The sequence below is a fragment of the Podarcis erhardii genome (assembly GCF_964252035.2).
Source record: "Podarcis erhardii genome assembly, chromosome: 10".
Taxonomy (NCBI): domain Eukaryota; kingdom Metazoa; phylum Chordata; class Lepidosauria; order Squamata; family Lacertidae; genus Podarcis; species Podarcis erhardii.
Window position 1 is genome coordinate 59,566,548 of NC_138500.1, and position 1,153,433 is coordinate 60,719,980.

Here is a 1,153,433-nt window from a genome sequence, read left to right on the forward strand (position 1 = left end):
TAGGCTATTAATTATCCAGTTAGAAAACAACTTAATGGCTACTGCTCTCTTTCAAAGTTAGCAGTTAGTACAAACAAGTGGGACCCACAACAAAGGTCTGGGGATTTTTGTCACTCCATAACAGGAGTCCTCCTTTTCAGGGTTCAAACTGACCAACCAGCCACAGCTTCCCACAGGATCCTTCATAAGCTCCTAACTCCTCAAGCAGACCAATTCATTTCCCCCTGCTCCTGATTTTCCATTTGTTCTTTTCAGATCCCAATCTTTCTTATTTAGTCAAAGGTCATCAGTTGTACAAAAAATTCTGGAGTGTCACTCAAAACACAGTTAAACCAAAATTAGCATAATCTTCTGCAATATCCAATATAATATAAAAACTACTCATTCCAAAAGAGGCAGAATACTAGCATTTATAATTTAACTCAGCACTTTGACACAAAATTGGTAGCTTCCAACTTGGCATTCTCCATCCACTTTTTCATTTTTCTAAGTCATGCTGGCAGTCAATGATATGGGATTTGGCTTGTGTGTGTATATACATACATACATACAAATATAATCCTGTGTGTCTGGTTGGTTGACAAAAAGACAAATATATCCTCTCCTACCCAATTCCTTTGAATATAGTCTTCAGCAGTGCTTTTTTTTTTCCTGGGGAAACTCAAGGATACGCAGTACCAGCACCTTTCTTCTAGAAGAAAAGGTAAAAAGGTAAAGGTAAAGGACCCCTGGATGATTAAGTCCAGTGAAAGGCGACCATGGGGTTGTGGTGCTCATCTCGCTTTCAGGCCAAGGGAGCCAGCATTTGTCCACAGACAGCTTTCCGTGTCGTGTGGCCAGCATGCCTAAACCGCTTCTGGTGCAATGGGTCTCCATGACAGAAGCTAGATCACACGGAAATGACTTTTACCTTCCCCTATTTACCTACTGGCACTGGTGTGCTTTCGAATTGCTTAGGTTGGCAGGAGCTGGGACACAGCAATGGGAGCTCACCTCGTAGTGCGGATTTGAACAGTTGACCTTCTATTTGGCAAGCCCAAGAGGCTCAGTGGTTTAGACCACAGCGCTACCCGCGTCCCTTTAGAAGAAAAGCACTAGTCTTGAGAGACTATATAACGGAATTGCAACACTCTAGGCTTGTTCACGTGTTGCACTGAACACAAGTGTAAGCTGGCTCTACAAATGTACATCTGTATGTCTGAAAGGGTGTACAGTTGCTTATTTGTACCGTTCAACTATTGCAGCCAGTGTGGTGTAGTGGTGAAAAGCGGTGGACTTGTAATCTGGTGAACTGGGTTCACTTCCCTGCTTCTCCACATGCAGCTGCTGGGTGACCTTGGGCTAGTCACACTTCTCTGAAGTCTCTCAGCCTCACTCACCTCACAGAGTGTTTGTTGTAGGGGAGGAAGGGAAAGGAGATTGTTAGCCACTTTGAGATTTCTTAGGGTAGTGATAAAGCAGGATATCAAATCCAAACTCTTCATCATCATCATCATCTTCATCTTCATCTTCATTAACAGCTACATAGTCTATAAATTCATTGAGCAACCCTTATATATTTAAGGGTTTCTGCAGCTGGTTGTCCACACTGACACAATTGCTTCTCCAGAGGAATCCCTCTAAACCAGCCTAACACAACTACAGAGGGTGAAGAGAGCCCCTGATATCCTATCTTGAGTTCAAGGGAGATGCTCTTTGAGCATTAATCTCTGCCAAGAACTTGTGAAAACCCAAACCCAAAATATGCTGCCTTACCAGGTTGAAAGCTTTCTTTTCTCCCTGCATTTAGCAAAAAATAAAATAAAATATCAGATAAAATCTTATCACAGCTATTCATTTATGAACTGATTTAACCCAGCCACTAACTGAAACACGCTTTTCAAACTGACATCAACATCCTATAGCTCCTGAAGACCACTGAGTATGCTCAGTCCCCGCTGGGCTGTTTTGTGTCATTCTCTTTCTTTCTTCAGCTCAGAAGCGGCTTAGTCATGCTGGCCACATGACCCAGAAGCTGTCTGCGGACAAACGCCGGCTCCCTCGGCCTATCAAGCGAGATGAGCACGCAACCCCAGAGTCGTCTGTGCCTGGACCTAACGGTCAGGGGTACCTTTACCTTTACCAAAGCATTTATTTCTGTGTGTCCCAGTCCTTTCCCAAACTAATATACACTAATCACTTCAGTTTGTTATTAAAAGGAACCAGTGAGGCACTGCAACAACATGTTGCAGTGTGGAATGCTTCTGTTGAATATTCCACCCCCTCCCTTCTCTGCATTCTCTACCTGGGTGTTCCTGTCCCCCTCCAAAAAAAGCAAAGTCAGTCATCATTTCAACTGTGTATGCTCAGGCCCCATAGAACTTTGACTTGCCAGTTCTTCAATTTTTTTCATTGATTTCTATGAGCAACTATCACTTTCTGTCCATGGGCATATTTTAAAATACCATGTGAATCAGGATATGACCAATCTAAACAATTAGATGACTCTCTTACCCCTTTTATATCAATGTATCTCTTCCTCCAACTTCCATTTCCAGCCACTCCATCCCATTCCTCCTTCTAGAGAGCCAGTGTGGTGTAGTGGTTAAGAGCGGTAGTCTCGTAACCTGGTGAACCGGGTTCACGTCTCCGCTCCTCCACATGCAGCTGCTGGGTGACCTTGGGCTAGTCACACTTCTTTGAAGTCTCTCAGCCCCACTCACCTCACAGAGTGTTTGTTGTAGGGGAGAAAGGGAAAGGAGAATGTTAGCCGCTTTGAGACTCCTTAAAGGGAGTGAAAGGCGGGATATCAAATCCAAACTCCTCCTCCTCCTCCTCCTCCTCCTCCTCCTCCTCCTCCTCTTCTTCTTCTTCTTCTTCTTCTTCTTCTACCTGGTTTTCATTTTTTCCTCCCTCTTGGTGGTCAATAAACCATTTTATTGACACGAAGCATGCTGTGCACTCACTTCCTGCTTGGAGAGGGTGTTAAATGATTACTATTATTTTGTATTTCTGAAAATGTCACGGTTTTTCTAAATTTGCTGATATACCCTTGTTTGTGACTGTGGCAGTTTCGGCTACAGAAGCAACAGCACACCAGGCATTGAATCAGAATGAGACTATTTATTTATTTTATTTTAAAGCATTTCTGAACTACGTAACATTTAAAAAATCTTTAAGTAGAATACAAAGATATGCCATAAAAACAATAAAACAGTATCATAAAAACAGAGGTACAACATAAAAATCAGAAAAGCAATATTATAAAAACAGAATTTCAGTAATAACAGGGTTCAAACTTATGGATTGGGAGAGCCTGGGCAAAAAATATGTCTCTATAAGACATAGTGGAGGGCAATTTATAATGCAGGGCCAATATAGGATGGTGTGTTTTGTGGGTTCAATATACAGCAACATTATGGAGGAAAATGTAAGTGAAACATAATGAATGTGGTCTCTACTTCCATCTTAAGATTCCTATCAATATCATAGCTATCTTCAGGTGTTAGGAAGAGAGCTTTTGGGTCATAGCTCAATGATATAAAACCTGCTTTGAATGTAGAAAGTTATAGGTTAAATTCCTGGTATTTCCAGGTAGAGTGGAAGAGAAGTCCACTGACAGTGGGCACATATCTACCAAGCCTTCTGCCAGCAGGATGCTTGGACTCTTAGCTTCCTTTCTGTTTTAAAAAGTAAGTCAACTGGACATCACTAAATACTGAGCCCAATGAGCCAATGACCTGACTCGGTATACGACAGTTTCCTATGTTATTGAACATGGGAGGAAGCAGTGGCAACTGTCCACAACAATCTGCAGAGGCTTCTCATGTAGTTTTTGAGCACTGATTATGTAGGGTTCAAAAATGTTTGGGGAAGCCTCCATGGATGTGGAAGTCTCCCTGGTGCAGACAGTTTTCATTCATGAAGCAACAGAGAAGCACTGACCAACTGACTTATCCCTGCTGCCCTTCCTCAAATGTTCACATAACCTTCTTTGTAATTCTGGAACAAGACTCTTGTCATTCTGACATTACTATTATTATTATTATTATTTATACCCTGCCCATCTGGCTGGGTTTCCTCAGCCACACTGGGTGGCTCCCAACAGAATACAGTGGTACCTCAGGTTACAAACACCTCAGGTTACAAACACTTCGGGTTACAGACCAGAAGTAGTACCTTGAGTTAAGAACTTTACCTCAGGATGAGAAGAGAAATTGTGCGGCGGTGGCACAGCAATAGCTGGAGGCCCCATTAGCTCCTCAGGTTTAGAATGTGGCACCTCAGGTTTAGAATGGTTTCAGGTTAAGAATGGACCTCCGGAATGAATTAAGTTCGTAACCAGAGGTACCACTGTATTAGAAACACAATAAAACATCAAACATAAAAAAACTTCCCTAAACAGGGCTGCCTTCAGATGTCTTCTAAAAGTCAGATAGTTGCTTATTTCCTTGACATGTGATGGGAGGGCGGTCCACAGGGTGGGCACCACTACCGAGAAGGCCCTCTGCCTGGTTCCCTGTAACCTCACTTCTCGCAGTGAGGGAACTGCCAGAAGGCCCTTGGAGCTGGACCTCAGTGTCCAGGCTGAACGACGGGGGTGGAAATGCTCTTTCATGAATTCACGAACATCCCTTTATTTACTTACTTACCCTATTAATGCCTTGTTAAGAGCAAATATGATCCTCAAACCTCTGCTCTGCAAATGTTGTTTTGAATTTTCAGTCATTCTTTGAATTTTTGATATCTGCATTTGACTCCCATGATTTGCTGATTTCCACATCTCATATTATTTTATGGTGGAACATGCAAAGGAATCTGAGCATTTCACCATATTTGATGGCTGACAGGCAGAAGTATTCAGGAGAAGTCACTGAACTCCATCTACGATGTGGTTTCTGCACTGTTTGAGAATCTTAATTGACTAGCTGGTGTTTAAAAACCTCCCAGGCTTTGATTGCACAGTCATACTGAATGGGGGTCAAATTTTATTAGCAGATATACAGGTCAATAGGAACTATGCTCCTGTAGCCCACACTAGAATTAGTCCCATAAATAATAAATAGCTATATATGAGGGAACAGAATTAAGAAATACAAGGAAGGGAGAAAAAGCTTTGCCCTTGGCTGAAATGAAATGGAAAAGCAATGAGGCAGAGAAATAGACAAAGACCATCACTATCCAAAGTGAGAAGTGTATAAAGCATTTACTTGATGATATGTCTTCTTCAGGCATATATAGATATACTAAGTTCTACATGCGCACCTCATAATATGTAGTGTCAGGGTTTTAGGGAGAGAGGAGACAGAGAGCGAGGGCGAGGAGGAAGAGGACGACAACGAGCCGAGGTTGTCCCAAAGTCCGTCTAGCGAATCAGAGGATTCCCAGAAGGGAGCCCCCCTGGTCAGGCCAAGGGGCAATAGAGAGGGAATCAGTCAGAGAGAGGGGAACGAAGAGGGAATCCCCAGTGGGAGTGGCAAAGCGGGACCAGCTCCCCCGTCGGAACGGAGTGGAGGGGGGGGAGTTGCCAGTGTGTCAGAAAGAGCAGGACAGGAAGGAGGAAGGGGGAGGAGTTCGGAGCAAGACGTCCTGCCTGAAAGGGAGGAGTGTAGTACCGAGAGCAGCGTAACTGTAGAAAGGAAGGTCAGAGGCAACGTACGCGCGCCAAGTTCAAATATAGAGGCGCGCGGAAATGAGGAGAGCTCTGAGGAGGAGCCTGGTGCCAAAGCACGAAGGAGGGGGGAGCAGGCGGGAGAAGACTCAGCCTCTGGGGAGTCCCGGAAAGAGGGAAGACAGGGGGGCAGGAAGACCCTGCGGAAAAGGAAAGAGAGGAAAAGGTGGAGCAGTACAAGCCTCTTAAATTGGTGCAGGGGAGGGACGGACTCAGAGGGGACTTCTAACATCTAAGGGTAACAGATGCGGAGCCACGGAGTTTGGATGTAATGACGACAATGATCTTCAATAAAACCTTTTGTATATAGCTTGGACTGGACTTTGGTCTCTTGTGAGCTGGGACCCAGGGTGGCTCTGACATGTAGTATAACTTTAATTGGGTCTTTTCATCGTTATGCTGAGCATATCCCCGAATCCACAACTGGCAGCCATAGATGCTGAACAGTGGCAGCCATTGCTGCCAGGCCCTGTAAGCTGTACTATATGCTACAAAGGAGGGGGAAAATCTGACATAGGGCAACTATTTTGAGTGAAAGGCCTATATTTATAAGTAGTTCTGCCCCTATAGTTAAGGGGTTTTGCAAGGGGTCTAGAATGTTTTCTAAAAATAGACACACACACAGACACATCTGGGCTGGCCCAGACCATTTTGGCACTTGAGGCAAATCACAAAATGGTGTCCTTCTGTCGGGGAACAAGGTGGGAGTGAAGATCTACAACAGGAACAAGAGGCAAGTGGTGGTGGTGGGAATCAAAGCAACCTTACCCAACAGTTGAAGGAGAATCAAAGGCCATAATGGAGGTGGAGAAGGGGCCCTCTCTGAATTACACTGGGCAGGGCCAGAAGGCAATGTCTGCCATTTCCTCCATAGGCATGGGAGGAGACCGGCAGTGCCTCCTAATTGCCAAGAGAGTGCTGTATGGAAGCATGGCGGAAGAGACACTTCTATGGATGTGGCAGGTTCAGCTTTCAAGGAGTGCACTGCTGCCAGTGTTGCAGCCACGGTGGCGGCAGCAGCTGATGCATTCATTGGAGGCTGGATCTGATGCCCCTGTGGACCCTGCCACCTGAGGCGGTTGCCTCACCTTGCCTCAAGGGTGGGCTGGCCCTGCCTGTCCCACAATTATCTCTCTCCCTGTCTGTCTCCTTGCTGACCTTGCTGGCTGTCAGATTCCCTCACATCTCCTGCCGAAAGTAAGCCCTTACTAGGCTTTGGGAAGAGGGTGAGAAGGTGCCCTGTCCCAGATTGGTGCCCTGTTTGGGAGAACCAGTCACCCTGCCCTAAATCCACCTCTGTGGGTGGCATGATACTCATGAGGAATCCATGCTTCCTTTTTTCAAGCTTGTGAGGCAATAGATGAAGGGGGAGTAGTATATTTAATTGATGGGAATGTACACATTCCTTCTTCATAGATTGTGTCAGAATCACAAAAGCCTATGTCAACCTCACTTCCATTGCTCAGAGGTAGAGCATCTGCTTTACCTACAGAAGGTCCCAGATTCAAATCCCAGCATCTCCAGGTAGGACTGGGAAAGACTCCACCTGAAATCCAGAGAGCTGCTGTCAGTCAATGTGAAGAATGCTGAGCTAGGAGAATCGCTCGTCTGGCTCAGTAAAATGCAACTTCCTATGTTCCTTCCAGCATCCCCTGCTTGTTTCTGTCTTGTGGATTGGCCCCTAATCTAAAATCTGTAGAGAGCAGTCCTGTTTCCATCACCAAATTAGTACGACTGGCATTCAAGCTGGTCACAAAAGGTGGGCTGCTCATTGAAAAGACATTGCCATTCTCAGGGTCAGCATCCTTCTCAAAGGCCACCTGTGTTGATTAATCTGTGATAGCCATGTCAACTCAGAATAGGCCATGGATCAGTGGTAGAGGACATGCTTTGTGCATAGAAGGCCACAGGTTCGATCTGTAGTATATTTATTTAGGACAGAAAGCTCTTAACAGAAGCAAGGCTGTAAGAGATTGCCTGCCTGATATCTTAGAGATTTGCTGCCAATGAGGGAGCCAGATAGATCAGCAGCGAAAGGGCTGCTGGTTGTAGCCACAAGACATAAATTAGGGCTATAAAAGGAAAGGTTTTGCTTCTGGTAATCAAATATTAAGACACTTACCTATCTGCATTATGAATGTTGTGTTTGTCATCCAACCCATTACTTCTTCAGGAGACATCTACCTATACGTTTGGGATCCGCAGCAATCTGTAATCAATTTCTAATAAAGAGACATTTTTATTGCTTTATAAACACACAGTGTTATTGAATCATAAAACAGCTAATTAGTTTGGTGAATTTAGAATGCTGTGTTTGCACATGAAAGCTAATTAGTCATTATATCTGCTCCTGAATCATATAACCACTCTTCTACTTTACTGGTGACTGTAAACCTAAGTTCAGGAGTGCATGGTGGCCTTTTGACTCAAGACACAATAAGATGCTCTCATTTAGAACTTTACAAATAGTTTCTTGGCTCTATGCCTGAACACCATTCATTGTTCACATACAGGACCCTGGAATTAATAGCACAACTAGCAAGTAATCGCCTCATAAGTTGCCTGATCCATCTTATGAATAAAATTTTATCTGTATTCTCAGTGTAAAGTTAACTCAAGGGAGACCCATAGCTCAGTGGTAGAACACATGATTTGTATGTAGAAGGTCTCAGATTCAAACCCTGCCATATCTGGCTAAAGGGATCAGGTTGCAGGTGATGTGAAAATTGCCTAACTGAGATCCTGGAGAGCTGTTACCAGAGTAGACAATACTGGTCTAGATGGGCAAATAGCCAGACTTGGTATGACAGCTTCTTAATGGTAAAGGGACCCCTGACCATTAGGTCCAGTTGTGGCCGACTCTGGGGTTGCAGTGCTCATCTCGCTTTATTGGCCGAGGGAGCCCGTGTACAGCTTCTGGGTCATGTGGCCAGCATGACTCAGCCACTTCTGGTGAACCAGAGCAGTGCACGGAAACACCGTTTACCTTCCCGCCAGAGTGGTATCTATTTATCTACTTGAACTTTGACATGCTTTTGAACTGCTAGGTTGGCAGGAGCAGGGACCGAGCAATGGGAGCTAACCCCGTCGCGGGGATTCGAACCACCGACCTTCTGATCGGCAAGCCCTAGGCTCTGTGGTTTAACCCACAGCGCCACCCACATCCCTTGACAGCTTCTTACATCCCAGTAAACTCAATCCTGAAGGATATTCTTGTAGCGCCAGAGGAAACTAAAATCTGGGTGACATTATAATGTATTTAAGAACAGAGAAAATCACTTCAGTGATCCTGCTTCCACCAGCACTGATAGGAAAAGATGTCATTTAGTTATGGGATTTGGAACAACCATGTATTATTATTCTAATTATTATTAATAATAATCAGCAACTTTATACAAAAGAAAAAGACTCAAAGCAACCCGATAAGCAGAAATACAACAAATGAACAAGAAAAAAAATAAAACCGTGAACAAAATACATAAAATGTTCACCTAGTAGCATAGCAATAAGGGCACGTGGTACCCACCCCACTAAAGGAGGAGCGCCATTGTAGAAGGCAACTTTATTACCAAAGGGTGAGTGAAATAAATAAAGAAATATGCTTTTCATCTACTACCATAGTTAACAGGTGCAAAGCTCAGCACAGGGATTGATACAGTTTCTGGGTGGATTGAAAGTGTCAGAATGAGTAACTCAGTCCTCTTGACTCTTGATAACCTATTTGACAGCATCTTATGAATTCCTCTGTATAACTGAGACCACCAACAAAATAGTGTACTGTAGATTTGAGGTTTCCACCCACTCCATTCCATTTCCTTCTCCAACTCAGTTTTCTGGATTTTTTGCCCCATGAGCTCTGAACCTGCTTAGTACTCAGTGGGATGATTTTGGGGGTTCTTCCCCTTTCAGGGTTTTATCTAAGGGTTTGTATTACTTCCTCACATCTTCCCCAAGTCCGCCAATATCTCCATCTTGTGTGTCGATAGTGCCAATTTGGCTACATAATAGTGTGCACTTTGAGAAATAATTCAATCTCAAGTTTTGAGCCAACATTTTGCTAACGTGAAGTCCTTACTCGTGATGAGACTCTTATTAAGAGCTTTGAAATATCTGATCAGATTCTTTGACCATGTTGGCTTTTGCCTGGTGTGCATCTTTTCCATTTGAGTCCATTGTTTCTTGAAAACATTTTATGTAACTGTAGCTCCCTATCCAGCAATGCAATCCTTTTTCTAGAGGGATGTGTGTTTCAGGATGTAATTAGAATTTCATAGCAGCTGTCCAGCATGCCTGGGTGCTGAAAAGGACCGTTCTCAAAGGAGTAATATGATAATACTGACATCCAATACTGTGGATGTCTTAGGGAGGAGAAAGGTCTCCTTGCCCCTTTGCTGAGAAAGCTCCTAATTACTGAGCTGATTCCAAATTGAGCTGAGAAGGAATGTGTCCATCACTAGCTGAAGGTCACTTAACCCACAGAGATGTGTTCCAAGACACTCGTCCGATCACCCTCCTCTACACTTCAGAAATGCTGGTTACAAATCAAAGCAGAACAGTTTTTCTCACTACATTTCAGAAAATCAACAATCCTTCAAGCTAAGTCTGGCAAAATTGCTTGTGTAGATGTGTTGTTAAAATACATTAGACAAGAGAGGGAAGGGGGGGCAGGAAAATCTCATTTGGTGTCAGCATAATAGAGTGAAGCCACATTGCTCCTGAAAGAGTGATTGGAAAAGGCAGGGTTCCAAAGAAACACCTCCCACATCTGAACTTCAGCCATTTCAATTTTGCCATAGTGTAATAGATTCAAGCTAAAGAAAGCAGCACAGGGAATGAGATTCTTAGAGAGGTTTTCCCCCCATTCGTAAATAGCTATTAGATTCATAGCGCTGTATTTGTATGTAATAGCAAGCAGACCTTTGTTCACATCCTTCACAGGAGGTCCCAAGATTGTCTTAGCATAGGGGTGATGACCCTGTCCCTAGAAAGTAGACTGTCATAGAAGACAAAAACTGGGCGAGATGACCAAATAGAGTGGTACCTCGGGTTAAGTACTTAATTCATTCCGGAGGTCCATTATTAACCTGAAACTGTTCTTAACCTGAAGTCCCACTTTAGCTAATGGGGCCTTCTGCTGCTTCCGTGCTGCCGGAGCACGATTTCTGTTCTCATCCTCAAGCAAAGTTCTTAACCTGAGGTACTATTTCTGGGTTAGCAGAGTCTGTAACCTGAAGTGTATGTAACCTGAAGCATATGTAACCCGAGGTACCACTGTAGTCTGAGCTGCTCTGAGGTAGTTTCCAGTGTTCCTCCATGATGTCCACCTGCCCTTTCTCCTCTTCAAACTACTGTAGAGCAGAACTTCATGATAAAGCAAGGAGTTCAATGAAATGTGTGGTGTGAGAAACCTCTCTGCAGAACACCTCCATGCTCTAAAGAAGTTAAGTGTTAGGAGATATTGGAAGATGAAGACATTAAATACATTTTTCAGATCTGCTCAGGACCCACTTCAGTTACCTTTCTGTCAGTCCCAAGCATCTACAGCTGAATCCCTGTGTTCAGTTATAGTAAATATCCCGCCATCATAATGTCTTGACATAGAAACTGGTGCTAATGGTTTGTAGTTGTGTTCATCTGAACCTTCCATTGTTTTGTTTTCTTTTCTTTTCAACATTTGATGAGCTGAAGACATGTCTGAAAAGGGCAGGGGGAGTGGGGAGTTCAGAGGAAGTGTTACAATTTTGTTTCATTGTGAGCACTGCTATTTTTCTGGAAAAAGAATTGCCGGAATTAACCATGAACACCTCCCTTATAATGGCAGTAGAGCCCACCTGAGAGGTGCCAAAACTGAGTTCCTGCAAGTTCCAGCTAGGAAAAAAGCTCTAATTGTTGTTTTTTTTATAATATTTTTATTAAGTTTATGAAATACAGAAAAAAGAAATAAAGACATAGATAGAAAAATACAGTAGAGAAATTGCAAATTTCCATAATCCTTTTTTCCAACACATCTATTGGACTTCCCCACATCCTCCAAACCCTGCATTCTCTGTAATACAAAATATCAGCAATTTGTTAACTTATTTCCAAGCTTATTATATCTTTCATTTTATCATGTTGCCTAATTTCAAAACTATTGTAACCCAAATCTTATATGTTTTAACTTAAACATAATAAAGTTATTTCATTATTCCACCTTTGACTTCTTGTACCTTAATTTCCATTACATTAATTTACCAATGCTGAAGCAAGAATTTCTAAAAAGAGCATTTTTTAACATTCATACAACTTGTAATGTTTTTTCAAATAGTCTTTAAATTTTTCCCAATCCTCCTCGATTGTTTCTTCTCCCAAGTCTCGGATTCTGCCAGTCATTTCAGCCAGTTCCATATAGTCCATCAACTGCGTCTGCCATTCCTCCAGCGTGGGTAAATCTTGTGTCTTCCAATGCTTAGCAATCAGGATCCTTGCTGCTGTGGTAGCATACATAAAAAAAGTTCTATCTTTCTTAAGTACTCTCTGGTCCACAATGCCCAGAAGAAAGGCCTCCGGTTTCTTAGGTAAGGTATATCTAAGTACCTTTTTTAGTTCATTATGAATCATCTCCCAAAAGGCCTTCACTTTCGGGCAAGTCCACCAGAGGTGAAAGAATGTCCCTTCCGCCTCTTTACATTTCCAACATTTGTTATCAGACAGGTGATATATCTTAGCAAGTTTGACTGGGGTCATGTACCACCGGTATTCGATGTTTTCAAGAAGAAAGGTCAGCGCTCATCGGCAGCAGCAGCGCGGCTTTGCATCCACGAAAAGAGCGATGAACTCACAGCGCCGCTCCCCCTTTCCCGTTCCGGAGCCCCTTACGGGGTTCCTTCTACGTTTCTGGGGGGGCTTTGGGCGCCCGCCGAGTCCCACGGCCCCAGGCTCGCTCTGCCTGTGGTTTTTCTTGACGGGTCTCCGCTTTGCCGCAGCGGACGACCCTTTTTCGCGGAGCCCCTCTTCACAGGGTAAAGAGGACCGCCATTGCCGTTTTGCGCCGCCTCCGGAAGTCGGAAAAAAGCTCTAATTGTGAGCATTTGGAAAGTTTATGGCATGAAGCCAGTAGGACTTTTTTTTTTAAGAGTAAAAATATAAATGTTGCAAACGTTCTGAAATATGTTGAATCAGTGACTGAAGACAGCTAGTGCCTTGGAAAGTGAGCAGATGATGCTACAGGATGCAGCATTAATGTGGGCACATATGTGTTGTGATTACACATATTCACCTTGATACTTAGCAAGACAGCAACTCGTTTATTTCTGTATTTTGCAGAAGATGTGTGACTATTTTCAAACTCTATTGCATTTCCACTGGACTTCATGATCTAGTTTGCCAAGGGAAGGATTCCATTAATCTGTTCCTTCCATGTACACAGGCAGGCTTGTTCTTCTCATCCAATGCCAAGGGTGCTCTTTGGAGAGCACAGTTGCCCCATTCCCTTCCCACCAAACCACATATTTTTTTTTTATATATAAATATTTATTAAAGTTTTTAAATATAAATGCACAAATAATAAACAATCTTACTTCTATCACAGACATAATTTCATCACTTCTTTGGACTCCCTCGCGTCTCCCGCTCCCATTTACATCGTTAAAAGTTTTTTCCAAACAAATTATCAACTTGTTTACAATCTCATGTCCACTCATTCAAATATAATCTAGCACTTCTTCCAAAAAATTTTATATTTTCTTTAGTCTCACTTATCATCAAATTTCAAATCTAATTTAGTGGTGGCCAATTTGTTATAATCTAGCATCCTTCTTAACATTCAACCAAATTACAATGTTTTTGTAGATACTTCTTGAATTTCTCCCAGTCTTCCTCCATCTTCTCTTCTCCCAGGTCACGGATTCTGCCAGTCATCTCGGCCAGTTGCATATAGTCCATCAGTTGCATCTGCCACTCTTCCAGTGTGGGTAGATCTTGAGTTTTCCAGTTTTTTGCGATGAGTATCCTTGCTGCCGTTGTTGCATACATAAAGAATGTTCGGTCCTTCTTTAACAGTTGCCCCATTCCCTTTCCACCAAACCACATATTGCTCAGACAACCTAGTTATTTATGGACATTTTTTATAAAAAAAATTACTAAGGCGTATCATGTTAAGCTAAACTTCTTTATTGCAATTTAATTATAAATATTCAAGAGTAGAGCTTTGAACCTTGTGACATCTCCTCTTACATTTCTAATGTTTGATGTTCTTATTATATTTTTAGTTATGCTGTAAAGCGCCCAGAGTAGCTGGGCAAACCCAGCCAGATGGGCAGGGTGTAAATAATAAAATTATTATTTATTATTATTAAACACTCTTGCCTGTCCATGTATTTCAATATTAAATGACACCCATATCCACTGCACAATTAAGACTGAAGAGATTAAACCCAAACATTGTGCATATTAAATCTAGACATTGCCATTAAGATGAATTAAGGACAGGTCCCCAGTCTAGGCTACAAACTCATTCCATGAGGAAAAGACTGAGGCTAAATCACAGATCATACTTGAGTGTTTTTATGTAAACGTATCTCCTATGTCCGAGGGACACGGGTGGTGCTGTGGGTTAAACCACAGAGCCTAGGACTTGCCGATCGGAAGGTCGACAGTTCGAATCCCCGCAATGGGGTGAGCTCCCATTGCTCAGTCCCTGCTCCTGCCAACCTAGCAGTTCAAAAGCACATCAAAGTGCAAGTAGATAAATAGGTACCACTCTGGCGGGAAAGGTAAACAACTTTTCCATGTGCTGCTCTGGTTCACCAGAAGCAGCTTAGTCATACTGGCCACATGACCATGATGCTGTACGCCGGCTCCCTCGGCCAATAAAACGAGATGAGCGCTGCAACCCCAGAGTCGGCCACGACTGGACCTAATGGTCTCTTTACCTTTATCTCCTATGTCCAGATCTTCTATGCTCATTTGATGTGATTTGCTGAAGGCCAGTGGGGTGTAGTGATTTTTATTTTGTAGGAGAACAGTTAGGGCCAGAGGTGCCAACTTGCAAGAGCAATGGGGGGGGGGGTGTTGCACGTGTGATGTTGCATGTGTGAGCATTATGCCTCCCTTCCTAAGCCAGGCAGAGAGTTTCTGGTCTTTGGAAAGGAGGCCGAAGGCGAACATTTACTAGCCTAGTCCCCCTAGTCCACTGTGTTGAGAATTCCATTCCTCCCGAGCTGCAGATGTGTGCGTGGGATTGTTACATGTCACATGTCTGTTTACATTCCAGCACTGATTGCTGGAGTATTGTGAGAGGAAATTGAGACACACTGTTTCTGCTCTGTATAGCTTTTGCTTTTGCAGCTTTCTCTCCTAGGAAGAAAGACAGAGAGAGGGGGCATGTTTTCTTTGTTCTGTTCTGTTTGATTTAATTTGCAATAAATGAGGCTTAGATATTACTCCTCAAGGCTGAGTTTCTGTTTTGAACTCTGCTTGTTGTGTGCTCATTTCCCTGGATAGGGGCCACATCAGCATGAGTGATGAATCCTGGGCGACGCTGCATTGTGAGGGAGGCACCAGGCCTCGGTGTTATCACCCAACACACTGACCACATGCCACTGCTGAAGGCAATGTTTCAGTAGCACAAATAACATTTCCAAAGTGAGGTGCAGGGTCAGAATACTGAGAGACAGGCAGAGAGAGTTCTTGTATGGAAAATCTAGGGTTGTGGTGTGTGCATGAGGTATCTTCATGGAAGTGTGATCGTGATAGATAAAATGTCATGAATGAGACAGCTCCCAGTGAAGGTTTGCAGCCAACTGAAAAAAGCAGCCAGGAACAGAGAGAGTTAACTGTCATGCAGGTGTAACATCGGCTAGTGCCAACTCCCACGCCCCTTGGAAGGAAGGGAGAGAGAATTAAGTAGTCTGTCAGAACAGGCAGAGATTGGAGCTGATCCGATTCCTCCTACGAGTCGGCTAAGGGGAGGGCTGTTAGACAGGAAGCAGAACAAGAGACATAAGATACGCAAGTTCAGTATCTTCTGCAAAACCTGGAAGGGGTCTTCAGAAGGGTCATCTTGAATAATGGGGCCGGAGGCTTCGTTAGAGCTGTCCGGAGCTATCTGTTTGTTTTTGCAACAAATCCTCCTTTTTAATGAGCTACGCTTGCTGTGTTATCAAGCTGGGAACCTGACATAAAAACACAACACTTACATGTATGAGAGCTGTCCATCAACACAGTGTGAAGGCTGAATAACAAGGAAATTGGGGTGATGGGGAGGTTGACCTCTTCCAAATCAAAGCACAGTGTCAATAACCCCCATATTCTTCACAAGGCCTAGAGTTATCCTTTTAAGGATGAGTCCTGAAGCCAGATATTCCTAGCATTGTCCCTTTCTTTTCTAAGTATTATGTTCCTCATAATGTGTACCCCCTGGAAACAATATCACAAGCGCAGTTTTCCTTGCAGTTTTCATCCTGAGATGAAACACTGGGGGGTCCTTGATACCGTCAGATTCTGAAAACCCAAGGCAATTAAGCTTTGCTCAGTCCACTTACGAAGGACCAAGTGAGAAAATGTGAGGCACATTTATCCCTGAAAAATGAAGGAGACTGAGCTTCCCTTTCGTTGTGCCATGATTGGGACTATAACATCCAGCTGTGCCTCATCATACATGAAAGGAAATATGTTCAATTGTTTGTGTACAGATTCTGTGCACGCTGAGACACACCGTGATAGGATTTTCCTCTCATTTTTTTAGTGTTCATTTTTAGAGCACCATCCCTTAAGACCACTTTGATTTATCTCACATGGATTTTCTGTTACTGTCTCCACCCCCTTTCCAAGATTTGTTTTCATGTATATTTATAGTATCCTGCCGCTGAATGAATTAACGGGGTGGTGTGGGGATTGCATGGTCAAGGAATACGGAAGCACTTGCCAATAACAGGCAAGATTTTCAAAAAGTGATGGAACTTTCAAATGACTCGTAGGCCATCGCATAACAATTCCAAGTTTATGAAGAAAGATTACAGCGTCTGGGGCTTTTTCATTCAGAGGAAAGGTGAGTAAGATGTGTCATGAGAGAAGTATATAAAATTAGGCACAGTATGGAGATGGTGGATAGAGAAAGGTTTTTCTCATAACACTAGAATTCATGGGCAACCAGTGAAGCTGAATTTTGGAAGACTCCAGACTGCTAAAAGAAAGTAATTCTTCACTCCCAGAAGAGACAGTGGTGCCAACCAACTTGGATTGCTTTAAAAGAGGATTAGACAAATTAATGGAGCATAAGGTTATCCGTGCTTATTAACCCTAATATCTATATTCTTTTTTGGGAAAAAATATTTTATTAAGTTTCAACATTTTAAACATATATGGTCAAAACAAAATTTCATCTTTTCTCTTATTTTTGTCAACTTCCCACCCTTTCCCACAGAGTCCTACCTGCCAGTGGCGTAGCGTGGGTTGTCAGCACCCGGGGCAAGGCAAGTAATTTGCGCCCCCTAACCCGTGGATTTGCGCCCCCTAACCCGTGGATTTGCCCTAACCCCAGATGTTGCGCCCGGTGCGGCCGGCCCCCCCTGCACCCCCCACGCTACGCCACTGCTACCTGCTGTTGTTACATACATAAACAACTTTAACATTTTTTTGTGGAATTTCTGCCCCTATAATCCCTAACAGAAATGCTTTGGGCTTTTTAAATATATATATTCATTTTAAACATCTTTTTTATCTGATCATGTATCATTTCCCAAAATATCCTCGCTTTCTTGCAAGTCCACCACATATATATATAAAAGATCCATTTACCTGTTTATACTTCCAGGAATCATTAGGAACCTTCTTATGCATTTTAGATAATTTGTTTGGTGTTAAATACCATCTGCCTAATACAGGGGTTGGCAAGGTTTACCTTGCCTGGGCCAGTTCACTCCAGCGGAGATCCCTCTGTGGGCTGCATTGTGCGCATGCCCACAATTTCTGCATCTGCGTCTGCGCAGACGCGATTTCTGGCGCCGCAGAAGTGAGTCCCCGCGCTGCGCTGCGCCATTTTAGCACAGTGCGTGGGGACTTGCCAAGTGGGCAGCTCGGTTCGGGGGCGGCTTGTGGGCCAGTTAAATGACCCCCATGGGCCGCTTGTGGCCCATCGGCCTTAGGTTGTCTGCCCCTGGCCTAATGGCTATGTTCTATCTCTATGTTCTAACTCCAAATATGAGTTGATGGAAACCACAGGAGTGGACTTTGGGTCTTCTCACAGACATCTTGTTGGCCACTGTGGGAACAGAGCCCTGGGTTAGATCCAACAGGTCTTCTACTTTTTCTACTTATTTTCTTGGTCATTTGAAAACATGGAAGGGCTAATCTTGGTGCACACACTGGGTGAGCGCCGCTGAAAATGACAAGAACTGTGGTTTCCACATAAAATGGTTTGCATTCCTAGCTCACCGTGTCAAACTTTCTTGCAGAAAGGCTTTATTTGGAAGTGCATAGACACCTTCCTTTCTCATAATCAGAACGGGGGGGGAGGGGTGTTGAATCACAACGCCTATTGACCTATTCTGCTCCATTACAATCATTAGGCTCTATTCTTTAGCCTGCAATCTCTAAGCACGCTTGCTGAGAAGCAAGCCCCATTGAAATCAATAGGATTTGCTTCCAAGACAATGGGGGAATATTCATCACTGCGCCAATGTAACTGTGATGTTTACATCCTGGGAGTTGCATGCCATTCTTTATGTATATAATCCCATGTCAACACATTACTTTATGGCAGGGCAATTTCAGGTTCATTTAGGAGTGCAGCCAGGGCAAGCCTGCCCATGAGGTGGGCTGGGACAGCCACATCACATGGCAGGATCCCAAGAGGCGCCATGCCCACGGGCACCATACCTGCCCTGCCTCTGCTACCACCAGCAGAGAAGCGCAGTGGCATCTGCTTCCAGTAGGAAGCACTGAAATGTTGTGAGATCCCATGGAGCACATGAGCTCTCAAGTGATTTCAGCAAGAGAGCTTGAGATCTCAAGAGATTTCATGAGATCTCAGCAAGATCTCAGAAGACCTTGCTGAAACCTATTGCTGTACAACTCTGGTAAGGTAGGCCGCAGCAGTGGCAGGGTGGTGACAGCAAGGTGGGGTGACACCTTCCCATTTTGCCTCAGGCGGCAAAACAAGATGCACCGCTCCTGAGTGGAGGCATAATTTCAGTCCTGCCCCTAACATCACACCAGTTTCCTTCAGCAACCACACGTTCCATCTGGTTGTCTATAAAGGAACTGCAATGTGCAAGCTCCTGTTCATGTGTAACAGCTCTGTGCAACTGAGGCAGCCTCCTGTGAAATCTACTGTGGTGAAATAATTTGTAAAAACTGCAAAGGGAAAATGAGTTTTAATGAGATTTCTTAGGAGAATCTACACACCTCTGTTGTTTTGTTGCTGGAGAGATGAGAGGGCCCCAGAAGCAATATCTGACCTAGAGCACATAAGCAGACAACTGTCCAAAAATGTGGGGAAAAATCAGCCACATATAATATCTTTAAAAGAACTCCCAGGCTGAACTCATTTGCTGTTGAAGTCCTGGAATTATTTCTGAAGTAATTATGAAATTGTTCACTGAGTTTAGATTAACTAATCACAGTTTTATTAATAATTTGGCATTCTATTCATTATGTAAATACATCGGGGTGGCTGTTGGTGCGGCACATGAATTTCTAATAGGTCAATAATGAATTGAAGCTGCAGCGCTGCTCTTCTTGCCCTCCCACCGCAAATGCATTCTCGAGATTGCTTGAGGTCAACATGCAACATCAACTTTGCCAGAACAAACATTTCAAATTATCTTGGGGGGGGGGGGGAGAGAGAGAGAGAGAGAGAGAGAGAGAGAGAGAGAGAGAGAGAGAAACCATGCTGCTTTTTAGGACTGGTGATGCAGTTGAAGCTTTCTAGCAGGGCTAAGATCTGAAAAATCAGGGAATTGGTAACCTCTTTGTGTTGTTGGACTTCCAGTCCCATCAGTCCCAGACAGCATGCCCAATAGGATGATGAGAGTTCCATCAAGATGGGGGACACAGGTGGCGCTGTGGTCTAAACCACTAAGCCTCTTGGGCTTGCCAATCAGAAGGTTGGTGGTTCAAATCTCCACAATGGGTGAGCTCCCATTGTTCTGTCCCAGCTCCTGCCAACCTAGCAGTTCAAAAGCACACCAGTGCAAGTAGATAAATAGGTACCTATGCGATGGGAAAGTAAATGGCATTTCCGTGCACTCTGGTTTCCGTCATGGTGTTCCGTTGTGCAAGAAGCAGTTTAGACATGCTGGCCACATGACTGGGAAAGCTGTCTACCTGAAAGTGAGATGAGCACCAGAACCCCATAGTTACCTTTGACTGGGCTTAACCATGCAGGGGTCCTTTCTTTTTTTCTTTTTTACCCATCAAGATGAGAGCCCAACACCACCTGGATGCTGATTAATTAACCATGCCTGATTTATTCATTTATTTGAAACAGATTTTTAAATATTTTGGAAGCTCATAATAGTGTTTAATTGCTATTCTAAATTGTATTGTTTTATTCCTTTAGTATTCGCTTCCCTTAGCTCCTTGGAAGGAAGAGCAAGAAAGAAATAGAAAGGATAGAAAGGGTTGTCACATGGAAGATGGAACAAGCTAGTTTTCTCCTGCTCTGAGGGTAGGACTCAAAGTTTCAAGTTACAAGAAAGGAGATACTGACCTAACATCAGGAAAAACTTTATGACAGGAAGAGCTATTCAATAGTGGAACGGACTCCCTTGGGAGCTTGTGGGCTCACCTTCCTTGGTGTCAGGCAGCAGAGGAACCAAGTCCCATGACAGATTGCCAGGAATGGACAAGACAAGGGAAAGTCCTTACCATCTGCTTTTATTCAGTATTCACAGAGAGAGGCTTGGGGACGTGGCCTTTCAAAATAAAGGCCTTGCCCTGACTGAGTCTTCACCCCTCCCTTTCTCCTGTTCATGCATAATCACAATGGGTGCTGAGAAGTGCCCTCTGCCTCTGAGCCTTCTGTTCTCCTACTTTCAAATTCAAATATCTTTAATACGGTCAATGACCAGAAAACAATTTATAAAAATATGACATTATAAGTAGTATTGAGCTACAAATAACAGTGGAAATATAGCCAATTCACAGAATTGGTGCTTATATTTATGACCAGGTTTCGACTTTTAAAGTTTTAAAAATTCAATTCGAATGTCACTACTGTTTATTATCGTTCCTTCGATGTTTACAATTTGAACTCCGTTGCTGACATCATTGCTCGTCTTACTCTTGTTGCAATATAACAGTACTTTGCCACAGGCCTGTTGATTTCGGTCTCTTTGTCAGCTAAGAGGTGTCTGATATAGGTGTCGTCTGTACTACGAGGTATTTTCCTCAGAATCAGCAATGCTCGCAGGGTTCTGGGAGAGGGGGGTCTGGAATTCTTTCTAAAGACACTGTGTCCGTCAGAATAGAATAGAATAAAATTTATTATTTATACCCCACCCATCTGGCTGGGTTTCCCCAGCCACTCTGGGTGGCTGTTCCCCCTCTGGTAGTTATTCTTCCTCCTCTCCCATTATTTCCCAGCTTTCCCCCATCATCTGCCTCTGAGCTGTGATCTCCATCACACCCCTGTTGTAATTCTGAATTCTTCTACTTCTCTGGAAGGGTCATGCTGAGGAGGCGGTCTCCACCATTTCTCCTCCGCCCAGTCCCTGACACTTGGAGGCTTTCAAGCAGAGCTTGGGTGGCCATCTCTCATGGATGCTTTAGCTGAGATTCGTGCATTGCAAGGGGTTTGGAATAGATGACCCTTGGAATCCCTTCCAACTCTAAAATTCTATGATTCTATGATATGGAGAAAAAGAAGGAAGGGGAAGAAGGAAGATAGATAGATTGGTTTGTGTTTTAACAGCACATGCTATCAATGGCTGCTAACCATGATGGCTTTGTTCTGCCTCCACTGTCTGAGGCAGCATGCCTTTGAATACCAGTTGCTGAAAACCACAAGTGCTCATGCCATGTTTATGGGCCTTCCATAGTATTAGTTGGCCACTGTGAGAACAGGATTTTGGATTAAATGGTCCTTGGACCTGGTCCAGTAGGGTTTTGTTTCTGCTCTTCTGTCTGCTATTGATAGAAAGAAAGAAAAAATCAAATATTATACTAGGTATGTGAAAACACTTGGGTATCTCCTAGGTACCTTTCTTTGACTTCTTGCCTACGTCTTTCATGTTTCCATAACTGAAACCTGCAGTTCTCTTACTGCAGACCAGTAACTTTCCCAGCATCATGTATCCTGGGAACATTTGGTTTGGTTTTCCTGATGATTCCAGGCAGCCATATACTTTATCCTGGCTGCATTTCGAATTTCACTGGCTAACTCCACAATTACACTTGGAAATGAAAATGTAAAGCTATATCTCCCTGAGCTCATGGTGGGCCTGCTTCTTATTCACTAAGTCCTCCTTTCCTTTTTTGCCCAGATAAGAAATAAAACTGGGGCTTCACATTGCTTAACTTGTCATATGTTCTTGCTAAATTCCCTGATCAATCAATTTAGCTTCTCTCTCTGGAAATTTTCCCCCTCCTTCCTGCTGGCTTCAGCACCACATGTTTATGCTAATGGATATGTTTATCTTCTACCAAAGTCAATTACTCTTTTTCACTTTCCTCTTCTAGGGATACATATTATCTACAGAGCCTATGTGGTTACTGCATGCGTACGCACACCGGGCTGCAGTGCTGCCAGCAATTGTTTTCGCAGGGAAAAAGCATCTCAAAGAAAGGCTTTCGCAGCACTGTGCTAATACACACTTTGTGGTGAGCAGTAACCCATAGTCCCACTCCTAATAGAGACTAGGATGCTTCAGATCAATGACTAACGTAAGCCTTATTGAGTTCGATGGAACTACTCAGAGAATGACAAAGACTATATCCAACCCAACGACTTGTACTGTCATGCGTGGGGGATTCTATCCAGTAGCCTCAAGGATCAAAGAAGAAACGAGAAAGTTCGTATTTATGGTTTCATTCAGTGATCGTGATGTGAGACAAGAATCCAGTCCTTAACTCCATAGTGTCATTGCTCACTCTGAACTCCTCCCCTTCTTTCCCCAGCAATAGCCTGTGGCCCTATACATGACATCAGGAGTCAAACATCTTTGAACCCTTTGCTCTTGAATTCTAAGTGGTGGCACTTCTGGGTCCAAGGACATCACTGCTGGCAATTCTCTCACTTCCCCTCCTTCTCTTAATACGTCATAACTTGGCGGCTCTGGGTTCTGCTGCAATTCAAGCCTGTCTCCCTCTTCTCTTGAAACTACTGGAGATTGGGGGGGCATGAACCCCACTCCCCCTTCCCCCCCGAAGGAAGCAAAGGAGGCGTAGGGGGTGATTCCCAGCCTTCTCCTTCAGTCCAGTCCCTGACATGTACAGTGGTACCTCAGTTTAAGAACTTAATTAGTTCTGGAGGTCTGTTCTTAACCTGAAACTGTTCTTAACCTGAAGCACCACTTTAGCTAATGGGGCCTCCTGCTGCCACTGCGCCACCGCTGCACAATTTCTGTTCTCATCCTGTTCTTAACCCGAGGTAATATTTCTGCGTTAGCGGAGTCTGTAACCTGAAGCGTATGTAACCTGAAGCATATGTAACCCGAGGTACCACTGTACTTACTTTATTTTCTTTTAAAGATATGTCTCAAACCATCACTTGAGTGCACTTGAGGTATTTGGATTTGATCTTTGGAAAGGTTTCCCTAGTCTCAAAATTCATGCTTATTCAAAGCACTAATATGGCTTCTATTATTATTATTATTATTATTATTATTATTATTATTATTATTAATTTATATACTGCCCTTCATCAAAAGATCTCAGGGTATCCCTAATAAGGCATTCTTAAATTTCATCTGTGCAACAGAACATGAGGCATGCGTACCAGCCCTGCTGTGTTGATTGGGAAACTTTGGAAATTTCAGGCATGCTTGTATGACCAGTTACAAACTTACCATACTCATTGTAATCAACAACTCTGATTGTGCAGCACTTGTGATTACAGGGACCGTAACTGTGTTCAGCTGAACAGTTAAAAGGTAAAGATACAGAACCCCTGGATGGTTAAGTCCAGTCAAAGGCAACTATGGGTGCAGCACTCATCTCGCTTTCAGGCCGAGGGAGCCAGCATTTGTCCACAGACAGCTTTCCAGGTCATGTGGCCAGCCTGACTAAACTGCTTCTGGCACAACGGGATACAGTGACAGAAACCAGAGCGCATGGAAACGTTGTTTACCTTCCAGCCACAGTGATCCTATTTATCTGCTTGCACTGGCATGCTTTCAAACTGCTAGGTTGTCAGGAGCTGGGACAGAGCAACGAGAGCTCACCCTGTTGCACAGATTTGAACCGCTGACCTTCTGATCGGCAAGCCCAAGAAGCTCAGTGATTTAGATCACAGCGCCACCTGCGTCTCCCTCAGCTGAACAAACCCCCTGTTGAAAGTGAGAATCAGGGTGGAGAGATAAGGCAGCCCCACATCCCCTCTGATAGGAAATGCATGAATATGACTACGATCTCATAGATATTTGGCTTTTAAAATAGAAACATCACCACCTGACTCCACCCCCACCCATCTTCCACCCCTCCACCCCTCTCCCCCTTTTCTTCCTAATGTCTCAACAAATGAAACTGATTTGTAAAAATGTTACATGGAAAAAATACAAGAGAAAGACATTACACATACTTCTGTAAATCAAGAAAATCTTTAATAAAATTTATTTTTATTATTCTAGTTATTTTAAATTTATTTCAATTATTTTAATCATGTGCTTCAAGTAGAATCATCCAGACCAGCTAACACTTTAATGATTTGATGTACAGTATGAAACCCTAACAGCCACGAAAGAGATGTGTATAGGAAATCCAGCTCATATATATCTATATTTTTGCTAGGGTAATGTAAGTGACCTAAGCATATATATTTCTTATCCAGTATGGTCTACAAGATCCTGGGCAAAGAAACAAGGTTTACATCTTCATCTGTGCAACAGTGAGCTTGCTATCAGCACCTACTAAATAATAATAAGAGGGTTCTGTGTGTAAAGCAATTTACAGGCAAGTAGTAAAAGTTTAAATTTTATGCTCTGCTTAACAAGCAAGCAACCAGCCTGTAGCTGGATGAGTAAAACTAAAGTGGCTGGCTCTTTGTTTTTGTTTTTGTGGGCTGTTGATTAGATACAAGCCAGCAATCTTGGCCATATTTCTCTCTTGAATGCATGTAGGACATCTTGTGTACGAACATGGCTTTTCTGATTCCATTATCCTCTTGTTGTCTTAGGCTGCAACAAACTTATTCCCTAGTAAGTACATCCCATAAATGTAGTGGGACTTACTATTGAGTAAAGTTTCATAGGATTTGACTGTCGTTCGCAGCACACTTTTCCCATCACTAAAGTATCCTCTCCCGCTTTCGCTGTCTGCCACTAAAGCAAGCCCTACTATTTCCAATCACTGTTGATCAGAGATACGCTTCCCAAAGAGAAGTTCAGAACAGCTCGGGGAAAATTAACAATGAAATAGTTCAGGGTTGTAAATGAAAAGGTAGATGCATGTCATCACAAAAAGTAGACACATGCCAATTGCAGTAAATCCCATTGGGAAAAATGTTCAAAATACATTAGCCAATTAGAGCAATCATTCATACCATGTGACGTTCCTAATCTACCACCTAGGATACTTTAAGAGCTGAGCTGTAATCTATTCAAAGAAAGCACTAGGTGGCAACGTCTGCTGACAAGTGTGTGAGCAAGATTTCCAACTTCAAAGCGTGCCGCAGACACTGCAACAAATGAAGTTCTCTCATAGCCAAGAACGAGTCCCAAACTGAACTCTGTGTAGGCCTGCCTTAGGCTGAATACATGGTGTGAATGCTCAATCAGGCCAGCAGCAAACACAATTATATGGTGCCTCTTGCATAATGAGAAGTACAGAATCCAATGCATTGTACTGTTTAAAAGCTGGACTTTCAATGGGTTGTGTCCGGCTCTGTTAAGTGCATAGCCTATACAGTCCAAGGAGGCTAAGGGGGAACCGCCTTGATTTCCCAAGTCTTTGGTCAATGGGAGGTCTGGTTCATCCCTCAAAGACTCAGTGTCCAGCCCTGGGTCAAGGAAGACAGACTAGCTCAGTAGTGAGCCCAGCAGAATCCACCGTTTCTGTTAGGATTCTTGCTCCGTGTTTGCAGTTATGAGATTCTTGTCTATCACATGACGGTGTATGTTTTTATTCCAGAGTGTGGGAAGTGATGGCCAATAAAGCAAGATGAGCACCGCAACCCCAGAGTCATCCGCGACTGGACCTAATGGTCAGGGGTCCCTTTATCTTTTTAAGATTACTTGTAATTTTGTTTTAAATGGGTAATAGGGATTTAAATATGTTAACAATACACATGCAGTATGTTGATAAATAATAGAACCAAGGAAGGGATTAGAGGGAAGTCAATTTGTTTTGTTTTTGTATTGTTGTTGTTTTTATTTTTGTTATTTCTGGAAAATCAATAAAATGTGGTTAAAAGAGAGTGAGAAAGAAGAAATGCCATGGTGCGTCTATAGCAGCACAACCAGATGCCTTCATTTGCCCCAGCTGCAACAAAACATGTCTCTTCTGTATTGGTATTTACGGCCACAGCAGGCACTATAACCTTCCAACTGTTTGACCTCCTCTCCCAAAGGCACACCCTTCATTGTTTCTCCCAAGACAGAAGGATACCAACAATCAGTGTTGCATCCATTCTAGCAGCTGACCTCCCTGCTCTTAAGAATTGGCTACTGTTGGGAAGGCATTTCCTAGGATTCTGTCATTTCACATATGTCAAACTATACATTTACAGAATACATTTGCACCTGTGTTAATATATTTTCCCATGTACATATATGTATATAGTTGAATAGATGAGTATATATGCACTATATGATGAACAGCAGAAAGAGATGTTGAATTATTTCTAAGCACGCAGCTTGATCAAGTGTATATTATGGAGGCACATAAACATTATTTGCATGCTTCTTTCACGCTGGGTTGCTTTCATATCCCAGCTATGTCTCCATAATGCCGATATCTTTCACAGCAATAAGAACAGCCCAGATAACGTTTCCTTCTGTGTGGATTTCATTTTCAGTCATTCTAGCTGTTAAAACAGTGATGCTCTCCAAAAGCCCTCCAGAGAAGCAAAATCCCTGTTCAAATAAAGACAAGCTGATTTACTACATCCAAGGAACATGAATGATGCAATATGAAACATCCCTCCGAGGCTACAATCCCAAACATGAGTGCCTTCCTCCTGTGCTAAATACATATATGGCTAGATAAGAATTGCATATGGCTGATTTTCAAAGTCATGGGAATAAGCAATCTTACTTCTTATCTCATCTAACACACGCTAGTCTCATTAATTTCATTTTACCTGCTGTGATCAGATTCTCTGCTACGTACGGAAACGACAGGAGATATATACGGGCTATTAGGAATGAATTATTAAATTAGATGGATAGACAGACAGACCCAGCCGCCCTCAGGCATTAATTCTTAAAAACATCTTGCATTTTCAATCAATATATACTAAAGCAATGGAAGGGAGAAATGCACACGAGCCACTCCCCAGAGCAGTCAGTAAAGTTAAGGCTGATTATTTACTACTGTAATGTCTGTTCTTATGAAAGTCAACAGGTCTTTTTTTAAAAGAAAGGGGGGGGACCAAACAAGGGTGTGTGTGCTTTTTTAAAAATTGTAACTACATAAAATACCTTTCACCAGGTAAATAGTTGTGATACAAGGGCTTTTTAATTCTGGGAGATTTGTGGTGGGAAAAGCAGTTGTAGTAATCTAGGTAAAAGGTAAAGGACCCTTGGATGGTTAAATCCAGTCAACGACGACTATAGGGTGCGGCATTCATTTCGCTTTCAGGCCAAGGGAGTCGGCGTTTGTCCACAGACAGCTTTTCAGGTCATGTGGCCAGCATGACAAAACCACTTCTGGCACAACAGGACACCACGATGGAAACCAGAGCACACGGAAACGCCATTTACCTTCCCACCGTAGTGGTACCTATTTATCTACTTGCACTGGCGTGCTTTCGAACTGCTAGGTTGGCAGGAGCTGGGAAACAGCAACAGGAGCTCACCCCATCATGGGGATTCGAACAGCTGACCTTCCTATTGGCAAGCCCAAGAGGCTCAGTAGTTTAGACCACAGCGCCACCTGTGTCCCTTGTAATCTACCCACAGAACACACTCAGCCTCACTTGAGCAAAATGCTCATCTGTCCCGACAACCATTTATGGTTACCCTATTTTCAGTAACATCAGCTGCTGCTTCCCATTGGCGTGGTGAACCTGTATCTGGACTCTACCATGTCAGATTAGAGGGGTGTGTGATATTAAAAAAACCAGGGATGTGGTACCCATAGCCCTCCAGAAATTGCTAGGGACCCCTGACAATTAGGTCCAGTCGTGACCGACTCTGGGGTTGCGGCACTCATCTTTCTTTATTGGCTGAGGGAGCCGGTGTACAGCTTCCGGGTCATGTGGCCAGCATGACTAAGCCACTTCTAGCAAACCAGAGCAGTGCATGGAAACACTGTTTACCTTCCTGCCGGAGAGGTACCTATTTATCTACTTGCACTTTGACATGCTTTCGAACTGCTAGGTTGGCAGGAGCAGGGACTGAGCAACGGGAGCTCATCCCGTCGCGGGGATTCAAACTGCTGACCTTCTGATTGGCAAGTCCTAGGCTCTGTGGTTTAACCCACAGCGCCACCCTTGGTTGCCATTTTCTGAAACTCTCCCAGCTCTACAGTATCCTTTTTTTGAGCTGTACTGACCAGAACTGCACTCAGTGCTCCAAATGTAGTCACATGGAGAACCAACCATGTCTTCTTCCTTCTCTGTACAGTAGGCCCTGGTTTCTATTATTATTTTGCTGTTGCAATGAGAAGCAATGATGGCTGCTGCAGATCACTAGCAGAATTTTTACTGAAGCCAATTCTTCCGTTGAAGCTGCTAGCAGAATATTTACTGAAACCAAGTGTTAAACCAAGAGCCCCATGAACCCTTTCTGCAATGCCTCAAAGCACAAAGAGACACATTCTGAATCTCTTTCCATAGTATGCCTGCGTAAACATCCTGAGAAATCTTGCACTTGATAGTAGTAATGTTCATCTAGGGCAGGCCACTATCAAGATCTCAGAAAGTATTCTACTATAATGCCAACAGAAACTCCAGGGTGTTCTTAACTCTGGTCCGGCTAAATAAATCTTCATGGTTGCAGCTGTTGCTTTAATTGTCTGTCCTAGATATTGTAAAACTCCTTTTCATCATCTTTGGAAGCTCCTTTGCCAGATGCAAAATTAGATGCTGTCCTACATCCCTGTGGCCCCATGTTCCAGAATTGTGGACCCATAACATTCAAACTCTTCCAGATGAAGCCAGGAGATATCTCTGCCTGCTGACATAGTAAACAACAGCCTCTAAAGCAATTTCTTTCTCCTGGGTGTTGGCAACTTCTGCTTTATTTATCCTTCGTTGTTATGGCACTCACTGATGCTTCTTTGGCTTCCCAGCTAGAATCCTGGCACAATCTTTCCATATATATTTTTCTCTCAAAGCACAGCAGAGTGGCCTACAGCATTTGTTAAACCTCCAGGACATCGTGCTGCCTTTTGTAATTGTTTGGAAAGGAATTAAAACAACAACAACAACTTGGATTGGGAGGTGGGAGGGATGTGAATGGCAGAACTGGCACGATTCATCTCCTTGATAATCACAGCTTTGGGGCTGTCCCCATCCACAGTAAGAAATTTAACAGCTCCATTAATTTCAAATCGCAAAATCTGGTGCCGTCCCCCTCAAAAAAAACCTTGCCAGAGTCTTGTGCCACTAATCTCCAGTGCAAGTGTGTGTTGACACATCAAACTGGGATTCATAATATGCACAAAAATGGAAAGAAGAAGAAGTTCCAAAAGAGGAGTGGACTTAAAACTATTGGACTATACGAAGATGGTGAAATTGACGGCAAAAATAAGCAACCTAAAAGAAGAAATTCTTTTGGAAGACTGGAAACCCTTTTCGGACTATCTGAGAAAATACTATAGTCCAATGAAATCACAGGAAAGGCTTGAGATATAAGCAAAGGGATGAGAATGATAGGGGAATGTAATGTAGGATATATGTTATAGGGGAAAAATGCATTTAAGGCAGTAGATAAATGCTTTGAACAGAAATGTCATGGAAGTAAGGATAGGAAGTCAAAATGTCAAGGGAATACTGTATGGAAACTGAATTGAATTTGTTAAATTGTTGAAAACCAATAAAAAATTATTGTGGGGGGGGGAGAGACTGTTAATCTTAGGGTTTGAGCCCCATGTTGGGCAAATTGTGTCCTCCATCAGGGAGGGCACTTGTTGTGGTGAGATCCACCACTTGGATTTTGCCTACCATGTAGCAAATCGTCACAACTTTGTAAGGTTGGCGGTTAGGCATTGGTTCAATGTTTTGGGGAGATGTTGGCTATGCCTGCCCCTCCATTGCTGCTGCTAGAGAATTCCGTTAAAGGAATCCAGGGGCTCCCCTTGCCTTTCTCCGAACCCTGTCAAGGGGCTAGGACCACGCCAGAGCCCCTGGGAGCATCTGGGGTGAGCTGTGAAATCGAAGGAGTTCTCACACCCTCGGGATGCTTTCCCTTACTGACATACGGTGGTGCTCAGTGTCAGTCCAGTTCCTGCCACTGTGCAGCTTCAGGTAGTCAGGAACCAATGCCTAAGCAACCACTCACATGCTGTAATCAATAAAGTTGTGGCCAAAATTTAATGCCAAAAACCTTAAACAAAAATCTGTGTCAATTGTGTCTTTATTTCGGGGGTGGTTTTGGGGGTCTTCACACGCAAAAGATTTCTGCATTGGAGGAGGTTGAAATAGATGACCTTCGTGTTCTTTCCAACAATACAATTCTGTGATTCTATGATTCTGTGACACATTCCAGCCAGGCTAATGCAACTGAAGAGCAAGCAGAGCAGAACTGATGAGAGGTGTGGCCTGGGGAGACTCCTGAGGGCCAGACAGAAAGTCTCAGGATCCGCATCACTGATGTAAGGATTGCAACTTAGTAATGCACCTAGAGGAGGAGGAGGAGGAGGAGGAGGAGGAGGAGAAGAAGAAGAAGAAGAAGAAGAAGAAGAAGAAGAAGAAGAGTAGTAGTAGTAGTAGTTTGGATTTGATATCCCGCTTTATCACTACCCTAGGAAGTCTCAAAGCGGCTAACATTCTCCTTTCCCTTCCGCCCTCACAACAAACACTCTGTGAGGTGAGTGAGGCTGAGACTCTTCAAAGAAGTGTGACTAGCCCAATGTCACCCAGCAGCTGCATGTGGAGGAGCGGGGAAGCGAACACGGTTCCCCAGGTTACGAGTCTACTGCTCTTAACCACTACACCACACTGGCTTTGACCATGTGGCAGGCTGGCACTGTTAGTGAATCAGAACGTTCTTTTGATTTCTAAACTTGTACTGAACTTCACTCAGTCAATTATATCCAATACCACATATATAATTTTGTCCCTCCACCCTCGAAATGCTGTTTTCCTGTACGTTAAGTTGTTATTTACCTGCTCCCTGTAAAATAAATTTCTGGGTTATGTTTATACACACTGTGTGCTCTTATAAATCAACAACTTCAGTTTGTTCAGGGCTAGTTCAACACCGTTTCCTGACATTTCATTTATTTCAGGGACAAAACTCCCAGTTTTAACAGAACATTGCCTTATAACATTCTCACCTTTTCCTTTCATTTCATGCTGCCTTCCTCCCTCGCCCACCCACTCACCCCTACAACATTACATTTTGTAAAAAGTGTGCCATCTCTTGGGCTGGATACGGCTGCAACCGTTCGGAAGAATTGCAGCCACGTTATCCAAAATAGCTGTGGAAATACAAAAACATATCCTTGAAAGATAAATGCTTTCCAGTTCATAATAATACAAGGAGCTGTGTGCCTAACTACACCATTCAGAGGAGACGATAATCTGAAATTCAGTAAGCAACAAAGTGAAAATGGCAGATAAGTACTGAAATCAGTATAAAGTTAAGACCAATTGCATCGTAAGCCATTTCACATATGCATTTATTTCATCTATTGCCTCCCTCTCTCCCTGCTTTGTGGTGTTGGTTTTGAAAGTGCCTTTTTCATGAGCCCTCTAGCAGTGCTGGATTTATGTATAGGCTAAGTAGGCTGAAGCCTAGGACCTCTAAATCTAGGGGGCCTCGCCAACCTGCCCAGCGGGCAGTCTCCCCTCTCCCAAAATTGCAAACCCAAGTCTTCATGCGAGGGCAGGGCAACTCGGGCCTCTATGTCTAGGGGGCCTCGTCAGCCTGCCCCTCCCCAGTGCCGCAGTCTTCCCTCTCCCAAAATTGTAAACGCAAGACTTCATGCAAGGGCAGGGCAACTCAGGCCCAGAAACTATGAGACTCAGGGCTAGCCAGGGGGGCCCAATTTCAAGCAGTGGGGCGCAACTTGATTTTTTTTTGTATGGCCCCAGTTCACAGCCGAAGTGCAAAATCTTATACAGTGGTACCTCGAGTTAAGTACTTAATTAGTTCCGGAGGTCCGTACTTAACCTGAAACTGTTCTTAACCTGAAGCACCACTTTAGCTAATAGGGCCTCCTGCTGCTGCCGCGCCGCCGGAGCACGATTTCTGTTCTCATCCTGAAGCAAAGTTCTTAACCTGAAGCACTATTTCTGGGTTAGCGGAGTCTGTACCCTGAAGCGTATGTAACCTGAAGCGTATTAACCCGAGGTACCACTGTAGATATAAATAAAATCCATCTAGCTTGCCATGGTGCGGGGCGGCGGCCCTTAGGAGCAGCCTGTGGGGCCCAATTGGGCCCAATTGTTCCAATTGCCTTAAGGTCAGCCCTGATGAGTCTGGGCAGGGGTTGGACTCCCGCCCCCCAGATCTTTGCACCCTGGCGCCGCATATGCTTAAGATAGCCCTGCACGACGGCCTGACCCCTGGCCCAGAAGGAGGGGGCAAGGGGGGCTGAGACAGGCCTTCTCCACCCCACCCCAGCCGTGTTTTGCTCAGGTTGGTGCTATGACCTCCTGGCACATGTGGGGAATGGATTCCCCATGCAGTCAACATATCACAACTTCCAGAGTGGCTTCCCCTTCTTCACTGTGCCACAGCAGCCTGTCTTAGGACCTGGGAGACAGAAAGGAAAATAAAAAACAGAGGAAGTAACCAACCAGTTATTCACAACAGAAAATATCATCTGGGGACCACAGCTGAGGACCTACCAAGCTATTAACAGCTGTGGACAAGTCAAGCCAGGGAGCCAAGCCACATGCACCAGTGATGGGTGACATAATAATAATAATAATAATAATAATAATAATAATAATAATAATGATGATGATGATGATGTTATTTCTATGCCACTCATCTTCTCTGGGCCTCAGAGCTCCTCCTACCTTCAGAGTTCCTTTTCCTGGTCACTGATGGGCACACTTGGTCCTACTGCTGGACTAGTGATCCTGAAGAGCTGTCCAGCCCAGCTTCAGGTCCCCCACCAAGTGCCTCCCTTCTAGAACCCACTGCTCTCAACCGACTCTCACCTGCCTCCCCCCCAACAGTCACTCTCCCTTTCCAAGCCTCCTCCAGTCTTCTCTCTACACCAGAATTCCTCTCTCTCTCTCTTCCCCCTCCCTCCCTGCTTGACATTCCCTTGGGAATTCTAATAGAATCACCTTAATTACCCTATTGCAAAAACAGAGGAAGAGGTTACAGATGGAAAATGTCTGGGAATCCCAAAGCCTTAACTCACGGACCCTGGTTTATTATGTCTCCCAGGAGGACTCAGGATCTACCCTGGAACTCAACCTTTCTCTCCCCCCCCCCGTGTCAAATTAAAGACTGTAAGCCCCTCGGGGCAGGAACCTCTTTCTCAAGGGTCACATGCAGCAATGGTGCAAACAAATAATACAAAATAAATCTCGCTACGCTCCTGCCCCGCGCAAGCTGAAGCCCGCCAGATGCCTTTCCCTGGAAACCAAAGGCTGTGTACACACCATCCATTTAGGGCTCATCCAGCATGAAAAGGAGCTAAGTCTGTAGACCTGCATTGCTGAGAGGCAGGGACTCGGACCTTAAAAATACAATGGGCAGAGAGGGCTCTTTGTGACGTCCTTTCCCCTGCTCTCCTGGAGAGAAAGGAGCATATTGCACTTCATGTTCCCCTCTCTCATCCTTTGACCCGCGTTGGATGCAGACATGCCTCTTCCGCATGTTATCATGTAAATACCAGTCTTGTTACAAAAATTGGGTGCCACCCCTACACACTGCAAGATGTCGGGTGGGTGGTGGTCCAGGCACTCACCCAGGGTCCGTGTTCCTTTGGAGAATGGGAACATGGCAGAGGCTGTTGTAGCTCTAAGAAATACGCTTTATTCCCCTATTGGACCTTTCTGTCTGCATGGAGGGAGTCCTCATCTGACAGCATGGTCCTGTCAAGAGGGACTTGTCCCCAAAGCAGGGCAGCCCTGGAATTCCAAGCATCTCTCGCAGCCTCTCTGATGGGCCATCAACCCCTTCTGGCATGTTCCTGTCTCTATCCCAGGTGAAGCCCTGGCTTGGAAAGAAATCTGAGCCTGCACTTTCCCACTGACTTCCATCTTCCTTTCAATACTCCAGATCCTCAAAATCCTACCATTTATTACTCTCTAGGGTTTAGGGGTGTCCCCTGCAAATCCACCCCACTATTTTGCCTGCATAGTTTTTACTGCTACTGTTGCTATGAATCAACGCGTGATAATAAAGTAAGGAAGGCTTGTTTTTAAACTTCTCATCTCGCTGCCTGATTCTTTCTGAAGTGCCCTAAGAAGAGGGAAGGCAACTTACTTCACAGCTGGACTTGCTGAAAACCAGGTTTCACAGCCTAATTCCTAAGCTTTTAGTTTTGCTGCCAAGAAGGGGAGTTTAAAACTCTGTTCAACTCACATTTGTGGGTATCTGGAGGGATAGATTTCAATCAACGTATACTTTCCTTCCTGTTAAGACCCATCTCACACAGTGTCAAGATCCCAAAACTTTGGGCGGGCCATCTTATATACCTCCAGCCTGCCCATGATAAGGTAAAGGTAAAGGGACCCCTGACCATTAGGTCCAGTCGTGGCCGACTCTGGGGTTGCGGCACTCATCTCGCTTTATTGGCCGAGGGAGCCAGTGTACAGCTTCCGGGTCATGTGGCCAGCATGACTAAGCCGCTTCTGGTGAACCAGAGCAGCGCACGGAAACGCCGTTTACCTTCCTGCCAGAGCGGTACCTATTTATCTACTTGCACTTTGACGTGCTTTTAAACTGCTAGGTTGGCAGGAGCAGGGACCGAGCAATGGGAGCTCACCCCGTCGTGGGGATTCGAACTGCCAACCTTCTGATCGGCAAGTCCTAGGCTCTGTGGTTTAACCCACAGCGCCACCCGCGTAAGCAATTCTTAATTATTGTGATTTTACAGAAGCATCTTGCTGGGTGGGGTGGGGCCACTCTGTTAGCTTCCTAACAGGTGGGAAAGGGAGAGGGTTGAGGAGGTACAAATGCACCAGCAGAAACACTGGATTGGCTCTGCTGGTGTCTTTGCACTGCACTGACCGTCTTGTTGCCTCTAAGCTCTCTCTGGAAAACAACAGAGAAGCTTCACCCCACACGCCAAGTGACTTTTGCATATTTATTGTCATAAGTATTCAGAAAGGATTATGTCTAGTGGTGGCTTTGCACTAGCAGAATATTCTTCTTCCAGGCAAGAACCCAGTTTCATCAATCTCCTTACTTACAGAAGCATGCCATGCTCCGATTCTTACTATCGCAGGAAACCCACAAGAGCAGAGAGACCCCTCAAGGGCCACAGGTGACTCAAGGAGGAGATGGGTGATCCACAGGATACATCCCAGGAATACTATTGTTCTTATAAGTTCAGGCATTGCTTGAAATACTGGGAAAAGTTCATCCACAGTGAAACATTTCCTCTCACATTGCTTTGGGGTGGGGAGGAAATAATAATGTAAAGATAATATAAAATATAATCAATTGTTTCCCTAAACTTGGAGAACAGAAGTTATAGTAGATTATTCTGCTACATTGCCTTCAGGAAAGAAAAATCTTCTGGTACAGGTTTTATAGCTCCATCAGTTATATTAATACAAATTGCTATATTGATTGTGGTAAATGGGGTATATAAGCATAGATAAAGAAGTCATTTCAACATCTTTAAAGCTAAATAGAGTCTGGGTGGAGCCAGATTTTTATCTTACCATGGCAAATGAGAAGACAGCCATTTCTTTTTTAGCAGATAAGCACAGCTGTAGCCTTTGTGTATGCAAAGATAGTGCTAGAAGACTTTAACCAGGGGTGGAGAACCAAAGGCCAATGGGACTAAATGCGATCTTCTCTATGTGGGCCTCCTGACTTCCCCCATGTCACACATCCTTCCCCAGCCCTGCTTTGCCTGCTCCTTGAATGTTTTTGTTTGGATGGAAGGCGTCCAATCCTCATAAGGCTTCTTATTGCCTAGATGAAGGAGAGAGAGGGATGGGCGAGTGTGTGGAATGTACTGTGCAGTGGTACCTTGGGTTACAGACGCTTCAGGTTACAGACTCCGCTAAGCCAGAAATAATACCTCGGGTTAAGAACTTTGCTTCAGGATGAGAACAGAAATTGTGTGGTGGCAGTGGGGGGCCCCATTAGCTAAAGTGGTACCTTAGGTTAAGAACAGTTTCAGCTTAAGATCAGAGCTCCGGAACGAATTAAGTTCTTAACCTGAGGTACCACTGTACTGCATAAATGTAAAATTCACATTTGCCCAGGCTGGTGTATTATGTGACCCACAACAGCAGCAAAATAGCCCGACTACAATGGTGGTGGGATAAAATCAGGCCAAAGGTGAAGCAAAATAGCTGTAAGCTCCATGGGAAGCAGCCTTATATAGGCTTTCCCCTCCCCTCTGCAGCAAGGGCTCATGGGACAGCTTTCCCCCATGAACCCATCACAAAGAGAAGATACTGAACAAAACCTTGCCCAGTATTTTGCTGCCATTTTGGGGCTACAGAGCTGCCAGCAAAGGCATCTCATGCTTATTGGGCATGGAATGGGGCTTATTGCTCTGACCACACTTGCCTCTGGCCCTGCCCATCACTGGCATTAAGCCCCTGGAAGCATTGTCCGAAGGGAATGTGTCCCTGGAAAAGTTTCCCACCCCTGACTTAAACTTTTCCTCTCATATTAAAGATGAGCATGGAGAAGACAAGGCTCCCAAGTTTAGCTTTTTGGACACACAAACCACAGCAATTATTTAGCAGTTGACAGTATTCTGTAACGGATGCATTTCATTCTTGGGTGAACACTCATTTCAAACAGGGCATTGGCCAGGACTATTGCATATCACCTTGTCCTCTTGTGAAATTAGGGTGCAGTTTATAGTACCAATGCTTGAGGAGTTCAGCTACAAGCTGACCTCATCTGTCCCTCTTGGAACAATGCATAAATTGGAGCTCAGTTTCCATAAGCATTTGCACTTCCTGAATATTCTGACGTCCTTCTCAGCTCAAAGTGCATTTTGAGTGAAAACACATTTTTAAAGACATATTTAAATGCAGTGTGTGCGTGCGTGAAATGTTTTAAAAATTAAGAAACAGGATACAACAGTTCACGAATGAACCAAGGGACATGGACTGGGAATAGATTGATTGACTCATCCCTACACGAGAGAAGACCAAACATTATTGGGAAATGCCATGTCTTCCAGGAAAACATGTCCATCATTACTCATCTTCTCATTGACTCGGTCTTGAGAAGGAACCCCAGGATTTCCGAGAAAAGTGTTTGAAAACCCTGATCTAGAAAATTTAGGTTGCATCATGGACCATTTCCTTAGTATGAGGAGGGGGAAACTGTGACTCTCCAGGTGTCAAACTTCTATCGACCCCAGCCAAAATGGCCAATGGTTAGGAATGATGGGAGTTGTAGTTCAGCTGGATCTGAAAAGTCCGCATCCCTGTCTAGGTATGTTATTTTTCTGATTATTATATTATGCTTCTTAAATTATATTCTGTACAGTAGTACCTCCGGTTACGAACTTAATTTGTGCTGGAGGTCCGTTCTTATCCTGAAACCATTCTTAACATGAGGCGTGCTTTCGCTAATGGGGTTTCCCGCTGCGTGTGCCTCTGGCGCACGACTTCCGCTTGCATCTCAGGGCAAAGTTCACAACCAGGAGACCTGCTTCTGGGTTAGCGGAGCTCGTAACCTGAAGCGTTCGCAAGGAGGACGGTTCATAACCAGAGGTATTACTGTATATTAAAGCTGTATGCTATTTTTAAAGAGTTTCAGTTACTCATTTACTGCGATACTTCAGATCTGGAATAGGTGGCATTATAGTTACCTAGAACCCAATGTTCTTACAGCATGAAGAAACAGGATTTGTGGAGCAGTTACCATATTTTTTGCTCCATAAGACACACCTTTTTCTTCCTAAAAAGTAAGGGGAAATGTCTGTGCGTCTTATGGAGAGAATGTGTGGTCCCTGGAGCCGAATTGCCCAGGGGCAAAAAGCAGATGATGCTTTTTTTTTGGGGGGGGGGAGAGGGACGTGGGTGTTGAAACAAAGCCGCTGATCGGCAAGCAATCAGAAGTGAAATAAGGGATGCTAGCAATAAAGGAGACTGCCTGGGAGGGGGGAGGTAAAAGCCCATGGATCCTCAGGATTTTTGCATTGGGTCACCCCAAATTCACCATCAGATCACATAGCATGTCCATGGCTACAGCCTGCACAAAAAAAATAAACAAATGCATCCACTGTTTTGTGGGGCTGCAGTGGCACAAAAACGTGGTTACAAAGCACGGATCCACATGGATTTTCAGGATTTTTGCATTGGGCTACCCCAAACTCACCGACAAATCACATGTCTGTGGCAACAGCATGAACCACAAAAATCATACATCCACTGTTTCATTTAGAATATTTTTTTTCTTGTTTTCCCCCTTAAAAACTAGGTGCGTCTTATGGTCAGGTGCATCTTATGGAGCGAAAAATACGTTAAATAATATTCTGTTGCCAAAAGAATCTGCCGTGAAAGGAAGTAAGAACATATGGACATAAGAGCCTGATGGACCAGGCAAATGGTCCATCTGGTCTGATATCCTGATCTCAAGGTAGCCAACCAGATGCCTGTGGGGGGACTGGCAAGTAGAACCCGAGCACAAGAGCACTGTCTATTCCCATGGCTTCCAGCAATCATGCTGCCCCTGACTGTGGAAACAGCACATAGCTATCCTAGCTATTGATAGTCTTATCTTCTATATATACATTTCACATACAAAACTAAATATTCAGAACAGCCCTTGCAAATAAGTGCTAAGACCTGTTGTGTTACAGTGTGCTGGGCACCTTGGATTGTGGGGGGGGGGGCAGGGAAGGGTTTAGGTGTGTGTTCAGTCCCATGTTTAAGCATCACATCAACATGACTTCAGTTAAAAGAAAAGGGGTCAGTTTTAGCTAAACATTTAGATTCAGCTTTATTTGCTATCTCTTCCACTCAGTCGTATCGATCTACTGATGGCCGATGCAAGAAAGGTACTAAAATGGCAATTGGTTAGGCTGTTAAATCGCCCCAATTTTCTGCTGCTCCAGATAATCCCATTCTCTACTGCTGAGTTAATACCTTAGTTGGCTGTTCTTCTGAACTGTCTGTCAGATATAGATTTCTATATGTTTCTGCCAGGATTCAGAAGCTAATTGTTTTACTTAAAAGCAAACTTGGATAGGGCATCGCAGCAATTTCCCCTCCCACCCCTCGCCACATGTGAATTTATCACGCACAGTGGCACAGCCCTTTCATCTGAAATATTGGGGGAGCCCTGGCCCCCTGCCCCCCCCACTCAGTGCCTATGGTCATGTATACTAGCAATGTAGGTAAGTGAGGGGCAGCGGACAGTGGTGGCAAACTGAGCGAAATGGCACCAAGAAGAACGAACAACTATTTATTAAGTAGTAGATTTTTCTTTTTCCTTTTAGTAATTTGGATGTGTTGAATATGTGCTAATTTTAAAGTGATTACCCAAATTAAGGAGTAGCAAAACACACACGCACACCAAATTTAAACATGGAGGCCACAATATAGAAGGAAATTTGGAGCACTTAACTCTATAAACCAAGGCCCTCCAAAATTGATGATGGATTGAGAGTGATGAGATTTAGATAAAAAACAAACGCTTTAAAATTAAGGGTCAATTGCCACTTCTTAGAGTATCCTGTAACATTTCATATCTGGATTACTGGTAGATGAGGACAATAGCCGTAAGATGTAAATTGGCTTGTAATACAGTACATGAGCTGGTAGTTAGTAGAAACCACTATTTCTCTCTGGTTTTATTGACAGCTTAATAACACACCCACAATGCCATAAAGCTGATATACTGTACTTCATACTATTCTCAATAATGACACGAGGAAGTGATGAGAAGAGTGCAATCCAGGGAAAACTGGTTGTGTTTTAAGTTCCATTGTAATGAATAAGTATGTGAGAGGACATTAAGCATACTTGTGTGGAGGGAAATTTGGTGTACATAACATGCATATTATCTAAAACTACTGGTAAGTACTTCAATGGGCACTTCAACAGCAGTTATTATTGCCTTTCTCTGTATGTCAGACAGAAACCCCAACATTTGCAGCAGTTAGTTAAACATGTGAAATCTTCTGTATTCTTTATTTTGTTGGATTCACACAGATCGGCTGGAATTAATCTATGAATGAATAGGAGCAAAAATGTTCCTTGGCCGCTCTAACCCCATAATAACTGTGTTTAAATAGATTCCTCACACATGAAATGGAAACCGCAAAGTGAGAACCACTTCCCTGTGGAGTGACATTATGCTGCTGACAAATTGGTGTGAATATTCTACCCTCTTGGGTTGGGGAACAACCATGTTGGGTGCCTTTCATGCAATTGGCACCCAACTGTGAGCTAAAATGTTGATGGAGGCCAGATGGAGGCCATCAGCTCTGCCTACATAATAATCACGTACACACATACACCGAAAAATACACATACACAGCGCAGCACAGCACAGCACAGCAAATACATATAAGATACTCCACATAGAATTGTTCACTACATGGTTTAGTAAGAAGAGTTTGGATTTGATATTCCGCTTTCTCATTACCCGCAGGAGTCTCAAAGCGGCTAACATTCTCCTTTTCCTTCCTCCCCCACAACAAACACTCTGTGAGGTGAGTGGGGCTGAGAGACTTCAGAGAAGTGTGACTAGCCCAAGGTCAGTAAGTATGCAAAGAGCCTCTACATTTCATAGATCACTATTTTCAGACAGGGCTTAAATTTGGGCTTCCTGTGGAAGACAAAAAGGATGTTGTACAATGGCAACATTATATTTCTTCACAAACTCAAGAACTTCTTTGGATTTCTACACTGTAACTATAGGTGGCAGCTCCCTTGGGCCCTGGGTGCCCAAGCACCCAAAAAATTCCCCATAAAGGGTCCAGGCACTCACAAGTTTTGTTTTTTTTTTAAATAATTTTTATTAATTTTCATAAAACCAAAAAACACACAAATAAACAACACATGACTTCCCCACGCCTCCCCTTCACTGCACCCGTTTCAGAAATTTTTAGCAATCCTTCATTCCTTTTCAATATTTCGTTTCCCTCAAAATTTTCTTAACTTAACTATTTACAGCTATAGTTCTTTATTTCTTGACCTTTAACATTTTATCAGTCCGAAATTTTGCAACAGTTCTTAAGATATAGTTTAAATTTTTTCCAGTCTTCTTCCACCGTCTCTCTCCTCTGATCACGGATTCTGCCGGTCATCTCTGCCAGTCCCATAAATTCAGTCACCTTCGTCTGCCATTCTTCCAGAGTAGGTAATTCTTGCATCTTCCAATACTTTGCCAGGAGAGTTCTTGCTGCTGTGGTTGCGTACATAAAAAAAGGTTTTATCTTTCTTTGGTACCAATTGGCCGACCATGCCCAAGAGAAAAGCCTCCGGTTTCTTTGCAAATGTCCACTTAAGGACTTTCTTAATTTCATTATAGATCATTTCCAGGCACTCACAAGTTTTGGTGCCAGGGCCATGCACGCTGCATGGTACCCATGGCACCGGGCAATCATGGTCACATGGCCAAGCTGACACTGCTGATTGTAACCAATGACCAAAGTCCTTTAAGTAAGAATGGAGAAGTTTGGTTTGGTATGTATGTACAATACAAAATCAAAGTGCAACTATTTCCACTTTGCTGAATTTTGCAATGCAGTTCTTTAAACAAACAAAATGTCTGCCAAAATGCATTTGTCAGGGATAGTGTGCATGGAAGTGCTCATATTAGTGAAATAACATACAAAATACAGTGCATTAGGGGGAATTGTGTATGTGAGAAGCAGGGCCAGATTTCGGTTTGATGAGGCCCTAAGCTACTGAAGGAAATGGGTCCCTTTATATATCCAGCTGTCCTTTGTCAACAACAAATTGTTGATGTTTTTTGGGTGTTGAATATATGATGTGTGGTAATTTATGGACCTAATAGGTATTTAAAACCATTTGCATGTAACAAAATATGTATTTTATCAAAGTAATTGTTGAACTGAAATACAATTAAGAAGTATATTAATAGTGAAATACAATTAAGAAGAAGTATATTGGGGGGGGCAAGAGAGTGGGGCCCTAAGCTATAGCTTGTTTAGCTTATGGGTAAATCTGCCACTGGTGAGAAGTGAAGTTACTGGGAACCTGGCACAGGGCCTTCTCAGTAGTGGTGCCCACTGCAATTAATCCAGAATGTGGCAGCTAGACTGGTGCCTGGGAGTGGCCGCCGAGACCACATAACACTGGTCCTGAAAGACCTACATTGCCTCCCAGTTCATTTCCAAGCACAATTCAAAGTGTTGGTGCTGACCTTTAAAGCCCTACACGGCCTTGGCCCAGTATACCTGAAGGAGCATCTCCACCCCCATCATTCAGCCCAGACACTGAGGTCCAGCTCCGAGGGCCTTCTGGTGGTTCCCTCACTGCGAGGTTACGGGCAACCAGGCAGAGGGTCTTCTCAGTAGTGGCGCCCACCCCGTGGAACGCCCTCCCATCAGATGTGGATGAGATAAAAAACTATACAACTTTTAGAAGACATCTGAAGGCAGCCCTATATAGGGAAATTTTTAATGTTTGGTGTTTTATTCTGTTGCTGTATATGCTGGAATCCACCCAGATTGCCTGGAACAACCCAGTCAGATAGGCGTGGTAGTAGTAATAACAATAATAACAATAATAACAATAATAACAATAATAACAATAATAACAATAATAATATTCTCTCATGTTCATAGTCTGATAATGTATTTTAGTCTTCAGCATGAACTACCTACTGTTCATGAGAGCCAGTGTGGTGTAGTGGTTAAGAGCGATAAGACTCGTAATCTGGTGAACCGGGTTCGCGTCTCCGCTCCTCCACATGCAGCTGCTGGGTGACTTTGGGCTAGTCACACTTCTCTGAAGTCTCTCAGCCCCACTCACCTCACAGAGTGTTTGTTGTGGGGGAGGAAGGGAAAGGAGAATGTTAGCCGCTTTGAGACTCCTTTGGGTAGTGATAAAGCGGGATACCAAATCCAAACTCTTCTTCTTCTGGATAAGGGTTAAATTGATCAGCAGAAAAGAACATATCACAGCTTGACTAAAAAAAACACATAAGGAGGATGTGCAGTGCAATCCTATATTTATTTATTCAAAAGTAAGTCCCACTGTTTATATAGCATCAAAGCCTAAATGGAGATGATATAAAAAGCTGTAGGCAAAGTGTCCCTGTGCTGAATGCTCTTAATTACTCAAATTATGCTGGAGTTATATAATAACAATTACTGGTTATTTTGCTATTTTTAAAATTTTGTTTAGCCTCACAATATTCAGTTAGGATTGTTAACTCTGATGTATTGTGATTACTTTTGTAATCACTCATTAGAAATAAATTTAAGAGCCATCATCTTTATTGCTGGCTTTCATCAAAAAGTTTATAGAAAGGGCTATACAAAGGATACCGTTGAAGTAGTACAAGGTATTACAAATAATTTTAAAATGGGTGGGGTAAGGGGAGCGAAGTAGCCAAACAGTAACGATGTTAAAAGAATATAGGGTAGAATGCAACATTGTGTGAGAGGACTTCCACTTCCACAACAGCACTTCAACCTTTTCTCCTCTCCCCTGTAGCCCACCACAGGCTGCCCAAAATCTGCTCCAAAATGTCCGTCAAGAGAGTTACTATCCTTCTTTACAGTATTCACCTTGCTGTGCTAAGTGTGGATGACACACACTATGATGTATCTTAATATCGGTGCTATTTCCTAGAAAAAGAGGTACCGGAACTCACCATGAACACCTCCCTCGTTCTCTTAGAATGGCAATGGCGCTCACCTGAGAGTTGCCAGAACTGAGTTTTGGTGAGTTCCGGCTGAAAAAACCCCCTGCTTATTACCTTCTTATAACCTGTAGGACACACTTGTCTGAAGTTCCCTGCCTCATCTGGCCTAACTTTCTTATTTACTCATTTATTTACTTCTGGCTGTACTTCTTATGTCGGTTTGTGTACATGTGCATATTAACACACTCAAATGCATACAGATGTGTTGTAGGCTCTAAAGCATGAATTTGTGCTTCTGTACTTTTACTACCAACTAATTTGTTAGTTGCAAAGCTACACGATTCTTTGTTTTTTTCCTTTCTAAATGTTTGCAAAATCTGTTCGTGTGTGGCTCAGGAACTTCAGAGAAAACATAGCTACATAAATGAGAAGTATGGTTAAAGAAAATAAGAAAGCAACAAAAAGTGTATTTGTTACCGGGGAAATCGGATTTTGCCTCTAACTGTTTGTGTCAATCTTATCTTTAGTTTTGGCTGGTATGTAACTGTGCATTGAGTACATGAATACACCACTTAGGAATGTGGTGTATTTTTTCTTCAAAGCTTGATATGGACATCTTTGATTTATACGGCAAATCAAAGTGACAATGAGTAAAAGTGGCAGTGGCAGAGGCTGCAATCATTTCGACTATTCAGGTCCCATTTCTGCTTTGTATTTTAGAATCTTTCCCCATACTTAAATAAATCCCCCTTTTTCTCTTTGCTTGAGAGACCAGTTCCCACAATTGGTCAACACATGCTATTGGCAGCAAATAAAAAATAAAATAAAATCCAGTTGTTGTTTTATCCAGAAAACTAGGTCCCTGGTTTCTGAGCATTTGGTGTGGAAATCTATACTAGTTGAGAATACTGGGTGCTGACACCAGCTCCTGGGGGGGGGCAAATATATTTGGAGTGGGGGCCCCAAATGTCCAAAAAGCATGGAGGTAAAGCACAGAGCTGAGGGTGTTGCAGCTTCAGTGGCCAACTCCTCTTGCTGCTGCTACAGAATGGAAGGAGGGTTGAAGCAGTCTCCCACTGGTGGGACGTGGATGGCGCTGTGGTCTAAACCACTGAGCCTCTTGGGCTTGCTGATCAGAAGACTGGCGGTTCAAATCCCCATGATGGAGTCAGCTCCCATTGCTCTGTCCCAGTTCCTGCCAACCAAGCAGTCTGAAAGCACACCAGTCCAAGTAGATAAATAGGTACCTCTGCAACAGGAAGGTAAATGGCATTTCCATGCGCTCTGGCTTCCATCACGGTGTTCCGTTGCGCCAGAAGCAGTTTAGACATGTTGGCCACATGACCCAAAAAGCTGTCTGTGGACAAATGCCTAAAAGCAAAGACGAGCGCTACACCCCATAGTCGAATTTGACTGGACTTAACCATCCAGGGGTCTTCTACCTTTACCTTGTTCTTTTTTTCTTTTTACTCAGGGTGGTTCACAAGATAAAATTACAATATAAAAACAGAAAATACATGATAAAGGTGTAACAGAAACAGCCGAATAACCCCCCCCCCCAAAAAAACCTCATAAAAACATATGAATACAATTTATAACATTTTAAAAAATTTAAGAATACTTAAAAAGCTGTTTGAAGCTATGTGGCTGCTGTGTTTGTCCCCACCCCCGCTCTTCCCAGTGTCCTGGCACCATGCGTGTGGTGTCAGGACATCGACGTTGCGCACACTATGTTGGCGCTCCCAATCACCTTTGTGAGCTGGCACTACTGGAAGTTGCTTTGTGAGCTGGCAATACTGGAAGTTGCTTGGACGAGCCGAACACAGGATAGCTAATGAGAGGGGCCTGTGGCATCCTTTATCTTTTTTTGTGAGATTTACTGGGAAGGTATTTTAAACTGACGCTGAAACAATAGGGAAAAGTAGGTCTCCAATTCTTTGGCATTAGCAGATATTGATCAAAGGATTCTCAGCGTCTTGCTCAGACAAAACATATTTGAGAGTTAACTGAATATAAATATACAGGAAATTGTCACTTCAGGATTGTTGTAATGCAAAATTATGGTGTGCATATTCTTGCCATCACATCTTAATACAGTGGTACCTCGGGTTAAGTACTTAATTCGTTCCGGAGGTCCGTTCTTTACCTGAAACTGTTCTTAACCTGAAGCACCACTTTAGCTAATGGGGCCTCCTGCTGCTGCCGTGCCACCGGAGCACGATTTCTGTTCTCATCCTGAAGCAAAGTTCTTAACCTGAGGTACTATTTCTGGGTTAGCGGAGTCTGTAACCTGAAGCGTATGTAACCCGAGGAACCTCTGTAATCAGCATTTGAGATCCATGTAAAGCATTCACCACAGAAAGACAGAAGCAGTTAATATTCAAATTAAGAAGCAGCCCCAACTCCCATTGGAGCATCCAGTTTAGCCAATAGGTGGTCAGATGTTGACTTGGGCTGTAGCTCTAACTCACCTGGAGGCAGAAGTAGCTGGCTGGGCAGGTGTCAGGGACTGAACAGAGGAGGAATGGTGAAGACCTCCTCCTCAGCCTGACCCTTCCAGAAAAGAAGAAGACAGTTCAGAATTACAAGAGGGGTTTGAGGGAGGACACAGCTCAGAGGCAGATGAGGGGGAAAGCTGGGAGAGGAGGAGGAGGCAGAGCCGGAGCAGCTGGCTGACACATTGCCACTAGAAAGCATTCCAGGCCCACAATCTCCCAGAACCTGGCAAGCCTTAAAAGTAGGAGAGCAAAGGACTCAGAGACAGATGGTCCCTTACCACCAAATGTAAGGGTGGTGGTGCTGTTGACAAATAAAAAAGGGGTTGGGGATTTACTCAAAGCAATGCCATTATTCCAAGAGGCTGCATTTCTAAGCCTCTCTCTGTGAATATTGAATAAAAAGCTGTTGGTAAGAACTTCCCTTGTCTTATCCCTTCCTGGCAACCTACTGTGGGGGTTGGATCCTCTGATGCCTAACAGGGGAGTGGAGCCACTATATTTCCCTCCTGGCATGTGGTTGCATACTGATGCTTACTGGGAGAGGGCTAAGTGGCAAGGAGGACGATACAGTGGAAATATAGCACGATTACCAGATTGGTTCTGCTGATGAATTTGCACCATGCCAACCTCCCCACCTCCTTGCCCCCCCCCACTGCCCCATTCTTGTAAGCAACAGCACTCCCTCTTCCAGGAAAGCATTTATATCTAAGACGGCAAGCAACTATTTTGTTGCTTAGTCATTTAGTCGTGTCTGACTCTTCGTGACCCCATGGACCAGAGCATGCCAGGCACTCCTGTCTTCCACTGCCTCCCGCAGTTTGGTCAAACTCATGCTAGTAGCTTCAAGAACACTGTCCAACCATCTCGTCCTCTGGCATCCCCTTCTCCTTGGGCCTTTAATCTTTTCCAACATCAGGGTCTTTTCCAGGGAGTCTTCTCATGAGGTGGCCAAAGTACTGGAGCCTCAGCTTCAGCTTTTCAAGGGAGTCTTCTCATGAGGTGGCCAAAGTATTGGAGCCTCAGCTTCAGGATCTGTCCTTCCAGTGAGCACTCAGGGGTGATTTCCTTCAGAATGGATAGGTTTGATCTACTTGCAGTCCATGAGACTCTCAAGAGTCTCCTCCAGCACCATAATTCAAAAGCATCAATTCTTCGGCGATCAGCCTTCTTTATTAGACTAATAAATAAATAAACAAATCATCATTTGTGCAAAGTGTTGGCTTTTCTCTTCCTTTACTGTTTAATCTAAGGAAGACATTGAATTTCATATACTGCTACTGATCCTGGGGTGCTTGTTTGAAGTCAAGCAGCTAATTTAGAGAATGAATTGATTAAATGGTCACACAGTAGAAATAATATGAAAGCATTTTCTCCTCTCATTTTCCCTAATGGTAAAGTTCTAGCAATGATCTAGGATGACACATTAACACTGAATAAAATAATCAATAGCGGGATTTTTTTTAAAAAAATACTTTCATCTTCCCAGCTTTGCCTTTTATAGTGAATTCTTTGTAATCTTATATTCTGCAAGGGGGTGACCTGTTATGGTGCAATGGCAGTTGGCGATTATATCATATGACAGATTAATGTGGTCAGCACAGGAAATTAACATCAGAATCACAGCACACAGAGAGGTAAACAGGCAGACATATGACTGGAATATTGGACAGAAATACAGGTGCATACTTTTACCCTCTAGACCATTCAAGATATATACACCACATGCTTCATGTTTGGAAAATGTGAGACAAGCTTATGTTTCCATCTGCTTGACTTAGACTTCAACAAATAATAAAAAATAGTGACATCACCAAGTTTCCTAGCTCAGAAATTTGAATCTCTGGGGCTAATGGTGCTTCCATCAAATATGAAGCAGGCATTACAGACCTCTTATCAATTTTAGACTTATCAATTTTAGATTTATTGGCTCTTAGACTACATTGCTTCTGCTGATCCTGAATAATGCTATGATGTCCTTTTACACAGTTTCAGGTAGGACCCAATGATCAATGACTTTGAGTTGCCTTTATCTCTGCCAGTCCGTTGGTCAACAGCTACAAACCAATGAGAGCCAATACAACATTAAAAAGCCTAGCCTATTGAAACTTGACTTTTTGAATCCTATTGTCTAGCATAAACTGCAATGGCAGACTTACATTTCTGGGGCCCTGAAGCTTGAACTGTTATGGTGGGAGGCTTTGCAACCAGCAATGAGGCCTGGGTAACCATGGTTACCTTTTTCATTGAGGTTGAGGAGCTAGGGCCATGACAGGCCTCTGGGAACCCTGAGGAGAGCTACAGGCAGGTTCCCCCGAAGTGGCTTCCTCTTTTGGTGGTTAACCCTTACTAACTTCCTGCATATGGGGCTGGAGTCCGATAAAGTCCTTTGCCAATGCCTAAGCCAATACCACTCACATTTGCAGTAATGAATAAAGTTGTGGCCTGAATTTTTGCCCATTAACATTAAACCAAAATTCTGTGGCAGTGTATGTTTGTGTATACACACACACACACACACACACACACACATATATATATATATATATATTTGCTTTCGTAGATTTTCACGGGTACAGGAATGCAGGTTTTGGTGTCCTCGGGTGTCTTCCCGTGTAAAAGTTGGGGTGTCTAGGCGACGTTTCGACGAGGTCTCACTCGTCATCTTCAGGCTGGTGCTTTCGGCTTCTTGTTACTGGAACAGAGCAGGATCTCAGTGTTTGAGTTCCTATAAATACTGTAGAGGGGGTGTGGTGTATAGCCTCCAATGTTCTGGGCAGAGAGGAAGTTCCCAGGCTAGTGTGCCTTTTCTTCTTTTGTTCCTTAATTACTTGAGAGATATCTTGAGTGATTTCTTGAGTGATATCCTGAGTACCACTTAGGTGGGTCATTAGGTGTGGATTAGTTGTTAAAGTCTTTGTGTCTTGACCTCTTGAACTTTGTGAAGAGTTTTCCTGAGAAGATGGCTGTACTGTACTTAGTTGTGCTCTGGCTTGGCTTCGTGTATAGGGGCGAGCTGTGGTTTTGTGGCTTGTGTCAGCCAGATCTGTGTAGGGATTGCAGGGATCTATGAAACCAAGGGATCTATGAAATACCCTGCAAAGTCTGCCCAGCCACGTACATTGGACAAACAAACAGACGAATAAATGCACGTATCGCAGAACACAAGAATGCCGTCAAAAAAGAAGAAAAAACTTCCTCTCTTTTCCAACACATGAAAGAAACAGGACACGAAATTAATTTTGCAGATTCCAAATTGCTCTTTAACACGGAACATCACCACAAGAGAATAATCATGGAAGCCATCGAGATAGAGAAACACCCTCACAACATGAACAAGCGTGACGACACATCCCGCTTGCCAGACATCTGGAAATTAGCCCTCCCCACAAAAACTGACACCAGATCCAGAGGCACACAGAACGCCAACACCAATCAACCACACCAGACCCAAACCAAGACCCTCTCCACAGATGAATTACAGACACCATCCAGTAGCCAATCCATGGTGGCACCTCCGGATGCTGCACCCCCCTGCAATCCCTACACAGATCTGGCTGACACAAGCCACAAAACCACAGCTCGCCCCTATACACGAAGCCAAGCCAGAGCACAACTAAGTACAGTACAGCCATCTTCTCAGGAAAACTCTTCACAAAGTTCAAGAGGTCAAGACACAAAGACTTTAACAACTAATCCACACCTAATGACCCACCTAAGTGGTACTCAGGATATCACTCAAGAAATCACTCAAGATATCTCTCAAGTAATTAAGGAACAAAAGAAGAAAAGGCACACTAGCCTGGGAACTTCCTCTCTGCCCAGAACATTGGAGGCTATACACCACACCCCCTCTACAGTATTTATAGGAACTCAAACACTGAGATCCTGCTCTGTTCCAGTAACAAGAAGCCGAAAGCACCAGCCTGAAGATGACGAGTGAGACCTCGTCGAAACGTCGCCTAGACACCCCAACTTTTACACGGGAAGACACCCGAGGACACCAAAACCTGCATATATATATATATATATATATATATACACACCTAATTCTATATACTTGTTTTCTCTTTGTGAAATTCTGCAGGCAACTGCTCACTTCCAGCCATGTAATCTATGGACTATATCTATGTAATCTCATATTTTAGCTGTAAGTGTTTGATTTTACTCATAATTTACAAATCACTTTGGGGAAATGTCTCAGAAATTGTTGGCATTCTGACATTCTGACAGCTAGGACAACTCCATTACATAAGACAATTCTCAAATTTAGGGCTGGTCAACGGATCTAAAATTGACAGCATAATGTCCAGTTCCTTGTAACCGCATTGACAGCTTGTTATGTGCTTCATTTAATCCCCTCTAAAATGCTGCAAACCACTAAGTGTACTATACTTTGCATGCCATCGCTATTAAACCCAGAAATGCTTTAAAAAGCAAGTTCAATAAAGGCAAGTGAAGCATTAAGTCTCGCAAAGCTCATGAAGCATTGTTCAACATACTTAAAAAACCCAAAACTAACAGGTTCTTTATTATAGGACAGGCGCATACATGAGTCATTATTGATCAGATCACATACTTCAAAAGCAAGGCTCCACCAATGGTGGACTGTTGATTCACAGCCAATTATTATGCAAGTCTACCAGTTTTTAACCACACCACCATAAACTGCCGAAGAAAGGATAGTCAGCTATGATTTCTGTATGGGCTGTTTGCTTCATTAGAGTAATCAAAGGGTTTCAAGTGCTCCCAAGTTTTTTAATGACCTCTATATCTCAAATAATAAGTTGATTAGGAAAAAGCAAGCTGCAAGTGCAAGTTGTTCAATACAGCACAGAATTGCGTAATTTCATTTGACTCATTTAGTTGAATTAAATTGCTCCTGAATTTTTCTGACTTAAAACAATTTGCACTCAGTTTTATAAATGGGCACAATTTAGAATTTGTATATAATAAAGGTAGTGAACAGTGAGCGCTACATAGCTAGAAAAAAAAACATTAAATGGTTTTCAGCTTCTTAATGATGTGAGCTATTGACAGAGTGATTACAGTAATCACCTAGAACGGCTACATTTAAAGATAATTCCACATTTGAGAGATGGGTAACTTACTCCAGGCAACACAAACTCTAATTTCTGCCCATTACTTGGGAAGCCTTTCATGATTTAATTAAGTGATGATCTGCTATAGTACAATTGTGATCTGTAATTCTGAAATTTTAATCAGCTAAATCTCTATTTGCCAAAACATTTTTGACTAATAAACTGATTGTTGCCAAAAGCTCATTTTCAGTAACCTGAGTCCTCACCAGGGTATCTTTCAGAATGTCATTAATTTGAAAAAGGTCAAGTAAAAACACAACACAGCAGAGGAATATAACAAATCATTGAACCAAGAAGACAAGATCAACGTGTAATGTTGGTGCTGACTCAATGACAGCAAACGATGTCTCTGCAATAATCCCATACATTATGAGTAGTGTTGTTGTTTTTAAAAAGAGATTGGTTTGTTTCTGACCAAGTGATACTCTGAATAGACCCATTGAAATCAATGTACTTAAGTTAGTCATTACTAATTTGCAATCCCATACATGCCTACTCAGAATTTCTGTTGAAGCCAATGGGCTTACTCCTAGGTAAGTAGGTCTAGAATTGTGGCCAAACTTGTCAGTTGATGTCCATGGATATATTTTGAGTATTATTTGCCTGGATACAACTGAGCAAGACTGTCAGCACAAAAATGTCTCCGATTGTTACTGGAGAGTGCAGATAGTGGGTCTGTGTACACAACTGTAGCCAAGCTATTCCAATTCAGGAATTGCCGTAGCTGTCCTACCAAGCGAAGTTCAAAGAAGACGTTCCCAGCAACCAAAGACATCAGTACCTCCTGTGACAGAGCTTTATCTAGGAAAGCTCCCAAATTTGCTCCTTCAGGGAGATTGTGACTCCATCAAGGGTAGGTAACTTACCAACTTCCTGGACGTGGGAATCATTCACCCACAGACCCTCCATCTTTCCAGGGTTCAGACTCAGACTCATCCAGCCCAACACTGCATCCAGACAGATGCAGGGCCTGCTCAGCCATTCCCGATTCAGATGTTACAGAGAAATAGAGTTGGGCATCATCAGCATACTGATGACACCTTGCTCCAAAACTCCTCATGTCAGCTCCCAATGGCTTCATGTAGATCTTAAATCTTAAAGAGCATCAGAGACAGTATAGTGCCCTGCAGCACCTCATAGTTCAAAAGCCAAGTGGCTGAGAAGCACTCATCCAGTGCTTCCTTCTGAAAGCTGAGACTCAAAATACTGCAAACAGGGTCCCCAGTAGTCATCTCCTGTAGATGGTCCAGGAGGATACCATGGTTCAAGATATCAAAAGCCAATAAGAGCAACAGAATTGCAATCCCCATGTCCCTCTCCTGGTAAAGGACATCCATCAGGGTGGCCAAGGAAGGTCCAGTCCTGAAATTGGGTCTGAACCTAGATTAGAATAGGTCTAAATAATCAGTTTCCTCCAGGAATAAAGGTAAAGGGACCCCTGACCATTAGGTCCAGTCGTGACCGACTCTGGGGTTGCGGCGCTCATCTTGCTTTATTGGCCGAGGGAGCCGGCGTAAAGCTTCTGGGTCATGTGGCCAGCATGACTAAGCCACTTCTGGTGAATCAGAGCAGCACACGGAAATGCCATTTACCTTCATGCCGGAGTGGTACCTATTTATCTACTTGCACTTTGACATGCTTTTGAACTGCTAGGTTGGCAGGAGCAGGGACCAAGCAACGTGGAGCTCACCCCGTTGCAGGGATTCGAACTGCCAACCTTCTGATTGGCAAGTCCTAGGCTCTGTGGTTTAACCCACAGCACCACCCGTGTCCCTCCAGGAATTCCCTCCAGGAATATTCCCTCAGAGCCTCATATCGCAGATGCTTCTATTTTAACTTGTGGTTTTGTTTTGTTTTAAAAGCATTAAGTACAAGCATGCTGCCTCTCTCACACACACTTTCCCTCTCTCTACACACACAGCATTGCTTATTATTTTGCCTTTTACATCCCCAACAGATGGATTAAAGGCATATCCACCTATAGCTCAGTTCACTGAAGACAGGCATTCATCCAGGGTGAGAATGATTTTTCACACCCATCATTTCCAGAGGCATATAATTTAGTCACAGCTTCTATTTATTAACAGATATAATAAGCTTGACTTCTATTTAATGCAGCTCTCTGTGTTATGTATCTTTAAGAATCACTCACATTTTCTTCTGTGAATTATCACCCAGAGTTTGGGTAATGAATGACCATTCCCACTTTAATATATGCATTTTTGGGAGGATTACATGTTCTAGGCTTAGAACCAGTGCTATTCTTCTAGAAAAGAGGTGGTAGAACTCCCTTGTTCTCTTATATTGGCAATATCGCCCATCTGAGAGGTGCCGGAACTGAGTTCCTGTAAGTTCTGGCTGAAAAAAGCCCTGTTTTGAATGTACCTAGTTTATGTCCTATTTCAGGATATTCCATATGTTTGGAAATAGAGAGTGCATGCTAAAAGCAAAGATTTAGCACAGACTGGGCACCTTTTATGAATCCAGGACAAACCTTGAAAGCAAACATTAATCTGCAAGAACCTCTGCAGGGTTTTGGAATTCATAGAGACACTGCAGTTTAGTTGCCATGTGCATCCTCAGACATCAGCAGACAAGCTGTCTATCAGATCATTTTTATCAAGGAAGACTTCACAATACGGGAGATCCTCTTTCTGAATCAGGAAACATAGATGTAACTTGATATCAGTGCCAGCCAGTCAGTCTGCTAATATATTTTCATTAATTCTGGAGACCCAAGAGAGAAATTTTGAAGAGTGTCTGTGTGAAATGCTTCATCCTGCAATTATAATAGAACACTAATAGTTGTTATCAGAGTCAGGTGTCACCAAGTCAGCAACTGGTATCCACATACTTTTTAACACCATGCTAGGGAGAGGGCAAAACAAAACTAAGCCTAGCATAAAAATAAGTATCATTTGCTACCACCACTTTATACTATCTTAAAAGGTAAAGGGACCCTTGACAATGAAGTCCAGTCGCGAACGACTCTGGGGTTGCGGTGCTCATCTCGCTTTTAAGGCCGAGGGAGCCGGCGTTTGTCCACAGACAGTTTTTCCGGGTCATGTGGCCAGCGTGACTAAGCTGCTTCTGGTGAAACCAGAGCAGCACACGGAAATGCCGTTTACCTTCCTGCCGGAGCGGTCCCTATTTATCTACTTGCATTTTGACATGCTTTCGAACTGCTAGGTTGGCAGGAGCTGGGACCAAACAACGGGAGCTCACCCAGTCACGGGGATTCGAACCGCTGACCTTTCAATCAGCAAACCCAAGCCACACAGTGGTTTAACTCACAGAGCCGCTCATAGGTAAAGATATTCATAGGAGTGTAGCAATGTCTGCCAGTGCCTGGAGTGAGTGTGAGCATACAGTGGTACCTCGGGTTACATACGCTTCAGGTTACACACTCCGCTAACCCAGAAATAGTACCTCAGGTTAAGAACTTTGCTTCAGGATGAGAACAGAAATCGTGCTCCGGCAGCGCGGCAGCAGCAGCGGGAGGCCCCATTAGCTAAAGTGGTGCTTCAGGTTAAGTACAGTTTCAGGTTAAGAATGGACCTCCGGAATGAATTAAGTACTTAACCCGAGGTATCACTGTACATGTGCTAGATGGTGGCAGAGCACACTCGCCCAGCGTTCTTCGCCGAACGGGCGCTGTGCACAAAGGTGTTTTTCACCCTCCATGCTCCCCAGCCATTGTTACTGCCAAACGGGCACTCATGCAAAGGGTGAAGAGCACCCTCTGCACCCCCCCAGCCCCTGTCGCTGATAGGCAGGCACTCACATGCTGGATCACTGTGGGGGGGGCGCCTGGTTCACACATATCCCAACGTGCGTCCAAGGCAACACCCCTCCAGCACTCCCTACACTACAGCACTGAAGGGCACATTTGTCAGGGACTGTGCTGAGGAGCGCTGCACTGAGGAAGAATGGTGGGAGTCACCCGCTCCCCCTGATCCTGAATCTTCCCAGGAACAGGAGGACAGCATAGATTTAGAGCAGCGGTTTGCAGAGGGGCATAGTTCAAAAGGCAGAAGCTGGGAAATACTGGATGGAGAACAGCTAGCAGAAGAAACACTAGAAGAGTTAACAGATCCACAGTCTCTGAACAGCATCCTTCCCCAAAGTCTTGGAGAGCTCAGAAAGTGTTAGAACAGAAAGAGCAGAGGCTACAAACACAGATTAAAAAACGTAGGAGTGATGTAGATTAATAGGGACGGGGGGGGGGGGAGTGAGCCTTCATTGGGAACGCCACCATTCTGGTTAGATGCTTTCTTTTGTCCTTCCCTGTGTTTATTAAAGAATCTAACTGGTAAGACATTCCTTTAGTTTGATCTCCTGGGAGCCAGCGTGGTGTAGTGGTTAAGAGTGGTGGACTCGTAATCTTGTGAACCGGGTTCACTTCCCCACTCCTCCACATGCAGCTGCTGGGTGACTTGGGTGACTCTGAAGTCTCTCAGCCTCACTCACCTCACAGAGTGTTTGTTGTGGGAGAGGAAGGGAAAGGAGATTGTTAGCCACTCTGGGACTCCTTAAGGGGAGTGAAAGGCGGAATATCAAGTCTAAACTCTTATTATTATTATTATTATTTACTGCCACGGGGGAGGAAGCCTATTCCCTGAAGCCTAACAACATTCTTATACTTGAGGGAGACCATCTGAGGGACCACAGGATTTGGCAAAACTGCTGGCACACTTCTGGAACTGCCGATAAATTACTGCCATGATTTATTGATTTGATCATGAAACTGGTTTATTAAAATTGTTGGTTGGTAAAATCAAAAACGTATTAGGAGATAATTTGTGAGAGGGCCCCCAAGATTTCAACTGCCTAGGGGTCTCCCACAGGGTTTAATCCGGCACTGCACCAAGCTAGATAGACAGTAAGGAAATGATGATGATGATATAATATGAATGCATGCATATTGTATCACAAAGGATTAATCATATAGAAGTGGAAACATCATACGTTAATACACTGTGTATTTTGTGAAATTACCTCTCAGCAGAGAAGCTGCCAGTATTTTCTAGAGTTCCAAGCTATGTAAATGGGTTTCATGGAAATATGAAAGGTATAGAATCTGATGGATTTTATGTCATCCATCAGACACTAAAACATTTTCTGCCTGATATTCTTATAGGGTATTTTCTTTTTTTACGTACTGTACTGTGTCTGGTTGTAAACTTGGATGATGAAATGGTGCGTGAAATTCCTGTTCAGCACACAAAGAATAGACATTATGATCACTCTAGTGCCATAGTGTCAGATTTGAGAGACTCCCAATTTCACATTGACAGGCTAAACACAACGTATTCTTCATATGGAACAGAATAAGGTAAGTCTGAAATACTGTGTAGCCTTGTTGATCTAATATATGCTGAAGGAAAAGCTTGCCAGGGTGAGCCAGCTTGAAAAGCCAACAAAAGAATCAGAAAATCATCCTTCCAACAAAAGAGACAGAGAGGATCATCCTTGGGAGACCTCTGTCAACATTCCACTTCTTCTTAGCTGCAGCAAAGCCACACAAATATTCTGCAACAGATGTGTAGCGCAGATAGGCTTTATGAATGTTTACTGGCATCTCAGCCTTGTATAACCAATGTGCTTTAATAACAGTTTTGGGAGCAGCTCTTCTGCAAGATAAGGAACTATGCAAAATGGCAACAGTGATAATAAATTATTTCTGCAATCTTGTACTCACTTACCTGAGAGTAAGCACCATTGAACTCAAATGCATTCACATCTGAGTAGACATGCACTGTTAGTCATTTGTTGGGATTTTTTTTACATGGCTGCTATTTCTGTGCAGAAATTGCACATAAGAAACTTAGTTGTGCACAATTAGAAACCTTTCCATCACTGGGAACTCATGTAGGCATGTATAACATACAGCTCTCAAGATGTTCTTGGATTCCAACTTGCATCAGCCCCATGGTTAGGGATGTTAGGATGCTTGGAGTTATAGTCCTGCAATAACTGGAAGGCCAAAGGATACCCCTGGTTTAGATAGTTGACCATGTCCATAAGATTTCCAGAAAGGAAAAACAGAGCTAAGACTTAACCCCGAAAATGGTTCTTATTAAAAGGCAGTAAGGTGCAACGGTAGGGAAGTTACTGAAGGCTGTCTCAGAAAGGAAGAAGGAAGAGAAGTGGTCACAAGCCAAGGACAGCTGTGCTAATCCTTCAGGAAGAAGAAGAAGAAGAAGAGTTTGGATTTGATATCCCGCCTTTCACTCCCTTTAAGGAGTCTCAAAGCGGCTAACATTCTCCTTTCCCTTCCTCCCCCACAACAAGCACTCTGTGAGGTGAGTGGGGCTGAGAGACTTCAGAGAAGTGTGACTGGCCCAAGGTCACCCAGCAGCTGCATGTGGAGGAGCAGGGAATCGAACCCGGTTCCCCAGATTACAAGACTACTGCTCTTAACCACTACACCACACTGGCTCTCAGTGAAAATGAAGAGCAGAGGAGAAGGAGGTTGTGAGTGGAAGGTATCCTTAGCTTGCTAGAATGAACAGAAAGGAGGAGAATGAATTGTTATTGGTAGATCAAATGCAACAAGAATAAATGACCAGCTATTCTCAGACCATGACAGTGCATTCACCATATATAAACTCAGGAACTCTGAAGAACCAGATTTCCCCTCTGGTTAAAAACATTGCACCGAAATATAAATATAGGTGTCTGGCTAAGAGCTGAGGGATAGGCAGGGAGAGAACCATGGGAAACAGAGACTCTCCCAAAGGCACCAAAAGCCTAGAATAGTCAAGTATCCCTAAGCTGTGGTAGGGCTTCCACAAGACAGGAGTGAGAGATGATGGATGGCCACCTCATGGGGAGTTTCAAGAACAGCCAGGCAACATGGCTGTTCCTATAAGTGCTCTGAAAAGCAGCTCAGGGGTCCAACAGCCTTAGTCCAGGGGTTCAAAAACAATTCTACTGTACTGCTTAGAAAACAAAAACAATGGGTTCTACTGGAATTTATGAGGGACAAAAAGCAGTGGGGATAGCAGGGATACCCTCTGAAAAGAAGGCAACAGATGCTGGACCTCTAAGTCACAAAAGTGCTCCAGGCTTTTTATACTGTCAATCAACAAGCACCAAAGTGTCATCCTGATTGCATTAGGATGGGCAAGAGACTTGACTTAGCACATGCCAGGGTTCCATGGCCTGGGGCATTCAGCTCTGGAGTTTTTCTCTTTCACTTCGATGGAGGGTGGAGACTAGTCCTGACAGTCAAGCGTCTTCGCCGTGAGCTATTATCCTTTGCTTGTGAGAAGCAGAGAATAGGAAAGTATGAGGACAAAATGGAAACGAGCTGGCAGGCTGTACATCTACAATATAGAGTGGTACCTTGGGTTAAGAACTTAATTCGTTCTGGAGGTCTGTTCTTAACCTGAAACTGTTCTTAACCTGAAGCACCACTTTAGGTAATGGGGCCTCCCGCTGCTGCCACACCGCCAGAGCCCGATTTCTGTTCTCATCCTGAAGCAAAGTTCTTAACCTGAGGTACTATTTCTGGGTTAGCGGAGTCTGTAACCTGAAGCATCTGTAACCTGAAGCATATGTAACCCGAGGTACCACTGTATACAGACTATGAGTTCTGTTTTACAGAGTTGATGTTTAGTCAGAGAGGAGGTGTTGGGAACATGGAAATCACAGACTAGAGGATACCATAGTCAGAACTACTTAAAATCTTGGCAGATATCCTTGAAACACCTGTCCTCTGTACTCCTCATTCAGCATTGGACTGCCTCAATGGGATTTGTAATTTGTATGATTCACATGAAGAAAGAAGAATTGCTTAACTAGGGTGGTTCAGAGGAGTGGAAGAAATAGTCAAGTATTTTATAATCTCTTGTGGAAAGGAGATATTTAAATTTTGGGCAGAATCCATTGTGTAGTAATTGATGTGACAATTAAGCACATAATTAGCAGAAATGGACTGCATATACACATTTAAAGCATCCCCCCTCCAAAAAAGAGAGGATAATGGAAACTGCAGAGATACAGTTCCCAGCACTCTTAACAAACTACAGTTTCCAGGATACTTGGGTGTGTGGGTTTTGCTTTAACTATTTCTAAATGAAAGCACAAGAGTTTTGTGAATATTAAACAATATGGGCTAATGTCCCTGTGGTGAATTCTTTTCAGTTGCAGTAATTGAATTGTCTCAGTTCCTTGGGTACTATTAAGCTATGGGTTCAAAAAAGCACCATTTTTTTCAGGGCACTTGTTCTCTGCTTATGGAATGTAGCCATCTGACATGCACAGAATGACATGCGAGAGATGATGATTATGATGATGATTTATACCCCACCCATCTGGGTTTGGGAGCTGCCCAGAGTGGCTGGGGATTATTATTATTATTATTATTATTATTATTATTATTCATTGTCTAAAATGGTTTCAAGCCCACCTTCACTGTACCCTCTGCCTTATTATTTTTAAGAAAGTTGTGATAGGGTGATCAATGCTGCAACGTATATTTATTTAGATATATTTGCACGTGAGAACAGCTCTGTGTCAGAGAAATGTTTGGCAAGCACGGCATCTCCCATCATGTATTCGGAAGAAAGCCCACCACGCTTTTACCATTTAGTTTCTGGAGGCCTGGGAGTCCCTTCAAGCCCAGGTGTTACAAAACCTGCTTAGAAACGGCAAGGAAAATAAGAGCCAAGAAGCAAACAACTCCTTTTAAATGAATTTGGCAAAGGAGGAACCACTTTATTTCATAGATACAGAAAAGGATGTTGCCCCACACTAAGGTCACATGAATAATTAAAGCCCATCTTTGTTCAAGAACACGAACAGAATGTGAAATAGATGCAAACTGGCATGTTATCTTTACTTCAGACCTTCATCCGTTGGCATGGTTTAACCACCGAAATGAGGTTTGAAGACGAAGAGAAGCACCTCTGCTTTTAATCTTTAATAAGCCATCTCCCCTAACGGAACTGTAATTCAGCAGGCTGAACCAAGCATGGCTCCCACTGTAAGACAACATTTATTTATTTCCAAAGAAAGCATTGCAACTAAAGAAAATGATGAGCTGTCCAGATTCTGTAAGGAGAAAGCATAATTTTACTTTATTTCAGAGGAATGGGCCTAGTGCTAGACTCTAAACTAGCAATCCTGTCTAGAATAATTGGGTGCACTCTTCCCACCTTGGATCAAATCTACACTTCCATTTGTCATAAGAAAGCGGCAGAGATAGCTCAGGATAGTGCGCACCCCGGAAATGATCTCTTTCAGCTTCTGCCTTCTGGAAGAAGGTACAGGGTTATAAAGAAAGACTAGGACTAGCTGCCTGAGAAACAGTTTCTATCCAAATGCGATTTTGATTTTAAACGCAGTGTAAGGTAGTCTCTATGGGAGTATATTGTATTTAATTATGGGGTATCAGAGGTTTTAGGGGGGTAACCAGGCTGGGATAGTTGGGATAGCAGGCTTGTTGGTTTTTGAATGTCTGGTGTAGATTTTTTTAAATTTCGTTGTTCTGTATGGGACAATGACAATAAAGATTATCGTATCATATCATATCATATTATTCAGAACTTTGCATCTTCTACTGGAATGAAGGGTTATGACCACATCCAGCAATACAATACAATTTTGTTATGAGGGGCTCATCTTTGCAACCATTTTATACAGTTCCCCATGTGAGGGCCTCACAGATCCTTGCAAGGTCAGCCTGGAAAGAGTCTTTCTGTGGTGCTTCCCCCTCACAGGTTACAAGAATTGGAAACTTTGTGATAAAAATGGAGACAGAAAAGCATCATAAGTGTCAAGCAGAGCGTTGTGAAACCATAATATATAGTGGGGTAAGGAACCTGTAATGAATGTATGGGGTTGCTCGTGCGTAAGTTGCTACCCTGCCTGGCTAGTTAGCCTGGTCAAACCTTTCCTGCCTGGACAGCCCTTCACTTCGTGGCTGTCCAGTCGCTAGCAGAATCCATCAGTGGGCTTTTCTTAAACTTTTTCCAGCACAGATGCTCTTTGACACCAAGTCTACGCCTACTTTCCCTGCGCGGAAGTCTTCTGCGCAGGGTGGGTGTGGGCAGAGGAGGACCAGTGCTCTCCCCGCTGGTCTCCAGCGAAGAGTCCTGGAGACCCCTTTCCGATTCCCCCAACCGCCCCCCTTTATCCCTGGTGTTACGCCGATTCCTTCCCCAGCCGAAGAGTTCCCTCTCTCCCTGCTTGCCCCTTCTCCGGCATCGCTTGGGAGGTCTGCCTCCACTCCTGGCTCCGATGTCAGTTCCCTGACAGAACCATTGTCAACTGAGGGCCGCATTCCCTCATAGGGAATCTTTGGAGGGCCACACATGCCAGGGATAGGTGGGGCAAGCAGCAAAAGGGGGCAGGGCAGTGGACACGATTCTTTCCTTTGTGACCGTAGACTACATCCCAGTCATGCAAAAGTCAGTGGTTTTGACACCTGCATACACCTTTTCCTAAGCACCGTCCACACAAGCTAGAGGTGTTATCACAGCTCAAAAACACAGTTCAGCCAGGCAACAACACACAAGTGTGGAACAGGGTCATTGAGGAGCATGGTGTGTGTGTGTACTAAAAGGGCCATGTGCTAAGGAGTGTCCCGAAAACCTGTTGCAGATATTTTGGGTATTTTGAAGTGACTGGAACAGACTCCTTTGGAAATGAAACATTGTCCAGTCCCATGGAAATATTATTCAAACTTTTACCGGCAGAATTAAAACATCAAAAATATCTATGGGGTCTTGTGCTGTCCAGCACAGGCTCAACAACTTTTAAAATATGAAATAATCCAAACAGACCTCTCTCTCTCTCTCTCTCTCTCTCTCTCTCTCTCTCTCTCTCTCTCTCCAGCCTGCTTCACTGCATTGTTCTCTCTGCACCATTCAGAGAGACAACTCCATTTGCATATTCACTCAAAATGGGTGAAAGAGGAGAGCACAAAATATGGTCTGAAGCTCAACATCAAAAAAAACTAAGATCATGGCCACTGGGCCCATCACCTCCTGGCAAATAGAAGGGGAAGAATGGAGGCAGTGAGAGATTTACTTTCTTGGGCTCCATGATCACTGCAGATGGTGACAGCAGTCATGAAATTAAAAGACGCCTACTTCTTGGGAGAAAAGCAATGACAAACCTAGACAGCATCTTAAAAAGTAGAGACATCACCTTGCCAACAAAGGTCTGTATAGTTAAAGCTATGGTTTTCCCAGTTGTGATGTATGGAAGTGAGGGCTGGACCATAAAGAAGGCTTATTGCTGATGAATTGATGCTTTTGAATTATGGTGCTGGAGGAGACTCTTGAGAGTCCCATGGACTGCAAGAAGATCAAACCTATCCATTCTGAAGGAAATCAGCCCTGAGTGCTCACTGGAAGGAGAGATCCTGAAGCTGAGGCTCCAATACTTTGGCCATGAGAAAACTCCCTGGAAAAGCACCTGATGTTGGCAAAGATGGAGGGCACAAGGAGAAGGGGACGACAGAGGATGAGATGGTTGGACAGTGTTCTCGAAGCTACCAAGATGAGTTTGACCAAACTGCAGGAGGCAGTGGAAGACAGGAGTGCCTGGCATGCTGTGGTCCATGGGGTCACGAAGAGTCAGACAAGACTAAACAACTAAACAACCACAAATCTCTCACATGATCCCAGGTTTACAACCCTCACATGTTAGCTACCAGAGAACAACTATCAGTTAGTTAATCATTAACTTTGCAAGAAGCTCAGAGTCCTTTAGAAAACAGTTTTGTGTTAGGAATACACATTTAGCCATTTTCCATTTTAAACCTTCATTAATGCACAAACATTTATCATTTCTGTGTGAATGAAACTGCTATACTTAATGGGGCCAGATAGAGAGGCCTGGGACCTGGACTTACACAAATAAACACAGACACAGTATATTGATAATATTTCTTTATGAAACTAAGCAGTTGGTTAACAAAAGCACTAGGAACACTGAATTCTCAGAATGTTCTTAAATATTTAAACATTTACAGGAAAACAGTAGTGCATAACTGCTTACAAATGCTGATTAAACTGGAGTGTTTATTTTGGGTTTTTTTGAGACAACTCTAATCAAAGTTTCACATCTTTCATATTTCAAAAGCATGTCTTTCAATTCAGGGATATATTGTTGAGTCAGATTTCCATGTTAACTGGCATGAAGAATGAGTTAGGCAAAGGCTAAAGTAAATTAGAAGATAGAGCAGATAGGAAATAGAACCTTAAAATGAGGATCACACTAATTCCCATTATCTGTCAAGTTCATGTTATACAGACCTATTTCTTCATTTCCAGTGCAATACCTTGTAATGTCCCACAGAATTTTAACTTTTAAAAGTCTGAAAAATGTAACATGTCATATATAAGAATATAAATGGTAAGCTCCTGATAAGAGGGTGAAAAAATGCTGTTCTTTTTATCATTTCTTTTTTAAGCTGGAAGCCTTGGAGACTTACACGCAAGTCGGTGGAAGCATTTGGTAAGGCTGTAGGAACTAAAAGGAGGGGGGGGACCATCAAAATGAAATCTGAAAGGAAAGATTTAGGAATTCTTAAGCTTCTGAACTTTTGGGAATCTATTTAACTTGCAAGTTTCACAAGAAACAGGAACAGCAAAACCTTGTGGCACCTTAAAGACTAATATATTTATTATGGCATAATATTTTGTGGAATACAATTGCCTCCATCAGATGCATGAAGAGTTATCCTGAGATGTGTGTATGTCCATGAGGTTTTTTGGGGGTTGGGGTCATAATCAGGCCAGAGGGAAACTAAATGCAGAAAAGTAAAGGTAGTGATTCACCCTTGAGGACACAGGCATCCTGGCATCAGGAAGGCAATGAATACATATAATGTGCAAAGCATCCTTTCTTTCAGCTTGCAAGTAATAGCATAGACATTGTTGGCACCCATCTATCTCAGGAGACAATGGAGGTGTGTGCCTTTGGAGATGAAGTCAAACTGTTGAAAAGTTACAGCACCTGTGGCTGTAGAGACCAATAAGGGAGAGACATGTATTGTTGCATCTGAGGCAGATGAAGGCATCCAATTGTGCCGCTCAGATGGTGTTTATTGCCTCTATGCTCTTCCCAGTGTTCATAGCATGAGAAATGGGAAATGTGATGGCAATGTTGATAGAAGGGGCGGAGTTTCTATGCTCCTATTACTGAAGTGGTGTTTCGTGAGCTGTTTGATTGTATTGAAGGGGAGGAAGATAAACACAGGGTCTAATGGAAATTAAACTACAAACATAGAGTATATTTCATGTAAGATGAACTAAGAGGTGGTTCCCACTAAGCCCAGACTTCTATGTACTGTAGGGTGCAGAAGCAAATGCCAGGCTTTTACACCCTCCACAACAATGGTGCCCATATACATACCATATTTTTCCATCTATAAGACGCCCCCATGTATAAGATTCCCCCTATTTGGGGGGACTCAAATTTAAGAAAATGGGGGTGGTAGATGGCTCGGTTATTGAGCCTTTTTGGGGTGGGGGTTTGCACAGAGGTGTACAGCTTTTTTGGGGGGGGGGTGCCAAAAATTGCTCACCTGCAGCTCCCATGCTGACTACCACCGGCAGCCGCCAACTGACCACCCACTTACCACAGCGACAGCCAATCACCAACAGACCCTTCCACAGCTGAAAAGCACAGACCCACCTGAGAAAAGCTGTCCACTGACAATCACACGCGTCCCAGAACATCAGCCGCCAATCGCGGCAGCGACAGTCAATCCAGAGCAGTCCTTGCTGCAGAAACCAATCACCAACCCAAGCAGAGCAACAGCAGCCAATCCAAAGAAGCTCTTCTAGCAGACAACAATCACTCATCAAATCATCGCTGATAAGCTCCTGCTCGTGGCTGCAGCCAATCACCTGTCCACCCCATTCACTATCCATGTATAAGACGAGGCACGTTTTTGAACATTATTTTAGAGTAAAAAAACCACACCTCATCTTATACACAGGAAACTATGGTAAGTTGAGGGTAAGTGCAGGGCCAGAATGGTGAGGAAGGCAGAAGGCTGAATGCAGGGAACCCCCTTTCACAAAGATGGGGAGAATTTTGTCTCATGAGAATGTATGTGCCCCTCAATCCCTAACCCTTGGCCTGTCCTTTATTTTGCCAGCCCTCTCCCTCATTTTGCCCAACCAAAGGTGGCAAACCTATCTGGTAGCTTCCAATTGTTTTGGCAGTGAATACCCATAGAAATTCAGCAATATTAAAGTGAGCTGAACTTTACCATTTAAATTAATGGGCCTCAAATTAAAAATGCATACATTCTGCAGATTGGTGCCTTGGTTCCCCCCCCCCACACACACACCCTCAAGCTACAAACAACATTTCTCCTAGATTTGTCAGGCATAAGCCAGGAAGTATCATTATCAAATTTCTCCTACAACATTCACGCATAAGACTAACAAATCTGTTTGTTCCCTTTCTTCATTTCTTTCTTTGCTGTTTTGCAGCGTGCTAGAGACTGAGTTACAAAACCGTGACTTTATTTCATGTGATAATTAATAGGCGCTCCTGATAGACACAGACCAGAGACGGAATGTACAAACAGTCAAGTTGTAAATTGGATTGTCAGGACTCATAAATCTGTTACCGTCCAAAGTGTGTATGTCGCACTAACAGTGTTTTCCATTTGGGGTCTCAGGCGCAAAATTTACTTGCCAATTTGTCATGAAGGGAGTGGGGGATGATGCGCTGTCATACACTGATGGGGCTAATGAAAGCAATGGAAGACCTAGATTTGCTGCATGTTTATAGCCCATGCAAACTAATAATTATTAGTAGCTGTTGTAGTCATAGGCATAATAGCACTTAAAGCCCTCACTTCGCAAAATGGTCCCAGGGCACGTTACAAAAATCACAGTGAAAACAAGTACAATTTATATTAAACAGGTAAAATAAAGCCAGCACACCACGGTTAATTTATAATGCCCCTTCAAGCCTGAAGAACTTGTGAATTAAAAAAATATTGGGTTTATGAACAGATTAGTCCTTATGGTAATGAGTTCTACCTTCTTCCAACAAAGCATCTCATCCACCCATCAACTGTCCTGGGAGCAATTATCACAGTTACCTTTGTGATTATTGGCATTAAGAAATAAAATATGCACTAAATAAATTATAATGCCCCTTGAACAATGGTACATCAGGAAATAGAAATAGAATCCACACAAAGAGGACATTTTGTGTGTTTGTGTCTTGAGAGGAAGGAAGAATGGAAACTGCCATCACTACCTGATAAGCCTTTATAACCCAAAGCCATTGTGGTGTAGGCGTTAGAGTGTTAGACTAAGACCTGGGAAGCCAGAATTCAAATCCCCACTCAGATCTGAAGCTCACTGGGTGATCTTGGGCCAGTCACTGCCTCTCAGCCCAGCCTACTTCACAATGTTGTGGGGGTTAAATGTGGAGGCGGGGGGGCAGGGAGAGCCAGGTGACCACCGTAAGCTTGTTGGAGGAAAAGGTGGGATATAAATGTAATTTCATTTCATTTCACTTTTAATTCATATACCACCTTCCTATATTACGATATATGGGGCTGAAGAAATGACAAAGATCACTCAGCTTATAACAATCTGATCCAGTACAAAAATGCCATAATAAAAACAAAACTTCAAAATGAACAGCCTCTATCAAATAAAGTAACAGCCAACAATCCATTAGAATGCAATAGCACACAATAAAATTAAACATCCACAAATAATAATTAAACAGAAATACACTCCTAATAACAATTACAGTAAATAATTTCTAAACTATAATCAATACAAATAACAGCAAGTCCCTGCGCATAATGTTACACAATACAAACTAAGAAGCAAAGACACACAACTTATAAAATTATTATTTTTTAAATCCCTAAATGCAAATAAATAATTCCCACCCACCCTAAAAATGTGTACAGGGGTTTCACACTCCCTCTGGCCTGTCCCACCACCTCCCAGATTTTGGCTGATTCCCCCCCCCCCCCCCGGAGAACTTGAAAGCTTGAATCTAACATTACACTTTGCAGAACCACTGACTATGCTCATAACATTGAGTCAGATGGGGCACTGAGGCGACTGAGGTGCTCTAAAATGTGCACATTTCCATAAATCCACAAGAGAAGAAACATTTTCCTGACCTACCATCATGTAAAGCAACAACAACACTTCCCCCATATAAAATAGATTTCCTCTTTGGCTTCCAATCAGTTAGATCTGCAGGAATGCCAAAAGGATTACACCTTGACAGGCTGAGAGAAATTGCAGATAGATGCAGGCTACAGAGAAGAGATTTGACCCAGCTATTCAGCTGACAGTGAGTGAATTTTACGCGTGGAAGTCTGCTGGCAAAAATCATGCCGCAACAGAGTTTACATAAAACACAGCTCAAATCCTCAGACCTCTTATTCCTCAGTAATCCTATTGATTTATTTATGCCCCGAGCCGCATTGATTACTTGTAAGTAAGTGCCTTGCCACCGCATTGTTTTCCTCCAGCAACAATGGGCATGGAACATGGCTGTGGCATGGCTAGATACAGGGTGCCGGAGGAGTGATTAAAGGGAAACAATTATATGAGAATAGATAAAAGAGGAACAACAGCAGCAAAACAGTAAACAGTGTGAAAAATTCCTTTGCTTCAGCAGAACTGTGCGCAGGTGAGTACAAAGACATCAATTAAGCTACCTCTTAAAGAGTTGCCACAGTTTTAACCTGATAAAGGCAAGAGCAGCATTTTTCAAAGTGATTAAACTAAGGTTTAATATCTTATGCTTCTTCCTTGGAAGCAGCAAACAGCCGTAACAATCGTGCGTGAGGTTAATGCACCAAAAACCAAATCAAAACCTCACCCCTCCGTTTCTTCACTTGTTGGGACAGAGTGGACGGTCTGTGAATCTCATCTCTGGTCTTTTTAAACATCAATGCGTATAATAAGAGAGGAAAGTGATCTGGATTATTGTAGGCGAATGAGATTAGCGAATGGGCACTCATGGGGTCCTCTTGTTACTTAGGCCCCAATTTATTTATGCTTTTAAAGGCAAAGGCAAGCACCCTTGTTGTGCTCAGACAGAACACTTGCAAGTGGACAGTGTGTTTCATCGGTACTGTGGATTGTCTTCACCTCAAAATCCAGCCTACCACACTTTTCAGTATCTGAGATGAAAGTTTGCAGGATGGTGAATCTCTCATCTTGCCTGGGCTTGTTTGGCTTCCTTTCAGTTCACTTCAACCAGACCCTCCAAGTGTTCCTATTTTCCAGGGACAGTCCTGGATTTACAGAAGCCATCCCGATTTCTGATTAAATAGAATCATAGAACTGTAGAGGACCATCTGAGGACCATCTAGTGCAACCCCATTCAGTGCAGGAATATGCAGCTGTGCCATATGGGGATCAAACCTGTGACCTTGGTATTATCAGCGCCATGCTCTAACCAACTGAGCCATCCAGCTATTTTCATCGGAGAAATGCTGGAGGGTATGGAGTTGTGCAGCTCTTGAGCCAAGGAGATAAGTAACAATACAAGTTTTAGAAGACATCTGAAGGCAGCTCTGTATAAGGAAGTTTTTTTAATGTTAAAGTTTTATTATGTTTTTATATATGTTGGATGCCTGAGTGCCCGGGGGAACCCAGTCAAATGGGTAGGGTATAAATAGTAAAATTATTATTATCATCATGGAATAGGATGTCCCTATTTTCATTGGAGAAATGTTGGAAGGTATGCTTCAATGATTTGTATACTCTTTAGCATATGAAATAATACCACTTCAGATAATGTACGTGACTGGTATCTCTTTTGAGATGAGTTCAAGATCTCCTTTCTGTGGCTCATCTTCTTCCTCCTTCCATTACCCCTCCCTCCCCGGAACAGTGTCATGTTAGAAAAGTTCTCCTGGGTCAATTTAGCCCCCTGAGCTTTTGTTCTGTTTGCCTTTTACGAATTCTCTTTTGGCTAGCTGCAGCTAAAGCCCCAATGGGTATTGTTAAAGTCTCGTAAAGGGAATTTTAAATCATTACAAATACATTACACTAAATGTTGCCACATTTAGCTTTTATTAGCAAAGAGTTTCATTTATCTGCTGTTGTTTTTGTGCACATAATATTGTGTAAATGCAATTCTGACACTTCTGTTTCCAAGCATGCTACATGTTTAGCTGTTTCTGAGGTGTTGATCTTGCAACGCAGGACAGTGTTGAGTGTTTCTTTTCATGATAATGGCTGCCGTGTGAAAGGGCTCACAACCATACCATCACCATTACCTAGGAAGGATGTGGAGGAGCCTTTACAGGAGCCAACACCTGTATTTAATTTTATCTATTTGTATGATATTTATATCCCACCTCTCCTTCAAGGAGCTCAAGGTAGCACACATGGTTTCCTATCTCCCCATGTTACCCTGACAACAACCCTGTGAGATAGGCGAGGCTGAGTGTTTGTGATCCAAGGTCACCCAGTGAGCAGGGTTTTTGGATGAATGAATGAATGAATTTACTTTATTATGGTCACGGCCAACATGAGCAAAACATCTAAATAAATAGCATAACAGTATCTCTAAGCCGATGATTATTAAATAAATGGGAGCAACAACCAAACGTAGATTAAAACATATACATAGAATACTTGATTAAACATAGGTATTAGGTGAGTAAAAACTGAAAAGAGAAATTAAAAGAGATCAGTTAAAAACAGCTATACAGTGGTACCTCGGGTTACAGATGCTTCAGGTTACAGACTCTACTAACCCAGAAATAGTACCTCGGGTTAAGAACTTTGCTTCAGGATAAGAACAGAAATTGTGCTCCGGCAGCGCAGCAGCCCCATTAGCTAAAGGGGTTAAGAACACTTTCAGGTTAAGAGCGGACCTCCAGAATGAATTAAGTTCTTAACCTGAGGTACCACTGTATGGAGTGGGGCTTCAGAAGTGGGGAATCTAACAATATGGGCCTTCAATTTATGATTGATTTGTAGCATAGATCATCCTTCAACAGGTATCTATCATGGCAGCGCAAAATCTGGCAACTAAATATGTGACTTCTGGGCTTTCGTCCTGTAGTAATAGGGAGATGTAGTGTTGTTCTGAATGCCCAGGGAACTTATATAGGATAGGCTGGATAAACCTGGCTTAAATGTCTATGTAATACTGGCAAGGAAGAAGGGCATGATCCGTTGTTTCCTGCTGCCCAGAGCCACATGGACATTTCCTCTCCTCGTATGGTATCTTCCTATGACGGCCTTCCTGGACTGCTGAAGGGAGGGCCTGACATTGGGCCAAAATGAAAGCCCTTTTGGTATTTCAAGGTTAGCTATGTATGGCATTTGGGAAGTCAAATATCTTCTAGGTTTTTGAACCATTGTCCTCCAGGGTGCAGTGTCACGCAGTCCTGTGGACAAACTTGGATAGGCTTAGGTTTTCCCCAAGCAGATCCCCATCACGGTCTCTCCCACAAATGATTTTGTACTGAGCAGAAAGAACAGCTTGAATGCTTATTCTTAGGGTTTGGAAAGTACCTGGGCCATTCTTGGGTGACTCTGAGCACTGCATAAAATATTTGAAGTGCTGGATTTTTGCTGCACTGGCCCATAGAACAGAATCACCCTATAAATGCAGAAGCAGTAGCTTATGCAAATCAGACTGTTATAGTGCAAGTTGAGCTCTAATTAAAGCAGTTGATTTGTGTGAAGCATATGACATTAAGGTCATTATTACAATTATAGTTAGCTGCCTTTCCCGCCCACCCTCTCCTGTGTGAAACCCCCTTGCTTTGAAATATATTATCTAATTTGCATTTTATTCCAGTATCCTGATATTTGATCCTTCATGTATATATTTTAACTCCCACAGCAGACTACCAGATAATACAGGATTGTTGAGTCAGCAGCCTAAAGGTAGCGCAGCATATAATTACTGTGTTTCCTCGTCCCATCTCTACTGGGGCAGACATCTGCTTTGTAGGCATGGGAAAATGACTCATACAGCAACAAGGTAGACCCCTGGATCCTCAGTGTAACCTCTGTACAATTCCAGTTCTCAGCGTCAGTATAAATGTTGTACTTGTAGAAATGTTACAGTCTGCTTCTCCGACAGTCAGCTCTATTAGGGACATTTGCACAGCTTATTCATTCAAAGACGAAAACCTGGTTAGTCCGCTCCACTTCCTTGTGGGGAGGAGTTGCGATGGACCACATGGCCACCCACTCTCCCCAGGGGCGGGAGACGAAGTCCCATGTTGCCCTGGGGATCCTGGCCACGTCAACACTCAATCCGCTGGCTGGTGAAGGCGTGGCCGGGGCCATTTAAATGGAGGTGCGAGCCAGAGGGCTTCCTCCTGGCTCGCTCCTTCAATTTCCCGCCCTTCCTCCCTTGTTTGCAGGTTTTCATTGGCCTTGCTATGGACCTTGGTTGGTTGCTGTTGAGGGGCCTGGTAGGAATTTTTCCACTTGGCAAAATTGGCACGGGCCATTTGGTTTTCGCCTACCTCATAGCACTCGTCACAACTTTGTAAGGTTTGGCGGTTAGGCATTGTTTGACCTTTTGATGGGGGTGGCCATCACCTGCCCCTCCAAGCTTAAGGGTATTCTGTTAAAGGAATCTGGGTGTGTGGATCTTGTCCGAAGCCCAGGGCGGGGCTAGGGCCATGACACAACCCCGTTGGGAATACCTGGGGGAGCTTGAGTTGGTCTGCATCGATGGGGATCCCCCTTCTGGTGGTTTACCCATACCGGACTCCCTGCGCAGTGTGCAGGAGTCAGATATAGTTGGGTTCATACAATGCCTAAGCCAATTACCACTCACATTCTATAATCAATAAAGTTGTGCCCAAAATTTACCCAATAACATTAACCTAATATCTGTGTCCTGGTGTGTTTTATTCCTCAACGAGGTGATAGCTGTGGGGTCTAGACACGCAAAAGATGCTTCCTTGCCGCAGAGTGTTTCTTTTCGTTATTTGTTGCTTTGTCATCACAATCTCGCAGTTTCTTCCAAGGAGCTTCACAGCTCTTCCACCACTTGCAAGGTGCTCCTTTGCTGAAAATCATTTCTATTCTTTGCAGAAAATAAGTCTGTATGGATTCCTTTGCATGCCCAGGCTTTGTCGCAATTAATCCATAAAGGTCTATAGAACAGGGTGAATATATATCAATGTTCCATTTTGCATTTATGAAGATTATTGTTTGCTTCTCTGTATCAAAACAAAACAAAACCTGTCCCATATACGAAGACTACATCTTGGCATCATTCGTTCACTTACTTTTTTATAGAGTCCCATTTATTGTTCTGCCAGTTGGGCTCCATTCACTTCCATTTTCCATTCATTCCAAAACAAACACACATTGAAAGCAACCCTTAAATAAGAAACTACAGAGTACACCAACATTCAGAATATTTTAATAAAAATGTGACGGGAGGACAATTACTTCTTCACTTCAGGGAAGTGGATGGGGCTTATGGTCTCACATACCACTGAGTCCATTTGGGAGCACAATCTTACATATCTGTCTAAGGAATGCTTTGTTGCTGAGGGGGAAATGGAGTGAGGATCCAATACAGTGGTACCTCGGGTTACAAACACCTTGGGTTACAAACACTTTGACTCCGCTGACCTGGAAGTAGTACCTCAGGATAAGAACTTCGCCCCAGGATGAGAAGAGAAATTGGGCAGTGGCAGTGGGAGGCCCCATTAACTAAAGTGGTACCTCAGGTTAAGAATGGTTTCAGGTTAAGAATGGACCTCCAGAACAAATTAAGTTCATAGCCAGAGGTACTACTGTATAACTTTCTCATTAGAAACTTGCACTGGAAGCAATTAGTTAGACTTCTAACTTGCATCCAAGGTTTGTCCTACAGGAAATAATTTCTGTGAATCTACTGGATTCCTTCAAACCTCTTCACTTTAGACATATATTTAGATGATGTTGAGGACGGAAGGGCTATGGAGATAATCTTCTCTTGCCTTCTGTAGAGTTGTGTGGTGATAACAACCCCTTTGGGGAAAGAAGTTGCAGCATGTGTAAATATTACTTTGAAAATGTCCCTCTCCTTGTCCATATTTTAAGCTTTGTTCCTAGCAGCAAGGGCATGTCAAAACACCAGTTGGCATGGTTTCTAAGAGCTCATTTCCCAACCAAGGCATTATCCTAAAACATTGGAAGTCCTCCATTACTCCCAGCACTGACCAACAGCTGAGGGATTCATTAGACCAAGCAGAGGTCTGCTCTAAGCAAGATAACTCTGGGAAATGTCGTGCCATTTGGCACAATGTTCTGGATTTGTATGGTGACTGGACTATGTGGCTGTGAAGCTTACTTGTGTGCCTCGTTGATCGATTTGGCAACTGAACTGAAGTTTTATTTGGTTTTCAATCCTCCTTTTTCTGTCTTCCTCTACTGCATATTCAGTAACGCAACTCCCAAATAGAGAAATGAGTTTTGGGGTATAGGGAAATTGGGAGAATAATCCAGATATAGTACTCTGAAGAAGCAAAGAAATACAGTGGTACCTCGGGTTATGTACTTAATTCGTTCTGGAGGTCCGTTATTAACCTGAAACTGTTCTTAACCTGAAGCACCACTTTAGCTAATGGGGCCTCCAGCTGCTGCCACACCACCGGAGCATGATTTCTGTTCTCATCCTGAAGCAAAGTTCTTAACCCGAGGTAATATTTCTGGGTTAGCAGAGTCTGTAACCTGAAGCGTATGTAACCTGAAGTGTATGTAACCCGAGGTATCACTGTATGCCATTCTGTCAGGGCTTCTTTTCAGCCGGAACTCACCAGAACTCAGTTCCGGCACCTCTCAGGTGGGTGCCATTGCCATTCTGAGAGAATAAGGGAGGTGTTCATGGTGAGTTCTGGCACCTCTTTTTCTAGAAATAAAACTATCCATGTCTGTCTTTTACGTACTTACACTTCTACGTGTGCATCTGTCGTGATAGGACCTAAAAGCAGTGGGAATGGAGAATAGATCCCCAGAAATCTTTGCATGAATGACAGTTTAAACAGGTACACACAGAGCATGATCGTAGCAACTGCAAACCTGAAACAAACTAATAAGAACTGTAATTATCCAGCCAATACACTATTCTTGGTATCCTACTAAAATATGAATGGTTCGGAGTGAAGGGCGCGGTTTTATCATCCATCCTAATTACTGAAATTACCTTCGGTTATCTAGGTATATTATGCAAAACTCACCATAAATTCTCATTATGGAAGATGCAGACTATGGAGCTGTGTGGATGAAATTACATCCAGAACCCCTAAATCAGAAAATATGAGTTTTCTAACCTCATTACTATGAAGTATGTTTCATCCATCAGAGAAGTATATTGGCAGGCAGCCATATACCTTTTATTCCATAAAAGCAGGGGTGACTACCCATTGGGGCTCCAGATGTTGCTGTACTACAGCTCTCATCATTCCTATTGGTCATGCTGGCTGGTACTGATGAGAGTTGGGAGTTCAACAACATCTGGAAGGCCACAGGTTAGCCATTCCTGCCTTATACCGTTTATCAACTGTTCAGGGATAGCCTGTCTCAGCTGAACTCTTTGATTCACCTGGATTTTTCCATCACTTTAGAGTTTCCATGGCTACAAAACCCATTCCTGGTTCCGCTGAAGCTGCTTGCTATGGAACTTGTGAAGCCTTTAACATTCACAGAATGTAGTTACAGAGAAATGACACATTACAGCTAAGTTTTTTCAGAGTTGGCCCAGGCTCCATTTCCTTCTCTCTGCAAACTACCTTTTGTTCTGTTCTCCCTGTCACCATCATGAGCTGGAGAGAGGGGAATGAAGGAGATAAAATCTAGAGGAGGTGGGCAAGTTGTGAGGAGATGGGAGACTGGGTGAGCTGCAAGCTGAACAGGAGTTGGGAGGAAACGTAAAGGGAAGGGGACCCAGCAGGGTTGGGGGGGGGGCAGAGGCTGATAAGCAGATGGGGTTGGTCAAGCTCATAATAATAGTAATAACACATTGCGTGGCGAGATCCCGCCTCCCCCAGGAAGAAATAAAGACACAGGACACCAAATATTAAGGTTAATGGGTGAAATAGGCCACAACTTTACTGATTACAGGAATGAGCGGTATTGGCTTAGGCATTGGTCCTAAAGACTAGCCAGCTTCAGCCTGATTGCATGAAGACCGGCAAGGGTTAACCACCAGTAGGGGAATTCCTGCTGAGGCACGTCAACTAGGAGCTCCCACGGGGTCACCGCTCGGGGGCGTGCTTTAGGCCCACACCTCCATAGGTTTCGGACAGGGCAACGCCCCCCGGAGTCCTTTATTGGACTACCCTTTGCTGTGGGGGGAGATGATGGCGCTTTCTCCCCCCCCACACCTACTCTTAACCCTCCCTTACCAATGCCTAACTGACAATGCCAAAGTTGTGACGAGTTGCTACGAGGTAGGCGAAAAACCAATTGGCTGAAATTACCAATTGGGAAAAATTCCTACCAGGCCCCTTGCGGCGACAGACCATAGTCCATAGCAAGGTCCAGGTGCGGCGAAACGAGGGGGAGCCTCGGCCACGCCGGCCCTAAATAGGGCAGGCCATGCTTCCCCTCTCAGCCAGCCTGGCTGGCTGGGTGGATGACGTGGCCAAGGATTCCCCTGATCTCGCGGGGGCTGGGAATAGCCCCCGCGCACGTGGGGAGGGCGTGACGCCCGCAACCCCACCTCCTCCCAAGCTCGGAAGTGGCTTTGCCATCATTCCTCAAATACAGAAGCCGATTAAAATGGTGACATAACTTGGGGGTCATGTGATAGCTGTTACTTCGCATACAAATAAGTACAATAATGTGTTTATTTACTGTGAAATATTTTTCTCCCCTGCTCCACTCTTCCTGAGGTGGGGAAATGTGTGCAACATTCCTATGAACCGGAGCTGGGTTTTATTTGAAGTTGGGGGAAAGAGATCTGTAATCTTTCCTTTTGAAATGAATTGCAGAGGCATCAAGGTCTATTTGAGCTGAACTTTGACACTGCTTTGAAGTGGCGCAAAGCAAAGTGGAACACAAACACACACACACCCATTCCACTAGTTGGAAATGATATAGACTGTTTTGTGATGAATGGTACTGGCAAGCCATTGACTCAAAAAATGAGCAGCGGCTCCTGTGCTTTTTGATGGCAAGGGAGGAGAGAGACTCAGTGTTTGCCATCGGGGATGGCTGTTTCCAGCTACCTTGCTCTGCCCTCCAAGTCCAAGAGCCTTCAGTTGGGAGCTGCCTCTAAAAGAAATGTGAGGGGTGGGAGCATTTGGTGAGAAGGGGGTGCCACCACACAGCTGGCCATGGAGGCACTGTAATTTCCCAGGTGGAGGATCGAAGAAGAAGAAGAAGAAGAAGAAGAAGAAGAAGAAGAAGAAGAGGAGTAGTAGTAGTTTGGATTTGATATCCCCCTTTATCACTACCCGAAGGAGTCTCAAAATGGCTAACATTTCCCCTTCCCTTCCTCTCCCACAACAAACAATCTGTGAGGCTGAGAGACTTCAGAGAAGTGTGACTAGCCCAAGGTTACCCAGCAGCTGCATGTGGAGGAGCAGGGAAGCGAACCTGATTCACCAGATTACGAGTCCACCGCTCTTAACCACTACACCACACTGGCTCAGAAGCACCACACCAGATACACCAGAGAGAGACTTTTTCTTTGTCATCAGGGACTGGCTGTTTCCACTTTCCTTGCCCTATCCTCCGGCCATGGGAGCTTTCATAAACGAGCTGCTTCCAGACATACTCTGGGTATAACGATCCTTAGTAACAAACCAGCTATCCAGCAGTAAGCAGACTCCTGTTAGTTCAAGATAGCTTTATTTACAGAAACAAACATACAGAGTGGAGCTTCACACTCCCTCTTAGTGGCAATAGATCTTCTAATCTGAATCAGAGTTCCGGCTCCAACAGGAATGACGCCAGAACCTCGTATTTCTACCCTTCCCCTTCCGCTCCTCTTTGCGGCATTCCCAACGTCAAGACCTAGGTCTGGGAGCTTGGACCGGCCCTTCCCCAATGTCAGTGGATAGAGTTTCTGAGCCTCTCTTATCTGTTTGCAGCCTGGCCTCGCCATGGCCACCTTCCAACTCTCCCTCTTCATCTGAACTAGGAGTGTCTACCTTGTGAAGGAAGGACTGTAGGCTGTCAGCTTTGGAATCTAGCTCTTCTCCCTCATCAGAAAAGTCAGCCTGTGGACTGCTAGTTCTGAAGTTTAACCCTTCTGTTGGGTCCTGGGGGGACATGTTCCTGACATGTTCTGGGCTTTGGGGTTGACTGCCTGTTGAGGGCCTGAAGGGCCCCACCCTTGCCTCTTTCCACCTGGCTTCGGGTGGACAGGCTTCACAAGGACTGTGGCTGCTGCTTAGCACCGAGGACTGTGCTTTTAAATTGTTTTTAATTTTTATCTATGTTTTTTTAAATGAGACCATCTTGGCTGTCAGCCCTGGAAGACCTGCACCCTGCCTTACTGGCCTTTTACCTTCTGATCTGGGAGAGCGGAGTGCTGACTGACTCCAGCTACAAAAGCTGAGGCTGTTGAACAGATTCTTGGGCTGGAATATTTGTTACAGGGGGTTGAGAGAGCTGTTGCTGATATTATTGTTGTATCTTTAGTTTTAGATCTTATGATTTATGTGGAAATTGTTTCCATTAGGTTGTGTACTTTTTGATGTGATTTATTTATTGTTTATGACTTCTGTTATGTCTGTAATTATGAAAATCTTGTCATGTTGTGAGCTGCCTTGAGCATAGTTTCAACTATGGAAAGGGGGCAAACAAACAAAATGATGATGGTGATGATGATGATGATGATGATGATGATGATGTATAAAAGATGGGGGTAATGCTGGGTACTAATGTCAGCAACATTTTTGTTACTTTTCGATGTGAAGGTATTGGGTATTTTTATTGATCTATTGATGGGCTTTGTGCTCACATGAATGCTGATGTATGTTAAATGAACTTATAATTTGGGTGTTTTTTTTAGTTTTATGTTGTAGCAATATAATGATGTAGACTGTTTGTTGCTTATATGAACCATTCTGACCATATTTGTAGAAAACGTCGTATGTGAATAAATTGATTTTGACTATAATGTGTATTTTGAGGAATCAGAATCCTGGGAATGAGCCTTGAACATGAAGGAGTAATTCTAAGAACATCTTTGCTGGAATCAAAAGGACTTGTTTATTAATTAGTCAGATGAGCTCACAAAGAGACTGTTTCTAGGGAAATCATACGATTCAGAGAATTAGCCCAAAAAACCCACAACTTTACATTCACGGAAACATCATTCTGTGTATGACAAATACAATATTCCTAATTGTTCACTAGAGCAATTTTAGTTTAGTGTGTGCATCAAGGTTAATAGTATGTTGATATTATGCTTCTTAAATATGTGGCATAGGCATTTTGAGTATTATTATTTTTTAAATCTTCAATTTAACCTTGAAGGAGGAAATACTAATTAAATACTTTATCCCACATCACTGATTGTATATATGTGTGTGTGTGTGTGTGTGTGTGTCCTACAAGCCTATATTTGTGTACTGAAAACTCAATTCTAACGTTAAAGAATTTCAGTTCAGCTTAATGGCTTTTCTTTCTACTTCAGAGTTATTAGGGCAAAAGTGGGCAATCTGTTTGCCCATACAGTATTAGCTAGATGGCAAGGACTTTGCACCAGTGGACATGGCTGAGTCAGTGACAAGGCAAGCCTGGGCTGGTGGCCAAACAGTTCACACACAATTACTCTAACTCATTCGTTCTCTCACGCAGCTACTACTATGCTATAAGATCCACTGTCGTGTGATATCATATATGAGTTTGCAGTACTGATGAAGCCCAGGACGGCGAAACAAGGCTAATATTCTGGAAATCCTTGTCTTAGACTCTGTGAAAGGATTCTGTGGAACTGCAACAACCTTTCGTGTGGATTGTTGGAGTCTATGAACAGGCAGGTGGAATAGGCACTTTCACATATATGGACCTCATGCATAAACTGATTAGAGAATGAACTGATCCACTGGGTCCTCTACATTTTTCGTTGAACTTTATCAGCTACTTCTGTTGAAATCTACAATTCAATACAATGAATAGTATATATTATTATTTTCAAATGTACAGCCGGTTATGTCTTGTGTGTTTATTGAATATGCTTCACGTAACCAGAGGTTTGTTGTTGTTTTTCCCACTAGCTATCTGACAGGCTAGGGAAACACAATTTACATGAAACGACTGATGCACTGGGATAACACTCCTTGTATTCCACTGTCCCCATCACAATCATTATCTCCTCATCAGCACAGGGGGACAACAAACTTAGCAGGATTTGGCAAGTGCAGGGGCCACGTAAAAGCCACTGAGGGCCACATATGGCCTGCAGGTTGACCACGTGCTCACCCTATGCCTTTACCGGCATAAAACAGAGGATCAAGCAGACTATGCCTTTACTGGCATAAAACAGAGGATCAAGCAGACTAGCCCACTAACCCATATGCCAGCTAGCCACGAGCAGCAGTCCTTCATGCAACGAGGGATTGTGAGACAATCAGGATTTCCTCTTGCTTGCAAGGAGCCATTTATGATGCACCACTTCCAACTTTAGGTGAGGCTCACATTGACTTGAATGGTCATCCATTCCAAGGTACTTCCCTCACACAGACAACTAGGCAGTCAAACGGTTGCAAGAGGTGTTGAAATTTAGGGAGGTTGGATAGTTACAACAGAATGGTCTTGGGGGTGGGGTGCACATTTTTATTCTTATTTATTTGTTCAAAATAAAAAAAAATAAATTATTAAATTTAAAAAGATCAGGCAGATGCCTAGTGACACCCAGTTTTCTATGCAAAGGGAAACTTTTTTGTATGGACTTCTCATGTTAACTCCACCCAGTGCTATTTTTCTAGAAAATGAGGTGCCGGAACTCACAATGAACGCCTCCCTTGTTCTCTTATAATGGCAATGGCACCCATCTGGGAGGTGCCGGAACTGAGTTCTGTTGAGTTCCATCTGGGGGAGGGGGAATCTCTAACTCCACCTGTAATTGGATATGGTACATCTTAAACAAACGTTTATTATCCCTCAGTGGATGATAACCCTGAAGGTGTGATGCAAATCAGTTAAAACCTATGGGAAGAGATTGTCACAGTTTTTAAAAATGGCAAAACGAGAAATTTAGCATCGAGGAAATGACAAACTAAGAAATTGTGTGTGTTCTCATGTTCAGTCCAGGCACATGTTTACCACTAGAGAGCCATAGAGTGTAACACTTTGGATTAAGAGTTGAAAAGACCATAAATATTGGCTGGAGACAGCAGAAATTGAAACATCAATTTGATATATGGCCATGAGCTGGAAGACTTGTGCCCTCTTCCACAATAACAAAAAAGAGAGAAAAGGGTAGGATTGGGAAAAGCAGGGAGTGAGCGAAAGACTAGCCAACAAAACTGATGTCCTGATCTTGAGTGATTAGAAAGTAAGAACCAATCAGAATGTTTTGCTTATCTGCTTCAGCCTTGTGCAAAAAGGCCTCATGAGGTAGCCTGGCTATTGGTGGATAAGTGCAAGTAAGTATATACAGTGGTACCTTAGTTCTCAAATGCCTTGGTACTCAAACAACTTGGAACCCAAACATTGCAAATGCGGAAGTAAGTGTTCCGGTTTGAGAACTTTTTCCAGAAGCCAAATGTGCTCCATTTTGAGTGTTACGCTTCTGATTTGAATGCCATACTTCCATTTTGAGTGTTACGCTGAGGTATGTCTGTTTTTGCTTTTTATTTTGCATTTGTTTTTGTGGCTCTTTTTTTTGTTTTGGTGACTGTGTGGAACCCAGTTCAGCTACTGATTGACTGATTGATTGTGTGACCGCAGTACATTGTTTATTGCTTTCATTTTATGGCTCAATGGTCTCGTTAGAAAAATTCATGTTAAATTGCTGTTTTAGAGCTTGTTTTTAAAAATCTGAAACGGATTAAACCATTTGGCATTACTTTCTATGGGAAAGCATGCCTTGGTTTTGGAACACTTTGGTTTTGGAATGGACTTCTGGAACAGATTAAGTTTGAGAGCCAAGGTACCACTGTACTTGTAGAAGAGATTTATTTCTCATTTTTCAGGTTTGTGAACAAACCAAGAAGTAACTTAGGAGAGAGAGAGAGAGAACGAACTCACACATGACTTCAATTTTCTACCTGAATTTTACTTAGGAGGAGAGAAGCAAAGATAATTAACACATTTTCAAAATGTGAGAGAGGTGGCAATTTTGAGACCAAATGCAAATTAAGTACTCTTACGTTGCTGTTGTTTTTCTCATGGGAAGACTGTAATGGCCATCTCAGCTCTAAGAAGATATCAGACAGGCTGCATTGGTGGGCTGCCATAATTTTTTTGCTACATCTGGAAAGTTTGCATCAGAGCATCAGAGCACAGAAGGGAAATAAAGGCATATCCTTTCCCTGCTTACTTTTACCTATGGTTGGGTAAATCTGTAATTGCTGGTTTCTTCCAGTTTCAGTTAAGTTCCGTTTTCCCCATTTCATCACTGGTTTATAGATCTATTTATTTTTAAGGCCTTAATGAAAATTCAGCAGCAATTTAGTGCAATTTCCTCCCTAATATACACATTTTTTGTCTGCAATTTTACATAATACAGTGGTACCTCGGGTTAAGTACTTAATTCGTTCCGGAGGTCCGTTCTTAAAATGAAACTGTTCTTAACCTGAAGCACCACTTTAGCTAATGGGGCCTCCTGCTGCCGCCGTGCCACTAGAGCACGATTTATGTTCTCATCCTGAAGCAAAGTTTTTAACCCGAGGTACTATTTTTGGGTTAGTGGAGTCTGTAACCTGAAGCGTATGTAACCTGAGGTACCACTGTATACACATCTGTTCAAAACTATCCATATCATCTGTCTGTCTATCTATCTATCTATCTATCTATCTATCTATCTATCTATCATCTATAATCTATCTATCTATCTAGCCATCTATCTATCTTGCACATTACTTAGCTGGAGAATTGCACTGCAAATTTCAGAGAAGTGCAAGTTTTGGAAGATGTCTGGGTTTCAGTTTGCATATTAGTTCAGAAAGTGCAAATTAGGGAGGTTTGCCTTTAAAAGTGAACCAATTGAATCTCCCCCTCTCTACTCTTGGCTCATTTTTTTTTCTCCTTTTCCCCCATTGACTTCTCTATGCTGATGCTTCTGTTGTGATCTCAAGACAAGGAAAAGTGCCCCTGAACTTCATAATGCATTGTGTGCATTGATCACGCAACACATTTCCTGTGCATGTCTATTTGGAGGTAAGTGCTACGGAGTTCAATGGGGCTTATTTCCAGGCAAGTGTGTACTGGATTGTAACCTACATAAGTCAATCAATCAAACAATATTTGTTCCTCATATTTGTGATCCCACTAGGCAGGTACTGCATAGCACCGTTTTTTTAAGGTTGAAAAGTCAAAACCATCTTTACCATTCCTATGTAGTGTAGAAAATGTTTGGTTCATAAAACCTTTCTGCTCAGAGTCTGGGACTTAAATATATCCCAGTGTAACCCAAGCGCTAATATGTTAAAGTGACAACTTGTGTTTGTGACAAATGACTCAGAAAAAAATCATAAATGTCACCCCAAAATGCATCAAGCACAACCAAGGGGGGAGGAATGTAACAAAATATACTGTATAATAAAAGAAACTATTATAAAGTATTTTATTTAGTTACATCCTTTTAAGAAAATATTCATTTTTCTTTTTCATTCATTACACACATCTCATATCTGTAACATTTACTATGCATTCCTTCCCCCCTCCCCTCGTGGGCTTCCCCCATTTCTGGTTTATTTCTCCTTTCACCCACTTTGCTACCTCCTAAAAGAAAAAAAATACTAATAACTTATTTATACAGTAACATCAAACCTAAAAATATAAAGATAAAAATGAGTACATCGTATTATTTCTCTATCTTCTACACATTTTCTAATACTAATAATGTGAATGTTTATTTAAATCCTGCCATCAAGTCTATAGACTTTCTTTGTTTCTGCAAGTATAATAAAAATGGTTCCCATTTTTTTCAAAGTCACTGTTGCCTTTTTCTCTTAATCTGTCTGTCATTTTTGCCAGTTCTGCATAATTCATCAGCTTCTCTTGCCATTGCTCTTTAGTTGGTATTTCTCCAGTCTTCCAATCTTGTGCAAGCAACATTCTTGCTGCTGTAGTGGCGTACATAAATAAAGTCATATTTTCCTTCGGTATATCTTGACCCAAAATACTTAGTAGGAAGGCTTCTGGCTTTTTTACAAAAGTTGTTGTCAACATTTTCTTCAATTCATTATATATCATTTCCCAACAAGCTTTTCCCTTTTTGCAAAAAGGTATTTAGTTATATCCAACCTTTCCTTCAAGGACCTCAAGATGACATACATAGTCTTCACAAGAACCCTGTGAAGTAGGTTAGACTAAGAGACTGCAACTGGACCAAGGTCACCCAGTGAGCTTCAGGGCTGAGTGAGGATTATAAACCCTCGTCTCTCAGGTCTTAGTCTAACCATTACACCACACCAAATCTTTATATAAAACAACATTGCAGAAAACAGGAAGGAGTTTATACAACATAGACACATCGTATTTCCAAATAGTACCAATAAAGGGGGGGGGATTGATGTTCCGGTAGACAGGAAAAAGGAAATTCTGAAAACGCTTAACTGAGCTTCAGCTGACTCAGAGTCAATACAGTGAGCAAAGTCTTAACAGCTGGTGATAATCCTTGACTATCTTGAAAGGAAGGCTGTAACATGTCACTGATGCGATCAGAAAACTTAAAATGGCATCAAAACCCAGTCTTCTTTAAACTAAAAAAACTCAGCGGAAGGCTGGTGCAGTTGTGATGGTGTTGAATAATGCATTCACTGTGAGTTAAACAATAAAAACTTTGAAACCCGTGGGGTGCAGCTTTTCTTCATTTAAACCTCATGCTTGCTATCCCAGTTGATTATTGACTTAACATGTGTCTGAGTTGGAGCAGAAGCTTCCCAGGCTTTGGGAAGAAGTTGTCAGGGGAACATAAAGGAGACTAGACTAGTCCCCTTAGTCCACTGACCACACACCGCTGATCGCCGAAGAATTGATGCTTTTGAATTATGGTGCTGGAGCAGACTCTTGAGAGTCCCATGGACTGCAAGAAGATCAAACCGATCCACTCTGAAGGAAATCAGCCCTGAGTGCTCACTGGACAGAGAGATCCTGAAGCGGAGGCTCCAATACTTTGGCCATCCCATGAGAAGAGAAGACTCCCTGGAAAAGACCCTGATGTTGGGAAAGATTGAGGGCACAAGGAGAAGGGGACGACAGAGGACGAGATGGCTGGACAGTGTTCTTGAAGCTACCAGCATGTTTGACCAAACTGCGGGAGGCAGTGGAAGACAGGCATGCTCTGGTCCATGGGGTCACGAAGAGTCGGACACGACTAAATGACTAAACAACAAAAACATAAAGGCTCAGACAAGCATGGAGAACAGAGGTCAGCAAGGTTTGCCAACCGTGGGCCGGATCATTCCCACGGAGATCATCTGTGAGCCGGACTGGCTCAGCGTGATGCGGAAAATCGCTTCTACGTATGTCCCCAGCACCGGAAATCGTTTCTGCACATGCCCATACGCTAAAAATCGTACCTGTGCAGAAGTGATTTGCGGCGTCTGGACATGCACAGATGCAACTTCCAGTATCTGCACGTGCGCAGAAACTATTTCCAGCGCCGTTCGACGATTCCCCGCCCTGCGTTTCACTGGTTTAGCGCAGCGCGTGGGGGACTCACGGAGTGGGCGCTCTGTTGGGGGGTGGCTTGTGGGCTGGTAAAATGGTCCAGCCCATGGGCAGCACGTTGCTGACCCCTGATGTAAACCTATGGCCTTCTGGATGCTCAGCTCCATCTCCCATCATCCCAAGATGACTTTGGCGGACCATAGCTTGAGTCCAAGAACCCCTGAGGGCTGATTATACTCAGGCAGTAGAGGAAATGATCAAGAAAACAAAGAATATAGTACACCAGCAAAGAAAACAAGCTGTGTCTAGACAGGTAATTTTTGTTCTGTATGCTAGTAAATGCAGTCACATTTCCAGCCATCGACAGTGATCTATTAGGCAGCTCTGTATCATATCAAGCACTGAATAAAAAGAAAGAAAGAGGCAATTTTGCTGTGCTTTTGGAATTTAATATTCAGGTTAGTGGACTCCAACTGAAAACAAAAAAGGCAGGCTAGTGGATCTGATTGCAGAACTAGAGGCTTGCAGTGCACTAATGAGTGAGTTTTCTAGCCAGCGCCTCACAGGCTGCTTTGTGGTCTTCTCCGATTTCTCATTTCTTCCTGGCTCGCAGCAGCCTGCTTTTGCAAAGCAGATCTGATTGAGTCACATGTCAAACCGATGGGTCTCTGCAGAAAGCAGTTTGGAAGTGTTTGAGACTGAGCATGGGGATTGCAAAGGCTTTGATGAAAGATGCATTGTGAACGAGAGAGACTGAGATGATATGCTAAAGGAAAAGAGCTGCCTGCTTGGGAAGGAAGCTGCACAGGGTGGAATATCATCATCATCATTTTATTATTTGTATCCCACACATCTGACTGGGTTGCCCGAGCCACTCTGGGCAGCGTCCAACAAATATAAAAGTGTCGATAAAAAAGTCAAACATTAAAAACTTCCCTATACAGGGCTGCCTTCAGATGTCTTCCAAAAGTTGTATAGTTTATCTCCTAGACATCTGATGGGAGGATGTTCCACAGGGTGGGGGCCACTACCATGAAGGCCCTCTGCCTGGTTCCCTGTAACTTCACTTCTCACAGTGAGGGAACCACCAGAAGGTCCTTGGAGCTGGACCTCAGTGTCCGGGCTGGACAATGTGGGTGGAGACGCTCCTCCAGGTATACAGGGCCAAGGTTGTTTAGGGCTTTAAAGGTCAGCACCAACACTGAATTGTGCTCAGAACCGTAGTGGAATCCAGTGCTGATCCTTTAGGACTGGTGTTATGGTCCTGGCAGCCACTCCCAGTCACCAGTCTAGCTGCTGCATTTCATGAAACCAGACAGAGGGCCGTCTCGGTAGTGGCGCCTGCCCTGTGGAATGCCCTCCCATCACATGTCAAAAAAATAACCAACTATCTGACATTTAGAAGACATCTGAAGGCAGCCCTGTTTAGGGAAGTTTTTAATGATTGGTGTTTTAATGTATTTTTAATCTTTTGTTGGAAGCCACCCAGAGTGCCTGGGGAAACCCAGCCAGATGGGAGGGGTATAAATAATAAATTATTATTATTATGACTATAGTGTGATCTACAAAGTTAATTGTGAGGACTAACGGTCTCTCAATGAACGTCATTAATGACTCTGACCTTGTTTATGCCGAAAAAAGAAATGATGTCTTCATCACCAAACCTGCACTGGCCATTTGAAATAATAGAATTAAAAATGATAAAGTGGTTTTTCTTTTCTAAGCTACTCTAGAAACTGAAGGAATGTTTTGCATGTAGTCCAAACAGCACAGAGAAATAGAAGAAATGAGGGGGCCTGAATAAATGGACAGTTGATAAGTTAGTAAGTTTCGGCTTCCGGTCGGCGCCAGCGTTTGATGGCGGTCCTAGCCTCGAGCTCCGAGGCAGGACTGCTCCGTAAGTTCGGGTCTTACCCGCTACGGCAAGCGGGGGACCCCTAAAATCACAGGCGCTGAAGCCTGTGAGCAAGGAGATTCGGTGGGCACCTTTGCGCCCCCCCGGCATCGTGAAAGAGCCTTTTTAAAGGCTCCGGAGCGGCATCGGGGTGAGCGCGGTGCTGAGGATCGCTACCCAGCTTACGGAGTGAAGCCGCGTCGCCATTAACGGAGAGCGCCGATTCCTTTCTGAAACTAAAGATTGGCAACAACAATACCCGTGAGTAAGAACGCAAAATTAAAAACGGGACTTAAAAATCTAGAAGATTTGGCTGAAAACGGGAAGGCAAAAATTAAGGAAGTCAGCCTCCCGGATCTGCATGATTAACGGAGCAATGAAAGACTGAGCTGTGATTAAACGGACTTTCCTCTTAACTCTTATTAAACCAGACATCGAAAGGATCTCCCCCCTGTAGTGCAGGAGAAGGGGGGGAGGAAACAGAATTAATTTAACCTGCAAAAGAAAGGGATAAGGAATAAAAAACCTCTGCTGCTGACACTTCTGGTCGGGCTGCCGGAGCAGCGATCGCCTGAAAAAAGGAACTGTCAAGTGAGCTGTCAAAGGACAGCGGCTACAAAATAAGACTTATTTTGAAACATACTCGGGACTTTGGTGGATTACAATTTTAACAGTAAAGTGCTACAAACTAAAGACTTTTAATGGGACTTTTGCCTTTGGACTTTCTGTTTCTTTGTTCTGGGTGCCTTTGGATGGTTACAATTTCCTCCTCTAGAGGGCTTTAGCTACATTACGGAGTATCCAGTGGGATTTTCCACTTGCAACTTTCCTGTGTGAATGACCTTGAGTTATGAGCAACCCGCCAGAAGAGATTTCAACAAGAAGTAAAACAAAGCAGGCTCAAAAACAAGCTCAAAAAAGAGGCTCCTTATCAGGAGCAGCAGCTGCACAAGAAAAAATAACAGCAGCATCAATGGAGTCAATGACACAGGCCCTGCTTAAAATAAATCAGTCACTAGAAGTACTTACCAAGCAATCTGCAGAACTCACTAAACAGTCTACAGAGAACTCAAAGAAATTGACGGAGTTGACAACAAGACTAGACCTGAATACAACAACAATTTCATCTAATACAGATTCTATAAACCGATTGGTTCAAGAATCTACGGAAACAAGGAAAATAGCTGAGAGTGCTAGGTCCACTGCTGAAGAAACCAAAGGAAAGTTTGCGCCTATTGTAAAAAAAGTACATGAACATGATTCAGCATTAGCCCTACTAGAACTGGAAAGGAAAAGTAAGAATCTGAAATTAAGACTGGTTCCAGAAGAGGAAGAGGACAAGCTCGGGGAATTCCTTACAGACAAATTTCGGGACTTCTGGAATGATGAGCTAGATGGAGAGGAAGATGAATTTATGATAACCTCAGCCTTTCGGATTGGCAGGAAGCAAGGGAAGAAGCCAAGAGATTGTTTAATTACCTTAGGATCAAAGGAACAAAGAGACAAAATATTGAACCTACATTTCCAGAAGGCCTTGGTCATTAAAAATTCTCAGATTCAAATCTTCAAGGATATTCCTAAATACTTTTTGGAGGTTAGATCTCAATTTAAAGAACTAGTTGATCTACTTAAGAAGAATAACATCCCATTTAGGTGGGAATTTCCACAAGGGCTGTCCTTTAGCTACAAAGGGAAGAAAATTAAAATAAAAACAAACCAGGATAAAGAGATCTTTTTGGAAAGAAATCAAGAGGATCTTCAGAAAGGAACTGTCAGCGAGGAGGAAGTACCGGACATCTCAAATCTATCATTTGGACTGAACCGAGCACCGACTGAGGAGGAACAACAACTTGGTGCAGTCGGTGGAAGGTCTACCCAGTAACCAAAATGTCTCTGCAACTCTTCAGCTGGAACTGCAATGGTTTGAACCACCCTCGAAAAAGGGGTCAAGTATTTCATTTATTAAAGAAGGAACATCTAGACGTAATCTGTTTACAAGAAACTCACATTGCCAGGATACATAGAAAACTTTTAACAAACAAGAGATTAGGACAAGAATTTATATCATCAGATAGAGTCAAGAAAAGAGGAGTTGTGATTTACGTCAAGGAAAAATTTGAACCAAAATTGATCTTTAAGGATGACCAAGGAAGATACCTGGCAGTGGAAATCCAAATTTATGGAGAAAAAATATTGATTGTCGGAGTTTATGCACCAAATGAGGGGAAGGCTGAATTCTTTAAGAAGTTGCATGAGACTTTAATGGACTTTTTGGACTTTAAAATTATAATGATGGGTGACATGAATGGAGTCGTCTCTACAAACATGGATAAGGCCCAAAGACAAACAATATCTAATGACGGAAGACTACCAAAGACTTTTTTTGACCTGACTGACACTATGGATCTGATCGATATTTGGAGAACTAGGAACCCTCTGGAAAGGGAGGGGACTTTCTTCTCTGAAGCAAAAATGACATGGACTAGAATTGATCAAATATGGATTTCTAGTAATCTGGCATCAAAGGTTAAAAAAACAGAAATCTGCCCAAAGACCTGCTCTGACCATAATGCTGTCAAGATGGAAATGAAACTGACAACAGCTGGAACCTTTAGATGGAGAATGAATGACACTCTCTTTGGAGATGGGGAAATTTGCAAAAAGGCCCAAGAAACACTTAAAGACTACTTCGAGATCAATTTGAGATCAGACACAGAAAAAAGAATCATTTGGGATGCAAGTAAAGCCGTGATGCGTGGCTTCCTAATACAACAGAATTCAATAAAGAGGAAAAAGCAGAATGAGAAGAAAGAGAAAATTTGGAATCTAATAAAAGAAGGGGAGAAGAAATTGAGATCTAAGCCTAAATCCCAGGAGATATTAAGAGAAATAAAATTCTATCAGACACAATATATGGAATTGACGAACCAGGAAATAGAATGGAAAATTAAACAAATGAGACAAAAGACTTTTGAATCTGCAGATAAATGTGGGAAGCTACTGTCTTGGCAACTGAAAAAGAGACAAAAATTGAACACAGTGACATCACTCGAAGTAGATGGGAAGTCTATTAATAAACCAAATGAGATAAGTAATTGTTTTCAAAGTTTTTTTAAGAAATTATACAAACAAGGGCCAAAAAATGAACAGGAGATAGAAGAATTTATTGGAAAATACGGACTATCAAAAATCTCTGAAAACAACAGAAGGAGTTTAAACGAGAAAATTACAGACCAAGAAATAGAGAGTGCCATCCAGGATATGAAGCTGGGAAAATCACCAGGACCAGATGGATTAACTGCGAGATATTATAAAGTATTGAAGGATTGGTTAATACAACCATTGAAAGAAGTCTGCAACCAAATTTTGGAGGGGAAAAAGGCTCCCGAATCGTGGAAGGAAGCATTCATCTCACTTATACCAAAGACAGAAACTGAGAAACATCAAGTCAAGAATTACCGCCCTATATCACTTTTGAATGTGGATTATAAAATTTTTGCAGACATTCTAGCAAAAAGATTCAAAAAAGTGCTGTTAGAGGAGATTCACAGGGACCAAACAGGCTTTCTACCAGGCAGGCATTTGTCAGACAATGTGAGGAATATTATAGATATTCTAGAACTTTTGGAAACTGACATAAATAGAAAAGCTGTTTTGATTTTTGTGGATGCAGAGAAAGCCTTTGACAATATTTGTTGGAGTTTTATGAAGAGGAATCTCCAAGGAATGGGGGTAGGCAAGAACTTTGAAAATGGTATAAGTGCAATTTATTCTGAGCAAAAGGCCAAACTTATTGTAAATGGTATGGTTATGGATGAAATTCCAATAGAGAAAGGGACACGACAGGGATGCCCAATTTCCCCTCTATTGTTTATATCGGTACTGGAGGTTTTCCTTAACATGATTAGAAGAGACCAGCTGGTTAAAGGTATACAGGTCGGAACTAAACATTATAAGCTAAGAGCATTTGCAGATGACCTAGTTTTGACACTACAACAGCCAGAAACTAGCACAAAAAGAGTTTTGGAACTTATTGAAATATTTGGTCAGGTAGCAGGTTTTAAATTGAATAAACACAAGACAAAGGTGTTGGAAAAAAATCTCACGGTGGGGGAAAAAGATAGTTTTCAAAGAGAAACGGGTTTGGAAATTACTAAAAAGGTAAAATATCTGGGGGTGAACTTAACATCTAAGAATGTGAATCTATTTAAAGATAATTATGAGAAATGCTGGGCTGAAGTGAAGAAAGATTTCGATATATGGTCAAGATTGAGACTTTCCTTGTTAGGCCGAATTGCTGTAATTAAGATGAATGTATTGCCGAGATTGTTGTTTTTGTTCCAGACATTGCAAATTTTAGATAAGATGGACTGTTTCAAGAAGTGGCAGAAAGATATATCTAAATTTGTCTGGCAGGGCAAAAAACCCAGAATTAAATTCAAGATTTTGACTGATGCAAAGGATAGAGGGGGCTTTGCCCTGCCGGACTTAAAACTTTATTATGAAGCAGCAGCTTTTTGCTGGCTGAAACCATGGCTACTTCTTGAGAATACAGATATTCTGGACTTGGAAGGTTATGATAATAGTTTTGGTTGGCATGCATATTTATGGTATGACAAGGTAAAGGTACACAGAAATTTTAAAAATCATATTATTAGGAAAGCATTGTATAATGTATGGAATCGATATAAAGATTTGTTTGAAAGTAAAACCCCCAGGTGGCTGTCACCAATGGAAGCTAAGGCGGTAAAAAGATTGAACATGGATACAGACTGGCCAAAATATTGTGAAATTATAGAATATGATGGTGAAAAGTTGAAACTACAGAGTTTTGAGAAATTGAAACCTAAAGTCCGAGACTGGTTACATTATTACCAGATTAATGAAACTTTTAAGCAGGACAGAAAACTAGGATTTCAGAAGGAGAGGTCAAAGTTAGAAACAGAATTGCTAGAACCCAATACTAAGAATTTGTCTAGAATGTATAATCTGCTGCTAAAATGGAACACACAAGATGAAACGGTTAAATCAGCCATGATTAAGTGGGCACAAGATATTGGTCATGATATTATGTTTGCTGACTGGGAGCAGTTATGGACCACAGGTATTAAATTTACGGCATGTAGTGCCCTGAAAGAGAACATAATGAAAATGATCTATAGGTGGTACATGACCCCAGTCAAGCTTGCAAAGATATATCATTTGCCCAATAACAACTGTTGGAAGTGTAATGAATGTGAAGGAACTTTTTATCACCTTTGGTGGACCTGCCCAAAGATTAAGGCCTACTGGGAAATGATCTATAATGAAATTAAGAAAATCCTTAAGTGGACATTTGTAAAGAAACCGGAGGCTTTTCTCTTGGGCATGGTCGGCCAATTGGTACCAAAGAAAGATAGGACCTTTTTTATGTACGCAACAACAGCAGCAAGAATCCTTTTGGCGAAGTATTGGAAGACTAAAGAATTACCTACTCTGGAAGAATGGCAGACCAAGGTGACTGAATTTATGGGACTGGCAGAGATGACCGGCAGAATCCGTGACCAGAAGAAAGAGACAGTGGAGGAGGACTGGAAAAAATTTAAAATCTATCTTAAAAATTGTTGTAAAATTTCGGAATGTTAAGATGTCAGGGGATTGGACACTAAGAATTACAGCTATAAATCGAAATTTATAAAACAGAAACTCTTTTTAAAGAGAATTAAATATAAAAATGGGATGAAGAATTGCTAAAAATTTTGAAATTTGGATGCAGTGAAGGGGAGGTTTGGGGAAGTCGCATTATGTTTGTTTTGTTTTTTCTTTATGTTGTAAAATCAATAAAAATTATTATAAAAAAAAAAAAATGATAAGTTAGTAAGTTTCCTCTGTGTGAAAGGGGCATTTGAATGAAAAATGCAGGCAAAATATTCACCTAGAAAATATTCAGGCCAAAGGGGCAGGTTATGCTTGTACAAAAGGTTCTTTGTGTTGTTCTCTCCATTGCTTGATCACAACTCCATCATTCCTCCTTTGTCAAAACTGAAAGCAAAACAGGGCCTTTTTTTTTTTTTTTTTTGCTGAGGTGATTCTAGCCAATCATATAGGCAGTGTGATGAAGTCACTTCAGCTGGGAGCCAATCAGATTTTGCAATGCTATTATGCCACAAAATCACCTTGGTGTAAGATCCATGTGCCTTCTTCTGTTGCTCTGAATGGATAAACAGCATCATGCCATTTTGAACCACGGCCAGCTCCTAAAAATTACAGTTCTCTGCATTTCAGAGAAGCTTTTCATGAAAAGTAACCCTTGTTTCAGCTCAGCCCTTGAGATTAACTACCACTGTCCGGATCTAGAATATCCCCCCCCCCCCCGTGTTTTCTACTTTCTCCCCCTCTTTGCTTCACAGTGACATTATTCTTGTTATCTGAGCTGTTGATCAGATTCCGCAGTCCATTCACCCTTATCTACTTATGTTTGTCTGTGTTCTGCTTTGTACCTCTGCTGTTCTTCTGCTTTTCTCTCTCAATGCAACATCCCAGGATGCCTAAAAGCTCTTTGAGTCAACTTCCTCCCCTGAGTTCCCTAACAGGAGACTGACACTAATCTGCTTTGAACAGTGAGAAGGAAGGCACTAATTAAGGAGGGGGTCAAAAGCCTAAAGAGATTGTGTCAGAGATTATCTTGACGCAAGTATTATATATTAATGACAACATAGACTTTCATGTCATGGTACTGCTCGTCGATAGCTTTTACACAAAATACTGGAATTGATCTTTTTTTGCTTTCTTTCTTTTTTACATTTTACATCATGTGTGCACTTATTGGTGCAATTATTTAGGAAATCTGCTTCTGAAGGAAGAGAAAAACAATTGAAACAAGCAAAACGAAACCATTTTCAACACAGTTCTTGAAAGCAGGAATGTGGGATTGTCTAATAGTGGTTCTCAACTGACATTAAGATTCCCATTTGTGGAATTCAGCCATTTCCCATCCCCCTGCACTCCCCTAAATCGACAAAATTTTCTTTCCACTCCATTCCACTGATGGAAGGATCAGTGTCAATTGAATGCTACTGTTGGATAGAACCCAATATCTCAACCCATAGGATTGTATCTAATGTAAGTCATACTTAGAGTAGACCCACTGATATTAATTAACACAGCTAACTTACATCTATTGGTTCCAATGAGTTTACTTCAAATAGAACTTTGTTGGCTACAACTCAGAGTCACTAACAGAACAATCCTATACACAACTACTCAGAAGTCCAACTTATTACAGTTAGACTTACTCCCAGGTATGTGTGTGAAGAATCGCAGCCTAAGGCGCAAATCCCATGCAAACTTGTCAAGGAGCAAGTCCCATTCAATTCAATATGCCAGATAGGACTGCATAGAATTGCATTGTCAGATTCATATGTGAGAAGTATAGGGTCTGTATTTGCACAACTGAATATCTCCCTGGCTTTCCATGTATGCAAAGGCATATGAAGAAAAGCAGTCTCCTTTATGGCTGTTCTAGAATCTTGAAAATAGAATTTCTGTAGTGTTAGAATATATTTGTCTAAAACATATGATTGATCACCAAAAGAAATGCCCTTTTTATAATTTGTCCTCAAGTAATGAAAAACAATAGCTGGGGATGTGCGATAGAATCTTTGATCTGATCAAAACAGAATAATTCTGACATTAATGAATGTACTTATACACTGCCTGCCGTCAAGGAAGACATGAAATATTTAAACCGTCGTTGTGATACCATCGCTAGGCCACTGTAGCCTCTTTTTTAATATTGTCTCCGAGTAAATATAGAGGAAGTTAATGAGATCAAATTACCAAAATGATAAGAACACGATGGAAATTCCTGCAGTGAAAACCAATTTGTGTTTCTTCCCCTTCCACTAGAAGGAGGGGCAAGGAATTTGAAAATGGCAGGCATTTATTGTAGTGGCAAGCTAAACAGAAATGCTGAGCCACAGAAGTGGTGGTGGTGCTGAATTCACTAGCTTTTGTACTGTAATTTCAAAACTAAAGCATTCAAGGTGGCCACCCGAATTCAAACCGCCTGTGATGGCCTGGGATTCCGATTCAGAGGCTGAACCAGAGGAATCCCAGCCTGCACAGGAGTCCCTGCCTCCAGGGCCGGCTGAACTGGGGCAGGACCTTGATTCTGAAGCGCCTGCACCTGTACCGGATCCTCAGGAGCAGGCACCAGGTGATTCCACTCTGGCTCTGGCGCCAACCCGGAAGTCCCCTCCAGAGGTGGTTGAGGACTCAGTGCCTGCAGGTGAGTCTCCCCCTGGGCCCAGTAACCCTTTAGCCTCTCCTGAACTGCAAAGACTCAGGGCAGAGAGGCGAAGGGAACTGGTTTCTCCCAGGAGGAGTGCTCGCCTTAAAGCCAAGAGAGGCGGGTCTCCTGGGGGCCGGGACCGCCTCTGGCCTCAGAACAGATAAAGGCCAGTCGGCCCGGTCCCAGGTTGTGGGAGCAACGTCGTTGTTGAGTACCTGTTCCTACCCGGACCCAGACCTGACTCTCCAGTGCCCCTGTCCCCGCCTGGCTTCCTGCTTCGGACCTCGCCCTGCTCCTTGTGGACTGTTTCCAGGCTAGTGACCCAGGACCGGACTTTGACTAAGCCAACGGTAACCTTCCCCCCGGGACCAGCACACCGCCTTTGCACAGAGCTGAGAGGTACAGCAACTCCTCCTGAACTTCAGCAACTCCTGCTGCCAAGCTGGCACATGTATTGCTCTGCTTTCCTTTGGACCACATGAGGCTTTGGACCACATGAGGCCACATGAGGCTATGAGGCTTGTTGTCTGGGCAGCCCAGGACCTCCAGAAACCTGCACCCTGGAAAGGTCACTTCAGTGCTGCTGAGACAGCAGTTTGACTTCATCCCCAGAGGGACAATATTGTCTCTCGAGACAGATGGATGCCAACAACCTTATTATTTTTATTTTTATTATTGTTATTACAGTGGTACCTCAGGTTAAGTATTTAATTCATTCCGGAGGTCCGTTCTTAACCTGAAACTGTTCTTAATCTAAAGCACCACTTTAGCTAATGGAGCCTCCTGCTGCCGCCACGCCGCTGGAGCCCGATTTCTGTTCTTATCTGAAGCAAAGTTCTTAACCTGAAGCACTATTTCTGGGTTAGCGGAGTGTGTAACCTGAAGCGTATGTAACCTGAAGCGTATGTAACCCGAGGTACCACTGTATTATTATTGATTTAGTTGAGAGGCAATGAATTGCATAGTGTGGGGAGAGACAAGTGAGCATTAATGCTTTGTTTCTTAGGTAGGCATGAGGCCACAATCAGTGTGTATACAGTGGTACCTCAGGTTACAGACACCTCGGGTTACAAACACTTCAGGTTACAGACTCCGCTAACCTGGAAGTAGTACCTCAGGTTAAGAACTTTACCTCAGGATGAGAACAGAAATTGTGTGGTGGCGATGCGGTGGCAGCGGGAGGCCCCATTAGCTAAAGTGCTACCTCAGGTTAAGAAAGGTTTCAGGTTAAGAACGGACATCCGGAACAAATTAAGTTTGTAACCAGAGGTACCACTGTAATGGTTGAATGTTTTGTACACTCCCCTTATGTCATATGGCCCCCCTATGACATGGGTCATGGGGGAAAATGAATGAAAATTAAAAAGAAAAGAAAAGAAAAAAATACATCGCCATGCATTAACATACAGGTATGTATATTCTTATTATCCCAATATAAACCAGATGAACATGTGATTAACACTAAATCAACCCGACAGCCTGGCAGTTGAAAAGATATGTACTTTTGAGAACCAGCTCTTCCTTGATGCATCTGACCAACTGGTTGCTGTCAACTGCCCCGTGATCTGGCTGGATAAAAGGCAGGGTGGAAATAAAACTAAATTAAAGTGCAGCCCCATATTTTCCATCTACAGAGAAGCTAGTCATTCTGCTATGTGTCATGGTGCCCCTTGCTGTGTAGATAGGGATGACCACCACTGCAAAAAATAAATAAATATAAAATTCCAACCCTGCACTGCAATGAATCTGTGCAAACGCAGAATTCATCAGTGTCTATTCACTGGCAGAGGAAGGCGGTGTGGTGAATGCAGCCCACCCCAGGTGTCATCACTGGGGGGGGGGTGACTGTCAGGAGTTCATCCTACACTTGAGTAGGACCCTGGTAGAGACACATGCCCGATTTGCATGTTCTCTCCCTCCTGGTCGATCGTTCAGGAGCTTCAAAAGCTTTCTTCTGCCCGAACATCACAGCGACTGATGCCAACAGACATCAGCACACTTAGGGATCCGCAGAGTCTTCACAGCTTGCATGACAGACCTCAGCAACTCAGCATTTTGGCTAATCTACTTTATTTACATATAAACACACACGGAACACAGCAACATGGCTCCCTCTCTCTCTAGCATCAGACAGCAAAGAGAAAAAGAACAAAGGACAATAGTCCCACTTCACGGAACACAGTAACACAAACATCCTGTCTCCGTCACTTCCCACTCTGTGGAGTCAAAACGTATACCGTCATGTGATGGACAACAATCCCATGACTGTAATCATGGAGCAGGAATTCTAACAGTGACATCGCCCCCCCTAGGATGTTCACAGCGGGCAGCGCCCCCCTAGGACACTTGCCCCTCCCCCACGGGCGGCTAGCCCTGTCCCCGGGTGCACAGCATGTGTGCCACTCTGGGTGCCGGATCCAGCTCTGCCTCTGGATGTGTTCAAAAAGGAATAACTTTATATGAGATTTGTCTATGTTGAGATGCATCTGCCAGTGACAAATCTGTTCCAGTTTTCATTTAGCAAGATTTATATCCTTCCGAATAGTAATAAAAATGAATAAGCAGCTTACTATATAAAACAGTACTATAACATACTCATTAAAAATATTGATAATAGACATAATGACATTATCAAAACACAGATAAAATCAACAACTTAAAAACAAGCATACGTAATAAAATTATGCATCTGGGTAGACTTGCCTAAGCAAATATTTTAGCTGGCATTGGAAACAATGCGACGAATGTGCCTGCCTGTTATCAAGAAACAGGGAGTTCCAGAGATTTGGTGCTGCCAAAAGATCGATTCCTTGCAAGTGCAGAGCAAATGCTATGTGGGCACTTGTAGAAGTGAGATGAGAGGTTTTGCATTGTTACTTTTAACCAAAATTTTCAGGGAAAACCAGGGGGAACCATGATTCATAACAGCTGATGTTTGTTCTGAAAGCCACTGGATGGTGGAATCAGGGTGCAGATCATGGGGGAGTAAGTCAACGGGAATTTAAAGTGAGAAAAATAAGTTTGTGCCTTCAAGCATCTCACACAGCTACCAAGAATGAATGAATGTAAAGTCAGCTTGACAAAATCTTGGGAGCACGAGATAAACTTCAGTTGATGACCTGTCATAAGAATATTCCTTTCCACAGTAAGATGTTCTTTTGAACCTGATAGAAAGAGATTAAGGAGATGGGTGATGACACATGGATTAAATAGTTGCAGACCTTATTTTTCTGGTCAAATATATAAAACACAAAGTCATTTGGAACTTTTAAGTAAAAGTACGCGAAGCAATCATTTACATGGCTGAGACCTTGGATCATATTTCATCAAAATTCAAAACACTCCCACGGGAGAGAAGTCCATTTCTTTTATGTTCTGTGCCAAAGTAAGAACACAGTTCATCTGAAGTTATATGAAAATGCTATAAATTTCTGAAACTGTTCCACACAGCAGTCATACAAATTAGCTAATAAGCAGGGCTCCCCCCCCCCCTTCAGTTTGAACTTACCGGAACTCAGTTCTGGCAACTCTCAGGCGGACGCCATTGCCATTATAAGATAATGAGGGAGGCGTTCATATTGAGTTCCGGCACCTCTTTTTCTAGGAAAATAGCACTGCTAATAAAGTCTACTTAATCACGTTGCATTTTTGTCTTATTTTACTTTTTTTCTATTTTAAAAAACAAGATATTGGAATCCTTTTCACTCATTCCCCTTCTCTGTTTCAAGAAAATAAGTGGAGGGAGATTGAAGAGTACCTGTTGAACCTACTGCGATCGTGTGGTTCATTGACTCCATCCCAATAACTATATACTCCATCAGCAAAGAGGGGTACCCTAGACACATAAATCTGTTTGTACATGGAGCTCCACATGATTGGGAACCCAACACGCTCAGGGTTTTCATTAGAATGGTGCATCTACGTGCATACAGTTCTATGCACATTAGTGCTGTGCTGAAGCCTGATTGGACAAGTTTATGCTGGATATGGCTGGATCGGACAAGTTTATGCTGGATATTTTATAATGAAATGATTTTAGAGTGTTGTATTATTTTACTGTTGTTAGGTGCTCTGAGCCCGGCTTTGGCTGGGGAGGGCGGGATATAAATAAAATTATTATTATTATTATTATTATTATTATTATTATTATTATTATTATTCTCTTTGGTGATCACTTGTAGTTGAGTATGATTGTCTTCCATAAACATGGTTTTAACAGTAGGTCCATAAGTGACTGTGGAGGCCAGTTCTGAATCCACACGTCCTTCCATAGCGAGGACATAGGTTTCCAGGTGGGAGTTGATCATGGTGAGGGTTTGCCAAGTGTGCCTTCCTCTTAGCACGATTCTCCCTTTCATCCTGAGTTTGAGCATCTTCAAAGTCCATGACACCTTTGGTAAAGGCTGTTCTCCAACTGGAGCGCTCGCAAGCCAGTGTTTCCCAGTTGTCAGTGTTTATATTACATTTTTAAAGATTTGCCTTGACAGAGTCTTTAAACCTCTTTTGTTGACCACCAGCATTACACATTCCATTTTTGAGTTTGGAATAGAGTAGTTGCTTTGGAAGACGAATACAGGCATCTGCACAACATGACCAGTCCAACAAAGTTGATGTTGAAGGATGAGGCTATCAATAGCTAGTAGTGACGGATTATGCACTAATTCACGTGTCAGTGACATTATGCCTCTGAAGAACAACTATTAAGAATTACCAGTGGGCAGAGTGCTGCTACACTGAGGTCCTCATTGAAGTCTTCCCAAAGGCCAGACTTCAGACTGATCCAGCAGGCTTCTTACATTCTTATCAGTTGGCCCATGGACATAGTCCATAGGAGAGTATGGGAGGAACAGGTGTATTCATTCTCCTTTGAAGAATTATTCCACATTGACATGGCCAAATGCTCACCAAAGCTTTCATACCAAGAGCTTTCCCCAGCTCACCTGAACATATTCACCTTCAGAACTTCATCCACCCCCTCCCCTTCACACCCCATTAAATTAATCCACTTATTCTTTCTATAAATAATTGAGTTTTTGAAAATAGATAACATCTAGACAAACCCAGCTTTTCACACACACATAGATACAGCAGGATGCAGAAGAGTTTTCTACTGCTGCTACAAACAAAAAACCAAGGCATGAATATATATATTCTCCCATGCACTAAAATGCTTTAATTAACTAAAGAGAAGTAATCTGTAATGGAAGAACCGGGCATGTTCAGTGTCTTAGGATAGCTGGCTGTTGTTCTCCCAGATTAAATGTGCCCTGTAGCACATATCTTTTGTTTCCAATGCCATTTTTTTGTGGGGTGGCATTTGTTCTTTTTAAGTATTAATGAAAATGCAGCCTTGTGAAACCGCACAAAACTATTTACTTCTAGCACTGCAAAGGATTGTCTTTCTCTGCAACAACTGCTGTACTAGGGCTGACATATGTTCGGAAAATCCCGGACATCACCAGGATTTTGATCCTAAAAATGGCATCTGGGTAGAATTTTTAACATCCACTTTAATGTCTGGGAAAACCCAAATGTATGGCAACCCATGTTGTAAGTAAAAACTTTGATTCCCACCCCCACCCCCACAAAAAAAAGGTCATCAAATTTTTATCCGGTTTTCACTTTCCGAAATATGGCAACCTTAGCTGTACTGGACATTCTATGACTCCTTGTGGCAAAGTTAGCCAAAATGGTGCACTCCAGCAGTTGTTGGTCTTCAGTCACCACCAATCCTAGAAAGCAGGGCAAGTGGAAGCTACAGTCCAGCAGCACCTCAAGGGTACCATGTTGCCAGGATTTTTTCAACTGGAACTGAGTTCTGGTAGCTCTCAGGTGGGCATCATTGCCATTCTAAGAGAAAGGGATTGGTGTTCATGATGAATTCCAGCACTTCTTTTTCTAGAAAAATAGCACTGCATGTTGCTAACTCCGTATGACAAAGGGAGTAGGTAAAGGTAAAGGGACCCCGGACCGTTAGGTCCAGTCGCGGACAACTCTGGGGTTGAGCGCTCATCTCGCTTTATTGGCCGAGGGAGCCGGTGTACAGGTCATGTGGCCAGCATGACTAAGCCGCTTCTGGTGAACCAGAGCAGCTCACGGAAACGCTGTTTACCTTCCCACCAGAGCGGTACCTATTTATCTACTTGCACTTTGACATGCTTTCGAACTGCTAGGTTGGCAGGAGCAGGGACCGAGCAATGGGAGCTCACCCTGTCGCAGGGATTCAAACTGCCGAACTTCTGATTGGCAAGTCCTAGGCTCTGTGGTTTAACCCACAGCGCCACCTGCATCCCATGACAAAGGGAGTAGACAATAGTAATACTTAGCATATGTATCTTCATATTGTCTTCAAAATGTTCATCTGTTTCACTGCAGACCTTTCACACAGAATGATCTACCAAAGACCACTTTATGGTGGAGAAATTGGGAATAGAGACAAGCTTTATGATACTGTTTGCCAATGCAAATCCCATCTAAAATATCATTATCGATAATCAGTTGAATAGTCTTAATTATATATACTGTCTTGTAGTGAATATCAGAGAAGGTAAAGGTGAGCATGTTCTAATCCAACCTGGTGTCAAGTACGGGAGTTCCCCTCTCCCTTCTGGTAGCATTCAGTAGATTTATAGTCTTTTTAGTATATTGCAAGCACAGACACACAACTTTCTGCTCGTGCAGCAGTTGCTCACTCTGACTCCTCCCCTCCACTTCCACAGCAAGAAGCGCACCAGTGGGATGTCCCTTCCCCTGTGTGTTTCCTTTGTACTCTGACACACTCATACCTCTGAGTTTGGGGGGAGGGAGGTGTTTCCCCCCACTCTCTATTGATGTATCACCCAGCTGCTCCCTCCCTTCTGGTTGTTTAGTTACTATCTCAAAGCTGGTGTAATGGTTATAAGGGGTTACTTGTGCGTAAGTTGCCGCCAGTCTTGGCTAGATTGCCTGGTTAACCTTGCTTTGGCTGACAGCCCACACTCCGTGGCCGTTCAGTCACTTGCAGAATCCGTCAGTGGGCGTTTCTTGAACCTCTTCCAGCATAAGAGCTGTTTGACGCCAAGTCTCCTCCTACTCTCCCTGCGCGGAACTCTTCTACGCAAGTAAGGGGAAGGCAGAGGCGTGCCCGCGCTCTCCCCACTAGTCTCGGGTGAAGAGTCTTGGAGACCTCTCTCCGGATCCTCCATCTCCCCCCCTTCTCCACCGGTGTTACGCTGAATTCCTTCCTCCCTGCTGGTCCCCTCTCCTGCATCGCTTTGGAGCCTTGCCTCCACCTCTCTTTCTGATGTCAGTTCCCTGACAGCTGGGTAGCTCCTCTCTCAACTGAGCAGCTTATGTGTCTGCCTGTCTCCCTACTTCTGGAGATGCTGGACTTGGGGGGGGAGGGCAAATATTCTCCCTCCCTCCTCCTCTGTTAGGATCTGATCTTCCTGTGATTGCATTCCCCACTCCTCCGATCCAGACCGTTCCCTGACACCTGGGTAGGTTAGGCTGCAATTCTAAGCACAGTTACCCAGCACATATTTGAGCATATATGCACATGATTTTACTGTTAAACTGTAAAAATCAAGTAGACTTTGCCATTCTTACACTTGCTTGGATCACACAAAAATATTTAATAGGGCTATGCATCGGATTCAACCAAAGCCCAAATCCTGAACCAAAGAGAGCTGATTTTTGGGTAGGATCTGGACTTTGGCCAAGTCAGGTGGTGACAGCCCAGGATTATCGCAGGTCAAGTGGGACCACCCAGAGTGATTCAGAGCTGTCTTTGGGTGGGGCATTGGGTGGGGAGGTAGGCAGAGTCTGTAGGAAAATGCCCTGGGGTATTGGCAGCCCCCCATTCCTCCAGGCGTACTCCGGTGAGTGTGGTTCTGGAAAAGCTACTCCCTCCTACTTCAGATGCCCCAGCGACACAAATCATAATGATTTGTGCACACTAATAAGCAGGAGACACTGTAGAACTAATCTACTATTTGTTTACAGACTATATACAGAGAAATGCATAATGGCTACCGTTCTCTTCAGCTCTGAGAACAAACGGGGACTGTAAAAGTAAAAGTACAGTACAGTTACAAAAGAACATACACAGCAGTCAGAGATAAGATTGTTTCTTCCTGTTCTCACACTCTCTCAAACAGTCATGTGAATTATACCAGTCACAAAATGCAGCATTGGTGGACTGATATACTAACAGGGTCTGCTTCAACAACATGTTCCCCATAGGAAACCTGTTGGAGTTGACTCTTCCACTGGAGAAGCAATGAATTAAATTCTCCACTCAGCAACAGGACTGGAACATCAGGCCGGGGATGGGGGTGCTGTGTAAAACCATAATATTTATGTTTACATTTTCATGGAATAGTTCATATTCATAAGAATTTCACAAATGGACATAGGCCAAGGTACTTATTTTGCACACAGAATCTGAGTTCTGAGAATTTTGATTGGGAGCACATTGCAGGTTTGATTTGGGAACAGATACAGTGGTACCTCGGGTTAACAATTTAGTTCATTCTGGAGGTCCATTCTTAACCTGAAACTGTTCTTAACCTGAGGTACCACTTTAGCTAATGGGGCCTCCTGCTGCCGCCGCACCGCCGGAGCATGATTTCTGTTCTCATCCTGAAGCAAAGTTCTTAACCCGAGGTACTATTTCTGGGTTAGTGGAGTCTGTAACCTGAAGCGCCTGTAATGTGAAGCATCTGTAACCTGAGGTACCACTGTAATAGCTCAGTTCAGGGACATGAAAATGTAGGTATGGGACCACGGGCACCAGTCTTGCACTGTCCACCCCTGGTCTTTGCGCATTGAGTGGCAGTGTCTGAAGGGGGCTTGTAAATGAGCTCGCTTGAACACACTCAGAAGCTTCCATGTGATCAGAAACCTCCATCAGGTTGAGTTGTTAGAAGACCCATTTCCCCAGAGCTACCATTCCCAAGGTTCCTTGGGAAGAAGGATTGATTGTTTGAGAATTGTAGCTCTTTGAGACAGGTAAGAGTCTCTTAAGACCTCTCAGCATGTTACAGGTCCCAGAATTCTCTGGGGGGAAGCCATGGCTGTTCAAAATGGTCTTCTCGTGCTTTAAATGTATGGTGTAAATGTGGTCAACGAAAGATAAGCACAGCTGTTAAGGAGAAGCAGCACTTTCTTCTCACACGGCTTCCTAGGCAAATGTGAACATATGGTCTATTAAAAAGGCACAGTGTGGATTTGAAGTTTCAGTTCAATCGCAAGCCTGGTTAGGTTTTCAAACTCTGAGTAATATAAATTAAATTGGTCACAAAGTGCAGAATTCCCATTTTTTCCAGGTCCTTAGAGTTTATTATTACTGCACTCTTGTCTATCAGGAAATCCTCTTTGAAGCTTGTTGTCAGGACTCCTGCTACTTGAAACACGTTGCTTTGAAGATGTTCATTGGGGAAGATATAAAAAAAGCCCCCACAAAAATTGGCTGAAATTAATTCCCATTTTTACATGATCCTTGAGAGGTCATAGGTGAGATAATATCCATTCATTAACAATAAAGTTGATTGTGTTGCCTTAAAGTGGGGAGCTAATACAGTAGGATAATATTTAAATAAAATTATTGATATAGTTAATGATGACAACACCAATGTTCCTCAGTCCTTGTTGGGCCATCTATCCTTTCAAGTGCTGTTTACTCTTACCACTTGACTTTACATCTGATTTCTTATCTATCATAGTTCCTGGTTGTCATGTTTCACCACTGAGATTTGTTTAAAATTTAGGCTCTAATCTCAGTTCACCCCTTTTTCTGCATCACTTTGCCATATTTAAAGTTCACATGAAAATTCAAAATGTGCGTATTTCCCCAAATGCATGCAGTTTTGTATACAATTTTGCCCAGCCTATTATTTCTCCAAGCAATTGATCCAAATACAATACATTTTTGTGCACGATTTTCACCAGTGCATGCATTTTCGGTGCACACTCTTTGCTTGGAGAATGTCCTCACAAAATTTGGAGAAATACACTTTAGCTGTGCTTTGGTTTGTTTATTGGTTCAGAAGGTGTGAACCATTAAATGTAAACCCAAATAATTTCCCCCCCCCGACATTGCTAAAAGAAAACCCGTATTACTGATCATATTACAAGATGGGAAAGTGCAGAGGCTGAGAGAGAGATTGACTCAGCGAAGGCAGTTTATTGAATAAAGAGATTTGAAGTGATCACTTCTCCATTTGCACCTGATTCCTTTTGGCACAGCTCTACACCATCTGTCATTTATCTCCATCCAATCATGTTTCAGCCACTGAGTTCTGGCCCCTCCTCTTCCTTTTCCTCCTCAGCTGCCCAACTGGGAAAGCTGAGCGTGTGAAAAGTCATGAGCGTTAATGCTTATTGACAGATCATTTGATTGAACATGAAGCCATAATTGAACAGAAACTCACAACAGCTGTATAGTGCGTATTTCTGCGTATGTGCCTATCCACTGGTATTACAGCACATTCGACGTCGGTGCGTCAGCATTCAGCAAAACAAAACAAAAAGGGAATCAACATAAATTATGGACAAATTCCAAACCGTTTGAGAAAATCATCTTTCATGACTTGTTTCGAAAGAAAGGTTTCCCTGCCCCCACCTCTCCCTTTATTCTCTGTGGTGGACTTTTCAAACGTTCTGTTTTCTGTGATCCTTCTCAATAAAAATGCAAGGAGGCATTTTAAATAAAACATGATTTCTGCCACGATTGGCTCTCCGAGATAAAGTGTTTTCTGCGAAGAGAGAGGCTACACAATGACAGTTGAACCTCCGAGTCACAAAGGAGACGTGCGGCACTCTGCGAGGCAGGCAGTCCCTGATGAAAAAGAAAAGATTGATATCCCTCCTGACTCCAGTGCTCTGAACCCTTCAGGTATTATAGGGACGAGTCTCATAGTAACTTACTTCAGCTGTGCTTGGAATGACCTAGACGCTATCTGCTAGCCTGATAGAACAAGCCATGATGTCAGGATTCTAACAGCAGCCAGCATTGCAGCAGAATTTCAATTAGTCAGGTGACAATCAACTGCAGCCCCCGAGGAATGAGCGACTGGATCAGACGTAGGGGAGCCCTTTAGCACTGGCCCAGAAAGCTTAATTGTGACACCAGTTACACTGATGAGCAGTGTGCTCTCTGTCACCACTTGGGGTTACTTCTTATATATTTTTGATTTCCCATTGCTGAATTTTTATTTCAAAGAAACGGCTCCACTGGACTGTAAATCGCTGAGTGTGATTTAGTTACTCTGCATGGCTGTAAACAAAAGAATGAGGGGAAATGCACTAGGACTTGACAAAACAGATCAGGAGGCAGGAGACTCATACATGCTGCCTTTTCTTCTTTGAAATCTCAAAGCAATCCTTTTTTTTTATATAGCATAGAAACTCTTGGATTTTAGTACTTGGGTCTCTTTGGGGGCTTGCGTTTGCCCCTTGATCCTCCATAGGGTTTAACTCCATCTATCCCGGTGAGTTTATTCATTTGCCGGCCATGTGTCAGGGATAAATTCATTTACTCACCCCTGTATTTGTATGGAAGGGAAACCTGTAGTTGTGTCCAGTCTCTTCCTGCAGTGTTTGGACCCTCTGTGGAGGAGCACTGAAAAACATACTTAGGATGTAGGGCTCGAACCAATGGCTTTGAGTTACAAGGAAGGAGATTCCGGCTAAACACCAGGAAAAAACTTTCTGACAGTGAGAGCTGTCCGACAGTGGAACGGTCTCCATTGGGAAGTTGTGGACTCTCCTTCCTTGGAGGTTTCAAAGCAGAAATTGGATGACTATCTGTCCTGGATACTTTTGTTAAGATTCCTGCATTGCAGAGGGTTCCACTAGATGACCCTTGGGGTCCATTTCAGCTATAATTCTATGGTTCTATTGATAACTTAGGCCGATACTCTAAGTAAGGATGCATGAAACCTTGACACTTTCTTTAGTGCAGGCCTAGGCAACCTTCAGCCCTCCAGATGTTTTGGCCTACAACTCCCATGATCCCTAGCTAACAGGACCAGTGGTCGGGGATGCTGGGAATTTAGTCTCAAAAACATCTGGAGGGCCGAAGGTTGCCTATGCCTGCTTTAGTGGGTGGCTTTACCTCCAAAATGTTATTGCATATACCTTCAATAGCAGATTGCAGTCTTCACAAGGGTACATAGGATGTTTTGGATGGATAGCTATTTTGCATGATGGTGATTGTTGTTTATTGTATCCTGGTGTTATTTTGCATCTCCCCTCCTTTGAAAGACACACTGAAATAAGAGCTTGTACTTTTCACACAGGGGCACACATCCTTCCCACTATTAAAACTTTAGAAAATTGCATAGCGATAGATCCTTCCTCTTTAAAGATGACAGGCTAGCGATTTCACAATGCCCTGCTATCGCTGGTCTTTGTCCTCCAACAAGGCTTGCATTATAAAAGGTGCCAACAATCCCTGTTACTGCTCCCCCCCCCCAAAGATCTGCAATAACCTTTCAGATATGTGCTCAGGAGGCTTATTCACAGCTGCAAAACCACAGCAGTGATTTTCACCCCTGAAAACAAACAAAAACACACCATGCTATCACAAATATATAATCCAAGGCAAACATACTGGGAACTCTGCATGGGCTCAGTAAACTCATACAATGAATCTGTTGCTAGACTTTAATACTTTAGGTAGCATTTGGGGTTATAGCACAGCCTCCTAGCTAACTTGTTGCAGGTTTTTGTTTTTCTAAAAAAAAATGTGCAGGAAGGTGTTTCCTTGTGAGTTTTTTCTTCAAAGAAAATGCAGGGAAGTTTAAATTTTCATAATGCCCACCATCTGTACTGTACACATGGAAAAGGTTCAAAGAATACACTCTCCTGTGCCCTTAAAAATATCTCTCGGTTGTCACCTTTTATTTTCTAGTTTTTCCACCTGTGTGACAAAGGTCCCTTACCCTGGTCCGATGGAGATGTCATGTCACAAAGCTGAGACCCAAGAGATTTGGGCTGAGGCTCACATGACTTGGAGGATCAAACACACAAATCAGTCCCTTTCCCTGGTTCCACAAGATTCAAAATGAGAATTATTTGAGGAGGTAGTGGCAAGCATTCTTCCTGAACATGTCACATGAAGCCATTGGGTATGTTCTCCTTTTGTTTCCCATCTCTTCACAGTGAGACAAGGGCAGCCACCATTCTCATGGGCCCTTTTTCCATGTGAGTGAGATGGCAGTGCCCTGAGCCCTAGATGGCTTCATGCAGCTAGTCACTTACTTTTTTTTGATGGCTTATGCTATCTTTCTGTACTGCCATACTGCTTCATGACCTCCAAGGGAGAAGCATGGATGAGGCAATGGCCCTGTGACATGCCTTTCTCTCTCCTCCTCTAATTCTGCCACCCTGCTTGCCCCCTTCTCTCTACCATGAGTAGGGGGGTATGCCAGGCCACCTCTTCTTGCAGTTTCAGGATGATTGCCACCTAATAAGCACAGTGCCACCCACACACCCTAGTGTTTGTTCATCTTGGGGCTCAGGCATGAGGATGAGACAGCTGTGCAAAATATGGCAAACCTTCCTTCCCCCTTCCTTTGGCCTTTCCCCTCACCGGGATCAGCGAAGAGCGGTAAATTTCTTCTGCCCAGTGGCAGCACTGCCATAAATACACCTCTCTTGCTGTTAACTGTGTCAAGGGGATATTGAGTTGAATGGGTTTCCAGGGCCACACTGCTAGCTCCACCCTAACAGCATTCAAATCCCTCCATGTGCCCCATCCCTCCATGTGCCCCATCCCTCCATGTGCACCCATCCCTCCATGTGCACCCATTAGGCATAGATGTTCCCTAGATGGGAATATTATATGTGGAGAACTGAAACTCTGATCATTCAAGGTTCCAGTTCCTGCAAAACCCTACATTCATAGAGGGTACATAGACTTCCTCAGCCCAAATGCAGGTGTCAGGGGCAGTGAAATTGCATGCCATCATCAGGCAGAAGCCAGAGACAACCCTTTCATTTTTTGTTTTTGTTTTTTTTCATTTTTAATTCTGTCTTCTTCCTCTTCTTTTTTTTTTATAAATATTTATTGACAATTTTTTTTTTTTTATAATTACAATACCGAAAAACAGTGTAACACATATCTTAACATATTTTCTTAACTTCTTTGGACTCCCTCACATCTCCCGCTCCTGCGTTCCTAAATATAAAATTTTAACCAGCAATTTATCACCTTATTTCCATTCTTATTTTCTAATTTTCCAATTGTATCTCTAGTTTTAGATATCATTTATTCAAACCTTAAAGATTTAAATTTAGCCTGATAGTTATCCAAAATTTGTCTTTTCTTAAATTTAACTTATCTTCATATTTCACTTCATCTAGCTTAATGGTGCCATGTTATTTATAATCTAGCATCCTTCTTAACATTCATACAATTTACAATGTTTCTGTAGGTAGGTCTTGAATTTCTTCCAGTCTTCTTCTACCGTCTCCTCTCCCAGGTCTCGGATTCTGCCGGTCATCTCAGCCAGTTCCATGTAGTCTATCAGTTGCATCTGCCATTCTTCCAGTGTGGGTAAATCTTGGGTTTTCCAATGCTTGGCGACGAGTATCCTTGCTGCCGTTGTTGCATACATAAAAAATGTTCGGTCCTTCTTTAACACCCTCTGGCCGACAATACCCAGAAGGAAGGCCTCTGGTTTCTTAGGAAAGGTATACTTAAATACCTTTTTCAGCTCATTATATATCATTTCCCAGAAAGCCTTCACTCTAGGGCAAGTCCACCAGAGGTGAAAGAACGTTCATTTTCTTTACATTTCCAACATTTGTTATCAGACAAATGGTATATTTTTGCAAGTTTAACTGGGGTCATGTACCATCTATATATCATTTTCATAACATTTTCTTTCAAAGCATTACATGCAGTGAAATTCAGCCCAATGGTCCACAACCTTTCCCAGTCCTCAAACATGATATTATACCCAATGTCCTGTGCCCACTTTATCATAGCCGATTTGACCGTTTCATCTTGTGTGTTCCATTTTAACAGCAAGTTATAAATTCTTGAAAGTACTTTAGTCTTAGGCTCTAACAATTCCGTTTCCAACTTCAATTTTTCCACCTGGAATCCTAACTTTTTGTCAAGTTTAAAAACTTCTTTAATCTGAGCGTAATGTAACCAATCTCGCACTTTATCTTTCATTTTCTCCAGACTCTGCAATTTCCAATTGTCTCCATCTTTTTCTAATATTTCCCAATACTTCGGCCATTCGGCCTCCATAATGAGTCTTTTCCGGGCCTTAGCTTCCAGTGGTGAAAGCCACCTTGGAGTTTTATTTTCCAATAAGTCTTTATATTTTGTCCAGACATTAAACACTGCTTTTCTGACAATATGGTTCTTGAAAGTCTTATTAATCTTAACCTTGTCATACCATAAATATGCATGCCAACCAAAAGCATTGTTAAAACCTTCCAAATCCAGTACATCAGAGTTTTCGAGAAGCAGCCAATCTTTTAGCCAGCAGAAAGCTGCTGATTCATAATACAGCCTTAAGTCTGGCAGGGCAAAGCCCCCTCTTTCTTTCGCATCAGTTAATATCTTAAACTTGATTCTGGGCTTTTTGCCCTGCCAGACAAATTTGGAAATATCTCTCTGCCACTTCCCAAAACACTCCGTTTTGTCCACAATCTGCAAAGTTTGAAACAAAAACAGCATTTTTGGCAATACATTCATCTTTATAGCAGCAATCCGGCCTAACAAGGAAAGTTTCAATCTTGACCAACTTTCTAGAGAGACAACCCTTTCGATGCTGTTTTGCCCCTTTCTGTGCGGGTGGTGCTGTGGGTTAAACCACAGAGCCTAGGACTTGCTGATCAGAAGGTTGGCGGTTCGAATCCCCGCGACGGGGTGAGCTCCTGTTGCTCGGTCCCTGCTCCTGCCAACCTAGCAGTTCAAAAGCATGTCAAAGAGCAAGTAGATAAGTAGGTACCACTCTGGTGGGAAGGTAAACGGCATTTCCGTGAGCTGCTCTGGTTCACCAGAAGCGGCTTTGTCATGCTGGCCACATGACCCGGAAGCTGTGCACTGGCTCCCTCGGCCAATAAAGCGAGATGAGCGCCGCAACCCCAGAGTCGGTCACGACTGGACCTAATGGTCAGGGGTCCCTTTACCTTTACCTATTAGTGATTAATCTGTTTTTCTTATGACACATATGCCTTTCCCCTCTTGTTATACCTCTCCTTCGTTGATCTTGATCTTGACACTACAACAAGCAACAATTCTCATAAAGGAAGTTGTTGGTTTGAACTGCATGCAGAGTCTTAGGCTGATGGAATGATGGATGTGGAGAAGGGCTGTGTTGTGGCGACAAGAATTTCTGAATACGTACACCAATTTGAAAAGAGGATGTGGGCTGTAAATGTTCTCTCCAAATTATCTCTCCCATAAAAGACCATGAAATGCAATGTTTGTCAAAGGGAATGAACGAACACATTTGTCTTGTGATTTTTAATTTTTTTAAAAAATAAAAGCAACGCTAAATCCAACCGATTTTCAGCGATCCGCATGACATAAATTTGAACTGGAGCAGTGAAGCAAATAAGCAAATATTTTAAAATCACTCATGAAAGGAAATGATTAGACGCAAATTGAAAAAAGGTTCCTATTTGAGCTACCTTCAGCATTCGTAAATGTTTCTGTAATGAGCCTGAAGCACCTAATTGGATCAGACTTATGGTCCATCTAATTCAGTGTCCCATTTTCTACCACAGCTTTCCCTGTTTTTTTTAGTTCTTTTGATTATGGGGACTTCAGCTAGCTACTCGGACTAATGGCTTTTTCTAGACTTCTCTCCACAACTTTGTCCAATCCCTTGTTAAAGCCTTCAAAGTGACCATTGCCACATTTCTGAGAGTGAAATAAAAGGAGTGAATGAAGTATAATAATCAGCACTATGATCAACATAAGGAGCATGGCACATATATCCTTAATTGTCAGGCTCAAGGGATCCTCTCTAGCATCAAGTATCAAGGATCAAAGCAGAAACAAGAAAGTTCGTAATTATGGTTTTATTCAGTAATAGTGGAGCAAGGCAAAGAATCCAGCCTTTCAATCCATGGTGACATTGCTCGCTCTGAGCCCCTCGCCTTCCTTTCCCAGCAACAGCCTATGGCTCTACAGAAAGCCTCAGCAGTCAAATATCTTTGAGCCCTTTGCTCTTGAATTCCAAGTGACCTGCGTGTACATGGGGAGAGTGGTGGTTTTATGCTTTCTAAAGCTGTTTCTGTTGGCAGTTCTCCAACTCCCCCATCTTCTCTAAGATCCAGTGCCGAGGGCCTTCTGGCAGTTCCCTCACTGTGAGAAGTGAGGCTACAAGGAACCAGGCAGAGGGCCTTCTCCGTAGTGGCGCCCGCCCTGTGGAACACCCTCCCATCAGATGTCAAAGAAATAAGTAACTGTCCTACTTTTAAAAGACATCTGAAGGCAGCCCTGTTTAGGGAAGTTTTTAATGTTTAATGCTGTATTGTGTTTTTAATATCTGATTGAGAGCCACCCAGAGTGGCTGGGGAAACCCAGCCAGATGGGTGGGGTATAAATAATAAGGTAAAGGTAAAGGGACCCCTGACCATTAGGTCCAGTTGTTACCGACTCTGGGGTTGCGGCGTTCATCTCGCTTTATTGGCCGAGGGAGCCAGCGTACAGGTTCCGGGTCATGTGGCCAGCATGACTAAGCCTCTTCTGGCGAACCACAGCAGCGCACGGAAATGACGTTTACCTTCCCGCCGGAGCGGTACCTATTTATCTACTTGCACTTTGACATGCTTTTGAACTGCTAGGTTGGCAGGAGCAGGGACCGAGCAATGGGAGCTCACCCCATTGCGGGGATTCGAACCGCCAACCTTTTGATCGGCAAGTCCTAGGCTCTGTGGTTTAACCCACAGCACCACCCGCGTCTCGGTATAAATAATAAATTATTATTATTATATTCTCCCAATAGCTCATAACTTGGCAACTCTGCATTCTGCTATAATTCAGACTGGTCTCTCTCTTCTCTTGGAACCACTGGGGAAGGGGGAGGGATTCTTCCCACTCCCCCGCCTCCCCCAAAAGAAGCAGGGGGGGAGGGGGCAATTCCCAGCCCTCCTCTTCAGTCCAGTCCCTGACATTAATGAACTGTGGTGATTTTGAGAAGGGGTATTATAGGATACAGTCCTGGCCCATCCCAGCTCAGGAAGGCACACATCTGCTAGTTAAGTCTTTATTGATAGCAACTCCTGCAGTGCTTTAGATGCACCTGTACGGTCATGCTTCTACCACTAAGCAGCTGTCCCTCAGATCTATGCCCTGGGGAGCCATTGCAACAACAGTGAGAACCTACCCTTCTGCTGGTTTATATACCTTCCTCTGTGTGCCTGCAACTTGAGACTTTTTCTGCATAGAGGTAGCCTCTGCTCTTCCCAATTCAGGCCCCTCCTGGTTGCAGGAGACAGCAGGGCAGCGGAAGGCGGGGAGTCCATCACCAGAACAGCTGCTGCTGCTGCTGCTTCTCCTTCTTCTTCTTCTTCTTCTTCTTCTTCTTCTTCTTCTTCTTCTTCTTCTTCTTCCACCACATCCTGCATGCCTTCCTCCATCTCGGACAATCCTGACTCTTCCTCCTCCTCCTGCCCAAACTCCTGCCTCGTGGGAGGCACCAAACCCTATAAATCACTGGTCCAGAGTCACTTCCCTGGTCCCTTCTTCAGAGCCCTTCCAGTCCCTAACAGGTACTCTCATTCACAGCACTTGGCACAGAAGAGGCAGGGAACAATTTATATCTTTGGTAGACATCAGAGGTAGGAATGGAAGGCTCTGCCCATTTCAGTTCTCCCCATTTCACTTTTCCTCCTAGTCTTGAAATAATTTCGTCACATTTTGCAGCAATTTATGAATGTGGTTGTGATTATGGTTACCAGATTTTTTTCAATGAATCTGGGGACACCTTTTTTTTTTTTTTAAGCTGAGTAGCAATAGGGAGTCAGTAGTGGGGATGGTGAGGCAAAAGATCCTGGGCCCAAGCACACATGCATATTGTATAAAGGTGCACCCTGTGAAACATAAATGCGCAGAGTTTTTAAAAAACTGGGCAACGGCCACCCACCCACAACTCCCGAGCCTTCCCCGATCAGTCAAAACAAAGGGGGAAGGGGGCAGGAGATCTATACCACCGGACATCCCCGGTTCCCCTTCAGCAGTGGCAGCAGTGGTGGCAATCAGCAGCCAGGAGCCAGCCTGGTAGTGCAGTTGGCTCCGGCTGGCTTCTGGAGCTGCTTGCTGCTTCCTGCCATGGCCCCCGCCAGTTTGCCTCCTGGAAGTCCCCATATGATGTGTCTTGTGCGCAACACATCATATGGGGACTTCTGGCAAGGAAAAATAATGGGCGCCATGGCAGCAAGCAGCAAGCAGCTCCTGAAGCCAGCCAGAGCCAACTGCGCTACCAGGCTGCTGAGGCTGCCACTGCCACTGCCACATTTTTCGGGGACAGATTTGCAAATCTGGGGACATCTGAGGATGGAATTTGTCCAGGGACAGATTTGCAAATCCGGGGACTGCCCCCGGGAACCGGGGACGTCTGGTAACCCTAGTTGTGATGCAAGGCTAGATCATATCATAATGGGTGCTTGATGGCTTCCAAATGAAGTGTGTGTCAGGGAATGGTTTGGATCTGAAGATTGGGGAATGCAGTCGCAGGCAGATCAGCTCCTCTCAGAAGAGGAGGTGAAATATTTGGGGGGCTATGCCTCCAGGATTTACAGAAGCAGAGAGAGAGTCAGCTTGCTGTACAGAAGCTGAACAGCTTGTAGAGGAGTTACCCAGCTACGAGATAAGGACAAGACAACCAGAATGGAGGGGACAGCTAGGAGATATGTCAAATGAGAGTGTGGGGGACCCCCCTCTCCATGGATTCGGCAGTCTGAACGTATCAGAGAACAAAGGAGGCAGAGGGAGGGAGGAACTTGCCGTTGGCGCTTTTCTTGCTGCAGAAGTTGGAAGGAGGGTTTAGAGTAGGAAACTACCCTCCTTGTGGAGAGCTGTGCATTTTGTGCTTGCAACATGAAGCTGTCATAAAAGGACTATAAACCTATCAACTGCTTGTTAATTCTTATCTGTGAAGTTACCAACATGAGGGGAGGACTCTCCAAGCTTGACAGTGTGTGACTATTAAACAGAGGTCTTTTGCAAGAGCCAGAGGTTCAAGGAAGGTGACTCACACTTTCCAAGCCCCCACGATGGGCAGGGAGGGTTAACTAAGGGCGGTGTGTGCATATGAGCGAGAGATAGCAAGAAGGAAGAAATGAAACCCAGATCTCAATATTTAGGGAACTGGATTGCTGTATATCATCCTGTTTTGCGTGTGTGGCTGTCATTTACATGCTTGTATATTTTGTGAGCCACACTGAGCTATTTGAGAGAATAGATAGATAGGTCAAATCAAGCTACTTACACACTGGAGCTGTGCACAGACTCCGCAATCTGGCACTACAAAGTGGCCCTGATCAAACGCTGGATAATTCGCAGCCAACTCAACTGTACACAGACCTCCATACCAATTTGAGGACCTTGCAGAGTCATGCAGCTGGAAGGGGAAGGCAGGAAACTTACCTCTCCTTCTAATCCTCTCCCGGTAATATATTTGATCAGGAATTTAAACCTAGAATAAATATGTTTTTGTGAGAGGAGAGAATGAGACACATACAGGCTACTTGGGCATCCCCTCCTCCTCCTCCTCCTCCTCCTCCTCCCCCTCCTCTTCCTCCTCCTCCTCCTCCTCACTGCCAAACTGTTCTCCGCCTCCTTTTGACAATGCAATAAGGCTTCAGGTGGCAATCCAGGGCTACCTCAAACCTCATCTGGTCGAGTCCCAGATCAGCCCAAATCTTTGCAATCTGGCTTGGGATCAAAGATCTTGCCAGACCCAGTGAAAGCCCTTTTACACACCCTCTTTCCATTATATGTTGCGTTCATAGCCATTCTAATCACTACAAAGTCTAAATTGAGATAATTAGGCTGAGTTAAAAATAAATAAATCATGCCAATCTATCCATGCATTAAAATGTTTTGGAAACTGGTGCTGTTGTTAGGTTTTGTTTCTTGGAGATTTCTCATGCTTGCTTAATGAGAAATTATAAATTATGAATGCAATGCTCCATGGTCACATTTGAATTATTTCCTTTTTTCCTTGTACTCATTATTAGGATGACAATAGGTCATGTTGTTCCATTTTGTGTTCTCATGGCAATTGATCAGAGGAACACAGCAGAGTTTTGGACTGTCAATGCTTAAATGTCTTCTCATTTAAAAGAGGTAGATCCTTTTATTCAGATTCCGTGAATTCGTTCACTGGTTATTTCCATTCTCATTGCCTTATAATAGCAATAACTTGCTTGGGGAGGATAGAAAGATTAGATTTAGCCTGCAATCCTTGTTAAATGTGATGTGTAAACACCTCTAATGAGATTGACCTCAGAGTGGATGATCTGGTATTGGCATCAGAGAGGCCTTTTCCCATGACCTGTCATTAGATGGAATATGGTCAAATTGACTTGCTCCAGTCAGGATCCTGGCAACTTTCTGAATACTTTTCAATGGCTGGGCCCTTGCAGAATGCATTACACTAGCATAATCTCTAGGTAACATTAATGCAGGGCAAACAACTACTAAAATTATTGTTTTAACATGCAAATCCTTTTTTCTTATTATAAATTGTGTGACCAGGCCACAACAGCCCCAGCCTCCATGGACCACAAGAAAGGAATAAAGACTCTGACAACGTGTTATGGAATTAAATTAGGCCACAACTTTATTAAACTTCCAAATGTAGGAAGACCTTGGCTTAGGCCTTGGGCGTGTATCCCTCCCAGCCCCCCAGCCAGGAAACTGGGGAACATCAGGGTAAATGGGATATGGGGGTGAACTGTGAGACGTATGTATAGCAGGCAGCCCAGCCCATATCCCCACATGCAAGGTAGTTCACTGACAGCCTTTCGGTGTATGGCCAGTGACACCCATTATATAACCCCTTTAAGAGGGGACCCTGGAATCGACGCTGCAGGGGGGTGAGTCACCACTTCAAACCACCACCACCCATTATAGGGAAGAAAAGACTAAAGGATTCCACCCAAGGCCATAAACCACCAAAGTTGTGATGAATTGCTATGGGGAAAACAAAACCTGCCAATGCAGGAAAATTTCTTCCTGGTCCTTCAACAGCAACCAATCAAAGACCGCAGAAGCGCCCGCTAAACAGGAGGAAAAAGTTAACCTGCAAACAAGAAAACATTAAACTAAGGGAGGGGAGGGTGGGTGAATCTCCTGAGCTGACTGCCTGGATACTGTCGGCTCCACCCCCTATATATAAATGGGACTTGCCCCACCTCCCAGCAATGAAACTTGAATACTGAGGCTGGGTGTGAACCTCCAAATAATAACACTAAGAGGCAGGCCAGTCCCTGTTGGCCAGTAAGTTCCCTGCGAACTGTGGCACCGCATGCGATCCCGCAAAGGGCACCCACAATGTAAAGTGTGAGTGCTCATTGTCTCTAAATAATGCACTAGCATAGCTTCTGGCTTATTTTGGATGCCCCCTGACACCAGTGCATTGCTTCTGCCTCTAGGGAATACATTTTGCAGTTTTGATAGTGCTAAAAAGAAAGTAAGAAGAGCTTATGATTCAGGGAGCATTCATCAAACCTCTAGCTAAGATCCATTTCTGCAAGCATCAATCATTTTGTTCTAAGACACACATTCTGAAAAACTTGGCAGCTGAAAGACAACTTTTTTATATACTGTGGAAATTTGTATAAAGTCATCTCATCCAATCTTTAAAAAATATTTCTCTGCAGGTGCTGTGCTTTCATCGATATTGGAAGAATTGTTACATGCAAATAGAATCAAGCCTGGATTATAAACTCCCACATAGCCCAACTTGGAGGCTACCATCTACTTGCAAGCCTATAATTTCTCCAGATAACTGCAGAAAATTAACCTGTGTGTGTTTCTTTCAGTTTGGGAAATGGACATGCAGGGTGTTCCAAATGATTTGGCTCTGCAGATTCAGCTGTTTTAAAGAACATATTCTGTTTCTTTTGAACCACACGGCTATATCATAAGCAACATTCTGCTTGGAGCTTTGTCAACAGTACAGAATCGTCAGGAATCAGAGAACTGTTGTTAAGTCATTTAGTCATGTCTGACTCTTCGTGACCCCATGGACCAGAGCACGCCAGGCACTCCTGTCTTCCACTGCCTCCCGCAGTTTGGTCAAACTCATGCTGGTAGCCTCGAGAACACTGTCCAACACTCTCATCCTCTGTCGTCCCCTTCTCCTTGTGCCCTCCATCTTTCCCAACATCAGGGTCTTTTCCAGGGAGTCTTCTCTTCTCATGAGGTGGCCAAAGTATTGGAGCCTCAGCTTCAGGATCTCTCCTTCCAGTGAGCACTCAGGGCTGATTTCCTTCAGAATGGATAGGTTTGATCTTCTTGCAGGCCATGGGACTCTCAGGAGTCTCCTCCAACATCATAATTCAAAAGCATCAATTCTTCAGCGATCAGCCTTCTTTATGGTCCAGCTCTCACTTCCATACATCACTACTGGGAAAACCATAGCTTTAACTATACGGGCCTTTGTTGGTAAGGTGATGGGTTCAGTTGCAAACAGGGGTGCCAACTTGAATAAAATATTACAGGGGCCAAGGTAAACTCTGCTCCGCAGAATCGGTCAGATGACATGGCACATGCAGACCATTTGAATGGCAAGGTCCACAAACTGGAGAAGGGGCTGGCCCCCTCAAATATTTTAGAGGGGGCAAAGGTCCCTAGGCCTTGTCTCCTATGGTTGCAAAATATGGACTTGAGTCTGCAAGTTGTTGGGAATGCTATGCTGCTCCCTGAGGTGCTAACTGTTCTTTCTGGAAAGCTTCCATTTGATACTCTCGTTGCTGCATCCTGGGTTGTATCAGGATATGGGTAGATAAATGCCCAGAGTAAAATGCTCCTTCACTGTCAGTCTCATGTGTAAGCTCTGTAAGTAATGAAATAGTATAACTTTTAAAAAATATGTTAAATCCTCCTCTTCATTCACATTTTTTCCCCATATTTGAGCACAAAGGAAAAAGAAAAAGAAAAGACACCTTTGATTATTTCAGAAATTGAATTGGATATTTTGCTGCTCTGAAACAATATGCGGCCTTTACATTTTTTAAAAGCCTCATCCTATAGATGTATAACTGCAGTATTGGGAAAGAATTCTATTTTATTGTGCAGTGAAGGATTTTTCCCGCTGACAAAGTGAAGGAACAATTAATTTCACTACTAATAGCATATTCTAAATTCTGTTCCAGCTGAGCCACTCCGAAATAGCTCATTCTCATCAGGTGTTAAGTGCTCATCCTTCTTGAATTGTCAGCTGGCATATGGTGGGATATGCATCACCGAAATACCTGAATGCTCAGTTGAAAGGCATCTTTTATCAGGTTCTCACATGAATATTTTCTTCATGGAAGACTTAAGAAATTCTGCTCATTTGGCCCTGCTTTTCAGCTCAAGTTTTTTTCCACTAGAATTTTAATTTGGAAGCACACTGTCCAAAGTTGGCCGAGGTGCAAAGATACCAAATCTTGACTTGTTGCTTCTTTTTGCTACATTGACTTTGGCTGAGACTTCTTATTCTTATGAATCCAAGCATTGTCTCTAAGAAGAGTGAAGGAAAAGCAGCCAATGTGTGGATCAGCTTGAAATAGAGAGGGTTGAGTTTCAAACAAAAGTGAACAATTCATTTGCAGTTTGTACAAAAGGGATGGAGGAAAGAAAAGTCTTCACTTGCCAACTTTTAAATTTATGTTTCATTGCTTAGAATTAAGGTAAAGGTAAAGGACTCCTGCCAGTTAAGTCCAGTCGTGAACGACTCTGGGGTTGTGGCACTCATCTCACTTTACTGGCCAATTACAGATAGGTAGCCGTGTTGGTCTGCCATAGTCAAAACAAAAAATTCCTTCCAGTAGCACCTTAAAGACCAACTAAGTTAGTTCTAGGTATGAGCTTTCGTGTGCATGCACACTTCTTCAGATACACTGAAATAGAAGTCACCAGACCCTTCTATATAGTGAGAAGGTGGGGAGGGGTATTACTCAGAAGGGTGGTGGGAATGGGTGATTGGCAGATAGCTGTGATGAGCCTGTTGACGACTCTTAACGACTGCAATAGGTCTTACAGGAAAAAGCAAGGGGTGAGAACGTGAAAAATGGCTTTGTCATGTATAATGAGATAAGAATCCAATGTCTTTGTTCAGACCAGGTCTCTCCATGGTTTTAAGTTTGGTAATAAGTTGCAATTCAGCAGCTTCTCTTTCCAGTCTATTTCTGAAATTCCTTTGTAATAGAACAGCTACTTTGAGATCTTGTATAGAATGTCCTGGGAGATTGAAGTGTTCTCCTACTGGTTTCTCTGTCTTGTGATTCCTGATGTCAGATTTATGTCCGTTTAAATGAAATGGCATTTACCTTCCCGCCAGAGCAGTACCTATTTATCTACTTGCGCATTGGCGTGCTTTCAAACTGCTAGGTTGGCAGGAGCTGGGACTGAGAAGCGGGAGCTCACCTCATCACAGGGATTTGAACTGCCGACCTTCCGATCAGCAAGCCCTGGCCTCAGTAGTTTAGACCACAGCCCCACCCGCAAATTAAGGTCACAGCAAATTTCCATCCTGTTCAAGAATGAAAGAAAGTGTGTTGGTAGTGATGTGTTGTATCCATTTGGTATCCCTTGATGAAAGACACTTTGTTTTTGTTTTTTTTAAATAATATTTATTGAACATTTTCAAATATAACAGAAAAAAGAAAAGAAATAAAACATCCATTTTATAACCTTGTTTTCATTAGCATCTTGCCAGGACTTCCCCACCCCACCCCCTCTTGTATTCCAATTCCTTCAAATAGATTCAGCAAGTTCTTACCCCAAATTTTAAACTTATTATAGTTAACCCAATGTTAAGAATGTTTTTCCATCCCCTAAAATCGACCCCGCTCCCTTCCACGAGTTCCCCTCTTTAATATGCGGAACAGATTAAAATAAAAGAAAATAGAACAAAGAATAAAATATAATTTAACACCCTTTGGATTCCAAATTTCCCTCCCCCCTTTCCCGGTTGCGTTCCCCAATGTCCATCAATGCCTGTTGTCATCCTGGAGATCCCACATCTAGGCCAAAATCCTTCACAAGTCCACTTTGCCGTCTTTTTAATAGTCTTTGCCGTCTTTTTAATCATCTTTAGTTTCAAGCGTCCAATCTTGGATAAACTCTATCTCAAAAAGGTCCATTTTTTCCATCCAGATCTCTGTATTTAAGAGTAAAAACTCCAATTTTGTTTCTTTAGACCTTTCAAATCTGGATGTCCCAAATGTTCCCACTTCCAGCTTTGTCCAATTCTTGTTGTTCATGTTGTTCTTATTATTCTCTCTCCTCACTTTCCTCTAGTTTCTTTTCCTGCTCTCCTGCAAAAATGTTCCAATTCCAAAAGCTTCTAAATCCCCTACAGAGGCTTTGTTATTCAGGAACAAAACTTTACGTCTAGTCCCTTCCATTCTTCAATAGATAAATCTATTGTCTCCTTTAGTGTAGAGACCTCTGTAGACAAAATAGTGTTCCATTTCTGCAGTTTCCCAGGAGATAAAAAGTCCAATTCAAATTCCATGCCAGCAATACTTGTAGTGTCCCACAGCCCCTCTAGAGGGATTATAGTAACTCAGTTTCCTTCCAGATCGCACCCAACAGTCAAAGTAACTTGTTATTCCTTGTTTTAAACAATTTATATCTAATTTGTAACAAATGTAACTGGCAAAGTCCTCATAACAAAGTTCTCTTTTTATTCTTCAGCTTTGACAGCTCCTTTGACAAATGTCAAAGCCTCTATTTCTCCTCTCCCGGTACTCTCGTGGATCGCTCCTGGTTCCCGGGGGGGAGGGTTGCATTTTAGCTCACGTTCTACTTTTCTCCTCCAGCCCAGTCTTATAATTTTCCATCGTGAAATTAGTGACTTTATCAAAATAAGGTAGCACTCGATCTTAGTTGTTAAATCCTTTGCTTTAAATCCTCTACGACAGGGGGGAGACTGACTTCCTTTTTGCACCTCCCCCGCTCGCTCCGAATTCAATTTTTTTCCCCTTTTTAAGTCCAGTTTCCAATTACTCACGGGTTGTTCTTTTTAATCCGAATTTTCAATGGAAGAAGTCAGCGCTCTCCGCCAAATGGCATGCGGCTTCGCTCGGTAGGGGAAGCGGAGGACTCATAGCACCACACACACCCCCGGCACCCGCTCCGTAGCCTTTAAAAAGCCTCCTTCGCGGGTTGTGGGGGGCGCAAACGGTGCCCGCCGAGTCACCATGCCCATGGGTTTCAGCGCCCATGGTTTTTGAGGGTCCCCGCAACGCCGACGCGGTAGAACCCCTCCCTGCCGAGCAGGCTCCCTCCGGAGCTCAGAGGGAATCCGCCATTCGGCGATGGCGCCAACCCGGAAGTCGATGAAAGACACTTTGATCCAGTAGAACCTTTGGTCAGTGGAAGAGGAATAGGTATGGTATCTGGTGATTCCTCATTCCCTCTTTAGCGCTCGACAGCACTTCACATGCCATTCCAAAGGGTCCTCCAACACTTTGGAGAAGATCTGGAGTCGTGCAGTAGGTGTAGGTGGGGAGAAAAATCAATTCAGTTGCAAAATAAGCTTGGGATGTGTTGAAATTTCTTGGAGAATAATTTTCTGACACATTTTTGAACATTTTCTTTTTTGAGTTCCTCCAGAACAGTTGGAGAAATCCACAATGGAGAATATTCCATAAAATGTTCTCTGCAATTTTGCCACCCATGAATCCAGTGCTTACATTGTTTCATATAATTACAATAATGTTGAAAGTAGCCATGGGCTTGGCCTCAACTCATTTCAAATCTCCTTTCTTATCACATCACTTCCTTCATCCACCACTACAAACTAATCAAGTTTCAATTCCATGTTAAATGAGCCCAAATTTCCCAGATGGTAAGAGGGTTAAAAAAAAAAAAAAAAGAAATTCTGTTAAAAAAATCCTCCTGCCACAAATATTTAGCAAACTGTCCATCCCTAGAGAGGAAATAAGTTTTCCTTTAATCAGATCAAACTCTAATTATACCGATTGTCCAATATTATCTTTAAATTCTCTCTGGTTTTAGTTTGTTGTTGCTGTTGTTTTAGCAATTGTCTTTCTGTACATAAATCAATTTGAAGTATTACCCTAGAAAAAGACTGATATTTTTATTTAAGGCTTATCAAATTCTTAATGCATTCAGGTCACAGTTAATAGTGTTTCATCAGCCATCCACCTAATGAAAGAGTCTTCAAAGTCCCTCCATTATATCATGCAAGTGATATAATCTATGCAGACCTTCAGACTCAGGGCTAAAGTCTGTGACTGATAAGTAACACATGCTTTACATCAGTTGATTATGAATGCCAGATTACCTTCCTGATTGTTTTCTTCTTCTTTAATTACATAAAGCCATGAAGAACCAAAAGATGATTGTAGCATGTTGAACGAAGCAATAGTAGTAATTACTATCATTTGGGTTTTAACGTGACATATTTGGAATAATTATTTGCAAAAGCTGCATAACTGAAGTAAGAGGGGCAAGGTTATTTCACTTTTATGTAAATTACAAGTGGATTAGAGAGCTGCAAAAGCAGAGATGCCAAATGAGGGGCAAGGTCTGTTAAGAGTAGATAGACTTCCTTCCAACAGGGGGAGCTACAGCAAAAATCTCCCCTGATGACCAATATTAAGATTTGCAAAATAGGTCGGGAAACTGAGGGAGGATATAAAAGTCAGCAGAGTCTGTAGCATGCCCAACCTTAAAAGTCCAACCTGGATGATGGGAACAAGCCAGTATGCTGACCAACCAGGGCACTGTTAAAATTGGTGTGTTAAAAGGAATAAGTTGCATGGTCATTTTGTTGCAGAGAAAGGAAAAGCTTCACACATGATGCAATAATACACAGGCATTCCATAGGAGGGACACAGAGCTCATTGAATCCTTCTTGCCCTCCTCCAGCTGACTACTGCACACATCACACCAGCTATCATTTCCAACAAGAGACCAGTAAGGAGACCACAACTTGCTCCTGTCAGGAGCCTATACAGTGGTACCTCGAGTTACATACGCTTCAGGTTACATACGCTTCAGATTACACACTCCGCTAACCCAGAAATAGTGCTTCAGGTTAAGAACTTTGCTTCAGGATAAGAACAGAACTTGGGCTCCGGTGGCGCGGCGGCAGCAGGAGGCCCCATAAGCTAAAGTGGTGCTTCAGGTTAAGAACAGTTTCAGGTTAAGAATGGACCTCCGGAATGAATTAAGTACTTAACCCGAGGTACCACTGTAATATGCAACTTGTCCCTCAAGTGTGGAGAGCACTGTCCTGCTTACAGGCTTCCCAAAGTTATTTGGTTGGCCACTCAGAGAAAAGAAATGCTAGACTCGATAGGCCTTTGGCCTGATCTACTACGGCTCTTTTCTCTTAAAGTTTATTTGCTAGAAGATAAATCCATACAATTCTGGGCTTTCAGGATGAAACACACTGCGTTCTTCTAGCTCCTTGATTAAAGTGCAACTTTCTGTATGCCCAGATGAGCATTTCTCTGAAAGTTCAGCTAAATGTCATTTCATTGTACGTATGAAATATCTTTTGTTTCCATCAACATATTTTCATTTCATGTTGGTGGAGATATAAGGCTTGTCTAAGCGTTCCATATTTATGTACATCTTAATAACTTCCCTTGGCAAGTTAGGGGCCATCTAATCAACAGATGGTAGACATTAATGCCTCCATTCTCTATATATTTGAGCAAGCTCAATTCAATGTTAGTTCTTCTGGAGTTGATGTGTAAACTGGGTATCTGAACCATTTGGTACAGTAGTACTTATTTAGGGAATAGGAATGACATCTGCACATTAACAAATAAAGCAGGATTCTGCTCTCTCTCTAATCCTTGGTGTCGTATTTTCTCATGCATTCAGAAGCATCTTTGGAACCTTCTCCTACGTTCTTCTAATCATCTAAATTTATCAGCCTCCTCCTTGACAATCTGCAGTGGCTGATTCATCCAGCTATGCCTAGTCACACAACAATTATACCTGATAATAGAATTCAATCTTCTCATAGACTTAATAGGGGCGATACATACATCGTTCTTTTTTATCAGACCAACTCCTGAGTCACATCTGATTTATTTTGGGAGCTGGGTGTACTACTTCCTGTCTCTTTGTACTTCTGCAAAGAGAACACATTGAGGGAAAACTCTTTCAAGCTATTAAGAGGCCCAAGACTTTACCCAAGAAAAATGGATTTTCAGAAAGCTACAATTGGATCATTCTCAGCACGTGCACAACTGATGAATGAACTTTACATTCACTGATATTTAACTGCATTAATAAGTGATAGTTCAGTTGTGTTTGACTGTTCACATTAAGTCCTTTCACAAACACATACCTTTGTGATTAAGGTGCAGATATTTTGCCCCTGATCTCTAAGGGTCCATGTACCCATAAGGGCAGATCTTGACTTGGCACTAATGCAATGTTATATTCAGAGAGGAACAAACAATATTGTTTTGCACAGCTTTGCCTCACAGAATTTTACAAGAATGAAATGGGGAAGCAGGATGAAGAAAAAATAGCAGCTCATTCTAAGGATGACTGGAATGACATCATCCAGCCCAAAGACTATTGCAATGAGAGAGAGCTTTTCAAAAACGTATATGGATAGAGCAGGTGAATCAATGGGCAAATCACTCTCTCTCCAATCCAAGTCAATTTCACACATGTTTTGCCTATAATTGCATGTGATACTTTTCACGAGTCTGTAATTATCATTTATTTTTTTAAAAAAATGTGGGAATGTTCAGGGTGGCAGGAGATGATATATTGTTTATTAATATCCTTCCTAACTTACGCTAGCAAGTTCCTTTGCTTAGCAGAGTTACATCCCCCTTTTTACATGCACAGCAGATAGCTGGTTTCAGGCTTATGTAAGCCTCTCATTATTATACAATTCAATCTGTCTTAGATTGAATTGTACGTTCCTGGTAAGTTCCCTTGAATCCCTCTTAAAAGAATAAAGATGCCACAATCTTATTCAAAGTCAATAAAAGAAGTTTACTTAACATCAGTTCACCCTGAAGGCAGAGTTAATTACAAATATGTACATGTGGAAAAGACCCTGATGTTGGGAAAGACTGAAGGCACAAGGAGAAGGGGACGACGGAGGATGAGATGGTTGGACAGTGTTCTCGAAGCTACAAACATGAGTCTGACCAAACTGTGGGAGGCAGTGGAAGACAGGAGTGCCTGGCGTGCTCTGGTCCATGGGGTCACGAAGAGTTGGGCACGACTAAACAACTAAACAACAAGAACAACAACATGTGGATCTACCCTATAAGGTTTGTGTGTATGTGTGTGTGTGTGTGTGTGTGTGTGTGTGATCCCAGTGCTTCTGCTAGCTGAGATCCTAACAGAGCAGTCCTAGCTAAAAGATGGTCAAACGAAGAAGGAAGTGAAAAAGAGGAAGGTGTGCTGCGTGACTCGTCCTTTTGTTACCTGGACAGGTAAGGTCATACCCACCTTTAGTCACATGCAAAGGAAGGATGCTCCAGCCAGGAGAAACAGGAACTTTCGACTGGCTGGACCAAACATTTCCCCGCATGTCTTCTCTAGCATTACTAGGAATGTTGGACTAGACTGCTCCCAGTGGATTACATACCACAAAAAATGCATCAAAATCTGCATTTAAAATCCTAAACATACATTGAAATAAATATATATAGGTTATTTCAAATAAATATACCCTAGGTTATTTCAAAAGTACTCCATTTGAGCAACAGTCCAGCTTTGAAAGGGCAGAAAGATCTCAAGGCCTATGATGCAAAAGGAAGAAAAGGCCCATGCATCACACTTCACCCAGAAGAAAACATAACAGTAGAACATCCAGGAAATGAAACTATTTGAAGATATCAAGTAAGATGACACAGATGGATCATTTAAGGACTTCTGTAGATAACCAGCTTCTTCTGCCAGATGACCATTTATCAGAATAGATTGGCTGAGTTTATAGAGCTCATGTTGAATATAAGGCAATGACATATGGACCAATATACTGAAAAATGAGCCATACAATCAGAGTTTGATGCTCCCCTTGGGAGCCAGGAGATGGCATTTGTTTAGCTTCTCTCTGTTATTTTGGAAGTGTTTTGTCACAAAATCATTTGCTGGAAGATCGCTTGAGTTTTCAAGTGCTGATTGTGAAGAATAACATTTATTCAGTTAGATTGTCTTGATCCTTTGGTGTACTCCATCTATTTCAGTTTCTGCAGGTCAACGAAATACATTTTCTCCAGCAGTTTTGCATTGCAAGTAAAAACCAACAGACACACACACACACACACACACACACACACATTTTGTTATTTGCCCTGTGAATAACTCAGGAATTTTTCTAAAATATTTGAAAGATTGATTTGGAAAAGCTTATCAGGGCTAGCAACCAGAGGCCAGAGATGAGTCCTTGGATTACCAAGCAAGGAAGAAAGAAGGCAGCTAAGTGGGTGAAGAAGTATTTCAGCTGGAATTTGAGTGACAGATTGCTTAGATTGAGAAGCAGGCCAGATGGGACCTTACTGGCTCTTTATCTCACCTGATTTCTGCTGCCTGAAAGCTATAATACTAGCTTTCCTAGCTATCTACAACAGCAGCCAGCAATACAACTGAGATCAGGCTAATGGCTTCAACTCTTCACAAGCTTCTATGGTGGTGCAAGGGAGTAAGGTGCTTCACTCCTGCTGCCATATACCTTATTTTAGAGCTCTTGCATCTTGCAAAGCTGAGGGAAATACTAGCAAGGCAACAACTAATAACGATTATACCCCAATTCTGCTGCGGGGGCAGGGGAGAGAGAGAGAGGAAGATTCAAAGATCTGCTTACTGTGATGATGACTACTGATCTGGACACTGGCTCTGCTAGTCTAAGAATTGCCAGTGGTATTTCTGCAATGAGGCTCTATCACCCCCATATAATAAAAATGAAGGTGCAGCATCAGTTGCTCATGCCATTGTGTATTCACACCCAACTAGGGCCAGTCTTGCCATAGAGCAGAGTGAGTCAACTTCCTTCATATGGCAGCATGTGGGAAGGGTAGGAGAAGGGGACGACGGAGGATGAGATGGTTGGACAGTGTTCTCGAAGCTACAAACATGAGTCTGACCAAACTGTGGGAGGCAGTGGAAGACAGGAGTGCCTGGCGTGCTCTGGTCCATGGGGTCACGAAGAGTTGGGCACGACTAAACAACTAAACAACAAGAACAACAACATGTGGATCTACCCTATAAGGTTTGTGTGTATGTGTGTGTGTGTGTGTGTGTGTGTGATCCCAGTGCTTCTGCTAGCTGAGATCCTAACAGAGCAGTCCTAGCTAAAAGATGGTCAAACGAAGAAGGAAGTGAAAAAGAGGAAGGTGTGCTGCGTGACTCGTCCTTTTGTTACCTGGACAGGTAAGGTCATACCCACCTTTAGTCACATGCAAAGGAAGGATGCTCCAGCCAGGAGAAACAGGAACTTTCGACTGGCTGGACCAAACATTTCCCCGCATGTCTTCTCTAGCATTACTAGGAATGTTGGACTAGACTGCTCCCAGTGGATTACATACCACAAAAAATGCATCAAAATCTGCATTTAAAATCCTAAACATACATTGAAATAAATATATATAGAGAGAGAGAGCAAACCAAGGACTACATAAAAGAATACAGGAAGTGTGAAAGCCAATGGATAACTAAATTCCAATCTGTCAGTCATCTTTACAATCACCCACTATCTAACTCTTTTTCAGTAGCAGGGATTGAACCTTGATGCACACAAATAGGAGTTGATGTATTTATGGTATAATGTACTCTGTCACATTGCTTCTAGAATGTTCTTCTAGCAAAGGCATGGCCAAACTTGGCCCTCCAGATGTTTTGGGACTACAATTACCATCATCACTGACCACTGGTCTTATTAGCTAGGGATGATGGGAGTTGTAGTCCCAAAATATCTAGAGGGCCAAGTTTGGCCATGCCTGTTCTAGAAGAACCATGGCACTGTGACAGAGTACATTACAGTGGTACCTCGGGTTAAGTACTTAATTTGTTCCAGAGGTCCGTACTTAACCTGAAACTGTTCTTAACTTGAAGCACCACTTTAGCTAATGGGGCCTCCTGCTGCCGCCGTGCCGCCAGAGCATGATTTCTGTTCCCATCCTGAAGCAAAGTTCTTAACCTGAAGCACCATTTCTGGGTTAGCGGAGTCTGTAACCTGAAGCGTATGTAACCTGAAGTGTATGTAACCCGAGGTACCACTGTATACCATATGTATATATGCCTGTTCTCGAATCAGATCATACAGAAAACTTGCTCCAGTATAAATTACATTCAATAGGATAAAGTGATTATAGTGAACGAGAGGATTGAACTCTATTAATTTTTAGCACTGATTTCATCCCACATTGCTTTAGAGGAAATGTATGTAACAATGGTGCTCAAGTATTACAGTTCCAGATTGCTGTAATCAAAATAGGATGCAGTTTGAGCTAAAAACAATTAGTTTTTCTTAATTCCCCCTTCAGTTATGAGGCAGTTAACTTGATGGCTAGGTTCATATCCTCTTCATTGCCCCTTCTAGGGAAAGCTCTCATTAATTGCAGAATAAACATTGAATTTAGTTAATGAAATATGCAACATGGTTAGGCATTCATCAGGTACGCATGAATGATCAAATAACCTGTCCTAAAAACTATATTGTTACTCAGCTCGCCTTGATTTCCAAATGAGCCACTGTACAAATATATCTGCCTGACACAGTTTTCCTGAGGTATTACCACTCAGCCATTTGAAATGTATCATTTTTATTATTGCTTACACAAATCATTAATAAATAATTGCTTTAAAATGAAATACAGTCATTCCAAAACAAACATTAATCCTTATAAGCTGTTGAGTATAAAGTCATATCAACACACTGCAATCCTTTGCAAAGTTGAGCAAGCCTAAATCCATAGATTAAACTGACTAATTATATTTAGCCAGGACTGAGCTGATGATGTAAATGCACAAGTGTTATTCTGCATTACAAAGTGGTACATATTATTTTTGTGCCCCTCTATATTTTGGTAACTCCAAAAGCAATGATATAAGTATGTGGAGAGTTATCACACTTGGAAATGATGCTTCATTTCCATACTTTTAAAAATGTGCATATAGCAAAATCAAGCATATGAAAATTCATTACCATGACTTTAAAAAAGAAAACTTTCTGCATTGCTTCTGTTATTTAGGCTGTGAGTCCCAGAAGACCTGCTCCCAGTCTTGCAGGCCTATTTCTACCTAGCCAGGGTGGGCAGGGCCCTGACTGACACCAGCTAAAATAACTGAGGTAACAACAGCAGCAGCAACAACAACAACAATTTATTTATACCCCGCTCATCTGGCTGCGTTTCCCCACCCACTCTGGGTGACTCCCAACAGAATATTAAAAACACGATAAAACATCAAACATTAAAAACTTCCCTATACAGGGCTGCCTTCAGATGTATTCTAAAAATCAGATACTTGTTTATTTCTTTGACATCTGATGGGAGGGCGTTCCACAGGGTGAGGACCACTGTTGGGGCATTGTTTAGGGTGGGTTGCTGAGTAGAGGGATTGTTGCTCACAGATTGGAATTTCTTTTATTTATTTATTTATTTATTTATTTATTTATTTATTTATTTTTGGAATAGGAAATTTTGTTGGACTTTATTTTATTTTTTTTAAATATTTATTCAAGGTTTTTCAAATACAATATAAATGAACAAACAAAAGTGTTACATGTCATCACATATTTTCTTAATTCCTTTAGACTTCCCTGCCTCTCCCGCTCCTGCGTTCCAAGTTATAAGCATTAAACCAGCAATTTATCCCCTTGTCTCCATTCTTTCTATCAGGTTTTCCATTATTATCTCTCAAATTTTAGAAACAATTTGTTTCAATCCTTAAAAGGAAAATTTAGTTTTAGCCTAATCATTATCTAAAAGTTTGTTTTTTCTTAAATTTAACTTATCTTCATACAACACTTCATCTATTTAAGTGGTGCCAAGTTAATTGTAATCAAGCATCCTATTTAGCATTCATACAATTTATAATATTTTTGCACATAAATCTTAAATTTTTTCCAGTCTTCTTCTATCGTCTCTTCTCCCAGGTCTCGGATTCTGCCGGTCATCTCTGCTAGTTCCATGTAGTCTATCAGTTGCATCTGCCATTCTTCCAGTGTGGGTAGATCTTGAGTTTTCCAGTACTTAGCAACGAGTATCCTTGCTGCTGTTGTTGCATACATAAAAAATGTTCGGTCCTTCTTTAACACCCCTTGGCCGACAATACCCAAAAGGAAGGCCTCTGGTTTCTTAGAGAAGGTATACTTATATACCTTTTTCAGTTCATTATATATCATTTCCCAGAAAGCCTTCACTCTAGGGCAAGTCCACCAAAGGTGAAAGAACGTTCCTTCACTTTCCTTACATTTCCAGCATTTATTATCAGACAAGTGGTATATTTTTGCCAGTTTGACTGGGGTCATGTACCATCTATATATCATTTTCATTGCATTTTCTTTCAAAGCATTACATGCAGTGAAGTTCAGCCCAGTAGTCCACAACCTTTCCCAGTCCTCAAACATAATATTGTGCCCAATGTCTTGTGCCCACTTTATCATGGCCGATTTAACCAATTCATCTTGTGTGTTCCATTTTAACAGCAGGTTATACATTCTTGAAAGTACCTTAGTCTTAGGCTCTAACAATTCTGTTTCTAGCTTCGATTTTTCCACCTGGAATCCTAACTTTTTATCAAGTTTGAAAACTTCTTTAATCTGAGCGTAATGTAACCAATCTCGGACTTTGTCTTTCATTTTCTCAGATTGGAATTTCTTTTAAAATGTACAGATGCAGGTGTATGGTGAATCTTACCCCTGGTCTGCATTCCTAGTGGTGAGCCTAGCACTCATTCTGTCCTTTTCTTCTTCATTTGTTTTGTGGCTATGATGAGATACCACCACCTTCTTCGCCACCCACGTCCCTTTTATCATAAGTAAGGTAAAGGTAAAGGGACCCCTGACCATTAGGTCCAGTCGCGGACAACTCTGGGGTTGCAGCGCTCATCTCGCTTTAATGGCCAAGGGAGCCGGCGTACAGCTTCCGGGTCATGTGACCAGCATGACTAAGCCGCTTCGGGCGAACCAGAGCAGCGCACGGAAACGCCGTTTACCTTCCCGCCAGAGCAGTACCTATTTATCTACTTGCACTTTGACATGCTTTCGAACTGCTAGGTTGGCAGGAGCTGGGACCGAGCAATGGGAGCTCACCCCGTCACGGGGATTCGAACCGCCGACCTTCTGATCGGCAAGCCCTAGGCTCTATATAAATGTCTCTGGCTTTAATTTACACGGGAGTCGTTTCCCGTGACTGAAAACCATTGAGCTGCTTGAAGCCCTAGGTTATTTCAAAAGTACTCCATTTGAGCAACAGTCCAGCTTTGAAAGGGCAGAAAGATCTCAAGGCCTATGATGCAAAAGGAAGAAAAGGCCCATGCATCACACTTCACCCAGAAGAAAACATAACAGTAGAACATCCAGGAAATGAAACTATTTGAAGATATCAAGTAAGATGACACAGATGGATCATTTAAGGACTTCTGTAGATAACCAGCTTCTTCTGCCAGATGACCATTTATCAGAATAGATTGGCTGAGTTTATAGAGCTCATGTTGAATATAAGGCAATGACATATGGACCAATATACTGAAAAATGAGCCATACAATCAGAGTTTGATGCTCCCCTTGGGAGCCAGGAGATGGCATTTGTTTAGCTTCTCTCTGTTATTTTGGAAGTGTTTTGTCACAAAATCATTTGCTGGAAGATCGCTTGAGTTTTCAAGTGCTGATTGTGAAGAATAACATTTATTCAGTTGGATTGTCTTGATCCTTTGGTGTACTCCATCTATTTCAGTTTCTGCAGGTCAACGAAATACATTTTCTCCAGCAGTTTTGCATTGCAAGTAAAAACCAACAGACACACACACACACACACACACACACATTTTGTTATTTGCCCTGTGAATAACTCAGGAATTTTTCTAAAATATTTGAAAGATTGATTTGGAAAAGCTTATCAGGGCTAGCAACCAGAGGCCAGAGATGAGTCCTTGGATTACCAAGCAAGGAAGAAAGAAGGCAGCTAAGTGGGTGAAGAAGTATTTCAGCTGGAATTTGAGTGACAGATTGCTTAGATTGAGAAGCAGGCCAGATGGGACCTTACTGGCTCTTTATCTCACCTGATTTCTGCTGCCTGAAAGCTATAATACTAGCTTTCCTAGCTATCTACAACAGCAGCCAGCAATACAACTGAGATCAGGCTAATGGCTTCAACTCTTCACAAGCTTCTATGGTGGTGCAAGGGAGTAAGGTGCTTCACTCCTGCTGCCATATACCTTATTTTAGAGCTCTTGCATCTTGCAAAGCTGAGGGAAATACTAGCAAGGCAACAACTAATAACGATTATACCCCAATTCTGCTGCGGGGGCAGGGGAGAGAGAGAGAGGAAGATTCAAAGATCTGCTTACTGTGATGATGACTACTGATCTGGACACTGGCTCTGCTAGTCTAAGAATTGCCAGTGGTATTTCTGCAATGAGGCTCTATCACCCCCATATAATAAAAATGAAGGTGCAGCATCAGTTGCTCATGCCATTGTGTATTCACACCCAACTAGGGCCAGTCTTGCCATAGAGCAGAGTGAGTCAACTTCCTTCATATGGCAGCATGTGGGAAGGGTAGGTGAAGTCAGAAACTGGCACCTGAATGGTGCGGCAACGTTTGTTCTAAGTATTGATCCCAGCAGTGGTGATAGTAACATGGGGGCTCTGCTTCAGGCAGCATTATATCTTAGCCGGCAAAGCATCTGCTTTATTTCATTTTTCCTGATTTACAAAAAAAATTGTAGGCCAGTAAAACATAGCACAATCAATAAGGGAGAGAGAGAATTACTCAGTGGAAGGCCACTGAAACAGATAGGTCCTTAAGGCCTTTTGAATTCCCTGAAGTGTATCTACTGGAACAAAGGAAGCTGGAGAATACCAAATCAGACCATGGGTCTGTGTGGTGGCCTGGGAATCTGATTCAGAGGCTGAACCTGAGGAAGCCCAGCCTGCACAGGAGTCCCCGCCTCCAGGGCCGGTTGAGCGGGCAGGGGCTTGAACCTGAAGGGCTCTCACCTGTGCCAGATCCTCAGGAGCAGACACCAGCTGAATCCACTCTGGCTCCTGAGGTGATGGAGGACCCATTGCCTGCAGGTGCTCCACTCACAGCCCCGTCAGGGGAAGCTGAGGTTGCCTCTGGGTCCAGTAACCCTCCATCCTCTCCTGAGCTGCAGAGGCTCAGGGCAGAGAGGCAGAGGGAACTAAGTTCTTGCAGGAGGAGTGCTCGCCTGCAGGCCAGGAGAGGTGAGTCACCTGTGGACCGGGGCCACCCTATGCCTCAGAGGAGATAAAGGCCAGCCCGCCCAGTCCCAGGTTGCGGGAGCAACATCGCTGGTTACCTGTTCCTGCCGGCACCCTGTCCTGCTTTCTGCCAGAGTTCCTGACCACGCCCGACTCCCTGCCTTGGACCCCGCTTCAGCCTCGGACCGGACACAGACCACGGCGCACGGTACCCCCCCCCCCCCGGGACCAGCACAGTCTATTAAACTAAGTACAGTGGTGTCTCGGTTTTCAAACATCTCGGAAATTGAACGTTTCAGTTTTCAAACGCCGAAAACCAGGAAGTAAATGCTTCCGTTTTCGAACGCGCCTCAGAAGTCAAACAGCTTCCACTGACTGTTTCTCATTTTTCTCAATTAAATTTGGAGACCGCCCTTTGCACCTCGGTTTTAGAATGTTTCGGAAGTCGAACAATCTTCCAGAACAGATTACATTTGAAAACCAAGGTAGAGCTGCAGGATTTCAGACAGGGATCCCACTCAGTCCTGCCTGGGCCTTTTGCATACAAATCAGATGTTCTACCACATAGTTGCTGAGCTCCCCTTTAGAAGGGAGTTCTAAAGTTGTGGGCCCAACATGGAAGACATTTTGTCTTTGTGGGCGCCAACCTTACAGACCTCGGAGCAGAAGCAGATTTAGGGAAGGATGACTGGTTTGGCCCTGGAGGCACCACAACTATGATTTAGAATGAAGCGAGAGAGACAAGGGGGGGGGGCGCGCTCTGAAATTTGAGACCCCCAAGCTCCACCACTGCTCAGAGGTGAAATCAGCAGAGAGAATTCAGCAGAGATCTCAGTGCCCAGGAAGGACGGTACAGCCTGCCCAACATATAACTCAGCTCTGAGCTGTTCAGGGCTTTAAAGAGTTTAAAACCAGCTGTGTAAATGTCTGTGCTACCATCATTTCACAATACTACTGCATGCTGTGTCAGAAGTCCCTTTCGAAAGTCTTGAATTTCAGCAGTCATCACACAGATCGGGTTAAATGGATCTCTGTGTTCTGTACATCCTCTGTGGGCATCTGTAGAAAAGTATACATACTACATTTCTGGACGTGAAGCACGAACTCCGGTGTTTTGGCAACTTTTATACCAACATGCCTCTTTTGCTTCTTTTCCTTTTCTTTCAGTTAATTATAATGAAAACTAATTAACTATTAATTAACACTTAATGAAAACCATATATTATTTGGATTTTACTGCTTCCCTGGCAGTGCACTCTTTTCATTATCAAATGTGCACCTACAGAGTTCTTTGCTTGCTTCTTTTGACTGTTTTGTTTATGCAAGACACCAAAAAAGATTGTAATTAACATCTTCTCCACTCATTTCCTTTCATCTTGAACAAATATATGCAACATGGCCAGTGTAATCAAAGCCCAATTTTCCACTTACATTTGACTTTTCATCTATGCCCTTATTTGTTATCTTAGAGACTGAATTTGTTGTTGGTGGTGGTGATTTTGTGCATATGCATATGTGTGCTTATTTGCTTTATTCTAAGAAAACACATTCCTTCTGGCTCCCATATTGCTGGGGTGAAACTTTAACGTCATCCCACCTCTTTGACATTGCTCATTAAAAGAACTTTGCACAAACAATTTAGGCTTGGGGGAATTGAGAAAAGTGTGTTCATCTTTGTATGCAGAGATGCAAAACTTGCTTTTTGAGGAATCTCTTGTATGTGACTATGTGTATTAATAGCAAAGCATGCACAGCCATATGTAGGAAATCAAGTCAAAGAACGAAAGATGGGCCAGATTCACAGAAGCAGTAAGCTATATCCATTTCCCTTCTGAAGTGATTTTGAGCAGGTCTGCTGCATTCTCTTCTGACTCACAAAGAAGGCTTGGGCCATGACTGTTATGAGAGTAAGCAGACATCCCTAGTTGAAGAACTAGGTGTTGGGATACTGCCAGGGAGACGGCGGCATCAGGCAGGCCTCCAAGTCGCCTCCAGACGATCTCCGGTCTCCCATAGAACAGCATCAGACAATTAGCGACACGAGCCTCTAAGATCTGTGCACACCCTTTCAGCAGAGTCTCCACAATGAAAGGATGAACAGGAGAGCATATTTACAGTTTTATTCAACGTAGATCAGAACAAAGTAAAAACATGACTGCTTGCCTCCGTGTCTAGGAAAACAGCCAGAACAAAAGCTATATACAAAACGGAAAGTGCCAGTGAGCAGGAAGTAAACAGGCATGTGACACACAACAGCCTGTTCCCTTTTTAAGGTGGAACGGAAATATCCTAACACTAGGGATGGGTCAAACTCAAAGAAGCATAAAATGAACTGCATGATGAGAGTCCTGGGGAGTCATATTCCCAGCCCCAACAGCAATTCCAGAAGAACACCACAAATGTGACTGGTGCAGGACTCAACTGCAAGGACTGCCTTTCAGCTATTTAGAGCCTCAAAGTTTGAAGAGCAAAAAATAGCATGCAATTGTAAAATGTAAGGACTGCTTTTTCATATTTACAATGGACACAACTCTGATGAGACTTTATTTTATTTTCTGGCAGCAGGTAGTCTTGCAGAGGAAAGAGTTGGAGTTGCACACTTTGCACAATATCAAGCCCTCAGCCCCTCCCCCCGAACAGTTAGTGTTGTTAGCCGCCCTGAGCCCGGCTTCGGCTGGGGAGGGCGGGATATAAATAAAATTTATTATTATTATTATTATTATTAGTTGATAATCTAAATTGGGACCCAGAAGGCTGGATAAAATCCATCCTCTGGAAAAGGAATCCCCCACTTTTGTCATATCCAATAGTGCATGAATATATTGGAGACAGCAAGCTCTACATACATCTGTATTTCTATGAAATCCAAAATACATAGCTGTACATAAGAGCACTCTCTTCCGACACTCATGAATACATCTGTATATCCAGCTACACATCCACAATATTTCCATGGATATTGAATACCTGTGTGAGACTTTTCTGGTGTTATGGTGCATACAGAAAGAAGTGGGTCTATGCCCTACCACATGCAGTGCCCCCACATTGTTGATCATGCCAATGGATTGAGGTTCAAATTGTGTGGCAGAACATCTAGTCTTCAGTAATAAATGAAATAAAATAAAATATGATGAAATGATAATCCTTATCAGTCATTTCATTGAAAGACTCCTCACCTCTTTAACACCACCTAATGGGAGCAAGCACATTCTAATTATTTTTATTCTATTTTGATTTTTTTTTTAGGATGGAGTGGTTAATGATTGAATTGAATAGGGGTAGTTCATTAAAAGGAAATGGATTTGGGGGCAGGATATGGATCACTAGGAAGGTGAAATTAAATAAATAGAAGCTGATTTGGGTGATCTAGGGCAAGCTGCCAATTAAAGAAATCTGGTGATTTGGATGGGATATTAAAATTCTGTGAGATTTAAATTCTAAGAATTACATTGACTGATAAATCAGCTTATAGAAATTCAATGAAAATTGGAGTCCTCTTTTGCTTTTAATAGCAAGTATCTCCTTTGGAATTATGGTGCTGGAGGAGACTCTTGAGAGTCCCATGGACTGCAAGAAGATCAAACCGAACCACTCTTAAGGAAATCAGCCCTGAGTGCTCACTGGAAAGACAAATCCTGAAGCTGAGGATCCAATACTTTGGCCACCTCATGAGAAGAGAAGACTCCCTGGAAAAGACCCTGATGTTGGGAAAGATGGAGGGCACAAGGAGAAGGGGACGACAGAGGATGAGAGTGTTGGACAGTGTTCTCGAAGCTACCAGCATGAGTTTGACCAAACTGCGGGAGGCAGTGGAAGACAGGAGTGCCTGGCGTGCTCTGGTCCATGGGGTCACGAAGAGTCAGACATGACTAAATGACTTAACAACATCTTCCTGTTGGCAATGTTTAAGTGGTCACCCTGCCTTAGATTGGCCTAGTGACAAAGCAAGTTGGGTTCATTTGTTTTCAAAGAATTTCACAGACTCAGTCCACATCTGGATCCATTCCAGATTGGACCAAGACATCTGAGTCTGGGATTAAACATAATTTATTGCCAGTATGCAGCAGCTATTTGGGATATTTCCCCACTGCCTCCCTTCTGTCAGTTTTTCAAATTGTCTTTTTTCCACCACTCCCTAAAAAAGAAGGAAAAAATGCTTCTAGTTTCCTGGTCTTCAGCTAACACTGCCAACATCAATATGGCAAGGAACCATTTTAGCACAGATGACTAGTGCAATTCTAGGAAATCTGCATCCCACAATCCTGAATTGAATTTAAGACTTGTGTTTTGTGACACAATTGTTAGAGCATGCATTTCTAGACCACTAGTTTCGTATTAAACAAATATATAATACTGGCCACTCTCTACCACCAGACCTCATTAAAATGCATATCTGTTGGAAATTGCATTAACATATCTAAATCTAGACTTAGTGAAGAGCTCAGCACTGTAATAAGAAAAATTCCCTTTAGCAACAAACAGTTGCTCAAGTATTAGAATGACACCCCCCTCAATTCAATTTAAGTTCTGAAAATACAAATAAAGAACTAGCTTGCTTATGTCTTAAATACACTGTGAGAATCAATCTAAAATCTGAAAGAAAAATTATGTAATCTTATTAGACAGAGGGAAATGAAAATGAAATTATTGGAATACATCAGGGAAACTTGTTGGAATTGCCTGGGCAAGGGTAAAATAATAAAAACAATATTTAAACCATGTCCTTGTTGCCTGGAGCTCCTTAATAAATGCTTCACTATTCAATTCAGTTGCACCCACAAATAATATATGCAATTCTCGACCGGCCAAAATTTCAGCTTCATCTGGCCATTCTTGGAATTTTCAATGCTTGTTCCTTGAACTGCAATAGAAATTCCAGCCATTCTCCTCATTTGTGGAATGCTCTTCCTAGGGAGACTTGCCTGGCACCTTCTTTACATATCTTTAGGTGCCAGGTGAAGATGTTTCTCTTCAACCAGGCACTCAGCTAATGAACATTCCATGGCTCAAAAATGTGTTTGTGGGAGAAGGGTTTATTGACTTAGTTTCAGTTTGGTTTAAGCAGTTATCTTGTGTTCTCATTTTGTATTTTCAGTTGTGAACCACGCTGGGATCTTTGGATGAAGGGCAGTATCCAAATTCAATAAATATTAAAATAATAATAAATACTTTCCTCAGGTTTGAAGGATTAGGACACCACTGAATAAATGAGTCTGGATGACAAAGGTCTAGGCAGGGAACCTGTGGCCCTCCAGATGTTGAATACATCTCTCATATTTCCTGAACTTTGGCCATGCTGGTTGACTGGAGTCCAACAACATCTGGAGGGCCACAGTGTACTGCAGGGTTTCCCAAACTTGGGTCTCCAGCTGTTGTTGGACTACAGTTCCCATCATCCCTGACCACTGGTCCTGCTAGCTAGGGATGATGGGAGTTGTAGTCCAACAACATCTGGGGACCCTAGTTTGGGAAACCTTAGTCTAGCAAATGGTCAGTGGTTCGGGACTGGCACGGGGATATATACCTGCTGGTGTTATGGAACAAATAAGTATATATACAAACACTTAACCACTGGTGACGTTAGCATAGGAGTCCATGGACATGAGCGTTGAGAAAATACCCTGAACAACATAATCTATGAAGAGGTGGCTTAAGATATTGCTAAATATTTAAATACAATCATTGGCTATATTGTTTAACTTTGGTGAACCCATTAATTAGAATTCACACATTGTTCTGCTGATCTTGCTACATAGCTGACACCAATAGGTTGGTTTACTGACATCACTAAAATGTTTGGATGACCTCAGTTTTTCAGACCAGCAGGACAAGCTGTATCTCCCATACAGGGAAAGCCAGTAGAGTGGTACCTCGGGTTAAGTACTTAATTCATTCCGGAGGTCCGTTCTTAACCTGAAACTGTTCTTAACCTGAGGTACCACTTTAGCTAATGGGGCCTCCTGCTGCCGCTGTGCTGCCAGAGCATGATTTCTGTTCTCATCCTGAAGCAAAGTTCCTAACCCAATATAATATTTCTGGGTTAGTGGAGTCTGTAACCTGAAGCATATGTAACCTGAAGCATATGTAACCCGAGATACCACTGTATACTAAGGAGCAAGTAGCAGAGAGACACCTCTAACAGAGAACAATCTATCACAATTAACTGTAGCTACACTGATTTAAGACAAGATGATACTTAGGCTTTCAGAAAAGACTTCTTGGTTGGTTAATTCCAGAAAGGCCTGCCTGTTCCATTGGACTGACCAGAAAACGTCAGGGTTCAACTTTTGCCTGAAGATCAGAGGAACTGACTATCCTGCTTGAGTGAAGATTTCAAGAAGGTGCAGTGAAGCAAACGATTGCCATTCTGCAATGTTTATCCCCTGCTGTGCCAGTAATCTAGTGCATGAATTTATTGTAGTGAAGCATTAATAAGAATAATTTTTATTTATACCCCGCCTTCCCCAGCCAAGACCGGGCTCAGGGCGGCTAACACCAGGTATAAAAACAATTGATTAAAATACAACATGAAAACAAGATTAAAATACAACATTAAAATGCAGCCTCATTTCAGTGGAAACTCAAATCAAAAACTTTTTGGGGGTGAAAACGTCAAATCTTCACCAAGGCCAACTATCCAGACTGGTCCTACGTGGGCCAGAAGAAAGCCAGGGAAGTCCCCAAATAGGAGTTCCATCACAGAAGGAGAAAGGAAAAATGAAAGAGGGGAAGGGGATCAAGTTGATTCCAAGTGAAAGGCCAGGCGGAACAACTCTGTCTTACAGGCCCTGAGGAAAGAAATCAGATCCTGCAGGGCCTTGGTCTCATGAGACAGAGCGTTCCACCAGGCCAGAGCCAGTGTTGAAAAGGTCCTGGCTCTGGTTGAGGCTAATCTGACTTCCTTAGGGCCTGGGACCTCTAGAGTGTTGCTATTTATGGACCTTAAGGTCCTCCGCGGGGCATACCGGGAGAGATGGTCCCATAGGTACAAGGGTCCTAGGCTGTGAAGGGCTTTAAATGTCAAAACCAGCACCTTAAATCTGACTGTGGGTGCAGGCATTGTGCTAGAATTTACTTGCCGTGATTGTACTATTGAATAACAGAGCTGCATTATTTTTCACAGAAGCATAAAATGAGTCCTGTGGGATCAGACCAAAGGCCTACCAGCACTCTGTTCATGGCCAGCCCAAAAGCAGGAAATGAGCAGAACATCACTCTCCTTGTTGTGATTCTCAGCAACCGGTATTCAGAGGCTGAGGTATAATATAGCCATCATGACTGATAGCCTTATTCTCTCCAAATTTATCCAAAACTGTTATAAAGCTGTCCAAAATTCTAGCTATTACTAATAATAAATAATAAATGATTTTTTTTATTTATACCCCACCCTTCCTGGTTCAGAAAACCGGGCTCAGGGCGGCTAACATCAAATTTAAAACACTTAATTGTAATACAACATAGAAGCACATAGAAGATACTACATCTTGAATTCCCTTTGGTTGGCTTTATTAAATCCATAACTGGTCTTGGTCTATGTATGTGCTTACAACCCCAGCTGGATATCACTTCATAGAGCTGTGAGCACACTTGAAATGCATTGATAAAATAATTGGGTTTGCTTCTCCCCCATTTCTTATCCCATGTTTTACTTTTTGGTCTATCTTCCATCGACGGCATTCAGAACTCAACATTTGCCTAGTTGGAAGAAGGGGGAAAGCAGGAGATGAAGAAATGAGCCATGGGTATCTGGGGTATTCTGGAGGTACAACTTTGTCAGACTTTATCACAACCTGGAATAGCAATTTGGTATTTCCCCATATTTTGAGAAAGAAAAAACAACAACCCTGGTTTGTTTAACCCTAACCTATATCATTTGTAGCCCCACAGGCCACAGTTCTAATTCTGCATTCAATTGTACACTTCTGGTAACTTCGGTTTTATAAGTTACTCACTACTTTAGCAGTGCATCATCTGAATGCAGATGTTTTGTTGAGATGCAAGTGATAGTGGAGGAAAAAAATTGTTTTCAGTGCTGATTCAAAATGTTCTGCTGTCTGAGTCAGAGCCCAAGTGTTGCCATCCTTTGCATTGGCTGTAGCACTTGGAAAGGTCTTGCTGCATCATTCAGGCACCAGTTTCTGTCTCCATCTATTTTCCCGGCTGCATCCCAGGTGGCTATCCCATCTTCCCCAACAATAAGTCTGGAACAGAGAAAAGCAATACATTTGAAATGGTGACTGTACTCAGCAAGCTATGGTGAAAACAAAGAAAATATTCTGAACTATCCACATAGCTCTTGAAAAGTGCTGCTCTGGGGTGCTCCTAACCTCAACTGAATCCTATGGTGGTAGCTGATTAAAAGCAGTTATAAAAACAAATGGCATATCATGAAATGATTGCTACAGTTCTTGAGTTGTGATTGCTCAGTGAATCATAATTGGTTAAGCAAAACAGCAAACATTGTTTGGATTTCCAAAGATGGGAGAGCTAGATCAACTCTGCAAAACTGAAGGAACGAGTCAGTAAGAATTCTGGCAGATGTTTGACCTTAGCAGCAGGATCATCTGCTGAAATGATGACTTACTCTTCATTACATATCCAAACTATCCATTAATAAGCTACCCACAGGACCATTACCTCTGGGACACTTCCCTCCCCCTCCCCCCGCCCGTTCTGTCTCATTTCCTGTGTGTCAGCAATTAGCAGATTCACTGACAGAGACTTTGTAAATAAAGAGAAGCTCTTGTAATCAGCACAGCTGCTCTGGAGGAAGGTAGATGTGACAACCCTCATATTAATGAGCCTGCGCTTTTGGTTTGCAAACATTAGACCCTTTGACGCATTCATTACATGAAGGGAATGATTGTTTTCAGGTTACGCAGCACTTGATGTGTTTTCAATGTGGACCAGCGCAAAATTAAGAAAATGGAATGCATTAGACAAGGAAAACAGAAGCTTAATAATTCAGACACCCTGGAGGATTTTGAAATTGCCTACAATCCAGATCAAATGTGTGATAGTGCCACACATACAGCAGATAAGCCAATTTACCACGTTCCAGGAAAGCAACAGAAATCAGTTAATGCTTTTCTGGGTTCTTGTTGTTTTTGAGATATACACATAATACTCCGCATGTGAAATTCCTTAGCATTTGATCACATTCTAAGTGTTTCACAGATATTATATCAGTAATCCTTACCAAACTGCTGCCCTGCAAGCTAACATAAACATAGCCATAATTATAACTAAAGCCTGTGAGCTTATATTCACTTACCTGGAGTGTGCCCCACGGTAACCAACATCCAAATTAACAATATTCATTCGTGTATTAACATTGCTTACCTAACTTCGCAGTAAGGTCCCTAGGTGGGTTACAAGAAGCAGGTAAAACTGTTCCAAATGGAATAGAACAGTATAGATTCAACATAAGTGAAGGGCACATAGGATTTGGCTGTAAGGCTATCTGGTCACCAAGTATCTATCAGGGACTACTATGATAAAGCTGTCAAAGGCTACTAACCATGATGATTAAGTTTTGCCTTGACTGTTGCAGGTCATATGCCTTTGAATACCAGCTGGTGTGATTTGCAGGTTGGTGAATTCTGTTGCACTCATGTTCAGCTTGCAGGCTTCTCATAGGCTGGCCACTGTGAAGACAGTGTTGGACTAGATGGGCCTTTGACTTGGTCTAGCAGAGCTATTAGTATTCTCTTACATAGCTAAACTGATAAAGTGTGGTGGACCTGTAAAAGGGTAAAAGAGTATTGGGAAATAATTTATAATTCTGTTTAAAAGCACTTTTCCAAAAGAAAAACCAGAGTCCTTTTTGTTGTGGATAATTCAGATGGAAATTCCCAGGTGTCAAAAAAGGGTTATTTATGTATGCCACTATGGTGGCCCATGTTTCGTTAGCCCAAAAATGGGAAATGAGCAAGGTCCCAACCAAAGAAGAATGGCAACTTAAGTTGACAGAATATGTGCAGCTTGCAGACTTAACATATAGAATAAGGGAACAAGAAGAGCATACATTTAGAGAAGATTAGAAAATGTTTATTGAATATATGGGAAATAGCTGTGTACAGCTGTAAACGCTGGCAGCATTAAGATAAATTCAACAGTGTAAATAAGTTTTGATGGATGCAATAATGGAATACTGAATGGTATAGTTTATATAAAATATGCAGGGATTTATGCTATGCAGAATGAACCATGGAAAGAGAAGAAGAGAAGCCACTGATATTTTAAGGTTGTTTAAATGAACATTCTAAATATATATATAATGAAAATAATTATAATTGAATGGAGTATTTTCCAACTCACTTACTGAAACGGCACTGTACAGTGAAACAAAACACTGGTCCATCTACTGCTTACAGTGACTGGTAGTAGTTCAGACAGATCTTCCCTGAAGATTATGGTGATTGTTTTTTTTTGTTTGTTTGTTTTAAAAAAAACAATATTTATTAAAATTTTGAAAGTTACAGAAAGGAAAGAGAAAAAAAGTCAAACATAACAAAACCATACAATACAATATAGAAACAAAAATATTACATATGCATAACAAAAATAAAACAAAAACAATTAAAAAACCACATAACCTATACTTTCAATTATTAACTTGCTTTTACTTGTTTCAGCGACCTCCTCACACCTCCCTTTTTTGTATTCCACTTCGATTAATTGTTTCAGCAAATCCTTTCCATCTTCCTCAAACTTCTGTCCTATCATTTAACTTAACCAATTCTAACATTATATTTTCCTTTAATCCAATTACAATCTATTATACTTAATTCTTTATAACATTTCTGCTAAGGCCATGTAACTTCATCCCAACATCCTTCTAACATTCATTAATTTTACAATGTTTCTGTAAATAGTCTTTAAATTTCTTCCAATCTTCCTCCACTGACTCTTCTCCCTGGTCTCGGATTCTGCCAGTCATTTCCGAAGATTATGGTGATTGAACCAACATTTAGTTTTGCATTAAAAGCTTGCACTTTTCATGACCTTAAGCCATGGCCCTCCACTCACTAGCCACAGCATGACAACAGCTGTTTATTAATAGTGCCACCCATCCTAGCATGCCATTGGTGGAAGGCTCTTGGCAGCACTAGACTGAGTATCTTACTGAATTGTTCCAAGTTGGACAAACATAAATGTTTGTGAATTCAGGAAGCAATACAACAGGAAAGGAGAACCTCCAGATATTGTTGGACTCCAGCTTCCATCAGCCCCACCCAACATTGCCTATTAGTCAGGGGTGCGGGGGATGTTAGATTTCTGTTATGCCACTGTGCAGTTTTTGGAGTCACAAGACTCTGTTTACATTCCAGACTGTTGGAAGTCTCATGGGAGACAGATGTTGATGTTACTGGTTTCCTGTTTCTTTGTTCCAGTTGTTCACTGACTCTCACAGAGAGCAGATGCACATTCTTTTCTATCCTGAGTAATTAGAAATAAACGTAGCGATGTAGCACATATTTCCAGCAACCTTTGCTGCAGTTTGGATACTCTGCGCAATGGAAGCGTGCCTGAAGCCTCATCAAAGGCTTAGGTCATTAATCACCGTCAGAGGAGGAGAGCCTGATGGATTCCGAAGACACAACGTGGAGGAGAACTATTTCAGCTCAATCGTATGGAATCTCCGACAGAGGATAGTAGTTCAACCAGCTCTGGTGGACCTCAGTTTCTCCATTTCTGAAATACAGGGTATCTAAGCCCAGGAGTGGCTTGCTTGGCAGGGCAGAGCTGTAGGAATAGCTTGCTGGCAGCTGAATCATGGCTTCCTTCTGGGTGGGTTGAGAAGGCAGTGAGGTCAGACCAGTGGCAGCCATCCTACTCTCCTGCCGGTGCATCCCTGTAACTCCTGACCTTGCTGCTGCCTGGATCCTCCTGATAACTAAGGCTATTGTTGCAGCTCCATCCCATGGGTGAGTTGCTCCTGTGTGAGTCTTAAGCTTCCTCATTACTCCGGAGGAGAAAGAAAACAGTAGTGGGGTGATTATGACCTTATGCAGAACTTAATCATGGGCCTCTTTTTATGAGATGATGCATTATTGATTACTTAGAATAGCAGCTACAGTCTCTGCAGACCCAGATACCATTTGGCTTTTCTCGGCACAATTTCTTTCCCCCCTCAAACTCTAGTTCCATTTTACCCTGGAGAGAGAAAGAGACTTCAACCCACTTCCATCCTGATACAAGAGATAATTGAATTCACAGTTGTATGATTCCACAATAACTGACCTATAACTTTATGCAGCGTTAAAGCACCTCACACTGGGATGACTCAACGGGGTCCTCACATCTGTCACACCACCATAGCGAGCGTATATGAAGCACTGCTGATCCATAAATAATACCACGGCTGCAGATTACCCAAGTTAAAAGTCCAATTTTGCTGGGAAAGGTCTGTAAAGAAATTTCTGTCATATCCAGCAGAATCCAGAGTCTACAAGTCTCCCTTTGGACCAGCTTGCGACCAGCATCATCAATGTTACAAGCAACTATCGTGGTGACCTACAGTGTCACAGTTAGAACAGGACAAACAGGTCCAAGTCATGCATCTGGCTGTACGGTTGAGGGAGAAATTCAATCCAGATCACATTTAAAAGCAAACCTAAATAATTTGCACTTTCTGAAACAATGCATGAAGTGAGGCACAGCTGTCCTTCAAAATTTGAAGCTCTCTGAATTTTGCAGTGCACTTTCAGTCAAATAATGTGTGAAAAAATGCCTGCACTGGAGCAAAGTGTGCATAGAAATGCACATATTAGTGGAAGTAATATACCATGCAATTTCTAAAACACACACGCATAGCACACTATGCATAAAGTTAATAAAATATGATTAACCGGGGAGGAAGTTTGAGACTTGTGAATAAACATTTGGTTGTTAGCTTATCAGCAAATTCCTATGTCTGCCATATTGTTAATATAATTCCCCCCAGAGCCCTCACAGTAAGGTAGTCTAAATATATATAAAACTGTTGGGTTTTTCATAACCAAGGTCAAGGTTAACCTGCCGTCACTCATAGGAATTATTATCCATGAAAATCTGTCAGAAATATGTTTCAGACTTTTATTTGCCCCTCCTCCCCATTTTAATCAATACTAAATTTCTCCTTTGTCACATTGTTGCTATTCCCTACACTACCCTCAGTGTGTCTGACTATATGGATGATCCTAGAATAGCAGAAGTGGAAGGAAGATCTCTTGAGGTAATAGAAAAGTATGAAGTGCCCACAACTGTCCTCTTAAGCGTGATGGTACAATCAAAGAAAGCAGCAACACACTGAGAACAACTTGATACGGCATTACTAATGCAATCCACAAATGTTCTATAGAATTTCCTTCAATTCGCAGGGGAAATGCACTGAAATAACCCCAAAGGCTGCCTGGCGGATGCATGATTCAAGAAATTCCCTTTCTGTTGGAAATGGTTTCAGTCTCCACAGAAGGATGCATGCAAACCACCTGAGGCGAAATGGTGGGTACTCTGGGTTTATGAACAAATTACTTTTTAAGGGCATATCTAGACTTAAACTGGTTTAATTGTCAGACCCTCTCCATAGGAAAGGGCCTCTCCACACCAATGGCGGGACATGACAGGGAGAGGTGGCAATGTCCGTCTACCTCAGAAAGTGCTACTGAACTTGTGACTGAATGATATTCCCTGATTTCTTGGACATGTAAAAGGGAAAAGGAGTTTTGGGAAATGATCCATAATGAATTGAAAAATATGTTTCAAGGTACTTCTCCTCCCCCCCAAAAAACCAACAGAGGCCTTCTGTTGGGGATAATTCAGACTAAAATCCCTAGGTGTCAAAAAAGGATATTTATGTATGTAACAACTGCGACCCATATTTTGTTAGCCCCCAAATGGAAAATGAGTGAGGTCCCAACCAAAGAAGAATGGCAACTTAAGTTGACAGAATATGCACAACTTGCAGACTTAACATATAGAATAAGAGACCAAGAAGAACATACGTTTAAAGAAGATTGGAAAACGTTTATTGAATATATGGAAAATAACTGTGTACAGCTGAAAACACTGGCAGCATTGATAAATTCAACAGTGTAAGTAAGTTTTGATGGATGTAATAATGGAAAACCGTTTGGTTTAGTTTTTGTAAAATATGCAGGGATTTAAAATACGTAAAATGAACCATGGAAAGAGAAGAGAAGTCATTGATATCTGAAGGATGTAAAACATGTATTTGAAATGGTAAGACAGAAACTTTAATAAAAATTATAAAGCAGAATGGTATTCCCTGATTTCCCACAACATTTTACCCACCATGTTGCTAAGTGAGAAGAGAGCAGCAATTCATTGCTGGACTATGGTAAGCACATTTACATCTCAGATAGACCATGTGTAACTATTTTGTCCCCACAGATAACAAAAGCAGCTGTTGTTGCTAGTTACATTCTGATGTAGAGATATCACTGTGAATATAGAGAAAGCAACCCCATTAGTCCTATGGTTGCTGTTGATAACAGTTGTGGTCATTTTATAGTGGCCCTTGCTGAGCTCATTCATTTCCAGCATTTAATATTTATAGACTGGAGCTATTAGCATGGGTACTTATCTACCAGGATTTTGCCCTTAGCACTGGATTTGCTAGGCACATAAAGCTAGCAGATGGCTAATGAAGTGCATCCTTGTTATCTTTAATGAATGATGTGGAACTGGTGATCTCAAAATTGAGGATACTGCTGTTTTTTCAAGAAGATGGGTTTGAATTTGGAGGGAGCATATTTTCCAATGGTAATTTGGGAAGTGTCCCTCTAACTCTGCAAATATTCAGTCTGTTTAATTTCAATTTTTCAAATGCTGTACACCACACATTTCTGCCATTTTGCAGAGGGCAAAAAGAAGTTGCTACTAGCATCCCATGCCAACAGAATGATTTTTGCTGGTGTCCTCATATATGCCAAACTTTTTTGATTCTGAATTAAGGGTGACATGTCAGCATGTTAGCACACTCAAATTCCAAGGAAACAGGCAATATCATTTCACTAATATGTCAGCAGTCTGAAGAACTATGCAGAACAGAGGATTGAGATTTGAATTTCTGAGGAAATGGATCTTGCCAACTTTTCTGCTACAGAGCAGTTAAGGTCTTACTCCGTTTTAAAGTTTTGTGATATAGCTGTCTGCATCTAGATACAGTAGTTTCATTGTGTACAGTAAAGCCATGTTGTATTCCTGCACGTGGACCATGTTAAATGCCAACCATAAATTTCACTTGTGAAGCAAGTTGCAAATTGGCCCAAATATGATTTTCAGCTTTCAGCCATTTGAAAGAATTTCTTTCTTTCTTTCTTTCTTTCTTTCTTTCTTTCTTTCTTTCTTTCTTTCTTTCTTCTTCTTCTTCTTCTTCTTCTTCTTCTTCTTCTTCTTCTTCTTCTTCTTCTTCTTCTGTAAATTTTCTAGAGACTGCTAGTGTAGGAATCTCCTATACATACAGAAATTATCCATCCATCTATCTATATGCACACCTAGATTCTCAATAAGATCACGTTGGTATTTTAATTTTAGTATGCAAACCTGCTGACACCCATATGTCATCACTGAGGGATAATATATATCTGTAGATCAGCCCTCAGACAGACACCTTCAAGTCCAAGCTTTTCTAGCAGATTCATCTATGTAATGTTTAATACATATTTATAGTGTGCTACACAGAAATAAGGGATGTGGGTGGCGCTGTGGTCTAAACCACTGAGCCACTTGGGCTTACCTATCCGAAGGTTGGTGGTTAGAATCCCTGCAATGGGGTGATCTCCCGTTGCTCTGTCCCAGCTCCTGCCAACCTAGCAGTTCAAAAACATGCCAGTGCAAGTAGATAAATAGGTACCACTGCAGTGGGAAGGTAGATGATGCTTCCATGCGCCCTGGTTTCCCCTTACGGTGTCCCGTTGTACCAGAAGCGGTTTAGTCATGCTGGCCACATGACCCGGAAAGCTGTCTGTGGACAAATGCCAGCTCTGAAAGCGAAATGAGTGCCACAACCCCATGGTCACCTTTGACTGGACTTAATCATACAGGGGTCCTTTACCTTTTTTAAAAAATTAGGGGTATGTGAAATGCCAACAAAAAATTAATGGCTCTTCTTTAACATAATTTGGCTTCCCTTGGTCCCTAAAGTGAAACATCTACTGTAAGAAAGTTTGAGGAAAGCCCCCCCCCCCAAAAAAACCCCCACACCTAAAAATATTTTGAACCACAAAGACTAACAATATTTTTCAGCGTGTAAGTTGCAAAAAACCCCCAAAAACCTACATAGCCATTCGAATGTGGAAAATGTTGAACAATTTATTTTTAAAGCGCCTTCTACGCTGAAAGCAAAGGATAGAAATATGTGTGTCATATTGAAAATTTACATTTTGCTGTGTATGGATATATCTTCATTTTTAATTCAGCCTTTCCAGCCCTAAATCAACAATACTGTATTGCATCTATGTTCTCCGTTTCATTATTATGGATGCAGAGTAGTAAATGTAAAAAGAATTGAGGCTATAAAAAACCCTGAAGATTTTATTTTCTGAATAGAATAGAGGGTTTTGCCTGTATCTGGAATGAACACTATCTGTCAAAGTGAAAAGAGAATCCAAATCAGTTGGAAGCAGAAGCCTAACAACAAGAAATACTGTTGAGGATAAAGCAAAGTGATAACAACTGACCTGTAGTTAATGAAATCGGGTGTAGGAGAAATAGCAAACAAAGGAAGAAATATCACTGCTCCATATACAGAGGTTCAGAAATGAGATGGAAATGTTCCGTCTATTCATCTTTGTGTGCATGATAAATGCAACATAAACTAATATTGTAGACAAAAGAACAATATCTCCTAAGTTCTCCTCTGGGATGCTATGCATATCCATTATTTTCTACGCTATCTGTTTCTGTGTGCACTCACATCTTTCAACTTGCGGGTAAGTGTCTCAAATAGGTAGCATGTCGGCCAATGTTAACAGTGCCATTGCAAAGAAAGAAGCAGCTTAATTATGCAATGTAGCCGATTGCAAAGGTGATGCGCAGCAGTACTTCGGAACTGGATCAATGTGCACTGCTACTTGTGCCTTAGTATGAGAAACAGATTGCAAATAATATAGCCACGTAATGATCAAATGATGTGGATCTGCTTTGCAGAAATCACACACATCCGTTCTTGAAGATGAGTGTCCTGAACATGTGCTGGCAGTGTGCAGGGAGATAGAAAATCCCATGCTAATAAAGAAACCGGTTTTGTATATCCATAATTTCCCAGTGCACACAAGAGTGGCTTTTCTTGTATGTACATTGCTCTGGTTTGTCAAATTAATTGTTTCCAAGTGTCAACCACCCACGCTTCAAAGACAGATGGCTTTAGGGCAGTATTATCATAAGGCTAATCTGCTGAGAGTGGAGGTTTGGAGAGGAGGGGGGTAGCGGTGTTTTCTACCCCAACAGCTGATATGTTCATCTGTTCAACTGGGAAAGAAAAAAGACTGGAATCTCCCCGTCCCAGCCTAACTGACAAGCATTGCCATGCTAGATTGCCTACAGGTGGTGCTGTCACAGTACTGATGAGAACTGGACCGAATTCAGATGTCATTTCCCCCAGCAGCAATTGTGATCCTCGGCTAGATGAGATGGATGGCATGCTTATCAGATGATCAGCATGCTATAATGCAGTGATACTGTTCCACTGCTGGTATTCAGAAGTATGATTACCCTATACCTTAGGGGAAGAAGCATGAAGAAGAAGCATGGAGCCTTGATATGCTATCTAGCCAACTGGAAAGGGGGTGAGTAACTGGCCTTGAAAGGCAAGGGCTTCTTCTATTTCAGCATTTGACCGGCAGCAGCTGTGCCCAGAAACCCTCGTTTGCAACGTGGCTTTAGCCAGCCGGTGTTAGGCACTGAGTCAAAGGTTTGGAGGCATTTCCAAGATTAGGCTGTTTTTCCCTGCCTTAAACAGCAGACAATTCCTGGCTAATCCCATGGAATATCTCTGAAGGAATGTCTCCACCCCCATCATTCAGCCCTGACACTGAGGTCCAGCTCCGAGGACCTTTTGGCGGTTCCCTCACTGCGAGATGTGAGGTTACAGGGCCTTCTTGGTAGTGGTGCCTGCCCTGTGAAACGCCCTTCTATCAGATGTCAAGGAAATAAACAACTCTCTGACTTTTAGAAGACATCTGAAGGCAGCCCTGTTTAGGGAAGTTTTTAATGTTTGATGTTTTATAGCTTTAAGAACAACAACAACAATATTCTGTTGGGAGCCGCCCAGAGTGGCTGGGGAAATCCAGCCAGATGGGCGGGGTATAAATAACAAATTATCATCATCATCTCTGGGCAGATTGGGTGGGTTGGCACATGGACAAAGGTTTGGTTCATTGAAGGGGTGGGCCTTTGACAAGCAAGCCCTCATTGGCTGCATTCCTGCTCAAAATGGGCAGCACATCCATTGCCCTCTCCTCTTTCCCTACACTGAAGATTGGGTCTGGAGCAAATGTACCCCTTGCCCAACAAGCAGGAGTGGAGAATAACATTCTGCTCAAATTCTCTTCACTATTTTTTAAACGATTTCAACTCAGATCTCTAACATATCAAGAGTACCATAAAGCTTTCTGCATGCAAAGGTATCTCTATTCTGAAAATTGTTAAAATGTGCTTTCCTCTCCTTTGTGTGAATAATTAACAATCGCATCGTGCCACAGCAGACCTTCTCGGAACCTGACTAGCAGATCAGACTATAAACAATTACTTTGGTGTGTGGATTTCTGCTATTGTGTAATTAAGGCAGCAATCTTGGCGTAATGATGCCTCTCTCTGTACAAAGGGTTAGGCTACACTTGAGGGACATATCTCCTCTATAATTCGACAGGCGTATCTCCTCTTTAATTCTATGGTTAAAAAATGAAGCAGAAGTAATACAACTCGAACAACTTTTTTTACTTTTCCCCTCAAACCAAATTGATTCCACTTCTTTTGTAAAAACAACAACAACTGATCTTTTCTAACCTCTTGTGTCTTTGCAAACTCTGTTGTGAATACAATCACAATGGATCCTTTGGAAAGTAAGTTTAGAAGCAGGGTGGACATATCACAAAAGTTGACTTAGCTGTAAGAGCAGCAATTTGAATTACCATCAGCAGCAGGCATAGACACTGAAATCCACATGGCTTTACAGTGGTACCTCGGGTTAAGTACTTAATTTGTTCCGGAGGTCCGTTCTTAACCTGAAACTGTTCTTAACTTGAAGCACCACTTTAGCTAATGGGGCCTCCAGCTGCCGCCGCAAGATTTCTGTTCTCACCCTGAAGCAAAGTTCTTAACCCGAGGTACTACTTCTGGGTTAGCGGAGTCTGTAACCTGAAGCGTATGTAACCTGAAGTGTATGTAACCCGAGGTACCACTGTACTGTCTTATGATCTTGGTGATCTTACATTTGCATTTGAGGAGTAAATGATTGCTTGACAGAGGGAACATATGCTGTCACCAGGTGTATAAAACTTTCAATAGATGCTAAGATTTTAAACAATTTCTGTGAGAATATTTGCCTCAGTGGCTGCTGGGAAACTAATAAAATTGCTGGATGTAGCTGTCTTCTACATGCCTACTCAGAAGAAAATCCCATTGAATTCAGTGAGGCTTCCTCAAGGGTAAGTGAATATTGGATTACAGCCTGAGGCTGATATCCAACTAACTTATAGAGTAGAACTGTCTCCTCTGATTTCAGTGGGTGTGTTCTGAGTATGACTAATTTTGGATACAACCTTGAATCTATTAAACTAAATCAAGGGTAGCTAATATAATGTCCCCAGCCAGCATTACCAATCGTTAGGGATGGTGGGAGATGTAGTTCATTATCTGTTTTCCATTTTTACATGGCAATCCATGGTACCATCATTCTATAGTTAGTTAAGTATAATGGGGAGAGTGCTGGATGTTATTTTAAGCCTCTCCCCATCTCTCTTCTCAGCTTCACCTGTCTCCCAGCTGCAGTATGAATAAAATATATTCCTTCATTTTATGTTTTTATTATGTGTGTTCCCTGCCCTGGGATATTGCTGGGGGTGGGGTGGTTTATACATGTAAATAAACAATTTAAATATTTATGCCGCACCTTCCCTATGAAAGTTTGAGGTGGCTCACAAACAACCTACTATTATAAAGATGATTCAGAAATCTAATACAAAAGATCAGAGTGACCTAAAAGGCACACTGCTGCTGTCTAATGAGAGAGATGAAGTGAGGGAGAGGGCAGCGCAGGGCAGGTACGTTGGCAGAGCCAATCTGACGGTTTTGCTGTTGTACCTGCACCCCTTCCAGTTCATAAGTGCAAATGAATTTCATGCCATGGAGCTAGCATTGTGGCTCCACACCATTGGGCAAGCCACATCTGGGAACAACAGATTGAGAAACATTTTTTTTTTAAAAAAAAATTTTATTCAAAATTATAACAAGAGATATTATCCCAAAACATATCATCCTTGTATTTTCCCCATTTTTTCCTCCCTCCCCCCCTCCCACACAAAATCCACCCACCCCCCGACTTCCCTCAGTTCCAGTCTTTGGTTTCTCTAAGAGTGCTGTTTTCTGCATGTTACAAAGTTGTATAGATCCTCAAACTATTTAGCTGATTATTATCAATAAAAGGTTTGTGAATGTTTATTCAAAACCTGCCAAGGAGTCCAGTTCGCTTTGTTGCGTCTTCAGATACTTTGTAAAGGGTTTCCATTCATCCTTAAAGACACAGTTATCCTTGTCCCATAGCTTATATGTCAGTTTTGCCAGTTCTGCATAGTCCATCAATTTTTCTTGCCATGATTCTTTAGTTGGGGAAACAAACTTTTTTAAAAACAGGAGCAATCAAATACTACAAAACCCATCACTTCCCCACCACGAGAGTCTTAAAGGCCAAAGGCTTTTCTAAACAACATCTTTTAAACACCAGGGTCAGTTCTTTTCTTTTCTTAGAAAAAGAGATCCCAGAACTCACCATGAAGGTTGGGAACCTTGTTCTCTTAGAATGGCAGTGGCACCCACCTGAGAGATGCCAGGAACTGAGTTCCGGTGAGTTCCTGCTGGGGGGAAAAGCTCTTGCTCTGGTTAATGACCAGTAAATAGGATGGGAAGCAGATCCCTCTGGGAAAGAACATCTGAAGTCTGGGCGCAACAACATGAAAGGCCATCGCCCACATTCCCTGCATTTTTTTAACTGAAAGGAACACCTCTACAGGAGATATTCATGTGTGGGAAGGCTCAGTAATGCTAGATTATATTTCATCTACTCTCAGCAACACACCACCCCTCCACAGCCTGTCTTTAAAGCACAAACCTATGTATATTTCTTGAGGGAAATGTGACAGAGTTAAATGGTCTGTTTCTTCCCCATTTTGATGTATCATTAAATCTCTTACTCCACCTCAGAAGAGGCAGTTCCCACAGTCCCTTGCACAAGCTAACACTGTCCTACATGAGCGGAAGAAGCATAGGTTTCCACACATTCTCTTCTGTACTCTTCTGTCGGGAATCTGCACTCACTGCAAAACTCTACCCTCCCCTTCGACTCACAGAGTCTATTTGAGTCAAGCGGGTATCCGTTTTTATCATGTATTCCCCATCTAGACCCTTCCCCTCACCTTCCTCCTCAGTTTCTCACATGAGAAGTATATAGGGCAATTCAGAATAGTCACATAAAATGTCAAGCCATTTAAAAAACATCACCTTAAAGAAAATGGCTTCCCCTCTTCCACATCTAGGAGTCTTTGCTAATGCTTTTGGTGCAGCAGTGTAGTGTCATTTGTCAGCGCCCGGGGCAGATGGTGTGTGTGGTGTGTGTGTGTGTGCTAGCTTGGGGGGGGGGCAACACAGTCGATGCTACCAGAGTGACCCCACCCATCCCGGCAGGCTGACACAGCCCTTGGTGGACAGGCTGCACTGTGCCAGGAGACCTGCATGGGGGTGTCTGGTTCACACCCACCCACACAAAAAAATTGTGTGCACAGGGTCATAGCCCACCTTTCTTGGCCCCTTTTTCGGGGATGGTTTAGACCATTACAATTCCAACTCAAGAGTTGCAGAGACATTTTTATTGCTGGGTACCTCTTCCACCAACTGCACCAAGTTGTTGTTCCTCCTCGGTCGGTGCTTGGTTCAATCCAAATGATAGGTTTGAAATGTCCGGTATTTCCCTCTCACTAACAGTTCCTTTCTGAAGATCCTCTAAGTTTCTTTCCAGAAAAAGTTCTTTATCCTGATTTGTTTTTATTTTAATTTTCTTCCCTTTAAAGTTGAAGGACAACCCTTGTGGGAATTCCCACCTGAATGGAATATTGTTCTGTTTGAGTAAATCAACTAAATCTTTAAATTGGATTCTAACCTCCAAAAAGTGTTTAGGAATATCCTTGAAGATCTGTATCTGGGAGTTTTTAATGACCAAGGCCTTCTGGAAATGTAAATTCAATATTTTATCTCTTTGTTCCTTTGATCTCAGGGTGATTAAGCAATCTCTTGGTTTCTTGCCTTGCTTCCTGCCAATCCGAAAGGCTGTAGTTATTACAAATTCATCTTCCTCTCCATCTAGCTCATCATTCCAGAAATCTTGAAATTTATCTGTGAGGAATTCCCCAAGCTTGTCCTCTTCCTCTTCTGGTACCAATCTCAGTTTCAGGTTCTTGCTTTTCCTCTCCAATTCTAATAGGGCTAAAGCTGCATCATGTTCATGTACTTTCTTTGCAATAGGCGCAAATTTTCCCTTGGTTTCTTCAGCAGTGGTCCTGGCACTCTCAGCTATTTTCCTTGTTTCCGTACTCTCTTGGATCAAACGATTGATAGAGTCTGTATTAGATGATATTGTCATTGTGTTCAGGTCTAGTCTTGTTGTCAGCTCCGTCAGTTTCTTAGAGTTCTCTGTAGACTGTTTAGTGAGCTCTGCAGACTGCTTAGTAAGTACTTCTAGAGATTGATTTATTCTGAGCAGAGCCTGTGTCATAGAATCCATTGATGCTGCTGTTGTTTTCTCTTGTGCAGCTGCTGCTCCTGATATAGAACCTCTTTTTTGAACTTGTTTTTGAGCCTGCTTTGTTTTACTTCTTGTTGAAATTTCTTCCAGCGGGTTGCTCATAACTCAAGGTCGTTCACACAGGAAAGTTGCAAGTGGAAAATCCCGCTGAATACACCATAATGCAACTGAAGCCCTCTAGAGGGAGAAATTGTATCCAAACAGAGGTAACAGCTACAAAGGAACGGAAAATTCCAAAAGCACAAGTCCAACCAAAAGTCCCTACTTTGTAGCACTTTATAGTATTAAAACTGTAATCCACCAAAGTCCCGTTATTATGTTTCAAATAGGTCTTATTTTGTAGCCGCTATCTTTTGACAGCTCATTTGACAGTTCCTTTTCTAGGCGATCGCTGCTCTGGCAGTCTGGCCAGAGGTGTCGGCAGCGGAAGCTTCCCCGTTCATAACTCTTTCTTTCTTTTACAGGTTAGATTAATTCTGTTCCCCCCCCCTTCCCCTGCTCTACAGGGGGGAGATCCTTTCGATGTCTGGTCTGGTAAAGTTTAAAATAACTTTCCTTTTAAGTACAGCTCAGTCTTTTCATTGCTCCGTTACTCATGCAGATCCGGGAGGCTGACTTCCTTAATTTTGCCTTTCCCGTTTTCAGCCAAATCTTCTAAATTTTTAAAGTCCGTTTCCTTAATTTTCCGTTCTTACTCACGGGTATTGTTGTTGCCAATCGTTAGTTTCAGAAAGGAATCGGCGCTCTCCGTCAATGGCGACGCGGCTTCACTCCGCAAGCTGGGTAGCGATCCTCAGCACCGCGCTCGCCCCGATGCCGCTCCGGAGCCTTTAAAAAGGCTCTTTCACGATACCGGGGGGCGCAAAGGTGCCCACCGAATCTCCTTGCTCACAGGCTTCAGCGCCTGTGATTTTAGGGGTCCCCCGCTTGCCGTAGCGGGTAAGACCCGAACTCGCGGAGCAGTCCTGCCTCAGAGCTCGAGGCAAGGACCGCCATTAAACGCTGGCGCCGACCGGAAGTCCTCGAATCTATTAAACTAAATCAAGGGTAGCTAATATAATGTCCCCAGCCAGCATTACCAATCGTTAGGGATGGTGGGAGATGTAGTTCATTATCTGTTTTCCATTTTTACATGGCAATCCATGGTACCATCATTCTATAGTTAGTTAAGTATAATGGGGAGAGTGCTGGATGTTATTTTAAGCCTCTCCCCATCTCTCTTCTCAGCTTCACCTGTCTCCCAGCTGCAGTATGAATAAAATATATTCCTTCATTTTATGTTTTTATTATGTGTGTTCCCTGCCCTGGGATATTGCTGGGGGTGGGGTGGTTTATACATGTAAATAAACAATTTAAATATTTATGCCGCACCTTCCCTATGAAAGTTTGAGGTGGCTCACAAACAACCTACTATTATAAAGATGATTCAGAAATCTAATACAAAAGATCAGAGTGACCTAAAAGGCACACTGCTGCTGTCTAATGAGAGAGATGAAGTGAGGGAGAGGGCAGCGCAGGGCAGGTACGTTGGCAGAGCCAATCTGACGGTTTTGCTGTTGTACCTGCACCCCTTCCAGTTCATAAGTGCAAATGAATTTCATGCCATGGAGCTAGCATTGTGGCTCCACACCATTGGGCAAGCCACATCTGGGAACAACAGATTGAGAAACATTTTTTTTTTTAAAAAAATTTTTATTCAAAATTATAACAAGAGATATTATCCCAAAACATATCATCCTTGTATTTTCCCCATTTTTTCCTCCCTCCCCCCCTCCCACACAAAATCCACCCACCCCCCGACTTCCCTCAGTTCCAGTCTTTGGTTTCTCTAAGAGTGCTGTTTTCTGCATGTTACAAAGTTGTATAGATCCTCAAACTATTTAGCTGATTATTATCAATAAAAGGTTTGTGAATGTTTATTCAAAACCTGCCAAGGAGTCCAGTTCGCTTTGTTGCGTCTTCAGATACTTTGTAAAGGGTTTCCATTCATCCTTAAAGACACAGTTATCCTTGTCCCATAGCTTATATGTCAGTTTTGCCAGTTCTGCATAGTCCATCAATTTTTCTTGCCATGATTCTTTAGTTGGGGAAACAAACTTTTTTAAAAACAGGAGCAATCAAATACTACAAAACCCATCACTTCCCCACCACGAGAGTCTTAAAGGCCAAAGGCTTTTCTAAACAACATCTTTTAAACACCAGGGTCAGTTCTTTTCTTTTCTTAGAAAAAGAGATCCCAGAACTCACCATGAAGGTTGGGAACCTTGTTCTCTTAGAATGGCAGTGGCACCCACCTGAGAGATGCCAGGAACTGAGTTCCGGTGAGTTCCTGCTGGGGGGAAAAGCTCTTGCTCTGGTTAATGACCAGTAAATAGGATGGGAAGCAGATCCCTCTGGGAAAGAACATCTGAAGTCTGGGCGCAACAACATGAAAGGCCATCGCCCACATTCCCTGCATTTTTTTAACTGAAAGGAACACCTCTACAGGAGATATTCATGTGTGGGAAGGCTCAGTAATGCTAGATTATATTTCATCTACTCTCAGCAACACACCACCCCTCCACAGCCTGTCTTTAAAGCACAAACCTATGTATATTTCTTGAGGGAAATGTGACAGAGTTAAATGGTCTGTTTCTTCCCCATTTTGATGTATCATTAAATCTCTTACTCCACCTCAGAAGAGGCAGTTCCCACAGTCCCTTGCACAAGCTAACACTGTCCTACATGAGCGGAAGAAGCATAGGTTTCCACACTTTCTCTTCTGTGCTCTTCTGTCGGGAATCTGCACTCACTGCAAAACTCTACCCTCCCCTTCGACTCACAGAGTCTATTTGAGTCAAGCGGGTATCCGTTTTTATCATGTATTCCCCATCTAGACCCTTCCCCTCACCTTCCTCCTCAGTTTCTCACATGAGAAGTATATAGGGCAATTCAGAATAGTCACATAAAATGTCAAGCCATTTAAAAAACATCACCTTAAAGAAAATGGCTTTCCCTCTTCCACATCTAGAAGTCTTTGCTAATGCTTTTGGTGCAGCAGTGTAGTGTCATTTGTCAGCGCCCGGGACAGGTGGTGTGTGGTGTGTGTGTGTGTGTGTGCTAACTCGGGGGGGGGGGCAACACAGTCGATGCTACCAGAGTGACCCCACCCATCCCGGCAGGCTGACACAGCCCTTGGTGGGCAGGCTGCACTGTGCCAGGAGACCTGCATGGGGGTGTCTGGTTCACACCCACCCACACAAAAAAATTGTGTGCACAGGGTCATAGCCCACCTGGCACCCCCACAGAACCCCCCTGTTTTGATGCAATATAAATTTGAAGGCATTCAAGATGGACCAGGAGGCACAGGCAGCTGTGGAGTAAGCCGATTGGGTGCCTGGGTTGGTGTGTGTGCTCTGAGCCTAGGGGCACACCTAGCCACCCACGGGGCGAGGCGAGCCGGGACAGGATGTTCCGTGGGGCCTCCAAGGAGTCTGCCTGCCTCCTCCCACTCAGCCACCCTACAGCTGAGGGGGAGGTGGAGGGCAGACCGTTTCGGGCAGCACGGAGCCTGTGGGCACCCAAGCCACCGCGTCATTCCCAGGAGAGACACGTGGCTTGGGCGTGCTGCAGGCCCTGCAGTGAGTGCCGCTCGGCATTTTGTCACCCCCCTCAGTGGTGACACACAGGGTGGACGTGTCAGGAGCTCAGCCTACACTCAAGTAGGACCCTGGCAGAGACACATGCCCGACTGGCATGTTCCCTCACTCCTGGTTGATCATTCAGGAGTTTCAAAAGCTTTCTTCAGCCCGAACATCACAGTGACCGATGCCAACAGACACTGGCACACTTAGGGATCCGCAGAGTTAGCGCAGTTGCGTAACAGACCTCAGCAACTCAGCATTTTGGCTAATCTACTTTATTTACATATAAACACACACAGAGCACTGCAACATGGCTCCCTCTCTCTCTAGCATCAGACAGCAAAGAGAAAGAAGAAAGGACAATAGTCCCACTTCATGGAACACAGTAACTCAAACATCCTGTCTCCCTTCACTTCCCATTCTGTGGAGTCAAAACATATACCATCATGTGATAGACAGCAATCCCATGACTGCAACCATGGAGCAGGAATTCTAACAGGACTGCTCCCACTGCACCCCCCCCTTCCTCTGCCCCATGGCACAGGTAGCTGCCTCCCAAAATGGGTCATGTGCTGCTCCATCTCTTGTCCTTGACTGTCACTTAACTCTCAGTAGAACCTATTAAAACACCTGTGTCTGGACTGAACATGATATCCTGGAACAGTTGTGGGGGGAATTTCTGCTGGCTATTTCCTATGTCAGTTTGCTCCATTGTATTGGTTTTGTCAGCTTATTTCATTTGAACTGCCCTATTCTGGATAGATGAAAGTAGGAAGTAACTATCAGGAGTGGCTCCCACATTGTTAATGTAACATAACAGGCTCTGAAGTCATTTGTCTGAAAGTATAGAAAGACCACTAGCAAATTGTTCAGGAAATCTCTTCTCTTCTCTTCTCTTCTCTTCTCTTCTCTTCTCTTCTCTTCTCTTGGGGATTGGGAACCGGGACCTGAATGCCCCAAGTTAGACTCACCCACATTGAAGCCTTTCCTACTCTGCTGTATATGGTTCTGCCAGAAGTCCTGTCATTAAGTTATATTTAAAAAATTGTTTCTTTTTAATTTCCCCCACCAGGTCTTTTTATAGCCATTTCAGCTTTAGCTAAGCCAGCTCTGCCAATTAGTGACAGACCATTTCCTTCTCTAACGGCTAATGTTGATGGAAAGCAAAAATCACTGTGCTTTCTCTATCCACTGACATAAATGGCCTACAGTATTTAAATGCTACGTAGGTTTCTTCGTGCTTTGCTGGGAACTGTTCACTGTGCTCCTTTCTGGTGGTTTATTGATACCGCCGCACCTGCCTTGGTATCTATTTATATGCTTTACGTCTCACATTAAATGAATATAGAGAAGTCTGGGCATGTTTTGTATGCACTACAAATAGACTTCAGGTATGGCATAAAACACCAGGCCGGTGTTCCTGCTGGGCTTCTGCTCATGTTCACATTCATGGAAACATTCTAGGGTGGTGTTCACACTGCTGAAAATGTAATTTTGCTCTATTGAATTCTTTGCTGGATTTTTTGGATCATGTCAAGTACTACCTCCTCACGGGGAGCCCCAGTACATTCACTGCCACCAGTTTCAGTACACAAGGAAGCCTCACAGAGGTTGTCAGAGGTGAATGGCAATATGGTTTGAGCATTTTTTTAATAGTGGATTTTTCTACTTATGCGCCAGGTGGCTCAGAAATATTGCTAGTATTACAAATATAATAAAAATGCTCTGGGTTCCTTCTGACAGTGCCAGGTTCATAGATCATTCTTGGAAACAGCCTACAGTTGTGAAATATTTATTTATTTTTATTTCCCTTTCATATCCTAGCTTAGAACATTCTTATAATTGGATATTGCTGTAGATGCTTAACAGAGTTCCTATAATATGAATTCTGATAGAAATCCATCTTTTCGCCTCCTTTCTTTCTTGCTGTATGTATTTTCTTTTTCTTTTTTTAAAAAAGGAAAGTCTTTTCAATCTGCTTCAGTATTCATTCACCCTGTGATTGAATTTGTCTGACTTTTGCAAAGAAACAAGGCCACGTTTCTTGCTATCACGGTAACACTTGTATGTGGAATATAAATGAGGTGAAGGATCTGTCAAAGGCGCTTACATGGACAACAGGCAAATGAGAACCAGCCTTTTCTTATTGATGTGAATTCCAAAAGACTAATGCTTTTATGTTTTCAGTAGTAGCGGTATCAAGAGCCAAAGTTACAGCTAGATCCTGCTTTTCTTCTTTATTGAGGGGGGAAATATAACTATAAAAATATGCAGTTCAAGAATCAGCCTTATTGAAAAGGAGTTATTTCAAGTGGAAGTGTCTGAGGATGTGTTTATGCAACCCCTTTGCAGTGCACTGAAGTTGTTGTTGTTTTGGTGCATTTAACAGCTCTTTCCACCCTAACTGTTCACATCAGCATGATTTCAATAGTGTCAAATTTGTTTCTGGTTGTGCAGACACTTGCTCTAAGGAAGACACTGGGAAGATGAAGTCACTCCCCTCTGAGATGGTGTCCACATCTTGGCTAGAGATGAATTAGGAATTGCTTAAGGACTGCGGTCGGTGTGCAGCTGATTTGAGAAACAGCATATCAAACAATAATATGTTGTAACCAAGTACAGGGTACTTCTGTTCTCCACTATTAGATAGTCTGGCAGTTACGATTGAATTTGTTCCATTTGGCTTTTCTTTTTTGATTTTTTTGTTTTTTGTCCTGCTGCTTTCCTCTGCAAAACCTCCTGTTACTGCTGGATTGGAACAAGCGTCAAAGTTGTGACTCAACAACAACAAAAACCCTCTCAGACCATGACTGGAATATCTCTGGATAAACCTAAGTGTGACTGGGCCCTTACTCAGCAGGTGAAGGGGGAAGCAAGGCAGTGGAACAACTTCCCATGTTGTACAATTGATAACAATTGTTGATCTGGTTACAAAAGGGACACAGGTGGCGCTGTGGCCTAAACCACCAAACCTCTTGGGCTTGCCGATTGTAACATCAGCAGTTCGAATCCATGCAATGAGGTGAGCTCCCATTGTTTTGTCCCAGCTCTTGCCAACCTAGTAGTTTGAAAGCATACTAGCATAAGTAGATCAACAGGTATTGCTTCAGGGGGAATGTAAACGATGTTTCTGTGCGCTCTGGCACTTGTCACAGTGTTCCGTGCACCACAAGTGGTTTAGTCATGATGGCCACATGACCCGGAAAAGCTGTCTGCAGACAAAACACCGGCTCCCTCAGCAGAAATGAATGCTGCACCCCTAGTCTAATTTAACTGGACTTAACCGTCCAGGGGTCCTTTACCTTTACCCTTTAAAAGACATGACTGATGTGACTGTTACTCTGCTACTGGTTTGCTGTTGTTGTTTTACCTGCTCAATATAAAATTACAATTTGTACTATATTTAGTTTTAGTCATTCCCCACCTCGGGATCACTTTGGGATGAAGTGCAAATTTAAAATACTGTATTTTTCTGTGTATAAGACTATATTTCCCCCCAAATTTTTAAAGTTTAAAATTGGGGGTTGTCTTATACACGGAATGTTGCAATTAAATATATAAATAAATTTATTTATTAGTTTTGGGCTCAAAAAATAGGGGGGATTCTTCTACATGGGGTCGTCTTATACATGGAAAAATACTTTAAAACAAACAAATAATCAAGTAAGGGCCCTGAACTGATGTGGTGGGGGTGTTTCATCAGAATCCTTACGCAAGACTGCCCTGCTCCCTGTCATGTTGGGTACAGGGCTGAGGCACAAAAGTTCACCTCCTAAATTTAACTGTCAGCTCTATAAAACAGGCTAGATGAATGTTCAAATGACTTTGGAACATAGTCTCCACAAACCTATTCATCATTCAGCCTTATGGAATGCCTAATATAACATTTCCTTAACAAATATAACACTGTCGTAAAAATGAATGGTGGCTTACACTCTTCCTGGCATTTTTTCTTTTCTCGTTTAATTTAATGGACCCAGTGTCCTTAATTCATATCCTAAAGTTTGTGGTGCTCAAGGGTAGAGAGAGTGAGGACAGGCTCTTCTTTCTCAATATAATGCACATCCCATTAGCTATTTTGGTACAGAAACAGGGGCAAGGCCAAACTGAAGAAGCCATTTTAAAACCCACCTGTATTCTTTTTTGATACAAAAGTGTGCTCGTATCAGGGCTTTCATTGAGCCTCAGGCATAGCCATTAAAAGATCGTCAAAATAACAATAAACACCGTTCCCTTCTGTAAAATGGGAATCAAAATGTCCTACCTACCTCAGAGTTCTCTTATGAAAATAAATGAAATCAGGAAATATTGCCTGCAAGGCCAATTATCCTGATTAATAATACTCATGGAGTCAGATAAATGAATGTCACTATAGCAGGGTCTGGCTGCTAATGATGCCATGTATCAAACTCAAGTCAATTTCCCTGCAAGAAGCATTCATCAGACCCAAAAGACGAAAAGTGGAGTGGATCCTTAAGAGCCAATGGCTGCTTCATGCATATATGTGTTCTTCTTAAATCACTTCAGTATTAACAGAGCAATCCTAACCCCCAATGCTGATAGAGAGCACTAGGAATGTGTACAGCCACCTCCCTGCTTGCCTACAGCAGTTGAGAGGAGCATTGATGGTGGGAAAGTCCCAAGCTGACTGGGAACCAATCCCAAGTTCTAGGGATGGGTGAATCTGTCAATTTCTGTGTCTCCCAGTTTCTCATTCACTCCCCCCATTCTGCATTCAGCTCTCCAAATTTCCTTATCAGTACACAATTTTTTTTAAGTCATCGTGAGAATTCATCAGCATCTTAGTGCAAATTTCTCCCAATCAACACATTTTTTTTAGTGTGAAATTTTGCCTAATAATACATATTTTGCAAAGCAATTACCCTGAACATAATGCATTTTTTATGTACACTTTACATCAGTATCTTCTTCTTCTTCTTCTTCTTCTTCTTCTTCTTCTTCTTCTTCTTCTTCTTCTTCATACATATTACTTGCTCGGAGAACTTCATTGCAAAATTCAGAGAAGGGCAAATTTCCAAGAATGGCCACATTTTCATTTGCTTATTGTTTCAGAAAGTGTCAATTTGGCAGATTTGGATACAAACTCAGTTGAATTTCTGTCCCACACCTACAAAGGCCCCCACAAATCTTCCAACAGGCCTGATCGTCAGTCCCCTATATGTCTCCTCTAACTGTGTGTAAGGGGAGGGGGGACTGGGGTTTCAGCCCCATTTTAGCTTTCTACAGCAGTAACATGTCTGGGTCGGGGTTGTCTACCCTTTCTATGCTAGGACTACGTCCTTAGGGCCAGGTATACACACAAGTTGAAGAAAAAAGTTTCTCTTCAGAATTGACTTCTCTGTCTTTAATAAATCTGTTTTTAAACTACACTAGCAGCTTTCACCTAGAAAGACAATTCATTCTATTTTTTCCTAGAGGTAAACAATTCTCTAAAGCTTATTAATGCATAATCTCATTTTTGTTGGGGGGGAAACAAACCATACACAATATCTTGAATTTTCTCACAGCAAGAACTGGTATGTCTTGGGTAGCCTTAAGTTTCATTTAGTGGATTTTGATAATTGCTTTTCATGTTCCCAGGCTAGCCTTACAATCTATCTTTGGAGATTAAAATAATAATAACGAAAGCTCTTTGAACACGAGCACAACTTGGAAGTTCAGGTATTCTAGAATTCAGGAGCTTCTATTTATTTATTTTTATAGAAGCATTATAACTAGCCTGGTAAAGAAAAGACACAGTTCCTTAACAAAATAGATGCATTATAATCACAGCTTTCTTTGAAAAAACTTTTCTGTTCCTATTGTATGAAATGAAAAGCATGAAGACATCCTGCAGACCTGTAAGCTTTGTTATGAGTAAGCAGGTATAGAATTGCACTGCTAATGTGACAATTTCCTGTGTGAATATCATTCCCCTCAACACCACATTTGTGACTGTTTCACTATATGTGCAATTGTAGTGTTTAAAAAAAGCGTAACATTTGCACAAATCACACATTGCAACATACAGTGGTACCTTGGGTTAAGGACTTAATTCGTTCCAGAGGTCCGTTCTTAACCTGAAACTGTTCTTAACCTGAGGTACCACTTTAGCTAATGGGGCCTCCTGCTGCCGCCGCACCACCGGAGCACGATTTCTGTTCTCATCCTGAAGCAAAGTTCTTAACCCGAGGTACTATTTCTGGGGTAGCAGAGTCTGTAACCTGAAGTGTATGTAACCTGAAGCGTATGTAACCCGAGGTACCACTGTACAGGTCTGACTTTGGATGTCTTCTAAAGGTTGTATAGTTACTTATCTCCTTGGCTCGCAGGTCACATAACTCCATACCCTCTGACCAAAATAGAGACATCCTACCATATCCTCCAACATTTCTCTGCTGAAAATAAGGATGTCCTAAAGAAGAGCAGGTCATTCTATGATCAAATCAGAAACTGGGACAGCTTCTGCAAATCTGGGACTGCCTGTGGAAAATAGAGGGTCTGCTGCTCTTTTAAAGCTGAATAACTAGATAGAGCGGTCATTTGAAAATGAAGCAGGACTCCTCTACCTTTAATAGTTGTGATTTGCAGAAAAAATGGGAAGCTTCAGCAAACATTGCTTTATTCACAGCCCAAAGTCTTAAAAGTCAATGAGTCTGTCCTCCATAGTTAGAGAAGGTTTGGGGAATGCTTTGAGCAAAGTGATGGACCTATCTGACAATGATCCCTTCTTAACCCGAGGTATTATTTCTGGGTTAGCGGAGTCTGTTACCTGAAGTGTCTGTAACCTGAAGCATCTGTAACCCGAGGTACCACTGTACACACAATCTGTATTGGAAGCCTAGGCCTGGGGGCTGAAGGCCTCTCTGCCCAACCTCCATGACTATCCATGAGTCAAGTCGGTCCATCCTTACTTTAGGGAAGGGGCACATAGCTCTATGGTAAAGCATCTTATTTGCACACAGAAGATCTCAGGGTCAACCCCCAACAATTCCAAATAGGGCTGGAATACCCTCCAAGTGTCCAGGGACAGTCCCAGAATTATGAAAGCCATCTCAGCTTCTGATTTGATCCTGGAATGTCCCTGTTACCCTGCCAGTGCTGCTGCTGCCAAGCTCAGGGAGGGGGAGGAGGAGGCGGTGCTTGTCTCAAGTGACAACAGTGGTTGCGGCTGCAAAAGAGCATCCCATTGTCTCTCCAGGGCTGACACTGCTGGCCTCCTCTCTTGGGCCACTCATAGCAGCTGCTGGAGAGAGGGCAAGGAGGAGAGGCTGCTGTCACTGAGGTCCAGCCCCTTTTGATGCACTGGCTCTGAGGCACAGGGCAGAGCCATCATGGGCAGGATGAAAGGGGGAGCAGAGTGGAGCACAAGGCATCTAGTTTTTAAACAATAAACAATAAACAAATGCTTTGTGAATCCACATCCAATCTGGCACCTTTCTAAAAAAATATTTAATGCTGTGTGTTTTTCTTTTTGTAAATCTACCAAAGAACAAAATTTTAAAAATGGGGATGAAAGGGTTTTCTGAGGACGGTGGAGGAGAAGAAGAAGAGGAGGAGGAGGAGGAGGAGGAGGAGGAGGAGGGGGAGGAGGAGGAGGAGTTTGGATTTGATATCCCGCTTTATCACTACCCGAAGGAGTCTCAAAGCGGCTAACATTCTCCTTTCCCTTCCTCCCCCACAACAAACACTCTGTGAGGTGAGTGAGGCTGAGAGATTTCAGAGAAGTGTGACTAGCCTAAGGTCACCCAGCAGCTGCATGTGGAGGAGCGGAGACGCGAACCCGGTTCACCAGATTATGAGCCCATCGCTCCTAACCACTACACCATACTGGCTCTCCAGTGAGGGGTGTGTGTGCTGTGTCCTGTTTGTGTAGTGGTGGTGACATTTGTTCCACTTCTGACATAGGGTTGCCATGCATCCTAGATATATTCGTAATACTGCAGTCGGCAGCAGTGTCCAGGCAGAAATCGTGGAAACGCCTGGGAAAATCCGGATGTACGGCAGCCCGTGTCGACAGTGCCGTTTTTGCCATTTCCCCATAAAAATAGCTCAAAACAGCATTTCTTTTCAGCGCTTTTGTCAAAAGCTCAACCACTTTGAAATATGGCAACCCTATCTGATAGGAAATGCTCTGCAAGGAGGGTAGAAAAATGGGCGAGGTTGGTTAGAGGGGGAATAAGAAATGTCCCTATTTTCATACGCCTGAAACCCTGGAAATCTGCTTTTATCAGTCAGCGTTTTTTAAAACTGAGATAAATGGACCATTGGTCTGACTCTGTATACAGTGGTACCTCGGGTTAAGTACTTAATTCATTCCAGAGGTCTGCACTTAACCTGAAACTGTTCTTAATCTGAACCACCACTTTAGCTAATGGGGCTCCAGCTGCCATCGCGCTGCCAGAGCACGATTTCTGTTCTCATCCTGAAGCAAAGTTCTTAACCCGAGGTACTATTTCTGGGTTAGCGGAGTCTGTAACCTGAAGTGTATGTAACCCGAGGTACCACTGCAATGCAATTTCCTATGCTCTAAGCCCCCTCCAACAGTCCACTGTGTTTTTCTACAGGAAACAGTCCTCAGCAACCTCCTCCTCGAGTGCTTTGAACTGTGCTAATATCTCTTGCTTGTCTTGATGGAGGTGAGTGTATCTATATCTGCACGGCTGGAATGTAGCCTACTGTGCAGGATATTGGCATATAATCGTCCCCTGTGAAGTGGCCCTAATTTCAAAGTATGTTACATTATCTCCAATTATTCTCGCAATTTCTCATTGCCAGAAGGGAAGAAAGTTGAACTTATCTAAGGGCGGACTGATTTCCTCTGCTCCATTTCCTAATTTGGGGTTTTGCCCAGTCTTCTGTTCTCCTTTGCCTGTCAAACTGAAGTGGAGAATTTCTATAATTAATTTTGGAAACAGTTTGCAACACTTGCATTTTCCAGCTATATGGTCCTTTAAGTGACATATTCCCCTCTTTCCTATTTAAGTAATACATGTGTAGATTAAAAAAAGATTGTATTTTATTTAGTTAATAGAAAGCTCCAGATGCCTTAGTTCAAAGGCTATTGAGAATCCTACTATATGGCTAGCTGTGAGAGACTGGCTTCTACCACCATTGGCTGTTGAAGTCCAATGTTATTATCTCTGTACAGATAATAACAGATTCAGGGGGTGACAGGAGATAATGTTGAGTTTCAGAAACAGCGGCTTCTACAACCCCCATATTCCAGGGCTGGGGCAGATTGGTTTAGGCTAGAATCCTGTACTATCTCCCATAGCATAAACACATTGCAAAAATGAGTAAGTTTTAAGAAAAGGAAGAGGATGTGTGAAAAGGAATGCAAAGCAAAAGCAAGAAGCAACTAATACTTTTTAATCATGGTCAGTGAGATGGGTTACACCATGTGTGCATGGGGAGAATAGTGGGGGGATTAAATTTTTTTCTAATAGTTGCAAAATTTGTCATCCTAAGAATCCTAAATTTGGTACAAGATATTTTTCTAAGTTAGGGCGATAACGCTGTAGGAATCCAGCACAATGGAGTGTGGGTTACTCACCTCTACAGCTGACTCATAGATTCAAATGCACACAAAGGCAAGTAGCACAATGAAAAAGAAGCAGCGTGCGGAGCTATCCATAATCGGAGGCAGCAGGTGAACAGTGGGCTATTAATAATAGTGGAAATCCACATCATCCTGTGCACTTCTATTTATTAGGACCTGGATTTTGGATACCCAGAGATGGCTGGTTTTGACAATTCTGCTTAGAGAAGGTAGAGTTGGCATCTTTGATGCCTCCCTTTCCATGGAGGCGCAGGTTGCAGCCACAGCAAAGGTGGCATTTTTCCATCTCCGCCATATCAAGCAGTTAGTCCCTTACCTTTCTCGCCCTGATCTGGCCACAGTGATCCATGCAATGGTCACCTCCAGGCTTGATTATTGTAACTCGCTCTTCATGGGGCTGCCCTTGAAGCTGATCCAGAAACTCCAGCGGGTGCAGAATGCCACGGTGAAACTCCTTATGGGATCCTTGCAGTGGGATCACAGTCATGCAGTGCTTCACCAGCTGCACTAGCTCCCGGTGGAGGACAGGGTCATGTTTGGACCGCCTCTCCTGGTTTGCCCCGCGGAGGACCTTAAGGTCCACAAATAAAAACACTTTGGAGGTCCCAAGCCACAAGGTGGTTAGATTGGTCTCAACTAGGGCCAGGGCATTTCAGGACTGGCCCTGACTTGGTGGAACGCTCTGTCACAAGAGACTAGGGCCCTCGGGACTTGACATCTTTCCGCAGGGCCTGCAAGACAGAGCTGTTCTGCCTGGCCTTTGGTTTGGACTCAGTCTGACCCTTATGTTTCCTTCCCCTTATGGTTTTGATTTATGGGCTACTATTAAAATGAGGCTGCATTTTAAATTGTAATTTTACCTGTATTTTAATAAACTGGTTTTGTTTGTTTATTTGTTTGCCCCTCCCCCCTTAAATTTTATTGTAATTTTATTGGTGTTAGCTGCCCTGAGCCCGGCTCTGGCCGGGGAGGGTGGGGTATAAATATTATCATCATCATCATCATCATCTTCAGCTTAGGTCCCTTGGTATTGTATCTAGACATGCTAGTGCAACTAACTAGACACCTGACAGATTTAGAACTGAATTTTAGTGTAAGGTGTAGCGGCTTAGTGTGGGTTGTCAGCACCCGGGGCAAGACAAGTAATTTGCGCCCCCTAACCCGGGGCAAGGCAAGTAGTTTGCGCCCCCTAACCCGGGGCAAGGCAAGTAATTTGCGCCCCTAACCTGCCACCGCTGCCAGCTTCTTCTTGCTGCTGCCTGGGCTGGGGTATTTGCGGTAAGGTAGCCACGGCGGCGGCAGGTCCGTGTCAGGTGATCTGAGGCGAGTTGCCGCTGGCACTGCCGCCCAAATGACGCCGCTTGCCCGGAGGAGGAGGGCAGAGAGGCGAGGAAAATGCAACATGGCCCAGCAGCTGCAGCAGCAGCAGCAGCAGTGGCGGCGGCGGGGCTGTGAGGAGGGGCTGCCTGGCGCACCCTCCGCGGCCCTGACGCGCGGGGACCGCGGTGAGCGCTGAGAGCCACTGCCTGCCAGACGCCTTCAGCCTGGACGCGCGCACAGCTCGTCGGTTCCGCGAGACATGGGGCTACAGCCTGCACCCGAGGCTCTTCGGCGACTCCGAAGGCAGCGAGCGCGCCCCCCCAGATGTTACGCCTGGTGCGGCCGGGCCCCCCTGCACCCCCCACACTATGCCACTGGTAAGGTGTTCTGAGGGGAATCCTGAACCAAGGTCTGCAGCAGCAGGCATTATGCCCTGCAGCAACACCATTCTGGATCTTCAATAGTCCACGCAGACCTGGCCTTAGGGGAGGCTTCCTCAACTCAGTGCCATCCAGATGTTTTGGAATTCAACATGATCAACTGTGGAGAAAGGATTGTCCTCTACCTTGCAATCCTAGCTTGAAGAGAGCCAATCGTTCTCCTTCCGTGAATACTGTCAGCTGTCTCTCCAAGTCAATTGGGACACATCAGGCCCTGTAAATGTCCTTGCCATCAAACAGCTTTATTGATCTGAGGTTTTCTGTAGCTTATCAGTCTGCAAAACTTGTCTTGATTGGGATGATTCTGCCTTTTTGCTTATTTTCCCCTGACTTCTGTCTTGGATTGCAGCCTCATAGCTGCTTCTGTTTTCATCAGCTCTCTAATGCTGCCATAGAAAACAACAACAACAATAACAACAATTTTATTATTCATACCCCATCCATCTGGCTGGGTTTCTCCAGCCACTTTGGGAGGCTTCCAACATAAAAAATGTCAAACATGAAAAACTTCCCAATACAGGGCTGCCTTCAGATGTCTTCTAAAAATTGTGTAGTTCTTTATCTCCTTGACATCTGATAGGAGGGCGTTCCACAGGGGGAGAGCAACTGCCAAGAAGACCCTCTATTTTTTAAAAAAATAATATTTATTCAAAATTTTAAAGGTTACAAAAAAGTAAGAAAAAAAGGAACAAGAAAAAATAAAAAGACAAGAGAAAAAATACAATCATTTTAAAAAAGATAAAAGAAAAAACAACATAAAATCCAACCTTTACATATTTTCCTTTCTTTAACTTATTTCCTTGACTTCCTCACACCTCCCGTTTTTGTATTCTAATTCAAATTGTTAATTCAGCAAATCCTTGCACATTCTCTCTTTCCTAACAGAATCCTTAAATTTACCATATTTTTTTTAAAAAACCGCTTTTACTTTATCCAATCTTAACTCTCATCCAAGGCTATATATCTATACTTATTCTTAATACGTTTCCCTAAGGTCAGAAAAAATTCCATTCCACAAATTTCCCAACTCTCATTAAAAAAACAAAAAACAAATTATATTATATGCATATTGAGTTCCCAATTTCCATTCCACCCAAACCCCTTCCCGGTTTCAGTCCCCAACATAAGTCCATCAATCTCAAAAAGCCTTCAACCCGGACATCTTAAATCCGAGGCTCTTAAATCTCTTTCATGTCCCCTCTGCCAGTCTTTTTGATAGTCTTTAGTATTAAAAGCCAAATCTCGGGGAAGCTCCAACCCAACAGCATCCACATTCCTTCCAGCCAAACATCCATAATTGAGAGTAGGGCCTATAAGATATTCCAAATCTTGTTTCACTCTCCAATCCAAAGGTCCCCAAAGCTCCAACTTCCACCTGAATCAGATTTGTAATCCAAAGGTCATCTGATCTCCACATAAGGAGATCTCTCCATCTTTCATTTTCCAATTCAGGCCAGGCTTCCATCTTCAAAAGTTTATTTCTCCTTGTTGCCATCATGTCGGGCCTCCCATTATAACTTGCCTTTTGCATCTCTAGGGTTATGGCTCCCCCTTCCTTCGCTTCAGAGACAACATAATTCTCCTTCTCAAGCTTTCCTGTTTGTTCAGTTGAATAAAGTTCCTGTGCCGAGCTCTTATCAAGTTCTTTGCTAGTACTCACTCTTGTGCCCAAAGTTGTAACATTTGTAATCAAAACATTTCTCTGACCTTGCAACTTTCCCAAGAGAAAGAATGTCCTATTCAATTCAAACTGAATTTCCTTCCCAACCGCCATTCTCAAACAGTCCAAGGTCAAAAAACAGTTTCTCAGCTGGTTCTTAATGTAATGTCCCAAAGCTCCCTCTAGGGGGATTTGAGTTTCTTTCCCCTCCTTTCAGCACAGACCCAAAGGTCCCATACGTTAAGTTGTAACAATCCTTCCTTCGTTCTAAACATAAGCTTGTAGCAAATATGGACAATAGAAACAAAGTCCTCTTTTTGTATCTTGACAGCTAGTTTGACAGCTAGCTTGACAGCTGTCAAATTGTTCTATTCCTCATCAACGGGCTCTCACGGACCACTCCCGGGTCCAGGGGGGTGGCACATCAAATCCCAAATTTTGTTCTTCTCCTGCAGGCTCCCCTGCTTCCCCCCCAAAATTCTGATAGTCTCAATCAGTAGAATTAAAGTCCTTTACAAAAAACTCTCCACGACCTTAGTTGACAGGTTCTTTGCTTTAATATATTTACAGAAAGGGGAGGCGGACTTCCTGTTTGGACCTTCCCCGATCGGTACCAAATTTAAAAATATTTTAAGAGTCCAATTTCCGTTCTACTCACAGGTTGTTGTTTGAAATCCAAATGTCCACAGGAAAAAGTCAGCGCTCTCCAACAACGGCTGTGCAGCTTCACTCCGCGAAAATAGCAGTCGATTCGAAACACCACACCACTCACCCCACGTCACTTTGGAACCCCCAAAAAGGGATTTCCCTGTGGGTAGGGGGGGTGCTCCTGGTGTCAGCCGAATCCCACATTTCCAGGCTTCCTCCGCTTGGGATTTTTAAAGGTTCTCCGCCTTCACCGCGGTGGCAAGACCCGATTTTTGCGGAGCGGGTTCCTCTGAGTCAGAGGAATTCCGCCATTGCCGATGGCGCTAACCCGGAAGTCCTGCCAAGAAGACCCTGTAACTTCACCTCTTGCAGTGAGAGAACTGCCAGAAGGCCCTTGGAGTTCAGTGTCCGGGCTGAATAATATGGGTGGAGATGCTCCTTCGGGTATACTGGACCAAAGCTGTTTAGGGCTTTAATGGTCAGCACCAACACTTTGAATTGGCTTGGAAACATACTCACAACCTGGATCCCAGCTACAGCCCATTTCATAGTTAGACCAAGGCCTGCATATTAACAATGGCAGCTGGAGCATTTCAGTTAGACAGCACCTTAGACCTCACCTATACAGTGGTACCTCGGGTTAAGTACTTAATTCATTCCAGAGGTCCGTTCTTAACCTGAAACTGTTCTTAACCTGAAGCACCACTTTAGCTAATGGGGCCTCCTGCTGCTGCCGCGCCGCCAGAGCACAATTTCTGTTCTCATCCTGAAGCAAAGTTCTTAACCCGAGGTACTATTTCTGGGTTAGCGGAGTCTGTAACCTGAAGTGTATGTAACCCAAGGTACCACTGTACATTCTTCTAAAGTATGGTTCTTGTGCTGCTCCTGTATGCCTGACATTTTCACTCATGTAATTCGGACAGTTGACATGGTTGTGTACTATACAAGCTAGACATTGCTACTGTGATGAATACAATCACACAGGGCACATTACCTCCGAAAGCATACAAATTTTATAACAAGGAACTGCTGGGGGCGAAGCGTAACCATTGGTGCTTCTAAATATGCTTGTTAATGAAATGGTTCATGATTCAGAAATCTTGGACAGAGGTCATAGGTTAAAATGCATAAGCATGGTGTCAGACCTTGATGGGTCTGTGTTTCTGTGACTTATTTCCACTCTACCAAGCTAGGGTTGGCTGGGCAGGCATTTGCTCTGCCCAGGGTCTCCTGAATTGGCTCTGGATACTTTACGCTGGTGCTTAAGATTGCTCTGTAACATACCACGTATTCACAGTGCAGGTGAACCTAATATGCTAAGTTTACGCAGCATGGGAGGCAGGGAACCATTTTATTTGGCTGGGGAATTTTTATAGAACTAGCAGAGGCTGATGGCTCCACATAAGTAAGCATCAAAGATATAAATCAATATATATTTACTGAAGCCACAGGGGGGACAGAAAAAGCGCAGTGGCAAAATGCCAGCCTCTCTCCTGAGAGAGCAGACTGTTAAATTATTGTTTAATGTGGGAAGAGGGGAAATTTGAAGAAATTAGTTAATGGCAGCATAACAGGAGGAATGGACTGTAGGGTGTCACCATGCAAAATAAAAGGATTACATATATTAAAACGCTAATCTGTTGTGGAACTGGGATAAAGGACCCCTAAAGTCGAGGACAGAACTGTTAATCACTCTGATGTCTTCCTGGAAGCAAAGAAAGAAATGCATAAAAAAAACCAACCAACCATTGAAAGCCATGGTTCAGTCTTTCTCCTTTCACACACTACCACATTAATACATTTTCAGTGACTGGGGGGCTTTCCAGATACTTCTGTCCATCTTCTCCGCTTAGCCAATCAAAAGATAACTCGCAGCAGATCCCATCCCCATCTCCAGGGAGCACAGGCTGCATGTGATGTTACCATATATGCGTGTGATGACTGTCACATTGGAATAGGCTGCCCAGCCTTCCTCTTAATAATAATAATAATAATAATAATAATAATAATAATAATTAATAATAATAATAATAATAATAATAATAATAATAATAATAATTTATTTATACCCCACCCATCTGGCTGGGCTTCCAACAAAATATTAAAATACAGTAATGCATCAAACATTAAAAGCTTCCCTAAACAGGGCTGCCTTCAGATGTCTTCTAAAAGTCTGGTAGTAGTTGTTCTCTTTGACATCTGGTGGGAGGGCATTCCACAGGGTGGGTGCCACTACTGAGAAGGCCCTCTGCCTGGTTCCCTGTGACTTGTCTTCTTGCAGTGAGGGAACCACCAGAAGGCCCTTGGCGCTGGACCTCCATGTCCGTGCTGAACAATGGGGGTGGAGACACTCCTTCAGGTATACTGGACCGAGGGTGTTTAATGTAACATTTGCATGCCTGGCCACACTGGTCAGCCTGGGCTGACTTCATGTCAGACCATGCTGCATTGGGGCAACATTCCACCAGGCCCCCTCTTCCCCCTTCAAGATTGGATGGGCTGAGCCCCATCCCAGCGGACATTGTGGAAGCTGTAGAGGCCTCAGCCCTGTAGAGTTGGTGTGTCTATCAGGGAAGGAAAACCCTTTTTTAAAAAAACAGAATTCATTGGAGTTGGTTGGGAGCAGTGATTTCCCATTCCTCAGCCTTTGTTTTTAATCTCAGAAATGAGTATTAGGTATATTTGCCTCTAAATGCAAAGAGAATTGAATCTATCCCCACTCCCTAATCACAGCTTCCATCACAAATAACCCCACAGGTTTCAAATGGATGGATGAGTTGAGGCTGGAAGCCATTCAAAAATATAAAAACAGTTAAAAAAATGTTAGAGAAAACACAGATGTGAGACAAAGATGTGCCTGACAGAAAAGGTGACCATGAGCCCCCTCAAAAATGATTATGTAATCAGCACAGGCTTTGCTTTTAGACATTCAAAGTTCAAAGTAGCAAGTTGCCGCTACCCCATGAGGTGCATAAATTCAGATATTTGTGCAGCTATTTGCCATTTTGGGGAACATGTGTCAATGAAGGTATTGACCTATTTCAGATCAAGTCCTGTGGGGAAACAGCTGCCCTGAAATACTCTGGGATGACTGTTAAAATCATTAAAATATACTGTGTGCCTCCTTTTTGGTTGATTTTCTATAGAAAATGAGTGAAGAAAAAGAGTGTCTTTTTTCTTGAAAGTGTGAAGACCACAATGATCATTCTCAATGATGCTCAACAGCAAGAGAAATTTCCTGGGGCTTATTTACATGAAAAAGAGAAAAGTGAAGCTGACGGAGGCAACGGACTGGATATAAAAAAGAGCAATAAAAGAATGCACTATCGTAGTATTCTATGCAGAATAATGTAACCTTCAACAAGTCCCTGCAATATTAGGGGAGCTGTGAGGTGCACCATATTGTTGAATGAAATAATTATCATTTGCATGTTATGAAAATTATTATTTTGTCTGGGAAAGTTAACAACACAAATTTGTTCTCTATTTGATGCAATACAAAAAAATAAAAGGAAGTTACAAGGAAAACAAGAAGATTTAGGCACCAACTCTAAATGTACGTAATGTTACATAGAATCATAGAATTGTATCGTTGGAAGGAACCCAACTCCGTTGCACTGCAGGAATAAATCTCACAATAGTCAGGTGGGATGGCCTCCTCAAGATGGAATTTTTTTCAGGTTTTTCGTGGTTGGAACCAAACTATAGTCCAACCAAGATGATGGACTGGGTTTTGCCTTCTTACCTCTCCCTCTGAGGCATGAAATGGGATGAATGATTGCTAATAATTTAAGAAGAGGAGGAGTCAAATGACAATTCTTTTCTCAGCTGACCCAATGGGGTGGGCTTTGCTGTTTCACCTCTCTGAAGCTGCCACGGGACCGAGGGGAATGGCAGTCAATAGAAACAAGAGTTCTGTATAGCAGAGCTTGCTTAAGCTGTTGATGGACTGCTGGACTGACTTGCATGTGTTGAATCAGAGAATACATGGGTTAGCCAGTGTGGTGTACTGGTTAAGAGCGATAGACTCGTAACCTGGGGAACTGGGTTCGCGTCTCCGCTCCTTCACATGCAGCTGCTGGGTGACCTTGGGCTAGTCACACTTCTCTGAAGTCTCTCAGCCCCACTCACCTCACAGAGTGTTTGTTGTGGGGGAGGAAGGAAAAGGAGATTGTTAGCCGCTTTGAGACTCCTTTGGGTAGTGATAAAACGGGATATCAAATCCAAACTCTTCTTCTTCTTCTTCTTAGCCCAGGTCCTGATTAGACTCAACATATCCTAACAAAACTTCAAAAGCTGGTACATTGAGTTATGAGCTGGGTGTGCAACAGAGCATATAGAAGACCAGTCTATCACGTTCAAAGCTATGGAAAAACTCAGCATAAGCTGGAGATGAAGTGATCAAGCACACTGGCCTTTAGATGCAAGAAAATGTCAAAGCAGTAAGCATGTTTATCTTGAATGCATTGTCATGTTCACGCACAAAACAGTACCAAGTTGTTTATGAAACTCATCTGCCAGTCTAGCAAAATGTATTTATTTTTACTGATTTGATTTTAGTGGAGAAACTCACAAGATCTTACCATCCTGTCAGGAATCGGACTTAAGAGGGCGAGATGGAGGAGGAGGAATGGTGGAGGTCACCCACCCCTTCTCCTGATGCTGCAGGAGAAGAAACAGCCTTGATTTACAGCAGGACTTTGAGGGGTTTGAGGAAGGTCACAGCTCAGAGATAGTGGAAAAGAAAAGTTGGGATGTGTGAGAAGAAGGGGGGGGCTGCGACAGGGCAGCCAGACGACACGTTGTCACTGGAAAGTATTTCTGATCCCCCTTCTCCCAGAATGTGGTGTTCATTAAGAGTACAGGAACAAAGGACTCGTAGACATTTGTCCACCAGTGGCCACCATAAGGGAAGATGCTGTTGCTAGGTAGTAGGGCGGAGGAGCCCAGTTTGAAGCAATGCCATTGTTAAGGCCTGTTGGTTTCGTTTGTCTCTCACTATTAGGGTTGAATAAAACTCATTAAAAGGACTCTACCTTGTTTTATCTGCTCTTGCTGCCTTGACACATCCACAGCCATAAATCACATTATGTGGCCCAATGGCGGCCATTTTCAGGTCCCTTGAAACCTCCTTGAATGCAAGTTCATAGGATTATAGAAGGGACACTGCCCTAGAGTTGGAAGAGACCCTGGGGCTCATCTAGTCCAACCCCCTGCAATGAGGGAACCTCAGCTAAAGAATTCAGGGACAGCTGGTTATCCATCATTTACAGCAGAGGTGCCCTCTGTGTATTTTTTTGTACTACAACTCCCATCAACCCCAGCCCGCATGGCTACCACCCAGGGATCATGGGAATTGTAGTCCAAAACAGCTGGCTGGAGCCTCACTGGCTGCCCCTCATTTATGGATTTCTCCTTATATGGTTCAACTTGAACTTTATACGGTTGGCAGCTGTTACCAGAACAGATTCTTAGTATCAAAAGAGACAACTGTGTTCTAGAAGCTTTGCGGTACAAGTTAACAGGAAAGGTTAAGCACAAGGATTTAACAACGTTGCTAGCTAACGTCATGTTTGTTATTGCACACCCTCAATATTGCAAACGATTCTTCCCAAGGCAATGCTAACTGCTGATTTGGAATGGCACACAACTGACTTAAAAAATAAGAAAATAACATCAGTCAACACAAGTGACCTATGCACTGGGAATCTGAAATTTGTGAGGCAAATGCTTTTTGCTTCAGCAGGCATTCAGTGTATCACTGAAGGACACCGCCCAAGGCTTGTGTGTGAAGCCAAAAACACATGTGCTGTAAATGTGAATAGCAAAAAGAACTATTAGCAAAAGAATGTATAACTACCCCATTTAATAATAAAATAAAATTTCATCCTTCTCCCCCTCTTGTTGATTGCATATGTGACATGCAGCGTATATAAATATTCAGTGGTGACTTGTTCAAAGAGCAGCAATTGCTTTAGATAATCAGATAATGAAATCCATCATCAAGTTGAACCCTAATCTGCATTTTAATGATTTTAAAAAATGTGTCCCTGCTCTGAAAGAGGAAGCTACGTATTGCTAGCATTATCCCATGCCTTTCATGAGGCTGCCTATTATAAACAGCAATAATAAATCTGGTACACAGACGTGTTAAAAGCATCATGATAGGGTCAAATGCGAGTAAAATGTCAGGGATACTGTTTATTATAGCCAAAAGATTGTCACTTGTGTTCAGTGGCATATTACAGCGGTGGTCAGTCTTCTTCATCAAGGCTGTGATGGAATACTGATCAAAATGCATTTAGTGGCACTGTGGGTAAAACCTCAGCGCCTAGGAATTGTCGATTGCATGGTCAGTGGTTCGAATCCCTGCGGCGGGGTGCGCTCCCGTCGTTCGGTCCCAGCGCCTGCCAACCTAGCAGTTCGAAAGCACCCCCGGGTGCAAGTAGATAAATAGGGACCGCTTACCAGCAGGAAGGTAAACGGCGTTTCCGTGGGCTGCGCTGGCTCGCCAGATGCAGCTTGTCACGCTGGCCACGTGACCCGGAAGTGTCTGCGGACAGCGCTGGCTCCTGGCCTCTAGAGTGAGATGAGCGCACAACCCTAGAGTCTGTCAAGACTGGCCCGTACGGGCAGGGGTACCTTTACCTTTACCTTTACCTATTCTTTTTTCTTTGTACAGGAAAACATTTAGTGTCATATAAGCAGACCTCTACTTCCTCTCCTCACCCCTTGCAGCCCCCTGTTCTGCTCTGGTGTTCTCCCCAACCCTTCAGAGCAGATTTTGGGGCTGTGGAGAGACTACAGGAAGAGTGGCAAATCTATTCCATAAATGGTATCCATTCTGGTGATGAACAGAGATGGCTTGATTTCACCCATAATAACTCTGATAAACATTTTAGAGGTTCACCATGCCAGGACAACAAATATTTGTTTATTTGTTTATGTATTTATTCCCCAGAATCGTAGAATTGTAGAATTGGAAAGGTCATCTAGCCCAACTCCCTGCAATGCAGGAATCTCAAGTAAAGCATCCAAGACAGATTACCATCCAATTTCTTCTTAGAAACTTCCAACGAGGGAGAGCCTACCACATCCTGAGTCAACAGTCAGCTAGTTCTATATATACCAACAACATAGTATTGGCAAAGTCATCCACTCACATATTGGTAAAAGGTAAAGGACCCCTGGACAGTAACGTCCAGTCAAAGGCAACTATGGAATTGCTGCACTCATCTCGCTTTCAAGCCAAGGGAGCCGGCGTTTGTCCACATACAGCTTTCCAGGTCATGTGGCCAAACCATGACTAAACCGCTTCTGGTGCAATGGAACACTATGGCAGAAACCAGAGTGCACGGAAACACTGTTTACCTTCCCGCCAGAGCAGTACCTATTTATCTACTTGCACTGGCGTGCTTTCAAACTGCTGGGTTGGCAGGAGCTGGGACTCAGCAACGGGAGCTCACTCCATCATGGGGATTCGAAACTCTAACCTTCCTATTGGCAAACCCAAGAGGCTCAGTGGTTTAGACCACAGCACCACCCGCGTCCCAGCTTCTCTCACATATTGTACATATAGCAATATCTTTCTGTTTGAGCTTCTGAATCAAGGAAATGCATGTTTACACAATATTAGAATGGAGTTAATTGAGAGTATGAGAAATTCTGGCTGTCCAGCATCAACATACGACCATAATTTAACAGGATAGTGTGAACCAATAACATTTCTTTTGAATTCGGCCCTTGTGAGTTATAAGATTTAGCATCACTTATTTGAAGGCATTTGGGCTCTGAATTGAGAAAGATCTTTCCCCTGACTTTAATGGTAGATGTGCTATTCAGGAAATATGAGGATAAAACCTCCCCAGTAAAATCTTAATGTGGTCTTACATCCTAATTCATGACCTAAAATAAAAGGTTATAACATAGTTCATTGAATGTTTATGTAGTAGCATTTTATTTTATTCCAATAGTGGCCAATATTTTCATGATAATATGATTTTGCTGGTGGCAAAGTTGCAGGTGCATTAAACCCCATCACACCCTCCCCAATTCAGCAATCTAAACTAGTGGAAGCAGGAAGAGCTTTAAAAAGGGGGGTGCATTGAGAAACTGCAAGTGAAATCCTGCTTTTCTGTGTTCCTGAAAAAGCAACTGTTATTCTGAAAAAGTATCCCATTCTTCAGTAACCACAGTCACACAGAGAGGTGGTGGTGGGGAACTGATATTCCTTTTGTCCCAATCAGTATGTGTATTCAAGAAGACAAAGAGTGATACACAACCATTGCCACAATCATACCATTCATTCATGGAAAGTCAAAAAATTCAATTCAAATACTGAAGACTAATTATGCATGGCGTTTTGAAAGGGGGCTTCCTGCTGCATACACTCCAATATTTCAGTGGTGATGATGATGATGATGATGATGATGATGATGAAGAAGAAGAAGAAGAAGAAGATGATGATGATTTATACCCAGCTCATCTGACTGGGTTGCCCCAGCCACCCTGGGCAGCTTCCAACACATATAAAAATATAATAAAACATTAAATGTTTTTTTCAAAATTTCCCTATACAGGGCTGTCTTTGGATGTCTTCTAAAGGTTGTATAGTTACTTATCTCCTTGGCTTGTGGGTAACTCCATACCGTCTGACCAAAAAAGGTACATCCTACCATATCCTTCAACATTTCTCTGCTGAAAATAAGGATGTCCTAAGAGCAGGTCATTCTATGATCAAATCAGAAACTGGGACAGCTTCTGTAAATCTGGGACTGCCCCTGGAAAATAGAGAGTCTGCTGCTGTTTGAAAGCTAAATAACTAGATAGAGCGGTCATTTGAAAATGAGGCAGGACTCCTGTACCTTTAATAGTTGTGATTTGGAGAAAAAATGAGAAGCTTCAGCAAACGTGGCTTTACTTACAGCCCAAAGTCTTAAAAGTCAATGAGTCTGTCCTCTCTAGTTAGAGAAGGCTTGAGGAATGCTGTGAGCAAAGTGATGGACCTATCTGACAATGATCCCTAGTGAGCTTATGTGGCTGTGGTGTCAGTACTTTGAGATGCTTGATCTAGATAATCCCCACCATATCCCAGAGCAATATTAGGCCAGAAGCACTGTGGGAAATTCAAAACGATGGCTTGATCCAGCCAAATGACCCTGCCTGGAATGTAGAGAAGAGCAGGGATAATATCTTGGCATAGAGTTTATGTTGGGGATGTGTCTGTCAGGCTGCAGCCATAATAATATTTAAAAATATATGCTTCAATAATTCTTCTTCTTTGGCGATCACTCGTAGCCGAGTAAGATTGTCTTCCATAAACACAGTTTTAACAGTGAGTCCATGAGTGACTGTGGAGGCCAATTCTGGATCCACACATCCTTCCACAATGGGGACATTGGTTTCCGTGCAGGAGTTGATCACGGTGTGGATTTCCCAAGCATGCCTTCGTATTAGCACATTTCTCCCTTGCCTCCTGAGTTTGAGTGTCTTCAAAGCCCATGACACCTTTGGTAAAGGCTGTTCTCCAATTGGAGTGTTCGCAGGCAAGTGTTTCCTAATTGTTGGTGTTTATACTGCATTTTTTTAAAAAAATTGTCTTGGGACAGTCTTTAAACCTCTTTTGTTGACCACCTGCATTACACTTTCCATTTTTTAAGTTCAGAATAGAGTAGTTGCTTTGGAAGATGATAATATTATCGTATGAAATGGCAAGCTATTTATTATGGGATTTATTTGATTATTTTACATTTATCTCTCACTCCCTGATCTGGAGCATATAACAAAGCATTAAAAAGAGCATATAAAAACTGACTAGACTATCCCATTACAGCAGAATAAAATTCTATCCAACCAAAAACACATTAAATGCCCTGTAACAAATCCCTATATTGTATCCGTTCACTGTACCATTTTTAATATGTGAGCTTTTGGGTTTCGGTTGATCTCATTGTGAAATTACATGCCAACATATTTGTTTTCCTGTTTCCTTCTTTCTCTCACTCTCTTAAGTATTGCCTGATGGTTCTTTGTTTATACAAGTCGAAAGGGATGTTAGGTAGGAAAGCTACACTGGTTTTTGTTATAATCAAAAACTTTCTGAATGAAACAGATTGTATATTGTATAATCACCTGATGTGGAAGGAATTCGTCCATGTCTCAGTGTGGAAATGTCTAAACCTGGCTCTTCACTCCTGCAAACCAGAAAGTGACTATAACCCAGGAAACATGAACTAGCATCTCTCTGGTCTCTTGGTTCTTCATGGTGAAACCTACATTTTGCTCACTGCTCTGGGACTTATTTGTTCTCCAAATGTTTCTTTGATTAAACATTTGAACTTCTAACAATAAGGTGCCACTGTCAAGAGAGGGCACTTATATAATGACTCCACACAACATTTTAATATTACCACCCCATTACCATTTGTCAACCAGTCATGTCCATCATCCATGTCAGGGTGGTTAATCTGTAGCCCGTCTGGTGTAGCAGCGCACCAATTCTCTATTTATTTATTTTATTTTGTTTTGGTTTTTCAAATTAAAATTTTACAGAGATATATCAAACATAAATAATAAAAACAAGATTCCAAGGAATCTCCTGGACTTCCATCGTCCCCTTTGTGGGTTCTATCAATAATCATTTTCTCCTGCATCTTTTATGATGATCTAAATATTTTACATCTCAATTGTGTCCAGAATTCACCATTAAACTACAAGCGATCCTACTAATGATTTTAACTGTTTATAATGGTCTTTAAGATAAGTTATAAATTTTCCCGATTCCTTATTAAAATTTTGGTCTTCCTGATTTGTGATTCTTCCAGTCATTTTAGCCATTTCAGCATAGTCCATCAACTTCATCTACCATTCTTCTCTGGTAGGAACTTTATCTTATTTCCAGCTCTGGGCCAATAACATCCGTGCAGCCGTGGTCACATCCATAAATAGTCTTTTCTGCTCCCTTAGGATTTTGGCACCGGCAGTGCACCAACCTTCATCAGACCCATGCAGCATAGCCACTGGTCAAGGGTGGTGGGAGTTGTGGTCTAGCAAAATCCAAAGAACCACAAGTTAGTCAACCCTGCTCTATGGGATTGGGCTAATACAATAACATAGATATTTACATGGGCTCACCACTATATGGACATGTTTTCGACAACCTCAGTATCAGGGCTAGAATGTGAAAATGAACTACGCATTAGAGCTATACAGGCTGCCTCTTGGATCACATCCACATCATGCATTTAAATAATTAAAGGTAAAGGGACCCCTGACCATTAGGTCCAGTCATGACTGACTCTGGGGTTGCGGCACTCATCTCGCTTTATTGGCTGAGGGGGCCAGCGTTTGTCCACAGACAGCTTCCGGGTCATGTGGCCAGCATGACTAAGCTGCTTCTGGTGAACCAGAGCAGCGCTCGGAAACACAGTTTACCTTTCCGCCAGAGCGGTACCTATTTATCTACTTGCACTTTGACGTGCTTTCGAACTGCTAGGTTGGCAGGAGCAGGGACTGAGCAACGGGAGCTCACCCCGTCGGGAGGATTCGAACTGCCGACCTTCTGATCGGCAAGTCCTAGGCTCTGTGGTTTAATCCACAGTGCCACCCGCGTCCCATTTAAAGAATTGGCTTCCCCCTAAGAATCCTGGGAACTGTATTCTGTTAAAGGTACTGGGAATTGTAGCCCTTTAAGAAATAAATTGTGGCTCCCATGATTCTTTGGGGCAAAGCCATGCACTGTAAAAATACAGGTTTGATGTCACCTTAATGACATGGAGGAAACATGGTTGATAGGATAGCTATCTGCTTTATTTTGATGCACTGCACTTCTGCTTTAAATAAATAGTTGAAGTAAATAATATTTTGCCTTGTGATTTAAGAAAAGCAAAAACTCTGTCTCACCTGACCTGCTCAGTTTCATGCTCAAAGAGTTGGGTGCACTTGTTTGAAAATATCATTGATTATATACCACTTATATGACAAAATGGCGTCTAAGTGTTTACAACTATAAAATCAAATATAATTAAAATACCCAAGAACTATTCCGTCAGAGCATTAAAATGTCTTAAATCAAAATATACAATAAAGCAAGTCAGGTACTGTATAAAGCACAGCATTTAAAATATTTGAAAGAACAGTAAGATCAGTAGTTCAATTCAGGGAATCCTTTGCTAAAGAAGTGTGTTTTTAGAAGCTGGCGGAAGGCCAGTACTGATGGGGCATCTCACATTTCAGCAAGAAGGGCATTCCACTAAAATGATAAGTCTATATTACCCGCTTTCTAACTTCTGGTTTTTCAGAGAATCCTGAGGCTTCTCATAGAACAGCGTGAGCTTCTGTCTACGAACAGAGATGCCATCACAATTTTACTTTAGCATATGGACAGCACTATTAAAAATACCCCACTTCCTTCTCAATGCTCCGTCAAGATCTTTACAATTAGTTAAGAGTTTTTAAGTATATTAGGCTTCCTTCTCAATGCTCCATCAAGATCTTTACAATTAGTTAAGAGTTTTTAAGTATATTAGGCTTAAGCCATTAGTTTGCAGGGAAGGGTTTTTGGTTTGTTTGCTTTTTTACAACAACAATCATTGTCAGCTATATTCAGTAACTTCATACATATTCACTATTTATCAGGGTGTCATATTAGATCAAGGTTAGTTAACAAGAAAGGGTTACAGCATTTATGAATTTGTCCATAAAGGTTGTTTCATCTTCAGAAGACTGCTGGAAAGTCAAACTACCTTTGGCTGGGCCCAGGTTAACTGTGAGAAATAATTAAATTGGCCAAAATCTTGGGAAAATAGTAAGTTCAATGATTAGGAGTCACAGAAGCTTTGTTAATTAGGAGAGCCAAGTTCTTTGCCATTTATTTTATGTTTGGGGACATCCATACTAAATTACAAATTAAACAAGAAAGTTGGGGATTGCTTGAATGGTGCTTCACAAAGCTCAGAATTCTGTGACTTGTTCAACATGTTCAGGAAAAGAAATACATTTTTTTTAGATTGGCAGAGAGATAATAAAAACTGGGAAGATGACCAGTGATAAAAGTCCTGCTGTTGAAACCAAGTATTTCTACAAAAACTATCTAGTTAAACCATTGACCCAGGGAAGGGAAAATATGGTCTGTGTTAAAGTAGGGGGGAATCTATTTTACTAGTAGTGAAAATATGTGCCCCTGTGAATATGTTGTTTGCTTGGTTATTTAGTAATAATATTTCTTACCCAGGCTTTACCTCAAAGTGGTTTACAACAATAGGATATGATAAAACAATTACAATTATAAAACACATAAAACTATCCCAAAGAGTGCAAACCAAATATAAATTTAGCATAAGAGGTGGGTCCCACAAAACAACCACCACCCTTACATACCTGGGAGTCCACAGCCCAGTTGTGTTAGGAGAACAGAACTAAAGAGGCAGGATACATGCTGGGGGTAAACTTGTTGTTGTTTAGTCAATTAGTCATGTCCGACTCTTTGTGACCCCATGGACCAGAGCACACCAGGCACTCCTGTCTTCCACTGCCACCAGCAGTTTGGTCAAACTCATGTTGGTAGCTTCAAGAACACTGTCCAACACTCTCGTCCTCTGGTCCAGCACTCACTTCCATACTCTCACTACTGGGAAAACCATAGCTTTAACTCTACAGACCTTTGTCAGCAAGGTGATGTCTCTGCTTTTTAAGAAGCTGTCTAGGTTTGTCATCGCTTTTCTCCCAAGAAGCAGGTGTCTTTTAATTTTGTGGCTGCTGTCACCATCTGCAGTTATCATGGAGCCCAAGAAAGTAAAATCTCTCACTGCCTCCATTTCTTCCCCTTCTATTTGCCAGGAGGTGATGGGACCAATGGCCATGATCTTAATTTTTTGATGTTGAGCTTCAGACCATATTTTGCGCTCTCCTCTTTCATCCTCATTAAGAGGTTCTTTAATTCCTCCTCACTTTCTGCCATCAAAGTTGTGTCATCTGCATATTTGAGGTTATTGATATTTCTTCTGGCAATCTTAATTCCGGCTTGGGATTCATCCAGTCCAGTCTTTCGCATGATGAATTCTGCATATAAGTTAAATAAGCAGGGGGACAATATACAGCCTTGTCGTACTCCTTTCCCAATTTTGAACCAATCAATTGTTCCATATCCAGCTCTAACTGTAGTTTCTTGTCCCACATAGAGATTTCTCAGGAGTCAGATGAGGTGATCAGGCACTCCCATTTCTTTAAGAACTTGCCATAGTTTGCTGCGGCACTTTATTGCTAGGGCCACTTTATTAACTCCAGTGTAAGAATATTAGAACTTAGAACCGGATCAATTTCTAGCTTCTGCATAAGGAGAATGAGACCATGTGTGGGAAGCCATCAAAATACTCCACCAGGCTTCTAAGCCTCTTGGAACTGAGTGAGATTATCCTGCAGGAAGTCAGGCTTGTACTTCTCCCAGCCCTTATTCTCCCTGCCACACTCTTAATGTGAGGAAGGAGGTCTTCCTGATTCATGTCCCCTCCAAGCCACCAGATGATGGAGTGAGTAACACAGGTTAACCTCCATGGTGACCCATGTCCTACCCATAGGGCACAAGGCCCTGTGAGCAAGCCCCTGGAATACCAATAGCCTGAAAAGTGCCCCAGGGTGCTCACCATTTTTTGCTGAACTTACCCCCTCTCTCCATTCCCACACACCCACCACAGAAGATGGGCAAATCTCTGTTTACTCCTGTTTCCTTTCTCCCCCTGACTGCTTCCAAAGCATCTTTCTCATCCCCTTATGCAGAACCACCAGACCACCAGAAAAATAATAATTTCCTCAGCTGGGTTCCATCTGGGTGATAGATATTCATCATTATAGCAGATGCACTTTCCCCCTTATTGCAATGCTTTTCTTTTGTCCATAGAGCTATTAAATATAGAAGAGTACAAGGCCAGGTGCTGCCTTTTCTAGAGTAGGAACGTTGGCAACTTCTTACAAAAACAGAAGCAGGCGTGGGAATTGCCTCTGTTTACCGATTCATCCAATGCCCAGAATGGAAATCAACCCAGTGAATATGATAGGTATTCACTGTTGTTGTTGCTTTCAGTATGCAAACAATGCATAATTTATTATGGTTTTTCTCCCCATTTGAATTGCATCTCCTTTGCAACGAAATGAATGGGCTGGAATACTGTAACGACAACATAACTTGGATGTTTTACGTAATGAATTGCATGCGTTAAGTAATTTCACTACAGTGGGCTGGAAGACGGATAGTGGACAGAAAGCTGTAGCTAATGGCAAAAGATGAACTGCAGTGGAACAAAAGCAGTGCTGCATGTGGCAATTACAGACAGAAAGAAAAGGATTACATCCCTAATCTAGAGCCCTGAGCCCAGCTTCCTTACCCTTTATCCACAACTAGAACTCAGTTCAAGGAGATTCCATCCTTCTGCACCTCTGCTTAGGTTTTGTATACATTGAAAGCAACATGATCCTAATTCAAAGGCATTCCTCCAGGGTAATAAATTCAAGAAGTCAATCCCGCTTAGAATATATTTAAACACTTCCCCATCTAAACCATTGATGGTGTACAGTGACCTTGAACCATCTTTGCACTGTAGAGGACAGGAGAAAACAGCTACCAGCTTTCTGTTCCCTAAAGTCTTAAATGCAGACTGGAGAAGGGGTTGTTATAGCGCCGAGTTGTAGTAAGTAACCTCCTACCTTATGCTGCTCAAATTGTAGGCTGCACAGAAAATTGCAAAATGCATCAGATGTTGTCATGTATGCCCCGAAGAGAACTGCAATTCAAATAAAACCGATATCCATCGGGTGGATGAGCCTGTCTCACTCTAAGGTAATGCTGAGATAAAAGTGTCTGAATGGTTCCCAGCAGATGCTAAATGGCATCTGTCCCACTCAAAAGGTACCCAATATAGTAACGGTACAATAACCACTAGATTGTGTTTGCTGCTAATGTACATTACTTGCACATGTGCAACTTCAGTGTTTAATTCCCTAACACAGCACCTTTGCTGGCTGAGGCATCTTTGTAACATAATGATCATTTTGCAGTTTGGTAATATAAAAAAGATTAATTGTCAGCAATAACTTCCCGCAGATTGGCAAATCATAAACACCAGGGAAGAAGAACATTAGAACTATGCATTGAGCCATGTAATGTATTTACTAATGTCTGGTGGCTCCTGGCAATGATTTTTCTTTATATATCAGTTACATGTGTACTTTCTGCCTGGCTTAGCTCAAACAAAACCAATGATTAATATGTTAGCACACTAGTGCAGGTATGCAAATTCACCTTTTAAATAACATATATGGTGAAAACATCTTTCTCATTCTCCCTTTTTTATTATTCTGATCCCAAAGCAAATGTGGAAGGGGAGAAATCAGCTTTCCTTCTCAGTTCCAAATCTATTATTATTATTATTATTATTATTATTATTATTATTATTATTATTAGCCCTTCACCCTAAGAACCCAGAGCAGGCTGCAACAATTAAAACTAAAAAGTTCAAAGTATGTAAAATTTCCTACTGACTCCCTGTTTTTTTCATTCTCAGAAGAGCAATTGTCTTTAAATGTTTCATTAAGTTAACAACCATGCAGCTAAGAAGTAGCAATCACCAGCAACAGAAACTCATCTGTGCCCAACAGGAAGCTTCTAAGTAAAGGCACAGGAGCCTGCTTAAGTGGTTCTTTGCCTATTCACACTGGACAGAGTGAAACAATAAGCACATCTTTAGTGGGGGTGGGGACACACAAATCAGGTCTGCAGAAGACTGGGGAACAACACAGTAAAGCACTGGAATGTGATGGCCTCAATCTGGTGGGCTCATGGGGAAAAGCTGTCCCATGAGCCCTTGCAAAGGGGAGGGGAAAGCCTATATAAGCCTGCTTCCCCTAAAGCTCAGGGCCATTTTGCCTTGAGAGCTTTCCACCTGCCAACCTTCGGATTAGAGCCTTCACTGAGCAATTTGGAGTTGCTGGTTGACAGGGTTGAAAATGACCCCCCCCCCCAACGCGTGTGCCTCTTAACCTGATTGACACTTTCGCTGGGTGGTGTTTGTTTGTTTGTTTTGGTATTTCCCTCGGTGAAATTATGGTCCTCCTTTGTTAGGTGAAAAACGTTGTTTGTATAAGGGCAGAAAGAGCATTGGGCAGGAACAACATAGTATAGGGGGGCCCCCATAAGGGGCCTGAGGGGAGGACTGACCTGTCAGGAGCTCAGCCTACACTCGAGTAGGACCCTGGCAGAGACACATGCCCAACCGGCATGTTCTCTCCCTCCTGGTTGATCGTTCAGGAGCTTCAAACGCTTTCTTCAGCCCGAACATCACAGCGACTGATGCCAACAGACATTGGCATACTTAGGGATCCACAGTCTTCGCAGCTTGCATGACAGACCTCAGCAACTCAGCATTTTGGCTAATCTACTTTATTTACATATAAACACACCCAGAGCACAGCAACAAGGCTCCCTCTCTCTCTAGCATCAGGCAGCAAAGAGAAAAAGAACAAAGGACAATAGTCCCACTTCACGGAACACAATAACACAAACATCCTGTCTTCGTCACTTCCCACTCCGTGGAGTCAAAACATATATTGTCATGTGAAAGACAACAATCCCATGATTGCCACCATGGAGCAGGAATTCTAACATGACTATGGCACCCTCAAGCTCAGTGTTGGGATATCTGCCTGGTAGGATTTTGCCCCCTGGTCACCCAGTCAGACTCAGCTTGCACCATGGCAAGGTTCAACGTTGGCTGGCTCCCATGGAACAGATTTGGGGCAGTCAAAACCTGGCAGGTCCATTCCATCAACACGGAGCTTGTGGAATGATGAACTGATCCTGGGACCCGATGCCATACCAACCCGTACCTTGTCTGGTGTTGTCAATAGAGATTTGGTTTGATTTTATCCCATCACCGTTCTACAGACTTGTTATTTTGCTGATCTCATGGGTCACAAAATGTGCCTGTCTGGGCAGAAGATGAATCTTAAACACTGGCAGAGTCACACATAAAAATGTACATTTTTTTGTTTTAATTTTTTTATTAAATATTTTCTCATTATTTTTTTCCATGTAACATTTTTACAAATCTGTTTCATTTGTTGAGACATTAGGGGAAGAAGAGCAAAAAAGAAGGGGTGGAGGGAGGGAAGATGGGTGGGGGTGGGGTTGATATGCCCAAAAAGAAACTTTGATCAATCTGTTTTGGTGGGAGCGGTGGGATGTGGTTTTTCTGTTTTGTTTTGTTTTACGCTTCACATATCTCCCCATATGTCGACACCTCCACCCTTTTTAGACTTTTATCTGTTTTGCTCTGAAAAAATAATTTAGATTTCCTTGCTGACTTTTCTAGTTATCTCTCCTTTGTTTGCCTAGAAGAGATTCAATAAAACACTGTGGATATTAATTTTCTCCTTTTATGGCAGTTGAGTTGATTCTAAAAATAAAATGAAGGCAATCTCACATAGACACTTCCAGGAAACATCTATTTGTTTTAATACCACCACCCCTTGCTCACTAGCTACAAGAGATCCCTTTTGCATTTGAATTCTTAAACCTAGAATACTAAACGTTATAATCTCTGATCACTGTTACACACCTGTGAACAGCTTTCATTCCACTAAGAAAACATTGTGCATGCATTGGCTGGTAGAGAAGAATATCCAGTAGCTCTGCTTGGTATGATCTTTCCACTCCCCCTTTGGCTATATTTCTAATGTGCCCACCAAGAATACTTGCAAAGAGAAATTTCAGCTCATTATTATTCAGATAAGGTCACAGGCGCCCCAGTGCAACCTTGTCTGTTTTAACCAAATTCCTCTCCTCATCAAACAGCTAGGTTTAGACAAGAGACAGTTTGCATACCCTCCAATATTTCTCCGAGGCAAATAGGGATGCCCCATTCCATAATGATAATTTTACTATTTATACCCCACCACATCTTACTGGGTTGCCCCAGCAACTCTGGACAGCTTCCATCGTATATAAAAACATAATAAAACGTTAAACTTTTTTTTAAAATAAAAACTTCCCTCTACAGGAAGTTTCAGCCAAGGAGATAAGTAACCAAAAACCTTCAGAAGATATCTGTAGGCAGCCCTGTATAGGGAAGGTTTTTATTATTATTATTATTATTATTATTATTATTATTATTATTAGTGTTTAATGTTTTATTATGTTTTATATATGTTGGAAGCCACCCAGAGTGGCTGGGGCAACCGAATCAGATGGGCAGGGTATAAATAGTAAAATGATGGTGGTGATGATGATGGAATAGGATGTCCCTATTTTCATTGGAATAATGTTGGAAGGTATGCAAATCTGTCAATTATGGTTTCTCTATTTCTCATTTTTCCAACCTTAAGTTCAGTTTGACACATTTTCACATCAGTTTGCTTTACAAAAGAAACCCAACCCTCATTAAAATCCGGCAGCATTTTAGCATGAATCTCTGTATGCAATTTTGCCTAATATACACATTTTTGCTAATCAATCTTCCTTAATATAACACATTTTTACATGGCATTTTCACTATCATGGATATTTATGCACTGTATAACCTAGTGTTGGCATTACTGAAACACGTTACTTGGCTGGAGAATAGCATTGCAAAAGTCAGAGAATGCTAATGCTGGGTGGCTATTGGTTTTCTTATTATTCTTATTATTTATTAAATTTGTATACCACCCTTCTTCCAAAGATCATCAGATGGTTCACGACATAAAAATACAAAATGAGAACACAAAATAAATAATGAAAAACCCCAAACCACTAACACACACCCCCAAACAAATTTAAAAGGCCACAGAATGCTAATCAGCCAAAGCCTCTCCTCCTGCAAATGAGGGGAGGGGTTGTGGGCGGGAGCCGAGCTCCGCCTCAAGCAGGGGGCGTTAGCCCCCTGCCACCCACTTACCTGGCTGGTGCGCCACGCCCACGGGCAAGCACCCAACCAGGTGCCTTGTAAGGGGCGTGGACTGCAGCTTAACTCGCTGCTGCGCCAGCCACGTGGCCCTCACTTTTCGCCGTCCCGTCGCGAGTCACCCACCCTCCACTCCCTTAGAGCTCAGGGTTTCAGTTTTCTCTTGGCCTTGCTATGGACCTTAGGTTGGTCACCCTGGTTGTCCAGGGGGCTGGTAGGAATTTTTCCATTAGGCATTAGGCTTTGTGTTTTTTTTGCCTACCTCGTTGGAATTCGTCACAACTTTCGTGGTATTGGTGGGTAGGTTAGGCATTGGAATAATGTGTTTGTGATGTGTGGAAGGACTAGGTGTGGCCATCGCCTACGCCTTCAATTTTGGGTATTCCGTTAAAGGAATCCGGCGGTCGTGTATTCTGTCCGATGCCTGTGTGGCGGGGGGCCATGGCACGACCCTCGGTGACATCAGGGGAGAGCTTATAGTTGGATTAGAATTAACAGGCTCCACCTACTGGTGAATAAACCCCCCTTTTAGACTCACCCCTCTCCGAGTGGGTGGAGTCAACTGATGTGATCCAATGCCTAAGCCAATACCTTTTCACTTGCTGTAATCAATAAAGTTGTGGCCTTTTCTTGCCCATTAACCTTACATCACGTGTCCGTGTGTTTTCATTCCACTACGCGGGGATCGGGTCCTCGAAACACAAAGGTCCAGTTGTAAAGAAACATTTTTGCCTGGTACCTAAAAATATGTAATGAAGTTGCAAGGCAAGCCTTCCTGGGGAGAACATTCCACAGACAGGGAGCCACCACAGAAAAGGCCCACTCTCGTGTTGCTGCCCTCTGGACCTCTCGTGGAGAAGGCACACAAAGAAGGGCCTCAGATGATGATCTCAGAGTCCAGGTAGGTTCATATAGGGAGAGGTGGTCCTTATTCTTTTAGATAGATAGAATTAGATAAGGTCACATTTAAATGCAAACTGAATCTAATTTCTTTCGCATCTGAAAGTGGCAGACAATGTGGCTAAACCAATGTTTTCCAAATTTATGTTGACAGCAAGCCAAATTAGACAGGAAAACAAAACAGAGGGATCAATTTAAATGGGAGATCAAAATGTGCCAATGATTTAAATAAATACACTCTTTTCATTAGAGACTGGCTAAGTTTAATACAGATGTAGACAAGATGCATGATGGTAACCATGAATGGAGAATACATAAGTTTACGTAGCCTGGTTTATTCTTCAACTACAACTAGATTTATCTTCCCACTGTCATTTTTCTTTTACACCTTTCTTCCAGTGTCTGTGTCAAATATAGCTGCTGAGCAACTTTATCAGCTTTTGTGTGAACTCTGCTGGAAGAGCTGAGTTAGAATTCCACTTTATCTAGTTTCTCGTAACAGATTTATATTAATTTATTTTTGTGTAATTATAGTTTCCATGTATACTTCTCGCATTGGAGCATATTTTTCACAGTAAACTAGGACATGACCCAAGACAACATTAAACTTTTATTACTATGTAAATAGAACTGTTAATTGCTTCTCCAGGCACCAACTTAAACTTGCTTGCTTGTAAGGTCATAGCCAATTTTGTCTATAAAAGTTTGGCACGGTACAGAAATGGCATATTGATGGATTGTACGCCAAAGTGTTTGTGACAAATCTGTGCAAGATTTTTTCCATTTGACTTTGCTTTACTCAGAAAACAGCCTAAGAGTCAGCTATTGATAACACAAATACTTCCTCTTGATATACTCACATTTAATGATGCACAGAGATTTGGAAAACACCACGAGAGGCAGTCATCACTTTGGCAAGTCATCCTCTTGGCTACAAATCATCCTTTTGGCTACAGTCAGGACATCAAGGGGAGGGTTAGATGACAGGTTTTTGTTGCACCTTGTATTTTTTCTAGCCCGCAAACAATTGCTTAAATATCAGATTTATTATTACTATTGTTATTCTCTTGCCCTTCTGTTTATTCACCCTCATCCATCACATTACTGATTTCCAGCACCAATTTGGGGATTCCTCTGACTCACTGGGAGTTAAGCAGATGGAAATGTGCAATCGACTGTCAACAGCATGGTGATGTTACCGTACTTCAAATCCCCTGATATGCAACTCCAGTAGTTTCATGTAGATGATATAAAGCATAGGGGACGGAATGGAACCCAAAAGCTCCCATATGGTAGAACAGAAATCCCTCAGCATCGCCTTGTCACATCTACCTGACAAGGACAAAACCATTACAAAGCAATGCCATGTACTCTGAAGCAGGTGCTACAGACTGACGGAATCACAAGCTATTGAGATGTCCAGCAAAATCAACATGGGTACATTTCCCTTGCCTCTCACTGAAGGACATCATTCAGAGTGGCCAAGGCAGTTTCATTTGGAACTCTGACACCCCCTGAAGGAAAATATATTTAGGAAATATCAGTTTGTGGTATAGTGAAGATGAAGCAGGCTTATCCTGTTATTTATGGAGCTCTTGACTACCTATTGTCTCTTTCTCTTCTCTACTGTGAGTATTGTTTTGTCCTTGAGGGAGAAGAAAAGCCGTGTTGGATCAGACCAAAAGCTAGTCTCTTTTATAAGAAATGTAGAAAAGTCTTAGCAAAAAACAGTAAATGAACATGTGATGTGTAGGAAGAAGGGATGAAATTTTGAAATGAAAGTTGAAAATGTTATTGCACTGGAAGCAGCAAAGGAGTGGAGAAAATAGAAGGAACATCGCTCTCTCTGTGTGTGTGTCAGATTTTAAATTTGTACTAATTTTGTAACAATTTGTAAACAGATTATGGAAAATCAATTTTAAAAATTGTGAAAAAGACCCATCTAGTTTAGCATTTCCCATGGATGTCTATGGGAAGCCCAGAAGCAGACTATCAGGACAATAGCCATGTCCTGCTGTTGCTCCCCATCAAATGTTATTCAGATGCCTCAGATGGTTTTGAAGTGAGAATAAACAAATTCATGGAGGATAAGGTCACCAATGGTTGCTAGGGATGATGGCTGTATGCAGCCTCCAGAATTAAAATTGATGACCAACAGTCACAACTTGTGGCAGCAAATTCCATAGTCTAGATATCCACCATGGAAGACTTTCTGTCCTGAGTCTTCTACCACTCAGATTCATTGAATGACTCTGGAATCTACTATTGTGGAAGTGAAGTAGAGTAGATGGCAGAGTAAGATTGGTGGGTGCAAACAGAATTGAGACATTGGTCCTGGTAGCAGTGGTCTGAGTCTGCCTAAGGATTCTAGTCATAGCAATTTGAACCGGGGTGCTTGCGTAGTTGAACAAACATACCCTGAATGCTCAACCAATCCCTAGAGATTGCCACACAAAGTTCTGCTAGATATGCTTCTAGTTGAGGAATTTGCTTTCAGAAGTGGATTTCCCCAACAGGCCATGGTGCTCTCCAAATGGTGCCCTCCAGATGTTTTGGGCTATAACTCTCATCAGCCCCAAAGCCATGAACACCTCAACTACCACTTATAAACGCCATAGGAGAAACATGCTGAGAGGAAGGCATGTTTGGCAAATCCACACTGTGATCAGCTCCCGCCCAGAAACCAATGTCCCCACTGTGGAAGGACTTGTGGATCCAGAATTGGCCTCCACAGTCACTTACGGACTCATTGTTAAAACTGTGTTTATGGAAGTCAATCTTACTCGGCTATGAGTGATTGCCAGAGAACCAGAGAAGAAGAAGTATCTCTCTGTTATTCAGGGCAACTATAATAAATAATAATAATAATAATAATAATAATTTTATATATATATATATATATATATATATATATATATATATATATATAAAATTTATTATTTATACCCCGCCCATCTAGCTGGGTTTCCCCAGCCACTCTAGGCAGCTCCCAACAAAATATTAAAAGCAGGATAAAACATCAAACATTAAAAACTTTCCTAAACAAGGCTGCCTTCAGCCTTAGTTTTTCTGTCCTTTCAGGATCATGTGATGTGACTAACTATTTTCATTTGTCTGTCTTAATATTTCTCATGGGTGCATGGCTCCAGAAATTTATTGTGTGTTAGATAGGTTTTATACGGTTAATGGGCCTTAGCTTTGGAAGGTCCAGTCTGTGCAGCTGAGTAGCCCTTTCTGTCGGTATCCTAATACAGTGGTACCTTGGGTTACGTTCGCTTCAGGTTACATACGCTTCAGGTTACAGACTCCGCTAACCCAGAAATAGTGCTTCAGGTTAAGAACTTTGCTTCAGGATGAGAACAGAAATCATGCTCTGGCGGCACGGCAGCAGCAGGAGGCCCCATTAACTGAAGTGGTGCTTCAGGTTAAGAACAATTTCAAGTTAAGAACAGACCTCTGGAATGAATTAAGTACTTAACCCAAGGTACCACTGTATCCTATTTGCACTTGCTGTTCCAGATGTAATAATTGCATCCCTTTGCCATCACTGATGGGAATTTTCGGGTGAGGAAAAACTCCCTTTTCTCACCATCAACTCTGCTGAGCTCCAGACACAAGATGAAGCAGTTTCCTTAGAGGAAGGCAGATGGCTTCTGGAAGATGGAGTAAGATCATACAGAGGGATGAAGAGTTGTTTGGTGATACGATTAGAGCCATCTGCCCATTTTATTAAGATGAGAGCTGTCCATCTGTGGCAAGGACTGATAACTTTGTTACTAGTGAGCTATTAATGTAGTGGTTTTCAAATCTAAAATATTTGCTTCGTGAAAAATGACCCTCCTGTCTCCAAGGAAAATTCATTTAGAGCATCTGTGATGTGCAGGGCATCTGAGGCAGGTGTGCTGGAGAGGGAGCGGAAATGAGGGGTCTTTAATAAGAAACCGGGGGGTGGCAGACAGGTCCAAAGGGATTTTAGTGCAGTACGCTATTGCTCTCTTTCTTTGTAATGGCATATGTTCATTAACTATTGTCAAACAAACTGGTGATTCAGGCCTCGCCTTTTAGGGCAATTTGTCAGACGCTCTGAAAAAAGCAAGATATGATGAGAGCAAAAGAGAGTGCGCTTCGCTAACGAAAGTCAAACCCAGAGGGTGTCCATTAGCACTTCAAACAGCTTTTGGAATACGAAGCAAATATTAAGAAGAGCTTGTCTCACTCCGCTAACCTGGATGGCCAAACCTGCTGGTCAGCATCTGCAGGAGTGCCTTATTGTTGAGCACAGTTTCATGTCATTCTGCATAGGCTGTCTGGCTGTGACTCAAGAGCACTAAAACAGGGGAACATATTGCGCGTCGAGGTCCCCCAAGCCACCCCAATAACTCACACTTCACACATCAATTTTTGTTTAAGGTTTTTGGCATGAATTTGGCCACAACTTTATTTAAATACACACACGTGAGTGGTTGCTTAGGCATTGGTTACGACTATCTGTCCTTGCTCCAGGGACAGAACTGACTTCCGGATTCCAGTGGAAGCCAGTCAGGGAGAACCATATTGGGGAGAAATGAAGCTGGGCATCAGTCCCCCCTCTCTCACCCTCATGCCCCCTGGGGCTTGCACGGCCCAAGTCTGATGCCAGGGACTAGGACGAAAGGGATGGCAAGCCCCTGGATTCCTTTAACGGAATTCCCTATGCAGCACCACCATTGGAGGGGTAGGCACTTACCCCTCCACCAACCAATTTTAACCAATGCCTAACCGCGAACCTTACAAGTTGTGACGATTTGCTACGCAGTAGGCAAAAACCAAATGGCAACAGCCAATCAGCCAAATGGACAAAATTCCTACCAGGCCCCCGCACCAAGGCGGACGACCCCATGACAGGCATAGCAAGGTCAGAGGAGAACAACCCCCCCCTTTTCAGGGAGGGTGGGCGGGTGATCCAGTGCACACAGCCCAAGAGAATGCCCCAGGCTGCGAGCCCAGTATTTAAGATCTCTGACCCCTCCCACCATTTAGCAACATAACAATTTCCCCAGCAACACTCCTTGCCCAATCACAGAATGTGGCCAATTTGCCCAACAACAGTGGGGTGGCTTTCAGGCCCCCACCACAACACGTGCTCTCTGTTATGGAGAACACGCTTTGTTTTACACCAGTGCTCTGGAATTGCCTGGTTTTCTGTAGACTTTGAGGAATCATTCCTGGTGATTCATGCTCCAAAGAACTGAACTGTGCAATCAAAAAATGGGGGTTGGGGGCTTGATGTTCAGATGGAAATTAAGACAGGGGAGTCGCCCCCCCCCCCAGTTTCCATCTCTTTGGCCTCTGTGAGAACAGAGTGCTGGGCTAAATGGTATGATCCAGCAATGCTCCCCCCCACAAAAGTGGTTGATTTCCACCAGTTCCGGAGCTGTTGTAAATTTCTCCTGGGTTTAGGGATATGTCAGGGGGCTGGGAAAACTGTGGGTGCTTTAGATCCACGCCATTTACAAGTCTGCCCCTGGCTCACCCTCAGACCACCGACACCCTTGTTGGCCCTTCCAATGTCAGAGCTCCCAGTGGCCATAGTATTGCAGTCTTGTGCAATTCCTAAGTTTAGGGCTGGGCCAAGGCATTGTGTTGCCTGAAGGGGAAGAGAAAATCCTTCCCCCCTTCCTACAAAACAAAGTACAGTATATAGTATCCAAAGGTGGCCATGTTATTTTGATTCCCGAGAAAACCCAGAAGTCCATCTCCCTGGGAAGTAAAAATGCAATAATCATAAATGAGAAAGTTATCGTTTCCTGCCCTTTCAAAACACTCCAAATCAGCCCCACATTATGTAATATTAGGCCCAAAGGGATGTGGGTGGCACTGTGCTCTAAACCACTGAGCCTCTTGGGCTTGCCAATCAGAAGGTCGGCGGTTCAAATCCCTGCGACAGGGTGAGCTCCGGTTGCTTGGTCCCAGCTCCTGCAAGTAGATAAATAGGTACCGCTCCGGCGGTAAGGTAAATGATGTTTCCGTGCGCTGCTCTGGCTTCGGTGTTCCATTACGCCAGAAGCAGCTTAGTCGTGCTGGCTACATGACCCAGAAAAACTGTCTGCAGACAAACACCGGCTTCCTTGGCCTGTAAAGCAAGTTGAGCACCGCAACCCCAGAGTCGTCTGCAACTGGACTTAACTGTCAAGGGTCTTTTACCTTTACCTTTTTGGGGGCCCAAACAAAGGTCGACCATTGTTGGTGTTGTTACAAAGAAACTTATAGAAGAATTTACTCTGAAAATGTATTCTTTCTGGCTACTCAAACATATATGGAACTCCCTTCACTTGAGAACTTTGAAGCCCAAGTCCTGACTTTTGTTTAAGGTCGCCATTTGATTTTTTCCCTATACTTTAGAGTGCTTTTACTGTATATTTTTGTAGCTTATACCCCTGGACTGTCAGGTTGGAGCAGGCTAGGAATCTAAATAATTAACAGTATGTATTCCCACTTGGCATGAGTTCCAGAATAGTGCAGAAAGCAGAGAGGACAGACATTTCCTCAGGGTAGTGGCATAATAGACTCATGCAGTAAGCAATCTTTGCCCCCCAAATAGGTTTATTTTCTTTCTGACACTAGCAAAATAGTGACTGAACTGTACAGGGAAAACACTGTCCTGATTTGGTATTCCTTAAGAATAAAACCTCAGCAAGATCTCCATAAATGCCTCTGTGCAGATACAAGCACTGGCTCATTAAATATCAAACAAACATTCAATATTAAACAAACATTTGACACGGCAAGATTGTGGCTCCCCTCCAACGTTGTTCAACTCACATCTCATTACGTATCTGCAACAAAATAGATCATTCATGTGACCCATCACCATGCACTCACCACAGAGTGATGGGTGGAATCTAGATAATGAAAATTTTACTGCAATTTGAATTACAATGTCTATATTTCTATGAGAGTCAGAACGGCTGGTTAACCAACAGAGATGCCAATTTTCCAAAAGGGGTATAAACAATAGTAGCCCCAACATTTTATCAACAACAAAAACAACAACAATTTTGCTATTTATACCCCACCCATCTGGGCAGCTTCCAGCACATGTAAAAACATAATAAAAAAATCAAATAAAAAAGTTCCCAATACAGGACTGTAACTTCACATCAAAGCATAAATATTGTGCAGAGCCAATGTGGTGTAGTGGTTAATAGCGATAGACTTGTAATTTGGGGAACCGGGTTCGCGTCTCCACTCCTCCACAAGCAGCTGCTAGGTGACCTTGGGCTAGTCACACTTCTCTGAAGTCTCTCAGCTCCACTCACCTCACAGAGTGTTTGTTGTGGGGGAGGAAGGGAAAGGAGAATGTTAGCCGCTTTGAGACTCCTTTGGGTAGTGATAAAGCAGGATATCAAATCCAAACTCTTCTTCTTCTTCACACACACACACACACACACACACACACACACACACACATATGAATAATAATGTTTAAGTACACAACAGAAAACTGGCAGAAAATAGGTACAAATTCTTACAAGTTATTGTGCAAAGAGTATACAGTAAATTTATATAGTATATGAACTGAGGCACACCTGTGCAATATCTATGGTTTATTATGCAAATAAAATTATGGTAAAATATTGATTGTGTTTCATATCCCCTTTAGAGCATTGACCTCTCTATTGGTCAACCAGTAGTTCTGACTCTGGGCATTGTTATTTTGTCAAGAGTCTAGGGGAAAATACATTCTGAAGAGTACAACTTTCTAAGACTCCAAGGATCTCAGTGTCAGGCCTGTGCTGTGGGCAACAGCATAGTGCAGGGGTGGGGAGCCTTATGGACAATCTTCTGAGACTCAAATACCAGTGGCAGTCATGCAAAGGTCAGAGTTTCTATAGACACCACACATCTCTCCACCCTCTTTCCAGGCAAGCAAAGGGCATCATCACAATTCAAGGATACTTTCTAGCCATGCAAAGGCACTCAAGGATGGTGAAGTCTGTGGATAGGTGTGATCTGTGAAGCATCCCAAGGCTCCCCACCCCAGGTCTAGGTTGAGCCAGGAACTATGGGACCAGCCAGTAGTTTGGACCAAACATGAAGCCAGAACTGGAGGACAAATCAGGAGAAGGACTTAGGAGCAAGACAGAAGTCAGGACCAAGACTACAGGAACACATCTGAGCTCAGGGTGACCTTGTTGCTTGAGCAAGTTTCAAATGGAACAATGAGCTCTCTCTCTTCATTTATTTATTTTTCTCTTCCTCCTGTCCTGGAGGATCTGCTGGTTGGTTTGTGTGGAAGAGTCAGTTCATGAGCTGGAGACAGTTCACTGAAAGAGATCAGATTTTCATCACATGGGATCTAGCAGCTCCTAAGTGTCAGTGGACTCTAGACTGGCATTGTTGGTACTAAAGCAATGTGAACACAGTCAGTGATCTAATACCCAGCACTAATCAAATAAAGCTTACACTATAGAGATGCAAGTGTGGATGGTGCCAAATTTGCATTCATGGGCCATCCTAGCCAGTAGTGACTTTCTATTCACTTCTAGGAGTTCACAGAATGCACCACTCTCTTATATTTCATAACTGTGCTAAGAAGGCAACGTGCAACTCCAGAACTGCCTATCTAGCTCTGAACATAGCACCACCTTCTGCTGGAAGAACAACATTGATCCATTAAAGGTTCCCATTATCCTTTTATGTAATTTCGAATTAATGTTGCTCTTGTAGCTGATCATCTTTAAATCCTAGCCTTAACTCTCTCCTGAATGTTTTATCCTTATTGGTGTCTTTGCTGAGATCAGTGATCTAGCTCAACACTCAAACCCAACTTTCATTTTTCATGCCATAATATAACTCTAGAAACTTTATTTTAAAAACTACAAAGCATTTGAAATTTGAGTCACATAAAATGAAAGCCTTTGATCAACTGCAGTTCTTAAGTCTAACTGGATACAAGGCGTAGATAAAAGTCCAGTAATATGCTGTTAAACACAAAGAGCCAGGTAAGTTGAAAAATGCTCCTTAACATGTCTGGTCAAGTTATATATAGTTCTCTCAGAAGATTCGTAAGATGGAAGGATTCCTTTTCATTCTAGCAACTACTTTGATTTCAGTCACTTAATGTGAAAAACCTTCTTTTACGTTAAATAGATAGTATTATTTTTCTTACCTAGAATTTGGTCTACAGTCCCTTAAAAACAGGAAGGTGTGATTAACTGCATGCATGTATGTATATATATACTAGGAGGATGTAAATTTCCAAACTGCTTTAGGAATCAAAATGCAACTTCCATACAGAATCATGTTTTCACCATGTGAAAGGAATGCTAATCATGACAACAAACCGTTAATCCCAGGAACCTAATACTCTTTGCAGAATCTGGTTAGCTTCTGGTGAGTCTCATCTACCTGTTGTTTCTTTCAAATTTGCTGAAGTTACCCAGAAAACAGTGCTCTAGTTGCTTTAACTAAGTTAAAATATTCATTAGCATCTGTCTCAATGTAAATTGAGTCATGCAGTTAAATCTTCTGCATGTTTACCTGTAAGTAAACCCTACTGAGTTCAATGGCATTTACTATAATGAAAAGGCACACAAAACTAAAGCTTCAGATTGCTATAAATGTAGGTTCAAAGTGGACACAGATGCTATTTTTCTTTGGAGTATGTCAGCTTATTATTTTCATGAGAGAGAACACAACATAAGCCTGTCACAGCCTGAGAAATTATTTTTTATTATTATCTCAGTTGAAAAAGATATGCCAAGGACTTCTTCTCCATCAAAAGATGCAATGAAAATAGTCAATGAACTAGGCCCTTTCGAATCTGCCAATAACTTGCTGTAGCATATGGTTTTGAGAATACTTTGGCCCCAATATCTGAGCTTACGTCTGCTTGAAAGCAAAACAAAATGGGTATGATTTGATGAGTTGGAAGAGGTTCACCCAAACACAAATCTTTTTGGTGGGCTATGTTGCTACAAACATCCCTGAAAGCTTGTCTATTGATTGCTCTGTCTTTCTGGAGAAAATCCAGAGCCGAAATAAATATTGAGCTCGAGCAATCCCAAGAAAATGATCCTCTGCCATTTGATCTCTTCATTTCATCAGCCTTAAGTATGGAATTACCAACACAGTGCTCTGCAGATGCAAGCTGGGGTTCATGGGAGTTGCAATTCAAAAAATATGGAGGCCCACCACATTGGGTAACCCTATCTCAGGTAGTCTCATGATACTGATATACTAAAATTCCACAGGGGTCCCCAATCTAAATACCATCCCTCTGAGAATTAAAGTGAAATCAGAATATTCAGTGTGATTTCCCTCATTCTGGCCCATTCATGCAGCAGAGTGGAGTGATATTCCTCAGGCACCATTGTGACATGGAAAAGGGCATACATGTAGGCAGGAATTTGTATCTGAATGGTGTCACAAGACTTTATCATGATCTGTCTCTAATTGGAATGAGGACATCATTTGGTCTCTGTTTTAGGCAGCAAAATGAATTGGACCAGTATGCTCTGAATCTCCATTGTTGAGAATCACAGGTGGAGAGAGTGTGATTGCTCATTCTTATGCCAGAAACTTCCTGTGTTCTTTCAGAAGCTGTTGCATCTTTGTTTCATCTTGCTTGAACTAATTGGAGCTGAAGTACTTTTAAGATTATCCATATTTGTCTTGCTATTGTCTTGTTGTTTTGAGAGTTTTAAAGTGGAGTGATAACATCCTGTCCTCAGCTGCCCTGAGTTTCCATTAAGAAAGAAAGGCAGGATATAAACTGAAGACGGGGGGTACTGAATTAAATCCCAGGCCCTCTCCCCAAGACTAAAAGTTGTTGCATGCCTTAATGAAGGACAAAATTGTCTCCGATACGGAATCATACAAACTCATTGTGTCTCTTCATAATAGGCCCAACTTGTGGGGCGGCTGCCATCATGGCCAAGGAAGGAGCCAGTCCTCCTCAGGATCTTGAAGGGCCTCACAATCTCACACAGCCCTGTAAAATTTCAGAACAGGAGCATAGGAATTGTGGCTTGATTTCCTAGCCCTCCCTTTCTTGGTTTTATAGTTTTCCATTGAGGCATTATGTGGCTGCTGGCTTACAGGGTGAGAAAGAGATTTTACTCCCAATCACAACTGGCTCTTGGTTTTCACTTTGGATAGCAGGTTATTATTACGTGTTTAACCGGTAATTATTATTATTATTTTATTGTCACAAATGGGGAAGAAATGACATTGGGCAGGATCTAATCATAACTCTCCACCCTCAAGAAATTGGGGTCTTAGGGGGCCACACCAGCTCCTGGCCCAACTCACCTCAGGTTGCCAGTGAGATTCCAGTTGCATTGTTCTGCACCACTCTTAGTCCTTTACATTGGTTAACTCCCATTGGTTTTCCCAGTGGATGGACTGGGATGGTATATCAAACTTCACATCAGACGTATGCAGATTCCAAAATAATTATAACATTATCCTTCAACCAGCATCCATGTGTGTGTACAAAAAGTAGATGTATACTATGAGCCAATAGATGCTCAGGCACATATGAAGGTATCCAAAAATGAGAGCAAACACAGAAGAAAAATGCTAGTTTTGAAGACATTCTAGAAATGGCCAGCAAAGTGTGAAAATTTCAGTTTGCTCAAAACCAACTTAGAAAATTTCTAATTTGTGCATCGGCACATTCCAAAATGGACTTTCTAACTTGCACAAAGACCCTTTTCCCCAGCTACCTGGAAACCCCTTAATGACAAGTGGTACTTGGCTTAGTGTCAAAAGTGCCATCAGCTACCATGGCCAGCTGTTGTCCTCCTCTGTGTAAAGGAATTATAGCCAACATCTGCCTACAGTTTGTACACACGCTCCCTTTCCATTGTGGGGATATATAACAGACAAAGCAAAAGATCTGGCCTTGGTCCTCATTCTGCTCAAACACCTCAGCTGAAAGCAATTAGTGATTTTATGCTTCTTAATTAAAAATTATGGCACATACCTTGTGTGCCTGCCAGACAGGTTGAATTAGGAATAATGTATTAATGATCTAACAGTGTATAATTACTGTTATGAAACCAATACAGTACACTGTGTAGGAAGTGAATGCCATGGAATACTCACCCCTTGTCTCCCCTCCTTCTGAAACAAAACACTGTCAGTGCTTATACTGTAGAAATGTTCAGCTTCCCTCCTACATTTGGATAATAGTAATTCTTCTTTGCTTGCATGGCACACAATCATACTTCAAGCAATCTAGAAATTATAATGCCTGTGCATTATAATTACAATAGGGGATTGAGGGAGGTCACAGCTCAGAGGCGGATGAGGGGGAAAGTTGGGAAATAATGGGAGAGGAGGAGCAGACAGAGCTGGAGCAGCAGCTGGCTGACATATTGTCACTAGAAAGTATTCCAGACCCACCACCTCCCAGAACCTGGCGAGCCTTAAAAGTAGGAGAGCAAAGAGCTCAAAGACAGAGGGCACTTAGCAGCACCTGTAGAGGAGGCGATGATGATGATGAATGAGGAATAGGGAGAGGTAGGGGGTGGAGATTCACTCGGGACAATGCCATTATCCAAGAGGCTGTGTTCCAAAGTCTCTCTCTGTAAATATGGAATAAAAAGTAGATGGTAAGAAACTTTTCCTTGTCTTTGTACGTTCCATGCAACCGGCCATGAGAATTGCTTGCAGTTGCCTGACAGTGCTTTACATTGATGCCATACACCTTGCAGTTTAGTGTAAGCCAAAGAAAAAATTAAGTTTAAAAGCAAGGATACTGAGGTCCAGCTCCAAGGGCCTTCTGGCAATTCCCTCACTGCAAGACATGAAGCTCATGGACATATTGGTGACACTTCAGCCAAATCCTCTGGATGACTTCTCCCAGCAGTTTCATGAGGATGTTAAACAGCATGGGGAACAAATCTTACGGCATGCAATAGGTCAATGACCCTCCTTCATGGATCACTGCCTTGTCATGGCAAAGGGACTTGAGTAACTCAGAAAAGCTATGAGCTATGCCCTGCAGGGCTACCCAAGACGGACAGGTCATAGTGGAGAGTTTGGAGTAAATGTGATCCATCTGGAGCAGGAACAGGCAAGCCACTCCAGTATCCCTGCCAAGAAAACTCCATGGACTGATCGCCAAAGAATTGATGCTTCTGAATTCTGGTGATGGAGGAGACTCTTGAGAGTCCCATGGACTGCAAGAAGATCAAATCTATCCATTCTGAAGGAAATCAGCCCTGAGTGCTCACTGGAAAGACAAATCCTGAAGCTGAGGCTCCAATACTTTGGCCACAACATGAGAAGGGAAGACTCCCTGGAAAAGACCCTGATGTTGGGAAAGATTGAGGGCACAAAGAGAAGGGGACGACAGAGGACCAGATGGTTGGACAGTGTTCTCAAAGCTACGAGCATGAGTTTGACTAAACTGCGGGAGGCAGTGCAAGACAGGAGTGCCTGGCGTGCTCTGGTCCATGGGGTCACGAAGAGTTCACAGAATCACAGAATCACAGAATCATAGAGTTGGAAGAGACCACAAGGGCCATCGAGTCCAACCCCCTGCCAAGCAGGAAACACCATCAGAGCACTCCTGACATATGGTTGTCAAGCCTCTGCTTAAAGACCTCCAAAGAAGGAGACTCCACCACACTCCTTGGCAGCAAATTCCACTGTCGAACAGCTCTTACTGTCAGGAAGTTCTTCCTAATGTTTAGGTGGAATCTTCTTTCCTGCAGTTTGGATCCATTGCTCCGTGTCCGCTTCTCTGGAGCAGCAGAAAACAACCTTTCTCCCTCCTCTATGTGACATCCTTTTATATATTTGAACATGGCTATCATATCACCCCTTAACCTCCTCTTCTCCAGGCTAAACATGCCCAGCTCCCTTAGCCGTTCTTCATAAGGCATCGTTTCCAGGCCTTTGACCATTTTGGTTGCCCTCCTCTGGACACGTTCCAGTTTGTCAGTGTCCTTCTTGAACTGTGGTGCCCAGAACTGGACACAGTACTCCAGGTGAGGTCTGACCAGAGCAGAATACAGTGGCACTATTACTTCCCTTGATCTAGATGCAATACTCCTATTGATGCAGCCCAGAATTGCATTGGCTTTTTTAGCTGCCGCGTCACACTGTTGGCTCATGTCAAGTTTGTGGTCAACCAAGACTCCTAGATCCTTTTCACATGTACTGCTCTCAAGCCAGGTGTCACCCATCTTGTATTTGTGCCTCTCATTTTTTTTGCCCAAGTGCAATACTTTACATTTCTCCCTATTAAAATTCATCTTGTTTGTTTTGGCCCAGTTCTCTAATCTGTCAAGGTCATTTTGAAGTGTGATCCTGTCCTCTGGGGTGTTAGCCACCCCTCCAAGTTTGGTGTCATCTGCAAATTTGATCAGGATGCCCTTGAGTCCATCATCCAAGTCGTTGATAAAGATGTTGAATAAGACCGGGCCCAAGACAGAACCCTGTGGCACCCCACTAGTCACTCTTCTCCAGGATGAAGAGGAACCATTGATGAGCACCCTTTGGGTTCGGTCAGTCAGCCAGTTACAAATCCACTGAGTGGTAGCATAGTCAAGTCCGCATTTTACCAGCTTCTTTACAAGAATATCATGGGGCACCTTGTCAAATGCCTTGCTGAAATCAAGGTAGGCTACATCCACTGTGTTCTCTTCATCTACCAGGCTTGTAATTCTGTCAAAAAACGAGATCAGGTTAGTCTGACACGACTTATTTTTCAGAAATCCATGCTGACTATTGGTGATCACAGTATTCCTTTCTAGGTGCTCACAAACTGTTTGCTTAATGATCTGCTCCAGAATCTTCCCTGGTATTGATGTCAGACTGACTGGGCGGTAATTATTTGGGTCCTCTCTTTTCCCCTTTTTGAAAATAGGGACAACATTTGCCCTCCTCCAGTCTGCCGGGACTTCGCCTGTTCTCCAGGAATTCTCAAAGATGACTGCCAGTGGTTCTGAGATCACATCTGCCAGTTCTTTTAATACTCTTGGATGCAGTTCATCTGGCCCTGGAGACTTGAATACATCTAAACTAGCCAAGTATTCTTGTACTATCTCCTTAGTTATTCTGGGCTGTGTTTCCTCTGCTGAATCATTTGCTCCAAATTCTTCAGGTCGGGCATTGTTTTCTTTATCGGAGAAGACTGAGGCAAAGAAGGCATTGAGGAGTTCAGCCCTTTCTGTGTCCCCTGTTTGCATTTCACCATCTTCTCCTCTGAGTGACCCCACGGTTTCTTTGTTCTTCCTTTTGCTACGAACATACCCATAAAAGCCTTTTTTGTTGCTTTTAACCTCTCTAGCAAGCCTGAGTTCATTCTGTGCTTTAGCTTTTCTGACTTTGTGTCTACACGTGCTGGCTATTTGTTTGAATTCCTCTTTGGTGGTTTCCCCCCTTTTCCATTTTTTGTACACATCCTTTTTAAATCTTAACTCAGTTAAAAGTTCTTTAGACAGCCACCCTGGCTTCTTTAGGCACCTTCCATGTTTCCGTCTCATTGGTATTGCCTGAAGTTGTGCTTTTACTATCTCCCTCTTAACAAACTCCCAGCCATCATGAACTCCCTTTCCTTTTAGTATTACTGTCCATGGGATCTCACCCAGCACTTCCCTAAGTTTTATGAAGTCGGCTTTCTTAAAGTCAAGAAATTGAGTCCTAGTATGCTTGGCTTCTCCTTTCCGCTGTATAGTAAACTTCAGAAGAGCATGATCACTCGCGCCTAATGATCCTTCCACTTCTACCCCACTAACCAGGTCATCAACATTGGTTAGGACCAGATCTAAAATGGCTGTTCCTCTTGTTGCTTCTCCCACTTTCTGGACAATGAAGTTGTCTGCAAGGCCAGTGAGGAATCTGTTTGACCTTATGCTCTTGGCTGAGTTTGACATCCAGCAAATATCCGGGTAATTGAAGTCCCCCATTACTACTATCTCCCTTCCTTTTGCATGCTTGGCCATCTGTTCCAGGAAGGCATCATCTATGTCCTCCGTTTGGCTTGGGGATCTATAGTAAACTCCCACAATGAGGTCCCTGTTATTCATCTCTCCCTTAATTTTGACCCAAATGCTCTCACTTTGGCTTTGAGGTTCTAAATCTTGGATCTCTTCACAGGTATACACATCCCTGACATATAACGCCACTCCTCCTCCTTTCTTGTCTGGTCTGTTTCTCTGAAATAGATTGTAACCCTCGATTTTTACATTCCAGTCGTGGGACTTATCCCACCAGGTTTCAGTGATGCCTATTATGTCATATTTAGTTTGCTGTACCAAGAGCTCAAGCTCATCTTGTTTATTACCCATGCTTTGCACATTAGTGTACAGACATTGAAGTCCATTAATCATTCCCCCGTGTCTCTTATTTAAGGATTTTTTCCTCCCACCACTAGGTCTGCGTGCTTTTTGCTCCATTTGGTCTATGACATTTGGATGATCATGTTCATCAATTGATAGACTCCTACCTTCAGGAGCACTGTCTTCCTCCCCCACATTAGTCAGTTTAAAGCCCTCCTGATGAGGTTTCTGAGATTTTTGGCAAAAACATTCCTCCCAACCGTTGTGAGGTGCAGCCCATCGCTTGCCAGAAGTCCATCTTCAAGAAACTGCAGTCCATGATCTAAGAATCCAAACCGTTCCTGTTTACACCATTTGCGAAGCCAGCTGTTCACTTCCACTATTTTTCTCTCTCTCCCTGGGCCACGTCGTTCAACTGGGAGGACAGATGAGATGACAATTTGTGCATTTAATTGCTTCAATTTCCTGCCCAGAGCCTCATAGTCTCTTTTGATCTTCTGGAGGCTATTGCTTGCAGTGTCATTGGTTCCCACATGAACCAAGAGGAAGGGAAATTTGTCAGTGGGTTTTATGATTCCTTGTAGTCGTTCAGTTACATCTTGGATCTTAGCCCCGGGGAGACAGCACACTTCCCGAGACATCTTGTCAGGCCCACAGATCACTGCTTCTGTTCCCCTCAGTAGGGAATCCCCTATCACCACTACACGCCTCCTCTTAGGTTTGGTCGGGGTTCTTCCGTGATCTGTCCATTCCAAGGTCGCCTGCACATTCCCTGAGGACTGACTTTGCTGCTCGTCTTCATATACCTGATCGACTGTAACGAGGGAGAGATCCTCAAATGGAGTCTGCTCTTCGTCTTCCATTCTAGGGGAGAGGACCTCAAAGCGATTGTGTATTTCTAAACAATCAGAGCGAACCCTGGGCCTCCTACTTCTTTGAGTCACGTTTCTCCATATATCTGGCTCCTGTGTTGGTGAACTAGCCTCCTTCTCGGGGGAGTCCCCTGTCTCCTCCTTGGTGGAGACGGTGTGCTCTGTTGCTTCCAAGAAGAGCTCCAGCTCTCTAATTCTTTGGAGCGTAGCCACACGTTCCTCCAGTTGCTGGACTTTGTCTTTTAAGAGGGCAATCAACATGCAATTGCTGCAGGTAAAGCTGCCTGCAACCTTTGGCAAGATGGCAAACATTGTGCAGGAACCGCAGGCGACTGCAGCTGTTCCCTCACTCTCCATCTTGAGAACGTGTCGTTGGGGCTGGCTGCAGTGGTCCTCCATCATAAGTTAGACACGACTAAACGACTATACAAAAACAACAATGTCAATGACCAAGGAGGAAAACAGAGATCACCCAGCACCATCATCTGGATTTGATCCTGCAGGGAGGACCTGTGCCACCTGTATGGGAAACACACCTGAAGACATATTGTATATAGTCTGCATATATATAGTTGCCTGTCACAATTCATCTGCATGTCACTGACATATAAGGTCTTCACTGCTCTTTTGGGCGGCAGCTGTTGTTAAACAGCTTCAATTTGCTAATCATGTGTCTTGTTCATTTGCCAACCTATGTATCTACAAGAGATAGCATACCGGCTGTACCATCTTGGGAACATAGCCTAAATACTTGGGAGAGATAATAGCAACTGTACATGAGGAGGATCCCATGATTAATAGTGATGAAGGCTTATTGTTGGCAGCTGTAACCCTAATTATGCAGTCTACCCCAGGTGTAGGCAATATAGTGAAATTTCACCATGTCATCATGAGATAGGTAATTAAGCCTATAATCCTCAGGGTTCAGACACAAGAGGAGCTTCAGCAGGGGCCTGCAGGCCTGGGGTGCTGTGTAACTTGGTGGCTACAGAGGGGTCCACTCCGCTGCTGTATTTTTGGGGCTTCTGGCATCTGTATGGAGATATTGCTTGTTCGGTATGGTATATTCTAATGTATAAGTCCACTCACCTTTTCTTTCTTTTTTTAAAATCACTTTAATTAATTTTCCAATAAAAACATCCAATTAATATATCCAATCATAAAATCCAATTAAAATTAAAAAAACTAAAATAAAAAAGACCAAATTATAATCCAAATTATAATTATTGATTTTTCTGAGCTTCCCATGGTCTGGACCTCTGAAGCATATCTCCACATCTCAGTCCTGCCTCTCCACCTTGTTTCCATATTTCCACATCTCGATTTTAACACTTTAAATTTCTCCGTCCCTAGTTCCACAATTCTCAATCATGTCAGACATCATATATCCTTTAATCCGCCGAATACAGCTTTATTTGTATGTATATATTTTTCCAACTGCATCCTCTGACTCCATTCCAATTCAGGAAGTTATCCAAGTCCGTGATCTGGAGTTTAATGATGCAGCAGCTCCCAGTCATTAATTGTCCAAACCTTCCTTTTGAGATTTAATGAACCAGTTCCTTCCACGTTATCCACTCGCCTTTTCTCAGTGAGCGGTGTTGCGGCCGGGCAGCCGGGTCACAATAGGGACGGAGGGTTCCTCCTTCCTCCTATATCATGCCGGCCATGTCATCCTTGCTGGGGGATCTGTGCCCCATAGGACAGCCCCCAGCCAATCAGCTTCAGGAGTGAGTGTGACCGCAGGAGATTTAACCCACAGTGCTCCCAGCCATCACCATCTCACTCACCCCATCGCTGGATCCAAAAGGACTGTTTCATTGTTTGGATCTTTGTTTGCTGTGTTTTGCTTTTGTCCCTTTTTAACTGTGGATTTTTTGCCTCTGTTGCTCTCCCAGAAAACCCTCCAAGGGCCTGCTGGGCTGTGGCGCCTCTACTTGCAGTGGCAGCAGTGATATTTGGCTTTATAACATTTCAGCGTGCATTAGGGATTGGTTGCAGGTGTGAGGGTGTTGGCGGTGAGGTGCTTGGACTCGAATGGCAGTTAGGTATTGGGCAAGCGTTTGTTAGATTGCAGGGGGAAGTTGTAGCCTCACCTGCCCCTCCTCAGTAAAGGTATCCTGTTAAAGGGATCCGGGATGTGAATGGCTATGGCCATGTCACAGCTCCTACAGAGACCCATTGGGGTGCCCCTATTTGATGTAAGTCATAGGGTGCCCCCTATCGGTGGTTTACCCTTAAGTGGACTCCTTGCAGATGTGCAGGAGTCAAAATACAGTCTGGCTTCACCCCAATGCCTAAGCCAAACTGCTCAATAACCAATAAAATATCTGTAACCAATATCTGTAACCAATAAAAGTTGTGGCCTATTTCAACCCATATGCTGGTGGTGCTGTGGTGCAAACCACTGAGCCTTGGGCTTGCCAGTTGGAAGGTTGGCGGTTCGAATCCCCGTGACGGGGTGAGCTCCCATTGTTTGGTCCCAGCTCCTGCCAACCTAGCAGTTCAAAAGCACATCAAAGTGCAAGTAGATAAATAGGTACCACTCCGGCAGGAAGGTAAATGGCGTTTCCGTGTGCTGCTCTGGTTTTGCCAGAAGCGGCTTAGTCATGCTGGCTACATGACCCAGAAAAACTGTCTGTGGACAAACATTGGCTCCCTCGGCCAGTAAAGCAAGATGAGCGTCGCAACCCCAGAGTCATTCGCGTCTGGACTTAACTGTCAGGGTCCTTTACCTTTGCCTTTTTATTTCAACCCATAAACCAAAATACTTTGCATCTGGGTCCTTATTGTTCTCCTGGGAACTTTGGGGCTCGGTTGCCTTGGCTCACAATCTGCCTACTGTCTAATAAATCTTAAAACTTCTCAACCACTTGTGTGTCTTACGCTGCTTTCGAATCCCAGAAAAAGAACCTCCTTGGCTTTGGCAAGACCCCACCATAGCACCATGCATCTGATCCTCCAAATTGTCCTAATCCAGGCAACTAGTTTAGTGGCTATCGTGGTTGATGGTATACTTCAGAGGGAGACATATTTTCCAATCAGACTTTGCTTCACATTCTCTGTCTTGGGAACTTAACCTGTCTACAAGTCAGAATCTGCCATCTATTGTGACATTCACAGGCTACGCTGAAGATCAGTTATAATTCAAACTTTTGTTGCCTAGGACAAAGTAGGCTTGATGCAAAACTTGATCATGTTTCTTCCACAGAGTCATATCCTACCTGAGGACAGTGTCATTTCCCATTGACTCCATTTCTTAAAAACACCAGACAGTCAAGCTGTGAGAACAGCCAGAGACTAAAAAAACATAGACGACACACTGCACTGAGATGATTCCTAGGTTAACTGCCATGGCTTTTACATTGCTGTGCCACTACTGATACTTTTCACTATCATCTACTTTTGGTGTTGCTTTCAGTTTTAGGCAGAATGGTGCCTGTTCTTTGGATGAAAGACAACATGACACTGATTGTTAAAAATGCTTGGTCTCAAAAGCCCTTTTTCAATGCCTCAGCTGACGTGTTCACAATAAATGGGAACGGGCTGGCTAGGTGAAAAACAATGATTCTGTCATTTGGCTTTTTAGGCCAAGCAAGAGGAAGCAGTTGTGTGTGTGTGTGTGTGTGTGTGTGTGTGTGAGAGAGAGAGAGAGAGAGAGAGAGAGAGAGAGAGAGATACTATGCATGCCTTCTCAGAAGCAACCCCACTGAATACAATAGAATTTACTTTTAAGTAAATGCACAGTCTTAGTTTTTAACTACACATTTTTAATCAAATGTAAGTCCGTTTGAGTACAGTGGTGCTTACTCCCAAGTAAATGGATAGGCTTACAACAATCCTATGCTCATGCATCTGACTGTACATAGCAAATGACAAAAGATGGTGCATTTAAAAGAAATTAATCTTCATCACCACATGGTAGGACAGACAGGTAAGTCCAATCGAATTCAACTATGGGGTGTAGCACTCATGTCCACTTTCAGGCTGAGGGAGCTGGCATTTGTCCGCAGACAGCTTTCTGGGTCATGTGGCCAGCATGACTAAACCGCTTCTGGCACAACAGGACACCGTGACAAGTGCCAGAGTGCACGGAAATGCCATTTACCTTCCTGCCACAGCGGTACCTATTTATCTACTTGTGCTGGTATGCTTTCATACTGCTAGGTTGGCAGGAGCTGGGACAGAACAAAGGAAGCTCACCCCGTCACATGGCCTCGAATTGCTGACCTTCTGATCAGCAAGCCCAAGATGCTCAGTGGTTTAGACGACAGCGCCCACCCGCTCCCTTCATGTGGTGGGACATTTATAAGAATAAATAACCTCCAATGGATGGAGTCTATTTCTGATTATGATTTGCTTTTTTAAAAAAATAAATAAACCACCTGTCTATACAATATAAACTCTTCCTTATCAAGCGAATGCAATATAGACATAGCTGGGGTGATTTTGAAGTCTTCCTCCCACGCAACTTTCATTAACCTAAATGGGCAAGCCTTCAGTGGATTCTGACTTCTCAAAATAAGTATGAGTGATGATTTAGTGAAAGCTGCTTCCCACATTGCATTTTGCAAATGCAGAATGCTCACTTCCATATCTCAAAATGTGCAAAGATGTCTTTTACAAGAATGAATATTGCAGACGGCTGGCTTTTCCATTGATCTAAGAATCCATCAATAAGCTTTCTAGAACTTCACACTTATAGGGTGTTCCTATCATTTCCCATCTTGCGATGACACATACAGGGTTTTTTTCATCCTGTAAAAATGACCACTGAAACTGCCAGTTCTAAGGCTATTAGATTACTGAATGCAGGCACTTTATGATTAAGTTGTGAAGTCTTGAGTTTTCAAAAACACAGGAGCCAAGTGTCTCAACTTTTAGTAAGTGCTTTACATGATGAGCACAGGAGAATGGTCAGATGGGGGGGGTCATATTATGTAGATCTTCTTCTTCTTCTTCTTCTTCTTCTTCGGCAATCATTCGTAGCTGAGTAAGACTGTCTTCCATAAACACGATTTTGACAATGAGTCCGTAAGTGACTGTGGAGGCCAATTCTGGATCCACACGTCCTTCCACAGTGGGGACATGGTGTGGATTGGCCAAGCCCTCCCTGTGGAACACACACCTTCCATCAGATGTCAATGAGAAAGCTTTAGAAGACATCTGAAGACAGCCCTGTATAGAGAAGTTTTTTTTTTAAAAAAAAAAGTTTTAAATTTAATTACATTTTTATATATGTTGGAAGCAATCCTGAGTGGCTGGGGCAACCCAGTCAGAAGAGTGGGGTACAAATAATAAAATTGTTGTTGTTGTTGTAAGGCAAAGAAAAGAACAGTGGAGGACAGGAGTTGCACAACAAAATTTGGGGCATTTGTATTCCATTAGAACTGAAAAGACCCACTCAGATATGGGACCAGAATCTCACTCACACATGATACGGATATTTGAGAGCCAGAGATGATTCACAGAGCTTTGTATGAGACTGTAAATGTCTAAGAGGCTCCAATACCAGGAACAGTACAAAATGCTTAAACCTGATTTGTTCAAAAATGCTCCAGACTCTAAGGGCATATGGATAAAAATAACAACTTTGGCCTTGGGGAGACCTATATCTAAAGGAGTAGGCATGCAGAAATTGCTTTCTGAATTATGTCCCTGTTCTTTTCCTCTGACCTTCAAACTGCCCATCTCTGGACATAGTTCACAATGTCAGCCTCCTTGCGTTTACTTTTTGAATCCTCCCTCTCGCCGAGGCTGAGTACAAGCTTGAACCACTGTTTAAACTCTTCTAAACAAAAAAAGTGACCCTTCTAGCAAGCGGAAATGTTATGGGAGGGCAGATAATGTAATCTGGTCCCCCCACCTCATCACTGTCCCGGTCATAGCTACAGTATAACACAAAGTATATCTAACCACATCCTTAATTAAGATGCTAAGCTAAGAATCTTCTGTCTCATTTTCCTATGTTAATGTTGTGTAAATAACTACACACATCCTAAGTAATAACATATCCAGGGACCAACTCTTAAATACCAGAATACCCTTGCAAATGACTAATGTGTGTATTGGTATTATTAAAAAATCGATATTCATTCACTCCCCTGTACATTGCTGTGCACTTAAAACATGATTACTACAAAACAATATTTGTTTTCAGGAAGAACAATACCATGTGAAATAATATATTAAACAGGAGAGATCAATACTTTATCACTGGTACAAAAGCATTAAGTTGTCAAGGTACTGAGAAGCAAATGATACAAGGCAGTATGCCCTCTGCGTGCATATTTGAAAACACACAAACGCATACACTTAAGAAACATAGAATCTCCCTGGTGTTTTGATTGAATTTACTTTTTTCTGTATCGCTTTGTGTCGAGGGATCCATTAATTTATTCAGCTGAACTTGCAGCAGTCAAGCAATGAGTCGATGACAGGGATGGGGAATCTTTTTCAGCCCCAGGAAAACCTTCTACCTTCTGAGGGCTGTGTGTCAGGCGGGTGGGGACAGGAGCAAAACTGGGCAGAGGAATGAATGTAAATATTACCTTGACACCATAGGCTATTTTCTCCACCCATTCATTCACCTCTCTTTGTCCTTCAGTTGAATAAGCAACAGGTATTATCTGAGTTCAAGACACACTCTCGCCAGGCAACAATGCTTGGGGTGCAAAGCTGGAGCAGTGAGGTCTGTAGCAAGGAGAAATGAGCTGTGGTCTAGGAAGAACTCTGAGAGCCAGATGGAGAGGACTGGAGGGCCACATTTACCTCCCAGATTCCCCAGAGAAGATGTCACCAGGCTGACAGGAAGTACTAGGTCAGGAAAAGGCTGGATGCTTGGAACGCAATTGACTTTTATTTTCAGAAAATAATGCAGCAATGTCTTCCTGGATCAACTCCTTCAGCTTGAGATGTTGCTGGAAACTGAGTTCTGGTCCCACCTTTCCCCTCTAGCCCCTCTTTCTTGAGCCCTCCCCAATGGAGACTGTGATGAGGGTGAACTCCTCCTCTGGGACTTTCTGGCCCTTTGCTTGACAACATACGGGGTGTGAGAGGAGGAGAGCCAGCAGGTCTGAGACTGTCCTGTTGCGTGGCAAGTTCCCTCCCCCATAAGAAATGAAGACACCGGACACGTTATTTAAGGTTAATGGGCGTAAATGGCCACAACTTTATTGATTACAGAATTGAAGGTATTGGCCTTAGGCATTGGCTCCTAACAACTACCCAGCATGGTGACCGGGAAGGGTTGAACACTAACCATGGGGGTCCTGCTGAGGTACGCCAACTAGGACCCCACGGGTGTCACCGCTCGTGGGCGTGCCGGTGGCCCTTACCTTACTAGGTCCCGGACAAGGCAATGCCCCCGGAGTCCTCTACCGGACTACCCTTTTCCTTGGGGGAAGGTGATGGCATTTCCTCCCCCCCGTCCATTTGCATAACAATTGACCCCTGCCAATGCCTAACCGCCAAATACCATGAAAGTTGTGACGTTTGCTACGAGGTAGGCGGAAAAACCAAAAGGCTGGAAATTTGCCAACTTGGAAAAATTCCTACCAGGCCCCTTCCGGCGACCAACCGAAGTCCATAGCAAGGTCAAGCCTGCCTAACCTGAGGGTGGGTGGGATGGGAAAACCTCTCGGCTGCTGAGGAATGAAGAGGGCGGACCCGGGGCATGCCTGGCCTTAAATACCATTTAGGCCACGCCTCCCCAGCCCGCCGATTGGCGGGCAGGGGGAAGGCACGCCCGGGGATTCCCTAGATCTCGCGGGGGCTGGAATCCAGCCCCCGCGCATGTGCGAGGGGCCAGCCCGCAACCCCCTCTCCTCCCCGAGGCTCGGAAATGGCTTTGTGGGATGGCAGGTGTACACTCTGGTTCCTCCCTGTCTGTGTCTGTGCTCACACTGAGATGATCATCCTCCAGCCATGTCCTGGAAGGGCCTTCTATGACCGATCCTCTTGATTGCTCCAACCTCCTGGTCCCAGGACCTTGCTGCCCTGGAAGTCAAGGACAGGGGGAGACAAGAACGGAGTTCTAACCCCCCCACTGCTGTAGCTACTGGAGAAGATGCTGTAGCTTTGAACGTTGTCCAATGTTTTAATTGTGGACAGACTGGGCATCTTCAGCGGAACTGCTTCGTTGTACAACAAGCCAACGGTCAAGAGCTGGAAGCCACCGGAATTGGGACTGTGTATCTTAAAAGTCTGAACTTGACTATAAACAATGTTTATTTGGTTCCAGAGTTGAAGTACAATCTGCTCAGCGTTTCGCAGATTGCCAAGAAGGGACTAAAACTGTCCTATGGTGATCAACACTGCGAGATCTACAAAGATGGAGAGTTGTATCTTTCTGCCAAAGAGAAAGATGGACTGTATTTGTTGACTTTTGATCAAAGTGATTACATGAAATGTAATTCTAATGTGATCTCTTTTGCAGGTGTAGCCAAGAAGAATCTTTTACAGGATTTCCAGAGGTTCCTGAAGAAGAAAGGGATAAGACACAAAATTGCAGCTTCCGAAGAAGCTTGGAACAGATGTGTCTGTGTTAGGGTGAACAAAGAATTGCAAAAGGGAATGGAAGCACAATTGCTTAGTTCACATCTGCCACATGAGTACTGGGCTGAGTCGCTAACGTCGTTTTGTTATACGTGGTTGAGAAAGTTTTCAAAAGAGTTGGGAAGTTCTCCTTTTGAGAAACTGTTCCACAGAAAACCTTCTGTTGCCCATTTCAAGGTTTTTGGGTCTCATGTGAGGACAGAAGCTCCGGGTGGAGTAAAGAATGCCAGAGGCATTTTTGTGGGTTATGAAAAGGGTCTCTACAGAGTAATTTTGTCTGAATCTGGTCAGGTGATTCTCACAAAATTTCTAGAGAGTGCTCCTGAACAGGAGAGAGTGATTGTTCACACATTTCCCACAGGTGATGATGATGATTCTGATGATGATGATGATGATGTTGATTTTATTGAATTCAGTAGTACTGATGATGACAGCGATAGCTCAGACAGCTCAGTTGTCACAGTCATTGAGAGGAAATCTCACATAATGACTAGACCCTCAGAAGAGGAGGATGAACCACTGATTAAGCTTAGTACTGGTTCTCCAGAGAGTTCAGAGGCTGAACCAGAAAGCAGAGAAGGGCAGCACCTCTTACGTAGGTCTGAGAGAGCAACGAAGGGTGTGCCACCCAAGAGGTATTCAAAAGAGTTTGCCAACCTAGCTATTGCATGTGTTGCTGTTGTAAACGACCAAGGTCAAATTGAAGCTGTGTCTGAGTCAGAGACAAAGGCACAACAGAGAGTTGCTAACCAAGGTAATGCAGAACCACTCATTCCTTGGAAGTCACACAACCAGAGAGATACATTGGTAAAACCAGTGGCGGGTAGTTCCAAGGGTGGAACTGAAACAACAGGGGAGTGTTATACATATAACAACTGTTTGTTTTCTTCTCTGGATGACGCTTTGCTCGCAGCACACATTGATACTTTAGGGGGAGTATGTTATTCTAAAGCAGCAATGCTGCAGCAAGCAAAGGCTCTAGCAGCTCAGTCAGCTGCTTGTGGCTGCAAAGCCAGACAGGATGTATGTGACTGTTGCCATGGAAACAAAGGGGCAGTCCATTCTCCTTATTGAGCACAGGATGTGAGCTCAGTGTGTGTCATATGACCTGTACAGGATGTACATGGGTGGAGTTTGGAGTTTCTCTCTGTTTGTTGAAGAGAGCAGACATCTTTAACTGTATGACTGCTAAAGACAGGAATAAAAGCAATGTAGATACATTTCTGTCTGAGTCTGATTCCCCTCCCTGGGGATATGCAGGGAGCAGGGAGGAGGAGAAGCAGTTGGTGTGTTTTTCTCACAGCCTGAGGAAAATCGCCGGAACGGACCTCGTGTGTTTTTCCTGCCGGGAGTCGCCGGAGGGAGGTCGAAAGAATTCAGCCGGTGCCTGGAGAGATAGGCACATACCTCTGACCGAGGCAGAATTCTAACACCAGCTCGTCCCTTCCCCAGCTTCCTCCAGCACCATCAAGACCCAGGGTCTAAGTCCTCATCTTCCCTATCCTCCTCCTTCTCATCATCCAGCCTGTCCCAGACAGAAGAAAACCCTGCTGTATTGCACCAAAGCCATTTGTTCTCATGATGTCTAACCAGATACCTAACGTAAGATAACAGGAAAGTCAAAAGGGACATGGGTGGCGCTGTGGTTTAAACCACTGAGCCTCTTGGGCTTGCCTTTCAGAAGGTCGGCAGTTCGAATCCATACGATGGGGTGAGCTCCATCCCAGCTTCTGCCAACCTAGCAGTTTTAAAGTAGATAAATAGGTACCGCTGTGGCAGGAAGGTAAACGGTATTTCCATGCACTCTGACTTATGTCACGGTGTTCCATTGCACCAGTCATGCTGGCCACATGACTAGAAAGCTGTCTGTGGACAAATGCTGGCTCCCTTGGCCTGAAAGCGAGATGAGTGCCACACCCCCATAATCACCTTCGACTGGACTTAAACATCCAGGGGTCCCTTTACCTTTTCACCTTAGCAGGCAAGTCATGAATACACTAAAAGTCTCCCAAGAATGCCTGCATTCCAAGATGACCTCAGGCTGTCAATCAATGCCTATTTGCATGAGAATAAGCTGAACATGAGAAAATCTTCCTTTGCTTGATACTAGACCAGTCTTTCTTAATCTTGGGCCCTTAGATGTTGTTTCACTACAACTCCTAACATCCTTAGCTAGCAGGGCCAGTAGTAAGAGATGATGGAAGTTGTAGTCCCACCTTTCCACCACTGCAGCCCTCCTCTTCTCCATTCTAGGATGCTGCAGATGCTTAGCCAGATGGAGGTCACATAAGCATCACAATGGCACCACGCCATCTGCTGTAGGGGGCAAAGTGTCATCAGTGCATTGATGATATGCAGTTCTATTTTCCCATAACATGTGAGCCAGGAGAGGTTGAGCATAGTGTGGAACATTTTCAGGATGCAGTTGTGGAATGAATGAGGGCTACCAAACTGATCTTGGGAAGATAGGGATACTGTTGGTGAATGATTCCTGTGTCTGGGAGATTGGCCATTTGCTTTTTCTGGATGTGTTTGTTCTCCATCTGAAATATTTGTAGATTTGTAGCTTGATGGTGCTCCTGGATCCATCTCTTTCACTTGAGATGCAGGTAGCTTCAGTGACTAGGAGTAGGTTTTGCCAGCTACAGCTGGTACTCTAGCTGTGGCTATTCTGGGACAGAAATAGCCTGGTCACAGTGATTCATGCACTGGTAACCTCAAGGCTTGATTATTGCAATGCACTCTATGTGGGACCACCTTACACTTGAACCAGAGGCTCCATCAGGTGCAATATGCTATGGATAGACTGCTGGTGGGAACAGACTATGACCAACACATAAACACTAGTTGTAACAACAACTTGCACTGACTTCCCATATGATACCAAGACAGGTTCAAGGTTCTTGCATCAATTTACAAGGCCCTTAAGAACTTTTGTCCAGGATATCTTATCCCTTATATCCCTGCTGAATTACTAAGATAATTGGTAAAGTCTCTGTTAGCCGTCTCCCATGATTCAAATGTATGGCTTGCAGCCAGTGTTATTTTTCTAGAAAAAGAGGTGTTGGAACGCACCATGAACACCTCCCTTGTTCTTTTATAATGGCAATGGTGCCAACTTGAGAGGTGCCAGAACTGAGTTCCAGTGAGTTCCAGCTGGGGTAAAAAATTGCTCCAGGAAGTGAGAATTGGATAGTGTTGCTTACCAGAAGCCACACATTCAGTATTGTGGGTCCAATCTTATAGAACCCCCCATGGTCTGACCATCTAGAACAGATTTCAAGGGGTCACCGCTGGCAGCAAAGGGGGAGAGGAAACTGGAAAACAAACAATCTCCCCTTCTCTTTTGTTAGCTGATGCCTCCATTGTTGCAGTAGTGCATTTATTGTGATCAAGTCTGCCATGTGAAATGTCCTCTTAATTGCTTGGTATCAAAGCAAATAGGTCAAATGTTTTCAAGAATAACCAGTAAATAATGAGGCACAAGCTAATCTCACATGTGTGACCTTGAAACGTAGCACATTTTGTTCTCTCCTCCATTATATTGTAATTTTCAGAAACAGTAGAGTTGTGTGTGGCACTTGGAAGGAATCAAATCTTGGTATCAGCTTGGATAAAATGTTGTTGCTGCTGCTGTTGTTTTCTCCCTCAAGCACGAATCACCAAGTGATTAGAGGCTAAAAGGACTGCAGTGATACTGAAAGTTTTTTTCTTTTTTCAGGCTGACCCTGGTGAATCACCTAACATTTGGCAGATTTTCAAATAGCATATTGACTTGTTTTATCCAAGCGTTTTTCTCCCTCTTGTCTGGTGAAAGTCATCTACGAGTCAGCCAGAGCTGTTTTTCAATTATAATATGACACCACACATTAGAGCATCTGAAAACAGCAGAGCAAACTGTGTATATTAAATGCATCATAAATTAATTAAAAACAAAATTCGGGAGGTGGGGGGACACAATATTAGCCTGAAGACCATAGGTTTCAGAAACAGGGTTTTTTATATTTAAAAAATGTACTGTAGTTGATTTGCTTTTAAGACAATGAAGAGAAGATAGATGACTAGATATGCAGTCAGATGCCCACCTAATTTGCAGTTACAGTTTCTGTTAAGTGCACAGATTTCCTTCTATGCGTTAGGGAAATTAAACTTCGGATTTAAGAACTCTTTCAAAAATACATTCATCCCTAAAAGAACTGCTTCATGATTCTTAATATCTTATCACTATAAATTTGACAAATTATTGGCATGCTTCACGTCATCTTTGCAGTATGTGAAAAATTCACAGAACATCTTCTGCACGTTTATTTAGAAGTAAATTCCTTCAAATTCAATGGAGATTGCTCATTAGTAAGTTGAGACATAGAAACACAATAGTTGTCCAAGAATCTGAGGCTTCTTTTCCATTTGTCATTCTGTTACAAGGGGAAAAGGCAATTGCTGAATTCTTGCCTTTTAACTAATGACCCCTTCTATTAAATAGTGTGAAAAAAGTTGAGTAAGTAATAAATACTGGATATGAATATTCTGTATTTGAAATACTGTGTTTGAAAATACATCCTAGCGAGATCAACAAAGGCAGATGAACGTTAGTTACACTCAGTTATGCATTTGGTTGAAAATTAGGTTTATGTCTGAAGTTCCTGATTCACACCTGGAAGCAGATGGATCTTCTTAACCAGATTAGGATGTAACTATTGCTGCTGGTTTTCTCTCTGCTGATAGGAAAAGGTTGAGAAAAAGTCAAAAGTAGGCTAACCTTTGATGATTGACCAAGTAAGACTGGATCACTCGAATTTTGGTCGTCTTGTTCATTTCTAAAAGCAGAGACAAGGGCTTTTATTTCCAGAAGCCATGCTGATTCTTTCCTAGCAAGGCTTGTTCTTCCATATGGTTAATAATCCTATCTTTAATAATGTTTCCTACTAATTTAAGGAACAGGTGCCATGCAAATATGCTTACAATTTGTTTGCTTGTTTTTTTTAAAAAAAAATGTTATCCCAATGGCTACCTATGGCAAGGTGGTTGGCTTCAGTAACAAGTTACATATTTTTTGTAGAAGGTCAAGAGTTTCAGTTTCTAAAAATTGTTGGGTGTGTGCCACCTTTACCCACTTTTAAAGAAAAAATTCAATGATCTGTCTATTTTCCCAAGAACTTTGTATCTTGTCACTTCTATCTGACACAGTTCTTCAGATGCCCTTCCAAGAAAAGAAAAGATGACTCAGGTATGATTAATCTGTTCAATATATTTCACAATGAAGACCAATTTAAAGAACTCATTGAGCCTTTCTCCTACAGTAATTTTTCTTGCATTTGTTCTCTACATGGATAGTGCTGGTTTGTTAGGACCACACACCCAACACCACCCAGGTGGGCCTTCCATGGAAATTAAGACTGCTGTGGTTACTGCAGTTGCCTCACTCAGATTTCTCCGGTGAGCACTGTGCTCAACACCATCCTTGCCATCCCTTTCTACAGCTCCCTCCCTCAATAAACATACCAGTTCAACAGCGGGGTGGGCAATGGTGCTCAGCCTGACATTCACTCCAGATGTACTAGGAGAAGCAGCCACAGAAGCTGCTGCCATCTTTATTACCACAGAATGTCTCTGAGCCCCATGTGCAGAGCTGAAGGACATGCTGAAGTAAGATAGTGATGAAAAAGCTACCATTCCAGGACAAACCAAGTAAGTATTTTATTCTTGGAGGAACTCTGGTATGGCAAATCTGCATCCATAATAATAATAATAATAATAATAATAATAATATTTTATTTATATCCCGCTCTCCCCAGCCAAAGCTGGGCTCAGAGCGGCTAACAACAGTAAAATGATACAACATTCTAAAATCATTTCATTATAAAATCAGTTCAAATCAGATTAATGGCAACCATTGGGCTAGAGTTCTGTGAGGATTGCCAAAGGAGGGGGTCAGGCAGTGCCCTGGCCAAAGGCCTGGTGGAACAGCTCTGTCTTGCAGCCCCTGCGGAAAGATGTCAAGTCCCGCAGGGCCCTAGTCTCTTGTGACAGGGCGTTCCACCATATTGGGGCCACGGCCGAAAAAGCCCTGGCTCTGGTTGAGGCCAGCCTAACCTCTCTGTGGCCTCCAAGATGTTTTTGTTTGAAGACCGTAAGGTCCTCCCTGGGACTTACCAGGAGAGATGGTCCCGTAGGTACGAGGGTCCTAGGCCGTATAGGGCTTTAAAGGGTGGGAATGGCAATATATTCTCTACATATAGCACAATGTCAAACATGGGTCATTTCTGATCTTACTTGGGGGAGCCAGGGATTGCATTCAAAGCAGATGTTCTTTTACTGGGCTACAACCCTTTCCCAACTTCTCAAGTTTAAGAATGACAGAAAAGGACAATTCCTCTATTAGTATAGGCTGCTCATGGAATTTCATGGAACCCACATGTTTTGGACGTAAAAATATTTTAGGATTCTAGTATGCTTTAAAATGCCGCATTGCTTCTGTGTAAATTTCAGATTTCCTTGATATGCACACCAGTATCAGTACCAAATCAGTATCAAACTTTAATTTGGTCACAGACCTGCATAAGATAAAGCATACAGATAAACTGAACACCTAAGACTTTAAACAGGTAAGGAATAAAAACTAGTAATTAAAAGGTGATTATATCATGCATACTTAAAAAGATAGACACATGGACCAGAAATCATGCTTCTTCCAGGCAATCGAAGCAAAAGGCCGATATGGACTTACAATATGTTTTCAGATACACAAGGATGGGACTCAAGGAGACAAAAGAACAGTGATCTAGGTATTAGCTTGCCAGAATCCTATCTCTCTTTACAGGTAATCAATAAAAAAGGCATAATGGATCCTGAAAGCAAAGTTATAGAAGGCTTCCCTAACTCTTTTCTCAAGGCACTTTTCTCTCCACAAGGAAGATTTATCATATTTTGCAAAACTCTGTTTGTTACATTACTCCATGTCCATATTTCAATTTCAGTAGCAAGGCTAAATAGACAGTAATGTCTCCTAAGAACGTAACAACCACAATCAGCCAAGCCATGCATACTGAAGAATAATAACCGCAAATAGCCTAGAATTCTCTGAGACATCCTCATAACGTTCTATGTTTATGCACTCCAAGAGTAATTTTATGAATATTGTTTCTTTGTAAACATAGACAATGCTACATCTCCGTTACATCCTACAGTGAAAGAGCCAATAAACTTGGCAAAGCAGGTATTTAGAGTAGGAATAACACCTGCTCCTGCATGGACTTTAAATTTGCTTTCCCACCCAGGGAAGATGCTTGCATGGCCACCCTAAGGTGTCTGAAATGTAATAATATCCGCATGTTAGACATTCGCACCCCAGGACAGAGGAGCATCATCTCAGTATGTTCTTAACTGCATGCAGAAAGCAGACTGTTTCTTCTTAATTACTGCAGGAGAGGATTATTTTAAACCTCTTCCCTCACATATTGAAGACGCTACAATTGCAACCTTCTATGAACCTTCTATTTTAGAAGTCTTGACTCATAACAAATTCAAATGTACTTATGGGCTGCAAAACCTATGTTGGAGTTGTCATCATGAACACCACAATGGCCATGTGACTCACTGAGGTAACCTGGGAACATTGAAAAACACATTTCTTAGGGAACTCTAGTATTACAGATGTGGATTTCTAGGGCCTTCAGGACAAGACTATGATGGAAAAACTGTGTTCCTCCAGATGTTGTGGGATTCTAATTCGCATTAGCGCAGGAAGCATGGCCAATGGTCAGGGATTATAAGAGTTCTAGTTTCCCACCCTAGCCTGAAGGACAGAAATAGGGTTCTGTCCTACAGCCCTGCCTACTTCTTGAACAACCAAGTGAAGTAGGATGGCATGAATAGTAGTGAGTTAGGCAGAAAAAGGCTTGGTCAGCTGATGGGCGTACACGTCACCAGTGATGACAGCCAAAGATCTGCAGGTAATTCCTTCATCAAGGAATACATAATGGCTACATGAGGTGTGCATGCATTTTATCTGTCAATGTCACCTTGGATTTTTTTTAAATGGTAAAGTGGGCTGTAAATGTAACAAGTAAATAAACAGTTTTGGAACCTCCAAACCACCTCTTTATCACTTTGTTAAATGTACAGCTGGATTGTTCTAGAAAATCTGGCTTTTGAAAAATGAAAAGCAAATATGATCCCGGCAATTGGTGGTCAAGTGGGCATTAACAAAGCAGCCAGAGTTTGTTGGTGTGTGTGTGTGTGTGTGTGTGTGTGTGAGAGAGAGAGAGAGAGAGAGAGAGAGAGGTGCAAGGCATTTGCTTTCTCGAGAATTCTTCTCCTGGGCCCTGTTCAGTGCTATATGGGGGGCCTCCAGACTGTCAATAATCTTAAGAAGGGATTCACATTCATACCAGGTCTTTAGGTTTCCGGATGTAAAGTAGGTGAAAGTGCTCTGTCACAGCAAATACACTTTTTTAATGGATTTTGGAAAGTGGTAGAGAAATGCATTGAAAACTGTGGGGTGGGTAAATGGTTAATGGGAAGACGTTGCCCCACAAGCAAATCGGGAATAATGCTGATTTTTTTTTTTTTTTTTTGCATTTTAAAATTTTTTATTAATTTCATTCTAAATACAATATATCCGAAATACAGAACTTTCCATTCATTTTTGACTTCCTTCAGCGACGTTGACATTCCTTCGAATTTGAGTCTTTGAAACACATTCCATCCTTACATATTGCCATACATATCTCCCTTTATACATTATTTCGATTTGAACAATACTTGTTAATTCTTTACAGTGCCTCTTTAAAACCCACTAGCGTTGTGTTTAGAAAACATTTATTCTCCAGATAACCCACAAATTTCCCCCAATCTTCAATAAACTTTTGATCTTTTAGATATCTTAATTTCCCTGTCAATTTATCCAACTCAGCATACTCTGTCAATTTTGCTCTCCACTCTGCAACTGTTGGCATTTCTTCCTGCTTCCACCTCTGAGCTATCACAATTCTGGCTGCTGTAACCGCGTACTGGAATAGTTTACAATCCTTTCTCCTGATGTCCTTTCCCATAATACATAGTAGAAAAGCTTCTGGCTTTTTAACAAAAGTGTAACCTAGCATCTTTTTCAATTCATTATATACATCCTCCCAGAAGCTTTTAACTTTCTTGCACTCCCACCATTGATGATAAAACGTCCCCTCCATAAGTTTACACTTCCAACACTTATTGTCTATCTTATACATCTTAGCTAATTTTACAGGAGTCATATACCACCTGTATTGCATCTTCATTACATTTTCTTTTAGTAATGTACAGGCTGTAAACTTTATATTCACTCTCCACAGCTTTTCCCAATCTTCCATTTGAATGTTATACCTTAAATCCCTTGCCCATTGTACCATCACTGACTTCACTTCCTCATCTTTCGTATTCCACTCCAGTAGTAATTTATACATTTTGGAAAGGTTTTTGTAATCACTATTTATTATCTCTTTTTGGAATGTTGATTCTTTTTCTACGTATCCTCTTTCCTTCACCTCTGTTTTAAACAGCTCATTTATCTGGAAATAATGCAGCCAACCTTGTGTGAGCATTTTGACCTGGTCGTATGGTTTAACTTTCCACTTCCCTCCTTCATAAAAAACCATATCTTCATACTTTCCCCATTTTTCCTTCATGTTAACTTTCTTTACACCTATCATCTCCTGTGGGGACAACCAGTGTGGTGTTCTTGGTTCTAATATATTTTTATATCTGTCCCAAACCTCTATTAACGGTCCTTTAAAAATGTGGCTACCGAATCCCCTATGCACTCTCTTTTTATCCTTCCATAAATACGCGTGCCACCCAAACCTGTTGTTGTACCCCTCCAGATCTAATAACTCTTTGTTCTCTAACTTTACCCAATCTTTTAACCAACACAGACATGCTGCTTCGTAATAAAGTCTCATGTCTGGTAAGGCGAAGCCCCCTCTTTCTATTGCGTCTGTTAACAACTTAAATTTAATTCTTGGTTTCTTCCCCTCCCAGACATATCTGGAAATCACTTTTTGCCATTCTTTGAAGTCCTTTGTTCCTTTTAAAATGGGCAGTGTTTGGAACAGGAACAACAACCTGGGTAGCAGCATCATCTTCACCATGGAGATTCTTCCCCAGAATGATAGTTTCATCCTGGTCCAGAGCGTCAGATCTTTTTTAATTTTATTCCACACCGGTACATAGTTATTTTGGTATAGGTCGATGTTTTTGTTGGTAATCCAGATACCTAAATATTTTATCTTTCTGACAACCTCAATTTCGGTTTGTTGTTGCAGTCTTGTAACCTCATCTTGCTCCATATTTTTAATAATCATCTTGGTCTTACTCTTATTCAATTTGAAACCTGCAAGATTCCCAAATTGTTCAACCTCATCCAGAAACGCCCTTATACTTTCTATAGGTTCTTCCACCGTTAAGACCACATCGTCTGCATAGGCTTTAACCTTATACTCATTAAGGGAATAATGCTGATTGTCATATAACTGCCCCATAACTGAAACAGGAAAAATGCTCAATAATGACTAGACATAGCCTGCATACACATTAGCATTTACTCTGCTTCTAGTGTGCCCCCACCACTGGTGTTTGAAGCTATGTATACATGGCATGAGCCACAATCCATATCGATCATATAGTTTCTCGAGAAATGCTCTGTTTGATGTGTTTCCCCTCAAAATGGCTTCCACCCGGTTTTGGAAATGTGAGCCACATTTACTGAGGAGTTGAGTTGAGGTGTGTACATTTGCAGATAATAATAATAAAATAATAATAAATTTTTATTTATACCACACCCTCCCAGGCCAGAGCCTGGCTCAGGGCGGCTAACACCAGTAATATTACAATAAAAACATAATAGGGGAAGGGAAAAAACACAATTTAAAATATGGGTTAAAAATAAAATTTAAAATGCAGCCTCATTTTAATAATAGCCCATAGATCAAAACCATAAGGGGAAGGAAACATAAGGGTCAGACTGAGTCCAAACCAAAGGCCAGGCGGAACAACTCTGTCTTGTAGGTCCTGCGGAAAGATATCAAGTCCCGCAGGGCCCTAGTCTCTTGTGACAGAGCGTTCCACCAAGTTGGAGCCAGTACTGAAAAGGCCCTGGCCCTAGCTGAGAACAATCTAACCACCTTGCGACATGGGACCTCCAAAATGTTGTTATTTGTGAACCTTAAGGTCCTCCACAGGCAATACCAGGAGAGGCGGTCCCGTAGGTACGTGGGTCCTAGGCCACTTTCTGAAAATGAGTTGCGAGGTTGCAGGCAGAGGGGAACCAAACAAGTAATATGCATAGATGAAGATATCCTTGCCTCTGGTGTATACAGCAACATGAGGATGCGTCTTGAAATGCAACAGGGGGGCGACAACAACCACCACCGCTTCACTTCACCTTAAGCCACTAATTTGTACATGGCCCCAGTCTAACCACTGTTTAAGCTTTGCAAAGGAAAATAGGGTGATTGCTGAGTAAACAGGTCCTCTGGTGAAGCTCTGACTTTTCAAGTTTTCCTGCTGCTCTTAAGGAAAACCTTTGAATATAATCACAGTTTTTCTCACATTCAAGAGGAACAGTAGGTGGGCGATGGTGTAAAGATGAATAAAGATCAACTTCTCATTATGTATGAGACGTAATTCTCGAGATTAAAAAGTCAATTTCCATTCTGATGTAGTACTTATTTACTATATAGACTCCAGACTATTTTCTTTTGTTTGCGTAAGTGCTTTGAGGTCTGCAATCACAAATACATCAGCCTGGAAAGAGTTGATTCCTCGTTGTTTGAAACTTGCGATTATTTTCTGGCAGAGTCTGAATTGTATTTTACCATCCCCTTCTATACCAGAGGTTTACATGCACCCAAAATATATAGTATTTAAATGTTCATGTAGGGCAGCCATTTTTAAGCTTAAAATAAGCATTTATTATGTGTCAGGCCTTTTATTTCTGTATAAGAAAACAGTATTATATGGTCAGTATTTCAGTGGAAACAAGTACAGTATGCGAATATTGCAGGTGATTCAGAGCCACCTAATATACAAATAGCAGTGGTTTGGCATTGTAAAGGTCTCCTGATCCAATATGTTGTGTTCAGCTAAATGTTACTCAGAGCAGAACCATAGAATTTAATGGACATCACCAGTTAAGGCCACTGGGTTTGAGTATGACTTAGATACAACCTTGCATGTACAGGCAATGACAATTTGTGCTGGTTTTTGTGTGTGTGTGGGGGGGTGTTCTGTTCCTGGCTACCGTATGTGTTGGCAGAGTGTGCGTAAGTCCACCCCGCAATGTCCCATTACACCCAATTACACCCCAGCTCACCCCCCATTATGCCCCATTCCATTACATTATGTTCCACCACCGTCCCCGTTCTGCCCTCTTCCAGATCCAAAAGGACTCACACGTCAGCAGTCATGCGTCAATTGAACACACACAAAATGGTCACCGCACAGATTATGAACCACACAAAAATAACCGCTGTTGGATATACTGAGCTGGACGTACCGCTAAAGGAGATCTATAGATGAAAGGTCGTATAAAAAATTAAAAAGAAAGAAGGAAGGAAGGAAGGAAGGAAGGAAGGAAGGGAGGGAGGGAGGGAGGGAGGGGTAAGGGTGGCAGACAGACAGAGAGAGACAGAAAGAGACTCTTCAATGTGCCACAAGATTATTTGATTTTTGTTTTTCAATAGCAAATAGTAATGGGAAAACTTCCATTAAGGATAGGAAAGGAACATTGCAAGCAGTGTTTCCAAAGCAGACACACTTTTTAAAAATCATTTTTATTAGATTTTAAAGACATAAATTTATAACAAAACCACAAATGGCCTCAGCCCTGTATACCTGAAGAAGCGTCTCCACCCCCATCGTTCAACCCAGACACTGAGGTCCAGCACCGAGGGCCTTCTGGTGATTCCCTCCCTGCAAGAAGTGAGATTACAGGGACCAGGCAGAGGGCCTTCTTGGTAGTGGCACCCGCCCTGTGGAATGCCCTCCCACCAGATGTCAAGGAAATAAACAACTATTTGACTTTTAGAAGACATCTGAAGGCAGCCCTGTTTAGGGAAGTTTTTAATGACTGATGTTTTAATGTGTTTTTAATCTTTTGTTGGAAGCCACCTAGAGTGGCTGGGGAAACCCAGCTAGATGTATAAATAAGTAATTATTATTACTATTATTACATATACATATACATAGATTTCTCTGAATCTCAAGCCAAGTGAGGATTAACAATTAAGATCCACCCTCTATTGTGTGGGCAGGTAATCCCTCCCCTTACCTGGCCTGGTTTCCCTGGCAACACTTCCCCCAGGTGGGATTGGACAACTCGCTGGGGTAGGCGGGGACCTCCAGGTATCCCACCTGGGGGAAGGCAAAGCCTATGCTGATGGGGCCACTCCAGATCCAGGGCTGCACGCGTCCACGCAAAAGGCGCCCCCCGTTTTAAGTGGGGAGCGGTCATTGTTGGAAGCCACCCAGAGTGGCTGGGGAAACCCAGCTAGATGTATAAATAAGTAATTATTATTACTATTATTACATATACATATACATAGATTTCTCTGAATCTCAAGACTTCCCCCATCCCCTCCGTGGGCCCTATTGTCAACATTTTCAACTGCATATTATTTCATAATATATATTTTATATCAATCCATATTGTCCATGGTATTTGTTACATTACAAGTGAGATTAAAATCCTGCTAACACACAAAGCAGACACACTTAATCTTGATCTGCCAATACGAATGCGAGGATCAGGGAAGGGGCTCACTCCAGACTATGGGTATTGGTGGATTCCTACTCTCTTGTGAATTCCCACACAAGCAGGTTCAAGGAATGTCTTTCTTCCTTCTTTAAAAAGTAACTTCAGCGGTCGAAGAGGCTGACCAGCATGTGCTGTTCCTGCTGCTGGGCACACCAAAATCAATTTTGCAATGGGCCTTGATGATACCAGCGTGGTGTAGTGGTTAAGAGTAATGGACTCATAATCTGGTAAACCGGGTTCGCTTCCCCGCGCCTCCACATGCAGCTGCTGGGTGACCTTGGGCTAGTCACACTTCTCTGAAGTCTCTCAGCCTCACTCACCTCACAGAGTGTTTGTTGTGGGAGAGGAAGGGAAAGGAGGTTGTTGGCTGCTTAAGGGGAGTGAAAGGCGGGATATCAAGTCCAAACCTCTACTCCTCATCGTTGTCCTCCTCTTCCTCCTCCTCCTCCTCCTCCTCCTTCTCCTCCTCCTCCTCCTCCTCCTCCTCTTCTTCTTCTTCTTCTTCTTCTCAGTGAGAATGATACATAATTGTGTACAATTTATTCATTTTACATACATTTTACATGTTTTATGTACAAGTCTCCCTACAACTCTAACGGGGAATTAAACATAAAATATGCAATATGTACATAACATGCCCACTGGGAACGATAGTTATCAAGAACCATGGCTGTCTTGGTTTCAAAGCCCTCCGTGCTGGCAAGCCACTCTTAGATAACTGAAATTCCCTTTGAAAAGAAAAAATGACAGGTAGCGTTCAAAAATCTCTCAGTGGTGTACAACATAAAAACAACAGACAATATTATTAAAATGTGGAAATTGTTCAATTTGGTTGTGTACTTTTTGATGCATTTTATTTATTGTCCATGACCAGTTTTGTAATGAGCATGGCTTTAACTATGGGAAGCATGCAAATAAAGTGCCATTGCAGATGAAATCATGAAGGGGCCACAGATAATGGTTTTGTTTATCATCCAAGGCCCTGAGCTTTGTCTAGAAAAACTCTTTTGTGTGTATGTTCAGTGCAGAAGAAGTGTTGGACCTGGACCTGGGTGTTGTGGATATGCTAGAATTCAGATAAGCTGTTTTCTTCTAACATAGTCAGTACTTGTCCTAGTGTGACATTTGACATACATACATTTACTGGTCATTCCTGAGATGGATATTTCTCCCGGGCGGTTCCTCTAGGGAACCGGCTTGCTGTGACAACTGTCTATCCTTGCAATTGCATGTCACCAAGCAAGCAAACCAAATCTTCTCTCTCCCATTCCTTCCAAAGTAATGAAGCGTGCTGGCAGGCAGTCTGGTGACTTGTCTCATTAGTTATATCGTATTGCAGGAAACAGAAACACCAGTCGCTCTGTCTCTAGCTAGTTGCAATTTATCGAACAAGCCAGCTCTATGATCTCAGCCACACAGCTGTCCCTTGGATGCCAGTGTTCCTTGCTGAGAAGTTGTGAAAAAGACAATGCACTTTGGAGAAAATAACAGACGGAGGGGCTTCTTCAAGAGCAAGGCGGTCATGTAAACCGCTATCTCCTAACAGCGGATATTACTGGAGACAATTCACCCATGCATGTCATCACTTCTTCTTCTTTTCTTTTTTGACTGTAATATGAAGTGATCACTTGACTCTCTAAATTACCCAAATTATATGAAAAATAATAATCAACACAGATAGCATCATCAAGTGATAGATGTGCATGCATGGATCTGTCCTATTAGCATTTGCCCTCTAAGGCTAAGCAAAATGGCATTTGATGGAATGTCAGAGAATTTAGGGGGCAGGGACATGTTTGTCCTGCTGTTGTGACTCTTGTATCATTGCTTACTTTATTGTGTTTTTAATATACTGATAAGTTGCCTTGAGAACTTCGGCTAGTAGGTAGGGTAAAAATACTCCTAAATAAATAAATTGCCAGGGTTCCAAAAAACCATTCCCCCAAAACTATTGTCTGGACTTTGCCCTATATGTAGGATGTCTGCCTAATGTATAAGAGCTCCAGGGAAGTCAGGAAGTAGCCAACAAGAGAGAGGATCATATTCTTCCCAGACAGCTGTGAACAGTAGTTTATCAACTCCCCCTTGCTGTGAGAATGACAGTAATGCAGAGAGTGTGCTAGAGAGAAATCTGTGTCACTCTCTCAAGTGACACAGGTGATGTCAGAAGGCAGAAGGGAAAGCAGTTCCGCACCGGAAGGGGAGTTCATTCATCCAAGGAGCAGACATATGGGAAAAGGTCTTAGATAGAAAACAAAGCCAGAAACGGAAAGGGCATAGGTTCTGGATATTCTGCCATACCCTGAATCATCCCCCAGAAGGGTCAACTGATTGACAAGTCACGGACGAGCAGATAGGCTGAGTGTTTGTATTGCAATAAATCTTCCAGCTAATTACAATTTGCTTGCTGTTTTATCAAGACAGCATCCTGGCTCCTGAAATAGGATCAGAATCCCTGTAAAACAATGCCCCCAATACCCACCCCAAGGCACTGATCCAGGAGGCTATAATGATCAATGGTAATAAATACCCACAGAAAGATTGAGAAAAAGGAACCGAGTTGCACCTCCCTTGCTCCACTCTCAATAAAGATCACCCATGAGGGCAACCAAGGCCAACTCGATCCCATGATCATGAGTGAAGTCAGAATGAAATGGGTCTAGATCAGGGTTTCCCAAACTTGGGTCTCCAACTTCACCAGATGGTGGTCAGATGGTTTCGGAGAATGTGGATTTAGTTAGTTAGTTAGTAAGTAAGTAAGCTTTATTGTACTAGCCAAAAGCCATGACAAAACCACACAGACACTATCAAAGGGGGTGAGGAATCTATATTTCTATATATCTACATATAAAAAAAAGAACCTCTGCCTAAACCATCATAAAATGCAGGTACATGCGTAAATTGAGGGTCTCCACACAGCCTTGAATATTTTTCTATTTAGACCTCTGAATCTCCCTTCCAGTTTACTGGTGGTCAGGTGGTGTTGGAGAGTGTGGGTGTAGTTGATTCACCTTTAAATGTGAACTGAATCTATTGCGTCTTCCATCCCTAGACTGGGAACAAGGAGAATGGTGCCTGTTGCCATCAGTGTATTTTTATTACTCATTAAACTGACACACTTTTTCCTTTTAACTAGCCTTACTTGTCTCTGGAGACAAATCTCCCCATCACTAGTGCTCCTAAATGTAAATGTTGCTTCCTAAGAAAATGGACAAAATAAATTTGCCTGTCAGGAATGGCTGGCAGGGATAAATATGCACATTGGATACACATTCAATATGCTAAAAGAATCGAGGTGGAGATAACTGCAGGAATTGCATAAAGCCAACCCTTTAGAGGTGATGAGGAACCACATTTTCCCCCTCCAGTCAGGGCATAGTTGCAAATGTTAGTTGCCCCTGGAGATGGATTATATTATAGGTCATGTACAGACTCAGGCTGCTTCTGCAAATGTCACCCTGCTTTAAACTGGTTTAATTCTTCTGCAGGAAAAAGTCTGTGAGACACCAGGGGATCTGAAAACTGCTCTTCACCCTTAGGAAACAGCAGCTTCTGGGATTCCTTGTGGCAATCTGTGAGAGATAAACTGGTTTGAAAACAGTTCACAATTGTGGAGCAGATGGAACCTCAGTCAACAGTTCTCTTCACACAGTTACACACATGTCTTATTGATTTCGTGTGCCCAATTCTGCATATTGCCGAATAAGAACTACTCTGATTCACTTCAGGAAGATCAAACGCAAATGTAACATAATAAAGATGAAATCACAAATTTATTGGGCTTGTGGGATAATTAGCATGCTCAAGGAATAAAAAAGAATAATAATTACCTTGCATTTTCTTTGGTATCAGCTGCATACAAACTTCAGATAAACCTTATCTAAGTAATACAGTGAAAAACATCCTGATCCATTTATATCTAGCCACAAATAACACAATGAATATTGTAATGAAATATATGAAGTTGAAAGAGGAATTCCTTTTTTTAAAAAAATCACCCAAGATAAACAAACAAAACATCAAGCTAAAATTAATAATAAAAACATCATAAAAGCAAGAAGAATAAAATTACAAGGCAATAAAATGAAAATCATAATCATCACAGAGAGCTTTAAAATGAATTAGTGGTGTAGAAGATATTCCATAGTAGAATATAAGGTTCGTATATGTACCACTCATACCAAATACAGACCCTCCAAGTGTCCCTATTTTCCAAGGACAGTCCCAGATTTACAGAAGCCATCCCGGTTTCTGATTTGATCCTGGAATGTCCCTCTTTTCCTTAGGATGTCCCTATTTTCATCAGAGAAATGTTGGAGAGTATGGAGTGAGCCAAGGAGATAAATAACTATACAACCTTTAGAAGACATCTGAAGGCAGCCCTGTATAGGGAAGTTTTTTTAAAAAATGTTTACTGTTTTATTGTGTTTTTATATATGTTGGAAGCACTCAGCCAGATGGGCAGGGTATAAATAAGAAAATTGTTATTATTATGGAATAGGGTGTCCCTATTTTCATCGGAGAAATGTTGGAGGGTACGCAAGTAATCATGAATGTTGCCCTCTTAAACCCTCATATTTAGTGGGAATGTGATTTATATGACCAAACAATCTCATTGCCACTGAAGGAGGAATATTTGATTCATTTCAAAACAATGCTGTTTGAATGATACCAGCCCAGCTTCTTCCTGTATTAACACCAATTCTGAATGTTTTTAGTTCAAACACTGTAATTCAGCCGCAGTTTCAATCAGCTTGAACTCTGTGCTCAGATAGTAGTGCAGACAAGCCCTTGGGCAATCCCTGCACATCTTTTGATCCAAAGACTTCTGCACTTTCAAAATAAACAAGAGGCCTGTAAAGGTCAAGCTTCTTCGCACACACCACACAGAAACAAGAACTAACATCTCTGGTGTTTGTTGTTAAATGATCACTACAGAAGACACTTGATAACAGATGAGGGCAGAGTCATGGAAGACAGAAAGAGGGGAATGTAAATGCATATCTTGCCCTCTGATTCCATAAGTTCGGGGCATTGCAGCCAGCTTAAAATGGTGCAAGCGAAACCTGTGCAATTTTGCTGAAATATTTTTTGGGGATCTTCACCTTTGACAGCCTATTCATTCTCATGAACAGCTCTAGAACATGTCCAGTCCTCTTTTCTCCTTTCCCCAGAATAATAGAAGGGATCATAACTCCCAATTGACCCCATTAGGGAAAACCAATAGCCTCACCGACCTCAGCCTTGGTTTCTCAAAGCCCACTTGCCTGCCTTCTCAAAGCCAGAGGCGGAGATTCTTGGGCCCAGGGAAGTTCAACATGGAGGTCAAAATAAGATATTCCAGTTCTCAATTCCCTGCACAATCACTTTCCTCTGGTGATTTTACCTGGTGGTAACAGGCACATGAATTATGACCACTCTTGTTGCCTGGATGGAGGCTTGACAGAAGGGAAGGTCTGGTATGGACAAATTTGATTCAGGTCACATTTTAAGGTGGAACTGCCTAGTTCACACTTCCTGAAACAATATGCAGACCAAAATGCAGCCATTTGTCAAAATTCACACTTCTTCGAATTTTGCACTATGGCTCTCAAAAAGGCACTATGTGCCCCAAAAGGCATTTTTTGTGTGTGAAAACAGCATACCGACGCATTATAAATAGGAAAAGTGCTTTGTAAAAATATGTGTGTTTGGTAAGACTGCATACAAAAATGTGTACATTAGGAGAGATTTGCAGGAAAATGCTGCTGAATTTTCACGAGGAGATATATATATATATATATATATATATATATATATATATATATATATGCAGGTTTTGGTGTCCTCGGGTGTCTTCCCGTGTAAAAGTTGGGGTGTCTAGGCGACGTTTCGACGAGGTCTCACTCGTCATCTTCAGGCTGGTGCTTTCGGCTTCTTGTTACTGGAACAGAGCAGGATCTCAGTGTTTGAGTTCCTATAAATACTGTAGAGGGGGTGTGGTGTATAGCCTCCAATGTTCTGGGCAGAGAGGAAGTTCCCAGGCTAGTGTGCCTTTTCTTCTTTTGTTCCTTAATTACTTGAGAGATATCTTGAGTGATTTCTTGAGTGATATCCTGAGTACCACTTAGGTGGGTCATTAGGTGTGGATTAGTTGTTAAAGTCTTTGTGTCTTGACCTCTTGAACTTTGTGAAGAGTTTTCCTGAGAAGATGGCTGTACTGTACTTAGTTGTGCTCTGGCTTGGCTTCGTGTATAGGGGCGAGCTGTGGTTTTGTGGCTTGTGTCAGCCAGATCTGTGTAGGGATTGCAGGGGGGTGCAGCATCCGGAGGTGCCACCATGGATTAGACACCCCAACTTTTACACGGGAAGACACCCGAGGACACCAAAACCTGCATTCCTGTACCCGTGAAAATCTACGAAAGCAAATATATATATATATATATATATATATATATATATATATAGTGTAAACTCATGTGGGAATGTGCCCGCCCTGTGGCATGCCCTCCCATCAGATGTCAACGAGATAAACAACTACCTGACATTTAGAAGACATCTGAAGGCAGCCCTGTTTAGGAAAGGTTTTAATGACTGTTGTTTTAATTACAGATAGGTAGCCGTGTTGGTCTGCCATAGTCAAAACAAAACAAATTCCTTCCAGTAGCACCTTAAAGACCAACTAAGTCAGTTCTTGGTATGAGCTTTCGTGTGCATGCACACTTCTTCAGATACACACAAAAGCTCATACCAAGAACTGACTTAGTTGGTCTTTAAGGTGCTACTGGAAGGAATTTGTTTTGTTGTTTTAATGTACTTTTAATTTTTTGTTGGAAGATGCCCAGAGTGGCTGGGGAAACCCAGCCAGATGGGTGGGGTAGAAATAATAATAATAATAATAATAATAATAATAATAATAATAATAATAATAATAATAATTTCATTGCATTCTGCATATTCTTTTATATTTGTTGTTTCTAGTTCTTTTACAAGCAAAGCTCTTCGATTACCAAACCAGAAATCAATCAATTAACGTGTCAGGATCTGAAGGCCCTCTCTGAATATGTTGTTTGATAAAGATATACACCCTGTTCAGCTGTTCCAACCCCTGCACAATTATTTTCATGTGAGGCAAAGAGTGTTCTCTTTGCCCCACCCACTCTTTTGCATAACTATTACCATTCTTCACATGTGCACACGAGCTCACATATGCTTGTGTGGTTGGATGGCCATCTGTCATGAATGCTTTAGCTGAAATCCCTGCATTTCAGGGGGTTGGACCAGATAACCCTTAGGTCTTTTCTAACTCTAAGATTCAATTATTCTATGCCTCCTCTTCTTCCCCAGGGAATAAATTCTCAACCTTTCCCCACCTACTCCCACTAGCTGACCATTCTGGGTTATGAATCAGCAGTAATCTTCCCAAGGAAAGGAGATGCAGTTCGTCCAGTTGGGTGGAGCTGCAATCCTATTCTCCCAACGACAGCAGAGAGGTTGGGGCTATGTAGGTGGACCAGCAGAGTCAATCCATGGCTTTCCTGGTAAGTGACAGTAGCAGGGATGCTGGGAGGCTAGCATTGTGTGTCCTTCCCACTGGTTGAACTCTTTCTGAACACAAACAATGGTTAGCCAGTAATGAAAATATGTTAGCTGTTTTACATTCCGGTTGTTGACCATATCCAAATGCCAGCAGAGCCGTTTCCTTGCCACAGGAGGAATCGTGCAGTGGCTTAAACATGCATCTGATTCATTTGAAGGGTTCTAACAAACAATCAAGCAATCAGCTTGTGTAAAACATCACATTGCAACACTATAATTAGTTTTAGTCTTGCCAAAACGTGACAATTATGCAGCGGGAAGATGAAAACTGTGTGGCACATCTCAGAAGTGCATAAATGTAGGTAAATTTGACATTCACGAGCAAGGAATCACGGCATTCTCCTTCCCTGGGTACCATATATTACCTAAAACAAGTGACAAACGAACTGGTAGCTCTGCTTATCACTAAAGACTTCAGACAGCAAATACTATAGCAAATCAAATTATTTTATGGAGCAGTCTTCAGGCAGGAATGTGCACACTAGGGCTGTGTGCTGGATTCAGCAAAAGCCTGACACCTGAACTGAATTGCGCCGATTTGGATGCTTCACTTGAGATTCTGGCATTGCAGAGGGTTGGTCTAGATGACTTTACAATGACTGCTCCCCGCTTAAAATGGGGGGCGCCCTTTGCATGGAAGCGTGCAGCCCCTAGATCTGGAGTGGCTCCAACAGCATAGGCTTGGCTTTGCCTTCCCTCAGGTGGGATACCTGGAGGTCTCTGCCTACCTCACTCAGTTGTCCAATCCCACCTGGGGGAAGCGTTGCCAAGGAGACCAGGCCAGGTAGGGGAGGGATTACCTGCCCACACAATAGAGGGAGGATCTTACCTGGGAATCCTCACTTGGCTCCAGAGCTTCTCCCACCCTACCCACCCTCAGTTAATGTCTTATTTTGCAGGTTAACTTTTCTTCACAGGTTTTGCAGGTTAACTTTTCTTCACAGGTATGCGGGCGCTGCTACGTTAAGGTCGCTGTTAAAGGGCCGGAAAGGAATTTCCCTGCATTGGCAGGTTTCACCTTTCCTGTAGCAAAATGTCACAACTTTGGCGGTATCAGGCCTTGGGCGGAATCCTTTAGTCCATCTTCCTCTTTGCGGCGGCGATACCAGGGTTCCCCGTTAAAGGGGTTTCTGAAGGGAGGCTTTGACCATACGCCAAAAGGTCGTCATTGCTCTCCCCTGCGGCGGCGTAATGGAGGCGGCTATCTCTGCTTGAACATATGTTCTCCAGAGCCAGCCCATCCCCCCCAGACTGGATAACCCTGATGCTCCCTAGGTCCCCGGCTGGGGACTGGGGAGGGAGAACACCCAATGCCTGAGCCAAGGTCTACCCACATTTGAAATTTAATAAAGTTGTGGCCAATTTAATTCCATAGCATGTTGTCTTGAGTCGTTATTCCACATGACGGGGGGACCGCGCGGGATCTGGGGACTCCGCCTGTCAACGCAATTCTATGATCTGGGCTTGGGCCAAGTCATGTTGAGACAACTACATATAGTCCTGAGTTGGGTAAGGCTGCCCAGTATGATCTGAGGCTTCCAAGGTGTGGGAAAGGCTGCAGAGGTCTCCTTCACCAGTGTATTCCCCACAGTGAATGTGCTGGGAAATTAGGACCCAGCAGGATGAAATTCTCCACTCACCCACTGATAGGTGGGAGCATTCTCAATGTTCAGATCTAGCCTAACATAACCTTTCTATCCCTGCTGTAAGTGCTAAGATGTTTCGTTGACAGTGCCCAGCAAGTGACACGTACTCAAGTGCAGAGTAAAATTTATCAAGGTATATCCATCAGTTATGGCCTTATCACTGTCCAAAGCCTATGAGAGTAAGCAAAAACAAAACTAGGAATGAATTAGACATGCACGTCTAGAATGGGAGAGAAATTGAGCTTTAGCAGAGAGCAGGTCTGAGTTGCATTGCGTTTGGTACCAGCCAGAATTCCATGCCAGTTCCCTCCATATAGCTGAGCTTTTTTGTGAATTGTCTGAGATAGCCTGAAAAGAAAAAGAAAAAACTATTTCAATTGCAAGGAATCTGGAGAGGGAGATTTGAAGCATCCATAGTGGTGGGGAGATGGGGTTCATCCACTCATTGTTACTGCTAAGTGTATCTCTTTGTTTTCATTTATCCATCTCTCTATCACCAGCTTTCATCTTACCCAAGTATTTTGGAGAAGAGGTGATGAGAGTCTCTCATCTCTCCATTCCCTGTAAGGCCATAGCAGGGGGAAAAAAGACAGCCTTGTTTGTAATAATTGGTTTTGCTGCAATTTGGCTTGGAGAAACTTTCCCTGATAAATAAAGCTGCAAACCTACGCCAGCTCTAACGCAATAACAAAGCTCTCTTGCTAATGATGATTGTTCCTTCAGTAATTGTATGTATAGCTCCTGTAATTAGAACTTTATTTATTATGTTAATTTACTACACTATGCACACTAATTAATTATAAATGCGATCAGAGTGCTTGATATTTTCGGCAAGTGATGTAGCAAGAAATGATGTAATCCATGTTTTAATTAAATTGTGGCATCTTGGCACCCATCCGGTTGGAGCTTTTAACTGAAATGAGCTGCTACTTGCCATAAAGGGATCATTTAACCCTCACAACACACATTTTGCCCCAGATTGTGAGCTGCGAAAATGGCCTTGGAGTCGCATTGCCATGTTGATCCTAGAAAATGAAAAAAGAATAAAAATCGTTAAGGTGGAAGTTACCGGATCCTTCTTTGTTGGTGGTAATGCCTAAGCTTTCAAGCTCCATGGATAAGTTCATTTCACATAATTGTATCTCATGTTCAACATAATATAATAATAGTTACAGATAGGTAGCCGTGTTGGTCTGCCATAGTCAAAACAAAACAAATTCCTTCCAGTAGCACCTTAAAGACCAACTAAGTCAGTTCTTGGTATGAGCTTTCGTGTGCATGCACACTTCTTCAGATACACTGAAACAGAAGTTTCCAGACCCTTCTATATAGTGAGAAGGTGGGGAGGGGTATTACTCAGAAGGGTGGTGGGAATGGGTGATTGGCAGATAGCTGTGATGAGCCTGTTGACGACTCTTAACGACTGCAATAGGTCTTACAGGAAAAAGCAAGGGGTGAAAAGGTGAAAAATGGCTTTGTCATGTATAATGAGATAAGAATCCAAGGTCTTTGTTCAGACCAGGTTTCTCCATGGTTTTAAGTTTGGTGATAAGTTGTAATTCAGCAGCTTCTCTTTCCAGTCTATTTCTGAAATTCCTTTGTAGTAAAACAGCTACTTCGAGATCAATTTCAGAAATAGACTGGAAAGAGAAGCTGCTGAATTACAACTTATCACCAAACTTAAAACCATGGAGAAACCTGGTCTGAACAAAGACCTTGGATTCTTATCTCATTATACATGACAAAGCCATTTCAAACCTGGTCATTATACATGACAAAGCCATTTCAAACCTGGTCTGAACAAAGACCTTGGATTCTTATCTCATTATACATGACAAAGCCATTTTTCACCTTTTCACCCCTTGCTTTTTCCTGTAAGACCTATTGCAGTCGTTAAGAGTCGTCAACAGGCTCATCACAGCTATCTGCCAATCACCCATTCCCACCACCCTTCTGAGTAATACCCCTCCCCACCTTCTCACTATATAGAAGGGTCTGGAAACTTCTGTTTCAGTGTATCTGAAGAAATGTGCATGCACACGAAAGCTCATACCAAGAACTGACTTAGTTGGTCTTTAAGGTGCTACTGGAAGGAATTTGTTTTGTTATAATATAATAATAATATAGCTTCATGAGTTAGATTTTTTTTTTTTTAAAGCAAGACGTTCAATCCAGGACTTAACTATATTTCTGCTTTCTATATTTGCCCCCCAGCAAATATGGGCTCTGCCTCTGGGTCCAATCTGCCCCATAGAATCATAGAGTTGTAAGGATCCATGAGAGTCATCTATTCCAACCTCTTCAGTGCAGGAATCTGTTGCAAGACAAGAGTAGTTAATCAAGTGACAATTGTAGTATCATCATCATTATTACCAAGGACCAAAACACAATGGAGCCAGCCCTTGTTGGTTTGGCAGCAGCCAAATGACCTGAGTCTACAACCATCCCTGCCATTCCTTACTACCAACCAGTCTGGGCTGAGAGATTCCCAGTACCTTACCTTAATGTTCATAGAAACTATAGCTAAAAGTCACTCAAGAGTTTCAAGTTCACAAAGTTACTTAGCAGCAAAGTAACTTAGGAACTGAATTCAATACCTAAGGTATTATCCAAAGAAGCACACCCAGAACAGATTAGGTAGATTTATTTTAAAAATATTGAAAATAGCAGCATAAAAGGGAGTCCTTAAAACAGCGAGAAATACATGTAAAAAGTGTTAGAATTCCTGCTCCATGATTGCAGTCATGGGATTTTTGTCTATCACATGCAGTGTATGTTTTGACTCCACAGAGTGGGAAGTGACAGACAAAGGATGTTTGGGTTACTGTGTTCCGTGAAGTGGGACTATTGTCCTTTGCTCTTTCTCTTTGCTGTCTGATGCTAGAGAGAGAGGGAGCCATGTTGCAGTGCTCCGTGTGTGTTTATATGTAAATAAAGTAGATTAGCCAAAATGCTGAGTTGCTGAGGTCTTTTACTCAAGGTGCGCAAACTCTGTGGATCCCTAAGTGTGCCGGTGTCGGTTGGCATTGGTCATTGTGATGTTCGGGCTGAAGAAAGCTTTTGAAGCTCCCGAACGAACGACCAGGAGGGAGAGAGCATGCCAGTCGGGCAGGTGTCTCTACCAGGGTCCTACTTGAGTGTAGGACAAACTCCTGACAAAAAGATGGCCCTGTTAACAATGGCACCAGGGCAACCTCCCAATTCAAAATGGTGGTTTTGACCTATACAGCTTTAAACAGCTCAAGCCTGCAGTACCTGAAGGACTACCTTTTCCCATATAAACAGTCCTGGACTCTGCATTCATCATCCGAGGCCCTTCTATTGTGCCTCCTCCATGTGAGGTCCGGAGGGTGGCAACATGAGAACGGGCCTTCTCTGCAGTGGCTCCCCATTTGTGGAATGCTCTCCCCAGGGAAGTTCACCTGGAGTCTTCATTACACACCTTTAGGTGCCAGGAAAAAACGTTCCCCTTCAACCAGGCCTTTGACTGATTAATATTCTACAGCCTTTTAAATCTAACAGTGGTAAGGGAGTGTTGTTGTTTTGCTGTTTTGTTTTACTTATTTACTTGGACTACTGCAATGTGCTCTACGTGGGACTACCTTTGAAGGTGACCCAGAAACTACAACTAATCCAGATTGCGGCAGCTAGACTGGGGTCGGCCGCTGGGACCACATAGCACCAGTCTTGAAAGACCTACATTGGCTCCCAGTACGTTTCCGAGCAGAATTCAAAGTGTTGGTGTTAACCTTTAAAGTTCTAAACGGCCTCGGCCCAGTATACCTGAAGGAGTGTCTCCACCTCCATTGTTCTGCCCAGACACTGAGGTCCAGTGCCAAAGGCCTTCTGGTGGTTCCCTCACTGCGAGAAACAAAGCTACAGGGAACCAGGCAGAGGACCTTCTCGGTAGTGGCACCTGCCCTGTGGAACGCCCTCCCATCAGATGTCAAAGAGATAAACAACTACCTGACATTTAGAAGACATCTGAAGGCAGCCCTGTTCAGGGAAGTTTTTAATGTGTGCCACTTTAATGTATTTTTAATCTTTGTTGGAAGCCGCCCAGAGTGGCTGGGGAAACCCAGCCAGATGGGCGGGGTACAAATAATATATTATTATTATTATTATTATTATTATTATTATTATTATTCCTATATTTTATTCTGTGAACCACCCTGAGATCTTACAATGAAGGGCAGTCAATAAATCTAATAAACGAAAAACCGCATCAGGTCATGGACTCCGCAAGCAGGGAGCCACAACCGAAAAGGCCCTTTCCATTGTCTCCATACTGCAAATCTCCCTCAGAGTAGGTACTTAAAGGAGGGCCTCAAATGAAGATCAGGTAAGAGGGGAAGCAGGAGTTGTGGCAGTCAGCAAAGCTTTCCACCCCTCGAGATGTGGGCCTCGGGAGGGGCCCAACAAGGATGACCATTGGTCCCAACCACAGCTCAAGGATCTGAAAATACTCCACCTGTTCTACCTCAATTGACCACAAGCACCCATGTGCTGGTCCCAGGGGGAGGTTACCGTGGGGCGAGGTCCAGGACCTGAGTCGAGGGTTGGCAGACAGTCCTCCACGGGCAAAGCAGGGTCCAAAGCGAGGAGCCGGGCAAGGACAGGAACTCTGGAGATTTGGACTGGGTGCTGGCCGAAACAGCTCTTCAACGACGTTGCTCCCACAACCTGGGACCGGGCTGACTGGCCTTTATCTTCTCTGAGGCCAGGGGCAGTCCCGGCCCCCAGGAGACCCGCCTCTCCTGGCCTTAAGGCGAGCACTCCTCCTGGGAGAAACCAGTTCCCTCCACCGCTCTGCCCTGAGCCTCTGCAGCTCAGGAGAGGCTGGAGGGTTACTGGACCCAGGGGGAGACTCACCTTCCCCTGACAGGGCTGGGAGAGGTGCACCTGTAGGCACTGTGTCCTCAACCACCTCTGGAGCCAGAGTGGATTCACCTGGTGCCTGCTCCTGAGGATCCGACACAGGTGCAGGAGCTTCAGAATCAAGGCCCTGCCCCAGTTCAGCCGGCCCTGGAGGCGGGGACTCCTGTGCAGGCTGGGATTCCTCTGGTTCAGCCTCTGAATCGGATTCCCAGGCCATCATAACCCAGTTTGCATCCCTCCATCATGGGGTACCAGCTTCTTTGCTTGTTAGTTTTTTAGTCTTCAAACTGCTGTGAGGAAGGGAAACTTGGGATATATATGCAAAATAACAATGAAGCAGGCGGCATCCTTTTTCAGTGACTAACTCATTTTGTCACCGAACCTTTAATCCAAATGATTGCCAGCAGATTATGAGGAACAGCAACAGATCTGTTTATTTTCTTTAAACACTAAACACGTTCTACTCTTTCGGAGATCACCTTAAGCCTTTTTTTCCGTGGGTTTCCTAAAGTGTTGACAATGTTCATCCATCGTACGCTATTATCACTTTAACATAGTTGCTAACAGCATTTGCTTTTTTAAGGGCTTCATTTTTCATTTTCGAAATAAAGGGACCCGTTAAGACCGTCATTCAGAATATGAACTGTGAAGGGGAAAAAAAAACATTTTAAAAGAACCAGAGAATCGATTGTGTCTTCTGCTTGCTGGCTTCAGCACATTCTTCAAGCTGTCAGCGTTTGGGTGTCCTACGGAAAGCACAGGCAAAGCCTCAGAAAGCAAACCTCATTGGAAGGGAGAATGAGTTATAAAGAATGTATGCCTTTTTGATGCTGAAATATGAAGCCGCCGTTATCCAAATAAATATCTAGATGCACAGAAGCCATTTATCAAGATCAAGAGAGTGCTTTTTCAAAACCCCAATGAAATGGTCTTCTGAAATCTGCCTCTCAAGTTAAATCTGTTTTAAACTCGTGGTTAGTGGCAAGAATTCAAAGACCAACTTTCTGCTGCTTCTTGCTATTCCAGTACAGGAGATTTCCCAGCTCATGCTATTAATTGCTTTTGGAATGTAGCAATGTAGCAACGTAGAATTGCTCCTATTTTCCAGGGACAGTCCCAGATCTGCCTACACTGCTGGACTGACACCAGCCCCGAACAGCATGGCTGTTGCACCCTCCTCGGGCCACCCTGCCCAGATCTGAGCCTTGCAAGGCTGCTCAGGGAGGGCAGTGTGGGGATGCAGCAGTCATGCACCCCTGGATAGCCTCACACTATAACAACCTGAGTCAGTCATACAATGGCTGCTTCACCTTGGTTGTGCAATACTCATTCATTCGTTCAAAGCATTTATATATCCTGTTCTTTAGTTAGAAAAGCTCCTAGAGCAGATTAAAGGTAAAGGTACCCCTGACCGTTAGGTCCAGTCACGGACGACTCTGGGGTTGTGGCGCTCATCTTGCTCTATAGGCCGAAGGTCATGTGCCAGTATGACTAACCCGCTTCTGGTGAACCAGAGCAGTGCACGGAAATGCTGTTTACCTTCCCTACCTTACCTATTTATCTACCTGCACTTTTATGATACAATACAATATCTTTATTGTCATTGTCCCATACAGAACAATGAAATTGAAAAATCTATATAAGACATTCAAAACCCCCTAAAAACTCTGAAACCCCATTTAAAATACAAATACAAATATAGTCCAACAATATCTAGCCAGCCACAGGTAGCACATCCCTCTTGGAAGGGGTTCTGGAGGTGCCTACTCTCACTTCATTCAGGGACACCCTGTTGAGGAGAAGCACCAGGTCTACAGCTGCAATGATGCTCTATGTTTCCCAAACTTTCTCTCCTCCCAACCCCCATGGACCACTTTAAAATTGTTGATGGTCTTAGTGGACCATTTAATGATTTTTCAGACAATTGTCGTAATTGGAACATGCTGCGCTAGGTGGTATATTCATTTTAACTGTATTTTTTATTGCCGCTTTTGTTTCTTGTATGCGGTATCTTATTGTATGGCAATTTGCATTCAAATTGTAATACATCAAAATACGATATGAGAAACAAAGCAATGATGATATGGCTGAAAATCAAGATGAGTATTGAATGAGAAAGTGCCATGGACCACCAGAATGAACCTTGCAGACCACTGGTGGGAACCCATGTTATGTGGGATGTACGTCCAGATTAGCACAATGGACATGTTTAATTTCATCTTGTGTGTGTGTGTGTGTGTGTTTGTAAGGAACTAGCAGGGGAGCACTAATTGGGACATGACAGCATATGCAGTGCAGCTTTCACAAGCTATTTGCATATAGACAGTTACAAACAGCTGGGGTAGACATAAGTAGCCAATTAGTTAATTACTGACCTCAGAATTATCACATAAAAGAGAGATTGGTCATTTAAGTGTCTGTTTAGGGTCTATTCTCTTGCCGGGCTAAGATTTGCAGATGTAAGCTGCCTCATGGGGGGGGGGAACCACCTCATTTAATTCTATACACGAAATTAAGCAAAATAAAATAATGGCAGAAGCATATTGATAAGCAGAGGGCACAGAAACATATTAATGATTTACTTAATGTGTTCAGTGATTTCTTTTAAATTGATTCATTCAGTATAATTTGTTGCAATCCATGGGTGCACATGATAGGGAGCTCTTAAGTGAGGTTTTTTTTTTAAAAAAAAAAAGCTTTTTTTTTTAAAAAAAAGCTTTTTTTTATTTTCAAGGTTTCTAGATGTTAAACAAATTTTAAAAGATGCCATCCTGGCACTTGAAAGCAGTGCAATATCCTGAATTACGTATGCATTTAATAGCATTGCGTGTCAGTCACGAAAGACACAACCATGAATTGAAATATTTGACAAGGAACATCTAAGGCCAATGCACATGGCTCCTTATTGAATTTCTGTTCAGCTCGTGCCAACCCCTTTCCTCTCCATTGCAGTGGAATGAGCACATGGGGTCAGTTCACACATTAGTCAGATGCTTCCTGATTTCTCCCTGGCATCAGGTGCTTTTGTCTACAGTCGGTAGGAAATGGCAGAGCAGGGCAGCTGATGCCAGAAACAGCGAGGAGTGAATAAAGCCTGGGCTCGAGTCTCCTTGCTTCCTTGCAGCAACTGGAAGCAAGTTAAGTTTCCATTGAGTGGAAAAAAATAAAGGTAGCTCTCTCCTTCCAATGAACTTCAAGCGAGAAAGAGGGCTAAAATGAGCCTCTCAGCTATGAGCTCCTGTATTGGCTACATGGACTGGCAGCAACTACAGGAACACGGAAGCCTCTGTGCAGATAATACCTCCTCTGAAGGCAAGCATTTGAACTGATCCACCCCAAACCCCACCACACACCAAAGCACAACTTACTGTACAGCTATCAATAATGTGTCTAAAGTGCTAGTTAAGCACCTTAAGAATTCAAACATTACAGGCAGAAGGGATTCCCCCCCCCATATGTGGTGGACTTCTAAAAAAGCAACAGGGCTTCTGAGAAATGATACATAATGTATTTTAAAAGATATTCAAAATCGCTATTCCCCCCAAGCCTGAAGTATTCTTATTAGGAATAATAGGATTAAAAGTCCCAAAGGTGATGGTCAAAAGATTCCAATGTGGTGCACTGTGGGAATGTTCAGGGTGGCAGGAGAGGATATATTGTTTATTAATATCCTTCTTCCTAACTTGCGCTAGCAAGTTCCTTTACTTAGCAGAGTTTACATTCCCCTTTTTACATGCACAAGCAGGTAGCTGGTTGCAAGCTCATGTGAGCCTCTCATTGTTATACAGTTCAGTCTGTCTTCAGATTGAATTGTACATTCCTGGTAAGTTCCCTTGAATCCCTCTTAAAGAATAAAGACTCCACAATCTTATTCAAAGTCAATAAAAGAAGTTTACTTACATCAGTTCACAGTTGGATTCCTGAAGGCAGGTAAAGGTAAAGGACCCCTGACAGTTAAGTCTAGTCGCGAATGACTCTGGGGTTGCAGCGCTCATCTCACTTTACTGGTCGAGGGAGCCAATGTTTGTCTACAGACAGTTTTTCCAGGTCATGTGGCCAGCATGACTAAGCTGCTTCTGGCAAAACCAGAGCAGTGCATGGAAATGCCATTTACCTTCCCATCGGAGCAGTACCTATTTATCTACTTGCACTTTGATGTGCTTTCGAACTGCAAGGTTGTCAGGAGCTGGGACTGAACAACGGGAGCTCACCCTGTCAAGGGGATTCAAACCGCCAACCTTCCGGTTGGCAAGCCCTAGGCTCAGTGGTTTAAACTACAGCGCCACCCATGTCCCTCCTGAAGGCAGACTTAGTTACAAATATGTACATGTGGATCTACCCCATATGGGGGAATAATCCCAGTGCTTCTGCTAGTTTAGAGTTAGCAGAGCTGTCCTAGCTAAAAATTGTTCAAAGGAAGAAGGAAGTCAAAAAGAGAGAGGTTGCTACATGACTTGTCCTTTTGTTACCTGGACAGGTTAGGCCACACCCACCTTCTATCACATGCAAAATGAAGGATGCTCCAGCCAGGAGGAACAGGAAGTTTCGACTGGCTAGACCAAACATTCCCTCACATGTCTTCTCTAGCATTTCAAGGAATGTTGTACTTGACTGCCTCTCATGGATCACATCCCACATGTACAACACAAGAACAGTAAAGTCCCATCTGCCGATGTGGCAAGGTGAAACAATCGCCTTAGGGCAGCAGATACAGGCCTACTCACCACCCAATTCCTCCTCCGCCACTGATTCCTTCTCCTCCTTCACGCCACTGACTCCTCCCCTCTTTTTCAGCATCCTTTCTCTCCCCTTTTTATGTGGATCAGGGGAGGAGAAAGCAGTATTGTGGGGGGTGGGTATTGAGGTCAGGGGAGAAGCAGCCATCTCCATGCTTCTGCAGCAGCAAAATGTGCTGGGCCTGCCCTGAAAACAGTATTTTAGCCTGGGGTGAAATTGTGCTAGATTTGTAATTCACTTAACATTATGAGCTGGACAAATTCACGTTCTTATCCTGGAAATTGTTTCCTGATTTTATTAATAACGTAGAACAATATCCACAGGAAAGCTTTGGAAAACACAGTTCAGAGCATATTTTTACACTCGAAAAGGAATGGTTGGTCTGAGCTTAGCGGTGATATCCTGAGTGGCAGGAGAGATAAATCACATCCTACTTCTGTAATTGCCTCTGAGAAACCACGGGAAAGAAAGGTTTTTGCTTTAGAATCCCTAGTTTTAAAGTAAAATAATAATGCACAGTGCTGTTTTGTCTGTGTTGCAAAACAGAGGAAGAGAAGGATGGATTGAAATATTTACGGTCATTGCTTAAGGAATATTACAATTGGTACCTTCTCCCGTGGTTTCATCATGGATAAAGGAACAGAAATCTAATAAATAACTTAACTGCTCATGACAGAACTGTAGGCCCAAACTACAGCTATTGACATAATATAGTGCTACAAAATAGGGATATATGGCAATGATGTTTCTTCAAAATACATTTCAAAGGAAGACCCAGGGAGCAATCGTATGAGGCCAGGACAGACAGATTTGAGGCTCTAGGATGTCATGAAATTCCTTCTCCACAGGAAAGTCTGTGGTCCTAAAAGGAGGTGCACAATCACATCCTTCCTCGTTGCAGTGCCAGTTCCGTCATCAGTGCTTTGATACTGGAAAAGACAGAGGCTGGGAATTTTAGGGGTGGATCAGAGGAATTCACAGATCTACAGAACCTAAAACCCATCCATCCCTTAAACACACTTTCAAACCATCGAAAAAATGACAACCAGCTCTGAAGCTGGCATGGTTACTTTCCCCCCATTGCAGTTAAAAATTAGTATCTGGCTAGTACTCTTTACACTTGCATAAAGAAAAGGCAACCAGAGATACCAGCAAGAGATATTGGATTATAAGTGGCTACCCTCACTTCCTGCCCTTGCCCATGCAAATTGACAGGGCTGAGAAGGTCTCATGGACCAGATCATTGGCACATCTAGTCTAGCATTATGTTCTCATCAACCACATGCCTATGCCATGTCCACAAGCAGGACAATGGCACCCCTGCACTCTTCCCTCCTGCAGTTTCCAACAATTGGTATTCAGAAGCATACTGCCTCCAACAGAGGAGGCAGAACGTAGTCATCAGGGTTAGTAACCAGTGTTCTGAATATAATTCTTGATAATTGAGACCAGCTGGAATGTAGAGCTAGTTCATGGATGGGGGACTTGAATGGGGCCCTCCATCAGTCCTAGCCAGCAGAGCCAATGGCCAGGAATTATGGGAGCTGTTGCTCAACAAATATCTGAAATGTCACAATTCCCCCAACCCTAAACTGGATGACCTATGGAACTGACCCAACATGTCAATTAGAATGGGCCAAAGAGTAGTCAACATTCTCACAGAATTCGTCCACAGCCTGTCAGATTTTGAGGTTGATTTCATTATCTCAAAAATCTGTACACAGAATCCAGATGGCTGTTGTTTGGACTCCTGGAGTTTGTAAAGACCTTGCCATCTACTTTTCTTAGATGTGCTTCTGCTCTTTCCTTATCCGGAAGCAAGACTTCTGAAAGAGCAAAGCCGCTGTCATCTTCAAGCTGCTTTAAAAAGCCTTCCCAACTTTCTGCTCCAGTTGAAATCTCTTCATTGGTACATGACTAAGGTGAAGTGACTGACACAACCCGATGTGGCACATCACAGAGCGACTCGACTCACGGGAAATTTAAAATGACAAGAGTCCCCAGACTCCGCAGTGAATGAAAATGCACTTTCAGCCCTAGCCAAGACACTTTTAGAAAGCAGTGGTCCCCTCCCTTCGTACCTGTTACCCCTACACCTGTGTTTAAATAAAAAAGCCAAACATGAACAATTAGGGATGGCTACCAAGAATCCTGCGTTCATAGTGGTAGAAGATGCTTCAGATCCTCAGCCCTGGAGCATGCCCTGTTCTTCAATGAATGATTATAAGTGAGAAGCCAGCTTCATTGCAACATACATGAACAGCGATGGTCTGGGGTGATGCTTTAAATCATAGCTGAACTCATTCAAAAATGCAGTTGTTGGCAAGACACTAGAAGAATTGTTGTTTAGTCATTTAGTCGTGTCCGACTCTTCGTGATCCCATGGACCAGAGCACGCCAGGCACTCCTGTCTTCCACTGCCTCCCGCAGTTTGGTCAAACTCATACTGGTAGCTTCGAGAACACTGTCCAACCTTCTTGTCCTCTGCCGTCCCCTTCTCTCTTTCCCAACATCAGGGTCTTTTCCAGCGAGTCTTCTCTTCTCATGATGTGGCCAAAGTATTGGAGCCTCAGCTTCAGGTTCTGTCCTTCCAGTGAGCACTCAGGGCTGATTTCCTTAAGAATGGATAGGTTTGATCTTCTTGCAGTCCATGGGACACTCAAGAGTCTCCTCCAGCACCATAATTCAAAAGCATCAATTCTTCGACGATCAGCCTTCTTTATGGTCCAGCTCTCACATCCATACTAGAAGAATATTCTAGTCTAAATCAATATGATCTCTTTTATGGATGTAGTTGGAGCACAGAACAGTTCATGCTGTTCCTATGAACATTGCATATTGTTACGATGTGATGGAAATGACTGGACTTTCCCCCTTTTTTGGCCCCCAGTCTTAGTTGCCTACTCCTACAGCAGACTGATCTTTAATGAGCCACCAGGATCCCATTGGCAAGTACAAATCTCCAGAGGAAACCTGTGATGACTTAGGCCTGGATTTGTGTAGTCCAGCATCTGCATAAGCTTAGCCCTTTAAATATGCATATTCTTAAAAGAACATTGAACTCTGCTCAGTTATCAAGTAAAAGAAACAGCCTTCCCGATTCCTTTGGAAAAGGTTCCAATCAACACACAGTAAATTAAGATAACACCAAGTAAGTGGATTGCCTGTGCTCTGTGAGTGTGGTCTTTGTCTGTGGAAGGAGCTGCTCTTATCTCCTTTTTATTTACATTTCCACTTTGTATTTACAGTTCCTTGCCCTGGGGCTGCGAAAGGTATGCAGTGAATTCTAATGCGCTGTTTGCAAAAGTTACAACTGTGTTAGCAAAAAGCCATCTGGAAACTGCCTTTAAAGTATGCCATCAGCAATCAGCATCGTAGCGTAACCACTAGGGACCCAGTACCTCAGTAGGGCCTACCAGGAATGGCCCTGGCCCCTGGCCCTCCCCATTGGACAGATGGGTCTGTGAGCCACCACCTAAACTTCCATAGAGATCCAGAGTGACACTATGTCTGGCGCTCTGGATCACTGAAGAAAAGTAAAATGGCATCTCTCAACTGGAGAAGGATGAAATTAGTCTATTATCTGGTCCATGCCAGTTTCATATGTGCTCATTCTTAAATATCTTCTATCCCCTTTCCACAGTAATTTGTGATATTTTTAAAATATATATTCAAAATTTCATTTTTATATAATTTAAATAAGTAATGCATCAGAAAAAAAATTCAAGATAGCAAAAGAGTTCTGGCAAAACATAGTTCAAATCAGGCCTGGGGGTGGGGGAGAGGAGTGGAAAGAGGACATGAATATTCACCTAGAAAGCCATGCATGATATTGCTGCAAATAGCTCCCAATTTGTGCAAAAAGTTGTTTTTGTTTCGTTTTGGCACACTGGAATCGGTGAAAGGACTCAAGTAATGATTGGCTTTTGTTCTATGCAAATGCTGTTTATTGTTGTTGTTTTGCTTGAGTTGTTATGCATTTTAAATACTGAAAGCCACGTTAAGCAAGATTAATGAGACAGTTGGATAGAAATACTGAAACTAAAATAAGCACAATCATTTTTGTCCTATATGCTCCTTTATGTTCATTTTGAAGTTACATCAAAGTAAAATTAAAAAGTGTGTGTCTATATTCTGTTCGGTTTTCATTTATTTCACTTTTAACCTTGTAAAAGTAGAACTCCAAAACAGTTGGAGATTTAGCCTGTTTCCCCCAATAAGGTTTGAAATTAGATCCTTTTTAAAAAATGACTTTTTAAATTCGCATGCATATAGGCCATTATTTTTTTAAATATAACTTTTCCATTTGCAAGGCTGTCCTGCATAATTCAACAAGGTGGTTTTTATCACCCTTTAGTTGGTAAAGCATAGATGCTAGCAAAAACTAGAAAAGTTATAGTAAGAGCTGAACCCATAACTTTGGGAATGTAGCAAAATGTTCACTTGGCCATCCTGCCTCCCAGTATACAGCTAATAGATAAAAGTAGTCTGGCTAATGAGTGGCAATTTGGGCAGATTTAAACGGAGACTGATAAATAGATCTCGTTATAGTTCCTCCTCCAAGTTGCACCTCTGCTGGCTTTAATGGTGTTACTGTAAATTTATTTCATTGTAAATCAGAGCTGCTAATAGGCTCAGGTTTCTTAGTTTTGTATGTTTTATACCTTTTGAGCAAGAAGGCCCTGGAGCTTTAATTCTGAATGAAGTGGTTGGAATTTTGCCCAGAAAACACGCTTGCTAGTCTCATTAAAGGCAAATATTTCTGCTCTTTACTATTACCAAACTCGAAAGCCTATTGTGGGATGCAAAAGGGGCTGCCACTTCCCCTACAAAACGACTGAATACATTTCCAGCAGCCTTTCATCCTTCTCTGAGGGTTCACTGAAGAACCTAAAACAAAATTATCACAACTACTGGGTTCAGATAGCAAGGAATATCTTACCTCAAAGATGGGGGGGGGGGATAATAACTAGGAGTGATGATCCAAATGCAGCGGTACCTTGGTTTATGAACTTAATCCGTTCCAGAAGTCCGTTCTTAAACCAAAACCGTTCTTAAACCGAGGCACACTTTCCCTAATGAGGCCTCCCACCACCGGTGCCCTTCCACCATTTGGCTTCTGTTCTTAGACCGAGATAAAGTTTGCAAACCAGGACACTACTTCCTGTTTTGCGGAGTTCAAAAGCCAAATAGTTCGTAAACAGGGCTGTTCTTAAACCGAGGTACCACTGTACTTGAAAGGTAACAAATTTAGTAGAATTGCTATCACAATTTGCAGCGCCTTGTGTTGTGTGATTTGTGTTGTGTATTGGAAGCTCTTTTCAGTGGGTAGCAATCTTCAGCTGCAATCTTCAGCAATATTCCTGGTTCTACTCACCTCTGCCTTAGTGTGGTCCCAAGATGATATTCAATCACAGTCTGATACAGAAATATGAAGAACTGAACTTAAGACTGGAGAGGAAATGAGAACCCAAAACTCACTCTCTCTCTGATATTGGTTGAGATGACCCAGGTTCTGCTTGGAAATTATCACATGAGACTGATATGAAGATAAAGGCAATCAAACCAGCACATCTTAGTTCTTCATTTGGACTTCAAAATGAAATGTCAACGCCATCATGGTTTGGCTTTGGGCAAAAGTTGGCTGCCTCTTGCAATTGAGTGAAAGGGCAGGTTTGAGTTTGCAGGCTAGGAACATAAGACGAATCATTAGCATTTGAAGCATTGATCATGAAACATTCCCTTCTGTATTCCCATCCTATGGGTGCACAAAGAGATGAAAATGTTGGGTGACCATTCAGTTGGCTATTTGCATAACTAACCATATTACAGCTTCGGGCTTTTTCCTCTTATAACCATTCTTTTTTTGAAGGTAATGACTAGAAGTGTCGCAGCAGTTTTTGCAGAATAACAATCAATCCTGGATAGGAATGGTTTGTGCAAGGATTTTTGTCTCCCGACCGCAACATCCGGTGATGATCTGTATTTGTGAAGAAGGCAACAGAGATATAAAACAGAGGCAGATTTTTTTTTCATCTTTATTTATTTATTTGCAGATTGCTGCAGCTGAGACTCAGTGCTTTTAGGTGAAGTTCACACATCCAATAGGCAGTCATGTAAAGAAATCAACTGAACAAGTGTGATATACAGCAAACCCTTTACTGGAACATATTGAAATGCAGTTTATTTGGAAAACAATTGTATGTGGCATTTGTTTCATGTGCCCTATGATTTCTTTTACCACATCTACTACAGAATTCCCAGCAAGGCCAAGTATCTTGCTGCAAATGTCATAGGATTATCTAAAGGGCAGAGCTAGCCTTAATGTTAGGCAGAGTGCAGCAGCTGCCTCAGGCAGCATATTTTGTGGGATGACAGCATGGTATTGGGGGAGAGGGCTATGTGTGGCGTATGCCTTGCCCTTCTGCAAGAAGATCAAACGTATCCATGCTTAAGGAAATCAGCCCTGAGTGCTCACTGGAAGGACAGATCATGAAGCTGAGGCTCCAATACTTTGGCCACCTCATGAGAAGAGAAGACTCCCTGGAAAAGACCCTATGTTGGGAAAGATGGAGGGCACAAGGAGAGGGGGACGACAGAGGATGAGATGGTTGGACAGTGTTCTCAAGGCTACGAACATGAGTCTGACCAAACTGCGGGAGGCAGTGGAGGACAGAAGTGCCTGGCGTGCTCTGGTCCATGGGGTCACAAGGAGTCGGACATGACTAAACGACTAAACAACAACAACAACATGCCTTGCCCTACCCCCTGTTTAGCTAGTCTGCTTCCCTGAAAGGCAGTGGAAGACCCCAGGGCTGTGCAATGGATTTGGCCAAATCCCAACTTCTAAATAGAAATAGACCAATCTGGGGGGTGGGTGGGGTGGCAATAATAATAATAATAATAATAATAATAATAATAATAATAATAAATTTATTTCTACCCCGCCCATCTGGCTGGGTTTCCCCAGCCACTCTGGGCAGCTTCCAACAAAAGATTAAAAGTACATTCAAACATCAGTCATTAAAAACTTTCCTAAACAGGGCTGCCTTCAGATGTCTTCTAAATGCCAGATAGTTGTTTTTTTCTTTGGCATCTGATGGGAGGGCATTCCACAGGGTGGGTGCCACTACCGAGAAGGCCCTCTGTCTGGTTCCCTGTAACTTTGCTTCTCGCAGTGAGGGAACCGCCAGAAGGCCCTCAGCTCTGGACCTCCGTGTCCTGGTTGAATGATGGGGGTGGAGACGCTCCTTCAGGTATACTGGACCAAGGCTGTTTAGGGTTTTAAAGGTCAGCACCAACACTTTGAATTGTGCTTGGAAACGTACTAGGAGCCAATGTAGTTCTTTCAAGACCGGTGTTATGTGGTCTTGGCGGCCACTCCCAGTCACCAGTCTAGCTGCCGCATTCTGGATTAGTTGTAGTTTCCAGGTCACTTTCAAAGGTAGCCTCACGTAGAGTACATTGCAGTAGTCCAAGCGGGAGATAACTAGAGCATGCACCACTCTGGTGAGACAGTCTGCGGGCAGGTAAGGTTTCAGCCTGTGTAACAGATAGAGCTGGTAGTCAGCTGCCCTGGACACAGAATTGACCAGCCTGGGCTTAGCTTGGGCTAAGTCAAGTTGAGCCAGCACCAGATGTTAGAGGTGCTTTAAGTGGAATCCCTAATGTGGTCCTTGTACAGAGTAGAAATGAATTTTCTGTCCACTACAAGAATGAGTTTCAAAGCTTTGCTGCAGAACAGTCTTAAGGCAGTTACAAATAATCATTGGAAGATACAGAATAAAACATTGCTCTTAAACAGGCCAGTTAGTCCCAGCTCCTTTTTAGTCCTCAGTTTTGTCCAAGAACTTTCCTCTCTCTGGCCCCATAGAGATCCTAAGCAACTTGCTTGCACTGCTTAGAGATTACTGCCACTGCTGCTGCCTCCCTCTGTGACAAGGATACATTGTTCTCAAGTTTCACCTTCATGCCGTGAGACATATATAGCTTGGGTTTCCAGGATGAGTCATCAATTACTCCAAAGACTGAAAAAAAAATTCAACAATTTGCGCGTCAAGGCCCCGCACACCCTCCTTTGATGAATAAAACATGTGGACACCAGTATTTTAGGTTAATGGGCAAAAAAGGCTACAACTTTTATTGTGAGTGGTATTGGCTTTAGGCATTGGAACCAAACCAACTATAGCTGACTCCTGCCCACCATGCAGGAAGACTTACAGGGATAACCCACCTGTAGGGGGAGCCCTGTTGATGTACATCAACTCGGAGCTCCCCCAGGGTCACTGGAAAGGTTGTGTTATGGCCCTAGCCTCCACCCGGGCTTCGGACAGGAACCACGACCCCCTGGATTCCTTTAACGGAATAACCCTAAAGGGGAGGGGTAGGTGATGGCCACAACCTCCCCCTCCATAAACCAAGCTTTTCCAATGCCTTAACCGCCAGAGGAGCGGCTTTCTGCTGCATCTGCCAGAGTGAAACCTCCCATGCCTAATGTAAACATCTCTTTGCAAAATGTTTCAAACCCAATGCATTCAAACATTATATATGGCTGACACAAGCCACAAAACCACAGCTCGCCCCTATACACGAAGCCAAGCCAGAGCACAACTAAGTACAGTACAGCCATCTTCTCAGGAAAACTCTTCACAAAGTTCAAGAGGTCAAGACACAAAGACTTTAACAACTAATCCACACCTAATGACCCACCTAAGTGGTACTCAGGATATCACTCAAGAAATCACTCAAGATATCTCTCAAGTAATTAAGGAACAAAAGAAGAAAAGGCACACTAGCCTGGGAACTTCCTCTCTGCCCAGAACATTGGAGGCTATACACCACACCCCCTCTACAGTATTTATAGGAACTCAAACACTGAGATCCTGCTCTGTTCCAGTAACAAGAAGCCGAAAGCACCAGCCTGAAGATGACGAGTGAGACCTCGTCGAAACGTCGCCTAGACACCCCAACTTTTACACGGGAAGACACCCGAGGACACCAAAACCTGCATTCCTGTACCCGTGAAAATCTACGAAAGCAAATATATATATATATATATATATGCAGGTTTTGGTGTCCTCGGGTGTCTTCCCGTGTAAAAGTTGGGGTGTCTAGGCGACGTTTCGACGAGGTCTCACTCGTCATCTTCAGGCTGGTGCTTTCGGCTTCTTGTTACTGGAACAGAGCAGGATCTCAGTGTTTGAGTTCCTATAAATACTGTAGAGGGGGTGTGGTGTATAGCCTCCAATGTTCTGGGCAGAGAGGAAGTTCCCAGGCTAGTGTGCCTTTTCTTCTTTTGTTCCTTAATTACTTGAGAGATATCTTGGGTGATTTCTTGAGTGATATCCTGAGTACCACTTAGGTGGGTCATAGGTGTGGATTAGTTGTTAAAGTCTTTGTGTCTTGACCTCTTGAACTTTGTGAAGAGTTTTCCTGAGAAGATGGCTGTACTGTACTTAGTTGTGCTCTGGCTTGGCTTCGTGTATAGGGGCGAGCTGTGGTTTTGTGGCTTGTGTCAGCCAGATCTGTGTAGGGATTGCAGGGGGGTGCAGCATCCGGAGGTGCCACCATGGATTGGCTACTGGATGGTGTCTGTAATTCATCTGTGGAGAGGGTCTGGGTTTGGGTCTGGTGTGGTTGATTGGTGTTGGCGTTCTGTGTGCCTCTGGATCTGGTGTCAGTTTTTGTGGGGAGGGCTAATTTCCAGATGTCTGGCAAGCGGGATGTGTCGTCACGCTTGTTCATGTTGTGAGGGTGTTTCTCTATCTCGATGGCTTCCATGATTATTCTCTTGTGGTGATGTTCCGTGTTAAAGAGCAATTTGGAATCTGCAAAATTAATTTCGTGTCCTGTTTCTTTCATGTGTTGGAAAAGAGAGGAAGTTTTTTCTTCTTTTTTGACCCCCAAAAACCAAGACACAGAAGAAAACAATGGCATGGCCCTCCTTCCTTATATCAAGGGCACTACAGATAAAATTAGCAAAATCCTCCATAAACACAATATCAAAACAGCCTTTTGCACCAACCAAAAAATAGCCAATATCCTCAGAAACCCCAAGGATAAAATCCAGTTGGAAAACCAAGGGATCTATGAAATACCCTGCAAAGTCTGCCCAGCCACGTACATTGGACAAACAAACAGACGAATAAATGCACGTATCGCAGAACACAAGAATGCCGTCAAAAAAGAAGAAAAAACTTCCTCTCTTTTCCAACACATGAAAGAAACAGGACACGAAATTAATTTTGCAGATTCCAAATTGCTCTTTAACACGGAACATCACCACAAGAGAATAATCATGGAAGCCATCGAGATAGAGAAACACCCTCACAACATGAACAAGCGTGACGACACATCCCGCTTGCCAGACATCTGGAAATTAGCCCTCCCCACAAAAACTGACACCAGATCCAGAGGCACACAGAACGCCAACACCAATCAACCACACCAGACCCAAACCCAGACCCTCTCCACAGATGAATTACAGACACCATCCAGTAGCCAATCCATGGTGGCACCTCCGGATGCTGCACCCCCCTGCAATCCCTACACAGATCTGGCTGACACAAGCCACAAAACCACAGCTCGCCCCTATACACGAAGCCAAGCCAGAGCACAACTAAGTACAGTACAGCCATCTTCTCAGGAAAACTCTTCACAAAGTTCAAGAGGTCAAGACACAAAGACTTTAACAACTAATCCACACCTATGACCCACCTAAGTGGTACTCAGGATATCACTCAAGAAATCACCCAAGATATCTCTCAAGTAATTAAGGAACAAAAGAAGAAAAGGCACACTAGCCTGGGAACTTCCTCTCTGCCCAGAACATTGGAGGCTATACACCACACCCCCTCTACAGTATTTATAGGAACTCAAACACTGAGATCCTGCTCTGTTCCAGTAACAAGAAGCCGAAAGCACCAGCCTGAAGATGACGAGTGAGACCTCGTCGAAACGTCGCCTAGACACCCCAACTTTTACACGGGAAGACACCCGAGGACACCAAAACCTGCATTCCTGTACCCGTGAAAATCTACGAAAGCATATATATATATATATATATATATATATATATATATATATATATTTGCATATTCAGTTTATGCCTTTAACACCAGATCACTTCTGGTCAGGCCTGTTGTAAATAAAAATATGCCCTTTTCCCTTATGGGGTATCCAAGAGCCCATATAGAGTCCTTACATAGGTTCCCTATTGGTAGGAGAAAATAACAGAGGCCAACCAGAGAATATTGAGAAGCAAAGCAGCTAGTAAGCTTGATCTTTATTGATCTGTTGCAACAGGGTACTCCCCTCACACGCAGGAGAGGAGGAGGACCCAGAACAATGGCGTGCAAGGCCTTATAAAGACTTTTGAAACTGCCACCCTGTAGGTCAAGACCACCCCCAGAAACATTATGCATTCATCACAGAAGGGGTGTAACCTAAGACCACCCCTCAGATAAGGCAGATCTAAAACAGAACATTTGCATGTTGTTTTCTCCTGTCGCTTTGTTTCTTTCCTGTCTGGCAGGTTACTTGACTGGATTTCCTGGGGAGCCTGGCCATTCTTGTGTAGTGGTAAAATACTTATTTCCTGGGCCAGGTCACAGGCTCACACCTTTATTCAAACACAGATTAAGACAGGATTTGTGAAGGAAGAGACAATGGGGAGGCTTTTCCATTTTGACCATGCAGAGAAACATTTGCTCAGTTTAGGAATCAAAATGGTTCCAGGTTGGCTTTCCTGTGCTGATCTATGTATGTGTGGTTATGAACGTTGCCATATATCTAAGACCATAAAATTCCTATCACAGGCCACTCAGGGTGATCTAGGGGTGTAAAGGGGCAGGACATCAGGCATGGGAAGACTTCAGGGAGTCATCACTAGCTTGTTCCCTGCAGAAATTGTGCATGGGAAGCAAAACCATGGAAGGATTGAATCCTCCATTTACCAGGTGGTGAGCAGATTCAATATTGTGGGCTGCAGGGAGCTCCTTTGAAATGAGTGGCTCAGCACAGGCACACCTGTTCACCGAAGCAAAACCACCGTCGGAGCATAAGCCATTACTAGTTGCAAATAACTCATTTCTTATTTAAAAGCAGTATTTTGAATAGGTGCCAAACTATTGGCAAAAAAGGTGGGGAGCTGATCAAGAGGAACAGGAAGTAATGCATATGATGTTTCATTTTATTACTTGTAAAATCCCTCTGAGATTATTACAATCTCAGCCCCTTATGCACTGACATTTGACTGTTACTAGTACTTGGTCTCCCTAATCATGTGCTTGTACTCTTACACACTGCCTGAAATTCTCCTGTTTATTTTCTATATAGAACAGGGATTAGGTAAACCTTTGCTTGAAAGCATGACCTTTGTAGAACATACCTAGAAACTATTTTTATTCTTCTTTGGATTTAACCTTTCAAACAAAGCCACTCTCCCCCCCCCCCAAACACCTTGGTAGCAAACATTCTTTACTAAGGGTTGCATTGTTTATGCCCTTTTCACACACACTATTTATTACATAGATGGTTAGATTATTAACTAAAAATGCAGCAGACAGTTTCATGATGTTTCCTTTACTGCCCATCAAGGAATTACCCATTCTTTTTCTGAATGTTTACGTTCTGAGATAGAAAAATGCACTTTGCATGTCAATAACACATCTCCTTCCTTTGCAGATGTGCTGTTTGAATAGATAGTAAATTTCCAAGAATTCCCTTCCCATAAATATCCCTTCAGAGATAAAGCAGGACTATCAGGAGCCATGCTGTTTCTGTGGAGCTAAAAAAATGTTTCCATGCCCTCTCCCTGGACACTGATTCTCAGCCAGAAGAGGAAGTACAACAGTTTCAGACCTCAGAGCCATGGTGGCATTGGAAGGTACAGTGTACAGAACAATTTCTGCTGCTCCTCAGAGAAGGAAGAGATGTGTGGTGCTTTCAGGTGACTCCCTACTGATGGGAACAGAGGCAGCAGTGTGCGTAGGAATGATTCATGCTTTCAATTGTCTCTACCTAAATGCACAGAGTATGAGAAACAAGCAAGAGGAATTTGAGCTCTTAATACAGGTTGGAAAATATGACTTAATAGGCAATACTGAAACCTAGCACAATGAGACTCATGAAAGGAATATAGAAATGGAAAGGCACAGCCTGCTCAAAAGTAATAGATGGAACAGAAAGGGACGAGGAGTAGCATTATGTTTAAAGGATGTGTACACTTGTCGAGAGATCCATGACTTGGAGCACAGAAGGCAGATTGAAAATATATGGGTAAAAATTGTAGGAGAGGGAAAAAACAGTGATCTTACTGTGGGTGTCTGATATAGATTTCCAAGCCAGACTGAAGACTTGGACGATGCCTTCCTACAGCAGATTACCAAACATTCAAAAAGGAGAGATATGGTAGTTGTGGGAGACCACAAGTAGCCTGATTTCTGCTTACTCTGCTAACAGTGTAAGCTCCAACAAATTCCTCAATTGCCTTGCTGATAACATTTTCCAGAAGGTGAAAGAAGCAATAAAGGGATAATCTGTCTTGGACCTGGTCCTCATCAACAGGGAGGAACGAATTGACAAAGTGAAAGTACTGGGAACCTTGGGAAGAAGTGATCAAGTCCTCCTGGGTTTCCTTATACAAAGGCAAGGTAAAGTTGAGTGCAGTCAGACACACATAAGCTCTGGACTTTAAGCTGGTTTCAAAGAGCTTAAGGAAGTACTGCCAATGAACTCTGCCAAGAATGTAAGGTCCAACAAATTGCTCAATTGCCTTGCTGACAATTTCATTTCCCGGAAGGTGCTGAGAACCAGGTCTAAGAGAGATGGCCAGCTTGTTGCTGGTAAAATATGCACACACACACACACACACACACACACACACTGCAGTGAAATCATCTTTAAGAGACTTGCTGGATCAAACCAAAGGTCTATCTAATTAAGCATCTTGTTTGGTACAGTGACCAACCACAGTCTCTGGGAAATCCATAGGAAGATGATAAAGTCGATCATCTTTTTTCATCTGCCAGTGTTCTGCATTTGGTATTTAATGCCAAAGTGTTTTTGAACTGGAAGTTTTGTCCCAATTCTGCCCCCTTTCCTCCCCCTGTTCTGCTCTCTTCTGGGTCCAAAGGACCCACATGCCAGCAGTCGAGCATCAGTTGAACACACACAAAATGGTTGTTGCTTCTATTTATATTGTTTCTGATTCTCCTGCTGAGCTCATTCCTTCTATAAACTGGTGGATTCCAAGACAACAGTTTGAGTCCCTCTCTTAAGAACTTGTTCAATATTTAGTAGGAAAAGCTAACTTGTTCTGTAACCATAACTAATTACAGCAGAATTTCTCAGTGTTACTTTGTAGGCTGCTTACAATTTTAAAATAATTTTCCACCATCCAAACATTTAAAGAAATCCGTGCCAGTCATCAAACAGTGTGCCTTACAAAATGATCTATGTTGATAATATGTAGAAGGCTGACATCTATGGTAACTTTGGACGACATAGTTTAACTGGAGCACACAGAATCTTTTAACAGCATATGTTGCACCAAAGCCTTTGATTCCTCATCCCTAGGAATAACAGGATAAGGGCATCATCAGAAATAAGCAGAACAGAAACCTCGGAAAAGATGCCACAAAGCCCTTTTTTATAAAGATTAGAAATATGCAGAACAGCCTAAGAGGCGATATTCTAAAAGCAAAATCACTGGAGACAATTCAAAAAACAATCATGGGAGATGGCATTCTGAAGCTTTGAAAAAGAAATATATCCTGATAGACCAAAGGTATGTCTAGGCCTAAACTTCATTCTCAAAACTGATTGTTTTGAGTTGACCTGGGAACACAGAAAATTGCCTTATACCAAGTCAGACCACTGATCTATTTAACTCAGTATTGTATCCACTGACTGCTAGTGGCTCTCTAGAGACAGAAGTATTTCCAAGTACTTTTTAGAGTTGCTGTGATGGAACCTGAGACCTTCTGCATATAAAGAGCTGTTCTCCCCTTTAGGTATTCTGAAGCCTTGGAAAAGAAATATATTATATTAAACAAAAATGTGTGTAGGCCTGAAATTCTCAAAATTCTATTTGCATATATGCAGAATACAGAAACGGGAGCACATGAAAGAAGATCCCACATGTATGTAGCATTATTCTTTCTTAAACATGTTTCTTGAAGACGAAACCAGTTTCCTGAGGTGAAATTCCATCTCCATAAGAATGAAATTGCACCACAGAACTTCCTTCTCTGTGAAAGGAACCAAATGTCTTCAGAACACCTCTCTTGAAATAACAGCTGTCCCCAATCTTCATTAAATTCTGCCACATGGATATAAATTAAATATTGGTTGTTTGTGGAGCAAAGGAATATTTTTTATCTCTAGCGCTCTTCCAATTAAAAAGACACATAATTGCGAAGCATGTGTGAGATATTTTGAGTAAGGAAGATCTGGCACAAGCAGAAGAGAAGATATAACCATGTCTGAAAGGAAAACATTCCATTTGTCCTTTTCAAAAATAAATACATTCCCTAATTGTAGAAAAATGCCACAAGGGAGGCAATAAAGATGTTGTCAGTAGCTCATAGGAAAAAATGCCACAAAAACTAGGATATGAGTGCCAATAAAATATATACCAGTGGAGCAGTGGGAAAAGATCAGTGGAAAGGTTAAGATATGGAGTAGTAGAGAGCAGAACTGGCTTAATATTTTTGTGGGCACTCAGAGAAAGGGTATCTTGACCCCACAGTTATAGTTTTCTTCCTCTCTCCCTGTCTCCACACATCAAGGCTCCATTCCATAAACTTCCTTCACCATCTTTCAATTTCTTTCTTTCTTTCTTTCTTTCTTTCTTTCTTTCTTTCTTTCTTTCTCTCTCTCTCTCTCTCTCTCTCTCTCTCTCTCTCTCTCACACACACACACACACACACTGCTTTGTTCCTCCACAGAAGCCAATGAAATAACCAGCAATCTCTTGATGAGAATAAAACCTAGAGGAGACAGTGGTTTGCGCTCCATTTATTTCATTGCCATGAATAGGGACATCTTCAAGAGCGGCACTTACAAAGCACTTTTTACGTGGCTGAAGCGATGGCTCAGTCGGTGAAGCAAAAGATTCTGAATCTCAGGTTCATGGGTTTGAGCCCCACTTTGGGCAAAAGATTACTGCCTTGCCTGAGGTTGGACTAGATGACTCCCATGGTCCCTTCCAACCCTCCATTTCTATGAAAAGCTAGGGTTATTACCATGGATGATAATTCAAAAGAGAAGCTGAATGCACAACAGCACTCTCCCGAGGCTTCACATTCACATTAGGTCACAGGGGTCAGCAAACTTTTTCAGCAGGGGACCAGTCCACTGTCCCTCAGACCTTGTGGGGGGCCGGACTATATTTTGAAGGGGGGGGGAATGAACAAATTCCTATGCCCCACAAATAACCCAGAGATGCATTTTAAATAAAAGGACACATTCTACTCATGTAAAAACACTGCTTCCCAGACCATCCGCGGGCCAGATTGAGAAGGCGATTGGGCTACATCTGGCCCCTGGGCCTTAGGTTGCCTACGCATGCATTAGGAGCTAATTGAAACACAAAGCAGAGCTAAGCTGATCTCAAGCTCTTTGGAACTCACAAAAACGGGATGGACAACAGGTGGTGTTTACAACAAGGACTGTGAAAAAGCACAGATGAGGCCAACAATCTCGAATAAGTCTTTGGCCCTTTCTCAGCTGAATGTACAAAAAAAGGAGGCAGAAAGGCAGGGAGGAAGAATCTTTCAAAGCTAATCATTGATGTGAGAGCACAAACTCAGGTTTTTCTACCTCCAAGGCACGCTGTCCATTGGACGACATCATTTTATCCCCCTGTCATAGTGTTGCTTGTAACAACACAGATGTCCATGCAGCGATAAACTCCAAGAGGTTGAGGATGAAAACATAACACTGCTTTAGTATTCATGGCATGGAAGGGAGTCTAAAAATCGAAAGATCGCAGGGCTCTCCATAAAGCCCAATGTGCTGGCGTGCAGTGCGTTTTCTAGCCATGTTATGGATGGTGTAACTTTTGTGCCACTGCATTACTTCCCCCCTCGCAAACTAGTGAAGTTATGTTTGCAATCCTAAAATCAATATGAAGTAATTAGGGATCTTAAAAGCAGGGTTTTTAATGCATATCCACCTAAGAATGAAGCGTACAGAACAGGAAAGGTCTGTAGCAGTCAGGGAACCTGCTAGAAAGAGTTGTGCTCTGGTTTGTGATAACTCTTTGAGAAGAGGTTTAAACCATACTAGGCAAAAACTCATCATTTGGTGGGAATGCATAGAGAGCAGATGTGCTGTTGCTCACACTGCTGTATGCTCACATTTATTCTCCACACTTGGCTGCCAAGCCAAATATCTGTGGCAGTCTGCACCCCTTTTCTTAATTCATGGTAGTATGTGGATAGGTAGGGATGCGGGTGGCGCTGTGGGTTAAACCACAGAGCCTAGGACTTGCCGATCAGAAGGTTGGCGGTTCGAATCCCCACGATGGGGTGAGCTCCCGTTGCTCGGTCCCTGATCCTGCCAACCTAGCAGTTCGAAAGCATGTCAAAGTGCAAGTAGATAAATAGGTACCGCTCCGGTGGGAAGGTAAACGGCGTTTCCGTGTGCTGCTCTGGTTTGCCAGAAGCGGCTTTGTCATGCTGGCCACATGACCCGGAAGCTGTACGCCAGCTCCCTCGGCCAATAAAGCGAGATGAGCGCCGCAACCCCAGAGTCGCTCACGACTGGAGCTAATAGTCAGGGGTCCCTTTACCTTTACCTATGGATAGGTAAAATTGCTTCCTGGCATGAAGGAGCCCTTGGCAAAAGCCTTCTGGTGGTCCCTCACCATAATGGTAACTGCCACATCAACAGATGCTGAGACTTTGGTTTTCTAGCAGCTTTTGGAGTGAATAATTAGTGGGTTGGCAACCAGCCAAGTTAAACGGAGTATGTGAGAAAGTCTGCTTGCAGATAAGGAAGCCTAGCAACAGGTGGTGATTGGCTAAGTTCTTCCTTATAAGCAGAATGACAAAACAGTTTTCTTGTTGGAGTATTGGAGTGTTGAAGTTTGGAAAGAAGTTTGGATCTAGTCTGTATATAGTGAGTTGTACAAAGCTGTGCTTTACTCTGCTGTATATAATAAAGCTAACTAAAAATCAAGTTACTAGTCAAGCAAGTTTCGTTCCTTTTCATCGTCCTGGAATTGTACAATTTGGCAGCTGGTAGCAAGAGTTTTGGTTGAGATCCATCAACAACAGATATATGCTAAAATGCTTACAGCTGTATAAAAATGCATGTATTATACAGTTATGCTGCAGATGTAAAGCACAGTGTGAGGCTTGACTCATTTATGTTTATCATACATATGACAGACATAATTTTGCATATAATTTTGCATATAATTAACTAGGCTTCCCCCACCTTTTTTATAACCGTACAATGTATGAGTGACTTTGACATAAATGGACATTCAGTGGAAAGGTAAAAGGTAAAGGATGCCAGAATGGTTAAGTCCAGTCAAAGGCAACTATGGAGTGTGGCACTCATCTCAGTGCCACACAGTACGTTTCTGAGCACAATTCAAAGTGTTGGTGCTGACCTTTAAAGCCCTAAACGGGCTCGGTCCAGTATATCTGAAGGAGCATCTCCACCCCCATCGTTCTACCTGGACACTGAGGTCCAGCACTGAGGGCCTTCTGGCGGTTCCCTCACTGCAAGAAGCCAAGTTACAGGGAACCAGGCAGAGGGCCTTCTCGGTAGTGGCGCCCTCCCTGTGGAATGCCCTCCTACCAGATGTCAAAGAGAACAACAACTACCAGACTTTTAGAAGACATCTGAAGGCAGCCCTGTTTATGGAAGCTTTTAATGTTTGATGTATTACAGTATTTTAATTTTTTTTTGAAAGCTGCCCAGAGTAGCTGGGGAAGCCCAGCCAGATGGGCGGGATATAAATATATTATTATTATTATTATTATTATTATTATTATTATTATTATTATTATCTTGCTTTCAAGTCAAGGGAGCCAGTGTTTGGGCATAGACAGCTTTCTGGGTCATGTGGTCAGCATGACTAAACCACTTCTGGCACATGGAAGACTGTGACGGAAGCCGCAGTTTACCTTCCCGTCGCAGCAGTACCTATTAATCTACTTGCCCTGGTGTGCTTTCGAACTGCTAGGTTGGCAGAAGCTGGGACAGAGCAACTGGAGCTCAGCCTGTCATGTGGATTTGAACTGCCGACCTTTCTCCATTTTATGCATAATTGTTTAAACTTCTAAACATTAGGGAGAATATTCTGATGGTCAGAGCTGTTGGACAGTGGAACAGACTCCCTTAGCAGATGGTGGATTCTCCTGCACTGGACGGTTTTAAACAGGTTGAATGGCCATTTGTCAGGGATTCTTTAGCTGTGATTCGTGCACTGCCTTGGAGTACCTTCAAAGTTTACACTTCTGTGATTCCATAATGTAACCTCTGACTCTGAATTATATAGTCTCAAATGCTGCATCTAATTGCCCCACCTGCCGTTTCTCCTTCAACTTCAAATCCTAAAACCCTTCAGCCCAAACTCCTAACTTTCATGCCAATCTTCTCATCCTCTTTTTCACACCTGGAATAAATCTAAAATAAACTATGTATGAAAACATACCTACTATCAGGACGCTGCCAGCGGCTCTCGGCTGGCTGCCCAGGAAAGTATAAAGATGAGGAAAAGTTTCTTGCAGCCCTTTTTTATTTCCAGCTTTACAGAGAGAGGCTATAGAACCTAGCCTCTTGGAAAAAGGCATAGTTCTGAGTGAATCTCCACCCCCCTGTCTCTCCCACTTCTTCAATTGTCATCCTCATCACCTCCTCTGCGGGTGACGCTAAGTGTCCTCTGTCTTTCAGCTCTTTGTTCTCCTACTTTTAAGGCTTGCCAGGTTCCGGGAGATGGTGGGTCTGGAATGCTTTCTAATGACAACGTGTCAGCCGGGTGTTGTTCCGACTCTCCCATGATTTCCCAACTTTCCCCCTCATCTGCCTCTGAGCTGTGACCTTGCGCAAACCCCTGTTGTAAATCTATACTGTCTTCCTCCCCCTACTTTATACCACTAATCTGGCATGCATAATTGTGCCTATTGTGAAATTTGGGTTCAAACTATAGATATGGTGACAATTAACCCACCCAGCTAGCATGCCATTAGTGTTTATCTGCACAAAGGAAACAGGTGACATTTTAAGGTTAACAAGGCATGAGGATGAGCCATTTGAGTCAAGCGTGACTGATTCATTTTGATTTCTTTTAATGCAGAGAATGCTCCTTTCTTAGATTGACCTAATTGTTAAGTGCCTGAGTAGGGAAGAGCTTTGATCTCTGCATGCATCTCAGAACACAATTATTATTTACATAGTACATCAGAGAAGAAAGGAGGAAAAGGATACCTGTAGGCAGATCTGACTAACAAATTCTTTTTGCAAGGGGGGACAACAGAGAACAAGATGGAGAATCGGAAATTACAAGAATAGTACAATGTATGTGTTTCTTCAATTGTGTGTGTTTGTGCGTGGAATACTTTGAAGTGAGTCCATCACTAGTATAGAGTTGAAAGATGAATCTAAAGCTGGGCAGACTTAACCAGAACAGACATCATAATGAGGAATAAGGTAGGTTTCACCCATTTTCTCAAAGTTGTCCTACAGTGCAATGCTATACATGTCTACTCAGAAGTAAGGCCCTATGAATTTAGTGTATCAGACCAATGGGTTCTCTAGTCCAGATGTCTATGTGAAGCCTGCATGCAGGTAAGATAAAGGTAAAGGGACCCCTGACTGTTAAGTCCAGTCGCAAACGACTCTGGGGTTGCAAAGCTCATCTCGCTTTACTGGCCAAGGGAGCCAACATTTATCCGTAGACAGCTTTGCCGTGTCATGTGGCCAGCATGACTAAGCCGCTTCTGGCAAACCAGAGCAGCGCACAGAAATGCCGTTTACCTTCCCGCCGGAGCGGTACCTATTTATCTACTTACACTTTGACGTGCTTTCAAACTGCTAGGTTGGCAGGAGCTGGGACTGAACAACGGGAGCTAACCCCGTCACGAGGATTCGAACCGCCAACCTTCTGATCGGCAAGCCCTAGGCTCTGTGGTTTAGACCACAGCACCACCTGTGTCCATTCTAGTCTAGATGCCTATGTGAAGCCTGCATGTAGGACATAAGCACAATTGCCCATCTGTGATGCCCAGCAGCTAGAATTGAGAAGCATGCAGCCTCTGATACTATGGGTATTATAGCCACCATAACCAGTACTCACTGATAGACTTACAGTTCATGAATATTATTCATGAAAGCCATTCAAGTTGGTGGCCATCACTACTTTGAGGTACATGTGTATAGGATTGCAGCCTCAGGCTTCTGAATCCTAACACTCACAATCCTTCTAGCCGGCCATTTTCAAGAATGCAGGGTGAGTGTATCAACCCTGGAACCCAGTGAAGTTGGTGGAATATGTTGCTAAGGGAGAACCTGAATCATACATTCATTTTCAAATGAAAAGGCTATATATTTGTTCTCTCCAAAAACTTGTTTGAAAGAAAAAACCGAACTGTTCCGCAATTTCACGTTTAACCAATCAAGCAGCTTTACCACCTTCTAGGAATTCTTTTTCTGTCTCCTTCTCTGCTGAGGAATGCCTGCTTCTATATCACAGCTGCTGCAGCGGATCCCCGGGGCATTTTCTAGTGTGTATTCTCATTTCCTGCAGAGCTCTGGATCTCCTGTTAGATTGATCCATGGCACTACAAAAATTGTGAATTGGGTATATATAGAATTCTGGTGTTGAGAGAAAGGACAAGGAGTAAGAAAAAAGAACAGAAAAAGGCCGAATCTGCACCATATATCTCAAACAGTATCATGCCACTGTAAACAATTAAGCTCCTCCCCCCACAAAAATCCTGGGAACTGTAGCTGAGAAGTGTTAGGAGACCCATATTCCCCTCACAAAGCTGGTTTAACCACCAATCGCTTTTCCCAGGTAACTCTGGGAATTGTACCTTCATGAGGAGACTAGGGGTCCCCTAAGACCTCTCAGTACCCTTAACAAACTACTACAGTTTCCAGGATTAATTCCAGGAAGGCATGACTTTTTAATTTATGTATGTGTGATAGTGCTTTAAATGTATGGTGTGGTCATAGCCAAAGTGGAGAAAAATGGAATGGGGAGAGGAGAATAAACACATGAAAAATATACAAGGTGTGTCTGGAAAGTTTGTTGAATGGTCACAGAAATAGGACAGTGAGAAATATTTGAACATACAATCGATATCGGAAACCCACAAAATGCTCACAATTGTGTACGGAGATGAAGCTGTAATTTGAAAGACAGTGTGTGAGTGGTTTAAGCATTTCCGTGAAGGGTGGCAAACCATTGAAGATGATCCTCAGTGTGGCAGACTGTCGACGAGCAGAACTGTGGCAAATATTGACAGAGTTTGTGAGTTGTTGACGCAGAATCTGTGTTTGTCCGTCTGAATGATGGTGGAAGAATTGCATATTCCACATGAAATCGTTACTGAGGTTACTGAGTTGTCCCACCCTCCATATTCTCCTAATCTGGCCCCACTGGATTTCTTTCTTTTTCCAAAGCTGAAATCTGCCCTGAAAGGGCACAGATTTTCCAACATTTCACATGTCCAAGCTGCTGTGATGAGGGAATTGAACACAGTATGAAAAGAGGACTTCTCCAGAAGTTTCCAACAGTTCTACGAATGTTGTCAACGGTGCATTGTATCAGAGGGGGCCTACTTTGTAAGGTCTATGTTCGAATATTTCTCTCTGTCTGATTTCTGTGACCATTCAATGAACTTTCCGGTCATACCTTGGATATATATTGTGTGCTGGGTTAAAGATAAGTTCAGAGACAGAAAAGGCTGAAGACCACAGGCCTAGAACATAATTTAAAACTCTCTTAAGAGCTAGACTACATAAGCTTGGAAGCAGGGTGGACAGATGCAAAAGAGGACAAGACTCCTGCCCCTTTAATAGTTGTGCAGAAGAGTTGTGCAACACAACAAGACACACAAGCTGATATTCCATCTTCTGTAAAGTAAAGGTAAAGGGACCCCTGACCATTAGGTCCGGTCGTGACCGACTCTGGGGTTGCGGCGATCATCTTGCTTTATTGGCTGAGGGAGCCGGCTAGGTTGGCATGAGCAGGGACCGAGCAATGGGAGCTCACCCCATCGTGGGGATTCGAACCGCCGACCTTCTAATCGGCAAGTCCTAGGCTCTGTGGTTTAACCCACAGCGCCACCCGCGTCCCTTTCCATCTTCTGTACAACCCCTAAAAGTGCAGAAGCACTGTCCTCTCTCTTTTCCTTTTTTTACCTGGCCTTCCTAGTTGGTAGCAATGGGCTCACTGCAGTTCAGGGAAGTTTGGTTGCATTAATGATCTGCTCCCTGAGGGTCGCTGATAAGCTTCAATGGGATATTAGAATTCCTCAGAACACAGTATAAAAGCCACTGAACACAAGGTCTTTCCCCCACTGATAAGGTAATTAACACTGGCATAATATCAAATTAAACTCTCCTGCTAGCACTTCCCTAATAAGTGGTTGTTGCTGTTACTCTGCCTCCTTCTTACGTATCCTGCCTGTTGGAAGGAATTAAGATCTTTCTTTCTTTCTTTCTTTCTTTCTTTCTTTTCTGAATCACCATCATTCTAAGCTATATCTCCAGAATATACTTTCAGGGCATCTGTCCAAAACATTCCCTGCTTTAGGCAATAAACTACCAGCAGCCAGGCATTTGAAATAATCACATTTTTGTTATTTTATCTTGCAAATTGTGCACTTCATAGCTGCCATTCGGAGAAAAATACCTTGAATTTTAGATAAAACTAATCATCCTGTCATTCTCGGTTCAGTGTCACAGGAGAGATGATAGTGACAGATGAAAATCCACACAAGGAATGATAACCTCTGTATATCAAAATGACTGCAACTTGTTTTGCATTGTCAGATAACGGCGGTGACTATGAAATGAAGAAATTAGCATTTGGCAATAAGAAAAAAGAGATTCCCCTCCCTTACTGGTGAGTTACTAGAGGCATGTAGAGCCAGTTGAAAATAAATAGAGGCCAGGTGTCAATGCAACCTTTTCTGAGCCTTCAAATGCCTGCCATGTGGCATCACATATATCCATGAATTTCCACATCCCGGACTGAGAACTTCATAGCTTCTTTTACAAGAAACTATCTGGAACATAGAGCTGATCTGAGTTTATTTTCACAAAACCTGCAGAGTGTGTGAGTAAGAATGATAGGTGCCTGGTAATGATTCTGATGTGGGACACGGGTGGCACTGTGGGTTAAACCACAGAGCCTAGGACTTGCCAGTCAGAAGGTCGGCAGTTCGAATCCCCGTAATGGGGTGAGCTCCCATTGTTCGGTCCCTGCTCCTGCCAACCTAGCAGTTCAAAAGCATGTCAAAGTGCAAGTAGATAAATAGGTACCGCTCCGGCGGGAAAGTAAACGGCGTTTCCGTGCGCTGCTCTGGTTCGCCAGAAGCGGCTTAGTCATGCTGGCCACATGACCCGGAAGCTGTATACTGGCTCCCTCGGCCAATAAAGTGAGATGAGCGCCGCAACCCCAGAGTCGGCCACGACTGGACCTAATGGTCAGGGGTCCCTTTACCTTTTAATGATTCTGCTCTGCTCTGACTCCTTGGTCCTTTCCGAAGTTCAGTGACCAGTTTCAAGCTCTAATTATTATTTGTTCGATTCCGTTTATGAATCCTTTCTTATAAAACATCCTGGAGCGATCTAACAATGAAAACACATCTAAAACCATTTAATATGCAAAAAAGCACCTTACCTTAGAGTATATATAAATATTCCTTATATAAATACCGTACTTTTCCTTCCATCTATAAGACGCCCCAATGTATAAGTCACCCCCTATTTTGGGGGACTGAAATTTCAGAAAATGGGGGAGATGGCAAAAAGAGGTTGAGCTTTTTTTGCGGAGGATTGCTCAGAGTTGTTGAGCATTTTTTCGGGGGGAATGCTGAAAATCGCTCACCCGGGCATCACAAAATCCCCCTCCCATCTGTTCCCTCACCAGCAGAAGCTGCCAACTGCCCGCCCAATTGCTGCAGCATCAGCCAATCAACAATAACCATTGACACAGCAACCAATAACACGCATAATAGCCGCTGACAGCCATGGCAGCAACCAATCAAACCTACACCCAAAGCGCTACCCATGTATAAGACGACCACCACTTTTTTGCATGATTTTTAAGGGGGAAAACCTAGTCTTATACATGGAAAAGTACAGTAATTTATTTATTTATTAAAAAATAAAATCCAGTACAGATGCAGACTGTGAGAATAACATCTCCATTTAATAGGCTTTTAAAGTCAGAGCTATTCCACCTGCAGGGTTTATCTTCTCCTGTGGAGAAGTCCCTTAATCCTGTCTATGCCCCCAGAATGTTTGAAAGCCAATACAGTACTATTCATGGGGCAAAGGGGTTGATATGACATCAGTTTCTTACCTCCAGTACATTAGCAGCACACAGCTTGAATGAAACACTATAAAAAACCGCAAGTATTTGCAAAGCATTGAATGCCAATCGTGAACCCCAAGTTTACACATATTTGCTGCCCTGCAACTGATGCTTCAAAATGCCACAAGTTTGTGTTCACCTCACATCTGTCTTCATGCTCAGATTCCTTCTTAAAAGCCCTTAACCCTTCCATTCCCATCAAAAGGATCTGCCCACTTTATCTCCTGAGTAGCAAGACTGCTCAATATACTCTGATAGCATTCACTAAAGCTCAGAATTTGTCAGTGTTTGAAAAACGCAAAGTTTCTGACCTCCTTTTTTACTTTTTTGCCTTGTCCTCAGACCTTAGTTGGCACAAAGGGGTCTTTGAGAAAGTGTATTCTTGCAGAGTATTGCTGCTTTTATTCTTAAAAAGTCTTCTTCTCCAACCACGACCAACAGCTTTTTACACACACCAAATGCAACCAGCTTTCTACCATCCAACCAACCCAACACCCAATGCTAACACTGACCACTCTATACATACAGGTACAATTTGGTGAAAGGTTGCATGAGTCATTTTTAGGCTGCTGACTCATGCTTACTTAGTTCTTTTAGCATTAAAGAAACAGCGACCAATTTTTAGTCCTCGGGCTGTGTAAAGTTACCGTATTTTTCGCTCTATAGGATGCACTTTTCCCCCTCCAAAAATGAAGGGGAAATGTGTGTGCGTCCTATGGAGCAAATGCAGGCTTTATCCCCCCCCCTAAAAAATAGGTGCGCCCTATGGTCCAGTGCACCCTATGGAGCGAAAAATACGGTATATAGTAGATGTATGACAGCTAGGGTTTTTTTTTTGTTTTTTAAATTAAATTTTAAAAAAATAAACATTTCTGTAGATCTTTTACCAATACATGACTTCATTCTCTACCTCTGAGAATGCGAATATGGGACACTGGGAGAAGAAAAAAAAAAAACACCTCACCTCCAATGCCTGTGAATCCGTCAAGAAAACACTAAATAAATAAATATTAGTACAGTGGTACCTCAGGTTAAGTACTTAATTCGTTCCGGAGATCCGTTCTTAACCTGAAACTCTTCTTAACCTGAAGCACCACTTTAGCTAATGGGGCCTCCCGCTGCCGCCGTGCCGCTGGAGCACAATTTCTGTTCTCATCCTGAAGCAAAGTCCTTAACCCAAGGTACTTGTCAGAGCCACCCTGGGTCCCAGCTCACAAGAGACCAAAGTCCAGTCCAAGCTATATACAAAAGGTTTTATTGAAGATCATTGTCGTCATTACATCCAAACTCCGTGGCTCCGCATCTGTTACCCTTAGATGTTAGAAGTCCCCTCTGAGTCCGTCCCTCCCCTGCACCAATTTAAGAGGCTTGTGCTGCTCCACCTTTTCCTCTCTTTCCTTTTCCGCAGGGTCTTCCTGCCCCCCTGTGTTCCCTCCTTCCGGGACTCCCCAGAGGCTGAGTCTTCTCCTGCCTGCTCCCCCCTCCTTCGTGCTTTGGCACCAGGCTCCTCCCCAGAGCTCTCTCCACTTCCGCGCGCCTCCACATTTGAACTTGGCGCGCGTACGTTGCTCCTGACCTTCCTTTCAACAGCCACACTGCTCCCGGTACTGCTTTCCGCCCCTTCCGGCAGGACGTCTTGCCCCGATCTCCTTCCCCCCTCTGCTCCTTGTTCTGTTCCTCCCGACACACTGGTAACTCCACCCTCTTCACTCCGTTCCGGTGGAGAAGCCGGTCCCGATCTCCAACTCCCACTGGCGGTTCCCCCTACGTTCCCCTGCTCCTGACTGTTTCCCCCTTGGGCTCCCCTTGGCTTGACCAGGGGGGCTCCCTTTTGGGAATCCTCCGATTCACTGGACGGACTCATGGACCATCTCGGGTCATTGTCGTCCTCTTCCTCGTCAGCCTGGAATCCTTCTCCCTCACTCTCGGTCTCCTCCCTCCTCTGCGCCTCTCTCCCTGAACCCCTGACATCCATCCCCCCCTCGAAGCCCCCCCTTCCCCCCTCCCCCCCATCGGGTGCGGGTTGTGGGAACTGCAGCTCCTCGGAGGTAGATGCAGGATACAGTTCGGCTACGTCCATGTCCTCTGCTGGCAGCTCGGTGTACGTGTGTTCGAATTCGGGTTCTTCACCCAAAATGTTCGCAGTTCCCTCTTCCATTGCTACTTCGTCTGGTGCTGCCGGCCAAGGCCCCTTCAGCCATTTCTTGCGCCAGGCTTCCTCTGGTTGCTCATCCCACCAATAAGAGGGCTCTGTGTCCACCCCCGAACACGATCCCCTGGGCGAGTTTGAGTCCGGCGTTCTTTCCTCGGCTGAAGAAAAGCCGTGGAAAGTGCTGCCTGAACATGTGGGGGTAAAGAGCCAGTCATCGAAGTACTCGGCTGGCATGGGTCTATGTGGGAAAAGGGCATGGAACTCGTCCTTTAAAAGAGGTTCGTCTAAAGCGTAGTCCGGCACCCATCCACTGGCACTGACTGGTGCACCCTCTCTGACTAGAAAGTATTCTATTCCCTCTTCCCCCCATCTCGAGTCCAGGATCTCTGTGACCTCGTTGAGTGGTTCGACCCTAGGCGATCCCTCCCTCCTAGGTGACTCTGTGCGTGGCTGCGGTACTGTTTCAGACTCCTGAAACCTGTGCGGGGCCTTGTAGGGAGTGAGCACCGACCTATGAAAAACCGGGTGGACTCTGGAACCTTCGGGGAGGGCCAGTCGAAAAGCTACAGGGTTGATCCTAGCCTCCACCTGGTATGGCCCTAGCTGCCTGTGCCCTAGCTTCTTCTTGGCCAACGACTTGGCTGGCATCGCCTGGGCCGCTAACCACACCCAGTCCCCCACCTGGATGTCCTCTCCCACTCTTCTGCCTTTGTCTGCCTGCACCTTATATGCTTGTTTGGCTAGCTCCAAATGTCTCCGCAGCTCCTCGTGCACCTCTTGTAGTTCTGCAGCGAACTGGTCGGCCTCTTGCGGCTCCCCCTCTCTTGGTGCTACGAACCCCGGGAAGGTCCTGGGATGACGTCCATTGTTCGCGAAGAACGGCGTCACCCCCGTCGACGCATGCTTCGTGTTGTTGTAGGCAAACTCCGCCATCGGTAGGTAGTCCACCCAAGCTGCGGGTCGCTGATTTGCGTAACATCTCAGGTACTGCTGCATGATCGCGTTGACCCTCTCGGCTTGGCCGTTGGTTTGTGGATGTCTTGCCGACGCTAGGTTGATCTTGACGTGCAGGATACCTAGGAGCTTCTGCCAAAAATTGGAAATAAACTGGCGCCCCCTGTCGGACAGGATGGCCCGCGGCAGCCCATGCGCCCGGAACACGTGGTCGATGAAGAGCTTGGCGGTCTGTTCCGCCGTCGCCACCTTCGCGCAGGGAATGAAGTGCGCCATCTTGGTGAACAAGTCCACCACCACCAGTACCGCCGTCTTGCCTCTGGAACTGGGCAGGTCAGTGACGAAGTCCAGCGCCACCCTCTCCCACGGTTGCTGTGGTGTTTCCAGTGGTTCCAGTAAGCCCGCCGGCTTCTGGTGTACTGGCTTAGACCTCTGACAAGTGTCACATCTGGCGACGTACTCCGCTACTTCTCCTCGCATCTGAGGCCACCAAAAGTCCCTGGCCACCAGTTCCATTGTCTTCTCCCTGCCGAAATGGCCCGCACTGGGAGCGTCGTGCAACTGCTGCAGAACCTTTGCTCGGAGCTCGTCGCTCGGCACGTAGAGGGCACCCTTGTGAGTTAACAGTCCGTCGCGTAACTGGAACTCATCGTCTCTCAGCGAACCCCTACGCAGCTCCTCTATTTTGGATTGTGCAAACTGATCTACCTGCAACGCGCGTCGTACCGCGTCCAGGTCGACAGCGATGGCAGCGCACGCCCACGCCTGCGGTGCAAAAATGTGCCTGGCTGCTATTGGCGCCGCTTCCTCAAGATATTGCGGTTTCCTGGAGAGCGCATCGGCTATAACGTTGGAGTCCCCTGGGACGTACTCTATCCTGAAGTCGAAATCCGCGAAGAACTCTGCCCAGCGCATGTGTCTTTGGCTCTGGAGTTTCGCCGTGCGCCAATACTCTAAGTTCTTGTGATCCGTGCGGACCTGCACTGTGTGCTTGGCTCCAATGAGGAAATGTCGCCACGCTTTGAACGCTGCGTGAATGGCTAACAGCTCCCTGTCCCATATGGTGTAGTTTTGCTCCGCTTTGCTGAGCTTTCTGGAGTAAAAGGCACCGGGTCTCCAGTTTCCATGTGGATCTTCTTGCAGGAGTACGGCTCCAACCGCTCTGTCTGACGCGTCGGTCTCTAGTTGTATGGGCTTGCCTGGATCCACGTGCAGCAGCTGCTCCTCGGAGGCGAAAAGGCTTTTAAGCTTCTGAAAAGAGCGCTCCGCCTGTTCCGTCCACACGAACCTCTTTTTCTTGGAACTGAGAGTGTCCGTGATCGCTGCCGTCTCCTTTGCAAAACCTCTGATGAATTTGCGGTAGAAGTTGGCGAAGCCGATGAATCTTTGGACTTCCTTCCGATTGCGAGGGCTCTTCCAGTCCAACACCGCGCGGACCTTGGCGCTGTCCATGGCCAGCCCCTTGTCGGACAGCTTGTAGCCTAGGAAATCCACGTCCGTCACATCAAACTGGCACTTCTCTAACTTGGCGTAGAGCTTGTTCTCCCGTAGTCTCTGCAGGACTTCCTTTACGTCCTTCTCATGGGCCTCCTCCGTTTCCGAAAAGATCAGGATGTCGTCGAGGAAACACACGCATTTCTTGTAGAGAAGTCCCGCTAGCACGTGATGCATAAATGCTTGGAAGACGTGAGATCCATTTTGGAGACCAAATGGCATAACTCTGTATTCGTACGTGCCCAGAGGCGTGAACATGGCCGTCTTCCACTCATCGCCCTCCCGGATGCGTATGAGGTTATACGCTCCACGCAGATCCAATTTGGTGAAGATCTTCCCCTTCCTTACGGTTGCCAGGAGATCATCTATCTTGGGCATGGGGAAGGCCTTGGGTTTGGTCTTACTGTTTATGAATCGATAGTCCACAATGAGTCTTTTTTGGGGCGTGTCCTTCTTCTTTACAAAGAAAACAGGACTGCCCCCCACCGCTTTCGATTCTCGGATGAATCCGCGCTTCAAATTGTGCTCTATGAACTCCCTGAGTTCTTGCATCTCGTCCTCAGACATGGAATACAGCTTTGCAGTCGGCAACTGCGCCCCTGGCACCAGGTCGATGGCACAATCATAAGGCCTGTGGGGCGGCAACTGGTCAGCTTCCTTCTCGCAGAAAACCTCCAGGAACCCCTCGTACTTGCGGGGTACTGCCTGCACCATGCCAAGTTGCAACTGCTGCTCAGCTCCCTCCTCCTGGCTGGACTGGATGCAATGTTGAGCACAGTACGATGAGCAAAAGGTGATCTGCCGTTGGTACCACGCTACAGCAGGACTGTGTCTCTCCAGCCAACTCATGCCTAATACTATAGGCGTGTCTGAAAGGCGGGTGACATTGAAGCTGATGACTTCTCGATGATTTCCAATCCTCATCACCATGGGAGGCGTCTGTTGCACAACTTGTCCTCCTAGCAATTTCCTGCCATCCACCGTGACTACGTTCAGAGGTGTTGTCGCTGGCAGAAGCGCTATGCGATGCTGCTTGACAAAGTGCGTCCCCACAAAATCTGCGTTGCTCCCAGAATCAATCGTGATGGGGACTTCCAGGGTGGTTCCATTCGGCAACTGAAGTGTTGCAGTGAGCTGCACCGCTGGCTTGGGTGGTAAAGGGTCTGTGCGTTGCAAAAGCGCTGGGGACTGCTCTACAGATTCGCCTGGCTGAGCCCCAGCAGCTCTGCTTCCAGCCAGGCACTGTCGTTTCCCTGAGGTTGCTCTGCTTGCATCATTTCTGCTGCAACAGTTGCTAAAGCTGCAGTGTGTTTCTGCAGCCTCTGGGGACACTCTTTCGCCATGTGCTGTGCACTGTCGCAAATGTAACACTTCCTGGTCCCTCTAGGAGGCTTTGCCTTCACTGCACCGGAAGCTGGGGCTCTGGCTGTTGCTTGAGCCTTAGCACCACCAAGTTCCATGGGCTCCTCCCCCTGCCTTCCCAGTGGCGAAGGATGTGACTGACTGAACTCCCTGGGGATGAAAGAAGACGTCCTCGCTGGTGGACGCACCTGACGTTCTTCCTCAGTGTGCCAAGGACGTCCCTCGTGCCGTATCCCAATCGCCAAAGCCCTCTGCACAAGCTCCTCCAGGGTCTGGGGTCTGTCTCCCCTGGCAAGTTCATCCTTAATGGGACCGCTGAGCCCCTCCCAGAACAAATCCCTCACAGGTGCACAATCCTTCTCCCAGCTTAGCGCAGTCAGTAAAGCAAAAAATCTAGAATGGTACTGACGCACAGTGGCTTTGCCTTGCCGCAATCCAAAAATTTCCCTGCGTGCAAGATCCACATCTACAGTTGACTGGAAGCAGGCATCCATCGCTTTAATGAATTCATCTGCATCGCGGCGGGCAGGGCCATCTTCACGCCACAAATTGCGCAACCAGTCTCTGGCCGGCCCATGCAAGTGAGAAACAATAAACCCCACTTTCTCCTCCTCATCTTTAAAGTCATGACGAAGCAAGTGCAATGCATACAAAACGTCTGCTCTGAAACTGGGGTAGTGCTTCAGGTTCCCATCGAAGTGGGTGACTAGGCTGCCCCCCCTCCGTCCAAGTCCAATCCCCTCTGATCTGGACCCTGGGAACCCTTCCCTGCTTGCACGCTCCCACCTTGTTTGCAGGTCCTGGCAGCGCTTCTCCATTTCGTCATGCTTCTTCTGAGACGCAAGGACTGCAGCTTTGAGTTCGGACACTGTATTCCGCAGCGCTGTCAGCTGATCCTCCGCACTCATGGCTGTCACCGTTCGTGAGCTTTGCAAAAAAAAAAAAATTTGCGTTCTTTGGAGGGGACTTTCTGTCAGAGCCACCCTGGGTCCCAGCTCACAAGAGACCAAAGTCCAGTCCAAGCTATATACAAAAGGTTTTATTGAAGATCATTGTCGTCATTACATCCAAACTCCGTGGCTCCGCATCTGTTACCCTTAGATGTTAGAAGTCCCCTCTGAGTCCGTCCCTCCCCTGCACCAATTTAAGAGGCTTGTGCTGCTCCACCTTTTCCTCTCTTTCCTTTTCCGCAGGGTCTTCCTGCCCCCCTGTGTTCCCTCCTTCCGGGACTCCCCAGAGGCTGAGTCTTCTCCTGCCTGCTCCCCCCTCCTTCGTGCTTTGGCACCAGGCTCCTCCCCAGAGCTCTCTCCACTTCCGCGCGCCTCCACATTTGAACTTGGCGCGCGTACGTTGCTCCTGACCTTCCTTTCAACAGCCACACTGCTCCCGGTACTGCTTTCCGCCCCTTCCGGCAGGACGTCTTGCCCCGATCTCCTTCCCCCCTCTGCTCCTTGTTCTGTTCCTCCCGACACACTGGTAACTCCACCCTCTTCACTCCGTTCCGGTGGAGAAGCCGGTCCCGATCTCCAACTCCCACTGGCGGTTCCCCCTACGTTCCCCTGCTCCTGACTGTTTCCCCCTTGGGCTCCCCTTGGCTTGACCAGGGGGGCTCCCTTTTGGGAATCCTCCGATTCACTGGACGGACTCATGGACCATCTCGGGTCATTGTCGTCCTCTTCCTCGTCAGCCTGGAATCCTTCTCCCTCACTCTCGGTCTCCTCCCTCCTCTGCGCCTCTCTCCCTGAACCCCTGACAGTACTATTTCTGGGTTAGCGGAGTCTGTAACCAGAAGCGTATGTAACCTGAAGCGTATGTAACCCGAGGTACCACTGTAAATACTTTAGTATCAGTATACTGACTTGTGTTACTTTACATAGTCAACCAACCATAAGGTTCAGTATAGACCCCAGCTAGTACTTCATGAAACAGCTTGATTCAGCTTCAACCAACTTAGAGGCTTCTTGATTTGGTTGTCGTGCTAGCAATTTTCAGATCAATTACCCACAAAATATGTTGGGATGGATGAGAAAGGAATCACTTCATCCACAGAAGTACAGCAGCTACCATGTGTTGCATCCCAGTGATGTTACTTTTAGATATTTGTATTTGTTTATTCTAGTTGAATAGATGCTAAAAAATATGATCAGTGGATGACTTTTTAAAAAACGCCTAGCAGCCATAAAGGGTTTCATAGAATTAAAAAAGAAAAGAAAGAATATCAATTTGTGTTGGGGAAATTCAGTTTATAATTAATAATGTATGCTGCACAATAAATAAAAAAGAATCACCTAGGGAAGATATCTTCTCTACCTCACAGCAGGTGGTGATAATTTCAACTGAGGACACTCTCCCTGGTGACTCTGAAAGGGTTGCCAGATGTTAATAAATAAAAAAGCCTGACAGGAGCTCATAGTCTGTAGACTTTCACAGGGAATACCAATGCACTACAAACATGAACGGTTCAGTCAAAACCAGAAACCTCCAGGTCCTGTCTCTCTAAAAAAATGAATATTTAGAAGTTTCTGGAACTCATTTGCCTTACACTCAATTTATAGCTATTTATTCCAGTCTAAAATAAATTGTTGCTTGCTTCTATGCTGTGCCTCTAATATATATTGGAATTATGTTTGTTTATCTGTCTTCTCTATCTTTCTGTTCTCTGTGCATTTAAACACCTGTTGAGATATGGCCACCTAATTTGACATAACAATTCCTGAGGGGGAATATCTAGTTTTTTTTCTATGTTAGGATGCTGTAGGAAGCCATTTTGAATCAAGATGGCAGACGAAACTTCACCGATTTGGATGTCCCTGAAGATATCATCATCCAATTTGGCATAACAGTTCTCAAGATGGAAGAGTGGATTTTGGCCTATGTTTTAATACTGTCAGACACCATTTTGAACCCAAATGATGGAACAAACTGTTCCAAACTGTGCTGATTTGGATCCCTCTGCATATATTGTCACCAGCTTTGACGTGCTGCTTCCTGAGAGGAGTAGGTTTTGGTCTACATTTGAATACCGTCAAGTGCCATTTTGAATCTAGATGGAAGTCCAAACTGCTCCAAACCGTTTTCTTCACTTTCTTTCTGTTTTTTTCCTTTGTTTTCTTGTCATGGTTAAACTTCAGTCAATTTGTCAGCCGCAGTACCTGTTTTATGAATCATTACGTTTCTCAGGCAGAACTGAGGAAAAGGAGCTGTTGGGGTGATGCCAGACTGTTTTCCTTCTTATGTTCTCCTCTCTTTTATTTTCACAAGTGTTTGCAATTAAAAGCTCTTTACATACTTTGCTGTATATCATGTGAGTTCTGACCCCCTCCCAAAAATGATATCTTACATCTGATTATGAGAAACCAAATGTTGTGAATCTTGCCCAATTTGCCAACATTGTTGATTTTGGCTTCAGGGGACCCTGCTGTTTGTCTTTTTATTTCTGTGTGCCACCTTCTGAAAAAAGCATACTCCTTGCAGCTAACCACCTGCTATCACACTCAACATGCCAACAAATCAGGTATTTGGTTCTTTGCTGATTGAGGAGCACAAAAATATTTTTTTATCCCAGTCTGCATCAGTCTTGGATCTTGAATTATTTTGTATATGAACATGTTTTAGTTATGCTTATATTGTCAGATGGTTTTGATACCTTCCATTGGAAATTTAATGAATAAAAAGCCCCATATTGTTACAAAATTCATAGTACTGATGAAGAATTTTGAAGAGACGCTTTATGTACTGAGACATCTGTATATTTCTTGCACAGCTGATTTCTCTGGACCCAAGCTAATTGTGCTCTTAATTTCTCAGATGATTTCTTTGGCAGAAAATCAGATGTCTCATTTAGTATTGGTCTTCCCATTGTTAAACAGAAACATGACCTGCAAACTCTTTCATGGCATGGGCACTCAACATGGCACCCTACAGATGTTCTTGGACCAGAACTACCATCAGCCTCAGTCATTGTGGTCAATGTTCAGGGATGATGGGAGTGGTTGGGCAACTCCTGTGTTGTTGGGCAACTAGGAGGGCACAGCATAAAATAGCCTTGCTTCATGGAAAATGTAAAAACTCATTTACTGCTCGGATATTCCATAAGCAATGAAGATTCCAAAGTCTGAAATGGGAAAAATAAAAAGGGAAGAAAAGAAGACTAACAACTTTCTCTCTCTCTCTTTCAAAAAACCAGTGGAGCTGAACCTGGAAAACATTATTACCCCAGTCAAGAGGAAAAATAGTTCTACATCAGCGGTATGCAGTCAGTGGGTTGGAGAAAATAGACTACTCCCCTAAATGTTCCCCTGGTGCCTCCTCTACGAAGCCCAGGAAGCGTTCACCCAGCTTAGGGAGGGAGGAACGATACTCTGACAGGGCCCAGGGCCCACTCAGCTTTGGGAAGGAGGCGGGAGGGCTCAACATGTTGTCAGAGACCTAGCACCGCCTTCCCAAAGCCTGGTCAACTTCTTCCTGGCTTATGGAGGGGGGCACAATGCTCACATGTGTGATGTCAAGATGTTGCGACACCACCCATAATTGCCCTCACAATACAGGAAGCGTGCTTATCTGGAGAGGCAATGCCCCTGTGACTCTGGACAAATAGAAACAACTGAGCATGTGCTTCGCCAGTGTCTTTATTATAGAGACTTTCGTACGAGCCTCATCTTACCATTACTGCATAAGTACCCATGGTGCACTGGACAATTCTATACCTCCCTGCTGCTTTCAGATACCAATCCTGCTGCAACATACAGTGTTGCCAGATTCTGCACAGCAGTGCTCAACCTGTGCCGCATTTCAGCTATAATGAGCGTGCACTGTAGATTGATAAAAAGGTAAAGGTAAAGGACCCCTGACAGTTAAGTCCAGTTGCAGATGACTCTGGGGTTGCAGCGCTCATCTCACTTTACAGGCCGAGGGAGCCAGTGTTTGTCCACAGACAGTTATCTGGGTCATGTGGCCAGCATGACTAAGCCGCTTCTGGAGCAACGGAACACTGAAACCAGAGCAGTGCACGGAAATGCCGTTTACCTTCCTGCCAGAGCGGTACCTATTTATCTACTTGCACTTTGACGTGCTTTCAAACTGCTAGGTTGGCAGGAGCTGGGACCGAACAATGGGAGCTCACCCCATCACAGGGATTTGAACAGCTGACCTTCTGATCGGCAAGCACCACCCATGTCCCACTTCTGTAGACTGATAGCTGTGGTCATATATATATATATACTAGCCTTTTGCACTCTTTTACTCTTGTCTGATGTTCCTAACACTTCTTTTAGACTTCCTTAGCTTCTTTTGGATTCTTATGCACTTATATATATATTCTGTTTTTAACTCCTGTTAGGTTTTTTAAAAAATGATTGTACCCCTCCCTCCTTATGCTGGTCTACGACCATAATATAGTGTTGTTGTTGTTGTTGTTGTTGTTGTTGTTGTTGCAATTGCCCTCACAAGCTGGTGCCTCTCGCTCTAACTGTTCCCCCATGAAAAAATTTGCTGTATGCCACTGTTGTACAAGATTGGGGAAACTGGGGTGACTGACTAAAACCTCCTTCATTTCAATAGGACTTAGGTTTAGCCTGATTTGTGTTTGGTTTTAACACAAGCGAATACCACGAGATCTGAGTGTGCCTTGTATATTCATACAGGTGCACTGATCTGTGCACTATTCCCAACATGAATTGTGTTCTCTTCCAGACTCGATTGTGACTCTCATGGTAGCTCAGACAATATGTGCCACTGAGTTTGGTGGAACCAACTCCCAGGTAAGTGTGTATAGCATTGCAGCCTTAATCCATGGCTGGTTTTCAAATATCCTCACTGATACTAACACTACTGCTGCAACCCATTCCATTCATCTAACTCTAGCTTTCTCTGCTTGGTGTAAATTTCCTTTCCTGTGTTTGTTGTTATTCACTCTTAAGAGCAAACCTGAAGGCAGGCAGAGAGAGAGAGAGAGAGGGAGAGAGAGAGAGCTCCCTTGCATTCTTCCCTACATAATTTCTTGAAAAAGAATAATAACAGCCTGACCCCATCGATTATCCTTTGTAGCTCTTGTGAAGTCAGGGCAACTACAGAGCTGAGAATTGGATTTCCAGAGTTTCAAACTGCAGCCCAAGGAAACAAGGCTAATGCCAGGGCCATGATTAAGTTTTGCCACATTCAATTTTGAAGAGCTTGATGTATGCAGATCCCTACTTGTCGTTCTTCATCTGCCCCCTGGCATGCGTCTTATTTGCAAATATGGTACCACATCAAGCAATCTTTCTAACTTAATGTCCAACACGATAGTGAAATACGCCTGTCATATATGTGCACTTTGAAATTGGATCACAGTGATAGAACACAATAAAACAGGCATTTTGTGCCCCCGCATCACACAGCGTCTGTGGCTTTCTCATCTAGATTGCGAAATGAGGGATACATATAAACAAACAAGGTGAATGCATTCTGATTCAATAAGTCTTGCATAGTGGAAAGTTCGGAAATAATGTCTTCAGACATTTCTATGCTTGGGTTAATAACAATACCTTGAGTATCTATTTGTCATTGTTTTTAAACTATTGAAGTGCAAAATGGTAGTGAGTTGCTTAATAAAAGCTTAAACCGTTTTAACATAGCGGCCTCACAAATCTCTCATATTGTGGCTTTGTGTCCAGATGCCTTGCCATTCATTCAAGCACAGGGTGTATGGATGAACTGGTGGACATTCATGTATGGAATCTGGTGGAAGTTGGCAGGGTGGCGTCAGGAATGAAGTTGCCATGCAGAAGCCAGGGTGATGCTGTCAGGTGGTAGTCATCCACTTCCCCATGCCTGCTTTTGCCTTGGAAGCTGGCAAAGCTTTTCCCAAGACACTTGTGAAAGTAATGAAGAGAACCGCACGACATAAGCCACCTTATAATTCTAAATAAGTGTCTTTCTAAATACATCCATATAGTCAAAACAAAATAAAAAAAATCCTTCCAGTAGCACCTTAAAGACCAACTACGTTAGTTCTAGGTATGAGCTTTCGTGTGCATGCACACTTCTTCAGATACACTTCAGATTCTTCAGATTCTTCAGATTCTTCAGAGTGTATCTGAAGAAGTGTGCATGCACACGAAAGCTCATACCTAGAACTAACTTAGTTGGTCTTTAAGGTGCTACTGGAAGGAATTTTTTTATTTTGTTTTGACTATGGCAGACCAACACGGCTACCTATCTGTAACATCTATATAGTGTTCATGGCACCTGTTCCCTCACGATGGATAATGGGAGCCTGTGCAGACTCTTCCCCAGCTGTTGCCAGTGGCATTAGACTCACTGTCATGTCACAAGCAGACATGGTGGCCAACGGGAAAGACTGGGAGAGGGGTGGAGGAAGGAAGAAGGCTCAGAATAAGGAGAAGACAGCTTAGGGGAAATTGGGGCAGGCAGGGCCAGCTGGAGACCCAAGAAAAATCTGAGTTGACTGGCTTTTGTCTGCTTAAGTTGCCCACATTTTATGCTGAAAACCTGGGAAGAATTGTCTGGAATATCAAATAATTTTGAATACCAGTGATGGTAGAGAGTTTGAATGATGGAGAGCTCCGCGAGCAATTCAGTCTCAGGGAACTGGCAATTGAGGGCAGTAGCTACGCTGCCGGAGAAGGAATTTATAAACACAAGATATGACAGAGTATCCACTGGATGTAAGCCAAAAGGAACAGGGATTACTTTTTGTAAATAGACTTTCAACCTTCTGCAATTTATAAGCACTAGATGGTGAAAATATTTGTTCATTCAGAATGAGGGCAAACCCTCATACATCACCTGTGTTCTTTCACTACCATTCAATTGCCCTTACTCTCAGCTGGCCTGAGTAACATTATCATGTAGCCAGCTTGGACTGACAACATAGCGTCTTGATCCCTTTTTGCTTGGGATCTATTCAGCAATAAGCAGTTTTTTTTTCTCTGGGGTACTCAAAACTACACAGTACCAGGACCTTTCCCCTCAAATGTTAAAAGTGTGGCATCCACTGCAACAACTTCATGGTGAGTACCGGCACCTACCTACCTACCTTCCTTCCTTTCTATTAAAAAAGCACTGAGAATAAGTCTTGTAAAAGTTGCCAGAGCAAAAAGGAAGCAGTTGCTACAAACATCTTTGTGCAGAACTAGGAAAGATAAATGGTAACATGTTTGTTTGATGTGTGTGTGGGATCCCCGGGAAAGCTTTGATCACATGTGAAAAGTCAGGGACAGTTCTAGGCCACACTGAATGGAGATGAGCATTTTTAGAATTCTAGATACTACAGACACACTCATCCAAACAGGTGGGGTATTTTTTGTGAATTTTCTGTGTGCTTCCTGGACATCTACTTTCTTGAATTTAATGTGCCTCTATTGCTGAACCACCATCGTATAACCAAGGTATTATTTGGTTGTGCGGTGTGTGAAGTTCTATTCTGAATGCTGAAGAGGCTTGACATATTCTTTTTATGATAGTTCATTAATGCTACACCTGTATTGGTTCATTTGGTTATTTAAAAGATGTATAAAAATATTTTGCATCTTAGTTTTGATGAACAGTTATCTTGTGGCTGCTTGGCGTAAGTCTCTGGAAACATCTGGGACTCTCTGTGCATCTGCTTAGTATGATGACACTGAGTATTTGTTCAGTATACGATTACTAGCCTATCAGGGTATCCATACATTCAAGACTGACAGCACAATCCTGTCAATGTCTACTTAGAAGGAAGTCTCATTGAGTGCACTTGGGCTTTCTTCCAAATAAGTGGGTATAGGATTGTAGCCTAAATACAGCCTAGCTTGGAAATAAATGAATTGGATTATTTTTTATTCATTTTATAGTTGGTAGGAAAAAAGTGTCTGATACCCCAAAGCACACACTGACAGCCTCTATGCCAATCCAAATATTTTCCAGCAATTCTGTATCTCCTTGATCTTAATCCTATATCAATACAGACAAGAAGTAGTAAAATGAAGGACTTCTAGGCTGAAAGTCATTCTCTGTTTCTGCCTCCCTGTTGAAATAATTTGTTGCCCTGTCTTGCTGGCTTTAGGGGATTTACAATTAGATCAGTTTCACAAACAACCTGGGTTTGCACCTACCTTTTGAAGTAGTTTGTAGTAGTAAGGGTGGTTGTGGTTGAGTTCCACCCCTCCTTCCATATTAACTTCAACAATAAAAGTGGTGTGCTTCTTTTCCTTTCTTTGTGGCTGAGAGCTGAATTAAAAACACTGATACCAGTAGCTACTTGAACTATAGCTCACTTTGGCCCATGTAAACATAAAGAGAACCGGCAGAGGAAAAGCTATCAGTGCAGGAGCTAGATAACCAAATTTCAGGCAAATGCCCACAGGTATGCAGATGGGCAAGGGATGCAAGTGGTGCTGTGGTCTAAACCACTGAGCCTCTTGGGCTTGCTGATCAGAAGGTTGGCGGTTCAAATCCCCGTGACAGGGTGAGCTCCCATTGCTTGTTCCCAGCTCCTGCCAACCTAGCAGTTTGAAAGCAAGCCAAAAAGGGCAAGTAGATAAATAGATACCATTCCGACGGGAAGGTAAATGGTGTTTCCGAGCGCTGCTCTGGTTTCAGGGTTCCGTTGAGCCAGAAGCGGCTTAGTCATGCTGACCACATGACCCGGAAAAACTGTCTGCGGACAAACGCCGGCTCCCTTGGCCTGTAAAGTGAGATGAGCACCGCAACCCCAGAGTTGTCTGTGACTGAACTTAATTGTCAGGGGTCCTTTACCTTTACCTTTACCTTTTTATGCAGGTGGTCAGTTCCCGCAAGGAGGGGTAGAACCAATTCTTCCTGCATGCCTGAAGGAGAGGAGGGAGGCATTCCTGCATGCCTCAACTCCAAGTGGATGAAGAGGCAAGATGGCCCTAATTCCCACCACTGGGTCCTGAAACCCAGGAGCTGCCCATCAACACCCACTCAGCTGACCTACTTCTTCCCTGCCTGCCCAAGTAACCAGTTTAACCAATCAATTATTTAGCAGACCACCATCCAGTTCCATGCAGTGTGGAGTAGGTGACAAACACCAGTCTGCTGGGCTGACCAAAATTTCTACTATGCCCAAAGGTTACCACCATAGCTGCACCACGAAAGAGGAACTGTTGATGGGTGCAACCACCAAAAAGAGGTAAGAGAGTAGGAGCAGCTTGCACCTATATGCACTCAGTTACCTCGCTCCCCAAGTTGTCACACAGAGCACAGTGTGTCTGAGGGGAGCCCGCTTGCCCTTTAGGCAGGTGGCAGATGAGGCTTCCACCCTAACTCCTTTTTGGAAGGGGTGGGACCAGGCAGAAAAGGATTATTGTTATCCTTCAAGGAAGCAAAGTGTGATCTCTTCCAGCTCTTCACAGATTATAGCATCCATCTCCAGCCATCAGCTTCTAGGGACACTGGGGCAATTGACCAGTGAACCTATTGCACCTATTGCCCCCTGCCTGTCTAAACACTTAGATACCAAGCCTGTTTGTGCATACCATCCCAAGAATCCCACCTGATTCTACAGTCTCCCACATTACAGCTGCAATTTCCCTAGCACACAATATCTATCCCCTTCACTGCAGGGGGGGGGGGAATTCACACCAGGCATTTGAACGCAGCCCTCAAAATGGCAACGAAACAAGTCTCAACATTTGCAAAACATTCCTTTATTAATAGAAATAAATTATTTTGTATAAAAATTTGCATGCGTCAACCATTGCATTTATCATTAGCACAACGCAGGGCTTCAATTCAGTCAGCCATCTTCACAAGGAACAAACTTCATCTTCTTATACAAGTTGAACAAGTGTGGAACGGGAATGGAAATTCTCACAATCACAAAAAAGTACTTACAAGTAGAACATCAGACATGGTTTTTTATTTCAACGGCATTTTTTTTTCACAAGCTAACATTTTTTGTTTTCCTTTTGTGATTCACCTTCTTTCATGAGTAAACAGTTTGGACATTTGACACACAGTCATATAATATATTTCTGGGCGATTTCTCTCCCAACCCACCCGCCCCTCCTGCTTTGGGCTCAAGGTTAGTCTTTGTCCTTTTACAATTTAGACTATGGTCTAGAGACATCTCAAAGGCTGAGTTCTCATGGTGCTATAGTCAATGTTGTTCTTAAGTTCACATCCTGCAAGTCTTCAGGTATGTTTGGTTTCCTCACTCAGTTTCCATGATTGCTGTAGCTGACATAAGTCGTCTTGCTGGAGGAAGCTGCAGGCAAAAACAAGCAAAGATCAGCCAAACAGAGAAAAGCCCTTCTCATGGATACGGAAAGAAGCTTAACAACCCTGTGAAATGTTTCATGCTGGTGATGTGCCATGTCTTCAAAGAAACTGAACAGAATTAGGCATGGGCGTTAACCAGGGCTGCTGACAGACACAGTAGACAGGTTGTTTTTTTTGCTCAGGCTCAGGGATCACGAAGAGATTCTGGTCTCAGCAAAGGGCATCACGCAAACCCATTTCAACACAGTACTTGAAACAAATATACCTAGCATTGTGGGGCAATCCCAACAGTGGTGTCAGGGCTGGTTACTGTGGTGGTGGAGTGGTGGGGCAGGGTGGCGGTGAAGTCAAGGATGCAGCAATGCGTGGCAGCTACATGGGCGGAGCCAAACCAGCACTCCTGCTAGTATCCTGACCACATTGCCTTGGTAAGTGGCAGTAGCACCCCATCAGGAAGATGGCAACACAGCAACCTGATTACCACTTCCACCTGAACAGATCTTCCAGAAGTGACCTGGTTCATCTCAGGAAGTTCCACCAGTAGGGAATCTATGGGGAGAGAGAGCCTCATTCTGCTTCTCTCCAGCCATTCTCCGTGGAATGGCTTGAGAGCTATGGGATTTGACATTGCTCCCAATTAGGGTTGGAGGAGAAATTTGATTCATTTGCCATTTAAATGCTAATCTTTCAAATTCACACTGTCGAAATGTAAGAACTGAAAAACGGCCATCTTTAAAAATTCGTACTTATCTGAGTTTTGTGCTGCAATTCTCCAGCCAAGGCTCACAAATATTTTATTATTTAATTTATTTCATAAAGTTTATATACTGTAAAAAAAGCAAAACTCAAAGCGGTTTACAAAAAAAGTATGCATTAGGGAAAAGTGTACCCCAAAATGAATATTGTACAGTGGTACCTCAGGTTACATACGCTTCAGGTTACAGACTCTGCTAACCCAGAAATAGTATCTCGGGTTAAGAACTTTCTTCAAGGCGAGAACAGAAATCATGCTCCGGTGGCGCAGCGGCAGCGGGAGGCCCCATTAGCTAAAATGGTGCTTCAGGTTAAGAACAGTTTCAGGTTAAGAATGGACCTTCAGAACGAATTAAGTACTTAACCTGAGGTATCACTGTATACAAAAATGCATTATATTAGGGGAAATTGCGTGCAAAAATATGTAGTCAAAACAGCATATAAAAACGTATTTCATAGGAAAGAGTTGCACAAAGATGATGATTAATTTTGATGAGGATCAAATAGAAAAAAGCACACCACTGCAGAAATTTGGAGAATTGAATTTAAGATTGGAAAAATGAGAAACTGAGAGAACCAGAATGAATATCTCAGGGCAGTCCCAGAAGCAGCCAACAGGCAGCTTTGCAGAAAACAGTGCACAACTGCAAATCAGTGCAGGACATTTTTAAATAGTTAAAAAGCAAGAAAAAATGGAAAGCACTTGGCCACATTGTAAAGTATAAGTGAGGTAAGCAGCAACACTCTCCGGAAAATTATACAGAAATTTCTCCATCTTGGGATTTTCCCGAAAACTTAGTTTAACTCCACTTACCCAATGAAGGAAATTTTCTGCACTGCTTGTGTTCAGTCTTTCCATTTAAAATGTTATTAAAAGAAGAAGTAACAAGTCCTCCTGGCTTCTTAGGGTAGTAATGAGCCTAAATTAACAGTACTCCTAAGAATTTGTGTGTGTGATCTGAAAAGTTGCTCACATTCTTGTCAATTTCATTTCGTGGTTTTAAAAGGGAGAGGAAGAAAACACTGACTACCAGTGTACCCAGCTTTCCTCTTCTCTCTTTATTTCATGAACATCTTCTCAAGCATCATCCACAATTTACTATAATGAGCTTACTGCTTCTGTTTGGGGATTTGAAAGCCTCAGCAGCTGGTATCTTGGTTTTAAAGACTGTGGGCAATTCACAGTTGAAATACGAATCACACTTGGCAAGCATAGGTGACCAGAGATGGCTGTATATTTGGCACAATAAACTCGAGGAACTAACAGACTTTTAAAAGACCAGTTTAGTCCTTTGGAATAATATAAAGACAAACCAAAATGACATGCAGCTCTCTTGAATTGAAAGCAGGCATTTCAATAATCAGGCTGTCTCCCAAGCAAGTGGGTAATAGGGGTGGTAACAAAGTTTTACTCAAGAATAGACCCATGGAGCTAACTTAGTAATGTTCCTTCATTTGAGTGACTCTGCTTTGAGTAAAAATTAGTTGAATACCACCCTACGATTGCAGTCAGTGAATTGAGAACTATATATATTGTACAGGATTGACTAACTCGTAGCCTGACAGATTTCACTATACTACATCAGCCCTAGCTAACATGACCACAGGTTCGACATTCATGGTATAATATAGCTCATCTACACTTAAAATACACAGGGTGTCTGTTAAAGATATAAGTTTAATATGCATAAAATGTAATGTTTGTATGCACTGATGTTTGAACAATCCATGTAAAGCTTTACATTTGCAAAGAGGATTTTGCATTAAGGAGGAGGTTTCACTCTGGCAAATGCGGCAGAAAAGGGTGGATATTTCAATTTCAGGTTAATTGATGACTTATTCTAGAAAACTGCTGTAAATAAGAGTGTATGAATGGAGTCCCCTGCTTAATCAGTCAGACACCACAGCAGGTCAGGCCAGATTTCTAACAGAATGAGACTACTACTAGTCTCTACTACTACTCTACTCTACTACTAGACTACTACTACTTGTAAGAGCCTGGATAGCTCAGTTGGTTAGACCATGGTGCTGATAACGCCAAGGTTGCAGGTTCGATCCCTGTATGGACCAGCTGCATATTCCTGCATTGCAGGGGGTTGGACTAGATGATCCTCAGGGTCCCTTCCAACTCTACAGTGCTATGCTATGCTATGCTATGCTAGAACACGTTAAACATGTTGGCCATTTTATACACAAGAAAATCAGGCTTATTTTGCTCTACACAGTTACTAAGCAACGCATGCACACAGGCCCAGTTTGAAGCCAGGGCTCACTGGATGCAACCATAACTGTTAATTAGTTCTGCACCCTGCACCTTGCTATTTCGCCTACTAACTGCTTGAAAACTCTAAGAAAAAAAAAACACAAAACCTTAGCTTAACCTTTTTGGAGCATTTACCTGTTGCCACTGTTCTGACAATGATAACAATACTATGAAGAAAGCAAGGATCCTCACGAGTTTGGAATAAGCCCAGCCTCACAAAGCAGTTTGGGAAGGGCGACATGAGAACCTTTGATCCCAGCCTTGCTCTCAAGGAGCTGGGATCGAAGGGTGCATGGGGTCTCACAGGCCCTCCACAGGCCACTTTGTGAGGCTGGGATCTGATCAGAGTCCAGCCTGGCAAAACATCACAGGGCTGGTTCAGGGAGGGTGGTGTGAGCACCGTCCCCCCTCCCGAGAAAAATGTGCCCAGGGCAATCATCATGGCAGCTCCCACACACACACACACACACACACACACACTACAACCACAGGTAGTGGAGCAACTGTTGGGCCCGAATGGTCTTGTGGGCCCCAATGCTAAATGTTTCAGGGATGATGAAAATTAAGAAGATAAGGAGTCCAGCTGGGTCAGACCCATTGAGTCCAGAACCCTGCTTCCTGTTGTTGGATTCCCCCACAAGCAAGACATGAAGGCAACAGTACTCTCACAGTGTTGCTCCCTGATGGAACTTAAAAGGCCTCTTTAGCAAATAGTTAGCATGTGGGCTGGGAAGAGCAAGGGAACAGTTGAACAACTGATCCAGGGTTTAGAGCTAGATGAGTTTATATCATAATCATCACTGCTCAGGGAGAAACACCGAGTTTCAAAGCAATTTCAAAATGCACTACATTATAAAAATGCATTGTAAAAGTGCTGTTGTGCCCTTTAGGTTGCAAGAATCACGACAGAGTCAGGAACCGAACCTAGAAGTCTGTTTAAGCACACCTATGTGCAACTAAGCCCCAATGCTATCATACCCCATTGAGATCATATTCCACTAAACGCATGTTCTCAACCTGACTGTTGAGTTTCATTCCCTCCACGGCACCACGCTTCCCCTCGCCCCATCACCGCAAATGATGTCATTGGCGCACAATGCCGTGACTGCCACTGCAAAAGTAATTTGAGACCTGAGGGTCACCGACTGTTAGCAAGAAGGAATATTTTCTAGATGGTATTCTGAGTACTATTACAGCTAGCTGGTTTCAAAGAGCAGCTTTCAAGAAACTCAGCGATAAGTGTGCTGCTGCCTCTAAAAAGTTTCCACAAATTATTTTGGCAGCAGGGAGTAAAGTTAAGATGGTCTAATAGCTACAGGATGACTTTTGAAAAAAGCAAGCGCCAATTCTGAGTTGCCTGTCTTTCAGCCAAGACAGCTCAATTACACCATGGGGGGGGGGGACTCCCGAGAATGGGGGTGTGTTGCCTTTTCTAATCTTCCTGCTTCTCAAGCAGTAAACAACAAGGATCAACACCCTGAAGGCAGGCACTGAAGATGAGCTTTAAAATCATATCAATGTTTTGGGGCTGAAGCCAAGATAAGACTACAGTAAAACACAAAAACACTTTGCTGTGCATCAAGCTACTGGATGGAATAGGTTTGCTTCCAGTTGTCACTCAGAAATCACATTTAGAGAGTGCTTATACTAGATTCAGCCACTCCCATCTAGCATGTAGATAGAGAACTCGAAACTTGGGGCAACCCTAAGGGTTGCAGAAACACGCATACAGTGGTACTTCGGGTGACATACGCTTCAGGTTACAGACTCCGCTAATCCAGAAATAGTGCTTCAGGTTAAGAACTTTGCTTCAGGATAAGAACAGAAATCGGGCTCCGGCAGCACGGCGGCAGCAGGAGGCCCCATTAGCTAAAATGGTGCTTCAGGTTAAGAACAGTTTCAATTTAAGAACGGACCTCCGGAACGAATTAAGTACTTAACCCGAGGTACCACTGTATATAATTTGTTTTTTAAAAATAAACCCAAGCCTTAAAAAAAAAAAAGCTTAATAAGGATGGAGCATATTCAGTGGGTGTTCAACACTGACAGGCTGTTGGGAGAAAACCAGGATGGCTCTTTTCCTTTGTATTCATTCTGGGCCTCTGAGACATTTGTGAGAGAAACCGAGACATTTTTACCTTCCCATACTGGCATATGAAATCAAGAAAGCTTAATGATTAGCAACCGCATTGTGATAAACTGATCAATACTGTTGGGTTTCTGATTGCCTTTTTATAAAAAAAAGCAAGCTGCTTTGAGGGTGGCTCCCCCCACAAAATAAAACAGTGGCCATTATTTTGATGAATAATAATAATGATAAAAATCCTATGCCAAGCATTGCCAGTTCCCTTAATTTTCTTTGGGGTCTGTAATTCTTCCATAGCATCCAAATGTCTGGAAGGTACGGCTGCTTCCACCATAGTGTCCATTTCCTACATTTCTCCCTGCCACGCAGCCATCGAAAGAAAAGGAGCAAACTTCAAGATCTGCTGTCACCAACTCCATTCTCTCTTTAGCCAGTGCTTTTTTTCCCCCTGGCGAAACGCAATGGTAAGCAGCAGCACTACCATATTTTGTGGGGGGAAGGAGGCAAGAGGGCTCTTGAACCCCATCAGAGCATTGTGCCTCCTTCCCTAAGCCCTGGAAGCATTTGGCCAGCTTAGGAGTGGTCGAAGCCTCTTCACCTGGACAGCAGCTCCCCAGTAGGTGGGTGGATAAGGGAGCAGCAAGCAGCTAACCCGTTCTCACTGCCCAGCCTTGGTATCAGGCCATACCCCTCACCCTACCTTGACTACAGGAACTATATATTTTTTTTCTAGAAAAAAAAAAAAGCACTGTCTTATTCTGGTATGTTTATGCCTCATTTAAAAGAAAGATAATAATAAACATTATAATTCATGCTTCATGCTTCCATATCTGCAATACCAAGGGCTGTTTATTTTCTTTCAAAGCATATCCTTTTCTCATATCAAATTATGAATCATTGCTAAGGCTATAAAAGCCGGAGAACAGGAATTTTCAGATTTTACCAATAGCCTTTTGTGATTTGGGGATCGACAACACTGAATACTTTTTTTGTTGCTCTGACATTTGTAAAAGCATGCTATCGGAAACAAACCCTTTGCATTTTAAAATCATTTTTTTCTTTTATCTTTCTCTCTTTTACCACGCATGCAACAAAATGCAGACTTCAGTGTGGTGAAGGCCAATTCATCTTTTGTATTTAGGCCTTTGACTTTGCCCAGATCTATTTTGCCTTTTTAGATAAGTATGCAGGCAAATAAATGTCATATAACATGCTATGACAACATGCTCCCATAGAGTGCAATGACTAACCTACTTGAAAGAGGTATTTCGAGATGTGCCAGGATTCATGAACCAATTCCAGAAGGGGAACACCCAGCTTTTCTAATTGCATATTTTGCTAGTTGGTGATGAAATTTGCATATGAGTACTTAGACAATGGGATGCGGGTGGCGCTGTGGGTTAAACCACAGAGCATAGGACTTGCCGATCAGAAGGTAGGCGGTTCGAATACCCGCAACAGGGTGAGCTCCCATTGCTTGGTCCCTGCTCCTGCCAACCTAGCAGTTCGAAAGCATGTCAAAGTGCAAATAGATAAATAGGTACCGCTCCGGCGGGAAGGTAAACGGCATTTCTGTGCGCTGCTCTGGTTCACCAGAAGCGGCTTAGTTATGCTGGCCACATGACCCAGAAGCTGTATGCTGGCTCCCTTGGCCAATAAAGCGAGATGAGCGCCGCAACCCCAGAGTCGGTCACGACTGGACCTAATGGTCAGGAGTCCCTTTACCTTTACTTAGACAAAAGACAATAGATGAATTTACAGATAGTCCCTTACCAATTGTTAACTTGCAATGGTGTGTGCATATGATCACTTGGGAAGTTGGTTTTCTGTGTTATCTTACCAAGCTTTTAGCATTCCTCTGCTTCTCAAGATTTTTTATCAGGTGTGGAAGTGCCAAGTATATTCCCTGGCTAATGCATAGTCAGTGCTAGCCTGAAGGGAAATGCCTTGCTCAGGTGTAGTTTCCAATAGGTAATGGGAAGTCTGACTGAACAGTGTCACCAGCTTCATGTTGAAAACACATGAGTAAGGCAACATTCTTTAGACTAGTGTGTAGCACCATCAAGCAGGTTTGTCTTGTGTCTTTGTGTAGTAAGAATGAATGCCAGAAGTAGCATCACTTAGAACAGTGATCTCCAATCTTTCTTCCTAACACACACCACTTACAAATTCTGAGGGCTTTTGTGAGAAACTTAATTTTTCTGTCTATTGTAGCAAATGGAATGTTCCATATATGATTTTTAACTATAGTTTTGTAGCTTCTTTTATACCGCATTATATTCTAATACAGGCTTCCTCAAAGGTGTTTTTGGCCTACAACTCCCATGATCCCTAGCTAGTAGGACCAGTGGTCAGGGATGATAGGAACTGTAGTCTCAAAACATCTGGAGGGCTGAGGTTGAGGAAGCCTGTTCTAGTACAATATGAATTCCATAGAATATATAAGAAATAAAAGAAGCTATTAAAATACAATTCAAATGTATTCATGTGATAGATGTGCCATCTCCCATCTTCAACCACAAATCTATAGACATACTGTGGACCACTTGAATGAAGCTTGTAGACTGCTGGTGGTCTGAAGACCACAGCTCGGGAGCCCCTGACCTAAGGAGTTCCTGTTGGTCTTTGTCACTCACTAAGCCAGCATTTTTCTTGTCCTAGAAAGAAAAAAACCACCTACTTATTGCAACATGGCAAAACCAAGGTTGCACTTAAGATTGAGGGAGGGGAAGATGATGCTCAAATTTTAGAATTATTCAGAAGGTCATAAAGTAAGATAAGGATGACATTACCTACAGAGACTTGTAAGAAGTATGTGTATGGATAACACCACCAATAAATGCAATACTGGAATTTTGCAACAGTGAAATAAGAAGCCCATCATCACGATATAATCAGATCAAGGTTAAAGTTGTTGTTTTTTTTGAAGTGGAGTTTTTTCCCCTAAAATGATCATTTTTAATTTCTTTTGCTACAGGTTTTTTTAAAAAGCACCTTTAAAAATGGGTACATGATTTTTGGCACACCTCTATGTTCATGCAGGTCAAGCCAAGAAAAAATGTGGTTTATTAAACATTCCTGTGAACGTACATCTATTAGGAAGTGCTGCCACTCTTGACCATGGTTAAGTCTACGGATGACTTACTGTTGGTTTCAAGACTTTCACAAAGTTCAGTTTTGACCTCGCCATTTGGTCTGTCGTTTCCCTTTTGGATCAGCTTGCTTTGCATTGTGGCTGCTGTGACTACAGCTTTGAAACTCCTCTTCCTTTTCTGAACATTTTGCTCTGGATGAAAAATGATAATATAAACCTTGGGCATGTAGAGCATGCCTAGAGACACAGAAGCACTTAAACTCATGGATATTGTCAGTGTCGTTGTCTGGATGTACATCTAGAAAAGAGAAAACATGATACAATTAGTGCCAGTTGGGCTAACAGAGGAGACAGGGAAACACAGAATTGTTCACGGGAGAAGACACTCTAAAACAAAACCATACAGGCCTAATAAGGTTAAAAAGTACCACTCAAGTGTTATAGTGTTGCAATTTCATGGCATTGCTCAGATATTCTGCTACTTTCAATAAAAGATATTCTGTAGCTGTTCAATAAAAAGGAATGCCTGTAGGAGTCAGAACAATTTAACCTCTTGCTCGGATCTTCCCTCGCCGGTCCTGGAAGGAGGCTTTAGAAAAGTCCCGTATGCTCAGAGACTTTGCACCTGTCCATTGGGAGAGATAGGAAGCCCAGAACACTTGTTCTTCAGATGTCCCTTTTATGAAGAGGCACATAGTAAGACCATTGATCCCCTACTGGTGAGGCTCGCCGACCTCCCGCAAAAGCAAAAATTTGACCTTTTCCTGTTATGCAAAGATCAGAAAATGACCTGGATGGTCGCCAGATTCTGTGTACAGATCTGTAGGCACAGACCATCTCCCAACTCAAATTAGTCCGTCATGAAAATCCCCAAACTCAGTTCCATGGGTGACTCTGGGTCAACTCCCTGCGATAGTTTATTGTTGTAGATTGTTTTAATTGTCTGTTTTTCTTCTGTGTCTGTACCCCCAAGTGTGTTTTATAAGCTGGTCTCCGACCGTAATAAATTATTTTATTCTTAACCTCTCCTTCGGCATGGGGCTCAAACATTTGTCATGAATTATTGCATAAATCAGACAGTAGAATAAGACAGATGCAATAGTCTCAACTGGTCCTAAACCACAGCGACCTCTCTGAATATGGGACCTTCGAGAACCTTCCCTGAAGAATTGCAGATGACATAACGTTAAACCTTGCAAGAGAAGAAGCTCTACGTTGGAGAGGATTGTGTAGGTGATGTGGGTATGGAACAGCCAAACAAAAGTAGGATCCCTAACCTCAGTTGTGAGCAAGATTTGTTGGCTGTGCTACTGAGATTTCAAAATTCAATCTCTAGCAATCTGCGCTTCATTGTCTGGAATGCTTACAACAATGGGAGCATAAGTAACGAGTCCAAAGACAGGCCAATGGTTTTAATTACATCTCAATGCAAGGTAACCATTGGGATTCCAATGAAAAATTAGGGAAGAGGGATCGGACTAGAAATGGAGACGTAGCCGGAATTTTTATAGTAGTGACGCATGGAAAACATTAAGGTTGAAAATACTCATTGTGTGTTGCTTCATATTGGAAACTTGTGACATCACACCTTTAATTGACTATATTAGAATTAGTATGGCATGGTTGTTAGATTGCTAGAATGACTTGGACCAGGGAAATCAAATTCCCACTCAGCTATAACTGGGCCAGTTATTATTTTTCAGCCTAATCAACCTCACATTTCTGTTGTGTCCATAAAACAGGGAGCACGGAAAATCATGTATGCCACCTTTAGCTCTAATTTTGTACTCCTCTCTCTAAGTGCAGAGGGGAAAACATCATCAGGGCTACCTCATGTGTGTGTGTAAACACTAAGACTGTATAACAATGCTGGAATAAAAGTGGTTTAAAGCCATGCAAGCATCACTCTCCTTTTAAATTGTATAATTTCCTGCTGAAGAAGAACTTTTGAGATTGTAACTCATTTAGCCCCTTCAGTATCTCTTTATCCATGCACAATATTGTTTCAGTGTTAGGTTTGTCAATGTTAGTTATTGCCGGCCGAATATTGGTAGGTATTTTGGTTCAACATTTAGATTTAGATTTACCTTTACATTTTTTGTTCATTTGGTAAAGCTATGAACCCCATTCACTCACTCTTCCCTTTCATATTCCCTTTCATATTCCACCCAATATTCCAGCTGACCAGGCGTATCTACCACTGGTACAACAAAGTGCTACTCATCTCATCCTGAATCACACACTAGACTTGTCATTGTGTGTTGCTAATCATAGCCGCAATGAAAGAGCCAGTTTTAAACCACACAATTCTGTTTTTTAATTATTTTTCACAGTTAGAAATGATGGAACGTCTTACTATGGCTCTGCATGACTTAAGCACAACTCCCTTAGAATTTCTGTATACCCTGTGAGTGAAAAGGAGGGTTATCATGAAAGCCATTCTATGCCCTTATTGATAAGGTCTCAATGATATTCTATCTTGTCTACTGTGTTTTATGGCACAATGAACACTCACACAGTAACCTAAAAGTGCTTTGTAGAGATATTCTGTCAGTAATAATCCCAAACCTTCTTTTCAAATGCTTTACTGGAGCTGGTGCTCTGTCAAAGTTAGACCAGAAAGAAAGATGAGGTGATAAAAGGTGTAATGTAACCCGAATAACAGTACATTTTTTTAGTGCTCTTTGTTGCAAGATGAACAGTTTTCAATTTCATATTTTATTTTTCATGACTATATAGACCAGGGTTTCCAGACTACGACTCCCTTCATCCCTTGTTAGCAGAACCAGTGGTCAGGGATGGTGGGAATTGCAGTCCATAAACAGCTGGAGACCCTGATATAGACCATTAGCAGATGGCAAGATGGGGCACTACTGCTCACCTGATCTTCGTTTGGTCGCCTTGCTGTTGCTTATTAGAAGGTAGAGAGAGAGGGAGAAGATAGTGATGAGGGAAGTGCAGTGCAAACACATCCATTTGTTCCATCATTTGCACAGCACTGACCTCACCACCATTCACCTTTCCCCCTCTGCCTCCTGGTAAGAAGGACAAACCATAGCTGTCGACTTTCAGATTTGAAAATAAGGCACCAGCAGCCTCGAAAATAAGGGATCAGCAGCATAGCTGTCAACTTTCGGATTTGAAAATAAGGGATCAGCAGCCTCACCTGTCCCGGAGACAGTCTACGGGATATCTAACAATCCGGGATAGCAGTGGGAAGCAGCAGGAAATGGCGCTGAAATAAGGGAATTTCCCACAAAAAAATGGAAGGTTGACAGCTATGGGACAAACCTAACCAATCAGAGGTCAAGTGAGCAATGGTGCCCCAACACACCTTCCACTACTGTTACAAAAAAAAATAATTCTCATTTTAATATCTTTAGGTAGAAAGTCTTAAGACACTATAGTTTCACACATAAAGATAAACCACTTACACACACATTCTGACCAGCTTCGGCACAGAGAATATGTAGATGGGCCTCTGCTTAGGTAAACTGCCGTGTGCTGAAACAGAATTGGAAACAGGGTAGCACTGGAAACGAAAGGAAGCTGTCACTTTATATCATGTTCTTTCCTTTGTAGAAAAACCTTTGCATAGATGTTTGTACTAGAAAGTGGCTTTCCTTAGCAGCCTGATGCAAAGTACCATGTAATTTGCTTTTAACATTTGATTGAATTTGTATCCTCTTTGTTTTCTACCTGGCAGATGAAGCCAATGTTATGTTTTAAGCTTTTTTAATTACTTTGCATCGTAGGTGGTTTTTGTGAGTGCCTGCCTTAGCTTTGAAAATAAACTGTTTCAGCAAATAAGGTGGTTGTTGTTGTTTATAAAAGCAAAAAATCAATAACCTCAATGCACAAAGACAGTTCTGTTTAATTCACTATTAAGCTCTGAATGACACACTCTGAATTAAGCTCCTTGCTGTGTCATACTGTACTCCATATGCAGTAGGGTCATTGCTTAATTGAAACCAACCGAAATGTTGCAAAATGGTAAGCTAGCAGACTCTTCCTCAGCCAGGGTATTAAACTAAGACAGGGGTAGGCAAACTAAGGCCCGGTGGCCAGATGCGGCCCAATCGCCTTCTCAATCCAGCCTGCGGACAGTCCAGGAATCAGCATGTTTTTACATGAGTAGAATGTGTCCTTTTATTTAAAATGCATCTCTGGGTTATTTGTGGGGCATAGGAATTTGTTCACCCCCCCCCCAAAAAAATCCAGCCCACCACATCGTCTGAGGGACGGTGGACAGGCCCATGGCTGAAAAAGCTTGCTGACCCCTGAACTAAGACAAGAGAGGGGTGAAAAGTATTGCTGTTAAGGGCCACAGATATTGCTAGCAGAGGTAATGGTAGAGACTGCTTGTTGTTGTTTTTTAGTTGTTTAGTCGTGTCCAACTCTTTGTGACCCCATGGACCAGAGCACGCCAGGCACTCCTGTATTTCATGGCCTCCCGTAGCTTCGTCAAACTCATGTTTGTAGCTTCGAGAACACTGTCCAGCCATCTCATCCTCTGTTGTCCCCTTCTCCTTGTGCCCTCCATCTTTCCCAACATCAGGGTCTTTTCCAGGGAGTCTTCTCTTCTCATAAGGTGGCCAAAGTATTGGAGCCTCAGCTTCAGGATCTCTCCTTCCAGTGAGCACTGAGGGCTGATTCCTTAAGAATGGAGAAGTTTGATCTTCTTGCAGTCCATGGGACTCTCAAGAGTCTCCTCCAGCACCATAATTCAAAAGCACAACTCAAAAGCATCAAGTAGAGACTGCAGTCACTTCCAAAAACAGCAGTTAGTTCAGAACACAGCTGCAAGATTACTAGCTGGCAGCGGGGTGTATTGTAAGGATGTGTGGCCAGATGTGCTTAGAATCCTCTCCTTGATCCTCCAGTAAAGGTGATTTCATCTTTACCCAAGAGTAGGGCTGCCAGCGGGGAAAAGAAGCATCACACACCCAGCTTCCTGTCAGTGGCCCTGCAACATCAACATTGTTGGACTGGTCATGTTGTGCGGCTGTCTGATTATCATCTTCCAAAGCAACTACTCCATTCTGAACTTAAAAATGGAAAGCGTAATGCTGGTGGTCAACAAAAGAAGTTTAAGGACTGTCTCAAGGCAAATCTCAAAAAATGTAGTATAAACACCGACAACTGGGAAACCCTGGCCTACGAGTGCCCCAGTTGGAGAACAGCCTGTACCAAAGGCTTTGAAGACACTCAAACTCAGGACGCAAGGGAGAAACGTGGTAAGAGGAAGGCACACTATCTTCTCCCTCACAGAAAGCTCAGCAAAGATGTTGACCAGCCGCTGACTAAAAGTATAAAGTAAAGGATTGGAGCTGCAACAGACTGCCTCAGGAGGTGGACTTGTCTTCAGTGGACTTATTTAAGCAGAGGCTGTCAGGGATGGTTTAGCTGTATCCTGCACTGGAGATTCTGCATCAACCATGGAGTTTGATTAGATGACCTCCAAAGTCCATCCACTTCTCTAATTCTATGAATAATTTGAGACATCTTCACCTTGCCTTTGTATAATGAGACCCAAGAGGACATGATCACTTCCTCCCAAGGTTCCCAATACTTCCACTTCATTGATTAGTTCCCCCTTGTTGTGAGGACCACGTCTAAGACAGATTATCCCCTTATTGCTTCTTCCACCTTCTGGGAAATGAAATTGTCAGCAAGGCAATTAAGGAATTTGTTAGACCTTACATTCTTGGCAGAGTATGCGTTCCAACAGATATTGGGGTAGTTGAAGTTTCCCATGACTATTGTATCTCTTCTTTTTGAATGCTTAGTAATCTGCTGTAGAAGGCATCATACAAGTCTTCAGTCTGGCTTGGAGGTCTACAGTAGACACAGTACGGTCACTGTTGTTTTCTTCTCCTACAATTTCCCCCCATATACTCTCAATCTGCCTTCCATGCGCCAGGTCCTAAACTAATTAGGATCTAAATTACAAAATGTATCCTCTGCTCATGTGAACCATCCTACCAACTTTTCATCATTGGGAGATATCTCTTTCTCAGACCTGCCTGAGATGTACTTAGCTGGCATAGAAGTGATAGGGCCTTCTTACTAGTGGGACCCAGGTTGTGGAATTCTTTTGTCCAAAGCATTTGGAAGAACCTTTAGGCACTAAGCAAATATTATGACTTTCAGCCATTTGCTCTGAAATGGTTCATCTGAAGACAGCTTCGTGTTATTTGTGTGTGTGTGTGCTTTAGTGTGTTTGCAGTTCTTATGACTAATTGCTTTGTTTTATTATAAGTTTTGCATGAGTACTATGAGTAATAGAAGCCACGGGGGGCTTCAGTTGTAGAATTGAAAGGCAGGGTAGAACTATTTTAATAAACACAGAGAAAATGAGAAGACAATTCCTCAATTACTCTTAGGGTTGTTCTTGTTGCTGTGTACTTGTCAGGGAAAACAATTAGGCTCAGATATTATTTCCCACTTAATACTGAGCAATTTACAAAACTTTTAATAGAGGACACTAGTTCTAATCTGCCCACATTCACATTATTAGCATGAACGTGTCCAATAACAATATGAATTAATTACATTATCATTTGAGATTTTAAGCAAAAAATGCATTTGTACCCAATACACACTGTTAATTAATCCAGTCTGCAGGTACATGTGCTGAATGCTAATTAAAAGTGTTGCCCACAGAGTAAATCAACAAGGAAATTTGGCAGATGGGAAGCCTCTCAAAATAAATTCAAATAGACTGGCGAATCTTCAAATGCAGTGCACCTAAAAATAAGGGAGCTAACTTTTTGGAATATTCAAAAGCTGGGACATCAGCCTGGAAAGCTGTAAATTGTTGGTTTCATATTCACAAGCTAAAAAATATAGCTTGGACCTGAGATGCATTAATAAAATGAAGTTGGTGTAGAGTTTGGTTTCTCTGTCTCCACATTTTTAAGAACATTCTTGTTGAATTCCATGGTTATTAATGAGTGCAATCTCTAGTAGTAGTAGTAGTATTGTTCAATTTATTATCCATCCTTCACAAGTAGGTCCCAGGATGGGTTACAGCAATCTAAAACTCAGCATTAAAAACAGTTAAAAGAAATCAAATTCAGAAGAATAGGGTGAGCCCCCAACATATCTCAAGTGTCAAAGGTGTGTGTCTTCAGCATCTGATGTGCCAAACACACCTCTGTGAGATACGAATGTTGCCAAAAGAAGCAGTTTCCTTCTTTAGCTATAAAACTTATGTATCTTGATTGGAAATGCTTTTTTAATATTCACTCATCTTTGCTTGTTTCTTACAAAGGCCCCCACGTTAATATTAACTCTGTTTTTCTTCTCCAAACCCTTTACCTGGGAGGAAATCCAGGAATGAATAATAAGGGCATGTAGAATACTAATACTATCAGAAACATCCTTTCAATTCTGTAATCATTAACCTGATAAGAGCTTTGGTTTGATGTGATGTGCTTGTTTATTTATTGCATGTTGCACTAGTGTTAAAGTTCAAGTACTTGATATCGTATCCTATTAAATGAAGTACGTTTTTTTCACTTGGGAGGGGGTAATTTTGTTGAGCATCTTCATGGCATAATTAAGCTGCTCTCCTGTGCAAAACGATGGAAGCTGAAATCAGTAACAGCTGGTTATCCCAAAGGCTGGGTAGATGCAGGGCAGCTTCGCATCTACCCAGCCTTCGCATTGTATTATGTTAATAGCCATGGCGTCAGGCAGAAGGAAAAAAGCAGCTAAAATTAATCAAGAAAAAGAAAAACAAATAACACCCTTTTGCCTTTGGCATTCTTTTCACTTTCAGTGCTCCCAAAGATCATGCTAAATTGCTGTTTTGTTGGTAAAGGAAGTGCTAAAGTCACCAGTAATTTAAGGAAAGTGACAATGTGGGGAGAAGCAGTATGTTCATATATGCTTCTTCTGCCCCCCACCCCAGTGATGGATCTAGAACAGGGCTGCCCTCTGATTTCCTCTCCAGATGTTGGTACCCTCCAGATGTTGTGGACTACAACCTCCACCGTCTTTGACTATTGGCTATGCTGGCTGAGGCTGATGGGAACTGTCTTAGAAAACATCTAGAGCAGGGGTCGGCAAGCTTTTTTGGGGGTGGGCTGGTTCACTGCACCACAAACCTCCTGGTGGGCCAGAGTGCATGTCTCCCCCAGCCCCTCCCGTCCCCCTGCCTATCTGGGGTGCTGCTGAGAGGCAGAGGCTCGCGGCGGCAGTGGCGGCGGAGCAGCGGCATGGGCGGCCGCGGCCCAAGCGGTGGGAGCAAACAGCTTGCTCCGATGAGGGGCTGCTGGAAATGCGCTCGGCCAGCTCAGCCCAGCCCCCTTCCTCTAATCGGCCATGCACAGCTGCCGCTCTCCCATTGGCCAGGGCCTCAAATCTTAGCAGGCAATTGGCTGGCAATTTGCTGCACCAGGAGGAGGGAGGGGGAGGGAGGAGGTTTTGCTGTGATGATGGAGGGGGGGGAAATGTCAGCGGGGGGAAAAGCTGGAGACCCACGTCTGGGAAAACCTGTCCTAGTCTATTTCCTCTTTCTACCCATCTGAAAATTGTGTAGAATGAATGTGTGGATGAGAAGCACACACTTCCCCTGTCTCAGACCTCGCACACAGAGCTGGTGAATGCATAGGAATAAGGTAGAAGCATGGATGCCATCCAGTTCCCCTTCCGCAAGTTAGTTGTGCACTGTTTCCAACCATATGAGAAGGTCTAGTGCAGAGGTTTTCAAACCATTGTCCATGAAGTGCTGGTGGCCAACCAGCTCCATCCACCAGCACCAGATCAGTGGGAAGTTTGCAGAGCAGACAAAATGAATCAAGGCTCTCCACTTGATTCAATTTTTCCACTGCTGATCCTGGTGCTGATCAGAGAGAGCTAATCAAGGATTGGTCAAAACAGCCTTTAACGGCATAACAAGACCCTGATCAAAGTAGTTGATTTTCACAACACACTACTGGTTTGTACAACAATGCCAATGCTGAAGGAAATAATAATAATAATAATAATAATAATAATAATAATAATAATAATAATATCAGTTATGTATGTACTTTGAACTGTAAAATGAAAAACAAAATGCTTATCAAGTAGTCCACTGAGACTTACTTTCAGGTGAATCTTGTGTAATGCATGTTACTGAAAATCATGCCAGGAGGTGGTCTATGATCAAGTGTCTGAGGGTGGGCTTTTTTTGGACCTCATGCATAAATAACATCTCATCACATTTTCTTAATTATATTTAAAATGATATTGAACACATAAGTGAAATGAAAATTTGAAAAATTTGAAAATGAAAAAATGGGTCCCTAGGTTGGCATTTTATTGAAATTACCGATATGCTAATGTTTAAAATGTTCATTTGAATGTTTTCTATCCAAGTGGATTCTTCCTAGTAAGTTAATTCTGAACCTCATTTATTCATCATAAAACACTGTTTCTAGAACGTATCCTGCACATCTTTGTTAAATAGATACATGAATTTCATTTTAAATGGTCTACGCGATGGAGACCTCTTAAAAAGCATGAAGCACCTTCTCTTCAACCTTCTTCCAGTTCAGACAAAGAAAGCTTCTATCTGCCCTTGGTTCTGTGACTTTCCCTATTATGCAATTTGTTATGATGCTCCACAAGTAGAAGTTTTCTGTCAGGATTAATCCATCACAAAGGACTCAATTGTAAAGTGTTGCCTTAGTTCTTGGGCAAGCAAATCCATTGATTTAAATTGGCACTTTGTTTGAATAATTACTTTAGAGCTGAGCTTGTAGTTTTCCGAATATATTGTACATAAAAAGGTAAAGGTACAGGACCCCTGACCATTAAGTCCAGTTGTGGACGACTCTGGGGTTGCGGCGCTCATGTTGCTTTACTGGCCGAGGGAGCTGATGTTTGCCCACAGACAGTTTTTCCGGGTCATGTGGCCAGCATGACTAAGCTGCTTCTGGAGAAACCAGAGCAGCGCATGGAAACGCTGTTTACCTTCCAACCGGAGCAGTACCTCTTTATCTACTTGCACTTTTTGGTGTGCTTTCAAACTGCTAGGAGCTGGGACTGAGCAACGGGACTGAGCAACGGGAGCTCATCCTGTCATGGGGATTCAAACCGCCGACCTTCTGATCAGCAAACCCTAGGCTCAGTGGTTTAGACCACAGCGCCACCCACGTCCCAGGTGTATTGTACATACTTAGTATAAATTTGAGTGGTTTCTATCTCCCCCACTACACACCCATCCTCTGAAGTCATGCTACCCAGTAGGTTTGTGGATTGTTGTTTTTTAATTACACATGAATGCATTGTAAAAAGTCTTCAAACACCTACCAATCACCAGATGTCACCATGCTATTTTTTTCCTTTGTAGGGCCCTGCTCTCTTGGTGACCCTCCAAAAAATTAAAGGAAAAAAACTGCATGTACATTTCCAAAATATAAGATAAAAAACCATTACTTTAATAAAATACGTATTTTGTTATGTGCAAATGGCTTTAGATACCTACAAGGTCCATAAATTACCATATAGCATATATTCAACACAAAAAACAGTGACAATTTGTTGTTGACAAAGGACAGCTGGACATATAAAGGGCTCCATTACCTTCAGTAGCTTAGGGCCTCATCAAACCTAAATCCGGCCCTGTGCTGGGCTTAATTAGACTAGTGAGTCTGAGGTCCATCCATCCCACCGTCCCACCCCAATTTATGAATTGCAAACATCTGTGCTTGGGGTATTGTATGCTTTGCATTAATTGTACACATTTTGCATACATTTAATCTGCAACAACACTGTGTGTCAGAAAAACACACACGTGTGCAGTCATGGAGTTCTGTGGACTCGCTGCACCCAAGTGCCAGCCAGTCTGTGGGTATCATGCCTTTCACTGCCTTAAGCAGTTGTGTAGCATGGGTGGGGGGGCTGTCAGAGCAATGTCCCCAGGCACATTTTTCTGGAGGGCACTGGCAGGGCGGCATGAGGAGGATGCAACAGGCCTGAGCCCTTCCAACAAGTTCAATCGGACTGATTTGACTGGTGCTTGCCTGCTCTGTTGTGTTCTCCTCCATGCGCAGCACACACACACACCTGGTGTGCCAAGCGCACCCACCTAGTGCGCTGTAAAGTCACACTCTGCCACTTGCCTAAGGCAAAATGGGAACATGCCACCACACCACTGCCAGAGACTCCCTTAGCTAGACTGCACAGCGACAGCCATAAAGAGCCACAATGATGTTGGTTTCCAGTGAAACCTTGCAGGAAACTGGCACTACTGCTGGTGGCGGAGGCAGCAGGCTAGATGGCACTACGACTTTTTTGGCTTCCACTGCTTCAGGCGGCTGCTTCACCCCACCTCATGGGTGGGCCAACCCTGAGCCGGCCACACTCTTTGCACACACTGACATAGAACCATCTGTTCTCCTGTCTGAGCTACACTCCTTCCTGGATGTATTGAAAATATGAAAATATATTGTCTGACAAATAGGATCCTCCTTACAGAGGGTCCTGGTTGCGCGTAGGCCTCAGGATTAACCCCACAGGGTTAAAATTGTTAGGGGCGTAGCTAGCCCTGGCCCCCTCAGCCCAGGGATCACGCCAGGCTGCTAGGGCCAATCATGTGAAGTGGCGTGATCCCTGGGCTCAATATAGGCGGCAGCACAACACAATTGGGGGCACTTGCTTCATGTTGCCAGACACCCTCCCTCCCTCTTATGTTAGTTTGTATTGCATTGGCCTTGTTTTGGATTGGGTCGCCTGTTTTGGAACAGGGGCTGGGTAGGAATTTTTCCAATTGGCAGATTGGCTTTGGCCACTTGGTTTTCGTCTATCCCCTCAGCAATCGTCACAACTTGTAAGGTTTGGCGGTTAGGCATTGGCTTTTGGAATGCGCGGGAGGTGAGGTGTGGCCATCACCTGCCCCTCCAGGAATAGGGTATTCCGGTAAAGGAATGTGGGGTCTTGGTTCTCGTCCGAAGTCTGCTTGAGGGGCTAGGGCCATGCCAGGACCACAGGAACCCCAGGATGAGCATTGGTCGGTCTTCATCAATGTTGCTCCCTCATTTGGTGTTTACTCTTTCAGACTACCAGCCAGAGAGTCAGAGTCAGTTGTAGTCTATTGCCAATGCCTAAGCCAATACCACTCATCCTTTTGTAATTAATAAAGTTGTGGCCTAAATTTGCCCAGTAACTTATCTAAAATATGTGTCTGTGTGAAGTTATTTTGGGGGGGGGGGTGGTCTTGGGACCTCGAAGCACAATACTAGGGAAGAAGCTACAACCATACTGAAGGAAATGACTTGTCAGGGGAAACAAGAGTACGTTTTAATTAGAAGCTTAACATTTAAGACAGGCCTGCACAACTTGTGGCCAACAGCACAGAATGCCAGCCTTATATAGCAGATCATCAGAAGAACATTTACGAATCTCCTGTATTATTTTTTTACTGCCTAGGATTGCAATAATAGAGGATTCGTCAAACACCAAAGACCACAACAATAGAGGATCTATCAAGGTCACAATGCAATGTCCACTTTGGCAGGTCACAAATTATGAGCATCTGGTTACAGGTTTGTTCTTTACCACATCCCATCACCTGTGAATGAAATTTGCTCATTTACAGATGTCCATGCTTGACTGAATATATTTCTTAGACTGCTATAGAACCGGTAGGGAACTCTGACATGATACTAAGTACATGACAGTACAATTGCAAGTCTAATGGGGATAATATGTCATTATAAATAATTAACAGTTATTAGAATGAGTACTTGCAGTTCTAAAAGAGCTTTACAAGGAATTTAAAAAGCGCTTTTGTATATTGCATCTCGCCTTTGAAGTTAGCCATTTCCCCTCAAGCAAACCATTTTCTCTCATCCGAGTCTTCTGCCTGCATTCTAGATCTTATAAATATGATTCTTCAGATTTATAAACCACCACAGCCTGGTGTACAATAACATAGGAAAGTATGAAATACCAAAGAGACAAACTCTAAAAAATAAGGTAAAATGCAACAGACTCTAAAAAGCAGAAAACCATGTTTTAAATTTGTGCAGTTGATATCCCATAAATGGTGGGTCATACTTCAGGGAAAGCCATATTAAACTACCAAAAAACTAACTATGAAGACAACTTGCACATGTTGGATTTCAGCAGGAAACTAATTCCAGAGGGCTGGAACTGCAACACCCAAAGACTGCTATCTAGAGCAAAGTACAGTGGTACCTCAGGTTACATAGGCTTCAGGTTACATATGCTTCAGGTTACAGACTCCGCTAACCCAGAAATAGTACCTTGGATTAAGAACTTTGCTTCAGGATGAGAACAGAAATTGTGCTCCGATGGTGCGGCAGCAGCAGGAGGCCCCATTAGCTAAAGTTGTGCTTCAGGTTAAGAACAGTTTCGGGTTAAGAACAGACCTCCGGAATGAATTAAGTACTTAACCCGAGGTAGCACTGTAAGTACATTTGTAGAGCATGTGGTACACATGACAATAACCCATGAGAGGAGTGCAGTTCCTGACAGAAATATATGGGGAGAAATATTAGGTAACCTGATCCCAAGTTGTTTAGGGCTTCAAACACTAAAAACAAGATTTGGCATGCCCCGTCAGCAGATAACCAGACAGCACATCAAAATTCAGCTAAGGAGTCAGTCTTTCTTCATAGATTTCCTCATAGCAGTTAAACTGGATGATGATATGAGGATGATCATTCACAACAGCAGAATAGTATTTCCCCATTTAATGATTTGTTATTTAACAAAATGTATAGGCTGATTGAATAGATATGAAAACAACCCTCTAAGAGGTTTCAATATAAAATAAAGCAAACAAATTTCAGTGCAGTCAACTAAAGACAAGCTACCACGCCCTGGGCCCCCACCCCACCAACCTCTTTCACTGCCAAGGGAAAATAATGAATGAATAGAAAAAGAATCTACCCAAGTGGCGCTGAGGCAAAAACTTCACACACACACTAAGGAACAGAATGTAAGTTTACTACCACCCCTCTTCCCCCCTCTCTTCTCCCCCAGCTTTATACAGTGGTGCCTCGCAAGACGAAATTAATCCGTTCCATGAGGCTCTTCGTATAGCGGTTTTTTCGTCTTGCGAAGCAAGCCCATTGACAGTTTAGCGGATTAGCGCTATTAGCAGTTTAGCAGCTTTTAGTGGATCAGCTGATAAGCGGCTTATCAGCGGATCAGCTGATAAGCGGCTTAGGGCTTAGGAAAAGGGGGGAAAAGGGGAAAAAACCTGCAGGAACTCGCAAGACATTTTCGTCTTGCGAAGCAAGCCCATAGGGAAATTCGTTTTGCGAAGTGCCTCCAAAATGGAAAACCCTTTCGTCTAGCGGGTTTTCCATCTTGCGAGGCGTTCGTCTTGCGGGGCACCACTGTATTCTATACAACATTGATGTCTCACTTCGGATATAATCTGTATATGTTCAGATCTGTAGACCTGAACATAGAGACAACAGCATGTACTTTTGTAACTCAAGAATATCTTTTTAAAAAATGTGTTTTTTTTAAAAAAAAGACAATTTAACAAAAAGAGTTAAAAACAGGTATTAAAATATTCAGAAGATGATTAAAATCAACAGTAGCTTTAAAAAAAAAAAAATAGCACCCAATGGTTTCGCGAAGAGGGAAGAGTTGCTTGACTTTTCTTTTTAGAGCAGGAATGATGGTGACATCTTCTCAAATGCCCAGGATAACTGATGGGCGCGCCTTGCTCTGGCAACTGTATGTAGTGAAAACAAAGCTCTCGAGTTTTACTGCTGTTTCTGACAGGTTAGCATAGAGAAAATGTTGGATACTTCTTTCACCTTCTTATTTCATATTCTTATTTCTTATTTCATGTTATCAGTTACATGGCAAACTTTCTATGCAAGGTTGTTTACATTTATTAATTAAAATAATTCAAGGGGCTGAGATCTTTCATGGTGTGTTTTACAAGCTGAACCTCTGCAGCCACGAGTGAGCACTGAGGTCAATGCATCTGATTCCTAGTAACAATGCAAAGGATTGCATAATCATTCAGATTCTAATAAACTGGACATTATACTGAAGTTTTTTGGGAGTTGTATGTGGGGGCATGGCTACAGTCTCTCAATGTGGGTGCAGATTTGTGGGCTGTTGTGATGTACTCCTGCACTTCAAAATGTGCTACTACACCACGGATGGCAAATAATACTCTAGTGCCACTGATTTACTGGCTGGTTCACACCTACTTTCTAGAGCAGCAGTATCTCCCAGTAAATTCAGCAACACAGTCATTCATCTCAGTACTATAGACACAACAAAGTGAACAGGTATTATTGACTGAACTGGCAGTGCAGGCAAAGCAGATAAGCAATTTACTATTAAAGTTACAGCTAGAGCATACTATTGCTTTTTTGAGACTATGAAGGCATACCACACCCCAAAACCATTCACTTCTGCCTTGCATGGTTTTGCTTAAGTTTCTTTTTATGTTTTATGGCAGAATATGTTTTACCTAGGTTATCACCTAGGTTATCACATGGTACATTGTACATTCTTTCATCTGAATATAAATTATGTGTGTACGGTGGACGCTCGGGTTGCGAACGTGATCTGTGTGGGATGCACATTCACAACCCACAGTGTTCGCAATCTGCGTCTGCGCATGCGTGGGTTGCGATTTGGCGCTTCTGCGCATGCGCAAAGCGCAGTTTAGTGCTTCTGCGCATGCGTGACCACCGAAACCTGGAAGTAACCCTTTCCGGTACTTCCGGATTTAAGTGGTCCGCAACCCGAAAAAACGCAACCTGAAGCGGCTGTAACCTGAGGTATGACTGTATTGCATTATTTGGGGAGGACATGCATGCACAACAATCACAGCTTTCCTTTTCAAAATACTCAAAAGTAGGTCCAATTCCTGATGCCACTTATATGTATTTTGGAGGCAGAAGTCATAATTTATATGCATGTGTACTTCTCTTAACATATGCAATATATATAGAGAGAGACTATGAAAATTGGAGTCTGAATATAGTAGGTCACAAGAAGCAAATCCCTTAGTGTTGTTTCTGTAATAATAAAGCAGTCTAAGCCTAGAATTAGATATCTTTGAGATGGGACCAATTCAGACTGTGGGTGGGATTAATATGATGTATTGCTTCTCACAAAACACATTAAAATGCTCCTGAAGATTGAAAACTGGTATGTGAGGGGCAAGGCGAGAGAGTTCAGACCCATTCCCTCTGACATTTTGTTTCTTTGGGCAACCATTCAGTCATGTTAACCCCCAGGATATCCCAAACACAGATTTTTAACTTCTGCACCAGCTTTCGAATTCATTATCCTTCCGTTGTTCACACAAGAACCGCAAAGCAAAAGACTATTCAAGAAGTTGAACGGAAGACATTTGGGGTGCAAGATGCATGCTTGCCAGGATGTGCGAGATAATAAGATTTGGGAAAGAAGGCTGGGGAAGAAATCTTTCAGAGCTACAAGCAACTGACAACAACAAGACAAGCAGATGCTACAAAGAACAGTGTCCATTACCACAACCAAGTCTTAAATTGACACTCCTGGGATTGTTGGACAACCTTCACCCTTTTAAGGGGGAGAATAAAAATAGATTTTCTCCGGCTGAGCTGAATGGAATCGTGCTAAGCCCATCTCCCAACTAGAAGATGCTTTATGTCAACTTTATGCTAAATTCTTCCCTGCAAAGCCTTACTAACTCTCTCTTACAGCATTACTTCATCTCATCCTTAGTCATGCTGATCTTTTTGAAAAAGAAAAGAAAAGAAAAGAAAATCAATAGATATTAAATTTAGACTGAAAGACACACAGACCAAACATTTGCCTTCCAATGGAATAATGCTGCTTACTCCAATCCAGGCTAGCAATAAACCCAGTGAGCAAAGAAATGCCATAGCTGGATTTTACTAGCTACTTTAGTATAAATATAGTACAGAACAAATTGTTTCAAGTATCTAAGGAGTGACTGTTCAATGTGATTTAGTGCACTAATAGTTTGTAAAGCACTGGAAAAAGCAAATAAATCAAACCCTCTGGCAAACTATACTTGCAGATCTGTAGGGTAACATTTAGGATTTTAAAAATGTAGGAACAGATCCAGGGTGTCCTGTGATAAAATATTTTACTGGTAAAACACAGTTTATAAGCATATCTTGCCTGGCCTACCAGGTTTCATTAAGAGATACGAGATGGCCCCTAAAGCAAACATTATTCCCATTGAGTCCAAGGCCTCCCCACAGCCTCGATTTTCAGGCATAATCACATAAAACCTATTTAAAACACAACCCTTACTAATCCCAGATGTCTTTTGATGTATTAATATTGTTGTGCAAGCTCCACTTGCATGAGTGGTGAGAAGTTCCAGGGGCAGCACTTGTCAGGTTTTGTTTCCTTTGGATGAGAGAGCACCGAAGACTTATGGCATCCTTGTAATATTTACAAGCAAGAGAAAAGTACGAGCAGAGCATCAGTAGAGACAAACAGGATACACTGGAGATCTGCTGTGCCACAGATCACTAGAGAAAAGCTCTTCTCCTTCGAGGTGCTTTTAACCTTCTAACACAGCTAGGGAAGGGTGGATTTGACCATATCCATTTCTCATTTTTCCAGTCTTAAATTCTGATTTCAGTTTGCAATTAAAAATAAAAACACCTCATGGAAATTCATCTGCATTAGGGTGCAAATTTATCCTAATATAACCACATTTTTATGCATTTTGTATGAATTTATCCTAATATGCACTTTGTTCTTCAATTTTTTCCAATATTCACATTTTTGCAAAGTGATTTCCCCTAATATAATGCTTTTTGTATGCAATTTTCACTGATATATGCATTTCCACATACATTTTACCCATGTATATACATTTTTGTACACAATACTTGCCTGGAGAACTGTACTGCAAAATTCAGAGAAGCGCAACTTTCGAATGATGGCCACATTTTGATTTGTTTATTGTTTCTGAAAATGTGACTTAGGTAGTTCTACCCATAAATGCAACCTAAACCGAATTTCTCTCCCATTGTGACCCACAGCTCTTTTCTGCTACTAGGCACCTCTGAATGACCAGTTTATTGAGCATCTATTCTGATTTGTTTGTGGAAAAGTCATCTCACAATTTCTGGTACATTTTCAAGTCCCTTTTGTTATCGTAAAAGGTTGAAACTTTGGGAGAAGTAGTTTTGTTGTGCAAGAACTCCCAATTAACTATAATGAAGTGTCCTGATTTTGCAGGTATGTGATAGAATCCATCCCCCAAAATAGCGATAGTCTAGAAGCACGCTCTGTGTCTTCCAAACTTCAAACTACTTTCCTTCTCTTTCTCTATCTGCATTTGGCCTTCCCTCTCATCTGGCGAGTATGCTGGCATATCACCATTCCAAAGCTCTGATCAATATTTCATTCAGACAGGGAGAGGTTTCAACAATCTCAGTTCTCCACAGCAGATCAGTTTGGAGTATTAACCAGCAATCTGCCTGACAAAAGGGAAAGCCACCCAGCAGCTGTAAGCATAGTAAACTGGAGTTAAATTGTTCTTCCTCAGAATGCCCTTTCCCACATTACCCATATGCCCTCCTTTCTGAATTTTCCATTTTTTCCTGTATCCAGCACCTGTGCAATTTGATTTCTATAGAATGTAATTTGCTTCTTTAGTCACATGGTGTGGGCTCTATGACAGAAAGCAAACCTGGCAGGATTCTTTCTTTCTTTCTTTCTTTCTTTCTTTCTTTCTTTCTTTCTTTCTTTCTTTCTTTCTTTCTTTCTCAAAACCCTCTGATTTTATGCAATTAAGGAGCAGCTACATGGGTCTTTTCTGAAGAACGGTTGCTAGCCTGCTCTAATAAACTACTGGTGGAATGTCTTAGACATGGGTCTGATTCAACATTGGGGGGCACTTGTATTAGCCAATGTATTGAACAGGTAAAGGTAAAGGGATCCCTGGCCGTTAAGTCCAGTTGTGGACGCCTCTGGGGTTGCGGCGCTCATCTTGCTTTGTTGGCCGAGGGAGCCGGCATACAGCTTCTGGGTCATGTGGCCAGCATGACAAAGCCGCTTCTGGCGAACCAGAGCAGCACACGGAAATGCTGTTTACCTTCCCGCCGGAGCAGTACCTATTTATCTACTTGCACTTTGATGTGCTTTCGAACTGAACAGTTCAGGGTGGTGAAAGGGAGAGGTCAGTGGTCCCCTGCAGACAGGCCAATGAAAACTCCGGCTGCTACTTTTACACCAGCTTCATTTGCCTTGACTATTTGCAGTGTTGAGCAAACAACAGTAGTCCAGCTGAGAGTTTCGTGGGCAGAGATAACTGCACCCAGGCTATCTCAGACCATATAGGTGGCGAGCTGCTCATTGTTGGAAAAAGGCACTCCATGCCACTGAGGCCACCTGGGCCTTCAATGACAGAGTCAAATCCAGAAGTATTCCCAGACAACACGTCTGATCTTTCAGGGGGAGTGCAGCCCCATCTATAACAGGCTGCCTTTCAATTTCCTGAACCTGGGAACCACCAATCCACAGTCCTGTCAGGGTTCATCTTCATTTTATTAGCTCTCATCCAACCCATTACTGCCTCCAGGCACTGGTCTAACATTTTTCCAGGTTCACCTGACTCAGACAGCAAAGATAAACAGAGTCGTAACGTCTACTCATTGATGAAATCTTGCTTCACATCTCCTGATGGCCACTCCCAATGGCTTCATGCAGATGTTAAGAGCACAGGGGGACAAGATGGAACTTTGGAGGCCCCCACAACACAACTCCCATGGGACCAAACAAATCCCACCATATCACAGCTGCTCTTTGAAACCAACCCTATGGATAGAAGTGGAAGCACTGAAACAATGTGCCTCCAATGTCCGATCCACAGTTGATCAAAAATAATGCAATGGTCAAGCTTATCAAAAGGCACTTATGTAGGGATCAAAGATTACCAACAGGGTTGCGGATTGAAATGAGTTGAGGTAATCCGCTTTCTCTAGGCATGCCTGAAGTTGGACAGCTGCCACCACCTCTAAATTCTTGGTTTTGTAGTAAAATCATTTGTATTTAATACTGTCATACTGAGGATACAGATGTACTCTTCTCCAAAGAATGAAAAATTGTAATAGTACTCTTTACTAGCACTGGGTAATATACTAGGGTCTTATAAATGAAACTTAATCAGTTGAGCAAGCAAATGAAAAAAAGCAGCATTGAACATGAAATGTGTTCTATTTCTTCCTAGGAAGAGACAGCAAATCACACTAATGCTTGCTTTCAAATGCAAATGCTGCAGGACCAATCTTTATGTGTAAAGTAAGAAAATGGAAATGAGGTGGCATTAAGAGGTATTTAGGTAAAGTGCATCTGGTAACAAGAATGGCATGATTTACCTATCTGCAATATTTACCATTTTCATTCCAGGGACAAAAATGATCTGGGATACATCTATTAATTGTTCACAAAGTCAGTTCTATACGTACAAATCAGAAGTAGCTCAGAGTCTTAATCCTAGTTAAATCTGCATAGGACTGCAGCCTTAAAAGTGTGTGTGTGTGTGTGGTGGGGTGACATAGCATTATCAAGATCAAGCTGTTGTTCTAATGCATGCTCCTAATTAGATACAAACATTGCTATGTTATATACATCATAAATAACCAAACGTGTATCTTCATTAGATTGGTAATGAGTAGACATTATAGGCCACATTGATATGGGTTTTCAGAATGCAAGTTTGTTCACCTTTGTAGGACATACTGGAGGGATTCAAAGTTCCAGGATAATCTACAATCCTGAAGCAAGTGAAGCCTTTATTGCCCCAATCAGCCAAGGCCTGGGCAAGTTGAATGTTCTTTGGCAGTGATACTTACCAATGCACATTCAATTTGTGGAGGATATTGGACCCTCAATGTCCTATCATCCCAACATTATTTGGGAAGTAAGAGCTTCCACTTTGATCTCTTGTTTTCCTTGTATACATCTTTAGAAGTGGATCAGAGAGATCCTGTTTAACTCTTGCTCTAAAGTTGGCATTGGAGATGGTCCAATCCACCAATCCTTGGTCACTAACCAAGAGATGGTTGCCAGTGGGTTGGTCTGACTTCAAAATGCTTGAAGAACACAAAGTGAATGAAATGGTCTACAACCACGACAGAGTATGAACAGGAATATGCAGCCTTTACAAGGTCTGCACAGCTGAGTTCCATTCAAAAACTAGAGTGAGAGAAGTGTGTTTCTGTGATATAGGCACTACTGTTGTAGGTTGGATGAAGCCAGGGGTTACGGACATTTTTTGGTCAGTAGGCACATTTGGAATTTTGAGAAAGTGCCATGGGCTGTGGGATATAACAACATAACACAAAATGGTTGCTATGGATCTGTGGCAAAACACAAAATCATTGCCACATCTAAAAGAGCCACTACACATTAAAGATTTGAAAAAGCTTGAGATGGCAATGTTGTCCTCATTCGTAGCCCAACACCTCAATCCTATTTACTAAGAAGTAAATCTTTAAAATAATTGACGTGTATGTGGCTGAAAAATCAGGGGACCAGTTGGGTCATCAGTCTAGCAATTCTGGAAAACTGTCATTACGATACAAATTTTTGTTACTCTAATTTCTTTTTTGTAATCCTGTACATTTAGGATTTTTTACTACAGAAGTGGAGATCTTCTTCTATAAAACATCTCTCTGGCATTTAAAACTACTTCATTTATTTAGATGCTGCTTAAGAACAAAACAGTCTCAAAGCATTCTGAGTATCCTAAAAGTTGTGTTGTGCTTCAGGAAGTGTAGGTGGACTACACATATAGATTTTACAAAAAGAAAAGAAAAGGGGGCTAAATGTCCTGCAACCATTTTTGAGCAGATATGTTTAACACCAATATAGTGAGTGTTATCTCAGACCATACTCATTAATTTAATCAACTGGCTTTTATGGGCCGACCAAGTGTGGTTAGCATTGGCAGCAAGTAATAACGCTTGAAAGAGTAGCATCATGTAGGACATAATATACAATTTCAGGACTGGATAAAATTGTGGAAAGTAAATTTGAAATTTACAGATTGCATATTATTGAGAGAGAATTATATGAAAATGATGTACAGATGGATTAAATTGGCAAAAATGTATAAAAATGAAAAGAAAGGGTGTTGGAGATGTGAAACAGAAGGTACATTCTATCATATGTGGTGGGATTGTAAGATGGTAAAATCCTACTGGGAAATGATAGACAATGAATTGAAGAAAATGTTAAAAATAACTTTTGTAAAAAACAACAACAAGCAGAAGCCTTTTTAATTAAGTATTTTAGGTCAAGACATACCAAAAGAAACGAGGACTTTATTTATGTATGCCACTACAGCAGCAAGAATGTTGATTGCACAAAACTGGAAGATTGAAGAAATACCAACTAAAGAACAATGGCAAGAGAAGTTGATGAACTATGCTGAACTTGCAAAAATGACAGAAAGACTAAGAGAAAAAGACAAGAGAAACTTTGAAAAAGATTGGGAACCATTCATATTATATTTGCAGAAACAAAGAAAGGCAATAGACTTGATGGCAGTATTTAAATAAACATCCACATTATTAGCATAAGAAAATGTTTGGAAGATAGTGAAATAAGATGATGTATTTATTTTTATGTGTTTAAGGTTTGATGTCATGTTATTAATAACTTTTTCTGTTGAGAGATAGCAAAGCGGGTGAAAATGGAAACAAACCAGAAACGCAAGTTGGGGGAAGTCTTGGAGGGGAGGAATATATAGTAAACGTTAAGAATTTGAGATATATGTAATGAATGAAAATGAAAAATGAATTTTATTTTTTTTAAAAAAAGAAAGAGTAGCATCATGTTTTGCTTTAGAGAAAAAGTAAGGGGGGAGAGATGTACAGACAGAACTATATATAGTTATTTATCTCTATCTTCATAAAGAGCGCCGCCGTTAAGCTGCTGATGCCACAACAATTATGTCAAATTAGAGAATCTTACCTACTGTGGAATTTAAAAACCTCTATTACAGATGAGAAGTCATGCATTATGCATTTAAGAAGGTATCAAACACGGTGCCTTGCGTGATCAGATGAAAGGAAGGTGGCAATTAGGAGAATCAAACCTGCAATAACATTCCTTAAGAGATGCCTTTGTTGGTATGCAACATGATGCAGGTCTCCTTGACTAAGAGAGCAAAACCATGGAACACCTTCAAGGAGGACCACCAAACAACTTCCTTTATTCCGAATATAGGCAAGGGATTTCTACACCGCCTTGATCTCATCAAACAGAATAACTGAGTAAATGACCAGAGCTCACATTTACAGCACACATTGCACAAGCAGATGGCACCTAAGTTGACAAGGACTGTGTGCATCAGAAGGCTGATCAGAAGCACAAAAACGGCAAGAAGCTGCCCCAGAGGCACATCATTGTAAGGGCATGCTAATGTGAAGAGTGCAAGCAACCAGCAACACAGCAAAGCACACCATTACAGCATTTAAACACAGGGCTTTCTTTCTTTTCAATCCGCACTAAAAACAATCTGTTAAAACGGCTATGCCTGAGGCACGCACACACCCCTTAGACTGCAAATTTGACTGCAAAGCTGAATGGATTTTTGGTTTGGTTTTTGGCATGTCTAGTACTAAAAAAACTGAGGGAAGGACTTACTGTATAGGGATGGGGGGAAATTAATTAAGTGTGCATTTATCGGCAGGGCTACATAATTCACAAGTAGATAAATAGGTACCGCTCCAGCAAGAAGGTAAACAGCATTTCCATGTGCTGCTCTGGTTCGCCAGAAGCGGCTTAGTCATGCTGGCCACATGACCTGGAAGCTGTACGCTGGCTCCCTCAGCCAGTAAAGCGAGATGAGCACCGCAATCCCAGAGTCGTCCGTGACAGGACCTAACGGTCAGGGGTACCTTTACCTTTACATAATTCATAGCTTCTGAAACAACACAACAAAACACAGCCATCTTTCAAAATTCTCTGAATTTTGCAAGGCAGTTCTTCCATCAAGTAATGTAATGTGTCCTTCCTCTTGCTCTCTCTCCAAACACACACAAGTGTGCACAAGAATACATTTATTCTGAAAACAACATATAAACACGCTGTATTAGGGGAATTTGCCTTGAAAAAAATGTGTATATTGGGGAAATTCCATATAAATTATTAGAAATCACACAAAAAGCTACTGAATTTGCAGGAATATTTTTTAATGCAATTTTATGTGGAAATGTGGAAAAATGAGAAACTGAACAAAACAAAAATTGGCAGGTTTGCTATCCCTAGCAAGGGAGTCAAGAACCTGGCAACACTTTACTTATGGGCTGTGTTTGTCTTGAATAGTCATATGGGGGTGACCTGAACCAAAATATTAACTGCTCACCTCAGTTTTAGAGAAAACAAATGGAATTCCTCATTTACAGATATATACATTTGGGTGAATCTATTCCTAAGGCTGTCAATACATTGTTTGGGAACTCTGACAGCTACATTTTCCTGCTGTAATAATGGATTATGTGTACACCATGTAGATTTATTATTCAAATATAACAGCTAGTGAGAAGCCACATTACTCCACTCAGATTTTTTCCAGCATTGGGGGAGAGGAGTGTGGAAATGCCCAAACTCAATTTTCAGGGAAGAGCTTTCAGAACTTCAGATCAGGCTTGAGGACAAGGTAGATGAATTCTTCTCCATTCCCACCCTTGTAATAGAGAAACTTCTTTTGGGGCATTAGAGACAGCCATCTTTATTACCCATGAGCATCTGTGAAAACAATGCTATGCTGTGATACATAGCACAGTATCAATGGGACATTCTGAAATGAAAAGGAAGTATAACTATTTATTTTTAAAAAGCCACTTCTTACAAAACAAACCTCTAAGCAATGTACCTAAAACAATAATAAAATAGCTACCACTTAGAGCAGGGCACTGTGGATTAAACCACAGAGCCTAGGGCTTGCCGATCAGAAGATCGGTGGTTCTAATCCCCATGACGGGGTGAGCTCAGCCCCCCAATGAAATATTTGAGGGGTCTGGGACCCCCAATTTTTTTTGGCATTGCCATTCAAATAGTGTCCATGCAGGGCAGGGCTTACCCCCCCCCCCAATATTTTATTCAAGTTGCAACCCATGAAAACAGTAATGGATGGGATGATTGAGCATCTGTTAGGAAAACAACCACCCATATTTAGATTTTTTTGGGGGGGCAATTGACTCACATGCGTGAGATTCCCAGGATTAGAAACAATTCACATTATAGCTATTGCACTAAAAGCAGGGTTACAAAACAAGAGGTTAAGCCAGGGAGCTCTGTGTACTGGAGGGAACCTAACAAACACCTTCAACTATCACCTATGGTGGAGAACCACTACTGTACCAAGACCACAAAATCGATGAAATATTGAATGGCATCTGTAAGGCTAAGACTCAATGTGTGGCTTGCATCCTTCCAAGTGGTTTTGTTTCTGCATCACATGTCCCAGAACGAGCCAGCTTCCATACCAGTCTAACACTACCCCAGAAGCAGAGACATTGAGTTGCACCCAACATTTGGGGGGTGACTGTTGTTAGAATTCCTGCTCCGTGATTGCAGTTATGGGATTGTTGTCTATCACATGACAGTATATGTTTTGACTCCACAAAGTGGGAAGTGACGGAGACAGGATGTTTGTGTTACTGTGTTCCGTGAAGTGGGACTATTGGCCTTTGTTCTTTTCTCTTTGCTGCCTGATGCAAGAGAGAGAGGGAGCCATGTTGCAGAGCTCTGTGTGTGTTTCTACAGTGGTACCTCGGATTAAGAACTTAATTCATTCTGGAGGTCTGTTCTTAACCTGAAACTTTTCTTAACCTGAGGTATCACTTTAGCTAATGGGGCCTCCCGCTGCCGCTGCACGATTTCTGTTCTTATCCTGAAGCAAAGTTCTTAACCTGAGGTACTATTTCTGGGTTAGCGGAGTTTGTAACCTCAAGTGTCTGTAACCTGAAGCATCTGTAATCTGAGGTACCACTGTATGTAAATAAAGTAGATTAGCCAAAATGCTGAGATGCTGAGGTCTGTTACGCAAACGGCATCGGTCACTGTGATGTTCTTGCTGAAGAAAGCTTATGAAGCTCCCGAACAATCGACCGAAGGGAGAGAACTTGCCAGTCGGGCATGTGTCTCTGCCAGGGTCCTACTCAAGTGTAGGCTGAACTCCTTACAACTGAACTCCTAACAACTGTGAAACAATCATGTGGACCAGGAGGCATGGCAGAGACGGTGACCCATTGGGAGACAGCACAGCTTCAGAGCTAGGAAAGGGAGCTGACTTTCACTGCTGCTCCAGGTAGCCTGGTGGGGGCTCTACCCGTGCCGTGAACCCTCCCCCCAGGATGCTCCAAACAGTCCTGGCCGCCCCTTCGCGAGGAAGGTGCTGGGTGAGTGGTGATGGGGCTGCAGTGATGTGGGTCTCCCCTCCTGGATTAGTTCAGAAATACTGAGCAGCTGGGAAGTTTGGCAAATCTGAACCTGCCAGATTACACCATGGCAATGCTTCTCACACTGCCTAGATTGGCGGTGGGTGGAAAGAGTGGGAAGGACTGCAAACAATGGGAAACCTTTCCCTCCACACCAACAAAAGGAAACACAACAGAACAGGGTGAAAAGCAAAGGGCAAAGATGGAACAACTGTGTCTGAATGCTGTAAGGGCACAGCTTATTTTCCAGAGGTGTCTGGAGCGGCAGGTTATGGTTCAGTGCAATGTCTTTTCTTCTATCCTTGAAAAGCATTCTACAAACAAGATGGATGCATTTTAAGCTATGGAGAGACTGCTTTCTCCTTCTCTCAGTCAAACAGAGTACTGTTGTTCCACACCACTCAAAAAGTGCCCTGGGGGTTACTCAGAAGAACTTAGCATGAAGTGTGGCAAACACACACCGTTGGCATTGTGTTTGCTAAAGTATCAACAAGATGCAAACGCAAATAGATAAGCAGAAAGATTGAACTTCAGAGTAGAAAGACCAGGTAAGATGTATTTTCTAGAATGCAGCTATTGATTATCACCCCTCCTGTTTTGAATAAGTATTGTGCAGACGTCAGACCAGGGAGAGAATGCTAAAGAGTCAAGCACGGTAACGTTTAAGAATTTCACTTTAAAAATAAAGCAGCCAAGCAAAGTCAGGGACACACATTCATTCATGTTCAGCCCCAGGTTTTAAAGCGCTGAGCTGCAATTGTGCCATTTGTTTTCTCAACTCTCTGTAGCCGACCAGGAACGATCATGTTCCAAGGCCACCGGATTTAAATGACAGCCATGTACTGCAACAAAGAATGACCTTTTAGCAGTTGACTACTAAATCTCTTTAGTGGTCCCCAAGTGTTCAGAAATGCCCTAATTTCTATGCACCCTTCAAGCTATGCAGCATCTGCTAAGACCAGCCAAGCTAGCAGTTCATATGGCTGTATAAAATGGCAGAATTTGAGGACCTTTAAGCTAATTGAGGCAATGATTGGGAATGAGACATAAATACCATCACACCATGCCCTTAGGAAGACATGTTCCGAGATGGTGAAATTTCTAGCCAACATTTGAATCAATTTCACCTACCATACATTTTTAACTGATGCTAGCAAATTATTTTACTGGAGATTTTTTTTTAATAACAGTAACAACAACAATTCTCTAAAGAAAAGAGCAAGCACCTTTGTTTTTAAATCAAAGGATGACAGATGTTTTCAGAGTAAATCTCTGCAGCATTAAGCACACAGTGATGAAGAGCCTGCAACAATGTCTAACTGCGAAGGTTTGTAGTTTGATTTTTGGTGTGAGGCCAGAGATGTTACAAACTTGCCCCTATTTTCATCTGTATTTAGAGAGCACACTATAAGGCATGAGCATGTTCATGAGTATGCAACAGTGAGACTGGTGACTGGGAGTAGCTGCCGAGACCATATAACACTGGTCCTGAAATACCTACATTGGCTCCCAGTACGTTTCCGAGCACAATTCAAAGTGTTGGTCCTGACCTTTAAATCCCTAAATAGCCTCGGCCCAGTATACCTGAAAGAGCGTCTCCACCGCCATCATTCAGCCTGGACACTGAGGCCCAACTCCCAGGGCCTTCTGGCAGTTCCCTCAATGAGAGAAGTGAGGTTACAGAGAATCAGGCAGAAGGCCTTCTCAGTAGTGGCACCTGTCCTGTGGAATGCCCTCCCATCAGATGTCAAGGAAATAAACAGCTATCTGACTTTTAGAAGACATCTGAAGGCAGCCCTGCTTAGGGAAGTTTTTAATGTTTGATTCTATTTTTAATACAGTGGTACCTCAGGTTACACACGCTTCAGGTTACAGACGCTTCAGGTTACAGACTCCGCTAACCCAGAAACAGTACCTCAGGTTAAGAACTTTGCTTCAGGATGAGAACAGAAATCGTGCCCCAGTGGCGCAGCGGCAGCAGGAGGCCCCATTAGCTAAAGTGGTGTTTCAGGTTAAGAAGAGTTTCAGGTTAAGAACAGACCTCCGTACTTAACCCAAGGTACCACTGTATTCTCTTGGGAGCCGCCCAGAGTGGTGGAAACCTAGCCAGATGGGCGGATATAAACGATAATGATGATGATGATGATGATGATGATGATGATGATGATGATGATGAACATGCATGGACTCTGAAGAGATCATGCTAATTTCTTAGGCATAGCAATTAATAATTAGTGCCTATCATTTCCTACTTTTAGTTAACGAGTTGTATCAAACTCAGAGTAGACCCACTGAAGTTAATGAACCTCAATTAGTCAAGTCCTTTTTTCCAATTAGTCAAGGGTTAGACAAATTCACTGAGAATATGGCTATTGATGCTTACTAAACACAATGGAAGATCTGCCTTCACTGTTGGAAACATTATGTTTCTGAAAGCCAGGAGCTGGGACTCACAAGTGGGGAGAGGGATGTTGTCCTTGAGTCCTGCTTTCTGGCTTCCAATAGGAATCTGCTTGGCCAACGTGAGATGCTGACCTAGATGGGTCATTGGCCTAATCCAACAGTGCTCTTGCATTTACTCTGCATAGGAATAAAATTGGATACATCCCAACAAATCTCCTGGCATGGATATTCTAATTTATTGTGGCACTGGAAGTGTAAAAAATCCAAACAGCCTCCCTCCTATGTAGGCAATAGTGGAGACTGTGGCATCTTTGTGATATATTGTTTATTTGCACATATATAAAGCCCGAGCCTGCGATGGAGGGGTTCACAGCATTAACACCCAAAAGGGTCTTGCTTCTTCCACAGCAGCAGCCTTGGATTCGTCTTAACACTTGAATAATTTGTGCTGTTCTTTGGGAATGGAATTCAAATATGAATTTGCTGTCCAGTTCTGCCTATCGGAGCAAAATTCAGAGTTGATAACATTTACCCTGACAAGTGATTTCTGCCCAACAAACCAAACAATGAAAAAAAAAGGCCTAGGCAGACCGAGAGGGAGGCAATTAACTTCCTAGCCAGATGTTTACCAGAATTCAATTAATTACACACTTTTAAAAGCATGTTTAGTTGCTGGGATGGTGTTGTAAATGTGTCTTAAACTAATTCTGCTTCTCTTTTATATAAAGACCTCCTATGAGGATAGTTTGAGGAGTTATTCCTTAAAAGGGGGGTTCCAACCGTACTACTCTCATAAGTTTTTTTTCTGCACAATTAACCCAGCCTAGCCTCTAATACACATCCCATCACCACTTGGCAGATGAAATTGGTATATGCTTGTGTACTTTTAATACCACTATTTTCACATCAAATACCACAAACTTAGGCTGCATTCACACAACAGTTCATTTTCTCTGTGTTTCCTAAACTGTCAATTTGTGCATTATCTGTCAATTTTCACACTACGCTAAAGCTGCTTCTGGAAATCAAGCAAAATATTGTGGTTCGAGGACCCGACCCCCCCCCCCCCAAGTGGAATGAATACACAAGGACACGTGATATAAGGTTAATGGGCAAGAAAAGGCCACAACTTTATTGATTACAGCAAGTGAAAAGGTATTGGCCTAGGCATTGGATTACGTCAGCAGACTCCACCCCCTCAGAGAGGAGTGAGTCTGAAACAAGGGGGGTTTATTCACCAGTAGGTGGAGCCTGTTGATGCTAATCCAACTATAGGCTCTCCCCTGATGTCACCGAGGGTCGTGCCATGGCCTCCCGCCAAGCAGGCATCGGACAGAATACACGGCCACCAGATTCCTTTAACAGAATACCCCAAAATTGAAGGCATAGGCGATGGCCACACCTAGCCCTTCGACACCACGACACATTATTCCAATGCCTAACCTACCCACCAATACCACAAAAGTTGTGACGATTGCTACGAGGTAGGCGAAAAAACCAAAAAGCCTAATGCCAAATGGAAAAATTCCTACCAGGCCCCCCCGACAACCAGGGCGACCAACCTAAGGTCCATAGCAAGGCCAAGGGAAACTAAGCCCTGAGCTCAAAGGGAGTGGAGGGTGGGTGAATAGCGACGGGCCGACGAAGAGTGACGCTGAGGAGGGGCTGGTGCCGCTGTATTAAGGCTGCTATACATGCCCCCTCGGAGGCACCTGGTTGGGTGCCTGCCGATGGGCGCCAGCCAGGTAAGTGGGAGGCAGGGGGCTAATGCCCCCTGCTAGAGGCAGGGCTCGGGCTCCCGCCCACAACCACTCCCCTCTCTTCAGGAGGAGAGTCTTTGTGGTATTTTAGTACTCGTTTCTGTGTTAGCTGCTTCCAGAAAAAAATAAAAATCAGTTTGCCATTCCTTTAACCTAGAAAATCACAGGAGTAAAGTTGCAAAATCTGGGGTGGTGTTATTGTTATTATTAATTAAATTTGCACAGTGCCCTATACCCACAGGTCTCAGTGAGGTTCACAGGATAAAACACAACATAAAAACATGAAATACATGATCAAAAAATGAAATGAAATGAAAACCAACCCAATGACCCACACCCAAACACATTAATCAGCCAAAGGCCTGGCACCTGAAGGTGTACAATGAAGGTGTCAGGCGAGCCTTCTTGGGGAGAGCAGTCCACAAATGGGGAGCCACGGCAGAAAGTCCCTGTTCTTGTGTTGCCACCCTAAGGACCTCTCATGGAGAAGGAACATGAAGAACCTCAGAAGATGATCTTGGGGTTCGGGTGGGATTATATGGAAAGAGAATGTCCTAGAGGTATTGGGGTCATGAGCCATTTAAGTCCTGCAGTATCTAGTCAAAGAACCACAGTTCAATAGTGCAACAAGTACTGTAGTGTGATGGAAATACTTGTGAATGCACCCTCTAGTTTCTTCTGTTACACCTTCTGTATGCTGTGCTAATTTACTCTATGATACCCTATCCTGCGCTGCAAGTCTCTTAACCAGTTAAAGCTTTATGACTTATTATAAGGCTGAAATCTTACTGACACTTTACTGCCTAAAAGGTAAAGGGACCCCTGACCATTAGGTCCAGTCGTGGCCGACTCTGGGGTTGCGGTGCTCATCTCGCTTTATTGGCTGAGGGAGCCGGCGTACAGCTTCCGGGTCATGTGGCGAGCATGACTAAGCCGCTTCTGGTGAACCAAAGCAGCACACGGAAAGGCTGTTTACCTTCCCGCCAGAGTGGTACCTATTTATCTACTTGCACTTTGACATGCTTTCGAATTGCTAGGTGGGCAGGAGCTGGGACCAAGCAACGGGAGCTCATTCCGTCATGGGAATTCGAACCGCCAACCTTCTGATCAGCAAGCCCTAGGCTCTGTGGTTTAACCCACAGCGCCACCCGCATCCCAACTTTACTGCCTACATGACCCTTAAAATAGTCATATATCAAGCATGAATATACAGCAATTCCCATTCCTATGGGCCAGGTCCACAGCAAGTTCGCTAAATATGTGTTCTGTTCCATTTCAGAAAAGGCTTTCCATTTATAATCAACCCTTTACTTATTTCCTGGGCATGACATTACTGAAACCAAATCTCAACAAGTCACTTCATGTTCCCTGTCAGCTACCATCACTTTGCAGCCAGACCAATCTGCTCCACTTTTGCACTGTCCCAATATTTGCTCATTTGGCTAATTAAACGAGTGCAGATGTACTTAAAAACAAAACTTTAATAATTTATGCTGTTATGCATTATTGTGTAAACAAACTTTTAATAAAAGAAAAAGATTAAATTCCAGCCACAATTGAGGCCAAGACATGGCAGAGGTTACCAACAAACCTGGATTATTATTATTATTATTATTATTATTATTATTATTTAAAAGGCAATATGATGAAGAGTATCCAGAATATCTGGTAGATTCAGGTTGTGTGCTTGAAACTGGGGCAACTGGAGCCATTCCAGTTCCAAAAGGATGGATTCCAAAAAGCAGCATGTCACCTCAAAAGAGAAACAGAATTTGGACAACCCCTTTTGAATTTAACAAAATCAATTATATCAGCAGAGATTCCTAAAAAGGGCCATCTGGCGTTGCATCTTTACACTGCCAGACAGCAACAAAAGGAGGGAAGGGGAGAATCAGAGGCTCTGTATATCTTGTTTTCTCCCAAGTGGATCTGTTTTGTGGGGGGAACCCTGTATAGTCCAACAAGTTAACAAGAAAGCTTCTTTTGTTTTTGTTTTTGTTTGGATTGGTGACATTTAGGCTGAGTTGAATATTCAAAAACTACAAAAAAGTTTGCAGCCTTAACGAGCAGTACTACATGAGCAGGATAGCACATATTGTCCAGTGAATAAATTAAGAAAGCAAATGGGGAAATGATATATCTGTTTTCCAGAAAGTTGCCATTGACCAATTTTCTAAGCTCCATTTTATTAACAAGTTGAGGCTAATGACCCCCCTCTGCCTCCCCCCCCCCCCAATGAAAGGAAGTGCAGATCACTTATTCTGAGTAATACTGGGATGGCTACCTAAAGTGTATAGATTAACTCATCATCAAAATGCATGTCAGACCAGGAACCATAACCACGGCAGAATACGAATGCATCTCTAACAGAAGAAAGGTCAACAGCAAAATCATTCTCAAACACAGTAGTATTCTATCTTTTCTACCAAACTACCCTTGTTTAGCCCCCTAGGTAACTGAAGGTCTCCTTAATTTTTTACCACATAAATGTACTGTGATTCTGCGGCTGCTGTGGTGCTCCTTTAGGTCAGCTCAGGCCCTAACCCACCAGCCGAAGTCCAATTCTGCAACTATCAGCACATAAAGAACAAATTATGGATAATACAAAACTACCTTAGCTTTTCTACAAAAGAGGCAACATGTTGGTGGAGATGTAATAAGGATAATGCTTCTTTGAAACATTTGCTTATGCAATGTCCTATGCTTATGAAGTTTGGGGAGAAAGTGTTAGTTTGCATAAATATTATATGGGGGGGGGAGGAAACTGACACTGTCAGAGGATAATTTTATTTTGAATTATGTACCTACTATATGGAATTTGGCAACTGCCCAATGTAAATTGATTCTTTGCGGCCTCACCATGGCTAAAAGGCTGATATTGATCCACTGGAAATATAAATCTATGCCCGCCTTTAATCGATGGATAGAAGAGATATGACAACATATGAATGGATAGCTTCTAGCAAAGGTTTTCAACTTTTTTTATTCCACGGCTCCCTTGGCCAACTACATTCTTTCTGCAGCACCTCTGTGAGGCTCAGGGGCCTAGTTATGTCACCCCTTGCCTGCAGAACTGGCAGCCTCTCACACTTTTTTGAACACCCTCACTTGTGGAGTGTTCCCTCAGCCTCCTCTCCCCTCTCCTTGGGAGTCCTCTGGGCAGCCACTGCTGCCGCCCCTGGTTTCTGAGCTGCCCCCTCTGCCCCAAAGATACCGGTAGGTGCCTTCTCACACTGCCCCACAGGGGCCTGAGACTTGCCTGTCCATTCCCAAGAGCAAGGGCTGGTGGACTGACTGGTTTGGCTCCCTCGCCCGCTTGTTTGCTTCCTCCGAGGCCGCCTCTGCTCCTGGCAACCAACACCCCCTGGCCAGCCCCAGAGGCAAACATTTGCCTGCAGAACTTGTAGTCTGGGCTGCTGCAACAAACAGCTGTGCCTTTGGCAGGCAGAGATGCAACAAACAGCTGTGCCTTTGGGAGGCAGAGATGCAAGAGGGAAAGGAGGGAGGGAAGCAATGAGGGACAAAGGTCAGTGTTGCCCACAGCACCCATGACCATCATTCAAGGCACTCTACGGTGCCATGGCACACAGGCTGAAAACCACTGGCTTATGGATACAGATTGTGTATGGACACATATCATGACATTTGGAATGCATTTATATATCTATAAATGGTAGGCTATAAATAAATGTATATTTATTACAATAATAATTTCATTTATATGCCTTTGGATTAGACAAGTATATACAGAATTATAGTATTTTTCTCTTCTCTTCTTTTTTGTATTTTATGCACTTTTTGTTCCCTTTTTATTTTTCCCTTTTTTGTTTAAATGAAATATTTTCAATAAAATATGAATATTAAAAGCAGGACAAAATATAAATATTAAAAGCAGAACCAAAAAAGAGGAAACCTAAGACCTTGGAAAAGAGATGGACTGTAGGGTGTCTAGTACTCCCCTTATTTGTTGTTGTTGCTAATTTTCAAATGAAATTTATCCAGTGTTCTAGACCAAAAACAAAATTAAGATTATTGGTCTTTGTAGTTTAGGGATTCTAAAACCTAAGAAGAAGCCGCAGCGATATGCAGCAGTTCTCTTAGTAGAACAGCAATCAAGATAGCTAAAACACTTATGTTTTATGTGAGGACCACTTATGAGGTTCAAATATTTTTCTCTCTAGCAGTTACAGCATTTGTCATGGAATTAGCATTGCCCTGAGAAGCATAGCATTTATCATAGTTTCTAATACTGCATGTTGATGAGGATACATCAGAGGCACAGGTGAATTTGTATACTTTATGTCACTTTTGCTTCAGACCGACTTTAAATAAAGACATGGCATATACCCCCAACTCCAGTCTACCATTCCCCCAGGCCTTAGATTTTTGCAACATTGCTGCATTAATTTCAAAGGATCTTTTTGATTATAGCAGTTTAAGACACAGATGCAAACGCCCGCTTCTCATATAATTAGGAACCCATTTCCTGTGGCGGTGGTTTCTTTCTTTCAAGCCATTTGTAGTTTCCTTTCTTCCTCTGACCTCAATAAAAGGCCATTTAAACAACTTTGTTGAACAACGGGGTGATGCTCCTGAGAAGCTGCTTTTCAAATTGTTGACTTTAATCAGGTCCAATTTTTTTGAGTTCATCATTTTCCGCAGCTAATTGCCTTACATAAGTTTGCCTTCCAAATAAGACTCTGTGGTAACTGCTTTTAGGTTATGTAATGTACAGCGGGGCCAAGTACTCTTAATGGCTTTTTTATGTAGCCGCTGCTGTGAAATCTGTATTTTTCCCTTCCTGTGTTTTAATGTACAGGACCTGTAAGCTCTATGAAACTTCTCCTCTTCAAGCAAAGGGTCAGCCTAAAAAAACCCTATAGTATTGTGCATTCGGTTTAAAGTGAATGACATCTACACAAACACAGACACACACACGCAAGTACCTCACTTATGGCCACATGAACTTCATCTTGGGATAAGGGAACTGAAAATAATTATAATATATTCCACACCTGGCAACCAATTTGCCCCTTTGGTTTCAGATAGTACATGGATAGACGAGTCTATTAAAGCCCAGGGCACAATTTTTCACAGCTCTCTAGCAGCTATGGTGGCTCACTTACCAGAAGGAATGTATTTAGCATTAAATATAGGTAAAGGACCCCTGAACAGTTAAGTCCAGTCAAAGGTGACTTTGGGATTGTGGCGCTCATCTTGCTTTCAGGCCAAGGGAGCTGGCGTTTGTCCATAGACAGCTTTCCAGGTCATGTAGCCAGCATGACTAAACTGATTCTGGAGCAATGGAACACTGTGACGGAAACCAGAGCTCATGGAAATGTCGTTTACCTTCCTGCCACAACGGTACCTAGTTATCTACTCATACTGGTGTGCTTTCGAACTGCAGGTTGGCAGGAGCTGGGACAGAGCAACGGGAGCTCACTCCATCATGGGGATTCGAACCGCCAACCTTCCGATCAGCAAGCCCAAGAGGCTCAGTGGTTTAGACCATAGGTAAGCTCAACCCCACACCCATGAGAAGTCTAAAGTGCCCTGCAAAGGAGGAAGAAAAATGGAAGTGTATTTTTGTGGGGGTGGGGAAACTTTCAGGAAATTGAAGGACTGGTATTTAGACGAATTTTAAGAGTCAACTAATGAATATGTAATCTGTTTTGCCAAAATAGCAAGTTACACAAGCATTGGTTTTGCAAACCACTAGCAAGTGATCACTGGATAATCTTTGGACATCTCTGAGACACTAAAAATAATTTACAGCTAGATGACTATCCATATTATTATTATTATTATTATTATTATTATTATTATTATTATTATTAGCAAATCTTATCTCCCCACCAGTGCCCCAGTGATGGAAGAAATATCAGTTTATCAGAGTAGTGCAGAAAACTACTGACATATTCCTGCCTCAGTAAGCTACATTGAAATCATTCATTGATTTATGAGTGGTGGAAAACTTTAGTATCTCTGAGCCTCTTTTCTCCTATAAAAACTGAAATGCTTCCTTTCTTTTGAAAAAAAAGAAAGGAAACTAGTACAATATTCATCTGTTCACTCAAAACAGAGCTGTTTTAGGCACTAATATAATAAATGATATCTTTATTATCTGTTGAATGAACATGATTCATCCACCTGTCAAAACTTGTAAGAATAGGTAATGCAAGGAAATTAAAGTAGTTCTTTTCAGTGAATAGGGATCTACTTTAGACAGTCATCTATCCTCAGCCAATTCTGGTGCAGCCTGCCATTGTAACTTAATTTTACCCAGAGGTTCATAAAACATCTGCTTTAATCATGCGGCCAATTTCATTCTTTACACTACAGAATGGCAACCATCATGACATTAAGGAAAACTCTGTTTCCAGAAGCTCCAAAGTTTTAATGCCTTGCTGTAGAAGTGTGAAGCCAAAGGTTATATATTGGACAGTCTGTTTTCTTACAGAAATGTTCCATTTCAAATTTCAGCAGCCTTCATGACATTTGCCTATATGCTGGGGATATGCTGTTTGATGGCTTGGGGGCTTGACCTCCTTCCCCCTATAACCAGATGATTGCAAAGTTCTGCACTGCTTGAATTGGGTTCCTTTTCTTTCTTTTCTTTTTTTAAAAAAAGATTTTTATTGATACAACAAGAAAAAAAGGGGGGGAGAAAACACAAATACCAACTTACACACAAGAATAACCATAGACACATAATTTTCTTAGCAAACAATAAAACATATATTGGTCTTAACGCTAAAGACCCAACCTCCTGTCTATTCCATATTTCAATTTCATATTACTTATTGCCAACACACACTTTTATCATAATTAAACTTATTCTTAATAAATCTAATTTCTTATATCTACCTTGCAACTATTACTGAAGTTCCTCGAATGCTGAATTAGGTTCCTTTTCTTGTTGCAAGAGGTGTAGCGAAAGACTGCATAGCCATGACTTGACAAAACAAGGAAATGGAAAAAGTAGCTGAACAATGCTCTGCAGGAATGTTTACTGATGTTTACTGATGATGATTTAGATGGCTCGTGAAACAAATTCACATATATTTCATATATGAACACTCAATGAGTCCCACTGCCAGAAACTACCATAAATAAAGATGGTGCAGAAAGAGAAACAGAAAGAATTCAATAGTGGGTTCCTTAGCTTTTAATCTTATTCCCCATGCTGTTTAACATGTACATGAAACTGCTGAGTGGGGTTGTCTGGAGTTTTGGAGTATGTTGTCAGCAATATTTTTATGACACGGAGCTCTACTTCTCCTTTAGACCTGCAGGTGTAGCAGAGGATGTGCCAGAGCAGGCATGGCCAAACTCCAGATGTTTGAGGACTACAATTCCCATCATCCCTAGCTTACCGGACCAGTGGTCAGGGATGATGGGAACTGTAGTCCCAAAACATCTGCAGGGCCAAGTTTGGCCATGCCTGCACTAGACCAATGCCTTGCCTCAGTAATGGACTTGATGAGAGCCAATAAACTGAAGATCATTTCAGGTAAGATTGAGGCATGGTGAGAGGGTGGTTCCATAGGCGGTTGGATGAGAGGTTGCTTGCTTGCAGGTACGCTCAGATCAATTGTTGTCATTTGAGGCTCAGGTGGCTTGGTGGCACAGTTGTGCCTCTATTTGGACAGGAATAGCCTGCCTTCTGTTGTGGATTTCTGGAATGCATTATACATGGGGCTGCCTCTGAAGATGGCTTGGAAACATCTGGCCCAACTGAATTTGCTCCCAGTTAGTTTCTAGGGCTAATTCAAAGCGCAGGTTTTGACTTGTAAGCCTTAAACAGTCCAATACCTCAAGTACTGCCTCTCCTCATATGAACCAACCCAGACCCCACACCTGAAGCACTTCTTCATGTACCCCGTTGACAAGAGGTCCAGAAGTTGACAACAAGAAAATGGGACTTTTCTGCAGTGGCTCTTCATTTGTGGAATGCTCTCCCCAGGAAGGCTCACCTTACGCCTCCATTACATATCTTTAGGCACCAGGCAAAAACATTCCCCTTTTGCCAGATCTTTGGCTAATTAAGTCTTTTAAACTATGGGGGAGGTGATTGTTTTGCTTGTTATTAGGTCACATATTTTTCTGTTTCTACATTGTAAACTGCCTTGTGATCCTCAGATGAATGGCGGTATAAAAATATAATAAATAAATAAAAATATTATAGAAAATGGAGAGCTTTCTACTTTGATATGTGTAGGAGGTTGAACGCCAGCAAGTGGCACCTATAATCATTTTAAATTCCATGTATACATCCATCCATACAGTTGTAGTGATTTTGTATAGGCAACTAGATGGGTTTTAACTCTAGAGTCAACTTGCAACTTGTACGGGGGTTACATTCCAGGGATTGCATGTAAAGCTGAAATTATGTATAGTCAGAACAACAATGAAACCACATCCCTACCTTTCAGAACCTGGCACACTATGTAGGTCTTGCCCTCCATACAAAGGAAGAGAGCTTTTAGGCTCCCTACCTTGCTTTCACTCCTGCCAACCTAGCAGTTTGAAAGCATGCCAAAGTGCAAGTAGATAAATAGGTACCACTCTGGTGGGAAGGTAAACGGCATTTCCGTGTGCTGCTCTGGTTCGCCAGAAGCGGCTTAGTCATGCTGGCCACATGACCCGGAAGCTGTACGGCAGCTCCCTTGGCCAATAAAGCGAGATGAGCGCCGCAACCCCAGAGTTGGTCACGACTGGACCTAATGGTCAGGGGGCCCTTTACCATTACCTTTACCTTGCTTTCAAGGGACTCGGGTGGCACTGTGGTCTAAACCACTGAGCCTAGGGCTTGCCAATCAGAAGGTCGGTAGTTCGAATCCCCACGACGGGGTGAGCTCCCGTTGTTCGGTCCCAGCTCCTGTCAACCTAGCAGTTCGATAGCACATCAAAAAGTGCAAATGTTGTTTCTGTGCGCTGCTCTGGTGTCGGTGTTCCGTTGCGCCAAAAGCGGCTTAGTCATACTGGCCACATGACCAGGAAAAACTGTCTGCAGAGCGGACAAATGCCGGCTCCCTCAGCCTGTAAAGCGAGTTGAGTGCCACAACCCCAGATTCATTCATGACTGGACTTAACTGTCAGGGGTCCCTTTACCTTTACCTTGCTTTCAGAATTCTGGAGGTTCTCGTGAGATCTTGGGTGGCCCTGTGAGACCTTTCAATAGTCTCCCCAGAGCCCAGAAAGCAAGTCTGAGAGCTTACAAGTTCTTCCCATGAAGGAAAAAGCTGGGACAGAAATAACATTTAAGCTCTCCACCTTGCATCTAAGTTGTGTGGCTGCAGCTGGCCAGCCCCCAATCACATAAAGCTGTGATCATGCAAGTTAAATGCACACAAGTTACAAGTCAACTGTATTATATTGGTCTATTCTATTTTACAATGTATTTTATCCTGCTCTGAGATGACTTGTGAGGAAGGGTGGGGTAAAAATCCTACACATAAAGAAGTAAAACATCTTTATTTTATCTGTATCATTTAGGGACAAAGAGATTTTACTTGTAGAAGACAGCTACTTAGTATCCCTACAGAATGATGATGATGAAAAACAGCTGCTGCAGTGATAGTGAAGAATAGTGTGCACAATTGCATTATATTCTCTCCCCCCCCCCGAAGTATACTAATTTTGCCATGAACTTCCCCTTTATTTATTGCAAGTTTTCTTTGTATGCAAGTATTATAGTATGCAAATATTATAGAGATTCTAAGATGAACTGTAAACAAGTCTTGCAGACTTGTAAGAAGTGCTTCATTTAATTTCTTTTGCCATTTCCTTATCAGGGCATTGTTATGTGTATAAATTCCTTTTAGCATATTTTATGGTGTGTTAACATCATATAACATTTTCCTTTAGAAGTTTTATATCAACGCGGAGAACTCAAATAGCCTTGCTAAGAAGAATCATTATAAATTATGGTATGCTTTTGTCAGGTACCTTAGAAAACAAGCAACGTACATAAAACTAAATAGCATTAAATATTGGCAGTTCAGTCTCCCAAAAAGATATTTCTTTATGGGAGTGCAGATACATAATTATATTTCTGAAAGTACGTTCTTTATTAGATGAGGCAAGTAACAATTCCACTTGATTCGCTCCCTGCTCCGGCGAGACATCTAAATTACAGTGTGAATGTGAAGGAACAGTAACATTGTAAGAAGAAATTTATATGTAAGAATGTTGTTCTGTTGTAAAAACAATGGTTTGTAACTAGCTAATTAAATGAGATGGAAAGACTTGCATGTGGAAACAAAGCCTGGAAGATACAGTGTATGGGGTTTTTTCAGTTGGCAGTCTCCCAAGAAACAGCTAGGCTGGTACAGTTCACACAGAAGTGACCATGTGTCTCATAAAATGTACTGTTATGATAGCCAGCAGTAGGCTTTATATGGGTTGATAGACTTCAACAAGTCAAGCTGTAATAGATCCTTTGGTGAACGTTTTGTTTAAACCTATTGGTCCTCTGTTATGGTCCAAGGAGATGTGAAGTCTTTAAACAGAACCTTGTGGTTGTTTAGAGAGTCCTGCTAAAGAGACACAATCCAAAATATTACAAGAGTGTAGGAGAACATGAGAAGATGTTGAAAAGAGATTATCATCAAGGGGCTGAGGAAGAGATTCAGAAGAGGCTAAAGGCAGGCTTGATTAGAATCTGGAGGTGACAATAGGAACAACCAAAGGAAGCTGCCCAAAGTCTGAGTGAGGCTGAGAGTTGGGAGAAACTTGTGGCAAAAGGCAGTGGTCCAAGCTGAAGAAGAAGCCAAAACACCAGAGATGAGGCTGAAGCTGAGATAGTCTGCAGGGAGAAGGAACCTTCAGCTGCAGTCCATTAAAAACAGCTTCTCCATTTGAACCAGGAAGTGACCTATCCAGACAATGGAATAGCTCTTTTTTCCTTATCTCTGCGGCTGCTTTCTCCTGGGTGACAGAGATGTCATTAGGCAGTGGAATGCACATGCACACTCCATCAGTTTCCCTCCCTCTGACCCAGCCACTCTGTGCAGCCCTAGGCATTGGCAAACCACGCTATGCCATTGGGGTAAAATGTTGTTTTCCAGATGCTGTTGAACTGCAGCTTCCATAGTCCTTGACCATTGTTCATATTGGCTAGCACTGCATGGAACTGGAGACCAAAATGTGCCTTATCACATGACAGAAATTCTTAAGCATACCAAATACATCTGGTTAAGAAATGGAAGACAATGCATGGCTTATTTGGATGGGAAAGTAAGGTTTCGTTTTGGAGAAGAGATATGAATTTAAATACCTTTAATTGTGCCAGTATCACATAAATAATGTGTCTGGTTTACTTAGTTGTATCATAACAGAATTATGTATTTCAGTTTTAGGGTGTTGTAGTTGTTGCTTGTTTTGTTGTTTTGTTGTTTTGTTGTTTTGTTGTTTTGTTGTTGCCTGTATGTTTTTGTTGTTAATGAAAACATTCCAACCTAAAAATAGCCTTGCCAGAGCATAGCTAACCAGTTGTATATACATGAGCATGACTTACTAAATTTTGTTTTTTTTTAAATGATATTTATTAAAGTTTCGAATAAACACATATAAACACAAACACAAACAACAATAAAAACATACATAAACCAACAAACAAACCAAAAAACAAGTATAAATTCAAGCCTTATTTTCTAAACCTAATTTCACCGACCTCCTCACACCTCCCCCTTCTGTATTCTAATCTCATTTATCTTATCAGCAAATCCATTCCCATATTTCCCCTAGTTTTTGATAATTCTATTCTTTTTCCTTAATCAACGCCCCTGCAAACCACTAATTTTTAAACCCATATCTTTTTAGCCTTCATTAATTTTATAATGTTTATTAAGATAGTCTTTGAACTTCTTCCAATCTTCTTCCACTGTCTCTTTGTCCTGGTCTCGGATTCTGCCAGTCATCTCTGCCAGTCCCATATAGTCTGTCATCTTCATCTGCCATTCTTCCAGAGTGGGTAGATCTGGTGTCTTCCAATACTTTGCAATAAGAATCCTTGCTGCTGTAGTAGCATACATAAAAAAAGTTCTGTCCTTCTTTAACACCACATGGCTTACCATACCCAGGAGAAAGGCCTCTGGTTTCTTCAAGAAGGTATATTTAAATACATTTTTCATTTCGTTATATATCATTTCCCAGAAAGCCTTAATCCTTGGGCATGTCCACCAGAGGTGAAAAAAATGTACCTTCATTTTCTTTACATTTCCAACATTTGTTATCTGATAATTGGTAAATTTTTGCAAGCTTGACTGGGGTCATGTACCACCTATAGATCATTTTCATAATATTCTCTCTCAAGGCATTACATGCCGTGAATTTCATACTGGTGGTCCACAACCTTTCCCAGTCAGCGAACATAATGTTATGACCAATATCTTGTGCCCACTTAATCATAGCTGATTTAACTGTTTCATCCTGTGTATTCCATTTCAACAGCAAGTTATACATTTTTGACAAATTCTTAGTTTTGGATTCTAACAACTCTGTTTCCAGTTTTGATTTTTCCACCTGAAAGCCAATTTTCCTATCCATCTTATAGACCTCCAATGACTTACTAAATTTTGATCATTTAAAAGAACAATTAACTGGACACATGTTTGAACTCTTGTGGTGAGAGCCACAAAGCTGTGTGCGAACAGATTTTTATTTATAGCAGGCAGCTCAAAGAAAATCTGAATTGCAAAATCATTGAATTAGCATTTTGATTTAGGGGTTGTTTTCCTTCTTTTTTAAAAATGTGAAATTCTTGATATGCTGCAAAAAAAATATAACCCCTCAGATTTAATGTAAATCTACATCACTCCAGCTGGAGTTGCAGAGTATCTTATCTGTTGAATGTGGAAAGAATGATATAACCTGTCTTATCTCCAAAGGTTCAGGAGACATTACACTTTTAGGAAGACACTGGCTGCTTGAATTGTGAAAACTCGGAGCACTGGTGGTTGATCCTTATGTTGGTGACAGATAACAGTGCTCGAAAGATCAACCCCAAAAATCTCCAGCCAAATAAAAAAATGTGTGTCTATATCTTGTGCCCTTAGTGTGGTGACATCTACCCTTTGGGCTCTTGTCATGGAATTGGGTCTTTCCCCCCAATTCCAGGTTTCCAGGGCTGTGAATGTGTTGTCACGTGTGAATGGAACACACATAAATGGGGGGGGGGGAGAGGCCTGTACCTCTTGTGATAGACCACATAATTGAAAAAGTAGTGACTGCTTGCACATTTAAGCCAAAGTCTGAATGTTAACCCAGATAAAGCAGCACACATATACATGCCCTAAACCAAAGGTAAGGAGCCTTCTGAAGACCAAGGACTGCAATCCTTTACAGACAACCTTTTGGGGTCCACATACATGAGGTGGGCAAAGCAAGAGACAAAACAATAGGAGCAATGGATGTGCCTTTGTACAGGAGGGTCCATTCTTGGCCTGTGTAAGTGAGACATTTATATACACACCCTACCATAGCTGTCAATGTTTCCCTTTTTCAAAGGGAAATTCCCTTATTCTGAATAGGATTCCTCGCAAGAAAAGGGAAAAATTGACAGCTATGCACCCTACACATGCATAAATCTATCAATCCTTCAAGCACACAAGAGGCACTATCATGGTTAAGGAAACATTGCAGCCCTGACAAAGTACTTGAGGAGACAGCAGAGAAAGTCTCACAGAATTTAATAGGATTGGAGAGTTGGAAGGGACCATAGGAAGGGATCATCTAGTTCAATCCCTTGCAGTGCAGGAATATGCAGCTGTCCCATACAGAGACTGATTCTCGGTAGTGGCGCCCGCCCTATGGAATGCCCTCCCATCAGATGTCAAAGAGATAAACAACTACCTGATATTCATAAGGCATCTTAAGGAAGCCCTTAAGGAAGTTTTTAATATGTAACGCTGTACTGTTTTTAACACTTGATTGGGAGCCGCACAGAGTGGCTGGGGAAACTCAGCCAGATGGGCGGGGTATAAATAATAAATAAATAAATAAATAAATAAATAAATAAATAAATATTATTAATAATAATAATTACTATTATATTCTGCAACCTTGGCGTTATCACCACCATGCTCTAATCAACTGAGCTATCCAGGCTGGTGAGTGGTGTGGCCTTAGGAAGGGGTGTGTCTTGGGAAAATCTGAAGGCCAGACAGAAAGGCTTTGAAGGCCACATTCAGTCTCCAAAATGAAAGTTACCCGCCCCTGTCCTTCAACAATATAGATTTGGCAATGAAAATAGTCCCTTAAAAGCAACACAAAGAGAAACTGGCCTGGCCTCAGGAGGATTTGGGGTGGGGAAGGGGGCATGGTGTTTTGAAAGTATCTGGATTCCCTTACTAGATGACATATAATCCTGTTTGGTTTTTTTTTTGTGGGTGGTTCCAGAAGGCTGGATGGCAGAAAAATCTCCAGGAACACAATAATCACAACATGTGTAAATGAAAAGGCAGCCTAGAAATGGATTGGATATTTGTCCAAGATCGCCTTTTGTCAACAATACACTTGTTTAACTCCTGTTTGCTTCCCTGGAAGTTGCACAGTAGATGTTTCCATTAGATTTTAACCTCTGCTAGCAAAAATTTTCCGGATCAAATGGAAATAAATGCACTCAGGGCTCCTGCTGTGAGGGAAATATATGCATGAACACATCTGCTTTGAAAGTCATCTGTGGACTTACAGTCTGAATGCACTCCTCCCTGTATCTGTCCTAATCTTAACAGCCAGGATTCCTCTGCTGTGCCTAAGATACATTAAAGATTTCCCCTGACATACTTCCCATGGACTGAGACAAACTAAAATGGGCACAGTTATTAGTTCTTCTACACATAGCTACCAGCAAGAGTCAAACACTTCTCCCATCACTTTATGCAGTCTGTAGAAGTCAGCAGATTGCGTCAGAAGCCACGACTTGACCTCAGAAATCAGCGTTTCATTGTCTGGAAAAAGCTTGCCCTTCAAAAATATATTTATGGTTGGAAAGAGGTGGAAGTCTGATGGTGTGAGAATAAGGGGTGTGAGGAAGGATTTCATAGCCACAGGACCATGCTTCCATCTGAGCAACACGTGAATTGTGAACCAGGGTGTTATCCTGCAGGAGGCAGACACCATTGGTCAGCATACCACACCTCTCAGTTTTGTTGGCCTTCCACAATTTCTGCAGCAGTGAAGCGTAGTATGTCCCGATAATTGTGGTACCCACTGCCAGGAAATCCATCATCACTACCCTGTGCTGGTCCCAAAAGGCCAGCCCACTGATGGTTGGCCACATGACTACTTTGGAGGTGGTGAGAGAGAGCGCTTCCATTGTCTGAACTGGGATTTAGTCTCTGGGTCATAACGATCGACCCATGTTTTGTCCTGAGTAATTAATCTGGCAAAGAAGTCATCATGGTTTTTGTGACACATGGCCAAACGAGCCCTTGAGCATGTGACTTGTTCCTGCTTCTGGAAAGGCATCAGCAGCCAGAAAACCCACTGTCTGGACACCTTTCCCGAGTGCAAATGGTCATGGGTGATTTTTTTCTACAGAGCTCACACTGATCTTGGTGAATGGTTATGCAGTGATCCTCCAGAATGGCGGCCTCCTCTTGCCAGATGGTGTCTTCATCATTGGAGGACTGTGGTCACCTAGGAATGGGAGCCATTCCACTGACGTTCAACCACACTTGAACTGATGATGCCAGTACTTGACTACATCATATGATGGGGCATCCTCCTCATAAGTCCCTTTCATCTCATTGAACATCTCCCGTGGTGTGTGCCTTTTAAAGTACAGGAACCTGATGACTGCTCTGCATTCAACTGGTTCCATTATCAGACGTTGCTCCACGTTAGCATGAACGACCCTCGTACATGACTACCTTTAGGGTTTGGTTCTTTATTAAAAAATAATAGCCTTTTGCTTCATATATAAGAACACACCATCTTCATGCAGTGGAAGGTCACATATCTTTGTTTCATGGCAAACTGGGCAAGCATGGCCCACTTAGCCTCTTTTAAGAGGTACAAAGGTATAGAAGCTTTACCCATCTGCAGCAGTGAAGAAAGTAATGTGCTGATGATTGCTTCTTTCCTTGGAGGGATTTATGCCAGACCCCAATTGGTGCCTGCTGTGCTCAAATCCACTGTAGCTTGGTTTATAAGAAAAGAACAAGCAAAGTGTCTTATCTACCTGCTGCATAATTTATCAGTACCAGGTTCTTTGATTCATTTTTTGATACCTATTTTTGGGGTTCTTTCCTAATAGAAAAAAAGTATGACTTGGAAGAGGGATGGCATGCAAGACTGCAAAGTGACATGTGTCTCTGTGTAGATAGATGCAATTTGTATCTGAATGTTGTGGTAAGACTTTTCAAGAGATTCACCCTTGAAAGTGGGATGCCTTTTGGGCTGTTTCAGGTGGCAAAAGGTCTGGATTTGGGGTGCTCCATTCAGTTGTAAGGCTTTATCCCAACCCAGGGGATAATCAAGGCAGCATAATGTAGTAATTGACGTTCTGGACTAGGACTTGAGATCAGGGTTCAAATACCCAGTCAGTCATGAAGCCCAAAAGGTGACATTGAGCCAGTCCACACTCTTTACCCCACAAGGTTGTTCTGAGGATAAAACAGAGAGTAATAGAACCCTGTATGCCACCTTGAGCTCATTGGAAGAAAAGGGGATATAAATGTAATAAAGAAAACAATAAATAATATTTGAAGTCTCATGGATTTCTATAGGAATGCTAAACTTAGCTCCTTGTCCCTGACATCAACAGTCCTTAAATAGTGCTTCACTTGGCTAGATCATGTTCACTGTTAGGGTGTAGCTTCATTTTAGGTTTATCCTTCATTGAAGCAGAACAAATGAGTGAGACTACTGTTGAAAGGGGAAGCTTATATTTACTGTTCTGTCCACTTTTTCCTTTGGTGCCTGTACACAACTTTCAAGTGGTCCCTAGAAGGGAATATTTCCCTCCGATTGAAAAAGCTCCCCTGTCCCTGAACTAGAGGGTCTAATTAAAAATAACTGGGTGCAATAAAGTGATTTTAAAAGCCTCCTTAAAGGTGGGAAAGGATGGGGTTAGATGACACACACCTCATTTTTTTCTACTTCCGACCACAAATGAAAAGCCTCTCCCTTTTGTCCTCATCAGCTACATCTTGGGGAATGCTGAGAATGGTCCTCAGAAACCAATCAATGACCTTAAGCAGAAACATGGGAATATCAGCAGTAGATGGCATGAAAAACTGCTAGTGTGGATAACCCTTTATCGATTGTTGAGTTGTATTGCTTTTGATTTAACTGACTAGACACCTTCCCTGATATCAGATGCAGGTAGGATCCCACAGGTTATCTTAACGTCTCTGTTAGCATCTGGAATGGAAGCATTCAGCATGTTGCCTATTTTACATACCTCCATTAGATGAAAAGTAATAGAGTGAGACAATAACAGAACGCTGCTCAACCCCGCCTCTCGCGATTACATCTGTAAATGTTTGTTGTCAATTGAGCAAGACAAGAAATGGCAGTTATTGCTGGAGCCCGGCTAGGGTTGCTGTCAGATTTGATTTATTGTTGTTCTGCTCTAGTGTGGACAAGTATCCTAGCTCCTCCTCATGTCAATTTATATTCCATTTAATTTCTGTCTGGCAAAGAATTAAATGTGGTTGGATGTACAGAGGAAGCTTCACTCAGAGTACTGCATGCAAAAGGTGCAACGAACAACCCTTTCACTTCTACAGTGAAATAACTTCTCTAGATTTGCTGCAATTGGCAAGAGGTGAGTCACCTTGTCTATATCACTGCTCTTCTTTACAGTCTTAGTAAAGGGGCAAGGTTATGTGTAATTAGCAGCCAAAATGTATAGAATGAATAGAACTGAACTTCTTTATAAATTATAACCCCCACTTTTACATTCGCTTCCTTATGCCCGTGTGTTCATGTGCTAATTTAGGATTATACATCATATGGATGAAGTGGGCTTTATGCCATAATACTTTGCTAAATTGAGATCAAACATGCCATAAACAGGCACCTGCTCATGCAATTGGTTTTCTCCTTTCTCGCCTCCCCTCTGCAGCCCAAAGATATGAACCAAAATATTATTTTAACTAGTGCAAGATGATTTTCCAAATGATTCACACCTTTCACAGGATTTTGCTCTCAGTCACAGAAGCAGCTTGCCAGGTGGGGAAAGCTGGCACCTCGGCGGTTGGATTGCTATCGAGTTCCAGGAAGGAGAGGGGAAGTGTTGAAGTGCAAAGGCACCAGCAGAACCAATCCAGCACTCCTGCCACTGTGTTTGCACTGTGCCAACCTCTCCACTTCCTGACCAAGTCCTTCCAGTAAGCAACAGCAATCTAACTGATGGTAAGCTTGGAGTGCCACAGGGTGCAATTCTCTCCCCGATGCTTTTTAACATCTTTATGCGCCCCCTTGCCCAGATTATCCGGAGCTTTGGGCTGGGCTGTCACCAATATGCTGATGACACTCAGCTCTGTCTGCTGATGGATGGCCACACCGACTTGGCCCTGAACACACTGACCAGATGCTTGGAAGCTGTGGCTGGATGGTTTCGTGGGAGCTGATTGGAACTAAATCCTTCGAAGACAGAGGTCCTATGGCTGGGTCGGGATGGCATGGGGATGAGGGACCAACTCCCTTCTCTTGTGGGGGCCCAATTAGTGCCATTGCCTTCCGTTAAGAGTTTGGGTGTAATCCTTGACGCCTCCCTCTCCATGGAGGTGCAAGTTACAGCAACAGCCAAGGCGACATTTTTCCACCTTTGCCACATCAAGCAGTTGGTCCCTTACCTTTCCCGCCCCAACCTGGCCACAGTGATCCATGCGACGGTCATCTCCAGGCTTGACTACTGTAATTCACTCTACGCGGGGATGCCCTTGAAGCTGACCCAGAAACTCCAGAGGGTGCAGAATGCTGCAGCGAGGCTCCTCACGGGGTCTCTGCCATGGGAGCATATTCACCCAGTGCTTTTCAAACTGCACTGGCTCCCAGTAGAGTACAGGGTCAGATTTAAGGTGCTGCTTTTGACCTTTAAAGCCCTTCATGGCCTAGGACCCTCGTACCTACGGGACCGCCTCTCTCGGTATGCCCCACGGAGAGCCTCAAGGTCCATAAATAGCAACACCCTAGTGGTCCCGGGCCCTAAGGAAGTTAGATTGCCTTCAACCAGAGCCAGGGCCTTTTCAACTCTGGCTCCGGCTTGGTGGAACGCTCTGCCTCATGAGACCAGGGCCCTGCAGGATCTGATTTCTTTCCGCAGGGCCTGTAAGACAGAGTTGTTCCGCCTGACCTTTGGCTTGGAGCCAATTTGATTCCCTCCCTCCCTCTCTTTTTTCCTTTCCTTCTCCTCCTGCGATGAGGCTACATTTTCATATTTTAATGTTTCAATATTTTAATGTTGTATTTTAATTTTGTTTTTAAGTTGTAATCATTCAACTTGTTTTTATTATTGCTTGTAAGCCGCTCTGAGCCCAGCCTTGGCTGGGGAGGGCGGGGTATAAATAAAAAATATTATTATTATTAAGCTACCACAGTGGCTCCAGGCCAACTGGTCAGCTGCTTCTGTGTCTGTGAAAGTTGTAGACATGGAGCATTGCTACCCCTGGCCCCACAAGTCACGTGAAATGACATTGTGGTGCCCATGTGATTTTTCTGGAATATAGCCATAAGGGAGGCAGTAAAAAATGCTCTCCAATAACATGAACAAAAATTATGAAGAAGAAGTTATGGAAGAAGTTGCATCTGCTTCTATTGAAAACTAAGGACTGCTGTCCAGTCCTGCCAGCAGCTTATTAAGAGTTTGCACTAAAACCAGAAATCTTGGCTAACACACAGTCAACAAATTCACTCCTCCAAAGTTACATCACTTTGCTTGATCTAAATACACTCAAGAGCTGGGAACCTAACCTACAAAGTAGGCTCAATGTTCTGACACCACCATTTTTTTCTTTGCTGCCAATGATCTTTGTCAAAATGCTTCTCATTTCATTCCCAGTATTTTCATTCCTTTTCGTGAATGGAAATTGTTTGAAACCTTTAAAGAATCACCATGAAACATTGATTCATTGTTATGATATCACACTCTTCCTGTCTCCCCCTTTCCGAGTTTGAAACACACCATTTGAGAAACAAATTTCTCACCATTTGACAAACAAACAACAGTGCCCAGTATACATTTTCAAAAGTGAAGTTTCTGTCAAGATCAACCTAAGCTGTACTATGAGACAACATTGTTGATTGCTCACTGCTAAAACTGAAAGAATCAGGAAAAGCCTAGAGCATGCTCTTGATAAACTTGCTGAACAAAAGACATGCCAATCTGAGTCAAACAGTTACAAAGAGAAATTATTCTCTCACGCACAAACTGTAGGGACTTGGGGTCATCTAGTGAAGCGGAGTGGATTTAGGTTCAGACCAAGCAAGACTAAAATATCTTCACACAATGCATAATTGAATTCATTACCATAAGAAGTAGAGGTGTCACTGATTTTGAGCTTTTTTTTTTTTTAAAGGGCTTGGTAATTTCATGCAGAATAGACCTATCAGTGGATTTCAGCCATCATTGCTAAATTGAGACTTCATGTTTAAAGAAGCTATGCCTCTGAGTACCATATGCTGGGAGAAACATAGATGGTTGTAATTCTGATGATTTCATTTTAAAGAAATCTGCATAAGCCAAATTTAAGTGGGTCAACATAATACACACACTATATTTTTTAGACAGTATATTTTATGCAATATACGGTACATGAAAGTGGGTTTTTTAGGGTATCTGCATCAGGGGGAAAATTCTATTTCTACTATTGCAAAAAGGACCAGGTTGTGAACATGCTGCACTAAGCTCTCTCATTTCAACAACTTCATATAAATATTCAGATGTGGATAATTTCCCGTCTTTTTAGAACCACCTTTTAATCATCCATTTTTAAAAGTAGATTATTTAATTCTAACGAATTATTTTCCCAAACTTAGAAATACCTAGGTGCTCCAGCCAACAAAGTGCTGCAAAGAAGAAAGACAATAATTTGGTGATATTAACAACAACAGCAACACCTTTTTAATGATCAAATTACACGAAGTTGCTCTTAAAGCATTTTCCTTCTCTAAAAATATACCAGTCAGAGTTTACTCTGCCGAAGTAGCTTCAATCGTCAGCACAGGACATCTATGAGTTGACATAAACGTGCAACTGAACAACAAGAAGAAGATAGATAAAGACAGGTCACTGCCACTCACCTTTTCTGCTGACTGTGCAGTTCCAAAAAAGATTGGAATAAAAGCTAACCAAATGATACAGGTGGTGTACATAGTAAATCCAATTGGTTTCGCTTCATTGAAAGTCTCTGGAACGCCTCTTGTTTTGATGGCATAAACAGTGCATGTTACCATTAACAGAATACTGTATCCAAGGGAACAAATGAGAGATAGATCAGAGATGTCACATTTGAGAACCCCACGAGCATTTTCAGGATCCAGAGTCCTCTGCTCTCCATAGTCCACGATGATATGTGGAGGATCGACACCAAACCAGATGAAGACCCCAAGAAGCTGCATGGAGATGAGGCTGAAGGTGATCACCAGCTGGGAAGCTGGGCTGATGAACTTTGGAGCGGTGACCGATTTTTTCCCTTGCTCAAATATTCGATGGATTCGGTTTGTTTTGGTGAGCAAAGCTGCGTAACTGAAGCACATGCCCAGCCCGAGGAAGATCCGCCGCAAAGAGCAGATGGCAGTGTCTGGACTCGCAATCATTAAAAAAGTGATGGAGTAACAGAGGAAAATCCCAGTCAGGAGGACGTAGCTGAGTTCGCGACCCGAGGCCCGGACAATTGGCGTGTCGTTGTGGCGAACAAACGTCACGATGACAAAGGTGGTTGCGATGATCCCGAAGATTGCTATGAAGACGGGCACAATAGCCCATGGGGAATGCCATTCCAGTTTGATGATGGGGATCGGCTGGCAGTCGGTGCGATTCGCATTTGGCCTCTTATCAAATGCACACATTTCGCAGGTGACCTCGTCCACTTGGTAATGGTAACCTTCGCAGCGTTCACAATGCCAACAGCAAGGCACTCCCTTGACCATTTTCTTCCTTTCTCCCGGCTTGCAGGGCAAACTACAGACCGATGTGGGATGAGTTCTCTCTCTGTTATCCCACTGCATGTCTTCTACCTGTGGTTATATATATTAAAGGGGGGAAATTAATGAGCCTTTCCTTTTCTCCCATTCATAATATCCTAATCCTGGTCACAGGTTTGTCATAAATCACCTTTGTGCTGACAGTACAAATGCAGTTTACCTTGATAAGAAACCCGTTTTTCTCTCATATTGACTTTATGAAACTGCTAAATGATTGTGCCCAATAAATCATTTGTGCCACGGGCTTGATGAGTGCCATTAGTTTCTATTTACCTCTTTACTGCTGACCAAATTGACATTTGTAGAACGATTTATCGACTCCAGGCTAGTTTTGAAGCAAGACACCCTATAAAAAGGAATTTATGAGCCAATCACGTGCAAATAGAGTTCTCAAACATTTAATTAGGAAATAATGGCAGGTGGGTATGGAACTAATTTTTGCATTACAGTATAAGGAGAGAGTAAAAATCTTGGTGCATTGACCTGCAAAGAACAAAAACTATTATGGAATTAATGGGTCTATCTTGATTTTAGAAGTAAAACCACGAAGCAATAGAGCTTTTTTCAAAAAAAAAAAAAAGAGAAGTAGCAGCACTTTTCACCTTTGTTTCAGGCTCTGTCAATCCCACTACTGCAACCCCTGTTGCATTCCTTCCTGTTTCACTACCTATAGCATTATCCCTTGCTAGCCAGTGTATCAGTCTTTTTAGGCTTGTAAAGAGTTCATCTGTTCATTTAAAAGTACCTTTACGCTGCCCTTTCAAGGAAAATCCTTCCCATGCCAGCTAAACAATAACATTTAGAATATATACAATATAGGTGCACATCTGCTACAAGGGTAGGATAAAACGTGTTCCAGTTTTCATCAGCCCTAGCCAGAATGGCCAATGGTAATGGATGATGGCTGCTGGAGGGGAGATTCAATTGGTGGTTCTGCTTGTTAGAATTCCTGCTCCATGATTACAGTCATGGGATTGTTGTCCATCACATGACGGTATACGTTTTGGCTCCACAGAGTGGGAAGTGACGAAGACAGGATGTTTGTGTTACTGTGTTCCGTGAAGTGGGACTATTGTCCTTTGTTCTTTTTCTCTTTGCTGCCTGATGCTAGAGAGAGAGGGAGCCATGTTGCAGTGCTCCGTGTGTGTTTATATGTAAATAAAATAGATTAGCCAATATGCTGAGTTCCTGAGGTCTGTTACGCATGATGCGCAAACTCTGTAGATCCCTAAGTGTGCCGGTGTCAGTTGGCATTGGTCACTGTGATGTTTGGGCAGAAGAAAGCTTTTGAAGCTCCCGAACGATTGACCAGGAGGGAGAGAACATGCCAGTCGGGCATGTGTCTCTGCCAGGGTCCTACTCAAGTGTAGGGCCGAGCTCCTGACACTGCTGCTGGTGCTAACCTGAGACAGGGCCATCTCAGTGACACGTCCCCATTTGTGGAATGTCCTCTTTCTCTCATTCTTACCTTTCTGGATGAATTATATTTTTTTTTAAATCATGCCTGAAAGATACAGTCTCTGGGAGCCTTGAGACGGTTAGCTGTGAGAGCATGTGATAGTTTTACATGGGGATGTGAGTTGCATTAGATTTGTTTAAAAATGTTTAGAAATGTCTTTATTTTATTTTTGTTGTTGTTTTAAATATGTCACTTCTCTGTTAGCCACCTGGGCTCTTTTGGGAGGAAGGGAAGCTTATAAATTTAACAGACATTATAAATAAAACAAAACATCTGGAGGGTTGCAAATTCCCCATCCCTGCCCTATAACCTATTCCAGAATCATTTGTAATGTGCCATAGTACCATCTCAGAAAGCTAATTGCAAACAAAGGATAGACCATTTGAAAATGGTTATTCTAAAGGGAAGTAAGAAACATTGGATCCTGGGCAATTCTATTGTTGGGTTGAATGAGAGGGCTGTGGTATTCCTTTAATCTTCTACTAGGCAGTATTTCAAAGAATTTCATCCAACTATTGTCATTGCACTTAAAGTAAAGGATGCCTCTCAGAATGTTTGCAGTTGTTAAATACACTTTGAAATGTCCCACAGGTTACAGATTCTGGGGGCAGCAGAGGCAATAAATTCCCATCTCGAGAAGGTCAGTAGTAATGATTCATATAATAGTTTTCATTCCAGTGCCTCTGACAAATAAACTATGTAGCGCATAATTCATATTATGACACCCTACTGGTACAAGCGCTGGGAAACATTCTGGGTGAACAAGATTGCTTCTAATTTCTGGAAATAAAGGGTTTCAACAGCCCTAGGCTGTTATGTCACAGAAAGATTAAAGACTAAAATGTGGTGTTTTGAACATCAAAAATGCGTGAATAAAAATAGGAGATATTTAATACCAATGACTGTATTTGGTAAAGGCTGCGTGAACAGTAATTTTTCATGCTCACATTCAATTTGTGTGACTTTATGAAGTCAGAGGCTCATAGGACTTGCATGCTTTCTTTTGCCAACTTTCAACCAAAGCATAAAAGGATTTTACCATTTTTTATGTAATGGGTTTGTTGAAAAGGCTGGCTCGGGGTTTCTTTTTTACATTTGAGAACTGAGCAGATAAGGTTGAACAGTTTTTGTACACAAGTGAGAAGGAGAGGAGATAGAGGGATGCAAGGACTTGTTTTTTTGTTCCTTGTTTTTGCATTGTCCAGTGGTGTACTGGTAAAAATTGAAGTGCAGGAGGTCTTACACACGTACCATGAAGAAACAATTCATAACCTGAGGCTGAATTTATCAGCTGGCAGTCACGGAATAGTGAGCTGGCAAAAGGATGCTGTAGTGGTTTGGCATCTTGCAATTCAACCTGCTGCAACTACAATCCTATGAATAGTTACCTGGAAGTTAGCACCATTGAACTTAATGGTGCTTACTTTCAACTGCACACAAGATGCTATAAGACAAAATGATCATCAGGCAATCAAAATGCAGCCCTTAAATTACAAATGCAAAAAACCTTAAAAAGAAGGGCAACCATTTAAGCTAGCAGCATTTCCTCCTTCTCGGACTTCCTCTATGCTAAACCCTCATGAATAACTGCAAAACTTGGAAGCATCAATTTACAGATTTGGTCATAGGAAAAAACTACAGGTAGAAGAAGTGCCAACGAATGAAACTGCCATTGACTACGGTTGATGATGGTGAGGGGGTTCCATTTTTAGCTCCAGCAAACATGGGGAGTCTCCCACTGTGTAGAAAGGCATTCCCAGCCATCTTGAAGTCACGTTGGCAAAAACGCCAGCTTTCTTCCGAGAGCAAAAAGAACTGTGCAGCTCCTAGATGGAAATGAGAACTAACCTGGGTCCCACTGAATAAGTATTTGAGTGTAAATAACTTTGGCTGGATTGTGCCGAACCCCTCAATTTAATTTATTTCAGAAGTTTATTTGGATAATCCAAGGTTTTGCACAGGCTTGCATGCAAACAAGCTCCACACTCTTCCCTCTAAATGATACCTTTCTCCTTTTTTTGTTATCTTTAATTATGATCGCTTCAGTGACCAAAACTGAACGATAAAGAAACACCTCTATATTTCTTTGTTTTTAGAAATGAAATGAGGGCAAGTTTGCTGGCGTGTGGTTTTCTCGCAGTTTGAAAAGGCATAATCACCACCTAAGTATTAGCTATGATTCATAATTTGCTCTAATTCATACCCCTGACATGTCATAAGCTAATCATTAAAAACATAGGCACCCATGCCACTTAATGAGAAGAATGAGTGGACCAGGACAGGCCTTCTGAATTGAGTGTACCATTTGATCTTTAATGACAACACTAATCATTCATGTTGCAAAAGCTGAATTAAGATGAGGGGCATGGGCTCAGCATGTTGTGCATAGAGGTTAATAAGCACATTCACCTTCCGGACTCTTGTACAACCATTAAATTGATTAGCAGCGTGGTTGACAACATCTAGTGCACAAACAATAACCCAACATATAAGCTAGCCAGTTAATTGTAAATAATAATAATAATAATAATAATAATAATAATAATAAAATTTATTTATACCCCGCCCTTCCTGGTTCAAAAAACAGGGCTCAGGGCAGCTAACAACAAATTTGAAACACTTAATTGATGCAACAAAAACAGCATAAAATACAGTATAAAACGTGAATAACAATAAACTCAGAATTCAGAATCAATTTAGGGGGGAAATCCATCCAATAAACATTAGATGCATTCGCCTTAAAAAATCTTTTTGGGTAAGATTCCACTATGATGAACATCTGAAGTACCAAGGCTGTTTTCACTTCCTTTGGGTGGTTGATGAAATGGGCTACATATGTGGAAACACCTATTTACTACATCTGTATCCTGTCATTCCTTCCACAGAATTCATGCAGGCAACACAGGGTTCCAGGCAGGACTGACTGGCCCAAGACAAATTGCTACCAAAGACAAAGGACCAGACAGCAGCATTGCTCATGTTTCACATGCAGAAGCTGACCAGACTAGAATCTGGATCTTACTCTGGCACTGATAACAGGTCAGCATCCTCCACCACATAATTTGCTAGTTTGGTGGGCACACAACCCTCTGGACTCCTGGTTTACTAGGCAGTCTGTCATTCAGACACAGATAACATGCCCTCCAACATTCCTCCAATGAAAATAAGGATGTCCTATTCCATCATCATAATCACCACCATCGTATTTATACCCTGTGCATTCACTCTGGGAGGTTTCCAACATACATAAAAACATAATAAAATATTTAAAAACTTCCTTATACAGGGCTGCCTTCAGATGTCTTCTACAGCTTGTATTGCAACTTATCTCCTTGGCTCAAGGGGTCACATAACTCCATACCCTCCAACATGTCTCCAATGAAAATAGGGACATCCTAAGGAAAAGTGGGACCTTCTGGGATCAAGTCAGAAACCAGGGCAGCTTCTGTAAATTCGGGACCGTCACTGGAAAATAGGGACATTTGGATGGTCTGCAGATAATAGCTGAACTTGCTTAAGTCCAGAAGTCCTGGCCTCTAGACCATGCTGTAGGTTCTGACCAAGAGCTACATGTCTGGTGTTATTATTGCTGCTATTAGCCAAAAGATCCCCTCAGCAGAGAATGTGTCTGCTCTATTCTGGCATCAGGTCCATTCCCAAAATAAGGCAATCATTGACTGCATGCATTTGAAGTAAATATTTATTGTGAGGTTTGATGTGCATTGCACCCTGCCCAAGCACATAGATGATTTCAGAAATTAGGTGTGAATCGCCTATGCTAAAGCAAATGTAACCCATTATGAATCTTTTTTTAAAAAAGAAAAAGATAATTGGTTTCAGCTTTAACATCTCAGGCAGCCTGTAGGTGCATGCTAAAATTACAAATATTTAAAATGAACTGTAGATAGGAAACAAGTCAAGGAAACAAGTCAAGGGCAACCAATCTATCAGAATGCAAACAGACCCAGAAATAAAAGCTGTCAAGAACCTGGATTGACAGTCAGTTTCATTACTGCATTTGCCAAGGTTCCTAAGAATGGCCTCAGTCCCTCCACCTAATGTATGCCTGCCGACTGAAAAATGGTTGTGATGTGCTGGTATTTCCAATAGTTCATCTGTCTGAATATAACACCCCATGGTATTATTTTTGGATCTACACATGGCCTAAATAACGCTCCATCGGTAAATCAAATATAAATGTAAATGATGCTGTTATCCAGAACCTTCCCACAAAAACCAACAATATAGAAAATGTCTATATTTGGAATTTAGGAAAAAGATGCTGAAGTTCTAATGTCTCCTGGATTAGCAAAAGATGAGGTCATGTCATAGACAATTACCAAGCTGGAGACCAAAAGTATATATCAAACTGGGAGTCAATTATTACTACAAGAAGCTTTGATCAAGATTTCACATGAAATTGCTATAAATAATCATGACTAATAATTGTTCTACAAATCTCCAGTCCACTAGAAAAACATAATAAACATCTGAAAAAATATGTTGTGTGTTTTTTATTTTCTTCTTTTAATCTTATGTTTTGAACTTTTTTTAAAAAAAAAGAAATGACAGTTCAGTTTCTTCATATTCCAAGTCGCCATTGCTAAACTCTTGGAGCATAATCCATAATCTTCCATGCTTATTTTTTCATCTGTTTTCCCTCATTACTTCTATTTGGGATGTAACTTTATTTGAGACTTAATATTAGGTACTATATCATCTTAAAGTATAATTAAATAAGAAATGGAAGCAGCTTTTTCCTCCCTCTGGAGGAAATTATATATCTGCTTCTATCTATAAATAAATTGGACATCATCATTATCTATATATATGAAGCAAAACTGACATAGTACCAATGATTTGCATCTAAAACGGTTAAGATAAAGAACTTTGTTGTAACCTTAAACAAAAAGAAGACATTCAAAAGCCAAACTTTGCAGGGGAAAAATCTTCTCAGTTATGTTTTTGTTTGTTTTTTAAGAAAAAGCAATACAGTTTGGCAATGACACTGCCGAGATTTCAGTGCAGAATGAAAATTATGTGTGGATTCACTTAGCATATCCATTCATCACCTATGCTACATGTTACCAGAGGGAATGCATAACAGAGTGTTTTGTTTTAGTTAGGTGTCTCTTGGTGAATTCATCTATTTTTCAACAGATCCATCAAGCGGAAGAGAAATATGCTCCATTGATGCCCATGTAGAATATACTTCACCACACTAATCTGTAGCCTCTCAATTGGTTTGACATTGGGGTTGCTTGTTGGTTGTGTGTTTTGTTTTGTTTTGAGTAGAGGCAAATAGACAATACTTCAAGTGTTCTGCATCCTGCATGGCCTTTTGATATGAGCAAAAGAAAAATTCACCATCATCATCATCACCACTTATTGTATGCCACCTTTCCATAATTAAACCATGCTCAAGGCAGCATGCAAAATGAAAATGTTTACTTAAGTACAAAAATATTGCATGAGGAATCACAGTTGTTGGCATGCATCTGTCTTGAGATGTGCCTCTGGGGTGAAGGCAAGCTACTGTCTTAGCAGCACCGGAATGCAAACTGAGGTAGTGTGTGTGTAGATCCTGGGCTGCTCAGACAACAAGACCCCCCTCTCGGCCTCGCTGATGTGGTCCAAAGGAAAGCAGAGCAGTATTTTTTGGCACAAGCTTGGCTGCAGGAATTGCATGCCAAGGCCCCATGACCTGTGGATCCATAGTGGATAAATAAAACACACAAACAGGTAGAGTTTGGTTTATGGGTTCAAATAGGCCACAACTTTATTGGTTACAAATGTGAGCATTGGTTGAAGCCAGACTATATCTCAACTCTTGCCCATCTGTTGGGAGTCCAACTAAGGGTAAATCACCAATAGGGGGCCACTAAGACTTACATCAGGGACGCGGGTGGCGCTGTGGGTAAAACCTCAGCGCCTAGGACTTGCCGATCGTTAGACCACAGCGCCACCTGCGTCCCTTAAACAAAGGCTTAACCAATGCCTAACCTCACAAAGTTGTGATGATTGTTACGACGTAGGCGAAAACCAAATGGCAGAGCCAATTTGCCACGTGGGGAAGAAGAAGAAGAAGAAGAGTTTGGATTTGATATCCCGCCTTTCACTCCCTTTAAGGAGTCTCAAAGCGACTAACATTCTCCTTTCCCTCCTCCCCCACAACAAACACTCTGTGAGGTGAGTGGGGCTGAGAGACTTCAAAGAAGTGTGACTAGCCCAAGGTCACCCAACAGCTGCATGTGGAGGAGCGGAGACGCGAACTCGGTTCCCCAGATTACGAGACTACCGCTCTTAACCACTACACCACACTGGCTCTGGTCCCAGCAATATGGCTTCCTACGATTGTCCATAGCAAGGTCATAATGCATCAAAACAGAAAAATAGGGTGAGGTGAGTGGGAAATCCGGTGAAGGGTGCGAGTGGATGGCCTCCCTGCCATTCTGGAGTTTAAATTCCCTGTGGACATGCCCCTGCTGGCACTGGTTGGTTGGCGAGGCCCACCCCTTGAGAGAGGGCCTGCCCAGCAAAAATAATGCGGTGAGCCAATGGCGGGGAGCGCGCCAGTCTCAAACCCTTGGTTGGGTAGCCTGGAGCCTGGCTGCAATGTTGCCCACCAAATAAGGCAAGCGGACTTGCCAGAAGGAGGTGTACAAGGCACCATCCAATCATCTTAGGGTGGTATATAAATTGAACAAATAATAATAACAATAATAATATTAACATTAGTAATATAGCCAATGTTAGTCATACTCAAGGTAGACCCTTTGACATTGATGGACATGACTACTTACTAGCTAGTTACATAAATTTAGTGGGGGTCTACTGAGCAGTTGGATACAGCGCTTAAAATATGTGCATATTAGATTATAGCAGTATTTTATTTATTCCCATGCATTTATATCTCAACCTTTCTTCAACATGTGGCATTCAGGAGGTTGGGATGCTTCAGGAATTTGATCTTTGAGAATCCTTACATGAAACGACTTTATCTGCAACTCTTGGAATTAAGCTGTCAAGTGGATTTCACACTTCTTTGAATGTTGCAACACAGTTATTGGCAGTTTCAAATGTATGCAAATAGTCATTTCAATATGTATTTTGAAATCAAGTACAAATTCAAATATTTTGGAAGGGTTTTTTGTTTTTATTTTTTTTAAAATTGCAGATGAATACCAGAAATGAAATGGAATTAAGGGTGAAAACAAAGAGAAGTGGAAGACACCAGAAACAGATGGATTTTCCAATTCCCTCTAACGGGTGTTCAGGTGCCAAGCACTAAACACCAGATACAAACCTGCTTAAATTTAGCCTGGTTGCCCTGGTATTATACAAAACCAATTCTGATGTTTCAAAATACTTCCCAATGACAACTGCAAAAATATGAAGCCCTCGCTCTCTTATGAGTCTTTTTGGGGAAGCGCACCAAATTAAGACATGCCTGTGCTTTTTGCACCCCATGTAAAGCATGCACATTTTGTATTTGGGAGGTAAATGCACACTGGTGAGATTCTGTCTTGCCAGCACTGATTAAAAACATCCTTATCCTCTCCACTTCCTTAGACTCTAGGACCGGCTGTCTCTGGGATTAAGTAAAGCTTTACTGTTTATCTTGTGCTCACAATAAGAAAGGGGTTTGATCTAGGGCAACAGTTGGAGATAACAGCAAGCGCAGAACGGAAGGAGAAATTGAGAAGTAGAGCCAGAGATGAATAAATATGTAGTTGCAAAACTCTTTGCCTCCCAAACAGCAGCAGTGCGCAGGACTGTGATCCCGCGCTATGCTATTAAACTGTAGCTGAGCACTGCGAGGGATGAATTTGGAAGAGGGAGCACATCAGGCTACTGAACCATAATCTACACCAGCTGCCTATTAGCTTTCAGGTAGAGATTAAGTGCTTGGGTTTTGCATGGCACCTAGGAATTAATTTCCATTTGGCTCAATTAATTGCTTAGCAGTTGTAAATTTTAATTGCCATTAATGCACTTAGAGTCCAGGCTGGGCGCATTCTTTTAAATGAAAAGAAATAAACAAACATTCTTTTTAAAAAAACAAAACAAAACACTACATTATCCTGCATTACCCTTTTCTATTTGTTTTCTTCATGGCATGTTGTTTTTCTAATCAGGATCCTTCTCAGGGGACTTCAACAGAGGTTCCAGAGACCTCAATTTTCACCTGCCCAGTGTGATGAAAACACACCAGCAGATTAAAAGGAGGGGTTCGTCATCCTTGTAGCTTTGGTGAGGCAGGGGAAACTGCTTTCTCTAAACACTCAAAATTGGAGATGGACTATTTAGGAAGCCAAAGTATGCCTTCTGGCCAGTCTAAATATGTGCACTCTAGCTTCCTACCCTATGGCATGCTTAGACTTTCCAAAGCGATTCTTGAGGCCCATTTCCCACAGAGGGAAAAAATAATGCATCAATGGAATCAAAATATCAGTCAGAAGAATGAGACAGATGGATCACTCAGTAAATCAATGTAATGAGTACAGGAGAAGAAGCCAACCAGAACTGAGGCAAGCCAATAAGTTTTCAAATTTCTTTACAGATGTGTCTTTTTAAAAAATAAATAAATAAAATGGTATTTCCTCTATTTCTCTGATGTTCGTGTCTGGATTCTGAGCTGCAGAACTGATGCTTCGATCTCCAGACTTGGAATGTTGGGGGCAGGGGTGGCACCAAAGGGAATGACCCCAAAGAGCACCATCTCTTTTGTGAGAGCAGCTTTGGGGGGAGGGGGGACAATGACCAACTGCACGACATCATCTTCTCTGGGGATGGCCTTGCCCCAATTGTTTTAAATTGCTATTTCGCTTGTGTGTATTTTTAATTTGAATTTTTTTTTGTTCCTTTTAATTAAGGGAGATACGATTGTATGAGAAGAGATGAGGTTTTGGCCAAGGAAAGCTATAGTATGGGGGTGGGTAGGGCAGAGCTGGTAAGAGGTATATGGCACAGGCAGTTAGTGGCTGTGACATGTGCCAGCCTGGGGCACAATTCCCACCTGGGGAATTGTGGTGGTCCTTTCAGCCCTCAGGTCTGTGGCTGCCGCTGTTGAATGCCATGATTGTGGATGAGGAGGCTGATCTGGTCTATATTACTGAGACTTAGGTGGGTGAGAAATGGGGAGTTGGTCTCACCCACCAGTGTACTCAAAAGCATCAGGGGTAGGGAATTGCTGTAGCCTATAAAGAGTCCATCTCTCTCTCCAAGCTCTCTGTTCAGTTGAGTGGGGGTTCCTGGTATTGGGTAATCGGGACAGACGAGGGATTGTGTTAGTTTACTGGCCACCTCGCTGCCCAACAGTCTGCCTGCCTGAGCTGACTGGTTTTGAAGGCAATGTTGAGGATTCCCAGACTGCTGGTATTGGGAGACTTTAACATCCACGCAGAAGGTAGCTCAGGACTTCATGGCTGCCATGATGACCATGGGGCTGTCCTAACATGTCATCTTCCCAACACATGTGGCAGGTCCTTGTTTTCTTAGGCAGGAACAGGGTGATCTGAAAGTAGGGGGTATTGACACCAGTCTCTTGTCGTGGTCAGATCACTTCACTTCATGTTGAGAGGTAGACTCTCAGGAGTCTTCAGTATGAGGTTCCTCAGGGTTCAATTTTATCCCCCATGCTGTTTAACATTGACATGAAACTACTGAGTGGGGTCATCCAGAGTTTTGGAGTGTGATGTCAGCAATAAGCTGATGACACACAGCTCTACTTCTCCTTTATATTTGCAGGTGTGGCATAGGATGTGCTGGACCGTTGCCTTGGTAATGGACTGGATGAGAGCTAAAATACTGAAGCTCAATCCAGCTAAGACTGAAGGTGTTCCCTAGACCAGATTGATGGGAAGTTGCCTGTTCTTGGTGGCTGTTCTCTGCAGGAACATATTGTCAGGAGTGGGGTGAAGACACCACACTGCATCATTTAGCTGCAGGTCACACCTCTCTCTATTTTCTATTATCCAGAGTAAGAATGACCATCTTCCAAAGTCTGGAAGTGTATTTGCTGCTCAATTTAACCCCTGCCTCCCATCATAGACGGCCAAGCTCTAAGGCTGAGTGGCATCATTTAAAGACAAAGATGCAATGTTATGGTACATGTGAGATTGGACATAGCCAGGGTATTGCATATAATACCCCAATCTAGACTCTATTTCTCTGCCTCAGTTCAATTGTAAAATGAGCATTAGATGGCCTCTCTCTAGTGTGCGGATCGATGAAATAAGGCAATCAGGTTGGGGTTATAAATAGAATGGGATAAACTTATCCTCCAGCAAGGAGACTAATGCTTACAGGATGAGCCCTGCCATGAAGCTGGCTGATGCAGCCTTCTTCAGGGGCCACCATGAAGTGTAGGACAGAGGAAGGCAGGAGACTGTGCCTGAATGGTGCAACAAGACTTTGAAAAGCCTATGTTGGAATCTAGCTAAACGTCCCTGGCTTGTTCTGGATATTGGACCGAATCAAGTCTATGAGGCCAGGAAGCAGCTCCAGGAAAACTATAATGGCTGGATCACTGAGCATGACATATGAGAAGACAAATTCTAATTAACTGACATGATAATAAAAACAGGTAAAAAAACAACAACCACCCAAAACATGGTGACATGTGATACAAAGCAAAGCAGGAAGACATTGGGTTGTAATTTGAAAATGAAAATCTTATTCAGTTCCAATTTTCTTTTTTCCTGAGTGCCACTGTAAGTTAGAAACATTTCAGAATACCAGCCCATGAGTCATAAACTGGTATTATGTCTGTAATAAAAGTGAAACTACTCCCCCTTAAAAAAAAATCTACCTGCCAATTTATTTCCTTTTTTTGGCATAGTAATTAGTTCCCAATCAGTCACGTGTAAACAGACCAAAGAATGTCATGGTGATTTTAGAAATTTGAGGGTAGGTGCAGTAGGTAAAATATAACCCATTGTATCTACTCACCCGTTTTTATAAATCGATATATCTAATGGATTTCCATGTTTGACTTTTAAAAGTAGAGAGAGGGATGTTCTGTGTCATTGACCATAATGTCAGACATCAAACATGTGTCCATTTGTTCTGCTGGCTTTCAGTTAAGTTTACCTGGGACTAGGGATGAGGGTGAAATTCAGTTCGGGTTACATTCAAAAGTGAACCTATGTAATTGACACCTTTGAAAACAATATGAAAAATCAAAACACTGCCTGCAAAATTCGCACTTCTCTGAATTTTGTGATGCAGCTTGCCAACCAAACTATGCTTACAAAAATTCACTTATTGGGGAAGTGTGAATAAGAAGGATATGATTAAGATTATTAGTTGCTTTTTGCCATGGAAGCTCAGAGGTACTTCCAACTTTTTAAAACAAAAGATGAACATATACATATATTAAAACCAGCATTAAAAATAAAATAAAAACATCCCACCCATGCAAAAAAGGTCATAGATGATTAAAAGCCAAAGGTCTGATGAAAGGGGCATGTTTTCACCTGCTGTCTAAAGCAGCCATTCTCAACCTTGGATCTCCAGATGTTTTTGAACTACAACTCCCATCATCCCTGACTGCTGCCCCTTCTCACTAGGGATGTAGTGCAACCATGTTTGGGGAGCCAGGGTTAAGAAAGGCTGGCCTAAAGATATGTAAGGATGGCACCAGGTGAGTCTCTCTGGGGAGAGCATTCCCTGAGCAGAAATAACATACAAACGATCATTATATAAGGGGAAATTGCTTTCAGAAATGTGTAAATTGCTCAAAACTGCACACAAGTATGGGTTTAATGGAAGAAATTTGAACACAAGTGCTGACAAATTTCCATGACCAAACTAACCTTGTCCTGATAAAAGTACTGATGAATGTGAACACCATCTGGGCATAAAGTTCAAATGTCAAGGACACTTCAAGTTTTCAGTAAATGCAGTCTTTTGGCATTGCAAAGAATACTTGGCATTAGCTGGCTGCAGCTACTTCACCCACTGTCCATAGTAATAAAGACTTCCCCTAATTTCCTGACCCTGGGGAATTTCTTAGAAGTGTATGGACTTGCTAAGATGTATAAGACTGGATCAGATAAGTGCTGGAGATGCAATGAAGTTGAGGGAATGCTCTTTCATATGTGGTGGACTTGTAAAGTGGTAAAAGAGTATTGGGAAATAATCCATAATGAATTGAAAAAATGTTTAAAAGTACTCCCCCCCCAAATAAAACCAGATGAAAATTCCCAGGTGTCAAAAAAGGTTATTTATGTATGCTCCTACTGCAGCCCATGTTTTGTTAGCTCCAAATTAGAAAACAAACAAGTCCCAGTTAAAGAAGAATGGCAACTTAAGCTGATGGAATAAGTGCAGCTTGTGGACCTAACATACAGAATAAGAGGACAAGAAGAACGCATGTTTAAAGAAGACTGGAAATGTTTGTTGACTATATGGGGGGGGGAATTGTGTATGCTTGAAAACGTTGGCAGCATTAAGATAAATTCAACAGTGTAAACAAGTTTTGATGGATATAATAATGGAAAGCTGAATGGTTTAGTTTATGTAAAATATGCAGGGATTTATGATATGCAGAATGAACTACGGAAAGAGAAGAAGGGAAGTCATTGATATTTTAAGGTTGTTTAAATGAATATTCTAAATTGTAAAAGAGAGAATTAAATAAGTGTGTTTGTGTGTGTGTGTGTGTGTGTGTGTGTGTGTGTATTTATATGAATGAAGTGCATGGACAATGTCTCTGCATCTTGCATTGAATGTAATTTAATACCATCTGTCCAAATGTATGGGCATTATATCTATGTAAGATAAGCCAGAACAATGCTGTGTTCTGTTTAACAGTAAGCTGTGGGAAGCTTAGCACTATGAGATGCTCACAGTAAGCTTGTGGGGATTTAAGCCATGGTATGTTTAATTTTGGCATGAGACGTTATTTACATGGGTAAATACAAAACACTGCCATAGGAGACCGTGCCAAATAAAATCTTGCGGAGGCCCCAAGGAAGTTGAAATCTCAGGGGCCCCCTCGAACTGAACTAAGAAAGCTTGATTGTTATTTTCTTTCAAAATCAAATCAATATTATTTTTATCCATTGTTGGGGGGAGGTCCTAAAAGGCTGGTTCCTACTCTGACTATTTGGCAATCTGGCACCAATAAGAGAAAACTCACAGCAGTGATTTCCCCTTGCATAGCCTAGGCTTAGAAAGTGTGGATGGGTTGTAATTTCTCTTTCATTTCCAGCCCAACTGAATAATTCTTTTAAGTAATTTCCCCAAGCTATATGTATACCTCTTAACGGATTTTTTAAAAAAAAATAAAAAAGCAAATCAAAAGGGGTGGAAATCATATTAAATGTAAAACGGATAACAGTTTATTTAGGATGGGGTGTTATTACAGTGCATAAAAGAGTGAACATATAACTAGCTCTGTGTTGTTTGGGTGTGAAGTGCTTCTGTCTGTGCGTCAAGAATTCATGCATCATTAATTTTAAATGCACAGTGATAATGGGTTCCTGAGAAGGTTTCAAATAATCCTTTCATTACTCCTGTCATACATCAGTTGTCTCTCAGGCTATACCTGTGGCTGAATAGGACGAAAGCAACATCAGTGAAGGATTGTACAGGTTTAACAGCCCAGCATTTGCTTTCAAATCACACTGAACACACTACCTTTCGATGGGAATGTTTCGCAGGTTCACTTCCGTGTTGTCAGTTGATGAGAAATCAAATAGGCTACATTCATGTACATTCAGCACTACAATGTCCCTGCCTCAAATTATTTGTGTGCAGAGATCTTTCACACTGAAGGTCCTATGCATGCTGGCACGCTGTGCAAAAACCAGGCGAAATCGTAATTATTTTAATTACAAAGAGTTGCGCTTAACCCTGCAATGAAATCAACAGGATAAATGTGCTTAACATTGGGAGAATTGTGCTTTAGGCTAATGAACTAAGAATTATGTGCGGTTCTTCCTGTTATATATGCTTTATAGCCTACTGAAAAATCTTATTCTAGATTGATTCCCCTGCCCACTCCCCATTTAATGATTTTTAATTTACTAGGAGGGCTCCAGCTACCGAAAGCACATTCAGAACAACTAAAGGTAATTTAACCAATGGCCAATTTTGGCACCTGAGTTGAAGTACAGTTTAATTTTCATTTAAAAAATAATGAACTAGCATCTTCAGTGGAATTTTCATGCCGTATTTCAGCGAAGACAATGGAATCTTCAATTTAATACCAAAACGCTGCTGTTAAAACTCTGAATGCTTGTGTGAAACCGGAATCCATGTTTGTACGTGACAGTTGCAATAATACTGGCAAAATCTTTACAGTAGCTTTCCTTGAATCGATGAGCTCCAATAAATATCATCAATGATTTAGTAGAGAAGGGATTGCCAACCTTTTGGGGACTAGTGAACACATTTCAAATTTTGAGAGCGTGTCAGAGCACCGGGTAAAAACAGTTGCCATGGAGCGGGCATGGTGTAACACAAAATGGCTGCCACAGGGAACATGGAATAACATGAAATTAGAGAGACAACCACCCTTTACAACCCGACAGTGATCCATGCGACGGTCACCTCCAGGCTTGACTACTGTAATTTGCTCTATGCAGGGCTGCCCTTGAAGCTGTCCCAGAAACTCCAGTGGGTGCAGAATGCTGCAGTGAGGCTCCTCATAGGGTCTCTGCCATGGGAGCATATTCACCCAGTGCTTTTTCAGCTGCTCTGGCTCCTGGTGGAGTACAGGGTCAGATTTAAGGTGCTGCTTTTGACCTTTAAAGCCCTTCACGGCCTAGGACCCTTGTACCTACGGGACCGCCTCTCCTGGTATGTCCCACGGAGAGCCTCAAGGTCCATAAATTGCAAAACCCTAGTGGTCCTGGGCCCTAAGGAAGTTAGATTAGCTTCAACCAGAGGCAGGGCCTTTTCAACACTGGCTCCGGCCTGGTGGAACGCTCTGCCTCATGAGACCAGGGCCCTGCAGGATCTGATTTCTTTCCACAGGGCCTGTAAGACAGAGTTGTTCTGCCTGGCCTTTGGCTTAAAGCCAATTTGATTCCCTCCCCCTCTTTCTTTTTTCTTTTCCTTTCTCCTCCCGCGATGAGGCTACATTTTAATATTTTAATGCTTCAATATTTTAATGTTGTATTTTAATTTTATTTTTAAGTAGTATTCATTCAACTTATTTTTATTATTGCTTGTTAGCCGCCCTTAGCCGGGCCTTGGCTGGGGAGGGTGGGGTATAAATAAAAATTATTATTATTATTATTATTATTATTATTATTATTATTATTGGGAAGTGAGCTGTGTTCACACACACACATACTGTTTCTGTTAGGGTGCATTCCTCAGCATCAGGAAAAAATATACAAGGTACCCAAACCATTCCCATTTCACAGAAATCACTTAGAAGTTAGCTGCTCATTTTGCCACATAACTTTCTTCCTAGTGAAGCTGGAAATTTACTTTTTGAACAAATGAAAGTTCAGAATCTGGGGCACCTGCCATTGGGCACTACTGAAAACCTTCATGGGTGCTATGGCACCCATAGGCGCTGGGTTGGAGACCGCTGACAGAATGTGGTATATAAATGTATTAAGGACACTGGTACTGGTTTTGTCAGCGTGGTGATTTTGCCTTCAGAAATATAATGTAGTTCAAATCCAACTGAATGCTCCCCCCGTGTGAGAGTCACAAAAAGGGCATAGCACTCACTACCGGAGCCAGAACCTTGCCACAAATCTGAAGCTGAATTTTTCATCGCATTTACTTGCTCAGGATTGTCTGAGCATCCCTCATGCTTCATTTGAGAAACTCAACTCTCGCTGACCCTGACATGATAAAGTCAAAATCTCTCCCTCTCTTTAGCAGACAGAGGTCAAGCTGCAATCTAAAATATTTCTATTTCTAATCATAACAACACTTCGTAGCATCTGCTTTTCCTATACATGTGCTTTTCCTGATGCTCTATCTGCTGTGTGTATGTGCATGCCCATGCGCACTGCCACTTACTTAAGGATGGGAAATTGACTACAGAGCAAATGTGTCACTATGTAACAGTCTGTCTCTCTCCCTCTCTCATTGGAAACCCGAGCCAGAGGTTTCTCCAGCTGTTTAGCAAATGAGGCTTGGGCGTATAAGTATCAACCTATGCAGTTGTTGATATTTAATTTCAATACATTTTCCTGTAAGGGCAACATCTTCAACAGCAGGGTGAAATGCATTCTCTTTGGGGTTTCAATTACCCTACAGTTTTTTCTGCTTCCCTTCTCCCCAGTCTCAATATTTTAACTACAGGCTGAGCAATTACAAAGCCTTATCCCATCGCACTGTAAGTGTTCTTGAAGACTAGGCCTACAGATCCCATCCTCTGCCTGCCGCTATTGATCAGGCTGTTAAGCCTGGCACTGGCACTTTCTGCAAAGAGGCTCCCTTATGAATTCAGACTCTGTTAGAGAAGGAGAACACCACATGAGTTGTGCTCTCTTGTCAGAACTATCAAATACCTACATCTGTCTGAGCAAAGGCTAGCAATCCTCCTCAGCCATCCAGCAAACTTTGCCTTCTTGGTTTGGAGACAGTGGTCCTCTCAGGACAGGGCTTTGAGTCAGGAGTCTCTGAGGGCCCGACTCAGAGAAAATGACAAAGAGGATTCCCAGTCACAGCAAGAGTGGTTTGCCACCTGTTGAGGGAAATCCAGTAAATCACATAACCATCTAAAGAGTGGCTCTACACCACCTCTGTAGGTCCATGAAGTCCAACGTGTAAAAATTACCCATATGCACAACTGCTTGTGAAATAGAGAAAGCCCAAGGGAGTGCTTTCAGGAACAGATCTGTAAACAACAAGACCGCACTGCTGGTATTCTTCATCCATACTCACACACAGAACTGCAAGCATTTGCAATCTGGGTGTTGTTTTTTTGTGCATCTTCCCCTCCCTCCTGCATAGATCTGTCTGTCAGTCCCTGTACTTGGGCCATAGAGGGTCATAACTGGACATTATGAAAGTCACACATCTCCAGACATGAGGGGGGATGAATCATTAGCACAAACTTTAGCACCAACAGATAAAAATATGTTACTGTTCCTGGTGCCCTCCAGATGATGTTGGATTTCAATTTCCCTGGTCATCAGCTATACTGGGAAAAGCTGATTCAACTTGTAATATATCAACATCTGGAGGAAATTACATTGGCTATCCCCTAACTAAGTTGACCAATCCTCCATTCATGCAACAGAGGACCCCTCTGCATACATGGAGGATTTCCCTCCACAGAACAGGAAACCACTACACAAAGAGAGCTTAGGATCACACCTATAAGATAACAAATGTACCAAGCATTATGAATTCAGCCAAAATAGAATGGTTCCCAGTGCGGCCAAACGGCATGCACACTTAGGTCTTAGAGAAACTTCAAGATAAATTCCTACAGTTGTGGGAAAATCTGTCATCTCTTCCCATGCCATATGAAGGTGTTGCATATGCTCATAGAAAGTTTCCCCAAGAAATTTCGCTGTCATGCCACTGAAAATATGTTTTTGTATTCCACGTCCCTTTTCTCTTTATTGTTTACTTCAGCATCTCCCCCTTCTTTCCATGGAAGCATCTTCCTAGTTACCAGAGGCAAGGTAAAACCACCACAGTATAAGTGTATTTATTCATTTAGAGTGTAAGGACAATGTAAGGGTATTTATTCATTTAGATTGGCTGGGGAAATTCAGTCAGATGGGCTGGGTACAAATAATAAAATTATTATTATCATCATTATCATTATTATTATGAATCAGTAGCAGCCATATCCTGCTTCAGGTGGCTAAATGGTTCAGGCAGGCCTCCCTTGCAGCAAACAAATCATTTCTCTTGAAAAGACTTTGCATTTTTAAAAAAGCAATATTCACTGCAAACTTTCTCAGTGTGGACTAAGGTTTTCCGACCCTATCTCTGCAGACATATGAAAGTCAAACGACCACATCAACTAGGATGTAGACCAACTCCTACACCATCCTAAATCCAGAAGTCAGTCTTTACCTTACTTTGACAATTTATTTTTTTTTGTCCTTTTCAGCTTGGCAGTAGCCTTTCAAAAGCATGTCCCATGAAGGAGGCAGAGCTGAACTTCCTTTGAAAATTAATAAGCACTCCAAATGTATTTCTGGCTGAGGCAAGGCATATGGTAGGCCATGCTGCTGAGGAAACTTGTCAGTCGGCAGTTTTACAGCACACGTGTACAGCATTCACTGGTAAATGACCCAATTTTAAAAGAAGATTCATTATTAATCACAAAGGGAAGTAGATTTCCTAATTTATAAATGCCAAGGACTGCACGCTTGTTCTTAACAGCTTTCCTCCCATGGAAATTATAGAGCTGAGAACTCAAATTTGCTAAATCCACACATTTGTCATGAGGCAATACATGAGACCGGTGCGCAAATATTGTAGCTAAATGAATAAAACATGATTTATTTTCATTCTTTTAGATGAAGATTCTAGTTTGTGTGCTTTGTACTCATTATAAAAATCAACATAATTGTTGATATGGGCAGGGACTTTTATCTTCCAGTATATGAGGTGCTGCGAGGTTAAGACGTGTCAAGAATGGTAACGCTTAAGATGCCTACAATGAGTTCAGCCATGTAGCTGACGTGAACAGAATTGATCTGGCTATGCAGTCGAAGAATGAAGAAACAGTCTTACATCAGGGATGGGGAAACCTGTGGCCCCTCAAATGTTGTCCAACTCCAGCTCCTATCAACAGCAGCCAGCAAGGCCAGTGGTTAGGAATGATGCGTTCTGTAGCCCAGAAACATCACAACATCCTATGTTGAGCTTGTGTCTTTGCATGCATGTTTGAGAGTCCGGCTTGTAAGTCCGCACAATAACCAGAATTCATCTCCAGTGTCAGAGCAAACCTACTGCTGATGCTAGCAGTGAAATTTTACCTATAGTTAATGCACACAAACACACACAAACATGGCCTAAAGTGGTATTTTGAGGTGAACTTGTAGGCTCCTGCTTAGGAAAAAACTTATAAGGAAGAAAACTTAGTGGTATGCAATGTAGCCACAGACAGCACTTTGGACAAGCAGAACAACTTCCACTTAAATTACAGTAAAGATTTCTAAAATTGTATCCATACATATAAGCTAGCATATGCACATTTTATGCAAATCTGCATCCCCTATCTTCTTTTTGTGTGACATGCAGAGCTCTTTTGGGTCAATACCAACTTCCTTGCCATAGCAGCTCTTATTTTTGATGTTGCCCATGACAGCCATTTTGTGGTGGCACCCATGATGCTTTCATCAATATATGAGTACCGGCACCTCATTCCCACCCCCACAAAAGAAACATACCCCACTGGCAATATTATTAATTAAGCAACTAAATAACCAATTAATTAATTTATAGTCCACCTTTTTCCCTGACAGGGACTCAAGGTGGCTTACAGATAAAATAATACATATCCCCCATATGATTACCTCTAAAACACTGCAAAAAAAAAGAAAAAAAGAAAAAAGATTAGAAGCTCATCTCCCCCCCATGACCCCTGAATTTTTGAATTTTTTTGAATTTTTTTGATATTGATGCTGCGTTTTATGTTGTATTTTATGCTGTTTTTAAGTCACATTTTAATCAATGTCTTATATTTGCTGTTAGCTGCCCTGAGTCCAGTTTTTAAACCAGGAAGGGCAGGATAAAAATAAAAAATTATTATCATCATCATCATGAAGTGCCTAATTAACCACCAAAAATAGTTATTGGGAGCATTCAGACTGGAGGCTCAAAAGCTGTTCAGGGGTTCTTCAGATTAATATTCCTTCTGAAACAATATGATTTTGGTTCCATGAGACAGGTTTTCCCCATCAGAAAGTTGCCTAGGAAATGGTGGAAATTCCAGTCTGCTAAGATAAGCCAAATTCTATTCCTTCATGAAATAAGGAAATTGACATGATTTTGTTCTCTTGCCCTTTCAAAATTCTGCCTTCCATCAACTGTTGTTTTAAACATGGCTCATTTAGTGAGAGGCAAAAGACCCACTACAACCCTGTGCAGCGCTCATTAAATAAAGTATATAAAAGAAGTCTCTTCCTAGAAGCTGTGTTTGCTCCAGAGAGAATCTGAAAGGTTAGTGTGCCTTGAGGAAAGCATTTACATTACTGAGGACTAAAGGCAGAAAGCAATTTCATAGCTGGAGGGAACCCTGAAGTCAGTGAAGTCTGCTGACAGAGACAGCCTTGGGGACTTGACAATGTCTTTATCAGGCTCGAGTCAGCATTTTCTGCCCAAAGGGGAAGTCAGAATCACACCAGCAGGAGGACAAGTGGCGAAAGAGGGCCTGAGGAACTGGAGCAGTTGTCTGTAGAATCAAACTCTGAAGTAGAAGAAATCTAAATACCCAGTGCCAAGCCAAGCCAAGAACTATTAATGTTCAGATGGTACTGAACAATCAGGGCTTAGAAACCTAGGTATAGGCACTCCTTGTCACTGAGATCAGCAGTGCATCCAAGGAAGTGATGTTTTCAGGAGGAGCATCTCTAAACTATGGATGCGCTCCTTCAAGGGAACTGCAACCCTATTCAAAACAGGCTATTTCATCAAATCTTGGAAGTAGCAACCACCTATTCAGAGAACCTGGATCCTATCTAAATTCATACTCAATTCATTGGTCCATATCCATTCCACTTCCACCTCCAGGCACGACCATCATTGTCTCTGCAGACCCTCCAACTGTTCCTATTCTCCAGCGACAGTTCCATATTTACAGAAGCTGTCCCGGTTTCTGATTTGACCCTGGAATGTTCTGCTTTTCCTTAGGACAGCCCTATTTTCATTTGAGAAATGTTGGAGGGTATGGAGTCATGTGACCTCTGAGCCAAGCAGATACGTAAGTATAAAGCAGATAAGTAAGTATAAAAGTTGTAAGTACACAAACTTTAAAAGACATCTGGAGGCAGCCATGTATAGAGAAGTATTTAAAGTTTTATTATGTTGTATTTTTGAAGGTGCATGGTGCAGGCCCACACACATCTACTCAGAAGTAAGCACCGTCGAGTTCAATGATGGGTACAGGATTGCAGTCCTACTGCCTGTCTGCAGTCGTAACTCCACTTACCTGCAGTAAGCACCATTGAATTCAATAAGATTTATGTCTGAGTAGACATGGTTAGGACTGTGCGGTAAGTCCCCATACTACCCTAGTTTTCTGTGCATTGTAAATTATAATCCGTGAACCTATTAAACGGCAATATACAGTTGATCTATAAGTTCAACCTTGTTAAAACAAGACGATTTATACCCTTTGTGGCCACAGACAGTTTGATCCACTACCTTGTTAAAAGAAGGCAATTTACATCCATTGGGATCACTGGTCCTAAAGTTTGGCTTGCATCCAAGGCACTTTGGTTTAAACAGGTTGTGGATCAGGCTCCTAATAGCACTGACAATCAATAAGATTCAACTGGCCCCGGTGCATTATATATATATATATATATATATATATATATAGCTGAAATGCCCACCATGTGATAAATTTCACAATAAATACCATGTGCAATAAACAAATGCACTCGGTTTAAGTAAATTGGCTCATTAAATGTGTATTTGCCTGACTGTAAGGTTCGTAGAAATCCACTGCTTTGCAAGAATGATAGCTGAAGTTGTCTTATCTAGCTACTCAGTTATATTTGGAATAGACTTTTCTGCAAGTGGGATCTAAAACAATATGTTACGTTCTCTCTCTTTCTCTCTCTCCCACACACATGTAAAAATGATCCTTTTCAAGAGTTCTGCCAGCCTAGCCTAGCTCCATGCATGAAGCCAGCCAGTCAGTAAATAGGCTTTTCTTATTTTCTTTCCCAAATACCAGTAAACATTCATGGTCATTGAGCATGTTTTCAATCATCATTGGGGTGATCATATAGGGAAAAGACCATAGATCTGTGGTACAGCATCTGCTTCGCATGCAGAAGGTATCAGGTTCAGTCTCCAACATCTCTAGGCAGTGCTGGGAGAGCGCCCTGCCTGAATCCCTGGAGAGTTGCTCTCAGTCAGGGAAGACCATACTGAGCAAGATCCACCAATGGTCTGACTCAGTATAAGGCTGCTTCCTGTATTTTTTTACGAGTAAGCCCATTTAATTAATGAGACATATGTAGAATTGCACTCTAGGGATGGGGGAGAGGATGAAGACTTAAAAACAAACAAACCATGAACAAGTGTGGATTTGTGGAGATTGGGAAAATGATAAAGCGAGAAAAACAAAAAACTGACCGATTCACCTATCTCTATGCTGAGCAGACATGTATAAGGTTGCAATGCCCATGGCCCATGCTATCCCCACTTCTGAAAACATCCAGTCCCTGAGTATTTTACTAGAAGGAGCAATTGCTCTTGACCAGGGGTCAGCAAACGTTTTCAGCCGTGGGCCAGTCCACTGTCCCTCAGACTTTGTGGGGGGCCGGACTATATTTTGAGGGGGGGGATGAACGAATTCCTATGCCCCCCCAAATAACTCAGAGATGCATTTTAAATAAAAGCACACATTCCACTCATGTAAAAATGCCATGCAGGCCCCACAAATAACCCAGAGATGCATTTTAAATAAAAGGACACATTCTATTCATGTAAAAACACGCTGATTCCTGGACCATCCGTGGGCTGGATTTAGAAGGCGATTGGGCCAGATCCGGCCCCCGAGCCTTAGTTTGCCTACCTATGCTCTTGACCCCAGACTGCTGTTGGCAATCTGCTTCTTTGGGGGTTGTCAAGAGTGGGTCATTGTTTGGGAAGATTACTGGACAGCTGAGACATTGAAGGTATAACCAATTAAGGACTGCAATATGAAGCACACTTTTTGAAAGTTAGCCCCTACTGAACAAGGGACATATTTGTGGCTGAGCCTACATTAGATAGTATTTCAATTGCCAAGTAACCTAAAAAAACAACAACAGAAACAAAGTGAACTGGTTCCTTATCACAGGAAACCCCTCTTTGTTCCAGAGAACCTGTGGCCCTCCAGATGTTACTGGAACTTCAACTCCCATCAGCCCCAGTCAGAAAGGCCAGTGGTCAGGGATGATGGGAGCAGTAATCTAGCATGTGGGGGCCAGGGGTTCTCCACCTCTATTCTAAGGAGCTTGGGGGAGCATGCACAGAATTATTTGATTTTATCATTACAACTTTACGATGACCATGACTTGTCAAACGCCACTCAGTGGAGCAGCTTAATGGTTGAGGTGCAATCTGAGCAATGCCCCCGATTCGGAGCTGAGCAAAGCAAATCTCCTAATTATCTACAACACACAAAGTGTAGCAGAGTAATAACCTTAATGAAGCTTAATGAACCACAGAAATAAGTGCAAGTATAATAAAAAGGCAATGTCCAAAGCTCACATCTTAAGACTGGATTGGATTTCCAGAGGTATGTGTGTTATTAGCTTAATTCCTCAAAGGCAGGGATGGGGAACTTGTAGCCCTCTAGAAGTTCTTGAGGACCTGTGGATGTTGTTGGACTACAACTCCCATCACCCCTGACCATCGGCCATGCTAGCTTGGGCTGATGGGAGTTGGAGTCAACAGAATCTGGAGGGCCACAGATTAACCACCTCTCCCCAAAGTCGTAGGATAAAACTCAACAGACTACCATTAAGTCAACTGGTTCACATAATATGGAATGCATGTTCCTGTCAGCAAGGGTATTGAGTGTGTATTTCCTTTAAAAAAAACCCACACACCCCTCTAAGTAATCATACCATCAGAAATTGTAGCAATTGATAACTCATACACAAATTGAAAAGAAGGTATGGAGGGAAAAGCAGGCAGAGGCATGTATTTCAGTAATATCCCATAAACCCAGACATTTTTTAATTAATAGAGCACCATGTCTGCACATCACATCTAAACAGAGTATAGCCAGAAAAGCAACTATACAACTGGAAATACAGCAGAACTGATTCAGTCAATCTTTTGGGGGAGGGATGATTACATTCAAATAAACCTGAAAACAGTAATTTAAAATGCATTCACGGGGATAGTAGCACTGAATGGTAGCTGTACACAGAACCTAGAATTTATCAGGGGGTCGAAATGCCTGGAAACAAAGCACTTGTTCCTGTTAACTACAAAGTTTCCAGACTGGAACTGCATCCCAAAACTGCCCTTCGCTTCTTTTTCCTTTCTTTTTAAAAAACATATTTTATATTAAAAATTTCTTGCTTCTTTTGTGTTCCTCTTCCTGTTTTCTTTTCAGCAGAGATTTATAGTTTAGGTGCGGACCCAAGACCACAGAAAAGCAGAGGAACCGATTCCAGCTTCTGAGCCAAAGACCACAGCTTTGTCTTTGCACCAAAGAAAGAGCTAGATGGCCTCTTGCCAGGGAGCAATAGAAAGAAAAGAGCAGATATGGTAAAGGTGTTTTATCACTGTAGCGGCTGGAAACGGGAAGCTATTATATGCATTACTGTTGGTAGCACACTGATAATTACTGCAAAGTAGTCTCCAAGGAACAATCATTTGTAAATACTTACACTGTTCTTTTTGTTATTGTTTATCATGGGCCTGTTACACTACGAACCAAAGCTATACGATGCCTGTTTGGTCTGTCAGGAAATATGTAATGATAAATGAAGCCTTTAAAGGTTTGCACCCTTTTATTTGATACTTATATAGTATTTTTTTAATTTGGGGGAGGGGGGAAATAGCCAACTCAAAATCCAGCTTTGATTTTAGACCATGACTATGGCATTTCACTAAAAATATATATTTGCACGAGTCTGCTTCTGGGATAAAAGCCCACACTCACTGTAGTTCCTAGTCCAGCATTTATCAAACGACAACACCTTCTCATTTCATTTGATCTGTCAAAGGACCCCTGAACACCTGCTGCAGAAATTTTCCATAATGGGGAGGATTTGGGGTGATATTATAGCTCAGGGTAGCTAGCACAGTGCCCTTCATATGGTGAAGCCAGTGTGGTGTAGTGGTTAAGAGCGGTAGTCACGTAATCTGGGGAACCAGGTTTGCATCTCCGCTCCTCCACATGCAGCTGCTGGGTGACCTTGGGCCAGTCACACTTCTCTGAAGTCTCTCAGCCCCACTCACCTCACAGAGTGTTTATTGTGGGGGAGGAAGGGAAAGGAGAATGTTAGCCACTTTGAGACTCCTTAAAGGGAGTGAAAGGTGGGATATCAAATCCAAACTTTTCTTCTTTTTCTTCTTATTGGATTATAACTGCCTTCATCCACAGCCAGCACAACCAATGGTCAGTGATGATGGGAGTTGTGGGTCTACAATACCTGAAGGGTTGTTCTAGAGACACATTCCATTCAACTCAGCTTCCACCCTTCAGGTATGCGACCTGAGTTGTTAATGTATGAAAGCAATTTTGCAAAAATGGGTGACCAGAAATCAGGTCTTATCTTATAGATCTCCATTGGGATCATGTCTTCTCCTGGAGCTTTATTAGCTAGTTGTCTTGCGATTAGCCTCTTAATCTGATTGGGCGTGACGTCTGGCCATTCTGGCAGTTCTAATAACTGAGTATAGTAAACTTGTGGGGGTGAGTCAGGACAGGGGCCATATATTCCTGTAAAATATGTCACCCAATCCTTTCCTTGGACAGATGCTTCTAATGAGTAGCCCAGCCCATTTGTACCTTGGGCAACCAGATGCCAAAATTTCCGTGAGTCCTTTTGAAGTGCTGCGTCTCCCAATGCTTTCCACTGTTGTTCATAATATATTTGCTTTTAAGTAATAATTTATAATTGTATCGTAATTGGGCTACCTCAGCTTGTAGAGCAAGATTGTGCTTATCCTGTTTTAACTTCAATTTTCTAAGTTCCCTAGCTAGGCATTTTTTGCTATTCTGACATTCCTTATCAAACCAAGTCTGTCTTTTAAACTTTTTGTTTTTTAGCACACTAGATAAAAGAATTCTCTGTTACTGGACACTAGGCTACCATTCAACTCTATTCAAGTAGTGGCCAGGTTTGTTGGGTTCCACCACTGGCCCATGTGTAGAGATGTTAACACACCCAGTACCAATTTCTGATATTGGTAGGGAAGCTGTCTTTCAGGAAAGCTTGTTCACCATTACTGCATGCAAAGGTGGACAATGTAATATCCAGCACAACAATGAATAGTGTTGGACAGCTTTTCTGGTAACCCCATCATTCTCCGGAACACAGTTCCAAAACCACAGTCCTGACTAATCCACCTTGATCAGATGTACCTGAACATTTGATCTTACCTAATTAACCAACACGTATTAATTGAATATTGATACACCATGCAATGGTGGAACACCGTTTAAAGAAACGTTTTATTTATTGTTCTTATTTGTGAATAATTTTGGTTTAAAAAGAAGACACGAAATAATAAAACATTAATCAAATGCTCATAAGAATTACGAAAAAGTAAAATTTTTATTTTTTTTACAAAAGTGAGGAGTTATCCAGCACCTTGTTTTGTATTCCAGTATAGCATAAAACAGAGACGTGGGTGGCGCTGTGAGTTAAACCACAGAGCCTAGGACTTGCCGATCAGAAGGTCAGCAGTTCGAATCCCCACGACGGGGTGAGCTCCCGTTGTTCGGTCCCTGCTCCTGCCCACCTAGCAGTTCGAAAGCACGTCAAAGTGCAAGTAGATAAATAGGTATCGCTCCGGCGGGAAGGTAAACGGCGTTTCTGTGCGCTGCTCTGGTTTGCCAGAAGCGGCTTAGTCATGCTGGCCACATGACCCGGAAGCTGTACGCCAGCTCCTTTGGCCAATAAAGCGAGATAAATAAGAAAGTGCAACCCCAGAGTGGGCCACGACTGGACCTAATGGTCAGGGGTCCCTTTACCTTTACCGTTATAGCATAAAACAGTCCCTCCCCCCAACATGCTGTTTGACTCCGGTTCCCATCAATCCCAAGCAGAATGGTGAATTATCAGGCATATATTGGAGGCAGCAGGTCTCTGAATATTAGTTTTGGGGAATCACAGATAAGGAGAATGCTGTTGCACTCAGGTTCTGCTTATGGGCTTCTCACAGGCATCTGGTTGGCCACTGTGAAACAACATGCTGGACTAGAGGGGCCTTTGCAGAAGAGGTCTCTGATATTTTAGTGATGACACTATTGTCCAAAACAACTGGATGTTTATTTTATATTAATCACAAACAGTATGAAGCAACACCTGTGCCTTCTCTTTTGATAGCTTTTAGTATTCTTTAAGAGGAATGGCTTAAGTTTCAGAAACACGTTGTGTAGAAGCTCTGAGGAAACAGTGCAAGGAGCATTCTGTTTTATTTTGCTCCTCTTAAGTAAGAGTAGCCAAATGAGCTAAACTGTACAATTGAAAATAACAATGTGCAGTGACTTACACTTAGATGAAGCTGGTTTGTCCAGTGCCCAATGATTTTGTATTCTGCGGTTCTGTTGGTTAGCTGATATTGAAAGATATCATAGCGCCCAGGTGCATCTCCATTCTCATTGAAAATAACAGGTGTTCCAGCACTGCCTGTAAGAGATTGTAACACAAGGATTTCAGGTTTCTGTGTTGTTGTTTTTAAATTACGGCATAATGTGCTGAAAATCAATTGTGGTTGGAAAACAAGGCTTAGCAGTAATGTGATCACCATGGTAGCTCTACCACAAATCCACAACTTTCCAAGTTACAAACACTTTTCTTATGGTTTAAGGAAGAGGTTTCTACAGCGGACATGTCTTGCTAGGGAAAGTAACGCACATGAATTATGACAACTATGACTACACATGGCCGAAGCGGATTTGCATCACTTCCAGCAATACTGAAAAGAGAAAAAGAAAAGGGAAGAAACATGAAAAGCACTCCATCGTTCAGAAAAGAGAAGCAGATTTATCTAGTCACACTACTGGCTAAATCCTTTTGCTCTCTGGCAGATTGGCTTGGAGTTCAGATCAGTAAGGATTCACTGGGCTGCCAGCTGTGATAAACAATTTCCTATCCAGGAAGGGACAAGGAACATTAAAACTCCATTAATGAGTGACTTGGGGGCAACCCCAAAATCCCCTTCCGCAAAAAAATCCTTTGTTTCTGTTTGTCGAACCAGTCCTCTTCAAAGGTAAAGGTAAAGGGACCCCTGACCATTAGGTCCAGTCGTGAGCGACTCTGGGGTTGCGGCACTCATCTCGCTTTATTGGCCGAGGGAGCCGGCGTACAGCTTCCGGGTCATGTAGCCAGCATGACTAAGCCGCTTCTGGCGAACCAGAGCAGCGCACGGAAGCGCCGTTTACCTTCCAGCTAGAGCGGTACCTATTTATCTACTTGCACTTTGACGTTCTTTCGAACGGCTAGGTTGGCAGGAGAAGGAACCGAGCAACGGGAGCTCATCCCATCGTGGGGATTCAAACCACCGACCTTCTGATCAGCAAGTCCTAGGCTCTGTAGTTTAACCCACAGCGCCACCTGCGTCACTGTCCTCTTCAAACAGACATGTAATTTTACAGTCTTATCAAAAAGAATAAGGCAACATCACTCAGCGACGGTAGGGCAAGGTGGGTGGAGCAAGTCCTTGCCTGGTCAGCAGAGAGTGCCATTTCTCTTCCATTTTTTCCTCTGGAAACAGCTCCCAGAGGTTGGAGGGTTGGGCCAGGCAGGGGGGGAAAGCCCTTGCCTGGTGGCTAGCAGAGTCGCATTCCTCTCACCAGATATGAACCCTGATATGAACAAGTACCACCAACATTTTCTCAAAGCACCATGTGATAATTTCTGTTTGACATAAAGAGGCATTTGCCTTTCAAGATATCTAGGGGGAGGGAGAGAATTGCTGAAAATTACATTTCCTATAGAACTCCTCTAACTATGCCCCATTATCGCTTTGGGCCTACACTCCATTAGAGCCGTAATTATTCAAGGAAATAATGAGGAGGGGGAGAGAATAAAAAAAGAGAATACCATTTACTCTGTCCACAGTCATATTTATTTAACATACATTATTAGAACTATCTTCCTAAGAAAATATTCCTCCTTCACTGCCTGTCACAGGGAAAACGGTCAAATGGAGCAGCTTCGGTAATGAACAGTCGCCTATGAGGCAAATATTTCTGAAAGACTGAAGGAGCTTGAACACACATGAGAGCTCAATTTAGTGCCTATTAGCCAGAAGACATACCTAGAAAGAAACATAATGAACTAAGAATGTTCACATACGGCATAAGAAGTGAAACAGGAAGCGCTTCATCCTTATGAAGACCTTTTTATTCACTTTTTATAACAACTTGTATTTTTTATAGATCTGGGATTCACAATTGTACATTTTCTATTTTGCTGTAGATCTGCCAGAAAGAGCCATTTTAATGCTGCTTTTATGGCTTTCCATTGCATTTTCAATGTTATATTTTATCTCTTTAATTTTGGGGAGCCGCCCAGAGAATGCATGTTATTGGGTCGCCACACAAACGCACTATATCAATAAATAAATTCATTTCTATCATGTCCAATTGTGAAGCTGGGGGAAATCACTGGAAAGCGTGTTGGAGATGAATGAGGGAATCTCAGTTCCAAGTTTGTATTTGGCTGGAAAACTCACTGTTCCAGTTTGCACCTAATTCTCAACCACAGTTCAGTGCTGTGTGCATGAGCTGAAACAAGTCCGAGAAAAGTCCTGAGCTTGCATGCTTACTAAGGCAGTGGGGAGATAGACTCCTGCAGCATTCCGTTTCACTTCATGTGAATCCTGGCTTGTGTGGCAAGGCCCCGAACCCTCCCCCTTTGTTGGAATAAATACACTTGGCACCAGTATTTTAGGTTAATGGGCTTAAAAAGTCCACAACTTTATTGGTTACAGAATGTGAGTGGTCTTGGCTTAGGCATTGGAACCAAACCACTTCTGTTGACCTTTAAAGCCCTAAATGGCCTTGGTCCAGTATACCTTGGCCCAGTCTCCACCCCCATCATTCTGCTTGTACACTGAGGTCTAGCGCCAAGGGCCTTCTGGCGGTTTCCTCGCTGCAAGAAGCCAAGTTACATGGAACCAGGCAGAGCGCCTTCTTGGTAGTGGCATCCACCCTGTGGAACGCCCTCGTACCAGATGTCAAAGAGAAAAACAACTACCAGACTTTTAGAAGACATCTGAAGGCATCCCTGTTTAGGGAAGCTTTTAATGTTTAATAGGTTATTATATTTTAATATTTTGTTGGAAGCCGCCCAGAGTGGCTGGGTAGACCCAGCCAGATGGGCGGGGTATAAATAATAAATTATTATTATTATTATTATTATTATTATTATTATTAACCAAGTATATCTGACTCCTGCCCGCCATGCAGGAATTCTCAGAAGGGTTAACCACCAGTAGGGGGAGCCCTGTTGATGCACATCAACTAGGAGCTCCACCAGGGTCACTGATAGGGGTTGTGCCATGGCCCTAGGCTTTGGATGGGGCCACGCAGCCCAGATTCCTTTAAAGAAATATCCTTGAAATAGGAGGGGTAGATGATGGCCTCTACCTCCCCTCACCACCAACCGAATACTCCAATGCCTAACCGCCAAACCTTACTAAGTTGTGATGATTTGCTACGAGGTAGATGAAAAACCAAATGGCTGGTGCCAATTTGCCAAGTGGAAAAAATTGCTACCAGGCCCCTTCAGCAGGCGACCAACTGAGGTCTGTCAAAGGATTAAGAGCCTAATCTTAGGGAGGGAGGGCAGGAGAACTGTGCGAGCAGGAACCAGAGAAAGGGGGCGAGTTCCTGCCCGTAGGCTGCTTAAATGGTGCACGCTACACACCCTGGCCAACCGGATTGGTCGGCCTAGGGCGTGACACAGAGGGGACTCCCTATGATTTGGGGGCTAGCCACACCCCCATGCATGGGGCGGGCTCGCATCCAGCCCACAACTCCATTTCCCCAGGGAAGGGAAATGGCTTCGTTGTTACGTACAAGCTAAAGATAGTAGTTTGCAACAAGTACTGTTTAATTCAACAAAGACTGCTTGCCAGGAGCCACTACACTAGGGCCCTCTCATGAGACTAGGGCCCTTCAGGATTTAACCTCCTTCTGTCGTGCCTGTAAGACAGAGCTATTCTGCCTGGCCTTTAATTTGAATTCAGCCTGATCTTTTATTTCCCTTCTCTTTCCCCCCTCCCCTTTTATGAAGATTACCCGCTCTGAGACCCCACAGCTAATTTTCCCCTGGCCTCCTCGCTGGCCCAAGTAGGACCAATTCAGCCAGCTAGCCCTGGTGATTATCTAATGCTTATTAGATGGATTTCCCCTAATTGATTTCTGAACTTTGAATTTTATTGTTATTCATGTTTTTATACTGTATTTTATGCTGCTTTTACAATTAAGTGTTTTAAATTTGTTGTTAGCCCCCCTGAGCCCAGTTTTTGAACTGGGAAGGGCGGGATATAAATAAAAAAAATATTATTATTATTACTATACTAGCTGCCTAGCTGGTGGGTTGCTGTTGTTCACTGGGAGGGCAAAGGTTAAAAAGGTAAAGGTAAAGGGACCCCTGACCATTAGGCCCAGTCGTGGCCGACTCTGGGGCTGCAGCGCTCATCTCGCTTTATTGGCCGAGGGAGCCGGCGTACAGCTTCCGGGTCATGTGGCCAGCATGACTAAGCCACTTCTGGCAAACCAGAGCAGTGCACGGAAACGCTATTTATCTTCCCGCCAGAGCGGTACCTATTTACCTACTTGCACTTTGACGTGCTTTTGAACTTCTAGGTTGGCAGTGGGAAGGTTAGCACAGTGCAAATGCACTGGCAGGAGTGCCAGATTGGCTCCACTGGTGTGTTTGCACTACACCTACTTCCCCACTGCTTCCCCTTCCTCCCTCCCAGGAGGCAACAACAACTGACCTTCTGGGTAGCTCATCATTTGGTGGGAAGGTAGGATAGAAATTTAGCTAATAGATCAATGGAGATTCCAACTCCTGCTTTGAATAGGTATAAAACCACACACTTAATTGGGACTTACTTACAGGATCACAGCTTTAGCAAACTAGAAATTGCACATGTTTTTGAGAATTACTCAGCTCCAAGAAATTAGATATAGGCAGTGGCTGACAGCAACAGACACGTATTGATTTATCCGCAAAGATGCCTAACATTAGTGCATTGGTCAGCATTCTGTAGATGTAGGTAACCTTTTTTTTTTCTTTTTTTTTTTTTTTTGAGAGAGAGAGAGAGACATGTCAGACTCTATCAGCAGTCTATCAGCACAGTCCGACGCTGCATTTTAATGAATATACTGCTGTTTTGCTTTGGATGCTGGGTGAAAGTGTGTCAAGGTGCAACACACTGCACATCCAAAGTCTCCTACAGCAACGGTATCCCAGAGCTTCCCAAAGTCTTTCCGTACATTTCAACGGCAGCAGCTGTATAGCAAATTGGGATGCTGAAAATGCTGGAATCCCAAGAAACGGGATGGTAGCAGCTGGCAAGATGGGGTGGCTTGGCTTACAGGACTTCCCCACGTGGAGGTCGTTGCTGTTAACCAAGTGGGGAAGCAATGCAGAGCTCAGCACAGTGTGGGTACAGCAGTAGAAGCATCAGATTGGCTCTGCCACTGCACCAACCTACCTGCCACTGCACCCCTCTCTGTCTTGGTTATTGGCAGCAGCTTCCACATGTCAGGAGCTCGTCCTACTCTCGAGTAGGATCCTGGCAGAGACACATACCCGACTGGCATGTTCCCTCCCTCCTGCTCAATCGTTCGGGAGCTTCAAAATCTTTCTTCTGCCCGAACATCACAGCAACCGATGCCAACAGACATTGGCATACCTAGGGATCCGCAGTCTTCGCAGCTTGCATGACAGACCTCAGCAACTCAGCATTTTGGCTAATCTACTTTATTTACATATAAACACACACGGAGCACTGCAACATGGCTCCCTCTCTCTCTAGCATCAGACAGCAAAAAGAAAGAGCAAAGGACAATAGTCCCACTTCACAGAACACAGTAACACAAACATCCTGTCTCCGTCACTTCCCATTCTGTGGAGTCAAAACATACACCGTCATGTGATAGACAACAATCCCATGACTGCAATCACAGAGCAGGAATTCTAACACCACATTGGGAAGTCAGGGAAGGCATGTGACACCACCACACCAGCTACTACTGGAGCAGAGAAGGTAAAAAGGGCAGAACAAATGCTTTGCATGAAAGAATCCTGCAGTTCAGTCTTTGACATCTCTGGGAAGAATTAAGAAAGTGTCTCCTGCCTAAAGCTCTGGAGAGCTGTTGCCAGTCAATGTAGATAATACTGGTTTAGATGGGGCAATGGCATGGGGCAGTTTCCTGCATTCTCTGTCAGAAGAAACAGCTGTAATGAGAAAGCATGCATAAGCTGGTTCTCTCTTGCATATGTATGGCTACTCCTTGATTCCTGGTGAAAGGTACGAGCAAGTAATCAATGTGAAACAATTACAGATAGGTAGCCGTGTTGGTCTGCCATAGTCAAAACAAAACAAATTCCTTCCAGTAGCACCTTAAAGACCAACTAAGTCAGTTCTTGGTATGAGCTTTCGTGTGCATGCACACTTCTGAAGAAGTATCTGAAGAAGTGTGCATGCACACGAAAGCTCATACCAAGAACTGACTTAGTTGGTCTTTAAGGTGCTAATGTGAAACAACTTAGACAAAGTATTAAACACAGATCAGAAATACAATTCTTTAATAGCAGTGTTCAGTGGCAGTATAAACCCCCCACCACTCGCAAGACATCTTCTATCAAGGAGAAATTAAATATAGACTTCTGGACAATCACACTAAACAATTGTTTCATTATTGTCAATTTGTCAATAAATTTAGATCATCTGAAACAAGACTCATCAAACATTTTCAAAATATCACCTGTAGTGGTGTGGTGTGTAAATGCCAACTTGTGTAATGCTTAGTATCGTCAACAAAAAGGAGCACAGTTTTTGTGGCATGCTGCAACGGCACACCAAGAAGCACACAAAAACACTGTTTTAACTAGCATCTGTGTGAGGCAAAGCAGGTCTCCTACATTATGCTGACCGAATCGCATTCTCACTAGAAAAAGATTCTGGACAAAACTGCTGACTCCACAGCATACAGCAATCCCTTGAGATGGTCCATTTCTCCTGAGTCACTCTCAGCTCTGTCATCTCTTATTTGTACTAAGTTTGGAAACTAGCTTTGTGATGTCCTAATGGGGGAGGTCATGCCTTTGTCCATTGCATTGTGTCATTCCATGATGTGCTTAGAAAATGTAGGGCTGTTAATGTCTGATATTGAGTTCATCCTTCTGATAAAATAAACTCCAAGTAATGGGGCCTCCAAATACTTTTAATTCTAATATTCATAATCGACACCATCAAAAAGCCAAATGCCTAGATTTAATTCAGAGAAAAGCAACTCGGTTAGCAGGCAATAATGATTTTGGACCAGCATGCGATCCTTGAATGCTGCGCAGATCAAAATAAAAATTGCTTCAAATATGAAGCCATATTGAGAGTCTGCTGTGGTTTATAGCCTCATCTGTCATTATCATTAATTTCTATAATCAGTTTGAGTGCCAGGGATTTCCCCCACCCCCCAACCTGGATTGCTTTCCTTTTTAATTAGCTGTTAAACGCAGCCACAAAATTGTCTGATGTGGATAAATTAAATTACAGTGGTAGATGAAACAGAAAAAAAGAAGAGCACTGATATGAATGTACAGTACTAAGGTGCCCCAAAAACAATCTTAAAAAATATATATGGATGGTTGCTAATCTGCTTACCTCTATTGTGCATTTAACAGAGACTGATATAATAGGTTTAAACGGAAAAGGAAACTTATAAAATTTAGAGCTCACTTTAAAGACAGAATGCCAAAGAAAGAATGATAAACAACTAAGTGGAACTAAAGCATTCTAATTAGAGACTGTTACACTGGCAGATAAAAGTGTGCTGCATCCAGTTTCGTGATAAATGAAGCTATTATCAATGCAAACCCACAAACAGAAGAATGCTTTTCAATACAGCATTGAAAATAGAAAATGATTGTCCTCCAACAGCTATTAGAATCGGCATAGACAAAGGCAGGATCTATTATCAGAACAGTGTAAAAGAGATGCTCATTTTGACTTGGTGGCTCTAAAAGATCCTTCTAGCATAGAATTCTAGCCCGCTCTCAAATGAGTGTGCCAGACATTGCAGAAAGGTACCTGCTTGGGATCTTATTGCACAAAAATCAATAAAGCTTTGCTTTAAATAATTTCCACTACTTTTTCATTTAATTTCTTTAACAATATCTGTATACTGCTTCAGTGTAAATGAAACCTCTAAGCGGTTTACAGATTTAGGATTAAGATGTAAAGTAGATGATCTATGAAACTGAAGATCTTTCCTCCGACAATGACCAGTGCTGGATTACAGACAGGGACTTTGAAAGCATACATACAATAGAAAGGGGATTTAGCATACTTTTTTGCCACCTGTACAACAATATTGTGCCAGATAGATGACAAATCAGACAAGAGGTCTCAGATAACATCCCACCCTCACAGTTAGTCCCAATGGAGAGAAAAACCAACACTTCACTTCAAATCCTGCTGTCCAAAGGGTCTTCATCAATGGTTTGTTGCTTGCCACAACCACGGTTGCCCTGCATGACATTTTTTTTGGAGTTCCAGCATCTTGTGCAGTACAATCGCATAAATCTTTAGTTTAGGGATTAACTGATCAGTCTATTTTTGTCCCAGGTCCATTTTGCATCTGCTTTTGTTCTAAGTCCATTCTGTCCTATTTCTGCACACATATAATTTTTTCAGAGTACACAATTAAGTTCCGTGTGTGCATTTTGAAACGTGTTTACCCTAAATCCATTAATGCACCTTGATGAAGTTTTGAGCTGGAAAATGTTATAATAGAATTTGGAAACGTGGGTAATCCAAAAAATAATTAATTGCATTCAATCTTTAGCGGTAAAGGTACCCCCGACCGTTAAGTCCAGTCGCGGATGACTCTGGGGTTACATGCTCGTCTTGCTCTATAGGCCAAGGGAGCCGGCATTTGTCCGCAGACAGCTTCTGGATCATGTGGCCTGCATGACTAAGCTGCTTCTGGTGAAACCAGAGCAGCACACGGAAATGCCGTTTACCTTCCTGTGGAGCGGTACCTATTTATCTACTTTCACTTTGACGTGCTTTTGAACTGCTAGTTTGGCAGAAGCTGGGACCTCACAATGGGAGCTCATCCCATCGCAGGGATTTGAACCACTGACCTTCCGATCGGCAAGCCCTACGCTCTGTGGTTTAACCCACAGCGCCACCCGCATCACTATTCAATCTTTACATTAGCCCAAATTAGACCAACACAAAATGCTCCTCCATCCACGCTCAGACACAAGCCACGCTGATTTCAATGTGCTTCACTCCGACGCAACTGAGCATGCGATTAAATGCTCCTATTTAAATCAATGAAAACATTGTTCTTTATTGATTTAAATAGGGAGATAACTAGGCTTTGCATTGGGGAAAACAGCTGATAAGAGATGAACAGGAAACTTGCAGCTGGATAACTTCTTAAAGAGCAAGACAAGAGGAAAGGCAAAAGATTATGTAGAGGCAGGGCAGCCCCAACAATCACCCGGAATTGATGGCCAACGCGTGGGGAGGTGACTTGAAATCCTGCACTGCCGTGATTGGAAAATCCACTTGCAAAATATAGTGCCAAGGCAAAGCCAAGAAGATGATTGTACCACCTTGGTAACCCTTAAACCCTCACTAGCTGCTTCTGTGTCATACTCTGATAAATCTCTGGCCTGTGTGAAATGTACATTGAGTTTGTTTGTTACTATGTATTTTTGTGTTTTTATGTTGTAAACCACCCTGTGGTCCCCTGATGAAGGGCGGTATAGAAATTTAATAGATAAAAGTAAGTAAACAAAATAGTAATAATTTCAGGGTATTTATTTAATCGCTTGCATTACAGAAAGGCAAGTTGTGAAAGTATTAATCATATTCAGATTTTTTTTCTTTCTACAATTATTTATTAAAGCTAAAGAATGGCTTATATTTTTTATTCTTATTTTTTAAAATCCTGTTTAGGTTCATGATTAGTCTGTCATGGGCTTCCTCAAACTTGGCCCTCCCGATGTTTTTGGCCTACAACTCTAGCTGATCCCTAGCTGGCAGGACCAGTGGTCAGGGATGATGGGAATTGTAGTCTCAAAACATCTGGAGGGCCAAGTTTGAGGAAGCCTGGTCTATCTTTACCTTCAAGGAATCACATTTACTCATCCCTACCTGCTTTGCTTCATCATCATCATCATCACCAGTTTATTATTTATACCCCCACCCTTCTGGCTGGGTTTCCCCAGCCACTCTGGGTGGCTCCCAACAGAATATTAAAAATACGATAAAACATCAAACATTAAAAACTTCCCTCAACAGGGCTGCCTTCAGATGTCTTCTAAAAGTCAGATAGTTGTTCATTTCCTTGACATCTGATGGGAAGGCGTTCCACAGGGCGGGCGCCACTACCTAGAAGGCCCTCTGCCTGGTTCCCTGTAACCTCACTTCTCACAGGGAGGGAACCGCCAGAAGGCGTTCGGCGTTGGACCTCAGTATCTGGGCAGAACAATGGGGGTGGAGACGCTGCTTCAGGTACATCCGTCAGTTACACTTCAGTTGTTGTAGCATTTCCATAGCAAAGCCATGCAAAGCATGCAATCTGATCTTACAAAGGGCTGCTCAAAAATGCACTCTACTGCATTCAGTGTGGCTTACTTTAAGGTAAGAGTACATTTGACTGTATCCGTAGTATCATTACAGTAACCCTCGCACCCTTTCTGCTTAATAAATTGTATTAATTCTCAACCATCAGATAGGAAACACAGAGTCTGTAGAGAAATCTCATCCATAAGCAGCAAAACCATTAAAGTTGAGATGTTGGGGTTAGCAAACTATTTACAGATTGGAAATGGAGGGATAAGAAATCATTACTATTCTTTACTGTCTTAATCCTTGGTAATTAGAGCAACTATCAATGGATTATTGTTCAGTGTAACAAGAAAACTATTTGCTGCGCTTGTTGCAGGGATATTAATACCCAAAGTCATATGCAAACTATCAATAAAGCATTTAAAAAGACATCTTAATTTGCCATGCCATGCCTTCAAAGAACTTATTAGGCCACAGGTTTAAGCTTATCAATGGAAAACATTATCCTGTCTCTGATCCAAAACAAGAGATGATGCCTTGTGGCCTTTACTGGAATTAAGCCTTTTGAAATAATTCTGATGAAGTTAATCCCATTGGGGATGGAATATTGAAATTAGCGCAAGATTATAAAGCAGCCACCTTGTTTTTTATTTAATTTATTTCAGTATTAAAAGCTTTTGCCTTCCAAGGTGGCTCACAACAAATAAAACCATAATGTAAAACAACACTTCTAAAAAATACAGGTGTAAGGGAGGCAGTAACTGAAAACAGTGCCATCATAATAAAACAAAACAAATACAGTGGTACCTCGGGTTAAGAACTTAATTTGTTCTGGAGGTCTGTCCTTAAGCTGAAACTGTTCTTAACCTGAAGCACCACTTTAGCTCATGGGGCCTCCTGCTGCCCCCGCGCCGCCGGAGCATGATTTCTGTTCTCATCCTTAAGTTCTTAACCTGAGGTTATATTCCTGGGTTAGTGGAGTCTTTAACCTGAAGTGTATGTAACCCGAGGTTCCACTGTACCATAAAAAGCTGACCAGAATTCTTTTTATTTTAAAAAACATAAATTTCAGGGTTTTCTAAAAACCAACAGAGAATTCTTCCTTAAGAATGAAACATGTAACTAAGGGTCAAACGATATGTTGCATACAAGAATGTACCTAAGTCCCCTGGGCTACTGCTTCTAGGAAAAGGCGTTTCCAGGAGGCAAAATGGGCCTCCCAAAAGATCTGGCCCATGCCCCTGTGCCCTCCCTGCCCCTGTTGCACCCTCACCTCAGGGTGGGGCGTGTGAGGCCCCACAAGCACTGCCCCAGAGGAAAGCACTTGCAGCGCATCGCCATTGGGAGAGAGTATGAGGCTCAGCAAGAGAAGGATCTGCTGCTTTTCTGGAGCCTGCTCTCCTGAGGCAACTACCTCATTTCACCTCATGGGCCAGCCCTGTGTTAAACCTTGGTTTAGTGCTAAGGTTATGAGCTGCAGCAAGATCAAACAATGCCTTGGGGTCCATATATCTCCCTTCCCTCCTCCTCTACGTCTCCACCTCCATCGTTCAGCCTGGACACCGAGGCTCAGCTCCGAGGGCCTTCTGGTGGTTCCCTCACTGTGAGAAGTGAGGTTACAGGGAACCAGGCAAAGGTCCTTCTCGCCCGCCCTGTGGAACGCCCTCCCATCAGAAGTCAAGGAAATAAACAACTACAATGGTACCTCGGGTTAAGAACTTAATTCGTTCTGGAGGTCCATTCTTAAGCTGAAACTGTTCTTAACCTGAAGCACCACTTTAGCTCATGGGGACTTCCACTGCCGCCGTGCCACCACTGCATGATTTCTGTTCTCATCCTGAAGCAAAGTTCTTAACCTGAGGTACTATTTCTGGGTTAGCGGATCTGTAACCTGAAGTGTTTGTAACCCGAAGTACCACTGTATCTGATTTTTAGAAGACATCCCTGTTTAGGGAAGTTTTTAATGTCTGATGTTTTATTGTGTTTTTAATTTTCTGCTGGGAGCTGCCCAGAGTGGTTGGGGAAACCCAGCCAGATGAGCAGGGTATGTATGTATGTATGAATAAATAAATACCACTACTACTACTACTACTACACAGCCAGCAAAAGAGCTTATGTGGAGGGAATTCTGGCTAAGATCTGTGGATGAATCAGATATCATGCTTTCAAACAAACACTGCTCAGACACACAAACTGCCATCCATAGAAGAAGAGTTTGGATTTGATATCCCGCCTTTCACTCCCTTTAAGGAGTCTCAAAGCGGCTAGCATTCTCCTTTGCGTGGACAGGCGGAGTCCCCAGATCCCGAGTGGTCCCCCCGTCATGTGGAATAACGACTCTAGACAACGTGCTATGGGATTAAATTGGCCACAACTTTATTAAATTTCAAATGTGGGTAGACCTTGGCTCAGGCATTGGGCATTCTCCCTCCCCAGTCCCCAGCCGGGGACCTAGGGAGCATCAGGGTTATCCAGTGTGTGTGGGGGGGATGGGCCGGCTCTGGAGAACATATGTTCAAGCAGAGATAGCCGCCCCCGTTACGCCGCCGCAGGGGAGAGCAATGACGACCTTTTGGCGTACGGCCAAAGCCTCCCTTCAAAAACCCCTTTAACGGGGAACCCTGGTATCGCCGCCGCAAAGAGGAAGATGGACTAAAGGATTCCGCCCAAGGCCTGATACCGCCAAAGTTGTGACGTTTTGCTACGGGAAAGGCGAAACCTGCCAATGCAGGGAAATTCCTTTCCGGCCCTTTAACAGCGACCTTATCGTAGCAGCGCCCGCATACCTGTGGAGACAGGTTAACCTGCAAAACCTATGAAAAAAAAAAAAAAAGTTAACCTGCAAAAGAAGACATTAACTGAGGGTGGGTAGGGTGGGAGAAGCTCTGGAGCCAAGTGAGGATTAACAATTAAGATCCACCCTCTATTGTGTGGGCAGGTAATCCCTCCCCTTACCTGGCCTGGTTTCCCTGGCAACACTTCCCCCAGGTGGGATTGGACAACTCGCTGGGGTAGGCGGGGACCTCCAGGTATCCCACCTGGGGGAAGGCAAAGCCTATGCTGATGGGGCCACTCCAGATCCAGGGCTGCACGCGTCCACGCAAAAGGCGCCCCCCGTTTTAAGTGGGGAGCGGTCATTCCCTTCCTCCCCCACAACAAACATGCTGTGAGGTGAGTGGGGCTGAGAGACTTCAGAGAAGTGTGACTGGCCCAAGGTCACCCAGCAGCTGCATGTGGAGGAGCGGGGAAGCAAACCTGGTTCCCCAGATTACAAGACTACCGCTCTCAACCACTACACCACACTGGCTCTCCATAGGTTATAAATCTACCTTGTTTAACAAAACCAGAGTTTATCCTTAAGCAGGGGAGGCAGCAAGCGAGTAGTGCCGTACTGAATCGTGGTTTAACACTATGTGTGAATGCACACACTGGCTAGTGTCAAGCAGGATGGAGTGTATACGTAACTGGGTGGTCATCTATATGTCCTGGTGAAGAGGGCTGAGAAACCAGCAGATTGTGCCCAGGATGCCAAATTAGTCCAAACGGCTAATTAGTGATAGGTCTCTTCGCTTTCTGCTAGAAAGGAAGAAATGTGCATCGAAAACGAGGCCCAGAACTGAGCCGATTTAAAAGGGCAAGGCCAAACCTGCTGAGTTAAAAGCAATTCACACCTACCTCTTGGTTAGAAGTAGCGCAGCGTGTGAGAAGCACACTCCGCCAGGTGATGCAGCAACATATGTGAGATGCTCTGTTTTGAGAATCTCAAAGAAAAAAAATATATTTAAAGCCCTTGGAGCACCTGCAGTTCAAGAGAATTTCTGAACTTGAAAAATTGGGATGCCGAGCTTCGTGTGGCAAAATCCTACCTCCCCTCGCCGTTTCCTGCAGCAGCCTTAACGCTAAACCTTAGGCAGCAGGAAAGAAGAGAAAGGGATTGTGCTGATTCAAGTTTTAAGATGTAATTGTGCCAGATTGGGAACACGAATATGGTACATTGTTGTGGAACTGTATTATTTCCTGACAGGAGAGCGCTGACAGTCCTATACGCTGTGAGTTGTGATTATATCCGTGCCATCTGCGTTTTATTATCTCTTAGGCTTCCCTCTTGGGCCTGCTCGGTTCCTTAGCAGGGATTAAAATGTTTAATTTATTCTGTTTTCTGAAAGTGTCACAGTGAAAAAACCTGACTGGTTTCAAACAATTAATTGCACCCACCTAAGGAAATGGGACACAGGTGGCGCCGTGGGTTAAATCACAGAGCCTAGGACTTGCTGATCAGAAGGTCGGCAGTTCAAATCCCCGCGACGGGGTGAACTCCCGTTGCTCGATCCCTGCTCCTGCCAACCTAGCAGTTCAAAAGCAAGTCAAAGTGCAAGTAGATAAATAGGTACTGTTCCGGTGGGAAGGTAAATGGCATTTCCGTGCGCTGCTCTGGTTCACCAGAAGCAGCTTAGTCATGCTGGCCACATGACCTGGAAGCTGTACGCCGGCTCCCTTGGCCAATAAAGCGAGATGAGCACTGCAACCCCAGAGTCGGTCACGACTGGACCTAATGGTCAGGGGTCCCTTTACCTTTACCTAAGGAAAAGTGTGAGGTACATACAGTACATACATATTCCTCATCAAAAAGGAGCTCGCTTTTTCAAATGAGAATTTTCACATCACAAAATTAAATTGCAGCTGAGTGGATTCACATGTTTACCTGCCACATTTATGCAAATGAGTCTGTATGTGAGTTTTTTTTGTTTGCTTTTTCTCCATACTATTTTTCCAGAAAAAGAGGTGCCAGAACTCACCACAAACACCTCCCTTGTTCTCTTAGAATGGCAATGGTGCCCACCTGAGAGGTGCCGGAACTGAGTTCTGGCTGGAAAAAAAATCCTGCTTTTCGCAATGGACATGGCTTCAATATACATGGTACCAGAAACAATTCCAGAGTTCTGTATTTTCTCTACCAATGAATAATCAGGGCTGCCCAGTGAGAAGCTCATCTCCACTTAAATTAGAAATGATAAGAGTTCAGGATGGGAGAGGGAATAAGCAGAATCCTAACAATTCTTCTTGTTTAGACAAGCCCACCCAGATGCTTAGAAAACGGAGGTAATTTTAATCTGTTTTTGTATTCTAACTTTTGTACAGCTTCAGGTATGGATGTGATTCCCCCCTTGATTTTCTTGTTTTATATTTTTTGTAAACAGCTTTGAGCTTTGTAAACAATCAAGTGGTGCATAAATTTTATGAAATAAATAAATAATAAATGCTATTTTTGGGAGTCCATCCAGGGCTTGACAAATGACTGTCACTGCCACGCTCCAATTGGTTGCCCTCAGGCACTAGGGGTCCCAAGCTCAGGAGATATAAGCAGAGTCCCAAGTGCAGCACCTTTGAAACAAACCAAACTCAAGCATGGTGAATCAATCTAGGTCCAAATGTGGGGTCCAGAAAGAAAGTCAAGGAACAGCACAGGGAGTTCAGGCAAGATGGAGAAAGTAGAATCTGGCACAAGGAGCCACAGGCCTGTGTTGTTTCCAGCACCTGGAAGGCTCAAGAGGAAGACCTTATTTTTTTTCGTCACCCAGACCACTCCCCAGCCACAGCTGTGGTAGTGAATGTTATGTACTGAAGTTCTCACCCTGGGCCAGCATGGGGATACTGTAGATAATTCAGGTTCACATATGCAAATAAGGGAACGAAAGTGACGTTCAGTGATTGGATAGTTACAGAAAATGGTTACTGTTGCGTTCTAGTGGAGCTCTATATAAGCAGGCTGGCTGAAGCCTTCAGTTCAGTTCTGCTCTGGCCTGTGAATAAACAAGAGCTGTTTGAAGAATCACTGTGTCGTCTGAAATATTCACCCACAACTTAACAGTGAAGAGGTTTCAGGGGGTTGCTAACTCTTAAGAAGATCCCTTACTCATAAACAGAGCAATGACTCCGGGTCCATAGACCACATTGCTGCTTTTCAGCCTGGGCGGCGCTGTGGTCTAAACCACAGAGCCTTGGGCTTGCTGATCAGAAGGTCAGTGGTTCAAATCCTAACAACGGGGTGAGCTCCCGTTTCTCAGACCCTGCTCTTGCCAACCTAGCAGTTCAAAAGCACATCAAAATGCAAGTAGATAAATAGGTACCGCTCCAGCAGGAAGGTAAACGGCATTTCTGTGCGCTGCTCTGGTTTGCCAGAAGCGGCTTAGTCATGCTGGCCACATGACCCCGAAGCTGTATGCCGGCTCCCTCGGCCAATAAAGTGAGATGAGCGCCGTAACCCCAGAGTCATCGGCGATTGGACTTAACGGTCAGGGGTCCTTTACCTTTACCTATTCTTTTTTATTGCTATCTTTTTTTTTGACAAAGTTGTTGTTGTTTAGTGTTTTAGTCGTGTCCAATTCTTCGTAACCCCATGGACCAGAGCACGCCAGGTACTCCTGTCTTCTACTGCCTTCCGCAGTTTGGTCAAACTCATGTTAGTAGCTTGGAGAACACCGTCCAACCATCTCGTCCTCTGTTGTCCCCTTCTCCTTGTGCCCTCAATCTTTCCCAACATCAGGGTCTTTTCCAGGAGTCTTCTCTTCTCATGAGGTGGCCAAAGTAATAACCATAAATAAATTAGAATAAAAAGTGCACCCCACCACGCAGACCATTCCATTGTAACCAGTGGCGTAGCGTGGGGGGTGCAGGGGGTGCCGGCCGCACCGGGCGCAACATCTGGGGGTTAGGGTTAGGGATAGGGTTAGGGGGCACAAATTACTTGCCTTGCCCCGGGTGCTGACAACCCACGCTACTCCACTGATTGTAACTATCCAACACGCCAAAATTTCAGTACCTCTTGCGATGGTTTGACCCTTTCTGTTTTAACAGTACGCATTCTACAAACACCTTCCATATCTCTGGAAAATCATTTCTCCTGCATATTCCCCATCTTACCTTAATGACACATGTTCATTTATTGTTAATAGCTATATCCCACACCTCTTTATACCATTCTTCCATTTTATATCCTGCTTGCCCCTTCCACTTCCTAGCTATAATAATTTGTGCAGCTGTCAATAAATTTGTGAGCAAGTCCTTCATAGCCTGTGAGCCTTCCACCCTATCGTAAATTGACAATAATGCTGCCTCTGGATGGATGCTGGTATTCTTGAGGACTGAATGGTGGTGGCCCCACCTCCTCCTTTTCTTCTGACAGCTCCAGTATTTCTTCAGTAGTTTGCACACCAAAGGATCCCTCAAGGGGATCCTCAGGGCAAGGAAGAACCTGCTCCTCAAAGTCCTTGATCTGTGGGGTGTTTGGTTCATTCTCTGTGTCTGGTTACCAGCTCAGGGCCAAGCATGGCAATCTCTTTGTGCCTAAAAGCTCTCTCTACCAATCTCTCAAACACTCCTTTTACCTTCCCTGGTAAGCAGCAATATCAGGAGCAGTAGCACTCCCGTTGTGAACATTTTGCACCCTTTGAGGCAACCCCTGAGAGGAGTTCTTTTCAGAGACACAAAAATCGTCCCCAAACTCAGTTCTCCTTTTGGCTCAGCTTTAGCTGCATTCCAAAAATCAATTAATCCAAAAGCAGCGCTGACTGAAGTCAATGTGTTTTGCTTTCCCTTTGCAGGGGATCTTTTGAGTATTCATGTTTTCTGTTGGGTTCCTAAATAAATTTCAAGCATGTTCCATACAAGCTAGGTCTGGAGCATCATTTAACACTGCTTAGTGCTGAAAATCCCTGCTTCAACCCCTAATCTGTCAACAGAGATAACAGCTGTCACAAAAGCAGGGGCTCATCCAAGGTGCAGTCTCTCAGAGAGAGTGCCACTTTGCATAATAAAACACCATTGCTGCAACAGCACAAAACATTGTGAACTTCAGAGGCTTACAGGGGAACACCACAGTTCGGGAGCCAAGCCAAGCCAACCTGTGGCTATTCTGCATCTTCGGATCAGTATGAATCTGCCACAATCCATTCATGAGTCTCACCCTGGAATCCTTAACAGATGCTAATATTGCTCCTGAATCTTTGTACTTGTGTGCAGCAAGGGAGATAATTTCTAATTTATTTGCTCATATCTGTACAGTGGTACCTCGGGTTACAAACACCTTGGGTTACAGACACTTCGGGTTACAAACTCTGCTAACCCGGAAGTAGTACCTCAGGTTACAAAGTTTGCCCCAGGATGAGAATTGAAATCACACACCGATGGTGTGGTGGCGGCAGGAGGCCCCATTAGCAAAAGCACGCCTCAGGTGAAGAACAGTTTCATGTTAAGAACAAACCTCTGGAACAAATTAAGTTCATAACCCAAGTTACCACTGTATTTGCTTTCATTAAAGGATGCTTTAATAATGTTTATCTGCTTTCATGAAAGGGACTGACTTATGGGATCTTTAAAGGAAAGAAGCTAGTAGCCTATACAATATCAAGTATGGATCTGTCTCCCACTTTATCTTCATTATACCATTATTTCATTATACCTTCTGTGTGTTTGGTCGTTGTGGTGGTTGTTTTACAATGTCAGGTGAAGAGATGGCACAGGGAAGGCATGTGGAATACATATTGATAATTTCAATGACCTTTCAACATCTCACATGGTTCCCGCACATTACCTTTCACCAACCACCATCTTATCTGTGTATCATCTTTTATCAAGTTCCTTTGCCCCTTCTTACTCATCTAACAACCCCATGGTATCTTCCCATTTTGTCTTTAGTTCTGCCACCCAATTTTAAACTGGATACTGCTGTTCCAGAGGTCACACATTATGGCCTGTAAACGTAACTCTATGGTGGAAGGGCGTTCCACAGGGAGGGCGCCACTACCGAGAAGGCCCTCTGCCTGGTTCCCTGTAACTTGGCTTCTCGCAGTGAGGGAACCGCCAGAAGGCCAAGTTTTATTAAGACGCAAGCAATGTGCAATGGATTTATGGCAGTGTGGTTAAGCGGGCTGGCATGAGTCTCCAAGCCAAACGAGACTCTGAATGTCTCATGCTGAAGTTTCCCTAACAAGGATTAGGTGATTAAGCATCCTGATGTACTCATAGTTTTGATAGTTAAGGCTTCCTAGCCTTACAGTGAATGCTACATGCTAATACTGGTGGGAGCGTAAAGCAGCATTTGAACTGAGAGTTTGCAAGTTGTCATTGAGTGGAACACTGGGTCCTCTCTCCTGCACCCTAAATAGCCACTCTGGAAATTAATACTTAGACAGAAACCAGAGGCAGATTTAGGAGAGAGTGGTGGCTTCACCCACACTGAGTACTGAGCCGAGAGGGCACAACAAATACAAACAATTGATGGCAAGAGGTGAGAGGGTGCCAAATTTTGGCATCACACAGGGCGCCACTGAAATTTTAAAGCCCAAAGTCTGCCATTGCATGAACCCTATATCACACTCCTTTCAAAGGGTTGAAGGCAAAGTGATCTTAACAGAAGCACTAACATCTGTACAGGGTTAGCATTTAGGACTCTAATATGTATTTAGAAGACTCTTGAGAGTTCCATGGACTGCAAGAAGATCAAACCTCTCCATTCTGAATGAAATCAGCCCTGAGTGCTCACTGGAAGAACAGATCCTGAAGCTGAGGCTCCAATACTTTGGCCACCTCATGAGAAGAGAAGACTCCCTGGAAAAGAATCCAGGGTGGAATCAGTCTCTGGCTCAGGGACTTCTTATGAGGCCTTGCTGAACTTTGGTTGTGCCAACACAGCCTGAACCTTCTGAGTTCCCTTTGTGAAGGCAAAGGCAGCTAGCTGTCTCTGGAAATTGGAAAGTTCTGCAAACTTTTTCAACCACTGCCAAAAAAAACCTCCAGACTCACCCGTAACTGTTCACAGACAGGTTACGCTGAAACACAGGGGACTGTTTCTTTTTACCCTCTCTTCCTTAGGGCATATAATTATCATGTCACACCTCCTTCCTATATCTGCAGCTGTCATTTTCCTAATCTAAATATATTTCAACCCTCACAGTATCCAAACCACAGTCATTTGCATTTTAGCTTCCCTCCACCTTCTGTGCTTAAGGGCTCCATTGTAACTGGCCTAGTTTGCTGGAACCCAAAGCCACTAATCTCTGCTCACCATCTATCTCTATCCCTGCATTAGAAGTTAAGTTGATGGGCCAAGCAGCATGGGCTTCAGCAGCCTGCATAACAACTAATCATCTTGCTCTTTTATATTTCTGTACTGGCGCTTCAAGCCACAGAACCATTTTACCCACTGCCTGACATTTTGCACAAATAAGCATTTAATATTCATATACAATGGCATTTCACCTAATTATCCCAAGGAAGCAAGGCAATATGGATATTTCTAAAGTAACCTCTGTAACACGCAATCATTTCCGGAAAAGTTTCCCAAAGTGTTATGCTCATGAAGACATATGAAAGCCACAGGTTCATATAGGACATATGAACAGATCCATCAACATACTTATAAAATCTGCAATGTGTTATATGTAGGGCTGCCTCTGAAAATGGTTTGGAAACTTCAGCAAGTGCAGAACGGGAACTCATCCCATTGTGGGGATTTGAACTGCTGACCTTCTGATCAGCAAGCCCAAGGCTCAGTGGTTTACACCACAGAGCCACCCGTGTCCCATTAAATAAGCAAGCAAACAAACAAATCTTCATCAGAATGGTTTTTTTATATATTCTCTCCAACCCAAAGTGAAAGAAAAAGAACTTCTATTCATATGTGCCCCTGTGAAAAGTACTGTATACTAAGTTTAAATAAAATGATCACTGATTGGGATTCAGTTTTCACTGAGGCTATTGAAAGTCTATCTGTTGGCTTTTGGAGGAACTGTGAATGGACCCCTGAGATCTCGTCTCAACAAAGTTTTGTGAATCCACCATGCCTTCCTGCTTCAATTCCAGACTGGCAATCGCATCTTTCACAAAATGTTGGAGCTTCAAGGCACTGCAGATGAAACTTCAGAAAGGATTTATTGATGGGGTTATGTTACACAAGTATTAAAGAGTGATCATCCCTTTAGGAGATGTGGGGAAGGATTCCACTTAGTAGCTTATATATCATCAACTGAAGTATACATCAGAGAAAGTTAATCCAAAACTGTGATAGGACTTTACTTTCCAGACAAAGATAAATCATATTGTTTATTTTCTCCAGGTCAGTACCCACAAAGCTCTTCTCTCTCATGAAAGATGACTGTTGTAACATTATATAGTCCTTACACTGCACCATCTGGAAGCTAGTTTTTAAAAGCACATTATCAAGGAAAATTGATGTGTAACACAGGTATTTCCTTCCTAGTTAACTAATTCCATTACCTAGCCAGTAGGACTGCAGACTGTACTGACTGAATCAGCAGATTAATCAACCATCATGTTACTTGATTAAATAAGTGGACATTGGTTTTAATCAATGCATAGTGGGAGTAGCCCTACGCGCACTTATTATATGGGGTTTTTTTGTTTTTTTGTTTTTTGCATATTGCATTTGCTCATAGATTGCGGTTTGAATTTGGGATTGTATCCAACAAAGTCATGGCTTGAGGGTTCCCCTCAATCCTCTGGAGCAGATTTGGGTATGGTACTGGGGAGCATGTAGTGGGAAGAGAAGGAGGGGAAGTTCTGTTGCATAAGCAGAAATTTTGCTCATGCAATGACTTAGCTGACCCTTTGCTTTTAATGTTGTATTTTATGAACACTCGTAGCCTGCCTGGGTACTTCTGAGAAGAAAGGCGGGATATAAGAATGAATAAAGCTATTTAACTGCCTTATGGATTCAAGTTCAGATCTCTGTAGGGTTTACTCCTTTCTTCTCTAAAAGACGTCCCGCAAGGTGGCAGGTATGGATTTTTCCTCCGTAGGCAGAGAGGGTTAGGATCAATTTTCTTTCTCCTAGGTGGGCTACCTCCCTAGGTTGATAAGCCCCATCTCCCTGTCCTGTAAAGGTAAAGGGACCCCTGACCATTAGGTCCAGTCATGGATGACTCTGGGGTTGTGGCGCTCATCTCGCTTTACTGGCTGAAGGAGCCAGCATCCAGCTTCTGGGTCATGTGGCCAGCATGACTAAGCTGCTTCTGGTGAACCAGAGCAGCGCACAGAAACTCTATTTACCTTCCCACCGGAGCGGTACCTATTTATCTACTTGCACTTTGATGTGCTTTCGAACTGCTAGGTTGGCAGGAGCAGGGACCGAGCAACGGGAGCTCACCTCATCATGGGGATCCAAACCGCTGACCTTCTGATCAGCAAGACCTAGGCTCTGTGGTTTAACCCACAGCGCCACCTGCGTCCCTTTCCCTGTCCTGTAGGCACTGCCTAATTGGATGTCTTTTCGATCTTCTAGCACCACCCTTCCACCCACAGCCTCTGCCGGGTGCACAAAGGTCCAGTCTTGCAAACCTCAGAGCCAATCTATAATAAATGGGCATATTTGCAAGAAACAGTTTGCAAGAAATTCCAACTGTTACATACCTCCAGAATTCATTTCTACTCTGGCTCGTTGAGTTATTGAAAATCTTACATTCCTCTCCTGCCTCACAATAAATGGATTATATCACCTTTTCTTTGCCTGATATAAAATATATAGTTGAGAATAAGCCCCATCCTGTAGCCTTATATTTGAAGTAAGTCTCGTATCACAAAACTCTGAGGTTCGCTCATGAATAACTCAAATGGCACCAGGAGGCTTCAGGGTGTGATATTACTATCCCATGAATGCACATCTCTTGTGGATGAAGCTGTCACTATAATAAATGCATCCAAGGCATGTATTAATGGGCCATTAAACCATTCCTGTTATGACTCATTATATTAACTTACATTATATTACCTAGGATGTCATATGAACTTTACTTCTGCAGGAGTTCTTTAAAAAACAACATGAAATCTCGGTTTCCCAGTACGAAGTGTTTTAAAGGCCAACAAAAATTACTTTTCCAATAACTGAAAATTCTGCTCCCACAGATTAAAAAGACGAAAAAGCACTCTCCCTATTGCTGACATTCAGCCCCAATACATGGAAGGCAGCAGGAAAAGCAAAAGTGCCCTTGTTTTCCTCCGCACATGATAGCAAACAAACAACAGGGAGAATAGTTCCCTTGTCCAACTGGGAAATGTAAATGGATAATGTTACACCCTCCAACATCCCTCCAATATTCTACTCAATACTATTCAATAAAGTGTGTTCTCCTTCATGGAGAGCACGTGTTGCGGTGGGGGCCGCCAGGACACTCCAAAGTTGGGGGGCAGGCTAATTGATCGTTGGCCACTGATGAGATTGGGGCTTCCCTTGTTGTTGGGAAGAAGTTAATGTTGCCATTTATTGATTGACAGCCAGAAATAGTAAAACTCCTTGCACGAGGCTAGGGCTTCCTCTTTTCGCCCGTGCATTGGATTGCCCGTCCCTCCCTCCCTAGAATAGGGTTGTTTGCTTTGACCTTGCTATGCCTGTCATGGGGTCGTCTGCTTTGGAGCGGGGGCCTGGTAGGAATTTTGTCCATCTGGCTGATTGGCTGGGGCCATTTGGTTTTTGCCTACTGCGTAGCAAATCGTCACAACTTGTAAGGTTCGCGGTTAGGCATTGGTTTATGGTTTGGTTGGTTGAGGGGCATGGATTGGCTGTGCCTGCCCCTCTAATGCTGCTGCTGCAAGGGATTCCGTTAAAGGAATTGGGAGCTAACTATTGCTTGTCCACTCTGTCAAGGGGGCTCAGGCCATAGCAATAAGCTCCTGGTTGCATTTGGGGTGAGGGCAGGTTCCCTGCTCCGCGTAACCCCAAGTGTATTCCCCCATTCTGACTTTCGCATCGTGCGGAATGTCAGTCTGTCCCCCATGGTGGGGGCAGATAGTCGCAACCAATGCCTACGCAACCACTCACAAATTTGTATTTTAATAAAGTTGTGGCCAAAATTATGCCAAAAATCTTAAACAAAAATTTCTGTGTGATGTGTGAGTTATTGGGGTGGACCTCGACACGCAATTGTAATAATCATAATAATTTTGCTATTTATACCCCACCTATCTGACTGGGTTGCCCTAGCCACTCTGGGAGGCTTCCAACACATATAAAAACATAATAAAACATTAAACATTAAAACTTCCCTATACAGGGCTACCTTCAGAAACTCCATGTCCTCCAACATTTCTCCAATGAAAATAGGGACGTCCTAAGGAAAAGTGGGACATTCCGGGATCAAATCAGAAACCGGGATGGCCTCTCTGAATCAGGGACAGTCCCTGGAAAATAGGGACACTTGGAGGGTCTGTAATGATCAATAACAGGTGTTGAAAGAATGACAGACACAAACGGCCTTTCAACCTCAGCAGAAATTAAACCAGCTGAACGATTTTGAGGGGGGGGGCTATTTCTAAGCTAAATAACACCCTGTGGCTTCATTTTTCTCTCACATTTATAGCTTCATTTCCCTTCCCTCAATTCCTGGGGTTTGTTTTTGCCTTTATATGCTACTTCTTTTCCAACAGTCCGCACATACCTTCTCAGGGAGGTCTGCCTCACATTTTTGAGAACTCTGGGTATGAATAATAAACGGGTGGTTTTATATATGCACCATTTATTTAATGGTGCATTTTCTGACATTAACCATAGGAAAAGGGACCCCCAAAAGCTGTGGGATTCTTAAGTGAAAACAATTCAAATACATATTCTTCAGTCGAAATCCCAGTTTATACTTTATGCATGGGCCACACTCACCCCATACATTTAAATAACTCTTGCATGACTTTAACGATTGTGGAGAATCCTAGCAACTGTCATTTATTGTTTGTAAGGCGCTTTGAAATTCATTTGAATGAAAAGTGGCATAGAAATACAAATAAATCAAATCAAATAAAACATTAAGGGTGCTGAGCCCACAAAGCTACAACTCCCAGCACCCTTAACAAACTACATTTCCCAGGATTCTCCAGGACTGTTAAAGTGGTATATGGTGTTTATGTGAGCAGTTTATGTGTGTCCTACCTCAACGAATGTTGGCCAACCCAGCAGTAGGAAACAGGAACCCAAACCCAACAAAATGCATGCAGGTCTCGCTATCTGAACACAATGCATTCTCAGTTGAGCAATCCTATGGGGAAATTTCTGATGCGTTCCTGACCACAGAATTTTGACCCCAAAATGACCCCCCAAAAACCTGGAAAACCTTCTGAAAGCTTGCAAAAGGCCAACAAGAAAGGGGGAAAGTCCTCTCTTATTTGTCCACTCCCTTCCACTCCCTTCTACCAGGGTTTTGAGTGAAACAGTTGCCACAGACCAGCAAAGCAGACGTCCGACTGTTTCGTTATCTGAATTTTCAGGGCGTCTAGCAACGTTTTGGGTGTTAATTTCTTGGGGAAGGTAAACTCAAATTAATCCCAGCTCCTCATGAGAGCAGCTACTGCTACTGCTTTATTAATTAATTTATTAAATCAGTTTCTATACTGTTCCTAATCTGAGGATCACAGGGTGGTTTTCAATATAAAAACACAAAAATACACGTCACATTGGCAAACAAAAATGATGCACCCCCCTCTGTTTAAAAGGACGTACATCGTTTAATTTGCCTACCCTCCAACATACCTCAGATGAAAATAGGGACATTCTATTCTACATCAGTATCACTGCTTGAGCATTTCCTCTTGGTCAAGTACAAAAGTTATTAGAGGAAACTCAAACCGGCAGTATTTTAAGCACAGAAATCTTTGGATTTATGTATTGCGTTTAGAGAAGCCTGAGGGGGAAAAAAAAACCCCAAATCAATAAATACAACTCTGTGTTTGTGTGTATGTGTGGGGAGGCTATGTGATGTCATCATGCATTTATGAGTGTTTTGGAAGCATGATAACTGTGAATCACCATTACAGTGGTACCTCAGGTTACAGATGCTTCAGGTTACAGACGCTTCAGGTTACAGACTCCGCTAACCCAGAAATATTACCTTGGGTTAAGAACTTTGCTTCAGGATGAGAACAGAATTGTGCTAAAGTGGTACCTCATGTTAAGAACAGTTTCAGGTTAAAAGCAGACCTCCAGAATGAATTAAGTTCTTAACCTAAGGTACCACTGTATTATTGTAAGTATGTAGGTGTGTGATATGGAGTATCCCAAGGTTTATTTTGGGGTCCAGGAACATATGAATGTTTGAGTTCGGGGATACATAAACTTTCCCCCTTTTTAGTGTTTTAAACTTCTCAGCAAGTTAGGAATGTGCAAGCAACTGCAGCATACTGGTGTTGTGGTGAATCCTGGATGGATCAGCTGCACAGATATCACCACCCCCAGGAATCCCCTCCCCTAGCTGCCCTGGGACTCTCCCACACCAAATTGCACAAAATGGGGAGACTCATCAGATTTCAGAAGGCACCACCGATTAAGCTCATGGGAGAAATCAATGCCTTTTCCCCACCCGTGTGAGAAGCTAGGCAGGAAGGGGCTTTGGAGGGAGGCGATTTTGCTCCGAATGACTCCTTACAAATCTCCTCCTTCTTTAGGAGGAATCTAGTCTGGTTCATATTAAGCCAAGCTGCAGGGTCAGATCTCTCTGTAGCTCTCTCAAAGCAGGAGCCAAGGAGGAAACACCTGCTACAGACACAAGTGGTGGCTGTTCAGGGACACTTCAGGTTCCCAAACGAAACTGGCAATGAAAGATGAAACAGCAATGCAAAGAAACTGGGCGAGAACATAAGAAGTGTGGTCGCAAGGCAAACCCTCCCCGTTGTGTGCAATGTTTCTGATCTGCTCGTAGGAGCATGAAAATAATAATAATAATAATAATAATAATAATAATAATAATAATAATAATAATAATAATTTATTTATTCCTTGCCCATCTGGGCAGCTTTCAACAGAATATTATAATACAATAGTCTATTAAACATTAAAAGCTTTTTTAAACAGGACTGCCTTCAGATGTCTTCTAAAAGTCTGGTAGGTGTTTTTCTCTTTGACATCTAGTGGGAGGGCGTTCCACAGGGCGGGTGCCACTACCAAGAAGGCCTTCTGCCTGGTTCCCTGTAATGTGGCTTCTTGCAGCGAGGGAACCGCCAGAAGGCCCTCAGAGCTGGATCCGAAGTAGGTTGTTCATTCTCTCTTTCCCTGGCCAGGAGATGGAAACAGGGGCGGAGGAAGGAGGGTGTGGTGGATGCAGACTGACCCGGGTGTCATCTCTGAGGGCGGGGGTGACAAAATGCCAGCTGGAATGCAGTGTGTCCGAGCCATGCGTCTCTCCTGGGAGAGACGTGGTGGCTTGGGCGTGTGCAGGCTCTGTGCTGCCCAAATTGTCGACCAACTGCCTTCCCCCAGCTGTAGGGTGGCTGAGTGGGAGGGGGCAAGCAGACTCCGGAGGCAGACTCTGCCCTTGTCCCACCCCTATGGACAACTCGCCCCTCCCCTAAGTGTGCCGCCCCAGGCGCCTGAGCGGCTTCCTCTGCCGCTGGATGGAAGGAGCAATGAACGAAAAGGTGGAGAAGGATATGAGGGATTTTTCAGCGTAGGGGAGGAAAGGCTTGAATTGGGGAATTCAAGACTCTGCATGACTTAAGGGTTCTCATGAAGCATTTTTGTGGCAACTGGGGACTATGTGAATGTTTCTGACTGGCACCTAAAGATATATAATGAAGGTGCCAGGCAAACCTCTCTATCTCCTTATCTATCTCCTTTAGTGTGGCATGGATTTTCAAAAAGAGGAAAGACAGAAAATTAAAACCTGGAAGTCTCAGAATGAAGCATAAAGCATGTCAACTATTTGTGGCCTGTTTGGGGATGTGGAAAAAAAACCAAGAAAGCCACCAGTTAACTGAAGGACTGGTAGTCTTTATGATCCTCGCTGCATTTCCATCAAGAAGGGCTTGTTGGCCTCAGACCCTCTTTCTATCAAGGCCTGTTGCTGAAATAATTTATCCAGAAAATTGCTTCCTATTGTCATTAACCATGAAGAGATCAGGTATTATTGAGGGACGACAACAACACAATCCATGTTCATTTGTGATTCGTAAATCAAATGAAAATCTCAAGGTTGTAAGGGCATTCACGAGGCATTAGTAAACACAGCTTGCGATGAAGTGAAATGTCAAGCTGCTCGGCAGAACATCGGGAACAGGAAGGGTTGAAAACACCAAGGGAATGCTTACAGTGGAACTGGCACAATGTAAATTTTTTAAAAGCACAAAGTGCTTTTTCTATGCAGTACCTGGAATTTAAAGCGTATGCTGTGGCATTTGCTTCTCGGGCCTTATGAACACGTTGCCTTCAGCAAGCTCACCATTATTCCATGGTTGATCTCTCCTTTACATCTCTGGGAAGATTATTCATATTACAAATGATGAATCACAGAGCCGAGGTGACAAAAATGTATATTGATAAAAGGGAAAGGGAAAGAAATTGCTGCTACCTCAAGCAACCTAAAGTATCCTTCTGAACATCAGCTTGCAATTTTATTTCGGGACCTGAACTTTTCTCAGCAAATGAGTTGCGCATTATCACACAGGGGCTGCATTGCAATGGCGAAGGTGGAAGAATGAAGCGACGCTACTGAGAAAAACAGTTGCATTTTGAATTCAGGCATGTAATATTTAGTTTAATGGCATCTCAGCTGGGTAAGAGTGATTGCAGTAGATATATAGTTTCTAACATTCCTTCTCCTCTGTAACAATTTTAAAAGGCAGGGATAGTTTAAAAATATACCTGCAAAAATAGATGAGGAGCGCTCAGGAAATGATTGGGGCCCCAGTAACGTGTGTTTTGCAAGCAATTCGTAAATTAAGCTGCTCCACTCAGATAAGAGCCCCCCTGCCCATTACAAAAGTAATGAATAAAACAACTGTAAGAATTGCTATGGTGGTGGCTGAAGCCCACTTCATGTTTTGTATGGGAACAGTAAGCATCTTCCACTGGGTGTGGGCCAAAATGTCAGTTCTCAGCTCGCCATCCTACTCAAAGCTGCTAAATGCAGAGCACCCATTTCAGTTTCATTATGAAGGTCATGGTTTGACCGTGAAATGACCTCCAAAGGGAATCAGACTACAGTTGCGGTGGTCCCTTCCCAAATACACTTCGGGGAAGAGGGAATGGCAGGGGTGCCCAGAGCTCTGCTACTGCTGCCCACTGCTAATCCTGCTTTTGGGGATGACTAACGTGCTAAATAGAAGGGGAAGAAATAGAGGCAGCAAGATATTTTACATTCTTGGGCTCCATGATCACTGAAGATTGTGACAGCAGTCACGAAATTAAAAGACGCCTGCTTCTTGGGAGGAAAGCAATGACAAACCTAGACAGCATCCTAACAAGCAGAGACATCACCTTGCCGACAAAGGTCTGTATAGTTAAAGCTATGGTTTTCCCAGTAGTGATGTATGGAAGTGAGAGCTGAACCATAAAGAAGGCTGATCGCCGAAGAATTGATGCTTTTGAATTATGGTGTTGGAGGAGACTCTTGAGAGTCCCATGGACTGCAAGAAGATCAAACCTCTCCATTCTTAAGGAAATAAGCCCTGAGTGCTCACTGGAAGGACAGATCCTGAAGCTGAGGCTCCAGTACTTTGGCCACATCATGAGAAGAGAAGACTCCCTGGAAAAGACCCTGATGTTGGGAAAGATTGAGGGCACAAGGAGAAGGGGACGACAGAGATGGTTGGACAGTGTTCTTGAAGCTACCAGCATGAGTTTGAGCAAACTGTGAGAGGCAGTGGGATTCAGGAGTGCCTGGCATGCTCTGGTCCATGGGGTCATGAAGACTCAGACACGACTAAATGACTAAGCAACAACAACAATGTGCTAAAGTCATTCTAGATGCTCCAAAGCTAGCCCACAAAACTAATATTTTATGGCTTGTTTATGAATTTGCTCATCCTTTAAGCTCAACTGCTTCATTCCTCTTGCATGTGCAGTTATCCTCTGAAGCCCATTTTGTGGCAACTCATGAGTGGGGTTTCACTGTGGTGGCAACCCATACATGGAACTCACTGCCCAAGAGATGAGGTAATGCTCCTTTCTAGTTCTCTTTAAACAAGTCTCGATTCTGCTATTGCTTCATTTAATGCTGGGGTATGAAAATTGCAGCCTTCCAGGTGTTGTTGGACTACAAGTCCCATCATCCCAGCGTTGTCAGGGATGATGGGAGTTATAGTCCAGCAACATTTAGAAGGTTACTGGTTCCCTGGTTTAATGCACTGATTATTCGTTTTTGCATTTTGCCTTCTTGCCCTTTTATGCTGCTTTTAGTCTGGCGATTCTGATTTAATGAGAGATTATTATTTTTATTCTTGTTGCTATGCTTTGTAAATCACTTTGAGTGGCTCTTTTTTGAAAGTGAAAAGGGGGGTATTTTTGTACATAACAGTTCATAGCAAACTGGTGCAGTGAGCTTGCAACCCTTGAAGAACATAGCTAGGCAGGCTACCCAAAGATGATATGGCAGTACTTATATCTCCTGACACATACAACACATCTACCTCATTGCAGATGCAAATATAATCAGCTGACTTTTCCAAATATGAATGTTCATCCTGAAACTCTATACACTTGTTAAGTTGCCAAAAGAACCCCACCCCTTAAATATTAAAGTTATCATTCAGGATACATCACTGAACAATTTCCCCATCAAAATATGCTTTTGAATTTCATAATTTCAGGTTTTCCTGTTCTTTGGCATTTTCATTAATGCCTGCACTATTACATTTATATCACATACTGAGTAGGTTCCTGATTAGTAACTCTAAATAAAATACAGAAGACTATCACACAGTTTCTCCCCATCTACTTCACAACACAACACAGTACAGAGGACCCTGAATTCAGCAAAAGTTGTGACACTTAGCGGTCATGGTCAACACATACTGCACCTCAGAAGTGGATTAAATGCTTATATCCAACTTTTCACCCACTACTCTTCTCCTAAGTATCATGGCTCCTCTTCTCCTTGAATTCTCTCAATTCCAGCTAGTTGTTACCAGAACTCTGCAACTTAAGAAATAGTGCCTGAATTTGCTTTTCTCCTTCTCCCTTCCAACTCTTTCCCTTTTGTGTCACATATTTTTAAATCATAAGCCCAAGTGGAGGGACTGCCTTATCAATGACAATCATAAGCTGCTCTGAGATCGTTTTCAGGCTGAAGAATGGATTAAAGGTACTTTTAATAAATACACACATAAAATCAGAGATGTTTAGCATAGGCATGCTGTTGTCATTATGTCAGTCACTTACAAGTTCTGCCAAATATTGGATTGCCATTTGGTAAAATTCTGTTTCTTGTAGCCAATTTCAGTACTTATCAACGAGGCCTTAATTATGAACCACAGGTGGTAAAAGAATTATCGCTGGATTTGTTTGGAGAAAAGGAAACTTGGCTAACCATCGCTGTTGTCACTGCTAATCTATTTTAGCACTCTGGAGGATAATAATGCCAATTTTGTTAGAAGCTAAAGAGAAATGGTTGAAGCAGAAAACTGAGTTCAGAACCTCCCCTCGATTCTGTTCTCTAACTGTTCCATTTATCTTTTTTTGTATGGTGTCCTCTGCAGTGCAGACAGATGCCTAATTACTGAAGTAGCATGGTAAGAAAAGTTCAGGTGGAAGCCTGTTCCAACTCAGATAAACTGCAAATTCATGTGCCAAATCTTTTGCAAGTTCACATTTGTCAGAATGGAAGGTGATTACGATCAGAGAGAAAAGACGGGTCTTAGTGAGGAAGAGGTTTGCTCTGCGTTCCTCTATCTGGGGCAAAGGCAAGAAAGATCCATTGGAGACTGTTACTTGAACACATGGTGAAAAGCAAACATTAAGTTTCTGTCCTGAAGGACGAATGAGACTATAATAAAACCAAGTAAATGAGCACCGTGCCACCACTAACAGCACAATAAAGTCTTGTGAGTTTCTGCTATCTACTGATGAATATAATTGAGCATCTGGTTTACACTTTTCCTTATCGGAACAGGCACAGTTTGACTGACCCAGCCTAGCCTAGTGCTTGGAAACATTTATTTACTAGAATAAAGTATTGTAAAATGCATCACCTCATGTTTCTACCCCGTTCTTAGAGCTGAGATCTTTTAAATCAGGAACAACCATCCACAACAAAATATGATGATCTGGAAAGTCGCTAATATCTTGTGTATTCTGTTGCCACAAAACTAACTTTTATGAATATGGTGGATGCCAAACCCCTTTTGATGGATATATCTATGCAGCAGTTTCTTTCTGCAAACCAGTTGCCAAAACCCCTCCATTATGAAGCCTCACAGTTCAAATTTATGGTCCACTCTACTAAATTTATAACCACAAAATGAAGAGTTTTATCATAGGCCTTTCTTACATTTTCAAGCATAACGTTGACTGGCACTTCTGAAAAAGACTGGCTTTCACCTAAAGGAATTTCATGTTTATGAAAACTCACACATACAACATATTTCCACAGGTCCATCTTTTCACCCATTTTATTAGATTAGATGGTAATCTAATCAGTTTATGTGGTGTGCTGAATGAACTAGAAAACATAGAGCACTCTATTATACATGAAGTCCAGAAGCAGAATCCATCTGGTCCAAACTCTATCACATCTGCTTCAGAATGTTATAGCAAAGAAGGAACAAGGAAGGAACAAGGGGAGTTTCCACTGGGCACAGAAGGATGTATGGGGGTTAAAAAAAATTCAATTGACATTCGGTCTAGACTCTGGAAGGAATCTCCATTTTAAATTATGTCCAAATTCTAGTTGTCAGCATACCAATAAGGATGGGGAGAAGAGTTCGATTCAGTTTGCATCTGAAGGCATTTAATTTGCATTTTCCAAAAGAATATGCAATCCCAAACGCAACCATCCTTCATAATTTGCAGTTCTCTGGACTTTGTAATGCTGTTCTTGAACCAAGTAATGTGTACAAAAATGCATATACTAGGGTAAAGTGTGTGTTAAAGTGCATATATTAAATATCATAGTAAATTGCATAATATTTGGATAAATCACTTTGCAATTATCTTACCAACCCTCACCTTTTTCTCCCCACTCTTTGCATCTGGACAAACCCATCCCCCACATCTCATGCTATATTTAATGGATGGGAGAGTGCTTTAAAGAATCGTTTGCCAAACTGCTCTCTGAAGTGCCTCTCAGATTCCTTTAAATGTTGCTCTAGTGATGTTTGACAGAGCATTCCTTTAAACACCGCCTCAGTTATGTTTAATCGGGGGGGGGGGGGAGAGAGGTTGCTTCAGAATGCAGTTTACCAAATCAATCTCTAAAGCACCTTCTACCCTCCTTTAAATATTGCTCTTTCCTCGGCAATTATTCCGGGCTGCTGGTGGCCATGCATAATAGCCATTCTTCTTACAATGATAAAAGAAAAGGAGAGAGAGAGAGAGAGAGAGAGAGAGAGAGAGAGAGAGAGAGACTAGGCAGAAGTGCATAGAAACACATGTATATTTGGATAAATTCTAAAATGCTGAGGTATTTCATGAGAATTCTTTTCCTAATTGCAAATAGATGTGGAAATGCAGATGAAAAACTTAAAATTAGAAAAACTGAGAGAAGCCAAAATTGACTTGGCCATCCGTACATACCAAACATACGCTAGTGGGCAAAATTTTGGAAAAAGTGTATTTCTGAAGTTTGGTGGCTCCTAACACTTCCCTTTTTTTAGTAATACCATAAAATTATATATCAATGGAAAGATAATTTAATGAAGAATATAATGCAACCAAGTTTGTTCAATTATCTGTATTCTATCAAATGTTATAGCCAAATAACCAGAAAAAGGAAGCACAGCTTACTTAGGTTGGTATGCAGGATGTAGCCTTTGAATGTAGCCAATGAGCACAAGTATTTAGAGCAGGCATAGGCAAACTTGGCCCTCCAGATGTTGTGGGACTACAACTCCCATCATCCCTAGCTAACAGGACCAGTGGTCATGGATGATGGGAATTGTAGTCTCAAAACATCTGGAGGGCCAAGTTTGCCTATGCCTGGTTTGGAGAGCTAATCTGGTGTTATGAGCCATCAAACCTCGAAAATACACTTTCCCCAAAAGGTTTCTACAGTTTTGGCCACTAGTGTATGCCTACACACACACACAATAATCTGACCCAGTGTTCCAGGCACTGGAGCCAACTCCAGGGGGCTGTGAGTGCTTTGGTGCCCACAATAAAATATTTGTGGGGCTGGGCCCTCACAAAGACAATGAGCAAAGTTGAAGCCCTTTATTGAGGGAACCCACAACCTTTGGTGCGAGATGGCACCTATGGTTCCAGTACCAGCAGCCATTTTGAGATGGCTACAACCAAAAGTTACAAACGGATGCCACTTGTACCATCTTTGATTTGTAAGGAAGTTAAATGCCTGGCTGTACAATTTGGTTGCTTGTGCATTCAGTACAATTCTCTCTTGTGCAACTCTGTTATTACAGACGCAGGGCAGCTAGGAAAATCAGCTCATTAAAAAAGGTTTCCTAGGTTTTGAAGCCTGGAGCAAGATTAATTAAAGTCAATGAGTGCTTTAAAAAAAAAAAAAGAAAGGGAAAAAGAAATTAACATAACATAAAGCAGGGAAGCAAAATAAAGCTAGTCATACACAAAACCCACTAATTTGCTTGAAATCTTTCCAGGTGACCTAAAAAGCACCTGATGTAAATGTTATTTGACAGAGGGGCATACGTTAAACCTAAAGAAGAACAGATCCCATTCAAGAAAACCCATCTTCTGTTTCTTTGCTCCTGCCTTTCAGGGAGAATGACTATTATTGTTCCTGATTAAATAAATAAAGTTTGTTCAGCTTGGGCACAAACAAAACCCATTCAGATCCTAGGTTTGTACATTCCCACTGCAGGAACATAAATCATCGTGTCTCACCCGTAGTGATACTGTACATTGTCAGGGCTGGTTCAGTTGCAGGTCAGCACAGAGACTCAGAGATGAGCAGTAAAGTGGATTCTTTATTCAAGGAAACAGAATACCAGCAGAGAAACCAATGGGCAAGACTGGGCCCCCAGTAAAGCAGTTTCCAGAGCTAGCGGACTGTGCCTCCCATTTTCCCCTAAGTCTCCTTAAGCGGGATGTTTTCCAAGCAGTCTTAAACTCTGCTGGGGGGTGATCACTTTGCTCCTAGTTCTGCTACATGCAAGGACCTATGTGCCCTTGGAGACAAGGGAGGAGGAGAGCTTAATACTGTAGGACCGGCAGGCTCCTGTGAAGCTGTTGCAGCCCATGTCCCCCCCCCCCCGTCCCCCTGCTCCTCCTCAGCTGCCTGTCTCACGACTGCAGTGCTTTCTGCCTCTGGTTCCTCTCTCACACTTGTTCAGATTCCAACCATCCTGCCCCTGCCCTCATCATCTTCTGACCCATCTCCAGTGTCCCATCACCCTGGCTCTGCTCGTTCCCCCTCTGAGGCTTCCCTGGGGGGTTCTCCGGTGAGTGTCTCCCATCTCTTTTCATTGTCCAGCCAGCCCCTGACTTGTATCTATTGAGTTTTCGTGATTGCAGCTGTGAAACATCTGGCTGAGCAGCCCCAGTTTCACAGAAAGAGCAGATTAGGGGAGTAAGAGCTGCCTCTGGCTGATCTATTCCTATACTAGAAAGTGGTGGCAAGGTCACCAGAGAGGGAAAAGGTAAGCCCACCTTAGTTTATTGTTATCACAGTGGTACCTCAGGTTAAGAACTTAATTCGTTCCGCAGGTCTGTTCTTAACCTGAAACTGTTCTTAACCTGAAGCACTACTTTAGCTAATGGGGCCTCCTGCAGCCGCTGCGCCGCCGCCGTGCGATTTCTGTTCTCATCCTGAAGCAAAGTTCTTAACCTGAGGTACTATTTCTGGGTTAGCAGAGTCTGTAACCTGAAGCGCCTGTAACCTGAGGTACCACTGTGATATTATTATTATTATTATTATTATTATTATTATTATTTCAACTTATACACCGCCCTATACCTGGAGGTCTCAGGGCGATTCACAACAAGACCACAACATATAAAATCAAACCAAAAGCAATAACCCAATAACCTTCCCCACCCAAAAGCCACATTCTAAAAGGGTGTTGGATGTCAATAATATCAATCAAAGGCCTGGTTAAAAAGGAATGTTTTTGCCTGGTGCCGAAAGGTATGCAATGAAGGCGCCAGGCAAACTTCCCTGGGGAGAGCATTCCACACACAGGGAGCCACTGCAGAGAAGGCCCCATTCTCGTGTTGCCACCCTCCAGACTTCTCGAAGGAGAGCCTTAGAAGATTATCTCAGGGACCGGGTAGGTTCATATGGGAAGAGGTATTGCAGTCCTGAGCCATTTAAGGCTTTATAGGTCAAAACCAGCACTTTGAATTGGGCCCAGAAACTAATTGGTAGCCAGTGCAGTTGGACCAGGATTGGTATAATATGCTCGAACCACGTTGCTCTGGTGAAACTTTTGGTGGGTAGGGAAGAGCTAACTCTGAAGTGGGGGAATGGGGAGGACACAGCCTGATACATCTCATCAAGCACAGAACACTAGTGTGAATGAGAAACATCAAGATAGATTTGGGAGGCATCAAGTTTTCAGTGCTCATGTGTGAACCAAGGTGCACAAACAGGCATGCAGGAACAGTGACTCATCTACATACTGAATGTCCTAGTGTGGACACAGCCTGAGAAAGTATCAGTTTAGTCCAAGAAGAGAGGCGCAGATAGTATTATTTTGGGAAGAAAGTGAGGGAGAGGAAAGAGGAGCTATTGCCCTATTTTTCTTTGCCCAAATTCTTTTTACTGCTTCATTATTTCTCTTCAACATTTATTGATTGCTTGGGAAAAAAACATTTGAGAAATGAAAAGGCAAATGTGAAAAGCCTCATTCTTTAATTTAAAAGCTATTAGTGAGCTTTAATATCTTAACTTTAAACGACAGCACTCCCACCCGCTTCTTTCTCCCCCTTTCTTACCCTGAATCCACTTCTACATTATGCTGCTGTTTTGCTTGGAATTCCTGAAGCAAAGAATTGGCCGGGCCAGAGCAACAGACAGGAAAATGGACCAATGGGAAGAAATCTGACGAAACTCACCAAGGATGGGTTCATCTGGGTTCAGATTCCAAGCCTGATGAGAGCTCCTCCAAAGAGGATGAGCTGCATCTTAGAACTGCCACCTTCCTCAAGGGCTGGAACAATTGGGAGGTGGCCCACACTTCTCAAAGAACAGCCAGAGGCTGCCCTGCAGGTATCTCCTTACCCAATAAGGTTGCAATAGCAAGGAATTCAATGCCTTATGTCGATATTCCTATGCCAGCTCTCCCTGGTCCTTTCACTACACCAGAATACTACTACTACTACTACTACTACTAATAATAATAATAATAATTTATTATTTATACCCCGTCCATCTGGCTGGGTTTCCCCAGTGACTCAGGGCGGCTTCCAACAGAATATTAAAAACAATACAGCATCAGACATTAAAAACTTCCCTAAACCTCATGAGAAGAGAAGACTCCCTGGAAAAGACCCTGATGTTGGGAAAGATTGAGGTCACAAGGAGAAGGGGACGACAGAGGACGAGATGGTTGGACAGTGTTCTCGAAGCTACCAGCATGAGTTTGACCAAACTGCAGGAGGCAGTGGAAGACAGGAGTGCCCAGCGTGCTCTGGTCCATGGGGTCATGAAGAGTCAGACACTACTAAATGACTAAACAACAACAACACAAGGCCGCCTTCAGTTGTCTTTTAAAGTAAAATAGTTGTTTATTGCCTTGACATCTGCTGGGAGGGCGTTCCACAGGGCAGGCACCACTACCGAGAAGGCCCTCTGCCTGGTTCCCTGTAACCTCACAGCAAGGGAACCACCAGAAGGCCCTTGGCGCTGGACCTCTGGGCTGGATGATGGGGGTGGAGACACTCCTTCAGGTATACTGGGCCGAGGCCATTTAGGGCTTTAAAGGTCAGCACCAACACTTTGAATTATGCTCGGAAACGTACTGGGAGCCAATGAAGATTTTTCAGGACCAGAATGTCAGGAGCAGCAACAATGGCCCAGATCCAGCTTGTGCAGTGCTCATTGGGCAGTCCACAGACTCTACACCATCAGCTGAGAAGGAGGCAGATCCTGACACTGTTAAGTTTATTTAGCATGTGAGGTGGCCTCTGCTTTCCATTTATGTTTCATCATTTGCATTTCATTCTGAACATGATTACTTACATTTCACAATCTTGGCTGGTCCCTATGCTTGAATTAATATGAATTTGCTCCTGACTCGAGGGCACAATTTTCCCTGCCTTTTTTTAAGGCTCTGCCTTCCTCTCAAATCTGGCTAACATGCTTCTCTGGCCTTTAGATGAAGAGCAAGTCTGTCGTGCAAATGGCAGTAAGCCCACAGGGGTCTCACTAACCAGAAATCCTTTCACTGAGAGCCTTTACAATATTTATCATAAGGAATGATAATAAATGAGAAACCCCTGAAAAATAAGAGGGAAAAATGCTGTTTTGAGCTGCTTCTGCCCGCAAACAGTGGAGAAAGGAAGTCACATATATATCTTGTTTGGGGATTGCAGCATTAGAAAATAGCCTGTCTCCTCCTATTGAAATAGTTAGCTCAGACGATGCAATGCAGACAAAAGGCCCATGTTTTACTTATTGCAACTGCTCTGGATTGGCTACTCAATTATCAGGCTTGATGATGTTTTCTGAGTGCCTATTTGTGGGCAGTAAAACCTTACATCTGATATACAATTAGGGGATGAATACAAACCGAAGCCCCCATACAAGACATCACTGTTTTTCCATCTTTCATAAGCACAGTTCTGGCACACAGCACACATGGAATGGAGGCTGAACTTTACTTATGTAGCCCTTATGCTGAGGGCTGTCTAGCTGTGAAGGAGTTTTCTTTTGGATGTTTAGCCTGCAACAATGCCTGTCAAAAAAAGCAAAGCCGGTTGTTTCTTAAGTTATTTACTGCTTTGCTCTGTTCAGGAAACTTTCACTAATCTTTTCTCTGTCGACTCCATCTGTTTTATTCAAGTGTCTATGCTAATGCAGACCACAGGTGAGGGTTACATAACTGAATGTTGTTCCATACAGAGAAGGAAGAAGAGAATAGGCACATAGTTATGTATATTTGTGTTGTTTTTAAATGGAGACTATATTTATGTGAGCTCCACACTTGCACAGTCTCAAGTGGTAGAGCTCAGACACAAGTTCTCCTCTTGGGCTTGCCGATTAGAAGGTCAGCGGTTCGAATCCATACAATGGGGTGAGCTCCCATTGCTCTGTCCCAGCTCCTGCCAACCAAGCAGTTCAAAAGCACACCAGTGCAAGTAGATAAATAGGTGCCGCTGTGGTGGGAAGGTAAATGGAGTTTCCGTGCACTCTGGCACTCATCACGGTCCTCCATGCACCAGTAGTGGTTTAGTTGTGCTGGCCACATGACCCAGAAAGCTGTCTGGGGACAAACGCCAGCTCCCTCAGCCTGAAAAGTGAGATGAGCACCGCACCCCATAATCGCCTTTGACTGGACTTAACTGCCCAGGAGAACTTTACCTTACTACAGTGAGAAGTAGGCTTTAAACATTGGTCTCTATAGTTTATCTACATAGCAAATAGGAGATTTCATCAGACAGAAAGCATTTGAAGTGACATAGGCCAAGATCCCAAGATCCTTCAACACACTGATAGGGGCTTTGCCAACTCTCATTTCTAATTCAGTTCCCTTGTACTAACTTGTATGTTGAGCCAGAAGAACAAGTAGCTTTTTAGAAGCCATGAGGAGTTGCAATAGTGCAAAAAGTTCAAATGTGTGTTCACAAGATCCCACATTTCTAGTCCCATTTAATGGGCTAGCTTGCAGTTCTGAATCAGCAGTTGTTTAAATCTGGTTTCACTACATAATATAGGAAGGATGGACTAACTGACTGAGATTCTGGGCTAGAGAGTTCCACTCCATCTGATGGCTTATTTACTAAATCACCTCGTCAGGTCAGTTAAACATGAGCATGTGGAAATAGTTTCTTATTTACTAGCAGCCATCAGAATTCTGTTTGCAGGGAAGTAGAAATCTAATAAAACTCCAGCTATTCCAGAGTGGTCTAACAGATGCTGGGAGTTTACCCTGATAGCTAAGAAAGTACAGTGGTACCTCGGGTTACATACGCTTCAGGTTACAGACTCTGCTAACCCGGAAATAGAACCTCGGGTTAAGAACTTTGCTTCAGGTTGAGAACAGAAATCGTGTTCTGGCGGCGCAGCAGCAGTAGGAGGACCCATTAGCTAAAGTGGTGCTTCAGGTTAAGAACAGTTTCAGGTTAAGAACGGACCTCTGGAATGAATTAAGTACTTAACATGAGGTACCACTGTATTAAGAGAACAGAATAATAGGCAGTGCAACTTTTTGTTTAGATAGAATGCTTTTAAGGCAAATGTAAGATTGCCTTATATTAGTTAGTGCCTTATATTAGTTAGGGGGTTATAACTTTAAATATGAGAATTAAGCTGTTCAATTATTTGGTAGTGTGACTGCCCACTTTAAGTTTAGGAATAGGGTTGTAAATTATTCCTTAAAGGTTATTTGGAGAGCTCCCTCAACCCCCCCCCCCAAAAAAAATACAGCTGTAAAAAAAGAAATAAAAATGTAAGTTTAGGGGGGTAAAGTCTATTCTAACCCCCTGAAAGATGCTTTTCCATACCAAAAGCACTGGCACTTTGCATGCTATCTATTGTGCATATACTGAATGCCAGCCAATATCAAATGTGTCCATGTGCAAAATATCACTCCATGCCAGCTATCTTATATTGGACGTCGAAATCCAATACCTTTGGGGTGTCAGCTAAAGAGACAAAATTTTCTGTGAACATTTGATAGATATTTGAATGGCTAGAGAATATCTGGTGGAGTATTCGACGTCAACATTTGCAGATGAGCGCATTCATTTCAGCTCACCTGCTAATGTAAATGGCTTCTTGATGGCATTGGAATTGCCCGATCTGAGGGTGCATTGAGCATTTATGCTACCCCACAGCTAGGTAAAAGTGACACATAGGTGCTGCAAGCTCCTCTGGAACCCAGCGCTTAAGTTTGGGGTCTGTAACAGCAAACTGAAATAGAAACCCTCAGACACAAAACACTTCTGTACACAAGGGAATGGAAATCTTTTGACAATGGGAGTGGGCAGAAGTAATTGATTCTGCTCTCCCTTAAAATTGCTTTACACAAATCTTGTCACATTTCCTTGCTGGTGATGTATCACATTCAGTTATATCACTATTGCTCTGTTACGTTGCATGACAGACATGATATGAGCTATCTTGATGAGACACAGCATTCCTCAAAATATGTACCACAGGCTTCGTTTGCGCTCCGCTCTGCTTTCTGTCCAGAAGAAATATGCTTCTTCATTACTTTAAACTGATCTGCAATTAACTGGGATTAAATTATTTTCCTACTACCCGAGTGCAATTAAGGGTGACACATCTCAAGTAATTAATATTCCTCGATCTATTCCGACAGTTGGCAGGTAGCAATCTGCTGTATCCTTTGATTATCGATCTTGCTATTTGTTTTGACAATTCCCAGTTGGCATGATTCGGTTATTTACAACACAGCAACTCCGCAGCTACGACCGCCAAAAGCAAAGTGCAAGCGAGCATAGAAAAGCATCATGCACAAAAAACCTACCACAAACTCTGGCTGTCAAAAACAGGAGCTCACATCTAATCATGAAGCCCAACCAATTTCTTCATGGCATTTGTGTGGCATCTCATAATATAGACTTCTCTAGTCAACTTACAATCAGTATATACAAAATAAATACAAATATACACATAAAACGTGTTTCATGACCTGTTCCACAAAGCGCTCTCCACTTCTTGTAAGGACACTCCTAAAGGAGCTTTTCTATCCCAATCGTTCAGCCCAGACACTGAGGTCCACTTCTGGGGGTCTTCTGGCGGTTCCCTCATTGTGAGAAGTGAGGTTACAGGGAACCAGGCAGAGGGCCTTCTCGGTGGTGGCACCCACCCGCCCTGTAGAATGCACTCCCATTAGATGTCAAGGAAATAAACAACTGCCTGAATTTTTGAAGCCATTTGATGGCAGCCCTGTATAGGGAAGTTTTTAATGTTTGATGTTTTACTGTGATTGATGTTTTAATTTTCTGGAAGCTGCCCAGGATGGGTGGCATATAAACAAATCATCATCATCATCATCAGTACTCCCACATATCTGAAGATGACTGAAACAGTAATGGGAAAGGAAGTGGGAGAGAACTATCATACATTGGTAGTATCCCCACCACTTTGGATTTTTTTCCCAGATTGTGGATGCCTGAAAAGGATTCTAGTTGTTGCTTAATTGAATGTATCAATAGTCTTTGTGCTCTTCCTGGTTGAGGCTGCTTTTATTTTTGCAATTGTGTTATTATCATTTTCATGCTCTTTATATTGTGTAAGCCACTTTGAAAGACTCCTTTTTGGAGGAGAAATCTGTGGTATACCTTTTGGCATAGAATCATAGAATTGTAGAGTTGGAAGGGACTGCGAGGGTCATCTAGCCCCTGCAATGCAGTGATCTTTTGCCCATCGTGGGTCTTGAACCCACAACCTGGAGATTAAGAGTTTCATGCTCTACTGACTGAGCTATCCCAGCAGAAAATGAATAAAAAATAACAAAGACTTGGCAGAAGAGACCTTGACCTTTTGATCCACTTACGGTACTCTAAATTGAAAACACAAAGCAAATGCAATGGAATCTGTGAATTAAGATACCTTGCTGGCATAGAATAATCTGCGAAAGACTTCATGAACTATGAGACTGCCGTGAATAAGGGGAATGTAATAAAGTGCTGAAATACAGAGCAGAAGCCCTGTAGAAAGGTTGTGGTGTGGGTTTTGGGATTGTTGTTTTTTTGCAATTAGTATACTAATATTTACTATTGAAGAGAAAAGGTCAGTTCCTTTTTATATGCTGAAGTTACAATTTGCATAATTGCTCTTTAATAGCCGTGGGCAGGTTGCATTGACCTCTGGTGATGTCATCAGCCATATGCTTCTAAATACAGGTTCAGACCTTTCCAAAGCTCAGGAAAGCGATTAGCAGAGCAAATGGAAACAAATTCAGATTGGAGGGGAAAAAATGAGTTTCCTCTTATGTTGCATTATTACATGCACACAATTACCTGAGAGGAGTTGGGAAAGGAAAAACAGAGGGTTGGGGAAAGTGGCAGAACTCCAGTGCCATCATTTCGGCAACAGAAGAAGAGGCTACCTATTACACAGGGTTTTTTTCAGGCTCTTTTATTATATATGTTTTCAGCATATGAAGTTTCTGGGGAAACAGATAAAATAAATCCTGTAAAAACCATTCGGCGTGAGAAACAAAGGCAGTAAAGGAATTTATTAATGGCAGTGGCAATCCCATAATAAAAATGCATCTGTTGCAAAGTGCTCCCTATGGAAATCCAGATATGTGTGTGTGTTTCAAAAGCCTTTCTTCCATTTCAGAAAAAACCCACTATTTGCTTAAACTGTCCATCTAAGAACAATTTGCTGCTCTACAGATTATCTACATAAAAAGAAACGAGAGAGTCAGCCCCGCAATTAGCCATTTTTGTTTGATTCTTTCTTCTCTGTTTTCAGTGCCATCTGCCTGAGGTCAACTCATTTGTCAAATAAAACACACAATGCCATACCCAAGTTGTATTTTAATAAGGTGATTTTTATATATATATTAAAAAATACCGCATATTAAATGGAAACTGTTGCACCATTAAACAGAAAACTTTTCATGTTCTACAATAGCAGTGTGCCAAGCACTGACTTTATGAGAGCGACAACTTTGCACATAGAAGTGCTCTATTAATTTACCTTTCCTTCCCGTAGCAACAAATTGGTGGCTAGGCAGGAAAAATGCACTCAGAAAAAGCTACCTCTGGGCCTTTTCCTCTCTTCCAACAATAAATAGATCCATGACAGTCAACTCTCTGCTCCTGAAGTAACCATGGGGAAAACAACTGAATTCAGAGACAACATGCCAAGCTGTATACTTTGTAGAGATTGCAATTTGAAACAAATACACCCCATGAAGATAATACAGATCAGGGATGGGCAACCCAATGTCTTCCATATTTTGTTGGACTATAGTTGCCCTGAAGACAGGAGTGCCTGGCGTGCTCTGGTCCATGGGGTCACGAAGAGTCAGACACGACTAAACGACTAAACAACAACAATAGTTGCCCATCATCCTTGCCCACTGGCCATGCTGCCTTGGGCTGATGGGAGTTATAGTTCAGTAACATCTGGATGGCCATAGGTTTCCCACCCCGATGCAGTTCATATTTTAAAAAATAAATATATTGGTTTTTCATAAATATAAATACTAATCCTTACATAGATTCTATCAAAGCATTTCATGGACTGATCCTAGGAGGCTTGGATAGATAAACATCAAATGGCATTTTAGTGCTGATTCCCCCTTTTCCCTGTGCACCCACAAAATAAATATAATGATAATAATAATTTATTATTTATACCCTGCCCATCTGGCTGAGTTTCCCCAGCCACTCTGGGCAGCTCCCAATCGAGTGCTAAAAACAGTACAGCATTAAATATTAAAAACTTCCCTAAACAGGGCTGCCTTCAGATGAACTATAACTCCCATCAGCCCCAGACAGGATGGCCAGTGGGCAAGGATGATGGGCAACTATAGCCCAACAACAAATCAGCTCGAGAGAGTTTGGGGAGCTCCAGAACAGGGTGAAAGAAAAGGTGTCTCTAAATCAAAAGCCCTTCCATGAGTGGAAAGGGACCAGTTAGATTCTGTTCCCTGTTGCTATATATGTATTCAAACACATATTTCACCCATAATATTAAAATGAATCAATAAATATGTTCAGCAACTATTTTACATGATTGACATTTAATAAATTGAATTAGATAATTTATACTGATTAGCTAACCTGTTTCTCTTAGCCTCAATACCCAATATTCACTTCAGAGATTAAGAAAAGGGGTATATTTCCTTCTTCTCCAAAGAAACTTGAGACAGACAAATATGGGCAGGCCCTTATTTGGTTTAAAACCAGACCCTGCTTAAGCTAACAAAATTTCCTGGTCTCAACCAGTCTGTGCTCCAAGACTTGGATTTATGTGCTTGCTTCTACGGCAGATAATACCAACGAGTATTGTACATACGCCACCTTTGGTCAAAGTTTCTTTTTGAGGAATGAAGGGTTGTTCTAACTACTATTTTTCTGCAAGTAAACATGAAAGAAGGGGAACAAGTTGGCCCGAATGTGGTGGCTCTACCCTTGCTCTGGTGCCATTTTAATCGCTTTCCAACTCGCATAAGGAGACTGCCCAAAGAGAGGGGCATTTTGTAACTGTGGATTCCCCCTTGTGTTCTGAAGCCCTTGGAAATTCAGAATCTTCATTGATGCAAAAGATTCTCATCTTACAGTGCCTTCCATGATGTTAGGAGTCCAGTTTCCCAGCTTGATAACACAGTAAGTGTAGGTAATTCAAAAGGAGGATTTATTACAAAAGCAAACAGATATCTCTGGATGGCTCTGACAAAGCCTTCAGCATCATTACTCAAGATGACACTTCTGAAGACCGCTTCCGGCTTTGACAGAAGATACTGAACTTATGACCTTTACGTCTTTTGTTTTGCTTCCTATCTAGCAGCCCTCCCATTCGCCGACTGTTCGGACTTAGTGGATCAGCGCCAACCTCTTCATTTTCTGAGAGGCTGTCTCTGAATCTATTCGTGACTATTTGTGCTTCTGGCGAGCTTTGGCTGTGTTCTAGCCTGCTCTCAGCTACTGCCTTATCAGTCAGCCCATCAAGATCAGGTAGCGCCAAAGTCTGCAGCTGCCGGCTCTCCCCTGCCTCACTAACATCTAAGCCTCTCTGTTCCTGGCTACTTTCTGCAGTTGGCTGCAAACCTTCGCTTGGAGCTGGCTCATTTCTGACACATGAATTGGAAGGGGATGAGAATGGTGACACAGGGCCCCATTGCCTTTTAATTCCCCACACTTGTAAGCCACCATGCCAGTGTGTGCTTTGGACCTCCACGGTCTGCTGTCACACGCCCCTCTTTACAAATTTAGGGAGTGATGCATAATTTGGTCAATGACAGACACTGGGCATTCAGATCTCAGGGGAAGCCTGTGTGATGCCAAAATTCAGCCCCTCTCTGCCTCTCTTCTCTTGATGTCATTGTTGCGGCACCCTTTCAGTTTGGCACCCAGTGTGGACGAACCGATCACACTTCCCTCAATCTGCCTCTGATTTGGTGAACAGTTGGATTAAAATTGGCTTTGGAAGCTCTTGATGTGTCCTGGTACTATGTACTGGCAGAAAATTATGTATCTTCCAGATGCAGAAATATACGGTTGCAATCTGAACCATTTACTTCTATTATGTTAATTTTCATAGAATTATAAAACAGTAGAGTTGGAAGTAACCCCAGAGGTTACCTGGTCTAACTTCCTGCAGGAATCTCAACTAAGGCATCCATGACAGATGGCTTCCAACCTTTGCTTAAAAACCTCCAAGGAAGGAGAGTCCATCACCTTCTAAGGGAGTCCATTCCACCAACATATAGTTCTTCCTGATTTTCAGTCTGAATTTCCTTTCTTGTAACTTGAATCCATTGGTTCACATCCTGCCCTCTAGAGCAAAAGAGACAAGATTGCTCCATCTTCCATGAGACCATTTTTTAAGAGTTTTGCAATGATAGTGGGTTAATGTCATCCCCCTTTCACTTTCCTATTGGAAATTCATTTCTCCTGCCTTGTTTCTGCTATAAGCCTTTCATGCAAAAGAGGTGAGTGTTTTAAAATGTTTCTCCAAGATATGTAGGCATTAATGAGGCAAGCCCTGCTACCTAATGATAAGAATAACATTAATTACAAGTGTGGCTTTAAAATCATTCAGCACCTTTTCAAAAATAACTCCCATTACGCTTCATTCTTCACACTCTCTAATCTAATTTTAGTTCTTTGTTCCAAGGATCTGAGATATACAGAGTATGATTAAGTCACCAGGGGAGTATTATCCACTAATGTGTGATTGATCAATAGAGAAAATTTTATTACAATGATAATAAAAAGTGCTGTTATTATAATATCTATATTTCTATAGCTTTTATACGTTGCATTTTAAAAGCTGCCTTGAGCTCTTTTGAGAGGTTGCAAACAATCTGAATAGCTTTGAGGGATACACATTGTCACTTTTACCAAATTAGCTATCAGTACCAATCCAGGTCAGAGAATAGCCATATATGAATCTCAAACTCGTCAGCTTGAGCTAGAAACTATGTCTAAAGTCGTGTAAACAGAAGATACTGCACAGACAGCATGTCAGGAATAGAGAATGGCTATACAGATGTTCTGGACAAAAATTTCCAACATCCTCAATCATTGGTCATGCTGGTGGGAGTTGTGTTAGTTTCTGTTCTTATCACTGTGCAGCTGCTTGGAGTCACAGGACTCTGTTTACATTCCTGGGATTCCATACTATTGGAAGTCTCACGGGAGGGGAGATAGGATGTGACGTTATTGGTTTCCTGTTTCCTTTGTTCCTCTCTGCTTTCATAGAGAGAGGATGTCTTTTCTTAAACTCTTTACAATGTAATAATAATAATAATAATAATAATAATAATAATAATACATTTTATTTATATCCCGCCCTCCCCAGCCGAAGCCGGGCTCAGGGCGGCTAACAACAATCAAATAATCAAACAATCAAATAATCACACATTCTAAAAATATTTCATTATAAAAATTAAATTAAAATCAAATTAATGGCAACCGATTAAGCAAGATTCTGTGCAGGTTGCCAGAGGAGGGAGTCAGGCTGCGCCCTGACCAAAGGCCTGGTGGAACAACTCTGTCTTGCCGAGTAGCCCAAACCTCTCGTATTTCCTGTGCTGGAAACTCTGCTGGAGAATGTGCCTTGGAGCCTCATCAAAGGCTCGAGGTTGTTAATTATTCGCTTGAGGCGATTCCGGAGACTTGGCCGGAAAATGAGGCTTTATCAGCTTGGCCGAGCGGAGATTCCGACATTTTTTAGTCCAACAACATCTGGAGGACAATTGGCAATATCTTAGTGTTTACACCTGATCTGTCCAATCAAGTGGCTTCAGAAGAGAAAGGTCAATGATCTACAACATTATTCCCTTTCATGCCTGAAGTGTTGCGACCGCACAGTCACTAGTAGAGATGGGAGGATGTGTCAACTTCTCTCAGCTTCTTGTTTTCCCAGTCTTAAATCCAGTTCTTCCCATTTTGCAGCAATTTGAAATTTTTTTAAAAGGGAAAAAATCCTCAGGAAAATCCCTCACTATTTTAGTATGAATTTGTGCAGCTTATTAATATGCAGTTTTCACTAAGGTATATGTTTTTGAAAGCAATTTCCCCTAATATAATGCATATGTTATGTTCACCAATATATTACTTTTATGCATACTTCCCTTGTATATGCATTTTTGTAAACATTGGTTGGAGAACTGTTTCACAAGATTCAGAGAAGTGCAGATTTTTAAGATACCTGTGTTTTGGTTTACATCTTGTTTCAGAAAGTATAAATCTGATAGATTTGAATTTTTCTTCCATCCCTAGTTCCAACCTAGCCTCAGTGGCTCCAGCAACAAAAGCATCCTTTGTTATCTAAGTAGGCCAGTTCTACTGTAAACTGTGATTTTAAGATATTGTATTTTACTGTTTTATGTTTGCCACTCAGAACATTTTCTGGTGGCCTTGTGTAAATATAATAATGTAAACTTAAATAAACAACATACTGCTTTCTATTTTTAATCCCATTAGAAATACTTATTGCAGCTTTACTGCATGGGAAATGCGTGCCGTGGCGATGTGTAACATTATCAAGGACATTTCAGGACCATGGAGAGCACCCTGAAATTCTGAGCTTGCAGCAAGCACTGCGAAGCAAGATTGGGAGAGTTGCTAGAGCTAGTGAGAGGCAGGACTTGGAGGTTGGATGAATAAGAAAAGAATATAAGGTAGGAAAATCTGAGGAAAAAGGAGAAGAGCAGGGGACAGATAGGTGTTCTGTTTATCAAACAAGAGTTAAAGGACAAGCAATTTAAAGGCTACTCATTGCTAGCTAAGCTATTACTCAGGTGATGAGCATCTTTGTTCCCACTGAGACAATGTTCGGACACATGATCAATAGTGCCCCAGATCATTTATCAGGCCAAGTTCCAACCTCCATCCCTATTTCTGTTGCTTGGCCCTCTATCTCTGCTCCCTGTCCCAAGACCTGTTCTCTGCATACATTTCTGCAACAAAATTTTATTGTGCCGGTATGCTTCATTTGGCAATGGTCACCACTGCAGGAGTAGTCTCATTAATCTGCAGGACTAACAACCTGGTTTTGTTTGCAATGCCAGAGATGGTGACTTCATGCTGTGTCCTGCATCTCACATTGCTGTAAAGGAAGAGATTGGTCCCATCCAGATGGCAACCTCCCATACTCTCCAATTGGTAGACGGGCACAAAGCCAATGTTGGAAATGAACAAAAATCTGTTTGTCCCCTCGGAAAAGAACAATGGTGGGAAGAACTAGCAGAGCTGGCAGCAAACTAACAAACACAAAAGGACTGGTGTGATTCCAGGTAACAACACACAAACATCATTCCTTGAGTGATGGGTGCCAAACTCATGTCCAAGAGTGTCAATATCCTTCTTATATTGTGGTGCCCAGAACTGGACACAGAATTCCAGGTGTGGTGTGTCCAAGGCACAATACAACAGGGCTATTGCTTCCCCTTGACCTGGACACTATACATGTTGATGCAGTCAAGAATAGAATAGGTTTTTTGCAGCTGCTGCATCACACTGTTGACTCTCGCTAAGCTTGCAGTCTACAAAAACCTCTAGATCCTTTTCACATGTACCACTGGCAATCCAGGTGTCCTCCAGCTTAGATTTGTGCAGCCGGTTCTTCCTGCCTAAGTGTGGAACCTTACATTTGTCCCGATTGAAATTAATTTTGTTAGTTTTGGCCCAGTTCTCCAATCTGTTAAAGTCATTTTGAATCCCGATTCTGTCTTCTGTGGCATTAGCTACCCCTCCCAGTTTGGTGTCATCTGCAAATTTGATGAGAAATTCCTTCAACTACAGTGGTACCTCGGGTTAAGTACTTAATTCGTTTCGGAGGTCCGTTCTTAACCTGAAACTGTTCTTAACCTGAAGCACCACTTTAGCTAATGGGGCCTCCTGCTGCTGCTGCGCCACCAGAGCAAAGTTCTTAACCCGAGGTACTATTTCTGGGTTAGCGGAGTCTGTAATCTGAAGCATATGTAACCTGAAGCGTATGTAACCCGAGGTACCACTGTAAGTCAATTACAATGATGCTCAATAACAGCAGCAAACAGCTCCACTGGTTTTCTCAGAAGAGTTATTGGTTAAACATTTGTATTACATGCAGGCTTTTCATGGCTTCACAAAAAAAACCCCCTACAATGTATGAAGCATGCAGCCTGCAATCCTCAGATTATATATTCCCCAAGAGAGTCCCAAAGGCTTCACTTGGTTTACTAAAAAGTAAATAATTGACTCATCTCTCTTCCCCTGGCCCCAATATACAATTCATGGAAAATGTAAATGAACAAACAGGATAACAAGAATATACCTTTTTTAAAAAACGACCACCTCCATAGCTCCATCAAATACTGTGCTTATTAATTAAAATTTGGTGGTGTAAGAACCCAAACAGGGCACAAAACTAAAGCAGATTTGTATAGTTCCAGCAGCATGCTGCTGTTACACAGAATAATGTAAAGTTATTTGCCACTTCATTCTGTTTTCCTTTTCTGTGGAATGGTTTTTCAAGCCTTGAGATACAGATGCAAAGGTCTGATTTTATCTCTAGCAGAGTTGACAGAAGCTTCCCTTTTAGAAGGAGAGGGGGGGGGGAATCTCTATAAAGTAAAATAAGTAAAATATCAGCATTCTATAAAACCAGATGCCATCTATGCCACAAGTACTCAGAAATCACAGGGCTTCTGACAAAAGGCAAGGGTATTTTTATTAAGAGGATCACATGAAACGTGAAGCTTGGCAAATCTATATCTGCCCATAGAATTGCCTATCACGTTTTCTGCTGCTGCCAGGGTGTTGTTTATCTGCTTATGTTGAACGCCATGTTTACATGAGATGCAAGTGTCACAACAGACTGGAATTAAGGTTTCATCTAGCTTTGTCCATCTAGATCAGTATTGTCTACACTGATCTAGTTTTCCAGGATTTCAGGCAGGTGTTTGACCCTTTTCTATTGATGTTTTTGATCCTCTCTGTATGATGTAGTCAGATTCCACTTTTGCCCTCCCCCCAGCTGCCTTCAAATTAAGCCTGGAAATGTTTCTCTGAGACCCTTTGGCTCGGTTCCAAATTGTTCCAGCTTCCTTCACAAAGCCACTTCCGAGCTAGGGAGGAGGTGGGGTTGCGGGCTTCACGCCCCTCCCCACACAAGCGGGGGCTGGCTTTCAGCCCCCGCAATACCAGGGGAATCCTCCGATGCATCATCCCCCTGACCAGCCAATCAGCAGGCCCGGGAGGCGTGGCCTGCCCTATTTAGGGCTGGCGCAGCCGAGGATCTCCCTCTTTCCCGCGCCTCAGCTGATCAGGTTTTCCCTCCCCTCCCACCCGTTAAGTTAGGCTCTCTGACATTGCTATGGACTTTGGTTGGTCGCCGTCGAGGGGCCTGTTAGGAATTTTTCCAATTGGCAGATTGGCACCAGCCACTTGGTTTTCGCGTACCTCACAGCAAACCATCACAACTCCTGGTATGGGTGGTTAGGTATTGGTAGGGGTATTGTTATGCAGATGAAGGGGGGAGGAAGTGCCATACCTTTCCCCCAAACAAAGGGTAGTCCGGTAAAGGATTCCGGGGGGCATGGCCTTGTCCTAAACCCCTGAGCAGTGACCCCGGAGGAGCTCCTAGGTGATGTGCATCAGTGGGACTCCCCCTACTGGTGGTTAACCCTTACCGGTCTTCAAGCAAACGGGCTGAAGCCGGTTAGTTGATAGGACCAATGCCTAAGCCAATACCGCTCAATTCCTGTAATCAATAAAGTTGTGGCCTAATTTGACCCATTAACTCGAATTCTTGTGTCTCGTGTCTTTATTTCTGTGGGGGAGGCAGGAACTCGGCACGCAAATACTTATATAGATTTGGCACTTTGAAATTTCAGTGGCAATTCCAGCTGTGAGCACTGGACAACAGGGAACCTGAGCACGTGAGTACCGCAAGTGATTATAGCGAACTGAAAGAGTTAGAAAAGAGACGCTAACAAACTGCTGCATTGCATTGTTGTCATTTGCTTATATATTTCCCCCAACATTAATTAATATTCTAAAAGCAAAAGCTAAGAGCCCTGCTGGATTTAGCTAATGAGGAAGCTGTCAATTTCAATTTCTCATTTTCCAGAGGGTGTGGAAAGGTCTGAGTGACCCTAAATTGGCCAGGTCTGTTCCCACAGGGTTGGTCACCTCAACCCAGGTGACCTCCTCACCCCCTACCCTTGAGATATTCTGATCTGAGTCTCCTTCAGGTAAGGGTGGTGGAGGAAATTTACTCCCACTAATGGCCTGACCACCATTTTCCCATTTCTGCATCATTTTCCCATATACTGCATATAGGCAGGAAAAGTTATATGCCCTTTTGTGCACATATTCTTTTACTACTATATAGACTGCTGTGTATATTTGTGTATGTTGCTACCCAATATGCCCAGTATGTGCCATTTCTTTTACTACTGTATACACTGTTGTGCACACATGCCTCTAATATACACATTCTTGTGCACATTCTTTGCACCACAAAATTAAGAGAAGTGCTAATTTCAAAGGATAGCCACATTTTGGTTTGGATATTAATTCAAAAAGCACAGATGGGGTGGGTTTGATGAGAATGGCTGGGGCAACCCAGGCAGATGGGCAGGGTACAAGTATATTATTATTATTATTATTATTATTATTATTATTATTATTATTATTATGCAATGCAAGGCACATTTCTTTCGCATCCCTAGCTGGATTAAACCAAAGGGGATTCTAGATCATTATCCTGCTTTCCGCAGCGAACCAGGTGCCTTCAGCAAACCCACAAACAGGACCAGAGCAACTGATTCTATGTAGCCATTATCACTAGTAGCCACTGATACACAGAGCTGCCACCAGACCCCCTTCTCCGTCAGGGGTTCGCCTTCTCAATCTGATAGCTTTCCAAGATGCCAAGTGTAAAGGGATTAGGGGTTGCTTGTGCGTAAGCGCCAAACCGCTCCCAGCTGAGTAGTTGGCTAAAACTTTCCCTGACCGGACAGCCCTTACTTCGTGGCTGCCTTAATCACTGGCAGAATCCATCAGTGGGCGTTTCCTGAACTTCTTCCAACATAAGAGCTCCTTGACAGAAAGTCTCCGCCTGGATTCCCTGCGCGACAGCTTTCTGCGCAGAGTGGGCGTCCCCAGGGGAGGTCCTGAGCTCTCTCCACTGGTCTCACTGGAAGCATCCCTGCGCCTTCCCTCCTCCTCCTCCTCCTCCTCCTCCTCCTCCTCCTCCTTCCCTTCTTCTTCAGCGGAAGCTCTCCCTCTTTCCCTGCTGGTTCCCTCCCCAGCGTCCGAGAGCCTCTCCACCACCCTGAGTTCCGATGGCAGTTCCCTGACACCAAGCATTCTGAAGCATTCACTTCCGAGAAATTGTCTTGACCAAAGGTACAGCTTACAAAACCGCTACAATAGCAGCGGAGACTCAAGCTTTTTGCCCATTTTCAAGTGCTGTTATAGAAGGCCATGTTTTAAAGCATGGGTAGGCATACTAAGGCCTGGGGGCTGGATCTGGCCCAATCACCTTCTAAATCTGGCCCGCGGACAGTCTGGGAATCAGCGTGTTTTTACATGAGTAGAATGTGTCCCTTTATTTAAAATGCATCTCTGGGTTATTTGTGGGGCATAGGAATTCATTCATTTCCCCCCCTTCAAAATATAGTCCGGCCCACCACAAGGTCTGAGGCACCCCTGCTGAAAAAGTTTGCTGACCCCTGGTCTAAAGTGTATACCAGGAATATGTAGGAGGGTGACCAAGGCGATCAAGGGTCTGGAAAAGAAGCCTATTGAGAAATGGTTGAGGGAATTGGGTATGTGTAGCCTGGTAAAGAGAAGAAAGACTGAGAGGAGATATGATAACCATCTTCAAATATCTAAATGACTGTCACATCAAGGCCGGAGGAAGCTTGTTTTCTTCTGCTCTGGAGGCTAGGACCAAAGGCTTCAAGTTACAAGGAAGGAGATTCCGACTAAAAATCGGGAAGAACTTTCTGACAGTAAGAGCTGGTTGACAGTGGAACAAATTCCCACGAGAGGTAGTGGACACTCTTTCCCTGAAGAGCTTTACGCAGAGTTGGGGTGCCCATCTGTCATGAATGCTTTAGTTGAGATCCCTGCATTGCAGGGAGTTGGTCTTGATGGCCGTTGGGGTGTCGTCCAACTCTACAATTCTATGATCATATGATTTGTAGGTGGCAAAATAGAAGGAGCATTTCGGCTTTAAAAACAAAACACACTGAAGTTGGGGGGGGAAACCATGTTTTCCATGGAAAACAAACAATCTGATTACATAAATGTGCACAGCTGTGGCAACATAAGGCATAGCTTGCACCAACAAGCTTCAGTAGCATCTCTGTAGGACAAGTGGAACAAATCCATCCTATTATGCTGCCTGTAAATCGCAACCCCATTATAATTGCTTTCTATTTCTATAATGTAGCAAAGGCGCACAGGTGCTGACACAGGCTGCTAGGACTGCACATGAGTTAGTTCCACCCCCCCTCCAAGCAATTCTAAGCCCTGTAACAGCTTTTAACATGTCTGCCATTCTATATTTGGTGAAGGATATTTGCTACACCAGCAATTATCACTGGCTGGACTCAGAGGAATGGTGTGAGGCACCAGCTGAGGAACCCCCAAGGAACAAAAGTAGTCAGAGGGAGAAGCCTGGGAGGAGGAAGTGTTGGAAGCTGAATAGGTAACAGGGTTTAGTGAGCAGGGAGATTCTGTGGCAGAGAGGAGTCCAGAATCAGAATCAGAGGTGGAAGCAGGAGAGGAAGGAGGCCAAAAAGGCAGATATGCTGGTGAAGAAGCCAGGGTGTCTCCCACTCCTGCTGCAACAGGTATGCTAACATAGTCTCAGATTGCCTGGGTAGGACCCAGGGGGAGGAAAAGATTTAGGCAGCCTCCACAACTGCCTCATAGGGGCAAGACCTATTGAGAAAAGTTGCTGTGCTCATTAGGCCTGGCGCTCCTGAGCTGAACATGTTTCTTCCAATAAAGAGTTAACTTCACTTACTGCACGTGATTTATTCCTGGCACTGTGTCATGCATGGAGAGTCTGCCTCCCCCTTCAGTAGCTTCACAGATAAGAATTAACAAGCAGTTTATATTTTATAGCCCTTTTTATCCAGGCATCAGGTTTCAAGCAACAATCCACATCCCTCCACAAGGAGAGTGGTTGGCTACTCTAATTCTTCCCCCTTCTGTCTTCCGCAACATACTAGACACCAACAGGAAGTCCCTCGTCCTCTCTGCATCCTTTGTTATCTAATATGGTCAGACCTCCTAGTTTGTGGGGAGGGAGGGTTCCCCACACTCTCTAGTGACATCTTTGCTATCTGTCCCCTCCCTTCTGTTTCTTTTGCCATTATCTCGTAGCTAGGTAACTCCTGTCTAATCTGCTCTGTGTCTGTGTTTCTCCCAGCTTATGAGACAGCTGTAGACAAGGGGGCCAGGTGAATCTTCCCCCTCCAGCTCCTCTTCTCAGAGAAGCTGATCTCCCTGAGAATGCACCTCCCCACCCTTCTGCTGCAGACCATTCCCTAACACACTGGACCAGCAATTGCAATAAGGTGGCAATATGCTGGATCAGCTCATGACAGATTCTTCTTTTCCTTGTAGCCAAATCAAAATTCCACCTGTTGGTGTGCCCATTCCCTTGACACATGAAGCAATCTAGACTGGTAGCCTGGATGGCACAATGTGCCCAGGGGATATAGCATCATTGAAAATCAGGAGAGATGGGTGGGTGGCTGGACTGGACTAGATTTTCCCTTCCTCCCTACATGTCAACTTCAGCCACCTCAAATTATTGACTTCCTATCCTCCACCTATATAACATCCTGCCATGCCCACTTTATACAAAGAAGCTAAAACCAGATTTCCATTCTCCTACTTGAAGTTTTCTGAAAAGTTCATCATGGAGTGCACCCTTATGGTCAAAGCACTTGAGTTCCAGTAGCTAAGAATTAGCTACAAGACAAAGATTGTCCTTTAATTTGCTCAGGAGGATAATTGTGTACCGCCCGATGAAATAGCATTTGGAAATATCCTTTTCATAGTATGACCTTTGAGCAGTAATTATGCAGATCTCTGGGGAAGATCCATCACTGGCTATCTAGGAAGAATCGCAGCACCACTATGGTTATCAAGTATATCTGTAAATATAATTCATCTGGTTTCTACTGAGAATGAGATGCTTGAAGAATTTATTAAGAAATTAATTGCCATGCATGCTAGATGGTTTCGCTACAACAGGGAAATCTAAGAACCTCAAATAAAGTTGTGTGATTGCAAAGCAAGAAATGATTGGCATGACATTTTTAGCAACAGTGCTAATTTTAGCAGTCTCTTATTAATCTAAAATTCATTTTGATTCCTCCAGATAATACATTTTAAATCACACTTGCCAACAGTAACTGCCAGCACTGAAATTAGTTCTTTTAGCAAACACTGACATTTTCCTCAGTATATTAAAAAGTGAAACGGGACTAGGTTGTCTGATGAACTATTTAGCTGGATGAAGCCAAAGCTCTTGCAATATGCTCAAGGATGCCTGATGTGAGCAGAAATTTGAGAAATGCTCATCTCTAGATAATAGCCTTAAAATATATTTGCCAAATGGCAAGACATTCCTGGCTCAACCCTACAGGTTTTACGTTTTCCTTTGGATGAAATGCCCTGAATTTTCAAAGTGTATTTGCAATATTCACAAACATCCAAGTAAAGGACAGCAAAAACAAAGACACACTCCTACTTAGCAATGTGGGTGAAACCAAGATTCTCATTTCTCTACGTGTCCATATCAGTTTCTGGTCACCATTCTGAAGTCCTCATGAACATTTATAAGCATTTTGGTATGAATTCACCTAATATGTAAATGTTTGTATGAAATTGTATTGCCTAATACACACATTTTTGCAAAGAGTTTTATTCTAATAGATATCTGTATGCAATTTTCATGAATATGTATAATGCACACTTTAATGTAGAATATCCACTTTTCTTCATATTTCTTGGTTTAAAAAGTGCATTCAAAATTATGAAAAGTGTGGATTTTGAAGGATGGCTGTGTTTTGGTTCTCTTATTTCCCAAAGTATGAAATAAAAGTCACCAGCATCTTATTGTGAATTTATCCTAATATATGCATTATTGCATTCAAATTTGCCTAATAAACAACATTTGTGCAAAGCAATGTCCCCTTTTTTAATGCTGCTTTCACTCATATATTTCTTTTTATGTTCCTCAGTATATATATTGGAACACAATACTTGGCTGCATTGCCAAATATGAAGAAGTTTAGATTTCAACGGATGGCAGCGTTTCAGTTCTCATATATTCCGGGGAAGTGTGAATTAGGTAGGTTCACCTTTAAATGCAAACGGAACTCAATTTCTGCCCCATCCCTACTTCAGTCAGCAAATCCACTAACCTTGCAACAGACTTCCAAAGGCAGCCCTGGCAAAACCCAGAGTACTTCACTTCAGAAAAGCACAGCTCTTTATGTTTTGCTGTCTCCAGGTGCAAACTGAAAACTGAACTATTCCATTCAAACTGGCTGTACGCTGTTCCCTTCCATTATCTGGAGGTGTCCATTTCCCCCAAAATCATGATGTGCATTGCATTCTAAGGCTGGGGAGAGACTCACAACCAGGGCTGGCCCACCCATGAGGCAAGGTGAGGTGACTGCCTCAGGCGGCAGGATCCAGAGGGGCAGCAGATCCCAATGTAGATCTCCCCCTCGCCCACATTGTACTTGAGATACATCCCTTCTTCCCTGGCAGGGGGTGGGCACCATTTTGTGGTTTGCCTCAGGGCTAGTCTTGGTCTGGGCCCTGCTCACATGTATGAACATTAACACACTAGTGTTACATCCCTGGTCTCTCATCCACTTTGATCAATCGCAGGATCATTAGCCATTTTCCTGAACACACAATGGGGGGAGGGCACGAGGCATACACATAAGCTCCACTTCCACCAGCCCCTTACTTGCCCATGTCCCAGTGCCGGATTTACGTACAGTGGTACCTCGGGTTAAGAACTTAATTCATTCTGGAGGTCCGTTCTTCACCTGAAACTGTACTTAACCTGAGGTACCACTTTAGCTTATGGCCCCCCCCCCGCTGCCGCCACACTGCCGTTGTGCGATTTCTGTTCTCATCCTGAAGCAAAGTTCTTAACCCGAGGTACTATTTCTGGGTTAGCAGAGTCTGTAACCTGAACAGTCTGTAACTTGAAGCGTCTGCAACCCGAGGTACCACTGTATAAGCTAAACAAGCTGTATCTTAGGCCCCCACTCTCTTGGGGCCCCCCAAAAAATGTAAAGGGGGGGAACTGGATGTACATTTCCAAAATATAAGATAAAAAACAAAGAAAATAAAACCTACATACAGCAACAGTGTTTTGTGTTGTGTAGTCTCCTATGATGTAAATAATGGGCCCCGCCTGCTAGTCTGCTCCCTAAAATATCACTGGTTTGCTCACTTCTATATCAATTAGTTTGATAAAATACATTTTTTGTTATGTGCAAATGGCTTTAGATACCTATTAGGTCCATAAATTACCATATAGCATATAGTCAACACAAAAAACAGCAGCAATTTGTTGTTGTCAAAGGACAGCTGGACATATATAAAGGGCCCCATTACCTTCAGTAGCTTATGGCCTCATCAAACCTAAATCCGGCCCTGCCATGCCCATCTGCATTGACACCCCCCCCCCGTATTTATACGGTCCAGTATATCTGAAGGAGCGTCTCCACCCCCATCATTCTACCCGGACACTGAGGTCCAGCACCGAGGGTCTTCTGGCGGTTCCCTAACTGCGAGAAGCCAAGTTACAGGGAACCAGGCAGAGGGCCTTCTCGGTAGTGGCACCCGCCCTATGGAACACCCTCCCACCAGATGTCAAGGAAATAAACAACTACCAGACTTTTAGAAGACATCTGAAAGCAGCCCTGTTTAGTGAAGCTTTTAATGTTTGGTGCATTACTGTATTTTAATCTTTTGTTGGAAGCCGCCCAGATGGGCGAGGTATAAATAATAAATTATTATTATTATTATTATTATTATTATTATTATTATTATTATTATTATTATATTATTATTATTATTATTATTATTATTATTAGACAGTTCCTGTAGATGCAGGCATACATAAATACAGTGAAAAACATACTCAGAAATAAATCACATTGTTTTCAATGTGATTTGCTCCCAGGTGAGTGGGCATAAGATGGTCAGGAGGAATTCAGGATTGCGCTATGACAAATGTTCCATTAGTGCAACTGTTTGGCTGATGGAACAAGCTACCCTCTCCTTCTCCTGCATGCTGCTCTTGGGGGTTTTCTGACACTCAAACACCTGAGGCAATTGATGGTGGGGGTGCAATGGAGGCATGGCAGGAGGGGGAAAGCAGAAAGCACTGCATGGGCATCCACTGAAAGGACCAGTTAGTCGAATCCTGCAGTTAGAAATTAGGGTATCTAAATCCTTCTTTGCAATAGCCTGAGGTCTGGCTGAACCTCCCACCTCCCACTTGGTATTGGTTATTTATTTGACTCATGTTGCTTTATATTTACCTATTACAGCCTATAAAACAGGCACAGGCAAACCCGCCCCTCCAGATGTTTTGGGACTACAGCTCCCACCATCTCTAGCTAACAGGACCAATGGTCAGGGATGATGGGAGTTGTAGTCCCAAAACAACTGGAGGGCCGAGTTTGCCTATGCCTGCTGTAAAACTTTGTTCCAAATGATTATACTGGCTGTGAATAATAAAAAGGGGTGGGGGGAGCCAACTGGAAAACACTGACATAGTATCAGAGATAGAAAAAGAAAAAGAATGAGTACTTTACATAATTCCACCCTGCTTGTTCTCATTCAGAACAGACACCTAGCTGGTATGGGATAGAGACTAAAAGACTGAGCTGTCAATCGGGGGAAATTCTCACTTTGAGCCTTACGTCTGTCCTGATCTCATTAGGTAGCTTTAGGCAAGCCACTCAGCCTCAGCCTCTGTCCTACCGCATTATTAAAACATTATTAATGGTAATAATAACAAATTGCCACACAGGGTGGTTGTAAGGATTAAATATACATGGAAGCACTTTGAACACTTGAAAATGCTATACTAACGTTAAGCATTATTGCTCTACACATACTTGTGATGCTAAAGGAGGCTAAGCAGAGAAAACTAGTGTGGAACAATATTTTTTAAAAAAATACATAGCCACCTCCTTTCACTAATGCTTTCTTTTCCAAAGCACTTAGCTGATGCTGACTGACAGCTGTCAAAATGCAGGCATGTGAAAACAATCAATTTCATGGTCTCTGAATAATGCAGAAATAAATAAGCCACAAATGTCTCACCACCAGCCCAGGCCGAATAGTTTGTATACTTTCTGTAGTTTTAAATGAGCTGTTTCTAATTTTGCGTAGGTGACACCCTTGTTTATCCTGTTGTTTTTACAGTCACGCACTTGTTGAACCAAAGGCTTCTTTTGCTGCTAACCTTCTGGTATTAGTATTTCATTTTTATATGCCCAGAAGTGCACAGGTCAAGCACAAGCCGGTGATGTAGTTTTGTGGAAGTCATTCCCATTTGGGCTCATGCTTTGTGCTGGTCCCACAGTTCCTGCGCTATTATCAGGTTTCGTTATCTGACAGTCTTTTCACATTCCCTTGCTTTTCTTTGTGGTGATGAGATAATTCGCAGAAAGCCCTGTGCTCGTTGTCATTAATTATTATTATTATATTTAAAAAATCATTATTAGCAATTCAGGGTCATAAAGATGAAACCATCTACATTTTCAAGAAGCATTTGTTCTATTGATCTGGGTGTTATTGATTTCGGTGGAAGGGTCCCGAGCGGGAATAAAACAGATGTGTGATAAAGAAGCAGCTCTGATGGTAACTTGCAACACAACTTTCATTCTTTCACTAAAGAAAAGGAGCTCTATTGTACGTAAGGTCCATTGCAGATGATAATACACAATACACAATAAAAAGAGCAGAGAAAAACATTTCAGGGGAGCATTCGCACTATTTTGGGAGACTTGGGATTTTATGGAGGGCTCAAGGGACGCGGGTGGCGCTGTGGGTTAAACCACAGAGCTTAGGACTTGCCGATCAGAAGGTCAGCGGTTTGAATCCCCACGACAGGGTGAGCTCCCGTTGCTTGGTCCCTGCTCCTGCCAACCTAGCAGTTCGAAAGCACGTCAAAGTGCAAGTAGATAAATAGGTAGCGCTCCGGTGGGAAGGTAAACGGCGCTTCCATGCGCTGCTCTGGTTCGCCAGAAGCAGCTTAGTCATGCTGACCACATGACCCAGAAGCTGTACGCCGGCCCCCTCAGCCAATAAAGCGAGATGAGTGCCGCAACCCCAGAGTTGGTCACGATTGGACCTAATGGTCAGGGGTCCCTTTAGAATAGAATCATAGAATCATAGAGTTGGAAGAGACCACAAGGGCCATCGAGTCCAACCCCCTTACCTTTACAAGTATGGATTGGCGAATCTGTCGAATTTTGGTGTCTTGCAATTCCTCTCTATTTCCCAGTCTTACATTCAGTTTTCCACATTCCTGAATCAGGTAGCAAATTTTGTTTTAAAAGTCCTCCTGAAAATGCACCCATGTTTTAGTGTGCATTTCTTCCGATACACACTATTTTGCATGCTATTTTCATGAATGTGTACACTGATATACTTACTTTACCCCAGTACACACATTTTTTGTACACATTACTTGGCTGGAGAACTACATTTCAAAATTTGGAGAAGTGCGGATTTTTTAAGGATGGCAGAGTTTCAGTTCTCCTATCATGTTAGAAACTGCAAATCAGGTAGGTTTACCTTTATATGTGAACTGAATTTAATATAATTAATTAATTTCTACACTGCCCCTTCATCTGAGGATCACAGGACGGTTTGCAATATGAAAACACAAACATACATAACATAGTAATAAACAAAAACAATAAACACACAAACACAGGTTAAAATTTCTCCCCAATCTATAGACTTAATAATAATAATAATAATAATAATAATAATAATAATAATAATAATAGTTTATTTATACCCCACCCATCTGGCTGGGTTTCCCCAGCCACTCTGGGCTGCTCCCAACAGTATATTAAAAACATGATAAAACATCAAACATTAAAAACTTCCCTAAACAGGGCTGCCTTCAGATGTCTTCTAAGTCAGATAGTTGTTTATTTCTTTGACATCTGATGGGAGGGTATTCCACAGGGTGGGTGCCACTACCGAGAAGGCCCAGTGCTGGTTCCCTGTAACCTCACTTCTCATGGTAAGGGAACCACCAGAAGGCCCTTGGAGCTGGACCTCAGTGTCTGGGCTGAACGATGTGGCGTGTTTGAATTGATGGCAATTTCCTAACCCTTTGATCGTGGCCCATTTGTCTTGTCTGATACTTGGCCGTGGTTATAGCCAATTGCTTTCTTTTGTGGCATAGCCTAGATGGAAATCTGACTCAATTTATCAGTTGGGCTAGGAATGAATTTGTGTTGGCAGGCAGTCCTGTGCTGAAACTATCTCAACTTCAGAATTCCTCACAGAGACAGGTAGTTCAATGGGACAATATATAGATATCTGTCTCTTTTTGCTCTGCTTGTGAAAATTTTAGCGTATCAGTTCCCCAATAATAGCACCATTTCCCCCCCTGCATAAGAGTTTCTTTTGCTTTCCCTAACCCCATTACACTGTTAACATCATTTTCCCCCTGATTCTCATCTGTAGACAGCTCTCCCAGATTTACCCTTCCTGGGCCATACACTTTCCTGAACCAGGAAAGCTATCAGTGCAGGTCACAGATAAGTGAAATAAATGCACACAACATATCAGTCCTGCCCACCTTGCAATGACCATCATGTACTCATGGAAATGCTATAGTTGGAGTCTATGCTTGTTAGGTATATTATGTCATTGAAAGGTCATAAAAAGGTAAAGGTACCCCTGACCATTAGGTCAAGTCGCGGATGACTCTGGGGTTGTGTGCTTATCTCGCTCTATAGGCCGAGGGAGCTGGCAGACAGCTTCTGGGTCATGTGGCCAGCATGACTAAGCCGCTTCTGGCGAACCAGAGCAGCACACGGAAACGCTGTTTACCTTCCCGCTAGAACGGTACCTATTTATCTACTTGCACTTTGACGTGCTTTCGAACGGCTAGGTTGGCAGGAGCAGAGACCGAGCAACGGGAGCTCACCCCATCACGGGGTTTCGAACCGCCAACCTTCTAATCGACAAGCCCTAGGCTCTGTGGTTTAGGCCACAGCACCACCCGTGTCCCTGAAATATAATACTTCTGGTTGTGAACGGGATCTGTTCTGGAGCGCCATTCACAACCTGAGCAGAATGCAACCCGTGTCTGTGCATGCGTGGGTCACGATTCACCGCTTCTGCGCATGACATCATTTTGAGCGTCTGCACATGGGCGAGCGACAAAACCCAGAAGTAACCCTTTCTGGTATCGCTGTGGGACGCAACCTGAAAAGATTTAAGCTGAAGCATCTTTAACCCAAGGTATGACTGTACCAATACTCATTTTTTAGACAATGCTTTTATGTGGTTTTTTTTTTTTTTAAAAAAAAATAGTGGCTATGAGTCCCTCTCTTCGTAATTGTTTTATAAAATTGTAATGTTAGATGGGGGGACGCGGGTGGCGCTGTGGGTAAAACCTCAGCGCCTAGGACTTGCTGATCGCCAGGTCGGCGGTTCGAATCCCCGCGGCGGGGTGAGCTCCCGTTGCACTGTCCCAGCTCCTGCCCACCTAGCAGTTTGGAAGCACCCCCGGGTGCAAGTAGGTAAATAGGGACCGCTTTATAGCGGGAAGGTAAACGGCATTTCCGTGTGCTGTGCTGGCTCGCCAGATGCAGCTTGTCACACTGGCCACGTGACCCAGAAGTGTCTTCGGACAGCGCTGGCCTCCGGCCTCTTAAGTGAGATGGGCGCACAACCCTAGAGTCGGACACGACTGGCCCGTACGGGCAGGGGTACCTTTACCTTAATGTCAGATGTAAGCTGCCCCACCCCAACCCTCAGTGAATGATGATTTTAGACTAAAAGGGCAGGGTACAATGCGTTTTGAGAGAAGATAGGCATAAGTACTTGAAATGTTAATTACTGACAGTGTAAGATTTCATATGAGGGATAGTAATGAAAAACGTCAGAGCACAGATGCATGAGGGAACAAAACAATTCAGCTGTTTTGGCATTCTTTTTTGGCAACCCCCACTTCAGCACTCATACACGAACCCGATTAAATGCCGATTGCTGAATACATCTGCACTCATGTGTGCAATTTTCAGATTCGTGCCATACAGCACAGGTGCTCGAGAGACTTTATCATTTAAAAACTTATTCCCCAGGCTATTATGCAACATTACTTTTTACTGTGGGGATTTTTTTTACAATGCTTTTGAAAGGTTGTTGGTTTTGCTTGATAATTGTTGATGTTGTCGTTGCTTGCTGCTATATTATTTGGAATATGAAAGATGGACAAAGCAGTCTATTTGTATTCTGTGTCCCTTTGTCCATTCTTTCCACTTCTGTGCTATTTTGCAATGAAAAAAACAACAACCAACAACAACAACAAAAATCTGGACAAAAATACAAATTTGGATATATATTTATATATGTATTTTTAAACATGCATTCTCTCAAAATGCACACCTTCAAAACATTTTTCTGTCACAAGATGCATTTCTAAACCTTTTCCTCCTCTCAAAATACTTGCTTCTAAACCATAATTTGGCCAAAAACTGTATCACAATTTTTAGGAAGTGCAAAAAGTCAGCAGTTGCACATCAATCCAGAAAGTACAGATCAGGTGCATTCATGCTGAAGATCAAATTTCTCAAGCATATTATTTTTCAGTTATTGTAAAATGAGTTCAAGTTTTCTAGGTCCTGCATAACGACTAGAAGCAAAAACCAAGAAACAAGACAGCCCTTACAATCTAATTGCCATCACACAAAAGGAAGAAAGGTACTGGATAAAAGAGAACAGGAAGCAAACACAGGCACTGATTCTTACCCAGGCTTCATTTTCAGCATATATGCTAACTCAGAAGTAAGGTCTGCATAGGGCTGAACCTGGAAGTTATATAACGTTCCTTATGATGACCTGGGTGAATCAAGACAACCGCACAATCCCAGTATTTCTGCCACTGCACATTCTAACTCCACCCACTCAGGTAAGTATTTTTTTCAGGTCAGTGACACCACTGTCATACCCTTCAATATTTCTGTGGTGAAAACAGGGACATCCTATTCCATACCCTCCAACATTTCTCCATTGAAAATAGAGTACCTGCGGCTTGTACCTACAGGACCGCTTCTCCTGGTATGTCCCATGGAGGACCTTACGGTCTTCAAATACAAACATATTGGAGATCCTGGGCCACAGGGAGGTTAGGCTGGCCTCAACCAGAGCCAGGGCTTTTTCGGCCATGGCCCTGATCTGGTGGAACAGTCTGTCACAAGAGACTAGGGCCCTGCGGGACTTGACATCTTTCCGCAGGGCCTGCAAGACAGAGCTGTTCCACCAGGCCTTTGGCCAAGGCGCAGTCTGACCCCCTCCTTCTGTAATCCCCATAGCATTCTAGCCAAATGGTTGCCAATAATTTGATTTTGAATTGATTTTAGAACGAATTGATTTTAGAATGTATTTCAATTAATTGATTGTGATTTTATAACTTTGTTATTTTTACTGTTGTTAGCCGCTCTGAGCCTGGCTTCGGCTGGGGAGGGCAGGATATAAATAAAATTATTATTATTATTATTATTATTATTATTATTATTATTATTATTAGAGACATCCCCTCAAACATTTCTCCAATGAAAATAGGGATGTCCTAGGGAAAGCAGGACATTCCAGGTTCAAATCAGAAACTAGGGTGGCTTCTGTAAATCTGGACCTGGAAAATAGGGGCACTTGGAGCGTCTGCAGTATTGCGAGGCCAACTTTGCTCCAGCATATGTGCCTTTACTGCTTTCCTGAAGTATAAATGTGCCGGCCCATTTGCAGTTAAATGTCTGGGAGTATATACAGGATTTGTTCCACCAACTATAGTGACTTCCGATATGATGAGCCCAGTGCCCCTCTATCAGCCTTCATACCTTCTCCATTCGTCAAATCAGGCCTCCTTAAGTCACTATCAATCTACATAATACAAATATTTGCCACAAAAAGTGGGGTCTTTACAGTCATGGCCCCAAGCTTTTCAAACCACCTCTTTCTGAAACGGAGAAACCTACAGAATTCCTACAGAATGACTGTAAAACATGGACATATTTGATCAGATTGCATTCATTTGAGAATGTACTGACATAAGCAGAAGTCAATGTATTAGAAGTTGTGACTCTATGATACCTAGAAAACGCTTTTTTAAAAATCAATTTTGGGTATGGTGCCAAGAACCTTTTGGCTTCTGCCTGAAGACTTGCTCTAAGCCAAAGAAGCCTCAACATGACAAGAAAGCTAAGCAAGAAAAATAAGAGGCAGTGTGATAACATTCACATGCCGCCATCTTAAAGCTAGCAGCAAATTTTAAAGTCCTCATGAAATCAGTGGGTCTCTTTTTTTCTGTAGGTTTGTAACTGTGGTATAGTACCACCGAGACCACAATATAATATTAGGTCTCTTCAACACAATGGTAAGACAACACTATACTATTCACAACCATATGCATTTCAAAGCAAAACAGACATATGCTAGAATTCCTTTAATTTCTATTTCAGCTGAACATTTGTACCATTCAAAACCCTGAGCTTGTTTCAATGCTGAACTGGTAGTACAGGCATAGGCAAACTCCAGCCCTCCAGATGTTTGGGACTACAGTTCCTATCATCCCTGACCACTGGTCCTGTTAAGGGATGATGGGAATTGTAGTCCCAAACATCTGGAGGGCCGGAGTTTGTTTATGCCTGTGGTAGTATGTCCTAAAGAGGAGCAATTTTAAAATATTGAATGAAATGATTCTCACTAAAGACCCACTCAACTAGCAGTTCATGAAAACCATATATTTAGACAGATGCAAGGGATGTAGTTTATCTAATTTGTAGAACATTGTTTCACGAAGGGCAATATTCTATGGGGGAAAATATGTTCAGACATGATGTCAGTTGTATTTAAACCTAAGCACATAACTCCAATATCTTCAGGTGTGAGGCTGCTCAGAACAGAGTCATTGGGATCAAACAGCAGGTGCTCTTCTCAGCTTGAAAGGCACATTTACTGTTGTCTTCATAAGAAAGGCTTAGAAATCACACTTCAAATAAATCTTTATTCAACCTATTTTTCAAGAATCCCTATCAGGGTTCGTTCTGATTTTATTGTGATCAACAAGGAAAAAAACCAACCCCACTATTATTGTTGGTTTGAATCTGAGTGATGGCTCATCAAGCAGCCTTCCATTGAATAAGGTGGTGTACTGTAACATTTAAATTATGCCAGCTTTCAAATAGCTGGGTATCCAGTAGCTCAGTTTCACTCAAACAAAATGAAGTGATTGACAGAATAATTAGCTGTCATTATTACTCAAGACAGCTCTGAGCGTATCATGTAATCTTCCATGGCTGCTATCCTCTCATTAAAAGTTTAAATTTCATTATGTAGCCAAACTCTTCAGTCCTTTTCAGAAGTTATCGCTCAGGCATACGAAACATGTGAGTTGAGAGAGGACACCAGAGGACAGGCCTAATCAACATACATAACTTCGTGGTGGTGAATAGTCAATGAGGTCCAACCAGGCCTGGTGTCAGTGGTTGGCCAAGTTGGGTACTGGTTGTGATCACATGGTGGCGAAGGGACATCCTTAGCTGACTCAGCAGCCTCCCCCTGGAAAGCTCCATTTTGCAGCTTTCTGCCTGCCTGCACATTCGGTGGGCAAAAAGGAGAGCTCCACTCAGGCAGAGAGACACTGATATCATGGTATCACTAGTGAAGTGATGCAGTGTAGTGAAGTTGGGAAATCTTTGTATGTTGAAACTTTGGTTCATACTGGAGTGGAACATTGTGGGAGAGTTAAAACTGTGGAATCCTGGGGAATGTGTATCTGGTTTCTTTAATTGTAAAACTCTCTGTCTTTGAAGGTGTGAATCAAATTGCCTCCTGACTTTGGGCAGGAAGAAGCTGTTATCTGATTTGTAAATTCTGGCAGCTGGGAGCCACAGATGTGGTTGGTGTGAAAAGGCTATCAGGCAATTTACACCTCAAAGAGCCTGGTATGTCTCTGGGAATGAAAGGGGAGTCTTTGATCCCAAGGTCTCTGAGACTAAACAGAGTTCAGCTGCCCTAGTTCCTGACAATCAAGAGTTATTGTCTCTGCATACAGCCATTGGCAAATTGGTAATTAATCTAAAGACCTGATTGGTCCCTAAACCCTTTCTCCACGTGGGATTCTCAGGAATAAAGGTTTGGGGAATTGAGATGCAAAAAGCAGACCATCTTGCCATGCAAAGCCTCTTGCTAGGCAGACCACCTTGCCTTGGTGTTTTGTGCCTAAGGGCACTTGACCAGCTAGGAAATCTTACTGACTTGCTATGCTTTGAACTACTGTCATTGTGTGTGTGTGTTTTTAGTCAGTTGTACTGTGCAACGTTTTTATTTTCTTGTTTGTAACTTTTAAGAAATGTGCAAGCTTTTATTTTCTGAGTGGCTTTTTCAATTAATTTGGAAAAGGACTTTTGCCTTTTTGCATTCTGTGCCTTTGCCTGGAGAAGCTAAACCAGCGCTTGGCCACTTTGGACACCTACTGGTTTTACCTGTTGGATTTCTGTCTGTGTCATGGTACAGTGACACAGAATTGGGCATCCCAGTAAATATCGAAGGGAAAAGGCTCATTTAGCCCAGAAAGGAATTATCCCGCGCCGACACTTTGAAGATATATCACCCAGACCACTGATTGCATCTAAAAGACAGAACAAGATGAACAAGGCCATTCCACCAGAAGCCGACATCTGCCCTACTCCCGTGGAAGAACCCAGTAGATGGGAGAAACCGCAGCCAGCTACCCGGAAAATCACGCAAGAAAAATCCAAGCTCCCAAACCATGCGACTGTAGCATCAAATAACAACCTCGCCCTTGACACAATAGACTGGACAGTCCCAGAAGAAGAAGATCTGCTGAGTAACTTTACCAAGCTACCAGATAAAGAACAAATAAACATACTCAGTAAATTGACGAAACTACAGGCCAGATTGACCGAAATTCACCAACAGGGTCAACAAAATGCAGCAGAAACAACACACAATCAAACTTTACACTTACCAGCTTTTTCCCCAAAATGCATAGTCAAAAAGAGAGCTACTAATGGAACTTTCAAATGTATAGATGCAGAGCTTCAAATCCAGCCGCCTTTAGAATATGAAATGGCAAGGAAAAACTCCAGTAATGAAACCACAAATTCCTGGCTGAGATATCAAATATTAGCTTCAGACGAAATAGGTACCCCTACTTTAAGTACTACAAAGGACCTTAACATTGCCGAACAAAAGATGACCTCCAACAGACCTGACACACTGAGCTCAACACCAAATGAGGCCAAAGAAATGGAAGTAGAGACTAAAAACAGTCCAACTGTCCATAACAGCCCACCAGCCACAGAAATTTCTCAGGAACAAATATCGAAGGGGAGTTCTCCTCCTTGGACACCTTCCAAGGGTTGATCCCAGGAAAGGAGGTGGTGGTAGCTTTCTACTGTTTGGCTTGTGCCTTTAAACCCCTCGCGACCTATCCCTCTCCCTGCTAGGTCCTGCCGGCATTTGGAGGACTGGTAAGGGTGGAGTGGATAGTGGCCTGTGACCACGACATGCAGCCAGCAGGCCTGGGCAGAGGGGCACCTCCATCCAATCTAACCCCCCCCCCCCCCAGTCTGGCACAAAATGGATTTGGATAGCTCTGTTAATCTAAAGGAAAAAGTAGTCTCTCACACAAATAGAGAAATGTATGATTCTTACAATGGTATTTGCTGTCTGGAGTGTTTAAATGGTTTCTTTATAAACTTAAATTGCTAGCTGATTAATCAGAGGTACCTTTTTAGTGGATCAAAACATTTTTACGTTTGGTTAATTTCATAACAGTGCCTGAATGTTCAGTACAATACAACCACATTCTAATAAAAGAATAGTATCACCTGTGAACCTGATTAAATAGACTTTTAAACAGACATTCCCTACATACTATTTATTTTATTTTCAAAGCTTCTAATCCCTATTTTCTAGGGAGCTATTACAACACCGGAACAATATTTCAAATACAAAACAATCCCCAAGTTAAACCCAATCATAAAAAACAAGTCAGGTCATAATTTCAACAAAGAGAGACAGAGAAATAACCTGATTGCCATTTTTGAACAGTCACGTCTTCATCAGCCACCTGAAACCATATAGGGATGAATTCTGATTCAGCTTCCTGGCCAGAACATTCCATAGGGTGGCTACCATCACAGAGTAAAGCCTAGCTCTGGTTCCTTTCAGTCAATTCCTCATGTAGACAACTTATCTGGAGATGGCCTCAGCTGATGATCAGAGCATGCAGGGAGGAGCACATTGGAAATGGCTTTACAAATTAACACCAGCAACTTTAAATGAGCCCAGAAACAAACTGGCACTGTATTATACAAATGTTTGCTTTGCTTATTTAATCAAATACACACATTTTCTACTGTGATCCTACTTTCCCCCCAGTTAGCTGTAGTCTATTCAAGCTACTATGATGAAAATGTCGTGAAATTAGATTTTGACATTGTAAGGCAGCCTACTCTTCGATATGTTTTTATTTTATTTTATACAATTTGATTTCAATTAGCACTGTGCCAAATCCAATCCTCCAGTTTTGGGAACTCTCCTTCCTCTGCCTACATAGACACATTTTTCTGCCTCTGTTGCAAGAGGGGAAATAATTTCCAAGGAGTTTTAAGGAATGTGAGGACACTAGCATCACAAGGTGGCTGAGGCTCTTTCTTTAACAAGAAGAATGCCGACTGAATCAAATTTCTTCCCCGTCCCTGGAATCAAAGGGACATCAGGGTAGAACAAGTCTACAATACGTTTCTTGGCTGTATTGAAGCTAACATTGCCTAAAGGGGTTGTTGTTATTTTTAAAAGACACACAGTATCTATAAAAGAAACACAGTGCAATTCTGTGTATTTTTACTCAGAAGTAAGCCCTATTGAGTTCAAGGTGTCCTATTCCCTGATAAATTTGAATAGCCGGGGTGAGTAACTTTTCTGCCTTATATATTATTGTGACAAAGCTCCCGTCATCCTTGCCCACTGGTCATACTGGTAAGGGGGTGATGGGATCTGAGAGTCCTTGGAGGGCCACAAGTTGGCTACCCTCGTTGTATAGGATTCCAGCCACATTTACCAATAAAACAAAATCAATTTTGTCTTCTGAGATGCAGCCTTGCTCGGTGGAAGAAAGTAACACTTGCCTTTATGTGTATTTTAAAAAAAAAAAAATAGAAATTTGTTTTCATAAGATGTGTTGGTTACCTGGTCTCCATTTAAGTGCAAAGCATATGAAAACATGTCCAGAACGTTATGTTAAATAGAGCAAATCTTGGTAGCGTACATTAGCATTCTGCTTCCTGGAGTGGCTGAAGATTGAATCTGAGCGACGCATCTGTAGGCTTTAAAATTCATAATAGAGTCTGGCAGATAAAGCTAAACTGATTATGCTTCCCTCATTCTCCTTTTTCCTGGATTTGTTTCAGATTTCTATGGGTAATCATGGTTTATCTTTTTTCCCTTTAATTATTCTTTTTCAAATGGCAACTGTGTGAATGGAATAATGAGCAACCATTGGGGGAAGCTCTCTCAAAATGACATTATTATTATTATTATTGTACTGAATCAAACAGCAGTCTCCCCTATTGCAGGGGTGACTGAGAAATCCACATTTTAAGACTGGGAGGAACAGTACACCTGTATTTTTGAGGAATGAGAAAACCACCATAAAATATCATTTTAGAGTGCACAGCTCAGTAGAAAGGCGGGGGGGGGGGAGCTATTAAGAAAAATGTTCAAATCCCTGTTTTATCAATTTTTAGGAACTCACCATATGGGTGTTCGCATGTTATATTCAGTGTCCACAGTCTGTATATCTGTGTACACAATAGTTGAGTTGTAACTTATGCATTTAACCACATATAACATTCAATGAGTGTTCTATTTCACACAAACATGTGTCCATATGTAGAGACAGCTCGAGTTCAGTGGCGTGTGTGAACAAGTATCATAATAGGATTACAAAAGTGCTGGCTTGTTATGTTGTTTCTTGTTTGGCTTTGGTACAAGAAGTGTTTCCTTAATCTAATCAGGTTTAAATTGCCATCTGATTGGCTATGCAGAATGGTGTCTTCAGCATATACCGTAGTTTTCCGTCTATAGGACACCCCCATCTATAGGACGACGCCTATTTGGGGGGACTCTGGGGGAAGATGGCACAGAGTTGTTGAGCTTTTTTTGGAGGGGATTGCCTACAGTTTTTGAGCTTTTTTGGGGGGTGGAATTGCCGAAAATCACTCACCCACCACTGACGATCACACACGTCACCAAAGACCCACAGCCACAACCGCACTATCGCCACAGAGGCAGCCGGTTGAAAACAGCACTTCACACAGCCACCGATCACCCACCCTGTCGCCACAGAAAATCTCCTGCTCGCAGCTACAACCAATCACCCAACCTCCCTCTGCAGTACAATGTATAAGACGAGGGCAAATTATTAAGCCAATTTTTAAAGAAAAAATCCTAGTCACATACATGGAAAAATATGGTACATTCTGTGGTCCCTTATTAGCTGGGAGTACTGGAAGTGAAGGGATGCGGGTGGCGCTGTGGGTTAAATCACAGAGCCTAGGAATTGCCGATCAGAAGATTGGCGGTTTGAATCCCTGTGATGGGGTGAGCTCCCGTTCCTCGGTCCCTGCTCCTGCCAACCTAGCCGTTCGAAAGCACGTCAAAGTGCAAGTAGATAAATAGGTACTGCTCCAGCGGGAAGGTAAACGGCGTTTCCGTGCACTGCTCTGGTTCACCAGTCATGCTGGCCACATGACCCGGAAGCTGTACGCCGGCTTGCTCGGCCAATAAAGCGAGATGAGTGCTGCAACCCTAGAGTCGGTCACGACTGGGCCTAATGGTCAGTGGTCCCTTTACCTTTTTACTGGAAGTGAAATGAAACAGGATGGCACCAAAGCTGAAGCAGAGTTAAGAAACAGTGGCTGTGAAGTGTTGTAAACTGCCGGGGGGGGGGGGATGTAAAATTTAAAAGGTTTCAAGTCATAAAGCAAATCAGCAGAACATTCAGGTCAGCCATTTGAGAAAGTGTCATTCTGGACTCACAGCTATCCTTGGAGGATAGCTGTCCAGGGCAGCTGTTTATCAGCTCCATCTGGTATGCAGGCTGAGACCCTACCTGCCAGCGGACTGTCTCGCCAGAGTGGTGCATGCTCTGGTTATCTCTCGCTTGGACTACTGTAATGCACTCTATGTGGGGCTACCTTTGAAGGTGACCTAGAAACTACAACTAATCCAGAATGTGGCAGCTAGACTGGTGACTGGGAACGGCCGCCGAGATGATATAACACTGGTCTTGAAAGACCTACATTGGCTCCCAGTACGTTTCCGAGCACAATTCAAAGTGTTGGTGCTGACCTTTAAAGCTGTAAACAGCCTTGGTCCAGTATATCTGAAGGAGTGTCTCCACCCCCATCATTCAGCCTGGACACTGAGGTCCAGCGCCGAGGGCCTTCTGGCGGTTCCCTCACTGCGAGAAGCCAAGTTACAGGGAATCAGGCAGAGGGCTTTCTCGGTAGTGGCACCCACCCTGTGGAACGCCCTCCCTCCAGACGTCAAAGAGAAAAACAACTACGAGACTTTTAGAAGACATCTGAAGGCAGCCCTGTTTAGGGAAGCTTTTAATGTTTAATAGGTTATTGTATTTTAATATTCTGTTGGAAGCTGCCCATAGTGGCTGGGGAAACCCAGCCAGATGGGCGGGGTACAATTATTATTATTATTATTATTATTATTATTATTATTAATGATACAGTATTTATTATACTGATACTTGACCTATAAAGCCTTAAACTGCTCTGGACCACAATATTTCAAGGACAGCCTCTCCCCATATGAACCGACCCAGACCCTGTGATTATCATCTGAGTCCCTTCTTTGTATGCCTCCTCTGAGAGAGGTTTGGAGGATGGCAACAGGAGAATGGTCCTTTTCTGAGGTGGCCCCCTGCCTGTGGAATGCTGCCCCCCAAAAGCCTCGCCTGGAGGCCACATTGCAAATTCTTCTCCCAGGCCTTTTGATGATTAAACAATCTATGGCCTTTTAAACAGTTGTGATGGGGTTTATGGTTTTTGTTTTGTTATTATGGTATGCATTTTTGTATTTTTAAATTATCAACTGCCCTGCGATCTTTGGATGTCTTTTGGAGTCAGGTGAGAGGATTGCAAATATAGAAAAATGATATCAGAAAAGGAAGGAAATAAGATATATGAAAAATACAAAATGTAGATACATTTTGGTACATGCTAGGAACTCCTCATCTAGAGGTAAGTAATCAACAGCATAGCCACCAATATCAAATCATCATATTGAAATGATCTGATGAGCTCTGGCAGCCCAGATAATTTGAAATGGAAAAGTAAGTGAATGCAGGACATGGCAAAGACAATAGTTGCTTAGGCAAACATTGACTCATGTTTTATGTATTTGGAGGAACCAGTCAGAAGGCTATTTCATGCAGCCAGACTCTTGAGTCAGCAGTTTTGCTGAATTTCCAGTTCTTGTGGATTTTGAGTATGGTTCCCACCTGCAGCCTAAATGATAGTAGGTTTTTTACAGCTGACCTTGACCCTGTATATACCTGTGTGGTTTTTTTAAATGCACATATACCACATCAGGTTTGAATGCATACACACACCACTTTCAAAACAAATAGAACAGAGTGTTATCACTTTCCTGGTTACTACGGGCCCTTTCTATTTCCAACAATAACATTTAGAAAAATTCAGTCTCTCTACCACTTGAGAGAGGAAGCTGAGGCATCAAGAAAGGATCATCTCCATTTCAGGAGCTGAAACAAAACGTATTGATTAGATTAGACTTCAACATAATTATAAAAGTAGAGAAGAAATTATCATAGATTTTTTTAATGTGAAAATTCACTGGTGCATGTAACCCTGATCCTCTAGTGCCACTGGAGATTACAATCATATAATATAATTTTCCAATTAAGAAGGCGATATGAAGGTTCAGGGAGAATATCCTTATTAACCAAACGAAAAAGACTCAGGTGTATCACCCTCACTGCATGCCAAATGAAACTTGGTAATTAATGCTTCTCCATGGCTAGGCACGTAAATGGTGGTCACTCTGCTTATCACTGTGGGACTCAAACCTGTGCTTTTCATGAGTCACATAGAAATGTTTAATCACAAAATTAGTACAATGGATTTAGTCGGAAGCTTCTATTTTTTGTTGATTTACATATCAGATATCTGTATGTTTTTCTTTTCAGTTACATTATTATTTTTCTTTTCTCTTTTTTCTTTCTTTTCTTTTCTCTTTTTCTGTTTTTTATTCAGTTTTCTATTTATACATTCTTTTTTTAAAAAAATCTATAATTTAGTGTTTGATCGTTGGTATTATATTTATTTTAAGATCTTATCTGTTGAATAAAGCTTTCAATAAAAAAGAAAAAAAATGTATTTTGTATTCAAAATACATGACAGGATTTCATAAAGGTGGGTCTTTGAAAGTAAGAAGAGCAAATCCTTTTCATTTCTGAATATGGAAGTTTAGATTTTTACAATGCATTTAAAAATGTTTATCAGTAGGGCTATGCATGCCCCTCCCCCCAAATCCAGCACTTCAGATGAACCCTGGTCCAATTTGGAGCCACCCCAACCTGGACCCAGGTCCTGAACCAAAGGGGTGGGTGGTTGTGGTTGCAGAGTTTTGTTAGGGTTCAGAACATCACTTAAGGGGGGGGGGATAAGCCCATCTACGTGTGTCTTTCCCCATCTCCTGCCCTCATAGCCTAACTACCATCTTTTAACAGCCCTGAATCACTTGAGGTGGACCTGATCTGTGTTTGGGCGATCAAAGGATGCCTTACTCACTCTAGCCGAATCACGAGTCAACCCAATTTGTTTTAGGATCCAAGATTCTGACAGAATCAGTGCACAGCCCTGATTGTCAGTCTACTGCAGGATGATGATGATGATGATGATGATGATGAAGAAGAAGAAGAAGAAGAAGAAGAATTGTTGTTGTTGTTGTTGTTGTTGTTGTTGTTGTTTGGATTTGATATCCCGCTTTATCACTACCCAAAGGAGTCTCAAAGCGGCTAACATTCTCCTTTCCCTTCCTCCCCCACAACGAACACTCTGTGAGGTGAGTGGGGCTGAGAGACTTCAGAGAAGTGTGACTAGCCCAAGGTCACCTCCAGCAGATGCATATGGAGGAACAGAGACGTGAACCCGGTTCACCAGATTACGAGTCTACCGCTCTTAACCACTAAACCACACTGGCTCTAATGCATCTTTAGACTGCTTAATTATCTAGTTTTTAGGAATTATTTTGAATGTTGTTGCGTCTTACTGTTTTCATGTAACCACTTAAGGTGTTTTTGTTATATTAAGCAGTGTGTGTGTTGATTCCTTTAAAGAGAGAAAAGCCAGAGGGTCAGCTGTTCAAAGGTAAGAAAACTGCAGTCTTGACCTGCTCAATAGCATTTTTGTCTAACTCAGTGGTTCTCAACCTGTGGGTCCCCAGATGTTGTTGGACTACAACTCCCATCATCCCTGACCTCTGGCCTTGCTCGCTAGGGGTGATGGGAGTTGTAGTTCAACAACATCTGGGGACCCACAGGTTGAGAAAGGCTCATCTAACTTCTTAAGTTTCAGGATTGAAAGGAGAGTTCATAACTAATCAGACTTGTTTTGCACGCAGGACAACGTTTAATCCCATAGGAGCAGACCTTGTTAATATGCCATCCTATGTGAGGGCAAAACTTGACCGCTGCCCAAAGCAACCTTCCCAAAGCTGGGTAAGCGAAGTGTCAGGTTTTCGGAAGAGGAGGTGCAAGCCTCTGGTAGGGTCATATAGACCTCCCATCTACTTTTCACAACAGAGTAAGCACTGACTATGCATTGGGAAGGAGTTAGGAAACTGCCCCCTCGGTTCAGCACCCATGTGGTGGAACTGGTCACGCTGCCCTAAATCCACTTTGGCCAGGTATCTCCACAGGGGCTTGGAGAAACCCTTGTATGAAGTCATGGAGAGCCCTTGCCAGCCAACGTTGACAATAATGGCCTAAGTGACCAAATGGTCTGACTCTGTAGGCAGCAGCTTCCTATGAAGTTTATCCTCTGTGAATCCTGGCAGAAACTAATTTCTGGTCTAGCATGGACGTTAACTGCATTTTTATGGATTTGCTCTAGTACGGACACAGCCTAACTCATGCAACACTCCTTGTCAACCTATGTTTTTCTATTAATTCCACTCATCATCCACATTTTCTCCAAGGACCTTGTCCAAAATAAATGGATAATAAATTTCTCTCACACACAACAATCCTATGAGGTTGGTAGGACCTTTCTGAAGGCTCCCAGTGTGCTTCATAGCTGGATTGGATATAGCTAATGTCCAACAATACGCCCATATCAAACACACCACATTCTCCTAGGAGATGATAGTGAACAGTGCATGTCTTTGCTTTGATGTGGCAGAAATGTTGCCCTGATTCTCCATGAAGGGTGTGTGTGTGTGTGTGTGTGTGTGTGTGTGTGTGCATTTTAGATTTTCTTCACTTGGTTTCACAACTCACACAGTTATAATTGACTGTGAGGCCCAACGTGCTTGGGCACAAATTTGAAAAGCAGTTGACTCTTTGTAAATGCCAAAATCCCTAGAGCACATAAATAATAACTAAATAACCGTTCTCTAACAAAACAGACAATGCCTGCTAATTATAAATTTATCCTCCCTGTAATTGTTGCCTTAGAGAATTGTGTCTACCTGAATCCTTTTAACGTTTCAGCAGCTGCTGATTTCTCTTCAAAGGAGGAAAGTAGACAATTTGTCACTGTTGGTGACCTGCCTGAAGAATGACTTTCATTGTTTTCTTGAGTTAGCCAGTAACTTTTCGTTTACATAAATGAACTGCGGATGAAGGCTCTTTGTACTAACAGTCACTGTCCTTTAAAGAACCTTCTGTAGTCTTTCTTCTGCCACATCTGCATGTTCTTTTCTTTTTTTACTTTATAATGAATATATTTTAATGAACAGAACACATGTAAGTGAGAGTCCCATGGACTGCAAGAAGATCAAACCTATCCATTCTGAAGGAAATCAGCCCTGGGTGCTAACTAGAAGGACAGATCCTGAAGCTGAGGCTCCAATACTTTGGCCACCTCATGAGAAGAGAAGACTCCCTGGAAAAGACCCCGATGTTGGGAAAGATGGAGGGCACAAGGAGAAGGGGAAGACAGAGGACGAGATGGTTGGATAGTGTTCTCGAAGCTACGAACATGAGTTTGACCAAACTGCAGGAGGCAGTGGAAGACAGGAGTGCCTGGCATGCTCTGGTCCATGGGGTCACGAAGAGTCAGACACAACTAACCAACAACAACAAAGGGATCAGGATGATACAACATGCATTCACCCTTTATGGCCAACCCAATTGCTTGAGTATGCCCTGTCAATCCAACTTGGCAGCATTAAAGTAGTTAAACATACAGTAGGAGAAATATGGTTTCAAGATCCCATTCTGCCTGATGCAGGGACTAGGAGCTGACTCTTTGTTCAGAAGATCACAAAATTCCATGCCAGCCACATGACTTTCTCCAAAGGTCACTGCTTAGTTCATCCTTTGCACATAATTATTATATCCACTGAAATACTTATTATGATGCAGTTTGTACCACATATTAAAATTACAGTGGTACATTGGTTCTCAAATGCCTTGATACTCTTTTTTTTTTTTTTATAAATTTTTATTGGGTTTTTAAATTTTTTAACAAACAAACAAACATATAAAGACAAAACAAAACATGCATAACTTCATCACCTTACTTTCATTACCTTCTTTCATTGACTTCCCCGCACCCTCCCTCCCACATTCCAATTTCGTTGATTATCTCAGCAAGTTATTTCTCTCGTCCCTTAAATATTTCTTATCTTTTCTTAAAGTTTATCTCATACACTTAACCCAGTTTAACTTATCCAACTTTACACAATTAGTCATTTCTCTAAGGGCGGCCTAAGTTTTCTCCCATAAATTTCTCCCTTCCCATATTACACCAAGAATCATAATATAGCAATTCTAAATCTCAGATTTCAACTATTCTACTCTCCCCTCCCTCCCTGCCCCGGTTCTGTCCCTTCCCAAACCGATGTCCCAATAAGTTGGCTGTTTTAGCCCGGGTTTCTCACATCAGAGGCTCTTAAGCCCCAGTTAGTCTCTCTCCACCAGTTTTGTTGGTAGTCCATTTTGTTGGCTCTCTCTTTTTGAAGAGGTTCTGTCACCGGCCCCTCGTGTTTTTCTCCTTCCAAATCAGTCAGTGTCAGTTTCTGCTCAGGACCGCTCAATCTCTCATACTCCAACCAGATGAAGAAGTCCCAATCATGCTTGTTTGCTCTTATATAGTCCAGTATTCCTGTTATTTCAGGGACTTCTTCCTTTCTCTCTCTCTCCTTTTGCAGATTTGCGATCCACTTGTCATTTCCTTTGTTTCCTTTGTTTCCAAAGGTTGCCGGCTTTTGGTTGATTTTTTCCACCTGAAAATCCTCTCCTTCTTCCTCTTTCTTTTCCCCCAGTTCCAAAGTTATCTCATCCTCTGCAGCTGCAGAGTTTTTTTCCATCAGCTTTGTATCATTGGCAGAGATGCCCAGTTCCAAACCAAAAGTCTCCAGTTGTTTACTCATTGTAGTACTTTGCTCTTGTAAAGTTCCCACGAGAAAAAACATCCTTTGAATCTCTGCCCACAGTTTCTCTTCTGCAGCCATTGCAATATCTTTAGTTCCCTCCAGGGGGATTTCCATCATGATCTTATTCCAACAATCCGTTACTGTTGTTCCCTGCTACTTTGTTGTTCCCAATCCTTTGTTTCTAAAAGTTCAGTTATAAATGTAGCTCTTTTAACCCAAAAGGGGACTAGCAACACAGTTCCAAATCTTTTCCACTCGTTTGACAGCTCCTTTGACAGCTGTCAAACTCTTTGTTCTTTTTCCTCGGGCTCACACGCAGGGCGCTCCCGGGTCCAAGGGGGGGGGGATTACCAAAAAAGAAAAGCTTCCGAAATTCTACTCTTTTCCACTCCAGCACAAAAACTTATAATCCAATTCATGAGAGTGTCTATTTAAACACCAAAGTCTTTTCCGCCTTAGTGCTCCTCTCCTTGCTTTGAATCTTTCTGTGGGGGGGGGGGGGAGTGCGGACTTCCTTTTAACACACCCCCGGTCGTACTCAATTTTAAGTATAGAAATTTTAGTGCCAAAATTTCCTTCTACTCACGGGTTATTTGTTTCAGTCCGAATTTCAGGAAGAAAAATAGCGCTCTCCGGTCATGGCTCGCGGCTTCACTCCGCCAAGGCAGCGATCGACTCTCAGCGCCACGCCACTCTCCGGTCCACTCCGTAGCCTTTAAAAAGGCTCTTCGCTGGTCGGGGAGGGCGCTTAAGGTGCCCACCGAGTCTCCATGTCCGCAGGCTTCAGCGCCTGCGGTTTCTAAGGGTCCCCGTGTCGCCGGCACGGCAAGACCCGTCCTTGGTGGAGCCGATTCCCTCCGGAGCTCAGAGGGAATCCGCCATTACCCCGTTCGCGCTATCCCGGAAGTCCTCAAATGCCTTGATACTCAAACAACTAGGAACCCAAACACTGTAAACCCGGAAGTAAGTGTTCCAGTTTGCGAACTTTTTTCAGAAGCCAAACGTACTCTGTTGTGAGTGTTACGCTTCTGATTTGAGTGCCACACTTCTGTTTTGAATGTTACGCTGAGGTCTGTCTGTTCTTGCTATTTATTTTGCCCTTTTGTTTTTGCGGCTCTTTTTTGTTTTGTTTTTGTGACTGTGTGGAACCCAGTTCAGCTACTGATTGGTTTTGTGACTGCAGTACATTGATTATTGCTTCATTTTATGGATCAATGGTCTCGTTAATAGTAAAATTCATGTTAAATTGCTGTTTTGGGGGTTGTTTTTAAAAGTCTGGAATGGATTAATTCCTTTTGCATTACTTTCTATGGGAAAGTACGCCTTGGTTTTGGAACGCTTTGGTTTTGGAATGGATTTCCGGAAAGGATTATGCTTGAGAACCAAGGTGCCACTGTATACTGTACTGAACTTGACATCCAGAAAATTAGTGGAAATGTACAAAAAAGTTCTAATTTATGCTGGAAGTGTCATGAGGTAGAGGGGACCCCAATTCATATGTGGTGGTTGTGCAAATACGCTAGAGAGTATTAGGAAATGATTCACACAGAATTAAAAGAGATTCTGAAACTCACATTTCCCAAAAGACAAGAGGCCTTTCGATTAGGGATGATAGGTGATGACATTAAAAAAAAAAGAGAAAAAGGCGCTCAGTATCTTTCTGTACGTGACTATTGCAGTCAGAATAGTATATGTGAAAAAACTGAAAGAAGAAGAGATACCAGCAAAGGAAATTTGGCAGAACAAATTGATAGAATACATAGAATTAATAACCATGACTGCAAAACTAAGGAATAAGGATGAGTTGAAAAGAAGAGAAGAATGGAGGTGTTTTGGAGATTATCTTAGAGGGTACAATATACAATTTAACCTGCAAGTAGGAGTTAACATATGAGCAGCGGATAATATCAAAAAAGGAAGTCTTGAGACGATAATAGGTGAAATATCAGGATATGCAGCATATCAAGATTTCCCTAGAATGCCACAGAGAGATGGATTGGGAAGTCTTAGGAAAAGAGAGAAGTGATGGATACTGTACGATGTGTGTATAAAAGCTGTCAAAACTGCATAAATAAAAGTTTTAAAAATAAAATTATTTTGTACTGGGCAGAACCACTATGCTAGCTTCCCAGCAGGCAGGTTGCCATAGGAGCCAACTCCTAGGGGCCGATGTTCCCTTTGGCCTCCCTAATTAAATATTTGAGGGGGCCACCCCCCAAAAAAGTTAAGGGGCACTGCCATTCAAATTGTGATGGATTATGTGGAGCGGGGCTTACCTGGACCCCCCAATATTTTATTCGTTGGCACTTCTGAGGGGTTGCTGTTGCTTACTGGAATGGAGAAGGGTTAGGGTGAGGCAGCAGGGAGGTTGGTGCTGTGAAAATGGAGCCAACCTGCTGGTCCCACCAGTGTATTGATCTACTCTCCCCATTGCCCCGCTCCCTCTCGGTAAGCAATAATGACCCACCTGCTTGGAAGTTTGCATAGCATCTCCACTTCACCAGGTGAACCGTTTCTGCTAACGCATGAAAGATGCCATAGGTTGTATCTGCACCCATTTGTATTGGGTTTCATGCTAAGACAACTGCTATTGCCGCCCACCATAAATAGTTCCAGGGACTATATTTTGAGAGACATGCCTTTCCTACTCAGGGCTAGCAAGTACAGTGGTACCTCAGGTTACATATGCTTCAAGTTACAGACTCCGCTAACCCAGAAATATTACCTCGGGTTAAGAACTTTGCTTCAGGATGAGAACAGAAATCGTGAGGCGGCAGCGCAGTGGCAGCAGGAGGCCCCATTAGCTAAAGTGGTACCTCAGGTTATGAACAGTTCCAGGTTAAGAATGGACCTCCGGAACAAAATAAGTTCTTAAACCGAGGTACCACTGTAGGGGAAAACAAACTTCATGAGAAAGTGTCATGGGTTGGGGATCAGTTTGTTGGTGTGGGGATAGAGGAAATGGTGCCTGTGTAGAATAGATAGACTTTTTAAAGCATTAGCCATAGCAGGTAGCTCCTGACTGGACTCATGGGGTAGCAAAATTTACTCTTAAACCACTTTGTCTGTGGTGTAGATATGCCTAGTGATTCATTATTTTCTATCTTCAGAAAAACTTTCCCCTGAAGGAAGATAAAACAGATCATGATTTTTCAGTAAAAGGAACTATTGGTCACACAAGGTAATGATCTCTCTGAGTGAAAAGCTAATTCTGATTTTTATTTTTTTATTTTTAAGATATCCTCCACCTACTGGCAGCACACTTTAGCTGCTGATGTGTAAGGAAGGGTGAAACCATTTTTAAAAGGTGTGTGAATTTATGAGCTTGCATATGCCTAGCGCTGCTAAAATATCTGCCCTCAGCTACACGTTGACCTGATTTGAACGTTATTTTTGCAGTTGCAAAATCACTATCATGTGGTCTTAACACGTATATTTTACATAGGGGAAGATTTCACTGGAGTGCTTCTGTCACATGGTGAGAACTGGTATTGATGAAGAGTTTGGAAGGGAAAAACAAATGCCAGCTCTCACCACATGAAACCACATGCATTTATGACTATTTGTTGGCAGTGTTCAGATGAGGTGAATTAATGTTCACAACATTAGGTTTTAACCTTTAAAGCCCTATACGGCCTAGGACCCTCATACCTATGGGACCGCCTCTCCTGGTTTGTCCTATGGAGGACCTTACGGTCTTCAAATAAAAACATCTTGGAGATCCCGGGCCACAGGGAGGTTAGGCTGGCCTCAACCAGAGCCAGGGCTTTTTCGGCTGTGGCCCCAATCTGGTGGAACGCTCTGTCACAAGAGATTAGGGCCCTGCAGGACTTGACATATTTCAGCAGGGCCTGCAAGACAGAGCTGTTCCACCAGGCCTTTGGCCAAGGCACAGTCTGACCCTCTCTCTCCTTCTGTAATCCTCATAGAACTCTAGCCCAATGGTTGCCATTAATTTGATTCTGAATTGATTTTAGAATGTATTTCAATTAATTGACTGTGATTTTATGTAAACTGTGCTATTTTTACTGTTGTTAGCCGCTCTGAGCCCACCTTTGGCTGGGGAGGGCAGGATATAAATAAATATTATTATTATTATTATTATTATTATTAGTAGTAGTAGTAGTAGTATTAATTTGACAAATAGGCTCAAAACACTACTTTCCAGTATTAAGCCTACTTCAGCTACTGAATTGTGTGCACATGCATGAGACAGAGAGAAAGAGGAAGGAAGGAAGGAAGGAAGGAAGGAAGGAAGGAAGGAAGGAAGGAAGGATCACAACCACACTCCCTGGTCCTCACTGCTATTCTTTCATTTGATCTTCTTTACCACCTGTACAAGCTTTCTATATCACTTATATTACATGCATGTTCAAAAGGACACTAGTGCAAGTAGATAAATAGGCACCCCTGTGGCGGGAAGGTAAACAGCATTCCTGAGCACTCTGGTACTTGTCGTGGTCCTCTGTGCACCAGTAGCAGTTTACTCATGCTCGCCACATGACCCGGAAAACTGTGGACAAACATTGGCTCCCTTGGCCTGAAAAGCGCGGTGAGTGCTGCACCCCATAGATGCCTTTGACTGGACTTAACCATCCAGGGGTCTTTTACCTATCAGCTGTAAAAATCATATGCATGAAAGCGCTATACAAATGATGTCAGAGACAGCAAGTGTGAGCTCTTCTCACTCATGATATTTTCAGTGATTGTCTGAATATCTTCTTCCTTTCGCACGCTATAGTTTTCGCACTCTGCTTTGCACTAAAGAACCCAACAGTCAGAAAACTGCATTATCTTCTGCAGGATGGTTTGCAATAACATCCATGAATCTTAAGATTTAGACCTGGAAACAATGTATTTCTCCACCACACTGCTATTCTAATTAGAATGCCAAAGCTGAAATTTACTACCCATGCTCATGTGCCACATTCCAATGAGGTGTGGAGCAGAGAAGGTGCTCCACAGCAGAGAATCCATCTGTGAATAAACAAAATTCTGCCTATGAAATGAAATGCCTCTACGGAAGGAAACACCCCTGCCATTTATCACACTGATTTATCTCCTTTGAAACTTCACTCCAGTTTCCCAAACATTCAAGCTGCTCTTGTAATTTATACAATTGGAAGGGACCCTCGTCCAACCCCCTGCAATTCAGGAATCTCAGAACTTTCTGACAGTAAGAGCTGTTCGACAGTGGAATTTGCTGCCAAGGAGTGTGGTGGAGTCTCCTTCTTTGGAGGTCTTTAAGCAGAGGCTTGACAACCATATGTCAGGAGTGCTCTGATGGTGTTTCCTGCTTGGCAGGGGGTTGGACTCGATGGCCCATGTGGTCTCTTCCAACTCTATGATTCTATGATTCTATGATTCTAGGTAGCCATCCAGTCTCTACCTAAAAACCTCCAAGTGAGGAGAGTCCATCCACCACATCTTGTGGGAGTCTGTTCCACTGTCAAACAGCTCTTACTGTCAGAAAGTTCTTCCTGATGCTTAGTCCGAATCTCCTTTTTTGTAACTTGAAGCCATTGCTTTGGGTCCTAGCCTCTGGAGCAGGGGAAAGCAGGCTGGTTCCATCCTCCATGTGACAGCTCTTTAAATATTTGAAGATGACTATCATACCTCCTCTTAGCCTCCACTTTACCAGGCTAAATATACCCAATTCCCTCAAATATTCCTCATAAGGCTCGGTTTCCAGACCCTTGATCACCATAGTTGCCCTCCTCTGCACACGTTCCAGCTTGTCAATATTCTTCTTAAATTGTGGTGCCCAAAACAGAACACAGTACTTCAGGTGTGGTCTGACTGCACAGAATACAGTGGTACTTCAGGTTACAGATGCTTCAGGTTACAGACTCTGCTAACCCAGAAATAGTACCTCGGGTTAAGAACTTTGCTTCAGGATGAGAAGAGAAATCGTGCTCCAGAGGCCCCATTAGCTAAAGTGGTACGTCAGGTTAGGAACACTTTCAGGTTAAGAATGGACCTCCAGAACAAATTAAGTTATTAACCAGAGGTACCACTGTACGAACAGGATATTATAAAGGTACTTCCCCCTTCCTTCCTTCCTTCCTTCCTTCCTTCCTTCCTTCCTTCCTTATGGGCTTTTCTTTCTTTTAGTTAATAATGTAATTAAAAGCTTAATGCAACATAGAAATGCCCATTAATACTTTGCCTTAGGGTTGATTCATAGAGCTGACTGCCTTCCACAACTTTTGCATGCATCTAATAGGGCTTGCGAGTGGTCTGCTCAGATGAGCCGCAAAATGCTGGAGGAAGGGATGTACGCAAAGCCACAGCAATGACTTTGTTGAGGAAGGGGGCGAAAACTTGGAAATATCCAGTCAGAAGCACAGAATAAGCTCCCACCACCCTATTAAGCCCTATTGAATGTAAACAGTGAATAACGGAATGCATAAATTATACCAGATTTATTTGTAAAAAATACTTGCAAACCACAATGTCATTAAAAATATCAAAGCAGTGTACAACACACACACACACACACACAGTTAAGATCAAAATCACAGATCAGCTAACTTCAATAGAAGGGGGGAGTTTTGCCTTAAATTTTATCTGCATGAGCCTGCTAGCACAGAAAACTTTTCAGCATTTATAATGGTGATGATGATGATGTTGATGATGAAGGTGCCTTTGAATCTCTGTAGGAAGAACATTCCACAACTACCTGTTGATATTAGATGAGCATCACCTACTCTGGGGACAACCAAATACACTCCTACAGAGTATCTCAATGATCAAGCTAGGATGTTCAGTAAAAACCAGGATACTCCAAAGATGTTGAGCTATTTTTTTAAAAAAAATAACACACCAAAAACTCATGATTTTTCAGTTGATTTGTCTAAGATCCAACAAGGCACCACCTTTCAGAAATTTCCCACAGACATCAATTCCGCCTTTGGAATCATAGGAAAAACTAGTGTAGGTCTTTTCACAATGGTGTCCTATACTGTTGCCTATCTGCTCCCATCAGCACAGTAGCTACCATACTATCTGGACCAGGTCCAAAGGCGGCCTCACACAGAGTGCACTGTAGTAACCCAGACTTGAACTCAGCAGTGGATGAACTACAGTGGTCAGACTAACCTTGTGTAGGAATAGCCACAGCTGGAGAACCAGACTAAGCTGGTCTAAAACTCTCCTGACCACTTGAGCTTTTAGCGACACAGATGTACCCCCCCCCCAAGCTACTCTATGAACTTCTGATTTTTGCTTGCTAAATGTATAGATAACAATTATTTTGTCGATAAACATACAAAACAAGATTTGGAAAGCCTAATCAATTTATGTGAGCAAGGATACAAAAGGTTTTGCAAAACACAGAAGCTACTAGCCAGATTATTTTAAGGAGCCCACTTGCAAGGGACAAGACACAGAGACCTGGACATGCCAGAAAAGTAATCAATTTCTAATGTGGTGTGTTCTGCTTTTTCCTACATGTCCCAGACAATTCTTAATGGATACCTGCTAGGGCCTATGTCAACCTGGAATCATAGCCCCTGGTTTTGGAGTTCTTCCTTCAGTGAAAGGCAGCTAAGTATGTTTAGAAACCCAAAGAAGCAAGAGGAAGGCATGCCCAGGTCCTACATAGAAGGACACTTATTTCAGCAGGGGAAAAACAAGTTTTCATACATCAGGATCTCATATGCCAGTTATTGTGACCAGGTTTATTGACTGCTGGGCACCTGTGGTTCTCCACTTCTAACTATAGGAGCTCCCTCAGGCTGGCTATAGGTAAAGGTAAAGGGACCCCTGACAATCAGGTCCAGTCGTGGCCGACTCTGGGGTTGCGGCACTCATCTGGCTTTATTGGCCAAGGGAGCCAGTGTACAGCTTCCAGGTCATGTGGCCAGCATAACTAAGCCACTTCTGGCGAACCAGAGCAGTGCACGGAAATGCCGTTTACCTTCCCGCCGGAGTGGTATGTCACGAATTCCTCGCGGCGCTTTTAGCGAAACGCTCAGAGTCCCAGGTTTTTTTTCAGTGCAGTCTTTTTAATGTGAGCTATATACAAGTATTTACAAAAGCAGTTCATACAGAGTACCTGCACCTTAAGTCAAATGAATATTCTCCACCACAGCACCACCACACTACAGCACAACCACACCACAACCACAATTACTGTTGAACAGGCTCTCCTTTTAAAACAGGTGATAGCCAATCACATCCCTGCTGAGTCACTCTGACCCAGCACTTCACAGAGTATTGCATCAGCCTGTTGAAGCCTGCAGACTTACTCATCATCCTGTGAATCCCAACATGGTACCTATTTAACTACTTGCACTTTGACGTGCTTTCGAACTGCTAGGTTGGCAGGAGCAGGGACCGAGCAACGGGAGCTCACCCCGTCATGGGGATTCGAACTGCCGACCTTCTGATCAGCAAGTCCTAGGGTCCTAGGCTCTGTGGTTTAACCCACAGCTCCATCCACATCCCTTCAGGCTGGCTATAAGGAGATCTAAATCTTTTGCTTCCATGGCCAATTAAATGTAGTGATTTATTTCATCCAAGCCAATACTATACAGAAGTTTGCATTGACTACAGTTTATGGAAACAAGCCAGGATCATATACCATGGTTTGAAGTTAATTACAGTTTAGGAAAACAAGCCAACACTAGTCGCAGTTCCTCAAGGTTCAGGCATGACAAATAAGTGTAGGGAGCTGAAAATGGAAGGGCGACAGCCTGATTTACATGTGGTTTCAACAAAGGAGGAGAAAGGAGGGGGAAGCATGTGAGTCCTGGAGTGTATGCACACAGCACTAAAACAGAGGTGAGGTGAGGTGAGGTAAAAGATAAAGGCCCCCTGGACAGTTAAGTCCAGTCAAAAGTGACTATGGGGTTATGGCGTTCATCTCACTTTTCAGGCCGAGGGAGCCAGTGTTTATCTACAGACAGCTTGCTGGGTCATGTGGCCAGCATGACTAAACCGCTTCTGCTGCAACGGAACACCGTGACAGAAACCAGAGCACACAGAAATGCTGTTTACCTTCCCGCCGCAGTGGTGCCTATTTATCTACTTGCACACGTATGCTTTTGAAGTGCTAGGTTGGCAGAAGCTGGGACAGAGCAACAGGAGCTCACTCCATTGCACAGATTTGAACTGCCAACCTTCTGATCAGCATGCCCAAGGAGCTCAGTGGTTTAGACCACAGGGCAACCTGCATCCCTAAAACAGAGATAGGCTACTCTATTCTCCAAATGCTGCTGGATTAATAATAATAATAATAATAATAATAATAATAATAATAATAAATTTTATTTATACACCACCCTCCCCGGCCAGAGCCGGGCTCAGTGTGGCTAACACCAGTAAAATTACAATAAAAACATAATAGGAAAAAACAGGTTAGAATGCAATTTAAAATGCAGCCTCATTTTAAAAGTAGCCCATAAATCTAAACGGTAAGGGGAGGGAAACAGAAGGACCAGACTGAGTCCAAACCAAAGGCCAGGTGGAACAGCTCTGTCTTGCAGGCCCTGCGGAAAGATGTCAAGTCCCACAGGGCCCTGGTCTCTTCTGACAGAGCATTCCACCAAGTCGGGGCCAGTACTGAAAATGCCCTGGTCCTAGTTGAGACCAATCTAAGCACCTTGCAACGTGGGACCTCCAAAGTGTTGTCATTTGTGGACCTTAAGGTCCTCTGTGGGGCATACCAGGAGAGGTGGTCCCGTAGGTCCGTGGGTCCTAGGCCACATTAACAGTTTCATCATCCCTGATCATTGTCCCTGCCAGCTGGCACTGATGGAAGTTGTAGTTTAACAACATCTGGCATGTACCATGTTGGGTTCTCCTCTACTAAATGGCCTAGGTTTTCAGCCTAAAGTCCAGAAATCAGAGACTGGCATCTTAGCCATTGCTTGACACCATTTTATTTGAAGAAAGCACATAAAACATAGGGATCCTTTATCTTGAAGATTACAGATTACAGACAAATAATTCTAGTACCACACTTTGCTCCAGAGGAGTAGCTTTAGCAGTAGGCCAGCCAATCAATTCTATTGCCGCTTTGCTATTGCCCCAAGGAGGTATCTATTCCGTACACATTGCCTGCTTATCCTTGGTAAGGAAAGCAGTTGACAGCTTAATCACTTTATAAAGCTGCCTTGGAGCAAAATATGTCTATATGAATGAATGTTTCAGTTTTGCCTGAATCCACAGAAGTCCAACACCTTAGAAGAGAAATGCATGCTAAGGATCTCATAAAGTACAATGCTTAGGGGGTGGTTATGCAATATGCTCCCCTCTGCTTGATCAGTAGGCAGAAGTGTTGCGTGACAGCTGCATTTCTTTCAGGAGGAAGACTACTCATGGGAAGTGCAGGGGAAAGCTCTATTAACCCCACTGGTGCTGCTCTTGGAATGTACATTCAAGAATGGGAGAAAACCCATAAAATAGACAGCACATGCTCACATCAGTGCCATGACTCCCCTGCAAAAACCTGTGACGGCAGCTTGAGATCAACTATCCTGTGAGGCAGATAAACTGGGAGACCACATATTATGGGAAGTGAGCAAGTGTGTGTGTGTAAAATTTGGCTTTTAGTCCTGTTATGCTTGTAGATGTTATTTCATAGTTATATTTTGCATTGTCGCATTTCAGAAATTCGTACTGTGAAAGCTGCCTTAAGGGCATGCTTTGCTTGAAAAGTTGGCAGATAAATATTTCAAACAAAGAAAAATCAAACAAACGTGAGCAACATACAAGACCCACTCTAACTTATCTAAATGGTAAAGGTAAAGGACCCCGGTCAAAGGTGACTATGGGGTTACAGCACTCACCTTGCTTTCAGGCCAAAGAGCTTGTGTTGGTCCACAGACAGCTTTCGAGGTCATATGGCCAGCATGACTAAAATGCTTCTGACACAATGGGTCACCGTGATAGAAACCAGAGCACATGGGAACACTGTTTACCTTCCCATTGCAGCAGTACCTACTTATCTGCTTGCACTGGTGTGCTTTCGAACTGTTCACAGGAGCTGGGACAGAGCAACGGGAGCTCACCCCGTCGTGGGGATTTGAACCTCTGATCTTCTGATCAGCAAGCCCAAGAGGCTAGGTGGTTTAGACCACAGCTAACCTATCTACTGTACTTTGGGAGAGGTAAAGGCAGTGGCAAGACACTGGTGCAAGAAGTGACTGGACCCAGTGCAGAATTCTAGTCTGATAAACATCTGATATAATGAATAGTCTGATATAATGAGGTCACTCAGATAGATGCCAGTTCATTCAACTTATTTCCAAAGTGGTGTGTGTGTGGGGGGATATCTATCCAAAGGTGGATAATGCAGTGCCACCCTACCAACACTGATGAAGTTGCCTACCTTGATGGGTTGAGACCATGTGGCAATGAAGTCAGGGCCACACAGCTGCACCAGTAGGAGCACCACTGTCAATCCAGTGCTCTCAAGCAGCCTCAAGCTTGACACGCCACACTTAGGCAAATAGCAGTGAGAATGGTATCATGAGACAACTCTGCAGTTTTATCACACCACATACACCTAAACTGCATCTATGATCTTTTAGCAGCTCTGAGGATGCTGCTGCATGCAGCTTCTACATAGCGAGTGTAACATGTAGACCCTCCAAAATATTCAGAGGATTGCCTTTGAAGATTTGTGAAGTTTTCATAACAATGATGCTCAGGGTCTACTGAGGTTGTATAAACATGCTGTCCAAAATCTGTGAAGACGAGCTGGTAAGTCTTATGGAAAAGGGAGCCTCAGAAGATTTGCCTTCCTGCCATTGTCCACCTCACCTGCTTTCCCTTCCGGCCAGTGACAACAACCTTCTGAAACACAATTGTAGCAGGATTGTGTGCAATCAAAGAAAACAAGACCTTCCACAGCACGTACCTGCTTCTTTCTAACAGAATCATGCTCAGGTATGCTTATACTTGTCCTTATTTATAATTTTAGAAAACATGAAACACACCAGCAAATTTTATTTATATTCTATTCCCCCCCCGCTCGCTACAAATCTAGGGCACCAGCAGCTAAATATATAACATCACAACAGCCTAGGTCCACATTTTACATTGTTCTACGGAGTTCCCATCGGTCACAAGTTTTATCATTCCAATAAAGCACTCTGAAATGTTATAGAAACCGAAGACTCTCAGTTTTCCTTATGTGACTGGATCAGTCACTGAAACACCTCTTCATGGAAAAACCAACTGATTCTGTTTTCAATATGCCTTGCTTTCTCTTGGACTGCTAGATGTCTCAGAACCAAACAAAATAGCATAAACTGCTGGATTATTATTGAGAAAATGACAAATAATCACTCAATACCCTCATCCCGTGACAAGTACTGATGTGTTACCCCCATTAAGGTTGCACTGAGTGAAATGATTTTCCATGTTCAAATTGTAAGTTATGGAAACACAGCTAAACAAAATCCAATGTCATATCAATTATATCGGTTCACTGTGCTACAGAGAGTATGATCGCTCTGCTGCCATGAAAGTGTCACAGAATATTACATGGATGAAGCCGTTGGGGGAATAAAATTTTCCTTACGACACAAGCACAAGTAAACAGGAGACATTAAAGCAAGCCATCGTATGTTTGATTATTCAAAGATCAGACATTATCCCTTAAAAGCAGAGGGTGGGTGTTTCTCCAGTTATCAACCTTTTGCATTTGTCACTTCATGCACTAAGGTTATATCTACAACAATTTTTCAAAGTTCACAGGTTAAACAAGAAGCCAACCTTAAACAGTGACTATCCAAGCAAAGGGTCTTCATTTCAAAATAATAAAGGAGATAGCTATTATGGTCCCTTCCTTGTGAAGGTTTGAGAGTTGAGCATCGTTCCCAAGGAAGATATTCCAAAGCATTGGGAAAGAATATGTTAGCAAGAGGGAGACAGATTACTTTTTCTAACACATGAGGTCTCAAAGCCTGAGCTTTTGTTTGCTTCACACTCGCAGCTTTTCAACCCTGTTTTGTTTATCACTTGAAGCCTGGGGTTCCACATATGGAAATTCCCAAAGAAAGAAAGAAACAGAACGAGCGTTTATTAGGAGAGGAAACATTGCCTAGCACAGCAAACGTGCCTATCAACCCATCTATGCCTTTATTTATTTATTTCCCCTTTCTGGTGCATTACCTGAAGCAAAAGCAGTTTCCACTTGGAAGCTAAATTGAAAATGACCTTGCGCTTTTTTTCTTTTTTCTTTTTTTTACAAAAAGAGAAGGCGGCTGGCAGCTGAGGTCACTGGACTATAGTGTGATCGACAGTGCAAGTCTTCCTATAGTTTGCAGGCATGTCTGGCAAAAGGAATTATACTGTAAAGAACCTTCTGTCATTTGCTTTGAAAGCAACATTTAAAAAAAAAAATCTAATCTAGCACAACTCTGGTTTTGCAGGAGGGAATGGGAGCTTTTAGGAAATGTCTTTCACCCTCCTGTTCTTTTCCTCAAACTAATACACATTAAGCAATATGAACCATCTTTTCCTAGCAGGTAGCTCCCAGCTGCAAAATATTGATTTTCCACATACAGTGGTACCTCTGGATATGAACGGATCCCCGTTCGCATCCAGAAGCAAACGTAACTAACAACGGCACATCTGTGCACATGCACGAGCATGTCACTTCTCGCCACTTCTGCGCATGCATGTGACGTCATTTTGACCATCTGCACATGCATGAGCGGCAAAACCTGGAAGTAACGTGCTCCGTTACTTCCGGGTTGCCGCGGAGCGCAACTCGAACGAGCTCAACATGAAGCATATTCAACCCAAGTTATGACTGTACCTCTATTTTATTTTATTTTGGGGGGGAAACCTAAACACACAACCAAAACCAATAGAAAAACCTGATACTCATCAAGATGTGGCCAAATTGCTGAGGTCAAACACAATGGAGTTTTAAAAAGAAAAGTGATTTTTCCATTAGCCATCTTTAAAAGATGAAGCCAGTTTCAAATGCTGTTCTACTGCAGGGAAATCATTAAGCTAGTTTAATGGCAATTAAAGAGAAAGAAAGAAAGAGAGTTTGCTATCGTTCTTTTCCTTAATGAGCATGCTAACTATCACAGCCATAGGAGGTTAGCCAATAAACAGGAGCTGCTTCTAGAACAGTCATTTTCCACTCCACTGTTGTGATTGACAGGGACTTATTTTTAACTTCTATGTTTCACAGGCAAAGCTTAGGTGGAAAAAAAATAAAATCAACATTTCAAAGTAGGTGGGGAAACATACTCTGTGTGTGTGTGTGTGTGTGTGTGTGTGTGTCTTTTAAGGGAAAGAGTGACTTTTGTGTTTGAAAGTGTCCTATATAGAGATGAAAACACATCTTGTCACTTCTGAAGTATATTTAGAGAAGTTAAAAATAGTGCAAACGTACCATTGAAGTTCACCGCCCGGATGTAACTCAGCAGCTCTTTGCCATCGACGGTGCTCATGCGTGGACACAGGCCAATATATCCAGGACAAATATCTTTATGCATGTTGTGCAGTGCATACGCCATAGAGTACACAGCATCAATGACAAACTGGACCTTTCCTTCTTGTTCATAGGAAGAGTCCCTTGCAATTCGTTCCAATCCTGCAGGGGAGAAAGGAAGCAAACAAACCAGATGATTAATGTGTTTTATTCTATAGCTTCTGCTTCTATAGCTTACTTTTACTTAAAGGTAAAAGTAAAGGGACCCCTGACCATTAGGTCCAGTCATGACCGACTCTGGGGTTGCAGCACTCATCTCGCTTTACTGGCCGAGGGAGCCGGCGTACAGCTTCCGGGTCATGTGGCCAGCATGACTACGCCGCTTCTGCCGAACCAGAGCAGCGCACGTCAATGCCATTTACCTTCCCGCCAGAGCGGTACCTATTTATCTACTTGTCCTGGTGTGCAAAATCCTCCAGTCCTTGCTGGGCAGCAGCAGCAGTCCTTATGAGGGCTGTCAGGCTCCGCCCTGGGCCAGGTAGAGAGTGGCAGGAACAGGGCCCTCAGGCAATCGTTATAGGCATTGTTAATTGTACTAAGAATATTTATACAAGAAGCTCTCAAGAGATTTGGACAATGCAGCCAGATTCAAAAACATTTGCACGGGTAAGCAGAAATAAGATGGGTTTGCCTCATTTTTGGACTTCCCTCCTCTTGCCAGACAAGCACGACCACAGAGATTTCTGGAACGAGCGGACCTTGTTTGGTCTATGGTACAGTCAAGTCTTCCATAGATGGCAGTTGCTAAGCAACAGCCTCTCACAATGGACCTCTGCATCAAGAGAGTGGGGCAGATCATCTGGATCCAGCTCACACCATGATGGAAGCAGGTTTTTTGGGCTTTTTTGGGTGTTTCTTTTTTTTACAAACTTGATTGCAAAATTTAAAACTATTGCCAAACGTATGTTTTTGTCTTCTAAGACTAGATACACACTGCCAGCCAAAACAAGGCCTATTTCATTTTATTTTACCCACAAAAATAAACTACATAAGACAGAAATATGACCCTCTCCAGTTATTGTACACTGAGCCACCCTTATAAACTCATTCTGGGATGGTAAATAATGAGAACATTTCAAGGAGGAGTGCCTAGCTACATAGACTGTTTCCAAAGGCTCTGTTTTCAGCTTAGTGACTCTCAGTGAACAGCTGGCTAAAGTTATTTATAGGATATTTTTTACAGCATTCTGTCAGTCTGTTTTAAATGAAATGGAGAGAATACCTTTATCCCCCCCCCCCATCTATTGCCTGATAAACATAACATGCTGGAAGGAAACTGTATTTCGTGCCAAGAGGTGCCACCATCTTTCACTGTGTTTAAGGCTGCCTTATGCTTCACTATTTTTAAACAGCAGCAGCAAAAGCATGGCAGACAGAAAACCGAGGTCGACACATAACTTTTTCAGTTTTTAGGGAGAATGTGAAGTTGCCAACATTCAGATTCAGCTGTCTTGGCAGAGCATAAATTTTGTTATTTGTTATTGTTATTGTTATTGTTTGTTTTTTGTTATTGAGAAACCTTTGCATTATTATTTTTTAAGCAATCCCATTAGATGCTGACAAATAATGTGGGTTGCATTCAATTAAATCTTTTCAGAGTTAACCCACTGAAAGTTAAACACATACATTGTGGTCTTGTTGTGAACCGCCCTGAGACCTCTGGGTATAGGGCAGTGTATAAGTTGAAACAACAACAACAACAACAACAACAACAACAACAACAACAACAACAACAACAACAACAATATGTTCACTTCAATAGTTCAGTAGTAGAAGCCAACTGCCCAAGGAAGAAGCCAACACATCACATATTATTTAACACAAAAAGTCACAATATATCTAATTCTTAAATCACTTTTATTCTGGGTGGTGTTTTTTTTTTTCATCCCAGTGCGCTATTAAATGGATAGCATACAAAGACTGTATTCAATTTATTTTGCTTCATATGTGCAAAAATTTAGTAAATTTGCTCATTTTAGTTGTTATCCATAATCTGCCTAATCACAGCTATTCAAAAGGAAGTTCCACCCTTTTCAGCCACTACGAAAAAGCCACTTTCACAAAATCGCTCTTATTTTAAGTGCACAGATGTAGCTCCTTCATTCCTCTCACTGGTCACAGCCCATTTACTTTTCAGCCATGGGCTTGCTGCTAATGAGATAAGAAAAACTGACACCAGATGATCTCCAGGTAAATGCATACTAATCATGCCATAACAAATCTGTTATTGTTATCCATTATTAGCAGAATTAGTAAGAGAACAACTGTGGGCTCTCTTGTCTTCAAAGATGGAGTCCTGTTGAAAGTTCTTTCTGTTTCAACAATGAAATCAATGGAACAGTCACTTCCGGGTTTGCGGCATTCGGAAGCAAAAACATTCAGGAACTAAGCTGTTTGAACTAAGCTGTTGAAAAACCAAGGTACAACTGAAAATGGACTGTATTTGGATTCTTTTCATGAGAAATTAGACAGCAGTGAGAAACAACTACACTGGTACCTTGGTTCTCAAACGCCTTGGTTCTCAAACGCTTTGGTTCTCAAACGCCAAAAACCTGGAAGTAAGTGTTCTGAAAAACTTTCGAAAACCAGAAGCTGAATGTCCAATATGGCTGTTGGCTATTGTTTCTGGGGCGCCTGCACCAATCAGAAGCTGAGTCTTGGTTTTCGAACATTTTGGAAGTCAAATGGACTTCCAGAACAGATTACGTTTGGCGCTTTTGTTCTTGCTATTTTGCGTTTTTGTTTTTGAGGCTTTTTCAGTTAATTCATTTTTGTGACTTTGTGGAACCCAGTTCAGCTACTAATTGATTGTTTGACTATGTGACTGCGGAAATGGATAAAAGCCCCCCATCCAAACAATGACTATCATCAGTGCAGGTAAGGGGGGGAAACTGATTTTATTTTTTATCATCTACAATACTGTCTTATTAATTTTATAGTACAGTACATTGATTATTGTTTTCATTTTATGGATAAATGGTCTTGTTAGACAATTCATGTTAAATTGCTGTTTTAGGGGTTGCTTTTAAAAGTCTGGAACAGATTTATCGATGATGCACAACTTTCTATGGGAAAGCGGGCCTTGGTTTTGGAACGCTTTGTTTTTGGAATGGACTTCTGGAATGTATTAAGTTTGAGAAAGCCTCTCCTCCTTACAGAGGGGAGGAATTGTGAGCAGGAGCCATTTCCTGTGTTGGCAGGGGGCGTTCCAGCCCCCTACCCAGCTGGCCTGGCTGCCGCGCCACGCCCCCAGGTAGCCAACCAACCAGGTGGAGGCTGGGGGGCGGGGTTTTGCTGCTCAAACGTGGCCACGGCAGCACTTCCCTTTCATTCCGCTGCTGGTTTTCGTCAGATCACCCACCCATCCTCCCTTTAGTTCACTGCTTGGTTCTTGACATTGCTATGGACCTGTGGTTGGTTGCCTTGGTTGTCCAAGGGGCCTAGTAGGAATTTTTATCCAACTGGCAAATTGGCACCGGCCACTTAGTTTTTTCACCTGCCTCATAGCAAATTGTCACAACTTTTAGGTATTGGCGGTTAGGCATTGGAATATGTTTGTGTATTGGAGGTCAGGGTGTGGCCATCACCTACCCCTCCACTTGATGGGTATTCCGGTAAAGGAATCCGGTGGTCGTGGATCCTGTCCGATGCCCTTGCTGGTGGCTAGGGCTATGGCACGACCCCCAGTGACATCAGGGTGAGCTTTCAGTTGTATTTGCATCAACAGGCTCCTCCCACTGGTGGTTAACCCTTGTTAGACTCACCCCTCCCTGAGGGGGTGGAGTCACGCGCTGTAGTTTAATCCAATGCCTAAGCCAATACCTCTCACATGCTGTAATCAATAAAGTTGTGGCCTTTCTTAGCCCATTAACCTAATATACTGTGCCCATGTGTCTTTCTTATCCCCAAGCGGGTGGCGGGTCCTTGAATCACAACCAAGGTACCACTGTAATTGATTGATCATATTTACTCTCCATCTTTTACTCTAAGGAACTCAAGGTGGAATATCTGATCCCCCCTCCCAAATTTAATCCCCACAGCAATCCTGAGAGGCGGTGACAGATAGCTTTATGGACAAGTGGGAATTTTGACCTTGATCTCATAAGTCCTAGTCCAACACTCTAACCATTACAACCCCACTGGTTCTAAATAAACACCCAAATGTGTTTCCTATATCAGGCAAGCCTATATTTTTATTGTGTTAAACAATTTTTTAAAAAAATGTTTTTTCTTGAAAATTAATATCCAATATGCTCTTCCACCCAAAAGGAAAACATGTTTGTTCTTTAGCACTACTAAAAATATATGAGGTGTAAATGTTTTCACTCTGACACATGCATACTGAGCACTTCCCTTCTTAGTCATAAACACATAATCTTGTAAACCTCACAGCTTCAAAACATCAGTAATATAAAATAATTGCAGAACCGTATCCCAATGTCATTAGCGGAAATGTCAAAAACATATTCAATTCATCTGCAGGAATGGCGTGGGGGCAGATTTTTTTTCTGGGGGGGTGCAGGGGTACGCATATCCCAAAGATTTTGTGAATCTTTGTACTTTTGTTCATTTACTGTATTTATTTTTCCCAATTTGCACTATAAAAAGGTGATTTTCTTGAATCAAAATGAGAGTACCCCCTCAACATTTAGAAAGAAAAGCACAGGCTGGGGGGGGGGGGAGAAAGAGAGAGGAAATGGGGGAAGAGGTATTCTTATGTTGAATTTACAGTTATTTCAATATCAAAACTCGTAACACAATGCAACAAGAACTTATACAAAAATATTAGTCACCCCAAACATGATGTAAATTCAGTCATTCCAGAAGGGGAAAATGGGTATTGTGCAGAAGGCACAACATAGATACAGAGTTGTATTTGTACACAATCAAGGTGAAGGCTGGCATGTAGAAGAGAAGAGGAGTTTGAATTTGATATCCCGCTTTATCACTATCCTAAGGAGTCTCAAAGTGGCCAACAATCTCTTTTCCCTTCCTCCCCCACAACAAACACTCTGTGAGGTGAATGAGGCTGAGAGAATTCAGAGAAGTGTGACTAGCCCAAGGTCACTCAGCAGCTGCATGTGGAGGAGCGGGGAAGCAAACCCGGTTCACCAGATTACTAGTCCACCGCTCTTAACCACTACACCACACTGGCTCTAGTCATAGAAGGGACAGGACCAAGAGGGATGGTTGGGATAGTTGCAATTGACTCATGTCTGATTGGGTTCTGAAACTGACTCACAACTGATTTAACCCTTGCTTGGTGCCTAATAAGGCACCTTTTTGGAGTAATTACTGGAACCTCGGGGTCCCAAACCCACCAGTGTATTTGTTAATTGCATTAATTGCAATTAATTGCATTAACAAATTAGGAGAAAACAGCACTAAAATACTAGTAAATTCACAGGAGGTTTTTTTAAATATATAAAAAAGAAACTGATTTGGAAATGCGGAGAATAGAATTTGAGACTAGAAAAACATTAATTGATCATCTAGATAGGCAGTTATTAAACACAGAAATTTAACTAGTGAACAGATATGGCCTGATATTATCACTGAGAGGTGATATGATAGCCATCCTCAAGTACCTAAGGGCTGTCACATGGGGCTAGCTTGTTTTCTGCTGCTCTGGAGGGTAAGCCCTGAACCAATGGCTTCAAGTTACAAGAAAGGGATAAAAATATGAAAATGAGAGGCTTCAGATTTGCCCATCCCTAAGCAGACCCAATCCCTTGGCCTCTGGAACCAAATGCCAATAAGAGGTTGTGTAGGTAACTATCCCCCGACAACTGCTGTGCTTAAAAGTATCCTGCTATGTTCTTGTGTAGTACTAGTTATTACCACAACACTGAAGTAAAGGACTCCTGGATGGTTAAGTCCAGTCAAAGGCAACTACAGTGGTACCTCGGGTTACAGACACTTCAGGTTACAGACTCCACTAACCTAGAAATAATACCTCGGGTTAAGAACTTTCCTTCAGGATGAGAACAAAAATCGTGCTCCGGCGGCGTGGCAACAGCAGGAGGCCCCATTAGCTAAATTGGTACCTGAGGTTAAGAACAGTTTCAGGTTAAGAATGGACCTCCAGAACTAATTAAGTTCATAACCCGAGGTACCACTGTATGGGGTTGTGGTGCTCACCTCTCTTTCAGGCCGAGGGAGCCACCGTTTGTCCACAGACAGCTTTCTGGGTCATGTGGCCAGCATGACTAAATTGCTTCTGGTGCAACCGAACACCCTGACGGAAGCCAGAGTGCACGGAAATGCCATTTACCTTCCCACCACAGTGGTACCTATTTATCTGCTTGCACTGGCATGCTTTCAAACTGCTAGGTTGGCAGGAGCTGGGACCGAACAACGGGAGCTCACTCTTTTGCAAGGATAAGCCCAAGAGGCCCAGTGGTTTAGATCACAGTGCCACCCACGTCCCAACAACACTTCATGCCTATCAGCCAGATACTTAATATACCCCTCACGGAGTTGTGAAAAGTCTGGTGCAGGGAGATGAGGGGGAGCTCAAGGTGAATGTGGGAGACCTTCCCAAAATCCCTACTCAACCCCCTTCAAGGGGGCATCACCCATTCAAGCCCATACGGTAGGAAGCACAGATGACACATAGGAAGTGGAGAGGGGCTACAGAGTGGCGTGTCTTATAGAAGGCACACCAGGAATGTGCCCCTAATTGTTCAAGCATTCCACTAGTGTTGGCATGTTGGTGTGCCCAATCCATGCCCCCCCCGGTCTCCCTCACACACATCCTTTTAAGCGGGTCCTTGTGACACTGCTTCTCCAGTATATTTCCGTGGGAGCTGTGAAGTTTTGTCTCCTTTTGAAAAAGCAGGTAACTCTCCCCATTAATTTCTCCTTTATATTCTGCCTTAAGATTCCCTAGTCTTAGGATGGGCAGCAAGATGAGACAAAAAAAAATGCATCTCTGTATCCAACTGGTTCATAGTCTAAATACTCATGATATTTTAGGGTGCTTGTGTGTGAATAAGTCAGTTGTTTGATGCATCTAATCAAGAAACTGACTGATTAGCTAACACCCCCCAATATATAGATCTATTAATCAATTAATTTCCTTTTTTGGATGCCACCTTTCCATAGTTAAAACCATGCTCAAGGCGGCTTGCAACATGAAAAAAATGTGCATAATTACAAACATGACAAAAGTAGTCATAAACAATAAATTAAACGCATCAAAAAGTACACAGCCAAATTGAACATTTCCCACATAAATCTAGACAGGTATAAAAATAAAGATACAACAAATTATTATCAACAACAGCAACAACCCCTCTACTGACACCCCTCCCCAAACAACACCCCAGTCCAAGAGTTTGTTCCTCTGGTCTGGCCCCCCGCACTCTAGATCTGCTTGTATCTTAAGAACTGTTCCATTTCCATTTGCAATTAAACCTTCTACATTTCAGATTATATCCAAAAACAGAGTTCCATGTAGGCATCTTCACGGCTGTGTCATTTTGTATAATCTAAACGTATTGCAAGTAGGCAGATGCATAGCTTTTCTCTCTTACGAGATCCAATTAAGGGGAAATATGTAGTCCAGTTTTCTCAGAGTTTTTCTGGTTCATACCAATACTCATTATTCAGAGGTCTACTTTATTGCCAGTGCACATGAGAGTTAGATAGATAACTTCTTATTTGCAACATAATCTTTCATTTTCATCCCTTGCAAACATGTCGCTCATAAATCACATTGCCACATAAATTAGAAACAAGTTTATTATTTTATTAGCCCTATATGTCTCTTCCTAATTAAGTACTGAGGGAATGAGATTACAGTTTTCTGCATATTCTCTCTACCCTGCTCTCTCTAAGCTGCTTCAGGATTCCAGCTTTCCTGAAGTACCACAGCTATAGCAAAGACTATCTTTGCTCTCCATCAATATATACAAACAAAGAGGAACAAGGTTGCTAAGAATGTTCCCAATCTAATTGTTTCAAGATCTAAAACAGTAATTTACCCAAGTGACAGTGACTCATCAACTTAATTGGCTGTAAAATTTAATTATAGCTGTACTTCCCAAAGTAAATGTTAATGTATAGCTGCAAAATGATGCATATTGTGAATGCCATAAATATTAAGTCAACCACCCACCAAAAAATGTCACACCTTTGGTATTCTCTGTTATGAAATATGCTTGCACTGGTCACGGGAAATGGAATCATGCCATTTTCACAGTGGATTTAAGCTATATAAAATACCTATGTTGAAATACCAACGTTTCTCTCATCAGTACAACACTACGATGGGGAAAGCTGAATCTGGTGAAAATTTACTCTTCCGCAGTTCTTTCAGCTACAGTTGCTTCTCTTTCTCAGGGACTGGGTTCCAGGGTCTGGAAAAACCCCACGTTCTTGTGTTGTCCGCTATGAAGCTGTAAGGAAGGGGCAGCAATTCCACAAAGTAGTTCAAGCTAGCTAGCCAAATATGATGTGTAGAAAGAAGAGCAAAGTAAACCAAAATCAGGCTAGGCCTCAGTATACCTGATGGAGCATCTCCACCCCCATCATTCAGCCCGGAAACTGAGGCCCAGCTCTGAGGGTCTTCTGGCACTTCCCTCACTGTGAGAAGCCAAGCTACAGGGAACCAGGCAGAGGGCCTTCTCGGTAGTGGCGCCCGCCTTGTGGAATGCCCTCCCTCAGATGCCAAGGAAACAAACAACTATCTGACTTTCAGAAGACATCTGAAGGTAGCCTGTTTAGAGAAGTTTATAATGTTTGGTGTTTTGTTGTGTTTTTGGTGTTCTGTTGGAAGCTGCCCAGAGTGGCTGGGGAGGCCTGGCCAGGTTGGCGGGGTATATGAAAGAAATTATTATTATTACTACTACTACTACTACTACCCCAGGTGAGCTCTCTCGGTGGGGCTGCCACCCCAGCAGAACCACCTGATCAGACAGTTGGGGGGTTCTGGGTTGACTGCCATAATAAGTTCACCGGGCTCTGAAAAATACAGCCACACCCTTCCCCCCCGCCCAACACACAGACTACTCCCCGCCTTGCTTTAGTTTTCATTTTTAATACATGAGCACTGGGCATGAGAGATGCTGGAAGCCTGTGTGAGTGGGAATAGTTCCAGCCTGAGTGCGTAGCAAATGAATTTTGACCATACTGCCCAGGGTTCTCTTGTCTCCTTGAACTAGCCCAACTGATAGGTCTTGTGGCAGTGGCACTGACTTCAGTAGGCCTAACATGCTAGGCCAGACACTTTAAACACAATGGAGATGTTGGCAAATTGGGCTGACTGATTATGACAGGGATGCTGGTAACAGGGACCAAATGCTTGCTGCAAGTCTAACCATTCATCTTCCTGAACACACTCTTTCAAGGGTGAGGAACCCTTTTTCAGTCCACTTCTTTCCACCTCTTTGCATATCTGTCACACAACCCTTGTGGGTTTGGGGCTCTCACAGAGCACAGCACAGTCTACTGTGCCACTATGAAAGTTGGCAGAACACACCAAAAGATGTCTGTCCCTTTCCCAGGGCATATATCAGAGGAAGTGCTGAGTGAGCAAGTATATTCGCTGTTGGCGGTTCGCTCATTGAAAACCTCTGGAGAGTTCCCGAATAATCCCCGAATGATGCTTGAACATCACTACATCACAAGACTTGATACTTTCAATGAAGAGGTTTCTGGCCAGATTGGCTGAGCAGCCATAATAAGTGATGGAGGGCATGGCAGAAATAAGTCTCCACCAGCTGCTATTCACTGAGCTCCTTTGTTGTATTATCACAATAGCCCTGTATTCACTTTCACTTCATGTGTAGACTAAGCACATGGATTGGGACTGGAGCTTACATGGCGGGCTTCCCACTCACACTCCTGCCATTTAGTGGAAGATGAGAAGTGGACCATGTAGGGTCTGTTATTGTGACTGAGAAGTTGGATCCTCCTAACAGAGGGTCCATGTTGTGCTCGGCCACTGAAATTCTTCCCCAACGGGCTTGTGGGCAGGGCTTGCCCCGCTCCAAGCCGTTGGTGCCACAGTTATGCCACTGGCCTTTAGCCAATCGGCATTATGGCAAAGGTTGGGAGTTGGGGGTATCTATTTGGCAGCACGACGTAGGGACCTCCTTTTGCTTCGCGCAGCCGAACACCCGCCCACTCACTTAATTAGGTCATGTTTGGCCTTGCTTTGGACTTCGGTTGGTTGCCTGTTTTGGAACGGGGGCCGGGTAGGAATTTTTCCCCAATGTGGCAGATTGGCTGTGGCCGCTTGGTTTTTGCCTACCTCTTAGCAATTGTCACAACTTTGTAAGGTTTGGTGGTTAGGCATTGGTTTAGGAGAATGTGGGGAGGGGAGGTGCGGCCATCACCTACCCCTCCAATGAATAGGGTATTCTGTTAAAGGAATCCGGGGGTCTGGATCTTGTCTGAAGCCCGGAGAGGGGCTCGGGCCATGCCAGGACCTCTGGGAACCCCAGGGGTGAGCACCAGTCAATATACACTGATGGAGATCCCCCTGCTGGTTGTTTACCCTTCCAGGCTTCCTGCAGGGTGGGGCAGGAGCCACATACAGTTTTGATACTAATGCCTAAGTCAATACCAGTCACATTTGTGTATTCAATAAAGTTGTGGCCAAAATTTGCCCATTAACATTTAAACTAAATTCTGTCTCCACTGTGTCTTTATTTCCATGAGGGATGGGTTTTGGGGCTCAGAGTACAACCTGGAGAACCCAGGGTTCCCATTGTCAGTATAAAGAGTTGCACAACATTATCAAATCTGTTGTCACCTGCTGAACATATGGATGTTCTGGAGCAGTATTAGTGGGCACAGTCCTTCACCTGCCACTATATGTTGAGTCCAAATGTGATAAGAAATTGACCAACAGCAGCCGGACAGACAGTAGGGCCTAAAAAGAGAGTGAGAGAATAGGGAAACATGGGAGGGAGGGAATAGTTTGGAGCCTGATTAGAAGGAGGCAAGGGTAAAAGTTGAAGGGGAGATGGAAGAGTGATGGGTCACAGCTGAAGAGGAAAGAGGAAAAGGATATCAAGAAACTGAGATGGAAAGGGAAGTAGATGTGCAAGTGAGAGAGTGAGAGGTCAAGTTCACATCATCAGGAATGGCAGAGATGAAGAAGGCTGAAGTTCATATATGAATTTAAAATACCATACCCATCCAAATATCTGACTTCCACTGAACGTTCAGAGTTATGAAGTACTTTGAACAGAAGAGTCTGGAATAAATAGACTCCTGTACCACATAGCTCCTGAGTGACTATGGCTATCAGAAGGTGAACCTGCCCATAAATTGTATGCCAAGCAATAAAGAGCGGCAATGACATTCGAGTTAGTCCATTATTCTGCCTATAGACAAAATACCAGGGAGGAAACTTTCCACAGACGTCTCATGAAAGAGGATACCTCTATGGGTGATTAATGTGCCTTTGCTGCCCAGGCTTTAGATACAACAAGCAGTGGCAGCCCTTAAGGGGCTTAGTCACTCTTCAGAACTGGCTACAGGAGAGGCACAGGAAATGTTGTAGGAGGGGGATAAAGGTGATTGGGTGTCACTGCAGCGCCACTGTAATAGGAGGCTTTCACTGGTTTATATAATTCCATTCCAAACATCAATCACCAGCTCAAGCTTCATTTGTGATGCAACCCATGTCTTCTGCAGCTTTCTTAAATATTTACATAATCACTTAAACTCCGCAAAATTCCGATCTTGCATTTTCCATTCTCGAGCGACAAAAGACACTTAATCAGAATGGAGATATGAATCTCTGACTTAAGGGCTTTAGCATTTCTGATTTCTGTATCACAGGACATTTACGGTGCTAGCTCTTCATTGACTTTTCTTTAGCATGGGGCTTAACAGAAATGGAATTTATTTGGGTGGCCTGAATCTATTTTTATCGTAATGCCGCAACTCCGTAAGGCTCTAAGTCACAGAGGGGAAACCTTTGCAGCCCAAGAACTGCATGGACTTGTTGTGGGCTGGAGGCAAAACATGGGAAGGGCTCTAACCTTTGCACACAGTTACACTGCAGCCCTGCAAAAGTTGGGAGTTTCTTCACCCAAATCCATGTCTTTCCCTCTTGCCCAAGACAAACAACAGGCATTATCATCAATGCATTGCAGCCAGGCAAAAGCAACTGAAGAGGGTGTGAGCAAGAGATGGGTGTGGCCTAGGCCAGACCTAAAGGAAAGATGGAGAGGCTTGGGCAGTGCTATTTTTCTAGAAAAAGAGGTGCCAGAACTCACCATGAATGCCTCTCTTGTTCTCTTACAATGGCAGTGGCACCTACCTGAGAGGTACCAGAATTGAGTTCCAGCTGGGGAAAAAGCCCTGGGCTTGGAGAACCACATTTGACCAGATGTATCTAATATTTTCAGCAGCGAATATTCTTCCTAACTATATACCTACTATATAGATGTTAACAACTGGACAACAAAAATGGATCTTACATGCTATAATGGTAGCCAAGAGATTGATATTGATGAACTGGAAGAATAAAGACATGATCTTTAATCAATATAATATGGTAACACCTGCCACCTACGAATGGTCTACTTACAGATGTAGACTCCGCCTGGATAAATACGACAATATTTGAAACGAATTTGTACAAAATGTAATATTTACATTAGCATTAGGATAATATAAAATTTAGAAAAAGAATGTATGGGTTAGGATATTTTTGTAAATGTTAATATAATCCCCCCCCCCTTACACAGTTGTGTGTTTTGTTATTTTTTCTTCATTCTTTTTTTCCCTTTTGTATCATTTTATTGCTTTATATTTTCCCCCAATAAAATATAAAAAACTCTATCAAAGATTTAGAATACTATCAATAATAATCATTCAGAATAATGGGGCCACAGGGGCTTCTGCAAAACCATCCTGTCCTGAGGGGAGTGGAAAGAAGTATGTAAACAAACAAGTGGTCTTTTCCATTTTATCTTAACTTTTCTTATCTTAAATGATACTTACTGTAATCTTAAACAAACTACTTTGTGGGCTTCACCTGAAAAGCAGTGTAAAAAACATTGTAAATAAATAAGCAACACTTGTATTTGGAGTTGCTCGCCACAGATGTGCCAATTTCTCTTTGATGCTCTAAAAAGCTTTCAAAAGGAGTGATGCAGCAACATCAGCAATTCAAGCAACATGGGAGAGACAAATATATCCCTTCTGAAAGGTAAAGGTAAAGGACTCCTGGATGGTTAAGTCCAGTCAAAGGCGACTATGGGGTCGTGGCGCTCATCTTGCTTTTCAGGCCAAGGGAGCTGGCGTTTGTCCACAGACAGCTTTCTGGGTCATGTGGCCAGCATGACCAAACTGCTTCTGGGGCAACAGGACACTGTGACGGAAACCAGAGCGCATGGAAAAGTCATTTACCTTCCTGCTGCAGCAGTACTGTACCTATTTATCTATTTGCACTGATATGCTTTTGAACTGCTAGGTTGGCAGGAGCTGGGATAGAGCAACGGGAGCTCACCCTGCCATGCAGATTTGAACCACCGACCTTCCAATCGTCAAGCCCAAGAGGCTCAGTGGTTTAGACCACAGCCAGCCATGTGGCCTTCAGATGGCAATAGCTGAGATGAAGTAGTTGAGATCAGATATGTGAACATATGGGGGGAAACAGTTAAAGGGGGGGCAGGGTTTTGACATTGGACACAATTGGATACATTGGATATAATTCAGGGAAAGAGGTGGTCATTTTGCTGTCACAAGACAAACATTCTCATCCATGTACAGTGGTACCTCAGGTTATATATGCTTCAGGTTACATACGCTTCAGGTTACAGACTCTGCTAATCCAGAAATAGTGCTTCAGGTTAAGAACTTTGCTTCAGGATGAGAACAGAAATCGTGCTCCGGCGGCGAGGCGGCAGTGGGAGGCCCCATTAGCTAAAGTGGTGCTTCAGGTTAAGAACAGACCTCCAGAACGAATTAAGTACTTAACCCGAGGTACCACTGTACCAGAAAAAAAGAGCATGATAGGGATTAGCTCTTAAATTGTACAATGTTCATTTCCACCCCCCTCAGTACTGGCACGTAATAAACTCTTCTGGGATGTAGGGCCAATTTTCCTCCACGCCACTATTTCTGGCCTTTAATTAATTATTTCCCTCCCTGCACCAGATTGAATGCGAAGGCTTATGGAATGTTGTTTAAGAGACATAATGTGATTATGCTAATGGGAGAAGGTATGAAGCTGTTTTTGGTTTACTGTACCAGTTGTTTGATTAATGCCTCCAATCATCATAAAGATCAGTGCATAAAATAACTATCACTTGTCGGATGGAACACACTTAAACTGCTGTATTTCAGATAATGAGCTTTATAGAATAAATTATAAGCCAACCGCAGAAATAATGAGCCAGGGCTGCAGTGAAATGCGCACAGGTGCACATCTACGCCAGTGTGCAATTTGGCCTCCAAAGCTGTGCTTTTCTCTTTTCTTTTTTAAAAACGTCTGTTAAAAACTAAAATAAATAAATAAATGTAAATGTAAACAGCAAAGGCTAATGCTTAGTTAGTCATTATACCATTAAGAGGTGGGTGGGGTGGGAATATTGAAAACATTTTCATGTCTGTTTTTGCTTTGCAGAAGATTCAGACGGGATTATGGGGAAAGGGCATCTTGTTTGTTTATCATATTTATGGGTCACTCTGTAACAATCCTTCCTGGAGCACAGATAAAACGCTTCAATAAACTGATGCTGGGAGGAGGCGATCTCACATGGAAGCACACCCTATCAGGCTAGATTGCGTTACATCTGAGTGAGCTTGTGGAGTCTCTAATCCATGACTTGTATCCAAATGGGCCCTTGGTGTGAGTGGAAGGTACATCTGCTCCCCCAATGGCATCTCCTAGTAGGAGTCTTTCCTGATACCCTGGACAGCTCCTGCTCCCAGTCAATGTCAACAATACTGAGATTGCTGAAGCAATGATCTGATTCAGTATAAGGAAGCTTCCTATGTTCCATGTTCATTCACTTAAGTTTTTCTGGGGCAACAATTCCTCCAATATTCCCAATTCCATGTTTTACAGACCACCCACTACTGTCAGTGAGTGGGAGAGGCTCCATTGGGTGTAGGTGGAAAAGCTCAACTGGGCTAGTGCAGGGTTTCTCCAGCTCTTGTTGGACTACGATTCCCATCATCCCTGGCCACTGGTCCTGGTAGCAAGGGGTGATGGGAATTGTAATAATAATAATAATAATAATAATAATAATAATAATAATAATAATAATTATTTATTTGTACCCTATTCATCCGGCTGGGTTACCCCAGCCACTCTGGGTGGCTTCCAACAAAGATACACTAAAATGTCACACATCAAAAAATTCCCTAAACAGGGCTGCCTTCAGTTGTAGTCCAACAACAGCTGGAGACCCAAGTTTAAGACAAACTGGGCTAGTGGAACACGTACTTTCTCTCTCTCTCTCTCTCTCTCTCTCTTTCTTTCTTTCTTTCTTTCTTTCTTTCTTTCTTTCTTTCTTTCCTTCTTTCTCTCCCTTTCTCTCTCTTTCTCCACACACACACATTTGTAAAGCATTAAGCAGAGCTTTAGACAAGTCTGCTCTGCATCCCTGAAGGATGTAGTTAATCACCTAAAATAATATACAGTGGTACCTCAGGTTAGGAACTTAATTAGTTCTGGAGGTCTGTTCTTAACCTGAAACATCAAACATTAAAAACTTCCCTGAACAGGACTGCCTTCAGATGTCTTCTAAAAGTTGGATAGTTGTTTATTTCCTTGACATCTGATGGGAAGGCATTCCACAGGGTGGGCGCCACTACCGAGAAGGCCCTCTGCCTGGTTCCCTGTAACCTCACTTCTCACAGCGAGGGAACTGCCAGAAGGCCCTCGGAGCTGGACCTCAGTGTCTGGGCTGAACAATGGGGGTGGAGACACTCCTTCAGGTATACTGGGCTGAGGTCAACAATCTTAATCCAGCAGTTTCTGTGGACGAGCTGCTTAACCGTCACTATTCCATGGATTGAGGCGAGGCCGCAGTTATTTTTTTAAGGCTACTCGTAAACTTAGATAGGACTGGTAACGTAATAAAAAGCTCAACAGAAGGAGAGTGGAAAAAGACAACATCACAATAATTACTATTCAGGGTTGGGAAGCAGGAATATCTCCGCATACCCCACCCCTGGCTACAGTCAGTTTTAATTATGACCCTGAAAACAAGGAAACACATAAAGAAACAGCTAAAAACAACCAGCGAGTTCCCATGTTATAAATTTATGGGTTTTGAAGGCTGTTTATCTTCAGTGCTGTGACACAGAATTGGAAATCTGTAGTTATTAGGCTATCGCTCTCTTCAGAAATAGCAGCACCCAGATGTACCAGTTAATGTTCTACAAAAGCTAATTTATTTTTTAAATAAAACTCCAGCGATCATGCCATAGAAGACAAGCTTTTTAAAAAAGCTATTCTACATTTTAAAAAGAAAGGTTTCCCTTTTCCAATTAGGCCTATCGGGCTTCTCCCCCTTGGCCTGTGAGATTGTTTGGCCAAAAACATGCCCAAATGTCCGTTAACCCAACATCAGGCATGGGTCTGCTAAAGACACAGAGCCATAGGCGCCGACTCCATGGGGCCTGAGGGGGCCCAAGCCCCCTCAAAAATTCGTTTGGGGGGGCTCCGCCCCCCCAATAATTTAAGAAAATTATTAGTTATATTATGCTTTGTAAAATAACAAAATTATGTTGGTATTTTTTATTTTCCTTGTTTGACGATAGTTACCTTTTAAAATACATTCAGTAATGAGTTAAAACAAAGCCACTCCCGATCTAGAGAGGGGGTGGGGTTGCGGGCTCTCGACCCATCAACAATTTCGCGGGGCTGGTGTCAGCCCCGCGAGAAGCAGGGATTCCCCCTAGCTCATTAATATTCACCGCCCACGGCGGCAGCCAACCGGCTGCCGCAAAGGGCGGGCCCTCACAGGTTCACTTAAGGTCGGGGCAGCCCGGGGCTCGCCCCTTTCGTTCCCCCAGCAGCAGCGGTTTGGAGGTCTTGGGCCCCCCCAATATTTTTTATAAGTCGGTATGGGCCCCCACCCCCCCAATATTTTTTATAAGTCGGCGCCCCTGCACAGAGCCCCCTTTTTAAAGGAAATTTCGGGAGCACACCCAGTGCACCTCATATTTTTCTTTGCTGTTGTGGCTTGAATTCTTCTTCTGCTTCCAGCCACAGTTGCAAAGACTGAATCTTCCTTTGTAGCTCAAGAAGGGGTCACAATCATCCTTTGCAACCAGACTTGCATTCAAGCTGTGGTTGCAAAGAAATAATTGGGAGCACACTCACAGTTCTTCCATGAAGTTTAGCAGCCCCAATGTCCTGTGATATGATGTCAGATATGACACCAGGTTATATGACATCGTATCCATTTGCCAAAGTGGCACGTGGAGGGTCAGGTTGCCTTGGCATTATAGCAACTTCCTATACAGTGGTACCTTGGTTCTCAAATGCCAAAAACCCGGAAGTAAGTGTTCCAGTTTTTGAACATTTTTCAGAAGCCGAACGTCTGGTGCAGCTGTCGGCTATTGTTTCTGGGGCACCTGCAGCAATCAGAAGCTGCGCCTTGGTTTTTGGACATTTTGGAAGTCAAATGGACTTCTGGAACAGATTAAGTTTGGCACTTTTGTTTTTGCTATTTATTTTGCATTATTGTTTTTGAGGCGTTTTCGGTTCATTTGTTTTTGTGACTATGTGGAATCCAGTTCAGCTACTGACTGATTGATTGTGTGAATGCGGAAATGGATAAAAGCCCCCCATCCAAACAATGACTATCACCCATGCAGGTAAGAAAAAAATTAATTTTATTTTTTTATCATCTACAATACTACCTTATTTATTTTATAGTACAGTGCATTGGTTATTGCTTACATTTTATGGATCAGTGGTCTCGTTAGATAGTAAAATTCATGTTTAATAACTGTTTTAGGGGTAGTTTTAAAAAGTCTGGAATGGATTAATCTGTTTCGCATTACTTTTTATGGAAAAGTGTGCCTTGGTTTCAGAATGCTTTGGTTTTGGAACGGACTTCCGGAATGGATTAAGTTTGAGAACCAAGGTACCACTGCATTCTGATGTTCTGTGTTCCCTCTCATGCACAGATTTCCCCACAAGGCAGGTGACTGCCCAGGCATATTCATAACAAAAATAAATATTGTATCATTTCGGAATACAAAGGATAGATTTAATTTTCCCCCCTGCTTTGACACCAACTGCTAAAAACCTGCCTTTAAGACATAGAGAGACACAAAAACTATGAATATTTCCTCTTGACCACTGGGTGGGTTTTGCTTGAATGCTCAGCGAAGATGAAAAACACTTGCTTTTGGCAACCAAATTCACTTCAGAGGCGCTTCAGTTGTTAGTGCCCTTTGAGGATCAGGCTGCTTGTGAAGCTGTGAAATTTATTGGTGTACTTTGTGTGTTGCAGGCAGGTGTTACAATATAGCCCAGTGGGAGGCCTGTGAAAGTCCATTTAATGGGCTTAAGCACACCTAACTCTCTGTTGGGTTGTGGCCAAAGGGCAAAGTGGGACATTATAAATGAAAGCTAGTAAAAGGAAAACACAGGCTGCTATCCTATGGACAGTTAACCTGAGCATAATCCCATTGGCTTCGGTGGCATGTATATGCATACTGCTGCTCACAATGTCTTTATGCGGCCAGAAATGGGATACTAATTGTCAGCTCAAAGACTTAAAATGATCCTATGCTCAGCTTGTAAAAGAAAGGAAGAACTGGCTGCAGCCCAACCAGTAAGTGAGCCAATAAAATTAAATGTTGGGAAGGTGGGGGAGATACCCTGGCAACAGAAAGGAAGACATTTTTCAAAACGTATATAAATTGATAACTGAAGATCTTTCAAAAGTGCTTAATGATAGACATTCACCCGGACTGCAAACCTGGCTCATGCCTTAATGAAAAAGCAGAGTCTGAACGTAACCTCCCATTTCAAAACTGCGAACAGCTCAACAAGCAGTCTTGAAATCTGTCAGTTTTAAAGTGTGCCAGTGTAGGCAGCAGATGTGCTAATATGTTGAGAGGCACAAGCTGCAGAATGCAATGCAATTTATATTTTATAAAGTGAGAACATTATTTTTGTCATATAGTGGATAAAAGAATTGTCAATCCAAGGTGGGTGGGGGGGGGGAGGAAATAGATTTTGAAAGAACACCCAACTTGTTGTATAAGCTGGCAATTTCACATGATATGAAGAATTTCAGAAAAGTTTAATGTACTCCAACACCCTAAACGTTTTCCATGCATTTACAACTTTCACCCCCATTCCTCTCAATGGGATATGGACGTAATGGGTCTCTCATTTCTGCTATCTAGAAGAATCATGGCTGGGAATCAGCAGAGCTTCTGCATGATAACATTTGAAATCATTCCAGATTGTACACAGTCCTAATTCTCACAGGCATTCATAAAGCACAACAAAATTTACATTGGCCACAAAACATCATATGAAGCTGCAACGCTTTGCCATCATAGTTGTTGGGCACAGGTGGATCTGTTTTCTCCAAGGATGTTTCCTTATAGCAGCAGCAGCAGCAAGACTGGCATCAGGAATCAGCACTGTTGAAGAGCTGCCAACAGCTTGAGCCCTCACCACAGGCTCCAATGTCAGCCCCTTACCCAGATCTGGCAGAAAGCCCCAAAGAGGCATCAGGGCTTGGTGGCAAAGGCTCCCACATGGTATTGGGTGATGTGGGGCTGCTGTGGCTCTCGGTGCATACTGCTAATTGTGGTATGTGAAACACAAGAGCAATCAAGTACAACATTCCTAGAGTGAACATGTTTACACATGGGGAGGAACGTTTGTCCAGCCAGCAGGTAAACTTCCTGTTTCCTTCTGGGCTGGGGCAGACTTCCTCTGTATGTGACTAGAGGTGGGTGTGGCCTCACCTAGGCAGATAACGACAAAAGCACAGGGCAGGGCAGCCATCTCTCTCTCTCTTTGACTACATGCATCAAAGAAGCAACATCTGCTTAGCCAAGGATGCTCTCTTGGCCTTCAGCCAAGAGAGGATAAAGGGACTGTCTCCTTATGAGATACAGTGGTGCCTCGCAAGACGAATGCCTCACAAAACGAAGAACTCGCAAGATGAAAGAGTTTTCCGTTTTTGAGTCATTCCGCAAGACGAATTTCCCTAAGGGCTTGCTTCGCAAGAAGAAAGCCCATAGGGAAATCTCCGGGGACCTCTTTTAAATGCTGGCGGTGGGGAGCAAAGCCTTTCGCCCCCCTCCGGCCTTCAGAAGAGGTCCAGGAAGGCTGGCGGGGGCCGAAAGGCTTTGCTCCCCACCGCCAGCATTTTAAAAGCGGTTTTAAAAGCGGGCTTTTAAAATGCTGGCGGTCGGCAGCAAAGCCCTCCTGTCCCCGGAGCTTGCGGGGCGGGAGGTGGGGAGAAGGGCTTTTCTTCCCACCGCCAGACTTCAGAACAGCCTTCTGAAGGCTGGCGGTGGGAAGGAAAGCCCTTGCCCCCCCCCAGCCTTCAGAAGAGGTCGGGGGAAGACTGTCCCCGGACCTGGTCTGAAGGCGGTTTCCATAGGAACGCATTGATTGATTTTCAATGCATTCCTATGGGAAACCGTGCTTCGCAAGACGAAAAACTCGCAAGAAGAAAAAACTTGCGGAACGAATTAATTTCGTCTTGCGAGGCACCACTGTAGTTTCCAGGTGTATGTTACTTTTCTAAGCTAAGTCTGCCTTCTGGGATCCGATTGTGAACAGAATGTGAATAAACTCTTTTTATACTTTTATAGAAGACTGTGTCGTGTCTTATCTTTTATGAGGGAATAAGGGGGAAATACCAGAACAGTTATTATAGAAGCTTTAGCAAGCCTGAGCAAACACATCCGCTGTGAGTTTAAAAAGGGGAATGTTACTCTGCTAAATTGTGAACTTGTTAACACAAGTTGGAAAGGCTATAATCCAACAATATATCCTCTCCTGCATCCCTGAACATTCCCACACTAATGTCCTTTAGGAGCAGCTAGAAGCCATTTGCCTTCCCCAGGGCTAGCATCCTGGAAAGAGGACAGATTGGATGTGGCAGCCTAAGCAGTTTCAGCATGATAACCAAGAGAGAAACAAAGACAAAAGCCCTCTTCAGGTGGACACAAGCACAGGTGAAGAGTGGGGCTGTTCATGTTCAGCCTCCCCAAGGTGCTCTCCATAGTTTCACAGCATGTTTGCAGTGTGGGAACCTGCCCAGTGTGCATAGGCCATGAGCAGAAACTCTGAAGGCTCAGGGTTCCAGCTCATGAAGGCAGCCCATGTACATGAGGCAGGCTGCCATTTTGCAGACATGCCCTCAACTCATTGAGAGCCTTAGGGCGGGCCAGCATGGAGTGTGATGGAAGGGGTGGGGCACACTCACAGACAGACATGCCCTTCCAACTCGCAAGAGTGAGAGAGAGAGAGGACAAGGAGCAGTTCAGGAGCAAGATGGGTCTGTGCATGTTTCCCTGTGATGGACTGAGCTCTCGTTGCTCTGTCCCAGCTTCGGCCAACTTAGCAGTTCAAAAGCACACCAGTGCAAGTAGATAAATAGGTACCACTGCAGTGAGACAGTAAACATTGTTTCCAGGCACTCTGGTTTCCATCAGGGTGTTCTGTTGTGCCAGAAGTGGTTTAGTCATGCTGGCTGTATGACCCGGAAAGCTGTCTGTGGACAAATGCCGGCTCCCTCGGCCTGAAAGTGAGATGAGCGCTGCAACTCCATAGTCACCTTTGACTGGACTTAACCTTTATGTAGTCAAAATAATGGACTGATTCTCTGTGACAATACAAGCTGTGGTGTCTTCTGATTACTGAAGAAGACACATTGCGTGGACAGGCGGAGTCCCCAGATCCCGAGTGGTCCCCCCCCCGTCATGTGGAATAACGACTCTAGACAACGTGCTATGGGATTAAATTGGCCACAACTTTATTAAATTTCAAATGTGGGTAGACCTTGGCTCAGGCATTGGGCATTCTCCCTCCCTAGTCCCCAGCCGGGGACCTAGGGAGCATCAGGGTTATCCAGTGTGTGGGGGGGGGGATGGGCCGGCTCTGGAGAACATATGTTCAAGCAGAGATAGCCGCCCCCGTTACGCCGCCGCAGGGGAGAGCAATGACGACCTTTCGGCGTACGGCCAAAGCCTCCCTTCAAAAACCCCTTTAACGGGGAACCCTGGTATCGCCGCCGCAAAGAGGAAGATGGACTAAAGGATTCCGCCCAAGGCCTGATACCGCCAAAGTTGTGACGTTTTGCTACGGGAAAGGCGAAACCTGCCAATGCAGGGAAATTCCTTTCCGGCCCTTTAACAGCGACCTTATCGTAGCAGCGCCCGCATACCTGTGGAGACAGGTTAACCTGCAAAACCTATGAAGAAAAGTTAACCTGCAAAAGAAGACATTAACTGAGGGTGGGTAGGGTGGGAGAAGCTCTGGAGCCAAGTGAGGATTACCAATTAAGATCCACCCTCTATTGTGTGGGCAGGTAATCCCTCCCCCTACCTGGCCTGGTTTCCCTGGCAACACTTCCCCCAGGTGGGATTGGACAACTCACTGGGGTAGGCGGGGACCTCCAGGTATCCCACCTGAGGGAAGGCAAAGCCTATGTTGATGGGGCCACTCCAGATCCAGGGCTGCGCGCGTCCACGCAAAGAGGCGCCCCCCCGTTTTTTAAGTGGGGAGCGGTCATTAGGTTGAAACACGCCTGGTCCTTTTGACAAATTTCATTGTCATCTGTTGCTGACAATGGATGCTGATCAGTATTTGACCTGAGTTTACAAGCTAACTTATTTTTAAATAAATTTTATCTGTTTTGACTACATTTTAACATTATTGCATTGGATTAAAGTTGCTACTTATTTGTGTGTGTTCTTATCCAACTTAATTTTTGATTTTTGGTTTGTAGTTTGGATTTAGCACATTATTTCTTGTGCTGTGCTGGACCATAGGGCCATGATTTAACAAATGTGGCAACCATCTGCCACAAAATAACTTCCTTTTTAAAAGTCAAGTCATGAAAAGTCTGGGACTGTCTGACTTTATCATATAAACATGGAACAAATGATTAAAAGGAGTTGTGCAAGACGATGCCTGTTTGTTTGAATATCTACATGTTTTGTAGTTAATTCAGATGAACATGCATATACTGTATAAAACAGGGATAGCCAATGTAGTGAACTACAGATGCTGTTGGACTACAATTCTCATTATCCCTGACCTTTGGCTATGCCAGCTGGGGCTGATAGGGATTGGAGTCCAACAACATATGAAAAACTCCTCATTGAATCCCCTGCCCCGCCCTGGCATGCAACCACTGAATGCAAAAATATTCAGGGTCTCTGCCTAATTTGCTAAACCAAAATAAGTTATCAGACTGAGATATTAATACACATTGTGGCAGGGAGAAGAACCCAGGTTTGGGTGGATCTCTGTTAGGCTCGGAAGAAAAAGAGGTTGTGGAAAACAGTTCCTATCAGACTAAAGGATTAATAGCTTAAAGGTAGAACAGAATCTTTCTGAAAAAAGAAGGTAAGGAGAACAAAAAAACACCACCACCAAACAAAAAAACACCACCACCAAAACCTGAGTTCCTCTGTAAACAGTTTACTTCCTATAACTATGGAGAACCTCCTGTTGTTATGTGATTTTTCCCCTCTTGGGGAGTGAAGATGGGCTGCTGTGTTTTGAATTGAGGCCAATATGAGACCTGATTTCTCAGCCACACAGGAATTGAGAATTGTTATTCAAATAAATTATTTTGCTTTTCTGTTGTATATCCTTGCTGAGCTGTGTACACATGGAAGCAGTGTCAACAGAATAAATTTAGGCAGCCAAGGAGTCCGATAGCCACCATCTTATCTGAATCCCAGAAACCAAGTAGAAGAAGAAGAAGAAGAAGAGTTTGGATTTGATATCCCGCCTTTCACTCCCTTTAAGGAGTCTCAAAGCGGCTAACATTCTCCTTTCCCTTCCTCCCCCACAACAAACACTCTGTGAGGTGAGTGAGGCTGAGAGACTTCACAGAAGTGTGACTGGCCCAAGGTCACCCAGCAGCTGCATGTGGAGGAGCGGAGACGCGAACCCGGTTCCCCAGGATTACGAGACTACCGCTCTTAACCACTACACCACACTGGCTCTGTACATTCTTAACCATTTAACCGCAAAACACACAATTGGGGTGTGTGTGTGTGAAAGAATGTGTATATTACTAGACCCAGAATTTCTAGAAACAAAAATCCTGCCATCAAGGAGAAACAAAGATAGCTGAAAAGATTTATCGTTTTTATAATGAATCTTTTTAATTCCTTTGTTGCTGTTCTATTATTAAATTTTGCAACAAGGTTTACCTCCATCAAGTGAATCTCTAATAACTTGCTAGTCGGGGAATCTCAAAAGGGAGAGTCTGTCTAGTCGTCTCGTATTTTTGTTACACTGTCACTAGACACATAAAACAGCCAGTGGCACTAGCCAAGTTAATTATCTACATTTTTTTTCCACATGGCCCACCGTCCTGAAGAACCAACACACATTAACCTTGCAGTGTGAACTGCCTCAGACCTTCTGCACTGAATGAGATTACTCCTAGTCCCAACTGGTCTTTGTCAATTTTCCTGATCCTATGGGTTGCCAAGTTCATGCTCCACAGTAGCTAATATATTAATTTTCCTTAGAGAGAGAAAGTAACTTTAAGTTCACATACACTACCAGGCAACTTGGAGACATCTATGCTGGTATGGAGCAAATATCCAATTTACAAACAAGCATTGGAAATTGAAACATACACAAGGTGTTTAATAGCTCCTGTGCAGAAACACGGTGGAATTTTTTGAGTTGCAAATTAAACGGGTAATCCAAAATACCAAGCCATGTTTATGTGCTGGTGCTAGGATCTGTTATTTGATGAGTATGTTATTAAATAGGTACACAAACACTGTTGTTCAGGAGGGTTCTGCTGGATGTATTTGCATTTCAATATAAACATCATGGTTCATAGCAAACCAAATCAGAAATCAGAGATCTAAAGAGACCAGGGAAACTCTAATGGCCCCTGATTATCCATGGAACACAGTACAGGCATAACTCATTAGACAATAAATTCAAATCCCAGCATAGGTACTGCTTGATAGTGTGATCTTTTATATGTCTACTCAGAATAGAGGAGAAATTCAGTTCAGTTTACATTACATTTAGAGATGAACCTACCAAAACAGCACAAGGACTAAAATACACCCACCTTTCAAAATTCACAAGTCCCTGAATTTCCCAATGCTGTTTTCCACCCAAGTTATGTGTACAAAAATGCAGACACTGAAAGTGTGCAGAAAAAAATGCATATATGAATGAAACTAGCATACAAAAAGTAATTATGTTAGGGGAAACTGCTCTGCTAAAATGTGTATACTAGGGGGAAAATGTGCATGCATTAAGAGAAATTCACACAAAATGCTGGTGAATTTTCTGAAGACTTTTCAAGCTTGTGGGAAAGTGTGGGGAACCAAATTTAAGATTGGGGGGGGGGAGGGATGTGAAACTGGGAGAGAATTAAATTAGCAGTTTCAGCCAACCCTAGTCTTAGCCAAAGAAGCATAAAATGTAGGTGTGCACATACAGACACAGAAACACACAGAGAGAGCAGGGCTTCAAGGCTTCTAAATTGTCTCATGAGACTTTGGACCCAACTTTCCTGCAGGCTGATTTCTTCCCTTTCTGTTTTACTTAGTTTAGTCATCAGTGTAGCAGGCAGCCCCATTCTTATCCCAGCGATTCAAGGAGCCTTCATGCATTCTGTCCTATTTCAGCCACAGCAACAGTCCCAAATGAAAGTACGAGCAATATCCCTAAATGAATATTGGTATATACATAATTGGGAATCAATGTCTTCTTGAAAAAGAAGCAATGCAGCCATGCAATCTAATGCTAGTGTACTGGAAGAATCAAAGATCACCCGTGTCAAAGCAATGATTCTTCAACATCAACTTTGTTGGACTGGTCATGTTGTGGAGATGCCCAATTATCGTCTAGTCTATTCCGAACTTAATAATTGGAAAGTGTAATGCAGGTGGACAACAAATGAGGTTCAAAGACTCTCTCAAGGCAAATCTAAAAATATGTAGTATAAACACCGACAACTGGGAAACCTGGCCTGCGAGCGCTCCAACAGGAGAACAGCCTTTACCAAAGGCGTCATGGGCTTTGAAGATGCTCGAACTCAGGACGAAAGGGAGAAATGTGCTAAGAGGAAGACATGCTTGGCAAACCCTCACTGTGATCAACTACTACCCGGAAACCAATGCCCCCACTGTGGAAGAATATGTGGATCCAGAATTGGCCTCCATAGATACTTACAGACTCACTTTTAAAACTGTGTATATGGAAGACAATCTTACTCAGCTATGAGTGATCGCCAAAGAAGAAGAAGAAGAAGATTCATTTCACCTGATTCATTATTTCTGCCTTCGTTTTGACACTTTTCTTCAAGAACACATACCGTATTTTTTCGCCCTATAGGGTGCACTGGCCCATAAATAATAATAAAAAATATTTCCCTCCCCCAGCTGCGGGGCTGGGGCGGTGGAAGCCCGAGCTTCCCCCGACCCCAGCCACCAGAACAGGCTGCTATCCACAAGCCTTGCAAGCCCGGCGGCAACTCCTGCCGGGCTCACAAGGCTTGCGGACACCTGTGCGAAGCACAGGGTGCCCTCTGGAGGGCGCCCCGTGCTTCGGGCTACAGGTTGCTGCCCGCAAGCCTTGCGAGTCCACGGGAACTCCCGCCGGGCTTGCAAGGCTTGAGAATAGCTTCCTGAAGCCTGGAGAGCAAGAGGGGTAGGTGCGCACCAACGCCTCTCGCTCTCCAGGCTTCAGCAAAAGCCTGCATTCGCCCCATAGGACGCCTATAGGGCAAAAAATACGGTACCTTACAAATGATATAGTAAGTGAATGCTTGGTAGCAATTCGCCTTTGCAATGAGCAGCTTATTTGACTGTTACTGGATTACTGCTTTTAGCACCTGATTCCCCCCCCCCCCCAGTTCTTCCATTTTCCATTAGAATCCTTTGGGAGTTCAATGCCTTTGGTTCAAAATAAGGGGGGTAGAGAGGAGAAGGAAGGAAGTGCTGGATATTCTTCTAAGGAAACATTGGCATTAATTCACATGACATAAAGCACTAGTCAAATGTAAAGTTAACAAGGGTTTATCAGTATCCACCTCACAGCTCTTGCCCTAGAGTAAATCCTTTTCTGTCCATTCAATTCTCTACAGGAACAACAGCAAGATGTTTAGAACGAACTCTGACCATCAAGACAGTTGCTGTGTAAGGTAGGCTCAGCGTGTCATTCCATTTGAAAAGCTGCTAAAGCCAGTGATTTCAAAGACACAGCATTGCTGAAGGCTATGAACTGAAACAGAAAGGAAGCCCGTTTTCTATTTGATGGTTTAAGGTTGCTTATGATGCAATTCTCCTTCATGGCCTTGTCATGGTGAAGGGGCTTGAATAACTCAGAGAAGCTATGAGCTATGCCGTGCAGGGCCACCCAAGATGGACAGGTGACAGTGGAAAGTTTTGACCAAACATGATCCACCTGCAGAAGGAACTGGCAAGCTACTCCAGTATCCCTGCCAAGAAAACTCCATGGACAAAGACAACAGGCATATGGAGTGCCTGGCGTGCTCTGGTCCATGGGGTCACAAAGAGTCAGACATGACTAAATGACTAAACAACAACAACAAATGATGCAATTATATCAGACACTGACTTTTTTGAGAAGCTCTGAACTGCCAATCCTCCCAAGAGTACCCATATACAGAGGTACCTCGGAAGTCGAATGGAATCCGTTCCGGAAATCCGTTCGACTTCCAAAATGTTCAGAAACCAAGGTGTGGCTTCCAATTGGCTGCAGGAAGCATATTTAAAAACCCAAACAAATTTACCCCCACTAATCTACTAAAAATACCATATTTTTCTGTGTATTGGAGGAGGTTTTTTGACACAAAAATCATGTTAAAAATCTGGGGTTGTCCAATACGTGGATAGTGGCGTGCAGCTTTTCCCAATGCCACAGCAAGCGGCGAGCGATCTGGGGGGACTGGCTGGTGGTGCGCAGCGTCCCCTGATGCCACTGCCCACTGGAATCACTCCCTGGATTGTTTCACACGCACAGCGGCATGGGAGAAGGTGCACTCTGGCCAACCAGACGGCTGGCTGGAGCGCAACTTCCCTCAAGCTGCTGCACGAGGGAAACACTCCCTACCTGCACACAGGAAATGATCTAGGGAGTGTTTCCTTCCCGTAGCTGAGTTGGGGGAGAAGCTCAACAACTTTGGGCCATCTCCCCTCATTTGCTTAAAATTGAGTCACTAAAAATAGGGGGGTGGGTCTTATACATGGGTGCAGGGACGCAGGTGGAGCTGTGGGTTAAACCACAGGGCCTAGGACTTGCTGATCAGAAGGTTGGCGGTTCAAATCCCCACGACAGGGTGAGCTCCCGTTGCTCAGTCCCTGCTCCTGCCCACCTAGCAGTTCAAAAGCACGTCAAAGTGCAAGTAGATAAATAGGTACCGCTTAGGCAGCAAGGTAAACGGCATTTCCATTCTCTGCTCTGGTTCGCCAGAAGTGGCTTAGTCATGCTGGCCACATGACCCGGAAGCTGTACGCCGGCTCCCTCGGCCAATAAAGCGAGATGAGCGCCGCAACCCCAGAGTCAATCATGACTGAACCTAAAGGTCAAGGGTCCCTTTACCTTTACCTATACATGGGGGCATCTTATAGACAGAAAAATACAGTATATATGAATTGCAGAGTTGGAAGGGACCACAAGAATCATCTAGTCCCATGGTTCCCATGGGGGGGGCAATTTGATTTTTAAGGGGGCGTCTAATAGACGGGAAAGTATGGTATATGTTTTGGAATCTGAACTACATAAAGGCCTTGTGATGATATGATGCAAGTTTTCCAAAAGGACGTTTAGAAATGAAGAGACCCAGAAGATTTTGCAATCCGCGTGCTCACAGACCCTCCTCCATGTTCCAAGCGCCATACAGAATTCTCCCATTATGATTAGGAAACATGCAGCCACAGGAACTGTCAAACACAACATCAACCAGTGCTGGGGAAATGTGCAGCTTGGTGAGCTCCCGGCAAGCCGCCTTGTTAGCGCTGTCTGCTAATGAGCACTTGCTTGTGGAGGCAAGTAGGGAGAGCAAATGTGCAGCCATGGCGAACACCCGCCCACACCCCAAACGAAGCAAAAGAGACCTCTACCCCGAAGCATTGTCTAAAGGAGGTTTGTAATAAGCTCACTTCTAATCTGGGGGGTGCTGCTGCACTGAAAGTGTTGCCCTCACTAACAAGGGAAGAAGTTTAGATCTCCCCTTCATCTTGCCCACAGATGGCTCGCTGTCTCGTTTTTTCCTTTTGTCAGTATGCCATGTACAAATGCCTTTCCTGCTGACATTTCATCTTGTACAATTGCCGTGCTGTGGCTGGTGCAGAATATAGTACCCTTAGATTCTGATTGATTCTAAGAAGTTCAATTATCTGACCCTAATCCTACCTTGCTGCACTGATTACCACCAGTCAAGGGTTTGCATTAGTTATGAAGTGTTCTGTTGACCTAGAAGGTCCTTCAGAAGCAGGGATCAGATTACCTTTGTGAATTACCGACTCCCGCTCATCTGATTGTTAATAGAGGTCAGCTAATTCCTTCGGTGGACAAATTTCCAGATATCGTGTGTTTATAAAGCCTATCATTTTTTGATCGGTAGTTAATAACAACGGCAGCATTGGAGAAATTAGAAGGAGCAATTGTACTTTAATTCCTCCAGTCAAGGTCTCCGCCAATAATAGACTTACCACTCTTTTTTCTCTCAAGGAAAGCTCATTGCCTATTCATGGCAGATTGATCCCAAATTTAACCTTGTTTTAAATGCAAGCTGATGTGTTTTCATTCTGAATCATGCGACTGGGATTCTAAATGGTTTTAGAATGTACTGAAATATATAAAGGGGGGGGTGAACGGATTGTCTCAGTGCACCTGAAATATACATGTGTGTGTATTGTGAGAGCTCTGTGAAAGTTGGAAATGTCAAATAATTCTGGCGCACCTTCGCAAATATGTTATACCCTGACCTTCCTGAAGTACCTAGCCAAACTTTCTTTGTTGTATTTTTGCTTCTGAAAATAGCAGGAAGGGGGCTGATTGGGACTGTTATGCACAAGGAGGGAAGGACTACAGTCCCAGTGAAAATTGCCCTCTCCTAAACCTGATATTTGCACCAGGAGGAAAGCTACCAGTGCGAACAATGACAATGCATGAAGTGTGTTACCTTGGCACACTTTTCAGAAAGTGAGGGGTGGCAGCGATAGAGAGCCAGAAATTTTTCTGTGGCTTGCATTTGAGCTAGGGAAGAATTTCAGGGCTTTTAAAAGCTTGGCTTTTATTTGAAATCAAAGTCGATCAGCGCTAACATTTCTGAGCCAGGCTTGGGAAAATATCAACAGCATCCCCAGTCAACTCACAAATTCCATAAATCCCAATTCGCCAATGCTTTAATTGGGCACCATTCAAAACCAAATAAGACCCTTGACCTTTTCTCAGCCATCTCAGTTTAGGGTTTTGTGGGAGAGAGAGGAGAGGCTTTAACTGAGGCCAGTGGCGTAGCGTGGGTTGTCAGCACCTGGGGCAAGGCAAGTAATTTGTGCCCCCTAACCCATGGATTTTAGCACTCGAGTGCGAGCACGCCCCCCCCCCATGTTGCGCCCTGCACCCCCCACGCTACGCCCTGCACCCCCCACGCTACGCCACTGACTGAGGCTTTAACTGAGGCTTTTCAATGTCCAGAACTGCTGGTGGTAGTTGCTGTGCACTAATAGCCATTGTCAATCTATATAATTTGGTTTGAAAATCTACACCAATCCTAACGCCATTTACCCGGGAGTAAGTCCTATTGAATTCAGTAGGACACACTTCTGTGCAGGCATGGTTAGGATTGCACTGTCAGGCTGGATCTAGTCCTATCAAAGAAGCATTTCAGTTAAACACGTTGCGAACTTTGTATGAGAAACCGGGTTAGCAAAAACGGAACTGCACAGCACCATCTGGTGTCACAGTGTTAGAATGCATAAACAACACATACAAAGCACTCTTTCTTTGCCAAGGTAGCTAAGTCCTCGGTCTCTTTCTCTCCACAAAAGTTGCGTGAACTTCCCTCTAACTGGGAATGGAGAGCAGACAGCTTCAACAATCGTATTATCAATATTTTATTTTTGTTTCTTAAAAAAACCAAACACACGATGATGAGTGATAAAAGTCAAACAACTGCCAATACTGAAAATCTCTTCCCTAGAGACGTAACTGTAATTTGACTGTCTAGCATTCAGGAGAAACTCTGGGGTGTAAAGATTGTTTTATCGTTTGTGATTAAACCAGCTAGACATCACAGGGAGTTAAACAATAGCTTCAAAATAAAAAGGGAAGAATATGTTTTTTCTTTCTTTAAAAAAATAACAACAAAACAATCAGGCTACTGTGGTGATGAGGCTTAAAGAGAAGTATAACTCAGTAAATCTGACAAAAAGTCACCAACTTCTAAAGAAAGCATTGAAAACATTGTGTTTATTTTTTTGCATTTAAAAAAAGGTTTCAGGTGTTGTTTGTATGTTAGTGGGTGCCTGTAGTAAAGTTAGTATTATTTAGAAATTATTCTTTGGTCAAGTAAAAGGAGTGAAGCCTTGTGGGAGTTTCATCAGCCACAGGGACCCTGGGAAAGAAGTTGTGTATCTTTAACCCCTAGACTAGTTGGCTCCTCAGCTGAAAGTTTTATTGAACCCAAGGAAGTCTTGATTTAATGAAAGAACTAACACCTGAGTTCGCTGGTGTAAACATCCCCCCCCCAATGATGCTATCTGTCCTTGAATTGCTTGGGAATGTGTCTCTGGTTAATTTCCACGGAAGGGAGGAACCCTTTGATTTAAAGTTTAGATGCCAAATTGGCCCAGCTGTCAAGAAGTAAAATAATTGACTAGCAAACCGGTCATTGGTGTATTCAAAAATAATTTGAGTCCTATGATTGGTTTGAAAGTTACGACGCCTTGTGCAAATTGTGAATAAAGGATCAGGGAATTATCCTGATCTGTGCTCTCTGCCTTTTGCTCTGCAATCCGCAAAGATGCCGGCTCTATTGTTCCATCCTAATGGCCGTCGTTTCATCTTTTGAAATGGAGATCTTCAAAAGCTTTCAACTTGCAGAGTCCTAAAGACCTCAGCTATCCTATCTTGTGTTAGACCTTGTGAGTATGTATAGTTAGCTATACTATGTAACTTTGTTATTTTTCTTATCTGTAACGCCCAAAAGAGTGCCTGCTATTCTAGCATGTTTTCTTATGTTATTTTAAAATAAACTTTTTAAGAATGAAACTGTTTTAGTTTGTGTGCCTTTCCGAAGGGAATAGCTAAGTCCTAGCCTTACGCTTTGTTACGCTCTACCATAGAACTTCTGCCTGCAAGTCTGTGGATGCAGCTTGTGGAGTGGGGGGACAGCCAGGTTAAATGGGTCGCAACCTGCTCCCTGGGTTGTGATTCGGAGTCCCCTGGACAAGAGGGAGTGGTGGCAGCCCTACCGGGTCTTACTTGTTCTGTTATGCAAAAAAAGGTAATCTCACCTGCCAACCTTGCCCTGGGCGTCCTGGCCTGGCCGGAGAGCAGAGGCAGGAGCAGGGAGGGGCAAGCGGTTGGGGGTGAGCATTACTACATGTTGGCAGCTTGGTGGGATTGAACTTCCCGCGGAAAGGCACTTTGATCTTTTAAACTTGGCACGAATCTTTTGTGGGTTACAGGTGGTTTATTTTTTTGGATAGTGATAGTTAGGAGAATGGAGGACAGTTTGGCAACTTCGCAACAGCAATCATTACAGACTGTAGATCAATGGGGAGGAGAGGGAGAAGATAGTTCCCTCCAGGTGGAAGCCGACCCCCCTAGAACTGTGAGCCCTGGAGAAAAATCCGCTTCCTGGTTTTCGGATGGCTCAGAGGAGGAACTGGTGGATGCCAGCAAAATAAGCACGGTCCGGAGGGGCCAGAGAGAGTCCTGCATTGTGGACAGAGGGAGGGGCACGCCAACTAACCAAACCCTATCCCCTCGTGAGGAGGCAGATGCTGTGGTGGACTCCACGCGTTCTAGGAGGAATTATTCTGTCCATACAGAGTCTAAAGAAATGGACTACGCAGAAGAGCATGATGTGGAGCGGGTACGTGATCCGGTGAACGGTGGATTCCGCTGCCGAGATAAGTATCCTCGAGTGGCCCAGTCTCTTTTAATGGGACCAAGAGCCAGCCGGATGGCGGCCAATTATCGAGATTTGTCACATCAGCTACAGGAGGTGACTGTAGGAGACTGTCGCCGAGAGGCCCCTGCGCCTGACGTCCGCCGGAGGGTGAGACAGCGTCCAATCAGCCCAGGCAGGATCTACTCGCCGGTGAGGGCTCGAGAGGTGCGCGTGCCGGTGCGAAGGTACGAGGCAGAGGAGGAGGAGGAGGAGGAAGAGTACTTCCAGAGACCCCTGCGTGGATACGCAACAACGGCAGCGGAACAGCTACACGCCGAGGGGCAATTGCCTCCTAACCCTGCGCCAAGGTATGAACTTGTCCCGAGGAGGGGGGGAGATCGAAACCAACGGTCCCCTCCAGGACTGACTTTAAGTAATCTTAACTGGAAGGTGTTCCAGAAATACCGCCCCCCCACTGATGTCCTTAGTTATCTAAACCTTTTTGAGGTGACTTGCCAGGACATGGGGGTTGCGCCAGAACTGTATATGGCGGTGCTACGTCCCCTAGTTTGTGGTGACTTGTCAGAGCTTATGGGACACCTCCCCTCAGAAGAGATGAATGACTATGAAAGCTTTAAAAGGCTAGTCATGCAGCGGCACGGCTTACATCCTGAACACTATCGAAAAGCCTTTCGGAAGGTAGAGAAAGGGGGGCTCGGTGACGGCATTGCAGTCTTCTCTGCCAAGATGGCCCAAAACTTTGAACTGTGGCTTGCAGCCGAGGGGGTGGAGGATTTAAAAGGGATCAAGCAGTTGCTGTTGATCGAACAACTGATGCGCTCCCTGCCCCCAGAAATTGTTAGCTTGGTTGCAGATAAAAAGCCAAGGACGCTAGCAGAAGCCACCGCCCTTGCTGAATCTTTTTGGCTGAACCGCACCCATCTTGTCAATAAAGGACAGAGTAATATGTATAAATCTACAGCGTCGTCGGGAAGGTCCGCCCCCCCCATCAAAGAATCCAGCAAAGGATTGCCTACACCTGCTAAAGACTCTGTTGCAACAGGGGGAGAGCGTGCTAAAGTGCTCCCGAGTTCTGGACTGTGTTTCTTTTGCAAAAAACCGGGGCACATCAAGGCAGCCTGCCCCCAGCTGGGTGGGAAGAAACCCCCCGTCCTGACCTCCACCCCTGCTGTTCGTATGATACAGCGGCAGGAGAATTGGGAGGAGGAACCGACAAAATCTGGAGCCGTGGAGAGTTTGGCTCTGGAGGAGGAGGGTGGAGCGACACCTGTTGTGAGTAAACCTGAAACACCTGCGGTTACTGTGGGTCCGGTCTGCACTCAAGGGATTCAAAAAACACCCCATGTGAATTGGGCGAATTTGGAGTTTTCCGCTCCTATAGAAATCAATAAAACTGTTGTGAACTCGTACCGGGACACTGGGTCTGACATTACTAGCGTTTCAAAAGATCTGGTTTTACCCAGCCAGATGCAGGCTAAACCCTTAAAGATTAGCCCTTACGGAGTGGAGGAAATCTTTCAGCCAACAGCAATAGTTCCCCTTAGGTACAAAGGTTATAGTGGGGACCACCTGGTAATTGTTCATGATCCAGAGGTTTGCAAAAGCCCAGTTTTGGTTGGGAATGATCTTGGGTTCCAAGTTTATTTGCAACAACAGCTAACTGTGAATCCGGTATCCGTGGTAACTCCCCCCACCCCCTCCCCGGCAGGGAAGGATGCGGTGGAGCTTGAGACTGGGTTGGATGGAAAACCTGGAGGGCAGGGAGAGATACCTGTCTTGGATGAGGATGCCAAAAAGGACCTTAATGGTTCAGTGGAACTGGGAGATCTGGGAGAGTTTGCGGCTGAACAAAGGGCTGACCCCTCCTTGCAGGATTGTCGGGAGGCGGTTGGAACTCCTCTTCGAGGAACAAAGAGGGCCCAATTTGTGTATAAAAAGGGACTTTTGTATCGACAATTTGTACCAAAAAAGGTGAAGGATAAAGATTTTGTCTTACAACTAGTGGTTCCCGAGAAGAAGCGATCTACTGTTCTTAGCTTAGCCCATGAAGATGGCTTGGCGGGTCATATGGGACTACAAAAGACCTTAGAGAGACTGACTCGTTACTTTTACTGGCCTGATGTGTATCAAACCACTAAAGCATATGTGCGTTCTTGTGTAATTTGCCAGAAGGTGGGAAATGACCGTGATAACCTGCCCAATGAGTTACAGAGTGTCCCCTTGGAAGCAAATGTTTTGGAAAAGTGGGGAATTGATTTAGTGGGTCCCTTACCAAAAACTCGTTCAGGGAAGCAATATCTATGCGTGATCATTGACTATGCGTCTCGTTATGTTTATGCCACAAGTTTGACTAATACCTCTGCTAATAGTCTGGTTAAGGCTTTAATTTCTGCTTTCTGTTCCCTAGGAATTCCTAAGGTTTTGGTAAGCGATCTGGGAACTAATTTTATGGCCAAAGTGACCCAGGAAGTCTTGCGTTTGTCTGAGGTTCGCCACCATACATCCATTGCTTACCAGCATCAGGGAAATGGGTTGGTGGAAAGAGTGCAAAAGACCTTGGTTCAGATGCTGCGCAAGTATGCCCTGGCTCATGGTTCCAGCTGGGACCAAGATTTGCCTTTGGTGGTGGCTGCTTATAATGATGCCCATCAAAGAAGCCTCGGGTTTGCACCCAATCAGTTAATTTTTGGAAGGCTTCTGAATACCCCCCTCTCAATGCTCCGAAAAGAGTGGGAAGGTTCTGAGGAGGAGATAAAACTGCCTTCTGTTAGTGAGTATTTTGCCCAATTAAAAGGAACTCTGGCAGACATTTGGCAATTGGCCAGAGAGAATTTAGAGAACGCTCGATTAGATCAAAAAAGAGTACATGATGCCAGAGCTGTGTGCAAACAGTTTGAGGTGGGAGATCAGGTGTGGATTTTAAGACCATCTCGCCCCCACAAGTTAGATGTGAAATGGCAAGGTCCTGGTGTTGTGGAAGCGAGGTTGAGTCCTGTGCGTTACCTTGTAAATTGCAAGGAATTGCACCCCACCGCTCGTGAGTATCATGTTAATTCTTTGAAAGAGTGTGTTGAACAAAAGATTTCTGTGCTGGCCATTACGCGGAGTCAGGAGGAGGTGCCTGCTTCCCCTGTGGATCTTTTAACTGAATATAAACAGGCTGGAAGTATTTCTGATGTATTGCAGCTGCCGACTTTAAGTGAGACTCAGGCTAAAGAGCTCTATGAGGCACTGCAACCTTATAGCAACACATTTAGCACCAAGCCTGGTAAGACTCACTTGGCTCAGCATCATTTTGTCACGGGGGACACCCCCCCTATTTCCTCACGTCCTTATCGAGTTGGTGAGACACATGCGCAGAACATTGAGACTGAACTGAAAGAAATGTTGGAGTTGGGAGTTATAGAACCTAGTAAGAGTGCTTGGGCTTCTCCCATAGTACTGGTTCCAAAACCCGATGGATCCATTCGCTTTTGCATAGACTATAGAAAAATTAACCTAGTCACTGTTCCTGATGTGTTTCCCTTACCTAGAATTGACACATTGATTGAGAAACTGGGACGGGCTAAATTCATCACAGTCATGGACTTGACAAAAGGGTATTGGCAAATCCCGCTGTCCCCAGAAGCTTCTGAAAAGTCTGCTTTCGTCACGCATGTAGGCTTGTATCAGTTTAAAGTGTTACCGTTTGGATTGCGAAATGCTCCTGCAGCTTTCCAACGGTTAATCAACTCCTTGATTCATGATATGAATGAGTTTTGCTGTGCTTATTTGGATGATCTAGCAATTTTTTCTGAATCGTGGCCAGAACACCTTAAGCATGTGCAGAGAGTTTTGGCCCGGTTGCAAGAGGCAAACCTGACTGTTAAGATATCAAAATGTCAGTTTGCCCAAGGAGAGGTGGTGTACCTGGGATTTAGAGTGGGGTCAGGAAACATCAAGACCCTAGAGGCCAAGGTGCAGTGCATTCAAGAATGGCCTCAACCCATTGTGAAGAAGGATGTGCAGTCTTTTATAGGGTTGGTAAATTATTACAGGCGCTTCGTCAACCATTTTGCAACTCTAGCTGCTCCGCTCACCAACCTTTGTAAGAAGTCTCTGCCAGTCAAAGTAAATTGGACCGAGGAGTGCCAGAGGGCTTTTGATTTGTTAAAACATGCCCTTATGAGCTCCCAAGTCATGCTGGCCCCTGATCAGAGACGTCCGTTTATAGTGCAAACCGATGCTAGTCAGACTGGACTAGGAGCAGTTTTGCTCCAAGAAGATGAAAAAGGAAATTGGCGTCCCGTGGTTTACTTGAGTAAAAAGTTAATCACTTCTGAACAGAATTATTCAACCATAGAGAAGGAGTGTTTTGCTTTGGTCTGGGCTTTGACCAAACTGCGTCCTTATCTGTGGGGTAATACCTTTGAGGTTCAAACTGACCACTCTCCACTGTGTTGGTTGGAAAGGGTGAAATCATCCAACCAGAAATTGCTTAGGTGGAGTATGGCCCTTCAAGATTTCCAGTTTAAAGTCACTCACATTGCAGGGAAGAGTAACGTTGTTGCTGATACCTTGTCTAGAATGTACCAATCTGTTCCATAAGATGTTTTGTTGAGTACTGTCGGAAAACTGTGTAAATATCGGATTAAGGGGGTGCTGCTAATGATGTATGTTTAAAAGCTGCTGGAGCCCCCTGGACCGGATGATCTACCTCAGTATGTAAATAATTTCTTTTGATGAAATTATGGGACTTCACCCTTTAATTTCATCTTAGAGGGGAGGGTGTAGTAAAGTTAGTATTATTTAGAAATTATTCTTTGGTCAAGTAAAAGGAGTGAAGCCTTGTGGGAGTTTCATCAGCCACAGGGACCCTGGGAAAGAAGTTGTGTATCTTTAACCCCTAGACTAGTTGGCTCCTCAGCTGAAAGTTTTATTGAACCCAAGGAAGTCTTGATTTAATGAAAGAACTAACACCTGAGTTCGCTGGTGTAAACATCCCCCCCCCAATGATGCTATCTGTCCTTGAATTGCTTGGGAATGTGTCTCTGGTTAATTTCCACGGAAGGGAGGAACCCTTTGATTTAAAGTTTAGATGCCAAATTGGCCCAGCTGTCAAGAAGTAAAATAATTGACTAGCAAACCGGTCATTGGTGTATTCAAAAATAATTTGAGTCCTATGATTGGTTTGAAAGTTACGACGCCTTGTGCAAATTGTGAATAAAGGATCAGGGAATTATCCTGATCTGTGCTCTCTGCCTTTTGCTCTGCAATCCGCAAAGATGCCGGCTCTATTGTTCCATCCTAATGGCCGTCGTTTCGTCTTTTGAAATGGAGATCTTCAAAAGCTTTCAACTTGCAGAGTCCTAAAGACCTCAGCTATCCTATCTTGTGTTAGACCTTGTGAGTATGTATAGTTAGCTATACTATGTAACTTTGTTATTTTTCTTATCTGTAACGCCCAAAAGAGTGCCTGCTATTCTAGCATGTTTTCTTATGTTATTTTAAAATAAACTTTTTAAGAATGAAACTGTTTTAGTTTGTGTGCCTTTCCGAAGGGAATAGCTAAGTCCTAGCCTTACGCTTTGTTACGCTCTACCATAGAACTTCTGCCTGCAAGTCTGTGGATGCAGCTTGTGGAGTAGGGGGGACAGCCAGGTTAAATGGGTCGCAACCTGCTCCCTGGGTTGTGATTCGGAGTCCCCTGGACAAGAGGGAGTGGTGGCAGCCCTACCGGGTCTTACTTGTTCTGTTATGCAAAAAAAGGTAATCTCACCTGCCAACCTTGCCCTGGGCGTCCTGGCCTGGCCGGAGAGCAGAGGCAGGAGCAGGGAGGGGCAAGCGGTTGGGGGTGAGCATTACTACAGTGCCTAATGAAGATCAGTGGAAAAATATAACCAAAATGCTAAAATGTGCTTCTGCATCTTTGTGGATTACGGTTATATAAAAAGATAGGTGTTCTGTCCTTAGTTTGGGAAGTATATTTTTGGTCATGTTTATGCCTTTTTTCTTGCTGCCTGAAAAATCCTACTCTGCAAAACTCAGAGAGCCTCCTGCAAGGCGAAGTGACATTTCGTGCTTATTATTGTGAGTTTCTAGATACGCAGATGTGGATAGAAATAAATAAATGGGTAACTAGGCTTGGCAGGTCCTCTGGTTCTTCAGTGGGGGGAGAAATGGGATTCTGGGGAAGGGGGGGGGGAAGCACTGCTCATTCATTGTTTGCCCTATGATCCTGAAGAGACACAACCTTAATGCAAGCAGTTTTCCTCAGTGCTTGAATTTATCATCTATGCCAGGGGTGCGAAACCTATGGCCCTACAAAAATTGGGCACTGCTAAATTTGAAATATGGGGACATATATGCAGATTTGTGTTTGCTAAAGTTTATTTACACATGCCAATTGTGATTTTCTCTAGGGTGATGTAATCTACACCTCAGCCCAGATGACCCAAGAACAGCTGAACATCAATAAATTAGGACAAGTCCTCTTTTTCATGGGTAGAGTCATCATAGCGATCCATAGTTGTTGTTGTTTAGTTGTTTAGTCGTGTCCAACTCTTCGTGACCCCATGGACCAGAGCACGCCAGGCACTCCTGTCTTCCACTGCCTCCCGCAGTTTGGTCACACTCATGCTGGTAGCTTCAAGAACACTGTCCAACCATCTTGTCCTCTGTCGTCCCCTTCTCCTTGTGCCCTCCATCTTTCCCAACATCAGGGTCTTTTCCAGGGAGTCTTCTCTTCTCATGAGATGGCCAAAGTATTGGAGCCTCAGCTTCAGGATCTGTCCTTCCAGTGAGCACTCAGGGCTGATTTCCTTCAGAATGGATACGTTTGATCTTCTTGCAGTCCATGGGACTCTCAAGAGTCTCCTCCAGCACCATAATTCAAAAGCATCAATTCTTTGGCGATCAGCCTTCTTTATGGTCCAGCTCTCACTTCCATACATCACAACTGGGAAAACCATAGCTTTAACTATATGGACCTTTGTTGGCAAGGTGATGTCTCTGCTTTTCAAGATGCTGTCTAGGTTTGTCATTGCTTTTCTCCCCGTTCATGGATCACTGCCTTGCTGTGGCGAAGGGGCTTGAATAACTCAGAGAAACTATGAACTATGCCGTGCAGGGCACCCAAGATGGACAGGTCATAGTGGAGAGTTTTGACCAAACGTGATCCACCTGGAGCAGGAACCGGCAAGCCACTCCAACATCCCTGCCAAGAAAACTCCATGGACAAAGACAACAAGCGATCCATAGCAGAAGTCAGCAAATGTGTCCTCCTTTTTGCTCTTCAAAATATGGCAACCCTAACAGAGCCTGCTGCAAATCCTTTTAATTGCCCCTGGGTTATTGCTAGATATAATTACATTATTCCTGCAAATTAATATGCTTTCCAGTAACCCAGATCACCCGTTCAATTTAATTTTCCTCTGATTTATTAACCATAATATGGGCACATAGGAGCTTAGAAAAAAGATCTGGGAGACCATGTTCCATAGGCACACCCCCTGACTATTTCCCATGCCTCCAGACATTGCTGGACTACAACTCCCATCATTCCTGATCACCAGCCATGTTGTCAGGGGCCGATCGGAGTTGTAATACCAATCCTCTGGACCACCTTACTTTAACTACTCTTGACTTAAAGGTAAAGGTAAAGGGACCTCTGACCATTAGGTCCAGTCACAGACGACTCTGGGGTTGCAGTGCTCATCTCGCTTTATTGGCTGAGGGAGCCGGCATACAGCTTCCAGGTCACGTGGCCAGCATGACTAAGCCAGAGCAGCGCATGAAAACACTGTTTACCTTCCCGCCGGAGCGGTACCTATTTATTTACTTGCACTTTGATGGGCTTTTGAACTGCTAGGTTGGCAGGAGCAGGGACCGAGCAATGGGAGCTCACCCCATCATGGGGATTCGAACCGCCGACCTTCTGATCGGCAAGCCCTAGGCTCTGTGGTTTAACCCACAGCGCCACCCATGTCCCTCCATAGGGATATCATTCCACAAAATGGGAGCAACCTAGGTACACCTTTCTAGTGTATGAAATTTCTGGTAATAGCATGGGAGCGAACATACAATAATGTTTCCCACACTTCCAGCAGTCTCGCCAAGCGTGAAACCAAAATAATGGGAAACTGAAATGTGCCCTTCTCTTTTATCTCTGTCACTGATTAATCCCTGACACCAACAAATAAGTTTGATATGCAGAGTTTAAGGAATGATTGGAATAAAGAACTGGAATGTTCACTATTACCTAGACAGTGGGGAAATGCCTTGGCTTCAGTATCAGACATATCAATGGATCATAAACTAAGGCTCATACAACAGAAATCAGCCCTGAGTGCTCACTGGGCATCCATCATGCTGAAAATGTCAAACCGAATTCCATAGGACAGTGTAGCTGTTAGGTTCATGTCCCATACTATTGTTTATTTTTCTCAGGTGCTTTCATTTCTGCTCCAGTTGAATGATTCAAGTTACTCCCCCCCCCCCAGCTTAAATGTCCGAATCACCTTTGCAACTGACCACTATTTTATCTAGTCCTTTTCTCCTGATCTTCTTAGCTGCCAGTGCATATAGTGCTACTTTATAAGTTATGAAGTCACAGGTAATGTAATTGTATTGTTTCTTTTTCTCATTCTCAGTGACCTTTTTCTTTTCTTTCTTTCTTCACTCAAAACAAAAAAAGAACAAAAACAATGTTGGTGCAGGTGATGACTGTTGCATAGTGGCCACTTACAACATCACTGCAAAACACTTGCAACCGCTCAGGGATCTAACTGTGTGAAGCATCTGTTAACATCGAAAGGATACCAACTGGATTGATAGCTGACTCGTACCTCAAAACTGGTACAGTATCCTCCACCCAACCAGAGGACAACAGGCTAATTTAGGGTGCACAATGCAGGTCTCATGGCACGCAACAGCTATGTTTTTCTATGGAAGGGAAAGGCCAGGAGGCTGTACCCCAGAGCCGTCCACCTGAGGTGCTTGTCTCACTCTGTCTAATGGTAGGGATGGCCCTGTTGGAGCACCAGTCATTTCCTTAAGATTTGTTTAAAGGAAAGATGGTCACAGCTTTTAAATTACAGTGGTACCTCGGGTTAAGAACTTAATTCATTCCGGAGGTCCGTTCTTAACCTGAAACTGTTCTTAACCTGAGGTACCACTTTAGCTAATGAGGCCTCCCGCTGCTGCCACACAGCCACCAAGCGATTTCTGTTCTCATCCTGAGGTAAAGCTCTTAACCCGAGGTACTATTTCTGGGTTAGTGGAGCCTGTAACCTCAAGCATCTGTAACCTGAAGCATCTGTAACCGAGGTACCACTGTATACAGATGCATTAAAGTCTGCCAAAGACGCCAAATTATTTCCTTGTGTAATTTCACTGACTTCAACATGCTTTTTGATCTCTCTGCCTGCTTAGCGTTTTCGCCACAACTGAAAAACAGGTTTTAGAGAAAGATCATATATATATATATATATATATATATATATATATATATATATAGTATACATTCAGCAAAATATTTGAATTGCATTTAGAATTCAGCGGATACAGTCCATTAAAATTGAAATAGTTTCTCTCTCAGCATTATTCAAAGAGGCCAGCAGCGTGCTGCTGTCCATGATGTCATTTTTATTATCTCTGCATCCTTTGAGAAAACCTGAAGGAGGACTCTTGCTCTCTAATCTGGGATGGGTATTTTGTTACATAATAGAAGATGCATCAGAACCAGACTATATTAGCTGTCTGAAGAATGGAGCTCAAAGCATGAGTACACAAAGAGTCACAAAACTGAACCGGGGCCTGGACGGAGGGTGGGGGGAATAGGAAGCTGCCTTCTTCTGAGTCCAACTGTTGGTCCATCTAATACATTATTTGTTAGTTTCTGCCGGGAGTCATAGGACTCTGTTTACATTCCAGAGACCTTGCAGTCTCATGGGAAAGGGAGACGGGATGTGACGTTAGTGGTTTCCTGTTTCCTTTGTTCCTTTGTTTCTGTTGCTCTCTGCTTCCAGAGAGAGAAGAAGTCTTTTCTGTTCTGCGTAGTTTAGAAATAAAACTCTTTACAATGTAGCTCATACTGTCTCACCCTTCCCTGTGCTGGGAACTCTGCTGGGAGGAAGTGCCTTGGAGCCTCATCAAAGGCTCGAGGTCGTTATTCGTTGGAGGCGATTTCAAAGGCTTGGCTGGGACGAAGATGAGCCTTATCAGCTTGGCCGAGCTGAGATTCCGACATTATTGTCCACACTGACTGGCAGTGGCTCTCCAGGTGTCAGGGACCAGACTGAGGAGGAATGGTGGAGAGTGCCCCCCCTGAAACTCCCAGAGAAGAGGGAGATAGTATAGATTTAGAACAGTGGTTTGCAGAAGGTCACAGTTTATAGGCTGCAGAGGGGAGAAGCTGGGAAATATTGGGAGAGGAGCAGGGGAGAAACAGCTGACAGATTCAGTGTCTTTAGAAAGTATTCCAGACTCCCCTCCCAATGGCGGGAATTGAAAGTAGGAGAACAGAAAGCTCAGAGGCAGAAAGCACAGATGGGATGACGTATAATAGGAGAGATGGAGTGGATTGTTGGCAAGCAGCCAAGGAAATGGGGACAATTGGCAGGCTCCCAGCTGGCTCCAGCCCACCGGCCAGTGTGCCAGGTGAACTCCAGTCCTTGGTGCAGCATGAATCTGCGACTCGAGCTTCAGAAGCTAGGGCATGCTACTCAGCAGAGTAAACGCTGCCCAAACAGAAGTGACAGGACAGGCTGTGTGAGCATATTTGCAAGCAGTTTATTCAGCGTACAGCAGGACAAAAGGAAACATGTCTGATCTCCTTCGTGTCCAAAGCAAAATGGCTAAAGCAAAAGCTATACATAAACGGAAGTTCCCAGCAAGCTGTGCTGGAGCGTAAACAGGCATGTGATACACAACAATCATGCCTGTTCCTTAAGGTGGAACAGAATATCCCAGCAGGGACGGGACTCTACTCAGAGCAACACCATTATCCAATAGATGACGTTTCTACGTCTCTCTGTGAATATTGAATAAAATATCTTGGTAAGAGCTTCTTGTCTTTCCTTTACTGGCAGCCAGCCATGAGGGAGGGATTGGATTCCTTGACACCAGGCTTGCAGACAGCACTCTCTCCCAGCCCTACCTGGAGATATCAGGAATGGAATTGGAGGAATATCAGGAATGGAATGGAATTTGCATGCAAAGCAGATATATTGTCCCGAACCGGTTTGAAGTCCATATCATTGGTTTGCCAGCTCAGCTATTCCCTGCCTCCTACAGTGGGCAGCAAATCACAGGAGCAGGCACTGGCAAAAATCGCGATGGAGGGAAAACCGTGAAGCCAGCCAAAGCCTCTACATAGCTCCATTCTTATTTCAGATATATCAGTATATCTTGGTGGTGGCGCCCGCCCTGTGAAACGCCCTCCCATCAGATGTCAAGGAAATAAACTACTACCTGACTTTTAGAAGACATCTGAAGGTAACCCTGTTTAGAGAAGCTTTTAATGTTTGATGTTCTGTTGTGCTTTTGATTGTGTTGGGAGCCGTCCAGAGTGGCTGGGGAAACCCAGCCAGATGGGTGGGGTATAAATAAATAAATAATAATAATAATAATATGTTCAGCTGGTGATATGCGGCTGGTGAATGGAGTTCCACTTGGTTCATATAGCTGGCCCCATAGGATCAAAGCCCCACAGGGTTGTTTAATGAGTAAAATGAATATCCAGTGTTCCTATAAGAGATACAATATACATCTTGAAATATATGTATTTTTTTTAAGCCGTGATGGCACAACACACTTCAAGGGGTTGCAAAGTTATTTTTGTAAAGTAATAACAATGATCTTTAGTTTGTAGCACTAAAATCACCTGTTTGGGCCCTTGACATATTGTCACATGACAGCTGAGCAATCTCACTTTTAGCAGATGAGAGAAATTCTTTGCAAACTTGCCTTCTAAATGTTTTCTGGTGAAAACCAAGGTGATGAACTATTGAACATTCAGTTCATTAGTTGTCATCCAATGTGACACCTCCATCTTTCAAGCAGCACTGCAGAAAATCAAAGCTTCGCAGGACTGCACTTAAAAGCTGGATAGAGAACCATATTATCTTAAAGTAAGATGTCCATGAAGGCTACCTCTCAGTGGAACTTAAAAGGTAACCATTTTCAGACATCCATAAATTTGAGATACAGAGTGCATTGTATCTACACGCCCTTATCAGAGAACATATCTCCAAAGAATAATGAATCCCACATCTGCAAATATGCAGTCATTGATGTTTTTAAGTAGGATTTTTAATTTTAGAAGAAAGATTTATTTGCATGGGTATCAGATAAGTCTGGAAGCAATAATCCCTGATCTCTCTGAGTTAAAAAAAAAAAAATTCTTACTGCTGTGGGAGCAGGGAAGTTTTCCATCTACACAAAAGCAGGATTTTCACTCAAGCCATTCAACACTTCAAAGAGTTGTCATAGTTGCACCCTGGCACAATTAGGCAAAATCTGAGGAATTGCTAAAAGTATCTCTCTCTATCAAACATTGGCATACAAAATCTTTTGATAGCTAGTTGTATACACACCATCATCCACGGACGTCACGAAAGGATTTTTCAAAATTCCGAAACTGAAACCTGGTTACCGTTTCCAATTAATAATTACATCGACTTTAGTGGAATCATTCAAAAGATTTTCTCTTTTAAAACATCATCAGTGCTGGCTAATTGCTGCTGTCTTTCAGGGATTTAGTTTACAATCAGCTTTAACTTAAAGCTTGCTAATATTTAGATTGCAAAGGAAATATCTGTCACAGAGCTATAATTAGGACCACTTCATGTGCTATGGTTTTTAGATAAGGTTTGTTTATGCATGTATCTGACAAAGTACATAATCTATAATTGAGACACAGATGTGGATCATGCAGAAACACTCATAAGAAACCCAGGGCTGGCTGCAGCAACCGATGAAGTATAGACATCAAGTTTGCTGCCATATGAAGTATATAATAGCCCAAGTCCCTCCTCCCCTTTTGTTTCCTTTGCTGGGATGTCTTCCCCAGAAGCAACTAACTTGGCACAGTTATTTCCTTAGAAGTCCATTGTTGTTGTTGTTTAATCATTTAGTCGTGTCCGACTCTTCGTGACCCCATGAACCAGAGCACACCAGGCACTCCTGTCTTCCACTGCCTCCCACAGTTTGGTCAAACTCATGCTGGTAGCTTCAAGAACACCATCGAACCATCTCATCCTCTGTCGTTCCCTTCTCCTTGTGCCCTCCATCTTTCCCAACATCAGGGTCTTTTCCAGGGAGTCTTCTCTTCACATGAGATGGCCAAAGTATTGGAGCCTCAGCTTCAGGATCTGTCCTTCCAGTGAGCACTCAGGGCTGATTTCCTTCAGAATGGATAGGTTTGATCTTCTTGCAGTCCATGGGACTCTCAAGCGTCTCCTCCAGCACCATAAGTTGATAACTCTTGGTGAATCGTGCAGATGCATATTTATAGACTTCAGTGAACCTCATGCTTGAAGCATCCATGAGGACAAGAAATAGGGGGCAGTGTTCAGTGGTACCTCAGGTTACAGATGCTTCAGGTTACAGACTCCGCAAACGCAGAAATAGTACCTCGGGTTAAGAACTTTGCTTCAGGATGAGAACAGAAATCACACAGCGGTGGCGCAGCGGCAGCAGGAGGCCCCATTAGCTAAACTGGTACCTCAAGGTTAAGAACAGTTTCAGGTTAAGGACGGACCTCCGGAACAAATTAAGTTCTTAACCCGAGGTACCACTGTATGAGGAAGAGGCAGGCATCAAAATAAAATCTATGAAATTTTTCCTGCCATGCTGTGTCCTGAAACTGAAAGAAGCACCAGTTCAACAAATAACCAAAATGTCTAATTTTAACATATATAGATAGATATGTAACTTTCCCCCAGGAGCACAGATTCCATGAACTGGTTATAAATTAGCCACATAGTTTGCAATACAGCAGTAGCAAGCACTGAATGAAAAACAACTACAGTGTGTAGCACGGAGAATATTTTCATGTTTATTATTATTACAATCAACTGTCTTTCGTGTTTTACAATCACTTGGAAGATAATTACTAATCTTATTATAAGATTGTCTCTTATTATGACAAGTTGTTTTGTGTATTTACTGCTTGTGTCTTTCCTTACTATTTTATCTTTTCATAAGTATTGACAGGTGTAGGTTAACACCATCTTTGGAAAAATATTTCCCCATTCCCCCTGCTTCCTGCTAACCCTGAACTGAATGCTATTTGCCAAGGGCTTTTCTAGGTCTTGTCACAGACTCATAGCACAAGTTTGCATAAATTTTGCACATGCTAATTAATGTATGTACAGATGCAGGGACGTGGGTGGTGCTGTGGGTTAAACCACTGAGCCTAGGACTTGCCGATCAGAAGGTCGGTGGTTCGAATCCCCACGACGGGGTGAGCTCCCGTTGCTCGGTCTCTGCTCTTGCTAACCTAGCTGTTTGAAATCAAATCAAAGTGCAAGTAGATAAATAGGTACCGCTCCAGTGGGAAGGTAAACAGTGTTTCTGTGCGCTGCTCTGGTTCACCTGAAGTGGCTTTGTCATGCTGGCCACATGACCCAGAAGCTGTACGCCGGCTCCCTCGGCCAATAAAGCGAGATGAGCACTGCAACCCCAGAGTTGGTCACGACTGGACCTAATGGTCAGGGGTCCCTTTACCTTTTACAGATGCAGAATGAGGCTTCTCCTTAAGCAAAGGAATTGAGAGCGAAAGCTGCTCCTTAAGCAAAGGGGTTGCTTCAAATAAGTTGTCCCATTTGCGCAAGGATTTCTGCTTCCACAAGAAAACTTTCCCTTCCACTCCTCCATCCACATATATCCCAAATCTCTTCTGGGGATCTCCCCAGACCTCTGGAGCAGATCTTGTGAGGGCATGGTGAGAGGAGAGGGAGGAGAAGCCCCATTGCACAAGAAGAAATCTTGCCCCAAAGGGACAACTTTGTTGGACACCCCATCTGTTATATACTGAGTTGAATAGGATCCAAACTGCAGCAGTCTGATTGGTCCTAGAACAATAGGATTCAGAATGCAGCAGTCTGATTGGTCCTAGAACAATGCAGCAGTATGATTGGTCGGCAGTAGCCACCCAATCCATCTCCAGATAGAAGTGAATCCACAACCTGATTGGCCTACAGGAGAATTCCGGAATTAGCCAATCATGTGCAGCCCATTGTGTAAATAATGTATATAAAGCAGATACTTTGAGGGGACCTCGATTCCCTCCTCCTTCAAACAACACCTTCAAACAGACAATTTCTTAGGCAAATGGTCTTAAGTGAGAAGAAAAACTCTGAAGGTATCTTCTTGTAAAGGAAAGAAATGCAATCTAATATCAAACTGAGTGAGATTTGTGTTTGTTTGTTTTTCATTTTTCTCCCATTCATTTTCAATCATATAAGACAGTACTCTGAATTTATATTATGGAGGGAATTACAGTCCATATATATGCATTTGATAATCAGGTTAATCAAGCAATTTCACAAGGAGAGCTTATATAACAGAGAGAGTTTATTTCATTTTTTAGTGAATATGTGTTGATGGGAAGATTAAGAAGAATGGAAACACATTAAAATGAGGGCCAGTGTTTTCCAGCCAATGAATTGCCCGCTGGGTGGTACTGGGTCAAATAAATTTGCACAAGTGCAGATGGCCTGATCAATCCTGTCCAAAAATAAAACATCTGTTTGCTTATTTTCTAAGCAGCACATCAGCATGGGACGGATCAAAATGCTTCTGAAAACCCATGGTTCAAGCAGATGGACCACCTCGCAATGGGACATCTGAATCATTGCATGCCAACACTCTGTTGCAGCTGCAAATAAGACTGCAGAAATGGTGGATTAGAATGAGATGGGAAGATGTGCCCACAACCTGAGACCACACAACCACACTGGCCCAACACTTGGCCATTTCCCCTGACATCAAAAATAAAATTAAAAATCCACTCCTTAGATTTAGGGCTAAAGTTCCTCTTATATGCTGCATCTCTGATGCACTGTGTCTATGACTGTTTTGAGAAGCATTTGCTCATGTGTTTAAGTAATGATGGAACAGCTTGGCAATGAGCAAGCACGGTGGTCTTTGGACTATTACTTTACAAGAATAAAACAAAAGGCTCAGCTACACTGTTAGAAGGGACGCGGGTGGCACTGTGGGTTAAATTAGGATTTGCTGATCAGAAGGTCGGTGGTTCGAATCCCTGCGACGGGCTGAGCTCCCGTTGCTCGGTCCCTGCTCCTGCCAACCTAGCAGTTCAAAAGCACGTCAAAGTGCAAGTAGATAAATAGGTACCGCTCCGGCGGGAAGGTAAACGGCGTTTCCGTGCTCTGCTTTGGTTCTCCAGAAGCGGCTTAGTCATGCTGGCAACATGAACCGGAAGCTGTACGCCGGCTTCCTCGGCCAATAAAGCGAGATGAGCGCCGCAACCCCAGAGTTGGTCAGAACTGGACCTAATGGTCAGGGGTCCCTTTACCTTTACCTTTACACTGTTAGAAGGATGACTGGAAAAAAACAAGATGCTTTGTGGAATACGTCCAATTTCTTTTTTAAAAAAAGGATAGTAAATATTTTTAGAGCAGTACACATCTGGAGGGATGGGGATACTGGGTTTATTTAATGTATATAGGGAGATTTCAGAAAGTTAAGTACCTGGCAAATATATTCATCATTTAACTCTGATACATAAAGGAATACTTTCTTTTGCCTGTCCTCAGCTTCCAACATTCAGATTCATTGAATGCTCTCAAGATCTAGCATTATGAGCAAGTTGCGGGTTTGGGGTTTCTGTTGATGATGAAGAGCTGGAAGAAAGCTCCTGTTGCTCCTGTTGTTACTTCAGACTCTGGAGTTGACCCTATTTCTATTTTCCTACAGAGTATATACAATATGCTACAGGATTCCTTTTTTCGTGCTATGGTTTGACGTTCTGATTACTGACTGTTTCGGATATTATTGTAATTCAATAGGTAATACAGTGGTACCTCGGGTTACAGACGCTTCAGCTTAGAGATGTTTCAGGTTACAGACTCCACTAACCCAGAAATAGTACCTTGGGTTAAGAACTTTGCTTTAGGATGAGAACAGAAATTGCACGGTGGTGGCAGCTAAATGGCAGCTAAATGGCAGCCCCATTAGCTAAAGCGGTACCTCAGGTTAAGAACAGTTTCAGGTTAAGAATGGACCACCAGAACGATTTAAGTTATTCACCCGAGGTACCACTGTACACAGGCCTGCTTGTTGCCCAAGAGTCTATTCATCTGAGTCTCCCCCTTCTAAATTAGGCAAAACAGAATAATTGAATCATAAAATTGTAGAGTTGAAAGGAGACCCAAGTGTCATCTAATTCAACTCCCTGCAGTGCAGGAAACTCAACTAGAGCAGCCATGGCAGATAGTCATCCAACCTCTGCTTAAAAATCTCCAAAGAAGCAAAGAAGGAGAGTCCACAACCTTCCAAGGGAGACTGTTCCACTGTCAAACAGCTCTTACTGCCAGAAAGTTCTTCCTGATGCGTAGTCGGAATCTCATTCTTGTAACTTGAAGCCATTGGTTTGAGTCCTACCCTCTAGAGCAGGAGAAAACAAGCTTGTTCCCTATTCCACATGACAGCCCTTGACATATTTGAAGATAGCTATGACATCTCTTCTCAGTCTCCTCTTTTCCAGGCTAAACATACCCAGCTCCTTCAACCATTCCTCATGAGGCTCTGTTTTCAGACCCTTGATCATCTTGGCTGCCCTCCTCTGCACAAGTTCCAGCTTGTCAACATCCTTCTTAAAGTGAAGGATACTGAAATGCACTGGATGTTTAGCATCTCTCTCCAATGGAAGTTTGGGATTCTACAGAATCTGGAGTTGGTTGCAGGGAAACTATACAAGGGAACAACATACCCAAAAGGTCTATAGATACTTCCCACTGGTTGTAAGGGAAAAGCTATTGTGGAAGAATTTTGCATTTTCAGGTTTGTTGGTTTGTATGATTTTTCCTCCCAATCCTATTGGCACTTCCCAAAGGGTTAAACCAAGAACAGATCTGGGAGGATACAAGGGGAGGAGAGGAATGGGAAGCTCAGTTGCACAAAGGGAAGTCCTTGCGCTATTGGGACAACTTTGCTGGATACAACCCTTGCCACACAAAGGCTGGAGTTCAGCATCGCTGGCAGCAAGCAAAGCTTTTAGAACAGGGATCAACAATATGGTGCCCACATGCACATATCTGCCCACAGAAGACTTCCCTGGTGCTCATAGTGTCCCCTCACCACCCCATCTCTGACTGAAATTATGTTTTAAACAAGCACTCTATCAAAGACAATACAATAGGTTGTTGTGTGAGCTTCACTGCAGTCATGTGGTGCTCCTGGACAGTTTATCTAGTCTGCAAAGATGCCCATAGGCCTCAAAAATATGGGTGACCCCTGACTTGGAACTAGGGCAAGAGACTAACAGGATAGGTGAAAGATCATATCCTTGAGTGATGCATGACAAAAGTCACTTCTGACCCTCTTTGTTGTTTTGGCAGGTGCTGATTTGAAAGTGCATATTTTACGTTTGTGAGGTAAATGCAGAAGAGGCCCTGGAGCAAAGACACTCAAAGTTGCATTTTTCCTCTGAGCTTTGAAAGCCAAGACAAAACACTATAAATATGCAGGTGTCAAGTGGTTTGAATGAAGCAGGAGGAAAGGAGCAAACATTATATATGTATGCATGGATGTATACATGGCAGCATGCGTGTAGGAATCTATTTACAGATGTATTCATATACCACCATCTCACAAAACATCAGGGCAGTGTACAACATTTTCCCCCCAAAAATTAAGCAATATGAGATCAATCATTTAAATGACTGGCTCTTCAAGAAAAATACAGGGTTATAGCCAGTAAAGTCATCTCATTAGTGCAAAGACTTCTGCTTCTGCAGTGTAACTACCCCCGTGACCCCCCAAATCTATTGTGGGGTTTTACCAAACCTCACAGAGGAGTTTTGGGGAGGGCATTGGGGGCACACAAGGAGAGAAGAGCGAGGGGGGGGTTCCATTGTACAAATGGAAGTCCTTGTTTTAACAGAAGGACTTTTATATATAAAAAAACCCAATAATACACATATGGAGGGGCAGGGGATGTGAATAATGGATAGGTTAGTACTGTACAGAGCAATTTTAAAACTCATGCCCCAAATCATAAAACTGGATAATCCCACATCTAATTATCAGATAGCTACTCATAACACAAGTACAGTGGTACCTCGGTTTTCGAACATCTGCACTGATGAACATTTCGGGACCTGAGTGCTGAAAACTCAGAAGTAAGTGTTTTCGAAAGTGCCTCAGAAGTCTAACGGCTTCCGCTGCGTGTTTTTCCAATTTTCTCAATTGAATGTGCAGACAGCCCTTTGCGCCTCGGTTTTTGAACGTTTCAGAACTTGAACAGTGTTCCAGAATGGATTATGTTCGAGAACCGAAGTACCACTGTATACATTTACAGCTATCACTTTAAAATGCACACTTACTTTTACCCTAAATATACCACTCCCTAAAGTAAACATCCATATTTGGATGTGTGGTGGGGAGAGTGGGTTTTTAACTTACTATGAATTTCTGATGTGTTTTGTTTAATCTTGTTTAAACAAGACTCATTGACACTGAAGGAAAAACCTGTTAAAATGCCCCCCCCACCCGTCAACATTTACAAAAGATTAATAGCTTATTATTTTTTGTTTTTTACATCAAGATGCTAGGAGATGGCACCTTGGGAAAAAATATATATCTGTGGGGGTGTTTTTAACCGTAATGTATCTTCATTATATGCAAATTGCTCATTTTCACTTTTAATAAATAGTTCTTAAATTAGTTACTCAAAACAGTACTTTGCAGTGTGGTGGAAACTTAGCATGATCTGATATACTTTAAAATTAATCATCCAGTCTAAAGTCTGGCACCATTACTCATGAATATGTAGATTAAAATTCTGTATTCATTATAGATGTGGTTGTACCCAGCTAAATCATTGTTCATGTGGAATGACTTCTGAGACCACAACAGAATTTCCCCTCACGCTCCGGCCCCTGGGCACCCCACGAATCTGCACTTGGGGTTTCCTTGACCCTTCAGAGCAGATTTGGAGATAGTACAGGCAGACATGTTGGAAGAGGAGAAGAAGGGAGGGAGCACTTCTTGAAATTGTTCCACACATGCAATTATTTACTTGGATACAACCAACGGCAATTGACATCCTGAGCAACAATACAACATAGAAAACAGAATAGACAATTATTGGTGCAATTTTTAATTTTGACCCTATGTTTTCCTGAATAGAGTTTCTGAGGGTTGGTGGGGTTGGCGAGCAAAACCAGCTGGGCAAAGCCCCTACTTTAAACGTATTAATAAACAAAATACTCAACAGGATGCAATGCCATAAAATGTTGGAAAACTACCCGTTGAAAAAGGTCTGGACCAGACACAAAATGCACTGCTGATACCACTCACTTGTCACATCCATATATCTAACCAGTTCAGATTAAAATGCCCAATAATATTTTAATAAAGGTTTCCAGTCACACAGGAAAAATTAACCAATGAGGTACCATAGAGGATTACCAGGGAAAGCAATTACAAAACTGTGGTGCCATCACAAGAATACTCTGCTCCAGAAATTACAAGGTGTAATCTATCAAAAACATAGTGCCGTGAGCAAGAAATTTGGCTACAGATCTCAATGTTCATATGGGAGAAGTCATTGCTGAAGATACAAAAAATGAGAATGACTGCTAGGGCAATGCTTAGCAAAATAAGATGCATATATTTTTCATTTTGGTCTCCCTGAGCGGCACATAACCTAACCTAACATCCTACATCAGAACACGGATCTTTTGGGCTGACATCAAGTAACATGTCATCTAGTGAATTTTTGGGGCACGGGAAGGAAAGCTAGTATATTCCTTGAATAAACAAACTTGCTTACATATCAGCTAGCAGGCACTTCATACAACATTTGGGTTGATAACCTTTCTTTTTGTCAACCCACAAGGCCCCCTGTTTATTGAGCATTCATCCTGATTGGATGACACAAAACTTAATAATAATAATAATAATAATAATAATAATAATAATAATAATAATAATAATTTATTATTTATACCCCGCCCATCTGGCTGAGTTTCCCCAGCCACTCTGGGCAGCTTCCAATCAAGTGTTAAAAACTACACAGCATTAAATATTAAAAACTTCCCTAAACAGGGCTGCCTTCAGATGTCTTTTAAAGAAAAGATAGCTGCTTATTTCCTTCATATCTGAAGGGAGGGCGTTCAACAGGGCGGGCGCCACTACCGAGAAGGCCCTCTGTCTGGTTCCCTGTAACCTCACTTCTCACAATGAGGGAACCGCCAGAAGGCCCTCGGCGCTGGATCTCAGTGTCTGGGCTGAACAATGGGGGTGGAGACGCTCCTTCAGGTATACAGGACCGAGGCCGTTTAAGGCTTTAAAATGTTAGCACCAACACTTTGAATTGTGCTCGGAAACGTACTGGGAGCCAATGCAGATCTCTCAGGACTGGTGTTATGTGGTCCCGGCGGCCACTCCCAGGCACCAGTCTAGCTGCCACATTCTGGATTAATTGCATTTTCCGGGTCACCTTCAAAGGTAGCCCCATGCAGAGCGCAGTAGTCCAAGCAGGAGATAACTAGAGCATGCACCACTCTGGCAAGACAGTCTGCAGGCAGGTAGGGTCTCAGCCTGTGTACCAGATGGAGCTGGTAGACAGCTGCCCAGGACACAGAATTAACCTGCGCCTCCATGGACAGCTGTGAGTCCAAAATGACTCCCAGGCTGCGCACCTGGTCCTTCAGGGACACAGTTACCCCATTCAGGACCAGGGAGTCCCCCACACCCGCCCGCCCCCTGTCCCCCCAAAACAGTACTTCTGTCTTGTCAGGATTCAACCTCAATCTGTTAGCCGCCATCCATCCTCCAACCGCCTCCAGGCACTCACACAGGACCTTAAGTGGAGGTAAGACTATGTTTGGTCTTTACTAAGCATTCATCCTGATTTTGTTTGTGATGCTTGCACACCTTCCAATTTATCATTCATTTATTCCATGCTTTTCAGTGCATTTCTCTGTCACTTTCCTTACTGCAAAAAGTCTATTGACAGAGCGCTTTAATCCACTTTAACGGCACGAACCCAAAGTTGTGGTATGCATTTGAATCTGTCCCACAAAATACTGGCAGTCTGGAGGTGACTCCATTTTGTTTGAATAGGCACACAATAGTCCATATAACTTAGAATCATAGAATCATAGAATCATAGAGTTGGAAGAGACCACAAGGGCCATCGAGTCCAACCCCCTGCCAAGCAGGAAACACTCTCAGAGCACTCCTGACATATGGTTGTCAAGCCTCTGCTTAAAGACTTCCAAAGAAGGAGACTCCACCACACTCCTTGGCAGCAAATTCCATTGTCGAACAGCTCTTACTGTCAGGAAGTTCTTCCTAATGTTTAGGTGGAATCTTCTTTCTTGTAGTTTGGATCCATTGCTCCGTGTCCGCTTCTCTGGAGCAGCAGAAAACAACCTTTCTCCCTCCTCTATGTGACATCCTTTTATATATTTGAACATGGCTATCATATCACCCCTTAACCTCCTCTTCTCCTCTGAGTCATTGTGTGCCAGGATTATCAGCCTGTCCTTCAGTAGATATCAGTTCTTCATGAGGCTACATGCTGACAAAAAACCCTCTGATTGGAGTGCTAGCCATGGTATACCTCTTGCCTTAACCAGTCATGGTGTGTCAATTCAAACTAGGTTGAGAAAAAGGGGGAGAAGTTGAATCAAATTGAGGCAAGGCCAATAAATGATTGTGTGAATCAGCCCTCAATTATAAAAGAGAACAGCCTCCTTGAGGACAACATTTTGTAAAGTTTCTCCAATATTTTATACCTTGTTATTTCCCAAACTCTGTACACTTTTCTATAGGTCAATTTGATCTGTCAGACAGACCGACCATATGCTTCACTATCAATTACTGGCAACAATGAAAATCCCTCTGAAAAACTCAAGGGAAACTTCCAGATTTTTTGTTCAGTAAGAACTGCCACATCATCCTGCTGACTTCTAGCAGCCTAGATCAATCATTCAAAGCAATCAGCCAAGAGAAAGAACATGCACAGAGGCTTCCAACATAAATCTTAGTTATCTGTTAAGATGCACATATCAACTTTTATATTTTCTAGCAATGTATATAAAAAATAAAAATCAATCTCACACAAAAGCCAGTCCTATATGTCATATTTGTGTACATTTGTTTGATGTTTAGCATGGCTTTCGTTTGCCAGTGGTATCTGCCTCACTCTATCACACACCCAAATCTCCATCTGTTTCAACAAAGCAAAGAGATTCAACTCTTGTAGTTTTTGTGACAAGCTTAAAAAAAAAAAAAAAGACATCTTTTGGAAATGAATGTGAGCTGAGCAGCAAAAGTGTGTGGTTTATTGTTCCCAGATTTGCTTGTGTGGTGAATTCTCTGACAGTTCCGTTAGGCTGGTTTAGACTTAATATTTAGATGTGATGAGAATGACAACATTTTGGAGGTCCCAAGTCGCAAGGTGGTTAGATTGGTCTCAGCTAGTGCCAGGGCCTTTTCAGTACTGGCTCTGACTTGGTGGAACGCTCTGTCACAAGAGACTAGGGCCCTGTGGGACTTGACATCTTTCCACAGGGCCTGCAAGACAGAGCTGTTCCGCCTGGCCTTTGGTTTGGACTCAGTCTGACCCTTATGTTTCCCTCACCTTATGGTTTTGATCTATGGGCTATTATTAAAATGAGGCTGCTGTATTTTTAACCTGTATTTTAAATTGTGTTTCCCCCCCTCCCCTATTATGTTTATATTGTAATTTTACTGCTGTTAGCTGCCTTGAGCCTGGCTCTGGCCGGGGAGGGTGGGATATAAATACAAATTATTATTATTATTATTATTATTATTATTATTATTATTATTATTATTATTAAAGGTCTGCAGCAGGAAGCTTCCTTTACTCATGGAAGCTCCTTATGCAATTTTGAACCCTGCACAATCAGGGTTTTGAGCTGTGCCTTCACAAGTAGAGGAGATTCCTCACTGCAGGTCTTCAACCTCAGACTTGTGGAGGACTCTACATGGAATAGAGACAGCATGCCAAAGTGGGCAGAGTTTGGCAGTACATGTCTTCTACTCATGTGAGTGTGGTGACTGCCCAAATAGGGCTTGCATCTGCCTGCATTGAATAACTGGAGCTTTGTTGACGAACCATAGTATGAGCTAAGAAAAGCCCTTTCATTGAACCATCATAGATTTTATATGCTTCTGTGGGCACAATGGTTCAATGAAATAGAAGATTCCCACCTCATCCTCATGGCCACTCCAGGGAAGAAGAAGCAAACAGGAGCACATGAGCCAAAGGCTGTCAGTGGTTCACCCTCTTCACATATGTTTTGCCATGTATGAACTGTGCCATTGAGTAAACAGGGTAGGAAGTTGTTTGTGCGACCTTCAAGTGGCTATTTAAGTGGTATATCCCAGTTTATAATGATGAAATTAAAATATCAGATATTACCTAAGAGAACCTTGCACCGACACTACGATTTGAAACTGAAAGCATTTTGGTGCTCGCATTGATGGTGGAAAGGTAGCAAACTGGGTATTGGTGGTTGTTAGATTTCATTTGCATATTCAGATAGCTTTGAAAACAAATTCTCTCTCTCACACAAATGGAAAATCCTATGCAGAAAGCTTTTACTCTGCTTTTCATACAAAATGATAAATGTGCTCGGTACGAATACAAATATATGTATCTGTTCCTGTTTTTTTGACTCCCATTCCATGGACTTCCATTGTTGACTTACCCAAATAATAAGGCATTGTGACCACATTGTTACCATGGAGTCTAATTCATGCACTAATCAGAAGGGCATTTTGTAGAGCATTAACAACAAAGCCTGGGTCCAAATGGACATTTTCCAGTTCCAGGGTTGGCGGAACTATTAAAAAACTCCAAATGCTTTATTTAAATAATTAAACAATTGGGGAATAATTATTATTGAAACTTAAACTGTTAATTGGTCATTTTCAGTGTTGGTAAACGTCGCTGAAGCACCACAAGTGCAAACAGAGTGAAGCCATGCCAATCAGGGCAAACAGAAGCATATTTCTGTTCTGTGCAGAATGAGATGGGGTGAATGCACATTCCCCAGCAGAGCAGAGAATTCTCAGCACCTTCATGAAAAGTACAATTCAACGCAGGGAGCCATGGCACTAAATTCACACAGCAGGTGTGCCCACAGAAGCATATAAAATCTATGATGGTTCAATGAAAGGGCTTTTCTTAGCTCATACTATGGTTCGTCAACAAAGCTCCAGTTATTCAATGCAGGCAGACCGAGCTGAGCAAAAGGCTTCATTTCTTCAGCTGACTACAGGCATCCACCAACCTATATGGCTATTATGTTCTGAGGGCCCGTGTGCATAAGTGAAATTGAATAAAGTGGGGAGCACCCCACCTTAATATGCTGGAAGGCGAGGAAAAGAGAGTCACCCTGGAAATCACAAGAGGCCGCTGCCTGGCCTGCCCTGAACCCACCTGCCTGCCCAAGGGGAGCCAGTGAGTGTGGTGGCAGGTGGCTGGCATGGAGAGCAAGGACCAAAAAGGAGGGCCAACAGAACTGGTGCCAGGGTGGGGCCGTGGACATGAGGTGGAATGTTGGCAGCAGGGAGAAGGTGCTTCCCACTGGCCGATCAAAGGCCGCCTTCCCTCTCTCAGGCAGCAGCCCCAAATGAAGGCCAATATATTTATTTCTTTATTTCACTGAGATCCGCATAAATGGGATGTGCATACGTGGGGGGGGGGGATTTCCTGTATTAGAAGTGCATTAATGGTTAGAGCAGTTCGGCGATGGATATGAGGACTTCAAGCAGAGTCTGGTCAGCCATGTGTTGGAGATCCTCTAGATCCGGATTTCCTGCACCGTGCAGAGGGTGGGTCTGTTTAACAGCTGTCAGCCTTCGGGGAATTGGATCCCTCCCCCGGTGGCAGTAAATAAGCAGATCAAATGAAAGGAGCGTTCTTACCAGTTAGTTTCTTTAATAATCACAGCGAGAGACAAAAGAATGAATATCTCTCTAGAAATGGCGTTGCTCCCCGTAAAGGTTCACTCCCTCTGTCCCCATTAATCTACATCACTCCTACATCAGGTAATCTGAGTTTGTTGCCACTGAGCTCTCTATTCTATCACTTTCAAAGCCCGTCTAGTCTTAGGCAAAGGGGGGGGGTGGTCAGGAATGTTGTCCACAGACACTGAAACTGCCAGCTGTCTCTCTCCTGGTGTTTCCTATGCTAGCTGTTCCTCACCCAGTATTTCCCAGCTTTCCCCCTCTGGACTATGCCCTTCTGCAAACCACTGTTCTAAATCAATACTGTCCTCAGGAGAAGCAGGAGCTCCCACCAGTCCAGCCCCCGACATCAGCCCATGTTCAGTGTAGCAGAGGCCAACCCAGGAACTAAGCAGGACCAGCAAACAGTCTCCAGTGCATTATGGATTTTTGACATGATATTTGCTGAGACCCTTGGCTGGTGCAGTAGAATGGACTGCCACACATAATGGCATCCAGGAGCAACACAGAGTGACCCCTGGACTATACGGTATAAAAGCCTCCTTCCAAATCAACTACTCTCTAATTTTATCTCAGTGTAATCTAACTCATTGAAAGGATCTACTAGAAATATGAAATTGTCATTGTTCTTTCAAACAGAATACCACAGTAACAGCACCTGACAATTATCTGTGTCACTGCTCTTTGTAGCTAGAATTTCAAGAAAATTAGGCGCTAAGAACAAAGAGCATGACACAATGGGATCTTCTATGCAAACTAGATGTTATCTAGAAAAATCTAATTTAAGATGTTGTCTTAAAAACCTTTATTGGAGGTTTCTAAGCAAACGCTGGATAGCCACTTGCTATGGATGCTTAAGTTGATATTCCTGCATTGCAGGGGGTTGGACTAAATGGCTCTCAGGGTCCCTTCCAATTCTACAATTCTATGATTCTATGAAAAATGTGTATACTGTATTGCAAAAATGTGTACATTGGAGGAGATTGCATATGAAAATGGACATCAGGACAACTAAAAGGCTGATTTCCATGATGATGTTTTCAATGCAACTGATGTGGAAATGTGGACAACTGAATTTACGATTAGGAAAAAAGAGAATTGATAGATTACCACATCCCTCTTTACAGGGCAGGGCAGAAAGGAAGTAGGGTACTAAACTATCTGCCAACTTTCACTCCAAATGTCCCCTGATTGTTTCACTTTCAATGACAGTGACTGGAGGGGGAAAGACCCTTTACACTAGGAATGGGACATTTGCAGAAGAGGATCAGTAGTGAAGAGAAAGATAAGTACCCTCCCAGATCCTACATTAGCACTGTGAGAAAAAGGTAAAAGTAAAGGACACCTGGAAAGCTAGGTCCAGTCAAAGGCGATTATGGGGTTGTGGCGCTCATCTCGCTATCAGACTGAGGGAGCCGGCGTTTGTCCACAGACAGCTTTCCGGGTCATGTGGCCAGCATGACTAAACCACTTCTGGCACAACGGAACACCGTGATGGAAACCAGAGAACACAGACACGCCATTTATCTATTTATCTACTTGCACTGGTGTGCTTTCAAACTGCTAGGTTGGCAGGAGCTGGGACAGAGCAACGGGAGCTCACTCTGTCACGGGGATTCGAACTGCCGACCTTCCAATCGGCAAGCCCAAGAGGCTCAGTGGTTTAGACCACAGCGCCACCCGTGAGAAAACAAGGGTTTGGTGGACGCAACATTTCTCTTGTAACAACTTGTACTGTGAAACTCATTAACACCTTGCTTCCTAACTTTCCATCCGATATGAGTGTTAAGATGAAACATCACTGGGCTAAAACTTCAGAACAAAATGGGGGAGGCCAGGTGTGAAAACCCCAACTGTGCTTTTAATTGCTTGTCCTGTGGCTGTAACTTCACAGCTACAGAAGTGAACTGCAGAACCGTGGCAGAAGAGAAAGATGAGCAATCCAATTGATTAGCCAACTGGCCCTCTCCTCCCATGCCATACTATGGCAGCCACACTCAGCAGCGCAGGGAAGGGAACCTGAGATCCTTCAGGAGCCCTCGCTAGAATGGGCAAAATGGGATTGTGGGAGTTGCAGTCTAAGAACACCTGGAGGATCACAGATTCCACATCCCTGGCCTAAGCAACCAGCAACTCAACTCTTCCCTTTCTTAAGCAACATGTCCACAGACCCTTCAAGTGTCCCTATTTTCCAGGGATAGTCCCAGATTTACAGAAGCCGCCCCAGTTTCTGTTTTGATCCTGGAATGTCCCGCTTTCCTTTAGGACATCCCTCTTTTTGTCAGAGAAATGTTGGAGGGTATGAAGTCATCCGACCCCCAAGCCAAGGAGATAAGTAACTATACAACCTTCAGAAGACACCTGAAGGCAGCCCTGCATAGGGAAGCTGTTGTTGTTTTTAAAAAAGAAGTCTAATGTTTTATTATGTTTTTATATATGTTGGAAGCTGTCCAGAATGGCTGAGGCAACCCAGTCAGATGGGCAGAGTACAACAACAAGAGCAACAACAACATCCCCCCCTGTTTTCATCAGAGAAATGTTGGAGGGCATGTCATCATTACCCACCCCTATCCTACAAAATCCCACGGCAGTGTACAACAATCTAAAATTCAATATTTAAAACAGTTAAAACAAATTAGTCACAGGAATAGGGTGGGCTCTGGAAACATACATTTACACTAAACACTGGAGATGTGTTCATCTTGCTGAGGAAGGAATTCCACAACACAGGGGCTGCCACTAAGATTATCCTTTTCTGGCCCACCACCACCACATGAAGAAACTTCTGAGCATGGTGGAACAGCCAAGACAGCCCAGAATCTGCTCATTTCAACACCTGAGGGGGTCTGTAGAGAAGGTGGCAATTATCTATTTGGGGCCTAAGTCATTTAGGGCATTAAACTAGTGTGAGCACCTTGAACTTGAAATCCTGCTTCATATTTGAAGGTTCCCCACCTCAAAGGGGAGGGAAGAAAGCATAAAAGCATAACATTTTCACAGCACATTAAAGCAGAAAGCTGCTTTAAACAATGATTTTGTTGATAATGAAGCTGCAAAACCAGGGCTATAGGACTGGTTCAATGCACACTCTGCAAAATAGGCCTAATTCTGTCACCTGATTTACAAAAAAAGGGGGGATAAAATAAGTTTTTCTCATATCAACCTGAATTTAGAGCATAATTTTGCTCACCTCAAACCATGGCTATGCTATGGATGTGCTGTAATATCCGTTTATTATTATTATTATTACTACCATCATCATTGTAGGGGGAAAGCAAACAAGATACTGAGGGTCACACAACCTCAGTGCTGAAAGAGGACAGTCAGGACAGCAATCAGCACTCAAAATGACTCCCCGCTTAGCACTCAATCATTTCTAGGCCTCTAGTGCTTTGTCAGCAACCTTTCAACATAACAATACATTCAATTTATGCGGTGCTTCACATTTTGAAATCAGTTAAGCGCTATTAATTGGTCCAATCAATGAGGCCCAAGGGAGCAAGCAAAAGGTGGCTTTAACGTGATTGACTCAGCCTGCATATGTTCTGCTACGACCAGCTGCTCAATATTTGGAGTCACACACATTTTGGGTCACACACATTTTCAGCTAGATAGTTTGGGTGCAGGAAGGTGAAATCAGCCCCTATGCCCCTTCAGTTTGGGACTGGGTACAAGCAGCAGTGAATTTTTTGCCACAAGCCCTTTGGAATTTGGAAATCTTAATATTCTCTCTCCCCATCCCACCCTCTAAGCTTATATTATGGCATTTCCGGAGACTACGGCTTTTGTGTTCTTCTTCATCAACCTTTGACAACTTAAAGAACTCATGACCATGTCAGAAATCAAGGGCAAAACCAAAACTAATAATTGGAAAAGGAACCATCCTTAGGCATTGCTACATCTTCTAAAAGAGGCTGGCATAATGCGGCTGTTGGTTGTTTCATGATGAGATATTATTGCCATTGTCTTCTATTGGGGATGTGTTGCGATATTGCACCTCACAGAAAAGCATTCTGATAGAGTAGCAGCTGCCAATCAGTATGCTTCACCATAGCCTTGTCACAGGTGCCTCAAAATGGAGGTTTATAGTTGCTCACTAAGCCATGGATCTTGCCTGTCGACCCTAGTCGACAGGAGAGAATGAACCATTAAATAGTCATATGTTGCATTTTATGTATACCATATGGACCTCCTTCAGCTAGATAGTTTCAATGTTTATAAATAATTGCTGTGAACAAAGGCACCCAAGGCTACAGAAAATGGAAAAAAACCCCCATAAAATAATTCATCATTAACAGAATTTTGTATGTCCAAAATTCACTTTAAGAACCATTACTAATTCCTAGGACTCAGCTAAAGGTAAAGGGACCCCTGACCATTAGGTCCAATCACGGACGATTCTGGGGTTGCGGCGCTCATCTCGCTTTATTGGCCGAGGAAGCCGGCGTACAGCTTCTGGGTCATGTGGCCAGCATGACTAAGCCACTTCTGGCGAACCAGAGCAGCGCACGGAAATGCCGTTTACCTTCATGCATCTATTTATCTACTTGCACTTTGACGTGCTTTTGAACTGCTAGGTTGGCAGGAGCAGCAACATAAGCTCACCCTGTCGCGGGGATTTGAACCACTGACCTTCTGATCGGCAAGCCCTAGGCTCTGTGATTTAGATCACAGCGCCACCCGCGTCCCTTTCAGGACTCGGCTACACAACTGCAAATGAAATGTTTTAAATGTGTTGTAAAGTGCAATATACAAATGTGGCACTAGATGGCGAGAGTGAGCTATGCAAAATTCAATATATTTTTCAAAACTTTTTTTTAAAAAAAAACATTCTCACAGCGTTTTCAATATGTGTGTATAGATTCCACCCCGGTCTCATTTTAATCTGGGTTGGGGTGGCCAGATGTAATGTGGCTGGAAGAAGCCACGACTCAGGCAAAGGACTGTAGATCCATAGTAGAGGACATGCCTTGCATGTAGAAAGTTCCAGAGTCAATCCCCAGCAATCTCCAGGTTGAGCTAAGAAAGCCTCCTAATTGAAACTCTGGCATAATAATATGGAGCTTAATAGGCCGATGATTTGACTAAGTCTATGGCAGATTCCTATGTTCCTGTTCTGAAGTTTTACACATGGGAAAGAAAGTGTGAGGAAGGCATACAGGATTCAGGCGCATAGATTTAGTCACACTTATATAGAGAGCCTTTACAGATACATAAGGCACTGCGGGATGTAATCCACTGGGAGCAGTCAAGAACAACATCACCTGTTTTGCTAGAGTGGTCATGCAAGAGATGTTGGTCCAGTCAGTTGAACTTCCTGTTACACCTGGCTGGAGCATCCTTCCTTGCATGTGACTGGTAGGTGGGCGTGCCCTTTCCAGACCTGGTAAAAGGCCAAGTCACACAGCCACCTCCCTCTCTTCGATCTTCTTTTCCGTCCTGCGAACTTCCTGATTCACCCATACAGTACTGCTGGCTGCCTGCCAGCAGTCTCCCCAGGTTATCTCTTATATGGGGTAAACCTGTTTTTACATGTTTGTAACTTTAAACCTAAAGCCTGCCTTCAGGGATCAAACTGTGCTCTGCCTGATCGTGAGTAAAACTACTTTTTGTTACTTATGAATAAGACTGTGGCGTCTTTACAGTGGTACCTCTGGTTAAGAACTTAATATGTTCTGGAGGTCCATCTTAACCTGAAACTGTTCTTAACCTGAGGTACCACTTTAGCTAATGGGGCCTCCTGCTGCCACCGCACGATTTCTGTTCTCATCCTGAAGCAAAGTTCTTAACCTGAGGTACTATTTCTGCATTAGTAGAGTCTGTAACCTGAAGCATCTGTAACCTGAAGTGTCTGTAACCCAAGGTACCACCGTATTCTTTTAGGAGAGATCAAAGGGGTCTTACCAGGAATAATAGAACATATCTCAACCTGGGCAAGCCAGATTGAATTGTTTATTGTCTTAAGAGGCTCACACGAGTCTGCAGCCAGCTGTAAGAAGGGGAATGTACTCTGCTGTATAAAGAAACTTGCTAGCACAAATTAGGAAGGATATTAATAATCAATATATCCTCTCCTGCCACCTTCAGCATTTCCACAGGCACCTTTCTGGAGATTTTCACTATAAATGCACACACAAAAAAGCAAGCCAGAGGAGTTGCACAGCTCTAAGGGCTGTTTTACCTGGGTTCCCTCTTCAGGTGATAATGCTAAAGTGCTTTAGGAGGATGTAATGAAGCTCCAGCATCATAGTTACGTGGCAAATGCTCAGTGCCAGCGTATGATCCAAAAATAGTGTTGGACTTGAGCCTGAACCATTTTTCTCAGTCATGAACCCACGAGCAGAAGAATATCCCTCAATGCTGGTTTTTCTATCTGCAAAATAGCATACTTCACTGGACTATTGTGAGTACGGCCACAGTGAGGCGGTTTGCAATCTATCTTGTATTCTAAAATGCAACGGAATTGGTAAGTTTCCCACGCCATGAGGAAAACAGCAGTAAATGTCAAGACATTGCAAGCTGAACAGCATTTGGATCACACGTCATATTGATAAACAGCAGTGATATATAGAAATATAGACACGCACAACCATATACAACCGGAGAATAATAATAGAATCATAGAGCTGGAAGAGACCAGAAGGGTAATCTAGTCCAACCCTCTGCAATGCAGGAATCTTTTGACCTATGTGGGGCTCAAACCCACAACCTTGAGATTAATAGTCTCATGCTCTACAGCCTGAGCTATCCCAAGCTTTGTATTTGTATACCATTTGATTGCAGTAAAACCTCTAAATGGTTTAGAAGAAAATACAAGAATAAGATGGAAGGGCTCACAGCATTAAGACTCCAACAGACCTTGTTTGACCATTATTTTTTCTGGAAAGTCCACCAAAGCTATAGGTAATGGTTTCAGCACAGTAAGTCAGGTTGTGGTCTTCCCAGCTCCAGCCTTCTCAGACTAGGTTCTGACCTATTTTTCCTCCTATCTCTAGGAGGATGTGGCATCCATCCCAGTGATGCAGGTGGGGGGAAGCCTACCGAAAGCATCTCTAGCCAATTGTTTCCATGGCAACAAAGTCAACTCTTTAGATATGTAGAAAACAACAACAGTGCTTGACAAGCTGGCTAACAAAGAGACAGTCTTGACTTTTTCAGCAGTTATTTTTGCTACAAACGCCAGTCTTAGAGATACAAAATCTACTGAAAAGGTCGCAAAGGCATCATCCAAAACAATCCCCTTCATTCCCTAACAATCGATGGTAGATAAACAGATGGATATATATATAGTTGAGCAACCCAGAATAAACCCTTGTATTCTTTAAGCTGAACAAGCAATTAAAAATCAGCAATGGGTTGGTCATCCATACAGTGGGGAAGTTTATCCTAAAGAGAACCACGCAACCTTGAATGAACAAGTGGAAGCCTATGGAAACATGATTTATTCACATTTATATTGTATATGAAAAATGAGTGTGCCCCTTCCATATTGTGAAACAACAGCAGTTTGAGGGCGAGGATCAGATGGGTTTTTGACTATCTGGACTTGGAAACAACAACTGCAGTAGCAAAACTCTACTAGCACTACTAACAGAGAAAGCACACATTTTTCATGGAGTGAACCAAATTGCTTTTTTGCTCAACACAAAACATCTGAGGTTCAAACAGTAGCAATTCTTGTTTCAGTGGTAGGATACATCTATTATACAGGTGTACCAAATAATGCCCCCTCCCACCCAAAAATATGATTTTGTTTACCTCCCAGGAATATCTCATCACTAAAATAAATGACTATTGCAGGGAATAAATAAAGCAATCTGTCTAATAACCATTATTGTGCCCTCCTGCCTTGACTAATATTGGAAGTGGGAAAGGTCACATCTATCAAGCATTAATGTTTAGGGTACTGAATCTGAACAAGATATCTTGAAACAGGCTGCAGTCCTGTACAAAGTTATTTAGAAGCAACTGTTTGTGGCTCAGTAGAAGTTATCAAATGCAAAGTTGCAACCACAGAACAACTATATATTTTGGAAAGTTACTTGTTCTCTGTGTTTAATTATCTGTTCTAGGATCTTTCCTGGTATTTGTGATGTTAACATATGAGAGTGCTGGAGGTGAATTAGTTAAACAAGTTACCCAATCAGAACCCATGGGGGTGGAGTCAGAGTGACTATAAAACCAGCTCTGGGAGGGGCGAAGGGGGGAGTTTGTTGGGAGTTGGGTGGTTGGTTGGAGTGGGAGTGAATTGGGATAGAGTCTGTGGGTAGGTTGAGTTAGTGTAGCGAAATAAGTTGGATCAGGAACAGTTAGGAGCTAGGAAGACAAGTAAATATTTGAGAGGTGGTTTAGTGAGTGAGAGCAGGTAGCGGAAGTTATAGGTCTGGATAGGCACCCTATGATTGTAATTGACCAATACTGTTTATGAAATCACACGCTTGTTAAACTGCAATAAATAAATAGTAGCTTATGTTCCAATTTAAACCTGACTGGACTCAGTATTGTACCATGTAGGGCCTGGGTGGTAGCAGCGAGAAATCAAGTGGTGGCACAGGGATCAATAGACGGTGAAACGTCCAGGGACCCTGTGTGATCACCACAGTATTTACATTGTTGTTTGGCATTGTTGTTGTTGTTTAGTCGTTTAGTCGTGTCCAACTCTTCGTGACCCCATGGACCAAAGCACGCCAGGCACTCCTGTCTTCTACTGCCTCCCGTAGTTTGGTCAAGCTCATGCTGGTAGATTCGAGAACACTATCCAACCATCTCGTCCTCTGTTGTCCCCTTCTCCTTGTGCCCTCCATCTTTCCCAACATCAGGGTCTTTTCCAGGGAGTCTTCTCTTCTCATGAGGTGGCCAAAGTATTGGAGCCTCAGCTTCACGATCTGTCCTTCCAGTGAGCACTCAGGGCTGTTTTCCTTCAGAATGGATAGGTTTGATCTTCTTGCAGTCCATGGGACTCTCAAGAGTCTCCTCCAGCACCATAATTCAAAAGCATCAATTCTTCGGCGATCAGCCTTCTTTATGGTCCAGCTTTCACTTCCATACATCACTACTGGGAAAACCATAGCTTTTACTATACGGACCCATAGCTTTTACTATATGGGCCTTTACTATACGGACCTTTGTTTGGTATTAATATATAGTAAATAGCAGCCCCCTCATCTTGGTACCCTCCAGGTGTTTGGGACTCCCATCACGCCTTACCTTTGGCCGTGCTTGAAAGGGATGATAGTTATAGTCCAAGGCACTGGGGAGGGCACCATGTTGGGGAAGGCTGGTATATAAGATATGATAGAGTTTAACCAACACTTCCTGTATGGGCCCTGGATAACTTCCACTTTTCTCTCAATAAATATCACTACAGTTATTTACAATGCTGCTTTGTTTGTCCCTTAGCTGGGCTTGGACATGGGTCAGTATCCTGTTGCTTAGAGAATGCCCGATTCTTATCCATTCCGCAGGGCAAAAAAGGGGGAAATATCTTAAGTTGTAAGGATATTGGGACCTAAACCTAAGGCTTTACAAACTCAGTATCCTTCCTACTGTCTCTTGGGAACTCAGCCAGCATGTAATCAGTTGTACTGAGATATCTGTGGCATTTTTTTTGTCAATTTTTAAAATAAATCTATAGCATAATTAAATCAGCAGACACATCCCTAGCAAAATGTAAATATTATTAAGGACAGCCATGTTTTATTAAGGTCAGAGAAAATGATCTGCAATGAAACTCAAATCATCATTCCCTGTTGTTATTTTTTTGTCATTTTCTTGCCCTTAAATCAGCTTATTTGGGGGACACACTGACATCTTGCAAATCATATACAAATTTATAAAGTGGAGACTATAAAGTGGAAGCTGCTGGGATATATCTCTCATATTTATTGCATAATTGAATCTGTAACTTAAATGTGATGCGAGTAAAACTAGCTTTCTTTATAATAATGAAGCGGAACTGAAGAGACAAATTTGCCTTTTTCTAGGGCATATCATCCATACAGACAGCAGTGACAAATCTGACTATATACATCATGGGTTTTTCAGAACATTTGACAAGAGTTAATTAATTAGTTTTATTCATAACTAATCAGTGATGTCACTGGAACCAAGTTTGTTTTATTAAGTTCCTTGTATATAGGAATAGGTTATATAGTGTATTCTGATGATATACTGGCTCCATACAGATAGCTCAAAAACTATGGTTAAGGAAGCGTAAGTATAATATGGTGTGATGTCTGAGTTAATGATGTGTGAACTCCCTCCAATGGAATCTAATTTAGGCCACTAATTAAGAGCTTCTTCTGTAAATTATCAAAGTAAAGGTAGCTCATTTTTAGGGGGAAAAAGTTCTCAATTGGCTTACATGATTTTGGTGCCTGTTCATGTATCATATCCCAATGCCGTTACAGTTGGTTGGCTTTGAGGCATGATGGCAATCCCAAGAGGTCCAGTGGCAATAGAGGGGGAAAGTCTCACCCCAAAACTTTTGGATGACTACCATCTTAGCATAGGTGCCTGTCCCAGAGGTGGAAAGTGATAGACCCATTTTAACTTTTCCAAATAGTTAGGAAGGTTGGTTGAATAGGGCCTAATGCATATGATTTGGAACTGAGCTATAGTAAAGTAAAGGTAAAGGGACCCCTGACAATTAAGTCCAGTTGTGAACAACTCTGGGGTTGCAGAGCTCATCTCGCTTTCCAAGCGGGGGGAGCCAGCGTTTGTCTGCTTCTGCAGACAGTTTTTCTGAGTCATGTGGCCAGCATGACTAAGCCGCTTCTGGCAAAACCAGAGCAGCGCACAGAAACGCCATTTACCTTCCCGCCAGAGCGGTACCTATTTATCTACTTGCACTGGCATGCTTTCGAACTGCTAGGTTGGCAGGAGCTGGGACCGAACAACGGAAGCTCACCCCGTCATGGGCATTTGAACCACCAACCTTTTGATTGGCAAGCCCAAGCGGCACAGTGGTTTAACCCACAGTGCCACCCGTGTCCCATAGTAAAGTACCTTTTGTTTATAACCCAAACCTGTGGCAAACTTGTTGTCAGGGATTGGCTGAATGAGGGAGGATGGTAGATGCCTCCTGCCCAAGAACTGCCCAGGGAGGGCACAGAAGATGATGACTTAGATCCCGGATCCTGGTGCTGGGACACTGAAGAGTAGTTTGTGGAAGTGATGAGCTGGGAAGCACTAGAAGCAAGGTGTTTGAGCGATCAAGAGGGGTCAGGAGAAGGAGGGTCTTCCAGGACAGGGTTAGAGGCGGAGAGTCACAGTGTGAGTGCAGACTCAGACAGAAAGCAGTCAGAGACTGGCCCTGCTACCCAGCAGGAGCACAGTCCCAGTACTGATGGCTCGCCACCCCCTCTGACACCCCAGTCGAAGACAGTCCTGCACATTGCTGAACTCATCCCCTGGATGCAGACTTCGTCTGCTTGGGAGGGATCCAGAATGAAGGCTAAAGGGAAAAGGACAGAGCTACTGGTCAGTTTCAGCAATGTCTCAGATGGATTCTGAGCAGAGGACTTTGCAGTGTTGTTATTTTCTGTTAATAAAGAGCTAACTGCCTTCCATGCCTCCTGCATGTGTGCCAGCCCTGTGGTTGATCTGGCTCACTTGACAGCTCCTTGACACCTGTGCTGGAGGTGTTGTATTTTCATACTGTGCTTGACAGACTACTGTCCCCAGCCTTTGCAACCACCCACAAAGACCCTAAGCATAGAAAACATGCTTTCCAGGAAGACTTGGCCCCTGATCCCTATGGCTTTTGGCCTGGAGCAGCAGTCAGACATCTGAACCTGGAACAGTATGCACAGACACAGGTTTCCCACCTCAGTATAATTAGACTTTACTCACAGTGCTCCAAATACTTGAAAAGTAAGTGTCTTTTGCTTTTGTAAGTGAGTGTATAGATCTGGGGTTGATAGGATTCAGGCTGCAGCTTCTGTCAGAGTAAGTGCATTACTGTTAAGCTGGGAAGATAAACTGCCTTCCTAACACCCATGGACTGGGGCATGACTCATCACATGGCGGTGGGGGAAAGCAAAAATCTAAAAGGGATGGGTTAGCTGACAGAATCAGAGGCTCAGATTCCCTGCGGTGAATACAAATAGAACAAATACAGCATAGTTAATTGAAATGTTTTGCTTTCTTCTCATTGCATTTTTCTTATTAGAAGAAGCAACTAAAAGAAGAAGAAGGGGGGTGACATGGAAGTTGTGTTTTGTCTTAGCTTGAATGTCTACTTCATAGGAACCGAGTATGCTTTCCCAAAACAGAATTGTGGGTTTTCTCACCATGATGGGAAAACAGAGGGCCTTCTCGGTAGTGGCACCCACTCTGTGGAATGCCCTCCCATCAGATGTCAAGGAGATGAGTAACTACATAACCTTTAGAAGACAACTGAAAGCAGCCCTGTATAGGGAATCTTTTTAATGCTAATGTTTTATTGTATGTTGGAGGTTGCCCAGGGTGGCTGGGGCAACCCAGTCAGATGAACAGGGTAAAAATAATAAATTAACAAATTATTATTATTATTATTATTCAGAAAAGCTTTGCAAGCATCGGTGACTTGCATGTGATCATTTGCCTCCAAAGTGGTAGGTAGAACAGGAAGCAGAGTGTGAACCAACAGGTGATTAGACCTGCTAAGGCTTACAGTTTCCAACTTTACTTAAATTTAAAAAACCCAAGCCATCTTTAGGGGAGATACTCATGTGGTCCTGTCACCATTGGATAAGTTGGGTTTTTTGGGGGGGGAGGAATGAGGGAATGAGAGGCTATTCAAAATAGGATGATCTAGTTACATTTGTATATCGCCGCCTTCTAAAAATTCAGTACCATGACTACTTCCTTTGGCACAACCCCATGATGTCCCCTCTGCATTATATTTGCTGCAGCAGCAGCAGCTATATTAATGGCTCTGTTGGCACACAAGGAGTCTCCAAGTGACTTACCAAATTTAAAAACATAAAGCATGGCGTAAAATAAAAAAGAACAAAGTATTATAATAAAATCCACATTATATCCTATAAAACAAGCAGCAGCAAAAGCTCCAGCTGCAAAATGCACCATCAATAGACAGCAAAATCATCACAAAGGTATGGGGGATGTCTTTACTTTCTTTGTCTGCCATGCCACCATCGTTTAAGCAACTATTCCGGTGTGAAATTAAATGCAGAAGAGACCATACATCACGTAAGTCATTTTGTAATGATAAGAGTGCTAGAGTTTTAACATAAGACCTGAATGGGGCTTATTACTTGTGATTTGGGTGCTATGCCTCTGCTAAAGCGTGTTCTCCTTCATGGAGAGCACGTGTTGTGGTGGGGGCCGCAAGGACACTCCAAAGTTGTGGGGCAGGCTAATTGACCGTTGGCCACTGATGCGATTGGGCTTCCCTTGTCGTTGGGAAGAAATTAATGTTGCCATTTGTTGATTGACAGCCAGAAATGCTAAAACTCCTTGCACGAGGCTAGGGCTTCCTCTTTTCGCCCATGCATTGGATTGCCCATCCCCCCTCCCTAGAATTAGGGTTGTTCGCTTGACCTTGCTATGCCTGTTATGGGGCCATCTGCTCTTGGGGCAGGGGCCCGGTAGGAATTTTGTCCATCTGGCTGATTGGCTGGTGCCATTTGGTTTTTGCCTACTGCGTAGCAAATCGTCACAACTTGTAAGGTTGCAGTTAGGCATTGGTTTATGGTTTGGTTGGTTGAGGGGAAGTGGTTGAGTGCCTGCCCTTGGTAGGTTGAGTGCCTGCCCCTCTAATGCTGCTGCTGCAAGGGATTCCGTTAAAGGAATTGGGGGCTAACTATTGCTTGTCCACCCTGTCAAGGGGGCTCGGGCCACTGCAAGAGCTCCTGGCTGCATTTGGGGTGGGCTGAGGGCAGGTTCCCTGCTCCATAGCTAGCCTGACTTTTGCAGGCTTGTGGAATGTCAGACTGTCCCCCACGGTGGGGGCAGCTAGTCGCAACCAATGCCTAAGCAACCACTCACATGTTTGTATTTTAATAAAGTTGTGGCCAAAATTATGCCAAAAACCTTAAACAAAAATTTTGGTGTGATGTGTGAGTTATTGGGGTGGCCTTGGGGACCTCAACACGCAATACATATCTGCTGCCTGCCTTGTAACTTCTGTTGCCGATGGACACACCAGTTTCTCCCTCTAATGCCTGCCCACCACCCCTTGGACTTAAGTGTCAACAACTTGCAAATCAGTCAAGATCTGGGTGCCTTGGGGGAAAATGATGATCTAAACTATCACACAGTAAATGCATATGGCTCTTTTTCTACATATATTACTTAAGAAAATGCTTTGATGACAGTGGGTTGATTTAATGTTACATCCAGCAGTGTGGACCTTCTTGCTTTAGCTGAGTTTATCAAACACAAGTTATAAATATTCTGAGATGATGCCAAGATAAGAATAAGGCAGGGAAGATGAATTCAATCCATTACTGCCCTGAAACCCTTCAATGTCCAATATAGCAAAAGCTGAGATAGCTAAACAGAGAAAACACAAAGACCATCTCCATTCAGTTACTGCTGGTAATTAGAAATCGTTTACAGCCCTCAGTCCAGTTTGCCGCTTTGCATGTAGAGAATGACGTTCGATGCAGAGCAAATTTGTATATATCTCAGAAAGTGTGGGGTTCATCCACATAATCTAGCCACACAAGATGGATCTCATAAGTGTTGTGTACAGGTATATAGGGTGGTGCTGTGGTCTAAACCACTGAACCCCTTGGGCTTGCCAACTGGAAGGTCTGCAGTTCAAATCCCCACGACGCGGTGAGCTCCTGTTGCTCTGTCCCAGCTCCTGCTAGCAGTTCAAAAGCATATCAGTGCAAGTAGATAAATAGGTACTGCTGTGGTGGGAAGGGAAACAGTGTTTCCGTGCACTCTTGTTTCCATTATGTGCCAGAAGAGGTTTACTCATGCTGGCCACATGTCCCGGAAAGCTGTCTGTGGCCAGCTCCCTCAGCCTGAAAGCGAGATTTCAAAGAGAACAACTACCAGACTTTTAGAGGACATCTGAAGGCAGCCCTGTTTAGGGAAGCTTTTAATGTTTGATGCATTACTGTATTTTAATACTTTGTTGGAGGCCTCCCAGAGTGGCTGGGGAAGCCCAGCCAGATGGGTGGGGTATAAATAACAAATTATTATTATTAATAATAATAATATTATGAGCACCGCAAACCCATAGTCGTCTTTGACTGGACTTAACCGTCCAGAGGTCCTTTACCTTTTTTTCTTTTTTTATATAGGTACCTACCATACCTTGCACTCTATGTGCTTCATACATCCATACCATGGAGTCATGCTGAAAAATCTTTCTTGTAAGAAATATGCTCCTTAGAAGACGTCTCTAGTTCTCCCAGCAACAGGAAGGATATAGTCCCCCAGCATTCATTGCCACTTATCATAAGCAGCAGCAGCTAAGTGGTGCTTTCACCTGTTCCTACGTGCACTGCTGTGTGGTATGGTATCAGGAGCACTGAGGATCGGGTCCGCCCTATGCCTCGGGGGAGATAAGAGCCAGCCAGCCCCAGTCCCAAGTTGCGGGAGCAACATCGTTGGTTCCAGCCTGATCCCTGACCTGCTACCCTGTCAGAGCTTCTGACCTCACCCGACGCCCTGCCCTGCACCCAGCTTCGACTTCTACGGACTGCCTTCACATTGCTCCATCGACCTCGGACTGGACCCGGATCTTGCCTCTCGGCTAGCCCCCAGGACCAGCACAGATACATAGGTTAAGCTCTCAAAACAGCCTATAGACTAACTTTCATAACGTTGTATCCACAGTAAAGAATCAAGAGAGTGAGAATTTCAATTAGGGTGACTAGTTTTCCTGAGGATCCAAGCTGCCTGAGTGAATTTTATCTGAGTGCCACTGAAGACGGCTTATGCAATGTGGACAGAGAGAGGAAGGAGACATCTCTGGAATACAGGGCCATTTGTACATGCCTATCAATATTCAGGGGAGAAGCTGAATACCAACCAGAAAGCTTTTAGCTGTAATCTAAAGTGGCTGAAACCACACAATCAAATTTGACCGGGACGATGGTTTACCAACTTAGACCAAGATTCGAAATAAATGATATATCCAATTGGTGCCTTTGCATGAGCTCAGGGGCTTTTGATCCAGGGGAAATCCTTTCATTTCTATCAGATTTATGACCCTGCTATAAAGGTTCAAAAGTGTGGGTATATATTGATATGTTAATATGATTGGATTCAAAGTAAGAAAACAATTTTTTTAAACCATGTTTTATGATACAAACTCTCATCGAAGCTTATTCGAATGTTAGGAACCATTTGCAGGTGACTGATCAGTGCATAGATAGTTCATTCTAATTCTTAAACCTAAAAAAAAAAAAAAATCCCTAAGAGGGGAACCCAAAAGAGATAATTGAACTAAGCAGTTCCTATCCATCAAATATAGATTTTATATCTATTATAAGGCACCATAAATGTCTCTCAGTGAAACAAATGTTATGGTTTGTTCAAGACCTGCACAAATTAGGCAAATCTGAACTTGCTGTAGATGGCTCATGGAATCTCTTCTCCATCTCTATTTTTAACGCTGCAGTTAGTCATTATAGGCATTTAAAGGCTGATTAGGTTTGCAGAATAGTTAAAACAAAATGCTAACCATACAGAAAGATAAAGCTGCTTTCCTCTCAGTAAAAGGATATGCATGAAGGAATAATTTTAATTAACATTTTGGGTGATGTTTCAATGAGAGCATCTCTGTGCTCAAAAATTTAAACCAAAGCGTAAAGTAAGTCATTCGGGTCAGCGTTAGGTGAGTAACTCAGACTTGATCTTAATGGAGTTGAACCTTCTGTACCACCTACACAATCTGGTTCAAATTTTTCACAAAAGGAAATCATATATTATGCTTGAGACAAAGAAGTGTGACTGATATGCATACAACTGATTAGCTAGAAGCAAACCAATATTTAGCTTAGTCCTCGAACGTACATAATTCTAAATGAAAACATGCATTCTAGCTAGCTCTTCTGCTAGTCTCTCACTTTACATCTTCCACTGAAAGTATGTATAGTTCTCCAGTATTTTATCTACTGAAAATGTACTCCAACACATTACAGTTTAGTAAGATTGGCAAGTGATTAAGTTTTTATCGATTAGCCACATACTTCTTAAGCTATTAATCAATAAATTGACAATATAAATATGCATATTACCATTTATCACTTAGTTCTAGAAGGTCAAAGCATCTTCGATATTTTCTATTTCACTCCATATCACAGCAACAAAACAAAGTAACTTCAACACTATCAATAATTAAACTTGGAAACCCATTAATCATCAAAGAAAAACTTGATTGATTAAACTTCCAGTTAAAGCAATTCAATCTCACATATGAATCCTGCATATCAGTACATTCCTTATATATATATTAAATCCTAGATGCTAAATTTTATTTGTATTGACAGATATTTCACTGCAGAATTTCCCAAAAGGAAAAGCCCAAAAAGAAAAGCGGCATATACCTTTGGCCATAGGTTGTACTTAATCATCACAGGAAAAAGATTTGACTGAAATGTTAATAAAATATTTCACTCACATATTTTGGTTGACCACAATCACATCCAATCCATCTACCTTATATAACTAATTAGGAAAAATATATAACCAACTACAGGCAACAGTTTGAGCTCTACTGGAAATGAACTCCAAGATAGGGTTACATGATGAAATCAGCCACAAATTGCTTCTATAAATCTAATTAGCAGTCAATGGATCTTTTAAAAAAACTTGCCAATATATGAGTGAGATTGCATGATTCAGGTTAAGAATAGATGTGTTCTGACCTGGGGAACTATTCAACTGCTCAACAAATTTCAATTTCTTAACAAAGTCCTCTCAAGAGAGGCAGCAAGGACTATTCATAAATTTACCTGTGCATTTCTTTATATTGCTGTTCCTCTTTCCATGAGAACCCAACTTGCATCCAAAGTTTTCTTCCCAGAATTCTGCAAACCACACATTCCTTCTGTTATTTGCTAGAGTTCGGCTTCTAAAATATCTATCGAAACCTATGATGAAAAAACAAACACATACAAAACAGGCATTAAAATTACATTTTACTATGCAACGTGAAATGCTTGCTTTGAATTGTATACACACATATGTATATCACATAAAATATTTTAATAAATACCTAAATCCCTTTTTAAAAAACTATTGTATGTCAGGCAAAGAAAATCCTATACAGTGGTACCTTGGTTCTCAAATGCCTTGGTACTCAAACACTTTAGTTCTCAAACACTGAAAACCCAGAAGTAAGTGTTCTGGTTTTGGAACATTTTTCAGAAAGCAGAATGTCCGATGCGGTTGTCAGATATTGTTTCCAGGGCACCTGCACCAATCAGAAGCTACACCTTGGTTTTCGAAAATTTCGGAAGTCAAATGGACTTCTAGAACGGATTAAGTTTGGCACTTTTGTTTTTACTATTTATTTTGTGTTTTTGTTTTTGTGGCTTTTTCAATTAATTTGTTTTTGTGACTGTGTGGAACCCAGTTCAGCTACTGATTGATTGTGTGACTGCAGAAATGGATAAAAGCGCCCCATCCAAACAATGACTATCATCAGTGCAGGTAAGAAAAAGAAATATTTTTATTTTTTATCATCTACAATACTGTACAGTACATTGATTCTTGCTTTCCTTTTATGTATCAATGGTCTTGTTAGATAGTAAAATTGATGTTAAATTGCTGTTTTAGGGGTTGCTTTTAAAAGTCTGGAATGGATTAATCCTTTTTGCATTACTTTCTATTGGAAAGCAAGCCTTGGTTTTAGAACGCTTTGGTTTTGGAACGCACTTCCGGAACAGATTAAGTTTGAGAACCAAGGTACCACTGTACATGTTTTTTCAGAAGTAATTCCCACTGAGTAAAATGAGTCTTACTCCTTAAGTAAGTATGCTCAGGATTCTAACCTAAAGTGTACATTGGTGAAGATCAGAGAAACCTAAGTTGCATTTAGCTTCCTTGGTGCATATTCATGTAGCACATGAACATAAGTATTATAAATAATATTTTTTTAATATTTACCATTATCATCATTGTTATTATGATTAAGAATAATTTTTTAAAAAAACCAGCATCCCTGATCTGGGGAAAATTCATAAGTTGTTTCACCTTAATGTCTTTCAGGAAGGGTTACTGACCAAATTAACAAATGCCCCCTTTTTTGGACAAGGTCCTTAAGAGGGTGGTGGTTGTTGACTTCCATGCATTCTTGGAGAAGACATGTTACCTAGATCTATTTAAATCTAGCTCCAGGCTTGGTTTTTGCATTGAGGCAATCTTGGTCAACCTGATGGATGATCTCTGTTGGAAGAAGAACTGGGGGGAGTGCAACCTTCTTGATTCCGCTTGATCTTTCATTGGCTTTTCATACCCTCTACCATGTTGTCCTCCTGGACTGACTTTGAGAGTTGGGGACATGGCAGTATGGTAGCTTCATACCTACCTCCAAGGCCAGTTCTATAAAAAGCATTAGGAGACTTCTGCTCAGCCTATAGCAGGTCAATGGGGGTTTGGAGAACAGTGTTATTGATGTGCCGATGACACAAAGCTCTTTTTCTCCCCATCATTGTAATCAGGTGAGGGGATACAGATGCTGGAAGCAGTAATAGACTGGAGCCAATAAACTGGCTGGAGTGATGGGAACTGCACTTCACCAGCATCTAGAGAGCCACATATTAGCCACTCCTGAGGTAAACTGACTAACAAGGTCTCACCAGAGACCCTTTCCATCACATGCAACACAATCCCTTTTCTTAACTAGACGTGCCCAAGATTAAACATGGCATCTTTTACAACAAAAGCATTTATTCTGTGACAGCATTTTGATCTGTCCCCATATGAAATCCATTTGAAGAGCTTCAGCCCATGTGGCTACCCTACGGAAAATGTCCTTGTCTACACTAAAGGTATTAAAAGACATGTTCTTTGCAACTCTTGCTTTTAGATCAGTTATAGGACTTCTGCCCATTATAGCACCGTTTTAGAATCTGCAAGTAAATAGGATGATATAGTCTGCTTCCCAGCCATAAGCAACAGGCTCATCAGATAACACAAGGAAATTGGCCTGGAGGATGGTGAAAGAGCACAAAAAGAGTTACGGCTGACATTGCAAGAAGGCGATGTGAATGGTGGGGGTAAAACTGGGCATATATCACATACAGCCTATGGGAAACAAAATTTACAAATACAGCTAGTTGTGGAATGAAATTTCTTTGTATTTTGCAGAGGTTGCATTGGAAGTGCAATGAAATCTACATTGACTGATCCACACTACTGGTCTGAAAAACTATTTGGCTCAGTAATTATACATAAGGGAACCAAGGGATAATGCCGCTGAAGGAAAAACAGTGCACAAGTAAGTAAAAGTCTCTCTCAGTCTTGCCATCAGTATACCATAAAGGAGTTTTAACTCCCTGCTGCACTGAGCTCAAGGAGATCTCTAAATTGTCTTTTGGGGACCAGAGTTGATGGGATTGTCTTACCATCAATGGAAGCTCTTTTGGGCAAAATGGTGACTGCGCCTTCTGCAATCTCCTCTTGCTGGTAGACAGGTGCAATCTTAGACCCCCAACTGTCTGAGCCGATCCAAAGAAAATGTCCAGTTTGATTGGTTTTCTTTGCTGCTTCTAATATTCTCCTGCAAGTAAGTAAACAGAAGCCGCCATTCTTTTAAAATTGACACTGAAAATGGTTACACATAAGGCAATTGCAAAAGTGGTTGCTTTTATCCTGTTCATCAAGCATTCTTTCTGATAGAACCAAGTATTCCCCCTGAAAATTTAATCTTGTACATGGTAAAATTTGCCTTTAACCTTGCTTTCATGCTTCTTCAATATTCTTTTCTTTTTCTTTTTCACAACCCCAGGTTACATGAGGTGCCAAGCTCAGATCAGGGACAAAACTCTTAAGGCTCATATAAGCCTACTTTAAATGAGAGTTGAGTTTTCAAAATCTCCAAATGCTTCTCTGACTTGGATAAAAATCTGAGCCACAGTAGAATTCATGGCTTCCACCCTGTTTACTCCTGTGAACACTTGCTGTCACCCCAAAGCAATCCCTGCAATCCTTACCCCCAAAATATGTTCATCCTTTGCTTTACTCAATTGTCAAGAAATGGCGGAGCAACAGTGCTAGGAGCAGAAGTAGAAGCACTAGGTAGGGGAGACAATGTTGATCCTGCAATTTGGTGGGGATGTGTTTTCTTCCACTCCTTCTGAGAGAAAGAGCCATGAGATCACTGCTGCTCCAGTAAGGAGGTGGGGAGGGAGTTGGTCACATGCCCACAATTGGCCTATAGAATAATGTTTGAGAGTGAGTAGTTAAGGAGGTGCCTCCTCCAGACCTTACTCCAGGCATAGGCAAACGCGGTCCTCCAGATGTTTTGGGAGTTCCCATTATCCCTGACCACTGGCCCTGTTTTAGCTAGGGATGATGGGAGTTGTAGTCCCAAAACATCTGGAGGGCTGAGTTTGCCTATGCCTGCCTTACTCTCTCCAGATTTGAAGTGCCCCTCTCCCTTTATGCAGGTTGAGATATAGGCTAGCTGCTAGTTTCACAGGGTTGAGTGAGAAATTTTGGGTGGCCACTCAACTTTAAAATCTCTCCCTTTTTAACTTACTCCAACCTGTTGGGAATATTTAATTGGCATTTGCAGAGAGGCATGACTTTGCTTGCCAATTTGGTATTGAGTTTGGGCAGGTGAGGAAGCAGGAGGAGAAAAAATCTCTAGGTTGACTGAGGCAATATTGGGTTGGAGTGGTGCTGTGGTTTAAACCACTGAGCCTCTTGGGCTTGCCGATCAGAAGGTTGGCGGTTTGAATCCCCACAACAAAGTGAGCTCCCGTTGCTCTATCCCAGCTCCTGCCAACCTAGCAGTTCGGAAGCACGCCAGTGCAAGTAGATAAATAGGTACCGCTGTGGCAGGAAAGTAAAGGGCATTTTTGTGTGCTCTGGTTTCCGTCACAGTGTTCCATTGTGCAAGAAGCTGTTTAGTCATGCTGGCCACATGACCTGGAACACTGTCTGTGGACAAATGCTGGCTCCCACAGCCTGAAATCGAGATGAGCCCTGCAACCCCTTATTCGCCTTTAACTGGATGTAACCAGTGTACACTGAAGAACAAGGCCTGGGTATGCATGTGGGGACCAAATGAAGGTTTATCTGACAATGAAGGTTTCTTTCTTTCTGGATCCTTAGCTGAGAAGCCACATCTTAAGGCTGTAGCACACGCCATGGATCTGGTATGTGTGGAAGAGAGTGATTTCCCTATAAGAGTCTGACAAAGCTATCGCCTGCCCGCCCATTGAAATGCAATTTGTTGGATTGGATCAATTTGGTCCATTTGACCAGCAGGCCCCCCATTTCATGATATTTAAATCAATAAAACCCATGCCATCTCTTGAATTTTCTTTCAGCCTGGGGTGGGGAGAATGAAGGTTCCCCCCTTCCATCCATCTTTCTGTGTCACCCTGATGTGACAGTTGGTTTCCACAAGAGCTCTTCCATGCTCCCATGGGCTTTTTGACCATTATCCAGCATGTCACTGAGACAAAGAGAAAGGGAGGAAAGAGGCACACATGTCTTCCTCCTTCTCAAGCTCTGCTGCTGCTGTTCACATCGCTTGAATGCAAGCCAAGTGAATGCAAAGTATTTGGATGGCTGGAGATTGGTGGGGGTGATTTTAGGAAATAGCAAGATCATGGGTCCATTTTTTCCAAGTTATTAAACTGGCTCAGAAAACTGATCCATGTTTTTTCTGATTTTGCTACCCTCCAAAACACACACACACACACACACACACACACACACACACCCTTTCAAAGGAAAGCTCATCTAATTCTATATCTGAAGAAGTGCGCATGCACACGAAAGCTTATACCCAGAACAAACTTAGTTGGTTTATAAGGTGCTACTGGACAATTTTATTTATATATTTCGACAAATTATATATGTTAGGAACTACCAATTTGTCATTCTTGTCAACCCGAAGTTGTTAGTAACGCAGGGGTCCACTATGCACTATAAAATTGCAACATCTCTCTCCCCACAGATCTGAAGATTGCAAGCATATCTGTCTTGATGTCAAGCCTAAAGCCATTTAAGGCAAGCAGCATGTGTGACTAAAAATATGACTTTCAGCAGCAAGTTGCCCATCCTGTACAAGACAGAAATAGAGAAAGAAGCAAGCACCTGATATCATCCTCATTTGCAAACATGATCACCGCACGAGCATTTGGAGTCTCCATCAAGCGCTTGATGATCTTGTCAAATTCTCCTGGTCTAGGCTCACGGGGGATTTTTAGAGACTGAGCAATGCAGACACCACCTAGGCAGGGAGGGGGGGGGGAATAAAAAAAAGCAAGGTGATTGGTGACAAGCTCGAAAGTATTGTTAGCATATAATCACCATATTCAGTGCACAACAGAAACAGCGTAGTGGTTTCATAGGAAACTGCCAAGCCAAACTCACTTTGGAAGTGCAGTCTTGCAGTTCCAATACGCCCTCTGCCATCCAACAAAACTGCAAAGGTAAAGGGACCCCTGACCATTAGGTCCAGTCATGGCTGACTCTGGGGTTGCGGCGCTCATGTCGCTTTATTGGCCGAGGGAGCCGGCGTATAGCTTCCGGGTCATGTAGCCAGCATGATTAAGCAGCTTCTGGTGAACCAGAGCAGCGCACGGAAACGCCGTTTACCTTCCCGCCGAAGCGGTACCTATTTATCTACTTGCACTCTGATGTGCTTTCGAATTGCTAGGTGGGCAGGAGCTGGGACCGAACAACGGGAGCTCACCCCGTTGCAGGGATTCGAACCACCAACCTTCTGATCAGCAAGTCCTAGGCTCTGTGGTTTAACCCACAGCACCACCTACATCCCATAACAAAACTGTAGATGGTGGCAAATGCTCCAATTCCATTCTCCCTCCCCCTACCCTTTTGTCACAGACTCCCATCAATGCTAAAAAATGCCATTTGTTTAGCAAGCTCAGCATCTCCCTTGAACACTGTGACTAAGCATGGCGATAAAAATGCAGTTCACTGGAAATATTGTGGTGGGTACAGTGAAAGTGTATTCTTCTCCCGGGAACCACAGTCGTATCTATTCCAGTTGCTAACCACAGCAGTTTAATTAAGTTGCCTTCCTTATTTAAACATCTAATTAAAGCAGTGTTGGGTCATCAATAAAACTCCCATGTTACTCACAGGTGAACCAGCAAAAGCCCAATGAGCAGAGGTATGTTATACGCATACACACATTTTCCTTACAAAATCTGGTTGTGCCTATTAGGAAAGCTATATGCCCTCTATCAAATGTAATACTTAGGGTTAATGGAATGCCATTTAACTTATTGAAAAGGTGGTACTTCAAGACTATGCCTAGTGAGGTTGTGGAAAGTTTGTCTTCTTTCTTTCTTTTTTCCAGCCCTGAAATGGGCAGGATGCAGGATTTATGAGAGCACCGTTTAATCCTCTAGTTTAGGAATGATTTTCGCTGCCCTCCAATGCTGTGATTGTGCTGTCTTGCAGTCTTTTGATTGCTGATTGATCTGTGGCATTTTATTGTGATCTATTTTTATGTTTTGTTTTAAAAAGTTGAGTATTGGGGCCTTTGAGCTGAAATGCAATGTATAGCTAAACTGTAGCAGTGGTAATAAAAAATAAATATAGTAACTATAGCATAATTATTAATGGCGTTTTAAGCTAATGTGTACTTTGTCAGATACCCGCAGTCTTTGTCCATATAACCCAACATGCTCTGAAGAAACTTTTAATACATTTGAAATGGTGAGGACACTATATTTCATGCTGGGGGGGGGGCACTAGTTTCATACCCAAGCACAAGGGAGATTCAGGGTTGCCAGAACTTCATCTTTATTCAACAGCTAGTAAGTGTACAGTGGCAGTGCAAAATGAACATTTCATACTAGGGTTCTTCAGAAAGGGACTGACAGTAACATTGGCATTTATTTATTTATTTATTTATTTATTTATTTAATAAAACCCTCTATAGAAAGCAGTGCCGGATTTATTTATAAACTAAGCAAGCTATAGCTTAGGGCCCCATCCCCCCCCCAAAAAATGAACTGGATGTACATTTCCAAAATATAAGATAAAAAACAAATAAAATCAAACCTACATATAGCAATGGTGTTTTGTGTTGTGTAGGCTCCTATGATGTAAGTAATGGGCCACGCCTGATGGACTGCTCCCTAAAATATCACTGGTTTGCTCATTTCTATATCAATTGGTTTGATAAAATACATAATTTGTTATGTGCAAATGGTTTTAGATACCTATTAGGTCCATAAATTACCATATAGCATATATTCTACACAAAAAGCAGTAACAATTTGTTGTTGACAAAGGACAGCTGGACATATGAAGGGCCCCATTACGTTCAGTAGCTTAGGGCCTCATCAAACCTTAATCTGGCCCTGATAGAAAGTGATGGTGCAACTGCAGGCAGAATGCCCCATCTCAACAAGATATCTTGACATAGCTTCCATATACAGTAAGAGGAAAGCAATATGTAGCAACAAATATGGGACAGAGAAAATGAAGTACCGTATCTCTCCACACATAAATAACTCAGCCTTTGCTCCCCAAAGACGTGATGATAGTCAAATTTACGGATATGCATCTATCAGTGTCTACTTGTCAGGCACAATAGCTAAATGGACCTTTCAAGTTCAAGGGTAGGATACCTCTGAATGCTAGTTTGCTGGGAGGCAGACAACACAGAAGGGTTTGGTATTCAGGCTATGGCACTGAGCTTGCTGGAAGCATATATCTGGTCTTTAACAGAACAAGATACTGGACTAGGAAGGCCTTTGAACTGAGTATTCTTGCTGTTTCATGACTGATATATTCCAACAGTGCTAAATATTGGTTAGGATGGAATGTGAATATTTTACAGCAGCTACTTTTCAAAAAGAATCAAGTAGAATTTGACAGTACAGAGAAACTGTGATAGCTAGAACACATGAGCTAGTAAAACAGCATTTATGAACATGACCCAAAGCTTTCCTGGCTGATGCACACCTTTCTTTCCTTACTAATTCAAGTGGCTTTCCACCCCTACTGCTTACTTCTTTTTCATACAAAGGCAAGAGCAATATAATTTCAATATATTGCAAGGCAACACAATTTGCACCACAGTTAAATCAATTCAGGGGCAAACAGCAATCTTTTAAATAAAAGTTAAGCTTCAAGGTCTGTATAGTTAAAGCCATGGTTTTCCCAGTAGTGATGTATGGAAGTGAGAGCTAGACCATAAAGAAGGCTGATCGCCGAAGAATTGATGCTTTTGAATTATGGTGTTGGAGGAGACTCTTGAGAGTCCCAGGGACTGCAAGAAGATCAAACCTCTCCATTCTGAAGGAAATCTGCCCTGAGTGCTCACTGAAAGGACAGATCCTGAAGCTGAGGCTCCAATACTTTGGCCACCTCATGAGAAGAGAAGACTCCCTGGAAAAGACCCTGATGTTGGGAAAGATGGAGGGCATAAGGAGAAGGGGATGACAGAGGACGAGATGGTTGGACAGTGTTCTCGGAGCTACAAATATGAGCCTGACCAAACTGCGGGAGGCAGTGGAAGACAGGAGTGCCTGGCGTGCTCTGGTCCATGGGGTCACGAAGAGTCGGACATGACTAAACGACTAAACAACAACAACAAGCTTCAATCAGCAATGCAGAAATTCTGGGGCATGAAGAAATTTAAAATAACATACATTTCCTTGGAATACATGCTAAATTTGTGGGGAACAACCATTAACAGTTAATAAGAACCTACACTTTGCCTACATTATGAAGATGGAGGGAAATCCTAGCTGCCTAGGACTATCAATGGGCATGTAGACACAAATTTGGTCAGTCAAAATAAGGCAAAGCTATTTTTTGTCGTGGAAAGAATACTTTCTTAACTAAAGTGATGCCACTGCCCCACATAAGGAAATTGGCTCCAAAATATGTTGAGTGTCTTGCACAATAATGTGCTGTTTACACCAAATGCTGTTTACACAGTGTGTTGTTTTACACTATTACACAATGAAGCTGACCCAATGAAAAGACTAAACATTTTAGAAATCTCAGCCAAGTGGCCAAAAGTCTCAGGGTAAGTATGCATTTTTGTACACATTACTTGGTTGGAAAGCAGCATCATGAAATTCAGATAAGTATGAATTTTGAGGGACTTATGTGTGTTGATTCTTGTATTGTTTCAGAAGATGTGATTTTGGTATGTTCACCTTTCAGTGTGAACTGAATCAAACTACTCTGAAATCCCTATGCATGCAATATTGTTTCTGCGTATCATTTCCACATATGTCTTGCAACCTCTAAATCCTTGGTTAGCCTAAAGCTGACCCAATGTGACAATAAAATTTGCCTTAAATCCAGTGCTTTTTTTTCTAGGGGTACGCATACCCCTAAGCATTTTGTGAATCTAAGTCTGGCCTCATTGAGGGGCAGTATTTCAATCTGAGTAGGAAAATGAGAGTACCCCTAAACATTTTTTTTTAGGGGGGGAAAGCACTGCTTACATCAAACCAGACCACTGACTTAGTTAGTTTTTTGACTAGCACTGCCTTCTTCCCAGCTCTTATACAGTGGTACCTTGGTTCCTGAACGGCTTAGTCGTAAAACAAATCTGCTCCCGAATGCCGCAAACCTGGAAGTAAGTGTTCCGGTTTGCGATCGTTTTTTGGAAACATCCACCGCGGCTTCCGCTTGAGTGCAGGAAGCTCCTGGAGCCAGTTGGAAGCCGTGCCTTGGTTTTCGAATGGTTTCGGGAGTCGAATAGACTCCTGAAACAGATTAAATTCGAGAACCAAGGTACAACTGTAATAATAATAATAATAATAATAATAATAATAATAATAATAATAATAATAATTTATTTGTACCACACCCATCTGGCTGGGTTTCCCCATGATATGCATCAGGTGTGACAAACTCCCAAGAGACTGCGATCTACTCATGGTGTTAAAGACTGGCAGCGTTCACGTTGTTAAAGCTGGGGGGTTCAGGTGTTAAAGACTGGGGGGTTCAGGTCAAAGTTGTTGAGGAAAGTTGTTGAATTGTTTTTAGGGAGGAGGAAAGCTGCATTTTTTGGGGGGTGCAGCGCAAAATGGTTGAGTTTTTTTTAGGGGAGCCAAGCTTCTTGAGCTTCTTTGGCGGGAGCCAGTGATCTAACAGTGATCTACCACAAATGCCCAGTGATCTACCAGTAGGTCACAATCTACCTGTTGGACGTGCCTGATATACATGATACAGTGGTACCTCAGGTTACATACACTTCAGGTTACATACGCTTCAGGTTACAGACTCAGCTAAGCCAGAAATAGTGCTTCAGGTTAAGAACTTTGGTTCAGGATGAGAACAGAAATCGGGCTCCGGCGGCGCAGCAGCAGCAGGAGGCCCCATTAGCTAAAGTGGTGCTTCAGGTTAAGAACAGTTTCAGGTTAAGTATGGACCTCCGGAACGAATTAAGTACTTAACCTGAGGTACCACTGTATAGGAAATGCCAATGATTCTCTCTGGGAACTTATGCCGGAGATGCATGTCTTCTACCAGCAGGCAATGGCAAGACAACCCCCCATTTTATTTGTCACTGGTCTTCATGTGATTTCTTGTGCCATGTTTAAACTTTCCACCTACTAATATAATGTTAGATTATCACCAAAGTCTCTCCAAGTTCGCTTGGTTGTTTTTGTCTGGCCCTGACTTACGGACCCATTGGGATTCTGCTGTACTTCTTTTTGCTGTTGACTCTTCCAGAGCCTTCAGGAACTTTGACGTGTGGGCTTTCATGGTGTCATACATTTTAAAAGACAGATTGACATGAATGTATTTAAATAATACGTTAATAACATCCTCACTTTTCTGACACACAGTCAATCAGATAAAGAGGCCGGCTATTTTTGAATTAATGGGGCTTCAAAGCTGACAACGTATGCTTCGGGTTCTTTGGGAAACAGTGAACAAATATACTGTTATTTTTGTTACCCAAGTATTCAGAGCTCTCTGAGACACACACACACTCTCTCTCTCTCTATATATATATATAAACATTAAGCTTTCAGTCACCTCCTAAAATCATCCATGCACAGGAAGGAAAACTGATTCTTAAGGAAAAGTGACAAAGGAAGGACAATATGTTACCTCATAAATTTCACTAATAGAATTTTCAGCTCTTGCTAGTCATGCAGTGGCTTTTAAGAAAACCATTCCCCTTGCATGTAATAGACCCTGAAAAGTTACAAATGCTTATCTATTATATACTGCATTCTGCCATCCAGAAAGAATGGCTATCTAGGAATGAAGAAAGAAGGAGGGGGAAAAACACACACACTGCAGTATCCGAATGGTTGTTTTCCTAGAGTTTAATGGCACCAGAGAAATGCCACTTCCATCATTACAATAGTTCATTCAATCATGACTACACTGGGCATCTTCACATCTCTGTGTTGAAGAATGTCTTTGACACTAATAGAAACAAATCAAAATGCACTTCAGCTTTGCCACAGCATTCATAATAAATTCCGCAAGCTATTACCTGACAAACGCAGCAATTGGTTTATCTCTTTATCTGTACACTACCCACCCTGCGCGTTGGAAGCAAGGAGCTGTATATTGATTTATAGGAGCCAATCAACACTGGAAATAACATGACAGGGAAACATTAAGCACCGTATTTAAACAGGGTTTGCAAACATAATCCACAAACACATCTATTATGCCTGACTGGCAATAGGAAAGTGAAATCATAAGAAGAGAGGAATATTAGATCATTATTTTTTTTAAAAAATGGGGCATTGGAATCAGTGTATGGCCTCCAACAGGTCAAACCTTTGGCTTCCTAGAGATGAAGATAAGGATGGAAAAAATAACGTTTATATATACTTAAAATGCTGAAAGTTCTTCTCATGCATTTTCAGAATATCATACCATATTTCAGTTAGTAGGATCAAGAGACTGAAACGGAAGGACTAATGGGTTGTCTATGTCAGTTGGATGAAGATGTCATCTATTCAGAGTAGAGCCATTGAATCTACCTTAGTCAAATCCATTGACTTCAGTGGATCTGTTCTGAGTAGTAGCACTGAATACTGCCTATAAAGCAAGACTGTGGAATCTGACATCTTCCAGATGTCAGCTTCGCCTTTGAGCCAGTGCCAACGACTGGGCTCAACCTCTTCAGCCCTGACTGGGCCAGGCGAGCTGGAAAAGCACTCCCACAGACCTTCCACTGCAGGGAGCAGGTCTAAGTGCTGTGGACTCACAACTTAGAGCTGTGAGCACCAAAGTCAGTTCCAAAAGTCAGCAGAGCACAGCAGAGTATGAACCACACGAACAACAGCTCTGAAGTATAACTTCTTTTATTCTCTACAGCTACTGCATAAACTAACTAAAGACCAATCGGAGAGGCTGGACTGCATGAGTGTTACAGCTGCTTGAGCAGTCACCTTATCTATATACAGATAACACTCAGACCCCCACAGGCTGGAGCAGAAGAAGCGATGAGCAAAATCCGCCCCCTCCTTTCTGAAACATTGTCAGCAGATTCTTGCAATGGGAGGGGTGAAACATCCTCACCAGGTGTTGCAGAATTAAATGTCCCACATTCCTGGCCATTGACCATGGCTTAGAAAAGGGTTTTGCTTGACCACTCATGTGATGTTAGGTATGGAAAGTGCTAATATACTCATTATGAGGAATTGGGGAAAGAGTTGGGGAAAGAGTCAACCAGATGCCTTTGGGAATCAGATCAAATTTCTCAGTGAAACAAACCAAGAATGTCCCATATATTATCTCAGTGCCCGTGGGTTTTTGACTCAGAACAAGCCCTTTAAACTGCTTCTTCCACATCAGCCTCTTTCTCAAACCACTCAAGATTCTGTAAAATGTTGTGATTTATTGCTGGAGTTCTTCATAAATAACCATTATAATTCCATTTGTCGTTTTTCAGTGAAACCTAATGCTGGTTATGAAAAAAAAGCACATTGTAAGTGCTGAATGTGCAGATGATAAATAAAGGGTTGTTCTTCCCCCTTCTGAAGAAGAAGAAAATGCTTTAAATGAAGTGTTCATTGCCATCGATAGCTTGTTTCCTTTCCATTACAGCCGTGGGAAGTAGAATATCAACTTAATGCATTCAGGAACATTTGAGATTTTGAAGATAATACCAATGAGATCGATAGCTTTTTCCCCCTGCTTTGCTTATGAAACATCAAACAATATGGAAACTCTGATGTTACTTCCTCTGTCAGGTGAGCAGTAGAATGATAAATATTCATTGCAAGTGTCATGAGCACAAACAACAGTTCCCCCGTGCTGTTCTCTGGTAGTGATCTTGAACAGAGGAGCAGGACCACCATAGCACAGTGCCTCCCCAATTTCCAAAAATGCTCCCAAAGGGCATTGTGGTCAATGGTGTCCCTGGGAGATCAATTACAAGTGTTGCTGGAATACTTCTCCCATCATTCTTCACCATTGGTCAACTTGCTGGGGCTGATGGGAGTTGGAGTCTCGCAACATCTAGTGCAGGGGTCAGCAAACTAAGATCCCTGGGCCAGATCAGGCCCACCTAAATCCTAATCCTAAATCCAGCCTGTGCCACAAAGTGGGAACCCACCATGAAGCCAAGACTCCTGGTGATAGTGATAGGAGGAAGAGGCTGAGTGGCGGCCGCTCTGCCAATCAAATGCCGCACATGGTTTACCTCAGCAGCGTTTGATTGGCAGAGACGTCCCTGCACCATGCTGAGGTAAACCAGGCACAACGTTTGATTGGCAGAGCCGCCGCCGCTCAGCCTCTTCCTCCCGTCACCACCGCCACAGCCCTGGTGCTCCTGTGGGCCAGAGAGCGGAGCGGACAAGCTCTCTCTGCCTACCTGCTTCATGAGAAGCACCAGCGGTGGTGGTGGTGGTGGTGGCAGCAGCCCCTGGGAAGGTAAGTGCAGTGCCTTCTTTCTCTAGGCGGGGAAGACCTACATTGGCTCCCAGTACATTTCCAAGCACAATTCAAAGTGTTGGTACTGACCTTTAAAGCCCTAAATGGCCTCGGTCCAGTATATTTGAAGGAGCATCTCCACCCTCATCGTTCAGCCCAGACACTGAGGTCCAGCTCTGAGGGCCTTCTGGCGGTTCCCTCACTGTGAGAAGCCATATTACAGGGAACCAGGCAGAGGGCCTTCTCGGTAGTGGCGCCCGCCCTGTGGAACACCCTCCCACCAGATGTCAAAGAGAAGAACAACTACCAGACTTTTAGATGACATCTGAAGGCAGTCCTGTTTAGGGAAGCTTTTAATGTTTGATGCATTATTGTATTTTAATATTGTGTTGGAAGCCGCCCAGAGTGGCTGGGGAAACCCAGCCAGATGGGCAGGGTATAAATAAATAATAATTATTATTATTATTAGCCTGTTTCACGCCACCGCCACCAGCCCTTCGGCAAATGAGGCAGGTGACAAACAGAGAAGGCAGCTGGGGCTGAGTTGGGGAGGAGGACTACTTGCCCCCCTCGCAGTGTGCATAGAAATTTTATATATATCTATCTAGTGAGTCACGGGTTCCCTTCCCCTGGAGTATAGGATTGTAAGCCAGGCAGATATATTGTGCCTCTGTAGTGGTTGCTGTTACTGTCTGTTCAAACATCCAGTCTCTTCACATACCTATATTTCCTCAGTGCTGTGTGGTGCTGAAATGGGGGGGGGGAGGGGTTCCCTTAGAAAAGTAAAGGGCCAAAGCAACAAGAAGACTTTTCAGGACAAATGGTGAAATTGCTACACTGACAATAATCTTTCCAAGATTAACTGAATTTATTGTCCAATGACTTTTTTAAAAAGGCCATCTTATTCGCCTGAAGGATAGAAAATACTCTTTCATCATCCCTTAAATGTGAGGAAAATTTTAGTAACTTTACATAGCTTATAGAAACCTGTTGGTGGGGCACTGAACATTAAAAAAAGAAAGAGTAGCACCAAGTAGTTATTTATTTTAAGATAATTTCACACCTCTTGAAATCTGCCATACGGAGTTATTTCATATTTTCTTCACAAATATACAAAAAAAGAAAAATAAAGGATCATATGTATTTGCTCATTCTCAATTTTAACCGCCAGCACAACATTACTGCAAATATTGCCCTAAAAATAACTATAAGCCTACTTTTTCTATATACTTTCTACACTACAAATGTATGTAGGGGGAAAATACTGATTTTATTACTGTACTTGCTGGACCATCTTCTCCCCTGGCCATGCTGGAAGTAGCTGCACTATGTGGCAAACGTCACCCTCCCAGAACCCCAGGTGAACCATTATTCCAGGAGTGGTGTTCTCATCGTGTGAAACTTTAAATATAATGACAAACTAACAGTTAGAAAAACTTTGGGAAATCAGAACCAACTTTCATGCAGGGTGCTCACTTTTGCTTTTAATCCCATCATTCATTCAAATGTTTGCAATATCCTGACTTTGAAATCTTATTGACTTCAGTCTCAAAGTTAAGCATAAAAACTCCACTACAGGAAAATGACTATGGCAATGTAGCTGTAGTCTAAGGTGAGCTCAGTCCATCTGCTGCATCTGCTTGAGAAATTAGCCTCCAGCTGCCTCCTGTTGCCAGATGTAGAAATACCAATTTAAAAGGCTTTTGTTCCAATTATAAAAGCAATGTAAAGAGTTGCTGGTGCTATTTGTCTCACCATTAAAAAACAAATCCTCAGAATACGACTTAACCATGCATGGCTCAAGTTGCAGAATGCCGCTAATGGGGCTAAGTATATCTATTATCATAGTATTGACTAATGTAAATTGCCCTTAATTTTCTCATATATGAACTTTTGAGTGTCTAGGTGTAGCCCATTACAACTGCAAACCAGTCTTACACCTACTAAATGCAGGCAAAAGGCTCTCATGCTGTGGTTCTTTAAAACATTCACTTCTATTTAAAAGCAAGCAAACAATATTTTGGCACAGTTCTCAAGCACTGTATATAACTCTGTGTCCCCCCCCCCTCCTACTGTGTCCATGAATAATATCTCTAAGATTATTACACCATGTTTGCAATGCAAAGTTCACGTGTTCATGGCATGGACAATGGGCTGTGCAAGCCAAGCACACAATAGAGGACCTACAGAGAACATTTTGTATTTAAAAACACACATTTCTATGGAAAAGACTGCAGTGGCTGAATTCTCCGCCTACATTTCCTGGGAAACACAATACTGGCATATATTAGTTCCCTCGGTATGACAGAAAATAACTCCCAAAACAAATATTTCCCATTTGAATCTCAGCAGGACGGAACAAGGCAAAGCCATAATGGTCTGGGATCTTTCATTCCCCCTTCAAAATTGAGAAGCATGAGGATGATGGAACTATACAGTCATACCTCTTGTTACATTAGGGTTCAGATTACATCTTTTCAGGTTGCGTCTCGTGGCGACCCGGAAGTACCGGAAAGAGTTACTTCCGGGTTTCGCTGCTCACGCATGCGCAGACACGCAAAACGATGTCACCCGCATGCGCAGACGCGGGTTGCGTTCCTTTCAGGTTGCAAATGGGGCTCCAGAAGGGATCCCATTCGCAACCAGATGTACCACTGTATGATGGAACATGGTGGCACTTACATGATAGATAGGTAAGGGATGGGCCTATTCAACTTCATAGGGAACTACTAGCATGGGATGCTAGAGAAATTTGATTCAGTTTGCATTTAAAGGCAGTGAACCTTCCTAATTAATAATAATAATAATAATTGATGGGAAGTTTTGCTTCTGCACATGACTCTGGCAAACCGCTCTAACCTGAAGCGTTCCTTCCTCACCCACCCTAGAATGTTTAGTTCACATTGAGTTCATGAAACATCGTACCCTGACCTGTTCTCAATGCATGGCTAACCACATCTACGGAATGTGATAGTTATGTTCTTTTAAGTCTTGCTATATCAATCACTAGTAATAGTTTAATAAGGAGGTTTTCATACCTGTCCAATTCTGTGTTCCCTTTCCCAACCTTTAATCTATTGATGATTAATGCCTATATGCAACCCTTGCATTGTATTTGTGTTAACCAATCAGCAACAAGCACATATGTGGCAATGCTGTAATATTCAATAAAAGGGACTCCCCGAGACATGCTCGAGAGATGCCTCCCATATGACACTTGTCATTCATCTGTTGTTTATTTCAACCCAACAAATAATAATATTTTATTTGTATCCCGGCCTCCCAGGCCAAAGCCGGGCTCAGAGTGGCTAACAACAAGTATAACCAGCACAGTGTACATAAAATCACACAGTCAATTAATTAAAATACATTCTAAAATCAATTCAGAATCAAATTAATGGCAACCATGGGGCTAGAGTTCTATGAGGATTACAGGAGGAGAGAGGGGGTCAGATTGTGCCTTGGCCAAAGGCCTGACAGAAGAGCTCCATCATGCAGGCCCTGCAGAAAGATGTCAAGTCCCGCAGGGCCCTAGTCTCTTGTGACAGAGCGTTCCACCAGATAGGGCCATGGCCAAAAAAGCCCTGGCTCTGGTCGTGGCCAGCCTAACCTCCCTATGGCCCAGGATCTCCAAGATGTTTTTATTTGAGGACCGTAAGGTCCTCCGTGGGACTTACCAGGGAAGGCGGTCCCGTAAGTATGAGGGTCCTAGGCCATATAGGGCTTAATTCAGCTTCCAAAGCAATATGCAAACCAAAACACAGTGCTCCTCTGAAATTAACACATCACTGGCTTTTCCCAATGCAGTTCTCAAGCAAGTAATGTGTACAAAATGTGTATATTAGGGTAAAGTAAACAGCTGGAACTTCAAAGCATAGCATTACCTGATGTCAAATTTGGCCCTCCAGGGGAGGGAGTGATATGAACCTGGCCTGCCAACCAGAAAAGATTCCCCACCTGTGCTTTACACTGTAGCTGTTACTGCAATCTGCTTCTCCTGGGCTAGACATAGATTTGGCCTACCTTTGTAATGAAAGTTTTGGTTATATAGGTAGCATGATCAAATGAGTACTCTCTGAGTCATCCTCTCTTCTTCATCTGGGGTCTTTTTATGAGAGTCACTGAATTTGTTCTTGAAATCCCTTTGTCAATCTGGGCTACCATACATGATACACTTTACCCACTGAATAGAAACATCCGTATGATAGTGATATGAATGCATGTATTCATTGGACCCAGAAACAGGGTATCAGCTTTCTAGAACCAATCACACAATAAAGGTAATGTATGAATCAGGGTGAAAACTTCATATGCACAGGGGCCACTAGGGGCGCATCGGAAGATGGCTGACAATAACATCTCTCCGACCCACAGGAGGTAATTCGGAGGCTGTGATGGGAGTAAATAGCCTCCCTACCCCCCCAAGGTTGGGGGGGGGCTGCCCTTGCCTGCTGTGCCCTATACCACTCCCGAATTTGTGGGGATGGGGGCACTAGGCAGAATGCCCTCCTGTGGATCTCGGTGCTCCTGGACGCTGTCTCTGATCCGCACCACTAGCTGCAAGAACTTCAAAAGGAACAATTAGGAAGAAGCGAATGCACATATTTCAAGGAAGGAGGGATAGTAAAGACTGCTAACTGAAGAGTTCTCTGATAAACAAGACGAGTCGGAGGAACAAGAATCAATCATGAGAAGATATGCCAAGACTCGGTATGGCAAAGGGACTGGATGGGGGCGGGGGGAAAAAACTTTCCTTTCTTTCCTCTATGTGATTAAACAAGAATCCCCCCCCTCACAAGTCAGAAATGCCATTTTAATGACTTAAGCTGTGGATTTACGACTGTGTGGAGATAAATTTTCTAACCAAAGCATGTTTTAAGAAGAGCGTGGAAAGTTTAAGAGCTTTGGAATGATGCAGTTAAAAATACCGTCGCCATGTTGGCAAGCTCTGTCGGAGGACTTGAGTCTGGGAGGAGGAAAAGAGCTGTTTTTATATTGTGGGTGAGACTCCTCAGTGGGACTTAAGAACGACAGATCCTGAGATTAAAGATGGAAAGAGCGATGTTATTTATGAAAGTGATGATATATGGAAACCATCTCAATATGAGGATTGGACGAACGGAAAAATTCACACAGTGTTTATCTGCTTAAGGAGATTATCAGAAGAGATCATAAAGAAAAAAAGAAAAAATATACGAACAAGATGAGATGTGGAAACAGCAAGATGAGACTGGATAGAATTATGAACTTTATTTGGACTGATTTGGATATTAACGCAGTAGCAAGAAGATGATCAGAATCCCCCTTCAGAACTTGAAATATGGGTCCCCTCAACAAAAATTTAAAATTCGGCTTTGTAATTTGGAATTTATGTGATGTGATTTGAGTTGATTTGATTGGTCGGTTAATAAAAATTATTATTATTATTATTTTAAAAAAAGAAAACTTCATATGCACAGCCATGTTTGGCAACAGTTAAGAACACCACTGGTATATATAGCACTCAAGGCCAATCTTAAAAAATGTAGTATAACTGGGAAACACTGGCACGCAAACACTCCAGTTGGAGAACAGCCTTTACCAAAGGTGCTGTGGACTTTGAAGAAGCACAAACTCAGGGCAAAAAGGAGAAATAAGCTAAGAGGAAGTCACGCTTGGCAAACCCTCACCATGATCAACTCCTGCCTGGGAGCATATGTCCCCACTGTGGAAGGACGTGTGGATCCAGAATTGGTCTCCATAGTCACTTACGGACTCACTGTTAAGACGGTTTTATTGGAAGACCATCTTACTCAGCTACGAGTGATCGCCAAAGAGCACTGTTAACTGCTTAACATGGACATTATTATCAATTATTTTTGGAATGTAGACATGACTTTTGGAAATCAAGGAGCACATTCAATCAGGGGGAAATTGTTTATGCCAAATGGAAAGGGAGTTAAGCCAAAGATGGGTGTGTCCAAAGTCAAACACCTCTTTCTCATTATCCCTTTCTGCAACTCTTTCTCTCGCCCTCCTTTCTTTTCCCTTTCCCTTTCCCTCTCTTTCATAACACTGGGCAACAATTTTTTTACTTTTTGAATGTTGTCTAGATTTCTACAACTGATTTAGGGTATTTTTGCACTGCTGAATCAGGAAATGGCATCCATTTCTCTCCATCAGGTCAGGTTTACTGTAAACTGAGTGGTGGGCATTGATAAAGGTAAGTACACGTAAATTGCATGTTGCTTCACCATTTTTCAAACTTCAGGGCTTAAACTTCCGTTTCTTGGAACTCCTGGAATGCTCAGCGGCAGGGAGGTCTCTCTTCAGAGTCCAACAGTAGTCAGCCATCATGACTGCGTCCCAGCAACCCTGATACCTGGTCTCCATCTCTTTCATGTCCTGATGGAATCTCTCCCCCTGCTCATCACTCATTGAACCCAGGTTCTCAGGAAACCGGTCCATATGTGAAAATAGGTAGTGCATCTTGACGCTCATGTTGCAGCCCAGGTTTCTGAAAGCAGTCAGCATGTTGTTGACAAGTTCTGCGTAGTTTCTGGCCTTATTGTTGCCAAGAAAGTTCTTCACTACCAGAACAAATGCCTTCCACGCTTCCAGTTCCACTTCGTTCACTGAGTTTCCGAACTCTGGATCTCTGATGAGCTGACAGATCTGAGGACCATCAAAGATGCCAGCTTTCAACTTCTCCATGGTCAATCCTGGAAAAGCCTGGGACAAGTAAGTGAAGCAGTCACCATCCTTCTCCAGAGCCTTGGTGAACTGCTTGATTAAGCCAAGCTTGATATGCAGCGGTGGGAAGAGTATTCTGTCTTTGTCCACCAGAGGGTCGTTGATGATGTTCCTTTTTTTTTTGCAAGGTACCAATTCCTCCCACACAGGCCAGTCCATCTTCGTGTAATGCTGAGCACGGTCCCTACTATACCACATGCACAGAAAACTTGGGTACTTGGTGAAGCCAGACTGTTGTCCCAACAAAAAGTTCACCATCTTCAGGTCAATAAACCACTTATGCTGATCATAACCAATTTTCTCCAGCACATACTTCACCATTTCATAGTTCTCCTCCAGTGTACTCGAGTGAGCCAGGGGTATAGAGGCAAACTGGTTGCCGTTGTGTAGCAGAACACATTTCAGTGATCACTTGCTGCTGTCAATGAACAGTCTCCAATCTTTGGGTTCGTACTGTGACACTCCAAGCTTGAGCAGAATCTGTGCAATATCTGCACAGTACACCAAGTCCTTCTCTTCCGAGAAAAAAACGGAGGTATTCTTGATCCCTGTTGCGGAAGAAGCTGATGCGAGCACTGTCAGAGAGGAGGTTTTTTTCCTTCAATCTGTATGCCAACAGTTTGGCAGAGTCCTTTGACAAGCTCCTTTTGGGAAAATGGATGTGGAGCATCATCTTCAAGAACCACTTCTTCTTCATGTCCTTCAACACTGGAGGCATCTTCGTCACTAATGTCAGGAAGTTCTCCAAAGATAGGCACTGGAATTTCATCACAATGAGCTACAGGACGACATGCTGATTGAAGATCAGGATACTTGAGGCTGCTCTGGTTCTTTCTGTTGATCCCAGTCACATCAACAGCGCAGAAGTAGCAGTCAGTGACATGGTTTGTCGGCTCCCTCCAAACCGTGGGGCCAATTTATGGAAGATTTCAAGGTTTTATGACTTCAAACTGATCCCTTTTCGACATAATCACCCAGAACTATTGGACCTGAATACTTCTTGTCATTAAAATAATCATTTCCAATCAAAACAATTATTCGACATGATATTTTACCCCCACCAACTTCTTCTAAAATGCTCCACACAAGCGTACATGTGAACAAAAATGTAAAAAAACCGACATGTGGCCATAGCTCAAAAACTTGACCTGATTGAGCAAAACCAATGTGATTTTTGGATTCAACGCATCAGATTTGTCCTAAAAAACCTGAAAAAACGCAGACAACAATTTTTTTGTTGACCAGTGTAATCTATTCATTCTCTCATACACACACAAACTCACACTCCATTTATCTACCTGTCCATTGATATTCTCTCTTTCTCTAACACCTTCACAAAAACACATACACATGAAGGTGCACTCCAATCATCCACCATCTCTCTATCTGTTCATATATGCAGTGGTACCTCAGGTAACAGATGCTTCAGGTTACAGACTCAGCTAACCCAGAAATAGTACCTTGGGTTAAGAACTTTGCTTCAGGATGAGAACAGAAATTGTGTGGTGGCAGCGGGAGACCCCATTAGCTAAAGTGGTGCTTCAGGTTAAGAACAGTTTCAGGTTCAGAACGGACCTCCAGAATGAATTAAGTTCTTAACCCGAGGTACCACTCTATCTATCTATCTATCTATCTATCTATCTATCTGAAAATTCAGGAGCTAGGACAGAGTGGCAAAACAGCAGCTGGCCTACAATTTTAGAAAGCAGACCTAACAAGTTTGTCTTTATGAATTTTGCACTCCAATCATCCACCATCTCTCTATCTGTTCATATATATTATCTCTCTCTTTAACAAACATACACAAACACGCAGACACAGAGAGACAAGCGCACACATTCGATTCATCGATCATCAGCCCATTCACTCTTTTCTGCTTGATCTTTCTTTCCCTCACACACATGCACACTACAATAACTGTCAGCACTTCTAGTGTAGCATTAATGCTCTACTCGTAAAGGAATAAAAAATAGCTCTTGGGAGTGGATAGGGAAGGTTCTGAATCAGTCCCTCCCTGCCGCTGTTCTTTATCTTCCTTTTTTAAAAAAAAAAAGTTTCTGCAAGATTTATTTTTCACTACAAAAACTCAAAGGCTTTCATACATCCAAATTATACCGCAAAATCCAATAAAAGAGCATTAAAATACATTACCAGCCAGAAATACAAGCTAACCAACCAGAAAGAAATCAAACACAGGCAGGGTGGCAGGATCCATGAATAAATACTTCATAGGAGGTGTTAAGTGTTGAGAGTTGTCTGACTATTTATCTAGAAAGGTTACAGGCATTAGCTGCTATCCAGCCCATAGGGTGGGGGCACGGGATAAGAGATATATACTCTGTGATTTCTTCTGTTATAGCTTTTGTAAATACAGTACATTTATGTTTTCTAAATATGAGCCTGAATCATAGAAACATAGAGTTGGAAGGTCACCCAGTCCAACCCCCAGCAATGCAGGAATCTCACCTAAAGCATCCACGACAGATGGCCATCCGACCTCTACTTAAAAACCTCCAAGGAAGGATAGCTGATTTATTCCCAAACATTCATGAGAGTATTGTTCCCTGCACTTCAGCCTGCTTATTTGTGACTGTTGGGGGTCTACCGGTTTTAGCTATATTCTGAGCAGGTTGTGTCAGTGGGATAATATCCAATATTCACCCCTTTTGCATTGAATCCATCCGGCTGCTGCTAAAGCAAATCTAACCCTTTGAAGGAAAAAGTAGTGGCCACTAAGGGCGGCTTGGATGTAACCATCTTGGCAGGATCTGGTGGAGGGTGAAGAGCCAAAATCGACACTTCTCTCTCTGTCCTTCCACCTCCCCCTTTCTCTGTGCTTGCTATCTGCACAAAATTAAGCTCAAGTTAATCACTCCTGCTTAAATTCACAATTTTCCATTACTGGGTATTGGTTTAATCTGGTTCTCCAAATCACAATACGAACCAAGGATCACAGCATAGCTTAGAGTTCAAGCATTACACTGGTTTCCTCATGCAGATAAAACAGGAAACTATGGTATACAGACGCTCCAAGTGTCCCTGTTTTCTAAGGACAGTCCCGGATTTACAGAAGCAGCCCCAGTTTCTGATTTGATCCCTGAATGTCCCACTTTTCCTTAGGACGTCCTTATTTCAATCTGAGAAATGTTGGACAGTATGGTAAAAAGGAAAAGGGACCCCTGACCATAAGGTCCAGTCGTGGCTGACTCTGGGGTTGCGGCGCTCATCTCGCTTTATTGGCCAAGGGAGCTAGCGTACAGCTTCCAGGTCATGTAGCCAGCATGACTAAGCCACTTCTGGCGAACCAGAGCAGCGCACGGAAACACCGTTTACCTTCCCACCGGAAGTACCTATTTATCTACTTGCACTTTGACGTGCTTTCAAACTGTTAGGTTGGCAGGAGCATGGACTGAGCAAAGGGAGCTCACCCCATCATGGGGATTCGAACCACTGACCTTCTAATCGGCAAGTCCTAGGCTCTGTGGTTTAACCCACAGCGCCACACAGACATCCCTATTTTCATCGGAGGAATGTTGGAGGGTGTGGAGTTATGCAACCACCAAGCCAAGGAGATAAGTAACTGTACCACCTTTAGAAGACATCTGCAGGCAGCCCTGTATAGGGAAGGTTTTTTTGTTTTTTTTACTAAATATTTAATCTTTTATTAAGTTTTCATATATGTTGGAAGCCACCCAGAGTGGCTGGGACAACCCAGTGAGATGGGTGGGGTATAAATAATAAAAAATATTATTAATTTGAGGAATAAACATTATATAGAATGCAAACAAGCCTCATGAGTGCTCTGTTTGCCTATTGGGAAGGAATAGAACACTGTAAAGGGAACTGGATTAGAGCAATGCCTGGTCAACTGTAATTCACACTTTAGAAAACTGTATTTATGATGTTTGGAATGTTGCTCAGATATCTAGAGAGGAATATTCTTCCTCTGGCAGACTACCATTCATTAATTCTTTCTCTAGGTCAGCCTGCCCAACCTCGAGTCCCCAAATGTTGTTGGACTACAACCCCCATCAACCTCAGCTAGCATGGTCAATGTTCAATAATGGTGAGATATATGGTAATCCAAAATCTGAGGACACAAGGTCAGGAAAGGTTGTTCTGGGTCGCACTTCTCAGACCTTTTCTTCCCTCAAAGGGTTCCATTTGGTACAGAATACACTGAATAATTCAACGTGAAAGGGTTAACATTGGATTTAGCTCAAGGCTGACCAAAACTGCCTCCTCATCACTAAACCAAGCCTGGGGAGCAAAACAGTAAAAGCGCCAAAGGCTTCCCTTCCTTGTTGCTGGTTGCTGGCTGAAATTACAGTAACTGATCAAAGACAGCGAAGAAAAATAACTAGGCCAAGAAGGGGAACACTCTTAAGGGAGGAGTTAGCAAGCAAGCAGGCTGTTTCTCAAGAACCAGAAGCAGAAATTTAACAGAGAGAAGGCAACGGGACAGGATAACTCAAGTGGAACTATTTCCTTGCTGCAGAAGAGCTAGCTCACAGCCAGTGCAGTTATAAAGCTTCAAAATTATTTATTTTTGTGGCAGGGAGGGGAGAGATTATGTCCTGCCACTCTACAGGAAATATCTTAAGATGGTTAACAGCCCTGACCCCAGAAATCTACACCCACGCTAAGGGGGAATATGCACCCTGGGCAGAAGGGGAGACTGTGAGTGCAGAGCATCCATTTCTATCAGGAACTAGGAAATGATACTGAAAACATCTCCTTGGTATGAAGAGAATACACAGCATCATTTTCCCACTGGGGATTTAGGCAATGGGAAAGGTTTAATTTAAGCTGCATCACTACAACGTAAGTGATTCTCTCATGATCTCTCATAACGCAAGTGCAATTACTCAGTAGCCCACAACTTCCAGTAGCTACCCGCAAAGGCTGCTTCTCACATTGCTATATCCACGACAATCTGTAACTGCACCTTTATCTAATTCCCTAACAAAGGGACTGGCTAACATCGTGGTATCTGTTGACCGCGCAGTTCATCAAGGCAGTGCTCTGGTGGAGTTAAATGGGAGGAAAAAGAATTAATAATTCAGCATACTTTACTTTGAAAGCATCAAGAAGCACTCAGGATCCAGGATACTGAAATATATTGGGTTCTGAGTGATGATGGACAGTGCTGGTATCATTTTAAGATTCCAAGATAGCGCAGGACCTTGTTGAGTGAAAAAATCTCGCTGTCAAAAAGGTGTGTGCGCGTTTTCCAAGTATATAGCACATATACTAATTCTACACACACATACACAAAACAAGTTTCCGAAAAAGATTTCTTCTTCCTCTGAAGCAGCAGCAGCATAGGATGTGTCGCCATAAAGAACAGCATATGCTGAGACATAACCGCAAGGGCCCTTCTCTCACCACCAGCAAAGCTAATGACAAATATCATTTTTGCAAGTTTGCAGAAAAGCAAACACCCTTTTCATTCCTGTTTTGACTCCTCGCTGTTTGTGAAAATGAGAGCCGGCTTTCACAGCTTCGGAAGTGAGAGGCTGAAGAAAGACCTGATCGGCACAGAGAACCGATGTGTATGGCAAAGTGTAACACAAACCTGCAAAAAGCTCTCATATGCTGCTTCTGCAAAACAATGGCCTTGTCTGAGTTATGACATGACAGGCTCCTATGGAAGTCCTATAGCCTTCATATATAGCAGCATTTCCAGGATGTTTGAGATTTTCATTTTATCATACCAGAATGAACTTTCCAATGGCTATTTCCCAGCCACTGATGATGCCTGACCCCTATGCCAACTTCTGTCTGAAGATTGGCCTTTGAAGATTATGTTTCCATTAGTGGTGTTCAGGAAAGGTGAGAGGTGAACCAAGGCATCCATGAATGCAACAGTGCAGGGGTAGCAGGAGATGTTTGATAGTGTTTTTTATATTCTGTTGGGAGCTACCCAGAGTGGCTGGGGAAACCCAGCCAGATGGGCGGGGTATAAATAATATATGATGATGATTCAATCTAGGACCTGCTATATGTCCCATCCACTAGAATTAGTCAAGCTTTCCTCGGTGAATCTGTCTAATCTCCTTTTAAAGACATCTAAGCACATCGGCAGCAGATCCTGTAGCAGCGAATGCCTTAAATTACTTAGGTAATGAATGAAGAAGTGCTTTCTTTTGTCTGTCTGGCTTCTGCTGTTCCTTAATTTCATTGGTTGAGCCCAATGTTAGTGTTACAGGGCATGAAGAAAGATAGATTTCACATGCATAACTCACGTAATCCCCAGCACAGTATTATTTGCACTCATATAAAACACGACAGTCTCTATCACACACAAAGTTGTACATTCTCTCTCCCACATTCTTAAAACTGGAACTATTCACAAGAAAACCACTGAGCCTGCTCTGTGGATTACTAGGTTGTACTCCTTTGTTGTCGCTGTCCCAATGTTTCTCTTCATGTCTACGGATTCCAGAATTTCCCTCTGAGTGATTCATCATTGTATAAGTCTTACTAGAAGCCATTGATTTGTGGTAACTGGCACTCTTAGTGGACTTTCAGATTGTGATTGTGGCATGTCAAAAAAGCTCATTGTTTTGAAGTTCAAAGATGAACTGGATTGCACTGGGATGCACTCCTACACACAACAAGTCTTGCTGAAATCAATGGGACTTACTTCTGAGTAGAAAATCCATGGGATTGTGCCATGAATTTTATTTAAGTCAATGAAACATTAGCACAGGTGTCGTAGTCTTTTGATGTGAAAATTATAAAGAAAATTAGGCAACAGGAGAGGGTCCTCTATTATTTAAGAACTACTTCCTTATGGCATCATTTTTTAAATATAATTTTAGGTGAAAAACTTCAAATGAAGGACTTTTCTTTCATGTTTCCATCCAATTCACTCCAGTTCTATTTATACCATTGTCCCTCCCTGGGATGGTACAGACCCTAGCGTACCATTATAAAATAAAAATCACCAGTACAGTCGTACCTCAGAAGTCAAACAGAACCCATTCCAGAAGTCTGTTCGACTTCCAAAACATTCATAAACCAAAGCGCGGCATCTGATTTGCTGCAGGAAGCTCCTGCAGCCAATCTGAATCCACGGAAGCCCCAACAGATGTTCAGCTTCCAAAAGAACATTCAAAAACTGGAACACTCACTTCCAGTTTTCAATCATTCGGGAGCCAGAATGTTCGACTCCCAAGGCGTTCAGGAGCCGAGGTACAACTGTAGTAGTTATATAGTTGTCATCCAAACTACCACAGTAGCATCCAGTCTAGTCATTGCAGAAACAGCTGCAGTAAGCGTCAGCAAACAGAATCTTGGGGCAGTTGCTTGGCTCCATGTACTCTGGCAGGGCCAACATGGCTAATGGCACCCATCCCACTACCCCAGGCAGAGGCAAACTCGGCCCTCCAAATGTTTTGGGACTACAACTCCCATCATCCCTAGCTAACAGGACCAGTGGTCAGGGATGATGGGAATTGTTGTCTCAAAACATCTGGCAGGCTGAGTCTGCCTATGCCTGCACTACCTCAAACAACACTGTGCTCCCACCCAGCACTGTTGCTGTCAATATTCGCCCCAGGCACCATGCTTTGAATTTTGAGGAGTCTAAGAGAAGAAGAGGGGATGCGGGTGGTGCTGTGGGTTAAACCACAGAGCCTAGGACTTGCCAATGAGAAGGTCGGCAGTTCGAATCCCCGCGACAGGGTGAGCTCCTGTTGCTCGGTCCCTGCTCCTGCCAACCTAGCAGTTCAAAAGCACGTCAAAGTGCATGTAGATAAATAGGTACCGCTCCGGTGAGAAGGTAAACGGCATTTCCGTGCACTGCTCTGGTTCACCAGAAGTGGCTTAGTCATGCTGGCCACATGATCCGGAAGCTGTACGCTGGCTCCCTCGGCCAATAAAGCGAGATGAGCACCGCAACCCCAGAGTCGGCCACGACTGGACCTAATGGTCAGGGGTCCCTTTACCCTTTAAGAGAAGAAGAGTTTGGATTTGATATTCCACTTTATCACTACCCTAAGGAGTCTCAAAGCGGCTAACATTCTCCTTTCCCTTCCTCCCCCACAACAAACACTCTGTGAGGTGAGTGGGGCTGAGAGACTTCAGAGAAGTGTGACTAGCCCAAGGTTACCCAGCAGCTGCATGTGGAGGAGTGGAGATGCAAACCTGGTTCACCAGATTACAAGACTACCGCTCTTAAGCACTATACCACACTGGCTCTCCACCACAGATTGCACCTATCCACCACAGATTGGAGCTGAGAAGCCATTTGCCCAGAATCCAAATGTATTTCTGTCACCCACCAGTTGATGTCATCAGAAGGAAGAAAGCGATGGGTGGGTGGTAGCCATGCCAGGCATGGTCCAAGTCAGCACCAGAGGTGCATTGACAGCATCATACTGAGGGCCTTGGATATATTTGTTCCCACTATTTCCATCAACCAATCGAAAAGATTCCATTGGCCCACCATTAGGGAATAATTTTAGTATACCAGCCCTGGAACATCTTAAATTCGGATTGATTGCAAGGTACCCCGATGCCATGGCAGATCCCAGCATAGGCTCTCGAGATGACTGACTGGAGTTAATGCACTTCTAAATTGCAAATACCCACAATCTGTATCCTAATTGGCAAGTTCACACTCTATTATTTCATTCACTGCTTAAGCCACTTACATAAAAAGAGCTGGAAGGAAAGCTCTCTTTGCTTCATGTGGGTCAGGTCATATTTATGCCCAAAGTCTTTTCACTGTAAATATACATTTTCTCCCTCCCTTGAACCACCCCACAAGCTAATCTATCCCCGGATGATTTCCTTTGCACAGCAGTTTCTTTTTTTAACTTCCCTTCTTGTTTTAGTTTTAATATTTAATTGGTTATATAACACACCTTTGTTGTTTTATTTTACAACTGCTTGTTAGTAATTGTCATCTGGGTGACCCGTTTTTCTCTTGCAGCGTTCCTTCTACCTCTGTGGTATTAAAAACTCGCCTTGAGTTCTAACTTTTAAACTTAAAAAAACTAAATACTAAAAGAGCATTCCACTCATAGAGGTCTGTGCCTTTCTGGTGCTATTTGGCTAAACAAAATTAAAGGCATTCTTGCTATTTGTCATTCCTTTTCCTAACTTTCTGCAAACTGTGACTGCTTTGGTATACAGTGGTACCTTGGTTCTCAAACTTAATCTGTTCCAGGAGTCCGTTCAACTCCCAAAACTGTTTGGCTTCTGAGAAACGTTCACAAACTGGAACACTTACTTATGGGTTTGTGGCATTCGGGAGCCAATCAAGCCGTTTGAGAACCAAGGTACCACTGTACTGACTCCTCTCTGTTTCTGAACTACAGGTTCCCCTCACTGAGGTCATATCCACCCCATACATTTTTGAAAAACTATTAAAGTGATATAACAGTCATGAAGAAAAGTGGGAACTGTATTTAGTTAAGGGCGCTGTTTTTCAGTTCACTCAGTACACCACTATAAAAAATTTATAATGTTTGCAACAGGAGCAGGAAACCTGATTTTAAGAAATTGTATTAAATTATAGTAATTTGGTTTGATTTGCAATAATTTAGAAAATTAATAATAATATTTTTAAAAAAATTTATAATGTCGATGTAACTGCAATTGAAAGTAAAATTAAACTCGACACCTAAAGAAAAGGCATGGAAGTGTGGAAGAGAACTGAACATGAGGCCAGAAGTTGAACCTGCTGGTTTTGCTACAATACAAATGCCACTAAAAAAACAGCAACTCTATTCAGCAGTGGGGACTTGTAACAATGAAACCAGAAGGCAAAGTCTCTGTAGTTATTTTCTTTGTGTGCCAGTCCCTTTCAAGAATCCAACTCAGTAACACCAGTCCAGTATTCTAATACCTGAATTCATGAAATTAATTTGGACATGGTAGCAGCAGCTAAAGAAGAACTAATTTCTGTTGTAAAAATATCAGAACATGGGGCCAGCCACCTTAATAAAGGTAAAGGTAAAGGGACCCCTGACCATTAGGTCCAGTTGTGACCAACTCTGGAGTTGCGGCGCTCACCTCGCTTTATTGGCCGAGGGAGCCGGCGTACAGCTTCCGGGCCATGTGGCCAGCATAACGAAGCAGCTTCTGGCGAACAAGAGCAGTGCAAGGAAACACCGTTTACCTTCCCGCCGGAGCGGTACCTATTTATCTACTTGCACTTTGACGTGCTTTTGAACTGCTAGGTTGGCAGGAGCTGGGACCGAGCAACAGGAGCTCACCCCGTCGTGGGGATTCAAACCGCCGACCTTCTGATCAGCAAGTCCTAGGCTCTGTGGTTTAACCCACAGCGCCACCCGCATCCCAGCCACCTTAATAGAAATGTTTAAAACTAGTTTACTCACACCCTTCTTCTCCAGCACTGGTTGTAGATGGTGTGATGGGGCTGCACCCTTCACTTGACCTCCTTTCAGCTGAATCACTGATGTATTCCAAGATGGGAAGGAGGAGAAAGGGCCAACAGTGCAGTGGTGAGGTCAGTGCGGCGCTATTGCACCAGCGGACCCAATCTGGCGTTGCTGCCAGCATGTTTGCATTGCTCCAACCTCACTCCTTCCCATCTGCACCCAGGCGTGCAGCAACAATTCAGCTAGAGGGAGGACAGCTGAATGGCAGTTTCCCCATGCTCTCTGTTACTGCCCCATGTTCAAGGTGGCTGCAGTGTTTGGGCACTAGCAGTGGAAAGGCTGGGTGAAAATGCCCTCCCCCAATTCTCCACACCATTCGTGGATGTTGAAATGGGAGAGGGGATTTGATTGAGGTGAGGGGAAATTCTCCAACGCTCTTCAGCGGAGGTGAAAGAGAAAATTCTCAGAAATTCTTTCAGAACAGTATCTTCTGAGAAATTTCAGTTTACTTAATGTTGGACACAATTCTATTGCTATTTCATTTTGGTGAGTAAAGGAGGCAATATGTCGAGATAGGAGAACTTGAATGGCTAGAAACTGGGGAGGTTGTTTTGCTTAATGTTCCTCAGGGTCACCCTGAAATCTAGCAACAGTTCAGGAAGAACTCAAAAGAGAACACCAGAAAATGCTTTTCTGAGACATTTTAGCCCAGCCTTCTGTACAGAAGTAGACATTTTCTTCAGACAGGGCATGATAAACTTACTACTATGAAAGGTGGAAATAAATTCACGGGGTATTATATGAAGAAATAGTTTCTATGTTCTTAAAAAAAAAAAAAAAAGTATTAGAACTATAGGAGCTGGCCAAGTACCAGAAGTGCTGAACAAATAAAAGGGATTGGCTATCACCATCATACTCAACATTATGTCTCATCTAGTTGTGTTCATTACAACCCTGTAATGTAAGCCAGTTTTATTGTTCCCAGTACAGCAGTGGGCAGGATGGACACTGAGTGACTTACCTAAGGCAAATTTTAGTGAGTTCCTGACAAAATTCTTACTAGGGACTTCCTGATCTGTTGCTCAGTTTCTTAGCTACTATGCTATACCAGCTCTCCATCATATGCTGCTTGGGATTCCCAGGAATGTATTCTAGATTGAGAACTGGACCAAATGTTTGCTTGGACTGATCCGTCAAGCTAAATCTTATAATCTAAAGTTCAAGTTAGCTCTTTGACACGGTAGCTCATCTCTTGTAAAGCTGATCTTATTTTCCAGGAATTCCACCGAGGTTAAGCTCAATAAATAATAAATAAAAGCTTTGCAATTTGCAAATGAAGCTTATCAACCCCAAATGCAAATTCCACCCGTACAGATAAAATTCTAATGTGATAAGGGATAAATCCATATCAAGACAAATCTTTCTCATTAATATCCTCAGACCCCAAGAGTTAGAGGTGGTGTATCTGTTGATTTGCACCATTTTCCAACAAGACTAGAAATGCATTAGCGTCTTCTTCTTCTTCTTCTTCTTCTTCTTCTTCTTCTTCTTCTTCTTCTTCTTCTTCCTCCTCCTCCTCCTCCTCCTCCTCCTCCTCCTCCTGAAAATAAGCTAAAGGATGTTCTAACTTCCCCCATGCTGACCTGCTCTCTTTTTAGCTTTAAGGTATGTGCAGATGGAGCAGCCAATAGTGAAATATGAACAGCTATGCTATGTTCATTGCAACTGTAAACAAAATATGTCTGGCCTAGTTTTACCTTTCAGGCCAGCAGCCAGCAAACATAATTGGCTCTCCATATATTCACAGTCATTTTAGGAACAGAGGCATTACTTTAGTGATTACGCAGATCAAGTATCATCTGAGCTAAATTGACTTTATCTGTCAATATTAGCAACTGGATAAACTCAATGGTTTTCATTTTGTGAAGGTGGAATGCTAATATTCACTGCCAGTTGGAAAGGGATGGGTTGGAGCACAAAGCCAATCCATGAAGTTCTGTGGTGTGAAGTGAAGGACAGGATGATTCCTTGACTATTCCACAAATAGAAGCCAACTGTGAGATTTTGACCAGCTTCGGCCCATTTGAAGCTGATACAGGCTCATCTTATCTTGAGCCCAAGCAGAGTAGTCCACACAGCAGAAGGATAAGCAGTATGTGCTACATTCTTTAACTTTATTTACACTCTATGCTGAGAGAATACAAACATGCATCTTGCCTCTGTGAGAGCAGAGAAGCAACAACTCTCGGAAACAAAGAACACTGAGAGAACAGTGAAAAACAGGAAACCAGTGTATGACACATCCAGTCTCCCATTTCCCGTGGGAACCCAACAGTAACTCTGACTGTGGAATGTAAACAATTGTCTTGTGACAAGCATTTTGCTGCACAGTGAAGGAAGCAGAAACCAACATCCTCCCCCTTTCTGTGAACACCACTGGGCAGCATGTTCATACAATATCAGTACAAACCCAACTTCTGCACATAGGTACAGTGTTGATCCCTTGATACAACCTTGGACAATACATTAGCAGGAATTTCATTACCTGGCATATAGGACACCATTACGAGTCCCTTCTGAATACATTCCCTAGCATGTTGCAGTTTCAATTGCAAATGCTTCGTGCTTTGCTTACAACCTTCAGAATTCAGCAAAGTCAAACATGCATTGTTGTCCTGGTAAACCTGGATTGGACATTTGACAGGAAGCACAGGAAACCAGTGTACGTCACATCCAGTCTCCCATTTCCCATGGGAACCCAACAGTAACTCTGACTGTGGAATGTAAACAATTGTCTTGTGACAAGCATTTTGCTACACAGTGAAGGAAGCAGAAACCAGCACCAACCAGACCGACAGCCGCCTCTGACTTCAGCACTGGAGAAAGGGTACAACATTCTCCACGGCACCTGATGGCAAAACAGCTTAGGGGCACAGGACAAGATAAGTGACAAACACAGCTCTGCCCTCCAACTGGAAACAGAAGGAGTTGTTGATTTTGGTTCTCTCCATTTCTCATTTTTCCAGTTGTAAATTCAGTTCTCCACATTCATGAACCATTTTTATTTTATTTTTTAAAAACCTCCTCAAAATTTAAAACATCTTAGTGCAAATTTCTCCTGATACTGTAAGCACATTTTTTTGTATGTAGCTTTGATTGATGTACATAATTTTACCGTGTTTTATCGTGTTTTTAATATTCTGTTGGGAGCTGCCCAAAGTGGCTGGGGAGGCCCGGCCGGAGTATAAGTAATAAATTATTATATTATTATTATTTTTGCAAGCAATTTCTCCTAATATTTTTGCATGTTATTTTTACGGGCAATTCTTTCCTAATATATGCAAATCAGGAAACATCATTTGGTTGGAGAACTGCATTGCAACCTTTGGAGAAATGTGGATTTTAAAGGAAAATTGTGTTTCGGATTGCATGTTATTTTGGAAAGTGCAAATTTGATAATTTCACCTTGAAATGCAAACTGAAAATAATTCCTGCCCCATCCCTACCTTCAACCTATGCTCCTTCCACTCCCTGCCCCTTGCTATTACATACAGGGAGCTTTTAGAGGTGAGAAGAAGAAGAGGAGGAGGAGGAGGAGGAGGAGGAGGAGGAGGAGGAGTTTGGATTTGATATCCTGCTTTATCACTACCTGAAGGAGTCTCAAAGCAATTAGCATTCTCCTTTCCCTTCCTCCCCCGCAACAAACACTCTGTGAGGTGAGTGGGGCTGAGAGACTTCAAAGAAGTGTGACTAGCCCAAGGTCACCCAGCAGCTCCATGTGGAGGAGCAGGGAAGCGAACCCGGTTCACCAGATTACAAGTCTACCACTCTTAACCACTACACCACACAGGTGTAGTAATGGGTCACCTTTCCGTTAGATAGATTGAGGCCACCTGAAGCAACCTCCTCACTTTGTTTAATGGTAGGATCAGTCCTGCTCCTCACCGCCCCCCCCCAAAAAAAAATACACACAGACACACACATTAGTGAGCAAGCCCATCAGGATGAAAGTATTAGTCTTGACACTCTCACTCTTGTGCTAGCAAATGCCACACAAGAAATTTTACACAACATCTTAAGCAGCACAGTCTGGAACACAACACTGCCTACTAACTGCAGATATTCTGTTTAAAAAGCACGAAAAGAGGACCTAGAATAAACTAGGACTTCCTCTCTCTCCTCCCCACTTGCTGAGAACAACTGAAGTCTGTCTGAGGGTACAATGAAATGTTGTAGAAGACACATAGCTTCTGTTGGCATGCCTTGTTTGCTTCAGGTAACTCCTAGAGAAACTCCACTTCTGTTCAACATGATGATCAGCTGCCACTGGCAAGGCCAGGGTAATATCACATGAAGTGACGGTGATGCTATTTTCAACAGCAGTCCCACATTGTCCATGTTCAGTTCCTCCCTAAGGCATTTCCTTGCAGTGAATTTAACACACAACACCCACCTGACGAAGACATCAGTGTACCTTCACAACCACATGTCATAACACTGAGCACTTCACTGGTGCACCGGATAAGTACAAACATTATTCTAGATAATTGACAGAACATCTTGTGCAGGAGGGAAAGATGGCATATGCAGCAAATACAATCACTTACCAGTGACACACACACACAATGCTATTTTTCCAGAAAAAGAGGTTCCGGAACTCACCATGAACACCTCCCTTTTTCTCTTATAATGGCAATGGCGCCCACTTGAGAGATGCCAGAACTGAGTTCTGCTGAGTTCTTACTGAAAAATGCCCTTTATGTGTATGTGTGTATGTACAGTATATATTCCATGACATGACTCACATGATGACTATCCCTGGAACAATTCTGCATCTATTGAAGTAATCATTCATAAAAGCCCCCAACAATCCTTCCACATTAGAATCCTGAACAATCTGTTTTTTTATTTAAACCGGGGTGAAGGGTCTGGGCAGCGGGCCCAATCGTTATCTCCCCCACTCCTTGTAGGTCATATCTGACAGGTGGGCCAGGATACCCACCTGTCAGTCACCTTGTGTCACAAGAATGTCAGGTGACCCCTTTTTGCCTGCAGAGTTTGAAATCAAACTCTGCAGGCAAATGCACACCTTGGAGAGCTCTGCAGAGCCCTTGTAGAGTGTTTTGATAGGGACTTCACAAGACATGTCAATCAGCTGTTACAAGACCAACCATTAGCCGGCTAATTGGGCCCATGGGCCAGAGATTTCCCAGTCCCTGATTTATACCATGGCTATTCTACAGAAGTGCAGTTGTGTCGCTCCAGTACATGTTTTGCTTTTGGTTATGATTGCTGATGATGCCCCCCCCCCCTTTACACAAAAGGATAGGGTAAAAATCGGAGCAAAAATTACCTTCAGGCTTGACGGCATTAGTACATTTCCATCTGCCCAATTCTCTTCCCTTGTAAAATATGACGAGAATAAAACTAAATCTTGTGTACTACTTCAGTTGCTGGGCACCATTTGAGAGTTTAGTGATATTAAGGCACTGCAATACTTCTTCCATAATGGAACAGCAAAAAGAGAAATGGCTTTAGTCAGTGAGCAAAGGAGTCATTTGGCAGTCCTTGCCTTAAATAATTCTACTGAAGTCAAACTTTTTTTATAAAAAAAAACCTGTAATCGCGGAGTTGGTTTTATCACTGCGGCAGCTTTAAGAGAAGCCTGGAGGGTTTGGTTATGAGATTTGGTTCAGAGAATCAGGCTTATGAAAATGGCCGGGTGTCTTTTAAGTGCTGAATGCCAAAAGGTGAACTATCCTTGGGGGCGGACAAAGTTTTAGGAATGGATCTGCTAATTATCCTTGACTGTGTCATGGAAGAGCAAACGATTAGCACAAATAATAAAAGCCCTAAGGAGCGCATGCAGAACCAGAGGAGCTGGGGGATGACAAAATGTGTTTCGGAAGGATAACGCCAGTCTCTCTGACTTAAGGGGGGAAATGCTCGAGCAGAGAAATGCACAGGAATTCTGCACATGGCATTTCTTCAAGAGCCTGGAGATGGGATGAAAGCGTGTCCCTGCGCTTTGAGGCACTATGTGCTCAATTTTTAAAAAATGGGCTGTTAAAGAAGATATCGTGGGCAGTGCATTTAAATGTGCAATAATACACTTCCATATTGACAGCTGAATCCTGAAGGTGCAAAGCACAATAGAAAACACATGACAGACTTTAACGGGGGCAGGGAGAGATAATATAGAAGTATTTTTAAAGTGGATAACTGCATCTCTGCTGCTCGGCAAATTCTCATCTCTGCAGAATCCTGTGGTGTTGCCTGGAATTTAGAAACTTACCTTTCCTTCTGTTGATGTCCGTTCCTGCACTCTGGTTTATGGGGAGTTTATGGGCAGCTGGAAACAGCATTCTGTCACTATTTCTCAACTACTGATTCTCATCGAAGCAGTGGCCCCCTTCTCTGTGCTTTATGTGTGTTGTACAGTGTTGCAGCTGCTATGATATGAATGGCTGGATATTGGCATGGGCAGCGATTAAAGTAATGGCATGGCTTGCCAGGTATTCAGGGCAAGTAAGCATTGGTGACGTCTCTGCAGGAACAGAGCTGGTCAGGAGCCAGCAAGAACAACTAGGAGTAAATCTCAGATTCTCATTCCAATCGCCTCAAGTTCTGGACAGCATCACACCTTATCTCAAAGTCCACAGAAACACAGCAAAATTCATAAAGACAACCTTGTTAGGCCTACTTACTAAAATTGCAGGGCAGCTGCTGTTTTGCCACTCTGTACTAGCTCCTGAATTTTCAGATAGATGATAGATAGATGATAGATAGATAGATAGATAGATAGATAGATAGATAGATAGATAGATGATAGATAGATGATAGATGATAGATGATAGATAGATAGATAGATAGATAGATAGATAGATAGATAGATAGATAGATAGATAGATAGATGATAGATATACTGTATATAAAAATACATAGATACAGGAACACATATACATGCTGGGTTGTTGTTGTTTAAAAAAAGCATTCAACAGCACTTCACACAAGTTTGCTCCCTTTTGGGATTTAGCTAATCACAGATATAATAGATTATGATTAACCAAACAGATATTTAATTTCTGCTGCAGAACATTTTGGCTTCTGCCTTTGTCTGGTGAAAATGAAAGGATTATACTGCCAAGGTGGCCATTACAGAGTTATGAGGATGAAATGTTCAGGAGGACTTCATTTGCCAAAACTAAGTGATGCTTTGTACCACGCTCCAGGTTGATGCTACGTGATGTTAATGTCTCCAGTATGGAACCAGAAGTTCTCTCTCTAAGCTAACATTGTAGGATCAGCTGGCATTTCTCTTGCCGTTATTGATAACTCTGACAGGCTGCGGTTCTCAGAATCAAAATGCTTAGCAACTCCACTCCTGTGGTTAAAAGTGCAGATATGTGGTTTCTATCATGTGCATGTAAGTCAGTTGTAGTTTTACCTATTTACTGGATACAGCATCCTGGTTGTTTGCACTCAGTGATATGGACTACACTGCAGATGATGCTCTGTTTGATGTGTTAGGATTGGATTTTGGATTTGATATCCTGCTTTATCATTACCCTAAGGAGTCTCAAAGTGGCTAACAATCTCCTTTTCCCTTCCTCCCCCACAACAAACACTGTGTGAGGTGAGTGAGGCTGAGAGACTTCAGAGAAGTGTGACTAGCCCAAGGTCAACCAGCAGCTGCATGTGGAAAAGCGGGGAATCGAACCCGGTTCACCAGATTACAAGTCCACCACTCTTAACCACTACACCACACTGGCTCTCAGATGTGGCATGTCGTACTCACCCATCCTGGTACTTTTGAAGGCAGCTGTATCCATGAGAGACCTGCAGGTTTGAGTGTTGTTTCTGATGCTTTTGAAAACAACCACCGTATTTTTCTGTGTACAGTGGTACCTTGGGTTAAGTACTTAATTCATTCCAGAGGTCCGTTCTTAACCTGAAACTGTTCTTAACCTGAGGTACCACTTTAGCTAATGGGGCCTCCTGCTGCTGCTGCGCCACCGGAGCTCGATTTCTGTTCTCATCCTGAAGCAAAGTTCTTAACCCAAGGTACTATTTCTGGGTTAGCGGAGTCTGTAACCTCAAGCGTATGCAACCTGAAGCGTATGAAACCCGAGGTACCACTGTATTAGACAAGGTTTTTTGACTCAAAAATCATGTCAAAAAACTGGGGTCGTCCAATACATGGATAGTGGCATGGGGGTGGGGGAGATGCGCCGCATTTGCCAGCCAGCCAGTTGGCGGGAGCGCAACTTCCCCTGATGCCGCTGTGGGGGGGGGGGGTGATCTAGGGAGTGTTTCCTGCCCGCAGCTGTGTGGGGAGAGAAACTCAACAACTTTGGGTGGGCCATCTCCCATCATCTGCTTAAAACTGAGTCACTAGAAATGGGGGGGGGGTCTTATTCATGGGGGCATCTTATAAATGGGAAAATACGGTATATATGAATTGCAGAGTTGGAAGGGACCACAAGAATCATCTAGTCCTGTGGTTCCCAATGTGGGGCACATGCCCCACAGGGGGGCAGTTTGATTTTTAAGGGGGGGGAGCAATTTGAGAATGAGTTATTAACAGTGAATGGCCTTTTAGGCTTCCTCCACGTGAATAAGACTTCACTCTTTGAATAATAATAATAATAAATTTAATAATAATTTTTTTTTATTTATACCCCACCCTTCCCAGTTCAGAAAACCAGGCTCAAGGCGGCTAACAACAAATTTAAAACACTTAATTGATGCAACAAAAAACAGTATACAGTATAAAACGTGAATAACAATAAATTCAGAATTCAAAAATCAATTTAGGGGGAAAATCCATCCAATAAGCATTAGATGATCACCAGGGCTAGCTGGCTAAATTAGTCCTATTTGGGCCAGCGAATTATATGTCACATGGGTGGGGCATTAGGATTTTAGAGATGCTTAGGTGGGGCATGGCCAAACAGGTTTGGAACCACGGATCTAGTCCAATCCCCTGCAGGGCAGGAATCCTTTGTCCAATGTGGGGCTTGAACCCACAACTCTGAGATTGTGAGTCTCAAGCTCTACTGACAGCTATCTCTCACTGGATGTCAGGGGAGCCGACTTGGGCCCCAGGTTACGGGTGCCCAGTGCGTGCCCCGGGCCTCGTGTGACCTCAGAAAGCATCTCTGAGGTCTTGCGAGGTCCCAGACATGACTCCTGGTGCTTCACAAGGCACCCAAGGTTGCATCAGGGAACCTGTGGTGTGGGTGCTGCGTACCCACAACAAAATTTTTGTGGGTGCTCAGACACCCAGAGCCCCCTATAGCTGGTGCCCCTGCCAGATGTGTTCCAAGCAAGAATCTTTTCTGCCACCTGCTACTTGATTCTTTTAACTGCAAGCATCAGGGACCAGACCTGCCACCATGTCATGTGCTCTGTTACTGAGCCCTAGACCATGACAGTGATGTTCAAACTGGCCGTAGTGCATTCAAGCACTGTCCTTATTCTGTTGGTCCTCTGTGATATTCCTTCTTTGTAGGAATATCCTACTATTACCTACTTTGCTTAGTCAAGTAAGCAGTGCTGTCTCTCTCAGGAGTTTTGTTTCTCCCTCTCCACCTATTAGGAGCGAACAGGCTGCATGAGTCTTTCTACCCGCTCAGATATAATTTGCCAGATGATGCAAGTTTTTCTGCCTGGTCCACATCCCACCCATAAAGAAGGAGGCTGGGGAACGTCGCCCCCAATAAGATAATTGCCTCCCCAGGGAACATGGCCATGTTATCTTCATAAAGTAATGAGGGCAGTAAGTGTTGTGCTAGAAATATTGGTTTCTCCTGTCTGGAACACAGCATTTCAGGGGCAATTTTTGTTATTCAGAGAGGCCATGGCTGAGAAAAAGAATACAAGCCTTGGGAACAGAATGTCACCGATTCAAGCCCTAAAATCTTCAGGTAATGGATCATGTGAAGTAGGGCTAAGAAAGACCTATGTCTCAGAGCTTAGAGTCTAAGAAAGGCCTATGTGTCAGACTTAAGAAAGGCAAGGTAGACAATCAAGGGTTTAATAGTTTGACTCGATATAAGCTAGGCCCATATATAACCTTTAACAGATGTGGCAGTGTGGATAGAATCAGTTTTAATCCTTTTTTCATGGCTGAATATTCCTTTGAACCTTGTCATAAGAACAATAAAAAAGAGAATCTGCTGGGTCAGGCCAATGGCCCATCTCGTCCCAAATCCTGTCCTCAAAAGCGGCCAACCAGATGTCTGCGGGAAACCCGTAAGCAGGATTCAAGCACAAGAGCACTCTCCTCACAAGAGCCAATGTGGTGTAGTGGTTAAGAGCGGTAGTCTCGTAATCTGGGGAACCGGGTTTGCGTCTCCGCTCCTCCACATGCAGCTGCTGGGTGACCTTGGGCCAGTCACACTTCTTTGAAGTCTCTCAGCCCCACTCACCTCACAGAGTGTTTGTTGTGGGGGAGGAAGGGAAAGGAGAATGTTAGCCGCTTTGAGACTCCTTCAGGTAGTGATAAAGTGGGATATCAAATCCAAACTCTTCTTTTTCTTCCTCCTGTCCTGTGGTTTCCAGCAGCTGGTATTCGAAACATTGGTCCCTCTAAGTTGTAGAGACAGATCACAGCCATCATGTCTTGTAGCCATTATCTTTGTTTTTCAGCACTCTTCCAAGGCATTTATTTTGTGCAGCTGATATCCAAGAGTTGTTAGGAGGCCTCTACAATTCCCTGGGAAAAGGAACTGATTGTTAAACCTCTCCAACAATTGCAACTCTGTGAGGGAACTAGCTTTCATCACTCTTAACAAAGCAGAGTTACCAGGATCCTTTGGGAAAGGTATGGTTCCTTAAGGGACGCGGGCGGCGCTGTGGGTTAAACCACAGAGCCTAGGGCTTGCCGATCTGAAGGTCGGCGGTTCGATTCCCCATGACAGGGTGAGCTACTGTTGTTCTGTCCCTGCTCCTGCCCACCTAGCAGTTCGAAAGCACGCCAGTCCAAGTAGATAAATAGGTACCGCTCCAGCAGGAAGGTAAACGGCATTTCTGGTTCGCCAGAAGCGGCTTAGTCATGCTGGCCACATGACCCAGAGGTTGTCTGCGGACAAACACCGGCTCCCTCGGCCTATAGAGCGAGATGAGTGCTGCAACCCTAGAGTCGTCCATGACTGGACCTAATGGTCAGGGGTACCTTTACCTTTATGGTTCTTTAAAGTGGTATAATAAATGTATGGTAGAGATGGAGCCTACGTCTCATGGCATTTTAGCAGGCAAGAGTAAGGTGTGCAGAATATCAAGAAACACTGCAGGCTGAGATGCTTATTGTGGTACAGCTGCATTCCAAATATCTTCCCCCCACCCCCATGAAGTGCACAATAGATAGATCAGGGGTCAGCAAGGTTTACCTCTCGCCTGGACCAGTTCACTCCAGTGGAGATCCCTCTGTGGACTGGATTGCACGTGTGATTGAGATTTCTGGTGTCTGCGTCTGCGCAGACACAATTTCTGGCGCTGCAGAAGTGAGTTGCTGCGCCGGTTTAGCGCAGCACACAGGGGCTCGCAGAGCAAGTGGCTCGGTTCAGTGGCGGCTCGTGGGCCTGTTAACCAGCCCCCATGGGCCGCTTGTGGCCCACAGGCCTTAGGTTGCCTACCCCTGAGATAGATGAATATTTTGTGGGCTTGGTTAAAAAATTACCTAGAAAACTGTCTGTGCTTGCTTGTCCTTCTAAATCTTTAATGGGAGAGTTTTTGGAAGGGAAGAAAGTGTCCAGTTACCCAAGATGAAGTTATTGTCCTACTCAAATACATACTAAGCTGTAGAAGAGAGGAAGACAAAAATATGCTCGGGGGGAAATGCTGCAGAGAACAGCAGCGAAAGAGCTTAGTTTGAAAAGCACTTCTTTGCAAAAGTATCCTCCAACGTTTACTGGAAATGTTGTCTTTCTGAGGCAATGAGCTTAGATAAGGCACCAGCTTCTGAAAAGCCTGCAATTGCACAGGTATACAATTAACTTCACCACAAAATGTGAACACTGTGCATTAGTGGACATCATTATTCCTGTAAAACATTACCACAAAGAAGAGCGAGTTTTATTGTGAATCTAATTTCCTTGTAGATAATTTATCAATAACCTTTCTTTTATATCCGCATGATTGATAGACTTCTCAACATGAAGAATGCCGGCAGGTTTGTGCTTTTTTTATTATTTAGAAAAATGCTAGCTACGGTAATATGATGGGTCTTTCTTTCTTCCTTCCTTCCTTTTTTTTTTTAAAAAAAAGCTCTGTTTTTTAAAAAGTGATGCCAAAAACAATACCACAAAAAATCTATTATCCCTAAAACATTATAAAAGAAAAAATATATATGCATGCATACATATTATACAGCATCATTAACTTCACAACTGTATTAGTCATTCAAGCTTGGCCCAGGCGTAATGGAAGGCAAATTAAGCTATATCAATTGGTCTGAATAAAGACATCTAACAAAGCAACATTATTAGTCCAGTAGGCTCTTGGGAAACAAACTTTGGGTCTGAAACACTAATAAAAAGTACATGCTTTTCTTTCCCTGAAAAGCAGCTCTGTAAAGGATGACAAATGAGGTCAAGGATAGAATGGGGAGTGTGTCCCTGCTGAGTCTCTTGAGCCTTTCATTGTCTTCTGATACTCGACTAAGCTACCCTCCTGAACTGCTGGGCAGTGTTGAGAGGAGGTGGGACTGCTTTTCTCTTATCTATTGGTAGAATACAGAGGGCAGGATTCCTGCATTTGAGTGGCGAGTTCCCGCCTCCCCCCGGTGGAAATAATGACACATGACACAAGTATTTAGGTTAATGGGCTCAAAATGGCCACAACATTATTGGTTACAGGTGATGAGTGGTATTGGCTTAAGCATTGGTCCTACCGACTATTCGGCTTCAGCCTGTTTGCTTGAAGACCGGGAAGGGTTAACCACCAGTAGGGGGAGTCCTGCTGATGCACACCAACTAGGAACTCCCCCAGGGTCACCGCTTGGGGGCGTGCCTTAGGCCCTCACCTTCAAAGGCTTCAGACAGGGCCACGCCCCCCAGAATCCTTTACCGGACTACCCTTCGCAGTCCGGGGGAGGTGATGGCGTTTCCTCCCCCCATTCATCTACATAACAATACCCCTACCAATGCCTAACTGCCACTCGAGCAATCGCTCGCCGCCAATACCCTCAGACCTGCAAGCCATCCCTAATCCCAGCGAATACATCAGCCAACCAGACATCATTTCCCGCATTGGAAAGATGTACGCCATCGTCTCTGGACAGTGTTGTGAGGAGGTGGAACTGCTTTTCTCTTATCTATTGGTAGAATACAGAGGGCAGTATTCCTGTATTTCTCAAAGGAATTGTCCTCTGGGGTTCCACAAGACTTGGATCTATACGTCAAGTGCTTTCCAATAGCTACTCCATCAAGAGTAGCTAACATGACACTCTCCAGAGTGTCATGGTAAAAGGTAAAGGGACCCCTGACCATTAGGTCCAGTCGTGGCTGACTCTGGGGTTGCGGCGCTCATCTCGCTTTATTGGCCGAGGGAGCTGGCATACAGCTTCCAGGTCATGTGGCCAGCATGACTAAGCCACTTCTGGCAAACCAGAGCAGCGCACAGAAACACCGTTTACCTTCCCGCAAGAGCAGTACCTATTTATCTACCTACTTTCAAACTGCTAGGTTGGCAGGAGCTGGGACCGAACAACGAGAGCTCACCCCTCGCGAGGATTCGAACCACCACCCTTCTGATCAGCAAGCTGTAGGCTTTGTGTTTTAACCCACAGTGCCACCCGCGTCCCAATGAGTGTCATGGTACTCTGTGCATTAGCTGTGCTGGCTGAAGCAGATGGGAACTGACCAGATATGTACGGGTATAGAGTGGTATGTAAATAATTTGGCCTTATTGAGGGGCAGCATTTCAATATGAGTAGAAAAATGAGAGTACCCCTAAACATTTTTTAAGGAAAAAGGCACTGTAAATAATAATGGGACGTGGGTGGTGTAAACCACTGAGCTAGCAGTTTGAAAGCACGCCAGCGCAGGTAGATAAATAGGTACCGCTGTGGTGGGAAGGTAAATGGTGTTTCTATACGCTCTGGTTTCCATCACGGTGTCCCATTGCACCAGAAGCGGTTTAGCCAGATGACCCAGAACGGTGTCTGTGGACAAACAGTGGTTCCCTTGGCCTGAAAGCGAGATGAGCACCACAACCCCATAGTCACCTTTGACTGGACTTAACCATCCAGGGGTCCTTTATATTTACCATTATTGTTGTTGTTGTTGCTGTTGAGAAGAAGAAGAAGAAGAAGAAGAAGAAGAAGAAGAAGAAGAAGAAGAAGAAGAAGAAGAAGAAGAACAGTCCAACAACATCCCAAGGGTATCACCTGTCTACCCCTGAGCTATTAGCAGTTTTGTTTTGTTTTTTCAGTTCCTTTCCTAATGATTCCATGGACTTCACCTTCTTCACTGCCACTGGGATGCCATCTCCATTGTGCTATCTACCATGCCCGATATGCATCACTTTACATTTGTTTATACTGAATTGCATTCGTCATTTTTCTGCCCATTCTCTCAGTTTGAAGAGGTCACTTTGGAACTCTTCACAATCTGTTTTAATGATTGTGAGCAATTTAGTATCATCAGAAAACTTCATTTCCGCACTACTCACTCCTAACTCCCTATCATTTATGAAGAAATTAAAAAGCACGAGTCCCAATACCTTTTTTGGGGGGGGACTCCTTCTCTTCTGTCCATCCCCCCCCCCCACTCTTTGCTCCATGTAACTTAACCAATTTGTGACCCACAAGAGAATCACACAGAATGAATTTCTGCAATGATGAAGAACAAAATATTTGCCTAGTATTTTATTAAAAGCTCATTACGTGTAGCTTTTAGTACTAAGAGGCCAGCTACCTTAACCTTTCTTTCTCAGCCCTGACTTCAGCGTTGCCTTCCTCCTCCTTCAGTTCTGGCTGTCTGCTTTGAATCTGATCATTAAATGGCAGCAATTATTTTCCTCATTTAAATGAAGCCCAGCTTCTTCGCGCTGCTTCCAGGCAGGCTGGCATGTTGACCTGCAATCCTGAAAAAGTTGTTTGTAGTAAACATTTATGAGGTGAGGGAACAGCTGCGGGTAGCAGAGCCAGCCTCAAGTCCCTCTCAAGCAGCCATCCCCATAAAAAGAGACCTCTATATGGATCTACACAATAAACATGTCGGGCAGATATTTATCAACCATCTGCACAGCCTCTGCTTGCATTCAGTTTGGCGAGAAATGGAGGACGGGAGAGCCAAAACCTTTCTGACAGGACCCTCCTTATTCTGAATTACTGTGGCCGTGATGCCATTTCTTTCTGTATATATTTGAGTGGCTAGTCTATTCTCGGCCTTCTGAACAAGACGGTGACAAATAGTGGGTGCGATAGCACGATTTAAACTAGTTGGGTAAAGCCTGTGACTGAAAAAGTGGATTCTGTGGCCAAACACAAATTTGAAAATATATGGAAGCTTTCCAGCCAGAATTCTAACATGGAATCAGTTAAGAGGAAGACAGAGAGCCAGGGAGTTAGCTGAATCATGAACTGAAACACGGATAAAATGTGAAGAGAAGCGATCTGGGTTTTTCCCCAGATTTAACAGGGTTAAATAATGGGTGCGTAGCATAACAGGGGAAGCTGTTTCTAAAAATGGCAGGGGAGAGAACAATGGTTTGGACCCCTCAAAGTCATTCCATTACATGAAAGAGCGTCTCCACCCCCATCGTTCAGCCCAGACACTGAGGTCCAGCTCCGAGGGCCTTCTGGCAGTTCCCTCTCATTGCAAGAAGTGAGGTTACAGGGAACCAGACAGAGGGCCTTCTCAGTAGTGGCGCCTGCCCTGTGGAACGCCCTCCCATCAGATGTCAAGGAAATAAACAACTACCAGACTTTTAGAAGACATCTGAAGGCAGCCCTGTTTAGGGAAGTTTTTAATGTTTGGTGTTTTATTGTATTTTTAATATTTTGTTGGAAGCTGCCCAGAGTGGCTGGATAAACCCAGCCAGATGGGCGGGGTATAAATAATATATTATTATTATTATTATTATTATTATTATTATTATTATTATTATTATTAAATTAGTGCAAGGATTTCCATCTGTGCAGCAGAACTTCTCCTCCCCTTCCCACATGCACACACCCCAAATTTCTTCCCAATGGTTGGGGGCGGGGAATCCAGATCAGATTGAGGAGGGGGCATGAGCGGTTTGTAGGAAGAAGAATGAAATAAAGTACTATTGCTCAGGGTGCAGAGACTTGTGCTGACGGGATGACTTCATTGGATGCCACCCAGTATTTTCATAATCCTCTAGGCTCCCACAGCATGCTTTTCATATCTCTTCTGCCATACCTTTGAAGGTTTTTCAAAATGCTAACTTTTTTTGCACCGTTGGTCCTGGATCGGATTCATGCAACAAGCAGATAACAAAAACAATAGGTAACAGAACAATGCAATATGATTAAGGGGACTGATCCACTTTGCTTGAATGGCAAATGCATCTTGGGTGCTGAAATGGTCTGGGATGACTTCACAGCTGAAAAGAGGCTCAGTGAAGTTTTGGCGTGCATCAGAAATGAGAAGCACAGGATAAGCCCCAGCAGTCAGCAGGGAGAAGGTTGCTTCAGGCAGAAGAATTTAGGGGAACAGATAATGGCAGAGATTGTTGTCTGCATGGGGGAGCTTCAGGCAGCAAAACGTCTTGGACTGCTGCTGTCGAAGCTTGATTTGGGGCAATTTCCCAAAGCAGAAAGCTGGTCAACACCATTGAATTTTAGGGTGGAGGGATGGAATCACTTTTGGTATGAAACCAGAGAGGCATCATAGTTTAGTATGAAGGCCTCCCCAATACTCCAAGGGTTTGAAATTCATGTCTTAACTCTATGTTTCTTCTGAAGAGATAAATTCAATCTACTGTTGGGATCTTGATCAAAGTGAACTTGCAGGACCGTGCCTTTGATGAGCTTATTTATACTGAATGGTGGTTGGTGTTTCTTGTTTATGACCAACAATTTAGCAACTGGTGTTGATTTAGTTCAATCTTTCTTTCTTTTTTCCAAATAATATTTATTCAAGTTTTAAAAAAAATACAAAAAGGAACACAATATACAAAAACAAAACATATCCAAGAGAAAAAATAAAAAAATAAAAAAGCAAAGACAGCAAAAAAAGAAAAAGATACAATCAAAAAAGACAAAAGAGCAAGTTAAACCTTGATATAACTCCCTTTCTTAACTTATTTCCTTGACCTCCTCACACCTCCCCTCTTTGTATTCTAATTCAAATAGATATTTCAGCAAATCCTTCATCTTTGTTTTTATCCTTATAACTTATCTTAATATACTGTAATTTTCTTTAAAAAAAAATTATTAAGAGTTTTGTTGATACAGTAGAGAAAAGACAGAATAAACAGATAATAGACAGAAAAAAGAGCAAACATAAAATTTAACATCTTGTAGTACCCATCTTTTCTTCATCTTTTGGACTTCCTCACATCTCCCGCTCTTGCATTCCAAATTTATAAAACTTTAGCCAGCAACTTGTCACCTTGTTTCGATTCTTATTATACACATTTCCAATGTTTTGTCCCTAACTTTGAATATTTTTATCTAGGTCTTAAATACCTAATTTTAACACAATGTTTATTCAAAATTTATTTTTCTCATAAAATTCACTCATTCTCATAATCTTATCAACTAACTTTATGGGCCCTGTTATTTTCAAATCTCTCATCCTTCTTAGCACTCATATAGTTTACAATGTTTTTGTAGATAGTCCTTGAATTTCTTCCAGTCCTCTTCCACGGCTTCCTCTCCCAGGTCTCGGATTCTGCCGGTCATTTCTGCCAATTCCATATAGCCCATCAGTTGCATCTGCCATTCTTCCAGCGTGGGCAAATCTTGAGTTTTCCAATACTTAGCGACGAGTATCCTTGCTGCTGTTGTTGCATACATAAATAATGTTCGATCATTCTTTAACACCCTCTGGTCAACAATGCCCAAAAGGAAGGCCTCTGGTTTCTTGGGAAAGGTATACTTAAATACCTTTTTTCAGCTCATTATATATCATTTCCCAGAAGGCCTTAACCTTAGGGCAAGTCCACCAGAGGTGAAAGAACGTTCCTTCAGTTTCCTTACATTTCCAACACTTATTATCTGACAGGTGATATATTTTTGCTAGCTTGACTGGGGTCATGTACCACCTATATATCATTTTCATAATATTTTCTTTCAAGGCATTACATGCCGTAAACTTCATACCGGTGGTCCATAACTTTTCCCAGTCAGCAAACATGATATTATACCCAATGTCCTGTGCCCACTTTATCATAGCTGATTTAACCGTTTCATCCTGTGTATTCCACCTCAGCAGCAAGTTATACATTCTTGAAAGTAATTTAGTCTTAGGTTCTAACAGTTCTGTTTCCAATTTCGATTTTTCCACCTGGAATCCTAACTTTTTATCCAATTTAAAAGCCTCTTTAATCTGAGCATAATGTAGCCAATCTCGCACTTTATCTTTTAGTTTCTCCAAACTCTGCAATCTCCAATTGTCTCCATCTCTTTCTAATATTTCCCAATACTTTGGCCATTTGACCTCCATATTGGGTCTTTTCACTGCTTTAGCTTCCATAGGTGATAACCACATCGGGGTCTTATTTTCTAATAAGTCTTTATATTTTGTCCAGACATTAAACACTGCTTTCCTTACAATATGGTTCTTGAAATTCTTGTGAATCTTAACCTTGTCATACCACAGATATGCATGCCATCCAAAAGCATTGTTATATCCTTCCAAATCTAAAACATCAGTGTTTTCAAGAAGCAGCCAATCTTTCAGCCAGCAAAAAGCTGCTGATTCATAGTACAACCTTAAGTCTGGCAGGGCAAACCCCCCTCTTTCTTTAGCATCAGTTAGTATTTTAAACTTAATTCTGGGCTTTTTGCCCTGCCAGACAAATTTAGAGATATCTCTTTGCCACCTCCGGAAACACTCCATTTTGTCCACAATCTGTAGAGTCTGAAAAAGAAACAGCATCCTTGGCAATACATTCATTTTTATAGCAGCAATTCGACCCAACAAGGAAAGTTTCAGTGTTGACCAACTTTCTAAGTCCCTCTTGATTTCTGACCAGCACTTTTCATAATTGTCCTTAAATAAACTCAGATTCTTTGCTGTTATGTTCACCCCTAGATATTTTACTTTTTTAACCACATTTAACTCTGTCTCTTTCTGAAACCTTTCTGACTCTGAAGTTGTCAAATTTTTTTCCAGTACCTTAGTTTTTTGTTTATTTAGTTTAAATCCCGCCACCCAACCAAAGTCTTGAATCAATTGTAATGCCCTTTTTGTACTAGATTCTGGCTCCTGTAAGGTCAAAACTAGGTGATCTGCAAAAGCCTTACGTTTATATTGTTTCGCTCCGACCTGAATTCCTTCCACCAACCGGTCCCCTCTAATCATATTCAGGAGCACCTCCAGGACCGAAATAAATAACAGAGGGGAAATAGGGCAACCTTGTCGTGTTCCTTTTTCAATTTTAAACTCTTCTGTCACCACATTGTTAACTATCAATTTGGCCTTTTGTTCTGAATAGATTGCATCTATCCCATTTTCAAATCCCCGTCCCACTCCCATCCCTTCCAAGTTTTTCTTCATAAACTTCCAAGAAATATTGTCAAAGGCCTTCTCCGCATCTATAAATATTAGCACTGCTCTTGTATTAATATTTGTTTGCAGAAGTTCTAAAATGTCAATAATATTCCTTGTGTTGGCAAACAAATGTCTTCCTGGGAGAAAGCCTGCCTGGTCTTTATGGATCACATCACTTAAAACCTTTTTAAATCTGTTTGCTAGAATGTCTGCAAAAATTTTGTAATCCACATTAAGAAGGGAAATGGGGCGGTAGTTCTTAAGTTGTGTCTTTTCCAATTCTGATTTAGGTATCAATGTGATGAAAGCTTCTTTCCACGTTTCCGGTGCTTTCTTCCCCTCCATAATCTCATTGCAAACCTCCATTAGTGGGTTATCAAGTGATCTTTCAATGTCTTATAATATTTGGAGGTAAGCCCGTCAGGCCCTGGGGATTTGCCCAGTTGCATGTTTTGAATGGCAACTTCAATCTGTTGTGGTGTTATTTTACAGTTCAGGATTGATCTATTTTCTTGAGACAACCTTGGTAATCCATTCTTTATCAAAAATTGTTCTATCTCCGCCTCATTTTGCGGCCCTTGGGTATATAATTGTTTAAAGTATCTCTGGAAGCACCTCCTAATATCCACAGGGTTCTGAATATTTCTTCCTTCAATCTCTAAATTAGTGATCGTATTTAATTTTTGTCTCTTTTTCAACTGCCATGCTAGCAGTTTTCCACATTTATTTGCCGAATCAAATGATCTTTGTTTCATCAACTTAACTTTCCACTCCACTTCCTGATTTATCAATTTGGAGTATTGTGCTTGGTGAAATTTAATTTCTTTCAAAATCTCCTTTGACTTCGGTTTCACTCTTAGCTTCTTCTCACAATCTTTAATTTTCTCCAAAATCTTATCTTTTTTCTCATTTTGAACTCTTTTCTTTGCAGCGTTCTGTTGTATCAGAAACCCCCTCATAACCGCCTTACTTGCGTCCCAGATGGTTCTTTTTTCCACTGTAGTGTTCAAATTTATCTCAAAATAGTCCTTCAAAGCTTTTGGGGCCTTTTTGGTGATCTCCTGATCTCTGAACAAATTGTCATTCATCTTCCATCTAAAGGAGCCGGTTGGGATTAGTCTCATATCCATCTTTACGGCGTTATGGTCGGAGCAGGTCTTTGGGCAGATTTCCACCTTTCTCGTCTTAGGTGCCAGACCTCTAGTTATCCATATTTGGTCAATTCTTGTCCATGTCAGTTGGGCTTCAGAAAAGAATGTTCCCTCTCTTCCCAGGGGGTTCTTTGTCCTCCAAATGTCAATCAAGTCCATATTGTCAGTCAGTTCAAAAAAAGTTTTAGGTAGTCTGCCATCTTTTGTCACATTTAGGCTTTGAGACTTGTCCATGTTGGTTGATGCCACCCCGTTCATATCTCCCATCATAATGATGTTGTCATAGTCCAGATAGTCCAGCATTATCTCATGCAGCTTCTTATAAAATTTCGATTTCCCCTCATTTGGTGCATAAATTCCCAATATCAAAAACTTTTCTCCCTGATTCTGTATCTCAATAGCCAAAATTCTTGGTCATCTTTAAATAGAAATTTTGGTGACAGGCTCTCATTTGCATATATCACCACTCCTCTTTTCTTAACTCGGTCCGAAGAGATAAATTCTTGGCCTAATCTTTTGTTTATTAGCACTTTTCTATGGAGCCTAGTCATGTGTGTTTCTTGCAAGCAGATAATGTCCAATTGTTCTTTTCTCAGTATATGAAAAATTCTTCTCCTCTTCTCCGGGGAATTGCAGCCATTAATGTTCCAACTCAGAAGTTGCAGAGACATCCTGAACAAATCTGTTATTCCTCTAGTGGTGGTATCTTTTCCGGTTCTTCAGATCCTGAAGGTGCAGATGCAGATGGTGGTCCAGACCCTGGAGGTCCTTCAATCCCTTTCTGAAGGTCCTCTCCGTAGGCCCTCAAAAATTTATCTTTGTCCTCGGCTGTTTTAATTTTAACCTTCTTCCCTCTAAAGGTAAAGGATAATCCTTGGGGAAATTCCCACCTGAAAACAATTGAGTTACTCCTCAACAATTTTGCTAATTCAGTATAGGTGGATCTAAGGTCCAAAAGTTGTTTCGGGATGTCTTTGTAAATTTCGACTCTTTTGTCCAAAATATCCAGTGACTTTGCGTAGTGTAGGCCTAATATTTTATCTCTTTCCTCCTTCGATCTCAAAGTAATCAAACAGTCTCTGGGCTTATCTTTCCTTGCTACTCTTCCAAGTCTAAAAGCAGTCACAATCTTAAAATCCTTTTCTTCCTCCAAAGGCCAAAACTTGGAAAATTCTTTTGTCAGGAACTCAATTAAATTCCCTTGTTCAAGTTCTGGTATCGACCTCAGTCTCAGATTATTTTCCCGATTCCACAATTCAATCATAGACAAATACGCCTGCTGTTCACCAACCAATTTGTGTAGTGGTCTTACCTCTTGTTCTAATTCTTCAACTTTTTGGCTGGCTTCCTCAGCCAATTTGCAGTTTTCTGCAGTGGTCTCAAATAACCTTCCAATTGATTGAGTGTTCAAAGCAACTTGTTCAGTTAATTTATTTACACTGGCTGTATTTTGATCAAGCTTAGCCGACTGTTCATCCACTTTCTTATCCAAAGCTTCCAGTTTTTCAAAAATTTTCTCTAATATTGAGCCAGTTCCTCCTGCGGCCATATCTTCTTGCTGTAGTTGCTCAGTTTCTTCTTCCTCTGGCAGCAAAACAGTAGGGACAGATGATCTGCACGGCTGTGAAGTTAAAGTCAGAGTTGTTTGTCTAGCTTTCGCTTTAGCCGCTCTTGTTTTCCCAACGCCACTCATTCCAGTTTTGTCTGCAAGTCAAGGTCAAGCTAAGTTGTTCCCATGGGAATCCAGCAGCCCAACAGATAAACAGTCAAATAGGAGGAAAGGAAAGAGAAAGTAAAGTCACTTACAACTGTAAAACCAAAGTCCTCTAGAGGGAGTTCGGATATATCTTGAGGGAGAAAGCTAATTTGTTAAAATTCAGTTAATTTCCAGGGAACCTTCAATTTTTCCTGTAGTTGACAGAGTTGGTTTAAAAAGCACTGCCGTTTCTCTAACAAATGCCAGAGAAGGTGTTTCAGTGTAGCAAATCCACAGAAACTCAGATTGTAACAGCCCAAAATTACAAAGTGTCAAATTCTGCAGTCTGATAGATCTGTTGGTCAGGCAGCCCAACTACCTGGGCTTCTCAGTAAGTTGTAATTCCAAAGGAAGAGGTGAAACACAGTTCATTTAAAAAGTAAGTCACTTAAAAGAAGTTAGGTCCTGAATTTGTACAAATGCAGCTTCAATGGATGCACAGATTAGTTGTTTTAAGCGCCTCTTCAAAGGCTCCAAGCATCAAAGTCCTTTGCTTTGGATCTTTAGCAGAAGCGGAAGACGGACTTCCTGTTTTGCGTCTCCCGCTTTTAGCCGAATTTATAACAATTTAGTTCCAATTCATACTGTTTTTTCTTACTCACGGGTTGTTGCTTTTCAAAGTCCAATATTTCCAGGAAAAAAGGTCAGCGCTCACCGACAGCAGCTATGCGGCTTCACTCCCCAGAAATAGCGATCGACTCACAGCGCCGCGATACCCCCTCCACGGTCAGAGGCTCCTTACGGGGTCCCTTCTCGGTTTCAGGGGACGCTTCTGGCGCCTGCCGAGTCCCACGGCCACAGGCTCTTGCTGCCTGTGGTTTTTCGGTGCGGGTCTCCGCTTCGCCGTAGCGGACGACCCGTTTCTGCAGAGCTTCCTTCTCACAGCGCGAGGAGGACCGCCATTGCCGTTCGCGCCGCCTCCAGAAGTCTAATATACTGTAATTTTCCATTCTCTCATTCGCCAATTAGCCATCCACTTTTACTTTATTTAATCTTATTTCTCCTTAGAACTTATATATCTGAACTTATCTCTTAAGACGTTTCCCCTAGGGTCACAAAAATTCCATTCCACGATTTTCCCATCTCTCATTAAAAGATTTTTTTTAAAAAAAATCACAATATATACACTTTAAATTCCCAATTTTTCTTTCACCATCTCCCCTCCCCGGTCTCAGCCCCTGCCAACAGTTCTCCAAAAGTCCATCAACCCGGAGATCTTAAGTCCGAGGCTCTTAACTCTCTTCCATGTCCACTCTGCCGATCTTTTTGATAGTCTTTGGTGTTAAAGAACAGATCTCGGGGGAGCTCCAACCCAACGGTAGTCATATTCCTTCTTAGCGAGTCTGCCAGACTTCCATAGTTAAAGGTAGGGCCCATAGAATATTCCAAATCTTGTTTCACACTCCTTCCAAATCCAAGGGCCCCAGAGGCTCCAATCTCCACCTGGCTCAGATTCAAATCCCAAACGTTTTTTGATCCCCACATAGGATGATCTCTCCAACTTTCATTTTCCAAACCAAGCCAGGCTCCCATCTCCAAAAACTGGCTTCTCCTAGTTGCAGACGTATAAGGCCTCAAGTTATAATCCACCATTTGCCTCTGTAGGGTTGCGACTCCCCTTTGCATCACTTTAACAACAGCAACTTTCTCCTTCTCTGGTTCTTCAATTTGTTCAGTTAAAAGAGATTCCTGTGCCGGGTTCTTGTCTACTTCTTTGCTGATGCCCACTTTTGTTCCCAAAATTTCAACATTGGTAGCCATGACGTTTATCTGTTCTTGCAGCTTTCCCAGCAGATAAAGTGTCCTATTCAGTTCAGACGCGACTTCCTTCTCAGCCACCATCCTTGAAATGTCCAAGGTCAAAGCTAGTTTCTCAGAGGCTTTATCTTTAGAACCAATTTCCCAGCTGCATCCTTGCAACACTATCCCAAAACTCCCTCTAGAGGGACACAGTTTCCATTTACACTCCTTCTAGCACAGTCCCAAAAGTCCCAAACGTAAAATTGTAGCAATTCCAAATGCCTTCCTTCTTTTTAAACACAGAAACTGACAGTAGCAACAAAGTCCTTCTTTCGTATCTTGACAGCTAGCTGTCAAATTTATCTATTCACCATCCACGGGCTCTCGCATACTGCTCCCGGGTTGAGGGAAGTGGCACTTCAATTCCCAAATTTTGACCTTCTCCTGCAGGCTTCCCTGCTTCCAAAAGAGTATTGATAGTAGTTTCAATCAGTGGAGTTTTAATTCTTTAATCCTTTAGGTAAGACTCTCCACGACCTTAGTTAACAAATTCTTTGCTTCAGTTTATTTACAGAAAGGGGAGGTGGGCTTCCTGTTTAGACCTTCCCCGATCGGTGCCAATTTAAAAATACTTTAAAAGCCCAATTTCCGTTCTACTCACGGGTTGTTGTTTTAAAATCCAATTGTCCACAAGAAAAAGTCAGCGCTCTCCGGCAATGGCTACGCGGCTTCACTCCGTAAAAAATAGCGGTCGATTCAAAACACCGCGCTGCTCACCCCACGTCACTTCGGAGCCCCCCAAAAAGGGTTTCCCTGCGGGTAGGGGGGCCGCTTCTGGTGTCAGCCGAATCCCACGTTCCCAAGCTTCCTCCACCTGGGATTTTTAAAGGGTCTCTGCCTTCGCCGCGGTGGCACGACCCGAATTCCACAGAGCGGGTTCCTCTCAGTCAGAGGAACATCGCCATTGCCGATGGCGCTAACCCGGAAGTCCTTAATTCAATCCTTCAAGTGCTGGGGTTGGAGAAGAACGTAGCAGATTTATTTGCTTCACCTATGCATGGACTATGGAGCTTTTTGTTAAGGTTGTGTGTGATCAAGCTGCCTTTCTTCCTAACAAAAGCTTTTACTCTGACATTCTGTATATACATTTATTTGCCTTTGCCCTTTTCCATTATATCACTTCCAGATTCTATTATTTCCAAACTCTGCTCTAGTAAACATTGTTTTCATGTGCCTTATCATTTGTATTTTTCTTCAGTAAGGGACAAGGTACTAAAATAGTTTGATGTGTATGTATTTGTACAAAATTTGACAATACAGTAATCAAGAGTTTACATGTTTATCTTCATGTTTCAATAATTAATTCCTATTTTCCTAATTTTCACTGCTTGAGATATGCAGACCATTTGGCAGAAGAACTTCAATGAGCACAAAGCCTAGTGCCTGAAGCTCTAAAGACTTCTGCACTCTGAAAGAAAAGAACCTCATAAACATGAAGAAATCCGACGACGTTTCTTGCTACCGTCACCACGGCTAGTTGACAAAGAAAAATCACTTCCAATAAAGCTTCAGATCCATACTTTATGGAGTTTTGCAGGCTGCTGCAGTTGCTTCTGTATTATGACTCTCTAGCTTTGACCTAAAATTCTAAGTCAAAATGCCCAGGTGAAAACTTCAGAGGAAAACTGCCTGCCCTGTTTGTATAGTAAGGGAGCTGGTGGCGTGGTGAAGTAATGCCAGTACTAGGCGTAGGATATTTAAAATGCACTCAAACCAACAATGCATGTATGCTAGATAGACACATGATAGGAGATGAAGCGCAGAGTCCTGTGAGTTTCCTAGAGAGGACTCTGAGAGACACTCCCACTGTGCCCTGTCAGGGGGAAGGCATAGCCATACATATAATCTACACATCTGGCCTGGGCATTTCCTCTTTGCTCTCTGCACTTTCACCTCATCTCAGCAATGTGAGAACATTTCCATTTTAAACTAGACCAATGGTTCCCAACCTTTTTTGGGCCATGTCCCACCTAAGCATCTCTAAAATGATTCCCCCAGCCCCGTTACGTATAATTCTTATTACTCACAAAGTAAATTCCTATTCACGTGGAGGAAGCCTAAAAGGCCCCATGTTGGGTACCACAGAACTAGACTAAAGTATGTCTTTCTAACTGGATTACCATGTTAAGCATGCCTGAACAAAGCTGCTGTAATGTATTTTTTTTTTTTTTTTACCTTTTACAAGATTGTCTGTGTAATTTTTGTTTTATGGGGGGGGAGGGAGGAAATAACAGAAGAATCCAGTCTGCCTTAAAGCATCCTGGATTACTTAAATTAAAAAGGCTAAAACTAGCCTATCAAAGCTTCCCCTTTAAGCTGCAAAGGGATGCACTCTGCTGAACTCACAGACGTGAGGAAGGAAGGAAAATATCTACTAAATATATCCTCTACTAGTATGTCTACCTATGCTAGGGACGCAGTTGGCGCTGTTGTCTAAACCACTAAGTTGTTCTGTCCCTGCTCCTGCCAACCTAACAGTTCAAAAGCACACCAGTGCAAGTAGATAAATAGGCACCGCTGCAGCAGGAAGGTAAATGCTGTTTCCCTGCACTATCGTTTCCATCACAGTGTTCTGTTGCACCAGAAGCTGTTTAGTCATGCTGGCCACATGACCCGGAAAGCTGTCTGTGGACAAACGCTGGCTCCCTCGGCCTGAAAGCAAGATTAGCGCCGCAATCCCAAAGTCGCTTTTGACTGGACTTCACTGTCCAGGGGTCCTTTACCTTTTACCTTTTACATATCCTTACACTAGGGTGCAGGGACGCAGGTGATGCTGTAGATTAAACAACAGAGTCTAGGACTTGCCAATCAGAAGGTCGGCGGTTCGAATCCCCATGATGGGGTGAGCTCCCGTTGCTTGGTCCCTGCTCCTGCCAACCTAGCAGTTCGAAAGCACGTCAAAGTGCAAGTAGATAAATAGGTACCGCTCCGGTGGGAAGGTAAACGGCATTGCTCTGGTTCACCAGAAGTGGCTTAGTCATGCTGGTCACATGACCCGGAAGCTGTACGCCAGCTCCCTCGGCCAATAAAGCGAGATGAGCGCCGCAACCCCAGAGTCAGCCACGACTGGTCCTAATGGTCCGGGGTCCCTTTACCTTTACACTAGAGTGCTATGGAGACATTCAGGATATCAGGTAGGCAGTGAAGGGTAGGCAGGGAGAAACAAACCAAGCTTGGATGAAGCAACCCATGGCTTGTTTGCTCATCTGTGATTTGTTCAGCAAACCATGGTTAAAACAATCCATGGCTAAGCACTATGTGTGAAGCTGATTCCCAAATGCTGTGCTTGGACAGAGTTATTAGTTGGGTGTTTAAACACAGTGGAGCATTCAAAAACATTTTCCCTTACTGCTAACAGTGTGAACTGGTACAAACCCAGACTCTACTACATTTTGCCAAATATGATGATCACCCTTATAATAAATTTGGAGTACTATGTGGTCCAGAAAGCATACATATTTTTAAGATTACATTAAAGGTTCTTTATGTATACATGCACAGATGAACAAGAAATGTTAATTCTATTCTTTATTCCCAATGCACATTATGAAACTAGTAGAAAAGTTGTAAATTATCCACTTGCCCCCATTTTAATGTGGAGCTATATAGATATATCACTGCGTCCAAACCATGAAAATGTTCAAATGTCTAAAAAGGTATTGATCTAAATTATTCCAGGCTCACATAAAATGAAGATAAGGAAAATCCTTTTTAAATGTATAAAGGTTAAGCATATAAAACATGTAAGATTATCTAGCTGGCTTTTAACATGCTTTGTAGGGGGGCAGATTACTAAAATAAAACAAAATTCATCCACTGTAGTTGCTGATCAAAGGATTTCTCCCCATTATTTTAGATCTAATAGTTCCAACAATGTCATTAGTCTGGCTGTCTTTTAAAAAAAATTCAAAGCTGCTTTTAATTTACTTTGCTATCATTTACACTGTGCATTGATATTTCATTTCATTAGCTTTTAGCACTGGCTTTTATTGAATTTCATACACAGCAACTGCCAAACCCAGGGGAGTTTGCCTTGGTGTCGTAAGAAGTACTGAATACAGACATGCGCTCTGACAGTTCACTGAGCAGCGCTGGTACGGGGAATATTTAAGTGAAAGCTTTGGACATACAAATATCCTGGTGGTACCATTTATGTAGAACTCGTCTTGCTACCCTCTCTCATTTGCAAGGGAGGAATATAACAGAGCGGCTACATCGAGAACACTTTCCTTTCTCACTCTCTCTTTGAACACATACGTTTTCTGTTCAGCCTCAGCAAGATAAATGGAGGCTGCAGAAGCCTACGGGTTTTCTACCTCTGCAGGCACTCAAACTAATATGTGAGGGCAAAAACCTCACTGTGCTGCGAGCACAGGACCTGCCTGCCAATGTCCACAATACGCAGCTTTGCCCTCTCTATTCTTCTAACCTTTAAATGCTGAGCAGAAAGGTCTGAAGGGAGGCTCTAAGAGTGTGCATGGAATTCATGGACATAAGGTCTTAAGAACAGCCTCCTGGGACAGGTCAGTGGCCCATCTAGTCCAGCAAAGTCCACAATGGCCAACCAGATTGCCTGTGGGAAGATGGTAGGCAGGACCTGAGCACAAGAGCACTCTTTTCTTCTGCAGTTTCCAGCAACTGTTGGTTGGTTGAGTACTGCTTAGGCCCTTGGCCTTGGGCTGTTTCTAGCACCCCAGTGCAGCTATCATGCTAACCTGAACAAAATCCAGACAAGGGGGCGGGCTCCTTGAGACATGGCCCAAGCTCTTAGTGCTGAATTTCACCCATTATTATTTTTTTCATATTTCACCAACACAGTTGTCATGCACTTCCATATTCTGAACTTAAAAATGGAAAGCGTAATGCTGGTGGTCAACAAAAGAGGTTCAAAAACTCTCTCAAGGCAAACCTAAAAAAATGTAGTATAATCACCAATAACTGGGAAATACTGGCCTGCAAGTGCTCCAATTGGAGAACAGCCTTTACTAAAGGCATTATGGGTTTTGAAGACACTCGAACTCAGGATGAAAGGGAGCAGGGCTGTCTAAAGTACAGTGGTACCTCAGGTTACATACGTTTCAGGTTACATACGCTTCAGGTTACAGACTCCGCTAACCCAGAAATAGTACCACGGGTTAAGAACGTTGCTTCAGGATGAGAACAGAAATCGTACTCTGGCGGCGCGGCAACAGCAGGAGGCCCCATTAGCTAAAGTGGTGCCTTAGGTTAAGAACAGTTTCAGGTTAAGTACGGACCTCTGGAACGAATTAAGTACATAACCAGAGGTACCACTGTATGTGCGTCGCCGGAGTGCAAAGATCCACCTGGTGCCCCCAACCCCAGTTGCTCAGTCCCAAGCGTGCAGGAAGGCGGAACCAGCCAGTCGCCTCAGTGTCTCACTGGCTCGGTCGCCTCCGAACTTGTGGCACAGCAGAAGAGCCCACCATGGCACTCCAGCTGATGGGCGAGCTCTTCCCTAGACTCAACTCTCAGGCCCCGGACTCTCGCCCTGGCGCCCTTGAGAGCCTGGCGCCCTGGTGCCCCGCACCCCTAGCACCTATGGGTAAGATGGCCCTGAAAGGGAGGAATGCGCCAAGAGGAAGGCACTTTTGGCAAAGCCTCACCATGATCAACTCCCACCTAGAAACCTATGTCCCCCCTGTCGAAGCGCGTGTGGATCCAGAATTGGCCTCCACAGTCACTTACAGGCTCACTGTTAAAACCGTGTTTATGGAGGACAGTCTTACTCGGCTACGTGTGATCGCCAAAGAAGAAGCATTTCCATAAAGAGTAGGAAAGGGACTGCGTTTGGAGACTATCTGCTCTCCATCTCTTACCACGTGTTGTACACATATCCCACGAGTAATTGAACACCTTCCTGCTGTTCTTATAATACACATTCCACCCATTATAATGATGGCCATTGTGCTAGCATAGGAAAAAGGCCGTTGAAAATATACATGCTTGTTTTGCCGCCCAAGACCTGCTTTGATTCGGGAACACTCACTTCTGATTTTGCTCCACAATAGGAATGGTAATTGCCGAGTCAAGTGTAGCCCTACCTGAAATTGTTAAGTTGCGGGAGTCTCTTATGTTACAGTACAGAGGGGAGCAAAACCACCATCGTGGCTGCCACCCCATCCAAGTGGCTGTTAATAATGTAATAATGCAAAGTGCTCACTTTAAAAGCTTTGTAGAATAATTGATTTTTGCATACTGTGTCTTAACTCATGTTAGCAAATTCCGACTGCAACCAGGCTTTTTACGTAAGTGCTTCGCTGAGAACATATAACAATTTTATCAGAATACCCGCAGTTAGAGCAAATCATGCCAACTACAGCAGCCTGCTGAGATTAGACCTACCATAAGCATTCCCATTTAAGCCTCTTGCATCCTCTGAGTTTCCTTCTATGGATCTGGCAGGGAAGGCTGGGGCATTTGTGCAGCTACGGTGTAAACATGCAAGTAAAAAACATCTATTGAGAAGGAAAACAGGCAAGCATTTGTTCTTCGGTTGCTGCTGTTTCTCCCATCTTTCTTCTCTTCCCAGAATCTTGTTTGGCTCTAATATTGACAATGACCGCTCCCCGCTTAAAACGAGGGGCGCCCTTTGCGTGGACGCGCACAGCCTCTAGATCTGAAGCGGCTCCAACAGCATAGGCTTGGCTTTGCCTCCCTCAGGTGGGATACCTAGAGGTCTCCGCCTACCTCAGCCAATTGTCCAATCCCACCTGGGGGAAGTGTTGCCAAGGAGACCAGGCCAGGTAGGGGAGGGATTACCTGCCCACACAATAGAGGGAGGATCTTACCTGGGAATCCTCACTTGGCTCCAGAGATTCTCCCACCCTACCCACCCTCAGTTAATGTCTTATTTTGCAGGTTAATTTTTCTTCACAGGTTTTGCAGGTTAGCCTTTCTTCACAGGTATGCGGGCGCTGCTACGTTAAGGTCGCTGTTAAAGGGCCGGAAAGGAACTTCCCTGCATTGGCAGGTTTCGCCTTTCCCGTAGCAAAACGTCACAACTTTGGCGGTATCAGGCCTTGGGCGGAATCCTTTAGTCCATCTTCCTCTTTGCGGCGGCGATACCAGGGTTCCCCGTTAAAGGGGTTTCTGAAGGGAGGCTTTGACCGTACGCCGAAAGGTCGTCATTGCTCTCCCCTGCGGCGGCGGCGTAACGGGGGCGGCCTATCTCTGCTTGAACATATGTTCTCCAGAGCCGGCCCATCCCCCCCCCCCACACACACTGGATAACCCTGATGCTCCCTAGGTCCCTGGCTGGGGACTGGGGAGGGAGAACGCCCAATGCCTGAGCCAAGGTCTACCCACATTTGAAATTTAATAAAGTTGTGGCCAATTTAATCCCATAGCACGTTGTCTTGAGTCGTTATTCCACATGACGGGGGGGGGGGACTGCGTGGGATCTGGGGACTCCGCCTGTCCATGCAAATGGATGCTCTCTATCCAGGCTTCCTTGTCTAGGGGTTGTGGGGAGGGGGGCAGATGTGGGATATAAAGCTGTCAGTCAAGTCCAACATTCCGAGAGGACTAGCTGCCTCTATGTGGCAGGCAGTTTTGTCGGTTGGTTGGTCGGTTGCTGCAAGTTAACTGGTAACTGCTCGGATGCAGTCTTCTCATGACTCACTACTATCTAGTACAGTCACACCTCGGGTTACAGACAATTCAGGTCGCGTTTTTTTGGGTTACGGACCTGCCAAAACCCGGAAGTACCGGAATGGATTACTTCCGGATTTAGCGGTCGTGCATGCGCAGAAGCACTAAATCACGCTTTGCGCATGTGCAGAAGCACCGAATCGCAACTCGCACATGCACAGACGCGCCACTGTGGGTTGCGAACGCTGCGGGTTGCAAATGTGCATCCCACACGGATCGCGTTCGCAACCCGAGCGTCCACTGTATATAGTTTATCTGTCATGTAACCTAAGCCTGCCTTCAGGAACAACTGTGTAAACCTGAATGAATCTGATAGTAAAGTAGTTTATGTTAATATGATTCAGATTCATGTGTGTTTTCTTTAAGAGGGACAGAAGGGATTATCAACCAGGAAGGTATAATTATTGATAGGACTCAAATGAGTTAGCAACCGGCTTGTCACTGCATAAACTCAATCAGGGGATCGTTTAAACTCTGCTAAATTATATAAACGTTCCCACAGAGTCACAAGAAATTACACCTGTCTGTCTGTCTGTCTGTCTGTCTGTCCGTCTCTCTCTCTCTCTCTCTCTCTCTCTCTCTCTCTCTCTCCCAACATTGCAGGAAGCAGGAAGTGGGAAGGCCAATACAGAACAATGACTAATAGTAGGGGGATATAATTACACAGCTTAGCTATCAACACACTACATACTCCACAGCAGGAAATCAATGCATGTTGCCTACAGCCTTGCGTTATTTCTTCAGTCTGTCAACAGAATGATACAGAGTAGCAAGGCTTTGCCAATCTGACTACACTGGGGTTGCCACATTTTGACCTTATGGACATCGGTACCCTTTGACACATCAGTGGTGCAAGGGGGCCTTATTCCAGCCTTACTCACGGCTGCTACCCAATCACACCATCACTTTAAAAAGGTATTATTTAAAATACTAATCCAGCAAAATCAATAAATATGTAAGCTACATAAATATAGGAAAATCCAATCTTTGTAAGCTCTAATGTCATAGTCAATATGTAATAAACACTCACTGTTTTGAAGGAAACAAAGTCTCCCCATACTATTTCCCCCTTTCTTCTATGGTCAGAGGTTTTCCCCCCATCTGAGCAGTCTCCAGTGCCTTTTATTAGTGATGTTCTAATCACTGGTGTCATGGGATGCGGGTGGCGCTGTGGGTAAAACCTCAGTGCCTAGGACTTGCTGATCGTAAGGTCGGCGGTTCGAATCCCCGTGGCGGGTGAGCTCCTGTCGTTCGGTCCCAGTTCCTGCCCACCTAGCAGTTCAAAAGCACCCCTAAGTGCAAGTAGATAAATAGGTACTGCCTTATAGCGGGAAGGTAAACGGCATTTCCGTGTGTGGCACTGGTGCTGGCTCACCAGTTGCAGCTTCGCCACGCTGGCCACGTGACCCGGAAGTGTCTTCGGCCTCTTGAGCGAGATGAGCGTGCAACCCTAGAGTCAGTCACGACTGGCCCGTACGGGCAGGGGTACCTTTACCTTTACCTTTAATCACTGGTGTCACAAAATCTTAATTATTTCAACTGTTTAATATTTCAATGAATAATGTATTGATTAATGATATACATCATTACAGCATTTAAATGCATCAGTCACAAGAAATCACTAAGGTGCTCTTTTTAAAGAATAGTTCATCTTAATAAAAGTATGAGCACGCTTTATCCCTATTAAGTTTTCTTAACTATATACAGGAGTAAACTATGCACAATCGATAACAATCATGAACGAAAACAACCCTGGGATACAACTTCTCATCATTAGACCTGGTTAGTCAGCTGCAGAAGACATGATCAGAAGTAACCTGCTAAAAAGCCTAAACTTACAGAGAGAATCAGAAACAAGGGATGAGATCCAAGGAAGTCCATCTGCTTGTGCCACAAATGGTGCAATGGGATCGTCCTCTCTCCTCCTCCCCCCTGTAGACCTAAATTACATTTTATTATATGGTACAGTAATTGCGTACCCTCCAGCATTTCTCTGATGAAAACAGAGACGTCCTACCATACCCTCCAACACTTCTCTGATCAAAATAAAGGTAAAGGTAAAGGTAACGGGACCCCTGACCTAATGGTCCAGTCATGGCCAACTCTGGGGTTGCGGTGCTCATCTTGCTTTATTGGCCAAGGGAGCCAGCGTACAGCTTCCGGGTCATGTGGCCGGCATGACTAAGCAGCTTCTGGCGAACCAGAGCAGCACATGGAAATGCCATTTACCTTCCTGCCGGAGTGGTACCTATTTATCTACTTGCACTTTGACGTGCTTTCAAACTGCTAGGTTGACAGGAGCAGGGACCGAGCAATGGGAGCTCACCCTGTCACGGGGATTCGAACCGCCGACCTTCTGATCAGCAAATCCTAGGCTCTGTGGTTTAACCCACAGCGCCACCCGCGTCCCTATGATCAAAATAGGGGTGTCCTAACAAGAAGTGGGACATTCCAAGATCAAATCAGAAACCGGTGTAAACTACTTTGTTTACACTGAACAAAACAACTTGCAACGTTTCAATTCATTTCCGCCACTTCATGCTGCTTTCATGGCCACTGACAATGGGCTACTGTAATCAAGCTTTCCCTTTTCCTCCACTTCCACATACTACAAATTTCTGTCATGATCAGACAGGTATATTTTAACAAACTATCATACCAAACAAAATAAATGGGGGCAGGCGCCTTCTGGGATTCATAAGCAAACATGTAGCAAAACTACCTTCATGTAGCATGCAAATTCCAGCAATTTTTATTCTGCTGTTGCTGACCCTGACAAGCAGTTGTTTTTTGCACACACTGAGAAGCAAATGCTAATGCAAACACCTGGGAAAGAACTTGTTTTCAGAAAGTAAATAATCTACCCTTCTTCCGCTAATAATGCAGAATCATTTTCCTTGGCTGGGGAAATCCTAGAGGGGGGAAAGCCTGAGAGGAGAAGGAAATGAAAGGTAAGATCTTGAACTCTTGCTATTACTGCCCTTGGGCAACATAGCAGTGGTGGTAGAATCACACACATAAAGAAGGTTGTTGTTTCTCTGCCTTATGCCATTATACTGAAGAAAGAAGCAGACATTCCTGTTTAGTGTAAATAAAAGTGGCTTGTGCCTAATTTAACAGAGAGGTATCCAAGACTGACTGGGTAATACAAACATGGTCTCAAGAGAGATCAAGGGTGAATACAGACAAGCATTTACCAACATACCATAATGTCTCCAAATGTCCCTATTTTCCAGGGACAGCCTCGGGTTTACAGAAGCCATCCCAGTTCCTGATTTGATCCTGAAACATCCCACTTTTCCTTAGGACACCCCCACTTTCATCGGAGAAATGTTGGCAGGTATGGAAATAACAACAACAACAACAACAACAATAAATTATACCCTGCCCCTCTGGCTGGGCCTCCCCAGCCACTCTGGCCAGCTTCCAACAAAATATTAAAATACAGTAATCCATCAAACATTAAAAGCTTCCCTAAACAGGGCTGCCTTCAGATGTCTTCTAAAAGACTGGTACAGTGGTACCTCGGGTTACATACGCTTCAGGTTACAGATGGTTCAGGTTACAGACTCCGCTAACCCAGAAATAGTACCTCAGGTTAAGAACTTTGCTTCAGGATGAGAACAGAAATCGTGTGGCGGCAGCGCTGTGGCAATGTGAAACCCCATTAGCTAAAGTGATGCTTCAGGTTAAGAACAGTTTCAGGTTAAGAACGGACCCCCAGAACGAATTAAGTTCTTAACCCGAGGTACCACTGTGGTTGTTGTTCTCTTTGACATCTGGTGGGAGGGCGTTCCACAGGGTGGGTGCCACTACTGAGAAGGCCCTCTGCCTGGTTCCCTGTAATTTGGCTTCTTGCAGTGAGGGAACCGCCAGAAGCCCCTCGGCGCTGGACCTCAGTATCTGGGCTGAATGATGGGGGTGGAGACTCTCCTTCAGTGGACCAAGGCCTTTTAGGTCTTTAAAGGTCAGCACCAACAAATTTGAATTGTGCTCGGAAACATACATATATATATATATATATATATATATATATATATATATATATATGAGATACAGCCTTTAGAAGACATCTGAAGGCAGCCCTGTTTAAGGAAGTGCCCCCCCCCCCATTTTTAATGTTTTATCATGTTTTTAGATATGTTGGAAGCCACCCAGAGTGGCTGAGGCAAACCTAGTCAGATGGACAGGGTATGCTGTTGTTGTTGTTGAATAGGACATTCCTAATTTCATCGGAGAAATTTTGGAGGTTATGCATAATGTGTGTGTAAACCTCTTGGTAAACTGATCATTCCCCTTGTCCCATCGCTTTATGATGAGGATGTTAACCAAACTTTGCAGTTCACCTGAAATGCAAGGAAACAGGGAAGTGACAAGGTTCTTCTTAACACTTGGCAAAGCAATGTCGGTCCAGGCCATACTGGTAGCAGCCCCCTGTGAGTGCCTTTGGAATCACAATACTTATGGCTGAGCTTTTAGGCAGCATACAGGTTGAGGTGCTGTGTGGGAAAACTTGCACATCTGCATGTGCAACCCAAAAGGTTTTGTTTTCTGCAAACATCACATGGTGGGGCATATAGGAGTGGGAGTGGAGGGGAGGGGGTCAGCAGAAAATTGACATAGGGTGAGAATCTGGATCAGGGCCCCGTGACTGCTTTCCCTCAAATATCAAGGATTCGGCATTGGGCACCATTAACATATAATAAAATTGAATTTATGCCTAAGCATTGTTGGTCCCTGGAAGCTCAAATATCCTGACCTATTGCACTACTCAGGGACCGGTTCAATTGGAAGACACTTGGCCATGGAGAAAACAGTCAATCCCCAGACTCTCATTGCATTGCTTTGACTGTTAAAAAGAATTACAACCAATCTTTCTGCATGCACTGGCCTCAAATGATCTCACTTCTCTGTGACTTTGCCCCAGTCCTATTGCAACACACACACACACACACACACACACACACACAAACAAACAAACACCCTACATATGGGTTGAGAACCTATTTAGTGGAACAGTTTAAAAAGTGTCAGTGCCCAAAGACAGCTGATAGGCTCAGTCCAGAGGATCTGGTCTAAGGTTAATAGGACAGTTGTTGCTGTTTTTCTCTGCAGAGCTACATGCAGCTTAGCAATTTGAGCATTTCATTCTGTGCTATTTAGGCCTGACTTCTTGGTTTTTCTTTTACATTGCCCCCAGTGACTGTGTTTACCGAAAATGTGCATGATGGGTTTTTAAAAAAATAAAAATAAGAGAGTCAACCTATATCCATGTAAAAGAAATGATAAGAAGCAGTTTTCCATTCACAAGTTCACACCTAAGAGCCCTAACACATGGATAACGAAGCTGCTTTTCCCAAAATTATATCTTGCCTTTCCTTTCTTCTGTTGAAAACGTGCAAGCTAAAACTGCTCCATTTTCATTCCCATTTCGTGGTTTCCATTCATTTGTACTGAAGCTGTTTTACCCCAGCCACCCCTCTTCAATCATCCCCTTTCTCTCCTTTTGCACAGTTAGCAAGTTGCTTGAAATGTGCACAAAATCCTCGGAGAGTGAAAACCTTCACTGCATAATTTAAGAGCAGAGCTCATTACCCCTCTCCTTCGTTTGGAGTGCTTGGAAATTCTTATGCACCTCGAGGCTAAGGTGGGAGCTTCCAAATCATGATGCCTAACAGCCTTGCATACGATACACAACTCCTACAATGCACGTGCTCCTGGAGAGAAATGCCTTTATGCCAACGCTCTGGGAGTTAACGCTAAAAACAATAATCTAGCAAACAAGAGTTCTGCATTTGTGAAGAATCCAGGCCGACTAAACTTGAAATAGTCACTGCTCCTGTCAGCAGGCAAAAGGTTCGAGACCCTATTTGCCATTTAATATTTTCATAGCCCACAGCAAATTGGAGATTTATGTGGTCAATGTGTGTCAGGTTCCATGGCTGCCGTCCCATGTGCCTTATTAAGATGGTCAGATCTACCACAAACAGATAAATGAACTCTAGCCCCATAACAGGAAGGAGCCTGGGGGGAAAAAATCTAAACCTCTGACACCGTAATAAAATGTAACAAGGAGGTTACAGAACACTCACTATCGCCAATTAATTCTCCACTGCCAATGCCTTCTGTGGGTCATCTGTACAAGCATGGCCTCATGAGCGACTGAGGACATTTCGTGTTCATTAAAATTATGACGTGAATGCTAAAAGATCAACACATGCAATCTTTTAGCATGTGGATTTTGAGCCTCTTCACTTTCTTTCAGCTATATGAACAATCCTCTACTCCAACTTTTTAAATCTATTACAGATCCCAGAACACACAAACAGGACCTCATTCAATGGCTTTGATCAATGGTGGCTAAATTTATTTCTGCTCAATTGTCTGGTTTCTGTGCATTTTTGCTGGTCTGGTCATGCAAAGGAAAATGAGAGGATTTGATATAAGCTGGGTTTGTTGGGGGAGGAGGGAGGAGGGGTTGTTGTTCCAGGTGTAGCCTTATTGGAGTTCACCGATTGGGTCTGCGTTGCTCTGGGACAGGAGGAAGGAAGTCAAATGACACCGAGGTTGATTCCAAGAAAGAGTTTATTCTGCTCTCCGGATAGCAGAAGGCACTTGCGTGATCAAGTCCACAGCAAGTCCAAAGAAATGAGAAGTTTCATGCAGTATATATATCCTCCAGACACCCTCTCCCCCTTCCCCAGCCACGTCAGCTTGTACACGCAGGTTGACATCACAGATGTTCCTGCTCCGGCACTCTTAACCATAAAAGGGATTTCCTTCCTGCACTCCTGACCATAAAAGGATCTTCCTTTTCCTACTCTTATCTTGGAGGAAGAGGTGATCATCTCCGGGAACACGCTTCTGGCATTTTTCCCGGACTTTGGTCTGTGCGTCTTTTGTGGTCAGCACATAAGATAAGGCACTGACGTGTCTGCTCTGTTCCCCTAGACCAGCCAGGGTCATCCCTTGCTGTGACTGATAAGGGAGAGAGTTTGTTTATACAGCTGTGTCCTTGTTATGCATTTGCTCAACAGCTCAAGTTTTATGCATTTTAGAGTGCTTTCTTGGAGAAAGAAAAGGGGGGTTAAGTTCAGTTTTAAACTGACTGTACAGAGACCCATTCCTTCACAGGTGTTAAAACTACAAAACAACAACAACAACCAATTGAAACTATGGGCTTGCCCGCATTTGAGCATTATTTAGCTTTAAGTATGTGTTACTCATCTTGAGATCTCCCCTTGAATTCTCTTAAGGGTATTACCATGGTGATCCGGAAGAAAAATGACATCAGACAGAATGAGATAGAGGAGACAAGATGCAATGGTGGATGGGTCTCGTTTGCCTTTCACGGTGGCCAAGAAATGGTGTATCGCAGTGGCTAAGAGACTGAGCTATGAACTGGGAAGACACTGGCTTGAATCTTACTTCTGCCACGAACTTACTTAAAGACCTATTGTCTTTCACTCTCATTCCCCCCACCCTTGCTATGTACAATATGGAGGATAATGGAGGATAATGACATTGATTTGCAGGGTGTTGAAAGCACCTAGTGTAGTGGAGTCTCAGCAATAGCCTACCAGAATCAGCATTGTTGCCAGTACTGCGAAGGGAAGTGGCAATGTGGTGGTGAGTGCACAGGCAGAGGTGCTCCTGCCTGTGTATCCATGCGGCCCCCTGTCACCCTGAAACCACAATCCTTTCCTGGAAGCAAGTCTCATATCACTTTGGTCACATCCACACCATGGATTTTCTTCCACTAAGTTTTGTTCAAAGGAGACTCATTGAAAATAATGGATCTAAGTTAGTCATGTCCAGTAATGTCAATGGGTCCACTCTGCATATGACTAACACTGGATACAACTCCATGCATTTAACGGGCATGGCTGTCATGGAATTCTACTCAATATTGATCCAGAGTAGATTCCAATGTATAGTTAGCAGAGTAACAACTTAAACCTGTTGCAGGATTCCCAAACAATAGACCAGAGGCAATTGTATTTCATCCAGCAGAGCCTTACTGCTACTGAAAGCAAATGAGCACAATGGTCACAAATCCAATACGTTCAGGATTGGCACTGGCCATAAGAAATCCAGTTGCAGCAGATTTAACTTAAACTTGCAATAGCTTATAATAAGTCTAAACCGTAACATTATATACAGAACGCCACACTAGATGGGAGATAGATAGAGAAAGTGAAGCCCAGGCTCCTTCTCGCCTTACTTTTAAAGTCAGCATGACCTTGACAGAAAAAGATAACAGAACCAGTTTAAGCCAGCTGTACGAAGCTTCTTTGAAGGAATGACCCAAACGTCATGAACCTTCTGCTTGTTTCTTTCACACAGAGAAGCTTCCAGAAGCTTCCAGAACCCCTCTTGAATTAATTAGACTAGGAAATATCTCTACACATCAGATCAATACTTTCTGTACCAAGAAATGCAAACTGACAATGGCTTCCCACAAAGAATCCTAGAAACTGTTTTTTACCCCTCAGTGAGTTACAGTTCCTAGCACCCTTGCTAAACTACAATTCTCATGGTTCTTTAGAGGGCACCATGTGCTTTAAGTGTATAGCTGTGATGGTGACAGTTAAGAAAGTTCTTCAACATCCTCTCTCTCAGTCTTTCTGGTTTATCCACACACACACCTCCTTCATATGACTCAGAGCTTAAACTTTTCTATCAGATTTGTTGACTGGAAATGTACAGAATGCTTCAATATTGAAGTTTCTCTTTTAGCAGCATCCTTGATTTTGTCTGCATAGTAAAAAAAAGGAAAGGGAAAAGAAAAGAAAAGGATTCCTTTGGGGTGTTGTTTCAAGATCAATCAACATTAGGCACTTATAGCACTGAAAAGGCTAGGAGAGTTAGTTATTTTAAAAAAAATCTGTGTAATTGACTGGCATCTTGCAGCATCAAGTACAAAAAAGTGCTGCTTTAAAACCACACCAGACATCTATTTTAGCCCTGGATTTAGTCAATCTCGGTTGGCAGCAGGTCTCACTTCAAAGTTTCAGAGAGCACTTCATGGCGTCTTGAAGGGCTCTAACATAGTTCAGCTAACAGAGATGTAGAAGGTGGAGTAAGTATAGGATGGAGTTATATAGTGTGGATCAGGGATGAAGAACCAGTAACATCCCCTGTCCCAATATATTGTTGGACAGCCAACTCTCAGCAGCCCCATCCAGTCCTCAGGGATGATTTGCCCCTGTTTATTTAAACACTATCTATGATTGAATGCGGGTGGTGCTGTGGGTTAAACCACAGAGCCTAGGGCTTGCCGATCAGAAGGTCGGTGGTTCAAATCCCCGCAAGGGGTGAGCTCCCGTTGCTCGGTCCCTGCTCCTGCCAACCTAGCAGTTCGAAAGCACGTCAAAGTGCAAGTAGATAAATAGGTACTGCTCTGGCGGGAAGGTAAACGGAATTTCCGTGCATTGCTCTGGTTTGCCAGAAGCAGCCTAGTTATGCTGGCCACATGACCCGGAAGCTGTGCACTGGCTCCCTCGGCCAATAAAGCGAGATGAGCGCCGCAACCCCAGAGTCGTCCGCAACTGGACCTAATGGTCAGGGGTCCCTTTACCTTTACCTTATGACTGAATTCCATACAGCAAAACCTTTCCATGTCCCTGTAATAGCCCTGTGGTCTACAGTCCAATTATAACAGCACAAGCACTATTAATTTCAAGAGGAATGACACACATAACCGGGTGCAGAGGTGCAGCTGAACACCTTGATCCAACCATCTGTTGTCAGTGAGACATTCAAAGCTGTTATGCTAGCATCCGTTTGGCTGACTGCTGTGTTGCAGCTGCAGCAACCTCCTCCTCTCTGCTTGAGGAATGAAGCACCCCACAACTGCTTGCCCAGGACACTGGGGGGTGGTAGCCTTTGTTTCCTAGCAGAATAGGAAAATGTGGCATCAGCTGGCCCCCAGCAATGGCATTCATAAATTTGTCCTATTCCTGCATTAATCTGCAAAATAAAAATAAAAAGTCTGAAGGAACCAAAAAAATGTATTTTTCTTTATTAGATCCCACTTCTCTTCTAAGGAGCTCAAGGTGGCAGACATGATTCTACTCCCCCCAGTTTTTATCCTCACAACAACCATGTGAGTTAGCTTAGGTTGCAGTTCTCAACCTGTGGGTCCCCAGATGTTGTTGGACTACAACTTCCATCATCCCTGAGCTCTGGCCTTGCTAGCTAGGGGTGATGGGAGTTGTGGTACAACAACATCCTGGGACCCACAGGTTGAGAACTGCACCTGAGAAAGGCTGGCTTAGACCATGGCTGAAAAAGTTTGCTGACCCCTGCCTTAGACTGAGAAACTGTATTTTAAGACACATTTAACAAATGTATTTCTAGACTTAAAATACACATTTTGTTGTTCTTTTTTATGCTGAGAACTGCATAGCAAATTTCAGAAAAATACAAAGCCTGAAAGGTAAGTATGTTCCGATCCGCTGATCAGTCTAACAGGTTTGGGATCAAAGCAGTTCATATTAGAAGCCTTTGAAGCCACTCCACAGCAATGACTGTGTGCCCTATGTTAAAGGGAGAAGGCAGCATTCGAAATTCGCCAGGCAGTAGGCATATTTTGCACCTGGCTATCAGCCACTTGCAACCAAGTGAAGATGCCTGGGCGTCTCCCATCACCTGAAGGTGCTTGCCCGAGGATTCCCAGATCTTGCCTGTTTTCTTTCACACACTAGCAACACATCCTGTAGAATTCTATCTGCGATATTTTATCGGCACAATCTGGATGAATTTCAGGAACCAGAAAGCCGTATTGAAAAACGCAACTTTTGAGCTATCTGGCCCTAAAAATGGCAACTAGACATTCCATTTGGGCAACTGCAACACTGGTTTAGCTTATATATCTGAGTTTATAACACTGGGAGAAGGGGGTCACCCAAGAAGTCAAAAAGGTATAGTCTTGATTGCAGAAGGTCCCAGGTTCTGCAATGGATTACATGGGATGTAATCCATTGGAGCAGTCAAATACAACATTCCTCAATTTCCTAGAGTGGGCACAGGCAGGGGGATGTTACTCCCATCAGTATATCTTCCTGTTCCGCTGGTTTGGAGCATCCTCCCCCTGCAGGTGACCAGGGAGATGGGCATGACCCTGGCTGACTTCATAAAGGAGCCGAGTCATGCAGCCATCTTCTCTCTTGATGCCATGCAGCTCTCCTGCTGCCATTTTGTTCTCTTGATGCAGTTCTCTGAATGTATTTTCCTGTCTGCTGGCTCTCAGCCAGCAGCACAGAGGCTTCAATTCTTACAAAGGATTTAAGCTACACATTTTTCTCTGTATCTGTAACAACAGTGGTACCTCAGGCTACAGACACTTCAGGTTACAGACTCTGCTAACCCAGAAATAGTACCTCGGGTTAAGAACTTTTCTTCAGGATGAGAACAGAAATCACGCAGTGGCAGCGTGGTGGCACCAGGAGGCCCTATTAGCTAAAGTGGTGCTTCAGGTTAAGAACATTTCCAGGTTAAGAATGGACCTCCGGAACGAATTAAGTTCTTAACCCGATAAAGCCTGCCTTCAGGGATCATACTATGAACTGAATGTGAGTAAACTTCTTGTCACTTTTAAGAAAAGACTCTTGTGTCTTTATTCATTTTAAGAGGGATAAAAGGGGACACCAGGAATAATCCAGTCTGATCAAGCCAGACTGGATTGCTTAACTAAAGAGATTCAAACGAATCTGCAAACTAGCTTTCTGCTGTATTGAAGGGAATCTGCTCTGCTACATGACTCAAGAGCGTGAGTGAAGGAAAGATAATATTTAATCAGTATATCCTGTCCTACCATCCTTAACATTCCCACAATGCCTGGCAGGGCTAGGAGAGACTCCCTGTCTGAACTCCTGAAGTGACACTGCCAGTCAGATAAGCCAATAGGACAGCTTCCTATGTTCCTAAATCGCTTCTCTTGCCTGTTTGGTACCATTCCTATCACTGCTACTGCATGAAGCTGCTGCATGCTATAACTGTGCAAATTCCTTCTACCTTAAGAGCAGTTAGGCAAGTAGTTGTAGCATAGCAACTTTCAGTTTGCTACAGGCACATGTACGTTAAAAAGCCATCTGAAGCCTATCGTTCTCAGTGCTTTGAGCCTCAGGTTGAGATGACAGTCTCAACCCTCGCTTAGCTCCTTCGATGTGGAAAACTTAACAGGTAAGTACTTTGCATCCCATCTTAAGCAGGCCTGAAAATATTGTTTTGTGAATCTGAGCACATATCTCAGTCAAGGTTGTAAGAGTTTACATTTCTCCAAAGTGAACTTTGCCGTATTATACTGATGTACTGACGTGATTCCCACCCTGGGACTACTCTGCTGGTTGCAAACATGGAATCCAAATTATTTACACAGCATAAACATCCAAAAGTTTCTTAGGGAGAACAAGAGTGCATGCAGAAACAGGCTACTCTGGGTGCTCTATAATCCCCTGAGTCCCAACAATTCCTTCATTTTGCTTAAGTAAGCAGTTTCTTTGTGATCCAAAACGCTGACTAAATTCTCTAATCAGCTTTTGTTCAGAAACTATTTATTTCCATCTGCATTACAAATGCTGGATTTTAAGCAACCTATCAACAGTGCATAATCCAGCAAGTGATCTTGTCAGCGTGCCTTTTTCCCTCTCTAGATGCAGCTCCTGCATTCTGCACTTCTGAAAGGGAGAAATAATAGGATTAGAGAAACACTGAGGACAGGAGCGATGTCAAACAAAAGGAAAACATGCTGCCATTCTAAAGCATTCTCATGGCGCATTGGGAATTGTAATCCATTCATTTGCGCTAAAGACTTGTGTGTGCTCATTATGCAAGGGACATAAACGCCTGGCATATTTTGATACTGTCGTCTCGCCTACTGGGACCCATAATTAAAACACATTCCAGGAAATGCAGTTTTAAGACATCTAGTGACTGAAAGTATGGGCCAATACGCCATTGTCTGAGTATTTCAGACAATGTATTTCAGAGTATTTCAGAGTGCAGAAAAGCCAGCTGACAGCTAGTCTTTATAGGTCCAGTTACAGATAGGTAGCCGTGTTGGTCTGCCATAGTCAAAACAAAACAAATTCCTTCCAGTAGCACCTTAAAGACCAACTAAGTCAGTTCTTGGTATGAGCTTTCGTGTGCATGCACACTTCTTCAGATACACTGAAGTGTATCTGAAGAAGTGTGCATGCACACGAAAGCTCATACCAAGAACTGACTTAGTAGTCTTTATAGGGTTAGGGTTAACAAACAACAGAATATGGGAATGGAAGATCTATGTCAGATGCCTGGAGCAACATTTCAGGTGGTTTTTCACATCTCAGATGGGCTGGGGAAACTCAGCTCTTGTTTTCTCATCCTCTGTGTGCCCCTTCAGTGCTGTAACTGGTGGGGCTCATGATTCTGCTGTTCAGCTTAGGTCTACCTAGGGCCCAGGATGGGCAAGGAAAACTAAATCTGTAGTCAGAGGAAGATTGCTAAGGATAATGGTTTAATTTCATGAAATGGGAATGTTGCTTATGTTGAATTGCTGTGTATTTTTAAAACAAAACAAAAAATTCCTTCCAGTAGCACCTTAAAGACCAACTAAGTTAGTTCTTGGTATGAGCTTTCGTGTGCATGCACACTTCTTCAGATACACTGAAACAGAAGTCACCAGACCCTTCTATATAGTGAGAAGGTGGGGAGGGGTATTACTCAGAAGGGTGGTGGGAATGGGTGATAGCTGTGATGAGCCTGTTGAGGACTCTTAACGACTGCAATAGGTCTTACAGGAAAAAGCAAGGGGTGAGAAGGTGAAAAATGGCTTTGTCATGTATAATGAGATAAGACATGACAAAGTAATACCCCTCCCCACCTTCTCACTATATAGAAGGGTCTGGTGACTTCTGTTTCAGTGTATCTGAAGAAGTGTGCATGCACACGAAAGCTCATACCAAGAACTAACTTAGTTGGTCTTTAAGGTGCTACTGGAAGGAATTTTTTTTGTTTTGACTATGGCAGACCAACACGGCTACCTATCTGTAACTGGAACTGTGTATTTTTAGCAAGGGTTTTTTCCTTTGGCAGTAGCTCTCTCATGTGATTGGCTGAGTGTGAGTCACATGAGAGAGGCATTCCATTCCATTCTGTTGTGACTGTTATTCAAGCAACTGTCATTTTTAACTGTTTTCTGTTCTTCTCTCTGTTGAGAGAGGTTTCTTTGGGTGCTGCTGGGGACAGTGTGTGTCAGTGTGGTCTGTCTGGAGTGAAGCAGACAGGGAGAGATCCCTAAATGTTTATAGGCAGGAGCCTGTGCTCGCTATATGGGACAAAGTGAATTAGTATGAGATTAGGACAAAACAACAATATCAATACAAGGTGTTGCATTTTACATTGAAATATGGGACAATCCTGTGTTATGCAGGGAAAACGGCAACCCTAGCACTGGGTGACCCGGAAACTACAACTAATCCAGAATGCGGCAGCTAGACTGGTGACTGGGAGCGGCCGCCGAGACCATATAACACTGGTCTTGAAAGACCTACATTGGCTCCCAATACGTTTCCGAGCACAATTCAAAGTGTTGATGCTGACCTTTAAAGCCCTAAACGGCCTCGGTCCAGTATATCTGAAGGAGCGTCTCCTCCCCCATTGTTCTGCCCGGACACTGAGGTCCAGCTCTGAGGGCCTTCTGGCAGTTCCCTCACTGCGAGAGGCCAAGTTACAGGGAACCAGGCAGAGGGCCTTCTCGGTTGTGGCGCCCGCCCTGTGGAACGCCCTCCCATCAGATGTCAAAGTGATAAACATCTACCTGACATTCAGAAGACATCTGAAGGCAGCCCTGTTCAGGGAAGTTTTTAATGTGTGACATTTTAGTGTATCTTTCATCTTTGTTGGAAGCCGCCCAGAGTGGCTGGGGAGACCCAGCCAGATGGGCGGGGTACAAATAATAAATTATTATTATTATTATTATTATTATTATTATTATTATTATGGTTGAAACCTCAGCACTCTTTATCACTGAGGCTGATTTTTGTTTTGGAATTTCCTATTACTGGAGTTAAACCCATGCACAATGGCAACGAATAGCTTGCATCACACAGTAATAATTTCAAGGACACATTCTCGATATAAATAACTCACTTTCAACCTTAATAAGCCTTCTAAAAATTATTTCAGTAAATTCATTATATAGATGTCATCTTGGATTATGATGTTATATACTAGTGGGTTTTACCGCCTCTCTTTGTTCCACACAGATAAGCACCATTGTTTTCTTTTGAAAACACTGCTCTTGGCCTTGCCACACTTTCGCTTACAAGAGTAAATATGCATGTCCTTAAAATATAAGGCTGTCCTTCAACCTCTTTTCTTAACTACAGAAAGCTGTCTCAACTTGAGAAGAATGTTAATATAAGAAGGGGCGAAAAATGTTCTTGACCCTTAAGAAAAATTGTTTTCTAATTCAAGTCCGTTACAAGCCAAAAGCAAGGCTAAGATAAACCACTCACGTTTTCGCTCTTTTCTTAGAAATGTGAAGCACTGATAGAGGATTAAAAAGACAGCCAAACTACTCAATATCTACTTTGCTTTCATCTTTACAAGCAAGCACTTGAAAGTGTTTAGCAACGATACCCAAAGCGGAAAAAGGAAGAGGTGATCGCTCACAATAAAAATGCAGCGTATTGACAAAAAATACTTTATAAAACGTAAATGAATTTGTGTCACTGAGGACTAACATCATTCTCCTGAGCTTTCTTAAATGAGAAACTTTCACACCTACCATATATCTTGTCTGCGATCCTAATGAGAAGTTGTGTGATATCACAATATTGTGCCTAAGTTTGGGGGTGAGGAGATTAATTTTACTGGGTATGACAGTCCCAATGGATAGAATAAATACTTTGCAAGGACTCTAAGGAAGTGAATATCTTACTAATACATTAGCATGTCGTTATCAAGGATAAACTGAGTCACATCATCATTGACCATGGGTTGTATCCAGCCTCATATAACCAACATGCTTAACTCTAATTACATGAAGGGATTAAGGCTATAGAGCAAGCTGTCCCATCAGGCTTAGTTAGGTCACATCTCTCAGCTTGGGAGGAAGAGCTACTAAACTCTTTGTTATCCCTCTTTCCACCATTTTTTCCACTGTGAACCAACAAGTACGGATGTCTAAGCTGGATGATTCAAACTTAGACCACATAGTTTTAGAAAGCCATATTTGTGTTTCTATACAAATAATTTAGAAATATTTGCCACATTTTGTAACCTAAGTTTAACTGCCTGTCTTTTCTTGCTGCTGTGTCAGAAAGTGCATGAATCTGATCTTTGAAGAGTTTGTAAGTAAATGATTTTTAATTTACCAAACATGTGGACAATTTCTACACTAAGGGGAAGTGGATAGCATTGGGATAGACTTAGAAGAGGATACAGTGGTACCTCGGGTTACATACGCTTCAGGTTACATATGCTTCAGGTTACAGACTCTGCTAACCCAGAAATATTACCTTGGGTTAAGAACTTTGCTTCAGGATGAGAACAGAAATCATGCTCCGGCGGCGCAGCAGCAGCAGGAGGCCCCATTAGCTAAAGTGGTGCTTCAGGTTAAGAACAGTTTCAAGTTAAGAACAGACCTCCAGAACGAATTAACCAGAGGTACCACTGTATTTTAAAGCTCTAGCAGCCTATATTTCCATGCTTGACTTTTCTACATGTTTTGTGATTTTAAATCTCTGCTGGGGTTGTCTCACCAAAGAGTACTTGCCCCAAACCTGAATCTATGCAGACAGGGAATTCTCCTTTTATTCTTTAAACAAAATCCAACATTATTACTTTCTTTCTTCAACAAATTAACTGGTTTAGTAGATTAGGGGAACAACTGATGTAATAATGTATCTGGATTGCATAATAATAAATCTTCAGAAAATCAAATGAGAAAAATATACCACACAGTGTTGTCAGTATGGTTTATTGGTTAGTGTCAAACTAGGACCTTGGAGACCAGGGTTCAAATCCCTACTTAACACTGCCTCTCAGCCTAACCTACGTCACAGAGTTGTGGTGAGGATTAAATGAGGAGGGAAGAACCATGCATGGCATCTTGAACTCCTTGGACAAAAGGTGGGCTATAAATGCAAAAAATAAAATAAATAAAATAAATTTTAAAAATGTGTGTAGTGCTCATCTGGTTGAAAAATTAAAATTTATAAACAGATGCTCCAGAGTAAGGTAAAGGTAAAGGGACCCCTGACCATTAGGCCCAGTGGTGGATGACTCTGGGGTTGTGGCACTCCTCTCACTTTACTGGCCAAGGGAGCTCTGGGTCATGTGGCTAGCATGACTAAGCCGCTTCTGGCGAACCAGAGCAGTGCACGGAAACGCGTTTACCTTCCCGCCGGAGCAGTACCTATTTATCTACTTGCACTTTAACGTGCTTTTGAACTGCTAGGATGGCAGGAGCAGGGACCGAGCAACGGGAGCTCACCCTGTCACGGGGATTCAAACTGCTGACCTTCTGATCGGCAAGCCCTAGGCTCTGTGGTTTAACCCACAGCGCCACCCGTGTCCCTTGTGCTCCTGAGTAGACTTCACCAACCGGGTGCCTTCTGATGTTTTGGACAGCAACTCCAATCATCCCAAGTCAGCATGGCTAATGGCCAGAGATTGTCATTCAAGACATCTGGAGGCACTTGGTAGGTGAATATCAGTATTGGGTCTGGTGTCAATCAGTTATCTTTACTAATGAATTGGCTGAAGGAGTCAGCAGTACACTAATCAAATTCACAGATGATACAAAATGAAAAAGGGCTGTAGAGACTTCAGGAGTTGGGCTACATTCCCAACTTAATATCAAACTCTATATTAAATGAAGCATGAATTAATTCCCATAATTTTTTAGAAAAACCAGCTATATTATGCTGTGCCATTAAAGTCTTACACAGTTTGAGACTGCATTAACAGAAGCTTCGTTTCCAAAACCTGGGAGCAAATATTACAGTTTTATTGACCAATAGCTGAACCTCACCTGAAGCATTTGGATCAATTCTGGGCACCACAGCATACCAAAGAGTTGGAAAAGATTCAGAGAAAAGAGGAAAAAAAGGATCAAGAAAATGAAAAATACTTGGAAAGAATTTGTTGGAGGTATTCCAAAATGAGAAGAAAGGCAATTCTATCTTAGATATTCTATCTTAGAGCAAAGAATTGGGATAGGTATGCCAACTTTCATGAGTCAACAATACTTTTCAGAAAGTTCATTGTAGAAGGCAAAGCTGCCAAATGTGTTTCTCAAGCGCCTTTGACAATATCTCTTGGAAGTTCATGAAGAAAAATTTGGAAGGAATGGGAGTGGGGCGGGGGTTTCATAATGGGATAGAGGCAATCTATTCAGAGCAAAAAGCAAAATTGATAGTTAACAATGTGGTGACAGAAGAGTTTAGAATTGAGAAAGGAACACGACAAGGCTGCCCTATATCCCCTTTGCTGTTTATATCGGTCCTGGAAGTGCTCTTGAATATGATTAGGGGAGACCGGTTGGTGGAAGGTATTCAGGTCGGAGCGAAACAATATAAATTGAAAGCATTTGCAGATGACCTAGTTTTGACCTTACAGGAGCCAGAGTCTAGTACTAAAAGGGTATTGCAACTGATTCATGAATATGGTCGAGTGGCGGGATTTAAACTTAGAAAGGAAAAAACTAAGGTTTTGGAAAAAAATTTGACTCCTTTAGAGTCAGAAAGGTTTCAGAAAGAGACAGAATTAAATGTGGTCAAAAAAGTAAGATACCTAGGGGTAAACATCACAGCGAAGGACAGGAATTTATTTAAAGACAATTATGAAAAATGTTGGTCTGAAATTAAAAGGGATCTAGATGTATGGTCAAGATTGAAACTTTCCTTGTCAGGACGTATTGCTGTTATCAAGATGAATGTATTGCCAAAAATGTTGTTTCTGTTTCAAACTTTACAGATAGTGGATAAAATGGAGTGTTTTGGGAGGTGGCAGAGAGATATTTCTAAATTTGTCTGGCAGGGCAAAAAGCCCAGAATTAAGTTTAAGATATTAACTGATGCTAAAGAAAGAGGGGGCTTTGCCCTGCCAGACTTAAAGTTGTATTATGAATCAGCAGCTTTCTGCTGGTTGAAAGATTGGCTACTTCTTGAAAACACTGATGTTTTAGATTTGGAAGGATTTAATAATGCTTTTGGTTGGCATGCATATCTGTGGTATGACAAGGTTAAAATACATAAGGCTTTCAAGAACCATGTTGTCAGAAAAGCAGTGTTCAATGTCTGGTCAAAATATAAAGACTTATTGGAAAATAAGACCCCAAGGTGGCTATCACCAATGGAGGCTAAGGCCCCGAAAAGACTGAATATGGAGGCCAAATGGCCGAAATATTGGGAAATAATAGAAAAAGATGGAGACAACTGGAGGTTGCAGAGTTTGGAGAAACTAAAAGATAAAGGGCGAGATTGGCTACATTATGCTCAGATCAAAGAAGCTTTTAAGTCAGATAAAAAGTTAGGATTCCAGGTGGAAAAATCAAAGTTAGAAACAGAACTGTTAGAACACAGCTCTAAGATACTTTCAAGAATGTATAACTTGCTGCTAAAATGGAATACACAGGATGAAACGGTCAAATCAGCTATGATAAAATGGGCACAGGACATAGGGTACAACATAATGTTTGCTGACTGGGAAAAGTTATGGACCACAGGTTTGAGATTTACGGCATGTAATGCCTTGAAAGAAAACATTATGAAAATGATATATAGGTGGTACATGACTCCAGTCAAGCTTGCAAAGATATATCATTTGTCTGACAATAAATGTTGGAAGTGTAAAGAAGCTGAAGGAACATTCTTTCACCCCTGGTGGACTTGCCCTAGAGTGAAGGCTTTCTGGGAAATGATATACAATGAGCTGAAAAAGGTATTTAAGTATACCTTCCCGAAGAAACCAGAGGCCTTTCTTTTAGGCATTGTCGGCCAGAGTGTGCAAAAGAAGGATCGAACTTTTTTTATGTATGCTACAACAGCAGCAAGGATACTCATTGCCAAATGCTGGAAAACTCAATATTTGCCCACACTGGAAGAATGGCAGATGCAACTGATGGACTATATGGAACTGGCGGAGATGACTGGCAGAATTCGAGACCTGGGAGAAGAATTGGTGGAGGAGGATTGGAAGAAATTCAAGGACTATCTACAAAAATATTGTAAATTGTATGAATGTTAAAGAAAGATGTAAGAATAGTAATAGTTCGGCTCCAACAAATTAGTTATAAGGAATACAAATCTAAATGCAATTGAAAGAAAAGACAAATTTTGGATAAATAGTATGTTATAATTAAGTCTCCAAAAGAGTGATTTAAATTCTTTAAAAAAAAACAAATTCCTTCCAGTAGCACCTTAAAGACCAACTAAGTCAGTTCTTGGTATGAGCTTTCGTGTGCATGCACACTTCTTCAGAAGTATCTGAAGAAGTGTACATGCACACGAAAGCTCATACCAAGAACTGACTTAGTTGGTCTTTAAGGTGCTACTGGAAGGAATTTGTTTTGTTTTGACTATGGCAGACCAACACGGCTACCTATCTGTAACTGGAACTATTAAATTCTAAAATTTGAGATTTAATATTGGAAAACTACATCATATGAATTGAAATAGGTTAATAATTTGCTAGCAAAATCTATGAGTTTAGAATGCAGGAACAAGAGATGTGAGGAAGTCCAAAGATGAGAATGAAATGTGGATATTGGAAAATACTATGTTATTATGTATGTTTTTTATTGTTTAAACAAAAACTTAATAAATATCATTATAAAAAAAAAAAACCAAATGTGTTTCTCAAGCATTCCAATAGGATCTTAGTGACAACAAAGGAAGTCCCGTATTTTTCGCTCCATAAGACACACTTTTTTCCTCTTAAAATCTAAGGGGAAATGTCTGTGCGTCTTATGGAGCAAATGTGTGGTCCCTGGGGCTGGGGGGGGGGGACCCGGGCTTCCCCTGCCAGCCCCGACCTGTTCTTTGGGGCTGGCGGTGGGGGAAAGTGCTTCTGGAGTAGCCCGGGAAGCCTCCACAGGGCAGCGGGGAGCCTTCATCCTGCTGCCCTGGGGAGGCTTCGCGTGGCTATCCCTGGCTTGTGCGGGAGGTGGGGGAAGGGACAGAGCGAGGCTCTCTCACTTCCCCCACCTCCCGCAAAAGCCCCCAGGAGCCGCATTTTTTTTTCTTGAATTCCCCCCCCCCAAAAAAAAGTAGGTGCGCCTTATGGTCAGGTGTGCCTTATGGAGCGAAAAATACGGTAAGTGCGTATACATGAACATACCGCCATTTATAGTATAGTGTAAAATGTAGGGTTGTATATGCCTCTTCCCCCTGAATCCAGTTTGGAGCCTGATTCAACCCAGGATAACCCTGACCTAAGCTGGCCTGATCTAGGGACTGACCCAAAATGTGGCTTTAAATCCAAATTAAACATGTGCTCTATGACAAGGGTGGGCGGAGAAGGAGACACAGAGCCTTTTGCCAGCACTGCCTTCTCTCTTCTCCATATCACCTTTTGATTTGACATTTCAATCTCTAATTAAATATGGCGGCAGTGGCAAGGAGAGGGCGAAAGGAGAAAGAGGCAGAGATTTTCACTTGGATCTCGTTCCCCCTCCTCTGACCACATGTTCAGCACACTAATTAAACATGCAGTCAGTGGCAGCAAGGGAGGCAGGGGGAAAAGACAGTTTCTTGTCTTTGGTGATCACTCCTAGCAAGTAAGAGTCATTCTGCTCATGCAATAGCTTAGTTAGATACAGCCCCAAACCATGATGGAAGGTTTTCTCTTTGCTTCACTCACTTCATTCCATAACTAAAAGCAGATCAGCTCCAAAATATAAAAAAAAATATGAAAGTATCTCCTATACTGAGTTATGATGATGCTCCCATAGTGAGTTATGAAGTATGCTTTTTAACAGCTTCCGATTTGAGCTATGCATATTTTTATTTCCAAAGGCAACCTGAACTATGAATGTGTTGACATTTTGCTGTTTGTTATCAGTTAAGAATTTGATCTTGCCATTGGTTATTAATTATGTCAAGGATGTGTCTTATGTCCTCTTGTCCTTGCCCTCACTGCGGCTTTAAACTAAAATAAAGAAAAGCAAGCTCATTTATGTGCAGAATCCCAGGCAACATGCATTCAGTGTGCTAATCCCTGTGAATGCACAACTCTTCCCCATGTATACATATAGGCAAAAGATGTGTGCAGTGACATCTGCACATAACCGGTCTGCAAATATGAGCTTCTATGTGCTTGAATCATTTTTGTTTTGTTTCGTTTGCTACTGCAAAATGGTTTCAGGCAAAGCATCCAGACTTTAGCTACTGTTTGTGAAGAGAAAATGTCCACTGGGATGAATAGGAGTTATGGCTTTGTCTTCAGGACTAGATTTTAGCATCAAAGGTGAATGCTGTCCTACCATGTCTAAGGTCCATTTGTTCTACAATAAACACATATTTTATTGAAGAATAAAAACCCACAACGATCCCTGCCTTTTCGATTGTTAAAAGATTTTAACACACACTGGAGCATAGATTCGGCATTGTAGCTCAATGATGTGTTATTCTTTTTCCCCACTGCATTTCTCTGTGTACAGAAGCCTATTTTTGAAAGTCTCCAATGTCTCTCTTTCACTTTCCAAGACATTCCTGTATCTAGGAGCCAGTTCAAAAAGTCAGAGAAAGAGTTGTGATATAGCATAGATAGGACTCTGTTCCCCCCACTTCAAAAGCTTTTTTGATCTGGAAAGCTAGGAAGAAACATTTTAGCATAACCTTCTTCCCAAATGTGCCAGCTTTCTTCACGTGAGGAGTGAGTGCTGGGCAGGCCAGAACCATTTTGGAGGGCTGGTGGAAGGGAGGCTAGGAGAGATGGTTGGGGACCCAATTCTGCAGTGCTGTGGGAAACAAAGTCATGAACCTCCTGGGTATCTGAGGATCTGAAGCCATCTTCTAACAAGATAATTATTCTGTGCAGCATATTTCCATGTATAGCTGTCTGTTTGTTAGAAGAAATGTGGAATATACATTTTTGGGATAAACAAGTTAGCAAATAAAAAAAAAAGACTGTGGCGTTTGCCCTCCTACGTGTGTGACATCATACTGGGTCCATAAGAAAAGGGTTAACTAATTGTAAAATGACTAACCAATGGGAACCCAAGAGGAGGAGTTAGAGTTAGAGTTAGAGTTAGGGTGATTGAGAAGTCAGTCTGGAGTTAGAAGAGACAGAGAGGATAAGTCTGTGGGTTGGGCTACTCTGGTGTGAGAGAGTGAGAGAATCTGTTAAGAGGAGTCAGTCAAACAGTTGAGATAATCAGTCAGAAGGTATAGGCCGGTAAAGAAACTAAAGTTAAGAGCTTCCGGTCGGTGCCAGCGTTTAATGGCGGTCTTTGCTTCGAGCTCCGAGGCAGGACTGCTTCGCGAGGGATGCCCAATATCCCCCCTATTGTTTATATCAGTACTGGAGGTCTTGCTGAATATGATTAGAAGGGACCAGCTGGTTAAAGGAATACAGGTCGGAACTAAACATTATAAGTTAAGAGCATTTGCAGATGACCTAGTTTTGACATTGCAACAGCCAGAAGCCAGTACAAAAAGAGTTCTGGAACTAATTGAAATATTTGGTCAAGTAGCAGGTTTTAAATTAAATAAACATAAGACAAAGGTGTTGGAAAAAAATCTAACGATGGGGGAAAAAGATAGTTTCCAAAGGGAAACCGGTTTGGAAATTGCAAAAAGAGTGAAATATCTGGGGGTGAATTTAACATCTAAGAATGTGAACCTATTTAAAGATAATTATGAGAAATGTTGGTTGGAAGTGAAGAAAGATCTTGATATATGGTCTAGGCTGAGACTTTCCTTGTTAGGCCGAATTGCTGTTATCAAGATGAATGTATTGCCGAGATTGTTATTTTTGTTCCAGACATTGCAAATTTTAGATAAGATGGACTGTTTCAAGAAGTGGCAGAAAGATATATCTAAATTTGTCTGGCAGGGCAAAAAGCCCAGAATAAAATTTAAGATTTTGACTGATGCAAAGGATAGAGGGGGTTTCGCCCTGCCGGACTTAAGACTTTATTATGAAGCAGCAGCTTTTTGCTGGCTGAAACAATGGCTACTTCTTGAGAATACAGATATCTTGGATCTGGAAGGCTACGATAATAACTTTGGTTGGCATGCATACTTATGGTACGACAAGGTAAAGGTTCATAGAAACTTTAAAAACCATATTGTCAGGAAAGCACTGTATAATGTATGGAATCGATATAAAGATTTGTTGGAGAGTAAAACCCCCAGGTGGTTGTCACCAATGGAAGCTAAGGTGGTAAAAAGACTGAACATGGATTCAGACTGGCCAAAATATTGTGAAATTATAGAATATGATGGTGAAAAGTTGAAACTACAGAGTTTTGAGAAATTAAAACCTAAAGTCCGAGACTGGTTACATTATTACCAGATTAATGAGACCTTTAAGCAGGACAGGAAACTAGGATTCCAGAAGGAGAGGTCAAAGCTAGAAACAGAATTGTTAGAACCCAATACTAAGAATCTGTCTAGAATGTACAATCTGCTGCTAAAATGGAACACACAGGATGAAACGGTCAAATCAGCTATGATTAAGTGGGCACAAGACATTGGTCATGATATTATGTTTGCTGACTGGGAGCAGTTATGGACCACAGGTATTAAATTCACGGCATGTAGTGCCTTAAAAGAGAATATAATGAAAATGATCTATAGGTGGTACATGACCCCAGTCAAGCTTGCAAAGATATATCATTTGCCCAATAACAACTGTTGGAAGTGTAATGAATGCGAAGGAACTTTTTATCATCTTTGGTGGACCTGCCCGAAGATTAAGGCCTACTGGGAAATGATCTATAATGAAATTAAGAAAATCCTTAAGTGGACATTTGCAAAGAAACCGGAGGCTTTTCTCTTGGGCATGGTAGGCCAAATGATTCCAAAGAAAGATAGAACATTTTTTATGTATGCAACAACAGCAGCAAGAATTCTTTTGGCAAAGTATTGGAAGACTAAAGAACTACCTACTCTGGAAGAATGGCAGACCAAGGTGACTGAATTTATGGGACTGGCAGAGATGACCGGCAGAATTCGTGACCAGAGGAGAGAGACAGTGGAAGAGGACTGGAAAAAATTTAAAATTTATCTTAAAAATTGTTGTAAAATTTCGGAATGTTAAGATGTCAAGGGATTTGATATAAAGAATTACAGCTGTAAAAATTTAAGCTTAAGAAAATTTTAAAGAGAATTAAATATAAAAATGGATGAAGGATTGCTAAAAAAATTTAAAACAAGGATGCAGTGAAGGGGAGGTATGGGGAAGTCGTGTTATGTTTGTTTGTATTTTGTTTATGTTGTAAAATTAATAAAAATTATTTTAAAAAAAAAAGAAACTAAAGTTAAGAAACTGACAAGAATATTATCTGAGAAACCATAAACTTGTTAATACTTATAAAATAAACTTGTTTATTTGGTTCAGTGTTAACAACTGTCCGGACTCAGTGTTTTACCAGAGAGTAACGGGTTGGTGGAAGTGGGGAAGCGAGCACAGTGGATCAATAGACAGTTAAACGTCTGGGGACCCTGTGTGATCGCCACAATGACCAAAACATTTATTTCAACCAAAATGTGCAGGGGAACACAAAGATCCACAATTCACTGCTTAACTCCATAGATTATTCATTCATTACCCGATGGTCCTTACACATTTCTTCATCTTACAAGATTCCTGTTGACAACAAGTGTGGCTGAAAACTAACACGTTCAGCAGGAGAGGTGTCACATTTAAGGAATGTATAATAAATGTGTTTTATAAAACATATGCTACATTTCAGGCCAAAGCTATTTGAAGCCTGTATGTTTTAGAAGGGGGTACCTTTAATTGTAAAGGGGAGGGAGAGAGACAGGGAGATAAAATGAGCAGAGACTCAGTATGCGAGGGGCATCAGAGTGAACACTGTTGGAAAACTGCTGGTTTTTTGCTTGATCCTACAAATCTGTTCCTATGTCTGTGTTAGAAGCACTCAATATATACTATTGGGTGTACATGAAAGCACACTTCTGGAGAAAGCCAATGGCCCATTGAGTCCAGCATCCTGTTCTCAAACCAGATGATTGTGGGAAACCTCAAGGCAGGACTGTCTTGCCAAATCTAAGGTGGTTCTTTTAAAAGGAGATTCGGAAGTAATACAAAACACAAGTGAGTGAGAATATTAAATATGTTATTCAACACAGCAAGCAATATATACATAGCCAGCAAGCACCCTCAATCTGCCACCTGGAATAATAATAATAATAATAATAATAATAATAATAATAATAATAATAATTTATTATTTGTACCCCGCCCATCTCGCTGGGTTTCCCCAGCCACTCTGGGCGGCTTCCAACAAAGACCAAAAATACACTAAAATGTCACACATTAAAAACTTCCCTGAACACGGTTGCCTTCAGATGTCTTCTGAATGTTAGGTAGTTGTTTATCTCTTTGACATCTGATGGGAGGGCATTCCACAGGGCGGGTTCCACTACCGAGAAGGCCTCTGCCTGGTTCCCTGTAACCTCACTTCTCACAATGAGGGAACCGCCAGAAGGCACTCGGCATTGGATCTCAGTGTCTGGGCTGACCAATTGGGGTGGAGACGCTCCTTCAGGTATACAGGACCGAGGCCGTTTAAGGCTTTAAAATGTTAGCACCAACACTTTGAATTGTGCTCGGAAACGTACTGAGAGCCAATGTAGGTGTTTCAAGACCGGTATTATGTGGTCTCGGCGGCCGTCCCCAGTCACCAGTCTAGCTGCCGCATTCTGGGTTAATTGCAGTTTCCGGGTCACCTTCAAAGGTAGCCCCACGTACAGCACATTGCAGTAGTCCAAGCGGGAGATAACCAGAGCCTGCACCAGTCTGGCAAGACAGTCTGTGGGCTGGTAGGGTCTCAGCCTGCATACCAGATGGAGCTGGTAGACAGCTGCCCTGGATACAGAATTGGAAGCCCTCAAGTAGTGGTGAAGTGACTCCCACTGGTAGCCTCAGTTTGCACGGCCCCATGACTATTAATCCATGCATGAGCTTTTCTCAAATGCTACCCAAAACCATCCGATTTATAGATAGCTAGATAGCTAGCCCATGTGGCTTGCTTGACTGGCTACATACGGTCATACATTACCGGCTACAAGCAGATTTTTCATTAGCCACCCTCTCCCAATGCCTTTCTCCAAACAGTGTCCAACATCAAAGGAGGTACTCATTACCCTCTCTTCCTTCCAACAGATTAGGACATTAAAGGCTGTTCTCAGCCATCAAAGAGCTTAACAAAAGATAGGGGAAAGGAAAGAACAGGGGGCAGGAAGGATAACCATGTCAGATCACTAACTCCTCAAAATAAAAATATCTGCTAGAAAAATGCAACCTGTCCAGCTGACAGAAGTAGTACGACTCATGCAACACGTTGGCGACTAACATACACACAATAATTACCAAAATAATTATACATTCTTTATCAATCTTCTGAGAAAAATACAAAACCTTGTGTAAAGCCACAGAAACTTGCGAACTACCCAGTCTAAGATGAACTTATAATGTCTGGTTTCAATGGATTTTTCAAATGCTTGACCCAGCCTTTTGTTTTCTTTATCTTTTTAGGTAAGTTCATGAAGATACCAACAAAAGGTAAGTTTGGTGTTGTTCACAATACTGAGAGATGCTAGTGAACTTGTAAAAAAGGTAAAGGGACCATTAGGTCCAGTCATGGCCGACCTTGGGGTTGCGGCGCTCATCTCGCTTTTTTGGCCGAGGGATCCGGCGTACAGCTTCTGGGTCATGTGGCCAGCATGACTGACCCCGTTGCGGGGATTCAAACCACCGACCTTCTGATTGGCAAGTCCTAGGCTCTGTGGTTTAACCCACAGCGCCACCCGCATCCAAGTGAAGTTGTAGATGGGTATAAATGAAGTTGTAGACAGGGTGCCGGCGTTTTGCACCTGTTTCGCCCTGTTAAGCATTTGAAAAATCTATTGAAATCAGACATTATAAGTTCATCTTAGACTGGGTAGCATACAAGGATATGAGCACAACAGCGTTCTCCCCTCCCCCAGTTCCCAGAAACTGGCCTTCAGAAGCAGACTGACCTTGGAGGAAAAAGCATATACACAGAATCATAAAAGTTGGAAGGGACCCAAGCATCATCTAGTCTAGTCATCTAGTCCAACCCCCTGCAATCCTAACTAGTAGCCACTGATAGCCTTATCTTTCATGTAGGGCTGCCAACTTGAGTAAAATATTGGGGCAGGGGCAGGTAAGCCACACCCTGCAACAGCGTGACACACACACACCTTTTGAATGGCAATGCCCATGTCAGACTGGAGCCAGCAAGCGAGCAACAGCAGCTGCCAGACTTGGGCGGCAGCCCAGGGGACGAGGGGAGGTTTGTTATGGGAAGATCAGAAGAAGGAACAGGGGGCGGGTTTCACAGCCCAGAGAAACACAGGACTTAGCAGACGATAGCTTGTCCGAGCCAGTTTGCAAACCTCTCAGCGTGCAAGAATGCAGAAGAGGAAGGGTACAGGAAAAGAGGAAATTGATATCACAGAAGCGATGGAAGAGATTCATTTTCACGTGTTGTTTCTGGAGGAAGAGGAACAACACTGAGGATTTCATTGAATCATCTTCAGGGTAGCCATAAGTCACGGGGGCAGAGAGCTCCGGACGAGTGGCTTGTTTTTTCTGGAATAAAACCAATTTTAATTGACTGTACATGTACGTGTCTTGCTGCCGCTACAGCCCATCATCTTTGGGTGGCCCAGTTTCCTCAAATATTTAATGGGGGGGCGGCTGATGGGACCCTGGCCCCTAGGAATTGGTTCCTATATCTCCATGAGTTTTTCTAATCCTCTTTAATATCAGCAGCAGCCAGCACCACAACCACCAACAACCCAAAGCAAATTGCACAAACTAAGGTCACAACAACCAAAACCTAGAGTTCTGTTTCTACAGCATCTTCTCATAATGCTCTCACGGAGCTCAGGATTGGGTCAAGGTGATCTGGCTTGCAACATGTGACACACTAAGCAGCAGGCGTTTGTTTGGACCAAATGATTGTACAGCATTGTGTCAAAGGACTTCTTAATGTCCATGGCCAATTTCACAACAGCTAGAACCCAGTGTGATTCTACAGTCTGAAATCCTATTTGCCTTTCAGGTCATGAATTCTTTTATTTTATATTAAAGGGAACTTATTAAACCCTTTTCAAAATTTCTTCCCAAAGGGGTATCCAATGTATGATGCAATATTTGAAAGGAAACATCTCCATTTATAATTCAAATTGCAAGATAAGGTATTTTCATTGGTGCTACCAGTGCTCTGGAATGTACTGAAATATGAAAGTTTGCATCTACATTGGCATTCCGTCCACTTTTGAAAATGCAGGCATTCCCTTGATCTTTCAACCTGAGCCTCCTGTGTTAATTGCTATGCTGATTTAATTGTCTAGTTTAATTATGGATGTTTGTATTTTAATGTTTTAATGAGATTGTTTCATTGTGCATGGATGTTTAGATTTCAATATCTGTGTAACCAGCATAAGTGATTGATGATGATGATAAGGCAATAAAGTGGTATAAATTAACCATTTTTAGTCAGCTGATAATGTGCAGCAAACATAGACCCTCCAAATTAAAAGCAAAAAGTTTGACTAAAAGAAAATAGTAATAGATATATATAATTGTACCTCTCAGGAGAAAGAGTTCCATAGATGCAGTCCCACCACCAAAAAGGCCCTGTATTTTATAGCTCCTATATTAACTACCACTACTGGTGGGCATACAAGCGCAGCCTTTATAGCTGATTTCAATGCTCAGGCAAGTTCATATGGGTGCAGGCTGGGGACAATGATATTAATCACTCAAACAGCATTTATAAGGATGTATCTGTGAGCTTCAGTTTTTATATTTTTTCTACTTTGCCACATTTTCTGAACAAGTTACTCTAAAAATTCATCAGCATTTTAGTACACATTTTGTACAATATGCGCTTTTAAATGCAATTTCCCTTAAGATACACATTTTTGCAAGCAATTGTCCCTAATAATGATAACGATAATAATTTATTTATACCCTGCCCATCTGGCTGGATTTCCCATAATGCAATAATACATTTATGCATGTCATTTTCACTAATATATGCATTTCATGCACACTTTCTCCTAATATATGTATATTTTAAACATTTTAAACTGCATTATAAAATCTGAAGAAGTTTGAATTTCTAAGGTTAGCTGTGTGTTGGTTTCCATATTGTTTGGGGAAGTGCAAAATTCACAGTAAAATACCAAGTGAACCTAATTTCTCTCCCACCCCTCTTTGTGACTATGGGGAGAGAGTCCAGAATAAGCTCTCCCAACACATGTCATGTTTTATTGAGGTTGACCTTGGTGCATGTGAAAGCCCTTGTAGTTCATCTACTTTCTGTTTCCATTTCTAGGTATCTTTAGAAACCAAAACACTTCCATTTGGTTGCCTGTTTTCTAGGATTCCTCATATTAGGCTTCCCCTTTAACACTCTGTCAGTTCCATTGCGCCCTTTTTGATCATCCCATCATAAGCAGGTTCCTCAACACATCCATAACCTTGTATCATGGAGCTTTCTAGAAGCTGGTTGCTTTTCCCTGTTACACCTCCCAGCTCTGAAAGACAGAGATAGTCAATCAGCTGCAGCAGAGGTGCTGAATCACACCCAAGAATGAGGGGGCCTGGCATGCATTCCATGCATGTGGCATCATGTGTGAAACATGTGTGTGGTGTCATGGCGTGACGTGCATCTGGCGTCGCATCATTGGAAGGAGGCCGAGCACAGAGCTCAGCACAGTGCCGTTTCAATGACCAGTGGCTCCTCCTCTCTCAGGCTGAGGAGGAGCTCGGCTCTGCTCACAGTCCCCTCTGTCCCCTCAACATTGAGGGGGCCTGGCCCCCTTCAAACAGATATTGGGGGGCCCAAAGACACCTCAGCCCCACACAGTTGGGACGCCTGGGCTGGAGTGATAATCACTGAGTGGTTGAGCAAATGATAACCTCACAACTTCATGTGTTCCATCTCCTCCACCACTGATGGGGTTTCAGTTATTGTGGAATGACTGCAATATGGCTGTGTGGACTGAATGAGTGGATTGAGAAGAAGCAGAAGGGGAATGTCAGTGGAGCGAAGGATGAAGGGCAGAAGAAGTGTGCATGCACACGAAAGCTCATACCTAGAACTAACTCAGTTGGTCTTTAAGGTGCTACTGGAAGGAATTTTTTTATTTTGTTTTGACCATGGCAGACCAACACGGCTACCTATCTGTAACTGTAGAAGGGCAGATAAACACTGAAGTAGGTAAAGAAGGTTGATCGCCGAAGAATTGATGCTTTTGAATTATGGTGCTGGAGGAGACTCTTGAGAGTCCCATGGACTGCAAGAAAATCAAACCTATCCATTCTGAAGGAAATCAGCCCTGAGTGCTCACTGGAAGGACAGATCCTGAAGCTGAGGCTCCAATACTTTGGCCACCTCATGAGAAGAGAAGACTCCCTGGAAAAGACCCTGATGTTGGGAAAGATGGAGGGCACAAGGAGAAGGGGATGACAGAGGACGAGATGGTTGGATAGTGTTCTCGAATCTACCAGCATGAGTTTGACCAAACTGCGGGAGGCAGTGGAAGACAGGAGTGCCTGACGTGCTCTGGTCCGTGGGGTCATGAAGAGTCGGACACCACTAAACAACTAAACAACAACAACAACAAAGGGTGCTATGGGTAAACATATGCCAACCTTTCCCCGCATGGAGTCCCTTGATATTCTTGTACTACAACTCCCATCATTCCTTACCACTGGCCATTCTGGCTGCAGCTGATGGGATTTGGAGTCGAGCAACATCCAGAGGCACCAGGTTGAGGAAGGCTGCATGTCTGCGGAAACCACAAATATGAATGAGCTCTATATCCCGCTATCCCTCAATATGATTTATCATTGTTCAGGCAATTGGAGTAATATGATGCATTGGGGAATAGAGGTATTGGATTTTAAAGGTCCCTTCCTGCTGCCTCCTGGCTTCCTATCCCATAGTTGTCTGAGTCAGTGTGAGCACAAAGAGCACTATCTATCAGAAGCAGTAATATTTCTAGGAGAGCTGACTCATCATAGCAAAGAACTCAGAGGCTAGTAACAAGAGCAGGGCACTTTTAAAGTGTATTTAGTCACCAACTTTTTAAAATTAATAAAGTGGGCACACTTTATTCTACAGCTGGAAATAGGTCGCTGATAAAAGATGGGTTTTCATCTTCAACCGTGGCTCCTACTTTTATGTTTTCAAACATCCTGGCAACTCAGGCAAAATATTTCAGAACATGTGCAGACTCCTTTGCCATTGTGAAAGGGACCAGATTAAGATTTTTAAAGATGTGGGCCCAAGAATATACTGCTTCTGAACATGCATAAAGGTAAAGGTGAAGGTACCCCTGCCCGTACGGGCCAGTCTTGACAGACTCTAGGGTTGTGCGCTCATCTCACTCTAGAGGCCGGGAACAGCGCTGTCCGCAGACACTTCCGGGTCACGTGGCCAGCGTGACAAGCTGCATCCGGCGAGCCAGTGCAGCACACGGAACGCCGTTTACCTTCCCGCTGGTAAGCGGTCCCTATTTATCTACTTGCACCCGGGGGTGCTTTCAAACTGCTAGGATGGCAGGCGCTGGGATCGAGTGACGGGAGCGCACCCCGCCGCGGGGATTTGAACCGCCGACCATGCGATCGGCAAGTCCTAGGCACTGAGGTTTTACCCACAGCGCCACCCGCGTCCCACAACATGCATATTATAGCCTAAACATATGCCACTGAATGCTAACATTGACTGCCTGGTGGACTTTGGTAGGACTTTTATAAAGAGCAGAATGCAGCAAGGCAGAGCAGTGCATATGCATTCAGTTTCATGACATGGGCATGTTACCACGTTTAAAACAAAGTCCCTATCACCTTAGTGCACTTATATGTACTATAGCTACTCACACATATCTGCTATAGCTACACACTTAACAGAGAAAACAGCAAGGGCTTCCCCCCTCCCTGGCTTTGCGTAGCCCCTTGTTCTGGCAGCCACCAGCAATATTACATTCTGGCTGTAGTAGTGAAATTGTAGCTAGTTTGCAATTCTCTAAGGTTTATTTGCTCCAATTTGACTTACGGTTATACCAGGATGCAGTTTTTTAAACAACAACACGGGGAATCAAAGGTCAGGCTCACTTGGAGATCTGCCCTAGGAGTTCTCTTCCCAGATTCTAGATCTGCAAGGGTGGCTGACTGTGGCTATTCAGCAATGAACTCTCTCCGAAAAGAAAAAGAATTCATTTATTGGGCTGAGTTTGAAACAGGATCCAAGGTGAACTTTGTTGCAGATATTAATACTGTACAGTTTGAAGAGATTTCTTTTGGAAATGAACCATTGTCCAAACCCATAAAAATATTATTCAAACTTTTACAAGCAGAACTCAAAACAAAACACAGGCATGAAAGATACAACCACAACATCCATATGATGTATTGTGCTGTCCAGCAGAGGCTCAGAATCTTAGAAAATATGAAACAATCCAAACAGACCTATAAACTCTCTCTCTCTCCACAGCCTGCATTCCAGCCTCCAGGCTGTTTACTCTCTCTTCAGGAGAGTTTCATTTACAAAGACTGAAAGGCAACTCCCTTCGAAATAGTGATTTGCAACCCAGTACCTGCACCACATGATCTAAGGTTACAACACTCACATGTTAGCTACCAGAGAACAACTATCAGTTAATTAATAACTCAGAAAGAGCTCAAACTGCTCTCTTGGCTTTAACATCGCTCCATGGAAAATCCACATGTTAAACCTTTTCACCGATACACATTTAGGTGTCAATTAAACTCATTTCAGTGTCAATTAAACTTAAGAAACTTTTACTACAATTCTGCTTGAATATGATGGGAGTTTGTCTTGCAAAAGTCTGAAGCACCTCTTTACTTTCTGCAGCACTGACGATGACAGGAGCCAACTACTATGGAGAATTACTAAATATGAGGGAGCAAGGTAGATCAGGTGAAAACATTTGTCAGCATTGTGCAAGTGCAGAGTTGCACACCAAAGAAAGTTTCACATTTCTAACCAACACTCATTTCAACACCTTCTCTTAAGGTCCGAAAACTCATCCCAGTTTTATAATTGGTGATAAATATATATTTTTAACAGCTCACTTTTTCCTACGAAATGAATATGGAAACTTGCTAATTAAGGTTAGATAGGTACATACAGCTCTGGCTTTCTTAACGTTCATCGTGTTATCTGCAGTTAAGCCTTTCTGCAGAGACACCTAAAAGTCTATTCACCAGCAGAGTTGTAGAGACAATTTCTTGTTTCAAATGGGATCCTCAGGAAAACATAGCTTTCCCCCCACCCCATAAGATTTACATCAAAAGCACACAGCAGGTAAACAATTGTCTGCTTCCACAGTGCAAAGTCATTACAGGAGTTACTAGACTGCTTCCAGTACCAGGCATCAAAGTGACTTGTCACATTCAGCAGAAACTCTAGAAGTCGTATATGACATATTTTTACAGACAGTTCCAACCTTCGCAGGAGATCTGCTGTAGAGTCGCACGCATGAATTCACAAAAGCCAAAGCTTATAACCCACAACTCCTGCAGCTTAAAAGAACTGAACACTACTTGATGAAATAACTTTTCATACTTGAACATCAAAAGAAGAAGAAATGAAGTACTGCTAATGACTGCATATGGAGGGCGAGGAAGTGAAGCTTGGCCGGCCACTACCCACTGTTTCTTCCAAATCACCCACTGTCAAAAATCCGTTTTCTGACCTTGGTTCTTAATGTGATCATTTGGACCATTCCTGTTCTCTAGAAACACTTATGCAGAAAGCAAACATGGGTAAAATATAGGGATGTGGAATTAGCCACATGTCCTACGTCAGGATAGTTCTCTACACGAAAGGCTGTCACATGACATTCTTCTACTGAAGGTGTCCTCTACTTGAAGGGTTGCCCAGTGGAAGTCCAATGCAAAGATAAAGAAGCTTAAGAAGGCAGAGCAGGAGGACATTTAGCACTAACAACATTTAGCACCTGGAAAACAGACTGAGTGGGTATACACCTGCTGTGGTGAAATGGATTGCATTTCTATTGAAATTATAGTAATTATTGCTAAATGTGTGTCTAGACCTATAAAGTAGCATATGTATAAGTTATGTGGATTGATGTCCTTTTTAATGATGCATAAGTGGAACCCCAAGATTTTGGTCCAGATTGGGGCCATGATACTAAAAGGTTTACAGTTGCTGCAGTACTTCCTGGTAACCAGCCAATCGGTGTGCATGGTAAAAACAAACCATTTGTTACATGGTCTGGAAGTAAATACAGTGGTACCTTGGGTTACATACACTTCAGGTTACATATGCTTCAGGTTACAGACTCCGCCAACCCAGAAATATTACCTCAGGTTAAGAACTTTGCTTCAGGATGAGAACAGAAATTGTGTTCCAGCGGCGCGGTGGCAGCAGGAGGCCCCATTAGCTAAAGTGGTGCTTCAGGTTAAGAACAGTTTCAGGTTAAGAACGGACCTCCGGAATGAATTAAGTTCTTAACCCGAGGTACCACTGTATAGTGGTACCTTGGCTCTCGAATTTAATCCCTTCTGGGACTCCGTTCGGCTCCTGAAATGGTTCAGAAACCAAGGCGCGACTTCTGATTGGCTGCAGGAGCTTCCTGCACTCAGTTGGAAGCTGCAGAAGCAGCAGTCAGACATTCGGCTTCCAAAAAAAGGTCACAAACCAGAACACTCATTTCTGGGCTTGTAGCGTTCAGGAGCCGATTTGTTCAGGAGCCACGCCGTCCAACTACCAAGGTACCACTGTAGTACAGAGGTGTCCTTGCCTGCTCTCCAGCTTGCTGAATAATTCAATAATGAACAAGCATTTCTTTGAATCACAGCCTAGTCAAGAGGAGCAGCCCAGCAGTCTCTGAGCAGCTGTGGACAAAGGGTTCTGAGGAGTGATCAAGAAGTGAATGAGTCCTGTGTTTCCTGTTCCTCCATAATGCCAAATTGTCCAAAGTAAATTTCCTCATGTCCACTAACTACAGGCTATGAAAGATGTGCCAGCGCTACGACTCCCCCAAAGAGGAGTGATATGGAAGTTGCTGACAAGAAGAAGCCCACTGGATAGTTACTCTTCCTGCTCATGCTACAGTGTCCCACATGCCACTATCTCAGCTACTTTGGAAGCAAGGTCTTTAAATGGACTAAAGGGCATGGCCTTGTAAACTTTGCCACAGCCTCTATAAAGAGTTAGTCAACCTGTTCTTTAACTGTCAAAGGCTGCATTCCCTCTGGAAATCTGCCAGAGGCTTCATGAAGAGTCAAAACAATGGGAGGAGCCAAAAGCATCTCTCTCTTTTCTCTCGTTTTCTGCTACTCACTCTTTTCTCTTCTTCCACTCCCTTTTCTCTCTCTCTCTCTCTCTCTCACTACTTAGTGGGCTGTTGGGAAAAACACAGATTGCTCTTTCCAGAGATCTGATCACAAGAACTGAAGATTGCCCATCTCTGCTCTAGGTCTGCAAGTGACCTCTTAAACATAGGAAAGGCGACTCATCAGTATTCAAGCTTTTATTTTTGCATCTTGCTGTAGGACTATTATCTTCTGTTGCTTCAGAGCACAGCCAGGGCTGTGAACTACAGAATATCAACAGCAATAAGGCACAATTAAAATTACAGAGAGAAGGGGGAAGGGGTTTATTAAAACAGAAATGCTACTGTACAATAATTCCACGCACTGGTGAAAATCGATAGGCAATGATTTTGTTGTAAACATGAGAAGTTAACGAAAAAGTTGTACTCTAACCAAAAAAATAAATAAATCCTAATCAATTTATTCTTTGTTTCCAAGGGTGATAAGAGAATACAATCAAAATGAAATACTCACAATATATCGAATGTACATGTTCCTCTGTGTATTATTTGTTCTTCATATCAATGCCCATGTTTCGCTTTAATGAGTTATTTTCATTCATCCATCTCAAGGCACACTGTGAATACTGTGCATTCAATTTGGAAGGCTATTCACTAATAACAAAGGCTGAGGTCCTATGTCTTACTGTTGATTCACAATTCCCACTGGAGTCAATGGAGCTAAGGTTTCTTAGTGGTGTGGGAGCCATTGTTCTTTCCATCCTCCCCATACCACTCCAGGAAAGCCAGTTGTCCCAGGATGGATGGAGCCTACCCTTCTTATACTAGATCTGCTCAAAATTCCAGAAAGGGCAACACTGGTGTCAGAAGAATTTTCACTGCTGGCATCTCCAGGGTGGTCTTGAAAGTTTATCACAGTGGTGCAGAAAGTACACGTGCTGGACCAACCACCACAGGAAGGAACACAACAACTCTTAACACCATGCACCCAAGACTGCTAGAGAAGCAGTCCCAAATGATACAGTTGTGATTTCAATGTCACTGAGAAGTACAGGAGAATATAAAAGGATTGAATTCCTCAATCCATTTCCCAACACAGGTCATCCACCAGCATGACCAAAGGCGGTTTCCATTCTGAACCAGGCCAGAAGCTGTACCTGAATGAATAATAATAATAAAAACAGTCTGGCGTTGAGATTTCATAGCCTTGGTTAAGAATGATAAATTCTTGGTTAATACCTTGGTTAAGAATGATAAATTAATACCTTGGTTAAGAATGATAAATTTGACCCTGACAATAGTTGACCAGATCATTAAATTTTAAACCAGTGTTTCCTAAACTTGGGGCTCCAGCTGTTTTGGGACTAGAACTCCCATCATCCCTAGCTAGCAAGACCAGAGGTCAAGGATGATGGGAATTGTAGTCTGAAAACAGCTGGAGATCCAAGTTTGGGAAACACTGTTCTAGACTGTGTTGCTTTAACAGGGGTGGAGCTAACGCTCTGGTTTCCATCACAGTGACCCATTGCATCAGAAGCGGTTTAATCATGCTGGCCATATGACCTGGAAAGCTGTCTGTGGACAAACGCCAGCTCCCTTGGCCTGAAAAGCGAGATGAGGACCACACCTCATGGTCGCCTTTGACTGGACTTAACCATCCAGGGATCCTTTACCTTTTTACCTTTTTTATACGGGGGAATATAAGAATGGTTTAGGATGGATGCATGGGGTAAGCAACATGGAGTCATCCTAGATCACTGACATGCTGGCTGGGGATGATGGGAATTGGAGCCCAACATCTGGAAGGCAGCACAGTGAGAAACCACTGGACTAGCTATGAAATACTGTAACATGGGTCCTTGACCTTATTGCTCTGATCTAGGAGTTTTAGGTTCTGCACCAATTCAGGTTCTGCAAAACCCTATCCCAGCATGAAATCTAGTATGTAAATGATCAGCCAGGATTTAGAAAAACAGCTGTAAATTAGATTTCCAGAAGCATTTCTTTATCACATGAGCATTAAGTGAACTGGGTGGTCTGTGTGTAAGTCAATAATCCTGTGAAATCTAGTTAATCACATGTAAAAGGCTTACAGCTTCTCTGCTATTTCAAGGGAAATGGGAACATATGGACTTCCGTTATTACCATAACTAATTTATACTCTTCAGGGCCCACTCAAAATGGTTAGAAATGAAACAATATATGCTATTTCCATCTAATTATCTAGATACTATATTTAGCACAATCCTTGTTTTATCTGCATGCTGTTTAGATGGCAAAAGAACAACAGTCTAAATAAATAATGCTTAGTGTAAAAAAAAGGAAAGAATCTGTCATATTATATAAAATTGCAGACCACACAGTCTCAAATTGATGTCACTCTTACCCTTGTGTGTTAAAATGGGATCCTGTCACTGGAATAGAACAGCACAAAGGTTTTGGATTTAACCAAAGTGCCTTCTTCCTGACAAAATCCCTAAAACAATACATGTGGCATACCTTCCGAGTACAAAGCAATGATGAAAAAATCCTTGTAAAAGATGGATAAAGGCAACATGGAATTATGAAAATGAAATGAAATGAAAGCTGTTCTCCACATGAGGAACCTTCCAGCACCTCCTTGCCTTGCTCTGGTGACCTTCCTCGTACCATTAGCAAAGGACTTAGTGGCCAAAATCTTGCATGGAACATAGTTCTTGCATAAACACATTTACAGGACTTAAAGGGTGGAACACTCTGCTTATTAATAAAACTGCTTATGAGACTTCCAGTCAGGCCTGGCATCCAGAACCCAGCACACTGGGACATCCACTGTTTTAGTGTGTATTTTTCTTAATATGTGCATGTTTGTATGCAACTTTGCCTAACATACACGTTTTTGCAATGCAGTTTTCCCCAATATAATGCATATTCTCATCAATATACGCACTTTTATGCACACTTTGCCCCCAGTATATGCATTTCTGTGCATATTATTTGACTGGAAAAAAATGCATTGCAAAGTTCAGAGATGTGCGAATTCTGAAGGATGGCTGTGTTTCAGTTTCAATACAGTTTCAGAAAGTGCAAATGATGTAGATTCGCCTTTAAATGTGCACTGATTCAAATTTCTCCCCCATCCCTACTCAGAAGTGACTGGTCCATGCATGAAGATAACTTATGAAAATGGCTACAGTTGTTCTTCAAAACAGCCAAGCAGGGATTTGTATCCAAAGCCAGCATTGCTTCTCACTCCTGCGATGCTTAACTACTGAATTAGATAATTTACAACATGGACCAAATTGCAGGGCTCATAAACTAAATTAATTTACTTGCAAGGGAGCTAAGTTGTCTGCCTTACAAGTACAAGACACAAACGTTCTTCTAAAGCAGCAGGGAAAGGATTTGTAGCTAATGCCACTGTCTTAAATTCTTTAATGCTCAACTATTGTATTAGATAACTGATGACATTAAGATGGGGTGATGGGGGTATAAACTTAATCTGGCTATAATACAAAATTCAGAAAGTAGAACCATTTCTGCTAAAATTATAAAACGCTTAAGACAGGGTTTATTCCACATATTGGATTCCCAGAGTAAAACTTTGCCCTTTCAGATAATTTCTTTTTAAAGTGCATGACAAAAATTTCTGCTGAAATATGCAAGTTATAAAAGAGCAGCACAATTAATGCAATGGCCCCTCCATTGATTATATACTAGTAATGATATTTCTGTATGTAGAAAGCCTGACAGAATTAACCCCTAGTTTAGTTCAAATTAATCAAAGACCATACTGCAAGGGGGGGGGGGGAGAGAGACCAATATAATCGGCTAATAGACAAATTACATCTTTCAAGATTTCTATAGCTTCAGGAATTACTCAAAATTTGCACCATCTTGTTTACAACTAAAGAATGAATTGAACAGCTAACAGTTTCCTGAAATCACATCACAAAGAAAGATTTATGCACTCTGGAATGCATTATGGCGTGTTGGAATGCACTGATGTGCACAGAAGTGAGATCTATATGTTAGCGTCTCATTTCACATCCGTCCACAACCATATGCACAGATGCATAAACGACTCCCACAGCATCAGGCATTATATGGAAATGAAATGTACTCTGAATAGATTGACCATTTCAGTCCTGCTAGGAACCTATTTGTAAAATATAAACAAGATCTTGAATACTGCAACTCAAAAGAGTTGAACCTTTGATGCTATGTGGCTTTGCTAAGACCAGTTTTATGAATTCTTATCTAATATTTAGAAGCTACCTTAAACACTAATATCAAGCCATTGCTAGTAGAGGGACACATCTCAAGGAGGTTCACTAACTTAGGCTGCAGTCCTATAAACACTTACCAGGCCCATTTAATTCAGTAGGGATTGCTCCTGAGTAGACATGCAAAGGACTGCACTGTCACTGTATTAATTGGGAAATATCAACCCAGGACAATCACTACCTTTTTAAACTTCTAGCTGCAAAATTCCTTTTTAAAGCATGAAATATTCATTTCAGTTTATTAGGGACCACTTTAAAGTCTTGCCACCTGCTGTTCGCTGAACAAGAATCATGCAAACCTTTTAGCTGTTGGAAAGGCAGATTCTTTTGATTTGGGAAATAGTCTCAATGTTATTTTGTTTTTACAGCACAGTCTAGATATAAATATTGCATAACCAACAATACTGAACCATGTGACTAACACAGTTGTGCATGTTCGAATATTCACGAAATTCAGTGAGCTTCCAGAAATCACCATCTGCTGCAGATGATTCTGCAGAGTGTTTTAGGGGTGCAGGCTCAGTTCATGCAGAGTGCTTCCCAGGCTTATTGGGTCTATTCCCCCCCCCCTAACTGAAAGTGCACTACAGAAGATGCCAAAGCATTGCCAACAGCTGTACATTATCAACACTCATAGAGCACATTCTTTGCATGCAAAGAGACCAGATTGCTGGCATTTCCGGGTATCATTTCCTAAGAGCTGACAGTGTACACCTTGGGTCTGACTACAACTCCATAATTTCTTATCACTGTCCATGCTGGCTGAGGTTGATGTGAGCCACCTATAGCTGTCCTTTAACATCTGCCAACTCCTAACATGGCCAGGGAGACACATATATAGCCATATCTTAGAAGTTGAACACCTTAGTTCCTGAAAGTTTTGGCTCCTGAACGTTGCAAAGTGACTGTTCCGGTTTGCGAACTATTTTTGGAAGCCGAACGTCCAGTGGGGCTTCCGTGGCTTCCGATTGGCAGCAGGAGCTTCCTGCAGCCAATGAGAAGCCGTGCTTTGGTTTTTGAACATTTTGGAAGTCAAAGGGACTTGCGGAACGGATTCCGTTCGACTTCCAAGGTACTACTGTAATTCCTGTAGCATTGGAGTTGTGTTTTTCTAAGTTGAGTAGGCATTCCCAAGAGAATTATACACTGCTCTCCCAATGTCATGCACAGTTACACATAGGTAAAGGTAAAGGGACGCCTGACCATTAGGTCCAGTCGTGACTGACGCTGGGGCTGCGGCGCTCATCTCGCTTTATTGGCCAAGGGAGCCGGCGTACAGCTTCCGGGTCATGTGGCCAGCATGACTAAGCCGCTTCTGGCGAACCAGAGCAGCGCACGGAAACACCATCTACCTTCCCGCTGGAGCGGTACTTATTTATCTACTTGCACTTTGACGTGCTTTCGAACTGCTAGGTTGGCAGGAGCAGGGACCGAGCTACAGGAGCTCACCCAGTCATGGGGATTCGAACCACTGACCTTCTGATCGGCAAGTCCTAGGCTCTGTGATTTAACCCACAGAGACATAGGTTGTCTCAATAAGTGACTCTTGCAGGGGTGGTCAGAATTAAGGTCTTGAGCATACCAGACTGCAAGGAAATGGTAGGATTTTCACTTCCTGATGATCAGCAGACAGACCAATGAGTCCAGCAACATCTGCAGTCCAACAATATATGGAGGCAGAGATGGATTTAGGTGAGCATGACCAATTCGGTCACAAAGGGCACAGAGTCTTGGGGATGCCACAACTATGATGTAGAATGGAGGGTAAGAGGAAGGAGCACTGAATTTGACATTGCACAGGGTGCTGTGGAAATTTGAGACCCCACCACATTGGCTGTCCTGCAGTGGACTTGGCAGCCCAATGATCTCTGAGTTAGTATCCAGCAGCTCCCATGCTATTAAAATCCATTTAGGTTCAGGATAATGATGATACAAGCAGTTCTGTAGACCTTACTGTTCTTCCTCATCACCAGCTCATTCAAAAAGAACCACTGAAAGCATGCCCAAGCCACAGGTTTTTGGGGTACAATGGACATCTTTCACTACCCCATTTTATCTGATCCCACTGTAGTATGTTTCAGCTGCTAGCCACTATAGTGTTAGCTCTGTATAGAGATGTAAGAAAGAAGACTTTCTTTGTGACTATCTAGGAATCAGAGAAGGGGCTTCTGAAAATACTCTTTGTTGATGGGAGTCTTACCAACTCAACTCCTTGTAGGAATGGATTTAGACACTAGGAGAGGGTGTTTCTTATTATTCTTTGTTGCTCATGTCAGTGAGATCAGCAGAGTACCATCCTCGGCAGATTAAACTTGGAAGCTAAGACAAGGTTGATTTCATCTTCTAGAAACACTAATCCATGATGTTTAAGGCAGACTGGATTTTCCTGGTATTCTCTTCCTCTTAAAAACAACAATCACACACACACACACGCTGAAGAAATAAAAGTAGTATCTACTTACATAATCTAGGTCTTGGAGCAACAGTTTACAGTGGCAAAATGAAGGCAGGTTTATAATTACTATAATCTAAGTTACAAAAATACAAAATGTAAGTTCAAAAATGGTGTCTGAGCTCAGACATGCACGTGTGGTCAGCTTGGAAACATGATGGTGGTTTGACTGCAACAATGTTCCACACTCCTTCCTTTGGAATTTGCAAAATAGCCAGCCAGGAGCTGAAACACTATTGAAAGCAAGTATCTATTTGCACATAGCAATCTTTAATTACTCCTACACACCATCAGCTCTTGTCCAGAAAGGAAATGTTTGTGCTCCCTTGTCATGCTGAAGTAAGTTGGGTATATTAGCTTAACTGCCTGTGCGGTAGTTATTCACACATCTATCCAACTCCCATTTAAATCTCATTAAACTATTTGATTCAATTTCCCCGTAGGAGGGAATTCCACAGATTAATTATGTTGTGTGAAGGAGTTAGTTATCTTTTTCTAAATTTATCTACGGTAAATTTGCTACCGATCTATTCCAGTAAATGACCACTGATTTGCTGTATCCTTGTATTTCAAGACTGAATATAAGGGAACCAGCCATCTGTCTTCGCTAATTTCCTCATTATTTTACATTCTTCCTGTCATGCCTTCTCTTGCTGTCTTTTCTAAACTAAATGATCCAAATCTGCCCTTGTATTTTACTTTATTTTTTAAAAAACTGTTCTAACCTTTAAACGTTTTCATTCCCTCCTTGTGAACCATTTCAAGGTCACCAGTATCCTATTTCAAGTGAGGTACAGTTGACATGAAGAATTCACAATCTCATTCTTTTTCAGTTTCACATTTCCGTTACCCTCCTGTCTCAAGCCTACACCTTATTAATTCCTGTTCTGACCTAATGCAAGATGATGCTGATAGTAGATCTGATTATTGGTTTCCTCTACAATCTTGTCTTGCTGGGCTGCTTGAAACAGAATGTACCCCACTAGAATTTTTCCCATAGATCTCTTTACTTCCTACATCCACAACGCACTGCATTTCAAATTCTACCACAGAGGTGGGGAACCTGAGGTCATTCAGATGATGGTGGCTCATGAATCCAATCATTCCTGACCATTGGCCATATTGGCTGGGGCTGATGCGAGCTGAAATCCAAAAACACCTGGAAGACCATTCCTGTTCTATCAACTTCCTACTCTTGTTTAAGCTTTTAAAAGTACTTATTTTTATTACTATTATTTATTAAATTTATATACTGGCCTTCAATCCAAGGTTGTAAAGACTGCGGAGAGAATAATTGGTGCACTCTTCCCACCTTGGATCAAATCTATGCTTCCAGGTGCCATAAGAAAGCTGCAGAGATAGTGCAGGATAGTGCACACCCTGGAAATGATCTCTTTCAGCTTCTGCCTTCTGGAAGAAGGTACAGGGTTATAAAGACTAGGACTAGCCGCCTGAGAAACAGTTTCTATCCAAATGTGATTTTGGTTTTAAATGCAGTGTAAGGTAGTCTCTATGTGAGTATATTGTATTCACTTATGCGGTATCAGATTTTTTAGGGGCTAACCATGCTGCGATAGTTGGGATAGCAGGCTTGCTGGATTTTGCATGTCTGATGTAGATTTCTTCAATTTCGTTGTTCTGTATGGGACAATGATAATAAAGATTATCATACAGGGCAGTCTACAGTATGAAAACACATACTGTAAAAATACATAGTGAAAAAAAATTCATTAATGTAATAACAAACAAAACAATAATTGCCCCACACAGTTTAAAAGGCCATGGCTTGTTCAATTCACCAAAGGCTTGGGAGAACAAAATTATATGCAAAATATGTATAGGATAATATAATGTGCATAGTATATTAATATAGATATACTCATATACAGTATTTGGAATATTCTATTTCAAGCAGTCATTTCTATAAGTCATCAACACTCTCATCACTTGTTGACTTTAATTTAGGGACAATGAACCTTTGGCACGCTGGTTGTTGTTGAACTACAACTCCCAACATCCTTAACCATTGGCTATCTTGACTGGGGCTGATGAGAATTGGAGTCCATCAACATCTGGAGAGCCAGGGTTTCCCCAGCCCAACTGTAATTCATGGGACTTTAACTAGGCATTGTGGGACAAGAAAGTTCTACCCAAAGTGATAAATCTGTCATGGCTCATCCAAGCCAACATGACAAACATAGAGGTGTGAATTGTAGAAGACCTGTCGCTTTCATTCTTAGAATGCCTGACCATATTTTCAACCAAGCTGCACGCACACAGAAAAACATCTTTACAAAATGCCACCAAGACAACTGAATCAGAAGTGCCCAGGAGCTGGCAGAACAAGGAAAATTGAGGAAAATGTGAGGAAAATTGTACAGCGGACTCCATCTGTACAATAGGGATAAAAGAAGAAGCAGGCTTGTTTTTACGCGCATCAGTGGAAGTGCTTGCATTATTCATGACTGCAGCCTCTTTCGCCCCCCCTCCCCCCGAAAGGAACATTACAAATAAGGCATTTTCTCTCTCCGCAAAAGAAACCAAATCTGCAGTCCTTGTGCAGGCTGCTTCGGGTGTCATCTACAAACACTACGTCCCAAGAAACAGCGTGGGCTAGAAAGGCACTGCTCATTGACAATCTGAGATAACCAAGGGCTTTATTGATCTTCTTTGTCTCCTCCTTTCCCTCCACTAAGCGAAAGAAAGAATGAATGGTAAAGAGCCAGTGTCGAGATATACGGTATTCAAAAAAAGAACACACAGCAAAAGCATCAGTCATGGAAACGGTGAGCGCAGGATTATTAGCTCTCTGAGCTGCTGCAAAAATGCATTTTCCTTTCTTCGTACTCTATCTACAGGTGAGTTCTCAACCTTCAAAATTAACCCCCCCCCCCAAAAAAAAAACCCCATATAGCTGCAGGGTGGGGGTTTTTTTAGAGATAACAACACAACATCCAAGACCCAAACAGCCAAAAAGATTCTATCATTCTGCTATGTGTATAGAGTTCTCTTTGGAAAATAAACTGCCATTTCTATTCTTCAGCATTTTTCATTGTTATAAAACCACTACTGCAGGCAGGGAAGCTACACAGACATAATAAGAGGAGAATTATGTCTGGTGGCATTTGGAAAGTATTATTCCTTTCCCCACTCACCTTTTTCTTATTTTACTCCCTTCTCTTCCTAGTGTCATATACTGTATTTCTTTTTTAAAAAAGTAATCTAGATGAAATAAATGCTGATTATACTCCATGCAGGCCAACCATAAGAACTCATGACTGGACAATTAATACTCAGTAGCATATTGAAGTGGCAGTTAACGACTGGCATTTTATAAGCTGGGAAATAAATGATTAGCAGCCAGTTGTAAGATTAATTTATTAGCAGACTCTTCCGGGAGTTTACAGAGAGGAAGTTTCTTATCTTTAGTGTAGATCCTATTCAACACAAAAAAACAGCAACAATTTGTTGTTGATAAAGGACAGCTGTACATATAAAGGGCCCGATTACCTTCAGTAGCTTAGGGGTTCATCAAACCTAAATCCGGCCCTGGGTGTTGCGGCGCTCATCTCGCTTTACTGGCCGAGGGAGCCGGCGTACAGCTTCCAGGTCTTGTGGCCAGCATGACTAAGCCGCTTCTGGTGAACCAGAGCAGTGCAAGGAAACGCCATTTACTTTCCCGCCGGAGCGGTACCTATTTATCTACTTGCACTTTGACGTGCTTTCGGACTGCCAGGTTGGCAGGAGCTGGGACCGAACAACGGGAGCTCACCCCGTCGCGGGGATTCAAACTGCCGATCTTCTGATCGGCAAGTCCTAGGCTCTGTGGTTTAACCCACAGCGCCACCCGTGGCCCGTGGCCCTGGGTGTACTTGAGTACAATGGATTACCATGTGTACTAAACAAGCTGCATATGAGTCCAAGACACACATGCCTCTGCACCCCACAGTTACTGTGATCTCAGGAAAGTCCCAAGGCCCAGAGATACAGGTCTAGAAGGTCACATTTGGCCACTTGGCCTGCAGTTCACTACCTTAGACTTAATGCTATACAGTACACACATCCCTCCTCTCTGAACTCATGTACAGTGGTACCTTGGGTTAAGAACTTAATTCGTTCTGGAGGTCCGTTCTCAATATGAAACTGTTCTTAACCTGAGGTACCACTTTAGCTAATGGGGCCTCCCGCTGCCTGCGCACCGCCGGAGCACAATTTCTGTTCTCATCCTGAAGCCAAGTTCTTAACCCTAGGTACTATTTCTGGGTTAGCAGAGTCTGTAACCTGAAGTGTCTGTAACCCGAGGTACCACTGTATAGGACTGCACTGTGATAACTGTAAAGCTAGCTTCTTTGGCATCTTTTCTGAGAGACGAGCACTGCTGGGGCTGTCCTTAAGGCTATGTGATCTTATAATGGCAGGCGGCTCACTGCCCGGCTGATCCCGAGTGCTTTTGGAAAGATACCAATATCGGGAAGATTTATGCACCTCTTCCTTCATTCAAATATGCTTTGAATTATAATCAATCAACATGAGCAATACCGGACAAAGAAGGAAGCTTCTCAGGTTAAAGAAGGTAGTGAGAATGAATTATACAAATCTGATGTTATCAAATTTAGGCTGGAAATCAGACAAAGGACCTAAACGTAGGGCTACATAAATAAGCAGCCCCAGTCAGCCAGCTGAGGCTGAATTTAAGGATTATTCTTATTATAAGCACTCATAAAATTTGCAGTAGGCAAATGCTATCTTTAAAGAAAAAAATCTTCTTTTATTTCATAAAGGAAAGAGCCCAGCATCTAAGAACTCTGGTACAACGCATACACATGTTCTCTAAAAGAAGCAGAAAGGATGTCTCCTGATGTTTGGCTCAAAAACAAATTCTAATTGATTGCTTAACCAATTAAACTTCATTAATCAACAAAATAATTCTTTCACTGAGTGACTGGCCTATTTTAACTGTTAAATGTATAATCCGTTGAGATCTTGCATGGCAAGACTCATTGGCTGGCATTTATCTTCAGAGACACCCCAATACTGATATGTGGGTTTCAAAGTATTTGTTGGTTTCACTTCATACATTTCTACCGTATCTTTTAGGGCAAGCACTCACAAGGAAAATATTAAAAGCAAAACAAACAAACAAACATCAGATTAAAAACATATTTGACCAGCCAAAAATAAAACAAATGAAAAGCTTGGTAGAATTACAATAAGTCTTTTTGGACTACATAAAAACTACGAGGCAGAAGGTCCTAGAGTTCTGGGGGGGGGGGAGGAATTCAACAATTGTGGAGTCACAACTAAAAAGGCCCTCCCGCAGGAAGCCACCAACAGAGGCAGATGTAGGGGACAGCAATCAGTACAGCTGCACTGGGTGCAAAACCCCAGGGGTGCCAAAGGGGTGCCACAACTATTCTGTAGAATGGAGTATGAGAGGCAGAGGGCAAGGAATTTTGGTGTTGCACAGGGCACTGCTGAAATTTGAGACTCCAGGGTCCGCCATTGCCACCAGGCTGATCAACCTTTAATGATCCTCTTTAGCATTCACATGCCTAAGCCTTGCATTTAGCCATTCAAACAAAGACAAAGCACTGTGGCCAATGTATTGCTGTAAATGTTGCTGCTTTTACAAGCACAGTCTTAATTAGCTTCCCAAGATATTGGCTATTCCCCTCCAATACATATGTACATAAACAGTTCTGTGTGTCGTGTGGGCTTGTATTATATGAAAAACGACTACTTATCAAACTCATTTCAGGCAGGAACGAGGCACCGTTTCCTTTTAAAATTGATGTGTTTTTAATTAAACAACTAGCTTTGATCAGCTTCATCAAATGGATTCTCCCCCCCTCTTTTTTTAAGAAAGCAAGGATTTAGTGAGGCAGACCAAATAATCCTATTCCTGACTAGCATTTCGCAGTGAGAACTCATGTTTTGCTTCTCATTAATATCATTTGTGATGCTCTGAAGAGTGGTTTTTGTTTGTTAAGTGCTGCCGCGGAGCCAGCAGAGGAAAGCTAAGAAGTTTTTGCAGAGCCTGGTGCAAGAACACAAGCTGTGACCTTTCTCTCCCCCCTCTGAACAAAAAAAGTATTTGTGCAGTTGAAAGCACAATTTAGGAAACGATAAACTTGAGCACATGGGAGCGAATGTGTAGCTGTTTGGAAATAAAAACACTTTTAAAAACACCTGTGGTTTCCAAGAGCTTGCCAGACAAACCCAGTTGGAGCAATGCAAGTGAAAGACAAATGCTATACAAACATTCATCCTGCCAAGTGCGGCAGAACCACTGAGAAATGCTAAAACATGTGTCATGTATTCTGAATTTTAGCAGTGGGTGCCTCCAGATCGTCCTCATTTTCTGTCACAGACCGACAAATTCAGGTTGTGCAATTATGGTTGATTAGGAGGTCTTGCACACCAAGTCCATTTCTCAAAAAATATCGGCCTTTTTGTGATAAGCAAAGGACAGAGAAATGCATGGGGAAATGTGGAAACTGGAGGATGTGAATGCTACATCCTCTAACCACCCCACAAACAAATCACAATGAATGTCATTCAAATAGGCAGAGGTGTGCAGACATATCAGGATCCTCAATAAAAAATTCATCTGCAAGCATCCAATATTACATGGTGGGACACAGTCAGGGCTGTCTTTAGCAGATGTGGCACCGGGGTGCAAATATCCACCCGGCACCCCCCAAATTACCACGGATAGTGTTGGGTTGGTCGTAGCTGCGCACTGCCAGCCATCCGGGGGGCGCAATTCTCCCCCATGCCACTGTGGGAGAGTGATCCCCACAGAGGCTTGGGAGTGAAGTTGCACCCCTCCCAAGCCTCTGCGGGAGGAGAGCGCAGCTTCCCTCCCAAGCCTCCTCGGGAGGAGAGCAATCCCCACAGAGGCTTGGGAGGGAAGCTGCGTGCCCGCCAGCCTTATGGTTGATGGGGTGCAGCTGGTGGACATGAAGGGAAAGGGGAGGCCGCCGGCAAAGCCCCACAGCTCCCCCACTTGCTGGAGCACCCCTGAGAGGCTGGCGCCCTGGCGCGATGCACCACTAAGCCCTATGGGAAAGACGGCTCCAGACACAGTCCTACAGGGGGGCTAGCCATTTATTTATTTTAAGAAAGCAAAATCCCACTAACTCTAATGCAAATTTTCTATTTCATTTGGCATTGTTTTAAGAGTCAGTATCTAAACAGCTTTAGCAGCAATGATAATTGGTGGCAGCTGTATTCTTCGATTTACATTTTTCAGCATGCAACCCATTCGTGACAGATCACATGTGGGTCCTGAGGCAATTTTCACGTGTTCAACTTAAAACTTTGAGAATTCTAACTCTCTTTTTCAAAGTAAGTTCTTAGTTCTCCTGCCCCTGTGAGAGATAACATGGCATGTTAAGAAATCAAAAGCAAAGGACGTGAGGCAGAGGGTCTGATTTCATTCATGTTCTTAAACCTCTTGGTTCCATAAATCAATACAAAGGCCATTTTCAGAAGTGCATGTTTTGCCTCCCTTTCACTTCTCCTCCCACTTTGGCAATGTTCCCAAAATGACACAGTCCAATGTTTACCACAAAAAAATCTGAAACTTGTGGCACCTTCAAAACTAAAATAGTTACGGTGGTATAAGCTTCCACTGAGCAATTTCCCTCATTTAATGGCTTAAATAACAAACCTAGGACCTTATAGAAAGTATGGGCTCTAGCACTGATAATCTCCAAAGTTTCTGCAGTGAAGAACTTAAAAAAGCACAGAAGAAGAGAAGGTATTTTTTTAATGCTTCACATTTCCAGGTAAAGCTGGGGGGAAACCCTTGTCTAAAACCCTGGAGTACCACTGAGAATCGGTGTAGACCAGAGATGAGGAGTCTGTAGTTCTCTGGATATTATTGGACTTCAACTTCCATCAGCTCCACCCAGAATGGTCAGTGATGGGCATTGTAGTCCAACAATATCAGGAGGGCCATAAGCTCCTTATCCTGGGTAGGTAATACTGAGCTAGATAAAACAACCATCTGATTTGGTGTAGTACAGATTTCCCTGTTCCTATAATTAATGTTTCTTTTTGGAGTGGGGTATTAAATTTCCATGTTCATTGTCTTCAAGACATCCCATTGCCAAGGCAATCGAAGAAAGATTAAGGCTGCCAAGCACACAGAAGGTTATACCCAAAGTAAGGGCGAATTCAGTGAATAATTATTAGGGATAACACACTTCTGAAATGTATCTTCAGAATCATAGCTATCAACTGTCCCTTATTTGGCGGAAAAGTCCCTTATCCCAGTGCTGTGTCCTGCTGCTGTCCCTTATTGATGATGTCCCTTAAATTTCCCGGGTTTCAAAGGAAGCAGCTCCTCTCCCTCCCTCCCTGCCGGCCAGGGAGGAAGGAGGCTCCAGCTGTGTTGCTTGGCTGTGTTGCTCACCCAATAAGGAGTCTAAGAACGAATGGGGGGTGGAGCTTGCATGCCTTGTGCTGATCAAATTGGCCGCGTTGCCTGGGGACTCGCCTTTGCTCAGCACTTCCCAACGGAGAGGTGATGGTGGTTTTCCTTGCTGCATCTCCTTTGCCTGGTTGCTGTGCTGTGGGAACCACCACTTGAGGCTTCGTTTGGCTGCTGCCTGGGTTTTCTGCCTTTGGCTTGGAGGGGCTCAGAAGTTGAACATACCTGTGCTTGGAAAATCCCTTATTTTGGCTGCTGGTCCCTTATTTTCAAATCTGTAAGTTGACAGCTATGTTCAGAATGCTAAGGTTAAGGAGCAAACCCTACGCAAATCTGGAGTGGCGTCCCTAAGATGGTCAGATGGTGCCTTGTACGCCTCCTTCCAGCAACTCCTGCAGCCAAGCTGGTGCCAAACATATTGTTCTACTTTCCTTTGGCCTATATCAGCGAGGCCAAGAGGGAGTTCTTGTCATCTGGGCAGCCCAGGGCGTCCAGGTTTGTGCCCTGGGGAGTGTCAGGAGTTCAGCCTACACTCGAGTAGGACCCTGGCAGAGACACATGCCTGATTGGCATGTTCTCTCCCTCCTGGTCAATCGTTCGGGAGCTTCAAAAGCTTTCTTCAGCCCGAACATCACAGTGACCGATGCCAACCGACACCGGCACACTTAGGGATCCGCAGAGTTTGCGCAGTTGCGTAACAGATCTCAGCAACTCAGCATGTTGGCTAATCTACTTTATTTACATATAAAAACACACGGAGCACTGCAACATGGCTCCCTCTCTCTCTAGCATCAGACAGCAAAGAGAAAAAGAACAAAGGACAATAGTCCCACTTCATGGAACACAGTAACCGAAGCATCTTGTCTCCGTCACTTCCCACTCTGTGGAGTCAAAACATATACCATCATGTGACAGACAAAAATCCTATGACTGCAATCATGGAGCAGGAATTCTAATAAGGAGGTCACATTGGTGCTGGTAAAGCAGTGGTTTGACTTCACCCCTGGAGGCACACTCCATTGTCTCTTGAGACAGACAGATGCCAACAACAACAAAATGCATTACAGAAAAGCAAGTCCTATACTCCACTAATGTTCTTTAAGTACTTTAATTTGGCGTCCTTGTAAATAAAAATAGACACATTAATTCCTACTAGAATATAGCAGTCCAAGCTCTTAAGTATGCATGAACACAATACATCTATGCAAATATATTAAAACAAACTAGCCTGCTATGAGTCAGTCCCTTTGAAATCAATTCTGTCCCCTGATGCCAGGGAGACTTTTGAGGTTTCTTTCTTTCCTGAATGAAGTTGTTGTTGTTGTTGTTGTTGTTTGTTTGTTTGTTGTTGTTGTTGTTGTTGTTGTTGTTGTTGTTGTTGTTGTTGTTTTTAAGCACAATCCTATGTATGTCTACTTAGAAATATGTCCCATTGAGATCAATGGGATTGCTCCCAGGTAAGTCTAATTAGGCTTGCAGCCTGAATCACTGAATATCGAGTTTGAAGATGGGGGACACCAAGTTTTTTCTACTTAGAAGGAGTGCAAGAATCCAAGCCGTGTGGAACCAATGGGATTTCTCTCTCTAAAGGGATCAGCAATTGAAGAAGCAGCAACCTCACCATCTTTGCCTTTTATGGAAGGGCTGTAGCTCAATGGTACAGCATCTATCTTGCATGCAAATGGTCTCAGGTGTTTCCACATAGGGCTGGAAAGCCTAGAGACTCCTGCCTGAAACCCTGGCAGTCAGAGTAGACAATGCTGTGCTAGATGGACAAATGCTCTGACTCCGTATATGTAATCCCAATGTTAAGTAATTTCAGGAGGATGCCCCCAGGTGTCCCAGAGTTACCTCAGAGTTCACCTGGGGAATCTCTAATACTAAAGGGGATTAAAAGCCCGACTCATCAAAGGACTCTTCAGGTCAGCTTTGAACATAAAGTGAATTTACTGGCTCGCCACCAAGCTGACAACTCAGAAAAAGGTTGACATAAATGATCTCACACTCCCCAGCACTCAGACACAGACTTACATTCCAACAACCCTCGAGGCTCAGTCCCCCATACTAAGGCTGTAAATAGATTTGAAGCACTTTTGTCAATTGGAGTCTCTCTCGCTCTCCTTCTCCAGCTCAGTTTCCCTCCACAGTACTCAATCTCACTCACTTTAGGGTGCCCACAACCCCACTTTATCCTAGCATGGTGCATCACTGAGCATTGTTTTAGAACCACCACAGTGGTCTTCTTCTTCTTCTTCTGGCCCACCTGTCTTTGCATCCAGACAGACAGCAAGCAGGATGCAGCAGGATGTTGCTCCCTGTATTAGCTGCCCGTGACAACTATTGTCATCCACTGGTCTGCCGGTTCTTTCTCTTCACACCCTCTTTCTTCCCAGCCATACCCTCTCAACTCCCACTGCCATCATCATCTAAAAGGCCCAGAGACTGTTTGTTGTCAGAAAAGGCTCAGAAAAAGAGGTTTTACCTTTCTGAGAAAATAAAACAGAAGAGCAAAGCCTGGAAAGGAAGGCAAAATGAGAGAGGACTACATCCTGGAAACAGGTGATTGTAAAAGTGAGCTAGGGTGGAAGATCTATATTAGCCAACTGAAAACCAAGGAAGCTTAGAAACCATGGCTAAACAAAGTGTCTGCTCTTTTGGGAGCAGTCTGTTGAAAAAGCCTTGCTTCAGCCTTGACTTCGACTCCTATATGCTGCCCCCTAACTGGTTGCAAGCTTCCCAGTTGGACCTCCCCTATGAAACCACCTGCTGTTGTTAAACACATTAGAGGAGGTCCACACAAACCCCTTCACACGTTAAATTATGAAGGGGTGGTCAGCTTGAGCCGGTGAATGGTACATAGCAAGCACACACACTTTATGTTCAGTGGCTATGAAAAGCAGTATTGCACCTGTAGAGATGTACAGGCATAGAACTCCTCTACACAAAGGATTGGGCTAAATCCCCTCTTGTGTGGAGGAGCCCTATATGCAAAGGGCCACTAAATATGCAGCTGGAGGTGGACATGTCTGGTGCAAAGATGGCTCTAGCCAATAAAAACCAGAGAGCCCCTCACATGTGCTTTGAAGTGATTTCTGGAACCCACCTTAGTTAGCAGAGAGTTAACTAGCATGGCATAGACATTGGGCTGATTCAGACCACAACCTGATCCTGAGTTCATAGCATGCTGTTGATTCATTACACCAGGGGCCTTTGGTGAAGACAAAAGGTACTGCTCTGTTGACCAAGCCCAGGTAGATAGCAAGGCTCCTAGCACTTACCCTTGGCCAGTCCAGCAGTTTCATATTGCCGGCTTCACAGGTGCTGATATGGCACATGTTTATGCCCTTATGTCCCCAAAGAGAGTCCTGAAACCTCAGCCTGCACAGTCCTAGATAACCTATCAAGCTAGGTACAAGCCCCAGGCGAAAATTGTGCTCACAGCCCAATGGAGTTCCAGTTGAATGGAAACAGCAGCCTCGCTGTGCAAGATTGCAGCTCAGGATCCATGGGGCTCATTCTTAAAGCCCACCACCCATTAGCTGGCTGAATTCTTTAGAAGTGCCGCTGGTAATAAAATTCCCTTTCATCCCTGAATAGTTTGCTGGATGCTAGAAATTTCACTTCAGAGGCAGAGCTGAGAAGACAGAGCAGCAAAGTGCATCTGGAGCAAGATCTCAACAAAGCACAGCAATATTTGCATGTCAAGATCCCATAACCACCCCCTCGGCGATGAATGAGATACAAGGACATGGAATTTAGGTTAATGTTATTGGGCAAATTTGGGCCACAACTATATTGGTTACAGAATGTGAGCGGTATTGATTTAGGCATTGGAATTGACCCGACTACATCTGACTCCTGCCCGTCACGCAGGGAGTCCAGTAAGGGTCAACCACCGGTAGGGGAGCTCTGTCGATGCAAACCAACTTGAGCTCTCCCAGGTTTCCCGACGGGATCATGGCATGGCCCTAGCCCAGCCCCAGACTTCGGACAAGATCCACACCCCCGGATTCCTTTAACACTCCTTAAGCTTGGAGGGGCAGGTGATGGCCACACCTCACCTCCCCCATCACAAGATCAATCAATGCCTAGCCAACAAACCTTACAAAGTTGTGACGATAGCTATGAGGTAGGCGAAAACCAAATGGCCCATGCCAATCTGCCAAGTGGAAAAATTCCTACCAGGCCCCTCAACGGCGACCAACCGCTGCCCATAGCAAGGCCAATGTCAAAACCTGCAAATTAGGGAGGGAGGGCAGGAGATTGAGAAAGTGAGGAGAGAGGAAGCTCTCTGGCTCGCGCCTTTGTTTAAATGGAGCCCGGTCACGCCTCCCCAGCCAGCAGATTGGCTGGCTGAAAGATGGCATGACCGGCAGCCTCCGGGTGATGTGGGACTCTGTCCCCCGTCCCCGGAGGGGAGTGGGTGGCCACGTGGTCCACCACAACTCCTCCCCACTGGGAAGTGGAGTGGACTTGCCACCTTTTTGCTTTTATTTGATCAGTCTTCACCATGCCCTGCCATTGGGATTTGTTCCTAGGACTGAATCCTTTTCACAGCACGTGCTTCTGGGCCCTTAACAGCTGTTTTACACCCCAAAATGTTAGGAGCTGAAGATTTTCCCATTTCCTATGCCCGGGTAGCAAAAGCAAGGGGTGCTGAGCATCTAGGATTCAGACTGCGGTTAAAGACTCAGAATAGGGGACATTAGGAAGATGGCAGCCTTGAGGACAAGCTTATTTCTTCTTTCGCCATGTGTCAAATGGCAGGAAGGAAGGGAACTTCTCTAATCCTGGCAATGCACTTTCTTTTCATCTTGTTACTCCAAAACTCTTGGAAACAAATTAATCAACTCCCTACTGTCTTAATGCCTTTCTTAGGATTTTGGTGCATTTTGTGTCATAGATTAATTTGTATCATTTAGTTCTTGACTTACAAATCAATCTCTCTGGTTCCTGTCCTTTTGAGGAAGGGAACAAGGTTGTTCTTTGAATCTTAACTTTTTTTACTGTTATCATTTCAGAGCCAGTATTTCCATAAAATGTATGGAACTGTAGGAATGGCGGAGAAATTTGAATCCGTTCTCATTTAAAGGCAAACTTACCCGGTTTGCACTTTCTGAAGCACAGTGCTAACTGAGACACAGCCATCCTTCGAAATTTGCAATTCTCCAAGTTTTGCAATGAGGTCCTTCAATAATGTGTACAGAGATGCACGTACCAGAATAAACTGTGCATTGAAATGTAGGTATTAACAAAAATATCAAAAGCAAAAGCACGTATATTGTGGGGAATGCACCCCAAAAAAATGTATATAACAGAATAAATTCACACTAAAATGCTGATGAATAAATGATTTTTTTTCAAAAGGAAATCACACACTAACACAGAAATGCGTTAAGGGAGCTGTGCCTGGAGGAAGAACTGTGAGGGGAGAGACTTCATCAGGCAAGGCCTTCTTCCACCTGCCTTGCTCCACCCCCTAGTCTCTGCTTCTCAATTTGTATTGTATTATTTTATGCATTGTGGCTTGCTGTTGTTTTATTGATTGTAGTTTAGAAATTATTTATTGTAATTGTTAAGAGTGATTTTCTGTTTAATTTTTATATGCTGATATTATTCTATACTATTCTAATGATTGTTGAATGTTACTTTTTGATGTAGGTTGCTTATTTTAAAGCTATGTTTTCTAATCACATTTTTGTATTGCATTAGATTGTTATAAGGTGTACATTCCTTGTTTCTTCAGCTTGTAAACCGCCTTGGGTATTGTAAGATAGAAAGACGGTATGTATATGAATTAAAAGTGGTGATGATTATAATGATGATGATGAAATGTGAGACCTGAACTTTGATTTGGAAAAATGAAAAGCTAGCCATGATAGTTATGCTCTGCCTATATGGTCAGAGGCAGAAATTCTTCTGAACACCAGCGGCTAGGGGCCACCAGAGAAGAGAGTGTTCTTGTGCTCCTGCTTGCAGGTTTTTCCACAGGCATCTGGTTGGCCACTGTGATAACAGGATGCCATTGGCCTGATCCAGTAGACTATAATGTTCTTACTGATCATGATGTGGACATACTTGAAGGAATTTCAAATGGAGGCTCCAGCATGAAACTGCTGGATTACAGTTCCACAACAAGTTTTATTTATTTATGCCATTTCCAGTGCTTTTTTTCTGGGGGGACGTAGGGGTATGCATGCCCCTAAATATTTTGTGAATCGAAGTTTGGCCCTCATTGAGGGTCAATATTTCAATACAAGTAGGAAAATGAGAGTACAGTGGTACCTCTGGTTACGAACTTAATTCATTCCGGAGGTCCATTCTTAACCTGAAACTGTTCTTAACCTGAGGGACCACTTTAGCTAATGGGGCCTCCCACTGCCACCACACCTCGGCCACATGATTTCTGTTCTCATCCTGAGGTAAATTTCTTAACCTGAAGTACTACTTTCGGGTTATCAGAGTCTGTAACCGGACATGTTTGTAACCCAAGGTACCATTTTTTTAAGAAACTTTTTTATTTTAGAAAAAAAAGCAGTGGCCATTTCTAAACCCACCTGAAAAGCCCCAAAGCAGAGTAGAACGGGTTTCCTTTCCCACTCCAGATGTTAATTAGCTCAGCATTGCCAACTTGACAGCTTCGCAACTGATGACTGCTTTGTTTGCATGCCTTCTGATTCCAATTGATTTATCACTATCTTTTTGTGTTTTGTTTCCCTTTGACCCCACTGCTTACTACTCCCTTCTTGTGGGTGGGTTTATATATTTCTGGAAACAAATGCTTCCACTTCATGCATCTGATCAAAGTGGACTCTAGCCACAAAAGCTAACGGGATAATAAAAACGGTTCGACAACGAGACTGTTGTTTTCACCTGGATTCATCATAGACATCATAGACAAATATACCTACAGTGGTACCTCTGGTTAAGAACTTAATTCATTCCGGAGGTCCGTACTTAACCTGAAACTGTTCTTAACCTGAGGCATCACTTTAGCTAATGGGCCTCCCGCTACCACTGTGCCACCGCCACACGATTTGTGTTCTCATCCTGAGGTAAAGTTCTTAACCTGAGGTACTATTTCTGGGTTAGTGGAGTCTGTAACCTGAAGCGTTTGTAACCTGAAGGGTTTGTAACCTGAGGTACCACTGTATTTAAAGAGGGGGAAAGGCAGATGGCAGAAGATGAACCTCACCCACTGTCTATGCAGGTTCTCATCCTCCTGCTCAGGAAACGACAATTTATATCCTCTTGGAAAAGAAGTACAGGTCTCTGAGGAACAGAATGTCCCAGGCCTGGTTTCTGAAAGTATGAGCAGATGCGATGGTACAGATGGAAGACGTGTCAGGAGTATCCTTGGTGATATCCTTGGGGCAAAGCGACCAGATGTCCTTGATTGTCCAGGATAATAAAGAAATAATGCCACCTATTCTGGGAAGATGGCAGACCAGGAGGTATCGTAATTGTTATGCATTACAAAACATGACGGGAGCTGCATTGCCAGCCAGGGCTGCACACTCCACACTAAAATTCTCATCACAGCCACTATTTGAAGAAGACGTACTAATGGTGGCCATGAATGATAAATAAATAATACGCCAATAAATAAATAATACAACAGCAAGGTTCAGTGTAGTTAAACATGAATGTCAATAGCAGCCATTCATCTTCTGCTTATTGTCTAGCTCATACCTTGCTTCTCTTGGCGGTGGAAGAATTCGGCAATCTTATTCCCTATATCCATGCACCTGAGCAGTAGCAAGCAGTGACTGCAGGGGCCTAGAGACCTGTGCACTATGACTGGGTCAACCAAATGCAATAGGGCAGGGATGTCCAACAGGTCGATCATGATCAACTGGTCGATCCCCGGGAGGATTCGGTCGATCACTGACTCCTTTTCCTTTCAGGTGGCATAAGAGCATCTGGCCCCACCCCCTCACCCCGTCCTCCATTTCCGCATGATCGCTGGAATGGAAGACAGAGTTTTTACTGTGAGGCAGATTGATTCCTTAGCGATCATCGGGTGAGCAACTTTTGACATTTACCTCTGCCTAACTGGACTTTTCTCCCTAAAAAAAGAAAGCTCAACAACTTTGCCCTAACCCCCCTCCAAAAAAGGGACATTCCTCCCTAAAAAACAGTCAACAGCTTTGACCTGAAACACCCCCCCCCCCAAAAAAAGGGGGTAGATCACTGCCAGTTTTTTATTCTGCAAGCAGATCACAGTCTCTTTGGGGTTGGCCGTCCCTGCAATAGGGGACAAGGTTTCTTTATATTCACATTTGCATAGCACAGCAAATGCTGGCAGATACATTTCCTCCCTTCACCCTTTCTAGACATATGGTATTCTAGGCTCCACTCTTGCCTCTGTGCACATCTTTGAACATCTGATTGCCTTCAGCAACATAGTTCATGCTAATAAAATGGTTCTGGAAATTAGAAGCGCAACATTTTCAATTCCAATGTGCAAATGTTGCTGAGCCCAAATTTCTCAGAAGACATTTTTCAAAGGAAATTTGCAAGAATTTCCCCCTTTTTTTAATGGTAGCGACCATCATTTTCTCCCATCACCATTCCCTGCACACACGCATGTGCACATGTGTGCACACGGTGCCCCAGAATGCCTCTAGGTCTGGGGACAATGTGGATGATGCAGGATGATGGCGAGGCTGCTAACACATTTGCTGCTAACACAGCACACACATACACACACACAAAATCATATGAAGAAGAAATAAGCTGTGCTAGGGAGCCCTTCTGGTGGTTAGCAGCTAATAAATACAACAACAATTTCTTGCCGCTTTCTCTAACTTCCTCAGTGTTTACTATATCAAAGCCAACCTGCTATTAAAATAATAGCATGTGTATTAACAGTATGATACATTTTTTCTAGGATGAGGGGGGTGGGGACCTGTGGGATTCCAGATGTTTCTGGACTCATCAGCTCCAATGAACATGACCAATTGTCCCACTTCATGGAACACAGTAACACAAACATCCTGTCTCCATCACTTCCCATACTGTAGAATGAAAACATACACCGTCATGTGATAGAAAACAATCCCATGACTGCAAACACGGAGCAAGAATCCTAACAATTATTACTCCAGAAACATCTGGAAAGACATAGGTTCTCCAGGTCTAGGACAATAAATAGACAGACTATATATTGAATTTTCACTTCCTTTCAGCAAATGTCTCCTCCGTCAAACAGATCCTTTTCTTCACCACCAAAGGATCCACACAACAAGAGATAATTACGTTATTTATTGAGGATATTTCTTAACACCCCAGCTCTTATAGCACAAAGATGCTTCATGCACAAATCCCAGTAGAGTAGAACCCTCTGCAAATAGTTGTGCAGAATGTAGTATTCCACTTCATTGTTAATATGAAGTGTGATGCTATTCATTGTGCCCCCCTCCATTTTCTAACTGGGCCCTGATTTAGAGGATTTCTGTCCCCCATTTTCCAACCAGATTCTGAAAACAGTTTTGGATGTTACAGTAAGTATAAAAGGTAAAGGACCCCTGACCATTAGGTCCAGTCGTGACCGACTCTGGGGTTGCGGTGCTCATCTCGCTTTATTGGCTGAGGGTGCCAGCATACAGCTTCCAGGTCATGTGGCCAGCATGACTAAGCTGCTTCTGGTGAACCAGAGCAGTGCACGGAAATGCCATTTACCTTCCCGCTGGAGTGGTACCTATTTATCTACTTGCACTTTGACATTCTTTCGAACTGCTAGGTTGGCAGGAGCAGGGACTGAGCAACAGGAGCTCACCCCATCATGGGGATTAGAACTGCTGACCTTCTGATCGGCAAGCGCTAGGCTCTGTGGTTTAACCCACAGCACTACCCGCATCCCACAGTAAGTATAGGGTGGGATTAAAAAAAAGAGTGATCCTTCCATCTTCTTTCTGAACTTCCAGAGTAACACACAAACCATGTTCAATAAGAAGTCCAAGGGAAAGATAAATCTAGCCAATCTGCATGGACTACTGTTAACAGACAAGATTATGCCAGGAAAGCAAACACCACAGAAGAAAATGAGATTTGGGCTTCCTTAATATTTGCACTGGTTTAGCCTATTCTTAAAAATTCAAATTGCATGTCACTTCCCTTCAAATCACAGCACGTCTGCAACATCACATTTGTTAAATCCTCATGACTTAAATGCAACTACCTGTCTGTGCGAAAACCCAGTCACTCTAGTTTTTCTTTGCATGTCCGATCCAATCGCCATGGCCCTTATTCATTGCCCAGCTGCCTCTTTTAATAGTGCTCTTGTTGTTGCAAGTGCTCTTGGCAATAGTCTGTCTTCAAGGCAGTAGCTCCAAGGTGCAGTGGTGAGGGATACGAATAACACCATGCATAGCTGAACTATGGAATGTGATACAATGGAATGCAGTGGTGGTTGCCAACTTGGACGAATTTAAAAGAGAACGAGGCAAATACATGAAGCATGAGGTTATCCACGGCTACTTGTCATGATGGCTATATAATACCCACAGCATCACACCCAGTATTCTTCTGCGTAGCATTTGTGAGGGAAAGAGTGGTACATGCTCTAGTCATCTTGCACTTGGACTACTGGGGCTACCTTTGAAGGTGACTTGGAAACTACAATTAACGCAGACTGGTGACTGGGAGTGGCCGCAGGGACCATATAACACCAATCCTGAAAGACCTACATTGGTTCCCAGTACTTTTCCAAGCATAATTCAATGTGTTGGTGTGGACCTTTAAAGCTCTAAAAGGCCTCAGACCTGTATACCTGAAGGAGTGTCTCTACCCCCACTGTTCAACCTGGACACGGAGGTCAACTCTAAGAGCCTTCTGGTGGTTCTTTCACTGCAAGATGTGAAGTTACGGGGAACCAGGTAGAGGGCCTTCTTGGTAGTGGTGCCCGCTTGTGGAATGCCCTCCCATCAGATGTCAAAGAGATGAACAACTCCACAACATTCTGAAGACAACTGAAGGCAGCCCTGCATCAGGAAGTTTTTAACGTCTGATGTTTTGTTGCGTTCTTTTATATTCTGTTGGAAGCTGCCCAGAATGGCTGGGGAAACCCAGTCAGTTGTTGTTGTTGTTGTTGTTGTTGTCATTATCATCATCGCCATCAGCATTACAGGACATTTTGCACATATGCATTTTTCCTGCTGTTGCTTTTAGAGCAAGTTCTTATTCTTCAGTCAAGTAAGAGATTGTTTTCTATGAGGCTTGGGTACCGCTGTGGCCCATGGGAGCAAAGGGCATGCTGACAACTGTAATTATTCTCTACAGGAATCCATCTTAAGGAACAGCGTTTATTAGTAATTTAGATAATCAAATGTTTGTCTGAATGATAATGAACTCCAGATAAATAACAGTGATCTGTTAGCAATGTAACTCTCAGGATCAAGCCCACTTCCCCTGTAGTCCCACTCTCTTAGCCAGTTTTGTCCTTACTTTCTCAACCAGGCAACCATCTCCATCAATCATACAAAACTTTCAATATGTGTCACTGGATTAATCCCAAGGGAACCACAAAGCAATCCATTCACGTAGCTCTGGCAGAATGCTGCAATATTTGCATCGTGGTGTTTTGGCAGCAAGAAAAATGGACAAGGAACTCATAATTCCTGAAGATGCATTTCTTCTGCCACTACCTACACGAAACCAGTTTGCTACATGATATACTCCTCATTACTTTCATTTGTCTCAAGAGTGCGCTCTCCATGTGGCTGTGGGGCACATGAAGGAACAGCATCCCACATCAGCAGAGAGGAGGCTAAGAAGATAGACTTCTTGATAGGAGAGACAATAACAGAGACAATAACAGTCCAAAAACAGCTGGAGACCCAGCTTTGGGAAACACTCAGTTAGACTGTTTCTCCCATTGCAGCTGGCATGTAGGGAGTCATGTGTGCTGCTTCCACATGACTAGCACGTCACATGATGAGCTGTTTCCTGTGTGCTATCTCACCCGGCAAAGCATGCGTTTTCACGCTGCAACAAAACTGATTCCCAGAAACGTTTGGAGTGGAGGCAATCTACTAATTGGGGGATGGCTCACATTCTGTGCCAAACTACTTGGGCAGAAACACAGTTCAGTTGTGTGATAACGAGTACAATTATTGCACATTATTCTCCATAGAGGCTACGTGCCATTTACTCCGTTTTCTGAAGGAATTTCCTCACATTCGAACACTAAACAGCAGCAGCAGCAGCCAGCACTGTTGAGGGCCTGGTGACAGACGTTTCAAGCCAAACAGAACACATTTAGATACAGTAATAGAAGATTGCTCCTAAGGCTTGTTTGGAGGCATGGCTTACAAGGAAATAACTTGGTGATTAAGGTCAACCCTATATCAGCACTGCAATGTGGAGTCCCAATCACTGTGTAGAAGTGACTTTGTGTTGTGTTCCAGATGAACCAGTCTTAAATCTCTGCTAAAGTCAATGGGCGTAGAGAGGCCTTTGTCTGGTGGTAGCTGATGCCCATTGGGACTTGTAGGGAGGAAGGTAGGGTGACCAACAGCAGTTGGAGACAAAGCCAATGACCAGCAGAGGCAACTAATTCTAGTTTTCTCCTAATCCTCCTCCCTGCTGAGTTCTACAACACTAAAACTCAGCTATCAGGCTGTGCTTTCCCCTGGACTGGTTATCAACAACAAGGCAAGCAGATAGGGGCTAGGGCTGGGCGATATATCAAAATATCATCCAAAACTGGTTTGAAGTCCATATTGTGATATCGGTTCCATAATTTTTGACCTGGCAATATATTGCAAGTCATGATGTATGTGTGCGTGCACACGTGTGCACATATACTATGCAAAAATCACAATGTGGGAAAACAGTGAAGCCAGCCATTGCCTCTACATAGCGCCATCCTCATTTCAGACACTGTGATAGATCAGCATACCACGATTTTTAGCTGGTGATATATCATGAAGTTGAAAACCAGATATCGCCCAGCCCTACTGCTCGCCTCTACACAGTTCCAACCTTATTTCAGACATTGTGATATATTGATATATCATGATTTTCAGCTGGTGATATATTGCAGGGTTGAATACCAGATGTTGCCCAGCCCTAGTAGGGGCTGGTTGAGATCAAACTGAGGTTCCTTTTAACCTTCATACATCTGCATCCAGTGGTTTGGCAAGCAGTGGATTGCAACTCTTTTAAGAAGAACAATGTGGTGTAAACTTTACTCTCGAGTATAACAGAGTAAAAGTCACTTCACCTTTCTACTGGTTGAAAAACACATATCTTACTCAACGTTCTCCTTACTCATCCTTCGGCTAAAGATGATTCCAGCTCAATCACTGAAATTATCTGCAGGAGTGATACTGGTCATTCCCCGAATTGGCAAGGCTCCTTTGATAACAAGAAGAAACCTTTAGTGTCATTGGCCCAGAATTGTGGAATACTCTGCCAATAGTGACTTGGCTGGCGCCTTCTGTTTCAACTCTTCCATTCTGTCAGGCTTATGCAGACAACTAAGAATACATTTTTCCATAATAGTTAGCTGATTTCTGATGTTAACTTTTTATATATTCATTTTTGTATGGTTTTATGGTTTCCTCAGCAGCTCTAATATTGGATAGCTTTACCATACAGTGGTACCTCGAGTTACATACGCTTCAGGTTACATACACTTCAGGTTACAGACTCTGCTAACCCAGAAATATTACCTTGGGTTAAGTACTTTGCTTCAGGATGAGAACAGAAATCGTGCTCCGGCGGCACGGCGGCAGCAGGAGGCCCCATTAGCTAAAGTGGCGCTTCAGGTTAAGAACAGTTTCAGGTTAAGAACGGACCTCCGGAACGAATTAAGTACTTAACCCGAGGTACCACTGTACTCAGGAATCAAAAGCTTTGTGACCCTTTTGTAGGAAATGTATACTTTCCGTTCAGTTTCATAAAAAATTAATAGTGGTATATAACTATTTTTTTATAAATAAATAGTAAGTACTTCACCGGCCTTGAACTGAAGGACTGTGCCTTTCTGAAACACAAACATTTGGTTAATACTACAGCTGTTTTGTTCTTTTTGTTGTTTTCAGAGCAACACAAGGTAAATGTCATAACACAGAATTGTGCTGGTGGGTTTTGTCTCGGTTTTTGCTTGTTCATTGGGGGTAAATGATTCCTCCCCTGAGAAAGCCAAGATTTAGACATGCCATCTCAAGACTAAGGAAGACAAGGCACTGGAAGAGTCCCTGAGGAATTTAGCAGTACTGAGCTAATATGAAAAAATTCCAAGCCTTCAGGTATTTTAAGGCAGGAACTACATAGTTTTCAAATCCCTGGGTGGCTGCAGGCCAAAACTGTAAACTGGAACGATACTATATAGAGCAATACAAGGAAATTATTCGGCCACTGCAAGAGTTTCTTTCCCTTTTTATGCTCATCTCACCTCTACATGCCATTAGATGATGTATAAAGTAATTAGCTGGTGTGTGCAAAAGGAGTAATAATATCTTCTGGGGTTATAAAAAATCTCTTTAAAATTGCTTTACTTGAAGAACTGACAAAGGTAATCAATATTTCCTTGAGTCACCTGAAACAAGCTGTAATTCTCCACTAAAACACTAAAAAATAATGCAGGAGACTGGCTAGATCTCTCAGCAGGGAAAATCTTGCTAATACAGCAGTGTGTTTTTTTTTTACTGGACTTGAATACCCTCTACTCATGTGCATAGGAATGCATGGAAAGCAATCAACAACAGGCAAATACTAATAACTGTTTTCTATCAATGGGAAGAAATGAAGTTATGGCACTGTTTCTGACAGGGGAATGTTGCAAGAGGTGCCATTTCTTCATAGTGAATGCTTTCTTCTGAACACATAGGTTGATACATATTTATTTACAACATGGCAGGCTTTAATTTTTCAATAATTTTCAAGAGCATGGTTTAACAGCAGTTGTACTACACAAAGGGTTATTCTGGGACAAAATCACTACCATGGGAGAATGAAGAGATACAATGCAGGTTGGGGCTTCACTTCGCTATCTGAAATGATCCCATAAGTTCACCCTATGGCCAGAAGTTATCCGATACACTGCCCATTATTCTATATTTATTGAATTTTTAATTGTTATTATTCACAATGGTAACAATGACCAAGAGCTTCCTCGATCAAGCAATGTATAGGTGTTAAAAAGAGTTCTTCTTCAGTGCAAGGTGTGGGAATGTTACGGATAGTAGGAGAGGATATATTGAATAAGTATCATCCTTTCTTCACTCATGCTAGTGAGTGATGTAGCAGAGCAAATTCCCTTCAACATAGCAGGAAGCTAGTTTGCAGATTTGTTTGAATCTCTTTAGTTAAGCAGATTGGACTTTTCCTGGTGTCCCCTTTTATCCCTCTTTAAAGAATAAAGACACAAGAGTCTTTCCTTAAAAGTAACAAGAAGCTTACTCACATTTCAGTTCACAGTTCGATCCCTGAAAGGCAGGCTTCACTTAGTAGTTACATAACAAACTGTAAGTTCATGTCACATGGAGATTGAGCTCATGTGCGGCTGCCTGAGAGCCAGCAGACAGCAAAATTACAGTAAGAGAATAAAATGGCCGCAGGAAAGCAGCATGGCAGCAAGAGAGCAGCAAGCAAGAGAGGAGAGCAAGAGAGAGGAGGAGGAGGATGAAGAGTATGGATTTGATATCCCACCTTTCACTACCTTTAAGGAGTCTCAAAGCAGCTAACAATCTCCTTCCCCTTCCTCCCCCACAACAAACACTCTGTGAGGTGAGTGAGGATGAGAGACTTCAAAGAAGTGTGACTAGCCCAAGGTCACCCAGCAGCTGCATGTGGAGGACTGGGGAAGCAAACCCGGTTCACCAGATTACGAGTCCACCGCTCTTAACTACTACACCACGCTGGCTCCCATCACATGCAGGGGGAGGATGCTCCAGACCAGTGGAACAGGAAGTTATACTGACTGGAGTAACATCCCCTTGCTTGTGCCCACACTAGGGAAACAAGGAATGTTGTACTTGACTGCTCCAATGGATTACATCTCCCACAGGGTACTGTATTGTGATCAATGTCATCCAGAAGAGTGATTGCACCAGAGCTGTTTTTGTCCACTATGGCAGCAACTGTTGTTTAAACAGTATTTCCTGAAGTTATGAGGAGCTCTCTGTTACTATACTACCTCAACCGCAATGCCTCACTCTGAGGAACAATATCTCAGAAGGATGCATGGTGTAGACACTCTGGAAGGCACCTATTGGCTGGTGTGCAGGAGGAAGGGCCCCAGGAAGTGGGTCAAGTAGCCAGTAGCAGCACTCAGGTGGCCACTCAACAATGAGAGTGGGGTCTGAGAGTCACAAACTGTCATTCTACCTGATCCGCCATGCTGAGCCACATAGTCGCCATTAGGGTTGGGCGATAACAGCTTTTCAACATTGCAATGTATCACCAGCTAAACACTGCAATATAGTGATACATCGCAAGGTTGAAAAGTGGTGGGAGGAATATTCAGGCCGTGAGGAGCTGGGATGAAACTGGCATCACTCTATTGGGAAATGATCCATAATGAATTGAAAACAATGTTTAAAAGTACTCCCCCCCTGCAAAAACGCAGAGTCCTTTCTGTTGGGGATAATTCAGACTGAAATTCCCAGGTGTCAGAAAAAATTATTTATGTATGCAACAACTGCGACCTGTATTTTGTTAGCCCCCAAATGGAAAATGGGCAAGGTCCCAACCAAAGAAGAATGGCAACTTAAGTTGACAGAATATGCACAACTTGCAGACTTAACATATAGAAATAAGAGAACAAGAAGAACATATGTTTGAAGAAGATTGGAAAATGTTTATTGAATATATGGGAAATAATTATATGCAGCTGAAAATGCTGGCAGCATTAAGGTAAATTCAACAGTGTAAGCAACAGTGTAAGCAAATGGTATAGTTTTTGTAAAATATGCAGGGCTTTATGATATGTAAAATGAACCATGGAAAGAGAAGAAAGGAAGTCATTGATATCTTAAGGATTTAAAATGAGTATTTTATTTTATTTTTTTAAATGAGCATTTTAAATTGTAAAACAGAAAATTAGAGAGAGAGAGAGAGAGAGAGAGAGAAAGAAAGAAAGAAAGAAAGAAAGAAAGAAAGAAAGAAACTGTCATCGCTCCCGCTCCCGCCTCTGCCACGCTCAGCACAGGGAGAAAGGAGGCAGTGGAGTAGGAAGGTAAGGCGCAGGCAAGCCCTACCTGTGATATATTATGGGAGGCACCATCACCCTCTAGCCCTCAAACCAGCCCTTGCCCAGGCCTAGTCACTATGGCTCAGGAGGGAATCCTGTGTGGGCAGCCTGAGTTGAAAATGCTACTCAAAAAATACCCCTTAATGTGTTGGGCTCCACTCTGAAAGTGTGCCTGACAAATTTATCATTTCATAAAACATCTATTAAACATTCATTAACACTTTATAAACTATTTATAAATGTTCCTTTACTATATTGAAGTGTATTTCAGACATTTCTGCTCAAGGACTTCAGCTAAGCCAGTATTTCAACGAAGCTTCGCTGTAAACATTGCCATTCGTGGGGAAAGTACCTCGAATGGTGAATTACTTTATCACCGCAGTGTGGAGAAAACTCTTGTCAGCTCGGATGAGCTTTGCCTTCAGGGAGCCCTTATGCAAGCCAAACCCTTATGCAAGACAAACACACACACACAGTTCTGGCCCCCTGATGAAGAATGCAAAACAATGGAACTCCACTCAGGCAGTGCTCCCCTCCCCATTCAACCTTTCCCCCAAAATCATCCACCTATGTTCAGATTTATTTCTATAGGAAGTAAACATCAAATGTGGCCCTCCAGAATTCCCAATGCGGCCCTTGGAATTCTTCCCGGGCCACACAGCCATCAGCCTTTGTATCTTTTAGCTGCCTGTGGAGCAACCAACTTTGAAGATGTTCCTTTATTTCGTCATATTCTTTCAATTCTAATTTCCCTTCTTGTTCTATTAGCAACTCTCTATATGGCGGCCAGTTTCCCTTTCCCCCCAATACTTTTAATGATAATGCCTCAATAGCTGATAGCCACCAAGGTGTCTTGGGTCCTAATAATTCTTTATATTTGTCCCATACCTTAAACAATGGTTTCCTTATTTTAGGACTCTGGAATCCTTTATGAATTTTCGCTTTTCCATACCATAAATAAGCATAATAAAAAAAATCCTTCCAGCAGCACCTTAGAGACCAACTAAGTTTGGGGTTTTTTTCAAAAAAAAATTTATTGATTTTCCAATTTTATATCTAACAAAACAAAAGAAAACATCAAAAACATACAAACAAATAAATAAATATTTATCCTTACTACAATAAGTCCATATTTTTTTAACATTGTTAAATAACTTCCTCAAATCCCCCTAGCTGAGTTTCCATATAGTCCATTGTAACAGTTTTCCAAAACTATTTTCAGATAAGATTTACTTGGTCAAATTACATCTTTCTTTCTTTTCATTTTAACTTTAACGTAGTATTTTACAACATCACATTTTTAAATCCTAGGCCTATTTGGTAAAGGTAAAGGGACCCCTGACCATTAGGTCCAGTCATGACCGACTCTGGGTTTGCGGCGCTCATCTCGCTTTATTGGCCAAGGGAGCCGGTGTACAGCTTCTGGGTCATGTGGCCAGCATGACTAAGCCAATTCTGGCAAACCAGAGCAGCGCACGGAAATGCCATTTACCTTCCCGCTGGAGCGGTACCTATTTATCTACTTGCACTTTGACATGCTTTCGAACTGCTAGGTTGGCAGGAGCAGGGACCGAGCAACGGGAGCTCACCCCGTCGTGGGGATTCGAACCGCCGACCTTCTGATCAGCAAGCCCTAGGCTCTGTGGTTTAACCCACAGCACCACCCGCGTCCCTCTCCTATTTGGTACTTTCAAGTAAGTCTATTTATGTTATCTTAACATATTTAGCTAAATAATCTTTGAATTTCTTCCAATCCTCTTGGTGCTCCTCCTCCCTCTGGTCACGGACTCTTCTGGTCAGGTCGGCTAGCTTCCAAAAATCCATCATCTTCATCTGCCATTCCTCCATTGTTGGGACCAACTAAGTTTGTTATTGCTATGAACTTTTGAAGACTGGAGATTAAGGATTTTCGAATATGGCTGTTCAACAGTTGTGGTCGGGGTTGTTGTTGTCGGTTTTTTTAAAAAAGTAGATTAGTCACAGTGGGCTGGAAGGAAGTGTCATATTATTCCCAGATCTAAGAAGCAGCATAAGAGATGGCTCAGCCCCCAAACACATTAAAAGTAGAAAATAGGGGGAGGGAGGAACCATTGGGTATAGCTAATAGGGAAACATGGCAAAGTAGAATGTGCAGGTGAGAAAAATGAAACCTTGGGGAGGGCAAGTTGCGCTGTTGATAAGAGATGAGAAGCTCATTAAAGGACAAGGTGGCAGACGAGTGACATCTCAGTAAAGCAACAAGACAGTCTCCTGGCAGAATGGGGGGGGGACAGGAAGGGGGAACAGAAAGGAGAACTAAGTATCTTCAGTAACTAAGACATATAATGGAGTGAGTGAAAAGGGAGAGGCTGAGTAAAGGACAAATGAAAGAGACAGGAGAGATGGTGTAATAGACACTAACAGGAGGAGGAGCAGGTATGGGATTTCAATAAGAATGTGTCAGACTGGTATTTTTCACTTGTAATGGGTGAATGAAGCAGCAGCCTTAACGCAGAAATGGAGCGAGCGGCAGATGAGCACTTTCTCTCTCTCTCAGACAAAATAACAGAAATTTTTTAAAATAAACAAAATAGAGATGGGAATCCCAGTTGTTCATACGGGTGGGAAACAGAAGATTTCTTCTCCATTCCACAGACATGCTATGATTTGTCATGGAATCGTAGTGTTGGAAGGGACCCTGAGAATCATCTAGTTCATGGGTAGGCAAACTAAGGCCCAGGGGCCGGATCCGGCCCAATCGCCTTCTCAATCCAGCCCACGGATGGTCCGGGAATCAGCGTGTTTTTACATGAGTTGAATATGTCCTTTTATTTGAAACTGCATCTCTGGGTTATTTGTGGGGCCTGCCTGGTGTTTTTACATGAGTAGAATGTGTGCTTTTATTTAAAATGCACCTCTGGGTTATTTGTGGGGCATAGGAATTCATTCATCCCCCCCCCCAATATAGTCCACCACCCCCACAAGGTCTGAGGGACAGTGAACCGGCCCCCTGCTGAAAAAGTTTGCTGACCCCTGATCTAGTTCAACAATCCCAGCCATCTCTGGGTAGACTCAAACCACCAACCTTCTGGTTAACCTGAGATAGTTCAGCACCATGCTCTAACCAGCACAGCTCATGTGTTCATTTATTAGTATTTATATGAAGCTTTTCCTCATTCCCGTAGGCAAAGCAATCAAACAGTTCATTGAAGAAAAACCATGAAAGGCAAAAAGCAGCTGCTTTCTGATGGTCAATATCCTAGGAAGTTAGGGCATAACCCAATAATAAATTAGCTATCTTAGCAGAAGAGACGTGAGCAGCTCACCCCATGCAAAATGATGGTCACCATATTTAGAATGGATGTCAATGGGGAAGTAGAGAGGCAGTCAGAGGTGTGGGTGGGTGAGTGGGTTTCTTGCAGAAAGGATCTGCTCAATGGTTAAACCACAGCTAGCAAGCATAAGTAGAATAGTGTACCTTTGAGAATTGCATCATACAGTAATAACAGACCAGCTCTGCTCTGCTCCAGCTTGAAAATGCTGAAATCACTGCAGCACATGTGTTCAAATAAAATCACTAATGGAACGAAAGTTGCACAATGACGTGGTCGTGCCACAACATTAACCCAGCCAAGGGAAGCCTTCCACCTGCAATTTTAGCATTTGTTTTCATTTTCACTCATCGACAAGGACCTGCGCAAAATGATAATTTACACTTCTGACAGAATTCTGCATTGAATCGAGAGTAACCCATTGCTGCCTTTCAAATCACACTGCTGTGCCGACAATTTACTTCGTGGCATTAAAGTTATGTTTGTGCAAAAGAGACGGAGCCAGCAAAACCTAGTCTTCCACCTCCTTTCACTTGTTCTTTTTTCCTTTTTCCTAGTTGAATATTTCAGAACAATACACCAACTGCTATGCCTGCTGAGCAGCAACAGGTAAGCCATGCTGATGAAACCCTTCATCTTGTTACTTCCCAGGGGAGCTTCCTGACATACCATTTTTTACACACACTATGGGAAACCCCATTGTATACTAGGGGCAATTAAAATGCTGGCATTTACAATCCGCAGCAGTTGATTTTACTGTGGCATTTGCACAATCCCAGCCGCTAAACAGAGAAGACAGGAGCAAAACACGGCTGGCAAGGTAAACGGAGCAGTAGAATAACTGCGGGAGCATATCGTGGAGTCTTGCAGTACACAGATGCTAAATAATTCACTGAAAATTAAACGTTGCACATTTCTTATACGTTCCCACCCTCATTCATAACTGAGCTGGAGGCCAGAAACAGTCTCGCAACAGTGGTCCATAATGCCATACCTGTCAACATTCCTCAGGTGAAAATAGGGACATTTCCCACTCCCTCCCAACAGACTCTTCTTGACCCTCCCCGTATTTGCCCCCGTCCTCCACAGAGCGTTTCCTATCAGATGAGTGTGCACACATCTTCCGCTGTCCTGAGAAAACCCCTTAATCCCAATTTTATTTTATTCTATGGGGTGCGGGTGGCGCTGTGGTCTAAACCACAGAGCCTAGGGCTTGCCGATCAGAAGGTCGGTGGTTTGAATCCCCATGACAGGCTGAACTCCCGTTGCTCAGTCCCTGCTCCTGCCAACCTAGCAATTCGAAAGCACACCAGTGCATGTAGATAAATAGGTACTGCTCCAGTGGGAAGGTAAATGGCATTTCTGTGCGCTGCTCTGGTTTCGCCAGAAGCGGCTTAGTCATGCTGGCCACATGACCCGGAAAAACTGTCTGCAGACAAACGCTGGCTCCCTCGGCCAGTAAAGCGAGATGAGTGCCGCAACCCCAGAGTCATCCACGACGACTTAACGGTCAAGGGTCCCTTTACCTTTATGGTAGATTTACAAAAGAAAAACACACACTAATAAATAAATTTTAGAAAGGAGCAAAAATACAAAGTATGATAAATACAGTGATACCTCGGGTTAAGATCTTAATTCGTTCTGGAGGTCCGTTCTTAATGTGAAACTGTTCTTAACCTGAGGTACCACTTTAGCTAATAGGGCCTCCCACTGCCACCACTGCACGATTTCTGTTCTCATCCTGAAGCAAAGTTCTTAACCCGAGGTACTATTTCTGGGTTAGTGGAGTCTGTAACCTGAAGCGTCTGTAACCCGAGGTACCACTGTATATGCACAGTCCCAGCTGCTAAACAGAGAAGACAGGAGCAAAACATGAAGCAAAAACATATATAAAAACAAAACTCCTTGCACTCCATTCTGCTCCCCCTTTCTTCCTGCCCAGGGTGGCCCTGCCCTCTGCCTGCCCTTCAGAGCCGGCGCATCACAATTGCCCAAGCCCAATTGTGATGAATGGGAGATGTGCCACAGTTCAATGAGTGACTTGGTGGAAGACTGTGAACACTGAATTTAATATAATCCAGACTGCACTATCCACTATCATTCTTCATGAACCTGGGACAGCACCTGGAGGCCCGGCCCTACCGTTAGGTAGCATGAAAGTGCTGCCCCAGACAGCTGGTTTTGAGTGTCATGAAATGGCAGCAAATTGTTGTCTATCTTTGTTGTATTTTTGCTGCTAGGGTGGGGGAGAAGCAGTAATCACCTCAATGTATACCAGGTACCTCAATTTGGAGGGGAGGGCAGGAGGCCATCTCCTGCCCTACCTTAGGCTCCAAAATATCCGAGACTGTTCTTGATGCCATGATAATATCAATGGATCCAAATGCTATTTGAATGAAAACATCCCTGACTGTCCTCACAAATTGCAATGGTGTGAAGCGTTTTGGTCTCCCCTTTACAAATGATATCCTTTATGATGTTATACATTTATATTTCTGAGATGAAGCCATCTTTCTTTAGTAGAGTATCTGTCTTGATTCTTAAGGGAAGCATTCCTACCCTAGAATGGAGCTCTTATACTTTTATAGTAAATCACCCAGCTTCTCCATTTCCTTCTTATTCCTTTCCCTCTCTCCTGACAAAGACATTTCTCTTCTTTGTTTTGTCTGGATGAGAGCAATAAGCTGCTGTCTCAAAGTAAAGCTTTTAGTTTGCCAGGAGCCTAATGGCAGACTATATATGACACTGCATTTCCCCTCCATCTACTTCCGATAGCTTTCAAACAAGGAGATGCGAATATTAACAAGTGCCGTCGCCTCCCTCCCTCTGCCCCATCTGAGCAACATTTGCTACATCAACGGTGAATGTAGAATAAAGCAGGGAACTATATTAAATCAAGAGATGTATAGCACCTAAAAATACCACACGCAAAAAGATTCTGTTGTAAACTCTAATTTCATTAGCTGCGGATGCTGAAAAGGCGCATTCAGCAATTAACAAGATTAATGGACAAAAACAGCAGGTCTAGGGAAAAAAAATTGTTATTCAATCTTTTCCCCTCTTACGACTGTGTTTGATGAATGATCCCCATACTTCAGCTTTGTACTTAACCTATCACAAGTTCACTTTACTTATACAACAGAGGGAAGGGTTTAACAAATGGCCTACATTGCAGGAAAAACCTCTGAAAATTCCAGCTGTGGGTTTGTCTGGGGGAAATGAACAACGCAGTAGCTGAGATCATAATGCAACCCAACCCTTCAGGTGTTCTCCTGCGCAGGACCCACTGAAATGATTGAAAAGCACATTAATACTCTTGCATAGGACCCATTCATTTCAATGGAACTTAGAACCATAGAATTGGACAGCTGGAAGGGGACTCGAGGGTCATCTAGTCCAACCCCCTGGAATGCAATCTTCCTACCCACAGCCATCCCTGGGTGGGCTCAAACCACCAGCCTAATGGTTAACCTAAGATAACTTTCTAGTAGATTATGCCTTAAATCAGGGGTAACCAAATCATTATCCCTCAGCTCCGTCACCTCTCAGGTGGGTGCCATTGCCATTCTACGAGAACAAGGGAGAAGTTCACTGCCTTGAAAAATAGCACCTTCTGGCCCCTGAGAGAAGATTTTATGAATGTGCTTGAAACAACAGACAATGAGGAAGTTATGTGTTACTCCAACCATATGGTCAGTCTAGAGGTTCCACAAGTGTGTGGTTTTTTCTTTGTTCTAATGCACAGACGACTACATTTCTAATTGCAGGAGAGTTAAATAGAAGGCTGATCACCAAAGAATTGATGCTTTTGAGTTATGGTGCTGGAGGAGACTCTTGAGAGTCTCATGGACTGCAAGAAGACCAAACCTATCCATTCTGAAGGAAATCAGCCCTGGGTGCTCACTGGAAGGACAGATCCTGAAGCTGAGGCTCCAATATTTTGGCCACTTCATGAGAAGAGAAGACTCCCTGGAAAAGACCCTGATGTTGGGAAAGATGGAGGGCACAAGGAGAAGTGGACGACAGAGGATGAAATGGTTGGACAGTGTTCTCGACCAAACTGCAGGAGGCAGTGGAAGACAGGAGTGTCTGGCGTGTTCTGGTCCATAGGGTCACGAAGAGTCAGACACAACTAAACGACTAAACAACAACATTAAGTTTCACCTCTGACAGTGCAATGCTATCTAGCTACTCAGAAGTGAACCCCAGTGAGTTCAGTAGAACTCGCTCTCAGGTAAGTGTATATAGGAGAGCAGATTAAGGCTGCTAATCTGGGAGTCTCTCTCTGAGCTTCTGGTGCAGCTGCTATAGATCAAGAGAACAAAGAGGGTGGAGAAGGAAAGATACCTGCAGGTTCTGAAGAAAGATTTCAGCGCTGTCCTGTGATGTTTCTCTAAACAGAGAGAGAATGAACAATGAGTTTTCACTGTTAGAACTTTGCAGAACACAACCAGGGCTGAAGGGCAGAGGACAGCTGTAGCTGCTGGAAACTGTTCTTGGAGTTCCTTGTTGGCTATGATCATCTTGGAGGTGAGTCCTGGTAGACCTGCTCCCTGCCTTGCTGGCCTTTTTCTTCTGGCCCAGGGGGAAGGGCCGTGACTGACTCCAACTACAAAAACTGAAGCTGATGAACAGACTCTTGCGCTTGGGTGTTTTTGTGGGTGGGGGCTTGTTGCTGTTGATGTTCTGTATCTTTATTTTTAATTGTGATTTAGGTAGAAGTGTTCAGTTCGGTTGTGTATTTTGGGATGCTTTATTTATTGCTTATGACTACTTTTGTTATGTTGCAGTTATATATTTTGTTCATGCTATAAGCCACCTTGAGCAGGGTCTGAACCAAGCTGGTGTCCTCCAAGTGTTGCTGGAACACAACTCTCATTATTCTTGGCCCCTGAATTTGTATTTGGCAGATCATCTCTACTACCAAGTTATCTGATGTTGTTAGCCATACTGAATTAGATATTGTTTGGGGGCCCTGAACACCAATTTGGCTTTTGTGGGGAAACTATCAAATGTCCCTAAATGTAAATTAGCATGTGTAATCTTACCAAGATTTGAATTCATTTTCAAAGGTGAAAGATTAGTGTATTAAGAAATTCATTATGAGATTTGTGATTGAGGGATTTTTAGGTTTAAAAAATATCTGAATAGAGATTAACAAGCAATCCAGCAGTGCATGCAACCAGGTCCAAATTCCTATCTGACCTATTTCCTTTGAAATTGCATTGATCTTAATAAGTGATTTCTATGTTATACTGAAAGATGTTCTGCCATATAAACATGTGGGGCCTTCTCATTCAGCAAACCTGTTCTGTGCTTGGGTTCTGCAGTTGCCAGTGCTAGTTTCACTGGTAAGATAAATGCATTTTCAAGTGAAAAGCATCCTGTCTAAAGTAAATCCAGATTTAATTATTTTTGCACAAAAATACGACAAACTCTGTTAAGGATACTCAGGACTAGTATTGACAGTGTCCAAAATAATGGTAATCATCTCGCTGATACTAAACAGAACAGAGTGAAATATTAACTCAAAGGCTAGGTGATCAGCAAAATCACAATGTGCAGGCAGCGACCGATCTGCACGGGGGTTAAGTTCTGAGGTACTCATTGAAAAAGCCTGCAAACACCCTGTTCCTCACACACGGCCCCCAACCCACTCCTTTTTGTGACGTTTCAGTGACATTTTCAGGTCACTTCCACTTTCAGCAAGATGCATGGGTGTGTGGTCATTCACATATCAGACCAGGAACAGTGAAGGAGAATTAAAAGAGAATTAACAGGCAGCGTTAAGAGAGACCACAGATAATACGTTGCCCAAGCACTCTCTATATCCGGGCTCGGCAAGGTTATCGGCCATGGGCTGGATCACCCCCACGGAGATTGTCTGTGGGCCGGACTGGCGTAGCGCGATGCCGGAAATTGCGTCTGCGCATGTCCACAGCACCAGAAATCACTTCTGCACATGCGCAGAAATCGTGCCTGTGCAGATGCAATTTTCGGCATCTGGACATGCGCAGATGCGATTTTTGTATCTGCGCATGTGCAGACGCAATTTCTGGCTCTGCTTGGCGAGTCCCTGTGTCGTGCTGCGCTGGTTTAGCGCAGTGCGCAGGGGAGTCACCGAGCGGGCGGCTTGGTTCGGGCGCGGCTCGTGGGCTGGTAAAATGGTCTTCATGGGCTGCATCCAGCCCATGGGCTTCACGTTGCTGACCCCTGCTCTATATCCTGAAGGCGGCACTATCTGGGACTTTGCCAAACACATGCATCTGATGACTTGCAGGCAACTCCCTTTGTAGCTACTTCTTATATCCCATGTTATAGTGGCTCCAAATTACAGCTCTTTTATCCTCCCTATTTTCTGAAATTGGGGGGCAGGGTGACAATTTTATAGTCCAGTAGCTCTTATGTTCAGAAAGATACCGTCCATAAAAAGCATCTCTTTGATTGGAAAACAACAACTTGTGGAGACACATACTTCTGAAGCGAAATGAGAGCCAGAGTTGTTTACAGATCAGAATGTCGGTCTAGAGCTAGAGAGTCCCAGGCTTAGCTCTTCATTCAACTATGAACAGTAGGCCAGCCACAGGTAGAAAGGTAAAGGACCTCTGGACGGTTAGTCCAGTCAAAGGTGACTATAGGGTTGCAATGCTCATCTCGCTTTCAGGCTGAGGGAGCCGGTGTTTGTCCACAGACAGCTTTCCGGGTCATGTGGCCAGCATGACTAAACCTCTTCTGGTGCAACGGAACACCATGACGGAAACCAGAGTGCACAGAAACGCCCTTTACCTGTTTATCTACCTATTTATCTACTTGTACTGGCGTGCTTTCAAACTGCTAGGTTGGCAGGAGCTGGCACAGAGCAACGGGAGCTCAGTCCGCCACAGGGATTCAAACCGCCAACCTTCTGATTGGCAAGCCCAAGAGGCTCGATGGTTTAGACCACAGTGCCACCCACATCCCGCTAGGCCAGCCATAGGAACATAGGAAGAGCACTGCTAGATCAGGCCAAAGGTCCATGTAATCCCGTTCTCCTGGTAGCCAACTAGATGCCTGTGGGAAGTCCATAAGAAAGGATGTAAATGCAGCAGCATTCTCCTCCAACCGCATTTCCCAGCCACTGGTATCCAGGAACGAACTTCAGTTGACAGTGGAGGTAGAACATAGCCATCCTTATCTCTGAGACAAGCCTACTCATAGGGTAGCTGTTAGCATAAAATGGCAGGAAGAAGAATCATTTCACTGCCTTGAGATCCTTAGACAAAAAACTATATATATATACATGGTTGTGTTTTTAAAATAAGCAAATAAATGCTGATATGCATGAGTTGCACAAAACCTTTTGATGATACATGGAAAAGAATGAATGTTCATACAATAATGCTAGCCAAATCTCTTATTACCTGATGTGCCTAAAATCAATAAGCAAGTTTAATTTACAAGTCTCTGGTAAAGACCTCATTAGCTTCTAAACTTTGGTTGATATCCAGCATATGTCATACTCAGAGCAAACCTACTGAAATCAGTAGATTTAAGTAGCCCAAGTTATTTAACATACAGCAATTCTGCTTAGTTGGATATCGCCGGTTCTATTGGATCCATAGCCAACGAAGATCAATGAATTAGGAAGCCTATTTTTTGATTAGCGCCAGGGTGAAAAAAGGAAGCAGAGAACTCTCTAACCAGTTTGGGGGTGGGGCGAGGTAGAGGATAAAATCATTTTTCTCTGAACATCATGTACCGAGGAAACAGAGACTCCATTTCTGGACTTGAATCTAAAAATGCCTGATGGGAATTCGAACCAGCTATTATGGCTTTTTGTGAAAATTGCCTTGACTATTCCACTCATTCTTTCTTCTCCTTCCCACCCCCTTATTGAAATAAGCCTGGTAAAACGTGTGTCATGTGTATTTCTTTCCCTAAATCTTTTATATGTTATGTCTGCTTCTCTTCTTGATCTTTTTCTTTTTACTACAAAAAGCATGAGCTTTCTTTTCTTTCAGGAGCAGCATATGCTTTGAAAGAAGGCCTAGGTCTTTCCAAGATAGAAACACCAAGGGGCTTGTCACAGCAGGAAGGGGAGACAGCCTTGACTCTTCACTAGACTGACTCATCTCTGCCTCTTGAACTCCATCGTCCCACTTGCCAGCTTCTGATTCTTGACTTCTCTCTGCCAAAGACTCTCCCAGCTCACTAAGCCCTGTTACCCCTTCAGCTTCCAACACCTTCTCTTCCCAGTCTTCTCTCTCTGGCCACGCATTGTCATCCCACCACCGCTCCCCTGGCTCTGAGCTTTCTTCCCTTGGTGGTTCCCAAGCTAGTTGCTGCCACCATTCCTCTGTGTCCAGCCAGTCCATGGCAAAGTTGTAGTCCTGGTTGAAGAAGGCTGGTGCTTTAAGGTAGGTGGTTAAGAAAGCCCAACAGAGACTCCATCTCCTCGGATTATTGCAAAAGAACGATGTCAATCAACATTTGATGATGAAGAGTTTGGATTTGATATCCCACTTTATCACTACCCGAAGGAGTCTCAAAGCGGCTAACATTCTCCTTTCAATGGCTCTCTTCAGGGTCTTCTTGGTGCAAAAAATTATTTTAGAGAAGTACACTTGGCCTCTCAGGCATGGCAGTGTTGTAGACCAGTGCCACTCTCCCGATTCAACCCAAAGACGGGACGCTATTTGGTAGCAGCCACCAACCGTTGGAGACTTTACAGCCTACCTTGATGACCCTGGCCGCGGATGCAAGCCTACCCGCAAAATTGGCCTGTCGCAGGCAGGATAGGGGGCTGGCCATGCATAGGGGGCAGGCTCAACCCAGTCTGTGGGCTTTGCTTGGGTCTGCTCCTGGGGCATATTAGAAGGCTCACATTTTTTTTGGGGGGGGGTTCTCATAACATTGATGCATCTACAGATCAAGACACCGGCTTCGTAGTCCTTGCTGCAAAGGAAGTGGCCTTTGCTAATTGGCCTTACAAATCATACTCTTTCATAACAACTCAGTAACGGTAAGAAGAGAGTGCAGTTTCGCCTACACCAATACGTTTGCTCTTGCCACTTTGTCATCATAAATTCTATGTAGATCATAACTACCTGTGTTGAGCACAATTGAGTGTCGGGAAGTAGAGCAATTCTCTTTCAGCCCCAAAGTTAAACGCTGTAATCGTTACTGCTAGCACAGTGGATGAGCTGAATGATAATCACCTGATTAGTCCATACTGAACAGCTTAGGTTTGGGGTGTGCATGTAGGCATGTGATCCTGGATGATTTGATTGATTGATTGATTGATTGATTGTATGTTTTCTGCTGCTTTTCATTAAAATCATTAAGTGGTGTATCACGCAGAAACAAAACCACAAGGGAAGCCAGTGCACACACTGCGATAATAAGAGAAACAAGGAGCCACCGCAACACATTAAGAACAAACCGATATTAAGTACCTGGAAAGGCTTGGGAAAGAAAAGAAATGGGTGGAATACATGGGAAAATAAATGGGTGAAAAATGAGCGCCGAAAAAACAGTGTTGGAACTTGCTATAACTCAAGAGGGGAGTTGGTTCCATAGGGAAAATATATACAGTGGTACCTTGGGTTACATACGCTTCAGGTTACATACACTTCAGGTTACAGACTCCGCTAACCCAGAAATAGTACCTCAGGTTAAGAACTTTGCTTCAGGATGAGAACAGAAATCGTGCTCCAGTGGCGCGGCAGCAGCAGGAGGCCCCATTAGCTAAAGTGGTGCTTCAGGTTAAGAACAGACCTCCGGAACGAATTAAGTACTCAACCTGAGGTACCACTGCATACAATCTAGAGGTTTTGTTGTATTCGACGATTCAAAAATCTTGGCAGTGCTCTAAGTCCTATTTGGGAATTATTTTCCTTTATGTACTGACAATTATGGTAGGGAGAGTGGGGGAATGCTGAAGGGGGGCCCCATCTGAAGGGGGGACCCCCCTTTTGATTATGCAGGATTTTTATACATGCAATAATCTTTCACAAGCATAGGAAGCTCTCTGCTTCAGAATAATGCTTTTCAACACACAGAGAACTGAAAAGATGGAAGCCACAATGTACTGAGGGGCAGAGCTTGCCAGTATGTCCCCGCTGTTAGCAAACTCACTTAAATCATGCAGGAAGAGTCCAAAGAGAAAAGTATTGATAAGAGTTCACTGAGCAAACTGAGCAAAAGGAGTGTAAACTGTATTTTTCGCCCCATAGGACGCACCGGCCCATAAGGCGCACCTAGTTTTTTTGGGGGGGGAATAAAGGGGGGGATTATTTTTTTCCCCCAGGCACGGGGCTGGGGTGGGGGAAGCCCAAGCTTCCCCCGACCCCAGCCCCCAGAACAGGCAGCTCTCCGCAAGCCGTGGGAGCCCAGCGATGGGCTCCCACGGCTTGCGGAGAGCTGCGCGAAGCCTGGAGAGCGAGAGGGGTCGGTGTGCACCAACCCCTCTCACTCTCCAGGCTTCAGCGAAAGCCTGCATTTGCCCCATAGGACGCACACACATTTCCCCTTCATTTTTGGAGGGGGAAAAGTGTGTCCTATAGGGCGAAAAATAAGGTAATTTGAGATGTACAGAGATGTTTTGCCTTTCTTACTTCAGCCCTTGTACATAGCAGAGGGTCGTTCAACTAAATATATGTTGGTGGTGGTAGGGAACCCCTGAGAACTACGTAGCCAATGAGAGCACATGGCAGCTCACTGAATATTATGTCACTCTGCTTGGCTGCTAAGCAACACCTCCACCCCACCTTCCTTCTTCGCTAGTTGATTTCAACACTGAAGCAATTAATTCTTAAATTACAAGGTGAATAATCCCTGCTGTTGCACTTCCAACACCCTTCATTTGATTGCCATTGCACTCGGGCTCGCTTCCTCAAACTCCGCCCTCCAGATGTTTTGAGATTACAATTCCCATCATTCCTGACCACTGGTCCTGCTAGCTAGGGACCATGGGAGTTGTAGTCCCAACAACAGCTGGAGGGCTGAGTTTGAGGAAGCCTGCACTAGGGGAATGAATGCACATTTGGGGCTGTGGTTCCATTGTATTCTGTGTCTGCTACCCTGCAGCACTTTTACAAGGGAGTAAGCCCCACTGAACTAAGGCCCACTGAGCTAAGATCCCTCCAGGTTGCTGGGTGGTGGTTGTTTTCTGCAGGTGTATTTTTGCCTCACTGATAGTACATTAGTGGTGTATTTATACTCGACCATCTGTTCACCCTTACACTTTATTAGCTGCTCTACAATACTTCCCCAATTATGCATCCTGCATTATTGCTGTCCAGAGGGACAATCTTATGTTGTAATGCAATAAAAGCAGAAGAACCGCCCCCCCTCCCTCTCGGAACGTTTGTGGTATGCAAAGTTACAGGCTCTCATCAGGAAGCTATGAGACATTACTGACTGGAAATAAAGCAATACGACCATCCCAAAACTTGCAGGTGCAAATGGCTTTCAGAGCATGATTGCGTGCAACTGGCCATGAACACAAATAATCATGGGTGCACAATAAAAAAAGGACATCTGGAGGGGCTCCTTCTTAAAAAAAAAAAATGCTTAAGATTGTGAGGTAATTGGCCAAATGTCTAATTCTTCTTCTGACTTTGTTTGGAAAGCTAAGTGTTAGCGAAATTCCAGGATTGCCCCTTGCCTTTGTAAAAGAAAATTATTTTTCTTAAGTTCTGAAAGGAGAAATATGATCCTTGTTATAAAACTGATGGAGGACAAAAATGGGATTTCTGAACGTCTGTGTGCTGCAGGCTTGTTGGGAAGCCCCTCTGGCTGACATGGTCTTCAGTTCTCTCTAGAGTGTGGGGAGGTCAAGATCAACCCAAAGGTTTTCTTCAAAGAAAGAAAATAAACTTGTTTTCTCCTGGATACGGTTTTTAATTGCTGAAGTATATATGCATTTACTTTTTATGGAATGCTTTCAAAATACATAGGAAGGTGCCATGTCTGACCATTGCTCCATGAAGTTCAGTATTGAATTGAAATACTTTATTGTCACTTGTACAACTTGTATACAGTGAGATTACACGAGCACCCCCCACTCAGATCTCTTAGTCTTAATTCCCTTTGTTTACTGATGCACACCCACCAAACCCGAAAGTCAGTTGCCCTGTTGTTACCTTTTCATTCAGCAGCCTAACAGCCCACGGATAGAAGCTGTTCTTTACCCTGTTGGTGCGACTAATCATGCTTCTATATCTTCTGCCTGAGGGCAGGAGATCAAAAAAGTGCCGGCCAGGGTGTGAATCATCCCTAAGAATTTTCCTCTCTTTCCTGAGGCAACATTCTTCCACGATGTCATCCAGCGGATTCACGGGACAGCCCATAATATCTTGTGCTGTATTCACTGCCCTCTGTAGGCACTTCCTATCAGTTGAGGTCAAACCAGTGTACCACACCATGATGCAGTATGAAAGGACACTTTCTATTGTGGACCGGTAGAAGGAGATCAGAGCCAGTGTGGTGTAGTGGTTAAGAGCAGTAGTCTCATAATCTGGGGAACCGGGTTCGCGTCTCCGCTCCTCCACAAGCAGCTGCTGGGTGACCTTGGGCTAGTCACACTTCTCTGAAGTCTCTCAGCCCCACTCACCTCACAGAGTGTTTGTTGTGGGGGAGGAAGGGAAAGGAGAATGTTAGCCGCTTTGAGACTCCTTTGGGTAGTGATAAAGTGGGATATCAAACCCAAACTCTTCTTCTTCTGAAGAAGAAGAGCCAAACAATAAATAGAGCAAAAATACTGTTGGGACTATGCTAATTTGGCTGTAGAGTCAAGATGTTTTATGGCCCATATGTATGGAATCCTGAGAGGATTTCTGTCTAATCCAGCGCTCATCACATGTAACAGGAAGAGGGTGAGTGACAACCTGACTGGTTTCTGCTACTATTGTTTGCTTGTTATATTTATATACCGACCGTCATCCGAAGTTGCATTACAGGACTAATTTTGACATTGACTGAGTTCAGTCTTGAACAGAGCCTACATTAAGTGCCAAGGCTCCATGGGATTGTAGTGACTGGTCCCAGCACCAGCAGTGGCCCATTAAGCACTCCAACTCAATGGTGTAACGCTAGAAAATGTTGGTCACTTCTCCTACCTGGGCAGTTATCTTTCCACAAGGGCAGACACTGATGCCGAAATCTAGCATCACCTGAGCTCTGTGAGGGCAGCTTTTTCCTGATTGAAGTGAAGAGTGTTTGAGGACCAGGACTTTTGCAGGAAAACCAAGATGCTTGTTTACAAAGCTATTGCACTACCAACCTTACTGTATGCTTGTGAAATGTGGACCATTTATAAACACCATCTCTAACTCCTCGAAAGATTCCATCAATGGTGTCTCCAAAAATTTTTACCCATCACTTGGGAAGATAGGGGAACTAATGCCAGTGTACTGGAAGAAGCAAAGATCACCAGTGTTGAAGCAATGATTCTTCAACATGAACTTCATTGGACTGGTTGTGTTGTGCGGATGCCCAATTATCGTCTTCCAAAGCAACTACTCTATTCTGAACTTAAAAATGGAAAGTGTAATGCTGGTGGTCAACAAAAGAGGTTCAAAGACTCTCTCAAGGCAAACCAAAAAAATGTAGTATATAGTGCTCTGATGGTGTTTCCTGCTTGGCAGGGGGTTGGACTCGATGGCCCTTGTGGTCTCTTCCAACTCTATGATTCTATGATTCTATGAAACACTGACAACTGGGAAACACTGGCCTGCGAGTGCTCCAATTGGAGAACAGCCTTTACCAAAGGTGTCATGGGTTTTGAAGACAGACTCAGGACAAAAGGGAGAAACGCACTAAAAGGAAGGCACACTTGGCAAACCCTCACCGTAATCAACTCCCATTCAGAAACCAATGTCCCCACTGTGGAAGGACATGGGGATCCAGAATTGGCCTCCACAGTCACTTACGGACTCACTGTTAAAATCATGTTTATGAAGGCAATGTTACTCAGCTACGAGTGATCGACAAAGAAGAAGACTGGCGGTGGCCCAACCTGCCATCCACTCATTCACTTACTCACTGCTGGGCCCAGCTCTCATCTGTGGTGGCCAGCTAGCCAGTCTCCTCCACCTCCCGGTCTTGGCTGGGATCTGGTCTAAGGCAGGCATGGCTAAACTTGGCCCTCCAGCTGTTTTGGGACTACAATTCCCATCATCCCTGACCACTGGTCCTGTTAGCTAGGGATGATGGGATTTGTAGTCCCAAAACATCTGGAGGGCCAAGTTTGGCCATGCCTGGTCTAGGGGGTCCTTCTCAAAGCCTGGTATTCTGGGCTTTGAGAACAGAGATCACTACCTTGTTACGTTCCTATATTTAAGCCATCCTTTTCCAAACTGAAAGAACCCTCATGTTTCTCCTTTCTGCGTGGCACTCAACAGACTTGTGCATCTTATCACGGTAGAAATGCACAATATGTAGAAAGCATGAAAAGAGGGAGCGAAGACAGGACACACATCCTGCCCCCTATTTCTGCACGCTCTCTGAGGTAGTCCTTATTTTCAAAAAGGCCAATAAGAATTGCATGGGGAATGCCAATGTCTTAGACAGAATTTCAGCATCTGAAACAATGAGTTCTAAATGAATTTCAGTGAAACAGAAATCTTAAAATCCAGATCATTGTAGCACAGCACCAAAAGCAAAAGTGGCAGAGAAGACACAGCAGAACTTCTAAGTAAAAGAGAAAGATCTCCATAACTGGAGAAACAATTTGTCTTCCAGCCAGGGATAAAAGCTTTTTAAAAAAAATATTAAAAAATCTACAAAATATGCATATTGCTGCAAACTCAATTTATAGTGATTGTATCACAGCTTGTAATTTGCATTTAAATCAGGCATCTTTTTTGCAGAAAGAGAAAGAGAGAGACATAGCAGTCTTTCTAAGTATTACAGAGGCACAAACCAATGCATATTTTTCTCAAATGAGTAATGAAGAGTGGTGCTTTCAGTCTAGAATTAGCACTGATTTCCAGCAACTCTATAAGTAGTTCTCAAGGTAATGGAAATGTACAGAACATTTGGATAGGTAAGAGAGTAAGCTGTTATCACAAGTTTAAAAATGTTCCAGTTCTCAGCAGAAGTCCAGAAGAAGTCTTTAGCAAATCTGAAGTGTGATTTCACTGTATAGATGATCAACAGAAAAACTGTAGAATAGAATGCAAAACATAACATTTCCATTTTCTACAAAGATAGAATCTGGTCTATGTTAAGCAGTCTAGGAAAATGTGTGCATGAAAATGTTAATGAAAATGACGTATGGAAAGTTGCTTGCAAAAATATGTACAAAAGTCAAAATTGCATATAAAAGTATATTTACTAGGAAATTTGCACTGAAATGCTGGTGCCTTTTCAGGGGGCTCTTTTTTTATCTGCAAAATGCTACACAGTGTAGAGAACTGAATTTAAGATTGGAAAAATGAGAAACAAAGAGGAAGATTGACAGATCCTTCCATCCCTAATGAATCTATCAACCATTTTCTGAAGTAGATGCTTTCTAAATCAAGGTCTGTTTTTGTAAATTTAACCAACCTTGCAAAGTCTTCTAATTTCACTTCACTATTTGTGCACACACAGACACATGCAAAAAAAGAGGTTTTCAGTAGAAGCCATCATTCCCCTCTTAAGAATAGCTTTTTCCTCCTCTCATGAGGAAGAAAAGTCACGAAAAGTGCTATTCTCAGTATGCAGTATCCTCCTAAATCAGAAGCCTCACAATTTTATTACTAGGGAGTAATTTATCTTCTCTTAAACTCCCCAGGAAACAGATCACATTGCATAATTAAAAATGTATTAAATTTGCTTGGGAAAAAATAGCAGAAGATAATTCTGGCAAATCTTTGCACATATGAATATCTCCCATTTTAATACATTTTGTTTCAGGTTCCTTTCAAACAATGTTCCAGTTAATTATGTGAGTTGGCCATAAAAAATAAAGTATGGTTCGCCCTTTTATTTATAGAAGGAAATGGTTTAGTGCACAAAAAGCTTCAGTTAAAGTCAACAGCAATGTGCATCTATAAGGAACGGAGGAATAATTTGTTCAGATAATGCACTCCTGGATTTTGCCATGTGGTTTTGGTGAACAAGACATGCCCGTTCTCCTGAACCTTCCTGAGAATAGGAGGACAGTATAGATTTAGAACAGTGGTTTGCAGAAGGGCACAGTTCAGAGGCTGCAGAGTAGAGAAGCTGGGAATTATTGGAAGAGGAACAGCAGGAAAAAGAAGAAGCACCAGGGGATAGACAGCTGACAGATTCAGTGTCCTTGGAGAGCATTTCTGACCACCACCCCCTCTCAGGACCAGGCGGACATTGAGGGTAGTAGAACAGAAAGCTAAGGGGCACAAGGCTCAGATTAGCCGATACAGAGGTGAAGTAGAATAGGGATGACGTAGCAGGGTGGGACTTTACTCGGAGCCAGTGGCGAAGCTGCATGCTCCGATACCGGGGGTGAAGAGCAGGCGGGGGCAAGGCTGGTGCCCCCCCAGAGCCATGTTGCGCCTCCCGGGGGCATGGCATGCTGCCCGCAGGGGCATGACACACATCCCAGGGGCATGGTACACCACCCGCGAGGGTGTGGTGTGCTGACCACAGGGGCATGGCATGTGTTCTGGGAGCGTGATGCACCACCTGTGGGGGTGTGGTGCACAGCTCGTATCGGGGGGCCGCCGCAATGGTACCCTACCAGAATAGTGGTGCCAGGGGCAGTCCGCTTCCTCTGCACTCCCGTTCCTCCGCCAGTGCTCAGAGCAACGCCATTAGCCTAGATAGACTGCATTCTTTTGTCTCTCTCTCTGTGCATAGTGAATAAATTACTTGGTAATAACTATTTTGTTTGTTTGTTTATCTGCTTCTTGGCTGCCCCCATGGGAGGGATCGGATTCCCTTGAGGCATCCACACGGAAGAATGTATTTTACGGATGAAATGCATATAAAATGTGTATTCGACAAGAAAATGCATTGAAAAAGAATGAAAGATATATATTTTGGGGGGAAATGTATCCAAAAGTATGCACAACGGGGCCTACAATTGGGGCTGGGCAATATCTGGTTTTCAACATCATGGTATATCACTAGCTAAATATTGTGATATATCATGATGTCTGAAATAAGAATGGAACCATGTAGATGTGAACAGTAGGGCTAGGCAATATCTGGTTTTCAACATTGTTATATGTCGCCAGCTAAACATCATAATATATCATGTCTAAAATACGGATGGAGCTATGAAGAGGCATTGGCTGGCTCCATGTTTTTCCCCACATTGTGAATTTTGCATAGTGCACACACACACACACACACACACACACACCATGATTTGTGATATATTGCCAGTGTCAGGGGCTCAGGAGCAGAGGCACAGGGAAGAGAGGAAATGGAGAGCGAAGGGGAAGAATCTGAGGGCAGCGTAGGAGAAGATGACAGTGGCCCGAGAGATTCCATGAGCCTCTCCAGCGAATCAGAAGATTCACAGAAGGGGGCACCGGTGGCCAGGGCAAGGGGGGTCCAAAAGGGGACACTCCAGAAGCAAGGGGCCAGCGGGGACTCCCAGAGCAGCAGTTGGAGATCAGGACCAGCTTCCCCACCAGAGCGTAGTGGGGGGGAAGAGTCCCAGATCTCGGGGCCAGCGTCTCCCCCAGCAGGGAGAGAAGATGAGTCAGGGCTGACCACGCCTCCATCGGAGAGTCAGGGAACGGAGGGGAGGTCAGGTCCAGCTAGCCTCCCGGAAGAGGGAAGTAGTGACAGAAGCAGTGTAACGGTCAGGAGGAAGGTCACTGGGTTGGTGCGAGAGCCAAGTTCAAATGTACAGGCGCGCGGGACAGCAGAGAACCCGGATTGGGAACCAGGTCCTAAAGCCCTCCGGAGGCAGGGGGAGGAGTCAGGGGACTCAGCGTCAGAAGAGTCCAGAAAGGGGAATGCCCCAGCGGACAGGAGGACCCAGAGGAGGAGAGAGCAGAGGAAGAGGTGGAGCAGGTCTAGAGTCTTAAACTGGTGTCAGAGGGGAGGAGATTCAGACGGAGCTTTGGCAGTCTAGGGTTTAAGACGTAGAGCTGCGCGCCACGGTTTTGAAATAGAGACTGAACTTCAATAAATACTTTTGTATATAACAACGACCTGGCGTTGGTCCTCTGTGAGCTGGGACTTCGGGCAGCTCTGACAGCCAGTCAAACCAATATCATGATATGGACTTCAAACTGGTTTTGGACAATATATTTATATATCGCCCAGCCCTATCTACAATGAAAAAAAATGCATAGAATAGCACAGAACAGACCTATGACTGGAAAAATGAAATTGGACAGACATATGCTGATTTGTCTATCCCTAGCACCTATGGACAACTTTCATTAATGTCACTGCCAAAGACTATTTAGCTAATAGGGAACCCCTGGAAAATTAGAGGTATACTTAGGGAAACCAAAAGGTTTTCAGGATTAGAAAAAGAACATCTAAGGGGGTAAATATGAAGGGCAAAAAATAATAATCAAACACAGCCAATTTAGGCAAGCTTAATGGCCACAGAATCCTAGGTGTCTATTGCTGGCAGTGGGGGAAAATGGGCAAATGGGAGCAGAGAAGGAATAAAGAACCAATCAAGAGAGCATTGATAGCACGCTGCAACACTGAACGAGAGCATTCTACACTGCAACATTTTATTGCAAGCCCCTTTTATAATTTTCTGTAAACATGCACTTCATCCAGGCAAAAACTGCACACAGAAGCAGTTACAGTAAAACAAACAAAACATTATCAGCGAAATCTTGACGGAAGGAATTCAGTGCCAAAATCCTTATTCCTTGAAGGGGAGCCAGGACTGTACAGATTCAGCCTTCCAGAATACCATCATCTGAAAGCAATTTAGAGTGAATACACACTTTATTTTAAACGTATTGGAAGGGATTCAACTACCCCATTCCGCTAGCGGAAGCCAGCTTCAAAGATTCCTACTAGCGTAATGGGGTTTCCCTCCTCTTCTTCCCTCAGGCTTCTCCCAAATTAACTTTGGAGGTTTGGGAGTGCAGCGGAGGAAAGGGAAGACCATTCCATTGGGTGGTTTTTATACTTAAGTTGACACATAAAATAAGTTTGCTGCTTGTTCTCTCGGGAGATGACATGCATATGGAAGTCCTCATGTTGCGGACTTTTCGGGGTATGTAAGGACCCCCGGAATGAATTAAGTTCGTATCTGGATGGTCCACTGTATATACAGTATATAGGGACTTTTCATGAACTTTTAATGAAACATGTTCATCATGCATTGAAAATTGGTGAATCCTAGCAGGTGGAAAGTTACACATGTCCATTAAAGAACCAGCAAACATATTGCAATCACTAAATTAGGGCTATAAGGCCTTACAAAAAAAGAGAGAGAATATCCCAATTTTGCCCTGTCTCAGAGGGTGAGGAAATGATATATTCTAATTAATGCCATTAATTAATTTTTAGATCTTGATCACATAAGCCGAGCTTGTCAAAACTATATTCCTTAAATTAATGGGAAGTGGGTATCGTCATTCCCTTAAGTGAATTTGAAAAATCTCAGCCTTCAGCATTGCCACAAGGATGCACAGGGAAATCCAATTAAACTGAACTGCAAAGTATAGTTTTGTGCATAGTTTTTAATGCAGATGTCTTACGCTCAAGTAAACAGTTTGGAGGGGAGGGCTGAACCCCTTGCTGAAGTAGCAGAACATTATGTTTATTAACACCAGCAAGAGTAAGAAGTAAAATAGCCTTTTTTTGCAATAAGATTCTGAAAAATATGTTGCACTTTTAACAGGTTCTGCAATGACTGGTAAAATTGCTTAATTCTTTTGCCCAGAATTCTTTTTAATGCTCCTGCAATATTAATGCACTGGAGAGTTTTGTGTGGCGATGATTCACATGTATCTAAGCCTTTGTTGCTCAATTTGGGTATTTCATATTAATTACAGTTTGCAAGTTAAAATGCACTCATCGATGGAGTCCAGCTCCAGGCTGAAGGTCTGACCTGGAGCAGACCCTGCATACAGCCAGTGTGGTGTAGTGGTTAAGAGCAGTAGACTCGTAATCTGGTGAACCGGGTTCGCTTCCCCGCTCCTCCACATGCAGCTGCTGGGTGACCTTGGGCTAGTCACACTTCTCTGAAGTCTCTCAGCCTCACTCACCTCACAGAGTGTTTGTTGTGGGGGAGGAAGGGAAAGGAGAATATTAGCCGCTTTGAGACTCCTTCGGGTAGTGATAAAGTGGGATATCAAATCCAACTCTTCTTCTCCTCTTCTTTTATGTTTTATGGAAAGCAAGGCTATTCAGCAGCAGAAGCAGAATCAGAAGAATTCATAGAACCATAGAATTGTAGAGTTGGAAGGGACCGCGAGAGTCATCTAATCCAATCCCTGCAATGCCAGAATCTCAGCTAAAACACCCATAACAGATGGCCATTCAACCGCTGCTTAAAAACCACCAAGGAAGGATAGTCCACCACCTCCCAAGGGAGACCATTCCTCTGTCAAACAGCTCTTACTGTCAGAAAGTTTTTCCTGATGTTTAGTCAGCATCTTCTTTCCTGAAACTTGAAGCCATTGGTTTGAGTCCTACCCTCCAGAGGAGGAGAAAACAAGCTTGTTCCCTCCTCCATGTGATAGCCCTTGAGATATTTAAAGATGGATATCACATCTCCTCTCAGTCTCCTCTTTTCCAGGCTAAGCATACCCAGCTCATTCAGCCATTTCCAGACCCTTTATAATTTGGGAATTACTGACACAGATTGCATCCACACCAAACACACACCACAAGAATCCTGAGAACTGCAGTTTACCTGTCCCAGAGCCACAATTGTCATGATCCTCAACAAACCACAGTGATATATGGAGCTTACTTTAAATTTTATCAGTTTTTTATTTAATAAAATGCATATACCTATTGACTGGGGGGGGGGAATACACACCTCAAAACTGTTTACAAAAAGAATTCAGCAATGAAAATAAACAGAAGCAAAGATAAGCTCCTAACCAGATTATAGAACATGTCAGCATTCTATATATCTGTATGGGCTCAGGTAAACTGAAATGTTTTTAGCAGGTACCAAGAAGGGTACAGTAAATGTGCTGGCCTGCGGTCAATAAGCTGTGAGTTCCAAAATGTGCTGCTGCCACACCAAAGTGTTAATTTCTTACAATTGTGGAACAAGTACAGTTGTGCCTTGGAAGTCAAACGGAATCCGTTCCCGAAGTCAGTTCAATTTCCAAAACATTCAGAAACCAAGGCGTGGCTTCCGATTGGCTGCAGGAAGTTCCTGCAGCCAATCAGAAGCCGCCTCAGATGTTCAGGTTCCAAAAAACATTCGCAAAACGGAACACTCACTTCTGGGTTTGTGGCGTTCAGGAGCCAAAACGTTCGACTCACAAGGCATTTGGGATCCAAGGTACGACTGTATTATGTGCAAATGTAACAGTACCAGTTCCACAGTTTGAAGCTGTTGGGTGGGGATATATGGAATAAGGGGAATGTCAGGGACGCGGGTGGTGCTGTGGGTTAAACCACAGAGCCTAGGACTTGCCGATCAGAAGGTCAGCGGTTCGAATCCCCGCGACGGGGTGAACTCCTATTGCTCGGTCCCAGCTCCTGCCAACTTAGCAGTTCGAAAGCACATCAAAGTGCAAGTAGATAAAAAGGTACCGCTCTGGTGGGCAGGTAAACGACGTTTCTGTGCACTGCTCTGGTTTGCCAGAAGTGGCTTAGTCATGCTGGCCACATGACCTGGAAGCTGTACGCCGACTCCCGCGGCCAATAAATTGAGATGAGCGCCGCAACCCCAGAGTCGGTCATGACTGGACCTAATGATCAGGGGTCCCTTTACGTTTACCTTTATGGCATGTGCATAGCCTTAAACTGGGATCTTGGAGCTTTAAATGTTAGGCAGCAGCCAGTGCACTATATGTTCTATTTGATGGTGCAACAGAACGTGTTCCCTCTCCTTACCTCTGTTTGCCCTGAGCCCTCCCCATATCTGATCCAGAGGATTAGGAAAGACTTTGGAACAAATTTAGGGGGTGTCTAGGGGACACACTAGCAGAGGAGAAGGAGGGAAAGTTGTGTTGCGTAGCCCAAAGTCTCTGCACTGAAAGAACAAGTGTGTTGAATATTGAATTTAAAAATAAAATTACCTGCTTTAAAGGATGAAAAATTGGACAGTCCTAGCTACATCAACAGATTCTGCTGGCACAACAGCATTCATTGATTTGCTTTCCCAAAAGACTATCCTATATGAGTCAAGGCCAGACTGAGATTCTTTGCCGACATGGTGGCTTCTGGGGGTGGAGATGGCTTTTCAAGTCCCCACTGCTACTGAGAGACCTTTCTGATCCAGATCTCATACACATTCAGCAGGGAAAGAATGAAAGTTATAATGACACTGTGTTAAAATGCTTTTGCTTTGTGACAGTGTAAGTAATCGTTTAACTTCGAATTCAAGCACAACAAATTCATTTACAATTTTCCCAACACAAACGCCTCAGAAAAGACAGATTACAAAGATCCCTGTTATCACCAGGGATTTGTCTATTTAAAGAAAAAGGCAATATTAGTCTTTAAAAACATTTGAGCCAATCACCCACCTGTCAAACTAAAAAGAATATTTCTTGCTAAGTGCAAAATTATCATCCGTCTTTTTAGGTACGTATCATAGTGGCAACTAGTATGACATTTACAAATTTTTGAACGTGCATGGACTTTTCCCTCAGCCATATATTAATTTCAAAAGTTTCAGATGTCAACCAGCAGTACAGATGTTTAGTGTCTTCTTGCATACTTTGGGTTTCCCATGCACACATATACTCAAGACATAGTCTCCAAAATTTAAGCTGATGCATATCTATCTATCTATCATCTATCTATCTATCTATCTATCTATCTATCTATCTATCTATCTATCTCTATATCTATCTATCATCTATCATCTATCTCTCTATCTCTCTATCTCTCTATCTCTCTATCTCTCTATCTATCTCTCTATCTCTCTATCTCTCTATCTCTCTATCACACTACCAGCTACAATTTGGTTGCATTACCAAATTGCTGTCTGTACATCTCCAAGGGTGTACAAAGTCTTATACAGGGCACAGAAGTGACACAACAATGTCCAGAGAGCCAGCCACTGTGTTGCTATAAATGGCTTCCTGGGATTGCTGCACTACACAACACATGCAGCAGCACCAACTCTCTCAGATCACAATAGAAACATACAATACTGCCTTATAGGAAGTCAAACTTCTGATCTATCTATATTGTTCAGTATGGCCTGCACTGACTGGCATCAGCTCTCCAGGGTTTCAGAAAGTACAGTCTTCTGCATCCATAACAGATGCTCTTAACAACGAACTATAGCACTTCTCTTCTGATCTACAGACCTTTCATTTCTGCAGGGCTTCCTGCCCTTTTCTTGCTACACTTCCTTTTCTACTCACACTGCCAACCCAAACCAACATCCACATTGAAGATGCCCACCCATACATAGTACAGTGGTACCTTAGTTCTCAAATGCCTTGGTACTCAAATGTTTTGGTTCTCAAATGCTGAAAACCCAAAAGTAAGTGTTCCAGTTTTCGAATGTTTTTCAGAAGCTAAATGTCCGATGCGGTTGTCGGCTATTGTTTTTGGGGTACCTGCCCCAATCAGAAGCTCCACCTTGGTTTTTGAACGTTTTGGAAGTCAAATGGACTTTCAGAACGGATTACGTTTGGCACTTTTTTTCTACTATTTATTTTGTGTTTTTGTTTTTGAGGCTTTTTTGTTTAATTTGTTTTTGTGACTGTGTGGAACCCAGTTCAGCTACTGATTGATTGATTGATTGATTGATTGTATGACTGCAGAAATGGATAAAAGCCCCCCATCCAAACAATGACTATCATCAGTGCAGGTAAGAAAAAAATTATTTTTTATCATCTACAGTATATTCTTATTTATTTTATAGTACAGTACATTGATTATTGCTTTCATTTTATGCATCAAGGGTCTCGTTAGATAGTAAAATTGATGTCTTAGGGTTCTTTTTAAAAGTTTGGAACAGATTAATCCATTTTGCATTACTTTCTATGGGAAAGCGCGCCTTGGTTTTGGAACGCTTTGGTTTTGGAACAGACTTCTGGAACAGATTAAGTTTGTGAACCAAGGTACCACTGTAATCCTGAAACAAACTGTTTCCCCATCTGGCACAAAACCCTTCCCACTGTATCTCTCGCTTCTCATTTCTGAGAACCCACATCAACTTCTTTCATCTCGCATGGAAAGCTTTAGAACCATGTAGAAGATATTGCCCTCAGCATGAGGATCAGCATTCCCATGGTGAGCCTTTCTTGCCTCCTAGCTGTAGCAATTAGTGAACTTATTATGCATGTCATGTTCCTGTCAGCTAAGTATTTCCCTGCCCACCAACCACAGCAGTGGCTAGTTTGCTAGCCGAGCAGAGAAAGCTCTTGACTTACAGTTTCAACCAGCATGGACTACTAAGTCCATATGCTCCAACATTCCTCAGGTGAAAAAAGGGTCATTTCTCACTCCCCCACCCGCAACTGACCCTCTTCAATCTCCACATTTTCATTCTCCCTGCACTCCCAACACAAAGCATTTCCTATCAGAAGAAAGGCAAATGCCACTGTCATGACACCAATGGAAGACAACACACATGCCCTCCACCATCCTGAGAAAATCCCTTAATCTCAATTTTATTTTATTTCATTCTTTGGTAGATTCACCAAACACACACACACACACACCAAAACAAAAACAAAAAAACACACACACCAATAAATAATTTTTTAGAAAGGGGCAAGATTAGATATGGATATACAAAGCAATTAAAAATAAATAAACCAAGACTACAGTGGTACCTCGGGTTAAGTACTTAATTCGTTCCGGAGGTCTGTTCTTAACCTGAAACTGTTCTTTACCTGAAGGACCACTTTAGCTAATGGGGCCTCCTGCTGCCGCCACACAGCCAGAGCATGATTTCTGTTCTCATCCTGAAGCAAAGTTCTTAACCTGAGGTACTATTTCTGGGTTAGCGGAGTCTGTAACCTGAAGTGTATGTAACCCGAGGTACCACTGTACTTGAGCTCCAAATGAATCCCTCTTTCTTCCCACCCAGGGCAGCCCTGCCTTCTTGCCTCCCTTCAGAGCCAACTTGTGGGGCTGGGCTTCAGTGGTGGCAGTCTCTGCTCCTCCTCACTCACTCACAAGCAACCACTACAAGCTGCCCAAGGGACGAGGCCAGTAGCAGCAGCCATGGAGAGGCAATGGGATGCTCCCTCACCGCCGCCACTGCTTGGTACAAGCAGCAGCTCATCCTCCTTCCTGAGCTCAGTGGCAACGGCATTGGTAGGGGAAATAGGGACATTCCGGGATCAAATCAGAAGCTGGGATGGCTTTGTAATTCCAGGACTGTCCTTGGAAAATCAGGCCGCTTGCAGGGTATGTAATCAGGGGTGGGAGAACCCTTTTTGGCCTGAGGGTTTTTAATTTTTGATTGAAGTTTTTAATTTTTGATGTCTTACAGTGGATGCTCGGGTTGCGAACATGATCTGTGCGGGAGGCACGTTCGCAACCCTCCACGTTCGCAACCCGTGACCTGCATGTCTGCACACACGCAGGTCATGATTCAGTGCTTCTGCGCATGCACACACACAGAAACCCAATAGTAACCCGTTCCAGTACTTCTGGGTTCGGCGCAGTGCGGAACCCGAAATCACACAACCTGCGTCTGTAACCTGAGGTATGACTGTAGTGTGTTTTAATTTTTTGGAAGCTGCCCAGAATGGCTGAGGAAACCCAGTCAGATTGATGGCATATAACAAATTGTTGTTGATATTATTCTTATCATCACCATCATCCTCTTCTGGATAAACATCCCGGCGGAGATGGAGTGCACAGTGCCCTACAGCAATAGTGAGAAAGCAAGTGCGGTCATCGACAAAAGTGGACAGAGCATCCGATCTGAATTTCAACTCTGTGTGATGTAGGTCTCTGTCCTTCTCTGCCAGGTAAGCAGGAGGCACGATGAAAGTTCAAGGGCACTTTCCAGGCAGGCAAAAACAGTCAAAGGGGGTGTAAAGCAGAAATGGTGAGAGGTGTGGCCTAGGTAAGGTGTTGTGGCTGGGGAGAGGGCGTGGCTTGGGGACAGTCCCAAGAGTCAGATGGAGAGGCTTTCATTCTGCGGGCTTGAATTTCATCACTCCTAGAAGAACCGTCAATACGACCTATAGCAAGTGAGATTGGAAAATAAACTGTGTGGAAATAAAAATATTAACTAAAGCCTTTGTTTTTGGAAATATCTGGGAAGAAAATAAAAGGCTCTCTTGTGACGCAGTTTTTAATCGGGATCCGCCATTATAAGACAGACTATGTTGCAAGATTAATAGTCATAGGGGGAGGCGAGCCATTACTCTGTTATCATGTTTGTATTCTAAGTTCGACTTGGCAAATCTTCCCTGGAAGGCTAATTTATGGTGCAACTTGTCTGGGAAAATTAATGAGCAAACACCTAGATTTTATTGCATTGGAACTGAGAAAGATGGCGTCTGCCACCCGAGGAGGACTTTTGGATCAGCGTGTGAAGATTTATTGCAAACAAAAGACTTACTAGCTTTTAAAAAAAGGGAGAGCCTTACAAAGTTCACACAGAAGCATAATATTGCTTACTTTAACTCACCTGTGGAAACAAGTCAGAGGCTATTAAGAAGAGAAAGGATAACAACAAGAAGATTGAAAGATGGGACTGGTGAACACTAAAAGCAGCAGAAATATGAGATGATTGGACCCTACTGAACTCGAAGCATGGGAAGCCCCAACAAAAATTTATAAGTTGGCAAAATATTTGGACTTATGATATATATTGGTATAATTTGGAATAATTAATGTGATATGATTGGATTGTTAAATGGAAAACTTAATAAAAATTATTTTTAAAAAATGAATTTCCTCACTCCTGTTCTAAATGCAGGTGGGGCGGAATGCCTGAAGGACAACGTGTTGAGCATGAGATCTGGACTGGCTTGTCGTAACTGCAGAATAACCCCTTTCCCAAACCACTCTAAACTTTCCAAACCACAGAACAATTACACACACACACCCCCACTCAACCCCTTCCCACTGACAGATGATCTGGCTCCTCCGTATTATGAGCAGAGAGTAAGAGAGAGTTCAGAAGGTGCTAAATGTTTCCCCTTAATAATAAGCCAGAGCGTTCTGCCTTGTCGTTTTTTATTCTCTCCCTTAACCGCCTGTCAAAAGAGGCAGCTACTTCCCATCAAGACTCATGTTGATGCTTCACTGGCCACAAGCAGGGATAAAACCTGTCCTCCAGCATTCCACACATCCCATTAAGGGGACGGATTGGATTTTGTAATAAGAATGTTGCAATAACCGAACCAAGCAAAAAAAGCCAGCACCCTAGAGAGACTTTGTTTAATCATTCTCCGCTGCCAGACTTTGAGAAATGAAAGGCCAGCCGCTGCTCTTTTCCCTGCTTGCGGCTCAGGCTCCCTGGCTGTCACTTCTCTGGGACACATGATGCTCAAACGAGGCACAAAAATATATATGAGAAAGATTAGGGAGAAGGAAGCCTCAATTTACCAACAAACATTTTGATAAACCGAGGAAAGGGAGGAAATGCTGGAAAAGGAACAGCTCTGGCAATCCGAGTGAGAGCTTGGTAAAAATGCCATTCGTCTTCAGGGATGTCTTGATCAAGGCAACTGTTCCTTGTTCCCATCATGTCAATGGAAGAGAGATGGTCCTGATGGTGCAGCTCGCTGGATGCTGCATGCTGGATCTTCCTCCTTTGGCAAGAGCCATTGTGTGTGTTCCTGTGTGTGTATGTGTGTAATTTCCCCCCCATTAGTTACTTTTGTTACTCAATAAAAAATATTTTTAAAAAGTTGCTTTTGCTACTCAACCATTACATTCAACGAAACTACTGTATTGACTTCCCAGCTCACCCATAATCGATGTTTATAACTCAAATTACATACAATTGTGTTTCATGGTTCCGTCTTATCTAATTTCATCCTCTCTAACAAGTCTCTTGATATACTCTGCTGTTTTCTTACACTTCAAACCGCGCTGTGGTTTTTGCTTATGGGAAATAACTTTTTATATGGGCTACAAAGGGTTTCCAGTCTTCTTTAAAAGGTTCTGAATTTGTATCTTTTGTCAGTGCCATCCATTTCGCCATCTCTGCATATTGCAAGATTTTCACCAACAATTCTTCCTTTGAGGGTGTTCTCGCCTCCTTCCATTTCTGAGCATAGAGAATCCTTGCCGTTGTAGTCACATATATAAATACTGTTGAGGTTTTCTTTGGGATTTCGCTGTCTAGCAACCCTAGGAAGAAGTATTCTGGCCTCTTGGGAAAAGTCACTTACGGTACTTTCCCCCCTTAATTTCATTAATGACAAGGGCTGTTGCTGATGCCTAACCTGCTGCCCATTTTTATCCCCTGCCCACTGGCCTGGCCCTCCAAGAAACACCAGAAAGCTCAGTCTAGTTGAGGGGTGAGGAGCCTTTCTCACACCGAGGGCCACATTCCCATCTGAACAACCTTCTGAGGGCCACATGCCAGAGATGGGTGGGGCCAGAGGCAAAAGCAGGTGGAGCAACCAATTTATATATAAAAAATATTTGTACAGTAGTGTGTAGTTTCTACACCCACTCTTCCCAACTGTCTATCCAGAGAAGCAAGAACCATTATCAGAGTTCAAGGAGACATACCAGACAGGCAAAAATGCCTAGGATGTGAAGAAATGCGCACTACGTGGGGCTACCTTTGAAGGTGACTCGGAAACTACAACTAATCCAGAATGTGGCAGCTAGACTGGTGGCTAGGAGCGGCCACCGGGACAACATAACACCAATCCCAAAGGATCTACACGGGCTCCCAGTATGTTTCCAAGCACAATTCAAAGTGTTGGTGGTGACCTTTAAAGCCCTAAACGGCCTCGGCCCAGTATACCTGAAGGAACATCTGCACTCCCATCATTCAGCCCGGACACTAAGGTCCAGCGCCGAGGGCCTTCTGTCAGTTCCCTCCCTGTGAGAAGTGAGGTTACAGGGAACCAGACAGAGGGCCTTCTCAGTAGTGGTGCCCACCCTGTGGAACACATTTCCAGTAGGTGTCAAGCAGATAAACAACTATTTGCCTTTTAGAGGACACCTGATGTCAGCCCTGTTTAGGGAAGTTTTTAGTGGCTGATATTGTACTGTGTTTTTAATATTTTGTTGGGAGCTGTCCAGAGTGGCTGGGGCAACCCAATCAGAAAGAATTATTATTATTATTATTATTATTATTATTATTATTATTATTATTATTAGGGTCAAGTGAAGAATGTGTCCTGAGGAGTGGAAATGCGGCCTAGGGAGAGGCCTAACACTCCACACCCCTGTTTTATTACATCTTCACATTTGGGCATTTTTAGAATCAGTACTTTCTCACTTCCATTTGCCACCACTATCCCAGGAAATATTAATATTCAGCTCAGATGTATACTACATGTGATCTTTGCAGATGCCTAATATAAACCTGTGACATATTATTTTGGTACTGTGTTGACCTTTTCATTATGCTGCATTTCAACCGACAGTCCGTTCCTTTTTCTCTTCCGCATAGTTAAGGAAGTGACAAGGAGAAAGGACAGTGAAATGCATTTGCAAAATGTTTAAAGGCTCAGATTATCATAACCTAAAGCAATACAGAATTTATTCATCTTTTACTAAGAGCTGGGTTTTTTTGTTTAAGTCACCAGACCAGTCCTTCAAACAGTTCCCATTCTGTTCATCAGCAAGCTATTAAATACCTGGAAGATCCAAAAATCTTTCCAAAAATTGCATAGTGTTAAAGAAGGTGTGAGGAACCTGTTTTAGCCAGAGCTCTGCCTTCCTTAGTGGGCAACTATCTGGAGACTGTTTGCCAGTATTGGGAAGAGGGCAAGGAGCAAAAGAGGTGACTTTTGCCCTTGTACTGTAAGCTGCATTCCAGCCTTGCAAAAGTCAGGTGTTTGTTCCTACATGCAGATAAATGCCTTTCCTTCCTATCCTCCACCCAGGAATCATCAAAGGACACATTGCAACCAGGCAAAAGCATGCACGGATGTTATTGGCCCAGAGATGGAAAGAAGTTAAAATCCCGACCAGAGAAGAATGGCAGATCAAGTTGATGGATTATGCCAAAATGACCAAAATGACCAGAAGAATCAGAAATCAGGAAGACCAAAATTTTAATAAGGAATGGGGAAAATTTATAACTTATCTTAAAGACCATTGTAAACAGTCAAAATCATTAGTAGGATAGGAATATCACTTGTAGTTTAATGGTGACTTTTGGACACAATGGAGAGGTAAAAGTTTTGGATTATCATAAAAGATGCAGGAGAAAATGATTGACCATAGGACCTACAAAGGAGAGGAAGGGAAGTCCAGGAGATTCTTTGGAATCTTGTTTTTATGTTGTAAGTTGGATAATGTGACTGTAGAATTTTGATTTGAAAAACCAAATAGATAAATTTTAAATAAATATATAAGCAAGTGAGAAAGGCGAAGGTAGAGTAAAGCCAGGGATGGGTGTAGCTTGATAGAGAAGGTGCTGCCTGGACAAAAACAAGAGAGTCCAGAGAGAGCCAAAGTTGCTTTTAAAAAGCACACTTTTCCAATAAATATCCCAAGGAGCGTCTGCATTAGCTGATAATACGCTAAGAATTGTGATGAGAAAACTGTGTTCTTATATCTGTGTATGAAGAGGAATACAAGTGACTGGGCAATCGAGATCTCTGAGACACAGCTTTTTCAGCTGCCGAACTGCATTTCAGCTGACCTCGTCTCCTGTTTTCTTTGGTCATGGCAACTTCAGTGATTCAGAGGCACCAACTACCCAATATTGCAGGGTGGTCGCAATGTCTGAGCTGTGTGGGTACAACCATGGGATCAGTGGATTGGCTCCACCAGTGCACTCGCATGGCCCCAAGTTTGTTGCCCACACACACACACACACACCAGAAACGCCACTAGAGGGCAGCTCTGCACTCCTTCTACAAAACAACCAGCTGCTCCACCTTTGTTGGACCACCTTTGTTGGTTCAAATGCCCACTCACCCATAAAGGTGACTAAGTAACCTTGGCCTCTGGGCTCTATCAAACTGGTCCACCTCACAAGGGATCTCCAATACGTCACACTGAAGTAACTGGGGAAAGGGCAGCTTGCCCAAGACTTCCCCCACCCAATCAGGGGTGGCCCATCCCATATTGGTATCTGAGGCAAAACAGGAAGATGCCACCCTTCTCCACAAACACACACACTGCCTAAGCCTTGCTTACTTGGGTTGCACAATAGCAGCTTCCAGCGAGATTTTGCAAAACCATGCCAGAAGGAGTGATGGAAGCACTGCCCCATAGGATTCCACCACCCGAAGCAGGATGCTTCACTCCACCTCATCGGCCCTAGGTACTGTGGGTGGAAAAGTAGCAAGTATGTTGAGTGATTCTCTGTAGTGAGAGTTTCACTGAGAATAGGTTGCAAGAGTGACACTGAGCAAATTAAACTTTATGGCTGCATATTTCAGGATGCCGCAACCACCACACCCACCATTCACTGTTCTCTTTCATCATTTAATGGAGGCTTTAAAAATCCATTGTTCTTCAAGAAGACCCAATTTCCCAGACAAAAAGGAACAACTCTAATGAGCACAAGATAAAGATCAAAGAAATGGTGGAAGGGGGGGGGCACCTCATGCTAATGACTTAAGAACTAGGGTATGTTAGGAGTTTGTCACGTAAGGGGGAAATGGATGGACAAGATTAAGAACTTCATAAAATGCAGTGGAACAGGTATACCAATTGTAGAACTTAAACACCTAAAATTATTGATTATCACACAATGCATATTTTTCTTCCTCTCCTCGATGTGTTGTATTGCCCAAAGAGTGTTTGAGGTACCGTTTGCCAATGTAAAAGCACTGAAAGGCAGGTTCACTGTGTGTGCAGAATGTGAGGCCTGCAAGTTCACAATTGACCTGTGGAATCCAGAAGACAACATAGTGTAGTCACCACGTCATGAGGGAGCCATATATCCTTGAGAACACTACATTCTTATACCCACTGTCTAGTATAAAAATACTTAATGACCCTGTCTTATTGCACACTGAAGCAATAGGAGGTACATACACAGTCTACGTCAGGGCTGGGGAACCTGTGATCCTTCAGGTTTTGTTGGACTACAGGTCCCATCATCCTTGACCACTGCCTGGGTTGATGAGAATTGGAGTTCAAAAGAGAAATCGGAGACGCAACAGCATCCTCATCTCTTGATAACCATCAAAGATTTAACTACCACTGCTACCTTCCAAACCAGGCCTAGGAATTAGCTTGCCTTTTGTGACTGCCACTTTTAATTTACATGGGTTCCTGGTCAAAACATTTCCTTCCTAACTGGGCGCAAAAATGTCACACTGAGAGACAAATGAGAAACAAAACCAGCCACCACATGCACAACTTCCTTCAAAAGGTATCTGCAGGGGCTAATTTTTCCATGCAGGTCTAAGCCGGCAGAACCAAGCTCAACAGTTTACCAACTTGCCAGCTCTAAACACAGTTGTTGCTTTTTAAAAAACAAAACAAAAAACTTATGTCCACTTACCAGTTTCCCTCGAGATCTGTGTGAATGCTTCGACGCCACTCTCTCCATAGTTCCCCTCTGAAGCCAGTGTCGAAACATAGTTCCATCCAAGTGCTGTCACAATATCAACCATGGCTTGGGCTTGATAAGAGTCGGGTGGGACCACCCGGGAGAAAAAATCATACCTGGTGTTATCACTTAACTCTGGTGCTGTAGATGCATAGCTGATTTGAGGTATCTGCAGAGGGAGGAACAGAACAAAGGTAGTTTTTACATCTCTGAAACGTAAATTACAAGCCAAGTGTGATCTCCAATGTAAGTCATCCACAAAGGAAGCACCTTGATTTCAACAGGTCTACTCAGGGTATCCCCTTCATGGATCACTGCCTTGTCATGGCGAAGGGGATTGAATAACTCCAAGAAACTATTAGCTATGTCATCCAGGGCCACCCAAGACGGACAGGTCATTAGCCGAGAGTTTGGACTAAATGTGATCCACCTGGAGAAGGAACTGGCAACCCACTCCTGTATTTTGCCATGAAAACTCCATGGACAAAATAGGAGAAGTTTTGAGAAGAAAGTGAGAGTTTCCAATGCATGCTCTGGTTCATGGGGTCACGGAGAGTCAAACACGACTAAGACGACTAAACAACAAACAACTCAGGGTATAAGGTAAAGGTAAAAGACCCCTGGGTGGTTAAGTCCAGTCAGACTTCATTATGGGGTGTGGCACCCAGCTCCTGCCAACCTAGCAGTTCGAAAGCATACCAATGTAAGTAGATAAATAGGTACCACTGCAGCAGGAAGGTAAATGGTGTTTCTATGCACTTTGGCACTCATCACAGTGTCCTGTTGTGCCAGAAGCAGTTTAGTCATGCTGGCCACATGACCCAGAAAGCTATCTGTGGACTCCGGGTCTAACTAACATTGAACATCTGCTTTAACTAAAGTTAGCAATCAAAACTAAGCTGGAAATTATCAGTAAACCTTTTGAGGCACAAATACCAATAATAAACCTGTGATTTTATGGATACACATCAACAGACATGCAAACGTTTATACCCGATACGAAGTATCTCTTTATAATATACAAGAATAAAATAAATATTTTAAAAATCTAATCTAAAAAGAAACGGGAGCAAAGAGAAGGGAGATGGAAAAAAGAAACAGAAGAAAGAAAAAGAAAATTTGAAAGAGGGGGAGGATAAAAAGACTTCTGATTCCCTGTCTGTCAGCTAAATATAGTAACTTGTTCAAAGTATTCACTTAAATTGACAACCAACTATTTTCTAAAAGCCAATATTATTTCAATCTTCAAATCCAGATATTACAAGTTAATTTTCTTTTTCATAGAAAGTGTTTCAGATATTCAATAACTGAGGTTTATTCATTTCAGTGGGGCCTACTCTGAGTAGGACTTAGTTAGGAAGGCTGCTTTATACCAAGTAAGATCTGTTGGCCCATTTAGCTCAGTTTTGTCCGCACTGACTGCCTTGCCAGGATTTCAGACTCGGTTCTCTCTCAGTCCTACCAGGAGATGCAAGAGAACTGAACCTGGGGTGTTGTGCATGAAAAACAGATGAATACAACCCAAAGTACACATGTTTCTAAAGACAAAAAAAGTGTTCCAAAGCTTGATTATTCCAAAGAGGAACCAGTTTTTAATTTGTATGCAGGGTCCTCAAAAACATGGATATTATTTCACTCCTCCATGTTTTTTTCTTTTAAAAAAAAAACCAAAACAGCTGGAAAACCCTGCATTCCTCAAAACTTAATATGATTCCTATATTGTTTCCAAAGGGAATGAATAAGTACATTTCAAGAAGGGTTCTTTGGGGTTTTTTTGTCAATAATGTGTGCTGTCGGCAATGCTACTAAATAAAAATTACAACTTAAAAATTATGACTTTCGCTCGGAGCTGTAAATTTTATGAGTTTATCTTGACAGTAACAGTCCTATAAACCCCTGTAAAATATTCCAGTGCATTAATCATAAAGCTAAGTCAATCAAGGGACCCGTGAAAGTATAACTGAGCACTGTCCAAACTGAGCCACGTGCATAAATGAAATATATCAAACCTATACATGGTTCTTGATTTCTGGACCCCATAGTGCAGAACAAGGCTGGGGCACGTCTGACCTGACGGTTGAATTACAAAGCCCTTCTCACACACCCCTTCAAACCACGTCCACCTGCCCGACCCCAATATCACATGGGAAGTCAGGCGTGATGCCGGTAAAAGTTGTGAGCACCATCACTTTGAGGTTTGTATGTATTTAAACTACTTTCAAAAGGCAAAGCCCAGTCACCTGATGTGATAATGACATCAGATGATTGGCAGGTGGTAAGCCTCATACAAATGTAAAAGTTGACATTCATGAGGGGAGGAGGTTGAGATCTGGCCCCACCCTAGTATGGAACCTGAAAAGCCAGGCACAAGAAACCAGAGGCTAACATGCTACTAAACCCAAAAAGTTTGTCATATTTTCCACGCATTCACGTTTGTTCACTACCAAGGGAAGGCAATAAAGTTTCTCCCGTTGGCTAGAAATGAAACACCCGTTCCAAACCGTCCAGGTGCGCAATTGCCCTAACATCTCCATAAGGCCTACTTAACTGTGTCACAACAAGGGAAAATAATAGGAGTAGAAATAGACTTTCGTAAGTCTGGTAGTCCCACACCTGCCATTGACATTGTGTGACCTTAATCAAATCTTTCCTTTAGTGACTCATTTGTTTTCAATGCCCTTCTAAGGTCTAGTTTACTGTGTCAGCTGTTGTTGGGAGATGATTGTGAAGGGCGTCAGGAGTCTACATTTTTTAAAAAAATAGGATGCTCTCAAAGACCCGTACTACCCACATGAAAAGCATGGGGTTGGAATCCATCATTAAGGAGAAGTCATTTTAGGCTATCTCCTTAAGCCACAAATAAAGATTCCTTCAGTTCAAACACTGGATTATTACTTTATAGATACCAGCACCGAAACCTTGACATTTTTAGTCTTCCGAATGTGACATTTTTCCAAAGGAAGCAAAATTGTCCCCTAAACGCTAATTTCTGTCACGCTGGTTTCTCAGCATGTCACCCTGCAGTTCCTCAGGGGATGCTGCTAGCTGGAACGCTAGCCTGGTGACAATGGTCACAGCATCCATAGAAGCTTATCCCTGGAGTTTTCATAATGGTTCCCTTGTTACAGAGGATGAGGCTCGGATGAATGGTTCCCTTTTCATTCAAGACTCAGACTTGACTAGGAACAACAGGTCCACGCAGATCCCCGCAAATAGGCCTGAATCAGGTGCCTCCTAGGGCCAATAATGTCCTACGCATATTCATTAACCCACATGCCAAATGTTTTAAAACTGTCATCAAACGTCCTTGCCCTTGTAAGAAGCTGTTGCAGGTGAAGGCCTGTGAGCAACGTCATTGGTGGGGTGTTTCTAGGACTAAGGTGAAACCGTGAAGTCCCCTTGTTATTTTTGCCACTAGATGCTGCATGCTGTTTAAGTATTCCTAGCAAACTACAGTTCCCAAGATACTTTGGAGGGAAGCCATATTTGTTAAAGTGGTCATAGAGATCATAGAATTGTAGAGTTAGGGTCTGAGGACCATCTAGTCCATGGGTAGGCAAACTAAGGCCCAATCGCCTTCTCAATCTGGCCCACGGATGGTCCAGGAATCAGCATGTTTTTACATGAGTAGAATGTGTCCTTTTATTTAAAATGCATCTCTGGGTTATTTGTGGGACATAGGAATTCGTTCATTCCCCCCCCCAAAAAAAAAATATAGTCTGGCCCCTGACAAGGTCTGAGGGACAGTGGACTGGCCCCCTGCTGAAAAAGTTTGCTGATTCTAGTCCAACCCCCTGCAATGCAGGAATATGCAGCTGTCCCATACCATGATTGAACCTTCAACCTTGGCGTTATCAGCACCATGCTCTAACCAACTGAGCTATCTAGGCCAATATATGAGTGCTTTTAATGTATGGCGTGAATGTGGCCTTGTATTCCTTATGATAGTGAAACTGAAACCAAAACATAGACAGAAAATAAGAGTGGCTCGGAAACAGAATGGATTAAATAATAATAATGCATGGATACAGATTCAAAGTGAATCTTGGGGCTGTGTCCCCCCCAAGTATACTGTAACACAGGCATTAAATGCACCTAGAGGTGAGAAGATAGCATGATAGACGTTCCCCTATGTGCATTTGGCATAAAGTCTATAAAACCCTAGGTAAAGGGACCCCTGACCATTAGGTCCAGTTGTGGCCGACTCTGGGGTTGCGGCACTCATCTCGCTTTATTGGCCGAGGGAGCCGGCGTACAGCTTCCAGGTCATGTGGCCAGCATGACTAAGCTGCTTCTGGCAAACCAGAGCAGCGCACGGAAATGCTGTTTACCTTCCCGCAAGAGCGGTACCTATTTATCTCTTGCACTTTGACGTGCTTTCGAACTCCTAGGTTGGCAGTAGCAGGGACCGAGCAACGGGAGCTCACCCCGTCGCGAGGATTCGAACCACCAACCTTCTGATCGGCAAGTCCTAGGCTCTGTGGATTAACCCACAGCGCCACCCTCTTTCCATGCAATTGGGACCCTGCCTATTCAAAAGTTCTCTGAACAGTCATGGACAGAACCTACATGTGCAAGCTACTTGCATGGAACTTTTCCAACTTCACACCAAACATAATATCAGCCACAAGCACAACCTATTTGTTCAGAAGAACATCTGAATAGTGTCCATCTTCTTATAAAATATAAACCTATCCAGTGTGAAATTTGATAGCAATCAGCTATCAGGGGAAGGGAGGGGAAAATAACCAAAGGAAAACAATACAACATCGTGCGCATGGTAAGATCAAAAGAGTTACTCTCCCTATTTTGCTACAGTTTTCTTCATTATTTTAGCAATTAATTGGATTGGAGTCTCTCAAGGAAACGCTTGGAGTGAAGGGCCTGAGGGAATGACAAAATAGCAATTTCTCCAGTTTTCAAAAAAGGGAGGGAGGGGGAGAGGGGAGAGAGAGAGAGACTTCTAGAGAAATGGGAAATAAGTACAGAGGGAGATCTTGCATCTGAAATTATGCTATGACAGTGCTGCTCAACTCAGATCTCTTGTAGGCAGCGCTTTTTTCCAGCTGGAACTCACCGGAACTCACTTCTGGCACCTCTCAGGTGCCATTCTAAGAAGAAAAAGAAGAGTTTGGATTTGATATCCCGCTTTATCACTACCCAAAGGAGTCTCAAAGCGGCTAACGTTCTCCTTTCCCTTCCTCCCCCACAACAAACACTCTGTGAGGTGAGTAGGGCTGAGAGACTTCAGAGAGGTGTGACTAGCCCAAGGTCACCCAGCTAGTCTAGAATGTGGAGGAGTGGAGATGCGAACCCGGTTCCGCAGATTACAAGTCTACCACTCTTAACCACTACACCACACTGGCTCTCAGAGAGAGAATGAGAGAGGCATTAATGGTGATGTCTGGCACCTATTTTTCTAGAAAAATAGCACTGCTTGTTGGATGGGTATACTCTTCCTCAGAGCACTAAATGAGTGCACCCAGAACAAGCAGCAGTGGGCAAGTGTTGAGGGTCATAGAATGACATTTCTTATTTCTGCAGCTGTGATCTCCTGGGTGACATGGTCACCGTTAGGCAGTTGAATGTGCCTGTTTCCTCCATCTGTTTTCCTCCCAACCTCTCTGCATGGCCCCGGATGTTGGCAACCTATGATACACCACCGGTTGCAGGGGCAAGCCTAAAATCACCCTTGAGCACTTAGTGATTATAGAGACAATGCTCATACTTGGCAATGCTGGTAAAAAGTAAATAAACAAACCCCGACCGCTGGTCTTTCTCTATCAATATCAGTGCCTCCTCACCCAGAATGAGAGGAACAATAGAATCCTCAAGGCTTTCACACTCAGAGAGCTGCATCATCCAGTGTCGCATCATCCAAAATGAGAGGCACACCACAATCCTCAAGGCTTTCACACTCAGGGAGCAGGAAAAGCATATTGCTTGTTTCACTGACTGGCTAAAGGGGGACCGCTCTTGCATGCAGCTACCTCTAAAAGAAGTGAAACTGATCTCTTGGCACTATCAGCAAAGACTCTCCTCCCTGGAAGAGAGGGGAGTGGTTGTGGGTGGGAGCCCGAGCTGCCTCCCCCACCTGGCTGGCGCCCACGCCCATTGGCAGGCACCCACCTGGCCTCATTCTCCTCTCCGCGTCTCGTTGCAAGTCACCCACCCTCCACTCCCTTCAAGCTCAGGGTCTTAGTTCCTTGGCCTTGCTATGGACCTTAGGTTGGTCGCCCTGGTTGTCCAGGGGGCCTGGTAGGAATTTTTCCATTTGGCATTAGGCTTTTTGGTTTTTTCGCCTACCTCGTAGCAATCGTCACAACTTTCGTGGTATTGGTGGGTAGGTTAGGCATTGGAATAATGTGTTGTGGTGTGTCGAAGAGCTAGGTGTGGCCATCGCCTATGCCTTCAATTTTTGGGTATTCCTTTAAAGGAATCCGGCGGTCGTGTACTCTGTCCGATGCCTGCTTGGCGGGAGGCCATGGCACGACCCTTGGTGACATCAGGGGAGAGCCTATAGTTGGATTACCATCAACAGGCTCCACCTACTGGTGAATAAACCCCCTTGTTTTAGACATCCAGTGCCTAAGCCAATACCTTATCACTGCTGTAATCAATAAAGTTGTGGCCTTTTCTTGCCCATTAACCTTATATCACGTGTCCTTGTGTATTCATTCCACATTGCGGGGGTCGGGTCCTCGAACCACAACACCTGCACCAGTTTCCCACCAAGGAGGGAGCCAAACAGCCACCAATTTATTGGGAATCTTTAGTAGATGCTAGTGTTTCCTCCGCTACAGTCTGTAATCATCTATGTATTACAGTCTCCATTTGGATGACATTCCCTCCTGTAACATGGGACAATAAATTAGGAGAGGTTTTTTAAGGGAGACAATTAATGCTCTATCCCAGTCTCTTTGCATCCTTATCAGTTGACACAAATACAGAGGAATCCAAAAGCAAAGCTTTCATAAGATTATAAGATTTTCACAGTGCTCAACCAGATTCTTATGGGATGTCTGAAGACCTGAGCGCAACAGCAGAAGATAGATTATTACCAGTGGATGACATAGAAAACCGTTACCTAACATTGCTAACAGGGAGTTGGACTGACTGGTTTATACTTTCACTTTGGGTGGGAATGTCCAACAATGTGGGTGTCCTGGAATATGGTTGCCAATTATGGCCAAGAATTGCCCTGCATTAGACTGTCTGTAGTCTAACTATAATAGGGACGCGGGTGGCGCTGTGGTCTAAACCACTGAGCCTCTTGGGCTTGCCGATCAGAAGGTTGGTGGTTCAAATCCCTGCGACAGGGTGAACTCCTGTTGCTTGGTCCCAGCTCCTATCAACCTAGCAGCTCAAAAGCATGCCAAAAAATGTAAGTAGATAAATAGGTACCACTCCGGCATGAAGGTAAACGGTGTTTCCATGCGCTGCTCTGGTTTTGGTGTTCCGTTGTGCCAGAAGCAGCTTAGTCATGCTGGCCACATGACCTGGAAAAACTGTCTGTGGAGTGGACAAACGCCTCCTCCCTTGGCCTGAAAGTGAGATGAGCACCGCAACCCAGAGTCCTCTGCAACTGAGCTTAACTGTCAGGGGTCCTTTACCACCACCACCACCACCTCCTCCTCCTCCTCCTCCTCCTCCTCCTCCTCCTTCTTCTCCTCCTTCTGCAAACCATAAATGCTATGCTTCCTTGTCATATTATACCTATTGACCCTGGATTCCTGTATAAAGACCTTCCTAAGCAATTGTATGCAGCAGCAAAGTCATGTGTGGCATGGGACTGGGAGTTACTCTGAAGTAGCAGTAGTTGGTTGATATAAAATTAGGGAGAATATGATAACTTTCAGATGACCTGTTCATCCTGATTTCTTCTCTTTTCTTTTTGCACAAATTGCAGGGAGGTTAAGACGGCATTGGCTATTTATTGAGAATTCGCTCTGATTTGTTTGCAGAAAGGTTAGTTGCATCAACAGCTGTCAACCCACAGTTTCCAGTGTCACATTCCTTATCACCAACAGCATATTTTAAGGAAACGGGTTTATTGTACAAGAGTTCCAAATCAACTTCAATTGCACAACCTGAATTTGCCGGCAGGTGAATCCCACCCGAAAGTAGTGACAGTATGGAAGCCCTCCATGATTAGGTACAAACCTATTTAGCAAATCCAGCAAGCAAAGAATCATAGAATTTCAGAGCTGGAAGGGGCCTCAAGGCTATCTAGGAATCACAGCTAAATAATCCTTGACAGAAGGGCACCCAACATCTATTTAAAAACCTGACAACAGAATTTCCTGTTTGTTTGTTTGTTTGTTTGTTTGTTTGTTTGTTTGTTTGTTTGTAATAAGTAGTTATAGTGCACATTTTCTGTTTATCTCCTGTGTGGAAGCCATTCTGATCCCATTGCAAACAAACACATAGATGCACATTTTGCTTTTCTACCTGTGATTCAGCTACATAACTTGCATATTCAGAGCCTATCAGCAGTGAATTTGCTTTCCCCCTTTTTCTCTTAATTGGTGACCTTGCTGTATTGTTATACAGTGTTTGTCCTTTTTCTTGCTGGGATTTTTAACTTTATTTCAAGATAAAAATTCAGTGTGCAGATGGTGAACAAAACAAAATGAATGGACATAAACCAGAAGGAAGCACATCAGCCACAGGCTGCTAGAGAAAAAGTTAGCCACCATACTACCCCCAAAAAATACATGCATATTTTAAAAAAACCACAACAAAAAACCCTCATGGTAGAGTCAGTCAGAATCTAGCCTTGTTCTGCAGTAGTCTATTCTGCAGTCGTCATCCCCCCATAACAAATTAAGCCAATAGTATTAGCAAAGAACATCGCCACCCTAAGGAATGAGAGAGCGCATCTTCCTAGATGGGACAAAGCTGCAAGCACATTTCACGACAGGCTGTCCTATACATAATCAATGTTCTTATTTATTACAGGCTCAAAAGTAATCAGCTGGATTAAACAGATGATGCAGTCTTCTTCCAGTGACAGACAATTAAACATTTGCACCATGTTTTGTCCATTCCCCCTTGTTTGATGTTATTCCGATAGACAAAGGGATTACATGAACACGTCGCCCATGATTCCTTTGGCGTTTAATGTGAAAATGAGAGGAGAATGAGGTGGTTTTGGAATGGACAAGCAAAGGACCTCAACTGAGTAACATTGAGTAAGAAACTGTGAAAGAAATTATGACTTTTATAAGAATTCCTGAAAATATTTGGTTGGTAAAAGGAGAAAAAATAAACCTGTTATGGTTTACAAGCTCTGTTACATAAGGATAAGGAATTTACGCATTCAATTTATATGGCTTTTATATTAGAAAAAAAAACACACTAAGTGCATTTTTATGTTTATGGAATATAATGCTTCCTAAGTAGAGTAACTGCAACAATCTAGTAAATTCAGTAATGTGTATTTTATTTTACTTTACTTTTTAAAAACTCACTAAATTCTGGCTACATACCCAATATAGATCTTCAGCTACTGAGGTATAAATTGGCACAGGATTTATTTATTTTTACTGTCATTTTAAAGTTCTTTTTGGTTTTTTTACTGTCATTTTAAAGTTCTGACAACCAAGTTTCACCATGACAGTGCTTTTATAAAGTGTGTTTCTCTTATTAAAGCCTTGCTCAGTATTCCTGATTTTAGGGAAGTTTCCAAGTATTTTCAACTGAACATGCCTAGAAACTCTCTGAAGACCTCTGTATTAAAGACATGAATGTCAAAAGAGGAGCCCAACACACCTGGGAATGTCCAGGGCAAGACTTCTGTGCACACCTGTACGGTACCCCAATCCACATCTTTTTTAAGCCCTCTGGTGTTTAAGTCATAATCTGAACAGGTCTTACACATCTTCATTCTTAAAGGTGGCATCAAGGGATGTTGGAAAATATGGAAAAGCATGTTCTCCTTCATGGAGAACATGTGTTGCCGTGGGGTCTAACAGGACACCCCCTCTTGGTTACTTGCTGGAACTGTTTGGATGGCCATGACTGTGATTGGGCCAATATGGGTTGTTGGGGAGATTTTGATGTTACCATTTAGAGGGTCAGCCCGAAGGTTATATATTCTTGGCACACAGCTTTTTTCAGTCTCTTTTGCTGCGCGCATTGGATCACCCGCCCACCCTCCCTAATTTAGGGCTGTTGCGCTTGGCCTTGCTATGCCTGTCATAGGGTAGTCTGCTTTGGGGGCAGGGGCCCGGTAGGAATTTTGTCCATTTGGCAGATTGGCTGGTGCCATTTGGTTTTTGCCTACTGTGTAGCAAATCGTCACAACTTGTAAAGTTGCAGTTAGGCATTGGTTAAAGTTTGGTTGGTGGAGGAGTAAGGGTTGGCTGTGCCTGCTCCTCCAATGCTGCTGCTGCAAGGGAATTCTGTTAAAGGAATCCAGGGGTTTGCCATGCTTTTGTCCGTATCCCCGGCAAGGGGCTAGGGCTGTGCAAGCCCCTGGGAGCGTGTGGGGAGGGGTGACGGTATGGTGCCCAGCCCCATTCTCTCCCCAGTATTGTTTTCCCTTACTGGCTTTCGCTGGAATCCGGAAGTCAGTTCTGTCCCGGGACGGGGACAGATAGTCGTAACCAATGCCTAAGCAAGCACTCACATTATGTATTTTAATAAAGTTGTGGCCAAAATTATGCCAAAAACCTTAAACAAAAATTCTGTTTGAATTGTGATTGTTTTAGGGGGTGGCTTGGGGACCTCCACACGCAATTGCCAATGTTCGCTTATTTGCCCCATGTCCAGAACGGAAATCAATCCAGTGACTGTGACTAGTAATTGCTGTTGCTGTCAGTCTAGAAATGCTGCTCAATTGATCCCCTCCCAACCTTCACTCATGTTTCATTGTGCTTCCTTTGCACTGAAATGAATGGGTTGGGATGATGCAATGATAATAATAATAATAATAATAATAAATTTTATTTATATCCCGCCCTCCCCAGCCGAAGCCGGGCTCAGGGCGGCTAACAACAATAAAACAGTACAAAAGTACAGCACAAACAACACTCTAAAATCATTCATTATAAAATTAATTTATAATTTTGATAATTGATAATTTAATTTATGTACTTAATTGTCCAAATGATGCAATTTTGCTGCAGCACACCGTGAGATGAATAATGAAGTTTTTGGAGGAATATGAACTGTAGCAGAAAAGAAAAAGTACTGCATGTGAGGAATACAGAGAGTAAACAGTAAACAAACCCTAGTGACAGAAATATTGACATAGGGCTAAAATTGGAAAGACACCTTTAAAACGTTCCCAATGTTTAGCCATTCTACCATTGTTTCTCTTTTTGTCTTTCTTACTCCTCTCCCTCTTCCATCTTCTTTGGCCCAATTAATAGCTGTGAAATACCATCGACCTTATTTTAGTCAAGCGCAAGCCGAAACAGGTGGAGGCAATGGGTGTGTGTGTGTGTGTGAGGAACTCTGCCTGAAGATTTATAGTACAATAGGCCTATGATAGAATTTTTATACTCAATTTTCTTTCTTGTCAGAGTCTTGTAGTAATTTACAGCAGATTTTGTTGGGAAAGTTCCTTGGTATTTTTCCGCTCCCGTGGTGTGGGGTAACACTTTAAAAGCCCTTAAAGAGTTGGGCTTGCATGATTTGAAACATGTTTAATAACTCCCGGGGGGAGCAGGGCAATCTTGGCACCATATTAAAGGAAAGTCAAAGCAATAACTCCCTGACACCAGAAAAGGCTTTTTAAAATAATAACATAAAACAAAACAAAACACTGAGCTTGCAGTTACCAGTGTTTCAAAGGGTGAGCAGAAGTTTAGGCGGGCATTAGCATTCACAAAACAGAGCACTGGGGAGAAGTTCTGGTGGTATAAATATCTGAGACAACCGAAGAAAACAAGAACGGGGAGTTCTCTAGAATGGGGAAAGAGCTTTGTGTCACTTCAGAACTGTGGCACGAGGCAACTTCTCACATTGCCTGACCAGGCGGTGACAGCCCCAGCCCCCAGGGATCATAAGGAAGGAATAAAGACTCTGACAATGTTATATGGAATTAAAATTAGGCCACAACTTTATTAAACTTCCAAATGTAGGAAGACATTGGCTTAGGCCTTGGATGTGTATCCCTCCCAGCCCCCCAACCGGGGGACCTGGGGCACATCAGGTGTTATGTACTGAGTTGAATAGGATCCAAAAGGCAGCAGTCTGATTGGTCCTAGAACAATAGGGTCCAGAATGCAGCAGTCTGATTGGTCCCAGAACAATAGGGTCCAGAATGCAGCAGTCTGATTGGTCCATGGGAGCCACCCAATCCAGCTCCAGGTGGAAGTGAATCCGCAGCCTGATTGGCCTACAGGTGAATCCCGGAATTAGCCAATCACGTGGGGCCCATTGTGTAAATAATGTATATAAAGCAGACATTCTTGGAGAACTTCCAATCCTACTCACCACTATGAGCTGACTAAAGAGCATGAAATCCACTCTCTATTTCATCAGGGTAAATGGGATAAATGCTCTGCGAGACGTAAGTGTAGCAGACAGCCCAGACCATATCCCCACATGCAGGGTAGTTCACTGACAGCCTTTCAGTGTATGGCCAGTGACACCCATTATATAACCCCTTTTAAGAGGGGACCCTGGAATTGCTGCGGGAGGGGGGGGTGAGTCACCACTTCACACACACACCCCATTATAGGGAAGAAAAGACTAAAGGATTCCACCCAAAGCCATAAACTGCCAAAGTTGTGATGAATTACTACGGGGAAGACAAAACCTGCCAATGCAGGAAAATTTCTTCCTGGTCCTTCAACAGCAACCAATCAAAGACCGCAGAAGCGCCCGCTAAACAGGAAGAAAAAGTTAACCAGCAAACAAGAAAACATTAAACTAAGGGAGGGGAGGGTGGGTGAATCTCCGGAGCCGACTGCCTGGATACTGTCGGCTCCACCCCCTATATATAAATGGGACTGGCCCCACCTCCCAGCAGTGTAACTTGACTTCTGAGGCTGGGCGTGAACCTCTAAATAATAACACAGAGAGGCAGGCCAGTCCCTGTTTGCCAGCAAGTTCCCTGGGAACTGTAGCACCATTCGCGATCCTGCAAAGGGCACCCACAATGTAAAGTGTCAGTGCTCATTCCCCACTGTCAGGTTGTTGTTTTTCAGGGGTTACTTAAGGGTACGCAGTACTGACACCTCTTTTTGTTGTCGCTAAAAAGTGTGGCACTTACTGCAACAACTTCATGGTGAGTACCAACACCTATATTTCCAGAAAAAAAGCATTGCCCACCATGCATTTCATCACGGCAAGGATGGGCATGTGATTGTAAAAACTGGCCTCAGTCTTTGACCTCTCTGCTACCACCATCCCTGCTTTCCACATACTGGGTGCAATGTACAATGTACAGCTTTATTGGGGCCATTCGAAGCCCCTACACAATTAGTATTGCATAAAAGAGCACAAGGACGAGGCAAGCTTTCCTCTGCTGTATTTCTATGCTCTGAGTGGGGAGTGGCTTGCCCCACAGCCTTTGAAATCCTGCTGCAATGCCTTCCCACCCCAAATATTTGACGCACTTCATCACTTGATTTCTTCTTTTGAGGAGAGGCGGTACATAACATGGTGTGGACAAAGCACTACAATGAAAGGGGAGCTTGTAGGCAGCGGTGGAGCGTATGCCTACTCTGCCCAGGGTGGGCACGCTCCCAAGGGGGGTGTGGCGCGGAGGGTGCCCTCCCAAGCGAAGGATAGCAGCTTGGGTGCCAGGAGCAGAGCGGAGCTCCCCCCCCCCTTACACCGACGGCTCTGGGTAGGCTTGGGAGTTGCTAGCGAGCAGCACACCAAATGTCACCCCCCCTCAGTGAGGGCACCCAGGGCGGTCCGCCCCCCTTCCTACGCCCCTGCTTGTAGGTTGTGCCTCTATGCCTTTAAAATGTATCTGTAGATGTTCAACAGGTGAAGCCTCTCTCATCACTGCATGTCCATATGTTGACTGTATGCTTGTCACGAAGGATTTGAAAGAACACAAGTCCTTCCCAGAGAAACAGTGTGAACCCCTGCTAGGAAAAAAGTAAGTAACCTTTGTCTAGATTCTTGGTATACAGCATTATTATTTCAAAATGCCACATTGTAGGAGAGTCTCTTTGATGCTGAGTTTCTCCATTGATTCCTGCGCAGGCTTACCCTGCAAATGGCTGGAAGTTCCAGCAGAGGTCCATTAAGGCTGCAGAATTTCATTCATGTGGTCCGGTTGACTAATTGAAGGCTGTTCAGTGATTCATATACAGTCGTACCTTGGTTCTCGAACTGTTATGTACTGAGCTGAATCCTAGAACAATAGGATCCAGAATGCAGCAGTTTGATTGGTCCGCAGTTGCCACCTGATTAGCCTACAGAAGCAGCCCGGAATTAGCCAATCACACGGGGCACATTGTGTAAATAATGTATATATAGCAGACGTTTTGGGGAAAGTTTCATTCATTGCTGCTATGAGCTGAATAAACAGCATGAAATTCACACTTGACTCCGAGTATATTTCATGAACGGAGTCTGTTCAACTTCCAAAAACATTCACAAACCAAGGTACAGCTTCCGATTGGCGGCAGGAGCTTCCTTCACTCAATCGGAAGCCGCAGAAGCCCTGTCAGACATTTGGCTTCCAATAAAAGTTTGCAAACCAGAACACTCACTTCTGGGTTTGCAGCGTTCAGGAGCCAAAATGTACAAGTCTCAATGCGTTCGAAAACCAAGATACAACTGTACCTGGTGTGGTACAGCTACAATTGGCAGCTTTACACATTTGCTCTGGACTCTTTTTCTTTATTTATTTTTTTAATAATATTTATTAAAGTTTCCAGAATAAAAAAGGAAAGATAGAAAGAAAAGAAAAATAAAGTTTACACTTAATTTCATTGACATCTTTCCAGGACTCCCCCCCTCCCCCTCTTGTATTCCATTTCCATTAAATTAATTCCACAAGTTCTTACCCCAAATTTTAAAGCCTTATTATAATTATAAATAACCCATTTATTCAAAATTAATTTATCTTATTTAACCATTTCTCCTTGTATTTTTTATACTTCCCTAAGATCGACCCCAGTTCCCTTCCACGAATTCCCCTATTTTCATAAAACAGGAAAGAAAAAGAAAAAGAAAAAAGAAAAAATATGTAATTTTACAGCCTTTGGGTTCCAAATCTCCCCCCCCCCCTTCCCCGGTTCCAATCCCCAAAGTTCATCCATCTATCTACTGCCAGCCTGAAGAACCCACGTCCATGTCTCAGTTCCACTTTGCCGTCTTTTGATAGCTTTTAATTTCAGAAAGTCCAATCTCGGAGAAACTCTCAGAAAAAATCATTCTTCTTCCATCCAGACCTCTATGTTTAAGAGTATAACTCAAATTCTGTTTCTTGATCCTTTTAAAGTCTGGATGTCCCAAATGTTCCACTTCGAGTTTAGTCCAGCTCTTATTCCTTTGGTTTCTTTTTCCTGTTCTGCTGCAAAAACCTTCTAATTCAGAAACTTCTTGTTCTCCACAGAGGCTTTATTTATTCAGGAACATAAACTTACGTCAAGTCCCTTCCTTTCTTCAATAGATAAATCCATTGTCTCCTTTAGTGTAGAGACCTCTGTAGACAAAATAATGCTTCGTTTTTGCAGCTTTCCCAAGAGATAACAAATCCTGCTCAATTTCATAGTATTTTTCTACTTGCTGCCACTGTTGCAATGTCCCGACCTCCCTCTAGAGGGAATATGGTAACTTAATTTCTTTCCAGATCAGACCCAAAAGTCAAATAACTTGTTGCCTTTATTTCCACTAATTTATGTCCAAATTGTAACAAATCTAACCAGCAAAGCCATCGGAACAAAGTTCTCTTTTATTTTCCTGCTTTGACAGCTACTTTGACAGCTGTCAAAGTTTCTGTGTCTCTTCACCAGTCTCTCATAACGGATCGTTCCCGGTTCCCGGGGGGTTGCATCTTAGTTCCCACAAACCAATCTTCTCTTCCAGCACAATTATTGTAATTTCCCTTCGTGAAGTTTTTTTTTTTTCAAATAAGCAAGCTCATCTCTCGATCTTAGTTGTCAAATCCTTGCGTTAAGAAATCTACAACAGGGGGGGCGGACTTCCTTTTTGCACCTCCCCCGCTCGCTCCAAATTCAAAAATCAAATTTTCCTTTTAAGTCCGATAAATTTACTCACGGGTTGTTCTTTTTAATCCAAATCCAAAATTTCCAAAGAAGAAGTCGTTGCTCTCCGCCGAATGGCATGCGGCTTCGCTAGGCAGGGGAAGCAGTGGACTCATAGCACCACACACACACCCCGTCACCCGCTCCGCAGCCTTTAAAAAGGTTCCTTCGCGGGTCGGGGGGCGCAAACGGTGCCCGCCGAGTCACCAAGTCCATGGGCATCACCGCCCATGGTTTTTGAGGGTCCCCGCGTCGCCGACGCGGCAGGACCCAACCCCTACCCAGCAGGCTCCCTCCGGAGCTCGGAGGGAGACCGCCATTCGGCGATGGCGCCGACCCGGAAGTCTGGACTCTTTTTCTTTAGTTCCTCTGCTGCATGGGGTTCCCAACAGGAGTATACAAATCCTGGGATGCCAGATCTGCTTTTACCAGCATCCTTCTTTCAGAGAACAAGTGTGGAGCAGTCTTATAAGGCCCAACTCCTAAGCTCAGAAATCGGTCCTACAGAGTAGCCCTGAGGATGTAGCTTTGAGAAGGAAGTTGTTCCAGCACTATTTCATTTTCAATCTAGGTTTTTGCATTCAATCTAGGCATAAAGAGACTGTTGAAATATCCTGCATGCTTCTCAGCAATGTTTTCTCTGCCCAAAGCTATAACAGACCAGATACGAATTGCTAATAAGTCATTCCATATTGACGCTCGCCATCTTTGGAGACCAGTGCTATCTCCTCATTCATGCAAGTAATCCCATGGTACCTTTTGTCATCTGATAGTCCAAAAAGGAAAATTGCTTTTTTTGTCAGAAGAAGCAGGAAACCAGCCAGTTTGGTTTTAATGTTTCAGGTCATGAATTTCCACTAGCAGGCCTTGGGGTAGAAATACAGGCTCTTTCTTGTGTTGCTGAAATGTTGCCTTATTACATATTTATCACCAATTATTCAGAGCCTTAGTCTTCTGGGATATTTATCACCTCCTCTTGTACAACAGCAAGTTCTTTGTAAAGATGAGAGCTTCGCTGGAATTAAATGGATCCTAAAGCCCTGAAATGGAAGACTTCCATGGGGCAAAGTGCAGGTCACCAGTCCCAGCTGTTTCTTAGATCTCTAAAATGCCATCTTTGTCTGCCTTCACCATATAGAGTTCAATAAGTGAAGTGATATTTTAGTGCATGTAACATAAATGGACAAAGATCAAAGCAGGCTTCTGATACTGTCATTTTAGTGTTGTGGTTCTAAGCATTAAAAGCCTGTGCTGTATTAATACTTTGCTTTAAAAAAAAAAAAAAGATTTCAAATTAAATTTTTGGCACTGCAACTATTTGTACCGGTGGCACTAAGACTACCAGATTCAATACACTTATAATTAATAGTATATTTCTATCAAGAATGTATAACATGATCTATATGTTCTCTCACTAAAGTGAGAGAACACCCACTTTTGAATAGTAATATTGCTGAGATTTAGAATGGAAAGGGAGACGTAGGATTTGACCAATGCCCTTGCATGACCACATTGCTTGCAAATAATGAACTCTTGACAATACAAGACAAAATCCCTCTGTATTTTGGCTAGACTCATAAATAAGCTGTGGCCAATCCACAGCTGGTTCTGTTGCTTCCTTCCTCCCAATACAGTGGTACCTCGGGTTACAGACGCTTCAGGTTACAGACTCTGCTAACCCAGATATAGTACCTCAGGTTAAGAACTTTGCTTCAGGATGAGAACAGAAATGGTGCTCCGGCAGCGCGGCGGCAGCAGGAGGCCCCATTAGCTATAGTGGTACCTCAGGTTAAGAATGGACCTCCAGAATGAATTAAGTTCTTAACCCAAGGTACCACTGTATTTAACTTCCATGAGCACCATGATGGATGGGCCAGGTTTTTCTAAACCTTTTCTGGGAATTCGCTGGTAAAAGTTCAAGGAGGACTATTTTTAAATGGGCCTTAAAGACCTGGGTGTTCCATGGCTACTTTTAATTGATGCCAATATTCACTTATTTTTATTTTACAGTTATGGTGTTAGAGTTATGTCTTTATTGTGATCTATAATGTTATTTTAATGCTTTTACTTGTGTTAGTAGCATTTGATAGACAGATATATAAAATATTACTACGCGGAGACCTGTTAAAAACAAACTAAAGCACTAAAATGATTGCTAACACAAATTTCTCATAGAAAGTGAGTTAAAATGCAATGGGTTGTATCTACTTGCAAAAACTTGGCTCCCTCTGGAATGACAGAGGGAAGCTAACAAGTAATTGGGGTTGGGAAAAAGAATTGTAGGTTTCAGAAGTTTTACTCAGAGTAGACCCATTGCAATTGTTGTTGTTGTTTAGTCATTTAGTCGTGTCCGACTCTTTGTGACTCCATGGACCAGAGCACGCCAGGCATCCTGTCTTCCACTGCCTCCCGCAGTTTGGTCAGACACATGTTGGCAGCTTCAAGAAAACTGTCCAACACTTTTGTCCTCTGTCGTCCCCTTCTCCTTGTGCCCTCCATCTTTCCCAACATCAGGGTCTTTTCCAGAGAGTCTTCTCTTCTCATGAGGTGGCCAAAGTATTGGAGCCTCAGCTTCACGATCTGTCCTTCTAGTGAGCACTCAGGGCTGATTTCCTTAAGAATGGAGAGGTTTGCTCTTCGTGCAGTCCATGGGACTCTCAAGAGTCTCCTCCAGCACCATAATTCAAAAGCATCAATTGCAATTAGTGGGGCTAAATTAGTTCTGCCCATTAATTTAAATGGGTCTATTCTAAGTAGAAAGTACTTGGTGCATATATTTATTATTGTTGTTGTTATTGTTGTTGTTGTTGTTGTTCTTGTTGTTATTATTATTATTAAAGATTTTCTTGATTTGAAAAAGTACATGCCTTGTCTCTCTTTTCAAATTGTACAGCCTTCTCTACAGATCAGTTATATTTGTTATGAGACATTAGTGCTGAGTACAGTATAAGGTCAGGAAGACGACGGGGGAGAGGAGGGGTGGTGGTGAAATTTATATTTATTGCCGTGTAGGTGTGGGATTTCGTATCAGCGTCAACTAGACAGGTTCTCTTTCCATTCGCTTGATACGTTTCCTTGGTAGTGAGAGAGGTTGGGGGCCCAAGGTATGGTCGGTTGTCTGTGGGTGGCTGCAATGGAGTTGTTTGCCTCTGTGAGGGGGGATGGGCTTGTTGGGTCACGTAAGCCAGATTCATCTGTATGCTGGTGGCAGGTTCTTGTTGTCTTATTGGGCTGTATATGTGATAAAGGGGAGCCATACTGGGGTGAAGGCATCCTCTTCTATTTGTCCCCATGCCAGTTTCAGTTTATTGCAGGCTTCCTTCAACCTCGGCCCTCCAGATGTTTTTGGCCTACAATTCCCATGATCCCTAGCTAGCAGGACCCGTGGTCAGGGATTATGGGAATTGTAGTCTCAAAACATCTGGAGGGCCGAGGTTGAGGAAGCCTGATTTATTGGTTCACTTGGTGCAGATATAAAATAAAGAATAGGACCAAAAGAAAAAGGACTTAAACTGACAAAATCTCTTTACCAAATCTTTGTGACCATAAAAAAGAAATCTAGCAATTGCTCCTGTTAATGTTTTGTACATTACCCAACAAGCAAGCCAAATGTCACTCTGCAATTTCTGACCAGCCTCAGCACCTTATTTGTGGGATCCAGCACTGGACCCCAACACAACATATCCTTAGCCCAACATATCCTGCCAGGACCCACCAATGATGCTTTCTCTGGGCACCCCATTCATCCCTGTCCCCCAGTTCACTGTTATGACGACCCCCAGGTGGATGAATCTAGTTTCCGCACCTTCATTTTGGATATGAGTGTAGGAGTTCCACAGAGCTGGTGCTTTGAAGTAGATTGCAGCAAATTTAATTCCGGCCCAAAAATAGAGACAACATTTATCACCACATTCGAACTTCCGGGTTGGCGCCTCCAGCAATGGCTTAATTCATCTGATCGGGAGGAATTTGCTTCGTGGAAATTAGGGTCTGGCCGCCACGGCGAAGGTGGGGACCCACCAAAAATCACAGGCGGGAGAAGCCTGTGAACGTAGGATTTGGCTGGCACCTTTTGCGCCTCCCCTACTCGCGGGGAAACCCGGTTTCGGGGATCCGGAGCGACGTGGGGTGAGTGGCGCGGTGCTTCGAATTGACTGCTTCTTTCACGGAGTGAAGCCGCATAGCTGTTGTCGGAGAGCGCTGACTTTTTCCTGTGGACAATTTGATCTTAAAACAACTACCTGTGAGTAGAACGGAAAATTGGATTTTTAAACGTCTTAATTTGGCACCAAAACGGGGAGGTTTAAAACAGGAAGTCCGCCTTCCCCTTTTGTAAATAGACTGAAGCAAAGAGGCTGCAAGCTAAAGTCTTGGAAAGTCTTTTGTAAAGGATTAAACCTCCATCGGTTAAAATCATTAACCCCCCCCCTTGGAAGCAGGAGAAGAGGGGGGAAATTTTGGATCGTGTAAGCCTGCAGGAGAGAGAGCGAAGAAAGATAAATTACCACCGCTTTGAACCTGGAAAAGGGCTGCTAGTAAGACTGACGTTTTGGGAAAGTTCATTGACTGTGAATAAAACGTATGTGGACAGATAGCTAAATAAGAGAAATATATTGTTTCCATTGTTTCCTTCTGCATTTAAAAAGGAGTAAAAGTAACCGAAAATTGAAACTAATTTTGTTGCTTGAACTGTGTTTAAAAGGATTGATACAAATAGAAATTGTTTCCCTCTAGAGGGAGCCTTTGAAACTGTTACAGGAGTGGAGCTGGGGGGATTACCAGCTGCAGAGATAAAAAAACTGTGAGAACCAGGGATTGACCTTGGATTGGTAAGAATGTCGACAGAAGAAGCCTTGGTGATTGCATTATGCGAGATAAGTGCCTCATTGGAACAGCTTCATAAGAAGACGGATGTGATGACTATCAAAATTGACAATTTGGGACAAAAAGTGACTGATTTGGGACAAAAAGTGAACATCTATACAGAAACTATTCAGGAATTGTTTCAGGAATCTACTTTGACATGGCATATTGTTGAGAAGGCAAGGGAGAAAGTTGTTGTTGAACCTAAAGTAATACAAGTGGAGAGAGTCCCAGTCTTACAGAGGCAATTTGATGAATATAAGTTGTTGCCTTCTATGACTGAATTTAGAGAAAGTCAGATTTTGAGGATTGGAACCCTGCTTGGATTTGAGAAGGAAAGTTGCATAGATTCCCTCATGCAGGGATGTACTGACCTTTGGGATTTGGACTTGGGCCAGGAGGAGATTGGAGTTGTGGGGACTTTCAGTTTTGGAGGGATTTTGAAACACGTCCTGAAACATCTTTTGGACCTTAGTGCTAACTACGGAGACTGACCTGGCTGACCTGTCGAGAAAGAATAAAAATATTGCTAGGTTGGAGCCTCCCCGAGATCTACTCCTCGGCATCAAAGGAAGGAAATTAAGAACAAGATCAACAGAAGACAAAGTAAAGTGCATGTATAAATATGAAGAAGATCTGCAGAAGGGACTTGGAAAAGAGTTAAGAGCCTCGGTCCAGGTTGATGGACCATATGGAATAGACGGAAAGGACTGGCAAAATCCAAGACCAGGGAGAAGAGACGGTGGAAGAAGATTGGAAAAAGTTTAAAGTTTATTTATAGAAATATTGTAAAATTAATGAGTGTTAGAAAAATGTTGGAATGAAATTATATGGCTTTAGTAGAAATGTTATAAGGAGCTAAGTATAAATAAGTATTATGGTATTAATGGATGATAAGGTTAAAATAAGTTTAGTTAATTATATGACAAAAAATAGAGAAAGAGGGAAAGGAATTGCTGAAATAATTAATAGAAGTGGAATACAAAAAGGGAGGTGAGAGGAGGTCGATGAAACGAGGGAATGAAAGATAGGGCATTGAAACGGTATGGTGTATGTTTTTTAATTTTTTTATGTTTAGTTTAATGTGTTAATGTTGTGTTGTGCATTGTATATTGTATTGTATTGTATTGTATTTGTTTTGCCTTCTCTCTCTCTTTTTTCTTTTCTTCTTTTTTTTGTAAGATTTAAAAGTAATAAATATTATTTTTTAAAAAAACATTTATCACCACATTCATTTTTATCAACATCATGTGTAACGTAGGGAACAGTTAGGCATGCCGACACGTTCAGCAGCCATTGCTAAAAGTACAAAATCAGTCCACTCCTGTTCAAAGAAATGTTGCCTTCCGTTTCCTTTTTTTGCAATGGAAAAGAAAAACTGACAAAGGCATTTTAACTATCAAGTCAAAATACAGTAGCTGCAACGGGAGTTGAGGCAAACCAGAGTTCTTGCAAAGCTGTCATCAGGTAGTGATTTAGGGCCAATTGATACAGCTTCTCATCTCAAATGGCTTACAAATTTCTACAGGCATGCAAGGCCCAAGCTTTCAGGAAATGTGCTATCACTGTATTCCTTATGTGACATTGCTTCTGCTCCACTAATATCACATTTGGAAGACAGAAAGGTGCAGATAACGCCTCTGTTTTCAAGTTCTCCAGTCTAGGTGAAATGGGCACAGCTCTTCTCAAAGAACTAGGTGATGAGACTATGAGCAATCCTAGGCTTTCCACCACAACCACCCCAGGAAAGGCAGGGATTTATGAGTACCACCTCTGCAGCCATGCCACTCATGGCAGCCAGGGCAGGAGGTGAGAGGATAGGCATGTCGCTGTACCAGGCCAGATCTGGTGGTCAGATGCCTCAGGTGATGCCAGAGGGCCATGACTCCAGAATTACCTGCATTTCATGGGCAGAAGGGGATGTGCCAGTAGAGTGACACTGGAATCACTCTGCACCCAGCAGCTAGGGGGAGACTGACAGAGCCTGGTAGGGGTGGACAGAGGGACATCTCAGCCCAATCTCCCGACTCCAGTCTGTTTTCAAAGGGTGCTTGGATTGCTTCATCCAATACTGTTTATCCAAAGGAAAAACAATACTTTTCATTCCTGGTATCATAATCCAGGTTCATGGGGTGTACAGTGGTACCTCGGGTTACAGACGCTTCAGGTTACAGACTCCACTAACCCAGAAATAGTACCTTGGGTTAAGAACTTTGCTTCAGGATGAGAAAAGAAATCGCGTGGTGGCAGTGCAGCGGCAGTGGGAGGCCCCATTAGCTAAAGTGGTGTCTTGGGTTAAGAACAGTTTCAGGTTAAGAACGGACCTCCAGAACGAATTAAGTTCTTAACCAGAGGTACCACTGTATTCCTAATGTTCCAAAATGACATTCAGAAGCAACTGGAAGCACATGTGAGCTTCCTCCTGTGGAGACTGCTGTAACTTAACTCCTTGCTTATCAAGGAACAGTTTGGTGGTTCATTTCCACCAAACCCTGAACCCAAGTTTTGTGCAGGAACCCGCCACAAAATGATTTTGCAAGGCAAGTGCATCACAGAATAAGATATCACTTGCTCTTCAGTGTTCTGCTCAGAACATTTTTATTATCATACTGCACAAAGAAGAGAAAGCACAGAGAGGCATATTAGGCTAGTTTAGCGATAATGCTTAGCCGTGGTTTAGCATTACAATATGAAGCCTAGCCTTTCCCCGGCTTCCGCATTTCGGTTTCCTCCTCCTCCTCTTCTATTTTAACCCATAGCTGTCAACTTTTCCCTTTTCTTGCGAGGAAACCTATTCGGAATAAGGGAATTTCCCTTTAAAAAAGGGAAACGTTGACAGCTATGTGTTAACCACAGCCATGTCATCCAAACCCAACAATCTGTGGCCTTAGCAAAGCTAAGCAGGGTCCGGTATGGTTTCAAATCGGATGGGAGACCACTTGTGGAAATTCCTGGATTTCAGGGAGTTGGATTAAATGACCATCAGGGTACCTTCAAACTCTACAAATCTATGATTCCATGAACCTAGCACAAGATTGTTATTAGGACAAAACAGGGGGATCTTGAGATCTTTGAAGGAAAGGTGGGATATGAATGTCATGAATGAATGAATGGATGGAAGGATGGATGGATGTTTGGCTGAAGGAGCGTCTCCACCCCCATCGTTCTGCCCGGACGCTGAGGTCCAGCGCCAAGGGCCTTCTGGCGGTTCCCTCATTGCGAGAAGCAAAGCTACAGGGAACCAGGCAGAGGGCCTTCTCGGTAGTGGCGCCTGCCCTATGGAACGCCCTCCCATCAGATGTCAAAGCGATAAATAACTACCTGACATTCAGAAGATATCTTAAGGCAGCCCTGTTCAGGGAAGTTTTTAATCTGTGATATTTTAGTGTATTTTTGGTTTTTATGGAAGCCGCCCAGAGTGGCTGGGGAAACCCAGCCAGATGGGCGGGGTACAAATAATAAATTATTATTATTATTATTATAGATGGATAAACAATTTTGAGCTGAATTGGGTGCTAAAATGTGGAAGCTTTTGAACATACAGAAGATCATTCTCCTGCAGTAACCCACACCTCTCAGAGATGTTTGTCAGCAGCTGTGTTTTACTCCAATCCGCTCTTAAGTGTTAATGAGCAGACACTTCTCTAATCCAATAAGTGATCATTCTCTATCACAGTATGTTAGTTTGCATCCTCTCTTGTGTTAATATACCAGTGTAAATGTAGTAAATTAAAAAAAAAAAAAGATATTGCGCACTGTGGGGTACTAGAAATTCAGTGTTGCTTCTTTTTTTTAATAGGGTAAGGGCATGTGAAAGACTCATTAAAAAGTCCTTTTTAATGAGAGCTGTTGCAAAGGAATGTAATCTTTGATTGCAGAATTTGGAATCTCATGTTAAGATGTGGGGTGAATGGAACAAAACGGAAGAAACATTCCGCTCCGTGCCCTGCAATGCTACACTTTATGGCAAAAAGACATTAAAAGGCACGGTATGCATTATGCAATATTTTGCATTTAACACTCATCTTGTCACACTGTGCACAGCTTTGGAAGTCTGGGAAAATGAGGCTGCACCTAAGGACAGCTTGGGCTGTCGGCACGCTTTTTCTCCACAAGGCAGCCAACTGATAAATGTTTAACAGTTGCCTTTTCCCAACAAGGGAGCTGTGCTATAATACTTCCATCACTTTTAAATCCAGCTTCTTGCTTCTCTTTTTTTAAAAAAAATAATAATTAAATAAACCAAACTCACTGCATTAAAACAGCTGCACATTAAATTTCCCACCATCTGTAAGCAACTTTTATCTAAATATTTTAAATCCAGGCAAGGTCCACATTCTGCAGTGGAAGATGAAGGAGCTAAAGATCAAATGAATGATATTCATGGGAAGAGTGGAGAAAAAGAGAGTGGAAAGTTGAGTTTGTGAAGGGCTTTTGGACTCTTCCTTTATAGTTTTAGAGCTCTCCCAATCAGCAGATCAAAAGGAGAGCAAAGATGATCAGACAGCCTAAGGGATTTCTTGAACCATTAAAATTCTGTTTCTACTTATTGTGGGGAAACTCAGATTTCATGACATCACTTGCTTTGCCTGGACTTGGAATCTTCCTCAGTCTCTGCATGTGTGTTCAAAGGTTCTAAAACACACCTAACTTCACCGCTTGAATAAAATAGTCTTCCCATTTAACTTGGCCTTTTAGGATCAGTTTGTAAGCTTCTTCCTTAATTGGTTGAAAGTTGACAGCTGAAGCAGCCCACCAGGTAAGGCACAGCCGCCATACTAGTTTCTCAGCAAGTGGGTTGATGTCACTTCCTGGCAAAGAGAGGGGAGGGGAATTGGAGAGGGCAGCATGGTGCTACTGCAATGGCAGGTGCACTGGATTGCCTCTACCAGTGCACAAACACATATTGGAATGAAATCTGGTGCATACATTCTAAATTTTCAGTTTGAACACCAGCACCTATTTCATAACTCGCCATTTGACTTTTAGCTGTCTCTTTAAATGTGTTCCTCCCCCATACTGGGCACATTTAAAACATAAAAAAGTAAAGGTAAAGGACCTCTGACAGTTAAGTCCAGTCACAAACAACTCTGGGGTTGCAGCGCTCATCTCGCTTTACAGGCCGAGGGAGCTGGCATTTGTCCGCAGACAGTTTTTCCAGGTCATGTGGCCAGCATGACTAAGCCGATTCTAGCGCAACAGAACACCGAAACCAGAGCAGCGCACAGAAACGTTGTTTACCTTTCCACCTTTACTTGCACTTTGGGGCGTGCTTTGGAACTGCTAGGTTGGCAGGAGCTGGGACCGAGCAACGGGAGCTCACCCTGTCGCGGGGATTCGAACCGCCAACCTTCTGATCAGCAAGCCCAAGAGGCTCAGTGGTTTAGAATCTTGAGAACTGTAGTTTGCCCATCACAGGGCACCATTAACAAACTATGCTTCCCCAGATTCGATGTGCTTTAAATATATGGTATGCATGCAGTCAAAGTGTCACATAGAGCTTTAACCAAAATACATGAAACCAGGGACACTCGTTACTGAATGCCAATTTCACTCACTGATTTCATGTTCAGGGGAAGTCCTTTTTTCTACCTTAAAGAAAAAAACACCGTTGGTTTCCTTAGAAGTAAAGAAGAACTTCACTTGAAACAACGGCAATGAACAGCTGTCAGGTCGCCGTACGTAATTTCCCATCCTTGCTGTGCTTACACAAAAGCCCGGCTGAGGATGCCATGGAGATTTCAGGAAAAGCAAGCACCCAGGAAGCCTGCAGAGTACTGGAGAGGTGATTTGTAAAACTGAAGAACGGTTCCTCACAAACACTCCCTGGCCAGATGAAAATAAGCTAAGTGCAACAACAAAACCCTGCATCCAACACATGAGAATTTCTTCACCGTTTTGGCACAGAGCTAAGAAAAGGCAGCAATGACTTCCAATAGTCTTCCCTCACTGTAGCATTAGGAGAGTCCACAGGGAGTACAGAATTGTCTTTCTGCCATTTTTGGATGCATATTTTTCAAAGAAAGTTTCTCCCAGAAGACGGAATAGCTGTTTTCTACTTCCTAATCCGCATGCCCATTCCTTGTTCGTCTCTGCACATTCTTTGCAGCCCTGTTTGTTGTTGTTATCACCCTTAAATCTTAGAGTCATAGAGACGGAAAGGTTCAGGTGGTCCAACCCCCCTGCTTGATAAAGGAATACGAGAGTTAGAGGAATCATAGAATTAGAAGAGACCCTGAGGGTCATCTAGTCCAACCCCCTGCAATGCAAGAATCTTTTGCCCAACGCATGGGGCTTAAACTCACAACCCTGTGATCAAGAGTCTCATGCTCTACCAGCTGAGCTACCCCAGCAGATATTCAACAGATGGCTGTTCAGCCTTTGCTTGAAGACCTTCAGTAAGAGTGAGAGGCCATCACCCTTGTACATACTTGGTCTTTGATTGATCTGCTCTTACCAGTGGCAAATGGTCCATAAGAGCAAACAGAGCTCTGTTCCACCAACCTCAGTTTGCCCTCAGTCATCCCCTATGTGCCTGCCTTCTTGCTTAAAACCAGTCAAGGGAATGGCCCTGGCCATCAGCTTCCTCTTCTTCCATCTCAGTGTTGCCCTCGTAAAACTCAGCAGGGAAGAGGATGGAAACTAAACTAGCCTTTTATTGGCTCTGGCACCAGATACCGTAGAGCTCCCTGTCTGCTGGTCTACCAGTCCCAATGGGCACCAGCTACCACTAGCTCTTACAATTAAGATGTTTCTCCTAATGTTCAACTGAAACCTACCTTGGTCCTGCCTTCTGGGATAGCAGACAAGCCTTTGTTGTGTTCCATGTAACAGTTTTCAGGTTTTTGAATAATATCATGATATCCCCATGGTCTTCTCTGCTCTTTTTTTGGTGTTGGCATCACCCTACCTCAAGAGACAATGGAGAGTGCCTCCAGGGAGAATCACAGCACCTGCTGTGGCTGCAGAGAGAGCTAACTTGTAACTGCTGCCTCCTGCATTGTTTTTGCTACATGAGCAGCACCAAAGTGACCTCTCTGGGGTGCAAGCCTGGGCTATGTGTATGGAGGTTCTGGGCTGCCCAGACAACAAAACCTGCCTCTCAGCCTCACTGATGTGGTCCAAAGGAAAGCAGAGCAGTATGTTTGACACCAGCGTAGCTGCAGGAATTGCTGGAAGGAGGCATACAAGGTATCACCCAATTGTCTTAGGGGCTCCACTCCAGATTTAGGTAGATTTCATTTCTCCCAAAGATGTCTCACACAGGCAGCAGTATGGATTTTTCCTTGGAGTTTACCCCCAAAGCCTTTCTCATGAATGAGTGGAGGTTTAGGACCAGAGTTTTCCATCTCCTAGATGGTCTCCCTTCCCAGGTTGATGAGCCTCATCTGCCTCTCACTTCCTTCTACAGTAGGTACAGAAACCACCTTATTGACCATTGGACCCACTACTGGTCTCCTTAGCTTGATCTGCTAGAGCCTGTCTTTGCATGCAAGGGAAGCCCCTAACTCACCGAGGGTTCGAGACCCATCAGCTACCCTCAAACTGGTTTAGCTGGCCAGTCAAAGCTGTTTCCCAGGATGTGGCTGCTGTCGCATGCTGACATCTTCTAGGGGCCGCAGGTGAGAGAGGACCAAAGGTGGAGCACAATGTGATTTAAACCAGAGGTACTACCCCTCCTATAACACCCCTTACACCCCTTCTCTACTCTAGGCTAAAAATAGCTAGTGACTTCAACCTCAATGGACCTAAATTAATCCTTTCAGTTCCTGATCCCTTTTTCCTGCCATTTTTAGCAGCCTTTGCCGGCCAGTTGTGAATCCACTCCTGCTATAAAGCATATTGCTACCTTAAAAATCCAGTGCCAGGTATTGTATTCCTGCTGTGGAATACCGAAGTAGGCCTTTCCAGCAAGTGAGTCAAGCGAGACCCCTGACTGTGTATCTGCAACAATTACTGCAGCTAACCTCCTTATTTTCTCAGCTGGGTGATACAAAATGGTACTGCCCACTGCAAAAGACTGTGTTATTCTGTGTATCCTCTTGCATACATCTACTTTTTCCTAGTCACCCGGATCATAGAGTCCACATTCAGGAGTAGCAAGAGATTGAAGGAAACTGGCTCAGAATAATCATGTCACAGAGTCCTAGTATGCTACTTCCCAAGGGAGAGGAAAATGTTAAGGCTTTGTTAATTTGATATCGTCTCCTGCAGTAAGCTCTCTACTATTGCTCTAATGTGGCTCAGCTGGTAGAGCATGAGACTCTTAATCTCAGGGTTATGGGTTCAATCCCCATGTTAGGCAAAAGATTCCTGCATTGCAGGGTTGGACTAGATGACCCTCATAGTCCCTGCCAACTCTACAATACTATGATTCTATTATTCTATTCTTCCACCTAGAAATGATAAGGAGCAGAGCAGATCCATCTCTTTGCACTTCAGAGATGACTACACACTTCTATTTCCCACTGAAGTTTTTCACCATAGGTGGTTGCAGAACCTCCCGGTGGTTTTTGCAGGATTTTGCTACTATTATTACACTGAATTGAATTAAATGTGCAAAAATCTGTGTCCTGCTTGAATTCCTCAACATTCTAAATAGAAGTGCAATTGATAAGAATCGTAACAAGCTGGACATATTGACTTCCACAAATAAAATGACACAGTGCCGCCACAACTACAGTCATGCCTCGGGTTGAAGTAGCTTCAGGTTAAGCATTTTCGGGTTGCGCTCTGTGGCGACCCGGAAGTAATGGAGTGTGTTATTTCTGGGCTTCACTGCTCATGCATGTACAGATGCTCAAAATAACATCACGCACATGCGCAGAAGCTGCAAATCGCGGCACGCGCAGACGCAGATGCGCGGACACAGGGTTGTGTTCACTTCAGGATACGAACGGGGCTCCGGAATGGATCCCGTTCGAATCCAGAGGTACCACTGTATATAAAATAAAATGGTTCAGACACAAATGCAGTAATCAGCCTGCTTCAACTTGCTGCCCTCCAGGTGTTTTAGACAACAGCTCCCATCATCTCTGACTCTTGGCCATGGTGGTTTTGGCTGATGGGAGATGTAGTCCATGAGAAGGCTGCCCTATTTTATGCTAAATTTCCAAATGTGATCCAGTCGCAGGGGGAAATGGATTAATTTGTAACTGACATTGTTACAAATACATGCATTCCTCCAAATCTTTACAAATCCACATGACTGCTGATTCAAAGCTTTTCACTTTTTATATAAAAAAAAACCCCACACAATTATAATAATACCTATCCTTTAAAGGGACTTAATTTGCCTGCAATACAGTGAAGCAACGATTAACACGAAATTGCTAAGAGAAGATTGAAATGCTGGCTTTATATACACAGATGTCACAACAGTCGGAAGCTAACAAAAAGGCTGGTTGGCTTTAAACATACTTCTTAGCATTCAAGCTAACAGATGAACACAGTGTGCAGCGTGGGAGCATAAAAACAGGGCGATGTGGCACTAATCTCATTCCATTCACTGAACTGCCTACCCAGGATTACCTGCAAGAGATGAATAAGTCACTATTATGCATTGCGGACATTTAAACTATATTTCCTTGTGTATAATTAAACCTACATATTGAGGTCATTATGAGATTTGCCTCCTCCTGGAGCAATGTTTTTTGCACCAAGTTCCTGAGACATCTTATCCAGACAGGAAGGTCTGCATATTCTTTTTATTCAGATTCATGGTAACCTTTCATTAATTACTTGCCTGGGTCTTATAATAGTTGGAATTCAAGTATATATTAGAATGCATTGTATCAGTCTATCCAGTAGCAGCTCCCATGTTACCTCTTTAAGCTGTCAGATAAGGGAAGGAGGGAAGAGTTTTCCCAGCTAGGGGGGAAGGATGAATTAATCCAGCTCACATTTTAATGGAAACCCGCCAAATTTGCACATCCCAGCTTGCGAACTGAAAAATGCAGCTCTCCTCTGAAATTCATACTGTTTCCAAATCTTGCAGTACAGTTCTCCAACCCAAGAATGCATCAAAAAATGCATATATGAGTGAAGAGTGGCTGAATGGGGAATCCGTGCTCTCTGCCCCACCCCCACCCCCCGGAATACTGTTGGACTCCAACTCCCATCATCCACTGCCAGCAGGATTGGCCGGAGTTGTAGTCCCACAGCATCTCGGTGGCCGCAGGTGACCCAAACATACAGTAAAAAACTTTTACCCATAATAGCTCCTTTCAAGAAAGCATTACAACCAAGCCTATTCTTGAAACTTGGAAGTTGCGTGGTGTTTAATGTAAAAGTTCTCTAAGACTTCACAAGGCAGTAACGAGTTATCCAAATCTAGACTCTTAAATGAGTGTGCTCATATTGGTTCCAATCAGCGCTACTTTTCTAGAAAAAGAGGTGCCGGAACCAGTGGTGTGCGGTGAAATTTTCCGTAGGGGAACAGTTAAGGCCAGAGGTGCCAGCTTGAGAGGGCAATTGGGGGAGCTGATGTTACGTGCCTAACATCCTGCCGTCACGCATGTGAGCATCACACGTCCCTCCCGAAGCCAGGCTTTGGGAAGGAGGTGCCAGGGGAACATTTAGGAGACTAGCCTAGTCCCCCCCCCAGTCCACCAACTGCACATCACGGGTCGGAACTCACCATGAATGCCTCCCTTGTTTCTTATAATGGTAATGGCGCCCAATTGGTTGGTGCCGGAATTGAGTTTTGTCAGAGTTCCAGCTGAAAAAAAGCCCTGGTTCCAGTGCTCAAAATCTATCCAAACTTTAGTTTCTACTTCACAACGTATTAAAGTCCACGGGCTTCTGAAACTAAACTTCTCATTTTACTTTTGTCTTCCAAAATGTGAATTTTAAGTGCATGCTGTGTTTTGTTCAGATAAAACATATTGTATTTGCATATTATCAAGCAAGCCACATTCCCACCAGAGCAATTGTAAAATATGCTTCCTACCATCATGAGAATTTGTAAGCATTTTGGTTTCAAATGCTTTTTAGAAACAACAATTGTGGCATTTGATATGTCCATGTAAAACTGGGCCATCTGTAATTCTAACAAAATCCAAATGAACCAATTCAACTTTCATGCTTCCTATTTTATATAAACCAAAGAACTGGAAGCCTAGAACAACCTGGCATTGTATCTAGAATATGTTCTTAATGATATATTACTTTCCTAAGACCATTCATCAAGGGGGTATAGTCAAAACAAATAACATTTTTTTTACTTCTGCAATTGCTTGGGGTTATGCAACAATTATTACCTAGATTTACTATGACCTGGTTCAAACACAATGCTAAGCCATGATGTGCTTCGTTTAACTATCATTTGTTTCAACTTATGAACCCAGCCCAGCAGACTAATCATGGTTTATTTTCCACTAACAAACCATGATGTGAAGCCCAGTTTTGCTGCAGGTATTCAAACCATGGTTTGTATTGCTGACAATATGACAACCTTCAAAATCCTTGCTTAACCATGATTTTTTCAGCCACCCCAGACACCTGCCAAACTACAAAGCCCAAAGCAAGAACAGATAGGAAACAAACCAAACTTTGGAGGAACAAGCCATGGTTAAAATAAACCATGGCTTGGCATTATGTATGAACGCTGGCGATAAATGCCATTTGTGACTACCCACATCACCTCACCAAGAATATAGCCTAATTCAAAGGGAATCTGCAACGGATGTAGAATATCAACATTTTCATCAAAGCTACCATTTCTGTTAAGGGGAAGAACTGACTAAACTGCACATCATGTTTCAGATAAAAGGAATTAAAACTACCATAGAGCAAAACAACATTCTTGTTAATTGGTTTTGGATACATGTCAAGTGCTAGTTTTCCATTTTGACTGTGCACCATTAAAACCATATCTAAAAAAGAAATGGGTAATCTCAGATGGCTGGACTGAATTGATCAAACTAAAAAAAATGTCATTTATTTGTATAACCCATGAAAAAAGACCAAAATGTCATCTGCGGTTTACTATAGTAAACTACAATATCATATGTCATGACTCATCACCTAAAACTTGCAGCGTGTAGTGAGAGCTGTGATGAGGACAGTGCTCAGGCTATGTCCTTGAGGAGTAGGGGAGAAGACAACCACTAGAACATTATTTGGGCTCCTCCTGGCCAGAGGATACAGCCCTGCTATCATACCCTGAATCAGTGGGTGACTGATTCGGTCCCCCCAGCCTCACAAAAGCCAAAGACTACAAAATAAAGCAGAGGGCCTTTAAGCAGGTGGAACCTAGCACACTCCAGTTCTTGGAAGCTTACATGAAGCTACAGTTTGTTCCAGCTCCCTGTAGAGCATCTTCTCTGGTCCCATTAGAGCCAGCAGGGTCCCATTAGAGCCACCCAAGAGCCTTTTCTTGTGTGAGTTCCACTTTGATTTGATGCAGACTAGACAAAGCTATGGTTTTCCCAGTAGTGATGTATGGAAGTAAAAGCTGGACCATACATAAGGCTGATGGCCGAAGAATTAATGCTTTTGAATTATGGTCTGGAACTAAAGGTGGAATGGGAAATTTCCCAACAACCTCAACCTTTTCCATCAGTAAGGCCAATCTCATCAAAGCTCATCACATATTGTCAGTGGAATATTCCATTGAAGAAAGGGAGTTGCACTCATAGAGAAGTAAAAGGTAGAGAAGGACCATTAGGTCCAGTCGTGGCCGACTCTGGGGTTGTGGCGCTCATCTCGCTTTATTGGCTGAGGGAGCCAACGTACAGCTTCTGGGTCATGTGGCCAGCATGACTAAGCCGCTTCTGGTGAACCAGAGAAGCGCATGGAAACGCCGTTTACCTTCCCGCCAGAGCAGTACCTATTTATCTACTTGCACTTTGACGTGCTTTCGAACTGCTAGGTTGGCAGGAGCAAGGACCGAACAACGGAAGCTCACCCCGTCGCAGGGATTTCAACCGCCGACCTTCTGATCGGCAAGTCCTAGGCTATGTGGTTTAACCCACAGCGCCACCCGCATCATAGAGAAGAGGAGGAGTTAAATTAGTTATAGTGGAAAATCATCCCACCCCTTTGAGTTGTAGGGTTATGTTGAAATCTGTGTCCTTTGAAGAGAATGTTGTTTCCTTCAACTGGCTCAGTACTCCCCTCTTGAATATCAATGTTTGACCAGCCGGGAACAATCTGGGTTAGTGTCCATGCATCAGACACACACACACACACACACACACACACACACACAGCTGTCTTTTGCTATTTACCAGATTAGCACAAAGACTAGCTAAGTACCCAGTGCCATCCATTTCTTTTTCACATCTAAAACACACTCGCACAATATTCCCAGGAAATGAAAGTCACTTGAGAGCCTCCTCAAACTGCATCAAACACTTAATTGCATCGATTTCCACACTTCATCCCCCCCTCACCACCACTTGTTCATATCTGTGATAGGAACAAACCAAAGAATAAATAAAATGTGTCAAAACTGTCCATGTAATAACCAGTCCTGACTGCATTTATTCATTTTATGCAGGATATTTCAGGCTGAGATGGCATCAGGCAAAAGGATGTCAAATACATTCTTTTGAAAAAGTCAGAATATTGCAATTATATATATTTTTCCCCTTACCAACTATTAAAATTGTCTCCGGGGGAATTGTGAAATTGCAATATTCACCCTGACATGAACCATGGGAGAGCCAAATGTGTTTTTCTCCTGATCTTTGATAGCTGGTGCCAGTAACTGGAATAAAATATACATAGCTCATGTCAGTAATTCTGAAACCACTCCCTCTGTAGATCAAAGCCTTTTACATCTAGGGATCATTCGAAGGATCATTTCATCATTGCGGCCCACATATCTCACCAATCCCAGACACCCTAGTTAAAAAACAAACAAACCCAAAACTGATTTTTGTAGAAAATTGAGTGCGTTTAACTTTCTCTGGGAAGAATCTGCATTCTCCTCCACCCAATAATTGAAATAAATTAAACAGCATGTGGCAATTTCCCTAATGTGTGTTAATTTGCATGCATTCTGTAAACGTGGGCACTTTGGAAGATGTAGAATGCTTACACAAGGGTGTAGATAGCGGGGGAGCGGGAGCTGGATGAGATTCACAGGACATTAGTAGGCATTAAGTATGTAAGTAGGGAGTGACAAACACTACCTGAAAGGAGATTAAGGAGCTACGCACTAACTATCAGAATTGTAGTAAAGTCAGTTGTTCATTTAGTTAATTTCAAACTCTGGACTTAATGTTCATATGCGGAGGAAGATGTTCTTTAGATGTTTCACTTCAGTTACTTCAATGTGCTGTGAGTCAACCCTGTGGCATTAGAGACCATCCTGATCAATCCTGATCAATGGGGGCTCATACTGATCAATGGGGGCTGTAATGATCTCAGGCAGGCAAGCAAGCTCCGATAAGAATAAATGAGTCTCTGGCAATTTTATAGATGTTTATGTACAATTTACATCCAGAGAGCGGCTCCAAGCCTGCCGCCATTGCTGCAAGTTGGTCACTCTGAGTCTCCTCCCCTTTCACAGCACAAAGGGTGCCAGAGTCCAGTACTTCCTCTCTTGTACTACCGTTGCATTTTAACCCTTTCAGCTCTTCTAGTTCCTGGAGAAGGTGGGTTAACTCTCCCCCCCAGCTATGAAAAGAAGGAGCATCTAAACGCTGCCTTTCTCCTGGTTGCATAGCAACCCCCTCAATGCTGTCTATCTCCTCCCCTCCCTCTGTCTGTGACAGTGGTACCTCGGAACTTAATCTGTTCCTGAAGTCCGTTCTTAAACCAAATCAGTTCTTAAACTGAGGCGCCCTTTCCCTAATGAGGCCTCCTGTTGCCAGTGCCCTTCCACCGTTTGGCTTCCATTCATAGACCGAGGTAAAGTTCGCAAACCAGAACACTACTTCCAGTTTTGCGGAGTTCGTAAACCGAATAGTTCGTAAACAGGACTGTTCGTAAACCGAGGTTTCCACTGTATATATATTTAATATTCAATCTTTATTCGTTTATAAACGGCATACACACAAAAAGCGCACAACATAATTCACAAATAAAAAGAAGGGGGGGACTAACAAACAAAAACAATACAACTCAAAAACACAGAAAAAATTCAGCCACCAACTTCCACCCTGCTTAGTGTGGGTTCTTTGTTTCCTTATTACTTGCCTCTATTTTTCAATAAACTTGACCTGTATTAAATCTTATTTGTGTTATTTTTACCTTATGTCTTTCACGAGAGTTATTCAAAGCATTCTAAAGTTTTAATTTGGGGACAATGTTCTTTTAAATATTGTCTGTAAATCTCCCTTCCTTTTTAAACTTTTGAATCTGTCGATCCCTGATCTTTTCCGTCATATCTGCCAATTCTGTGTATTCAGTTTAACCTGCCACTCCTCTTTTGTTGGAATTTTATCTCCTTTCCATTCCTTGGCTATCAGCATTTTCGCTGCAGTTGTTGCATACATAAACACCCTCTATGGGGACAGAGTTCCACAGTTTAGGGGCTGCTATAGAGAACGTCCTCTCCTGTGCTGCCATCCCCAACAAAGTTTCTGAGTGCAACAGAACTACCAGGAGAGCCTCCTTGGGATGAAGGTGGGCTTTCCAATATTTGGGGCCTAGTCATTTCTGGCTTTCAATCCCAATGTGAGCAAATGCAGTTCTTTGTCTTCCACCTCCCATGGAAGACTTCAAAGGCTCTTACGTCACACAGCTGGCACTAAAGCAATTTAAGATGCCTGGTTCTGTTCATTTCCAATCATTACCCTGGATTTTTAACACAGGTACCTCGGGACCTGTAATGAAGCTGAATCAATAGATCTCTTGTTTTCCTAACACAACATCTCAAACCTGCTCCGTTACAACAGGAACATATGCCTCAATCAATAATGCGTCCTTAGGAGACATATTTATATTGAATGATTGTGTTAATACACATCCTCAATGGAGCAGGAAGAAACACATTTCTCAAAGTAGCTCTGGAATATGTAAGTAGTAACAACAGCACTTAGAATTTATATAGTGCTTTAGTGAGAAGAAAGGTAAGATTTGGTCACACCACTCTCCACCTCACCTGCACACTCACATCACAACAGATTCAGATTTTCTGAGGTCCCTGGGATAATTCTTGGTAAATGTTCAAGACTTTCCAAGGAAAACCAACATAGGGTGGTCCTCCTTTGCCCTTTCTGCCATTGCTTTCCTTTTTGTGAGTCAAGTTGACCCTGTAAAGTGGGTGAACCAATTGCCTAGAGAACTTTCTGGAGACAAGAGAGGCTTTGTATGTCTCTTCTGAATTTGCCTGGGTCCTTTTGGTGCATTAGCTTATTTCCTGCCTAGCAACATGAGAGATATAGTTGTTGTTTTGATGCTTCCTTGTACCATTTCTCCTGGTTCTTTGCTTCTACAGCAGGGATGGGTGACATGTGCCCCTCCTGGTGTGGTTGGACTTCAACTCCCATCATCCCTGGCTGTTTAGGTTTATGGATGTTGGAGTCCCACAACATCTGGTGAGCTACAGGTTCCCCATCCCTGATCTAAAGAATACAGTGGTACCTCGGTTTAAGAACAGCCCTGTTTACTAACTATTCGGTTTAAGAACTCCGCAAAACCGGAAGTAGTGTCCCGGTTTGCAAACTTTACCTCAGTGTAAGAACGGAAGCTGAACGGTGGAAGGGCACTGGCGGTGGGAGGCCTCATTAGGGAAAGTGTGCCTCGGTTTAAGAATGGTTTCAGTTTAAGAACGGACTTCCGGAATGGATTAAGTTCGTAAACCGAGGTCCCACTGTATAAAGATTGACAGCACAGGTATGCTTAGAAGCGGAGACCTACTGAATGGATCTTCCAAGTATGTACGTATGTACATCTTCCCATTTCAGCTAAAACGAACTACTAAATAGTTCCTTCCCTTTGTGCAAATGCACCGATTAAAACCAGTAGAAAGCCTAAATAACTCTAAGGCTTGTGTGTCTAGGTGGATTGCACAATTTTCTCCAAGAATTAAGGGTGAAAGTGGAATAAGAAACGGAAACCATAGAGAAATACAACTCACTGGTTCCAGAAGACAGGTGGTGGGTGACTCATTTCATGTAATTCTCTCCCATGTTTGACCATTAGTGCACAAGGCAAATGATAGCACCAGATGATGAATCCTTTGCAATTTCCGCAGCAGCACCAAACCGGAGCAAGTTCACCTGAAGTTCAGGCATGGCTCGACAAACTAGAATAAGTGTTTCATAGAAAACCCTCTGGAGGGACAAAAAAAGCCCACAGCTTGTCACAACTTCCTTGCAGCCTCCTTAACCAACAACTGTGTGACATTCATTATTACCTTGGTTCAGCAAAGTGGATACATATTCAGAAGCAGACTTAGACATGGAGATGTAGTTGTGAACGTGGATTTGTTTTCAGGATAACACACATTCAGATACAACTTGTTGGATGGGGCCGAGCTGCTGGGCTAGCTTCCCGGCAGGTTATTCACTGTTGCTTGCTGAGAGGGAGACGGGTGAAGAAGCAAGGATGCATACATGGTGCAAATGCGCTAGCAGGATACCTGAATTGGCTCCACCACTGTTTTCACTGTGCTGACTTCCTGCCTCCTGCATTCCTCCCTTCCTCCCTCCCTATCTCTCTGTAAACAACTGTGACTCACCTGCCAGGAAGCTAGCATAACAAGCCACTTCTGTTCACATTGGACTACTCAGTACGTTTCCAAGCACAATTCAAAGTGTTGGTGCTGATCTTTAAAGCCCTAAACGGCCTCGGCCCAGTATACCTGAAGGAGCGTCTCCACCCCCATCGTTCAGCCCGGACTCTGGGGTCCAGTGCCAAGGGCCTCACTGCAAGATGTGAGGTTACAGGGAACCAGGCAGAAGGCCTTCTCGGTAGTGGCACCCACCCTGTGGAATGCCAGAGGGAATAAACAACTCTCTGACTTTTAGAAGACCTCTGAAGGCAGCCCTGTTATAGGGAAGTTTTTAATGTTTGATGTTGTATTGTATTTTTCATATTTTGTTGGAAGCCATCCAGAGTAGCTGGGGAAGCCTAGCCTGATGGGCAGGGTATAAATTATATATATATATATATATATATATATATATATATATATATACACACACACACACACACACACACATGCGTACATACAGATGTATGTAGGCTGATCGCCGAAGAATTGATGCTTTTGAATTATGGTGCTGGAGGAGACTCTTGAGAGTCCCATGGACTGCAAGAAGATCAAACCTATCCATTCTTAAGGAAATCAGCCCTGAGCGCTCACTGGAAGGACAGATCCTGAAGCTGAGGCTCCAATACTTTGGCCACCTCATGAGAAGAGAAGACTCCCTGGAAAAGACCCTGATGTTGGGAAAGATTGAGGGCACAAGGAGAAGGGGACGACAGAGGACAAGAGTGTTGGACAGTGTTCTCGAAGCTACCAGCATGAGTCTGACCAAACTGCAGGAGGCAGTGGAAGACAGGAGTGCCTGGCATGCTCTGGTCCATGGGGTCATGAAGAGTCGGACATGACTAAACGACTAAACAAAAACAACAACACATACATACATACCCCACCCATCTGGCTGGGTTTCCCCAGTCACTCTGGGCAGCTTCCAGCAGAATATTAAAATACAATCGTCAAATGATTCATCAAATGTTAAAAGCTTCCCTAAACAGGGCTGCCTTCAGATGTCTTCTAAATGTCAGATATTATTCTTATTATTATTCTTACTATTATTATTATTATTATCTAGGTCCCACTGAGCTGGCAAAATGCAATGCATCTTTCGATGGGGCAAAGATTCAGATCCTGACCCAAGGTTGCTAGCCACGACTAGAGCTGGACCATAGTGACTGAATTTATTGAGTTTCATTCTTGGCTTTTATAACACCACTCAGTCCCTCCAAGCCTCTGAAGGTTATCCTTCAATAGAAAATATAAATGAAATTAAACACTGTTAAATCAACCCCATACTTACTCACAGCTATTATATTCCTAGCCAAGGAAGAGAAGAAGCTATGCCTGACATGAGCAATTAAATCTGCACAGAAGCACCTGGCTTTCTATTTGCCCTTCTCCAAGTCTTTTGCAATGGTAAGTGCATATGACTGGATCTCCCATCTGCCCGCAAAACCGCTGACCCTCTGCAAGCTGCAGGTGTGTCATCCTTTACAACTGCACACTCAGGACTTTAATCCGAAAGGGCATTTTCTCCCAAGTTCTTCCAGCGAGGCAGGAGTAAGTCAAATATGATTCAACAAGACATAATAGTTCTGGAAATGGGGGGGGGGGGAGCGTAGCAGGTGCATTATAGCATGAATAGATCTCTAGACAAGACAGAAATCCGAGCTCTGCAGCCGTTTGCATGCAGCACTTAGCCACCCTGAACGAAATGTGCTTGTCAAAGGGAATCCACACGCAGAAGGATTTGGAGGGGGTGGGGAAAGGAGACTTGCTATTACTGTACTAGTCAAAGTGCCATCATTGCGACAGGAGGCAGAGAAGGCCAAATGCATTGCATTTGGGTTGCTGGGGGGTTTTGTAGCCAACACAATGATGTCCCTAGATGCAGAATTTCTTCTTCTTCCTCCCCTCCAATTCCGTAATTGCAAATGACAGCCTCCAAAGGCCAAACTTGCACCCTCAATTGCAGCCTGCTTCCCACACACAGCGTGCAATGTCTTTTCTTTAAGTTTTGTAGGATAAACTAGATCAGCTGCTTTCAGAAACAAGGTTGCAGAGGGAGGTAGGGTGAACCCTCTCAGACACAGAAGTAGTCTACTACCTCCTCAGCAAAGGCTGGAGGCTGGAAGCGGTTTTCCCCAGGCAGAAGCTGCAACTGCTTTTCAATGTAAGGTAAAAAGGTAAAGGACCCCTGGACGGTTAAGTCCAGTCAAAGGCAACTATGGGGTTGCAGTGCTCATCTCGCTTTCAGGCCAAGGGAGCCGGCGTTTGTCCACAGACAGCTTTCCGGGTCATGTGGCCAGCAGGACTAAACTGCTTCTGGCACAACAGGACACTGTGACGGAAGCTAGAGCACATGGAAAAGCCATTTACCTTCCCGTCACAGCGGTACCTATTGATCTACTTGCACTGGCGTGCTTTCGAACTGCTAAGTTGGCAGGACCTGGGACAGAGCAACAGGAGCTCATCCCATCGCAGGGATTCGAACCGCCAACCTTCCGATCAGCAAGCCCAAGAGGCTCAGTGGTTTAGACCACAGCGCCACCTGTGTCCTACACACACACACACACACACACACAGAGAGAGAGAGAGAGAGAGAGAGAGAGAGAGAGAGAGAGCGAGCATCTTTTCCTCAAGGACTACCAGCTGTAGTTATATCTAATGTGTGCTCCTAACAACTTTTTGAAATCTGCTAGGCCAATGAATAAGGGAAATGAGATTAGCCGAAGGGAAAGGAAGTTGGTGGTGCCCCATTCTTCCCAACCCCAGTGCCTTGTTTCCTGGCGGTACACGCCAGCACACAGTACCGGCACCTTTCCCCCCCTAGAAAGTTTAAAGCTTATCGTGTTCATGTTTCATTAGTATTCAGTCCCTATCGATGAACTGAGTCCTGCCACAGTCACCTCCCAGGTTCAGTTTTTGACCCTGACACTGTTCCTCTAATGCAAACAATTATCCCAAATCTTTTTTATGCCCAGTCCTATCTGATTTGGGAAACAAACAATCAGTGACACTAGTGCAAGCACAATGGAGAAAAACAACAGTTAGTCTGGATGCACTTCCAGAGACAAATTGGAATACACATCTGAGCTCATGTGCTCATCCGAAGCACATAAGTTCTGGCTTGTTAATATCGCGTGAATCAGTTGCTACAACTGCTTTCTAAGATGAGACCCTGCTTGGAAAACAACACTGCGGTGTTTGACCTGCATGTTAGTTCATTTTGCTGGCTAATTCTGTGGCTTTGTTTAACTTTTATCTGCTGCTTGTTTGTTAAGGTTTTTTTTATTTATCTGATTTGATTGTGTTGGTAGTTTTTTGTTTGTTCTCTATCTTGAGCAAATTGCTTTTTATGTTAGAAAGGCAGGCTATAAACATTTGAATGAAAAGGTAAAGAGCATGAGGAGGCATAGGAGAAATCGCTGTAAAAATAAGGGACGGGTTTATGCATATCTTTACATGTTTTACTTTGAACTGAGGGTGTTATCAAAGCAGTGCTGGACCTGGCAAGCTCTACCTCTGATCTTTCCCCCTCTTCTTCTTTTCTGTTACAGCTGGTCTGCTCAAAGGACACAGCGGCCATAGCCATAAAGGTTTTTCACAGCCCTTTTGGCTGCTTTGGTCTACCTGAGCTGCCATCAGCCAACAGTACTTAGGTGGCTTTTGAGATGGTGAAATCTGAATTATGAGGCCCTTGAGTGACCAACATGAACTCCTGTATTTGCTTAAGTACCATATTTTTCTGTGTATTAGATGATGCTTTTTGCTAAAAAAAAAAATATGACAAAAATTGGATGTCATCTTATACACTGACAGTGAATGCAGAGGGAGGACGTGCAATCAATGGCAGCAGCAAGCGGGAGATTGGCAACAGTGATTGGGCAGTTGATTGGTGTCTGCAGCAAAGCCTGCTGGCAATTGGCTGTGGCTGTGGCGACTGGGCAGGCGATTGGTGGCTGTGGCAAGGCAGGCAGGCGATTGGCAGCTGCAGCAAGTGGGCAGGTGGGCTGTGTCAGGAGCTCGTCCTACACTCGAGTAGGACCCTGGCAGAGACACATGCCCGACTGGCATATTCTCTCCCTCCTGGTCGATCGTTCAGGAGCTTCAAAAGCTTTCTTCAGCCCAAACTTCACAGTGACCAATGCCAACAGACATCGGCACACTTAGGGATCCGCAGAGTCTTCACAGTTCGCGTGACAGAACTCAGCATTTTGGCTAATCTACTTTATTTACATATAAACATACATGGAGCGCTGCAACATGGCTCCCTCTCTCTCTAGCATCAAAACAAAATAAAAAAATTCCTTCCAGTAGCACCTTAAAGACCAACTAAGTTAGTTCTTGGCATACCAAGAACTAACTTAGTTGGTCTTTAAGGTGCTACTGGAAGGATTTTTTTTATTTTGTTTTGACTATGGCAGACCAACACGGCTACCTATCTGTAACTGGATCTCTAGCATCAGACAGCAAAGAGAAAAAACAAAGGACAATAGTCCCACTTCACAGAACACAATAACACAAACATCCTGTCTCCATCACTTCCCACTCTGTGGAGTCAAAACATATATTGTCATGTGATAGACAACAATCTCATGACTGTAATCACAGAGCAGGAATTCTAACAGGCTGTTGGTGGCGGTGAGCAGGCAGACAATTGGTGGCTCTGGCAAGGTATGCAATTGGCAGTCACTGTGGCAAGCAATCGGCAGTGGCAGGCAGGTGAGTGAGCAATTGGCGGAAGTAACCTCCCACCCCCCAAAAAAGCTAAACCACTTAATTTCTTAAATTTTGGGTTTTAAAAAAATAGGGGTCATCTTATACATGGGGGCATCTTATACACAGAAAAATACTTTGGGATGACACTGTGTTGGCACAGTTTGCATCACTGGTCTTGCAACCTTTAGATGGCAGCACAGAGCACTCAGTGATTCTCTTTATACTGTTGCACAGCAGCCCCAATCTCTGAGCAGTGTAAGATTCCAGGCACTTACCCAAAGTTTAGTTTCCTTGGAATGAGGGGCAGTGGAGTCTGTGGTTTATTTACACATATATACAACCTAGCCTATGATAGTGTGTCTTGCTTCTTCCATAGCCACAGCCTTGGGTTCAAGCAGAAATCAGGCACACCTCTGACCCTCTGCCTTCCCAGCCTTACACTTAGCATCTACTTCTATTATCAGCTCCGGCCTTTGTCTTTCTAATTTCCAGCCAGTTGAAGGAAAGGACCGCACCCTTGTGTTCTGGCACAGAGCCACTTCCTTTGTTACCTTAATGGCTCATACTTACAGGGCCATTAAGTCACCAGGAAGCTAGCCTGCCTATTCCAGAAATTAAATCCATGCTGAATCCAGGAATTAGAAGGGGGTCAGGCATACTGCCTATGCTCCCCCCAAAAGTCATGGCAATATTAAAATCCTAAAACACCATGATCTAGTAGACAGAATAGTTTGTAGGCATGAGAGACCTTGCTTCAAGTTCCCACTCTCCATTCTATAATACGAGACAAGTCACTGGTCATTGTCTCTCAGGATTTCTCCGTATGAATGACTTCTATTGCATTTTAGCCTTTGTGGGCTAGTCATGCAAATCCCAGTTTAAATGCAGTCCCATCCACACATACTGAGAAATATGGTGTTGCCAGGGGTGGAATAGCTTAGCCCACAAAGCCGTACTGATGATGAACTAGTCTCAGTGATGTCTGGAGATTCACTAGGATAAAGCGGGTGAATGAAAAAGTCCAGTAGCTAGAAAAATAATCACAAACTTTCCCAACCTAGTTGTAAAGTCCTGTGTTAAAGATGGCATGGACGTGATATATAAGTTTTTGTTTGCTTATCTATTCAATGCATAGTATAAAAACTAGTGCTGTAGCTGTGCGCTCCAAACCTCTCCAGAGAATATTGTTTGAAGTATGATACAGGCATACACATTTACAAATACAGTCTCCATCACACAAACACCTTACACAATTATATCACCAATATGCTAGAAGATATATAAGAATCTGCAGTCTGGTCACAATGAGCAAAGGAGCATTAGCAAACCAACTTTCATGTTGATACAAAATTTGATCGATTTTGGTTGGCCTTGCAGAAGCCCTGCAGACCGGAAAAGAAAATCATACAGAAAGTTCTTATCTTGATTATAAAGTAATTCAGAGGGAGAATACACAGTTCTCCTGCTGAAATTCTCTGGTACAGCAGAGATAGGTGTATGGTCGCAGATTTGCCACATCTAATTCTCAGAATGAATAGACCCTTCACTGCTTGTGATATGAAATAGCAGACATTCATTATGTTCCACGGAATTGTGGTGCTCTGCCAAATTATCTACAGCCCAGATAAACTAAAGTAAAGAGGCCCAGATAAAGCATGACAGGTGTTCATGTGTTTCAGTGTTGTGGCTTACAAGTAAATGATCCTCTGCATTTTAACCGTCTTTTGATGGTGTTCCTATTCAAGATTGGAATAAGGCCACATTCACAACATATGTTTAAAGCACTGTATTATGCTACTTTAAACAGTCACGGCTTCGCCAAGGGGAATTCTGGGAGCTGTGGTTTGTTAAAGGTGCTGAGAGTTGCCAGGAGACCTCTGTTGCCCTCCTAGAACTACAATTCCCAGAGTTTCCTGTGAAGAAGAATCGATGGGTGAAAATTGTAACTCTGGGACGGCAATAAGGAGTCTCCTAGCAACTCTCAGCACCCTTAACAAACTACAGTTCCCAGAATTCTTTGGGGGAAGCTATGGCTGCTTTAAGTGGTATCATGGTGTTTTAAATGCATGGTTTGAAGGGGACCTAAAACCAACAACCAGAAAAATATATGCAAAGATCTACAGGATGCAAACATGGTTCCAAGCTTTGTTGTGTGTTTGTTTCTACCACATGCATTGTAAGTGAGAAGGGAGCAGGGAGGGTTCTTAAATTCCCACACCTCTTTGAAGTTCTACTAATCTTTTGAGGACCCAGAGTATTATCAATGCCATTTACTGGTGGCATCGAGGCTGAAAGGGGGCGAGGAGAGGGGGTGGGATGTTGAGAGAAACTTTGTAAATTGCAAATCCTGCCATAAAATTGATTGCTGGGGGGTGGGAATGAAAGGAAATTGAAACATTATCCACTAATGTGCTAGCACAGAAGGTCAAGCTTTTTGAAGGAGCAGTCAGATTGCCAGTCTGAAAAATCAACAAAGATTTCAGCTATTTCCATTCCTTGAGGAAATTCCATTAAAATGTCAAGTGTTAATTATTGTTGGTTATGCCTAATTAAAAGAGTAATTTATTAACATGTGGATTTACTGGTGCATAGTATATAGACTTTTTTTTTTTTTTTGCCAGCCCATGGAACTGGACTTTGGCTTGTCCCAATAGTGAATGCTACTGGGCCATTTTATTCACTTTTGAGAATGCCCTTCAGCTCATATTATGACCCTGGATAATTTGTCATTTATTATCCTGAAAGAGGCAATAAATACCCTAATAAGCGGTCATGGTGGCTGCATTTACACAGCTCAGGACCTCACTACCTGAAGAAGAAGAAGAAGAAGAAGAAGAAGAGGAGGAGGAGGAGGAGGAAGAGGAGGAGGAGGAGGAGGAGGAGGAGGAGGAGGAGGAGGAGGAGGAAGAGGAAGAGGAGGAGTTTGGATTTGATATCCCACTTTATCACTACCCTAAGGAGTCAAAAAGCAGCTAACATTCTCCTTTCCCTTCCTCCCCCACAACAAACACTCTGTGAGGTTAGTGAGGTCGAGAGATTTCAGAGAAGTGTGACTGGCCCAAGGTCACCCAGCAGCTGCATGTGGAGGAGCGGAGACGCGAACCTGGTTCCCCAGATTACGAGTCCACTGCTCTTAACCACTACACCACACTGACTCTCCCCATACGAACCAACCCTGACCCTGCACAGGTCATCTGAGGCCCTTCTCTATGTTCTCCATCCCAGAGAGGTTTGGACTGTGGAAACATGAGAACGGGCCTTTTCTGTGGTGGCTTCCTGACTGTGGAATGCTCTCCTCAGAGAAGCCCACCTGGCACCATCACTACATGTCTTTAAACACCAGGTAAAAACATTTCTCTTTAACCAGGCCTATGGCTACTAAATAATCTATGGCCTGTGAAAGTGAAAGGGGGAGAGGACTGTTATTTTATTATTTGTCTGTCTGTCAGTATGCTTTTTATTATGTTTTTCATTATTGACGTTCTGTAATGTGAGTGCTGGTTGGACAGTGTTCTCGAAGCTACAAACATAAGTCTGACCAAACTGCAGGAGACAGTGGAAGACAGAAGTGCCTGGCGTGCTCTGGTCCATGGGGTCACGAAGAGTTGGACACGACTAAACAACAACAACAATGTGAGTAAGGAGATTGCCGTTGTGTGGACTTCCTATTGACATCTGGGCTGGATCTGCACAGCTATAAAAAAAACCACTGTGGAAAAAGCCCGTTTTAAAGCTCACAATGGAAATTATCATTGACTTTGGATTTCAGCTCTACATCACCATCTGGTGTCACATTGTTATAATGCATTTATAACGCTATAAATAGATTAATGTAGCTGAGTCCCTCTGTGAAAATGGAGAGCGGAACTAGATGACCCTTTGCCATGCTCCAGAAGGGCTCTTCCTGTGTTCTGATGAGGGTTATTTAAGTCTCGCTTTCAGGCCAAGTGATTGTGCTTCCTTGCGAAGCCCCTACTTACTTTCTTCAACAGGGAGAAGGCTTATTATCCACATGCAACAGACTGATCTTTTATATACCTGAGTCATTCAAATATAAGCAATGGCAGGAACCAATCATATGTTTGGCTGACGTGTAAAGGGGACAGTTCATAATATACAGTGGTACCTCGGGTTAAGAACTTAATTCGTTCTGGAGGTCCATTCTTAACCTGAAACTGTTCTTAACCTGAAGCACCACTTTAGTTAATGGTGCCTCCCATTGCCGCTATGCCAGCGCTGCATGATTTCTGTTCTCATCCTGAAGCAAAGTTCTTAACCCGAGGTACTATTTCTGGGTTAGCAGAGTCTGTAACCTGAAGCGTCTGTAACCCGAGGTACCACTGTATAGCACACAACCAATTTCCACACGGAGACAGCCTTGTCTCCCACCCCCACCCATACAATATCCACTGAGAGCTATAGAATGTCCCCCAGGCCTGTATTCCAAACACCCAGCAACAGGCTGACCTCCTTTCCAGATTTCTAAAAAAAAAGGGGGGGGGGTTATTTTTAACAGACAGAAGCAGCCCTGCAGCCCTTGAACACCTCGTAAAGGGATCTGCAGGAAGTAGAATGACATGCCATTTATTCATATAAGGCAGGGGTGTACAACAGATTGCGACCTACCTGTCGATAGTGGGGTATACCTGATCCCACCCCCACCCCCCAAGCTCAACAACACTGGCTGATTCTCCCCCCAAAAAAGGTGAACAACTTTGGCTGATCCTACTCCCCCCTCCCAAATTATGGGATGTGGGTGGGTTAAACCACTGTGCCATTTGGGCTTGCCAATCAAAAGGTTGGCAGTTTGAAACACCGTGACGGGGTGAGCTCCTGTTGCTCAGGCCCAGCTCCTGCCAACCTAGCAGTTCGAAAGCACACTTTGCCAGAAGCAGCTTAGCCATGCTGGCCACATGACCCAGAAAAACTGTCTGCAGAAGCGGACAAAAGCCGGCTCCCTTGGCCTTTAAAGCGAGATGAGCGCCACAACCCCAGAGTCGTTCGCGACTGGACTTAACTGTCAGGGGTACCTTTACCTTTACCACCCCAAAAAAGTTCAACAACTCCGGTCAACCCAATGGGTAGATCACTGCCAGTTTATTTATAGCGGGAGTAGATCGCAGTCTCTTAGAAGTTGGACACCCCTGATATAGGGGGAAGTCAAGTGCTGTACTTGGGAACCGCACTGTGCTGATAATCAAATCCACCCCAAAGCCCTGGATTGGTGGGCACAAGCAACACTCAGAGACAGAAGCAATGGACTGGGTGGGGCAGAGCCGCTACATTAGCTTCTCAGCATGTGGGCTGCTGTAGCTTACTAGGAGGGCGAGGCAGAGGAGCCAGACAGCAGGAAGGTCATTGCGGTGCAAACACACTGACAGGAGCATCAGATTGACTCCACCAATGCGCTTGCATTGTGCTTGTCTCTCCCAGTAAGCAAAAACACCCCACCTGTTAGAACAGAAGCTACACATCACCCAGCAAGCCACTTCTGTTTGCAGACACCCAACAGGTATGGAGAGAGATGCCATCAGAGATAATACTTCCCTTTATTTTGCATCAAACCCATTATTTAGTACCAAGTCATTGTCATTTGCATTGGTTCAGTTCATTTCTTTTGTGGCTGCGAGGATACAGAGGCTGAAATTAAGTACAGAAAAGCTTTGCAATTTACAAACCCAGCAGATGACACTTAAAGGCAATAATTAAATGATCCCTAAAGGTGGGGGGAAATCCACTTGAAGTAATGAATTAAATATTTTCAAGCATATGTTTGTAATATAAGTACACATGTTCTGATTACATTGTCCTTCTGTTGACTCAATGCATTTTATATTTCTTAATTTGCTGGAATTATTCATCCATCTATCTTGCCAGCAATTTTAACCTGTATTCCTAGTACGCATCAAACTAAATTAGAAACAGTCAACTTTAGTGACTCACATTAATGGCATTTCTCTTTATAGTTTCTCTAACCTTAAAAAAAAGAGTGGGGATTAATTTATTTGTGAGCCCATAGCCATTATCTCAAGATAAACATCAGACCACAATAATCACAAAGCAAATACCAACTTATTAAAAGCGTATGTCGTTAAAAGTCAAAGACTAATATATACCTTAGTGGAAAACACTGCATACTTAAGCTGCCATTAGGCAAACATTTCTAAAACCACTTTAAGTTTTGTTGTTTCATTAAATTATTAACCATATAATAAACGTAAAGCTTCATAATTTGGACCGCATGTGGTGTGCTCATACTGGAATCAGATCTCTTTCGTGCCAGATATGGAAAAAGGAAGTACTGTAATCTATTTGCAATGTGTGCCAACCACATGGATACCCTTGGTATGTGGAAACTGTCAAAAACCTCAAGCAGCTTTCTATAAATCCCAGCACTTTATTGTGGCATTTACAAGAAAGAACAGAGCAAACAGCTACTGCAATCGGCAAGAGAAGTCGAGAGGGAAATGCAAAGCCTCTGTGTATCTTCACACTTACAGCAGCAGTATGGGCCACACTGACTCATGCTGCAACCTAGCATAAAACTCTTCAGAAAACACTCTAATAAATTTCATCCAGTTACTCTCTTCATCGCAATAACCAGGCTCACTTGTCATGCTCAGTCAAACCCATGGCTTAGCATAAACAAGCAAGAATGTGGAGATCACAGTCACTTCACTTCACGGTTGCTCCACTGCTGCGCTATGTTGCGTTAAACCATACTTTGACTGCAATGCCATCCAAACCTTTGCTCCTGGTTTAGCTCTTTTCAGACTAACCATGAGCAGCAGCTTTGTTCTGGGTATAAGCTTTCGTGTGCATGCACACTTCTTAAGATACCTTCTTCAGCACATGAAAGCTTATACCCAGAACAAACTTAGTTGGTCTCTAAGGTGCTACTGGACAATTTTATTTTTATTTTTTATTTTGACTGCGACAGACCAACACGGCTACCTACCAGAACCAACAATTGGGAAACACTTGCCTGTGAGCACTCCAATTGGAGAACAGCCTTAACCAAGGTGTCATGGGCTTTTAAGATACTCAAATTCAGGACGCAAGGGAGAAATGTGCTAAAAGGAAGGCACACTTGGCAAATCCACACTGTGATTAACTCCCACACGGAAACCAATGTCCCCACTGTGGAAGGACGTGTGGATCCAGAATTGGCCTCCACAGTCACTTGCAGACTCACTTTAAAAACCACGTTTAAGGAAGACAATCTTACTCGGCTACGAGTGATCACCAAAGAGGAAGAAGATGATGTAATGAAAGAATTAAACACATTTGTTCTGGATATTGGTAGGGTGCATTAAATCACTGAAACCAGATATTTATTGCAGTGACTAAGAAAAACATCTTAAATTCTTATAGCAAAATGTTTTGGCTTCTGCCTTCATCAGTTGCTCAGATAAAAATGATGCTGTTTCAAAGGTGGCAGTTACAGAGCTTTGAGGATCTAATGGCCAGAAAGCCTACATTCTCTGAAGCTAAGTGATGCTGGTTTCTGTTTTGTTAGTCTCTGTAACACACACACACTTTAAGGCAAGACACCATACCTTATTCCACTGAGCACATTATTTGGAGATCCTCAAAAAAAGATCCTCAAATATCACAGAGGCCATCAAAAAACGACTCAACTTTACTCTTCCAAGTTCGGCTTCAAGTACCATAATCATTATCGTAACTTGCCTCTTTCCGGCTGAGGACATACATTAACACCTTTCCGTGTTCATGAAACAGTCAGTGGTTACACTTTTACTTGCCAATGTCTTTACACAAAAGACTAATCCTGGCAAAGGAAGCTTAACAGCACCTGGTCCCGCTGTGTGTGCACCTGTGTCCTACTGTGGAGACTTAATAAAAAGCACAGTGGCATAGAGATGCATACTGAAGCACAATAACGCGCCATCCCAAATAGCACAGAACACACACACACACCCAGGTTGATGTAGACAATAGCACTGTGGCAAGCCGAGAGGCATGGAATGAAGGAAAGCCGCAATAGAGGGTCTACATTCAATGAGAGACAACACCAACTGTGGAAGTGAGGGGAATTCACTTTAGAACGTGCAGATACATGCGCAAATGTACATAGTCTTTTCCAACAAACACTCAAAGAACCATATTCCAGGTTTTTTATTGGGGGGGAAAAAATCTAGTTTATAAACCTTCAAAATTCTAAGATACGTAAAACAGGTAAAATACAAAATCCACACTTGTCCCTGCGAGTAACTTTCTGGTCTTTTATATACTTTTTCTTAATGCGCATGGCAACTGCTAAAAAATTTACATTTTTTTCCCTGTAACCTGGTTATCTGCATCAGCCAATAATAATGATATACAGAATGCTGAAAAGCCCTGTAAGGAGCTAGCCAAGGGAATATGAATCACCATTGTAAATCCTTATAGATTTACATCTGAAGGCAGCCCTGTTTAGGGAAGTTTTTAATGCTTAATGTTGTATTGTGTTTTTAACATTCGGTTGGGAGCTGCACAGGGTGGCTGGGGAAACCCAGCCAGATGGGCAGGGTATAAATAATTGTTTATTATTATTATTATTATTATTATTATTAGCCTAATAATTCACGTGCCAATGATTCACCAACAAACCACCACATGGGCAGAGTCCATGCAAGAGGCAACACTTTTCAGTAAATTTCACAAATTAATTGCACAAATAAATTACACAAATATTCAGCTGCCTGATTACGCAACAGGCAGCTGTCCAGACTGAGACGAGCAACTGAATCTTGTCAATCAACAAACATCTTTGATTCTTTGGACAAGGCCTAACTTGGCCATAATGTGACCTTTCACCCCAATTTATTGCATAGAAAAGCCAAGGGTGAAAATCTGATCATGTCCTGTTTTCATCCATTTATTTGTACGTGAGTTCAACATAACCAAATGTCATGGAACATGAAATAAGGTTGCCTCAAACTAGTACTTAATAGTATATACCCAGCCATTTGCTTCCAATGAAATCGTACCAATTTCAATTCACAGGTGAGATGACGTACTAAAGACCAAACTAGATTTTAGCTTAATTTGAACGAGGGCTCAAATCCTGACTCAGCCATGAAGCTCAGTAGATGACTTTGGGCCAGACACTATCTCTTAGCCAGACTTACCTTAAATGGTGTTGTTGTAAAGATAAAATGAGGTAGCAAAGAAGTATGCTCATCTTCTTGGAGGAAAAGTGTAATATAAATGTGGGAGATTAACCTATTTCTTTTGGCCTTTGTGTAAGATCAGGATGACTTAGTAGTGACATATCATCACTTTGTAAGAATAGTGCCCTCAGTAATTTTCCAGAATCACCAAACTATCCCCTTCTCATTTCTCCGATTTGGTTACGTATATAGGCTGCAATAATTTGATAGCATGAGGAATAAGGCACACTTGCTATGGATCAAACAACATTCATATGAACTATGAAAATTCATTTGCTCCACATAACAAAATTAATCAGTCCTCTAGACTGACAAGAGCGTCCTGATCCTAAGGACATGGGGGGGAAAAGATTTGAAGTGCCTGACTTCAAACACTTTGAAGTGCATCTGAAAAGACTGTAAGTAGATTTGCTGACCATCGTTTCCACTGCTATCTCTAAGAGCTCAGTTGTGGTAGCTTGTTGGCTAAATCTTGATTCTAGAATGTAAGTGGCTTTAATCGGAACACGCATTAACAGCCTTGCGTTATTTCTTCTGAAAATCAAGATGTTCCACATCTTGCCACTTTAAAAAATAAAATGGAGACCAGAACATTCGCTCAGTACGTCCGAATGATATGGGTTTTGATATAGTCGGTTAGGCAGCACATATAGAACTAGGCATCTCTGTTGTAAAGGAATCTGTAAGAGGAGAATGTAGAGGGTAACCTTCCAAACCTACAATTGTATGATTCTATTATTCTACTTGCAGGAAACATGCTTCACCTGCCCCTGCCAAAAAGAACAGTAAATTAAGGCATATACCCATATTTTTCGCTCTATAAGATGCACCGGACCACAAGACGCACCTAGTTTTTGGCAGAGGAAAACAAAAAATATATATATTCTGAATCTTAGAGAGAGAGAGAGAGAGTTTGGATTTGATATCCCGCCTTTCACTCCCTTTAAGGAGTCTCAAAGCGGCTAACATTCTCCTTTCCCTTCCTCCCCCACAACAAACACTCTGTGAGGTGAGTGGAGCTGAGAGACTTCAAAGAAGTGTGACTGGCCCAAGGTCACCCAGCAGCTGCATGTGGAGGAGCGGAGACGCGAACCCGGTTCCCCAGGATTACGAGACTACCGCTCTTAACCACTACACCACACTGGCTCTTAGAAGCCAGAACAGAAAGAGGGATCGCTGTGCAGTGAAAGCAGCAATCCCTCTTGCTGTTCTGGCTTCTGGGATAGCTGTGCAGCCTGCATTCACTCCATAAGACGTACATACATTTCCCCTTACTTCTTAGGAGGGAAAAAGTGAGTCTTATAGAGCAAAAAATACGGTACCTTACTTCCTGCACCCTGAGAAGACTAAAAAATTTTTTTTAAAAAAAAACCGTACACATTGCACACACTGACAAAACAGCCTCCATGCTGCCACACTTTGTCCTGGCCTTTCAACTTGGACATTGGGCGGGACTGTGCCTTGGCAGAAATTCAACAGGTGCAGCTTTCCCTCACACTTGTTAATGCATATACTATACAGTGGTGCCTCGCAAGTCGAAATTAATTCGTTCCACGAGTGTTTTCGTCTTGCGATTTTTTCGTCTTGCGAAGCACAGACTTTGGAAAAGCTTCAAAAAGCACCAAAGTCTTCAAAAACCTCAAGAAAGGCTACCACACCGCGTGCTATGAGTTGCTCCTCGAAGTGAATGCACGGTTTTAAGAAAAAGGAAACAAACTCGCAAGACAAAGGAAACGAACTTGCAAGACGTTTTCGTCTTGCGAAGCAAGCCCATAGGGAAATCCGTCTTGCAAAGCAGCTCAAAAAACGAAAAACCCTTTCGTTTTGAGAGTTTTTCGTCTTCCAAGGCATTCGTCTTGCGAGGTACCACTGTATAGAGAATTTCTGCCTGAGACATCTGTAAAAGCCACAGTGCTCCCCAAAACAAGAGACAGCAACAAGGACGCTGAATGTCCTGCTAGAAATTCAGTGGTGCAACAGCTTCCTAAGATCTCCACAGTGTTTATTTCCGTATAGTCACTAGGATACACTCCAAGCAGCTCATGGTGTCTACAGTGAACCCTGCTCTTTTCTGATGAATGTTCTACTTTTGAATTTCTTAGCATGGAAGTTAATATCTCACAGATATGTACTAATCTTACTGAATTTACATTTCTCGGTACCCATCATTCTAATTATCATCCTCCTAGTTTCGTTCAATTTCAGAACTGTATTTTTCTCTCTCCCTTTAAGGCATTAAATCTGGTTTATGCATGCCATCAATCCATCACCCTGTTTCAAAATGATACATCAGTTTTCTCATTTCCTTGCTTCCCACTCCCCAATCTGATCAGCGATCCCACAGAGACATTCCCACTGCTTTCCATTTCAGTTAATCAGGTCCTCCCTTAAAGAGGGTACGTGTTGTGGTGAGACCTGGCAACCAAACGCTGTGTTGTGGGTGGGTATGATTGGAGAGCCACAACACCCAATTGGTAGGTCCCTTGAGGCAGGGTTTAATCAGGCCAATGGAATGCAGGCTAAATGGTTCGAGGGACCTATTTATACCCATGCACATGACCCAGAGCTTCCTATTTCAGCTCGTGCAATCGGAACACCCATCCACCTCTCCCTATATCTAGGTCTGTGCGCTTGACCCTTCTATGCCATCATGTGTCGTCTGTCAGTGGGACAGGGGCATGGCAGGAATTTCCCCCACTTGGCTGATTGGCTGGTGCCATTTGGGTTTTGCCTGCCATGTAGCAAATCGTCACAACTTGTAAGGTTGCAGATAGGCTCTGGTTCAGGTGATAGGGATGGGAGAACGCTCTCGCCATCCCTATGTGAAGGGTATTCTGTTAAAGGAATCCAGGGACTCGATGGTTTGGTCAACCCCTGAGAAGGGGTTGTGCCCGTGCCTGAGTCCAGGGGGGCATTTGGGTGGCGGCGATAGCCTGTCCCCGGCTTTCCACTTATCCAGGTGTTCACCCTTGGCTGACCTATGCTGGTGCCCTGGGTTAGCGCTACCTGCAATGATGCAGGGAGCTGGTTGAACCAGAGCCTATGCAACCACTCACTTGCTGTAATCAATAAAGTTGTGGCCTAAATTCTGCCAAAAACCAAACCAAAATTTGACTCTTGTCTGAATTTATTTAAGGGGGAGGTTTAAAGGTCTGGACATGCAACTGGTGTCTGTGGGAACACAGACCTGTATTCTTGCTTTTTCTGGAGCTGTTTTTCTTACTAAGCTCAGGTTACAAAACAACGGACCTTCCCCAAGAGGAGGGACTTCGGGGATTGCAGAGAGTTTCATAAAGGCACCCATTAATGCACAAACCCAAAAATAAAATTCTAAGGGTTGCCACAGAAGGTTCTCAGCACAACAAATCCATCAGCTCACCATACGGTATTATAACTTAGAATGCCTTCATAGACATTTGGTTATTGCATCTAACCATAAAAGCCATTTCCCAATTGTGCCCACATTCCATCAATCTAGCATATAGAACGATGTCCGGATTGTCGTACTCTTGATGGTAGGGTGGGGAAAAGGGAATGTTTCCAAATACTGATCAAAATACTAGCCTGTCCCTTAACATCTTGGGCTTCTAGGGCAGTATGCCTTACTCAATGGACACCACTCATTTCCATGAACAAAAGTAATTTATACCAGTCCTACTAAAGGGCACTTTGCTACTCATAAGATATCACAACATCACAAACCCCTGTAACAGCAAGCTTCAATGATCAAATGCCATTCAGTTTGGAGAGAAGGAGGGTCACCCAATGCTGGATTTACGTATAAGCTAAACAAGCTACAGCTTAGGACGCCCCCCCCCCAAAAAAAAATAAAGGAGGAAAACTGGATGTACATTTCCAAAATATAAGATAAAAAACAAAATAAAACCTACGTACAGCAACAGTGTTTTGTGTTATGTAAGCTCCTATGATGTAAGTAATGGACCCCGCCTGCTAGCCTGCTCCCTAAAATATCTCTCTCGCTGTGAGAAGTGAGGTTAAAGGGAACCAGCTAGAGGGCCTTCTTGGTAGTGGCGCCTGCCCTGTGGAATGCCCTCCCAGCAGATGTCAAGGCAATAAACAACTACAGTCATACCTCATGTTACGTTTGCTTCAGGTTGAGCATTTTCAGGTTGCGTCCTGTGGCGACCCGGAAGTACCGGAAAGGGTTACTTCCGGGTTTCACCGCTCGTGCATGCACAAACGTGCAAAATGACATCATGCACATGCGCAGAAGCGGCAAATCGTGACCCGCAGATGCGGGTTGCATTCTGCTCATGTTGCGAACGGGATCCCGTTCAGAACCAGAGGAACCACTTGTCAGGGGCTCAGGCGCTGAGGCACAGGGAAGATGGGAGATGGAGAGCGAGGGGGAGGAATCCGAAGGGAGCGTAGGAGGGGACAGTGGTCCGAGGGATTCCATGAGCCTCTCCAGCGAATCGGAAGATTCACAGAGGGGAGCGCCAGTGGCCAGGGGCAGGGGGTCCCAAGGGGAACGCCCCAGGAGCAAGGGGGCAGCAGGGACTCCCAGAGCAGTAGTTGGAAATCAGGACCAGCTTCCCCACCAGAGCAGAGTGGGGGGGAAGAGTCCCAGGCATCGGGGCCAATGCTTTCCCCACCAGGGAGAGGAGACGAGGCAGAGCCTACCACGCCTCCCTCGGAGAGTCGGACAACGGAAGGGAGGTCAGATCCGGCCAGTGTCACGGAAGAGGGAAGCAGTGATAGAAATAGTGTAACGGTTAGGAGAAAGGTCACTGGGTTGGCGCGAGAAGCAAGTTCAAATGTACAGGAGCGCGGGACAGCAGAGAGTGAGGATTGGGAACCGGGTCCTAAAGCACGCCGGAGGCAGGGGGAGGAGCTAAGCGACTCAGCGTCGGAAGAGTCCAGAAAGGGCAATGCCCCAGAGGGCAGGAGGACCCAGAGGAGAAGAGAGCAGCGCAGGAGGTGGAGCAGGGCTAGGATCTTAAACTGGTGTGGAAGGGGCGGAGACTCAGACAGGACTTCGCCGATCTAGAGTTTAGACGTAGGGCTGCACGCTCTGGCTTTGAAATGGAAATTAAACTTCAATAAAGACTTTTGTACATAACATCAGCCTGGCGTTGGTCCTCTGTGAGCTGGGACCTAGAGGCAGCTCTGACACCACTATATTTTACTTTTAAAAGACAATGAAGGCAGCCCTGTTTAGGGAAGTTTTTAATGTCTGATGCTGTATTGTTTTTAATATTCACTTGGAAGCTGCCCAGAGTGGCTGGGGAAACCCAGCCAGATGGGCAGGGTATAAATAATAAATTATTATTATATGTCTTTTTGTGCTTTTATATTGTAAACTGCCCTGAGATTCTTGAATGAAGGATGGTATAGAAATAAATCATCATCATCATCATCACCATCACCATCATCAAGCAGCATGATGATCTCCACTTTGGTAAGATTTGGCACTGATATGTGGCAATAGGCTCCAACGACAGCATAAATGTGCGAATGCAGTCACTGTTTCTAACAGGTGCTGCGGAACGAAGTGAGAGCAGGTAAATCATTCCAACATCCTGTTGTCTATAATAAACTAAACAAGCATGCCATTACTGAAACAGGCCCTGGAAAATTTGCAAAAATTATCACCGCGCACCGGAAAAATGACAATCCAATCTCCTTTTTTTCAAAGGCTATGTAGTGTATTACAACTGGGGAAGCTACATTACTTGAGTTGGTCGTTGCAGGAAGGGGGGCAAAAAAGGAAACAGAGTGGGGAATCCATATGTACTCAGCTGAAAATGCCATCAAAAATACTGGCCATTGTGCAACAGCTTACAAGAGTGAGCTGTGACAGTTAGTCAGAAATGAACATCCATGTACGTAACTCCGTCTAACGCAGAAATTCAGCCCTGCCATCCTGTGGCTATTGGCCTGTTAATCAGAAAAGCAGGATGCCAGAACTGATAGAGCAAAAATAAGTACACAGATCAGCCAGACAGAAAATGAAGCAAGGCAAACAAATCATTTATGTTACTGAAATCGTTGTTACATTATGACACATTGGTTTAGTACTGGAGCAAGATCACTTCAAGTACAGCTTTCCCCCCTTGCATACCAAAAAGGTATATGATGCCTCTAAAGTGAAGTTCTAGCCCCATGTAGTTCACTTGACGAGATTCCAGCCAAAGGCTATGAGCTGTCCAGGTTCAAACAATGCATCTCTAGCTCAGAGATTATGACAACCAGAAGTTTAAAAAAGAGTGGGAATCGTTTTAGAAGACATCTGAAGGCAGCCCTGTTTAGGGAAGCTTTTAATGTTTGACGCACTATTGTATTTTAATATTTTGTTGGAAGCCGCCCAGAGTGGCTGGGGAAACCTAGCCAGATGGGCAGGGTATAAATAATAAATTTTTATTTTTATTTTTTTTTATTATTATTATTATTATTATTATTATTATTATTTGCAAAAATACTGTAAACAAGTTGATACAGTATCAGGATTTTAAGTAAACCCTTGCAACTAGCAGAAAATTAGATGAAATTAAGGGAAATAACAATTGGGAAAGTGTAAGTATGGAAATGCAGCAGAACTTTGTTTATACTGTATAAGGAACCAGAAGAGGGTATGAAGGGAAGTCTAGAGATTCAAAGATTCAACCAAGAGAAGACTTGTGAAACTGTATTTGTATAAATCTAGATCTGGTAGAAATGTGAGTTAACTTTTGTTTTTAATTGTGAAAATGTAATTGTGGAAAATTAATAAAAAAAAATCATAAAACAAACAACGCACCTCTAAGCAGTTGAATTCGTTGCAGCTTGCTTGGCATCAATCCCTTGTGAGAGGAACATTGGAAACTGTTGAATATTGCAGATGCAATATTGCACATGCAGGCTATCTGGAAGCATTTCTTTGCAAGCTGGCAGGATGATCAGGAGCAAATGCTGTGGTCTAAACCACTGAGCCTAGGACTTGCCGATCAGAAGGTCGGCGGTTCGAATCCCTGCGACGGGGTGAGCTCCCATTGCTCGGTCCCAGCTCCTGGCAACCTAGCAGTTCGAAAGCACATCAAAGTGCAAGTAGATAAATAGGTAGCGCTCGGACGGGAAGGTAAACGGCGTTTCCATACGCTGCTCTGGTTCGCCAGAAGCGGCTTAGTCATGCTGGCCACATGACACGGAAGCTGTACGTTGGCTCCCTTGGCCTGTGAAGCGAGATGAGCGCCGCAACCCCAGAGTCATCCATGACTGGATCTTATGGTCAGGGGCCCCTTTACCTTTACCTTTAGTAACCTGGTTTCTTAGAGATTTATTATGTACAACAGCAGACTCACAAGTTACTATATACAAGTTACAGGTATGGATTTTAACTCTCTCTCTCAACAAACGTCAACTCACTCCAGGACTCTCCTACACAAAGAAGAAGAAGAAAAAGGGGAGGAGGAGGAGGAGGAGTTTGGATTTGATATCCTGCTTTATTACTACCCGAAGGAGTCTCAAAGCAGCTAACATTCTCCTTTCCCTTCCTCCCCCACAACAAACACTCTGTGAGGTGAGTGGGGCTGAGAGACTTCAGGGAAGTGTGACTTGCCCAAGGTCACCCAGCAGCTGCATGTGGAGGAGCGGAGACGCGAACCCGGTTCCCCAGATTACAAATCTACTGCTCTTAACCACTACACCACACCACCACATGGGTCATTCTGCCTATATGGGTGACCTCATCCAATACAGCGGACTCTCGGGTTGCGAACATGATCCATGCGGGAGGCACGTTCACAACCCGCAGTGTTTGCATCACACAGCACTGTGTCTGCACATGCGTGGGTCACGATCCGGCACTTCTGCGCATGCGTGACTGCCGAAACCCAGAAGTAACCCATTCCGGTACTTCTGGGTTTGGCGCAGTGCGCGACCCAAAAACACGCAACCTGAAGCATCTGTAAACCGAGATATGACTGTAGCAGAGCTGTATCCAAGGCTCCCATATCTCTAGACAGAAACTCCCCCTGGTCAGTCTCCCTGGCCTTTGGCCAACTTACTAATTGCTCACACTGCGAAGCTGCACAGAAGCACACAGGCAATGTCCCAACAGAAACTGCCTTGAACTGAGTCAAACCATTGGTCCATGTAGCTCAGTATTGCCTTCACTGACTGACAGAAGCTCTGAAGTTCCTCATGCAAGGCAGAGGCTCTTCTACTAAGCTACAGACCTTAAAACTTGATTAAAAAATGAAGTGCCTCCCCACATCAAACAAAGGATTAAAAAAAAACCTTTGTGGGGTGGGGTAGTGTTCCAGTGGGTTCCTGCCTATGGATTAATTCCAGTGGAAAAAACAAATTTGATGGTCCACATTTGTCCTAGTAAATTAAACTGATTGCAACATCCGTCTCTAAAGTAAATCTCAAACAGCCTAGAGGTCAGTGAGGCCTATATATATATCTCTCTATTTTTTAAATGAATATTAATTCTGACTTCCAATTTGTGTTCTTTCCTAATTAGGTTTTGTTTTCCAAAAGTGAAAGAAGTGGAATGGACAGATTAGAGTATTAAAATTTGCTTAGAAGTGCCTACAACCTTACCGCAAATAACTTCCATGTACGCAAGTGGCAAGAGTTGCCCATTCGCAGCAAAATGTTCTAAGACGGTGCGACCAATTTGGACCAACAGATTGTCATCCATGGTACAATGCGTATTCTGTTTAATTGAGTACATTTTCTAATGTGCTGCAGAATTCACATTTTAAGGCTTGCCCGTTCTCTCTAAATGGCAGACTGCCTGTCCCTGGCCTTGTTTTTGATCCCACTGTCCACTCGGTTGTGGGAAACTCTCCCTAATGAAGTGTGCTGGTCTCCATCATCAGTAACTTTTGGGAGGAATTTGAAAACGTTTCTGTTTACCCAGGCATTTGATGGCTGAAGAATACTGTTCCTGGCAACCCCAAGATCATTAGAATATGTTTATATGCATGGATTGGGACGCGGGTGGCTCTGTGGGTTAAACCACAGAGCCTAGGACTTGCCGATCAGAAGGTTGGTGGTTTGAATCCTCGCGACGGGGTGAGCTCTCGTTGCTCAGTCCCTGCTCCTGCCAACCTAGCAGTTCGAAAGCAAGTCAAAGTGCAAGTAGATAAATAGGTACCGCTCTGGCAGGAAGGTAAACGGCATTTCCGTGTGCTGTTCTGGTTCGCCAGAAGCAGCTTAGTCATGCTGGCCACATGACCCGGAAGCTGTACGCCGGCTCCCTTGGCCAATAAAGCGAGATGAGCGCCGCAACCCCAGAGTCGGCCACGACTGGACCTAATGGTCAGGGGTCCCTTTACCTTTATATGCATGGATTAAGTATGTAAAGTATAAATGAGAATAATAATTAGAAAGGGTTACAGTGGTACCTCGGGTTACAGACGCTTCAGGTTACAGACTCCACTAACCCAGAAATAGTACCTCGGATTAAGAACTTTGCTTCAGGATGAGAACAGAAATTGTGCTCCGGCGGCGGCATGGCGGCAGCAGGATGCCCCATTAGCTAAAGTGGTGCTTCAGGTTAAGAACAGTTTCAGGTTAAGAACGGACCTCTAGAATGAATTAAGTTCTTAACCTGAGGTACCACTGTATAAGAGATGCATTATCCAAAGAATGCAATGATAATATTCAAATTTGAACCAAAAGAAGTAGAGTAGTGGTGGAGGGAAGTCACGGGGGTATGTCGGGTTTGTGTTTGTAGTATAGGGGGGTATATGTATTTTTTTCTTTTTGTATCAGTATATGTTAGTTTGTTTTATTTTCATTTTTTGTATCATTTATTAAGAATAAATAAATATATATTTTTTTAAAAAGAACATTTTTAACTGTAATGGCTTTCAGATGTATTTGATTGTAAGTTGTCAGTTTGTTCGCCACTCTGGGCTCCTTAGGGAGGAAAGACGGAGTATAAATTCAATAAATAATAATAATTAATAATTGGTGCCTGGCTAGAATGTCAACTCTGTAAAAAAAATATGAGTCACTTCTAGGGCTGGGCAATGTATTGATATTAGCCTGAAGAAGAGGAGGTTAAGGGGTGATATGATAGCCATGTTCAAATATATAAAAGGATGTCACATAGAGGAGGGAGAAAGGTTGTTTTCTGCTGCTCCAGAGAAGCGGACACGGAGCAATGGTTCCAAACTACAAGAAAGAAGATTCCACCTAAACATTAGGAAGAACTTCCTGACAATAAGAGCTGTTCGACAGTGGAATTTGCTGCCAAGGAGTGTGGTGGAGTCTCCTTCTTTGGAGGTCTTTAAGCAGAGGCTTGACAACCATATGTCAGGAGTGCTCTGATGGTGTTTCCTGCTTGGCAGGGGGTTGGACTCGATGGCCCTTGTGGTCTCTTCCAACTATGATTCTATGATTCTATGATTCTATGATCATTCAAAACTGGTTTGTAGTCCATATCATGATATCAGCTTCATAATTTTTGACCTGGCAGTATATTATGAATCATGGTGTGTGCCGTGCAAAAATCACAATGTGAGAAAAACCATGAAGCCAGCCAATACCTCTACATAGCACCATCCTTATTTCAAATATCGTGATACAGTATTTCAGTATATCGCAATGTTTAGCTGGTGATAAATTGTGATGTTGAAAATCAGATATCACCCATCCCTGGTCAACTCTGTTGCTCCACCCACTTCTGTTTCTGGCTCCACCCACTCCTAGTACACAGCCCTCAGAAGGGGAATGCAGCCTTTGGGCTGAAAAAGATTTCTTGCTTCTGAATTAAATGAAGAACTCATGAAAAGCAACAAAGGAGCATGTGTACCCTGGAATCCTCACAAAAAGGTTTAGCTCCTTTATTTCAAATTTCTTGGCTTAATGAAATTTTAACGTAGAAAACTGCGCTTCCTTCGTCAAAAGTTATGATGTTGTAGAAGACTTATCAGAGCAGAAGAGGCAGTCGCTTAATTAGGACCCAGCTCCTACTGCAATTCAATCATGCGGATATGAAGTGATGATAGGTTCAAAATGCAGGGTCAGCGCATTAAAGGAGCTAAAGCAGTGGCTGGTATATTTATGAACCACGAAAGGAAACACCTGCATGTGAGCCAGAATGCAGGACTTTCTTTGTGTGGGTTAATGACAGGTTGTACTAAATTTATCCACCCTAGTATTTACTCATCACGTATTTCATAGCGGCTGTTGAGCTTACACAGTGAGGAGAGCACAAATACAGTTTACTGGGAATAATATGCATTAGAATTTTAGGGAAATTAGGCTCCCCTCCTAATCACACTGTCCCTATTAAAAAGCTTTAGATGTGCTCCTTAATGTGCATATAAAACTGAAACACCAAAGAGCTGTTGCCAGTCTGTGATGACAATACTGAGAAAGATGGACCCATGGTCTGGCACCTTCCTATGGTCATTCTAAGCTCTTTAGCAAAGTTCTTAGTAATAATAATAATAATAATAATAATAATAATAATAATAGTAATTTTATTATTATTATTATTATTATTATTATTATTATTATTATTATTTATACCCCACTCATCTGGCTGGGTTTCCCCAGCCACTCTGGGCGGCTCCCAACAGAATATTAAAAACACAATAAAACATCAAACATTAAAAACTTCCCTAAACAGGACTGCCTTCAGATGTCTTCTAAAAGTCAGTTATTTATTTCCTTAACATCTCATGGGAGGGCGTTCCACAGGGAGGGTGCACTACCGACAAGGCCTTCTGCCTAGTTCCCTGTAACTTCACTTCTCTTAGGAAGGGAACCTCCAGAAGGCCGTCAGAGCTGGACCTCAAGTGTCTGGGCTGAACGATGGGGGTGAAGATGCTCCTTCAGATATACTGGGCCAAAGGCGTTTAGAGCTTTAAAGGTCAGCACCAACACTTAGAATTGTGCTCGGAAACATACTGGGAGCCAATGTAGGTCTTTCAGAACCAGTGTTATATGGTATCGGCGGCCACTCCCAGTCACCAGTCTGGCTGCCACATTCTGGATTAGTTGTAGTTTCTGGGTCACCTTCAAAGGTAGCCCCATGTAGAACACATTGCAGTAATCCAAGCGGGAGATAACCAGAGCCTGCACCAGTCTGGCAAGACAGTCTGTGGGCTGGTAGGGTCTCAGCCTGCATACCAGATGGAGCTGGTAGACAGCTGCCCTGGACACAGAACTGACCTGCAAACATAAGTCATCATGGCCAATGATGGGAGTTGTAGTCCAGCAACATCTTGAGGGTCACAGGTTCCCCATCCCCAGTGTAGACAATTACTGGATTAGATAGACCAGTGGTCTGGCTCTATATAAACAGCTTCCTGTGTGTACCTTTTGCACACCCCTGGTGCATTACAATAGGCAAGGAAAAACTGCTTTCAGAAAAAAATGTGTGCACTCCATTGCTGCCTTCATGTAAGAGTAAACAGACCTTTCCTGCTGATTGGTTAGTTTTAGCTGAAGAAATTGCTAGGCTGAAGGCCACCAACTCCACTTGGCTGGTTGTGAATGAGCAAAACGGGTAGTTTGCATCCCAGATCAGAGTGATGTTGCTTTCTAAAAGGTCAGCATCAGTGTTATTTCCTGGGCAATTTTAAATATGGCACGTCAAGTTTTGTGATAGTCACTGAGCAATTTTAAAATTGCATGCAATGAATGGAATTAAATTAGCAGTGTCGTTTTCATTCCTCTTAAACGTATGACAGCCAGAGACTTGCGTGCATGCTTTTGGCGTGGGGCTTTCCTTTCAAACATCACAAAGTGATTTCCGCTCAATATTTGTTTTTAGGTTTTTTTCTGGGATCCCGGGTAGCCTAACCCAGAGATCAGGACTGCCAGAGTTTGTTTGTGATCCCTCCTAAAGTATTTGGGCTCGAGTCAAATTACGCTGCTTAAAAGTTGGATGGAATTCAGCAATGTGAAATCTAAACATTCCGGCTCAATTTATTTTGGAATTATGGAGAATATCTGCACTTAAAACAGTCTGACCACTTCACAAGATTCTCTGTTGAGATGCTGTCATGCAAAGGGCTGTGAAGGGGCCATTGTTTGGTGATGAAGCAGACATTTTGCCTGCGAAAGGTGTTTTGCAGAGCTGGAAAAGACGCTTCCTAACCACTTCCAGTAGGTGGAGCAATCACTGGACTCAGTACAAAGCAGTGTTTGGTGGGTGCATCTGGTGGGTGTGTCCAGTGGATGCCCCTATAGTGAAAAACAGAGTTCTCAAGAGATGCTTCTTTTATCACTTAGCACAGAAAAGCTTACATGACGAACAGGCTTTAAAACAGCCTGATTGTTTTTTCCACACCTCCCTCCTTCCCTTTCTCTCTCTCTCTCCAGCTCGCTCTGCTTTCAGTTAAGAGTCTGCTGGGAAGGCAAATATATCTTATCTGAACTAAACCACTTGAAGGAGAATATAATTCAATGGCTTGCATACAATTTCCCTTCCGTTTCAGTCCCAGAGGGAAAGTCAAGTCAGTATTTGATTTGGAAAAGTTTGAGAGGCACAATAAGAAGAAAGACTATAAATATAGACTCAGGGAGAAAGGAGACATGTTTCCCAGCAAAGAAAAGATCCTTGATTTTGAGACAGCAGGTGCTTTCATTGTCCGGGGGGGGGGGGGAATGAGCTTAAGCAATTGGCACTTAGAGGAGTTTTTCATCTCCCAGTCTTGGCATTTCTTCTTGTGATCAATTGCAAAGTTTCTATTTGCATCTTCTCCCTTTCTTTAGCTATTTATTTTGCATTGAGCGGCAGGAGCCGATTAGGCAACTTAAATGGTTTAGGAATTAACTTCTTAAGAATTAAGTTCTTAAGATTTAACTCCCTAAGACCACACAAATTTAGAGTCTCTCTGCTTTGACATCCCCCCAATAACTCCCTGAAACACAAACCATTTCATCATTATACAAAGGTGCACTCATCACCATTGCTATATATTTGTAGTTAGGAATCTTTAAAAAAAAGAAAAAGACCAGGCATGTAATTCTTTCCCAAATCTCATTTGAGATATTTCATTCAGAATCTCCTTCTTATTAGCAAAAAATAACAGAGAGCCAAGCCAATGAGTTCTACGACTATCCCATCCTTGTTTCAGCCAAGCTCTAGACACTGGGTCATTAAATAATGAGAAGTGCAGAGTCAACAGACCCTTTCACTCCATCAGAAGTGACAAATTCTCTTTTAATCTGCCACTAGCATGCATATACCTTTGGCATGGAACTCCTTTAGATTTCTTACTAGACTATAAAAAAAATGCAAGCCCAGCAGAGGCTTAGATGCTCCCAAATGATAGATAAATTATCCCATGCTGAGTTGTTTTCAGTTGCAAATGCATCCAGCAAATTATATTTTTTTAAAGAAGTGCTTTAATTTCTTTTAGAGTCTGATTTGAAATTTGGTTTTTATTGCCCTGTGGATTTCATCTCCTACATAAGAAAAAAAAAATCTGCTAAGCTTTCTTGGGGAGCTGCCATCAACTCAATGGAAGTGCAAACATCTTGTTCAATCACTGGCACTGCTAGCAAAGGAAAAAAAGAGCCCAGGAAGCAATGGGTTTGGAGGGTCTCTACCAGTCAGGAAGCAATACTGGGATAGGTGAACCAATGAACAGTTATCAGAGGGTAACTTCTAACTTAGAGTTAGAAATTAAAGGTATCTTGGGGTGCAGCTGAACATGGATTTTGCCTCCATTTGATGGTCATTTATTGGCTTATATGATAAGCCAATCAGAGGGATGGCAAGTCCCAATGAAATGTTGCTTTATTTGGTATACAGAGCATGTGTTCTGTATTCTTCCCATATCAGGGCAGTTTTATTGTCTCATGAAAATGCAGTTTATTTCATCAGGTAACAGCTGTGAACCTGTTGTTGCTGTCATCTTATACACAGTTTTCATCATCTTCTTTCTTTCTTTCTTTCTTTCTTTCTTTCTTTCTTTCTTTTAACAACAACAACAACAACAACAACAACAACAACAACAACAACAATGATTTATTTCTACCCCGTGCATCTGGCTGGGTTTCCCCAGCCACTCTGGACAGGTTAAAAATACATTAAAACACCAGTCATTAAAAACGTCCCTATTTTACTTTGTATTTCTCTCTGGATTGTTATTTTGACTTCATAATAAAGTCTGGAAATTTTTAAAAAGCAAGGATGGTTACCAGAGCATGCATTAAAGCAGTCAAATTTCAGTGTTCAAAAGGGGGCATGTTTCATGTACTAACTGAAGTTGGTAGGCCATGTGGTCACTGACTCATCCTACGAATTTGGGAGGAATCCTGGACCCAGAAGCACTTCCCAATGATAACTGTGTTTCTTCTGACATACTGTGGTGACCACATGTAGATCGATATCCACTACATCACCAGAATTGACATTGGCCACCATGCATAACTCCCTCTGATCGCCATTAAGTTTAAACTTATACATCCCTCAGCTAGTCCAATAGAGACTTCAAATACAAAATCACCATGTCTGAGCCAAATAGCAAGGGGGGGAAAGATCTAGGTGTCTCATTCCAAAGCTCCGGATGATTTCCTCCAGCAGTTCATGTGATGCTGAAATGCATTAGAAACAGAATAGACCCTAGGGGCCACAGAAGAGAATTTCTCCTGGGAACAACTGTTGTTGCTGATATGGTTTTTATGATGCTGTATTCCTGCTGTTGTTTGTTTTATTTCATTGCTAGGAGCATTTAATTGTGCTGTGATTTATATATTTTTATTTGCAAGCTGCCTTGAGTTTGATTTCATAACAGAAAGGTATAAATGTTCAACAAACTAAATAAAACCATTCTCCAGCACCATCTTTCAAAACTTCCCAGTGAGACACTTTAACTACTGGAAAACACAGTACCAGCAACCCCACAACCTTACTCTTCAGTCAATGGACAATGATCTACACCAGGGTTGTGGAATCCTTTCTCGGCCCGAAGGTTGCAATCCCTTATATGACAGCCTCTCTCAAAACTTCTGGTCCCCGGATGTTGTTGGACTACAACTCCCATCATCCCTGACCACTGGTCCTGCTAGCTAAGAATGATGGGAGTTGTAGTCCAGCAACATCTGAGAACCCAAGGTTGAGAAGGCTGCCTTATGCTCAACCATACCAGTGACAGAGGCAGAGGCAGGCATGGCCAGAAGAAAAAGTGTACAGTAGACTAGTTTCTACCCCTCTCCATCCTCCATCCAACCAAGCAAACAGCACTATAAGAGTTTAAGGACACATTTCAACCAACAAAGGTGCAGAACAGGGCTGGTGAAGAGTGTGGCTTGGGAGAGACCCAAGGTCTGAGGTTCCCAACCCACAATATAAAAAGCTACTAAAGGGTTCAGGTTTCCTTTTGCTCCTGGCAGGAGATCAAATACCTTCCTTCAGGTTCCAAAGGGATCCATTTTGTCTGGTAAAGGTAAAGGACCCCTGGATGGTTAAGTCCAGTCAAAGGTGACTATGGGGTTGTGGCGCTCATCTTGCTTTCAGGCCAAGGGAGCTGGTGTTTGTCCACAGACAGCTTTCCAGGTTGTGTGGCCAGCATGACAAACTGCTTCTGGTGCAATGGAACACTGTGACAGAACTGTTTATCTTCCTGCTACAGCAGTACCTATTTATATACTTGCACTGGTGTGCTTTTGAACTGCTAGGTTGGCAGGAGCTGGGACAGAACAATGGGAGCTCACCCCGTTGTGGGGATTCGAACCACCAACCTTCCGATCAGCAAGCCCAAGGTGCTCAGTGGTTTAGACCACAGCACCACCTGTTAGGATAGCTTAAACAGAGTCTGGGCTTATGGTCTCTCTCTGCCAAATGAATAGATAAGACAATGATCCCAACCCACCACGCAGCTAGCATGGGACCTCTTCAGACTGTCAACACTCTACATGTCTGCAGCTCCACTCTCGTCAAGCATCATAGGAAGCTACCTTATACTGAGTCAGATCATTGGTCCATCTACTGTAGCTCAATAGTGACTTTCTAGGGTTTCAGGCAGGGGACATTCCCATCTCCACCTGGAGAGGCCAGGGAATAAACCTGGGACCTCCTGCACGCAAGGCAGATGCTCTGCAGTTAAGCCACCGTCCTATTGCCTAGTTGTGAGAATGCTGAGAAAACATGGTGGACACAAAGTACAGTGGTACCTCTGGTTACGTACTTAATTCGTTCGGGAGGTCTGTTGTTAACCTGAAACTGTTCTTAACCTGAGACACCACTTTAGCTAATGGGGCCTCCCACTGCTACCGCGCTGCCGGCGCACTATTTCTGTTCTCATCCTGAAGCAAAGTTCTTAACCGTACTATTTCTGGGTTAGTGGAGTCCGTAACCTGTAACCTGAAGTGTATGTAACCCAAGGTACCACGGTACTGTAAATCCCACTCTAAAATCCAAAAAAAGAAGTTGTTGTCTAACGTCCCCATTTATTAATCAAGCATAGGGAAATGGTCTGTCTTTATGTGCACCTGAAATTGTTCTTCCAAGACTACCCTTTTGAACAACCAGCCTTGCCTCTTTCAGGCCAGGTCTAGAATTGCCCTGACATGCCAGAATTCATCTGACTTTTCATCCCCAGAATCTCCAGATTTTCCAGATGCCTCCATTCCCTTCCCCCAAGTTTTTCAACTTCTCTTTTCCGAAATCCCCTAAAATTTTGGTGTCTTCTTTGCGCCCTTGAATTGTGCCTTATCTGCTTCCCGGGCAGAACCATAAGCAAGTGGTGGTAACAGAGGTGGTGGTAACAGAGGTGTGGGTTGCCAGTGCCCAAGGCTGCATGGAGCAGGGGGTGGGTGGGAGGGAAACGGACAGAGTACGCATGCTCATTCAACTGCATAACAGCGTCCACATCACCCAGGAGTTTGCAGCCACAGAGATAAGAAAATGAGTCATTGTGTTGTCTGGAGAGGTCACTTCCTGCTTTGCTTGAAACCATTTTCAATGCAGCTCAGTGACAGAAGTGTTCAGCTGTATTGAGGCAGCACTGGGTGTTGAATTTTTCAGCTCCCTAACAATTATGGACCCAGGGTAACCATCCCTGTGCCCCCCATGGGTAACAGTGCCCTTTTCCTCTTTCCCCTAAATTTGTTTCCTGCTTTCTCTAAATCCCACTGCAATTTCTCCCTCCCTCCACTTCTTCACCATGCAGACATGACACCTTTCCTTCTCTCTCTCTCTCTGGGAAGCCATTCATAGTTAGCCATTTACCTCCAACATTGCTATATGTTTGTCAATAAAACTTCTTTTTCTGAAATGCTCCGTCTTCATGGATCTTTCAAGACTCTACTACCCAGACTTAACCATCTGGACATTGCCCATGCTTGACTTCTATGCATTTTGTTGAGAGTGCTGGTTTTGGTCAGTTCTACCAGACTGACAGCAGCCTGTCCATGGTGGAAGATTGTTAGGAGTCATAGTGGAAAGCAGTTAGCAAAATTAATTCCTCCAAAAATTAGTTTTTCAGAATATATCATTCCCTGAACACAGAGAATCAACTTGTAGACTAAATACTAAATACCACTCTTAATGCTTAAGTTGCATGTGGACAACAACTTTATGATACAAAGCTTCTTGGATTTCCTGGGCAGTGTTTCTCAACCTTGGGTCCTCAGATGTTGTTGGAGCTCTGGTCTTGCTAGTTAGGGATGATGGGAGTTGTAGTTCAACAACATCTGGGGGCCCAAGGTTGAGAAAGGCTGTGCTAGGGTACTAATAGAAAGGCATCTATCAGAAAGGGTGAGAAAGAGCATTAATGTTTTTTAAGAATTAGAGAGTTAAAAATAACTGGCTTATTTAGAGATACACATACCAGTTGACTGAGTTCACAGTTATAGTAATAGTGGAATAGTAATATAATTGAGAAAAGAAATCCCTTTTTTTTTTTTTTTTTTGAAAAAATGAAGGCTGAATATTTCAGTGATTAACTCTGAAATTCAAGTGATACCCCCCACCACCACTACAATATATTTCCAAATGTCTTATGTTTCATCTATAATTTTATTTTTTTAAAAGACAAGTGTAGTTTGAAAATCACTTTGGGGAGGAAATTATCTATTTCTATCAGACCAATTTCTAAGCGATTCTTTAACCTGCTAAAGAATCTTAGAGGCATCTCAAAAACTGACAAGAAATGTATGTATTATGATATGATGATCAGGCAGAAAGAAATTCTCTATCATTCTATTTGAGTTCTAAATTTCAAATTACATTTGCTGGCTTCTTCTGTGCCCTCACATTGGTCTCATTATTCCCACATGCCCTGGATTTCTTTCTAATTATCTTACTTAGGCCTTCCCAGGTCTTCCCTTGCAACATGCACCAGTCAGCATGTAAGTTAATATGAAACAGATAGGATTTCAAACATTGCCCCCTTTCTCATCTAAAAGCCCTGGGGAGTCTCATGCCACTAAATAGGGAAAGCTGTCTTTGACTTATGTGCCCTCTTGAACATTATCCTAAGCATGGTTGACTTAAGAGCTGAGGCTCACCAGAGCTTACTCCATGAACCTAGTTTTCATGCCAGCACATGCAAACTGTAATCCATCTCCAACAAAGTAAATGACTCAGTGCACTCAATACCCTCCGGTATTCGATAAACAAAATTAGATCCCCCCATCACTAACTAAAAGATGATAGTTTTTATACACACCCCTCATATATGAAGAGTTGTGGGGAACGTCTCTGAAGAGTTTCAAACTTGTAAATGACATTAATCACAATAATTGTCCCATCTGCAGCTGATATAAGTAAAATCGAATGAGCTTTATCCCAATAGACTCAAAGGTTTGATGTGCCCTCAAAGAAATCACAAATCATTAGCAACCTCACCTTTTTATTTTATATTTAGGGAAGTAATCTAAAATGGAGACCTGGATTCATGTATCCCTTTATTCATGAAGCTTACAGGACCGGTCACTATTGCTCAGTCTACCCTACCTCATAGGGTTGATGTGAGCATAAAAAGGAACTTAGGAACTTTGAGGTTGTTATAGGAAAGATGGAATACAGGTATATCCAATATGTTTCCAGACTTCTTTCTCCTTCAGCTCATAGTCTTAAATTATGTAATTTTCTAAAATGATTATGCTCTACAGTGATTTTCATACATGATTAAACTCTTATGGTTGAATCTAATGTTTAAATCAAAGGTCATTGAGAGTGGAAAAATACTACTACGGCTACTGCAGTTAACCGGGCCTGTAAAAGAAGCCTTTAATAACCCTATGTTTCTTTTAGGAAGACTTGTAAATAGCACATAAATTTCAGCTTCTGATGTGTGAATCAAAAGATTAGGCTGCCAAAAGCATTCCTCTACAAATGAAAAAGCTTATTTTGTATTTGAAAAATTCCCATGATAGTGAAATGTATAGCATGCAAAAGAACTTCTAGAGTCGAGCTTTAGAGTACCGTTTACTAGTTTGTTCTGTCTCAAATAAAGAAACCTACTTCTTTATTTAAATAATAATAATAATAACCTGGGACTTAACATGAAGTATGTACATTTAGGTACAGTTAGCTCCACAAAATATCCCACCTCCCAATCATTTCCCCACAAAAAGTTCAAAACTTACTACACACAAGTAGATTTATGAGATCTAGCCTGGAAGTGGTATGCTGAGAAGCAGGTCTACTTACAGCACAATCCTAACCATGGTTGCTCCTCTTGGAATCAGTGGGGTTTCTCCCAAGCAGATGGGGACAGGACGGTAAACTTCAATATTAGGTAGAAGCTGTTCACAGACAAGCAACCTTTGAGTATGCTCCAGATCAGCTACAGCTATGTGCAAATAGCTCAATTTAAATAAATTCAAATAGCACCAATTAGCTGGGGGGGGGGATAAATCTAACCTCCTTCCACTCTCAGACCGGTGATCAATGCTTTCATTGATCATCTATGTTCCTGCTTCCAACTTCCATGCATGTTTGCCTCCAGTTGGATGACTGAAGAAACTTGCATCTCAAAATAGGGAGGAGGGCCTGTTATTCCCACAATGATCTGTTCTAAAGGGTTAATAATTGGAAAGGACATAGGTAAAGGTAAAGGACCCCTGGATATAAAGTCCAGCCAAAGGTGACTATGGAGTGTGGTGCTCATCTTACTTTCAGGCCAATGGAGTTGGTGTTTGTCCACAAACAACTTTCCGGGTCATGTGGCCAACAGGACTAACCTGCTTCTGATGCAATGGGACACCGTGACGAGTGACACAGCACACAGAAATGCCGTTTATCTTTTCGCAGCAGCACACCTATTTATCTACTTGCACTGGTGTGCTCACCCCATTGTGCGGATTAGAAACGTCGACCTTCTGATCAGCAAGCCCAAGAGGTTCAGTGGTTTAGACCACAACACCACCCGCTTGCCAAGGGAAAGGACATACAACAACTAAAGTCCCTATTGCTCTTATTGTCTCCATTATCAGAATCTGTCTGGGGAGCCAATGTAGAATGAAAAGCACATTGGACAGACCAGGAAGACCAGAGTTCAAACTCCCACTAAGCAAGGCATGAACTGCCTGTGATTCATGGGAGGATGCAACAGGTTAATTCCATGTAACCTTTATCTGAGTTCCTTGGAGAAGAAAGGCTGGCTAAAGATGTAGAATACAGTCACCAATTGTGGCAAAGAGAGTGGTTTCCTTTTAGACCAGCCAGGTGGTTTAAACTACAACTCCTATCAGCTGGCTGGGACTGATGGGAGTTGCAACCTGGTGCCACGATGTTGGAGAAGGTTGCTTTAGACCTTTATTTACTTACTGTCTGAGAGCAGCCTCTTAAATCTTCTTATCAGTGCTGTTTCTCATAAGCTACTGCCAGTCTCAAATGCTGCCAATTGTCAGACACCTTGTTTATGTAGCCAGTGATTCATTGCCCAAATTCAGAAATCACTTGATTGATATTTAGCCAAAGCAGAAAGGGGCAACATTATATTCAAGTTAGTGGGAACTTGTGACTTTGGGATCTAACTTTCTGCGATGTGTCTGATTTGTTGCTGCTGCTGTTTAATCTACATCTGTATGTAACCTGTAGGCAAGCACCCTTAAATAGGTTATGGGGGAAGAGTGGAGGTCACATTTGGCCTTAACTTCTGCTGACAGCCCTGACTAGGTGCTTGCTGTTAGCCAATGAAATGGTCCAGATACAGTCATTAATATGTGGGATGTAAACACAGGAGCAGTCAATGACAACATTCCTAGAGTGTACATGTTAGAACATGGGGAGGGATGTCTGTCCAGCAAGCAGGTAAACTTCCTGGGGACGGACTTCCTCCGCATGTGACCAGAGGTGGGTGTGGCCTCACCTGTGCAGGTAATGATAAAAGCACAGGGCAGGCAGCCACTCTCTCTCTTGCCCCTCTTGCCTCTTGCCTCTTGCCATCTTCATCTTCTGAAGGAGCAACATGCCCCCTTGGCTCCCAGCCAAGAGAGGACAGTACTATCTTGCTACAAGATAGATTCTAAGTGCATGTAACCTTTTTAAGCCTGCCTACCTTCTGGGATCATATTGTGAACAGAACGTGAGTAAACTCTTTTATACTTTTATAAAGACTGTGTCGTGTCTTGTATTTTAAGAGGGAACAAAGGGGAAATTACCAGAGTAATTATTATAGAGGTTCTAGCGAACCTGTGCAAGCGTTACCGTTGCGAACTTAAAGGGGAATGTCTATAAACTCTGCTGATATTTTGGGAACTTGTTAGTACAAGTTGGATAAGGATATAATTAGTCAATATATCCTCTCCTGCACCCCAGAACATTCCCACAAAGGGTTATTGGGCCCAGTATTGCATATTTCTGCGTATTTTTGAAGGATTGCATTGGATTGTGATTTTGAATTGAGTAGTATTTTTCTGAGTTAACTTCCTGGTAAGCACATGGTCCTTTGTTCCATTGTGCAGTGGGGATTAAGCAACCCCCCCCCTTCCCTCAGAGTTCACAGTGACCCAAGGCAGTGAAGAATTGTTTTGTATTTTGAGATTTTTGAGATTTTGATTTTAAAATTTTGAGAAATTTTGAAATTTTGAAGAATTTTCAAATTTTTGGATTTTAAGATGGCTAGAGCAGCTTTTGATAGTGATGCAAAGCTAGGAATGCCTGTGCTGAATGAACACAATTTCATACACTGGAAGCAGCGCTTGATAGCATGTTTAGATTATAAGCACATTTTGGAAGCTTTAAACCCTCAACCTACGGGATCGTCTGAGGAAGCTTTAGCCAAGATAAGTGCTTGGAAACGCATGAACAGCGAAGCTAGACACATAATTTTGAGTGGACTTCGTGATGAGCAGCTATCATTAATAAATAGTACAGATGATGCATCTCAAATCTTAAGAGATATTGAGCGCGTGTATGGAGAATCTAGCATAAACTGCTTCAGAAACTTGGTGTGTAAATTAACCAGAGTGAGGATGAATTCAAAAGAGGAATTCACAGAGCACATCAACAAGTTCACTGAGATTATTCAGAGAATTGATTTGACTCCCAAAGCTTTTGATGAAGATACAAAGATAGCATTTTTGTTGTCATCACTTGGACCACGCTTTAGCGCATTTGTAAGTTTGATGGATCATAGACAAGGTCTGACTTTTAAAGACTTGATTGGTTATTTAAAAGAAGAATGCAGAGATAGAGCCGAATCTCCAGTGAGAAATGCTAGAAGCAAAGACAGTAGTTATGCATCTAGGCAATGTACAAAGTCCAAAGAGATGCCTAAGAAAGTGATTTGTTTCAATTGTAACAAAGAAGGACACATTGCAAAGAATTGCAGGGCTCCTAAAGCCAAGAAACCCCACCCCTTTCAGCCAAAAGGAGAAAAGAAGGGGAAATGTGAATGCACATGGCTACTGCAAGAAAGGAATTTAACTGTCCAGAATCGTGAGAATAGACGTAATAAATGGATAATTGATTCAGGTGCCAGCTCGCATTTTTCATATAAAAAGGACTATTTTAATGAGATAAATGATGAAGAAGGATCTGAAATTGAAATTGCAGATGGGAACATTGTTAAAGCAAAAGGTGCAGGTTCCATGAGTCTGAAATGCAATATAAACAATGAATGCATTGAGAACACAATCTCTAGAGTTTTGTATGTACCAGAGCTGAGCTGCAATTTAATCAGCGTGTCCACACTGGACAAGAAAGGTTTCCAGATCACATTTGGAAATGGAGAATGCAAGGTGACTAGAAATGGCAAAGTGTTTGCTCAAGCAGAGCTAATCAATGGTGTATATGAGCTTGATCTTTCAGAGAATCAGTCTGCAAAAGTGGCACATTCCAGCCAGAAGGATGAAGCAGATCTGGACCTGTGGCACAGAAGGCTTGGACATAGAGACACCAACGTCATTCTGGATCTACAGAAAAGAGATCTTGTAAGAGGTTTGCAGGTAAAGCAGAGCAACAAAGCTCCAGCAAAGTGCATAAGCTGTATTACTGAGAAGGCTGTAAAACCTTCATTTCCACGTTGTGCAGAACAAAGAAGCAACAAAGTGCTTGACATAGTGCACACTGACATATGTGGACCCATGAGTGTTCCCTCACTGGGAAAGAATAGATACATTTTAATATTTCTGGATGACTTTTCAAGATTTTGTGTTGTGTATTTCCTCAAAGAGAAGAGTGAGACAGTGGACAAGCTCCAGGAATACATTGCCATGGTCAAGAATAAATTCCAAAGAGCTCCAGCTGTGCTAATGAGCGACAATGGAGGTGAGTACTGCTCAAATGAAATGCAGGCTCTCCTGGCCAAGGAAGGAATTGCACATGTAACCACAATTCCTTACACACCACAGCAGAATGCCATAGCTGAGAGAAAGTTTAGGTCCATTATGGACATGACAAGGTGCATGCTAAAGGATGCATGTTTGCCACAGAAGCTGTGGGCCGAAGGAGTGTACACATCGGTCTATTTGCAGAATAGACTGCCAACTAAAGGTGCAGAGCGCACACCATTTGAACTTTGGCATGGGAAAGCTCCCAATCTGTCGCACATACGTGTGTTTGGAAGTCCGTGTTACTTCCACATGCCCAAGGAACACAGACACAAGCTTGACTCCAGGGCAAAAGCAGGTATCCTGGTGGGATACGCCTCTGGAGGCAAAGGATATAGAATTATGGACTTACAAACTGGTAAGACAAATGCATACCATGCGGTTTATGTTGATGAATATGGAAAGGTAGACACTAAGAACACTGTTGTGGATTCTTCAGATGAGTCAGAAAGGACTCAAGAGTTTGTATATTTCCCTTTTGAGACCCCACAAAGTACTAATCTGCCTTCGAGTGTTACAGCGCCCCCTACAGGCGACGCACCAGAAGACGCAGAGGACCAGAACCCTGGCGGCACCAGAGACGAAGATGAGGACTCAGATGGGGACATGCCTGCGTTGGAGGAGGATGAGGAAGCTGATGCGGTCGCAGAACCAGAGGTCAGGCGCTCGTCCAGAACCAACAAAGGTGTCCCACCATTACGGTTGTCCTACTTTGCAGGGTCGGCGTTTCCACAAGAACCTTCCACTTGGGAAGAGATACAGGAGATGCCAGCTGCAGAAGCCAGTCTCTGGAGGAAGGCCGCGCAGGAGGAGATGGATGCACTGCATCAGAACAAGACCTGGACACTCACTGAGCTGCCTCCCGGTAAGAAGGCCATTGGCAGTAAATGGGTTTTCAAGGTTAAGAAGGGGTCAGAAGGAGAAGTGCAGCGCTACAAAGCTAGACTTGTAGCACAGGGATTTTCACAGCGTTTTGGTGAAGATTATGATGAAGTTTTTGCACCAACCGTGAGGTACAGCAGCGTAAGAATGCTTTTAAGCATTGCAGCCTCCAAGAAAATGAGAGTGAAACACATAGACATTGCTACCGCTTTTCTACATGGGCAGATTTCTGAAGAAATTTATATGAAACAGCCCAAAGGTTTTGTGAAACCACATGAGGCACATTTAGTGTGCAAACTGCAGAAAGGACTTTATGGACTTAAACAGGCTGCTAGAGCCTGGAACCAGAAGTTGCATAAAATGCTGACGCAACTTGGGTACAAGCAAGGCGACGCTGACAAGTGCTTGTACAGTAAGTCAAATAATGGACAGTTCTCATATATCTTAGCATTTGTTGATGACCTGATTATTGCCACAGCAAGTGAGAAAGACTATACACAGATAGTAAAACACCTTAGCAAAGAGGTGGAGGTCAAGGAGCTAGGAGATGTCCACTACTACCTCGGGATCCAGGTGGAAAGAGAAGAGGACGGCTCATTTCTTCTCAGCCAAAGACAGAAGATCCACGAGCTAATTGAGCACATGCAGATGCAAGACGCACATCCAGTCGCTACACCGATGGCTACTGACTTCCTGAAGAATCAGGAGGATTCGAAGCAGTTGCCAGACAACAATGACTACAGGTCGGCGATTGGTAAACTTTTGTATTTAGTTACCACATGTAGACCTGACTTAGCTAATGCTGTGGGGATTCTTAGCAGAAAAGTGAATTCTCCCACTGAGCATGATTGGGCAGGTGTAAAGAGGGTGGTGCGATATTTGAAGGGTACCATGAATTGTAAATTAAGGTTACCAGCCGTCAGAGACCCTAAGTTGGTTGGGTATACTGATGCGGATTGGGCTGGGGATAATGCTGATTATAAATCAACAAGTGGTCATGTTTTCATGTTTGGTGATGGACCTGTTTCATGGGGCAGTTATAAACAGAGCTGTGTAGCATTATCTTCCACAGAATCAGAATACGTTGCAGCAACAGAAGCCTGCAGAGAGATCGCCTGGCTTGATCAACTCATAAAGGACTTTGGGTTGGTGAGAAAAGGGCCTGTCAGCTTGCTAGAGGACAATCAAAGTTGCCTGAAGCTGACGCAGAGTGAGAAGTTCCTGGCCAGAACAAAACACATTGGGGTTAAATACCACTACATACGCCAGATGATCCAGGATGGACTTGTGGAACTATCCTACTGCAGCACCCAAGAGATGACTGCTGACATCCTGACGAAACCCCTACCAAGAGAGAGTTTCCAGAATCTACGTGTCAAGCTGGGACTCTGGGTGGTTGAATAAAGTTGTTTATGTTTTGTATAATGTTGTATTGCCTGAGAAGGGGTATGTGGGATGTAAACACAGGAGCAGTCAATGACAACATTCCTAGAGTGTACATGTTAGAACATGGGGAGGGATGTCTGTCCAGCAAGCAGGTAAACTTCCTGGGGACGGACTTCCTCCGCATGTGACCAGAGGTGGGTGTGGCCTCACCTGTGCAGGTAATGATAAAAGCACAGGGCAGGCAGCCACTCTCTCTCTTGCCCCTCTTGCCTCTTGCCTCTTGCCATCTTCATCTTCTGAAGGAGCAACATGCCCCCTTGGCTCCCAGCCAAGAGAGGACAGTACTATCTTGCTACAAGATAGATTCTAAGTGCATGTAACCTTTTTAAGCCTGCCTACCTTCTGGGATCATATTGTGAACAGAACGTGAGTAAACTCTTTTATACTTTTATAAAGACTGTGTCGTGTCTTGTATTTTAAGAGGGAACAAAGGGGAAATTACCAGAGTAATTATTATAGAGGTTCTAGCGAACCTGTGCAAGCGTTACCGTTGCGAACTTAAAGGGGAATGTCTATAAACTCTGCTGATATTTTGGGAACTTGTTAGTACAAGTTGGATAAGGATATAATTAGTCAATATATCCTCTCCTGCACCCCAGAACATTCCCACATAATACGGATAGGCTTTTTTTGCAGCTACTTAGCAGGTCAAGACACCTGTCAAGGTGGTTAGTTTAGGTTTCTTCAACATGCAGCAGAATCAGAAGCTCTCTTTGACTACCTGCATCTTTTTTAAAAAAAATTAAAGCAAACCTTGCACAGTCAAGAACAGAAGACTGAAATCAAAATCTGATGCTTGCTAAAGGGACTGAGGGAGGAATATAGCTACTTCCTTCTTTTTTCTTCATTTATGCAAGGCGAGCTGTAATCCATCTTTCAGATCAGATGAAAACAGCAGTAGTTGAAATATGGTGAGATTTTCATATGAAGCCGAAGTGAGTCAACAGTGTGCAGCTCATGTTTTAACCATTTTTTCCAAAGGCGCCCGCTATATTACTGAATAAAGCACTTTGCATTTTTGTACCTGCGGCAGGGGTTTAGGCGTTGCCCTCCAGTCTCAGGTTGATATGGTTAGTCTAAAACCAAACCTTTGTAAAGATCAATGCAAGGATACAGTAGGGCGGACAAACCAAGCTAGGGTGAAAAGGAACAGCCTGTGGCTAAACAAAAGGAAAGAGTCTGTTAGATCTGGTTTCTCTCTCACACTTGTCTGGTGCTTTTAAAACTTTAAAAAAAAAAAAAATTCATTCCTATGAATAACTGAGGAATACAGCCTTTCATGCCACTACAGGAGGGATTGCTAAAGATGAATCACAAATTAAGGCCTGTCCAGAGGCCTTAAGAGAGAACATATGGAGAGCTTTGCTGGCTCAGAGTAACAGTTCTTCAAGACCAGCCTTCTGTTTCCAACAGTGGGTAGTCATATGCTCATAAGAAGCCTACAAGCAAAGGGAAAATGTAAGAGTCCTCTCCCATTGTTTGTACTCCAGCAATTTCCCATCAACATTAAAACTACATTGAAAGCCATAGCTAACAGCTGTTGGGTTGCCTAAACTCAGAAACTGTTCTAGACCACCATTCTCTGAAGCCATCTAAGTAATTCAGCATTACCACATCTTCACAGAAATCATAGAGTCAGAGATTAGGAAGGGGCTCTGTTCAACTACCTGCAATGCAGGAATATGCAGGTGTCCCATATCGGGCTTGAACCTGCAACCTTGGCATTACCAGCACCACGCTCTAACCAACTGAGCTATCTTGTGACAGATAATTCCATAGGTAAATTGTTGTGTGTTGTATGAAGAAACGCTTCTGAATCTTGTGTCAATCAATTTCATTGCGTGACCCAGAGTTTAAGTATTATGAAAGAGATAATGCATCTATTCTCTCCATTTCTAATGTTTTTCCCCACTTAGTCATTCACCTCCTACACTAAACAAGCCCAGCTTAAATGCTTTAGCCTTCCCTCGTAGGGAGCGTGCTTCAATTCCCTGATCATTTTGTATTCGGTGAGATCCTCTGTGAGATGGGCAATCAGAAATACACTAAATATTCCAAATGTGGCTGCATCAGAGATTTATATAAAGACATTAGGATGCTTGGCCATTTTGTTTTCAGCCCATTTCCCAATAATCCCCAACATGGGAGCTGGCTTTTTCATTGCCATTGCACATTGACTTGACATTTTTAATTTGAGCTCCCTGTCCACCATGGTCACAGAGCTCTTTCCTAGATGGCCTCAGATCCCATTAGCCTACATATGAAGATGAGCTTGTAACTGTGTGCATTTTCAAAATCTCTGTTGCCATTTTGTTGCCCATTCACCCAGTTTAGAAATGCTGTTTTGGAGTACTGCACATTCAGCTTGAGTTTTCTCCATCCCGGATACAGATCCTGGGGGATCGCATTGCTTGCGTCTCTCAGTTGTGAAAATTACTGCTATGTTCCTACTCTCAGTTTCCTTTTAAACAAATTGGATCTGCTACCTAAATTCTTGTAAATTTCAGCAGTGGGGCCAAATCAGTAGAACCAATTCACCTTCAACAGGAGCATGCACATTTTCACAAAACCCATAAGTATAGCTGTCAACCGTCCCTTATTTGGTGGGAAAGTCCCTTATCCCAGTGCTGTGTCCCGCTGCTGTCCCTTATTGATGATGTCCCTTAAATTTCCCAGGTTTCAAAGGAAACAGCTCCTCTCCCTCCCTCCCTGCCAGCCAGGGAGGAGGGAGGCTCCAACTGTGTTGCTTGGCTGCATTGCTCACCCAGTAAGGAGTCTAAGAATGAATGGGGGGTGGAGCTTGCATGCCTTGTGCCGATCAAATCGGCAGCATTGCCTGGAGACTTGTCTTTGCTCTGCACTTCCCAGAGGAGAGGTGACGGTGGTTTTCCTTGCTGCATCCCCTTTGCCGGGTTGCTGCGCTGTGGGAACCACCGCTTGAGGCTTCGTTTGGCTGCTGGCTGGGCTTTCTGCCTTTGGCTTGGAGGGGCTCAGAAGTTGAACATACCTGTGCTTGGAAAATCCCTTATTTTGGCTGCTGATCCCTTATTTTTGAGGCTGCTGGTCCCTTATTTTCAAATCTGTAAGCTGACAGCTATGCCCATAAGTGATATAGTGACACCAGCTACGGAGATATTAGGGGAAGGGCATTCAGGCATTCAAACATCATGTTTGGGGCAAATCAGGGCAAATGGGAATGAGCCCATTGTCCCCACCCCTTCCATCCACATCACTGTTACTGACCTCATCACATTCCATCACATTCCATCACATTCCATCACATTCCATCACATTCCATCACATTCCATCACATTCCATGTGTTGGGAAGGTGAACTTCTGCAATGGAGAGTCAATATGAGTCAATAGAGCTGGCCCATCCATGAGGCAGATTGAGGCAGCCAACTCAGGGGGCAGAATCTGTGGGCATGCCGCCACTGCCACTCATGCAAAACCCACTCGGGCTCAGAAGATCAGGGGGGTGGATTGCTCTGCCCATGCCTACCATTGAAAGGTTTTCACTCAGGTCATATTATGCGACTGGACATTTGCTACCTATGTGGCTAGACATTTGCTATGTTTGAATACAATTACTGTAACCTGTTAATGTAAGCTCCTAAGAGAGGTGCCATCATTACCAAGATTTATGAGCAGAGCACGAAACATGAAACTGTGGTAATTGCTTCCAAACTGCTGGGCTATTTTGCCAGTTAATATACATTATATAATTCCCAGTCTAAGCCACCAGAAAGGCATTATGCTTAATTCAACTCCTCACCTGCCGCTCTTGAATATTTCCACTATAAACATGATGAAGAATATGTTGTTCAGCAATACGTATGAGCACATATTTCTGGGAGGAGGTAGCAGCCGGAACAATCTGTTATTTTGCTTTGTTGCCACATTACATTGATTTAGGACTGCAATTTTCAACTCTTTTATAGAACAGAAACTGATAATTTATTAATTCCCCCCACTACTAAAATTCACACTTGTTCAAAATTCTAAAGAGAGTTAATCAAAATTGTGCTTATTTTACTTGAGACTTTTTTTGTTTGTTTAAGATACAAATAAACAAGAAATTAAACAGTTGTAAGCAGGAGGGGGGATGCAGAGTTCCAAACCCATATAGATTATGTATTGAAATAAAATAGCTGTGACTACTGAAAGAGATTTAAAAGCATTAAGAACATAAGAGTATAAGAAATTATTATAAGCAAAAGTTACCGTTTGCAACCCTATCTGAGTGCTGGGCAGAGATGTTTAAACCTTTCTTCCCATCCTAGAGTTGTGAATACAGTGGTACCTTGGAAGTCGAACAGAATCTGTTCCAGAAGCCAGTTTGACTTCTAAAATGTTCAGAAACCAAGGCATGCCTTCCGATTGGCTGCAGGAAGCTCCTGCAGCCAATCAGAAACCACAGAAGTTGCGTCTGATGTTTGGGTTCAAAGAATGTTTGCAAACTGGAACACTCACTTCTGGGTTTGTGGTGTTTGGGAGCCAAAATGTTTGACTCGCAAGGCATTCAGGATCCAAGTTACAACTGTACTTGGATTTATTTTTTTCTGCCAGATCAGGCCCCTAGGGTACAGTTTAACCACTCCTATATTATGCTACATTTTATCACAGCTTCTCATTGTGGGTGCTGGAAGCAATGGGTCAGATCCAAACCAAGGGTAAGTGAGGGGTGGGCACCTTGCTCAGCATAAGAGATTCAGTCCCAGCTTTGGGGTCGAACTCAGATGCAATGCTTCCAGGTTGCATGATGGGCCCGCCATATCAGTTTGCACTATGGTTTATGCAACTCACATCAAAGGTTCATGCAACTTCCATAAATGGTGTTTCAGTATTGGCCAGCATTTGGCTGCCTGATGACTGGGTCCCTGACCCAACTTGGTGAGCTGTAAACAAGAAAAGTTGTGGCCATGTTGACCCCACTACATCTTCCATGTCATTATATCCTCCATCCACATGACACAGGTCTAGTACACACATATACACGTGTGGGCATATTTTCAATATCCCTCCCTCAAGGCAAAAACAGGGAGCACAACATTTTACCAGGGACAGGCAGGAGAAACTAGGAACTGTATTTGGTAAACAGGAACAGTTGGAGTGCCCAAGATTCAGAAAGCTTTGATTCCATCAGAGATTTGCCTAGAATTGCACAATACCATTCAAGTGCTTTTTGTATTCAAGGCAAATGGTGCTCAGATACTCTAAAATAAAGCACACCACTCCAAGACTGCATATTGAATGGAGATTCTAGACACGCTCATTGTGTTGGTTCAAGTTTAGGCAGCTCATTGACAATATGAGCTTCAAAAGCATCTGAGGCCCCCTCGGCACTTTAAATACGACATTATACCATTTCTGATGCTGAAGTGTTTATCACCTGAAACGTATCCTTTTGAAATGTTTCAAGTGTCACGTAGAATGTTTACTCATTCAGCGATCAAGGCCAGACATAGGACTTGCGCTTGAAAAACAACAACACTGCCAATTCATTGTTCCGTGAGGGAGAATGGGTGATGCACAATTGCGACGCTGGAGATATGTGCCCAGGAAACTCGCATCTAAAGTGCTGGTACATGCTTTCACATTATTCACTCAAAAATAAGTCATTTCCATGTGACACTCTTGTTTTTGTTCATATGCACTCCCAAACAGCCTGTTGTAGTAGTATATTTTATTTAATAATAATAATAATAATAATAATAATAATAATAATAATAATATGCCCATCTGTCTCGGTTTTCCCAAACTACTCTGGGTGACTTCCAGCAAATTAAAATGTCAAACACAGTAAAACATTAAAAACTACCCTATATAAGGCTGCCTTCAGATGTCTTCTAAAAATCAGATAGTTGTTTATTTCCTTGCCTTTTGATGAGAGGGCATTCCACAGGAAGGGTGCCACTATCGAGAAGGCCCTCTGCCTGGCTTGCTGTAACCTCACTGCCAGGGAACTGCCAGAAGCCCTCGGAGCTGGACCTCAGTGTCTGGGCTGAACTATGGAGGTGGAGACACTCCTTCAGGTATACAGGGCTGAAGCCAAAATAAAGTAAATCCCAACACTCCCGGTGAGAAATCAGGGAGAGTTGTTAGACACTGGGCCAGGAGGCTGCTTCTCTAAAGCCCTGAATACTTCAAAAGGTATGTGGAGAGAAATAGCCAAAATAGCCCCCAAAGTGTGAAGATGTTCAAGCCTGAGGGTTGAACTGCATACAGTAGTATCTCAGGTTAAGTACTTAATTCGTTCTGGAGGTCAGTTCTTAACTTGAAACTATTCTTAACCAGAAGCACCACTTTAGCTAATGGGGCCTCCTGCTGCCGCCATGCCGCCGCCGGAGCACGATTTCTGTTCTCATCCTGAAGCAAAGTTCTTAACCTGAAGCACTATTTCTGGGTTAGTGGAGTCTGTAACCTGAAGCGTATATAACTTGAAGCGTATTTAACCTGAGGTACCACTGTACTATGTGAACCAGCATGGAGGCCCTTAGTTGTCATCAGGCATACAGCTGATACCTGAACAAAAATCATCCTTCTAGATAGAATTAGCTGAGGCAACTTCCACTGGGAGATCGTTGCAGGCGACGGAAGGGTTAACCCATGGTTCCCCCAATGAAGATTGGGGCAACTAGAAAAACCTGTGGTTTTACTACTAGTTGTGCAATTAATTGCAATAAACAGAGCACATTGCTTGATGCCCGTAGGAACAATTCATCTGCTCCATGGGCTCTGTCCAGGGTCCTGAAAGGCCTTGCTTTGACAGGTCTTGTTTACTGGTGTTCTGATCAGAGATTTGACCCAGTGTACCAGACTTCCTCTCCCTCTGCCCCAGGCTGGTGTGACTGGACCTGTAACTTCCTGATCCATCCATGGGATTCACCCCATGAGATCTGGGCACTGGGGGGGGGGGGGGACCAGAGAGACTCTCAAAAGCAGATTGTGTAGTGGCAAAAGGAGTCTCTTGCTTGGTTTGTTTATAAACCATAAATCCCACTAGCTGTGCCCCACCTCTTTGCAGTATCTGAAGTAGCTCTCTGGATCTTAGCCGGTGCTTGTTCCATAATACTACATTGCAAATCCTAATTCATATAGGTCTCATGGAAACATAAGTACTCTCAATTATAAACCACTGTTCTCTAGATCAGAGGTGGACTACCTGGAGTCCAGGAGTTATATACAGCCACTGACCAGCCATTTTGTGTGGCCTCTGATACCCCCTGAAGCTTCTACATTATGCAATCAGTGCTCTTTTTCCCTGTTCCTCTCTTTGTTATTTTTCCTGTCATTTTAAAACATTCCTTCCTTTTATGTAATTTCAGAACAATTGGAAGTGGCAGTATTATTTGATGGAAATAAATTTATGATGATAGTTTTTTTAAAAAAGAAAGAAAGAAACCCTAGTTTTATGACTTGGAGAAAAGAAGTTTTCACACACAGATGTCAGAGAACAAATTGATAGATATTTGCACACTGACATCAGAAAGCGATTGCTTTATCTTGCTTTCCAGAATAATAGCTGCATTGGTTTAGTATACTTTTTAAAAAGATCCTCTGTATGTGAGTAACCCCATCAAACCTAGTGGGACTTACTTCTGAGCAGACCTTCCTAGGATTAGGAATTCTGCCCTGGTGAAAACTAAAGCAGGGCAGTCTTTGATTCTGGATTACTTAATCCATAATACTTTTATCTCTTGCTTTGTCTGTCATTAGTTCAAGCTTTGGCCATGCTTGACATTTGACTTCCAACAGATTACCCCAAAGGAATGTGACCCTCGACAGGACAAGAAAATCTGCCCCTGCTTTAGACATATTATGAATATGAATTTGTGACTCTCATAAAGAGTGACCCAATTCAGGCAGTATACCTGTAGCTATTTCACAGACTATGAACAAAAGGACCCAGGGGCGTAATTGTCAGGAGCTCGGCCTACTCTCGAGTAGGACCCTGGCAGAGACACATGCCCGACTGGTCAATCATTTGGGAGCTTCAAAAGCTTTCTTCAGCCCAAACATCACAGCGACCGATGCCAACCAACACCGGCACACTTAGGGATCTGCAGAGTTTGCGCAACTTGCGTGACAGACCTAAGCAACTCAGCATTTTGGCTAATCTACTTTATTTACATATAAACACATACGGAGCACTGCAACATGGCTCCCTCTCTCTCTAGCATCAGACAGCAAAGAGAAAAAACAAAGGACAATAGTCCCACTTCACGGAACACAGTAACACAAACATCCTGTCTCCATTACTTCCCACTCTGTGGAGTCAAAACATATACCGTCATGTGATAGACAACAATCCCATGACTGCAATCACAGAGCAGGAATTCTAACAGTAATGTGGGGGGCTGCAGAGGCAATGGCCCTGGCACATTTTTCTGGGGGGTGCTACTCATGCCACTCTGCCAACCCTGTGCTACTTTGTGAGTAGCAGGCGAATCCTTCAGATCAGGTCCCAGCATCACAAAGCGGCTCAGGGCTGGCAGGGCGGCATGAGAAGGATGCTCTTTGATCCCAGTGAGGGTGTGGCTGGGATCGAAGGGTGCATGGCTGTTGCGTCCTTCTCATGTTGCTCTGCCAGCTCCAAGTCACTTTGTGAAGCTGGGATCATTCCAGCCTCACAAAGTGGTTCAGGGCTGGTGTTGTTCTGTCGGCGAGAGCGGTGAAGGCTGGGCTGGGATTGCACAGTGGGCTCAGTTCACCCTCCGTGCCAGCCCTGGGTACCAGCAAACCCTGCTACACCACTGAAAGGACCCCAATATACTGACAAATACACAGGTGCTTCTGGTGATAGAAAATATTCTCTCTCTACTTCAACTTTTTAAGGTGTTTTTTTAAGGAATAGAAATGCAGTGGTTAATTCCAAAATAACTGTAAATCTGCTATCATTATTTTGACATGAAGGAAAGGAAAACAAGGCCAATTCATCAAACTTTCATAAACTGATTGCCCAAAAGCAAAACAAAATCTGTGTTGAAGTTCATAGGGGTTTTTTTAATAAAAAAAATCACCATGACAATATCATTTTAACAAGGAATATTCCATCCCATTCAAACTTGTGGTGTGTGTAATTTCTTCATTAAGGACTGGGCAGATAGTGACATTGATAGATGATGCCCTTAGCTCTTGTGCACTGGTGGGAGTTGATTGCATAGATTATAGGAGATAGGAAATGAGCATGTTTTAAAATGAATTGTTATGCTAAGCTAAATTCCAGGAGTTTGGAGCTTTTTCAAAGTTAACTTTGTGCTGTGCAAACTGAACTACTGCAGATAACCAGAAAATGTATCCCTGTTAGATGTACCATTCATAGAAAAAGGGAGAGATATATCTTCCTCCTTTCTATATTTCAAAGTTTCTTTTTTTCCTACCATCTTCAGCAGAATTAGAATGCCTATTTACTCCCATGTTCTGAATCGTGCAGACAAGCCACTCCAGTCCCCAGAGTCCTCTAATGGAGCATTCCTAGGCAAAGCAAATAAGATTTTAGGCTACTCTGAAGATGGGATGAGGGAATCTTTGTGGACTGAAAAAAAACCCCGGAGGGAGGGCCTGCAACATGTGACAGTCTCAGGAGCCTTTTCATTTAGTAAATATTGTCTGCAAGTGTTTAATATGTATTAAAACTACAGTTCTACGGTCTAGAAACTTGTTTTTTCTTTGCATTCTTTGGAATCTGATTAATACTAATCTGTAAACTAAATCCCACAATTTATGGCTTGACAGGAGTCCCACAATACAAGAAAGGCATAAAGGTAAAGGTAAAGGGACCCCTGACCATTAGGTCCAGTCGTGGCCTACTCTGGGGTTGCGGCACTCATCTCGCTTTATTGGCCGAGGGAGCCGGTGTACAGCTTCCGGGTCATGTGGCCAGCATGACTAAGCCGCTTCTGGCGAACCAGAGCAGGGCATGGAAACACCGTTTACCTTTCCGCCGGAGTGGTACCTATTTATCTACTTGCACTTTGATGTGCTTTCGAACTGCTAGGTTGGCAGGAGCTGGGACCGAGCAATGGGAGCTCACCCCATCACGGGAATTTGAACCGCCAACCTTCTGATCAGAAAGTTCTAGACTCTGTGGTTTAGACCACAGTGCCACCCACATCCCCATTAATAATCAAATTACCTCTGTGCGATGGCATGCCTACTTTTCTTCTCTCTTCAATCAGTTTAACCTACGTAGGAACCTCCTTGAATTCCCATTAGAACATAGATACACATGTGCTATCTTGCTGCCCTGAATGGGACCCAGTACTGATGATGAAATAAATGTCTTGATTAATTCCCTCCCTACCAAAAAAAGCTCCTGGAGAAGATATGCTCAAATTGAATCCCAGTTGGGGGTCCCCAGTCCTTGCTTTATTGTTTACCCATGTCAATCATCATGGGAAGATTCCCCAAAGATGGGGAGTAAGTATAGTTGTCCCCACTCACAAAAAAGGTTCCAAGGCTGATCCAAAGAATTTCATACCAATTAGCCTACTGAGTAGGGGTCGGGTGGCACTGTGGTCTAAACCACTGAGCCCCTTGGGCTTGCTGATCAAAAGGTTGGTGGTTCAAATCCCCACGATGGGGTGAGCTCCCGTTGCTCTGTCCCAGCTCCTGCCAACCTAGCAGTTCAAAAGCATGCCAAAAGTGCAAGTAGATAAATAGGTACCACTCTGGCGGGAAGGTAAACAGCGTTTCCGTGCGCTGCTCTGGTTTCGGTGTTCCGTTGCACCAGAAGCGGCTTAGTCATGCTGGCCACATGACCTGGAAAAACTGTCTGCAGAGTGGACAAATGCCGGCTCCCTCAGCCTGTAAAGCGAGATGAGCACTGCAACCCCAGAGTCGTTCGCGACTGGACTTAACTGTCAAGGGTCCCTTTACCTTTACCTTTAGCCTACTGTGTATCATGTCAAAATTATACTCAAAGTATCTATTGGGAGTCCTACAATGAAATTGTGTGTGTGTGTCAGAATAAAAGCCAGCACCAGGGGGAGTCATGCAGTGCTATCCTAAACATGTTTACTCAGAAGTAAGCCCCACCATGTTTGGTAAGCATGTATAGCATGTATAGGATTGTGTCCTTAGCAAGAATATAGTATATAGATAAATTTAGTGACATTTGTTATAAGAAAGAAAGATATTCCCAGATATTGTTTAAACGATGCTAAGTGTTAAAATGTTTGCCGTGAGCACACCCAGAGGAGAGCATCAACAATATTTATGTTCCACATCACTCATCAATACTGGGCAATAAAAAAGCAAGAGAAATGCTTGTATGATTACATCTACAAAGAACAATTGAAATCTAAGTGCACAAATCACAAATGCGATCTTGCAGCTAGTTATTAGCTGTGACTAACTGAAGGTGGGGTTGTACTCTGTGATTGAAAACCTACTCCTTCTCCATGCAAATGTGCAATCATTGACCGCTATCTACATATGCTTTATGTTGCGCTAATTTATACAGCTGCACCTAAGAATGCCCCTACTGTGCATGGGGAAGAACATTGCTAATGTTATAAATGTCAAAATGATTGCTGGTGTGTCGGTTCATGCAATGATCAGAGCTCTGGGTTGCATTGCTTAATATTTCTAAGTTTACAGCGTAGGGTTGAGAAGCAAATCATTATACCCATTGCTCTTGGTTCTAAACTCACAGCTACAGCGCCTGCATGACAGATGTTCAGTTGGCAAAAGCTAAATTGCTTTCGGGTATGAAACAAACGCCTGTAGCTTTAAGAAACAATCCTGAGGTATAGGAAACCGCTGCCAAAGCTGGAGATTGTGTTCATTAAAAAAAGCAAAAGAGCATTCTTGAGCTAAGATCAGGGCATGGGTCAAGGCCAGAGATGTGCATGTACTTATTTATGTGTATAGGTGCCTATGCACTTATTTATGTGTATAGGTGCTTCTGGGTAAAGTAAGATGGTAGGGAGAATCTCCATCCCCATCGACAGTAGGGAGAATCTCCATCCCCATCGTTCTACCCGGACACTGAGGTCCAGCGCTGAGGGCCTTCTGGCAGTTCCCTCACTGCAAGAAGCAAGGTTACAGGGAACTAGGCAGAGGGCCTTCTCGGTAGTGGCGCCGCCTTGTGGAACACCCTCCCACCAGATGTCAAGGAAATAAACAACTATCTGATTTTTAGAAGATATCTGCCCTCTTTAGGGAAGATTTTAATGTTTGATGTTTTATTGTGTTTTTAATATCCTGTTGGAAGTCGCCCAGAGTGACTGGGGAGCCCTGGACAGATGGGTCGGGTATAAGTAATAAATTATTATTATTATTATTATTATTATTATTATTATTATTATTATTATTATTATTATTTTTAGGACCTTCCCAAACTACTGCCAGCACATGAGCTTGCACCGGCTGCCCATACGTTACCAGGTCAAGGTTACTGTATTAATTTGCAAGACTTTAACAACTTGGGTCAAAGATAACTTATAGCCCTTTCCAACCACTAAGCTCTTTGAGAGAGTCTCTGTTAGTGGTCTCCCATGGCTCAGATGCACCTCTTGTATCCCCCAGTAGCTGGGCATTCAGTATTATGAGCCCAATTCTGTAGAGCTCCCTCCCAGCTAAGATCAGACAGGGCCCCTCTCTATCCAGAGTCTTGCTGGGTCAGGCCAATGGTCCATCTAGTCCAGCATCCTGTTCTCACAGTGGTCAACCACAGAACTGTAGAAGTTGGAAGGGACCCCAAGGGTCATCTAGTCCAACCCCCTGCAATGCAGGAATCTCAGCTAAAGCATCCATGGCAGATGGCTAACCAACTTCTGTTCAGAAGCCTCCAAAGAAGGAGATGTAACCATGGAGGCAGAGTATAACCATCCTGGCTATTAGATGTTATTATATTCTTGATGGCTTTATCATCCAGGAACTGACCATCAGACACTTGATTGTATGCAAACTGTGCAGGACAGAGGCGAGGCATGTTCACAACCTTTCTGTTTCACTGGGCATTTCAAGGAAGTTTTCTGCATTTCATGATTAATCTGTATTGATTCTACCCACTGTATGCACTTTCTAATCTTTATGAACACCACTTAGACGTTTGGGTAATTAAGCGGTATAGAAACAGTTTAAAAATAAACAAACAAACTCCCCTTTGCAGTGTGCTAGGCATGCTAATCAAAGGAGAGAAATGAATAGGACATCCAGAGTTTGACACAAAATACCAGTGGAAGCAGGTGGTGCTGTGGGTTAAACCACAGAGCCTAGGGCTTGCCGATCAGAAGGTCGGCGGTTCGAATCCCTGCAACGGGGTGAGCTCCTGTTGCTCAGTCCCTGCTCCTGCCAACCTAGCAGTTTGAAAGCACATCAAAGTGCAAGTAGATAAATAGGTACTGCTCTGGCGGGAAGGTAAACGGCGTTTCTGTGTGCTGCTCTGGTTCGCCAGAAGCAGCTTAGTCATGCTGGCCACATGACCTGGAAGCTGTACGCCAGCTCCCTCAGCCAATAAAGAGAGATGAGCACCGCAACCCCAGAGTCGGCCATGACTGGACCTAATGGTCAGGGGTCCCTTTACCTTTACCTTTAGCTCCACCTCACAGGGTTGCAGTGAGGACAAAATAGGGGAAGGGGAAAATCATGTAACGCTGGTTGTACACTTTAGGTAGGATACAAGTATGACAGAAACAACCAATAAAACAATCCTTAAAAAAAGACAAAAAACTCTCCATGATTGCTGCAATTCATTCTGACAAATTATTGGGGCGTGTGTGCATGTGATCGGGGATAATTGACTGACCTTCACATGCCATACCTTTCAGTTCTCTTCAGGAGTTAATTTCCCAGGCACACAAGAGCAGCAGTAAACCTTTAATACAATTCAGTGTTAAAAGTTTCCCGAAGCATTAAGGAAAACGAATAATTGTCCTCCTGCAAGTCATTTTCCAATCTCATTTGGCTGTCATTTTTCTCAAGCATTTAAAGGGGGGGGAGGAAATAATCCCCTCACCTAGATAGAATTAATGTAATTTCTAGCACACCTCTCTTAATCTTCTTTTATCACCCACTATTTAATACCAGGCTTTTGTTGCAATAATGACAGCCGTTTGTTTCTTCAGTTATTTTCCCATGGATTTGGGCTTCCACTTTTAACAGTCTTAATCTTGAAGGGATGGTAATCTGGATATAGTTTTGACTCCCCCTCCTCCTGGATGTATGGATGGATGTGGAGTTCTTTTGCTTTGACTGTCACGCTGTTCTCTTGAGGATACACAATCTGTAATTACTGTTTAGGCAGGGCTTCAGAACTTGCTTTAGAGCATCTGATAACTTGCATGATAAAACTATACAATGACTCACATAATCACCTTCCATAGAATACAGCAGCCAGGTTTCTTTTTGGGGTTTTTTAACCAGGACTCACTGTTCTGAACATACTTTTTCTGGTTTAAAAAAAACTCTGCATTCCTGACAGGGAGGCTACTAAGCCAGAAGCTCTCAAGCACAACCTCTCAGGGTGGGAATGTCTGAAGCTGTTCTAGAAACCATGGGGATGCTGGAGGCAGTATTTGTGTGTATACTCCTTTCCCTACCCACCTCTAGCCCACACATGTATGGGCAATTGCCAGACTAGGACTGTCGTGGGTGAGGGATAACATCAACCCCATCAAATTACTGAATAGCGAAATGTCTTTTGCAATCTTCTTCTTTGGCAGGCACTTGTAGCCGAGTAAGATTGTCTTCCATAAACATGGTCTTAGCAGTGAGTCCGTAAGTGACTGTGGAGGCCAATTCTGGATCCACACGTCCTTCCACAGTGGAGACACAGGTTTCCGGGTGGGAGTTGATCACGGTGAGGGTTTGCCAAGCGTGCCTCCCTCTTAGCGCGTTTCTCCTTTTTGTCCTGAGTTTGAGCGTCTTCAAAGCCTATGGCACCTTTGGTAAAGGCTGTTCTCCAGCTGGAGTGCTCGCAGGCCATTGTTTCCCAGTTGTCAGTGTTCATACAACATGTTTTTATATTTGCCTTGAGAGAGTCTTTAAATCTCTTTTTTTGACCACCAGCATTACCCTTTCCATTTTTAGTTTGTTATAGAGTAGTTGCTTTGGAAGATGATAATTGGGCATCCGCACAACATGACCAGTCCAATGAAGTTGGTGTTGAAGAATCATTGCTTCGACACTGGTGATCTTTGCTTCTTCCAGTACACAGGCATTAGTTCACTTGTCTTCCCAGGTGATGTGTAACATTTTTCAGAGAAACCGCTGATGGAATCTTTCAAGGAGTTGGAGATGGCGTTTATAAGTGGTCCATGTTTCACAAGCATACAGTAAGGTTGATAATACAATAGCTTTGTAAACAAGCATTTTTGTTTCCCTGTGAATGTCCTGGTCCTCAAACACTGTGCACTTCAAACGGAAGGAAGCTCCATTTGCAGACCTCAGGCAATGCTGGATTTTGGCATCAATGTTGGCCCTTGTCTTTTGCAATGAAGGGTATTTCAGTGATCAAGGATGTTATCACCTGTACATAAAAAAGGCCCCAGATTTTGGCTCCAGGATGGCATAGCCATTCCTTTCAGGGTCCAGTTGTGGGACATAGTCTCTCTCTCTGACAATTCCATGTAGGGTTGACACCTGTCCTGTATAATACAATATTGTCCTGTATTTCAATGTAAAACGCTGCATCCTGTATTGATACAGTTTTGTCCTGTGTTTCAGGTCTTCTCTATCTTTATCTCTCTGCCAAGTTAAGGATCCTCTCTAAATGCATGTGTTTGGTAGACATTTGTTTGCTAACACAAGGAACATTATTGATATTTTGGAACTTTTGCAAACAAATATCAATACAAAAGCAGTGTTGATTTTTATAGATGCGGAGAAGGCCTTTGACAATATTTCCTGGAAATTTATGAAGAAAAATTTGGAAGGGATGGGAGTGGGACGGGGTTTTGAAAACGGGATTGACGCAATTTATTCAGAACAAAAGGCTAAATTGATAGTTAACAATGTGGTAACAGAAGAGTTTAAAATTGAAAAAGGAACACGACAAGGCTGTCCTATCTCCCCATTGTTATTTATTTCGGTTCTGGAGGTGCTCTTGAATATGATTAGAGGGGACTGGTTGGTTGAAGGAATTCAGGTCAGAGCGAAACAATACAAACTTAAAGCTTTTGCAGATGACCCAGTTTTGACCCTGCAGGAGCCAGAATCTAGTACGAAAAGAGTATTACAATTGATTCAAGAGTTTGGTCGGGTGGCGGGATTTAAATTAAACAAGCAGAAAACTAAGGTATTGGGGAAAAACTTGACAGATTCAGAGTCAGAGCGGTTTCAGAAAGAGACAGAGTTAAATGTGGTTAAAAAAGTAAAATACCTAGGGGTAAACATTACAGCAAAAAACCTGAGTCTATTTAAGGACAATTATGACAAATGTTGGTCAGAAATTAAAAGAGACTTAGAAAGTTGGACAAGACTGAAACTTTCCTTGTTAGGCCGAATTGCTGCTATAAAGATGAATGTATTGCCAAAAATGTTGTTTTTGTTTCAAACATTACAGATTGTGGACAAAACAGAGTGCTTCCGGAAGTGGCAGAGAGACATTTCTAAATGTGTCTGGCAGGGCAAAAAGCCCAGAATTAAGTTTAAGATATTAACTGATGCGAAAGAAAGAGGGGGCTTTGCCCTGCCAGACCTAAGGCTGTATTACAAATCAGCAGCTTTCTGCTGGTTAAAGGATTGGCTGCTTCTGGAAAACACTGATGTTCTGGATTTGGAAGGTTTTGATAACGCTTTTGGTTGGCATGCATATCTATGGTATGACAAGGTTAAGATTAATAAGAACTTCAAGAACCATATTGTCAGAAAAGCAGTGTTTAATGTCTGGACAAAATACAAAGACTTACTGGAAAATAAAACTCCAAGGTGGCTCTCACCATTGGAAGCTAAGGCCCAGAAAAGACTCAATACGGAGGCCAATTGGCCGAAGTATTGGGAAATATTAGAGAAAGATGGAGATAACTGGAAATTGCAGAGTTTGGAGAAAATGAAAGATAAAGTGCGAGATTGGCTACACTATGCTCAGATTAAAGAAGTGTTTAAACTAGACAAAAAGTTAGGATTCCAGGTGGAAAAATCGAAGCTGGAAACAGAATTGTTAGAGCCTAAAACCAAAGTACTTTCAAGAATGTACAACTTGCTGTTAAAATGGAATACACAAGATGAAATGGTAAAATCAGCTATGATAAAGTGGGCACAAGACATTGGGTACAATATTATGTTTGAGGACTGGGAAAGGTTGTGGACCTCTGGGTTGAATTTCACTGCATACAATGCTTTGAAAGAAAATGTTATGAAAATGATATATAGATGGTACATGACCCCAGTTAAACTTGCAAAAATATACCATTTGTCTGATAACAAATGTTGGAAATGTAAAGGAAATGAAGGAACATTCTTTCACCTCTGGTGGACCTGCCCCAGAGTGAAGGCTTTCTGGGAAATGATATATAATGAGCTGAAAAAGGTATTTAAGTATACCTTCACTAAGAAACCAGAGGCCTTCCTTTTGGGCATAGTCGGCCAGAGGGTGCTAAAGAAGGATTGAACTTTTTTTATGTACGCAACAACAGCAGCAAGGATAGTCGTTGCTAAGCATTGGAAAACCCAAGATTTACCCACACTGGAAGAATGGCAGACGCAACTGATAGGCTACATGGAACTGGCTGAGATGACTGGCAGAATCCGAGACTGGGGAGAGGAGACGGTAGAGGAGGACTGGAAGAAATTCAAGACTTACTTGCAAAAGCATTATAAACTGTATGAATGTTAAGCTGGAGGCTAGATCATAAACAACTTGGCACCATTAAAATAGATGATGTGATTTATGAAGAGAAGTTCAAATTTGACAATGATTAGGTTAAATTTAAAATTGTTTAAGATTTCAAACAAGTGTAGATAAAATGTGTGAAATAACATCTGGAGATTAGCTATTAAAGAATAGAAACAGGGTGATAAATTGCTGGATTAAATTTTTAAATTAAGAACGCAGGAGTGGGAGATGCGAGGAAGTCCAAAGATGATAAGAAAATGTGTTATGAGATGTATTACTGTGTTTTATTTATTTGTATTGTAATTAAAAACTTTTAATAAATATATTTTAAAAAATAAATAAATGCATGTGTTTGAAATGGTCTATGAAAGGTCATGTATTTAAGCTCTGGGTAGCCAAGCACAGATAGATTTACAAATTCATTTGTATGTGTGTGCGTGCATGACAAATTCTAGAGGGGCCATCCTTTTAGGCTGCAACAGATAGTGCTTTGAAATCATTTCAGCACCAGGTAGCAACCCTACATTCCATACACTGAAGTTTCTTTTAATAGTCCTGAACTTGTTTACAGCATTGACAATCAGGATCAATGTGGGTATATATATATATATATATATATATATATATATATATATATAGCCCTCCACTTCGATGCAAGATGTTTGTGGCTGTGTTTGTGAAGACCCTAATGAAATTCATGCTTAAGCATTGTGGGGGATAAATTAAAGGAACGTCTCTAATCAGTTCACGTAAAGAAACGTAGACATTTGTAATGTTTTCTGCGTCTTGGAATGAGTCATAAGTTTTTGTCTGGAGGGAGAGAATGTACATATGCTGTGTTTTTGTTTAACCATAAGTAGTTCTCCAGTACGTGATAACTTATAATGTTTTATATCCCGGGGATTAAGAATGACATTTATTGTTGGCTTTCTTGGTAGTCATTATGAATGGTATTCATTACTTGAGTTTGGTGCCCATATTATAATAGAAAATAACTTTCCATTTTATGACACTTATCGGCTGCAGCCCTGTAGGCTCCTTACAGGAACAAAGTTAAAACCACTAAGATATTGAAACATGGACCAAATGAGCCATAGTATTTACTGTCACATGGACAGATAAAACAAAGTGAATGGACAGTTTCATAAGCCTTCACTGTAGCAGAAGTGACCAGGCCTTTGTAACTTAAGTCCAGGGCACCCCTTTGCTTCCAAAAGACTGGAGGGGAAAAGCAAAACTCACACATTCTTGAAGGTCTTAACGAAAGTATTTATGATATTAACCAGGGATGCCTTTCAGACCCAGTGACTGAAAAACAAGATGTTGTTTAAGTGTATGTTACAGTATGTGAAATCACATGGAGTGTGGATTGGCAAAAAGAAGGAGAAATTTCATAGATGGAATCCAGTACAGATTAGCTGCAATTTTAATTCCCTCTGAAATTTATGATACTTCACTGAAATTGAGATGCAAATCCCAGTCCTATGCATGCTTACCGTATTTTTTGCTCTATAAGACTCACTTTTTCCCTCCTAAAAAGTAAGGGGAAATGTGTGTGCGTCTTATGGAGTGAATGCAGGCTGTGCAGCTATCCCAGAAGCCAGAACAGCAAGAGGGATGGCTGCTTTAGCTGTTCTGATTTCTGGGATTCAGAATATTTTTTTTCTTGTTTTCCTCCTCCAAAAACTAGGTGCATCTTATGGTCTGGTGCATCTTATAGAGCGAAAAATAAGGCACTCAGAATCATGTTCCACTGAGGAAAGAGAAAACTCAGGTGGTCAGAGGCAAAAGAGGACAGGTGTAGATCCTTAGTAAGAGTGAATTTCTGCAAATGTGCTTTGCTGAATTGTGGAGGCACTCAAGAACAGTAAGATGGCAGGCTCTACTTCATTGGAGGCTTTTAAGCACAGGTTGGATGGCCATCTGTCAAGTATGATTTAGTCGAGATTCCTGCATTGTGGTGGGTTGGATTAGACGACTCCTTGGAGTATATTCCATCTCTACAATTCTATGGTTCTGTTATTCTAAGATGTTTATTTTTCTCTCTGCAAAGCCCAGCACAGATAAGAGATGAAGCTATATGCTTCACCTGGCTTTAGGTTCTTGCCTTGTTTTTAAATTGCATTGAGTTTTGGAGGCAGCAAAGACATGTGGCTTCTGAGTGCCTCCAAAGCCTAGCACTCAGATCAGAGATAGGTCAGTGCTTCCAACACAGTAAGTGGGTGTGGTCTTGTCTCTGCCATTGCTTGTGTCAGCTGTAAGACTCCCAGGTGCTCTTCAAAATCTTCTGAAACAAAGTTTGAAACTTTATCTCTCTTTTGGTTCCTGTTGGGGCAGGCAGATGACAGACTCAAAATGCAGAGCCACGACCACTTTTGTAGACATGCTCCAGGGGGCCCAAACCACTGGCAGGTAAAGGTAAAGGGATCCCTGACCATCCAGTCATGACCAACTCTGGGGTTGCGGCGCTCATCTCGCTTTACTGGCCAAGGGAGACGCCGTACAGCTTCCAGGTCATGTGGCCAGCATGACTAAGCTGCTTCTGGCGAACCAGAGCAGCACACAGAAACGCCGTTTACCTTCCCGCCAGAGTGGTACCTATTTATCTACTTGTACTTTGATGTGCTTTCAAACTGCTAGGTTGGCAGGAGCAGGGACTGAGCAACGGGAGCTCACCCCATTGCGGGGATTCGAACCGCCACTTCCACTGGTATTTTGTGTCAAACTCTGGATGTCCTATTCATTTCTCTCCTTTGATTAGCATGCCTAGCACACTGCAAAGGGGAGTTTGGTACTTAACCTGAAACTGTTCTTAACCTGAAGCACCACTTTAGCTAATGGGGCCTCCTGCTGCTGCCGTGCTGCCAGAGCATGATTTCTGTTCTCATCCTGAAGCAAAGTTCTTAACCTGAAGCACTATTTCTGGTTTAGCGGAGTCTGTAACCTGAAGCGTATGTAACCTGAAGTGTAACCCGAGGTACCACTGTACTATGACAAAGATGGCTATCTGTATATATTGCGTTCCACTTTTGTTTTCACAACCATTTCTCCATAAGGTCATGCATGTGATTGAATGAAGATATTGAGTAGTGGCAAGTGTAGCCAACATGGTCACTTCCAGATGTTTTTGGACTCCACTCTCATCAGCCCCATCCAGCATGGCCCACGGTCAGAGATTATTGGAGTTTTAGTTAAGCAATATCCGGAGGACCCCACATTGGTTGCCCATGATCCAGACTTTAGATAGACAGCTTTGAGGGCAACAGCTTCAATACAGCCAGTTTGAGCATAAGGGAGAGGTCTTTCTCCATGGTGGCTCCATGGAGCCACAGGTTTTTGTATTCTATTTTATTATTGTTGGGGAAAGTTTATTTTTATCTGTCATTTTGTACATAGCCGTGAATGGGTTCTACTCATAAAAGTGGCCTATAAATATTTTAAATAAATACAGAGTGATAAAAAAATAAAACATGTTGCCAGAGTACTGGCAAGAAGTGGATGGGGCTCTGTTTCTAGGCAACCACAATGTGATTATTTCCTCACTTAACTGACATGGCAAAATGGACCACTAAAGCAGAAGAAAATGTCCAGAACAGCAGGAGGAGGAGCTTCGCTAGCAGGGGCCACAAAACTGAAGAGGTCCCAAACCTTGAAGGGACTAGCTGTTTCTCTAATACTTAGGAATGGCACTGAACAGTGTGCTTTTTTTTTTCTTTGCTTGGGCAGGCTCTTAAGAATCTCTCCCTTGCAATAAACCTCTAGAATATATTGAAAATTTTCAATCTCTAGGACTGCCAGTGTGGCATTTTTCACAGGCGTGAAATTCCTCTTGCATTAAAAGACAGAAAGTGGGTAGCAGGGACTGTATTGATGAACTGCCAGCTTGGGGGGGGGGACTACAGTGCATCAATTTCACCATATAAATAAGAACATGATACAAGCATTTTAAAGGTAAAGGGACCATTAGGTCAAGTCGTGACCAACTCTGGGGTTGCGGAGCTCATCTCGCTTTATTGGCCGAGGGAGCCAGCGTACAACTTCCAGGTCATGTGGCTAGCATGACTAAGCCGCTTCTGGTGAACCAGAGCAGCGCATGGAAATGCCGTTTACCTTCCCGCCGGAGCGGTACCTATTTATCTACTTGCACTTTGACATGCTTCCCAACTGCTAGGTTGGCAGGAGCAGGGACCGAGCAACGGGAGCTCATCCCGTCACAGGGATTCGAACTGCCGTCCTTCTGATCGGCAAGTCCTAGGCTCTGTGGTTTAACCCACAGCACCACCCACATCCCATGCCACCCGCGTACCAAGCATTTTACCTGCACTTAAATACACCCCCCACCCCACCCCAAAAAATCGTACTGTGAATTATCTGCTTTTCGGGCAATGCCATACCAGTGAACTGCCCCGGAAAAACCGGGACCTCCAATTTTTTCCCACAAGACCACAAGGGCCATTTTAGTTTACAGTTTAAGCTTAGTTAAAGTTGTCTTTGCATGCTCTGTCCTCAGAAATATACTGCAAAACCCATCTCCATTTGGTCCTCTCTTTTTTTGTGGAGGTAGTTACCCCCTTCAAGGGCAGGAAGCGGGTTTCGCTCTCATAACAACAGTACCCCAAGGGTAGCAATCTCCTTTACATTGCAGAAATGAATGGCGATCGTTCAGTTAGATGGGATGCAAAGAATGGTGTATGCATTGCAGGAAATGGATAAGAGTGCCAACTAAACCTGCCCTCTGCTTATGACATTCCCAGCTTCTTTGAGAAGTATATTTTGCCTCTTACTCTGTTGCAAGCTTCATCCTGTCATCTTTATCCTTTGGCACTCCTTAGGAGCTGCTGGCAGAGACATCACCTTGCCAACAAAGGTTTGTATAGTTAAAGCTATGGTTTTCCCAGTAGTGATGTATGGAAGTGAGAGCTGGACCATAAAGAAGGCTGATCGCCAAAGAATGGATGCTTTTGAATTATGGTGCTGGAGGAGACTCTTGAGAGTCCCATGGACTGCAAGAAGATCGAACCTATTCATTCTTAAGGAAATCAGCCCTGAGTGCTCACTGGAAGGACAGATCCTGAAGCTGAGACTCCAATACTTTGGCCACCTCATGGGAAGAGAAGACTCCCTGGAAAAGACCCTCATGTTGGGAAAGATGGAGGGCACAAGGAGAAGGGGACAACAGAGGATGAGATGGTTGGACAGTGTTCTCGAAGCTACCAACATGAGTCTGACCAAACTGCAGGAGGCAGTGTAAGACAGGAGTGCCTGGCATGCTCTGGTCCATGGGGTCACGAAGAGTCGGACACGACTAAACGACTAAACAACAACAGCAACAGGAGCTGCTGGCAACCAAGCTCAGTTACCTGCAGCACTCAGTCCCTTTCTCTACCTCTGTCGTGGGTAACCTCAGCCCCTGGGGCCAAATGAAGCCCTCAAGGTCCCTCTAGCTCAACCATTGAGCACTCCCAGCCAACACCCTCTTGGTTCTGGCCTCACCCTGTTTTTGTCTGGCCGTAGTGTGCCTGTGAACTCTGACAATGCCTCTGGGTTCCCAAAAAGCAGAATCAGGTGTGAAAGTGTGTGTAGAATCTTGCCTATTCTGCAAAGGTGAAATTAAATTAGGCGATCTAGCCAGTTTTGCCTCCGGCCTCACCAGAAGGAAGTGCAACCCTCAGGCTGAAAAATGTTTCCCACCCCTATTCTACATAGCCCCCTCCTGGTTCACATCTCCCAGTCACACTGATGAGTGATTTTGCGGGGGTGGGGTGGGGATAAAAAGGTAAAGGGACCCCTGACCATTAGGTCCAGTCGTGACCGACTCTGGGGTTGCGGCACTCATCTCACTTTACTGGCCGAGGGAGCCGGTGTACAGCTTCCAGGTCATGTGGCCAGCATGACTAAGCCACTTCTGGAGAACCAGAGCAGTGCACAGAAACGCCGTTTACCTTTCCACCAGAGTGGTACCTATTTATCTACTTGCACTTTGACGTGCTTTGAACTGCTAGGTTGGCAGGAGCAGGACCCAAGCAATGGGAGCTCACCCCTTCGGGGGTATTCGAACCGCCATCCTTCTGATCGGCAAGTCCTAGGCTCTGTGGGATTGTTAAATTTCATAGAATCATAGAGTTGGAAGGGACCGTGACAGTCCAAGCCCCTGCAATGCAGGAATATTTTGCTCAACATGGAGCTCGACCCCTCGACCCTGAAGAATCTCATGCTCACTGAGCTATCCAGACCAGGGAACCAGGCAGAGGACCTTCTCAGTAGTGGCTCCCACCCTGTGGAACGCCTTCCCACCAGATGTCAAAGAGAAAAACAACTACCAGACTTTTAGAAGACATCTGAAGGCAGCCCTGTTTAGGGAAGCTTTTAATGTTTGGCGGACTATTGTATTTTAATATTTTGTTGGAAGCCGCCCAGAGTGCCTGAGGAAACCCAGCCAGATGGGCGGGGTATAAATTATTATTATTATTATTATTATTATTATTATTATTATTATTATTATTATTATCAGCTACCAGTTAGTGCCGCAGAAGCAAATGAAATGTAATTGTAGACCATGGGTGCATTAACCCTTTCCTGCTCTGGCTTGTGCATGAGCTCAGAGGAATAGTTGCTGGACAAAACAGATCCTCTTTAAACAGGAGCAATGTGACATGCAACACAGTTTGGTACTGGGATCTCTCCTCATAGAGACCTAGCATTATACTTGACATTGAAAAGCCTTTTGCTGATGGATGGGTATTGGATAGGAGAATGTCACAGGGCAAGTTCCCCAGGTCAGATGGAACTCTTCCAAAATGAGGCGACATTTTTAGAAAAGCAGGCAGCGTGAGTGCTTTAAATACATATTGAAAAGGCGCTGAAATGTCATCTCACCCCGCCCCCCATAAATGCAGAACAGTGCTATACTGCTTGAGAAAGCAACTTCATCACATTTCTTTAAAAATGTAATGCGTGGCTAAAAGCTACAGAAGTCCCCAGACACAGTTCAAGAGATGGAAAAATGTTTCGCTTCCAAATCATTCTATGTTCTAGCAGCAGCTCTGCGGCAAAAGTGGGGCAAATGGGTACAGCGTCCCCCTAGAGCTGTACTTTGCTCCACCATCACTCCCAGATTTTTAATTTTGTGTGTGTGTGTGTGTGTGTGTGTGTGTGTGTGACATGACAGGCAATGATCACCTTCCTTAAAAGGATAGATTGTTTTAAGAACTGGAGCAAATTAAGACTAGGACTGTGACTGCCCCACCTAACAAGGAAGGCTGACTACAGGGCTGTCTAGTAGGCTAGATGTTTATGATCATGAGTTCCCTCCTGTCATGGCCAGGTAAGGATTGTAAGGTACAATACTGTTGCATGCCACTCCAATCTCAAAATGGCACAAGATTCCAGGGGTTCCAGGCGCTTACCCAGGGTTCATAGAAATGTGGCACAACAGAAACACTGGTGTTTTTATGATATGTTTCTTTACACATCTATGAAACCTGAGCCTAAAAATGGAGGGGTTCACAAGCATCAAACCCTCAAAGGGTCTTGTTTCTCCTACAGGCAAAGTTCATGCTCTCTGCCTCTTTGGATTTCCAGCTTGTTATTTTCCTTCTGGTTCACATCACAGCTTACTAACCTCTAAAGTCTGGCTTTGTCCTTCCAGCTAACTAAGAGCCAGATATATATACCATATATCATAAACACACCACACTGTCCACTGTGCCTCATTTTCAAAATGAGACACGAACCCTGGGTAAGTATCCATTTACTGTTTGGCACAGAGACCCATCTCCTTTGCTTTCTTAATGGCTCATTACCTTAACTTTGTTCTCCTAATGGCCCTTCACCCAGGCGATTACCTGAACATAGGAAGCTAGCGTAGCCTAATTGGCTTCTAACACTTGCTGGGTCCAGGGAATAGGTGCCTGGCACCCAGTTTAACACCCAAGCTTTGATTAAATTGTAACACTTGCTGGATCCAGGAATTTATAGTGGTCTGACATCCACAAATTCATAACACCCAAATCTAGACCTAGGGGAGTGTGTTCCTCAAAATCAGAGTCCTGGAAGTCACCACTCAATGGTGGAAGGAGAAAAGCAAGCAGGAAATACAGTGGTACCTCGGGTTAAGGACATACTGTATTTTTTGCTCTATAAGACTCACTCCCCCCCCCCCCATAAAAAGTAAGGGGAAATATGTGTGCGTCTTATGGAGCGAATGCAGGCTGCTCGGCTATCCCAGAAGCCAGAACAGCAAGAGGGATTGCTGCTTTCACTGCGCAGCGATCCCTCTTGCTGTTCTGGCTTCTGAGATTCAGATTTTTTTTTCTTGTTTTCCTCCTCCAAAAATTAGGTGCGTCTTGTGGTCTGGTGCGTCTTATAGAGCGAAAAATACGGCAATTCATTCCGGAGGTCCTTTCTTAACCAGAAACTGTTTTTAACCTGAGGTACCACTTTAGCTAATGGGGCCTCCAGCTGCCACTGCGCCACCACGGCATGATTTCTGTTCTCATCCTGAAGCAAAATTCTTTATCCAAGGTACTATTTCTGGGTTAGCGGAGTCTGTAACCTGAAACGTCTGTAACCTGAAGCGTCTGTAACCCGAGATACCACTGTACCAGGAGGAATCAAGAGGCCAGGCTCCTAATACTGACTCTAATGAGACTGACTGATCTAGAGCCTTCATACTACCTGCCAATCACAGAGGGGAATGTTAGGCACCGTTATTCCCTCTTTGGAGTTCTTGTCCCAGGCCTGAACACCAAGGAGGCAACACCTTGTTGGAACCTATTGTACCTTTAGAAGGATTTGAAACAGATCCTGATCATCCATTATCAAATGCGTGATGCCACAGATGAGGTCTTTCTGAACAGCCGGTCCAGTACAGGTGCCTTGAGCTATTTTAACCCAGGCGGTTGCCATGGGTGCAGAATCACTGCTCATCATGTGCTACAGACACAGTCCCAAAATGAAGCAGTTCACATTACCACAATTTCATTGACAAGGCCACACTCCACATTTATACATAGCGCTGTCCTCCCACTGCACAGCTGACCTATTTTAAACTTGCTTTACCCGTCAAGACCAAAGGAACACTGTGATCTGCAGTTATGTGATAATGCCGTCCTTCAAAGATGAAAAGCCTCCCCATGAAGTCCTGTACCATGGTTGGGGGGTGGGGTGGGGTGGGGCAAGCCACATGTGGCAATTAAACCAGATCAGCTTTAGACAGACCCTCTAAGTGTCCCTATTTTCCAGAGACAATCCCGGATTTACAGAAGCCGTCCCAGTTTCTGATTTGATCCCAGAATGTCCTGCTTTTCCTTAGCACATCCCTGTTTTCCTCATAGAAATGTTGGCCCGTATGCAACTACTGAGCCATGGACATAAGTAACTATACAGTGGTACTTCAGTTTAAGAACAGTCCTGTTTACGAATGATTTGGTTTACGAACTCCACAAAACTGGAAGTAGTGTCTCGGTTTGAGAACTTTACCTTGGTCTAAGAACAGAATCCGAATGGTGGAAGGGCACTGGTAGAGGGAGGCCTCATTAGGGAAAGCAAGCCTCGGTTTAAGAATGGTTTTGGTTTAAGAATGGACTTCCGGAACGGATTAAGTTCATAAACCGAGGTACCACTATACAACTTTTAGAAGGTATCTGAAGGCAGCCCTGTATATGGAAGTTTTTTATGTTATTATAGAATAGGACATCCCTAATTTTATTGGGCATGCTTTAGAGTTACGGCAAATGCAAGATTCAGTACAAATAAGGACTGAATGTCTAAACATGCAGATATAAATTAAATTATAGTGTTAGGTTGCAATTCTAATGCCACTGACCTGGGAGTAAGTGCCACTAAACTCCATAGGACTTACTTCTGAGTAGACCTGGTGAGGCTAGGACTGGTAATGGTTGCAGAGCTCTTGCTCTCTCCCCAGCTCAATCTTTCCTTGCCTTGCTGGAGAGAAAGACTGGGAATTCAAGCCCAAGGAGTCAAATGCCAGCTTGCATAGTCCCAAAAATTGGACTCCGTGGGCCACTTATTCCCTGCTCGGTGCAAACTGAGTATACACAAATGTAATTCAATTGCATTTTGTGGAGCAAGTGCCAGTTAACAGTGCAGAAAGCCTCAGAAGCATCAGACTTCAAATTTACTGTGACGGGCTGAAATGAACAAATATATATATATATATATATATATATGCAGGTTTTGGTGTCCTCGGGTGTCTTCCCGTGTAAAAGTTGGGGTGTCTAGGCGACGTTTCGACGAGGTCTCACTCGTCATCTTCAGGCTGGTGCTTTCGGCTTCTTGTTACTGGAACAGAGCAGGATCTCAGTGTTTGAGTTCCTATAAATACTGTAGAGGGGGTGTGGTGTATAGCCTCCAATGTTCTGGGCAGAGAGGAAGTTCCCAGGCTAGTGTGCCTTTTCTTCTTTTGTTCCTTAATTACTTGAGAGATATCTTGAGTGATTTCTTGAGTGATATCCTGAGTACCACTTAGGTGGGTCATTAGGTGTGGATTAGTTGTTAAAGTCTTTGTGTCTTGACCAACTTTAACAACTAATCCACACCTAATGACCCACCTAAGTGGTACTCAGGATATCACTCAAGAAATCACTCAAGATATCTCTCAAGTAATTAAGGAACAAAAGAAGAAAAGGCACACTAGCCTGGGAACTTCCTCTCTGCCCAGAACATTGGAGGCTATACACCACACCCCCTCTACAGTATTTATAGGAACTCAAACACTGAGATCCTGCTCTGTTCCAGTAACAAGAAGCCGAAAGCACCAGCCTGAAGATGACGAGTGAGACCTCGTCGAAACGTCGCCTAGACACCCCAACTTTTACACGGGAAGACACCCGAGGACACCAAAACCTGCATTCCTGTACCCGTGAAAATCTACGAAAGCAAATATATATATATATATATATATATATATATATATATATATATATATAATTAATTTTTGCCAGAGACAGGAGCTTGGGGGAAGCTCCCTGCTGTGCTTCACTTGTTGTAGTCAATCGCTAGATTTGCATGGTAGGAAGGAGCTCAGCATAGCCCTAGGACAATATTAGCCTATACTAAATCCAGAGGCACCTGCATTCATGAGCTTTATGGGCCCCTTATCTCTTTGCCTTTCTGCCACAGATAAAGACTCATCTGTTGCTATGCATTTGTAAGTCAGTATCTCAGACGCTGCTGCTGCTGCCAGACTCAGCTGACTTTCCCAAAATGGAGAGAGGAACCATTGCTTCCTGGCTCCCTTGTCAGGATTCTAGAGTCTGTCTTCTATGAAGGACTCCCAATCCTACATTTCTCTATCAAATTAACTGATGGTCAGATATGCTGCTGTACTCACAAACAGGACTCACAAACATTTCCTGAATGAAGGCTGCAAGCACATGGAGAGGAAGTGGTCTATAGTCCATGGCCACATGGTTTCATGGCAGACTTTTCCTTTTTGTATGGCCTAGGAGCCTAATGCATATTGCACACCTGACAAGGATCTTATTTCCTGGATGGGGGGGAAAGAGCAAAATAATTGATGTGCTGCCAGACTATGTGAATTTCCTGGTTGGAGGAGAAGTTGAAAGCAAAACAAAACAAACAAGGGCTTCACTGTCAGAACAGCTTACGAACCTAGCAGTGTTTATTCTGGAATGAATGATGGAGAGCAGAAGTGAGCATCCATCTTTTTTGGTGTCAAAAGCAGGGTATGCGCAGGGTAACCAATGTGGTCCCTCTCAAATGTGGTTGGGCTCCAGTTCCCATCACTCCAAGCCAGCATGGCCAATGGACCATTTTGGCTATCCCTGCTCAAGTCAACTGAACAGTTCATTTCAGGGTAAAGGGACCCCTGACCAGTAGGTCCAGTCGTGACCAACTCTGGGGTTGCGGCGCTCATCTCGCTTTATTGGCCGAGGGAGCCAGCGTACAGCTTCCGGGTCATGTGGCCAGCATGACTAAGCCACTTCTGGCAAACCAGAGCAGCGCACAGAAATGCTGCTTACCTTCCCGCTGGAGCGGTACCTATTTATCTACTTGCACTTTGACGTGCTTTCGAACTCCTAGGTTGGCAGGAGCAGGGACCGAGCAACAGGAGCTCACCCCGTTGCAGGGATTCGAACCGCCTACCTTCTGATCGGCAAGTCCTAGGCTCTGTGGTTTAACCCACAGCGCCGCCTGCGTCTCTTTCATTTCATTTCATTTCAGGGTACAGACCAACAATCCTGGCTTTCAAGAACAAGCATCAGACCAGCACATTCCTTCTTTTGTCCGGTAACTTGGGAATTACTCTGGAGTTCCCTTTTACATTCAAAATCGGAAACTCTGAGGAACAAAGTGCGGTTTAAGGTATACCAACATTAGTATCATAGAATTGTAGAGTTGGAAGGGACCCCAAGAATCTCAATTAAACTTCCATGACAGATGACCATCCAACCTCTGCCTTAAAACCTCCAAGGAAGGAGAGTCCACAACCTCCCAATAGAGACCATTCCACTGTCAAACAGCTCTTACTGTTAGAAAGTTTTCCTCAGCTAAGGCTGAAACCAGGATTTCAAAGGTGACCAGGATCTTAGGCAAGGCAATTGAAAAATCGTGCGGGGGGGTTCCTTAAAAAGCTCAATAACTTTTGGGGTGTCCTGGCAACCCTATCTAAACCAGAGTTTCCCATTTCAAATAATAAAGTCTTAGGCAAACCAGGACTAAAGAACCTAAGTTGGTGCATGAAGGCACCAAGAGGACAGGAGAAGGAGGAAGAGTGTGCAGACCTGACATTAATTATCATTACAGGCAACTTTCAACTTGCACACATTTAACTTTTGCTCATTCAGCTTTACCCACTCAGCAAAAAAAATAAAATAAATAAAAATAAATGAAAAAGTGGGTGGGAAGGGGGCAGGCATGGAAGGAGAAGGCTTTGGCAACCCCACCCACCATTGAACCCAATGTGTTTTGTCTAAACTCAATTTTGGCTTCCATGTGCTATCCCCAGTATGTAACTGTGACGTTAACATATGAGAGTGCTGGAGGTGAAATAGTTAAACAGGTTACCCAATCAGAACCCAGGGGGTGGAGTCAGAGGGACTATAAAACCAGCTCTGGGAGGGGTGAAGGGGGGAGTTTGTTGGGAGATGGGTGGTTGGTTGGAGTGGGTGTGAATTGGGATAGAGTCTGTGGGTAGGTGGAGTTAGTGTAGCGAAATAAGCTGAGTCAGGACCAGTTAGGAGTTAGGAAGACAAGTAAATATCTGAGAGGTGGTTTAGTGAGTGAGAGCAGGTAGCAGAAGTTATAGGTCTGGATAGGCACCCCGTGAATGTAATGGACCGATACCGTCTATGAAACCACACGCTTGTTAAACTGCAATAAATAAACAGAAGTTTATGTTCCAATTTAACCCTGACTGGACTCAGTATTGTACCAGGTAGGGCCTGAGTGGTGGCAGCGAGAAATAAAGTGGCGGCACAATAGACAGTGAAACGTCCGGGGACCCTGTGTGATTGCCACAGTAACCCCTGCATAAATAGAGTCGCCTGTGTTGCAAAACCAGCACTTGTTGTCATTAGGAGAGTAAAGCTTGTGGTTCAAATTATGCTCATGTATCTGAGACAACTTCCCCAGACGCAGTGTGTCCTATTGCTATCATAATCTTTGCTAAAGAGGTAAATGACACTGGGCACCCTCCGAGATCTGAAAGCAAGAGCCACACTTTTGTTGCCTGTCACCTTTGTCCAGCTGACAGATTGCTCCTCTTCTGCAGTGGAGGTGAGGAGAGAGAAATCTGCTTTGCTGCTACTGTGCCATGCTGGGCTAGAAGGAGGGGGTGGGGAATGAACATAAGGCAATGGGGGGGGAGCTATTTTAGTTACAATGCATTCGCCAGGGACCTGGTGTGGCATCTATGGCTCTCTGCAGCACCAGCAAATAGACGTTTACTTCAGACGAACGTTACACTTAGATGAAATGGTAATGCAGAGCATTTTCATCTTAAACTGTAATAGGTACTGCTGGTGGTTGGCTGTATGATGTGCAGAACTGGAGACTATGGGACATTTAACGGTGAGCACCAGTAACACCCAAAGTCCAAAATATTGCTACATGCCAACCCAAAATCTGAGCATAGCTGTCAACTTTTCCCTTTTTAAAAGGGAAATTCCATTATTCCGAATAGGATTCCTCACAAGAAAAGGGAAAAGTTGACAGCGTTGTCTCTGAGCAGTGCAATAGTCCAAATTCCAGGGTCCTACCTGGGTTTGTGTTTCCCTTGAAATGAGGCGCAGCAGAGACGGCAGTGTTTCAATAATATGTGCATATATGCAACCTGAGCGTATGACGGAGAGGTTCACAACATTAACACCCCCAAGAGGGCCTTGCTTCCCCCATAACCCCCAACCTTGAATTCGAACGGAAACATCCCTCTTACTCTCCATGGCTTCCCAGTCTGAAACTTTGCTTCTAGCATCTAGCTCACATCACTCAACTCTCAGCTCTTGAGAGCCAGTATGGTGTAGTGGTTAAGAGCGATAGACTCGTAATCTGGGGAACCGGGTTCGCTTCCCCACTCCTCCACATGCAGCTGCTGGGTGACCTTGGGCTAGTCACACTTCTTTGAAGTCTCTCAGCCCCACTCACCTCACAGAGTGTTTGTTGTGGGGGAAGAAGGGAAAGGAGAACGTTAGCCGCTTTGAGACTCCTTCGGGTAGTGATAAAGCAGGATATCAAATCCAAACTCTTCTTCTTCCTCCTCTTGCTTTTTGTCTTTCTAACTGCCAGCCCACTCATTTGCTCTCTGGTACAAACCGCTCGCTTTGTTCCCATATTGGCCCATTAACCAGGCTTTCACCTCATCAGGAAGCTACCCTAATTATTCCAAGAATTAGAAGGGGAACCAGAGATACATTTCCCAGCAGGGGAGAAGGGGTCATTAAAGTCATAAAAATATAAGAAAAACACTGCCAAATCAAATAAAAAGTCCATCTAGTCCTACATCCTATTCTCTTAGCAGCCAACCAGATGCCTGTGATCAACTTGCAAACAGGTCCTGACTACAACTCTATTGTATGATGGTGTTTCATTTAAGAAATATTGGGATATGTTCCCAAATCACTTTGTGCTCACTCTGCTTTAAACTGCCACAGGGTTCCAAGCTGCTTCGTATAATATGAAATTCTGTGTTCCCCATTCCCTATCATGGGGAATCTAAAATTGCTAATAATCTCTTCCACTTTGGGCCAAAGTTGGTAAAATTTACGGGCACAAGAGCTCACCTTTAGTAGATTAAGCCCTCCCAAAATGCAGACAGATAGGTTCATGGGCTTTTAAAAGTAAAATGGATTTACTCTGTGGTAAATAATTATATGGTTCAGCTCTGTGTTGATCTTTTGTCTGCCCAGAACTTCCAACATTCATTTGATGACTCTGGATTCTAGCTTTAAGAGAGACGGAGAACAAATTATGCCTATTCACTTTTTTCACACTGTGCGTAATTCCATACACCTCTGTCAATACACCCTTACTCAGTTTTCCCCTAAACTAAGCTAAAAAGCCCCAAATGCTGTAACTTTTACTCATCCAGTGATGTCTGCTGATTGGCAGGGGGGGGTGTACATCCGCCAACATTTCTCCGATGAAAATAGGGACGTCCTATTCCATAATACGATGGGCAACTTCCAACTCATATAAAAGCACAATAAAATATTGAACATTAAAAAAACTTCTCTATACAGTGGTACCTTGGGTTACATACGCTTCAGATTACAGACTCCGCTAACCCAGAAATAGTACCTCGGGTTAAGAACTTTGCTTCAGGATGAGAACAGAAATTGTGCAGTGGTGGCGTCATGGCAGCAGCAGGAGGCCCCATTAGCTAAAGTGGTGCTTCAGGTTGAGAACAGTTTCAGGTTAAGAACGGACCTCTGGAACGAATTAAGTACGTAACCAGAGGTACCACTGTACAGGCCTGGCTCGGGGGATACATAATTCCATACCCTCCAACATTTCTTCAATGAGTGCTCACTGGAAGGACAGATCGTGAAGCTGAGGCTCCAATACTTTGGCCACCTCATGAGAAGAGAAGACTCCCTGGAAAAAACCCTGATGTTGGGAAAGATGGAGGGCACAAAGAGAAGGAGACAACAGAGGATGAGATGGTTGGACAGTGTTCTCGAAGCTACCAGCATGAGTTTGACCAAACTGCAGCAGGCAGTGGAAGACAGGAGTGCCTGGTGTGCTCTGGTCCATGGGGTCACGAAGAGTCGGACACGACTAAGCGACTAAACAACAACAACAAACAAAGGAAAAGCAGGACATTCCAGGATCAAATCAGAAATCGGGACGGCTTCTGTAAATCCAGGACTGTCCCTGGAAAATTGGGACACATGCAAAATAACCAATGCAGTTGATAGCCTTCAAATAAACTATCCATGTACATACATGAAATTCCCCATTGTGCCTAACAAGTGTTCCCTGATTCACACAGTCTGATCCTCACAAATGCCTGGCCTATGGCACTTCAAATTGCGGGTTTGAGTTCCTGTTACTGCACACTCTTTCTCGCACAAAGGGAGACAAATTCCTATGTACAGAAAACCAAATGTCAAGGAGAAGTTTCGCTGCAGCAAGCATGCCACATAGCTAATGCATAAACTGGGCCTCGGCCAGAGGAAATCAAGTTTCTCCTCTCCATTTGTGCATCTCCTTATTCAGGGCAGAGTTTATTCTGCACTAAATAAATAAATTCAGCACCAAATCAATAACAATTCTGTGCCGAAGGAAGCTGAGTTCTGTGACCTGCATTACAAACCGAGTGCATTTCCAGAGTCCCTCTTATTTTGCATAAGCTATTTTGCATAACATATTCTGGTTTTGCTAGTACTGTAGAGGAGCAAGGAGCTATGATAAGCCCAAGTCCTGCCCCCAACCATGGGAAATTATATTCAGACATCCTTCTAGTTTCTGAAATTGTCGCAGGCCTGGCCCACACACTTTCAAGAATAGCTTTGCAGCTGCTAAGGACTACAGACTTGATCTTTTTAAATTTTTAAAATACAAGACATATGAAATGAGAGTTTGAGGTAACTGTGTCCCATTGTCTTGAACGTTCGCTTCAACCAGGATTTTAATTGGCTCCATCTCCACCTAGTGAAACCTTCAAATTAAAGCAAAATAAAACCACTAAGAAGAATGGGATACACTGGTTCAAGGGAAAGAAGTATAATATAATATATAACACTTCAGGATCAGTTATGACACCAGATACACATGAGAGTTAATTTTGTAATTGGAGATAAGTTGTGTGGTTTCCAATTTCATGCATCCTTTCAATTTTTCACATAATTTCACACTATAACAGTTTGGGACGCATCTGGATGTTTAACTTTCCTCTGAGTTTAAGTGCACAATAAAATCTGTTCACATCATTATGGTAAGTTATCAAGCATCGGTTGCATCTGCCTGTACGTTCAAGCTCCATCAATACTGCCATGAGCTGAGCAGAATCATATCGCCACGGACCTCTACAAAAAGGAGCAACTGGGACAAGACAAACTAGCACTCATGCTATGACTACAGCGCAGGTTGTGTGTTACAGTTGTGCATGTGATGTGCAACTAATATATGGTGCTAAGGTTGTACAACAAGTGTGAGGAACCGTTGGCCCTCCAGATGTTGTGATACTGTAGCCCCAACCAGCATGGCCAATGGCCAGGAATGATGGGAGTAGCAGTTCAGCAACATCTGGAGGATCAAAGTTTCTCCAGACCTGTTGTATAGGCTCAAACCAAACTCAAAAAGACTATAGGAAGCATTAGCCTCTCCACTTTCTCTGGATAGCTTACCTGTGGCTGTAATCAGATTCTGAACCTGAGAATCCGGTATGTGTTTTTTCACTCCCACTCATAGCACAGAAACGTCCTCTGACACCTAGCAGACACCAGAAAGGGTGAATCATGTTCATGACACCTAGGGTGTAAAAGCCTACAATCTCCTGCAAAACCCCAAATTAATGCACTGTTAAGTTGACACTCCTTCAGCTCAAGAAAATTAACACAAATTAATGTTGATGCTAATCAATCCAAGCAATGTACATGGAATTTGAAAATCAATTATCTCTTCCAAGTGCGGTAAAATATTTAGCGCAGTGTTTTGGCACTGGGAGTTGGATTGTGCTCCCTGAACCCTTTGCTGTGTGCTCACATCTCCGAAGAAAGAACATTAGTCTGCAAAACTACTCATATCTTGTTTGCAGTAACTCACAGGGAACTGACTGGACGTATTTCTGAGTATTCATGCACAGGAATGCGTTAGCTATTGCACCCAAGGCCCAGGGCTTTTTTTTCAGCCACAGCTCGCTGGAACTCAGTTCCAGCTCCTCTCAGGTGGGCACCATTGCCATTATAAGAGAATAACGGAGGCATTCATGGTGAGTTCCAGCACCTCTTTTTCTAGAAAAATAGCACTGTCAAGGCCCATTGAAGTTCGTGGGGTTGAAAGTAATCACAAGTAACTTACTGCACTGGTTTCAGTAGAACTTTAGAACGATAACTTCCCATTAGCTTTGGACCACAGCACCTCTGATAGACCACTGATTGGATTATTCTTTATGATATTTAAATGTGGCATTGCCAATATAATGAGCACTGAAGTAACTGGTGTCAGTCAGTATTCTCTCTCACACAAAGAACAAAAGCAACCAAGTAAAAACAAATGTTCCTACTTGCTAAAAAGAAAAAGAAAAGTCAGTTGCAATATACCAAAATTAGCAGCATGCAAATACCCAAATGCCGCTTACAGTTCATGCAATGTAAAACTTGCATATCCATCTTCACATCAAAAGAAGCATGCCTCCAGTTCAAAATAGGGCCAATGAACATCATAATGAGGGTGGAGATATGTAGCTGGATTTACATCTTTGGCCCAATACACAGGATTCTGTTGTGACCAAGAGAAAGCTTTGTTGTTGAGCCGTTCAGCCTGGACTTCAGTTTGTACAGACCCTCTGACATGGCACTTGACACTTTCTCAATGATTACAGAAAGGATTTTGAATTATTGACAAGCACATACATTAAGATCATCTCAGACCAAGCTCTCGGTGTTCCCATTTTTGGTGGTTACATGGGGTGTCTAGTGAGAACAGTGCATTCTCTGTGGTGGCACCCCAACCATGAACTACCTTTCACCTGGTGCCTTCTTCACTATCTTTTAGGTATCAGGTGAAAACTTATTTTCGCAAGCCGCCTTGCCAATGATGTCAAAAAGATGGAGCATTTGTTTCTTAACAAAAATAAATAAATATCTGCAACATGTCTCTCATTTAGCTTGAATGATGAATTAAATGTAATAATAATAATAACTTTTTATTTATACCCTGCCCTCCCTGGCCAGAGCCAGGCTCAGGGCGGCTAACACCAGTAAAATTACAATAAAAACATAATGGGGGGGGGGGGGCAATTTAAAATACGGGTTAAAATACAATTTAAAATGCAACCTCATTTTAACAGTAGCCCATAAATCAAAACCATAAGGGGAGGGAAACAAAAGGGTCACACTGAGTCCAAACCAAAGGCCAGGTGGAACAGCTCTGTCTTGCAGGCCCTGTGGAAAGATGTCAAGTCCCGCAGGGCCCTAGTCTCTTGTGACAGAGCATTCCACCAAGTTGGGGCCAGTACTGAAAAGGCCCTGGCCCTAGTTCAGACCAATCTAACCACCTTGCGAGTTGGGACCTCCAAGGTGTTGTCATTTGTGGACCTTAAGTTCCTCCACAGGGCATACCAGGAGAGGTGATCCCATAGGTACGTGGGTCCTAGGCTGCATAGGGCTTTAAAGGTCAAAACCAGCACCTTAAACCTGACCCTGTACTCCACCAGGAGCCAGTGCAGTTGGTAAAGCACTGGATGAATGTGATCCCATGGCAAGGACCCCGTAAGGAGCCTCACTGCGGCATTCTGCACCCGCTGGAGTTTCTGGGTCAGCTTCAAGGGCAGCCCCGTGTAGAGCGAGTTACAATAATCAAGCTGGGAGGTGACCGTCGCATGGATCATTATGGCCAGATCAGGGTGAGAAAGGTAAGGGACCAACTGCTTAATATGGTGGAGATGGAAAAATGCCACCTTTGCTGTACACATCAGGTGATGAAAATAACGGCAGGCTAGAGTGGAAGGAAGGGGATTCAAACACCCTGATATTCCTTACTGATGCCAAAGAGTTGCCATCAGGTTAGCAAGTCTAAATTAGCAGCATTTGCAGCAGCATCCGCTTCCCCAAGATCATGTAAACACATTGTTTGGAGACAAATTTATACTAGGTACAATGTGGGTGTACAAGAAAGAGGCAAAATGAACAATTCCCTGCACTAATTGGAATGATTACAATCTCTTTCATGTGGATAGTAGGAGGACTGACTGATAAGAAAGGCATCTTCAGAAGCAACCAGAGTGCGGCTCCTTTTCCCATGAAGCTCCAGTGTGTGTATAGATTAATCACAGGATTTAATCATTACTGGGCGGAGTAGGGAGTTCCCCGTTGCTGTTATGTTCTTGTTTAACAAAGATAGTACAGTTCTTGACTAGCTGTGAGATTGGTGTATCTTCTAAGCCTTCAGGGACACTTGAGAAAGATCAAGGAAGCCTATACATTTTTGCCCATCTCAATGATGCCACTGGAGCAAAGCATTAATTTACTTATACCTACTTTTGAAACAAGTGATCCTCAAGGCAGCTTACATCAGGATGCAATAAATCAACACACACACACACACTCCCAAAAACACTCACAAAGCATGCATTACTTGTGTGATCAAGAGATGCAGGGAAAATCCTAGGCATTATGAGTGAGAGATGCCAAGTTTTCACCTTGTTATTAGGTAAAGGTAAAGGACCCCTGACAGTTAAGTCCAGTCGCAAACGACTCTGGGGTTGTGGTTGCTTTAATGGCGGAGGGAGCTGACGTTTGTCCACAGTTTTTCTGGGTCATGTGGCCAGCATGACTAAGCGAAACCAGAGCAGTGCACAGAAATGCCATTTACCTTCCCGCCGGAGCGGTACCTATTTATCTCCTTGCACTTTGACGTGCTTTCGAACTGCTAGGTTGGCAGGAGCTGGGACCGAGAAACGGGAGCTCACCCCGTCGCAGGGATTTGAACCGCTGACCTTCCAATCGAGAAGCCATAGGCTCAGCCCCTAAAAGGTTGTTCCATGAGTGGCTGTGGCTAAGGAGACAGGTCTGCGCAATACACAGCAAGCAATAAAAACATAAAGCAGCAGTCATTATGTTTTATCCCTCTAAAAGCAGAATTACAGAATGACTATATGTGAACAGGTGTTATGCAAACAGCCACTTCTTGCAGAAGTGAGAAAAAGCAGCCTCAGAAAAGAGTGATTTGGAGTGGGAAAGCAGCAGTAGGCAGGTTCAATTTGTCTCTGCTCCTCTCCACCCCCCACTCTCCGCAAAAAAAAACCCTTCCTGCTTGCAGCTGCTCATCCTCCCCATGGTTCGGTAGAGAGGGGGGAATATGTATCTGAAGCCTTGGGAGAGGTGGTCAGAGGTGTTTTTTCAGCAGAAAATTGGCAGGCATGCAGAATCATTAAACATCTTAGACACACCATTTCCCCACAGACCCAGTTGCTGGAAATCACAAGTGAGGAGAGTGCTATTGCTTGCAGGATTTTCAGAAGAACCGGTTGGCCACTGGGGGAACAAGATGCTAGACTAGACGGGCCATTAGCCTAAACCAGCAGGACTCTCCTTACTTTCTTATGACCCTAGCCATTGCCTGCATCCACACTCTGGGTGGCTTCCAACATATATAAAAACATAATAAAGCATGAAACATTTCTTTAAAAAACAAAAAACAAAAAAAACACCTCCCCTATACAGGGCTGCCTTCAGATGTCTTCCAAAGATTGTATAGTTACATATCTCCTTGGCTCAGAGTTTGCATAACTCCATACCCTCCAACATTTCTCCAAGGAAAATAGGGACATTCTGGGATCAAATCAGAAACCAGGATGGCTTCTGTAAATCCAGGACTGTCCCTGGAAAATAGGGAAATGTCCCTGGAAAAGGGGGTCTGTTTATTCCCCCTTTGTTCTTCTTATATATCAGGCTTCCTCAATCTTGGCCCTCCAGATGTTTTTGGCCTACAACTCCCATGATCCCTAGCTAGCAGGACCAGTGGTCAGGGAAGATGGGAACTGTAGTCTCGAAACATCTGGAGGGCCCAGGTTGAGGAAGCCTGTTATAGATTTTCACTCATTCCTTCTTCCCTGGTAGGGGTCCACCATTTTGTGGTTTGTCTCAGGTGCCAAAATGCATTGGGCCAGCCCTGACTGTAAGTCAACACCAAACTATGCATTGTGTTTGGCTAGGGGTTGTGGCTTGTAAGGGATAAATAAACACGATATTTGATGGGAGTGCCTGATCACCTCATCTGTCTCCTGAGAAATCTCTAAGTGGTACAAGAAGCTACAGTTAGAACTGGATACGGAACAACTGATTGGTTCAAAGTTTGGAAAGGAGTACGACAAGTCTGTATATTGTCTCCCTGCTTATTTAACTTATATGCAGAATTCATCATGCGAAAGGCTGGACTGGATGAATTCCAAGCTGGAATTAAGGTTGCCGGAATAAATATCAACAACCTCAGATATGCTGATGACACAACCTTGATGACAGAAAGTGAGGACGAATAAAAGATCCTTTTACTGAGGGTGAAAGAGGAGAGCGCAAAACATGGTCTGAAGCTCAACATCAAAAAAACTAAGATCATGGCCACTGGTCCCATCACCTCCTGGCAAATAGAAGGGGAAGAAGTGGAGGCAGTGAGAGATTTTACTTTCTTGGGTTCCATGATCACTGCAGATGGTGACAGCAGTCACAAAATAAAAAGACGCCTGCTTCTTGGGAGGAAAGCAATGAAAAAACCTAGACAGCATCTTAAAAAGCAGAGACATCACCTTGCCGACAAAGGTCTGTATAGTTAAATCTATGGTTTTCCCAGTAGTGATGTATGGAAGTGAGAGCTGGACCATAAAGAAGGCTGATCACCGAAGAATTGATGCTTTTGAATTATGGTGCTGGAGGAGACTCTTGAAAGTCCCATGGACTGCAAGAAGATCAAACCTATCCATTCTGAAGGAAATCAGCCCTGAGTGTTCACTGGAAGGACAAATCCTGAAGCTGAGGCTCCAATACTTTGGCCACCTCATGAGAAGAGAAGACTCCCTGGAAAAGATCCTGATGTTGGGAAAGATTGAGGGCACAAGGAGAAGGGGACGAGAGAGGACGAGGTGGTTGGACAGTGTTCTCAAAGCTACCAACAAACTGCGGGAGACAGTGGAAGACAAGATTGCCTGGCGTGCTCTGGTCTATGGGGTCACAAAGAGTCGGACACGACTAAACAACAACAACATTGGGTTTGGATGTGATGCTAAGCTCTCTTTTTACTAATTTCTTCACACACTTCTGCAACAATTGGATATGGATATCAATTTTGCTCCTACTGGTATGCCAAGAGCCAGAGATATTCTTGGCCACAGCAGAGTGTGACAGTATGTTGGGAAATGGCTTTGGGAGAATGTGAGGGATGAGGAAGAGGAGGCTGAGACAGTGAACTGCCCCAGGTCTTTCAGGGAATCTGGGCTTCAGCTTGAACTCATGTGATAAGATTCGCCAATGACAATATTGTGAAGAACAGAATGTTGTTTTCCTCCATTCCAAAGCAATTTTGTGTACTTCTCAGGGATTAACTCTCAAACACCTATATAAGCCCTAAAATACAAGTCCCTTCAAATATCATGTTCTAGGTTCTCCCCCACCCCACTCTCATTAAAGTTATTTTGCATGATCTATAATTAAAACCTGAAAGAGATGTCGCCTCCTTTTGCCAGCAACTGTGTTACATCAATTAAATGGGTAAGTAGGAGCTTCCCCAGAGGGGGGCACCATGTGACTCTGTATTGATTAAGACTGCAGTGGAATGTTATTTGCAATCTCATTGCATAATGGAAATCAGGAAGTAGCTGTCATGCTTTCAGAAGACAAATTGCTGCTATCGGAGACAATTCATAGGCTTCTCTCCTTCTTGCTGTTCTCAATGTGCAGCTAATGCATGTTCTACAGGGATTAGTTTCTAAAATCAGTCGACTTTGCTGTCTCCAATAGTAAAAACGAGGGAGAGCTGTAATCTAGTTGACCCTGCATTAAGTGACCAAGATGTCTATCACTACTTCTGATTTATGTATTTTTTTAACCGGGGTAGAAAAGACTTGAGAAAAAGGAGCAGGCAATTTAAAAAAAGATGTGTACAGAAGGCAGCATGATAGTTACCTGCAAAGACAGGAATGTAATCAAGAGCGACTCAGATTTTGGGGGGAGGGTGGGTTTAAGCTACCACCTAGACAGATCATTTTCAAACACTCCTTTCTATAGCAGCAATTTTAAGGTATGAAATAGTAATTCCCTGCAAACCTCTGAGCCAGTACTCACAACCAAAGCTATAAAGAAAAGGAGTGTTTTGAGCGTGCTTAGATGCTTTTATTCTATGCTGCACTTTCAGCCATTTAAATATAAAAAAGATTTCCATGATTCTAAGCACTCTATAGCATAAGGAGGGGAGAGAAATGTGTCTCACATCCTTACTAAGCTATGCTATTGGCCAGCTGAGCCAGAAAAGTTGCATTTCCTTCATCCTGATCTACTTCATAGGATTGCTGTATTCTCTATTGCCCAAGAGGGCTTAAGTTATAAGATTTAGCTAGAGAGCATTTGGAAAAATGACTTGATGGTAAGAGCTGCTCAGCAATGGCGACCAGTGCCCTAAAGGAGTGGTGGGTTCTCTCTTGCTAGAGGTCTATAAGAAGACGAGCTAGGTGTGCTCTCATTCTGGATTTCCTACATTAAGCAGTTGGTGTTTTTCAGGTCCCTTCCAACTCTATGATTCTAAAACCACTTTCCAGAACTCTGTGGGCAATGGCAAGATACAAATATGAACAATGTTTCTTATAAGCTTTCACTGATCTGATCCTTTCCACTCATCATGTCTGGCAGCAGCTGGAAAATTGCAGGCAAGTGAATTCACACCAGATGTGTTACTGCATCTCCAAGGAATGCCATGAGGAATGGCTGGGAAAAAAGCATCTCTTTCAAAACCATGTGTTTCAGTTAGGGATGTTAGAGATAGTCTGCATTTAAAGGCACATTTACCTAATTTGCACTTCCTGAAACAGGACGTGAACCAGAAACACAGCAGACCTTCAGATTTTGCAATGAAGTTCTCCAGTCAAGTGACGTGTACAAAATATGCATATACTGGGTAATGTATGCATAAAGATGCACGTATTAGTGAAGGCAGCACAGAACAATGTGTTAAATTAAAGGAACCTGCTTTGCAAAAACATGCACTGGGCAAAAGTACAAGACGTGTATTTTAGAAGAAATTTGGTGAATTTTTGTGACTTACAAAAATTGCAAACTGATGTGGAAATGCAGAGAAAGGAACTTAAGCATGGAAAAACGACAAAATGAAACTGAGAGATTCGTCCATCTCTAGTCTCTGTGGTGTAAATATTCCTTTGGGTGACCTAGGACAGTTGCCAATGGAGAGTCAAACTACTCCTTTGCCCTCTATAGCTTGACCATCCCTAAATGCTTAGAGCCATGTTGACCGCCAGTGTGGAGGCTCCATGAGACAACTGCGCCATCCTCCAAAAGGAGAGCTTAATTCTTGGCAACTTGAGGAAGCATTCAGCACTGTCCTCCATCTCTTGTTTGAATCTTGTGGCAGAACTGCTAGCCAAATGCTAACTCCGGTTGTCGGACCTTTTAATGTATGAATGAAAAGGAGAGAACTTTCACAACATTCAGCTCAGATACTTTGCAGGCTTTGCACACATCTGTGTTTGTGTGTGGTATGTAGGCTTCGTTATAAGCATGATCATTCCCAAGAGAAGATGAGAAGAGAACTGGGATAATAAGTGTCACTGCAGATAATCAGAGGCAGTATCCATGGTATGAACTGAAACCATCTAATGCACCATTATCTATTTTCCATCCTGCAGGATTTAAAATTAAATGCTGGCTGCCTAATCAGTTCCCACTGAGTTTATTGATTAGGGCTCTGTCATCTGTCCACTGTGCTTGATGAGTCTAGAAGTGGCAGGTTTACCTTTCCACTGTTTATGCTCTAGGACATAATAAAGTATATGATGAAGGTAATCAATTACACGTCAACACAATTGTTGTTCTGAAGCAATCTGCTGGGACTCGTCTGGGAAAAATTATAACCTTGCGAAAATTAAGGAAAAGGCTAAGTTTCTCAGAGAAGTAATGACACTTCATTATATTTAATTTGGTTAGACATACGGATCAATATTTCCAGCATTCCAGGCATATTTGCCCATTTAAAAGATCCTCCCTGGTCCTCTTACAAGCCGATTTGTGTGTAAGACTTACATCTGATTGTCCTGTAATTGTGTTGTCAGACAGAGGTAGTCTAGAAGAACGTACAATTAAATACAGAAATAGCCTGAGCCACAACAGTGAATACACTTCAGTATTGATAGCTGCATCTACCTCAATTAAATGATCCATTAAGTTCACAGGTGCATAACCAAAGTTCTGCAAAACAAAAGTCTGCGCTAGGAATTGTTAAGCACACAATGGCTTCTGTTCTGTGCAAAGATCCCATTCTGGATCCCCCAAGCCAAGCACAATTCAGAGCACTGTCCTTAAACTTTAAGTGAGGAATAAGAAATCTTTTTTTTTCAGATTGAGGGCCAAATTCCATCCTGGACCACCTTCCAGAGGCCACATAACAATGGAGTGCAGAGACAGAGGTAAAAATGGTTAGAGCAATGAGTGTAACTTTTATCTTTGTATATAGACTGGTTTCTATATTCACACATTCATGTGCCCCTCTCTATCCCCCATCCAGACAAACAAGGGTTCAAGACACACTCTAACCAGGCTGAGGAAAGTGTGTGCTCTGGGGAGAGTCCTAAAGGCCAGACAGAGAAGTGCAAATGGCCACATTTGGCCCCCAGGACCTAACCCCTGCTTTAAAGCAAAAATAGCTAAGGGTCTAAATGATTGCTTTTCCTCCCACACAAATCTGTCTGAGTAATAAGATCATCCTCTTAGGCCTGTCTGCAAGTCTGCATGCCACCAGGAGCAAGGTGGGGAGTGACCAGAGAGAGAGTTGATTCAGTTGTGACATCCCATCTTTGGTGTGGAATTCCCTCCCCAGGAAGGTTTCTCTGGCACCATCTCTGTTTTATTTTTATACTCAAGCGAATGCTTTTTTTTTTTAATGCCAAAGCCATTTAGATTTATCAGTCTGTAACAGGATTTTTTACCTGGGAATTTAATCTGCCCTGCTGCGTTGAGGCATAACTTCTAACCCTATGTTGTTGTATTTTGTTATTATCCCATCTAGGCCACTCTTAAAGTTGTTTGAATGGACTTCTGCTTCAAAGGTTTCGAAATAATATTAGAACACAGTCACACACTCATGTCTAAGCAAAAACTCCACATATGACTTGTAATGTGATCTTAAACCACTGAGCCTCTTGGGCTTGTCGATCGGAAGGTTGGCAGCTCAAATCCCATTGCTCTGTCCCTGCTCCTAGCAGTTTGAAAGCACGTCAGTGCAAGTAGATAAATAGGTACCACTGTGGCAGAAAGGTAAATGGCATTTCCGTGCGCTCTGGTCTCCGTCACGGTGTTCCGTTGTGCCAGAAGTGGTTTAGTCAGGCTGGCCATATGACCCGGAAAGCAGTCTGTGGACAAACGCCGGCTCCCTCAGCCTGAAAGGGGTCTGCCTGGTGTTTTTACATGAGTAGAATGTGTGCTTTTATTTAAAATGCATCTCTGGGTTATTTGTGGGGCATTAGAATTCGTTCATTTTTTTATTTTTTCAAAATATAGTCCGGCCCACCACATGGTCTGAGGGACCGGCCCACGGCTGAAAAAGTTTGCTGACCCCTGCCCTACCCCAAGTCTACAAGCCTACACTGTCATTCAACTCCCATCACTCTTCTCCATCATCTCCCCAAAGGGAGAAGATATTTGACTGTAAGCTTCTCAGGGCAGGGACATTAGCATGTCCTGTGAAGTGCCATGTGCATTTCTATATGGCACTTGTTGATAATAATATGCAGTCTACAACAATCTTCATTTTTCCCTATTAGACCTTTCCTTTTTCACACACACACACACACACACACACACACACACACTTAAGATATGAAATATTTTCCAACACATACCACATATATCAATAGGGGGGTGCAAATTTATTCCCCCTAATATTTGAACTATGGTTTGTATTATATTGGGGAAATGTTCTTGCTGGGATACCCCAAACCACAGCTGGATTGCTTCTTACTTGCATTCATTACATTTTGCACATTAGATGAAGAGTTAAAAGCACACCTACCTTAAAAAGTCTTAAAATATTAGCCACCATAATGGACACTGAACTTGCAGCTGCACCTATAACCCCCGTTATCTTGTCCGGCTTTGTGAAAATAGGTGGGTCTCCATTAGCACACTTCACGTCAGACCCGTCTTTCTCTATCAAGGCTTGCACAAATGTTAAAGACTGCTCCAAAGCGTAGGTGTCCCTGGAGCAAGTGTCTAGTATCCGGACACCTAAAGTGACATTGGCAAGGAGGTCAGGGTCCTTGTTGATCTGATCGATTGCATATAGCATTGCCTCGAGCCGATGGATCCCCTTTTCCTTCTTGAGCTCCCCACAAGGTACTCCTCTTTCCCCCTTTGCGTGGACAGGGAAAAGTCCCCCCAAGATGATATCTCCATCGAGTCGGATGGAGTGGGCATATTCCTGGCCGTGAGTTCCTCGCATCATCGGGAGCATCCAACAGAATTTGGCTGCGAGTAGGAAGAAACAGTGGCCGGAGACTAGATGCTTGTCCTCGTATACCATTTTTCCGGAAGGTGTTGTTGCAATCCAAGACCCAGGTTCTTCTCTGGCTAGAGGTGAAGGTGGACGATTTGAAACTGCCCCTTCTGAAGGCTACCATCAGTGCCCAATGAATCAGAAGATAGGACCATGCAGTAGGTAGAAAAGGAGGACAGTAGGGTGGTAGTTGCTTCTCAACAAAAGTCCTCAAGAAGCCTTTCACAAAAGGAATCCATTGGGATGAACTTTTCCATCTGTTACCTTTGCTTATGGAGTATTTTCAGTGATGGCAGACTGTCATTAGGGTAAAAGCATCCGATGCTGGGAGGACATCAGCAGTTCACATCCTTGGATGACGTCCTGAGATGGAGACACTCCTGAAATATCAGAAAAAAATATAGAAAACTGCTTAGTTCAGCTTTCTTAATTTTGCTATTACACTGTTATCATTTTCTGGAACAGAGTTTATTGCTGAGGTTTTACCCTTCATTTCCTCTGGAGATATTAACTGTTTGCTCTTTGTCAATATACACACATTCCATTGCTTGGAAACATTAGTTTCAGGGGACAACTGAAGGGGTGACTCAAACATCTCCTCTGCGGGAAGAATTTCAGGCACAGATGCACTTTTAGCTCACGTGTCTCAGAGGGGAATGAAGGGAAACCTGCCGCTTCAGATTCTACCCAGTATTGTGAAAAGATGCACAACTCATTCACAAGTCTCTTTTTGGTACTGTCCTACGATGTCTGACACTACAATTCTATGATTCCATGATTACCCCTGAGAGAGCAAGGCAGCAATTACATTAGCAGAGCTGAAGCGACAGCAGAAGCTCAACCCAACAAGGTCTGAACCGACAGTTCCATTGCATTCTATTCTTTGCATTCTATTCCTTTGGGTTGCAGGTATATATGCTTTGAAACATAGCGCTCATGTTGTTGAGATAATGCACATCCTTTATGTTTGCAAAACTGCATCAGCATAAGGGAATTTCTGCCCGATCATGTTCCTAAGGAAAGGACTGTATAATCTTATTGCTATTCCACTGCATTGTCCTATACTTTCATTCCTATTCCTCTGCCTACATCTGTTTTTTGTGAGGCAAAAAAAAAATGGCAAACATATCTATTTCCCAAAGCTTTCCCTGGCCTCTGACACTAGTGGAATGATGATTACTGGCTACTGTAATTAAATTCATAGTGAATTGTTTTTATTGTATATTTAATTGGGGGAGGTGTTGAAATGGTTTTGTATTCAGTTTTTGTTTTTTACTGCACACGCCCTTAGGGTTATTTTAATGAGAAGTGATATATTGTCAGTGATGTGATATTTATTATTAGTGTGGATTACAGAGCCAGTGTCCCATAATAGTTAAGAGTATAGGATGAGGACCTGGAAGACCAAAGTTCAAACTTCCACCCAGTCATAGAACTCTCTGGGAGGCCTTGGGCTAGTCACTCAGTCTCAGCCTGACCTACCTCACAGGGTTGCTGTGAGGATAAAGTACAGTAGGAATGAGGAGAATTATGTATTGCACCTTGAGCTCCCTGGAGGAAGGTGGGAGGTATAAATGTAATAAATAAATAAATAAATGAAAATTACCCCCCAAAAAAGAAGAAATGAATTTCACCAGCGCTGCTCCACTGACCCAGGCTGTTTCACTCATTCAACATTCCTGCTGGGAAATTTGTAGAAACAGCGTAACTCCAGGACTTTCAACACTGCCATAAAAACAGTACTTGATCCTGTCCGTTTCTTGTCCTGCATGGCAGATTAAAGGATCAAGTGCCATAAAAGCTAAATCTTCCATCAGGTTTGGGTTTTATGTTCACAGCTGAAAACTAAAAGCTACTTTTGGGTGGCTGTAAAGAATTAACTGTATATCATATGAAACTGTATAAGTGGATTGGACAAATTCCTGGAGGATAAGGCTTTCAACAGCCACCAGCTATTTGCTCCATCTCCTCTGTCAGAGGCATTAAGCCTCCAGATGCCATTTGCTGCAAATCACAGGGCCCACCTGACATCTTTGCTGGCCGTTGTGAGAACATGATGCTGGTCTGGCTGAGCCACTGGCTTGATCCAGTAGGCTCATCTTATGTCTACCTCAAGGGTTTGGGAAGGGGACTCACTGTGTAAAGAAACCATATTGAAACCACTGCAATATTACGGCTTCCCATGTGGACAGAAATGCAACATGGTTGAAGGAAAATGGAAGCCATCTTGTATGGAGCGTCTCCACCCCCATCATCCAGTCCAGACACTGAGGTCCAGCACCGAGGGCCTTCTGGTGGTTCCTTGCTGCGAGAAGTGAGGTTACAGGGAACCAGGCAGAGGGCCTTCTCGGTAGTGGCGCCCGCCCTCTGGAACGCCCTCCCATCAGATGTCAAGGCAATAAACAACTATTTTACTTTTAAAAGACAACTGACAAAGGATCCCTCTTTAAGGATTTGTTTAATGTCTGATGCTGTATTGTTTTTAATATTCAGTTGGAAGCCGCCCAGAGTGGCTGGGGAAACCCAGCCAGATGGGCGGGGTATAAATAATAAATTGTTGTTGTTGTTGTTGTTGTTGTTGTTGTTGTTGTTGTTGTTGTTGTTATGAAGTATATGGCTGCTAATTATGATACCTCTATAGGTGATCTATAGTTCTTTGAGAAATGTCACTCTTCACTTTACAGACTGAGAACTTAAGGTTGTGTTCTTCCGCTGCCTTAATAAGATTGAGGTTTGACCAAACTGCAGGAGGCAGTGGAAGATAAGAGTGCCTGGAGTGCTCTGGTCCATGGGGTCACGAAGAGTCAGACACAACTAAATGACTAAACAACAACAACTGTTTCCAGTGGGCAAGCAGCACAGACATATGAAGAAATCATGCTATCCCATACACTCCAATATTTCTCTGATGAAAATAGGGAGATCCTATTCCATAGCAGCAGCAACAACAACAACAAAACAACAGCTTCTGTAAATCTGGGACTGTCTCTGGAAAATAGGGAACTTTCTCACATCACTTCTCATGTTCTAGCACAGGCCTGTCCAAAGTCCATTTCAGGGGCCTAATCTAGCCTGCCAGTCGGTTTATCTGGCCCCTGTGGCAGGTCAACAACTATATTCCTAAAAAAAGGTCAACAACTTTAGTCGGCCCTCATGCATTTTTATTATTATTCAATCTTTATTTATTTTTAAAAATATACATTTATACAACACTCTGTTTTTGTTGGTAACAAAAAAGAAAATGATGGCAACTGAAGCTAAGATACTTTGTATACCTCACAATAAACATGATGCTACAATTTAAGAAAAAAGAAAAAAAGGGGGGAATAAAGAAGAAGAAAAAGTACTTGAGGTTCTAAAAAAGACTTCCACATTCTCATTGTATGTTATCTGTTAAATAAACTTTTACCTCACAGTTACTTCTTTCTTCTATTTTTTATCATATTTCTATGTAAATTGTCAATTACCTTTATATACTACAAGGCTCAGTCTAGGTCTGCCAGGAGATTACCCTTTACACCATGGTTCTTCAAATATTCTTTAAATATTCTCCATTCCTTGTGAACTTTTTGTTTTGTTAGGCCTCTAACTCTTCCCATCACCTTTGCTAGCTGCAAGTATTCTACCATTAATGTTTACCAGTCTGCTATATTAACTGTTTTAGTATTTTCCCAATTTCTTGCCACTAAAATTTTAGTGGCCCTCATGCATGTTCACTTCATCAAATATCAAATCTGGCCCTCTTTGAAAAAAGCTTGGGCACCCCTCTTATAGCATTGCTGCAGTGGCGTGATAAGGCGCTGTGTGGAAGCAACTGCAAGGCCTCAACTAAGGAAGGTGAATAAACTGGACAATACAATGTTCTGGGATTTCAAAATTGGCCAGAACTTTCTTGATTCCAGGTGTAGGTAGGATTCGGCTTAGGCATTGGGTGTACAGTGGTACCTCGTGGAACTTTCTGGAGGTCTGTTCTTAACCTGAAACTGTTCTTACCCTGGGGTACCACTTTAGCTAATGGGGCCTCCCACTGCTGCCACAATATTTCTGTTCTCATCCTGAAGGAAAGTTCTTAACCCGTGGTACTATTTCTGGGTTAGCGGAGTCTGTAACCTGAAGTGTTTGTAACCTGTAGCATCTGTAACCTAAGGTACCACTGTACATTCTTCTCAGCCTCCTGATGGAGGGCTGAGGCATGACAGGATCAAGCCCAGGATTAATGGGTTATCTGCAACATGCAAAGTTAGCAACCAGGGGAATCCCCCAACTGCTGCAGTCCAGGGACTGGGGAGTCCTAAAATAGGCCACAACCACCGCCCATCACAAGATTGGGTAAGCAGTCCTTTTTGCACTTCTTAGGAATCTAAGAACGACACCCAAATTTCAGAGCCAAAGCCCAGTTGATAGCCAAACCCAGGATGTAAATCTAAAGTATGAACCAAGCAACCAAAATATGATTTGACTCATTACCAAAACAATGTGATTCCATGCCCTGGCCCCACAGTTTAACCACCCACATGACCTTTGTCCCAGGTTACCACCTCTTAGTGAATCCTGTTTGGGTTTTCAATATTCCACCAGTTAAAACTTAATAGGGCATAGACCTAACAGGAGAAGTATAAACGGATGAGCGTTTCAAAGCCTGTGAAAATGAGTCAGGCTGAAATCTCCTGTGTTCACGGTAAAAATATCTCACTGTGATACCAAAATAAAGACTTGAAAATGAAACATAGAGAAGCAGTGTGAATGAGAGTGTGTACCTATTAGAAGTATCAGGGATCAGGGTTGTGTGAAGCACAAGGCTTTTTAAATTTATTTTATTTTATTTTTAAGGATAGCACCATTCTCCCTCCTATTATTTGGCTTAGGTTAAGCCTCTGTGAGTCCAAGATTTACAGGACACCAGATACCATCAAACTGGCCTTCTTGGCACATCTCAAGGTATAAATCTGTACAGATTCTGTTCTATTCAGGTTCCTCGAGACAAGCGACTAGGACACTCTCTGCTCTTAGTTCCATATAAGTAAGTCTAAAGTAGCTTCAGTGGCTTAAATATATATCCATCTAGATTTATGGCTGTGTAACTCAGAAAGCAGAATTTGGCCCCGCTGATTATGAGTCACCCTTAACCTCAAAACACTGGACATCAGCTTTACATTTATTGGATAGTGTCTCCAGGTAGAAAACACTCCAATAAAAACAGTATCTACAGTTAACAGTAATTCCTGGGTATTAGATTATTGCATATGCTTAGTCATTGATTCCCATTACAAACAGGGCATATGCCTGCTTCAGAATTTTAACGCAGCTCTGGAAGAATGGCAAAAGTAGATCTTTCTATGAATTTAATGTACCTGATATTTAAATGTCAAAATCTGAAATTAAAGATGCAAGAGTATAGATGATGATGATGATGCATGTTTTGGGGTGATGCACAAGATCATGCCCCCCCAAAAGCGAGGTGAAATCATGCGAGATCACAATGCCCAAAATGGCTGCCATGCTTTCGCGAGAAAAAAATGGGATGTCCTGTTTTTTCTGGGACTGTTGACAGGTATGCAAGTATGCCCCAAGCAGCAAAATATGATGCGCAAATGAAAGCTCTTGTATTATTTTTTCACTGAATGAACTTAGAAGTGACTGGAAAGAGGAACTTGGAGGAAGCAGGTTATTTTTCTAGCATGCCGAAAGCAAGACTCCTGTGACTTTTTGATGTCCCCTATTCCTTCAAGCACCCCCATTTTCTGTATGAATGTTAGAAACCAGGTGTAGGGCCATGTATCAGCATGAGGAGTGTAAAAACCAGCAATATATTTGAAGGACCTCCTACACCCTTATGAATATTAGAGCCAGGCCTTAATATCAGCCTCAGAGGCCCTTGTTTGTAGGCCCTTCATCAGGATCAATGAGACTTGTAGGCATTTTACACAAAACCATCTCAGTGATGACCCCATACTTGCATACCCATCAACAGTCCCCAGAAAAACCAGGGCATCTCATTTTTTATCTCACGAGACCATGGCAGCCATTTTGGACATTGTGATCTCACACGATTTTGGGCATTGTAATCTCGCACGATTTCATGCTGCTTTTTGGGGGTGCATGATCTTGTACATCTCCCCAAAAGTACTTTGGGGTGAATTGTGGAGTGAAATTGTACAAAATCACACGTCCAAAATGACCGCCGTGCTCTCATGAGGAAAAAACTGGAAGATGGCGTCACAGAGAATTGAGTCTTGGTTTCTGCTTTCAACAGGGTGGAGGGTCTGTTAACTTGTGAAACTCCCCTCTGAGGAAATGCACATTCAGCCCCTCCCTTACCAACGTTTAGATGAGCTTTGAAAACCATTTTGCCTTCCTTGCTTTTTGTTAAAAGGCGCTGTGCCGGTTCCTTTATTGTTTATACTCTTGTCCTCTCAGTTTTAAATGGTTTCAAATTGTTTTATTGGACTTGCTGTGCTGGGCTATGGAGTGGTTTTAGACTGCTGCCTTCGGGCACAAAGCAAACCCCAACTGGGCTATGGCGGCGCCACCGCTGCTTCCACAGCCTCATCACTCACGCCAAGCCATGAAAAACAGGCTGCTCTGCTACTCCAGCTCCAGAGCTGGAAATGCAAGCAGGCCTCTATCCCACAAACACCACAACTTGCAGCTCACTGGACCAGTTTAGGATGCAAGTGTGCTGCTCCACCTCTGCAACACCTCATATTGGGGCTTTGAGCTGCTTCCACTAGTGAGGATACTGCCAATGTGAGTGTCCATCCGTCCATATTTTCAGCAGGCAGAGTGGTGATCTCTGCAGGACCAGAGCGTGGACAGCAACAGAGCCCAGCACATGGGAACAGAGGAAGCTGGAGAACAAGCCTCTGCTTCTTGCAAACACCCTCCAACATGTGGTATGGTGGATCAGGGTTCTTGACTGCATAATCTTAATGAGTTTGATATTTATCTATATTCAAAGCTGTGCATGCATACTGCTGGGGGAGGGCTTTGGTCTTGAAAGACAGCGCAGCGCAGCGCAGCACAGCGCAAACACACAAACGCACACACAGCCCTGTTCTTAACACACAGAAACTGTTCTTAACCTGAGGTACCACTCATGTACCAGGTACTCAGGAGAGCCAGTGTGGTGTAGTGGTTAAGAGTGGTGGACTCATAATCTGGTGAACCGGGTTTGCGTCTCTGCTCCTCCACATGCAGCTGCTGGGTGACCTTGGGCTAGTCACACTTCTCTGAAGTCTCCCAGCCCCACTCACCTCAAAGAGTGTTTGTTGTGGGGGAGGAAGGGAAAGGAGAATGTTAGCCACTTTGAGACTCCTTTGGGCAGTGATAAAGCAGGATATAAAATCCAAATCCAAACTCCTCTTTAGCTAATGGGGCCTCCCACTGCCACCACACGATTTCTGTTCTCATCCTGAAGCAAAGTTCTTAACCCGAGGTACTATTTCTGGGTTAGTGGAGGCTGTAACCTGAAGCGTGTGTAACCTGAAGTGTCTGTAACCTGAGATACCACTGTAATAACATGTAAAGTTGTGATTAGGATCCGTTTACTTCCAAAGACTTGCTCTGCATTCAGTTTTATTCATTATTTCTCTATTCCACCTTTACATGGCTCTCCTCCTCCCCATATTTTTTCTGACAACAACCACCACCCTTCCAGGTAGGTTAAGCTGAGAGACATAGAACTGGCCCAAGGCAACCTTGTGAGCTTGGTGGCCGAGTGAGGATTTGAACTGTGGTCTACCAGGGCCTCATAGTCTGGCACTCTATAACTACACTGGGGAAGTATAATAAGCTAATCTCCAGCAGCTATTTCAGGGATTCCATAATATGACATTGTTGTCATACAGCCAGGATGGCCATGTGATCAAAGCTTTTACTTATTTAATGACATAAGGGAGCTAAGAGTAATTCAGAGGAATGTGATTTTCATTGCACTTGACTGTGACGTATTCCCAGAAACAATGCGTTGTAAGCAATTCATTTTCTGTTCTCCATACAGGTTTTCACCACCAGCAGCAATGAATCACATGTCCCGTCTTCAGCAGCAGGCAGTGATCTAACTCTTTGATGTATGAGCATCAAAATGTGTGTGTAGTACTTTATTCTGCTTGTGGGACTTCTTTATGCTTCCACACGCTATAAACGTAGGGACATTTATAGCGTGTGGAAGCATAAAGAAATCCCACAAGCTGAATAAAGTACTACATACACGTTTGATGCTTGTGTATCAAAGGGTTAGATCACTCTCCACTGCCTTAAACAAGGGGACATCTGATTCATTGCTGTTAATGGCTAAAACCTGTCTGGGAAATAGAAAATGAATTGCTTATAATGCATTATTTTTAGACTACGTCACAGTCCAATGCAATGAAAATTACATTGCACTGAATTACTTTTAGGCTCTTTATGTCATTGAATAAGTAAAAGCTTTCATTATACTCCCTGGCTTATTCAAACCACATCACTTTTGCTCTATTGATTAATATTAAATATTACAGTAATACAAATGCAGTCATCTGAACTCCTGCAGCTAACAGCGAAATAATTTCATAAACATTTGTTTTCATTGTTATCAATGCACTTTAGACAAATGAAAAAATATTGACCTGCTGTGCTATAAATCCAGACAGCCTCCTTTCATAGTCAGAATTCTTATTCAAAATAAAACCTCACTCCTGTAGCTATAAATCTAAATTAATCTAACTGTATTCCCAAGTTATCAGAGTTGTGTGGGTTGTTTTTTTTATATATAGTTTCAGCCAGTGTCCACATGTTAAATAAATACAGAAAGCATGCCTAGATTTGCATGTCACTTACTGAATGTGCATGATTAGAATACCTTGAGTCTACATAGTGGATCTAAATTACATTGTGTTGAATAAGCACTCAGATGCACTAATGCATTTATCTTCATTTGGTATGTTGTGACCTACAGGCAGGAAGTGTCACCTAGGCCACATTCACACTATACCTTTAAAGCTCTATGATATCCCTTTAAAAAGTCATGGTTCCTCCCAAAGAATTCTGGGAACTGTAGTTTGTTAAGGGTGCTGAGAGCTCAGGGAACTCCAAGAATTAATAGCTCTCCAAGAGGAAGCGGACTCTTCTGACAGCTCAACAGACTACAGCTCCCAGAATTCCTTGGAGGAAGAAGCTATGACTGTTTAAAGTGGTATCACAGTGCTTAAATTGTATGGTGCAAATATGGCCCTGGAGTGTGTTGAACCACTGGCAGACAAGCATTTTAAGTTTGTTTCAGAAAGGAGAAACAAAAGAGGAAGAGTATTTAAGTGGGAGGAGAAAAAACTCACAAAGAGATGCCCTAATCCAACAGAACAGAGGAGCTCCTCCTACATAAGCAAGCTTCTGTATTAGGAACCACAAGCATAAACCAGACACACATTCCAATGCACATGGGATCATGCATATAGCTGTGGTGTTTGCCTTGGTGCATGGCATTGCTTTCAATGAGATGTGGATTCAAATGCACAGAACCACTCTGGAGAAATCTACTCATGTGTAAATGCCCTTTTAGTAGTAGCAATGAACAACCAGCCTAGGATATTTTAGCAGTTTGAGTGAAAGGTGGGCATTTCCCCCAAACAGATTACAGAATTTGCTCTAATGCTAGAAAAGCCATTGCTCTGTATATGAACAAAGGAAGAAACTAAATGGTGTTCTGCTGGAAGGTAAGAGCGGGTGGCTTCTGCAAATCTTGCTCTCACTGGTTACTGTGGACTGCAATCCTCATTGCAGTTCAACGTCTACAAGTTGTGCTTGGTGTCAGTTGGACTTAGGCGTGACTAGCGATGCGCAGGAATGGCCTCATCTTCCCATACGTGGCCAGAGTTAAGTTCATGCTCAGCATGCGATTCCATGTTGACAATAGAAAGAGTAGGGAGAAAGAAGAGGCTAATGGGACTAGTCATTATTCTTATTACAAGCTCATTACTTCTTACAGAAGTCGCCAGTGTCAGCTGTAGTGTACTTTATATTAATGAACTCTAAATAATGCATCGCAATGCTAGTTCCGTGCAAAGTACCGGCTTCATTTTGGTAAGAAGGCTGCAGGGACTTTTGTTTATAGCGACTGCACTCCGATGAATACAAATAGGGAGCGTTTGGCCCTTGCACAACTTGACTTGAGAAAACTCTGCACTCCCATATGAGGGCTGTTAAAGAGGATTTGTTTGCTCATGCCTGTATTACTTGATCCCCCTAGGATGCTGCAAATCATGTCTCTCCTTTGCTGGAGTTCTTGAAGGAGAGGATGGGCAGCCATCTCTCAAGGATGCTGCAGTTGCAGATCCTGCACTGAGCAGGGGTTGGACCAATGACCTCCGAGGTCCCTTCCAATTTGACAATTCTATTATTTATTAAAATTGTATACTGCTTTTCATTTGAAGATCACATGGCAGATCACAGTGTAAAAATACAGGATAAAAACACCAAAAAAAAAAAACAACATAAAAAAGCCACAACAAACCATTAGCACCCTGGGACTGGGCAACCTGGGGGGCGGGGGGTGGATATGCTTAAGTGCTGCATATGCTTAAGACAGCCCTGTATGAGGTTGTGGCACTCACCTCACTTTCAGGCCGAGGGAGCTGGCATTTCTCCACAGACAGCTTTCTAGGTCATGTGGCCAGCCTGACTAAACCACTTCTGGTGCAACGGAACACCGTGACAGAAACCAGAGCTCACAGAAATGCTGTTTACCTTCCCGCCGCAGCGGTACCTATTTATCTACTTCCACTGGTGTGCTTTCGAACTGCTAGGTTGGCAGGAGCTGGGACAGAGCAACAGGAGCTCACTCTGTCATGGGGATTCAAACCACCAACCTTCTGATCAGCAAGCCCAAGAGGCTCAGTGGTTTAGACCACAGCGCCACCCGCTCTCATGGAGAGGGCACATGAAGAAGGGCCTCAGAGGATGATCACAGCGTCTGAGTCAGTTCATATGAGGAGAGGCGGTCCTTGTGGTATTATGGTCCTGAGCCATTTAAGGTTTTATAGGTGAAAAACAGCTCTTTGAATTGGGCCAGGAAACCAATTGGCAGCCTGCGGAGTTGGGTCAGGATCAATGTAATATGCTCAAACCATCTTGCCCCAGCGAACAACCTGGCTGCCAAATTCTGCACCAGCTGAAGTTTCTGAACTGCCTTCAGAGGCAGCCCCACGTATAATCCTTCAGCAACCAAACCCACCTTATCCAGCTCCAAACAGATATGATTCCATATCTTTATTCTGTAAGGTATCTGGCACACTACCGATGCTAAATGAAAGTAAGGTGGAGACAAGAGTTACAAACCACTTCACACACATTATTTTTGATTCCATTTCAAAGCAAGGTCAAGCCTGTTTGGGCAACACAGTTCAGTGATCCATTTTGTTTCTATACAGAATACTGAAACTGGTCGTGTTCTGACAGCTGATCTCTACTGGTTAAAAAAAAAATAGAATATTGGGGCATTAAAACAACAACAACAACACCATTGTATTGTCATTTTAAATGAGATGCATAGAAGAGGACATGAAATGTAAATGTTTTGTTTTAAGAATGCCAATGCCCAGCACATTCGTATTTTGCTATCTCTCAGGCAAAGAGATAATGGCTTAAATGAGGGAAACATATGTAAAAATACAACAAAATCTCAATGTATCAAATGATGCAAGGAGACACAAGATTTGTCCCAGCCCGTGAGACTGTGTGTGTGTGTGTGTGTGTGTGTAAAGAAACCACGTGGGGAATACTAATAGTATTCAGAATAATTCAGATTACAATTGTCCAGATTTTTCATAAGACATGAAAAATGTGAATAAACACACTTTGAGGTTTCGATTGTAATGTGGTGATACAGGATTTTTTCCCCCTAAAGATCTCATTATATTTTATGTAACTGCTTAGCAATCTCAGTTAAGCAGTATATAATTTTTATTAATTAATAAACAAGTACAGCCGAGCATGGTGCGCTGGAATAAGCAAATCCTGAAAGACCGGTTTAGTGATGACCAAAAGGGTTTTTAAAAAAAATAAATGTTCTGGGTGATTCAAGTATAATTCCATTGCAGTTTAAAAACTTTATAGATACAGAATTGGAAGAAAAAACCTGCAATGTCTGTGTGTATTGGGGGCACAATTTTTAAAATACAAACTCTTTCCATTCCCCCTCCAGGCACAACCTGTCAACACATCGATATAGGTAGCTGAACACACTTTAGCTCAGAGAATCGAGTGCACAATTGACGCTGCAGAAAGTACTTCTCAAAGCAACACAGACAACTTTTCTGCAACAGTCGCAACGGAAAGCCTTGGTGCCCAAAGGGGTACTGTAATGCCCCACAGAAATGTGGGATGATGTGACTAACTTAGGCTGAAGGACAAATACGCCAGTCAATCATGGACACTTAGACAACAAATCTACCCAAGCTCCTTAAATTAGTCCCCAAATACTGCTTGCTTCTGGGAGAGTATCATGGCAGTGGTAGCAGTGTTATCTGAGAGGATTCCAGTAACGCTACTCAGCCTGGATTTGTCGTCTAAATATACACAGCAAGTGGGAATGGTTGATTTCCCTTCTCCAAGCTCTGCAAAGAGAGAGATGTGAATTATTCATCCTAACTACATAGTTCACCAATATTTTACCAGCTCTGCTGCTAAAAACTTGGTGAATGCCAAACAACATGTTATATGGATGTCTCGATAGGTGTGAGAACTCCATATTTGATCAAAGCAATGCCACTAAACACAACATAAGAACATATTGTTGCATGCCACCCCAATCTCCTAGCGTTGCAAGATACTAGGGGTTCCAGGTGTCCGTGCTCTCTTTTGGGGGAAAGGAACGATGGGGACTGTGGTATCTTTATGATGTATAAAGATATATACACATATACAACCTGACCCTATGATGGGTTCACAGCACTGACACTCCAAGAGGGTCTTGCTTCTCCCATAGCTGCAGCCCTGGATTCGTCCAGACCTCAGCTTCCAGCTCACATGGCTTCTGTTGCTGCCACCCCTTTCCACGCTAAGCTCTTGGCTTTATCTGTAGGGAGAAGCCCCACTCACTGGGCACCTCGTGCAGAGTTCCTTTGATCTTTGGTTGTCTAATGGTGCATTACCCCAGGCTAAATCACAGGAGCTTTTAACACATGCTGATTCCAGGGGGGGTTAGAGATGTGTCTAGCACACAGCTTAATATACATGGGTCTAGCAATTTCCTGGTGTTAACTCCCCAAGCATTTATTAAATTCTGACACTTGCTCAATCCAGAGATCATAGTGGTCTGCCACCCACAAACATAACAAGAGCTCTGCTAGATCAGGCTAAAAGCCAGACTTACCCAGCACTCTGTTCTCCCAGTGGCCAAACAGATGCATTTGGAAAACATGCAAGAAGGAGATGAATGCAACAGAGGATGAGGAGAGGATGCTTAACCTTTTCCACATATCTAAATTCCTTGTCTAAATTGCTACCTGAGTGCTTTTATCCTGGCAGAGGGGGAAATAGAAGTATCCCTTTTACCTTCCTGTGGTACTGCCAACAACTCTTGAAGTGGGAAGGGGATTCTGATTAGGTAAATCATGGTACAGGAGAAAGGGTTGCTTTTGGGAGCAATGAGACACCCAATGTCATGAAAAGCTGTTCGGGGGGGGCGTCTAAGAAAGCTGTTCTGGACAAATGGTGGCAACAGGTTTTTGTGGACAGCAGTGGGTGTTGCTGAACGCTGCTGCTAACAGGCTGGAAAACTGTCAGCAGGAAGTGTGGGACACCTTCAGCAGTGAATGTAGCAAACCTTACATCTCTTGGCTACATTAAGAATTTTGGCTGTTGCTACATCTAAGGAAATTTAGTCCCTGTGATCTAATGCCTGAAGTCAGCCAGGGTGTGTATTGCAGGTACAGTTAACTTACTATTACCAATCTCTCAATATCCTTTCTTCACACTGTGCTTATAACATCACCCCCCCTTATCATTCCCCCCCCCAAAAAAAATACAGATCTCCAGACATTGCAGCCTTTCTTCCTGGGGAACATATTCCAGCCCCTTCGCAATCGTTTTGGGTGCCATTTACTGCCCTGTTTGAGGTGCCACATGGAAAAAGTATCCAGAGTTGTGTCCAGAAGACACCCGCTTATTTCAGTGGCTCAGCTCTAAGCCTGACCAAGTCTGAGAATTCAACTGCCGGCTAATACAGTTTCGTACCTCCGCACACACAACAATAAAAGGCAAATGATAAGTTATTGGCAAGATCCAGTCCTGGGACTAGCAGAAGGCGGGTCCCTTTATCTCACAATTTATCATTACAGGACCAGGTCTTTCTCAAAACCATCCTTCTTTATCCAGGCACATAACGATTTGCAAGGCCAAACTCTCCCTCGCTCAGCAAACTCTTTATAACTTTCACCCAAAGTGAGTAAACATTAGTAGAAGCTTCCTAATGGCAAGAGTTATGTGATAGGAGGAAAGACTGACTTCGTAGGTGGTGGGCTCTGTTTTGCTGGAGATAATGAAGGAGAGATGTTAGACAGCGATAGCTCAGGGTTTCAGTAGTTGTATCCTGTATTTTAGATCCAGCACTAGGCTGGGAGCAAGACTAAATAGATGTGCTTCTCCCAAGTTCGTGGTCCTAATCAAAAACCTGGCGCCATGCTGACAGCTGAGAGTGTGATCTGGGAAGCCCCTAATTCACGTATCAGCTGCCATCCATTTAGTGGGTGACTGGAGGCAAATCACGGTCTCTAAGCCCCCGCTGACAATGCATTGAGAATTTAACTATCCTACATAATTCTTGTAAGGAATGCTAAAAGCAGTGTAAATACTAACAGCCACTCTTACCAGCATTAGTTCTAGAACATGTTTTCCATTGGGGGGGGGCTCTTAAAATGCATCCACAGTATTTCAAATAAGCCTATTCCAAAACTATCTGGGAAAATCAGCTCCTCACTGAACACAACTGCATTCTCTTTTAAAATATTTCGCACTGATCCTCCGCCCCTCTGGTTTTTGTTAAATTAAAGACAGCCACATTCTTATGCCAGAAAAGGGGAGAAATCTTCCCAACGAGTTGAGAAACTGGGGTACAGAGAGAGAGAGAGCTACAATGCTCCTCTCTGTGCTTCACTGATCCTTCAACTGCAGCATCTTCCCATCCCCGGTCTCCTTTGTGAAATGCAAGCAGACTTTCCAAATCAGCCTGGAGGAGGCAATGCTCTGGCCAACAGATTGCTGCAGCTCCAGTTTATCGGAAGTTCCTGTTCTGCATCAGTGACCCAAAATACTCCAATCGGAAGAGTGGAGAACAAACGTGAAAAACAGAGGAGGAGTTTCCTCGCGCTGGCTGTCATAAATGCATTTGTCGGAGAAACGTGAAAGAGGGGGAATGGAACAGGGCACATACCTAATCTCAGGAGGCTGGGCCTCCTTTCACCTAACGCACTGGAGATGCTCAAGATCTGTTCGTCCAAAAGTGAACATTAATGCCCTAATGCAGACAAGGTCACAGTCTGATCAAGCTACTGCCTGTCTGGCTGCCAATTTCACCCAGGAAAAGCTGCCAAAGAGCAGCTTTCACTGGCTCTGCCAACTCTCCATACATCTGGCTGAATCAAACATTGCCTGCCATTGTATTCCAGCTCCCCCTTCCTCTCACCTCTCAGAGTCAGTTTCATCCCAAACAATCAGCCGCACTTTCATTCCCAGCACTTATACTCATCTTCCATTCATATTTGCAATGCATTCTAACTGTAGCCGTTCATTGCAGGGGATCAAGGTAAGTTCCTCTGAAATCTATGGGGTGTCCTTCCAAGCAAACAGCTTTAAGGCTGGGAGGCCCAGAAGTTCAATCAGCAAGCAGGATTTCACCACTTTGTTCCATTAAAAAAAATCACACAAAAACCTGCTGCTATCTGGATAGTAAATGCACTCAGGCGGGTGCCCTCTGTTGACGGCTGAGTTCTGTTTGTTTGTTTTTTACTTGTCCCCATACAATTTCCTTCTGCTCCTAAGGAATTTTGACCCTAATTGGAAGACTGCCAAGGGGAGGTGGAGTATTTTGTCGCCAAAGGGTGAGCAGCAACCCTTCCACTATCTCTCATTGCAGTCCAGTCTTTTGTAGATTCTGAAACGTTAGAATGAAATGGCTTCATGCATTCTCTTAAAAAAGCAGGTTCACAAGGCATGTAGCGTTCAAGTCTTCCCAAATGTCCTGTGTGTGCATATGTGCTCAGATGCAACTGCCACAGCCCTGTCTCCTTAAAAAGAAAGGAAGAACTACAATTGCTTCCCTCTGCATAGAAATCCCTCTGTGGAAATGTAACATCCTTTTTTAGTGAGGAATTTCAACCCCCAAGCTTGCTTGCAATGGCAAATGTCAGTGTGCCGGCTTGGCCTTACTGCTCTCCTAAATCCATAATTGCTCTTGATAGTTTGAAATGGTTATTGGGGGCATGTGTTTTCAGTGTGATCCATTTACCTACTTGTCTTTAAAATACCTGCCTTTTTTAAAAAAGGACAGATTAGAGATCTCCAAAAGGGATGAGATTCCATTAGCAGACATCTCATATTCTTTTCTATAAATAGCTTTTTTCTTTCTTTCTTTTTTGGAGAGACATCAAGAGAGCTTCCTCTTTTCCCCCCTCCTCTGAAATACAAGTCTGGGGAATCAATTGGTGAGGGCTCCCAGGGGCTCCTGTCATGTCCTGCACAATCTGACAGCTAGGATACGCCCGCCCCCCCGCCAGCTTACAATTTACACGAAGAGGCAATCCTGAACGATTTTACCAGTTTGAACAAGCCTCAAGGGACCTCCCCCCCTCTCTCTCCACAGTAGGGTGGGCTTGCTGATCTCCAAAAGCCTTAAAAGCTCCACTTCCTTCCTCCGGGAGGCGGTGAGGGGGGGTGGGGGGGTGAAGGTTCAAGGAGGAAGTGGATCAAGCTGCTTAAATTTAAATCCTGAGATCAGAGGAAGAAATCGCGCTGGGAGGACTTTCGCCAAGCTCCGCTTTGCATAGCTTTCAAAGGAAAGTTCGGGGCAGCCCCCAAGTGCTCCCGCGCCCCCTAGGAATGGTGCATAACTCCGGGTTAAACCCAAGGGAACAGGCGCGTTTAAAAAAGCAAATAAAAAAAGTCTTCAGGACTGAAAGCCATATGCAATTTTTTAAAAATCAGCAGAAGGTGGTGAGGAGCCATAAATAAAAAGGGGGTCGAAACTGGGATGTAAGCGCTCTCTCTCTCTCTCTCTCTCTCTCTCTCTCTCTCTCTCTCTCTGTGTGTGTGTGTGTGTGTGTGTGTGTTTGGATTTCATCCCTGCACCAGGCACAAGTCTCCTGTTTGATCACTGCCCCTTCACGCTGCCAATTCCGTTCCCAGCTCCCCATCAGGTGTCTTTCCAGATCCGAAAGCTCCACCAAGTGCTACAGAAACAAACCCCGGCAGCTCCTCTGGCGAGCAAGTCGGATTTCTCTCAACACCCCCCACCCAAAAAAACCACACACACAACTTGCCTTCACGCATCACTCTTCTTCCTGCCCCTCCTGGATTGCACCCCCTCCCATTTCCCTTGATATCATTCCTCTCATACTCCCCTCCCACATACACACTGCATTCAGCCTAATAAATAATAATAATAATAATAATAATAATAATAATAATAATAATAATAATAACAGTAATAATAGTAATAATAAAGCTACCTCGATTCCCCCAATCGCTCGGCAAGACTTGCAGCTCCATCGCGCGGGGAGCGGCGGGGGTCAGTGCTGGAATTAATAGACGGCGGCGGCGGCGCCCGGGTAGGGAGAGAGGATTGGGTAATTTCAGCCCACCAGCCTCTCTCTCCAAGCGACTCCCCGCCCCCTCGGCCCGCTCCCCGCCCCCCGCGGGAGATCCGGCGATCCCGGCAGGGCTGCAAAGCGCCGGGGCAGCGGTGCCAGCCTCCTCCATCGCCGCGCCCTCGAACTTCTCGGGAAGAAGCCGGAGGGAGACTCCGGGGCTTCCGGGGCGCCTCGGCCCCGGGTGGCTTTTGGCCGAGCGATCAAAGCAGCCGGGGATCCAGTCCCCTGGCTCCCAACTCCGGGTCAACTTGATGCATGCGCTCCCGTCGCGAAGTTGCAGACGGGGTAGGGTGCGGGGTCCCGGCTCGCTCACTCACCCGGGCTGGAGAGGAGCCCTCGGGGCGCCTTCTTGCGGCTCCATTTGCGCGCACGTTGCCTGGCTTTTCCGAGGAGGGGGAAGCAAAAGCAAGCGAGCGAGGAGCTGCACTTGTAGCTGTTCTTGGTGCTGAAAGAAAGGAGGAGGCAGCGATTCCCGAGCCTCTTACATGTGAATCACAAAATACTCCCACTGGCAGCAGCTATTGGTCTGTCTCTCAACTCCCCTCCTAATCCACCTCTTATCAGACGTTCAGCCTGGCCACGGGCAAAAGGAAAAGAGGTGGCGGCGGGGAGATAGTCGGGGAAGCTCCGTCGCTCTCACAACACCCCCACCTCCCCCACCGCAGCCCAGCCCAATCCCGGCCAATTCTGCTCCCCGCCTCTTCTCTCTCTCGCATACACACACTCGGGGGGTAGTTTTCGAGCGCCCAAACCGAAGTCACTCCTGAAATGCCGCAGCCTTCCCAACACAACGAAAAGCTCCCAGAGCCGGTTGCATCGAAGAATCCTTCCTCTTTCTTCCGCGCGCAATCCGCCCCCAATTTTTTTTTTTTATGTGGATCGGAAAGATCACAGCAGGATCTACTCTCTCCCCCCCGCCTCCTTTCCCCTGCAAAGCTTTCCTGCGCACACGCTTTCTCTCTCCCGACCCCCCCCCCTGCGCCCCCCCCCCCTTAATCTGGCACCACAAACGCTCAGGACGAGAACTGTTTCCACCAGGTTTTATTGGAAATGAAGAGCCAGTTTAGGGCTCGGTTGCGGAGGTGGGGGCTAATCAGGAATGTGTGGGTATGAACTGCGGCTTCTCTTGAATGAAGGCGAGTCAGCTAAGGGAAGCGGGGCGGGAGGAGCAAGCGAGCCTCCCTTTCCCCGAGTTGTGTGTCTATGTGTGAGCGCGCGCGCGAGTGCACTCATTAAGCGACGCGCGTCGCTAACGCTCCAGGCGTCACGCTGCGCCCAGGTCTTAAGCAGCCCCTTCTAGAACTCGTTCGGGGCTCTTCCGACGGGGGAAGCCCGACGGCGGACGCAGGCTGCCCGTCAAACTTTGCAAGGCCTCCTCTTCGCTGCCTGGAGTTGCCTCCGGCTGGCTGTCCAAGCCCAACCGTCCGAGGAAGGGGCGCTCGTCTCCCAACGCCGCGCGTCGGAGCCTTCTGCTCCGATGGCGCCCCCTCTTGTCGGACGACAGCCGCCGGGTCGCCTCTTCCTCCTGAATCGGATGTTACCCTCTCTGGTCTCTCCGGAAAGCGGCCCTGGAGGGAATCCGCCGCCGCGTCCGTTTCCCATGGTTCCCGATGCGCTGCGCTTCCCTCGCCTCCTTCTGGGTGCATTGCTGCCTCGGTGAACAGGTTCCATCTGCAGGCATCTGCTTGCAACTGCAGGCTCGCCCAGGTTGCCCGGGCAGGATTTTTTTTCCCTCCACCACTCTCTCGCTTCGGGTGACAGGATGAGTCACCGACGACGTCGCCCTGTCGCAACTAGAGCGGCGACGCAAGCGGGAGGGAGCGCGAGAAGACGGAGAGGGCGAAGGAGGCGCCCTGCGTTGGAGACTGGAGAGAAAAGGAGAAGGACGCGGCAGGTGCGGCGAGGTAGGAAGGAGCGTGGCCGGAGTCTGGACCGTCCAGGGTTACGGGGACCTCGCGGAACAGCTGGAGAGGGGAGTCCAGAACCTGCCACTAGCAGCTTATATTACGGGGAGCAACGATCAGTCGGTTGGGCGAACTGATTTTAAAGCTGTGGATTAAAAGCCCTCCTCCCCTCCCGTCGCTCAGTGATTATTTTCTGCACAAATGCTTGCCAAACCCACAAGTTTACAGCAGCCACCTTCAAAGAGGCATTCCTCGCACCTCCGCCCCGAATTCCTCTGGTAAGAAGCTACCTTCTGGGTCTCATCCTCGAAAAACAGAGAAAGGTTCTCCCCACCACCCCGAAGAACTATTGTTTTGTTTTTAGCTGCGCGTTTCTGCAGATTTGGGCTGCGTAGCCACAGATTCTTTTCCAGAATCAATGGAGACCGCGTTGTCGACACACTATCTACAATCAGCGTTTCCTGAAGTTGGGTCTCCAGCCGTTTTTGGACTACAACTCCCATCATCCCTAGCTAGCAAGACCAGTAATCAGGGACGGTGGGAATTGTGGTCCCAATTAGTTGGAGACCCAAGTTTGGAAAACACTGATTTTTCCAAATCTACTGTATATATGAAAAGTGCTGCTTGTGAAAGTGGTTTCGCTCTGAAGATGAAAGCTTATCGCAGGTCGATTCTGCATGGCCCCGCTGTGTGTTCATTTGAAAACTTTTGAAAACTCAGGACCAAACCTGAGTTCAAACTCACGTCAGACAAAAACCCACTCTTGACTCTCCCTTCCCTCGCTAAGTTATGTTCATGTTAGCAACCTAATTTAGAAGTGGGCAGGCAAAGAGAAGCTATTGTTAACCAATTGGAGGGGTTAGCTGTTAAACAATTGTTGCTGATCCCTCAGAAGTCTGCCAAAAGATCTATCTGCGCCTACTATAGTATACACAAATTTAATATACTGTGTTCACTTCTACAGCATACATGTAGAGCACATGCCTTCCCCCAAAGTATTATGGAAACTGTAGTTTACCTCTGATGGAGCTACAGTTCCCAGCACTATGGTTCCCATGCTGTTTGTTTGGGTTTTTTTTTTTTTTTTTTGTTTTTTTTAGGAAGCCATGTGCTGTAAATGTGACCTTTGGCTGACAGCCAGAACAGCAAATGAGATTGCAAGAAATGAGGGGTACTACTACCCCTTGGTGTCATTCACTCTGCATACACTCTCTGCATTTATTCAAGTGCCAACTTGAATAAATTAGGGAAGCAGGTAAGCTCCACCCACATAATCACATGGTGCAGCACACAGACACCATCAATGGCAATCTCCATCAACTTGAGGAGGTGGCCCCCTCAAATATTTTATTGGTGGGAGCAAAGGGACCTCAGCCCCTAGGAGCCGACTCCTATGACTGCATGGCTGTATTAAGCATAAACTCATAGCATGCCCTTGGATATTTAAGACAGTAAAACACTTGATTACAAGTTTGGGTAGCCCTAGATTTGTTGGAAAATGGGGCTCTTACGTTATACAGTGGTACCTCGGGTTACAGACGCTTCAGGTTAAGGCGCTAAGAAATAATACCTCGGGTTAAGAACTTTGCTTCAGGATGAGAACAGAAATCATGCTCCGGCGGCGCAGCGGCAGTGGGAGGCCCCATTAGCTAAAGTGGTACCTAAGGTTAAGAACAGTTTCAGGTTAAGAACGGACCTCCGGAACGAATTAAGTTCTTAACCAGAGGTACCACTGTAATGTTAAAGAAAGGGTTAGCATTTAACTGCTAACATGAAGAAACCCTCTACCACACATGCACAGATGAACAGAAAGGGCCATGGCACCCTGGGGGTAAATGCCCTAAAAATCTGGGATTCTGGACAGAAATATTCCCCATTCATGTCTATTTCTCCCATCAGTTACCTTGTTAATCTTGCACAAACATGGCTTGCTCTATGCAAGCAGAGATGCAGTAGCAACCTTCAGTGGGTCCCTCAAGCCCACCATTCTTATTACAGCCCATTTTATAACAATCATGAGATCATTTACAAGAGCACACTGCACATTCCAAAAGTGTAATCTGCATCTAGCTTGACGATGATGCCCTAATTAAGCACCTTTCTCATAAACCAGTTTTACAGGCCGAGATGTGCTTCATTCAATTCTGAAATGGAATTAGAGGCAACATGGGACGCCTTGACTGTGATAGGAAATTCCAAATGCTTGGCCAAAAGAACATGGCCTGATGCAGCGATCGTCACCAGTCATGTCCACATCTGGCTTACTGTGAAACTTGCCACCACAAGGAGAGGGCTTAGTCTTAAAGGGACCCCTGACCATTAGGTCCAGTCGTGACCGACTTTGGGGTTGCGGTGCTCATCTCGCTTTATTGGCCGAGGGAGCCAGCGTACAGCTTCCGGGTCATGTGAACAAAATGACTAAGCCGCTTCTGGCGAACCAGAGCAGCACACAGAAATTCCGTTTACCTTCCTACCTATTTATCTACTTGCACTTTGATGTGCTTTCGAACTGCTAGGTTGGCAGGAGCAGGTACCGAGCAATGGGAGCTCACCCCATCACGGGGATTCAAACTGCCAACCTTCTGATCAGAAAGTCCTAGGCTCTGTGGTTTAACCCACAGCGCCACCCAGATGTCTTTAAATGCGATTAGACAAATGTATGGAAGACAGATCTATCAGTGGACAGGAGGCAAGAGAACTAATGGGGGCAGACACACTTGGAATACCAGTTGATGGTAGAAGCGGACAAGCAACAGCAGAGGAATGTTTATCTGTTTTATTCTTTGTTTACCTCATCTTTCTTCCAAGGAGTTCAAAGTGGCATACATTTGATCTTCTCCCCTTATTTTAATCCTCACAACATCCCTGTGAGGTAGGTGAGGGTAAAGGAGAGAGAGAGAGAGAGAGAGAGAGAGAGAGAGAGAGAGAGAGAGAGAGACTGGCTGAAGTTCCCTCAGGAGGTTTTGGGAATGAGTGGTGGCAATTGGAACTTGGGTCTCTCCAGTGCTAGTCAAACACTCTGTCCCTGTTGCCTTTATGTCCTGCTGTGGACTAACCACAGCAATTCAAAGTGCTGGCTTTGGCTTATAAAGCCTTAAACGGCTCAGGACCGCATTACCTCAAGTACCACCTTTCTCCATATGAACTGACCTGGACCCTCTGAGGCCCTTCTTCATGCACCTCCTCCATGAGAGGCCCAAAATGTGGCAACACAAGAACCAGCCTTTTCTTTGCAGTGGCTCCCTGTTTGTGGAATGCTCGCAACAGAGAGGTTTGACTGGCGTCTTCAGCCTACACCTTTAGGCACCAGGCGAAAACATTCTTCTTCAACCAGACCTTTAGGGGATGAACATCCGATACCCTATTAAACGTGTCATTGGGTGGGTGGGTGGGAATAGCTAGGGCATCACAGTCAGATGGGCAGGTTACAAGTAATTATTATTATTATTATTGAGGGGGTGTTCTTTTTATTACGGTTTTTATCTTGTATTTTTATGTTGTGAACCGCCCTGAAATCAACGTGTGAAAGGCACTATACAAATTTAAAAAATAATAAATAAATCACCAGTTTTGGATGGCCACGGGTGCAGACAGAATGTTGAGTGAAAATGCCCCCATATACAGCAGGGCTATTTTCTTATTACCGTATTTTTCGCTCTATAAGATGTACCAGACCATAAGATGCACCTAGTTTTTGGAGGAGGAAAACAAGAAAAAAAATATTCTGAATCTCAGAAGCCAGAACAGCAAGAGGGATTGCTGCGCAGCAAAAGCAGCGATCCCTCTTCCTGTTCTGGCTTCTGGGATAGCTGTGCAGCCTGCATTCACTTCATAAGACGCACACACATTTCCCCTTACTTTTTAGGAGGGAAAAAGTGAGTCATATAGAGCAAAAAATAAGGTACTTTTGTGTCCCAACAATTTTTCAAGTTCCAAACATCAGCAGGGCAAAAGACATGAGTGTGTATATCCTTTACCTTCACAGCACCTTCATCTTTCTTTTCTTTCAATGACCTCTATCCTTTCGTTTTGCTGCGTATCATTTTATAGTCCACTATTTCCCCCCAAATTTTCCTGTCTTTGGGCAGTTCTTTCCACCTTGATCCACCTGACAAGAAACCTCTGGACCTGCCAAGGAACCCTTGAATGATGTGAAGGATTCTGGGAAGTGCACTCTCAGGATCTGTTGGATCTTGACATTGCACTTGGCATTGCTACCCCATGGAGCAGTAAAGATACGATACTCTTGTCATTGTCCCATACAGAACAACTAAATTGAAAATCTACATCAGACATTCAGAAACCAACAAACCTGCTATCCCAGCTTGGTTAGCCCCCTAAAAACTCTAATACCCCATAATTAAATACAATATACTCCCAATGAGACTACTTTACACTGCATTTAAAACCAAAATCGCATTTGGATAGAAACTGTTTCTCAGGCAGCTAGTCCTAGTCTTTATAACCCTGTACCTTCTTCCAGAAGGCAGAAGCTGAAAGAGATCATTTCCGGGGTGCGCACTATCCTGCACTATCTCTGCAGCTTTCTTATGGCACCTGGAAGCATAGATTTGATCCAAGGTGGGAAGAGTGCACCCAATGATTCTCTCCGCAGTCTTTACAACCCTGGACAACATTGTTTTTCCCCTGACCATGCAGCTCCCAAACCACACACATAGACCATAAGTTAATACACTCTCAACAGTACAATGGGTAAAATGCCACCAACAGGTCCTTTGAGAGATTATTTTTTCGGAGGATGGGATGCTGGGGATCTGTGACGGCATCTGCGTAGTCAATGACATCAAAGCTCCAGGCACAGATAAGCAGCTGAAGGATACAGGGCACAGACATTTCAAAGTGGCATCTGACCACATCTCCAGGTTTGTTTTATCATTGCCAAAGCCACATCAGGTCTCAACTTAAATACAACTTGAAATATCTCTTTGACGCAACAATGAGGACATTAAGCATATGTTCTACCATGTGCTTCAAATCTGTAAGAATGACCCATTCCAGAGTGCAACATGATGGGTAAAAGAAGCTGGATTTAGAGCAAAAGGCATACGCTAGTGATGGATCTGAAATCATGGTAGCTTTACTAATAATAATAAAGGTAAAGGTAAAGGGACCCCTGACCATTAGATCTTGTCGTGGCCGACTCTGGGGTTGTGGCGCTCATCTCGCTTTAGTGGCCAAGGGAGCCAGCATACAGCTTCTGGGTCATGTGGCCAGCATGACTAAGCCGCTTCTGGCAAACCAGAGCAGCGCACGGAAACACCATTTACCTTCCCACCGGAGCAGTACCTATTTATCTACTTGCACTTTGACGTGCTTTGAACTGCTAGGTTGGCAGGAGCAGGGACCGAGCAACGGGAGCTCACCCCGTCGTGGGGATTCGAACCGCCGACATTCAGATCGGCAAGTCCTAGGCTCTGTGGTTTAACCCACAGCACCACCCGCATCCCTAATAATAATAATAAAATAATAATTAATTTTATTTATAACCCGCCCGCCCCAACTCAGGGCGGCTAACAAGCAATAATAAAAACAAGTTGAATGAATGCAACTTAAAAACAAGAATAAAATACAACATTAAAATATTAAAACATTAAAATGCAGCCTCATCATAGGAGGAGAAAGGAAAAAGAAAAAAGAAAGAGGGGGTTGTTATGAATTGCCCCGGTCACTCTAGGCAGCTTCCAACAAATGCAAACATCAAACATTAAAAACTTCCCTATACAAGGCTGTCTTCAGATGACTTCTAAAAGTCAGATAGTTGCTTATTTCCTTCACATCTGACAGGAGGGTGTGACTACAAAGAAGGCCCTCTGCCTGGTTCCCTGTAACCTCACTTATTGCAATCAGGGAACTGCCAGAAGGTCCTCGGAGCTGGATCTCAACGTTTGGGCTCAATGATGGGGCTGGAGATGCTCCTTTAGAATTATCTATAATTTAGAATTGTCTATAATAATAAAAGGCTTGTATACTAGTGGCCAAAATTGTGGAAACCTTTTGGGAAAAGTGTATTTCCAAGGTTTGATTGGCTCTCTGAACGCTCATGCTCATTGGCTACATTCACATGAAGGAAAGCTACTGCATATCAACCTAAGCAAGTTGTGCTTCCTTTTTCTGGTTATTTGGCTATAACCTTTGATAGAATACAGATAACTGAACAAAATTCATTGTATTACATTCTTCATTACATTATCTTTCCATTGGTATATAATTTTATGGTATTACTCCAAAAACAGTGGTGTTATGAGCCATCAAATGTCAGAAATACACTTTTTCCAAAAGGTTTCCACAATTTTGGCCACTAGTGTATATCACTATTTCATATAAAAAAAAAAAAAATCAAAATCAGTAGTTTACAACTAAACACACACAATAAAAACCTTAAAGAATTATACAAGATGCTTTCTTGGCTGTCTGCCTGAACCTGGGGACATAGAAAGGTTTTCAGTAAAGGATTAAAGCTGAATCTCTATTGGAAAAGCATTCCACAGGCCTGGGTCGATAAAACTAAAAGTTCAATTTTGTGTTGACGTCAGATGAGCTTCACTAACTCCAGGGATGACCACTGATGCCCCTATAGATCTCAGTGATCAAGCTAGGATATAAGGGTTCAGGAAGTCCATAAGGTACTCGAGATCAAAATTGTCTGGGGCCTTGCACATTAATGCAATGACTTTGAACCTGACACAGTAATAGATGGGCAGCCACTGCAGATGTTTTAACATTGGTGTCACATGTTGCCTGCCACCCGCAATCCGACTGTCACATTTGGCACCATTTGCAGATCCCGGACCAGGCCCAAGGGCAGCCCCACGTAGAGCGTCTTATAGTAACCAAGCCTAGAGGTTACCAATACATGGTCTACAGTGGTCAGACTAAAGTACAAGGTAAAGGACCCCTGGACGGTTAAGTCCAGGCAAAGACGACTATGGGGTTGCAGCGCTCATCTTGCTTTTCAGGCCAAGGGAGCTGGCGTTTGTCCACAGACAGCTTTCCACATCATGTGGCCAGCATGACTAAACCACTTCTGGCACAACAGAAGACCGTGACAGAAACCAGAGCGCATGGAAACACTGTTTATCTTCCTGCCGCAGCGGTACCTATTTATCTACTTGCACTGGCGTGCTTTCGGACTGCTCGGTTGGCAGGAGCTGGGACAGAGCAACAGGAGCTCACCCCGTCGCACAGATTCGAACCACCGACCTTCTGATCGGCAAGCCCAAGAAGCTCAGCAGTTTAGACCACAGCGCCACCAGTGTCTGGTCAGACTATAGCTAGTGAAATGGCCATAGCTAGTGAGCCAGACAAAGCTGGTAAAAGACAGTCCTAATAACAGAAGATTCTTGAGGCTCTTCAGACAGAGATGTATCTAGGAATACTTCCAAGCTAAGCACCTTCTTCTTCAGAGGCAGCATAACCCCAACCCAAACAGGTACCTTTTCGATCTTCCAGACATGGGCACTCACCTCCCAAGTGTCTTGGGATACCAGATGTCATGGGCAATTATTACATGCTACACAAAGTCTCTGTCCATCTTGATCTCCAGCCTAGGTAGCTCCTAACACCCCCATGCTAATCACAGCTTTGAGTATTAAAATTTGGGGTGCTCCCTTCCACAGAGCCTTAGGTGCAAAGCAATGGCACAACATATGTAGAAAAATAGGCAAGCTATGATAAATGGCGCTGGCAGACTGAGGGCATTTCCAAGCCACTCGAGTCTCATGCCTGGTATTAGGGTTAATGAGTCTTGCCTTATTGTAGCTCACTCTTGTAGCCTAATGACTAGCAATCATAGATGGTGTAATTAGATCGGGTTTTATTCCAGAGATTTATTGAAGAGGCAGAAAAATTCTTATGCAATTGCAGAATTTATGATTATTAACTGCCACCTCATCTGTCATCGTAATGGGATGCTAGCAAAATAATAATACTAATAAAAATTTCCCTGTTTTCTGTCTGATAACTGAGATAAATCCTATTGTAGCAGTGTGGGAGACTTTTTACAAGCCTCCCCCCCCCCAGCAGAGCAGATGTTAATATCTGAGGCAAGATACACCCACAAAAATCTTTGGTTTTGCTGCTCACTGACATGCTAACCATTTTTCCCAAGTAGGGCATTCCTGTCCTTACACCCAGAAGAGGAGGAGTGGGATATTGGGGGTGGGGGCGGGGGCGGGGAGACACTCCAAAGAATTAGACTTAGTTCTTCAGGGCCAGGAGATTCAATTTTTCTGCACATAATTCAATATCCTCTTAAAGCTTTTGTTCCTTGTGTAAGTTCAAAGAAGCATTTTGACACGGTCGTGCAATTCAAATTCTTTTCCTTTTCCTGAGTTGCAGTCAAAACCAATCCCTAAAGTGCCTATTCTCATTGAATTTACATGGCTTCCTCTAACTGTTTGAGGAGGGGGGTTCACAGGAGCTCGGATATGCAGTAATTCCGAAGAAAGATGCCCCAAATGACCAAAGTGATCAGGTCTAAGAATTTGTTAAGGAAGGGTACAAACTTACAGCAAAGGTCCAACAGCTCCCTCCTTGCCCTGGGCTCACAGCATTCCATGGGACAGACTCTGTGGCAAGGAGATGGCTTTTCCACACCCAAGCAAAGATGCAATCTTTTTAGGCCCAGGCGGCTCCTATTAACTATTGTCTGGGATCCCTTGGGAACCCAGGTGGCTGGTATTAACAATTGCCTGTCCCTCTAGCTATGCCTGGGGCCTGTGGATGCATCAAGGCATGTGAAACACAAATGAGCTCAGTGCTACAGCTGCAGGGGTCATCATGGAAGCCCTGCTACAAACAGGGCTTCCAGACCAGCTCGCCTTTAGGGTCAACACACATAGGAAGCTGCCTTATACTGACCCAAGCTATTGGTCCATCACATTTGGTACTGTCTACACCTGCCTTCTTCAGCCTGGTGCCCTCTAGAGCAATGTTTCCCAAACTTGGGTCTCCAGCTGCTTTTAGAGCATCATCCCTAAGCTAGCAGGACCAGTGGTCAGGGATGATGGGAATTGTAGTCCCAAAACTGCTGGAGACACTGCTCTAGAGGTTGTTGGACTCCAATTCCCATCAGCCTCTGCCAGCATGACCTGTAGTCAGTTATTATGTGAGCTGTAGTCCAACCACACCTGGGTTGAAGAAGATTGATCTCTAGTAGCTCCCCAGATTTTCAGAGAGGAGTCTTCCTCAGTCCTGCCAGGAGATGTGATGGATTGAGTTCCAGACACTTGGGTTTCAAGGCAGGTGCTCTACCAACAACCTTCCCCTAATGTTATAGGTTATCTTCCAAGAAAGTGACTGGAATGCACTTTAGATGCATCCAAGTGTTTGGGTACACTGAATGGAATTTTTATTTTATTATTTACTTTGATTAATAGCCTCTCTTTCAGATCGCTACCTGCTCTGCCTTGCCAAAATGATTTAGCACATGACAAGAGGTGGCTATTGTGCAAGACACACAAGCCCAAAGTGTCCTTTGGTATTATTATTATTCATTAAATTTCTACACTGCCCTTCATCCAACGATCACGGGGCATCTTACAAAGTAAAAACACAAAAATATGTAACATGGTACCCTTCAACATTTCTCTGATGAAACTAGGAACAGCCTATTCTACATCAGAAAGCATCTCCCCGCCCCCCGCCCCCACAGATGTCATGTACTCATCTACATCGGTCACCTCGAGCCAACTGCAACCTCCCCGCCTTACCTACCGCACAGGTTTGTTGTAAAGAAAAAAAGTGGGAGGCAAGGGACCTTGTATAACACCTTCCACAGATAAATGCAATGAAATAAAATTGTAGTGGTAAGACGCCTTGAGTCCCTGTCAGGGAAAAAGGCAAACAACAACAACAACAATCCGCGATCAGAAGGAAGAGGAACATCAAGAACAATGGAAGAAATTTAAAGATTATTTAGTTAAATATTGTAATATAAGACAAGTAGAAGCTACTTGAATGTATCAATTTGGCTGAGGAACAGAATATGACTAAATTGTAAAACATTATGGGAGAAATTATGAAAAGAAGTAAAGAAAGTAATTTGAAAAAGTAAATTTTGTTAGAAAGAAGATATTGGAAAACTGTTACAAGGGGATACAATGGAATTCAGTGAGGGGGGATTTGAGGAAGTCAGTTAACAATGAAAACTAAATTGGATTTTAGAAGGATTAAGTGTTTATTTGTATGTTCTTTATTTTTCTTCTTTTCTTTTCTACTTTTTTCTTTCTTGTATATTTGTTATAAATTTGGAAAATCAATAATTTTTTTAGAAACAACAATAACAACAACATTGCAGGGTAAGTCTGCCCAGTCTTGAGCCAGTTACCTGGGAGAAAATTCCATTGAATACCATGGGACTTACTTCTGAGTAGACAGTGTAAGGCTCCATTTGCAATAAATGAATAAATATTCCCCACATTTCCTAAGAAATGCCAGGCTGCGAAAGCGTTGCAATTAAAGAACTTAAAGTGGATTTTCCATCGAAATTATAGGAAGGGCTTTGCAGGCCAGCTTCACCATTTCCTTCATTTGGTGTAGGGATTTTATTTTCCATACAAACAGGACTCCTTTCTTCTACACACACACACACACACACACACACACACACACACACACACAGACACACAATTTTAATTGTTCTCAGAGATGTGGAGGGGAAGAAAAAGGAAAAGTGGGACATTCCAGGATCAAATCAGAAACCGGGATGGCTTCTATAATTCCAGGACCGTCCCTGGAAAATCGGGACCTGTGGAGGGTAAAGGTAAAGGTACCCCTGCCCGAACGGGCCAGTCGTGTCCGACTCTAGGGTTGTGCGCTCATCTCACTTAAGAGGCCGGGAGCCAGCGCTGTCCAGAGACACTTCCGGGTCACGTGGCCAGTGTGACGAAGCTGCTCTGGCGAGCCAGCACCAGCGCACCACACGGAAACGCTGTTTACCTTCCCTCTATAAAGCGGTACCTATTTATCTACTTGCACTTAAGAGTGCTTTCGAACTGCTAGGTGGGCAGGAGCTGGGACCGAAAGACAGGAGCTCACCCCGCCACGGGGATTCGAACCGCCGACCATGCGATCGGCAAGCCCTAGGTGTTGAGGTTTTACCCACAGCGCCACCCGCATCCCTATGTGGAGGGTATTATTGTCATTATTAATGTCAGAAGATAATGACATGACAGTCACCAAGAAGCATCATGCTTGGGCTGGGCATTGTTGAAACGCACAGCTTTCAACTGTATCCATGCTTACATTCTTTCTTCCCGGAAAAAGTATCCCAGAACATACCTGCTTAATTTTTTTACCAAGCCAAGTTGGGTAGCTAAGGGATTAACACTGCTTCAGTGGAAAAACAATTTTCTGCTAGCATTACAGTGGCTCAAAGACAGAAAAGACCTATTGTAGACCAGGCATGGTTGACTTTCCAGAAGAGATGTGAACTGCATAAAATTTAGGAAATTTTGTCTGACTTCCCAGGCACTTTTAAGCTAAGCATCGGTCTGAGTTCAAAGACATGGCACAGCCATCACTGCGCCTCCTTACTCTTCAAACTGACCTCTATTTTTATATTTGCTCCCATAATCTCTTATAGCTTGCTGCTCTGTTTTGCTTTTTCAACTTCAATCCCTTTTCTAGTTCCTACCTCTTCTTTAGCTTTCATTCTTGGAAGTCACTGAATTTAGTCCTAAGGTGAATTCCAACAGAGTATAAACATTTTTTGTTCAGATTCTGGAGCACAGAAATTCGTGTTGGAGCCAGCTTATCAATACTTTATCTAAGGATCATTTGTATTCGGTTTTGGGTTTTCTCTTTTCCCCATCTCCCAAGTTCCTTATTATGGTGACACTAATGGCATAATACAGTTTTTGTTACATCGATGATTTTGATTAAAATATTCACAGCGTAAATTAAACTATAACCCTGGTTTCATTTTCAAACTATAGACAGAATTTTTCTGGGTCCATCCAGCAGGACAGTCAGTCCTCAGTGTGGTGCAATGGTTAGCATGCCAGACTAGGATCTGGGAGATCAGGGTTAAAATCCCCACTTGGCCCCATGAAACTCACCTTGAGCTCTTTGGAGAAAAAATGGGATAGAAATGCAAGTAATCAATCAATCATTCAGTCATTCAATCAGTGATTACACTTGTGTGTCATGGAAGTTTTGCATATTCTTCTTTCCAGTACAGTCGTGCCTAGGGTTAAGAACTTAATTCGTTCCAGAGGTCCGTTCTTATCCTGAAACTGTTCTTAACCTGAGGTACCACTTTAGCTAATGGGGCTTCCCGCTGCCGCCGCACCGCCACCACACAATTTTTGTTCTCATCTCGAAGCAAAGTTCTTAACTCGAGGTACTATTTCTGGGTTAGCGGAGTCTGTAACCTGAAGCGCCTGTAACCTGAAGAGTCTGTAACCCGAGGTACCACTGTAAAGTTTTTATTGATCAACAGTGGGTCACATATAAGAGTACATTGGCAGAGATTGAACCACGAAGTGCTGTGCAACCAGCCACATGCATCCGAGCAGGATGTGAGATCCACATTCTGTATAGGTCACATTTTTGGAGGCGTGTGATGTCGCACATCTGTATTGCAGCGGCTGCTCTCAGTGGCTCCTCTTCCTCCTCTCTGTGAGGGGAATCTGTGAAGAGACATGCCTGTGACACACCCTTTTCTGTGGGGAGGGGCACGGACTCTGCCCTAATAAAGGTGACTCACTGGCTGGCTGCAGAGGGCAAAGCTGAACTGCTTCTCTCTCAGAGGTAGCGCGGCAGAGGCTGGCTGGCTGCCTCTCTCGGGCTTTGTTAATTGACTTTATGGGTGCCTGGCCCCCAGAGTGGGGGTGCCCAAGCCCCATGGCTCCCTGGAGTTGGCTCCTATGTAAAGGGCAAAAGCCTGGTTATAGAAAAACGTTTTCTTTTTTTAAATACATTTTTTATTAATTTTAACATACAAATTATAAAACATAACCACATATAATAACAAATACATTCTTTTTGGACTTCCATCAGCACTTCCAATGATCTTCCGTCTTAATCACTTTTTATGCATTACTTAATTTTATATTGTCTTTGCATCTTTTAACCTATCATCTCCCCTTCTCCAATTTTACAATATTTCTGACAATACTCCTCACAGAACTTCTTGCAAACCTACAAACATTGTTTGTTCATCACAAATACCTTTCATATAGATCATAAATTTACTCCAGTCTTCGGTAAATCTCTGGTCCCGTCGGTTTCGGATCCTTCCTGTTAATTTGTCTAGTTCTGCATAGTCCATCAACTTCATTCTCCATTCTTCAATCGTCGGCAATTCTTCTTGCTTCCATTTTTGGGCTAATAATATTCTAGTATAGAAGAAACATTTTCATCTGGTGCTTAAAGATATGCAGTGAAGGTGCTAGGCAGGAGAGCGTTCCAAAAATGGGGAGCCACTTCAGGAAAGGACCATTCTTGTGATGCCTCCCCTCCAGACCTATTATGGAGGAGATAGTTATCCTTTATTAGGCATAGCAAACCACACATTATCAAACAGACACTGTATACAAATTGTGCAAAATACGAGCTCAACATAACAAGGATGGTCCCGGTCAGATCTTTAAAGGAGGAGATACATGAAGAGCAGCCTCAGATGATGATTGCATGGTCCAGGTCAGTTCACATGAGGAGAGGTGGTCCTTGGGGTATTGCAGCCCTGAACCACAAGGCTTTATACTTCAAAACCAGCACTTTGAACAAGGCCTGGAAACTAATTGGCAGCCAGTGCCAATTTGCATCAACACAATGAGGATATAATATATATATGATCAATAGCGCAGACCAAAGGTTTTCAACCTTTTTTGAGTCCACAGCTCCCTTGACCAACTGCATTCTTTCTGCGGCACCCCTGTGGGGCTCAGGAGCCCAGTTATGTCACCCCTTGCCTGCACAGCTGGCAGCCTCTCACCCTTTTTCAAACACCCTTCCTTGTAGAGTGTTGTAATAATAATAATAGCAATTTATTATTTATACCCCACCCATCTGGCTGAGTTTCCCCAGCCACTCTGGGTGGCTCCCAATCAAATGTTAAAAACAGTACAGCATTAAATATTAAAAACTTCCCTGAACAGGGCTGCCTTCAGATGTCTTTTAAAGATAGGATAGCTGCTTATTTCCTTCACATCTGAAGGGAGGGTGTTCCATAGGGTGGGCGCCACTACCGAGAAGGCCCTCTGTCTGGTTCCCTATAACCTCACTTCTCATAATGAAGGAACCACCAGAAGGCCCTCGGCACTGGATCTCAGTGTCCGGGCTGAATGATAGGGGTGGAGGCGCTCCTTCAGGTATACTGGGCTGAGGCCGTTTAGGGCTTTAAAGGTCAGCACTAACACTTTGAATTGTGCCTAGAAACATACTGGGAGCCAATGCAGATCCCTCAGGACTGGTGTTATGTGGTCCCGGCTGAGTGTTGCCTCAGCCTCCTCTCCCCTCTCCTTGGGAGTCCTCTGGGCTGCCGCTGCCACTGCCCCTGGTATCTGAGCTGCCCCTCCTGCCCCAAAGAGAGGTGCCCCCTCACACTGCGCCACGAGGGCCTGGGACTTGTCTGTCCATTCCCAACAGCAAGGGCTGGTGGACTGGCTGGCTGGGCTTCCTCGTCCACTTGCTTGCTTACTCTGAGGCCGCCTCAGCCCCTGGGAACCAGCACTTCCTGGCCAGCCCCAGAGGCACCAGTCGCCTGCAGAGCTTGTAGCCAGGGCTGCTGCAACAAACAGCCGCACCAGACTTTGGGAAGCAGAGACATAAGAGGGCACCAGAGGAGGGAGGGAAGGAAAGAGGAACAGAGGCCAGTGTTGTTCGCGGCACCCCTGACCATCATTCAAGGCACCCCAGGGTGCCATGGCACACTGGTTGAAAACGACTGGTGTAGACTATATTCTGAATTATACTTGGCTTTCAGTCTTGCAGACAAACTAGAAATTAAATTTTGAGACCTGTGATTGGCTCCCTTAAAAACAAAAAAACCCCTCCTAAACGGAACTGTGGAAATGGGAAAAACTGCTAATTTGATCAAGGAAGCAGCAACCCTTTCCCCTACATCAGAAATAGCCAAGATGGTGCCCTCCAGATCATCATTTTTGACCACTGGCCATTCTTGTTGGGGCTGTAGGAAGCTGGAGTCCCAACATGATGTTGGCGACACACACCTTATTGCCATTTTTGTTATTTAAATCACACCTTCCTGTCAAGGCAAGATTTGCTGGACAGAGACAAACTATAGGTGCCTATCTCATGCTTGTATTTACACACACACACGAGAGAGAGCAAATGGGGCATTTAGTTAATGTAAACACAGAGAAAGACGATTAATAACCTCTCCTCTGCCACTGTTTTCCTGATCATATTAATTCCTCCTGATCAAATCAGCTCCTCCCAAGTAACTCCCTACACATTCCCCAGTGTTGTATTTAGATATATATATAAAGGAGGAGAGATCTCTTGGCATTTTATGTATACTTTGGCTCAGGTACTATTTGAAATATGGCTCACTACAATTCAACAAACCACTGCATTATTAGGAGAAAATGAAGAACCTTGACAAAATGTGTGTTGATTTAAAAAAAAATAATTGAAGAACTTATAAATTCGTGTTTAAATGTGAAACCCATATTAAATAATAATTAATGGAAGCTGTCTGAGAGACTTTAATTTAGCCTTTCAGTATGCCAAAGCCTAAATTCTAATCTTCCATTGCCTTTAATAAACATATCAGCTGCTCAAACATAGATTAATTTTTCTATTTGAAAACAAATTGGCTTTTGGTGTGTTTTTTTAAAGGCTTTTGATCAAAACATTCATTTTCTCAGAAGACATATATAAAAAAGCAAAGCACCAATGAATTAATTAAACTATACAGAGATGTTTTTAAACCTCTCTTTTTTTTCTATCCAGGAATCTCTGGTGCATCCAGCAATTTTGGCTTAGCTACATAAATAGAACTACAATGGAGCAGTGCACATATTCAAGGTGGTTTAGGACACTAAAAATCTGTTCCTGTCCTCTAACAACTTTTTCACAAGGTGGGTAAGCAACGAGTCGAAAAGCTTTCACAAGCATAAAAGGTAAAGGACCCCTGACAGTTAAGTCCAGTCGCAGACGACTCTGGGGTTGCAGCGCTCATCTCGCTTTACTGGCCAAGGGAGCCAACGTTTGTCCACAGACAGTTTTTCCAGGTCATGTGTCCAGCATGCCTAAGCCGCTTCTGGCAAAACCAGAGCAGTGCACGGAAACGCCATTTACCTTCCCGCCGGAGCGGTACCTATTTATCTACTTGCACTTTGACGTGCTTTCGAACTGCTAGGTTGGCAGGAGCAGGGACCGAGCAATGGGAGCTCACCCCGTTGCGGGGATTCGAACCACTGACCTTCTGATCAGCAATCTCAAGGCTCAGTGGTTTAGACCACAGCGCCACCCGCGTCCCTCTATATAGTGGTAACCATGCCCAACTGCCCACAGGATAATAACCTGTTTGTGGGGAAGGGTTTAATCTCCATAGTTGAGAGGGTAGGGAGAGGGTGTCTGTATTGCCCCAGATAAGGGGATGGTGAGAAAACGAATGCTTATTGGTTTTTCTACTGTCTTCTGACTTATAAACAGTCCAGGTGTGACACACATCACCAGTCAGCTTTATCCTCTTGCATTTGCAGTGGTGTCCATCCCTCGGCAGGCAGGTACCGGCAGGTACCAAACTAGAATTAGCATTGGCTCTGCCTCCATCTACCGTGGGACCTCTTCGCCGCCCACCCCACCAGTCCCCATGGGCGCCAGCCAGCCCCCACTGCCGGTGTGTAACAGCCAATCTACACGTTCAGAAAGAAAATGTAGGTTTGGAAACCCCAGTCGCCACTTCTCTGCTGAGGGGATAAATGTCGGGAGAAGGTGCAACATTCTTCCACCATCTTCCACAATTCTCTCAACTGTGGTTTCCCAAGGTGTCTCTGTGCCAAGTGGAGAAAAACGTGCTCAGTGGGGAGGTCATTTTTTGGATATTTTTTTTAAAAAATGTATCTTCCAAACTTAATAATTTTTCACCTATATACCGGTAATCAGGGTGATCTGCCATTAACTTTTGAGAGCTCCCCCCACCTTCTGTCATCCAGAAATTTGCCTGAGCGAGTGTGGGGCAAAAGCTGACCCCCATGTCTGGGCAGAGCTACTCTAGCTGAATGGGATTCCCACTCACAGAAGGTACCTCTGCCCAATTTTCTGCAATCTGCCCCTTAGCACCCCTAACTCCCCTCCCCCACCATGCCACATCCCACTCCAGTCAGCATGGTCCCCTGAGCATCCTCTACTTCAGGTTTCCTCAACCTCAGCACTCCAGATGTTTTGAGACTACAGTTCCCATCATTCCTGACCACTGGTCCTGCTAGCTAGGTGTTATGTACTGAGTTGAATAGGATCAAAAATGCAGGAGCCTGATTGGTCTGTATGGGCCTATGGCCGTAATAAATATTGTTATTGTTATTTATTTGAGCCTGATTGGTCCTAGAACAATAGGATCCAGAACGCAGCAGTATGATTGGTCAGCAGGAGCCACCCAATCCAGCTCCAGGCGGAAGTGAATCCGCAACCTGATTGGCCTACAGGAAAATCCCAGAATTAGCCAATCACGTGGGGCCCATTGTGTAAATAATGTATGGTATATAAAGCAGACATTTTGGGGGAACTGGCATTCCTCACTACTATGAGCTGAATAAAGAGCATGAAATCCACACTCGACTCTGAGTATATTTCACTAGGGATCATGGGAGTTGTAGGTCAAAAACATCTGGAGGGCCGAGGTTGAGGAAGCCTGCTCTACTTTGTAAAAGAACAGCAGCATGAGAGTTTTCCGGCAACCTGACAACAGCTAATCTTCCCATGTAATCTTCTTCTCATACTGACCTCAGACAGGCCTAATAACAACTTTATACAGTCTCCTTACAAGCTCCCCATTTGTATTCATTGTTTTGTAATCTTCTTTTTCTCTCTTTTTCAAAGCTTCTTCTGTTGTTAAAGGGAAAATCCAACTCCCCCCCCCCCCCCCGGCCAGGACCTTAGCCTCTTGCCATGAGGAATAAAACCACACTATTTCCCAGAATACAGCGGTTATTTGAAGAAACTAATGACATGAAGAGTGCAAGAATGTGAAAAAAGACACAGCACACTTCATTCTATCCCTTTCAACCATCCACAGCCCTAACACACCCCAGTTTATAAAAATATGCAGTAGAAACAAGATCCTGCATAAGCACACAGCACAGTCAGACCATAAGATACTAGCATGGCATAAGTTGCTGTTTCCTGTCACAGTGTCTAAAGAGGTCAGTGTAAGGGCCGGGGCGGCCTGGTGCATTTCACCACCTGAGGCAAAACATGAAGGTTATTGGGACAGAATGGCGGCTACTGGGAGATTCAACCATTTTTTTTCACAAGATATTCCCTGAAACTGCCTCTGGGGTAGAGCACCCACAGGGGCTCTGCCTCATGGGATTCCGCTGCCCAAACCAGCTGCTTCAGTCTACCTAAATCTGCTAAATCACACACTCCACAAACAAGAATCTAAAGCACTAAAGGGAATAGACACAATTCAGTCTTATTCTATGGTTCTACAATAACTACCCACAAGGCTCCAACACATGATCGCCAAAGAATTGATGCTTTTGAATTATGGTGCTGGAGGAGACTCTTGAGAGTCCCACGGACTGCAAGAAGATCAAACCTATCCATTTTTAAGGAAATCAGCCCTGAGTGCTCACTGGAAGGACAGATTGTGAAGCTGAGGCTCCAGTACTTTGGCCACCTCATGAGAAGAGAAGACTCCCTGGAAAAGACCCTGATGTTGGGAAAGATGGAGGACACAAGGAGAAGGGGACGACAGAGGACGAGATGGTTGGACAGTGTTCTCAAAGCTACCAGCATGAGTTTGACCAAACTGTGGGAGGCAGTGGAAGACAGGAGTGCCTGGCGTGCTCTGGTCCATTGGGTCACGAAGAGTCGGACACGACTAAACGACTAAACAACAACAGCTCATTGCACCTTCTTGGCTGTTTCTATAAAGGGGGGTGGCACTTTTTCTGATCTGCAGGTGGAACCTATATTTGTATTGGTTAGTTTAGAGCAAGGTCATCGAAGGAAGAGGTGGACTTTCCTAGAATCAATGGAAAGCCTAGCTGCTGCCCTCATCTTTAAACAACAGACCTGGACAAATATTTGCTTTACAGGTATTCCTCTGCAAGCTGTTCACAGAGCTTAGGACCTTGGCCCCTAGGAATTGACTCCTATGCCCCCCCCCAAAGTGGTTACAGCATGGGGCAAAACCAGGGGTCAGCAAACTTTTTCAGCCGTGGGCTGGTCCACTGTCCCTCAGACCTTGTGGTGGGCCGGATTCTATATTTTTTTTTGGGGGGGGGGGAATGAACGAATTCCTATGCCCCACAAATAACCCAGAGACACATTTTAAACAAAAGCACATATTCTATTCATGTAAAAACACCAGGCAGGACCCACAAATAACCCAGAGGTGCATTTTAAATAAAAGGACACATTCTACTCATGTAAAAACACGCTGATTCCCGGACCGTCTGCGGGCAAGAATGAGAAGGTGATTGCATCCGGCCCACGGGCCTTAGGTTGCCTACTCCTGGGCAAAACTCTGTACACACATCTATTTCCCCCAAGCATGTGTGCTTGGAGTCCTTTGCTGTCTTGCAGCTTCCAAACATCACATTCACACAGAGTAATGTGCATTACAGTGGTACCTCAGGTTACATACACTTCGGGTTACATACGCTTCAGGTTACAGACTCTGCTAACCCAGAAATAGTACCTCGGGTTAAGAACTTTGCTTCAGGATGAGAACAGAAATCGTGCAGCGGCGGCGCAGTGGCAGCAGGAGGCCCCATTAGCTAAAGTGGTACCTCAGGTTAAGAACAGTTTCAGGTTAAGAACAGACCTCCAGAACGAATTAAGTTATTAACCTGAGGTACCACTGTATTTCACACTGAACCCAAGCAAGAAGGGCATATGTAAGGAAATGGCTCCAGGAGTTATTTGGGTGAGGATAAACATCCATATGTAAACCAGAACAGAAAGGCCTCAGTTATTTCCACTTTATTTAGCACTGAATAAAAATATTTTCACTGAAGAACTGTGATGTGGGTTCCAAAGGAACGTGACTTACAACACCTCTTTTGATACATAGGGGTGAATTATTTGAAGCTTTTCCCTCAGTATGAAATATAGGAGGATCACTTGTTGGCAAAGACAGCAAAATCGGAGCAGTTGATAGCCTTTTAATCAAATTCATTCTTTCCCACAAGTTAAAAGTTGATGTAGGCCATCATTTCATTTTCTCCCACTCGGTTTGTGGGCAGACAGAAATCAGAATGAAGTCAATGCTGATTTATCTTTCAAAGAGAGTACAGGATTGCTCTTTCAATCAGCACAGAATTGTCCCCGAGCCTTCAATAGAGCTACACCAAATTACACTGTCAGAGTATGTATGTCAGCATATAAAAAGATTTGCAGCTTTACAAATTTTATCACTTTGAGATGCAGCAAGCCTGATGAGTCTCCATGTGACACAAGCAAGGAAACTGCTGTTATCATTTCTTGGTAGCTATTTAAAACGTCATCCTTAAAACGCCCAAGGGCAGACCTAAACAAACAGCATCTCCTCCCGTCGCAATATGCAATAGTTTGAGGAGCTGCACCTGCCATTTCTTTCTATGCTATGGATGTATCAAAGCCAAATATTACATTCAGCGTCCCAACCCCTAGACTGTTGCTTCTCTTATCTCCCCCAGCTCATTCCAATTACCTGACCCTCCCTCCCTTCATCCTGCTCACTCCTGAATTGCCATTTCATCAACCGCTGAAGATACTATTTACGTAACCTCTTCCCGTCGCCCTGTTTACATCTTTGCAAACATGTTTTCTATTCCTCAACGGACCCCTTTAATGAAAGGTGCTCTGTTGGTAATAGCATGATCCTTGGTGAATATTGGCAGTTTCAGCCTCTTTCCTCGCCTCTGATCATTGCCACGCTACTCTCCCTTGCCACCTCAGTTTCATTCATCAAAAGGTATGAAGCATTTGAAATTTGGCATTGCTGGGTGTGTGTTTCTTTACAATCAGGGAAACTTTGCAGTACTCTGCTGCAGCAAGGGAGTTTTCCCCATCCTTTAGAATTTTTAACTGCCTATACTAAAGTTCTTCTTACACGTACATGTAGCAAACTTTATTTGCAAACATCTTAAAAGAAGAAAGGATACCAATTTGAAAAACATAAAAGACCCATGAAACAACAGGGACACTGCTGTGGAGACAGGATATTACCGGGGGTTCGTCTCAAGAGGCACAATAGGAGTAATTTTAAAAAATTGAAACTAAGCTTTGAAGAAGATGCATAAAATAGCACATGTGTAGAAAGGGAGGATGGGACGCAGGTGGCGCTGTGGGTTAAACCAGAGAGCCTAGGACTTGCCAATCAGAAGGTCGGCAGTTCGAATCCCCGCGACAGGGTGAGCTCCCGTTGCTCTGTCACTGCTCCTGCCAACCTAGCAGTTCGAAAGCACATCAAAGTGCAAGTAAATAGGTACTGCTCTGGCAGGAAGGTAAAGCGTTTCTGTGCACTGCTCTGGTTTGCCAGAAGTGGCTTAGTCATGCTGGCCACATGACCCGGAAGCTGTACGCCGGCTCCCTCGGCCAATAAAGCGAGGTGAGCGCCGCAACCCCAGAGTCGGCCACGACTGGACCTAATGGTCAGGGATCCCTTTATCTTTACCTAGAAAGGGAGGGTGGTGTAACTAGGCGCTAGTGACATGATGGACACTATCCAATACGTGCCCATAAGGTTCCTGCGACCATAACACACATAAATATTCCAAAGAAAGCGTTGTGAGGGATGGAAGAAAATCACAGCCATTCAATACTGTGGTTTGAGCTCTAGCAAATTAGTCCATGCAGCAAACCACATTGCAGGGCGGGAGTGCCTGCCAAATACACTAATTCAAACTGGCCAAATCATGGGCACCTGAAGGGGCGGAGCCTTGCTAGCAGACCATGACATGAATGTTTCCACTCTGGTCGACCAACTACACTGAAAAGCTGACTTGCGGAGTCATCAAGGTCTTGGGTGAATTAGTGCATCACCCAGACCAAAGAATAGGTGCATACTCAGGGTACCCCGTTAGGTAGAAGTCCAAAAGCCAAGCGTAGGGCAGATAGGCCATAGAGCAGGGGTCAGCAACCTTTTACAGCCATGAGCTGTGGTGGGCCGGACTATCTATCTATCTATCTATCATCTATCTATCTATCTATCTATCTATCTATCTATCTATCTATCATCTATCTATCTATCTATCTATTGCGGGGGGGGGGAGGGGGAGGAATGAACAAATTCCTATCCCCCATAAATAACCCAGAGATGCATTTTAAATAAAAGGACACATTCTACTAATGTAAAACACACTGATTCCCGGACCATCCGCGGGCCGGATTGAGAAGGCGATTGGGCCGCATCCGGCCCACGGGCCTTAGGTTGCCTACCCCTGCCATAGAGCTTCCCACGATGACACCTCCCCCATCTTGGGGAGGCCCCAATCCTTGGCAGAACCCTGTAAAAAAACAACTCAGCCCTATAGCAAAAGCTGAAATTGATAGATACCCAACGCCTTAGCTGATGCCCACCAACATCTGAAATCAACAAAGTTGCAACTATTTTTATCCCATATAGTTGTCTTGTCAAGTTTGTTCCTTTGCACCTTAGCTATAGCCTCCACACAGGGAAAGGTGGTGCTGTGACTGGGACCACAATGTCCTAGGGCATTTTTCTATGTCTGGTGAATATAGGATATATAGAACTCTTTTTAAATCGCAGGGTTGGTCAGCTGTTTTATGAGCTGAGATGGCTGTACATTGTGCGCGCGCACACGATAACAGTCACAGTGAAAGCAAGGGGCATTAGAACAGGCAGAAAAGGTACTGATCCTGTACCAGATTCCCCAAAAGCAACGGGTGCAGCCTTCCTACCCAAGACTCAAGAGCAGTTTTGGCTAACTCCAGTTTAAAACCGACAAGGCGCTCTCTCACACCTTTCAAACTCAGATTGCCTCTAGCTCTTCCTGTCCATTCTCAAACTCTGAGGGGCAACACATCCCAGGTCATTAAGAGCCATTCAGCTCCTTTTCTTTTTTTAAGTGACTCATACTTGAAGAAAAACCATAGTACAGTGGCACCTCAGGTTACATACGCTTCAGGTTACAGACTCCACTAACCCAGAAATAGTACTTCAGGTTAAGAACTTTGCTTCAGGATGAGAACAGAAAGAGCGCTCCACCAACGTGGCAGCAGCAGGTTAAGAACAGTTTCAGGTTAAGTACGGACCTCCGGAACGAATTAAGTACTTAACCTGAGGTACCACAGTATTGGGCCTACTCACAATGAGTGCGAGAAAGAGATCTGGACACCTTATAAAAAAAAGTGAAGGGGGCAGCACTGAAGCAGCAACACTAATCAACCTTCACTAGCCCGTCTGTCCATAGAAAAGCATCACAAATTTAGAAAGCTGTGAATTGTGTACAGAAAACAGCAAGTGTAGTTCAATCAGGGCCTCATTCATTCATCACAGACTGAAGCAGCTTACGTAAGCTTTTGTGACTACGTTATGCCCTACTTAAAACACACACATAGTCCACCACAACTATAATGCTATGTACCATAGCCTACTGAAGTCCCCCGCTTTTCAACAAAATGTTAAGATAGAGCAAAGTATTGTGAGATGCTGCCATCTATTCACTGGATAATGTAATAACTGTTGAAACAGACAAACAAAGGGCAGCAGTTTATACTCGCCTACCTATCCACTAGCAACAAACTCAGGGTTGTATTTGCACATCCAGGCCTAGGAGTCAAATCTTATTTTATTTACAAGGGCTTTGATCCAAATATATCTTTCACGAGTGTATGCTGCAACCTGGGGGAAGACGCACACCACAAGAAATATGTTCAGAATTTGTTGACATCACATTATCATCAAACATTGCTAAGCCTATTTGCTGAAGAGGACCAGCTCTGTAGAAGGTCCTTAAAGTCCAGGAATGGTCCAGACTGCTTGCACTGGTTTACTGAGTGTTGAGGACTGCTGAAAAGAGGGGGGGAAGCTGAATTCTGTTGTAGTGTGGGAACGTATTTTTATACACAGTAGCATAGCTACAATGAACTGAGTAGATTATACATGCTATAAAATCTTGTCCTCTTTAATATACTTCCCAGAGCCGCATCGTGACTTTTTAGATAAGGACAAGGACCCCTGGACGGTAAAGTCCAGTCAAAAGCGACTATGGGGTGTGGAGCTCATCTCGCTTTTCAGGCTGAGGCAGCCGGTGTTTTGCCCACAGACAGCTTTCCAGTTCATGTGGCCAGCATGACATCGTGACAGAAACCAGAGCGCATGGAAAAGCCGTTTAGCTTCCCGCCACAGCGGTACCTATTTATCTACTTGCACTGGTGTGCTTTCTAACTGCTAGGTTGCAGAAGCTGGGACAGAGCAACGGGAGCTCACCACTGTCGTGCAGATTCGAATTGTTGACCTTACGATCATCAAGCCCAAGAGGCTCAGTGGTTTATACTACAGCGCTACCTGCATCCCTTTTTAGAATCCACATCCTACAAGGACCCTTCTGAAACATCATTAATTGAAGCCAGCTAGTTATTCCTATATAAGTAACTCCACCTAAGACATGGAGAGGCAAACTAAGGCCTGGATCCGGCCAAATCGCCTTCTAAATCCGGTCCGGCGGACAGTCCAGCAATCAGAGTGTTTTTACATGAGTAGAATGTGTCCTTTTATTTAAAATGCATCTCTGGGTTATTTGTGGGGCATAGGAATTGGTTTATCCCCCCCCCAAAAAAATAGTCTGGCCCCCACAAGGTCTGAGGGACAGTGGACCGGCCCCCTGCTGAAAAAGTTTGCTGACCCCTGACCTAAGACATCTGAAAGGCCCTGATTCAGAGTGTCTTTGGTGCCACAGACAGGAACCTACACATGTAATAATCTTTCTAGGAGTGAAGCAGTCATACCTGAAATGTGAGGATAAGATGCTTATGTGGAAACAATAACAAAGAAACAAAGAAAACAAACAAACCAATTGGGGATAACTAGGGCAGGATTTCTGGAGTCCAGTGATCAGAAATATTTGCATTGCAGGGGGTTGGGCTACATGATCCTTGTCTTCCTTCCAATGCTATGATTCTATGTATTTGGAAATCTACACGCCCTAGAGATTGGGTGGAGGGAGAGCAAAGTCTATATTATAAATATAGTTTCTTTGTTGGGTGCTTCAGCCACTCCAAAAGAATGGTGTTTATAGACTGTGGGATAACGAGCCTCATATAACCAACATGCTTAAGTCTAATTAATGCATGAAGGAGTTAAAACCATAGAGTAAGCTGTCCTGCCACACTTAGCTATGTCCACTTCCCCTACCTTGAGGGAAATAGGTAATCTATCCTATTGTTCCCCCTCAATTTCAATGTGTGAAGAGGCTTGAGCTGGTTGCTCCACCTGAGACCGCAAGCCACCCTTGAGTTCCTATACCAATAATTTAGGAACTTTCACTACTTTGTAAGTAAACTGCCTGTGCAGTTTTACTGTAAGTTTTACTGCCTGTGCAACTTTTTCTGAACACTGTATGGAAAAGCACATGAATCTGACCTTTGGAGAGTTTCTAAGTAAACCATTTTTAGCTTACCAAACGTGGTCTTTTTCTATGCTAGTGAAGAAGGAAGCTTTGGAACTCACCTGAAATGGCATATTTAAAAGGTCTAACAACACACATTTCCACGCTTTACTTTGCTCCATGTATTGTGATTTTTAATCTCTGCTGGGGTCTTCTCATCAAAGAATACTTGTCCCAGACTTGGCTCCTGAGATCCAGGAATTCTAAATTGCACCAACATAGACAGCTCTGAAAAATCTGTAATGTGACCTGTAATTGTCTTCGTGTATTTATATGCAGTGCTTTTTTTTGGGGGGGGGGGTTGCAACGCATAGCCCTAAAGGAAAATGAGTGTACCCTTAAACATTTTTAAAACAAAAAAAGCACTGTTTATATGTATTTATTTCCCCAACATTTCTTTCTGTCAGCACTTGATTAAGCGACCTGGAGGAAATTTAGTAACAGCTTACAGAAGTCAGTTAACGGACTTGAAAACTGTTTTTAAAACTTGCCATTCTGCAACGGCCTGGATTGCCCAACCATTTGAGATCAGAAAACTAGCTTATATGGCTTTCATCAGAGTGAACACACACACAAATATCACTGTATCAACACTCAGATGATGGGACCATAAGGCTGTCTTTACACATGGCCCATTCCAGCTAAAAACAGGTTAATTACCTGTAATCATTATGCAAGTGGTTGTCTAAGGTTCTCTTGCAGTTTCCTCGAGAGAAGTCAGTGATCACCCCTGCATTAAGTTTACTGATTGGGTGAAGTTCAAGAAGCAGTGAATGTGAAAGAGCAAATGGACATGGGAGTCATTAAATAATCATTGACTAGGTTGATGGGAGTTTGGCTGTATCTTAGAGAAGGTAAGTTTGACCCAGGAACCCACCACTGAACTGAGTTGGTCAGTCAAAGGTGACTATGGGGCTGTAGCGCTCATCTCGCTTTCAGGCCGAGGGAGCCGGCGTTTGTCCACATACAGCTTTCCGGGTCATGTGGCCAGCAGGACTAAACTGCTTCTAGTGCAACGGGACACTGTGACAGAAACCAGAGCGCAGGGAAACGCTGTTTACCTACCCGCTGCAGCAATACCTATTTATCTACTTGAACTGGTACACTTTTGAACTGCTAGGTTGACAGGAGCTGGGACAGAGCAACAGGAACTCACTCTGTTTTGGGGATTCAAACCACCGACCTTCCGATCAGCAAGCTCAAGAGGCTCAGTGGTTTAGACCACAGCACCACCTGCGTCCCTAGCTCCAAGAGTACCTGGGCACTGAGATAAAGGCTAGCATAACCCATATTATTCTTGGGAGTTGTAAACACGCACAAATTCAACTAATAAAATCAAGTACAAACATTCGAGTACATTTACCTCAAATAACTTCCAGTCTGCTTTATTTCCAAATAAAGTACATTTCTCCAAGAAGCAAGTGTATTCAAACATAGAACATTTCCAGCAACAGTTACCGTCTATTTCCCATTCACAGTTTTGTTTTTTTAGTGCAAAGCACTAAAAGGCCAAACACTTACCTATCCATAAAAGAATATTTTTTTATTTATGATCAACATTTTTAGATATATTTTATACAAAAAAGTATATATGGACACAAGGCATTCCCTAAGCAAGGGAGTCAACCAATATTTTAAAAATGGCATTTCTTCATTTGTACATCGGGTTGGATCCAGAGAGAGTCCCTTCTGTGAACAGAAGGGACCAAGAACCAGCAGAAGCTCCCACGGGAGGAAGGTGAAGCGAGGTGGTTTTTGCCACTTCCTGTTTCCTCTCTAGCCCTCCATGCCACACCTCACACTGCTCTGGAGGCGGGAGAAGGAGGAATCAGTGAAAATAGCTTTATCCGCCTTCCTCCAGTAGGAGGATCCTGTGAGTGGGATCCTGTTCACAGGTCTTCTGGATCTAACCCATCATCTTTTAAACTGTGGCAATTTGACACAAATCACTAAACATTTTCTAAAAATTAAGAAAGCGCAGAAACCTGCCAAAAATTTCATAATGGTAGGTATACTAATGTTTTGCTATAGAATCGATTATAAAATAAGATAGGAAGCAAGAATTTCATAAACTTTACAGTGAAAGTCAAGTGCCATCTACAGTGGTCATTCAACATCTTGTGGGCAAAAAGAAAGAAAAAAAGTCCTTCCACTATCTTTCGTTTAAAGAATATTTAAGGAACTACAGTTGTATATGAATTGTCTACAAAACCCATCTACTATCTTCACATGAACATTAGTGTACTGTGTTTTAAAAAATAACTAAAATTTTAAACTGCATCTATTAAAGTGCTTGCGTATAATCTTTTTTTAAAAACAACAACAATTAAAATAGGGGAATGTGGGTAACTTGTAAACTTCCATATGAAAGACTGACCAATATGCTAACCATGCAAAATTACTATACATTTTTTTTTGCAGCAAGTTCAGTACAGTCAAACTTAATACTCCCAAAAAAGTATTGAACCATGAATTGAAATTAGCGCCAATGCTAAAAAATATTACGATTCAAATTGCAGTTCATTCAAATTACGCTAAGAAACTGCTCATATACATTCATCTGTAAAAAAATATTTTTAAAGTACATCACACAACAAGTGTTTGCTTAGTAGTATATCACAATGGACGTAAAATCTGTTCAGCAAAATTAGAATTAAGTAAGGGCCAAGTCTGGAACGCATGCTCCAAGTTGATAACGTCCTTAAAACGAATAGGTCTTCAAAAATGGTTTGCAAAATTTCCCTTTTAAAATGTTCATTTTTCTGTTACCAGCACTACTGCACACATGAAATAAGAAAGCTGGCTATTAATTCAAAGGGCTATTTTTAATGGAGTTTAATCGCTCTTGAAAAACTCAGACAAGACGTTACCTTTTAGGAACAATCAATACATTTACTAAGAAAATAGCTTATAAAAATATTTCCTCTCATAGAACTATTTCAAGATATTAGTGGTTCTAATTCCAAATTTTACCACACATCATCTCATGTTAAGGAGAAATACATATATCAATATAATATTTAGCCAACTTAAAAAAGGGGGGGCTTTGCTTGTAGGCAGCATGAACATTTTCCACACAAAAGCCAGAAGCACTTTCTGTGTCCAATAAGCTGACTGTGGTTTTGGTAAGAATAACCCATATCTTTAAAAGACAAAATGAAAAAACCCACCAACTTCCCCCCAGCAACCTGAGGGTGGCTCCCAAGTATCTGGAAGCTTGTCTACATATAACCATTTCACATTAAAACCAGAATCCACAAGTGGTTTAACTCTGGAAAGATACCTTCACCTAATGGGAACTTTGGATCTGAATTATCAACATAGATATACTCTTAATAAACATCTGTTAGAGATTATTAATCTTTTGTATAAAGTAGTAATTTTAAAAAAGCCACCAAACTATTCTCTCCTTGATGGCTGGTTGCCCAACAACATTTCAACTGAAACTAGTTAAGACTGTTGTTTTGTACGTCATGTAAAATTGCCACTGAACTTTAGAATATCCAATATCCCCACCCGCAGGTGTCTAAACAGGGTACGTGGAAACAAACATTATGGTTAAAATGCTAGCTATAAAGGTCCAGGTACCAAAATTCTAGCTCAGGAAAAAACCTGAGATTTTAGTTTCTCTAAAAGGAATGGACATCTTGTGTCAAACAGAGAAACGGAATTTTAACGCAAAAGTGTTGACTCTAAACTATATAGCTATATAGAGCTATGTACCCTAAATTTATGCTCATCTTAAGTATGCTAGCATTTATGCAAAAACTCTATATGCCAGAAATATTTGCTAACAGACTAAAACCACAGGGAAACACAGCACTAACAGGCTATTTCAAGCCCATCAAAGGCTTTCCTCTACCTGGTCAGTACCAATGAAGTGCAAAGTTAATTTAAAAAAACCTTTGGAACTACGGTCCCTACCACTAAACATTATGCCCCAAACAACTTGTTACAGAATATTATTAAACTTTCAGGAACCGACCATGTACAACTGTGCTAGGGTCACTTTCTTGAACAAGGACAAATTCATACTGAATCCTATAAATACAGGGCTGAGGAGAATAAATGCAATATACTTTTTTATGTTCTACAGCGTCAGAGTCTGAGCTAGAAACACCAGTGGAAAATTCAGGCAAACGTTTTGCAAGGCACTCGTTGTTCCTCAGCAGACAAGAGCTTTAGATCTCGTGCTTCTGCCTTTGGTTGTATTGTTTTCTTCGGGCGAATGGGATACATTTGCCTTATGAGTCTTCTTGTGATGTTCTAGGAAAGTCTTTTTGGCAAACGCTTTCCCGCATTTATTGCATCTGTGCAGAGAGAAATTCTTTGTGACTTTCACTTCAATGCCCACATCAGCCCCTTCGTACTTCTTGCTCGGCGAGTTAGAGGTGACGTCCGGCTTTGCACCATTTTGCTTACCTTCATCCCTCGGAGCGCCTCTTCTCGTCACCTTGTTTAAAACGCAGTCAATGGGTTTTTTCACCGCTCTGATTTCCAAGCTTGCCGTTATCTTGCCAAGGTATCGCGAAGACTTTTTGTGGACCACGGTTATATGTCTGATCACGTCGCGCTTCCGGCGGGTTTCGTAAGGGCAGAGCGGGCACCGGTAGAATTTCACAAAAATGTTATTTCCGTCCGTGTGCAGCTCGATGTGCTTCGTTAGATTTTGCTTGGACGTAAATTGGCGTTTGCAGAGTTTGCAGTAAAGCTTTTTAAAGTCAAAGCCAACGGAAAGCCTCGGCTTCCTGGGCTTTCGGAGACCACTTGCAATGGACTGATTACTTGACTTCGAATTTTCAGAGCTCGGCTTAACTTTGCTTTTCTTTGTGGGTGGTGCGTTCTTCCTTTCAGTGGAAGAAGATGCATTCTTTCGTTCAGTGGACGATGCATTCTTCCGTTCAGAGGACGATGCATTCTTCCGTTCAGTGGACGATGCATTCTTTCGTTCAGTGGACGATGCATTCTTTCGTTCAGTGGACGATGCATTCTTTCGTTCAGCGGACGATGCATTCTTTCGTTCAGCGGACGATGCATTCTTTCGTTCAGCGGACGATGCATTCTTTCGTTCAGCGGACGATGCATTCTTTCTTTCAGCGGACGATACATTCTTTCGTTCAGCGGATGATACATTCTTTCGTTCAGCGGACGATGCATTCTTCCGTTCAGCGGACAATGCATTCTTCCGTTCAGCAGCTGATGCATTCCTTCGTTCGGCGGATGACGAGGTGTTCTTTTTCTCAGTCGATGAAGATGCATTCTTCCTTTCATTCGAATTTGTTCCCTTTGTTTCATTCTGCGGGGAGCTGATGATGGGAGGCACTGATTCCGCAGATTCTGCTGGTTCCGTTTTCTCTTTCACTTCTGTGCTAACTGCGTTATTGGGCTTCTTCTCTCTTTTAGCATTTTTTGCTGAAAGGGTGATCTTGTGAACAATTTGCATATGCCTTTTGAGCATTACCTGCGAACTGTATTTCCTCTTGCACAAGAGGCATTTGCAGGTGGTTAAGTTGTATTCAGCCTTAAGGGACTTTTGTTTTCGGGTCTTAACAGATTTTTTAGCCGATTCCAAGGACAAAGGTTCCCCAGGCTTTGTAGCTATGTCAGGAGTGATGGAATCCCTCCTCAGTCCCCTGTGAACTTCATCAAAATGCCTCCTTACATTGGCTTTTGTAGCAAAGGATTTATAGCATACAGGACAGCTCCTACCCAGTGTTACAAGAATGTTCTTATTGCGCCCCCTTCCAGATGTCTGATTTGGCCGCCTTTTAATTTCAATAAATTTCTTCAGTTCTTCCATCTTCTTCTTGTGTACTTTTCTAATATGTCGGCGTACACTGCGTCTGGAATGAAATTCTTTTTTACAGAGGCAGCAAATTAACTGGTGACCCAAATCTGGTTTATCACGTTCCAGCTTAGGCTTTGTTGACAGAGACGGTTCTTCTGGAGTCAATATTACCTTGCTAGCAGCAGCAGCCACAGGAATCTCTGCCGTTTCTTCCTGTGAGGGACTAGGAACCGCTTTAGGAGGTTGTGCGGTAGGTTCTGGCGTTTCTGCTACAGGAGCTGGTTCGGTGGTGACATTCATCTCAATGTTCTCAACTGTGCTATCCGCCTTTGAAACATATTGAAAGACAGCATTCCGGTTTGTCTCTATAGGTTCCAAACGGATTATATAGTCTTGCTTGTCCACTCTAGGATACATAGCTTCCAGGAGATCGCTTATGGCTTGGCTCTGTTTATCATTTACATCAGGAGAGTCTGTAGATTAAAAAAAAAAAAAAAAGAAACCCACAATGTTTACATTATATTATTTCACAGGTGTCACTCTTTTATTATGGATTTTCTTGGTTTACAACATGCATTGTCTCTTTTTCAGGTTGTGGATTAGTTACATATGATGTGAGACATTAAGTGTTGTATACAGTACAGTGATACAGTGGTACCTCGGGTTAAGAACTTAATTCATTCCGGAGGTCTGTTCTTCAGCTGAAACTGTTCTCAACCTGAGGTACCACTTTAGCTAATGGGGCCTCCCGCTGTCACTGTGCCACCGCTGCGCAATTTCTGTTCTCATCCTGAGGTAAAGTTCTTAACCCGAGGCACTATTTCTGGGTTAGCGGAGTCTGTAACCTGAAGCGCCTGTAATCTGAAGCGTCTGTAACCCAAGGTACCACTGTACTTCTGTTTCCCCCTCTGCCAGGATAAAAGCACTCAGGTAGCAATTTAGACAAGGAATTTAGATATGTGGAAAAGGTTAAGCATCCTCTCCTCATCCTCTGTTGCACTCATCTCCTGCTTGCATGTTTCCCAAAGGCATCTGGTTGGCCACTGGGAGAACAGAGTGCTGGATAAGACTGGCCTTTAGCCTGATCCAGCAGAGCTCTTGCTATGTTTGTGGGTTATCAGACTTCCGCGGCTTCCGATTGGCTGCAGGAGCTTCCTACAGCCAATCAGAAGCCGCACTTTGGTTTCTGAAAGTTTTGGAAGTCAAATGGACTTCCGGAACAGAATCCGTTCGACTTCCAAGGTATGACTGTATGTTGAACAAGAGACTTAAGAGAACAAAACTTACTGTCATCCATCCGGAGACTTGGAGGACAGTAGAACTTCTTGTGGGTTATTAAATTCGGTAGTCCTCTGAAGAGGCTGCGGCATAATTTACATTCGAAGATGGTGTCCACATCTTTCAGCAAAATATGTTTAAGTTGCTTAGTTCCTGAAACATATAAAAAGCATTCGAGGCATGATCCAGGGGAAGGTAAGTACTTTAAATGTTCAATTATGTTTATGGGGAAATTAATCAAATGCCAACATCTTTCCCACAGACATAAGTAAGACTAATGGTTGAATGTTACACATACCTACCCGTACTTACCCCACTGAGTTCCATGAGACTTACTCGCATGTAAGTGTGTACAGGGTAGCAACCCTTAAGTACTTAGTTTTTGGCCCCATGGGCCGCTGGAGGGCTTGCATGGTGGTCAATAATAATAATAATTTTAATAATTAATTTATTTATACACTGCCCATCTGGCTGGGTTTCCCCAGCCACTCTGGGCGGCTCCCAACTGAATATTAAAAACGCAATACAGTGGTACCTCGGATTACAGATGCTTCAGGTTACAGACTCCACTAACCCAGAAATAGTACCTCGGGTTAAGAACTTTGCTTCAGGGTGAGAACAGAAATCGTGTGGTGGTGGCGCCGTAGAAGTAGGAGGCCCCATTAGCTAAAGTGGTGTCTCAGGTTAAGAACAGTTTCAGGTTAAGAACGGACCTCCGGAATGAATTACCGTATTTTTTGCTCTATAAGACTCACTTTTTCCCTCCTCAAAAGTAAGGGAAATGTGTGTGCATCTTACAAAGTGAATGCAGTCTGCACAACTATCACAGAAGCCAGAACAGCAAGAGGGATTGCTGCTTTCACTGCGCAGCGATCCCTCTTGCTGTTCTGGCTTCTGGGATTCAGAATATTTTTTTTCTTGTTTTCCTCCTCCAAAAAACTAGGTGCATCTTATGGTCTGGTGCGTCTTATAGAGCGAAAAATAAGGCACTCAGAATTATGTTCCACTGAGGAAAGAGAAAACTCGGGTGGTCAGAGGCAAAAGAGGACAGGTGTAGATCCTTAGTAAGAGTGAATTTCTGCAAATGTGCTTTGCTGAATTGTGGAGGCACTCAAGAACAGTAAGATGGCAGACTCTACTTCATTGGAGGCTTATAAGCACAGGTGGGATGGCCATCTGTCATGTATGATTTAGTTGAGATTCCTGCATTGTGGTGGGTTGGATTAGACGACTCCTTGGAGTCCAACTCTACAATTCTATGGTTCTTTTATTCTAAGATGCTGATTTTTCTCTCTGCAAAGCCCACCACAGATAAGAGATAAAGCTGTATGCTTCGGCTGGCTTTAGGTTCTTGCCTTGTTTTTAAATTGCACAGAGTTTTGGAGGCAGCAAGATTTTTTTTTCTTGTTTTCCTCCTCCAAAAACTAGCTGCGTCTTGTGGAGCGAAAAATACAGCAAGTTCTTAACCCGAGGTACTACTGTATAGCATTAAACATGAAAAACTTCCCTAAACTGCCTTCAGATGTCTTCTAAAAGTCATATAGTTGTTTATTTCTGGTGGGAGGGCGTTCCACAGGGTGGGCACCACTACCGAGAAGGCCCTCTGCTTAGTTCCCTGTAACCTCACTTCTCGCAGTGAGGGAACCGCCAGAAGGCCCTCAGCGCTGGATCTCAGTGTGCGGGTAGAACGATGGGAGTGGAGACACTCCTTCAGGTATACTGGGCCAAGACCGTTTAGGGCTTTAAAGGTCAGCACCAACACTTTGAATTGTGCTCGGAAATGACTAGTTGTCAGTAACTGGTTAGTAGTCGCTGACAAACTGGCACCATGACAGCGAGCTGTTCATGTAATAATGACTCGCTAAAAAAGGCCGGGGGGGGGGGGAGTCCCTACAGGTGGACCATGAAGGGGCTGCAGAACAATCAGTATTTTGCAGCACAAAGTGCATGCCTTGCCAGCTATTTATGCTAATAGTCTTTTACACTTTTAGTTGACTCCAGAATTAAAACTGGTTCATTGTAATCTCGGGCCAATCTTAAGGCCAGGGCAGTTTAGTATGGGTACAAGTGGTCCCTCAAACAGCCTGTTTAGGGCTTTAAAGGTCAACATGAATACTTTAAACTGAGCCTGAAAACCAATGGTACAGCAAAGGGTGGATAAAAGTCAATGATATTTTTTTATTTTAAAAAATCAGATTTTTTTAAATTTAAATCAGATTTTTTTGATTTAAATTGGATTTTTAAAATAAAATGCTTTTGGAGGAAAAATCTTTCTAAAGATAGTTTTCTGTTTAAGTTACATTACATTCCAAAGTCTATTCATCAGGAAATAAGGATTTGCTTTAAGTTTTTCATGTGTGCTAAAACTCAGTGTAATTTTTTTTTTTTTAATGTTTAACCAACATGGATACATATGCTATAATGTTATTGTTTTAGTTAAATTATTATTAAGGAAATGATTGTTTTTCTCCTTCCAATAAAGTACAGCAGAAAAGTTTTCCAAATATAAACAGTCAACTTATTAAACCTCACATTAATTTCATGATTATCAGTCTATGCATTTCTAATAGTATAACAAAACCAGTAATTTTTGATATAACTGTAAAAACTACTGTGAAAATTTATTATTCCAGAAATAAAAACTTCATCTGGTTGTAAATATTAAAATTATACCAGCAAGAATGAGTCCTTCTATAAAAAAAATGATTTAAATCAAATCTTACTGACTAGTGATTTAAATCGTGATTTAAATCGATTTAAATCAATTCCATCCTGATACAGCATGTGGTGTGCCCTAAACAATGGCTCACATAAGCAAACTAGTGCTTGCATTCTGAAGCAGTTGAAGTTTCCAAATAATCTATAAAGGCAGCAGTAGAGTGCACTATAAGAATATGGTCTGGATGTAAAGAGAGCACATTTAACGGGAGATTTGCTTTATTTAGATTAGATAGCTTGGACCGGTTCACCAACTTTGGCCCTACTAAAAGTCACTCATAGCCACCAGACTCAATATAACTAGCATCAAGTTCAGGAAAATCCCCTAACTTGGTTCTTTCAGCGACCGTGCTTTCCAACCCAAGTCAGATCTACTGGGGCATTTTGACTAGAGCAGGTAGAATAAAGGGATGGAATTATGGGACAACACTTTGATCCAAACCTCCTCAAATGACTTCTTTCAGCAGCTTCATGTGAATGTTAAATAGCATGGGAACCTCAAAGACAAAACTATAAGATGGAACGGAAATCGTCAAACACCACCTTCTGGGTCCAAACCTCTGGAATGTCCTAGTCCAGAGAGACAGCCCATTGTTGATGGTATTTAAAGCTGTTTAGAGGCCCATCAGAAAAGAATTAGATGATTCCTAACAATATCCCAGCATAAATCATCCAACTGGGTGACTCAAAAACAGGCCAAAGCCTGTTTGGGAAATGATATATATATCATTTCCTGTCTGGGAAATGATATATAATGAGCTGAAAAAGGTATTTAAGTATACCTTCACAAAGAAACCAGAGGCCTTTCTTCTGGGCATTGTCGGCCAGAAGGTGTTAAAGAAGGATCGAACATTTTTCATGTATGCAACAACGGCAGCAAGGATTCTCATCGCAAAAAACTGGAAAACTCAAGATCTACCCACACTGGAAGAGTGGCAGATGCAGCTGATGGACTATATGCAACTGGCCGAGATGACCGGCAGAATCCGTGATCTGGGAGAAGAGAAGTTGGAGGAAGACTGGGAGAAATTCAAGATGTATTTACAAAAACATTGTAATTTGGTTGAATGCTAAGAAGGATGCTAGATTATAAAAAACTGGTCACCACTAAACTAGATTTAAATTTGATGATAAGTGAGACTAAAGAAAATATAAAACTTTCTGGAAGAAGCGCTAGATTATATGTGTGAGTGGACATGAGATTGTAAACAAGTTGATAATTTGTTTGGAAAAAATTTTTTAACGATGTAAATGGGAGCGGGAGACGTGAGGGAGCCCAAAGAAGTGATGAAACTGTTGTGAAAGAAGTAAGATTGTTTATTATGTTTTATATTTAAAAATCTTAATAAATATTTATAAAAAAAAAAAAAACAAAAACAGGCCAAAGCCAGACGGAAATCAGTTAGACCCTTGAACACAAACTAACAACAATCTTGAGTAATTTATTTCAAACCCTTCAACATCAAACCCTTCAACATCTAGTTACTGAATAATGAATGATACTTTCTATGATGTATTCTTATCCATATATTTCTCTCTCTCTTTTTAACCAAATCTGGACTTCAAGATGATGTAAAGTTCTGTTTAAAAGTGTGAATGTGGGTATGCCTCTCTCAACATGAAACGATATCAGTGTAGAGATCCAACTGATGCTACTAACAGCCTATTATTCCTATTACTCCTGTTGCTCTGTCCCAGCTCCTGCCAACCTAGCACTTCTAAAGCACACCAGTGCAAATAAATAAATAGGTACCACTGTGGTGGGAAGGTAAATGGCATTTCCATGCACTTTGGCACTTGTCATGGTGTCCCATTGCACCAGAAGTGGTTTAGTCCTGCTGGCCACATGACTCGGGAAGCTGTCTGTGGACAAACACCGGCTCCCTTAGCCTGAAAGTGAGATGAGCGCCGCAACCCCATAGTTGCCTTTGACTGGACTGAACCATCCATGGGTCCTTTACCTTTATTACTCCAATACTGCAAAACTGTATATTTTTCACTAGCGTTATTTCTTTCAGATATAAGTTATATAAAATCAAAGTCCATTTCTCCCCAAAACACAAATTTATTTAATATTAAAACATCTACTGAATTAATTTTAATGTCACTTCTCAGAAAGCCTTAGTAAGACATTAATGAGGAAGTAAAAACAAACGAACAAAAAGATTGCTTGTTTTCAGCTTAGCCTATTTTACTTAGTATACTGATAAAAACTACGGTTTCAAAAGCAAGGATCATACAATAGCACGACTGTACAATACTTATACTATTTTCACAGGCAAATATAATAGTTAAAATAGTACTAAATGGGCAGCAGAATGAGGCTGCAATTCTGTGCAAAACTGTTATTTCGGTGTTTGAAGGGATCATCCAACAACATGCTTGGTATATGGAACATTATTTCCATTTTCAAAAGTTTATTTGCCTAGCACACGATCAGGTATCCAGATTGATCAGGTGTGACCTGGTAAAATATCCTAAAAGCTAAAGACAAACTTGGGCCCACAGAGCATCCCTTTTATAAAAGTTTCAGAGTTCCTTTTCAAAGCACTTCTATTTCTCTTATGTCAAACACCTGAGCAAAAAAAGCCATTTGTAGTCCCATAAATTATTACTGCTGCCATTTGACAGTGCCGGTGCACTAAGTAAATACTCGAGAACATAGACATGTCAGGCCATGGAGCTGACTTGCCATTTAAATTAGATTTACAAGAAAAAGGCTGGGGTGGAGGTGTGTTCAGAGATGAATGAACAAGGATATAGGGCATGGGGAAGCCAAGTGGCAGGCAGTACAAGGCTAAGATAGTCCAGAAAACACTTTGAACTCATTGTACTGGAGAAGCAGGGAGTTGCTTTCCTTTTAAAAAGAGCTATACTAGGTACAGGGAGCAAGATATGTAAGGCCATGAAGACAAAAGTAAGAAGCAGCAATAACTACAGATGCTATTCCAGTAAGAAGTGAGAAAGTGGTGTGAGGGGAAACTGAGAAAATACATACAAGGCTTTAAAACATAGCTGTCAACTTACAGATTTGAAAATAAGGGACCAGCAGCCTCGAAAATAAGGGACCAGCAGCCAAAATAAGGGGTTTTCCAAGCACAGGTATGATCAACTTCTGAGCCCCTCCAAGCCAAAGGCAGAAAGCCCAGCCAGCAGACAAAACGAAGCCTCAAGCAGTGGTTCCCACAGCGCAGCAACCCGGCAAAGGGGATGCAGCAAGGAAAACCACTGTCACCTCTCCGCTGGGAAGCGTTGAGCAAAGGCGAGTCCCCAGGCAATGCAGCCGATTTGATCTGCACAAGGCATGCAAGCTCCACCCCCCCCAGTCATTCTTAGACTCCTTATTGGGTGAGCAATGCAGCCAAGCAACACAGTTGGAGCCTCCCTCCTCCCTGGCCGGCTGGCAGGGAGAGAGGGAGAGGAGCTGCTTCCTTTGAAACCCAGGAAATTTAAGGGACATCTTCAATAAGGGACAGCAGCGGGACACAGTGTTGGGATAAGGGACTTTCCCGCCAAATGCGGGACGGTTGACAGCTATGCTTTAAAACCAAGAGATTTCTGTTAAAAGATGTTAATTGCGCAATTTGCAACTCACTTAGCTGAAGTGAACCTGGAGTTCTTTAGCCGCTTCTGCATATTTCAAACTAAAATAAGAGTTTGCAATGCACGGACGTTTACTGAAAAGGATGGGAGGCTCTGAACACAGTCAAATTACTACCATCCTCTTTCCAACTCAAAACATGAGCCTCCTTTGTACTACACAACAGCAGTGCAAGTGTGTTAGTATGCTCAGTGCAATGTGTACGGGTGACTGAAGTACTCTCTACTGGAAACAGTAGAACAGATTCCCCCACCATGACTCGTCTTTCAGATTTTAAGCTTCTTGAGGAGAAACATCTTTCACTTTTTGCAGAACTCTGCAAAATGCCCTACACTGATGGCACGATACAAATAAGAGGCCTAATAATTATTGCGTTGAAGTTGAATGGAATATTAAAAGACTGAGACAAAGGAACTTTGAATTCGCAAACAAACCTGGAAAATGGCTTGCATGGCAAATCAAAAAAAGGAAAGAGCAAAGTATAATAAACAAAATTATTGTGGATGGCGAGGAAATTGAGAACCCAAAAGGCATCAGAAAAGGATTCTTGGATTTCTACAAGCATTTATATGCAAGACGAGAGAAAAACAATATAAAGAAGATAGAGAAATTTTTGAAAGAAAAAAAGGTGCAAAAGATCCCGACAGAAATGAAAGACAGACTGAATGCCCCAATAGAGAATGAGGAAATTGTGGAAACTATAAAACAGATGAAAAAAGGGAAGGCACCAGGACCAGATGGATTTACAGCAACTTATTACAAAGAAATGAAGGGCTCCCTGACGGCACCACTCAAAGAAGTTATGAATAATATTTTGAAACATCAGGACATACCAGAAACATGGAAAGAAGCCTTTATAACACTCATACCAAAACAAGACTCCGATCTCACACAAGTGAAGAATTATAGACCGATATCTCTGCTAAATATGGATTACAAGATTTTCTCGGGTATTTTGGCAACAAGATTTAAGAAGATATTGCAACAGCACATCCATGGAGATCAGGCAGGTTTCCTTCCTGGCAGACATATGAAGGATAACGTAAGAAATATAATAAATATTCTGGAATATCTGACTGACAGTAATGAGAGACAGGCCGTCCTAATGTTTGTGGATGCAGAGAAAGCGTTTGATAATGTTTCATGGGAATTTATGTTGAAAAACTTGGAAATGATGGAAGTGGGAGAAGACTTTTATAATGGTATAAAGGCAATATATTCAGAACAGAGAGCAAAATTGATTGTAAACAATGTAATTACAGAAGATGTGAATATAAAGAAAGGTACAAGATAGGGATGCCCTCTTTCGCCACTGTTATTCATTACGGTTCTGGAGGTCCTGTTGAGTTCTATTAGGCAAAATGAACTAATAAAGGGGGTAACAGTAGGTCAAAATCAATATAAAGTTAAAGCCTTTGCCGATGATCTGGTAATTACAGTGGAAGATCCGACAAGAAGTTTAAAAGAAGTTATAAAAGAAATTGACCAATTTGGAAGAGTAGCCGGATTTGTACTAAATAAGAGGAAAACTAAACTTATGGTGAAGAATTTGGACCAAAGTCTGATGGAAGAAGTGCAAAGAGAAACAGAGATGGAAGTGGCGAAAAAAGTAAAATATTTAGGAATATGGTTAACTCAAAAAAATATTGATTTATATCAAAACAATTATGTGACAACTTGGAACATTATTAAGAGAGACCTCGAAGTGTGGAGTAGGATGAAATTATCTTTTTGGGGAAGAATCTCTTCAATTAAGATGAGCGTGCTTCCAAAGATGTTGTTTTTATTTCAAATGATTCCAATAATCAAGGGGACAAAGATCTTCAGAGAGTGGCAAAGAATGATTTCCAAATATATCTGGCAGGGCAAAAAGCCACGAATACAATTTAAGTTACTAACTGATGCGAAAGAAAGAGGTGGCTTCGCCCTGCCAGATTTGAAACTTTATTATGAAGCATCTTGTCTCTGTTGGTTAAAGGACTGGATAACACTAAAAAATAACAAGTTATTGGACTTGGAAGGGTTTGACAACAGGTTTGGTTGGCACGCCTACTTATGGTTGGGAAAGAAGAAAGCTCACAAAAGTTTTGCCAATCATATTTTTAGAGGTGCCCTAATAGAAATATGGGATAGGTACCAAAATATTTTGGAACCAAATGTACCTCATTGGTTATCCCCACTGGAGGTCATGAGTGTTAAAAAGACAAACATGAGAGAGGATTGGATGACTTATGGAGATATTGTAATTAAAGAGGGGGGGGAATGGAAATTGAAGCCATATGAACAAGTTAAAAAATATGTATATGATTGGTTGCACTACTTCCAAACAAATGAAATGTTTAAAAAGGATTGTAAAGAGAGGAAATATATTGAAGGAGAGTCTAGATTTCAGAAAGAGATAATAAATAATGATTATAAGGTTTTGTCAAAAATGTATAAAATGCTATTGGAATGGCAAACAAAAGACGAAGAAGTTAAATCGGTTATGATACATTGGGCCAAGGATTTTGGTTATAATATACAGCTGACAGATTGGGAGAAGGTATGGAAGGAAAATATGAAATTCACTGCATGTATGACGATAAAGGAAAATATCATGAAAATGGTATATAGATGGTATATCACTCCCGTTAAACTTGCAAAAATGTATAAGACATGTAATAAATGTTGGAAATGTAAGGAGAAGGAAGGGTCGTTTTATCATATGTGGTGGGAGTGTAAGAAAGTAAAAGGCTTCTGGGAAATGATATATAATGAGTTGAAAAAGATGTTTAAATATACGTTTGTGAAGAAACCAGAAGCCTTTTTGTTAGGAATTACAGGAAGCGAGATCAATAGAAGTGATTACAAACTTTTTCAATATGCAGTGACTGCGGCAAGAATTTTAATGGCTCAAAAATGGAAACAAGAAGATTTACCAACATTGGAAGAATGGAGACGGAAATTGATGGACTTTGCTGAATTAGATAAACTGACAGGAAAAATCAGATACCAAAAGGATCACAAGTTCATACAGGACTGGAGAAAGTTTACGATTTATCTGGAAAATATATGTGATGAACAGACAACGCTAGTCGGTTTTAAAGAGGCTTTGTGAGGAGAAAGGGTGTTGTAAGAGGGGAAAGAGCTGTAAAGATTCACTAACTAGCAATACAATTATAAAGAAAATGTGAATTAAATTTTAAAATCATGAGGATTGTGGAGGGAGCTGGGGGAAGTCTAAAAGAATTTATGTATTATATTGGAAAGTATGTGTTATTTAAATTTGTAAAAGAAAAACTTTTCTAAAAAATTAATAAAAAAAAATAATAATAATAATTGCGTTATCAGGGAAATAAGTATGGCAGTCCTATAAAGAGGTATAAATGATGCACATGACAACACATATGACTGGGAGTGGCTGCCGAGACCATATTACACCGGTCCTGAATGACCAACATTGGTTCCCAGTATGCTTCCGAGCACAATTCAAATTGTTGGTGCTGACCTTTAAAGTCCTAAACGGCCTCGAGCCAGTATACCTGAAGGAGCATCTCCACCCCCCCTGAGGTCCAGCTCCGAGGGCCTTCTGGCAGTTTTCTCACTGCGAGAAGTGAGGTTACAGGGAACCAGGCAGAGGGCCTTCTTGGTAGTGGCACCCACCCTGTGGAATGCCCTCCCACCAGATCTCTCATATATATATATATATATATATATATATATATAAAGAAAACTATATATGAAAATGAAAAATGGGTCGGTATTTCCATGGAATCGCCTGTTACTTTACTTTTTCATTTTCCTCTACTAGTATTTCCTTTTTCTAAGTTTCAGATATCATTCCAAAGTATGTTCTGTAAAGCTTAACTGTGTTGTTCTTGTTATCTAAATTGATTCTAAGTAGCCAGGAAACATGTTTGAGAAAACACAGCTTGCCCAGTCAAACTTGCAAAGATATATCATTTGCCCAATAACAACTGTTGGAAGTGTAATGAATGCGAAGGAACTTTTTATCATCTTTGGTGGACCTGCCCGAAGATTAAGGCCTACTGGGAAATGATCTATAATGAAATTAAGAAAATCCTTAAGTGGACATTTGTAAAGAAACCGGAGGCTTTTCTCTTGGGCATGGTAGGCCAAATGATTCCAAAGAAAGATAGAACATTTTTTATGTATGCAACAACAGCAGCAAGAATTCTCTTGGCAAAGTATTGGAAGACTAAAGAACTACCTACTCTGGAAGAATGGCAGACCAAGGTGACTGAATTTACGGGACTGGCAGAGATGACCGGCAGAATTCGTGACCAGAGGAGAGAGACAGTGGAAGAGGACTGGGAAAAATTTAAAATTTATCTTAAAAATTGTTGTAAAATTTCGGAATGTTAAGATGTCAAGGGATTTGATATAAAGAATTACAGCTGTAAAAATTTAAGCTTAAGAAAATTTTAAAGAGAATTAAATATAAAAATTGGATGAAGGATTGCTAAAAAATTTTAAAACAAGGATGCAGTGAAGGGGAGGTATGGGGAAGTCGTGTTATGTTTGTTTGTTTTTTGTTTGTGTTGTAAAATTAATAAAAATCATTAAAAAAAAAAAAAGAAAAAAAAAGAGAAAACACAGCTTGGCTTAATGTCTGAATTAAGATACCAAATATGGTCTGCTGCTCCTCTTTTGGAACCCAGATACAGCTAAATTCGGAAGTTTTGAGCAGACTGAAAATGAAAAGAAAAAACAGTTCTAAATCACTGTTTGCCTGATTGTTAGGAAGCTTGACCCATGGTTATTACAACAGTGATGTTTGAACTTAAGATGATGATGATATAGATAGATAGATAGAGATGATAGATAGATAGATAGATAGATAGATAGATAGATAGATAGATGATAGACAGATAGATAGATATAGATGGCTGTTTCCTCTTTATAGCTTTCATTACCTGGCCCTTACCTGCCCCATTCCACAGTAGAGTATAATTATTCTAACTGGAAGGAAGCAGGGGCTGGATAGAAACTTATAGAAGTCCAGTACTGTCTTACCAACCATTTTGAACACAGTATTATTATCTTATTCTGGGTATTTCTATACTGCCTTGCAACTAAATTATCACTTAGGTTTACATATGAAAGGAATTAGTATAAAACAATAAAACAGTGAAGATAAAAACTACTAACAATTAAAACACTGAAAGGTAGAAATACAAGTAGCATAAAAGAACAAACACCTAAAAAACCACCTTAAATGACTAGGTAAAGGTAAAAGTAAAGGACCCCTGGACGGTTAAGTCCAGTTGAAGGCAACTATGGGGCTGCGGTGCTCATCTCACTTTCAGGCCGAGGGAGCCATCATTTGTCCACAGACAGCTTTCCAGGTCATGTGGCCAGTGTGACTAAACCGCTTGGCGCAACAGAACACCGTGACAGAAACCAGAGTGTATGAAAATGACGTTTAGCTTCCCACCAGAGCGGTACCTATTTATCTATTTGCACTTTGACATGCTTTCTGACTGCTAGGTTGGCAGGAGCTGAGACAGAGCAATGGGAGCTCACCCTGTCGTGTGGATAAGAACTACCGACCTTCTGATCCGCAAGCCCAAGAGACTCAGTGGTTTAGACCACAGCGCCACCCGCTCCCATAAATGACTATAGTTAGCAACACACACATATCCATTCAATTGCTATCCTAACTAGAAAAGACAATCCAAATAGAAATAATATACTACAATCCTGCTTGAGAACGCCAACGACAATCCTTACTCCTTTTTTCAGAAAGCAACAAGACCACATCGGACATCATCATCATTTTTAATCTTTAACAAAGATCAAAAATACATGAAAATGTCATACATTAAAAACTTCCCTGAACATTCAACCTAAGCCCGAAATTTCTAAGGTCACAAAGGAGAAATTCCAAATTTCTGCAGACAGGGCAAAGAAATGCTTCTTCCCTACAACACAAAATAAGCATATGCAATTTACTAAAAGATATGGCAAAAGCTACTAATTTAGATGATTTTACAAATGGAGTGGCAAGATTAACGTTAGAGTAGATTTATAGTTATGAGTTTTCCGTACCTAAATTTATTTATTTATATTTTATTAAAATATTTATATGCTTTTTATATGGGCATCTCAAGGCAATCAATAACAACATCATACATAATTATTATACAGTAAAATAAACAATCAAGCATCATTTTTATTTCATAACAGCTGTCACTCGTTGCCATCAAAAGCAATGATTTAAAAAAAAGTTTACTGCATGCTTCAGAACCACACTGCTGTTGTAAACACATCATTTGTGGTGTACATTTTCCCAAAGGGGTTTTCAAAATTTGAAATGCTACAGTCTCAGCTACGATGTATACAGTAAAGGCGTACCTTGGAAGTCGAACAAAGTCCGTTCGATTTACAAAACGTTCAGAAACCATAGTGTGGATTCTGATTGGTTGCAGGAAGCTCCTGCAGCCAATCACAAGCCGCGGAAGGCCCGTCGGATGTTCAGCTTCCAAAAATAATTCACAAACCAGAACAGTCACTTCTGGGTTTGTGGCATTCGGGAGCCAAGACGTTCGAGAACTAAGCTGTTCAAAAACCAAGGTACAACTGTACAACCAAAGAACATTACAACAGAAGATTTAAAAAGCTGAAACGACAACAACACCCTGTCTGATCAACATTCACCGCAGGACACCAGCAAGGGCCAGGGAGTACCAGAAGCATCTGACTGACTACTTACTGTTGGTAATAGAATAGCAGAGTCGGTGAATCTTGGTTAGACCTATTTATTCATTTAGAAATTCTCCAAGTCCTCATCTTAAAATAGGAACCCAGGGTGGTATACTTACAATCAAATATCAATACAATAATTAAAACAAGCAATTCTTAAAACATTGGGTTGCTGAACTTTCCTCAGCGCCAACCCACCAAAATTAATGGACTAAAGTTAGTCATGCGCATTACAGTGGTACCTCGGGTTAAGTACTTAATTCGTTCCGGAGGTCCGTTCTTAACCTGAAACTGTTCTTAACCTGAAGCACCACTAATGGGGCCTCCTGCTGCCGCCGCGCCGCCGGTGCACGATTTCTGTTCTTATCCTGAAGCAAAGTTCTTAACCTGAAACACTATTTCTGGGTTAGTGGAGTCTGTAACCTGAAGCGTATGTAACCTGAAGCGTATGTAACCCAGGGTACCACTGTAATTTCAGTGGGTTGTTTCCAGGGATACAGTGGTGCCCCACAAGACGAATGCCTTGCAAGACGGAAAACCCGCTAGACGAAAGGGTTTTCCGTTTTGGAGGTGCTTCGCAAAACGAATTTCCTATGGGCTTGCTTCGCAAGACGAAAATGTCTTGCGAGTTCCTGCGGGGGGTTTCCCCCCCCTTTTTCTAAGCTGCTAAGCCGCTTATCTGCTTATCCGCTAAGCCGATAAGCTGCTAAAAGCCGCTAATAGCGCTAATCCGCTAAGCCGTCAATGGGCTTGCTTCGCAAGACGAAAAAAACCGCTGGACGAAGAGACTCGCGGAACGGATTCTTTTCGTCTTGCGAGGCACCACTGTATCAGTGTGAACATGAACTAACTTGCATGGGCACAAGAGAACTTTACTTCTTTCTCCTTCCACCCTCACCCCTAAAACTGCTCCAGAGAGTTGGGGGGAACCCCCAGAGCAGATTTTGGAGGTGGAGGAGGGAGAGAAGAGGTTCCATATTGCCTGTGGAAGTAGGCTTGCATGTGCAATTATTTTGTTGGTTACAACCCTGTGGTTCTACTGTGAATATGACTAATGTTGGATACAACCCAAAATCAAATCCATGAAAATCCAAGAGCGCCATTTTTCTTAAAATGTGAAATAATGATTTTAGATTGTTCATTAGATGTTATTTATGCCACCACTGAAGCATTCCAAACCTTCAAGAGAGCCAGTGTGGTGTAATGGTTAAGAGCAGTAGACTCGTAATCTGGTGAACCGGGTTCGTGTCTCTGCTCCTCCACATGCAGCTGCTGGGTGACCTTGGGCTAGTCACACGTCTTTGACATCTCTCAGCCCCACTCACCTCACAGAGTGTTTGTTGTGGGGGAGGAAGGGAAGGAGAATGTTAGCCGCTTTGAGACTCCTTCGGGTAGTGATAAAGCGGGATATCAAATCCAGACTCTTCTCTTCTCTTCTTCTTCTTCAAGGCAAAATAATATATAAAAAAGAACCTACTCATACCTGATCGAAAACATTCAATAATTTGCTGAATGCCGGATTTTGATGTCTGAAGAGGCTGCTGCAATAAAGGATGATCTCCAGGTTCCAGTATATGCACTGCAAAATAGTCACAATAAATAGTAAAAAAAAGAGCTTAAGGTGCATGTCCACACATAAATGTTAACTGCACTGAAGCTGCTCTATTAAAGTTCTATTAAAACATTACAATACAGTCTGGACATCAAAAATGACAAATATGTAGGTTTTTTATTGCTATTTCCAAAACAACTGTAGTGTCTGTGACTGTCTCAGTTAAGCTCAAAAAAGCATATTCACACACAAATAGAGGTACAGTGGAACTTAGGTTCTCGAACGAAATCCATTCTGGAAGCCCGTTCAGCTCCCGAAACGTTCGAAAACCAAGGCACGACTTCAGATTGGTTGCAAGAGCTTCTTTCCCTCAGCGGAAGCCACGTGGCACGTTCAGGTTCCAAAAAACCTTTGAAAATGGAATCATTTACTTCCGGGTTTTCAGCATTCGAGAACCGAAACGTACGACAACGGAGGCATTCGGGAATGAGGTTCCACGGTATATATACAGCTTATCTAGAAAGCAGTTACCACTAGAAATGACAGATAACATTTCTGAAAGATAGAATACTAGAAATAATTGCCATAAGGTTTTACCAATGTTGTCTAGCAATTCGCTCATGTACCTACATTCATATTAGGATTATGTTTGCTGCTCAGTTGCATTAATCTCAATTTAAGGAATGAATTATGATAGTGTTTGTTAACTCTGCTGAGTCAGTCAAGACGCAACTGAGCATCTTTGCAAGAACACTTATTTCAATCAGTGTTTTATTTGTAGAGTTTCCTCACAGACATGTCACCCGATTAAAGAAATCTGAGATGATTAGCCATAGACGGTATAGTCAAGTAATCATCTGATCAATTAATTCTATATAGATAACAACCCTATTTTGAAGCAACTTACTTTTTTGGGTTGTACCCACTTAAGTCATGAGTTGATATTAATGGGATTGAATTATTAAAATCCATTTATTTCAAAAGTTTACTCCAAGTGTGACTTAAAAGGATAAAACCCTTTGTTTTTAGATGATCCATACAGTATATACATTATAGTAAAGGTAAAGGGACCCCTGACCATTAGGTCCAGTCGTGGCCGACTCTGGGGTTGCAGCGCTCATCTCTCTTTATCGGCCGAGGGAACTGGCATACAGCTTCCGGGTCATGTGGCCGGCATGACTAAGCTGCTTCTGGCAAACCAGAGCAGCACACGGAAACGCCGTTTACCTTCCCACCAGAGCGGTACCTATTTATCTACTTGCACTTTGACGTGCTTTCGAACTGCTAGGTTGGCAGGAGCAGGGACTGAGCAACAGGAGCTCACCCCGTTGCAGGGATTCGAACCGCCGACCTTCTGATCAGCAAGTCCTAGGCTCTGTGGTTTAACCCACAGAACCACCCACGTCCCTATATGCATTATACCAAGGATCAATTTAAAAAGACACTCCAACTATATGAGAGAAAAGGGGAACACACTTTTCTCCATCCTAAGTTGGTACTTGCCATCTGCGCTTGTTAGAAGTATTTCTTAAATACACATAGAAGCAGACCTCTATTTATGTGGCTGTGCATATTTAGTCAATTAAAATGTTTCTATACATGCCTTCTCAAGCTCAGGTAAGTAGGTTAGTAGGTATCCTCTCTTAAGTTGAAGCACCTACTAATGTGTATATCTCTCTTCATTTTCTCGTTCCAAGTGTTTTAGATTACAAGCCATTTTTTTAAGCTCATGTGGTTATTACAGCAACGTGCCAACATCATTTGTATTTGTATATATTTATATCAAGCTATTTGTACACTGAATAAATTTTGTTTTGCAGGCCTTGGAAACATAGTTTCCAGAAATGTTTATTCCCTGCCTTCTCCCTCAACCCAGTCTACAAGAAGGAAACAGAGATTTAAGAAGTACTCCATCAAACCCCAACCATTTTTAAAATACTGGCAATACAACAATATTTGAAGATGTCCTAATTCCATTACAGCAGCATAATATAGGCTATCTTTTCCCGACAGCGTCTTACTGCATTTATTTATTTCTTTTTTAAGGAAGGTAGATTACTAAAGCACTATTACCTGGTTCACAGCAGCCATGGTGATGGTGGTCAGTCTGACAACACTTGTCCCTTAGAGGCATTTTCTACATCAACGCCCTACTTTCCTTCTACATCTAGTAGCTCGTTTCTGCTAAAATAAGCAAATTTTCTATAATTTACCAAGGAAAAGAAGGTTCTGCAGTGTTACATGAGTTCCCTGTAAAAACCACTGATCTAAGAATGAGCGGTGAATATTGAACATGTATACAAAGAGCAATTCCACATATGAAAAAACGAAATCTTCTCAACTCAGCCATTGTTACAACATGGATACATGGATAAATTTTGTTTTAGAAATAGCTATTGCAATCAGAGGCAGCTTAAGTTGCATCAAATGGGCTTGGAAACGAGGCAAGTCATTCCCTCCCAAATCAGGAAAGTTCTTCACTCCTTTTCAGCACTAATTCAAATTAGCTGATCTAAGCTCTGTAAACCCACAAATACCTTTTGTCCCACCTCAATCCCCAACCCTACTTATTCCTTCTCTCTAACCCCCCGTTATGTTTGAACCACACTGTGATGAAGCAGGGCACATTATATGTACCGTATTTTTCGCTCCATAAGATGCACTTTTTTCTTCCTAAAAAGTGAGGGGAAATGTCTGTGCATCTTATGGAGCGAATGTGTGGTCCCTGGAGCCGAATTGCCCAGGGGCAAAATGCAGATCATGCTTTTTTCTTTTCTTTTTTTTGAAAGAGGGAAGTGGGTGTTGAAACAAAGCCGCTGATCGGCAAGCGATCGGGAGCAAGATAAGGGACGCTAGTAATAAAGGAGGCTGCCTGGGAGGGGGGAGGTAAAGACAGCAAACTTGCAAGGAGAGGAGACAAGAAGACTAAAGCAGTGAAGAGAGAAATTAGAAGAAAGGGAGGAGCAAAAAACTGCTCCAGCTAAGGAAAAGACACTAAGGCAAACAAGAGGGAAGGGGGTGTTGAAAGGAAGCAGCTGATCAGGAAGCGATCAGGGAGGGAGATAAGGGACGCTAGCAATAGGCTGCCTGAGAGGGGGAGGTAAAAGCCCATGGATCCTCAGGATTTTTACATTGGGTCACCCCAAATTCACCATCAGATCACATAGCATGTCCATGGCTACAGCCTGCACCAAAAAAATCATGCACCCACTGTTGCCTAGGGCCGCAACGGAGCAAAAAGATGGTTACAAAGCACGGATCCACATGGATCCTCAGGATTTTTGCATTGGGCTACTCCAATCTAACTGTCAAATCACATGTCTGTGGCCACAGCATGAACCACATAAATCATACATCCACTGTTTCATTCAGAATTTTTTTTTTCTTGTTTTCCTCCTCTAAAAACTAGGTGCTTCTTACGGTCAGGTGCGTCTTATGGAGCGGAAAATACAGTAGTTACCTGGCTGGTCAGCTAGTTATACTGCTCCAAAAACAGCAAATAGCTATGGGATGTGTAAAGGGGGAAAGTTTCTCCAGTGCAGCAGTCTCTGGGAAATGTAGTTTTCCTGAAAAGCACTGCTGGAACTCTTTTCGGGAATCTCTTTTCTTCTCTTTCCCCATGACTATTTGCTACTTTTCAGCTTGGAAATGGCTCTGGGACAGCAATTATTGTCTTGACTTGGATTTTAATCCAAAAGGGAGAATAATTCTCCTGGATTCTTTCAGCTGAGCCTTAGAAACCTATAAAATGCACATCGGAGTAACCAAAATAACATTTTCACTCAACCCTATTTACAAACAGTTTGTAATGCGAACTGACATTCACAAAGGATTTTATTTATCGGAATGAAATAATTCATGGGAGGACAGATGATGGCCTACTCAAAAAAAGCGCTGTTTGCAGTTTTCAGCACTCCACCAGCATCCAATCAAAACTGGAGGATGGGGAATAGCAGTGAGTTTAAAAAACTTCAGAAATACACTACTTTAGAGTAAAGCATATCTATGAGCTTATGGAGTGCCTTTACCAATCCAGTATTTTTAATGTAACTTGTTCCTAAATATCCTCCAATACAGATTTCAAATTGCATGCATCCAGTCACATCACTGCCAGCTTCTAAGCCACTGATCTCCTTTGCAGCCTCACACACATTTGAGGCTACATACATAGAACTGCAGAACTTTGGGCAGGTTCCCTCATACTGCAACTGAAGGAGTTAAGAGCACTACAAAATGTCATTCTCTAAAATGGTCCAACTGTTTGCAGAAAAAGTATATGATGCTTGCTCCTTCGTAACAGCATAACATTTAATTCTGTTTCTACGTGTACACACACCACATTGATGGCTTTGTGTTTTGAAGCAGTCTATAAATTGGTTTAATAATCGTGAACCACAAGAGCTCCTTCAGGAATAACCATTGCAGGTCATGCCTTAACACATTTACTTTCCATTCAAAGGAAAAGTACTATGTTGTCCAGTTATACCAGCTATTACTCTATTCCCAACATAACAATGGAAAGTGTAATGTCGATGAACAATAGGTTCAAAGATGCTCTCAAGGCAAACCTTTAAAAAGTGTAGTATAAACACCGACAACTGGAAAACACTGGCCTGCAAGTGCTCCAATTGGCCTCTGCTAAAGGCATCATGGAGTTTGAAGACATTCAAACTCAAAATAAAAGGGAGAAATGTACTAAGAGGAAGGCACGCTTGGCAAATCCTCATCGTCATCAACTCCTGCCCGGAAACCTATGTCCCCACTGTGGAAGGATGTGTGGATCCAGAATTGGCCTCTACAGTCACCTACGGACACACGGTTAAGACCATATTCATGGTAGACAATCTTACTTGGCTACGAGTGATTGCCAAAGAAGACAAATCATGGCAAGATCTACACACAACTCAACTCAAGCATGTTTACTCAATGGTAAGTCTCTTTCCCCCCCCGCAATGGGACTCACTTCCCAAAAAAGAATATGTAGGATTGCAGCACCAGCATCTAAATAAATGATCAAGCTTTGTGTCCTTGACGAAGACTATCTCATCTCCATGTGTGGACCAGTGTTAGAAACTTAAATATATCAGCTAGGCACCAAACGGCTCCTTAAACCAGATATGCATTATAACATGTAATATGTCAAATGTACCCAGTCAAGGTAACGCGACATCCCAGAATACTAGTTCTATCACTTTTCATCAGCACCTGTTGCTTCCCCTTGTATCCAGCAATAAGGCTGGAAAATGTGTTCAACTGTTGGCAACCACAACTGTATTTGAAAATGCACATTTCTCTGCACAAATATCTCCATCAAAAAAGTCATCCTACCTTACCTACCAAACTTGACACCTCCTCTCTCCCTTCCTCTCCATATATGCAGCAAAACACTCCCTTAACAACTTAAGCCAGACAATTTTAGAACTATCTACAAAACCCATTTTGTTGTTTCACTTTCTGTGGACTGTTTTTATGCACACTGCTTATAAATGGAAATAATTAAGCAGTATATAAACGTCATAAGTAAATAACAAACCTATTTTTATTACCAGGAATCAATCCCGCTGTGTAAAGACAGACAAATGACCACATACAGTCTACTGCAACTGAGGAGTCAAAACCAGTCCCTTCTTACCTGACAAGTCAAACCATGCAGTTCCCCCCCACACACACACACCCAATCTCACATTCACCATAAATGAGGGATCAAGAACTTGATCCGAACCTATTCCCAAGCTAGGCACTCCCTTGCCCTCTAGTTGTCAAATATAAACCAAAATAAGACGTGTCCTGTGCACGTAGCTTCAAACATGTGATGATGCAAAGGAGATCAGCGCCACAGAAGTTAGAAATGCTGCACCTGTAAATGTCCTGTTGCTGGAGGATATGTAGGATCAATCTGTTGGCCCTACGGCAAGAGATGTTGCAGGCTGGCAGATGGGGAAGAGGGGGCAATGCACTGGCCCACTATCCTTGGCCAAATCCTCAGATTGTCCCCTTGTGAAAAGTCATGACTATCCAGGGGTGGACTTTGGTAATACAATGTCATAGCTATGCAAGAGCTAGCCAAGTTTTTTGCCCTGGGTGAAGCACAGAGGGGTGCCACTGAGGCTCCCAGCCCCCCCCCCTGTGTGTGTGTGTGTGTGTGTGTGTGTGTGTGTGTTTACATGGCAGTGTTAGAAACTGAGATGTGAAAACTAGGAGCTAAATGGCACCTTAAACCTAACAACAATACAAAGTTGAAAATGAATGAACAGCTGCTAAAATATTATGTTCATTTTTCACATGGTCTAGTCCTTTCCCTGCCTACCCCCCTAATATTCTTAAGAGGATTTCTTCTCCAGTCTTCAGAGCAGCTGGAAGTAGGGAGGCAGGAAAAGGTCCTCCTTTCCTTCCAATCTACAGTTTTAATCTGAAATCTTAGGCGCAGTACTGCGCCCAGAGCTCAAAAACTGCTCGCGTTAGTAAAATTTCCTGTCGCAAAACACGCCTGGAACAGTGGGAGTTTCAAACACCAGCACCCACAAATGTGCGTGAGGGGCAGTGCCAAACTGGGTCTTTGACCCTTGTGAAGTAACGCCTAGTTTTGCCCCTGGGTAATATGGCACTGTGAGGATGAAATTTGGCACACACACACCCCAAATGTTAATTTGACAATAATTCATAAAGGGGGGGAGGGGGTTGTTATTCACCAAATCCTAACCTATTACAGGATTTGTAAGAATACTGGGGTTTTCCCCCTCCCCACCTTTATTTTCCCTTCTACCCAGGTTCTGTTTCTCTTTTTCCTTTTCTCTCATTTACTTACATCTCACAACGTTTAGTGTACATATAATCATGTACTTTTTGAATTTTCAATAACTATGTTTTTAAAAATTGACAACAACTCAATTTGGCACAGTTGCTTTTTAACCAATCTTCTCAGTAGGTACCCACATAAATATAACATATTATCATTATCATTATCATTATTATCATCATCATCATCCTTCGGCTCAGCACCCTGTGATGTGGAACCGCCCGACACTGCCCTAAATCCGGCGCTGGGCTGATCCATGCCACGCACAGGAATGCCAACCCAGACCATGCCAACCATTACGACCTGGCCACCCACCCCATCACTAGCCTTTCCATCAGCGATGCAGGAACAAAACAACAACAACAGCAAGCATTCCAATGCAGAACCCACATTCACACACACACACACACACACACACACACACACCCCTCTCCCTCTCTGGCACTCATCCCCCTCCACACAAGTTCCCTCTCCCCCGAACACACCACCTCCTCCCAGGTTACCAACTCCTCGCGCGCTCTTCCGGGGCCACCTGTCACACGGGTCGCCCGCTCCACACAACCCAGCATCGGCGCGCGAGGGGAGGGAGCGGGCACGCGCGCGTACACCCACACCCGCCAGCCAAACCAAGCAACCAACCAACCAACACGCATCTCCTCCGTGTTTTCCGCGGCGGGCGAGGGTGCCCGTGACGGAGGGAAGGCGGAGAGGCGAGTTTCAGCGGCGACCACACTTACGGGAAAGGCTCCTGCGGGAAACGCCAGCCCGGCCCGAGCGAGGCGCGTGGGGTGCCTGCCGGGAGGGCAGCGGCTGGGCGTGAGCGAAGCCCCTCTTCGCCTGCCCGCCACCGGCCGGCGGGACGCGCGCGGGAGGCGGCGAGGGAGGAAGGAAGAAGGAGCCCCTGGGCTGCTCCGAGGAGGCGCAGGCAGCAGGTGACAGCGAGCAGGGCGCCCGGAGAGGAGGCTCCGCGGAGGCGGGCGCGGGGGACCCTGCCACCGCCGACGATGCGGGGCCCGGCGGGGAAGGGCAGCGCGCTGTTGTCGCCGCGCCCCGACGCGAACTCGCCGTCGCCTGTCCCGCCCAAGCGGCCCCGCGACGCGACCCCGGAGCCGGATGGGCGCAAGGGCAGGAAGTGACTGCGGCCGCGGCAGGCCCGGGGCAGCGCACGGCGCATGCGCCGCACCCGGCTTTTTCCCTCCTCTCCGCCCCCTTCCCAGCCTCCTCGCTCCTCTCTCCCGCTCGCGCTCTCCTCCCACAAGAGCCCCGAGCGCGCAGGTGGCTGTTGTGCTCCGCGGGGTTCCCGCCCGACGGCGACAAAAGTTGGCGGCGGGGGCAAAGTTGGGCGCGCGGCGGAGGGGTCCCCTGCGCGCGCCTCTTCTCCAACATGCGCCTCAGCCAATCAAAGGAAGGCACCTCGAGGCCCGCCGGGGCAAGAAAGGGCTCCTTGCCTTTTTTCCCCCTTCTCTCTCCCCGGAGGCTCCGGCTGCGCTTGGCTCGCTTGCGCCCTTTGGAGCCGCCGTGGCGCGCGCCTTGGTGCCAGGGCGCACGGCTTGGCGAAGGGCGGTGGAGGCGCCGCCGCCGCGCCTGCCTTCCTGCCTGCTTTTCCGCGACGCCAGCGAGCTCGGCGTGGCACTCCGACCCGCGTTTAGAAAGGGGCTGAGCGAGGGAAATGCTCCGGCTGCGGCGCTTGGGTACGTCTGGCGCCCTGGAGCAGCCGCCTCGCCATGGTTTTTACGCACTCGCCGAGGCGCGCAGGGCGAAAGGAGTCGAGCGCGCGAGGCGAAGAGGAAAGTTCCTCCACGGCGCAGCTCCCTCGGAGGCGAAGCATCGGGTTCTGCGGGCGCGCTGTTTTCTCCGCTGGTGGAAAAAAAGGCTCCATCCGTAGCGCAAAGGTCGCTTCTCTGCCGTGCCATTGCCGGCTTGCCTTACTCGGGTTTCGCGACAGGCGCATCTTAGCAGGCTTTTAAAATCCCGCCGGCCGATCGACTTCGCGTGCCCGGTCTAAATTCTCTTTTTAAAGTTTTACCTAGCAATCCAACCGCCACGTCTGTGTTTACAAAAAAAATAAAATAAAACGCCGGTTGTGGCTAGTTATACCGGTGCGCGGGGAAACCTAATGGCGAGGGACTTGTAGATTCTGTGCACATGCAGAAAAAAAGCAGAATTCTGAGAACCTCTGTCTTTCATTTACAAACTGAAGTGTTATTAATGTTTTGACCGCAAACATAAAGTGGAGCAAGCAACTCCGAAGCTGGATGAGGGGGACAGTGAAATATCCAAGCAGGCAAGGCTTTCGTTGCTGGGCACCGAAGCAGAATGGGATGTAGAAAAATAAGCAAATTTATCCTATTTGCATAATTTATACAGATGTTCTCCTCTTCATTGGCGCAGAAGTTTGAGATCCTGCCTTGCTAGTTTTACAGTAACAGATGTGACAAAACTTCTCTATTAAGTGAAGTTCTTTGGATGCTTCCAGGTAATTTCCATTGAAATGCATTGCATCATCTCCAGCAGATAAATAAATAAAATGCAAGAGTACTTTATTTTTATTAAATTATCTAATTTGTAGTCCACCTCATATTGCAGCAGAAATCCCTTAGTAGTTTACAAATCCCAACAGAGATATAATTATAGAATACAAATTCCACATTCAAAACAGCAATACAACTTAATTGTCATCGGCATCAGTATTCCAAATTTTAAGTAACATAAATAAATGTCCCTCAATGCAAACTTTAATTAAAAGAAGAATCCAAAATAAACCATATACAAAACATAGCAAGATATGTAAACATTCAATGCCATATATATAGTTACAAATTTATAAATATATAAAAAGTATACCACATGTCACTCCATCTATCTACTTCTCACTTCAATAAACATTCCAGTGTTGAAATAACAAAAATCTAACCAATACAGAAGACAGGTCCAAGAAGTAAAAGCAATCAAATAGTAGAAAAGTCAAGAAGCATTCGTTTTCTCACCATCCCCTCATCTGGGGCAATACAGACACCCTCTCCCTACCCTTTCAACTATGGAGATTAAACCCTTCCCCACAAACAGGTTATTATCCTTTGGGCAGTTGGGCATGGCTACCACTATATAGAGGGATGCGGGTGGCGCTGTGGTCTAAAACACAGAGCCCAGGGCTTGCTGATCAGAAGGTCGGCGGTTCAAATCCCATGACGGGGCGAGCTCCCGTTGCTTGGTCCCAGCTCCCGCCAACATAGCAGTTTGAAAGCACGTCAAAGAGCAAGTAGATAAATAGGTACCGCTCCAGTGGGAAGGTAAATGGTGTTTCCGTGTGCAGCCCTGGTTAGCCAGAAGCAGCTTAGTCATGCTGGCCACATGACCCAGAAGCTGTATGCTGGCTCTCTCGGCTAGTAAAGCGAGATGAACGCCGCAACCGCAGAGTCATCCGCGACTGGACCTAACGGTCAGGGGTCCCTTTACCTTTACCTTTTACCACTATACAGTGGCACCTTGGGTTTTAGACTTCGCTAACTCAGAAATAGTACCTTGGGTTAAGAACTTTACCTCAGGATGAGAACAGAAATCGCACGGCGGCAGCAGGAGGCTCCATTAGCTAAAGTGGTACCTCAGGTTAAGAACAGTTTCAGGTTAAGAACGGACCTCTAGAACAAATTAAGTTCTTAACCCGAGGTACCACTCTACATGTTTCTCACTACCCCACAGGGAGCATCCTAATAAATCAGACCCAAAGTAAATAAACACAATTTCACTTAAAGAACAGCAGCCCAAGAAGACAGACAAGTAAATAAAGAGGCAACAAGAGGTTTCTCCTCTTCTGGATCATTTACCTCAAATTGTTGTGTGTCCTGGGATCCGGTAGCAGATTTTGTGGGGAAGTCTCCCCTAATGCCCTTGGCTTGCTAGGAGATTGAAAAGGCATGGGCATGGGCATTGATTTACAGAAGCAGTAATTCATACTGTGTCTGCCCAGATGTTTCAGTATAATTTCCTTTGCCATCCTGGCCATTCCAGCACAGTGAATAGCACGAAACCTGTCACCGTGTTTTAGATTTGCTTTGGTGATATTTGTAGTTAATGTTACAGCATGCCTTTTTGCTACTGTAGGTGGCCATGCTGGAAATCATGGAACCGTTTTTATTTCATTGCTTCTAGATTTTATTCTTCCACTACTCTAAGCCTTGTAGCATGTGTGCTCATTCTGAACAAGCTGTCCTGTTTGTGTAATGGTGTTTGTATGTTTGTTGTATATCACCCTATGCTCTTTTGGAGGATGGGTGATTTAGAAATATGCTCTTAAGCAGTCCAATCTGGCTTTTAAAGATAATTCACCTTGTCTGGTTCATTAATCACCCTCCAAGGCTAAGAGGTCTATTTAATGCAGAATTGCAGTCAAGACTTTCCAGCTGAACTGTTTTGGAGATATAACTTGAAGAAAAGCTGTGACTTACAAAGCTGTGGTCAGGTAAAGACTTGCTGTTGTGCTGGGCATGAAAGGTCTTGGGTTCTGCTAATTTCTTGCTTCCCAAATACTTTCTCATTTTAGTTGTTCCGAGAACGGTCATTTCAATTCTGACCACACCGACTCTTGTTGTTATTGTTGTTTAGTCGTGTCCGACTCTTCATCACCCCATGGACCAGGGCACACCAGGCACTTCTGTCTTCCACTGCCTCCCGCAATTTGCTCAAACTCAGGCTGGTAGCTTCGAGAACACTATCCAACCATCTCGTCCTCTGTCGTCCCCTTATCCTTGTGCCCTCCATCTTTCCCAACATCATGGTCTTTTCCAGGGAGTCTTTTCTTCTCATGAGGTGGCCAAAGTATTGGAGCCTCAGCTTCAAGATCTGTCCTAGTTGTCTTTGTCCATGGAGTTTTCTTGGCATGGATACTGGAGTGGCTTGCTGGTTCCTCCTCCAGGTGGATCACGTTTGGTCAAAACTCTCCACTATGACCTGTTCATCCTGGGTACCCTTCACGGCATAGTTCATAGCTTCTCTGAGTTATTCAAGCCCCTTCACGACGGCAAGGCAGTGATCGACTCTTACTGTCAGTTAAAAGGAACCCCAGAGAGCTTCTGTCAGGTTCAGAGTGGTGAGCTAAGTTTACAAATAGTCTGACCTCTGGTGTAAGGCAATTTCTGAGGCCTTTTCCTCATTCTGTATCTATCTTGCGTGCAAGAAACTATACAGTGGTACCTCGGGTTACAGATGCTTCAGGTTACAGACGCTTCAGGTTACAGACTCCACTAACCCTCTAACTCGGGTTAAAAACTTTTCTTCAGGATGAAAACAGAAACTGTGCGGTGGCGACAGTGGGAGGCCCCATTAGCTAAAGTGGTACCTCAGGTTAAGAACAGTTTCAGGTTAAGAACGGACCTCCAGAACAATTTGTTCTTAACCTGAGGTACCACTGTAATGCATTTTAGGACAAAATACCGTGTGGACAGCCAGACAAGATACTGCATTTTGCAAGCCAAGAGAACAGTCCTACCCAGAAGTTGCTTGCCAGGTGAGGTGAAGCCACTTTGCTATCTTCTCAGCAGGTGGGTCACTGTTGCTTACCAAGAGTGGGAAGGGGTAGGCGGTGAGGATATTGGCATGATGCAGTGGAGAGCTAATCCATCACTCTTGCCAGTATGCTTGTGCCACACTACTCTCCTAACTGCCTTGCCCCTCTCCTTCCTAAGTACCTGTCAGGAGAGTAGCATAGTGGCTCTGCCCTGCCCATTCAGCTACTTCTCTTCCACCCTGCCCCATCATTCACTTGGTGCTTTCTCTTTCCCCATCTCAATTGTTGTTGTTGTTTAGTTGTTTAGTCGTGTCTGACTCTTCATAACCCCATGTACCAGAGCACGCCAGGCACTTCTGTCTTCCACTGCCTCCCACAGTCTGGTCAAGCTCATGCTGGTAGCTTCAAGAACACTATCCAACCATCTCGTCCTCTGGCGTCCCCTTCTTGGGCCTTCAATCTTTTCCAACATCAGGGTCTTTTCCAGGGAGTCTTCTCATGAGGTGGCCAAAGTATTGGAGCCTCAGCTTCAGCTTTTCCAGGGAGTCTTCTCATGAGGTGGCCAAAGTATTGGAGCCTCAGCTTCAGGATCTGTCCTTCCAGTGAGCACTCAGGGCTGATTTCCTTCAGAATGGATAGGTTTGATCTTCTTGCAGTCCGTGGGACTCTCAAGTCTCTCCTCCAACACCATAATTCAAAAGCATCGATTCTTCGGCGATCAGCCTTCTTTATGGTCCAGCTCTCACTTCCATACATCACTACTGGGAAAATCCATAGCTTTAACTATATGGACCTTATCTCAATCATAGCCCAATGCAAATTGAGTGTGTCCCTTCCTCTGTACATATAGACAGTCATGTTGAAGTGATAAGCCAGTCCAAGAAGTCCAGGGACTCTCACTTTGCACTCAACTGGTAAGAAGACATGGGGAGCATTTTCTACAGCCATATTGCCCTGAACGTGCCTGTCTGATCCCAGAAGCTAAGAAGAGTCAGCCATGGCTGGTAGTGAGATGGGGAATCACCTGAGAATTCCAGGTGCTGTAGGCTTGAGGGAAGGGCTGTAGCTCAGCCCAGGTCCATTCTCTGGCACCTCCAGATTAGGGCTGGGGAAAATTCCCTGCCTAAAACCCTGGGCAGCTGTTGCCAATCAGTGTAGATAATACTGAGCTAGATGGACCAATGGTGTGACTCATTATAAGGTGGCTTCCTACTGTCCTGCCTATGTTGCTGTTGTCAGTTTAGGAGAGCCATATCAGCAGATATTTTAAATACAGTGGTACCTCAGGTTAAGAACTTAATTTGCTCTGGAGGTCCATTCTTAACCTGAAACTGTTCTTAACCTGAAGTACCACTTTAGCTAATGGCACCTCCCGCTGCCGCCTCTGTGCAATTTTTGTTCTCATCCTGAGGTAAAGTTCTTAACCTTGAGGTACTTGAAGCATCTGTAATCCGAGGTACCACTGTACACGGCTGTACCAACCCCACATACCATTAAATTCTGATTAAATATTTTTAAAGCCATTTTAGCAGCGTATTCTTGTTGAAAATGACAAAGCGAAAGCAATTTTAACTTTTGGACTTGTTCTGCTCCCAGTTTCAGAGAGCCTAGGTAGAAGACTCACCTTGCAGCTAGGAGAAAAGGAAAATGAAACATGTGCTTCTGATAAAAAATAGGACTTGGGCAAGGAAGTGTGCCAGCTCGTCTTTGCCTCCCGCATAATCTAGGATGTGCCAACTAAGAGCAGAATGGAGGGGGGAGGGAGAGAGACTATACATGGTGAATGAAAAACGTTAGAAGTCCATGCTGACGTCATGTAATCTTAAATGAACCAGCAAAGTTTCTACCCTTCACTTCTCCAGTGACACTTGGGAATCTAGTTGTCTTTATGTTAAATTGAAAAGAGTCTGGCACTGCATAATTAATATTTTTCCATTTTTTAAAGTTAAATTATAGCTGTGAGGAATTGGGATTGAGATGTGGGAGGTATTTTAACCCTTGATTCCACCCATACTATGATCGAAACAGCTTACCCCACTACCCCATTTCCATAATATGCACTAGGAACTTTTGGGCCAGTAGCTGGTTCTCTCCCAGTGAAAATGGCAGGAGAAGAGTTGTGCTTTTTTTAGATTGTGGAGCATATTTACTAGCGGGGAGTGAGTTCCACTGAACACAATTTGAAAAAATTCAACATAACAGGCTACCTGTAATTTCTTATTCCATGGACATCAATGGAACTTATAAATGTTACGTTGTTTATTGAAAAATAAAAAGTGTATACATAATTACAAGTGCACGGAATAAGATAATACACAAAGAAGATGAAGGAATAGTACCCATATTGAAAACAAAAGAGAACAGAAAATAAATAAAAGAAATTGCAAAGGTAAAGGTAAAGGTACCCCTGCCCATACGGGCCAGTCGTGTCCGACTCTAGGGTTGTGCGCCCATCTCACTTAAGAGGCCGGGGGCCAGCACTGTCCGGAGACACTTCCGGGTCACGCGGCCAGCGTGACGAAGCTGCTCTGGCGAGCCAGCACCAGCGCACCACACGGAAACGCCGTTTACCTTCCCGCTATAAAATGGTACCTATTTATCTACTTGCACTTAAGAGTGCTTTCGAACTGCTGGGTGGGCAGGAGCTGGGACCGAACGACGAGAGCTCACCCCGCCGTGGGGATTCGAACCATCGACCATACGATCGGCAAGTCCTAGGCGCTGAGGTGTTACCCACAGCGCCACCCACGTCCCAAAAAGAAATTGTATACGTTACAAAAAAGGGGGGAAAAATGTGGTTAACCAGACTTTAACCTAATACAGTAAAAATAGAACTTAAGTTACGTATGACTAACTGATCCATTGGTTTCAAAGGGATATGTAGTGCAGCCCAAACTATATCTACACAGAAGTGAGTATCATTGAAGCTGAGAGAGTTTACACTCTAAAATGTGTGTTTAAAGGTAAAGGGACCTCTGACTGTTAGGTCCAGTTGCGGATGACTCGGGTTGTGGCGCTCATCTCGCTTTATTGGCCGAGGGAGCCAGCATACAGCTTCCGGGTCATGTGGCCAGCATGACTAAGCCGCTTCTGGCGAACCAGAGCAGCGCACGGAAATGCCATTTACCTTCCCGTGGAGCGGTACCTATTTATCTACTTGCACTTTGACGTGCTTTTGAACTGCTAGCTTGGCAGGAACAGGGACCGAGCAACGGGAGCTCACCCCGTCGCGGGGATTCAAACCGCCGCCCTTCTGATCGGCAAGTCCTCTGTGGTTTAACCCACAGCTGCTATTAATTTTAGTTGGATAGGAGTTAATAGGCACAATTTTTTTCCTGTGCCTAACATTCATTTGGTTGGCTCGCTGTGCTACTTTTCTTCCAAAAGTCTTTTCAGTTATTCTTTATTATCTGTGTGCTTTGCCAGCTAACATTGATGTCTTTGTTCCCTTTGATTTTTGTAGGGTGGTTTATTAAACTAATAATAAACTAAAAAAGCTTAAAAAAAAACAAATCTCAATTCATCCTTAGATGTCCTTTAGCTGTCTCCTGGGGTGTACTGGTGCTGTGTCTTGTACTGTACAAGTAGCCACATAGTTTTCCTAATTACTATACTCTATAGCTTTAGGGACGCGGATGGTGCTGTGGTCTAAACCACTGAGCCTAGGACTTGCCGATCAGAAGGTCGGCGGTTCGAATCCCTGCGACGGGGTGAGCTCCCATTGCTCGGTCCCTGCTCCTGCCAACCTAGCAGTTCGAAAGCCCGTCAAAGTGCAAGTAGATAAATAGGTACCGCTCTGGCGGGAAGGTAAATGGAGTTTCCGTGCGCGCTTCTGGTTCGCCAGAAGCGGCTTAGTCATGCTGGCCACGTGACCCAGAAAAACTGTCTGCAGACAATCGTCGGCTCCCTCGGCCAGTAAAGCGAGATGAGCACCGCAACCCCAGAGTCCTCCGCGACTGGACCTAACGGTCAGGGGTCCCTTTACCTTTATAGCAGTGGTGGGGAACTTGAGGACCCGCCAGACGTTCCTGGCTTCCAGCTCCCCTCAGCCCCAGCCAGCATGGCCAATGGTCAGGAGTGATGGGAACTCTTGACCAGCAACAACTGCCAGGCCCCAGCTTCCCCATTCCTGCTCTACAGCTGTGCAAATGAGAGGTAACTATGAACCAAAAGCAACTAGCTAGCAAAGTTGTCCTTTTATGGAAGATAATCTTAACCTGCTCAGCAAATGAGTCACTCGTCGTCATCAGCCTCTCACTTTAAATTTATCTTCTGTTTCAGATTTACCATTAGAAAGTTGGTGGGTGGCAGGCAAGAGAGTCAGGGTTATCCTTTTCTGTCTTGGTAAGTGATACTGTGAACAAATGCTCAGATGGAACCTCAGGCTGAGCTAAACTTAGGCTACACTACCGATTGGAGGAATCTCATTAGGGTGTGCGTGTGTAACCATGCCAGTGGGTGTACAGGTGTAGTTTTGTCCTTAATATTTCAGGAATCTTCTGAGCATCATAGACCCAAGTGTGCAAAGAAACTCATTTACAGTGGTAGCTCGGGTTAAGAATTTAATTTGTTCTGGAGGTCCGTTCTTAACCTGAAACTGTTCTTAACCTGAGGTACCACTTTAACTAGTGGGGCCTCCTGCTGCCACCGCGTGATTTCTGTTCTCATCCTGAAGCAAAGTTCTTAAACCGAGGTACTATTTCTGGGTTAGCGGAGTCTGTAACCTGAAGCGTCTGTAACCCAAGGTACCACTGTATTCCTTTTCAAAAAAATAAAATAGAACAGAAAGATTGCTCCCAATCAGAAGTTGCAACTGATATTTTGCTCAAACACACCCTTAATTTTATGGTTTCCTTCCATATTATTGATATTTCATTATTCACCTCAAGTGATTTATTTGAATATTATGCCCAGTGGCAATCTTTATTTATTTTATTGCAAAGTGATTTTGGGAGCCTTCCCAAATGGCAGATGGCAAGTGGTTTCTGTTTTTTATGACAGCGGACTCTCTTTTGGCATTCAGCTTTTATAAGAATTCTCTCTCCACAGTGAATGCAAATCGTGTCACCAGACACTCCGGAGGGAAAGAAATCCAAGGATGGAGCATGCAAAGCAACACATCTATTAAAATATTGAATACTGATGTAGCACCTTCCTAGCAGTTAGCTGCAACTGGGTTACTTTTCTCCAGCATAATGTAGCAGCAGCAGTATGGTGACTGTGCAAAAATTCTGGCCAGCAACTTAAATTCTTAAAATGCGATTTGTTTAGTTGTTTGAAATATTTCTAACACACTGTTCCCGGTTCTCGTGAGCACATAAATTAAGTACAGTGGTACCTCAGGTTAAGTACTTAATTCGTTCCGGAGGTCCGTTCTTAACCTGAAACTGTTCTTAACCTGAAGCACCACTTTAGCTAATGGGGCCTCCTGCTGCTGCCGCGCCGCCGGAGCCTGATTTCTGTTCTTATCCTGAAGCAAAGTTCTTAACCTGAAGCACTATTTCTGGGTTAGCAGAGTCTGTAACCTGAAGCGTATGTAACCTGAAGCGTATGTAACCTGAGGTACCACTGTACCCAGTTTTTTAAAAAACGTGTCTTTTATTTATATCCTGAGTTTCCTTATTAAAAGAAAAAGCAGAAACAAGAGCCATTATAGCAGCCAGATGCACACAGGACATTCCAACCGATCCAAAAGCCTTCAAAAAAATAAGCTGGCGTTATGGAAGTGCTTAAAGCTTACAAGGGAGGAACACATATAAAATTCAGGAAGCCCCCATTAACATTGGCATTCCTCCAGCTCTTGAAGACACACCTGCTTCGACAAGTATTCCCTGACTCTCCTGGCTTGAACTTCCTGTTCTAATTGTTATGTTGTTTTAATGGGGTTGTTTATTGTACATTTTAATTATGGATGTTTATGCTAATGTGATGTAGTTGTTTTCCTGTATAGTTCAACTATGCAAGGCTATCTTTTTATAAAGTTACAACCCACTTAAAAGTCATTTTGGCAAGTAAAGGTAAAGGGTCCAGTCCATTAGGTCCAGTCGCGGACGACTCTGGGGTTGTGGTGCTCATCTCGCTTTACTGGCCAAGGGAGCCAGCGTACAGTTTTCGGGTCATGTGGCCAGCATGACTAAGCCACTTCTGGCGAACCAGAGCAGCACACGGAAACACCGTTTACCTTCCCACCAGAGCAGTACCTATTTATCTACTTGCACTTTGATGTGCTTTCGAACTGCTAGGTTGGCAGGAGCACGGACCAAACAACGGGAGCTCACCCCATCGTGGGGATTTGAACCGCCGACTTTCTGATTGGCAAGCCGTAGGCTCTGTGCTTTAACCCACAGCGCCACCCGCGTCCCTTATTTTGCCACTTATTTTGGCAAGTAAGTTGTAAATAATTAAGGCATATACCTCCTGGGGAAAATTGTTCACTATCATTGGGGCAACCACATTTTGGATGCTGCATCCCACAATCAAGATCATTCTGTTGGCCTTCATCAATGCCAAGAGCACCTCAAGATGCCAGTCCAACAGTTCCATAGCATCCATGTGATGAGTAGTGGCAGAAAAGAGATAAATTTGTGTACCATCTGTATTCTGATGATACCGCAGCCCCAATCTCCAGATGACCTCTCCCAGTGCTTTCATATAGATGTTCTATAAAATGTGGAGCAAGCTAGGACCTAGAGTCACCTAGTAAGCCAAAGGCCATGGGTTGGAACAGTAAACATCCAATAACATTTCTGTTAACAAGCCACTGTGACAATACGCCTCCCAGGTCCAACCTGGCCAAGCGAATACCATAGTTCATGGTATTTTAAGCCTTTGAGAAGTTGAGAACCAGTTAGGCTGCATGTTCTTCCCTGCTCTAGTGACCACATAAGTCAATCATCAGAATGACCAACAGCACAATGTCTGCTCAGCAGCAAGTCCTACTGAATTCAGTAGGGCTTGCTCCAAGGTAGGCTAGGAAAGGAGAGCAGACCAAGACTGCTTTAATCAAAGCCTGGGCTCAGCCTGAACTGAAATGAATCCAAATAATCAGTGCTACCATCCAACCTTAACTTGTGGTGCAGATGGAGTTCTGCTTTCCTGTGAATCTTCTAGACTGCCTTTTGTTCAGCTCAATAAATACTATTGCGGCTGCCAAGACCATATAACACCAGTCTTGAAAGATCTACATTGGCTTCCAGTATGTTTCCGGGCACAATTCAAAGTGCTGGTGCTGACCTTGAAAGCCCTAAATGGCTTCAGCCCAGTATACCTGAAGGAGCGTCTCCACCCCCATCATTCTGCCCAGAGACTGAGGCCCAGCGCCGAGGGCCTCACTACAAGAAGTGAGGTTACAGGGAACCAGGCAGAAGGCCTACTCGGTAGTGGCACCCGCCCTGTGGAACACCCTCCCATCAGATGTCAGAGAGATAAACAACTATCTCATGTTTAGAAGACATCTGAAGGCAGCCCTGTTTAGGGAAGTTTTTAATGACTGATGTTTTAATGTATTTTTAATCCTTTGTTGAAAGCTGTCCAGAGTGGCTGGGGAAACCCAGCCAGATGGGCAGGGTATAAATAATTGTTGTTATTGTTGTATAATGGTTCATCTTAAGGTAGTTTACTATCTTAACATTGGAGGAAACCTGGGAGGAAGTGATCCTGTCTTCCTGGGTCTCATGATACAGAGGCAAGGGAAAGCAAAGTGTAGTCAGACATGCACTCTGAACTTCAAGAAGGCCCATTTCAAAATGCTTAAGGAGAGATCTCATTGTCAGAAATACAGAGAAGGGAGTCCAAGATGGATGGGAGTTTCTTAAAGATGAAATATTGAAAACCCAAATGAAGACAATTCCAACAAGAAAGAAAAGTGGGAGGCATCTAAAAAAAAAACAAAACCCAGCATGGTAGCAAAAGTAGCCTACAGATTAACTGAAATTGAAGAAGGGCATGTATATGAAATGGAAGAAAGAGGAATTCACAAAGGAGGAGTATACACAAGTAGCCAACAGTTTCAGAGTGAATGTCAGGCAGGTCAAAGCTCAGAAGAAGCTGGAGCTTGCAAGAGAGGTTTGCCTAGAAGAAGAACAAGAAAGTGGTAGGCCCTCTGCATGGAGAAGACGGAGAAATGCTGTTGAGTGAAGGAGAGAAGGTAGAACTACTTTGCCTCTGTCATTATCCAAAAGGAAAGCAGTGCCTAACCTGGCAATAACAAAATAAATGATGCAAGGTGGAAGCTGCAGGCCAAAATAGGAAAACATGTGGTATGGGAACACTTAAGTATTGTAAATGAATTCAGATCTCCAGGGCCTGATGAACTATACCCAAGGGTACTAAAGGAAGTTGTGGGTGTAATCCCAGAGCCTCTATAATCTTTGGGAATTTTTGGAAAACAGGTGAGGTCCCTGCAAACTGGAGGCCGGCAAATGCTGTCCCCACCTTCAGAAAGGGTAAAAAAGAAGACCCAGTTAGCTATCAACCACATGAACTTGACGTCAATACCAGGAAAGGTGCTTGAACAGATAATTAAACAGTCTGTGAGCTCTTAGAAAGGGATGCTGTGATTACTTAGACCCAGCATCAGTTTATGAAAAACAAGTCATGTCAGATGAATCTCATTTCTTTTTTTGATAGGGTTACAAGGTGGATCAGGGGAATGTTTTGGAAGTAGTGTATCTTGATTTCAGTAAGGCTTTTGGCAAAGTCTCCCATGATATTCTTGTGAGGAAGCTAGATGAGGTAACTTAGGTGGATTTGTAGCTGGTTGACTGACTGAACCCAAAGAGTGCTCATGAATGGTTCCTCCTCATCCTGGAAAAAAAGTGGTAAGTGGGGTGCTGCAGGGTTCTGTCCTGGGCTCTTTGTTGTTCATTGTCTTTATAAATGATGGACAAAGGAGTTGAGGGAATGCTCATCAAATTTGCACATGATACCAAACTGGGAGAGGTAGCAGAAGACAGAATTGAGATTGAAGATGACCTTAGCAGATTGGATAACTGGGTTATGAAATTCAATAGGAACAAATGTAAGGTTATACACTTAGGTAGGAATAACCAGCTGCAAAAATATAAGGGGGGGGGGACACCTGGCTTACTAGTAATACATGTGAAAAAGATCTAGGGGTCGTAGTAGACCACAAGCTTATCATGAGTCAACAGTGTGATGTGGCAGCAAAAAAGTGAATGCTATTCTAGGCTACATCAACAAAAGTATACTGTCCTGATCAAGGGAAGTAATAGTCCCTCTGTATTCTGCCTTGGTTACACCATGCTGGGAATACTGTGTCCAGTTCTGGGTACCACAATTTAAAAAGGATATTGACAAGCTGGAACCTGTGCAGAGGCGGGCAACCAAGACGATCAAGGGTTTGGAAACCAAGCTTTATGGGGAACAGAAGATGATCTCAAGTCCAGGTAGGTTCATATTGAAAGAGGTGGTCCTTGAGATCTTGCTCTTGAGGAAGCTGGGTGTGTTTAGCCTGGTGGGGAAAGGACACTCTGAGGCTGGTTGCCATCTTCAGATATCTAAAGGGCTATCACATGGAAGGGCTATCACATGGAAGATGGAGCAAGCTTGGTTTCTCCTCTGGAGGATAGGGCTCGAACCAATGGATTCAAGTTACTGATTAAATATCAGGAGGATATTTCTGACAATAAGAGCTGTTCAACAGTGGAATGGACTCTAGGGAGGTTGTGGACTCTTCTTCATGAGATGCTTTAGTTGAGATTCCTGCACTGCAGGGAGTTGGGACTAACTGGCCCTTAGGATACCTTCCAACTCTATGATTCTGCATCTAGTTTTCTGTATATGGACATCCCTGGAATTGCCACTGGCAGACTATCTGCCAGAAGGCGGAGATGAGCAAACTTGCTATACTCCGTTTCTTTTTCACTATGTTCCATCAGCCATAATGGTCTTTTAAGCGAAATCTTTTCCCCAACTCCTTTATGCTTCCAACATCTGGTACAATGGTCTATTTTCTAAGTTATATGGGTTCCAAGCTAAGTTCCTTCGGTCCCTGCTACAGCTCCCAAACTGTGTCCCTAACTCAGTTCTATTGTTGGAAACAGGTGAATGCCCATTCTCCACCAAAGCGTGGTGGGCTGCCTTGAAATATTGGCTAAAGATCTCAGTATTGGGCCTGAGAAAGGGATTACTTGTACATCTAACCAATGAGGAGTTGTATCAGCTCATGGCTGTAAACTATGGACTGGAAAGCCTACTTGATTTGATTTTTCACCATCCTTTTTACATCAACTGGACTATGATATTGCCCTTAAATCCCTGAGGTAGAGGTTATGAGATATTTCACACAGCAATCTTCGCTCTAAATCCTATGTAACCTGTGGACTGTTTGCATCTGGAATCCACTATGGCCATGATTTTCAGTTACCATTATGTTTCATGAATGTGTCTGTATTTAACTATCGCCGGTTATTCACCAAAGCTGGACTAAAGGTATTTCCATCAGAAGTACTAAATGGCAGACTGTCTGGTTTACCCCATCAGAACAGGCTCTGCTCGTGCTCTCAGGGTGTCGACTCTATGAAAGCATATTCTACTACTGTGAGCAGTTCAAACAAGCTAGGGATCAATTAATTAAACCCCTATTGGAAAACTTAACTGGAAAATCTGAAACCTTCCACCTTAAGTACCTGCTTGGAGATATGCCAAATGATACTACCCTGTCCGTGGCTAAGTTCCTCTTGGAAGTATTAAGAAAAGAAACCTACATACTCTGGATAAAACATAGCAACCACCTTGGAACCCTTTCCCTGTATTTCTGTTTTATTTTGCTTTTGAAAATGTTTGAAATAAAGTGTGTGTGTGTGTGTGGATGGACATTTGAAATTTGAAATACCGTATTTTTTGCTCTATAAGACTCACTTTTTCCCTCCTAAAAAGTAAGGGGAAATGTGTGCGTGTCTTATGGAGTGAATGCAGGCTGCGCAGCTATCCCAGAAGCCAGAACAGCAAGAGGGATTGCTGCTTTCACTGCACAGCGATCCCTCTTGCTGTTCTGGCTTCTGTGATTCAGAATATTCCCCCCCCCCCTTGTTTTCTTCCTCCAAAAACTAGGTGCGTCTTGTGGTCTGGTGCGTCTTACAGAGTAAAAAATACGGTGCTTTACTGTCACTTGTACAACTTGTATACAGTGAGATTACATGAGCACCCCCCACTCAGCTCTCTTAGTCTTAATTCCCCTTGTTTACTGACGCACACCCACCAAACCCGAAAGTCAGTTGCCCTGTTGTTATCTTTTCATTCAGCAGCCTAACAGCCCACGGATAGAAGCTGTTCTTTACCCTGTTGGTGCGACTAATCATGCTTCTATATCTTCTGCCTGAGGGCAAGAGATCAAGAAAGTGCCAGCCAGGGTGTGAATCATCCCTGAGAGCTTTAGAATATATCAGAGTACAGTGTAGTAGCAATCTGAAGCACCTTTGCTTCTCAATATCCATGCAGTTGTGCAACTGCAAATGTGGCTCTTCTCATATTGAATTCTGGGAACTGCAGTTCAGTGAATGGGATAAACTCTGCAGCTTCTTTTGTCATTGCAGTCATGTAGCATACAGTGGTACCTCGGTTTAAGTACTTAATTTGTTCTGGAGGTCCGTACTTAACCTGAAACTGTTCTTAACCTGAAGCACCGCTTTAGTTAATGGGGCCTCCTGCTGCTGCCGCGCCGCCGGAGCACAATTTCTGTTCTGACCCTGAAGCAAAGTTCTTAACCTGAAGCACTATTTCTGGGTTAGCAGAGTCTGTAACCTGAAGCACTATTTCTGGGTTAGCAGAGTCTGTAACCTGAAGCATATGTAACCTAAAGCGTATGTAACCCGAGGTACCACTGTACAGGCATCAGACTTCTGAGTTGTACAATGAATGGGATCAACTTTCATGAACCCTTAATATGCAGCACATGCTCTAAAGTGGGGGTTGAGAACCTTTTTGGCTGTGGGATCAGATCTTTTCTCTGGCCACAATCTTTTCTCTGGGAACCCCCCTGTCAGTTATCTGTGGGTTGCATTTGCCTCATCTGTCAAATCACTTGTGCTTGCAAAGTCCGCCTGGCACTGATCCTTTCTACCTCCAAAATTGGAGATGGAAAGAATCAGAGAGGGGCAGTGAAATATACTCGGAGTCAAGAGTGGATTTCATGCTCTTTATTCAGCTCATAGTGGTGAAGAGGAATGGAAGATCCCCCAAAGTATCTGCTTTATATACATTATTTACACAATGGACTGCACGTGATTGGCTAATTCCGGGATTCTCCTGTAGGCCAATCAGGTTGTGGATTCACTTCCATCTGGAGCTGGATTGGGTGGCTCCTGTGGACCAATCATACTGCTGCATTGTTCTAGGGCCAATCAGACTGCTGCATTTTGGATCCTATTGTTCTAGGACCAATCAGACTGCTGCATTTTGGATCCTATTCAACTCAGTACATAACAGGCAGGCTTTCCAAGTCTCCCATGCCTCCTGCTTTCAGGCTTTGCAGTCAGACACCAGGTGTAGGGCAGGAGGCAGCGCTTCTCCAAAACCACCTCACAGGCCAAATGGCAGGCCACACGTTCCCTACTCCTGCTCTCAATCTCGGTTCTCAATCCTATGTTCTAGTCCAGGCATGGTCATGTAATATGTGGAAATTATAAAGCTTGATGCCCTTGAACAATTGTAGAGTGCAATCTTCTCACCACTGAAAAAACATTCCAAGTACTGTATTACTATTACTAAAATTATTTATTAAGAGGATGGATAGCTCAGCTGGTTAGAGCATGGGTTGTGGATTCCATCCCCATATGGGGCAGCTGCATATTCCTGCATTGCAGAGGGTTGGACTGCATGATCCTCAAGGTCCCTTCCAATTATACTGCCCTTCATCTGAAAATCACGGGACAGTTTACAGTATCAGGTTATTGGGCACCCAACTCCTACTAGTCCCAGCCAGAATTGCCAGCAATCAAGGATGATAGGAGTTGTAGTCCAGAAACATCTTGAAAACCAATCCCATCATCCCTGACCCTAGCAATTTTAATACTAGGCCCTAGCACTTTTAATTTCAAAATTTAGTTACTGGTTTTAGGGATTATTACTGGGAAACTCATTCAGTTAAAACTACACACACACACATACACATACACATACATATACATATACATATACATATACATATACATATACATATACATATACATATACATATACATATACATATACAATGTCCTGGGATTGAACCTTGCTCTGGGCAGCAAGCACAATGACACTGTCACTCAGTCTCAGCAAGAGCTGTGTATAAGTCACATCAGCAATTTCCAGAGGTTTCCACCAAGCCTCTTAAGAGTGGCTGTTGTAGAGGGGAATTTCCCTGTAATGTGCATAATAATAATAATAATAATAATAATAATAATAATAATAATAAATTTTATTTATATCCCGCCCTCCCCAGCCGAAGCCGGGCTCAGGGCGGCTAGCAACACCAAAACAGTGCAACATTATAAAAACATTATAAAAGTTAATTAAAATCAAAATTGATGGCAACCATAAACTAAAGTTTTGTAAAGATTGCCAAAGGAGGGAGTCAGGCTGCGCCCTGACCAAAGGCCTGGTGGAACAGCTCTGTCTTGCAGGCCCTGCGGAAAGATGTCAAGTCCTGCAGGGCCCTTGTCTCTTGTGACAGAGCGTTCCACCAGGTTGGAGCCGCAGCCGAAAAAGCCCTGGCTCTAGTTGAGGCCAGCCTAACCTCTCTGTGGCCTGGGACCTTCAAGATGTTTTTATTTGAAGACCGTAAGTTCCTCTGTGGGGCATACCAGGAGAGGCGGTCCCGTAGGTACGAGGGTCCTAGGCCGTATAGGGCTTTGAAGGTTAGAACTAGCACCTTAAACCTGATCCTGTACTCCACCGGGAGCCAGTGCAGCTGGTATAGCACCGGACGAATGTGATCTCGCAGCGAAGACCCCATAAGGAGTCTCGCTGCGGCATTCTGCACCCGCTGGAGTTTCTGGGTCAGTCTCAAGGGCAGCCCCACATAGAGCGAGTTACAATAATCCAGTCTGGAGGTGACCGTCGCGTGGATCACAGTGGCTAGGTCAGGGCGAGAGAAGTAAGGAGCCAACTGCTTAGCTTGGCGGAGATGAAAAAATGCCGCCTTTGTTATAGCTGCAATCTGCACCTCCATGGAGAGGGAGGTATCGAAGATTACACCCAAACTCTTAACGGACGGTGCTGGCACTAATTGCACCCCCGCAAGAGATGGGAGTTGCCCCCTCAGTCCCATATCGTCCCGTCCCAGCCAGAGGACCTCTGTCAAGTGGATAATGACTTGTGTATGTTCCCCAAACACAGTGCCCTATCTATTTCAGCAATTAATCATCTCTTTTGAAAAGTAGATCCATGCAGAAAACATTTTTTGTTTTGATTAAACCAAGTTCCTCTTGCATTTTTTTTTGGGGGGGGGAATTCAAACATATTTCTTTAGCAAGTGCTGGGTTACCTTCTTAGATATAATCTGTTTGGCTAAGACTTACCAGTAATTGTGCCACAGTTCTGCGGCAGGAAATTTAATTGTTATGACTCATGACCTTCCTTGCCTGTGCCCTTTTATATGGCATTACCCTTTCCCATCCTATACATCAGTGAAAGCCCCTTTACAAATTCAGGTTAATGCCCACCGAAAAGCCCCTTCCCCACTTTGCCTGCCCAAGTGATTCAGAATTTTCCAACACATCCTGAAGCCTGCTTCAGACTTCTCTTTTTCAAGACAGTTTGACCCTGTTGGTCTCTGTAGGAGTGGGCTTGTCTTGTCCTGGAGCTTTCATCAGCATCCTTTCCCTTGCATCTATTTCCTCATCCCTTGCCTCTGATCTGCAGTTGTTATTCTATTCATGCCTGATGTTAATCAGGTGTGATTAGAAGTTGAGCAACGAGAACCATAGGAAGGCACCAGCCAACGTCTTTTCAAATGGGAAGATTCTGAATAATGCAAAGAAGCCGGAGGAAACCAAGAGGCAAATATAGATAAAGCCTGGGATTTTCATGAACTGGCAGGACTACGGGAAGGAAGAGGAGGAGGAAGAGGAGGTTCCTGGCAAGGGGTGTAACCAGCACTGAGACAAGCTGGGGATGGAAAGAAGATGTAGTAAGTACTCACGGGGTGACAGAGGATGATGAGGGGTAATGGTCAGTGCACAGCAAACCAGTGCAGTAGGACCCATCCCCAGAGCCAGAAGGACCCGTCTCCATGAACATGGTGGGCTCTGAGGCATTAGGGAGCAGCGGGTGGGGTGCTCCAGGAGGCAAAGGCAGGCAAGGGCCCACAGCCCGGCTCACTAGCTTGCTAGGTGGAGCTCACTAGCTCTGGGAGGAGGTGTGTGATTCCTCAAGTGGATAGGTTTGGAGCAGGTGAGAGTCACATGCCTCATCAATTGAGCGGGTGGTTGCCAAACAACTCCAAGCACGCCTGGAGGATGCGGACCATTTGGATCCCTTCCAATCGGGATTCAGGCCTCACCATGGGACTGAAACTGCCTTGGTCGCACTGGTTGATGATCTCCGGTGGGCTAGGGACAAAGGTGAGAGCTGTTTCCTAGTTCTGCTGGATCTCTCAGCGGCCTTTGACACCATCAACCATAGCATCCTTCTGGACCGTCTAGAGGGGCTGGGAGCTGGGGGCACTGTTATACGGTGGTTCCGCTGTTATACGGTGGTTCCGTCCAGAAAGTGGTGGTGGGGGATGAGTGTTCAGACCCCTGGGCTCTCACTTGTGGGCTGCCTCAGGGTTCCGTCCTCCCCCCCCATGCTTTTTAATATCTATTTGAAGCCACTGGGAGAGATCATCAGGGGGTTTGGGCTGCATGTTCATCAGTATGCAGATGACACCCAGCTCTACCTCTCCTTTAAATCAGAACCAGTGAAGGCGGTGAAGGTCCTGTGTGAGTGCCTGGAGGCTGTTGGAGGATGGATGGCAGCTAACAGATTGAGGTTGAATCCTGACAAGACAGAAGTACTGTTTTGGGGGGACAGGGGGGGCGGGTGTGGGGGATTCACTGGTCCTGAATGGGGTAACTGTGCCCCTGAAGGACCAGGTGCGCAGCCTGGGAGTCATTTTGGACTCACAGCTGTCCATGGAGGCACAGGTTAATTCTGTGTCCAGGGCAGCTGTCTACCAGCTCCATCTGGTACACGGGCTGAGACCCTACCTGCCCGCGGACTGTCTTGCCAGAGTGGTGCATGTTCTGGTTATCTCCCGCTTGGACTACTGCAACGTGCTCTACGTGGGGCTACCTTTGAAGGTGACCCGGAAACTGCAATTAATCCAGAATGCGGCAGCTAGACTGGTGACTGGGAGTGGCCGCCGGGACCACATAACACCGGTCCTGAGAGATCTGCATTGGCTCCCAGTACGTTTCCGAGCACAATTCAAAGTGTTGGTGCTGACCTTTAAAGCCCTAAACGACCTCGGTCCAGTATACCTGAAGGAGCATCTCCACCCCCATCATTCACCCCATGAGATCCAGCGCCGAGGGCCTTCTGGCGGTTCCCTCATTGCGAGAAGTAAGGTTACAGGGAACCAGGCAGAGGGCCTTCTCGGTAGTGGCGCCTGCCCTGTGGAACGCCCTCCCAGCAGATGTCAAAGCAATAAACAACTATTTTACTTTTAAAAGACAACTGAAGGCAACCCTCTTTAGGGAAGTTTTTAATGTCTGATGCTGTACTGTTTTTAATATTCAGTTGGAAGCCGCCCAGAGTGGCTGGGGAAACCCAGCCAGATGGGCGGGGTATAAATAATAAATTATTATTATTATTATATCATCAAGCCCAGATGCTGCAATCAGAATGCATAGTATAAAGGGGAAGCAAAATGGTGGTGCTGTGTCTGCTCAACTGCATATGTTGAAGGACCTCAGTTTGCATGCTCCAGGTTCTCTGCAGGGCTGTGCTTTTGGTTTGGACTTTGGACACATGGATTGACTCTGATCTGGGGACTTGACACACTGACTTGCTGCCAGGTAAGCCAGGGGTTCAGGACAGAGATCCATGATCACCACGGTTTGTGTGCATGTGTGTTTACATAGGCACATAAGCAGATCTGGTAACAGTGTGGCTAACTATATGCAGCTTGACTTCCTGATGGTCACGTGTGCTCTAATCATAGCCCTAAATTCCACTAATTAAGATTGAATTGTTAATGTCCAGCTAGAGTGTCTCTTTGAATGGTGCTGGTGGGTGGCTACAACATTTATTTTACTTAAGCAATCCATTGTTCTATCAAATCTACTTTCAATTCCATTATCCGTCCTCGTTAAAAAGGAGCAAATTGCTTTAGTAAGGAGCTCATCATTTTTGCAAAGTGGCTGTTGATTTTGGAAGCCCCAGGAAAGGATGACAGCTCTGAAGTTTAGAGACAGTTGATTGTGCTTTCCTATTTTGCTGGAGAATGTTCATGGAATAAAATGCTGAAGCTTGGTTATGTTATTGCTACTTTGATCTTTCTAATATAATGGATAAGAATGTTAGCTTACTGAATGAAACCAAGATCTGTCTACAGCATTCCGTAATCTTCTTCCAACAGTAGCCAGCCAGATGGAAACTCACAAGCAGTATGATTTTAATGGCCATTCCTTATTGTCTGTCTGCAGCATCTCATATCCAGAGGTGTGCTTCTTTTGAACATGGCAGATTATTTTGGCTGTGATGGCCAATGAGCACTGATGTATTGTCACCCATGAATGTACCTAATCCATTTGTAAAGCTTCACAATATTTTGCAACACGTGAAGAGAAAAAATGGTGTTTGCCGCTTACTTGCTAACAATCACTTTCATTGATGAATGGTTAGGGTATTGTTGTTGTTGGCACCTGTCTATTTCAAGAGACAATGGAGTGTGCCTCCAGGGGTGAAGTCAAACCACTGCATTAGCAGCACTAAAGTGATGTCTTTGGGGCACAAGCCTGTATGGAGGTCCTGGGTTGCCCAGACAACAAGACCCGCCCTCTCGGCCTCACTGATTATTGGTTATTGCAGATTAGTTGCGCTGCAGAAAGCATGCTGGGGAGACCATACACTCAAGAAACTCAAAATAACTTTTGCTAGGTTTTAAAAATGAAATATACTCGGAGTCGAGAGTGGATTTCATGTTCTTTATTCAGCTCATAGTAGTGAGGAGGAATGGAAGTTCCCCTAGAATGTCTGCTTTATATACATTATTTACACAATGGGCCCCACGTGATTGGCTAATTCCGGGATTCTCCTGTAGGCCAATCAGGTTGCGGATTCACTTCCACCTGGAGCTGGACTGGATGGCTCCTGTGGACCAATCAGACTGCTGCATTCTGGATCCTATTGTTCTAGGACCAATCAGACTGCTGCATTTTGGATCCTATTCAACTCAGTACATAACAAATATCAAAAACTCCTTTTACCAGGGTGCTGAGAGCTACACGCTGCTCTTTATATACCATACCCAACAGCTTAATTACCACAACTTAACAGCACCTGCTATACTGCTTCACAGCTGTAAAACTAGGTCACATTATTTGCTCTGGCCTTTAAAGAAATACACATCTTGTGAAACAATAATGAACCTTCAAATTTAAGGAGACCATTCAACACTGATGTGGTCCAAAAGAAAGCAGAGCAATACATTGGCACCAGCTTTGCTGCAGAGGTTGCCAGAGGGATGCGTACAAGGTGCTATCCAACTGTCTTGGGGGCTCTGCTTCAGATTTGGGTATAGTTTACTGCTTAGCCTTTTCTCCTGAAGATGCCCTGCAAGACATCAGTATTTAGGGCAGGCTTTGTCAATCTCAGCCCTCCAGATGTTTTGGGACTACAATTTTCATCATCCCTGACCACTGGTCCTACTAGATAGGGATTATGAGAGTTGTAGGCCAAAAAAATCTGGAGGGTCGAGGTTGAGGAAGCCTGATTTAGGGGTTTAATCCTTCCGTGGACCCTGCTGGTATTCCTGGCAGCAGTACTGACCACAGTGGATCTTACTTCCAAGTAAACATGTAGGATACAGAGGTCCACACTATTAGTTTTGTGTTAAGTAGGATTTCTGGGTTGTTTTTGTTTCTAAACGATCTCCAAAATGTAAACAAGGTTCTCTGAATATTTAACCACAGTTCCGTGCCATTATTGCTACATGTAAAAAATGCAAATGTCCTAAGCACAGCTATCTATAGAGCCGTATAGTGTGTATGTGTGAGCACAGGATTTTTCCAGATTGCCTTATCAACAGCCAGCAGTAGTGCACCAATTTTCTTCCATGGATAGAACAGAATCCTAAATGTGTTCATTCCTTACCAATGCTTCCCAGTCCAATGTGGATGTCATTTAAATAAGCTACAGGCTGTTAATTATTCTGGCAAGTTTTTAGTTACTTTTATTTGTTCTAAAATGTAAATGTGTGAGGCGCATAACAGTATTTGTTGAACATGGTTTTTAATTGATTGATTTATTTTTTCTTTTAAGTCTCATTTGCCTCTTTTGATAGCTTGCTACAAACTGTGATTATTCCAAATACTTTCTATATGGATGCAAAATTTCATCCCATTTTCCCGTGCTACCTTCAGCATCAAATTAAAACATTAAATTGCTCAAGTGAAAGAATGAGGGGGAGAATTACTCTGCAACCCAAAACGAAATAGTAACAAAACACTTAGCAATAATGAATGCCTGCTGTTGAAAATTACATGGAGTGCAATCACTATCTCTCGAGAAATTATATATTTTGTTCTTTTCCACTGGCTATGTTTACATTAACTAAAAGAAATGCTGCAGTACATTTTTATTTATCAAGTTAGTAAATGATGTTATTGGTGTTTTTGTGCCATTAGAAAATATTCCTACAAGTAAGATTTTTTTTTAAAAAAAGCTGTATTATTATTTCAAAGATGTAATTTCTTTGACACTGGCCCCATCCATCTGCACTATACACTTAAAGCGGTATTATTCCACTTTAAACAGTCATGGCTTTCCTCAAAGAACTCTGGGAAGTGTAGTGTGTTATGGGTCCTGAGTGTTGTTAGGAGTCTGCTATTCTCCCCACCAGAGCTACAATTTCCAGAGTGGTTTAGCAACCAATCCCTCTTCCCTGGGAACTTTGCGCAGATAGGGGTCATTGTTTCTTTGCAACTACTAATATTCAGTAAAGTGTTACAGATTACTGCAACTAAACCTAGGATATCAGTGTTAGGAGCTCGTCCTACACTCGAGTAGGACCCTGGCAGAGACACATGCCTGACTAGCATGTTGTCTCCCTTCTGGTCGATCGTTCGGGAGCTTCAAATGCTTTCTTTGGCCCGAACAACACAGCAACCAATGCCAACAAACATTGGCACACTTAGGGATCAGCTTGCATGACAGACCTCAGCAACTCAGCATTTTGGCTAATCTACTTTATTGACATATAAACACACACGGAGCACTGCAACATGGCTCCCTCTCTCTCTAGCATCAGACAGCAAAGATGAAAGAACAAAGGACAATAGTCCCACTTCACGGAACACAGTAACACAAGCATCCTGTCTCCGTCACTTCCCACTCTGTGGAGTCAAAACATACACCGTCATGTGATAGACAGAAATCCCATGACTGCAATCATGGAGCAGGAATTCTAACAATCAGATGGTACATTAGTTATAGTGGACATAGCACAAACCTGCTGGAATGGGGGGGGGGGCTAGTAGGATATGGTTATCTCAGGATATAACTTCTATACTAGGAAGGGCTGAGCAGGGTTCAGTGGGAATGAAGTACTTCTGTACATCAAAGAGGGCATAGAGTCAAACAAAGTAGGGATCCCAAAAGGGGCAGATTTCACCCCTCCCATATCCAAGAATCTGCTGATGTGCTCTGCTGATTCTCCAGGGAGGAGGGGGCGGTTTCTGCTCTCTACTTATTCTGCTCCAGCCTCACCTCAAAGTGTCGGGGAGAGAGAGAGACTGAGTGTTAGAGAGAGATCGTGTGTATAGATAAGATTGCTGCTAAGAGCAGCTGCAGACACTCAGTGCAGTTCAGCATTTTCGTTTAGACCTCATTTAGCTCTGTATATACAGTAATTGTGTATTATAGTTGTAGATAGAATAAAGAAGATATTCTACAGAGCTGCTCTCCAAGTCGTTTATGCTCTGCTGTACTCTGCTATACGACGACTGTCTTCTTGTGGAAGTGAATCCGGTGCTCACAACTCTAAGCTGTGAGTCCACAGCACTTTGACCTGTTCCTGTCTAGAAGGTGGTCTCAGGAAGTGCTACCCAGCTTGCCTAGCCCAGTCGGGGCTGAGTGGATGAGTCCAGTTGGTGACACTGGCTCAAGGGCGATGCTGACACATTAGTTATAGTGGACATAGCACAAACCTGCTGGAATGGGGGGGGGGGCTAGTAGGATATGGTTATCTCAGGATATAACCTCTATACTAGGAAGGGCTGAGCAGGGTGCAGCGGGAATGAAGTACTTCTGTACATCAAAGAGGGCATAGAGTCAAACAAAGTAGGGATCCCAAAAGGGGCAGATTCACTTTTACTGGCACTCAACCTTATTCAGTATTAGATACATATTATCCAAAATATCTCTGAAGGCAACTCGTTGGGAAAGGTGTATGGGCAATCTACCTGGAAGATAATTGTATTTCGAGGAGATAGTGCTCTAACATGGTTATCATTCATGCATCTGTTTGCTTCTCCCTCTCTAAGCTCTTTGATGGCTGAAGAACAGCCTTTAATTTCCCAGTCCTGTTGGAAGGAAGTGATAGTGCTGAGTACCTTCTTTTGATGTTGGACATTGTTTGAAGAACGTGAGGCATTGGGAGAGGTAGCTAATGAATAATCTGCATGTAGCTAGTAGTATGTAGGCAGTCAGGCAAGCCACGCAGGTTGACAGATTATCTATCTATAAATCGGATGGTTTGGGGCTGAGTTCTTAGATGCTGATGCATGGACTGATGACCACAGGGCCGGGCAAACGAAGGCTACCTGGGGAATTGCTTCGCTGCTTATTGAGGGCTTCCAAGTGGCAGGTTGAAGTGCTTGCTTGGTAATGTATATATTGCTTGCTGTTTAGAATAAAAATCCTTCATCTTCTCTCTCATTCGTGTTTCTATTGCCTCTGAATCTCATTTTAAAAGAACCACCTTGCATTTGGCAAGACAGGAAGGCTTGTGCAGATGAGCCTGAGCTATATGGATCAAGGGTCTGTCAGGGCTGGAGTCAGTATGAAAGACACAAGGCTCCATTGTCGGTGAAGTTCATGCTCTATTCAAGGAAACAGGATACAACTTAGCAACATTTCCCAGCAGGTCTTGCCCCTGCCTTCCACTCTTTCTAAGGCAGCTCCTCTCCCTGCTGTTTCCCAAGCATTCTCAAACTGCCTCTGCGCAGCTGTCCTGCCCTCCTCATTATTCTGCACATTCTTGGGAGAACAGGGGGGAGCGGAGCTTGTTGCAGCAGGACAGAGAGACTCCCAGGATTCTTTAGCTGTCTCTTGACCGCCTCCCCTTCCTCAGCATCAGCCTCTGAGTCTGAACTGCTCCCTATCACAGACTCCTCTTGCTCACTAAACCTTGTTGCCCCTTCAGTATACAGCATCTCTTCCCATGCTTCCCTCTCTAACCTCTCCTCAGTGTCCCACCACCAACCCCCCTGGCTCTGAGCCTTCCTCCTCACCACTCCTCCAGTGTGGTGTAGTGGTCAAGAGCGGTAGTCTTGTAATCTGGTGAACCAGCTTCAATTCCCCTCCACATGCAGCTGCTGGGTGACCTTGGGCTAGTCACACTTCTCTGAAGTCTCTCAGCCTCACTCACCTCACAGAGTGTTTGTTGTGGGGGAGGAAGGGAAAGGAGAATGTTGGCCACTTTGAGACTCCTTTAGGGTACTGATAAAGTGGGATATCAAATACCAACTCTTCTTCTTCCTCCTCCTCTTCATCCATCCAGCCAGTCCCTCCCTATTACACAACCTCCTCCCTGTTGGTTCAGCAAAGGCAACACAGAGAATAAGGAGAAGGAAGCTCGCACCCATTGCCACCCCCTGGGCTTGTTGTAAGTAAGGAAGCAGCAGGTGGGACCTGGCTGAGGGCAGACTAAGGTTGGTTGGGAAGTGCCCCACTCACTCTAACGGACCAGCCTCCAACCGCCTCCCTTGTTAGCCATTTGGTTCTCGCCCCTATGCTCCCTCTGAATAAGGGGGCGTCTGTTTTGACACCATTTTGTCAATAGTTGTTGGCCGGCCTGCCCTCCATGAATTTGTCCAGTCCTTATCAGAAATAGTCTAAGGGCACTATCACCAACTTAGTGTTGCTGCCACTTTTTGCAGCAATGGATTCCAAAGGTCAGTTAGATACATTGGCAACTCCAGCACATCCCATCCTCGTTTTCGTTTCTTCTTGTGCACCTCCACTACTGCACACCACTGTAGCTGGTTTTGCTTTCTTTTCTTTTCTTTTTTGCAGTGGAGTGGGGAAAGGACTTTATTCCTAAAAGATTGCGCCAATTTGCTTCGTCTCCAGGAAGTGTCAGGAAAATAAGCTTCAAGACAGTTTTGCTGCAGTGGAATTTGTTCGCTTTCATTTGTTAGAGAGGGGAGGGATGCCATAATGTTCAGTATATCAGAACTAAAGGTTACAGGGAGTGTAGATGGGAGTGAGGCTGAAAAGACTACTGCAAGACTGACATCTGTTGGCCAGAAAAACACACCCTCTGATTGTGAAATTGTTGTTAACCTTCCCAAATTTATGGGTTGTGCATTGTTGCAGAAAATTCTAAAATGGAGGTGGAGTGCCTGAAGTTGATCACTTTTCATAACCAAGGGAAACTGGTCCCTTGCTGAAAAGTGAGAATAGGCGTTTCAAACCTCTGCCCAAAGGGCAGGGGGTGCATATTGATACTTAGAAGTTGGCTCTGGCAGGCGTGAACCAAGTGAATCAAAGCTGTAAACCATGTGACTATAATAAATAATAATTTTTTATTTATACCCCGCCCTTTCCGGTTCAGAAAACCGGGCTCAGAGTGGCTAACAACAAATTTAAAACACTTAATTGTAAAAGCAGCATGAAATACAGTATAAAAACATGAATAACAATAAAATTCAAAGTTCAGAAATCAATTTGGGGAAAATCCATCTAATAAGCTTTAGATAGTCACCAGGGCTAGCTGGCTGAATTAGTCCTACTTGGGCCAGCGAGGAGGCCAGGGGAGAATTAGCTGTGGGGTCTCAGAGCAGGTAATCGTCATAAAAGGGGAGGGGGGGGGAAGAGAAGGGAAATAAAAGATCTCTAAGCACAGTCCAACAAAGGTAGCTGGCCTGGTGGGGGAGATAAAGATCTGCCCCACTGAGCCAAAAAATGTTGCCTGCATTTCTTCTGATCAGTTGAGTATTGAGAATCTTTGTTCATTGGCAGGTGACACCATCACCAGGAAGCTAAGTCATGCCATGTTAATTGTGGTCAGGAGCCTGAGATATTGTAGGAGAGCTTCCTAATTTTCTGTGCAGGGAGAAATCGAGGTTTTGTTTTTCTTTCGATTGAGGAGCACTGGGAACTAGCATTCCAGTTTGGTATCAGGGAGGAGTGAGACTCCAGGGTTCAGCCACTGGCCGTTTCCAAGCACTGCCAGCTGACTGGCCAAAGTCAGAGGTGAGGATGGGAGGTGAGGGTGGGCGTCCCCTCCCTCGCTCCCCCCCTCCCTATTACAGTCAAAGGAAGGGATAAACCATACTGTTATGTACTGAGCTGAATCCTAGAACAATAGGATCCAGAATGCAGCAGTCTGATTGGTCTGCAGGAGCCACCCAATCCAGCTCCAGGTGGAAGTGAATCAGTCACCTGATTGGCCTGCAGGAGAAGCCAATCAAGCTTCTGAAGGAGGTGAATCCACAACCTGATTGGCCTACAGGTGCAGCCCAGAATTAGCCAATCACGCAGGGCCCATTGTGTAAATAATGTGTATATATAGCTAGACATTTTGGGGAAAGTTTCATTCATTGCTACTATGAGCTGAATAAAGAGCATGAAATTCACACTCAACTCCCCATCTCCAGAGTTTGTGGAGTTCAGGGCTCCCTTGAGGGGAGCGTGTTGGGGAAATGAGAAGTTTCCCCAATGTGCCCCATTCCACACTCCCCCACAGCTGCCAGAACACCAGTAACAGAACAGATTTGACTGTGGAGCTTGCCTCGGGTGTACCAGGTACCAGGTACTTCTCCATTGGCAGAGCAGCACTTTAGGACGTCTTCCTAATTGCTGTTTTGCTTACAAATATACAGGTGCAACAGAGTAGACACAAACAATTCCTTCAGCAAACAGCACTGCCACTGCCAGTGTGGCGTAATGATTCGACTAAGGCCTGGGAGAGCAGAGTTCGAATCCCCAGTCAGACATTGAAGCTCGTTGCGTGACCTTGGGCCAGTCACCATCTCTTAGCCTAATCTACCTCACAGGGTTGTTGTGAAGATGAAATGGGGAGGAGGAGAACCATGTACACTACCTTGAGATCCTTGAAAGATGATACTGCATTGGCCCGAATATAAGCCACACCCAAATATAAGACGCACCTTTAAAATTGAAAGAGGTGGGAGAAAAAATAGCCAAATATAAGCCGCTTCATTCCTCGCAGCTCCTGGCTGCATACTGGGCAGAGAGGGGGGAACTGCACTACATTGCTGATAGCCTTTCCCATTCCTCACTCTCTCCCTTCCCGGCCTTGGGGGGAGAGGATAGGGGACTACAAGTGGGGCAGGCACCGCTTTGCTACGCTCCCGGCTGCATACCGTAAGGTCACACATATAAGCCACACTTTAACTTTTCACAGTTGGAATTTGGGGGGAAAGTGAGGCTTATATTCAGGCCAATATGGTAGTGTTATATAAATGAATGAAATAATAATAATAATAATAATAATAATAATAATAATAATAATAATTGTCAGGGGTTCAGGGAGAGAGACGCAGATGAGGGAGGAGACAGAGAGTGAGGGGGAAGGATTCCAGAGTGACGAGGAAGAGGATGACAATGACCCAAGGTTGTCCATGAGTCCGTCCAGTGAATCGGAGGACTCCCAAAAGGGAGCCCCTCTGGTCAAGCCAAGGGGAGCTAGAGGGGGAAGCAGTCAGGAGCAGGGAAACGAAGGGGGAACCCCCAGTGGGAGTTGGAGAGCGAGACCGGCTGCTCCACTGGCACGGAGTGAGGGGGGAGGAGTGACCAGTGTGTCAGAAGGAGCAGAACAGGAAGCAGAGAGGGGAAGGAGATCAGGGCAAAACGTCCTGCCGGAAGGGGAGGAAAGTAGTATCGAGGGCAGTGTAACTGTCGAAGGGAAGGTCAGGAGCAACGTACGCGCGCCAAGTTCAAAATGGGGGGCGCGCGGAAATGAAGAGAGTCCTGGGGAGGAGCCTGGTCCCAAAGCCCGAAGGAGGGGGGAGGAGGCGGCAGAGGATTCAGCCTCTGGAGAGTCCCGAAGGGAGAGAACACAGGGGGGCAGAAAGACCCTGCGGAAAAGGAAAGAGAGAAAGAGGTGGACCAGTACAAGCCTCTTAAACTGGTGTAGAGGCGGTACTGACTCAGAGGGGACTTCAGCGGTCTAAGCGTAACAGACGTAGAGTCACGGAGCTCGGATGTAAAGCTAATAATGTTCTTCAATAAAAGCTTTTGTACATAAGCTGGAGTGGACTTTGGTCTCTTGTGAGCTGGGACCACGGGTGACTCTGACAGCAATAATAATAATAATTATTATTATTATTATTATTTGTACCCCACCCATCTGGCTGGGTTTCCCCAGCCACTCTGGGCAGCTTCCACAAAGACCAAAAATACACTAATATGTCATACATTAAAAACTTCCCTGAACAGGGCTGCCTTCAGATGTCTTCTGAATGTCAGGTAGTTGTTTGTCTCTTTGACATCTGATGGGAGGGCGTTCCACAGGGCAGGCGCCACTACCGAGAAGGCCCTCTGCCTGGTTCCCTGTAGCTTTGCCTCTCGCAATGAGGGAACCGCCAGAAGGCCCTCGGCGCTGGACCTCAGCATCCGGGCAGAACGATGGAGGTGGAGATGCTCCTTCAGGTATACTGGGCCAAGGCCGTTTAGGGCTTTAAAGGTTAACACCAACACTTTGAAATGTGCTCGGAAAATTAAAATAAAATAATAATCCTGCATCAGATCTACACCCCCCAAAGGCCAGCTGCACCTGAAAAATACCTCGACAATTTCTAGCTCTACACAACCACTTGGAGGTGGAAAATCTATGAAGCTATTTTTCTATATGGCTATATGGCTATATTTTTCTATATGGCTATATGGGCGTTATTAATGCAGTGCAGTTTTTCTTCAGGATTTTAATGGCATGCCAGATATATCTTCCATGCTTCATATAGGTTTCCATTACCCATCCTCGTCACTTTTGTCACAAGGAGCACCCTGGTCAACTTGGATGTTTTCGCTGCACTTGTTTGTGTATAAACTTTTGTTAAAACAAGGGCCACAAGAAGAAATGACCTTTACGCAGACACCTATTAAGGCACTAAAAGGCTTGGGCTACATTCATCTCTGCGGCATATATATAATGATCAGAACAATGACAGGATCAGCAGCTGCTAGCGGCTTGAATTGAATTCCCTAACAATGACAAAGTTTCTCCAAGCCCAAAAGACATTTTAGGGGGGGGGGCAGATAACCCAAAAAGAAAGAAAAATATATAGGGCGGGTGAATGCTAGCCAACTTTGCAGCAGTTAGCATAAGGTTACCATCTGAAACATGTCAGCTTAAGAGTGGGCCACTCTTTCATACAACTTTTTATACAACTGCACCATTCAGAACTGGTTTCCCCTCAAATAATCCCAGATGGCGTGGCCACAAAATTTCAATTCTCCCCCCCCCTTTTTTTTTTAAGCCTCCTTTGCCGTTATTATGCAATTGAGAGAGTGCAAAAGCAAAGTTGCCATTCTCATGGCACTATTTGCATTGGCTATTATCCCCTAAAATCCCCTTTAAACAGCTACATTGTCAACCCATAGGCCCCCATTTAGGACGACAAAAAGGCTCAGATTAATTTGATCAAAGGGACGGCCAAGTACAAAATGCACTTTTCAAACTGCATCAGAGTAGGTTCCTTTTACAGATCGCTGCATAGCGGAGGCAGTGGAAGGAAGGAGAGAGAGAGAGAGAGAGAGAGAGAGAGAGAGAGAGAGAGAGAGCGCTTTAGTGGGTGTTTTTTGTTCCCATGATTTGTACCAAATATATATAAAATTGACTCTGTCAGCACTGAGGTATGAGAGGCACTTTTGCATATTTGGCTTTCTGCCCCTCACACACACCCCTCCCAATTCCTCCCAGAACAGATTTTACCTAGCAGCAATTGTGACACATCTGAAGTCACAGAGGACAAGCGCTTTTTCTGACTTAATGAAAAAATTGCTACAGAAAGGTCTGTAAGAAAAGGAGAAGGTATATTACGCCACCATCAGTTTTTCCTGTGTAAACCAGGCGGGCAGTGGGTGGCCAGAGCCACGTGACGTCACATGCCAGTACAGTGGTACCTCAGGTTACAGACGCTTCAGATTACAGATGCTTCAGGTTACAGACTCCGCTAACCCAGAAGTAGTACCTTGGGTTAAGAACTTTGCTTCAGGATGAGAACAGAAATTGTGCAGCAGCGGCAGCAGGAGGCCCCATTAGCTAAAGTGGTGCTTCAGGTTAAGAACAGTTTCAGGTGGACCTCCAGAACGAATTAAGTTCTTAACCTGAGGTACCACTGTACCAGGAGCTGCAAGGAGACTTGGGAGATCGAGAGGGCTGTAAAGTGTGAGTGGGAAGGTGGCAATAGCTACCTCCTGGGGGGGAGCAAATTCTGTAGATTGGCTATGCACTTCCTTGTGTCCGTCCTAAACCTTCCAACATTCCGCTTCATGGGATGGCCCCCAAGTTTTGGTATTACATGAGAGAGGAGGAGGAGGAGGAGGAGGAGGAGGAGGAGGAGGAGGAGGAGGAGGAGGAGAAGAAGAAGAAGAAGAAGAAGAAGAAGAAGAAGAGTAGTAGTAGTAGTAGTAGTAGTAGTAGTAGTAGTTTGGATTTGATATCCCGCTTTATCACTACCCGAAGGAGTCTCCAAGCGGCTAACATTCTCCTTTCCCTTCCGCCCTCACAACAAACACTCTGTGAGGTGAGTGGGGCTGAGAGACTTCAGAGAAGTGTGACTTGCCCAAGGTCACCCAGCAGCTGCCTGTGGAGGAGCAGAGATGCGAACCCAGTTCACCAGATTACGAGTCTACTCCCATGATTGCAGTCATGGGATTTTTGTCTTTGACATGACATGGTATGTTTTGACTCCACAGAGTGGGAAGTGACGGAGACAGGATGTTTGTGTTACTGTGTTCCGTGAAGTGGGACTATTGTCCTTTATTCTTTTTCTCTTTGCAGTCTGTTGCTAGAGAGAGAGGGAGCCATGTTGCAGTGCTCTGTGTGTGTTTATATGTAAATAAAGTAGATTAGCCAAAATGCTGAGTTGCTGAGGTCTGTCACGCAAGGTGCGCAAAATCTGCAGATCCCTAAGTGTGCCGGTGTCTGTTGGCATCGGTCGCTGTGATGTTTGGGCTGAAGAAAGCTTATGAAGCTGCCGAACGATCGACCAGGAGGGAGAGAACATGCTGGTTGGGCATGTGTCTCTGCCAGGGTCCTACTCGAGTGTACGCTGAACTCCTGACAGCCCTGTCCTCCATGTGCAGCGTGCATGGTGCCCCAGGCAGCCAAGTGGCTAGCTGTCCCACTGTCCATGAGGGTGGCAACACAAGAACAGGCTTTTTTTTCAGTGGCTCCCCACTTGTGGAATCCTCTCCCCAGGGAGGTTCACCCAGCGCCTTCATTATGCGCCTTTAGGCGCCAGGCAAAAACATTCCTCTTTCACCAGGCCTTTGGTGGATTGTCATCAAATGCCCTTTTAAAGTAGTTTTTTTTGTTTTGGTTTGGTTTTTGGAAGAGAGGTGTTCAGTCGCTTTTGTTTTGATTACCGTATTTTTCGCCCTATAGGACGCACCGGCCCATAGGACGCACCTAGTTTTTTGGGGGGCGGAAATCAAGGAAAAAAATTTTTATTTCCCCCCCCAGGTTTGCGCAGCCATCCCCAAACTAGAAGAGGGAGACGGAGCGCTCCGTCTCCCTCTTCTGCCTTCAGGGACAGCTTCTCTAGCCTCCGTGGGGCAGCGGCTTGCCCCACTGTCCCCCGAGCTTGTGGGGCTGGCGATGGGGAGAAGCAAGCTTGCTTCTCCCCCCCGCCAGCCTCCAGACCAGGTTGGGGAATAGCGGGGTGGCGGCGCTCCGCCTCCCCGCTCTCCCCCGAGCTTGTGGGGCTGGCGAAGCTACATATATATAGCAAATCTATATATACATTATTTATACAATGGGCCCGCGTGACTGGCTAATTCCGGGCTGCTCCTGCAGGCCAATCAGGCTTCTGGAGGAAGTGAATCCACAAACTGATTGGCCTACATGGGCCCATTGTATAAATAATGTATATATAGCTAGATGTTTTGGGGAAAGTTTCATTCATTGCTACTACGAGCTGAATAAAGAGCATGTAATTCACACTCAACTCTGAGTATATTTCATCTTGCCAGATTAACTTGCATCAATCAGGAAAAGGACCATGCATTCTCCTCCCCTCACCTCCCCCTGTTATGAACAAGTACAGCTGCAGCGAGCAAACTGCAAATTTTGCTACCTGCATTGTGTTGCTTGGCTTGCGAATCTGTTTTGAGAGAGTATTTGCCAACAACCTTCTAAAACTCAAAGCTTTCTGTCTGTCCTGGTGGGCACTCGGTGCCAAGGTCAGCAGGCAACGTGAAATAAGACAGTGGGGTCCTGGGTGCCCCCCTTCCCAACATTAACAGCAACAGATGATTTGTTGGAGCCTTCCTCCATAGTAAGCGCCACAGCTGCTCACTTCTTTCTTTCTTTCTTTCTTTCTTTCTTTCTTTCTTTCTTTCTTTCTTTCTTTCCCATCTGGTTGGGTTTCCCCAGTCACTCTGAGCTAGTTCCAACAGAATATTAAAATACAATAACCTATTAAACATTAAGAGCTTCCCTAAACAGGGTTACCTTTAGATGTCTTCTAAAAGTCTGGTAGTTGTTTTTCTCTTTGACATCTGGTGGGAGGGCATTCCACCGGGCGGGTACCACTACCAAGAAGGCCCCCTGCCTGGTTCCCTGTAACTTGGTTTCTCGCAGTGAGGGAACCATCAGAAGGCCCTCAGTACCAGTACTGGACCTCAGTGTCCGGGTAGAATGATGGGGGTGGAGACGCTCCTTCAGATATACTGGGCCAAGGCTGTTTAGGGCTTTAAAGGTCAGCACCAACACTTTGAATTGTGCTTGGAAATATACTGGGAAACGTACAAGCCAGGGTACATATACCTAGGAGCTGAAAGGCCTAGAGAAAGAGTGCAATTCCACTGTCTTGAATTGAGTGGGACATCCAGGAAATTAGAGAAGCCATCCTGGCTTTTGATTGGATCCCAGAATGTCCTGGGTGGGTTTTTTGGTTTCGCGCTCTGTCGCAAATCAGCTGGCTCATGCCAGAGTGCTGGACCAACAGACATTGGTCTCCAAAAGAGACTCCCGCAAGAGCTCGAGACCCAAAAATGTGCATCCAGATTTTGATCAGCAGGATGTATGAGAATAAAATTTGGACTGGATACCTCAGATAGTGTGCTGCTGATAAAAGCAAGGTTGCCTGTCTGGTCCCCGTACGGGACAGCTGCATATTTCTACATTGGGCTAGAACATGGGTAGGCAAATTACGGTCCGGGGGCCGGATCTGGCCCAATCGCCTTCTAAATCTGGCCTGTGGATGGTCCGGGAATCAGCGTGTTTTTACATGAGTAGAGTGTGTCCTTTTATTTAAAATGGATCTCTGGATTATTTGTGGGCCATAGGAATTTGTTCATTTTTTCCCCTTCAAAATATAGTCCAGCCCCCAACAAGGTCTGAAGGACAGTGGACTGGCCCCCTGCTGAAAAAGTTTGCTGACCCCTGGGCTAGAAGATGATCCTGAGGTTCCTTTCCAACTCTACAATTCTATAATTCTGTGACAGTGTTGTTATGTACTGAAGTTCTCACCCTGGGCCAGCAGGGGGATACTGTAGATAGTTTTCACTCAGGTCCACATATGCAAATAAGGGATTGAAAGTGATGTTCAGTGATTGGATAGTTACAGAAAGTGGTTACTGTTGCGTTGTAGTGGAGCTCTATATAAGCAGGCTGGCTGAACCCTTCAGTTCTGTTCTGTTCTGTGAATAAACAAGAGCTGTTTGAAGAATCACTGTGTCGTCCGATATGTTCACCCACAACTTAACAAGTGTGGCAAAGGCCTTTGCTGGTGGCCCCCCTGGGCAAGAAAAGACGAACGAAACTTTTGCTTGTGTGCTGGCTTCCAGATGTCCTTTTTACTGTGCATTTGTTATTATTTGAGCTCAGCATAGTATGGGGGCAGTTAGACACAATCCTGCTTTCAGTAGTGTTTTGCCTGCAAAAGTTTTGCTTCATTTCTAATTGCTGAAAGTCCCACAGCCTTCATGCTGAAATCCTGCAACTTTTTATGCCACAGGTGTTCCAGTTTAGCCTGTCTTTTTGGTCCCCGCTTTTGTTGCAAGAGTGCCTCTAATGCAGTAACACTGGGGAAGCATCAGAGAACCACTAATAAGGCAGAATGATGTGCAAGCAGTCCGATATAAAGCCACCATTAATGAAGGATTTAAGCATCAATGACATGCTGCAGAATATACCGGCAAATAGAGAGTGAGAGCAGCTTCGGGGATGACGAATTGCGCAGCACTGCCACTTAGTGGCGTCTGTTGCATAATGTTGCTGCAAGAAACGCTACACATTTTATGAGCTGTGATTTGCCGCCACTAACATCTGGCTCAAGCACTTGATGATCCACAATTTCCACAAACAGGAAGAGTGCAATGAGAGCTGCAACGTGATGCCAGTCGGAAAATAATTATAATAATAATATTTTTTTATTTGTATCCCGCCCTCCCCGGCCAAGGCTGGGCTCAGAGTGGCTAACATCATAAAAACAACACAATATGCATAAAAGCAGACATCAGTTAATTAAAATACATCTTAAAATTAATTCAGACAAGTTAAAATCTGGGCAGGTGGCAATTATCAGGTTGGAATTGAGAGTGGTTAATAAACAGGACCAACTGTTTCCACTGAAAAGCGTTTCCCACAAATAGCAGATAAGTTAATTATTTTTTAACAATAACATTGTATGCTTTTAGCTGTGTGTATTTTATCTGTATTTGTTTTGATTTTTATGCACTACCCTGAGTCCTGGTTGGGGGGGGGAGGGAATAATAATAATAATAATAATAATAATAATAATAATAATACAGTGGTACCTTGGGTTGCAGACACTTCAGGTTACAGACATTTCAGGTTACAGACTCCGCTAACCCAGAAATAGTACCTCAGGTTAAGAACTTTGTTTCAGGAAGAGAACAGAAATCGTGCAGCAGCGGCGCAGTGGCAGCAGGAGGCCCATTAGCTAAAGTGGTACCTCAGGTTAAGAACAGTTTCAGGTTAAGAATGGACCTCCAGAACGAATTAAGTTCTTAACCCGAGGTACTACTGTAAATAATAATAATATAATGGATATGGAGATTACGAACCTAGCCTAGGTCTGTAAAGAGAAACTGCCTATAAACTCTGCTCTTAGCATCCTGCCAACTCATTTTTATTTTTTATTTTTTATTTTTTGCATTAAGAGGGAAATTTGTCTAGAAAATGATAAACTCCAGAAATGTTATATTGAGAGAACTATTTTTTAAAAAACAAAACAAAACAAAAAAAACCATCTGATTCCTAAACAAATTAAACAATATTTGTTAAAACCTTCACCACCCTGGTCAGGTCCAGTTTTGATAGAGCTAGTAACTAAATGAACAGGGGGAAAAGCATGCTCATTTGACACTGGATTGGGAAACACTTGCCTGCGAGTGCTCCAGTTGGAAAGCAGCCTTTACCAAAGGTGTCATGGGCTTTGAAGACACTCGAACTCCGGGTGCAAGGGAGAAACATGCTAAGAGGAAGGCACGCTTGGCAAATCCACACTGTGATCAACTCCCACCCGGAAACCTGTGGGTTGGACGTGTGGATCCAGAATGGGCCTCCACAGTCACTGACGGACTCACTGTTAAAACTGTGTTTATGGAAGACAATCTTACTCGGCTACGAGTGATCGCCAAAGAAGTCATTTACAGTTCTTCTGAGACCAAGGAATTTTTTTCAAATGTGCCAAATTGAAATACATTTATTTTGAGATGTGTTTTTCCCCCTGCCTACCTGTCTCCTTGCATTCATTATTTTGCACAATGTTAAGTTTCCTCAGCCTTCGACCTAGAGGTTGCTCACTTCAATGTGGCAGCAGGAGAGTGTTTTCTCTTTTCAGGGAACGCACAACAATTCTCTGCTTTCTTGCAGGGCAGCATCTGCCATTTCCAAGGAGCAAATGGCAAAAACGACGGCTTCTATTTCATTTTTTCTTTGTGAGCAATCTGCAGCTTCTTGGGCAAACATTCTTTACCAGATGGAAAGAGGAAACAATAAATCTAAGTTGAAATGAGTGGCCATTATTATGTTGCTGAAGAGGTCGAAGGTGAACAACCATTTCTGAAATTCTGCCTTGTAAGACATGCACTTTCTTTATAGACAAGTTCCAGAAAAAATAGTTTTAAAGGCTGTGAACAAGAACAGGAGGAAAAATCTACCAGGAATTCTTATTTGCAAAATGTAAAGTGGATTCATAAGATGTCTGATAAGTGTCTTGGGTTTGACTTTAGCTCAATATCTTTGTTCAGGGATTGGTAATATATGAATCTATTTTGGAGAGTATTGCAATATTCTGTCAGTAGAAACGTATTGCTCAGTTCTAATATTGTACTTTATACCAAAGTACCTGCAGGAGTCATCTGCTTTTTGAGAGAATATATATATATCGTAGTAAATGGGAAGGGTGCATATGTTACGGTTTAAATAGTAGCTCTATGTGGCACCTTTATTGCCACGCAGAAAGCCATTTTCTGTGCAACATTTTAACATTTGGATTAGGGTGCTCATCCGAGTACTGTCACAAACAGGACCTTGAGAAGAGTAAGTGATAGTGAAGAGGCAATTGCCCAGTCCAAACAGCTCACCACAATTGTCACGCCACATTATTTACATTAAGACAGCGTCCCCAAGTCCAATTACTCCATGGGTTGGAGTATTTTCAGTAAAAAAAAACAGAAGTTATTAGAGAGACAGAAAAGTCTATTTGAATTCCATGTGTTGAAGCAAATCATTTTAAAGTAGTACAAAGGTTAAGACTGAATGATATTGAATCTCATTTCTGAATGACAGCTAGTGAATTTCTGTTCTCTGAAAGTATCTCATATATTCTATTTTTAAAAAGTGATTGCCTATTATTGGTTTTAGTATGCTACAGGTTCCCATATGACTCCTCTAAACATACTGAAACCCACAGCAGCTTGAACTTGTTCGAAAAATGCCCGTGGATAAGATTTAATTTCAATTTTTTTAAGCATCATTCCTCTCTTCACTGTGTCCGACCACTTGTACTGCTTGGAGACTTGGATATTACTATTCAGTTCTAAGGATGTGGGTTTCTGAAAATCTCAGTGTCAACATTATCCATATGGCTTTTTCTGTTTCCTCTGTCTCTCTCTCCATGATCTCTATGGGAAACTAGCAATTTTACCAGCTCCTCCAAAAATGCAAACAATTCTCACATATTATATGCATTACTATACTTATGCACCCAACACAGCATCTTAAAAAGCAGAGACATCACTTTGCCAACAAAGGTCCGTCTAGTTAAAGCCATGGTTTTCCCAGTAGTGATGTATGGAAGTGAGAGCTGGTCCATAAAGAAGGCTGATCGCCGAAGAATTGATGCTTTTGAATTATGGTGTTGGAGGAGACTCTTGAGAGTCCCATGGACTGCAAGATCAAACCTATCCATTCTTAAGGAAATCAGCCCTGAGTGCTCACTGGAAGGACAGATTGTGAAGCTGAGACGCCAATACTTTGGCCACCTCATGAGAAGAGAAGACTCCCTGGAAAAGACCCTGATGTTGGGAAAGATGGAGGGCACAAGGAGAAGGGGACGACAGAGGACGAGATGGTTGGACAGTGTTCTTGGAGCTACCAGCATGAGTTTGACCAAACTGTGGCAGGCAGTGGAAGACAGGAGTGCCTGGCATGCTCTGGTCCATGGAGTCACGAAAAGTCGGACACGACTAAATGACTAACAACAATAACAACGTCATACTTATGCATAAAATAAATTCTTATATGTATATGTGCTACAGGATTCCTACAATATACAGATACTTGCAACAATGCATTCATTAAAATACTTATTAATACTTATAAAAATACACTGTGGGAAAAATAGCATTGCATGGGGTTTGGCTCTTATATATATTATAATATGTAATTTTTGGTGTATAATTTTGCATACAAGTAATCAGGTGTGCTGTCTCTCATACATATATAATTTCAATATGTATATAATTTCAATGCAGCTCAGATGTAAGTGGGCACGCCGTGCAATGCAGGCAATGCTTGAACAGGTCAGAAGCACCAAATTCTGTGCATACATCCATTTAAAATAGTTTCCTCCTCCTTGCCTGTTAAGGACTGTAGAAAACATATGACTCTTAAAATAGGCTTATATTTGCTTTGTTAGCTGTTGCCATGTTTTTTTTCAACCGGAACTTGCTGGAACTCAGTTCTGGCACTTCTCTCTCTCTATATATAATTTTTATTTATTTTCCATTTTATAATATATACACTCCACTTTAGAGCCTGTCAACTTCCTTCCTCGTGGCTTTCAAAATTAATCTTGATATCATCTTGCACGTTTTCCAATTCTAATTACACGCATCACAAAATAACTCAAAATTTAAATAAATATAGAAAGGAAGAAAGTTCCTCATTACAAGTCTTCAAACAACCCTGCTAGTGATGTTAATTGCTTACAATAAACTTTCAGATATCATATAAATTTACTCCAGTCCTTTTGGAATGCTTGCTCTTGCTAATTTCAGATTTTTCCTGTCAGCTTCACCAGTTCTGCAAAGTCTATCATCTTCATCTGCCACTCTTCTTTTGTTGGTACTTCTTGTTGTTTCCATTTTTTATCTAAAATCTTGCCGCAGTTCTTGCATATATAAACAGTCTTCTATCTTCCCTTGGTATCTCTTCGCCCACTATACCCAATAAAAAGGCTTCTGGTCAATTCTGGCACTTCTCACGTGGGCACCATTGCCATTCTAAGGGAAAGAAGGAGGTGTTCACGGTTAGTTCTGGCACTGCTTTTTCTAGGAAAAATGACATTGGCTGTTGCTATAATATCTGTACAACTTAACCAACCACAAGTTCAACGGAAGTAGTTCAAAGTATGCAATTGTAGCATGAACCCACTGGATGGCAGTGTAAGAGAAGGAATGAAATTAGTTCTCAACAAGGTAAAAACAAGTCCTTCAAAATCATTTCCAAACTTTTAATAATAATATTAATAATAATTTATTATTTATACCCCGCCCATCTGGCTGGGTTTCCTCAGCCACTCTAGGCGGCTTCCAACAGAATATTAAAATACAATAGTCTATTAAACATTAAAAGCTTCCCTAAACAGGACTGCCTTCAGATGTCTTCTAAAGGTCTGGTAGTTGTTTTTCTCTTTGACATCTGTTGGGAGGGTGTTCCACAGGGCGGGTGCCACTACCAGGAAGGCCCTCTGCCTGGTTCCCTGTAACCTCACTTCTCGTAGTGAGGGAACCACCAAAAGGCCCTCAGCACTGGACCTCAGTGTCTGGGCAGAACGATGGGGGTGGAGACGCTCCTTCAGGTATACTGGGCCGAGGCCATTTAGGGCTTCAAAGGCCAACACCAACACTTTGAATTGGGCTCAAAAACGTACTGGGAGCCAGTGTAGGTCTTTAATGATGGGTATTATGTGGTCGTGGCGGCTGCTCCCAGTCACCAGTCTAGCTGCCGCATTCTGGATTAGTTGTAGTTGTAGTTGTAGTTTCTGGGTCACCTTCAAAGGTAGCCTCACATAGAGCGCATTGCAGTGGTCCAAGCGGGAGATAACTAGAGCATGCACCACTCTGGCGAGACAGTCTGCGGGCAGGTAGGGTCTCAGCCTGGCTACCAGATGGAGCTGATAAACAGCCGCCCTGGACACAGAATTGACCTGCACCTCCATGGACAGCTGTGAGTCCAGAATGACTCCCAGGCTGCACACCTGGTCCTTCAAGGGCACAGTTACCCCATTCATGACCAGGCAGTCATTTTAAGCTGCAGGGAGGCTGTCACAACTGCCTCATGCAGATTATTTCACTGAGCTCATGCTAACTTCTACCCACATCAGTCTATGGCACGCCAGTGGTGTGAGCACTGGCATGTTTTCTGTTTCCTTGGCTGTGGTTTTAGCTTCCAGCTTGTGCCTTGATCCTGTGTCTTGGTTTGTCCTCTTGCCATGATGTCTGGTGTCCCCCATAGTTTCAGGCTCTCCAGCTCAATCTAGACTGCCATCCATGCCTCAGCCCCAACAACTGGGAGCCTCTGCTGGCTTGTGGAGAAACCAAGTTACAGGGAACCAGGCAGAGGGCCTTCTCAGTAGTGGCACCTGCCCTGTGGAACGCCTTCCCACAAGATGTCAAAGAGAAAAACAACTACCAGACTTTTAGAAGGCATCTGAAGGCAGCCCTGTTTAGGGAAGCTTTTAATGTTTAATAGACGATTGTATTTTAGTATTCTGTTGGAAGTCACCCAGAGTGGCTGGGGAAACCCAGCCAGATGGGCAGGGTATAAATAATTTTTTATTATTATTATTATTATTATTATTATTATTATTATTATTATTGCAATTCCTTCAATGAGCAGCAATCCTGTGCACTGAAGAACAGTGAACATAGGTAGGGGCTGCATCACTCAGTGGCGGTTTCTTGCCTGCTGTCAGGAAATTAAGACATCAGGAGGGATTTGCAAACAAGCATAAGCAATTCTTGAATTTAAACATCAAATTGAAGTGCTCTGTCTTAAGTGGATTATCGATCAGGCTGATAGAATAATCTCCACGTAATGCATGCAAGAGGGGAGAGGGAGGGAGGACCGGAAAAGCAAATAAATGGTGTTGCATTCAGCTATGATCTGGACCTGTAAATAACTGACAAAACAGAAGTTTAAAATCATATCTATAAGCATTTTGGCTTCTGTCTTATTATTAATATAGAGGTATAAAATGTTATAAAGCTAAAAATGGGTACAGAACCCCTGGACATTATGGACATATAAAGTGTTGTATGTATTTATATGTCATTTGGAGAAAGTTGTAATTCTCTGGCATCTTATGTCGTAAGGGGCAGGTGAATGCAATAAACAACAGCGATAGACAACATATGCATTGTCACTCCTTTGCAATATTTTAGTTGGTTCTAATAAAACCTATTACCCTTCTATCACTTCCATTTCCCCCCCCCCCCGATGAACTCTGTGCAATATTTGACTGTTACTTTTATAACTGTCCTTTGTGTTGCTGTCACTATGTGAAGTAAATTATTGCTCATCTGTCAGTCTTGCTTGCACTCATCCGTATTTTATTCTGTAATTAGTATATCAGCAGATTGTGTGTGTGTATATTAAAACATATTATTAGTACACTAGAAAAGAAAATATAATGGGTGTATTTAAAAGAGGATATTGATACCATATGGGCATGATAAGGAAAGTATATATCCTGCGCTGTCTCTGCTTTGTGGTCTCATGACTCCTCCCTTAAGTAAAAGGTGGTAGAAAATAATTAGGTGTCCTCCCACCTGTTGGTTTGCAAGCCCCCTCCATAGAGGCTGGCCCCTCTCACTGTCCTCCTCTGGCTGATATCCAGACAGACCAGGGAGATTTTGATAGGCAACATTTTCCCAAGCGTGGGTAAAATGCACAACCCCTCCCTCCTGCTTCCGCAGGGGAAAGAAAATAAGTCAGAAATCTATTTACATGATGTTTATTTCTGACATTACAGCACTAGAGAAAAACACGTCCTTTCAGTTCAGTTCTTCCAGCAAGTCTGACAAACTTCCTGAACATGCGCAGTTGGAAGGTTTCAAGTTACACTCTTCACAAAGACTTATCCAGCCTGTGAACGTCCTGGGAAATTCTTCTTTCCCACAGATAGGCGCATCATGTGATGTCAACAAACTGGCTGTCTGCAGCGGTGATGTTTCCATATACTGACCGCCATTCTTCTTATACTTTTAGAAAAAGCTAAAATGGAAGGAATACTTATTCTCATTTCTAGAGAGAATAATGTTGGCAGAAACAATGTTAAGTGACAGTGTAATCTAGCTAGATACCTTGTATCTGAAACCGATTGTGCATTGCTCTCTTTAAAAAGTTTGAAATGCTGCCTTATACTACAGTGGTACCTCGGGTTACATACGCTTCAGGTTACAGACGCTTCAGGTTACAGACTCCGCTAACCCAGAAATAGTGCTTCAGGTTAATAACTTTGCTTCAGGATGAGAACAGAAATCATGCTCTGGTGGCGCAGCGGCAGCAGGAGGCCCCATTAGCTAAAGGGGTGCTTCAGGTTAAGAACAGTTTCAGGTTAAGAACGGACCTCCAGAACGAATTAAGTACATAACCCGAGGTACCACAGTATATAGTTGTGTGTGTGTGTTCCTGGACTTTACAAAAGCAGGTCATGTACTAATATTGTACACATCTATAGGAGTCTGTACACATATGTAACAGTTCAGCTGGGGGCTGAGTTACACAAGCCCTGAGCCAATGAGATAAGTAAATATACAACCTTCTAGACATCTGGATGGGGAAGTCTTTTAGTGTTTAATGTTTTGTTATGTTTTAATATATGTTGGAAGCTGCAGCAAATAATAATAATAAATAAAAATTGAATAGGATGTCCTTACTTTCATCAGAGAAATTTTGGATAGTATGGAATCCCATATACAGTGTGTGTGTGTATACACTTGCTGGGGGGGGGGTGTTGGGATTTATTTATTTATTTTAGCATGCTTCCACCCAACAGCATCATTATTTAGTTGCTATTCTAGACTCACGAACTCGCACACTGCACTTTTTCATCTTCTACAGAAAAATGAAACTTTTTCCCCCTTTTGAATGGACCCTAAATATTTTCATTTGTTTGGAATGTGTGAGGGCACCATCCTAATGTTATGTGCAGAGGGGATGAGGTTGAGGGGTGCAGTTTGTTAGACGTCGGTTTCCTGCTGCTTCCACTCTGACTGGTGCGAGCTGTCCTTTTGGGCTGGGCCCCGTCCTGAGGAGAAAATGGCAGGCAGCAATGTGAGTTTCTGGGACAAGCTGTCACTCAGAGATGTACACAACATTCCTCTCGTCTAACCTCTTCTATACTCCTATGTGATTAGGATTCTGGAATGTTAAGCATTATATACCCCACTCCCAAAAAGAACTTGCTAAAGGGCTTTTGCATGCTCATAACTGACATTATCTATAGGGAGGAACACATGATGGGTATGACTACAGCCCAGTGCCGGATTTACGTATAAGCGAAACAAGCTATAGCTTAAGGCCCCACTCTCTTGGGGGCCCCAAAAAAATTTAAAGGGGAAAAAAACCCCTGGATGTACATTTCCAAAATATAAGATAAACAAATAAAATAAAACCTACATACAGCAACAGTGTTTTGTGTTGTGTAGGCTCCTATGATGTAAATAATGGGCCCTGCCTGCTAGCCTGCTCCCTAAAATATCACTGGTTTGCTCATTTCTGTATATAGGTGTCAGGGAACTGCCATCGGAGAGACAGGTGGTGGACAGGCTCCAGGAGAATAGGAGAGAATCTGCAGCAGAAGAGGGAACCAGCAGGGGGAGTGCAGGAGTCACAGCGGAGGGGAGGCTCTGGGATGCTTCCAGTGAGAGTAGTGGAGAGGTAACGGGACCCCCGTTGGGAACTCCCACCCTTCGCCGGAAACTGTCACGCAGAGAGTCACGAAAGCGCATGTCTGTCAAACAGCTTTTATGTTGGCGTAAATTCCGTAGACGCCCACTGTCAGATGCTACCAGCGACTGACGGAGTCATGCTTTGGGGGCTCCGTTAGTGCATCGGTTTGGATGACCAGCCAAACCCCAGAGGGATCAAGCTTTTATGCACAAGCAGCTCATTATCCCATCACAGCAATCTGACAGTCTTTGAAAGCAGCTTGTGCAAGCAGAAGGCATCATGAGCGAACCAGCCAGAACCGGGGGAGCAGGAGCCGGGGCAGATCCAAGCCTGGAACAAAGGTACAGGGCGTTGGAGGTCCAGCTGGCACTGCAAACGGCGAGGCTCGAGGAGAGGAGGGCTCAAGATGCAGATAAGGGGAAGACCACCCCACTTGCCAGACGGGTGCCTGGACTGGTGCAGAAATTTGGGGGGGATCCCCGGAACTATCAAGCCTTTAGGACAGAGATGCAATATGCTCTCAATCTGCTGTTTGATGACTTCCCCGACGAGAACTCTAGAGTGGCGTACGTGATTGGCCATCTAGAGGGAGGGGCGAGGGACTGGGTTCGGCCCCTGATGGCAGCCAATAATGAAATCTTAAAGGACACAATGAAGTTTTTCCGCGCCATGGACTTGATGTTTTCCAGCGAGATCGAGCAGGGAGTGGTGCGCAGGCAGTTAATGGCGTGTAAACAGGGGAGCCGATCTGTACGTGAGTACTGGACTGAGTTCACCATGCTGATTCATAGACTTGGGTGGGACCTTGCTAGTGAACCTATTCAAATGCTGTTTGAAGAAGGTCTCTCTCCGGCAGTGAAAGATGAACTTTCCTGGGCGCCTAGGGCGGAGTCTATGGATCAGCTGACTAAATCAGCGCTGTCCATTGGGGCACGCCAGGAAGCTAGAGCTATGGAAAAGCGGGAAGGAAAGGGGGAACGTTGGAAGGACTTCCGCATTCCAGAGATTCCGGAGCAGCCTTTCCCGCCAGCAGAGCCGATGGAACTTGGAACAGCGCGCGCAGTTTCAAACACCAGTGAAGGGCGGAAGAAGGAGGGAAAGAGCGGCAAGAGATGCTATCTCTGCCAACAGCCAGGGCACTTTGCCAGAGTCTGTCCGCAAAGGAAGGAATGGCAAGGGATGGCGGGAACTGTTGGGGGGAAGGAGGAAGAAGAAATCACGGAGCAAGTAAAAGCCAACGCCTGGTTGCCAACATCAGGGCACAGCAGCCAGGCCAGGGAGTAATGAATGTGCCCACGCCGGAACCTCCAAGACCAGCGCTTGTGATAGAGGTGTTGCTGGAACTGGCAAACGGACACCCACTGAAGATAAAGGCGCTATTGGATTCAGGTAGCTCATGTAATTTCATGAGCAAAGAGTTTGCAGCTGCACACCAGATACAGACTATCCCATTGAGTAAGCCTTTGCAGGTTACCACGATTGATGGGAGGGAGCTGTTGGGAGGAGAAGTGAGCCAACAGACTGTACCAATGATAATGAGGGTGGCACGACACACCGAACTGATAGCGTTTAACGTAGCCACCTTGGGAGGAGCTCCTATTATCTTGGGTATGAGCTGGCTGGCGCTACACGATCCGCTAGTAGGCTGGCATCAGAGAGTGGTTTCCTTTGGATCAGCACATTGCCTAGAACACTGCAAGGAGGGAGAGGCTCAGGCAGGCGCCAGGGCCACTCTAGCAGGGATGGAAATGATGGACAAGGGGAGGGTGCCACCACAATACGCTGACTTGATTGACGTATTCAGCGAAAAAGAAGCAGATAAGCTGCCCCCGCACTTTGATTGTCAAATTACCTTACTCCCAGGAGCACAATTGCCAGTGGGCAAGCTGTATGCAATGTCAGACAGTGAGATGCAGGAGTTAAGGGAGTTCATTGACAAGAATCTCAAGCGAGGTTTCATCAGAGAGTCACGAGCGGTGGGGGGCAGCCCAGTGTTCTTTGTGGACAAAAAAAACACGGGCAAGCCCAGGCTTGTATGTGATTTCAGGGCCCTAAATGCAGTGTCAGAACCAGTGACTTTCCCTATGCCCAGAATTGATGACATTCTAACACGGGTGAGAAAAGGGAAAATTTTTACCAAGCTGGACCTTAGGGGGGCATATAACTTGATACGTGTGAGAAAGGGGGATGAGTGGAAGACCACTATGTTCACCCCCTTGGGGGCCTTTGAGTACTTGGTTATGCCTTTCGGATTACAAGCGGGCTCCGCCTGTTTTCAATCATTCATGAATCACGTCCTGGGGCCACTGCTCTACAAGAACTGCGTAGCGTTCTTAGATGACGTCCTGGTGTACTCAGACAACGAGGAGCAGCATGTGCGAGATGTAAGAGAGGTACTGAGCAAGCTGCGAGAAAACCGGCTGTGGGTGAAACTGGAGAAGTGTCAGTTTCATACCAAGGAGGTGGAATTCCTGGGGTACCGGTTGTCTGACAAGGGATTGGCCATGGATAGGGATTGGCCAAGCGGTACTGGAATGGAAAACACCAAAGACCAAGAAGGACGTGCAAAGGTTCCTGGGCTTCGGAAACTTCTATAGGAAGTTCATCAAAAACTTTGCCCATTTAACAGCGCCCATCACGGATTGTCTTAGTAGCAAAAAGAAATTTGTTTGGACAGGAGAAGCGCAGAGGGCGTTCGAACGCTTAAAGCAGGCGTTTGCGTCGGAAGAGCAACTTTTGCACGTGGATCTACAACAACCAATGAGAGTGGAGACTGACGCGTCAGACCGAGCGGTGGGGGCCGTTCTTCTCCAGCCGGGAAAAGATACGTCTGAATGGAGACCGTGTGCATTCTTCTCGCGGAAGTTGAACAAATCCGAGAGGAACTACACAGTGTACGACCGAGAACTGCTCGCCATTCATGAAGCATTCCGGAAATGGCGGCACTTACTGATTGGGGCGCAGCACAAGGTTCAAGTCCGAACTGACCACAAAAATCTGGAATACTGGAGAACAGCCCGAGTGCTGAACCAGAGACAAGTGAGATGGGCCCAGGAGTTCTCCAAATTCCACTTTGAGATTCGTTACGTGCCCGGCTCCGAGAACGTGAGGGCGGACGCTCTTTCCAGGAAACCTGAGTACTTAGAGGGGGAGGGAGCGCCTGAGGCAAGGCATGTAATCCCTGAAGACCGCTGGGTGTGTGGGGCGGCATTGGTGGGGCAGAGGGAACTGATAGAGGGTACGGAGAACGATGAATACGCCCAAGAGAAACTCAGAGAGCTCCGGAGGACAGAGGAGAACACAGGGGGGTTCGAAGAAAAGAACGGGGCGTTGTATTACAAAGGGGCACTGTACATACCCGAGGGGAACTGAGGGGCAGAGTACTCAAGCAGTTGCATGACAGCCCCACAGCGGGACATTTTGGACAGCACAAAACCATGTGGTTGGTTACCAGGGAGTTTTGGTGGCCCAAGGTGAGGGAGGACGTACGGGAATATGTCAGGGGTTGCGACAGGTGCCAGCGAGCGAAAGGAGAGAGGGTGGCGCCAGCGGGGCTATTACAACCCTTACCCACGCCCGAAAGGCCATGGGAGGCAGTATCCATAGATTTTATGACGGACCTTCCAAAATCCAAAGGCAAAACAGCTGTCATGGTGGTGGTAGATCAATTAACCAAGATGTGTCATTTTATAGCCTGTTCACATGCAGTCACAGCGGAGGAAACCGCCAAGTTGTTTGTAGAACATATTTTTAAGTTGCATGGCGCCCCCTTGAGGGTTTTAAGCGACAGAGGGAAACAATTTACTTCCAGGTTCTGGAGGAAACTTATGAGCTTACTGCACGTAGAACTCAATTTCTCAACTGCCCGGCACCCAGAAACCAATGGGCAAGCGGAAAGGGCAAATGGGGTTTTACAACAATACCTGAGGTGTTATGTAAAAGACAGAGAAAATGATTGGGTGGATAAGTTACCTCTAGCAGAATTTGCCTACAACAACGCGGAGAACGTGTCCACAGGGATGAGTCCCTTCCTGGCAAATTATGGGTGTCACCCCCGGGCATTCCCAGGAGAGGGAGGGGAGAGGTGGAGCGTGCCGGCGGCGGAATATTTTTTTGAAGAGATGGAGGCGATCCACCGTCAGCTTCAACTTAACTTAGAGAAAGCCAAGGAAGAATATAAGAAGCAAGCAGACAGAAATAGGAGGGAGGGTGCAACTATAAGGGTGGGGGACCGGGTGTGGTTGTCCACCCAAGGGCTACCGTTCAAGGGCGGGAGTAAGAAATTGAGGCCCAAAAGATTGGGACCCTTTGAGGTCACACAGCAGGTCAACCCAGCGGCATTCAAACTCAGGCTTCCCAGTCACATGAAATTACACCCAGTATTTCACAGGTCATTACTGTCGCCGTACCGAGAGGGACGTGAGTGGGGGGAGCGTGAGAGAGAGGCCACCCAAACGCCCGTGATAGAAGAGAGAGAGCGCGACATGAACGTGGCAGGAATCATTGATTCCAGGTGGAAGGGGAATCAGGTGGAATATCTGGTAGAATGGGAGGGGGAAGCAGAGTCGGAAAACACTTGGGTACCAGCAGAGGTAGTCAATGACGAGGTTTTAATAGAAACATTTCATCAGCGTTTCCCAAGAAAACCGCAACCCGTGGCTCGATTTAGAAGGGAACACTTTGGGACCACCGATGAGGAAGGGGAGTTTGAAGGGTTCCCAGAGTCAGGGGTGGGTGAAGAAGCCGACTCCGACGAAGAAGAGGAAGACCGGGAGAGAGACGGTACGCCGTGGCTGGAAGTGTTAGAATCCTCGGACGACGAGGAGAGTTCCTTCAGGGGCTTTCCGCCCTCACCGCCAGTGGGAGAGGAGGCGGGAGGGGGTGAAGGGGGCCCTGGGGGGGGGGAGGTGGATGTCAGGGAACTGCCATCGGAGAGACAGGTGGTGGACAGGCTCCAGGAGAATAGGAGAGAATCTGCAGCAGAAGAGGGAACCAGCAGGGGGAGTGCAGGAGTCACAGCGGAGGGGAGGCTCTGGGATGCTTCCAGTGAGAGTAGTGGAGAGGTAACGGGACCCCCGTTGGGAACGCCCACCCTTCGCCGGAAACTGTCACGCAGAGAGTCACGAAAGCGCATGTCTGTCAAACAGCTTTTATGTTGGCGTAAATTCCGTAGACGCCCACTGTCAGATGCTACCAGCGACTGACGGAGTCATGCTTTGGGGGCTCCGTTAGTGCATCGGTTTGGATGACCAGCCAAACCCCAGAGGGATCAAGCTTTTATGCACAAGCAGCTCATTATCCCATCACAATAGGGTGCCTACATTCTGCATGGACTGGTTGCATGGCAACATGTGCAAATGGCTTTAGATACCAATTGGGTCCATAAATTCCCATACAGTGGTACCTCTCGTTGTGGACTTAATCTGTTTCGGGGTGCCATTCACACCCCCAAAAGTCAGCAAGTAGAGCGCCTCTACTGCGCATGTGCACGGTGCGATTGAGTGCTTCTGCGCGTGTGTGAAGTGCACAGATCGCTTTTGCGCATGCACAAGTGGTGAACCTGGAAGTCAACACTTCTGGGGTTGCCGAGTTCATAAACTGAAAGTCCATAACAAGCGGAACGCAACACGAGGTATGACTGTATAGCATATATTCAACACGAAAAACAGCGAAAATTTGTTGTTGACAAAGGACAGCTGGACATATAAAGGGTCCCATTACCTTCAGTAGCTTAGGGCCTCATCAAAGCTCAATCCAGCCCTGCTACAGCCCCTGAACTTTTCTCAATTTAGGCAGAACCCACTTGCGATCTAATAACAAGGACATGTGGCCAAAGGTGGAGCCAGCTTCAAACACCTGCTTAAAAATCTTGGATCAAACAGCTGCTATATTGCCATAAGAGGTAAGTGTGGAAAGAGCCTATATAGCTCAGATACAATGATTTGAACTTTGGACTTGACATACTGACTTGTCACCAGGCAGGCCAAGGTTTCAGAACAGTGTGGCATTTCCAGTAAGGACTAAAGTCTTCCTACCTTTGTATAGCACACTGGCAGCTTTGTCCATTTTTGGTTGACTGTGTTTAAAAAGGAGTAATTCTACCAGAGGATGTGGGTGGCGCTGTGGTCTAAACCACTGAGCCTAGGGCTTGCCGATCAGAAGGTCGGCGGTTCGAATCCCTGCGATGGGGTGAGCTCCCGTTGCTCAGTCCCTGGTCCTGCCAACCTAGCAGTTCAAAAGCACGTCAAAGTGCAAGTAAATAAATAGGTACCTCTCTGGCGGGAAGGTAAACAGTGTTTCCGTGCGCTGCTCTGGTTCACCAGAAGCGGCTTAGTCATGCTGGCCACATGACCCGGAAGCCACCGCAACCCCAGAGTCACAACTGGACTTAACGGTCAGGGGTCCCTTTTCCTTTAATTCAACCTGAAATAACTGCAATGCATTACTTTTAAGATTCTAAATCTTGTGTGTCTGAACTAGTTAACCTCCTGCTCCCTTCCAGTCTAAATCATTCATTATTTTTATATTCCCGAACCCATATATAATTTTTGATTATAACTAATAGTTCATAGTTTGAGTTCTTTCTTTTTTAAAAGTCTGCTGGAAACAGCAGGGTACAGGTGATTATTATTTTTTTAAGTCAGTGCTTCTATTCACATCTAAGATTAGAATAATTGGAAGAAGAACTGGTGAAAGTGCTTTTTTACACAAATGCTAGCCATAGTTTCCTTTTCTATTAATGATTTTTACCATTTGCATAATATAGCTGAATGTATACACATCAGACTTTGAAAGTTAGCTACTTTGGTCGCTCTGGTAGTTAATACATACAAGATGGAGCAATTACTGGATTTCCAAATACAGGAAGAAAGGATTCATTTATAACACATTTAGAGAATTCCAAGTAGCATTGCCATTTAATATCTCTTATAGCCACTGGAGACTCTGAACAGTCCAATACATCTCTTTTATCCTTTGTCCTGTTCTATCAATGGTTTCACAGCAAGCATCTAAAATTGATGGATAAGGGTTGGAATCTAATGGCTAGCTAGCTGCTGGTACATTTAATGAGCTGATCAGTAATGAACCTGATTAACACTTTGAGCTCTGCCTCTGTATTGTGTGTGACTTGGAGAGCTTGCCTTTCAATACATTACAAATCTAATTTGTAGAAGGTATGAATGCTGTTCCCTTTTTTTGCAGGAGTCATTCTCAGGGGGAAAGTGGAATAAATTGATCAGACATGAAGGTCTGGCTTGTGAAACCCAGAATTTTAAAATGGGATTTCATCAGCCTGCTTCAGTCAGACTAATGGCACCTCAGGCCTGCGTTCAAATGATGGAATGTGCGAATGCACATTCTTAAGCCAGAAAAAAAACCCATTGAAAATGACTTTCATCAAAAGCTTGTGTCCTCCGTGAGACATTAGTGCATAAATATGTATACCATCTATATTATGAGATCAGAGGCATGGCAATGGATTATTCATTGCCAAAGCTGTGAATTCATTGTACAGGATCCCAGATGAATTTCCCCAGACTCACAAACGCTGGCAAAACAGATCATATTCATGTGTTTTATATACTACTATGGGAAGCAGGCATGGGACCTCTTCTAGGCATGGAGAGATGAAGGAAGTTCCCCTAAAGGATGGGGCAGTAGACTTGCATCTCTGAAGATGGGTGAGTAGAAATGACCATCCTGTATGAGGAAGGGAGGTTGTGATCCAGAGAGGGACGGAGTCATCTTTGTCATCTTCTTTTCTTCCTTTCTATTTCATTTGTTTTCTTTTTCTTATTGAGAATTAAGGATCTTTGGCTTTGGCTACAATCTCAAAATTAAAAGGAGCCTGGGAATTGAATTTCTCATGTGGACAGGGGAATTATGAAACATATGAATGTGGGGAATGGCAAACGGCCTTTTATAATAGTTTATCATACTGTTCAATATGGATTCTTTATATTTCTATGATAGTCTCTGAAAGTGGAAGAAAACAAAAAAATAGCTTTTTTAAAAAAAAAAGTTGGAGTAGGTTGGTTCACATAGTAGAACCTTATATCATTATGGCCACAGGCCACAATCCAGGGACATTGCAGTGCCCAGTGTAGGACTCGGAGGAGGACAAGGTTCAGACTGCTTCCTCAAGGAGAGAGCCACCCATAATTTATTCAGGGCTAAGCTGGAAGCCACAGCCCTACCACCATCTGACTCAGAGGATGATTCCCTTGCAAGTACCATTATCTGCTTAGCAAAGGCTGTAAAATAAGACAATGGTTCATTAAACACCCAGAAGGGGAGGGGAGGCCTATAATAATAATAATAATAATAATAATAATAATAATAATAATAATAATAATAATAATACAAAAAATATTATTTATACCCCACCCATCTGGCCGGGTTTCCCCAGCCACTCTGGGCAACTTCCAACAGAATATTAAAAACAATACAGCATCAGACATTAAAAACCTCCCTAAACAGGGCCGCCTTTAGTTGTCTTTTAAAAGTAAAATAGTTGTTTATTGCCTTGACATCTGCTGGGAGGGCATTCCACAGGGCAGGCGCCACTACCAAGAAGGCCCTCTGCCTGGTTCCCTGTAACCTCACTTCTCGCAGCGAGGGAACCGCCAGAAGGCTTTCGGCGCTGGACCTCAGTGTCTGGACAGAATGGTGGTGGTGGAGATGCTCCTTCAGGTATACTGGACCAAGGCCGTTTAGGGCTTTAAAGGTCAGCGCCAACACTTTGAATTATGCTCGGAAATGTACTGGGAGCCAATGAAGATCTTTCAGGACTGGTGTTATATGGTCTCGGCAGCCACTTCCAGTCACCAGTCTAGCTGCCGCATTCTGGATTAGTTGTAGTTTCTGGGTCACCTTTAAAGGTAGCCCCATGTAAAGCATGTTGCAGTAGTCCAAGTGGGAGATAACTAGAGCATGCATCACTCTGGTGAGATAGTCTGCGGGCAGGTTGGGTCTCAGCCTGCATACCAGGTCTGTGCCAGCCCACAAGACTAAACTTTAACATTACCACAAGACTGACATCTTTTGGCCAAAATTATGCTGACAAAATAGACTCTCTCTCTCTCTTCTAACTTTTATCTCCACTTATGTCCAGAATTGTTGCAGAAAATTCTAAATACCATCAAGTGAAATTGATCCCTTACTTAAAAGCAGGAGCAGACGTACTGAGCCTCATCTGCAATGATAGGGACTGATCCATTACTTACTTAAATTTGAAAATTTGTCACGGCAGGATTGAGCCATGTATCCAAAATTCAAACAGCGTCAACAAACCTTTTCAGTGGTGGCCCCCGCTTTGCAGAATGGTCTTCAGGATGAGGTGGAACACACCCTGACACCATATACTATGGTCCTAGTAGAGCAGCAATAAAACTGCTAGCACATTTGTAAAGCTAAACTGGCTCTGGTATGGTTTCAAATTGGATGAAGGATCACATCATGTGTTGAGATTCCTGCATTGCCCTTAGGATCCCTTCCAACTCTACAATTCTATGGTTTTAGATACCCAGTTGTTTAAGAAGGGCTGTAGCTGAAGCTTGATATGCTACATGGTTGTTGTTGCTTAGTCGTTTAGTTGTGTCCGACTCTTTGTGACCCCATGGACCAGAGCATGCCAGGCACTCCTGTCTTCCACTGCCTCCCGCAGTTTGGTCAAACTCATGTTGGTCGCTTCTATAACACTGTCCAACCATCTCGTCCTCTGTCATCCCCTTCTCCTTGTGCCCTCCATCTTTCCCAACATCAGAGTCTTTTCCAGGGGGTCTTCTCTTCTCATGAGGTGGCCAAAGTATTGGAGCCTCAGCTTCATGATCTGTCCTTCCAGTGAGCATTCAGGACTGATTTCCTTCAGAATGGATAGGTTTGATCTTCTTGCAGTCCATGGGACTCTCAAGAGTCTCCTCCAGCACCATAATTCAAAAGCATAAATTCTTCTGCGAACAGCCTTCTTTATGGTCCAGCTCTCACTTCCATACATCACTACCAGGAAAACCATGGCTTTAACTATATGGACCTTTGTCGGCAAGTGATGTCTCTGCTTTTTAAGATGCTGTCTAGGTTTGTCATCACTTTCCTCCCAAGAAGCAGGCGTCTTTTAATTTCGTGACTGCTGTCACCATCTGCAGTGATCATGGAGCCCAAGAAAGTAAAATCTCTCAGTACATTAAAAGGTTTTAAAAAGAAACAATTAGTAATTGCCAAACAATTTAACCTGGGTTTGTTTTCTGCTTTTGTTTTTGGTAAAAGCTTTACTTGCGACATTTTTGCCATTGCTGTTCTTCTGCACAGCGACATTGGAGTGTGCCACTGTGGTGGGGTGCAATTTTGATAGCGATAATACCCAGTTTAGCAGAAAAGGCACATTCATTTGACATGGATTACTCGGTTCCTGTGAAAGCAAGAAACATTTTAAACCTATCACGTTGGAATATATTTTCTCCCCAATGAGCCTTTTTTCCCTTCAGCCTGCCTGCATCCATAATTTTACAAAAGAGTCTTCTGCCTATCAGTGTTCACTTCAGATATGATCTATCAGCACTAGCAAAAAAAGGGACCTTCTCTTTTCAGGTACCATGTGACCATTCTGTGCTTTCTTGCTGGGCAACATTTGCTATTTCAAAGAAGCAAATGGCAAAATGATGGTTTCTTGCTTATTTTTTTTTCTATGTGAGCAGATTGCGGCTTCTTGAGCAAACATTCCTTATCAAATGGAAATGGGAAACAATAAATCCAGCTTGAAATGTGTGGCTGTTGTGTTGCTAAGGAGGGTGAGGGAGAATCAGTTCCCAAAATCTGCCTTTTAAGAAAGGACTTTTAGAGGCTGGGGAAAAGAAGAGCAAGTAAAACAAAAAACAAAAAACAAAAACCTGCCAGGATTTTTCTTCTCTTTTATATAGTACATGAAGATTTGCAGGGGGGGGGTCACTCTTGGGTTTGATTCTAATTCAGTATCTCTGAATCTTTGTTCAGGGATTTGTAATACAAGTAACATTATTCTCTTTTGGAAATCACTCCAATGAGCTGTCAGTAGAAATGTAAAACACACCTCTAATATTGTACTTTATATGGAAGGCGCTGTGGGTTAAACCACAGAGCCTAGGACTTGCCGATCAGAAGGTTGGCAGTCCGAATCCCATGACGGGGTGAGCTCCCGTTGCTCGGTCCCAGCTCCTGCCAACCTAGCAGTTTGAAAGCACATCAAAGTGCAAGTAGATAAATAGGTAGCGCTCCAGCGGGAAGGTAAGCGGCATTTCCGTGCGCTGCTCTGGTTCACCAGAAGCGGCTTAGTCCTGCTGGCCACATGACCCGGAAGCTGTACACCAGCTCCCTCAACCAATAAAGCGAAATGAGCGCCGCAACCCCAGAGTCAGTCACAACTGGACCTAATGGTCAGGGGTCCCTTTACCTTGACTTTACCTACTGGAGTTATCTGCTTGTTGGTTGATAGATAAGAGATGTTTGTGTTACAGTTGCCATGCATAGGGCAGTTTTAAATAGTAGCTCCCCATGGCAGTTTTTTTACTGTGTGAGTAAGCCATTTCTATGTAGCAATTCAGCAATTGGCTTAGGTGCTCATCTCAACATCATCAGAAACAGCCAACTCCCAAAGGAGAAGTGATAGTGATGAGAAAGTTGTCTTGTATAAATGACTCACCATAACCATGTCACCATGATTTGCAACAGTGGCCATATTAAGGCAGCAACCCCAAGTCCAATTACAGCGGTACTTTGGTTTTTCTGCCGGATAAGTTGGTGAGGGCTGATCTCTTGTCCTGTGATTAAAAGACTTCTGTTTCGACTGCCAAACCTTTCAGGGGAGCATTTGCAACCATGTGGCACCATTTTTGAGTGAATTGGAGAACATCAGATTTTTGCTGGAATTGTGACCCCGGGGCTTAGGGACTTTTTCAAAAAAATGTTTTTGTGTGGACAGGCAGAGTCCCCAGATCCCGAGCGGTCCCCCCGTCATGTAGAATAACGACTCAAGACAACATGCTATGGGATTAAATTGGCCACAACTTTATTAAATTTCAAATGTGGGTAGACCTTGGCTCAGGCATTGGGCGTTCTCCCTCCCCAGTCCCCAGCCGGGGACCTAGGGAGCATCAGGGTTATCCAGTGTGGGGGGGGGATGGGCCGGCTCTGGAGAACATATGTTCAAGCAGAGATACCCCCCCCCCCCGTTACGCCGCCGCTGCAGGGGAGAGCAATGACGACCTTTGGCATACGGCCAAAGCCTCCCTTCAGAAACCCCTTTAACGGGGAACACTGGTATTGCCACCACAAAGAGGAAGATGGACTAAAGGATTCCGCCCAAGGCCTGATACCGCAAAAGTTGTGACGTTTTGCTACAGGAAAGGCGAAACCTGCCAATGCAGGGAAATTCCTTTCTGGCCTTTTAACAGCGACCTTAACGTAGCAGCGCCCACATACCTGTGAAGAAAAGTTAACCTGCAAAACTTGTGAAGAAAAGTTAACATGCAAAAGAAGACATTAACAGAGGGTGGGTAGGGTGGGAGAAGCTCTGGAGCCAAGTGAGGATTCCCAGGTAAGATCCTCCCTCTATTGTGTGGGCAGGTAATCCCTCCCCTACCTGACCTGGTCTCCTTGCCAATGCTTCCCCCAGGTGGGATTGGACAACTGAGTGAGGTACGTGGAGACCTCCAGGTATCCCCCCTGAGGGAAGGCAAAGCCTAGCCTATGCTGTTGGGGCCGCTCCAGATCTAGGGGCTGCACTCATCCACGCAAAGGGCACCCCCCGTTTTAAGCGGGGAGCAGTCATTCCGCCGGATAAGTTGTTGAGGGCTGATTTCCTGTCCTGTGATAAAAAGCCTTCTGTTTTGACCGCCAAACCTTTCAGGGGAGCATTTGCAACCGTGTGGCACCTTCTATTGTCCTTCTATTTCCACTGTTAAACTTCTCAGGGGAGCATTTGCAATCGTTAGGCAAAATATTTGAGTGAGTTGCCGAAAGTCAGATTTTTGATGAAAAAATCTTTTTCTGCCGGTTAAGTTGTCGTGGGCTGATTTCTTATCCTGCAATAAAAGGACTACTGTTTCGACCGGCAAACCTTTCAGGGGAGCATTTACAACCGTTTGGCAACGTTTTTAAGTGAATTGCCGAAAGTCAGATTTTTGATGAAATTGTGACCCCGGGACTTAGGGACTTTAAAAAAAAATCTTTTTCTGCTGGTTAAGTTGTCAAGGGCTGATTTCTTGTCCTGCGATAAAAAGGCTACTGTTTTGAATGCCAAACCTTTCAGGGGAGCATTTGCAACTGTTTGGCACAATTTTTGAGTGAATTGGAGAACATCAGATTTTTGATGAAATTGTGACCCCCCTGGGCTTAGGGACTTTTTCAAAAGAATCTTTTTCTGCCGGTTAAGTTGTCGAGGGCTGATTTCTTGTCCTGCAATAAAAAGACAACTGTTTTGACCGCCAAACCTTTCAGCGGAGCATTTGCAAGCGTTTGGCACCATTTTTGAGTGAATTGCCGAAAGTTAGATTTTTGATGAAATTGTGACCCTGGGGCTTATGGATTTTCTCAAAAAAATATTTTTCTGCCGGTTAAGCTGTCGAGGGCTGATTTCTTTTCCTGTGATAAAAAGCCTTCTTTTTCGACCGCCAATACTTTCAGCGGAGCATTTGCAACCGTTTGGCACTATTTTTCAGTGATTTGTCAAAAGTCAGATTTTTGATGAAATTGTGACCCCGGGGCTTAGGGATTTTTTTTTTTTTTTAAAAAAAATCTGCTGGTTAAGTTGTCGAGGGCTGATTTCTTTTCCTGTGATAAAAAGCCTTCTGTTTCGACCGCCAAACCTTTCAGCAGAGCATTTGCAACCGTTTGGCACCATTTTTGAGTGAGTTGTCGAAAGTCAGATTTTTGATGAAATTGTGACCCCGGGGCTTAGGGATTTTTTCAAAAAATTCTTTTTCTGCCGGTTAAGTTGTCGAGGGCAGATTTCTTGTCCTGTGATAAAAAGCCTTCTGTTTCGACCGCCAAACCTTTCAGGGGAGCATTTGCAACCGTTTGGCAACACTTCTGAGTGAGTTTCCGAAAGTCAGATTTTTGATGAAATTGTGACCCCGGGGCTTAGGGATTTTTTCAAAAAAATCTTTTTCTAAAAAGCCTTCTGTGATAAAAAGTCTTCTTTTTCGACCGCCAATACTTTCAGCGGAGCATTTGCAACCGTTTGGCACTATTTTTCAGTGAGTTGTCGAATGTCAGATTTTTGATGAAATTGTGACCCCGGGGCTTAGGGATTTTTTCAAAAAAATATTTTTCTGCCGGTTAAGTTGTCAAGGGCTGATTTCTTTTCCTGTGATAAAAAGCCTTCTGTTTCGACCTCCAAACCTTGCAGCGGAGCATTTGCAACCGTTTGGCAACATTTTTGAGTGAGTTGCCGAATGTCAGATTTTTGATGAAATTGTGACCCCGGGGCTTAGGGATTTTTTTTTTTTTAAAAAAAATTCTGCTTGTTAAGTTGTCGAGGGCTGATTTCTTTTCCTGTGATAAAAAGCCTTCTGTTTCGACCGTCAAACCTTTCAGCGGAGCATTTGCAACCGTATGGCAACATTTTTGAGTGAGTTGCCCAAAGTCAGATTGTTGATGAAATTGTGACCAAGGGGCTTAGGGATTTTTTCAAAAAAATATTTTTCTGCCGGTTAAGTTGTCGAGGGCTGATTTCTTGTCCTGTGATAAAAAGCCTTCTGTTTCGACCGCCAAACCTTTCAGCGGAGCATTTGCAACCATTTGGCACCATCTTTGAGTGAATTGCCGAAAGTCAGATTTTTGATGAAATTGTGACCCCGGAGCTTAGGAATTTTTTCAAAAAAATCTTTTTCTGCCGGTTAAGTTGTCGAGGACTGATTTCTTTTCCTGTGATAAAAAGCCTTCTGTTTCGACCGCCAAACCTTTCAGCGGAGCATTTGCAAGCGTACGGCAACATTTTTGAGTGAGTTGCCCAAAGTAAGATTGTTGATGAAATTGTGACCCCGGGGCTTAGGGATTTTTTCTAAAAAATCTTTTTCTCCCGATAAAGTTGTCGATGGCTGATTTCTTGTCCTGTGATAAAAAGCCTTCTGTTTCGACCGCCAAACCATTCAGCGGAGCATTTGCAACTGTTTGGCACCATCTTTGAGTGAATTGCCGAAAGTCAGATTTTTGATGAAATTGTGACCCCGGGGCTTAGTGATTTTTTCAAAAAAATCTTTTTATACCGGTTCAGTTGTCAAAGGCTGATTTCTTGTCCTGTGATAAAAAGCCTTCTGTTTTGACTGCCAAACCAAAACTTTCAGCGAAGCATTTGCAACCGTTTGGCAACACTTTTGAGTGCTTTGCCGAAAGTCAGATTTTTGATGAAATTGTGACCCCGGGGCTTAGGGATTTTTTTTAAAAAAAAAAAAATTCTGTCGGTGAAGTTGTCGAGGGCTGATTTCTTTTCCTGTGATAAAAAGCCTTCTGTTCTGACTGCCAAACCTTTCAGCGAAGCATTTGCAACCGTTTGGCAACACTTTTGAGTGATTTGCCGATAGTCCGATTTTTGATGAAATTGTGACCCCGGGGCTTAGGGATTTTTTTTTTTAAAAAAAAATTCTGTCGGTTAAGTTGTCGAGGGCTGATTTCTTTTCCTGTGATAAAAAGCCTTCTGTTTTGACTGCCAAACCTTTCAGCGAAGCATTTGCAACCGTTTGGCAACATTTTTGAGTGAGTTTCCGAAAGTCAGATTTTTTATGAAATTGTGACCCCGGGGCTTATAGATTTTTTCAAAAAAATATTTTTCTACCGGTTCAGTTGTCGAGGGATTATTTATTGTCCTGTGTTAAAAAGCCTTCTGTTTCGACCACCAAACCTTTCAGGGGAGCATTTGCAATCGTTTCGTACTATTTTTGAGTGAATTGCCGAAAGACAGATTTTTGATGAAATTGTGGCCCCGGGGCTTAGGGATTTTTTCAAAAAATTCTTTTTCTGCCGATGAAGTTGTCGAGGGCTGATTTCTTTTCCTGTGATAAAAAGCCTTCTGTTTTGACCGCCAAACCTTTCAGGGGAGCATTTGCAACCGTTTGGCAGCACTTCTGAGTGAGTTTGCGAAAGTCAGATTTTTGATGAAATTGTGACCCCGGGGCTTAGGGATTTTTTCTAAAATATCTTTTTCTCCCGGTTAAGTTGTCGAGGGCTGATTTCTTGTCCTGTGATAAAAAGCCTTCTGTTTCGACCGCCAAACCTTTCAGCGGAGCATTTGCAATCGTTTCGTACTATTTTTGAGTGAATTGCCGAAAGTCAGATTTTTGATGAAATTGTGACCCTGGGGCTTAGTGATTTTTTCAAAAAAATCTTTTTATACCGGTTCAGTTGTCAAAGGCTGATTTCTTGTCCTGTGATAAAAAGCCTTCTGTTTTGACTGCCAAACCAAACCTTTCAGCGAAGCATTTGCAACCGTTTGGGAACACTTTTGAGTGATTTGCCGAAAGTCAGATTTTTCATGAAATTGTGACCCCGGGGCTTAGGGATTTTATTTTAAAAAAAAAATTTCTGTCGGTGAAGTTGTCAAGGGCTGATTTATTTTCCTGTGATAAAAAGCCTTCTGTTTCGACAGCCAAACCTTTCAGTGGAGCATTTGCAACTGTCTGGCAGCATTTTAGAGTTAGTTTCTGAAAGTCAGATTTGTTATGAAATTGTGACCCCGGGGTTTAGGGATTTTTTCAAAAAAATATTTTTCTGCCGGTTAAGTTGTCGAGGGCTGATTTCTTGTCCTGTGATAAAAAGCCTTCTGTTTCGACCGCCAAACCTTTCAGCGGAGCATTTGCAACCGTTTGGCACCATCTTTGAGTGAATTGCCGAAAGTCAGATTTTTTATGAAATTGTGACCCCGGAGCTTATAGATTTTTTCAAAAAAATATTTTTCTGCCGGTTCAGTTGTCGAGGGATGATTTCTTGTCCTGTGTTAAAAAGCCTTCTGTTTCGACCACCAAACCCTTCAGGGGAGCATTTGCAATCGTTTCGTACTATTTTTGAGTGAATTGCCGAAAGTCAGATTTTTGATGAAATTGTGGCCCGGGGGCTTAGGGATTTTTTCAAAAAATTCTTTTTCTGCCGGTTAAGTTGTCAAGGGCTGATTTATTTTCGTGTGATAAAAAGCCTTCTGTTTTGACCGCCAAACCTTTCAGCGGAGCATTTGCAACCGTATGGCAACATTTTTGAGTGAGTTGCCCAAAGTCAGATTGTTGATGAAATTGTGACCCCGGGGCTTAGGGATTTTTTCAAAAAAATCTTTTTCTGCCGGTTAAGTTGTTGAGGGCAGATTTCTTGTCCTGTGATAAAAAGCCTTCTGTTTCGACCTCCAAACCTTGCAGCGGAGCATTTGCAACCGTTTGGCAACATTTTTGAGTGAGTTGCCGAATGTCAGATTTTTGATGAAATAGTGACCCCGGGGCTTAGGGATTTTTTCAAAAAATTCTTTTTCTGCCGGTTAAGTTGTCGAGGGCTGATTTCTTTTCCTGTGATAAAAAGCCTTCTGTTTTGACCGCCAAACCTTTCAGGGGAGCATTTGCAACCGTTTGGCAACACTTCTGAGTGAGTTTCCAAAAGTCAGATTTTTGATGAAATTGTGACCCCGGATCTTAGGGATTTTTTCAAAAAAATCTTTTTCTGCCGGTGAAGTTGTCGAGGGCTGATTTCTTTTCCTGTGATAAAAAGCCTTCTGTTTCGACCGCCAATACTTTCAGCGGAGCATTTGCAACCATTTGGCACCATTTTTGAGTGAATTGCCGAAAGTCAGATTTTTGATGAAATTGTGACCCCGGGGCTTAGGGTTTTTTTTTTAAAAAAACAAAATTCTGCCGGTTAAGTTGTCGAGGGCTGATTTCTTTTCCTGTGATAAAAAGGTTTCTGTTCTGACTGCCAAACCTTTCAGTGGAGCATTTGCAACTGTTTGGCAGCATTTTAGAGTTAGTTTCTGAAAGTCAGATTTGTTATGAAATTGTGACCCCGGCATTAGGGATTTTTTCAAAAAAATATTTTTCTGCCGGTTAAGTTGTCGAGGGCTGATTTCTTGTCCTGTGATAAAAAGCCTTCTGGTTCAACCGCCAAACCTTTCAGCGGAGCATTTGCAACCGTTTGGCACCATCTTTGAGTGAATTGCCGAAAGTCAGATTTTTTATGAAATTGTGACCCCGGGGCTTATAGATTTTTTCAAAAAAGTATTTTTCTGCCGGTTCAGTTGTCGAGGGATGATTTCTTGTCCTGTGTTAAAAAGCCTTCTGTTTCGACCACCAAACCTTTCAGGGGAGCATTTGCAATCGTTTCGTACTATTTTTGAGTGAATTGCCGAAAGTCAGATTTTTGATGAAATTGTGGCCCCGGGGCTTAGGGATTTTTTCAAAAAATTCTTTTTCTGCCGGTTAAGTTGTCAAGGGCTGATTTCTTTTCCTGTGATAAAAAGCCTTCTGTTTTGACCGCCAAAACTTTCAGCGAAACATTTGCAAGCGTATGGCAACATTTTTGAGTGAGTTGCCCAAAGTCAGATTGCTGATGAAATTGTGACCCCGGGGCTTAGGGATTTTTTCATAAAATCTTTTTCTCCCGGTTAAGTTGTCGAGGGCTGATTTCTTGTCCTGTGATAAAAAGCCTTCTGTTTCGACCACCAAACCTTTCAGCGGAGCATTTGCAACCGTTTGGCACCATCTTTGAGTGAATTGCCGAAAGTCAGATTTTTGATGAAATTATGACCCCGGGGCTTAGTGATTTTTTCAAAAAAATCTTTTTATACCGGTTCAGTTGTCAAAGGCTGATTTCATGTCCCGTGATAAAAAGCCTTTTGTTTTGACTGCCAAACCTTTCAGCGACGCATTTGCAACCCTTTGGCAACACTTTTGAGTGATTTGCCGATTTTTGATGAAATTGTGACCCCGGGGCTTAGGGATTTTTTTTAAAAAAAAAATTTCTGTCGGTTAAGTTGTCGAGGGCTGATTTCTTTTCCTGTGATAAAAAGCCTTCTGTTTTGACCGCCAAACCTTTCAGGGGAGCATTTGCAACCGTTTGGCAACACTTCTGAGTGAGTTTCCGAAAGTCAGATTTTTGATGAAATTGTGACCCCGGGGCTTAGGGATTTTTTCAAAAAAATCTTTTTCTGCCGGTGAAGTTGTCGAGGGCTGATTTCTTTTCCGGTGATAAAAAGCCTTCTGTTTCGACCGCCAAACCTTTCAGCGGAGCATTTGCAACCGTATGGCAACATTTTTGAGTGAGTTGCCCAAAGTCAGATTGTTGATGAAATTTGTGACCAAGGGGCTTAGGGATTTTTTCAAAAAAATATTTTTCTGCCGGTTAAGTTGTCGAGGGCTGATTTCTTCTCCTGTGATAAAAAGTCTTCTTTTTCGACCGCCAATACTTCCAGGGGAGCATTTGCAACTATTTGGCACTATTTTTCAGTGAATTGCCGAATGTCAGATTTTTGATGAAATTGTGACCCCGGGGCTTAGGGTTTTTTTTTTTTAAAAAAAAAAAAATTCTGCCGGTTAAGTTGTCGAGGGCTGATTTCTTTTCCTGTGATAAAAAGGTTTCTGTTTTGACTGCCAAACCTTTCAGTGGAGCATTTGCAACTGTCTGGCAGCATTTTAGAGTTAGTTTCTGAAAGTCAGATTTTTTATGAAATTGTGACCCCGGGGTTTAGGGATTTTTTCAAAAAAATATTTTTCTGCCGGTTAAGTTGTCGAGGGCTGATTTCTTGTCCTGTGATAAAAAGCCTTCTGTTTTGACCGCCAAACCTTTCAGCGGAGCATTTGCAACCGTTTGGCACCATCTTTGAGTGAATTGCCGAAAGTCAGATTTTTGATGAAATTATGACCCCGGGGCTTAGTGATTTTTTCAAAAAAATCTTTTTATACCGGTTCAGTTGTCAAAGGCTGATTTCATGTCCCGTGATAAAAAGCCTTTTGTTTTGACTGCCAAACCTTTCAGCGACGCATTTGCAACCGTTTGGCAACACTTTTGAGTGATTTGCCGATTTTTGATGAAATTGTGACCCCGGGGCTTAGGGATTTTTTTTAAAAAAAAAATTTCTGTCGGTTAAGTTGTCGAGGGCTGATTTCTTTTCCTGTGATAAAAAGCCTTCTGTTTTGACAGCTAAACCTTTCAGGGGAGCATTTGCAACCGTTTGGCAACACTTCTGAGTGAGTTTCCGAAAGTCAGATTTTTGATGAAATTGTGACCCCGGGGCTTAGGGATTTTTTCAAAAAAATCTTTTTCTGCCGGTGAAGTTGGCGAGGGCTGATTTCTTTTCCGGTGATAAAAAGCCTTCTGTTTCGACCGCCAAACCTTTCAGCGGAGCATTTGCAACCGTATGGCAACATTTTTGAGTGAGTTGCCCAAAGTCAGATTGTTGATGAAATTTGTGACCAAGGGGCTTAGGGATTTTTTCAAAAAAATATTTTTCTGCCGGTTAAGTTGTCGAGGGCTGATTTCTTCTCCTGTGATAAAAAGTCTTCTTTTTCGACCGCCAATACTTCCAGGGGAGCATTTGCAACTATTTGGCACTATTTTTCAGTGAATTGCCGAATGTCAGATTTTTGATGAAATTGTGACCCCGGGGCTTAGGGTTTTTTTTTTTTAAAAAAAAAAAAATTCTGCCGGTTAAGTTGTCGAGGGCTGATTTCTTTTCCTGTGATAAAAAGGTTTCTGTTTTGACTGCCAAACCTTTCAGTGGAGCATTTGCAACTGTCTGGCAGCATTTTAGAGTTAGTTTCTGAAAGTCAGATTTTTTATGAAATTGTGACCCCGGGGTTTAGGGATTTTTTCAAAAAAATATTTTTCTGCCGGTTAAGTTGTCGAGGGCTGATTTCTTGTCCTGTGATAAAAAGCCTTCTGTTTTGACCGCCAAACCTTTCAGCGGAGCATTTGCAACCGTTTGGCACCATCTTTGAGTGAATTGCCGAAAGTCAGATTTTTGATGAAATTATGACCCCGGGGCTTAGTGATTTTTTCAAAAAAATCTTTTTATACCGGTTCAGTTGTCAAAGGCTGATTTCATGTCCCGTGATAAAAAGCCTTTTGTTTTGACTGCCAAACCTTTCAGCGACGCATTTGCAACCGTTTGGCAACACTTTTGAGTGATTTGCCGATTTTTGATGAAATTGTGACCCCGGGGCTTAGGGATTTTTTTAAAAAAAAAAATTTCTGTCGGTTAAGTTGTCGAGGGCTGATTTCTTTTCCTGTGATAAAAAGCCTTCTGTTTTGACAGCTAAACCTTTCAGGGGAGCATTTGCAACCGTTTGGCAACACTTCTGAGTGAGTTTCCGAAAGTCAGATTTTTGATGAAATTGTGACCCCGGGGCTTAGGGATTTTTTCAAAAAAATCTTTTTCTGCCGGTGAAGTTGGCGAGGGCTGATTTCTTTTCCGGTGATAAAAAGCCTTCTGTTTCGACCGCCAAACCTTTCAGCGGAGCATTTGCAACCGTATGGCAACATTTTTGAGTGAGTTGCCCAAAGTCAGATTGTTGATGAAATTTGTGACCAAGGGGCTTAGGGATTTTTTCAAAAAAATATTTTTCTGCCGGTTAAGTTGTCGAGGGCTGATTTCTTCTCCTGTGATAAAAAGTCTTCTTTTTCGACCGCCAATACTTCCAGGGGAGCATTTGCAACTATTTGGCACTATTTTTCAGTGAATTGCCGAATGTCAGATTTTTGATGAAATTGTGACCCCGGGGCTTAGGGTTTTTTTTTAAAAAAAAAAAAAAATTCTGCCGGTTAAGTTGTCGAGGGCTGATTTCTTTTCCTGTGATAAAAAGGTTTCTGTTTTGACTGCCAAACCTTTCAGTGGAGCATTTGCAACTGTCTGGCAGCATTTTAGAGTTAGTTTCTGAAAGTCAGATTTTTTATGAAATTGTGACCCCGGGGTTTAGGGATTTTTTCAAAAAAATATTTTTCTGCCGGTTAAGTTGTCGAGGGCTGATTTCTTGTCCTGTGATAAAAAGCCTTCTGTTTTGACCGCCAAACCTTTCAGCGGAGCATTTGCAACCGTTTGGCACCATCTTTGAGTGAATTGCCGAAAGTCAGATTTTTGATGAAATTATGACCCCAGGGCTTAGTGATTTTTTCAAAAAAATCTTTTTATACCGGTTCAGTTGTCAAAGGCTGATTTCATGTCCCGTGATAAAAAGCCTTTTGTTTTGACTGCCAAACCTTTCAGCGACGCATTTGCAACCGTTTGGCAACACTTTTGAGTGATTTGCCGATTTTTGATGAAATTGTGACCCCGGGGCTTAGGGATTTTTTTTTTAAAAAAAATTTCTGTCGGTTAAGTTGTCGAGGGCTGATTTCTTTTCCTGTGATAAAAAGCCTTCTGTTTTGACAGCTAAACCTTTCAGGGGAGCATTTGCAACCGTTTGGCAACACTTCTGAGTGAGTTTCCGAAAGTCAGATTGTTGATGAAATTGTGACCCCGGGGCTTAGGGATTTTTTCAAAAAAATCTTTTTCTGCCGGTGAAGTTGGCGAGGGCTGATTTCTTTTCCGGTGATAAAAAGCCTTCTGTTTCGACCGCCAAACCTTTCAGCGGAGCATTTGCAACCGTATGGCAACATTTTTGAGTGAGTTGCCCAAAGTCAGATTGTTGATGAAATTTGTGACCAAGGGGCTTAGGGATTTTTTCAAAAAAATATTTTTCTGCCGGTTAAGTTGTCGAGGGCTGATTTCTTCTCCTGTGATAAAAAGTCTTCTTTTTCGACCGCCAATACTTCCAGGGGAGCATTTGCAACTATTTGGCACTATTTTTCAGTGAATTGCCGAATGTCAGATTTTTGATGAAATTGTGACCCCGGGGCTTAGGGTTTTTTTTTTAAAAAAAAAAAAATTCTGCCGGTTAAGTTGTCGAGGGCTGATTTCTTTTCCTGTGATAAAAAGCCTTCTGGTTCAACCGCCAAACCTTTCAGCGGAGCATTTGCAACCGTTTGGCACCATCTTTGAGTGAATTGCCGAAAGTCAGATTTTTTATGAAATTGTGACCCCGGGGCTTATAGATTTTTTCAAAAAAGTATTTTTCTGCCGGTTCAGTTGTCGAGGGATGATTTCTTGTCCTGTGTTAAAAAGCCTTATGTTTCGATCACCAAACCTTTCAGGGGAGCATTTGCAATCGTTTCGTACTATTTTTGAGTGAATTGCCGAAAGTCAGATTGTTGATGAAATTTGTGACCAAGGGGCTTAGGGATTTTTTCAAAAAAATATTTTTCTGCCGGTTAAGTTGTCGAGGGCTGATTTCTTCTCCTGTGATAAAAAGTCTTCTTTTTCGACCGCCAATACTTCCAGGGGAGCATTTGCAACTATTTGGCACTATTTTTCAGTGAATTGCCGAATGTCAGATTTTTGATGAAATTGTGACCCCGGGGCTTAGGGTTTTTTTTTTTAAAAAAAAAAAAAATTCTGCCGGTTAAGTTGTCGAGGGCTGATTTCTTTTCCTGTGATAAAAAGGTTTCTGTTTTGACTGCCAAACCTTTCAGTGGAGCATTTGCAACTGTCTGGCAGCATTTTAGAGTTAGTTTCTGAAAGTCAGATTTTTTATGAAATTGTGACCCCGGGGTTTAGGGATTTTTTCAAAAAAATATTTTTCTGCCGGTTAAGTTGTCGAGGGCTGATTTCTTGTCCTGTGATAAAAAGCCTTCTGTTTTGACCGCCAAACCTTTCAGCGGAGCATTTGCAACCGTTTGGCACCATCTTTGAGTGAATTGCCGAAAGTCAGATTTTTGATGAAATTATGACCCCGGGGCTTAGTGATTTTTTCAAAAAAATCTTTTTATACCGGTTCAGTTGTCAAAGGCTGATTTCATGTCCCGTGATAAAAAGCCTTTTGTTTTGACTGCCAAACCTTTCAGCGACGCATTTGCAACCGTTTGGCAACACTTTTGAGTGATTTGCCGATTTTTGATGAAATTGTGACCCCGGGGCTTAGGGATTTTTTAAAAAAAAAAAATTTCTGTCGGTTAAGTTGTCGAGGGCTGATTTCTTTTCCTGTGATAAAAAGCCTTCTGTTTTGACAGCTAAACCTTTCAGGGGAGCATTTGCAACCGTTTGGCAACACTTCTGAGTGAGTTTCCGAAAGTCAGATTTTTGATGAAATTGTGACCCCGGGGCTTAGGGATTTTTTCAAAAAAATCTTTTTCTGCCGGTGAAGTTGGCGAGGGCTGATTTCTTTTCCGGTGATAAAAAGCCTTCTGTTTCGACCGCCAAACCTTTCAGCGGAGCATTTGCAACCGTATGGCAACATTTTTGAGTGAGTTGCCCAAAGTCAGATTGTTGATGAAATTTGTGACCAAGGGGCTTAGGGATTTTTTCAAAAAAATATTTTTCTGCCGGTTAAGTTGTCGAGGGCTGATTTCTTCTCCTGTGATAAAAAGTCTTCTTTTTCGACCGCCAATACTTCCAGGGGAGCATTTGCAACTATTTGGCACTATTTTTCAGTGAATTGCCGAATGTCAGATTTTTGATGAAATTGTGACCCCGGGGCTTAGGGTTTTTTTTTAAAAAAAAAAAAAAATTCTGCCGGTTAAGTTGTCGAGGGCTGATTTCTTTTCCTGTGATAAAAAGGTTTCTGTTTTGACTGCCAAACCTTTCAGTGGAGCATTTGCAACTGTCTGGCAGCATTTTAGAGTTAGTTTCTGAAAGTCAGATTTTTTATGAAATTGTGACCCCGGGGTTTAGGGATTTTTTCAAAAAAATATTTTTCTGCCGGTTAAGTTGTCGAGGGCTGATTTCTTGTCCTGTGATAAAAAGCCTTCTGTTTTGACCGCCAAACCTTTCAGCGGAGCATTTGCAACCGTTTGGCACCATCTTTGAGTGAATTGCCGAAAGTCAGATTTTTGATGAAATTATGACCCCAGGGCTTAGTGATTTTTTCAAAAAAATCTTTTTATACCGGTTCAGTTGTCAAAGGCTGATTTCATGTCCCGTGATAAAAAGCCTTTTGTTTTGACTGCCAAACCTTTCAGCGACGCATTTGCAACCGTTTGGCAACACTTTTGAGTGATTTGCCGATTTTTGATGAAATTGTGACCCCGGGGCTTAGGGATTTTTTTTTAAAAAAAAATTTCTGTCGGTTAAGTTGTCGAGGGCTGATTTCTTTTCCTGTGATAAAAAGCCTTCTGTTTTGACAGCTAAACCTTTCAGGGGAGCATTTGCAACCGTTTGGCAACACTTCTGAGTGAGTTTCCGAAAGTCAGATTGTTGATGAAATTGTGACCCCGGGGCTTAGGGATTTTTTCAAAAAAATCTTTTTCTGCCGGTGAAGTTGGCGAGGGCTGATTTCTTTTCCGGTGATAAAAAGCCTTCTGTTTCGACCGCCAAACCTTTCAGCGGAGCATTTGCAACCGTATGGCAACATTTTTGAGTGAGTTGCCCAAAGTCAGATTGTTGATGAAATTTGTGACCAAGGGGCTTAGGGATTTTTTCAAAAAAATATTTTTCTGCCGGTTAAGTTGTCGAGGGCTGATTTCTTCTCCTGTGATAAAAAGTCTTCTTTTTCGACCGCCAATACTTCCAGGGGAGCATTTGCAACTATTTGGCACTATTTTTCAGTGAATTGCCGAATGTCAGATTTTTGATGAAATTGTGACCCCGGGGCTTAGGGTTTTTTTTTTAAAAAAAAAAAAATTCTGCCGGTTAAGTTGTCGAGGGCTGATTTCTTTTCCTGTGATAAAAAGCCTTCTGGTTCAACCGCCAAACCTTTCAGCGGAGCATTTGCAACCGTTTGGCACCATCTTTGAGTGAATTGCCGAAAGTCAGATTTTTTATGAAATTGTGACCCCGGGGCTTATAGATTTTTTCAAAAAAGTATTTTTCTGCCGGTTCAGTTGTCGAGGGATGATTTCTTGTCCTGTGTTAAAAAGCCTTATGTTTCGATCACCAAACCTTTCAGGGGAGCATTTGCAATCGTTTCGTACTATTTTTGAGTGAATTGCCGAAAGTCAGATTTTTGATGAAATTGTGGCCCCGGGGCTTAGGGATTTTTTCAAAAAATTCTTTTTCTGCCGGTTAAGTTGTCAAGGGCTGATTTCTTTTCCTGTGATAAAAAGCCTTCTGTTTTGACCGCCAAAACTTTCAGCGGAGCATTTGCAACCGTATGGCAACATTTTTGAGTGAGTTGCCCAAAGTCAGATTGCTGATGAAATTGTGACCCCGGGGCTTAGGGATTTTTTCATAAAATCTTTTTCTCCCGGTTAAGTTGTCGAGGGCTGATTTCTTGTCCTGTGATAAAAAGCCTTCTGTTTCGACCACCAAACCTTTCAGCGGAGCATTTGCAACCGTTTGGCACCATCTTTGAGTGAATTGCCGAAAGTCAGATTTTTGATGAAATTATGACCCCGGGGCTTAGTGATTTTTTCAAAAAAATCTTTTTATATCGGTTCAGTTGTCAAAGGCTGATTTCATGTCCCGTGATAAAAAGCCTTTTGTTTTGACTGCCAAACCTTTCAGCGACGCATTTGCAACCCTTTGGCAACACTTTTGAGTGATTTGCCGATTTTTGATGAAATTGTGACCCCGGGGCTTAGGGATTTTTTTTTTTAAAAAAATTTCTGTCGGTTAAGTTGTCGAGGGCTGATTTCTTTTCCTGTGATAAAAAGCCTTCTGTTTTGACCGCCAAACCTTTCAGGGGAGCATTTGCAACCGTTTGGCAACACTTCTGAGTGAGTTTCCGAAAGTCAGATTTTTGATGAAATTGTGACCCCGGGGCTTAGGGATTTTTTCAAAAAAATCTTTTTCTGCCGGTGAAGTTGTCGAGGGCTGATTTCTTTTCCGGTGATAAAAAGCCTTCTGTTTCGACCGCCAAACCTTTCAGCGGAGCATTTGCAACCGTATGGCAACATTTTTGAGTGAGTTGCCCAAAGTCAGATTGTTGATGAAATTTGTGACCAAGGGGCTTAGGGATTTTTTCAAAAAAATATTTTTCTGCCGGTTAAGTTGTCGAGGGCTGATTTCTTCTCCTGTGATAAAAAGTCTTCTTTTTCGACCGCCAATACTTCCAGGGGAGCATTTGCAACTATTTGGCACTATTTTTCAGTGAATTGCCGAATGTCAGATTTTTGATGAAATTGTGACCCCGGGGCTTAGGGTTTTTTTTTTTAAAAAAAAAAAAATTCTGCCGGTTAAGTTGTCGAGGGCTGATTTCCTGTGATAAAAAGGTTTCTGTTTTGACTGCCAAACCTTTCAGTGGAGCATTTGCAACTGTCTGGCAGCATTTTAGAGTTAGTTTCTGAAAGTCAGATTTTTTATGAAATTGTGACCCCGGGGTTTAGGGATTTTTTCAAAAAAATATTTTTCTGCCGGTTAAGTTGTCGAGGGCTGATTTCTTGTCCTGTGATAAAAAGCCTTCTGTTTTGACCGCCAAACCTTTCAGCGGAGCATTTGCAACCGTTTGGCACCATCTTTGAGTGAATTGCCGAAAGTCAGATTTTTGATGAAATTATGACCCCGGGGCTTAGTGATTTTTTCAAAAAAATCTTTTTATACCGGTTCAGTTGTCAAAGGCTGATTTCATGTCCCGTGATAAAAAGCCTTTTGTTTTGACTGCCAAACCTTTCAGCGACGCATTTGCAACCGTTTGGCAACACTTTTGAGTGATTTGCCGATTTTTGATGAAATTGTGACCCCGGGGCTTAGGGATTTTTTTTAAAAAAAAAATTTCTGTCGGTTAAGTTGTCGAGGGCTGATTTCTTTTCCTGTGATAAAAAGCCTTCTGTTTTGACAGCTAAACCTTTCAGGGGAGCATTTGCAACCGTTTGGCAACACTTCTGAGTGAGTTTCCGAAAGTCAGATTTTTGATGAAATTGTGACCCCGGGGCTTAGGGATTTTTTCAAAAAAATCTTTTTCTGCCGGTGAAGTTGGCGAGGGCTGATTTCTTTTCCGGTGATAAAAAGCCTTCTGTTTCGACCGCCAAACCTTTCAGCGGAGCATTTGCAACCGTATGGCAACATTTTTGAGTGAGTTGCCCAAAGTCAGATTGTTGATGAAATTTGTGACCAAGGGGCTTAGGGATTTTTTCAAAAAAATATTTTTCTGCCGGTTAAGTTGTCGAGGGCTGATTTCTTCTCCTGTGATAAAAAGTCTTCTTTTTCGACCGCCAATACTTCCAGGGGAGCATTTGCAACTATTTGGCACTATTTTTCAGTGAATTGCCGAATGTCAGATTTTTGATGAAATTGTGACCCCGGGGCTTAGGGTTTTTTTTTTAAAAAAAAAAAAAATTCTGCCGGTTAAGTTGTCGAGGGCTGATTTCTTTTCCTGTGATAAAAAGGTTTCTGTTTTGACTGCCAAACCTTTCAGTGGAGCATTTGCAACTGTCTGGCAGCATTTTAGAGTTAGTTTCTGAAAGTCAGATTTTTTATGAAATTGTGACCCCGGGGTTTAGGGATTTTTTCAAAAAAAATATTTTTCTGCCGGTTAAGTTGTCGAGGGCTGATTTCTTGTCCTGTGATAAAAAGCCTTCTGTTTCGACCGCCAAACCTTTCAGCGGAGCATTTGCAACCGTTTGGCACCATCTTTGAGTGAATTGCCGAAAGTCAGATTTTTTATGAAATTGTGACCCCGGGGCTTATAGATTTTTTCAAAAAAATATTTTTCTGCCGGTTCAGTTGTCGAGGGATTATTTATTGTCCTGTGTTAAAAAGCCTTCTGTTTCCACCACCAAACCTTTCAGGGGAGCATTTGCAATCGTTTCGTACTATTTTTGAGTGAATTGCCGAAAGTCAGATTTTTGATGAAATTGTGGCCCCGGGGCTTAGGGATTTTTTCAAAAAAATGTTTTTCTGCCGGTGAAGTTGTCGAGGGCTGATTTCTTTTCCGGTGATAAAAAGCCTTCTGTTTCGACCGCCAAACCTTTCAGCGGAGCATTTGCAACCGTATGGCAACATTTTTGAGTGAGTTGCCCAAAGTCAGATTGTTGATGAAATTTGTGACCAAGGGGCTTAGGGATTTTTTCAAAAAAATATTTTTCTGCCGGTTAAGTTGTCGAGGGCTGATTTCTTCTCCTGTGATAAAAAGTCTTCTTTTTCGACCGCCAATACTTCCAGGGGAGCATTTGCAACTATTTGGCACTATTTTTCAGTGAATTGCCGAATGTCAGATTTTTGATGAAATTGTGACCCCGGGGCTTAGGGTTTTTAAAAAAAAAAAAAAAAAAATTCTGCCGGTTAAGTTGTCGAGGGCTGATTTCCTGTGATAAAAAGGTTTCTGTTTTGACTGCCAAACCTTTCAGTGGAGCATTTGCAACTGTCTGGCAGCATTTTAGAGTTAGTTTCTGAAAGTCAGATTTTTTATGAAATTGTGACCCCGGGGTTTAGGGATTTTTTCAAAAAAATATTTTTCTGCCGGTTAAGTTGTCGAGGGCTGATTTCTTGTCCTGTGATAAAAAGCCTTCTGTTTTGACCGCCAAACCTTTCAGCGGAGCATTTGCAACCGTTTGGCACCATCTTTGAGTGAATTGCCGAAAGTCAGATTTTTGATGAAATTATGACCCCGGGGCTTAGTGATTTTTTCAAAAAAATCTTTTTATACCGGTTCAGTTGTCAAAGGCTGATTTCATGTCCCGTGATAAAAAGCCTTTTGTTTTGACTGCCAAACCTTTCAGCGACGCATTTGCAACCGTTTGGCAACACTTTTGAGTGATTTGCCGATTTTTGATGAAATTGTGACCCCGGGGCTTAGGGATTTTTTTTAAAAAAAAAATTTCTGTCGGTTAAGTTGTCGAGGGCTGATTTCTTTTCCTGTGATAAAAAGCCTTCTGTTTTGACAGCTAAACCTTTCAGGGGAGCATTTGCAACCGTTTGGCAACACTTCTGAGTGAGTTTCCGAAAGTCAGATTTTTGATGAAATTGTGACCCCGGGGCTTAGGGATTTTTTCAAAAAAATCTTTTTCTGCCGGTGAAGTTGGCGAGGGCTGATTTCTTTTCCGGTGATAAAAAGCCTTCTGTTTCGACCGCCAAACCTTTCAGCGGAGCATTTGCAACCGTATGGCAACATTTTTGAGTGAGTTGCCCAAAGTCAGATTGTTGATGAAATTTGTGACCAAGGGGCTTAGGGATTTTTTCAAAAAAATATTTTTCTGCCGGTTAAGTTGTCGAGGGCTGATTTCTTCTCCTGTGATAAAAAGTCTTCTTTTTCGACCGCCAATACTTCCAGGGGAGCATTTGCAACTATTTGGCACTATTTTTCAGTGAATTGCCGAATGTCAGATTTTTGATGAAATTGTGACCCCGGGGCTTAGGGTTTTTTTTTAAAAAAAAAAAAAATTCGGCCGGTTAAGTTGTCGAGGGCTGATTTCTTTTCCTGTGATAAAAAGCCTTCTGTTTTGACTGCCAAACCTTTCAGTGGAGCATTTGCAACTGTCTGGCAGCATTTTAGAGTTAGTTTCTGAAAGTCAGATTTTTTATGAAATTGTGACCCCGGGGTTTAGGGATTTTTTCAAAAAAATATTTTTCTGCCGGTTAAGTTGTCGAGGGCTGATTTCTTGTCCTGTGATAAAAAGCCTTCTGTTTTGACCGCCAAACCTTTCAGCGGAGCATTTGCAACCGTTTGGCACCATCTTTGAGTGAATTGCCGAAAGTCAGATTTTTGATGAAATTATGACCCCGGGGCTTAGTGATTTTTTCAAAAAAATCTTTTTATACCGGTTCAGTTGTCAAAGGCTGATTTCATGTCCCGTGATAAAAAGCCTTTTGTTTTGACTGCCAAACCTTTCAGCGACGCATTTGCAAACGTTTGGCAACACTTTTGAGTGATTTGCCGATTTTTGATGAAATTGTGACCCCGGGGCTTAGGGATTTTTTTTAAAAAAAAAATTTCTGTCGGTTAAGTTGTCGAGGGCTGATTTCTTTTCCTGTGATAAAAAGCCTTCTGTTTTGACAGCTAAACCTTTCAGGGGAGCATTTGCAACCGTTTGGCAACACTTCTGAGTGAGTTTCCGAAAGTCAGATTTTTGATGAAATTGTGACCCCGGGGCTTAGGGATTTTTTCAAAAAAATCTTTTTCTGCCGGTTAAGTTGTCGAGGACTGATTTCTTTTCCTGTGATAAAAAGCCTTCTGTTTCGACCGCCAAACCTTTCAGCGGAGCATTTGCAAGCGTACGGCAACATTTTTGAGTGAGTTGCCCAAAGTCAGATTGTTGATGAAATTGTGACCCCGGGGCTTAGGGATTTTTTCTAAAAAATCTTTTTCTCCCGATAAAGTTGTCGAGGGCTGATTTCTTGTCCTGTGATAAAAAGCCTTCTGTTTCGTCCGCCACACCATTCAGCGGAGCATTTGCAACTGTTTGGCACCATCTTTGAGTGAATTGCCGAAAGTCAGATTTTTGATGAAATTGTGACCCCGGGGCTTAGTGATTTTTTCTAAAAAATCTTTTTATACCGGTTCAGTTGTCAAAGGCTGATTTCTTGTCCTGTGATAAAAAGCCTTCTGTTTTGACTGCCAAACCAAAACTTTCAGCGAAGCATTTGCAACCGTTTGGCAACACTTTTGAGTGCTTTGCCGAAAGTCAGATTTTTGATGAAATTGTGACCCCGGGGCTTGGGGATTTTTTTTTTTTAAAAAAAATTCTGTCGGTGAAGTTGTCGAGGGCTGATTTCTTTTCCTGTGATAAAAAGCCTTCTGTTCTGACTGCCAAACCTTTCAGCGAAGCATTTGCAACCGTTTGGCAACACTTTTGAGTGATTTGCCGATAGTCCGATTTTTGATGAAATTGTGACCCCGGGGCTTAGGGATTTTTTTTTTTAAAAAAAATTTCTGTCGGTTAAGTTGTCGAGGGCTGATTTCTTTTCCTGTGATAAAAAGCCTTCTGTTTTGACTGCCAAACCTTTCAGCGAAGCATTTGCAACCGTTTGGCAACATTTTTGAGTGAGTTTCCGAAAGTCAGATTTTTTATGAAATTGAGACCACTGGACTTAGAGTTTTTTTCAAAAAAATATTTTTCTGCCGGTTCAGTTGTCGAGGGATGATTTCTTGTCCTGTGTTAAAAAGCCTTCTGTTTCGAACACCAAACCTTTCAGGGGAGCATTTGCAATCGTTTCGTACTATTTTTGAGTGTATTGCCGAAAGTCAGATTTTTGATGAAATTGTGACCCCAGGGCTTAGGGATTTTTTCAAAAAAATATTTTTCTGCCGGTTAAGTTGTCGAGCGCAGATTTCTTGTCCTGTGATAAAAAGCCTTCTGTTTCGACCTCCAAACCTTGCAGCGGAGCATTTGCAACCGTTTGGCAACATTTTTGAGTGAGTTTCCGAAAGTCAGATTTTTGATGAAATTGTGACCCCGGGGCTTAGGGATTTTTTCAAAAAATTCTTTTTCTGCCGGTTAAGTTGTCAAGGGCTGATATCTTTTCCTGTGATAAAAAGCCTTCTGTTTTGACCGCCAAACCTTTCAGAGGAGCATTTGCAACCGTTTGGCAACACTTCTGAGTGAGTTTCCGAAAGTCAGATTTTTGATGAAATTGTGACCCCGGGGCTTAGGGATTTTTTCAAAAAAATATTTTTCTGCCGGTTAAGTTGTCGAGGGCAGATTTCTTGTCCTGTGATAAAAAGCCTTCTGTTTCGACCTCCAAACCTTCCAGCGGAGCATTTGCAACCGTTTGGCAACATTTTTGAGTGAGTTGCCGAAAGTCTGATTTTTGATGAAATTGTGACCCCGGGGCTTAGGGATTTTTCAAAAAAATCTTTTTCTGCAGGTTAAGTTGTCGAGGGCTGATTTCTTTTCCTGTGATAAAAAGCCTTCTGTTTTGACTGCCAAACCTTTCAGCGGAGCATTTGCAACCGTTTGGCACCATCTTTGAGTGAATTGCCGAAAGTAAGATTTTTGATGAAATTGTGACCCCGGGGCTTAGAGATTTTTTCAAAAAAATATTTTTCTGCCCGTTCAGTTGTCGAGGGATGATTTCTTGTCCTGTGTTAAAAAGCCTTCTGTTTCGACCACCAAACCTTTCAGGGGAGCATTTACAATCGTTTCGTACTATTTTTGAGTGAATTGCCGAAAGTCAGATTTTTGATGAAATAGTGACCCCGGGGCTTAGGGATTTTTTCAAAAAAATCTTTTTCTGCCGATTAAGTTGTCAAGGGCTGATTTATTTTCCTGTGATAAAAAGCCTTCTGTTTTGACCGCCAAACCTTTCAGCGGAGCATTTGCAACCGTATGGCAACATTTTTGAGTGAGTTGCCCAAACTCAGATTGCTGATGAAATTGTGACCCCGGGGCATAGTGATTTTTTCAAAAAAATCTTTTTCTGCCGGTTAAGTTGTCGAGGGCTGATTTCTTGTCCTGTGATAAAAAGCCTTCTGTTTCGACCGCCAAACCTTTCAGCAGAGCATTTGCAACCGTTTGGCACCATCTTTGAGTGAATTGCCGAAAGTCAGATTTTTGATGAAATTGTGACCCCGGGGCTTAGGGATTTTTTCAAAAAAAAAAAATTCTGTCGGTTAAGTTGTCAAGTGCTGATTTCTTCTCCTGTGATAAAAAGCCTTCTGTTTCGACCGCCAAACTTTTCAGGGGAGCATTTGCAACCCTTTGGCAACACTTCTGAGTGAGTTTCCGAAAGTCAGATTTTTGATGAAATTGTGACCCCGGGGCTTAGGGATTTTTTCAAAAAAATCTTTTTCTGCCGGTGAAGTTGTCGAGGGCTGATTTCTTTTCCTGTGATAAAAAGCCTTCTGTTTTGACCGCCAAACCTTTCAGCGGAGCATTTGCAACCGTATGGCAACATTTTTGAGTGAGTTGCCCAAAGTCAGATTGTTGATGAAATTTGTGACCAAGGGGCTTAGGGATTTTTTCAAAAAAATAATTCTGCCGGTTAAGTTGTCGAGGGCTGATTTCTTTTCCTGTGATAAAAAGTCTTCTTTTTCGACCGCCAATACTTTCAGGGGAGCATTTGCAACCATTTGGCACGATTTTTCAGTGAATTGCCGAATGTCAGATTTTTGATGAAATTGTGACCCTGGGGCTTAGGGTTTTTTTTTAAAAAAAAAAAAAAAATTCTGCCGGTTAAGTTGTCGAGGGCTGATTTCTTGTACTGTGATAAAAAGCCTTCTGTTTCGACCGCCAAACCTTTCAGCGGAGCATTTGCAACCGTTTGGCACCATCTTTGAGTGAATTGCCGAAAGTCAGATTTTTTATGAAATTGTGACCCCGGGGCTTAGAGATTTTTTCAAAAAAATATTTTTCTGCCCGTTCAGTTGTCGAGGGATGATTTCTTGTCCTGTGTTAAAAAGCCTTCTGTTTCGACCACCAAACCTTTCAGGGGAGCATTTACAATCGTTTCGTACTATTTTTGAGTGAATTGCCGAAAGTCAGATTTTTGATGAAATAGTGACCCCGGGGCTTAGGGATTTTTTCAAAAAAATCTTTTTCTGCCGATTAAGTTGTCAAGGGCTGATTTATTTTCCTGTGATAAAAAGCCTTCTGTTTTGACCGCCAAACCTTTCAGCGGAGCATTTGCAACCGTATGGCAACATTTTTGAGTGAGTTGCCCAAAGTCAGATTGCTGATGAAATTGTGACCCCGGGGCATAGTGATTTTTTCAAAAAAATCTTTTTCTGCCGGTTAAGTTGTCGAGGGCTGATTTCTTGTCCTGTGATAAAAAGCCTTCTGTTTCGACCGCCAAACCTTTCAGCAGAGCATTTGCAACCGTTTGGCACCATCTTTGAGTGAATTGCCGAAAGTCAGATTTTTGATGAAATTGTGACCCCGGGGCTTAGGGATTTTTTCAAAAAAAAAAAATTCTGTCGGTTAAGTTGTCAAGTGCTGATTTCTTCTCCTGTGATAAAAAGCCTTCTGTTTCGACCGCCAAACTTTTCAGGGGAGCATTTGCAACCCTTTGGCAACACTTCTGAGTGAGTTTCCGAAAGTCAGATTTTTGATGAAATTGTGACCCCGGGGCTTAGGGATTTTTTCAAAAAAATCTTTTTCTGCCGGTGAAGTTGTCGAGGGCTGATTTCTTTTCCTGTGATAAAAAGCCTTCTGTTTTGACCGCCAAACCTTTCAGCGGAGCATTTGCAACCGTATGGCAACATTTTTGAGTGAGTTGCCCAAAGTCAGATTGTTGATGAAATTTGTGACCAAGGGGCTTAGGGATTTTTTCAAAAAAATAATTCTGCCGGTTAAGTTGTCGAGGGCTGATTTCTTTTCCTGTGATAAAAAGTCTTCTTTTTCGACCGCCAATACTTTCAGGGGAGCATTTGCAACCATTTGGCACGATTTTTCAGTGAATTGCCGAATGTCAGATTTTTGATGAAATTGTGACCCTGGGGCTTAGGGTTTTTTTTTAAAAAAAAAAAAAAAATTCTGCCGGTTAAGTTGTCGAGGGCTGATTTCTTGTACTGTGATAAAAAGCCTTCTGTTTCGACCGCCAAACCTTTCAGCGGAGCATTTGCAACCGTTTGGCACCATCTTTGAGTGAATTGCCGAAAGTCAGATTTTTTATGAAATTGTGACCCCGGGGCTTAGAGATTTTTTCAAAAAAATATTTTTCTGCCCGTTCAGTTGTCGAGGGATTATTTATTGTCCTGTGTTAAAAAGCCTTCTGTTTCGACCACCAAACCTTTCAGGGGAGCTTTTGCAATCGTTTCGTACTATTTTTGAGTGAATTGCCGAAAGACAGATTTTTGATGAAATTGTGGCCCCGGGACTTCCGGTCGGCGCCAGCGTTTGATGGCGGTCCTAGCCTCGAGCTCCGAGGCAGGACTGCTCCGTAAGTTCGGGTCTTACCTGCTACGGCAAGCGGGGGACCCCTAAAATCACAGGCGCTGAAGCCTGTGAGCAAGGAGATTCGGTGGGCACCTTTGCGCCCCCCCGGCATCGTGAAAGAGCCTTTTTAAAGGCTCCGGAGCGGCATCGGGGTGAGCGCGGTGCTGAGGATCGCTACCCAGCTTACGGAGTGAAGCCGCGTCGCCATTAACGGAGAGCGCCGATTTCTTTCTGAAACTAACGATTGGCAACAACAATACCCGTGAGTAAGAACGCAAAATTAAAACGGGACTTAAAAATCCAGAAGATTTGGCTGAAAACGGGAAGGTAAAAATTAAGGAAGTCAGCCTCCCGGATCTGCATGATTAACGGAGCAATGAAAAGACCGAGCTGTGTTTAAATGGACTTTCTTTTTAACTTTTATTAGACCAGACATCGAAAGGATCTCCCCCCTGTAGTGCAGGGGAAGGGGGGGAGGAAACAGAATTAATTTAACCTGCAATAGAAAGGGATAAGGAATAAAAAACCTCTGCTGCCGACACTTCTGGTCAGGCTGCCGGAGCAGCGATCGCCTGAAAAAGGAACTGTCAAGTGAGCTGTCAAAGGACAGTGGTTATAAAATAAGACTTATTTGAAACATATTAACGGGACTTTGGTGGATTACAATTTTAACAGTAAAGTGCTACAAATTAAAGACTCTTAGTGGGACTTTTGCCTCTGGACTTTCTGTTTCTTTGTTGTGGGTGACTTTGGATGGTTACAATTTCCCCCTCTAGAGGGCTTTAGTTGCATTACGGTGTATCCAGCGGGACTTTCCACTTGCAACTTTCCTGTGTGAATGACCTTGAGTTATGAGCAACCCACCAGAAGAGATTTCAACAAGAAGTAAAACAAAGCAGGCTCAAAAACAAGCTCAAAAAAGAGGCTCTTTATCAGGAGCAGCAGCTGCACAAGAAAAAATAACAGCAGCATCAATGGAGTCAATGACACAGGCTCTGCTCAAAATAAATCAGTCACTAGAAGTACTCACCAAGCAATCTGCAGAACTTACTAAACAGTCTACAGAGAACTCTAAGAAACTGACGGAGTTGACAACAAGATTAGACCTGAACACAACAACAATTTCATCTAACACAGATTCTATAAACCGTTTGGTTCAAGAGTCTACGGAAACAAGGAGAATAGCTGAGAGTGCTAGGTCTACTGCCGAAGAAACCAAAGGAAAGTTTGCGCCTATTGCAAAAAAAGTACATGAACATGATACAGCATTAGCCCTACTAGAACTGGAAAGGAAAAGCAAGAACCTGAAACTAAGACTGGTTCCAGAAGAGGAAGAGGACAAGCTTGGGGAATTCCTCACAGATAAATTTCAAGATTTTTGGAATGATGAGCTAGATGGAGAAGAAGATGAATTTGTGATAACCTCAGCCTTTCGGATTGGCAGGAAGCAAGGGAAGAAGCCAAGAGATTGTTTAATTACCCTGGGATCAAAGGAACAAAGAGACAAAATACTGAACCTACATTTCCAGAAGGCCTTGGTCATTAAAAATTCTCAGATCCAGATTTTCAAGGATATTCCTAAATATTTTTTGGAGGTTAGATCTCAATTTAAAGAATTAGTTGATCTACTTAAACAGAATAATATCCCATTCAGGTGGGAATTTCCACAAGGGCTGTCCTTTAACTTTAAAGGGAAGAAAATTAAAATAAAATCAAACCAGGATAAAGAACTCTTTTTGGAAAGAAATCAAGAGGATCTTCAGAAAGGAACTGTTAGTGAGGGGGAAGTACCGGACATTTCAAATCTATCATTTGGACTGAACCGAGCACCGACCGAGGAGGAACAACAACTTGGTGCAGTCGGTGGAAGAGCTACCCAATAACAAAAATGTCTCTGCAACTCTACAGCTGGAATTGTAATGGTTTGAACCACCCTCGAAAAAGGGGCCAAGTATTTCATCTATTAAAGAAAGAACATCTAGATGTAATCTGCCTACAAGAAACCCACATTGCCAGGATACATAGAAAACTTTTAATAAACAAGAGATTAGGACAAGAATTTATTTCATCAGATAGAGTTAAGAAAAGAGGAGTTGTGATTTATGTTAAGGAAAAATTTGAACCAAAACTGATTTTTAAGGATGACCAAGGAAGATACCTGGCAGTGGAAATTCAAATTTATGGAGAAAAGATGTTGATTGTTGGAGTTTATGCACCAAACGAGGGGAAGGCTGAATTTTTCAAGAAGTTGCACGAGACTTTAATGGACTTTTTGGATTTTAAAATCATAATGATGGGTGATATGAATGGAGTCGTCTCCACAAACATGGACAAGGCCCAAAGACAAACAATATCTAATGATGGAAGACTACCAAAGACTTTCTTTGAACTGACTGACACTATGGACCTGATTGACATTTGGAGAACTAGGAACCCTCTGGAAAGGGAGGGGACCTTTTTCTCTGAAGCAAAAATGACATGGACTAGAATTGATCAAATATGGACTTCTAGTAATCTGGCATCGAAGGTTAAAAAAATAGAAATCTGCCCAAAGACCTGTTCTGACCACAATGCTGTCAAGATGGAAATGAAACTGACAACAGCTGGAACCTTTAGATGGAGAATGAATGACACCCTCTTTGGAGATGAGGAAATTTGTAAAAAGGCCCAAAAAACACTTAAAGACTACTTCGAGATTAACATGAGATCAGACACCGAAAAAAGAGTTATTTGGGATGCAAGTAAAGCCGTGATGCGTGGCTTCCTAATACAACAGAATTCAATAAAGAGGAAAAAACAGAATGAGAAGAAAGAGAAAATTTGGAACCTAATAAAAGAAGGGGAGAAGAAATTGAGATCTAAGCCTAAATCTCATGAGATATTAAGAGAAATAAAATTTTATCAAACACAATATATGGAATTGATGAATCAGGAAATAGAATGGAAAATTAAACAAATGAGACAAAAGACTTTTGAGTCCGCAGATAAATGTGGGAAGCTACTGTCTTGGCAACTGAAAAAGAGGCAAAAATTGAATACAGTGACATCACTTGAAGTAGATGGGAAGTTTATTAATAAACCAAATGAGATAAGCAATTGTTTTCAAAGTTTCTTCAAGAAATTATACAAACAAGGGCCAAAAAACGAACAGGAGATAGAAGAATTTATCGGAAAATACGGCCTACCAAAAATCTCTGAAAATAATAGAAGGAGTTTGAATGAGAAAATTACAGATCAAGAAATAGAGAGCGCCATTCAGGATATGCAGCTGGGAAAATCACCAGGACCAGACGGACTAACCGCGAGATATTATAAAGTACTGAAGGATTGGTTAATACAACCATTAAAAGAAGTCTGCAATCAAATTTTGGAAGGGAAAAAGGCTCCCGAATCGTGGAAGGAAGCATTCATTTCACTTATACCGAAGACAGAAACTGAGAAACATCAAGTTAAGAATTATCGCCCTATATCACTTTTGAATGTGGATTATAAAATTTTTGCAGACATTTTAGCAAAAAGATTCAAAAAAGTGTTGTTAGAGGAGATTCACAGGGACCAAACAGGCTTTCTACCAGGCAGGCAATTGTCAGATAATGTGAGGAATATTATAGATATTCTAGAACTTCTGGAAACTGACATAAATAGAAAAGCTGTTTTGATTTTTGTGGATGCAGAGAAAGCCTTTGACAATATTTGTTGGAGCTTTATGAAGAGGAATCTCCAAGGGATGGGGGTAGGCAAGAACTTTGAAAATGGTATAAGTGCAATTTACTCTGAGCAAAAGGCCAAACTAATTGTAAATGGTATGGTTATGGACGAAATTCCAATAGCGAAAGGGACACGACAGGGATGCCCAATCTCTCCTCTATTGTTTATATCGGTACTGGAGGTTTTCCTAAATATGATTAGAAGAGACCAGCTGGTTAAAGGTATACAGGTCGGAACTAAACATTATAAGTTAAGAGCATTTGCAGATGATCTAGTTTTGACATTACAACAGCCAGAAACCAGTACAAAAAGAGTTTTGGAACTTATTGAAATATTTGGTCAGGTAGCAGGTTTTAAATTAAATAAACATAAGACAAAGGTGTTGGAAAAAAATCTTACGGTGGGGGAAAAAGACAGTTTTCAAAGAGAAACTGGTTTGGAAATTACTAAAAAGGTAAAATATCTGGGGGTGAATTTAACATCTAAGAATGTGAACCTATTTAAAGATAATTATGAGAAATGTTGGGCTGAAGTGAAGAAAGATTTTGATATATGGTCAAGATTGAGACTTTCCTTGTTAGGCCGAATTGCTGTTATCAAGATGAATGTATTGCCGAGATTGTTGTTTCTGTTCCAGACATTGCAAATCCTAGATAAGATGGACTGTTTCAAGAAGTGGCAGAAAGACATATCTAAATTTGTCTGGCAGGGCAAAAAACCCAGAATAAAATTTAAGATTCTAACTGATGCAAAGGATAGAGGGGGCTTTGCCCTGCCGGACTTAAAACTTTACTATGAAGCAGCAGCTTTCTGCTGGCTGAAACCATGGCTACTTCTTGAGAATACAGACATTCTAGACCTGGAAGGTTATGATAATAACTTTGGTTGGCATGCATATTTATGGTACGATAAGGTAAAGGTACATAGAAATTTTAAAAACCATATTGTTAGGAAAGCATTGTATAATGTATGGAATCGATATAAAGATTTGTTTGAAAGTAAAACCCCTAGGTGGTTGTCACCAATGGAAGCCAAGGCGGTAAAAAGACTGAACATGGATACAGATTGGCCAAAATATTGTGAAATTATAGAATATGATGGTGAAAAGTTGAAACTACAGAGTTTCGAGAAATTGAAACCTAAAGTCCGAGATTGGTTACATTATTTCCAGATCAATGAAACTTTTAAGCAGGACAGAAAACTAGGATTTCAGAAGGAGAGGTCAAAGTTAGAAACAGAATTGCTAGAACCCAATACTAAGAATTTGTCTAGAATGTATAATCTGCTGCTAAAATGGAATACACAGGATGAAACGGTTAAATCAGCTATGATTAAGTGGGCACAGGATATTGGTCATGATATTATGTTTGCTGACTGGGAGCAGTTATGGACCACAGGTATTAAATTTACGGCATGCAGTGCCCTGAAAGAGAACATAATGAAAATGATCTATAGGTGGTACATGACCCCAGTCAAGCTTGCAAAGATATATCATTTGCCCAATAACAATTGTTGGAAGTGTAATGAATGTGAAGGAACTTTTTATCACCTTTGGTGGACCTGCCCAAAGATTAAGGCCTACTGGGAAATGATCTATAACGAAATTAAGAAAATCCTTAAGTGGACATTTGTAAAGAAACCGGAGGCTTTTCTCCTGGGCATGGTCGGCCAATTGGTACCAAAGAAAGATAGGACCTTTTTTATGTATGCAACAACAGCAGCAAGAATCCTTTTGGCGAAGTATTGGAAGACTAAAGAATTACCTACTCTGGAAGAATGGCAGACCAAGGTGACTGAATTTATGGGACTGGCAGAGATGACCGGCAGAATCCGTGACCAGAGGAAAGAGACAGTGGAGGAGGACTGGAAAAAATTTAAAATCTATCTTAAAAATTGTTGTAAAATTTCGGAATGTTAAGATGTCAAGGGATTGGATACAAAGAATTACAGCTATAAATTGAAATTTATAAAATAGAATTTTTTTTTTTTTAAAGAGAATTAAATATAAAAATGGGATGAAGAATTGCTAAAAATTTTAAAATATGGATGCAGTGAAGGGGAGGTTCGGGGAAGTCGTGTTATGTTTATTTGTTTTTTGTTTATGTTGTAAAATCAATAAAAATTATTTTTTTTAAAAAAAAAAAATGAAATTGTGGCCCCGGGGCTTAGGAATTTTTTCAAAAAATTCTTTTTCTGCCGGTTAAGTTGTCAAGGGCTGATTTCTTTTCCTGTGATAAAAAGCCTTCTGTTTTGACCGCCAAACCTTTCAGGGGAGCATTTGCAACCGTTTGGCAGCACTTCTGAGTGAGTTTGCGAAAGTCAGATTTTTGATGAAATTGTGACCCCGGGGCTTAGGGATTTTTTCAAAAAAATCTTTTTCTGCCGATGAAGTTGTCGAGGGCTGATTTCTTTTCCTGTGATAAAAAGCCTTCTGTTTCGACCGCCAAACCTTTCAGCGGAGCATTTGCAACCGTTTGGCACCATCTTTGAGTGAATTGCCGAAAGTCAGATTTTTTATGAAATTGTGACCCCGGGGCTTATAGATTTTTTCAAAAAAATATTTTTCTGCCGGTTCAGTTGTCGAGGGATTATTTATTGTCCTGTGTTAAAAAGCCTTCTGTTTCGACCACCAAACCTTTCAGGGGAGCATTTGCAATCGTTTCGTACTATTTTTGAGTGAATTGCCGAAAGACAGATTTTTGATGAAATTGTGGCCCCGGGGCTTAGGGATTTTTTCAAAAAATTCTTTTTCTGCCGGTTAAGTTGTCAAGGGCTGATTTCTTTTCCTGTGATAAAAAGCCTTCTGTTTTGACCGCCAAACCTTTCAGGGGAGCATTTGCAACCGTTTGGCAGCACTTCTGAGTGAGTTTGCGAAAGTCAGATTTTTGATGAAATTGTGACCCCGGGGCTTAGGGATTTTTTCAAAAAAATCTTTTTCTGCCGATGAAGTTGTCGAGGGCTGATTTCTTTTCCTGTGATAAAAAGCCTTCTGTTTCCACCGCCAAACCTTTCAGCGGAGCATTTGCAACCGTATGGCAACATTTTTGAGTGAGTTGCCCAAAGTCAGATTGTTGATGAAATTGTGACCCAGGGGCTTAGGGATTTTTTCAAAAAAATCTTTTTCTGCCGGTTAAGTTGTCGAGGGCTGATTTCTTCTCCTGTGATAAAAAGTATTCTTTTTCGACCGCCAAATGTCTCAGGGGAGCATTTGCAACCATTTGGTAACATTTTTGAGTGAATGGCCGAAAGTCAGATTTTTGATGAAAGCGTGACCCTGGGGCTTAGGGATTTTTTCAAAAAAAAAAGGAATTCTGCCGGTTAGGTTAAACAATAGTAAAGTGGTGGAATAGTATTAAAATAGCAGTAAAGTAGTAGTAACGCAGTAGTAAAATAGTACTAAAATGTTAGTAAGCCAGTAGTGAAATAGCAGTAAGATAGTAGTAAAGTGGTGGAATAGTAGTAAAATAGCTTTAAAGTAGTAGTAAAGTTGTAGAAAAATTGTAGAAAAATAGAAGTAGTAAAATGGTAGAAAAATAGTAGTAGTAAAATGGGAGTAAAATTGTAGAAAAATAGTAGTAAAATGGGAGTAAAATTGTAGAAAAATAGTAGTAAAATGGTAGTAAAGCAGTAGCACGATAGTAGTAAAATGGTAGTAAAGTAGTAGTATAGTAGTTGTAAAATGGTAGTAAAGTAGTAGTAAAGTAGTAGTAAAGCAGTAGTAAAATAGTAGTAGAATGGTAGTAAAGCAGTAGTAAAGCGATAGTAAAGCAGTAGCAAAGTAGTAGTAAAGTAGTAGTAAAGTAGTAGTAAAACAGTAATAAAGCAGTAGTAAGCATGGCCTCAGAAGTGTTCGTTGTCTAAAAAGGCACCATGTTGGTAGCCTCAATCACAGAGGTTTTTCCAGTTGTTTCCATATAAAGTAGTGGGGCGGGAGGAATGGCTTCTCAGTGTTTGTATGTTGATCCCTGTTTACACTATTATGTTAAAAAGTACACCAGAATTTAGTGGCGTTGGATATTTTGGGTCCCAAAATGTCCCCGCCAGCAGTGGCTGCATTAATTCCTTTAGTCAGAACTGAGCGATGGGCAACATACTGTTGTGAGTCAGGAGCTGTGGGAGGAGCCAGTAGTAAAAATAAGGGATTTGACCTAGATTATATCTTAGCGGCCCAGTGGTTTTTTCCTACTTTCTTCAGTAGGCACCATTTTTGAGTGAATGGCCGAAAGTCAGATTTTTGATGAAATTGTAGGGATTTTTTCAAAAACATATTTTTCTGCCGGTTAAGTTGTCGAGGGCTGATTTCTTTTCCTGAGATAAAAAGCCTTCTGTTTCGACCGCCAAACCTCTCAGGGGAGCATTTGCAACCATTTGGCAACATTTTTGAGTGAATGTCCAAAAGTTAGATTTTTGATGAAATTGTGTAAGGGATTTTTTCAAAAAAATCATTTTCTGCCATTTAAGTTGTCGAGGGCTGATTTCTTTTCCTGAGATAAAAAGCCTTCTGTTTCGAACGCCAAACGTTTCAGTGGAGCATTTGCAACCGTTTGGCACTATTTTTGATTGAATGGCCGAAAGTCAGATTTTTGATGAAATTGTGACCCCAGGGCTTAGGGATTTTTTCAAAAAAATCTTTTTCTGCTGGTTAAGTTGTCGAGGGCTGATTTCTTTTCCTGTGATAAAAAGCCTTCTGTTTTGACCGCCAAACCTTTCAGCGGAGCATTTGCAACCGTTTGGCACCATCTTTGAGTGAATTGCCGAAAGTCAGATTTTTGATGAAATTGTGACCCCGGGGCTTAGAGATTTTTTCAAAAAAATATTTTTCTGCCCGTTCAGTTGTCGAGGGATGATTTATTGTCCTGTGTTAAAAAGCCTTCTGTTTCGACCACCAAACCTTTCAGGGGAGCATTTGCAATCGTTTCGTACTATTTTTGAGTGAATTGCCGAAAGACAGATTTTTGATGAAATTGTGGCCCCGGGGCTTAGGAATTTTTTCAAAAAATTCTTTTTCTGCCGGTTAAGTTGTCAAGGGCTGATTTCTTTTCCTGTGATAAAAAGCCTTCTGTTTTGACCGCCAAACCTTTCAGGGGAGCATTTGCAACCGTTTGGCAGCACTTCTGAGTGAGTTTGCGAAAGTCAGATTTTTGATGTAATTGTGACCCCGGGGCTTAGGGATTTTTTCAAAAAAATCTTTTTCTGCCGATGAAGTTGTCGAGGGCTGATTTCTTTTCCTGTGATAAAAAGCCTTCTGTTTCGACCGCCAAACCTTTCAGCGGAGCATTTGCAACCGTTTGGCACCATCTTTGAGTGAATTGCCGAAAGTCAGATTTTTTATGAAATTGTGACCCCGGGGCTTATAGATTTTTTCAAAAAAATATTTTTCTGCCGGTTCAGTTGTCGAGGGATTATTTATTGTCCTGTGTTAAAAAGCCTTCTGTTTCGACCACCAAACCTTTCAGGGGAGCATTTGCAATCGTTTCGTACTATTTTTGAGTGAATTGCCGAAAGACAGATTTTTGATGAAATTGTGGCCCCGGGGCTTAGGGATTTTTTCAAAAAATTCTTTTTCTGCCGGTTAAGTTGTCAAGGGCTGATTTCTTTTCCTGTGATAAAAAGCCTTCTGTTTTGACCGCCAAACCTTTCAGCGGAGCATTTGCAACCGTATGGCAACATTTTTGAGTGAGTTGCCCAAAGTCAGATTGCTGATGAAATTGTGACCCCGGGGCATAGTGATTTTTTCAAAAAAATCTTTTTCTGCCGGTTAAGTTGTCGAGGGCTGATTTCTTGTCCTGTGATAAAAAGCCTTCTGTTTCGACCGCCAAACCTTTCAGCAGAGCATTTGCAACCGTTTGGCACCATCTTTGAGTGAATTGCCGAAAGTCAGATTTTTGATGAAATTGTGACCCCGGGGCTTAGGGATTTTTTCAAAAAAAAAAAATTCTGTCGGTTAAGTTGTCAAGTGCTGATTTCTTCTCCTGTGATAAAAAGCCTTCTGTTTCGACCGCCAAACTTTTCAGGGGAGCATCTGCAACCCTTTGGCAACACTTCTGAGTGAGTTTCCGAAAGTCAGATTTTTGATGAAATTGTGACCCCGGGGCTTAGGGATTTTTTCAAAAAAATCTTTTTCTGCCGATGAAGTTGTCGAGGGCTGATTTCTTTTCCTGTGATAAAAAGCCTTCTGTTTTGACCGCCAAACCTTTCAGCGGAGCATTTGCAACCGTATGGCAACATTTTTGAGTGAGTTGCCCAAAGTCAGATTGTTGATGAAATTTGTGACCAAGGGGCTTAGGGATTTTTTCAAAAAAATAATTCTGCCGGTTAAGTTGTCGAGGGCTGATTTCTTTTCCTGAGATAAAAAGCCTTCTTTTTCGACCGCCAATACTTTCAGGGGAGCATTTGCAACCATTTGGCACTATTTTTCAGTGAATTGCCGAATGTCAGATTTTTGATGAAATTGTGACCCTGGGGCTTAGGGTTTTTTTTTTTTAAAAAAAAAAAAATTCTGCCAGTTAAGTTGTCGAGGGCTGATTTCTTGTACTGTGATAAAAAGCCTTCTGTTTCGACCGCCAAACCTTTCAGCGGAGCATTTGCAACCGTTTGGCACCATCTTTGAGTGAATTGCCGAAAGTCAGATTTTTTATGAAATTGTGACCCCGGGGCTTATAGATTTTTTCAAAAAAATATTTTTCTGCCGGTTCAGTTGTCGAGGGATTATTTATTGTCCTGTGTTAAAAAGCCTTCTGTTTCGACCACCAAACCTTTCAGGGGAGCATTTGCAATCGTTTCGTACTATTTTTGAGTGAATTGCCGAAAGACAGATTTTTGATGAAATTGTGGCCCCGGGGCTTAGGAATTTTTTCAAAAAATTCTTTTTCTGCCGGTTAAGTTGTCAAGGGCTGATTTCTTTTCCTGTGATAAAAAGCCTTCTGTTTTGACCGCCAAACCTTTCAGGGGAGCATTTGCAACCGTTTGGCAGCACTTCTGAGTGAGTTTGCGAAAGTCAGATTTTTGATGAAATTGTGACCCCGGGGCTTAGGGATTTTTTCAAAAAAATCTTTTTCTGCCGATGAAGTTGTCGAGGGCTGATTTCTTTTCCTGTGATAAAAAGCCTTCTGTTTCGACCGCCAAACCTTTCAGCGGAGCATTTGCAACCGTTTGGCACCATCTTTGAGTGAATTGCCGAAAGTCAGATTTTTGATGAAATTGTGACCCCGGGGCTTATAGATTTTTTCAAAAAAATATTTTTCTGCCGGTTCAGTTGTCGAGGGATTATTTATTGTCCTGTGTTAAAAAGCCTTCTGTTTCGACCACCAAACCTTTCAGGGGAGCATTTGCAATCGTTTCGTACTATTTTTGAGTGAATTGCCGAAAGACAGATTTTTGATGAAATTGTGGCCCCGGGGCTTAGGGATTTTTTCAAAAAATTCTTTTTCTGCCGGTTAAGTTGTCAAGGGCTGATTTCTTTTCCTGTGATAAAAAGCCTTCTGTTTTGACCGCCAAACCTTTCAGGGGAGCATTTGCAACCGTTTGGCAGCACTTCTGAGTGAGTTTGCGAAAGTCAGATTTTTGATGAAATTGTGACCCCGGGGCTTAGGGATTTTTTCAAAAAAATCTTTTTCTGCCGATGAAGTTGTCGAGGGCTGATTTCTTTTCCTGTGATAAAAAGCCTTCTGTTTCCACCGCCAAACCTTTCAGCGGAGCATTTGCAACCGTATGGCAACATTTTTGAGTGAGTTGCCCAAAGTCAGATTGTTGATGAAATTGTGACCCAGGGGCTTAGGGATTTTTTCAAAAAAATCTTTTTCTGCCGGTTAAGTTGTCGAGGGCTGATTTCTTCTCCTGTGATAAAAAGTATTCTTTTTCGACCGCCAAATGTCTCAGGGGAGCATTTGCAACCATTTGGTAACATTTTTGAGTGAATGGCCGAAAGTCAGATTTTTGATGAAAGCGTGACCCTGGGGCTTAGGGATTTTTTCAAAAAAAAAAAGGAATTCTGCCGGTTAGGTTAAACAATAGTAAAGTGGTGGAATAGTATTAAAATAGCAGTAAAGTAGTAGTAACGCAGTAGTAAAATAGTACTAAAATGTTAGTAAGCCAGTAGTGAAATAGCAGTAAGATAGTAGTAAAGTGGTGGAATAGTAGTAAAATAGCTTTAAAGTAGTAGTAAAGTTGTAGAAAAATTGTAGAAAAATAGAAGTAGTAAAATGGTAGAAAAATAGTAGTAGTAAAATGGGAGTAAAATTGTAGAAAAATAGTAGTAAAATGGTAGTAAAGCAGTAGCACGATAGTAGTAAAATGGTAGTAAAGTAGTAGTATAGTAGTTGTAAAATGGTAGTAAAGTAGTAGTAAAGTAGTAGTAAAGCAGTAGTAAAATAGTAGTAGAATGGTAGTAAAGCAGTAGTAAAGCGATAGTAAAGCAGTAGCAAAGTAGTAGTAAAGTAGTAGTAAAGTAGTAGTAAAACAGTAATAAAGCAGTAGTAAGCATGGCCTCAGAAGTGTTCGTTGTCTAAAAAGGCACCATGTTGGTAGCCTCAATCACAGAGGTTTTTCCAGTTGTTTCCATATAAAGTAGTGGGGCGGGAGGAATGGCTTCTCAGTGTTTGTATGTTGATCCCTGTTTACACTATTATGTTAAAAAGTACACCAGAATTTAGTGGCGTTGGATATTTTGGGTCCCAAAATGTCCCCGCCAGCAGTGGCTGCATTAATTCCTTTAGTCAGAACTGAGCGATGGGCAACACAATGTTGTGAGTCAGGAGCTGTGGGAGGAGCCAGTAGTAAAAATAAGGGATTTGACCTAGATTATATCTTAGCGGCCCAGTGGTTTTTTCCTACTTTCTTCAGTAGGCACCATTTTTGAGTGAATGGCCGAAAGTCAGATTTTTGATGAAATTGTAGGGATTTTTTCAAAAACATATTTTTCTGCCGGTTAAGTTGTCGAGGGCTGATTTCTTTTCCTGAGATAAAAAGCCTTCTGTTTCGACCGCCAAACCTCTCAGGGGAGCATTTGCAACCATTTGGCAACATTTTTGAGTGAATGTCCAAAAGTTAGATTTTTGATGAAATTGTGTAAGGGATTTTTTCAAAAAAATCATTTTCTGCCATTTAAGTTGTCGAGGGCTGATTTCTTTTCCTGAGATAAAAAGCCTTCTGTTTCGAACGCCAAACGTTTCAGTGGAGCATTTGCAACCGTTTGGCACTATTTTTGATTGAATGGCCGAAAGTCAGATTTTTGATGAAATTGTGACCCCAGGGCTTAGGGACTTTTTCAAAAAAATCTTTTTCTGCTGGTTAAGTTGTCGAGGGCTGATTTCTTTTCCTGTGATAAAAAGCCTTCTGTTTCGACCGCCAAACCTTTCAGCGGAGCATTTGCAACCGTTTGGCACCATCTTTGAGTGAATTGCCGAAAGTCAGATTTTTTATGAAATTGTGACCCCGGGGCTTATAGATTTTTTCAAAAAAATATTTTTCTGCCGGTTCAGTTGTCGAGGGATTATTTATTGTCCTGTGTTAAAAAGCCTTCTGTTTCGACCACCAAACCTTTCAGGGGAGCATTTGCAATCGTTTCGTACTATTTTTGAGTGAATTGCCGAAAGACAGATTTTTGATGAAATTGTGGCCCCGGGGCTTAGGGATTTTTTCAAAAAATTCTTTTTCTGCCGGTTAAGTTGTCAAGGGCTGATTTCTTTTCCTGTGATAAAAAGCCTTCTGTTTTGACCGCCAAACCTTTCAGCGGAGCATTTGCAACCGTATGGCAACATTTTTGAGTGAGTTGCCCAAAGTCAGATTGCTGATGAAATTGTGACCCCGGGGCATAGTGATTTTTTCAAAAAAATCTTTTTCTGCCGGTTAAGTTGTCGAGGGCTGATTTCTTGTCCTGTGATAAAAAGCCTTCTGTTTCGACCGCCAAACCTTTCAGCAGAGCATTTGCAACCGTTTGGCACCATCTTTGAGTGAATTGCCGAAAGTCAGATTTTTGATGAAATTGTGACCCCGGGGCTTAGGGATTTTTTCAAAAAAAAAAAATTCTGTCGGTTAAGTTGTCAAGTGCTGATTTCTTCTCCTGTGATAAAAAGCCTTCTGTTTCGACCGCCAAACTTTTCAGGGGAGCATTTGCAACCCTTTGGCAACACTTCTGAGTGAGTTTCCGAAAGTCAGATTTTTGATGAAATTGTGACCCCGGGGCTTAGGGATTTTTTCAAAAAAATCTTTTTCTGCCGATGAAGTTGTCGAGGGCTGATTTCTTTTCCTGTGATAAAAAGCCTTCTGTTTTGACCGCCAAACCTTTCAGCGGAGCATTTGCAACCGTATGGCAACATTTTTGAGTGAGTTGCCCAAAGTCAGATTGTTGATGAAATTTGTGACCAAGGGGCTTAGGGATTTTTTCAAAAAAATAATTCTGCCGGTTAAGTTGTCGAGGGCTGATTTCTTTTCCTGTGATAAAAAGTCTTCTTTTTCGACCGCCAATACTTTCAGGGGAGCATTTGCAACCATTTGGCACTATTTTTCAGTGAATTGCCGAATGTCAGATTTTTGATGAAATTGTGACCCTGGGGCTTAGGGTTTTTTTTAAAAAAAAAAAAAAAAATTCTGCCAGTTAAGTTGTCGAGGGCTGATTTCTTGTACTGTGATAAAAAGCCTTCTGTTTCGACCGCCAAACCTTTCAGCGGAGCATTTGCAACCGTTTGGCACCATCTTTGAGTGAATTGCCGAAAGTCAGATTTTTTATGAAATTGTGACCCCGGGGCTTATAGATTTTTTCAAAAAAATATTTTTCTGCCGGTTCAGTTGTCGAGGGATTATTTATTGTCCTGTGTTAAAAAGCCTTCTGTTTCGACCACCAAACCTTTCAGGGGAGCATTTGCAATCGTTTCGTACTATTTTTGAGTGAATTGCCGAAAGACAGATTTTTGATGAAATTGTGGCCCCGGGGCTTAGGGATTTTTTCAAAAAATTCTTTTTCTGCCGGTTAAGTTGTCAAGGGCTGATTTCTTTTCCTGTGATAAAAAGCCTTCTGTTTTGACCGCCAAACCTTTCAGGGGAGCATTTGCAACCGTTTGGCAGCACTTCTGAGTGAGTTTGCGAAAGTCAGATTTTTGATGAAATTGTGACCCCGGGGCTTAGGGATTTTTTCAAAAAAATCTTTTTCTGCCGATGAAGTTGTCGAGGGCTGATTTCTTTTCCTGTGATAAAAAGCCTTCTGTTTCCACCGCCAAACCTTTCAGCGGAGCATTTGCAACCGTATGGCAACATTTTTGAGTGAGTTGCCCAAAGTCAGATTGTTGATGAAATTGTGACCCAGGGGCTTAGGGATTTTTTCAAAAAAATCTTTTTCTGCCGGTTAAGTTGTCGAGGGCTGATTTCTTCTCCTGTGATAAAAAGTATTCTTTTTCGACCGCCAAATGTCTCAGGGGAGCATTTGCAACCATTTGGTAACATTTTTGAGTGAATGGCCGAAAGTCAGATTTTTGATGAAAGCGTGACCCTGGGGCTTAGGGATTTTTTCAAAAAAAAAAAGGAATTCTGCCGGTTAGGTTAAACAATAGTAAAGTGGTGGAATAGTATTAAAATAGCAGTAAAGTAGTAGTAACGCAGTAGTAAAATAGTACTAAAATGTTAGTAAGCCAGTAGTGAAATAGCAGTAAGATAGTAGTAAAGTGGTGGAATAGTAGTAAAATAGCTTTAAAGTAGTAGTAAAGTTGTAGAAAAATTGTAGAAAAATAGAAGTAGTAAAATGGTAGAAAAATAGTAGTAGTAAAATGGGAGTAAAATTGTAGAAAAATAGTAGTAAAATGGGAGTAAAATTGTAGAAAAATAGTAGTAAAATGGTAGTAAAGCAGTAGCACGATAGTAGTAAAATGGTAGTAAAGTAGTAGTATAGTAGTTGTAAAATGGTAGTAAAGTAGTAGTAAAGTAGTAGTAAAGCAGTAGTAAAATAGTAGTAGAATGGTAGTAAAGCAGTAGTAAAGCGATAGTAAAGCAGTAGCAAAGTAGTAGTAAAGTAGTAGTAAAGTAGTAGTAAAACAGTAATAAAGCAGTAGTAAGCATGGCCTCAGAAGTGTTCGTTGTCTAAAAAGGCACCATGTTGGTAGCCTCAATCACAGAGGTTTTTCCAGTTGTTTCCATATAAAGTAGTGGGGCGGGAGGAATGGCTTCTCAGTGTTTGTATGTTGATCCCTGTTTACACTATTATGTTAAAAAGTACACCAGAATTTAGTGGCGTTGGATATTTTGGGTCCCAAAATGTCCCCGCCAGCAGTGGCTGCATTAATTCCTTTAGTCAGAACTGAGCGATGGGCAACACACTGTTGTGAGTCAGGAGCTGTGGGAGGAGCCAGTAGTAAAAATAAGGGATTTGACCTAGATTATATCTTAGCGGCCCAGTGGTTTTTTCCTACTTTCTTCAGTAGGCACCATTTTTGAGTGAATGGCCGAAAGTCAGATTTTTGATGAAATTGTAGGGATTTTTTCAAAAACATATTTTTCTGCCGGTTAAGTTGTCGAGGGCTGATTTCTTTTCCTGAGATAAAAAGCCTTCTGTTTCGACCGCCAAACCTCTCAGGGGAGCATTTGCAACCATTTGGCAACATTTTTGAGTGAATGTCCAAAAGTTAGATTTTTGATGAAATTGTGTAAGGGATTTTTTCAAAAAAATCATTTTCTGCCATTTAAGTTGTCGAGGGCTGATTTCTTTTCCTGAGATAAAAAGCCTTCTGTTTCGAACGCCAAACGTTTCAGTGGAGCATTTGCAACCGTTTGGCACTATTTTTGATTGAATGGCCGAAAGTCAGATTTTTGATGAAATTGTGACCCCAGGGCTTAGGGACTTTTTCAAAAAAATCTTTTTCTGCTGGTTAAGTTGTCGAGGGCTGATTTCTTTTCCTGTGATAAAAAGCCTTCTGTTTCGACCGCCAAACCTTTCAGCGGAGCATTTGCAACCGTTTGGCACCATCTTTGAGTGAATTGCCGAAAGTCAGATTTTTTATGAAATTGTGACCCCGGGGCTTATAGATTTTTTCAAAAAAATATTTTTCTGCCGGTTCAGTTGTCGAGGGATTATTTATTGTCCTGTGTTAAAAAGCCTTCTGTTTCGACCACCAAACCTTTCAGGGGAGCATTTGCAATCGTTTCGTACTATTTTAGAGTGAATTGCCGAAAGACAGATTTTTGATGAAATTGTGGCCCCGGGGCTTAGGGATTTTTTCAAAAAATTCTTTTTCTGCCGGTTAAGTTGTCAAGGGCTGATTTCTTTTCCTGTGATAAAAAGCCTTCTGTTTTGACCGCCAAACCTTTCAGGGGAGCATTTGCAACCGTTTGGCAGCACTTCTGAGTGAGTTTGCGAAAGTCAGATTTTTGATGAAATTGTGACCCCGGGGCTTAGGGATTTTTTCAAAAAAATCTTTTTCTGCCGATGAAGTTGTCGAGGGCTGATTTCTTGTCCTGTGATAAAAAGCCTTCTGTTTCCACCGCCAAACCTTTCAGCGGAGCATTTGCAACCGTATGGCAACATTTTTGAGTGAGTTGCCCAAAGTCAGATTGTTGATGAAATTGTGACCCAGGGGCTTAGGGATTTTTTCAAAAAAATCTTTTTCTGCCGGTTAAGTTGTCGAGGGCTGATTTCTTCTCCTGTGATAAAAAGTATTCTTTTTCGACCGCCAAATGTCTCAGGGGAGCATTTGCAACCATTTGGTAACATTTTTGAGTGAATGGCTGAAAGTCAGATTTTTGATGAAAGCGTGACCCTGGGGCTTAGGGATTTTTTCAAAAAAAAAAGGAATTCTGCCGGTTAGGTTAAACAATAGTAAAGTGGTGGAATAGTATTAAAATAGCAGTAAAGTAGTAGTAACGCAGTAGTAAAATAGTACTAAAATGTTAGTAAGCCAGTAGTGAAATAGCAGTAAGATAGTAGTAAAGTGGTGGAATAGTAGTAAAATAGCTTTAAAGTAGTAGTAAAGTTGTAGAAAAATTGTAGAAAAATAGAAGTAGTAAAATGGTAGAAAAATAGTAGTAGTAAAATGGCAGTAAAATTGTAGAAAAATAGTAGTAAAATGGGAGTAAAATTGTAGAAAAATAGTAGTAAAATGGTAGTAAAGCAGTAGCACGATAGTAGTAAAATGGTAGTAAAGTAGTAGTATAGTAGTTGTAAAATGGTAGTAAAGTAGTAGTAAAGTAGTAGTAAAGCAGTAGTAAAATAGTAGTAGAATGGTAGTAAAGCAGTAGTAAAGCGATAGTAAAGCAGTAGCAAAGTAGTAGTAAAGTAGTAGTAAAGTAGTAGTAAAACAGTAATAAAGCAGTAGTAAGCATGGCCTCAGAAGTGTTCGTTGTCTAAAAAGGCACCATGTTGGTAGCCTCAATCACAGAGGTTTTTCCAGTTGTTTCCATATAAAGTAGTGGGGCGGGAGGAATGGCTTCTCAGTGTTTGTATGTTGATCCCTGTTTACACTATTATGTTAAAAAGTACACCAGAATTTAGTGGCGTTGGATATTTTGGGTCCCAAAATGTCCCCGCCAGCAGTGGCTGCATTAATTCCTTTAGTCAGAACTGAGCGATGGGCAACACACTGTTGTGAGTCAGGAGCTGTGGGAGGAGCCAGTAGTAAAAATAAGGGATTTGACCTAGATTATATCTTAGCGGCCCAGTGGTTTTTTCCTACTTTCTTCAGTAGGCACCATTTTTGAGTGAATGGCCGAAAGTCAGATTTTTGATGAAATTGTAGGGATTTTTTCAAAAACATATTTTTCTGCCGGTTAAGTTGTCGAGGGCTGATTTCTTTTCCTGAGATAAAAAGCCTTCTGTTTCGACCGCCAAACCTCTCAGGGGAGCATTTGCAACCATTTGGCAACATTTTTGAGTGAATGTCCAAAAGTTAGATTTTTGATGAAATTGTGTAAGGGATTTTTTCAAAAAAATCATTTTCTGCCATTTAAGTTGTCGAGGGCTGATTTCTTTTCCTGAGATAAAAAGCCTTCTGTTTCGAACGCCAAACGTTTCAGTGGAGCATTTGCAACCGTTTGGCACTATTTTTGATTGAATGGCCGAAAGTCAGATTTTTGATGAAATTGTGACCCCAGGGCTTAGGGATTTTTTCAAAAAAATCTTTTTCTGCTGGTTAAGTTGTCGAGGGCTGATTTCTTTTCCTGTGATAAAAAGCCTTCTGTTTTGACCGCCAAACCTTTCAGCGGAGCATTTGCAACCGTTTGGCACCATCTTTGAGTGAATTGCCGAAAGTCAGATTTTTGATGAAATTGTGATACCCCGGGGCTTATAGATTTTTTCAAAAAAATATTTTTCTGCCGGTTCAGTTGTCGAGGGATTATTTATTGTCCTGTGTTAAAAAGCCTTCTGTTTCGACCACCAAACCTTTCAGGGGAGCATTTGCAATCGTTTCGTACTATTTTTGAGTGAATTGCCGAAAGACAGATTTTTGATGAAATTGTGGCCCCGGGGCTTAGGGATTTTTTCAAAAAATTCTTTTTCTGCCGGTTAAGTTGTCAAGGGCTGATTTCTTTTCCTGTGATAAAAAGCCTTCTGTTTTGACCGCCAAACCTTTCAGGGGAGCATTTGCAACCGTTTGGCAGCACTTCTGAGTGAGTTTGCGAAAGTCAGATTTTTGATGAAATTGTGACCCCGGGGCTTAGGGATTTTTTCAAAAAAATCTTTTTCTGCCGATGAAGTTGTCGAGGGCTGATTTCTTTTCCTGTGATAAAAAGCCTTCTGTTTCCACCGCCAAACCTTTCAGCGGAGCATTTGCAACCGTATGGCAACATTTTTGAGTGAGTTGCCCAAAGTCAGATTGTTGATGAAATTGTGACCCAGGGGCTTAGGGATTTTTTCAAAAAAATCTTTTTCTGCCGGTTAAGTTGTCGAGGGCTGATTTCTTCTCCTGTGATAAAAAGTATTCTTTTTCGACCGCCAAATGTCTCAGGGGAGCATTTGCAACCATTTGGTAACATTTTTGAGTGAATGGCCGAAAGTCAGATTTTTGATGAAAGCGTGACCCTGGGGCTTAGGGATTTTTTCAAAAAAAAAAAGGAATTCTGCCGGTTAGGTTAAACAATAGTAAAGTGGTGGAATAGTATTAAAATAGCAGTAAAGTAGTAGTAACGCAGTAGTAAAATAGTACTAAAATGTTAGTAAGCCAGTAGTGAAATAGCAGTAAGATAGTAGTAAAGTGGTGGAATAGTAGTAAAATAGCTTTAAAGTAGTAGTAAAGTTGTAGAAAAATTGTAGAAAAATAGAAGTAGTAAAATGGTAGAAAAATAGTAGTAGTAAAATGGCAGTAAAATTGTAGAAAAATAGTAGTAAAATGGGAGTAAAATTGTAGAAAAATAGTAGTAAAATGGTAGTAAAGCAGTAGCACGATAGTAGTAAAATGGTAGTAAAGTAGTAGTATAGTAGTTGTAAAATGGTAGTAAAGTAGTAGTAAAGTAGTAGTAAAGCAGTAGTAAAATAGTAGTAGAATGGTAGTAAAGCAGTAGTAAAGCGATAGTAAAGCAGTAGCAAAGTAGTAGTAAAGTAGTAGTAAAGTAGTAGTAAAACAGTAATAAAGCAGTAGTAAGCATGGCCTCAGAAGTGTTCGTTGTCTAAAAAGGCACCATGTTGGTAGCCTCAATCACAGAGGTTTTTCCAGTTGTTTCCATATAAAGTAGTGGGGCGGGAGGAATGGCTTCTCAGTGTTTGTATGTTGATCCCTGTTTACACTATTATGTTAAAAAGTACACCAGAATTTAGTGGCGTTGGATATTTTGGGTCCCAAAATGTCCCCGCCAGCAGTGGCTGCATTAATTCCTTTAGTCAGAACTGAGCGATGGGCAACACACTGTTGTGAGTCAGGAGCTGTGGGAGGAGCCAGTAGTAAAAATAAGGGATTTGACCTAGATTATATCTTAGCGGCCCAGTGGTTTTTTCCTACTTTCTTCAGTAGGCACCATTTTTGAGTGAATGGCCGAAAGTCAGATTTTTGATGAAATTGTAGGGATTTTTTCAAAAACATATTTTTCTGCCGGTTAAGTTGTCGAGGGCTGATTTCTTTTCCTGAGATAAAAAGCCTTCTGTTTCGACCGCCAAACCTCTCAGGGGAGCATTTGCAACCATTTGGCAACATTTTTGAGTGAATGTCCAAAAGTTAGATTTTTGATGAAATTGTGTAAGGGATTTTTTCAAAAAAATCATTTTCTGCCATTTAAGTTGTCGAGGGCTGATTTCTTTTCCTGAGATAAAAAGCCTTCTGTTTCGAACGCCAAACGTTTCAGTGGAGCATTTGCAACCGTTTGGCACTATTTTTGATTGAATGGCCGAAAGTCAGATTTTTGATGAAATTGTGACCCCAGGGCTTAGGGACTTTTTCAAAAAAATCTTTTTCTGCTGGTTAAGTTGTCGAGGGCTGATTTCTTTTCCTGTGATAAAAAGCCTTCTGTTTCGACCGCCAAACCTTTCAGCGGAGCATTTGCAACCGTTTGGCACCATCTTTGAGTGAATTGCCGAAAGTCAGATTTTTTATGAAATTGTGACCCCGGGGCTTATAGATTTTTTCAAAAAAATATTTTTCTGCCGGTTCAGTTGTCGAGGGATTATTTATTGTCCTGTGTTAAAAAGCCTTCTGTTTCGACCACCAAACCTTTCAGGGGAGCATTTGCAATCGTTTCGTACTATTTTAGAGTGAATTGCCGAAAGACAGATTTTTGATGAAATTGTGGCCCCGGGGCTTAGGGATTTTTTCAAAAAATTCTTTTTCTGCCGGTTAAGTTGTCAAGGGCTGATTTCTTTTCCTGTGATAAAAAGCCTTCTGTTTTGACCGCCAAACCTTTCAGGGGAGCATTTGCAACCGTTTGGCAGCACTTCTGAGTGAGTTTGCGAAAGTCAGATTTTTGATGAAATTGTGACCCCGGGGCTTAGGGATTTTTTCAAAAAAATCTTTTTCTGCCGATGAAGTTGTCGAGGGCTGATTTCTTGTCCTGTGATAAAAAGCCTTCTGTTTCCACCGCCAAACCTTTCAGCGGAGCATTTGCAACCGTATGGCAACATTTTTGAGTGAGTTGCCCAAAGTCAGATTGTTGATGAAATTGTGACCCAGGGGCTTAGGGATTTTTTCAAAAAAATCTTTTTCTGCCGGTTAAGTTGTCGAGGGCTGATTTCTTCTCCTGTGATAAAAAGTATTCTTTTTCGACCGCCAAATGTCTCAGGGGAGCATTTGCAACCATTTGGTAACATTTTTGAGTGAATGGCTGAAAGTCAGATTTTTGATGAAAGCGTGACCCTGGGGCTTAGGGATTTTTTCAAAAAAAAAAGGAATTCTGCCGGTTAGGTTAAACAATAGTAAAGTGGTGGAATAGTATTAAAATAGCAGTAAAGTAGTAGTAACGCAGTAGTAAAATAGTACTAAAATGTTAGTAAGCCAGTAGTGAAATAGCAGTAAGATAGTAGTAAAGTGGTGGAATAGTAGTAAAATAGCTTTAAAGTAGTAGTAAAGTTGTAGAAAAATTGTAGAAAAATAGAAGTAGTAAAATGGTAGAAAAATAGTAGTAGTAAAATGGCAGTAAAATTGTAGAAAAATAGTAGTAAAATGGGAGTAAAATTGTAGAAAAATAGTAGTAAAATGGTAGTAAAGCAGTAGCACGATAGTAGTAAAATGGTAGTAAAGTAGTAGTATAGTAGTTGTAAAATGGTAGTAAAGTAGTAGTAAAGTAGTAGTAAAGCAGTAGTAAAATAGTAGTAGAATGGTAGTAAAGCAGTAGTAAAGCGATAGTAAAGCAGTAGCAAAGTAGTAGTAAAGTAGTAGTAAAGTAGTAGTAAAACAGTAATAAAGCAGTAGTAAGCATGGCCTCAGAAGTGTTCGTTGTCTAAAAAGGCACCATGTTGGTAGCCTCAATCACAGAGGTTTTTCCAGTTGTTTCCATATAAAGTAGTGGGGCGGGAGGAATGGCTTCTCAGTGTTTGTATGTTGATCCCTGTTTACACTATTATGTTAAAAAGTACACCAGAATTTAGTGGCGTTGGATATTTTGGGTCCCAAAATGTCCCCGCCAGCAGTGGCTGCATTAATTCCTTTAGTCAGAACTGAGCGATGGGCAACACACTGTTGTGAGTCAGGAGCTGTGGGAGGAGCCAGTAGTAAAAATAAGGGATTTGACCTAGATTATATCTTAGCGGCCCAGTGGTTTTTTCCTACTTTCTTCAGTAGGCACCATTTTTGAGTGAATGGCCGAAAGTCAGATTTTTGATGAAATTGTAGGGATTTTTTCAAAAACATATTTTTCTGCCGGTTAAGTTGTCGAGGGCTGATTTCTTTTCCTGAGATAAAAAGCCTTCTGTTTCGACCGCCAAACCTCTCAGGGGAGCATTTGCAACCATTTGGCAACATTTTTGAGTGAATGTCCAAAAGTTAGATTTTTGATGAAATTGTGTAAGGGATTTTTTCAAAAAAATCATTTTCTGCCATTTAAGTTGTCGAGGGCTGATTTCTTTTCCTGAGATAAAAAGCCTTCTGTTTCGAACGCCAAACGTTTCAGTGGAGCATTTGCAACCGTTTGGCACTATTTTTGATTGAATGGCCGAAAGTCAGATTTTTGATGAAATTGTGACCCCAGGGCTTAGGGATTTTTTCAAAAAAATCTTTTTCTGCTGGTTAAGTTGTCGAGGGCTGATTTCTTTTCCTGTGATAAAAAGCCTTCTGTTTTGACCGCCAAACCTTTCAGCGGAGCATTTGCAACCGTTTGGCACCATCTTTGAGTGAATTGCCGAAAGTCAGATTTTTGATGAAATTGTGATACCCCGGGGCTTAGAGATTTTTTCAAAAAAATATTTTTCTGCCCGTTCAGTTGTCGAGGGATGATTTATTGTCCTGTGTTAAAAAGCCTTCTGTTTCGACCACCAAACCTTTCAGGGGAGCATTTGCAATCGTTTCGTACTATTTTTGAGTGAATTGCCGAAAGACAGATTTTTGATGAAATTGTGGCCCCGGGGCTTAGGAATTTTTTCAAAAAATTCTTTTTCTGCCGGTTAAGTTGTCAAGGGCTGATTTCTTTTCCTGTGATAAAAAGCCTTCTGTTTTGACCGCCAAACCTTTCAGGGGAGCATTTGCAACCGTTTGGCAGCACTTCTGAGTGAGTTTGCGAAAGTCAGATTTTTGATGTAATTGTGACCCCGGGGCTTAGGGATTTTTTCAAAAAAATCTTTTTCTGCCGATGAAGTTGTCGAGGGCTGATTTCTTTTCCTGTGATAAAAAGCCTTCTGTTTCGACCGCCAAACCTTTCAGCGGAGCATTTGCAACCGTTTGGCACCATCTTTGAGTGAATTGCCGAAAGTCAGATTTTTGATGAAATTGTGACCCCGGGGCTTATAGATTTTTTCAAAAAAATATTTTTCTGCCGGTTCAGTTGTCGAGGGATGATTTATTGTCCTGTGTTAAAAAGCCTTCTGTTTCGACCACCAAACCTTTCAGGGGAGCATTTGCAATCGTTTCGTACTATTTTTGAGTGAATTGCCGAAAGACAGATTTTTGATGAAATTGTGGCCCCGGGGCTTAGGAATTTTTTCAAAAAATTCTTTTTCTGCCGGTTAAGTTGTCAAGGGCTGATTTCTTTTCCTGTGATAAAAAGCCTTCTGTTTTGACCGCCAAACCTTTCAGGGGAGCATTTGCAACCGTTTGGCAGCACTTCTGAGTGAGTTTGCGAAAGTCAGATTTTTTATGTAATTGTGACCCCGGGGCTTAGGGATTTTTTCAAAAAAATCTTTTTCTGCCGATGAAGTTGTCGAGGGCTGATTTCTTTTCCTGTGATAAAAAGCCTTCTGTTTCGACCGCCAAACCTTTCAGCGGAGCATTTGCAACCGTTTGGCACCATCTTTGAGTGAATTGCCGAAAGTCAGATTTTTTATGAAATTGTGACCCCGGGGCTTATAGATTTTTTCAAAAAAATATTTTTCTGCCGGTTCAGTTGTCGAGGGATTATTTATTGTCCTGTGTTAAAAAGCCTTCTGTTTCGACCACCAAACCTTTCAGGGGAGCATTTGCAATCGTTTCGTACTATTTTTGAGTGAATTGCCGAAAGACAGATTTTTGATGAAATTGTGGCCCCGGGGCTTAGGGATTTTTTCAAAAAATTCTTTTTCTGCCGGTTAAGTTGTCAAGGGCTGATTTATTTTCCTGTGATAAAAAGCCTTCTGTTTTGACCGCCAAACCTTTCAGCGGAGCATTTGCAACCGTATGGCAACATTTTTGAGTGAGTTGCCCAAAGTCAGATTGCTGATGAAATTGTGACCCCGGGGCATAGTGATTTTTTCAAAAAAATCTTTTTCTGCCGGTTAAGTTGTCGAGGGCTGATTTCTTGTCCTGTGATAAAAAGCCTTCTGTTTCGACCGCCAAACCTTTCAGCAGAGCATTTGCAACCGTTTGGCACCATCTTTGAGTGAATTGCCGAAAGTCAGATTTTTGATGAAATTGTGACCCCGGGGCTTAGGGATTTTTTCAAAAAAAAAAAAATTCTGTCGGTTAAGTTGTCAAGTGCTGATTTCTTCTCCTGTGATAAAAAGCCTTCTGTTTCGACCGCCAAACTTTTCAGGGGAGCATTTGCAACCCTTTGTCAACACTTCTGAGTGAGTTTCCGAAAGTCAGATTTTTTATGAAATTGTGACCCCGGGGCTTATAGATTTTTTCAAAAAAATATTTTTCTGCCGGTTCAGTTGTCGAGGGATTATTTATTGTCCTGTGTTAAAAAGCCTTCTGTTTCGACCACCAAACCTTTCAGGGGAGCATTTGCAATCGTTTCGTACTATTTTTGAGTGAATTGCCGAAAGACAGATTTTTGATGAAATTGTGGCCCCGGGGCTTAGGGATTTTTTCAAAAAATTCTTTTTCTGCCGGTTAAGTTGTCGAGGGCTGATTTCTTTTCCTGTGATAAAAAGCCTTCTGTTTCCACCGCCAAACCTTTCAGCGGAGCATTTGCAACCGTATGGCAACATTTTTGAGTGAGTTGCCCAAAGTCAGATTGTTGATGAAATTGTGACCCAGGGGCTTAGGGATTTTTTCAAAAAAATCTTTTTCTGCCGGTTAAGTTGTCGAGGGCTGATTTCTTCTCCTGTGATAAAAAGTATTCTTTTTCGACCGCCAAATGTCTCAGGGGAGCATTTGCAACCATTTGGTAACATTTTTGAGTGAATGGCCGAAAGTCAGATTTTTGATGAAAGCGTGACCCTGGGGCTTAGGGATTTTTTCCAAAAAAAAAGGAATTCTGCCGGTTAGGTTAAACAATAGTAAAGTGGTGGAATAGTATTAAAATAGCAGTAAAGTAGTAGTAACACAGTAGTAAAATAGTACTAAAATGTTAGTAAGCCAGTAGTAAAATAGCAGTAAGATAGTAGTAAAGTGCTGGAATAGTAGTAAAATAGCTTTAAAGTAGTAGTAAAGTTGTAGAAAAATTGTAGAAAAATAGAAGTAGTAAAATGGTAGAAAAATAGTAGTAGTAAAATGGCAGTAAAATTGTAGAAAAATAGTAGTAAAATGGGAGTAAAATTGTAGAAAAATAGTAGTAAAATGGTAGTAAAGCAGTAGCACGATAGTAGTAAAATGGTAGTAAAGTAGTAGTATAGTAGTTGTAAAATGGTAGTAAAGTAGTAGTAAAGTAGTAGTAAAGCAGTAGTAAAATAGTAGTAGAATGGTAGTAAAGCAGTAGTAAAGCGATAGTAAAGCAGTAGCAAAGTAGTAGTAAAGTAGTAGTAAAGTAGTAGTAAAACAGTAATAAAGCAGTAGTAAGCATGGCCTCAGAAGTGTTCGTTGTCTAAAAAGGCACCATGTTGGTAGCCTCAATCACAGAGGTTTTTCCAGTTGTTTCCATATAAAGTAGTGGGGCGGGAGGAATGGCTTCTCAGTGTTTGTATGTTGATCCCTGTTTACACTATTATGTTAAAAAGTACACCAGAATTTAGTGGCGTTGGATATTTTGGGTCCCAAAATGTCCCCGCCAGCAGTGGCTGCATTAATTCCTTTAGTCAGAACTGAGCGATGGGCAACACACTGTTGTGAGTCAGGAGCTGTGGGAGGAGCCAGTAGTAAAAATAAGGGATTTGACCTAGATTATATCTTAGCGGCCCAGTGGTTTTTTCCTACTTTCTTCAGTAGGCACCATTTTTGAGTGAATGGCCGAAAGTCAGATTTTTGATGAAATTGTAGGGATTTTTTCAAAAACATATTTTTCTGCCGGTTAAGTTGTCGAGGGCTGATTTCTTTTCCTGAGATAAAAAGCCTTCTGTTTCGACCGCCAAACCTCTCAGGGGAGCATTTGCAACCATTTGGCAACATTTTTGAGTGAATGTCCAAAAGTTAGATTTTTGATGAAATTGTGTAAGGGATTTTTTCAAAAAAATCATTTTCTGCCATTTAAGTTGTCGAGGGCTGATTTCTTTTCCTGAGATAAAAAGCCTTCTGTTTCGAACGCCAAACGTTTCAGTGGAGCATTTGCAACCGTTTGGCACTATTTTTGATTGAATGGCCGAAAGTCAGATTTTTGATGAAATTGTGACCCCAGGGCTTAGGGATTTTTTCAAAAAAATCTTTTTCTGCTGGTTAAGTTGTCGAGGGCTGATTTCTTTTCCTGTGATAAAAAGCCTTCTGTTTTGACCGCCAAACCTTTCAGCGGAGCATTTGCAACCGTTTGGCACCATCTTTGAGTGAATTGCCGAAAGTCAGATTTTTGATGAAATTGTGACCCCGGGGCTTAGAGATTTTTTCAAAAAAATATTTTTCTGCCCGTTCAGTTGTCGAGGGATGATTTATTGTCCTGTGTTAAAAAGCCTTCTGTTTCGACCACCAAACCTTTCAGGGGAGCATTTGCAATCGTTTCGTACTATTTTTGAGTGAATTGCCGAAAGACAGATTTTTGATGAAATTGTGGCCCCGGGGCTTAGGAATTTTTTCAAAAAATTCTTTTTCTGCCGGTTAAGTTGTCAAGGGCTGATTTCTTTTCCTGTGATAAAAAGCCTTCTGTTTTGACCGCCAAACCTTTCAGGGGAGCATTTGCAACCGTTTGGCAGCACTTCTGAGTGAGTTTGCGAAAGTCAGATTTTTGATGTAATTGTGACCCCGGGGCTTAGGGATTTTTTCAAAAAAATCTTTTTCTGCCGATGAAGTTGTCGAGGGCTGATTTCTTTTCCTGTGATAAAAAGCCTTCTGTTTCGACCGCCAAACCTTTCAGCGGAGCATTTGCAACCGTTTGGCACCATCTTTGAGTGAATTGCCGAAAGTCAGATTTTTGATGAAATTGTGACCCCGGGGCTTATAGATTTTTTCAAAAAAATATTTTTCTGCCGGTTCAGTTGTCGAGGGATGATTTATTGTCCTGTGTTAAAAAGCCTTCTGTTTCGACCACCAAACCTTTCAGGGGAGCATTTGCAATCGTTTCGTACTATTTTTGAGTGAATTGCCGAAAGACAGATTTTTGATGAAATTGTGGCCCCGGGGCTTAGGAATTTTTTCAAAAAATTCTTTTTCTGCCGGTTAAGTTGTCAAGGGCTGATTTCTTTTCCTGTGATAAAAAGCCTTCTGTTTTGACCGCCAAACCTTTCAGGGGAGCATTTGCAACCGTTTGGCAGCACTTCTGAGTGAGTTTGCGAAAGTCAGATTTTTGATGTAATTGTGACCCCGGGGCTTAGGGATTTTTTCAAAAAAATCTTTTTCTGCCGATGAAGTTGTCGAGGGCTGATTTCTTTTCCTGTGATAAAAAGCCTTCTGTTTCGACCGCCAAACCTTTCAGCGGAGCATTTGCAACCGTTTGGCACCATCTTTGAGTGAATTGCCGAAAGACAGATTTTTGATGAAATTGTGACCCCGGGGCTTAGGGTTTTTTTTTAAAAAAAAAAAAAAATTCTGCCGGTTAAGTTGTCGAGGGCTGATTTCTTTTCCTGTGATAAAAAGGTTTCTGTTTTGACTGCCAAACCTTTCAGTGGAGCATTTGCAACTGTCTGGCAGCATTTTAGAGTTAGTTTCTGAAAGTCAGATTTTTTATGAAATTGTGACCCCGGGGTTTAGGGATTTTTTCAAAAAAAATATTTTTCTGCCGGTTAAGTTGTCGAGGGCTGATTTCTTGTCCTGTGATAAAAAGCCTTCTGTTTCGACCGCCAAACCTTTCAGCGGAGCATTTGCAACCGTTTGGCACCATCTTTGAGTGAATTGCCGAAAGTCAGATTTTTTATGAAATTGTGACCCCGGGGCTTATAGATTTTTTCAAAAAAATATTTTTCTGCCGGTTCAGTTGTCGAGGGATTATTTATTGTCCTGTGTTAAAAAGCCTTCTGTTTCGACCACCAAACCTTTCAGGGGAGCATTTGCAATCGTTTCGTACTATTTTTGAGTGAATTGCCGAAAGACAGATTTTTGATGAAATTGTGGCCCCGGGGCTTAGGGATTTTTTCAAAAAATTCTTTTTCTGCCGGTTAAGTTGTCAAGGGCTGATTTATTTTCCTGTGATAAAAAGCCTTCTGTTTTAACCGCCAAACCTTTCAGCGGAGCATTTGCAACCGTATGGCAACATTTTTGAGTGAGTTGCCCAAAGTCAGATTGCTGATGAAATTGTGACCCCGGGGCATAGTGATTTTTTCAAAAAAATCTTTTTCTGCCGGTTAAGTTGTCGAGGGCTGATTTCTTGTCCTGTGATAAAAAGCCTTCTGTTTCGACCGCCAAACCTTTCAGCAGAGCATTTGCAACCGTTTGGCACCATCTTTGAGTGAATTGCCGAAAGTCAGATTTTTGATGAAATTGTGACCCCGGGGCTTAGGGATTTTTTCAAAAAAAAAAAATTCTGTCGGTTAAGTTGTCAAGTGCTGATTTCTTCTCCTGTGATAAAAAGCCTTCTGTTTCGACCGCCAAACTTTTCAGGGGAGCATTTGCAACCCTTTGGCAACACTTCTGAGTGAGTTTCCGAAAGTCAGATTTTTGATGAAATTGTGACCCCGGGGCTTAGGGATTTTTTCAAAAAAATCTTTTTCTGCCGATGAAGTTGTCGAGGGCTGATTTCTTTTCCTGTGATAAAAAGCCTTCTGTTTTGACCGCCAAACCTTTCAGCGGAGCATTTGCAACCGTATGGCAACATTTTTGAGTGAGTTGCCCAAAGTCAGATTGTTGATGAAATTTGTGACCAAGGGGCTTAGGGATTTTTTCAAAAAAATAATTCTGCCGGTTAAGTTGTCGAGGGCTGATTTCTTTTCCTGTGATAAAAAGTCTTCTTTTTCGACCGCCAATACTTTCAGGGGAGCATTTGCAACCATTTGGCACTATTTTTCAGTGAATTGCCGAATGTCAGATTTTTGATGAAATTGTGACCCTGGGGCTTAGGGTTTTTTTTAAAAAAAAAAAAAAATTCTGCCAGTTAAGTTGTCGAGGGCTGATTTCTTGTACTGTGATAAAAAGCCTTCTGTTTCGACCGCCAAACCTTTCAGCGGAGCATTTGCAACCGTTTGGCACCATCTTTGAGTGAATTGCCGAAAGTCAGATTTTTTATGAAATTGTGACCCCGGGGCTTATAGATTTTTTCAAAAAAATATTTTTCTGCCGGTTCAGTTGTCGAGGGATTATTTATTGTCCTGTGTTAAAAAGCCTTCTGTTTCGACCACCAAACCTTTCAGGGGAGCATGTGCAATCGTTTCGTACTATTTTTGAGTGAATTGCCGAAAGACAGATTTTTGATGAAATTGTGGCCCCGGGGCTTAGGAATTTTTTCAAAAAATTCTTTTTCTGCCGGTTAAGTTGTCAAGGGCTGATTTCTTTTCCTGTGATAAAAAGCCTTCTGTTTTGACCGCCAAACCTTTCAGGGGAGCATTTGCAACCGTTTGGCAGCACTTCTGAGTGAGTTTGCGAAAGTCAGATTTTTGATGAAATTGTGACCCCGGGGCTTAGGGATTTTTTCAAAAAAATCTTTTTCTGCCGATGAAGTTGTCGAGGGCTGATTTCTTTTCCTGTGATAAAAAGCCTTCTGTTTCGACCGCCAAACCTTTCAGCGGAGCATTTGCAACCGTTTGGCACCATCTTTGAGTGAATTGCCGAAAGTCAGATTTTTTATGAAATTGTGACCCCGGGGCTTATAGATTTTTTCAAAAAAATATTTTTCTGCCGGTTCAGTTGTCGAGGGATGATTTCTTTTCCTGTGTTAAAAAGCCTTCTGTTTCGACCACCAAACCTTTCAGGGGAGCATTTGCAATCGTTTCGTACTATTTTTGAGTGAATTGCCGAAAGACAGATTTTTGATGAAATTGTGACCACGGGGCTTAGGGATTTTTTCAAAAAAATCTTTTTCTGCCGATGAAGTTGTCGAGGGCTGATTTCTTTTCCTGTGATAAAAAGCCTTCTGTTTCCACCGCCAAACCTTTCAGCGGAGCATTTGCAACCGTATGGCAACATTTTTGAGTGAGTTGCCCAAAGTCAGATTGTTGATGAAATTGTGACCCAGGGGCTTAGGGATTTTTTCAAAAAAATCTTTTTCTGCCGGTTAAGTTGTCGAGGGCTGATTTCTTCTCCTGTGATAAAAAGTATTCTTTTTCGACCGCCAAATGTCTCAGGGGAGCATTTGCAACCATTTGGTAACATTTTTGAGTGAATGGCCAAAAGTCAGATTTTTGATGAAAGCGTGACCCTGGGGCTTAGGGATTTTTTCAAAAAAAAAAGGAATTCTGCCGGTTAGGTTAAACAATAGTAAAGTGGTGGAATAGTATTAAAATAGCAGTAAAGTAGTAGTAACGCAGTAGTAAAATAGTACTAAAATGTTAGTAAGCCAGTAGTGAAATAGCAGTAAGATAGTAGTAAAGTGGTGGAATAGTAGTAAAATAGCTTTAAAGTAGTAGTAAAGTTGTAGAAAAATTGTAGAAAAATAGAAGTAGTAAAATGGTAGAAAAATAGTAGTAGTAAAATGGCAGTAAAATTGTAGAAAAATAGTAGTAAAATGGGAGTAAAATTGTAGAAAAATAGTAGTAAAATGGTAGTAAAGCAGTAGCACGATAGTAGTAAAATGGTAGTAAAGTAGTAGTATAGTAGTTGTAAAATGGTAGTAAAGTAGTAGTAAAGTAGTAGTAAAGCAGTAGTAAAATAGTAGTAGAATGGTAGTAAAGCAGTAGTAAAGCAGTAGCAAAGTAGTAGCAAAGTAGTAGTAAAGTAGTAGTAAAGTAGTAGTAAAACAGTAATAAAGCAGTAGTAAGCATGGCCTCAGAAGTGTTCGTTGTCTAAAAAGGCACCATGTTGGTAGCCTCAATCACAGAGGTTTTTCCAGTTGTTTCCATATAAAGTAGTGGGGCGGGAGGAATGGCTTCTCAGTGTTTGTATGTTGATCCCTGTTTACACTATTATGTTAAAAAGTACACCAGAATTTAGTGGCGTTGGATATTTTGGGTCCCAAAATGTCCCCGCCAGCAGTGGCTGCATTAATTCCTTTAGTCAGAACTGAGCGATGGGCAACACACTGTTGTGAGTCAGGAGCTGTGGGAGGAGCCAGTAGTAAAAATAAGGGATTTGACCTAGATTATATCTTAGCGGCCCAGTGGTTTTTTCCTACTTTCTTCAGTAGGCACCATTTTTGAGTGAATGGCCGAAAGTCAGATTTTTGATGAAATTGTAGGGATTTTTTCAAAAACATATTTTTCTGCCGGTTAAGTTGTCGAGGGCTGATTTCTTTTCCTGAGATAAAAAGCCTTCTGTTTCGACCGCCAAACCTCTCAGGGGAGCATTTGCAACCATTTGGCAACATTTTTGAGTGAATGTCCAAAAGTTAGATTTTTGATGAAATTGTGTAAGGGATTTTTTCAAAAAAATCATTTTCTGCCATTTAAGTTGTCGAGGGCTGATTTCTTTTCCTGAGATAAAAAGCCTTCTGTTTCGAACGCCAAACGTTTCAGTGGAGCATTTGCAACCGTTTGGCACTATTTTTGATTGAATGGCCGAAAGTCAGATTTTTGATGAAATTGTGACCCCAGGGCTTAGGGATTTTTTCAAAAAAATCTTTTTCTGCTGGTTAAGTTGTCGAGGGCTGATTTCTTTTCCTGAGATAAAAAGCCTTCTGTTTCGAACGCCAAACCTTTCAGTGGAGCATTTGCAAGCGTTTGGCACTATTTTTGATTGAATGGCCGAAAGTCAGATTTTTGATGAAATTGTGACCCCAGGGCTTAGGGATTTTTTCAAAAAAATCTTTTTCTGCCGGTGAAGTTGTCGAGGGCTGTTTTTTTATCCTGAGATAAAAAGCCTTCTCTTTCGACCGAAAAACCTCTCAGGGGAGCATTTGCAACCGTTTGTCACTATTTTTGATTGAATTGCCGAAAGTCAGATTTTTGATGAAATTGTGACCCCGGGGCTTAGGGATTTTTTCAAAAAAATCTTTTTCTGCTGGATAAGTTGTCAAGGGATTATTACTTTTCCTGAGATAAAGAGCCTTCCTTGTAGAATTTTAAGCATAACCTTGCTAGCGTGTGAAATGAGTGCAATTGTGTGGTAGTTGGAGCATTCTTTGGCACTGCCCTTCTTTGGGATTGGGATGTAGACTGATCTTCTCCAATCTTCTGGCCACTGCTGAGTTTTCCAAATTTGCTGGCATATTGAGTGTAGCACCTTAACAGCATCATCTTTTAAAATTTTAAATAGTTCAGCTGGAATACCATCACTTCCACTGGCCTTGTTATTTGCAGTGCTTTCTAAGGCCCATTTGACTTCACTTTCCAGGATGTCTGGCTCAAGGTACCTGGGGTGTATAATATCTTTCTGGTATAATTCCTCTGTGTATTCATGCCACCTCTTCTTGATGTCTTCTGCTTCTGTTAGGTCCTTACCACTTTTGTCCTTTGTTATGGTAATCTTTGTACGAAATGTTCCTTTCATATCTCCAATTTTCTTGAACAGATCTCTGATTCTTCCCATTCTGTTGTTTTCCTCTATTGTTTGCATTGCTCGTTTAAGAAGGCCTTCTTGTCTCTCCTTGCTATTCTTTGGAAATCTGCATTCAATTTCCTGTATCTTTCACTATCTCCCTCGCATTTTGCTTGCCTTCTCTCCTCCGCTATTTGTAAGGCCTCGTTGGACAGCCACTTTGCTTTCTTGCATTTCCTTTTCATTGGGATGGTTTTCGTTGTTGCCTCCTGTACAATGTTACGAGCCTCCATCCATAGTTCGTCAGGCACTCTGTCCACCAAATCTAAACCCTTAAACCTGTTCGTCACTTCCACTGTGTATTCATAAGGGATTTGACTTAGATTATATCTTACCGGCCCAGTGGTTTTTCCTACTTTCTTCAGTTTAAGCTTGAATTTTGCTATAAGAAGCTGATGATCTGAGCCACAGTCAGCTCCAGGTCTTGTTTTTGCTGACTGTATAGAGCCTCTCCATCTTTGGCTGCAGAGAATATAATCAATCTGATTTCGATGCTGCCCATCTGGTGATGTCCATGTGTAGAGTCATCTCTTGTGTTGTTGGAAAAGCGTGTTTGTGATGACCAGCTTGTTCTCTTGACAGAACTCTATTAGCCTTTGCCCTGCTTCATTTTGATCTCCAAGGCCAAACTTGCCAGTTGTTCCATTTATCTCTTGCCTCCCTACTTTAGCATTCCAATCCCCTATAATGAGAAGAACATCCTTCTTTGGTGTCACTTCTATAAGGTGTTGTTAGTCTTCATAGAATTGGTCAATTTCAGTTTCTTCAGCACCTGTAGTTGGTGCATAAACTTGGATTACTGTGATGTTAAAAGGTCTGCCTTGGATTCGTATCGACATCATTCTATCATTCTATTCTATGTATAACTCCATACCATCCAACATTTCTCCCATGAACATAGGGACGTCCCAAGGAAAAGCAGGATAACATCAGAAAACAGGACAGCTTCAATAAATCTGGGACTGTCCCGGGAAAATTAGGGACAACTGGAAGGTTTGCAAAAGTGGGGAAGTTAAGATCAAGGAACAAGAGAGAAGTCATGAGCGAAGGACAAGCCAAAGGAGAGGTTGAGGGAGCAGGCTTATTGGTTTGTTCTTGTTCTTGTTTTTATTGTGTATTTTTTGTTTTTTACCTTGCATTTTAAAGTTGTAAACCAACCCTAAATCTACGGATGAAGGGCAGTATATACAATTAATAAAATAGTAACAATACTATTCGTTACTATAGACAGGCATGCCATTGTTCAGGAAGGTCTACTCTATAAATAGTAAAGTAGTATAAGTAATAAAGTAGCAGTAGTAAAGTGGAAGTAAAGTGGTAGTAAAGCAATAGTAAACCAGTAGTGAAGTAGCAGTTAAGTAATGGTAAAACAATAGTAAAGTGGTGGAATAGTAGTAAAATAGCAGTAAAATGGTAGTAAGGCAGTAGTGAAACAGCAGTAAGATAGTATTAAAGTAGTAGCAAAGCGGTAGTAAAATGGTCCAATAGTAAAGTGGTGGAATAGTAGTAAAATAGCTTTAAAGTAGTAGTAAAGTTGTAGTAAAATTTTAATAAAGCAGTAGTAAAATGATAGTAAGGCAGTAGTAAAATGGTAGTAGTAGTAAAGTTGTAGTAAAATTGGAGTAAAGTAGTAGTAGAATGATAGTAAGGTAGTGGTAAAATGTTAGTAAAGTAGTAGTAAAATGATATTAAAGTAGTAGTAAAATGGTAGTAAAGCAGTAGTAGAATGGTAGTAAAGCAGTAGTAAAGTAGTAGTAAAATGGTAGTAAAGTAGTAGTAAAGTAGTAGTACGATAGTAGTAAAATGGTAGTAAAGTAGTAGTAAAATGTTAGTAAAGCAGTAGTAAAGTAGTAGTAAAATATTAGTAAAGTAGTAGTAAAGCAGTAGTAAAGCTGTAGTAGAATGGTAGTAAAGCAGTAGTAAAGCTGTAGCAAAGTAGTAGTAAAGCAGTATTGGTAGCCTCAATCACAGAGGTTTTTCCAGTTGTTTCCATATAAAGTAGTGGGGCGGGGGGAATGGCTTCTCAGTGTTTGTATGTTGATCCCTGTTTACACTATTATCTTAAAAAGTACACCAGAATTTAGTGGCGTTGGATATTTTGGGTTCCAAAATGTCCCCGCCAGCAGTGGCTGCATTAATTCCTTTAGTCGGTGATTTCCAATTTGCATTACCATTGGCGGTGTTTGCTGTACCACCTGTCCTCCCAGTAGCTCTCTGCCATCGACCGTGACGACGTTTAGGGGCATCGTGGCTGGTAGGAGCGCTATGCGATGTTGCTTGATGAAATCCACACCTACAAAGTCTGCATTACTACCACAGTCAATGGTAATAGGGACTTCCAGGGTGAGTCCATTGGGCATCTGGAGCGATGCGGTGAGTTGCACCACTGGTTTGGGCGGGAGGGGGTCTGTGGCCTGTAAAATCTCTGGGGGCTGCTTCACTGACTCGCCTGGCTGGGCCCCAGTGCCTCTGCCTCCAACCAGGCTTCGTCGTTTCCCTGCAGCTGTTCCCCCTGCTGAACTGCTCCCCTTACTGTTGCTGAGGCTGCAGTGTGCCTCTGGAGCCTCTGGGGACACTCTTTGGCCATGTGCTGTGCACTGTCGCAGATGTAACACTTCCTGCTCCCTCTAGGAGCCTTCGCCTTGACTTCTCCTGGTGTTTGGGCTCTGGTTGCTGTCTGAGCCCTGGCACCACCTATCTCCATCGGCTCTTCTCCCCCCCCCCACTGGAGGCGTGGACTGCGTGCGCGCTGTCTCTCTGGGTAGGAAGGGAGTTGTTCTGGCTGGTGTGCGTGCCATACGTCCCTCATCCCTGCTCCAAGGGCGTTCTTCCAGGCGCACCCCTATCGCCAGCGCTCTTTGGACGACTTCTGTGGTGCTGTTGGGTCTCTCCCCTCTCGCCAGCTCATCTTTCACAGCCCCATTCAGCCCCTCCCAGAACAGATCCCGGACGGCAGCAGAGTCCTTCTCCCAGCCCAGCACATTTACTAACGCAAAAAAGCGGGAGTGATATTGTCTCACAGTGGCTTTGCCCTGCTTCAGCCCATGCATTTCCCTCCTGGCCACATCCACATCTACCGTTGATTTAAAACAATCGTCCATAGCCTTTATAAAGGCTTTTGAATCTTGGAGGGCAGGATCATTTTCGCGCCATAAATTGCGCAGCCACGATTTAGCTTCCCCATGCAGATGAGTTATTATGAAGCCTACTTTCTCCTCCTCATCTCTAAAGTCTTTCCGAAGCAAATTGAGCGCGAAAACAATGTCTGCTCTGAAGTTAGGATACTGCTGCAGGTTCCCGTCGAAGTGGGCTACGATGCTGCCCCCCCTCTTCCCGAGGCCAACTCCCTCCGGCTTGGGTCCTGGCAGCCCCTCTTTGCCCAAACGTTCCCACCTGGTTTGCAGATCCCGGCAGAGCGCTACTGCTTCTTCCTCTCTCTTTCTGGATGCTGCTATTTCTGCGTGAAGCCTCGTGACTGCTTCTTGCAGGTCTGTCACCTTGTCCTCTGTAGTCATCTTTGCCGATCTTCGTGAGCTCGCAAAACACCAAGTTTTGCCCCTCGCTGCGCCAACTCACGCTGCGAGGGTTCAATTTTTATGGAGACGGAGCTTACTGTCAGAGCTGCCCGAGGTCCCAGCTCACAAAGGACCAACGCCAGTTCGTTGTTATATACAAAAGTCTTTATTGAAGTTCAGTTTCGATTTCAAAGCCGCAGCGCGCAGCTCTACGTCTCAAACTCTAGACCGCTGAAGCTCCGTCTGAATCTCCTCCCCCCTGACACCAGTTTAAGACTCTAGCCTTGCTCCACCTCTTCCTTTGCTCTTTTCTCCTCTGGGCCCGCCTGTCCGCTGGGGTCTCGCCCTTTCTAGACTCTTCTGACGCTGAGTCCCCTGAGTCTTCCCCCTCCCTCCGGCGGGCTTTAGGACCTGGTTCCCAATCCGGGTTTCCTGCTGTGCCGCGCGCCTGTACATTCGAACTTGGCGCGCGCGCCCAGCCGGCAACCTTCCTCCTGACCGTTACACTGCTCCTGTCACTGCTTCCCCCTTCGGAGAGGCTAGCTGGACCTGACTTCCCCTCCGTTCCCTCACTCTGCGATAGAGGCGTGGCCAGCCCTGATTCATATTCTCTCCCTGCTGGAGGAGAAGCTGGCCCTGATACATGGGACTCTTCCCCCCCCACTACGCTCTGGTGGACGAGCTGGTCCTGATCTCCCGCTGCTGCTTTGGGAGTCCCCGCTGGCCCTTTGCTTCTGGTGTGTCCCCCCTGGGACCCACCTTGCCCTGGCCATCGGCGCCCCTCTCTAAGAATCTTCTGATTCGCTGGCGAAGCTCATGGAATCTCTCGGGCCACTTTCATGCTCCCCTACACTGCCCTCCGATTCTTCCCCTTCGCTCTCCATTTCCTCTCTCCCCTGTGCCTCTGCTCCTGAGCCCCTGACAGGAAGTAAAGTAGTAGTAAAGTAGTAGTAAAGCAGTAGTAAAATGGTAGTAAAGTAGTAGTAAAATAGTAGTTAAAGCAGCAGTAAAGCAGCAGTAAAGCAGCAGTAAAGCAGTAGTAAAGCTGTAGTAGAATGGTAGTAAAGTAGTAGTAGAGCGATAGTAAAGCAGTAGCAAAGTAGTAGTAAAGCAGTAGTAAAGCAGTAGTGAAGTAGTAGTAAAACAGTAGTAAAGCTGTAGTAGAATGGTAGTAAAGTAGTAGTAAAGCAATAGTAAAGCAGTAGTAAGAATGACCTCAGAAGTGTTCGTTGTCCAAAAAGGCGCCATATTGGTAGCCTCAATCACAGAGGTTTTTCCAGTTGTTTCCATATAAAGTAGTGGGGCGTGGGGGGAATGGATTCTCAGTGTTTGTATGTTGATCCCTGTTTACACTATTATGTTAAAAAGTAACCCAGAATTTAGTGGGGTTGGAAATTTTGGGTCCCAAAATGTCCCCGGCAGCAGTGGCTGCATTAATTCCTTTAGTCAGAACTGAGCGATGGGCAACACACGGTTGTGAGTCAGGAGCTGTGGGAGGAGCCAGTAGTAAAAATAAGGGATTTGACTTAGATTATATCTTAGTTTCCCAGTGGTTTTTCCTACTTTCTTCAGTAGGCACCATTTTTGAGTGAATGGCCGAAAGTCAGATTTTGATGAAATTGTAGGGATTTTTTCAAAAAAATCTTTTTCTGCCGGTTAAGTTGTCGAGGGATGATTTCTTTTCCTGAGATAAAAAGCCTTCTGTTTCGACCGCCAAACCTCTCAGGGGAGCATTTGCAACCGTTTGGCAACATTTTTGAGTGAATGTCCGAAAGCCAGATTTTTGATGAAATTGTGTAAGGGATTTTTTCAAAAAAATCTTTTTCTGCCAGTTAAGTTGTTGAGGGCTGATTTCTTCTTCTGTGATAAAAAGCCTTCTGTTTCTACCGCCAAACCTCTCAGCGGAGCATTTGCAACCGTTTGGCAACATTTTTGAGTGAGTAGCCGAAAGTCAGATTGTTGATGAAATTGTGACCCTGGGGCTCAGGGATTTTTTCAAAAAAAAATTTTTTCTGCCACTTAAGTTGTTGAGGGCTGATTTCTTCTCCTGTGACAAAAAGCCTTCTGTTTCAACTGCCAAACCTTTCAGGGGAGCATTTGCAACCGTTTGGCACCATTTTTGAGTGAGTTGCCGAAAGTCAGATTTTTGATGAAAGCGTGACCCTGGGGCTTAGGGATTTTTTCAAAAAAATCTTTTTCTGCCGGTTAAGTTGTCGAGGGCTGATTTCTTTTCCTGTGATAAAAAGCCTTCTGTTTCGACAGCTAAACCTTTCAGCGGAGCATTTGAAAGCGTTTGGCACCATTTTTGAGTGAATTGCCGAAAGTCAGATTTTTGATGAAATAGTGACCCCGGGGCTTAGGGATTTTTTCAAAAAAATATTTTTCTGTCCGTTAAGTTGTCGAAGGCTGATTTCTTGTCCTGTGATAAAAAGCCTTCTGTTTCGACCGCCAAACCTTTCAGGGGAGCATTTGCAACCGTTTGGCAAAAGTTTTGAGTGAGTTTCTGAAAGTCAGATTTTTTATGAAATTGTGAACCTGGGGCTTAGGGATTTTTTCAAAAAAATATTTTTCTGCCGGTTAAGTTGTCGAGGGCTGATTTCTTGTCCTGTCATAAAAAGGCTTCTGTTTCGACCTCCAAAACTTTCAGCGGAGCATTTGCAAGGGTTTTGCACAATTTTTGAGTGTATTGCCGAAAGTCAGATTTTTGATGAAATTGTGATCCCGGGGCTTAGGGATTTTTTTCAAAAAAATATTTTTCTGCCGGTTAAGTTGTTGAGGGCTGATTTCTTCTCCTGTGATAAAAAGCCTTCTGTTTCAACTGCCAAACCTTTCAGGGGAGCATTTGCAACCGTTTGGCATCATTTTTGAGTGAGTTTCCGAAAGACAGATTTTTTATGAAATTGTGACCCTGGGGCATATGAATTTTTTCAAAAAAAAAAAAAATTTCTGCCGGTTAGGTTAAACAATAGTAAAGTGGTGGAATAGTATTAAAATAGCAGTAAAGTAGTAGTAACGCAGTAGTAAAATAGTAGTAAAATGGTAGTAAGGCAGTAGTGAAACAGCAGTAAGATAGTAGTAAAGTAGTAGTAAAGAGGTAGTAAAATGGTCCAATAGTAAAGTGATGGACTAGTAGTAAAATAGCTTTAAAGTAGTAGTAAAGTTGTAGTAAAATTGTAGAAAAATAGTAGTAGTAAAATGGTAGAAAAATTGTAGAAAAATAGTAGTAAAATGGTAGCAAAGCAGTAGTACGATACTAGTAAAATGGTAGTAAAGTAGTAGTAAAGTAGTAGTAAAATGTTAGTAAAACTTTTTCCTCCCGGTTAAGTTGTCGAGGGCTGATTTCTTGTCCTGTGATCGAAAGCCTTCTGTTTCGACCGAAAAACCTCTCAGGGGAGCATTTGCAACCATTTGGCACCATTTTTGAGTGAATTGCCGAAAGTCAGATTTTCGATGAAATTGTGACCCCAGGGCTTAGGGATTTTTTCAAAAAACGATTTTTCTGCCGGTTAAGTTGTCGAGGGCTGATTTCTTGTCCTGTGATAAAAAGCCTTCTGTTTCAACCGCCAAACCTCTCAGGGGAGCATTAGCAACCGTTTGGCACCATTTTTGAGTGAATTGCCGAAAGTCAGATTTTTGATAAAATTGTGACCCCGGGGCTTAGGGATTTTTTCAAAAAAAGATTTTCCTGCCAGTTAAGTTGTCGAGGGCTGATTTCTTTTATTGAGATAAAAAGCCTTCTGTTTCGACCGCCAAACCTCTCAGAGGAGCATTTGCAAGCGTTTGGCACCATTTTTGAGTGAATTGCCGAAAGTCAGATTTTTGATGAAAGCGTGACCCCGGGGCTTAGGGATTTTTTCAAAAAAATATTATTCTGCCAGTTAAGTTGTCGAAGGCTGATTTCTTGACTTGTGATAAAAAGCCTTCTGTTTCGACCGCCAAACCTTTCAGTGGAGCATTTGCAACCGTTTGGCACCATTTTTGAGTGAATTGCCGAAAGTCAGATTTTTGATGAAAGTGTGACCCTGGGGCTTAGGGATTTTTTCAAAAAAAAAAAAAAATTCTGCCGGTTAGGTTAAACAATAGTAAAGTGGTGGAATAGTATTAAAATAGCAGTAAAGTAGTAGTAATGCAGTAGTAAAATAGTAGTAAAATGGTAGTAAGGCAGTAGTGAAATAGCAGTAAGATAGTAGTAAAGTAGTAGTAAAGAGGTAGTAAAATGGTCCAATAGTAAAGTGGTGGACTAGTAGTAAAATAGCTTTAAAGTAGTAGTAAAGTTGTAGTAAAATTGTAGAATTATAGTAGTAGTAAAATGGTAGAAAAATTGTAGAAAAATAGTAGTAAAATGGTAGTAAAGCAGTAGTACGATAGTAGTAAAATGGTAGTAAAGTAGTAGTAAAGTAGTAGTAAAATGGTAGTAAAACTTTTTCTTCCGGTTAAGTTGTCGAGGGCTGATTTCTTGTCCTGTGATAGAAAGCCTTCTGTTTCGACCGAAAAACCTCTCAGGGGAGCATTTGCAACCGTTTGGCACCATTTTTGAGTGAATTGCCGAAAGTCAGATTTTTGATAAAAGCGTGACCCCGGGGCTTAGGGATTTTTTCAAAAAAATATTATTCTGCCAGTTAAGTTGTCGAAGGCTGATTTCTTGACTTGTGATAAAAAGCCTTCTGTTTCGACCGCCAAACCTTTCAGTGGAGCATTTGCAACTGTTTGGCACCATTTTTGAGTGAATGGCCGAAAGTCAGATTTTTTATGAAAGCGTGACCCCGGGGCTTAGGGATTTTTTCAAAAAAAGATTTTCCTGCCGGTTAAGTTCTCGAGGGCTGATTTCTTTTATTGAGATAAAAAGCCTTCTGTTTCGACCGCCAAACCTCTCAGAGCAGCATTTGCAAGCGTTTGGCACCATTTTTGAGTGGATTGCCGAAAGTCAGATTTTTTATGAAAGCGTGACCCCGGGGCTTAGGGATTTTTTCAAAAAAAGATTTTCCAGCCGGTTAAGTTGTCGAGGGCTGATTTCTTTTATTGAGATAAAAAGCCTTCTGTTTCGACCGCCAAACCTCTCAGAGGAGCATTTGCAAGCGTTTTGCACCATTTTTGAGTGAATTGCCGAAAGTCAGATTTTTGATGAAAGCGTGACCCCGGGGCTTAGGGATTTTTTTAAAAAAATATTATTCTGCCAGTTAAGTTGTCGAAGGCTGATTTCTTGACTTGTGATAAAAAGCCTTCTGTTTCGACCGCCAAACCTTTCAGTGGAGCATTTGCAACCGTTTGGCACCATTTTTGAGTGAATTGCCGAAAGTCAGATTTTTGATGAAAGCGTGACCCTGGGGCTTAGGGATTTTTTCAAAAAAAAAAAAAAAATTCTGCCGGTTAGGTTAAACAATAGTAAAGTGGTGGAATAGTATTAAAATAGCAGTAAAGTAGTAGTAATGCAGTAGTAAAATAGTAGTAAAATGGTAGTAAGGCAGTAGTGAAATAGCAGTAAGATAGTAGTAAAGTAGTAGTAAAGAGGTAGTAAAATGGTCCAATAGTAAAGTGGTGGACTAGTAGTAAAATAGCTTTAAAGTAGTAGTAAAGTTGTAGTAAAATTGTAGAAGTATAGTAGTAGTAAAATGGTAGAAAAATTGTAGAAAAATAGTAGTAAAATGGTAGTAAAGCAGTAGTACGATAGTAGTAAAATGGTAGTAAAGTAGTAGTAAAGTAGTAGTAAAATGGTAGTAAAACTTTTTCTTCCGGTTAAGTTGTCGAGGGCTGATTTCTTGTCCTGTGATAGAAAGCCTTCTGTTTCGACCGAAAAACCTCTCAGGGGAGCATTTGCAACCGTTTGGCACCATTTTTGAGTGAATTGCCGAAAGTCAGATTTTTGATAAAAGCGTGACCCCGGGGCTTAGGGATTTTTTCAAAAAAATATTATTCTGCCAGTTAAGTTGTCGAAGGCTGATTTCTTGACTTGTGATAAAAAGCCTTCTGTTTCGACCGCCAAACCTTTCAGTGGAGCATTTGCAACTGTTTGGCACCATTTTTGAGTGAATGGCCGAAAGTCAGATTTTTTATGAAAGCGTGACCCCGGGGCTTAGGGATTTTTTCAAAAAAAGATTTTCCTGCCGGTTAAGTTCTCGAGGGCTGATTTCTTTTATTGAGATAAAAAGCCTTCTGTTTCGACCGCCAAACCTCTCAGAGCAGCATTTGCAAGCGTTTGGCACCATTTTTGAGTGGATTGCCGAAAGTCAGATTTTTGATGAAAGCGTGACCCCGGGGCTTAGGGATTTTTTCAAAAAAATATTATTCTGCCAGTTAAGTTGTCGAAGGCTGATTTCTTGACTTGTGATAAAAAGCCTTCTGTTTCGACCGCCAAACCTTTCAGTGGAGCATTTGCAACCGTTTGGCACCATTTTTGAGTGAATTGCCGAAAGTCAGATTTTTGATGAAAGCGTGACCCTGGGGCTTAGGGATTTTTTCAAAAAAAAAAAAAAATTCTGCCGGTTAGGTTAAACAATAGTAAAGTGGTGGAATAGTATTAAAATAGCAGTAAAGTAGTAGTAATGCAGTAGTAAAATAGTAGTAAAATGGTAGTAAGGCAGTAGTGAAATAGCAGTAAGATAGTAGTAAAGTAGTAGTAAAGAGGTAGTAAAATGGTCCAATAGTAAAGTGGTGGACTAGTAGTAAAATAGCTTTAAAGTAGTAGTAAAGTTGTAGTAAAATTGTAGAAGTATAGTAGTAGTAAAATGGTAGAAAAATTGTAGAAAAATAGTAGTAAAATGGTAGTAAAGCAGTAGTACGATAGTAGTAAAATGGTAGTAAATTAGTAGTAAAGTAGTAGTAAAATGGTAGTAAAACTTTTTCTTCCGGTTAAGTTGTCGAGGGCTGATTTCTTGTCCTGTGATAGAAAGCCTTCTGTTTCGACCGAAAAACCTCTCAGGGGAGCATTTGCAACCGTTTGGCACCATTTTTGAGTGAATTGCCGAAAGTCAGATTTTTGATAAAAGCGTGACCCCGGGGCTTAGGGATTTTTTCAAAAAAATATTATTCTGCCAGTTAAGTTGTCGAAGGCTGATTTCTTGACTTGTGATAAAAAGCCTTCTGTTTCGACCGCCAAACCTTTCAGTGGAGCATTTGCAACTGTTTGGCACCATTTTTGAGTGAATGGCCGAAAGTCAGATTTTTTATGAAAGCGTGACCCCGGGGCTTAGGGATTTTTTCAAAAAAAGATTTTCCTGCCGGTTAAGTTCTCGAGGGCTGATTTCTTTTATTGAGATAAAAAGCCTTCTGTTTCGACCGCCAAACCTCTCAGAGCAGCATTTGCAAGCGTTTGGCACCATTTTTGAGTGGATTGCCGAAAGTCAGATTTTTGATGAAAGCGTGACCCCGGGGCTTAGGGATTTTTTCAAAAAAATATTATTCTGCCAGTTAAGTTGTCGAAGGCTGATTTCTTGACTTGTGATAAAAAGCCTTCTGTTTCGACCGCCAAACCTTTCAGTGGAGCATTTGCAACCGTTTGGCACCATTTTTGAGTGAATTGCCGAAAGTCAGATTTTTGATGAAAGCGTGACCCTGGGGCTTAGGGATTTTTTCAAAAAAAAAAAAAAATTCTGCCGGTTAGGTTAAACAATAGTAAAGTGGTGGAATAGTATTAAAATAGCAGTAAAGTAGTAGTAATGCAGTAGTAAAATAGTAGTAAAATGGTAGTAAGGCAGTAGTGAAATAGCAGTAAGATAGTAGTAAAGTAGTAGTAAAGAGGTAGTAAAATGGTCCAATAGTAAAGTGGTGGACTAGTAGTAAAATAGCTTTAAAGTAGTAGTAAAGTTGTAGTAAAATTGTAGAAAAATAGTAGTAGTAAAATGGTAGAAAAATAGTAGTAAAATGGTAGTAAAGCAGTAGTACGATAGTAGTAAAATGGTAGTAAAGTAGTAGTAAAGTATTAGTAAAATGGTAGTAAAACTTTTTCTTCCGGTTAAGTTGTCGAGGGCTGATTTCTTGTCCTGTGATAGAAAGCCTTCTGTTTCGACCGTAAAACCTCTCAGGGGAGCATTTGCAACCGTTTGGCACCATTTTTGAGTGAATTGCCGAATGTCAGATTTTTGATGAAAGCGTGACCCCGGGGCTTAGGGATTTTTTCAAAAAAAGATTCTGCCGGTTAGGTTAAACAATAGTAAAGTGGTGGAATAGTATTAAAATAGCAGTAACGTAGTAGTAACGCAGTAGTAAAATAGTAGTAAAATGGTAGTATGGCAGTAGTGAAACAGCAGTAAGATAGTAGTAAAGTAGTAGTAAGGAGGTAGTAAAATGGTCCAATAGTAAAGTGGTGGACTAGTAGTAAAATAGCTTTAAAGTAGTAGTAAAGTTGTAGTAAAATTGTAGAAAAACCTCTCAGGGGAGCATTTGCAAGCATTTGGCACCATTTTTGATTGAATTGCCGAAAGTCAGATTTTTGATGAAAGCGTGACCCCGGGGCTTAGGGATTTTTTCAAAAAAAGATTTCCCTGCCGGTTAAGTTGTCGAGGGCTGATTTCTTTTATTGAGATAAAAAGCCTTCTGTTTCGACCGCCAAACCTCTCAGAGGAGCATTTGCAAGCGTTTGGCACCATTTTTGAGTGAATTGCCGAAAGTCAGATTTTTGATGAAAGCGTGACCCTGGGGCTTAGGGATTTTTTCAAAAAAAAAAAATTTCTGCCAATTCAGTTGTTGAGGGCTGATTTCTTTTCCTGTGATAAAAAGCCTTCTGTTTCGACAGCCAAACCTTTCAGCGGAACATTTGCAAGCGTTTGGCACCATTTTTGAGTGAGTTTCCGAAAGTCAGATTTTTGATGAAATTGTGACCCCTGGGCTTAGGGATTTTTTCAAAAAAATATTATTCTGCCAGTTAAGTTGTCGAAGGCTGATTTCTTGACTTGTGATAAAAAGCCTTCTGTTTCGACCGCCAAACCTTTCAGTGGAGCATTTGCAACCGTTTGGCACCATTTTTGAGTGAATTGCCGAAAGTCAGATTTTTGATGAAAGCGTGACCCTGGGGCTTAGGGATTTTTTTTAAAAAAAAAAAAAAAATTCTGCCGGTTAGATTAAACAATAGTAAAGTGGTGGAATAGTATTAAAATAGCAGTAAAGTAGTAGTAATGCAGTAGTAAAATGGTAGTAAAATGGTAGTAAGGCAGTAGTGAAATAGCAGTAAGATAGTAGTAAAGTAGTAGTAAAGAGGTAGTAAAATGGTCCAATAGTAAAGTGGTGGACTAGTAGTAAAATAGCTTTAAAGTAGTAGTAAAGTTGTAGTAAAATTGTAGAATTATAGTAGTAGTAAAATGGTAGAAAAATAGTAGTAAAATAGTAGTAAAATGGTAGTAAAGCAGTAGTACGATAGTAGTAAAATGGTAGTAAAGTAGTAGTAAAGTAGTAGTAAAATGGTAGTAAAACTTTTTCTTCCGGTTAAGTTGTCGAGGGCTGATTTCTTGTCCTGTGATAGAAAGCCTTCTGTTTCGACCGAAAAACCTCTCAGGGGAGCATTTGCAACCGTTTGGCACCATTTTTGAGTGAATTGCCGAAAGTCAGATTTTTGATAAAAGCGTGACCCCGGGGCTTAGGGATTTTTTCAAAAAAATATTATTCTGCCAGTTAAGTTGTCGAAGGCTGATTTCTTGACTTGTGATAAAAAGCCTTCTGTTTCGACCGCCAAACCTTTCAGTGGAGCATTTGCAACTGTTTGGCACCATTTTTGAGTGAATGGCCGAAAGTCAGATTTTTTATGAAAGCGTGACCCCGGGGCTTAGGGATTTTTTCAAAAAAATATTATTCTGCCAGTTAAGTTGTCGAAGGCTGATTTCTTGACTTGTGATAAAAAGCCTTCTGTTTCGACCGCCAAACCTTTCAGTGGAGCATTTGCAACCGTTTGGCACCATTTTTGAGTGAATTGCTGAAAGTCAGATTTTTGATGAAAGCGTGACCCCAGGGCTTAGGGATTTTTTCAAAAAAAAAAAAATTTCTGCCAGTTCAGTTGTTGAGGGCTGATTTCTTTTCCTGTGATAAAAAGCCTTCTGTTTCGACAGCCAAACCTTTCAGCGGAACATTTGCAAGCGTTTGGCACCATTTTTGAGTGAGTTTCCGAAAGTCAGATTTTTGATGAAATTGTGACCCCGGGGCTTAGGGATTTTTTCAAAAAAAACATTTTTCTGACGGCTAAGTTGTCGAGGGCTGATTTCTTCTCCTGTGATAAAAAGCCTTCTGTTTCAACTGCCAAACCTTTCAGGGGAGCATTTGCAACCGTTTGGCATCATTTTTGAGTGAGTTTCCAAAAGTCAGATTTTTTATGAAATTGTGACCCCGGGGCTTAGGGATTTTTTCAAAAAAAAAAAAATTCTGCCGGCTAAGTTGTCGAGGGCTGATTTCTTTTCCTGTGGTATAAAGCCTTCTGTTTCCACTGCCAAACCTTTCAGGGGACCATTTGCAACCGTTTGGCACCATTTTTGAGTGAGTTTTCAAAAGTCAGATTTTTGATGAAATTGTGACCCCGGGGCTTAGGGATTTTTTCAAAAAAACATTTTTCTGCCGGTTAAGTTGTTGAGGGCTGATTTCTTCTCCTGTGATAAAAAGCCTTCTGTTTCAACAGCCAAACCTTTCAGGGGAGCATTTGCAAGCGTTTGGCACCATTTTTGAGTGAGTTGCCGAAAGTCAGATTTTTGATGAAATTGTGAAGCCGGGGTTTAGGTATTTTTTCAAAAAAAAAAAATTCTGCCGGTTAAGTTGTTGAGGGCTGATTTCTTGTCTTGTGAAAAAAAGCCTTCTGTTTCAACTGCCAAACCTTTCAGGGGAGCATTTGCAACAGTTTGGCATCATTTTTGAGTGAGTTTCCGAAAGTCAGATTTTTGATGAAATTGTGACCCCGGGGCGTAGGGATTTTTTCAAAAAAACATTTTTCTGCCAGTTAAGTTGTTGAGGGCTGATTTCTTCTCCTGCGATAAAAAGCCTTCTGTTTCCACTGCCAAACCTTTCAGGGGAGCATTTGCAACCGTTTGGCACCATTTTTGAGTGAGTTTCCAAAAGTCAGATTTTTGATGAAATTGTGACCCCGGGGCTTAGGGATTTTTTCAAAAAAAAATTTTTCTGCTTGTTAAGTTTTTCGAAAGCTGATTTCTTGTCCTGTGATAAAAAGCCTTCTGTTTCGACCGCCAAACCTTTCAGGGGAGCATTTGCAACCGTTTGGCACCATTTTTGAGTGAATTGCCGAAAGTCAGATTTTTGATGAAAGCGTGACCCCGGGGCTTAGGGATTTTTTTTTAAAAAAAAAATTCTGCCGGTTAGGTTAAACAATAGTAAAGTGGTGGAATAGTATTAAAATAGCAGTAAAGTAGTAGTAACGCAGTAGTAAAATAGTAGTAAAATGGTAGTATGGCAGTAGTGAAACAGCAGTAAGATAGTAGTAAATTAGTAGTAAAGAGGTAGTAAAATGGTCCAATAGTAAAGTGGTGGACTAGTAGTAAAATAGCTTTAAAGTAGTAGTAAAGTTGTAGTAAAATTGTAGAAAAATAGTAGTAGTAAAATGGTAGAAAAATTGTAGAAAAATAGTAGTAAAATGGTAGTAAAGCAGTAGTACGATAGTAGTAAAATGGTAGTAAAGTAGTAGTAAAGTATTAGTAAAATGGTAGTAAAACTTTTTCTTCCGGTTAAGTTGTCGAGGGCTGATTTCTTGTCCTGTGATAGAAAGCCTTCTGTTTCGACCGAAAAACCTCTCAGGGGAGCATTTGCAACCGTTTGGCACCATTTTTGAGTGAATTGCCGAAAGTCAGATTTTTTATGAAATTGTGACGCAGTAGTAAAATAGTAGTAAAATGATAGTAAGGCAGTAGTGAAACAGCAGTAAGATAGTAGTAAAGTAGTAGTAAAGTTGTAGTAAAATTGTAGAAAAATAGTAGTAGTAAAATGGTAGTAAAATTGTAGAAAAATAGTAGTAATTTAGTGGCGTTGGATATTTTGGGTCCCAAAATGTCCCCGCCAGCAGTGGCTGCATTAATTCCTTTAGTCAGAACTGAGCGTTGGGCAACACACTGTTGTGAGTCAAGAGCCAGTATTAAAAATAAGGGATTTGACTTAGATTATGCCGGTTAGGTTAAACAATAGTAAAGTGGTGGAATAGTATTCGACCGCCAAACCTTTCAGGGGAGCATTTGCAACCGTTTGGCACCATTTTTGAGTGAATTGCCGAAAGTCAGATTTTTGATGAAAGCGTGACCCCGGGGCTTAGGGATTTTTTTTTTAAAAAAAAATTCTGCCGGTTAGGTTAAACAATAGTAAAGTGGTGGAATAGTATTAAAATAGCAGTAAAGTAGTAGTAACGCAGTAGTAAAATAGTAGAAAAATAGTAGTAGTAAAATGGTAGAAAAATTGTAGAAAAATAGTAGTAAAATGGTAGTAAAGCAGTAGTACGATAGTAGTAAAATGGTAGTAAAGTAGTAGTAAAGTAGTAGTAAAATGGTAGTAAAACTTTTTCTTCCGGTTAAGTTGTCGAGGGCTGATTTCTTGTCCTGTGATAGAAAGCCTTCTGTTTCGACCGAAAAACCTCTCAGGGGAGCATTTGCAACCGTTTGGCACCATTTTTGAGTGAATTGCCGAAAGTCAGATTTTTGATGAAATTGTGACCCCGGGGCTTAGGGATTTTTTCAAAAAAATATTTTTCTGCTGGTTAAGTTGTCGAAGGCTAATTTCTTGTCCTGTGATAAAAAGCCTTCTGTTTCGACCGCCAAACCTCTCAGAGGAGCATTTGCAAGCATTTGGCACCATTTTTGATTGAATTGCCGAAAGTCAGATTTTTTATGAAAGCGTGACCCCGGGGCTTAGGGATTTTTTCAAAAAAAGATTTCCCTGCCGGTTAAGTTGTCGAGGGCTGATTTCTTTTATTGAGATAAAAAGCCTTCTGTTTCGACCGCCAAACCTCTAAGAGGAGCATTTGCAAGCGTTTGGCACCATTTTTGAGTGAATTGCCGAAAGTCAGATTTTTGATGAAAGCGTGACCCCAGGGCTTAGGGATGTTTTCAAAAAAAAAAAAATTTCTGCCAGTTCAGTTGTTGAGGGCTGATTTCTTTTCCTGTGATATAAAGCCTTCTGTTTCGACAGCCAAACCTTTCAGCGGAACATTTGCAAGCGTTTGGCACCATTTTTGAGTGAGTTGCCGAAAGTCAGATTTTTGATGAAATTGTGAAGCCGGGGTTTAGGTATTTTTTCAAAAAAAAAAAAATTCTGCCGGTTAAGTTGTTGAGGGCTGATTTCTTGTCTTGTGAAAAAAAGCCTTCTGTTTCAACTGCCAAACCTTTCAGGGGAGCATTTGCAACAGTTTGGCATCATTTTTGAGTGAGTTTCCAAAAGTCAGATTTTTGATGAAATTGTGACCCCGGGGCGTAGGGATTTTTTTACAAAAAAACATTTTTCTGCCGGTTAAGTTGTTGAGGGCTGATTTCTTCTCCTGTGATAAAAAGCCTTCTGTTTCAACTGCCAAACCTTTCAGGGGAGCATTTGCAAGCGTTTGGCACCATTTTTGAGTGAGTTGCCGAAAGTCAGATTTTTGATGAAATTGTGAAGCCGGGGTTTAGGTATTTTTTCAAAAAAAAAAAATTCTGCCGGTTAAGTTGTTGAGGGCTGATTTCTTGTCTTGTGAAAAAAAGCCTTCTGTTTCAACTGCCAAACCTTTCAGGGGAGCATTTGCAACAGTTTGGCATCATTTTTGAGTGAGTTTCCGAAAGTCAGATTTTTGATGAAATTGTGACCCCGGGGCGTAGGGATTTTTTCAAAAAAAATTTTTTCTGCTTGTTAAGTTTTTCGAAAGCTGATTTCTTGTCCTGTGATAAAAAGCCTTCTGTTTCGACCGCCAAACCTTTCAGGGGAGCATTTGCAACCGTTTGGCACCATTTTTGAGTGAATTGCCGAAAGTCAGATTTTTGATGAAAGCGTGACCCCGGGGCTTAGCGATTTTTTTTAAAAAAAAAAATTCTACCGGTTAGGTTAAACAATAGTAAAGTGGTGGAATAGTATTAAAATAGCAGTAAAGTAGTAGTAACGCAGTAGTAAAATAGTAGTAAAATGGTAGTATGGCAGTAGTGAAACAGCAGTAAGATAGTAGTAAAGTAGTAGTAAAGAGGTAGTAAAATGATCCAATAGTAAAGTGGTGGACTAGTAGTAAAATAGCTTTAAAGTAGTAGTAAAGTTGTAGTAAAATTGTAGAAAAATAGTAGTAGTAAAATGGTAGAAAAATTGTAGAAAAATAGTAGTAAAATGGTAGTAAAGCAGTAGTACGATAGTAGTAAAATGGTAGTAAAGTAGTAGTAAAGTATTAGTAAAATGGTAGTAAAACTTTTTCTTCCGGTTAAGTTGTCGAGGGCTGATTTCTTGTCCTGTGATAGAAAGCCTTCTGTTTCGACCGAAAAACCTCTCAGGGGAGCATTTGCAACCGTTTGGCACCATTTTTGAGTGAATTGCCGAAAGTCAGATTTTTGATGAAATTGTGACCCCGGGGCTTAGGGATTTTTTCAAAAAAATATTTTTCTGCTGGTTAAGTTGTCGAAGGCTAATTTCTTGTCCTGTGATAAAAAGCCTTCTGTTTCGACCGCCAAACCTCTCAGAGGAGCATTTGCAAGCATTTGGCACCATTTTTGATTGAATTGCCGAAAGTCAGATTTTTGATGAAAGCTTGACCCCGGGGCTTAGGGATTTTTTCAAAAAAAGATTTCCCTGCCGGTTAAGTTGTCGAGGGCTGATTTCTTTTATTGAGATAAAAAGCCTTCTGTTTCGACCGCCAAACCTCTCAGAGGAGCATTTGCAAGCGTTTGGCACCATTTTTGAGTGAATTGCCGAAAGTCAGATTTTTGATGAAAGCGTGACCCCAGGGCTTAGGGATGTTTTCAAAAAAAAAAAAAATTTCTGCCAGTTCAGTTGTTGAGGGCTGATTTCTTTTCCTGTGATATAAAGCCTTCTGTTTCGACAGCCAAACCTTTCAGCGGAACATTTGCAAGCGTTTGGCACCATTTTTGAGTGAGTTTCCGAAAGTCAGATTTTTGATGAAATTGTGACCCCGGGGCTTAGGGATTTTTTCAAAAAAAAACATTTTTCTGACGGCTAAGTTGTCGAGGGCTGATTTCTTCTCCTGTGATAAAAAGCCTTCTGTTTCAACTGCCAAACCTTTCAGGGGAGCATTTGCAAGCGTTTGGCACCATTTTTGAGTGAGTTGCCGAAAGTCAGATTTTTGATGAAATTGTGAAGCCGGGGTTTAGGTATTTTTTCAAAAAAAAAAAATTCTGCCAGTTAAGTTGTTGAGGGCTGATTTCTTGTCTTGTGAAAAAAAGCCTTCTGTTTCAACTGCCAAACCTTTCAGGGGAGCATTTGCAACAGTTTGGCATCATTTTTGAGTGAGTTGCCGAAAGTCAGATTTTTGATGAAATTGTGACCCCGGGGCGTAGGGATTTTTTCAAAAAAACATTTTTCTGCCAGTTAAGTTGTTGAGGGCTGATTTCTTCTCCTGCGATAAAAAGCCTTCTGTTTCCACTGCCAAACCTTTCAGGGGAGCATTTGCAACCGTTTGGCACCATTTTTGAGTGAGTTTCCAAAAGTCAGATTTTTGATGAAATTGTGACCCCGGGGCTTAGGGATTTTTTCAAAAAAAAATTTTTCTGCTTGTTAAGTTTTTCGAAAGCTGATTTCTTGTCCTGTGATAAAAAGCCTTCTGTTTCGACCGCCAAACCTTTCAGGGGAGCATTTGCAACCGTTTGGCACCATTTTTGAGTGAATTGCCGAAAGTCAGATTTTTGATGAAAGCGTGACCCCGAGGCTTAGGGATTTTTTTAAAAAAAAAAATTCTGCCGGTTAGGTTAAACAATAGTAAAGTGGTGGAATAGTATTAAAATAGCAGTAAAGTAGTAGTAACGCAGTAGTAAAATAGTAGTAAAATGGTAGTATGGCAGTAGTGAAACAGCAGTAAGATAGTAGTAAAGTAGTAGTAAAGAGGTAGTAAAATGATCCAATAGTAAAGTGGTGGACTAGTAGTAAAATAGCTTTAAAGTAGTAGTAAAGTTGTAGTAAAATTGTAGAAAAATAGTAGTAGTAAAATGGTAGAAAAATTGTAGAAAAATAGTAGTAAAATGGTAGTAAAGCAGTAGTACGATAGTAGTAAAATGGTAGTAAAGTAGTAGTAAAGTATTAGTAAAATGGTAGTAAAACTTTTTCTTCCGGTTAAGTTGTCGAGGGCTGATTTCTTGTCCTGTGATAGAAAGCCTTCTGTTTCGACCGCCAAACCTTTCAGGGGAGCATTTGCAACCGTTTGGCACCATTTTTGAGTGAATTGCCGAAAGTCAGATTTTTGATGAAATTGTGACCCCGGGGCTTAGGGATTTTTTCAAAAAAATATTTTTCTGCTGGTTAAGTTGTCGAAGGCTAATTTCTTGTCCTGTGATAAAAAGCCTTCTGTTTCGACCGCCAAACCTCTCAGAGGAGCATTTGCAAGCATTTGGCACCATTTTTGATTGAATTGCCGAAAGTCAGATTTTTGATGAAAGCGTGACCCCGGGGCTTAGGGATTTTTTCAAAAAAAGATTTCCCTGCCGGTTAAGTTGTCGAGGGCTGATTTCTTTTATTGAGATAAAAAGCCTTCTGTTTCGACCGCCAAACCTCTCAGAGGAGCATTTGCAAGCGTTTGGCACCATTTTTGAGTGAATTGCCGAAAGTCAGATTTTTGATGAAAGCGTGACCCCGGGGCTTAGGGATTTTTTCAAAAAAATATTATTCTGCCAGTTCAGTTGTTGAGGGCTGATTTCTTTTCCTGTGATAAAAAGCCTTCTGTTTCGACAGCCAAACCTTTCAGCGGAAATGTTAAAAAAAAAAAAATTCTGCCGGTTAGGTTAAACAATAGTAAAGTGGTGGAATAGTATTAAAATAGCAGTAAAGTAGTAGTAACGCAGTAGTAAAATAGTAGTAAAATGGTAGTATGGCAGTAGTGAAACAGCAGTAAGATAGTAGTAAAGTAGTAGTAAAGAGGTAGTAAAATGATCCAATAGTAAAGTGGTGGACTAGTAGTAAAATAGCTTTAAAGTAGTAAAGTTGTAGTAAAATTGTAGAAAAATAGTAGTAGTAAAATGGTAGAAAAATTGTAGAAAAATAGTAGTAAAATGGTAGTAAAGCAGTAGTACGATAGTAGTAAAATGGTAGTAAAGTAGTAGTAAAGTATTAGTAAAATGGTAGTAAAACTTTTTCTTCCGGTTAAGTTGTCGAGGGCTGATTTCTTGTCCTGTGATAAAAAGCCTTCTGTTTCGACCGCCAAACCTTTCAGGGGAGCATTTGCAACCGTTTGGCACCATTTTTGAGTGAATTGCCGAAAGTCAGATTTTTGATGAAAGCGTGACCCCGGGGCTTAGGGATTTTTTTTTAAAAAAAAAATTCTGCCGGTTAGGTTAAACAATAGTAAAGTGGTGGAATAGTATTAAAATAGCAGTAAAGTAGTAGTAACGCAGTAGTAAAATAGTAGTAAAATGGTAGTATGGCAGTAGTGAAACAGCAGTAAGATAGTAGTAAAGTAGTAGTAAAGAGGTAGTAAAATGATCCAATAGTAAAGTGGTGGACTAGTAGTAAAATAGCTTTAAAGTAGTAGTAAAGTTGTAGTAAAATTGTAGAAAAATAGTAGTAGTAAAATGGTAGAAAAATTGTAGAAAAATAGTAGTAAAATGGTAGTAAAGCAGTAGAACGATAGTAGTAAAATGGTAGTAAAGTAGTAGTAAAGTATTAGTAAAATGGTAGTAAAACTTTTTCTTCCGGTTAAGTTGTCGAGGGCTGATTTCTTGTCCTGTGATAGAAAGCCTTCTGCTTCGACCGAAAAACCTCTCAGGGGAGCATTTGCAACCATTTGGCACCATTTTTGAGTGAATTGCCGAAAGTCAGATTTTTGATGAAATTGTGACCCCGGGGCTTAGGGATTTTTTCAAAAAAATATTTTTCTGCTGGTTAAGTTGTCGAAGGCTAATTTCTTGTCCTGTGATAAAAAGCCTTCTGTTTCGACCGCCAAACCTCTCAGAGGAGCATTTGCAAGCGTTTGGCACCATTTTTGATTGAATTGCCGAAAGTCAGATTTTTGATGAAAGCGTGACCCCGGGGCTTAGGGATTTTTTCAAAAAAAGATTTCCCTGCCGGTTAAGTTGTCGAGGGCTGATTTCTTTTATTGAGATAAAAAGCCTTCTGTTTCGACCGCCAAACCTCTCAGAGGAGCATTTGCAAGCGTTTGGCACCATTTTTGAGTGAATTGCCGAAAGTCAGATTTTTGATGAAAGCGTGACCCCGGGGCTTAGGGATTTTTTCAAAAAAATATTATTCTGCCAGTTCAGTTGTTGAGGGCTGATTTCTTTTCCTGTGATAAAAAGCCTTCTGTTTCGACCGCCAAACCTTTCAGTGGAGCATTTGCAAGCGTTTGGCACCATTTTTGAGTGAATTGCTGAAAGTCAGATTTTTGATGAAAGCGTGACCCCAGGGCTTAGGGATTTTTTCAAAAAAAAAAATTTCTGCCAGTTCAGTTGTTGAGGGCTGATTTCTTTTCCTGTGATAAAAAGCCTTCTGTTTCGACAGCCAAACCTTTCAGCGGAACATTTGCAAGCGTTTGGCACCATTTTTGAGTGAGTTTCCGAAAGTCAGATTTTTGATGAAATCGTGACCCCGGGGCTTAGGGATTTTTTCAAAAAAAACATTTTTCTGACGGCTAAGTTGTCGAGGGCTGATTTCTTCTCCTGTGATAAAAAGCCTTCTGTTTCAACTGCCAAACCTTTCAGGGGAGCATTTGCAACCGTTTGGCATCATTTTTGAGTGAGTTTCCAAAAGTCAGATTTTTTATGAAATTGTGACCCCGGGGCTTAGGGATTTTTTCAAAAAAAACATTTTTCTGCCGGCTAAGTTGTCGAGGGCTGATTTCTTCTCCTGTGATAAAAATGTTAGAGTTCAGAACTTAACTGGTTAAGTGTTCTGAGGTGTGCGTCACTTTCTGACGTCAGCGATTCGAAGCTGGGAGGAGCTTGTTCTCTGTTCTTTCTCTTTCCTCTTTGTCTTTGAGGGAGACGGACGCAGCTTGTAACGGCTGTAATGACTGAAAGAAGCCCTGGACTATTTTTCTGAGAAATGTCGCAATAAAGAACTGTAAATAGACAAACCTGTACTGTGTATGTTTGTCTGGAGCAAGTGACAGCTTTACCGCTGTGTCTACTCTGCTAGGCGTGACTGAAGAGACAGCAGGAGTTACTGCGCAGCGGAAGCGCACCGGACCGCTGTAAGTGGCTGATTGGGATCGTAAAGATATCAGCAAGGTCACGCCCCAATCAATAAATTTTCGCATTCTGTTTCGACCACCAAACCTTTCAGTGGAGCATTTGCAACCGTTTGGCACCATTTTTGAGTGAATTGCGAAAGTCAGATTTTCGATGAAATTGTGACCCCAGGGCTTAGGGATTTTTTCAAAAAACGATTTTTCTGCCGGTTAAGTTGTCGAGGGCTGATTTCTTCTCCTGTGATAAAAAGCCTTCTGTTTCAACTGCCAAACCTTTCAGCGGAGCATTTGCAAGCGTTTGGCAACATTTTTGAGTGAATTGCCGAAAGTCAGATTTTTTATGAAATTGTGACCCTGGGGCATAGGGATTTAAAAAAAAAAAAAAAAAATCTGCCGGTTAGGTTAAACAATAGTAAAGTGTTGGAATAGTATTAAAATAGCAGTAAAGTAGTAGTAACGCAGTAGTAAAATAGTAGTAAAATGATAGTAAGGCATTAGTGAAACAGCAGTAAGAAAGTAGTAAAGTTGTAGTAAAGTTGTAGTAAAATTGTAGAAAAAGAGTAGTAGTAAAATGGTAGTAAAATTGTAGAAAAATAGTAGTAAAATGGGAGTAAAGCAGTAGTACGACAGTAGGAAAGTAGTAGTAAAGTAGTAGTAAAGTAGTAGTAAAGTAGTAGTAAAATGGTAGTAAAATGGTAGTAAAGTAGTAGTAAAGTAGTAGTAAAATGGTAGTAAAGTAGTAGTAAAGTAGTAGTAAAATGGTAGTAAAGTGGTAGTAAAGTAGTAGTAAAATGGTAGTAAAGTGGTAGTAAAATGGTAGTAAAATGGTAGTAAAGTAGTAGTAAAATGGTAGTAAAGTGGTAGTAAAATGGTCCAATAGTAAAGTGGTGGAATAGTAGTAAAGTTGTAGTAAAATTGTAGAAAAATAGTAGTAGTAAAATGGTAGAAAAATAGTAGTAAAATGGTAGTAAAGCAGTAGTACGATATTTTATTAAATTGTGAGGGCTGATTTCTTTTCCTGTGATAAAAAGCCTTCTGTTTCGACCGAAAAACCTCTCAGGGGAGCATTTGCAACCGTTTGGCACCATTTTTGAGTGAATGGCTGAAAGTCAGATTTTTCAAAAAAATCTTATTCTGCCGGTTAAGTTGTCGAGGGCTGATTTCTTGTCCTGAGATAAAAAGACTTCTGTTTCGACCGCCAAACCTCTCAGTGGAGCATTTGCAACCGGTTGGCAAAAGTTTTGAGTGAGTTTCTGAAAGTCAGATTTTTTATGAAATTGTGAACCTGGGGCTTAGGGAGCATTTGCAACCGTTTGGCAACATTTTTGAGTGAATGGCCGAAAGTCAGATTTTTTATGAAATTGTGACGCAGTAGTAAAATAGTAGTAAAATGATAGTAAGGCAGTAGTGAAACAGCAGTAAGATAGTAGTAAAGTAGTAGTAAAGTTGTAGTAAAATTGTAGAAAAATAGTAGTAGTAAAATGGTAGTAAAATTGTAGAAAAATAGTAGTAATTTAGTGGCGTGGGATATTTTGGGTCCCAAAATGTCCCCGCCAGCAGTGGCTGCATTAATTCCTTTAGTCAGAAGTGAGCGTTGGGCAACACACTGTTGTGAGTCAAGAGCCAGTATTAAAAATAAGGGATTTGACTTAGATTATGCCGGTTAGGTTAAACAATAGTAAAGTGGTGGAATAGTATTCGACCGCCAAACCTTTCAGGGGAGCATTTGCAACCGTTTGGCACCATTTTTGAGTGAATTGCCGAAAGTCAGATTTTTGATGAAATTGTGACCCCGGGGCTTAGGGATTTTTTCAAAAAAATATTTTTCTGCTGGTTAAGTTGTCGAAGGCTAATTTCTTGTCCTGTGATAAAAAGCCTTCTGTTTCGACCGCCAAACCTCTCAGAGGAGCATTTGCAAGCATTTGGCACCATTTTTGATTGAATTGCCGAAAGTCAGATTTTTGATGAAAGCGTGACCCCGGGGCTTAGGGATTTTTTCAAAAAAAGATTTCCCTGCCGGTTAAGTTGTCGAGGGCTGATTTCTTTTATTGAGATAAAAAGCCTTCTGTTTCGACCGCCAAACCTCTCAGAGGAGCATTTGCAAGCGTTTGGCACCATTTTTGAGTGAATTGCCGAAAGTCAGATTTTTGATGAAAGCGTGACCCCAGGGCTTAGGGATGTTTTCAAAAAAAAAAAAATTTCTGCCAGTTCAGTTGTTGAGGGCTGATTTCTTTTCCTGTGATATAAAGCCTTCTGTTTCGACAGCCAAACCTTTCAGCGGAACATTTGCAAGCGTTTGGCACCATTTTTGAGTGAGTTGCCGAAAGTCAGATTTTTGATGAAATTGTAACCCAGGGGCTTAGGGATTTTTTCAAAAAAAAACATTTTTCTGACGGCTAAGTTGTCGAGGGCTGATTTCTTCTCCTGTGATAAAAAGCCTTCTGTTTCAACTGCCAAACCTTTCAGGGGAGCATTTGCAAGCGTTTGGCACCATTTTTGAGTGAGTTGCCGAAAGTCAGATTTTTGATGAAATTGTGAAGCCGGGGTTTAGGTATTTTTTCAAAAAAAAAAAATTCTGCCGGTTAAGTTGTTGAGGGCTGATTTCTTGTCTTGTGAAAAAAAGCCTTCTGTTTCAACTGCCAAACCTTTCAGGGGAGCATTTGCAACAGTTTGGCATCATTTTTGAGTGAGTTTCCGAAAGTCAGATTTTTGATGAAATTGTGACCCCGGGGCGTAGGGATTTTTTCAAAAAAACATTTTTCTGCCAGTTAAGTTGTTGAGGGCTGATTTCTTCTCCTGCGATAAAAAGCCTTCTGTTTCCACTGCCAAACCTTTCAGGGGAGCATTTGCAACCGTTTGGCACCATTTTTGAGTGAGTTTCCAAAAGTCAGATTTTTGATGAAATTGTGACCCCGGGGCTTAGGGATTTTTTCAAAAAAAATTTTTTCTGCTTGTTAAGTTTTTCGAAAGCTGATTTCTTGTCCTGTGATAAAAAGCCTTCTGTTTCGACCGCCAAACCTTTCAGGGGAGCATTTGCAACCGTTTGGCACCATTTTTGAGTGAATTGCCGAAAGTCAGATTTTTGATGAAAGCGTGACCCCGGGGCTTAGGGATTTTTTTTTTTAAAAAAAAAAATTCTGCCGGTTAGGTTAAACAATAGTAAAGTGGTGGAATAGTATTAAAATAGCAGTAAAGTAGTAGTAACGCAGTAGTAAAATAGTAGTAAAATGGTAGTATGGCAGTAGTGAAACAGCAGTAAGATAGTAGTAAAGTAGTAGTAAAGAGGTAGTAAAATGATCCAATAGTAAAGTGGTGGACTAGTAGTAAAATTGCTTTAAAGTAGTAAAGTTGTAGTAAAATTGTAGAAAAATAGTAGTAGTAAAATGGTAGAAAAATTGTAGAAAAATAGTAGTAAAATGGTAGTAAAGCAGTAGTACGATAGTAGTAAAATGGTAGTAAAGTAGTAGTAAAGTATTAGTAAAATGGTAGTAAAACTTTTTCTTCCGGTTAAGTTGTCGAGGGCTGATTTCTTGTCCTGTGATAAAAAGCCTTCTGTTTCGACCGCCAAACCTTTCAGGGGAGCATTTGCAACCGTTTGGCACCATTTTTGAGTGAATTGCCGAAAGTCAGATTTTTGATGAAAGCGTGACCCCGGGGCTTAGGGATTTTTTTTTTAAAAAAAAATTCTGCCGGTTAGGTTAAACAATAGTAAAGTGGTGGAATAGTATTAAAATAGCAGTAAAGTAGTAGTAACGCAGTAGTAAAATAGTAGTAAAATGGTAGTATGGCAGTAGTGAAACAGCAGTAAGATAGTAGTAAAGTAGTAGTAAAGAGGTAGTAAAATGATCCAATAGTAAAGTGGTGGACTAGTAGTAAAATAGCTTTAAAGTAGTAGTAAAGTTGTAGTAAAATTGTAGAAAAATAGTAGTAGTAAAATGGTAGAAAAATTGTAGAAAAATAGTAGTAAAATGGTAGTAAAGCAGTAGAACGATAGTAGTAAAATGGTAGTAAAGTAGTAGTAAAGTATTAGTAAAATGGTAGTAAAACTTTTTCTTCCGGTTAAGTTGTCGAGGGCTGATTTCTTGTCCTGTGATAGAAAGCCTTCTGCTTCGACCGAAAAACCTCTCAGGGGAGCATTTGCAACCATTTGGCACCATTTTTGAGTGAATTGCCGAAAGTCAGATTTTTGATGAAATTGTGACCCTGGGGCTTAGGGATTTTTTCAAAAAAATATTTTTCTGCTGGTTAAGTTGTCGAAGGCTAATTTCTTGTCCTGTGATAAAAAGCCTTCTGTTTCGACCGCCAAACCTCTCAGAGGAGCATTTGCAAGCATTTGGCACCATTTTTGATTGAATTGCCGAAAGTCAGATTTTTGATGAAAGCGTGACCCCGGGGCTTAGGGATTTTTTCAAAAAAAGATTTCCCTGCCGGTTAAGTTGTTGAGGGCTGATTTCTTTTATTGAGATAAAAAGCCTTCTGTTTCGACCGCCAAACCTCTCAGAGGAGCATTTGCAAGCGTTTGGCACCATTTTTGAGTGAATTGCCGAAAGTCAGATTTTTGATGAAAGCGTGACCCCGGGGCTTAGGGATTTTTTCAAAAAAATATTATTCTGCCAGTTCAGTTGTTGAGGGCTGATTTCTTTTCCTGTGATAAAAAGCCTTCTGTTTCGACCGCCAAACCTTTCAGTGGAGCATTTGCAAGCGTTTGGCACCATTTTTGAGTGAATTGCTGAAAGTCAGATTTTTGATGAAAGCGTGACCCCAGGGCTTAGGGATTTTTTCAAAAAAAAAAAATTTCTGCCAGTTCAGTTGTTGAGGGCTGATTTCTTTTCCTGTGATAAAAAGCCTTCTGTTTCGACAGCCAAACCTTTCAGCGGAACATTTGCAAGCGTTTGGCACCATTTTTGAGTGAGTTTCCGAAAGTCAGATTTTTGATGAAATTGTGACCCCGGGGCTTAGGGATTTTTTCAAAAAAAACATTTTTCTGACGGCTAAGTTGTCGAGGGCTGATTTCTTCTCCTGTGATAAAAAGCCTTCTGTTTCAACTGCCAAACCTTTCAGGGGAGCATTTGCAACCGTTTGGCATCATTTTTGAGTGAGTTTCCAAAAGTCAGATTTTTTATGAAATTGTGACCCCGGGGCTTAGGGATTTTTTCAAAAAAAACATTTTTCTGCCGGCTAAGTTGTCGAGGGCTGATTTCTTCTCCTGTGATAAAAATGTTAGAGTTCAGAACTTAACTGGTTAAGTGTTCTGAGGTGTGCGTCACTTTCTGACGTCAGCGATTCGAAGCTGGGAGGAGCTTGTTCTCTGTTCTTTCTCTTTCCTCTTTGTCTTTGAGGGAGACGGACGCAGCTTGTAACGGCTGTAATGACTGAAAGAAGCCCTGGACTATTTTTCTGAGAAATGTCGCAATAAAGAACTGTAAATAGACAAACCTGTACTGTGTATGTTTGTCTGGAGCAAGTGACAGCTTTACCGCTGTGTCTACTCTGCTAGGCGTGACTGAAGAGACAGCAGGAGTTACTGCGCAGCGGAAGCGCACCGGACCGCTGTAAGTGGCTGATTGGGATCGTAAAGATATCAGCAAGGTCACGCCCCAATCAATAAATTTTCGCCTTCTGTTTCGACCACCAAACCTTTCAGTGGAGCATTTGCAACCGTTTGGCACCATTTTTGAGTGAATTGCGAAAGTCAGATTTTCGATGAAATTGTGACCCCAGGGCTTAGGGATTTTTTCAAAAAACGATTTTTCTGCCGGTTAAGTTGTCGAGGGCTGATTTCTTCTCCTGTGATAAAAAGCCTTCTGTTTCAACTGCCAAACCTTTCAGCGGAGCATTTGCAAGCTTTTGGCAACATTTTTGAGTGAATTGCCGAAAGTCAGATTTTTTATGAAATTGTGACCCTGGGGCATAGGGATTTAAAAAAAAAAAAAAAAAAATCTGCCGGTTAGGTTAAACAATAGTAAAGTGTTGGAATAGTATTAAAATAGCAGTAAAGTAGTAGTAACGCAGTAGTAAAATAGTAGTAAAATGATAGTAAGGCATTAGTGAAACAGCAGTAAGAAAGTAGTAAAGTTGTAGTAAAGTTGTAGTAAAATTGTAGAAAAAGAGTAGTAGTAAAATGGTACTAAAATTGTAGAAAAATAGTAGTAAAATGGGAGTAAAGCAGTAGTACGACAGTAGGAAAGTAGTAGTAAAGTAGTAGTAAAGTAGTAGTAAAGTAGTAGTAAAATGGTAGTAAAATGGTAGTAAAGTAGTAGTAAAGTAGTAGTAAAATGGTAGTAAAGTAGTAGTAAAGTAGTAGTAAAATGGTAGTAAAGTGGTAGTAAAGTAGTAGTAAAATGGTAGTAAAGTGGTAGTAAAATGGTAGTAAAATGGTAGTAAAGTAGTAGTAAAATGGTAGTAAAGTGGTAGTAAAATGGTCCAATAGTAAAGTGGTGGAATAGTAGTAAAGTTGTAGTAAAATTGTAGAAAAATAGTAGTAGTAAAATGGTAGAAAAATAGTAGTAAAATGGTAGTAAAGCAGTAGTACGATATTTTATTAAATTGTGAGGGCTGATTTCTTTTCCTGTGATAAAAAGCCTTCTGTTTCGACCGAAAAACCTCTCAGGGGAGCATTTGCAACCGTTTGGCACCATTTTTGAGTGAATGGCCGAAAGTCAGATTTTTCAAAAAAATCTTATTCTGCCGGTTAAGTTGTCGAGGGCTGATTTCTTGTCCTGAGATAAAAAGACTTCTGTTTCGACCGCCAAACCTCTCAGTGGAGCATTTGCAACCGGTTGGCAAAAGTTTTGAGTGAGTTTCTGAAAGTCAGATTTTTTATGAAATTGTGAACCTGGGGCTTAGGGAGCATTTGCAACCGTTTGGCAACATTTTTGAGTGAATGGCCGAAAGTCAGATTTTTTATGAAATTGTGACGCAGTAGTAAAATAGTAGTAAAATGATAGTAAGGCAGTAGTGAAACAGCAGTAAGATAGTAGTAAAGTAGTAGTAAAGTTGTAGTAAAATTGTAGAAAAATAGTAGTAGTAAAATGGTAGTAAAATTGTAGAAAAATAGTAGTAATTTAGTGGCGTTGGATATTTTGGGTCCCAAAATGTCCCCGCCAGCAGTGGCTGCATTAATTCCTTTAATCAGAACTGAGCGTTGGGGAACACACTGTTGTGAGTCAAGAGCCAGTATTAAAAATAAGGGATTTGACTTAGATTATGCCGGTTAGGTTAAACAATAGTAAAGTGGTGGAATAGTATTAAAATAGCAGTAAAGTAGTAGTAACGCAGTAGAAAAATAGTAGTAAAATGGTAGTAAGGCAGTAGTGAAACAGCAGTAAGATAGTAGTAAAGAGGTAGTAAAATGGTCCAAGTGGTGGACTAGTAGTAAAATAGCTTTAAAGTAGTAGTAAAGTTGTAGTAAAATTGTAGAAAAATAGTAGTAGTAAAATGGTAGAAAAATAGTAGTAAAATGGTAGTAAAGCAGTAGTACGATAGTAGTAAAATGGTAGTAAAGTAGTAGTAAAGTAGTAGTGAAGCAGTACTACGATAGTAGTAAAATGGTAGTAAAGTGGTACTTTTTCTGCCGGTTAAGTTGTCGAGGGCTGATTTCTTTTCCTGTGATAAAAAGCCTTCTGTTTCAACCGCCAAACCTTTCAGGGGAGCATTTGCATATTTGGCAAAAGTTTTGAGTGAGTTTTCGAAAGTCAGATTTTTGATGAAATTGGGACCCCTGGGCTTAGGGATTTTTTCAAAAAAATATTTTTCTGCCGGTTATGATGTCTAGGGCTGATTTCTTGTCTTGTGAAAAAAAGCCTTCTGTTTCAACAGCCAAACCTTTCAGGGGAGCATTTGCAACCGTTTGGCAAAAGTTTTGAGTGAGTTTCCGAAAGTCAGATTTTCGATGAAATTGTGACCCCTGGGCTTAGGGATTTTTTCAAAAAAATATTTTTCTGCCGGTTATGATGTCTAGGGCTGATTTCTTGTCTTGTGAAAAAAAGCCTTCTGTTTCAACCGCCAAACCTTTCAGGGGAGCATTTGCAACCGTTTGGCAAAAGTTTTGAGTGAGTTTCCGAAAGTCAGATTTTTTATGAAATTGTGACCCCGGGGCTTAGGGATTTTTTCAAAAAAAACATTTTTCTGCCGGTTAAGTTGTTGAGGGCTGATTTCTTGTCCTGTGATAAAAACCCTTCTGTTTCAACTGCCAAACCTTTCAGGGGCCATTAGCTACGGTTTGGCACCATTTTTGAGTGAGTTGCCGAAAGTCAGATTTTTGATGAAAGCGTGACCCCAGGCTTAGGGATTTTTTCCCAAAAATCTTTTTCTGCCGGTTAAGTTGTCGAGGGCTGATTACTTGACTTGTGATAAAAAGCCTTCTGTTTCGACAGCCAAACCTTTCAGCGGAGCATTTGCAACCGTTTGGCACCATTTTTGAGTGAATTGCCGAAAGTCAGATTTTTGATGAAATTGTGACCACAGAGCTTAGGGATTTTTCTCAAAATGTTATTTTTCTGCCGATTAAGTTGTCGAGGGCTGATTTCTTTTCCTGAGATAAAAAGACTTCTGTTTCGACCGCCAAATCTTTCAGCGGAGAATTTTCAAGCGTTTGGCACCATTTTTGAGTGAATTGCCAAAAGTCAGATTTTTGATGAAAGCGTGACGCTGGGGCTTAGGGATTTATTCAAAAAAAATTTTTTCTGCCTGTTATGTTGTCGAGGGCTGATTTCTTCTCCTGTGATAAAAAGCCTTCTGTTTCAACCGCCAAACCTTTCAGGGGAGCATTAGCAACCGTTTGGCACCATTTTTGAGTAAATTGCCGAAAGTCAGATTTTTGATGAAATTGTGACCCCAGGGTTTAGGGATTTTTCTCAAAAAGTTATTTTTCTGCCAGTTAAGTTGTCGAGGGCTGATTTCTTTTCCTGTGATAAAAAACCTTCTGTTTCGACTGCCAAACCTCTCAGGGGAGCATTTGCAACTGTTTGGCACCATTTTTGAGTGAGTTGCCGAAAGTCAGATTTTTGATGAAAGCGTGACCCCGGGGCTTAGGGATTTTTTTTAAAAAAAAAAAAATTCTGCCAGTTAAGTTGTCGAGGGCTGATTTCTTTTCCTGTGGTATAAAGCCTTCTGTTTCCACTGCCAAACCTTTCAGCGGAACATTTGCAAGCGTTTGGCACCATTTTTGAGTGAGTTTTCAAAAGTCAGATTTTTGATGAAATTGTGACCCCGGGGCTTAGGGATTTTTTCAAAAAAACATTTTTCTGCCGGTTAAGTTGTTGAGGGCTGATTTCTTCTCCTGTGATAAAAAGCCTTCTGTTTCAACTGCCAAACCTTTCAGGGGAGCATTTGCAAGCGTTTGGCACCATTTTTGAGTGAGTTGCTGAAAGTCAGATTTTTGATGAAATTGTGAAGCCGGGGTTTAGGTATTTTTTCAAAAAAAAAAAAATTCTGCCGGTTAAGTTGTTGAGGGCTGATTTCTTGTCTTGTGAAAAAAAGCCTTCTGTTTCAACTGCCAAACCTTTCAGGGGAGCATTTGCAACAGTTTGGCATCATTTTTGAGTGAGTTTCCGAAAGTCAGATTTTTGATGAAATTGTGACCCCGGGGCGTAGGGATTTTTTCAAAAAAACATTTTTCTGCCAGTTAAGTTGTTGAGGGCTGATTTCTTCTCCTGCGATAAAAAGCCTTCTGTTTCCACTGCCAAACCTTTCAGGGGAGCATTTGCAACCGTTTGGCACCATTTTTGAGTGAGTTTCCAAAAGTCAGATTTTTGATGAAATTGTGACCCCGGGGCTTAGGGATTTTTTCAAAAAAATATTTTTCTGCTGGTTAAGTTGTCGAAGGCTAATTTCTTGTCCTGTGATAAAAAGCCTTCTGTTTCGACCGCCAAACCTCTCAGAGGAGCATTTGCAAGCATTTGGCACCATTTTTGATTGAATTGCCGAAAGTCAGATTTTTGATGAAAGCGTGACCCCGGGGCTTAGGGATTTTTTCAAAAAAAGATTTCCCTGCCGGTTAAGTTGTCGAAGGCTGATTTCTTGACTTGTGATAAAAAGCCTTCTGTTTCGACCGCCAAACCTTTCAGTGGAGCATTTGCAAGCGTTTGGCACCATTTTTGAGTGAATTGCTGAAAGTCAGATTTTTGATGAAAGCGTGACCCCAGGGCTTAGGGATTTTTTCAAAAAAAAAAAAAATTCTGCCAGTTCAGTTGTTGAGGGCTGATTTCTTTTCCTGTGATAAAAAGCCTTCTGTTTCGACAGCCAAACCTTTCAGCGGAACATTTGCAAGCGTTTGGCACCATTTTTGAGTGAGTTTCCGAAAGTCAGATTTTTGATGAAATTGTGACCCCGGGGCTTAGGGATTTTTTCAAAAAAAACATTTTTCTGACGGCTAAGTTGTCGAGGGCTGATTTCTTCTCCTGTGATAAAAAGCCTTCTGTTTCAACTGCCAAACCTTTCAGGGGAGCATTTGCAACCGTTTGGCATCATTTTTGAGTGAGTTTCCAAAAGTCAGATTTTTGATGAAAGCGTGACCCCGGGGCTTAGGGATTTTTTCAAAAAAAGATTTCCCTGCCGGTTAAGTTGTCGAAGGCTAATTTCTTGTCCTGTGATAAAAAGCCTTCTGTTTCGACCGCCAAACCTCTCAGAGGAGCATTTGCAAGCATTTGGCACCATTTTTGATTGAATTGCCGAAAGTCAGATTTTTGATGAAAGCGTGACCCCGGGGCTTAGGGATTTTTTCAAAAAAAGATTTCCCTGCCGGTTAAGTTGTCGAGGGCTGATTTCTTTTATTGAGATAAAAAGCCTTCTGTTTCGACCGCCAAACCTCTCAGAGGAGCATTTGCAAGCGTTTGGCACCATTTTTGAGTGAATTGCCGAAAGTCAGATTTTTGATGAAAGCGTGACCCCGGGGCTTAGGGATTTTTTCAAAAAAATATTATTCTGCCAGTTAAGTTGTCGAAGGCTGATTTCTTGACTTGTGATAAAAAGCCTTCTGTTTCGACCGCCAAACCTTTCAGTGGAGCATTTGCAACCGTTTGGCACCATTTTTGAGTGAATTGCTGAAAGTCAGATTTTTGATGAAAGCGTGACCCCAGGGCTTAGGGATTTTTTCAAAAAAAAAAAATTTCTGCCAGTTCAGTTGTTGAGGGCTGATTTCTTTTCCTGTGATAAAAAGCCTTCTGTTTCGACAGCCAAACCTTTCAGCGGAACATTTGCAAGCGTTTGGCAACATTTTTGAGTGAGTTTCCGAAAGTCAGATTTTTGATGAAAGCGTGACCCCGGGGCTTAGGGATTTTTTCAAAAAAAACATTTTTCTGACGGCTAAGTTGTCGAGGGCTGATTTCTTCTCCTGTGATAAAAAGCCTTCTGTTTCAACTGCCAAACCTTTCAGGGGAGCATTTGCAACCGTTTGGCATCATTTTTGAGTGAGTTTCCAAAAGTCAGATTTTTTATGAAATTGTGACCCCGGGGCTTAGGGATTTTTTCAAAAAAAAAAAAAATTCTGCCGGCTAAGTTGTCGAGGGCTGATTTCTTTTCCTGTGGTATAAAGCCTTCTGTTTCCACTGCCAAACCTTTCAGGGGAGCATTTGCAAGCGTTTGGCACCATTTTTGAGTGAGTTTTCAAAAGTCAGATTTTTGATGAAATTGTGACCCCGGGGCTTAGGGATTTTTTCAAAAAAACATTTTTCTGCCGGTTAAGTTGTTGAGGGCTGATTTCTTCTCCTGTGATAAAAAGCCTTCTGTTTCAACTGCCAAACCTTTCAGGGGAGCATTTGCAAGCGTTTGGCACCATTTTTGAGTGAGTTGCCGAAAGTCAGATTTTTGATGAAATTGTGAAGCCGGGGCTTAGGGATTTTTTCAAAAAAATATTTTTCTGCTGGTTAAGTTGTCGAAGGCTAATTTCTTGTCCTGTGATAAAAAGCCTTCTGTTTCGACCGCCAAACCTCTCAGAGGAGCATTTGCAAGCATTTGGCACCATTTTTGATTGAATTACCGAAAGTCAGATTTTTGATGAAAGCGTGACCCCGGGGCTTAGGGATTTTTTCAAAAAAAGATTTCCCTGCCGGTTAAGTTGTCGAGGGCTGATTTCTTTTATTGAGATAAAAAGCCTTCTGTTTCGACCGCCAAACCTCTCAGAGGAGCATTTGCAAGCGTTTGGCACCATTTTTGAGTGAATTGCCGAAAGTCAGATTTTTGATGAAAGCGTGACCCCGGGGCTTAGGGATTTTTTCAAAAAAATATTATTCTGCCAGTTAAGTTGTCGAAGGCTGATTTCTTGACTTGTGATAAAAAGCCTTCTGTTTCGACTGCCAAACCTTTCAGTGGAGCATTTGCAACCGTTTGGCACCATTTTTGAGTGAATTGCTGAAAGTCAGATTTTTGATGAAAGCGTGACCCCAGGGCTTAGGGATTTTTTCAAAAAAAAAAAAATTCTGCCAGTTCAGTTGTTGAGGGCTGATTTCTTTTCCTGTGATAAAAAGCCTTCTGTTTCGACAGCCAAACCTTTCAGCGGAACATTTGCAAGCGTTTGGCACCATTTTTGAGTGAGTTTCCGAAAGTCAGATTTTTGATGAAAGCGTGACCCCGGGGCTTAGGGATTTTTTCAAAAAAAACATTTTTCTGACGGCTAAGTTGTCGAGGGCTGATTTCTTCTCCTGTGATAAAAAGCCTTCTGTTTCAACTGCCAAACCTTTCAGGGGAGCATTTGCAACCGTTTGGCATCATTTTTGAGTGAGTTTCCAAAAGTCAGATTTTTTATGAAATTGTGACCCCGGGGCTTAGGGATTTTTTCAAAAAAAACATTTTTCTGCCGGCTAAGTTGTCGAGGGCTGATTTCTTCTCCTGTGATAAAAATGTTAGAGTTCAGAACTTAACTGGTTAAGTGTTCTGAGGTGTGCGTCACTTTCTGACGTCAGCGATTCGAAGCTGGGAGGAGCTTGTTCTCTGTTCTTTCTCTTTCCTCTTTGTCTTTGAGGGAGACGGACGCAGCTTGTAACGGCTGTAATGACTGAAAGAAGCCCTGGACTATTTTTCTGAGAAATGTCGCAATAAAGAACTGTAAATAGACAAACCTGTACTGTGTATGTTTGTCTGGAGCAAGTGACAGCTTTACCGCTGTGTCTACTCTGCTAGGCGTGACTGAAGAGACAGCAGGAGTTACTGCGCAGCGGAAGCGCACCGGACCGCTGTAAGTGGCTGATTGGGATCGTAAAGATATCAGCAAGGTCACGCCCCAATCAATAAATTTTCGCCTTCTGTTTCGACCACCAAACCTTTCAGTGGAGCATTTGCAACCGTTTGGCACCATTTTTGAGTGAATTGCGAAAGTCAGATTTTTTATGAAATTGTGACCCCGGGGCTTAGGGATTTTTTCAAAAAACGATTTTTCTGCCGGTTAAGTTGTCGAGGGCTGATTTCTTCTCCTGTGATAAAAAGCCTTCTGTTTCAACCGCCAAACCTTTCAGCGGAGCATTTGCAAGCGTTTGGCAACATTTTTGAGTGAATTGCCGAAAGTCAGATTTTTTTATGAAATTGTGACCCTGGGGCATAGGGATTTAAAAAAAAAAAAAAAAATCTGCCGGTTAGGTTAAACAATAGTAAAGTGTTGGAATAGTATTAAAATAGCAGTAAAGTAGTAGTAACGCAGTAGTAAAATAGTAGTAAAATGATAGTAAGGCATTAGTGAAACAGCAGTAAGAAAGTAGTAAAGTTGTAGTAAAGTTGTAGTAAAATTGTAGAAAAAGAGTAGTAGTAAAATGGTAGTAAAATTGTAGAAAAATAGTAGTAAAATGGGAGTAAAGCAGTAGTACGACAGTAGTAAAATGGTAGTAAAGTAGTAGTAAAGTAGTAGTAAAGTAGTAGTAAAGCAGTAGTACGATAGTAGTAAAATGGTAGTAAAGTAGTAGTAAAGTATTAGTAAAATGGTAGTAAAGTAGTAGTAAAGTAGTAGTAAAATGGTAGTAAAGTAGTAGTAAAATGGTAGTAAAGTAGTAGTAAAGTAGTAGTAAAATGGTAGTAAAGTAGTAGTAAAATGGTAGTAAAATGGTAGTAAAGTGGTAGTAAAATGGTCCAATAGTAAAGTGGTGGAATAGTAGTAAAGTTGTAGTAAAATTGTAGAAAAATAGTAGTAGTAAAATGGTAGAAAAATAGTAGTAAAATGGTAGTAAAGCAGTAGTACGATATTTTATTAAATTGTGAGGGCTGATTTCTTTTCCTGTGATAAAAAGCCTTCTGTTTCGACCGAAAAACCTCTCAGGGGAGCATTTGCAACCGTTTGGCACCATTTTTGAGTGAATGGCCGAAAGTCAGATTTTTCAAAAAAATCTTATTCTGCCGGTTAAGTTGTCGAGGGCTGATTTCTTGTCCTGAGATAAAAAGACTTCTGTTTCGACCGCCAAACCTCTCAGTGGAGCATTTGCAACCGGTTGGCAAAAGTTTTGAGTGAGTTTCTGAAAGTCAGATTTTTTATGAAATTGTGAACCTGGGGCTTAGGGAGCATTTGCAACCGTTTGGCAACATTTTTGAGTGAATGGCCGAAAGTCAGATTTTTTATGAAATTGTGACGCAGTAGTAAAATAGTAGTAAAATGATAGTAAGGCAGTAGTGAAACAGCAGTAAGATAGTAGTAAAGTAGTAGTAAAGTTGTAGTAGTAAAGAGCCAGTATTAAAAATAAGGGATTTGACTTAGATTATGCCGGTTAGGTTAAACAATAGTAAAGTGGTGGAATAGTATTAAAATAGCAGTAAAGTAGTAGTAACGCAGTAGTAAAATAGTAGTAAAATGGTAGTAAGGCAGTAGTGAAACAGCAGTAAGATAGTAGTAAAGAGGTAGTAAAATGGTCCAAGTGGTGGACTAGTAGTAAAATAGCTTTAAAGTAGTAGTAAAGTTGTAGTAAAATTGTAGAAAAATAGTAGTAGTAAAATGGTAGAAAAATAGTAGTAAAATGGTAGTAAAGCAGTAGTACGATAGTAGTAAAGTGGTAGTAAAGTAGTAGTAAAGTAGTAGTGAAGCAGTACTACGATAGTAGTAAAATGGTAGTAAAGTGGTACTTTTTCTGCCGGTTAAGTTGTCGAGGGCTGATTTCTTTTCCTGTGATAAAAAGCCTTCTGTTTCAACCGCCAAACCTTTCAGGGGAGCATTTGCATATTTGGCAAAAGTTTTGAGTGAGTTTTCGAAAGTCAGATTTTTGATGAAATTGTGACCCCGGGGCTTAGGGATTTTTTTTAAAAAAAGATTTTCCTGCCGGTTAAGTTGTTGAGGGCTGATTTCTTTTACTGAGATAAAAAGCCTTCTGTTTCGACCGCCAAAACTCTCAGAGGAGCATTTGCAAGCGTTTGGCACCATTTTTGAGTGAATTGCCGAAAATCAGATTTTCGATGAAATTGTGACCCCTGGGCTTAGGGATTTTTTCAAAAAAATATTTTTCTGCCGGTTATGATGTCTAGGGCTGATTTCTTGTCTTGTGAAAAAAAGCCTTCTGTTTCAACAGCCAAACCTTTCAGGGGAGCATTTGCAACCGTTTGGCACCATTTTTGAGTGAGTTTCCGAAAGTCAGATTTTCGATGAAATTGTGACCCCTGGGCTTAGGGATTTTTTCAAAAAAATATTTTTCTGCCGGTTATGATGTCTAGGGCTGATTTCTTGTCTTGTGAAAAAAAGCCTTCTGTTTCAACCGCCAAACCTTTCAGGGGAGCATTTGCAACCGTTTGGCAAAAGTTTTGAGTGAGTTTCCGAAAGTCAGATTTTTTATGAAATTGTGACCCCGGGGCTTAGGGATTTTTTCAAAAAAAACATTTTTCTGCCGGTTAAGTTGTTGAGGGCTGATTTCTTGTCCTGTGATAAAAACCCTTCTGTTTCAACTGCCAAACCTTTCAGGGGCCATTAGCTACGGTTTGGCACCATTTTTGAGTGAGTTGCCGAAAGTCAGATTTTTGATGAAAGCGTGACCCCAGGCTTAGGGATTTTTTCCCAAAAATCTTTTTCTGCCGGTTAAGTTGTCGAGGGCTGATTACTTCTTCTGTGATAAAAAGCCTTCTGTTTCGACCGCCAAACCTTTCAGTGGAGCATTTGCAACCGTTTGGCACCATTTTTGAGTGAATTGCTGAAAGTCAGATTTTTTATGAAATTGTGACCCCGGGGCTTAGGGATTTTTTCAAAAAAAACATTTTTCTGCCGGTTAAGTTGTTGAGGGCTGATTTCTTGTCCTGTGATAAAAACCCTTCTGTTTCAACTGCCAAACCTTTCAGGGGCCATTAGCTACGGTTTGGCACCATTTTTGAGTGAGTTGCCGAAAGTCAGATTTTTGATGAAAGCGTGACCCCAGGCTTAGGGATTTTTTCCCAAAAATCTTTTTCTGCCGGTTAAGTTGTCGAGGGCTGATTACTTCTTCTGTGATAAAAAGCCTTCTGTTTCGACAGCCAAACCTTTCAGCGGAGCATTTGCAACCGTTTGGCACCATTTTTGAGTGAATTGCCGAAAGTCAGATTTTTGATGAAATTGTGACCACAGAGCTTAGGGATTTTTCTCAAAATGTTATTTTTCTGCCGATTAAGTTGTCGAGGGCTGATTTCTTTTCCTGAGATAAAAAGACTTCTGTTTCGACCGCCAAATCTTTCAGCGGAGAATTTTCAAGCGTTTGGCACCATTTTTGAGTGAATTGCCAAAAGTCAGATTTTTGATGAAAGCGTGACGCTGGGGCTTAGGGATTTATTCAAAAAAAATTTTTTCTGCCTGTTATGTTGTCGAGGGCTGATTTCTTCTCCTGTGATAAAAAGCCTTCTGTTTCAACCGCCAAACCTTTCAGGGGAGCATTAGCAACCGTTTGGCACCATTTTTGAGTAAATTGCCGAAAGTCAGATTTTTGATGAAATTGTGACCCCAGGGTTTAGGGATTTTTCTCAAAAAGTTATTTTTCTGCCAGTTAAGTTGTCGAGGGCTGATTTCTTTTCCTGTGATAAAAAACCTTCTGTTTCGACTGCCAAACCTCTCAGGGGAGCATTTGCAACCGTTTGGCACCATTTTTGAGTGAGTTGCCGAAAGTCAGATTTTTGATGAAAGCGTGACCCCGGGGCTTAGGGATTTTTTTTTTTTAAAAAAAAATTCTGCCAGTTAAGTTGTCGAGGGCTGATTTCTTTTCCTGTGGTATAAAGCCTTCTGTTTCCACTGCCAAACCTTTCAGCGGAACATTTGCAAGCGTTTGGCACCATTTTTGAGTGAGTTTTCAAAAGTCAGATTTTTGATGAAATTGTGACCCCGGGGCTTAGGGATTTTTTCAAAAAAACATTTTTCTGCCGGTTAAGTTGTTGAGGGCTGATTTCTTCTCCTGTGATAAAAAGCCTTCTGTTTCAACTGCCAAACCTTTCAGGGGAGCATTTGCAAGCGTTTGGCACCATTTTTGAGTGAGTTGCTGAAAGTCAGATTTTTGATGAAATTGTGAAGCCGGGGTTTAGGTATTTTTTCAAAAAAAAAAAAATTCTGCCGGTTAAGTTGTTGAGGGCTGATTTCTTGTCTTGTGAAAAAAAGCCTTCTGTTTCAACTGCCAAACCTTTCAGGGGAGCATTTGCAACAGTTTGGCATCATTTTTGAGTGAGTTTCCGAAAGTCAGATTTTTGATGAAATTGTGACCCCGGGGCGTAGGGATTTTTTCAAAAAAACATTTTTCTGCCAGTTAAGTTGTTGAGGGCTGATTTCTTCTCCTGCGATAAAAAGCCTTCTGTTTCCACTGCCAAACCTTTCAGGGGAGCATTTGCAACCGTTTGGCACCATTTTTGAGTGAGTTTCCAAAAGTCAGATTTTTGATGAAATTGTGACCCCGGGGCTTAGGGATTTTTTCAAAAAAATATTTTTCTGCTGGTTAAGTTGTCGAAGGCTAATTTCTTGTCCTGTGATAAAAAGCCTTCTGTTTCGACCGCCAAACCTCTCAGAGGAGCATTTGCAAGCATTTGGCACCATTTTTGATTGAATTGCCGAAAGTCAGATTTTTGATGAAAGCGTGACCCCGGGGCTTAGGGATTTTTTCAAAAAAAGATTTCCCTGCCGGTTAAGTTGTCGAAGGCTGATTTCTTGACTTGTGATAAAAAGCCTTCTGTTTCGACCGCCAAACCTTTCAGTGGAGCATTTGCAAGCGTTTGGCACCATTTTTGAGTGAATTGCTGAAAGTCAGATTTTTGATGAAAGCGTAACCCCAGGGCTTAGGGATTTTTTCAAAAAAAAAAAAAATTCTGCCAGTTCAGTTGTTGAGGGCTGATTTCTTTTCCTGTGATAAAAAGCCTTCTGTTTCGACAGCCAAACCTTTCAGCGGAACATTTGCAAGCGTTTGGCACCATTTTTGAGTGAGTTTCCGAAAGTCAGATTTTTGATGAAATTGTGACCCCGGGGCTTAGGGATTTTTTCAAAAAAAACATTTTTCTGACGGCTAAGTTGTCGAGGGCTGATTTCTTCTCCTGTGATAAAAAGCCTTCTGTTTCAACTGCCAAACCTTTCAGGGGAGCATTTGCAACCGTTTGGCATCATTTTTGAGTGAGTTTCCAAAAGTCAGATTTTTTATGAAATTGTGACCCCGGGGCTTAGGGATTTTTTCAAAAAAAAAAAAATTCTGCCGGCTAAGTTGTCGAGGGCTGATTTCTTTTCCTGTGGTATAAAGCCTTCTGTTTCCACTGCCAAACCTTTCAGGGGAGCATTTGCAACCGTTTGGCACCATTTTTGAGTGAGTTTTCAGAAGTCAGATTTTTGATGAAATTGTGACCCCGGGGCTTAGGGATTTTTTCAAAAAAACATTTTTCTGCCGGTTAAGTTGTTGAGGGCTGATTTCTTCTCCTGTGATAAAAAGCCTTCTGTTTCAACTGCCAAACCTTTCAGGGGAGCATTTGCAAGCGTTTGGCACCATTTTTGAGTGAGTTGCCGAAAGTCAGATTTTTGATGAAATTGTGAAGCCGGGGCTTAGGGATTTTTTCAAAAAAATATTTTTCTGCTGGTTAAGTTGTCGAAGGCTAATTTCTTGTCCTGTGATAAAAAGCCTTCTGTTTCGACCGCCAAACCTCTCAGAGGAGCATTTGCAAGCATTTGGCACCATTTTTGATTGAATTGCCGAAAGTCAGATTTTTGATGAAAGCGTGACCCCGGGGCTTAGGGATTTTTTCAAAAAAAGATTTCCCTGCCGGTTAAGTTGTCGAGGGCTGATTTCTTTTATTGAGATAAAAAGCCTTCTGTTTCGACCGCCAAACCTCTCAGAGGAGCATTTGCAAGCGTTTGGCACCATTTTTGAGTGAATTGCCGAAAGTCAGATTTTTGATGAAAGCGTGACCCCGGGGCTTAGGGATTTTTTCAAAAAAATATTATTCTGCCAGTTAAGTTGTCGAAGGCTGATTTCTTGACTTGTGATAAAAAGCCTTCTGTTTCGACCGCCAAACCTTTCAGTGGAGCATTTGCAACCGTTTGGCACCATTTTTGAGTGAATTGCTGAAAGTCAGATTTTTGATGAAAGCGTGACCCCAGGGCTTAGGGATTTTTTCAAAAAAAAAAAATTTCTGCCAGTTCAGTTGTTGAGGGCTGATTTCTTTTCCTGTGATAAAAAGCCTTCTGTTTCGACAGCCAAACCTTTCAGCGGAACATTTGCAAGCGTTTGGCAACATTTTTGAGTGAGTTTCCGAAAGTCAGATTTTTGATGAAAGCGTGACCCCGGGGCTTAGGGATTTTTTCAAAAAAAACATTTTTCTGACGGCTAAGTTGTCGAGGGCTGATTTCTTCTCCTGTGATAAAAAGCCTTCTGTTTCAACTGCCAAACCTTTCAGGGGAGCATTTGCAACCGTTTGGCATCATTTTTGAGTGAGTTTCCAAAAGTCAGATTTTTTATGAAATTGTGACCCCGGGGCTTAGGGATTTTTTCAAAAAAAAAAAAAATTCTGCCGGCTAAGTTGTCGAGGGCTGATTTCTTTTCCTGTGGTATAAAGCCTTCTGTTTCCACTGCCAAACCTTTCAGGGGAGCATTTGCAAGCGTTTGGCACCATTTTTGAGTGAGTTTTCAAAAGTCAGATTTTTGATGAAATTGTGACCCCGGGGCTTAGGGATTTTTTCAAAAAAACATTTTTCTGCCGGTTAAGTTGTTGAGGGCTGATTTCTTCTCCTGTGATAAAAAGCCTTCTGTTTCAACTGCCAAACCTTTCAGGGGAGCATTTGCAAGCGTTTGGCACCATTTTTGAGTGAGTTGCCGAAAGTCAGATTTTTGATGAAATTGTGAAGCCGGGGCTTAGGGATTTTTTCAAAAAAATATTTTTCTGCTGGTTAAGTTGTCGAAGGCTAATTTCTTGTCCTGTGATAAAAAGCCTTCTGTTTCGACCGCCAAACCTCTCAGAGGAGCATTTGCAAGCATTTGGCACCATTTTTGATTGAATTACCGAAAGTCAGATTTTTGATGAAAGCGTGACCCCGGGGCTTAGGGATTTTTTCAAAAAAAGATTTCCCTGCCGGTTAAGTTGTCGAGGGCTGATTTCTTTTATTGAGATAAAAAGCCTTCTGTTTCGACCGCCAAACCTCTCAGAGGAGCATTTGCAAGCGTTTGGCACCATTTTTGAGTGAATTGCCGAAAGTCAGATTTTTGATGAAAGCGTGACCCCGGGGCTTAGGGATTTTTTCAAAAAAATATTATTCTGCCAGTTAAGTTGTCGAAGGCTGATTTCTTGACTTGTGATAAAAAGCCTTCTGTTTCGACTGCCAAACCTTTCAGTGGAGCATTTGCAACCGTTTGGCACCATTTTTGAGTGAATTGCTGAAAGTCAGATTTTTGATGAAAGCGTGACCCCAGGGCTTAGGGATTTTTTCAAAAAAAAAAAAAATTCTGCCAGTTCAGTTGTTGAGGGCTGATTTCTTTTCCTGTGATAAAAAGCCTTCTGTTTCGACAGCCAAACCTTTCAGCGGAACATTTGCAAGCGTTTGGCACCATTTTTGAGTGAGTTTCCGAAAGTCAGATTTTTGATGAAAGCGTGACCCCGGGGCTTAGGGATTTTTTCAAAAAAAACATTTTTCTGACGGCTAAGTTGTCGAGGGCTGATTTCTTCTCCTGTGATAAAAAGCCTTCTGTTTCAACTGCCAAACCTTTCAGGGGAGCATTTGCAACCGTTTGGCATCATTTTTGAGTGAGTTTCCAAAAGTCAGATTTTTTATGAAATTGTGACCCCGGGGCTTAGGGATTTTTTCAAAAAAAAAATTTTTCTGCCGGCTAAGTTGTCGAGGGCTGATTTCTTCTCCTGTGATAAAAATGTTAGAGTTCAGAACTTAACTGGTTAAGTGTTCTGAGGTGTGCGTCACTTTCTGACGTCAGCGATTCGAAGCTGGAGGAGCTTGTTCTCTGTTCTTTCTCTTTCCTCTTTGTCTTTGAGGGAGACGGACGCAGCTTGTAACGGCTGTAATGACTGAAAGAAGCCCTGGACTATTTTTCTGAGAAATGTCGCAATAAAGAACTGTAAATAGACAAACCTGTACTGTGTATGTTTGTCTGGAGCAAGTGACAGCTTTACCGCTGTGTCTACTCTGCTAGGCGTGACTGAAGAGACAGCAGGAGTTACTGCGCAGCGGAAGCGCACCGGACCGCTGTAAGTGGCTGATTGGGATCGTAAAGATATCAGCAAGGTCACGCCCCAATCAATAAATTTTCGCCTTCTGTTTCGACCACCAAACCTTTCAGTGGAGCATTTGCAACCGTTTGGCACCATTTTTGAGTGAATTGCGAAAGTCAGATTTTTTATGAAATTGTGACCCCGGGGCTTAGGGATTTTTTCAAAAAACGATTTTTCTGCCGGTTAAGTTGTCGAGGGCTGATTTCTTCTCCTGTGATAAAAAGCCTTCTGTTTCAACCGCCAAACCTTTCAGCGGAGCATTTGCAAGCGTTTGGCAACATTTTTGAGTGAATTGCCGAAAGTCAGATTTTTTTATGAAATTGTGACCCTGGGGCATAGGGATTTAAAAAAAAAAAAAAAAATCTGCCGGTTAGGTTAAACAATAGTAAAGTGTTGGAATAGTATTAAAATAGCAGTAAAGTAGTAGTAACGCAGTAGTAAAATAGTAGTAAAATGATAGTAAGGCATTAGTGAAACAGCAGTAAGAAAGTAGTAAAGTTGTAGTAAAGTTGTAGTAAAATTGTAGAAAAAGAGTAGTAGTAAAATGGTAGTAAAATTGTAGAAAAATAGTAGTAAAATGGGAGTAAAGCAGTAGTACGACAGTAGTAAAATGGTAGTAAAGTAGTAGTAAAGTAGTAGTAAAGTAGTAGTAAAGCAGTAGTACGATAGTAGTAAAATGGTAGTAAAGTAGTAGTAAAGTATTAGTAAAATGGTAGTAAAGTAGTAGTAAAGTAGTAGTAAAATGGTAGTAAAGTAGTAGTAAAATGGTAGTAAAGTAGTAGTAAAGTAGTAGTAAAATGGTAGTAAAGTAGTAGTAAAATGGTAGTAAAATGGTAGTAAAGTGGTAGTAAAATGGTCCAATAGTAAAGTGGTGGAATAGTAGTAAAGTTGTAGTAAAATTGTAGAAAAATAGTAGTAGTAAAATGGTAGAAAAATAGTAGTAAAATGGTAGTAAAGCAGTAGTACGATATTTTATTAAATTGTGAGGGCTGATTTCTTTTCCTGTGATAAAAAGCCTTCTGTTTCGACCGAAAAACCTCTCAGGGGAGCATTTGCAACCGTTTGGCACCATTTTTGAGTGAATGGCCGAAAGTCAGATTTTTCAAAAAAATCTTATTCTGCCGGTTAAGTTGTCGAGGGCTGATTTCTTGTCCTGAGATAAAAAGACTTCTGTTTCGACCGCCAAACCTCTCAGTGGAGCATTTGCAACCGGTTGGCAAAAGTTTTGAGTGAGTTTCTGAAAGTCAGATTTTTTATGAAATTGTGAACCTGGGGCTTAGGGAGCATTTGCAACCGTTTGGCAACATTTTTGAGTGAATGGCCGAAAGTCAGATTTTTTATGAAATTGTGACGCAGTAGTAAAATAGTAGTAAAATGATAGTAAGGCAGTAGTGAAACAGCAGTAAGATAGTAGTAAAGTAGTAGTAAAGTTGTAGTAGTAAAGAGCCAGTATTAAAAATAAGGGATTTGACTTAGATTATGCCGGTTAGGTTAAACAATAGTAAAGTGGTGGAATAGTATTAAAATAGCAGTAAAGTAGTAGTAACGCAGTAGTAAAATAGTAGTAAAATGGTAGTAAGGCAGTAGTGAAACAGCAGTAAGATAGTAGTAAAGAGGTAGTAAAATGGTCCAAGTGGTGGACTAGTAGTAAAATAGCTTTAAAGTAGTAGTAAAGTTGTAGTAAAATTGTAGAAAAATAGTAGTAGTAAAATGGTAGAAAAATAGTAGTAAAATGGTAGTAAAGCAGTAGTACGATAGTAGTAAAGTGGTAGTAAAGTAGTAGTAAAGTAGTAGTGTAGCAGTACTACGATAGTAGTAAAATGGTAGTAAAGTGGTACTTTTTCTGCCGGTTAAGTTGTCGAGGGCTGATTTCTTTTCCTGTGATAAAAAGCCTTCTGTTTCAACCGCCAAACCTTTCAGGGGAGCATTTGCATATTTGGCAAAAGTTTTGAGTGAGTTTTCGAAAGTCAGATTTTTGATGAAATTGTGACCCCGGGGCTTAGGGATTTTTTTTAAAAAAAGATTTTCCTGCCGGTTAAGTTGTTGAGGGCTGATTTCTTTTACTGAGATAAAAAGCCTTCTGTTTCGACCGCCAAAACTCTCAGAGGAGCATTTGCAAGCGTTTGGCACCATTTTTGAGTGAATTGCCGAAAATCAGATTTTCGATGAAATTGTGACCCCTGGGCTTAGGGATTTTTTCAAAAAAATATTTTTCTGCCGGTTATGATGTCTAGGGCTGATTTCTTGTCTTGTGAAAAAAAGCCTTCTGTTTCAACAGCCAAACCTTTCAGGGGAGCATTTGCAACCGTTTGGCAAAAGTTTTGAGTGAGTTTCCGAAAGTCAGATTTTCGATGAAATTGTGACCCCTGGGCTTAGGGATTTTTTCAAAAAAATATTTTTCTGCCGGTTATGATGTCTAGGGCTGATTTCTTGTCTTGTGAAAAAAAGCCTTCTGTTTCAACCGCCAAACCTTTCAGGGGAGCATTTGCAACCGTTTGGCAAAAGTTTTGAGTGAGTTTCCGAAAGTCAGATTTTTTATGAAATTGTGACCCCGGGGCTTAGGGATTTTTTCAAAAAAAACATTTTTCTGCCGGTTAAGTTGTTGAGGGCTGATTTCTTGTCCTGTGATAAAAACCCTTCTGTTTCAACTGCCAAACCTTTCAGGGGCCATTAGCTACGGTTTGGCACCATTTTTGAGTGAGTTGCCGAAAGTCAGATTTTTGATGAAAGCGTGACCCCAGGCTTAGGGATTTTTTCCCAAAAATCTTTTTCTGCCGGTTAAGTTGTCGAGGGCTGATTACTTCTTCTGTGATAAAAAGCCTTCTGTTTCGACAGCCAAACCTTTCAGCGGAGCATTTGCAACCGTTTGGCACCATTTTTGAGTGAATTGCCGAAAGTCAGATTTTTGATGAAATTGTGACCCCGGGGCTTAGGGATTTTTCTCAAAATGTTATTTTTCTGCCGATTAAGTTGTCGAGGGCTGATTTCTTTTCCTGAGATAAAAAGACTTCTGTTTCGACCGCCAAACCTCTCAGGGGAGCATTTGCAACCGTTTGGCACCATTTTTGAGTGAGTTGCCGAAAGTCAGATTTTTGATGAAAGCGTGATCCCGGGGCTTAGGGATTTTTTTTCGAAAAAAGATTTTTCTGCCGGTTATGTTGTCGAGGGCTGATTTCTTTTCCTGAGATAAAAAGACTTCTGTTTCGACCGCCAAACCTTTCAGCGGAGAATTTGCAAGCGTTTGGCACCATTTTTGAGTGAATTGCCAAAAGCCATATTTTTGATGACAGCGTGACGCTGGGGCTTAGGGATTTTTTCAAAAAAATATTTTTCTGCCTGTTATGTTGTCGAGGGCTGATTTCTTTTCCTGTGATAAAAAGCCTTCTGTTTCAACTGCCAAACCTTTCAGGGGAGCATTTGCAACCGTTTGGCACCATTTTTGAGTGAATTGCCGAAAGTCAGATTTTTGATGAAATTGTGACCGCAGGGTTTAGGGATTTTTCTCAAAAAGTTATTTTTCTGCCAGTTAAGTTGTCGAGGGCTGATCTCTTTTCCTGTGATGAAAAGCCTTCTGTTTCGACGGCCAAACCTCTCAGGGGAGCATTTGCAACCGTTTGGCACCATTTTTGAGTGAGTTGCCGAAAGTCAGATTTTTGATGAAAGCGTGACCCCAGAGCTTCGGGATTTTTCTCAAAAAGTTATTTTTCTGCCGGTTAAGTTGTCGAGGGCTGATTTCTTTTCCTGTGATAAAAAGCCTTCTGTTTCAACCGCCAAACCTCTCAGGGGAGCATTTGCAACCGTTTGGCACAATTTTTGAGTGAATGGCCGAAAGTCAGATTTTTGATGAAATTGTGATCCCGGGGCTTAGGGATTTTTTTTCGAAAAAAGATTTTTCTGCCGGTTAAGTTGTCGAGGGCTGATTTCTTTTCCTGAGATAAAAAGACTTCTGTTTCGACCGCCAATCCTTTCAGCGGAGAATTTGCAAGCGTTTGGCACCATTTTTGAGTGAATTGCCGAAAGTCAGATTTTTGATGAAAGCGTGACCCCGGGGCTTAGGGATTTTTTAAAAAAAAAAAAATTCTGCCAGTTAAGTTGTCGAGGGCTGATTTCTTTTCCTGTGATAAAAAGCCTTCTGTTTCGACAGCCAAACCTTTCAGGGGAGCATTTGCAATCGTTTGGCACCATTTTTGAGTGAATTGCCGAAAGTCAGATTTTTGATGAAATTGTGACCCCAGAGTTTAGGGATTTTTCTCAAAAAGTTATTTTTCTGCCGGTTAAGTTGTTGAGGGCTGATTTCTTCTCCTGTGATAAAAAGCCTTCTGTTTCAACTGCCAAACCTTTCAGGGGAGCATTTGCAAGCGTTTGGCACCATTTTTGAGTGAGTTTCCAAAAGTCAGATTTTTGATGAAATTGTGACCCCGGGGCTTAGGGATTTTTTCAAAAAAAAATTTTTCTGCCGGTTATGTTGTCGAGGGCTGATTTCTTTTCCTGAGATAAAAAGACTTCTGTTTCGACCGCCAAACCTTTCAGCGGAGAATTTGCAAGCGTTTGGCACCATTTTTGAGTGAATTGCCAAAAGTCATATTTTTGATGACAGCGTGACGCTGGGGCTTAGGGATTTTTTCAAAAAAATATTTTTCTGCCTGTTATGTTGTCGAGGGCTGATTTCTTTTCCTGTGATAAAAAGTCTTCTGTTTCGACAGCCAAACCTTTCAGGCGAGCATTTGCAACCGTTTGGCACCATTTTTGAGTGAATGGCCGAAAGTCAGATTTTTGATGAAATTGTGACCCCGGGGCTTAGGGATTTTTTCAAAAAAATATTTTTCTGCCGGTTAAGTTGTTGAGGGCTGATTTCTTCTCCTGTGATAAAAAGCCTTCAGTTTCAACCGCCAAACCTTTCAGGGGAGCATTTGCAACCGTTTGGCACCATTTTTGAGTGAATTGCCGAAAGTCAGATTTTTGATGAAATTGTGACCCCAGAGTTTAGGGATTTTTCTCAAAAAGTTATTTTTCTGCCGGTTAAGTTGTTGAGGGCTGATTTCTTCTCCTGTGATAAAAAGCCTTCTGTTTCAACTGCCAAACCTTTCAGGGGAGCATTTGCAACCGTTTGGCAACATTTTTGAGTGAATTGCCGAAAGTCAGATTTTTGATGAAATTGTGACCCCAGGGTTTAGGGATTTTTCTCAAAAAGTTATTTTTCTGCCAGTTAAGTTGTCGAGGGCTGATTTCTTTTCCTGTGATAAAAAGCCTTCTGTTTCGACGGCCAAACCTCTCAGGGGAGCATTTGCAACCGTTTGGCACCATTTTTGAGTGAGTTGCCGAAAGTCAGATTTTTGATGAAAGCGTGACCCCAGAGTTTAGGGATTTTTCTCAAAAAGTTATTTTTCTGCTGGTTAAGTTGTCGAGGGCTGATTTCTTTTCCTGTGATAAAAAGCCTTCTGTTTCAACTGCCAAACCTTTCAGGGGAGCATTTGCAACCGTTTGGCAACATTTTTGAGTGAATTGCCGAAAGTCAGATTTTTGATGAAATTGTGACCCCAGGGTTTAGGGATTTTTCTCAAAAAGTTATTTTTCTGCCAGTTAAGTTGTCGAGGGCTGATTTCTTTTCCTGTGATAAAAAGCCTTCTGTTTCGACCGCCAAACCTCTCAGGGGAGCATTTGCAACCGTTTGGCACCATTTTTGAGTGAGTTGCCAAAAGTCAGATTTTAGATGAAAGCGTGATCCCGGGGCTTAGGGATTTTTTTTCGAAAAAAGATTTTTCTGCCGGTTATGTTGTCGAGGGCTGATTTCTTTTCCTGAGATAAAAAGACTTCTGTTTCGACCGCCAAACCTTTCAGCGGAGAATTTGCAAGCGTTTGGCACCATTTTTGAGTGAATTGCCAAAAGTCATATTTTTGATGACAGCGTGACGCTGGGGCTTAGGGATTTTTTCAAAAAAATATTTTTCTGCCTGTTATGTTGTCGAGGGCTGATTTCTTTTCCTGTGATAAAAAGCCTTCTGTTTCGACAGCCAAACCTTTCAGGCGAGCATTTCCCACCGTTTGGCACCATTTTTGAGTGAATGGCCGAAAGTCAGATTTTTGATGAAATTGTGACCCCGGGGCTTAGGGATTTTTTCAAAAAAATATTTTTCTGCCGGTTAAGTTGTTGATGGCTGATTTCTTCTCCTGTGATAAAAAGCCTTCAGTTTCAACCGCCAAACCTTTCAGGGGAGCATTTGCAACCGTTTGGCATCATTTTTGAGTGAGTATCCGAAAGTCTGATTTTTGATGAAATTGTGACCCCGGGGCTTAGGGATTTTTTCAAAAAAAACATTTTTCTGCCGGTTAAATTGTTGAGGGCTGATTTCTTCTCCTGTGATAAAAACCCTTCTGTTTCAACTGCCAAACCTTTCAGGGGCCATTTGCTACCGTTTGGCACCATTTTTGAGTGAGTTGCCGAAATTCAGATTTTTGATGAAAGCGTGACCCCGGGGCTTAGGGATTTTTTCAAAAAAAAAAAAAAATCTGCCACTTAAGTTGTCGAGGTCTGATTTCTTTTCCTGTGATAAAAAGCCTTCTTTTTCAACAGCCAAACCTTTCAGCGGAGCATTTGCAAGCGTTTGGCACCATTTTTGAGTGAATTGCCAAAAGTCAGATTTTTGATGAAAGCGTGACGCTGGGGCTTAGGGATTTATTCAAAAAAATTTTTTTCTGCCTGTTATGTTGTCGAGGGCTGATTTCTTTTCCTGTGATAAAAAGCCTTCTGTTTCGACCGCCAAACCTTTCAGCGGAGCATTTGCAAGCGTTTGGCACCATTTTTGAGTGAATTGCCAAAAGTCAGATTTTTTATGAAATTGTGATCCTGGGGCTTAGGGATTTTTTCAAAAAAATATTTTTCTGCCGGTTAAGTTGTCGAGGGCTGATTTCTTCTCCTGTGATAAAAAGCCTTCTGTTTCAACCGCCAAAGCTTTCAGCGGAGCATTTGAAACCGTTTGGCACCATTTCTGAGTGATTTGCCGAAAGTCAGATTTTTGATGAAAGCGTGACCCCGGGGCTTAGGGATTATTTTTTTAAAAAAAAAATCTGCCAGTTAAGTTGTCGAGGGCTGATTTCTTTTCCTGTGATAAAAAGCCTTCTGTTTCGACAGCCAAACCTTTCAGTGGAGCATTTGCAACCGTTTGGCACCATTTTTGAGTGAATTGCCGAAAGTCTGATTTTTGATGAAATTGTGTCCCCGGGGCTTAATGATTTTTTCCCAAAAATCTTTTTCTGCCGGTTAAGTTGTCGAGGGCTGATTTCTTTTCCTGTGATAAAAAGCTTTCTGTTTCAACCGCCAAACCTTTCAGCGGAGCATTTGCAACCGTTTGGCACCATTTTTGAGTGAATTGCCGAAAGTCAGATTTTTAATGAAATTGTGACCACAGAGCTTAGGAATTTTTCTCAAAATGTTATTTTTCTGCCGGTTAAGTTGTCGAGGGCTTATTTCTTTTCCTGTGATAAAAAGCATTCTGTTTCGACCGCCAAACCTTTCAGCGGAGCATTTGCAACCGTTTGGCAACATTTTTGAGTGAGTTGCCGAAAGTCTGATTTTTGATGAAATTGTGTCCCCGGGGCTTAGTGATTTTTTCCCAAAAATCTTTTTCTGCCGGTTAAGTTGTCGAGGGCTGATTTCTTTTCCTGAGATAAAAAGACTTCTGTATCAACAGCCACACCTTTCAGCGGAGCATTTGCAACCGTTTGGCACCATTTTTGAGTGAATTGCCGAAAGTCAGATTTTTAATGAAATTGTGACCACAGAGCTTAGGAATTTTTCTCAAAATGTTATTTTTCTGCCGGTTAAGTTGTCGAGGGCTTATTTCTTTTCCTGAGATAAAAAGACTTCTGTTTCGACCGCCAAACCTTTCAGCGGAGAATTTTCAAGCGTTTGGCACCATTTTTGAGTGAATTGCCAAAAGTCAGATTTTTTATGAAATTGTGATCCTGGGGCTTAGGGATTTTTTCAAAAAAATATTTTTCTGCCGGTTAAGTTGTCGAGGGCTGATTTCTTCTCCTGTAATAAAAAGCCTTCTGTTTCAACCGCCAAACCTTTCAGCGGAGCATTTGCAACCGTTTGGCACCATTTTTGAGTGATTTGCCGAAAGTCAGATTTTTGATGAAAGTGTGACCCCAGAGTTTAGGGATTTTTCTCAAAAAGTTATTTTTCTGCCGGTTAAGTTGTTGAGGGCTGATTTCTTCTCCTGTGATAAAAAGCCTTCTTTTTCGACAGCCAAACCTTTCAGGGGAGCATTTGCAACCGTTTGGCACCATTTTTGAGTGAATTGCCGAAAGTCAGATTTTTGATGAAATTGTGACCCCAGGATTTAGGGATTTTTCTCAAAAAGTTATTTTTCTGCCAGTTAAGTTGTCGAGGGCTGATTTCTTTTCCTGTGATAAAAAGCCTTCTGTTTCGACCGCCAAACCTTTCAGCGGAGAATTTGCAAGCGTTTGGCACCATTTTTGAGTGAATTGCCAAAAGTCATATTTTTGATGACATCGTGACGCTGGGGCTTAGGGATTTTTTCAAAAAAATATTTTTCTGCCTGTTATGTTGTCGAGGGCTGATTTCTTTTCCTGTGATAAAAAGCCTTCTGTTTCGACCGCCAAGCCTTTCAGCGTAGCATTTGCAAGCGTTTGGCACCATTTTTGAGTGAGTTGCCGAAAGTCAGATTTTTGATGAAAGCGTGACCCCGGGGCTTAGTGATTTTTTCAAAAAAAAAAATATCTGCCGGTTAAGTTGTCGAGGGCTGATTACTTCTTCTGTGATAAAAAGCCTTCTGTTTCGACAGCCAAACCTTTCAGCGGAGCATTTGCAACCGTTTGGCACCATTTTTGAGTGAGTTGCCGAAAGTCAGTTTTTTGATGAAATTGTGACCCCGGGGCTGAGGGATTTTTTTCAAAAAGTTATTTTTCTGCCGGTTAAGTTGTCGAGGGCTGATTTCTTTTCCTGTGATAAAAAGCCTTCTGTTTCGACCACCAAACCTTTCAGCGGAGCATTTGCAAGCGTTTGGCATCATTTTTGAGTGAATGGCCGAAAGTCAGATTTTGATGAAATTGTAGGGATTTTTTCAAAAAAATCTTTTTCTGCCGGTTAAGTTGTCGAGGGCTGATTACTTCTTCTGTGATAAAAAGCCTTCTGTTTTGACCGCCAAACCTTTCAGCGGAGCATTTGCAACCGTTTGGCACCATTTTTGAGTGAGTTTCCGAAAGTCAGATTTTTTATGAAATTGTGACCCCGGGGCTTAGGGATTTTTTCAAAAAAAACATTTTTCTGCCGGTTAAGTTGTTGAGGGCTGATTTCTTCTCCTGTGATAAAAAGCCTTCTGTTTCAACTGCAAAACCTTTCAGGGGAGTATTTGCAACCGTTTGGCACCATTTTTGAGTGAGTTGCCGAATGTCAGATTTTTGATGAAAGCGTGATCCCGGGGCTTAGGGATTTTTTCAAAAAAAAAAAAAAATTCTGCCAGTTAAGTTGTCGAGGGCTGATTTCTTTTCCTGAGATAAAAAGACTTCTGTTTCGACCGCCAAACCTTTCAGCGGAGAATTTTCAAGCGTTTGCCACCATTTTTGAGTGAATTGCCAAAAGTCAGATTTTTGATGAAAGCGTGACGCTGGGGCTTAGGGATTTTTTTCAAAAAGTTATTTTTCTGCCAGTTAAGTTGTCGAGGTCTGATTTCTTTTCCTGTGATAAAAAGCCTTCTTTTTCGACAGCCAAACCTTTCAGCGGAGCATTTGCAACCGTTTGGCAACATTTTTGAGTGAATTGCCGAAAGTCTGATTTTTGATGAAATTGTGACCCCGGGGCTTAGGGATTTTTTCAAAAAAACATTTTTCTGCCGGTTAAGTTGTTGATGGCTGATTTCTTCTCCTGTGATAAAAAGCCTTCTGTTTCAACTGCCAAACCTTTCAGGGGAGCATTTGCAACCGTTTGGCACCATTTTTGAGTGAGTTGCCGAAAGTCTGATTTTTGATGAAATTGTGACCCCGGGGCTTAGTGATTTTTTCAAAAAAATCTTTTTCTGCCGGTTAAGTTGTCGAGGGCTGATTACTCCTTCTGTGATAAAAAGCCTTCTGTTTCGACAGCCAAACCTTTCAGCGGAGCATTTGCAACCGTTTGGCACCATTTTTGAGTGAGTTGCCGAAAGTCAGATTTTTGATAAAATTGTGACCCCAGAGCTTAGGGATTTTTCTCAAAAAGTTTTTTTTCTGCCGGTTAAGTTGTCGAGGGCTGATTTCTTTTCCTGTGATAAAAAGCCTTCTGTTTCGACCGCCAAACCTTTCAGCGGAGCATTTGCAATCGTTTGGAACCATTTGTGAGTGAATTGCCAAAAGTCAGATTTTTGATGAAATTGTGACCCCGGGGCTTAGGGATTTTTTCAAAAAAATATTTTTCTGCCGGTTAAGTTGTTGAGGGCTGATTTCTTCTCCTGTGATGAAAAAACTTCAGTTTCAACCGCCAAACCTTTCAGGGGAGCATTTGCAACCGTTTGGCTTCATTTTTGAGTGAGTTTCCCAAATTCAGATTTTTTATGAAATTGTGACCCCGGGGCTTAGGGATTTTTTCAAAAAAAACATTTTTCTGCCGGTTAAGTTGTTGAGGGCTGATTTCTTCTCCTGTGATAAAAACCCTTCTGTTTCAACTGCCAAACCTTTCAGGGGCCATTTGCTACCGTTTGGCACCATTTTTGAGTGAGTTGCCGAAAGTCAGATTTTTGATGAAAGCGTGACCCCGGGGCTTAGGGATTTTTTTAAAAAAAAAAAAAAATTCTGCCAGTTAAGTTGTCGAGGTCTGATTTCTTTTCCTGTGATAAAAAGCCTTCTTTTTCGACAGCCAAACCTTTCAGCGGAGCATTTGCAACCGTTTGGCACCATTTTTGAGTGAGTTGCCAAAAGTCTGATTTTTGATGAAATTGTGACCCCGGGGCTTAGGGATTTTTTTCAAAAAGTTATTTTTCTGCCGGTTAAGTTGTCGAGGGCTGATTTCTTTTCCTGTGATAAAAAGCCTTCTGTTTCGACCGCCCAAGCTTTCAGCGGAGGATTTGCAAGCGTTTGGCATCATTTTTGAGTGAATTGACGAAAGTCAGATTTTGATGAAATTGTAGAGATTTTTTCAAAAAAATCTTTTTCTGCCGGTTAAGTTGTCGAGGGCTGATTACTTCTTCTGTGATAAAAAGCCTTCTGTTTCGACCGCCAAACCTTTCAGCGGAGCATTTGCCACCGTTTGGCACCATTTTTGAGTGAGTTTCCGAAAGTCAGATTTTTTATGAAATTGTGACCCCGGGGCTTAGGGATTTTTTTAAAAAAAAACATTTTTCTGCGGGTTAAGTTGTTGAGGGCTGATTTCTTTTCCTGTGATAAAAAGCCTTCTTTTTCGACAGCCAAACCTTTCAGCGGAGCATTTGCAACCGTTTGGCAACATTTTTGAGTGAGTTGCCGAAAGTCTGATTTTTGATGAAATTGTGACCCCGGGGCTTAGGGATTTTTTCAAAAAAATCTTTTTCTGCCGGTTAAGTTGTCGAGGGCTGATTACTTCTTCTGTTGTAAAAAGCCTTCTGTTTCGACAGCCAAACCTTTCAGCGGAGCATTTGCAACCGTTTGGCACCATTTTTGAGTGAGTTGCCGAAAATCAGTTTTTTGATGAAATTGTGACCCCGGGGCTTAGGGATTTTTTTCAAAAAGTTATTTTTCTGCCGGTTAAGTTGTTGAGGGCTGATTTCTTTTCCTGTGATAAAAAGCCTTCTGTTTCGACCGCCAAACCTTTCAGCGGAGCATTTGCAAGCGTTTGGCATCATTTTTGAGTGAATTGCCGAAAGTCAGATTTTGATGAAATTGTAGGGATTTTTTCAAAAAAATCTTTTTCTGCCGGTTAAGTTGTCGAGGGCTGATTACTTCTTCTGTGATAAAAACCGTTCTGTTTCAACTGCCAAACCTTTCAGGGGCCATTTGCTACCGTTTGGCACCATTTTTGAGTGAGTTGCCGAAAGTCAGATTTTTGATGAAAGCGTGACCTCGGGGCTTAGGGATTTTTTCAAAAAAAAAAAAAAAAATTCTGCCACTTAAGTTGTCGAGGTCTGATTTCTTTTCCTGTGATAAAAAGCCTTCTTTTTCGACAGCCAAACCTTTCAGCGGAGCATTTGCAACCGTTTGGCAACATTTTTGAGTGAGTTGCCGAAAGTCTGATTTTTGATGAAATTGTGACCCGGGGGCTTAGGGATTTTTTTCAAAAAGTTATTTTTCTGCCGGTTAAGTTGTCGAGGGCTGATTACTTCTTCTGTGATAAAAAGCCTTCTGTTTCGACAGCCAAACCTTTCAGCGGAGCATTTGCAACCGTTTGGCACCATTTTTGAGTGAGTTGCCGAAAGTCAGTTTTTTGATGAAATTGTGACCCCGGGGCTTAGGGATTTTTTTCAAAAAGTTATTTTTCTGCAGGTTAAGTTGTCGAGGGCTGATTTCTTCTCCTGTGATAAAAAGCCTTCTTTTTCGACAGCCAAACCTTTCAGGGGAGCATTTGCAACCGTTTGGCACCATTTTTGAGTGAATTGCCGAAAGTCAGATTTTTGATGAAATTGTGACCCCAGGATTTAGGGATTTTTCTCAAAAAGTTATTTTTCTGCCAGTTAAGTTGTCGAGGGCTGATTTCTTTTCCTGTGATAAAAAGCCTTCTGTTTCGACCGCCAAACCTTTCAGCGGAGAATTTGCAAGCGTTTGGCACCATTTTTGAGTGAATTGCCAAAAGTCATATTTTTGATGACATCGTGACGCTGGGGCTTAGGGATTTTTTCAAAAAAATATTTTTCTGCCTGTTATGTTGTCGAGGGCTGATTTCTTTTCCTGTGATAAAAAGCCTTCTGTTTCGACCGCCAAGCCTTTCAGCGTAGCATTTGCAAGCGTTTGGCACCATTTTTGAGTGAGTTGCCGAAAGTCAGATTTTTGATGAAAGCGTGACCCCGGGGCTTAGTGATTTTTTCAAAAAAAAAAATATCTGCCGGTTAAGTTGTCGAGGGCTGATTACTTCTTCTGTGATAAAAAGCCTTCTGTTTCGACAGCCAAACCTTTCAGCGGAGCATTTGCAACCGTTTGGCACCATTTTTGAGTGAGTTGCCGAAAGTCAGTTTTTTGATGAAATTGTGACCCCGGGGCTGAGGGATTTTTTTCAAAAAGTTATTTTTCTGCCGGTTAAGTTGTCGAGGGCTGATTTCTTTTCCTGTGATAAAAAGCCTTCTGTTTCGACCACCAAACCTTTCAGCGGAGCATTTGCAAGCGTTTGGCATCATTTTTGAGTGAATGGCCGAAAGTCAGATTTTGATGAAATTGTAGGGATTTTTTCAAAAAAATCTTTTTCTGCCGGTTAAGTTGTCGAGGGCTGATTACTTCTTCTGTGATAAAAAGCCTTCTGTTTTGACCGCCAAACCTTTCAGCGGAGCATTTGCAACCGTTTGGCACCATTTTTGAGTGAGTTTCCGAAAGTCAGATTTTTTATGAAATTGTGACCCCGGGGCTTAGGGATTTTTTTCAAAAAAATCTTTTTCTGCCGGTGAAGTTGTCGAGGGCTGATTTCTTTTCCTGTGATAAAAAGCCTTCTGTTTCGACAGCCAAACCTTTCAGGGGAGCATTTGCAACCGTTTAGCACCATTTTTGAGTGAATTGCCGAAAGTCAGATTTTTGATGAAACTGTGACCCCAGAGTTTAGAGATTTTTCTCAAAAAGTTATTTTTCTGCCGGTTAAGTTGTTGAGGGCTGATTTCTTCTCCTGTGATAAAAAGCCTTCTGTTTCGACAGCCAAACCTTTCAGCGGAGCATTTGCAACCGTTTGGCAACATTTTTGAGTGAGTTGCCGAAATCTGATTTTTGCTGAAATTGTGACCCCGGGGCATAGGGATCTTTTCAAAAAAATCTTTTTCTGCCAGTTATGTTGTCGAGGGCTGATTTCTTTTCCTGTGATAAAAAGCCTTCTGTTTCGACAGCCAAACCTTTCAGGGGAGCATTTGCAACCGTTTGGCAACATTTTTGAGTGAGTTTCCGAAATTCAGATTTTTTGATGAAATTGTGACCCCGGGGCTTAGGGACTTTTTCAAAAAAATATTTTTCTGCCGGATAAGTTGTCGAGGGCTGATTTCTTGTCCTGTGATAAAAAGCCTTCTGTTTCGACAGCCAAACCTTTCAGGGGAGCATTTGCAACCGTTTGGCAACATTTTTGAGTGAGTTTCCGAAAGTCATTTTTTTTCTGAAATTGTGACCTCGGGGCTTAGGGACTTTTTCAAAAAAATATTTTTCTGCCGGATAAGTTGTCGAGGGCTGATTTCTTCTCCTGTGATAAAAAGCCTTCTGTTTCAACTGCCAAATCTTTCAGGGGAGCATTTGCAACCGTTTGGCACCATTTTTGAGTGAGTTGCCGAAAGTCTGATTTTTGATGAAATTGTGACCCCGTGGCTTAGGGATTTTTTCAAAAAAATATTTTTCTGCCGGTTAAGTTGTTGAGGGCTGATTTCTTCTCCTGTGATAAAAAGCCTTCTGTTTCAACTGCCAAACCTTTCAGGGGAGCATTTGCAACCGTTTGGCATCATTTTTGAATGAGTTTCCGAAAGTCAGATTTTTGATGAAATTCTGACCCAGGGGCTTAGGGATTTTTTCAAAAAATATTTTTCTGCCGATTAAGTTGTTGAGGGCTGATTTCTTCTCCTGTGATAAAAAGCCTTCTGTTTCAACTGCCAAATCTTTCAGGGGAGCATTTGCAAGCTTTGGCACCATTTTTGAGTGAGTTGCCGAAAGTCAGATTTTTGATGAAAGCGTGACCCCGGGGCTTAGGGATTTTTTCAAAAAAATATTTTTCTGCCGGTTAAGTTGTCGAGGGCTGATTTCTTTTCCTGTGATAAAAAGCCTTCTGTTTCGATAGCCAAACCTTTCAGCGGAGCATTTGCTACCGTTTGGCACCATTTTTGAGTGAGTTGCCGAAAGTCAGATTTTTGATGAAAGCGTGATCCCGGGGCTTAGGGATTTTTTCAAAAAAAAAAAAAAATTCTGCCAGTTAAGTTGTCGAGGGATGATTTCTTTTCCTGAGATAAAAAGACTTCTGTTTCGACCGCCAAACCTTTCAGCGGAGAATTTTCAAGTGTTTGCCACCATTTTTGAGTGAATTGCCAAAAGTCAGATTTTTGATGAAAGCGTGACGCTGGGGCTTAGGGATTTTTTCAAAAAAATATTATTCTGCCTGTTATGTTGTCGAGGGCTGATTTCTTTTCCTGTGATAAAAAGCCTTCTGTTTCGACAGCCAAACCTTTCAGGGGAGCATTTGCAACCGTTTGGCACCATTTTTGAGTGAATGGCCGAAAGTCAGATTTTTGATGAAATTGTGACCCCGGGCCCGGCTTAGGGATTTTTTCAAAAAACTATTTTTCTGCCGTTTAAGTTGTTGAGGGCTGATTTCTTCTCCTGTGATAAAAAGCCTTCAGTTTCAACCGCCAAACCTTTCAGGGGAGCATTTGCAACCGTTTGGGATCATTTTTGAGTGAGTTTCCGAAAGTCAGATTTTTTATGAAATTGTGACCCCAGGGTTTAGGGATTTTTCTCAAAAAGTTATTTTTCTGCCAGTTAAGTTGTCGAGGGCTGATTTCTTTTCCTGTGATAAAAAGCCTTCTGTTTCGACCGCCAAACCTCTCAGGGGAGCATTTGCTACCGTTTGGCACCATTTTTGAGTGAGTTGCCGAAAGTCAGATTTTTGATGAAAGCGTGATCCCGGGGCTTAGGGATTTTTTTTTAAAAAAAAAAAAATTCTGCCAGTTAAGTTGTCGAGGGCTGATTTCTTTTCCTGAGATAAAAAGACTTCTGTTTCGACCGCCAAACCTTTCAGCGGAGAATTTTCAAGCGTTTGCCACCATTTTTGAGTGAATTGCCAAAAGTCAGATTTTTGATGAAAGCGTGACGCTGGGGCTTAGGGATTTTTTCAAAAAAATATTTTTCTGCCTGTTATGTTGTCGAGGACTGATTTCTTTTCCTGTGATAAAAAGCCTTCTGTTTCGACAGCCAAACCTTTCAGGGGAGCATTTGCAACCGTTTGGCACCATTTTTGAGTGAGTTTCCGAAAGTCAGATTTTTGATGAAATTGTGACCCCTGGGCTTAGGGATTTTTTTTAAAAAAAAAATAATTCTGCCAGTTAAGTTGTCGAGGTCTGATTTCTTTTCCTGTGATAAAAAGCCTTCTTTTTCGACAGCCAAACCTTTCAGCGGAGCATTTGCAACCGTTTGGCAACATTTTTGAGTGAGTTGCCGAAAGTCTGATTTTTGATGAAATTGTGACCCCGGGGCTTAGGGATTTTTTCAAAAAAAACATTTTTCTGCCGGTTAAGTTGTTGATGGCTGATTTCTTCTCCTGTGATAAAAAGCCTTCTGTTTCAACTGCCAAACCTTTCAGGGGAGCATTTGCAACCGTTTGGCACCATTTTTGAGTGAGTTGCCGAAAGTCTGATTTTTGATGAAATTGTGACCCCGGGGCTTAGTGATTTTTTCAAAAAAATCTTTTTCTGCCGGTTAAGTTGTCGAGGGCTGATTACTCCTTCTGTGATAAAAAGCCTTCTGTTTCGACAGCCAAACCTTTCAGCGGAGCATTTGCAACCGTTTGGCACCATTTTTGAGTGAATTGCCGAAAGTCAGATTTTTGATGAAATTGTGACCCCAGAGCTTAGGGATTTTTCTCAAAAAGTTTTTTTTCTGCCGGTTAAGTTGTCGAGGGCTGATTTCTTTTCCTGTGATAAAAAGCCTTCTGTTTCGACCGCCAAACCTTTCAGCGGAGCATTTGCAATCGTTTGGAACCATTTGTGAGTGAATTGCCAAAAGTCAGATTTTTGATGAAATTGTGACCCCGGGGCTTAGGGATTTTTTCAAAAAAATATTTTTCTGCCGGTTAAGTTGTTGAGGGCTGATTTCTTCTCCTGTGATGAAAAAACTTCAGTTTCAACCGCCAAACCTTTCAGGGGAGCATTTGCAACCGTTTGGCTTCATTTTTGAGTGAGTTTCCCAAATTCAGATTTTTTATGAAATTGTGACCCCGGGGCTTAGGGATTTTTTCAAAAAAAACATTTTTCTGCCGGTTAAGTTGTTGAGGGCTGATTTCTTCTCCTGTGATAAAAACCCTTCTGTTTCAACTGCCAAACCTTTCAGGGGCCATTTGCTACCGTTTGGCACCATTTTTGAGTGAGTTGCCGAAAGTCAGATTTTTGATGAAAGCGTGACCCCGGGGCTTAGGGATTTTTTTTAAAAAAAAAAAAATTCTGCCAGTTAAGTTGTCGAGGTCTGATTTCTTTTCCTGTGATAAAAAGCCTTCTTTTTCGACAGCCAAACCTTTCAGCGGAGCATTTGCAACCGTTTGGCACCATTTTTGAGTGAGTTGCCAAAAGTCTGATTTTTGATGAAATTGTGACCCCGGGGCTTAGTGATTTTTTCCCAAAAATCTTTTTCTGCCGGTTAAGTTGTCGAGGGCTGATTACTTCTGCTGTGATAAAAAGCCTTCTGTTTCGACAGCCAAACCTTTCAGCGGAGCATTTGCAACCGTTTGGCACCATTTTTGAGTGAGTTGCCGAAAGTCAGTTTTTTGATGAAATTGTGACCCCGGGGCTTAGGGATTTTTTTCAAAAAGTTATTTTTCTGCCGGTTAAGTTGTCGAGGGCTGATTTCTTTTCCTGTGATAAAAAGCCTTCTGTTTCGACCGCCCAAGCTTTCAGCGGAGGATTTGCAAGCGTTTGGCATCATTTTTGAGTGAATTGACGAAAGTCAGATTTTGATGAAATTGTAGAGATTTTTTCAAAAAAATCTTTTTCTGCCGGTTAAGTTGTCGAGGGCTGATTACTTCTTCTGTGATAAAAAGCCTTCTGTTTCGACCGCCAAACCTTTCAGCGGAGCATTTGCCACCGTTTGGCACCATTTTTGAGTGAGTTTCCGAAAGTCAGATTTTTTATGAAATTGTGACCCCGGGGCTTAGGGATTTTTTTAAAAAAAACATTTTTCTGCCGGTTAAGTTGTTGAGGGCTGATTTCTTTCCTTTGATAAAAAGCCTTCTTTTTCGACAGCCAAACCTTTCAGCGGAGCATTTGCAACCGTTTGGCACCATTTTTGAGTGAGTTGCCGAAAATCAGTTTTTTGATGAAATTGTGACCCCGGGGCTTAGGGATTTTTTTCAAAAAGTTATTTTTCTGCCGGTTAAGTTGTTGAGGGCTGATTTCTTTTCCTGTGATAAAAAGCCTTCTGTTTCGACCGCCAAACCTTTCAGCGGAGCATTTGCAAGCGTTTGGCATCATTTTTGAGTGAATTGCCGAAAGTCAGATTTTGATGAAATTGTAGGGATTTTTTCAAAAAAATCTTTTTCTGCCGGTTAAGTTGTCGAGGGCTGATTACTTCTTCTGTGATAAAAACCCTTCTGTTTCAACTGCCAAACCTTTCAGGGGCCATTTGCTACCGTTTGGCACCATTTTTGAGTGAGTTGCCGAAAGTCAGATTTTTGATGAAAGCGTGACCTCGGGGCTTAGGGATTTTTTCAAAAAAAAAAAAAAAAAATTCTGCCACTTAAGTTGTCGAGGTCTGATTTCTTTTCCTGTGATAAAAAGCCTTCTTTTTCGACAGCCAAACCTTTCAGCGGAGCATTTGCAACCGTTTGGCAACATTTTTGAGTGAGTTGCCGAAAGTCTGATTTTTGATGAAATTGTGACCCGGGGGCTTAGGGATTTTTTTCAAAAAGTTATTTTTCTGCCGGTTAAGTTGTCGAGGGCTGATTACTTCTTCTGTGATAAAAAGCCTTCTGTTTCGACAGCCAAACCTTTCAGCGGAGCATTTGCAACCGTTTGGCACCATTTTTGAGTGAGTTGCCGAAAGTCAGTTTTTTGATGAAATTGTGACCCCGGGGCTTAGGGATTTTTTTCAAAAAGTTATTTTTCTGCCGGTTAAGTTGTCGAGGGCTGATTACTTTTCCTGTGATAAAAAGCCTTCTGTTTCGACCGCCAAACCTTTCAGTGGAGCATTTGCAAGCGTTTGGCATCATTTTTGAGTGAATTGCCGAAAGTCAGATTTTGATGAAATTGTAGGGATTTTTTCAAAAAAATCTTTTTCTGCCGGTTAAGTTGTCGAGGGCTGATTACTTCTTCTGTGATAAAAACCCTTCTGTTTCGACCGCCAAACCTTTCAGCGGAGCATTTGCAACCGTTTGGCACCATTTTTGAGTGAGTTGCCGAAAATCTGATTTTTGATGAAATTGTGACCCCGGGGCTTAGTGATTTTTTCAAAAAAATCTTTTTCTGCCGGTTAAGTTGTCGAGGTCTGATTTCTTTTCCTGTGATAAAAAGCCTTCTTTTTCGACAGCCAAACCTTTCAGCGGAGCATTTGCAACCGTTTGGCACCATTTTTGAGTGAATTGCCGAAAGTCAGATTTTTGATGAAATTGTGACCCCAGAGCTTAGGGATTTTTCTCAAAAAGTTTTTTTTCTGCCGGTTAAGTTGTCGAGGGCTGATTTCTTTTCCTGTGATAAAAAGCCTTCTGTTTCGACCGCCAAACCTTTCAGCGGAGCATTTGCAATCGTTTGGAACCATTTGTGAGTGAATTGCCAAAAGTCAGATTTTTGATGAAATTGATGAAATTAGGGATTTTTTCAAAAAAATATTTTTCTGCCGGTTAAGTTGTTGAGGGCTGATTTCTTCTCCTGTGATAAAAAGCCTTCTGTTTCGACAGCCAAACCTTTCAGGGGAGCATTTGCAACCGTTTGGCACCATTTTTGAGTGAATTGCCGAAAGTCAGATTTTTGATGAAACTGTGACCCCAGAGTTTAGAGATTTTTCTCAAAAAGTTATTTTTCTGCCGGTTAAGTTGTTGAGGGCTGATTTCTTCTCCTGTGATAAAAAGCCTTCTGTTTCGACAGCCAAACCTTTCAGCGGAGCATTTGCAACCGTTTGGCAACATTTTTGAGTGAGTTGCCGAAATCTGATTTTTGCTGAAATTGTGACCCCGGGGCATAGGGATCTTTTCAAAAAAATCTTTTTCTGCCAGTTATGTTGTCGAGGGCTGATTTCTTTTCCTGTGATAAAAAGACTTCTGTTTCGACAGCCAAACCTTTCAGGGGAGCATTTGCAACCGTTTGGCAACATTTTTGAGTGAGTTTCCGAAATTCAGATTTTTTGATGAAATTGTGACCCCGGGGCTTAGGGACTTTTTCAAAAAAATATTTTTCTGCCGGATAAGTTGTCGAGGGCTGATTTCTTGTCCTGTGATAAAAAGCCTTCTGTTTCGACAGCCAAACCTTTCAGGGGAGCATTTGCAACCGTTTGGCAACATTTTTGAGTGAGTTTCCGAAAGTCATTTTTTTTCTGAAATTGTGACCTCGGGGCTTAGGGACTTTTTCAAAAAAATATTTTTCTGCCGGATAAGTTGTCGAGGGCTGATTTCTTCTCCTGTGATAAAAAGCCTTCTGTTTCAACTGCCAAATCTTTCAGGGGAGCATTTGCAACCGTTTGGCACCATTTTTGAGTGAGTTGCCGAAAGTCTGATTTTTGATGAAATTGTGACCCCGTGGCTTAGGGATTTTTTCAAAAAAATATTTTTCTGCCGGTTAAGTTGTTGAGGGCTGATTTCTTCTCCTGTGATAAAAAGCCTTCTGTTTCAACTGCCAAACCTTTCAGGGGAGCATTTGCAACCGTTTGGCATCATTTTTGAATGAGTTTCCGAAAGTCAGATTTTTGATGAAATTCTGACCCAGGGGCTTAGGGATTTTTTCAAAAAATATTTTTCTGCCGATTAAGTTGTTGAGGGCTGATTTCTTCTCCTGTGATAAAAAGCCTTCTGTTTCAACTGCCAAATCTTTCAGGGGAGCATTTGCAAGCTTTGGCACCATTTTTGAGTGAGTTGCCGAAAGTCAGATTTTTGATGAAAGCGTGACCCCGGGGCTTATGGATTTTTTCAAAAAAATATTTTTCTGCCGGTTAAGTTGTCGAGGGCTGATTTCTTTTCCTGTGATAAAAAGCCTTCTGTTTCGATAGCCAAACCTTTCAGCGGAGCATTTGCCAGCTTTGGCACCATTTTTGAGTGAATTGCCGAAAGTCAGATTTTAATAAAATTGTGACCCCGGGACTTAGGGGTTTTTTCAAAAAAATATTTTTCTGCCGCTTAAGTTGTTGAGGGCTGATTTCTTTTCCTGTGATAAAAAGCCTTCTGTTTCGACCGCCAAACCTTTCAGTGGAGCATTTGCAAGCGTTTGGCATCATTTTTGAGTGAATTGCCGAAAGTCAGATTTTGATGAAGTTGTAGGGATTTTTTCAAAAAAATATTTTTCTGCCGGTTAAGTTGTCAAGGGCTGATTACTTCTCCTGTGATAAAAAGCCTTCTGTTTCGACCGAAAAACCTCTCAGGGGAGCATTTGCAACCGTTTGGCACCATTTTTGAGTGAATGGCCGAAAGTCAGATTTTTTATGAAATTGTGACCCTGGGGCATAGTGATTTTTTCAAAAAAAATAAATTCTGCATGTTAGGTTAAACAATAGTAAAGTGGTGGAATAGTATTAAAATAGCAGTAAAGTAGTAGTACCGCAGTAGTAAAATAGTAGTAAAATGGTAGTAAGGCAGTAGTGAAACAGCAGTAAGATAGTAGTAAAGTAGTAGTAAAGAGGTAGTAATATGGTCCAATAGTAAAGTGGTGGAATAATAGTAAAATAGCAGTAAAATGGTAGTAAAGCAGTAGTATGATAGTAGTAAAATGGTAGTAAAGTAGTAGTAAAATGGTAGTAAAGTAGTAGTAAAGTAGTAGTAAAATGGTAGTACAGTAGTAGTAAAGCAGTAGTAAAATGGTAGTAAAGTAGTAGTAAAGTAGTAGTAAAATGGTAGTTAAAGCAGTAGCAAAGTAGTAGTAAAGCAGTAGTAGAATGGTAGTAAAGTGGTAGTAAAGCAATAGTAAAGCAGTAACAAACTAGCAGTAAAGCAGTAGTAAAGTAGTAGTAAAGTAGTAGTAAAACAGTAGTAAAGCAGTAGTAAGAATAACCTCAGAAGTGTTCGTTGTCCAAAAAGGCGCCATATTGGTAGCCTCAATCACAGAGGTTTTTCCAGTTGTTTCCATATAAAGTAATGGGGCGGGGGGAATGGATTCTCAGTGTTTGTATGTTGATCCCTATTTACACTATTATGTTAAAAAGTACACTAGAATTTAATGGCGTTGGAAATTTTGGGTCCCAAAATGTCCCCGCCAGCAGTGGCTGCATTAATTCCTTTAGTCCGAACAGAGCGATGGGCAACACACTGTTGTGAGTCAGGAGCTGTGGGAGGAGCCAGTAGTAAAAATAAGGGATTTGACTTGGATTATATCTTAGCGGCCCAGTGGTTTTTCCTACTTTCTTCACTAGGCACCATTTTTGAGTGAATGGCCGAAAGTCAGGTTTTGATGAAATTGTAGGGATTTTTTGAAAAAAAAAAAAATTCTGCCGGTTAAGTTGTCGAGGGCTGATTTCTACTCCTGTGATAAAAAGCCTTCTGTTTCAACCGCCAAACCTCTCAGCGGAGCATTTCCAACCGTTTGGCACCATTTTTGAGTGAGTTGCCGAAAGTCAGATTTTTGATGAAAGCGTGACCCCGGGGCTTAGGGATTCTTTTTCGAAAAAAGATTTTTCTGCCGGTTAAGTTGTTGAGGGCTGATTTCTTGTCTTGTGAAAAAAAGCCTTCTGTTTCAACTGCCAAACCTTTCAGGGGAGCATTTGCAACAGTTTGGCATCATTTTTGAGTGAGTTTCCGAAAGTCAGATTTTTGATGAAATTGTGACCCCGGGGCGTAGGGATTTTTTCAAAAAAACATTTTTCTGCCGGTTAAGTTGTTGAGGGCTGATTTCTTCTCCTGCGATAAAAAGCCTTCTGTTTCAACCGCCAAACCTTTCAGGGGAGCATTTGCAACCGTTTGGCAAAAGTTTTGAGTGAGTTGCCGAAAGTCAGATTTTTGATGAAAGCGTGACCCCGGGCCTTAGGGATTTTTTCAAAAAAATATTTTTCTGCCAGTTAAGTTGTCGAGGGCTTATTTCTTTTCCTGTGATAAAAAGCCTTCTGTTTCGACAGCCAAACCTTTCAGTGGAGCATTTGCAGGCGTTTGGCAGCATTTTTGAGTGAATTGCGGAAAGTCAGATTTTAATGAAATTGTGACCCCGGGACTTAGGGAATTTTTCAAAAAAATATTTTTCTGCCGGTTAAGTTGTCGAGGGCTGATTTCTTCTCCTGTGATAAAAATCCTTCTTTTTCAACTGCCAAACCTTTCAGCGGAGCATTTGCAGCCGTTAGGCATCATTTTTGAATGAGTTTTCGAAAGTCAGATTTTTGATGAAATTCTGACCCAGGGGCTTAGGGATTTTTTTCAAAAAATATTTTTCTGCCTGTTAAGTTGTTGAGGGCTGATTTCTTCTCCTGTGATAAAAAGCCTTCTGTTTCAACTGCCAAATCTTTCAGGGGAGCATTTGCAACCCTTTGGCACCATTTTTGAGTGATTTGCCGAAAATCAGATTTTTGATGAAATTGTGACCCCAGGGCTTAGGGATTTTTTCAAAAAAAAAAAAAAAATCTGCCAGTTAAGTTGTCGAGGGCTGATTACTTCTTCTGTGATAAAAAGCGTTGTGTTTCTACCGCCAAAACTTTCAGCGGAGCATTGGCAACTGTTTGGCACCATTTTTGAGTCAGATTTTTTATGAAATTGTGACCCTGGGGCATAGTGATTTTTTCAAAAAAAATAAATTCTGCCGGTTAGGTTAAACAATAGTAAAGTGGTGGAATAGTATTAAAATAGCAGTAAAGTAGTAGTAACACAGTAGTAAAATAGTAGTAAGGCAGTAGTGAAACAGCAGTAAGATAGTAGTAAAGTAGTAGTAAAGAGGTAGTAAAATGGTCCAATAGTAAAGTTTTGGAATAGTAGTAAAATAGCTTTAAAGTAGTAGTAAAGTTGTAGTAAAATTGTAGAAAAATAGTAGTAGTAATATGGTAGAAAAATGGTAGAAAAATAGTAGTAAAATGGTAGTAAAGCAGTAGTACGATAGTAGTAAAATGGTAGTAAAGTAGTAGTAAAGTAGTAGTAAAACAGTATCAAAGCAGTAGTACGAATGACCTCAGAAGTGTTCGTTGTCCAAAAAGGCGCCATATCAGAAGTGTTCGTTGTCCAAAAAGGCGCCAAAAGCCTCAATCACAGAGGTTTTTCCAGTTGTTTCCATATAAAGTAGTGGGGTGGGGGGAATGGATTCTCAGTGTTTGTATGTTGATCCCTGTTTACACTATTATGTTAAAGAGTACACCAGAATTTAGTGGGGTTGGAAATTTTGGGTCCCAAAATGTCCCCGCCAGCAGTGGCTGCATTAATTCCTTTAGTCCGAACTGAGCGATGGGCAAAACACTGTTGTGAGTCAGGAGCTGTGGGAGGAGCCAGTAGTAAAAATAAGGGATTTGACTTGGATTATATCTTAGCGGCCCAGTGGTTTTTCCTACTTTCTTCAGTAGGCACCATTTTTGAGTGAATGGCCGAAAGTCAGATTTTGATGAAATTGGAGGGATTTTTTCAAAAAAATCTTTTTCTGCCGGTTAAGTTGTTGAGGGCTGATTTCTTCTCCTGTGATAAAAAGCCTTCTGTTTCAACTGCCAAACATTTCAGCGGAGCATTTGCAAGCGTTTGGCACCATTTTTGAGTGAGTTGCCGAAAGTCAGTTTTTTGCTGAAATTGTGACCCCGGGGCTTAGGGATTTTTTCAAAAAAATCTTTTTCTGCCGGTTATGTTGTCGAGGGCTGATTTCTTTTCCTGTGATAAAAAGCCTTCTGTTTCGACAGCCAAACCTTTCAGGGGAGCATTTGCAACCGTTTGGCAACATTTTTGAGTGAGTTGCCGAAAGTCAGATTTTTGATGAAATTGTGACCCCGGGGCTTAAGGATTTTTTCAAAAAAACATTTTTCTGCCGGTTAAGTTGTTGAGGGCTGATTTCTTCTCCTGTGATAAAAAGCCTTCTGTTTCAACTGCCAAACCTTTCAGGGGAGCATTTGCAACCGTTTGGCATCATTTTTGAGTGAGTATCCGAAAGTCATTTTTTTTCTGAAATTGTGACCCCGGGGCTTAGGGATTTTTTCAAAAAAATATTTTTCTGCCGGTTAAGTTGTTGAGGGCTGATTTCTTTTCCTGTGATAAAAATACTTCTGTTTCGACCGCCAAACCTTTCAGCGGAGCATTTGCAACCATTTGGCAACATTTTTGAGTGAGTTTCCGAAAGTCAGATTTTTGATGAATTTGCAACCGTTTGGCACTATTTTTCAGTGATTTGTGGTTAAGTTAACCAGTGATCTGCTGGTTAAGTTGTCGACGGCTGATTTCTTTTCCTGTGATAAAAATACTTCTGTTTCGACCGCCAAACCTTTCAGTGGAGCATTTGCAAGCGTTTGGCATCATTTTTGAGTGAGTTTCCGAAAGTCAGATTTTGATGAAATTGTAGGGATTTTTTCAAAAAAATCTTTTTCTGCCGGTTAAGTTGTCGAGAGGTGATTTCTTTTCCTGAGATAAAAAGCCTTCTGTTTCGACTGCCAAACCTTTCAGTGGAGCATTTACAACCGTTTGGCAACATTTTTGAGTGAGTTTCCGAAAGTCAGGTTTTTGATGAAATTGTGACCCCGGGGCTTAGGGATTTTTTCAAAAAAATCTTTTTCTGCCAGTTAAGTTGTCGAGGGCTGATTACTTCTTCTGTGATAAAAAGCTTTGTGTTTCTACCGCCAAAACTTTCAGCGGAGCATTGGCAACTGTTTGGCACCATTTTTGAGTGAATTGCCAAAAGTCAGTTTTTTGATGAAATTGTGACCCCGGGCCTTAGGAATTTTTTCAAAAAAACATTTTTCTGCCGGTAAAGTTGTCTAGGGCTGATTTCTTGTCCTGTGATTAAAAAGCCTTCTGTTTTGACCGCCAAACCTTTCAGCGGAGCATTTGCAAGCGTTTGGCACCATTTTTGAGTGAGTTTCCGAAAGTCAGTTTACTGATGACATTGTGACCCTGGGGCTTTGGGATTTTTTCAAAAAAATATTTTTCTGCCGGTTAAGTTGTCGACGGCTGATTTCTTTTCCTGTGATAAAAATACTTCTGTTTCGACCGCCAAACCTTTCAGGGGAGCATTTGCAACCATTTGGCAACATTTTTGAGTGAGTTTCCGAAAGTCAGATTTTTGATGAAATTGTGACTCCGGGGCTTAGGGACTTTTTCAAAAAAATATTTTTCTGCCGGATAAGTTGTCGAGGGCTGATTTCTTGTCCTGTGATAAAAAGCCTTCTGTTTCGACAGCCAAACCTTTCAGGGGAGCATTTGCAACCGTTTGGCAACATTTTTGAGTGAGTTTCCGAAAGTCATTTTTTTTCTGAAATTGTGACCCCGGGGCTTAGGGATTTTTTCAAAAAAATATTTTTCTGCCGGTTAAGTTGTTGAGGGCTGATTTCTTCTCCTGTGATAAAAAGCCTTCTGTTTCAACTGCCAAACCTTTCAGGGGAGCATTTCCAACCGTTTGGCACCATTTTTGAGTGAGTTGCCGAAAGTCAGATTTTTGATGAAATTGTGACCCCGGGGCTTAAGGATTTTTTTAAAAAAAACATTTTTCTGCAGGTTAAGTTGTTGAGGGCTGATTTCTTCTCCTGTGATAAAAAGCCTTCTGTTTCAACTGCCAAACCTTTCAGGGGAGCATTTGCAACCGTTTGGCATCATTTTTGAATGAGTTTCCGAAAGTCAGATTTTTGATGAAATTGTGACCCCGGGGCTTAGGGATTTTTTTCAAAAAGTTATTTTTCTGCCGGTTCAGTTGTCGAGGGCTGATTTCTTTTCCTGTGTTAAAAAGCCTTCTGTTTCGACCGCCAAACCTTTCAGTGGAGCATTTGCAAGCGTTTGGCATCATTTTTGAGTGAATTGCCGAAAGTCAGATTTTGATGAAATTGTAGGGATTTTTTCAAAAAATTCTTTTTCTGCCGGTTAAGTTGTCGAGAGGTGATTTCTTTTCCTGAGATAAAAAGCCTTCTGTTTCGACTGCCAAACCTTTCAGTGGAGCATTTACAACCGTTTGGCAACATTTTTGAGTGAGTTTCCGAAAGTCAGGTTTTTGATGAAATTGTGACCCCGGGGCTTAGGGATTTTTTCAAAAAAATCTTTTTCTGCCAGTTAAGTTGTCGAGGGCTGATTACTTCTTCTGTGATAAAAAGCTTTGTGTTTCTACCGCCAAAACTTTCAGCGGAGCATTGGCAACTGTTTGGCACCATTTTTGAGTGAATTGCCAAAAGTCAGTTTTTTGATGAAATTGTGACCCCGGGCCTTAGGAATTTTTTCAAAAAAACATTTTTCTGCCGGTAAAGTTGTCTAGGGCTGATTTCTTGTCCTGTGATTAAAAAGCCTTCTGTTTTGACCGCCAAACCTTTCAGCGGAGCATTTGCAAGCGTTTGGCACCATTTTTGAGTGAGTTTCCGAAAGTCAGTTTACTGATGACATTGTGACCCTGGGGCTTTGGGATTTTTTCAAAAAAATATTTTTCTGCCGGTTAAGTTGTCGACGGCTGATTTCTTTTCCTGTGATAAAAATACTTCTGTTTCGACCGCCAAACCTTTCAGTGGAGCATTTGCAAGCGTTTGGCATCATTTTTGAGTGAATTGCCGAAATTCAGATTTTGATAAAAGCGTGACCCCGGGGCTTAGGGATTTTTTCAAAAAAATATTATTCTGCCAGTTAAGTTGTCGAGGGCTGATTTCTTTTCCTGTGATAAAAATCCTTCTGTTTCGACCGCCAAACCTTTCAGTGGAGCATTTGCAACCGTTTGGCAACATTTTTGAGTGAATGGCCGAAAGTCAGATTTTTTATGAAATTGTGACCCTGGGGCATAGTGATTTTTTCAAAAAAAATAAATTCTGCCGGTTAGGTTAAACAATAGTAAAGTGGTGGAATAGTATTAAAATAGCAGTAAAGTAGTAGTAACACAGTAGTAAAATAGTAGTAAGGCAGTAGTGAAACAGCAGTAAGATAGTAGTAAAGTAGTAGTAAAGAGGTAGTAAAATGGTCCAATAATAAAGTTTTGGAATAGTAGTAAAATAGCTTTAAAGTAGTAGTAAAGTTGTAGTAAAATTGTAGAAAAATAGTAGTAGTAATATGGTAGAAAATGGTAGAAAAATAGTAGTAAAATGGTAGTAAAGCAGTAGTACGATAGTAGTAAAATGGTAGTAAAGTAGTAGTAAAGTAGTAGTAAAACAGTATCAAAGCAGTAGTACGAATGACCTCAGAAAGGTTCGTTGTCCAAAAAGGCGCCATATCAGAAGTGTTCGTTGTCCAAAAAGGCGCCAAAAGCCTCAATCACAGAGGTTTTTCCAGTTGTTTCCATATAAAGTAGTGGGGCGGGGGGAATGGATTCTCAGTGTTTGTATGTTGATCCCTGTTTACACTATTATGTTAAAAAGTACACTAGAATTTAGTGGGGTTGGAAATTTTGGGTCCCAAAATGTCCCCGCCAGCAGTGGCTGCATTAATTGCTTTAGTCAGAACTGAGCGATGGGCAACACACTGTTGTGAGTCAGGAGCTGTGGGAGGAGCCAGTAGTAAAAATAAGGGATTTGACATAGATTATATTTTAGCGGCCCAGTGGTTTTTCCTACTTTCTTCAGTAGGCACCATTTTTGAATGAATGGCCGAAAGTCAGATTTTGATGAAATTGTAGGGATTTTTTCAAAAAAATCTTTTTCTGCCGGTTAAGTTTTTCGAAAGTTGATTTCTTCTCCTGTGATAAAAAGCCTTCTGTTTCGACCGCCAAACCTTTCAGGGGAGCATTTGCAACCGTTTGGCATCATTTTTGAGTGAGTTTCCGAAAGTCAGAGTTTTGATGAAATTGTGACCCCGGGGCTTAGGGATTTTTTCTAAAAAACATTTTTCTGCCGGTTAAGTTGTCGAGGGCTGATTTCTTTTCCTGTGATAAAAAGCCTTCTGTTTCGACAGCCAAACCTTTCAGTGGAGCATTTGCAGGCGTTTGGCAGCATTTTTGAGTGAATTGCCGAAAGTCAGGTTTTAATGAAATTGTGACCCCGGGACTTAGGGATTTTTTCAAAAAAATATTTTTCTGCCGGTTAAGTTGTCGAGGGCTGATTTCTTCTCCTGTGATAAAAATCCTTCTTTTTCAACTGCCAAACCTTTCAGCGGAGCATTTGCAGCCGTTAGGCATCATTTTTGAATGAGTTTTCGAAAGTCAGATTTTTGATGAAATTCTGACCCAGGGGCTTAGGGATTTTTTTCAAAAAATATTTTTCTGCCTGTTAAGTTGTTGAGGGCTGATTTCTTCTCCTGTGATAAAAAGCCTTCTGTTTCAACTGCCAAATCTTTCAGGGGAGCATTTGCAACCCTTTGGCACCATTTTTGAGTGATTTGCCGAAAATCAGATTTTTGATGAAATTGTGACCCCAGGGCTTAGGGATTTTTTCAAAAAAAAAAAAAAAATCTGCCAGTTAAGTTGTCGAGGGCTGATTACTTCTTCTGTGATAAAAAGCGTTGTGTTTCTACCGCCAAAACTTTCAGCGGAGCATTGGCAACTGTTTGGCACCATTTTTGAGTCAGATTTTTTATGAAATTGTGACCCTGGGGCATAGTGATTTTTTCAAAAAAAATAAATTCTGCCGGTTAGGTTAAACAATAGTAAAGTGGTGGAATAGTATTAAAATAGCAGTAAAGTAGTAGTAACACAGTAGTAAAATAGTAGTAAGGCAGTAGTGAAACAGCAGTAAGATAGTAGTAAAGTAGTAGTAAAGAGGTAGTAAAATGGTCCAATAGTAAAGTTTTGGAATAGTAGTAAAATAGCTTTAAAGTAGTAGTAAAGTTGTAGTAAAATTGTAGAAAAATAGTAGTAGTAATATGGTAGAAAAATGGTAGAAAAATAGTAGTAAAATGGTAGTAAAGCAGTAGTACGATAGTAGTAAAATGGTAGTAAAGTAGTAGTAAAGTAGTAGTAAAACAGTATCAAAGCAGTAGTACGAATGACCTCAGAAGTGTTCGTTGTCCAAAAAGGCGCCATATCAGAAGTGTTCGTTGTCCAAAAAGGCGCCAAAAGCCTCAATCACAGAGGTTTTTCCAGTTGTTTCCATATAAAGTAGTGGGGTGGGGGGAATGGATTCTCAGTGTTTGTATGTTGATCCCTGTTTACACTATTATGTTAAAGAGTACACCAGAATTTAGTGGGGTTGGAAATTTTGGGTCCCAAAATGTCCCCGCCAGCAGTGGCTGCATTAATTCCTTTAGTCCGAACTGAGCGATGGGCAAAACACTGTTGTGAGTCAGGAGCTGTGGGAGGAGCCAGTAGTAAAAATAAGGGATTTGACTTGGATTATATCTTAGCGGCCCAGTGGTTTTTCCTACTTTCTTCAGTAGGCACCATTTTTGAGTGAATGGCCGAAAGTCAGATTTTGATGAAATTGGAGGGATTTTTTCAAAAAAATCTTTTTCTGCCGGTTAAGTTGTTGAGGGCTGATTTCTTCTCCTGTGATAAAAAGCCTTCTGTTTCAACTGCCAAACATTTCAGCGGAGCATTTGCAAGCGTTTGGCACCATTTTTGAGTGAGTTGCCGAAAGTCAGTTTTTTGCTGAAATTGTGACCCCGGGGCTTAGGGATTTTTTCAAAAAAATCTTTTTCTGCCGGTTATGTTGTCGAGGGCTGATTTCTTTTCCTGTGATAAAAAGCCTTCTGTTTCGACAGCCAAACCTTTCAGGGGAGCATTTGCAACCGTTTGGCAACATTTTTGAGTGAGTTGCCGAAAGTCAGATTTTTGATGAAATTGTGACCCCGGGGCTTAAGGATTTTTTCAAAAAAACATTTTTCTGCCGGTTAAGTTGTTGAGGGCTGATTTCTTCTCCTGTGATAAAAAGCCTTCTGTTTCAACTGCCAAACCTTTCAGGGGAGCATTTGCAACCGTTTGGCATCATTTTTGAGTGAGTATCCGAAAGTCATTTTTTTTCTGAAATTGTGACCCCGGGGCTTAGGGATTTTTTCAAAAAAATATTTTTCTGCCGGTTAAGTTGTTGAGGGCTGATTTCTTTTCCTGTGATAAAAATACTTCTGTTTCGACCGCCAAACCTTTCAGCGGAGCATTTGCAACCATTTGGCAACATTTTTGAGTGAGTTTCCGAAAGTCAGATTTTTGATGAATTTGCAACCGTTTGGCACTATTTTTCAGTGATTTGTGGTTAAGTTAACCAGTGATCTGCTGGTTAAGTTGTCGACGGCTGATTTCTTTTCCTGTGATAAAAATACTTCTGTTTCGACCGCCAAACCTTTCAGTGGAGCATTTGCAAGCGTTTGGCATCATTTTTGAGTGAGTTTCCGAAAGTCAGATTTTGATGAAATTGTAGGGATTTTTTCAAAAAAATCTTTTTCTGCCGGTTAAGTTGTCGAGAGGTGATTTCTTTTCCTGAGATAAAAAGCCTTCTGTTTCGACTGCCAAACCTTTCAGTGGAGCATTTACAACCGTTTGGCAACATTTTTGAGTGAGTTTCCGAAAGTCAGGTTTTTGATGAAATTGTGACCCCGGGGCTTAGGGATTTTTTCAAAAAAATCTTTTTCTGCCAGTTAAGTTGTCGAGGGCTGATTACTTCTTCTGTGATAAAAAGCTTTGTGTTTCTACCGCCAAAACTTTCAGCGGAGCATTGGCAACTGTTTGGCACCATTTTTGAGTGAATTGCCAAAAGTCAGTTTTTTGATGAAATTGTGACCCCGGGCCTTAGGAATTTTTTCAAAAAAACATTTTTCTGCCGGTAAAGTTGTCTAGGGCTGATTTCTTGTCCTGTGATTAAAAAGCCTTCTGTTTTGACCGCCAAACCTTTCAGCGGAGCATTTGCAAGCGTTTGGCACCATTTTTGAGTGAGTTTCCGAAAGTCAGTTTACTGATGACATTGTGACCCTGGGGCTTTGGGATTTTTTCAAAAAAATATTTTTCTGCCGGTTAAGTTGTCGACGGCTGATTTCTTTTCCTGTGATAAAAATACTTCTGTTTCGACCGCCAAACCTTTCAGGGGAGCATTTGCAACCATTTGGCAACATTTTTGAGTGAGTTTCCGAAAGTCAGATTTTTGATGAAATTGTGACTCCGGGGCTTAGGGACTTTTTCAAAAAAATATTTTTCTGCCGGATAAGTTGTCGAGGGCTGATTTCTTGTCCTGTGATAAAAAGCCTTCTGTTTCGACAGCCAAACCTTTCAGGGGAGCATTTGCAACCGTTTGGCAACATTTTTGAGTGAGTTTCCGAAAGTCATTTTTTTTCTGAAATTGTGACCCCGGGGCTTAGGGATTTTTTCAAAAAAATATTTTTCTGCCGGTTAAGTTGTTGAGGGCTGATTTCTTCTCCTGTGATAAAAAGCCTTCTGTTTCAACTGCCAAACCTTTCAGGGGAGCATTTCCAACCGTTTGGCACCATTTTTGAGTGAGTTGCCGAAAGTCAGATTTTTGATGAAATTGTGACCCCGGGGCTTAAGGATTTTTTTAAAAAAAACATTTTTCTGCAGGTTAAGTTGTTGAGGGCTGATTTCTTCTCCTGTGATAAAAAGCCTTCTGTTTCAACTGCCAAACCTTTCAGGGGAGCATTTGCAACCGTTTGGCATCATTTTTGAATGAGTTTCCGAAAGTCAGATTTTTGATGAAATTGTGACCCCGGGGCTTAGGGATTTTTTTCAAAAAGTTATTTTTCTGCCGGTTCAGTTGTCGAGGGCTGATTTCTTTTCCTGTGTTAAAAAGCCTTCTGTTTCGACCGCCAAACCTTTCAGTGGAGCATTTGCAAGCGTTTGGCATCATTTTTGAGTGAATTGCCGAAAGTCAGATTTTGATGAAATTGTAGGGATTTTTTCAAAAAATTCTTTTTCTGCCGGTTAAGTTGTCGAGAGGTGATTTCTTTTCCTGAGATAAAAAGCCTTCTGTTTCGACTGCCAAACCTTTCAGTGGAGCATTTACAACCGTTTGGCAACATTTTTGAGTGAGTTTCCGAAAGTCAGGTTTTTGATGAAATTGTGACCCCGGGGCTTAGGGATTTTTTCAAAAAAATCTTTTTCTGCCAGTTAAGTTGTCGAGGGCTGATTACTTCTTCTGTGATAAAAAGCTTTGTGTTTCTACCGCCAAAACTTTCAGCGGAGCATTGGCAACTGTTTGGCACCATTTTTGAGTGAATTGCCAAAAGTCAGTTTTTTGATGAAATTGTGACCCCGGGCCTTAGGAATTTTTTCAAAAAAACATTTTTCTGCCGGTAAAGTTGTCTAGGGCTGATTTCTTGTCCTGTGATTAAAAAGCCTTCTGTTTTGACCGCCAAACCTTTCAGCGGAGCATTTGCAAGCGTTTGGCACCATTTTTGAGTGAGTTTCCGAAAGTCAGTTTACTGATGACATTGTGACCCTGGGGCTTTGGGATTTTTTCAAAAAAATATTTTTCTGCCGGTTAAGTTGTCGACGGCTGATTTCTTTTCCTGTGATAAAAATACTTCTGTTTCGACCGCCAAACCTTTCAGGGGAGCATTTGCAACCATTTGGCAACATTTTTGAGTGAGTTTCCGAAAGTCAGATTTTTGATGAAATTGTGACTCCGGGGCTTAGGGACTTTTTCAAAAAAATATTTTTCTGCCGGATAAGTTGTCGAGGGCTGATTTCTTGTCCTGTGATAAAAAGCCTTCTGTTTCGACAGCCAAACCTTTCAGGGGAGCATTTGCAACCGTTTGGCAACATTTTTGAGTGAGTTTCCGAAAGTCATTTTTTTTCTGAAATTGTGACCCCGGGGCTTAGGGATTTTTTCAAAAAAATATTTTTCTGCCGGTTAAGTTGTTGAGGGCTGATTTCTTCTCCTGTGATAAAAAGCCTTCTGTTTCAACTGCCAAACCTTTCAGGGGAGCATTTCCAACCGTTTGGCACCATTTTTGAGTGAGTTGCCGAAAGTCAGATTTTTGATGAAATTGTGACCCCGGGGCTTAAGGATTTTTTTAAAAAAAACATTTTTCTGCAGGTTAAGTTGTTGAGGGCTGATTTCTTCTCCTGTGATAAAAAGCCTTCTGTTTCAACTGCCAAACCTTTCAGGGGAGCATTTGCAACCGTTTGGCATCATTTTTGAATGAGTTTCCGAAAGTCAGATTTTTGATGAAATTGTGACCCCGGGGCTTAGGGATTTTTTTCAAAAAGTTATTTTTCTGCCGGTTCAGTTGTCGAGGGCTGATTTCTTTTCCTGTGTTAAAAAGCCTTCTGTTTCGACCGCCAAACCTTTCAGTGGAGCATTTGCAAGCGTTTGGCATCATTTTTGAGTGAATTGCCGAAAGTCAGATTTTGATGAAATTGTAGGGATTTTTTCAAAAAATTCTTTTTCTGCCGGTTAAGTTGTCGAGAGGTGATTTCTTTTCCTGAGATAAAAAGCCTTCTGTTTCGACTGCCAAACCTTTCAGTGGAGCATTTACAACCGTTTGGCAACATTTTTGAGTGAGTTTCCGAAAGTCAGGTTTTTGATGAAATTGTGACCCCGGGGCTTAGGGATTTTTTCAAAAAAATCTTTTTCTGCCAGTTAAGTTGTCGAGGGCTGATTACTTCTTCTGTGATAAAAAGCTTTGTGTTTCTACCGCCAAAACTTTCAGCGGAGCATTGGCAACTGTTTGGCACCATTTTTGAGTGAATTGCCAAAAGTCAGTTTTTTGATGAAATTGTGACCCCGGGCCTTAGGAATTTTTTCAAAAAAACATTTTTCTGCCGGTAAAGTTGTCTAGGGCTGATTTCTTGTCCTGTGATTAAAAAGCCTTCTGTTTTGACCGCCAAACCTTTCAGCGGAGCATTTGCAAGCGTTTGGCATCATTTTTGAGTGAGTTTCCGAAAGTCAGATTTTGATGAAATTGTAGGGATTTTTTCAAAAAAATCTTTTTCTGCCGGTTAAGTTGTCGAGAGGTGATTTCTTTTCCTGAGATAAAAAGCCTTCTGTTTCGACTGCCAAACCTTTCAGTGGAGCATTTACAACCGTTTGGCAACATTTTTGAGTGAGTTTCCGAAAGTCAGGTTTTTGATGAAATTGTGACCCCGGGGCTTAGGGATTTTTTCAAAAAAATCTTTTTCTGCCAGTTAAGTTGTCGAGGGCTGATTACTTCTTCTGTGATAAAAAGCTTTGTGTTTCTACCGCCAAAACTTTCAGCGGAGCATTGGCAACTGTTTGGCACCATTTTTGAGTGAATTGCCAAAAGTCAGTTTTTTGATGAAATTGTGACCCCGGGCCTTAGGAATTTTTTCAAAAAAACATTTTTCTGCCGGTAAAGTTGTCTAGGGCTGATTTCTTGTCCTGTGATTAAAAAGCCTTCTGTTTTGACCGCCAAACCTTTCAGCGGAGCATTTGCAAGCGTTTGGCACCATTTTTGAGTGAGTTTCCGAAAGTCAGTTTACTGATGACATTGTGACCCTGGGGCTTTGGGATTTTTTCAAAAAAATATTTTTCTGCCGGTTAAGTTGTCGACGGCTGATTTCTTTTCCTGTGATAAAAATACTTCTGTTTCGACCGCCAAACCTTTCAGGGGAGCATTTGCAACCATTTGGCAACATTTTTGAGTGAGTTTCCGAAAGTCAGATTTTTGATGAAATTGTGACTCCGGGGCTTAGGGACTTTTTCAAAAAAATATTTTTCTGCCGGATAAGTTGTCGAGGGCTGATTTCTTGTCCTGTGATAAAAAGCCTTCTGTTTCGACAGCCAAACCTTTCAGGGGAGCATTTGCAACCGTTTGGCAACATTTTTGAGTGAGTTTCCGAAAGTCATTTTTTTTCTGAAATTGTGACCCCGGGGCTTAGGGATTTTTTCAAAAAAATATTTTTCTGCCGGTTAAGTTGTTGAGGGCTGATTTCTTCTCCTGTGATAAAAAGCCTTCTGTTTCAACTGCCAAACCTTTCAGGGGAGCATTTCCAACCGTTTGGCACCATTTTTGAGTGAGTTGCCGAAAGTCAGATTTTTGATGAAATTGTGACCCCGGGGCTTAAGGATTTTTTTAAAAAAAACATTTTTCTGCAGGTTAAGTTGTTGAGGGCTGATTTCTTCTCCTGTGATAAAAAGCCTTCTGTTTCAACTGCCAAACCTTTCAGGGGAGCATTTGCAACCGTTTGGCATCATTTTTGAATGAGTTTCCGAAAGTCAGATTTTTGATGAAATTGTGACCCCGGGGCTTAGGGATTTTTTTCAAAAAGTTATTTTTCTGCCGGTTCAGTTGTCGAGGGCTGATTTCTTTTCCTGTGTTAAAAAGCCTTCTGTTTCGACCGCCAAACCTTTCAGTGGAGCATTTGCAAGCGTTTGGCATCATTTTTGAGTGAATTGCCGAAAGTCAGATTTTGATGAAATTGTAGGGATTTTTTCAAAAAATTCTTTTTCTGCCGGTTAAGTTGTCGAGAGGTGATTTCTTTTCCTGAGATAAAAAGCCTTCTGTTTCGACTGCCAAACCTTTCAGTGGAGCATTTACAACCGTTTGGCAACATTTTTGAGTGAGTTTCCGAAAGTCAGGTTTTTGATGAAATTGTGACCCCGGGGCTTAGGGATTTTTTCAAAAAAATCTTTTTCTGCCAGTTAAGTTGTCGAGGGCTGATTACTTCTTCTGTGATAAAAAGCTTTGTGTTTCTACCGCCAAAACTTTCAGCGGAGCATTGGCAACTGTTTGGCACCATTTTTGAGTGAATTGCCAAAAGTCAGTTTTTTGATGAAATTGTGACCCCGGGCCTTAGGAATTTTTTCAAAAAAACATTTTTCTGCCGGTAAAGTTGTCTAGGGCTGATTTCTTGTCCTGTGATTAAAAAGCCTTCTGTTTTGACCGCCAAACCTTTCAGCGGAGCATTTGCAAGCGTTTGGCACCATTTTTGAGTGAGTTTCCGAAAGTCAGTTTACTGATGACATTGTGACCCTGGGGCTTTGGGATTTTTTCAAAAAAATATTTTTCTGCCGGTTAAGTTGTCGACGGCTGATTTCTTTTCCTGTGATAAAAATACTTCTGTTTCGACCGCCAAACCTTTCAGTGGAGCATTTGCAAGCGTTTGGCATCATTTTTGAGTGAATTGCCGAAATTCAGATTTTGATAAAAGCGTGACCCCGGGGCTTAGGGATTTTTTCAAAAAAATATTATTCTGCCAGTTAAGTTGTCGAGGGCTGATTTCTTTTCCTGTGATAAAAATCCTTCTGTTTCGACCGCCAAACCTTTCAGTGGAGCATTTGCAACCGTTTGGCAACATTTTTGAGTGAATGGCCGAAAGTCAGATTTTTTATGAAATTGTGACCCTGGGGCATAGTGATTTTTTCAAAAAAAATAAATTCTGCCGGTTAGGTTAAACAATAGTAAAGTGGTGGAATAGTATTAAAATAGCAGTAAAGTAGTAGTAACACAGTAGTAAAATAGTAGTAAGGCAGTAGTGAAACAGCAGTAAGATAGTAGTAAAGTAGTAGTAAAGAGGTAGTAAAATGGTCCAATAATAAAGTTTTGGAATAGTAGTAAAATAGCTTTAAAGTAGTAGTAAAGTTGTAGTAAAATTGTAGAAAAATAGTAGTAGTAATATGGTAGAAAATGGTAGAAAAATAGTAGTAAAATGGTAGTAAAGCAGTAGTACGATAGTAGTAAAATGGTAGTAAAGTAGTAGTAAAGTAGTAGTAAAACAGTATCAAAGCAGTAGTACGAATGACCTCAGAAAGGTTCGTTGTCCAAAAAGGCGCCATATCAGAAGTGTTCGTTGTCCAAAAAGGCGCCAAAAGCCTCAATCACAGAGGTTTTTCCAGTTGTTTCCATATAAAGTAGTGGGGCGGGGGGAATGGATTCTCAGTGTTTGTATGTTGATCCCTGTTTACACTATTATGTTAAAAAGTACACTAGAATTTAGTGGGGTTGGAAATTTTGGGTCCCAAAATGTCCCCGCCAGCAGTGGCTGCATTAATTGCTTTAGTCAGAACTGAGCGATGGGCAACACACTGTTGTGAGTCAGGAGCTGTGGGAGGAGCCAGTAGTAAAAATAAGGGATTTGACATAGATTATATTTTAGCGGCCCAGTGGTTTTTCCTACTTTCTTCAGTAGGCACCATTTTTGAATGAATGGCCGAAAGTCAGATTTTGATGAAATTGTAGGGATTTTTTCAAAAAAATCTTTTTCTGCCGGTTAAGTTTTTCGAAAGTTGATTTCTTCTCCTGTGATAAAAAGCCTTCTGTTTCGACCGCCAAACCTTTCAGGGGAGCATTTGCAACCGTTTGGCATCATTTTTGAGTGAGTTTCCGAAAGTCAGAGTTTTGATGAAATTGTGACCCCGGGGCTTAGGGATTTTTTCTAAAAAACATTTTTCTGCCGGTTAAGTTGTCGAGGGCTGATTTCTTTTCCTGTGATAAAAAGCCTTCTGTTTCGACAGCCAAACCTTTCAGTGGAGCATTTGCAGGCGTTTGGCAGCATTTTTGAGTGAATTGCCGAAAGTCAGGTTTTAATGAAATTGTGACCCCGGGACTTAGGGATTTTTTCAAAAAAATATTTTTCTGCCGGTTAAGTTGTCGAGGGCTGATTTCTTCTCCTGTGATAAAAATCCTTCTTTTTCAACTGCCAAACCTTTCAGCGGAGCATTTGCAGCCGTTAGGCATCATTTTTGAATGAGTTTTCGAAAGTCAGATTTTTGATGAAATTCTGACCCAGGGGCTTAGGGATTTTTTTCAAAAAATATTTTTCTGCCTGTTAAGTTGTTGAGGGCTGATTTCTTCTCCTGTGATAAAAAGCCTTCTGTTTCAACTGCCAAATCTTTCAGGGGAGCATTTGCAACCCTTTGGCACCATTTTTGAGTGATTTGCCGAAAATCAGATTTTTGATGAAATTGTGACCCCAGGGCTTAGGGATTTTTTCAAAAAAAAAAAAAAAATCTGCCAGTTAAGTTGTCGAGGGCTGATTACTTCTTCTGTGATAAAAAGCGTTGTGTTTCTACCGCCAAAACTTTCAGCGGAGCATTGGCAACTGTTTGGCACCATTTTTGAGTCAGATTTTTTATGAAATTGTGACCCTGGGGCATAGTGATTTTTTCAAAAAAAATAAATTCTGCCGGTTAGGTTAAACAATAGTAAAGTGGTGGAATAGTATTAAAATAGCAGTAAAGTAGTAGTAACACAGTAGTAAAATAGTAGTAAGGCAGTAGTGAAACAGCAGTAAGATAGTAGTAAAGTAGTAGTAAAGAGGTAGTAAAATGGTCCAATAGTAAAGTTTTGGAATAGTAGTAAAATAGCTTTAAAGTAGTAGTAAAGTTGTAGTAAAATTGTAGAAAAATAGTAGTAGTAATATGGTAGAAAAATGGTAGAAAAATAGTAGTAAAATGGTAGTAAAGCAGTAGTACGATAGTAGTAAAATGGTAGTAAAGTAGTAGTAAAGTAGTAGTAAAACAGTATCAAAGCAGTAGTACGAATGACCTCAGAAGTGTTCGTTGTCCAAAAAGGCGCCATATCAGAAGTGTTCGTTGTCCAAAAAGGCGCCAAAAGCCTCAATCACAGAGGTTTTTCCAGTTGTTTCCATATAAAGTAGTGGGGTGGGGGGAATGGATTCTCAGTGTTTGTATGTTGATCCCTGTTTACACTATTATGTTAAAGAGTACACCAGAATTTAGTGGGGTTGGAAATTTTGGGTCCCAAAATGTCCCCGCCAGCAGTGGCTGCATTAATTCCTTTAGTCCGAACTGAGCGATGGGCAAAACACTGTTGTGAGTCAGGAGCTGTGGGAGGAGCCAGTAGTAAAAATAAGGGATTTGACTTGGATTATATCTTAGCGGCCCAGTGGTTTTTCCTACTTTCTTCAGTAGGCACCATTTTTGAGTGAATGGCCGAAAGTCAGATTTTGATGAAATTGGAGGGATTTTTTCAAAAAAATCTTTTTCTGCCGGTTAAGTTGTTGAGGGCTGATTTCTTCTCCTGTGATAAAAAGCCTTCTGTTTCAACTGCCAAACATTTCAGCGGAGCATTTGCAAGCGTTTGGCACCATTTTTGAGTGAGTTGCCGAAAGTCAGTTTTTTGCTGAAATTGTGACCCCGGGGCTTAGGGATTTTTTCAAAAAAATCTTTTTCTGCCGGTTATGTTGTCGAGGGCTGATTTCTTTTCCTGTGATAAAAAGCCTTCTGTTTCGACAGCCAAACCTTTCAGGGGAGCATTTGCAACCGTTTGGCAACATTTTTGAGTGAGTTGCCGAAAGTCAGATTTTTGATGAAATTGTGACCCCGGGGCTTAAGGATTTTTTCAAAAAAACATTTTTCTGCCGGTTAAGTTGTTGAGGGCTGATTTCTTCTCCTGTGATAAAAAGCCTTCTGTTTCAACTGCCAAACCTTTCAGGGGAGCATTTGCAACCGTTTGGCATCATTTTTGAGTGAGTATCCGAAAGTCATTTTTTTTCTGAAATTGTGACCCCGGGGCTTAGGGATTTTTTCAAAAAAATATTTTTCTGCCGGTTAAGTTGTTGAGGGCTGATTTCTTTTCCTGTGATAAAAATACTTCTGTTTCGACCGCCAAACCTTTCAGCGGAGCATTTGCAACCATTTGGCAACATTTTTGAGTGAGTTTCCGAAAGTCAGATTTTTGATGAATTTGCAACCGTTTGGCACTATTTTTCAGTGATTTGTGGTTAAGTTAACCAGTGATCTGCTGGTTAAGTTGTCGACGGCTGATTTCTTTTCCTGTGATAAAAATACTTCTGTTTCGACCGCCAAACCTTTCAGTGGAGCATTTGCAAGCGTTTGGCATCATTTTTGAGTGAGTTTCCGAAAGTCAGATTTTGATGAAATTGTAGGGATTTTTTCAAAAAAATCTTTTTCTGCCGGTTAAGTTGTCGAGAGGTGATTTCTTTTCCTGAGATAAAAAGCCTTCTGTTTCGACTGCCAAACCTTTCAGTGGAGCATTTACAACCGTTTGGCAACATTTTTGAGTGAGTTTCCGAAAGTCAGGTTTTTGATGAAATTGTGACCCCGGGGCTTAGGGATTTTTTCAAAAAAATCTTTTTCTGCCAGTTAAGTTGTCGAGGGCTGATTACTTCTTCTGTGATAAAAAGCTTTGTGTTTCTACCGCCAAAACTTTCAGCGGAGCATTGGCAACTGTTTGGCACCATTTTTGAGTGAATTGCCAAAAGTCAGTTTTTTGATGAAATTGTGACCCCGGGCCTTAGGAATTTTTTCAAAAAAACATTTTTCTGCCGGTAAAGTTGTCTAGGGCTGATTTCTTGTCCTGTGATTAAAAAGCCTTCTGTTTTGACCGCCAAACCTTTCAGCGGAGCATTTGCAAGCGTTTGGCACCATTTTTGAGTGAGTTTCCGAAAGTCAGTTTACTGATGACATTGTGACCCTGGGGCTTTGGGATTTTTTCAAAAAAATATTTTTCTGCCGGTTAAGTTGTCGACGGCTGATTTCTTTTCCTGTGATAAAAATACTTCTGTTTCGACCGCCAAACCTTTCAGGGGAGCATTTGCAACCATTTGGCAACATTTTTGAGTGAGTTTCCGAAAGTCAGATTTTTGATGAAATTGTGACTCCGGGGCTTAGGGACTTTTTCAAAAAAATATTTTTCTGCCGGATAAGTTGTCGAGGGCTGATTTCTTGTCCTGTGATAAAAAGCCTTCTGTTTCGACAGCCAAACCTTTCAGGGGAGCATTTGCAACCGTTTGGCAACATTTTTGAGTGAGTTTCCGAAAGTCATTTTTTTTCTGAAATTGTGACCCCGGGGCTTAGGGATTTTTTCAAAAAAATATTTTTCTGCCGGTTAAGTTGTTGAGGGCTGATTTCTTCTCCTGTGATAAAAAGCCTTCTGTTTCAACTGCCAAACCTTTCAGGGGAGCATTTCCAACCGTTTGGCACCATTTTTGAGTGAGTTGCCGAAAGTCAGATTTTTGATGAAATTGTGACCCCGGGGCTTAAGGATTTTTTTAAAAAAAACATTTTTCTGCAGGTTAAGTTGTTGAGGGCTGATTTCTTCTCCTGTGATAAAAAGCCTTCTGTTTCAACTGCCAAACCTTTCAGGGGAGCATTTGCAACCGTTTGGCATCATTTTTGAATGAGTTTCCGAAAGTCAGATTTTTGATGAAATTGTGACCCCGGGGCTTAGGGATTTTTTTCAAAAAGTTATTTTTCTGCCGGTTCAGTTGTCGAGGGCTGATTTCTTTTCCTGTGTTAAAAAGCCTTCTGTTTCGACCGCCAAACCTTTCAGTGGAGCATTTGCAAGCGTTTGGCATCATTTTTGAGTGAATTGCCGAAAGTCAGATTTTGATGAAATTGTAGGGATTTTTTCAAAAAATTCTTTTTCTGCCGGTTAAGTTGTCGAGAGGTGATTTCTTTTCCTGAGATAAAAAGCCTTCTGTTTCGACTGCCAAACCTTTCAGTGGAGCATTTACAACCGTTTGGCAACATTTTTGAGTGAGTTTCCGAAAGTCAGGTTTTTGATGAAATTGTGACCCCGGGGCTTAGGGATTTTTTCAAAAAAATCTTTTTCTGCCAGTTAAGTTGTCGAGGGCTGATTACTTCTTCTGTGATAAAAAGCTTTGTGTTTCTACCGCCAAAACTTTCAGCGGAGCATTGGCAACTGTTTGGCACCATTTTTGAGTGAATTGCCAAAAGTCAGTTTTTTGATGAAATTGTGACCCCGGGCCTTAGGAATTTTTTCAAAAAAACATTTTTCTGCCGGTAAAGTTGTCTAGGGCTGATTTCTTGTCCTGTGATTAAAAAGCCTTCTGTTTTGACCGCCAAACCTTTCAGCGGAGCATTTGCAAGCGTTTGGCACCATTTTTGAGTGAGTTTCCGAAAGTCAGTTTACTGATGACATTGTGACCCTGGGGCTTTGGGATTTTTTCAAAAAAATATTTTTCTGCCGGTTAAGTTGTCGACGGCTGATTTCTTTTCCTGTGATAAAAATACTTCTGTTTCGACCGCCAAACCTTTCAGGGGAGCATTTGCAACCATTTGGCAACATTTTTGAGTGAGTTTCCGAAAGTCAGATTTTTGATGAAATTGTGACTCCGGGGCTTAGGGACTTTTTCAAAAAAATATTTTTCTGCCGGATAAGTTGTCGAGGGCTGATTTCTTGTCCTGTGATAAAAAGCCTTCTGTTTCGACAGCCAAACCTTTCAGGGGAGCATTTGCAACCGTTTGGCAACATTTTTGAGTGAGTTTCCGAAAGTCATTTTTTTTCTGAAATTGTGACCCCGGGGCTTAGGGATTTTTTCAAAAAAATATTTTTCTGCCGGTTAAGTTGTTGAGGGCTGATTTCTTCTCCTGTGATAAAAAGCCTTCTGTTTCAACTGCCAAACCTTTCAGGGGAGCATTTCCAACCGTTTGGCACCATTTTTGAGTGAGTTGCCGAAAGTCAGATTTTTGATGAAATTGTGACCCCGGGGCTTAAGGATTTTTTTAAAAAAAACATTTTTCTGCAGGTTAAGTTGTTGAGGGCTGATTTCTTCTCCTGTGATAAAAAGCCTTCTGTTTCAACTGCCAAACCTTTCAGGGGAGCATTTGCAACCGTTTGGCATCATTTTTGAATGAGTTTCCGAAAGTCAGATTTTTGATGAAATTGTGACCCCGGGGCTTAGGGATTTTTTTCAAAAAGTTATTTTTCTGCCGGTTCAGTTGTCGAGGGCTGATTTCTTTTCCTGTGTTAAAAAGCCTTCTGTTTCGACCGCCAAACCTTTCAGTGGAGCATTTGCAAGCGTTTGGCATCATTTTTGAGTGAATTGCCGAAAGTCAGATTTTGATGAAATTGTAGGGATTTTTTCAAAAAATTCTTTTTCTGCCGGTTAAGTTGTCGAGAGGTGATTTCTTTTCCTGAGATAAAAAGCCTTCTGTTTCGACTGCCAAACCTTTCAGTGGAGCATTTACAACCGTTTGGCAACATTTTTGAGTGAGTTTCCGAAAGTCAGGTTTTTGATGAAATTGTGACCCCGGGGCTTAGGGATTTTTTCAAAAAAATCTTTTTCTGCCAGTTAAGTTGTCGAGGGCTGATTACTTCTTCTGTGATAAAAAGCTTTGTGTTTCTACCGCCAAAACTTTCAGCGGAGCATTGGCAACTGTTTGGCACCATTTTTGAGTGAATTGCCAAAAGTCAGTTTTTTGATGAAATTGTGACCCCGGGCCTTAGGAATTTTTTCAAAAAAACATTTTTCTGCCGGTAAAGTTGTCTAGGGCTGATTTCTTGTCCTGTGATTAAAAAGCCTTCTGTTTTGACCGCCAAACCTTTCAGCGGAGCATTTGCAAGCGTTTGGCACCATTTTTGAGTGAGTTTCCGAAAGTCAGTTTACTGATGACATTGTGACCCTGGGGCTTTGGGATTTTTTCAAAAAAATATTTTTCTGCCGGTTAAGTTGTCGACGGCTGATTTCTTTTCCTGTGATAAAAATACTTCTGTTTCGACCGCCAAACCTTTCAGTGGAGCATTTGCAAGCGTTTGGCATCATTTTTGAGTGAATTGCCGAAATTCAGATTTTGATAAAAGCGTGACCCCGGGGCTTAGGGATTTTTTCAAAAAAATATTATTCTGCCAGTTAAGTTGTCGAGGGCTGATTTCTTTTCCTGTGATAAAAATCCTTCTGTTTCGACCGCCAAACCTTTCAGTGGAGCATTTGCAACCGTTTGGCAACATTTTTGAGTGAATGGCCGAAAGTCAGATTTTTTATGAAATTGTGACCCTGGGGCATAGTGATTTTTTCAAAAAAAATAAATTCTGCCGGTTAGGTTAAACAATAGTAAAGTGGTGGAATAGTATTAAAATAGCAGTAAAGTAGTAGTAACACAGTAGTAAAATAGTAGTAAGGCAGTAGTGAAACAGCAGTAAGATAGTAGTAAAGTAGTAGTAAAGAGGTAGTAAAATGGTCCAATAATAAAGTTTTGGAATAGTAGTAAAATAGCTTTAAAGTAGTAGTAAAGTTGTAGTAAAATTGTAGAAAAATAGTAGTAGTAATATGGTAGAAAATGGTAGAAAAATAGTAGTAAAATGGTAGTAAAGCAGTAGTACGATAGTAGTAAAATGGTAGTAAAGTAGTAGTAAAGTAGTAGTAAAACAGTATCAAAGCAGTAGTACGAATGACCTCAGAAAGGTTCGTTGTCCAAAAAGGCGCCATATCAGAAGTGTTCGTTGTCCAAAAAGGCGCCAAAAGCCTCAATCACAGAGGTTTTTCCAGTTGTTTCCATATAAAGTAGTGGGGCGGGGGGAATGGATTCTCAGTGTTTGTATGTTGATCCCTGTTTACACTATTATGTTAAAAAGTACACTAGAATTTAGTGGGGTTGGAAATTTTGGGTCCCAAAATGTCCCCGCCAGCAGTGGCTGCATTAATTGCTTTAGTCAGAACTGAGCGATGGGCAACACACTGTTGTGAGTCAGGAGCTGTGGGAGGAGCCAGTAGTAAAAATAAGGGATTTGACATAGATTATATTTTAGCGGCCCAGTGGTTTTTCCTACTTTCTTCAGTAGGCACCATTTTTGAATGAATGGCCGAAAGTCAGATTTTGATGAAATTGTAGGGATTTTTTCAAAAAAATCTTTTTCTGCCGGTTAAGTTTTTCGAAAGTTGATTTCTTCTCCTGTGATAAAAAGCCTTCTGTTTCGACCGCCAAACCTTTCAGGGGAGCATTTGCAACCGTTTGGCATCATTTTTGAGTGAGTTTCCGAAAGTCAGAGTTTTGATGAAATTGTGACCCCGGGGCTTAGGGATTTTTTCTAAAAAACATTTTTCTGCCGGTTAAGTTGTCGAGGGCTGATTTCTTTTCCTGTGATAAAAAGCCTTCTGTTTCGACAGCCAAACCTTTCAGTGGAGCATTTGCAGGCGTTTGGCAGCATTTTTGAGTGAATTGCCGAAAGTCAGGTTTTAATGAAATTGTGACCCCGGGACTTAGGGATTTTTTCAAAAAAATATTTTTCTGCCGGTTAAGTTGTTGAGGGCTGATTTCTTCTCCTGTGATAAAAAGACTTCTGTTTAAACTGCCAAACCTTTCAGGGGAGCATTTGCAACTGTTTGGCATCATTTTTGAGTGTGCTTCTGAAAGTCCGTATTTTTCTGAAATTGTGACCCCGGGGCTTAGGGATTTTTTCAAAAAAATATTTTTCTGCCGGTTAAGTTGTCGAGGGCTGATTTCTTGTCCTGTGATAAAAACCCTTCTGTTTCGACCGCCAAAAATTTCAGCGGAGCATTTGCAACCGTTTGGCACCAATTTTGAGTGAGTTGCCGAAAGTCAGATTTTTGATGAAATTGTGACCCCAGCGCATAGGGATTTTTTCAAAAAAATATTTTTCTGCCAGTTAAGTTATCGACGACTGATTTCTTTTCCTGTGATAAAAAGCCTTCTGTTTCGAATGCCAAACCTTTCAGCGGAGCATTTGCAACCGTTTGGCAACATTTTTGAGTGAATTGCAGAAAGTCAGATTTTTGATGAAATTGTGACCCCGGGCCGGCTTAAGGATTTTTTCAAAAAAATATTTTTCTGCGGGTTAAGTTGTCGAGGGCTGATTTCTTGTCCTGTGATAAAAAGCCTTCTGTTTCCATCGCCAAACCTTTCAACGGAGCATTTGCAACCGTTTGGCAACATTTTTGAGTGACTTTCCGAAAATCAGTTTTTTGATGAAATTGTGACCCCGGGGCTTAGGGATTTTTTCAAAAAAATATTTTTCTGCCATTTAAGTTGTCGAGGGCTGATTTCTTGTCCTGTGATAAAAAGCCTTCTGTTTTGACCAGCAAATCTTTCAGCATAGCATTTGCAACCGTTTGGCACCAATTTTGAGTGAGTTGCCAAAAGTCAGATTTTTGATGAAATTGTGACCCCAGAGCATAGGGATTTTTTCAAAAAAATCTTTTTCTGCCGGTTAAGTTGTTGAGGGCTGATTTCTTGTCCTGTGATAAAAAGCCTTCTGTTTCAACCGCCAAACCTTTCAGCGGAGCATTTGGAAGCGTTTGGCACCATTTTTGAGTGAATTGCCGAAAGTCATATTTTTGATGAGATTGTGACCCCGGGGCTTAGGGATTTTTTCAAAAAAATATTTTTCTGCCGGTTACGTTGTCGAGGGCTGATTTCTTGTCCTGTGATAAAAAGCCTTCTGTTTCCATCGCCAAACCTTTCAACGGAGCATTTGCAACCGTTTGGCACCAATTTTGAGTGAGTTGCCGAAAGTCAGATTTTTGATGAAATTGTGACCCCAGCGCATAGGGATTTTTTCAAAAAAATATTTTTCTGCCGGTTAAGTTATCGACGACTGATTTCTTTTCCTGTGATAAAAAGCCTTCTGTTTCGACCGCCAAACCTTTCAGCCGAGCATTTGCGAGCGTTTGGCACCATTTTTGAGTGAATTGCCGAAAGTAAGATTTTTGATTTTTGACCCCGGGGCTTAGGGATTTTTTCAAAAAAATATTTTTCTGCCGGTTAAGTTGTCGATTGCTGATTTCTTCTCCTGTGATAAAAAGCCTTCTGTTTCGACCGCCAAACCTTTCAGCGGAGCATTTGCAAGCGTTTGGCACCATTTTTGAGAGAATTGCCGAAAGTCAGATTTTTGATGAAATTGTGACCCCCGGGGCTTAGGGATTTTTTCATAAAAATATTTTTCTGCCGGTTAAGTTATCGACGACTGATTTATTTTCCTGTGATAAAAAGCCTTCTGTTTCGAACGCCAAACCTTTCAGCGGAGCATTTGCAACCGTTTGGCAACATTTTTGAGTGAGTTGCCGAAAGTCAGATTTTTGATGAAATTGTGACCCCGGGCCGGCTTAAGGATTTTTTCAAAAAAATATTTTTCTGCGGGTTAAGTTGTCGAGGGCTGATTTCTTGTCCTGTGATAAAAAGCCTTCTGTTTCCATCGCCAAACCTTTCAACGGAGCATTTGCAACAGTTTGGCAACATTTTTGAGTGACTTTCCGAAAATCAGTTTTTTGATGAAATTGTGACCCCGGGGCTTAGGGATTTTTTCAAAAAAATATTTTTCTGCCATTTAAGTTGTCGAGGGCTGATTTCTTGTCCTGTGATAAAAAGCCTTCTGTTTTGACCAGCAAATCTTTCAGCATAGCATTTGCAACCGTTTGGCACCAATTTTGAGTGAGTTGCCAAAAGTCAGATTTTTGATGAAATTGTGACCCCAGCGCATAGGGATTTTTTTTAAAAAAATCTTTTTCTGCCGGTTAAGTTATCGACGGCTGATTTCTTTTCCTGTGATAAAAAGCCTTCTGTTTCGACCGCCAAAGCTTTCAGTGGGGCATTTGCAAGCGTTTGGCACCATTTTTGAACGAATTGCCGAAAGTCAGATTTTTGATGAAATTGTGACCACCGGCCGGCTTATGGATTTTTTCAAAAAAATATTTTTCTGCCGGTTAAGTTGTCCAGGGCTGATTTCTTGTCCTGTGATAAAAAGCCTTCTGTTTCGACCGCCAAAAATTTCAGCGGAGCATTTGCAACCGTTTGGCAACATTTTTGAGTGAGTTTCCGAAAGTCAGTTTTTTGATGAAATTGTGACCCCCGGGGCATAGGGAGTTTTTCAAAAAAATATTTTTCTGCCGGTTAAGTTGTTGAGGGCTGATTTCTTGTCCTGTGATAAAAAGCCTTCTGTTTCAACCGCCAAACCTTTCAGCGGAGCATTTGGAAGCGTTTGGCACCATTTTTGATTGAATGGCCGAAAGTCAGATTTTTGATGAGATTGTGACCCCGGGGCTTAGGGATTTTTTCAAAAAAATATTTTTCTGCCGGTTACGTTGTCAAGGGCTGATTTCTTGTCCTGTGATAAAAAGCCTTCTGTTTCGACCGCCAAAAATTTCAGCGGAGCATTTGCAACCGTTTGGCACCAATTTTGAGTGAGTTGCCGAAAGTCAGATTTTTGATGAAATTGTGACCCCAGCTGTCAGGGTTTCTGGGAGAAGTGAGGAGATGGCAGAGGAGACGGAAAGCGAGTGGGAGGAGGGAGAGAGAGACGAGGAAGAAGATGACGGAATTCGAAGGGAATCTATGAGCCTAAGCAGTGAGTCAGAGGATTCCCAAAAGGGAGCTAGCATGATCAGGCGAAAAGCAGGAGAAGAGAGAAGCTGTGAAAAGTCAGGGAAGGAGGGGAGAAAGCCCAGTGAAGCACAGACGCTGTCAGAGGGGTCTCAGCCGGAACGGAGTAAAGGGGGTGGAGTTGTCAGCCTCTCGGAGGGAGGAGGAACAGGAGAAAACAGAGAGAGGGGGTTGGAGCAAGGTGTTCAGCCGGAAAGGGTAGAGAGTGGAACAGGGGGCAGTATAGAGGACGAAGGAAAGGTCAAAAGCAACGTACGCGCGCCAAGTTCAAACATAGAGGCGCGCGGAAGTGGGGAAAGCTCAGAGGAGGAGCCCGGCCCCAAAGCCAGAAGGAGGGGGCAGGAGGCGGCAGAGGATTCAGCCTCAGGCGAATCCCGGAAAGAGAGAACCCAGGGGGGCAGAAAGACCCTGCGGAAAAGAAAGGAGAGGAAGAGGTGGTCTAGAGCCAGGCTATTAAGTTGGTGTGGAGGAGGGGAGGAGTCAGAGGGGGACTTCGGCGGTCTAACGTGACAGACGTACAGCCACAATGCTGAACTGTGAAAGAAGCAATTATCTTCAATAAACTTTTCCTGTAAGTAAACTACAACGGAGTAAGGTCTCTCGTGAGCTGGGACCCACCTGGGTGGCTGTGACAGAAAGTCCCCCTCCCTCTGAAAGCAAAAATTTTTTTTTGCGAAGCTCACGAACGGGGCAGCCATGAGTGCTGAGGAACAGCTGGCTGCACTCCGGGATCAGATTACCACTCTCACAACGGCAGTCATTGCTTCGCAGAAGAAGAATGCTGACTTGGAGAAAGCGTGCCAGGATTTGCAAGCAAGGTGGGAAAATGCGGACAAGGCGGGGACCCCGGGCTCCAGAGCGGAGGGCATTGCGCTTGGAAGGAGGGGGGGTGCCCTAGTTTCGCATTTTAATGGCAACTTGCAAGACTATCCCAACTTCAGGGCAGATGTCGTGTATGCACTGCATTTACTCCGTCATGATTTTAGAGATGAGGAGGAGAGAGTGGGATTTATTGTTTCGCACCTGCATGGGGAGGCCAGGGCTTGGCTACGCAATCTGTGGCGCGAAGATGGACCAGCCCGTCGCAATGCAGATGCGTTTATCAAGGCAATGGATGCTTGTTTTCAATCCTCTGTGGATAAGGACATTGCGCGCCGGCAGATGCACGGGCTGAGGCAGGGGAGAGCCACTGTACGCCAATATCATTCTAAATTTTTTGCATTGCTCACCGCCTTAGATTGGCCGAAGGACAGTCTACCGGTCAGGGATCTTTTTTGGGAGGGATTGAGCCCCTCCGTCAAGGATGAGATCGCAAGGGGGGACAGACCCCAGACCCTGGAAGACGTGGTGCAACGGGCTTTGGCTATAGGAATTCGACATGAGGGACGTCCGTGGCACGAGGAGGGGGGGCCCCAAGCGCGCGCGCAAGCAAAAGCTCTCCCTTTTGTGCACAGGGATTTCAGCCGTGCGCACCCCTCACCAATGGGGAAGGAAGGCGAAGAGCCAATGGAGATTGGTGGTGCTAGGGCTCAAAAGCCATCCCAGAGCCCCATCCCTGCTGCAGCCAAAGCGAAGCCTCCTAGAGGGACCAGGAAGTGTTACATCTGCGACAGTGCACACCATATGGCGAAAGAGTGCCCCCAGAGGCTCCAGAAGCACACTGCAGCACTAGCAACTGTGACAGCAGAGGTGCAATCAGAGGAGCAGCTTCAGGGAAACTGCAGTGCCTGGCTGGAAGCAGAGCTACTGGGGCTCAGCCAGGCGGATCTGTAGAGAAGTCCCCAGCATCCTTGCAGCGCATGGACCCTTTACCTCCCAAACCAGCAGTTTTACTCACAGCAACACTCCAGCTGCCTGATGGGCGACTTCTCGAGGTTCCAACAACCATCGATTCGGGAAGCAACGCCGATTTCGTGGGATTACAGTTCGTCAAGCAGCATAACATAGCGCTCCTGCCTGCAACGACGCCTCTGAACGTGGTCACGGTAGACGGCAGGAAGTTGCTGGGGGGGCAAGTGGTGCAGCAAACCCCTCCCATGATGATGCAAATTGGAGACCATCGAGAGCTTATTAGTTTCAATGTCACCCACTTATCGGACACGCCCATCGTGTTGGGCATGAGTTGGCTGGACAGGCACAGTCCCGCGGTTGCTTGGTACCAGAGGCAGATCACCTTTTGTTCATCGTATTGCGCCCAGAATTGCATCCAAACCGATCAAGGAGGAGAAGCCGAACAGCAGCTGCATCTGAGTATGGTGCAAGCGGTTCCGCACAAGTACGCGGAGTTCTTGGAGGTTTTCTGCGAAAAGGAAGCTGACAAATTGCCGCCTCACAGACCTTACGACTGCGCGATTGACTTAGTGCCAGGCGCGCAGTTGCCAACTGCCAAGCTGTACTCCATGTCGGAAGACGAGCTGCAAGAGCTTCGGGAGTTCATAGAACACAACCTCAAGCGCGGATTCCTCCAGGAATCTAACGCAGCGGGAGGCAGTCCTGTTTTCTTTGTGAAAAAGAAAGACACGCCCCAGAAGAGGCTCATTGTGGACTACCGGTTCATAAACAGACTAACTAAGCCCAAGGCCTTCCCCATGCCCAAAATTGACGACCTTTTGGCTACAGTCAGGAGGGGGAAGATTTTTACCAAGCTGGATTTACGTGGAGCTTACAACCTCATCCGCATCAGGAAGGGCGACGAGTGGAAGACGGCCATGTTCACTCCTTTGGGCACGTACGAATACAGAGTTATGCCCTTCGGTCTACAAAATGGCAGCCATGTTTTCCAAGCATTCATGCATCACGTCCTGGCAGGTCTCCTCTACAAGAAGTGTGTCTGTTTTCTCGACGATATCCTGATTTTCTCGGAATCGCCAGAGGATCACGATAAGGACGTGAAGGAAGTTCTGCAGAGGCTGAAGGAACACAGGCTGTACGCCAAGTTGGAGAAGTGCCAGTTTGATGTGAGAGAGGTAGATTTCCTTGGCTACAAGCTGTCCGACGAGGGACTGGCCATGGACAAGACTAAAGTCCAAGCGCTGTTGGACTGGAAAAGCCCTCGAAATCGGAAGGAGGTCCAGAGGTTCATCGGCTTTGCCAATTTTTATCGCAAGTTTATTAAAGGTTTTGCAAACGCGACGGCGGCAATCACTGACACCCTCAGTTCCAAGAAGAAGAAGTTCGTCTGGACCGAACAAGCAGAGCGATCCTTTCGGAAGCTTAAAAGCCTTTTCGCCTCCGAGGAGCAGCTGCTGCACGTGAATCCTGGCAGGCCCATGCGGGTAGAGGCAGATGCATCAGACAGAGCAGTTGGGGCCGTCCTCTTGCAAGAGGATTCGCAAGGCAACTGGAGACCGGGTGCATTCTACTCCCGGAAGCTCAGCAAGACGGAGCGCAACTACACCATATGGGACAGGGAGTTGTTGGCCATTCATGCAGCTTTCAAAGCGTGGCGACACTTCTTGATAGGAGCCAAGCACACGGTGCAGGTCCGCACGGATCACAAGAACTTGGAGTATTGGCGGACGGCTAAATTGCAAACCCAACGACACATGCGCTGGGCGGAATTCTTTGCGGATTTCGATTTCAAAATAGAATACATCCCTGGAGACTCCAATGTTATAGCAGACGCGCTGTCCCGAAAGCCTCAATACCTGGAGGAAGTAGCTCCAATCGCAGCGAAGTACATTTTCGCACCGCAGGCGTGGACGTGCGCTACCATCGCAGTCGACCTGGACGCGGTGCGACGCGCGCTGCAAGAGGATCAGTTTGCACAATCCAAGATGGAGGAGCTCCGCAGAGGGTCGCCTGACAACAATGAGTTTCAGTTGCAGGATGGACTTTTGACTCGCAAGGGCGCCCTTTACGTGCCCACCGACGAGCTTCGCGCCACGGTTTTGCAACAATTGCACGATGCCCCGAGTGCGGGCCATTTCGGCAAAGAGAAGACGATGGAGTTGGTGGCAAGGGACTTTTGGTGGCCCCAGATGAGAGGAGAGGTGGCGGACTACGTAGCCAGGTGCGATATCTGCCAGAGGTCCAAACCAGTGCATCAGAAGCAGGCGGGATTGTTAGAACCGCTGGAGACACCGCAGCAACCGTGGGAGAGGGTAGCGTTGGACTTTGTTACAGACCTGCCCAGCTCCAGAGGTAAGACGGCGGTGTTAGTGGTTGTGGACTTGTTCACCAAGATGGCGCACTTCATTCCTTGTGCCAAGGTGGCGACGGCAGAACAGACCGCAAAGCTCTTCATCGATCACGTCTTCAGAGTGCATGGACTACCGCAGTCCGTCTTGTCCGACAGGGGGCGCCAATTTGTTTCCACTTTCTGGCGGAAGCTTCTGGGTATCTTGCACGTCAAGATCAACCTGACGTCGGCGAGGCATCCACAGACCAACGGTCAAGCGGAGAGGGTCAACGCGATCATGCAGCAGTACCTACGGTGTTACGCCAACCAGCGACCCGCGGCGTGGGTGGACTACCTGCCGATGGCTGAGTTCGCCTACAACAACACGAAGCACGCATCCACCGGGGTGACGCCTTTCTTCGCGAACTATGGACGTCATCCCAGAACCTTCCCGAGCTTTACAGCACCTGAAGGGGGGGGACCTCAAAATGCCGACCAGTTTGCAGCAGAGTTGCAAGAGGTGCACGAGGAGCTGCGGAGACATTTGGAGCTGGCAAAGCAGGCGTATAAGGTGCAAGCCGATAAACACAGAAGGGCGGGGGAAGACATTCAGGTTGGGGACTGGGTATGGTTAGCAGCCCACGCGATGCCGGCCAGGTCGTTGGCCAAAAAGAAGTTAGAACACAGGCAGCTAGGACCATATCAAGTTGAGGCTAAGATCAATCCGGTGGCTTTTCGCCTAGCCCTTCCGGAGGGCTCCAGGGTGCACCCGGTCTTTCATAGGTCGGTGCTCACTCCCTACAAAGCCCCACACAGGTTTCAAGAGTCAGAAGCACCTCCAGAGCCACGTAGAAGGGCGCCTGAGAGAGGGGAGTCGCCAAGACCAGAACCTCTTAATGAGGTCACAGAGATACTGGATTCACGATGGGGGGAGGAGGGAGTTGAATATTTTCTCGCCAGGGAAGGCACTCCAGTCTCTGCAAATAGCTGGGTGCCGGGTTACGCTTTGGACGAACCCCTGTTGAAGGAGGAGTTTCATGCAATTTTTCCGCACAAACCCATGCCCGAGGAGTATTTTGATGATTGGCTTTTCACGCCCACTTTGTCGGGCAGCACGTTCGGGGGTTTCTCCTCGCCCGAGGGCTCTACGCCCAAAACAAGCCCGACCAGGGATCCCCGCCTGGGGGGGGGAGAGACAAACCCTTATTGGTGGGTGGATCAGCCAAGGGAGGTATGGAGTCAGAGGTGGATGATAGGTCCTTGGCAGGCAGCGCCAGGAGAAGCAGTGAGGGAGGAAGAGACTGTGATGCCTTCAGGGGGGGAACCCGAGTTCGAACACACGTATACGGAGCTGCCAGAGGAGAAGATTGACGTGGACACCCGGTATCCTGAACCGACCCAGGAAGAACCACATTTCCCTCAACCTGCACCCAGCGACCGGGAGGGGGGAAGGGGGGGCTTCGAGGGGGGGATGGATGTCAGGGTTTCTGGGAGAAGTGAGGAGATGGCAGAGGAGACGGAAAGCGAGTGGGAGGAGGGAGAGAGAGACGAGGAAGAAGATGACGGAATTCGAAGGGAATCTATGAGCCTAAGCAGTGAGTCAGAGGATTCCCAAAAGGGAGCTAGCATGATCAGGCGAAAAGCAGGAGAAGAGAGAAGCTGTGAAAAGTCAGGGAAGGAGGGGAGAAAGCCCAGTGAAGCACAGACGCTGTCAGAGGGGTCTCAGCCGGAACGGAGTAAAGGGGGTGGAGTTGTCAGCCTCTCGGAGGGAGGAGGAACAGGAGAAAACAGAGAGAGGGGGTTGGAGCAAGGTGTTCAGCCGGAAAGGGTAGAGAGTGGAACAGGGGGCAGTATAGAGGACGAAGGAAAGGTCAAAAGCAACGTACGCGCGCCAAGTTCAAACATAGAGGCGCGCGGAAGTGGGGAAAGCTCAGAGGAGGAGCCCGGCCCCAAAGCCAGAAGGAGGGGGCAGGAGGCGGCAGAGGATTCAGCCTCAGGCGAATCCCGGAAAGAGAGAACCCAGGGGGGCAGAAAGACCCTGCGGAAAAGAAAGGAGAGGAAGAGGTGGTCTAGAGCCAGGCTATTAAGTTGGTGTGGAGGAGGGGAGGAGTCAGAGGGGGACTTCGGCGGTCTAACGTGACAGACGTACAGCCACAATGCTGAACTGTGAAAGAAGCAATTATCTTCAATAAACTTTTCCTGTAAGTAAACTACAACGGAGTAAGGTCTCTCGTGAGCTGGGACCCACCTGGGTGGCTGTGACACCAGCGCATAGGGATTTTTTCAAAAAAATCTTTTTCTGCCGGTTAAGTTATCGACGACTGATTTCTTCTCCTGTGATAAAAAGCCTTCTGTTTCGAACGCCAAACCTTTCAGCGGAGCATTTGCAAGCGTTTGGCACCATTTTTGAGTGAATTGCCGAAAGTCAGATTTTTGATGAAATTGTGACCCCGGGGCTTAGGGATTTTTTCAGAAAAATATTTTTCTGCCGGTTAAGTTGTCGAGGGCTGATATCTTGTCCTGTGATAAAAAGCCTTCTGTTTCGACCGCCAAAAATTTCAGCGGAGCATTTGCAACCGTTTGGCAACATTTTTGAGTGAGTTTCCGAAAGTCAGTTTTTTAATGAAATTGTAACCCCGGGGCTTAGGGATTTTTTCAAAAAAATATTTTTCTGCCGGTTAAGTTGTCGATTGCTGATTTCTTGTCCTGTGATTAAAAGCCTTCTGTTTTGACCGCCAAACCTTTCAGCGGAGCATTTGCAACCGTTTGGCACCATTTTTGAGTGAATTGCCGAAAGTCAGATTTTTGATGAAATTGTGACCCCAGCGCATAGGCATTTTTTCAAAAAAATATTTTTCTGCCAGTTAAGTTGTTGAGGGCTGATTTCTTGTCCTGTGATAAAAAGCCTTCTGTTTTGACCGCCAAACCTTTCAGGGGATCATTTGCAACCCTTTGGCACCATTTTTGACTGAATTGGAGCACGTCAGATTTTTGCTGAATTTTTTACCCCGGGCCTTAGGGATTTTTTAAAAAAAATATTTCTCTGGCGGTTAAGTTGTCGGGGGCTGATTTCTTTTCCTGTGATAAAAAGCCTTCTGTTTCGACCGCCAAAGCTTTCAATGGGGCATTTGCAAGCGTTTGGCACCATTTTTGAACGAATTGCCGAAAGTCAGATTTTTGATGAAATTGTGACCACCGGCCGGCTTATGGATTTTTTCAAAAAAATATTTTTCTGCCGGTTAAGTTGTCCAGGGCTGATTTCTTGTCCTGTGATAAAAAGCCTTCTGTTTCGACCGCCAAAAATTTCAGCGGAGCATTTGCAACCGTTTGGCAACATTTTTGAGTGAGTTTCCGAAAGTCAGTTTTTTGATGAAATTGTGACCCCCGGGGCATAGGGAGTTTTTCAAAAAAATATTTTTCTGCCGGTTAAGTTGTTGAGGGCTGATTTCTTGTCCTGTGATAAAAAGCCTTCTGTTTCAACCGCCAAACCTTTCAGCGGAGCATTTGGAAGCGTTTGGCACCATTTTTGATTGAATGGCCGAAAGTCAGATTTTTGATGAGATTGTGACCCCGGGGCTTAGGGATTTTTTCAAAAAAATATTTTTCTGCCGGTTACGTTGTCAAGGGCTGATTTCTTGTCCTGTGATAAAAAGCCTTCTGTTTCGACCGCCAAAAATTTCAGCGGAGCATTTGCAACCGTTTGGCACCAATTTTGAGTGAGTTGCCGAAAGTCAGATTTTTGATGAAATTGTGACCCCAGCGCATAGGGATTTTTTCAAAAAAATCTTTTTCTGCCGGTTAAGTTATCGACGACTGATTTCTTCTCCTGTGATAAAAAGCCTTCTGTTTCGAACGCCAAACCTTTCAGCGGAGCATTTGCAAGCGTTTGGCACCATTTTTGAGTGAATTGCCGAAAGTCAGATTTTTGATGAAATTGTGACCCCGGGGCTTAGGGATTTTTTCAGAAAAATATTTTTCTGCCGGTTAAGTTGTCGAGGGCTGATATCTTGTCCTGTGATAAAAAGCCTTCTGTTTCGACCGCCAAAAATTTCAGCGGAGCATTTGCAACCGTTTGGCAACATTTTTGAGTGAGTTTCCGAAAGTCAGTTTTTTGATGAAATTGTAACCCCGGGGCTTAGGGATTTTTTCAAAAAAATATTTTTCTGCCGGTTAAGTTGTCGATTGCTGATTTCTTGTCCTGTGATTAAAAGCCTTCTGTTTTGACCGCCAAACCTTTCAGCGGAGCATTTGCAACCGTTTGGCACCATTTTTGAGTGAATTGCCGAAAGTCAGATTTTTGATGAAATTGTGACCCCAGCGCATAGGCATTTTTTCAAAAAAATATTTTTCTGCCAGTTAAGTTGTTGAGGGCTGATTTCTTGTCCTGTGATAAAAAGCCTTCTGTTTTGACCGCCAAACCTTTCAGGGGATCATTTGCAACCCTTTGGCACCATTTTTGACTGAATTGGAGCACGTCAGATTTTTGCTGAATTTTTTACCCCGGGCCTTAGGGATTTTTTAAAAAAAATATTTCTCTGGCGGTTAAGTTGTCGGGGGCTGATTTCTTTTCCTGTGATAAAAAGCCTTCTGTTTCAACCGCCAAACCTCTCAGGGGATCATTTGCAACCATTTGGCACCATTTTTGAGTGAATTGCCAAAAGTCAGATTTTTGATGAAATTGTGACCCCTGGGCTTAGGGATTTTTTCAAAAAAATATTTTTCTGCCGGTTAAGTTGTCGATTGCTGATTTCTTGTCCTGTGATTAAAAGCCTTCTGTTTTGACCGCCAAACCTTTCAGCGGAGCATTTGCAACCGTTTGGCACCATTTTTGAGTGAATTGCCGAAAGTCAGATTTTTGATGAAATTGTGACCCCAGCGCATAGGCATTTTTTCAAAAAAATATTTTTCTGCCAGTTAAGTTGTCGAGGGCTGATTTCTTGTCCTGTGATAAAAAGCCTTCTGTTTTGACCGCCAAACCTTTCAGGGGATCATTTGCAACCCTTTGGCACCATTTTTGAGTGAATTGGAGCACGTCAGATTTTTGCTGAATTTTTTACCCCGGGGCTTAGGGATTTTTTCAAAAAAATATTTGCCCGCCAGTTACGTTGTTGAGGGCTGATTTCTTTTCCTATGATAAAATGCCTTCTGTTTCGACCGCCAAACCTTTCAGGGGAGCATTTGCAACCGTTTGGCACCATTTTTGAGTGAATTGCCAAAAGTCAGATTTTTGCTGAAATTGTGACCCCGGGGTTTAGGGATTTTTTAAAAAAACCCTGAATCCATTCTGGAAGTCCGTTCTAAAACCAAACATTCTAAAAGAAAGGTGCGCTTTCCCATAGAAAGTAATGCAAAATAGATTAATCCGTTCCAGACTTTTAAAAACAACCCCTAAAACAGCAATGTAACTTGAATTTTACTATCTAACCAGGACATTGATCCATAAAATGAAAGCAACAATCAATGTACTGCACTATAAAATAAATAAGACATTACTGTAGATGATTTTTTTTAAAAAATCTTACCTGTACTGATGATAGTCATTGCTTTTCTTCATTTCCGCAGTCACACAATCAATCAGTCAGTAGGTGAACTGAGTTCCACACAGTCACAAAAACAAATTAACCGAAAAAGCCGCAAAAACAAAAGCACCAAACTTAATTCGTTCCAGAAGTCATTTTGACTTCCAAAATGTTTGAAAACCAAGGCGCAACTTCTGATTGGTGCAGTTGCCCCGGAAACAATAGCCGACATCCACATTGGATGTGTGGCTTCCAAAAAATGTTTGAAAACCCGAACACTTACTTCTGGGTTTTTGATGTTTGAGAACCAAAGTGTTTGAGAACCGAGGTATCACTGTACTCCACTTTGAGTATTTCCACCTTGTGAAGCAAATAACTGTGCTGTAGCATTGAAAAGGGGTGCCAAGATTAAGACTGAATGATATTGAATCTCAGACTTTGTTTTTTTATTCTATTGTGCACTTCTATATTGCAAACTCATATAAAAATATATCTATGTGGCGTACAAAATCTCACCTGCAATCCAAACTGCATAGCAAATAAAATCTGAGCAAAGTACAGAAAAGGAACAGAAATACAAAATAGGTGACAGAACAAGAAACTTATAAGATCAATATACCGTTTCCATAAGGAAGCTTGCTGAAATAACCAAGTCTTAAGCTTGCACCTAAAACCCATTACCGTGACAGATTGATTTCACTGGGTTTCATGGCCTGTTGGCTATAATTTATATTCTCTGTATTCATCTCGTTTAGCTTAAAAAAGCTGTATGCCTCATATTAGTTGGATAACTAATCCAAACTATAAGAAGCCAGCATAGTTTACACTGGGATAAATTATACCAGCGTAATTTACCCCTTATTCCAAATTCCATTCAAGAGCAGGTCTATTGCTGGTTGACCTGGCAGAGGGAAAACACATTTTTTAAAAAGAGTTTGATTTAATCCATCCTTTTTGCTATTTTGCCCTGGGAAATAGGACTCTTTTTCCCTACCACCTCCTCAAGCATAGGGACATGTATACACACCAGGAAGTGCCCAGAGGTAACAATTACTGAGCTGATTGTTGACCAAAGGAAAGCCTAATCCCATCATCAGACTTGCCAAGGGGTCCAGACATGCAAAGGAAGTTCTCTTGTACTTTGGGTGGTGGGATTGCCTATGTGTTTGCCTATGCCAGGCATGGCCAAACTTGGCCCTCCAGCTGTTTTGGGTCTACAGTTCCCATCATCCCTGACCTCTGGTCCTGTTAGTTAGGGATGATGGGAGTTGTAGTCCCAAAACAGCTGGAGGGTAAAGTTTGGTCACCACTGGCCTATGCTAATTTTATACCTGGGTCTTGCCCTGACATGTCTGCTCATGCTGATCTTGTACCAAGGACTTGGACACGTTTGCCAAGGTTGAACTAGGGTAACCCCTGCCTAAAAAGGGAAAAGGGACCCCTGACCATTAGGTACAGTCGCAGACGACTCTGGGGTTGTGGCGCTCATCTTGCTTTACTGGCCAAGGGAGCCGGTGTTTGTCCACAGACAGTTTTTCCGGGTCATGTGGTCAGCATGACTAAGCCGCTTCTGGCAAACCAGAGCAGTGCACGGAAACACTGTTTACCTTCCCGCCAGAGCGGTACCTATTTATCTACTTGCACTTTTGGCCACGCTTTCAAACTGCTAGGTGGGCAGGAGCAGGGACTGAGCAACGGGAGCTCATCCCGTCACGGAGATTCGAACTGCCGACCTTCTGATCGGCAAGCCCTAGGCTCCGTGGTTTAGACCACAGCGCTACCCGTGTCCAACCCCTGTCTACCCCTCCCCTTTTGTGACATGTTAGTGATGTAGCAATGATGTAGCAATGATGCTGTATGAACTGTATTCTGGGATATGGTGGGAAAGTTTTAAAAATGAATGTCGCCCCACGCTCGGGGTTCTTACTGCTGTTGGAACCTGTTGCGCAACAATAAATGATCCAAGTCTACTGACTGCTGTTTTGCTCCAAATTACTTGTCTGGAATTTCCTTCTTTTACTGACCGCATGGACCTGCGGGGGACTTGTACCCCAATGAGCTGGGCTGTTGAGCAGTCTCTCAACCCAGAATTTTCCTTATCAAGGTCATGTGACCAAGCTGAATGGAGTTTGTGTAGAATAAGAGGTAAATCTCACTCTGCCCCATCCCATTCCCAGAATGCTCCTTTTTCAGGACTTACCCTGTCCATGAATCAGACAGTTTTAGCCGAGTAATGATGGACAGCTGGCTGAGCTGGGATGAGGAACTTTGCTCTTGCCATCAGCTTTTGGGTTTGAATTCCCCCCTTTGTTACACATGCCTCTTCTGAGCATGGAGAAACATTTAAGAGATTCAACTCTTTTTAAATGGTTTATACCTCATTGCAGAACCTCCAAGTGTCCCTATTTTCCAGGGACAGTCCCAGATTTACAGAAGCCATCCTAGCTTCTCATTTGACCCCAGAATATCCTGCTTTTCCTTAAAGGTAAAGGTAAAGGTAAAGGGACCCCTGACCATTAGGTCCAGTCGCGGATGACTCTGGGATTGCGGCGCTCATCTCGCTTTATTGGCCAAGGGAGCCAGCATACAGCTTCTGGGTCATGTGGCCAGCATCACTAAGCTGCTTCTGGCGAACCAGAGCAGCACATGGAAATGCTGTTTACCTTCCCGCCGGAGTGGTACCTATTTATCTACTTTCATGTGCTTTCGAACTGCTAGGTTGGCAGGAGCAGGGACCGAGCAACGGGAGCTCACCCTGTTGCGGGGATTCGAACTGCCGACCTTCTGATCAGCAAGCCCTAGACTCTGTGGTTTAACACACAATGCCACCCGTGTCCCTATTTTCATCAGAGAAATGTTGGAGGGTATGGAGTTACCTGACTCCCAAGCCATCTGAAGGCAATCCTGTATAGGGAAGGTTTTTTTAAATGTTTACTGGCTTTTTATGTTTTCATATATATTGGAAGCTGCCCAGAGCGGCTAGGGCAACCCATCAGAAGGGCAGGATATATATTGTAAATTTATTATTATGGAATAGAGAAATGTTGGAGGGTATGTCATTGTTTGAAACACCTGTGCAGACAGGATTTGATTTCCCTTTTTAAAGCATCATCCTGCCCATAACTTTGGAGACTGAGATTTTTAAGAAGGGAAATATATTGTGTTCACTTTTATTTGCTCTTGTTACAACATTTGCGTAAGTTTATTGACCCTGAGGGGGGTCACCAACTAGAGAAGTGCAAGATATGCCATTTTAATAGTAAGCCACTGGGTGGCAGTGTTAGAGCAGGAAAAACTTAGTTCTCAACCAGCCCTCCAAATTATTTCTGAACTTTTACCTTAAGGTTAACAAAACTGTTTCACCCAAGACCTTTCAGTGAACTCCTGCTAAGTACTGACCACATAAGTCTATGGCATGCTGGTGTGTTGAGGAGCAGGAGTTGTTGTTGTTAGTCAAGCCTGGTGAGGCGCCCGCCTCGAGAGGCAGAAACCCCAAAGACAGCACTTCCCCCCTCCGCTGTTAGCAGAGAAGCAAAGGTAGTGCCAGTTTCCGGTGAAATCTTGCACAGCACACAAAATCTTAGAGATTTTGGCAAAATTTGTCAGGAGTGAGTGCAGGAGCCAGGCCCTGTGACCAATAGGGATTTGCAGGACTAGGGCCTTCCTAAGTTTGTTCTGAAGAGGCAAGGCGTGGCCTCACAGCTGAGGCCGATTGGTAACTCACAGCACCTGGTGGCACAAGTCAGCATTTCCCTTTGGCTCTTTGCCACAGCAACACGCTCCCTTCCTTGCTGCGTTTGGCTCCTTGACCCTCAGACTCTTGACTCCTTGCTTCTTGATCCTCGGACCCTTGACTTTGTGACTCTTTGCTTCCTGACCCTCAGACTCTTGGCTTCCTGACTCCTGGCTTCTGGACTCCCGTTCCTGCTTCCACCCCGCCATCTTGACCTCAGTCCCGACATCCCCAGCCAGGACTTTGATCGCCTGGGAACCAGACTGTGACAAAATTGCATGAGATCTCACAAGAAACCAGTGCCTCACAGGTTCTACCTTGCAACACAGGTAAGAGAGGCACAGCAAGGTGAGGGGGCAGCATGTTCCTGCTTCAACTCAAGCAGCAAAATGGGATGGGATGCCCCTGTACTTCTATGTAGTTATGAAGCAGCAGAATTTTATCATAATTTAGCAAAAAGCAGTGGGTGGAATTCAATGTCTCACTATGATGAACATTCCATCTACACAAACATATCAGCTTGCCAGATGGAAGGACCCCTCTCCTCCTCTGTGTTGTTCAATGGGTTCTCCTGAGGCTCCTGGAGCCAATTTTGGGGATGCAGGGAGGCACACAACGGGAGGAAGGGACGTTTGGGGCTTGTTGGGCATGGGAGATGAGCAAGTAGGACATGCAGGGTGCACACAGAGAGACACACATCAAGGAAAGGTCAGCTCAAGTGTACCTGGGCTTCAATATGAATTGAGCAAGGCTACAGTTCTCAAGTTGGATTAAAGCTGGCTCAGTGGAAATTGCATCAAAGGGCAGCATTTCACAAGAAACCACAGAACGCCTTTGGATTGTGGCTAAAGTTACGTGTACACAGAGTAAAAAAGCATCAGTGAGAGCACACTGAATCCAAAGTAAACAGTGATGTGTACACAACTGAAGTGGGGTCAGACTTCCCTTCTTAGGAGGACAATAGTGGGAGAAGCAACTTCCTTCAGGCCTGGCTCCAGAAGTACAAGAGAAGCCCCCCAGAAGAGCCAGTATCCCTCTCACAGACAAAAGCACGTTTTCAAACAGTGCATGGTTATTTTGTGTTGTCTTCTTTGGCGATCACTCATTGCTGAATAAGATTGTCTTCCATAAACATGGTTTTAACAGTGAGTCCGTAAGTGGCTGTGGAGACCAATTCTGGGTCCACACGTCCTTCCACTGTGGGGACATAGGTTTCTGGTTGGGAGTTGATCACAGTGAGGGTTTGCCTTCCTCTTAGCGCATTTCTCCTTTTCGTCCTGAGTTTGAGCATCTTCAAAACCCATGACACCTTTGGTAAAGGCTGTTCTCCAACTGGAGCGCTCGCAGGCCAGTGTCTCCCAGTTGTTGGTGTTTGTACTATATTTTTAAAGTTTTGCCTTGAGACAGTTTTTCAACCTCTTTTGTTGACCACCACCATTACCCTTTCAATTTTTAAGTTTGGAATAGAGAAGTTGCTTTGGAAGACGAGAATCAGGCATCTCCACAACATGACCAGTCCATCGAAGTTGATGTTGAAGAATCATTGCTTTGACATTGGTGATCTTTGCTTCTTCCAGTACACTGGTATTAGTTTGCCTGTCTTCCCAGGTGATGTGTAACATTTTTCGGAGACACCGTTGATGGACTCTTTCGATGAGTTGGAGATGGCATTTATAAGTGGTCCATGTTTCACAAGCATACAGTAATTCAGTACCAAAAGATGTTGTGATGGTGGCCACCGACGTAGATGGCTTTCAATGGGACTTAGCCTTATGCTCCATGAATGTGTCAATATCAGTGTTTACTAGTCATAATGACTCTACTGCATTCAGAATCAGTGACAGGATGCCTCCAAATACGAATTACAGGGGAATAACCATGGAAGAGGCCTACACTCCCTGTGTTCTGCTCATGGGCTTCCCCATAGACATCTAGTTGACCTCTTCAGGACTAGAAGGATCTTT

General features: G+C 42.8%; 2 protein-coding genes and 1 long non-coding RNA gene across 7 annotated transcripts; 1 reads left to right on the forward strand and 2 right to left on the reverse strand.

Annotated features, from left to right (window-relative positions):
- Positions 1-297,147: 297,147 nt before the first annotated feature.
- GRM8 (glutamate metabotropic receptor 8) lies at positions 297,148-872,647 on the reverse strand. 4 transcript variants are annotated; one of them, XM_081877886.1, is made up of 11 exons: positions 872,135-872,647; positions 853,498-854,360; positions 727,593-727,809; positions 564,787-564,922; positions 562,080-562,234; positions 559,464-559,601; positions 481,961-482,161; positions 387,114-387,250; positions 357,404-358,339; positions 305,605-305,851; positions 297,148-297,343 (listed from the first exon to the last, which is right to left on the reverse strand). In XM_081877886.1, the coding sequence occupies exons 2-11, from the start codon at positions 854,005-854,007 to the stop codon at positions 297,294-297,296; spliced, it is 2,727 nt and encodes a 908-aa protein (XP_081734012.1). In that variant the 5' UTR covers positions 854,008-854,360; positions 872,135-872,647; the 3' UTR covers positions 297,148-297,293. The 4 variants fall into 4 exon arrangements, with proteins under 4 accessions (XP_081734012.1, XP_081734010.1, XP_081734011.1 ...); XM_081877884.1 differs by having other exon boundaries at positions 305,550-305,851; XM_081877885.1 differs by lacking the exon at positions 872,135-872,647 and adding an exon at positions 871,677-871,823 and having other exon boundaries at positions 305,550-305,851.
- Positions 636,872-639,076, forward strand: LOC309350885. Its single transcript, XR_014160559.1, has 2 exons — positions 636,872-637,078; positions 638,231-639,076. It is a non-coding gene; the product is annotated as an uncharacterized lncRNA (long non-coding RNA).
- Positions 872,648-900,850: 28,203 nt separating the features above from the next.
- Positions 900,851-929,005, reverse strand: ZNF800 (zinc finger protein 800). Of its 2 annotated transcripts, none has more exons than XM_081877904.1 (5): positions 928,672-929,005; positions 923,212-923,319; positions 921,070-921,165; positions 906,572-906,715; positions 900,851-905,757 (listed from the first exon to the last, which is right to left on the reverse strand). In XM_081877904.1, the coding sequence occupies exons 2-5, from the start codon at positions 923,270-923,272 to the stop codon at positions 903,662-903,664; spliced, it is 2,397 nt and encodes a 798-aa protein (XP_081734030.1). In that variant the 5' UTR covers positions 923,273-923,319; positions 928,672-929,005; the 3' UTR covers positions 900,851-903,661. The 2 variants fall into 2 exon arrangements, with proteins under 2 accessions (XP_081734030.1, XP_081734029.1); XM_081877903.1 differs by having other exon boundaries at positions 923,212-923,322.
- Positions 929,006-1,153,433: the final 224,428 nt, after the last annotated feature.

What these genes read in the sequence shown, in the direction of transcription:
- ZNF800 (XM_081877904.1), bottom strand. Translation starts at nt 923,272, where the DNA reads ATGCCTCTAAGGGACAAGTGTTGTCAGACTGACCACCATCACCATGGC. An exon ending in CCATGGCTGCTGTGAACCAG is followed by an intron (nt 921,166 to 923,211) that starts GTAATAGTGCTT and finishes ACTATTTTGCAG; the next exon opens with TGCATATACTGGAACCTGGA. An exon ending in AAGTCTCCGGATGGATGACA is followed by an intron (nt 905,758 to 906,571) that starts GTAAGTTTTGTT and finishes TTTAATCTACAG; the next exon opens with ACTCTCCTGATGTAAATGAT.
- GRM8 (XM_081877886.1), bottom strand. Translation starts at nt 854,007, where the DNA reads ATGGTATACGAGGACAAGCATCTAGTCTCCGGCCACTGTTTCTTCCTA. An exon ending in GCAAATGAGGATGATATCAG is followed by an intron (nt 562,235 to 564,786) that starts GTGCTTGCTTCT and finishes ACTTACTTGCAG; the next exon opens with GAGAATATTAGAAGCAGCAA. An exon ending in CCGGGCGGTGAACTTCAATG is followed by an intron (nt 387,251 to 481,960) that starts GTACGTTTGCAC and finishes AATCTCTTACAG; the next exon opens with GCAGTGCTGGAACACCTGTT.